This window comes from Corvus cornix, chromosome 4 (genome assembly GCF_000738735.6).
Source record: "Corvus cornix cornix isolate S_Up_H32 chromosome 4, ASM73873v5, whole genome shotgun sequence".
Classification (NCBI taxonomy): domain Eukaryota; kingdom Metazoa; phylum Chordata; class Aves; order Passeriformes; family Corvidae; genus Corvus; species Corvus cornix.
Genome location: NC_046334.1, coordinates 61,619,169 through 62,772,601, shown reverse-complemented (window position 1 = coordinate 62,772,601; position 1,153,433 = coordinate 61,619,169). Strand labels below are relative to the sequence as shown.

Sequence of the window (1,153,433 nt, the reverse complement as noted above, 5' to 3'; positions counted from 1 at the left end):
AAAGCTCAGAGTCTAAAGGCTCATGCTGTATTTTGCTTCAATTGGGTAGAGAGCAAAAAACTTCTACAGAAAGGCACATTCCTTAGAAGTTCAATCTGCAACATGACTGATTACAGCTTGTTTTAGTGGGGAGGAATATGGTGGCATCATCATTAGTAGTGAGGTGTGTCTCACCATTTCTCAGAACCATCATTTCACCTCTGAACTAGCAGAGTGATTCTCTCAAGTGTATTCAAATTCCCACTCAGGAGTAAAACCAAGTTAAACAATTAGGAGGTCCAATACAGACTTGCTCACAGATGTTCCCACATCATAGGGGCGGAGGTGACTCAAGTGTCATCTGGTCAAATGCTGTTCTTCAAGACAAGATTGACAGTAACTGGGTTAGTCCTGAAATCTCACCTTTTCTTCAATACAGATCCAATGTTAAATTGTAATTAACATACTGGAACAGGCAGGCATAGATCTTGTTTTAGAAATATAGTATATTTTCATCACATTTTTGTAGATTCTTGGTGAAAAGTGGGGGAGGGCTTGTAATGCATGAGACAGGAAATCACAGCCCAGGGTCTCACCATCCTAAGTGCTGTACACAAGTGTACTCTCACAAATAGATCTCTAAAACACTGGAATTTAAAGAGAAGACAAGAAATCATGCACTTTGAGCAAATCAATATGTCAGTACTAGCTAGCATTATGTGCAGCAATCTCAATGCTCCATTTGCCATTTTTAGCCAAAATTTTCTGAGGCCTTCCTAATTTGGAAAAGAAGCTTACACAAAAAATGGTAGTCAGTACTCAGCCTATAGAGTGGCATCCTGTAGGCTGAAATAAACATCCTTTCAGTGAATAAAATATTTCAAAATTAGGATTACACTATGAGTCCTGAGAGTGAAGACCAAGAGTTTACATTTAATGTAGGAATGAAGTCAGTGGAGAGACAAAGAAAGTAGGGGACAGTGCCAAGTCCTGTGCTAAGAGAAACTGCAGATAATGTCTTGTATTTGGCATGGAAATGATAAGGACAGAGATGCATTTTCCAAGGACAGAGAAAAGGAAATATTGGGTACATACTTCTATAAGTAGGTTTTACTGTTTGAGAGGGAAGTCAACAGATTTTACAGAGAATTCAAAGGAGTTTTAAAGTTTAGAGATAGTTTGGACATAAGAATGAGACTGGCTGATGGTGAGCTGTCATCCACACTGAAGTCTCTCTTTAAACTACTGCATTAAGAAATTACATCTGTTAAAATTTTTGTTCAGTTAGTTTTTTCTTCCATATGTATCTAGGCAACACCTGGAATAATATTATTTTCTAAAAACTTCCAAAATCCAGTGGTTCACTGCAATATGTTGCAACATTTCCATATTCAGCTTTCTTACACACAGAGACACCCACTTATTTACGAAACTCAACCCATGCATGTGTTCTCAGAAGCAAAAATAAGCAATTTTTAAGCAGGCTTATTCAAATCATTCTCTTTCTGATTGCTACTTCTTTCTGTCAGAATTCAGCCAGAAATAAATGTCTAAAGCTAGGTTAGCATGCATATTTTTTTAACAGTCATAACATTATCACAGTAATCATCTCCTTATGAAAGTGTTATGAATGCCAAAGAGATAATACGGAGCTTTTGTAATATGGTATATTAATTAGAATCATAATAAAAGTTAATAAGATCGTTATATCAAGAGTTGCACTGTAAAACGTGGGAGAGGGAATTCTCTTACTACATTCAAGAATTACAGCAGAACTGTGAGCATACTTTACATTTTAAGTTCGTAAAATATAATTTGATAAATCTAATTTTTGTAATGAAGTCGCAGTTATATTTTTGAGTCTCATAGGGGAACTGCTCTTATTTTAACAAATGCATCTTACAGAAGATATTACCACTTTAATTACCTCAAGATGTTTAGAGACATTTTCTCTTAATTAAAAATCAGAGGACCTAATGGCCGTGGTATGCCTAAGAGCCCAGGGAAATCATTTGTTGATCTGTGGTTGCTATGAGGCTATTGAGAGCTGTAGATTGTCTGTGGATTAACGTATAGCTATATAAACTATAAATGGTTTGAAAATCTTGAAGGTTTCATGCAAACTCCGTTTCAACACATACACCCTCTCTGATTACTCGGCAATGTGTTTTAAATGATTTCATTGTACTGTTTCCACACTTCAAAGGCAAACGCTGTCTAAACCCATGCCTTGAATTTGTGCACCTATGCAAACTCTGCCGTGTCTCATGCAGGTTATGGTGTATGTCTATGGGACAGCAAGCAAATCAGGGATTAAACCACACCAAAAAAACCCAAACCCAATAATGAATAGTCTACAGTAAGCAGTGGTCTCTGAGCCAAATGATTTTGGCTCATGAAGCTGAAAAAAGAAGCAGCAGGCAGCGCCCCGTGTGTAGGAAGCTGCCTCCACAGCACCGGGGTGTGCACTTGTGGCGGTGCAGGTGGCTCCAGCCACTGTGTCTCCTGAAGAGAACCCACACAACCAGCTCAGCTGGTTGGCAACCCAAGTTCAGCACCTAACTTCCCATCATGGCGAACACCCATGACTCCCTTGTTCTGTCTTTTGCATGTTTTCCCATTTGGTTTATGTTTTTCCCTGACTGGTTAGTTTTTCCCTTCCTGTTTTATGTATGAAGTTATGTATATTCATTTCCCTTCTTTAATATGTATCAGTTCTAGACAGTTCTTTGTTCCTCGACGCCCCATTGGATCCTTCCCTGAGTCCCTCCTAAGTGTTGTTCCCATTGGTTCCCTTCCTGTCAACCCCGCCTACCTGTCTCTATCCCATTGGCTGAGATCCCTCTCCCCGCCTATCGTCCTCAGTATAAGATCCCTGGACCCTCCTCCCGCTTTGGCTCTTTGTCCCTGTCATTTCAGGAGAATAAGCCTGTGTGGAACACTTTGGGAGAGTCCCCTCTCTTTACTTATTTGCCACTGCGCGCTTACTCGGCCAGCTTAGAGGGAAGCACCTGCCCATCCCCAGCCATGCAGACAAGCAGAGCATCTGCAGAGGCTCAGGCTGAAACGTCTGTGTTACTCCACAAACAGCTTATCATGCACCACCAAACTTCGAAGACAGCCTGTGATTCAAGAGCAGGACTTCCACTGAAAGCAGAGTAAGAATGTATGTGAAAAACCTTTTTATTTACAGCGCATTATGACCAGAAGCAAATTTATAATTGCATTAAATTGTTTACACAGCAAAGTAACTACTGACACAGTTTCGTCCTCCCACTTGTCAAATGCCTTTTTTTTCTTTTTGCTATTTCAACATTTGGTTATTTTGATGAAATACACTTTACCATATTGTTTTACTGCCCTCCCTGTTTTGCCTCAAGATTTAAAGATCCTGTGCAATGACTTAAGTCCCAAATATGGATGAATTGGCATGTGTACCATTACATCCTCCTCAACAGTGAAAGAAACAGGGATTTATAGACAGAATTTGTCCTTTTCAGGAAGTTCTGCAGAACACAGGAAGAAAGCTCTGTTTAGAGCTGCTGCTCTGCAAAACTAAGTAATGTCCAACAACATTACACCAGAGGCTCTGTATGATGAGGCAAGGTCCTGCCTTGCCTATCAGCTCTCTTAAAAATATTCCTATCTCCGGGAAACAACATCTCAGAAGGCACCATGCATGTGTTGCCAGCTGGCATTTTTGACTCAGTAGAAGAGCCAGAAGACAGACACAAAGGCTAAAAATCAAGATTTTTGATTTATATGCAATTTAGGTCCAATTTGAGCAGTTACTGCAGGTTTGTTTCCTTTCTAATTTCCCACAAACAATTCCTCAGAAAATCAGGTGCAGAAACGGTGCTATTCCAGAAACTGTTCCAGAATCCTCCTACTCCTTTGAAACTGCCTTACTGTTGTGTCACAGGATCTCAGAGGTTTGGCATCTAGGTGAAATATGGACATGAGAGAATGTTGTTCAGCCCTTTTCTCTCTTCCCTTCATCACTTGTATATTCCGATCTTTCTGTGAGCTCATCTTCCTGTCCTACAGCAACAGAGAGGGCAGAGTTGTATCCATCATTGTCAGTGGGACCACTGGTGGGCCACAGCCTCATGCAGCTTGGCTCTTTCTTTCAGCAAGGTTTTTTCTGCTGTAACCTTAATCCACCCTGTCACACCCCTTCGACCCTTTAAATTCCCAGCACGAGGCATCTGTATGCAAAGTCACATAATGAGATGGCCCTGTGGGAGCACTGTGCCTCAGAGCAGGTGACAAGCACACCTATGAGCCTGCCTGGGCACAGGGGACCAAGAAATACTGGTTCATGTAATGATGAAAGGAGGTCACAGAACACCTGCAGTGCTGCACTGAGGTTGTCTGAGATGCACTGACCAGGACACAGATGTCTCTGAGGGTGTTCAGACTGTATTCTGGTTCTGGAGTTTTCACGACTGACCTACATGAAAAAGAAAAGTAAGAAATTCAGTTGCCATTGGGTTAATCGAACTGTACAGATGCCACAAAACCATTGGGGGGGGCAGGTAGCCACACTCTTCAGCTACTGGCCCAGAGGCTACAGTTTGTGACAGCAATACAAGACGTTTGACATCTTGTCTTTCTTTGTTTTCTATCAAAAAAAAAACCTTTCTTCAAGCTGATATTCTCAGCTTCTCCTCTGTGCTTCCAAGCCAAGCCCAGGGTGCCCACAGGTCCCCTCTCATCACCTGTTTCCCCTATTGCCCTCTGCTCTGCTATGTCCCCTGTCCTCCTCCCCATAAACGTTGGTGTCTGACATTCACTCTGTTCTTGTGCCACTCTGAGTGCTGCTGTCGTTTTTGACACAGTCAAATTAACATACTGAAAATCCTCCTTTGACTCAAGTGCATTTACAGCCAGAGGCTCCTTTATTTGCTTTCCTGGCTCTGGGGTTTTGCCAGTGGAACAATTTACATTGACACAGCTGTGCCATTGTCCCCTTGAGTCAGAGGCTGTGAGGTGGCCTGTGCCTTTCTCCCCTGCCTGGCAGGTGAGCACTAAGCTGTCTGCAGCTTAACTCTTCCCTGGGCACTGTGTTTGATGATGCTTGCCCAAAGAGCCAAAGACAACAGTAGCACCAGCCTGTACACATAAATAAATAATGATGCAACCTCTGAAGAAGCCATTGCCATTTTTCTTTCTACTTCCACCCACTGTGAGTATCTAGGCAAATCCTAGGAAGGACCTCCCGAATGTCCCTGGGCAAGCACTGAACAACCCTTATCCTGTTACAGATCTTCTTCATATTAGAAGTTCTAGAGGCACATTGAGATAAATTCTGTACTCACATTTGAAAAATCTAAGCACTCACAAGTTAGGTGTCTGTACTGAATGGCAATGGAAGCACTACCATCACAAGAGGGGTTTTTCAGCATCTTAAAGGAGCTGATGACTTGGGCTAAGAGTATATAAATTGATAGTTTCTGTGCAAGATGCTTTTTTATCCAAGATAAAGGTCAAGCACATCTGGAAGATATAATAGCTGCGTCCTATAGAGACCATATCAACTATCTTGCTGCCAAAATCTACTATAAACAGGCACAAAGGGCCAATCTGCTGATTTTCCCAGCTGTCACTGGTTTATTTAAGGGGCTAAGTCAGTTTTCAATTATTTTTCTGTTAAGAAAAAATGAAATCTATTGTGTAAGCTCTGTGTCAAATTACCATTGCTGCATGCTATGATTCCTTGAGTTTTGAAAAGCTCAGTTTCTGTTCTACTTATCTGCTTGGACTCTACATAATTATTAATGGTCCCTAAAATCTTTCTGCCATTTTGCACAACAAATTAAACTTATTTCCATAAAATAGTTATAACAAGAAATCTGCTTTAAGTGGGACAACAGTTTGCTGTCCCAATCTAAACTGTCCAATGCACCTTTTAAAAGTACCAATAATCATTTTTACTTTATTTTTAAAGTGCTAAATTAACTCACTGTAACCACATTACTCAAAACTGCATGGCATAACTATGGGTGGAGAATGCAAGAGCACAAGCATGAGCAGGTGTATATATTGTGAACAAGAGAGCTGCAGGACTTGGTTATAGGAGGCACCCTGCAGACAGGGGCATCTAAAGCCCTGCTCCTCTCTGCAGCTACAGAGTCCAATTCAGGATGGTGATGAACACCCAGGAGAGTGCAGAGCCCACAGCCCCGCTCTGTGGGTAAGGCTGAGCCTTTATAACCATGCTGCCAGCACGGAGGTGACTGATTCAGAGAAGGCAAGGACAGCACCCAGCTCCCTCCTTACTTAGCATGACCTCCACTTTCCTGGGAAGCGCTTGCTTCTGACTGAAGCAAGTTGAAAGCAGGCCTGAATGCATCCCAAGGTGTCAGGAGCAAAGCTGCAGCTCAGCAGTAAAAGTTTAGACTTGTTATGTGGGTCCCAGCTCCATCTGTGCTGCACAAAGCCCCCAGCACAAAACCTTCTGTGATGTCCTTGGCTGAAACTGAGGAGTGTGGTCAACTGCACAATTGCACCACATCCTCAGTGACCAGGGCTTCTGACCAGGGCCTCCACCAGTTACTGCAATTGAAAAGTGTTGTCAGTTTGTATTCACCACACTGGATGCTTTCTGCATTTAAAGGGAAAGTTAGTCTGAAACTGGGTTGTCCATTTCATTGTTCACCTTAATCACTGTTCAAGAGCTTAAAAATTAGCAAAGAGGTATTAAATGCAGAGAAGTATTAAAGTGGCTGGAGTTGCAGCAGCTGTTTTGAATGGACAGGCAGGAAGTGAAGCATCAGAAGTTGTTTTTGTCTTTATTCCTGGAATCAGAGCAAGTGAGAAACTGCCATTGCAGTTGTTTCTTTTGCACAAAGCAATTTTATTCTTTAGAGAGTTAAAGAAATAGAGATAAAGAAGTAGAGAAATGAAAAGTCAAATAAACTTTTACTTGTAATTTACTCCAGTAATTAAATGAAGGCATAACATTTGGTGATAAAGCTACACCACAGAGTTTTTTTGCTACACCACAGAGAGGATTTTTGCTAGGGATTTACAGCACTTGGCTGTGCAGTAGCTGCCTTCAAACTTACTTACTCATGGTCTCAACTAAATTTTAGGCTGCTGTCTCCTTAATTTAGGCCTTATTAGACTTTTCTTTATCCCCAAATTTCATTACTTGACCAGCCTTATAGATATAAAGAAAGCATGAACATACTGAGATAGATAGATAGATAGATAGATGGATGGATGGAACAATTTTTCTACCAAGTACTGGTAAATACCTTTCTACGTTTTGGCTACACTTTGCTAAAGCAGGACAAATTGGGCAGGTACAGTATATTTATAAAAATCCTTTTCTTCTTTTATCCTTTTTATAGCTGGGTCAAGTGAAACATTTGCGAAAAAGATGATTCAGCTCCTTTATTTACACAGAACTTTTGTAGATCAGCAGAGGTGGAGGACAATTAAATGCTTGTCTTATGAGGTCATTCATGAAGGATGATTTGTTTCCCTGGGAACCCTGTGCTATTAGAGATGATAAGGTCTGGAGAAGTTCCAGGAGAAAGGAGGAGACTGCTCCAGCATATAACGGGAGAGGCTCTGATTAGTCAGCACTTTTGAGACAACAGAAAACCCAGACCACAACCAGGATATTGACTGGGACCTGTTTGAGCAGCAGGTGCACGTTAGTCAGCATCTACCAGGAATATTCACGAATGCAGTCCCCAGTGTGCTTCTCTGGGCACAACCCCAGCTCTTGAAAAACTTGAAAATGCTGATTCTGGGACTGGAATATGTAGGTCTTCCTCAAGTACAAGTCAGGCAGGCTGGAAGGAAAACTTGGGCTCAGTCTGCAAGCTGGACATTGGCCAAAGGGCGTTGAATACATTGGGGTGGAGAGAGGCTTGTAGGAGAAACAGAAGATTTGATCTCAGATTTTTGCTCTGCAGATAGTATCTGTGTGAGAAAATCCCAATCTGAGATACCTCATCAAGCTGTGAGATGAGCAGCCCCCCACCTAGACCTACATTCTGCAGGGGATTGGTGTCTGAACCAGCCTCTCCTGGCCTTAGATACCTACTGAATGGTGCAGCCAACGTGATCATCTAGAATGCCTTTATAACCACTGAATAGAAACAGGCTCTTGCAGGGTACAGTTCATAACAGCTCTTTCAGATGTCTGTGGTGGGGTGAGATGAACCACATTTTCTGCAGACACTAAAAAGTTATTCATTTCCAGACTGGAATATTTGTTAAGGCACATACCTGTAGGTCTATTTCACATGTCCCCAGATGTGCTGCACTTGCACCCAGCCAGCTCTTGTGAGATCCAGAAACAAGCCTGTGAGTATCTACATACAGCCTCTGCCATTTCCAGCCATCATGGGGAGAAGGAAGAGTATCCCACTGATGGACTGATGGTCCCTCTTCTCCTGAAACACTGTTGCTGAGAGAAAGTATGACCATGTGTAAGGGAGAGAGAAAGAGGACGAGAGCCATAACATTTCAGATTGTGTCTCAAAAAATGAAATTTTAGCCAACAACTAAGATTGTTTGGATGGGGGATATTTATTTAAGTCCTACACTGGTTATTAGACACATCAGTCAAACTGCAAGTTCTGTAGGAAACATCCTGTTTATCCAGAGTCTAACACAAGAGGGATGAAGCAATACCGTTCCTCCTTAAGTGGTGTTAGAGGCAGAGGTGAAGAAGGACCACGGGCGTGTACCTGCCAGTGAAAGGTGCCTCAGCACACTGAGGTTGAGCCGCTGCTGGTAAATTCAGCAGGTTCAGAAAGGCTGTCAGGCACTCAGGCCAGCAGGCCTGTCTGCCACTGAGTTCACCTCTCCTCCATGACAGGGCAGCAGCATGAGGACACCACCATGGGGAATGGCCCTGGGAGCTGCAGGGGAGAGCTGGCTGTCCCTGTCACCCCAGCCCAGCCACTGCTCTGGCGGCTCAGCCCCACTCAGCTGGGAGCTATGCCCAGCAATGCCTCATTATTTGTAAGAATTTAACTGGTAGGTGAAAAGAGGTGAGAAAAATTCAGGAAGAATGAATAAAAATTAAAATCATACTTTAACCTTTCCCTCAGACAACAACAAAAAAAGATTTAAGCAGGAATTTTCAAAAATTTAGCAACCCATGGCATATAGGCTTATTCTTTAGAAGTGCTGAGAAGGTAAATCTCTAATCTCTAGAAATGCTCTTAATTGACTGGGGTCATCAGAGATGGAAAAAGGTACAGAGGATTGTCTTTAATAGAGTGCGAAGGTGCCTCAGTTTAAGAGCTGGAAAAATAGCCAGTTCTGCAGATGGGAAGCAAATCGAAAAACATTCTTTGTTTATATTTATTTATTCAATTTCATGGTGTCCTTGGTTGCCCAGAGGAGCTACTGAGAGTAGTTTCTACTGTGTTGTTGGTTAGAGTTAGGTTACACACACTTTCAGAAATTCAGCTGTCTGCCACTAATGAGTTGTTCAGTGTAGCTTGAGGGTAGTGATGCAATTAGCAAAAGTAAGCCAAATCTGTCCCAGGTGAAACTTCACTGATGTCAGTGGCTTTATTTGGGATGATGTGCTTATTCCCGTGTGTGTAGGGACAGTATGTAGACAGTGTTGAAAAAGGACTTACATGGATTTCATTGTCTTTTCTGATGCTGATCCTGCATTACATTGAATAAAATGTCAAAACACAACCTTTGCATTGACGCAGCAGTGCATTTCTGTGGGCGACTCACAGGCTCAGTGCATTAATGCAGAAACCTGATCTAGTGGGTGACATCACTGTCCATGTCAGGGGGGGTTAGGACAAGATGATCTTTAAGGTCCCTCCCAAATGAAAACATTCTATGATTTATGATTCTGTGATTCTAAGTTTAGTAATTATTTTATATTTTTAATAATGTCCTTTACAATTCTACCCATAAAGATGTAAAATAACAGTTTTTCCACTCCCTGATGACATGCTACCTTTTTGAATTTGTAAAAGTAAAATAAGTACTTAAAGTCTTTATTCTTGGCTGTTCAGGAATGAATTTGCTTCAGAGGCGACCACAGTAAGTGCATGGCAGACAAGAAGAAGGGTGAATTTTGCCTTCACTTCCCTCCTGAATAGGGCACTGTGAAACACAAATAAGCTTTCCTTGGCCAAAAGGCTTTTAAAGTCTGTTCCATCAATTAAAGATCTATTGTATTGCAGTTAAGTTACCAAAGCTTCGTTACTGGTGCCCTGATAACTAAGTAATGAAATAAAGATCAAAACCGAAAGCACAAACCAGGTGTTTCACCCAGGCTGTACAGGAAGTCTGTGTCAGAGACCCCAAATCATTCTGATTCAAGGTTACTCAATTATTTTTCTGTACTCAGCTGGAAAATTGTGTTACTGTCCCCTTGGTAGAAAGCGAAGCCTTGGTGCAGGTCTCCCTGGCCAGAAAGTCTCTTTAAGCTGCATGAAGCACTGGCCTGCATTAACATAGGGGACATCAACATCTGTGACTGACAAAATCCAAGTGAATCATGTTCCTGGTCAAGATTTTGTCCAGAAATCATCAGTCCTGGGTGGTGTCTTAAATAAAGAGTCGTCCTTCCTCCTATTGGTTTCTAAACAATGGGGGCAAATTTATGACCAGCAGGATAGTCCAGTTGATGGTAACATAAAGAGTACAACCTACAGTCCTCAGTTTTATTAGCTCTGAAAAAAACAGTGCTTTTTTTAATGGATCTGCTTAAGTGTGACCTCTTAAATGATCTCTGCTAGTGGGTTGTAGCAACAGTTCCCCAGCTGTGCTGTTATTCACAAGTAACCATAGAAATTAAAGTGCTGCCAAGTATGTGCTCTTTGTTTTTTTCGAAGGGCTGAAAGATGATGCAGTGATGTCTTTGCCCCTCCTGACTTAATTCTGAACTCACCCCCTGGCAGACCTGATGGAGAGGTGAAGATGAGACTTGCTGTTATTGGAAAGCTCTGTCACCAGAGAGGTCAGTCAACAATGCCATTTCTGCCACTGGGATGCTGGTGCATTTTCAAAAGGCCTGCAGCTAGAAATAGGATGTGGTGGAAAGTTATATCCTGTTATTCAGTAATTGCTGTTTTTAATGAAAAATATTTTTTGTTTATTGCTACTGAGATTGAACTGAAGCAGTGTTGGTATCTTTAGCCAAATAATTTGTTTTGGAAAGAAAAAGTTGTATAAAATTTCTTCTACAGGGACACTTCCAAGTTATTTATTTGCCCACATTGATCTTTGAGTTTTTCTGGGCAATTCTGTTCTTAGAATAGGGTTCTCTGACTCTGAACTGGTATCCAGGCTTTTTCAATGTCTGCTAGAGTGGCACACTTCCATTGGGCAGTACTAATCGTGTGTTATGATGGGATGAATCCTCTTTCTCCCCAGTCTTAGAGGGAGGCAATTAGCTGAGACCCAACTCTTGTCTTATAGACAGCTACAGTGAGGTGAGAGGACTACTCATGATGTTTTACTGCCCATTTACTGGGCAATTTAAGGGCTAAGAAACCTTGGTGGTTTGCTTTTTATTACCCTGGTTTCTTTCCTCCCACACCCTGTACTGCCCACAACAGCCAGGTACCCAAGGGCAATGACAACCCAGCGTGCTTTTGCATTTTATTGACCAGGCAACATCTGCCCTACAGGAAAGGAGACCAATTCCCACTTGCCAAGGAGAATTTAGAGGACACCCACAATGTCTGGGGAAGTGTGGTGCAGCGATATCTGCAGGAGCTTTTCAAGGGGGAAATCACAGAAGAGGACTTTCTAACTTGGCATGCCAGCAATTAAAAGTGCCCAGCAGGCTCACTTGTCTCTGAGCACTTCTGGCTTGGGATCAGTGTGGGAGGAAGTAACTCAGGTATCTCTACAACCAGAGTGAAAGTATCACTACCCCAGACCTGTTAATCAAAATTAAACAAAAAGAATAGATTTGGCAAAAATTCATTACTTCCTCTATCACCCTTTGAGGGTTCATTACTGCCCAGTTTGATTTCTTCACAGGAACTTTGTCTAAGGGGAAAAAATCTGATTTTAAAATTTGACTTGTACTTGCCAGATATTCCATGCTGATGTGTACCAAAAATGTTGGATCGCTGAAATGTTTGCAGTCTGAAAAAAAAATAAAAGCACTTCATGTTGGATGTTGGTTCAAATAAGGAAATCATACAAATACCATAAAGACAAAACTGCCAACTCCAGAGTCCAAATGAATTTAAAAGTCTATATTTAGATCCTACTATTTCTGTTTCAATTATAAAACAGTTCTTGTTAAATACACACCATCGTTTCAAATGCTACACTCAGGGTAGTTACTTGGAGCCCCACAATTCATCTCTATTTTTAGATTGCTCACAGATAAAGGAATGGCAAAGGACAGCAAGTAAATGATTCAGGCTGGTGCTTTGACAGGACCCTCACAGCTGCTGCACTAGGAGTCGCTCTGGAAAAAATCCAAACTTGCCCAGCTCCTGTTAAACAACTTCCCTTACAAAGACAAGCGTCAGTTCTTAAGCAACCCTTTCCCTGTTTTTGGGAAGGGTAGGAGAAAAGGGTAAACGAATCCTTGATAGAGCAGGAGTGGATATTGTAAGTGTGCAAATGACATTAAATGTTGCTTTGGGGCCATGAAGGTGAGAACAAAAAGGATCACACCTTGAAAGAGAGAGATGTTTAATTTAAATGCCAGGCCTGGATGTTACTAGGGGTATTAGGCCATTGGAATTTTTTATCCTGACTATTTGGATTTTCTTGAAAGATTTGCAATTCCCTAACTGCACATTAGAAACAAAAGTGTTTCCATCTTCTAATAAACTCTACATTTCTTTCCAGAATCCCGTCAAAATGTTCAGCATATGTTGCATGTGCCCTGCTGTCTGCTACAGAGCATTTCAAATTTGCCTGTAGCCTGGATTCAGGAAGTGAAACAGGCAGGGGAAATGCAGAAACATGATTCAGTTCCACTTGTGGTAAATAACAATGGGATGAAAAATAGAGGGGTTTGTTTTATTTTAAATAGAAAAATCAATATTTTTAGCAGGTTGTAGAAAAAGAAATAAAATTGATGGAAAATCTGGATGGATAGTGGAGGTGTGGGCCCAGGCTGTCTGCTTTCCCTCAGGCTTGTGCCAAGGTGTGAGGGGTCAGGTCTCAACAAACCCACTGGACGCTATTAGGGGAACGTCTTTGCTTTACCACTCTGTCACGTGCAGGGTGCTTTTCCAAGCTCAGGGGGAGTTAGACTTTGCCAGTGCCAATTTGGCTGAATGAGAACTGGCTTAGTTGCCAGGTATAATTAAATGGGCTCTCACAGGACAAAGTTAGGAAAAAGGAAAATTTAAGCTGGAATACAATTTCCACCACTTGAACGAAGTAGGATAGGAAGCTGTGCCATAAGGAAAGAGGCTGTTTCTTGTGTCCAAAGTCTTTCAAAACTGGACCACACAAAATCCTAAGTACTTCTCCCAGGAGCAATCATCTACTGGTGGGAAGATGGAAGGGATGAGGTAATATAAGATAGATATTAAACCCCTCTCTTTGAGGTACAAGGAGGGAGGTATATATCCTCAACAGAGAGAAAAAGGCAGGCAGAGGGGTTAAAGGCTAACTCCAAAAAAGTCAGCTATAATTGACTAGTAGTCTTAAGTTTTAGGTGTGATATAGAAAACTCTCATTCAGCTGCTGTTAATCCCAGAAGCAGCTAAGTTTTACTGGTTGCTCGCTTTCTCTGTAAAGCCTCCCACTTGCACATCCATGCTTGCCTCAACACAACGGCATGAGGCAAAGCCCAGCCAGGAACCCTCTTAGGCTGCAGGAATAATTGAAAATCACCAAGCAAAATTTTTAAAAAGAAAAAAAAAGAAAAAAAGGAGAAAGTCACCAGATTTTTCTCATTTCCTAGCCCAATTTGTAATCATTAGGATATGGCATAAAAGGCTACTTTTACCTCAACCTTCTTTCCCTCCAACTATTCTTTAAATGTCATCTCTGAGTTGAGCCTTTGGAAAGTGAGTGTCTGTGCTCAGGACACAAGTCCAGATGATGCACCTGAACAGGATGACAGCTGTTCCCAGTGGCCTTGGTGCAGCTTCCAGGAAAGGCTGTGTGTGAGGATCCAGTGCTCGGTGATTGCCGGTGCCTGGCTGTGGCACCCACCATGAGCCCCCTCTGTGGTGCCAGCCCAACACTTGCCACCTCCAGCCCTGGCCTGGGCACAAGGGTGTTGAACTAACAGGGTGATGCCTGCACAGCCAGGGTCCCCAGAGGCTGGATTCCAGTCCCTCAGAGACAGGCAATGCCACACTTCCCTCTTTGCTATGGCCAAAGTTTGGTAAATTCATTAGGAAGTCTGCAATTTCAGCCTCAGTTTAGCTACTCTATTAAGAGCTGCAGACAGGAGCAGACACAGTACTGTCATATGTCCAAACTCAGTCCCAAATATTAAACTAGTTAATTATACTGAAGCATATTCACACAAGCTGACTAGAAGGTAGAAGATAAGTGTTAATGTCTTCATGTTTATATGAGAGCAACATCATATTCTTCATGCATGGAAGAACAGTTTGAAAGTTACAATACAGAATAAAAATTATCACAAGTGTGAGGATTTTTAAAATTAAATTTTTATATTAGGAGGTTATCCAATTTGATTAGAAGGATTTTAGAAAGTAGAATTGGCTTGAAATAGCTGCACATCAAACAGCTACTCTCTCAAACTAAATTAATGAATAAAATATGAAGTCCTATACAGCACTGTGTCACATACATAGGGTTCAATATGAACCATAAAGAAAATGGCTCAGAAAATGCTAGAAAATATTTAACTGCAGAACTATTTTTAAAACATTGAAAACAAAGAGAAGTTTGACGCTGCAGGAGATCTCTTTGCACAGCAAAGCTTTTGCAGCAGCATATCTCTTAAAAATAGCAAGAAAATGAGAAGAGTTTCTAGGAAATATCAAAGACTATTTTAATAAAAGCAACTCACAAGAAAAAAGAAGGAACAAGGGAATACAAAATTGACAACTTTCTTGTGACCACAAGCTTTGATTAAATGCTGAATTTGCACTTGCAAAGACATTTGTTTTGCAAAGTATAAAATTTACTGCCTGTTGTGAACTGTCTTTGTCTTGTTTTATCAGGGTTCAAATAGCATCTGATGTTGCTGATCCCTTGGAAGATATTTATTTCACACACCCAGTAATGTCTGGTAGGCTCCTTCTCCTCCTAGGAGAAACTGAGTATTCATTTGTTGCAGCAAATTCCCAAAAACCTACAGTGACCTGGAAATCATCCTAACTCAGCTGCGTCTTCTCGGAATGACACGTACTGACTGGCTGCAGTAAGATGAACTGAAAATACATAACCTCATTTAATGCTAGGTGGTCCCAAATGTCCTTGGAACAATTCTCTAGTGATTTTTATTCTCCTTAAACTGATATCACACATTCATTCCATCTCAGAGTGTGAAGTTTGAGCAATATAATGATTCATGGAAGCAGAGGCATTGCAAATACAGACTTACTAAGAGGCTGGAGAAACAGACCGTGAAAAACAGCAGAGAAGCATGTACAGACTTCAGTGAACTTTGGGTCAGGCCTTGAAAAGTACTGCCTTTTTGTCTTCTTCAGTGACCAACAAATTAAAAAAAACAATTAATTTTATTTACATCTAACTTGTGTCTACTTCTGAGAACAGATGAAAGATCATTTTCTATATTAAGAGTAAAATTCCCACTGCTTTAGAAAAGGTATTTCTTCACCAGTAAAAACATTCACAGCAAACTTCCACTAACTATTAGTGAACCATTTGAGTTGAGAGTAATGCCATGGGTGGACAGGCAACCAGCTGAATCAACAGATTGTCCAGAAATGTCTCTGTGTTTCATCTCTTCCCTGTGTATCTTTAATAATTTGGACATTAAACTGTCACTTCTGGTCCTAAATTAACTCCATGTATTAGTACAGAAGTACTACTGGGTTAACAATGCTCTGTTACAGGATGGTGCTCGCCAAGAGCCCGGGTGTGAGGTAGCCAGAACACGTCCAGGTTGTGATCAGAGGGCTGGAGCACTTCTGCTATGGGGAGTCTGAGAGAGTTGGGGTTGTTCAACCCAGAGAAGAGAAGGTTCCAGGGAAACCTTAGAGCACCTTCCAGTGCCTAAAGGGGATACAAGAGAGCTGGAGAGGGGCTTTTGATAAGGGCATGTAGGGATAGGACAAATAGGGATGGCTTTAAACTGAAAGACGGGATTGGATTGGATTGGATTGGATTGGATTGGATTGGATTGGATTGGATTGGATAAAAGGAAGAAATTCTTCACTATGAGGGTCATGAGACACTGGGACTGGTTGCCCAGAGAGGTTGTGGGCTCCCTGTTGCTGGATATGTTCAAGACCAGGCTGGATGGAGCTCTGAATAACCTGATCTGGTAGGTGTCCCTGCCCACAGCAGGGGGATTGGAATGAGATGGTCTTTAAAGTGCCTTCCTACCCAAACCATTCTAGGATTCTATGATTTTGTTGCAGCTAGATTTCTGACTATATATAACTGAAATATAATAGAAGGGCCTTGACTGAAGTTTGATGTTGTTGTCATCTTTCCTCTAAAGCACTACAACATCAAGGATTCATCAAAGCATGGAAACATTTGTGTTATCCAAAATCAGCCCAAACAATACATTTCTAAGTTCTCCTGTCAGAAAACCAACATCAAACACTTGGCACGCTTGACACAACTGGTTTTTGAAAGACACTGCAAAAAAAAATTGAATGTTTCCAATGCCTCAGTTGGAAGCACGACATCTCTTTAAACATGTTCGCTTAAGGACTATTCCCCAAACACAGAGGAGTAAAGTGATTTATAATTTGTTCATAAAAGAGGGTCAAATCTCTAAACATTGAGGCTGGTGCCATTTTGGTGTATTCTGAAAGGCTTGGGTTTGCCTATACAAGAGGCTTCAACTGCAGCTGGTAATGGTATAAACATAGTTGTGCTTACATACATATGCTTATACTTGTGTAGCTGATTTTGGCCAGGGAAGAAATTATACTGGTAAAAAAGTTTTTATTAATATACATTCATAACTGTATCCAAAGCAGTATTATGCCAGCATATATACACTGGAAAAATAATAATACTCCTAAACAGTCCCAGCTACATGATTGTAAGTACTGCCTGTCTTCTCAAATGGCTTTTTATCCTTCTGAGCACTTACTATAAAGATGAAACATATAAAAGTGGATTGCAGTCTATCTTTCCTGCAGAAAACAACATAGTCTATGGTCCATTTGACATCTTGAAATAATATTAAGCGAACCAAGAAACCTGCAAGTTGGATTTGGCATATGACATATTTGTAAATCAGCTTTCCATTGCATCAAATCCTCCATTATTTTTAATAATGAAATTGGTGTTGCAGCTTTAGCTAAGTAAAAATTCACTTAACGTCACTGAATCTTTCAAATGATTATTCAAGGCAGGAGCTGGTCTGTTTTGCTCCTTATGCTGTACTTAGAAGCCAAGGAAAGTCTCAATTGAGGGAAAGTCAGTAAGAGACTTCCCAGAGGACTTTGGAGGTTTTAGCAGCTATTCTGCAGAGTAGATGCCATCAAGTGTATGCATCTAGGAGAATTCCCGGGGCAGAGCAGACAGAAAGGTCCATCTCACTCTTGCTTGCTTGTTCCACTCTCAAGAGAATTTTTGCGAATGAAGATGATTCCATAATTATTTTTAATTGTTTGCAAGGACTATTTTATTGTATAAAAATCAAGTGCACATACATAGTCTAAACCTTTACTTACCATTTTGGAGGGTTATTTTCTAAGGGCTTTTGGCAAATTAGGAAATTCCTGCTGCAGCTGTGAGTACTTTTATTTAAACATCTGAAATTCCACAGCTATCAGCACATTAGCTTGAGCTTCAGTGACTCGTAAATCTTTCTCAGCATCTTATTTCATGAGGTCTAGTTCAAGCATTAGATGGAAATTACATTTTGCAGAGACCATATTTGAGTGCATTACTTAAAGAGAAGCAAATGGATTTTTATTTTAGCAGTAGTCCAGGTAGATACTAGCGAGTGTTCAAAAACTCAGGGATCTGGTTTGAGCTAGACAGCAGGTCTTTAATAGAAATAAAAGACAGATATTTTTTACCATTAGTAATGACGTGAAACTTCAGGGATATCTGAAGATCTGAGACAAGAACACAGTGTCTCAAAATGCAGACTTGAAGGCAGGCACAGCACCTACCATGCCAAAAGCTGGTGACAAGGGATCCACCCACCCCAAGAATGCTGTTTCGATTCCCTCTTCTTTGGCCTCACTTTCAACTCACCCTGCAGACAATGAGAGGGCTGCTTGCAGCGTTTGAAACTATCAAGTGCAATCTGAGCCTGCACAAGAGCTTTTTAAACATCCATCTTGGACTGACCTATGATAGAGCTAATAGTATACGTAGTTAAGAAACAAGAAAACTCTTTTGATGGTGTTCCAGATGGTTTTCATGTGTTTGCCACCCAGGCATCCATTTTCCCAGATCCTTAAAAGCCATAGCCTACTTGTGTCTGCTGAGAGACTCAATATTTTCCTGCATCACAAGATACTGTGTGGGTACTTTAACCCAGCCTAGCGTAGCACCTCTACTGGTGGTTAGGTGCTCCTGCTCAGTCCCATGATTGGGAACTTCCCAAATTTTAGATAACCTAGACCAGATCTTCTGCTTTCCATTCCACCACTATCCTATGGATTGCTGGTAACATCCCTGAAAATTCAAGGGCTTGATACCCTTTCTTAGGACCCAGGAGGTCTTTTGCCTTGAATGAGGCCCCAGCTTAGCCCAGCAGTTTTCTCACAAAGTGAAGATGCAAATCTCCCTCACCACCAAACATCCACACAATTGTAGAGCTCATGTAGGCAAAGGAGCCAGGTTTGTGTTGCCCATAAAGTGGGCACAGAGCCTTATCAGTGATGAAAGACTTTTCACCACTTTCCTCCACAACCCAGTGATTATTCAACAGCTTCTGCACAGTGAAATTATCCATTGAGAAACCTCAAGAAAACAAAAGTCAGTCTATCCACCAACAGCCCCATGGTTTGGATCCCCTCCTGACAGACTGGCGGGCACTTAGACATGCACTTATTCTTCTTTGGAAGGTGTTCACTAAAGACTGAGGGGAGCTACAGACAGGAGAGGCTTCACTGACCTATGTGAAAAAATGGTCTCAGCAAAAACATCTGGGCCAAACTAGACACTGGAAAAATTTTCATGCATGGAGTGCATGAAAATTGCATCATCATTGCATTGTCAAAGACTAGAGATTTTCTCTCCTTCTCCCAGCTTTTCTCCAGGCAGAACTGAAACACATCCTGAGACCATGCCCTAGGGGACAGGGATGTCATGAGGAAGACTGACAAAAAGTGTGGAGTTTAGGAACCCTGAGAGGACTTAGATACTGATCTGCTATAAGGGTTTTGAAAGAAATCCATATTTCCAACGCCAGAAATGTAGACACCTAGACATGTTCACTGATGGGAATTCCATTTCTTTGAAAAGTATGAAAAAATCCAAGGATCTATGTTTTGGATTTAAGTACCTTAAGCTCCTTTGCAGACCTTGGCCTTTCCTTTTTATCTCTGACACTGATGTTATTCATGGCTTGTGCATTTTTACAGGGCAAGTGACATAATAGTCTACTACAGTCAGTCAATAAAAATCCAAATAGAGCTGCAAAAAGCAAAAGACTATTTTTTTTAAACCCTAAACAGGAATTGTGTGTTGTTTAATGGACTACCTGCAGTGTAGGGAATTGCTTTGGGCCAGGTAGAAATGGGGCCGGGAACTCCTGAATATAGTCAAAGCAAATAGTTTCCAGACAGTGACAAGGTTTTCAGGATTAATAACACAGGTGATGTAGTGCAAATAAGGAGCCTGCAGAGACACCAATACTCCACTCCTGCTTCCTGAAAATCAGCTCTGGAGATTTTATTGTCTGTGTGACCATTCTTTTCCAGCGAATTCCCAGGCAGATGCTGCTGTCAGCACATTATGTTTTTCAGAATCACCAATAAAAAGTCAGATGTGTGACACAGGCTGTGTAACTGCAAAATGGTAGCCCCTCAGTGTGTCCATTTTCACCAGTAACTTATGCATCCAGACAGCACCAGCCACGTAAGCTCTAGCACTGACAACACAGAAAAGCCTGGCACATCAGTTACATCAGAAGATTATAGCTATTCTCCTACCTCTCTTATATATTACAGGTTTTTCAGCGTGTCTACTGAGTAAGATTCTTCATGGAAATGCCAGCAAAAGTTTTGGCAGTTGCAGTGTTGTTTTGTCATCTGTTAACAAAGTGGGCAGAGCACTCATACAGCCTGTGAAACACCTATTTCCAGTTTTCTTAGCCTAAGGAATATGAAATTCACATGTCCTAGGAATGGGATCTAAACATTGGACTGTTGGAGGATGACTTCATGCACTCTTCTAGACAGCCAGCTTTCCCTGGAGTTATAAAAGATTCACTAGGCCAAGAGATAATCCTTCTTTCTTCAGTTTAAAGTATTACTTTATGAGAGCAGACTCATGTTCCAGTCCTTGCTGTAAGACCTGTTTAAATATCTTGTCCATGTACTATGGATACTGTAGAAATAGGATGCAAAACTCCTAAATGCACAAGAATTAGAAGACTGTGTTTGCATCTTTCGGGGAAACGACCCAACCACTAAATTAGAATGTTGATTTCATTGCTTCTTCTCTCTCATTCATTTTTCCTTGGGTGTGATCAAAACTTAATAGTACCATGGATAGAAAATCTTACTTTGACTTTAGTGGGCCACATCTGTATTTTGCTTCATTTCTGATTTGCCCACATCAGTAGCATAGGAGCACACTCCACAATGTGCCCTCATTGTTTGCGAAACCAGTTAAAAATAACCAAACCAAAAACTTCAAAAGCACAAATCTAATGTTATTTGGCTTCCATCTTCTTTCTGGCAAAACCAAATTCAGAGTCTGAAGAAATTTAGTATCAAGCAATAACTTTAATGTTCAGCTTAAAGTTACACTGAGTTCATCCTCCTTACTCACGCCTCTTGGGCTATCACTCCTCTTGCTGTCTTCATCTTTAATAAATACTTTCAGCAAATTTTCTTCTCCCTCTTAGTAATAATTTGGCAAAAGATTTTTTTTTTAACTTTCAATGCTTTGTTAAACTAACTCATTAACTTCTCGTTCAATACTGTTACTCTTCAAATTCAACATACATTCCTTTATTGTAATTAAATTATTTAATATGTATCTGAACTTTTCAAATGAAGCACAAAAACACTTGATTCTGGAGCTATTTAATGTTAAAAGCTGGTTTTTACTTCTTGATCTGTGTTAAAACTTCTTCATTGACACCAGTATCTCAAAATATCTTTCTCCATCTATATATCTCATTGCAAAGAAAATCTGGTGGAGAACATAATTTAACCTTTTTCCATATTTAATATAATTTATTCTTCCTGAAAGTACTTCAGTGATGTGACTGCTATACTCTTCTGGACTTTTTCTAAATCTGCGGAAAGGTGCTTCTAGACAGTACATCCTTCCTCTTAGCCTTGTCACTTTTTGAGGTACATTTTACATTCTTTTTTTCAAGAAAATTTAGAAAACTAAAATGTTCTCAGTAGGACTCAAATAGCTGAAGCTAGGCATGATGTTTTCTCCATCTTCTGTAGATTTTGGCAACTAGTCTGACTTCAGTGTTCTTTAGTTTCCATTAACATAATAAATAATGGCTTTTAGTAAAGCTGGACCTAGCACCAATTCTTGTAATACTCCTTATGTTCATCTTCCCTTCCAAACTGGAACATTGCCATTATCATTAACCTTGATTTATGGTCCCCTGTCTACTTGCCAGCCTACTTGAAAGTGTAGTTATCCTACTCATTTTCAATTCATTTCTGAAATGAGACTCCATGCCATGCTATTATAAAGTCCAGATTCAGCAAATATTCCAAATTCCTATTGTGCATTAATCCTGCCACTCCATTCTACCATAGCTGTCACTTTGAAGAGAACACAAAGCCCAAGGAGTGTTAAGAATGAGCATTCCCAGCACAGCAAGAATAGGGAAAATAGGTCTGACAGGTTGAAGAGATGACTCTGGATTTAAGGAACAGTCATACCCCATCTCAGTACATCAGTACAGACCTTCTGTTTTATCTTTATGCCAAGGAGCCAGCATGAAATTGTCTTTATTCATTTTCCTCAAGCATTCATAAGCGTGGGCTCCATTCATCTGCATTATTAGAAAAATAGTTCATTGCTATTTTTATTTGTCTTCTAAATACCTTCAGGAAAGTTGGCATTCTGAGGGGGAATCAGTTTAGTATGATCATCCTTGATGTATTCAATACAGTTCTATTGTATTCTAAGGACTAAAGCCTGCTCTTTTTCAGAAGTTTTTTAAAATAGTGTTTGTTCTCAGAAGTGTCACTCTGTAATCATCAGTCCAAGAGGTAGTTAAGCTTCTCCATTGCTGAAAATTCTTTCTCCTTGATTTCTTTCCACCTTTGTCTTTATTGATAAGAGGAGTGGAGGTAACTGAAAATCTGATTCCTACAGGCAGAAATTCTGAATCTAGGTAAGGAAAAGCCTCCTGTGCAGTGGGGCAAACAACCCATTACCCCACAAAAGAGCATTTGAAGAGTATTGGAGGGGCAGAAATTATTTCCATCAAATGCAATTAGAAATCTCTCATAATTTCTTAAAGATAATAAGGAATATAAGTAAGAGTAACAATAAATTCTCAAGAAGACCTTTTATTTAATGGTATTAATTTCTTCTTCCCTCTGTTCCTGTCAGCATTGTTGCATAGGATAAGCACAGTGACAGACTCTCAGGTGGTGTAAAATACAGTCTACAACTTCTCCAGGAAGGAGAAAAATTGTCAGCAAATGTGGGGGTTGGAGAGTTCATTCATTTTCTAACTCTGATTCGGCAGAATAAACCCCCAACTTTGGCAGGAAGTAAAGAGCAGCAGTCTCGGTTGCTAACCCCTAGTTTCCATCTCCCTCCAGGGCATCTCAAGCTCAAAATCTCATCAGACACACTCTGGTCCAATAAACTGATGCTTCTGCTGTGACCTTTTAGCTGGTGCTTACAGCTGTGTCTGTGCTGTAAGATTACAGAAGCATTATAGGAGCCTGAGGCAGACAAATTTATAAAGCAACCAAAATTGTTACACAAAAACGTAAGGTGGAGAGGGAAGATGTACATGAGAGAAGACAAGACATTAGGAGTTCCTGAGAGCATTGGGGATTAGCTAACATGGGTAAAACAACTTTTTATGGGTTTTTTGGGCCTGGGAAAGGAGAGGTGGAAGGGTATCTTGGCTGATAATGAAGCGTAAAGAGGAAGTCATGGTAGCTATGAGATTTGGGTTACAATTATGGGCATTTCAAGACATTTAATTCTCTTTGCTCCATGTTTTTTGGTTGTTTTGGGTTTTTTTTAAATGAAAATTCTAGATGTAAAGAAAGAAGGAGACAGAAAGAACCAACTTTCTCTGCCCACAAAACCCATTTTGATCCCTGACATTTCATTTCATTCTCCATTTTCTTGCCTTCCAGAAATTCAACATAAACTTTGGAAGACATTAGTGCACCTATTTGTCTGAAACAACTGTGCTCTTTCTTCTTTGTTTCAATCCCTTTAACAGCTGCTTTCCAGCAACTGAGAAAGAATTTAGGTCTGCTAGACGTTAATTATTACTCTGCTCGCCCACTCCCCCCTCCATACACGCACCCTGATCCTGTTCTCCTTCATCATCAAAACACGACAAACTACACTACACGGGTAGCATTACAGTAAAAATATTTCTACACACAGAGGTCCTTATCTAGTTATTGCTCAATACTCTCTCAGGGAAACTTGACTTCAGTGGGAGCAGAGATTTCAGGTCACGAACTGCAGAGCACAGGAACTCCCACGGAAATTTTATGTAGCAGATCAAGGTAGTGAAGCCCCGCCAACACACTCTTGTGGGAATACTGACACCACAGCTGAAAAGTGTTGACTTCTCCCTCTGCTTAGGATATACTGTGAGATCAGAACCTACATTTATATATCAGCTTAAGGCTGTAAAGCCTTTCATGATGCTTCAAGTTTGATAAAAACATGTTTGTTACTGTTTTAATATTGCTTTTAGCATGGTCTTATTTATAGAGCTAATAGTAGATTTAAGATATCCTATAGGTGGAGTTGGTAGCACTGCCTACTATTAAACATTACTAACACTTCCACTTACAAGGCTCTGTATTTAACAGCTTATAGCTTTGCCAGACCTGAATGGTTTGGGTTGCAATTTTACATGTTGCTCAGTAAATATAGCCTTAGGCTAAATTTTACTGGCAAGTGTCAGCCAAAATTGTGCAACTGTTCCGCTTTCTTCAAGAACAAAACTGAGAAAATTAAATATTTTTTGCAATGTTAAAAGTACACAGACATTTTCTTGGAGAAGCTGCAAGCCTATGCTACAAGACATATTGGAAACACAGTGAAAATTATGCTTTCTTACATGAAACATGCTTCACTGCTTTCCACCAAATCTAGACAAAGTTTTATGAGATAAACTTCTATGACATCATAGATTAAATGGGCTCAGCAGGAACAGCTTCTGTTTTAAGAGCTAGACAGCACCAGTTCTGTCCTCACTGAACAGTCTTAATCTTCTCACATCTCCTGTAGTGCTGGTCTTTCAGAGTTGGAAATAGGGCATCTTCCAGATTCCCTCACTTTGGGGACAGACTTTTTGGTATAGAATCTAGGCAATAAAAATAAGCTGAAACATGAACTTGGATGGGAGGAAGCATAGAGGAGAAATGGTCTGCTAAGAATTGGAGAGGGGGCAAAGACAGACCAGTGAAGGGAATGACACTCTGAAAGTGAGGGAAAGAAGATTTAAATCTTTGCTGGAGATGGAAAGTGGGCCTGGATGAATTACTTGGATTAAGAGGCCCAGAAGAATCAGTGCAGTCATAGGAACCTGTTGGAGAAGGTGAGACATGAAGTGACAAGTTGAGAGTTATAACATACTTTTTTTAGCCTGCAATTGATACCCAGCTTCCTAAGCCTCATCCTTTGCTGTTGCCAGATAGTAGCTGTGAAACCCATTGGTGATCTATAATGCAGTTTTCTTCTTCACAGCTGGTCTCTATAAATTATGTCAATTTATTTCTGCTATAAATTATTTAACTGCTTGACAGCACCCTGCTGTGCTCAGCAATGATATATGATGAAATACCTCTATTTCTTTTACAAGAAATAGGAAATCAGGCCTGGTCAGAAATGGGTACTGTGGTTTAGGATGACACTGCCCTCTAAGTGAGAAATTTGATTTCCTCTGGTGGCTTTAACTGTACCAATGGCTCCATCATCCCTAAATGCAGTGCCTAAAAATGTCTCTACCATATTAATTGGAATTCTGGTGATGTTTTGGTGAAAAAGGCTCAGACCTGACCTATGTTGCACTTACATGACAAGGAGCATTCACACAATCCAGTCACCTAACTCATAATTACAGCGATTTCCAGCTAGGACATGGCCTAAAATACAGTGAAAGAATTTGAGTACTTCATAGCCTAAAAATCATTATTCAGTAGGAAAATGATAAATAGGGAGGCCTTTGTTAATTTATTTGGTACTATGATGATACAGTGGGCTTGTGGAAAATGCTGGTTGATATCAATGGAAGGAAAATGCTTGTGCTCAAAGAATTATTTCTTAAGATTTCAGTGCCTGATTTTAGTCTCTCAGTTTGCCAGTGATGTTTTAAAAGACCCTGCATGTGATGACACATACAACTCACTAAAATATGACATGTTCCTTGTGTATAATTTTTTTCATTACACTAGATTTCCTTATTTTAGTTCCCGACCTAAGAAATTTTATACTGGATGCTAGAATTTATATGGCTCATAGTTCAGTTCAGTGTTCAGTTCTTTATTTTTGAAACCAAAGTAGAAAATTACAAACCATTCTGGGTACTTTTTCTGAATTTTGTATACTAAACCAAAGAACCACAGATTTTTTTTTTTGTGGTTGGAAAAACCTAAGCTGCTATTTCAGTGCTATTTCACCTACAGTTGAGGTTAGGAAGAGTCAGTCACTGTTTTTTCCACAGTTTGGCTTGGCCTCTGACTTTGTACAGTCACTTTGTGCCACACCAGTGCCAGTGGAGCTTTCCTTTTCATTCAGCATCAAACACCAAAAACTCAGCTCCATGGAATTAAATTCTTCCTCTTGCTTACAGCAGAAAGGTTGAAGCTTGCTTGAGCTAAAGAAGGATATATTTTGCCTTTGCTCTCCAAGGCTTCCTACTGCAACACTTGATAGAAGCATGACTTGCTAGAATTCAGATCAAGCACTGTTGGTTTAGGATTTTCTTAGAAAATCTTTTCATCTTTCTGCAATGGAGGAAATCTGAGGAGATCAATTTTCAGTAGAGGAAATGGTTCACAAACTTAGAAGTCCTCAGGCTGCATCTTGAAGCAGTACTATGTATCTGAGGGGCAGTGGTTTTGCAGTAAGGCTGTAGGCCAGATTGAGGAGATCTGGATTCAGTCCTTGGTTTAAATAGTGTAGATTTAGGCAAGTCACTGACAGCTACAGCCAGAGAGGAACTTAGACCATGAACAGAGGACTTTGATAGAACAAAGGTACCAATGCCCAAATGTCTCAGGCTAGATGCTTCCTTCCCTGTGCCTATCTGGGATAAAGGCAGAAGCCATTCCTACAGCTTTTCCCAAGAGGTCCACTTTAGAGAGACTCCTGATCTTCAAGAAGACGGAATACACTTTGTGTATGTAGTGTAAGTTTTCCTCCCATACACTCTTCAAAGACTTTTCAGTGCAGATTTTATCTGTGCTAGAATGGACCAAAACACAAGACTCCCTCCTCCACACCAGCCACAAGTTGTGGACTCCTTCTGGCTTTGTTCCCTGTTGGACCTTGGATTCCTGTTGGCTTAGCGGAGAGGGAGAGCTCCAGTTCTCCCCAGCCCAGCCCAGGAGGCCAGAGCACTGGTCTCTGGCATGAACAGCACGGCAGAATGCCCCTCATTCAGTGCCTGTCTGGACCAGCTCCTTCCCTGGTAAGAGCTTAAAGCATAAGACTCATAAAACAAGGGAACCACTTTTGTCTTGAGGAGTACTGTTTTTAAAGAAAAGCATTAAGCATAATCCTTTCAAAAACCAGATGTAAACGTCTAGCCACAGAAGACCCTCTAAACTCTAAAATGTATGGATACATCATTCTGTAGGCTTGAATCCAGAGTCTATGCTCTGGAGAGGGGTAGTATTTATAACACATAAAAACCCCATTCTTAGTTTTTCCTATTGGTTAGCATTAAGCTTCTCCTTGCTTAATACATGTGTTATGTATTTTGCAAGATGTCCAATCCTCCCCCTGCTCTTCAAAGGAGCCTACGTACTTTCATACACAGTTATTCTTTGCACTCAGAGGGTCAATGAGTTAAAATGCTGGTGCATCAGAGTTCTCTAAGGAAAACCAGCTATGGGCTACATCCACATCATTGAATTTCTTGTCTGTGTGTGTAACAAAATTTGGTATCTCAATTTACTTGGCTTATTTAAAACATCCAGAGACCAAAAAGTTAGCCTCAAAATACAAAAACAGTTTATAGTGTGACAAGCAGAATGTTTACAAAACATATTACAGAATCAAAACGCTGATTTTTTTGGATACAGAAATGGAGACATAAAGGCCTTTATAGCAGAGTCACAGCAAACCACTGGCTGGAGCATTGCACTTTGTGATTCCAAATTAATACTCTTTCATCCAGCCACTGAAGCCACCCAGCATACTCTGATGAAATCTGTGCAACTGATTTGCCAATACAAGTGGAAGAACCAGCTCAATCTATACTCACTTCTCCTTAGTGTGAATGGGATTACAGAGACAAATACTATCACACACATCAACATTTTCCAGTTATTGTCCTAAGTGTTGCAAATGCCTTACCACAAGAAACGAAATTTCTATTAGGATTCCCTCAACCACATCAGTTATCACTGAATGATAAAAGGATATAAAGTTAATCTCAAATTCCGTAAGTCATAGGGGAATGTTTTGCTCGTAGAATAATACAAAGATTACATATTACTGATTATTTGCCCTTTTCCTACCCGATTTAAGATGTTACTGGCTACTCAAAAGTGCAGAATACTTTGCTAAAAAGACCTTTGCTCTTTCTGTGCTATCTAAAGTCTGTTATTGACCTGTTGGCTATGAGGAAATGCTAAAATATTTTGAATTGTTCAGCCTGGAGAGAGAAGGCTTCAGGAGACCTAGTTGCGGCCTTCTATTACTTGAAGGGAGCCTGCAAGGAAGATTGAGAGAGATTTTTTACAGGAGTTTATAGTGACAGGACCAGGGATAATGGCTTTAAGCTGCAGGAGAGTAGGTTAAGTATATATGTACGGAAGAATCCTCACTGTGAGGGTGGTGAGACACTGGAACGCATTGCCCAGAGAAGCTGTGTATGCACCATTCCTGGAAGTGTTTCGATGGAGCTTGGAGCAACCTAGTCTAGTGAAAGGCAATCACTGTCTGTGGCAGGGGTGTTGGAAACAGATGATCTTTACAGTCCCTTCCAACTCAAGTCATTCTATAATTCATTCTATGATCTGGCTTTCTGTTCTAAAAACCAACAGATACCCACTGCCACCAAATCCACTTGTATCACAATCTTTAGTCTCATACTATCAAGGCAGTTACATGTTCCAAAGTATGAAATCTTAGTCATATGGAACAAGTAAGAAAAGGAGGCTTAGACTTTTAAGAAGGCTACGTATTTTCAGGCTGTCGTCAGCTACTACACTGTTAGTTGTTCTGGGTTGTCTTCAAATCCCTCTGTGCTTCAAACCTCTACTTCAAAACTTCAGTAACAACACCACTCAGACATATTTCAAGAATTTGTATCTAATGTATGTCATGCTAATAGATGCCATTAATAAGTATCCAGGTAAAAACCTAGAATTGCATCATCACACATTTGAGTTATACGAGTTAGAAACAATTGCCCTTTTACACAATAGAGAATTACAGGAAGAAAAAAAAAAGGTGTCTAATACCTTTAAAATGGTGACACAACAATTACTTCACCTTCAATACTTCTAAAGGCAAATAACACCACTTCAGTTCTGAATATACTGAGTGTTTATGAAAAACTATGAACACAACAAAATCTTCCAGATTCTCTTGCGTCATTTTCATCTTTCTGTGCTTGTGTTGTTTATACACCCATTGGTTTCTCTTTCCCTGACTCAGACATGCATCATCACTATTTCTGGGAAAATATTATTGACATTTTGTCCTTGGGTGTCTGACACTTGGTGGGGGCGGGGGGGGGGGCAGGGTGAGACTATCTAATGCATGGAATGTAGGTCATAAAAAGCTGAGGGCACTCAAGATGTTTTTGAATTGGAAAACAGACTTTACTTGAATGGGAAAATAAGAAATGTGATGGCTTCATGTGATTTAATTTTAGATACTTCACTGAAACACCACAGCTGCTCTGCTGGTAACATCTTTTCTGGAGACAATGAGCTGACTCTTCTAACAATGACTTAGTGCTGGTAGGCAAACTGGGAAAAAGTCAGCAATTAAATAGAATTCCTTTCTTCCCTCTGCAGAAACATTGAGGAACTCAACTTTCCTCTCCTGCAATTCAGCTTGTGCGTGCACAGAAACTGCAAGGTACATGCTACAGCTTAGACACTACCTCACCACCTCCAACCCCATCCAAGGCAATTCGTAAAGAGCACTTCACATTACTGACAAAGGAATTTGGGACAGTTGGAAAGTGCTTCACAAGTTTTTTCTATTCCAATTCTTCATTCTGGGCAGTCCTTACCAGACCCTGCTCTGGGTTTTGGCTCTTCTCTACCCAAAGCTGGCCAGAATAATTTCAGTTATATAACATTTGCCAGACACTCCTCTATTCTTCAGACTGTTTCTTTTCACCACATTACCCTGGATTTCCAATTTGCCTAATAGCATTTTCTCCCCTTCCTACTTTATCAAATTCTCTCCTTGATTGTCATTATCTCTGTAGGAATCTCTACAAATATTTAAAATTATTTCATATCCCCAACTCCTACTTCAGAACTCTAAAGTTAATGCATAATGCTGCTGTCTCCCTGGTCACACTTGAATGGGTATCCAACAACATTTACAAAGGGAGATATTCATATCTCAGCCATTGGAATCTTTCTTAGCAAGCTCTCATTTCAGTCAGTGGAGAATGCTGCTTTTTCTAACTTTGGTACAGGTACTCAGCATAGGGAATATCCTTAAACAATCCTAAATGTGTGACACAGAGGCTTTAGAAGCATTCATGTAGGAAACATAATTTACTTCTAGGAAAGCAGAAACCTCTCTTTTATGGTTCTGTGTTCCATCTAAATTTTTGAGGAACTAGGAGAAGTGACAACTTGCAGGGCATAAAAACACTGCTGTTGATCTGTGTTATTTCTCCTTTTGATGTTCTTCTCCCCTCCCTCTGCCCTTATCCAGTGCTGTGTGATGAGCAGGTGTTGGTCATAGCCTGGGCACGATCTTGAACCCACATCTCACCCAAGCCCTGAAGCTGGCCTTGCATGTTTAATTCCTAATGGTAGCCAGGTGGTTACTGAGTATTTTGAAGACCACTGACCCTAGTGATTTCCAAACCAATGTTTATGCAAATGGGAGGCACAGGATGTTTAACGTCTGTCTGCTACACTTCTACTGCAGTCACCAGAAACCATGCAGTCCTCTATCATTATTTAATAGCTCATCTGAAATAGCAGAATGATTCCCCTTTCAACAGTTGATGTCCAGAAAATGCAAGATTACATTACTTCAGTCACCTATTGACAGCTTACAAGAAAGTAAGTTTAAAAGGTCTTTGTGGGGTTGGAAATTTCTGGTTGCAGAAGCCCAATCTTAAATGAAACACCATAAAACACTACTAGGGAATAAAAGACATTCTTTCAGAGTTACAGACAAATGCACATTGCAGGTAATTGCTCAGTAAAAGTGCCTACTAGGAATCCTCAACTTTGTCTGCAAATGTAATAATGTCCAGGAGAGGAAGTAATGTTGGAGATAAATGATGCAGAAGGATCTCTGCAGTGACAATGAGAAAAAAGATACCATTTGAAAATATATGATCTTACTTCATCTGATTTTTAACAATAACGGGAAAGGATTAAGAAGAATAAATTTAAAGTACCAGTTCAGATGTACATATATTGTAGTAGATCAAATTAGCCATTACAAAGACTTGAAGGGAACAGTTGCAAAGGGTAGATCAGATCTGGATGTTAGCAAGAAGGAGAAAACAAATTTGCATACAAAGGTCTCACCTGAGAATAACGTATTCAAGGCCCAGACATTCTAGATTTTCCTGTAATATCCAAAGCATAAGGCAAGAAAATGTACTAAAATGTCATTCAGTCCAAGAGAAAAAATTTGGATGGGTGCACTGGTTGAACATAATAGAACTCCAGATATGAGTGAGGCTGTCAGGATAAGTTTTCCTGAGTAATTAATTCACAGAGAAGAAGAATTCAGAGGTAAAGCAATTAGGAACGCCTGCATCAAATTGGAGAGATGAGGTAAAGCAGATGTTTCAATTACTGACATGGCTGTGTTTCACGTGTGCTTTATCACTCGGTTTACTATCAGTAAGTAAATGAAATTATTAAGGAAAACACAGAATGCAAAATAAACTTTTATTAAAGAAACCCAACAACTTTAAATCCAATTCAGTAAGGCTTAATACTGAAAAGTATCAGACTGTTAACTTCTATCCCAGTTGTTCAATTAGAGCCTGAACTGCAATGTTTGAAAATTAACAGACTCCCACAGGAACGCAGAATTTCAAAATACAGTGCTGTTGCATGTCTTTTTCCACTTGATCTACCTGATATAAAACTAGTAGAATAAAGGCAGATTGCAAATGAGTTTGAAACTTAAAAATCTGGATAAGTGATTAAATGCAGACAATAAGCAGTAGTAAGCACATGGGGAAAATTCCACACTTCAACTCATGATTTTTCTTTTCAATAACATTTTTGCAGCCCTGCTCTTTATATAAACTGAGACTCCTCAAGTTCCATCTGCCCCTTCTGCAATTCTCTGATGATACAGTCTGCAAACAGGCTAAGTACCAAAGCCCTCAAATACTTGTGTCAGTCCTTCAAACCGTTTGAAAGCCAAGCCTCTTTCAGCTTTTCCCTTGACAAGAACTAGTTGGACACACCAGCTGCTCAGACCTGAAAAAGGGCTTTTTGGAGCAAAACATATGAGTATAGCAAATATTCAAAATGAAACTGCAGCCCATACAGACTGCCTGAAAATTAGGGATAAATCAGGGCTGTGACACCTGTAATGGTATTTGTATTATATAGGCAGTATTAGCAATTGGCAGTGTCTTGGTTTAAACAATCAGTCAGCCATCTCTTTGACTTGGCTCACTATTAGGTGACCTAGTTAAAGAAAATGCAAGACTGACAACTTCTCAAATTGATAAGAGGTTTACACTTAAAATCAATTCATGGCAGATTTTGGCACACAGCAGATAACTTGCATACCTACTAATGGCATATGTCATTCCTTGACAGTTTCAGTTTATTATACACTCTCTTCTGATAAAAATAAGAACAGATTTTTAAAGCTGTATCTCTAGAAAATTTCTCTTTCCATTAGTTTAATTTGAGGGAAACAGAAACCTGCTTTCCATTGGAGAGGAAGGCAGGTGGGATGGCAGAATACATATGGGACTCTAGAAAACACAGGAAAAGCAAGGTCTTGCCTGGTCAGTATTGCAGTTGCTCTCCATTTTAACATTTTTCCTCCATAATAAGGCTGAAAGCCACTGAGAAGATTTCTCCCTGGCTGCCTGCTCTATCTGTGCTGTGGAATGAATACAATCACTAGAGCAGAAAGATTGGACACAGCTCTCATGCTGATACTAATGAGGTTCCTGGTATAATTTCCATACCCCCTCTAAGCTGATGCTATAAATAACAATCAATGCAACCTTACATGGCTAAGTCTTGATAAAGTTTCTGATGGTGCCAAAATATCCTATTTCTCTGCTTGCCAGCTGCTTTCAATAAAGTGACTTCCATCATATGGAGCTGTGTTTGCACTACCCTCCTCCCCCTGAGCTGCTTACAGTGATACTTATGGTTGGGTCAAACTTTTTCCCCTGTCTTGCCCTTTTACCTCTGTATAAAAAGTAGGCTCATTATTCTCTGGAGCCACCCACAAAGAAGAAAGGATGTGTATACACCACCTCTTTCTGAAAGCATTTCACATTGATTTAAGACTTTCTTCCATTCAGGGCTCACTCGCACTGCTCTTAGTGAAAGCTCTCTAAAAACAGCCAGTAACTAAGGACAAATAAAAAGAAAGTAGAGTGGAAGGAAAAGAGCTCTAAAGCTGACAATAACACTGGGACCTTTTGTCGTAGTCTTACCACAGCTGCATGGACATTGGATAGATGCAGAGATGGAGCTACAGATTGAAGTTTGGATGTTTCTCAGGATTGATGGCACTTGAGGTGAAGAATTTCAATATTGCAATACAGGCCCCTGGTATCTAATCTCAGTTAAGATTTATTTCAGACAGCTTCTTAGATGCCAGTTCTCATAATCCAATCTGGTTTTTGGGTTTTTCCTGTGGGGCAGGAGTCATACAGAACTCACAGGATACTGAGTAAGAAAAGCCAATTTTCCCAATTCTTATTTCCAGTGCAATTAGGTAATGTATTTGTTGTCATTCAGGAGAGGGATCTGTTCAGAGCTTAAAGGTCAACTGGTCTGAATGGAACTAAATTCTCCTGTGTGGAAAGGAAGAAATAGAAGATATGGAAAAAAACAACCAACCAACCAACCAAAAAACCCTGAACCTTTCCATAGTGTTCAAGTTCCAGTAAGTACAAAAGTGAAGCAATTGCTGTCCCTTCTTCCTCCTAATGAGTAAGCACATGGCTGAGTGCAGCACATCTGCTGGATGGGACAGTCTGACAGACACTGCTCAGAGCCCACACTGGGATAAGGCCTTCAACAAATCAAGGGAGCTGAGGTGGAGATGAGGGTTTCCATGCAAGCCATAGGACTGACCCCAGAATTGCTCAGTCCATGACTACCCACATTCACTGGCTTCTTCTGTGGCTCCACTGTTGCACTCTGGCCTGTTAGAAAATTTCACAGATGAAGTCTTTTACTATTGATGAGGGAGAAGTAGTAAAAAAATGCGTATTCCCACACTCTTGCTTGTGCATTAAGCCGTATGCCAGGCAGGCAAAAAAACTCGGACTAAATTCTCAAAGCTTTTGGGAAATCTATCAAACCACAAACCCAGGCTAAGTCAGTGTGTGAGTCAATGTATTTATTTAGAGTTCAGCAGAGGCTGTGCACACAGAGAGAGGAGTCAGTTGTTGCTCTGAAGCAGTTCCATTCCGCAGTAGGAAAGGAGACCCAACTCACTGTGGTACACGCAGCAGTGCATGTTTAGTTTTCTAAAGGGACTTTGAATTCATTTATGCCCCAGAAAGGAAAATCCTAATAATAGTCTTATCAGAACTATGTCCACTTTATTTGGAAGTGGAAAGTAGGGTTGTAAAGGTTATTTTGAAAGATCTGATAACTCTTTACTAAAGGATAGAATTTTATTACTTGCTATTGAAGATGGATTAAAGCTATTCTATTGGAGTCTTCTTAAACTTCCATTATTGGTCATACTACCTTCTGTGTCACCATAAATGGATTTAGAAAAGTAACTGGAAAAAGATCTGATCTAATTGCAGAAGTAAGTACAGGCTCAAGATTCAAGGCTATGATGTTATGGGTTACTTTTTCAGTTTTCAGCCAAAGATTTTAAAAAGCATTCTTATAAAAGGCCACCACTAATTGGGAGATTCTCCCAGAGGAACAAAATATCTGCTCTAACAAAACAGTTGCCACAATTTGTAGAGTTAAAAAGAGATATCTGTTCCATATTCAATTCCTGTTTGAACAATAAGATAGTATTGCAAGAGATGCCATAAGAATAATTTCATTGTGTATCAAAAAATGTGTCTCCAGGGTAAAGGAGGCAAGGGGAAACACTGAAGTCGAATGTTTCTATCAGTACACCCAGCTCCAAAATAAATTTTATGAAACTGGCTTTGGTGTGATTAAATTTTATCTTACTGCTGCATCAATATTGAAAATATGATTTTGTTAGTTCTGTATATATACATCGGAGGTAGACTGACAAACTCACACAATATTAGAGACTGGGACAAGATTTTTCTATTGCATCTTATTCTAATTATACATTGCATCTGGTATTTTGAATTGAAGGTTATTATTTTGATTCTTGAGATACCCCTTCATTAACCCAAGAAAAAAGTAATATGACATCTAGGCTGTTTCTGTGGGACTGTGTGCTCTGTTTTCTCTTTCAAGTAATTACAGTTACTTGTGACTTCTCACTTCAACAGCAGCATTGGCCCTCTATTGAGTCTAAAAGCCCTCACCATTTAGTAAATGCCAATCCCCCTGTTCTCAGCGCTGGTGAGGTCACACCTCAAATTCTATGTTCAGTTTTGGCCCCATCACAACAAGAAAGACACTGAGGGGCTGGAGCAAGCCCGGAGAAAGGCAATGGAGCTGGGGAAGGGTCTGGAGCACAAGTCTGATGAGGAGCCACAGCGGGAGCTGGGAATGTTCAGCCTGGAGAAAAGGAGGCTCAGGAGGGACCTTACCTCTCACCACAACCATCTGAAAGGAGGTTGTAACCAGGAAGGTTCAGCCCCTTCTCCCACATTACCAGTTACAGGACAAGAGGAAACAGCCTTAAGTCATGCCAGGGGACGTTTATATTGTATATTAGGAAAATTTTCATTATCGAAAGGGTTATCAAGCACAGGAACTGTCTGCCCAGGGAAGCAGTGGAGTCACCATCCTGGGAGGTATTTAAAAAAAAGGCAGATGTGACACTCATGGCCTTGGCAGTGCTGGGTTAGTGGTTTGACTCAGTGATCTTGGAGGACTTTTCCAAACTTAGTGATTCTTTGATTCTATGATTAAAATTCAGGATGCACCTAAGCTGTCCTAAAATTCATCCTGATCAGGGCAAAACTCTGATTTGAGGACAACATTTTCTTAGACGTTAAACTTACTCTGTTTTATTTCACTAAAAAGTACAGACCATTACATAATCCTGTTATTTTTACCAACTGCATGCATTCCTTGAGAAGAGCATTAGGGAATAACACCCAGTGACTGCATGGTCACATTTTTATTTATTACCACAATAAGGTGAAGTCAGGTAAGGACAGAATGAAAAAAGACATAAAATAGAATAGGATAGCATTGAATAGGATAGGCCAAGCCAGGCCAGAAGGCCAGAACTAGATTGTTCTCCATTTGGTTTGATGTACCTGTAATTTGATTCTTGCAAAGTTTCAAAGGGATCTGAATACTTCTAGCTTTGTTTCTTCGGAAGGAGTCAACATAATAATTTATACAGAACCTAAAACTGGCAGTATATTTTCCAGCTGGCCACTTGGCTCAAATCCAGGTCACTGCTTCACATAAAATTATAGGTATTTCATGACAGATGCAAAAAGACTTTGTTGGTCTTAGACCAGATCTCAACAGCTTGTAACTTACCACAAAGACTAGTACCTTGTCTGTACTTGCAACAAATATGGAAGGGATTGACTGGTGTCTGGATTTACTCCTTGTCTTTTTCATATTGCTTCTCAGTGTCATGACTGAAAAAAAAGTCCACCAGCATTTATCAGAAAACAGGGGTTTTTTTCACTAAAAAAAAAGAAGAAAATACTGTTTTCCATCCTATAAAGAAGTTTTTTTATTTACCTACATTTCATGGTAATCTAATTAATAAATCTTGCCTCACTACATCTCCCTCCTGTGATTTACAATATTTAATATAGGTAATAACAATGAAGGTATTCTTGCTAAAAATTTAGAATTTCTTAGATTTTTCTGTTCATAAATCTTACCTTTCTTTGCCTGATGCTTCCCCAAGATTGTCAGCTGCCTTTATTTGGAAAAGTCAATTTGGAGAAAAGGAAAGTGTTGGAGTGGAAAGATAGTGATAACAAAGCTAGAGGTTATTTAATTTGCCAACCTGACCTTTGTGGTGAAGCACAAAACACACAGCACTAGTATGATCCCTAAAGGGTCTTCTGAAGTCTTTTATAGCAGAAAGGCTGGATGCTTTCTTGCATCTTGGGGTATCAAAGAAAATGGAATAAATCCTGTCTTCTATTTTCCCCCTCAAAACTGGCTTCCTCAGAAGCCTTGCCAGTATCAAAATAGCTGCCTGATGAGTTTGTACTGTATAAAGTGTAAAAATTACTTGCCTTATGTTAAAATCACCTGCAGCTACATTATTCCATGTAGAAAAACAGAGGATAGCAGCCATTCTGTGCGTATTCTGCTTTCTAGCAGATTTACAAAGAAGCTGACAGGTAACATGTAGTTAGCCACTTCCAGCACACCTTAAAGCCCTCAGCTCCTTTTCATATTCACACACCCCAACAACTCCCAGATATTTCAGACCTTCCAGAACCAAACACTGTCGTTAATGCACAAAGATGTTCATGGGGAATCTTCCCATTCCTGGTTGTTTTAATGCTGAGTTACTTTGTAGCTGGCTGATAATGGAGGCAGTCTTCAAAAAAACCTGACCCTTTCAGACAAATGTTTGCTGTGGTTGTGCAGGTAAGATCTGTCAACACAGGCACAATTTCTGCATTTGGGTTTTTTTCCTCAAATTCCTATAAAAATTGAAGAGCATCCTTGTGCTTTAAGTTCTCTGAGTTTTGACTCAAGCACCAGGCATTTCCTCCCAGAAGGTAAAAGCAGGAGGAAGATCTTCTGGCAAGGCGGGATTTATCTTGTTTGACATACTAGCTTTGAGTTTTTCCTATGATATGAAGTATGGCCCTAACTTATGAAGGATAAAGAAGAAATTGTCTAAGGGATACTTTAATTTTATGTTTACTATTCTGTCTTTAAATTATAAGAACCTTAATATCCTAAGAGAGTGTTCTAGTTGAGACTTGAAACACACAGAAAACATACATAATATTAAAAAAAAGCCAAAACCAAACTGCTGGCACAAACTTTCTGATAATGGGGAAACACAGTTTGATTTTAACCCAGAAAAACAAAACATATTGAGGAATAGAAGGTGACTTATCAGGATTAAAAAATAATTAAAATATGAACTGTCAGCTGGAAAATCAGCCTTAATTAAATTAAACTTTCAGATGCTTAGAGACAACACCCTGACTAATTGGGCATGTTGTCTTTACCCTGCTGAGACACTGAATTCAAATATCTATAAAAGTACATATTCACAGCCATGAGCTAAGGTTTCAGTGAAGAGACTGAATATCAGAGAGGAGCCAGTGTCCATTTAGACATCTGTCTTCTTGCAGACCACATAGGCTCATTGAGTCGTGTTGTTTTAAACCACACAGAGGCAGTATTTGCAATTTGATAGCATAATCTTATTTTCCTGAGCTTTCAGAATGCTTTGTGTTAGCATTGCTACTGGTTACATTTAATAGATGCAGAAACTGAAGTAGAGGAGGAGTTAAACAACCAGTCCATCATTAATCATAGTCTGGAATAGATTTAAACTGCAACCCCCCTACTTTTCAAGTAAGATGCAGAAAACTTGTTGTCTGTATAAAGTCAGGGTTTATTTACCACAGCCACCTCCTCTCTCGCCCTCTTCCTGCTATGTGAATCTCATTCCTGTGAGATTCTCATTCCTGGTCAGATTTTTTTATAATGTCTGCTAGCCACAAAATTAATCTCTGATTTCCCTGGTGAATATTTCTACAATTTTTATATTCTCTTTTATATTAATTTCTAATTTTTGCATCTTATGTTTGTATAGACTGCAAATGCACACACAACATGAATGCATCATGTATATTTTATGGTGTATATAACCTGGGGCTCATTAGAAGTGTGTGCTGTGTCTTCATCTCTCATAAGATCGGGGCTGCTCTGGAATTGCTACAAATGGCAGAGGAAATAAATGTTGGACTGGCAAATTGTGATTACTCTCTTGCAGAGATTTGAAGGGACTTTTTAATATTTGAAACATGAGAATTCCAGCATGGACCAGATGTGCTCAACTTCAAGTGTATGTTTTCTTTCCCAGATTTTAGGATCAGGCCCTAGGTTTCTATGGTGTACTCGTGCTGGACCCACAGACAGATTATTTGTTAAGCAGACACAGCTCCCATGCCTGGAACTGAGGAGCAGATAATGATTAATTTCATGCACATTTTATCTACCTGTTTTCTCTTTCAGGATTTTAGTTACCTTACATTGTCAATCATTCTCCTGTTTCGAATGAGCCAACACGGTGTTTTCCAAGGCTCTGGAGACTCAGCTTGGAAAATGAGCAGAGTTATTTTGATTCATTGTTGTAACAGACTATAAACTTCTCTATTTTTAGAAACATTTACCATAACAGCTGAAAAATGATTTTTCAAAATACTATTGCTACAGCCATGGGATTAGGTCTTGGGTTTAGCCCAGAGCATCCTCTCTGCCACTAAGACCTCCTTCTCTAATTCTCCTAATCTCTGCACACACACAAAAGAAAGTTAAATGACCTGCAGTGACTGGGTTTTTCTTTTCTGCTTTTAGGGGAACAAACCAAATCTATCCTGTGTAGTACATAGCAATCAATATGACTTTCTATTTGTTAAAGTTGGCACAATCAGAGGTGGGGAATTATCAGTGAGAATGACCTGAGTATTTTTTTGGTTTTAACAGCAGAAAGACTTCTGCTACACATCACTAAGCAGTTAGCCTTAATTTCATGCAGACCTTTCCTATTTTGCATAAATTGAAAAGCTGGACATGAAGTAGTTTCTCAAAATGGTGTGATTTTATCTTAAGATGCTTAATATGTAGCAAACCCACATTTTAAAAATTTTTAATATATAGCTGCCATTAAAAATTTTAAAAATTTCCTTCTTCTTACCTTCTGGGTACTCTATGTGCCCTGTAATGTAAATTATTTTGTTTTCTTTCTGTCTGAGCTGCTATGTGTTTGTAGGGAAATAATTGAATCTCAAAATGTGCCTCTGTAATTTGAAGCATTGGGATGAACTTGAGGGAAGTTTTTGCTCCAAGAAAGATGTTTACATTCTGATGTTTTCTCCCCTAAATCAGGACACAAACTAGTGCTGTGGTGTTAGATACTGCCACACACATATAAATTTTGCCTTATGGCCATCTCTAGGAAATATAGTACCACACACAGTGAGTCATGTAATCTATAAGGTATTCATGAAATACCACCTACATCTTCCAGAGAATCTGGACCTCAAATGCCATGGGAATGGGACTGTGTCAAGACACAGACAGTTAAATAAACCTCGCATTACCCAACCACTCTGAACCGCAGGACGAGCAAGCAGAGCTTCTGGCCACGATTGCTTTTCTCTTCTCCTTCATTTTCCTCCATGCTAATAATGAAAGCAGGATGGTAGGGAGCTCATTTTTCACTCTTTGACTTGCTTTTTTTTTCTCTAAAAGTAAAAAAGACCACAGAGACTTGATTTCACAGAGTCTACATCTGTGACTGTAAGGCCACGCTGCACATGCAAAGTGAAAATGTGCCAAGAGTTGTTTAAAATCTGGGATTTTTTTAACTACTTACTACTCACTGACCACCTGCAGTTTAAGCATCTCTTTGCATTTACCCCCCAAACCTCATGGACCTAAACGAGATGATAACTGTAGCAATTTTTTTGCATGTTAGAAGTAAAATGTAAACAGGAATCTGTTTTCAGGAGAAAAGACAACTATATTTTATGCTGATTTATCACCTGCAGAATTATGTTCTCAAACAGATGGAGGTGGATATCAGCCAGCTGGGGGGATATAACTTCTGCCCAGCTGTTGTAATTAAAAGCAATTGCTGCAAACTCTCTCAACCTTCACAGTTCCATAAAGAGACAAACATATGCCTGGCCTGCAGCAGTCAGCAGAATTACAGAAATCTACACAAATTCCATGGGAGGCCTTTGTTAGCCAACAAGGTAACTTTCAGGTGTCTTTTACAGAGTCTCTATGTCTTAGTCTTTCATTGCAGAACCTGACTCCATACCACTAGTGTTGGCAGCATTAGCAATTCTCTTGGTCGGGTGAAATTTCTTCGGTAATGTGTAAAATAAATGTTGTGCTATGAAAACACTGCCCACTTAAAAAGTTGTCTTAGACAAGGTTCACCTTTCTCTTAAGAAAATACTGATTTTATTTAATTACCTACCACATTTTGGAATAAAATAGTCTTAAAAGTAAGTTTTTCAAATATTGTTCAATTAAAGGATAATTTTTAATGCTAACCAGTTCAAAATGTATAAAGATTACTATTTTTATTTTCAACACAAATATTGTTTAAATGGCATAAATAAGCTGTAGAAAAATTTGCTTTATTCTAAAAGGTAGTGGTGATATAGAGAAGTTTGCCAGACTGCCTTCAGAGGCCGCTTTTTTTCAATTTGCCAGAATTTACTCATGTGTCCTTTTCTGCAGCTGATGCTACAGATGTGAAGCAAGCAAACAAACAAACAAACAAAACACACAAAAAAACCCCAACCCAAAACAAAACATCCAAACCCTCCCCAAAAACATTGCAGCTCCCTCATGCCATGTCCAGTTTCTGGTTTTGGCTGCTTAGCCTCATACCAATAAGACTAAAGATATTGATCAGCAAGAGGTCATAACTTTTCCTTAAAAAACCTCAGAAGCACTCAGAAAATTTATTTCAAAAATAAACCCAACAGAAACGGAGACCATATGTACAGACACTTTGGGGGAAAAACATGCAAAACAATGGTATATATTAATCATTGCACCTCTCATCACTTTCTCAGATTTTGCCCACTGATTTTTCTCTTCATATAACATCTGACATCCCAAACCGCTGAGAAACTGCAAAGGGTTTCTCAAAACATCAGAACTCCCTTATCCTGCTGCAAAAACTTCTCTGTTTTTCCCTAAAAGGGGAATTTCACTGTAAGATTTATGGGCCAGCATGGCAATATTGAACTCCAGAGGAGTAACATATTTCAGATGTTGAAGTCCTTCTGCAGAGGCACAACTGGCAGCTTTATGCCCTTAATGAGAGCAATAGCTCGTTTTCCAGCGGGGTGTACAGCTGGCAGTAGGTGACACGCGTAAGATGCAGAGGCAAACAGAGCACTGGTGTCTAAACACAAGGACTACCAACATGATGGACTTCCAAGCTCAGATATTTCTATGTACATAAAAAGGTGTTTTGGGAGCATTTCTGCTGGTTGAGGTGTATTTTCCTTTTTTCCTTGCATCTGGATTTATAGACAGGAAAGAAGCAGCTTTGGCAGTAAAACAGCTAGGAAGGCAAGCGTAATTAATACATTTCAAACACTGAACAGATAACTTTAGGTAGGTGGCTGTGGTGGAAATATCATGGGGGAGTGAGCTTAACACCTGAACAAGTCAGGAACCAACATTTTGCTACCTTCAACTGAAAAACCTACGCCATGCTCTTGGGATTTGTACAGTGCAGTCATGGACATCATTTCGGGTTATCTGAGGCCTCTTCAGAGGAAGGAGGCTTTATAGTAAATATTTTTAGGATACAGCCTTTTGGACTTGTTTTGAACCTCTCACTACTGAGAAAATGAAAGCTACTGTTTCTTTCTCTTAATGCTGATGGGCATCTAGACAGTTAGATCAGATGAAATGACCAGCAGTCTATGACTGACCGACCAACCCTGAGGGGGACTTCTTCCTATAGAAGGAGGACAGAGCAGTTGGCACTACTCTTGTAGTACTGCACACCTTCTTGACCAACAAAGACGTCAGAAAATCATCATCAAACGCATTAGCACTATACTCTCTAACTTCATGATCTCTCTTTGACACTTAGGATCCTACTGAGAAGACACTTGAAGGCTTTCTGTTTTCTTGTGATGTATTGGTTCAGTTGTTAGGATTTGGTTGTGTTTTTTGTTTTTTCCCAAGCTGCCTCTGGGAGTGTAAGCAGCAAATCATCATGCCCTGCTATTTATAGTAATGGAGGTAAAAATCATTTCAAGAGTGGAGCACAACTTCAGATGGAGGCAATTGAGAGTCATTGAACTCAGCAGCTGTGCAGCTGCGTCACCAAAACCTTCATGCTGCCCAATTATTTTCCTTGGCGACTGCTTCCTTTAAGAACTTGTTTTTTCCTGACTATGCCTCAGTTGGCTGCTTGTGAAGGCCTGGCCAGTGTTTGTTGAAGAAAGAAAGAGCAAGAAGTTGCTTCTATTATTCTCCAGAGATCTTTATAGGGAAAATGCTGTTTAATATTGACATATTCTCACAGTCTCTGGGGGAGCTTTTTGACAGAAAGGGAGGGAAAGAGGAAGGGGATGCGGGGGCACTGTCTGACCTTTCTCCCCAGAGGATAAAGATCAAAAGAGAAAAAACCCAAATATATGTTTTCTTCTTTTTTTTTTTGTTTGTGACTGTTGTAGGCTGCAGTTCCTCTCCTGTATCTATGTTCTGTCCTCCCCGAGCATTAGTTAACTGCTAGTAAATATAATCTGCATTTTTGAGTATAAAAATGCAAGAGAACATTTTCTCTAATGTTTGACAGAAGATAGAGAATTGGACCGACCACCAAGGTCTCCTAAGTAACTCTGCCTTAACTGACAGTGGGTTCTTCTTTCTGCCTCGTTTTACAGCCCATGACATCACCTGCAAAGTTCTTCTACAGCAAAGTTCCACCAAGCTGTTCTATTGACACTAGCACTGGGAAGGACTGGATAGAAGACCAAATTACTATTTGCAGAACACCAAAGTTGCAAAAATAATCTGCCACTGTTGGAATAAGGATCAGAATAAACACAGACCTGGAGGCTTTCCCTGGGCACGTCCAGTTAAATGAAGATTACAGATAGCCAAATAAATAAGGGGAATAAAATAAAATAAACATGCTAAACACCATTTTCCTTCCCTTTTTAAGTCTTCTTCCTACTTCAAAGCAGTCCTCAGACTTTAGCCCTGTATGTGGGCACAGAAAGCACACCCATACTGTCCGTGCACACCCCTGAGATAAGCCCTCAGGCTCGTATGTCCACAAACACCAGTTCCTGGCTGGTGGTGCCTAAACAGAGGCCACATCACCTATATCCTGCAGTGTCTTGTGGTTAAATAAACTTCTCATCAACCCCGTGCCTTAGTATTTTGCTATGGACTTGAAATGCTCAGCACAGCACTCCAGACTTCAGAGCTTGGGAAAAAAGAAATAAAAATTCCTCCTTCTTCCTGATTTCTGCTAAAACAACAAAGCCCCAAGCAAGAAAAAAGCAGTCAAAACAAACTTAAAAGAGTGTGAGACCGTTGTCTGGGATATATGGAGGTATGGAATAGCTGGTCAAAGCCATTGGAGAAGGGCAAACAGAGCAGCTGATGCAGAGGGCAAAATGCAGAGGTGTTAAAAGCCCCTATGGCAGACGCTGTAGGTAAGAGCTTTGCACAGAATAACTGATGCAGAGCCAGTCCCAGGACATGTACAGAAAGAAGGGACTGTTGGCTGGTGTGTGGTTGTGCAGAATCTACAGAGCAGCAAGCAGATAGAAGGTGGTGCAGAAGAGCTGCCTTGCATTGATTTTCTGTGTGAACACTAAGGTTCCCCAGTAATTCATATTTCTGCTGCCTTTTCAAGCCTTTTCAGATCTCCACAGGCTGAAATTCTTGGAGCTGCAGCAGATACAACTGCTGGACCATGAGAGTGCTCTGGATAACACAGCAGCCACAGCCTGCAAATCACGAGCTTGCTGTTGCACATAAGCAGGTGTAAAAGCTTGGCACACCCCAAGGCTCATGCACCTCTTGTGTCATGCCCAGTTCCTTCACAGGTACTGGATTCCCTGTAAGGGAAGGCATTCCCTTGTTTGCAAATAGAAAGTTCCTCTCTCTCTCTTCTCAGTGATTTTTTTTAGCTGATATCAGAGGTACAAACGTGTTTAGAGCACTCCTATAGTGGGGGACCAGAGAGCTACAAATAATCAGCCGCAGGAGCAGCTCTGTGGGGCTCAGGAGTGATGACAAAGTGTGTGTTCTTTTCTTTTTTTTCCTAAGTATATGGTTATTTTCTATTTTTAGTTATTTTCTTGTTTCCTACTCCACCCATACCTTGTCTGCCTAACAGCCACAAACTCTTGTGAATGGTATTTTATTATGTATGGTGTGTTCTCATTCCTGTTTTGCATGGAACACTGAGCCTGGAAAGTTGTCATTACTTTGCTCATCTTCACAGCAGGCACAGGTGAGTAGGACAGGTGAGAGGGAGCTCCCCCCAAGGGCTTAGTTTGGGTAGGACAGAGCAGCAACCACTGCTGACCTTGCTGGGCTGCAGCATAGAAGCATCCTGAAATACTCATGTCTTTCTTATTGTCACTGGTAGTCTCTCTCTTTCCTTATTTTGCTGATTAGGCCTTGCAGAAATAGCGAGGTCAATAACCACTTTGACTTGAAAAAGCTGTAGCTGCCAGTCCAGTTCTTTTGAAAAATCAGGATCAAACTTTTTTTTTTTTTCCTAAGAGACACAACCAGTAACTGCTTATACCAGAGAGGCTGCCAGAATATTTTGTTTTAAAGAGACACCAACTGCCATTTGACTTTCTTTTATCCAAGAAACATAGATAACAAGTTTGGGTCATAAACTTAATGCTAACTGCTGGCATCAGGAGACACTGTCTTTGAGTAATTACCCTTTGTAGCTCTGGCCAATGTCAGGAGAACAAGTGGAAAATAATAAAGTCTACTCATATCTCAGCAGACAAGGGTCACACCACAGCTGAAATGACACAGATGCTCCTGCCGCCAAAGGGAATGACAATGCTTTCTTTCTAAAGGAACCTCAGCTGACCTTTGTTACCTCAGAGGGAAATCTGCTACAGTGCAGCAGCACTTGCAGGCCATTGGATGTGATGTGCGAGTTCATCAAGGTTTTTGGAGACAGTTCATAAAAGCTAGGAACTGCTGGTAGAATGCAACAGTTTTTGATGAATAAGGACCCCACACACACAGACTTGATTAAAAGGCCGAGGCATTTGGCAAGGACCAACAACAGTGTTTTAAGTTTTTAATACTACTGTGTCACTTCCAGTATGTATCCAATATTGCTGTACTAGGAGTTTTTTATGCCATTTATTTCAAAATCAGCAATTTGTTAACTGGAAGATAAAAAGCTTCTCTTACAATAAAAGAAGCTAATAACTCTGAGTCTTTTTACCAAACAAGGTCTTGGCCAAAACCTGAAAAGTTAGCAACAAACTCAGAAATATTTTAATTTCTTTAGTGTTAATCAATGGTTACAAACAGATACCATACAAACTGTAAAATGTGGGTACTAACATGGGACATATGGATGAATAAGCTTGATGTTAGCCATGAGAGCAGCCTTCTGCATGCCACAGCTACCCTAAGTTCAGAACACAAGTATGCTTTTTGCAAACCTGGATGCTAAGGCTGTATCTTAATATAAAGGAATCGGAATGTTCAGCAGGTACAACTACGCATCTTTTGTTGGGGACAAGGGGGGGGGTGGAGCCATCATTACAGGCACGTCACATTCTGTGATGGAAAGAAACACTATTCATTTTTAAGAGGAAGATATCCCACCCACCTCTGAATTGTATAGCTGCAGTCCCAGTCAGCCAGCAAGAAGGGAACAGATTGCTCTTTTCTGCATGGCTGGTGTTGTACAAACCCAAAGATGCAAGGCTTGTCACACATAAGTGAGCTGGTATAACCAGAAAGTCTAGGCATGATGGCAACCTCAAGGGAACTGCGCCAAAGGTTAATTCCTTTTTGCATCAGTGTAACAAAGACATGAGAAACAGGTCTAGAAAGTACAGCTTGCTGTGGAAAATGCTCCAGGTAGAAATGCTCCTCTGCCTCCTTGGAAACTGAAGCAATATTCGCTAAGGGAGAAGATACTTGTTCGGTTTAGGGTACATAGGAGATCTGGATTTAGCTCTTAGCAGTTCCTCTCCTGGGTTTATTACACAGAATTCTCACATGCCCTAGCTGTAAAACAGGGTTACTGGTGCTTCCTCTCTGCTTCTCATCATGTACAGGGAGAACTGAGGACAACATGATCCCAAAACAGTACTTTCTAAGTGACATCAAAGCAAAATTCACAAATATGGAAAAAAGGTAAATAAATTACTTGTGTGCAAAGCCTTTCTGAACATAATCTAAATAAGGGTGGAATAATTATATCATAGGAATGCAAAAGGTTTTCATAACATCAGGGCCCAATTTTCTGTAAGAAATTTTTCTCTTGGGAGAGCCTGTTCCAGTCAGACAGAAGAAGCAGGGAAGACATTCTTGTTTAAAAAGAGGTTTACATCAATACATTATTTGTGTAAACTTTAATCTCCTTACAGTAGAAACATACCCAGTCAAAGCCGTAAGTAGTGTAACAATTTTACAGCAAAGCTTACCAGTAAAAATGCAAAACAAGTTTGTATCAAATTCTTAAAAAACTGTGCACTTTCTCAAACTTAACTTTGTTCAGCACATCGTTTTGATTTATATATAAGGCATTAATTCTATAAGAATCATTTACTATATTCCAAAAATCGCATGACCTAGGTGTAACACTCTATAGCCTGACACCATTTTTGTTCCTTTCAATATTTACAGATTTAATCTACCTGCATGGACATGGAACACAGAAGCACTAAGAACAAATACAAGCTTTGCCAATAATAGGTTCACATTGAAAAAGTTACATAAAAAAAACAAAAAAGCAGCTCAATTTTGCATTGCAATAGCTTGGGTCTGCTGCAGCCACGACTGTAGTTTAAGAATAATTCCCCCTTTCATAAACTTCCCTCAAATTTGTTCATTGTATTTGGGGTGTTCACTTCCAGCAGTACTTTGATCTTTCAAAATGCAGAACTGAGGCTGCTCTGAATCTGCAGGTACAAGAAGTGGGACCCATTTCTACCAGCTACCCAAAATTTTTTTTCTCCTCCTCCCCAGAACACAGTTCTTAAGTTTCTTTGAAATTTAAATCTTCTATAAATGGCATCTTTGAAGTCATTCTAGCTACTATGTACAGAAATGGCTCAGGCAATTAAGTTAGTCCACCTTGTCATTAGTCAACAGGAAGTATAATTACTGTAGCTGTAAAGGAGGTATCTAGTGTTCCAGAATAAGTGAGTTTAATTATGGTGAGAGCTTCCTCAATTCTATTTACATGACAACTTCAGGCTCAATGTTAAATAGCAAGTCATCATTTCCTCTTCGAACTTCAAGTAGTAGAGGTGATTCATTCATCACAGCCTCTTGCAGGTCACTGGAAGTCATCAAAGGACGCCCATTGACTTTCACAATAATATCTCCATCTTGGATCCCTCCTCTGCAAAGACAAGAAAATGGCAGTAAGGATGCATTCTATTGCAGAGGAAAAGCACAAAGGCTATTTACCACCTCTTTTGCAGATGTGATAAATTTTTAATTGTTTTAGTCTCCACTGACAGGAAATTCCACCCTTCTGACTGTGAAAGAATAACAGGTACAACTCGCTAAATGCAAAATAAGGCTTGGGTTTTTTCACTAAGGATTTTCTTCATAAAAAGCAAAAACAATGAGTCTAGATTGCTCTTTGTCTTCTACAAAACTACAGCAAATGGGAAACAGGAATCACTTTTATCCAGTGTTGACTCACTTCACTTCATCCATTTGAAAGGTCATGCTTTTATGTCGCCAATATGTATTTCAGGCGTTGGAAATGAAACCCTTCCCAAAATTTCAAGACAGGTAAAACACACCAGGTAAAGTATTGGGAAATTATCTCTCTCTTGCTATTCAAATGTGCTGCTTTTAGCTGCTTTTACCACTTTTGTTTTTGACTTTCCTAAAATCATTTTCAGAAATGTTTTATTTATTTTGCAACTGTTCCATAAAATAGCCTCTTCCTGTTAGATTAAGTGCTGTCTCAGATAAAAGCTCTGACAGTGCCTTATGTGAATCCTATCCTGTTTCCTGTTTAAACTTAATACAAATTTCTGTTTGTGAAGTATGTTGAATATTAATAAAACCCCTCAAATTTGTTCATTGTATTTGGGGTGTTCTTTATATTTGCACACTGTTAGTGTTTCATAATGTCATGAAAGGAGGTTGTAGTGAGGTGGGTGGCAGTCTCTTTTACCAAATAAAAAGTGACAGACAAGAAGAAATGGCCTTAAGTTGTACAAGGGGCGATTTAGATTGGATAAAGGGAAAAATTCCTTCTTAGAAAGCGTTTTCAAACACTGCAAGAGATTGCCCAGCAAAGAGGTGGTGTCACCATCCCTGGAGGTATTTAAAAGATGGGTAGAAGTGGCACTTAGGGACAGGGTTCATTGGTGGCCGTGGCAGAGCTGGGTTAATGATTGGGCTTGATGACCTTAAGGGTCATTTCCAACCTAAATGATTCCATGATTTAGATAGTTCTGATATTGAAATGCTTCATTCTTATAGATGTGAACAGACCTTCAGCACAAACATTTTAAACCTGAAGGCACAATTTTTAATTGTCTACAAATGAAGCCTGGTATGAGAAATTACTTGAATATAAAAAGAAATATTACCTACTAGTACCTCTTTGGAGATTTATTTGTGGTGAAGAAAATAACATGCTCTACCTACCTATGAGAAGGGGAGTTTGGAACAACCTCGTGTACGTAAATTCCACTTCTGACATCGGGAAAATCAGCATTATTGTGCTTCAGTTCTTCCACCAAGCTAAAAGAAGAACAAAGTTATACAGAATTTGATTGCACTACAAAAGCAGAAGCATTCAAATATTTTTATTTATTTAAACTTTTTGTGACAAAAAAGTAAAAGAATTAACAATTAATTGTTTCCCTGTTCCTCTGTGATGAAAACGCAGGGTTTGAATTTGGACTAAAACAAGTTACATAGGTTTTAAGAGAGGCAAAACTACTTCCCTGTGCAAAGCATGCTAAAGTTAATGGTCTTGTACATCTCCTGCAAGAATCTGACTTTGGCTCTGTGTAGCAGTAGCTCAGAGGGCCCTGTACACAAGCACAAGGGCAGGAGCACTCTCTGTCCCAGATGCTATACAGGGGAAAAAGACATTTCTGCCCTAAGAATAAGTGCTGGTGACAGGGCAGAATTTGCTAACTTTTTTTGTTTGTTTGTTTTTGCAAATCATTCTTAACTTGTCTTTATCTAGAACAATAGAGCTTTTGATGACTTCAGCCAGCAGATAGATCAGAATTGGAAACTTCAGTTTCCTCAAGTTTGTTTCAGGCATTGTTTGTGCATCACTTTCTAAAGAAAGAAGACAAGAACCCACTGCAAAATAGAGGCTCTACAAACATCTGCTCGTTTCAGAGGTGATGACCTAATTTCAGGTCTGTGTACAGTGTGGGTTAGAACCCATTTCTAGAAAGCAAAGATTTTTAAACCAAGGATGGATTACTTGGCTATCTGCCATGAAGAACTGGGGTCCCACAGAAGGAAAACAAGCCAAAATGGCTGCACACATTCTCTTAATTTGATTTTGTACTGAGGCAACTAACAATTGAATAATTAAAGTAAACACACCAAGGAAGTGGTCTTCTTCTGAAAAAAAGGCCTGCAGATATCTTACATGGCTTTATTAGATGCTACAAAAGCAGGAAAATCTCACATTGTGTTCACAATTATTCAGAGAAACATCCCGAGTTTCTCGCCATCAATGACGTTAATGCCATTACACTGATTCATTCCAGCTGAGGATCTGACCCTTCAGGGAGGATTGCAAGAGTGTAACTCAATAAAAAAATGATGGCTTTACTACAACCCCAGCTGGAAATTGTCTTGTTTAATTTTGCAGTCTACTGCCACATTGGAAACATTGCCTACTGCTGGGAAAGAACATCGGCATAAGAGCCCTCATTTATTATTCAAGAATATATCTGGGTAACAGCAAGACACAAAGCAATGTGAGAGGGAGAAGGCAGTAAAGAGCCAGAGGAGGGTGTCCATATTCTGGCTTTGTTAACCTGGAGGCACAAAGCTTTAGTTTGGCACTTTAGCCTCTCTTTCTAGCTAATGGTTAGACACCAATTCTCACATCAGATGACCTCTACTGGAACTGATAAAAGCACCACCAAACCCTCCATCAGCTGATCTGTCATTGGCACTCAGTCACATGAAAACAGCATTCTCTTTAAATGTTACCTAAAACCTGGTGTAACTCCAGATGTCCTTGTCAAGAACCAAAATCTGTGTTCAGGCTCTTCCTAATTTCCCTCAGCTATCAGGAGGACATCCTCCACTATCAGTATTTAGAGCATTTCCAGGTCTCAGAACATAGATTTCACCAATATCATTAAAATGCCTGCAGATTTCCTAGAAGCCAATGCCATTTCTGTATCTCTGGAGATTGGTAATGAAAGCTAAATGAAGTTCTGAACCACTACTGACCATATCGTGTGTGCATGATGATACAATTACCTTCCTAAGATACTTACGCTGGTGTTATTGTCAGCATTCTGATGCCAATAAAACGTTTCTTCCCATCTGAAAGGAACACAGAGGATGTTTAAGAAATTTAGGCAAACACTGACAAAAATAACTGCTCTGATGACCCAAAACACCTGAAAATTAAAACAGAATGTATCATATTTTAATAAACTGAACAAAACCATACAGATTACACTGAGGCTATTTTTAAATTTTGATTAGCCTTGATGTACAGAATGGCAATCCCTCTCCCTGAAACTAAGGGTAAGGGAGAAAGCTCATTTACACTCCATAAGAGTTTTTCCTTCAGGAAATTTAGGAAATTGCTGTCATCTAGTATCACATGAATTCAATAAATGGAAAATTTCATAACCAGCTACTATTCAATCTGAGACTGGTCAAGACAATTTAATTATATGATGTTCTCATTAAAATGTAGAAATGGGATCTAAATAAATTTTCATTTCCACCTTTCAGAGAAAGAGCAATCAAAAGACTCACAGATTGTCATGCAAGTGGTTTGTTATTTCTACCCCAAAGAATAAAAAGCAAGTTTAAAAACAAACCCAAAATCTGTAGACCTTTGCCAAAATGATCACAAAAATACTCAGAGGGCTGGAGCACCTTCTGCTATGAAGACGGCCTGAGGGAGGTGGGGTTGTTCAGCCTGAAGTAGAAAAGACTCCAGGGATACCTTAATGAAATCTTTCAGTATTTTAAAGGGAGCTTATAAGACAGGACAAAGGGTAATGATTTTAAACTAAAAGAGGACAGTAGGTATCAGAAATAATTTCTTACTATGAGAGTGGTAAAACATTGGTACGTGCTGCCCAGAGAAGTGGTAGATGCCCCAACTCTCAGCACTCAAGTTCAGGCTGGATGGGGCTGTGACCAACCTGATGTAGTGAAAGCTGTCTCTGGTCAGTGCAGGGGAGTTGGACTAGATGACCTTTAAAGTTCCCTTCCAATAGAAACTATTCTATAATTCTATGATTCACCAGGACTCTCTTGAATTTTAAATGGTGAGAAGTCACTCCTTTAGGAAGAACACCACATTTCTGCAGTTGGCTTTTAGTAAGTCATGATATTGCACAGCTGCCTTACGAAAAAATGCAGTTTGATGACTTCCTAAAGTGAGTGCTGCAGTACTCAGTTACATCCGGCATGAAACAATATTTCCCCTTACTTGTTCCAGCACAACTACTTTGCAAGATCTCTGAGCTTCTCCAGGTTCTCATATGAGGGAAAAGGAGATGTACACAGTCTTCTCTAGCTCTTATTCTTTCCAAGAAAAATGCTCCTGAGTAAAGAATTTAGTTCTGAATCTTACTATGTCCAATACTCCCATTGGGGTCACTGAAAGTGTTGACTACTAAACATTGGATTTACTACACTCTGAAAAATCCTGCATCCGAAACTGTCACCCCTGCTTTGCCCTGAAATGTTTGGCTCTCCCTTATTTTAAAGTAAAACTAATAAGGCCAAAATCAGCTATAGTAAGAGTGTCAAGAAGTTCAATTGCTCAAATCTGAAGTCTGAAGAGCATGGGCATAAACATGAACTAGCTCACAGTGCTCCTCCAGTCTGCATAGCAGAAATGTAGTTTTTCACTTTTTAAAAATATTCAGACATGATAATTCTCCCCCCTGAACACAATCCCCGTGTCCATGCAATGTGGACAGTTAAATAATTAAATTCCCTTCATAAAACACATCAGTGACAGACTCTCAGGTGACAGTTTTCTGTTTGCATTAAACAATTGCTGCTGGCCATCACCTGTGTGAGGCAGAAATTTGCAGAAGCACAAAGATACTCTGGAGCCTGAGTTAGGAATGTTCACCTGAGTGAAAAATCAAAATGAAAGAAGGGACAAAAGAAATTGACTGGGGAGAAACAAAACAGCAAGAATGAAATACCACAGGAGAAATAACACTGGTGATAAAGGGAATTATTTCCCCAGTGGCTAATGATAAATGTCAACATTAAGCTTTAGGAAAACAAATAGATCTTGTAACTACAGACTCATTCCTAACCAAAATTCTAGTTCTACCTTCAACTTCAGGCAGGTTGGGGTTATTATTTCACTCCTGTTCATGCACTGAAATTCAAAAAGGCCTTCTGCCCTCTCTCTGCAGTAAGTTTGCCACGCTGTAAATAGCAATTCATGCTACAAAATAGCAGGCTATTGTATAAAGTAAAACTAAAAACTATGAGCCATGAGTTACTTTAGCAGCAGAATAAACACTCCTCTCTTTCCCCTGTCCAGACATTTTGTTTGTCAGAATAGAAGTAAAAATAAATAAATGCTTTGTTTCATAAAAGTCCATTCCACTCAATTTAACCCAAGTCAAACACCTACAACAAAACCAAAGTTTCCATCAACAGTGATTAGAGGGAATATAATTGCCCATCTTATTTGAAGTATCAGCAGAGACTGAACAGGCACAGACAACCAGCTGTAGCGTTTTATCATCCCAGAGCATAGGCATGGTGATGTTGGGGCTAAGTCACATCAGCAGAACAGTATGCACACCTGGAACTACCACTGTCATATTACAACTGCTCTGTGAATAAAGTCTCAAAACCTGTCATTCTGGCAATTTGTGCTATCATGAGGCAAAAGAAAAAATAATTAGGAGAACTGGAATAAAGTGATGTCATAAATCTAAGGAGTACATCACAAGGGTGCAGTCCCAGCAGTAGCTAAAAAAAGGTTCATGTGTTAGAATAATCAGGTTTAGAAAATGTGAAACCATGGTGGCTTAAAGCTGGAGCACAGCACAGAAGAGAGAGAGACTCAAATCTCATTTCACTTTTGTCAACAACAGGCCAGATTAAACACTGATTCCCATAGGTAAAAAGTCACTCAAACCAACCTCAACCATGAGTTTAAACTTAAATCTGTTTAGTGTTAATAGAAAGTCACAAGCAGCTGACCCCAAGTATCCAGAAGCAGTTCACTATTTACAGAGACCTCTGTTCCACAGTTAGGAAAGCACTTGGCTTACTGTTACCTTTATTTATTGATGCTTGCAACAATAGAGATACAAACCAGACAGATAAACACCAGCTGAAGGCAGAAATGTTTATGACCTATAAACTGTAGCAAAAAGAACTGATAATTAAGGAATCATGTACTCAAACTCTTATTGGCTTGAGTAACTCTGGTACAAAATTATACCCACAGCAGCTGATTTCAGTGGGGCCAGGATACCACCAGGATCTCCAAGCGAAGAAATGGATCCTGCACTTCTTATTCAAGTGTAAGGCAAAACTCCTACTTCTTTGCTAATTACTTTTGCACCTAGCTCATCTTGCAGATTACAGGAGCAGCCCTGAAAGCATTTAAGAAAGATATTCCACTGCCAAACAGAAAATGTGAAAACAGCTCAAGCCTATAATGCTGGACTGTGTGCAGTGTCCCTTTCATATAAACTGCATAGCTGAATTTAATCAGTGGCCTGAATCTATCTATACTCAGCAAACCTAACCAACCCCCATGATTACTGGTAATTATTATGAGTAATAATCTTTCAAATGCAAAGGTAAGAATACTGTTTCAACACAACTAATACAATGTTGTGGGGATGTAAAATGAGGATTCGTGTAAATGAGTTGTTGGGTGTGGCCAATGCAGAACTCCCCCATTTCCCCTTGCCCATCTGAAACAAGGTTTATTCCCTTTTCTGCATACAAGAAAGCCACTACAAGAGAAGCCAAGTTGACTTTTTAGGATAGATTTTCTCTTTAATGTTTTGTTAAATTGCTAACTTACTGTCTTCCATTTTAAAGGATCTATGTCTAAACACTTAAGTATGTAGTTAACTTCCAGAGGTAAACATAGAAAACACAGCTGGTTAAAGCTGAGGTACAGATGGAGACACTTAACTTCATGCAGCAGTTCAAGACTTCCTAACTATAAAAGGAAGTTAACTGGTAACCCCAAAATTAGCAAAGTCTTTGACCGTTCAACAAACAAACATCTCTATGAGGACTGTGGCAAATCTTTGGTCAAAAATACATTAGGTGCTATTATATATTACCCATGCATTAGGTAATACAGACTGTATAAATAACAATAATCAGTACCAATTCTTCATCCAAATGACATCCTCTCCTTTTTCACTCCTCTCCACTCCTGTTCTTTAAGAGATCAGATATTTGCAGTTATATATAATGGATGAGATTTAAAAAAATATATGCCTTCTATAGAAAACGGTTATCTGATCAACTGAGACTCAAAAGACCAAGGTCAAGCTTATTAAACAATTGAGTATCTACTATACCAGAATAAATCTGGAAAGAGTGGTATCCTCAGGGAGTGTTATCATCTTCAGACAATATAATATTAAGAGCAAAATGGTAATACCCTTAAACGTCTTTCTATGACCTAATTGTACCATAAGGGAGGATCCCACTGAAACTACTGGAACATAACTGGAAGAAAAGAAAACATGATAAAAACATCCCTAAAATTCTGCTCACATAAATTCATTATGCCAAGAAATAACGACTATACAATAAACCTTAAAACTATTACTAAAGGCCTAAAAAAAGCAAACTATGTCTCAAATATACAGTGAAAATATCTCTGAGAAGCTTTCTCTATGCATTAAGGGCTCTAACTGATTGTTCTGCCATTGCAAAATTACAAGAAGTATTTCAGAGAAGCAAAAGCAAAAAAAAAAAAAAAAATTGAGAAAGAAAAATATTAAGATTGTCTGTGCCCAGGATACTTGAAGCAGTGACAGCCACACTGACAGTAAGAGAAAGTGTGAATCCTTTCGGTTAGGGGATAATGTGACATGATAAATAAAAGATCTGTATGTTACAATCACTGTATAAACTTGAATCTTTTACAATGTTTTTGGGGTTTTTTTTAAGGTTCCATGGGCAAAGCTGTCTCTGGGCCCTTAGCTGGGCTCATCATTCTGCGCAGGCAAAGATGCCTGAAGGAGCAAGGTGGCTGATTTCAGTCATGACATCTCTAACTTTCACTGACTTTCCAGCCCCAGCTACCAGGAGATGGTGGGCTTTGCACAAGGCTTGAGTTCGTTCCTGTAGGCCAGGCCTACAGGGTGAGCCATTGCTCCTCCCTGGCTTGGGATGAGCAGTTTGGTTCTGAAGAGTAGCATCACTAATGAGACACCTGTTTGTTTCAGAAACCGCCAACCATCAGTTAGTAACTAGGGCAAATAAATAAGTTTTTTGACTTGTTGACTGAAACAAAATTGTCAGCTACTTCAAAATGCACTTCTCAGCATAAAATTAACACCTTTTTTATATCTACTCCTTTCCCTCCCCCCAAATCAACAATGAAAGCAATATAATTTGTGGAATTCAGCCAAACACAGATGAGGGGACCCATCAGGATTGTGAGGCTCTCATATATACAAGCAGATGCATCACTTTAAAACCGCTGACTAAGGGAAGTTTCTGAAATAGCACTATCTGAGAGGACAGTGGTGTAGGGAAACAACCCTGGCATCAGGAACTGGATGAACTCAGGAGAAGACAAGATTAATAACAAAAAGATTGAAGACAAGAAGCAGCAGCAGCCAACACTCATGATAAAAGATGAGTAGCAGGGTGTGGACAGATAAATTGGCAAGCAAAAGACTAAGAAAGGTTTGGCCTGGATGCAGCATTACTAGATCAGCTTTGGCTGTGCAGCCTGCAGTATGACATCTAGAACAGGGTGACAGATACGGTGCAGGCACGTAAAAAAAAGTCTAAAGTACTGCAGTTGTCATTGCCAATAAACTTAGATTTATACGCTCTCTGGGGCAGAGGCCTTTCTTTCTTTCTGCCTCTCTCCCATCTTCCCATGTATTTCTTCTTGAATTAGTAACAGCCCTTCTTCCACCAGGGTCTGAGGATCTACCACAATATCTTATTATATAGCCCTGACATGCATGACCATGATAAAATATAGGTCGGGTTCTATGGAAAATGCACACACCTGTGGACAGGTGCTTAAAAAAGTTTTTTACCTTATTTTCTACAGTACACCTTAATCTTCTTTTTGCTTGGACAAGAAATGAAAAGAGGAGAATAAGACTCCTTAAACAAGTGATCATCTGTTCTCAAGATCATTTGAGACAGTGATGATTCATCTGTGTCCTTGCTATTCTCAGAGGCCCTATTTCCCATCTTTATGCAGATACTGTCTGCTCTTTGGGGGGTGTGAGTAATAAAAAGCCTCTCCTACTTCTGTAAGATTGTTTTCTATTTCCAAGTCTGTGATGCTCTATACTGTAAAATGATGCTGCTCCTTTCAGTAATAGGATCCCAGACCCATGTCTTTTGGCACTTCTCCTGGATCAGGATAGTAACTGGAAGATGTCACTGTTTCTTGCAGACCTTACCTTTACTTTGTTTGTCGTGTGACTCTGTGAGAAACTGAGTGATACGGTCTGAAGGAATAGCAAAAGAAATTCCAGCTGTGACCTTTAAGGTGTTAATCCCAATCACTTCACCATCCTGTTGACAGAGAACACCCAATTAAAGTTGTTCATAAGTACAGGATTCAGCTCCCTGCCGAGCATTTCATGTTAAAAGCTGGTGTAAGAAATTTTAGAGTGTTGTAATCACTCAAGAAATAAACATTACTTATAAGGGAGGATCTGGGCTTTGATTCATAATCCATTTTGCATTTAACTGTGATGGCCAGAGAGATTGCAGTACAGTGTGTTCATCCAAGGTCCATCCCACCTCTCCCAGCAAGAGATTCCCTCTGCCAAGCGGGCAGTGGAGTCACTACTACCACTACAGCCACAGGTCACTGACCTGCAAAACCAGTGCTGATTTAAAGCAATCTACTTTGAAATAGTTGTGTGGGTCAAGCAGGTGCCATCTTTGTTGTGCATCCCAGGTTTCACAGTGTGAGTGAGCATAACTGCTCCTACCAGATCCCTTATTCCTCACTGCTATGTAAAATTTTCTGTGCTCAATGGGGAAATGTTTTCGTATGGTTTGTGAACTGACACCTAATTTGCATATTCTGCATTAGCTTCATGTTATCTGCCTACCATTATCTTTAATGAATTTTCCCAAAAGAACATTCTCCCACTAACTTCAAACTAGCTCTTGAAACAAAACAAAACAACCAACAAAAAAAACCAGGTCACATGGACTTACCAGGTTAACTAGAGGTCCTCCAGAGTTGCCATACTGTAAAAGAATGACATAAGGGAATATTAATACTTCACTGCAGGAAATGTGATTCTCACTTCAAATAGTAAATGAAAGAGAGGAGGTCATTTCTTAGGCAGCACTGACAGACACAGTTTCAAACACAGAAGATTACAAGTAGGTCTTGTCCTACCCCTTCACTGCTCTCAAAATTTTTTTCTTTTCAGAAATAAATTCTAAGTTCGGATCTATCTATCTGGAGTGGCTCCTAAGTGTAAGACTTATTAAATAGTTAAAACTAGTATTATGATTCTTCTAAAGACTGTCAGAAAAAGGTTTCGAAATAATTACTATTTAAAGTTGTATTTCAGTGAGATGCTTATACAGTTTTTGTTTCATTCATCAGTTGGTTTGTAAGACTGTCAGTCTCTCATTCTCCACTGGAGCAGAATACAGTGTTTTATGTATTTAATCACAGCATATTGCTATGAGGTAGCTACTACATAAGGATTGATTTAATAACCACATATCCCTCCCTAAGGAGGGCATATAGCAACTCTGAGCAGCCCAAAATTACCTAATACCTAATGGCCTCTAAAGGAAACATGCAACAGGACCACAGGAAATGAGAGTTGGGAAAGTTGCTTGTCCATCTTCATGTTGGCTCAACAAGTTTGTTTTTGAGTGAGGCCAGAGTTTTCGAGTAGGTTTGCAAAACAGCCAAGAGCAGCAACTTTCCACTCAAAAGAAACAAAAGCTAAGTGATGTATGACAGAAAAGTGAGACACAAACTGTTTACACTTAGATAGGATTGGACAAACCTTACAGATTCTTAGGAGAATAAAACAGACATTAAAGCTTATTAAACAGCTTCAAAGGTCAAATTTAAACAAATAGATCAGTTCCTGATATTGTATCTCTCCAGTGACCAGAGGCTGCACACTTTATTTTTATGTCTGACTGACACAACAAAACCAAGATAATAATTTTTCAGCCTTCCTCGGCACATCATCTTTCATTCAATTGTCTTCTGCTTGAAGGATGTGAAAAACCTTCAGCATATGCAACACAGCTGCATTTAGGACCTTACTGCCCTGTTTTCTCCTGCCCTATGTTACTGCTGTCCCAGCATTTCTCAAAAGGCAGCTGCAGGCACATTCCTGCAGGAAAGTCTTGGCTAAGCCACAGGAATGCTCTGAACAGACCAGCTCTCAAGCTCCTCCCATTCTCAGGAGAAAATAAGTGCATTAGCTAAGCAGAAAACATCCTTATGCCAGGGACCTTCTTCATATTTTGTGGTCTCAGATGGCAAAGCAATTCAAACTTATTGTCATTTTCCTCATCTCATCTGCTATCACTCTTCCTTTGGTCTAGAATTATCTGACACACTCTACTATCCTTGTCTAAACCTCCTCAATAGCCTTGGAGGGCAGCAAATGTCTTAAGTATATACACAAGGAAGGAGTCTGAGCTTGAAAAATGTGTGTAGGCAAGAAGTCAAGAATCCCATATTCTAATTCTGTCTCTGCCACCAATTCAGTGTGTGCTTCCAAGCAACCCATCTTGCCTAAGTTTTGCTCTTCTACTTGCACAGCTGAAGAGAGTAATTCCAATTAAATGTCTGGAGAGGTTCAGCTCCTGGGTCATACAGAAGCTTTTTGAAAAAGCTCACTTTTAAGTCATATCTTAGTACAAAAGATAATTACCTTCATTTTTTTCCTCCCCCCACAATTTCTCTCGACAAGTCTGTGACAATAACCATTTGGGAAGCACTTTGTGTGTGTAAAACACTCAGTCTTATTACTTGTTATGTCAAATTTGACATTGAGGTCCAACAAATAAATCCTGAAAATATTTTCTTTTCAATGTGTAACAGATTTAAGCTATAAAGTTTTAGGCCATTTTCCACCTCAGATATGTGAGCAGTGCTCTTTTTAAAAACAGTACAAGCTAATCACACACCCAAGGACTTCACTTAAGCTCTCTGGATCCCTCCAAGCTGCTCTGAAGGAACATTATTTCAATCTATTTCTATAGAACATGCAATGCTAGGACCCTGAGCTCCAAAACCTCAGACTTTGTTATTTTACATCTTGATTCTTGTTCTGAGTATGTAATGTGCAAAGGGGAAAAAACCCCCAGAACTCTCCTTACATTCTTACCTGGGTGTCCTGTCATTACATTGAAGCACATACTCTAAATTTGACTATTCCATCTGGTTCCAGTGGATGGAGATGAAAGAAACTTTGGCTCTATTCTACAGCTTCCTTGACCAGAGCAGAACAGCAAGCAGAGAGAGAAATGTTGTGATTTACTGCTGGTTGATACAACCATGTGTTACTGCATGAGATTTACAGAATTAAAAGGGTCTGACTTATGCAGCATCCTCAAAGACAACCTCAAAGGAAGAACTTTTATTTATCATACCCTTCATAACACGTCTGAACACAACTTACAGACACTGCATAGACTTTTATAAAAGAAGAGTTTCATTGAATTTAAACAAAGCTGCTTTTATTTAGTGGATTCATCTTTCAGAGCAGGCACTTCCATTCTGCATAGGTGGGGAAGGACTGTGAGGTGAAGCTCATCACACACCTCATACTTACATTAATAATAGCATCTGTCTGAATGTAGTCCATATCAGAGTCCCGCAGGCCCAGTTCTTTGCCGTCTCGCTGAGCAGTGCTGACAATACCTGTTGTCACAGTGTTCTGCAAGGCAAATGGACTTCCAATTGCCACCACAAATTCTCCTGGCCTCAGATCAGCAGAGTGTCCCAGTAACAATACTGGTAGTTTTTTCTTAAGTAAACACAGAGAGAAAGAAATAAGCATTAGTTCATACTTGAAAAAAACCTGATTGCAAAGATCAAAAATGAGCAACAAGTTAGGAACATACAACTTTCCATTACATTAAGGAAAGAGCCACCCACTATCATACAACCAAAACTTATGCCAGGAGGGTCACTGCTTTAAACTGTCTTCAAAAACAAACAGCTATCACTAGGTCCTTGCAATTTCACCTGGAAAAAGAAGGCATCAACATTTCCCTGTTTTCCAGCAGATTGTTCCCTCCTCCTAAAAACCAGCATACAAACCAACTGCAGACCAGCCTGCCATTCTCTCTGCATTATGCCCCACCTTGCTTTCCGTGCATACTGGCACAAACCTTAGAAAGGTTAGCCTGGGTCTTTAGGTAAACATAGCAGAATTTAATATTAAATATTAACATATTAAATGAGCTGCATTTTTTTTCTTCATTTTTAACAGTTTCTAGCACAGAAGACAAAGTAATTTAATTCCAAGATATGAAAAATTTCCAGGTCTGTATTTCAGTACATTGTTTTCCACAGATATTTCTAAGGAATCCTTAAATGTATATTCTAGTCAATCACTTAGTACTAAGTGAAACTGAAAGAGCTCCCAAATGGAGTCATTCTTATGTTTATGCCACTCACCTTAGGGTGAATCTTTATTGTTGCAATGTCAGATTTCTTGTCAATGTCTTTGATGGTTGCTTCATAGGTATCTCCATTCTGGAGCTGTACCTTCAGTTGTTGTCTCCCTGATATTGCATTTGTGCTTGACACCACGTGGGCATTGGTCACAATTAGACCAGAATCAGACATAATAAACCCAGATCCACTGGAAAGGGGGACATTTCGACCAAAGAGAGGGTGCCTGTATAAAAAGCAAGCAATTCTGTGTCATAAGGGAAACCAACTTAAGAGAAGATTATATTGGACATCATTTACCACCTTTCACCCTGAGAAATAACAAAGCATTTGATGACAAATTTTACAGTCCTAAGAAAAATTAAATTTAAAAAAAATTACAAAGAAATGATCCCTTCCTGAAAATTGTGACTGGTTTTAGTCAGTCAGGGAGGTAGGAACTGAGGTTTACAGACAACCATCAAGGTCCCTTTCCTTGGTTTCCAATTCTGTCTTTATAGACTTCCTTGCACAGAGTCTAGGTGACAAAAAAGGAAGGAGAAGGAACCCATCTGATCCCACTAGTTATTGATTCTGTACTGGAAGAGAACAATGACAGGAAATAAAAGGGCTGAAAAATGAACTGATCCTCTAACGGGAAAAGGGGAAGAAGGAAACTTGCAGCTGGACAGAGGCATAAAGGAAGAAGTGAGGTCCAACAGGAATCAAAAAGCCCAAGTGCAGACTGGGTGGAAAAAGCATGTCTGGAAACCAACATGACTAAGAATGTGAAAGAAAAAAAATGAAAAACACTAGCAATGGGTAAAATTTAGTGGAAAACAACATGTGCTGAAACATAGACATGTAAAAGATTTTACAAACTGTTCAAAGTATTATGAATTTTCTCTGTGAACAACTGCTGTAGTGACCTTAGATTTGTTAGGAGAACAGAAAGTTCCTGCACAGCAGAAGACAAGAAAAGGCCCACAAATTCTTTCTTCCAAGACATGGTCCTGGTTAGGAAATTATTTGAAAGTTCTGGGCTATTTAGCAGTAGAGAAAAAGCAGTATTAAAATTAGCACCCAGCAGGCTGCTGGGCAAACATTTACTTACAGGGAAAGAACAAAGAATCTTAACTACATGTGCAAAGATCTCAAGCATCTTCAGCTGAAACATTCTCTCAAAGGACCAATCACCATGTGCACAAAGCGATGTCTCCTGATATCCCTGATTATCTTGATTTTGCATATTAAAAAAGCCTACAAAAATTCTCCAAGAAATTCTTAGCTCTGTGGAAAACGAGAGGACTCCAGGAAGAAAGGTATTCACATAATGGAGTACATGCAATATTTGCAGTCATTTGTTCTGACAGCAGGTTGTTCTGACCACTCATATTAAAACCTGCCTCCCAGGTTGTTTTGAGCATTCAGTGTTGAACTTGCCACCTCATTTCCAGCTTCAGCACCCTGAATATTGGTATTGTTCTGGTCAGCAACTTTAGTACCTTTCTTTCCTATTGGAAGTCATTTCTATGTTTAGATAGGTAACATCTGCTTAACATTGTACCTCTTAATGCTCTTCCTGCCAAAATAAAATCACCTCTCATTGAAAGTAGAAAAAGCAACAACAAGCCATTTTTTCCCAGCTTACTGTCTGGATATATATATTTGTATTTAAACTGAGATAATAAATACATTCCAACAAGCAATACATTTTAGTGAAGGCTGAAGAGACCTTCAAAGATGAGATAGACTCATTTTAGGGTAGACAGTATATATTGTATAGTACTGTAAGCCCATTAGAATAGATCTACTGAACAGAAACAGAACACACAAATGTGTGGTTCTCTCAAGAAATGAGTCTGCTGTAATGTTTTAGAGTATTTAGACTATTAGTGAACTTCACGAGATCAAAAGGAAAGTTACAATGCTGGAAAAATCTTTGTAGACATTTGTTAAACAATGTAACTAAAAGAAAGAATTGAAAACGTTACCTGAGGAAAAGTTCAATGTGTACAACTGCAGGTGCAATCTTTTCCACCACATCTGCTATGAAGTTGAATTTGTATCTTGGGCTGCTGGACTGTAGGTGACCTATACTAGCAGAAAGAATTGGATATGTTAATAGGACAATACCCTTTTTAAGCAAGTAGGCAACATGAACCTCCCTTGAATTGGTCTGTTGCTCCTACTATAACAGCTTCCAAACAGTATTTGAAAAGGAGTCAAAGTCATTAAGATTGTTCAAAACTTAACTAGCATTTTTCTGGATCCTGAGAAAATTAAACATCAGCATCACTTAGCTGTGAGGGCTTATTTTGGAGTCTACAAGCCCTGTCTCAAGCATTTTTCTCAGGACAACCACTAATTATTATCCAAAACACATACGGTCATAAGACAGGTTGGGCTGGAAAGGACCTTAGGAGGTCTCTAGTTCTACACCCTGCTCAAAGCTGCATCAGCTACAAAGGGAAACCAAGCTGGGACATACAAAACTCCAAGGACAGACACTCCAGAAACTGCCTGGGAAACTTCTCCCACTACTTCACTGTCCCCCATGATGTAAAAGTTATTTTTTTACATCAAGTCTGAACTTGTTGAGACTCATGTTCCAACTCATGCCCATTGTCTCTCCTCCACCCATCACGCACCTCCGTGCAGAGCCTCACATACAGGGAGGCTGCTCTCAGCTCCTCCTGAAGCTTTCTCTTCTCGAGGCTGAACAAGCCCAGGACCCTCCATTTCTCCTCACAGGAGATAAGTCCAGTTCCCCCCAGCCATTCTCATGATCTTCTCCTGAACTCACTGCAGTTTGTCAATGCCTTCCTTGTACTGAGGGATCCAAAACTGGATGCAGTATTCTAGATGTGGTCTAACAAGAGCTGAGTAACACAGCTGAAGAATTTGGGAGCCACAGTTAGAACTTAAGTTCTAATTTTTTTAAGTAGACACATTAGAAACCTGCTTTAAATTACAACCTTTGCACCTAAAAATTTTTCCAAAATCACATTTAAGCTGTCACATGAAGCTGGGCCTAACAATAGATTACTAAAAGACCTGACAAACGTCAGTATGGTCCTACATTGAACAACACTATACACAGCATTTATTAAGAGTAAATATAATTATGTGAAATGAAGGCTTTAAAGAGGGGGGAAAGCCCACAGAATCCTGGCTTCTAATGCCACAACATCCTGGATTCTAGCATCACAACATCCCAAAGTAATAACACTGCTTGTGCTAAATGTCATATTCTCTGCAGTCCCTAATACACGGAGACATATCACCACACATGTAAAGCATATGATAGGGGTCATATCACCACACTCAAATAGCAATCTTTCATGTTCACAGCCTGCTGCTTTAAAATTAACTATGGGGCCTACCAAAGGGAGCAAATAAGTTGAAGAAACCAGAACAAGAAAATGAGGAATTTCTTCATAGAAATCTGAGTTCTTCATCCTGTTACTGGACACAGGATTTACTTCTGAATGAAAAGAAAACCTGCTTACATTTAGCAAGCTAGATTTATGTGATACTGAATAAACAAAAGGAACAATTTGGCAGGACTAGATGCAGTCTATTATTTCTATGTACATTCTCATGCACTCTGAAAAATCCCTCCAGCCAATTGAATATGATTGTTTTAGTGCTTAGTTTAAAAGAGACAGCACAAACAGGAATCACAGAGAACAGTCAAATATAAGCACAATATACTGTTATTTATTTTGCTTACTAGGCCACTGAAGATTTATCTTACCTTCAGTTCCCAAGCAGCTTGCCTGATTACGCAGTGTATCCTTTGAAGTCTGCTAACATGACTTTGAACACTTGCCTATACAGCAAGTGTTCACTGACAGGATATAACATTGCCATCACTTTTATCTTAATAGACATGATCATGCATCAGTGAAAGGCAGCTGATAAACTAGCCCAGAACTGGGGGAAAATAGTGATGAATGCAGCCTTTCAGTTGATGTAGATCAGCTTAGCTCTATGTGAGCCAGGGCAACTAAATCCCTTTGCATCTTCTGAGTGATCAACTGTTCTGCCCAGGCCAAATGGTTACAGCACTGTACATGGCCAAAAGGAAGACGCCTGCCAAAAACCTCAGGTTTGGGCCACTCCTGACTAGCCACCAGGCAAACATCATGGGTGGCAGTGGCTTTCCAGGTAGGATTTGGGGGAGGCAGAGAGAAAACATCTGAAAGAGTGGATGAAACATGAAAAAAGAAAATGCAGCAATACAGAGAAGAGGCTAAAACTGAAACAAGGCTTGTCTTCTTGTCATACCACAGCAAAAACATTTCTCTGAGCAGAAGCCTGAAACCTCCCTGCTAGGGTCAGAAGACAAGAATGCTCAAACCTGACAGAAAATCCAAATCTGCACCAATATTAAAGGGAAATCTGAAACAAAGGAGGATCAAGCATAACACTCAGGCTTTGTATGAAAGATGTGGCTGAAGATCTACTGGGCTGATCAGAGATGAGCTGTTCTTCCTCTTGTCTGATGGGGACCAAACACTGGTGAAAACTGACTTACAAAGTTGAGAGGCCTTCAGAGAATCTTTCTTGAATCATTTTCTACAAGCTGGCAGTAATGAGAACCTTTAAACACATTATATGATGTGCCAGGAACTCAGACTATGGACATGGAAAACGTAACTTCACATTTACTCTCACACATACAGCGCTACTCAAGGGAACTGAAGTGTTGGTTATTATTAACAGCATTTTAGTGCATAATTATTAAACTGATGGTTTCCATCAGAAGTTCTCAATATACTTCAAAAGGGAGGAATTGAAGCCTGGGAAACTGAAGAAGGAAGCAACATCCAACACTGAGTATATTGCATAAGGTCACCCTGAATACCAGTGTTATAACTGTAGAGGTAGACTCTATCCTTTAATTTGCATTAGTTGGCAGACACTAGCTGCTGCTACTGTCCTTACTAAAAGGAGAAAATTAAACATGTATCCCCCCACCATACTCCTGCTGCCTTGTGGAGCCCCATACAGCCCTCAGATCTCTGCTGTCCTGAGCATGTAACAGCTCTGAGCTCACAGCACCTTTGTGGGTTTTGACCCATTGACTTTCTGAGATTTGCCACATAGTTTTTCAAAGGTTTCTCAATAATGTACATTATTTTCCATGTTAGTACTGAATGTTCAAAATAATCTCACACTAATGAAATCTAGTTTGCCTTGGCAAAAAGACAATTTAATCCAATTAGCAATCTGTTGTATAACCAAGACTTCAAACATGCTGCAACCAGGTATTTGAAACAAAACCAAATTTATGCTGTATGAGTCCTTAACTATCTATGCATTTCTTAGTCAAAATGCTAGATTTCCCCAATCTGCTCCACAGCCACGAATCAACCAGATTTTCAGTAGACTTGAACTTCGATCCTATCATTTCAACTAAGTGATTAGATCTTCAGGTCTCCAGTTCCTCTCACACAACACCCAAAATCCAGATTTCAATGTAAGTGCATAAACTGGAGCTACACATTTTCAGCCTATTTTCTAAAATGTGATCTTATGTTTCCAATTTTATGTGCTCCACCTACACTGAATTTGAATGGCTAAAGTTAAGTGCCTGTCATGTAGGAGCAGCCTTATTATCAGTTTAAGACTTTTCCTGGATAGTGATGTTATCTACAGGCTATGGGTTCATTTAATAGTGGTTTATTTACTTTCTTACAGAGACAATAGACTCACTCCAATATCATTAACACTGCTGTAAATCCGGAACAACGCCAACAAATCTGTAGAGTTAACTTAGTATGAAGAGAACTGGGAAAAAATTCAGCAGAAATAATCATTATAATCCCACTGAAGACAATAAAACCAGACCAATTTACATTTTCAAAAGACTGAACATTTCTGAATATCTGCCAGCTTAGTCCCTGTAGAATTAAATCAAATCACATTCACTGCTTTCCTAAAGACAATACACTGTATTAAAATCCACAATTTTATATTCATTAAGAATTTGTGAGCCTGGGAAACTCATTCTTTTAAGGCCGTTTCCCCATCCCCCTTTTAAAACCAGCTTCAGAAAAGATCTGTGCATTCAGCAAAATTATTATGTCTAAGGGAGGACTGCAACCTGGCAGATCTGATCACCAGGGATAAACACTGTCCCTACTGTGCTTTCATGGAAAGAAATGAAAGACAAATAAAAGATTATAATGTCTCTGCTTAAAAAACAGAAACATCTGCTGAAAACATAGGTTCATGGGCAGCTTTTCTGATGAATTCAGCATTAAGATCAAGTTGCATAGCTGTGCACTGACCATAAAGCCTTGGTGAGTTTAATGCCACATTATGGTTCAGGCAACTTGTTTATACAATGGATATCTAACGTGCACAGATGAAAACAATTTGGTGAACCAACACCAAAGTGGCTTTCTTGTGTAATGCAGCAATCACAAGGGCCAGACAGAGACAGACTGGCACAAGCCTTCTAGCACAGACACCTCACTGACTTAACAGTGTTTGTCTGCTTGTTATTCCTCCCTTCCAAGTGACCCTCATGAGGGGATGCAGTGAGAATATCCCTTTCCTGTTACCTGTCCTTTACAAGGCAGTGAAGTGCTGTACTCTGGATCGAATACCAAATACTGTACAATATCCACCCTCACCTGCAGTAACTCAAACCAGCTCAGGCATAAGGAAAACAAGCAGTAGCGGAATGTGACCAGAGTTTGGGTTTCCAGTAATACCTTGCAGTACATTTCCCTAAATACAGCTACAGGCAGCTTTAAGGCTTTGATGACAAGAACACCAGCAGGGAACTTCAGTGTCTCTTACTGGGCCAACTTGTCAGAAATGCGAGTGACCATACACTCAGTTGTTCCTTCGTATCTTCAAGGTTATGTACAGGCGCAGTCCAAGCACCCAATGGAGAACTGTGTGCAGTGACTCTGCTTATGCATTAACTGTGCTTCAAACATTCTCTTAGGAAAATGAACTTTTAGGCCCATATCTAGCAAACATTTGACTGACAGGTGAGGCTTTACATCATGACCCCTTTCTGAGAGTGACTTCAGGTTAACAGTGCAGAGGACAGCAAATGGTTAGTGTCAAATCCATCCTCAAACATTTTCTAATCAAGCTTTTAATTTTCCTTGTTCCATTGACAAAAGAGCACCTGTAGTTAAAAAAAATTTTTTTTTTTGCTTTAAGTTCTCATCACAGAAGCTATTTGCAAAATAACATTGCAGGGAATTTAACTCTACTAAGTTGTATTGAGAGATCAAAACCAGTCCTTTGTTCAAGGAACAAGCAGATTGACTGTAGATTGCAGATGACCAAGTGAATCCTTTGAGTGAGATGTTTGACATCTTAGTAGATAAATATGTGGCATTGTTAAAACTTACACTTGCTGCCCTGAGAAGCAGGGCTCTGTAACAGCAGGTCTTTCATTACAGAGGCTGTCCTCCACAAGTATTTATGCCATTGCTTACATATTGGCTTTTAATAGCTTGTCCTTACACAGTAGGTGACAGAAGGCACGAAAAAACTAGCTGCTTCAGAATATATTCCTATACATAGATGTATTTAGTGTTGAAAAAGTTTTAAAAAGCACAGTGTTTGTAGCAGGGAGTTTAACTTTGCTCAGGAGTTCTGCAGACTGTTCCTATTAGTATCTCTGAGAAGCCCCTGGGCACACACATATTGTAGAATGTGAGTTACAGAATTCCTGGACCTCCATGCAGTACACACCCTATTTAGTATAATGTGTAGAGAACTTGCAATTTGGCATGGTGCTCTTCAAGCTAATCCAGGACTTCAACAAGGAAAAGCAATTTTAAATTCTGTTAATTTTTCAATTATCACTCAGTAACCCATGCCACCTCTTTCCTCCCTTCCTTCCTGCATCCTTTCCTACCCATTTGTCATGCATCCCTGTTCGCCAGACTGCTGTCACTAGGAAACCACAGCGAAGTTTCTCAGCCTGTCTTGGTTTATCACAGCCAGACTCCAACTCAGCATCAACATAAGCAACTGGAAAAGGACAGGAGTAGACATTTCAGGAGCCACTCCTCAGGGTCCATGTGTATTCTAAACAGGGCCCAAGTCATACTATGTGAAGCTTCTGTTATTTGAGGCTGTTTTAATATATGGATGGTTAAGTAAAACTACATTTACTTCATAACTAGCTTATCCCTTCAAAATTTGAGTCATCTGAGGCCAGGCAAGAACACGGAAAAGAGAAATTTGACAGCAATTTTACACTGTCAACTTTCTTCCAAGCCTCTCATTACAGCCATTGCATGTTATTGTTTAAAAAAACAAAAACAAACCAAAAAATACTGTAATTGAGTTCTATTCCTGGCTTAACCACCAACTCAGTCTGACCTTGGGCAAGACACTCGGTTTCTTTGAGCTTCAGTTTGTGCAGCTGTAGAACTGAATAAAAAAATTTAAATCTTAACAGAGAACCAGATGCTTCATCTAAGCTGAGGTTTTCTGAGACAAAAAATAAAGCCAAAATAAAGTGAACACTAAAATAGTTGCTTGGAAAAAAATTAAGTTCTCTGCCTCACAGCTCCAAATTCCTAGGCCTATTAACATTAGATTCAGGAGGATTCCTTAAAGAAAATGTCATATATACCAAATGCCAAGCACTCAGCGAGCTCTCAGATGCAGGCTAGCCCACTCATTTTGGTTAAACATTCTGATTATTTCACGTGGATCAGTTCCAACAACGTTTTAGGAGTACTAAAGCTAATAGATGCTGATGTGGAAAGGAACAGGCAAAAACCAATTTATAACTACAAAATACTGGTGAGGTTGATGACTGCAACTTCAGGCTGGCATCTGGAGTAATTCTTGGCTCTGACAAGACACTTGGAAAGGAGCTCCAGGAATATACCTCTCTGAACTGGTTTAGCCTTTCACAAGAGCAGGATACACATGAAAGATCTCCTATTCACACAAAGGCTACAACAGTAGCCCTTTTCCTTCTGAACCCTCCCAATTATTTTGGCCAGTTTGCTATGAATACAGGATGGTTAGTGGCTCACCTGACATAATGAAAACACTAATGCATGTTTTAAAACTCCATTAAGCATAGCACTTCTCTTTCCAGGAACTCTATGGGGAAGGTAGCAGAAGCAAACCCTTAAAATAATATATCCATAACTATGTGGAAAGATACTGCCAGCATTAACACTACCATAAAGAGACACGTTTTAATATTAAAAGGAAATTACTAGCTTAAGAGATTACTAAACTTTCCAAAGTTAAATCATCAAGCCTGAAGCTATCGTAGCATATCAAAGGAGCTGAGCAAAGGCCTCAATACTTTACAACAACCAGAAGACCATTTGATAGCATGAGTGCCAATATTTTACACTATAAAGGAGATTCTGAGGCTTTTTTCCCCCTACTTAAGGCTCTACAAGACTACAAAACCCTTTGGCAAAGAAAGCAATCCAGCCAAAAGATTATGTTCTAGGTGGTTTATCTAATACTCAGTGCTTTTTCTGCCCTGATCGGCTTTTAGAGGCGTTGCCTGATTTGCCTGTCAGGTGAATCTGCTCAACACCCCAAACCCGCGCAGGGACGGTCCCGGAGCACAGGTGTTCCCGGCTCCCCGCTCTGTTTGTGCGGGCTGCGCTGCTGCGGCTCTGCTGTGCGACCTGCACGGCTGATGCCACCCAACACCGCGGCCGTCACTGGCCATATGGCGAGCGAAGGTGGCACTGGCAGGACGGGAGCAGGCTTGTACCGCTGTCCTGCCTCCAGAAAAGGCCACGGCTGAAGACGTGGCCGCTGCCCTGCCCTGGCAGCCGGGCAACCTCCACCCACCTCGCTCCCATCTGGCAAGTGCGTCCGTCTCTTGTCCCAGGAGCACTGCGGCAGCAACCTGCACCTCACCGAGGCATCCACAGCCATGCTACCGGGGGAAAACCTTCCCAAAGCCCAGCCCAAGCCCACACGGAGCATCGAGGAGAAGGAATTTTGCTGTTTAGAAAGGACCTGAGCATCCATTCCGCACGCTAACAGGTGTCATTAGCAGCTGGGTTAGGTGCCATGCCCTTGGAGGGTTTCAGAGTCCCTAGAGCCGCCCAGTCTTCCCAGGCCACTGAAAATCATGACTTCCTTTACCCTGGAAGCCAGGTCTCCTACCCCGCGCCCCGCGGCAGGTCCCACCATGCTCCTACCCGATTCACAGGCTCCTTTCTGGACCTGGGCGACGGCGGGCAGCCCGTGCTGCAGCGCCTTGCGGCTCACCGCCTTCAGCTGGCAGATGTTGTCGTAGGTCCGGCCATCGCTGCCGCACACCTGGGCGCTGAGCTTGCACTGGCAGACGCCCTTGGCGAAGCGTTTGCCCATGGGGTAGCGGCAGTCGAGGCTGTCCCCGCAGGGCGGGTCCTCCTTGCGGCCGCAGGAGTCCCCCTCGCCCGCGGCGCAGATAAGGCAGCAGCCGCAGCGGTCGGGGACGTACCCGCTGGGGCAGCTGGGGCTGGGGCACTTGGAGACATCGCAGCGGGCCGGGCACTTGGCGCGGGCGAGCGGGAGCTCCGCGGCGTGCGGGCCGGCGCTGAGGGACAGCAGGAGCAGCGGGCTCAGCAGCGACACCCGCATCCTCGGCGGGGACAGCGGCGGCGGAGCACGGGGAGCGAGCCCGCCCGGCCCCGGGGCAGGAGGCGGGAAGGTGCGATCGCGGCGAGGGAAGGAAGGGGAAGGCGGGCTTTATGCACAGACGGGCAGGACAGTGTCTTCTGCCCCGGGCAGCGCTTCTGCGGGCGGAGCGGGACGGCGCAGCAGGCGGAGGGCGGCAGGCGGCAGGCCGGGGTACAGGGCCGCGGAGTCACGGCCGGCTCGGTCCCTGCAGGACGCGGGGGCTGCCGGGGCTCAGCTGGCGGGGCTGAGGCGCCGAGCCATGGCAGGGAGCGCCGAGAGCAGGCGGCCGCAGGACTCAGTGCGAAGGTGCCGACGGTTTTATGTGGGACGGTGCCGCCTCCAGCAGCACCGGCAGCCCCGGGCGGGAAGGACGGGCAGACTCCACCCCGGGCGGGACGGACGGACGGACGGATAGACAGACAGACACAGCGCGGGGAGGGTCCGCTCTTCTCATCTGGGCGCTGCAGGGCAGAGCCGCCTGGCTGCTGGGAAATCACCGCCCCGAGCGGGGAGAGCCCCGGCCTGAGGGGGGCTGCGGCCATCCGCTGGACACCAGGGGCTGTGGGTGCCCGACGTGGCATAAACAAATGCGAATGTGTTACATGTGAGCGGTTGTGACCTCTGTGAATGCAGGGGCAGAAAGCCGGCAGCCGCTTTGCTTGCTCTCATGCCTGTCTTTAATGTCAGCGTTAATAAGGGCATTTGTCGCCACAGCCACCAAAGAGTAATCGAAGTTTGGCCTGTGTTGTAATGTTAAACACACATTGCATTCGAATCCCTCGAAACATGCTCTTGGACACAAATCCTTTACAGGTACAGACGAAGCAGAGACACAAGTAGCAAAACATAGTCCTTGTAGCCACTTGTTCTGCAAGTGGCATCGTGGAACGTTGTACGAGACATTTTCCAAGTGCCGAAGGGGATCTACTGGGCTCCCCACTATCATTTGCTTCAATAAAAGATTTGGCAGCTTCTCTATAACAGTAGTTGAAACTATTGCCAAAGCCTTAATATTTGAGCTTTGGGGGTTTTTTTAACCTGTTATTAATCACAATGTATTCAGTAAGACTGTCAGGTGGAAGAGTGCATCTGTTGAGCTCTGTCAATTAGTCACCCCCACAGTCTTCATAACATGCAGAGTGAATCTTGCCCGTGCATGCCATCTTTATTAAGAAGGGACTCACTTTTGCTCTAAGGTAATCATAACTTTCACTAGAAATAACTTTCAAATTAATTAACCCACATATGGGTTGAGCTGGCTTCAGAAAAAAGAGCTCTGACATAGCTCACCCAGAGACTATACCAAACTTTGGAAGTCTTACTTGCCTCGTGACCCATCCAACCTTGACCTCTGCCTGCAGTTCTCCTTTCCCTCTTTTTCATGCAAGGGATAAAACTCATGTAGTCCTGCAAAGTACTACCTCAGGCCTTCTCCTGATGGGATCCTGTGAAGTAGGTTTAATTAGGCACAATTTAGTGAGCAGCTGCATCAGGCTATAGGGTTGTAAAAAGGTTGAAATCACAGTGCTGTTTTCTAATTAAGGACCTCTTGAATGCAGTAGGCAGCAACCAGAAGCCCCCACTACAGTTAGTGTTTTGTTACTCCTCTGTTATAGGGGCAGAATTGGTCCAAGACTGGATTTTCCACGCAGCAGCAGTCTCATTTATGACAAAAAAAAGGTCTACATGATAGCTAAAGACATGGCATGTCTTGTGATAAGAAAACCGTAAGATTTTTCTGTAGCACACATTTTGCCACATTTTGAAAAGGTAAGATTTACTAATTGACTTTAGAGTGCAATATCTAAAATATGGAAAATATCAGTGTTTTGATATAAACTTGCCCTTTAAGGGAACAGGAGACTAGTAAAAGTGTAAAGTGTTTGGCCTGAAACATGGATCAGAAGGAAACAAGAGCACTGTATGTAGGTAAGGTAAATATTTTTGTTATTTACAGTATCAGTTACAATGAAGAGGTTGGGAAAAATGTTTCAAGTTACAAAGTAGTAAATAGTAAATACAAAATAATCTGTGAAGTACTGCTGTTACTAGTGTTGGACTACAGACTATTTCATAGTTCCGTTGGGTTCCTATTGTTATCTCTGTAGTCACACTTGGAGACTTCAAACACAGTATAGGAAAACAGGGCAAATATTAAGATAAATACAGCCACCTCAGCTGGAGAGAGTTTGTCATTGAGGAGGAGTGTAAGGAATTTCACAGACTCTTTCCTAATTGGCTTATCAGTCTGCATCTTGTTCATTTAGGCTTAAAAATATAAAATAAATAAATCTGAAAGGTGTTTTCTGCTAACTGCTGTCTTGTAGCGAAAATATAACACATGAAATAATTTCTCTCAGAGAAGCATAGGTATAGTATGGGGTACTTCTCCCCCCAAAACTCATTATTCCAAAAAGAGAGTGATGCAGAGAGTAAGGTTAGGAATAAAAATGAAAGTCACAACAAGTATTGGGTGTGTTCCTCTTGGGTACAGTGAGTAAAGTTTCTTGGCTCAATGGTACTTGTTGAACACCTTTCACTAGAATTTGAATCCACTCAGAATTCAAATGTGGCACTAAAAGCTGTTTAAATGATAACTCATTCCGTAATAGTCCTCCACTGCTTGGAAAAATGACCGTTTCGTGGGTTCTGAATCACCTCCGTCTGGTGGAAATGATGCTTTACTGCAGAGCTGGAAGGGAGGTGCCTCAAGACAAATCCAAAGCAGTGCAGCAAATGTTACTGGTGACTCAGTGGATCTCTGTTTTCTCTCTTGAGGGCCAAATAGTGTTTTTATGCAAGTCCCAAAGGACAGCAGAGCATGCAGTCACCATGTCCTTAAAAGAATATCAGGAGTTAGCTCCAAAACTCACCTACTGAAATCTAAACCCTCTTATTTTCTTTTTCACAATAGGAAAGAAGTTCTTGTTGCCTTTTTATGAAGTTAATTGTCCTTTTCTGCTTGCTTGTTTGCATCTCCTGGCATACATGCAGGGCAGGTCCCTGGCTGTTCCTACTTGTGCCTGGCTGCATATGTGCCATGGAGCCATGGATGCTGGGCTCTTCTGTACTGTATAGACCACATAGCTGTGGCAGAGAAATAGGATGGCACATGACACTACACAGAATTAAAAGTTAAATGATGCTTTAATGTTGTTCTGGGGATCTAGATGCTGCTGATAAAGGAAGTGCCATTTAAATGATATCTAAATCTAAATTTATGGGCCCATAACCATTAGAATACATACTTAATTGCTTGAACAGAAGAATATTTTCCACTCTGTCTTGTCCCAATCCATACTGGGTGATTATGTGGCAGCTCTTTAAATCTCTGTTTGTCTCTTAGTTAAAGTCGCAAAGTATTCTAATTCACACACGGTCCTAAATCCTGTTGTTCTAATTCATCTTGGTGTATTCATAAGTCTTATAAGTTTCTTTGGAGTGGATTTCTATGCAATTAAAATTTCTTGTTGTTTCTTTAGTGTGGTTAAAGATTAGAAACACTCACTGCTGTTATAACCTAACTATACAAATTGTGTAAGTTAAAGACCTTTTGACCTTGCCATTAATATAAATTCAGAGCACATGTTTAATATTCATCCTCAGTTCCTCGTAGGAGTATTTTGAAAAGAAATCCAATGTGTACTTTAAACTGGAGTAATAAACACTGTTTATTTATCAGATTGTTTTCATCTCATTTCCTGAACTAAACAGCTAAAGTCTGTTTGCACTCCTGACATTGCAAGTCTCACTAGCTGATCCAAGAGAACATCTGTCAGCTTGTTTTCAAGACTGGACACTGCAGAATAAAAGAAGAGGTGGGAGGAGAAATAAGACTTTCACAAACACATCAGTTCAAACAAAGTGAGAACTTTCTCAGCTGTCTTCATAAGCCAGGCAAGCTGTGCCCTAGAAATAGACTTTTAAGGACAATTTCTTTCTCTTTCCTCCATCCCCTAATAGTAACTGAAAAGCAGAAGTTATTTTTCTTTTTTGTGCTGCTGAAACTGATGCCAGTAAATAATCTTTGGAAATGTTAATGAATCCAAACATCTATTCAATAAATGCTCTGAAAGTACACTGAAAGCAAATTTAAAAATCCGGAGCTTTTTCTCCTCTAACATGTATTCAGCTATTCTGAACTCATTGCATTTGGCACAGGAGAAAAAAGGTAGGCTTTTGGCACAGAGACAGGATGATCTGAAGGAAATGCCACAGCCTGCTCTGTTCTTCACTCCCTTTCCAGCCAAAAGAACAGTTTGTGTTAGTATGTTTAAGGAGAGGAAATTGAGACTGTTAATAACAGAACTGGCCTAGAAATCATATGCTATAAATTTTGCCACGTCTTAACAGGCTTTTTCTAGTTGTGGAAGGGGGAATTGTATCTCAGATTTTATCGTTAAGTTATTCTGCAGTCAAAAGATAAGTGTATATTTGAGCAGGTGTTTGGGAACACAATAAGAATTTCTTTTTTTATTGGAAAATGCTGATTCATAAAAATGAAAAGTGTCCAGAGGAACAAAGCAAGATGACTTGTGTTTTGAAGAGCTGTTCGATGTGTGATGGTGTTTAAAAGGAGACAAGGGTAAGTCAAAATATATGTTTGAAGAGGGAAAAACAGAGAAGGAAAGAAGGAAAGAAAAGACTCCTTTGGTTTTTTCCTACATGAAATCCAAGGAGTAAAATTTCAGGCTTTCTTCCTGAGCTGTAGGAGACAATTCCAATTCTCTGATCTTTGTGATAAAGAGCAGGATTAGGCTTTGATGGTTTTGTGTTGTAGGTAAATATTCTATCTACACTGCAAAATTCAGTTTTCTTATATAGTATTAGAAGCTTTTGGTTTTTTGCAGGAGGAAAAAGACAGGAAAGGTCAAACCCACCTAGGGGTGCAGGTTTCCTGCTTTGCAGGCTCCTCACGTTGCTGCACTGGGCAAGCTCAGGTGGCTTCTGAGGGAGCTTGGGAGGGCTCGGCAGAGCTAAGGCAGAGTCACTGCTCAGCAGAATACCAAAGTCTGTAGTTCTCTAAAAATACTGATCTACTGATCCTTACCTCCTGCTGGCCTCCAAAGAGAGAGCAGTGACAACAGCTATTATCAGTTCAGTATGTGTAGGGCTATCTGAAAGAAAGAGGAATCTCCTTCAAGTCAAACCACGCTTTTGTGGGTTCTTCAGACAAGACAGGCCCACACTGCATCTGCTCTAGCTCATAGATTTGTGTGTGTGTGATTTGAATTTGTGGAACCAGCAGTCACATGGAAGTGGTTGTGAGTCATAGAAACTCCTTATTCTAGTCATAAATAGCTACAGTGAATCGGAGGAAAAAACATACAAATGTAAATGGGATTTTTCTTCTTTCCGCTCCATGTGCTGCTTTGCTGTTGAACAACTGCCTAGAACTTCAAATAGCTTAATCTCAGCTGATGTATCCCTGTGAATATACATATCCTGCAACATCCTGCTCATCAAAAAGGACAGTGCATTAAAGAGGAATTAATTTATATAGAATGAGTTAAAGGAGTCACTTTAAGATGTTTTGTACTTGGTTGCATTTCACCTTAGGACACTCTTAATGAACTGCCAGAATCAACCTAGAAGGTTAGTTCACAGTAGAGTGAAAATAAAGTCAGCTTATTAGCCTTCAGAAGACCATAAAGTAATAAACAGACATTATGATTAAGAATGTACCTTGTCTCACAAGCCTAATTTCATCTACAATAGAATAATAGGTCTTGTAGACTGTGTAAAAAGCTGTGGGTGTCATATAACTACATACTGATACTACTAAAATCTTTGATAATATTTTTGTAAGCAAAAATTGAAATTACAATCTGTGTGAAACTTCAAAATGCACAACTTCTTGAAATTCTGCTGTCCAAATAGCCGTCAGTCTTTCAAAGTCCATCAGAAATTATGTTGGATGCTTCCATAGGAACATATCTTTTGTCCAGCCCTGTTGGTATGGTTTCTGCAGCTGAGCGCAAGACAAAAAAATAGAAAAATTGAAATTTAAAATTATTTCTTTAAATGGAGAAGTTTTCCCAGTAAATAAGATGCAATTCAGTAAGAACAACTGTAGAGTGCTACACTTTGACACAAGTAATGAGCAATCCGGTAGTGAAACAGGGACTGACTGGCTCAGTACATTTCCCCATGTAAGTTTTCAAGCTTACGAGAGACCCCACCACCTCACCCCTCATGTTTCCTCTTTCCTCACTGCTTGTAAGGTCTCATTTGGAATTCAGTGCCCAGATTTGCATTTACTGCTTAAAAAGTAGTACATGAATCAGTTGGAGAGAATCCACAAGAGTGTAACATCATTAGAGCTTTCTAAATATGACTTAAAGCTAAGCTTTAAAGACCTGAAATTGTTTGGTCTAGGGCAAAAAAAAACAGAAAAGGGGCATGATAAGAGTATTCAAATATGTAAAAGGTTGCTGAAAGAGAGTAACAAGCTGTTATTTGTGTTCACTGTGGTAGCTTGAGGAAAAAAAAGACTCAAAATGCTCCTAGGGAACTTTAGGGCTGGTATTACAAAGATCGTCTTCAGTATAAAGGGACTGGTATTTTCAAATATAAAGATAGCAAAGGACTGGAACTGAGTTTGTGGACAATATGTGGAATCTCTGTTTTTAAAGACCTTGTTTATAAGAAAGCTTACGTAGTTATTGTTCAGAAATTACTCTAGAAAGAACAGATCCTGTCTTGGATAGGTAGAATCTTGAACTCCCTTCCTACTTTATTTCTGATTGTGTCACCATAATGCAGACAATCAGTCTGATTAAAGAGTATATGATTGGATAGCAGAAGTCCTTAAATGAGTTCAGGAAGCCCACTCAGAATTTCAAGATAAAAGAAATAAAGAGATGGATTGGGATTAGAGATGAAGACGGATTCAGCTGGAGACTATTGCAGACCAGTAGTTTCAGTAGTGTGATAAAACCACAAGGCAAAAGCCAAAGAGAAATTCAGTGAGACTGAAAGTGAAAATGGTTGTACAGCTAGAGTCTGAGGTCTAGAGATGATCAGAGGATAAAGTGCTGAGGGTGGGGGAATCAAAGAGAAATATATAACAGATGGGAGGGTGGGGGAAATAGAAACATTTCCTCCAGATGGCATGTATTATCTCTTGGAAGGATTGGTAAGATTAGAGAATCTTGCCAAGATGAGGATACACCGTGAATAGAGCTATACTAACTGTGTTATATTAAATTCTATTCAGCAAGTAAGAAAGACTTTTTGTAAATTAGTTACTCTTTTAGAAGTGCAGATTCAATGTATTAATCCAACTTGCTCCCTTTGTGTTATCATTATTGGTATCACTCTGTATTCAGTATATAACTATGCATACTTTCTACAACATCCCAAAATCAACCTCCTTCTGTTTTCCATCTCTTCCCTATTTTTTTTATTTTCTTGATACCATCCCATTTAATGTGACTGGTTTTTTCCTTGTTGGCAGAGTAACAAGGTTCAGGGGCCTGCAGATTTTATGAATCTTTTTATGGTGGCTTGGCTTTGTGGAAGGATGGTGTGGATGTCACTGGATATCTGCCAATCTTTCTTTAAAAGGGTCTGCACAGTGGGTGCCAAGAGGGATGGGGATTGGAAGACTGAAACAGAACTGTAGAATTAATTACAGAAACAAATATAGAATTAATTCTAGAAATCAAACCTAAAAGTTAAAATTTATGAAGAAACCTTTCTTCTGTTTAATTCACGAAAGGACGAGTTGTTCAATTAAACTTGGAAAGAGTTAGGGGATTTACCATAAAAATGGTGCTTGCCTAGAGTATACGATGCTTTTCTCATCAAATTTTTCTAATTAAACAATCAGTCCAAAGAAAGATTGCTGAAGAAAGGTGGTTTTAGGAGTCTTTCCAACCTCAATTTTTAAAACTCCTGAGCATTTTCCTGGTTATGAATTTAAAAATGAATAACCTGTATTTGCGGGGTGTGTGTTTATGGTCTTCTTTGGGAGTTGTGTTTTTGAACTTCCCTCTGTGAAATGAGGACTGGAAATTTGTTTTATTGTGGAATGGAAAGTCTCAAATTACTGCAGTAGTTAATGTCTGAAGAAAAATACCACATTTTCAAGGTTTGCCATAAAATTATAAGAGTTGGAAATTTTTGGTTAAGTTAGAGGCCTAAAACTTAAAGATAAGTAGGACTACTTCTGAGGAATTAAAGAAAAGGCAGCATAAGCACAATGAGGAAGATTATAAAGCAGCCTCAATTTTCCCTATGAAGACTGAATGATGGTAGAAGAAAGGAGCTAGCAGATCTCAAAAGCCAGGGTAGGGAGGTTGACAGGATGAGGGAAACCATAAAGAGGAGAATACGGGGACGAGCGTGGAAAAGATAAGGTCAGTCCAAAGGGCCAGTGTCCTCTCATTTATGGTGACTTAAAACAGATCCTTGGGAAAAAGTGAAGAAAGTGACACTTCCCATGGTAGATGGTGCTGCTGATGTGGAAGCAGAAGTTTGCTCACATCCCGCCACCATTACTGTTTTAAACTGGAGCTCTCAGCCCAACCCTGTGACTCAGAATAACTGAGTGAAAGGGCTGGACCACAGAGGTGGTTGTTACACCTTCTCACCCAAGCTATGGGCATTTTTATTAGCTTAGCCCTGGGAAATAATTGGCCAGAGCAAGTTAAGAAGACAGGTGTTACTGTTAGTCCAAGCTGTTTGCCACAGTGCTGCATTTGCTTACCCTGGCACGTTTCGTGTGATGTCAGCACACAAAGAATGTTTCTGCAGATAAAGCAAACAGCAAATGATTTCATGAGCCTGTTTGTGACAGATGTGTGCAGTGTGAAGAAACATTGTAGCACAAACTATAGTACTCCTCAAGATCATATTATTCCAGCTCATTAATCACTTTTCTCTGGTTTGTCTCCACAGATGACTATCTGTGAAAACTCACCAGTACTCACGACAAGGCTTTCTGCTTGCCACCCCCTCCACATAGAACCCTCTTGAAATTCTGTGAATCGTTATCAAAGCCACACTGAAAGACAGATGGGAGCTGTACCTCTTTCATGTCTGCTTCACACTCCTCTTCCATTTGGGGCAAAGGACTGCCTTGTATAGGAAATCTCCCACAGCGTTTCATGCTGAAAAAAAGGGTTTAATCAGTATTCTCACCAAATTGTTTTATCAGTGTGCTTTATCCAAATAAGTTAAAACCATCATGGCTTTTTTTGGTGATGACTGGGTAAAAGAAGAATAAATAATAGGCGCTCTAAATGAGAGGAATTTGCATAATGAAATTACTGAATCATATTGCTACAGTGAAATTGGAGCATAAAATGTGTTTGGAAATGTGCATATTTTAAGGGTATTTTTTTACGTGAGGGAGGAAAAAGAGGAGATGCTTGTCTTCTCTCCACTCCAAAGGACCCAAGGGAATGTATATTTACTGCTATCCCCAGGACTTCTGTGTGCTCCTGGCCCAGTCTTTGGAAAATTTTACTAGTCAAGGAGTCATGCATGCCTGTTTCCTCATCCTTTACTTGTCATGGAGCAGCTGCATTTCAGAGTTGTTAGGAAAGAGCACTGACTACATATGGAAGAGAACAAGATGAATATATCAGTATTTGCAGTTGAGATTAAATCTGAAAATAAACAAGTAATGTGATGTTTGTTGTTGCAAGGGAGAACAGGGTTTCAAAAATTCCCTCTCTAGTGGTGCAGACTCATAAAGCTTTTCCACAGACAAACCTTTTAATGTTGGACATTTTTGGCAGGTTGAGTTGCAAGGACAGTTCTTTTATGGTTCTGCCAGTTTCATGGTGTTCAGGAACAGCAGCAGTGAACCACTCAGGTCCCAAATGGAATGCACTTTTCTCCACTGGACTGCCATTCAGTCAGGTCAAAGAGCCGCAAGTTTCCAGTCCCACTTTCCCCAGACCTTCCTGCTATCCTTAGAGAAGAAAGAAGGCACTGCACTCTTAGTAGGATTAGGGTGAGCTTCAGTTTTCAAAGGCAGTAGATGAGGTGTTTGGTGTTACATGGTGCTACAAAAACATGGACAATTGAGAGGGGATGGAATTCCTCAGAACCAGGTAGCTGAAAATCCTAGAAACAGGCAAGTGGGATATTGCCAGCTGGAAGTCACTGCAGTGAAACAAACCCAGGACTGAAATAGCTTCTGCACTGAGGCATCTGGGTATCATTCCTGACCGTACATTGGCCTAAATCTTCTCTTCAGAAGATCTGAAGGAGATGAAGATTTAGTCATATTTTATATAGCGGTATAAGGATTGGAGAACTCATCCTGAAAGCAAGGAAAAGAACTGTGCGCCATTCTCACCCAGAGGGTGAGAGGAGCCCCTCCTGGCTCTCCATCTAACCTGTCAGTAGCGACTTCTCCTTGTTCTTGAGAGGTTGTCTCATCAGAAATACTTTGTTTAATGTTACCTTGTCCTCTCATCCAGCTTCTTGAAGAATCTCCTCATTGCCTCCATTCACCCCCTACATTTAAAGACGTGACTCTTATCCCGGACATCTGATTTGGATGTGATGAACTTCACTCGCATAAATTATATAATTTATCAAGTTATATATGTCCCTTTTCATCCACCAACACCACCAAATCTTTTCCCCCAGAGCTGCTCTCAATCCATTCTCCTTCCAGCCTGTATTTGGATTGGGACTGCAGTCAAGTTTGTCTGATATATCCACAGGGTATAACCAACCCAGTGACTTTTGATGATGTTTGTCCCTACATATCATGCTCAAGATATTTTCAAAAGTTTTGCTTGTTCTTATGTTAAACAACCTGCCCTTCCTATTGTTTTTCTCCTGTTAAATATTCCCCATCTTATAATATGTTTCAAAAAAACCTTTTAGATGAAAGCATTTATCATGTTGAAATGTTTTTATCAACAAATGGGAAGTCATCTGGTATCAATATTTAGTAAATAAGTATGATTTAGCAACACCAAAATGTTTTTCCCCCATTTTTTTAATGCTCTTTTCTTGAAGAGCACTAATTGCCAACAATCTGTTTTTCTATTGTAGTTAATGTTTTCTTATACAGGCTTTTTAATGGCCATGGTCTAAAAACATCTGCTTGTGGACAGGATCACTTGGGATTTTGGTTGCTTTTTGATTTCCACTTCAGTCTTTGGAGTTCAAATAACTCCCACTCACCTGACAGCATCAAAACCAAACCAGAACAAAAGCCCATCTGCTGTGGGTGAATTTCCCAATGCACAGCTGACAGCAGATTTAGAAGGGAGCTGAACCCAGGGCCAAGTCCAGCGTAGCTTTTGGTTTGTAGAGCTCATTTCAATCCCGAGCACACCAGGAGAAATCCTGGCACCCAACACTGAGGGAGGAATGCAAAACTAGACCCGAAATGTTCTGGACTTGGTTTTACTAATTTTATATAATCTGTCCAGGACACTGAGGTCAGTGTCTTTTCCCTTGTGAAATGCTCAATAAGATCTTTGAATGACCACAGGCCATCAAGAGTCAGGTTTATCTTTCTCAGCAGTGCAGGCCTCTTTGAAGCACCTCGGGCACTTGGAGGGAAGACTGCTGTTGTCTGAGTCACTACCACCCTTTCACTGCAGCATCCAGCAGTCCTTTGAGATCACAGCTGCCATACAGATTTTAGCCATTCTGAGCCTGCATTGCTGTACAAAATCTGGAGAGATGATAACTTAAGTTTGTATGGTGTCTGAGTTGAAAGCGCCTCACAATTTAAGAAACCTTTAAATCAATGGCTGATAACTAGATTCTTTACTATGCAGGCAGGCTAAAATTTCCAGAAGATATACAACTTCCAGAATACAAATACAAGACACAACTAGAAAGATCAAACTGAGTTAGCTAGTGAAAAGGGTAAAAATGTGTAGGGAAGTTACATGTCATTAGAAAGTCTGTCCCTTTGGTCTGAAAGCTCCCTCTTAGATACCTAAGTCTATGGTTACAATGAAACAGTTTTACACAATTTGCAGGAGATATAGAAAATTGGATGATCTGGAGAGCCATTACAGTTCTCTGAGGAGAGAAAATCCTTATGTATCAAACTGGAAGCAGTGGCTGAAAAATGAAAACTTCAGCTCAGTGTTGGTTATCAAAGACAAGACAAAGGCTCTTTAACTTTTTTATTGTTATGAAATTTTGGTTATAGAAGAGCAGAATCTTTAGTTCAAGACAAGCAGAACATCCAGTTCATTTCATGAATATCATCCACTGAATCCAGGTGCAATTAATTTCATCAAATGTGGGTGTCTACTTTCAGATTAGAGAAATAATTCTATGTATTTTACTGATATATTAACTCCATTAAGAGTCAGATTAGCCTGGGCACTTGAGTTACATGTAGACATGTCCTCTACAACTACTTATGACTACTACTACTACTACTACTACTACTACTACTAGTACTACTACTACTCAATCCAGTTGCACACATATGGATCTATTGCCATCTGAGCTGCATTCTATCTGGCCTGCAAAAGAGCACTGGCACTCCAGAAAAGCATAGCTCTCTCATATACCCCATTTTTCCTGGCACCCTTGCAAACGTCTTGAATATATTAAAGTGCTAAAAATCACAATCTGAACTGATACTTAGGCAGTTGAATTCAGACCTTGAAGTTAGGGAAGAAGAATCACATGCATTTTGTCTTGTTTCATTTGAGAGCTTGAAAAGGACTTAGTTCATCTTTCACAGAAGACACCATAAATCTTTCCCTGGGTTTTGATGGGAATCAGATCTGCTCTACCAAGTAAAGGTAACAGCTTGGGAGACTGAATAGCCCTCCAAACTGACACTATCCACACTGCATTATTTCATTTCAAATAAAAGCAAAGCTGGTCAGAATCAAAACTTATGCTCATCTAATCGCTGGTTTTTATCTCAGTCATGTAGATAGATATCTACATCCCTGATAAAACCAGTGAAATTGATAATACATATGTATCCAAGACCCAGATTTTATAATACAGCCAGTGAAGTTTGGTCAGCTTGTGAGCTCCAGTTCTGCAGAGGGAAGTTACTTTGTAGTCTCAGTAGCGCAAGTAAAGGCAAAGCAGGTCTGGCAATTGCCTGACAGCTCGGGGTTCAGGCAGGGCAGTCACCACAGCAGTTACAGTGGAGGAATATTGTACAGTGCAAAGATGTTGGTACGATGGGTCCTGATGAGCAGGAATTTCTGTCAGGCACTGAGCATCCACACTGCTCATCCGATTCGAAGAAACTGGAGGGGGGTCTAGAGCATTCCTAAAGCATGCTGGACACTCCAGCATATCCACTCTGTCACAGCAGTGGAGGTGTTCCCGCTGACTCCAGCATCAACTGGACAGGGACTCAAAGCACACTTCTGCTGCCAGAACTCTCAGAGCAGAAGCTCTTCAGAACAAAAACCAGTGCATTTATGTGTTGAAATGCAATACATGTCATTTTCCCATGAAAACCTCCTTACACATATAAAGCTTTGCTTCTTGGCTTGCATACAGTTGTCCTGTCCTGACCAAGCTGGATATCAAGCTGCCTGTTCCTAATGAAGCCCATTACCATCCACACTGTTGGTATCTTTATGCCAAATTCTTTTGATGAGTTTGTTTAACTAGGCATTTCATGTACACACAGAGAACAGTGACCAGCAGACATCTTACATTAATTCATTTATCCTAAATTCATGCAAAGACTTGAAGAATATGCTTTCAGAAGGAGACCAATATCTCTTTTTCCTGTTGTAACTGTTTTTCAAACCTGGCTTTCCATTGACAGCAGAGTAGAAGAACGTGTGAGGTTTATGAATTGTCACTAGCAAACTTGTGTTTCATCTTTTTAGCTAGATTTTCACTTTTGAAAATAACATCTGCTCTTTCCCTCTTTCTCAGTAAGACTTTTTAAAAAGAGATTAGATGCACCCATTTTCTAAAATCCCAATATAATGAAACAGCTGAAAGAGAAGCTTAAAAGAAGGCAACTGAAAAAGAAATATATTCCCCACCATGATCATAACTCATAGCTGTGTGTTGTGAGAACTCTAACAAGCTAATCTGTCTGGTTTTGGTTTTCAGTCACAGATGAACTACCAGCCTCTCATTTAAGTTACTGCATGGAACCACCATGAGCTTAAGAAGCATTAGTCATTTTATTTGCATTCAAAGGGTTGTGTTTTTTAAAATGTAAGGAAAATCCTTTCCCTTTAGAAAGGAACATATCCTGCATAGCAAGGATTAGCAGAGGCAGAAAAATCTGTGTTAGCTAAAAATTGATTACATAGACTCATTTGGGTTGGGCAAGGATCCTTCTGTGTCATCAATTCCATACCACTGCACCAGCACTAAATTTATGATACCAATCGGATTGTGGGATGGAAGAAATTATCATTTCAGAAAGTAAGAACCTAAAATTATTTCAGTGTATGTGTATGAAATTAAGGACCTTGAACTGTTCTAATATCTCTCCTATAGAAAACACCAGCAAGATTTGCAATTGTTTTTGCCAACTTTCTCTTTAATACCCCGAGTGTGATATCCATTTATACACATTTTAATTCTAAATATTTGTTGTTTCTTTTCTCACTATTTCTTTCAAGAATGTTACTAAAAGTCCTTCAGGATTAGATATCAGTAGATTATGTGAGATTCAGCAGCCCTGATTATGCCACAGAGCAAAGAAGGTAATATAGGGCCTTTAGCTTGTCTGCTTCATTAAGGCCGGTAGCAGGTAATGAAAACTTCTAGTTGTGGAAATATGCTTCCATTCAAGGGAGGCCATACCATAAGGAAGAAACTTTATTCACAACAAGCTTCCTTTTTCAAGAGCTGTTTTAACTCTCACTCAAGTCAGTTGTAGTTTTTACACTGCTTCCATTTGGCATTGGATCAGGCCTCTTCAACGATGAGTTTGAAACCATGATAGGAGAATATTCTATGCAATAATAATTCAAAGAAATTACCATGTTACAGTACAGCATAGCAGATATTTTGCTGTAGTAGGAATTCTGGTCTTTCATTTTGGTTTTGACCTAGAAATTATCTGACATGCTATAGACAGATAAATTGTGACCATTTTTGATTGTATACATACTTTTAAATAAGTTCAAGCAGCTGGTTTTCAGTATGCTTTCTATTTTTTTTTTTGTATTAGTCTTATTATCCCTTACTCCAGTGCTATCACTATAGATTTTATAGGAAGGCAGAGATTATCTTAAAAAAATTTTGAACTACATTATCCTTAACTCACTGGCAACATGTTCTTCATTTCTCAGAGCCTGATAAAGCAGCGCTCATCTGGGCTTGGGAGTGTGTTACCTTTAATTCAACACATATCTAAGTCAATATATATCTTGTTTTCCTGCAGATGGAAAACCAGTCAGACATGGTTACATGGCAATACACCCCAGACTCCTACTCTGTAGGAAGTGTCATTTCCCAAAGAACCATCAGAGGTAACAGCTTTGTTCACAGAAAACGTTTTTAGGATGTCAGCTGTGTAAGGTCTCAGGGAAAGAGACTGCATGTGGCTTTCTTCCCAAAGAGCTCCTGAAAAAAATGCTTATGCCTAACTTGGGTCAAAGATGTCCAGATTGTTGAATGGAAAGACAGAACAAAGCTCTGAATTTCTGTGGACAGAAAATTTCTGTGATTAGTGATTTCTGCACTCCATGCTCTGGTACTTGTGATGCTCATTTTATGGGGTTTTGTTTTGCTTTGGTTTTCTTGGGGGAGGGTTGATGTTTTTGGGTTTGTTTAGGTTTATTGTTTGTTTGTTTTTTTAATTATGTGTTCTTTCTTCATTTAGAAGCTCCAGCATGGTGTGACGTTTTCTGTGGCCCATATCTATCGTTAGGTATTGTTTCTAATTCTTAGTAGTTGTGTCATCTTTTCTATTAGACTATAACATTTTAGGGAAGAGGATTATGGTCTTCATTTTATAAAGATAATTTTGTGTACACACACGAGAGTATATAGACAATTGTGTGAAGGAATTTCTTTTCAGACCTGCTGGGGGCAATTTTTGGTTCTCTTTGCAGTCTTTGAGGACATTTGTTCTCTGTGGTGTCTGCTCTGTTATAGTCTGGGTAGAGATCCCAGAAGCTGTTTATGTGAGAGGTTAGAAACTCATTTACACAAGCTATTATTCTCTCAACCAGCTTTATAGTTCTCTCCTACAGAAAAAATGGGATTTGTTTTGCTTTCCCTTAGGTCTCATGATGTAGGTCAAGATTTTCCATGGACAAATACAATCAGCACTGGTATAATTTCATAATTGAAAATGGCTCACAAATCCACAGAAAATTTCCATTTGTGAGAGATAAAATTTACCTCAGAAATTTATTTTTATGAAACCCACAGACAAAATATTCTTGAAGTCATCTCCTTTCATATGCGTGGTAATAGCCATTTTGCCTCAAGGTGCATTTGGAATTACTGAGTTTTCAATTTTAAATTTAATAAAAACATAATTTATTGATCTCACTCTTCTGTCCTCACTAAGTCACCAGTCCTATAGAAAGAGGAAGAATTCTGCACATTTCTAAAATTAAAAATTATACTAAATATTTTATTTTCCCAGTATTTTATATACTTTACTTTTTCACCAAAAGGAAAGTAATTTTTAATTTTAAAAAGATATTTTAAAATAATTTCCCATCTGTACTGCTTATGGTAATTGGCTGGTTATTCTTAAAAACAGAACCAGGACCACATCATCCCTTATGGCATATAAGGGCAAACATGATGGTTGGAAACCACAGCCTTAGTGTTGCCTTTTCAGTCCACTAGCCTCAAGCACAAATACGGATATCCATTACAATTAAAGTAGCTCAGTAAGACTAATCAGAAGGTAGTAATTAGGATCAAGGCCTTGTGACAGGCATATTCTAAAAATAACAGCAAACAGAAATAAAAAATGTATGCCGTCATTAAACAAATTTCTATTGCTAAATTATGTCTAGCACCTGTGGAAGACAGCCATCAGCACCCAGCCTATAAATTTAACATTTTTTCTTCACATAAGCAAATCTTAGTTCTTGCAGACTTGCTTCTGAACTTTGCCATTACCTCACTGAGGATTTGTGCTCACTGGTGTGTTTGTGTTTTTGTAGCAGTGGAAATTTTTTTTCAGCAAGTATGAAAAGAAAGCCTGCATGTTTTTCAATTTTGAAAATATTATCCTTGGCAATGAAAGTGATAAACCCAGTGGCTAAAAATGGTGTACTTTCTAGGGTATATTTCTTGGTTTATATCTGAAATAGGACACCAAAGTCAATTCCAACAAATCTCTCAGGTGACAAAATTAGCACAGTAGCATGAACTCTGCCAATTAAGCACAAGGAGGCTCTCATTAATCTAGATTTTTGGAGTTATGGAGTAATACAAATAATTTCTTGCACCTATTACTGATTTGATATCATGGAATGGTTGAGTGCACCTTTGTAACCTTTGCAGTGTTACTGGAGAAATATTGTAGTCCTTGAAAAAGCAGTTGTCTTTTAGTCTTTGGGGTGCTTGCCTGAGATTTCATCAACTTCAAACCACAGTGCCCAAAGCTGAAAGGCCAATACAGGACAATCAACAAAGTCAATTGGATGTGTAATGGAAGTTTCCAATACTGGGATTATTGTACGTCACATACAACTGAGACCCAGCAAAAGTAGGCACACAAAAATTGCCCATTTTACAGGTGGGACTTCCTCTTCCAAAAGAAAACTTTTATTCCAATAAGGACCTGCTTTTAGAAGTGCAAAGCCCAGGTATGATTATCTGGGACCTTCGGATAACTACTAAGATACTCAGTATTGGTGTCCAACAGTTTATGGGAAACCACAAAGCCAGAGAGGCCCTGTGTGATTTCACAGTCTTATTGACCTGTTTGGAACATATTGATAGAACTTCCTCCATTTTCTATTACCTCTTCCACAAAATTAACAGTGCCTGATGATTAGGGAGGGCAACCTGTTGCTGTTACTCTTCTTAAAATACTAGTTCATTAAAGAAGTTTGAAACTGCTTTCTGGATTGAGATGCCAATCAAAATAAACAAAGGAATATCTTGTTAGCAGATTCTGATGGCACTTAGATTTGAGTTTTGAGCTATTCATGATACAGAAACTAAAGTTATACCACAGGAAGAACATTAGTCAAGAGAATCCAATGGCCAAAATTATAAGTGTCTGTGGGCTTCAGATTGCTTTAAGCAGCTGATAAGCATGACTTTGGAGTTCTGGAGCTTTGGTGTCCAGTGCTGAATATCTGACCATTCATCTGTCTAGTTCACACAATAGTACTCTGAAGTATTTTCATTGAGGGTGGTGGATAGAAAAAAGATGTAAGCCAGAAGAAACAAATAACAAGAAAAATTACTGGAAAAGATTGTGTCATGCTTCACCCACTATTACATCTGATTCTTCCTGATAAATATTGTAAATTTTGCAAGTCGCTTCATTTTTCAGTTACCATTAGGGAGTCCTATATTCAACTGAAATAAAAATGCGTATATGAAACAATTCTGCCTATAAAAATGTTTTAGCAGTGGAAATGAATTTCTGAGCAAACCAGTAACATGCAACTGATGTAACATTTTTGTTCTAAATTATGGGTTTTTAGTCCAAGACATTAGTGAAAGCTGTTCATTAGCCTACACTCGTCTCTCAATCTCCTTTCCCAGTGGATAGGCACCCATAGCAGAATCATCAGTCACAGTAAGTAATTGTTTCTGCATCAGCCTGGAGACTAAACTATCCTCCCATAAACTGAGAAAGCCTTTTAGCATCATGTATTTCATGCTGTGCCTGTGCTCTGCCTGTGCTGTGCCTGTACAGATAAAGAAATTATGTCTGCCTCTTTTGCTGTCATATCTACTTTCATTCACAAGCACTAAGCTTGTCTGAGCACAAGAATAATACAATGAAAAAGCTAAATCTTCCAAAAAGATTTTTTATTGTTTGGCTTGGGTGTACCAAAGCCCATTCAGTCACTGTAGAATACGTCATTCCTTACTAAGCATCTATCCAGTGTTTTGGTATAACCACCATTCAAAATCTCTCCTGAACTCTTCAACCTGATTAAATCCCATGACACTTACTGCTTTGTCACTGGTCACAAGCACATTAGCACTGACAGTGCCAAAGATATGGCTATACCCTTAAAAATCTGAAACAAAACAGGTTTCCCCTATCTCCTTCTCTAGTGATGTAAGCATGGTTTATCCCTACAGAGCACAACCGAGTGAAAGAATGCCTTTTTAGTTAGTGGTTGGACAACTAGACATGAAAGAGTCTGAATCACCATCTCCTTTGGCTTCTCTCCACTATAGTCTGGGACATTTACAGATGGAAGTCTTTTGATCCCTCCATCTAAAGCTGTTGTATTTTGTCAAACTAAATCCTGAACGCATGCAAATGCAAAGGAACAGAAGGATCCCTAGGGATCTAGTGCAACCCTGGTGCCCTGAGGCAAAAATACCTTTAGCCAGGACACCGAATATTAAAAAAAATATTTATCTAATTTGTTTTTAAAAAGTTGCAATGAATGAAACCCGCCGTATGTAATAGATCTTGGTACTTTAATGAAGTACTCCTTCTATTACAAAAATATACAGTATAAATTGTTTTCCTTTCCCCTGCAGATGAGAAGAGCCATCCTCTTTGTAAAAGGCTTTTACATTGTCAAGCCTGTTATAGCTGCCCTCGGTCTGTTCTAGACTAAACAAACATTACTCCTTCAACTCTTCCACAAAGTTCATATTTTCTAAACTTCTTATCGGTTTTATTGTTCCTCTTTGTACTCTAATTTGTCAACATGTTTCTTGTGTTGAATTGTGCCTAAACTGGATACAGTCCCAAGATCTCAATGGACAGAGAATAAATTTCTCTCTGTTGTCCATGACACTTCTACTGATTTGAAGCTTTCCATTTTTGTTCTACAGCCAAAATGTTTATTAATATCTGTCTAGTTACCCATTACAATCCCCCATCCACCTCTGTTACCTAGTCAGCTATTCCCCATTCCACATCTATTTTTCATAACTCAGGCCTTTAACACAAGTTTCATTTCTCAGAGATTTGAATTCTGATCCTGGTCTCAATAGTGCATTTAGCCCCTTCCAATTTGCCATTGAAGGCAAATCATAGACATGTAGATTTCTACAAAAGAAGGTCAATGTTTGAAATCCTTTTCATTTTGATAGTGTGAAGTCCCACCTGCTTGTTTTCAAATTTTTTATAAATCACATTTACATCATGTATTTCTGAACGAGAGGATGTATGGAGGGACACTGTTTTACAAAATTTGTCATTTATTACTTCACCTTATCCACCGTCCCATTAAAGCACTTATCCTGGAGAACTCTGACATGCGAGTTCAAAGACAATTTACCATTATCTTGATACTCCCTACTGCCAATTTTATGCCAGTGGCACGTATTATGGGTTTCATTTGTTGAATCCTACTTCTGAGATCCCTGGGGTTCCAGAGGAAAGGTGATTACCTAAATAACTGCTACAGGTTTCTCAAAGTATAAGGACAGTGGTAATCCAAGAATTGCAAGGTTGTTGTCAAATCTAAACTGCAGAGACCTTGTGCTTTTCTTCTGGACTCTTCAAAATAATAAAGAATTCCATCCATGAGTAGGATCTTGGGATTGAACCAAATTTTTAAGTTCTTTGGAAAAGGATGTGCGAAATAATTTTTTTACAAGATCTTTTATTTTAATAAGTTCAGTTATAAACACATAAACCTACTTCTAAGTCATGATTTAAGCCTCTACAATAATGAAAATTTATTTGCATGGTGATTTATTCCAGAGATTTTATTAGTTTGTTTTCATTCATGAATGATGAATTTAAAGAATGAACATGATTTTAATGTGCAGAACAGTATGGACCAAATGAAAAGTGATACTTTACTCCACCCAGCAGAGAGCTAAAACTCCCCTTAGTAGATTGAGAATTTGAAAGGAAGAAAATAGCTCCAAGTTATTTCAGATGTTCTTTAAAATTCAATAAATTTAATCCAGTTTGTTTCCCACCATTTACTCAGAAGTGTTGCCTCAGGATATGGATTATTTCAGACATTGATATTCCACCATACCCTGTAATACAGGACACAGAAACTAAACATGACTGTAAAAATTAACATTCTTCTTTCTTGTGCCTGAATTCAGACACTGGCCAAGATAGTGAACATATTTGAGACATTTATGCTTGGCTCTATGAAGCCTATGGATCTGGGGAACTCAAAGGTTGTAACTTTGGTACTTTATTCCATGAGGTCTAACAATTAATTATCTTTGTTTCATGTATAGTCCCAATCCTTCTTGTATTGTATGAAAATAAATACTTCAGTCAATTGAAGCAAAATAAAAATAGGGCTAAAATCTTAGCATGAATTGTATGTTTGCAAAAAACATAAAAACTTGAACAATTTCTGATCTACAGTAAAGTAATAAAAGTACCTAAGATAACAAAAATAGGCATATTATACCAAATTTTAATTCTGCAATCTTCCATCTTTTTGTAATTCTTTTGGTACTTTTTCTTGTACATTTTTTACTTTTTTGATAAAAGTAATTTTTACCAAAAACTTCCTATGGGAATATAGGTAATGAATTCTTGAATCATATTGGCATGCCCATTCTTCAGTTACCAGTTTGAATCTCTTTGCTTAAACTGTGTTACTGGTAGCTCATAAGTGAGTTTAATGACTTTATCTTTAGTTGCTGTGGCAAAAATAATCTATACCATGACAAAAAATTATACTACTTTTGAAGATGCAATGAAGATATTAAAAATTCATTGCTGTCCTGTGCTTGTTCAATGCACAGATTTAATTTTTTTTGTTGTTCTCTGAAAGAACTCTTTGAATAATTTATTCTAGAGGTTATGGCTGGTTTTTTTGCAGAGTAGAAATAAAGTCATTAAAAGCAGTGTAACACGGTATTAGATAAAAAATTATAATAAAAAAGAGGATCTACAAGTGTCGTGAGGCTGGTTTTGCTATGTTGGAATTTTCCAAACTACTTTGACCATGGTGGAAAACCACTGTAGGATATCCCACATGCATTGTTACTTTAATAAAAGCCTAGATACATATTTAGTTAGATGTTTCAAGAGTATTTTAAATTAGCTGAGTGATATTGAAAATACATGTGCTTGCTTAATCAGAACCTTTCCATTAAGGTGTTTCAGCTTTAAGTTAAAATTTCTGAAATAACAAAAGAATGAGGGAAAATATGGCTTTATACAACTTTTGAGAAATAAAAATCATTCACAGTTTCCCTTATATTTTCCTGTATTTCAGGAGAATTGAAGGCTCAGTTTTACAATTTCCTGACTCCCCAGTATTGAAAATTAAATGAGGAATAAAATTATCCGCTCACTGATAGTTTCTCATGCAGCCTATCTGATAGACTCACTGTGGAAGGTTTCTGCATAAGATGACAAAACTAAGGAAGAATCCAAGCAGAAGTTGTCAAACTCATATTCCAGTAAAATCATCCAAATATTAGGTTCCTGAAAGTGTAAACAAAGCAGACAGTAACTTGGCTTAGGAATTGTGGAATGGGAGAAGACTCTAATTACAGAAATATGAATCAGCCAATAAAGGATAATGGATTTTTTCAGAAGAGAAAAAAAAATGTAAGGTCTTGAACTATGGGGAAAGTGAGAGACTGGTTTTAGAGCATGCACTTGTGATCTTCTTCCAAAATCAGACCTCTCTAACGGGTCTTATAAACCAAATCCTGTAAAATGTGTCCCACTCTGCAGCCCACTTTTCAGTAGAACCTTTAGTATTTTGTAGAGCAGTAAAGGAGAGGGGAAGGTCACTGAAAGGACAAACAAGAAGGATATGTAGGAATATGCCAAAACTTCTACATCCTGTGGAGAAGTGCTCCTCATGGTTTAGTGCAAACACAACAATGAGGAAATCTCTCCAGTTCATCCCTGCCCATGTAACCCACTTCTCCAGACTCTCACACGGGAAAACACACACCAGAGCTGCTCCCAGATGGGAGGAAGATTCAGTCTCCCAGCCCGCATTCACTGTTTCCATGATTCCATTTCTGCAGAACCTCAGCATTCAGCTTTTATCTCCCGTGGCACGGGAATGTTGTGCTAGATATAGACCTTTAGCCAAATCCCAAAATCTTAATTTGACCCAGATCTAGGGCTTTATTTTAATGGCTGATTTATGTGAACTGAGAATGCGGCATATTGTCCAAATCAGAATTCCATGTCTCAGCAACTGAGTAAAATAAAACCTTGACTTGTGAACACAGAGGTCCGAAGGCAGCAATATAAATATTTTTAAATGCTCGAAGTTTATATTAGATTTAAATTGCTATAAACCATATCCAGCATATTTAAGACAGGATTAGTTTATAAAAAATAATTTAAAAATAGAACACAGCTCAGACAAGATCAATGAATACATTTGGGTAATCCAGGTATAGATTTTAAAGTAAAGTTGATAAGCACTAAAAAAGCAGCAAAACTGCAGATATTTGCACATTAACAAAGAATAAAACCATAGAGAAACATGCTCAGTGCGCTGCTTTTAAATTTTACCCCTTGCCAATTACAAAGGATGTGTTTAACAAAAAGCAGCAGAGAATTCTGAATCCATATGATTGCTCTGAGTATAGGAGACTGGACATGATATAGCAGCATCTTCAAAAGTAGCTCCCATGGCATTTTTCCTCATTTTGAGCAGAGGATAAACCTTGTTCATAATTCTCACAGCTTTTCTCTTACTTTCTCTTGGAAGTCTTGTAGGTTTCTTTGATTCACCCTTGTCAGAGCACGGAGTGTAAACATGGCAAGATGTGCCACCCCAACAAGATGCAAGTAGATGAAGCTTGCTCAGTAGGCACAGACGTTTGGAAGCATGCTTCAAAACACCTTTCCTACGCAAGTTAAAATTTTTTAAAAACTTATGACAGGAATAACTTTTGATAGGAGAAAGCACATCGTTAAAAAACCCCCGCTTTTCTGGCAAATCAGTGTTCCTGGTCACTAAAGCTTAATAGTGAACAGGTAACCAGACTTCATTTGGTCTAAAATAAACATTGACCAATTAGTACACTCTTCTCTAGACTCATTCTTAGAAATAGGATTGATTTTTTTCCAACATTAACTGGTATGTGGCAGACACCCAGGAACCAGCAAGGGTGATGAAAAGCCTGGCAGACATAAAAGTAAAAATGATGTCTAAAAAAGGAAAGCAATAGAGCAAACATAATTGGCAAATGATGCAATAAGGACAACTTTTCTCTGATTTAATAAGAAAGTGTGTCATCTTTTTAATGACCCAGAAAGTCACAGATGCAACTTTATACACATTGATCAACTGGTAGGCAGAAAATGGAAATATGTAATAGCAAAGTGATTCTACACAAAAAGTCCACTGCGAAAGAAGAAAAAATATGTAAGAAAAAAAGACGTCAATTAAAATTTGTTAGTAAAGGACAGATTTTTAAGCTAAGATACTTTTTGACACACATCTCAATTTTCTGGAAATTTCCTGTAGTTGCAAATATTCCAAGCTTTTAAGAAACCTGTAGTTATCAATAAGTTAAAAAAATGGGACATCTTGGATAATAAAGAAAGAACAATAGTCATCTAATTAACATTATTTCATGCTGAACAACTTATTTACTCAGCTGTATGTTTGCATGTAAGACTGCTGTTATCTCTGGTATGCAGGAAGAACAGAAAAAAGAACTTTTCTACAGTGTATTATTGGCAGACCTACAGCAGAGCATAGAAGAAAAACAGTTTTCAGATTATTTAGTAAGCAATTTACAAGTGTTTTCTCTTGAGTTGAATTCATCAGTACCAGAATGCTTGATTTGTAACCATGTCTTTATACCACCTAATTCTTGATGAATATGAGACAAAGATTGAAGATTTAAAGAAAATTGCAGTGCATATTACTTTAATCTACCAAGGAAATAGCTACAGGTTGATGCCAAGATTTAAAAATTCAAGAAGAAATAGTTTCTAGGGAATAGCTTCATAGATAGAGTGTATGTATTTATTTCACTACCCTGTGTCTTTATAATTTGGATGTTTCTGCATGGTTAGTACTAATTTTACAGGAAGTTCCACCTGAATATGAGGAAAAAACTGCTTTACTGTACAGGTGACAGAGCACTGGAATAGGTTGCTTGGGGAGGGTGTGGAGTCTCCCTTACTGGAGATATTCAAGAACTGTCTGGACACAATCCTGTGCAATGTACTCTTAGTTGACTCTGCTTGTGCAGAGAGGTTGGGCCAGATGCCCCATGCCCAACCTGACCCATTCTGTGATTATGTGAATATCAACTCTGAAAACATAAGAGAAATCCTGAACACATTTTACATTTATGCTCAGAAATTTAAGTCTAAATTAAGAAGGGAGGACTGAGAGGAGATCTGATCAATGCACACAAATATCTGAAAGGCGGGTGCCAAGAGGATGGAGCCAGACTCTTTTCAGCAGTGCCCAGCAACAGGACGAGGAACAAGGGACATAAACTACAACACAGGAAGTTCCTCTTCAACATGAGGAAGAACCTCTTTACACTGCGGTTGGCAGAGCTCTGTAACAGCTGCCCAGGGAGGTCATGGAGTCTCCCCTCTCTGGAGACATTCAAAATCTGGACATGTTCCTGTGTAACCTACTCTGGGTGACCCTGCCTTGGCAGGGGGTTGGACTGGATGATCTCCAGAGCTCCCTTCCAACCCTACCAAATGTGTGATTCTGTGAATTGGGCATAAAACTGTCTCAATAAACAATAGGTTGTTCAAGGCTGAAGGTATTTTTTTAAAGGAATGTAGACTAAAAGTAATTTATTTACACTTGAATTTCAAGGAAATATAGATGCTTTGCCGCATTTCCACTGAAGAACAGTGGATCTGGATTTGGAAGGTTTTGTGTGTTATTAAATGGATAGGAATTATTAAAGAGAAATTATAGAAAAATGCAGAAAATAACTTGGGGGTTTGGTATATCACTAGACCTAAGTCCCCAGTTTTCCTAAAAACACCCTCCCCCCCCCCATTCATGGTCAAAGGTCAAAATGTACAAGAACTCCAGAAAAGAAGCCAATGTTAGGGTTCACGGTCAGATTCAGCCACTTCTCAGTACCTCCTAATACCCACATGCTCTTGCTTTCTGGTCTTACAAAGAGCACAGAGTTACACTGGAACTGGGATAAATCTTGACGGAGAGAAAGAAACAGCTGTGTTGCATCTCAAACATGCAGCCATGGCATATATTAGCAAAGGCAGGCACACAAAAATGTATCTTCATCTTAAGCAAAGTACAAACAGGAGGACAATGGTCCATGATTTTTGTAAACTCTTTCCCCAGCTTAGGAATAGATTTGATCCCAAGAAGTTTCCCTCTCCCTCAATGTAACCTGACTGATAGAACACAAGTATCTAACACCAGCCCACAGTGTTAAATATACTTCAGGAAAGATTCAGAAAGAACCAGTGTTATTTTTAGAAAAGCAAAAATGCTCCATTTATTATGCTCATTCCAAATTCCAAAAAATTAGATCTTTTCCATGCAATGGTGAAATTCCCTTCTGTTGACTTGGCAAAGAAAGGCTACTTTGAACAGATTTTGTACATCTGCTACATCAGGAAAAACACCTGCTGATGATTTTCAAGAGTTTCCCAGCACATAACTCTCTAGAGTAATTCAGCATCTAAATGGCATACAAGTTTCATAATATTTTAAGTCAGAGTAATTGTGTTTAATTTGCCTTTTCGTGGCAAGATACGATCCATTTAGTATGTCAGTGCAAAGGCAACACAACCTGCCACCCAGTGATTAAAGTGCCAGAGTGAGATAGATACTCTGCGAAATTAAACATTTTTCTTACCTTTATTATCTGACATGGCCAAATGAATGCGGAAAAACATTAGGAGCAAAATATTTAGAGGAACATTTCCTTAACATTCAGCAGAGAATAACACCAGCCAGGCAATTTACATTAACTAGGAAAACAGCTACTAATTTTGCTAGTATCTTTGGTACATCTTCAGAAGAAGTTCTTGGTTCCTGAGGTTAAGTATTTTGAATGTCACTGCCCGGAATACAGTAGCACCAGGCTCATACAAAGAATTCATGGGGCATTTCTCTTGGCAAAACAAGAAGACATCAAAAGCTGACCACTTAAAAATAATACCAAGAGCTTTCAGCATGTGCCTGCATCCAACGTCAGTCACAGTTCTGTACCCCTGTCCTCTGTGCTTGCACAGCAGTTTTCCTGCTAAAAAATAAATCTGCATAGTACCTCAGAACAGCCAACTTTCTCTAAGTTGTTTGTGGACAAGTCAGTTTAAGGCATTTCAAAGTAGCTTAGAATGATTACCTTCAATTCTTTTTCCTCCCTGCAAATGCTCTTTTGCTTTCCTGGAGCATATTTCCTTTGCAATACATGCTGACTGGGGAAAGCTCCGTTTTGCTTGCCCTGGTAAAGGGGCTTGAAGAGTTTTAGCTCATCCGTTTTTAGGGGGTTTATTTGAGTGGGTCGTGGGGTTCTAAGGGTTGTGTTTTGGTTTGTTTTAAGATATTTTAGCGGGATAGGAAGGGTAATGGAGAAAGTGAGCTGCTTTTCCAGGTTCCTGGATTCCTTTCTTACGCTGGCGGGCGGGAAGGCACTGATGCAAAGCTAGACATTGCCACCCCGTGGCCAGAGTCCCTCGGCTGACCAACGCTGGAGCTGGGCCCGCAAAACTTGGGAGTGTTCAGACTGAATTAGAGGATCAGGGGGATACTGTAACAAGACACTATTTAATGCAGAGGTGCACGATGCAAGGCTGTCAGACTGTGGGGGATGTAGCCCTGCCATCTGTTACTCCAAAGTGAGCTGCTTATCCATGAGAGGGAACAGGGCTGCCCTCCCTTGCATGGACACACACAGAACATGCAGAGTTTGGAGAGGTTTTTTTATTGAACCAGGAGAGATGCAGAGGAAGGCCCCTAACTGCATGAGTACAGTACTCTGTATTTTCCTTTTTGGAAACATGAGCTTCTACAGGAGGGCATCCTTTCCAGGAATTAAGTATTCTATACCATTATACCATCCCTACAACTTCCTTTTCTACAATCCCATTTTAAAAATGAAGGGGTGACCCTTGGAAACATGTCATTCCTAGATGAGAAAGCACCACAAGTATTTGGCCCTGTATCTGACATGGTTCTAGACATGGAGCTGCTCACAGGCACCAGTTCATGCCTTTCTGGAAGCAGAACCTTGTTATTTCAAATCAAGCAGAACTACCTACAGTGTGTCAGTTCCTGCAGCTTTTAACAGCTCAGCAGGGCTTTTTGGCTCATTAAGAGTATCAAAATTTGCTACTGATCAACTACATAACTCATTCTGGGGAGAAGCCCTCTGAATCTTCATGTGCTTCCTCTGTCTGCTTTTCATTTATCATTCAAACATCCTATTCCTCACTGTCTTTTCTAACAAACAAACTCTGCAGCAGTATGTTTTTTATACCCTATCTAGGAGGTATCTGGACTCCATGCTGTTCAGCCTTTATGCTTCATTAAGCTGGAAGAATGTTCTACCAGTTATCTGGCCAAAATTTATCATTTACCTGATCATAACAGCTGTGGGAAAATAGAGTTTTATTTCCATTCAATAAAGACTTGCACCAGGAAGCTCACCAGATAGGATTCATCTCACGCACCTGTGAAATTCTACATTGCAGACAGTTGACCATTCTCTGATGCTAAAGAGACTACAGCCACCTAACAGGTGTCTCCAAGGGAAGATGAATCCTACCACTGCTGATTGGATGAACAGAACTTAACTGTGTAATCCTTTTACCCAAATTTGTTATTTCAGAATCATAAAATGTTGTTGTGCTCCCTGGAGGAAAAGATGTATTTAAAGATAACATGTTTTAGAGCAGCTTTTAAAAATAAAACATGCCATTTATATACATAATAGGAATGCAGTTCTTTGAAATCCTCTGCCTATGATGCACTTTAACCACATGGAGTAGCAAAGCAGACTTCACATGTCACCAGGGCAAGGAGATAATTCAGGTCCTGCCTTTTCAAAAACCAGATACATTTTTATATACTGATGTACTGGCTTCAAGGGAATGGTCAAGAAATTCCATGTACTATACACTGCTCAAGCACAGTTTAACACTAAAGGGTGAATTAATAATATAGAACTAGATTGCTATGAAAGCAAAAATTCTGTGGAATCAAAGCAAAAAGATGAAGTAGCCATGCAAGAAAGAAGATAGGCCTTATCAGCAGAATTGAATTCCAGATAAAGTCAGCTTCCCTTCCCAGAATATAGAGACAGGCTATGATTACAGCAATCAGAGTCAGCAAGAGGTTATAAATTTAGCTAGTCTGAAAACCAAATGAAATGGAAAATAGACTGTCAAGCACTGAAAAGCAAGTTAATGAACAGAGAGCAACATTCACAATTTTCACAGCTCTGCAGAGATCATACAGGACTTTTGTTGAGTTTTCAGGTCAAGACAATGAAGAGCATATGGGATAACTAATTTCCCATGCTTAGTGGGACAATATGACACCAGTATGAATCTGAGTCATCAAGTCATTCCTAAGACATCATTACATTAAAATTTTCAGCTTTACAGTGTCAAAAGCTAAAACAAGCAAACAAAATGCTTATTGTGCAGAGAGCCTTCTAGAAATAGCAAATACAAAGTGTTTAATCCCAAAGGTACAGCACTGAAATGCCACTTCACTTTGTGGACCTTGATCTAAGAGCAGGACGATAGAGAGTTACCTTGTCTACCTAAGTCATCACACCTCTTCAAGGTAACTAAAAGGTCCCAGTTATCATGATAGTGGAAATTATCTGTTATATAGACCATGGGGAGACCAAGGAAAAAGATGCACTTCCCACTTCCCTGGAGAATATCTTCAGTTTCAGTCTCTCTCATTTATATTATATGTATATATATACACAAATATATGCAATATACATGTAATATATACAAATATGTACATACATATATGTATATCCTCTCTCCCTGTAGGAAAGAAGTAAAAAAGCTGACAAAAAATTCACAAGGTTGAAAAGATGACAAAAATCACATACCTGAATATATAAATAGAAAGAATTCAGAGCATGCTCTGAGTAACAGATTCTAGGCAAAAAATAGTTTCTTAGGCAAAAAAACCAAGGCAATGAGATTACATGGATACAGAGATCAGGCAAAAAAATAAAGGTATGTTTTTCACCTCTCCCCAGGCTTGACAGTATAAACAAACATAATATGTAGCCAACAGCCCCATCTGGTTTCTGAGACTGCATGTGCAACTTCCAAAAACACTTCCATATTTCCATTCTTTGCAATATCCCTTAAAAATAAAATAAACCAGCACTTTCTGTAGAGAGTTCTTAAGAGAATGAAAAGGCATAATCTTAAAGTGAATCTGAGGATGATCTAATATGTAATTTCTATCATAGCTTTGGTATGATGTTTTGAGTCACAAAGATTCAGAATTATCAAAATAAACAATCTGGATTTTTTTGTAACTAAAGTGAAATAATACATTTTTCTGAAAAATATTTATCTCTATGTAACAAGTAGGAAACACTGTAATAAGTCATTGCAGACAATACTGACAGTTCTGGAAAGGGCAGTTAAACAAATTGTCTTCAAAAACAGGGAAGGAGGGCCTTCACACGACCACCAAAATCCACAAAACTGCGACTCACATTCTGACAGCTTCAGTTTTACAGTTCTAAAAACCAGTTAGTTATTATTACAATATGTATGTGAGTTTTCTTGAATTATAAGATAAAGCTTAAATGGTCCCCCATAAGTACTGCAGTAGGTGCATTTGACAGAAAAAAGGGGCAATGTCTGGGGAACTGGGTAAAACCATTTCTCAACCCTACCTAACATGCTTGTGCAGATGCATTTACTTGATGTCAAAAAAAGTAATAAAGCTAGGTCAGGCAAAGGAAGCCACAATTCGTGTTGAATGGGTTTTCTTCTGTAATACTTTATTAGACATTTTTTATTACATCTATGCATTAATCATTTTCCAATATCCAGCAAGGCAGAAAGATACAGCAAAGAAAAATGTAAAAAAAGGAGACTGTTGAGTTTTGATTTACAGACTGATCCTTAAACAACAAGTACAAGATTATGTATCTTAAAGACAATGAAATGTAGTTCACTGTCATATAAACTGGTAATTTAGTCTGGGATGATGAGCTCCAGCTTACAGCACACGGATAATGAGTCATTGAATGAAGTCTGCATCCTCCTACAAAGCCAGTGCAGTATTTCCTCAGGTACTTCTGGAGTAGTTAGTCTGCCTTTTCCAAAAATGGTTATGAACTCTTGTAACACTGATCAGGAGCTAAATTTATTCTCCTAACATTCAGCTCTGTTGCAAAGGTTCTTGCCTTTTGGTAACAGAAGAGAGACATTTCCCGATCCACGAGGAAGTTATGGTAGATCACAGCAAGCCTGGTGTAAATCTTCAGCTGAGCTTTTTTATTGCCCAGGTCCATGGCAGCAGCAAGTGCCAAGTGGTAATAGCCAGCTGCATCAAAGGGGTCCTGAAATAAGAGGCTCAAATCTAGTACAGCCAGTGCAAGAGGACAGCAGAGCTCAGGTTTGTAAGTATCTAACAAGAATGATACAGATTCTGAGCTTCAGTTTGCCCACTTTACTGTTTACATTCCAAACACACAGAACCAGAACATGGCAAAATCTGATTCTATGAAATATTACTTGGTATAAAATTTTGCTACAGAAGTTATTAACATTTCTTACCTTAAGGTCATAGAATATAATATCTCCTAAGATTGAGTACACCTTGACATAATAGAGTGTTTCCTCCTCAAACTCCAGAGGAGAGGAGCAGAGGGACAAGGCCTTTAAATAGAAGTGTTCAGCTAGTTCACAGTGACCCAAATGGTGATGGATGGCTGCCAGACGATGGTAAGCTATTCTTTCATTTAGCTGATTTCCTAATGAGATAACATATGAGTCAGGATAAAAACAAAGAGACAAAGTACTCAAATCCATGCTACTTTAAAAAAATTTCTATATTGAATTTGCTGGGCTTTTATTGAATAAAATCAGTTTTGCTTAAGAGATACATGGTCAAAACCTGCCCTGCAAGAAAAATCCTATGGAATTTCTGAATTTCCTGCTGTAGGATTTGAAAGTGTCTGGGATTTTAAGAAATAACTACATTCATCTCTCATGTGTATATATGTGTATATATATAATAAAATATATATACACACACACTGCATACTTACAAAGAATACAAAGAAATTATTATGAAAGAAATTAAAGAAAGTTAATGGGAATAAAGACTCCCTTGTCCATCCCAATATGTATTTTACATGAAACATTATGACAAAAATATTATTTTCAGACTGATCAAAATGACCTATCCGTGCTTTTACAGAGGGTTAGGAAGGTTGCTAATCAGTTGAACAGCTCCCAAACTTGAAGAATAGTAATTTTGAAACTAGACCTATCATTTCTGATTTTTCCATCTTATGTTGGTTCACTATCAATGCTAGGAGCAAATCTGAAAGTATTTGGCACACTCAAAAGCCTCTTAGGACAATATTATTCATGAGTATTTTATCTTAGCTGTTAGAAGCACACTCAGTTCGGACATTAAATTCCAGGTTTAATTCTATGCTCTACCAAAGGTTTTCCATTTGATCCTAAATTAGAAGAGGAAGTAATAAATTGCTCATTCTTGAATAGAGGAAAAAAACAGTAATTATAGTAGTGCTATGAAATCCTGGCAAGAACTGACTAGATGCAATGGAAGAAAACTTCAGAGTTCTGCTGTGTTTTTAGAGGTATTGCTCATACTCAGCTATAATGGAAATTGTTCTTACCTAAATTTACACTGAGGACGAGAGCTACTCTTGCATACTCCAGACTTTCCTCATAAATCTTCAGATTCATCAGCAATTCCACCAACTTATTGCATAATCTGAGTTCAGTGGTTTCGTTGCCAGTCTGAACAGCAAGTGGGAGAGCCCTGTCCTGAAACACACAGCATCAGCTTAGGTATGGCTGAATCCCAAGATGTGCGCTGACAGGATCTCATTTATGTCAAATCAAGTAATTTCTGGTTTCATTTTGCTCTTTGCTTAGAATGGTTCTTGGAACCAGAAGAGGATTTGAAAGAGGTGATATCTACTAAAACCATGACAAGTACACAGCTGCAATAGGTTATAGACAGTTTGCTGAGAGGTTCAGCTTTTGGTTCAGCATTTGTAAAATACCTGCTATGGTAAGAGGTACATAACTATCAATGCAGCAGAAAAACTGCACAAACCCTGTAGAAAGTCACTGCTTTCTCCTTTTCCCAAGTACCATTGAAAAATATGTCTCCAGCAGCTTCAAACAATTCCATTCCTAAATTTGGATCTCCAGTGCAAAGAGCAGCATCCTGAGCAACCTGAAAAGAAAACAAGGAATGGGGAAGGAAAGAAAGAAATTGAATCTTGGTTATTCCATGGTAAAAAAAAATTAGCAATTGAAAATATTAGCAATTGAAAAAAAGATCTCTCCTATTAAAATGACAAGAAAGGCTATATTTGATGCAAACATGCTCTTTTTTGGTACCCTGTCTTTAAGCCAGTGGCAGTAGCTGAAGAAGAAAAAAGTCCAGGCTTCCCTTTTTCTGGCAATAGTATCTTGCTACCTTTTTCAGCACATGACACCCTGAAAACAACAGTGTATTTGATAGCTGCCACATACTAAATTTGAATTAGATCAAACATATCATAGAAATACATTCAAAGTGCAAGTTGGATATTGCTAACTGCAGATTTAAAAGCCTGTGAACTGATTTCTGTAAATAAATGCAGGTCTACTATTCTATTCTCATGGATAAGTACATGCCTTGTTAGCAAAAAGGATTTAATAAAAAAGCATGCAAAGCAAGAATACCAGGATTCTCAGTTATTGATAGAAAAAATAGTCATGAAAATGTGTTTTTTACATAAGTCCAGGTTAAGCATCTTGCTCTGGCTTTGTCTTCCTTGGTTTTCAAATTGCATTCAATTAAAACAAATCCTTCTTTCTACTTAAGCACAGAGATGTGCAAGATATGTGTCTCTGCTCTCACAGCTGAAAAGACACCTCTAAGACAACCCTGTGGTGCTTTAGAGCTGGTAAATGGTGATGAAGAAACATACAGGATTAACAGGCAGTAAGAAAGGTCACTGCCCAAAATCCTTCCAGAGTCAAGCAACAGATTAAAATGGAGCATCAGTGGAAAATGCTGAGACTTTCCTATCAGCTGCTGAGCATTACATCAGTGATGTCACTATATGTTCAGAACATCAACTGGCAAAGTCTATGGAATTTTTATATCTAATTACTTACTCTTACCATGCCACCTGCACAACACTGACACCATGTGCATGCCTGGAAGGGTTGACAACATACCTGAATATAAAGATCCACCAGCTCATTCTGCCTCAGAACATAATATATCTTTCCTGCCCGTAGCCAAGCATATGCCTCCTTCTCTTTTTTCTGGAGATCTATAAATATTCCAAGGCTTCTTTTGGTGTATTCCAGAGCTGACCTGTAGGCCCTGAAACAGGGAAAAGTGCTAACCACAAAGGGGTTTCTTCAGAATTGCAAATGGTTTTCTTCAGTGAGAAAAGCCTTATGTTAATATGCGACACATTCTGTTTCCCCTATTTAGTGCACAATTATAATTTCTCAGCTATATTACACTGGTAACTAGAGAACTCAGTCTTTTTCCTTTTTTTAATCTATGTTTCTTGTTAGATTGTTAGCTATTATATTATTATATATTATAAAAATATGTTATATATATAACATATTATATATATGTAGTTATGTTATCCATACAATTTATCATGTTATATTGTATATTATTTCAAGATAGTTTATATGTGTCCTTCCTCTACCTCAAACTTGTGAGAAGTAGAAAAGTCTTTCCTCATCTTTAACTCTTCTACCATTTATGGATTTTTCCTAAAAACTTCAGAAAGAAATTGCATCTAATATTTTTTTTAATAATCTATGCATCTGAGTTAAGTGCAATTCAGACTAATCAGAAATTATTGAAAGAAGCAGGAGAAACTGGGAGGAGAGTGGTAGGGCAGAAGAGAATGGGACATGTCATAATCAGTTCTAGCAACACTTAAATTATCAGATTTATTGATGTTATGGTGCTTTATACCAGACATAGAAACCCCAGACTCATTAAATCTTTCTCCATCTTATGCTGGACTCCCATCACCTTGACCCAATGCATTTTCTTCTGAGCACAAGACACAAATATACTAAAATATAACGTGACCATCACAGAGAACCCTTACACAGTGCAACTTCAGAACAGCTACTTAGGCCTCCAAAGAGAACCAAAACAAATCTAAAAGTAATACCCCACTTTGTATTTCAAACTATCGAGATTTTAGTTGTTTACAAGATCTCATCTGAGGGGGGGAAAAAAAAAATAAATCACAGAATACTGTGATACTGTGCTATTGTCTGGTAGCATGCTAAGGTTACACAGTCAACATCTGGGAGCCAGGCTCTTGGGATATAAAAATTCCATGTACTACAAGCACACATACAGCTTCTCCAGCTACTGAAATCTTTCTGCAAATTCCAGGCAGCTTGAAATCTTAACCAATTTCTTTGTCTTCAGTCTCTCCAAAGGACAGTCACCAACTATATCACTAAAAAGCAGTAACAAAGCAAAATAAATTGGGTGACCTTCTAAGCATGTTAGATACTCAGACTACAGCCACTGGGTGCTAGATGCTAGAATAGGCATCTGTTCTCTTTCCATCACTGAGAATATTTTTTGCATCCTTACTGAGGCATGCTTGAAAATATCTGAATCTAAATAACTGCTTGAAGTACACCAAGAAAAAAATCAGACAAAACAGCCTTAAAAAACACTTCAAATACTCTTAGAGAAAACTTAGTCTCCTCAGCACTTGTTACTATAATTTAACTTGTGCAGTATGTTATTGCAACAGATTGGAGCAAAAAAATTGTTATTTGGAAAATAAGAGCAATATAGGAATTGCTGAAGAGTAACACTATGCAGGTTTGAACATTGGCTTTGTACTTACATAAGTTTGGGAAAAAAAAGCCTTTCCTCGAAGAGCAACACTTACATAGAGGCAATTTAACGCCTGAACTGTTTGGAATATGTCCTTTAGTGTCTTAAAAAAAAAAAGGCTTGGACAAATCATTGCAAATGAATCACCTGATGTAGCAATCATCAAGAGCTGTATAACATATAATAGGTTTAAAATGTATTTACATCGATTTTAAAAATAAATTGGTTCTTGAAGTGGTGCTAATCCCTCCAGAACATCTTGTCTCCCTTGAGAGATTACAGTTACTTAAAAAGAAACAAGAAAATTCTCCATTAGCACTGGAGTCTTCAACTCTGATAAAGCGTATTACCAAAGCAGAGGGGAAAAACAAAAAAAAAACAAAAAAAAAAAAAAAAAAAAACCAAAAAAAAACAAAAAAAAAAAAAAAATCAGTCATAGTCAGCTTTTGCACAAATTGAGATCCTTTGCAAGATGGAAAAGTTAAAATCAGAATGAAAATAAAAGTCATTCAGCATGTCTTACCTCTCTGTTCCTAAAGACAAATAGAGCTGACTAATGGTTTCCAAAATTTGTCCCTCCAGAACTTTGTTGGACATCTTTCTAGCTAAAGATAGTTGATATTCATTGTAGATGACACATTGAGTCTCATTGGGAACAACTGTAGTGTAGAACTGACACAGAAGTTTAATTGCTTGTAGTTGGCCTAAGATAATAGATTGGAAATACGAACATGAATCTCTGAATAATTTTAAAATTAATTAACTTTCATTTTAAAACATTCTCACTGTTTCACAAATTACAGCAGAGAAAATGAAAAATATAGAAATCATAAAAAGAATATCCCACTGCCATTTTGTTCAACCCTAAGTTAACAAAGGCTAGAGGTTACTTCAAACTTCATTTCCAAAAGAAAACAGTAACAGAGTCACCTTCCCTGCAAAAGCTGCCTTAATCATGGTAGGAAAAATAACAAAGATATGCAGCTTCTAAATACAGATCTAATATACCTATACCAGCAACATTCCCAAACAGGGTACATTTTGTAACTTATAAAAGATATACTTACTCTCCAGATGACTCATCTCCATGGCAACTAAAAAAGCCCATTCATAATAAAACCTTCCTTTCTCTTTTTCAGTTCCACCAACATAATAATATCCCAGCTGAAGGAGGACTTGGATAAAGTCTTGACCACAGTCCATAATTGGAAGCTTGGAGAATAGCTTAACTGCCCTGATGAAATAATGTTCTGCCAGCTTGCTGGCTGCTGCATGCAGGCAGAGTGCCCCAAAATTAGCCAGGGCTATGGCTTGGTTGTGGGTCATCTCAGTCTCTTCTGAAAGACACAGTGCTTTGTAGTAGCTCTCAGCAGCTTCTTTTGTGTTGTTTGTCCTTTTCAAAGCAATGGCCAGCATGTTATAAGCAATGCCGAGTTGCTGGGGATTGCTCCATGCAGAGCCTACAACAGCATTTAAAATGGCTAAAGCCACATCATATTGCTTGTAAAGAATGTACAGCCAAGCAAGCGAAACCAAATAGTTAATAGTTTCCTCTGGCTTAGCAGAAGCAGAGCCCAGTGCTTTCATCATGTAAGCAATGGCTTTTCCATACTGTTTGTGGTGGCTGTAGAGCTTTGCTAAGCTAAGATAGAGAGTGCTGCACAGTCCTTCCTGCTCATTTGTAAACACAGAAGAAAGTGCTTGTATGAGGTAAGGTGCAATTTGGGATGGGAGTATTTGCCCGAGTTTTCTCAGGCCATCTACTCTGGGAGCATTTTTGATGACTAAATCAATCCTTTTCAGGGAATCCATTAAGTTACTGGTGCTCTGGCAAGAGGTAACTTTTATACAGCTTAATACGATGTGTGGCAAACACTTTTCATGGTAGGACTCTGCTAGTTTGAAGTAACAGTTGTTGGATAAAGTGTTTTGTAAGCCCAGGTCATTGAGCAACAGCTGAAATCTTTCCAAGAATGGCAGTGCTTCTTGGTGTTGTTTGCGTGCACTGTAATGTTTTGCCAGTAGAAAGCATGCCCTTGCCTCTGCATGTTTGTTCTGGCTCAAAATTGTCCTCTTCAGAGCATACTTCAGTATATCTGCCTCCAGGTCAGCACTGCAAATGTAGTTGGGAATTCCCATGAGAAGAGATGCAGCCTTGTCAAAAACATGAGTACACTTCTCTTTGTTCTTCTGGGTCAAGTAGATGACTGTTAGATTTGTATAAAGAGCCATCACAAAGTACAAATCATTAAACTCTCCAGCTACTGCTCTCAATGCCTCCTCAAAATACACTCGAGCTTGGGAAAACTTCAGCTTTTTAACACTGAGCCTGCCTAAGAGAAAGCACAGCCTTGCTAGTGCCCAGGACAGGCCTGCTTTCTTTGCTGCTTCCCTTGCTAATCTTAAAAACCTAACCAGGTCTTCTTCTTCTGAAAATCCATAAAACATGCAATTGGTAAAAGAATAAGAGAAATCATACAGGCTTTGGAAGTTGCTCTCATACTCTTTCCTATTTAAGAAGAGTAACAATGGCTCAAAGATGTCAGATGCTTGAACATCATCTTGACATATGTGGAAACAAGGCCCTTCAGATAGAAGAAATATTTCAGTCTTTGAAGAGCCAGCAGATTCCTTCCCTTCAGCAGTTGGCTCTTCAGCTTGAGAAGCCTCCAAATTCTTGAAGTTCTTCAGCAATTCTTCTATCTTGCCATTCTTGCTAGTGGATCCCATGCTAGAAGGTGAGCATGGGATGTCTGAAATTTAAAAATAAATTACAGATCACAACTTCCTGTATGAATGCACACAAAGATCTTTGATAGACCAACTACAACATTTGTCAGTGAAGATCACAAAAGTTACAAAAGAAGTTACAAGAACATTATGTAAACATACTGTGATTTCTTAACAGTATGTGTAGGAAACAAGCCAAAGGTGTAAAAAGATATCAAGAAGGATGAAGTGTGGGAGACTGGAGGAGTGAGAATAAACTTGCCACATGTAAGCAAGTTAGTGATGAGTACACTTGTCTAGCCAGGCCCAGGGCTGATCCAGCTGAAGTCCAGGATTAATTCAAACTGCATTTTGTCTGTGTATACTCAAAAAGTACACTCAGTGTATGTTTTCTGTTCTCGCCATGTCTACATGAGCAAGAGACCTGCCACAGAAATACAATTCAGACTAGCTAGTAAGCAGAAGAAAATCAAGGACAACCCAAGGTCTGAAGTGGAGGCTGGATAAAGGGCCCAAAGTCAGGACATGGATGCTGGCTGGACTTATGGTGTGAAGGAAGTGGGAATTCAACCATTCGAGTAGAGTAAGGGTATGCCTGGGCCCTGACAGCATGCTAAGGCAGCTTAGCCAGGGCAGGGAGTAAGACTGTGCTACTTGAGCTGGTGAAGTCTCACATGGGTGCTTGGGGCTGTCTGCAAAGGTTCTGTTCTGTCCAGGTACAGCCAGACAGGCCTGTGTATTGTTTATTAGGATTTCTTCTATCAATCCTCAGCCCTGATTCTCTGCTGGCACAGATTATCTTTCACAAAATTACCAATTTGTGGCAACTGATGTGGCCATTGATCTAAATTCTCCTAGTGACAACATTGTTGAATACCTCTCGAGTATAGTAAAGACAGATACTCCATCAATTCTTAGTCCTCCCACTGTTTCCCAGCCCAGTTAATAGGACGGGGATTAGGGATGGAGTATACAGTCAGTCAGTTCTTAAACTTCCAGCTGCAGATCAACAGGAGCTTGTTGAAGCTACAGATTTAGAGCTCAATTCCCTTAGAATCTCATTTCTGAAACTGCAGCAGAATCATAAATATAAAAAATGTTGTTTAGGAAAATGTAATACAATATGAATAATGATAGTGACAGCTTAGCAACAAAATGCCAAAGGGAAATAATTCTGCATCCTCAACAAAATATTTCCTTCGGGAAATCTATTTCTGGGACGAAGTTTTCAAGCAGACAAAAAAATCTGCAGGAATTCAAACTCAGCAGTTGCCACGTGCCCCATAAACAGTATTTTCCCTTGATTAACAATGTGGAGGGGCGGGGAGGTGGTGCATGCATGTGTCACATCAGTAAAAGTCTTAAAATTTGCAGTTGGATAGTAAGTTCTGAGAAAGGCATCTGATACCAGTGAAAACCCACAATGTCCTACTGAAAACCTAGTGAGAAAGGGTTAAAGCAAAATCTCAGAAAGCAAAAAATGGGAAAAGAAAATTGGCATTTGAAGAGACATTAGAAGGAGAATAGCTGGCAAATACACCAAAAAATACCAGAAGTCTCATTAATTTTATGTAAAAATTGTATGTGTATGAAGTATTACCACATTCATGAGCTTTATGAAATTCAGGTTCTTCTAATGCATCTGTAGGAAATAAAAAATCATGTTAGCTATAGTGACTTGGTTATTTTTCAGTTTTAAATCTCCTAAAATTAGGCTATATTTACTTGATAATTCTTTATGTCAGAAGAACTTGAGATGTCCCAGAAATTTGGAAGAAAAGAAATATTCTAAGTTTGACCCAAAACTAACAGGGACTTACCCTCCTGCTGACACAATTCACTGCTTCTACATGGCTATCATCATGCAGCTACCTCTGCTCAGTAAGGTGGGGAACATATCACATTCAGAATTAAAGCCAACCTGTCCTGCATGAGGGAAGCATTTCTGCTGCATTAAAATGCAAGTGGGCAGCAAAGATGATCATTCTCCAACCAGCTCATAAAATGAGATAACAAGGAGCCCTTAATATTTTTAGTGTCACTCCCAGGGTAATGGGGAGGGGGTGGGAAGGGAAATTATTTAGGGTTGCTTGTGTAGATAAGTGTCAGACTTTTGTGGCCATTCCAATAGCAGGTGGGTAAAAAAAATATCAGTCTGATTTTAAAAGATTGCTCTTAATTCTGTAGACATTATAACTACAGATCTGGCTTTACATTTAAACACTGCACATCTGTAGAGCATTTAAGAATTACTATTGTGTAGCAGATATTTGTCAAGGTATTTCAGCTGTCATGCTGCATTTCAGGAATATTTTCACCATCTTTCATACACTTGATGCAACAGAAGCGGTACTGAGGTTATGAGGGATATATACAAAAGCAGAGGCTCACAGACCTATTTAAGCTCTATTTAAGCTGATGGAAAGCTACTTTACTAGCCTTTGAGAATGACCTCTCACTGACTGTTTACTTCTGGATCTCCTTTTTATAAATGCTTTCCTGACTTTGGTGGATGAAAGCCACAGATGTTTACAGTAGTTGTAACTTAATTCTCTGAATATCTAATCAGGGAAGTGCTCATAAGTAAATACTTCTCAGTAGATTAATGTAGAAGGAAGGAATTGAAAATCCATTTACTCAGATCATACAACAAAATATTAAGTGAATATTGAAAATGCTTCCTCTGGATAAATTATGTGGATCAATTGAGCTGTTTAAGAGAAAAGTGGTAAAGATGGTACTATGAGCTGGGGAGGACATAAAAGAAGGTGGTACTTAAAAACATTAGGGAGGAGATGTGGTGAAAAATGCACAACAGCAAAAATAGCAGTATACCCATTAAGCCCATGACACTGCTTTAGTACCTTAGAGGTTTGAGCTTTTGTTCCCAGGCTTTTCATTTGAGTGCAGGAGGTGAGATGGGGAGGCATTTTGCACACTGCCAGGGCAGGTCTGACATGCCTTAGTTATTGCTCACACATACACACAGATTTGCAGAATTAAACCAACACACCCAACTCAAACCTACACACTGGCTCCTCTCAAACTGGAGCCTACAGGCCTGGCTCTCAGGATGGCACTAATGGAGATAAAACTTTTTTAGACATTTGACAAGGATATGCATCATCAACAGCCTGTGGTGGAGTAAGAAGTTGCTACCTCTGTTCAGTTCAGCAAGACTATTGCATTACCCTGCCTTACAGTAAGTCTATAAAGGTGAAACCCCAGTTACCCCAATTGCTTATGCAAAGCACAGAGAAATAACATCTCTATCAGAAATTATGTTTATATGTCTAGATTTTGCTATTTTTCTATACCTTTGAAAATTAAATCAAGCATGAAGAGGTGTGTGTTTGCATTAGCTGTCAATAATTATTATGCTGTGCTACTTTCCCAGGACGAAAATCCTGCAGTGTTTGGGTGAACATACTGCCTTTTACAATGCAGCCATGTGAAATTATAATTTATAATTCAGTCATGTAAAAGCTTGCAGATCTGTTCAGCTCAGTAAGAGTTTTTAAAAGCCTGCTGTTTAAATTCACTCAGAAAAAAAAAAAGGACAAAAGAAGATTTGCAAATGCTTTTCTGGGAAAAGTCTTGAAACAGCAGAAAAATAATGAAGATAATATAAAGGATTTTTACATGCCATATCAAAGATCCAATTGAATACCAAGGTATTTCAAAATAGGTGCAAATTATGGAATCTCATTGAAAAAATATTATACCAGGGATATAGGGACTACACATGTATCTTGTGCAGTGAAAAGGAGTAAAAGTCATACTTACCTATTCTGTACACAGAGCAAACATCTGTGATGGAGGTTTGTTTCAACAAATGTACTACTTCTTCCAGATTTTTTTCTTTTGAAAAAAAAGATAGCTCTTCTGCTTCAAGAAAATCCAGATCTTGTTGTCTAGCAAGGAAAGAAGTAACTTTGAAGATGCCTGAAAGCAGATTTGGCTTAAGGAGCTCACTGCATCAGTCAAATATGAACTTGTTGGAGAAACTAATACAGTCTTTACATTATAGGTTGTGTTGTGTTCAAAATTAGTTTCAGTCAATTTATAAAATTTGCATATAAACTGATAGCAAACATGCTTACAGCTAACAGTTTATGCCATATCAGAGAAAGTTTTCTGTCAGTGTCATGGTATAGCATTTTATAAGAGTATTTATTAGAAGTACAAGTCTTGAAGGACTTTATGGTATTGATTTTCTAATCTAAGCCTAAAGTTACATACTAAATGGACCTGCAAGCAGCATTGAAGAACTCCTTTTTTCAGCATGCAAACAGTTCAGGCATATTAATAAGAGCAGCCTATTTACATGTTGCCAATGCATGATGAAATACACCCTTTTTAGAGGTTTCAGTCTCCATTATCAGCAAATATTTGCAGAGGTCCCATTAGAGGCAAGTTAATGTGTATAACTGAGGGTGCTAGGAAAAAAAACAGAACTTGGATGCTTTAACATAGATCTCTTGGGAGAGAGCCTTCTGCAAGGGTAAAGCTGCTTGGATCTTGTGAGACAAAGCATAGAAATTAAACCAATATAATAACTCCAGAAACCTCTTTGTCCAGGAAGAAACTCAGCTACAGACTAATAGTATTTTGCAACATTTAAGCAGACTTCATATTCCGAATCCTTGGCAGTTTTGACTGATACATGCTATGACAATTCACATTAAAACAACAACAAAGCCCCAAAACAAAAACCTAAAAAAACAAACAAAAACCAACCAAACAAGATCCCCAAACAAAAAAAAAACCAAACAAACAAACAAAAAAAAAAACAAAAAAAAACCCCAAACCCCCAAAAAATCCCAAAACATACTAAAAAACCCCCACACCCTGAATTTAATGTTCAGCATTTTAAAGCTTAAAAGACTAGGTCTTTTTTGTTTATGAGCTATATATATCACTCACTTATTTCTAGATAAGTCCAGTTTAACATGACTTGTCTTTACAAAACCCACTTGGCCAGTAAACACATGTTTTCCAAGAAACCATTCCATGCATTCAATGAAGTAGCCAATGATCTCAATTTTGTCCCCTTCCTGAAAACTCAGCTCTTCCGACACAATACTTTCATAATTCATCACAGCGAGACAGGATCCCATTGCTGTGTAATAAGGAGATAAATAATATTTGCAGATAAAGTAATTTAACAATAGAAACACACTTAACAGAATAGCAACTCAGCAGAATATATTTAGCAAAAGACGTTCCTGGAACATGTGAGTTGAATATCTGCTGTGACAAGATTTAAAGCATCCAAACATCATTGGTTTGATGATTAGAATTGTAAATAGCATTAAAATCCTCATTTCCCAGCCTTTAGAAAGCAAAGCCTAGAATGTTTTCACAATTCTAGCAAATTCCATCACAGAGCAGCAAAAAGAAATGATTTAAGTCCTTGCTTTCCCTCTTAAAAAGGGCTCTGAACTTGGGCCAGAGTAAAACACTTGAACCAGTTTTGAACCAGTTGAAACAATCCCTATGGGATAAATATGGCTATATATCAGTCAGTACAGTATTAAAACTGACATCATAGAAGAAAATAAGCCATATTTGCTCTCTAACATCAAACCATCTGTGTAAGTTTTATTTCTCTGGCAGTATGAGATAAAGCAGTACACATGTGAAAGTCCCACAATCACATGTTTCATTTTCTTATTTGAAAGATTGTCATCACAACTACAGAGGCATCCTCAACTCCATTACTCTGTACTACCTTGTGTAATATTTAGGAGGAAAAAGGGGAAGACAAGACTTTAGAGTTTGACTCTTTAGAGCTTAACCTTAGACAAACTTATACTCTCACGAATTTTGCTGCAAACTAATTTTGAAAGCTATTTTCTCATTCTAATAAAATGGAAAAAAAGTTATTGAACCCTTTAGAGTCTGTTCTAGCAATAGCATGGAGTAAGTTTGGGGTTATTCTAACATTGATGTCTTAATGGAGTTTCTTACCAACTTTTCTGATGGATTTAGATTCATTTTTAAATGAAAAATCAACAGGATTAGGATACCCTTTGAGAAACCATCTGAAAGCAGAAAAAGAAGTTAGTGTACAGAACACTTCACTAAGTGTTGTGACAATAACAATGATATTTAAAATGCATATGAAAACTGATTAATCCCTCCCACAATTAGCTTTCAATTTCGGCACTGCTCATACACCTCAGACACAGTTATGTTTTGATTAATATTACTAGTAAAAGTTCTCCTGATGTGCTACTTCAGGAAAACAAACTGAACTGAGAAAGTCATGCTATTTGTCCCTACCACAGGTCAACAGAAAAAAAAAACATCCCAGTTTTAAGTACTAAGAGCACCAAGAACTAACGATTTTCTGGTGATTCCTGAAGTGAGTCTTTTGATATAATTTTCGTTGTGAGCTTGGACATGAACTTGAGAAACTGCATAGAGAAGGTGGATGGGTCCTGTCAATAATGTTCACTAAAAACACAGCTAGCCTGCTATGATCAACATTTATAAGCATCTCATCTGTTACTACCCATATTTCCAAGCATCCTGAAAATTGAAAACTTTTACTTTGTGTTACTCTAAAAATGTTAATAGATTTTATGTCAGACTCCGGAAAGAAAAAACAATACGTAACTCACAAGATGGCAAACCAACTCTAAATGAAGCTCTGCAGGTATCTGGATTAATTTCAGTTGTGTGAAAGGAATTAGAGCATATTTTTATGAGTGTCAGTTAAGATGGATGTTCCACAACAGGTTACCCTGTAGAGGCACCTCGAAGCAGAACATGTGCATACGTGAATCAGATGCATAAGAAATAGGAAGGTAAAGTCAGGTACCTACTGATGGAAAGGCTCCAATGGCTCCAGAGAAGCATTAGACAACATGGACATGTCACTATCCACAGATGCACCTGTTACATCTTCAGTAAAAGCCCCAGTCTCAAAAAAAGTTATTTCATTGTCTGTAACCATCATCTTTCTTATCGTATTGTCAGGACATAAAACAAAAAAAGATCCTAAAACAAAAGCAGTTAAGCAGATGTCATTTTATGTAATGTTTTAGTGTCATATAAGCTCTAAACTGGCTTCAAGAGCATTAGTAATTTTCATTTAGAAATTGAAAATCCATATTTTTCAAGAGTTTTCTTGCCAATTGTCAAATATTCATATATGAATAGGTCTATTTTGTCTAGTGTCATATTTTTCTGTCTAGTGTCTCTTTTAGTAAAAAAAAAAAATGCAGAGATGAGGTCTCAAATGGAACACAGAGCCCTCTGCTGCAATTCTGCATACTCCTATTGCAGCAATAAATGATCCATCTATCCTGTCATCCTGTCTCTGGCAGTACAAGAAGGTTATGCTGTTTAGGAGAAGCACATGAGCCTGGCCACTATTTATAATCCTCCTCCTGCACATCTCCAGCATCTGCAGTAATATTAAGCAAGTTGGAATGTACATCGCTCCTTAATCCTTTTGGTATCCATTTATGTACCAGCTGCACATGAATTTCTTCAATCCCTTCATGATCTCACTGAACCTAATCTGTATTTGTTCTTTTCTCTTTACAATGTGCATTTGGAGTGAGTAAATTTAAACTTCAACTTAAGTATTTGCATAGGTCTTAATATCTGATTTGGAGGTTTTAAAGAAGATGCTTCCCTGAACTTAGCCTTAGCATGTACAGCCTTACCTACCTTCCTGTACTAGCAGACTTCTGTACATCAAATTTAATGATTTTTCATTTATACAGACTTCAATGCCCGTGTCTTCCTCCTCTTGGGAATATAGCCAGAAAGAGTGATCTAGAAATAAATTCTCCATGCAATGGTTTATAAAACCTAGGGAAAAGAAAATCCAATTTGTTTTCTTTGCAATTTTACAGTATTACACAAAAATATAAACTTTCAGAGAGTTAGAGACTACTCCATTATTACTTAATGCACAGTGTATAAATCACAAAATGGGGTTCAACAAGTTCCCAGAAATTGTGTGCAATTAAATACAAAATAACATACTGAACTGTTATATGGTGAAACAACTTTACCCAGTGAGTGGTAGGTTAGAAACTTCCATATTTCTTCAAAAGTTTTAAATGTAACCACTATTAGATCTTGATCACTGTGAATAGATAGGAGTCTGGCAGAAAGCTCCTAAAAATCAAAAACCAATACTTTAATTACAATCATACGAGACTTAAGCACAATTTCTCATTAGGTAACACTTAGGCTAAAATACTATGCATTAAGAACGATTAAAAAAATCCAGGATTTTATCTGTATGAGATACCTGTTCTTTAACATACAGGGAGCCAAGTTTTAATCTTTTTTATTAGCAACTGTATCAGCAATTTCAGTGAGGTTAATTTAGAGAGGAAATAAAGACCGCACTGAGTGAGACTAAAGGTTTGTCTAGTTCAGAAATGTCTATGTATAGCCATATGTATAATCATATAGTCAGATTATATATATAGGCCAGCATATCCTAAGAATATCCTCCACACAGAGCGGTTTACAGCTTGGGAACTGCCTTTGCCAGACGTGTGGGCATTAATATTAAATAGTGGAAAGGATCTAGTTTGGGAGGTTTTTTTTTTACTTGAAATTTCTCACTTAATCACAGTAAAATTTTTGGTTCTACAACCTCCTGGTGTAGATTACCCTCAGAGCTCTGTACACACACAAAAATGCAGCTCCTGCAATGCAACTTTGAACCTGCTTCCTGCTACTGTCAGTCTATCCAGAAGAGATATTGAAGTTATTTCCAAGTTCACCATTTTTGGTTAAAAAAAATATACTGATGTGCTACTTTTCTATTTTTAAAGATGCAGTAAGATCTTTTTATCCTCATTTGTACTGGTTTACATTGCTAGAATAGCATTAAATTACACTTTTAGCAAAGATAAGCAATGATCACACTAAGTTGTAATGATGGATTTTAAGTAATTCCAGAAATGCTAAAAGGAACAACTACATAAACCTGCACATAAGTGAAAAAAAACCCACATTTTGATGGATTCTAGACAGAGAGGGGTAATATACAGCTTGGTTGCACTCCAGTTTGTAGCTTAAAAACAGGGCTCTCTCCAATGATGCTGGCTGTTGCCTTTCAGGGAAATACAAAGAACTGTGGTAATTTATGAGACAAGTACCTGAATTACAATCTCAGAGAATAAATCAAATATAAAGCTAACAGGTGTGGGAACCCAGAGTGCAGAGAATATTTCTCTGCCTATTTTGAAGAATTTTACCCCCCTGAACAACACTGTTTTTGACCTCCATCCTTGGAAAAAATTGCCTACTCTTAGAGAAGAACTAGAAACTACACTGGTGTAAATTAGGTGATAGACTACTATGTAAGATTGTCACAGGGTGAAAAATTTAGAGGTTTTGGGTTTGTTAATGTAGTAAATAGATAAAAGCAAAAAACATCAAAATGGAGGATTGTTGCTGCTCTCCAAACCTTCTTCTTCTTCTACTACTACTCCATATTCTGCAGTAAAAGTAGTTTGGGATGACTGGACAAAGAATTCTACAGTTCCTGGCTGTGTTACTAAATAATTGGTAGAAAAGTAAAAATAATATACGTTTTTGGTAACCATTGGTTGATTTACCTTTAAAAAGGCTGTAAAATCTTGATAATTTGGCTTTCTCCTGCATTCTCTGCTTTGTGCTATGTCTGGATCATGCTAGAGACTCTTTCGCTGATAAGACTTAATAAACAACTATCTAGAAGCAGCGAAGGCTGAGAGTCCCGTTTGTTTCTCAAACTCCTGTCAAGGACTTTAAAGATCTCTCCCACCAGGAGGGGCATAGTTATGGCAGGATCAGTGTCAAACAGGTATAATGCTACTGTATCGTTTCCCAGCATTGTGCCCTTGCTTCCATCACATCAAAATTGAAATGCAGCTTGAAACAACAGAAGGACTGATCAAGAAACTGATTCTAACTCAAGGCAGCAGGGACAAAATTGTCCCTCAAACTTTTTCTCTAATCTGAGTAAGTGGAGCTGATCTACTGTTTATGAGTGTTACAGCACAATTTAAAAATATCTCTGAATTAATGCTGTTTAACTTCCATATTTTCAATTCACACCATCTGAACACAAAAATATAGAAGTCCAACCTAGGCTTCTTCAGCAGGCACGTCTCATCACTGCTTTGATCTTCTGCATGCACCTTTCTACACTAGATTACATATTAATGAGAGCCTGAAATCTATTAATAAATTGCCAACACATGCTAAAGTATGTCAGCCTCAGGGGCTTCATGCACTGCTGAATATCAAAACAACATTCTAAGGAAACTTATCATTATCAGTCTTGTTTCCTTCAAAGTCTTTTCCAGTCTGTTTCTAACAAGGCCACAAATCTAGTCTATTTGTTTGCTCTTTTCCTTTGCCTCCTGATCTCATCTTCCTTCCCCCATTTCCCTCTAAGCACAATCCAGAGCAGAGCAGGAGGAGTACAGACTGTTTGCACAGCCATAAAGTCAGCAGCCTGGTGGTGGGGTGGTCACAACACATGAAAGGACAATGGTGTAGAAAAATACGTGTCCAAGGCAGTCAAAGCCATAACTAATTAAGATTTCAGTACTTTGGGTTGCCAGTGAAGGAGGCTGGAACCCATGGCACAGACAAAAAAAAAAAAAGAGACACCAGAGGTCAAATGATATAATTCTGGTTTTGTTTGTTTTTTTTTTTTTTTTCCCAAGAGGGAGGAAAAGACTAACCTCTATTCAAAGCCAACCTCATTGGTTGTAGAGGACAGGTTTCCCATATACAAAGAAATTAAAAATGGTAATAAAATTTGGCCAACACTTGTATGCTATTTAAAGTTATGGCTATTAAGCCCTAGGAAGTCCATTATTTAGGCTGTTCTCCTTCAGACTTCCTCTTTGGCTTAGCAGTGAGCTACCCAGGAAATCAGCATGCCAAATGACTCCAGGTATCTAGAAACTGAAGTGATGAGTCAATACAAGGGAAAATTAAAATAAATCAAAACCCCATTATTTCTTTTGATGTAAATCAAAGCAGAAAATATTTAAAATAAACCCCATTCAATGTCTTATTAAGATGGGTTTATTTATTTTACATCAATTTGATATTCCAGTCTTTCTCAATGATTCAATATTTCTAAAATCCCGAAATGTTTTTGGGCCCCAGGAAACTGGTCACTCAAATTCAAGGACCCAGCATGTAGATAGAAATAGTACCCAAATATCTTGCAGGCTATTTCAGCAGCACAGGGTGTATTATCTGAATAAATAAACCGATTTCCACACAATTGACTTACACTGAAAACTGTCACCACCTCCTTGCTGTCATTTTCCAGAAGACGGAGCTGCCCTCTGAGCTGTCTTTGGAGCCTGGAATCAGGACATCCACTCTTTCTTTTTACCATTGTTAACTTCAAGGAGATATCTGGAGGAAGATATCCATTTTCAGTACTATAATATTTGTGAACCAGCTTTGGAGAACCAGAAAATCCCTCAAAATCATAGAATACACATTAAGTTCTATTTTTTCAGCTTCTTAGAGAGGCATGAAGAAGATTGATCTACTGCATGTTTCTTTTACATTTTTATTATCCTGTAGACATAGGAGCCTAGCATGAAACAATTTTGGGAGACAACTGATACTTATGGATGAAGAAGAAAAAAAAAAGAAGAAAAAAACAAGCAGATTGGTAATTTGTCAAATTTGACAGCTCTGGGCATTGCAAACATGCCCAGATTTCCAAATATTCCATGCATATTAAAAATCAAAGCACATAGATACTGGCATCCCCAAAAAAAACCCTGAACAACAAACCCCACAGATAGTTCAGCATGCTATAACCCTTCATGCTAATCTTAAATTCATAGCTATCTGACATGTCACCCCCAACACTTCAGACAGCTTTTATAAATTGAATATTGTAAAAGCTGTTTCTCAATAACCTGGTTGAGCAGGGCCAATCAAGTTAAACAGCCCAACTAAAAGCTCACTTACATTATTTTCCCAGCACATCTGAAAGCAGCTAGATACCTATTCCCAAGCTCTTGGCATCTGTTTATGAGAAGCTTTCACTGCAGCTAATGGTACAGCTCCAGCCAGCTTCTCTCAGATAAAGAGGATCTTTGATAAACCTGCTTCATTCTGCATGAATTCATTAGTTTAGCTCAATAACAGTAAATCATAAGTTTCCAGATGCCCAGATGGGCACATATAAACCAATAGTACCAAGTCAGCAAGAATTCCAAATGCAAAGTATGTAAATAGGTCACACTTTCAGAAATATGGGACTGTTGTGTGTACTAAAATATTCCACTTCCTCTGAGTTTCACATTTTAATCCGGTAAAATAGATGTTTTTCACATTCTAGTCTAATATGCTGTATCTTGATCTGTTTTCAGAGGGCTTCCTATGCATGTTCCCAGGAGTTTTACCATGACTTGCACCTAAATTACTCATTACTTTAAGGTCAAGAAGGGTGGCTCAGAAATATAAACCTGTGTTACTGAATTACAAGACCTGTCTCTTTAAGCTGTGGTCATATAATCAATTGTTAGTAGAAAGAACACAAACTGGAGTCTCTGAATGTTGTTCAGATCACTGCTAGGGAACAGAATTATTGACCTTTTCATTTTATCTAAAAATATAAAACATACTGGCACAAGAGATGACTATTACTTAAAAATTTATATGTTCATTTTACATAATCAGATTGGTTCTGAGGTAAATACGTAACAGTAGACACACAATCTAATTTTTATAGAGAGTTAATGTTACAGAAATAATAATTACATTGAATTAAAATAACAGAAATATAGCTGCTTCTGTCAAAACCCCCCTATAATAATGCCTTATAGAGATGAAATATGGTTTAAAACCCCATTATAATCTCCTGTCTGCTTCTGTGAGCCCTGACCCATACCCCCAGCTACAAAGAAGCCAAATTCTGTACAAAGCAAGACAATCAGGTACATAAAGCACAAATAATTTAACCAGAAATAACCATAGGCCTGGGGAAGACTCTCTGCCACTGATGTGATTTGTCAGGTCAAGCCAGAGAGCAGGGAACAGCTCAGTGTTGGTTTTGATGGCATGAAAAGGGAAATGCACCAGGACCCTCAATCCACAGAGCCTGCCATGAGCCCCTCCGGAGGTGAAGCCTACTGAACCCACTTCCTGCAGAACTGCACTCAGTTGACACATCACTGGAAATACAGCATTAAAAACAACAAAAATAGATACTTGGAAAGGTCACAACCTTTAAAAAATAAGACATTTGAAGGATTGAAATGTATATGCAAAATAAGTGATGAATTTTACTTGCTTCTTTTTTTTTCTTAGCCATTACAATATAGTACATAAATTATTTCTGGCTTTTATAGCAGTTGCTCCCTCTTTTTATGAGAGATTCTCAAGAAATCTTATGTACAAAAGTTGGTTGCTTCACAGCTGCCATGAAAGACATTATAAACTTTACAGGAGTGATCACTGCAAATATCGACATAGTTGTCTCAATTTAAAAAAGAAAAGTAAGCAATGAGAAAAGCAGTATATTATAAAAATAGGATGGGAAAAAATGTCTTACCAGTTGGAAAAATCTCTGCCTGACTGGGAAGGGTCCTTGAACAGACATTCATGCATTTTTCACTTGGAGAACACTCTACTGCAATAAATGAAAAGAATGGTTATGTGCCTTTTCTAAGTCATATAAATCACACTGAAAAAAATCCAAAAAAATACTCCATGCTTTCAAAGCATTTGATGCAGCAGATAATTACTAAGAGAAAATAACTATTTTCTCCCCTTCCTGCTATATAATCCCCAAACCCCACAAAAAGTACCTACAGAACATTTTCCTCCTGAGCTGGAGGGGGAAGTCAAACCTTGATTTCATCAATTTGATGTGAAATTTCAAGGTGATGGAGAATTGGTGGAAAGACAGGTTCTCAGGAAACAGAATTCTCATTTGAGAGGGAGCAAGGGTCAGACTTCATTTTCTCTTCCCTTGCACCTCTACTAAAAATGGCCCCCACTAATGCTTCAGTGGTATAAATTGCTGTGCCTTGTACCAAACCATGCATGGAAAAAAATAACCCCTCTCTTTATTTGCTACATGTGTAGTACTTGGGAGAGGGTACTGAAAAATCAAGTGATTTGAAGTTTCAGAAAAACAACACAAATAAGGTATGTTTTATATTAATAGTAATCTGCTTTTTTTCTTTTAGCCCATATTTCTTCCTGTCCTTTTGGAAATGATATATTTTTATGCTGATAAAACACCCACTGCAACCACTTCCATTTTCTCAAGGCTCCCTGGGCAAATACCAGTGAAGATAAGGCTTCATATTTCTAGGAGTAAAAGTGGAAGAAATAGATCTTTCATTTTTAGATGAAAATTTCTGAGGCAATTTTCATGTATCCCAAGACATTCTCCTATGAAGCTCTGCTTTTAAGAAAAAAACCCTGCAATACAGCAGGACATGGTATTTTCCAAGTCTTTTGCATCTTCTTTCAAGTCCATCTATGAATATTACATAAACAAAGTCATGCAAATAAATAAGGATACATAAAACAGAATTTTCCCACCTCCCAAAGAAAGGAATCAAGCAGTAAAAACATTGTCTTTAAGGTTTATTTCTAGCATATATTCAAATTAGAATTTGAAATCCCCAAACACTTTAGTTTTGTAGGGTTTTGGTTGGGTGTTTGACAGAAGCATTGGGGTTGGGGTTTTATTTGTTTTCTTGATATGGACTATATGATGTTTGTTTTTAAATAGAAATTTGATAGTAAGCTCACTGCAGCTCAGGCTGACTCTGTTTAGGAAACATTCTAAATTTAAGTTCCCCAGAGCTTCTGGGACCATACTTGCCTGTAGTTCTGCTTTTTCTGGTTTTAGTCAGGATTACAAACACAGAAGTTGTCAAAACTTTGACAACGCGTTATCAATCACTTTGATAATCATTTAGTAGTTGACAAGGACAATAAATTAGCACGTGTTTTTGATATATGAACTTGCCATCACTATTATTTTGATATTACCAGCTATAACTTTCCTTGAAAGGTAGTTATCAAGACATTAACATCCATTTCTGTGACTTTTAGGAAAAGGCAAAGGCTATGAGCTAGCATTTTAATTACTCAGAGTTTAATTTAAAATAATAGTTTGCTGTTAAATTTGAGTAAAAGGCTAAGAGTTACTATAACTACATTTTAAATATATTTAAACTGTTTAAAGAACTATAATTAGGTTCAAAAACTTAATATGAACTCCTACTTAGTAGAATGGCTTGCATACTTCCTGGAAAGCTAAAAAGCAACTTTATACTGCCCTGGGATGCTTGTACCTGGTCCTTGATGTCAGAAGTGTTTCAGTTGTGAACAGAAAGACATTGTGCAGGTCACAGGACATATACTTTTAAATAAAATAGTTTTTGTCCATGACTGTTTGAAGTATTTTCATGTCCAGAAAGCTCTTGAGCCTAGTTTAAAGTAAGAGCCTGGCCATAGCCACCTACCTATGTCCCTCCACCCCTCCACCCAAAAGGTACCTCTGACTTGCATGACTTTAATGCATGAAGTACATTTTCATTTGTACAAAGATAGTACTACACCTCTGATAAAAAAAAGGAACTAAAAAATATTAAAATAGAAACATGCAATTTAACTTGGCTTATGAACCTTACAGATACAGCAAAAAGTGCTAGACAAAGAACTTATATTTCAGTACTGTGGCTCTTGGGTTCTAGTAATTTTCATCTCCTTTTATCTTACTAAAAGATAATCCATTTGTCTGCCCTAAGTGGATTTCAGTGTAGATTGTTCAATAGTCCAATCTATGCAGTGTTTCTATGGACGAAAAATAGCTGCTTGTTGTATTGCAAGAAAAGCCCATCTGGATTCTGTGAAAAACACATGACAGTTCTCAGCCTGTGCACCATTTTAAGAACAGTAATTCAGGCACAAAGAGAAGCTGGGAGCAGAGGCATCAGGATGCATTGTTTGAGGTCTTACCTATTTGTTCTTGCAATGTGTCCATCCTGACTCCATCCCTGACTGTGCTGATGGCAGCACTGCTCTCCACATGTTTGCAGTCACACCTGCACATTCCCTGCTCTGCTTCTTCCCTCCCCAAGTTCTTGTCTTGCTCTCCCTCCAGAGCAGGGACGATGGTGTTAGTGCTGAGCATGGATGTGCCACCTGCCCCTGCCAAACTCTCCATAATTTGAAGTTCCTCACAGTGATGCAATTAAAATCATCAACAACCTGGAGGAGAAAAAAAAAAATTAATATTTTATTTTTAAAAAGCATCAGAAAAGATGAACACATTCAAGAGCTGTCCCTCTCCTGCAGGAGTTATTTTTAATTGTAATATGGATTAAAGAATTTGCTATAGGCTTCTTTCAGAGGAACTGTTGTGTAACACCAAATTTATCCCAGAAAAAGCTCCTGCAATGAGGTGGCATCACTGCCTTAGCAACAAAGCAATAGACTTGGCTAACAGAAACAATCCAAGGCCTGAAGTGAAATGTACTTGTGCCCACTGCTAATTATCCATTCTCGGCCGGCTATAAAGCAGAGCCTCCAAGGGATAACATCATTCACATTAACAGAGGAATTGCAGGGGAAAAACATAATTTTCTGAAGGTGACAAGAATGGAATGAGTACTGCATGCTGAATTCAAACAACAAAGAAGGTTTATATAAATTCAGCTAAAGAATGAATCCTCCACAGGAACCCACTGTGCAGGAAGAGTGGCATGCAAGGATCCAAGTATTACTTTGCAGCAAAGCAGAAAAATTAAGCTCTACTGAAGCTAGAGGCTGAGTCTGGCATCAGGACCCCATTTGACATGATAAGCAAGAAGGAATAGTAATGGAAGTAGAGCACAAACAGTTGCAAGCTTCACTGCTCCCTCCAGTCACTGAGGTGAGACATCCTGCAATCCCACTTCTTGGGCATAAGCTACTTCAGCATCAGAAAGATGCAGCCAGACCACCAGCCAAAGCATCCACAAAGGACATGACTCACAGAGCCAGCACATGCCCACTGATATTGATACCCTTTCCTCAGTGGGCTTGCACGTGTTTCTGAAGGATTTCTTAAAGCCACAGGAGAGATTTTGCTTTAGTCCTGTCATTTGGATTTAATCTGAATTCCTCTGTGTTTACTCTGGCCATACTCATTAATGAGCCATATTCATGCGTATGCAAGCTTGCAATCTTCATGAAATTTCATCTCTCATTTGTTTTCCAGCAGAAACTGGTTAAATCTGAAGCTGTATATGAAAGATGTACTTCTGCTCTGCTAAAGCCTCAGACCAGTCCCTGGTCACCTAGTACCCACTTATCATCTGCCTTTAGTCTGGTCAAGAAATGTCTCGCTTCTCCATTTACCATGCAGTGGGGTGCCCCAAAGCACATGGTTCTGGCTTTTTTCTTCACAATCCTGCCTTCCAACTCTTCTTGCCCTCCAAGCTTCACATCATAGATCTATCTGTAAACCTGAGCAAACCAAGTACCAATGTGAACAGCACAACAGCTGCCCAGCAGCCTGCCAGGGTAGGTAGGTACATAGGACAAGGCAGGATCTGCCTGCACAACTTTCATACTCTTTTACAGTCATTGAAACCTTTACCCCTAATGAGCACTTCTTGAAAAAACAGTAAACTATATACAGACAGAGGCAAGTTAAGAAATTATAGAAAATTAATGAGGTATAGTTACAGGTTGTATGACCAGCTCAGAGAATTAAATCATAACCATATCTACCACAAGTTAATGAAGTATGAAGAAATCTAGGCTGGATTTTGCTTTAATGTTTTCATTGCCTTATTTTGCCATTTATTTGAAAGTGCCCATCAGAGTGCTGAAGCTGATTTTCAAAAGATGCTTTTGGTGCTGCATCACAGTTCTCCATATAAAGCTATGTGTAAACATTCATATATACACACCTATGAAACACAGGTAGTAACTCAAGCACAAGTAATTTTTATGCCTTCTCTCATGAAAAAACATTTTCACTAACATGTCTGGTTGACACTGAAAAACTGCCTATCAGACTTGATGACATAGCTATAAATGACTAAAAACACAGGCCTGCCAGAGGCCAAACTCACTTAGCCAGGGATATGTTTTTCCATCTATATAGCTGATCTTTTCCTTGAAGTAATGACAGTACCTGACACCATCCTTTTCATTCCTGTACCAGGATTATATGTAATGCATTCCAACTGTCACACTTAAATACTTTTCTGCATATATTTTGTAAATACTAGTATCTCCTATTGAAAAAGATGTAGATATTTTGGTACTAATGATAATTTAATTCCAAAGGTGGTTGTTTAAATTACATTGTTCTATGAATTCAAAGCCAGTTGTTATTTTTAGATCAGGATTACCCTTAATCCCAGAAATGAAATTCAGTGTTCAGATTAATTTTTCCATAAGCTTCTATCCGCAAGCAAAAATATCATCCTGCACAAAATTTAGGAAAACAAATATACTCTGACTTGAATTATTAGAATTCATTTGAATTGGAGATGTGATACTGATAAATTTTTCATGTCTCCTGCATCATTTTATGCTGGTAAGGGTAACAAATATTCAGGTCTGTGAGTGAACTTAGAAAGCTTGGTGCTGATAGAGCAAGTAGGACATGAACAAATCAAAATGGATATAATCTGTTCAAGAAGATTCAGCCATATTATCCCATATCCTAAACCAAGGGGAAGAAATCAGAATGAGTGAAAGAAAAGCAAAACAGGTACGTTCTTATGTATGTTTTCTCTTGGTTCTTCCAAGATGCACAGAAGAAAACCTCAAATCTCAAACATTTTTATGTTCATTTTTATGTTATTTTCAGTCATGTTCTCCTCTACAGATTCCTCTTGCATTTTCAATGTTTGCCTTAGCTACCAAATGTGACTTTGCGTAAGTACTGAGAACAAGACAGCAAACTTTCCAGTAGCTAGGCCCCTTGTCTACCTAGGCCTTTTTGAATGTTTATCCGGCATCTAAATGTATCCTAAGTAACACAAATTGGGTCCTAAGTGACCAAAATTTCATAGAAGTTTACACTACATCTCTGTACTTTTATTATTTGCTTTTAACTATCATGTAAGTACCCCAAGAAGTAAAACTCTAATACTTAAGCGGTGCTACAGTATAATTATCCTTATTATGCTGGTACTTTCTCAATTATTAAACTGTTCCAGCACAAATTAAAGCAAATTTAATGGTAGAAAAACAGAAAACCATTCATCGAAAATAAAACAGCTTTAGAGAATATTGAACTGCAGTGCTCGAGTCACTCTCATTGTTAGAGATTTTCTCATAAACCTATAATGCTAGTAAGTATCATGGCAAGTTAGCAACTAACCATTTGTTGATAGCAACAAATACAAGATTAAGATCCTCAAAATTAAAGATCTCTTACTCTCCATGTAAAGTTTGTCTTCTCTAACCAGTTCTTACAATCTACATTTATGTGTAGATTATGTATACTGACTAACCATTTTATTTTTCATTTAGGTAAAATTCTTTTTCTCATGCTCTTTGAGGCTCGACCAAAAAAAATCCTATTTGGTGCAGGATGTTGGCCATAAAACTTAATGATCTTCCTGTTTTTCTGAACCCAGAGCCAACCTCTACTCAAAATAAAAGCCATGCAGGCAATATGTGGCACTCCCCACTGCTCAGGGGGACCCTCAGTTTCTGAGGCAGCAGAGAGAGTGAGAGGCAGACACAGGACAGCTCAACACCCTGAGTGCTGCTGGGTGCACTGGTGTCCTCCCTCCCTGTGGCCCGGGCTCTCTGGACACTGGGAATGTGTCCAATGGCTCTGTGTGCTGCCCCACATCCCTGTCCAGGCTTGTGAGGCTCAAAAGGTCACTGCACCTTCCCTGTTCCTTCTCAGGGTACAGCAAGCAGGAACAGCTGTTGAACATCAGGTGGAAATGAGACACTATTTTTCCTTCTGGAAGTTAAATAGAATAATTCCTTTATCATGCTTTTCTGTGTATAGCTGCTTCCCTTTTACTGAGTGTTTCCAAAGCCCAGCTAACCAGAAAAAAAACATATAGCTTGAGATTTTCCATGTAGGCTGAGGGTTGTTTTTATTCCCCTGCCTTTTGTTATTATTTTAAGAGGTGTAGTGGATGACACGAACACCCTCTCCCACCAATGCATTCCCATTTAAAGGGTGTTGAAGAAGAAAACCAATAACATTTACTGAACCAGATTCTCTCTCTCCCTCTAAAGGTATATTTCTGAGACTAGGACCCAGTATATAAAAATGGGCTTTATTCAAACTAATTTCCTAAAACCTGTATGCAATACAATATTTCTTTCATTCATCGTCTTCCCTCTAGGAGCCTCAGGACAATGTATTAATGACTTCCTAAAGACTTTAGTCTTGCAACTATACTGTCCTAAGTGATTCTAGGTCATTTCCCCAAACTGATACTAGAGTAGTTATTTTATTCCTTCTTCCCAGTTTCAATTAACATTTCACATCTTAGGTATTAGGCTACAAACATCTTAAAGCCAAGATCATTATAAACTTTATCCTCAGAGAGTAAATCACAGTCCTGATCTCTATGAAATTCAGTCACAGGCATGAATATTAGAGGTAAAAGGAATCCATATTAGGCTCTGTAGAGGCAACACTTAAATTATGTATTACACAGAAAGGTAAAGCAAATCTATAATCATGGTAAACAAACTTAGGAACCTGAGTTATTTCCAAAAATGGAAGATTGACTCCTTTATCACTGAAGTAACTTTAGGTTAGTTAGCAATTCTCAGCAAACAGTGTTGCAAGCAGTATCATTGTTCACAACTGGTCTACAAACAAAAAAAGCCTCAGCAAGCTTCAGAGATGCAATATACTCCTTTAAAAGCTTTAACCCTCTGTTATGATTAATTTTCTTTATATCTCAGTAGCCCCAAAATATCTTTTCCATCCTCAACACAGCTCTGAAAGCACCGTAAGTCCAAAAATTCTAAGTTTAGATATGGAAAATTGGAGACAAAAATCCACAGTCTCATAACTGCTTAAAAATAAGCGTGAACTCTACGGGTGCTTTAAAACAAAAACCAGATCACTGTTAGAAAACTATAAAAGGCATCTGTGAATCTCAGTACTTCATTCTGAGATCTAGATGTGACAGAATTTGGCCTGTGGCAGCTAATGCAGAGGAATAAAGTAGGAGCTGTTGCTACTGAATAGCAGCTCAGCTCACACAGCACTAGCTAGAAGAGGGAAACAGAGCAGCACAGAAAATCCCAGCAGGTTCTCATAACTGTGACAGATCACATTTACACACATTTTACAGTCATTTCATTATGGACACACCAAAGAACAGAAGAATACCGAAATTAGCCCTGTTTAACTGGCTGCAATTCTAACACACTGACAATAAACCTACTGTTGAATACCAGCCACAGGTACCTTAAATAGAGCAAAAGAGGGTGATGTAGACAGAGCACAGGACTTCTCCTACCTTTTCCAGGTCTGATCCACTGTAACATGCTGGAAAAGAGCAGGCAGATTCCTGCCTTCCTCAGCTCTGATCAAAACTGGCTCCAGCACAGCTCTTCCTGTTTGACCTTCTTATCTTTCCTGTTGATTGCACAGCCTGGCTTGGATGTGGCAAGTACAAAAAGTTGTCTATTAACCAATACTGTTAATTCCAAGACTTCTATAGTGGAAAGAAACATTCCTGAGCATGGAGTTCAGCTACTAAAGTTCATTATGCAAAGCAGAAATGTATCAAGTGTGCTGGAAGGTTCATTCACACACTCTAGCTTTTCAAAGCAATAATTCATTGTGGCATTTTGCATTGGTGGCTAGAGGGCTCCAAGGGACACATCCAGGCCATTGTGTTCAAAAAGCATTGTTCAGAAAAAAGTAACAAACAGTCCTCCAGATATAGTATAGGGCTTTGTCACTCCTTTGCTTTTGATTGCAAAATTAGATTTCTTGTTATCATTTCAGCTGCCAAAAACACTGATGAAAAATCGTTTGACAAAAAATTTACACCAATATGCTCAGGTTTAAATTGCAGAAGTGTGTTGTTTAGGAGATCTATCACACACTATGAAGCATTAAATATCAGTTTGGGGAGTTGAACAAGACTGTTGTGGAATGCACACAGAGTTTATCTTCTGTGTAACATGACTGATCCATGTGCCATATCCTAAATGACCCACAAAACCAGTGGGGTTTCAGGTGATGGGCTGTCCCCACTGCACTGATACCCTCCTACAGCTCTTACCAGCAGGAGTACCAAAACCAGAGCCTTCAGATACCTTTGAGACCTTAGTTATGACTCCTGCCAATCCATCTCAAGGAACATGTACTTCAGAGTTGTTTTTAAACATTAGAAATTAGGTATTAATTATAAACCATACTCTCATTTACCTTACTTCATCCCATCACACCATGTAAACGTGAATTATAAATGCTACTTCACACTGATCAGCCAGTCTGCTCCTGCAGCATGCTTGAGAACTCTCCATCTTCCCAGAAATTATGATGTTGGAAGGTACTCAAGTGATTGTGTAAATCACAACCAACCAATCATCCCAGAGGGAATTAATTTGATATTGCGCTATAATGCGGTACACAAAGCATACCACTTCAGGAGTAATTACTTTATGAAGTAACTATGCCAACAGCATGAAATACCACATTTCTCTCACCACTCTACTGACTAATTTTCCATGAGTTTCATGAATGTCTAAGTCTTTTCATTACATTTATTTTATATATATATCTATATTAAAAGATAATATTTGGTTACATTTTATAACATCAGTTCTTCACTGGTATTCCTCTTTTTTTATGTGATTCCAAGTTTTGAAAAAAACCACCAAAGAGTCATCTAAGCCTATATTTTTCCCAATGGACAACAATCTTTCAGTCTCTATTTCTGGGTCCCAATCATTGTAGAATCTACCACTGTTTGGTATGTCCCTAAAATCTCAAAAGATACAACTAATTTTTATTTTAGAGCACTGAAATTAGGAGAGCTGCAACTCACTTCAATAAACATGTAACAAAATAGCACCAGCTGAACTCCAGGCTCTTTAACTCCGTTTTCCATACCTGCTTAGGATCATAAAATAGTTTGGATTGGGAGGGACCTTTAAAAGTCATCTAATCCAACTCCTCCCTGCAATCCTCAACTAGACCAGAAATCTTCAGCTTCCTCTAGGATTTTACTCTGAAGTAATGCTCCATAGTATTTCATCACACCACACCCAGAACTTCAATTCTTGGTGGTGTATTGGGACATGTAGTTTAGGCAGAAACAAGGAAATTTTCAGCTTTAAGGTAATGACATGAAAAGTTGGCCCTGGACCTCCCATTGTCTTATTGGAACATCTGCATTACAAAAATCTAAGTGAATAACCTTATTGGATAGCTGCACTCATGAAATAATTCAAGAGACCAATATATTGCAGCAAACAGGAAAAAAACAGAGGTAGCACAGATTGGTTTCCATATTAGTAATCACATCCCTTATACTACATTTTAATTACTATGAATTGTGCTACCTGTTTCAGGTTTCCTTTTGCTAAAAATAGGCTTCTAAGTTGTTTCTTCTAGTCAATTCTTTAACCAATAAAATTACATGAAATCTTAATGGCCCTGTTTATGTTTGGTTGTCCTCGACCTCTTCAGAATTATTAAAAGAAGCTGACAGAAGGCTGGGGAGGACACTGGGTGTGGATACAAGACACTTCCTCTAATTGTCACTCTCAGGCACTGCTTTTCATCATCCTGTTTGTCTGCCCTTCTGCAGCTGCATGTTTGTCTAACCATTTTTCACTTCAGCAGCTCGTTTTAGGGAAAACAACACATTTACTATAAAGGCTGACTTATACCTTCCCGTGTAACTATTATTCCATCACAGCTGGGGAAACGCCTATGAAGGAACAGTCCACTGCCATAGGGACTAACTCTAACTTGCAAAAATATTGAAGCATGACTCATTGGATTATTCATTGGTAACTGATAGAAATACCAGTTTTAGGTGAGACAGGGTGTTTCTACACATTTTACTAAATTCCTGTCTGATCTCTTTCATCCCAAGTCCAATAAACGTTAACAAGCTTATTTCTTGTAGCTGGAACCAATCATAAAAAGATCTTCTTTGTTCCATGTTTTGCTGAAATTAGCATTCTCCACTATTTACATCTAGCACAACAAGTTTGAAATCACACAAGATACTGACTGCTTTCTTGGCTAAATTAGTCTCTATTGGTTCCTCTTTCATCTAGTCATTGAGGGACACCCACTTAAAAAGAAATGTAATGCAATACAATCTGTACTGCAAAGCTCACAAAGAAATATCAATTGAGCCCCTAGATGTGAGAAACATTCGGCTTGAAGTCCTAACTCACAGAGGTAACATTTTAGCAAACTTACCCAATTATATTAATTCTAGCCAGATTATCAGCATGCATGGATATTAGTTGTGTTGTTTTCATATGATTACACACAACTTCCACAGAAATAGGTTCAACCATATGTTTCTTTTTGATTAGCATGTTATCTCTCCACAGCAACTGCATACAGAACTAGCTGAAGTGCTTTCTTCTGGTCTCCTGACATCTTTGCATTTGTTTGCTCGAAACCCAGATAGCTTTACTTCCCCACAGGTCTTGAAAAAACAGCACCCCAGCTCCATGGCCAGGTTCAGAGAGGAAAAACAGAAAACATGAAAAGAAAAATGTACTGCCATCCATCTGTACGGAAATGCTGCCGCCTTGTAGTCTGCAGGAAAATGCTGAGTCAAAACATCCAGCTGTTACACCACTTACACAGTTCCTAAGCTCTTTACACAGCATAATGGCTAAGTTTGCTGACAATTACCAAATGCTAATAATAGATGTTACTGAGCTTGTTGTTCCCGAGAACAAGCAAGACCATGGTACCCACCTGGCAGAGCTTCCTCCCAAGCTTAGCAGCTTCCAAGAGCCAAAGAGCCACTTTTAGCTGCAGACCAAAAAGCCAACATGCTCCTACCAAGGAAGCCCATATCCAAATCTCAGCAGGCGAAAAGGGATCCAGTCATGACTGGATTCACAATTCCATCCCAGCCATGACATGGATCATAGGCCTTCCCACAGCAGAGAAAGAGAAAGCTTCTAGAAGAGTCTCAGAATAAAAACTGCAGTTACCACTTACCACTCAGAATCACTAATACTTAGATTAAGCATTTCATTCCTGTACTTTCTGACTCAGCAGGATTTATTTTCTGCCCCACACAGATAACAGCCTCCCCAAATCAAGCACAAATTTTGGACTTCCATACAGCACAGAAAGCTTTTATCTCTCAATCACCCCAAACCGAATACACTGAGACAGTTTGTATGCACAAGCTTCAGCACAGGAAATGAGCTTTCCCTATTCTTCTTTCATCTTGCAAGTGGAATTAAATTCCTCTTATCTACTGGAATTGACAACACACTTGGCAAATAGAGCCTCTAAAACACCCAAGTATCAAGAAATTAGAAAATATGTGTTGACATGGAAACAATAATTCTGTTCCTCTCCAAACCACCAACTATTAAAAGCGGAAAAACAAAATCTATATTCCACATTTAAGCTCCCACAGAACATCCTTTTTTAAAAAAAAATATTTTCTTTACCCTTGGCAGGCTAAATCCCCACCTTTTGCAGCATTGTAGGAGAATTAAAGGAAAACTAGGTACTTCCTTTTATAATTGGATGAACTGATTTTTAATTAAAGGTTAACAGTTTTCAGCTGTTTCTAGTTTGCAGGTAGAAATAAGAGTTTATTCTTAAGGAAATCTTCTTATAGGTAGCCAGGAAATAATTATGTAATCATATATTGAGTATAGATTATTCATTATGTTGTTCAAATGGATTTGCTACCTCTTTTCTTTCAGAGGACTCTTTTTACAGAGTCACATGCCCATCAAGGTCGGAAGAGAACTTCAAGACTATCTAGTCCCATATTAAACATTTAGAAAAGGGCACCACTCAAGGTTTTTTCCCGGAATGAGATTTCTCACTGAGGTTGTGACAGCTTTTCTGCTGTCTTTTAAAGCAGAGAAAACTATGTCAGTATATCTAAAACTGTTTATTCTGAGGAGTGGAGTAGAAAGCCACTGCTCCTTGATCTTAAAAAAGAAGGGGGAGGAGCAGCAGCAATGAATATTTAGTTCTGCTTCAATTCCTTCTCCCTTCTGAGGATTTGCATAAATGTGTACTATTTGAAATGTGTTTTTATATTTCTATATACATATTCAAACTCTTTTCTTTACTAGCATGCCAGAACACTTCTGGGATGGATAAAAAGACTTTCAAGAAAGAAGCACTTACAATCCTTAGCCATACACTGAAACACTTAATTTGCAGAACTGAAATTTTACCCATCTGTTTGGTGATTTTGCTTAGTACTAGAAAGTGCAGGGCCATGGAAATTTATTTATGGGAGCTTGATTATATGTGGAATAGAGATATCTCCTTAACTAGTGTTGGCATTGAGAAACTAAATTTTTACTTCCTCAGGCATTCAAAAATTGGAGAAAAGATATTTCAATATGGATTCAGTAGAAATGAAAGCTTGCTTTTGCCTCTCCTGATGCTCCGTGGAAGAACATGCCTGAAGGAATATCAGGAAGACCAAAACCAGTAGACAGCCACCAGGACAGAAATTATCATAGAATTTCAATTTATCATCCTATAAGCTTTGTTCCATTCACTAGGTGCCACTTGGTTTAGTGTCAGTAGTTTTCCCTTTGATCAAGGTAGCCCAAAATAGTATCTTCCTATAGTTCAGGATTAGCATATCCAGCCACCAAAATGTCTACAGTAGAGAAAATCCTGTAGTGATACTTTTGGCTTCAACAAAAAACTATAAGTCTGCCTTCATATAAAACTAGCAAACTAATTGGAATTTTTCCAAATTACTGCTGCCCTCTAGTTGAGACCTGAAGAAGGGCTCCCGGGTCCTTTTTTTTTTTTTTTTTTTTTTTTGCAGCTTTATCTGTAGACCTAAGTTATAATTTCTAGTAACAACTTTCCTCTCACATTAATCTTTTTAGACCATTTGGCCACAGGTACCAGCGCTAAGTATATTAAAAGGTGTTTATAAACATAACAAGCACAACACTTTCTGCTTAAGTAACCAGCCTTGTATGCTTGAGACAGTATTTCTTAGAAGGAAAATAAAATCTTTAAAAGGCAGAGTGCAACCCTCAGTCTTGAGAAATATGAGGAAAGATTTTTTATTTATCAGAGAAAATCTGAGACACAGAAGAACTTTTGTCAATATGGATCTGAAAACCCTGAAAACTCTAGATGCTTCCTGTCTGAAGTTTGGCCTTGGAACCATCTTACAATTCCATCTATGGACCTTTGATTAAGTCAACTGTACTTGCACTGGCCACCACAGACAATAATGATGTTAAGGTGTGAATGTGTGGGGGCATGCTATAAAAAGTTTAAGGCTATGCAGCTAAACCCAAAACTTCTGATAAGCATTAACACATTCTGGACTCCATTAAATGCACAGCATGTGTCATGTCCATTAATTATATTCAGTGATATTTTTTCCACTTTTTCCTGTGTTTGAAAAAAAAGAATTATGTTTCTATTCCTTTTTCTTTTTTCTAGTTGACATCTGTGCATATGGTATCCACAATCCCCACGTAAACTTTTAAGTTCTCTTTTAGGTAGGCTTGGTCCAGGCCTTTCCATACAGACTGGGACCTTCCCCTAGTGAAGCCTGGAAAGCAACACCAATAGTACAGGACAGCTTTGATGCAGCTGAGGACACAGAGAACAGTATCAGTCACAGCTGCATTTTCCAAGGGCCTCATGTCTCAGGAATGTTCACTGCCAGAGTGGGCTGGAAGTTCCTGTAAACTGTCACACATCTTCCCAGGCAAAGCCTCACTTACAGACAGTACCACATGAGAATTTTATCACCTCAGAAGATTTTATATTCTGCTGGCACGAGGCTGTATTGTATGGGTTTTTTTACATAAGAACAGTGTAGGATATGCAGTGTAGGATAAAGAATGGGAAATCAGCACACATCAGCCTGGGCTGCAAAACGAGTTATACTGACTCAGGGCCAATGGATTGTAGTATCATCGACTTCAAGGGAGAAGCTGTAGCTCCACATAAAGAGTAATTTTCCAAGGAGTCACATTTGCATGGGGACACAATGTGCTTAATAAGCGTTAACCTCTCTGCAACAAAAGGGACCATACTATGCTGCTTCTTACTACAGAAAGTACAACATTATTTACATCTTTACTGTCATAAGTACTGATATCTATGGTTACACAGACTGTGTAGCATTGCACTAAAATCCTTGCAAGCTTCACCTGCCATTCCCAAATAAAAATTAAATTTTTGCCAATGTTTTTTGTGAGTGTAGTGACTTTTATATTATTCATGCTTTGTCTTGGCTCTTCCCAAAGCCTTCTCTGCATTTGTATTTCTGCACATTTCACTGCTGTAACCTCAGAGTTTGTCATCTTTGTGTATGAATTCTATACAGATGCTCATCATTACATGCTAGACTTCCTGTCTTGCAGCAGCCTACAATACTAAAATTTATTTGTTCTGACCAACTTTCCAAAAGCTGACTGCTGACATGAGAGAACAGTCCTTGATTGTCTCACTGTAACAAAGATTTCTTTCATCCTCAGCCATTGTTCCCTTTGATGTTACTTCACGCTTTCTGTTTTCAAAGTTTGCCTGAGAGTTTTATTTGACCTAGTGATCATAATGCATTTAGGTTTGTAATGGGTAATGGATGTCTAAGTTATAGCTGCTGAAGCAGTGTTTATATTCTTCCCACGGTGTGAGAGGAGCTTTGTATAAAAGTTAATACTGACATCTTGATAGTGCAGCTCAGACATCTTAATATAGTGCTATGCTATTATTTCATTACGGCTGCTTCACACTAATTCATTATTTATAAACATGTGCTTCTGGCTCAGTGAGTAGCTGGCAGTTTATTCCCATATCCAGAATCTCATTTTAAGATAGTCTGTTACTCTTCTGGGACTTCAGACTTGCCTTATATTTTATTTACTATCAATGTCATTCTAATACCACAAACACAGTAAGGTGCTGGAGAGGTAACTGCTGTCACTGGTTGCAAACACAAGTGTGGCTTATTTTGGCAACTGCCCCAGTACCAGTAATTCTGTGATATAGTAGTTTTAATGTCAAAAAGCTCATCACTTGATATGAAATTAGTCATAAAACTAGAGAAGTTCAAGTCTAGTTACAGGACTGTAACCCAGGCAAAATAGCCCAGCCCTGAATTCCTAAGAGATATATGACACCAGAAAAATAAAAGTAGAAACGTCTTTAGAACACAGATGTTTAGGGGGCTTTCTTCACACAAAAGAGAATCAGTAAAAAGCAAAAGAGGGGTCATGACAGCATGTCAGGTCAGGTTCTTAATCTTCTGTGACACAAAAGAATTTCTATTTTTGAATTAATAGGAAAATCATATATTTCTGTAAATTTATAGAACGCTTTTGAAGGATAACTTGTCATTTAAAACATAAGCACTTCAAAATATGTTACTATAAATTGCAAGATTTCTTTTGTCTTCTGGAAGATAAAATGGCTGTGAAAAGACAGCAGCTTAGAGTGAAAATCAGCCTATCAAGTAGATTTCAGGCTAAAAAGTAAAAATTACCGAAGATTCTTAGGAGCTTAAACTCAATTTTCAGGACTATACAGTAGAACTTAATGGCATGAAATACAGAGCTGCACAGTAAGACTTACAAAAGCAGGTCTAATTTATGCGATTTTTTCTGAATTTTTTTTTCCGTGAGATATCTATTTAGGACATTTTCAGAAGGGTTTTAACAACTAATAGCACAGCTGGCACAAACTAAATGTTCTTTTAATTTTCACTCCAAGTTGCTATTTGACCTGAAAATCTTGTGATACTGTGGCAGCTTTGAACATGAAGCCAAGGGAAAACTTCACCAATTTAAGCAGCTGCTTGGATTTGTAGTCTTCTATAGTCTGGGTTAGCATGTAAATCACTTCCGGGAACTGGATGGATGATGGTTTTTTGCACAATTTTTTGTTTTTGTTTGTTTGTTTGTTGTTGTTTTTTGGGGTTTGGTTGGTTTTGTTTGTTTGTTTGTTTGGGTTGTTTTGGTTTGGATTTTTTTGGAAGAGACAAAGGTTCTGCTTCATTCCCAGTGCAGAAGTTCCAGTTCCTCTCCCTCTTGCTGGACCCTCCATCATTGAGACACTGACCCCTCTCATATGGCAATGACCTAAAAAACTTTGCAGACAAATAATCAAATAAAAGTAATAATTTTATTGTCCTGGTTTAAGCTCCTCCTCCTCCAAAAAAAGTATCAATGCTCTTAAAAGAATTCAGGATGACACTGAGGATGTGAAGGAAGAAACAGGACCATCAGGTTTGCCAAGTGCCAGTTCAATTCCCAGTAATGACAGAAGTGGTGCAAAGTGCTGACAGGTCAAAGCCTGACTTTTCAGCCTTCTTTGCAGTAGCTGGACAAGCTGATTGCTTTCAAAAATTAAAATCAAGAGATGACTGCCCACTAGCCTGAGATTGGTAACAAGAGACTGAATATTACAGTGTCCCAAAGAGTGTAAATGCCCATTATCAGGATGGATCATTGTCCTGAAAGATTTATTTCCTCTGTGAGACTGGGTGCTCAGTTTAAATTGTTTAGGATAAGCCTTCTTGCCAACTCTTTCTGGATGGTTTCACTTTGACCGTGAAGCCAACAATTCCCCCACACTTTTGCTATCAACCTTCTAAAGGCCAGCTTCTCAGAGATAGAGACAATGTCTTTCTGGAGAGCAAGGATAACATCAAATCCAGAAGAATTCAGAATAAACTCTGGCAAATACTTTTGCCATAGACCACTCATGCACTGAACTGTGACATCTTCCCAAGTAACGCTTGTGTCATCTGTGTCATCCATGATACTGAACTATCTTCAAAAGCCATTGAGGTAGGGCTTTTCCTGGATAAGCTTGAAGAAGACCTTTTTTTGACAGTAGACCTTTAAAGTGGTGATTACTCCCTGGTTCATTGGTTGGAGTAATGGAGTCTTACCAGTAGCAGACTATGACTTTTCCATTGGGTCATGGGAGCTCTTAATCCAGCTTGGGGCAGGTGACATTACCCTAAACAAGGAGAATTTGGAAGTCCATGGCCTGTTACTCACAGTGCTCCCTAAGATCTGGCACCATGTAGGTACTTTGAGCATTTGTGTAGTCACCTGGACCTTTCAGTTGTCTCTATGACTTGTAGGAAAAACTTCCAAAAACCTCTTGTGGCCCTGGGGTTCTCACCGCTTTTCATGAATTATGATATGCTTTAGCATGCATTCTCCTTTCGCACTGCCACCCAGCAGAAGGGTCAAACTGTCTTTCAGCAGCCTTCAAGCCCAAGGCAGTTTCCTCTTCATTACCTCCGATATGGATTGTACACCCACCATGTTCAAGACAAAAGCTCTGTCTAATTTCGCTCTTAAAGCAACACTTATGTGCAACCACAGGGTTACTAACATCACTCAGAGATTGCCTTGAACTCATGATGATTGTTATATGCAAAGGCACTTCATGATTAAAACCAAAATTGATGATCAAACAAGAAAACTCCAGAAGAAATTACAGAAAGTGATAGATAGCAGCATGGTGCTGAAGTTACGAGTCACCCATTTTAAGGAATGACTAACTAGAGTAGGAGTGAAGGGTGGAATCTGATAGAGCAGTGTAAATTCATAAGTGACACAGAGAAAGTGAACAGGGAATTATGTTTGCTATCTCTTTTACTACAAGAATGAGCAGGTATCAAGTAAAATAGCAAACAGCGGGTTCAAAACAACAGCAGATAGTTCTTCACACCAGACAGTTCGGCTGTGAAATTCCCTGCACAGGATGCTGTTGTTTTTTGAAGCGTGCATGGGTTCAAGCTACAACTGGGCAAGACAACACAAGAAAATCCACAGAAGATTCTTCAAAACAAGGAACACACATCTGGTTCAGGAAATCCCCTCTGCAGATACCCACTGATGGTGGCTGTCAGGAATGGGATACTTGTTTGTCTCGTCTGATCCTGTGGCTGCTTGGATTGCAGGTCCACATTCTTCCCGATGGCAGTGATTATGTCCAGGGGCTCCCCATTCACATCAGACAAATGATGTAAGAGCCATAAGGTACCGCTACACTTACACAGGGCCAAGGACCATGATTCCCTATCAAATTGTGACATGTAAGCACTGCTGCAGAGCTCATCTCACTTCAGTTTCAGGTGTAGGTTGGGAAAGCTGTGTAGGTTTTATGCTTACAATTACTAATTAGGTTATAACTTTTAGACAACTGTCAGTGGAACAGAGAGTAATCAGCAGACTGATATTAATACAAAGCAAGTCTTCACACCCCTATTTCCTCACGCTGTTACTGTAACCCGAAGCTGCCCTGAGCCCAGTCTGAAATGAGCATCAGAGCAGCTGTGCAGTACAGCACGCTTATGCAACCACGCTGGCTGCTTTTCCATTTGTTAAAATAGATGTTTGTTTTTTGTAAAAAAAAATTAATTCTCACAGAAATAAAATAGATTTCCAAATGGATGAAATACTGAATAAATCGGTATTAAATAAACAAATGGCTTTAATAATAATTGTGTGCCCTTGTACTCCCAAATCCAAAGGACCCAAGTGAAAGTTCACCTGATCCAGAAAGGACTGCTTTCCTCTCCTGAACGCCCAGACTTGCTGCAACACCTTCCGTGCAGTGCTGCAGCGCTGCCTGGAGCCTGGGCTGCGCTGAGGACCAGCGCAAGCATCCTCATCGTCACTGCCCGGGCGCTTCGGGGCCGTGCCGGAGCACCTGTGCACCTCACTGCTCTGCTCAGGCATCACACGAGCCGAGCTCAAGTGGGACAGGAAAATGCAGAGGGGGATCTCACCCGCAGGGCGAGGCAGGCCGGACGGAGCGGTGGCGGCCGGCAGGTGGGAGCGGGCTGCGGCTCCAGCGAGACCTGGGGGGAAGTTTCCGCGGGGCGGGGGATGCTGCAGCAGCTCTGCCCGCAGAGGCGGCGGGGCCGGAGCCACCCCCGGCCGCAGCAAGGCACGGAGGGGGATGTAGTCCGCGGGCGGCGGCGCGGGGTTGCCTACACTTCCCAAGGTGCTGCCGTGCCGAGCCGTGCCGTGCCGAGCCGAGCCGCGGCGGGACTGCGGGCGCCGGCACCTGGCGGCGGGGGCGGAGCGCGGCCCCGCTGCGCGGCGGCGGGCGGGGATGGAGCCGCCTGCGCGGGCGCGGTGACGGGCGGCGGCGGCGGCGGCGGCGGCAGCAGCGGCGGCGGCGGGAGCGGCCCCTCCTGTGCGCCATGAGCACCGGCACAGGTAGGCGGGAGGGGGGGCGGCCGAGACCCCCGGTGCTGCGGGAGGGACATTCGCCGCTGCCCCGCTCGGGCGGCGAGGCACGGCACGGCACGGGCAGCGGCAGCCGGATAAAAATTGCTTACCTAAAACCACCCGAAAATACGAGAATCTGGGTGTGCGCCTGTCGCGGGGGGAGCTGCCGCAGCCTCGGGCGCTGTCGGGCGGGAGGGGCTGCGGATCCGCCGCGGTGCGGGCGGCGGGACCCTGCGCGGGGACTCCGGCGGAGCCGCCCCCTCCCCGGGCGTCCCCCGCAGCCCCGGCCGGAGCCCAGCTGGACGGGCTGACCGGGCGCGGAGGGGCCGCCGTGTGTCCATCCTCCCGCTGGTACCCTGCGGCTCGGGGGTCTCGCCGCGGCCCCGCGGCCGACGTGCGGTGAGGGTGGCATCAGCTGGTGCCCCTGCCCGCCCAGCATCCCGAGTGGGAGCACACAGCTTTTCAGCCGGTGATATTTGGGGTAAAAGCCCGGCCTTTTCTGCTGGCCGAGATGCTGTGGTGATAGAGAAGGTGGATATTGAGGATGTGCCGCGGAGCCCAAGCTAGGATTGCCGCCCAGAGGAATCCAGTTGCCCAGGGCAATACAAAAGTAATTTATCCTGTAATACATGCAGGATTTGCGAACTGACTTGGAACTGTATTTTTCAGCGATTCAGCATTCATCTGCGTTGTGTGTCGGCGGGGGGTGGTTACTTCAGAGCACAGCTGATCGCAAAATATTACAGTCCTTAAGGCAAATGCAGGCTTGTGCACAGAGGAGAGGGGAGCCTTTGGGAGTTGGTTGTGTATTTCGTTTCTGAGGGTAACTGTGGCTGCTAAATATACTCTCTACCACAACAACAGGGAGAGGCTGAATAGCTACAATTATGTGAGGACTCTGTATGTCAGCATGCTTAATCATACACATCCTCGCACCGAGCCAAGGGGGAGGGAGCCTGGTGCAAACAGAGAGGAGAACGAGCTCGTGGTTAGACACTGAGTGACCTGGGGTCAGGCACCTGCTACAGATTTCAGCTGAAAACCTAGTCTGGCATTTCCTCATGTTTGTTGATGGCATAAGTGCTTTCATGTGTGCTGATTGTCCACGTTCTCACACGGTCCGTGAGTGAAACATGTACTGCCAGCATGCCGGTCCTCTCTGTGGAAGTGCCCAGGTTGAGGGAGGTGTGCAGGTGAGAGCAAAGTAAGCATGTGTTGCAGGGTATTTAAACTACTCTAGAAATCCCAAGTCTGTTCCCTGTGTTTAAAGAGCATTGAGATTGTTAACAGGGATGGTAACATCTCCTTTGGCACTGATGAAATGCCAGCCCAGAATCCTTTCCTTGGTTGCCTGGCTATAATTTTGAACTGAAGAATATGAAATACTGAAAAATGTTTAAATTCTGTCGTGATAGAACTGAGCTTGGTAGAGGAAATATTGAAGTCCAAATTTTTATCTCTGTAATATTTTAAATGTCAATTAAATAGATTCTAAAGTGATAAATCCAGTAGGAAAGTTGGTGCAGAGGAGACTTGACACAATTCTATCTCAGTAATTGCTCCAAACATGTTGTAAATGAAATAGCAAAAATGAACAGTGCCAAGATAAAAATAACATCCTGCCAAAAAAGAGAGTGGAAAAAACCCCTGAGAGTTCTTAGGTCTCATTTGAAAGAATAACTGGCAGTTTTAGGAGTTTTAGTTTTAAGTATAGGATTAGCTTTGATGTTTCCAGATTTTGATTTTGCATGTCTGTGTGGGCTATGTAAACAACTTGCAATCAATTCTCTTGATAAATTAAATGTGAGGAGCCCATATCTACTCAGTAAAATCAATGGGAATTTTCCATTAACATTGATGGGGCAAGTATTGTACAACAAATTCAATGCCACAGTTTGTCTAAAATCACTGTTCCCAAAAGATTTCCATCAAAATTACTATGGAAAGGCTTTAATTCAAAGTTTGCTGTTTACTGTAACTTTCTGGTTCTGCAAAAAAAAAAAAAAAATACAGGTGCAGTGGGCTGTTAAAATCAGCCCCACACAAGATTCAACAAATTGTCACATGGTTTGGTAATCTAAGAGAAATCCCCAATATTTCTTTTACTCTTGAGATGGAGCAAACCATTGCGGATCTGCCTTATTACTCCAGAAACTTTTGTTCAGTCTGTCCCCTCTTGCACCAAGGCAACGCATGATTCACTGTCTGTATCACTGTGCTGTGACACTGCCTTGCCACTTTAACCATAGGATTTGGCATTAGATATAGAAGGGCTTATATTTGGTAAACATGATGTAGCTTGTAATAAATTAATATAGGTAATATAATTTAAAGTGGTCAGTAGTACATGCATTGAACCATTGTTCTGATGAATGGACTGCAGACTCATGCTATAATTTTAAATCTAGAAAGCATATGATCATCTGGTATAGTAAGACACAGCTCAGATGCATTATTACATGTGTTGTAATTAGATTTTTCCACATATGATTTTCCTCAGCTGCCTCTTACATTCTTACCACTGATCTTGGCTGGAACTATTTCTAAGAAAGAGCCTATTCACTGCTTTTTGTACCTGGGAGAGTTACATGAAATGGTTGTGCTTTTAGGATACTAAAGGTAGTTCTAAGAGTTTATAATATGGTTTTCAGTCTAATAATTCAGTTCTTTGCCATCTTGAAATCATAGCAAGAACAGAGTAGGTTAAATATTCGAGACTGTGAAAATGAGGTTCTCCTCAATTCCCAGAAATAGGTTAACATGATGTCTACTATGTAAGTGCAAAAAGGGAATCACAGAGCTAATTACATAGTAGGTGAATTATCTTAGATTAGATTAAATTAAATGTCGTGACACAAATTCACACAGCTATTTAGTCTTTAAACTATTATATTAAAGGGACAATTTGATTGCATGGATCAGAGAACTGCTAATCGAGTGTCACAGCCCAAATGGAGCAGGAATGTGGTGGCTCTGGTTACAAAAGAGGTTACTCAGGTCGGTCACACAGGGTCCAGCTCTGCTTGCAGATGATTAATTTCTTTTCAAAGTTCCCATGCAAGTATGCTGATAAGAATCCTCCCTAGAGACAATAGTTATGGTTGTTTCCGACTGTACTTTATTTTATACTCAGTTACAGCATTTTACTTTCAGCCCTTCATTCTGAGCACTGGTAAAAGAGCATTGAATTACTAGATAGGAGCACCAGGAGGTCAGCTTGCTTTGGAGTTTGCCAGCTAATGAATGTGTTCACCTTATAAGATACAATCCTACACATTTCATCATTAAACAAAAGTAGAACTACTTCATTTCATTGTCATTTAAGCCCAGTTTCCCTGAAAAAATAAACAACAATATATATTTCCTGATGGTATTTTCTTCCTCTGAGGTTGAATTGCATAGACTCTATTTAATTTCTTAGACTGTGAAAAACAGGAAGCTGTATCTTGGGATTCATTAAGGTTTTGGGGGATTCTTTATAGCTCTTAGGAAAACAGTTTCAGCTCAGTGTATCTATCTTTTAAATGGCAGCATGTTCCTGGGTGGTGGAGACATACAGCACAGTTAGGAGAGGATGAAATAGGTCACAAGAGATTCTCAGGTGATGTCACATCAGCTGGTAACTCCTGGCTGCAGGACATCCTGTCTCCTGTCTCCATCCTAGTGGCCTTCACACGCTGCCCAAGTGCTGCAGCACATCTCTGGAAAGGTGGCTAGTTCTGCTTAACAAAACCCAGATATTTGGCTTTCTGAGTGAGGTCTCCTTCTTGCTGACTTCCCTGTTTGCAGTGCAGCACCTGCCCAGGTATCTGTTCACATCTGACTGCCATTGCAGTACGATGTACAGGTAGTTTTGCATCTCAGGACATTAATGCTTATGTACTTAATCCCCAGTAATTATCTTTGACATAAAAACATAGAGGGCTAAGAAATGTGAAGAAAATTGACAAATAAAAGCATGGCTATTGAGGTAACTTTTCTCTCTCTTCTTCTATGCAATGGGCTGGCCAACATTCAAGGAGAAGTGAAGAAATCCTGGTTTTAGTTTTGTCCAATATGACAAACAGTTCCTCCTCTACACTACACAAATTCAGGCTTCAGCAATGAAATGCCTCTTTCCTGAATACTGTTAATTGTAAGCTCACTGATGCATTTTCCAGTCCTGTAGGGGTTTGCTGGTGCCATTAAGTCAACTTTGGACCTTGGGTTCTCCAACCAAGCATCCAGCACTCACGATAATGAATTAAACATATTTGTGTTAAAAGGGCTTGTGCTGCATGGGGCTTTTAGAAGCAGTGCTCTGGAAGGGCCAGGATGAATGGGGGGCTCAGCCAGCAGAGCTGGGTCTCTGCAAGCCCAGCATCTGATGGAGGGCAGCACATGGGCCTTGGAGATTACTCGTCAATTTGCTGGCTTGCTCTCTGCATCCTTAAATATAACCTTAAGGCAAACATTTCTGAATTTAGATTATTCCCTGTGTCAAGATCCATTAGCAGCGTGTCAAGGTCCATAACTGTTACTGTCTGAAACGTTGGAATGGTTTTTTTCCCAGCTTACTTGTTGATGCTTGTGCTCTGAAATCTAGATGGAGTATTGTTTTGCATGAAGCACAGTTATTTATTTTTCCATTTCAGACAAGAAATGTGAAATGAATAAAAACTTTGTTCAGTGAATATTTCTGTCAGCTTTAGGAACCATTTTTCCCCTTTTCTCTGTAAAATGAAATCCTTCTACTGACATTAGTCAAATTGATCATTAACTATATTTTGAAGATTCTCCTGGTTTTATAGGACAAGTTTCTTGATCTGTAGATGAAGGAAAACAAAGTCGAAAGGCAGGTGGCCATGAAATACACACATTCCTGAATTGCAAGGGATCACTAGTGATGTTTTGAAAATACTTCAATGTTTTTAATTACAGGGGGGTTTTTTTGCTACTCAGAAACTGTTATTTTTAGGTTTAAGTAATGCTGTCACTGTAAAACAGTAACAGATTGCAGTTGCTCCTCATGGTGGATATGAAGAACTAGTGTGTAATCTTGGTTGTTGCTGCATAGTAGCTGCTCACGAATACAGCATCCAGTTCCTTGGGAAGTTTGCAAGTACCCCTTCTGTCAGTTCATTTCTAGCATGAGGCACTATGATACTTCAGAGGAAGATGAAATATGATTCTTCCATTTCATTTTTGCCAAGTTCATCTGATCTTCAGTGGGAAAAAGAAACATCCCTCACCTGTACTGGTTTATGGAGTGAAATAGCTGGATGCGCCGTGCAGAAGGGGAGCACTAAGCATACAGTAGTTGTGTTCCTTCAAGTCTATTTCAGGCAGTGGCAAAGTAAGATTGCATTGCTCCGATACTGCTTGTATGGTAAAATTCATGGTGAAGTAAGAGTTAAAGTTTGATGCATATCATATGAAGAACAAGCCACAGAACCTGTTCTGCTTAAGTGTCAGGCAAGAGCTCTTGTCACTTTAAAAAATAGGTCATATACTTCCTTCTCCTCCTAAGTATATGACTTAGAGATTATATGACATAGAGTATATGACTTAGGATAAAGGGAATTTCAGAAGTGATTCACAAGGCTTTCAGAAGTTTACTAGTTGATGTCTAAATATATACTGAGATCTTCTCTGCTGAGCAACTCTGAGTGGGACTGAATGAATAGGCAGCCTTGTATGCAGGGATTCATTTGGAGAGTTCTTGATCAGAGACCACTTTGTTTTTTTCTTGACTTATTTTTACCTCTGTCCAGAGAGCTTATTGAGGTACATTTATAAATCCCAGATTGCTGTAAATTTTGCAGTTTAAAATCATGTGAATGCTCTAGAAGTAATGAAAAATACTTTGAGAGTTTCCTTTTTGTTTTTGTCTCAGTTCCCTTCATTTGCTTTGCTCTGTTTAAAAGTTCTTTCCCTCTCTTTTCCTGTTGGTGTTCTTGGTATTGCAAACTCAGCTGGGACCTGCAAGTCAAACAAGTTTTTCTGTTCTTTACCTTGTGAGAGCCCACTGAGGATTTTTGATTGAGTTCAGCTGGGAAGTTTCGCTTCATGGAGTCTTGTAGCGTTTGCTGTGGTCCTTCCTTTGGCTTTGTAATGCCAGCAGCATGAAGGCAATCGCTCGGTTACAGTTTTAGATGCAACACAGATAGAGAGGATCTAATCTTTAAGGTCACATATAATTGTGCACTGATACCAAAGGAAACCATAGAAATGGCTGTGTTGCCATTATTACCCTTGATGAGAGGAAGATAGGAATGGGAAAGGGTTTGCAGCCGAGTGCCTTAGCCGGGACACAAGGCAGTCGGGAACAGCTGGGGCTGCGTCTGTCTGTACCGCGAGTGTCTGGCAGTGGCTCCGGCACCTCACCCCTGTGACTACTCGCACATATGCTCTCTGTTCTGCTGTGTGTTAACCTGGCTGCAAGTCAGGCTCAAGGAGTGCCAATTGCAGGGTTTCTGCCTGTGCTGTGAGCCTCGGTTTGCTCGGCAGCTCCTGCCCTGCTCAGACTAAACACAGCCCCGTGCTCTGCCACTGGCTTTGGGCGGTGACAAAGCATTCCTGGGTGCAGGTGATGGGTAAGTAGTGGTGATAAGGGAGGAGAGTTGTTTTGCACTGACCTTTCCATGACTCATAGTTTAACTCAGGTGTGATGTTCCCAACCCACTTGGTCAACAGAGTGCACCTACCAGGATTCATGCAGTGAGCATGATGGGGGAAGCTGCTGCACGCTTCTCTTGAGAGTGTGGCATGCAGGCAGAGGGGATGGAGAGGTCTGCTCTTGATCCACCTGGGAATTGAATTGTGTTTTTCAACCCCTCGATGGCTGGGTAAAGTGGAGATGGAGCCAAGCTCCTCTCACAAAGGCATAGAAAAAGGTCAAGAAGCAACACTCAGAAGGGGTAGCAGGAGAAGTTCATGCTGGTTTTAAGGAAAAGTGAAATCCCAGTGAAAGAGCTTGAACCAAGGAGGGTAGCAGAGGGGCTGTGAAATGTTCAGCCTCTGAGATTTTCAAAATTTAATAGGCCAGGTTGCTCCAGCATTTGCCAAACTGAAGATTGACCTGCAGTCAGCTGGATCTCTGGGCATCTGGTCCAAAGTTTTCTGTGGGTATTTGAAACGGTCCTTAACTGTGACTGCAGAGTATCTGCTGTGCTGCTACAGAGATCTACTGGCAAATTAATCTTAAATGTTTTGTGTGGCCGTTTACCAACCAGTCTTCCTGGACATGTTTTGATGGCTCATTCCTGTCTTGGAAAATTGGAGGAAAACTAGTGTCAGCTGCATGTATGAACATTGGTAAGCTTTCCCTGTGGAGAAACAGGGTTTATGTATCACAAATCTGTTGGACAATTGCCTGAAGAGGCAGACCTGTCCTGTGGGTTACGTATGTGCAGCTGCAGAGCCCCTCCTCAAATGGGACAGAGATTTTTGGTGTGAAAATCTGACTCCTCCACTGCTGAGACTTCGAGAAGCTCTACGTATCATCACCCATGGGTGAAAGCACTGTGAACTGCTGTGTTTTTTTAATAGCTTTGAAACCAGGACATTTATTTATGTGCCTTTGTACAGAATTAGGTGCAAACATTTTAGCATCTTTGTTCTAATAGCCACAGGTTTTCATGGTACCAAACTAAGGTAACAAGCATCTCGCAGATTGCCTTAATGTGTTGTCAGGGAGAGCATAGCCAAAGCTTTTCTAGCATCTTCTTTAAGGCTTCTGTGTGTATCAGCCATGAGACCTTTCGTGATTCTAAAACATGATAGATTGTGTTTCAGTTTGCTGACACACTGTCATGATTTCAGATCATTACACTGTTCTAGCTGGGATTGAATGCCTGTGTGGCCCAGTAGCATGTTTCCAGCTGTGCCCATTGTCCTGACCTGGGAACTAACAATGACAGTGGCTTGTGTCCATCTTGGTCTTGTGTGTTTTTCAAGATGGTACTAAGGGATCATCACCTCAGATGATGAATTTTACCTTCTTTTTGGTAGTGTGGCCTAAATTTCATTGAATGCAGGAAGCCAGCTTAACAAAGTTCTGTTTCTATCTTAATAGAGCTTCATGACTTAGGAGAGCTACCCAGTGACATTGCTGTCGATTTGATTGTCTATGTTATTAATAGGATTTGACCTAAGAATAAAGCCTAGGTTGTGCTGAGAACCCTTAACTTCTGTTACTTGTAAACTTGGGGTTAAATCATCTTTCTGGACTGAAGTCTGATGGTACATTTTCAGAAAAACTGCCGAAGCGATAGGCATGTTTTGCGTTTCTGTCCATAGATCTATAATTCTAACTTGTGATATTCCTGAGTTTTTTTCCAAGGTCAAAGCTGACTTTTGATGGGAACGACTCAGGCTGTGTCCTGTGAAGTTTATGAGATTGGCGGTACGGGAGTGCTGCCAGCTCTGAGGAAATGCTCGGCTGAGCTTTCTGTGTCTTGTCTCTGAAGCACATAAGGTCTACATAGATCTAGAAGCATGCCATAGTCATGCCTATTTTAGAAAGCAGCAAACAGCACGAGCTGCAAATTTAAGTTGGCAGAAGAAGCCTGGCTGTTAAGCTAAAGCTGTCAGAAACTGCCACAATGTTGGTTGGATATTTGATTTACCTGTCCTGCTAAGATGAAAGAAAGATGAAGCTTCTCAGAGCCTTTCTAAATACAAGGGTAATTAATATTTTTGGAAACATAAAGAAATCCTGTATATTGGAGGCAGACCTGGCTTCCATCCTAGTAATTTTACTATAGTACGTGTGCTTTGTAGATCAGTAATTATGTATTTATTAGAGTGATGGATGCTTTCAGTATAGCTGTTTGCACTGTGGGCATCAAAAAGCACAAATATTTCAGCTCCGAATTTCATCTTTAATTCTAGTTACTTGTGTAAACTATTTTTGAGACACTGCCTAAGTTATGGGTCAAATTCAGTTATTAAACCATCCTGGTTTAATAACCATTCAGTTATTAAATCCTCTCCTTCTTCTCTATGTAAATGGTTGATTTCACTCATATATCCCAATACTGAGTAGTTTGCAAAAGCAAAGCGTCTTCTTTCAAGACAATAAAAGGTATTGAACCTATCACTTCTCCTGATAGTTCATTTCTGTGCTTGTTACACTGCGTGCTTAGAAAATGCTGTACTGGTTTATGTTTTTGTAATTAAAAAATAGTTTGGGGTTTTTTCCCTTATTGAACATGTTTTCCCTAAATGAACCTGTGAACCTTTTTTAAGGAGTTGCACATGCATTGTTGCTTAGAGAGACTTTAGCAGTGGGTAAACAACAAACCTGGACATTTTAAAGGAAGATTCCTACTCTTAGCTTGCCTTGTGGCTCCGTGCTGTGGATCTGGAAGGCAGATCATGTCTCTTATGCTGGAAGGCAAAGGACTGAAGTTTAGATAGCCCCTCTGAATTTTCTAGGGAAATCATTGTGACTGTGCTGTGCAAAAAATATATTATGTGGACATTATTTCTATTGCATTGATATTATGGTACCATGAAGCATTAACAATTACCAAAGAACCTAGATTGGTCACAGGCTACCTGGCATTTCACCTTGGCAGCTCTGTGTAGCACTGGAGCAGTGGGGAGGGAGCACTTTGGGTGGGCAGTAGGAGCTGCACATCCACAAAAGTCATTGTACTGATCCATAAACCTGTCACCCTACGTGTTTCACTCCTTCCTGTCTCGAGGCTGCTTCCAACATGGCCCTTGAATCTCACTGTCAGTGTTAAGATCTCTTTTTATCAATGTATTTCAACTTTTTGTTGCATACTTCTGTGTAAGCATCCTAAAATGCTATAGCTTAAAGAAAGCATTAATGCAATAAATGATTGGAAAACCTTTAAATACAAATAATGTAATTGTTACAATAATTGCTGTTATATTAATATTCCCTGTATTTTTTTCTGACTGCAGTTTATCTTGTTTGTAAACTATTGAGAGGAGATCCTGTCCCTGGCTTTGTGCCATAGATAAACAGTTGTATTATTTTTAATTACAAACTAAAAGATAAAATCTTATCTTTAGGAAAATTTTGCCATATTTTGCAGGAACCCCTTCCTTTTTTGGATGTATCACATTTATGTTCTCTGATGTCAGGGCTTCTTTTTGGTAGAATTTCATTACAGTACTCTTGGTGCTGCATATTTTTGTAAATATATTTAGCTTTCTAATAGTATTTTTGGTCAATTGACTGCAAAGCTCTCACAAGAGAATGGGATTTGCTTGTGCACACAGAACTGAGAAGAGATTGGTGACTTGTGTTGGGTAGGATTAGTAAAGTGAAGAAGAATCTGAAATATCAAAGTCTGAATTGAATGTTCCTTCTGTTCGGTCACCCTGACTTTACATGTGTAAGACTTAATACATTTTGGGTTATTTTTGGCATTGGCACGAGTGGCTGATGTTTGTCTGCAGATGTAAGAAAGGAAAATTAAAGGTTAATTTGTTCGCCATCTTCCCCTAAGTTTTGAAAATAATATCTGGTCCTTAGCTTATCCAGCAGCTCGAGGAGGGAGGGAGGGAAGAGTTGGGCTTTCAAAACCAACTGCAACAAAGCCAGTTTTCCACTGCTAACTCCATGTCCCTGACAGCCTAAATATTCCTGCCCTTGATTTTTGTTTCCCTCTGGATCATATCCATGAGGAGATTTCATTTCAAAAAGAAACCAAGATTGCAACTGATGTCACCCATCAGATAAAACTGCACATGTAAAATACTTAAAAAAAAAAAAAAGCCTAGAACCTAACCCTGGAAAATGTTTGGGGTTTTTTTTGTTTTTGTTTTTTTTTTTTTAACGTGGTGGGAAAAGGCAGCATGTGCTGGCACCCAGGCTGGGAGCGTGCAGCCCCACCAAGGAATCTGTGCAGCCCACAGTGACGCCTGTCGCAGCAGACCCCTGCCAGCAGCTGTCACTGTCACTTGCCAGTTCTTTAAAGCTCTTTAAAGGTGGCATAACGTGGCAAAGAGATAACGTGCAGCTTTTTCCTCTAGAGGCAGGCTTAAGTTAATATTTCCCCAAAGGCCAGGGTTACAGATAAGTGCAGCAAAGTGGAAAAGCTCCGGGTTTCTCTCTGCTCACCCATCTCCCTTTCCCAGCTGGGTAGGGAGGCTGGGGTTTCAGGCAACTTTCCAATTTTTCAATTTGTGCAGCTTTCATCAGTTACAATCACATAGATACGATAGGTAATTTACAAAATATTTATGATCCATTCCAGGTCACACAGATAGGACGTGTCAGCTTTTGTATCCCCCAGTGATACAAAAGCTGAGTTGTTGGGGTGAAGATCACTTCGGTTCTGAGGGCTGATACTGAGTCAAGCTTCTTTACTGAGTATGTTTGTCTAGATAAAGGGAACCAGCTCCTAGCCACACATGGCACTCCTCTTTAAAAGACACTGAAACAACCAAGTCCATCTTAAAAAAACCTGACCCGAGTGCACCGTGCTGATTGTATCCCATTGCTCTCTGTTTGGATGCATCAGATTCCTGTGTTCATTTCTTTGCCAGCAGGTTTTGATCATTTCATCATTCCAGAAGAGTGTCACTGCTGGTATAATTTGATTGTTGGGGGAAGAGCATATGCCTAATGAGAACTATTCCAAGGAGAGTTGGAGCAGACAGGCCACAGGGGGTGTCTGCTGGACACCAGCACAGGGTGGTTATGAAGAACTGTGTTGCTGAACACACTCCTTCCAGCTTTTTTGTTGTTAGAAGCCTTTTGATGCCATTTGGCCTTTGTTCCAGAGGTGGTTCGCAGTGGGTTGTGCCTGCACCTGTTGTGCAATGGGCCATTGCAGTCTCAGTGAGGAGTGGCTGTTTGCCCACCATCAAGTCAGATGAACCTGCTGTAAAGCAAAACACAGACAGGTATTTCTTTGCAGGAATTCCTCAATATCATGAAACATCATCCTTTAACCGGGTTTACAAGCACAGAAGCATGTTTCAGAAGCTGTGTTTTTAAAAGTGCACTCCAAAATTTTGATTTTATATTTCAGTTTAAGAAGTTCATGAGGGTTATTTGCAGAGCTGCTGACATGAGCCCACTGGTGAAGCAGCAGCCAGCCCTGCAGTCCCTGTAGGAAAGGCCTGTCACAGTACAATGCCTTACCCAGATCATCAGGGTAAGGCACTGGCAAATTGAATGTGTCTTATGCGTGCCCAGAGTCTCAAGAAACCAGAAGTGCTAATGCAAGGGATGCTAACTTATCAAAGGGCTGCAGCTACGAGCAAGAGGATTAATTTTACTAATACATGCTTAGAGTTCGTCAGGCTAATAAGGCTCTGCAACATCTCTTGTGAATCCACAGAAAGGTTCAGTGGATGAAGTTCAGACTTCATATTGCTCCTTCAGTTGGAAATGTGCAGCGTTCATCTTTACAGCTTGGAATTCCTCATTTGTAGAGCTCATCATAATGTTGTAAAAATTATTCTAAAATTGATTCTATAAAAGTTTTTGAGATGAATAATCTTCAGGTTCAAGACTAGCTGTACTGTCATGTATAATCCCATTGCAGCATAAGGAGCTATGTATTCATATAAGAAATAAAAGTTCATTCCGTAGTTATTAAAACCTGCTCTTACCTTAGAATTGGAATTTTGAAGAATATTTTTTGAAAAAGTTTGATTCAAATAAGACTATTTAGATTTCAGATTTCTTTTCAATACTATTACTCAGAGACCCATTCCAAATATAGCTTTGGTCAGCTTTCTTATGTAGACACAGACATTAAACTGTTATTCCTTGAAGGTAAATCCCCAGAGCCCCTTCATTTATGAATTATTGTGCTACAAATTGTTAACGGAATACATTATAGTGGAAATTTTATCTGCATCTGTCTTATGTAATTTAATGCAAATAAATTGTAGATAAATATGCTAGGACGTTAAATGTTTATTTGTGATAATAGTTCTGTTTATTCAGCTTGAGGAAACTGGAGGTAAAGTTAAGAGTACTATTAAAAGGAAGCAAGAAAACAGGTTTTAATTATGATTTAAAGTAAAATAAGCAAATAAGTCTAAAATAAAATGCTTAAAGATTGCGGTAGGTTGCTGCAGTGGTACATTAACATACTAAACTATTTTGAGTGTGACACATTTTCCACATCAGAATTAAACAAATAGCAGCTTAATACATTAAGTCATTTCAGTGACATCTGCTTTGTCAGTTGCCTACAGGCTGGAAAATGAAGCATTATGGAAAAAGATACACAGATGGATCCAGTGGCTCAGGATTTGCTCCAAGTGGTGGAAGGCTTGGGGCCAGTTCTGGGTCCCTTGGTACCAGCTGTATTGGTGAGATGCTTTTGGCCCCTGCCTTGGTTTGGCACAAGATGCTCAGCTGTGGGCATTGTCACCACTGTCCTATTTCCCCCACCACAGCAGTAAAATCGGTGAGTGGAACAAGGAGGCCATTTCTGTTGTTTCCAAGAGGAATATCACTTGCTGTGGAAGTATTCTTTTTCTTTTTTTTTTTTCCTGAATATTTTTTCCATTCCTTGGGGCTACACTGGTGAGTGGAACTACCCTGTCAGCTCTTCCCAACACCCTGGGAAGGTCTCTTCAGACCAAAACTCATGTGATTGGTATTCTTTCTCCAAAGCAAGGTGTTGTAGTGTATCTCTAGCACTTTAAAGAAATAAATACATAAATACCTTTTATATAAATAAAAAAATACTATAATATCATCATTTTACAAGCAGAAGCCAACACCTTATGTGTATGACTGAGATCTATAAATTAGGCCATGTATGTATACAAGAACATTAAGGGGAAAATCACAAGCAGTGGCATCCATAATCCTAAGTTGGAACAGAAATTGGAGCCTCTCTTTTACCATTTGCATTTTGTTTATGTTGTTCATACTGGAAAGGGATGAGAAGACTTTCTAGAATGTTAAAAACTTTTAACCTTTTTCTGAAACTATGACAACTAGAATCAAATTAATATAATAAAAAAAACTAAAGAACAGATTGCTGCACAGTCACATATCTCTGAGGGATGGTACTTAATTTAAAACAACAAGTATTTCAAGGCTGTGATAGAACTTTGAGGCTTAACAATACTTCTTATATTTCAGTCAAAACTCCCAGAGCTCCCATATGGAAGAGTCAGCCAAAATTCACAGTGCAGCCAGATTAGCAGTGTTAATCACATTGCCTGTTCTTTAAATTGCAAGGAACCTGGGCAGGGTGTAGAGGCTGGAAACTGGATACCTGTGCAGTAATACCTGTGATCCCGAGGATATATTGTTAGGTGGGATTGGTATTTACTGTCTCAACAAAATCTCTGCTTCTAAGGCAAGTTGCAATGTCAAATGTGTAACTTTGCAAGCCGCCTTGGTTTCTTTGTACGTTTGGTGTGTGCATAGATTTAAAAAGAGTATGGCTGCTCTATTTCTGCTGTGAATTTTTGGTGGTGGGATCACCAAGGTCACTGTATCTCATATTTGGTTTGTAGGGTCAGTCCTTGGGTCAGGCTGCTGCAAATCTACATATTTGTTGTGACTGATAACACTGTGGGACAATAAATTAATTATGACATTTATATCTAAAAAAAAAGGCATTCATTTAGCCATTTAAACATAAGTATAATATTAGCTTCTATTTTTTTAGACTCCAATGGTCTAAAGCTACATGTTCAGATGAGAAATGTTGACACCCCCCTAAGGGCATTCCAAGTTCCTTTACGGCAGATCCAGACAGAAGAGTTTTGCTTTGTTACTTAGGATATATGATACTATGATGGAAGGTGTCTGTGTAAAAAAACCTGGATGGGCAAGATGCTGTGAGTTAAAGGTGTTCAGCACCTTTGAGCTGGGCCAGCTTTCGAAGGATGCAAAATACGGGTTTGGAAGGCTAATTTTAATCACCCTGCTTTAAATGGTGTGTCCTCACTCACCTGTGATGGTGTTCGTGTTAGAGAGGGATTTTACAGAGATCTGTTTTGCTGTCATGCCAGGGTCCTGGTGCTGGGAAGAAGTGGAACTGGTCTGTGGACAGGCTGCCTGGATGGGCAGAGGCTGGATGTACGAGGAGAGTCTGCAGGAGCCAGGCTCCTTTGGGAGGCTGAGGGAGAACATCAATGTCTTCATGTCCCACTGCGGGGTTGGAGAGAGGATGGACCCAGGCTCTGCGCAGAGGTGTGTGACAAAAGGACAGGAGTCAACCCCATGTCAGCTTGCAACATGGCAAGTTCTGATTAGGTATAAGAGGAAACAAAATTCCCAAGAAGATTGTAAAGCGCTAGAGCAGGGAAAGTGGCAGCCTTACATACTTGGAGGTTTGAGATTTGGATGGGATGAGGCCCTGGGCAACCTGATCCAGTGGGATCTGTGCTGAGGAGGAGGCTGGCATAAATGACTTCCAGAGGTGCCTTCCAACCTAAATTATTCTAGTTCTAAATATAGCGTGTGGGAGTGCTAAACTTGACTTCGGCATGATTAAAATTACATTTAAAGCTAAAGCAGGACAGCAAGACAATGCTTCTGGAACTCTTGTGCAGCACTTTCAAAAACACAGGTGCACGTACATTGCCAGTGGAAGCTCAGTTATTCTGAAGCAGTGTTATACCAGAGAGTTACTCGGTGATTTTAAAACCATAGCTATGTCTCGGAGCGTGTGTGGTGCTTACATGTGCCTTGTAAGAGGTCAGATTTATTTCTACGGGTCACAAACTGAGCAGCTGAATGGATTCGAGGCTCCTAACTCCCATTCTGTGACAGATAATTAAAAGATCTAATCTCTTATACAGCTGACCTGAGAATAAATTTCTAATAGTCTGTGGATTTGCTGCACAGCAGAGTATACATCTTCTCATTTATAATTTCATATGTTGTTAGTACAGCTAGGCCAACTTTGAGATAGTGTCTTGATTTAAAGTTGAATCTTGGGACCTTTATTTTCTTTTTGATGGAATGTAAAATATATAAGGAATTCCTAGATAGGAGAGGTAGAATCTCAGTAGTATAAACTGTCTCTAAAATGATAGCAAAACATACTGAGGAAAAGGAGCTTTTATTTAAAGATAGAGCAATTTCAAGTTTTAAAATGCAGACTTTATTTTATTACATTTTCTAATTATGTCCATACCTAATCATACAACTAATAAAAGGATTTATATTTGCCAAAGTTGAGGTTTAGCATATAAGTATTAAGGCTTTTGAGTATGTCTGAATGTGTTTGAAATGTTTTGGATCAGTGCTTTAAATAAAATTAAATCTTACTGTGTGAGTAGAATAATAAACTGTAAAGTGATTGTTATAATTCTACCTTTGTACAAATGTAATCTCACTGGTTGAAAAGAGAGCATACAAAATGAATGGAAAGGTCCATCTCAGTAGGTTTCCAGGTGATAATAATGAGTTTATTTTCTGTCTTTTCCCAGTTTCTGGTAATTGCTAGCGGACCAAATAGGGCAGTGGGAAATCTGTCAGTCTGGAGCGTCTTTGGGGACCTATGTTATAGAGCAGAGATGCTCTATGCTGTAGAGTGTCCATTTCTATGCTGTAGAGTTGGACACTTAGGCTGCCTGTCTAGAGGACAAAGAGAGAACTTCCAGCAATTTTCCTTTACTGGTGCTAAGTGGAACTCACAACTGTAATTGACCTAATCAATTTGTAAATAAGTGTTGATTACAGCTGTATGGATATAACCACCCTAGCAGACCGTCAGCAATGGGGCTGAAGGCAGGAATTAGGTGGCAGATTTGACCTGCAGCTGGAAAGAAAGTTAAATGGAGGTTTAAAAGAAGCAAATTGTGAAGTGCAGCAGAAAATAATCTTGAACTAGAGGTGCAGGGATTCTGCTGCTTTCTCAGGAGCCGTGCTGAATGGCCTAGTATTAGTGGTGTATTTCTAAATCAAGATAATATTATTGCTGTGTGTATAGAAAAACTCCATGACACTATCTTGGCAAAAGAATATTTATCAAAAAAAATCCTATATTTTTAGATAGTAATTGTAAAATGGCACAGTATTACTCTTCTTTTTTTTTTTTTTTCAAATTGTTAACTAGCCTTTGGGGCACTTTTTATTGTTTTGGTGAAGGAGAAGAACTGACATCAAATGCAGGTATTCCTTGCAAAATTACATTTTCTCAAGAAAATAACATGAAGAAGGGCCTATTTTGTGTGATAGCAGGGCCCAAGAACAGGTAGACGTCTCCTGCTGTTTCTCCACTCTAGAGAACCTGTCGTTGTTCTCTTACTATTGAAAATAGTAGTTGGTGGGGTTTGCCTTTCCCCTGGTCCTTTTCTTTCCTCAGTACCACATCTGTGTTGGCCAGCAATTCCCAGGTATTTGTATGCAGGGGTTTTGTATTGTTTTACAAATCTTCCCCTAGAGAGGCAGCTTTGTTATTTTTTCTTTGTTTTTCACTTAGTCTGTAAAGTTTTTATATGAGTCTACATTAAAAATACAGTTTACACATTTATTTAATATTTGGTTATATCCTGAACTTGTGTGATCAGCATCTGGAAGTAAGAGTTTGTAACATTGTGAAACTACTCAGAAAGAGAATTTCTTCTTCCAGTGCCTAATTTTAAAGCTGAGAGATTAAAGATGTTTCATTTTTTTAAGCAATACCACACGTTGTTAGTTTTTGCCCAAGAGAAATGCTTAAACCATTAAATATTTTATCTCTTCTTTGAATAAAATATATTTGCACATTGTTCCATATACAGTGTTCTCACTGAGTGATTTTGTTTGGGAATTAGTAACTCTTCTGATGAAATTTGCATTGCTATTGGCAGTAGCATTTCAGGAAACTCTAGCAAACAATGGAAGGCTGAAGTTTTACCTGGTCTCTGTATAAAGCTCATGTTTGCACAGAGGGAAGAACTGAAAGCTTGTTCCTTTGAAGATTACAGCTGCCACTGGAGAAAATGCCATGCTAGTCTTACTCATAGTGCTGTGGAAATAAGAAGGTGCCCAAAAGCATTGTTGTTGTGAACTCAGTGGTACAATGCAAGGCAGTTAAACCTGACTGCCCTGGGCTCTAGTGGGGTGTCTGACAGGGAACCTGTGACATGATGGGGGTCATCAAGCTTGTATGGCTTGGAGCATGAGTGGAAGTCATTGTTCTGTGCCAGACTGAAATTCAAACCAGAGTTTTCAACTCTGTTTCGGCTCAGTGTTGGAAGAGGGACTAAAATTGAGATAGGAGAATTTCTAATGCTTAGTGATACATAAAATCCTACTAATAGAATCACTTAAAAGAGTTGGGACTGATTTGTGATTGACAGTATGAAAAATGTTGTTAGAATGACTGAGTCTGGAAGGTAGGTCAAATTAAGGATTTCTGCAAGTCATGGTGGCTAATTCAGAGTTTTCTGCTTTTGACACCTAAGGTCTCATTGGCTGAGAGAGCGAGTTGGTTGTCAGTAGAGAGAAGCACTTCCACAAGATCTCATTTTGCACAGCCCCAGTGATAGTTGTAGCTAAAATTATTACAGAGTAAGGATTGGATTGCATTAAGGAATTGTTCCTAGTTCTCTGCTTTTTTAACACATTAGCTCTTACTATGTCCTTTTCTAGCTCTTATGTAAGAAACTGTATTGCTGAGATAATTCAATTGCATCATACAATTTTTCATACCCTGAGGACCCCATCAGTCTTTTCATGGAGTTGCATATCATGCTTTGAATATGAAATTAATACTCACTGCTTCCAGCTCCATCAGTTTAACTTTATTAGACTATGTTTTTCTTAGGTACCTTGCTCAGTGCTACAGTCACATCTGTGTTTTAAGAGAGTACCTAGAAAAGCAAAATAACTTTTTAAATTTCAGGCCTGTTCCTACAGAAACACTATTAAAATGAAAAAGTTTTAAGGTCCAGATAATGACAGTGCTTAGCAGTGCAGAAAAACAAATTATACGGGAGAGAATGTTGATTTCATTCATTACAAAGCAGAATTGTCCTTCTTTAATTCAGTGAGAGCGGGGCTGTCACTCCAAATGATAGAGAGAAGTGGGATGTGATAGAAAGGGTATTTACCATCTGAGTCATCATTTACTTTAGGAGTATTTGCACTGGGAGGAGATTTATCTTTGTTTATATTCTGTTTTGGAAATAAACTCTGGAAACATGCTGTGGTAGCATGGATCACTTGTTTTTCCTGTGTGTTGCATTAAGCTAAAGTTGGGCTTCTCTTTAATTAAAACTGTTACTTTTCCGTGATGCTCTGGGAGCAGAGCAAAGCCAGACTGTGCTCTGGTGCTCCTTTGGTACATGGTGAGCAGTGGGGAAGGGTGAACAGAGCTCCCATGTGTTGCAGCCCTGGGAAACAGTAAGGGAGACTCCCTTTCTTCAGCAACATGGTTGAACGAACATGTGAAGAAACTGTGTGCCCAGGAGAAGGATTGAAGCTGGGGAAAGGAGACATTAAGGGGAATCAGGGAGAAGCATTTGTGGAAAAATAGAGCTAAATTAGGAATAAATGGACCTGGTTGCAAGTAGGTTGGCTATCGGGTATTGTCCTGTTCTGGATGAGCCCAGCACTTCATGGCCATAGCCTGTCCTCTGTTCTTAAACTGTGTGTGCGTTTGGTGGGGCTCCATGTGCTTATTGGGCGCCTTGCTGGCTGTGTGTGGGACACATCCCTGCACCCCATGGTCCCCCAGATTTGGCTATGCATAATTTATCCTGTTTCTATATAATGCCAACTGGCCAAAGAGCAGCATCGGTGCAAAGACCAAACCCATATGTAAGCGACTGTCTCACGTGGGGTAGTGGAAGGGAGCCTGAAGTGCTTAAGGAGGGAGGACTGTGAGTGCAAACAGTCTCAGAGCCGTGCATAAAGCAAGAAGGGGATGTGGTAGGATGTGTCGTGGCACGAGCTGGGTCCTTGAACAGCTGTGTCCATGACGGCCCAACAGCCCATGTCTCGCTTTGGCAGCATGTAGGTCAAGGGACAGCATCCTGCGTCATCGCCGTCTTAGTAGGTTGTTATTAAAGGCTCGAATTGGTAGGATTATTGGCAATTGGAGCAGCTTGCAGCCAGATGAAACTCCTGGTTTCCTTGCCCTTGGGAGGAGGAGGAGGAGGAGGAGTGACCTACATCTGCCCAGGGGGCTGCCAAGCTCCACCTTGCAGTGACTTGCTAGGCTTTTCTCTGTTAGGGACAGAGATAAAGGCTTCTCTTGGGACAGGGGAAAATAAAAGGTTCTTGGTGTTCGCCCGGCCTTGGCTACAATTTTAGATTAATTGTATGTTTTGTGTAGAATGTAAGGAATTAACCAGGTTCAGTGGCTGGATGGGGAATAGTGGGCTTTAGGATCTCCTGACCACACACTGTTCACTTGACACAATAAAGATACTTTGTGTTTCAACCCTCTTGAAATCAGGGGAGTGAGGTTAGTGTGGAATTTGGCATGGGATTTTCGTCTGTCCTTCACTGAATTGCATTTCTGTACATTACCTGGGAAAAATGCCGTGCAGTATCTTTCTTTTTATAAATAAGACATGATTTTATCAGATGATGTTGCTGCTTCCCCTTCTGTCTGTAAAAGGTGAATATAAAGTTTCAGAACAAAATATTTAGTTTGAACTAAAACTCATTTGCTGTCTGAATAAGATGCTGGTTTGCAAATTAAGCAACTCAAAACTTGGTCAAAAAGCATGTTGTGTAGATATGTCAAAAATGTTCCTGTTGGGAATAGAACTGTTAGATGCAGAACTGTGCAAGAAGTAGCACTGTAGCTGAAGGCTCTTGGGTCATGTTTGTGTGAATATAACACATTTCTGCTATGAATGTGGTGTTGAAAGATAATTGATTGCAGAAATTGTGTAGCCTGAATGTGAAAAGGGAGGCAGCGTGCTGGTGTGCCTGATGGGGATGAAGCAGAATTAGATTTGTATGGGTGTAACTGAATCTAATAAGAAGTTTTTACACTTTGACAAATTCGGCAAAGATAACTAATTTTCACTGTGTGAGGTAGTGTGACTTTAGCACCAGAACTTCAGTAACATCAATATCTATATATATTTGAAGTAACTCTGATTGCAATAAAACAAGAGCTAATCCCTTTCTAATGCTAAATTAAGCAGAGCAAATAAAAGCAGTTCAGTTTTATACTTCAGAGTAATCATTTTAGACATTTTTATATGCTGTAGACTACAAGATAAAGAGGAAAGAGCCTTTGCAAAGGTCCTTAAATTATTATTTGTAATCCTTTTAGAAACATATTTCGTATAGCATTAGTGGCAAGTTAGTAGATTATATTAATTAATGATTGGGTGTGATATATTGTGGGTAGCAAAATGGACCATTGCTTTTTATATTATTTTATCTTGCTTTGGCTTTTGGTGTTGCTGTAACAAACAGGCATCACTGTTGTTATTATTACTCTGTTTGTACCAGGGAATGGAAAAACAAATGAGCCACGGAAATTCCTTATACACTGTTTTTCCCCAGTTGCAAACATTTGCTCATTTCCAAGCCAGGGAATGTGCTTGTTCCCCTCCTCCATGCGAGGACACAGATGGAGCAGATACCAGTGTGAAGAGTGATGCTGGGCAGGGGTGCACCCAGCAAGTGCTACAGACCTGGGGGGAGGAAATAGCACCACAATGACAGTTTCTGGTATTGGGTCATGGCTCTCCAAAAAAGAATACCCTGAAGATGAGGAATGGCAGGAGATGGCAGGAATATGGTTTGAGTAACTGATGGAGGTGCTAGAAGTGATCATCAGGCAGCCAGGGAGGTGCAGAACAGTAACAGATATAGAGTCCAGTGATTTTCTTTAAGTTGATTCTTAAGATTTTGGAGCTTCTTATGGTGGAACTGAGCAATAAAGAATATCAATTAATTTAGACACACTCCAAGAAAAAAAATATCTGCTTTGTTTCTTGGTATTAAAGTGAGCTCAGAGACATAATTGCATTTCAGATGTTACTGATGGGAAATTGTAACCTCAGGCAAGCAGGGGAAAGGCTGAACTTTCTGGTTGTGATGAGCCAGTTGCTAAGATAAAAACTTGGCAGAATTCAGAAATGAATGCTGATGAAAGTCTTCAACCCAGATCAATAATAGTTTTACTGGTGGACTTTATTGGGAACAGGGTTAAGTGTAACAGCTTCACATTTCCAATGGTGACTTCTTTTTTACTTTCAAAACAGCATTCCGTGTTGTTGACAAATTCCTCAGTGATCATCAACCAAAATGAATGTATTTAAGTAGGATTTGGATCTGACCTGCTGCTTTGCAGCTACATCCCTTTACAGAGAATGGGATTTGGAAAGCAGGCAGAAAAATGTTCTCTGGCATGGTCACTGTGGGCTAAAGGCAAGGATTAAAGTGCTGGGAATTTGTGCATGTGTGTGCAGGACACAGAGTGCTGCAGATGAGGATGTGTCTGAAATCCCCACTCCACTCTGGGGCAGATTTCTCATTCAGGTCTTTTCACTTGGGATTCACGGTCCAGGTTGTAAACATGATTTTCAGCATCTCTCTCCTTTGCAAACCCAAGCAGAGCTATCTATGCAAACGCCAGTGTTGGGCTTGCAGCTTCCTGAGCCTCTGAGGAAAAGGAATTTGCACCCATTGGATTTGCACCCATTCCCGATTGGATCTGTCAGTATAAAACTCATCTTGCCAGTTGTTCAGATGGCCCCAATCTGAAGATGATAGTCAGCTTTTCTTGCAGAGGATGGTCTCTACATGTGTGCTTGGCCATCTCTTTACTGTCCTGGTAGTGCCATGTGCCACAGCTGGGCTGAGCTGCAGGGTTTGCAGAAAGGCAGCCCAGGCATGTGGGATGAGTGTATCCAACAAATGTGGCAAGGATTCAGAAAGGTCCCTATGGTCACAGAGTCATTGTTTCCTGGAAAAAAGGAAGGTAACTCTTCAAATGGAGACTTCTCAGATCTGCTGGGTGACACCGAGTACAGCACTTGGCACCCCGCACTCACAAAAGACACAAGCTGCAAACGAGCACACACGTCTGTGTCCACTACGTGTGGAAGCCAAAGGTGCTTTCCCACAGTCAGCCATGGACAGCTGGGAAATGGGAAATGAAAAATCAGCTTGCTCTGCCTTTGGATGTGTTGAGGAGCAGGTGTGAGGAGGGGTTTCCAGCCTTGCAGTTTGGACTTATATGTGTGGCATTTCAGGCACGTGAGTATTCCCTTAGACCTATACCCACGCCTCTTAACTCTCAAAATCTACCAGTTTGGTGGGGATGATGGGGGTGGGGTGTGTGCATTTTTTAATTCTCTCTTTTTAAGAAACCTTCAAAGTTAAATTTATTGATTCTAATTAAAACACATGAGAGGTTGAATGGTTTTTTTTTCTGAATAGCACCCAACCCACATCATCATTTGATAATTTTGTATGATAGGTAGCTGATGATTGCAGAATTATGGCAATGTCTGTGTAACTTTTCAGAAGAGAGCAATGCAATGAAGGTGCTTTAAGTCTAATTCTTTAGGTAATACTTCTGTTTATTCTCTATGTAAGCACTTGAAATTTCCATTGATTAAAAATCCAGACAATTTAAATGGTAATTTTATATATAAAGCAATGATAAACTAAAATTTAGTAATCTCTCTCTCTTCGTATGCATGTGGCATCAGCCCACACAGAAAAATCCTGCTCCATGCATTCATTTACTCCCAGAAGAAGTACCCGAAAATTTTCTTGGCATCTTTGCAGTGCCTGTCATCTTTCTTGCGCCACTCATGAGCCCCTAAATGCCAAACTCACATTGTAGTTTAAATCCTCCTGTATTCAAAGATATAAATGAGTTTTTCTAACTCTCATGCCTACCACATGCAATTTTTGGCCACACCAACTGACATTTATTGCCTCATTCTGCTTCTTTGATTTCCCTCCCATAAAATGTTGGGCTTGGATTCTAATTTTTTTCTGGGTGGTTCTTGTTACAGTACCTTTTCTGTTGCAGGCAGGATGCCTTCCCTTAATACAATACATCCCATTATTCTAGCTCACCACTGGGTATACAGTTTCCCTCTTGCTTTCCGAAGTCCTTTCTCTGAAAAGTCCCTTGTAATGCCTGACCTTTCAGAAACTAATACCTTTTGTTAATTGCTTGCCTTATCCTTATTGCATGACAGGTCTTCTTCTGAGCTAAATTGTAGCCTGTGACCTCTACTTAAGCAGATCTTTCCTTATCTGATGTCTGCTCCATTTTACTGGCAATCCCTATCAGTTTCATAAGGTCAGCAGAGTCCCTGTGTGGCAGGTTCATTCCTGAAGGTGTGTGACCTGCAGGGCTGTCGCTGTGGCTCTCGTTGTCTCTTTGCTGATAACCAGACCCCATCCCTTTATCCTCTGACCTGTGTCACTCTGCCAACTGCATTCTGGACATGCTCTCACCTCATTATGGGCCTGTGTTTGGTTTTTTCAGTTCTCTAAGCGTTTTCTTGCACCCTATTTTTAGGTTTGATATACCTCTTTTTCCCATTATAAAAACCTCTGCTAAAGGCTTTGTAGGGTTTACGTGTGATTTCTGCTCAGTATTTTGGGTGCACAGTTTGCTGAAGAATATTAGATGGTGCTTTCATTCTAGTTGGGGAGCACATGGAGCTAATGCCAGCTTTGGTCTGGCTCTAGGTCTGCTGCAGAAAGGTCCCCCTTGGAGAAAGGAGCTGGGAGTGGGAGAAGTTCTGTTTTCATTCACCTGACTTGCTGGCCAGCAGTCAAGGGCTATCATAATGGATTTCAGGGCTGAAGGAATCTCTTTATTCCCAAGAGATAGCAAGGAGCAGAGCAGGACTCATGACCCAGTTACCTCTGAAGCAAACAACTGCCTGCTCCCCGTCATGCAGAGCTCATCGTGGATCCTCAGCCTGACTTCTGCTTCATAAATATGCAGGATTGGCACAGAATCACAGAGTGGTTGAGGTTGGAAGGGACCTCTGGAGTTCATCTAGTCCAGCCTTCCTGCTGAAGCAGGTTCTTTACTTCAGTGCCTTGTACGAGAGCCCACTGTCTCTGACCTGCTTGTATGTGTTTTGGTTAAAGATGACCATGCACGTGGCTCATTGCTGTGCAGTTAATGAGAAGTGTTATCTCATGCATAGCCTTGAGGGTGGAGGTGTTTGAGAGCCAGAAGTTTAAACTCAGGCTGTTTCTGAACAGGACAGGTCACTGAGAGCAGGGTTGGGTGGCTTTGCAAGTCCATTCCCAGCAGATATAGGATTCATGCAAGAGAGGCTGGGCAGAAAGTTGGAAGGCATGATTTTAGTTGTAGAGGCACCATTTATCCAAGTCATTTACCCTTTTCCTGCTCATTTTCACTTCTGCCATGGGTTTGTCCTTTTTTGTTTCTATCATGAATGCTTGAGGACATGGGCCATTCAGCAGTAGTTCCAACTTTGGACATGACTGCGAGGAATACATCAGTTCAATTAATAAATTGTGATAGTTAAAAGGAAATACCTATTACTTAATTTTATTTTTGTCCTAGTTATAAAGTGTTACCAGAATCATTATACCTAGAGATATGTTTAATTTTACTGTATTTTTCATATAATAGAATATCCTGAGTTGGAAAGGATGCACAAGGATCATCAAAGTTCCAAGTTGTAGCCCTGCACAGCACCATCCCCAGAAGTCACACCAGGTGCCCGAGAGCATCTTTGAACTCTGTCAGGGTTGGTGCTGTGACCACTTCCCTGGGGAGCCTGTTCCAGTGTCCAGCCACCCTCTGGGTGAAGAACCTTTTCCTGCTCTCCAACTTAAACCTCCTCTGACACAACTTCAGGCCATTCCCCGAGGTCCCGTCTCTGGTCACCACAGAGAAGAGAGCAGTGCCTCTCTTTGTGATTGTATTGATCCCCAATAGAAAATCCAAATTAGCACTAACCTGGGTCAAAACTATCCAAAAGCAAAAATAACATGAAGCAGCACTGCAACCAGTTTTTTCAACTTAAAAGGAAATGCATCTTAAGATGTACTGAGAATATCTGTGAAGTATGATGATTTCTTGTATTTTCCAGCCTTTTCAAAGTAAAATTCATTAATTATATATTATTTATGAAAAGTTAGTATCTTAATCTGTATTGAGACTGGACTCTGTAGTCTCCATTTGCTATAAACAGACATATATACAATTGGGTAGAAACCTGATGAGTGCCTTGAAATCCAGGGACATTGTTTTATAAAATCATAAAGGCTCCTGAGTTGGAAGGAACCCATGGGGATTGTTGAGTCCAGCTCCTGACTCCACACAGGGCAACCTAAAATTTAAACCAAGATGCCAATCCCAAGCAGCATAAGAGTTGCTGCAAGCAAACAGGTACATACCTGTTGTATACTGCGAAGTCCCTGAATCTCAGGTGGTGTTATAACTCTGTCGCTGTTGTGCCGAGAACGGCGAATAATCATGACATAAATCCAGGTCAGGGAAGATGGCTGAGGCCAACGTTTAATGTAAAAAACCCATCTTTTTATAGCGTGGTTTGCAATAGAGAAATGACATGATTGGCCCATTGGCCAGACAACCACCAAAGTGATTGGCTGAGCAGAATAGTTCCCATTCTCAAAATATTATTCTCAATGAATCAAAACAACTTCCACAACAACTTGGACCTGTGAGATAGTTTACAAAATAACAAACCATTTCTCAGCTAGCTTGCATGAGAACGGAGACTTTCACAGGAGGCTGTAAAAAGCTGGAAAATTTCTCTAGCTTTTTTTAGCATCTACATAACTCTTGATTTTTTAAAAAATTCTTAGTTAGGAAATACTTCCATATTTCGTAGTGAGGAAAAAGCTCTACATTCTTCTACATCTAATAAAATAATTATTCCAAAACATTTTCAGAGACAGGCTGTGGAAAAAGTTCCAGACGGGCCTAGTGAAGTGCTGTGAACGTGGAAGAAGAGGGTTCAACTATATACTGTCACCTTCGTAGAATCTTAGAATCCTATTGGAATATCTCAAGTTGAAAGGGACAAGGATCATCAAGTCTAACTCCTTGTTCCTTGCAGGAACTACTTAAAACTTAACTATAACCAGTCCAGTTACTGCTGACAGTCACTTTAGCTTACACTGGGAAAGAGGACAGTGAGTACAGGAAAAAAAGCATGAGTTAATTGGGAACAGGTCTGAAATATTTATAAAATGTCATTTATAACTCATGGTACCACAGGTTATAAAGATTTTGCAGCCAACTAATCCATTTCTGGGTGGCCTAAATTTGTTGCTGTCTGGTTGCTGTTCGCAAAGATGTTGATGAAGGTGTTGACCTGGGTAATGTAACCCTGGAAAAAAGCAAACCTGAAACAGAGGATGGGCACTGCTGTGGCTACCAGGACTTCACTTGAGATTGTAAGAGGAGCCAAGTGTCTTGTCCTTTTCCGTAGCAAGGGCAGTGTGCTGTTATTCCTGTTAAAACAGTGGAGTTACAGGTGTTTGGCCTGTGTTGATTTGAGAAATCAGGTTAAAGCTACACAGTTTTCTGCATCATTTGCAGCAGGAGGTCTCTGATCGCTCGCCTGTGCTGCTGTCACTGCTGCCCCTTGTCACACTCCCCCGACTCAGCCCATCATGCTAATGAAGTGCAGTGGCCTCGTGCTTTGTGCCTGTGAAGCCCATGAGTGGTGATAGAGTTTCTCAGAAACACCATGAAAATCCTCTCAGCTCCTCGAGTGTGATTTCTCCTTTGCTGTAGGCAACTGGTGAGACTTCAGGGGAGGCTCAGGGATCACACCTCAAATTGTAAATACAAATTAGTGCACTGTGTGGCTACATTATGATCATACAACATTAAAATGCAAGTTACCAAGCATTTAGCCTTGGAAGCCTGGCAAGCAAAGGGAAAGGCTATGTTAGAGTGAAAGCCCTTTCACTTTTCCTGCCTATTAATTTACGTGCCTTCAGAGTGTTGCTATTTAGCAGAGTGCCTTTTGTGTTTCTGCCAAGCTGAAGTAGCTGCTGGGAAAAACTAAGTAGGCCAAATCTGCAAATGTCTGGAGAGCTCAGCCAGGGAGGCTGATGGTGATCCAAAAGAGTGTGAGGATGGATTTGGCTTCACACGGGCAGCACAACAATATTGAACAAAATAAAATGCTCCCATAAGAGTTTCGTGTCAAAAGGCAGTTGCTGCAAGATAATGCATATATAAGATTTTTTTTTTTAATTGATTAGTTCATAGTTTTGATTCAGTGTATGGAACCTGGGATCTTCAGATCTGTGCTCTGGGTGTCAGGCCATGTCAGCTGAGGGCTATTTAAAGTTACAGACCATGTCTGGCATGGCCCAGGGCAGTGGTGTACTCACCATATAGATTTCTGAAGTTAGTCCTTATAGAAATGCTCATTCTGTTCCCATGTAGTGCTTTAAATAGCTCAACACATCAGTGCTATTCCAGTGATACACGTTTCAACTCCATATGAGCAATCGGGAGGAGATTTTTGGCTGCCAGGTATCTCACAGTGAGAGCATCTCACTGCTTACATCATCTCCTTTGGACATCAGTGCTGTGCCCTCCTGCACCAGGGGGAAGGGACTGCTGTGTTGGGGGGATGTCTAAAGGGGTTTCCCTGCTATCTCAGCCTGTATTTATGACAAGGAGTTTGAAGGTTTTAGTTCTTTTAGCCTTTCTCCCCAGGTGCCCAGCACCACCCTGAAGCGGCTGTGGTACCACCTGATGCAAAGACACCCCTTGCTGGCAACGTCCTCCATCTGGTCCCTCTGGGACCCTGCCAGTGGTGCCCCCTCCCATGGACGTGACAATATTTCGGCTTCTGTAGGACGCTATTTTTACACGGTGGTGACGGCGAGGTGTTGGCTCAGCTCCCGCCTGTGCGTGGGTGCTGCAGGAGTCATCTGACCCTGGGCGTGTTGGGGTCGGAGTGGTGGCTGTGGCCGCGCACGCTGCGGATCCCGCTCCCCACAGCAGCAGCCACATAACAGCAGGGCTTCGGGTGGCATTTCCCCTCTGGAAGGGAATTCATGCAGGAATGCCAGAAGACACAGGTACAGTGTGATGGCTCCACGTTTTGGACAGCCTAGACCTGAAATGACTTGTTTTTCATCTGGGGCTGTGGTAGCTAAATCACCGATGCTGTCACAAGAATAACAACTCAGTGTTTATGTGGAAACACAGCAGTGGGGAAAGATGGTTAAACACTTATTGTAAATTATGCTTTGTGTTCTTTTAATTATATGAATGATGATTTGGAAATTATAATGATTCTGGTAGTTAGCTGACAGCTCAATTTGAAAACTTTCCTTGTTTTTATTAATTTAAATTGATTTCAGAGTTTATATTAGACTGTAAGGGGAAAAAAGGCCCTATTTCTTTATGCATATATCTTGGAGTGTTCTTTCTATATCCTTTCTCATTGCAATCTAGCTAAACCTGTGCAAAGGTAGCCTTTACAATGCTGCAGTAGTAGTTACTCAAATTCAGCAGAGATTTTTTACTAGCTGTGTTTGAATTTGGTAAATATTTTATTATCATAACGAGGGCAGGAGGTTAGCTTGTGCTAAGTTTGTTTATGTGATGTGAATTTAGCACTGAGCATATGGTGAGACTTGAAGCTCTTGTGTGAATACTTGAGCTGTGTTGTATCTTTTGTGAATGGTTTATTCACATCATGCTGGATAACACCTCTCTTTTGCTTCTGGTCCCATAAACTCTGTAACTGGAGGTAAAAGCAAGCGCTTGCCTCAGTTGTGCTGTGTGCCTGCTGCCCTGTATCAGCTGTGGGTTTCTGTTTTGATAATGATGTGTAGGAAGTGCTGGAAAAGGCATGCCTTGGAAAGGCACTGTAGGAGTGGTTGTTTATTTGTGTTAGAGGCAGGTATGCATTTCAAAAAGGAACACAATTCTTGAAGCCTTTTTTTTTGTACTTTTGGACAATGTGAAAGAATTGAATTGAAACCTATTGACATAGAGATCATTGAATTTGGTGAATATTTTCTCTTATAATACAGGAACTAAGGAGAGAAGTAACAGTGCTTTGCTGTAGGAGCCACCACAGAGGTCTTGGAAAGAGCAGTGAGCACTTCTAGGGGGGTGCCCGGACCCTCTCAGTGCAGAAGAGCACTGTTGGGAGAGGGACTGAATTCATGGGCTGGGGACACCTCATCCCTCTGTGTGGCCAGCCAGCTGGAGGGCTCAAGAGACCACATAACATGGACACTGACAGCAAAAATTCTTTCCCTTTATCCTCGTGATCTCCTGGTTTCTTGTGAGACATACAGAAGAAGAGGGCATTGTGTTACCAGGAGAAGGCACTATAAAGCAGGGAAACACATTGTAAAGTCGTTTAACACAAGGTGCTGATTGAGGAATAGGGTAAACCAGGTTACCACAAGTCATTTAATATGCTGTTCCAGAATATCTAACAGCTCCTTAGGCAGGGCTGAGGGCAGGGAATTGCTCTTCCCCACTGCTGAGTGGCATTGGCTGGATGGATGGGAAGAGCTTCTGGAGTTCCCATTACACAATTACTCTTTTCCTCATCCTTTCTGTGAAAAGGACCAATGGGGTCTCAGGCCCCCACAAGGCTCCATAATGAATCACTGGTTCTTAGGAAAAAAAAAAAAACAACCTCCTTATCTAAATTAAATTTACAGGTGACACCCATGTAGTTCTCTGATCACTGCATGTATTACCGTATTAAGTATTTCTGTGTTATCCTTACCCTCACACCAGCACAACTCCTCATCACTGGATTTTAAACACAGACACAAGGCAGGGAGAGAACAGGGGCCAGCCATACAGCATGAATAATGCTTCACTGGGATATTTACAGGCACTTAAATGCTTCTTTCCTTTGTTTTCATCTGGATGTTTTTGAATTCGTCCCTGAGTGTTTTGACTCAGTTGACACTGAGAAGGGTTTGTTAAAACAACAACTTAAACTCCAGTCTCTAATTCCAGCCTGGTGCTGATTTACTTGTCTGCTTCTCCTTTAATCCTGCTCCAGGAAGATTGCAAGTTTAATTCCCCTCTGGGCTGCTGTGAACCTCACCCTCCCCAAATCACTTGATACAGCATGTCAGTAATCAATTATTCTGTCCTGTTTCTCAAATACTTAATGAGTAAATGGCATTTGGGTCTCATATTAGTTTATTTTGATTTCAGTAACCACCTCTAGATATAGAGATGAAACGTTTCAGTGTCAGCACAAAGGTAATTCCATCATGCAGAATAATATCCCTTATCAGGACTCTGAATTTTTGGTTCAGAGTTGGAATGAAGCCTTTGCCTTTGTTGAAAAAGCTTAACATTATTATGAACTAGAGAGCTGATAATTATAATTTTAAATATTGACGTCTAGTATTTTTTCACCTCAAAAAAATGTTTTCATCTCATGAAGCAAAAGGTTGTTGATTTATAGAGGAGCCTGTAGTGCTGATAGTTGCTAAAGAAAATTGATGTAGCTTTTCTGCTGATGGAGAGTTGCTGTTGCAGGCAAATGATACTGTATTTGTATGAGCCTGAAATGAAAGACCTACACTTTTTTAACCCGACCTCCAGAAGACAATAAAAAAAACCCAGAACAACCCACAAAAAGGACAGGGGAGGTGGCCCCCCCAGGCCCTTTGGTTTTCCTTTCATTGTTGCCTTTAGGCTCTGGTTTTGCACTATCCTTCCAGGAGCCTTGGTGAGGAATTACCATTTTCCCTGCATTGAGAGGTAATTGGGGGGATTGCAAGTATTAGGAATAAAATTTCTTTTCACATGACTGTTGTCTCTCCACTCAAATTACACCTTTCTTTAGATCACAGTACTCTTTAAAATGTCTATCTCACATAAGGACAGGTTGGATGGGGCTTTGAGAAACATAGTGTAGAGGAAGGTGTCCCTGCCTATGCAGGAGGATTGGAACTAGGTGACCTTTAAAGTCTCTTTCAACCCAAATCATTCAAGGATTCTGAGATTAGAATATCAAATTGTGTCATTTGGCCCTTTATCATTTTGGGCTTCTTTAATCAGCAAGAGCAGTAAATCTATTAAACTGGTTTTTTAGAACAGGGTTAAATAATGTGGCACAAATGAGTTATGAAGCCTTAGTTATGTCTGTGTAGTAAACAAAGAAGGTGGAAGTCTTTATTATTAAACTTTACAGTTGAGGTTTGATTCCAGATTAAATGTACATTCTTAAGCATGAAACTTCTTAATTTTCAGTACTTGATTTCCAAGCTCAGAAATGGCTTCTGTAGGGTTCCTCTGAAGAGTTAAAACACACCAAACTGGAAAAAGCATTAGGGCTGTGTTGAATTCTGCAGTTTCTGGACATGTTTCTTCATCAGGTCTGTAATCTACCATGAAGATTTCTTATTTAGCTGTTGGAGAGCCTGACAGCAAAGGGGTTTGTCATCCTCTGCATAGACCAGTCCTAGACTGGATCTTTTGCCAAGAGTTTGATTTCCCTCAGCAGTTTGCTCACAGCAGAGAGAAGGTGACATTTTCTATTCCAGGCTCCTGAGCAGAGCATGATCAGGGACTTGCGAATCCTCTCCCTTCTGTCACCTCCATCAAGTTGTCTTGTTCTGCTTCCAAAGCGTTGCTGTCTCAGCCAAATCTTTTCCTTACCTCTGGCTCCTTATTCCAGTCCCCAGGGATGTTAAATCCTGCTCAGTCTAGCAATGCCAAAGGAGCTGGGCTTAGTCAAAGGGATGGGTTTTTTACCATGATTTTCATGGTGGATTTTCATGGATCCAGTGTACCTGTCACAGTGTTCACCAGTGTCAGGCTGCAGCCTTTACTCCAAATACTTCCAAAAGCATTGTGCTCTGCTTTCTTTTTAACACTGAAAACCAATATATTGTATACTATCCTTTTTTCACCTTTATAAAAAGCTTAAATTTTGTCTGAAATTTTCCCTGAGGAAGTGAGTTTGAGAACAGCAAATGCAAGTAATGTTCATGTAAGTGGTTAAAGTTTGGCAAAGCTCTTAGGCAAATATTGTGATTCTTGGGGATGGTCCTGTGCAGGGCCAAGAGTTGGACTTGATGGTCCCTGTCAGTCCCTTCCAACTCAGGATATTCTGTGAATCTGCAGAAGTTATAAGCACACTGAAAACATCACTTGACAGTGGTCATAAGATGTGTAATGCAGCTTCAATAATAAGCAGTGCCACCATCCCCCCTTCCCAGTGGTACGTGCAGCAAGTGCATGTCTGGACTCAGCAGTGTAGGACTAAGTCTGAGGAGTTGATCTTATTTGACAATTTTTAGCAAACTGTTGCTGGTTAATGTGCCCTACTTGGTCCAGAACTGCAGAATTATCTGCGTAGCCTGGTGGAGACAGACTGGGTCTTGACATCAGAGATGTGTGAGCACTGGACTGTTGGCAAGAATATTGGCAGTGATGTCCCCAGCAGACAAGTCTTGCACAAAGAAGTGCTGTGGAAACTGCTCGTTCATTCCTTGCCAGTTTTTGTCCTTGTCAAAAAGTGAGTGCAATCAGATCCTTTTAGGGTTTAAGGATTCATGAGGATACCTCTGCTGGGGCAGAATGTAGTCTGGGAGAAAGGGAAACTTAGAGAATCAGGTATTCAGTTGTATTTTGGTTTAGAAAAAGTAATTTAAAGTTAAGAAGGAAATTTCTGCATCTCAGGTTATAATGTAAGCATTTAATTTTTGATGAACTCTTTAGTTAGTTAAAATCTGATGAGTAGTCTCAGATCATTACATTCCATCAGTAATTAATTATTTCACTCATTAAATGTGTTGATTGTTTCATCTGCTGCTTTGAAGACTGATTTTGATACATAAAGGCATAAAGGTAGAATGCTGAAAACTGCCATGTAAACATATCTCCTTAAATATGGTTTGAAACGTAAGTTAAAATGTGAAGTTCCCTAATAGAATTAGTTTCTCAGAATTTTCAGCAGTTGAAATTTCCACATAAATCATATTAAGTGTCAATGTTTTAAAATATAAATTAATATGTGATTAATTATATGATTTTGTTGGGCTAGATGGAAGAGCAAGTGTTTTAAACTGTCTTCAGAAGGACTTCTTTGTGCTGATCTCAGAGGCACTGTATTCCCACTGGGGTTTTGTGTGAAGCACTGAGTAGCTTAGTTCTGAACGGAGAGAAAAGAAAAATAATTATTCCCTTGTCTGTGGTGTATATTTTAAATATGCTTTTTGTTACTTCAGGATTAATGGAAAAATTCCAAAAGAAATTCCAAAGAAGAATTTAACAAGAATACTAAATATTTCCCTTTTTAATTTATTTTATAGCTGAATTGCTGGGGTTTTTTTGATTCTGAACCTTGCTTTAGAGACCCAAGGAGAAGGAAATGTGTGAAGTTGTCCTGCCCCATAGCTCTGCCCACTGAGCACCAAATACATTGTGGAAAACAAATCTTTCTGTTTTCTGCCACATTTTCAGTTTGCAACGATTTCCAGAAAACAAAAAAACTCAGCTTTGCAACAATTTTCAGTGTTCTGCTACTTTGCAGAAAGGGCAGCGTTGGACTCCCAGGGGCAAGAAAGCAAATAGAAAAGCAATGTTTTCTCTGGAAATGTGAGGCTATTGTCACTTTAGGGAAGGAGGTGTGTTTGGTGGGGTGGGCTGCCCTCGGGCTCACTGGCAGTGCTCCTGGGCTCCTCCTGGAGCTGCGCTGCGGCTGGAATTCCTGAGCCAGGTTCCTCTGGCCTGTGGGACACACCACAGCATGAGCTGGCAGCTCTCTACGCTGGCCAGGCATGGATGCCTCTGGAGAGATGCTGTTCTGAAAGGCTGAAACGTGGGAATAGTTGAGTGTGAAGAAAAGTCAATTGTTTAATTGTTCCAATCAGAATTTTATATTTCAAATGCAACTGTTTAGGCCAAAATGTTCTGGCTGTGGTCAGCTCCCTTTAAGTCAAGTCTTTCCTGAATTAGGTGCTACAAATTTGATGCTTGTTAGCAAGTCTGGAGAGAGCAAACCTTTATTTATAGTTGCAAACTTTTAGCAGCAATTCTAGTAACTAACTCGGGAAAATACTTTGTTTTGGTTTCTTACAGGGTTGATTCTTTAGCAGGGTGGGTAGTTTGTTTTGGGCAGGTTACAGTACAGAGAGATTCTTGTGTCAAAAGTAAAGTATTGCAAAGTTCAGAGTTTCCTCTGTTTTTATTTGAGGAATAAATCAGACCCTCATAGTAGCCTGAACAATGTGTACTGTTTGCTCTGTGTAAGTTTGGGCATCTGCCTTTCTATAAACTTCCAGTTGCCTGTTGTGCTCATGTTGTTTTTATTGGAGATGTCCTTAATTATAACCAGGCCTTCAGTAACTGCTCCAAAGTTCACATTGCCTTGAGCAGGACTTTTTTGACCATCACAGAACATGTAATTTTAGCAGACAAGGCAAAGTGCTAATGGATGGTGAATAATGCCATGAGGAGCTCAGTCCCATGTATCTTCTGGGTAAAGAAAACCCCAAACCACTTTAGTTACAGGAGTAGAAAGTGCTGTTTTGGGTAAAACTTGCAGCAAGTCCCCTGGAAGACTGTGTGGGAGGGGAAGCTTAGCATGCCACTGAAATCCTGACTCCTTCAACTCAGTGGATGTGGAAAGGCCTTTTTCTCTTAAACCTATTGGCTTATGGGAGGTTGCTCCATCTTGACTGGTTGGTTGGTAAGTTTATTTTGTAGCTAGAATTTAAACAAACTCAATCACTTTGAAATAAGCAATCCAGCCTTGGAGTAAGCATGCCACATTACAGAAGAAAAATGTCATTTACTTAAAATGCTTTATATGCTTTCCTTTTATTAGTTCTTCACACAAGGAAAAAGCCAAATCTGTTCAGCTCTTTTATAATTAATCGTCTTGATGTTTCCTCTCTTGACTCGTAAGTACACTGTGATAAAAAATTGATGCAAGTGCTGCAGCAGGATTGCAAGAACAAGGTCATCTCTCACCTGTTCCACAAAATATATTGAGATACCAACTTCTCTTGTGTTTCCAACAGCACAATAAATGCAATTCTAATTTACATCACAAGATGGCAGCAAATTTTTAACTCACTTAATTTTCACTAACCTAGATTAACCTAACCTCTTGAAAACCTGGTTTCCTTACAAAATAACAGAAAACTTTGTTTTATGATCAGATATATGTGGTATTTATAGGGATGTCAATGTTTCAGAAGTACTCAAAACGTCTACAGAACTATATTTCTGCTCTAAAATCAGTAAAAAAGGCATTTACCATGAACTTTAAAGATCAGTAGCTCATGGTGTAAGGGTTACCAAGTGCCATTAAAGATATTTTGAATAAAACCAATAGATTTTATCTATAGTCTTTAGCTTTTATCTATAGTCTTTGATTTCTTGAAGAGAAAATATGACAAAGCATTTCTTGAAATTCAGGTGGAGGCTCTCAAGACTTGATCATATGGATTCTTTCTTCTGTAAGGAGTTCTGATTTATGTTTGAAGTGTGTTCAGTCAAAAGCTTTCAAAGTTATGAAATGACAGGGTTGGCTTGGCTCAGCTCCTTTTGGCAGATCTTTTCTCCTGTGCTGGCCAATCCCAGAAGTTAAAACTTTTATCTGCTTGACCTGATTTGTCCCAGGTGTTAATTGTCATTACTTGTAGGTCTTACAGAAGATGCATCTGATGGCCTTTAAAATGCTCTACCTTTTGTTTTCCCTTGCAGTTTCACAACCACAGGCTGTACATAGCCAGCTGGAGAAGCCATCAAGTACTGCAATTCTCTGCAATACCTGTGGAAAACCATGCAAAGGAGAAGTTTTGAGAGTTCAGAGCAAATATTTCCATATTAAATGCTTTGTTTGCAAAGGTAAGTGTTTGTGACTGCTGCTTCTATGAGTAGGGCATTAGCAATGGTGTGTGTGACTTAATGACCCTGATAACCTCACAAGCATATTTTACAATCCAATACATGCCTGAAAGGATTTACTGTGAACTTTCTGACTGCTTGCTGTAAGATTTTAAACATCCTAAGTCCCAAAACTGGAGTATGTTTTCAAGGGATGTAAACCTGTTTATATCCATGTTGGAGTTTACTATAGAGTTAGGATGTCAGTTTGGGAGAACAATGCAGGGCTAGGAGAGAATTAACATTTTCAAAGAAACTCAGAGGTTATCTCTTTTCCCACTCTCTAATGAATGCCATAGGATGGGTCATGGCCACATCTGTTCAGGTTCTCTGGTGTTGGACTGTGATCTTTGAATTCCAGTGTGGCCCTCTGTGCTTTTCCATTGTTTGGGGGGAGGGACTTGGTTTGCTCCAGGTTGGTGCCTGGTGATCTAATATTGTCACATGAATAGCAGAAGGATGGTCACAGGAAAAGGGAATTAACTGATACAACACCCCTTCTGTAAGTATTTGCTTATTTGAAACTTAATCTGGAAGTTGCAAAGATCTAATTTGTTTTGAGTGTCCCAAGTACATAAATGTTAGCTCATGTTTACTGAACAATCTGCTTACTCCATTATTAACCAGTACTTCAAATGACATTTATTAATCTTTGTAGCTCAGTCTAGAAACATGAGCATATCTTTGGTTCCAGATGTGTCACTGTAACTATTTCCATTCCTATTTAGAGGAAATACTAGGAAGAAGGCTGTCACTATCTGTTAGCTATTGCGATATTTTTAAAAATCCCATGGGATTAAGTGCGTACTATTAAGTAACTGAGGCAATCTTTAATGAGTTAGACAGGCAGGACTAAATGTTCAGCTCAATAATTGTGTTCTTTGCAAAATTGCACAGCATGCAAAATAAGCATAGTGCACTTTCCTAAACAGTAAAAATATTTTGGTCACCTATTCAGAAGAGGTTGGTATTTAAAGCAGAACATGTCCCATACATGCATCTTTTAAGCTCTTTAAACCACGTGTTCTAATGGGAAATTTCATTATCAAATCAGTTTTTCAGACCTAACTCAGGAAAAGAGCAGCTGATTTGTTATTCAGGAGTCTTGTCTGCATGAAGCTTCAGGAACATTCTGGTATTTACTCCATATTATTATCTTCATGGAATCAAAGCCCCCTTTCTGTTTTACAGATTTGCTATGAGAAAAGACAAATCCTTCAGAGGGAACAGGACAGAATTGTGCATCAAATTTTTTATTTCATAGGCCATCTCCATTTAGATGATGCCAGGTCACCAGCAAATGCAGCATGTGGTTGCTGAATCGATCCACTGGTCCCAAATTTAGGCAGTGCAGAGGGTTTTTTTCCCACCCCCATGCAGAGGAAAATGATGAATGTACTGTAGAAGCTGCATTGCCCCTACCTGTCTGTAAGAGATAAGAAGGAGTTTTTTCCCTTCAGGCAGATCTTGGATAAAATGAGAGAAAAAATCACAATGTTAACAAGGTAGCAAGGTAGCATCTGTCAGCCACCTGTCAGTCTCTCAGCTGGCACAGGAGAAAGTGTCAGAGATGTGTGGTTAAACGGCTGCTTGGTGTCAGGGCTCTTGGAGGACTTAGACTCCTCCTTACTAATCATTTTTCTAAGTGCTAAGTTTGCACACACGGTTGGTTTGAGGGTTTTCCCTCATTATTTAAATGCTGTAATTTCTTTTATCACTTTTCAGGGGTTTCCATCAATTTTCTGGCATTCTTCTGGTATCTGTTTTTGTTTCATTTCTGGGTTTTATTTGTTACTTAAGAAGCATAAGTTGCTTTGTAATATGGATTTGCCACGTTGTCACGTGAGAAGAGCTTTGGAACAGAACAGTGCACTGAATGTACATTTCACGAGCTAGCATAAAAGGAAAAAAAATCAGGTTAGGCAAATGTGACTTAGTTTTTAAATTAATGAATGAAAGAATACAGTCCATGTGTTAGGATTTAGCAAAAAAAATTGTGTTCAGTTCTGATCAGTTAACCTGCTTTCAGCCTTGGAGGAGTGTTTTGTGCTGTGCACGGGCAGGGTGATGATTCTGGGAAGGTATTTATCTCAGAGTTGATTCCTCCCTTAGGTGCATTTATTTTGATGCTACTCAGCAATGCAGTATGTCCTGTCCCACCTCATCCACCAAAGACAGCATGTGGAAAGAGGCTGTGTGTCCAGCACCCAGTGCAGCTGCAGGACTGTCCAGGACAAATAATCCCATGTGTGTGCTGGCTGCATTGCCCTGCTAAGATGCCTGCCTGCTTGGTTGACTGCCTCTGTATTCGATCATCTTGTAGCCTGCATCAGAAAATATTTAGTATTTATAAAGCTGCAGGAAATTTTGGTCCCTCTCATAGAAGTTACAGCTGTATAGTGATGGAGAATGCAAACTGAGAAAGAGCCCATGAATAAGAATGACAAATGGCTGTGCCTTGCATGGTGTCTAGAGGTATTTGGGGTCTGTTTGAATGATCTCATCAGTGACAAATGATATTGCACTGGAAGAAGACATACCTTTTTGAATATGTGTGAAATGTGAAGCTGTTTCTTTGAAAGTGTTGGATAAATTATGAAGTTTCAGGGGGTCAAATACATTGAATTGTTTCCTTTTTTTTTTTAAGGGTAGAAAGGTAGTTTTGTGTATTGCCATACTGCTGTCTGATTATTCATAGAATGGCTGGGTTGGAAAGAACCTTAAAGATCATCTCATTCCAATCCCTCTGCCATGAGGAAGGACACCTTCAGCTAGACCAGGTTGCTCAAAGCCCCATCCAGCCTTGGACACTGGAAAACCTTACGGGGGACTGCGAGTTTCAGAACGGTAACAGCAACTGTATAGATGCCTTTTGTATTAAAATTAAATTACATAACCAAGGAAGGTTAGTATAAAGTCACTAATTCCCATGCAGTTCTTCTTTCATTCCCATGCAGTTCTTCTTACATTCCCCAGGTAATGATTCTAAACAATTGAAAGTTTTTAAAAGGTAAGCAACTCTTTTATTATTCAAGACTAAGAGATACATCCAGATTAAAAAATTTAACAGCAGTACTGGGAGCATCTGCTAGTTTTGCTCCATATCAAAGTTTAATAGGACCTAGGGAGGTAAATAGGCATTTTATATAAGGTTTATACTCATGTCTATTTGTATATGTTATTTCTTGTTTAGATGCACCTCTAATCTGCTAATAAAATGCTGAAGGGAACATGCCATCTAGTCTCACTTCAAATTTTTATTTAATTTTTAGTTTAAAGTATATCCTATTTTAATCAGGTTTTATAAAAGTACTGTTACAATGAAGCAGTTGCCTTTGATACGGTGAAGCAAAGTTTCATTCGACTTCAAGGGCTTTGGTTCCCATGTTTGCTCATTCTTTTTTTATTTGTTACCACTGTAATAAAAGCACCAAGGAAAATTACTAAAGTGATAAAATATTAATGACTCAGACTGTCAAATTAAAAAAAATGTGGTGACTATAAACTATTCAGAGGGTGTTTGTCATGTCAGGATGGCATTTAATGGAGTGGATGGTATTAGACAAATACTAACTTGGAGCTTCTTTACAGCAGTGTGATCTAGTAGACCCAGTAAAGAGACACATTAACCTAGAACTGTAGATAGGAGAGATGTAGGTGCTGTGATTATATTATCTTGGGTAGCCTCTCAGATCTTTAATAAGGCTAGAAACTACCTTGTTTTAGGAGTGATTGTCAAGTATTTCATTTTCTGTGCTGTGATAGTATCCTGGCATTTCCAAAGTGGCAGTGGCCAATTTAAATGGGAGAATCCATACCATCCTGCTAAAGAGTGTTCTTTGTACATATATGAGAAGAACTGTAACTCACATCTGTGTCCTTTCCTGGTTTGTCTTGATGAAAGGAAGTAAACTTCCAGTCTGAAGCATAGAGGTAAAAACATGACCTTTGTGCTATACCTGCTTCATTGTATCTCGTGTGTATCTTGTTTTACCCCCAATCAAAATTCTCCTGATTGCTTCTTGCTATGGGTGCAGCACATACAGTCTTCCACGCTAACACAGCTAGCAGTTGCAAGTGTACTTTTTCCCGCATTAATTTTCATTGGTTTTTTTAATTAATCTGTTAGAATTTATCACATCTTCAGTTTAGAATAGGGTATGTGGTTCTGGGGATTAGTGTTTCTATGGCACTGCAGTGTCCTGGGAATTGTAAAAAAGCCCAGGTCTGGATAGATCACTTCTATACCATTTTCTCAGTAGAAAATGCAACAGAACCCAGACTTGCATCATTTATCGGGAAGTCCTATTAATGGGAAGGGCTGAGACAGAATATTCAGTGAAAATTTTAAATACATGGAATAACTTGGCAGTAGGAGTTATTTGTTTGTTAGATCAAATGCATCTGCTAGGATATAAATATGTTCAAAGCTGCACTGAGTAATCTGAGGGACTCGCATCTGAACATAGCCACAGGGTTTCACATTTCAAAATGGGAGTCATTTGCGGGAAGCCCATTTGTAAGAGTTCCGAGTCCCAGATTTTTGCCAGGCAGTAGCAGTTCCTGGTATTTGTGGTGTCATGGGCACTGGAGATTAGTGTAGGGGCTCTTATTCATCAGGCACTCCCAGCAACGTGTCCAGCACTTCCTGAGTCCTCCAGGAGTTTGCAATCCCAGATCATATTAGCTCAGTATAACAGGAAAAACTGCTTCCAATGTAATGCTCACCAAGTCAGGCTTGCAGAGTGTGGTAGCTTAGGGCTGCCTTACCAATGTCAACTTATTATTTTTATTTCTTATGATGGTGATAATAACAATCACTTTTGCCAGTGCAAAAGTAATTTAATGTAGCAGCAAATGGTTCTATGTTGTAGTTTTAAAACCTGAACTTTAAAATTTGTAATCACTAAATTTCTAAAAACAACTCAATAATTAAATTTTGGTCAGTTAGTGATCTTGCACTATCACAAAGTAATGGATAGTTTTCCCTTTGTCTTAATCATGTTCTTGTTGTAACCTGTCTTTGCATTCATTAAGAACTTTCTGCAGCCCCTCATGTCCTGGCCGTATACCCATCACATCAGCACTCTAGCAAAACCTTTTATTTCATGGCATATATTTCAACTAGAGTCTGATGAATCTTTTTTTAAGAGTATCTTTCAAGAATTTAATGAATACATAATGTTAATAAAACATGGTGAAATGGACAGAGAGGAATCATGGTTATGAGTACTGGTAAAGGAATATCTTAATTAGGTTCATTAAAAGGTAGCTAACTATTCACCACAGGAAGCCAAACCTCTGTTATTTCTGTTTTCCAACTTTTCTCCTTATTTGCATCCTTCTAGTCCATAGGATGAGAAGTTATAGTAGAAAGCCAAGTGCTCATTAGATGATAGGATTTTCAAATCTGTATAAGCTTTGCAGGCAGTAAGGATACTATTCATATAAAGAAATTTTGAGCATACATAGTTTCAGCCCACATTAGATAATGTCACAGAATTATTATTATTTTAAAAAGCCTGTAAGTCTTTTTAATTACTTAAGTTCTCTTCTTGGGGTAAGGTTTTTCACCCTGAAAAAAAAGTGCAAGGATGCCTTTATGCAGGGGCCTTCCAGTCTATGTGATGCTCTTTCCCTTGAGGACACAGCAGGGATACAGCAGCACTCTGGAGTAGCTATGGGGCATTTCAGTGCACTAAGGTGATGTGATGCCTGCATGGAGACCCAGAAAGTTGTTGCATAAAATTCATCACTGCCACAGTGGTGTTATTCCACCTCCCACTTTCTGAAACTCATTAACACGAGACCATCTGCCATATCTGTGAATAGAGCAGGAACTTAATTTGCAAACCTGGAGCTGGCACCCAAAGCACTGTTAAAAAAAAATTGGAAAATATTTGGTGTTGTTGCTTTGTGTGTTGGGTTTTTTTGGGTTGTGGATTTTATTTTATTGTATTTTATTATTTTTAAAAACTTGTTTTAATTAGTCTGGCAAATGACAGCAGTATTTTACCATAAACACATAAGATGCTGTTAGGTTGAAAATGGGTTTAAGCACATTACTGTTTCTTGAATTTCTTTAGCATACTTGTAAATTTTAGGTAACCAGATTGAGTCCTTAAAACAAGAAATCAGTATAAATGAGACAACTTTTCCAGTTTTCCTGGGGATTATTTTGGTACTTTGAAACAACTGCATACCTAATGCTGTGAGGATCTTGCTCACCTCTAAGACTATGGGAGAGCTTTTATAGGGCAGCAACACTGTCTCTAAGCTATTGGGAGACTATGCTTTCCAGAAGGAAAATGGAAAGGTACTTCCTAAGGAAAAATTACTTGATGTGTAGTTCCCATTTATTATAGGAGTCAAGATACATAGTGCACAGGAAACTTCCCAAACTCTCCTTCATTTTAATTGGCATGCTCTAATGTTTTGTTGATCTCATAAGAGAATTCTGAATCTCAAAGGCTTTTCCTTCACTGAAGTGTTTTCTCCACAAATTAAATTATGGGCGTCATGGCCAGTGTAGCCTCGGAGGTTGTGTAGTGCATTGTACTCTGTATCCTTTATAGCTTTATCAGTGCTATATGCAAGGTGAAGTGTTGCAGGATATGATATATCCCCTAAGTTTTCTGTGTCTTTTCTACTCCTGAAAGGTTCTGGTTTTCTTTTGTCAGACCTGTCTGCCTTCCTGCATTTCTTGGTTGGAAGCTGGAGAAGAGGCCAGCTCGTGTGTCCAAGACTTTTCTGGGGCTGCATGCTGCTTTTGTTTGCCCTGGGTAGTAAGAAAATGAGGTGCCATTCAAGTCCTTGAGATTGTAGCTGGTATTTCAGATAATACTGCTGATACACTGCCAATGACTGGCAGACTTGAGTATTCTTGAGTTCACAGATGTGTTTGGAAAGACAGCAGATAGGATCACTCATGCCTAGGAAGAGTGATTAGATTACATGGTTTATATACCCCATTGCAAGGTTCCTTCTGTCTTACTGCTGCTCACCTATAGACCGAAGTTTCAGGTGTGAATTAACTAAGAGATGATATTCCCATCCCAATATTGTATGGCCAGCAAACTTGGAGCTGGGAAAGACTTCCCCAAAAGCTTTGTGGAAAGCTTATCTGGACTTACCACACCAGACCATGCAAGAAGGAGTATCACAGTCACAGGCATCTGCTGAAAGTGGGTTTAGACTGCTTCAGATTGATTGCAGTTCAGTTTGAACTTAAGTCAAAGCTGTAGTGGTGGAAGTTTGCCAGGTGGTTGTGATTCCTTCTCACAGGCATAGTGGCCAGGAGAAATGTTCCACATATAATCATGGGCTTTTGGAGAATGGGATCCCAGACTTCATACATCAGTGGTGTATGAAGATGTACAATTTAGCTGTCAAAAGAGAGTTATATCAGCAGTGTACTACGTGTCATTCTTGGGATCTTAGCCAGCCAGCAGCATCCATCTCATGGATGGAGGAAAATACCAGAACTGAACATTAAACCACAGTGCTGAGGAAGAAAAAAATGTGTTTAACTTACATCAGGCAACAAATGGGAGGGAAAAATATAGACTTGTATGTGCGGTTGCATGTAAGCAAATTACTTGACTGTCTGGCACGTTGACAGCAGAACAGCCCTGTTGGGATGACAGGAGCAGCAGTGCATGCTGCTGCTGCAGCCTGCTGTAATGTGCAGCAGCACAGCGAGCGTAGCATCCCCCAGGCAGCTCAGGACACAGCTGGTTTTTAGGCCCAGCACACAGCCAAGAAATTAATCTACTTTCAGTAGGCTCATTTGCCAGCACAGAAAATAGATGCATTTTATATTTGTACACTGCAAATGGAATACTGATGACATGCAGTAGTGGAATAGCAACATGCTTAAAGTGCATTGATTAATTGATTTGCTGATATTTATTTTTATAAAATCATAGAATAATTTTTATAAAATCACAGAATAATGGAAGGGACATTTAAAGGTCATCTAGTCCAAACCTCCCTGGAATGAGCAGCGTCTTCAACTAAATCAGATTTCTCAGGGCTCTGTCCAACCTGACTTTAAATGTTTCCAGAGATGGGCCACCTCTCTGGACAACCTGTTTCAGTACCTCACCAGCCTCACTTAAAAAAATTTCTTCCATATATCCTGTCTAAATTGCACCTCTTTTAGTTTAAAACCATAGCCATTACACACTGCATGAATTCTAGTGCTTCAGGTGCTGTTACAGACACCGTGCTAGGGAAAAACATAGTCTGTTTCTAAACCAGTAGAGGAGCCCCCAGATCTATATATGAAGTACTTTGGTGTGAGGTAACTGCAAACTGTCTTGAAGAGTGGAATTATCCAGCTGTAAGAGAAGCCACCCTGAGATACCCTCCCTAAAAATGGTGTGGGTGTCGTCCCTCTCAAGTCTCATAGCACATCCAGGTTACTGGCTTACTACTAAATACCATAAGGAGACAAATACTTACTTATTCGCTACTTAAAAATTACTCCTAAAGCTTGTAACTGCTCAGGAAAAGGCATTGCCTTGTATGCAGGGTAATACCAAGACAAGAAGATGAGTTACTCTGTGTTAGTCTCTTCATTAATATAATTGCTGTGTTTGCAGTGCTCTTCTTTCTTCACCAAGATGAACTCCAGAAACTGTTGAAAACTGTTTCTAGGTTATAAATAATCCTACCTCCAGACTCCTTGTGGAAGACAAGTGCTGGATAGGAGTGGATGTGACATTATGCTGATTTCCTGTCCTAGGAGAGTAAGATCTGGTAGCTGCCTTCAGACATTCTCCCTAGACTTCCTCCAGCTTTCCTTTCCTGGTTTCTTGTCTCTGCAGGTGTGCAGGATCATCTCAGATGGGCAGTGTCTCTGTCCACGTAAGTAGCAGGCAAGGGGCACAGCATCTCACCTGAGGGAAGGCCATTGGGTCTCTTTTCAGAGCTGCTCTTCTCAGCTTTAAACTGTGACTATTTTGATATCCAGGCCATTGTTTAACTGGAATCCCTGTGTTCTTCTCTGGTCAGCTGGGTGACAGGCGAAATTGGATCAGATGGCTCAAAGAGTGCAGGATCAGGCAAGGGTTTGTGACTCAAGTTATGGCCTGTGGACCAGAGCTGGTGGTGCAAAGATGTTCATTCAGCCACTCCTTGCACATAGGGAGTCTGAAGTGATGGTGATGCAGAAAGAGGCCTGGTGAAAGGATGCCAAACTCACTTTTATTTTGAAGTCCTAATAACTCGTGTTTCTGTCTCTCTTTGGGTGAACAGTTTCGCTACAGGGTTCCTGAGAAGCCAGGATTAAGTGCATTAATGCAAACTGCTTTGGAGTTGTACACAACTTTGGAGTAGTTGTAACATTAGTGACAGCACAGAGAAAGGCAAATACCCTCAGGGTGAGACAGAGTGCCACCAAATGCCAGTGGCTGAACTGCTGCTGACCCCGCGTACCCCAAACCTTGCACCAGAGCTCTCAGCTGCAGTGAGACAGAGCCTGCATGGCTTCCATTTAGACAATAAATACAGATTTGCTTGTGCAAAACGTAAGAAATGTATATAGGTATGTAATTCCTCCCTTCTCTTTTCAGAAATGCAGTTATGTCCTTTTAACTTTTTTGTCTTATGATCCATTCTGCAAGTTCAAACACTGTATGATGCAATTTAGAGCTGCTCTAGGGCATCAGTATCAGCTCAGCATGCTGCTCAGCATCATCTTAGAGCCACAGCTGATCTCTGCTTCTGTGACACCGGTATGTAGCTGAAATATATAGGCTGAAAGAAACTCATGATATCCAAGATTTTTGGAAAGATTTTTCAAAAAGCCTGTCCTTCATGAAAATGAGAGCATAGGTGAGAAAGAGAAATGTTAAAAGCAAATGTGTTAACCCTCTGAGACAGGATATGAGCAACGTATTGCAATATAATTAATCTAATCCTTGTTGTCCATGACACATGCAATATAATTGGAAGTCTTTTGAATTATAAGCAAGATTAATTAACCTGTAGTTCTTCAGTTTGACCGTGCACTAATATAGTTCTAGCATGATTGTTGTTTTCTTAGCAGTCAGGGCCATCTCCAGGGAGAATGAGGAGAACTTAAATGCCCATGTAGGGTTTAAAGAGGGCCTTGAGCCCAGGCCTCCTGTGCTACAGTTAACAAAGACTATAAAAAAAAGGGAGAGTGATTTGGTGTAATTTTGAATGAATGATCAGGATCCTATGCTTTTTCAGGGTTTCTGTGCTGCTTGTGTTACTTTGTGCTTTGAGCACCTCTGTTGGACTCATTTCGTATAGTTTAGGTGCAAGTTGATGTATTCTGACACTGCAGGGTGTGAGTTGACAGCCTTTACATTTAGAAACCAAAGTGCCTGTGGACTCTCAGGTACCCAAGTGTAAATCTCAATCTTGAATTTTAGAAGTGTGGATACTTCTGCTATTTTGGGATCAAGACACTGAACAACTCTGCAATGTTTTGTACATGCAATCCCAATTTAATAAGCAACCTTCCCACTCTTCTTCTGTGGGCTGTATGTGAGTAGTGACACTGCTGTGGTTCAGCATCATTTGACTGTAAACACCGTGTGGTGATGGGAACACATTCCTGCATGAACATCCCCAGGAGCAGGAGTACGTAGTAACAAGTGTGGTGCTGTGACTTGCAGTAAAGAAGCAGTCAACACAGCAGTAGAATCACCTTTCTGAAGTCCAGTTCTCCTTATAAATCAAATCCAGTCTGTTTTCAAAGATCGTGATCAATGTGGATGATGGTCATCTTCTACGTGTCTGCTCTTTCTGTATGACTTCACCAGACCATTGTATCTCTCCTTCCTGTCTTACATGTTCTCAAAATTCCAGCCTAGCTCCATCCCTGATGCAATGGGAAAAGCCCCTGAACAGTCTCCCAAGCCCTTGGTTAATGAACTTTAACCCTTTCCTCCAGGTTTATTTTAAAAAATAGAAATTGACATGTAGGACTAAAACCTTACTTTTGCCAGGAGCAGATGAATCTGGAGATGCCTCCAGTTCATACTTGGTGAGTGATGTTCATCAGGTAAACACTATCTGATTTAAACTGATTTAACTTGTGAAAGCTTGCAGCAGTTTCCATGTGCATCAGCCCCTGTGTTTAGAGAGAGCAGTATTTAAAACCCTTTTGTGTTCAGGAGGAATATCAGACACTTCTAATCTGTTAGAGTTGTTTCTTTGTAACACTGGTGCTTTAGATTTTAAAGGCTTATATCCTTTATACATTTCTGTTAACCTGTTAAATGTGTTGGGTGTTGTATGTGCTAACCCTGAACTCAACTCCTACAGACTTCAACTTTGCACTCACAGCTTCTGCACTGAGGGTGACATTTTTGCATTAAATAAGTCCAGGCCATTAGTGTACAGAATACATGACTGATGTAATTTACTGGAAGAGCAGTGTTTTTCAGATGCACATCTGTTCTGTGATCATAAGCCCATACATTGAAGTGCTTAAATACTCCACTAAGAACCATTCAGATCACAGCCTCATCTTAGAGCATGAGTTTTCATTTCCTGCCTTCTGAGTCTGCCTTTTCTCTTTCTGCAGCTTGTGGATGTGACCTGGCTCAAGGAGGATTTTTTGTGAGACAGGGAGACTACATCTGTACTTTGGACTACCAGAGACTCTATGGCACACGATGCTTCAGTTGTGATGAATTCATTGAGGGGGAAGTGGTCTCAGCACTGGGCAAAACCTATCACCCAGACTGTTTTGTGTGTGCTGTCTGCAGGTAGGTTTTCTACATGAAGCTGTGTTTCCTTTAAAAGCTAGATTTTGAAAGACTGATGCCAGGCATCACCTATAGCCTAGAGACAGGGTTTTCTGTTATTCACTTCTTTAAAAACTGCAGAATTGAAAAAAGAAATTGCAAATTTTGAGTGCCTCCCTTTTTCCAAATGTGTTTTTCTGGTTTATGTTATCTTATGTGTGAGGTTTTCAAAGTACTTTAGAAACTGCCACTGTCTTCACTGTAAGATGTTTTGCCCAAAATGTTGCTTTATTTCTGTTGTGTCTGCTGTTTTGTCATTTGTTGACTGAAATTACAAAGGATTCCTGTGCCAGTGGCTGAGTCCTCAACAGGCCAGATGGATATTGTATTAATAGATTTAAACAGAATTTTCACAGTGCTTCTTCTCAGAAACTTCAGTAACCATTTCAAATAGGACAGAAAGGTCCTGGACTATTAAAGACGTTTGATTTCACGGGGGATCTGTGTTAGACATGGGTGTGACAAGTGACACAGCACACAAGCTTTTCCCCTACTAAAGCCCAGTGTAGTTCAGTGGGATCATTTCCTGCATGGGTCCCAGACTCAACAATACAGGGACTGATGTCATTTTGACCTGCATCTCAATCCTCTTGTGTAGAAATAGCACCAAAAAATCAATTGAAGGCTTCATGAAGAAGCTTGAAGTCCACTAAACCTTCAGGAAATGCACTGTTACAGCAATGTGGAGCAAATGGAAATGCTGCCATAGTTTCTCTGGCTAAACTTGAGCTTTTAGGAGTACAAGAAAAGCAACCTGACTTTCAAAGGGAAAGCCCAGTGAGACACTGGTGCAGCACAGTTGAGATGCTCTGTGTGCTGATGCCTCATGCAGGTGACCGTGCAGTCCCAAACCAGCATGTCCATGGCACTGTGCCCGTCTGCCAGCCCAGCCTGCCCAGCCCATGGAGCTGCTGAGCTCAGATATCCTCCTGTGCTGATGCAGGAGCAGGACTTCAAATTCCACAGCAGCTGTGGCTCATGGCAGGATCTCAATTAAATAAAGCAATTGAACAAATAATAATAATAGCCCTGATAAGGGGAAGGCTCTGAGATGGACAAGCCTTTATTATATTAAATTCTATCTAAGTTTTTCTCTGTTCCATAGGACATTTTTCCTTTTGGATACTTTAAACAAACATGAAGAGTAAAGATAAGGAAAAATCCTAAAGTCTTTTTCTTATTTTTTTCTTTTAATAGTAGAGAAAATTATTTCCAATGGATCTCTTGAGTTAACTGCTGGCTGCACACGCTCTTGGCCTGCAGCCTGGCAGTATTACAACTCTTCTAGAGATGAGCAGAGCTAATTCCTGGTACCTTTATTCTTAGCACTAGTACCTTCTGTAAAGTCAGGTGCTTCTTTATTTAAGAGAAATCAAAAAACTGGTTGATTCCGTTTTTCCTGCTAAACGTGTTTGTATTCTCAGTCACACCACTAGAGTTTAGCAGATTTTTTTTTTTAAATGTTTGTTACTGTACTTATCAACTTGGTACCTAACCTGGGTTTCAGCCTGTTGTTTTTACCAACTCTTTCTGTATTTAGTTAGTCCTTTAGCTGATAGTTTGGAGCTTGGTGGTACAATTTATTCTGTCTCCCTGGAAATTTGGAATAATTTTCCTTGTGACTAAAATATTTCTTTTTAAGTACCTAACAATTCAGGTGAGTTAAACTGCAGCACTGTGAAATTATTCATGCTACAAATATCGTGTGTGGTGAAGATGTGATAAAGCTTTTAAAAATTAAGTTCCTGATAAATTAATATGTCATATAAAAAGAAAATCAGTGATGTTCCCTAGCCTTCTGTATAACTAAATAGTTGTATTAAATGCTATTTCACTCTTTCTAATTGTTCAGTAGAGAGATCCAGATTTGCTTCTGTTGCTTTCCCTAGAAGGACACACAAATTCTTATTGTCTTCGTCAGAGCCAGCTAATGCCTTGCTGACTAGCAGGATTCAATTAGTGTCTCCCAGAGGGGTTGTAACACTGATTTGTGATGCAGAGCAGCAGAAGAATCGTGTCATGTGTTTATATGCTTTAAATCAGCCTCAATTACCCCTGTCATTGCAAGCCAGACATAACGTGTGTTTTTTATGGGGAAGAGTGTCCTGTCTAAACATCATCAGTATTTATTTTATTGAATGATATCCTCAGTAAAAATAAGGTTGGGAGACTATAAAGATGTGTTGTTTAAGCCAAAAGAAGGAACTTGTTTGTTCATTTAAAAAACAGTAATAACAAAAAGAGGGGGGGGGAAAAAGTGTAAAACCCTCTACCTTGACATGTTCCTTGGTGGGAAGAGTCAGGAAAACCATTTGTGGCCTCATTTCTTACAGATGGGCAGAAACCTTAAATACTGGGCCAAAGCACACTGTCAGTAGCAGTTAGCAGATGATGCCAACTGCATTTGGCATTACCTTTTACAGCCAGACTTTAATGTGGGTGCTGTGTTAGAAATCTGACTTCCAGAATGGTGTGAATTTGAGAGGTGGTGACTGCCTGCCAGTGGGGCTGATCCTGCTCTCATGGAAACCAAGCCAGGCTCTTACCATCTTCAGCCTGGAAACACTGGTAGCAGAAGGCATTTTGCACTCATGACACATTTCTCCAGAATGAGCACTTCTGCACCCCCTATTTCTGTAGCTGCTGAAGTAACACTTTTAAACTGTTTCTACATTGAATAGTAAACCAGTGTCAGTAGCAAGTCCTTTTTTTTTTTCCTTATTTTCAGAGAAGAGAAGGTTTGAATAGAAACATGTGGGAAGTGTATGGTAGCATCAGTGAGAAAATCTAGCTAGAGGGAGCAGTGGGAAAAAGCCAGCAATCCAAGCCCAGTTGTCTCCTGATGTTACTACTGTTGGATGCCACATGGCCCAGTGTCACAGGAAGCTGTATTCCTTGTACCCTCTGCACTGCATTCATAACCTGCTGCCCTCCTCTGGAAAAGCTGGTGTGTCAGAAATCCAGCTCATCTCTGGGCATCTCTTGGGAGTCAGATGCTACTGCCTAGGGCTGCCACAAGCTAAAGTCTGAAAAAAATGAATTGGTATTCAGAGAAAAAAAACTATTAAAAGTACAAGATATTGTGCCATCCTATTTGATTGTTTCTCTCGGTCTTGTGTTAACCAAGTGGCTCTTACAAAAATGCAGCTTTTAATTGCATGTTTGCTCTGCTGGAGTAAAGATTGAGGGTTTAATCCCTTCTTCTTCCTGTGCTGTTCATAGTCTAGTGAAATCTTTTTCTGCTGTTGTGTTTTGTGATGATAACGCCTAAAACTAGGAATGAGTGGAAGAATAACGACATAGATTGAAAACTGTTGCAGATTAAATGCTTACTCTGAATTCCCAGGGAGTGGCTGAAAGTCTTCCTACAGCTTCATTAATTGGAAGGAGCTGCATTCTCCAGAAGGCTGCCAAAGACATTTCCTTCAAAAGCTTCATGTGTTTGTAAAAGTAAAATAGAGAGAGAAAATTGACCCTGGCTGTAGCAATAGAAGCTTAGTTTTATTAAAATTTTGCACATTCTTCTTACATGGCTGTTGTAGACAGGACAGTGTGGCTCTTATGTAAGGTGAGAAAGGGCAGGACATTGAGTCTTTCAGAAAGAAATGGGTTGTCATACCTGTGATAATACTCTGAAAATTGGATTTTCAGGAGATGTCTTAGTGTGTTAATAAGTTACATAGATTTATTAAGCATATATAATGGTCTGTATAATGTTGTACCTAGAGCATGATTTCTGTTACTGATGGGCTATGTGTTCACTGGATATCAAAAAACTGGGATTTGCTTTTATGGGTGTTACTGTAATTAGTAAAGTTGGGGGGATTGGTGTTTACATACCCAGTTGGAGGAGTGTATGTAATAGTTACCCCTTTAGTTTCAGTATTCTTGTACTTAAAAGTTGACAAAAAAATTGTGACATGTGAATGATAAAGAGAGGACAACTTGGCCCTTCGCTGGAGGATAGATAAGCACATGCATCCCAGATTAATAAGGAAACAGGTTCACATTTGCTTTACATAATTTTGATACCTAACTTCTTCTGAGTTCAGGAAGTTTTCTTTTAAAACAGTATCTTGGCAGAAGCTGAATATGTGCCATGTACAGGTGAATAGTATGTGGAGGGGAAAGAGGCAGATACAGATTCTTCAAGGGATTATGTGCCAAACCCAGCTATAAAATCTCTTTCAACCCATTTGTATTTTTACAGTCTTCAAGAAAGTAATTCACTATGGCCAGGCAGTTGAATATAAAAAATCAAAAAGCTGAAATCCTTTTCTTTTCTCAGCAGAAGATTGTGTAGTCCTACATATGTAACACTGCTACTTCTCGAAAGAACTGAGATCTTTTGTGTATGTATGTCTTAAGAAATTAGGGTACTACTGAAAATTAGAAGTTCAAATTCAGTTTTTTCTTAAACACAGCAATCATGTCAAACTTTCTGAATATGCTAAACCTTTTTATTTGCTCACTTTAGTGCTGCTGAATTCGAAAGGGTTTTGTTTCCACTTGAAATCAGCCTGAGTGTTCTTGGCATTTTGATTCTAAACCAAATATATTTATCAATATATGCTTTTTCCTGAATAAAGGGGCAGTGTTGTGCTGCTCTTGAAATTTAGATCTGCTGCTCTTCAGGGGAAGGGTCTGGAGCACAAGTCCTGTGAGGAGCAGCTGAGGGTACTGGAGTTGTTTATCTGGAGCAAAGGAGGCTCAGGGGGTACTTACTGCTCTCTACAGCTGCCTGAAAGGAGGCTGTAGTGAGGTGGGGGTCGGTTTCTTCTCCTAGGCAACCAGTGATAGGACAAGGGGAAATGTCTTTAAGCTGCATCAAAGGAGGTTCAGATTGGATATTAGGAGAAGTTTCTTTGCTGAAAAGGGAGTTAAACATTGGAACAGGGTGCCCGGGGAAGTGACGGAGTCACCATCCCTGGCAGTGTTCACAAAATGAGTAGACATGGCACTATGCGATGATATGAGCCTGGTGGTGTTTGGCCAAAGATTGGACTTGATGATCTTGGAGGTCTTTTACAACCTTAGTGATTTTAGAGTTCTCTGATTCTATATGGAGCATCCCTATAGCCCTAGGATAATGCAAGATGGAAGGGATCTGTGGGGGTCCTGTGGTCCAGCCCCTGGCTCAAAGCAAGTCCAGTTTGAGCAGACCGCTGATGGAATTCCTTTAACGTATTTCTAAGGATGGAGATCCACAGACTCCCTGAACAGTGTGTCCAGCATTCAACAAGCTCATGGCAATTTTTTTCCCTTATACTGAGTTGACATTTCCCATGTTCCGGCTTGTGTCTTCCCCCTCCAGTCCTTTCACTCTTTACCTCTGAGAAGAACGTGGCTCCAATTTCATGTACGTGTCATCAGGCAGTTTTAGACAGCAATATGACCTCTCCTGAGCAGGTACATCTCCTGCAGCCCCTGCCTGCCCATGTCCTGTGCTGCAGCTCTGAACCTGGCTACCTTCCATCGTCTCCCTCCAGTAAATCCTATCCTGAGGAGCCCAAGATTGTGCCTGCTGCAGTCTCTTAAATTATGAGCATCGGGGAAGACCACATCCCTGGATCTGATGGCTGCACTAATGCCTCCCAGGATGTTGATGGCCTTCTTTGCCATGGGGACACTCTGCTGACTCGTGTCCAACATGGTGTCCACTGGGACCCCCGCATCTTCTTATGCTTTCCATCTGATTAACCCCTGTGGTGTACTGGTGCATGGGGTACTGCTTACAGGATTTAGCATTGCCCTTTCTGAAATTCATGTAGATGGTAGAAAGCACACAATGTCCACTTTGTATCATCATTTTAATCCACGGGGTCAGATTCATCCCTATGGAGCACCTTGAGGGATGTGATTGTTCCAGGTACAAACTAGAGCAGAATTTGATCCTGTTCGTCCTTAGGTTGCAGTCTGACATTACACCTGACCTGGTGTAACTGCAGCCAGCTACTGAAATGAATAGCTTTGCTCTCTCCACAACCCAACCTCAGGCTTCTGTTAATTTTCATATATCGAATTTAGTTGACTGTTCAGCCACAGAGTTAGATCAACAATTTAAAGAATAGATAGCCATCCATCTGCTCTGAAAAAAAAAAAAGAATATTTTCTTTAGTCCCTCCTAGAAAGCTTGACTGACTTTCCCACAGCTGCATAGATTGAGGTGTGATGCAGAGAAAGACAAGACCAGGACCTGACCTTTTGGTATCAGCACACAGTTACCCGGGATTAGGCTGATGGTGATTTGATGTTTTACAATATAGTTCTGTTGGTCACCTCCAGATTTTTTTCTGGGTTTGCAAATATTGTAGGCAGGTGGATAAAACAAAATTTGTTGGGAAATGAATCATACATGTATTAAAATTCTACAAGTCATTTGAGAAAGCTGCTTTAAAAATGCTCTTAATTCTCATTTTAAAAATAGATTATCCAACTGTGAAAATCTCACTGAATATTTATTAAAGGATAAGTAGCTAATTTAAACCCTGTCCTGCTTTCTGCAATACCTAGCAGTGTTCAGTGGGTGACTGGTGGTGAGATATCATTGTATTTGAAGGCAGATATGGTGCTCTTAGCCTAAAATTCTATATATAGCCTCGCTCACAACTTACAGAGCTCAGAAACTGAAACCTTGTTAAGTGACTTGTTACCACCTTCTGTTGTGCCTTCACTCATACTGGCACTGAAATGCTTGAGCAGAGCTGCTTGTGAAAGGGAGAGGTCAGCTGGTACAGAAAAACTGACAAATGTGTTGGGTGTGAATTTCCAGTGAACAAAACAGTGAAACAAACTTTGAGGCCTATTTATGGGTTTAGAAGACCTGTGAGGGAAGGAAATGTCTGTCTGTACCTTGGGGTGGACAGCTCCAAGGAATATTTTTCTGGGGATGTTTTAGAGCAAGGTGTCTTGCCCATTTGGAGAACAATAAAGAATCAAAATTGTTGCCCTCTCCCATTGGATGGATTAACTACTGAACTCTTAGAAAATAAGTCAAGTATGATATTTTTATGGGCTATGAAACCCCCTACATGCCCTCCCATCTGAGGAGGCTCTGTGACATGCTGTGGTGCCTGTGAACTTTGGCATATTTGTAGGTGTCATCAGCCTGGTTCTGTCTTTGTGCCATAGGAGATCAATTATCCTATTCTTCTCTTCTAATTTTAACTTACTTCCTTTTAGATTGCCTAATTGCTTAGACAATGATAAGATGAGGCAATTCGAAGTGGTTGGTCCCTGCTTCTACTTTACCTGCTGCTTGGTGTGTCTGTTTGAGGTGGGCTTCTGTGCTCATCAGTAGTTCAGCTGGATCTTTATTAGGTATATCCCTGAGTCAGGAAGATAAACTAACCTTACCTCCCCTACTGCTCCTAATATATTGCATATAAGGTTGTTCAGTAGTGTCATTTTGTTCAGATTGTTCAGAGCAGTGGATTGCTCACAGCTTCCAGCACATCACCATCCCCAGGATTATTAGTGGTGCAAAGCCTGCTGTTTTACTGAGACATCTCAGGAGAGCCCAGCTGGGTCCTGAGCTGAACCCAGCCTTGGTTCCCATAGAGACTGTGGCAAAACACAGTTGAAGGTACTGCCCTGCCCAGGGCATGCAACTGTACATAGGAATAAAAGATGGCAGCATAGCTGTATGGCAGTGAGTGTGGTTGTGTGATGGTATCAGTGGAGCAGGGTGCTGGTTTTGTGGGGTTTTAATTTGGAGCAGACTACCAATGGTTGTAAGAAGTCTGTGTGTATCTGTCAATCAAGATCAGATGTCTTCCTGAAAACACATAGGAGATCGATTACGTTCTTGTCTCAGTTCTGGAACAGCTGACTTTCCTTGGCTCATTTCTTTCCAGGTCAGTTAGTAGTGCTAAGTCAATAGACTTGATTTTGTAATATTTTGTTATCAGGAAAACATGTTTAAATGTTTATTTTCACATTGGGAGTAGAAAATTAGGACAGCATTTGAGTTATATCACTCCATTTTTGAGACAGTTTTTGGTAATTAGTCATGAATTTATATTATCTATATAGAAGTGTATCACATTTACTAATTTTTATTCAAATATATGTATGTTCATTTGAATAAAATTTGAGTTGGGCCAGATGACCTTCAGTGGTCGTTTCCAACCACAACTCTTCTGTGAGTTCATAAAACTTTTATTATTCCATGTATTAGAAGTCTCTCTGATTTAAAAAATATCAAAATCTCTTGCTGACAACAGCTATGGCCTAAAAAGTTAGTTTTGGGGGTTTTTTTGAACATATGACACAGAAGCTTGCTGCTGCTGCACTGCTGCAAGACAGGAGAGATTTGCTCACTGGAGTGCAGCTCCATCACATCATGTCTGTCACACTAGAGACAGTATTGTCTTCTGGTTAGGTTGTTGAGTAAAATTCATGGTACAAAATCCGTTTTGAAACAGGTGGAAATTTAGGCCTCCTGGATCTGTACTAACATGGTGTTGGACCTCGTTGTACCAGAATCACACATAGATCATTTAGTTGGGTCAAAGAGCAATTTTAAAGGCTATTTCCATAAAGTATTTTTCCTTATCTTAAATTTAGGTAAGTGAGAAAGTGGGAATTTTTTGGAGTATAAAGTCATTGTAGAAGAGGAAAAAAAGTGAAAAGCAGAAATCGTTACCAGATATCAAAAAAGATAATAATATTTAAACTCCATGTGTGCTCATGATATTTTAAATTATCACCAATGGTCCAAAATGGATGGCAGTGTTGAACACTTACTTACGTGGTTTCAAATATATTTTAGTATCATTATATAGAAGCAAAGGACAGCATTGCTTTTGTTCTTTTTCTAAGTAATAAAATTCTTTTAAATGTCATTCAAATGTAGAATAACTTCTCTTAGGCAGTTTAGGGAGGAAAATAATGTTTAAGTTTAGCACAAATTATCTGTGTCGCTTTTGTAGTGAAGACAACCTCACAATTGGTATGAATTTGATAGCATTTGTGGGGAAATGCTATGGAGAGTTTTAATGAAATTTTAATCAGATGGGCTGATCAGATGGACTTCACCATGAGGCAGAAGGTATGTGTTATGTTTGTGCCCCGCTTAAGCCATATTTTGATAGCTTGGATAGGGATTTAGTTGGACATGAGCTTTGGGTGGAGTGAAATGTATTTCTAAATCCTCACCATCCTTTGCTGCATATGAAGTGATTTGTCCATCTGGTTCCCTTAGAGAAAAAGCCTCAGTGCTTTCTGTGCCCAGACAAGGAAGTGCACAGCAGAGAGCTTTTTGTTTTAAGGACATTGATAAAAAAGAATGATTTAATTAAGTGTAAGAAGAGCTTTTGTTGAGTAGGGAAAACAAGTGATGTAGACACTGTGGGTTTTATAACTGGGATAGGTTTTTTCCTTTGAGAGTTCACTAACATGTGCTTTCTGAGAACATAGATTAAGAGAAGGACTTTGATGTGGTAAAATTTGTGAGGACAAGTGCTGTTTTTTAATGTATAAAAGTCATCGCTCTTGTGCATCTATTTAACAACATAAAAGCAGCTGCCTTTGCTTCCACTTTACTCCCTGTAATGCCAATTTTATTTTCATTCTGTAACTGATCCTGTCAGTGATGAACCCTGGCTGATACTACATTTCTTAGATACACAACAATTTGGACTTGAGTGCTCACTGTGTTTTCATATCTTTAGATTTTTTTTTTTCCCTAAGAAGCTGTAACCATCTGCATTTGAAGCTGTTTGATATGTCCCTTTGATACTTAAGCCTCTAAGTGGCTGGAAAACTGAATGAGAACTGGGCAAGCAGAGGAAAAGAAGCCAGAGAATAATCGGTTCCTTTATGGAGAGATATTTAATTTCAGTAAAGGCGTGAGGCTGTAAGAGGTTTGCTTTTGTTTCTGCTGTTGTAGATTGCCTTTCCCTGCGGGTGACCGGGTGACTTTTAACGGGAAGGAGTGCATCTGCCAGAAATGTTCCCTGCCCCCCTCCAGCAGCGCCGGCTCTTTCCCTGTACAGAACCTGCGAAGTAAGTACGGATTTCTGCTCTTTTCAGTCAGTACTTCTTAGTCTGCACAGGTTTAAAGGACAGAATTTTACACCAGTATGTGTAACTGGAACTTCTACCACTGTGCTGCATAAGAGGTGTCATGAAATGCAATGTACCCTTGTGAAAAAGTATAGGGTGGTTTTTCAAGGAAGTCTGTTATTGAAAAGGAACACAGATGGTGCCATTATAGGATTAACAATACACAGAACCCCTCGAAGATATGATTAAAAAGAACTAAATCAAATTATTTGGAGAAAAAATATAATATAGATGTTAATATTTTTGAAGATTTAGTCCAAGTCCAGCTGAAATAAAATCCAATGTGAGATTTAATGATTTGTAAGTATTCCAGTATTGCTTCAGAAAATATCAGTGACCAGACTGCATGGCTAAATACTACACAGCAAGGGGTTTAATGTGTGAAATATCACTGGGGGACATTCACCTTGACCTCAAGACTATTGTGCACTATCAGAAGGTACAAACACTACAGGGAAGAAATGTGGTCTTTTCACACCAACTTTTTTTGCAGTAGATCTTCGAGAGGTGGTGTTGCTCTGAACTCCATTCCTCTGCTGTTTTGCTCATGAAGTGCTTCCATGCTTTAAGAGTCCACTACCACCTTTATTTAATTAAACAGCAGCAGCAATTCAATTAAACAGCAAAACCAGAAATATTTTTATTGACTATCACATCAAGCTGGATTCAGCATTGCTGAGGAAGGGCCCCATGGATTGCTCATCTTCCTGCATATGGAATCTGGCCCACTTCTGGGAGAAAGCTCTCCTTTTTTATCCTGTTTTCTTTTTTCCCTCACTTTTCTTCACAGAAGTTTTCACTATCTACTTTCTACAGTTCATCAGCCAAAGCTACTGTGTGAATGCTCTTTGAGATGCTCTACTGATTCCTCTTGCTAATGCCATTCTCTTTTGGGGATAGGATAGCCCTCTCTGTTAGGTGCTTTCTCTTGTCATTTACTGCAGAAATGGATCATCCTTGGCCATCTTTGCTGTCTCCTTGTCATATGTGAAAAGTGCCTTTGACTGTAACGGACATTACTTGCCTGGTTGAGTACTGTCAGAACAAGTTCATTTGATTATCTGTGATACAGAATCCTTTAATGTATTTACATTCCCTTTCTCTGTGTGCACATACACACACACCCCCACACACACCATGGAGAGTTTTTCTTGTCACTGCACTTCCCTGGCTCTCTTGGGCCACTGCACTGACTCTTCCCAGAGCACAGGTACCTGCAAACCTCAGCAAACCACTTGCCTCAGAGGGAAACAGCACTGGAAGCACATCTTTGTGGCAAAACCTGACCGAAAGTAAAAGTTTAACTTTTTCCCAAATTATCTCAAACAGGTTTATTTAAGCCTCAAATACATCTCTCTTTTAAATCTCATTAGAAATGGATGAAGTCTTTCCATAGGGTGGAATTGTTTGAGAGTCCTGATTCAAACTTGGATGATATCTGCCACACTTTAGACTGGATTTTTGAAAGAATTCCCCTGAGATGAACCATCTCTGCTTTTCAAACCATGTGCTGAGGGAGGTGAGCTGCTAGGTATAATGACTTCTCAAAGGGCATACTTGGCCTGCAAGTAAATTGTGCCATGGTGTTGCCAAGATCCCAGATAAATATCATCCTTTACCTGTGTAGATTGTATCCTTTCTTATCCCTTCCTTACTCCCATTTCCCCAGTGCCTTGCAGTGCAGCTACAGGCCACCATCTCCTGATCTCTGGTGACATGCAGCTCACAGCTGACCCCAGAGCTGGGAAGCTCATGGGACTCAGGAAGCCGGATAGCAGTGTATAATCCCTCCTCAGTGTGGGGAATTTGATGGGTCAATAGGAAGCACTGCAGCACAAGTTCATGGAGGTGTGTGCCTGTACATGTAGCAGGATATGTAAGAGTCTGACCAGTGGCAATACACAGAAATTTAGCTAAATGTCTAAAAAGATACTAAAGAATTTGGGAAGCCTTCAGATTAATATGTGAGATGTGAAAAGCAGTATGTAATATCAGCTGTTTTCCAAGCACATAATCCTTAGGCTAGAAGCGGTGTTTCAGGAATAAACAAGCATTGTCAGAGACATCCTGGTTGAACTGGAGAACTGAAAATCCCTTGTGGCTGGCTGTAGCTGTGCTACATATTACATAGAACAGTGGATGGTGTATCTCCTAACAGTGGCTTTCTTGGAAGAGACCTTAATGCTTTAAACCAGCGATTCTTTTTAGTAGTGCGCAAAAACATACAACTTCAGGGAAACTTAATCAAGGAACAAGTAGTACATTGACCCACTGTTAACACTGGGTTTGTTCCTGTCTCAGAACTGTCTGATGTGTACCATGTGTGCTATTCAGCAGCCTGTTTATCTCAGCAATGCTTTCAGAATATCTCTTGGGGACTCACTGAGCTCCCAACATCACTGCCCCCTCTGACAAGCCCTTCTATTTTCATCCTCCCTTTTTGCTTCTGACCTCCTTCATGCATTCCATTTGGAAGAAATGAAGAATGCAAAATACTTGCTTTCTGCCCAAGTCCTTGAATTTTTTGTTATTATATAAGTATAATAATATAATCTCTGTTTTGTTTTGTTTTATAAAACAATAGCTCTGAAAATCTCTTATGACACTGTTGATGTTGAGAGAGTACTCAAGGAAGAATATCAACATGTAGCAGCAAATTGATGTGTTCTGCAGAATTGTTGGTTGAAATTAGTTGAGTCACCAAAGGATGCTGGATCCAAGATGGGAAGACAAGGACGCTGCATCAGTAGGCACTGTTGGCATAGCAACCACAATATTTGTTTGTAATTATCTGGCACTTTACAGGGAAAACAGCCATTGGGAATAAAAAAGGTAGCTCACAAAATGCTGCATTTCTGCCCACCCAAGCTTAAACCAGATGAAAGGTGAATGACATCTGAGCACATGATGTTGTATTCAGTTTGTGAAATAAGCCCTCAAGCAGTGAGGTTAAATTAGATTACCAGATGAATCCCCAGTACAGGGGAGATCACAAACAAATTTCTGATTGCAGTTAAACAATAGATACTGCAGATTACTGCAGGGGCTAAAGCCAGGCACACACCCAAATGTTCTTTTTTATGAGCTAAACTCAAATGTTCTGATCTGTAGTGCACATGTTTTTGTCCTAGGCTTGTTTCCACGTATTGGCACTCTAGAGGGTAACATTAAAGAGGTACATTATTGCTCCCTCAATACATTCCAAATCCACTAAAGGAAAATACAAACTATGCTTTATTGTTGTGTGCTCAGAAGTGAAACATTTACAATTTCACTTACACTGTCTCGTTAGGGTCATGTAACCAACTAAATAAAATCTTAAATCAAAAAGGTTTTAAGAGGACTGTTTAAATGTTTTAATGAGATCCTAGGTTTAGAGTTCTTTCTTAATATCTAGAGAAATCTATTTAATGCTTTTGCATAGCTTTCTCTTCCATGTAAGACATTGTTGTGGGTTTTTTTTCTCTCCTGGCATCTCTGAATGATTAAGTGTCTTTCAGGTTTTGTCTTTTCTCTAGGAAATTGTTGGTATACCTGAAGAATTCCTAAAAATACTATGTATTTTTCCACATCAGATGGAAGATATTGTATGGAGGATTAGAAGGATTACTGAGATATTGGTATTAGAATCAATTTATCACTGACATTTATCCCTATTTTCCACATATTCTGACTATATTAACATTTAGTAAGAAAATCATACATAGACAGGAAATCTGTAGAGTGAAGAGTGGATGAGAGATTGTCGTTGTAAGGTACTAGAGGGTTCATTTTTGATATGGAGAACCAGATCCAAATCGCATGCCTATGTAACATCTCTAAAGAGGACACTCACAGGTGGACTCTTTGTGTGGAAACTGAGTGTAGATTTGGCTTTTAGTAGCTTAGGCAAAATATTCTATTGTTAAAAATAAGGCAACCAAACACCTAGAAAGTCTTGTTCTCAATTACTCTCTTTGGGAAATATAGCTAGTTCACCTACAGCCTGTTTAACCAACATAGACTAACCTCTGTTACCCAGTTATTACATGTTTTACATGTATTTTTTGTTAGCACCTCCTGGAGCTTTAATATAAGTGAATTTCTGCAAAGAATAAATACATAGACAGCCATCACTTTCACATATTGAAATGTCACTAATGCCTCTTAAGTATTGGTGTGTTTTTCCTGGTTACAGGAAATTTCATATCAGAATTTCACCTTGGATTTTTTTCATGGTTTCACAAAGAATTTTGAAATAAGTAGAGCTTGCAGATACCGAGGCAAAGTCTAATAGAATCAGTTATTTGTTTTACTCTTTGTCTTATTTCTTTTCTCAGGCTGATTTGCAATGCTTGAAAAATTAATCAGCAAAACTTCGTATTTTTTAAACATGATATAAATGAATTAAAATAAAGTCTAAGTCACTAGGAAACTAAAGTCATCAGCTTTTTTCTTTGAATGATGCATGTCTTGTAGCAATGTCAGAGCATTCTAAGGGTGGCAACCCTTGTCATCTATCAGTGAGCAGCCACGAGCTAGCTATGGAGCCCTCGTGAGCTGTTATGGGGACACTGCAGTACTGCAGTAACCAACTGTTGCATGACCACCTAAAGAATATGGTTCACTCATACTGGATTTTTCTCTTGCAGATTGTGGGGGTTGTGGTTCAGAAATAAAAAATGGTCAGTCCTTGGTCGCCTTGGACAAACACTGGCATTTGGGCTGTTTTAAGTGCAATACTTGTGGCAAGCTACTGAATGCAGAGTATATCAGCAAGTAAGTAGGGGAGTATTTTCACCTCTTTTCAGCATTCTTTTAATGCCAAATAATTAATTCATCACTTCATACCCTTTATTTTTTGTTTATATATGTATTTGGGGAGATATATTAGAGATTATTGTCTGAATTATTATCTAAATTGTATTATAAAAATAGAAATGGAGAGAAGTAGAAGTCACATTTGTCCATTTACCTGGAAAAGGACTTTACAAAGCAGCTATGCTACAGAGAGTCAGTGGGTGGAATATGTTTCAAAGACCCAAAGGTATGCCCTTAGTTACCTATGGTTTTTCTCTCTGTGATGCTGTAATGTGAACAAGCAGATACTGTTCTTTCTGTATGTACTACATAAGCAGAAATGTTCACCAGAAGTTCATCAAGGATGTACATATCATGCTTTTGTGCTGCTCCAGACCTTTGTGTTGTCAGATTTGGACTGAATGTGATGACAGCACTGAGAAACAGCACAAAGCACGCACACACCAAGTCCCATGTCAGCACTTTAATCAGGCCAGTGACATACAGGGCTTTCACTGGCCAAGGCACCTGGGATTAATTTCTGCTTCAGACAAGTGCGTTACTCTGAGATTTTCTTAAGCAGTGAAGTAACTCAGTCACCAGTGCCCAAAGATGATGGAGGTTCAGAGCCTACTTTTGAAAGTTCACTGACTTTCAACAATTCTTTGGATTTAGATTAACACAAGTATAATATTTAATTTCACAACTTGCACTGGAGAAACAATATAAAAAGGGTGTTCTTAAATAAGGTTTTGCGTTGTCTCAGTGTTGTGCTACTTTGCTGTATTTTAGTACAGTGCTTTTTTTTGCTTGTTATTTAATATAAACCTCCCATAAATTGTAAAGATATAGTTATTGTGAAATCCTCCTTTTAAAAAGGCTAAATGCCAAACAAAATAACTCAAGAGAAGAAACATCCTGGCTTTAATGAATTCAATTAATTATTGTAATAACTTATAGGTTAGTCTCTAAGAAATCCAACTTGCACGCTATAAAATTAATTTCTTTGTTTCTCTAGGGAAATGTCTGATAAAATCATGGCTCTGCTAATAAATCTGTCTGATCAGGGGCTGGTTTAACATAACAAACGAAACATATTTAACTATGTTTAACTTGCACTTTGAAACATGAGAAGAATCTCCAGTTTATTCTTAGACCAATTTGTTTTCATTCATCGGTTTAATGGTCTACATGTGCAACTTCATAAAACTGTAAAATGTAAAATTAACAGGTTCTTGTCAGGGCAGTAGTCCAAGTGTTCTGGTCCTGATGCTTTACAATAAAAGCAGAGGCTCCAGTTTTTATTCTTCATATCTCTAAATTGTCTCTTGTGGTGGTGAAATAGCTGGTCACATCATGCATGAACACACTGCTGCTCAGGCTGAATTCTTGTAGTCATTGCTGGCTTCTGTGGAGCACATTCCCAAGGTGTTTGATCCCTGGCTGTCTTTAAGCAAGTCCAGTCAAGAATGTCAGATTTAAATGTTTATCAAAACTTGGTTTACAGACAAGATATTTGAGAAATTACTCTCTGCAGTCTCAGCTAAAGGATTAGGTAACACATATATTGAATGATACATAAATTGAATGAATAAGATGATAAGAGGGGAAGACTAATATATAGAAATAACTATTTTTTCCACAGAGGGGGAGACATGTGGAATCGGTTAATGGGTAACACGATTAAACAGATGGTATGAGGGTCTCAGAGACGGAGTGTTGTTACACATTTAGCAGCAAAGCAGAAAAGTGGTCCAAAATAGTTCAGTAACTATTCAGTTTTTTACAATATTAATAAATATGAGGTACTTGGGAGGCAGGAAGGTCCATAAATACCCTATGAACTGTTGAAACATTGACAAATTTTAGATGCATAATCTAGTAAATGGTAAGCTTACATAAAGCAGTATCTGTATGACCTGTTGTTCTTCCCTAGGGATGGTGTTCCATACTGCGAAACGGACTATCATGCAAAGTTTGGTATCAGATGTGACAATTGTGAAAAGTACATCACAGGACGAGTGCTTGAGGTAGGGAGAAGCTGTCATTGAAGCACATCTTGAAGTGTACAAAAAGAGTAGCTCCATTGGGTTTAGTCCTATGCTCGCAAATGAGTGTTAATGCAACAGTTTAATGTTACTTTTATTAAATACCTGGAACTTTTTCTGTAATTGGGTTTTTTGTTTCTTCTGTTAATGATTTGGTAATATGCAGAGTCCCTAAATGGATAGTTATGGTACTGGAGAATGTTCAAGCAGCAGAAGTAATTAATGAATGTGTTATCAGGCACGTTTTAAAACTTGTGCTAAATTAATTTGTAATTTCTGCTTTTTGATTCTCTTTTATGTTCCCCAAAGATAGGATGAAGCTGTTGAAAAGTAAAATGAATGATTTGAACTGTGTTTTTGCACCCAGAAATGAGCTGTGTGGCAGAGATTTTTTGTGCTTGTTGTTCTAAGAAGCAGGAGGTGGTTTAGTGTAGGTGCATGTTTATGCATTATGCAAAAATTTCCATATAACTGACCCAGTGTCAGAAAGTAATATATTCCTTGGATCTGAGTAGAATTTATCCTTATCCTTGTGTACTGTTATCCCATCAATGTCATTGATTATCTGCTTTTTCTTTCTGCTTTTCCCTGTATCTTGCAAAGTCCAAGCAGTACGGGCATTAGGAAGAGTTACTCAGTTCACTCTTTGCATCAGCTAAGAAGGCCTGGAGAAGTCCCAAAGGACTTCCACCAGAGGAAGATGTGCTTGAGTCACACAAAGACTTAAGTGTCCAAGTGGTGGACAATTATAACTTGTTAGGAACTGACGAGCAAGTGTCCATACTAGATGAGAATCTGTATTGGATGGGATGATATGGTGTTAATGTTAGGCATGAGAGGCTTTTCCATTAAAAACTGTTTTTACGGACCTCTTCGAAAAGAGATTTCTAGAAGGGAATTTGAAAGAGTATAAAGAAAGCTTTCTCATTTTTTTGCACACCATTGTCTCAACTGGGAGAGGCAAAACAAAAGAAAACATCTTAAAACCATAAAAAGGTGACCAGTGAAAGCTGTTACATGTTTTCAGAGGTGTTAACCTTAGACACTGAATGAAAGGGAGTAGGAGGGGGTGGGAATTAAAGGTAAAGTTAAGGTAATTAAGGGAGAGATGAATGCAGAGAGAAGAGTTAAAGCTGTGGCAAATTTGGAATGCATTTAGAGAAGTTTACAAGGAGTGATTAATACCTCAGTATTAATAGGAGAAGAACAGAAGCTCCAGTTTCTGTACTGACTCTTGGCTGCACAATACTGTGTTTTTCTGTCCTGGTTCTTGCCTTGAAATATGTGCAAAAATGCTCTTTTTATTAGGTAATATTTTACCTGCAGTATAGTTAAACAATGGCATGTGGTGTGATGTGGTTAAGAACTGGGTCCTTCCTGTCTCTATGGGTAATAAAAAGAAAAAAAAAAGTTTTAGAGATCTGCATAGTAACAGTACCAAGTTTGATTTGTGGGACCTGGGAGCACATGTGACTGTAGTTGATTCTTCTGACTGCTTGGTGAGAGTGTACTGAATAGAAGGCAGTTCCTTGTTTTTATTGTAGATGGGCCAGTAACAAACTTGGGAAAAGTTAATTTTTTAAAGGTATTAAAGGAATTCTACTATGAGAGATTGCGTATGATGATTTCATGTGTGTGCCCCTCTCCTCTCCATTCCCTAGTGTTGGGCAGCTCTGTAGCACTGATTCTAATCTTGCTTTGGTATTGGTTCACGCTGGAAGCTACTTTCATTGGTCTGTGACACTTAACTGTGGAAAAAATACTGATGCAAGATTCTGAAACCTTTGGAAAAAAATAGATGAGGAGAAAGGAGTGCCACAGTCTGTAAAAACACAGGAATGTCAGTATCAATGTGAAACAGGAAAGATAGGATGAAGTTAGGATGGAGCAGGAAATGGATTTGAATGGTTACAATGATATTAAATATCTCTGGAGACTTGTTATAACAACCTGGAAATTTTATAATCTGTAAACTTTTTTCTATAGGACTATACAAAACAATGTGCTGGTTTGTGTGCAACAAAGCTAATGAAGCTTGAATATGGGTGCATGTCACATGTGCATTCTGCTGTCACTGTAGGTCCTGTTCCTCATGACACCTCCCAAGATATCTGCTCCCATCCCCTCTGTTTTCCCATTACATATCCCAAGAGCTTTCTTTACATTCTCACCACCTGTTTACAAGCAGTGACTCACACTGTGAGCCTTCTTCCATGGCGATCCGCCTGGGATTTCCGCGAGTCTTTGGAACTCTGTAAGGGATCACTTCAAACAGCCACTGAGTTTCAGTGTCACCGTGGAGAGCAGCTGGATGAGGAGGTAATGCCTCGCTTCAGTAGGAAGCTAAACAAAAAGTCATGGCCTGAGCAAACAGATTTGAAGGGATGTGGAGACCGTGTCTGTAGCTAACGTGGTTAAAGCATTTGTTGTTTGTGTGCAGCAGATGGACTTGTTCAAAAGGCTTGGAACTGGGACTGATCTTTTCTCTCCCTCTGGTCTTGGTACTGAACTCGATGTGTGTTTGTCACCACCAGGCTCATTTATATGTTTGTATATCTCCTGGTCAGGAGGACAGAAAAAATACAAAGTAATCATGCCTGCTCTTTTGTTGTAGGACATGCTTTTTGTGGAATTGTCTGGAATCCTGGCACATTTTTCAAAATGACAGTATTTCTTTTTACCATCTTGAATATTATCAGGAGAAACACAGAAATAATAGGGCAAATTGCTCTTAAAGTGAGGGGAAATCTTGACAGCAATACTTACTAGGCAGAGGAATACTCTCCCAAGGGAGCTGCTGGAAACTATCACTTAGAAAGTCTTGTAACAAGATTGGACAAGGCACTGGAAAATCTTCCTTAGGGAACAGTCCTGCCATGACAAAGGGAGGGAATATATGACCTAATAGGATTTTTTCCATCTCTGATTTCTGTGTTAATGTCAGGAGGACAGCTGCTTCTACAATTATTCTGTGCCCAGATTTTATAATATTGTCTCCCTTTCCAGCACTTGTTCATTTTAACTGTTTATTCAGCAGAAAGGAAGGGAGAGTCAACTAGTGTGAGTTACTGATAAGTTATAAAAATATGGCTGTTTTTGTAGGTTGTCAGCCAAATACAATGATGATTTAGATACTTAAATTCTTCTCTCAGCCCATTTTCTGAGGGCCAGATTCATTCCATGTAGTAAATGGGCTTAAACACAGGATAGCTTTGTTTATAATTCCTTTCTTGTTTCTTTCTTCCCTCCAGTCCACCTTGGCTTGCACCCACTCTCCCAGGGAACTTGTACTGCAAAAGCTATGAAAGGGGCTGAGTAGTTCATTTATGAAGATGATAAATTCTTTGATTGCTTTTAAAAGCAGTAGTTTTGCTGTTGTTTAAAAAAAAAAAAAAACCAACCCTACCCACCAGTGCATTTATGGGCAAGATTTGCTTTGTTTGTGAAGCATACAGAGCACTCTTAAATGCAAATCAGCCCTCTCCTAGAAGTTGTTTTATTTTATCCCTGACCATATATATTGATAAACCTGCCACCTTAAGTGAAGAGCAAGAGGTCACTGGAGTTTACTTTAGTAGTTTGACTTAAAATGAAGTGTGACTGAAAACCTCTAGGGAGAGAAAGGGTTTATTTCAGTGCTTATGCTGTATCTCTGCTGCCAATCCTGCAGTAGTTACGATCATGCAATAACACACATTTTAAAATAACAAGCCATTGATTTTTATGACCAGCCATTTCCCTTTTGTCGTGTTGCAGTCTATTTCTGTACACTTAGCACTAAAAATATTTTTCTCCTTTTTATCAATTACAAGCAGTAATTTATTAGTTAAAATTTCAACTTGTGGTAATGAACATATCCTAAAAAAAAAAGTGTAACTGTCTTTTTTAAAAAAAATATAGTATACTTCTTACAGCAATTCAGAGCCTGTTGCAAACCCCTTTCACTCAAGAAAACACTTTCCATTTGTTTCCTCATTTTTAATCAGTCTTCTAGCTGCGTTTTCCTGGGGGAGGCAGAGATGTGTTGTCTATCTCCCGGTCCTTCCCACACAGCAGGTTGTGTAAAAGGTTTGGAAAGCTGTTGAGGTGCATGGCAAAGCTGTGTGACAGCCAATGACTCCTCCTCATCCTCTCCTGGGAGGCATGTCTGGGTTTCCTTTACATCTGATCCTTAGAAATTTCATCTCAGTTCCAGCACCTCTCTATTTTAAAGTGGTACGTGTGTAGTTAAAACTTCTTTGGATACAGATTGATTTTTAGCTTTTTAAAAATCTTCTCCCCTTTAATTGATGAATTCTAAGGAGAATTTATAGAGAGTAGTCTTAGTTCGTCTCAACTTTTTTTTTGCAAAACTGGGTGAACCCAGTTCTCTCCTGCTCATAAAGTCAGCTCCAGGCTTTTCTGGTGATGCTGGTGGACCTCCTCACTGTGGATTCCTAACTGGAACTGCCTTCTCTCAGTATGGATGAGCACTGTACTCTACATAGCACCTCACCACTGTCTTGTGCAGTGATTGTAACCCCTTCCACTCTTTCTAAAGAAAGTCCTTTCCTGGTATATCTCACACTGGTGCAATTTTTTTTCTCTGAGTTCTTTAACGTTGACAGCCCATACCGAGATACTACTTGGAGGGTGGTTCTCTTCACCTCTGTTTCAGCTGGTGGTTTCCAGCGTTGTTAGAGGAAGCCTCCATATCCAAAGATAACCTTCTGGGGATGTTTTAATGGTAAACACAATATAGGCTGTGAGGGGGTCACGATTGCTTGGATAGGCAACTTCAACCCATCGGTGGCCAAAATACCCCTCAGGGGTGTTTTCAGTACTTGACTTTTATCTACAGCTGTCCCATGATTCACAGCTACGTGACTGTGGTGTAAAGGTGTCTTACAAGTGCTGTTGAAAATCCCTTACAGCAGTTGGAACCATCTTTATGTTTGGTATCTGACATCCTAACACAGCGGCACAGCACTCAGTTTATGTGGGGGAAGAAAGGGTTAACATTTTACTGGTTTACATGTGTGTGTAGATGTCTAGAAAAAAATAATCAATATATGTTTTTAAAATCTATTAATTACAACCATATATTATTTTGAAATAAGGAAACAAATGCAGTAGGCACTGGGCAGAAATGAGACTAGAAGTGTCAGTAATTTATATGTCAATTAAATGTCACTTATACCTCAGTCACTTATTAATTAAAGCATGAATCCTATTTTTCGTAGTTTGTTTTTTACTTTGCCCTAGGGCTGAGGTGATTTTGTTTGCAGCCACATCTACTTTGTAAATCGATTGCCTTTCCCTTTGCAAAAGTCTCAGGGATAGCAGAGACGATACTAATTCCTTGCAGCAGGGAGTACAAATTTCTGCCTGCAGTGTGGAAGAATGGTTCATTCTGCAATGTCTGTTACCCTGCTCTTTCATTAACAACAGGACCTACTGATGTGTGAAAGGTGCTTGAGCACCTTATTATGTAGGCATTAATAGTGAAACACACAATAAAGGCGGCTCTGTCTGTACGAGCGAAGGCTTCCCTGTGGCATGGGCAGCTTCGGGAAGGCTGTCAGAGCAGCAAAAGGATCCAAATGTCAGCGCTATCTTCGTTAGAAACTGCTCTCTGCGCCAGTTTTCTCCCTTCAACAGAGAAGAAAGAAAACTGTTGGAAAGACACATCTAAATAAATCAGCATTAGCTTTTGCAAAAGGGGACCATCTAAGGTAGGAAATGTTAACTAGCCCTTTCAATAAATGATGTTTGCTGAGATGCAAGGCATTTTGCAGCTTGGGAATGGTCTCTGGTTTGATGCCACTTGCATTTATCTGGGGCTGCTGGCTTGCAAAGGCGGGTTAGTCATCAGTGCATTGTATCTGAATTTGGCTGGGTAAGTGTTGACAGTTGACCTAGACTTTCTGCTTTAAAGCAGGCATCATTAAAAATACTGTCAGCAAGCAAATAAATAGAAATGCAAATGCTTTTTCCCTGTAGCTTTTAACCTTTTCTGTAGCCCAGTTATATTGGTTTAGATTAATTCACCTCATCTTTCTCCCACTTTCAGCCTTTCCCTTTTTTAGTCACCTCTTCTCTTCAGAAATACGGGGCTACACCTATCTGTATTTATTATCTGAACGGCTAAAATCTCACAAATTGTTAATGTCAGGAGAAAACTATACATTGAACCAAACTCTTTGCATAGCTTTGTTCCTGTAAATAATTTGTTAGGTTTATTGAAGAGCACTTAGTACCATTTGATGATAGCTGAAGACTGTTACATTTTTACCAAAGTAAGGAGTTCTGCAAACTATTTCTGAATAACAGAGAAAAGTTCAGGATTTGAGGGAAAGTGGTTGATAGAGAAGAAAGAATGACTATTGCAGGTTTTCTGGGAGTTTTTGTATTTCTTTTCTCAGCTGCTTACTTGCCTTTCTGTTGAGAATTCCTCCCACATGTATGGGAGAATCCTCAGTAGTGCTGCTGTGCGTTTGTGCTTGTGTAGGTTTGTATGTGTAAGTTTTAGTGCATAGTTTGATTTTTGAGTCTGGCAGACAATTGTGGTGTCCACTGCTTTTCCTTATTTTGCAAAAACGTAGTACCAGTTAACTATCTTAAATTATCTGAACTGATTAAAGGATCAAAGGAGTGATTCCAGTAGTCACCCTGATACCTCCTGAGCCTCAGACCCCAGCAGCACACAGTCTGCCAGTTACGCTGCCTCTCTAAAGCCATGTGTTGCTGTGGTGATGCATTAATATCCAGTGCTATTTGCCAGCATTTGAGTGTTCTGACAGTGTGAAACATTGCACTTCATGGATGTCTTCAGTCCCTCATCCAATTACTTTGAGTATTCTTTCATTCCTGGTGGTCCTCTGACCCACGTCGGGGGAACGCTGCATCGCACAGCTCTGCACAGCCCCGGACCTCCCCTGGCCCAGTCAGCAGCACAAGCACCTGCCTCCAGCTCTCTCCTGTAACCATGGCAGTGGTGCAGCAGTAAGTGTGCTCAGTGACAATTGCCTTTGTTGATAAAGTATCTCCAGGAGGCTCTGGCCCATGTGAAAACAATTCAGCATGTCTGCTGATAGCAGGAGAGCAGCCTGTGACTCATTTCTTGTAGCTTTACAATTTTTTCATCCTACTAACCTTCAGCATTTTTTGTGCTTTTTCATATTTCTTTTTGTCCCCCCAAAGTAAGGACTTCTGAATGGTACATTGAACTGGAAATATGTGGATTAAGCCTGAAAGTAGAAACTTCCTACTTTTAGGAAGGATTATTAACGTCAGTTCTGCATGTGACAGCAGCATTTCTAGTCCCAGCTAAATCTAGTGATCCAGAAGAGCAATCCTTATTCAGACACAGAATGAGAGACAGCTTCTGTTCTTAGATGTTTACAGCCCAGATCACCGTGTTCAGAATGAAAAAGAGCTGTGCTGGCTTCATTTGATAAATCACACTGTTTCTCCAGGGCAGTTCCATCTTGGTTGAGCTTCATTTTTCCCATCTGAAATGGGTGTGCTAAATGCACAGCTGCAAAGTTGAAAATTAAAGGGAGTATGTCTGCAAATCATCTTTCTCCTTCTTCACTCCCTCTCCCCAATTAAGAGTTGGCATAAGTGAGAGCCAGCTGCAGCTTGTCTTGGCTGCTAGGTGGGCTTTAAGGAATGGGAGAGGAAAGTGGAAAAGAAATAAAGGAGATTTGTTGAGCAAATGGAAAACAGAAGCCTCTTCCAGTCTCAGTGGGTGGCAAGAAAAATTGCAAAGCTGAGAAGAAAAAGACAAGCAGATCACTCAGTCCATAACAAAAACAACTGAGTGCAAAATCAGTGGTTTTAGGTATGACAGACCATTTTGGTTTACAAGAACATTTACCAGATTCTGTAGAAAAATATGCACTGTTGTCCTTTTCCAGATTTTACCTGACTGTGGCCAGGCTGAATTTGCTTCTGAGACAGAACTTGTTTGCAGATGCCACAGAATGAGATTACAGTTGTAATAGTGCTATTTTTCCTTCTATTATTTCTTTTTGCTCAATTTACGGTTTTTTAATTACTTCTATTTTATTTTCTCCCACAACCATTAGAAGCTTCTTCTTCTGAGAGTCCAGTATTATAGGAAGTTGTTATCATTCTGAGATAAATGCTCCTGTTGGTGCATTTGATCTGCACCTTATACCTGGAAGAATAAAGAGCATGTGGGAAGCAGTTAAAATGACTCAAATGTGGGTGGGAATTCTCAAGGCTCTGCAAAGCAAAGCAGGATGAGCCAGAACCAAGAAAACAAGAAATAACTGTACATGTGAGATTGCTAAAGCTATAAGTAATGCTGCAGGTGCACGTAGTGAACATTTCATGTGACTGTTTCTTGGCATCCAGTAGGATCATAAACGAATCCAGTAAGGAGAAGGTGAGGAGAATGATTGATACAAAACATTACACTGCGTTTACAGTGGTGTAAATCCTGATGAAAACAGTTCATTTGCCCTGGCATGCTGTTGAAGTGACTCAGTGGTGAGTCAGGTCCACTGTGACTAAGAGAATTAGTAAGAGTTTTTCTCCACAGAATTCTGTCTTTAACTTCTGGCTGTCACACTTTTTTCTTCTCAACATTGTTGTATGACATAAACAATAGATATTTTGCTAAATACCTCTGCCTTGACAATGTTGCCTGTCCCTTCACACCCAGTAGATGATATGACAGCTGTTTACTAACTTAACCATTACTGTATGTAACTATTACTGAGTAATTCTTAAGGTCCTTCTGTTGCATATGCAAAACTCTGGCTTTGCTAGAAATGTGAATGGAGATTTTATGTTATTCCTCTTAAAGCTGGTAACTGAGCACAGTGTTCTATTCCAAACACAAAGGTTATTTTCTGAATAGCATCACTCTAATTTGAAAATACTCTTCAGAATTCAGTTTATGGAGGCCAATATTGTGCTTGTAATATGTCACTATGTGGATGCAGTGGCAGTTATCAGTGTGTGCATTCATTGATAGCACTTGATGGTGCAGTGCTTTGCATCTTCTTCATGGAATTCCTGAGAGAAAGACGGACAAACATCTGAGCCCTAGATTGTACACAGCCTTTTGGATTAAATGCATGCTGTGCAATGTGGGTTGAAGTGCTGGCCAAGAGCAGGAGGGTTGTATTAACTTGTGGGAATAAGCAAGAACAACCCCTTATTGGGTTTGCCTAATTGGTGGAATAACTTGATAGGAAAATTTTCTAAGCCTGTTCTGTGCTGTTAGGTCAGAGAGTTACTAGATAATATGTAATGTAGTTCTGGGAGCAGGAATTAAAACCTTATCTCAGCCAAGTCAGGGAAATGCATTTACTTACAGAAATTGTGATTTTGCTTTCACAAACCAATGCAGTGACTGATTGGGCTATTTAACAAAAAAATGCTGTATCTCATTCAAAAACCTTATTAAATTAAAAAAAATCTGGAGTTCCTTTTTATACTTTTGCTTCTTTATCAGTTTCCTGTACATTTCTGGCACCTAAGAAAATGTACAATTCATTCACATAATGGCTTAATATCTTGGTAAAAACAATCATTTGGGGGATGAATGGAGAAGTATAAACAGGATGAATTAAATAGCCACTAAAGGAGTTCAGTGGTTTTCCACCCTTTTTATTTATATACTTAGAAAAAAAGTATTCCCAGTGAAAGCACATGCTCCTTAATGTTGAGTTTAAAATGATAGATAATGAAGCAGATATGAAATGATAGGTAATGGGAGCAGAACAGAGCCAGCAGATCTCTAAGGAAATCTTCCACAAAGTGCTAGAACTAGCAAGGGGAGTTTGGTGGAGGACTGCCATGATAGTTGACAGGCTGGAGCATGTATCCTGAGTAGATGCTCAGGGAGCTGAACTTGTTCAGCGTAGGAAAGTGACAGCTTTAGTGGGACCTAATAGTAGTGTTGCCATACCTATGAGGAGGCCCTAGAGGATGTGGAGACAAGCACCTTCCTGGGGCACATGGTGGGAGGGCAGGAGACACCTGTCATAAATTTAAAGAAGGGAGGTTCTGACTGGATAAAAAGGAAAAAAAAAATCACTAAGAATAACTAACCACTGGAGCAATATTCTCAGAGGTTTTCAGTATTCAGCTGAAGAAATTCCTGAGCAGAATGATCTGAATTGAGCATCAACCCTGCTTTGAGCAGGAGGTTGGATTAGATGACTTCCTGAGGTCCTTCCCAACCTGAATTATTCTGTCATTATGTAGTCACTTACACACTTCCTGGCTTTAAAATGAATTCTATTTCTGTTGGCTGTACTATGAAGTTTACCTGAAGGAATCTCAGTGGCCTTTAATGAACAAATGGGAATGTCCACATGAATAGAAATTACTCAGAAAATGGAGACAAAATACAGGAAAAAAAAATAATTTATTGTCTAATCAAAGTTTTACCCTTTCACCCATCCCTACACTGCCTAAGTACTTTTCACCTTCCCATCCCATACAAATAGTACCTTCCCTCCACGTGAAAAGCAACAGTAGTCAAGTCATATGTCTTTTATAAGGTCCTTAATCCTTCATTTCAGGTTGAGAAGCTGCCTGATGGAAAGGCTTATTGACTGTTGGTGGTTTTGTGCTTTATTCTGTTTCCCTTTGCTTGGACAGGTGGTTGTCTGGTGATGACGCAACTCTTCAACAAATCTGTTCCGTGTGAAAAGCTTTGAACTAAGAATGCTTTATACCAGTCTTCTGTGGGCTTTGTTTGTGGGTCAGGCAGCTGCACCATGCCTTGGCATACCCACCAGCTCAGTGTTTTGTAGGCTGTTTTTCATTATTTCTATTCAGGGTAAGATACAGTTAGGAATTGATTTAGAGATTGGAGTATGAGGTTAGCAGGATCTACCTCATTAGATAACACTTAATGGTAATGAGGAACTATTATAGCAACTATATTGTATTATACACTTAAAATGGAAAATATGCTTTGATGTGATTGAATCATTGCAGCAATCTAACCTTTTGTCACTTCCACAAACTCTTTACTCCCAGCAATAAAAGATGGCAATTATCACTATGCATTTTGATAACAAGATAGATTTTTTTTTATTGTTACTATTTTTTATTTTTACAGGAGAAAATTTACTGATAGCTTTTAATTCTCAGGAAAATAATCAGATAGTTATACATTTATCTAATATATTAAACTATTTTCTGTACTATCTGTCTTGCCTTTACAAATTACTTCATTGAGTAATGCAGTGAGATAGGATGTACTTAGACTTTAGTGATGAATCAGACATCAGAAATCTTGAGTCTTCATTCCAGAACTCAGCTCACGCTCTGAGCTTTAGGCTGCTCAATCTTTCGTGTCAATCCACAAGCAGTTGTTGCTCATCAACTGCAGTAAAAAATTATATCAATCACACTTCTAGAAACAGCAGGAGAAGCTAGACAAGCAATGTCATTGTGATAGAGTTGCAATTATTGTACATATCACCTTTTATATATTCTACCACTTCATCATTCATTGCAGCTATAGCCAGAAAACGAGCAGAGTTTTTTGCTGAGCTGTCTGCAATAATGTAATACATTTTTCCTGAGTGATGACAGCTAATTTAAAACTCCAACTTAACTAGTTAAGGGTATTCCTCTTGGTATGATTTACTCTAGTTTTGCTAGCTTTGCATGTTTTCAAGGCCTGGTGATCATACTGCTCTGAAGGCTTTCCAGTAACACCCCTTACTGTCTTCAAATTGTGCTTTGAATGATGCAGTTCACATTAGTCACATCAGGTTTATTACTCTTTTACCTAGTTCAAGCCCTCAAGTTACGAGAAATGAGAAAAGGTGGTTGTATGCACTTTGTTAGAGAGCTTTCTGGTCCTGTTTTGAGTGAAGCATGGGTTTGTCTATTGGTGTGCTGTGGAACAGCAACACTGTGATGGTCCCTGTGCTCAGGGCAAGGATTGCAGGAGGTCCTTGGCTCCCCTGGTAAAACATTCCTCATGTTAATTAGCCCAGAAGGCTCTTCCTTCTCTGCAGAGGAGACTTTTCATTCAAAAGGGAAAGAAGTAGCTCATAATGCTTTGTCTCAGAGTGTTGAGGACTCTTTTGACTCAAGTTTAAATTACACACAAAGAGTGTGACTTGGTGGTTATGGAAAGCTGGTGCATAGTCACTTGAAGAGAAATTAAATTGTTGCTAATGTTGTGTGTTACTAAGGACATGCTTTGCTATTCGGGTTTGAGGTAATCTCTGCTGAAAATTAGTCTTCAAGTTGATCTTTACAGTAATACTATCTTCACATCTGGATTCCTGGGCACAAAGACTGGTGCAGTCTTGAAGCAAATGTAGGACATTGAGGAGGTTTTTTACAATCTACCACTTGAACCATAAGAGATCTCTCAGAAATTAATGTCGCTTCTTCTGTGCTGTGTGTGTATTGGTATTTTATTAAACACCGAGACAACAATCTGTCAAACTAAGCTTTCAAACTGTGCAAAGAAGTAACCATATGGTTAGGAATTTGTTTGCTGCACTGAACTACCTCACATCAATATAAGCAAGAAGAGAAAAAATGGTGAGACCTTTATTACAGCTAAGCCAAAACCATACAATATTTGCTTCCCTAAGCTTATAAAATATCTGGGTTCTGCTGGAACCAATTATTCATCGGTGAGACCAAGAAATCAGTGAGACCCTGAAATTGAAGGGACAGGAGAAAGGGGCAGTGATGAAAGCTTCCTTGGCATTCACCCAAGGGACTCCATGATTGAGACTCAGGTCCGGGGTTTGAATATAATTTATGATATCTGATCAGGGTAACTGCATATACATATCAATAAATAGTGTTAGTTAATTCCTGCATCAGCTGCCTAGCCTCAGATTCAGATGGCACCTCTCATTTAGAAACGTGGTGTGGTCTGTTTTAACTACTTCCAAGTGATGAAGAGTCTGCTATGTCTTGTCTTCTGTGCTTTGATTAGAAGAACAAAAAAAAAATTGAAAAGGGGCGACAAAAGCTACTGTCAGCACTTAGACTTATATGAAAATGTTTGAGTTTGTCCCATTTTAATTCAGAGATAATTATGCAAAATCCATTGGAGTTCTCCTGGTATGATCATCAGCAAAAGGATCACTACACTTTTCTCCCCTAATTTTTCTGTTATAGTTGTGTCTAATTATAAAAGAGGTCTCTCTGTGCCATTCTATACCTGGTTGATATTACTGACTATGCAAAGTGAAGTAAAATTACATATTTGCTTGTACTGTTAAATTTGGGGAAATAGACTTTATTATGTGATGCATCGAGGTTATCTGAGAATTTGTCCTGGCAGTTTATTTTAGCAAAGAAGTCATTGCATTCCCTTAGGGAATGTTAGCCTGGGAATTGTATCAGTTGTGCTAAATCAGTTGAGTTATTGAGGCTATGCATTGCATTAGCAACACTTGTGCAGTACAAACCTTCCAAGGGAAATAGTACTTCTTTTCAGTTTGATATGCCAAACGTAAGTTTATCTGTTGATAATTAAATACCCTCTGTGCTTAAACACCTGCACTAAGGCAGGCAATTTTAAACCTGAAGTTTGAGCTCAATACTGATACTTTGTGGTCTGGAACTTTAAAGGTGTCATCACAGATAGTAGTGACCATCTTCTAAAGTTGCAAAAATCACTCTGAAATCTGCACAAATGACACCATAAAAAGAGTAAACTGAAGCATAGCTGCTTGCAAAATGGCAGTTGTGATGTGATATGTTGCTCTTCTTTATTGCCAATCTGAAATGCTGCAGCAGGTTTTCAGGAGTGAATCAAGTTAACACTGATGGAGTAAAACCAGAGATTCTTTAACCTGGATCTACTGCATTCGTATGATTCTTATTGTGGATGGCAAAATAGCCCCCATACACAGATGACATTCTTTAATATAAATACGTCTGAAAGCTTTGAAATTTAGGAAATGAGAAAGAGTTAGAAAAGTCACCCTTGTAGTACCAGGGATAAATTTCTAGATGGATAGCAGGGGGATTTACAGTGCAGTGTTGTGAGAACCTATTTATGTGCTGAAGGCAGTGGGGCAATGCTTGATAGTAGCTTCTTAAAGGCACACACAGTCCTAGTAGCACTTTCAATATTTTTCAGATAAGCAGGTTATGAGACATTCTACATGGACCGAAGTTTGCATATTTTTAACTTCAGGGGAATTTCTGCTGAAGTCAGGCTTAGCTAAAGTTAAACCTAGTTTACTTTAGCTCTAAGCTGTAGAGTTACTTGGTCTCCTGGCTTTTGTTCCCAGTGGAAATGGCATTGACCTCAAGTCATTTAAACCGTGGGCAATTCTGTCTAGCATGGAAGAGTGTGGGGTCAAAAAGGAAAAAGGAGATGCCAAGATTTGGCTTTCAGTTCTGTAAGGAATTTGAAGGGTGAGGAGTGCTGGGAGCATGTGCAAGCACTGTCTTTAGGATGCCAGACTCTGTTCTGTGAGTGCCATCTGAAAGATGGGGTGGAAATGCAGCTTGGAGGGACTGGCCCATGTTGTTCACTCAGCAGAGCACAACTCCCTGCTATTTTTGTCACTGGCTCAAGCCAATATTGCAGGTAATTGGGAATTTAAATATATGAAAATTGTTAAGTTACTAAGTAGTTCTGAGCAAATTGAGGGCTCAGTTCTGTTCTCATTGCAGTCAATGAAAATGGTGGTATTAAATTATGTGGATTCATCTCTGAACAGATGGCAAAACTCTTGGCCTGTCTGTGTCATTGCACAGTACCCAAAGCTGCCTGCTCTGAACTTACATTCCTATAGGCAGGCTACACACGTTCCTCGTGGAAGCTCTTTAGTACAAGTTACCTGCAAGACACTTTCAAAGCAGCTACAAACATTCCTTGCACAGCATGGTTCTTGCTGAGCATTAAGATTATGTATTCAGTTGAAGCATGATGAACATATGGTTGAGTTGCAGTCCGTGCTCAAGTTTATGACCTCCCAAATTCCTTGTGCAGGTAAGTCCTAAGCTACCCTGCACTTGGTTTACAGGGAAAATGTGTTCATTGCGTAAATTTGTTTCTATCCTGTAAATTCAGAGACTTAACTATTGCACATCAACTTTGTTTTGTTTTGTGTAGGCAGGACCATAATTACATTTTAAATCATGAATTGTCTAGAATGAGAAGTTGACACTGTGGTTATAGGAGAGTGTTGAACTAATTGCCATTAACTAATTAAATTAATCATGTTCAAGAGAATGAAAGAAAAACTGCTCAACTGATTAATATGCTTAATCATCTGTACCTTCTTTCCAAACAGGCAGGAGAAAAGCATTATCACCCAACCTGCGCACGATGTGTCAGGTGCAATCAGATGTTTGCAGAAGGAGAAGAAATGTATCTTCAAGGTAAATCAAACAAACAAAAAATAAAACAGTTCCACTTGGCTCTCTTGCCCACACCTGCTTGCCCACACCACAGGCTTGCACAGGAGAAATTCAGTGTTACAGAAGGACTTGTGCAATACAGTATGCAGTGGGAAAAAATGTCTTTTAACATAGATATGCGCTGAAATCCTTCATATGTAGCAACTTTTAGCTCTACTAAACTGATCTAAGAAAACTGCATGTGCAGTTAAATACAGGGGCAAACACCAGAGAAAATGAAGGCTTTTGCATATGTGTTTTACTGGCAGTATCCTTTCAAAGGAAAACGGAAAAGAGAAACTTGGTAGGATGTGGGAACTGCAAGGCTGGTGTATTATCCTAAAATCACGTGCATGCCCAGATCTGTGTTTACAACTTTGCAATTGTCCATGGTTTTCTAGAAGTGTACTTTGAAATTTTTCCTTAAGCTGGAAAAGTTAGACTCTATTTAAAACACAACAGTGGTCTCAGTAAGATCTAATTATGGTTTAGTACTTTATTTAAAATGACTATTTTATTGTCACTTTGGTTTGCAACAAGAACTAGCTCATTAAAAGACATAGTGGTACTTGTCTGGGCTCATGAATTCTCCCTCAGGAGCCAGAAAATGCTGTTATTCTTCCAATTGAGAAGGATCTTAGCAGTACTAAAATCCCATGTGAAATCAATGCTTTGAACAAAGTATATCAGACTACAAAAATGTTTCTAGATTTCAAACCCTCTGAAACTCATTTGCAAATCAATCTTCTCTTTCAGTTCCATTTGTTGTAAGGGTAGCTATTTGTTAGGGTTTGTTCTGGTTATTAGTTCAAATAATAGCAAGGTATGCTCAGGTTCTGTTAATTTGGATCCATCTTACTGTATTTTCTGACGCATGGAATGTTCATACCAGCTTACTGGCATGCCCTTTTTATCTTCACATGGAGAGCAGTTTCCATTAGAAGCTGGTGTTATTGCCATGAAAGATCTGTGATTTGGACTGCCTAAACTGTTAGATAATAAAAAATGTCAGAGCCCAGGGTTTTATAATGTGTTCTTCATCCTCTTAATAAACTACAGTAAAGTTCCTTTGGGTGTTGCATGTTCCTTAGCAGAAATTTGCAGTGGTCATCCAACAGACAAGTTTTGGGAAAGGACTTTTTTTTCTTCAGTGTGAAAAAGTTTCCCAGCCAGTGATGCTTGGCTATAGACAGGAGTAGTTAAAAAAAAAAAAAGTGATCTAAATACTTCTTAAATCAACTGAGAAAGTGGGATAATTTACAGCAATTAATGAGACAAGTGGGGCAAGCTCAAACCCACTTGTGAGTAGAAGATAACTTAGCATTAAATTTAAAGGTGCTATAAAAATGATTCTTAGTTGTTCAGTAACAAAAAAATCAGTAACTTAGTAAACATAATTTATCTGGTCTGTACTTATAGGTACTCTTTTACTGCAAGAGTCTGGGTTCATCTGGGTTATTTTTGTGAAATAAATTCTAATGATCTCCATCTGTCTTCTGGGAAATAGGCTTTCTGTTTCTATCTTGTTTCCAAAATCCACTAGTTAGAAAACTATCAAACTGCTGTGAAAACAAAGCATTTCCAATTATTCTTCTTGGTGCTCTCCACCCAGTATAAACATTGAATATTTATTACACAAAGGTTCTCAACTTCCCATTTAGTCAGGCAGAAGTTGCAGTGCACTCATATTATTTAACTGTGGGGAGCTTTAATTTGTGGCTTGTCTGAGTTCAGACTGGAATACATGTAAAGGTTACTATTAAAACTTAAAAATAATTATTTTATTTTATATCACTATACACATTCCACTTCCACTGAATGCTATTTCAAACTTCATGTTCAACTTATTTTAAATACTATTTCCTTTGTGACTAGCACAAAACTATTCGAGTTTCTATCTCACACTCATTGTTTACTTACATATCTTCAAGATCCTTGTTTCAATACCTGTATGGAATAGAGAATTGGTTCATTCTGTATCTCCTGCTTCTTCCAGGATGGATATTCCCCTGAATTTATGCAGTTCCTTGGTATTTGACTTACAAGAGACAAACATATAGGAAGTGCAAGATCAGAACAGTGAATAAGTCATAGACAGACTGGATTTTCAGCTACGGTTACATGGCACAGTACTATTCCATCCCACCACAGTGTGCTACTGTGTATGACTCGAGCCAGACTATTACAAGAATATGTATTATAAGAGTGCAGGAAATTCTAACTTCAGATAAAGAAAAAAATTACCATAAGAGTGAAACAGGTTGCTCAGAGATGCTGTAGGTTCTCCATCCTTGGAGATAGGCAGAGCCCAGCCAGACATCGCCCTGCCTGCTGTTATGGGACCTGCCCTGAGCAGGAGGCTGGACTGGAGGAGCTCCAGAGATCCCATAGCACACTTCTTAGGACTCAGATTTTTATGTTGATCTCCCATATTGAAGCACATGGATCTTTCTGAAATCTTTTAAATGTTTGTGATCAGGCTTACTGGTATTCAGAGGTTGTCAGGTTGAACTTTGAAAATATCCATGCACTAGCAGGGGAAGTAGTCAATAAGCTGTCGTTTAAAACCTTATAGGAAAATTTAATAAGATTCTTATTTTGAACTTTTTAAGGTTCTTATCATGGAAATGAATTAAGCAGAACTTTAAATTTACTTTACAGGAACATCCATTTGGCATCCAGTTTGTAGACAGGCTGCAAAGGCTGAAGAAAAAAGCAAGGTAAAACGACTGTGTTTTTATGCAGTGTTATTTGATTGACATATTATTCTTGATCCTTTTTTTTTTTTTTTTTTGCAGCAGGCATGGAGGGAAGGGTTTGGAAATTTTTCACCACTGTAATTTTAAATTTTAAATGGCGGGAATCTAGTTGGATAATGAAGTGTAATCATGTAATATAAATATTCTGCTTTTAATCAGTGATTAAAGCTATAACTTCAGGAGAATGCTGACCTAAGAGTTATATATATAAACTGAATAAGGAAAAATGTGAAAATATGAATAAGAAAAAAGAAGTTAATTTTTAACTTCTGTCTGATTATGATGTGATCAGTTCATGACCTCTTCTCTTTTCATGTGGCTCTGAACTTAAAAGATCAGAGGACTTTCACTTAGTTTTTACAAAAAAAAATCTCCTTGGAGTTTCTTTTTTATTATTTGTTTACAAAATGTTGGCAAGCCAGCCACAATTTAATTTCATCTATGGCTTTAAGTATCTCCTTAAGTTGGATGATTTGTGCACCTCTCTGTGCGCAAGGGGAAAAGGGGAGAATCTGGCAACCTGAATAATTACAAGATGAGCAGATGAATAAGCTGTCCCTAGGACATGATCCTTCTGAAGTGGTGGGAATGAGTTACAACTATCTCACTTAATGTAGAGGCCAAGTGTGGGTTTTTCACTTCTGATGTTCTCTGGTGCTCCAAGTGGTACCCTGGGTATCCTTGTTCAAAAAAGCTCTGCTTTGGTTCAAGGCTTGGAGAACGGCACATGGGACAAGCTAGAACAGCAGGCAGCAGCCGTAAAAAGATTGTTAAATCTGGTGTGTTAGAAAGTCCAACTTTGACTAAATTACAGTTTGAAAAAAAAATTGTTTGGGCTTTACCCTAAAGTATCTTGGCTGTAGATTTTGTACCCATGTGTTTGGGAAGTGATTGCTCTAGTTTTCTTTATGACAAGCTCTGAATATCGTATAATTTTCCAAAGCCCTGAAGTTTTTCTTTTTCTTAGATTTTTTCCTATTTTCTTATCTTTATGCTCATCATTGAAAAAATAAAACCAGAAGGAAGGATGCCTTTTCAAAGAGAGTAATAATGAACTTTTCAACATAACTTGTAAAGTTTGGAATGGGATCTACTGCTTGAGAAATTGGCTGTTCGACCTTGCAATTTGTTGTTTTTAAGTAATCTTCCTATATATAGATATATGAGCAGCATGTAATTAAAGTAGGTGACAAAGGCAAAAGGAGAAAGTGGCAGCATGCTCCAAAACTTTGGAGATGGAGTGGAAGGGAGAAAGAAGTTGTGAAAGAGAGTGACAGCATAAAGAAAGATGATGGGAGAGTGAGATTTTAAGCAGAAGGGAGAAAGCTGGAAAAGACAGGAGGAATCAAAGCAGCAAGAGAAAGTAAGGTTTATAAAAAGGCATACAGGGAAAAGAGGTAGGTGGAAGACAGAGAAAAATGTGTAGTACAGAGAATGAACGTACAGAGGCAATAGAGTCAGCAAAGGTGTGAGGTTTTATTGAAAAAGCTGGGAGATGATGGGCAGCAGGCATGGATGGGGATGCTAAAAGAGGTAATGGATCATGAAGAGAATAAAGAACATGTGTGAGATGTAGGATGTCTCATATCCAATTCTTTAGCCACCAGTATCCTCCAAGTCCTTCTACCTTCACCACCCAGTTTGTGGAGGTCATATTAGAGAGTGCCCTGACCCTGGCCTTGTTTAATTTCATGAGGTTTGCATGGCCCCACTTCCCAAGCCTATCAGGATCCCTCTGGATGGCATCCCTTCCCTCCAGCATGTTGTCCCCACCACATGGCCGGGTGTCATCTGTAGGTTTGCCAAGGATGCACTCAATCCCACTGTGTCATGGATGAAGATACTAAGCATTACTGGTCCCAGTATGGACCCTTGAAGGACACCCGTCGTTTCTGGTTTCCACGTGGGCAGTTCAAAGGGGTTACTGGAAATGTGCAAGGCTCATGCTGGGAACTCCAGGAACCTGCTGATGCCAGCGAAATGCCCTGACTGTGCTCTTCCAAGGGCTGTCAGGAAAGGACTGACCCCTTGTCTGCCCTTGGAAAGACCCAGAGCTTGGAGGGCACCTCTGCAGGTTGTCTTGTCCAACCCCTTTGCTCAAGCAGTGCTGCCTAGAGCCAGATGCCCATGGCCATGGGCACAGGACACAGAAATAACCTCTGAAGCTTTTTCTGGGAATCCTGAGCTTAATCCAAAACTGCCGTTTGACCTTAACTGGGTTCAAAATGTTGGAATAGTGCAGTTTTCTAACGTTATTCTTCTCTTCTGCCTTGAGCATCCTGTAGGGACATCATGAAAGAGAAATATGGTTTTTACATGACATCAGTGCAATGGTGACACTTTCATGTCATTTACACAAGTTCTGGAAAACTGAAAAGTGCTTTATCTGTGCAGATAAGGTGTTTAATTAGATTGTCTGTGTTAAATGATCATCCCCCATGTCCCTTTCTGTGTCGTGTTCGCTGTGAGTGAATGGCGTGGCAGCGTGACAAGTTCCAGACTTGTAGAATGGTTTGATGGCATAACCTTGGAGTAAAAATGTTGCCACTGTATCATCTTGTAACTTGACCTGTCTCTGATAGTGCCCAAAGGCTGTTCTGGCACCCCAGAAGTGCTCTGGGTCATTTTGTTCTGAAGAACATGGAAAAGAAAGCCATGTGTAAAACTATTTTTGCATTTTTAAAAGGTTAAATTGATTGTCTGAAAGTGTTCTTTTATTTTTAACTCCATGCCTGTATGTTTTGAGCTCTCTATAATATGTCATTTTTGAGTGGTAAAGATTGAATTAAATTAAATGTCTTGTATGCTTGTTTTGAAATAACAGTTATATTATCTTTGAGTCTCCTGTATTTCCTATCTATTTCGCTTCTCCTGCTACAGGAAACAAGGATTTCTTCTGAGAGTATTATTTCTGTACCTGCTTCAAGTACATCAGGTTCCCCAAGCCGTGTGATCTATGTGAGTATTTCACAGTGAAATTTGTTTTGTGGGCTGGGGAGAACCTTCTGCTTCCTCCTACAATTTAGCACATTATATGGAAAGTTAGTGTCTCCAAACCACTGTGGTTGGTGATTCCTCTAAAATGAAATTACTTTCTCGAGTTTAAAATGTTTGAATACTGCATTTGCCATAACAGAATTCTGGCATTTTCCTCTTATTTTTTGTGGAGTATTTATAGCACTTACACTACAACTAGGGCTGGCTTATACCAAAGTATGCAGAATACCACAGTGCTTTCTGAAAAGTTAAAGTAAACAGTACAGCCCACAGGTAGATTACAAGCTTAGATTTGAACTTAACTTGTCTAAATTGAGCTCCTGAGCCTGCATCTGATTGCTTATGGAAACACTCATGAGTGTGATTGCAGGACTCTGGCCTTGCCAAATGCCAGTCCCTTGCTCAGAGGACCTTTGATGTGTTTATGGTTTAAGGAGTGCTCTGGAAAGCTCATAGAGAGAATTTGAAATAACAAGTATGCTAAAATTTTATATTTTTTTTTTTTCAAGACAGATCAAAATTGCTGCAGTGTAGTGTTCATGGCCAAATTCTCAAGGCTGCCAGAAATAGGTAAAAAATGCAAGTGTGGTGTGATCCATACAAATATCTCTTGCAGGGCTTCAGCATTTCCTGGGCTTTTCTTTGTCCTGGTCAGGTATCCCTCAGGTAGGCAGGTCATCCTCATCAGTTAGAACCATATAGTGAGAAAATTGTTGGAGATGCAGTTGTCTTCCAGACAATATTATACAAATATTAACCTCTTATCTACTACACTGAGACATGCAAAAGAGTGCTTTGGATCCACACTTGTCTTTTTTCTTCAAACAGAAGTTATTTTGAATACAATATACTGTTTATCTGAGTAAGACTGAACTTGCAGTGGAACAAGTGCCCCTTCTCTAAATGCTTTTCAGTGACTCTGAGTGCTGGTGAATACCAGTGGTATATTACCAGCAAAGAAATGTCATTGTGAGGACAGTCATTGTGCTGGGAGCCTATTATCATGGCTGGGAGCATATTGCCACTTTCTTTGGCCAGATGAGCTTTATTTCTTCAGGCATGCACCATCTCATTGTGTTTTTAAGCATGAGAATTCTGCTAAGAGGTATATGTTTTTAGAGACACTTATCTAACTGCAGGATGGTACTGTTTTTATTGGTGTTTGTGGTAACAACTTTAAATATACTTCATGAGCTGTTAAAAGTCAAGGACAAACCTCCATTCTCCTTTTCTGGGGTTTTTTGGTTTTTGGTGGCGCTTTTTTTTTTTTTTTTTTTTGGTGTTTTTTTTTGTTTGTTTGTTTTAAAGGCTGTCATTAAATCAGCACATAACTAATGTTTGTCACTGTAATATACAGCTGGAACTGTGAAAGAATAAAGTTGTCTAGCAAGTATGAGTCAGTTAGAAAAAAAGATTCCCCAGAGGAGTGCAAGTTTTTATTCTATCTGTCCAATCTCTCACTGCTTAATTGTCAAAACTTGATTTTGATTGGTTGATTAAATCCTATTTTGGCTTTCACAAACAGGGAAGTAAAAAGAATTAAAAACATGTTACTGACTTCTATATTATCAAAATGGTCCTTGGCTATCTTTTTTTACATGTGTTTTCTATTACAGGAGTGTTGTGACATACAGATATGCTCAAGATTTGTCTTGTGTGCTTTTGTGGTTGGTTTTGCCAAACCTAAATTCTTGCTGCCACTGAAAGGAAGGTCCCACCCTCATGTGGCCCTGTCCCTCTCTGGCCATGTCTTCCCATCTCATCTTCATTGCTAATACTAGTGTGTACTCAGAGATACGCACTCAAATTTGAGACCAGACTGAGCTAAACAATAACCCAGGAAAAACCTCCAGACAACCAAAGAGGCAAAAAAAAGCCCCTGCTGTCTACATGACTTCTAATGCTGATGTAGAAGGCAGAACAGGGTGGGATGGTGCATGCAGGGCAGAAACTCTCAGCAGTAGCATGGATTCAGATCATTAAAACCTGTAGTAAAACTGTACCTTACCAGCTGGTGAGCTCTGTGAGGTATTTAATGGACAAAAGATTTTAGAGAAGACAGTTAAATCTTAGGAACCATGAGTTCATGGTGCTCGCACTTCCAAAGTCATGAAGTCAGAGCAACGCTAACATCATCCTGAGCACCACCCCATTGCAGGGCAGGTGTGGTTCTGGGCCATGGTCATGTGGTCAGATAGGGAAAGGTGAAGGAAGCATGTTTTGACTTAAACCTGAATGTGCTTCATACAGATGGTTTATTGAAACCATAACACTTTTTCTTCATCTGCTGATAACAGACTTTGGTGTCTTCTTGCACTGAGAGGGCACAGGCCAGTGCCTTTGGAAGGTAATGGGCATCTTTCATGATCTTTAGAGATGACTTCATTATATCCAGACTGAAGTTTGCCCTAGGGCTGACAACCCCTCAGAGTCCCTAATTAAAAATGAGTTGATTTCTAAATTATGACATTAAATAAGGTTTAAATAAAAATCTTGTTTTATACTTTGCTAAATTTTATTAAGAGAGAATTAGGTGCTTCAACCTAATATATCCAGCTGGAAGGCTTACATTAGTTTACAAAGCTGTGTTATATGTGCTCTCATGCAAGGAATAGACATCACACTATATTTTTATACAAACTGTATTTACAATTATATGATTGCAAAATTACATATTCCAGATGAAATAGATACTCTATACTTAGAGCATAGTTTTACCAGAATCCAAAATACCAAATTACTGAATAAATGGCTTAAAGCCTCTCAGCTGTAATTTGAGCCTTTCCGAGCAGATTTGAACTCCATTCACATAATTGAATGTAGGTGAAACCAATAAAATAAAAAAAACACCTTTGTAGACTGAATGTTTGGAGAATTGAATGTTTCAAAGGCAACTGTATCCCTAAGGTTTTTCTTCATCCAAATTTGCCCACATTTTTATGTCTAAACTGAAAGGAATTACACAACTAGATAAGTTTTACTCCTGACAGTTGTGAAATCCAATGGGAAGTTGTACATCTGCATGGAGAGGTAGTGGCCAAAATGACTGTAATTCACATTTAAATATTCCCACTTCTGAACTACTTTGGATTCACTAGAATAATTCTCAAAAGCCTGGATACCTTAAGTGAGATCACAGCCTCTTTGGCCTTCCTTGTAGGTGTAATGCTGCCCAAAGTATTTCTGGAACAGATGGGATAGACAGATTCCTTACTTTTGCATTACCTGTCTCTGCATCAGAGCTCTCCACTGGCTTCTCAGTAGGGAGGGACTTATTTTCGTGAAGGGGCTGTTTCATTGCTCTTTAGCTTCTTAAAGGAGCTGCAAAGAAAGTGAGATCTGTAGATTGCTGAAGAATCACATACTTCATTAAAACACATTTTTTCATTAGTTTTGAGGATGGAAATATGTAATGGTTATGGCAGCTTGGTTCTACTTTCTTAGTCAAGGGTAATCTTCCTTCTTTTCATGTAATTTATGTTTGCACAAATTCATGCATTGTTTTAGAAAAAGGGATAACTGAAAGTTGTCAGACTAACTTCTTCCTGGATTATTAACCTGATAGAAAACTTCCCTGGAAAATCTACTGAGCTTTTCTTAGCTCATACTAAGAAAAAGTAGAATTGCTGCACACATTAATCCTGGATACTTTTGTATTTTTGCATGTGGAAAGCATTATTACAGTTTTATAGCTGATCATACTGAGATTTTCAGAGCACAGCAAGATTCACTCATCATTTTGTTGCCAACGAAGAGCTTATCATTCTGCAAAACTTGAAGTGGGAATGAGACAATTATGCTGCCCATTTCTCCACTCTCAATGTGGCCAACTTGTCATCGTATCTACAGCATAGTATGTGCTGCATACAGTTTTGGTGCAATTATCCTAAGGATAATCTGTGAAAATGTAGCAACTTGATGATAAGTTACACTTTTGGAATATGTGTAATAAGAGGAGAACAGGGAACAGCACAGCCCTTCCCCTCTGTTGGTTGTGTAAGTCTCATGAGAGGATTTGAACTTTACTTGAGTGGCATCTGTGATCTTCCACCGTGGTGCAAATCCATCATCTGCTGGTTTGTGACCCGTAATTAAGGGCTATTTAGACATAGGAAAGGAGGTGAAGCTGTGGGACACGACTGAAAGGGAAAGATGAAGGAGCTGACTAATGCTTTTCAGCATCTGGAGAGTTTATGTTGGAAGTACATATATGATTATTCACTACTGCTTACAGCAGGGGAATTCTGCACTCTGAAACCACTTCAAAATTGAGTGTGTTTTGCCTGAAAAGACTACAATATCTGTCCCCTATAAACAAAAATTCTGTTTGTGCAGCCAGAAGTAAGTGGGATATAACCAGGTAATTGGAATGATCCCATGCTACTCCTGTTAGCCAAATGCCAGTGACAAGGTAGAGAGCAACAGTATATAAAAGAAAACAGCAGTAATATTTAGCATTGTGTAGTAAATACAAGAGATTTAAATGTTCACAAACACAAAAAGTGGTTTGTTATGATTATGACTTTTCTATCTACATTTATCTATCCTTGTCTGGTTGCATCCTGCTCATATTCTTTCTTATTCTCACTGCTTTCTTTCCTCCTTTTCTTAGGCAAAGCTTGGAGATGAAATTCTTGACTACAGGGACTTGGCTGCTCTTCCTAAAAATAAAGCCATCTATAACATTGACCGCCCAGATATGATCTCCTATTCTCCATATATCAGTTACTCTTCAGATGACAGGCATAGTTACGGGGAGGTACTGAAACATGGGTATTTTTTTACTATGAGTTTCAGGTTTTATTTGCGTCATTGAACATGTTGCCGAAAACTCTTAAACATGTGCATAACTTTTTTGTAAAAAATATAACTTTTATAGCTTCACTTAATTGAGTCACGTCATCCATTCATTCACAACACTTCCAAAAAAAAAAAAAAAGCCAAAACAAAAAACTAAACCAAAAAACAACCAAACCCAAGATGTTCATTTCATTTTTTAGTTTGTGGAAATTAAAATATTGCTTTCTGTGATCATTTTTTAAAGAGATGACATATAATTAAAATGTTTTTCCATGGGAGTAGTTCTGCATGTGGTAGGAAACAGGAGCCATTGCTAATTATAATGCAAATTGAGAAGCAAAGACAAATGTCTTTCATGATTTTTTTTTAACAAAGTGTACCATGTTATTTTGGTAACACAACAATGGTATCACTCTCCTGTGTACAGATTTTGCTCAACTGTCCCTTATTAACTTCATCCTCATGTCATGCATGCACTTCAGCCTTTTCATATGCAGAGCTAATATGATACAGTTTGTGCTAATGAAATCTAATTTAATAAACTACTAACATACTAATGACTAATACTAATTCTGGGCTTTGTGAAACATACTTGTATATAACTCCTGTCATGCAAGTTAGCTTTTCTTCTCTGAACATGCTTACCTTTCATTTGACTTTCTGATTTCTTTTTTAATTTTAGCTACATTTTTACAAATCAAACCTCTTCAATATACTAGGTATGAGTAAGATATTTACAGAATGTGGAAGTCTGCTTTGTTCTCTCTAAGTGATAACATGACTAGGGATATTATAAATATCTTGGCTATTAACTATAGCATTTATTTCTACCCATTCACTTACACCTTTTACACTTAATTAGTACCACTAAGGTCTCAGTACTGCTGTCAGGTGAAGTGCAGTGCATATGTTAGGTTTTACAGACTTTCTTCCAAGCCCTCTCTGCACAGTGCTGAACCATGTTAGCTCCATTTTAAGGTATCCAGAAAGAATTAAAATTGTATGTGGTAAAGGTTGAAATGGTATTTAGGTTTCTGATTTCACAAAATCGAAAACTGCTGCTTAACCCTGAACCTGTGGAACATAAGCAATTCTTTTCTATGTCAAAATTTGTTGGTGCTGATGATGGTTGTGGCCCTCCTCAAGTGCCTGGTGACATCCAGGCTTGGCAGTGGTGCACAGACCAAGCTGTGCACAGACCAAACATAGACTGTATTTGCAGTCCAACATGCATATTTTCCTGGCGTTCCAGGGTGATATTGCCAGGGGGGAAAAAAAATCCCCTGTCTTCCAAATTTCAGCATCCTGGCTTCATACCTGCAGCTGCAGTACTTTCAGTCGATTTGCTCAACTACGCAAACATAGTGTTTGATTTGGATAGGAAAATGAACAGCAAATTGTCAGATTACATGATGTTTAATTGAAAATTAAATAGTGCAAACTTCTGCTTTCCCTTAAAACAGTAAGTTCTAGTCCTGATTTTGGAGGTCCTTCAATGCAGATTTAATTAGGGCTTGTGTGTAGTTTCAGGCAGTTGCCGTAAATGGGAGGTTCCTACTGCCCTTCTCTGTGGCACAGGACCGGCCTCACCAGACCCCAGGACTTTGTAACAGAGAAACCACTAAAAGACCGATATAAAATCATTTATATATTAGTCCTTACATACCTAATTACAAACAGATAATAAGAAAAATTGCCCTAACTTAATTGACAGGTGTTTTTCCTAACTGTATCATGTATTATACATGGAGAGTGATATTTTAAGAGTAATTCTTCTCACGAGTAACATCATGCATGAATTTGTATCACTAATTTGTTGTGTGTTGCTGTTTGCAGTCACCTCAGTTGCTCTCTCCAACACCTACTGAGGTAATCCCCAATGCCTTTGTTTTCCTATTCTGACCCATTTTGTGATGCATAAACCTGGTCATATTGATAAGCAGCAGCGTCTGAAATGTGGGGTTCGCCCCTTGCCTCTGTAGTGCATGGGGTTTATAATTTATGATTTTCAGAGTGTTACTTGTGTTCAATATGTGCTCTGCTTCTGGATTGTCATCTGTATGCATCTGTCTCCACTGTCATCCATGTTTCTGCTTTCCTAAATAAAGGTTGTATGGTGGTCACTTCTTCAAGCTCTACTAAATAAATTATGTTGGGAAATATGATTTATGTTCACATTTAAAGCTGTGAGCATGAGCTGATTTAAATTAATGCTCAGCATATCTTTCTCTTCTTATTTTCTTCTCATTTTTTTATTTCACAAATAGTTAAACTACTTATACTATTTGTGTACACCTACTTATAAATCATTTACACATACCTGAACTTCTAGGTCTGTGTATTTTGATGTGCATTAATTAAGCTAGTCTTTGTTTCAAGAAACATCATTTTGGGAGCAGTGAATGCATTTAATATATTTTCCCCGATAGTAACCCAATTACGTATCATGGGTCTGGCTAATTTCTCCATTATTCCAATTTTATGATCTGCAGAATTTTGGTAATCATGGAGAATTAAGGACTGAGAATTAACAGAGAAGTTAACCGGCAGAAATGCAATTTATTTGATAATTTACAAATAAATTAATGCTTTATTTAATATTTGGTTACATGAACTAGATTGACTGTTCCTTACAGAGGCACAAGGTACACAAAGGTAAGGTCTGAAACAATATGAAAACTTGATGTTTTGGAAGATTATAATAATTTCCTTTAAATTCAGTTACCAAACTGCCAATATTAGGTTCCAAAAGTGATACTGATGTGGAGGTTGGGACTGCCATGACTTGTGTATACTCCCATGTTATCCAGCTTCTCTGTGCTTGCTGTCTCTCTTTAAGGAGTCTGTGATCAGGTGCTCGGGCATCATCATCTGGAAACTTGTCACTGGTTTTGTTGCAGGGATTTTTATTAGAGGAAAGTTCCACTGTATCATAGAATTGGACACATCACAGACCACTAGCTAACACTCATCTGATATTTAAATATCATCACAAGGCTTTGTAAAGCCATTGCAATACTGCTTGTAATTCTCTCCACAAAGGTTAGAGTGGGTATTACACAACATAGGTACTTCAGGAGGGAAACATCTCGAGCTGAACGTAGAGGAGTTGGTGGCAAGATGCCTACAGAACACTGCACGCTTGGGAAGGCATCAGTTGTTCTTTGTTTTTTGTATAATTACTTATGAACTTGATATTAAAGCAATAATGCTGCTGGCCACTATACTAAACTGATTTTCCACTTTCGGAAATGCAGCTGGTGGGTCTGAGGTGACATTGAAGGGATGGAGCATACCTTGACCCTAGGAAAAAATCTGGTGGTGTCAGAATATTGTACATCTCTGTAGAGTCAAGTATAGTCCCAGAGAAGGCAAATTCATCTAAAGATGAATGTATGGACATAATTAAGTTGTTCTGATAGGAATCTGGGAGAAGATGGTGGGACTAAGTAGCATCTACTGAGTGTATATAAGATGAATGATCCAGTGGGAATTACACAGATGCCTAAAGGCATCCCCATAGTCATGATAAGTGACTGACACTTGCTATGATATAGCCTATTTTCCTTCTTTTCTACTGGAATAGGAGAGGGGAAGGATTTTTAGGAGTATGACTTTCCCTAATGGAGCATCTGCAGGTTACATTGATTTGTTCTCATTTGGAGTTAACTCAAGCCAATTCTCATTTGTCTTAAAAAGAAGGAAATTTGAATTTGCTTTTATAGCTCATTTACACAAAGTCATTTCTACGTCTATTCCACTCAGTAGTGCTTTTACTGTTAAGAAGACCCTACTTGCAAATTGCAGTTGCAGGTTAACTAGCTGTACAAAATCAGAGGCTTGGAGTGTGGGCACATGGTTTTAACTGGTTGAAGCCAAGCGTTTAGTGGGAATTGGATTGTGTGACTGGCTCTGCACAATGCTGCAGTATTAATGCTAATGCTACACGAGTGTTTACATTGGATTCTTAGAGTAATGACCATATTACAGTATGGTACACCGGGCAGTTTATACACAGTCAGTTTCATGATGTAGTGAAACCAGCAAGCGCTGATTTTTGTGTTGTCTGTAACCATTATGCATCCATTCATATGGGTACAAAGTGACCATAATGCTGTCATGCTAACCTGAGCTCATCTTCCACCTGCTTTTATTTGTTCAGGGAATTACACTGTCCTGAAACAACACTTTTACACTGTTGTGTTCTTTTCAAATTATATTGTAATTTTAAATTTATGTCTGTGCTGACTTTCCTGGCAACATGACCATTCTCTGGTACTTGGCAGAGCAGTTTCAGTCACACTGCTGGTGGAGGTGCTGAAAACCACCTCATTTCATTAGGATTGCATGGAATCTTAGGACAGCATCGACTCCCACCTGCACAGCACAGAAACACACAAGATGGCATATTCTGCCTGTTTCTGCAGTTATTTCTCTTCCCTAATGACATGTATTTCCTCTCTTCCTCTAAGGGTGACCAAGATGACAGATCTTTCAAGCAGTACAGGACATCAAGTCCCAGCTCTGCTGGCTCCCTGGGCTATGGTCGGTACACCCCCACCTCCCATTCTCCTCAGCATTACAGCAGACCAGGTAATTGAAAAGCAGCCTTACTTATTCTCTAGATTTTTCCATTACTTTGTGTTATGTTGTAAGTAGAATTGACTCCAGTAGACAGGGATTTAAGGTGGAATAGCAGTTTATAGCAGTGATTTATTTACAGTGAACAAAGAGTCCCATGGGGAGAAAGGAAGCAAGTGCTTCAGGAACATGCATCCAAGAAAACAAAAATAGGCATTTAAGAGAAATTGATCTTAGGTAGACACAAGATAGAAGAGTTTAAAGAACTTTATCCTGGTCTCATCCTGCCTGAAGATAGATACTCAATCCACAGCTCTTTCAAGGTGTGGCACAGTATCAGTGAATATGCACAAAACCAAGAGGGTCATCAAGTGACTTTGTGTAGGTTCTTGTACACAGGGTCATGGTTCATGTCCCCTGTCCACAGTGCAAGAGCTGGAGGAATGACTGGTTCTGATGGCTGGATTTTGAAGGCCAAGTTGCTTTAGTCGAGAAGTTTACAATGTATTTTTGTGGCTTTGGGCTGTAGTAGCAGCTGTGTTGGTGCTCTTGTCACACCAACAGGAGGGATCATCTCCTTTTCATCTTTGCATGGGAAAGCCTTATAAAACCCCATTCATATTTGGGTTTTGTACAGAGTTTTATCCTTGGGAATAATCAGTGAAATTGCTCAAAATTAATTGTATTTTTTCTCCATCATTCAGGTGAAGAACACAGAGTATTTTTATTACTTTTTCGTTGTCTTTTAATTTCATTGGGGATACATTATAATTCTAAACTAGTTTTGAAATCTGTGAATTTTTAATCTTTCCAGGGGAAATGAAGATTTTATGGGTAACAGGAACAATTTTTACAGGAATTGAATATTTATACTACATAAAGTCTTTGTCAAAGTGGAAATGAGATGGAGCATAAAAAAATCTACTAGAGACATTAATCTCTGCTGAAGGTCTGGTAGCTGTCATGCCTAATCTTAGCAGCACATTGTTAAAGCAAGGAGGAAAGACAAAAGGAATTCCAAATAAACTCTAATGCTTTAAAATTTAGAGGATAATCTTCATAATCACCATTTTTAATAACTGCCACTAGTCTTCCAAACTGTGTTATCAGGACATTATTGCAGCAAAGCAAACAAAGATGACTTGAGAATATATTTCAAGGTATTTAATCACATGTCTAACTTTCAGAGCTCAAATAACTTCAGAATGTTTCTTCAAATACTTAAATTAGCCATGCACTGGAGTGCCCTGGTGCATGGTGAACTAAATCCTACCGGTGTGCACCGCCGACAGTGAGAACTGGACCCACTCAGGGCACAGTTCTCTGCAGAGACAAGGCTCTTCCCATTTCATTTCATTAGATCCATTATGAGCATTTATCATTCCCTCTTGCAGCTTTTTAATATGCAGGTTTTCCCCTGGGTGCAGCCATGCTTTTTGTGGTGCCTTTTCTGGAATATTTTCTGATGCGTTACAGCATTTTGGGTGATGCCCTTTTTGTCCGCGGAAAGCCCCTGTCCCTTGGCTGACCCCAAAGTATGGCCACTGTCATGTTTTTAGCAATAACCAGAGAAAGATGGAGTTTTAAATATAAGCTATATGTTTTCTAAGCATCAGGAGGAAAATGTTCCTGAAAAAAAAGGATGGCATTGTAATTTGTGGCTTTCAGTAAGTGAACTAAATAGTTTATTTTCACTTACTCTCTGTTGCCCCCAGCTGGTACTCACAGTCTTGGTACCAGTAGCTGCATCTCCCTGCCCCAACACCCAAGCCTTACATCTACATTCAGACATCATTACATCCCTTTCTTCAAAGGTAAGGTCCAGGAATGCAAAACCGTGCTGTGATAATGTAGATTTATTCAGCTGTGTTTCACTTTTATGTCTGTGCAAGCATGGCTTCCACCTGGATAAAATTTGTCTTAATTTTGTGCAAGTGCTTCCTTGATGTACTGTGTAAGTTTTACAAACTGAGTGGGTATGGGGTGTTTTATTTTTGCTTTTTTTCAGTGAGTGTAAAGTGTCTTTCAAAGGGTAGATGGAAAGAATTAGCTTTTCTAATGAAACTGAGGAAGGGAATTATTTAAAAGTCTTTTTGTTTTAAAATACCCTAAATAGTGATGGTAAATAGTATAATAAGCTTATACATTTGATACAACATAGGATGATCAGTTATCTAACCTTCCAACCTACATTTAGATGTTCTTCATATTATTTGTAGCATTGCAAAAAGTTATGACAGCTGGTCACATCAGTGCAGTTGCACTGTCAGTTAAGCTGTGCCATAGCTTATAAAACATAGTGACTGAATCTGTTCTCCTTGCCATTAGTTTTTTTGCAGTGGATATTAACTTCTGATAACCTCCATGCTGGATGTGAGACAGCACTAAGGAATGCCAGGAGCCTTTGAGTCAAAGGGTTTTTTTTAGCTAGTTGGTTAAATGTCCAAGAGAGAAGACATTCAGCTACCGCATTTGTCTTCCCCTGAGTCTCTCTTCTATAGTAACAATATGAACTGTGAGCAGACATGAATGGCAAACACTTTCAATGCCTGTTCCTGGACTCTCATGTACTCTTTGATTTAATTAAGTAAAACTGTTGTTCTTGAGGTTGTAACCAGTAAAGAAAAGGGAATGACCCTCTGCAGGAGCCAGACTTGCACATGCAAGTGAATAGCAGGTACTCGTTGCCTTTGGAATAATAATTAATGCATCTTCATTGGGCCCTGATGCTGCCCAAAGGCAGCTGAATTTCACTGGGATAAACAGGAACAGAATCAGGCTCGAGACATCCAAATATGATCCTTGAGATTAAACTTAGGGGGAAAAATCTGATGAGATTAAGCTGTTTGTTGCCGTTTCAGAGTCTACCTGCAAAGCTCCTTTCCACAACCAGAAGCAGTCAGCCTCCCACACATTTCTTGAAAGACTGGCACAATCCCTGGTATTCTGGGGCACTGCTTGAACTGTTTTTTTATCTGTCCTCTAATTTTGGATGGTATTATCCAACCTGATGTACTGAGTAAGAGAAACTTCTTCGGTGTGCTGTAGCACACAATTTCACTGTATGGAAAGCTCTTTCTCGAAGTCCTGCTGGCAGTTGCTTGGCAGCACTCCTGTGCAAATGAGTTTCTGCTCAGTGCTACCTGGTGTTTCTCAGAGCAGCACCAATTATTAAGTGCTCCTGTTTGGATGAAGGAATCATCAAGTGGTAGGTTCTTGTGCCCAAATAATTATTAGTAATGTGATCGAAATAATAATAGTTTGCAATTCTGCAGCACTTTTTTATTAAGGAGCTAAAATATTTTGCAGGCTGTACCTTACAGTGCCTCACAGTGTTCCTGTGAGGCAGGTGATCCTGTCTATAATTTTCCTAAGTAGGTAGTCCTGAGCCCTGCCAAGGTTGAATAGATTATTCACTGGTTTTCACTGAGTTAATGTCTCTGTCCAGAATGAGTCAGAAGATTTGCCTCATCCTCCTCAAGGTCTCTGAATTCTGAGTTCTAGAATGTGTTTTTTTCCTTATCTGGAAGTGCCTTTTGGTGGTGTAGATATGCTCTTTTTTTCTCTTCAAAGTGGTTAGTGTGGGAAGAGTAGGATTGTAACAATAGTTGTTTTGTGTCCGGATCAACCTTAATGTTGCCGCTTCAGTTTTAAGAAAGTGAAATAATGCTTATTTAAAAAAAAAAAATAAAATCCAAAAATAATACTCTGCTTTATTATACTAGAAGTAATCTTTGTAAAACCAGCACTCCACATATGTCATAATTTCTTTAAGCTTCCAGTAGACAGATACATCACTAGCCTAGGGAAAATAAGACAAGCAAAATCTTCCTTTTGATTTCACTGAGGTTGCATCATATTCTTCCTGAGAATGACAGAGTTCATCATTTTTTCCAGTGACGAATATGATTACTAAGTTCCTGTTCTGTCAGTGTACTGCAGTCTAGCTCCCATGAAGTGTAATAGGATGACCTGTTATTTATCATGAAGAGAAATGATTTGGTTGTGCTCTTTTAAGGATTTTTGTCTTCAGAATAAGTCCTGTGAGAACCTCACTTGAAGAAAGTTTCTCAGTTCATGCTCTTGCAAGTCATAGGTGTAATACTTGAAGTACCTATGCTTGGTGTAGCAGTTCTTCTTGAAGTGATGGAGTCTTTGAGTGTGCTGAGCCCTGCTGAAAAAAATGTTTGCTTAAAACATGGTGGAAATTATCTTGCCTTTCTAGTGCAGGAGCACAGCTTCCAAAGATCTTTTTCTTTGGCTTTGAAAACTTGAAAAGAATTAGTCATCAAGCTTCAAAAAACTTTTTCTAATGTAGTGCACCATGGGCAGAGATATTAAAGGGTCCAGTTTTGTGAGTAGGCTTGGACAGTTCCCTCATTAGACCAGTGACATCTGTTTGTTCTTCAGTCCTGAACTTAGACAGCTCTTACTGTAGCTTGTTATCAACTTTCCCATCCTCACAGCTAAGATAAAAGCTGGCTAAGAAGGAGATATAAGCAATATTGTACTTTTCCTGACAGTCCCTTAAAAAGGGAGCATGGTCTGAGCCCTGGTCAGTTGGCTCTACACACACAGGGTTAAAAGTACAGCCTGCCCTGTCAGCAGCCAGAAGGCACAAGGAAGTTTTTGTGGTTTACGCTCAAGTTCAAAGTAAGCCTTCCCAGATTCTTTCCAAGTTAAACAACATCCAGGGAAGAGTTCAGGATTCTGGGTTTTTGCTCGTCACTGATCAGTAGAGAAGATCACAGCCTGTGGCTGCTTGTGGCAAAAGGCAAGCCCAAAAGTTTGAAAAACTGCTCTCTCTGGTAGTTATTTTTTCTCTGAGAACTTACTTGAAGTTCTTCTTCAGTCTATACTAGGCAAACCTTGAAAGAGATAATGTATTAGCAAAGTCTCATTTTAGAGATTTAAACTATAGCCTAGGCTAAGCAGCTGTCTGTAGTTCCTACACATTAACTTTCTTTACATGGATCTTCAATTTGCTTTATTATTGAACATTTACTGTTGTATTCAAAAGGTGAAATACAACTATCATGTTTGTCCAAATCAGTGGCAGAATTAAAGTTCAAATGTGTATCAGTTTGTAGGAGTGGGGTGCAAGAAGAACCTTTTCCGTCATTTCATCCTTAGTTCTTCAATTTTGAGTAAATTAGAGGTTATGGCTTTGCAAACTGCTCCACACAGATGATCCTTGCACTGAGCAATTTTTGGATTCCCTGTCCCCGGGTACTTGCACTTATATCTTGTGTTCCTTAATTAATGCTTCCTCCTGATTCCCTGCTGACACTCTGCCCTATCACTGAAGAATGACTTTCTGTGCGTGTATGATACCAACACCTTGAGTCACTGCTCAGTGAAGTGATTACTCATGCAGATCATATATGAATAGACATTTTATTAATATGCTAATTTTTAAGTAAATGAGGAATTAATACACTGTGGAAATTTCTTTCTGTTTAAATTAGAAAACTCCAATAACAGTATCTTATTTGAATGAAGGACATCACAATATTTTTAAGAATTTTGGAGGTATAAGGGACGTTGAGGTTTCTTCCATTTAATAGGGATGGGCAGGAATTTGGGGCAAGCAGCAAAGAAAGAGGGAATTTGTAAATGTGGAGTGAAAACCTATCACCATTTTTTGTCTTCCAAGAGCAAAGTGGGAATCCAGAAACTGAATAGCTGTCTGGTTTCTTGTCTGAGGACTGCTTGCCTGCAAGCTCATGGTGAAACACTGGATTCTTAGTGATTTCATAATTTTTCCTTTACATTTTGGAAGGACCATGGGCTATCAGCACCTGTAGTTGGGATTTCAGTTTCTCAGTATCCAAGATTACACTTTTTCAACAAGAAATCACTGTTGTGTCACAGCTGAATAGCTTTTGAGTTTTAATTTTTTGTCTACTGTGAACGCTACAGACACAATTTAGGATGGATTAGTTAGTGTATTGTTATGAGATAAAACAGCACGCTCTTCTGACCTCATCTGTCCTGTCTCTGCTCCTGCTGAGCTCGGTGGCACTGTCCCCTTGACCTCAGTGGTGCATGGCAAGGCTGGCTTTGGTGACAGTCAGATGGCCATGCACCCACTGCTTGTCAGCAGAGACCACCTCCATGGGCATGGCCTCGACAGCTCTGGTAGCCCAGTAGCTCTGTGGTTATAAAATGTCCCCTTCATGAAGGCAGAGCTCAGTTGCAGATCTAATGCCCTGAGCTGCTGCACTTTCCTTACCCCAGAGAAAATTGCTACAACTTCATCATTACTAGCCATTAAATCTGTGCTTCATCCACACTAAAAGAGTAACAGCAAATTAACAATCATTTGATGTAAGAATAAATGTCATGTTTGCTTCCAGTTGCTTAACAGTGCTGTGAACTAAAAGGATTTTACAAGTCCCAAAAAAGTAGAGCTTTACTTTTTTGTTTGCCAAGCAGCACTATAATGCCATAGAGTGTGCTTCAGGGAAATAAACCAAGAGGAGATGAATGGCACTTAATAAGCATTTGACAAAACAAGTGTAGAAATGAATATGGAAAAATCCTATTTATATCTTGAAATTTGGTGAAGTGACTATGGCATTATAGATTCATGACTTGATAATCCAACCTTGTTTGCATAAAAATGCTGTGGTATGTTACCTGTGGGAAAAGTTTGCAATTGAAAGCCAAAGTTCAACATCTCTTTTTGTCACTCATATATGCAGGATTATTTGACTTAACCATAACGTTTATATTTTGGTCTAGTCCTGCTTTGAGATAATTTAAACATTACTTAATTATTTACTACTGGTTTCAGGGACAGGCTACGAGCCATAGCATTAAACTTTTAAAACACGTGATCAGTAGATTATTCAGTTAAGGCTATGCAAAACACATTGCAAGATTCTGGATGTTCTTATCCTTTGATTTTCTTTTTTAAAGTGCCATTAAAAGAGAAGTTTTCATTTCAAAGTAGGGCATCTTAATCTGATATTTATCAGATAGTAATTTTTGATGAGGTGTTTGGAGTCTGAGCCAATGTACTATGCTGAAAAATAATGGGTTTTACAAAAACATATATTTAAAACTGTTGGATTAACAAGTCATTCTGAACAAGCTTTTATGCTTGAAATACTCTACTTTGCTTTCCATTTTTCTTTTATCTGCTTTCTTTGCTCTTCCCCTTGGAGGCAGTGAAAGTGGTCGGAGCACTCCAAGCTTATCCATGTACTCTGACAGCAAATCTTCACCTTCTGTCTATCAGCAGGCTCCTAGGCATTTCCATATTCCAGGTAGGCATTAACTGCTTAGCTTTTGATCTTCAATATCTGGCACCTGTTTATCCTCTTCTGAATGTAATTTTTTTTTCCTTTTGGCATTGATTTGTGAATTTCAAAGTGCAGAACAAGAAAATGTCTAGTAAGTGAATAACTGTTGTTAAACTTCATCTCAAAAATAAAAGAGAGCTGTGTGCTCATGTACCTATATTTTTAAAAAAAACTACTTTACAGGAGGCACAGAATAAAAAATGTTACCAAGAGTACAAAGTTACAGCAGTTCTGGGTTAGTGGCTGAACTTGATGATCTTAGAGGTTTTTTCAGCCTTAATGATTCTAAGATCCTATGGTCGATATTGCCATAACTGCATGGATGTATTGAATTTGTGTGCAGGAGGAATGACTGAAGGGGTTTTTGTTGTTTTAGTTATTTTTCCTTATCAGTCTATTATCTGAATTTAAGTAATATTAGCATAAATTTTAAAAGAAGCTGGAAGACTTGAGAACTGAAGGAGGCTCGCTGTGCCTGTCTCTGCATATGTACTCCACTGTTTTCAAGTTCAGCCAACAAGCACATTAAACTTACATCCACACCATTTAGCTTTTTGACTGCTAAACACATCTACCTCCTCACTGTAATAGTTTGTTTATTCATGTTTAGCTTCTGTGGTTTATGTTTCTGTAAACAGACCACGATTAGGAATTGTATCTGCTCAGGTCCATAGTACTGAGTAAATCTGATGTCTGTACAGTGTGATATGGGAACCCTAGACTGTGGCTCTGAGGGCTCCCAGAAAATTCCTGGAAGGCCAAGTTAGCCATACAATTCAAAATTAAGACAAATTATTGGATTTCCTAAATAGTAGTTTGTATTTCCAGTATAAACATTTACATGTGAACGTATAGACTTTATTTGTAATTAATAGAGAAAATCCTTTTCCAAGTGTGACAGTTGTAGTAGTCTGTTGTACTTACATATGAATTTTAAATAGTGGCAAGTGTAGCCAGTTTCTTTTTGCTGTCTATGAAGTATATAGTGGTAGTGCAGATGAAGCCACCTACCTATCACCAAATGGATGCCATTCAAGTTGTCTTAAAGTATTTTGAGGGACTTAGGGGGGATTATGTTGCATAGGTAGGTGTAAATGTTTTCAGAATATGATGGATAAAGTTTTGTTCTCTTTTAATAACCGGTAAATGGCAAACCAGTGAATGAATGCATAGTCTTTGCTGAAGTTTTTGCATTGTTATTGTTGCCGAGAGGAGGCAAGAACAGCATGGTCTCAACTGCTTGCTTACTCTTTCATTCTTTCCTTTCTCTTTCCTCTTCCTCAGACACTGGCGTAAAAGATAACATCTATAGGAAACCTCCTATCTACAAACAGCATGGTACAGTCTACTTTTCTCTGTGGCACTTTTATCTACGTGTCTTTGCAAAAAAATGTATCTTGACCCCCAAATTCCTTTGCTGTAGTCTTTGCATTTCTTATGTCCCTATAATCTCAAACAGAAAAGGAGAAAAAGTAACATGAAAATTAAATAGCATTTTGTATAACATGATGTCCAAGGATACAGTAAGTTCTCCAAAACTGGGATAATGGTATTTTAATTTGTTTTGATAATTCAGAGCTGATAATAAGCACCACACAAACCGCTGTGCTATGCACTCACTGCTGTGCCACGCCCACTTGCCCTCTCCTGCCCCACTTTGCCTGCTCCTTATATAAATCACTAGAGGCAAGTTCTCAGAAAAAAAAAAAAAAAGCCGACAGCAGAAAAAGTTGAATATTGCAGTGGTGTTTGGAAAGATCGTGAACAAATGCAGAGTAACACTCATCTATGTAAGTCAGCATAGCTTCACTCATGAGCTTCACTGATGAGAGGATTCTGATATCCTGTATCCTGACTGTGTCATTTAATGTTATAGACACTTTTGGTTTGCAAAGAGGATTCTAAGCAGCAGCTATATTTTTGCAGGCTGGGCATTTTTGTATCAGTTTGCTGTCTGTCGAAGTCTGGATTATGTCAGTTTTGCACTGCTGTATGGAGTTGTCCTCATAATCACTGGAGCAAGCAGAGAATTAAAGTAGTGAGTCAGCAATCTCAATAGGTTTACAAGAATATATGTTTTAAACTTTCTTTTCTAGATAATAGATGTTCTGAAAGATTGTGTTGGCTATACATGCTTTTTTTTTTTTTCCTACCAGAGGGCAAAACATAATTTACTCTAACTAAAAATATGTAAACCCCAAAACCATAAAATCCGGAAACAACAACAAAAATCAATAAACTTTCCTTCCAATAAAAGGAGTATAAAGTAAAATCAAATTTAAATAAATTTATCTTTTGTTCTGGAAGGAATCCCGCCTAAAGCATGAACACATGAGCAGCTGATGATTCAGCCCCTCAAGCTAATGGGACACTGAACTAATTCATGCTGAAAAGGAGCCAGAGAACATTCCTTTGTTTAAGAGACCAAGTTTGAACAAACAAGCACAAAAATGTTCTTTAAAACAAGAACTGCAAGAAGCTCTTCCAAAACATTTGGCTTTAAAAGGTTTTAGTTACATCAGCACCCAACAGATTTGCTGTAGCTACAGCTTCTGTGTTTGTTTTATAAACAACCAACTTCAGAATGAAATAAAGGTGGTGGAAGAATGAGACATGCAAGAGATCAGACTCAGAGCTGGGTTTGCAAAGTGAATAGTATAGGAGCCTGCATGGTTGTGTGTGTATATGTGTGTGTTTGTGTTTTAGAAATATTTGAACATCATTCAAAGTTACTGAAAAAGTTTTGAACTCACATTGGGATTCATGGCAGAACTGGGTATCCCTTGTATCAGTGAAGCTAATGCTCAGTACTGATGAAATTCAGAGCACTTGGATTTATTTGTGTTCCACAAAGCCTTCTTGGGAACTTGGGAGGGGCTGGCCTTCATAGCCCCCACTGATTTTGGTTATAAATCCTCTGCATCTCTTTGAGATCAGATGCTCTCAAGATCTTGTGGAACCTTTGAAATTTCTGAATAGAAATCTTGAATTAAGCATGGGGGCTTTTTCTTTGAAAACATCAGTGTCTTGAAACAAAAATAAAATTTCCAAAAATGCATCAGATTCTCTATGTGGATTTCTGATTTAATGAGAGCAAGATCCGTACACATACCCTGGAATATCTTGTTGACTCGTGATTTAGGGTGTGCTCCCAAAATATCTGTGAGCCAGGTTTAGGTCCTTCTTGCAATGTAGGGTCTTTATTCCTTATCTGTCATATATGAATATTCCTTCCTATTTATTCCTCAGAGAAGCAGCTTGCCATCTTGAGAAAGTACCCTTGTCAGGATGCTATTAGATAACTGTGAAAACCTTGTGTTTTTTCATAATGCTGTTTATATTTTCTGACCCAGCTTTTTTTTTTTCTTTTCCCCCACACTAAATTGAGGGGGGGGGGGATCAAACCCTTTACAGTTACAGATTTTCACCTCTAACCCACAGATATTTTCCTTATGGCAAGTTTTCATTTTTTAAGCACCACCTCCTCAGCAAAACCAGTTAAGGTCTGGATGTGAGCTGTGTGGTGGCACCAGAAATTGCAACAGAATAGCACTGAAATGCTTTTGGTGGTGGCCTTTTGCCTGTGTTGTTTAGATGCAGGGCAGATCCTCTGCAGACATGAAGGCTGGGGAACCGGAGAGGGCAGAGTTTTTCCCAACTTGTTGGGAGTGTTGCAGCACTTTTAATGGTGCAATTTAATCTCCTCTCCATCTCTGTCTCTAACAATCTCATCTGAGCCTTAGCTTTTGTATAATCATACTCTTTCTGTTATTAATAAGTATGTTTTCTGTCTATATTGCATTGCACAGGGCTATTTTTCTCAGGCACTGCAGACAACCCCCTTGTTACACTCACTTCTCATGGGCTTAAAGTTGTGCTACATCCTTACGTTATTCCAGTTTTGCACCATTAAAACTTCCCCCAAACTACTCAGAGTGATACAAAGGCAATTAGGGCTCAAGTTTTAAGAACTTACCTGAAATAATGTGAAATCTGGCACAAAACTTTTTATAAGATTCTCAACTGTAACTCAATATCTGGAACAATGCTCTGGGACATAAAAGACAAGGAAAAACACATCTGAGGGTTGAGAACTATCTAATGAAGAGCTTTGAGGTTTTCAGTTTTCTTCTCAGTAAGTTGGAAAGTTACAAGAAAGTAACCCAATATCAGGATTTTTTTTTTGGAAAACACTATTTAAAAGGACAATATGGGCAGAAGAGTCATAAAAATTGGTTGGTCAAGAATATTGCATTTCAGAGTCTGACACAGTCTCTCTTGTAGATTTCATAAAGGGGTAATGCCAAGTTTGTTCATAATTTTCTTTACCATGATTGTCTACCCTCTTTGGGAACCCAGCAGATCCAGGTGTGCTGACCACAAAATATCTGCATGACTGGTTGTACTTCCATGGTCATTGTAACACAGAAGGAGGAAATGGCTTCCCTGTGTCCAGTGACCATAGAAATTTGTCCCTGAGTTATGATGTACAATTTTTTTTCCCACCAGTCATTCCCCAAAAGCAGTTTCTTCCTAAAAAGACAGGTTCTGAATCCAGCAGGAATAGATTCTCTAAATTCACTGTATACATGAAGGATGAGTATTACTGTAATAATTTCAAGATTATTTTAATTAATTCTGTGAAACCATAGCTCTACGCATCAAATTTTCTGTCAAATTCTATTTTTTTAATTGATTTTCTCCCCCTCTTAAAAATATTTGGAACACAACTACAGTCAAAACAGAAGATAAAAAATAAGATGCATTCAGTTCAAATTTTTAAAATTACCTTAATCTTACAGCAGCAAGAAGATCAGAAGGGGAGGATGGAAGCTTGGATCAGGACAGTAAGAAGGTAATGATCAGAAAGACCAAAAGGAGGTATTGAGCTTTCTTGAAGCAACCAGTTTTTAAAACACATTCATATATAAAGGTATTCTTTCAAATAGTTGAACTAATTGTTACTACTTTTAGGTTTTTCAAAAAGACATAGAAAAGCTTAATCTCTCACCCAAAGGGTTTAGAATGTACATTCTACAGTAAGGAGAAGTAGGGAGATTGAGATTAGGAGCAGTAAACTCATGGATTTTCACGTGGTCTCAATATCTACATTGGAGATTCAGCTGATCCTGCAGCCTTTTACTTAGGGTGCATATAAACGTAGAAGAAAAATGTCAGGAGCAGATTAATTATAAGAAAATGACATAGTGCATCTTCTAAAGTGGGGCATAGTGGGCAGCTTCATGAACAGAGAAACTGTCCTCAGCTCAGCTAAAAATTAAAAGTTTCTGGTAGCTGTGATGTCTAAGTCATCATATAGTCAGCTTTTATAATTTGATAAAGGATGGTACAAGCTGCAGCGAGCATACACAGACGAGCAGTTCCCAAGGTGTCTGGGACAGCTGAGGTAGGAGAACTGCCTTCAGGTGTTAAATCCTGTATCTTGTAACAGGTTTTTCCTCTCTGCAGCTGAAGACCAGTTGGCTTATTCTGAAAGGGGACATGGACACCAGAACCAATTCCCCGGATTCGGACACACGGTCGCTGTCCCTTACTGCCGGAAGCGACAGGGCACAGGAGGGCACGACCGCCGGCTACTCCCGTGAGTGCTGCACCCGCCCCCGGCACTGCTGGGCACCACGGTGGCAAAGGAAGGTGGCCCTGCTGCAGCCCCACCCACACAGCTCTCTGGCTGCTTTTGTGCTTCATCTCTGCCATAATTACACCTATTTGTCACTTTGTTCTGCCGTGGCTTGTAAGCGTTCAGTGCCTCCAGACTTTGATGATGAAACTATTTATAGTTTCTTATTAGTGAAAGAAGCAGCATTGCCTGTGTAAGTGAACTGTTGTCTCTTTGGAGAGCAGAGGTTCCTTACCACCAAAACCCACCCCCCTGATAAAAGTGCCCATTTATTTTATGATATCTATTTTCAGTAGACAGGATAGCAGTATCAGGCAGATTTTTCATTTTGTCATCCTTGACACAAACCGTGTGGTTTGAATATCAATGGAGCCATTTCTTCTTTACCATGATAAGCATAAAGAATACATCACTGCAGAGATTAATTTAGGTTGTTTTTTTTTTTTATCACTCACAGTTATAAGGTCACAGAAATATTCCAGGTGGGAAAGGGAGAATTTTGTAACTGAATACTGGTCTGGGGACCATATGTCTGTGCTAGTGGTCAGTACCAAAAGCATGTTCTACACATTTCTTACTCCACAGTTCAGCAAGTCAGAAGCATCAGAATTGGGTCTGAATTTTACTTTTAGATTACGTAAATGACAAAAAGTAAATTTAATGAATTTTAAGAGATAACTGGGACATTCCTCTCCCTGCCTCCTATACTTTACACCATGCAGCAGTAGCAGGTCATCTGGGGTAAACAAGTTGGGGAAGCAGTTTTCTAAAAGAATGCATCCAATGTGAAGCATGTCTGGCAGCAGGACTAGGATGTCAGTCTTGTGGGCATTTTGGTAATGTGATAGTTGGCTCCATCAACTTATGTTAAGGAAATTATGGCTTAGCTACGCAAGGAAGGGGGAAAACAGATGCTACAAAGTCGGTCACAAGGCTGTAACAAGATAAAGAAGAAAACTTATTTTAGATCATCGGTCTCACTGGTCTAGCTTGAAGGGATATGATAACTTAATCCTCACCAGAGATCACAAACATGTGCACAAGGTGTTTTGCAGGATTCCCTGTGTAGGGAAAATCAAGTCTGACGACCTCACACACTTAACATCTGAAAATCATTTTCCAGGACCAAACACTTAAACCTTTCATTGTCACACACACATTGGGAACGTCTGGAAGCTTTGTGGAGTAGATCTGATGCTCTTCTACGCATGTTTTGAGAGAATAGTCCATAAGTCCAGATTTTAAGCAGGGAGAAGTACATAGAACACCAAGAACTGTGTTATACAGGAACACCATATGGTGTTCATTTTTTCCCTGGGAATGTTTCTATACCTGTCACTCTTCTATACTAGCATTTCTTTCATATTTTTGATTATCTTGGGAATGTGGAGCTATTAAAACTAGAAATCCAATAGATAATTCACACCTCTATGTCAGGGTCATTATCACCTTTGTGCCAATATAGGTTCTGCAGTTCATTTTCCATTGCTTTTTATCAGCATTTCTCTGTCCCTCATGAAAGTTGGCCCCATTACCCAATTAGCAGCTATGCAGAAATGACATTGAGGAAGTTTTCTTTTCCTTTCTTTAGGCTTTTATTCACTTACCTGACTCTTTTAATACCCATGGACATCCTAAGTAGTTCCTTCTCTATTCGGTGTTTTCCTACGTAGTTCTGAATATATATAGCCTGTCATATTGGCCACAGAAAAGGAGCATCTCTACCTCTTGCACTTATGCTTGAGAACTCTGACTTTCAGCCCCATCTCTGTGGCATAGTCAGTGACTATCAGAGAAAATAAACTTTTTAGGTATAGGTTTGGTCCCACGTGGTTACATGCAGAGTGGAGGGAGTTAGCAGGCTGTGAATTGATAGTGATGTTTCCAGATATACTGAGCAAACAGTTCAGCCTCTGAGCAAACCAGAAAAGGGTTGTTTTGCTCTAGAAGACATTTTGCCACATTAGATTACTTGAATGCCCAGAAGAGCACATCTAACAGCAAAGCACATCAGTGTGAGACTTGTGCAATCAGCAGGCAAGAGTGGACCTTGTATCTCTTTACATCCACCTGTGTAAATGGGTCGTGTTTCTGTATGTGTAGATGTGTAATAGTTAATCATTTAAAATAATTCATGGGTTAAAGTGTTGTTTATTTAGGAAAGCAGACATCTAGCAAGGTGTGTAACCCTTGCTGTTCACGTGTCCCTGATGTGCTGAGACACAATCTCAGAATACCCAGACTGGAGTGAATGTCATACTGGACCAAGCAGGAGCCGTATCCCTGCAGAGGGCAGCTGATGTTCAGATAGTGTCTGGTTAGGGAGAAGGATTGCTGGAGTCAGCGGGTCTCGCTGCTGCGTTTTTGGCCCTTTGGGCTCAGTTCGCTCCGGTTCTGCCCGGCGGCCACACGGTGTCGCCGGTGCCGCACGGGCTGGGCTGTGCTGCAGAGGCGTCTTTACCTCGGGGCATGGTTCCTCGGGGGCTGGGTATTATTTAGCGATAGAACAAACCTCGCTCACCCATCTTCTCTGCAGCCAAAAGGCCAAGAGATTTAACTCCACAGTGATGTCCAACAGCACTTTTTCCAGGCAGGAGCAGACATGAGAGCTGTGTTGCAGTCTGTCACACAGGTATTATACTCTGTGCTCTCTGGTGGCACTATCGTTCACATAACAGGCAATTATAGGTTTTTTGTTTCATTATTTTTTCCCCTCTTAAATATAAAACTGTAGTTGCCCTTATCTAATGGTAAGAGGTATTTGGCTTGCAATTCAATGTGAGCTTATTGCTCCCTGTTTAAGTACATTAAGTGCTTTGAATTTTTTTCTATCATGACTGTGATTCACTGGCCTACCCTTATTCCATTAGCTTTTCATCCTTGCTCTACTCCACTTTCTGTTCCATGGATGAAATACTTCTTCAGTGCTCGAGCCCTACCTGGGTTATCTTCCACCTTTGCTGAGTGCTGACATAGTGCAACAGTGATCCCATTTCTTCTTTCCTTGTTCTCTTTTTATTTGGATAGCTGGAGAAACTTCTGCTGTTTGTTTTAATATAATTTTCAGTGTTTAACTCAGCTTGACTTCTGGCAGTTTTCACTTTATCTCAGCACATTGTGAGCTCTCTGCTGATCCATCTTTTGTTTTTTCTTTCTGTATGCTTATTTCTAATGATCTCCTTAGGGTATTTATTAATCCAGTGGGGTCCGGTTTCCCTTCCTGCATTCCTCTTTGGACACAGCTTCTAACAATTTTGACAGAACGAAGTGTTGTACATTCAGTTCTTTGAGCTGTCTGACTTCTGTAACACTTTGCATCAGTTTTACATAATTTCCTATACTGGAATCAGGAATTTTTATTACACAGGTGTTTGTTCTTCTACTATTTAACTTTTAAACTTTCTTGTTAGTGTCTTAATACTCAAAGTAAGGAGTTTCAGTTGTCTCATAATGACCACATCACTGTGTTACATCATTTATTCATGGTAACACCACTTTGCCAATTTTATCCATCTTAAAACTTTCTTTCAGTTGGGTGTGTATACACTCACTGATTTATTTTATCTGTTGCTATATCTTCATTTTTGCTTTTTGCCAAGAGAAGTTTTACAGAAAAAAGAAAAAAAGTTATTTTTTTAAGTGATACGGTATCAACTCATGTTTTTTAAGACACAAAACCAAAACCCAGACCACATACAGCATATTCAGAAGTGGTGATATAAAATGATGATACCTTTAATCCCAATTTCAAGTCATGATTTAACACCAAGTTGGAGGGCAGAGATTTCACAAGCTCTCAAATCACAAGCTTTGCATCACACAGGTGCACGAGGCTTCCATGACATGAGCCCCACAACTCCCTCCACATCCTGCCACTGGCATGCTGCTATTTCTAGACATTGTTACACATGTTCACGTGCATGAAATATTGAGAAAAGATGAGCATCACTCAGTTATATTTCATCTCATTGATAGAATATCCATGTTGATTGTAATTGCTTTTTCTGGATGTTTTCTTGGATTCCCTGTTTTAATAGGCTGTAAAAGATTTGCAAAAAATTTAGCTATATCTTATGTCTTTTACAGGATTTCCATATTCTAAGTCTGCTTCTCTACCTGGCTATGGAAAGAATGGCTTACATCAGGTAGGTAGACATTTAAATACATTCTTCAGGAAATAAGGTCTCATAAATAAACAGCTCAGTAACTAGCTGAAAATCTACACAGTAATGACATTTCAAAGGTGTTTTGGATGCCAGCCCTGTCTGACAGATTCATTCCCTATGTGGGTTACAGTTTGTCTCTCTGAAAGAGTAAGACTGACTGAGGCTTCTCCTTTTAATTCTGTGCATCATGAGCATTGGGAATCTTGATTCTCCTCCCAAAACAAATTAAGATCTAAAATGTACAGGCTGCACATATTAATCATAGAATAGCTTGAATTAATGATGGATACAGTCAGGCCTATAATTAGGCAAGTAATGATCTCAGAGCAAATGTGGAACAGCCCATATCCATTGCATTCCTTGAACCATCTGTTCTGTTTTTTCTAGTATGGATGTGTGTCCGTGTGTGGCGTGTGTATTCACACACAGTCATTGCACTTTTAAGGCAGGGAGGGAACAATGCAGATGGAATGACAAGCAGCAATCTAGAAAGAAAAATGCCTGATAAAATTATGATGAGAACAGACTATGAATTCTTTTTTTAATCGTTTTTTGCAACTTTTATTAGTCTTTATTAAAAAGGCAGCTTTGACAATGGGGCCTCTCTTTCTCTCTGGCATCTAACATTAGGAGTTCTCCGTTCATGGCTTGTATTATTAGGTGAAAAACCATTATGGTTTATATTAATGGGCTGTCAAAACATAGATGCATGTGCACCTACATTTTGAAGATTGACTTGTGTCCAAACTGCCTGGAGAGGACCTCGTTCAAATTTCCTTCTTTCTCCAAAAGAAGATGTGAAACCGGCAAAAGCATATGAGGAGGATTAAACTTCCCCAGTGATAAGAGTAAAACTGAGATTCATTGGAAGGAGCTACAAGAAAGAAATTATCAAGGAGTAGCTAAATGGATTTTTCAGTAGCTGCTGAAATGTCCATCCCTTTGAGTTACTACTACAGGAATAATTATGCCTGTGTTGCCTCAATACCTGGTTGCTTGATCGAATAATATTTAGGAATTTGAAAGGGTCCACATAAACCTAATCCCACCTATGAGTCAGGAGGGTTTTTTCTGACTTTTCAGAATAGGTGTTGCCAGTAACCTGAAGCAAGCAAGGGAAACTGACTTGTGCCCAGGCACTGCACTGGCCATCACGAGGCTTCCTAGAGATGAGGCCAAAGCACTCAGGAAGCCTTGCAATGTGATGGGAAAGCGGCAGATGGCAGCATCTGTCCCACATAAAGAGTACCAAACCTGTGTAAGCGTTGAAAAGGTTGCTCATGGTCAAATCCTTGAGGCCAAAATTCCTCACAGAATGGATGTCCTCTGTTTGGATTGTAGGTTCATGCCAGCTTTTGTGGTTTGTTATTTTTAATCATCCTAGTGCTGCATAAAGAAACCCCAAAAGCAAACAGCAAGGAGCCTTGTGGGTTATTGTGGGCATAGCTGTGCACACCATTGATACCCCATCAGGCAAAAATGAAACCTGGAAAAAAAAGATCATATGATAGTGCTTTTCTGGTTCCTGTACTGATTTTCATCTTAGCATTTGCCAGAAAGGAAGAGGACAGTGGTTCAAACAAAGCACATCTACGGCACACATACAGTTCTCCCTGGTCAGCGGCATCAGCAGTGTGAAGCAGAAAGCAGAAGGAAAAAAGTTACAGTGCAGCAGAAGTGATTTGTGATGATGGAAGTAACACATCTACACCACAGAAAAGTGACAGTTTCTGTGTTACTTTGCTTACTTGAGCAATTAGGTCAAATTTGAATGAGACTTATTTCTCTTTCTCTCATGCAAGGATCTGTATTTCGGTTCTATGGTACCAGCTGGCTTTCTTTTTCCTCTCAACAATGTTCAGAGTGGTTTTTTGGTGTATTTTGCTGCTACATTGCTTCTCTCTTTCTCTGTCAGCCTGAAACTATGGGCCAATATGAAACGGACCAGGAGGCGAGCTGGGGGATGAAAGGTACATTGCAATATCATTTCCACTCCCCTTTGTGTTTTCTCCCTTTGAGGATGTTCGTTAATGTATTGCCACAAAGGCTGCTATTCTGAGCTCTTCCTGTAGTTCACAGAATAGTGACTAGTCAGAGACACAGCTCAGTATCATGTTTATCACAGAGAATCTTCTTTTTACTTAGCCCAATGTAAAGGCCTGACAGAAGTCTTGCATCATAAGGTGGTGCAGCCAGGCTGAGTCAATATCAGGGTCCTCAATATGTGGCAGCATTGCCTTGTGGTGTTGGTCTCCTGTCAAAGACAGGAGGAAATTTAAGATAATCACTCCTTCGAGTCTAATTGGAAAAAGTCCACTGTGCTTCTTTTTTGTGCTAAAGTGTGGTTAAAATGTGCAGAGCTCAAAAAGTAGAATCCATTTGCATTATTTTCTTTTATTGCAGTGGACTATGCACTTAATATGGAACTTGGGTTGGAATTTTCAAGGGAGCTGAAAAATTTTATTTCCAAGACACTTTAACTCATTTTAAAAATCTTACTCTAATGCTTCACTTCATGACTCTGTGTTGATAAAAATCTTTGTCTCACGTTTGAATAAGTTAAAGTACATGTTTTGAAAAGTAGACTTAATCTCTGATTTCATTTCAGACCATAAAAAGGTCTGTGAAAGCATTTTGGCTGTCCTGGTCGCATTTAATCACCGTTGTGAATAGATAACATTGTGGTAGTCATATCATATATAGTCATACACTGACCTAACTAGATTCCCTTGTGCTACTGTAGATCCAGGAATCATTGTTGCCACACCCCCAAATCATCTTTTCTTCCCTATTGTTATTCCCACTGCAGTCAGCCCAAGTGCAGGGTGTTGGCATCTTGTAATATCGTATTATCTCAGTGGTTTTCATATGTGTTCCCAAACTGACATGCCTTTAATAATCCATTTATTTTAACTATTTTCAGTAAAGAACAATAAGGGCAGGACTTTTGGATGACAGACTGACTTAACTCTGCACAAAAGCCTCCTGTAAAAAGAAATACCCAATTTTGCCAGACATGCTCACCGTGTAACCCAGTGGCATCAAGATGGATTTTCTGTAATAAGCCTTTGATTTCAAGGACTATTGATTTGGTAATAGACAGTGTTATAGGCATTCAGGGCACGGGGGTCATATTCTTATTATGCATGCAGTTATCCAACAACTACTGAGAAGAGAGAAATGTAGTAGCATAGCACATTTGTGATGTACCTAAATGTTCATTGTGGTGACACCAAAAGAAGGCTATAAATTCTAAACTGAACCTGTTCTCATTCTTTTGCAGAATACAAGGTAAGAAGGGCTTTTCCAACACTGGAAGAACAATCAGATTCAGCACTTCCTAGCAAGGTTACATGGGTTCCTTTCTTTTATTTTATTTTGTTAATTTTTGTCCCAGTGAAATATTTGTCAAATCAGGATGCAAGTATGTACCATTTCTTAGTAAGTTCCCCACACCACCATTTCCATGCCTCAGAATTGGATTCAGCTGGAGTTCATATGTTCTTGTCTTTTTAACAGATTTATCCTTATGAAACTCTTATTGTAACAAACCGAGTTCGTGTGAAATTGCCTAAGGATGTGGACAGGACCAGGCTGGAGGTAGGAATGATATTTGACTGACAGTTTTGCAAGCATTTCAGCTGTTTGCTTGCTATGCTGCATATTCCTGTGCCTCAGTAATAGCAACAAAGAAGAGAGAAATAACATTACGCATTATATTTTATTTCAAAAAAATTAGTATGTAGGCAATTTAATTAAAAAATTGCTTAGAACCTGGCAAATGTCTTACCAAATGATATTTTACAAAGATACCAATGAAACCCATGACTTTTGGATGATTTTACATGCTATTGGGAGTTTGGGTGGGGAGTGTTGAAACTTGGAATTTGTTTTATTTTTGGTTCCTATAAAAAACAACCTCATAGAATAACCTCGATATTACAAAAAGGCTCAGTTTATCCTGAAAATACATGGACCTGTGTTTGGTCTGTTGTCTTATTCAGCCTTTCCTTTGGCTGTGTGATCTGTGGTCACATACTACAGCTTTGCTGTAGCAGCCACGTCTCACTTAAGATAGAGAAATGCAGATATAATTTATCATAACAGAAAGCTTAGTTTCCAAAGGTCAAATCCTGAAGTTGATGTTCAAGCAAAATTCCTGAGGTTGATTTTTTTGACTGAGCTAGTCAAATAACAGGACTGAATAAATAACAGTCAATAACAGGACTGAATAAAGACTCACCTAAACTAATGTATCTTTCTGTGAACTACTATTAAGAAGACATACCTCAGTAAAAAATATGTGATAAAAATATTGGACTTTTGGGGAGATTCATATTTTAGTAAATTTACTGTATTTTGAACTTGATAATATGACAAGAAAAGAAGAAAAATTATTTTTAAAGTAAAAAAAGAAGAAAAACTTTGAAGAAGCAGAAAGTTCCTTGTTAAAGATCAGTTTTTAAAAACAATTAGTTTACCAGATTTTCATACATATAGTATGTTTTCAAATTGGTGTTGTGTTCTTGAATACTTACATGTGCTTGTCTCTTGATTACCCAACAAGTGGTGTTGATTTGATTGTAAGGAAAAGGGAGCCACAGTTGTGTGCTGCTTTAAGCGTGGTTTATAGCGAGGCATGATAGCAATAGTAAAAAGCATGATGACTCGGGAAGAAGGAGCAGGGAGTTGGAGGGATGCTCATCTGGACATATCCTGTAAAGGGTTCTTTCATACATATACATACACACGTGTATGTGTGTGTTAAAGAATAGAGTCTTTGTTTAAATACATCAGACTGGTCTGAAGAGCAAATGCAGCTCTAAATTGCTTTTTTAAGACAACATATAGTTTGCTTTGGATGGATCATGCCTGCCCTGGCTGCCATTATCTGTAACTCATACACTGTCCTCAGCTGGGATTGCTGTTTGTTTAGCTTTGGAGTTGCTCAGTCTGCCTCACACCAGGTGCAGCACAGGGCCTTTTGGCTCAAGGAGCCCAGCCACTTCAAAGATCTCACAGAGGTTTGCAAAAAAGAACAATAAACAAGATCTGCTTCAAACCTGCACCAGAAAAGCAGTGAGGGGACCAGACTAATCCTGCTGATTGCTGCCCTATGCTAAACGTGTGTGTCTGCAGGAAGAACTCCGTTGTAGACTGTCTTACATTTAATAGGGATTGGTAGCTTTTAAAACAATTAAATTAGCAGAGTTTTAATAGCACTGTAACTACTGGAAAAACAGAGGCAGTTGCTCATCTACACATTCAAACCATATGCAGAGTTGAGTGACAGACACAATCCATTGCTTTCCCTGCCAGCCTCTTCCCCTCTTTCCTGACCCTTTCTTCTGTGTTACAGAATTGCTGGAAATAAGTAGATTTGCATATAAAAGCAGCTTATCATTACTTCCTCTTGTGGCAGAAGAAGAAGAAGATAGTAACTTAATTATTGACTTGTGCATTCAGCAGATTTCAGGCTTGGGCAAGACCCAGGACCCAGAGAGCCCAGGACTATGTGGGTTTATAGGTTTGCACAGAAGCAGACCAGGCTTAAAAATGTGGATACAGACACACACTGTCTGTTAGTAGAGGGCCCACTTATCTTGGTATCTTCACACTTTTGAGGACAGCACTGGGAATACTGAAAGCAGGTGCTAAGGTAATATTTCACCCTTTCTTGAGGTCCCTTTCACACCCCCTAGAGGGTGTGATTCAATGCTTGGGATCTCTAAGAGTCAAGTTCTCTTTCAAATCTGAATTGGTTGCCGGCTGATGTTCTGTTTTCATCCTGCACAGCCAATGTCACTTGTGAAAGGGCTGGATTTTGCCTACAGAAATGCTGATGGACATAGCAGTGCTAAGTCCATGTGTTATGCAAACTGTAGAGTTATACAGTTATGATAGAGATATACCTAGGAAAATCTTCTAAGAAAAAATCCATGTTCTAATACACCAGTTTTATTCTGATTAGTTGTGTGGACAAGTGGTGTCAGTGAAAGGAGACCAAGGGCTTCTGTTTGAGAGCTTCATATCAGCTATCAAACCTGAGAACAGTCTTACTGTGTCTGGTATCAGCAGAATATTTCACACGTGATGTTTCTGATTTCCTGGTCTACTTAAGAGCAATAAGGTTAACTAACTTTTCATGAGGTAGATTTATTTAACAGCCATCTCACAAGTTGACTTGAAGCAGCCTCCTCTTTGTGAAACAGTTCATTGTGAACTTTGAATGATCCATCATAGATGTCATGGAAGGGGCACTGTCGTTTGTCTATGATTCACTCCTCCAAAGAAAGTCTCCTATAGTGAGTGTTCCTATCATGAAAAGTGAACTCAAGTCAATGGTATTAGCTCCTGGGGTCAAATTAAGGGAGGCTACAGTGAAACTTTGACTAATGTTCAAGGACCACAGGAGGGTGGGGGTTTAATGGGTGGTAGTGTTTTCCTAACTTTGCTCGCCTTATGAGTATTTTTTAGATTACACTGTTGTGCAAGAAATTTATTTTAAGGATTATAAAAAATATTTTCTTGCAAAAATGCATATTTTTCTAAACCCAAGAGGTATCTAGAGATTAGGAAGGCTCAACTGGTAATAAATGCATTCAAATAATAGTCATTCTTTCCTCAAAAGTGGATGTATCTAAGCATAAAAACACTCAGCATGTTTTTGTTTGCTTGTCTTAACTCAGCAGTGAGACAGAAGTACCCAGTTCCTTGTGCTCTTCCAAGGAGATATTTATGCCAACAGTGAACTAATGCAGCACTGAGAACTGGTTATAATGAGCAGCTTGCTGATTTTTAAATACTTTGCTGGCACTTTGGTTTTTGAGTAAATAGCCTGGATCTCACTTTTGTATAAGCTGATTAGAAATGCAAGGAATTTACAGGAGATAAGGATTTGTCCAAGTAATTTTTTAGAAGTTTCTCTCTACTGCAGTGCTGTTTATTGTAACGTTAGGTGAACAGAGCAGCATTCCCGTGAGCTATTCCAACAGGAAATGGTAAAGAACAAGTTCATTCAGATAATGTTGCAGAACAACAAAGCAGTAGCACAGGGATGGATTATACAGCTTGGGTGAAGAGGAGTTGCACCCTCACTGTGTCTGCAGATGACACGAACTTGAGGGAACAGCAGTTGATGCTTAGGTGAGCAGAGCCTCTGTTCAGGCTGTAGGGATGGTTGACAGAGACTTCAAGAAGTTCAGTGAAGATAAATCCACGTTCTTGCACTTGTGACCGAATAACATTGTTCATCAGGACAAGATGGGGGGAGCAGCTCTGCAGAAAAGTACCTGAAGATGCCGATGGAAAACACACTGAACATGAATCAGCAGCTCACCTTTGTAGTAAAGGGGTTATAGGGCAAAACATCCCTTCCCAGAAGCAGGCACTGGAAAGCCAGGAGGCAACAGTCACAAGTTGCAGGAAAATAAATTACAATAGGATACAAGGGGAAAGTTCCTCGCTGGAAGGGGTAGTGCACTGAACAGGTTGCCCAAGAGGCTGTGGTACCTCTGAAGGCATGCAAAACACAGCTGGACATGGCCTTGAGGAACATGGTCTGATTTTAAAGTTGGCCTTGCTTTGAAGACCTCTGTAAGTCCCTAATTTGCTTAGATTGGTATATTCTGTGAAGACATAGTATAATTACAAAACATGATTGTTTGGTGAACTTGCTGAAATAGCATTTGAGAAAATACAATTTGGTCTATGTCAGAACTTGTTAACAATTTTTTTTTTTTTTCTAATGCAAGTGTTAAAATATAAGTGTCCTGGACCAAACTTCCCCATCTTGGATAACGTGAATCCTGAGTTTTCAGGACTAAGACTTCACCTTTGGATGGTACACATTGGTACATTCCTTACCTGCTGGTTTTCAAAGGAAGTTGAGCTTACAGACACTTTTGAAAATTTTGATACCTCTTTTAAGTACATGAATACCTTTATCATTTGAGCCTTGGACTCCTAAAAGCACACATTTGATACTTTCCTCTTAGATTGGATATTGTTTGCCTGTTTTTCAGTCACAACAGTGTGGTTCAGTGTTTGCACATTGATAGTTCATGCCCAACTGCATAGATTTATATTTTTTTTCCTCCTGCAGTTGCTTTTATCACAGAGTATAAGATTTCTTTTGTGGTCACAAGCTGGTAGTTTTGAAAGACAATATTGTTAAAATCTTCCCTTTGGAAGCCATCTTTTAGTGTTTTCATTTGATTTCCTTATCTTAATGTATCTTAGGTTTTTTAGCTGTTTCTTTTGAATTCAAGGCTTAAAAGCATTATCCATTCATGCCTATCAAATGCAGTAGAAAGTAAATTATTCCACTTTTTGTTTGAGCCTGTTCATAGTTGTTTAACAAGGATACACTGAGACAATTGCTACAGAGAAAGTACTCTGGAATGTCAAGTAGCAAAGTTTCATTTGCCACCTTGTTCTCTTGTAAACAGAAATGAGAGATTTAAACATGGGTGCAGTTTTATTTGAACAGAGCACTCACATTAAGTCAAACATGCTTTTCCTCCTGGAACTGCTTGTCTGGATTTGCTTCAGGGGTAACATTTTTTCCACTGGTTTTCATTCAACAATCACCCTGGGTTCCAGCCATTTGGGCTTCAACCATTTTAGGACTTGTTTCCAGTAACTGAGCCTGAATTTTTAAGAGCCCAAGCTCCTGGATGTCATTCGTACAAGTAACATTGTGTGTCCCACCTCCTTTGAAGCTCAGATGGGGAAAATGAGAGCAAAACTGGAATGCTGTGTGTTTTACAGTTTGTAGTTTGGGGCCAGGTGTGAGGTTATGGGCTCACTTCACAATAAAGCTCATCATTTGGGGTGAAAAAGTGTGGGTCACTGACTTCAGTAGAGCTGTTTCACAGTGTTTAGCTTGAAAAATATATGTGTGTTGTTTGTTATTCTAGGCATGTGCTTGTGTTGTGATCAGTGATGCGTGTTTATATCAGATTTCAAAGTCTTCACAAAAGGAGCCATTATAAAATGAAAATACACATTAGAATTGATGTGATATGATGTGAAAAGTAATTTCTGTGTGAGTGGAAACACTGTAGGAGTGCACAGAGATTAGAGGTGGAACATTCATATTACACATTCACTAAAATCCAACCTAAAGGAAACTGGAAAATCTGCTTTAAGAATAAAGTATTTTTTGCCTAAGTCAAATGAAAATTTTGAAACTCGTTATCTTCTTTATATTTTCATAATTTATTATGGATTCCAAGGCTTGGTTTTATTTATGAATTATTTTCTTAATTATACAGAATTTTTTATCAGCCGTCAGCTGGAGGCAATGACTTATGTCAATGTCAGTAATGAAAAAGCTCATTTGATTGAATGACAGGATGGTGGCATAGATTATCATCAGAAATGTTCTATGTATATGCTATTTAGATAATATATTCATATACCTGAGAGAAATACTTACATCTTTTCAGCTCTTTGTATGTTTATGGATGACTCAGCTGGGAAAAATACTGACTATACAATGCTCCTACAGGATACTTTCTGTCTGCCTTGTGATAGTTCCCAAGAGGTTAGATTGGAAGTGGTAGTGCTGAGTGGAATGCAGCTTCTCTGTGAGACTTCATGGTACCCTGAAATACTAAATGAGAACATCCACAGATCCAGGAGCCTTGAAGAGGTGCTTGGGGTGATATGGGCATGGGGAAGGGTCTCAGACTCCTTTCCTCACTGCTTCTATTACACTGCTTTCCCTGGGAACCTTTCTGGGGACCTGCATTGCTGTGTGGAGGGAGATCTACAGCTCCTGCAAGGCTTGACTGCATAAGGGCTCTATTTGTGTTGTGACTAATTGCCCTCATCTAGGGTAACTGCAGGTGCCCGCTGCCTTATCCTCTGATCAACAGAGCTGCCCTAGTGATCTTTTGATACTTTTTGAAGTTTATTAGGTGGCAATTCATGCTGTTTCTTAACTTTTGCTCACCAATCACATAATTACTTAATAGTTTCAAATATTTATTGAGCATGAAGCTTTATTAGGCCGTAGATGAGCATAACATTCAATACTTCCTTGGGAATGTGGCACATGGCTAATTACAGCTTTGTAATTAGCCATGCAGCAGGCTTAGAAGAAACATCTGAAAAGCCTGCTGAGCCCCAGCAGTGCAACAGAAAGAGGGGTGAAGAGTGCAAACCTTGTGAAAGCAAAATGAGGATTCAAAATTCAATAGAAAAACGAGAAAATTTTCCAGTAAATTTGACTGGGCATCTGAGAGTCTTATTTGGACTAACCTTCAGAGGCATGAGAGAAGGGAGTGGAAGGGCAGTGAGGAAGAGAAAAACTGGAGAGGGGAGGAAGCTATTATTATCTAAATGTTGAGATACTTCTACAATCCTGAATATTACCATAGGAAAAGATTTAGTCTCAGCAGCAAAGCTTCTGCACCAACTTGAAGAGCTAAGACTTGGTTATTTACATGGATGCTCACTTACCTGTGAGCATCCCAATAAATCCCAGATTAGTCTGAGTATTTCTCATGTTGAAATCTCTGGAGAAGATCCTGTAGCATTTATTTCTGGATTTTGTGAATCAGAAGTTGGAAGTGTTGCAAGGACGTTGAATAAAAATGAATTGAAGTAGACAACTACTTAAAATTACACTCTCTAAAACAGAGTGCTCAGAAGTGCCTCAGACAGAGACTGGCTGAAAGATTCACTACAGATTCAGGAAAAGGCAGTGTAGTGCTCAGCTGTCATTTCCCATGAATATAACAAAAAAAAAAAGCAAAAGAGAAACAAACCTGAGGTTTTAAATTGCTGTAGGAATTAGGACCTTGATTTTTCTAGTCTTCAACCCATCACCTCCTGCCATCCACTGAGTTCTTTCATTGGTTCAATATTGACTCATGAGGAGGTAGGATATCCTCTGAGCTTCCTACATCAGCAGGTTTTCACATGAGAACTCCCATCCAATTACTGACACAGAATAGAGATGCTTGTGAAGCTCCCCCTGGTCACCATGTGCTGCAGGTGAATTGTAATTTTCTCTTCCTGTGACTTATTCATACTAATGTCATGTTCCTTAATGTGTTGGTTTTGGCTGGGGTAATTTTCTTCACAGTGGCTGGTATGGGGCTGTGTTTTGAATTTGTGCTGATAATATAGAGATGTTTCTATTATTGCTGAGCAGGGCTTACACAGAGCCAGGGTCTCTTCTGCTTTTGGTCTGGCCTCTCTGACAAGGAAGTGGGGGGTGCATGGGAAGTTGGGAGGAGACACAGCCAGGACAGGTGACCCAAAGTGACCAAAGGGATATTCCAGACCATGTGACATCATGCTCACTACACAAAGTGGGGGAAAAAAGAGGAAGGGGGGGCGGACATTTGGAATGATGACGTTTGTCTTCCCAAGTCACTGTTACATGTGACGGGCCCTGCTCTCCAGGAGATGGCTGAACACCTGCCTGCCCATGGGAAGCAGTGAATTAATTCTTTGTTTTGCTTTGCTTGTGTGCGTGGCTTTTGCTCTCCCTATTAAACTGTCTTTATCTCAACCCATGAGTTTCCAGCTTTCACCGTCCTGATTCTCTCCCTGATCCCACTGGTGGGGGAGTGAATGAATGGCTGTGTGGGGCTTGATTGCCAGCTGGGGTGAAACCACGACACTGTGTATTAGTTGTGAGCATCTCTGAATTTCATTAAAAACTCAATTCTTCTTGGGGAAAAGAAATCTCATTGAATTAAAGATTATAACTCTATTTAGAATTATTACTGGCTTTTTAGCAGACCACAGAAATGGAGACGAGCCTCATTAATTTATCGAGAGAAGCACCACTTCTTTCTGAGATAACACCGCGGAGCAAGTATTTGAATGTGCAATTAATTACTTTTGTTCTGAGAGAGTAAAAAATGAGGATGTGTCTGTACTGCTCATTTTCATGTTCATGTTTCATAGAGGATGAGGATTTTCTGTTCTAGTGGTTGCAATGCAGTAGAGAGGGTTAGCTCGCCCTTGCCTCAGATTAATACAATTCCATCAAAAAAATATGATGCCATAGTCCTTTCTATTGTAGCAATATCACACTTAACTATGTCACAAATGCTGATATTCTGATCCTGTGAGTTCCAGTATTGCAGTCTTTTTTAGTGAAGAATCATCTTTAAACTGTTCCCCTTATCTTCTAGCAAGGTTTTCAGGTAGCATCATGTTAACATCATTATGTAGCTTCCAAAATGACCTCACTTACATACAGTCAGTTCAGAGTGTGAGCAGAACAGGACCTTGATAGGTCCTCTCTACTTTCCTCAGCATCTGCAATGTGCCCAGCCTTGCTGTTGATGCAGAGCAGAGAAGGAGATTGAGTTAAGCTGCCTGAGTGTGGCCAAACTGTCACAGAGGGAGTTAGGAATCACTTACTAGCACACTGTAAAACACCCAGACTTCCTATGTAAACAAGGCCAACTCTAGTAAAAAAAGGAATGAATGTTGCTTTTACTAATAAGTTTGGCCATTCCTTCCTTTAATGGCCCAGTGATGCATTATTAACATAGCTGGATATTTTAAGCTGATGCATTACTGAAAAAAAAGGAAATCATGTTCGTTCTTGGCCTTGTAAAGCATAGCTTCACACATATTCTCTCATACCTCAAGATGAGTATCTGTCATATTCCCTGCTCATAGTTTTCAATTTCCCTTCTTTTGTTTGACTAATGAGAGAAGGTAATGCTTCAGTTAAGACTAATTAATATTCCAATAGCTGAGAAGAAAGATAAATCAGTCCAAGATTTCTTACTGGTACATTTTTATCTTACTGATACATTTTTACCTTTAGGTTTGGGAAGAGCTCTAGGTTTTAAATCTTTGAGGAAAGCTATTAGGAAAGTCCCAACAGTAGTGCAGACAAAATTTAGCATCACGTATACATAGAAAAGTGTGAACATAAACTTCTCACACTGGTGTATTCCCCTGGTGTTTAGACCCTTCAAATACTTGTAGACATTTACCATGTTTTACCTTAGTTATCATTTGGCTGAGCTTAGGCATACTTAGGCCTTTTAGTCTTTCCTCATAAATCAAATTGCAACCCATGATTACTTCCATTGCTTTTATCTGAAGCTTTGCCAGTTTGATGACATCTTTCTGGGATCAAGGTTTTATTCTAAAATTTGAAGACAAAACTTAAGTCATTGCTGCTTCTAGGGTCAGTCCCAAATCTAGAGCCCATGGTGAAAGCTTCTAAGGTGCAGGGAAAACATGTTACACTGGGCACACACTGGTGTTCTCAGAGAGAGTTCAGAACAAAGGGAAAATGTTTCCTTCTATCAGAATTATTTTGCATGTGGATAATGCATTGATGGAGTAAGAAACTGCTAATATTGCAGTCAGTTTGTTAGTCCTTGAGAGGAGGGCATATGTGAAAGAAAATTAAAAGCAAAGAAACTCTCTAATGGAATGGATGTGGAAATAAGTGAACTTGTGCTTTAACCATCTCAGTCACTTTATCCCTGGGCTAGAAACTGTTTACTGCTTTTGGACCAGGCAGCACCAAATGTGACCTTCTGTGAGGAGGAAAAAAAAAAATGGTGCTGTTATAAAACAAAACTTCGGTATAAGAATTAAAAAATTAATATATGCAAAGAATGAAGGTGGTGTCATCTGGACACAGTGCACAAGTAATTCATTCATGGCTAGCTGCATGTGGAGCAAAAGCTCACTAAGCCTGAGGGCAAAGCAGAAGGATAAATGGCAAAGTGCAAAATTGGAGAGGGAAGGGCGAATTGCACATCTTGTACTGAGATGGGTGGCAAGCTTCATTAGGAGGTGAAGATGTAGCAAATGTTTGGCATCCTAGAGAAAAGGGATGATGTAGGGCTCGTCGAGCTTTCCTCCAATGACCTTCAATACCGGAACAGATCTGATGAGACCACAGCAGTTTCTCATAATACATGGTGCAAATTACCTCAGGAAAAAAGAAATGGTGAAAACATAGTCCTTTTAAAGTTTTATGTAATTTTCTATGGTTTTAGAAGATTGGCAAGGTAAATTTACCTGCCAGGGCATAGGCTTTCTCATTTTCTTATTAGTTCGAGTATGAACTACAGTTTGCCACTGCCTTCTCCTGAGTGAGGAGATGGCTCAAGTCTTACCCACAATCTATAAAGTAAAATAAAATAAAATATTATACACTTTGTTCATCCAGACTTCTTTTTCAATCCTACGACCTACAAACATGGTCCTTGCAGTGACAAATTACTAAAGCTAAACTTACTCTCATTTGTCCACTGGATTACCTAGAAAATGTTCTTAAAAAACCAATGCTGAGAGAAGTTACTTTTTGTTTCTGAGCCCAGTAGAATTAAATTCTGTCAGCGAGAGGTTGTTTCTAAAATACATTGTCAGATGTTGCTCATTTTCATGCGAGAAGTGATCTCCTGTGCCAAATATGCATGGTGTGTTTGTTCCATGCTATGAGCAGCGCTTATGGTGAGTTGCTGCCATTTGTCAAATGAAAAATGAAGGCTCAGTTCCAAGATCTTAGTCACTGTTGTTCTGAATATGTGGAATCTCAAGGGAAAAAAAACAAGGCTGTCCTTTTTTAAGAAACAACAAGAACCCATGATGAACATTTAAAGTAATTATATATAATGACTTCTTACAAGCAATTTTTTAGTTTTCTTGAGTAAATTCCATTACAAAGATGAAGTCATTGTTAATAAGTGGAAAGTAAAATTTTACTTCCAAACCTGTCAAAAAAAAATAGCTTTGTAAGGTAGGGCAAATGAGGCTGTGTTCATCCTGGTCAGGTAACCATCATGGGATTGCCAGGACATGTTATCATGTTCCCTGCCACAATTGTGGCTAATAGAGGCTAGCACTCTTCCAGATGATGCAAGGATCTGCTTGAAATGCTAGACAACCTTGGCCTATTTGAATTGCCAGTACAGGGTCCAAAGGACCCCGTGGCTCCCCTTCCCCTGGGTGTGCTGTGCTCCCCCCTCCCTTCAGCACCTTACCCTCAGTGTTTGCTGGTAGCTGGTTCATTATTCACATCCATGAGCACCGTATGTCCTTTAACATTACCCTGCCAGTGTGTCTTAAGAGTGAGTGGTGTAGAGTAGATGGTGTTTCTGAGCCTCCTCCGAGTGATGAGAACTTTGAACCAAGGTTTCTCACCTCCTGGGAAGTCCTGCAACCAGGAGGCAGTGGGATGGAAGAAAAGGGCCGATATCCTTCTCTTGAAATAACGCAGTTGTCTAATGTGTGAAGAGTTTGATTCTGCTGTATGAAGCGTGTCCAAGCATTTCTTGTGCTTAGCAGCGTTTGGGGACCTGGTTTTTGGCTGCAGTACTAAAGCAGGCACTGAGATGCTGAGGCTGGGGCTGCCTGGGTGAGCGTGGGAGGAGAAATGTGTCTGAGGAGCTTCAAGAGCTTGGCTGGGGAGCAGAGGGTTAGATTGCAGGAGTCGTCACAGATTTCAAGGACACCTTCGTGGAAGAGGGGAGTCCATGTTTAAAAATTGCAATTTCTAATTTTCATTGCACTGAATCTGTCCCTTTTAGATGGTGTGTGCTTAACTCATCAGAAACAGAGAAGCATAACTGATACTACTGAAATACTTGAGCAAGCATTAGTCCACAATTATTGGATGAATTTTGCAAATTAATTTCTCACTCACACATTTACCTTTTCCACCTTTTCTGTGTGGATGCTAGTAATTGCTAGGGAACTGCTATCCTACTTCCTTCCAATTCTTTATGTTGGATTTCTCCCCTTTTTCTCAATCTCTTTTTTCTTTTTTTTTAAATATTAAATCATGAAAATATTAAATAGAAGCATATTTCTTGACATTTAAAAAGCCCCTACTTTATCCAGCTTGAACTTCTTACTAGAGTCTCTCCCCATGGATAAGCACATTTTGGATTTCAGAATTTAGCAGTATGCTCTCTCCTTAGTTACAAAGTTGCTATTAGTGGGCCAGTGTGGTGTCCGCTGCTCTCATTAAAGATCAAGGCAAAACAAATCCAACTCTAAAGTTACATTGTTATCAATCTCTTTAAAGTCCTGGAATAACTTAAATTTGTCTCAGTGTGCTCTGTTATCAGGCACCCTGGATAAACACGTATTTTTTCCCAAAAACCATAGCTTCTGCTCAGTTGGAACTATATTGAAAATACTATTTTTTTTCAAAAGTCACTACTGCCATCAATAATTTCATTTCCCAGCTACTCTGAGCTCATTTGGTTTTGATGCAGTCTTTTCCAGAAACAGTTTTGGAATTTAAATGCAAACCCTAATGCATTATTTTGTGGTGTGTTTTAAAACTTAGGAAGGGCAGAAGTATTCCTGTGCACAGACAAGCTTAATGATATCTTTTGTATTTTCATTTTCAAGAGGCATTTGTCCCCTGAAGAGTTCCAGGAAGTCTTCAAAATGAGTATTGAGGAATTTGATCGTCTGGCACTTTGGAAGCGGAATGACCTGAAGAAAAAGGCCCTGCTTTTCTAAACCCTCCCGGATAAAATATGTGCTTAATCAAAACAAAAATAGTCTTGCCAGAACTATCACATGCACTTGCTGTTGAACCATTGTCCAGCTTCATTGTGTTAGTATGTGTCGGGGAAACAAGACAGATTAGATGGTAATGTGTTGGGATACAGAGAATTTGCTAATTTTGCATTTCCAGCTGGTTTTGTCAGTAGCTCCTGGTCCTACCCAGTTTACAATGTGCAAAAAATCTAGCTTTAAATTTATTGTTGCTTGCATTTGTTGCTTGATGCAAATGGAAATTCTTAAAGGAAGAGAAAAGAGTGTAGCTGTGACACAGGAAATGCATTGAACATTTTGTTCCGTTAAGTTTTATAATGCAATTTTTACAAAATCAAGTAAGTAATTCATATAGAAGTTTTCCAGCGGGGGATCACATGCTGTTAAAAATGTGGTAAAAGCCAAAGAAAAGCATATCCACAAGCAATGATTGCAATTGTTTATCTCTGGTACTTTTTAAGAATGAAAGCAGAAATATGGAAGCACCTTAATTCTACTTGTTATATTTAAACACAGCATACTCTTTAAAAGATCATATTTGTCTAGAAGGTAACTAGCTATCTTTAATTACAACACCAGAGTTTTTATTTTATTAAGAATATATTGTGACATAAAACAATTATAATTGCTAAGATGTATACAGACCTACTTAAAGATTTAGTCCCATTCATCAGGAAAACTGAAGCCTTATACAAAACTGGTTTAAGAGTGTATTGTGCCAGTTGACTGTGTTTTCCTACTAGTTTGGAGTGTTTGAAGAATGGTTTTTTTACATTTCATGCTGATAAAAATACTATATAATCTTAATTACTATGTAGATAGATATATCTATCTATAAAATAATTATTTTCATTAATATATGTCCTAAGTGAAGACATTCTTACTTTCTCAACTTTCCAGCATTACACAATAAGCCATGAGAACTGTGATGGCATTTGGTAGATGTGGAAATGGAACAGTTCAGCATAAAATGTAACAAAAAAAGCTTGGTGTGCTCTATCAATAATACAGACAATTATAATCAAATATATAAAACCTTCATGCATTACTATTCGCATGTTTCTGTACAAGTAAATTTGAAAAAAAACAAACCTATGTGATACTGGTGCAGTACCTTGAAACTATCTTAAATAACAGGCAAAGCTAACAAAATCTAAGCATTTGATATGAGTGTTAGACCTTAATATCTCTTCCAGCTGAAAGACTGTATTAAATTTAATGGTTTCATATGGTCATAGGTATGGTTGCTGACAAAGAATGTTTTAAAGTGAGTTGCTAGTTTTGTGTGATACTAAATGAGCATTACAAAAAGTACATTTTTCAGCCACGTGTCAGTATTCTGCATTTTTACTGCCTTGAATGTTTGTACTCACCTCCTACTTCACTATGTCTTTTCGCATTTCCCTAAGGTAACTGGTTAATATATGCACTACAACACACTATTTCAACTGACCCAGCGTGGGAAAAATCATAGCATTGAACATGCCTTCTTCCAACTAACTTTCAAAGTCCATGCTGTTGGAAATAAATATTTTCTCATGACCTAAATGTTTTGTCTGATGATACAAATGTTTAAAAAAAGTCATTAAAACAAAGACATAACTGAATGACTTTGCTAATGTGTGTATAATTTTTAGATCATATTGCTGCTCTGGATAGGGTCTTCCCATGATAGTTTGCATTAAATCTGCTCACTGAGGAGAGCATTGAGTGTATCTCTGAATGTCAAGTTACTGTAAAGTTGGTCATGATTTAAACAATCCCATCAAGCAAATGTCACATCTCACCAAGCAAAAGTTGCTTCACTGGTGATGTACAGAACCATTAGCCTGGGTAGAGAACAGTCAGCCAGTTTCAAATGACAGCTCCTGATCACATGTAGACCACATCCATAATGCTCTTTGACCTCAGAAGGGCTTGTTACATTTTTTTGTGAAAACTGGCAGCCCACTGAAATGGGCCAATCCTGAATGTGACCAGCAGGGTCCATTGCTACAACAAAAATCTAAATCCAGGAGAATAGTTGGTTGGAGAATGATTATGAGGAAGTTTTACGTTGGTGACAGCCACTCTACTCATCCACACATTCCTGGGGCATCATAGTGGTTCCAGGCATCTTTTCAGTGACTAAAAAAATTGCAGGTTGATCAAAGAAATCCATGTATCAGTGCAGATCAGGTTCAGTATGGATTTTCATAAATAATTTGAAAATCTTTTAACCACAGCAGCTGTTGTACTGGTGTGGGATTCAACCTACGCTATAAGGAAAAAGTGCATTACTAAGCACCACAGGCAGTCAACAGCTCTGTGCTGCTCTACTGTTTTATGCACCAGCAGATGTGTGGCTAATGACAAGTAAGGATAGTGAGCTCATATGAGCTGTTTGACCCATTTACACTGTTTTGAGACAGTTCATCTTAAAAGTGTCTCTTGAAGGTCCTTGTCCTACTTGAGCTAAGTCTGGTACAACTCTTGTTTTACATACCCCCATCTAGACTTTTTAGCTCACAAGCATCAGTTCTTATCACGATGCCCCACTGTATAAGGAGTTGTACCCCACCCTCTTTCTATATTTGCTCACAAGTTCCTTTGTCATTCTGTGCTCCCTTTTATGGTCAGTGAAGAGAAAAAAGCTCTTCATTCACATCCTAATGTTCAAAATGTGAGATGAATTGCCCCTATCATATTCCTGTCCACTGAATATGAAGAAAGGCAATCCCAGTGCCGAAGTATACACTGCAGGCTATCTAATCTTGGATGAAATTAATTCTATGCCTACAGTCTATTGGGGAAAATAAGCCAGTTTTTACCAAGCTGGTGGAATACCAGTCATAAAACCACTGGCAGTTCTTAGACCATGTTACCAAATCACTTTCAAGCAGTCAGGAAAGTACTTTGAGTTGCACAGATCTCACAAAATGCCCTAACACAGTAATTTTTTTGTGCTCATTATACTATTCACTAAACAGGCACATATTCAATGCCAAACACGCAAAAATGTTTTAGAAGACAGTCAGTTTATCAACTTGCGTTCCTACTACCAGCCAAAACCAAAAAGGAATTTTGGCTTCCATACACAAAACCTTTGCTGACTTTAGATGAACAAGTACTCTTGTGTGTCCTTATTTTATTTCCCTGAAAGTTTGAAATGGTCTGTAGACGTCTGTTCTGTGCAAAGGTGGCACAGCTTGGTAAGATGTTTGTTTTCTCACATGATACATGCCAGTGTATCACTCTATATTTAAAACATCTACTGTCATATGGTGCAGTGACCTATTTAGTTATGTTCTCTAGCCTCATTAAATTCACGTTTACAGTATGATACTGTGTGCTGGATTTGGCACCAGCCAAATATACCAGTGTAAAAGGTCCATAAAGTGAGTAGCATTGTAATTTACTTCACTGCTAAGTTGTCTGTACATCACCTAAACTCCATAAACTAGACCATGGTATACCAGAGAATACAAAATTTCTGTTTCTAAAATCTGTCATGTTTTCCCCATTTAAAAATTGCTAATTGGAATTTCAGTCATGTAGTTTTCTTTCAGGAACTTTGAGTGTCTAATTAAATGTGAATACACTTACATGTGCATAGTAAATATTCAGGTTTATTTTAATAGGGTTCCACATGCTAATCTTACATAGTATTATGAAATGGAAAAGGCATTTCAGAGTAATGAGATAAGACTTTGCCAGAATATTCCATCTGATAGTGTGGTCTGGTGTTGGCAGTAAAAAACTGACTCTCGAGAAATCATCGTCTGTTTTTCAGATAATGCTCTTTAGAGTTATTAAGTTACTGTTCTATAGTCTTGTTTTCAAGGACATGCTGACTTTCAGCATTTTGGTAAGTATGGATGTGGCTATGCAGCTCAAAAGGATCCATATAGCTCTCAGAGAAACTTATTTTGATATGTGTACAAGAAGCAGGGGAATTCTGTCAGAGATTTCATTTTCATTCTTGGATCTGAGTTGTATGTCTCAGCTGTTTGTGTCAACCCTATGTATGACCTAATTCTCACCTCATGTATTTTAAAGAAGACATGTCTCAAACTGAGCAATGAAAGAGCCAGCATTTCATCATCATAGTCTTTGAGACAAAGGAATACATGTTTTTTTGTGGTTGCTGAAGGAATATCTGACCAACAATTCCAGATAAGAAGCCAGGCATGCCAGGTTACCATTACAGCTGTCTGAGAAGGCTGAACATTTCTGTCTGACCTTCTTCTATTTCTTTTCCTTGTGGTTCAGGGGAGAACTCTGAAACCTGTAATTGCAGAAACAAGAAAATACATAGTTGTGAGACAGTACCTGGAATCTAATAACCCTCTGAGACAAGGCTGATTTTACATGGGCAAAAAAGATATATTCAGACAAAGAGAGATGCCTGCTCTTACATTCCGCATTTTGATTTCGAGGAGCCATCTATTTAACATTTCCCAAGTGTGTCCAAAACAGACCATTAATTTTACTAACCTTTTCACATATATGCATGAAAACGCTGTTCTACTATTTTCAGATGAGCTAGATGAGATCCCAGGCACTTCTGTCTGTCTGGTGCATGAACTTCAGAGTGTCCTTACATTCATATTCTCTTGCCCCTTTGTTTTGTGTGTGAGGAAAAGGACAGGGTCATTTTATAAGCTTCCTAAGACCTCACCTGACCTTTGATCAGTGTGAATCCTTGAGAGGTCATGGTTGTAGCTACCAGTTTTTTACTTGAGTATCTGAAAAAAAGGTGACTGCTTTTAATATTGCAATGATAGATGCAACTCTCTTGTACATGCAATTTTATACTGAAAGCTTGCATTCCTTCTTCATATCCAAGCTGCTTCTGAGGTATGGGTAAATCCTTAAAGGCTCATAGGAGGGGCTGGCTCAAGCTTTTTGAGTCTTTGTATCCCTTCTTGCTGTTTCTAGTATGTGAAAAGCCATGTTAGAAAAGGTGGTGCTCAGTAAAAGTTCATGGCCTTGAAATGCAAGATCTCAGTAGTTTACTTCCCAGGTAATGAAGCACCCACAGCAAACTGCAGTTTGTTGGGTTATTGCAGCAGGTTGTTACTCCCCCCCTCACAACCACCATCTCTGTGAGTTACAGCTCAGAGAAGTGAGTTCTAAATACTGCTACTTTTCATTATTTAGGACATTTTCTTCCTTCCCCTTGGTGTTTGACATCTGTGCACACAAGTATTTTTAAGTAGGTAGGTTCCATATGTTTGTAATGGTTGGACAGACATCTGCAGCACCCGAGCAGGTGGGGCCAGCCAGTCCTTCCCTGCCGGGCTGGACAAGCAGCAGCTCCAGAGCAATCAGGAGGAAACCAAAACCAGGCAAAAGCAATGTGTCCCACACAGGTAAATGTATCATAATTTGGGCATTACTGTCCCAGCTATTACATATTTGCCTTTTGTTACAAGTCCGGGTACCATTGGTTTCTGTTATTAAATCTTGTTACATTTGTGTCATGGATGATTTGCAGTTGACCTGTTTTCTCCATTTGCTAAGATACATTCTTTTATTACATCCTCTACCTCGTCTCTCCACTTAAAATTGCAATGGTTTTTATCTCTTTCAAGGTTAAAACCTTTCTTTGCCCTTGATAACTGTATTGCAAATTTCTCTCAGCCCATTGTACCTTATGTTCAGGACTGGTCTGACAGAATAAAGGCTTCCTTTCGCCATGTTATGTCAGAACTCTAACTCTTTTTCTTTTCTTTTTTTTTTTTTTGGGGGGGGAAGAAGAAAACTAAGAATGTCTTTGACTTTTTTACTACAAATCTACATTATGCTGATGCCTTGCTTAACCTAACCTCACTCTTGGAAAGTGCTGGATTTTTTTCCATCCAAGTGGACATGATTCTGAACTCTGACATAAGAGTCATTATTATTTCTCACACTACTACTATAATTTTTTTTTTCAATTAACTGAAAATTAAGAAGGCTTCATGATTGATAGCAAATTAAACAACTGAGGTTGTTAATGGTCTGTCTGAATTTCCTTTCAGTTCTCTGACCTGGAATAATTCACTTGAGAAATGGGGTTAAAACTCTTCATGTCACTTGACATTTTGCTAGTCAGACTTTAAAAAATGAATTCTCTCAAGTTACAGAGGTGGAGCATAAACACTTTGAGCTCCCCATTTTTTCCCAATTTCGTAGTAGACATTTTTCATCTGACAATTAGTTTTTGACAAATGGAAGTGCCTGGAGGACTGTATGAGTTGCTGTATAAGCACCAAATTCTTCAAATTTCACTTTTTTGTCTTAATCCCTTTTTTTCAGTATGAAAACTGATTATTTTTATAGTGCAATAAAAATAATATCATAAAGTACTGAAATAATTTACTCATTAAATTACTTAAATGGCACAGGAGACAATATAAATACAGAATAGAAGCTAAAACTTATCTTTCAATAAGATTCCATTTTTGGCCCAATCTTGTTTGAATTCAAAGAAAGCAGGGACAAGGAGGCAAGACTTAGAGGAAATCTTCCCCCGTTGTATTCAAATTTAATACAAAATTTAAATTTACAAGAATTAAAATTACAAGAATAGGATTTTTTTTCAAATTAGTAATACCCAAAGGCAGAGCTACTTTTCAATGATTCTGAGGGTTTGATATGCATTTAATAAAAGGATGTTAGCATAGTATTTTGAAAATGTCAGTAACTAAATGCTAATCCCACTGAAATCGCTGGCATTTGTACCTGCACTAAAGCACAAAGGTCAGGTTATATAGAATTTCTTCCAAAACTGAAATCAAGAAGGAAGGACTGTTTGCTTATGTTTAGTTCAAACAGAAGTATACAAGTGGGAAGTAACTATTTTTACCTGCACATTAAGATTCTATAAAATGTATATTGTGCTTTGGTATATATTCCCTCCTTTTCCCTGATTCAACATCAAGAACCTAATTTAAGGTACTTATATCTCTGTGAATTCAGTTGCAGGTAGTTTTGTTACACAGAAGACCTGTGTGGAGAGTAAGGAGAGGCCTGTGCATTGTAGAGAAGCAGCATAATCCCTCCTCTTGAAGTCTCTATAATGCACACTTTTTCAAATTTGCTTTCTGCAGAAAGGCATTTCTGCTGTATAAGAAGTCCTTTTGAGACATGTATATACTCAGCACTGTAAGGTTCATGAAACAAATTTTACAAGTGTATCTAAAATATAATTACTTTTTGCCCCAGTGGACCTGGAAATTATGTGGGACCCAAGAAGAAATAATTCATTTAAAAGATACTTCAACAAGATACTCTTTAAAAAAAGTCAAAAAGATGCTGAGTTTTAGGTTCTTAATAACAATAGATTCTGCTGTAACAGGATCACAGTATATGAGAAGAAAGGGAAAAAGACCCCATCAATATCAAGAGCTTTTTTCTGTTTGTAAAATACATTTATTCCTAGTCTGTAAATTCCTTGAGTGCCTGAGACAACTGCAGAAACACTGATGTTTTCCTTACTGAAAAATTATTGTTTCAAAGCAACAGAAGAAGATTTCTGTTCTAAAAAGCCATAACTTGCCTGCTGCTTTTGAAATCCTATCATCAGTATGTTTTACTGAAGAGAGTGGCAATGGCTGTAATGTCAGCCCATCTCCTGACAGATTGCACAGAATTTTTGCCTGCTTTTCACTCTTCCCTGAGACCATCCATTCCCCCATGGCAAGACAATGTGAGGGCAGGAGGTGGGACACGTCAGGAGGCAGCTGCAGCAAGGCTTGCTTCAGGGAGCCTCACCTCCCCTGCCTGACGCACCAGTGTCACAGGGCACTGTGGAGGCTCACATTAAGCCAACATTTTGTGAATTGTAGGCTTTTTTTTTCTGCTCAACCCACCCTTACAAAGTAAAAAACCCCAAAACAACCCAAATAGGCAAATTGTTTTACAGTCTTTCTGATACCAAATAACAAGAACATACAGGCTTTTTCTTACAGCTATGATTTCACTTCTAGGTACTGAAAAAAAAGAACATACTTTTGTACAGGCATCTTGAAAGGTCTTTCTGAAAAGTATTGAGAAGACTTTCAGGGAATACCAGTCATCACATACAGCATCCAATAGGTTTTCTTACACTTGTTTTCTCAACAGGATGTTGCTGAGGTTTTGGGGCCTCTTAAACTAGTGAGTTGTCAGGTTATGGACTCAGTCCAAGGCAGATTTGAAGTGGAATTGAGTGTATCTTTAAAAACTGACCCATACTTCTAAATGCCCAAAGTACTGTTTTCCTGCCTTTTTACATTAGTTAAGTGAGCCAAATCCAAATTGCTTGGAGTACCTTACAAGACATAAATCACAACAAATGGGTGGAGATTTTTTTTTCTCATGCCTGTGTTTCTCAGATTTCATCCAATGTTGATTTTCCAAGGGAAGAAATATCTTAAAATATGCATAAATAACTCTTTTAAGCACATTCTAAAGATAATAAACATGGTCTGTCATTGTCATGACTTTTCTATTTCAGCACACTACAGATTATCTGATGGTTAAAGTCCCAGTCTTGTAAACAACTATATTTGGATACCTCACTGCTGGGACTCCTTGATTATTTTATTTTTCTTTGCTCTGATTATTTTCTTTTCTTTTCTTTTTGTGATAACCAGTGCTAAGAAGATTACAGGAAGATAAGTGATCCCTATGACTAAGCTTCACCAAGTCCTACCTAAAGCTTGTGAAGACTATTTCTACAGTAATAAAGTTACCCTTGATAGAGTGGAACTCTATAGTGAACTATTGAGAACAAAGACAGTTTGGAGCACTGCATGAAAATTTGGTCTTAAAGCTAAAAAGTGTTTTTTTCAAGCTGGAGGACATGTATTTCAAATAGGGACATTTACACAGATTTTCTTTCTGCTACTTTGTGTTAAAAGATGATTAGTTTTAGAAGTTTATTGGGTGCGAAGTATGACGTACAGTTACTGTGGACCACAGATTTCCTATTAATGATGTGACTTCAGTTTCCATGCAAGAAATTCCTTAGGAATCACTTGATTTATTTTGATGATATCGTGTTCTAGGTGAGTTATATGCTGTTCTTTTTAATTCTATAAAATAGAATTTGTATTTAAGTAGTGTCATTAAAGACTCATGGGAAAGAAATGCAATGAATCACTAAGTTGTATTTTGCAGCTGAAGTAGCTTATGGAATGCATATGGCCAAACTAAAAAGTGGGGGAGTAATGCCATTTTAAAGTGTAGCATTGTGGAAACAAAGAATTCAAATAAGAAAAAAGTCCTTTTGAGCCCTTCAGCTTACGAGAGAGCTTGTCCATGAGGAACAGCTTGTGCTGTCTGATGATCGTCTCCATGATAGATGGCCCATTATTTAGTCCCTATGGAGTTACCACCACAAGACATGAAGTCTTTACCAATCTCTCCAACAGCCTAAGGACAAACCCTTCAGTTATCTCACTTTCATATCTGACAGAGGGCATAAAGTGCTTATTTTCTTGCTGGTCTTGTGATGACTCTCTCTCATATGTGTTTCTTTGCTGATCAGCTTCCTAACTTCTTCACGACATTTCTGTGGAAGAAATGCTCTGAAGTGTTGCTAGAACCAAGCACCCTGTTTACAGACCACAGCACGTCTTGGGGCAGGCAGAGGCTGAAGTGTTACTTAATGTGATGTGTGCATTAAAATTAAAAAAAAACCAAAAAACTAGCAGCAGTCAAGGCAGCAAATCCTGGAAGTGCTCACTGCACTGCATGCAGCGCAGCAGCCAAGGGCTGTGCTTTAACACCAAAGTTCTGGATTGTTCTCCCTAGAGATCATATTTTACAGGTCACGATACAAGTTAAGTAGCTCAAAGAGAGCAATAGCTGCAAGCAGTTGAACTGTGGAGAAGAAGTGCTACAGCTTGATTTTTTCAAGACCGGCTAAGCACTTTATTATTGCCTGAAAAATCACTTAAAAAAAAAAAAAAAGTACTCCAAAGCCAACTCCCAACATGCAGAATACAAAAGGGCAGGTAGGAGCAGGCTGCTGCTGTAATAGCTCATCCAGTAGGCAAGTCCTTCCCTGCCCATACCCAAAGGCATACAAGAAAGAGAACAGCTGAAAGTGAGATTTTAGGCGAAGTAATATTTGTTGAAAAGGTTGGGCTGTGAATTCAGCTCTCTTGTTTTAGGGTACAGAGATCTCATGCATATCCTAAGTGGCCACTGACATGCTGACTAAATAGAATTTTCCCTGGTTAAACCTGTTCCTTTGGGTATCACCATGTTGGAATGACTGAGGATGATGAAACAGGACAGAAGAGCACATCTGGCCAGAACAACCCAAATTTTATTCATCAAAATTTAAGGTGCTTAAGAAGTTGCATACTCTAAGGCACAAAGTAAGCTACAAGCTTGTACAGAATTATGCACTTGCATGTACCATGTTCCCCAAATATTCTGCACAAGAGCACACTTACGCATCCAACTATTGGAGTTGAAGTAACAAGAACAGGAGTTCTGACACCCAGCTGGACTAAATATTGTTGCCTTAACTAATGTTCTTCCTTTAGTGACATTCTTCTGTGACCTCAGCTTTCCAGCTTCTGTATGGACAGGGAGGAAAATAAATGAATTTGTCAAAGTTGGAAGATGTTTACCCAGGTTGCTCATATACAAGCTTGCCCTGGTTCAGCAATTTTGTTACAAACTGAAGCCTGCAGGTTTAATCAATATAAACCTTAGTCTCACCTTGATTTAAATATGGCTTGTATCAAGCTAAACTAAGATGATTGAACCTGGTGTTAAATCCATGTTGAGTCTCTGCATGCTTTTACACCATTTTAACAAAAGAGCCTAAATTTTAGATAAACGCCGACATGCTTATTATCCCCAAATCCACGTTACTTCTTCACTGTTCAGTGCCCAGGTCACTGCTGAGCAGGAATAGGGAGGGCATGGGCTGCACTGAGGCTCCCGTATCGCAGTATTCCAGCATTGGCTCGGGGAACAACTCCGACTCCAGGGAGGCTTTTCTCTGGGGAAATAAGCCCAGGTTTGATCTGCCAGCATCTGCCTCGCAAGGAGCACTTCAGCTCACCCGCCCCTGCCCCGGAGCTGCTGCGCACACCCGCCCCATCCTGCCCTGCACCCAGGGGGTGCTGCGGGGGCCCCCGGCCTTTGTTCCGCTGGCTCCGCCCCGACGCTGTCCCCTCCCCGCGGGGCGGGCCCGGGCCCGGGGGCGGTGGGAGCGGGCGCTGCTCCCGCCCCGCTGCTCCCGCCCCGCTGTCCCCTCCCCGCTGTCCCCTCCCCGCTGTCCCCTCCCCGCTGTCCCTTCCCGGCGCGGCGCTGGCTGCGCTCCGCGGCAGAGCGGGGCTGCGGGAGGAGCCGCGGGAGGAGCCGCGCTCGGCCGCTTTGTGCCGGCAGCCGCCGCAGGACGGCCGCAAAGGTAGGAGGGCTCCGGCCCCGCTCGCTCGCCGCCCGCCCCGGGCAGCATCCCTGCCGAGCTCCGCGGGCGGAGAGGGAGCACAGGAGAGAAAAAGAGGGAGGGGAAGGGCTGGATTCAGAAATGGGCTTTTTCAGCCTCTGCTCCTCTGCTGCTCCGGGCAGCCCCGTGCTAGGAAAGCTGTGAGCCTACTGGGGGGAAAAAAAAAAAAAAAAGGACATAAAAATTAAAAAAAAAAAAAAAATTAATAAAGTCTCACTCGTTTTCTTGGCCGGGAGCAGCACATGGAAAAAGCTGGGAGGGAGCCCGGTTATCGGGCGGCGGCGGCTTCCCCGGCAGCGAGCGCGGGGCGGCCCCTGCCCGGGCTTTGAAAGAGCAGAAACCCGGCCGAGATCCTCCGGAACGAAGCCCTCTGTCCGCCATCCCGAAATTCGCATCCCTTCCCGGGAAAGGCACCGGCCAGGCGGCCGCGCTGCTGCTTTGTACGGCGGCGAGCTTCCTTATTTTCTCCCTTTTGGGGTGGGCAGAGGTGGTCTCCATACAGGCTTGGCTATTTGATCCTGTGTCATCATAGCCGAGTGATTGCATCATGTTACAGTCCCGGAGTCAGTCAGGGCAAAGGCGAACAGAACCATCTTTCCAGATCCATCCCGTTGGCTTCCCGGGCCGACCCCCTCCTTGATTTCCTGTTGAACGGAGGTTCGAGCTGAGGAGCAGCCTGCCATTGGAGGCTGGGGGGGACAGGTCACAGCGACGTGGTTCGATTTGTTCCACTGAGAGGTTTTTTGGAAACTCAAGTTTGTCCTTTCTGCGCGCGGTATGTGTCTTGTGTGGGGGGGGTTAGAGGAAACTTGCCAAAGATTTAGGCGGTAGAAAAATAATGGGCGGCAAAAGAGCCAGATAAATGGCCATAAGCTTTATAACCTGAAAGCTCTGGAGTGGCAGGAGGTGAGTGGATTCAGGCAAGCATCCCTCGGCAACCCAGGCATTCACCTGCCCTAAAGGACAGTGCAAATGAGTAAATGCACACTCTGTAAGGCAAGACAAGGCACATTTCAGGAACAGAGAAGTATTTAGCTCATCTCCCCTCTGTATCCTATATGATCAGTTTGATGCAAACACTTGGTGTGCCTGTTCTGTTTATCATATGCCTGAACTTTACGGCTGAGATCCAACTATGAAATGATAAATCTCAAAGCCAGAGAGATACAATTAAATAATATACTTCAGTCCAGGTCTTCCTAAGATGACAGATTCTGCTGTTCTTTGTGCAGTTCTTTGTTTTGTTCCATGGGGAAAAAATGTCACAACACATCTTGGTTCAGTTCTCAGAGGTATCCATAACAATTAATGATTATTCCATAACTAGTGTCTCACCCTTGCAGGTGCTCTGCCACTCTTTGCTCCAAGTGTCATAGGGCCACCCTTTTCATTCATGAAAATAACAGTCTTATGAAGCTTTTTTTGTCTGCCTTTCTGAGAATGGTCAGTGCAGGGGCACAAGGGAACAGCTTGGCAGTCAGATGGATCTGTCCATCAGTGCTGTCCTGTATGGGCACTTGGTGCTCTTCCGTCATCCCTTATGCCTCCTGGTGGTTTCCATGGGAAGAACTGCACAATTACTTTCTTGTTTTAAACAAACCATTTTTCCTTTTGGAACTGGTGTGGAAGAAGAGCAAATGCTACGTTAGAGGCAGAGGGAGAGCATCCTGTCTTTCTGGGGCTATAGGGCACTAGATGGGTTTAAGATGAATTTGAAATGAATTAGAAAAAGAAGCATCTACAGTTTTCTTTGTGTGTCAGCCAGTGATTGCAGTGACAAGCCTGCAAACAGAACAATGACCAGATACTCACTGCCTTTGGTGACATGTGGTACTGTTCGGTGTTTCCTAGGAAATTTGTCAGCAAAAGTCAAAGTGTTGTGTTGTGTTCCTGGGTCTTGGGTAGATTTTTAGATGAATGGATTTGGAAGGTCTGTGGGGTTGAAATTGCAGTATCAAAACAGTGCTAACAAGGAGGGGGTAAAATGTAGCACTTCGATAGATCAACCACTCACACTATTTTAAAATCGTACAATATTAATGAAAGAGGTTTTTCTTTTCCTCTCCTAAAGCTCAGAGTTGAAGAGGTACTGTCTGAGACATAAAGCCCAAAATCAAATATTGAAGTCTCAATGGGGACAGGCTGTATTTGGTTCACATATGGCTAATTGTGCTATTCCTTTCAGTGGTGCAAAACAACTTGCTGTAAGATCAGGAATTGTCTTGCCCTGCTGCTTGCTTCCGTCTCCCTTGTGACATTGCCTCAGGACAAAGAGCCAGCAGTTCTGGGCTGGTTGATGCAATCTGGAGTGGACCGATTTAATTTCCATCCATTTTCCAAAGTTTTGTGTCTGATAGGTCAGTCAGTGGGAGTGTGGTATCCAGGAGCCTGCCTGGCTAACTGCTTTGTTCAAAGCTGTGCTCTTTGTTTTGTGAGGAGGGTCGAGGAGGAGGAAGGGATGTACTTTATATTCATTTGCAAGAGATCTCCTGCTGAAGTGGAAGGGTGGGATGTGAGGACTTGCACCTCCAAACTCCCGAACAGTTTAGTCCACTCTATGCTATTATGGGTTAGTCACAGTAAAGCCTACTGTGGCAATTTTTCAAAAAATTTATGCATCCCTTCCAGCTATGCAGTTCAACTGGTTTTAGATGTGAATGACACCTAGCTACTGGTATGGTTCTGACTTCCCTGATTCATCAGTTCATTGACAAATAGTGTTTCATCTGATACAAAAACTGTCTGTCTGGGCTGGGCAGGTGAGTGTGTTACTCAGTAGGTATTATCCCAGATTAATATACTTCTAATGTAAAGTGCCCTCAGGCTCACAGTTGAACTCTTAGCAGTCAAACCCAACAAGAGTAATAGAAATGTGGAAGTCAACCAGAGGACTGCAGGTACTGTGAACTCTGAGCTTTTAGTAAAGAACTGGAAAAGCCAGGTCTGGAATGTACCCCTACATCTATAAAGGTTGTCTAGGAGGAATTAGTTTTCCTACTATGAAGCATCCTAAGCTGACTTTAGAGCAATTTAAGTTTTCAAGACCATACCAGATGTCTTTTTGGGGAGTGTCTGCATGAAGCAATACTGAGAACAGTCTGTCAACACGGTATGAGCAGGTAGGAAAACACGTAGCTGCAGTGGCACAGGGGTGACCCTGAGCTGAGAGTGCTGGGGTTACACCAGCATGACAGTCTCCCTGCACCAGCCCACCCATGCACGCATGAAGATCTGCCATTTATAGTGTATGTGCTCTAAAACACTATGTGTGGAATAAATTGCTCTTACTCTACTAGATGATCTTTAAGGTCCCTCCCAACCCAAACCATTCTATGATACTCTATGATCAGAGGTTAACTCCTGACTCTCTGGGTCATGAAAGACGTGCTGATGTGAGTAATGCTAATGAATAGTATTGCAGGAACATAACTTGGGTTTGTGCAGCAGGGGATATCTCTTTACAGGTAACAGTCTTTTGGGACATAATCTCTATTTTCCAGAGATATGGCAAGAAATTAAAACCTGAATGGCAGAACTGCCATCAGTTACCCCTTTGCCACCTTAGCAAGAAGTCAGTCATGACTTAGGTTTAGTCATGACTAAAGCAAGGTTTGACTGCTAAAGGTGCTGAGCGCCCTTAACACAGCAATGTCCAAATGAGCTGATGGTGGTTACCTCTCTTAGAGTGTCCTCTGGAGAATACAGGAGGCTGTGAAAAGGATGAATCAATATCTGTTGTATATTTTGCCAGTGTTCATCAAGAAATGTAGGAAAGAAACTCCTAAGAGGATTTTTTTATCAGTTGGATCTTGTATAGTTACTGCTCTATACATGTATTGGTATTTTTAAAATTGACGGTGTATGTTTGGCCATAAAAGGACCAAATTGATAGGCCTGTCTTCTCTAAATCTCTTTCCTAAACTGAAAAAAGGGGAAAAAAAATCAGTGTATTATTCCTTTTATGGTGACATAGTGGTGGGATTTTTTGACTATCTGGGGGATTTCTGCTGCCAACATCTCTCTGCCATTATGTAGTTTTGAGCTGAGTGATAAAGGCTATCTTTCTCTAAGACAGATGTTGGTAATGGCCTTATTGTGCCAAAATCTTTATGAGTACAAAATGCTGAATAAAAATATTTCCATCCATTAATAGTGAGTGCCAGAAAAGAGTACACAAGTGGTTTCAAATTTAATCTGTAATGTAGCTGATGTCTCAAAGATAACAACATCTTACCCCCAAGAAATATAGCACTGTGTATGTGAGGTAATTGCTATGAGTTGCACTGAATATATATTATTCATTAGGGGACTGTCATTATATCATGTTTGTGAATTCCCCAAAGTCTCTTATCAGTGTCCTCATCACATTTCAACATTTATGGAAAAGAGGATTTTGGTGTCCTACTTAACTGACTGATGCTCTGGCTTGCTAGTAGCCACTTCTAGTAAGCATGCTTGCCTTGTTCATTTAAAATGAATAGACTGGGAAAGGAGCTTAGTTCATGTGTTCGCATTATCAGAGATAGCACTCCTTCACAGGGAATATGCAGTGGTATGTTATCTCAGTTTTACAGAAGAGCAAATAGTAAAAGCTCTTTCATATGCAGCTTTCAGGCTAAACTACTCTGTGCTGTCTTCAAAGTATGAAGGCTCAATATTTGACCAGTTGCTGTGGATGGATTTTTTTTTTTTGTCCATTAAAGGATGTTGGAGTATCTCTTTGAAACTTATCTGGTCTTTCATCAGTTACACATGCTTATGGCATTCCTGTTGGAAATTGGAAGAGAGGAGAAGGCAAGGTAAGGATAGAATTTCTCTGTTATTAGCAATTAGCAGATCCAGATTTTATTTTCCTGTACCATTTTTTGCCAGGAGCAGCTGCAAAGAGAGAATTACACTGTGACCTTCACAGCACTTCCTAGTGCCGTCATCAATCAGATCTGGCAGGAGCTTTATCACATCTATCAGTGTGGCTCATAAGCCACATGCTGTCTAGTCTGGGGGGAAAAACAAACAAACAATGGGAGCTACTGTAGGGTTTGTTTAAAATAAAACAACCAGGAGTGAGCTTTTCCCATATGTGCCAGCTTTGTAGGCAGATTCCTATTTTTGCCGTGTGCTGTTGGGCTGATTAATAAAAGATGATGATTGTAAAGCAGTGGAAGAGACTTTCACTACATCTCAATGGCACTGGCAACTCATTCACAAGCCTTGCAACTTCAGCCTTTCTCAGGCGATGCTCTCCAGTCCCATTCTAATCCTCAGCATTATTTTTGCTAAGGAATTTATGCATTTAGAATAAGTCAGGTGTTTTCTATACAAGTAAATGTTAGGGAATAAATTAGTGTTTTCAGATTGCTCTGAATCTTGTATGAAATAACATAGCTTTCTCAGATTAAGTGGTTTGCTGTTTTTTTGGGGTTTTTTTTCTGGGAACACGTGTGCCTTTGCAGGCTACTCTAGATCTCTTCCAGAGGAAAGTTCATACTGTAGCAGCTAAGATCAGCTGATCAGCTGCAACATCTCCCTTTTCAGCACGCAAAACATTATTAACACCCTGTAAGTGGTGGGTTTGTTTTCTGTTTGGTTGGTTGGTTTTCCCTATTGACCTTGGTCTGGTTGTGGAGTTTTACTAAAATTTAAAATATTTTGTGTTCTTACATTTTTCATTGTTACACCAAGTTCACTGCCATTTTCAAATTCCTTTGCTCTCCTTTTTTTGCCATCTACAATAGATAAAACTTTCTTGCTTTCCTTTCCTGGGCTCAGTACAGTGACAGTTTGACAGCTTGCCACTTCGTGCCTGGCTTCCTTGCAGGCACAGTCCTTGCTGACAGGTAGATGGGAGAGCAAGAAGCAATGGGGACAGGGAGAATTGCTACTGTGTAATTCTGTCTGCCATCATGGTGATATGTTTGTGTCTATGTATGATAGATACAAATGAATATGGAGATATAGATAGATAGATAGATAGATAGATAGATAGATGAATAAAGAGTGTGTATATGTGTAGGTGATATGTAAGAGCTGCCTTTGTCACACAGGTTTTAGAAGAACAATGGCTAATTGCTAATAATAAATGTACCATCATACTTTCAAGAAAAAAATTAAGGCCTTGACCTTCAAACTGCTAATATTGATGGCCAACTGCAGGGTATGATCTGTAATTTCTGTGGTTTTTAACCAGCCAATTCTTGGCAGAAGATCTGAGCAAGGAAGTTTGAAATGCCACATGAAATGAGCAATAGCAGGTGCAAGGAAAGTGTGCATAAAATGTGAAATACATTTAGCAAAAGGTTATCTACTCTGTCAGGAAAAAAACTTCATGTGAGCTGGCTAGCTGGTTATGGAAATAATTATTTTTGTGGTTTCCCTCAGTGTGTGCTGTGTGAGTTTGACAGGTTTTATAGTCCCATCTGTCGCACTGGCACTAGGCAGGGCAGTGGTTGCAGTGCTCAGTCCCTGCCCCACAGACCAGCAAACCTGAGCGACAAGAAGCCTGCTCAAAACTGCACTGCCTGTTGTCCATCTTCTTCTGGTTCCAGCAGCCAGGCACCATGACTGCGCAAACACTTGGTAGAGGTTGTTTGGTCAACAACCTTTGGCCTTTTAAGAGGCCAAAGCCATAAGCAGTCCCATTGCAGCAGCAGGATGAGGAGGAGAGGGAAAGCTGCCAGCAGGAATTGGTCTGAGGAGCTGAGTCCTGCATCATTGTGTGAGGGCTCCTGCTTCATGAGGGTGCAGCAAACCACTTGGCTGCCTGCTGCAAGTCAGACCAAACAAAAAGATGTGGTTTCAGCCCTGAAAACAAGGTGGGCTGTAATGAGGAAATAATAAAATGGCAGGAGTTGAAAACAGGAGAGATAATGAAAAAGGCAGAGGGATGAGTTAAGGAGCAGGGCTGCCGAGTGACACCAGGGCAGTGGTGGATGGGAGCTGAGCTGTGGAGGGGCCACTCTGATGCTGTTCTGCTGCTGCATAGATCAAACAGAAAGAAATTGCCCCTGTGAAGAGTGGATTTATTTGTGTAATGAAGTCCATTCTAGGGAATAGAGTGAAATACTGGATTTGTCACTGTTCGTAAGAGACCAGGCTGAAGAAAGTAAATACCTGAAGATGCTAAGAAGCTCAGTGATTTTCAGCTCTGTTAATACATAGCATTATCAAAAGAATACCCTTTGGAAAATGAAAAGATCTGATTCTTGGAAGGGGGAAAAAGTATTCCAACTGAAGGTCTTCTGAGAATATACAGAACTCTTCTCCTCGCCTGAGCCCTCTGTCTGCATCATATGTTTGTCATTAGGACCAGGAAAAGCTGTGAGTCTCCTTAGAGAGGGAATGATGGGTGCATGGTGGGTCCTTCAGGAAGAACCAGGAGAGCTGAGAGTAGACAAGAGGCTAGGTCAGGCCATAGCATTTTGTTTTGAGCTTAACAGGAATGAAATCCACCCTGAAGAGTCTTGGGGAAAATTCTGGATGAGGGCCAGTATGAATAATGCTGAGTGCAGATGGGTGGGACCCCACCTGGTTACAAAAACAATCCTATTTCCAAGGTTAGCTGTTTCTGCTGAAAAAGGGGATATTTAACAAGTAAGGTTTCATTTAAAAGGGGAAAAAAAAATAGTTGGAGACCTTAAAAAAACAAACCCAAATCAAAAAATCTAAAAGTCTCTCACTTCAGAAATTAATGAAAACAAACCCCCAAACATGCAGACAGCTGAAAGCACACACCAAAACCCTCAGATAAACAAAACAAATGTCCTCTGGGGACGCTTTCTGGGGAAAGGAAAAGTTGTTCCCTCTCTGGGAAAATTTGTCTGTTCCTGTGGCTTGTGAACTTTTCATCTTCTCTGGGACTTTCTGCTGTCCTTGGTTTGCTTTTTTCAGCTTCTTGGTCTTCTTTCCCTGGTGCCCAGAAAAGTGTTTATGCAAGCACTAAACTTTAAGTAAATGAATGACGAGGACTGTTCCTCAGAGGTTGGTTTTGGGACCAGTCTTGTTTAACATTTTTGCCAGCGACATGGACAGTTGGATTGAGTGCAACTCAGCATCCACCAGCCTCTACTCCTGCAGCTTGTGGCCATCAAGACACCTTCCTGCTTGTGACAGCCACATCCTGAGCGTTATTCCAGAGCTATTCTGGAGCAAACTGTGTTCAACAAGCCCCAAAAATGCAACAGTTAATTTTAATCTGACTCAAGTTTCCATTAGTCTCCCATTGACTGCTGTTCCTGTCTGTCTGTCTGCAATGACTGAGCCTCACAGCCCCTGAACACTGCAATTTCCTTCACATCCCTTTGGATCTTCCTCTTTATTGTTGTTTGCAGAACACTGAGTCTGGATTTTGCATATGTGGAAAATCTTGCTGAGAGCTATCCCCCCCTTTGACCTCATTTTTTTCAGATCTCTCATTTTTCTGTCCTCTTGCTTATAGTTCAACTATGTAACTTTTAAAAGTGGTCTGAGTGTAAAAAAATAAGTTGTAGTGCAGGCTTGTCTGTAAACAGTAGCTCTCTCTACAACCCAAGGGCAAGCAGATGTATGTGTAGAAGGCCCATATGACTGACTGTCCCAAAGAAACAACTAAAATACTGATTAGATTCCAAGGAAAGCAGAAGTTGTCTTGAAGTGGTATGATGTTTGGGGGTTTATGGAGTTCTTCAACCCTTTTTAAATCCTTCAATTTTTTTTTTCCTACCACAGTAACATCTTTTAAAGCATTATGGGATGAGCTCTGCTGTTCTTGCACTTGGGATTCCTGTCTGGTTTATGGTCAGCACATCTACAGGCTCCAGGATATAAGTGCAAACTCAGATTGCCCTGAAGTTTATTGTACTTTATGGGAGCAAAGGGTGAAATCCATCTTTGAGACTTGGGGTAATTTGGGCTAGGTTTCCTGACATACCAGCTCTTACAAAAAACCCAGCTGTTCTAGGATTTTCTGCCAGCTTTAAAGAAAACCAAATAAAGAAAAAGTACTCTACTAAATAGGGATCAAACCTTAGTTTGGTTTGAGTGTGCTTTAAGTAGTTTCAGTCTTTGCATTTACACTGATTAAGTTCTTCTTTTGCTTCAGGGAGGTAGCTTGGAAGCCGTGTTTGTGAACGAGTCCAGCCCTTTCCCTACACATTGCTGTAGGGAAGGGCTGCTTCTTGCTAAGTGCTTCCCTCTGGGAGACAGGATCTGAACAACCCGGAGCAAGAGCTGCGTGTAAATAATGTGAAAGTAAAGATACATGAAATGAAGCTATGCAGCTTTCCAAGGTGTGATTGTGGAGTAGTTCGTGGCCAGGAGGCATCAGCTGGATGGCCCATCCTGAGCCAGGACCAAATGTGCCCAGACACAACACAGCAGCAATGTGCCCTTGATCAAGATATAGTTTGAGCTATGTATAGAGAGCAAAAGTAGCATGGCCCTTCTAGCAAGTTGTCAGCAGCGACTTATAAAGCACTTGGTACCTTAGAGCAGCTCTTTATATGTTAATAACTCATAAAAATCAAATGACTTCATGAAATGGAACAAGCAGTAGGAACTGGAAGTGGCAGATGTTCAGGGTGCAAAGGGAAGGAGGGAACTGACAGGTTGCATGAATGCTTGAAAGAAATGCATAATAAAGTTTTAAGGATTTTGGTACACCGGTCACCTCTCATCAGCCCTGCTAGTGCCTCAGCACTCCTGAGATTTCAGTACAAACCCACAATCTTCTCTTTAATGAAGTGCAAAGAAGGGAGAGAAGCATGTAAGAAGCCTTTAGCATCTTTTGCATTTATTCATGTTGCCACCCCTGCTTTTTAAAGTTTCATCTTAACTCCTGCAATGCTAGTGAGTTTAGGAACACTCCTAAACTCTGGGATAAACAAGCTTTTATCTGCTTCACCTGGAAACCTTTTTGATGTAATGCCAGGTGTTGCATCCCAAAGACCTTTTGCCGCAGCACGTTTGAACTGCGGTTTGCAGGGATTACCTCACCTGCCCCTTGTGCCAAGCAGTCTGGAGCAAACACCTCACCTGCTGTTTTACAGCCCTGCCCTCCATACATGAGTGCTGCCACTCAGTGCTCTACTATTTGCTATTGAAATTACAGACTGTGCCCTTCTCCCTGTGCAGGTTTTCTCACTGATGAGGGACGTGCTGAGACCCTCCACATGTACGTGCACTTTTCTTTGATTGCCTTCACCAGGGTCAGCTGTAAGAGCTGACCATCCTGGATCAGTTCACTTCGTGCCAAAATAATCCTTTTCCTATTCATTTCAGCTGTACCCAGTGCAATGACGCAACAAAAAGTATGTGTATAATTCCAGAAGGCTCTTACCAGCTCTAGGAGGGGTGAGGCATGGCTCTGTGTGTACCATAGTACTTCACAGGGTTGTTTTGTTACAATCAGTAGTAAAGAACATTTTTGTATAGTTCAGTAATATAAAAGTAATATGGAGCAACTGTACATTGTGATGAGAGTTGCCAGGGTGTAACTCCATGAAAGCAGACAAAGGGCATGGCAAGAAGTATTTTGCTTGGATTGGAGAAATCATTATTAGTGGCATAATTCTCCAAAATGGTAGTTTTTGGACCATCTGAACTAAGCCTAGGAAAATATTTAATTCCTTTTGCTGTTGTTTCTTTATTAAAGTGAGAATTTCTTCCAGGTGAGATTTTTGTAAGGAGAAAACTTCACATACACAAGTGGAAGCTGTCCAAAGCAGGAGGGGAAAATGCCATTTCAAACTGTAAGGAACAGAATTAATAAAAGCCACCTGGAAAAAGAAATGTTTATTGGTTGCTGATTTCGCATGTAAAGTGCATTTTCTTATGGAATTATTATTTATACTGTAGTAAACCAAATACAGAATTAAATAATTTTATTCAGTTTTTAATTTGGCATTATAACCAGGTGATGCCTCTTCCTTCCTGTGCTTAAGAAATAGCATTCTTGCCTACAATAACTCTTTCTCTGCCTGTCAGCAAGTGAATTTTTGTCATTGACTAATACCAGAAAGATCAGGGACTTGGGACCCTAATAATAGGACTGCTGGGAAATCACTGAGCACCAGCAGAGAGCCCTTTGAGTGGAGAGAATTGAGAATTTTCATTGTCTGCTGCTGTTGTCTTGTTTTACATTCTGCTTGTCTGCCAGCTTGTTACTAGTAAAAAAGATTACTAGAATCTGGGCTTTTGAAAATCCCATTATTTTCCTTTCTTTATCTGATCACACTGTGGAATTACGTCACTGAATTCAAATTCTGATAGTGGTAGACTTTGTGTCCTGGATGATTAAAGATTTTGTCATCATAAAGTTGCATGGTTTTTAATTTAAGGATCAGAGGGCTGCATCCCATCTGCTTGAAGTATGAGGGCTAAGAAATAGATTATTAAGCTAGCAAAACAACTGTAAAATATGCATTAAGACTAGCAAGTGGATTAATTTGGGTAGTTTCCTATTACTGTAGCTTCTTTTTCTTCCCTGAGGTTTTTTTTTTTTTCTCCATTTCTCATACATGCATCCATTTTCAGAATCTCTCAAAGCAAGAACTGTGTATTCTGGATAAATAATGGGTCATCACTCTTTTGCTGTGTAGTTATTGTAGGATTTTTACTTGCTAGGTTGGATTGCTGTCAGTTTCCAGATTACAAATAGTACCTTCTGAAGGGAAAATTTCGAGTGGTGTACTCATTGTGACTGATACCTGCTTTTCCAAATGATCATCTGTCAGCATCTGCTCATATAGGGCACTCAGCAACATAGGATGACCTCAATCTAGCTGAAAGTCCAAAGATGACAATATATCTGCTGGACTTGAAAAACATTAAACTGGTTTATTGTACACTTCACTTGTAAATATCCTATCCCAAAACAACAATATTAGTTATTGTTTATGCTTATGCTTGTCCTTAACCTTCTGCCCCCCACTGGAGGTCTTTTGGATTTGGCATCCATTCACATCTGAATGGTACCCTATCCTCTATGTATGACTTTTTGCCACTCCTTTTTTTTTTTTAGCCTTGGCTTACTCTGTATTTGATTGAGTATCCATGTCTGTTGTTAATTTTCATGTGTGATGAGTTTAGGATAGGGTCACTGTCCTGACAAATTGCTTTAGAAGACAAATGGTGAGCAAGTGTCTCCATTGTAAGAAATGAGACCAAGGTGCTCCATCATGGAGATTTTCAGTCCTTCAATACAGAATCTTGCTGATGGGAACTTGTTTGGGTCTGCTTTCTTATCAGAAGACCATGGATAGAAATTCTGTAGGGGATTTCATTTCAGATTACTTTCAATCACTGTCCTTCAGAGACAATACAACCTGACGTGCAGCCAAAGGCAAAGCGAAGCAGAAGGCAACAAACTTGGACATTGATTAAAGATAAGAATGATTGCAAATTGTAATAAGATTTGTGAAGTAAGTGCATTGGTGCTTATCTAAATCAGGTGCAGAAGAGCAGTAGTGAGATCCAGAGGGGTAGTAATGGGATATTTAACTGCATTATTCAGTGTACTCTGGGGCTGTAACTAAATTGCCATGGCTGAACTGGTGTTGGTAGGTTAGGAAAAGCAAAGGTACTGAGTGCAGTGCAAGCCCTGCTTATGTGTGGGACTTGAGGGAACAAGCGTGCTGTTTGTTAAAACCATTTAATTCTGTCTGTGGTGGCCTGTCACGTTCACTGTTCTTGATAGATGGGTGTCAGCTACCAGCCAAAAGCGCTTTCTTTCCCTCCTCCCTTTTCTTAGGACAGTAGAATGAAATCTTTCATTTATCCATCACATCTGTTACGTTTTTCACGCCAGTTTTAAGGCATGGAGATAAAGACCGTGGTGAGTCTGTGACAGAAGGAAGCCAAAGTTAAAGTGAAATGAGAATGTATTTTTATGAAGTTATGTTACATTTACCAATTTTGAAGATTAGCATTTGGAAATGTGCTTCTTAACTGAGGGTAAACAGTTTGTTTTAATCTATTCACATCTAAAATAGGACTCAACTATTGGTACTTGCAAGGTACTAAGGAAAGCACTCAGACCATCTGTTGAAAAAACGGGAATATGAAACTGTGTCATCATATGTTCACAAGTCCTGCCTGTGCCTGGTGCTTGTAGCAGCAGCTTCATGTGAATGCTGAGGGAATCTGAAACTCAGGAGGCTCCATGGGATCTCTACTGTGGCTCTCTGTGGTGCCAGTTAATAAGTTCTTCAGAAAATGCAAATCTAGATATTTCTCTTACTTTTGTTCTCAACAAAACTGGTTAAGCGCAGTTAAAAGATGACATGAAAATGATAAATAATAATAGCACAATTAAATATATGTGAATATAACATGTCACTAAACAACTTTCTAACTATATTTAAATATCTTACCATAACGAGAAAGCTCTTTTTCACTTTCATTTTACTAAACATGGGATCAGATTTCCAAATGAAAGGCATGTGAAAGCTGATAGGCACTTAAGAGTGAGATTCATTCTGCCCGACTTGAGCCACCCATGGGAGAGCAGGTCTACAGCTGAGCTCCTTCCCGGCAGACCTTCTGTACAATCAGGGGATACAAATTGGCTTCTCTAGGATGTAATTAATCTGATCTGTTCTAGACATCTATTTTAGGAAGCCTAAATTTCTCCATTGACTGTGCATTGAGCCTTGGGCAACTAGCTGAGATACAGATGAGTGCATTGTGAGTGCTGCCATTTAGTCAGAGCAATGTCACTGCTAAAGCTCAAATGGCCTGCCTCAGCTTTCAACCCCATAAAATGAGTAATTCTTCTGAATTAAAGGAATTTATTCAGGAGGCTTAAAACAAGATGATCATTCTTTGCATTTGCATATATAAGTGTACTCCTACTTTGGGTTTACTCAGTGCTTACAAAAAGGTCTGTCACAACATCTTTGCATGGCTATTTCAGGGCTTTATGGTTTATGGTATTCAGTGAAAATGTCTTTGGAAAGAGACTGGAAATGCAGGAAGGATGACAGAGACAGATTCTCAGTAAATGAGGTTTATGATATAAAATTCTTGGTGGTGTACTTCTGGGCATTGCTGTATAATTTTAGTTTTGTGATTTATGAGTAGTTTGCTATATTGGTCTCATATAAAATTATTTGCATACCAAATGTGAGTTCATTCAGCTGTGAGATTTTTTCTTAGGCTGCTGCTCTCAGCGCCTAACTAATTAAGATGTCTTGCATTTGGGTAACTGAGGTTCTTAATTTTCAATAAAAAAAAATAATTAGTTTTATTGCCACTGTTTAAAATTTAAAAACAACAAAAAAAGTCCCATCAAAATACAAAACTATATGTTCTGAAGACAGGAAAGCTGAAAAAGAAACTGATTGTGTAGTGACTTGGAAACCATCACATGGGAAACTACAGATAGAATTTGGGAAAAATTTTTTGCATGTGTCCTTTAAAAAGGTGCACACTAGAAATTGTAATTTCTGGGAATTTGAAGTATCTGGATTTAACCAATAATTTGCTGATACATTTAAAGACGAATCCTAAATTTGAGCAATATCAGGGATTTGGGATTTTGATAGGAAGACCAGGGAGGACCAGTGGCTTGGATTTATTTCCAAAACCTGATTCTTTTATAAGTACACTTCAGATTTGGACAGGAAGTATAGATACAGATAATTGAGAAATATGCCTGTCTTCAGCTGAAATCCTATGTGAAATATTGTATTGTAAGGTGATCTCTTAAAGACTGCTTTTTAATCAAACTCAGTTGTTTTGTTTTGTTATTATATACTATATCATATTACATATTGAATGCATTTATATATTTATCATTCTGAGGTAGTTTAATAGAGCAATAATTTGCATAGAATCTAGAGATTTAATAGAGATGGCTGGAAACTCTAAATACAACAGCACTCAAATGACTCCAGTGGGAAATGAACACCTATAAAAATGAGTTTACCCATGAGATGCAATCAAGCAAAGTTGGTCACACGTGTGTTTGCATTGAATCCAGTAGAAAAAGAAAAAGAAAAGAAAAGAAAAAGAACCTTGTGAAACTCCTTCATTCACCCCGAAGGAAGACAGTGCACCCATGTTCACTATTTCTTTGTCTGTTTTTATTGTTTACTGGTATCAGCCTTTGTCTGACTTCTTGTTGCTGTTTAAGTCTTAAAAATAGTTCAAAGACTTAATAATAGCTTAAGCTATTTTTGTAAGGAATGTAGTTCTTTACCACTGCTGCAGGCTGTATAATTGCTCTGTGGCTACATGTTGCTTGTATAGCAGGTGACCTCCCAGAAAGATTCATTAGTGTTTGGAACATGATGATTATTAGTGTATTGTTTTACCTAAATAGTTTTTGTTGAAAGAATGAGGTAAGTTAAATATTATTAAAAGTTGAAGAGGTACAGTGTACTTTAGAAAGTGTTGTTCATAAACACATCACATGCACTCAGTGCAGACCACCACGTGGTTGCTGTTTAATTTAGGCATGTGTCCATTTATGTGTTCTTTACAAGGGCTTGTGATACACTGAGCAGCTGGAGTTTTTGTTAACTTTCTGTATTAACCAGAAAGGCAAGATAGAGCTAAATGAGAGCATTAGGCCTTGGTAAATATTTCTGTGCTTTCCTCAAAACTGTATCTGAGATCCCCAGCAAAATACCACAAGGTGCTGCAGGTGTTGGTAGGAAGACATCTGCTGTAGATATATTTACACAGCTCTCCTTATCTTTCTGTCCAGAGAACGGCTGATCTTTCTGATAGATAAAGACCTTAAATGTGACAAAATGTAAAGGACTGGGCAGGTATTAAGGATTTTAAGTGCAAGGAACAACCCTCTGGAGATGCCTCCCTGTCACTCTTGACCTTGATTTAGAAGAAATTGATTTGTACTTGCAACCATATAGCACATAGGTGCTTATACCTCTTCACTTCGCAAGGATATTAATAAGTACAACATTGGATAGCATTTCTTGACTTAAAACTAATTTGTAACTAGTCTTCTCCCCTGCGAAGTAGGGAGGTAAAATGCACTGGAGGTGTAGTTCTGGAATAAAACCTCCTCCTATTCAACAAGCCTACATTGGGAGAGACTCTCAGTTGCAAAATGGTGCAAACTTCTAAAATTTTTAATTCAAGAAACCTCATTTGCTGACCACAAATATATCTGGGGAGAATTGGCCCCAGCCTCTTTAAAGATGACTAGCTGGTGCCCATCACTCCTAGCCCTTTTGTTGCTATTCTGATATTCTACAGAATGTGCTTGTATTTATCTATCTCACTACGCCAGGTGTTCTTCTTGGGTCAGTGGAGGATGTCTGAGAGAAGCCATGCTGTGAAAGGACACTCAAATCTATGTCTGCCTGTATTGCCTCATCCCTGGTGCTGGGAGTCCTGGGTGACATACACCCCTGGGACTTTGCAGTGGACCTGATATTCTCTGCTTAATTTAGGGAAGCTTGCCCAATTTTACTGAGTCCTGGTGAGGATTTTCAGCTTTTCCTGAGCTGTTGGATTTTGATACAGAAACAGAAGCACTAGGTAAACTAAGTAGTGCTTCCAGCTGCTGAATTGGTTTATCTGAGCGTGAATTGTGGGGTAGAAAAGACACAGGTACTTAAACAGTGTTACGGACAGCAGGTCTTCAATATGAATGCACTTGTGTGTGTAGCCTCTTGTATTGACACTGCTGCATGCATTTATACTGCAACACCCATAGATAAGCAGCTAGAAATACAATATGTGTAACCGATTGCAGGGGAATTCGAAAAGCCTCCAGGAGAGATTTCTTCCTATCACTCCAGATGAGTTTCCATTTTTCTCGTATACTGGAAACAACAAAACTTTCTGCCCTTCCATACTCCATCCTTAAAGGATACGGGTTCTTTCTCTTTGAGTCTTTGGGTTTATTGTTTTGGGTTTGTTTTTTTTTTTTTTTTTTGGTGATGGTGGGGTTTTGGTTTTGTTTTGGTTTGGGTTTTTTTTTCATTTAATGCTTTCATTTGCCTTGGTGCTTGTGGATTTAAAAACCTTGCCAGAAGGTATTTTTAAGATTGGTCTCTCCTCTTGCTTGTCGCATGTCAGCACAAATCAAAATCCTTGTCAACGATTTTTCCAATAAACAGCTTTATTAAATTCATCTTATGGTGTAAGGGTATATATGTAGCCTGCTTCTGTAAGGGTTGAATCATATGCTTGAATCTTATTTCTAGGAAAAGAAACTGTAATAGGAACTGTAATGTATTCAATTTCACCTGGAGAACAATGTCCTGGGGGTTAAAATACATCAAAAAATTAAATAAGTCCCCTTGAAATGTGAGATGTGGATAACTGTGTGCATTCTTCTGTTACAACTTTTGCTTATCCAGTTGCACTCTCTTCTATTTAATTATCAGGTAGGAGCACAAATCAAAAAATATAAAAAACAAAGGGTAGTTATGATAGCCCACTGGTTCATTATTTATGTAAAAAAATATAGTCTCTACTGATGTTGTATTTCTTGACCTTAAACCAAATTTCAGAAGGCAAAATAAACAATGTCCCTAATGTAAAACATGGAAGACTACAGGACAGTTTAATTCTCACAGAATTATTCCCAATGAACTTTCCCACTCTTTGCATGGTTGCCTTGTAGTCTTTAAAAGCACAGTGCTCCATTGTTATCAGGGAAGATAATGCTTTCCACAGACATGCAGGATAACACCCCTGCCAGGAATGCACTGCCTCAGGGAGGAGAAAGCTAAAGGTGAGCCTACTTGCAGCTTTTGCTTTCATTTGAAAATAATTATAACATTTAGGCTGTTGGTGAAATTGCCTCTGGTAATTCCAGCAGGTTAGAGCATCTGAGTGTGTTTCACATTGTAATACGCAGAAGTATTTTGCATGTGTTTTTAATAATTATCATTTTTTCCTTCAGGTGTTTTATTACAATATGTTCTATGCAGCCCCAAATCTCTCTGTCCGAATCATGCATCCTCCAAGAAGCTGAGCATACTGCATAATAAAAACAGCCTTGTGTTGGCTCCCACATAGCTACTGAGTCCTTCAGATAAAAAGCCCACAGGAGTAGGGGCTGTTCTCTGAGGAACTGGGGGTGAGCTGCAGCCTTCCTGCCATACCCTGAGTGCCTGACCCAGGAGATGGAGATGTTTTCTCCCACCACATGTCTCCTGATAACTGTCGTGCTTCCACCCGCAGCAACATGAGGATAGTCATGTATGTACATGTATAGCTGTGTGGAAATACATATGTATGAACATCTTTATACACACACAGGTGTAAGACTGGACCGTGTGCAGAGGTCCCTTCCAATGTTAACCATTGTGGGGCATCTGCACCAGAGACTGCTGTTTCACAGTGACTTTTAATCTAAATGTAGGCTGCTACTACAAGATACGATCCAGCTCATCCTCCCTTCCTTGCTCTTGCCCTGCAGAGACACCAACAGAAGCTCTCACTGGCACGTGGTGAGCTGGCTCCATGCCCTCCTCTGGCTCACCCATGGCCCAGAAATGCTAATCTTGGCCCAAAGGAAGGCATGGAAATAAGAAATCAGGGATGACATCAGTCCCTCTCAGCAGCAGCCTGGGTTAGCTTTAACTTTTTGTAAAACCACAGCTCTCAGCAAAGGCAGGGATGAAAAATATTCAGAAATAACCATCTAATTTTAAATACCTACTTACACACTTGTATGTGCTTCTTTCACTTGTACAGACTGCACTGAAAGTCATCTCAGTATCTCAGAAAGTGACTGTCCACTTATTGTTTTCTCAGAGTGTTGGTGACTCATTTAAAGGAGAACATCCAGCCTGGCCTAAGGGATCACAAGTTCTCTAATCAGGAAATAGTTAAGATGAAAGCACCCTGTGAGCATCTTGGAAGGGAAGGGAGGAAGTAGAGAGAGCATCAACAGGAGTTTTTTATTTATATTCAATTGTACATCTTGTCCTCTCAGAGAGTATATGTTTTATCTCATGCCTCCCAGTCTAAAAAGTAGAGGAATACCTTTGGAATTTAAATTTAATCTTAACAATGTAAGAATTACTTTTTGTCCTGACTTTTCCAGGGTTTTTTTATTATTTGGATGATATTTTACAGCTACTCTCTAAGTTAAACTGCTACTCCTTGACAAGCATCAAACAGATTCTTTAAGAATTTGATTTCTTCTCACTTAAATAGATTGTGATAAGCTAAGAAGAAAGGGAGGATCTTAGGACAGGATTAGCTTTGCAGAGGCTTCTTTACTGCTGAGCCTGTCAAGTCTTGCCTCCTTAAGAGCTCTGCTGTACCCATCTTGGCCAGCTGAAGTTAATTCTATCCCGTGCCTGGCTGAACTGCTTATGATTCAGCTGTTGAACTGCTTGGCATTTAAACACTAACAAGAAACACGGATCTTTTGCGTTAACATGACTCTTCCAGCCACAATGTCTCAGTGGATGAAATAAAACTGGTTCAGCTTCCATGCATGGGGAGGAGGGAGAGGGATATCCTTGGCAACTCTGCCAAGATATGTCCAAACCCTAAGAGATCCACATTATTCTGTTGAGATGAGCTGATTGTGAAGGGTCTGTATAGTGTCTCTTCCTTCTGTCTTTTTTTCTCTTGCCTGAACTTGTGTAACAATTCAGGACTGACAGAAATGAGGCAATAACCCATTATTTCTGCTCCATAATTAGGCTTTGTCATGTGTCCACTTCTTCACCTAATTTGTCATATTAATGAAGCAGTGTTTCCTCATCACAACTTTTTTTATCATGAAAGGATAAGGTCAGCTGAACTCTATACATAATGTCACTGCTAATACTTCAGGCAGACATAGAGCTATTTCTCTGATTACAATGATGTGCAGTAATATCAGGAGGTGTTGGACTATGTCATGTTCTTTCCTCCTGTGCTGACACTGTTACTCAAACAGTGCTTGAGCAGAAGTATAGCAAGTCCAGTCTGAAGGTTGTTCCTGGACTCCTAAGCACATTATTTGTATCATCCACTTGCAAATCTTTCCTCTTTCCATCATTCTGCTTCTCATAAAACTGACTTTTAGAACATGGGGGAGGAGTTGGCAAGCTTTCTTCAAAATCTTGGCATGTGGGAAGGGGTCTCTCAATCTGGAGCAAAGCGGTTTCTTCAGAGTGCTACCAGCTGGGATGTTTGCAGCTTTTTTGTCATCGTGTCTCATGCCCAGATGACAAAAAGGTTTATTATTCTAGGCAATTAGGGTGAATGTTCCCCTCTTGTTTTTCATCTTTGGTATGATAAATTTGGTGATGAAACCCTGAAGAGTTTTTTTATGGTGTTTTTTTTGCTTATGCAGAGGCTGAAGGCCGGTAACATTCTAAAACCTCATCCCTGCCTTCCCTTCCCTGTGTTTAAGTAATAGAAACAATTTAAGGTAAGGTAAGTGTTACTTTTCATGTTGTTGCATTACCTACAGCAAGAATGAAACAACTGTATACACTCTAAGGTATGAGATGTGGAAGCCACATCTTGGCCAAGGCTGAAGGACCGATGGCAAATCTTTGCCAGGAAAACAGGCAAACACGTTACTGGGAGTGTTGTGTGGAATAGATGTCAAATAATCCTCAGGCCCCAAATAACCTTGAGAGGGCCTCATCTAGAGCGGTGTCTCATGTGGGGCCCTGTACTTAAGACACAATATGGACCATAGAAGAGATTTCAGAAAAAAGCAAAAGGAATATTCAGAAGTTCTGAAGATGCAGCCTGTGAGAGATTGGGGATGGGATTTCAGTTGTTTAGCAGAGAGAAAAATGAGGAGAGGCATCATAATAGTCTTCAGATATGTTAAGGCTGCTATGAAGAGAAAGGCAGTGTGTGTTCCCTATATCTTCTGTGGACAGAACCAGAGAAAACAGGCTTAAGACTCAGCAAAGAAGATTGGTAATTCACGTTAGGAGCACTCTTTCTTAGGTTAACAGTTTGAAGGTTGGGTTTGATTGCCAGTGGAGGTGAAGGTTGGACTGATTTCCATGAGGAATGAGATGGTGTCACTTAGGATGAGAATGATGAACAGCATCACTTCCTCAGTGTTACTTTCTTTGATTTCTTTGATAGCCATATTCTTTGACTGAACATGAAGTATTTACGTTGTGTGCATTCTCATATTTTTCTAACCCTTTCCCATGCAAAAGATTGATCTTTCCTCACGCTAATGCTTAATGATGTCTAAACAAAGTAAACTTAAACATAGTAAAGGATGTTTTTCATGAGGGTAGCTTTGATTTCCTGGCCACTCTCTTCAGTGACCTGACGGCTTCTGTTTCCCCATCTTAAATAAAATATGATGGTCACACAGTAACTACCTAATGAAAAATAGTTTTGACATCTTAGAAGAAGCTTTAAATGCTAAATACCATTGCTTCACTCATCATACTCATAGTTCTCAGATCACAGTTTCATGTTCACCCAAAGCTGCTTTTCCATGGACATTTATATTTGGAATTATTCTATTTTTTTTTTTTCTTTTCTTCTTTTATTGTGTTGAAATTCAATTCTACAGTCTTAGCAAAATTGACATGTACTTCACCTATTCACCTTTGAAAGCAGCTGCAGGATTGGTTGCTTTGTCACCTCTTCACAACAGCAGTACCTTTCCTTTCTGTCCCTCCCCTTTGCCTCTCAAATGTCCAGAATTTGAAAACCATCTGCTGTCAGGCTGGGACGTGCTTACTGTTTTCTTTCAGTTTTCAGTTGCTGGCACTTTTAGCTCCCTGATGAGAGCACATCACTGTCCTGAGTCAGCTCTACACACAGCCTCCTGCGACCCAGCCTGTGAGGGACACAACTTGCAAGACTCAGTCCACTCAGACTGGTGTAGAGGTCTGTGCTTATTAAAGCCTAAATCTTTAGGAGGAACATATCCAACTGAGTGTTTAAAGAAGGGAATGTTGCAGAGGCTCAGACTGAGCAGACATCTCCTTCTGGTGTTGTGGTCTGTCCTTCCTGCCCCCTGCTTCTGTTGTCTCATCCTGCTTCCTCTGATGGCAGCTGCTTTAGAAGTGGCTTTAGTACAAAAAAGGTTTTCTTTGAAGTATTGTGGAAATACCATTTCTAAGAAAATATGACAAGCAAAATCCTAGCTTTCTTTTTCAGCTGTCTGGTTAGAGCACAGCACCAGTATCTGTGTTTCTCCTCTTCTGGTGTAATACAAAAACTTTCAGTGACTTTTATGGTTCAATTGCTTTTGGCAAACTTCGATTCTCCATCTTGAACCCACGCACTTGTATAAACATAACTGCCTTCAAGCTGTGTCAAATATAATCACTTAGCTACAAAACCAAAAACACCCAGATATAATTACTAAGATTCCACTTTTTATAAATATTTTAGACTGAAAATGAGAGTTTGGAGTGACAATCACACCCTGCTTGCTAGTATTTTTCTCTTTTTGGTTCTTCCATTCATTTTTCCCGATTGTCATCCTCCTTCTCTTTGCTAAAAGCACATTTTTCCCGCTCTGAGCCCCACAGAAATATATTCTGCCTAAATTGTGTCTTAAAAAACACACAGAGACACATGGCAGTGGGAAATACAAAGCAAAAGCTGAAATATGACACCACCATTCCTTAGGGAGAGGAATACTGAATATTAAGTGAAATCCTGAAGTTCCTTGTGCTGCTGCCTAAAAGCAGCTTGATATGGGTGGTGAGCATTAAAATCCAAAATATGTTGTGGAAGAAACAGAGTCAGCAAAACAATTCAGAGAATGCATTGGCTTTATGTTGCTGTTTGAGAGTAAATATTTGTTCTGCATTACAGTCAAATAGAAAAAAAGAGACTAAAAAATCATTTAAAAAAAATCAGTGTACTTGCAAAAACAAAGCCACAAGTGGTGGGGCAGAAGAGATTGCAGAGTTTATTTTGAAGAGGATTTTGGGATATTTTTAACAGCACCTCCCTCCCACACAGTCCTCCAAAGCAATGGATCATTTTTGGCTTTGTTTGAAATTTAAAAATACTAACAACAAAAAAAATCCACCCTGTGCTTTTTTGAAAACTGTCACTAAAAGCATGGAAATGCTTTTCCTTACAAATGGCGTCAAAATAGCCCTCCCTCCCCCAGCAGTACCCAAACTTGAACTCTCTGAAAGACTCTTCCTGAAATTCAGAAAATGCAGTTGTACTTTGCATGAGCATCACAGGTAATAAGAATTCAACTTGTTTTATACTCGTCTGTAATTCCAGCCTTTAGTTTAAACAAAAAAACCCCAAAACTGTGCCAAACAGAAATATTAAGCCTTAAGTTACCTTCCATTAAGCTGCAGCTCTGGGACTGCTGAGACTCCAGGAAGGGCAGATGAACATGAGTTAGCTGCTGATTCTTTTGCAGGCTTCACTCCTATACTTGCCCAGATGTTGTCTAGTTCACTTCCCAAACACACTTCGCAAAAACCTCTGAACAGGGCTTGGAGCTACTTTCAGGGTAGGCAAGCGTCTCAACATGAGCAGATAAGGGAAGAGATGAGTGGGGTCATTGATGAAGGCTGCTGCTCTTGCTGATTCCCATCAAGGATGGGGCCAAGCTACAGAGGAGTTGTTACTCTACCTGTGCATTCCCAGAATTTCCCACATGTGCCTGAAGGCAGACAGTGAACCTATGCTCCCAGAAGCGCTTGCAAAGCCCATCTGGAAAGGCAGGAGTTATCTTATGTGTACGTGATAGAAATCCCACACCTGAGCTGGGTTAGTAAGCTGAGCGGTGTTGCAGATGGTCCTGCAGCAAAAGACATGTTTTATCTGATATTTGAATATGAGTATCATGATTGCTTGGTTGATTATATGGAAGGTATTAACTACTGAACAGCCTGTAAAGATTTGCTAAACTGTAAAACTCACAGAAAACTGAAACATTCTGAATAAGATTTAAAAAAAAAATTAGGGTATTTTCCAGCTCTTTGTACAACCTGGGTATAAATTCAATTGTAAGTTACATTATTGTCTTCGCAAATAATAAAAATACTCTACATTTCATAGTAATACAGCAGAATTGGTGAGAATTCCAAACGTTTGTTTTCTCTGTGGTCCAATTTGCTATGTTGACGAAGAGAGAAGTGTGTGGTTAATATTACTAGAGAAAGTACACACTTTTATTGATGGCACTGCTTTCATTTACTTGGTTTTGGAATACGTGGCTTTACTTAGGGAAAATCCAGATGCATATGATTAGATGAAAGGGAAAGCCACCAAAAACAATAGGATGAGACTAAATCTGTGGAGCCACCATAATATATCTGCGTATCTGGATCGCTATTTTCTCATAATGAGTAACAGGACCCGGAAACCCTTTAATATATGTTACATTCTCAATGAATCAACCCATGGTTTTATTCATATCCTTTTTATACTTTTATAAAACAAAATTTGGATCTGGTTCCAGCAATTTAGAAATGTTTTATGGCAACTGAGTCAAAGAATTTGGCAGGTTTTGCAGTTTGGAAGGCCACTGGAATGTTTTGAAAAAGCCATACTAATGTCTTAGTAATAATGAGGTAAGAGTAATAAATTTTTCTTTGTTGCAAAAAGTAGGATTCTCATTTTTATTTGAATAGTTAGAGGATACTCACTCTCTAGGAGATTTCTGTAGTTTTTGCCTTTCAAATGATAGATGCTCTGTAAGGAAGGAGGAGTCCATGGGGAATCTTCTGACTTTTTCCTATATTTACATGGAGATGGATATTTTGATTTGATATGAAGAGATGGACTGACTGCCCTGTTTTGTTATAGCTTCGTTTAGATAAACTTGTTCAGAAATAATTGCAAAAATTTGTGGTCTCTTTACTTATGAAATTACAAAAACCAGTTATAAATACATATTGCTTTTCTAGTATCAAGCTGAGTTTTTCAGGGAAGTAACAGAAGACAATGTAGGATAGAGGTTTTATTTTTAACATAAGGGTAAAGAAGGTACCTAGTGTTCCCTGGAAAGTATGAGAGTCTAATAACATAAAAAAAACCTCACCCCTCTTTCTTAAATATTTAAATGTCAATGTGAACCACCATGTCAAAGTGTTTAATGTGGCCTACATGATTCTGGCATAAATAACATGATGTTTTTTCTATTAAGTTTGCTGCCTAGCAAAATATGTGTGTGTGTTTTGGCAGTAAACATTAACAATTCCTGACAAACAGAGTCTTGTCACTGGTGCTGCACTTTTCCAGAAGCATGGAGACGAGGAATGAAAGAACACACAACTGCAAAGGGATAAGGAACTGGTTTCTTGCTGCCACAGTACTGTGCTAAGTATTTTAGCAATCTTCTTTTAGGATCTTCTCGTAAATGAGACTAAAGTAAGGAGTAAATGCATGAAAGTTAACAGGATACTACGTGGTTAAAATCAGTGTCTTAAAAGTGTTGGTTTGTTTAGTCCATTGTGTCAGCTAATGTGGCACACGAGGGCCTATTTGTACAGGAATTGTTGGATCATTTTGTTTGTGCAGAAGTTACATTGTTAGTGGTTTGGCTCTGGTGTTCCTCCTGAGAAGCAAGCTGTGTAAAGTGTTTGATTTGATGGTTGGAAGAGGCACACTGGCAGTCTGACCACTTCCGACACTAATCAGAGGACTTCAGCATTGCAACACTTGTGAAAAGAAGGTGTCAATGTGTTACAGTTGTCAGGGACCTTAAATAAAGTCAACATAGGCTGTACTGGAAGAACGTGAAGAACCTGAGACTAAAATGTTGCAATCTAAATTTCCAGTCTCCCCTGTCTGATCACTGAAGCCACTGGTTCCTGATTTACAGAGGAATGAAGCTTGGAAACCACCAGGAACTCAGCAGGATGATCCCATCTTTAGATCAGCTTACAGAGCTGGAGTTACACTGAGTTCTTGTCACTGAGGGTCACTGCTTGGCTACCAGCAGAGAAATGATCCTTCTTTGGCTCTGTTAGTCCTTGAGATTGAACAGAAACCTTGAGATTTTGATTTTCTTGTTAAATGTTATCTGCCTGATATGTGTGCCACTGGGACACATATAGGATGCCTTTGGGGTTTAATATACCTTCCTGTGTGCTACTGTGATTAAAATACACTCGTAACACTGGTCTGCAGAGCAGCTGTCCCATCTGCCAGGGACAGCAGAGACAGCAGGGACGTGGGTTTCATGAGCAGCGAATGTGCATGGGTACAACTGTGCAATACAGAGAAGTGGTTTCTCATTTGTGTTTTTTAAAATTAACAGAACTCTAGGGAAAAAACAATGTTTGCTCAGGGTAATCATATTTTGTCATAAATTGTTAATGCCTTTAATCCAGTTATGATGATAAATTATTAATTATTCACCATTTTGTACTCTTCTGTATCTTCACTTAGGATAGGAAGCATGTTTCTCAGTGGAGAATTGAGAAGAGAATAGGTCTGGTAATAGCAAGACTTCCATAAATTTGAAGCAAGTTAGGGAAAACAGAAGAGCAAACAATCTTAGACTATCTGTTAGTGTTTAAAGAAAGCTGTATTTACTTCAAAATTTGTAATTTAAAATATATATTAGTAGATTAGTAATCTCTTCTTTTTTGTTGTATTTTTAGGTTTGATTTCTCCACTTTTGGTGCCATAAAATCTGCAGTTATTTTAACTAGCAGTCACATCATTAACAATCTTTGCAGGTTTTTCATTGTTGCAGTTCATAGTTACCAAATACTTTTTTTTTCTCTTAAAGCCGTTTGCTCACAAATGGTTTGCTTGTTTCAAAACAGAATGTGAAATAGTCTGTGTACTGTTTCAGTAGATGCTGAAGAAAAAGAAAGGGATATTGGACCACACAGTCACCACTGGGATTTGTTAGGATTATTATCCTGTAAAACAGCTTGCTTTTACTAAATATCTTTTTGATTGGCCACCAAACCTTTCCTGGACTTCTAAGATTTGACAGTTGAGTCAAGCATATAATTTCAAAGATTATAGTAGAAATTTGGAATTGGATTACAATTTTATGTGTGTTTGATGTCATGGCAATTCTAATTTTTAGAGTATTCTTTAAACTAATAAATCCATTTAGTTCAGACAATTGCTGAAAAAATGGTTTCTGCTAATCTGGCTAATTTTTTTTTCCTTTTCCTCTCTGAAGACAAAGATAAGTATTCTGTTAGTGTACATTTGAAGGGACTCAGTAACTGGATACGTAGGTCTATTCATCTTTAGGTTATTAGTTGAAATCCAGCCAACCTCAAAGTCATTACCATGGCTGAGGCTATTTTTAGCTAGTGTGAAATGAGCTGAAGTCTTATCCAGTTATTGATAGGCATCTATAGTAAAATGCTTTTGCTATAACTGGTGCAGAAAATATATCTGTAGTGGGCATAATTAAGTATATAAATAACAAATAATGTAACTTCCTAGGATGTAAAAAGTTTTTCACCTTGAAAATTTTTTCTCTGTATTATGCTTGAGATCTGCTCATGGAGTATCTTTTGGAGTTTTCCCTTACATTATTGTGCTATTCCTGCTGGGCTTTTAGAAATAAGACTTCAGTTTTTATGGCTGACATGTATTTCAGACATGGTAGAATAACCTTCAGTGTAATTACAATGTCTGTGTGTGGATGAAACCTTGAGATGAATGTAGCCTTGATCCAGAATGGAAGGGATGTAGAAGTGAGTCTCTCCTAACATTAAGATAAATGCTAGAGGCAGATGAGATTATACGTGGAAAAACCAACCTGAGCATCTAGTCCTGCAAGTAGTGGTACTGTCTTTGTAGCTATAGTAAAACCTCAGTTCATTCCATACTCTTTTGCAATCTTCTGGGTATTAGTATAATGAAAATAGTAAAAGTGTTGTCAATATGTTATAGCTGTCATCAAAAAGCTTGTTCTGCGGACATGGGCCTTCTGCAGAAAGATCTCTGTTTAAAATTCGGTTAAATGTATTAAACTTAAAAACACCCCACACATTTGCCATTGTAGTCACAAAAAAAATGTAGAATTAAATGTCTTTAGAAATTTAAGCCAGTTAACAAGGTGGGACCTTTTACAGCCATAGAGCATCTCCCTGGAACATGGAGCATCTCTGTTTTGAGTAAAGGCTGAGGGAGCTGGGCCTGTTCAGCCTTGAGGACACTTAGGGGAATCTTAAAGGTGCATACAAATACCTTAAGGGCAGGTGTCATTATGATGGGGTCAGGCTCTTTTCAGTGTTGCCCAGAGACAGGGTAGGGGCAACAGGCATAAACTGAAACACAGGAAGTTCCATCTAAATATGAGGAAGATCTTCTTTACACTGAGGTTGACAGGACTGGAACAGGCTCAAGTCTTCTCTGGAGATATGCACAACCTGCCTGGATGCAATCCTGTGCAACCTGCTCTAGGTGAAGCTGCTCGAGCAGGGGAGTTGGGCTAGGTGATCTCCAGAGGTCCCTTCCAACTCCAACCATTCCGTGATCCTGTGACAGAAGGACGTGAGAGTTTCACGTCACTTTTCAGCCACTAAGACTAGAGGAGATGGGGAAAACCTTCATGCAGAACATCAAGCTCTGCCTCCTTGACTGAGAAGGAGCAGACAGGGTGATTACAAAAGAGAATGGGAGTGAATCTGTATGTGTCCTGCTGCTCTTGGATGAAAGAATGCCTTTGTGCCAGAACATGTACCAGCCTTCTGAGGACCCAGAAGAAGGGCTGAATCTCTGAGTAGCTGAGTCCAGAAGGAATATGTTCTGAAAAAAGTGACTAGTCACATGAATTCATATAATTTTGGCTGTGACTGGTGTATTTTGCTTAATATCTTGTAGGAGCAAACCTTAACAGCTGCTGAGGATGAAGGTTCCCCAGCTGTCATCTACCCTCCAGTGAGTCTCCCTCAAAACATCTCAGGTCTAATTGTATTACTACTTTGAAACTATGCTTTTCACTTTGAGAAATCTTTTTTTTTTTAATTTATTTTCCTTAGCAACTTCATCACTTAAAAAAAAAAAAGCGAGCGCTGGCCCTGCAGCACAAGGCTGGTTCCAAGGCGTGGCTCTGTCTTTGTGCATGAAGTGCTCAGAAGGGTCTGTAGGAGAGAGGCTCAGCTTCCAGCAGAGTTGTTTTGTACTTCAGGAAATGCAACCTGTACCAGCATCAGGTCTTTAGTTCCAAGAGACAGTGGCCTGATATAAAACCACTAGCAGGAGGTATTTAGTGAAAATCTAGAAGTCACTTCCATGAAGATAGCTCTTAATTTTTGTATATCTTAATGTTAGCAAAGCATTCTCTTAAAATAAGAGTGACTTGTTTAACTGCTTCTGGCACAAAATTTAACTGTTCTCTATTGTAAATTATCCAACAAAACTCAGGACAGTACAACTGAATAAATATTGGAGGAGTGTGCTTTTAAATATAAATAGATTTTCTGATTAAACCCGACTATCAAAAGATTGCATTTTTGACCTCACAGTAAGACATTAGCAAGAAGAACAAAAAGCAGTTGGAAATTGAGTAGCTCCAGAGTAATTTTAAAATTAAAGTCAGCAGCCCTGAAGATTACAGCACCTGACCAGATTGCTTTACCAGGAATTTGGTTGGATTCATGATGAATGCACCAGATCTAACAGTTGTGCAGCTATAGGGTGAGCGGCTCTTATTCAAGGAAAAGGAATCCTTCCTTTTGCACTCAGTTGAGGTGCACTGCAACTGCTGAGTCTAGTCCTTGATAGAGGGAAAAGCCAGAAACCCACAGCAGAAAGGGGGGACAGAGCAGCTCCATCCTTTCCCAACAACCTGCAATCACACTGGGGTAGGAGCAAGGAATTGCATTTCTAGTCAGAGGTGCCATAGGAAAAGGATTCAAGTTACCTTTTGGGCTTGGTATAGGTTCTGCAGGTCTGTTCAGTGACATTTCCCACATGCCTGAAAGCAAGAAGGCATTTTAGGGCTGTTTCTTTTATTACAATTGTCTCTGATGTAACGGGGATTTTTTTTTTCATGTGAAACCATATAAAAGTAGTGTCTTATGGCATTGACATTGTGTCCAAACTGATGTTTTTGTATTATTTAGAAAATGTTCCAAGCCAAAGGCAAAATGCCCTAAATTAGTTTAGAAAATATATAACCCAAAGAAAAAGTTGTCCCCTGGATAAAATCCAGGGGACGATTTTTTCCAGCTCTGGAAACAGAGAAAATTAGATTATCTTCCTAACTGGCACCAGCTTCTGCACAGCATTTGGCAGATTACTTAGGTCAGATTTTAGCTGTAGTGTTTACGATTAAGTGGAGAGGCTCTGGTTTCCATGCAGGTTAATATATAATGATATTTTAACTGATAATAGGGGCCAGTTCTCAAAAGTGCTGAAAACTTTGAACTTTTGTGGATTTTCAAAATGAATCAATAGAATTCGTGTTTAGAAAAGTATGTAAAATAATGATGTAAAGACACAGACTTAAGTATCTGTCTCTTTACAAAATTACTTCAGGGAATTCTAATGCCAAAAATGAATAGGCATTTGAAAAGAATGAAATGCATGGCTGTTAAAAAGGCACCAAACAGCATAAAATAATAGCAAAATATTCATTTGTTACCCTCCAAAAATAAATAGCTTGTGTTCATCATAAATAATACAGTTGAGGAGATAGCACAAGTTACAAAAGCTTTTATCTACTTTGTTTTGAATACAATTGGAATTTATTTCATCTTCAGAACAAAAGTTTAGAGGAGAAAAAAAAAGACATTTTCTATGACAGATGATTTTAATTTATTTCTAATAAATCTGACTTGTAGTATACTCATTGTTCTGAGCTCTTATTGGAAACTGCCTGAGCAGAAAGTTCATTTTTCCTGAAAAGTCACACTTCCTCCTGGATGTGAGTAATAACATGTATGTTTATTTAGTAATTTATTTTTTTTTTAACTAAATAAAAGACCTCTCCAAATACACAAGGCTGCCAAGAAGTGGATATTTGCCGGTAATTTTCATGGTAAGTTTCCAGAGCATCTTTTTCTAACATATAACTGTTATTCTGAGGTGTAATAAAATATTCTTGTGCTTTCACAGCATTAAAAAAATGGCTCTGAAGCATTGGCTATACATGAGAGGACCTTCTGATTCTATCTCAGTACCTCAGCTTGGTGGGGCACTCATGTTTTGTCTTGATAGAAGATTTCTGACCAGGTCCTTGGTTCTCAGAGGAGGTCTCTTGCCACCCCACGTGATATTTGTGCTTGGCATATTGCAAATCTCGCCTCTTGGTGTGGCAGTTTCTCATGGTCTTGAGGGGAAGAGACAGGAATGGTTGTGGAGGTGCAGAAGAGCACTGGGTCTTCATCATAGCATTTGATTCTTGCTGAGGAAATGGCCATTTAACCCTTCACAACATCCTTCTTCTAGCAGGAGTACACCAGGACATAACTCCATCAGAGTTGACCCTTGGCAGTGATCTGATATGTGTATTCTTCTAAACTGCCTTTCGCTGGAGGCTCTCACAACTGCTCAGTTAAAAGGAATGTGGTGTTACAAACAGGGAAATTTCACATTTCAGGGATGGGTGTTCCTTTGCTTCCACCCCTCTTGCTGCCATGGTGAAGCTGGTGGCTCTGGCACACAGTTCAGCATCTTTTTGTGAAGAGCACAGCTGAACAGCTTTACTCCCACCAGACTACTACATTAATGTTCATCAAAATTATACTTTGCCTGCTTTAATGTACCTAAATCCTACTATAAAGGAGACTTCTATTTTCAGGAATACAGCATATTCTTAGACAATGCCAAAATAAATAGGGGGTAGGAGACAAGGATGAAACAGAGCTAATGAGGATTTTCTGCTGTGAATGTTTGGATTGTAAACTCTACAGGAGTTTGGGCTGTATATACAAATTTGTGTTCTAAGGAGTCTGATCTCACCACCAGTGTCCAACAATAAATAAGGTTTTGCAAAGAGAATAAATAAAATTTTGAGAAGAGAGATAAGGCTTCAGCCTGTCCAAAGCCAAAAGGCAGCAGAGAGGCTCACTATGAGGTGCTGAACCTATAAGAAAACATGAAGAGGCAATGCCCTTGGAAAACATGTGAATCAGAAAAGAATTTCAAAGAATTAAGTGAAACCCAAAATAATAAGCAAATCAACTGTGACCCAGACTCTTCCCTGAACTCAGCTTTACCCTTGTCTTTTCTGCTGATTCACTGGCGCCAAGACATTCTCCAGTGTAGGGGCAGAAACAGTGTTAATTCATGATGATGGAATCAAATATTGCTAAGATCCTGCCAAAGCAGATGCAACCCTTTTCTCCTGTCTTCGCATGTCTGGGTGCACTGTTGCCAGAGATGCAGCTTTCTAACAAATGCACAAAAAGAGGATGCCTTATCCCATCGTTTTGGTCACCTTGACATAACCAGACTTCTAGGAAGTTTCTTATTTAAACTCTGAGAAACATAACCCTGTCTGGTCTTTGTCCTACCCAGTGGTCCAGAATTACTGGCAAAAGATACATTCTTTGTATCCTTGCTGATATTTTACATTTATACTTTTCACTTTCATTTTTCAAGTTTCTACCATTCATATCACCTTAGTTGTTTTCTTTGAGTTGTGTTTACTCTCTTTAAAGTTCTTATGACACTTAGCTAAATGGGGAAGGCTAGAAGATACATATTTATTTGTTCATTTGGAAAATTATGCCATTACTTAGACCACCTAGAAGATTAAACCCTACCAAGGTATCAGTGACCTGTCTTGTGTCCTTTGCTGAAAGGAATATACTGTAAATTATGATGAATAACAATTCCTTTTTTGTCTTATGCAGGGAAACAAATAAGAGCAAATAAGACAGGTTGGATTGCTTGCTGGCAGACCTTTGGGATCATACTCTGCTTAGCTACATTTGCAGCACTTTTACTTGTTGTCATGCTTTCAGATTTCTATAGCTGCAAAACCATTAAACAGTTGGATGGCATACACAAGAATTCTTACATTGCTTTCATATATGTATTTTAAGAAACATAAAAACTATTATTTTTATCTCCAATGACAAGGAGATAAAAAGCCCTGGAGAAGATATCATTTGCTTCAGTGCATCTCATGGGTCCATGAAGAACCAGAAAGATGTCTGCTTTGTCCTCTGGTGTCTCTCTTTTAGTCCTCTAGTTTTGGAGGAGCAAAGGTGTTCGAGCACAGCGTGTTATCTGTCTGTTTCCTAGGGTTTCCATACAGACTTTATAGATTGTTTATTCTCCAAATTGGTTTCTGAGATGGTATTGAAGCTTCTTGAGGCGAAACTGTTGCCCTGGAGTGTGGCTGAGGCTTCTCTAGCTTGCACTTGAATAGGTGCCCATGTCTAACTTACATGCTGGGAGGTGTTTGCTGTGGTGGTCCTCAGCTGCAAATCAGAACATATGGGGCTTGCAAGACACTCCCTGACAAAATATCATTTTCCAAAGTTGAGATATATTCTGAAAAATGCCATCTGACTGTGGTGATTGCCAAAGAGCAGTGTTTTTAAGGCACTGTTGCTGAACCTAAAATTTGTGTCAAGAGCTCAATGAACCCTTTTCTTTTAGCTTTTAATTTGAAGCTCTGCTGACAGCACTGCTCCATTGATCGGCTACATGGATCACTGAACTGTGGCCTCACAGAGCAAGCTTTGGGAAACTGTTACCAGAGCTCCAAAGAGTGATATTATTAGCTCACGATTTGCTACACTTAAGTAGTGCTCCCAAAGGAGCAGGGTACTGGTCAGAGTTTTCAGAGTTCAGAATTCATCTCTGTTTTTGCCATTTATTTTTGTAGTGGTCTTGGGCCATTGCTTTTCTCCACAGTCACTTAGTTGTTGCTCTTTTTACCTTAGAGAAAGACAATTGGTGAGAGACTTGATGAGACTATGGAGAAAGAGCAACCCTCAAGTTCCACTTAGATGTCTGAAACTGGGCTTTTATGCCTTGTTTTTTTAATCCATAAAGGGAAGATACCAACACTCAAACCTGAAGCCTCCTAAGCTAGGAGGCTTAATGAATATTCATGCAGTGCTCTGAAAAGTAAGTACCTAAGAATTTTCCAAATAATGATTACACTTGCTGACTTTTATTCCAAGCCCCCTTCCACCCTTGCTCTTCCATTATTTCAATATAAAGTCTCAATGCTGTGGAACTGAGACCACTGGAATTTTATAATGAACATTTCAGAGTTGTGCATGCAGTTTGCTTGAATATGATGATAATTTTTACCTCTCATTTTATTTCTCCATGTTCTTCTTGTTTCAGGCTTTTAGGATGAGCTGTTACAGTGGAATACAGTTTCACTGTAGCCTGTGATATAGTTTTTGGCTGGTGTCATCATGTCAGAGGGTGACACTAGCCACATATGGCCAGGCTGTGCCCTGGCACATGCAGCCACCAGACCAGTGGGGGTGATGTGTTGGCTTGGTTGAGTATTTTTATTCTGAAGCATTTATTCTTTCTCAGTATGAGAGGTTAAAAAATGAAATCCGAGTAGTTTTAATTAATCCATGCTGCAAATAATCTCTGGTTTGGCTTGCAGTCCAGTCTTCTTCCTCCCTACTCCTGGACCTAGGTAATCCATTTCCCTGCAGGCTACTGCAAGCCAGGAATGTAGGTCTGGGGGCCCAAGGTGACCTGTGATTGTCCTTCCAGGCCAGACTCTTTGGGTCGGGGAGATTGGGTGTCCCTCTGAGCCCACACCTCCTGCTTGGCAGCAGCTCAGCATCCTTCTGCTCCATGTCAGGATAATTAGGTGAGGGGCCCCGGGGGCCAAGAGCGCTGCCAGGATGGCTGTCAGCCCCTGACTTCTCGCCAGCCATCTGAGGAAGTTTGGCATTGTAGATCGAGGAGAGGCTGGAAACTAGAAAATCATGAATGCTTACATGGTTCTGCCATCATCATCATCGTCGTCATTATTATTTATTAACATCTGCACATCTGGTCAGGCCATGCTGTGGCTTGTGTGGAGGCAGCTCCTGCTGGTGGGATCTGCCTCCATTCACAGGGCTGGGACAGTCCTGCAAAGTCAGGGAAACCTGCACAGTTGTGTAGAAACTTCTTAATAGAATTTAATGTTATTAAAGTTATTAATAGCATAATGGTAAGCTCTACATGGTTTGAACAATGTTTTTTTTATAATTTTCTAATGCAAATATCTAGTAATTTACTATATAGGTGTTTGGGGTTTTTTTAAGATTAACAAAACATTTCTCTTCTTCAACAGCTCAATAAGAACTTTCCACTGCTTTCAGGTAACATGATTTACATCCACGTTTTCATTACAAAGCCAAAGACAAAAATAGACAACACTGTCATAAAATGTTAAAATTAGTCACTTTGTCTTGAGAGGGCCACAGCTTGATTTGGATTTTCAGATGTGCTAAGAGTTAGATAACTCAGCAGCCACTGACGCTGGGAGAACTTTACCATTAATGGAAATCATTAGACAGATGGTTTTTGCATCTGAGATTTCGTCTCAAACATTCAGTGTTAGACATTCAACATGTGTATATTTGGTCTGTAGGGCTAATTTGGTGTTACAGCACAGAAATTAAATTGACACCAAATTTGTGGATTTAGAGAGTTGCAGAACATGAAACTTTTCCCATTTTTCACTGGTGTCCCTGTGAGGGAAATCCTAGGATGTGCATAGAACTCCCCCAGGATGCAGTGTGGTTGGGACACTAGCCCTCGATGTGTCCTGTCACTCCTTGTGAAATGTCAGGAAATAGGACACAGAGGACCACATGATTCTTTCATTATCCCAGTACTGCCTGATCCTAGCATAAAAGGAAATTCAAACCAGCCTGAGTTTGTGACTACTGCCCCACGAGCTTCACAGAGTATTAATTTAGGTACAAGTATGTCTATGGTCATGTCCTACCATAAAGTTACTCCAGCATGAGTGGGTATCTGTCCCCTGCTTCAGTCCATCCTGTGGCTGCACAGGCACACATGCCAGCCCAGAGAAGAGGCAGAAAGGACAGCCTGGGTTTGAAAAAGGCTGAGGTTTGGGAAAGGTGCCCATGGCTGCTTCTTTTGGTGGCAATGCCAAGTTATGCTCCGTGACAGTCTCTGTGGTACTAAGCCTGCCTCAGTTTCCCATCTGTAAACCACAGAGTGCTGCTTTGGAACCCAAAAGGATGGTAAGAAAATGGAGTAGTCTCCAGTGCCTGAGAATGAGCACTGCTTTCTAAAAGTTAGGAGATAATTGCTTTCCTGATTCTCTCACTTGAAAAATCGCAAAGGCTTTTTTGGAATCCATAACTTCATCATAAAAATTTCTTGATTTAGCTTTAGTCAGTTTTCGTCACTTTGCCATCTGGAATGAAAAGAATGTGTAAGCTGATTTTGCCTTTCCTTGTATTTCTCTTAAGGAAAATTGTGGGTAAAAAAAAGTGTAATCATGAGAAAACAGATTAAAGAGGCAAAGAAGACAAAAAGCCATACCCTAAGAACACATTTGCATCTTTCCTATAAACAAGCTATTTAACTGAGATAAATCTTTCTGTTTTTCTCCAAGGAATGCTGTTAAGGTTCATGGACTGTGAATGACCTATCTTTCTCTTGTTTATCTTCTCATGTTTTTTCCTTTTCATCAGGACCACCTGGCCTTTTTGAAGCACCTTTCTGCCATTCTCAAATGCTCCAAAACAAGGGCTAATTTAAATAGTTCCTATTTCTCTACCGGTATTTTCTGCCTTTTGCCAATTGTCTTTCTATTTCTTGCTTCTAGGAGGTGAAGGAGGTCACCTAGCATTATTTTATTGCTAATATATGTGTCTGTCCTGAGCCCCTACATCTATGGGGACAGATCTAGAAAGGACTAGGACATGACTGAGTATTTTATCCGTTCTAATGTTCTTTGGGTTTGGTTGGTGGTTTTTTTTTGTTTTGTTTTTCTTTTTACTTTTTCTTTTTAGTTTTAGAAGTTTTCTTAGCTATAGCCATGGTTCTCAAACTGTAGCTTAAGAAAAAAATGGTTGCAAACATTTATCTTAGCAGTTTTTTCACTTCATTTCAAAGTGCTTTGAACAGGAGGAAAATGGTTTGGGCTTTGTTTTTTTGTAGATACATACATTTTGCTAGAATTCCCCTAAGTGGATTTGACTGCTCAGTTTCTTATTGTAAATAATTTCTAAGTTGAATGATGAAAAATACATGTAGGGTAAAATATATTTTACTAGAAGGCTTTTAAAAATGCTCAATTTGATGATGTTCCTACAAGAAGTTTCTAGTGTGTCTTCTATGGAAAAGAAGAGAATAGATTTCTATGTCAGATTATTTCCCCTGAAGCCTGTGAAATTAGTCCTTCTCTAAAATCAGTATGTTGCAATCTATGTATAGGGAATGCCTTTTTGAGACTTTCTCTGGATTAAAGGCCACAGAATTACCATTTGTATGAGATATGTAACCTCAATATATATGCTTGATTATTCTCACATTTTTGCTTTTCTTCATGCAGTGCAAATCAGATGCAAATAGGAAACTATTAGGAATAAATGATCAAGATGATAAAATGCAATTTCACTTGTTTCCTTAACAGCCATGAACAGCCCCTAGAAACTGGACTGGGAAATGTAATTTATACAAGCAAGACCAGTCCTGAGTTTTCTGTACCTTTTTGCTTGTGAAAGACCTTTTTATGTTCTTTGAAAGAGATGTACGCTTTATTAATTTACTTTTTAACTCTAATGAACGTGTATGGGGGAAGAAGAAGGGGAAAGTAAGGGAGCACAGACTAGGATGAAGATTCAGTCCAATTTGTTTCAGGGTCTACAGTTTGGTCTCTCTTGATGGAGGACAGATGCTGTCAGATTAGAGGCCACTGTTACCCCATATGAGTTGCAAAAAGGGTTGCATGTGTAGCCTAATAATGATCTAAGGAGGACAGATGTAGCATTAGCTTCTGGTTCAAGCAGCCACTGTATTAATTTTCAAGTGAGCAGCAGCAGCAGCAGATGGTGAGATGAGGCAAGGATGCAAATGTTTGCCCTGGACAGCTTTTATCTTTGTGCGGTGGCTGTGGCTGGTGCTGGGCGGAGCTGGCAGGGCCCCGCCGCCGCCCCAGCTGGTCTATCCCAGCCCGGCTTCGAGGGATCCTCACCGGGCTCAGCTGCCACACACAGGCCTGACACGGGGTGTTTGTGCTATGATGCAATGGGATAACTTTTATAGGGAGTCAGCACATTTTTGATAATAACTGAGACCAACAGATGCATCAGTCTGTGGTTTCCTAGTTAGGTTATGAGTCTGTGAAAAACAAAGCACATAAACTCAGGAAAATGTGCAAACTTGCTATAAACTCTAATCGTTGCTGTTCTGCTTTTTTCTTGAGGGAGGGTGCTGGGTTTTTGCCTTTGTGATCTCAGTGGGAGGACATTTGGCAGTGAGTATTCTTTGTTACTCAGGAATACGGGAAAAACTGGGGAACACATTTTGGCAAATGTGGTTAAACAAACCATCCAGGATCTCATCCAGCCATACAGAGCATTGGATTGATGGCACACCCAACCCCTGGTGAAGCTCATGTTGATCAGGATCCCTCAGCTGTGACAGAAGTTTGGTGAGGACAAATGGACATGCAGTGAACCTCTTAGTCATATAATGTGGCTTCCCTCCCCAAGTGATACTGCTGAAGTGTGCTCAGAGGTAATTTGTGCTCACTGTGTAATTTGAATATAGGGTTTTGTTCTGAACCCAATGGTCCATTTGTATCTTTGTGGTATCCATCAGTTGACTCAAGTGGGCAGTCATGGAGAGAATATGCTGAGGATGTAGGTAAAGTGCTTTCCTTTTTCTCTCCTGTGGCCTGATAGGAAGTTTTTAGATGCTGTAACAGTGGGGAGCTGGTGTTGCTTGTGCTGTTCAGTCCCATGGCAGCACTTTTTACAAACAATAAATTATGTCCTTGACCTGAAGAAATGCAGCCAGGCTCAGGGTGAGTGAGAGCCACTGGTAATGGTAACATTTTGGACATATGTCCTCAGAGCTTAGAAGTATTCTTGGAATATGGAATAATAATTTTTTTTTTTTAAATACCACCTCTCTGTTGGAAAGGGCCAGGTGTGAGGGGGAGGACAGAGCTGGCACAGCTGGCCAGGCAGTGCCTGAGCTGGTGCCAGGATATGTTCTGGCAGCTGCCCTGGTCTCCCATCCTCAGAGCTGCATTCTCCCACTGCTGGCAGGAGGAACAGACATCTGTCTGTTTGTCTGCTCTGCTCCTTTTGCATAGGAATGAAGTTAGTGCCTTTTAGATGTTAATAACTAAAACACATCTTTTTTCTCTCTCTGAGCTCATCCTGCTGCTGTGGTTAGTGAAACTGACCAGAAGGATTGGAAAGTTTTTTTTACCATGGGAAAACATTTGCAGGATCTGAACTAAAGGTAGATAAAAAAACCAGCTGCATGACAAGACATGGCACAATTGTTGGTCAAGGGGGAATGTGAGGGTTATTGCTGAAGGGAAGGCTGAAAGAAAGGGGGATTTCATGGAAGAGAGGGAGGCTGCTTGGCAGGGAAAAGGGAGGCTGTTCCAAACATATGGGGCAAGGTGACCAGATGTAAAAAATCTAGATAATGTCCAGAAAACAGAAAATGATGCAAGGGGAGTGCAAGCCATGGAGGCAGATTTTCTCTGGGATCTTGTAGGTAAGTCTGTCTAGCACAGTCTGTATTCCAAAGAGGTGCAAGGCTGATTGGATAGAGGAGGAAAGGTGGCTGGAGCAGCCTGAGAGAAAGATGTTGACAGCAGTTTATTACTGTATCTTAAACATATGTTTTCTGCTTTCATGATAAATTCAGAGCACATCCATAATTAAAATGAAATCTCTGTACCATACAAGTATTTACTGCATGTCCAAGCTTGCAGTGAATTAGTTAGGCATCAGTGAAACTGTGCAAAGTATGCCAGATAAAGACCCAAAATTTTGAATAAGTATTTTCTTTTTATGTCGTGAGGGGAAATAATTTTTATTTATTTTGTGTCTTCTGAAGATGCCTTGTTTTCTGGCTGATCAGTACTGCAGATGAAAATCATCATCCATCAATACTATGGATATTGAAAATAATTCAGCTTTACAATTATCGTATTTCAGATGTTACATTGGTGACATGGTGCCAGCTTCTTACATGAGATTTGTGGGGTCTAAATCCAGTCACGAAAATTGTGCCAGAGCGTTTGTGCTCCTCTCTTCAGCATGCTCAGTTTCAGGTCCCATCATGGTAGTATTGCCCATGTCCTGCCAGGGCAGTGAGCCTCTCATGCATACTGTAGCCATTCTCTAAAACTCTCACCATCAATTCCAGCACTCCATGCTAGAATATTTAAATGATGAGGTTTCTGTATATTTTTAAAGGTGGGAAAATGAGGTTTTGTGACAAAATAGCATTTTGAATTCCAATACAGTCCATAGCTCAAGTGGCAAAATTTCAGTTGACTTACTGGACCAATTTATTAGTATAGTCTTTAGTGCCATTTCTTTTCTAAAAAATACATGAAAGTGCACTTGTTTGACTTCTAATTCTCCTATTGTAAGAAAATATAACTTAGTTTCAGAGGCCTAGGTTTTCGTTGTTTTCTGAAATGTAGTTTCTGACTTTATCTTCTTTTAGAGAGAAAGTGTAACCTTTGATCGTTTATTAACACATGGAGACAAAAAAAAGGCCCTTGAAGTTTGCTATGTGGAGCTCCTTTAGCAAGTGTGGATCCCACTCTTGGCTGATCTCTTCCCTGTGGTCAGGGTGTTTGCTGCTGCCTTCCTTTGTAGCAGCCTCTGTCCAAGCCCCTGGATCAAATCCAGGCTTCCAGCACTCTCTTTGCACGCCATGGGAGGGTTACATAGGGACCCTTGGGCTGTCTCGTTTGGCATACTGCAGAGATGTGCTGAGTGAAGGAGCTGAAAGGAATAATTTGCCTCAGGCTGGCTGAGCACAATTTTTTGTTTTTAGAATTTATTTTCAGAAATTATAAAATTAAAAGTTTATTTAATTTTCCTTTCTTCATAGTAATCATGAAGGAGAACCAGAAGGAGGAGAAATCAGAGAGACATTGATATATTTTAGAGAATTAACTTGAGAGGCAGAGGGAATTGAAATTCCCCATTTTAGAATTACAGCTTTCCTACTTTATCACAGCTAGCTGAATCCACTGTTGAAAGGCATATATTGCTGTTTTCAATAGAGAATATATTTCATACATTTATGGATCATGCATGTCATCTGTATCTATTAATAGAAATTTTCAAAAGCCTGACAGAAAAAGCAGAACATGCTTCTCTCCTTGGGGAAAGCATCAGACAATAATCAATGTATGGCAGAAGTTACTCATTGCATAATGAACTCAGCAGTGAGAACTGTAGTATAAAAGAGTGTTGTAGGACAGAAAAAAAAGGGGGTTTTTTCCATCTTCACATACAAATGTGAGGACTTCTGGATCTATGCTTATAAAAAGCAATATTATCTCATTTCTGGCTCTAAAATAGCTGCACACTGGAAGCCTGGAGCTCCAGATCCACAAAATGAAAACTATTCTTCAGTTGTACTGCTCTTATGGATGACATGATCAGACTCTGGACTTGAGCCGTTTTCAAGTTTGCTATTTGACGTGGATAATAAAATTGTGTTGCTCAATACAAAACCACCAAAATATAATGTGCAGTTCCTGCTGTTGCCATATTTGTATTTATTTCTCATTGTTCTGCTATTCTGTTTCTCCATTCCATTAACTTCCTTAATTTACTGTCTCACACTTCTGCTGGATATGTAATTATTCATAACTTTGAAAGACATTCTACCCTAAAAAGGGTGTTCAGCTGAGGACCCGAGTGAAGAACTCGCAAGGGGCACTGCAGTGCTTTGCTTTGTTTTTACTGCCACAGGTCACTTGTTTCTGTGTGTCTCAGCCTTTTCTGATCCCCATTTCCCCTGGGATTTGGAGACAGGCACAGACTTTCACCTCCTACCACAGATTATCTTTCTTCTTGCATCATCAGAGGGAACTGCTTTTCTTTTGTGGAATTGGAGTCTGTTCATTAATTCTGTAGTGACCACTTATCTTCTGTGGTTTGGAGGAAGAGAGGAGGTGAGCTAATGCAGGAGCCAGGAGACAGGACCTGGAATATCTTGTCCTGGTGGAATGATGTCAGCTCATACATTTGGAGATGGTTAAATGCAAGAAATTTCAATTTTCTGCTGTAGAAGGGTAATGGGAGTCCAAAGAGAAACTCAGCCTGAAGGCCAACAGTGCCAAGAGGCAGGAGGGTGAGACTTAGCCTGCTGGGAATCCAGTGAGAATGAAATCCATGTTCATGTGCTTTACAAAGTATGTTACATTTATTTTGGGAACAAAAGAAATCTCATATGGAAAACATACTTTAGATAAAACTTTGAACAACTTTATAAAGTCCACTGTAAGTTTCTTTAGTTAGTTATCAGCAATTTTTTTTCTTTTTGGCTAGCATATTATGAGTTCCATGTAGGTAATTGGTACTTAAATAAAATTAAATGCCTTTAACACTAATTATATTTTCTTCTTTTTTGGTTCTTCTTCTGTTTCTTCTTTCTTTTTTCTTTTTCATTTCTCCTTGTTTCTTATTTTCCTTTTTTGTTTTTTTTTCCTTTATTTTTTTTTCCTTATTTTTTTTTCCTATGAGTCTCTGAACTTGCTTAAAACCAGACATTCCTCTCCAAACTTTGTGGCATTGCTTAAACACTGGTCTGTACTTTAAGAAATAAACATTTTATCCATGCTAATGGATTACACCCCAACACTGCTGTCACTCATTGCATGGCTGTAGGATTTTTGGCATGGCTGTAGGATTCACTGGTGGAGTAGGACTTTTGGCACCTTGTTTCTTGTCCAAACATTCCTTAATGCCCTCCCACCTCTTGTTTTATCACCCAGGTATTGTACCAGTAGCATTTGGAGCTCTGATAGCTGTTTTGGACAGCTGGTTTTGTAAAAGCCAATTCCTGGAAAACTGAAGCAGAAGGAAGAAGGAAAAGAGAAATACATGTGGGTTATGGCTGAAGTGATCCCTTGACAGTCATTGAAGTTGATCATAAATATGCATGAAACAGGAAGAGTTTTTAGTAGACGTGTTTTGCCTCTCTTGCCCCAAACTGTCTGGAAAGAGACTTTGTGAAAGGCCGAGGAGCTCCAAATTTTAAACAAAAGATGATTGTTTACAGTTTTTAGAGAAGTGTGATTATTTTTGTGCTAAAACACTCTAATGGAAATCCTTGTATATGTATATGCTTCATACTAGTTCTTCATCCATAGGGCTTCATTTACTATTTAGGGTTCATCCCTTTTTAACACACTACTATTCTTTCCTCTAATGCCATGTATCCCCAAACTGATCATCTTCACTTTCTGGAGCAGGATTTAGGATATTTATCAGGTAGAATCTATCACACCTTGTACACTGTGGTTATAAGGGCAGCAGAGAAAGGCCAGTGCAACCAAGAGAAAACTCTCCAAGCGAGAAGTGTTGTCTCCTCATAGGGTGTTCCTCAAGCAGCAAGCCTTGTCATTTCTTGGAGGAGAGGATTTCAATACAGTTTTCAAGTATGTCAAATAGTTTCTGGTAGCATTATTGAAAAAATTAAAAATTTTTGCTACTGCTAAATATGCTCTCACTGCCTGCTTTCAGATTTTTGTGCTTCTATGTGAAATTCTTTTCTTGCATAATGATAAAATAGTCATGAAAGGTACTTTTTTATTAATTGCTGGTTTCAGGATATTTGTAACTGCATTATAGGATTGAGGGGAAGTGAGTTAAAGTGATTTTGTGTTTTCTTCATAAAGATTTTTGCCTTGTGCCTCTACATTCGTTGTAGTGTCCCTGATATTTATAGCATTATAAAATACAGCCATGGTTTCCTCAGCAGTAGTCTGTTATGAGCTTTTTAATAAAATATTCAAATTCCGCATCCAAAACTAAGGATGGTGACACTATTTCAAGAGAAATGGGTATAAACATGAAATTCATATTCTGCTTTTTATTGTAAATGAGATCCTATGTCTGGTTTCTACAGTGTTGCTTGTGTGCCTAAATACCAATGAGGGTTTTTTTAAAGATTATAAGAGTCTCTATGTTTCAAGAAGTTTATATATATATATATATATATATATATATATAATATATATTGAAGATTAGCCTCAATACTACTCATAAATCCAATCATATTTGTTTGGGGAAGTCAAATGGGATCACCCCCCCCCCATGAAACTAGGGCTCAAAATGCTGACATAGATCTTTGGCTTTCCTGGAACAGGTACTTCAGGTAAATACACATCTCTCTACAAACAGGGGTAGCGAGGTGAGAGTCTCTGGCCTGTATTGTATAGAAAGTCAGATTTGGTGATTTCTTGTAGTGGGTCTCTGTTCTAACCATCAACATCTGCAAATGACAAACTAAACAGAGAACAGAAAATGTAAGCACAGAGAGATTTGATTCAGCAGTGTTCAAGGAACTGATCAATAGCATCTTCTAAAGAATTGAAGCTCAATTTAAAATCATATTTCTGTGATATTCATGTATTTTCATACATGCATTTATAATAGACATGCAAGCATGGAAGTGAAGTTACTTTGTGTGGAAGGTTTGTGCTGTATGGACAAGACAATAATTAAACATACTTCCTGTCCTCCTTCCTGGACTTGTATTTCTTTTTCTTTAGAAGTTCATCAGTGTGTGTTAGTCAGCTGAAAAACACTTTCAGGTCATTTGCGCTATGGAAAGGTTAAGAAATACTGTAACTGCTAGGAGTAACAAAAAAACAATCTGACCATTTTTTCTCATGAGCTCATCCTTGTAGTTTCCTCTGGTTAAAGCAACCTTGAAATCATGTGTGGGATATAGTCCTGCTCCTACCATTTTTTTCTAATCAACTGGAAGTGAAAAATACATTCTTTTAAAAAACGGTTGTAGGCTAGTACCCGTAAACATAGATTTGGAATAATTGCATCATCATGCTTTTTCAGCCCCAGTTGGTTTTAGTTCTGGTTTGGAACAAAATCTGCAGTGTGATGTAATTGCCTTCCTCTTATTATTTTTACCTTGGTGTATTCTGTTGCTGGCTTGTGTATATAGTTTTTATGTGCTGCCATTTGAAAAACTTTAAAGCTCCTGAGAGCTGGTCTTGGAAACCCTTCTGGATTTATCACTGGTTTTTTATTTGTGCATGGCAATTACAGCAGTCCATTAGGGGCCTATAATTCCTATTGAGCATAGAATGGACTTCTCATCGTTTAATATGGAATGTGATTTTGTTCCTCAGTCAAGCTAAAATCAGCTTACTGTGTGATTACCATCCCTGGGCTCCACCCTGCCTTTCACCACCTGCCACTTACAAGTAATTCCTTTGGCAATGAGGATACAACCAAAGCTGTCAAATAAATTGGCCCCTTTTTGAGAGCCTTCTTCTGATTATTATTCTTTCTTTGTGGTGATGTCAGATTTCCAAGGGTAATCTCTCACTGGAGGAGTATGTTTTTCTTTGGGACTTGCACCACCCGCTCCTTTTGAGTCTCCGTTTAAGAAACAATGATTGCTTACTGAAAATATGTAGATTTTCTGTTATTCAGTTCCATTACTTTTTTTGTGAGCACATCATCACATTTCTAGGAAGGAGAAAATAAGGTTCTTCAATCCAGAAAATCAGCCAAGGATTGACAACAGGGAAACTTGTTTTTTCCCCAGAACATATAAATTTATTTGTTGCCATCTTGGAAAACAGTTTTCAATACTTTATTTCAATACACTTCATGGCAGTATTTCAACTCTTTCCTTAAGCAGCGAAAGTACTAACAGAGGAAAGTATGCTTTTAAGATATGTGGAAAGAGTGTTTCTTGCTAGCTGGGAACAGCGTTTCCCTTCTTTCTTTTTGGATGTTTGACATCAATGCATATATAAAGTGAAATTCAGAACTTCCTTCCTTCACACTTTGATATTTCTGATGCTATTAACTCCTGCAAAAGAAAATTCATCCCTAATTCAGTCCTGGTAGAAACAATGTCCAAGTGTTCGTGTCTAGCATTTTTTAACAGCTGCTAACAATTTCATTCTGTTGTTGCACTAAAATTGTAAATTAGCATTTATGGCTCCTTGCTTGAAGTCAGTGTCACACACCTATGAGCTTACAAAGGCTGGAGGAGCAAGTCTTGTCATGCTCTGTATTCCTTGGTGATGCACTACTCAACCTTTGAACCACAGTGCTGCACGCCAGGCCAAGGGCACATGCAGTGAGTGTGAATGTGTTGCTAAGGCAGCGTTTTTGGCATGTTTTAAGTATTGCCTCACTGGTATCAGGTCCATCTTACCATCCTCCTATCTGTCCTAACCAAAGCTTTGGATTTTGAAATCCTCTGCTGGGGCAGTTAAATTGCTTCCAGTACCTTAGGTGGGCTGGTCATTGTAGGTCAATGGGAAGGGGTCACCAGGGACTGCAATGCAGATTTCATCCAAAGACATAGAGGAAGGCCACTTATGGTACAATCAGAAGAGATTTGGGCTGGTGCCACCTGCCAGAAGTCTCTCCAGCAACGGTTCCCTATCTCCTCTCCTCTTGCTTCCTTGTCTCCTTGCCTTGTAACTCCCTCTTGCTCTAATTTCTCATTGTGCAATCCATCTGTTTATATTAGATTATAAGATCCTGAGAACAAGGATCTGATAATTTTTAATAACTGAACACGGTTATGTACTCTACATATCAAAGGTATCTGATCCTTTCGTCCTTTTTTCCCTTCCTAAAAGTGAAGGCTCTCAGCAAATAAATGAGGTGACTGTGGCATATGGTATTCTTTGGTGAAGAGGAGAAGGGAGAGCTCCCTTTCAGCCTATTTACAATCCCTTGCCTTAAAGAAATTAGGACATGTGGCATTGCAAAGAACTTCTAGTGCAGTAATATATGCAATTACTAACAGTAATTTATATGGCTGTAGAACTACATGAAAAATATACATTCCTTGTACTGCATACTGATTAGGTTTCACAATGATTGCCTAGATTCTATGGTAATGATAGCTTTTGAAAGGCATGTATCGTAACAAGTAACTATTAAAATATTCATATATTCTGCAATTAAAATGAACAATATGAATGCATTTTATATTCAAAGCATACTTAAAAGCAAGAGACCACTATACACAGAATGGAATATACATCTTATCTCTAAACTGTATAATTTGAGAAAAAAATAAGAGCTGATTGCTTGGGTATTACTTTTTTTGGTTATAGGGCCTTTTATTTCTCCTCGAGTCTCACGATCACTTTCCACTTTGCAAATCTGAGCTTCTGCCTTTGTGCTTCAGAAAGCTGTATGCCATATATATGTTGTTGTCTCATTATTTGAACGACTCTGGAAATAATAGAGTTGTTGTGAAATACTTTGGATTTCTGACAGACTTCTAGAGAACTTAGACAGCTACAAATGTAAAGGCGAAATAAATTACCATTGTAGCCATGGGATGTTTTTCATAAGTTACACCGTGAAGTGAGCAGACACTTTTCTTGTCATTTTAAATACCTTCTTTCTGCCAATATATTGTGAAAATCTTTGAGAAACATAGTTCCTGAAAAGGTGGACAGTTTATACTGCTTAGGTGAATAGAAGAACATAGTCACCAAGGAAATCTTGGGCAGGCTGGAATTATCTGTATAAATTAATAGTGTCTTTGAGAAAATTAAGAGTTAAGGGTCTGGAGCAAAAGTCTTAATGAGGAGTATTGAAGGGAGCTGGGATTGTTTAGACTAGAGAAAATGGGATTCAGGGTGGACACTTTCTACAACTACCTGAAAGGAGGTTGTAGGGAGGTGGGTGTCAGTGTTTTCCCCCAAGTAACAAGTGACAGGATGAAAGGAAATGGATTCAATTTGCACCAGGGGATGTTTAGATTGGATATTATAAAAAAATTTCTTCCGTGAAATGATGGTCAAGCATTGGAACAGGCTGCCCAGGAAAGTGGTGAAGCCACTGTCCTTGATAAACACATGGATGTGGTGCTTAGGGACATGGTTTAGTGGTGGACTTGACAGTGCTGTCATTGGACTTGATGATCTTTTACAACTGAAATGATTCTATGAAAATACTTTCCCACGCGTACTTCTTCAGGGATTTCTTTGTTAAGATGTTTTCATGCCCTGGTACATCTTCTGTGCCTGCTAGTAGTTAGTTGGCCTTGCCAGAGCAGTCAGAGCTCAGGTAGAGTCTCCAAATGCATGGGAGAATCTGCATTTCTTGGAGACAAGAATAGGCCAATAGCCCCTTGCAGGAGTGTAGCTGACATCTGCAGGCTTCCCTGCACTGTGGTGTTGTCAAGGGTTGTTTAAACATCCAGACACATTCTCAGAGATGGAAGAAAGGATTCCAGGTTCACTTGGGTAAACAATTGTATCAGAAAGGTTTTAGGAGTAGGGAAGAGCTGGTAAGGGAGTAAGCAGCAAAGAATGTACCCTTTAGAGGTCTGAAGAGGCTTAGCAGCAGTTGCCCAGTTAGGCCTTGAAAAGACTATAAAAATAAATGTGATTAAGTAGAGAAGAATTTAAGTGGAGGCATTTTGGAATGAGGATATGAAACTATAAATAGTACATCCCCTTAAGCGAAGGGACCAGAGAATCTCAGAATTGCGAGAGAACTGAAGCATGAAAATGTGGTTCGATACCATGGGTTTCCTCATGAACCTGCTGAAGAGATATCATATGATCAGGCTGTAACAAAGGCGTTTGTATGGTCTGAGCTACTGCAGTAATTAGGACAATGCAAGACTTTAGGGATAATTTGAAAGGAAAAAAGTAGAACTGTGTGTATAAAGTTCATTGATAAAAAAATTGAGAAGCACTGGGAATAGAGAGAAGGAATGCAATTTTTTCTAGAGAAAGTTGAAGAGCTTTGAGATCTGGAATAATAGAATGGGATGAAATGTGAAATATATCACTTGGAAGTATTATATATCTGGGGAATGATAAGAAAATATGTGAGAGGTTGGGAGCTTGTCTTTGGAGATCATAAAAAAGAAAAATCACTGTAAAGAAAAAGAATACCTGCTCGTTCCTACCACAGCAAACAGAAGAAAAAATATGAAGGAAAGAGAAAGATTCATTAAAATATCAGTGGTGTCTAGAAGCTTTACCGAGTCTTAAATTCCTTGTGCAGTTAGAAATTTTGCACTTTGTTAGTGGGAGGGGAACCAGGGTGGCAGTGGTAGAAAAGCCAGGGGCCACTATTCCTACATGTAACTTGTCTGGTGCTGGCTTCATCATGTGGCATGTGAAAAGATACATCTTTCAGTTTGGAAATAAATGTTATAAATGCAAGCAAAACTCACTGCTGGATTATTCTGTTGGATCTATTAATGTTTAATAATGTTAAAGTCTCTTTCCATCAGGGAGGACCATACATTTTTAAGAAATACTAGAAAATAACTATGAATTTGGATAAATGAGAATTAACTCTTACCTTTTTTCCCAATGGGACTTTTCAGAAAAAGTAATTCTATTTGTTTGTCTTTCAGCCATGGAAGAGTTAATAGTTGAGCTGCGCCTGTTTCTTGAACTTCTGGACCATGAATATCTAACTTCCACTGTCAGGGAGAAGAAGGCAGTAATAACTAACATTCTCCTGAGGATACAGTCATCAAAAGGTCAGTGCCGGGGTGTGTTTTCTCGCTTGCAGAATGCACAGAATAAGTCTGTACTCAGTGAAATAACTTTAAGAGCTGAAGACAAGCTCTAAATTGAAGCAAGAAAGAAAGACGGGGGAAGCCAAAGTGTAATTTACCTGAATGTTTTCCTTTATGTCCAGCAGTAAAATAAAGCAAAAGACCCACTTAGAAGTATCTTGGGTACACATGGGTGAATCCAGCCACAGAATTATTTCCTACATAGAATGTTTTCATTTCTGCTGGCAGAGTGGTTACTTCATTTTATTTGTGCCAGTAATGCTGTTTGTGAGTTTTGATGTCAGGGAGTGCTGGCCACAGCACGGTTTCATCTGTGGCAAATGACCCAAATCCATCAAAAGGCTTGATACTGAGGTGGAGTCTGGTGCATAGCTGATACAGGAGTGCCAAGCCAGAGATAGGAAATGGCTGTCAGAATGTTTGGCTTGCATTTTGCAATTAGACTCACTTTCTCGTTTTCTTCCTATCTAAAACGATTTTTATTGCACAATTGCTTGTCTCCATCAAGATCATGGAACTGAGTGCAACATAAGTGATTCACTGTGTACAGGAGCCTTTCCACAGAGCTTGTGTGAAGAACATTCCTCACTATTTTTTCTAACAGTACTCTTATATTTTTTACCTCATCTTTCTGTATGAAGTGACCTCTGGGCTAAAAGACCTCTGTCTCCACTACATTTGACAGAAATACTGCCAGTGTAAACCTCCAGTTTAGATTGTTGATAAATACCAGAGTTTGTTGAAGAAAAATGCCATATTGTGAGCAGCTGTATTTCTGATTTGTTTCTTCTCTGGTGCTAGAAAAATATGGTCTTGTTTGATGCAGTGTTTCCCCCATTTACTAAAGAAATAGTTTTTGTCACGGGATTCAAGTCCAAGGAGATCAACTATAAAGTAATGATTGTCCTCTTTTCCATTTTGACATTCTTAAAGACCCACTGCTATTTCTACTTCATACTGAGAGATAGAGGCAGACACCAATTTCTCATATTGTGGAAGGAGTCTTCATGCTCCAAAAGCTCATCAAAGTACACCAAACCAAACTCTTCAAAACCAAAATCTACAGGTGTGAACCTGCAATTTGATGTGTTTATAAACAGCTGTATTTTAGTGAAGTTTAAAATAACCTCAGCAATGCTGAGCTGACACTGCATGTTCTTCCTTCAATCTTTACAACTAGATTTATTAAAAAAAAATCTGACTTTTTCAAGAAGTCAGGTGTCATTCTGTTGCCAGCTTTGAAAACACAGGGGAACGTTGTCAATATTCTTTCGGGATTGTGGATGGTGCTCCAGGATGAAAAACCCTCCACCTCACAGTGCTGAGTATGTTTCTGGACTCTAGAGCTCAACTGTTTGTGCTATTAAATTGTGGAGTGATCCTTGCATTGGTTTGGCCTGAGCTGACTTGTCTCCTCCATCAGTTCCTAGGCATGATGTATGTGGGAGTTATCGCGGGTAAAGATTTGCTCCCTATAGACAGTTCAAAATCAGTTTGAGGGTGAGAGGTCTTAACTATGTGAATATCAATTTCCCTGTGCCAGCACACCTTCCTAGGTGTGTTCAGTTTATGTCTCTACATGTGGTGACAGATAAAAAGACCCCAGAACCATAGCTTTCCACTATTCAGCACCTACCAGTTAGGTTTTAAAGTCTATTGCAGGCTCTGTAACAAGATCCATTTCATCCAATTACAGGATCCATCAATCACCAAAATCCATACGAGATCCCTGTATTAAGTGGTAGGGCTTTGCTCAGTGCGGTTGTTACTGGAACATTTTACTCACCTCTAGTGCCTTCATTCAAGGAAATAAAATGTAGACATTTCAAAGAAAGGTTGTAAAAGTGATTAAAGAATCCAGAAATATGCCTTCAAATTATGCAAAATGAGGTGTCATAATTAATCTTTATGTAGAAAAGGAATGAATGAGAACAAGCTCCTAGACTTACACAACAGTAAATGCAATGACTGAATGTTTATTTCAAAATGGAAATAAAGCATGTTTTGAGCATTGAAGTTATGAACTAATGGAAGAACTTAGCAAGTTCTGCATGCCATTGCTGGCATCTTATCAAGATGGAATACTTTTCTAAAAGATACGCTCCAGTTCAAACTAGAATTGAGGAAACCCCATAGTTCAGTTAAATAAGAGATCATAGGACTATGCTTTATATGTCTATAAACACTAGTTTATGGAATTGAATAGAATAGAATTTAAGCCAGCATGTCCTCTAAAAAAGCATCCAGTTTCTCTCCCCAGGGTACTCATGTATTGCTTCTTCCTTTCTAGCTAGCACAAACATTATTTGTTTTTTTTTTTTGCTGGTTTAGTCCTAACCAGTGTCACTTTGCTGGTCTGGTTCAACCGAAGGCCACACACATGCTTATGCTGGCTCAAAGAAAAGGTTGGTGCAGGGACAGGAACAAGGCAGGGAAGGAGAAGAACTGCCTCCCTGGGAGCTCTGCCATCACGTCCTGGCTTTGAGCGTGTGTGAAACTACCCAGGGAGTCATGTACTTTACTGGAGCCGACCCTGCTGCTTTTTTAATCGGTTATAACATTCAGTACTCCCATCCCTTTGAAACTATTCATCTCTTCATTAAGATTAAAAGCAATAAAAGATGCATAAACCCACAGTACTCTGTAACTAAGATGAACTATCGTTTGGAGCCTGTTTTTCAAATTGTTGTTTTACTCCACCCACACAACTCCACGAGAGCTCTTGGGTTGCTAGCACAGTTTAAGAGGCTTGAGGACTATGCTGAGTTCAAGCTCTTTAGTTGCATTTGCAAAAATTAACAGGGTGAATCCAAAAGAATTTTTTGATTGTTGGAGAAAACCATGTAAGATCAATGGGGAATGGTAATGAAGGATCTGGGGAGCTGGGAATTGGCTGGCCTCTTTAGAACGTCTGGAAATGAACAATTATGTTTTTCTTTGTAAAGGTGTGGAAATTATTGTGATGGGCTGGTTGGGTTTTAGTAAAACACTTCAAACTGAGTGAGTTCTTACTTGGGGAATTCTTTAGAAATCTTTTACCTTGTTTTGTTCCATCTCCCCCAAATGCACACTGTTTTCTTCAACTAATATCTCTCAAGCAGAGAGAACTGGGCCAGGCAGATGTATTCTTCAGGTCATAGCTGCCTGGCCTCAACCTGCCCTGCATCCAAACCAGTGGTTACTCTGAATAGCTGGCAAAACTATAAACCTTATTTTTCTTCCAGAGCCTTGGCATGCCCAATGGATTGTAGGTAAAAAAAACTTGGCATTTCCTTCTAAAACTCAGACTTTCTTCTAAAAAACAAAAACACAAAGAGTTTATTTTGGAGTAAGAACTGTTGCTGGATTTAGTCATTTAATATGACTGTCAACATTGCCTGTTTTCCTTAAAGGGACCTGATGTCCTAAACCTGTAGTACTCCTTCTGCAGTGTAAGTTGGTAGAAGGAATTAAATGTTAGAGCAGGTTCTTGCTTAAAACACACATAGATGAAAACTGGGGGAAAATAGTTTCACAGAGTCAATATATTCACTTGGAATAGTTTGTGTTTTTTTCAGTAAAAAACTTTACATATGACTTCTGGTTGTTATGGAAACCATGGGAGACTTGAATATTGATGGCAGTCATGATATGGACTCATCCTATGTAAAGAGCAACAAGTGAAATTTATACTGGAAAAAAAAGAAAAAAAAGGAATATTTCCCAAGATTAATCACTCTCTTGATTTGTAGGAAGAAAGAAGAATCTGTAATCTTTAGAGATAGTTTAATTTATCAATGTTGTTTTTCAACCCATGACTTCACAGCCAGTGGGATTGGGATATTAGGACAAGAAATGTTTCATCAATTACATTCTTGAGAATTGTATGATTTTGACCAAAAGGCATCCATTTGACTATATAAATACATATTTTAAAAATGCAACTAAACACTAGGAACTAAATTCAGTGTAGGGTTAAGCAGGGTACAATCCATGGACTGAATTTTTGCCAGAACATTGAGGAGATGCACCCTAATCTTCCTTTGATATTTAGAAAAATAAACAATATCCTGTTTCTATGAAGTGAATTCAACTGTGATTTAAATTATTGTGCCAAAAACACAGAATGAGCAGTCCATTCCTCTTTTGTCCTGTGAGAGACATGCAACAATGACACAAAGGACCCTCAAAGCAGCTTTTACATTCAGATACTTTTCCTTTTTCAAATTCACCTGGAAAACGAGGGGGTTATTAAAATAAAAATTCATAAGAAGGAAATGGTGGGAAAATATGCTCAGTGTGTAGTTCTGTTTAATGGTGAGTTGGTTAGGGCAGTGTCTCTCAGCAGTGCTCCAGGCTGGGGTGGCACAGCATCCTGCATCTGCTGGGACTTGTGCAGACTCACACTGCAGCTCCATGATCAGAGATGGTGGTGGTAACAGGGGGCCCAGGGAATGTGGGCACTGTGGTCTTGGCCTAAGAGCTGTCACCATCACTTCCAGGAAAGCAGGCAGGTGGGGGCTCTTCTTCTACCCTCTTCACATTCTTTTGTCATGAAAGATGGTTTGGGGCTTGTTTCTGTGTGATAGCCTTGCCCATCCAAAATGTGCCATGGGAACCGCTGTTGTTCATCTCCATTGAAAAAAGGTACTGCCCACAGGGTGACTGTGTTTTATTCACTGTATGCTGCCACTGGGATGTTTTTAACTGTGCTATATGCACCCAATAAATGTTTTTATCTGTATGGCAGGCACCTGGCAGCGTGTTTGAATGTTGTTTAAGTCTTTCAGTTTGAGATGGATGGGCAGTTCAGAATGATTTCCTGTAATTTTTTTCAATGTCTGGTATTTGTTGATCCAAACAGCATATATGTCATTATCATATAGAGTAAGTATGTGTTTGTTCTGCTTGATTAAATTCCTGAATTCCCAGCATTCTTCCAGTCCTGCCTCAGTAACTGCACTTGGGAGGTGGGCTGTGATCAGAACTGCATGCCAGATTTCAGTGTGTGACAGTCAGACATGGGATCCACATGTGGAAAAAATATTCCATTTGCATCCACCAAGGTATTAAGTGATGTTTGTTGCTCTTCCACAGGTTTAGAAATAAAAGAACATGTCCAGAAGCAAGAAGTTGCCAACAGTTTGCCGGCACCTCCTCAAATGCCTCTGCCAGAAATACCTCAGCAGTGGCTGGTGAGTGTTATATTTAATTATATAAATATATACAAGAGAGAATGTATTTGTGGTAAATCCTAGCAGAAATGGTTACAAGGGAAAAGAGCCTGCAGGTCCAGGGAAGTATTTATTCCTCTCACCTCTGCTTTGGTTGAGGGAATTCGGTTCAGTCTGTAGGAGGGATGTCAAAAAATTCCGTGTGGTAAAATAAGTCTGGGAATAGGTCACTGCAAAGGCTGTGGAATGGTAATCCTTGGAGATTTTCAAAATTCACATGACAAAAGTCTGAGCAACATAGCCTTAATTTCAAAGTTTGGCCTATCCTATATTGGAGGTTGGCCTGGCCAAGGCCACAGGTCCCAGCCAGTTTCTAACACTTTTATTGGTAACATTTCCTGGAGCAAGCCTCATGAGAAGTCTCCTTTCGATAGCTGAGAAATGAAGGGGCAGAGTTTTAAAATGAAGGAAGAATACTTTCTTTTTTTGAATAAAGTCTTTAGTGGCTTTCCTGCCCGGTCTCTGGATAGGAAATTCCCTTCAGATCAAGTAGATGCACTGATTCTTAGAGGTGTTTATAGCAAAGATACTGATTGAGGTCTGTAATTCAATCCTCCAGTTGGGAGCAGCTGTCTTGTTACAGAAAAAACTGTAAACAAGTTCCAATGCTTCTCTCTTACTGACTTTACAGTAGATATGAGGAAGAAAACATTTTCAACATTTTTTTTTAGAGAAGCATAAGCATATCATGGTTTAGTTGAAAGTTGAACTGATACTGATAAAGTATCCATCTCTTTATTCTTGTGTGAAAAATTTTGTGCACAATGATAAGGGCAATCCATGGAGACTCACATTCATTGAATCAGGAAGCACAGATTCTTACAGGGCCAGAATAACTGGATGGCTGATGTTCTGCCTCATTTTAGTGTCCTATTTTGTTGTCACATTTGTCCCTGGTCCTAAGAGGTATATAAGCCAGTAGCATCTTATGAATATAAGAACTAATCTATCAGTAATTTGTCAGATCGAACTCCTGTCCAGCCTTTTGTAAAATGCTATGTACTGAAGAAAAAAATAAAAAACCACTACAAACATGTATTGTATGGAATACCTTAATCTTAGTTTCTCCCTAAGCAATGCCAGCTTTAAGTTTGTGACTGTAAATTAATATATGTTTAATGGATGCAAAGGTAGTCTTATTAATATGCAGTGTAACTTAGAGAATCCATTTCATGGTTAACAGTGCCAGAAACTGATTATTTTACTTTAATTCAAAATACATACAGCATAAATTACAAGGGAAAGGGTTCGGGACAGGCAGGAAAATTATGCAAAGTGCACATGCCTTTGAAACGTAGACAGGTACCACCTTCATAAACTGAAACCAACTGAGATCCTCATTCTTTCATATTTGTGTATGTTCAGTTTGTCTCTGAAGGTTCAAGTTGTTTTTCTTAAAAAGATCCATCTCCTTTTCCTTTCTTATACACTAATGTGTAAATTCCCCTAAAGTTGGTACAGCTGCAGCAAGTGAAATGGTGTGAAGTATGAATTGGGTCCAGGAGGTCAACACTAGTTTTTGCAGTAGTTCATTTTGGATTTTTTAGTAACAAAAATATTTCTCTGAGATACTGTGGGAATTACTGTGGAAGTTGACACAGAGCTGGCTGGTCTGCAGTGTGGTGTTCTCATGTTGAGCCTGGCAAAGTGGAGTTTGAACATGGTCCTCCCTTGTGATCTGCCTGCAGCACTGAGGATGTTTTCACCTCAGTGAATTCATCAAGTTTTTCCATAGTGTTAGAAGCTGATTTTTGCCCGTTTTTCTGCAATTCTGTTGTTGCTGTCAGGCAGTGGTGGATTTCACCTCCCTTTCTGGTGTTGCTGCCACCATGAGATGAGCCAGGAGATGTCCCAAGACTCTCATTGTTTTGCAGCATCCAAATACAGGTTACAAGTGGTGATATTTTAAGATGGTAGCACATTGTAATTTGTGAAAAAGATGGCAGACTGCTGCTGACCTGCAAAAGACCAGGTGGAATCAGAAGGGAAAGACAAAACCATCAGCTTTTTGTCCTTTGAAGGCAAGCTCAAACCCCAGTCTGACTCTCTGAATTCTTCTCCCGAAGTCACATTGATATAATGGAACTGATCTTTAACTGTTTTTTGGAAACCTTTCTCTATTAGATGTCTCTTTGTTAAACCCTCATTATTATTTGATATATTCAGAGACCATCATGTTATCTTTCTTTTCATACACAGGACATTAGTGACAGTGGCCAAGATCTAATTCTCCCTTCCATTGCTGCTCCTGCATGGTGAATTTCAAGACACCCTGAATCAATAGAGTCCTAAAAATTTGTAGCTGATGCCAATCTCTATGAAAACTGTATATAACTGCACTGACACAAATACTGAGCTACCTTTCCTAGCCATTTTTCCTAGACTGTCTTCATAGCTGAGTGGAAAAAATTTCCTGGGCCCACCAGAGGCTGGGATATCCTGCTCCAGGTTGCCCTTCTTCACATGGCAAGTTGGAAGTCATTCTGTATGGCACTACTTTTTGGCAGCTATTCAGGACAGAAAGCTTTTTCCACTTGCTAAGTAACATTTTGTGATGGTCTTAGCCTCCAATGAAAACACAGTGTGCTAATGGAGCGTAGGAATTTACTGGAAGTGGGAATCAATAACTTCAAATAAACTATACACCAGTTTAAATCTCTGGGTTTAGTCCATCAGTTATTGAAAGTGATGAAAATTAAAGGTTCATTCACACCACTGTTTCTCTTTATGTCACTCAAGGATTTCTGCATTCAAAAATGTTTAGTCTGAATTGGTGTTTAAGCTTCAACTTATGTAAAGATGTGTGGGTGGGAAGGAATTAAATACTCCTTAAAGTAGTGCCAGGAGCCAGAATTATGTGTGGGCAGGTGCTGTGCAAGGTTTCCTTTGTAAATCTGTAAATAGACCTGCATATTTGCTCAGGTCGAATATTGTATCAGTTTTGTTTTTCATCAGCCCATGAACAAAGAGTATAAAATTCATTTTATTAAGAGATATACTGTTAATAGTGTCAAGGAATTCTTCAGTTATTAAAACACATTAGAGCCTGGAGAGTTTTCCTAGACTCAGTGGACTTTGAATCAGGTCTTAAAATTGAGGGACAAAGTTGGGCCTTTAGGTATACTTGAATCAAGAAAATCACTAAGCACACAGTCTCTTAGCAGTTCTCTTTTGTATACATTTCCTTGGCTACGTCTGGTCTAGCAGACTTTCTGTCAAGCATAGAAAGCCCAAATCCCCTCTTGCTTTAGCAAGCAGCTCTTTGAGGTGGCTGGCAAAGTAAATGCTGCAGATAAAGGATGTGAAGCCTAAGGGCAATGCTGAGTCCCTTTACAAAGCTGACACAACACTTGTCTGGGTGCATTACTATGAGGTTGCTGGCAGGGATACCGTGCCAGCAGCTCTGAAGCTTTGTTTGGGTCAGCAGCAGAGCCAGAGATCCCCGTGTTTCAAAAGAGTCCTGTCTGTTCTCCCCTCCTGGACCTGCTTACTGCGGGGGCTTGTCTTCAGCCTGCCTCACCCACCTCTACATCAGCAGCTACTTTTATGGATTTCCCCTGCTCTTGACAGGCACAAAGCAGTGCTAGGTGATGGGTTTGGAGGAATAACAGAGCCAAGGCTCTGAGAATGGTTCAAAGTGCTGCCAGTGGTTTAACACCTGGGATCCCATTGTTGCACTATCACCAAGTTGCCTTGAAGTACATTTTCCACTGAAGCAGTAGGATAATATCTGGTGTGTCCCGCTGCTCCGATATGCCTGAGGGATTACTGGCATAAACTATCCACAGCATGACAGTGACAGAATACTTCTAGCTTCCAAGCATTTGGTTGTCATATTACATCTGACAGTCGGTGATTTCATTGCACTGTGCTGTCCAACAAAATCAAACACAAACAGCACACTTGGCTATTCTGCATGATTTTCACAGTAAAATCGAGTGTATGTTTTGTTTTTCTTGGAATATTGACAATTTAATAATTATTTAATTGCAACAAATGTTCATCAGAATTCCAGAACCCTGCAGATATGAATCAAAAGGATGGGTCATCTTCCTCCAATCTCTTCCTGCACAATACACAGTCACTCTGTAGGAGTGCTTCATGGGTTTCCTAAATGGGTTTCCTATTGTGGAGAAATGATTTGACCACCTCCCTTTATCTGGCTGCCTGTCAGGTAAACTCTTAGATATTTATTAGAAAATGCTGAAAGGAGACAGTGTCCTTGGAGAAGAAGAAGAAAAATCACCTGGAAATCAAAAGGATTCTTGAGGTGATATATCACCAATCATTCTTTTCACAGCAACCAAAAAAGTGCCAGCTTTAGATCATTCTCTAAAATGTATAACTCTAAAGTACCATAACAAAAGCAAGGGGTCCATGTGCCAGGTGGGTAATTGGGAATCTCTCTTTCATCTACCTTTTTCTTCTAACACTGAAAAGCAGTTTTTATTCTCTATTCCTCTTTAAAGATGATCTTAAGACAGTATTAATTTTCAGGTTGTTTCCTTAAAGAAGTTTCAAAAGCCACAAAAATGAATTCAACAAATATTCATTTGTTTCATTCAGAGCTGGCTATACCTTCACCTTGAACAGGTCTGCACAAGTTCTTCCATAATGAAGGAACAAGTAAAGAGACCTTTTTGATTTATCAGTGCAGTTACTCTTATTGCAGGCAATGATAAAATATTAACCCTTTCAGAAACCTACCAAAAGCTATTTACTAGCATTTAGGTTTGTTTAGGCCACTATTTCAATTTGAAAGTGGTTCCACCATCCCAGTGTTCATTGCCAGTCTTTGTCATTGTGTTTAAGTAGGTTATTTTCCCCTCACCATGGTACCTGTGCTTCAGATGTCCTTTGTAATCCCAATCATATTCCTCTCAGGTTTCATTTCATTCTGCTGTGTATAAGAAAGGCTCTATCAGTTTCATTTTGAGCTATGGGTTACTGCTAATGAACAATATTGTTATCTCTCCTGAGTACCTGCTATAAGGATCATGTACTTTGATCATAAGTGACCAGAACAGCAGTCTTCTGGACATAGAATCAGAATTATTTAGGTTGGAAAAGACCCTTAAGATCATTGAGTCCAACTGTTTGCCTAAAGATACTACTAAGCCATGCCCCCAGGTGCCACATCTACATATCTTTAAATAGCTCCAGTGGTGGTGACTTCACCACTTCCTTGGGTAGCCTCTTTCAGTGCTTGACAACCCTTCTGATTAATACACTTCTCCTAATATCTAAACCTCCCCTGGCATGACTTGAGACTGTTAGATTTGTCCAGTTGCTTGTTAATTGGGAGACTGACCCCACCTGGCTGCAACCTGCTTTCAGGTGAGCAATAGTGTCCCTCCTGAGCCTCCTTTTCTCCAGGCTAAACATCCCAGCTCCCTCAGCCTCCCTTTTTAAGATTTGCCCTCCAGACCCTTTCCAGACCCAGCTCTGTTGCCCTTCTCTGGACTCACTTCAGCACCTCAATGCCTTTCTGGGTGTGGGGGACCCAAAACTGAACAAAGGATTTGAGGTGTGACCTCACCAGTGCTGAGTACGGGGGGACAGTCACTGCCCTGGTCCTGTTGGCCACAATATGGCTGATCCAGGCCAGTGCCATTGGCCTTCTTGGCCACCTGGGCACAGGTTAATTCCTGTGATTGTGGAATAGTTTTGCCCATAATATGTGATTGCATAAGGAATAAGGATAAAGAAATGTATACCACCTCTTTTTGTGTTAGCCATGTCTTGCAGGACACTAGTTGTCATTCCCATTTTCCATGGCTGAGGTTGGTGAATTATTGTTGATGATTTATTTCACATTTAAAAATGGTACCACAGAAAAGTTTTAGTGAAAGCAATTACCTTCTCAATTAATTTATAGTATAGCTTTATAGCAATACACATCATCATATTTCAAAACTTTCCTCATGTCTAAGCTGCCAGAATGAGCTGTTCTCAGCTGCTTTTAATTGGAATTTACACTTAAACTGAATGAGTTAGAGTAGAATTGAACTTCTTTACCAAATTCTTTTTATGATCATTGTGAAGCTATTTGCCCTTTTGTCTTTTTTTAGCTGGATACTGGTACTAGAAAATTATTAAATTACTAATGCCACAGATTTTATAGGATATTATCCCACCATTTTTCTTAGCATGGCTCACACTCCTGACCTCAGGTTTTTAATTTGTTTCTGTGCTATACCAGTCCATAGAACACCCTCCCTGTGTTGATAGTTAGTGACCAGACTTTTTGCTTTCCTGATCATGCTCGCTGATGTTCTGTGCACAAATACATGGAGAAGGAATTAGGCCGGTAAGTACCAAGTCTCCTCTTGTTTTAATTTGATGCAGTGCTCAGGCCCTTAGACAATATTGTTCCAGTGGAAATGGCGTTGCCTACACTTTTCTCACTGTACTATCATGTCCTCACTGCCATGTCACATATTTGGATGAATTTATTAACTCCTGTAAGAGAAAGGTGATTTTGTTTTTGCTGGGGAATACAGACACTTCTTTGAGCACAGTCACAGTAAACAACTCTGACTGAGAGCCCCATGCTGCTTAAAATTCAGATTAATCTTTCTCATGTAATATGTATGAAAGTGTTCCCTAGCATTAATTAAAGCCCATTTCATTTCTTGGTACACACAGACCCTTTGCTTGACATGACTCAGGTCTATTGTTTTGTCTGAGTGATGCTTCCAACTGGCTGTGTAATAATCTTTTATTATAAATTCTGAATGATACAGAAATACCTTGGGTTTTTTTCTGGCTCATTCTCTTTCACTTTTAATTATTTTGTTAGATCTTCTGTTCCTTCCACTGAGTCTGGAGTTTATTTTCACTCCAGTCTTCCACAGAGTTTGGGCGTAACTCCTTCCAGCTACCTGTCCTTTCAGTGGTGCATTCCATGCTCCAGTCTTTTTGGTTTTATTTAATATCTCAAATGTAATTACATACAGTAGAAAGAACTGAGACAATTTATGTCTGGACACAGACTGACAGTGCCATCAGAGATGCAAGAACCAACTGCATTTTCTACTTGGTCAATATACTATGTTGTTCTGTTACTGTTTCTATCTGGCCCTCTTCATTGCCATCTTTGCCTTCCTGTTTCTTAGGTAAAGGGGTTGTTCAGCTATCTGAGCAGATGTGTTGTGTCTTGTGAAAAAGTAACTCAGCTCCTGGTGAGGTTCCTGTGTAAATGCTCTCCAGACAATCTTCATATCAAACTGTGGAGCCATAGGATGCCCTGATTCATTCTTTAATGCAAGCGTGTTCAGATCTCTTTCCCAGCATCAGGCTGTGCTTTCTGAGGCTGTGATCTGTTTGTAGTCACTGTACATACTAAGCACTCTTCCAGTGATACCTTTAATTAGGCATTCACCCCTGAGTCAGCAGACACGCTCGCAGGCTGTGTCAGATGTTCCTCCACTCCCTGGAGAACAGCGTGCCAAGTGTGTGCCTTCTGTTCTTAACCTTAAACCTGCTCAAGTCCCTGCTCAGGATCACCCCCTAAGAAAAAGCTCCACTTGTGCTTACACTCATCCTCCCTCCACCTGGTAATCACTTCCACTACTTTCCCCCTTGCACTCATCTGTTAGCACTGCAGGAGCCGGTGGGTGACGAGTTCTGCTATTCATGAGATTCATATTGCTGGGCCTCCCCTCATGTCAAACTCTGGTTGTTCATTCCTCAGGGAATTCCTTTTGATTTTTTCCTGGCAGCACTGGCATTGTAGAGGTGTGTGCTGTAATTGCATGTACACTCAGAGACAGTCAGGTGGGACTACACCAGCCCATCATGTGGCCCTGTTACCCTCCTTCTGGTGGGACTGACAGGTATGCTCCATTCCAGAAAGTTGAGTTCTGTGGCTGTCTGGATGGTTTTGCTGTCTTTTGCACTCAGAAGCTGGGAAGATAAGTTGTTAGACTTCCTTCACATTATTTGGCTCCTGGTTTTGTGGGCTCCAGCTGACAAGCTCAGAAATAGTAATCTTAGAATATGAAGCTGAGGTCAAATTAAGACTGTTTCTCAGCTTCTCCTTGTGTACACTCAGGATAATATAGCACAGCTCAATATGGTCTTAGTATCCCACAAAGTCAGCACTTTTGTCCTGAATAAATCCAAGGTCCATCCAGGTTCTTAACTGCTGGCAATAAATAGTGATTTCTCTTTAGCACAATTTTGAATTTATTTAAGGATTGTCATACCAAGTGGCAAGGGTTTCCAACCCTTACAGTGTTACAAAAAAAGCCTGATTGAAATATATGCTCAGTAATTTTGTGAATTGTATTTTACTCAGTTTGTTGGTTCATCTTGCTTTTGGGACATCCATTGTTTCACATGTGGAATTAGGGATCACAAATGTGTGTGTACTCTTCCCCCTCCAGGCTGAAGATGCAGTGGGGTTGAGCAGAGGTCAGGTCTAAGCTTGCTCCAGAGCAAATGACATGTGCCCGTGTCAAAGTTTCTTCTTGACAGCCCCCATTTGCCTGCTGGCTCCCAAAAAGCTTTCTTAGACATCACCAGTGTGTGACCACTTTTCCATTTTCGTGTTGCTGCCTTCAGCATTGAGGGGTTATGTGTCAGCCGTCTCCACAGTCCAGCTGGATCCAAACTGGTGGTCGATCTAATAACACATGTGAATGTGGCACTTGAGTTGCTGGCAGTCTTTGCCTGCAGCACAGGTTACGGATAGGCTCTGCTAAACTCACTGCTTTGCACTGGAAATCTCCACATCCTGAATCATTGCATAAAGGAAGGTATTTCTTTCTCTTTCCTACAAAGTGGGAAGTTCATTGGGATATAAAGTGATTTTACATCCTCCGGCCTCTATACATTGGCATTTATTTTTCTTTGTCTTTCAGACTGCTTTCCATATTTTCACCAGATTATCAGATAGACTATCCCTAAAATAAAAGTTACTATCTTGCTCAGTACCCTTGACAGAAGGGGAGAAATAAAGTAGTGTCTCTCTTAGGATAAAGGAAGAAAGAGTTTATGAGTGGTCTATGGAATATAGATGGGGAGGTGGTGGGGAAGACCTTAAAATACCATTAAATTAATGTGTCCATATAAATCTGTTTCAGTAGGGTAATGAATTTTACCATTTTGTTTCTTTCTCTCAACAATCCATTCTGTAAGTTGGAATTGGCACATGCACAATCCAGTTTCTAATGTGATCAGAGACCTCAACTCTGTAGTGTAATGATCACCTCATCTGCTTCTTGGTTTCAATTAAAGCATCTCTCAGGTTGGTCTCAAACCCAGGACTTGACAAACATCTTCATCAGTACTGTTTCATTATTACTGTTATTATTCTGGACAACAACATAGTACTCATCTTTGTCCCTTTCCCTCCAAGGAGATAAAAGTAATGTCAATTTATTTTCCCAGTTCTTATTCCTGTGGCTGAGAGAGGTGGTTTATCTTGAGAGGCAGCATTCTTTCTCTAGGTTTCTTCTCTGCTGCCTGCCATTAAAAAAAAAAAAAAAAAAAAAGTAGAAATTCATGCTAATGCCTTCCTTGCAGGTCGCCAGGTCTCTCATCTTGATACCACTCAAGTGACACGTGTTCTAGTGTTTTTTAAGATTTAATTCTTTTACAGAATATGTGAATAGTTTTGTGGGGTTTATGGCCTTTTTATTTTTTCAAGTAAATTATTGAAAGGTTATTCAATAAAGACTTAGTTCATAATTCACAACTTCATCAAAATTCTTCCAGTAAAAAATGCTGAGTGGAAAGAATTAAACAATACAACTAGCAATAGTAAAAACATTAAAGCACTATAAATATTAGTAACTAATACCAGAATGCACACGTGTATGTTTTATGTATCTTGGTGATCAAACTTGTGTACTCTGTAGCTCCCAAAAGATGTAGCTGTTTATTGTACAGATCTGAGTGAGGCATTTTTATTTTTTTTTTAATCAGTCAGGGTTTTTTGATATTAAAACAGCCCTGCTTTTATCAGAAAGTATTTAATGTTGGATGTTTCTGTTTCTCTCTTCTTAAAAAAAGAAAAATCTTTTTTATAATTGTTTTCAACTTTGTTATGGCAAGCACTGCAAAATGCATTTCAGAGAGGAGGGCCCAGTTAATTCAGCAATGGATTCCATCTGTGTTGATGTTGGCTGCACAGCCCAGCCCGCCCCAGCTGTATGAAGTAACTGGTGCTCCAGCAGGGTCAAAATCAGACAAGTACCATTTGTGTTTCATTTCCTTTTTTCTTTCATTCTGAATAACATTTTGTCTAAAAACAAGGATTTTTTTCCCCCCGGTCTTTATTGGAACCTCTCATTTGTTCCCGGATAAAATACAGCTTTGAAACCTTGGTGCTGTGTCAAGTCAAAATTGGAATGACTCAGGGCAGGTATTTCCTGGGTGAATGAGGTTTAATACTGATAGGAATTTCATATCTTGCATGTAAAACTGATGGGGAAAAGGTTTAAGGCTAGACTGAGAAATTAATTTGTCTAATGAGATAGGTGGTATGAATTTATACTGCTCCAGGAGCAAACTGTGACGCCAACTCACAAGAACAAGGTTCTACCCACTTGCGTGAAGGGAGAAAATCAACTCTTTGGAGTCAGTTCCCCCTCTTTGTGTCTAGCACTTCAGGCCACACAGAGGTGATATGTGTAGAGCAATTCATAATTGCTGTCAATTTTCCAACAGTAATGAACATGTAATAATTTTTAATGTCCTGTATGCCTGTTGTGCAGCAGCAGCTAACCTTGAAAGACTCATTTATTTTGTCATGATGTGCAGGTTGTCAATTTGATTTTTTTCAGCAAAATTACATGGTCACTACACTGAAAGTCATATTTTTTCTTTATTTTGCTTCTTTGACAGATAATTTCTCTAGCAAAGCTGGTCTGTGAGGAAATCTCATTTAGTTCACATTGTAGGTAACAGTAATTGCCAACTGTAATTTGTAATTGATTGTGACATAAGAAGTTGGCTGTATCATTTGATATAGAAGTAGTATTAGTGTAAATTTCAATCTGACCAGGAATTTCTGTGTTCAGTCATGAATCAGTTCATTGCTCATGAAAAAGTTTCTGATTTTACTTGGTGTGCAAAGGTAAGTCCATGCTGGATGAGCTGAAGGGCAGGGTTAGTCACTAGCTCCTTGCCTTCCTGCACACTGGGAATACACAAGCACTTACCTGCAAGGTGGAATAACCTACCTGATACGAATTTAACTACAGAGCACACTAAGGGTGGGACTCATCTTAGCAATGTTGTTAAGAATTAGGTGTCTGGCGTAGGTGTGTAATCAGCAATGAGATTTGGAGATGTCTAGCTTTGAAATATTCAAAGATGAATCCAGCCCTGAAAGTGCCCACAGAAGTAATTTCAGTACAGTTAATGGCACATGTTATTAAAGCTCAGGTTCCTCCCAGGTAACTTCAGGTCTGTAGCAAAAGAGGAGCATAGTCCCTGTGGCCTCATCTGTGTGATGTGGAAGAAGGCTCTGCTAGACTGGTCAGCCCAACTGAGGTACACTCCAAAAGTGTCTGTATCTAACCAGTTTCTCACTTCAGTATTTCTGTTCTTTCCCTTAGTCTAGACTGGATTAGTCCAGTGCAGACAAACACTGCTGCATCTCTGTCATTACATGAAAAGAGAAAAAAAAAAAAAAAAAGAGAAAGATGTATTGAAAAAGTGTTACTGCAGAAATGAGACTCTGCTTGCAAGTTAAATTTTTGTAATCATGCAATAAACCATTTTTGCTGAAAAAAGGCTCCAGTATTTTCTCTAACACATAAATATGAAACTAAAAATCTGTGGTAATATGAATGGGTTCTGTAAAATACAGTTGCTTTGGTACTTGTTAAGGAAATAGAAGTCATATGGAAGAAGTCACAGAGTACTAAATTTACTTTGTTACTGTATCAACATACCAGCAGTTGGTCAGTTTTAAATTTAAAACAGGTTTATATTTAGAAAAGAAGCATTTTAGAATTTGACCTGTTATTGGACATATTTATTTTATCATGTAATAATTTCTTAATGTTTCAAAATTTTCCTTGTTTGTAGCTCAGTTTTGACTATGTAGCAATAGTATTTTAGACATTTGTATATATATATATATATATATATATATATATATATAAAGAATTGATATGCCATTGAAAAAACACTTACTATGAAAATATAGTTTAATTTTCTGTTCTTAGTCTCTGCCAGCCCAGGCTACTTAACTTATCTAAACTGTCCAACCAAACTTTTGTTTGCTGCTGTAATGTGAATTATTTTAAGTGTAAAATACTAATAAATAAGCCTTAACACTGTAAAGTGGTCTGTGCATAGAAATCTCCTTCCTACATAGCCCCATTAGATTTCCAGTTCTTAAATAGAGAACTGTATCTTTTCAGCATTTTTACCACTTATTGTTGTTGTAGAGAAAAATTCTTCTAATGTAGCTCCTTAGCAATGCCATCCTTAGCAATGACAAGTAGTATTCTACAGTGTTTATTATCTCCAAAGGACTAAGTTACAGGACATGCAAGAAGGTTCTGTTTCCTTACCATGAGTAGAAGTACAGGTCTGCATGATAATGATACATTTAAAAATGTATCAGCATGTTATAAACATAGTTAAGTAACTTTATTGTTTCAAGTCTCAACCTGGACTTATTATTGTTTAATTACAGCAACATATCAGGAGCTTGAGAATTAGGTTTGCTTCTCATCTAGAAGATGCTACCTTGCAGAACATCTAATTTAGCCCTCCAGAGCCTTGCCTTTAGAGACAGTTAACATAAGAAATAGTCACAAGAGCAGGGTTTATGAAGCTGGTTGCATTGGCACTGGTCATGAGCAGATGTTCTGCCCATGTTTAATTTAACACCTTGTTGGTCTGTAATCACTTTTTCTTTTTTTGTTCATTTAGCCACCAGATAATGGGCCTCCACCACTGCCAACATCTTCCCTTCCTGAAGGCTATTATGAGGAGGCAGTGCCACTCAGTCCTGGGAAGGCTCCTGAGTACATCACTTCCAGTGAGTAAGATATTTCCACAGCAGTTTCTGAGCAATTGGTAATTCCAGTGTCCTTCGACTTTTTTAGTATTTGAGAACTCCGTCTCTATTGGTGCTGTGGTGATGTGTCATAAGCGTTGCTTTGACCATTTGGGGCCAGTTCTGGTTATCCTTGCTGGCCATGCATTGGTTTGGTTTGCAGAACTGTTTTGGTGTGCTCAAACCTGGCTCCTTTTAGACAAAAATAAACCTGGAGCTCGGGTGAAATGCGTGTAAACAGATTTCAGCAGCTATTGGAGACAGAGGGTCCAAATTAGCCATTAATCTTTTAGACTGCTTTGAAACACAAAAGATGGGGGCATTGGACCAGGAGTCCAGAGTTAAATATTGTCCAGAGTAAACCCCTCTAAACTGATCATACTGTGAATGTAGAGGTCTCAGAAACTGGTACTTATCTGCACATCTACCTGCTGTGCCTCTATTGCACTGAATTGCTTGCTGAAGTAGACAAATAAAAAGAAAAAAGGAATTATTAGAAAGATGTGATTTGCAGCATTTCTGATGACACATTGTGGAAAGGGATGAATTGGTCACAGCGTCTTCCCACAAGCCAAGTGTGGTGCACATGACAGTACATTTGTGACACGTTCAGGGCAGCAGGCAGAGGGCTGCTGCCAGCTGTCCACCAGAACATTGCTCTGCAGCACCCAAATGCACTTTTTCACATCCAAACACTTACCCCAAGACCTGTGCAATTCAGTGGAGCTGTGCAGAGAGCACCCTGACGCAATACTGAAATGGCTGCTGTAACCTTTACACAGGGTCAGTCAACAGCGTATTATGTACCATCTTTTTGCTGCTTTTTTATTGGCTGGGGTAATTTATTACTTGTGTAGGGCTGATATATCACTAATCATTATTTTCTATGATCCGAAGATTAAAGGCATATCTTCTCATATTTTATAACCATTTTAATTATTTAAAACTATCTCTCTGTTCTTAAAACATGAATAGGAGTCACCCTAAAACTAGAATACTATTCATCTGTACACTGCACAAACTGATGTTATCTAGCAGCTTTTAATTAACCCAGGAAATTCAAGGTAATAAAGAGTTTCATGTACTGGAAAGCAAATGAAAGAACATAAGAACTTAGAAGAGCATCAGGATCACTCTTCTCTCCATTTTCTCCCTTGAAATGCTGCAGGGTGGTCCTGCTACACTTTGTAACCCAGTGACCTTCTGATCTGGATTTTGTCATTACACAAAAGCCATGCTCAGGCAGTATTAATAGTGCAATTATTAATAGCACTGCTAAAGGATCGCCTAGGGAAAAACAGGACAAAGTATGGAGCTGATTTCTTATTGTACTTAACCATTTAAATGCATAAAAATATTTAGGATATCAGCCTTAAAAGTTAATTAATAATTCTACATTTAAGTGTACACACACACACGCATATATATATATCTATCTCCAGACATTTAAACCTCTGTTAGTGTGACTTAGTATCTCACGTGCTGAGATTTTGTTACATTTTCTTATGTTCTGAACTTTATCATATCTTTGTGTTAAAAGAATTCCCCTCTTCACTGGTAATGAAGTAGTTGCTTTTAAATTCAATGTGCAGTTAGTAATATGTATTCACTCATGCAAAACTTCCACTAAATCCAGTTGTGTGGTAATTAAAATCAGCTACCAAAGTGTATTAAAAGATACAACCTTAGCTGTTCAGACTATGTGAGATGGAGAAGACAATAGAAAAAAAGTACTAGAAGTAGAACTGCAAGAATGCAGCTGTTGGGATAGATATAATTATTTTAAGTAAACATTCCTATGGAATATTTTTGTAATGCCATTAATAGCAAGGAGACTTACATGCCATGTGTCTCACCTGTGAAAGTAAACAAGCCCTGAAGAAAATTGCAGAATATGGTCATGAAAATGAAATATCCATAACTTCCCCAAGTCCCTCTAATTGGTTTGTAAATAAATGCTTGTATGTAGATGAAAGCAAGAGTTTGTATGACTTGTCTGATAGCTGCCTCTGTATTAAAAGCTGCTGATCTGTACAATATGCCTAAATTAATACAGACTAATTTTAGGAATACACTATTGCAAACAACATGAACCTCTACTTTGATTTTCACCCCGTAACAGTGGAAAATTTTTGTGAAGATGAAGTTGAAAAGCCAATGTCAAAAGAAGCCAGATTAATCAGAAAGTGCAAAAGGTGCAAACACCAGTAGATTAGCAGCACTGGAACATGTATCAGTGCATCCTTACCCTCTGAGCTTATAGCAGACTTAATAAATGCACTTAGTTATGGAGAGATATTTTTCTACACATGCTAGTTTGTACCTCAGAGCCTGGAAACCTTGTTTTGGATGTGATAGAGAATTTGGAGAACAAGCAGTAGAAGCAGGATGCTGTAAAAGGGAGCCAAGTTTCATAGGGATGACCCATGCACTCCAGGGTGGGCATCCTTCCTGGTGTGAGTCACACAACAAGCTCTTCGTCTGGCCAACAGTCCCACAAACCAAGAAGAGACACATGAGGAGTATTTAATGGGCAGGATATGGCAACAGGTGCCCAGAGATCCCATTAGCCTGTGTCAGGATGGGAGTCTCAGAAGCTCCTGTTGGCTTTCATCCTCCTAGAAACAGAGATTTGGATGAACCTGCAACTGCAGTGCCAGCATATTGACCATATGTGCTGAGCATACAGCTTATGGCTAACAGGAAATCTGCACTTGGAATGCTTGTGAGCCACACAGGAAATACCTGTAGGTTATTAAATATGCAGAATTTCTGTTTCTACTGTGAAGTGCCAATCAGCACTTTCTACAATTATTTTTTTCTTGAAACTGGTGGAACTTGCTGTAAGAAAATAAATCATAGGCTTCAATGTTGTGAGGAAAAAGCAATGATTTAACCCAGTAAATAATGCTAGTAGTAAGGCAAGATTGTTGCATGGGACTTATAGTCAGAAGAAAATCAACTTTTTGATATAGGGCAAAGGGATGACCTGTAATGTTATCCAAGGTGAAACATTTTTTTCTGCAATATGAAAAAGTTAAATCATGTTCTTACAAAGAAGGAAAAACAATGTGCTAAAACAGATTCCATTTTTTCATCCTTTTGATTGAGGCACTTAAAAATGCAGTCCTCTGATAGAAGAGTCTTTGTCATGCAAACTTCCCATCTTCAGAGTGTAGAAAAATGACCCAACTCCACTCTCTTGGGAAGAATATACTTGAAGATTGTCCCGTCTGTACAGCTAAGTTTTAAGTTCATCTGGTAAAATTTAAGCCCCAGACACTCTTAAAATTCAAAAGCTAGTTTTTTAATGGAAAAATCTTGCTAGTAATGATACAGAAAAGTTCCACCAGAATAGCGTAATAGTGTATCCATATCTCAACATATGAGCAGTGAATTCTTACTTCTTCTTCTTACCTAAAAAAAAAAAAAAAAAAAAAAAATTCAGAATAATATTTTTGCCAAAACCAAAGCAAAATCACAAATGAGGTAAAACAATATTGTAGAAAGGGGCCAAACATGAGCACTGGGACAATGGCATAGCTGCAACAAAGATCACGACTGAATATGAAGAAAGAATGAGGAGGTTATAGGCACTGACTACTTTTTTGAAAAGGGGAAGCCGGGAGCTGAAGAGGAAGTTCCCAGAGAGATGGCAACTTCAGTTTATGGCAGCTTGTCCCACAGCTTGTGCCTTTGGGAGAAGATCTTCTTGAAGAAGCTGTTTATTGATTAGAGCTTGCATCTTTGGTAGCTCCACGTGAATCATTCAGCCTCTGCACTCAGCAGGCTGGTGTGCTGCTGCATGTTTGTGACTGGTCAGTGATCTCTCAAGCATTTCCTGATGTTTCTGTGTGAAAGTTTGTGGAAGACTGCTCTGAAAGAAGTTGGAGCAGTGAGAATGTTTTGGTTCTGGTTTTGGGGGTGTTTTGTTTAGGCTTTTTTCTTTCTTCAAGGGGAGGAAGGGTGAAGCAGCAAGTTCTACTAGATCTTATATATTCTTTTAAATAAATATGCAAAAATAAATATTCTGGAATAAATGTTTCCAAATCTGTCAGTTTAAATATTTGCCCTAAATTTTTCCATCCTCCTCTTGATTTTTCTAAAGCAAGTGAAAAATTGCAGTTTTCCCACTGATAATCATCTCAGGCATTTACCACTTGCCCATATGGAGCTGCCCCAAACCAAACACTCTGCAGCAGAATTGACCAGAAGATGGCAATTCAATTGAAGAAAAGAAAAAAAAAGCTTTCAGGGCTTTAATTTTTATTTTTGTTTTGCTTTGGGATGAAGAAATACTGTTTCAAAGACTTATGAAAACACAAATTGGATCAGAATATCTAATTTTAAGAAATGTGAGATCTGAGTATGTCCCATTCTGACTGTGCACATAGGGAGGAACTGATGCAGAATGAGCTTTCCAGCAATCCATTCTCTTGTCCTCTTCCCAATCTTTCCAATTCTCCTTCCTACGTCCCAGCTGTGTCCTAATTACCTAGCTAAAGCAAATGAGAGGTTTTCTTCCACCTGCTGGCCTAAAAATATATCAAAGTCTACCTGAAATATTTAGATGAAATTTCAGCTCTTAAAAATATTCCAGTCAGTTTTGCTCCATGTGAACATGTGGCAGTGGATAACAAGCCTTCAGGTGTTACTATCTGAAGGGCTTTACATACATATACCCACATAAACAAATTAGTATGGATGGTAGAAGAGAAGGTTCTTTGATAATAGAAAAATAGTTTGGTAGTTGAGGAGTACTGCTAGATCTGTCTGCATTGTTGAAAATGAAAGGCCTGAAGGAAGAGTGTTTGATTCAAATGGAAGCTTGCCATTCCATCATCAAACTTGGAGCAGGATTAAGCATCTTAGGCTAAGCACAGAACAAAATATTTTTTGCACAATGCTTTTGCCTCCATCAGAATCTGTAGTTCAAGGGACAGCATTGTCTATTGAGTGCTAATTGTAGCAGTACATGGGCATATAATTACCATGTATTTGGGAATTATATGAAATGTTATGATGGGTAGATACTGCCCCATAATGTATTCTTACGACCTTTGCCATATGGAGTGTTGTTTCTCGATGTGATGTACTAAGACAAGATGAAGATGTTTCTCTGTGAAAGAATTACAAAAAATGAGGATACCTGTCATATAATATTTTGAAGATAATGAAGCACTACATGAAATTCTAGCTATGTATTCCCAGTTTATTCTTTCATTAAAATTCACAAGGTGTCTCTGTGGGTTTTCTGTGAAGTTTCATAAAAGCAAAGCAGCTCTTATTTAATTAACATAAGGTATTGATACTACTAAGCACTGAAACAGTAACCTGTTCATGGCTGACTTTCAAAAGCTTTAACTTGAAATGAGCCTTCTTGAGGTTTTCAGTTATTTCAATGTGCTTCATGGCTAAGTGTTTTAACCTAACGCTTTTACACTTTTATTAAAGATTATGACTCAGATGCTATGAGCAGCTCTTACGAATCCTATGATGAAGAGGAGGAGGATGGAAAGGGGAAGAAAATGAGACATCAGTGGCCTTCTGAGGAAGCCTCTATGGATCTGGTGAAGGATGCCAAAATCTGTGCCTTCCTTCTTAGAAAGAAACGATTTGGGCAATGGACCAAACTACTGTGTGTTATCAAAGAAAACAAACTACTGGTAATTTTTATTTTTAGCTAGTTATATTTTCTTTGTACCTTTTAGATGATGTATTTATTTTTACAGGAATCTAATTTTTGGAATACGTTCTGCAAACCGTGGCCAAGTCTGCAGTAACCTTACCAAAGAATTCAGTCATGATTTACCCAAGAAGCGGAAAAGCACTGAAATTACGAGTGTATCATTTAGCCACTTAGAACTTTGATTTTTATTTCACTCAAGCTTGAATCCCAGCAGTTCTCTGATACTGGAAAAAACGTCTGGCCCGTTATCTTATAAAATATTTAATTTGGAAAAAAAAAGTTGCTGAAACTGTAAATCCAATCTTTCATTCCCTGCGGACAAAAAATCTCATAGGGAGCTTTGTGTGTGAACTGTTGGATCAGACTGCTGGAGAGAAAAGTCCCTTGTTGGACTGAGAATTCACTTGGCAGCATATGCTGTGGTAATGTATACACTTTAAACTAAACCTTTGCCAGCTGTTCTGCAGTAATTACAGATGCAGTATTCACGTGATGCACAGCTGCATTATAGAAAGGATAGAAACAAGTGGATGTATTTATTCCTTAAGCAAATCTGTTATGCTTCTTTCTGGCTGGAGGCACCAGTGAAAGATTCCATAAATTATCTGCTCATATATGTCTTTTTGTTTTCTGAAAAGAGAGCTTAATTGGGGGAAACACTTACTGTGTGTCATCATGAGCAAACTAATGCTTATATTAATCAATAAGTTGGGGTCTTAGGCTCTCCTGCCTTCTGATATGGTGCTGCCAGCTATTGTACCTAATTACGTAACTAACAATTGCTGCAATATCCCAAATGTTAAAAGCTGATTAACAGGTGATAGAACATTTTCTGTAAACCTCTCCATCTGCGGCGGTACAATGTAGCTTAAGCTTGTTGACTTTCCAAGTACATTTGTGCTTATGGCAGTATGGAACATAGGTGGTTATGAAATGGAGGTAAGAGATTTCTGAAAATATAATTGAAATAAATTTGCTAGTTTGCAGTAGCTTTAATTTTTTTATCCTCCTGTATTTAAATGCTGAAAAAAATTTTCATTCTGATTCAGCTTTTATTATATTCTTATAATGCCATTATCCTTAGTGCACTTTTTTATCACCATGTATCAGTATCATATCAGATTTCAGGACCGTCTGATAACAGCTTGAAGAAAAGAAGGAAAGAGACAGAGAAACAGATTTTTCCCTGAAGTCACACAGCATTTCTTCTACAGTTACATTTATTGTTCCATATAAAAATAAGTTATTTTTTATATTTTCATTTCCTTTAGCCACATGTGTGGTCCAAAAAAGCTTTTTTTTTTCCTTACAGTGATCATCTTTCAGTAATTCTATAATGGGGATTAAGAAAATAAAAATTACAATAGGAGTCTAATGACCAAGTTACACAAGATTGGTTTATTGTTTGAAGGAGGACTTGGACAGTTAACTTATGAGATATGCAAGTAAAACAAATACATGTTCTTAGGGATTAGTAATTGCCTGTGTCATAAATGCAGCTGTCATCATAAACCAAAAATATTTTAATTAGAATTAGACATTAGAAATAACTTTTAGTATGGAATTGTTTTTCATGTAAAGTCCTTTAGGGAATCATTTTTCACTTAAAGTCTTTCAATATATACATACTTCAGTTTTAGCAATTTATAATTATAAATAAAATATTTAGATTCATATAAAAGGAATTATATGCTGTTTATAGGTTCTTAAAGTGACTAATGTTGTATATCTTCAAGATTTCATAGCTTGAAAACTTAGTGCTTTTTACATGTTGCAAACTTAAAATCTGTGACCGAATTGGAGAAACTGTGGTATAATGGGGCTTTGGAGAGGGAAGGATTGTCAGTGATCTGCAGAGGCTGGTTTAGAGTTGGCTGTATTTGCTCAGCCTAACTTGTAGTGTTTATAAGATACTTCTGTCAGCTACTGTCTTCCCGACAGTTGCATCATGGCATGAATACTGCTGCAGACGTGCAAAAGTTCATGTGTTTTTCTCTATTCACATAAATGCTATTCTTTGTATGCAGATACTAGTTAGCCTTATTGATTGTCAGAGACCCCTTTATTATCAGATGTCTTTTTAGCCTTAGTGCTTATTTGTATGAGTGGAAGCATGATTTACATAAATATGTAAAATAGCTGGACATTCATATAGGGAGTTAAACATTGTTCTGCAATCTGGCACTGCAACAGCTTTGGGAGCCTCAGCTGTACCAATGTGCCGGAAGGTGGGAATAGAGACTGGGTCTGTAGGACCTCTGTAAAGAAGAACCCTTTGTCTTCAGATCACCAGTTCCAACACAGAGCAGCTCATCAGTGATCCAGCATGAAATGGCCATTCCTTGACAGCATTTACTTATGGGGGAAAAAACATAAGTTACATCAGTTACAACATAAGCTGTAGCCAGGAGATTACAAAATAAGGTAATACGGAATTTTATGCAGTTTTGTGCAGGGACTATTAGACTGTATTAACTGAAAAAGTGTGATTTTACCCACTTTCCATTAATGTTTTTTTACTTATCTCAAGATAAAGAACAGATAAGTAAGTTATGTGCCGGTGTCTTTGCAACTGCAGTGTGTAGGCGCTGATGTAGATTTGCCTGCATATCTGGTCTGTCGCTGGAGGGCAAGGTAAACATCTGGGCTTTAAGGTTGTTAAGGTTACAGGTTTATTCTGCTGCTACATGTGAACAGATATCCTAAATCACCCTCTTCCTACCTGATCAAGGTCAAGTTGAATCATAAGGATAATACAGAGATGCTTAATGCTCTCCATGTGTTGTACCTGTCCTGCAATAAGAGATGTCTATTATTATTAGTCTGGAAGTAATTTTGCTTTACAGAGTGGATGAGTTGGCTCTGGCTGAACTCTGTGGCATGTGGCAAAGGGATGTGTAAAATATATCCGAAATTTTAAAAATTAAAAATACAGCATTTCTACATAATAAGAGCTTTCCCCCAAGGTTCAGAAAGGTAACATCTAACTCTGGAACTTTCCTTATGTTTATTTAGTGTTACAAAAGCTCCAAGGACCAGCAGCCCCAGATGGAGCTCCTCCTGAATGACTGCAGTATCACCTATATTCCCAAAGACAGCAAAAAGAAGAAGCATGAGCTGAAAATCTCTCATCAAGGAGCAGATGCCCTGGTTCTGGCAGTGCAGAGCAAAGAGCAGGCAGAACAGTGGCTAAAGGTAAGGGGGGGATTTCTGACCAGCAGTTTTCCTACCCACGAAGTACTCACATTGCTCAGTTGCTGTTAAAAATTGAGACACAGACAGCAACTTCCATGCAAATCCAGACCAGTTAAATTCCATCTAATTTGGGACAGCAGAAATACAGATTTTAAGTTCAGGCCTTGAAGCAATTCCTCAGGGTTACCCCAGTCCTGCTGCTGTGATGGTTTTCACTACCAATGACACAATAATCTGGCACAGAGAGGACAGGTGGCAAATTCCCTTCCATCTTCTTCTCCAGCTTATTTTCCATAAAGATTTGATGGTTAGGGCACCTTGGTAGTGAGTGGAAGGTTTAAATTCCCTCAGGTGAAGGCAGCCAGCACCCATATTATTTTTGGCATGGTGTCAACTTTTTAAAAAGAAGGTTCTCTGAGGAGATACGTTTTTGAATTGATCTGGATGGAGACAAATCCTTCAGTGTCCTGAAGGCCATTCAGGTTTACTAATTCTGGTTCAGCAACATACCATCTGTTATAGTTTGTCCTGGGAATGCAGACTTCTGAGAAAATGGGATTTTGTCATCTTCCACTCCTCTCTGTTCAATGTCTGCAAACATGGAAAATCCCAAGGCAAGGGCTGCAGTTTCAGATCCTAACCAGATTACTAGTATTTATGTTGGACTTTGCCAGTCTCAGAGGTGGAGGTCAGTGAAGTAGTGTGGGAAACTATCACTGCAGTTGCAGTAGCAACTGTTTTAAGACCTTGAAATCCAGCCTTTTAAATACATGTATGAGTCTGAATGCATCAGACTCATCAGGCATTCTCCATGCTGTGCTCTGATCTAACCTTATATGGTACTTATTTTTCTAAGAATAAATTGTATTTTTCCAAATACAATTGAATTAAACACATAGGAATTTCCTGAAGGCCGATAGTTTTTCTGCAGAAGAGGGAGACATAAATTTTATATGCAGCTTAAGAGGTATAAATTCTGCTGTGGGTTAATGTACTAAATGGAAAATTAATCTGTAATTTCCTATTTTGCAATATTTGAATATACCTTTTGGGGGTTTGCGGTTTATGTGTGGTTGATTTTGACTGTGACTTCGTATCCTAGCTTAGAAAATGCTCTCTCTATTGTCAGTTTAATAGCAATTAATCATAGCCATGTATTTGTTAGGCTTCTTCTAACAGCAGTATCTTGGTCTAAGTTTTAAAGTCAAGCAGCATGCAAGTGTCCCACTAGTTCAGCTAGCATTTCAAAACCACTGATTGGAATGAAAAGAAGTTCATAAGTCATATTGCCTTCCAAGGGAATTCCGCTGTAATTAGATCATAGTAACTGCACTCTTATTTCCTGTGTTGTTCTAAATTCGGGTTTAGTAATACTGAATTCATTGGCATCTATCAGACGCTCTTTCATAAAAATTGTTTTATTTTTTTAAATTGTATATAAAGCATCCCCACACAGGCAGACAGAGCAGTACTAGATTTTTCCATATCCCAGATGCATTCCTGCTACTTCAAAATGGAAAAAAAAAGAGAGATCTTGTGCAGTTGCATGTTCACACAGTTGTGTATTCTGTGTGTCTGCAAAGCATTTGGAGACAGTCTGACAGCACTTTCTTTAGCTCCTTCATGCTGCAAAGCTCTCTATTAATAAAATCTTTCAAGTACATGGCAGTGTTACTGCACTCGAGTTCCAAGTCCTCAGTGCTGTTTCAGCCCTTTGCTTCTGCAGTACAAGCTGCCCGTCCCACAGCTAACCAGAAATGATCTGTGCAGCTCTTGCAGCAGCTTCAATGTTTTCCAGAAGAAGTATGGCCTTTGGAGAAATAAAATAAGCATTGCTTTCTGTATTTTTAAAAACACACCAAAATTTAAGGATTTTTAAATTATTATTGTAAGTAATTATGTTTTGGTCATCAAACCCTACTCAACATTAGCTTCTGAAAATCATGTGTGGCTTTGTGTAGGACATTCTTATACTGAGAAAGAGGTCACAGCTTCATCTTGGGAGATTTTAGTCTTCCCTGCCTGCCCTCAGAGGGTCAGCGTCCTTCCCAGTGCTCTGTCTCTTAGACGTGATTTCTGTAGTTAATAAAACAGGCAGATCCAGAGACTGCCATAGAGAAAGGACTCTGCAACCACATTTTTAAAGCATAAGTTGCCTTCTTGGTCAAAGATACTACACCAGTATGTGCCCCTTGAGGCAGGTTATCACCCAGGAGCAAGGGGTTCTCCTGAATATAAATGTGTCATGTTAAGGCTTTACTCTTGATGCTAAAAAGCTCAAAATGGCTTTTGAGGCCAGATAGTCCTTTGAAAGCTAAAGCAAAATTTTTTTTTTTCAATTCATATAATCAGTATGGAATATGTTTATTAACTAAATAATTTTAAAATATCTATTGGAAGACAAATTCTAAATCAATGCAGAATACTTTAAACCTTTTTTTTATAAAGATGACGCCAGAAAAGCCCCAGCTGATAAACCTAGTGCAAATTGAAGTCTAGACTGGAAACCACAAAGGGAGTTTCAGATTTACCAGCTAACAAATGCTTGATGAAAAAAGATAGCTGATGTCACCAAAGAGCCTGTCAAGATTTCAGAGGAAGGAGCAAAGCTAGCACAAATTCAGGCTAGAGCTGAGATCATCTTGGTTATATGGTGGGCAACAAAAAGTGGTCGAATTTTCCAGACTTGAGTCCTATAATGTTCCCACAAAAATGTACATGAAAAAAATGTGTGCAGTTACACACTTGGACCCAAGAATGATCTTTTTCCATATGCGCTTGAGTATATGTGCATCTGTGTGTGCTTTTGTGGTCAAGTAAGGTCTGACATTTTCCTGTTTGTCTCAGCACATCCAACAGACTGGTGAAACTATGCTTATTTGTCAGCATCCCTGGGAAATGCTGCATTAAAAATAAATGGACTAGTAAGAACATGGCCTTACAAGAAGATGCTTGATCAGTGGCTTCGCTTGTACCAATGAATGTGCTCTGTGTGCAGAACCCTCAGACTAGGCCACAGAAAACTGCACTCAATATTAAACATACATGGATGCCAAAGAAATTAATTTCTGAAGTAACTTGTTGTAGAAGACTGGTAGAAGAAGGAAATGGTCATGGTGACTGGTCCCAAGGCCTTCTCTTCCTCCTAACATTTCTCCTGCAAAAATGTATTTCAGATTTATCATGCATGAGAGGTAATCTATCATTCTGGAGTACTGGCCTTGATTTTCGTTTTTCCCTGATGTTAGGCACCCTTTGTTAACTTCTCTTCATTTTATGGTGCTCCACCACTGTGCAGCAATCTCTTCAGCTGAGGGTCTGTAATTGAGCAGTGAATCTTCCAGCCATAAGAAGATATTTCTTCGTCTATCATTTTGACAGTGCTCAGTCAGTTCTGAACTTGTAATAAGGGGATGTTTCACCCTAAAGAGAGAATAAAATCATGGTTAGGGCTGTATTCAGTCATCCAAAGACCCTGCAGCATTCCTCATAGGGCTGTTTACCTGGTCGGCCTACCCAGTTTTTCTCTCTGATTAACTGCATGTTGTCTCTCATAAAAGTCTTTGAAAACATCTCTTTTCTTCATTGCCCTGAGCTTAGTGAAGGGAGTCAAGTAACTTCTGATCTCCAATCTTAATGTGGACAGTTTTACTGAAGAGTAAACTACTGACAGAGCTGTTCTCTAGCCAGTTTACATCGGCATAAAATTGAGCTTGTAGCTGTAAACATTGTGTGGCTGCTTTTGCTTTCTATGGGAATTTCCAGCTAGAGATCTACACCACTTCAAACATTGCTTTCTTGGCTTGTGTAATGCTCCCCAAAGAGGTTATTATCTCCATTTTGTAGCTGAGTAGAGTCAAGTGCTGAATGGTCAAGCCTTAAAACTAACTAGAAAAAGTGTGTTTGGGGATGCATACTCAGTACCAGCGATTTCCATGCAGTGTTTGTTAATTTATAAGAAACTTAAAGAATATACTATGACCGAAGACAGTCAGTCCAGGTTCTTTCTCCACTGCCCATCATCACCAGCAACAAAGGCTGTGCAAACTAAATGAAACCTCCCAGGAACTATGCCTCTGTTGTCTCCAACAGATGGTTTGAAATACCTCAGTTCAAGTAAAAGCAAGGTCAGTGAATTTGCATAAGAGCTATTTAGGGCCTCACCTGCAGAGGGGATGAACCAAGCTGCATGTGGGGGTTTTGACTAGTCTGCAGGACTCTGCCAGTGGGCAGAGCCAGAGGATCCCAGCTTGGCTGTGAACCAAAGTGTGTGTGTGTGTGTGTGTGTGTGTGTGTGACCAGCACCATGGAAAATACATAACTTAAAAAAACCAGATGTATATGTAAATTAAAAAAACCCAACCAAACCACCCATGAATACAGAACCACAAACATCCTATTTACTTGTTTTCTCAGTGATAATTTTTCTTTGGGTTTCCTGGCTAAAATCAAAAATGCAAGCTGTAGCAGTCAGAGCAGAACACAGGAAGGCTGGGACTTTCACCACTAGATACTATTCCTCCTCTCTCCTACTCACACCTTTGGGTGGAAAATTATTTAAATCACACCTAGCTCAGACTTACAGCCCAAAGTGAGATGTGCATCTCCCTACCTCCCAGGCTGGGGATGCAGCTCCCTTGGCACAGGGTACCTCTGCCCTTGGAGCAGCAGTGCCTCCTGCCACCCTCCTCAGCCTCCTTCCTGGGCTCTGTCGGATTCAGTGGCCATATATGGCAATGGACTTCATGGAAATAATGCTGGAGAAATGATATACAGGGGTTGTCTTGGTTGAGTAAGTCAGAAAAGTATTTTTAAGAGGATGTACAGACACTAAATGCAGGCTTGCTGACTGCTAGTCTGCCAGAATCTCATCCTCACTTTGCTCACACAAATGGCAGTAAGGCAGAAAGATTAATCTTTTCAGGCTAAGGGATGCCTGAGAATAATGTTTTCCAGTACAGAAGGTACAGGGGGTTTCTTCTTGAGAACTGAAGCATAGGCTATGATGGGAATAATTTCTGCCTTTGCTGCCTAGATTTTCCTCTATGTAAACTCCTTGGGGCATTTCTTCTCTGCAAAACACCAAGAGAGTTTTGCTGCTCTCCTGAGGAGGAGGGTATTGACACTAACATATGTTGTATGAAAAAGTCCACAAGAGAGAGAAAGGAGGATTTAGTCATGCCAAAATGACAGAGAGTCCCAAACATTCAGTACTCTTCCAGCAGTGAAAAAGGAGTGTTTCAGGCATGAGAAATACTGACTTACATCTGGAGCCAAACCCTTTTCCCTCTGCTGTGTTGTACTTAAGCAGATTTCAGTTTTGCCGTATTCCTATTTCCAGAGTTAAGTGGCAGAGCCAAAGGATACAGCCCATCCCATTTCTAGCAATTCCAGTATTTGTAAAACATGTGGACAGAGCAGAACAAGTGGGTGGGTGGCTGGATGAATTTCTGGCCTGGTTATGTAAAGTAAAGCAAATGTGCAGTCAGGCTGTCAGCTTTCTGTCTTAAACTCGATCATATTAAAAGTGCTCTGCGCTTCTCATGTGAGTTCCATGAGAATGCAAGACGAAACAAAATGCTGTAATCACATCCCTGTTTTTAGGGACAATCTGTAGCTTGAGCTCATCCATGGTATCCACCAGGAGAGAGGTCTGCAAGCTCCTTGAGCACAGGACAACTTTTAGTCCTACTCCTTATCAGGTCCCAAAGAGATCAGCCATAAGGAAGTATCTACAAATGTACTTTTACTCAGGATTTGTTTGGTTTCTGTGTGGCAGGGGCTGGCTGGCAAGCAGCTGGCTTTCTGGTTTTACTACAGAGCCAGTGCTTTTTATCTGGAGCTTGGAACTTTAAAGTAGCCAGAAGAATCTAATTTACTTTTTCTGACTTTGCATGTATAAAGAATAAATGTAGGGCAAGCATTTTGCCTCCAGTTTTGGTGTGTCTTTTAAAATAAGATACAGGAATTATAGAAATTTGTGGGTGAATGCAGGTGGGAAGTTTTTATAGTAAATGTTAGTGCCTCTGTAGTAAGATAGTTTTAAAGAGAGAAATATTCCAGACACACCATGTGGCAGACATTCCACTGACTTCAGCCATGGCTCGGGGTAGGGAATCTTTCCAGCTTCTACCTGCAAATATTTCCCCTCTGTACTTTATGTCACCATGCCATACTCTGATATATATCCTGATCCACCTGGGGATTCAAGATCTAAAGCCAGGTCTGATGAGAAGTGGCTGAGGGAGCTGGGGGTGTTTAACCTGGACAAAAGGAGGTTCAAGGGGGACCTTATCACTCTACAACTCCCTGAAAGGAGGTCGTAGCCAGGTGGGGGTCAGTCTCTTCTTGCAGGTTACATGTAACAGGACAAGAGAAGACAGTCTCAAGCTTCATCAGGGGAGGTTTAGATTGGATATTAGGAAAAATTTCTTCACTGAAAGGAAGAGGCTGCCAAGGAAAGTGGTGGAGTCAGTCCCTGGAGATATTTAAAAGACTGTGTAGATGTGGCACTTAGGGACATGGTTTAGTGGTGACTTGGCAGTGCTGGGTCAACAGTTGGACTCGATCTTAGGGGTCTTTTCCAACTAAATGATTCTACAATTCTATGAATAAGGAATAATAATACAGTTCAGGTTGCAGAAGCTTTTTCCAGGTCTGCATTTACTGCATTTTCTGCATTTGAAAGTGGCGGTTCTGAAGTCTGCTAATTGTAACATTGTAATGGTAATTGTGGTACTTAAGATTCTTGCAATGGAATAATAAAAGATTATTTTAAACATATTTTAAACATATATAGTTTTGAGGCTATCCAAAGAAGTACAGGGTCTTCGGTTTTCTGATTACATTTGCTCATACATTTTAAATATTGGAATAGATAGTCTGTTTATGGTCTCAGTTTCATTTTCCTGGCAGATCACCCTGTGTGTGTGTGTATATGTAATGTACAAAGGCATTTGTGGTGAGAAAAAGAGAATTATTTCCTTTCTGTAATGTGTGGGATAATAGATTAAGCTTTTAATGGAATATTTGCCATCACAAGGTATTCTCAGTGCAGTCTTCCACATGATGCCATTTTATTAAAAATAACTCATTTGGAGATTCCTTTTTTTTTTTCCTTTCTAGTTTTGCAGCTATTGAGATACATTTATTCATATTTTTACACATTTCATTGCAATGGATAAAAGTTTGCTGAACTCCATTCCTCACTCTCACACACTTTTTAATGAAAATAGTGATCTTTTGTTTTCATATGGCTCCAGAAGATGGAACATAGAAAAAAACTGACAAGAACTTTTGAGTCTTGTGATTGAAATTATGCAAGTTGGCAATACTGGTGGAATGTTTTATCCTTAAAATTTTGAGCTAAAGCTATATGCATGTGAAAACCAGATTTATAATGGCGGCCGTCTGCAAACGTAATTATAGAGAGTGCATCCAGGCAACCATTATATATTAAAGACATTTTATCCTGGTGAGCTGGAGAAGAATGAATTTTATGCTGTGCATTGAGCACAATTATATTGCACATAGAAGGTGATGAGCAAGTCTTTGCCAGTGAACCTTTTGAACCCACATGAAGTGTTGGACCTTGAATATGCATTTACTTCAGATCCTGCCACTAACTCCCTTTTGACAATGTGTCATTTTTTAAATGAAAGTTTAATTGCAACCCAATTAAACACTTCAGCTTCTCATTAAATATGTGGGGTACGATAAGAACTGGATTCACTTGAGTGCATGACTTTGCACATACTATTGAGTTAGTGCTGCCAAATCATTTCCCTCGGTTCTGTCTGTAACTCCCATTACAATCTTCCTTTGCCAAAATTAACTAACTGTGTGGTGTGAGCAGATGCTGAAAACATAAGCCATTGAATCAGGGTCATGCAGGAGACAGAAATGAATGTTTCCAGAAACTTTACAGTCACATTTCTCTAGGAAGAAAACAGCAGTGTATTTACACCATACAGAGGACCAACGACTGAAAAAAAAAAACAAGACACAAAAAAAATTCTTACGAATTTGGGAAATTCAGGGCTTTGTTTAACTCTGAGGTGCAAATGCTCTGTCACAGATGTATCTACATTTTCTGTTACAAAGGACACCAAGTGCCATGAAATGCTGGTCTTTTTTCTGGAACAAAATATAGGGAAGGCTAGACAGTCAGGAAAGAATGCTGAAGTGTTTTGAGATTCTAGCTCAGAAATAAAAGTGTAGGTTCATTCCCCAGCTTTGGTTAGATTTTTTTTATGTGTCATTGAATGAGTGATTTCATCATTCTTTTGTTCCTGGGTTCTCCCTCTGTAAAATGGGGCTTGTGCTCTTCCTTTCTTTACAGCCCATAATGCCTGTAATTTATGATGTACTCCTGAGTAGCAGAAGGGTCTTTGTAAACCCATAAACATTTGATTTGTTTTAGCTTCACCCTTAAAGGGAACTTAAGTGCTGGGAAAGGACTGTTTGGTGCCATCCTTTGCTTTTTAATAGTTTCCACATCAAAATTGTTCTGTTTGAAACTCAGCATGAGTTTGGATCGAGAGCATATTCTCATCAGCACAAGCAATTTCAGGCTAATAATGGGCTGGTGGTAACCTCACAGGAGATAAAGACCTTAGCTATGGCCATGGGGAATCATCAAACATCTTTGCTCACTGTGTATTTTGACATTTATAGAGTTTCAGATTTTTAAGTTCTTCAAATTCCCTCAAAATATCAGTAAATTCCTGGTTGAAGATTTTTCTTTAACTTTTTAGGAACAGAAAGTGCCATTTCCATTTTCTACAAACATATTTACAATTAGTTTGACCTTTAACTCTAAGTTAACGTGCAATTATAGTACAAAAATGCCATGAAACACCACTATGCAGTATTAACTCTGAATCAATCAGCACTTCATTAGTTCTCTGATAGGAAAAAAAGAGCATCTGTGTGTGGTGTATTATACAAAGCTCTTGTCCATTGTCTTGAGGGACCTTGGATTTAATCCCATTTTTTCACCATTGTAATGAAATCAGTTTGGTGGTGTCTGCTGAGTTCATATTGCAAAATTAGCACATGGAAATCAGCAGTGATATTGGTTTCGTCACTGAGAAGAGCCTCAGAGCTTAGTTTGTCTAGAAACTGAAACCTTCCACCTCTAGACATTATGTCTCCTTCAGGTCATACATGAAATGATTTAGGGAAGGGGCATGGAAAAGTTGTTGTAGTGTCAGCCTGCCTGACACCTGCCAACCTAGTAAATGTGTGATTCTCCTTCCCACCTGCTTTCACATCCATATATAATTTCTCTGATTTGTATTTTATGAATAATTAATAAGTTTTGCCTTGTCTTCTAAGGTTATAAAAGATGTGTGCAGCAACTGTACAGGAGCTGTAGACTCTGATGGGCCATTGTCTAGTTCTCCGGTACATAAAGTGGAGCTGGAAAAGGTAAAATCATCAAAATGATGAATGCAAAATTCCTTATGATTACTCAAATAGACACTGGTAGGCACTGGATGTAAATCCTTGCTGCCTTGTGTTGCTGTTCCAGGCACACAGTCCCTGTATTGTGTTGGTTTGTTTGGATATGTGCACACATCCTGCAGAGTTGAGGCTTCTGCCATGTCAGTTTGTTTGGCCATGAACAACCAGCAGGCTGGCTCGGGTCCAGCTTCTCTTCAGCCATAGAAGGGTGCAGATTAGTGGGTCTGATACTTGTGCTGAGATGCAGAGATGGTCTCCAACAAATGCAAAGAGCAAGCAGGGGTATCACTCTTGGGAAAGAACAGATGAAGATTATACCAAGATTTTAAGGGAAAGTCTCTTATTTTGGGGAATTTAGTCCTTGAGGACCTCCCTGGGCATGCTGAGGTCACTGTTTTGGCAGACCCTTTCAAGCACTCATGTCTCAATAGAGAAACTTGGCTACTCACATGTGGTTGTCTTCACTGCCTTGACTCAGCAGGATGTGAGAGCACGAATTGGGAAAGTGAGCAGCTTTGCAGTGAATGATTGGTGCATTACCAGCGCCAGTTTAAGCCCCTGCTCTGGTAAGGCATCCATGTGAGCAAATCTGTCTGCAGCCCCTGCTTAAAAATCCCACTGACAGAGGTTTCTTCAACCGACTCCAAATGGCAAGTGTCACCCCTCTGGTGGAAGTGCACCACTGCCAGCAGGATTACGTTGCTTTATCCTGGGAACTGTTCCAGGACAGCCCAGACTTCCTGGTTTCACGGGCAAAAGCTGTTGTATGTTTGCACACACCTGCACAGTAGTGACCAAGTAGCTTACAGAGTTGTAAAAAAGTTTTTTTCTGAAATACATGCCATGAAAAGGTGTAATTTATCTTGTCATTCATTCCTTTTTGTGATGATCTGCAAATCTTCAGGGCTTTGCCACTTCTGAGTAATGTGGTCACCAAAGCTGTGCTGTCATAAGCTCTATCTGCTTCATCCCAGACCTCATGCACAACCATTACAGAATAATCAGTGCTAAAAATTTATTTCAAAAGTCTATTTTTTTGCACATATTGAAAGTACTGAAGCACCTTGTAGGAATGCATTATTTTCTGGTAAGTTGTAATTGCATATGCATATATGAAGTATTCTTTAAAGATACAGCTTTTACCTTATTCGTATCTTATCCATGTAATTCCTTATTGCAACATTTAGTGTCTAGAAATACATTAAAATATATTGTGAATTATGAATATTTCACTGGTTTTAATACACTTTCAAATATATACTATTTTGTTGTTTCTGTGATTTTCTAAAGTGTCTAAAACTGAACTTTTTACTATCTCCTAATTCTCTTCAAGTGGATGAGAGCTTGAAAGGGTGTTTTATTTCATAGAAAGCATATTTTTAAAGGGACTAATGACACTTATTTGATGAAGGTGCAAACACTGTACGTCAGCTAATCTCTTTGACCCTGCAGAAGCTGTCGTTCGAGAGGCCGAGCTCAGATGGGGAAGGTACTGTGGAAAATGGCATCACTACTGTGTGCAATGGTAAAGAACAAGGTATGTCTGGTGAAAGGAATGTGTGCATAGAGAAAGGAAATACCTCACTTTTATCTTTTCAAAAAAGGCAGTAAATTTTTGAATGGTTTTATTAGATTCAATTTAACTTGAAAACTGAACTATATCAAGAAGGATTCCTTAAATTTTGTCATTTGATGTTATTGTGCAGGTAAAATCAGTATAATTAGTATAACCAAACAGAATATAGAAATTTTGATTTGGCCTTTTCTGTGTTCAAAAGTGCAGTTTTTCAGAACTTTGGCGACCACTACAGGCAAGTAACAGGCTTCTTTGTAACTCTCTAGTGGCAATATAAAGAGTGGTGTAAAGCTTCTAAGCAAAAAATCTATCATTAAATACTAGAAGGAAAGTTTTTATATATATATATATATTATATGTATGTGTATGCACAGATACCTTCATACATAAACTATCATATTACATATGATTATTTACACTAACATAATAAAATATATATAGTCATGCAATATCAGTGAGTTTTTGAGTACATATGTATATTATTTTGCATATGTTATTTTGGAGCCATGCACATTCTGTAGTCCTTATTCACTTACAAAGGTAAATCCGAAATCCAGAGGGAATTCTGGCTGAGTTATATCTAATACACTCAACACTTATGCTCTCTTCCCCATCCCCTGCCTTCCTCCACAAAGCAGAAGAAATTCTGTGGCTTCCTTAACTTGCCATTTAGCAGTGGTGTGGCTTAGATAAGACATTTTTCTGCTGCTGTTAAATGAAGGGTAATGTGAGCTGCAGTGAGCACAATGTCAATACTGGCCTTGGTGCCAGTGCTGTCTCTCCTTTTGACTGACTCATTTCCCTTATCTTCTCTCTGGTTCATTTTCCAGCATTTCCTGGCTATACAGATCTCTGACATACCCAGTGGTGTGGGACAATGTCAGGGTTTGTGGTTTTTGGAAAGCTGTGGTACATTTTTAGATTTCACATTTTAAAATCTTCTATTAAGATTTCATAAACTCTGAAACCTGTGGAGAATCATCTGTGACCCAAAACCTGTGTTGATCACGATATCCAGAAGTACCTGGTGGCTCAGGTACCCCGCAGAAGATGTGATGATGCAGCTGGAAAAGCAGCCCAGCTTAGGTGCCTCAAGGAGGGTCATTTCAAATACCAGGGGCTTTTGAAAATTGACCTTCGGTACATAGTAGTAAAAATAATAGGTGTTAATGACTGCAAGAAGACTGAAATGTCCTTGATGAAGTAATGCTATGCATTTTTAAAATAATGGATAGGAAGCATTTAAGAGAGTACATGGGAAGGGAGGCTTCAGAGAATGATCATCTCCAGCTGGCACTGACTGCCAGCCTCTGCTCTGCTCTTACCAGCTGCTTGCTTTGCTATGGGGAGGGAAATGAGAATAAAAGGCTTTTGTGAAAAAAATCACTGGCAATTGAGCAATCAGTATATTCTTTAGATTCAAAAAGATTAAGTGATGATGACCTTATTTCTGCTGCCTCTCAGTTCTGCAGGAAAAAATCCAGCAATGTGGTAGGAAGACAGGACAGAAAAACAAACACTAAAATGGGCTTATTCCACAGTCTGTTCATGCTCATGGGAATGATTTCTCTGGGCTTCTGTCTCACAGAAATGAGATTTTCTCAGTCTCTGGCTTTTTTAATGTTTTTCATCTTCTGCCCCTCAAGAGCTACAGTTGGCCTTTGGCTGCTTCTGTGTGGGACAGAAACCCTTTTGAGGGCAGGTGCTGTGCCCCCCAGGCAGGGGTCTGTGACCACATTGGATGGGTGGCCTTCCTCCCTCCAGCGAGCAAGCCTGTTGCATGTTTGGAGAGCACAGTATAAGTTGTGGACATCCTTCCCTTGAAAAAGATAATTAGACCTGGATGTGTTGGAGTTGGCTTGGGGGCAGCTATTGGCACTTGCAGAGCTGCCTTTCCCCCTCAGCCGTGGCAGATTTGTACAGTCTTGGCTACAGATACAATTTCTAAATAATGTTCCATGATTGCTAACAATTAAGCTAAATATGATAAATTATCCCATGGTGAGTCCCAAACTGCTTCTCTATTTTCCGTGCATTCTTCTTCCCAGCTCACCAGTTCATACAGTCATTTCTCATATGAATGTTTTGTCCATTTTTTCCCTCAGTTTGTGCAAGTCCATAACCACTAAGTGTTCCCTGTTGCAAAAGGAATTGATACGTCAGGGATAAAGATAGAGCAGCTCAGTTAGTAACTATTTTAAATGTATTGTTCATCAAAATCAAATATCAGGGCCAGTTGATGGAAATTTTCGCTGCCCTGTCAGTTGGCAAAGACTTTTTCCTCTGTTGCCAGAATCCAGTTTAGGGCACTGAATGCAATTTCTGAAGTTTATGTTGTTTGTTCTGTTTTGCAAATAAAAGGCCTGTTTTTTTCTGAATCTGTTTAATCTTAGAAACTCTTTTTTCAAAAAAAAAGTGTTAGGATTTTAATCAGGTAGGCACTTTAAAAAACTATATTCATAGTCCTTGTCATATTTCATTCAACAGCTGAACATGCCTCAGTTCTCAGGGTTGTAATACTACTAGTATCAAATGAAGTTAGTGGAAGCATAGTCTGGATTTTAGCAAAATACCTCTTTTCAGCAGCTTTTTCTTTCCGAAGGTCACAGAAATGGCCAACTTACAGCCATCAAATATTCATACTGATGCCACTAATTTCTTAGTAGTTAATTCATAAGTCTTGTCTAAAATATCCATTGTGATAAGATCTCTTAACCTAACTGTAAATAGCAGAAGTATTTTTGCTAAGCAAGCATATTCTGTCTCTTTTGTGTACTTAATTATTGAAGTATTTTGAGAGAAGTGTTCAGGAACATTGAAGAAAACAGTGAAGAAATGTCTGACTGGATTTTTATTGCTGTGTATATGAGCTAAATTTATATGCAGGTACTTCAGTCAGACTGATAAATTAGGTGATGACTGCTGTGGAAAGAGACTTGAAGCTTGATTAGATTAAATAAATTTGCAAGCTTGATTTTTATTCAAAAAATTGTTTTCAAAATGCCATGATTTTTATAACACAGAGGTTATTAGAGAGGGCATATGATATTTGCCTCATTGAACTCTGCAACTTTTGTACAAATGTTTGTCTTGCACAGTATATTTTTGTCTGAACTTCTGTTTTTATTCAGGTTCTCTCTATTGGTTGGTGTACACACACTACTAAATACACACTTCTGCTTTCTTAATAGTGAAGAGGAAAAAAAGTTCAAAAACGGAAGCCAAGGGCACTGTGACTAAAGTAACAGGGAAAAAAATAACGAAGATCATTGGTTTAGGAAAGAAAAAGCCATCAACAGATGAACAGACCTCATCAGCTGAAGAAGATGTTCCAACATGTGGTAAGTGACTTTTCTCCTTGAGTCTTACATCTGGATTGCTATTAAAACTTTATAGCATTCTAGCCTAGGAATTTGTCTAAAATTGCTTTTACTTCAATAATTCCTCCCCCAATATCAGAAGGATGGATCCAGACTGCAAGAGGGTAATCAAGAGTTTGTCATTTGCAAATAGACTAAAATAATTCGACTTTTTAAATAAAATGGTAACACAAGCTCAGGTATCACTGCTCCATGCAGAAGTGAGGAGGCAGAGAAGTGTGAACAAGATGCATAAAGAAACGCGCTGGTCACAAACAGATGGTTATAAAATTAATATAGGCTGAACTATGAAATAAATTCAGGCTACAAAGTAGAAGAAGGTTCTTGGAACGTGATCAGGTCTTTTGTAGTAGATTGTGGTTAAGGTTTCATGGAATAGCAGACAGCAGTCAACTGGATCTCAACAAAAGTGATTTGAGTTTAATTATGGGTTCCTAAAGGGATACATATTGGACAAAATGAAGTAACAAATCTCTAGTAAGCTATTTTAACTCTTAATTTTGATCATTCCATATGATGGCTATAGTGCTTGGCTGCACCAAGGAAGTGTATAAAAAGGCATGCAGAAAATATTTGGGTTTTGTATCTTAGCTCTTAGGATTTGCTCACAGGTTGAGACTTTGTGCAATGCACTTAGCTGATGTCCTCACAGCTCTGCTATTTTAAAACAGTTCAATATACTTACATCTCCAACTTGTCCTTTGGTGCTCCAGTATTAAGTAACACTTCCATACATGAATGAGATTGAACCCACCCTTCACCCAATCCCTTAAAAAAACCGAGTTCCTTAGAAAGCTTTGAAGCAGTTACACCAGATTTCGAGTTTGGATTTGACTTTTTAATTGACTAGGAAAACTTAGGGAAACCCAGAAGTCTGTGATTAGGGAGTAGTTGACAGAACTCATAGGACCATGAAGTGTGATAGATGCCTGCCTGAGGTGATGGAAGCAGATCCATGGACCACCAGAGAGAACTTCATAGATCACAGGTGGCTTTAAAGCCACACTTTAGGAATCATTCACATAAGCAAACTTTGATTAAATAAGTGTATGTATATGTGTCTATACATCAGCTAAGTACAGATGTGATTTATTGACCAAAAGAACAGCTGGGAAAAGCTGTGTCCAGCTAGCATTGTCCAAAGCATCTGGCCTCCATAAGGGCTCAAACTTCCGGGCGCTCATACTCCACTGATTACTCCATATAATATGGGAAGTCAACCACAGCTGTACAGTCTAATTCCTCATATTTCTAGCATTAGTTTGGATATGGACATAAATACAGATACAGCCATTACTATTTGCCTGCATTTGGCTCTACTCAACACCACTTGCAGATTTTAAAGGAAAATATATAAATGTCTAAGCTTTGGTCATTGCAGGAAATCTTTGCAGAAGCAGTTTCTCACCACCAGAAATTTGGCTCAGTTCAGTGCCCTCTGGGAGGCTGCTCCATAGTTGAAGGTTTTTACACTTTAGAAGCCTCTACCTCCCATGAACAAAGAGAAGATACCAGCAGGGCTGCAAGTGTCACCCAGCTAGAGTGGAAACTAAAACCCACCTGTGCTTGGAGTCATGGCAAAGCTCTTCCCTACAACATCACTGGTCCTAAACTGCCTGGACTGGGCTGCAGTGCTAATGCCCTGAAGGGGAACTCACTCGAGGCATTTTGGTCATGTCAGGTTGTGAAGGTTTAAGTAGAGATATGTGGAGGGAGAAGTGGGATCCTGCGTAGTTCGACTCTGAAGCAGAAAATTCTGAAAGAACTTTTCTGAGAGGTGCACTGGGAGCAGAGGGGAAAAACTGTCTGAAGTAAAGGACTCTCACTCCAAAACAAGCCATATCTGGCTTGCATGGGAAGTTTTTTTTCATTTCTAGGGATTGTAATGTAATGCACAGTGATACAGGGTTTTGTTACAGGAGGAGGGAGAAGAGCTGAAGAGTGTGATTATCACAAGGAGCCAAAACCAGAGGATTAAGCACATCCTCATTTTTTATAGCACCTTCCAAGATGTGCACAATTCTGATCTGCTACATCCTGTTGGATCACACTCTGACATTGGAACCATAATGTTGGAAGGAAAACCCAGAAAAATGAACAATAAGTCATAGTTTTAATGAAAACCAAAGACAGATCTCTCCAACAGGATTAAATGAAAATCATGTCTGAGATAGAAGACGATTTTTTAACCTCACTTCTGGCTTTTGCAAGATATCATTTCTTTCCCTCATCATAGCCTGTTTGGAAGCAGCAACATGCTGAATTCATGTACCGTTTGTAACATGGAAGCAAAAAGTAAAAGGTTTTGGGTTGGGTTTTTTTTTCAATTCCCAAACTGTACTGAGGCAGGAAAAATGGGCATTGCTTTGATTGTAAGGTTTGAGTCTGGAATGATTGTTCCTCTGGTGCAGAGAAGGAAAACCACAAAACACTGCGTGGTTAATCATGTTATATGCCTAGACACTATATTGATATAGAGCATGGTAAGAAAAGTGGGTGGGTTTAAAAGACAATCTGTTAATGGCTTTTTAATATGTAAGGGTACTGTATCGTATTTACTTCTTGGATTTTAAAAATTTTTGGTTTTATTTGGATAGGTAACAAAGGTTGCCTTCTTTTCAGTCTGGTTTACAAGTGTTGCAAACCAGATGCGCATTCTTCTTTCTAAGTGAGATTACAACATAGAGCATCAAAACTTAGTAGGTCTTTTAAACACTGCTTTTGGATGTTACAGAAGATATTTCAATACCTAATTAATATTAATATGAGCTGTGATTTTCCCAGAAAAATTTGGTCAGCCACAGTTATCAGTCATTACCCAGAGAGAGGCAGAGTGTGCAAATTAGCTGTGTATGTACTGGTTTTTTTCAGTGTCCCTCTCCCATTCTTACTGAAGTCCTGGGGACCCGTGTGCTCCTGCATGTCCAGCTGCTGCAGAGACTGACACAGAACAGCCATTTGCACATGAGCTGGATCACATATTTATATACTTTTTCTAGGTTATTGGCACGGTGAAAGTTTTCGTTAGAAGAAGTGGGACAGGGTCATTTACTTGTCTTCCTAAAATCCATCTGGACTTTCTATTAGAAGAGGAACAAGTTATGTAAGGGCTAGCATTACACTGAGAAGTAAATTTCTTTTTTTTTTCATTTTCAGAAGAAGTCAGGAGTAAAATATCTCACATTTCATTTTATTGCAGGATATCTCAACGTGCTCTCTAATAACCGCTGGCGTGAGCGCTGGTGCAGAGTGAAGGACAATAAACTCATTTTCCACAAGGACAGGACAGATCTGAAGACACACATTGTTTCTATCCCTCTCCGTGGCTGTGAAGTCATCTTGGGACTGGATTCGAAGCACCCCCTGACCTTCCGCCTGCTCCGGAATGGGCAGGAGGTCGCTGTGCTTGAGGTACAATAGCTGTGACTTGTAGGAACTCCCACAAGCTGACTTAGAGAAGCACTTGCATACAACCTGTGTCTGTCCATTCAAAAAAAAAAAAAATCTTTGGAATGATATTATTGCAGAGCTGAAAAATATTGGAAGGAGAAAATAAATATTAAATATTGTAGGCAAAGAAAGAACTGAGATTAAATGTAGTTCAGAAATCTTCTCAGTAAAATACTTTTCTCTGCACTGATGTTCGTCTTACCTTGGTATTAAAATATCCCTGTTCCTTCTCTAGGCACACTTTTGTATCAGTGATATAAGTACTTTGGGTAAATAACTTTGCAATAATTAAATAATGGATTACTGTAGATGGGAGCTCTAAAACTCTTAACTTTCATTTGTCTGCTATTTATGTGAACTCTTTTTGCTCAGTCTGTGTCTGTATTAATACAGTTGTGCATTTAAGAAAATGCAGTGTGCCAGCAGTCTGGTGTTCTCTTGACACTCCTCACAGGCACACATCTTCCTCTGTGTTAGGTGGGTCAGGATATTCATCATATTTATTTATTCATTGTATTTTAAAACCTTAAATGAGAATACACTTAAAGCCAACTATAATGAGGATATAGCAGGAGGCAACCTTTTGCTTTCAGTGGCAGGACAGGCACTTTGACTGCTTTGGGTTTCTGACTACAGGTTGTGTCTCCTGTCCTTGTAACCATACCTGTTATATGATAGCAGTTCAAAGAACTTGAAAATCCAGAAAAAATGTCAAAGAACTGTGAAAAACAATGAAATAAAAATAAGAAATTTAGAAACTGCTAAATTTGTTAATGACAAATTGTTGTCTTTCCCCTGCTACTTTTATCCATTATTTGTTTCACTACTTGTCACTTTTGAATTGGTGACTTGAAGCAATTATTAATGCTTTTACTTATGTCATCAGAAAAATGAATACCATCATCTAGACAAATTTAGTAAAATTTTTCAAAAAGCAATGTTAAAATCTCCTCACTATTTCATTCCCTCTTCCCTCTTGTTCCTGTTTAGCAGTAACACTTTCTTCTCAGGAGTCATGCTATCTAAAAATCCCCCAGCCTAACATAGGAAAATAATTATGTTAAAGCTTTCAATATTCTGAAGTCTAAAACAAGCCTTAAACGATTATTTTTTCTTCTTTTTTGTGGATTGCCCACTTTGTGTAACATCATAACTGATGTACACATAGCTTACTTAAAGTGCCCTCCTTCTAGCAAAGCAGATTTAATATGAAATCCTGGGGTTTTTAGGAGTTCAGCAGAGTGAAACCAGAGCCTCTTGTACAATGTGGTAGCAATTTGTCAACCAAGAAGAATGCATGTTTTTGCAATAATGCTCAGCCCAGTGGCAGAGCAAAGACCTGACCCACGTTCTTGCCCTCTCCTTGCAGGCCTCCTCCTCTGAAGACATGGGCAGATGGATAGGAATTTTACTGGCAGAAACGGGGTCTTCAACAGATCCTGGAGCTCTGCACTACGACTACATCGACGTGGAAATGACGGCAAGCGTGATCCAGGCTGCGAAACAGACCTTCTGGTGAGAGGCATTCAGCTACCCGGCCGTTTCCAGTGCTCTGAGAATTTATATCCATATATTAGCTCCACTGCCAGCACAGCTTATCCAAATCTGCTTCCCCCTTTGCCAGATATTGAACTCCTGAAGTGTTTCAGCATTGCAGCATGTTAGATGTGTTCATGATTATTGTGCTGGAATCCTGCTAAATTCTGTAAAAGATGCACGGCACTATGCAACTTTACTCAAATCTTTACCAATTTTTTCAGTAAGTGCCCTTACCAAATGCTATATTTTAATATTTTATTTTGCTTAAAATCTTAGAACTATCCCTGGAAGAGAACAAATATTCTGAAATATGCAGCTATGTAATTCACATTTATTGTCTGCATTTGCTGTACATATAGGGAAATATACAGCATATTATTGATCAATATATGCTGCACACTCACAGTGTATAGCAAATATAAGTCTTGCGTAGACACATAATCAGTGTTTCCTTCTCAAGTTCTGATTAATTAAAAATTTTATCAAGCTCACCTCAGTCCAGTTAATTTCTGGTGTTTAATACAGGAGGTGGAAATTGGGAAAGGTGTCTCGAGGGTGCAGCATGGAAGCTGCTTAAATTGCAAATCAGTACAGTGAATTCCCCATTGCTGATCCTGTGCTAAAAGGAGTAATGCATACTTAGCATATACAGTGATTTACATGTTCAAATCATTTTAGGCATTAAATAAGTCTTTGTTGGGAAAAGACCATCATTTTTCCTTGGTTAGATGAGTTTTTTAGAAATGGGAGTGAAGAAACAGTTGGGACAGGGGGGTTGCCCTGCTGCAGTTGTTCCCTGCGGTCAGAAAGTGGGTGGCCTAAGAAGACAGCTGGCAAAGGCATCATCCCTCATCCCGCTGCAAGATGACACTCCCCAGACTAATTTGGAATTTGTGTGACTTAATACATTAGAGAATCACACTCCATCTGCCCATCATGACTTTAAACAAATAGAAAATGAAGAAAAAAAAAAAAGAAAAAAGTTTTGGAGTTTTCCAGAAGAAGATCCTAGTGCCATTAGCTAGGTGCCAAGAGAAGTTAACAAGGGAAAATGCCCAGCTTCAATCAGAGTCTGGTTTGAATGACTTCTGATAGAAATCAAAGTGGTTCAGTGTTACCACAAGCCCAGTTTTGTGGAAACCAAATTTTGATAGAATTAAAATGCACTTAGCATGCAGACTTACGTTAATATTTGTTTAAAAGTTAATAGGACTCAAAAGGCTTAGCCTGTGTTGACATATATTTTTGCTTCAGTCAGTATCTAGCAATAACCACGTTTAAGAGAAGTAGAGTGGTAACCTTTTCCCCCTGAATTCTGCGTGCCTTTCCTTTTCTGCACAAATATGGTACTAATTGGAGCCAAGTGAAAAAACATATGCAACTAGACCACATGTTAGAAAGGAACATCAAGCAACTTGCAAAATAGCAGAATTTCCCTGTTAAGAAATAGTTAAAATTCATTGGGTGTCTTTAAGAGCCTGTAAGGGCTTGCTGATAAGCAACAGAGTAGCTGTCTGCTGATTTTCAGCTACTGCTAGAAAATGAAGAGAAATTACAATGATACTTAAATGTTAATGAAATACTACATTTGCCCTTTATAGAATGAATATCACTATTCCAAATTAGATGCAGCTATCATTAAAGCTTAGTTTGTCACTCAGTCACTTTAGATTATTGGTTATTCACTTCCTAAGATTGATGCTTTTCAAAACTATCGGCTCCTCATTAATAGCCCCATCCATTTCCTTCGTCTAAATCATTAGGTATCTAGGAAAAGCTGAAGTGCTTCCAGGGAAGTTTCTCCATTTTCCTTCTGGCAATTTCCAAATACAATTAACTTGCGTGGATGCATCTGAAAACATGATTAATGAGGATTACTGAAATAATGATTATGAATTGTTTCTAGCTACTTAGATAAATCTTACCTTCCTTTGGTGGTGGAAATAGTTACTACAGGTGCATGAGATGCCACTAATGAATATCCCAGCTTTCAGACATGGTTATTGTGTATCACTGTAATTGGAGCCTCTTAACTAGAAAAAAATACAGCAACAACTCCAAACACAGTTCTTCAGGCCAACCAGAAACACTTGAGCAATGCTCTTCCTTAAGAACAGTAAACAAATGCAGACCTTTAATAATGTCTAGTAAGGTATGAGTTAAGATAAAGTTGAAAACATTTTTATCGTGGAATTTTCCTTGGGCTTTTTGAGGTTAGTTTGTTTGAAGTAAGAAAAGCTTCTCTCTAATGGTTTTTCCACCCCTCACACCGCCCTGAAAGGTTCACACCGAGCTGGGCAGGTTCATCCCTCCTGTGAGCCCAGGTCTCCCGTGGCTCAGGTGAGCCTCAGTTCTCCCTCTTGAATGAGAAATTCAATGGACTCCGTGTTATTCCAAAGCCAACAGAAAGCAACTGTTAAAACCACAGCATTCCTGAGCTGCTGCCAGTGCTACAGAAGACCCTCTCTGCTTTAGCAGTGCTTTATCATATTTTATGAATGTCAGCACAGACTCTGAATAGTGCCATTGTTTGGGATGGAAAACATGTTTTCCCATTCACGTACACCTGAAACTATAGGAAAGGAATTATTTGGGATCTCACTCTATACCTTATTCAATTCCAGCAGTTGCTACAAAGGAAAACTCACCCTCGGGGTCATTGTTGCTGTCAGACATGACTCTGCTTTTTTCTGCATTGTTAGATCTTTGCAAACCTGATTTAGTTCTTGATATCTCATGTGCTGTGCAGAATTCCAGTAAAACAGTGTTGATTGGGACAGGATAAAGGGAAAGAAATTAAAATATATTATATATATGTATATCCCTTTTGAAATTTCCAGAGGACTCAGGTCCACCATGTGTAACAGATCAAGAATGAGCATATAGAGTATTTGCATGCACAGTTACCCAGAGGGAGTTGGGAAGCATAGTACCATAGCCAGCCAAAAGTTCTGATATAGAAAAATTCCCAGGTTTTGAGGAAGTAATTATTCAGGAAATTTGATAGATATAAGTTAGATTTCATTGAAATTCCATGGGGTTTTTTCAAATTTTTGCTGGATTTGATTCTTGGTTCTCTCATATCCTAAGTTTGCATCCCCCTGAGCATACATGCACACAGAAACACCTGCTTCTCCTCAGTGCAGACAAGGGAGTGTTTCTGGGACCCTGGCAGGCTGGTGTATAACAGAGATCAGCAGGTTCCCATGTAAACATGCCACTGAGCAGTTACAGCTGTTACCCTCCTGGCCTTCAGGCAGTCGTATCTCCACTGTAAGAATGGAGAACAGGAACATATGTTGTGTTATTGGCTGTACCAGCAATGTGTGAGTAGCAAAGAAAAACTGCCCTGAAGAAAGTGAGAAGCGCTGTGCTTCCAGGCTACATAATCGGGCATGGGGAATATACCACTGAATCATCATCTAGGCTTAAGTGTAAGTGCTGGTTTTTATTATTTTTACTTTGCATTTTTCAGTTTCATGAACAGGCGAGTTATATCTACAAATCCGTACCGGGGAAGCACTGCCAATGGCTACGCCTGTCCAAGTGGAATGGCACTTCATTATGATGATGTTCCCTGCATAAATGGATCGGTAAGAATTGAATGTGCACAGAACAAATGGTTTGCATGTGTTGAATGCGTGGACATCTGAAAATTGTATTATCTAAAGATCCTCACTGGACAGTTTCCAGATGAACTCATATGTTTTTGATTGGGGGTTGCAAACTCCTCTCACACCTATAGAATATATGGGCATGGGACATATTGCTTACATTAACCTGCATGTGAGCCAATGTGCATTTGGAAAGCAGTTGCCTATTGATGATTTGTTGCCAAGTCCTTGAATATAATACTCACTCGAGGAGGTATTTTTTAGATCACACTGGAACAGGCAAAATTAAGGACTCAGTTAATTTTTGATGTCTGTTGAAAAAACACCAAAACCCAAACACTTCTCAGTCCCTGCAGCTGTGTTCCTGAGGACTGCAGGTGCTGCTTGTCCCAAAGAAGAACCACAGTGGTCATTTCCATCTTCATAAATTGCAGAGCTGATCATAGGCAGATGTGTTATAGGATTTAACATTTAGTGGATGCTACCCAATAGCAATATATGGTCCTCAGGAACATTTACAGGGGAGCTACAGCCCATGTCAGTCTTAATTCATGCTGTTGCCTAAAGGTCTCACTAAGGGCGAACTCAAGAGAAATTAAGAGTTTCAAAGTGTGAAATGGACTGGATATTCAGTCCTCCAATATGTCAGTAATGTCAGAAAGAAGTTAGAAATCCCCTCTTGGGAACAGTGCATGATCACTCGTGTGGAAGCAGTCTCTGTGTACTTCTTGGATGTGCTCACCAGTGTACTGCCATGGCCAGGATGGGTTAAGGAAGGATATTTAGCAACCCAGGTTGGTTTCTTTTAAGGTTAATCAGCTGAATCACTGGAGTACTATTGTTGAACTTTCCATTTTTCTAAAAACTGAAAAAAAAAAAAAAGAGCTATTTCAGCTCTTGTAGCTCAGAATAATAAATCTCCATCAAATAAAATGTAGTGCTAGCATACCAGCAGCTGATATTCATGGGAAAGACATGCAGCCTGAAGAAATTAGAAAAACAAACTAGAAAAAACCCTCTTGGTTTCTGATAGCTGCTAGGCCATATTACTTTTAACAACTCATGTACCAGATATAATCCCATGGATTCATCTGTGTAAAATGTGAGTATCCCCGTTAACACAGTCTTGCCTGTGCCCCCTTGGTGCTAGAGCTACCAGCTGAAGGTGCAGTCCATGAAACAGCGAGGGTAATAGGTGTGCTTATACTATGGAACATGCTCAGGGCTGAGGCTGTGAGCCATGGAATGCAATGCTTGCTTTCCACACTGGAAATAAATACCCCCACTTCCTAAATAATTTAAGTGTAGGTAGTAATTGTATGCTTGCTAAGCACTAAGGGCTTACTACAGTCCAAAGCATCACTAATGTTTTAATTTCACTTAGGAGGTTCTGCATGGTGTATTGTTCACTAACTGCTGAGGTGTATGTGTTGCAGTGGGAACCAGAAGATGGCTTTCCTTCTTCTCGTAGCAGGAACATTGGAGAAGAAATGCTTTATGATAACGCAGGCCTGTACGATAATTTGCCGTCTCCAAAAATCTTTGCGCGCTATCCGCCAGCTGACAGGAAACCCAATAGGTTATCTACTGACAAACTCTCCTCTAACCATTACAAATACCCTGTCTCATCCAATCTGTCTTCTGCTCAGTCTGTCACTAATACCTCTGCTGTGGGGAGGGGATCTGGCTCGCAGGTACTGTACTATTTAATACTTAACAAAGCTTTTTATTTGTTGGCTGTTCTGTTTATCTGGTTGTTATCTGAAGGGACTATTAAATTCTCTTAGTGTTAGCACTGAAGTGCCTGGAGTTTAGTTATGAGCCCACTGCAAATGAAGCAGGTTTGCGAAGTTGTAAATTCCAGTGTGGAAGTAGTGGTACCTGGGAAAGGCTTTCCCCACATGTTCTTGATGATTTATCGATTGTGAATAATAAGAAAAAAATAAATGGGACCTTCCACACTTAACCTGAATGAATGTCTAGCTACCTTCTGGCTCCTCAGGCAGAGATGTCTTCGAAAAAAAGATAGGTGAAATATGACCTGACGGTGACAGCAAATCTGGCTCTTTAGAATTGTACTAATCTATATATCATGTTTACTATGGTTATATATTTTGTGAATATGCATATATATAATAACTTGATGTTATATATTTAGTAAATTATGTTGTTTATATTCATGTATACCATCTTTATATTACTGCCTATTATTTTCTTCCCCATAAAAAAAAAAATAAGCCCCTGTCTGCTGCTTTCTGAGGGTGGCTTCAGGCTTTAGTACCTTAGCTTGAACATGAATCTACAAAGTCCTGTATGCTCAGCCTTGTAGCAGATGGGCACAACCCAGCAGGGGAGCAGAGCAAGCCTTGCTCACAGCTATGCCAGGAGCCTCTCAGAGCCCTTAGCTGGTCTCTGAAAACTGGTCATTGGCATAAACCTGTGAATATATCACAGTGATGGATGGTTTTCAATTTAATCTGACAAGGAACAGTTAGATAAGTGTTTCCCTTGTATAAGGTACCTGTCATACTGTGCATTAACTCAACCCTTACAGAAACCTCATATTGGAATATTAGAATTCAGCACAGTTGCAGAATTGGAGGTGGACATGAGCAATAAATTACTGCAGCAGCAAGCTTCTCAGTGCACTCTCAATTCAGTCCTCGCAAACTTTTGGAAGCAGGAGAACAGAGCATGGCACACATATGCCCTGTGCTTGGCTGGAGCATACTCCATGGAAACACCATGATTAGTCAGGACAGGGTTGTCTTCCCTGGGTTCAGTTCATTGCAGTGAGCCATCTAAATGGAAACCCCTTGAACATGAAATGTTCTGTTCCTGGTAATCTTGTGAGACTGTCTGGCCATTATGAGAGGGTTTTTTAAGTAAGAAAAGCTTTTAATTAGTAGCTAGAAATTGTATAAGGGGTAAACAATATGTTAACCCCTAGCACTTAAGAACATGTCATAATTATATTGTTTAAAAAAAAAAATAAATCCACCACAAGGATGGCAAGGACATACAGTAAATAGGAAAGTGTTGAATTTTTGTGTGGCAAACCCTGGTGGGTTTTCTGTATGAAATTATCTCTGACAAACTTGTGTTTCAAGAATCCTAACTGCAAAAATTTTTCAAAGGCACATTTTTTTCTGCCTTGCAATGGCTTTCCTAATATTGTAAATGCCAGAGATCTAAACACCTTGGAAACCATGATGCTGCCAGAGACGGGGAGTTCATCCCCTTGTTATCCTGTGATTGCTGGCACGGCTCCCACTGAGCAGGCAGCTCCCAGAGGCACCTCTGGAGGAAGCGCCGTCTCCAGCTCAATCAATGTGCTCTATTAAGGCTCTCAGAGCAAGCGGCTTTCTGTCAAGCTCTGCCCTTGATGAAAGGGTGAAAGTAATGCCAGTGGCACAGGAATAGCTGGAGCCCATTTGTACTTTTGTTTTCAAACAGTTTAAAGGCAAGAAGCCTCCTGTGACTACTAATGGGATCGCCGGAAAAGCAAGAACTTTAAATAGCCAGCCGAAGAAACCTGAAACAGTTTCCTGTGTGAAACGCACTGCATCCAGTAAGTATCTGTCCTCACTGCTGCCTCACTTGGGAGTGGAGTCAGGAGGGTAGCCGAAAGAGCTCTTGTCTTAGTAGACAAGGTAAAGAACCACTGTGGTTCTTGTGGGGCTGAGAGGCCGAGGAGGAGATGCCACCAAGACTTTGAATAGGAGATAGATTGGTCACTTAACTCCTGCCACACCACACAAGAAAAGGGTGTCATATGGAAGAATGATAAATAAGAAATGTGGACTCACGGCTGCAAAGTCATGAGGACAGCAGGGAAAAAAAGGGAATACTGACTTCACATTTGGGGCAGAGAGGAATTGTGTCTTCCTGTTGGAAAATGAGGATGAGAAGCTGGTGTAGACGTAAGAACACTGTGTTATTCAAAAGTGGACTTACTAATGAAGTCTTAAGAAGTCGTGGATTTAATGGTAATAAGAAAAATTTGTGTTAGACTTTAGGACAAAAGTAGCTTCTAACTGACCAAAACTGGCTTAACAACTCTTTGTCAGGAATGATTTCATATCATAGAGTTTGCCTTCAGATATGCAACAGACAAAGTGATCTCTTAGCTGACCTATCTTCTTTGAGTCTGCAACTGGAGCAGAGTTATAGAGGGCACTGTGATATGAAATAGACCACAAATGTAAGCCATGAAATGAAAGCATTTGTATGGGAAATTAAAAAAGAAAAAGAAAGCTGTCAAGAATCAAAGAAGTGTGAACATCTTTGTATCTCTTATGTCAGGTCAGAAAAGATGTGCACTTGAAGTAGGAATGAAAGCCAGCCAAAAGGCCAAGCAGGTATTTTTTCCTCTGACCCTTCCAATTAAAAATGAAGGGTTCATAGCTGGAGAGGAGCCTATTTTCCATCTTCAGAACTACAGAGAAAGGCAAGGCTATTTTTCAGAACCAGTGTTCTGTAAGGTAACTGGTATTTCTCATCTTCCACATGTAAATATAGAGAACAAACTCTCTCCCATATCGTTGTAGCTGTGCTGCAGAACTTGGCAGAAATCGGCAGAAATCATGGACCTTGAGAAAGAGCCAGTGGAAGAGGAATGGCAAACCTTTTTCTCAAACCGTAGAACTATAGAATGGTTTGGGTTGGAAGGGAGCCCTGAAGATCATCTAGTTCCAACAACCCTGCCATGGGGAACCATGACATGCTTCATGTCATGTTTATTCTCAGGGAATAGTTCAGCATTGTACTGTTAGATTAAACCCTAATTTAAGAAACCATCTAACACATGCAGATGCAGAGCAGTACAAATACGGCAAGAATCGTGTGGAGGCAGATGCAAAGAGATTACAAAGCAAAGAGGAGGAGCTACTAAAGAAAAAAGAAGCCCTCCGGAATAGGCTGGCCCAGCTCCGGAAAGAGAGAAAAGATCTGCGTGCTGCCATTGAAGTCAATGCTGGTATGAGGTGCTTTTTTGTGCTGAATTCTCACCTGAGAATTAGGCTTAATTATCCAAACAGCTTTGTATTCTGTGCTGAAGACATGTCACCCTAAACAAGGCTTGGTTTTGATGCTGAGCAATGCTGTGTAATGTCTGTATTTGCTTTCTATATAGATACAAAATATGTAAGATAAAAATACATACTGTGTCAGTGTATATACTTACTTTATAGATGTGTATGTATGTATACACACATGTAAGGAATTACACTGATGAGAATTTCAGATAAGCAGAACACGGGAATAATTTTTTTGTGACTAGCTAATTATATTTTTATGATACAGAAAAATAAAAAAAACAACACTAATTTGAAATCAGACTAGATATCTAGGAATGACACTTGATAGAAGGCATTTGATTTATGTCACTAAGCTTTTTTACATGAAAAAAGTGTTCTATGTAAAGTACCTAACTTTTGTTTCATGTCACTGATATTTAGAGGCCTTGTTTCCTTACTTTTTAGAAAGAAAATAATTTCTTTAAGTGTCAATTTAACCTTTTTATTGAAATAATAAAATTGCTCTGAATGACAGGCAGGAAGACCCAAGTGATTCTTGAAGACAAGTTAAAGAAGTTGGAAGAGGAATGTAAACAGAAGGAGGCTGAGCGTGTAAACCTGGAGCTAGAACTGACTGAGGTGAAGGAGAGCCTTAAGAAAGCCTTGGCTGGTGGCATCACACTGGGCTTGGCTATTGAACCCAAATCAGGAACATCAAGTCCACAGGTATGCAAAGCTATTAAACTTGCAAGTCCCAGTACCATGGGCTGTGCTCATGGAGTGCTCAGCCTTCTCAGCTCCAGCAAAAATGAATAAGAATGAGAGTTTCATAATGGTTTATTACACCCAAGAAATAAGAGCAGTATTAAATGCCTTTCTGTGTTATTTACATTTTCTACAACAGCAGGGATCAGGTAGACGTGGGAATCAGAGGCAGTAAGTGCTGGGATAACGTGCAAAAGCCAACATCTTGTTGTCCTCGGTGGTTATAGAAGTGCGGGAAGTGAGCTACTGCTCCAGGCCAGGGAGATTTAAATGCACCAAGTCATCGTGCAGTGATGGAGACCTGCTTGTGCTGGTCCCCTATCAGCTGCTGTCACACTTTGCAAGGGCTACATCTCCCACATTCACGGTGGAGCTTGGCAGTCCCAGCTTATGCTATAGATCTGTGTGTGAAGCAGCCATCACATAAGAGAGGAATACATCAGTTCCTCTGGATTATCCACAGTTGTTTAATCAGACCCATCACTGTTTAACAGAAAAGAAACTTCAATTTTCATCACATAGCAGTCATGCACATTGGTTTTTTTCTTTTGTTCTAATCAGTTTTTCATTTATCCATCATTATTATGAATATAGTTTCGTTTAAAAAAAGATTTGTAGTGCTGAATCTAAACTAGAAAATACTGCACATCTGACTGCTTGGAGGAAACTCAACACAGGCTTTTCACTCTTCATTAGTCTCCAATTTTCAAGCACCGAACTTTGGAAAACTCTCCAATCTCCAGCTGTGATACCAGTGATACTGAATGCTCCATCCCTGTGAACAGTGCAGCAGCTCTGAAGCGACCTCCTTCATCAAACAATTCTCCATGTCGAGGCCATGTCCTTCGAAAGGCAAAGGTGAGAGAACTAATGTCAAATTTTCTTTTTCTATGCTTTTTCCTACTTTCTTACAAAGTCTTATTTAGCCTTAAGGAGAGAATAACTAAATTATTTGTATTACTACATAAATACTGCTGGTTTGGGGAACCTTTTGCAGAAGAATTGGTAAGTAGTTTGGGAGACAGATTTGACTCTTAATTCCATGTTTTTCTTTGTTGCTTTATAGATTTAATTTGCAAGGTAAGTGGTCTGTGGTGTAGACAGTCCATGTGTTCACTACTCTGTCTAGCAGAGAAGTGGTTAAAAGAGCACTGTTACAGTAAGTGATTAGAAATGGCACAAGACTGGGTCTGATCTTTTCCAGCCAGTGCAAGGACGGAATAGATGTACATTATAATAAATAACAATGTGTTGTGCAAGTATCCACTCAATGTACATTAAAAGTAAAAGTTTAATTATTTTAATTTAGTCTTGCAAGTACCAGGCTGAAATTTGCCATCCTCTTGTATTGTTACAGTTTTCTGACTTTTGTGGTTTAGTTTAAATGGGATTTGTATGACCATTCTTCTGGGCTAAATTTGCTGGCAGCATAAGCATGTGGGCAACACATAAGCAAGGGTGACAGTATTAGTGTTGGGCCCAAGCTTTTGTTTATTTGGTAGTTCACTGCTAGTTGTAATTATAAATGGTAATAATCATAAACACTTGTCTTTCATGCAGGCTATTTCTTTTCTTCATTGATGTCTTCTGTATCAGGAGTAACTTTCAAGTAACTTTTGTTACATGTATTCAGTAATTATATGCATTTCCAGTGTCTGAGCATGAGCTTGGAGCCTAAATGTAGTAGATACTGAAAAATCAGCATCTCAAAAAATTATTTTATTATTAAATTATCATAATAGAATTTTCTCTCTTGCTATACCTTTTGTGAGAGCTTTCTCACCCTTCTTCTACCCCCTTTCCGTGGACATCAACTGCTTTTTCTTGCCAGTTAGCCTGATTCATTTAAATCCAACTAAGAATAATTACACTCGGCCTAATAGGTTTCACTTCTAATCAACTTTGATGTTTGCAGCTTATGTTTCAAACCTGAAGAAGGATTTATGTGCTCTAAAGCTTATCTGTGTATTCCAGTTATACCCTAATTTGTCCCATAATGATATCATCTCTAACTGTACACTTTGTCTGAGATGTGGATGTTAGCTCAGCAATACTCAGGGAATAGCAGAGGACAGTCCTTGCAAATGGATTTGTGCTGGACAGGCACATTAAATCCAGCCGTCTAATTGTTACAGCTGGAGAAACCAGGGCACTGTAAAAACATAAACATTTTTGGTGTAAAGAATACCTTCCAGCTATAGGACATTCTTATGCCCAGCATATACCATACAGGAAAAACCCTGCTGTGTTTTTTGGTGTCGGTGTGTTTTGGATGGCACAATAAGCTGGTCAGGCTTTTTAGCAGAGGAATCTTGGACATAGGATTAGGCTAATCAAAAAGGATATGGAGCAACTAAGTGTGTTTTTCCCATGCTGAGAAAAATAACTCAAAGTATCCAATTCAGCTTTAACAGCTTTTTCCTAAAACCTCATGCACTAAATATTAAGAGTGAAATTTTGCTGAATTAGATAGTGCAACCCAATCTGTTCTCAGCCCATTGGCAGCCACAGCTGCCATCAGGTGCACATCTGCAGCACGCCCCACGCTCGGGGGTTGCTGGACATGTGCGGGGGTGGAATTTGGCTCTCAATTCTTTTGGCCTTTTGCAGTTGCGAGTGAGCCCAGGCCTTGTAGATGTGGCTCAGGAAAGGGCGTCACACGTGAGTATCCCAGAGCAGAACTTGGCTCTCCCCGCATGGATGTCAGTGCAGTTTGTGGGAGTGAAACAGATTCCACGTCTGTGCTTGCACTTGCATCTCCAGCAGCTGGCAGATCTCCCAATGCTATGAGGGAGTTGTAGAAACATTCAAAATGTCAGAATACCTTTTTTTTCCCCTGGTATGTATTTGAATGCACTGAATACCTCCCTTCTTGCCCTTTCCTTGCACGGAGGATGCTGAGCCTGTCACCTGCCAGCCTTGTGTTTGCAGCCACCCTTGTGTCACGGCCGTGCTCACCAGCCAGCAGCACTGTGCGTGTGCTGGGGCAGCTGCTGCTGCTCTGTGCCTCTGTGCCCTGCACAGCCGAGCCTGGGAGGGGACGTCAGGCACCTGGGACAGCAGTTTGGGAAGCTGTGCCACCAAAAGCTTTCTCCTCTCCGATACACTAACATTAGAAGGAAGTACAGAGAGAAGCAGTAAGACAGATCTAGTGTTAAGTGTTAACGAACAGCAATTTGGGGATTGGCTGTTCAGGACATACACTGTACATACACACATATATGCATACATATATTTGAATTTTTAAACTTTTCTGTTTGCAAGTATCTTTAAATTTTTTTTAGAAGGTAATTATGCGTACTTTTAAGAAGCCAGAAGGCATTTTAATTGCAATTTTGTCTAATCTGTACTTGGCTAGAAATGGAGACTGTAATTAAAATATGGAAAACAATATTCTGCGTTAGTAGTCCCCGAGAAGTAAAAAGATTCAAATATCCTTGCTGTATTATTTAAACATTTCACATACTCATTTAAATATCAAATTAGTTTCTGAAACCAAATTGTTATGTGCAGCAAGGAAACTGAAATTATTATTTCTGATTTTTTTTTTTTAAACTAGTGGGCTGGTGAATGTCAGCAGCTTATATTTTCCTGTGTTCAAGGACTGGAGAAGAAAAGGAGCTGTCCCGGTTTCCCAGCTCCCAGTCAAGCTGTCAGTACTGACTTAAACATTCTTTCCTTGGTGTGAACCTGCTGGAGCAGTGGAAGCAAAGAAAAAGTTCCTTTTGCACCTGCAAAAGTAGTTTCTTCTTTCAAGGCTTATTTAACACTTCAAAAATTCTCCTCCCAGTTGCTTAGTCAAGGACTTCCTTTAGACTTTGGTAGCATATACCTAGAGAATATACACTTAACAGAGTTTTTAAAGTAATCCAATTTTTACCAGTACTGTGTTTTAAGTTTAGAGTTACCATAATTTGAAGAGTAAAATGGAATATTTAAAATACACTGAGTTTTAGTAAAAGCACCATTTAAATGAAAAAAACAAAAAACCAAAAAAAACCCTCCCAAAAACAAATTAAAAAACCCTAACCAGTTTAGAAACAAAGTAAGTTATTGTCTACCTTTTAACCCAAGGGTTTTTCTTCCTTATATTGCTAAAGCAGCCACCAACTGTGACCTTTACTGTTGTTTTACAGCAGTCGAAGAGGTGTCATGGTCATACAGCTGTCCAGCCAAACTAATGCTCTTGCTGCTTTCAGCAGCAGAAACAGCTATTTACATGCATAAAAAACCAGCTATTTACGTGCATAAGTAATGGTTTTTCAGTCAGAGCTCTTAAATGTTGTGGAATGAGTGTTAAATTCAGGAATTCAGGTTGGGAGCCAAGTCAGAAGGCTGCCTGTAGACTAGATGGGTCAGAGAGGAATCTGCAGCCCCCTGCCTGGCAAAGAGCAGCTGGGAGGCTCCTCCAAGGGGATTGCTGGAGCCAGAGGCCATCTTCTGTGGTTGTTCAGTAGTTCCTGATGGCTGTAAGGGTGTGATTCAGGGAGTAGTACAGTGTGGATGTCATAAGGTGAGCCCATCTTGCTTCAGCTCTTCCGCTCCTCTGTACTGTTAGGAAATGCTGTCGGTGTCATTCGATAGCTGCAAGTTATATTGAACTGGGTGTTCAGCTGTAGCAATCTCATGATTTTCACCTATGTGGCACAAGAAATGGCAATACCTTGTTCTGAGACATATGAACGAAAACATTATCGATTACATGTTTTGGTGTGCATGGTGTCCTTGTCCTCATCTAACAGGTGGGGAAACTAAGGCACAGAAAGGCAAAGCAATTTCTTTAATTTGCCAAGCAACAGCTTAATTTGGATTAAGGGAAACAAATGCAATGCAAATTGACTTGTTTTTCTTAACCCTGCATGTTAGTCTCTCTGCTAAGTTGCTCTTTTTAGCCATCAAGTTATGTGTCTGCCATGAGTCTTATAATAAAAAAAAATTGAAGAGCAGTAAAGCAATCACTTGTCAGCTCTGAGAGATATTGAGGGCTTCCTGCTGTCTCACACAATTCATTTAGAGAGTGTGCTTAAATCAGCCTCTCCCTTACTCAGGGGGGCTGAGTGCTTTACACCAGCTGTGGGGAGCGAATTGCTCCAGAAGTCCCCTTTGCAGAAAACAAACATGGCTCATTTGCACTGCACTAGAAAATAAGTTCCTGTATATAGTTTTGGAGGGGTGGATGCTGTGCACAGACTATCAGAACACACTTGTTAGTATTCCCTAACTAATTTGTGGGCTGAATCCAGCAAAGTTAACGGAAAAACTGTTATTGACCCCAGCTGTGGCTTAGCAGATATGATGACATCAGTGAAATATCCTGATTTCTTTAACAGTTTCTTTATCTGTTTCCTGTCCCCTCTCCCCCCCCCCCCCCCCCCCCCCCCCCCCCCCCCCCCCCGCCTTTCCAGGAATGGGAGATGAAAAATGGAACATAAACATACCAAAACCACTCACTTTCCGTAAAGGCCTTACCTACGACAGACCAAGACATAGGCTGCAAAGGACTCACCTGAAAGGTCACATCAAGTGATAAAACATAAGAAGTTTTATAACTCTGTTAAGTTAATGGTAGCTTGGCGCTAATTTGCCTGTGTATTCCCTCTACTGTATTGCTGTGTAACTACGTGTGCCCCTTTTTATTAGCTGTAACTCCTTGTTTCCAACTTCACTGGTAAAGAAAATGAAAACCAAAAAAACCCTAACCATAGGAATTAAAAAGGAGCATAAAGTCACAGTTGAAAGTTTACTTTGCTGAAATAGCACAGAACCAGCATGTTAACTATAGTCCATCAGATGGCCTGAACACTGCTGAAGACTGGTGTGAAACCTTGACTCTTAGAGGGCAAAACTGCCTTCTGAGCTCTGCCACAGAGCAGGGCTAACTCATGAGCAGAGGCTTTGCTGGTAGCTGCTCACATGGCAGAAGAAAACTGAAGAAATGTGCTCACAGAAGCAGCAAGGCCTGCTCAGCCCAGGAGCTCTGCAGTGCCGCCGCCCTCCCTGGGACGACAATGACTCATTGGTGAAGCGTTTTTTGGATACTTTTTAGACAGATGCTTTTGTCATTGGGAGATAAAAAGCTGCCAAACTTTGAGACAAATGCGGTTTTGTATGTTCTCTTTATTGCTGTTCTGAAGCACCAGTCATTTTCAAAGGTCATGTTCTTGAACTATGACTTGTTCCTGATTTTTTTAAAAGGCAAACAGGTTATTTTTAGATACTGCTTCTTTTCTATACATTTTGAAGAAGAAAAAGAAAACGTAACTGAAATTAGTCCTCAACAGATAATGGCAACTCAGAATAACTTATGCAGTCAGTCTCGTTTTATTTTTTATAATATAGTATTGTTAAACTTGAGGTATAGAACACTGCTGTACTTAGTTTCCTTTGTCTTTTCAGACCTCAGCTATTATTTTGAGGAAGATGGACTGCAAAGGTGATGATTTTCAGACTCTTTTATAAACAGTTTAACAAATAATTGGGGATTTTCTCAAACAGGAGTCCATTTCTGTTTACTAGGAAACAGCATCTTGCATTTTAGTCTGTAAAATTATAAAAATCTCTTTTCCTTTGTCTCCATCCATGTCACTCATGAGAAATTATATGCAGTAAATTGCCACTGAAGCCCTTCAAACTATCAAGATTGGTTTTAAAAAATCAGGAGGGGATGGGGGGGGAACGTATAATAAGATGGCTTCTTCTAAGTTTTTCTCGGTATTTTTTTTAAGCATTTGGAGAGCTTTCAATCATGCTCTCAAGATTTTTTTCCTCCTCAACTGTGAGGAGTATAAAATTAATTAAAAAAAATACTACACATATTTTGAGATAATCACAGATGTTAGGGCTGGAGTCTTGATAATTAGTTAAGACTGCAATTAAAATCACAGAAATTGGCAAGACAGCAGTTATCAAGGATCATATCCCTTTATGGCCAAGCCTGTAGATTATCTCTGATCATCTCTTACCTTTAGGAATGGGTGTGTGCAACTCCTGGAGGGTACACTGGGATTCTCAGCTGAGCTGGATGCCAGAGAGCTTCCTGCAGGAGCTTGTGAGATTTGAAGGCACAGAGCTATCAAAAACCTGATAGCTGACAGGAGACAGGGCTGTGTCCTGTTTCCAAATGCATTTAGGGCCAGGGATCCCACTGACCTTAGCAGTGTAGAAATGGGGCCCAGCATGAGAAAAGGCTCTTTGGTTCTTGTGACTTTACTTGGTACAAAGTGCCACAGGAATGCAGATATAATAGGAAAGCAAGTGTCAGTGTGGTTTTCATTGAAAACACACTCTTTTAATATTAGTTTAGGTCATCTACTTCTTATTAACTCTCTAACTAGAGGGCACAATCTATACTGTATGACTATGGACTACACAGCATCAAATTCCCATAAATAATAGCAGAAACAAATTTGAAGCAAAAGTAAGTTCATTTAGGCTTTTTATTTCAAATTAAGTTATTTATTTGTATATTTCAATAAATATTTAATTTATATCTGTACATATTTATAATGCAAATTAGGCTTCTAGTCAACATTTGCAATGATGTAACTGTTGCCATTGAGAAGTGGTCCCACATCAAGTAATGCAGAGTAGTCAAAAGCCAAATCACTTCTGTTGTTTACCCAATATTGGCATTGTCTCTTTCCACCCCTGTATCCCATGGTAAAAAAAAAAAAAAAAGAAAAATTCCTTGGCAAGGACAGGTTTTAATCTATGCCTGAGGTAGATGTGTGCACATTTATGTCCAGGCAAACAGAAATTGTGTGGTGCTGGGGTTGTGCATGGAGCCCCAGCCCTGGTGGTGCAGCATTCCTTGAGCTCTGCTAGTGCAGTGTGAAGTGTGGCATGTGCTAATTGCTAAAAGGAAACAGAACAGGTACTGCCAGGTACAGGAAGTATAAAAGCATAACTCAGTGCAAAGGGGACCTTTAGCACCTTTTTGCAGCAGCTGTGCAAAATTTAAAGTTCACACAGGAGGGCACAGAAATCAAGTCTTCCTGTTTAAACACATGGGTTGTAAATAAATCCTCAGGAGCATGATAAGAAGTTAGTTATCAGTCTTCTACCACTGATTCAGGGTCAAGTAAACCTGTAGAACACTTAATTTTATAAAAATTCTTGGGATAAAATCTTGTTTTGCCCCTCAGCACCTATAGCACCCTGAGCCCCTGTAGTGCCTGCTGCACAGGGGCTGCCACATAAACTAAACATCTTTCTCCAGCAAAGGCTCCACAAAGCCACCACCATTAGTCTATTCTACATAATGGCCAAGGTTTTGAAAGGGGGAAAACCAAAAAGCTTGGGAAATAACCTCTCTGTAGACCACAGTTGGTGCTGTGAAATGTGCTCTGTTGCCTTGAATAGCACTATTGCTGCACAATTTTTTATAAAGAGCCACAGAGCTTGTACTTTCACCGTTTTTAGATTTCAGGATCACCAGGCAAACTCAGCCATAGAGCAACGTTACTTTTGTTTTAAAGGAAAACTCATATTTTTGAACCATTTCTATGTCTTTTAAGAAAATGTTACACTTGTTCTTCCTCACCAAATGCCTGTTACTGTACCAGGTGCTTTTTTAAAATTGTTTGTTTGGTTTTGTTCTTTTTAATGGGTGATGCTTTTTTTATAAAAAAAACCCAGATCATAACTTTGGGGGATCAAAGGTGTTTTTTTTAAATGAGATGATTGTGGCAATTTGATTTTTCAAATGGAGAATATTAATTTAGTATCAAGTTTTGTTAGACACTTTCAAATTAATTGGCCCAGGGTGTATGTTGTATGATAATGTTCTCATATTAAGAATGTAATTATTTCCTTATTGTATTTTTTAAAAAACAAAATCATATTTAAAAAAAAATCTCTGTGAAAAAAAGCATGATAGAAACATGAAAAAAAAGGTTTTGTTTTATTTTTGTTATTGGATATGTTGGCAGTGCCCATTAGAATTGACTGTAAATATAGCCTTTCTACTGTATTTCTCAGTGTATTTAAGTTTTTTTGACACACATTCATTGAAACTTCTGTTAAAAAAAAAAAAGTTCAAAATAGACCCACCTTCAAATGTGTGTCTTAGTAGCTTCAACTAACTTTCTGCCTTTCTAGTTTATTCTTCAGAAAGTCTTGCAAAGTGTGAAAAAAGACAGGCACCTGGTAGGTGCGACAGATCCAAGACCATTATTAATAAAGTTACCTGTCAAAAAAAGGCTTTGCATTGTTGTTCCTTGGTGTTTGTCAGTTCAAGAAGTTGGTGGCCTCTTAGCAGGCCTCTGGCAATAGTCAACCTCAGCTGAGAGCCATTCTCCTGTGCCAGTCAGTTGAAAAATGCTTGGACATTATCATGAGTATTTTTTGGTTGTATCCCCATTTAACTGAGTGATGACCTTCTGCAACTTAAATGCAGCCTAAGGACTCTCCTGGCAATGGAACATGGAATTCAATGTATTTAGAGCTCATAGCAGCACTTCCTGCTTGCCTGTTGCATCTGCGCCAGTTTGCTTCGATGTCAACTCCACTAATAAATTATGCAATACGTAAAACATTACAAATTACCTCTAAGAAATGAAAGTGGATTAAAATTAAACTGAGCTGATTATCAGGCTACTTAAAGATGAATGTAGCAATTCCTTATAGATGACTGACAGATGAGATTGAGAAGTGTTAAGCTGTAATTACTCCTTGCTGCTTTTCTTAGATTTTGCTCTTGCTCCTATTACACCATAATTATTACCAAATTTACGAAGTAGAAAGCTTAAATAGCATATACATTTCATTTTCCCAGACTGAGGGAAGCAATATTCTAAAGTAGTTAATTGGTTTCCTTTCTGTAGTGGAGTTTAAACAGGTCCATGTGATGCATAGTAACAACAATTCAAGACAAAAAATAAACAAAAATTACAATAAAAACACAACAGGAAAAATAAAAAAATAACCATGCAATAATCCTGTGGTCTAAAATGCAGCAACTATCTCTAGGCTCTGTCTGATTCACACAACTTGCAGAAGCAAATGGCAAAAAAAAAGAAGACCTCCTGCATTGCTGGTACCTCAATCATCTGCTTTTGGACCTATGCAACATTTTCTGAAGTCTGGCCACTGACTGCCATATATAGATAAACTCGCTGGGTTATGGTACAGCAACCCCTTCAGACGAGGACAAATACTATTCATATTACAGTGAAGTTCAAGGGAAAAAGATAAGGTCATTCCAGTGTGAAAAAAAATATAATCTTGAGGAGGGAACTGTATTAACAGGTTATAAAAATGGGGAAACAAATAGTCCCTGCCACTAACAGTACAAATATTGAGGGTATCAAAATTAATGAGCAGGTGCAAAACTGCTCACAGGTGCTTGCACTCACTGCCCAATTCAGCTACAGAACTTGTCACAGAATTTTATTGATGCTAAAAGCTTATATGGGTCCATAAACGATAAACAAAATTCGTGGCAAAAAGTAATTAGAGCTATCGAACACAAAGCTCCCTGCTTCAAAGCAATATGAAGTCCAGCTCCAGGGAGGCTGGAAGTGTGCTCTGTTTAAGTGTCTGTGTGCTTTCCCCTGCTCCCGTGACATATTGCTACCGATAAATGAAGCTGTTTTCTTTCACAGAAAAGTATTTTTTTTTCACCCCAGCGGTTACAAAAACATTCCCTTCTATAAAGCAATGTATCACGTTCTTTTCAATTTGACTTCTAAAGCAAGCATCTGTCTTAAGATCAAGGCAATGCAAAATTATTCCTTTTCAATTTATTAGGTATCTGCAAAAATTAAGTCTTATCAAGGATATTCTTTGTCAGTAATCTGATTACAAGGGAATAATTTTCCTGTGAGATTTTGTAGAACCAGTAAACCAGCTCCATGGTCCTGAGTTGAACATAAGCTTAATTCCTGGCTTAATTGTTAAGTTTTTAAATAGAGTGTTAATTGCTGTCACTGAATTATTCCTTAGAACTTTTACTTTTTTAGCTTTTTAGCATGTAACTGATGATTTTGAATTTTTTTGAGATCAGCTTTTGGTATGATGCTTTAATGGCAAGAATGGATCCTTTTATCACTTTCAAAATACACGAGCAGCATTTGTAGTACTTTGCTTCACCTTTAGAAAACCAAGAGGGTCACAGTGCAGCAATATTTTCTCCACAGCAGCTGAATCCATAAGAAAGCAAAACATCTTTTAAAGCATAACACAAAAACATTGAAAAGAAGTCAGTGTCTTAATGGAAAACAGGAAAAAACATTGGCTGCTGTTTATGCCTCAGAAGTTCCATTATAGAGACATGACTTATATGATGTTGATACGAGTTAAGCTTCAAAATAGTATAGGAATTAATATGACTTTCATGAGGACAGCAAAGGAAACAGAAGTGAAGAAATTATTTTTTTTTCCCATGGAAATCTGTTTCTGAAGTACAGTAGCCCTTAAGTACAGTAGGTTAAGTATTAGCAAATTTTATTTGGCGTCTCATTTATGGGAACAGCTTGGCTGTGTCTGTTCTCACTCCTGACCTTGGTAAGAACTATTGGACCATCATTAGAGACTTTAGAATTTCTTTGAGTTTTGTTTTTATTTATATCAGAGACTAAATTTGGAAAATGAGATGTCACTTGAGATTCATCTGCTTTTCTAGAGATAAATTGCAGTTTAAAGTCTCAGCTAGCCACAATATAGGATTAGAGAACCTAAAGTGACAAACACATTGCAATGTTTCCTAGCTGAGCTACACGAGGAGGGGAAGCCTCAAGCTTCATTCCTGAACCCAGCCTCACATTTATCCTGGTGTGCCACAGGGTAGGGTCAGACAGCCCACACCACAGTGCTCCTCCAGCTGCCAGGTCCTTCAGCAGGCACTATGAGAAAGTGCTGAACTAGGGCAGGCTGAGAAAATTCAGTTTAATCTTGTTTGAATTCTTTTTCCTTTTACTTATCCATCTTCAGATCCTCAAAATACAGCTACTCTGTGAATAAATAATCCATTTTTTATCCTATTAAAACTTCATTGTAGTCTATAAAATTTCTTTAGGCATTTTAAAAAATTGGTAGATAATAATTCATGCTGCTGCTTTGTCCTGGTATGAGGTCTAATAAGACTTCACATTGCACATCCACAACCACAACAATTAGCAACACCTCTGTTCTTCCCTGTTGTGGGAAACAGACAGTGAAAAAAACCATCAAGTTTTTATTCTTCCAGTGTCAGGCTTTCCATGGAAAGGTACCAAGCTACACAGCAGCCACCACCTCTCAGCAGACCATAAACTCTATTCCAACCCAAAATATAAACTACACCAGTAGCAGCTCATCTCAAAACTTTGATGCAGGAAAGGAATTCCCAGTCTGTAGGGATGCAAGGCATATTCTGACTTTAGCAATTCAGTGACCTTTGCAAAGACAGAATGCCAGGACCAACAGGAGAAAATCCTTAGGACATTATGGCCAAGACTTTTTAGAAATACAGTACATAATTTTGCATTTCAATTCCAAAGATCGTAGGCAGAGTGAAATAAATATGTTGTGTATTAGCTGGGCATGTCCAGTGGGCATAATTCTGAAGATTTTTGTTTTGCTGGCTTTATGTATGATTACATATATTTTGTAGCTCAGTTTTATTTTGAGTCAGGGCCTGATCCTTGCACACAGCTACAGCTAACTTAAGGGCTAATTTTGACTTGAAGACCCCTCAATTTTTCAAAAAGAATGCAGCTTCTACAGCACAGGCAACTCCTTAGGAAGAAAGTGGGATAAAGGAAGGACAATTAATTAAAAAATATATAAACAAGGAGTAAGTACTGTGTGAAGCCAATGTAAATGGAAGAGATTGGAATAAAGGCATGGTAAGGGCAAAACACATATAGATTTTCTTCTGTTGATGGCGCTCTATTACAGGGAGATCAAGGCTGAAATCTACGAATTCATTAGCTAGACAAAAATGTTCAGCCTCTGATTCAGTGACTTCTAGAAGAGCAGTTGCATGGCTTCAGTCTCACCACAGGGTGTCACCCTCCACTAGTGGAGCAACTCCACTCCCAGAGAAAAAGAGAAAGGACTTTTCCCTTTTTCCCCAGGAATGGAGCCGAGCTGCGGTGTAGGAGGATGGAGTGGCTAAAGAGGAGGAGGAAGGTTTGCTGCAGCCTTTGAGCTCAGTGTTGCTGAGTTGAGTAGTTTGCTGCTAACTACTGACAGAACACACACAAACTCTTGGGGACTGGTTAAACTATTTCCCCTCCACAAACCCCATGAAAGGCTTCAAAAGAAAAACAAAGCAATCGATAGTTTAGAACCAAATTTTATTAAAGAAAAACCTGGAGTGCAGGTTCTCAGGACAAATGCATACCTTTGGATGCAGTGGAGTACACAGGTACGTATACAGTAGTTTGCCTGCTACATGTTTGGAAGCTGAAAGAGACCGTGATAATCTGTACTGCACAGTTCATCACCATTGTTAAAAGTTGCCAAAAACTTGCTTGTGGATCACTAACAGATACTTGGTTATGTGTGTGCACTACATATTGCACAAGACTTTTTGATTAAGCTATTACTTGTGCAACTGAATCACAGTTAAGTGTTACGTCAAGCATATTCAAACATATATTTGTTTCTTTTTCTCAAAAACAGCACGTCACTACAAAACTGCCATTAAATGTTACATATTTACAAAAATATACAAATAACACTTTTCCCCATTTATGACAATGCACCAGTTATGGATTTATTTCATTCTTCACTTGAGCCCTGTTACTGTATACAAAGAAACCTGCTTAAAGCCAAGGTCACCTGAAACAAAATAAGGAGAAGGCATGTTCTGTTTTCAAAAATACTACAATGTGCAAAGGCAGAAGGAGAGGACTGTGTAGTCATGTATGTTAAAGGTAGGGGTTATAGCATACTGATGACTGCTAAGAGCCTTCACATGGAGTGGAATAAACCCTGGGTGAAAAATCTGGTTGGACACAGTGCTAAGCATTTGCTGACAAAGTGGTCACAAGTAGTTAAAAAATTCAGTTCTACCTTGGTTGTAATTAGCTTACAAATCTATCCAAAGAACTCTCATGCTAACCATGGGAGTAAAAATTACCATGGAAATCAGTCAGTAACCTGTGTAAGCACAGGTGCAGTTGAGAAGACTGATTTTAACCTGCAGTTGCTTTTCAAATTCATCGTGGAAGAAATTCTTCTGTAACACAAAGCTGAACTGATAATGTCTGTGGAACTGCATGGCCATAAACTAGGGTAGAATTTGGCCGTGCAATGCCACATAAATGATGTTCCACATAAACAACAGGGTAGCGAGAAATGCTTTGTGAATCTTCACAAGACATATGTCAAGTCTAGTTTTATTTATTGGCTTTCATATACCTACCAAGAGCTGCAGCTCTAATTAGCCACTAAATATGATTTAGGCTTGGTTAAATTACCATGTTTTTGTCCTTTTGTTTTCATGAGTAATGCCAGCAGAATCTATATTTAGCTGTCTGAATCTGGACTGAGAGATTTTGCAACCACCTGTGCTGGAGCAGCCATGGATGCACTGTAATTCCATCCTTTACTCTTAAAAAGGAAAATTCTCTCATTCCAACTCTCATCTCTCCAAATATTCTTCCAATATAGGATGAAGCAATATTCCTAGTGCTGCTTCATAAATGCAGAGCAATTATACTAGGTTAATTTAATTTAGGTGAGGAAGGGCAATACCTGATGCCTCCTAAACCCACAGTTGCAATGCACTAGGGTGGTATTCTTTAAAAGCACCTTCTGCAAAGAAACCTATCAAAGTTTAACAGAAAGGTAAATCACAGGAACTGTACATATTTGTAAAAATAAGTGGTAAGTAAAACATAAAAAGTGGAAGTTTCCCAAAGTACTCTGACAGATGATTAAGTTCCCCACCCTCTTCCAATCCACTATTCCTCTGCAAACTTCTTGTATTTATTTTTTCTCAACCACACAGAAGAGGATGAAAATTAGTTAATCACCTTTTGACATCAGCCCAGTTTATTGGCTTTATGACAATCAGAGAAAAGCAACTTAGACAAGACTGGGATCAAGAGAGCAGAATTCAGGTATACTTCTCCATTTGATTGTTTTCCTTCCAGGGCCTTCTGCACTGCAGCAAGTGCAAACTATGACTTTACACCCATGAGGAAATCAATCACAGCCTGTCAGTGACAAATGAAAAAAAGGATCTGTACTCAAAGGCCTGGTGTGTATATGAAATGGAGGAACTCTCTGTTCCTAAAATTAAAATTTCTAGTCACATGTTCAGTAAACTCCAGTCACTGGTGTTTACCCTCAGGAATGCTACACCAACTCCATTCATCTTCTTTAAACATTATAAAATTACAGTTCATAGAGGCATTCCAGCAAATTACATTTAAACAGTATAAATGCAAGATGCAGACTATAAAATAATTCTTCTCCCTTGTCTCCCAGCTCAGTGCTGTGCTAGGGAGGAACACCATTAGCAAATGACCCACAATCACCTGGAGCACACATAGGCATCTTGGCTCCAAAAGCAATATCTTTTCCATGCACCTCAGGTGGAATGCTGCTGTGAGCCAGATCTGTCTTAAATTACGGGTAGAGATGGTGATAATTTTGCATGTTCCTCATGCTGCATCAATTTAGACTCATGGTTTAAAGTCTCTGCGTGCAACCAACAAAACTAAAAATAGTTGCCATTACAAATTAAAGTAAGCTTCAAGGCTTAAGCAAAACAAAATCAACAATGTGTGGTAAAATCATACACACTGGTAGCACTGACTTTCTCCCTGTTTTTCCTTGTCCTGTTTAGTCTTGTGGTCCCCTCCCTCCCACATCTCTCTCACGTACACTCCCTAACACAGGCATCCCTTCAAAGATACCGCTGAGCTTTTCAGTGATCTTATTCCCACTAAATTCTCCAAGCTCCTCCAGCATGACAATTCTGCCAAATCTAGCTGGTGACTTTGCTTAAGTTTGTGTTTTATGGAACTTGAATCCAAGCCATTTTCCCTGGCCTCTAGAAAAGGTTTCACACAGACCCATTCCATAAACCTGTCAACTCCAATTGCTCCCAACCCTCTATTAACAAAGGATTCTCTTTACTTCACCTATTCTTCAGCTTTGGTTTGTAACAATTTCTCTAAAAGGCTGTGTCTGAGGTTAGGTCTCAGCATTTCCCATACTGAAATACAAATGCAGCCCAATGGTCTGGCAAAGTGTCTCTACCCAACTTTGCTGCAATTCTGTACCTGCCAGACTGCAAGGCTGGCAAAGCAAGCCACCCCTTGCTGTGCTCCAGGAAACTCACGGGAGCACCTTGTCCCAGACTGTAACCCAAAATGAGGCAGAGGAAGATATTTGGGAGATAACAGATAGAGCTCTGCCAATTAAATATATAATTTCACTACAGACCAATGGCAAAATCAATATATACACTGGTGAGAGAGGAAATGCTGGTTTTTATTCTTTCAGGGAGTATAATACTCATCCACATCTCAAACTAGAAGCATGTATTCTCTGGGATGAACATCTGAGAGAAGTTCTTGAAAGGCAAAAGATAAGAGTTCCAGGAAGATTTAGAGAAAATGAGAGACAAAATTAAAGCTGAAAGGATTAAAAGATACTAAAGTGGGAAAGAAACAGGAAGTATGGACTGCAGTGACACAAAGCACAGGGAACATCATTGACCCAGATAATACAGCAGAGCTTAGTGGAGATGCAGGAATGGGGAAGAGATTGTGATTCTTCTTGCTATCGGTCAGGACATGGTAGGGTGCATATCCAAATAAAAACACAGACAGGAACATAGAACAAAAAGCAAGGGAGAAAAAGTGGACTGTAGAGAACATATACATGGAGAAGCCAGGCAAGGCAGAGCCACAAACAGCAGCAATAGTGAAAGAGAACAAAAGAGGGAAGAAGAAGATACAGAAAAAGAGTGGAAATTTGGGCGCTCTTTTTCTGTAAAGTTTCACCAACAATTTGGAAGTGTTAAAAAATGCAGGTGACTTCCTGAACAATTACTTTGCTACTTCAGCATCTCAAAAGATTATCCCCAAAGAGAGGAGTGTATTCACAAGTATATGGATCCAATGAATTTGGCAATTCCCTGGGCATGTGGTTTGTGAAGATATTCTGTCATTTTAACCATTTAAAGGTCCTGATGTGAATCTGAGACATAGAGGTGGTGTATTAAAATATTCTCCTTTGGACTAGTTTTACCATTTGCAAACTGTCTATGTGCATATTACTGATGTTTGGGGTTCTGCTTCTTCTGCACAGTCCTTTCTATTCAGAATCCATAACAAGAATATCTCAAAAGCCACATGGATATAAGCCTGCTGTTTTCCTATATGAGCTGTCCTCATTAAAAAGTATCTCTTTCACCATATCAGAAAGATTTCCGTTTTAAACTGTTTTAATCAATAAGCAGTGTGAATTAATACTTCTTTTAAAAAGTGAATAAGCCAATTCTTTTGCTTTGATCTGCAAGAGCAGACACTGTCAGAAAGAACTAAATATTAGTATCAAAATATGGCTAAAATTAGTAACATAGAAATATAAGACATGCTAAGGAAGTTATTTGGAAGGCCTGGCCTTCCTGGTGATTAATATACTCATCATACCATTAAAAATACATGCAAAAAAGGCATATTATTTAAGCAGTGCCAGGTACTGCCACTTGTATTATTGCTGCTCAACAGGGCTTTATGTCCACTGTATTGCAAGTAATCAGTGTAAAGATGCAAATTCTACAGAAACACAGAAATCAAGGCTGATCAATACAGGTGAATTTTGTGTGAAATGCAAGTGTTGCAAGGAAATAATATCAAGCAAAATTACTTGTGTAAGGGAAAGAATGCACTTCCTTTCAGGGCTAGTAAATGTTGCTTCTGAAAGAAAATCAATCTGGAAGGAGAGAAAGGCAAAGAGTTTGCAATTAAGAATATGTATTTCTAGAGATACTATTAAAAAGTATTTAATGCAAACCATAACAGCTCTCTGATAAGGATTTTTTCACACAGCTCTGTCGTTGCATTTCAGAGTACATATTTCTAAGCCTTCCGGTATTTCTTATGTTAGATACTCTCTTACAGAAGATCATTTCAGCTACCAGCATGTAAATTAGCTGGAAACAGTAATGCTGACAAGCTTCACATAAGGAAAAGAAAGGGATGAAAAGAATGGAAGTCATACATGGCTCCACAATTCATAGCTTAAGTAATTTGCTACTCCATTTAACAGGAGGAAAAAAGCTGGGACTGAAGACTTACAGAAATGAGACCTCACATATTAAAAATCATGAAACTAACTCGCTGTACGTATCAATTTCAATGGAAAAATATTCCAAGAGGCTGCATTCTTTAGCCTCCAGAGCAGCCTGAAGTACCATTACAGGTTCTTCTTTCCACAATAATGGATCCTCTCTGCTTATGCAACACACTTGAAAAGCAAGAACAAAAAAACCTTTGTCTGCATGACATTCCCATCCAGATTTGGAAAATGGGCAGCTCTGGGCCATCTCAACATGGAGCAACCCTTCTGCACCCCGTCCAGTCCGAGGGTGCACAGAAAACTGGAGCCAATGCAGCTGAGGTGATCGGTTGGGTAGAAGGGCCAGCTTGGGATAGAAGATTAAAACATTGAGAGGGCACAGCTTGACATTTCCCAGAGACTGCAGGGTTAGGCTATTAATTGCAAAAGCTAACTGGGGGTCTGAGTTATTTGTCACTTTGATGATTATAGTCTAAAAATAAGTCAAAAACATCACAGGAATAAAAATACATTTAAATATCATAGAGGGCAAATGCTAAGATACTGAAAGGAAATATGGAACATGAAAATTCAAACTTAACATTAAGAAAATGATCTGAGCAGACCTTACTTATAGTCAATTAAATCCCATTCTAACAAAAGTTTTAGATTTTCTCAGACTAGTACTGGCTATGTGCCAGTCTCCAAGAAAGTTGTAGAAGCAATATGCAACTGGGACTAAAACAGAGAAAATGAGCCAGGGAGCAGCTTTTTGGATGGACTTAAAAGACAAAACAGAATTTTGCATCTCAAAAATCAAGATTTATAAAGGTAAATGCTTATAAATTTCTTCCTGGTGGAAAGCCAATATTTTGAGAGAAATGGGCACTTACTTTCATCTAAAATGCTGAAATAAAAATGAAGATGGAAACAATACAGTGGTATCAATCAATATACAATAAAACAACTATAATAACTCCAGCTGGCAGGGGCTGTGAAACGAAATAAAATTTTTAGTCTCTCTTTTCCCCTGAAGTCTCATTAATGAAAAATTACAAAACTTTTTAATAGAAAACATAGGAAAAATCTATGACTGAAATTGTCATCGATTCTATCTACTTAGAAACATTGACTTGAAATAACACTAGAAATTCAAAACTTATCAGAACCTCTGGTTCATCATCAAAAAGCTACTGCAACCAAATGCATGTATTTAATTTATTATAAAGATTTTCTTTTTCCCACACATTTCTTTGAGCATGTCTTTGTGTAAGGAGGATGGAAACTACTGCAGTTTCATTCTATTGACCTCTATTGAAGATACAGCAGACAGCAGTAGAATCTCCCCACTAAAGGAATGTCTCATTGGTCTGAAAACACAGATACTCATGTCAGCTGAAACTTGCTTTGCACTAGGAACTACTGATGGCAAAGCACTGATTTGTCTTTTTCTATAGGACAGTTAGTTAACAAATCATCTACTTTATATGAATAAACAGCTAACTCCTCATTACGCTGGTCATTGAAAGAAGAAAACTCATCAAGAAGGATATAATTCAATGAGAATATCTTAAAAGAGTTCCAAGAAATTGGATGTGAATTATAGATAACAACATCTCGCCTCAGGCTGGTACCTTCTTTTTCTTCACAGCCATTTCCACCACCCTCTTCTACAGAGTATAAAAATATGCACTGGTTTATATTGCTTATATTATTGAAAAATTAATTAACACTCTGTGCATTTTCCCTAAATGTCCTCTGAGCATTTCTGAGTACTTTATATGGACAGGCTGATCCAAAGCCATATAAAACATTCAATGTTGAAAGAGAAAGCAAAGGTAACAGCTGTAAATCTTGATGGGTCTGTTAGAATGCTTCAGATCATACTGCTTGGAGCACTCTGAAAAGTACAGGGTGTTTTTGAAATTGCAAATACACCAGATTTTAAGAAGGCCAAAAGAGGCCAATGAGGCCAATACACTGCCAGTTTTTTGGGTTTCAGTATAGTTCAATATCAGTGCTGATAAATACCACTGTACCCATTTTTATAAGGTTTTTTATCAAATAACAATGCAGAGGAGTTGACAATACTAGTGTGTAACAGCAAAATCACAGCCAATGTTGCAGTGCTACCACGTAACAGTATGTTCCAATAGCAGTGTTTAAATAAAATTACCTTCTTTTTTCTTTTTTTACCAGTGATGCACCTTTTTTGGATTATGCATTTTTAACATTTATACCTAATTGCAGCTGGTTTCAGTAGAGTACTTTTAAGAACAGTGATAATTACAAGTAAAACAAAGAAAGATAAACCATTAATAATTTATGCTCACAAAATTCTTTCACTCCGATGATCCTGAACAAACAGTAATTAACTTAGCCTCACAATAGCTGTGTGAGGTAGGTAATTACTATCAGCCCTATCTTATAGGTGGGGAAACTGAGACAAGCAACTTGCTCAACGTCTGGGTACAGAATCCAGGTATCTGACAGTCATCTTCTGCTTCTTGGCCACCACATCACCCTTCCCCACGAAAAAAAATAACTAAAATACGTACAAATACTGCATGTGTGTGTGCACACGTGTGTGACTAGCACTTGTGCATAGAAGCAACTCTGTGTTTCTGAATACTGATGTATCAGGATTTTAGACATATATAAAGGATAAAAAGTTAAGATATCATGGATGTAGTTCAAGAGATTTGAGAACTAGCACTAGTGAGTCTTTTCATTTACAGATAAACCAAGACAACATGAACAAAAAAATGGTAATAGTACTTTCTCAGTTTTAAAATAATTCATTTTAAAGTTATTCTTGTGAGGAAATCAAAGGCTTCCTTTATTATCTGCTGGGTATTATTAATACAGTTATGGCAATACCAACATGTCTTTAGAAAACCATGTTTTTAAGATATGACAAACCAACCTCACATGAGTGCTGCATGAATCAAATTAGTAAGCATCAGAAAAAATTGTTACAGGCACTAAATTGTGCTAAGTGTTAATTAGAGTACCAAGCAGTTAAATATTCTAGCGTGTTCCAAAAGACTCCTGTGATCAGAGACACAAATCACCCTGAATTAAATGTATAAAAGTAGCTGTTAAAGCGTAAGTTAGATGTGTGACCCAGTTCCAACAGAGCCCTTTGCCAATCAGACTAACCATGCGAGAACAACTCCAAGCTGGAGCTTCCATCCCGTTCCTTGTCCATGAAGCTGGTTTGCCACTCACCTGCCCTATACAAACAACTTATTTCAGATTTATTTCACAGGAACAAGTAAGATGTTTGCAATGCTATTTTATTCTCTGCTCCAGCTTATTTCCACTAGAAAAAGCAAGAGGAGCTGATGAGGAGGGAAAGCCACTGGTGCAATGATCCCAAGAGTTTCCAATTCACAGCACATTTTGTATATGCACTTCTCTTCAAGAAACCCAGACTCAGATAGATACATTTAAGACCTTGGATTTCCGCAGTCTGGCATACAACAGTCAGCTAGGGCATTGCTTCTCTGTTAATAAGTTTACATGGCACTATACAACTAAATAGGCAGAAATTTTAGAATTTTTGTAATTATTTTCCTGAGCAGTTTCAGAATCTTCACTCTAACTTTTCCACCTAATTCCTTACAGTAAGTTTATAATCTAGGTTTTCTTGTGCTTTACATACATCCTATGGGGTTTATGAGAGCCTACAGTACTACACTGAATTACTGTATTTCAAACTGCTGCATTTGATGATAATATATTCACAGCTACATGGAAGAATGATTCCAATGCACACACCGATTTTAAGACAGTTCTTTTCTATTTGACTAGCATCCATTATTTTCTGTTTGCATATTCTGGACGATGCGCTATCTGTATCCTTCTTAAACAAGGTGTGTGTGAGCTTGTCACTACCATCAGTAAGACATTCAGTGAGTACAAGTTATTCTCTATGAAAGGCAAAAAGTGAAGAGATTATATAGGTTTCTGAGAGAAGCATCCTAATCCCAGGCAGCTGTGACACACAGGATGCCAGACATTTGAACTCACCACACCACACTTGTTTTTCTACATGGCTAAAATAAACCAAAGAGAAAAGACAAGAGGAGTGTGGATTCACTGCGTTGCCATTTCCCTGGGGATACAGAGGTCAAGACTAGGAAACTCTGACCCAACTCACAAAACTGGGATTAGGAAACAAGGGCCCAACTCACAAGCCGTTCTGCAGGCAGCTCCTCCAGAAGCCCTTCCCCTGCCCTCCCTGCAGAAAAAGGGGGCAGTGGACTGAGACACCCTGTGGAGATGGGAAGGAAACAGGAAGCTCTAAATCCCTTCCCATCATCCCCATGACCCTTTGGATTGTCAAACCAATCCAAGCGGAAAAGGTCAGGCTAGGGTTTGCCCACTCCCACCAGCAAGGGAAAAGAGCCAGAGGAAATTCCAAACAGGGATGCCATGGGAAGGAGATGGTGGTGCTACCCAGCCCTTCCCAGAGGAGAGCTCTGACCCACCCCGCTGCCCTTAGAGGAAGTTTTTAAAAAATAACAATAAAAAGAAAGCTACGTAAAAGAGGTATTTACACTCTCTGGAAATTTAAGAAGAGACAGGCCACCTGCCTAGGGTTTAACAGGACAACTCATCTGGCAGCTGCCATCACCCTAGGGGGGCTCACTCAGGAGAAAAGAGCAACTAAAATGACTGTCCACAAGTGAAGGCACCTGGTCTGGAAATAGCATCAAGCTGGTGTTTTTCTTTCACATGTGATGGGACTGGGGGGAGATACTCGTGCTGATAGCTTGTCAGGACTTGCTACACTTACAAGAGCATTATTGTATATTATGAGATATACTAATTAACATTTTACTTCCTTTAATCCTCAGAAGGACCTAAGCCTAAATTTGTTAGATTGTCTTAAGTTAAGAGCTTGTCTCAACTAGGAGTGCATTTTTCTCTCCCTCAGTCCCTTCCCATACAGAAACACTTGGCCTCCTAAAAAACTTGTCATTGTGATCAAACCATCTGTTCTGGTCTAGTCACTAGTGTAAAAATCACCTTTTTTGGGCTGAAGACTCCCAGCCTTCCGCTGAATACCTCAACTAAAAATATAATTAAAAAGTTACAGTCAATCATTCTAAAAATAAACATAAAGAAATAGAGCATAAACAGAAAAGAAATAAGGTGGCATTGAAGGTGCCTAGGGCTACAAATTTGCTACCATAGTTTGAGTTTCAATTGTAATGAGTTCCCAGGCCACAGAGTGAACACAAGACATATTGTCCTTCGCCCTTGGTAACTGATGATGGACGCTTTTTTCCACAGGACCAATAAGAAACCTCCTCTCCATCAGCATTTACAGCCATATCTGCAATTTTGGGACATCTCCAGGGAAAAATAAAACGGTACAGAGAAGAGTCTTTTGGGTTTTGTGTTCAGCTGCAAATATCAGCTAACCAGGTAACTGTGCATCTCTCTGGAGTTGATGCTCAAAACCACGCCTGAGTGATTGCCTAGGAAAACATAGAAACAAAAGGCCAACATTAGTGTATTTCAGGTACTCCACAATAAATCCCCCTTTTATTGCAGGGACCAGTCAATTGCATAAGAGAGTGGCTTTATCAAACAACAGGTCAGGTGAAGGTTGGTGCAACAGCTCCATGTACCTACAGCACACTTTTGCACAAAGCTTTTGCTCATGGTGGTGGATTTGTGGTGAATTCCTAGGGTTTCTATCCCAGTGACAGCATAAGTTGGTTCTCTTTGTGGCTTATAAAGGTGTAGTTGTCTTGAGGGGTGCAGGTGAGGGAGGAGAATGGAACCTGAGGCGTCCATTCGACATGCCACTGACCTGGGACTGGACACTGACCGGCATCAGCAATAAGGGAACTCTGTAGCTGTTCAAGTTGCCACTTCTCCCAGAAGGAGTCACTGCAAGGTAATGGTGTTGAGGAGTCCCAAGGTGGGGGTTGCGATAAAGTAGGCAACATAAAATATATAGAAAACAAAAAAAGTGGATGGGTGAGTCTGGAAATACTGTACTGTGGAAATTCAAAAGTTATGAGAAGAGAGAACAAACAGAAACCCAGGCCTGTATCTCCCTGCTGTGCATGGAGCGGAGGCGGCTACTGACATCTCCCAAGAGGGAGGGAGAAAGCTCACCAGAACTAGAAGGGAACTCCATGGCATAGGAACCTTCTGCAAATAATGTCGTAAACCAGAATTTAATATAAAGCAGGGATTATAACATGTTTTATAGTCTAAGCCAGATAAAATAGAGTATCATTAACAGGAATATTTTCTTGGCAGTACTGAGCAATACCGGAGCTAGTGGAAAGTATTGCAAATAACAAAACAGTAGAGTGAGCAGGAGTGTAGTTTTATGTATTAAATAACATCTTCTGTCTAAAAGCTGTACTGTAGCTGACAAATATGGATGATTATGATCCACAAATTCGAGCTTTTTACGCTCTCCTGGAAAGTCTGCTGCTGCACACAAGCTGGCAGAAGCACAAATAACCTTGAGATCACATTTGCTGTCTTGTGACATCAAAACATCATGATCTTGTACTCTTTAACCCTAAAATAATTCTCTGCTCATATGGAAGATTTTTTTTTCTCTGAGTAAAGAGTGCAGGGCAAGCAGAGATTAATTCTAAATATGTTACAAATCAGGGCAGTATTTCTTTATTAGAGCTTCCCAAGCTGCCTTCTTTTAAACAAACCATAAGGGATTTTCTACCATTAAAAGAAGTTATGCTTTTGTACCTTACTAGAGGTGTTTGAATGCTCCACTTTAATAGGCATGTCTGCAAGGACTTTGTTAGCATTCAGCTTGTCCTCTAAAGACCCTGGAGATGAGCTGACCAAACAATTTTAACACAGATTTTGTTTTTCCAGGTTTGTTTTTGGAACTAACTCCGGTAAAGTCAGGAGGGCAGTAACAGTTGTCTTGCAAAATCAGAATGAAAACACAGTGATACTCATAAACAAAGTTGTCAAAGAAGAGATAGAAATACACAAAGCAAAGCAAGAGGCTGGATTCTTCCCTTGCGTTCAAAGCTAACACCTCCAAGAACCTAGAAGCAGCACACAGTTCAGCAAATGGAAATAAAGACATTGACAACAAACAAAAGGGTGAAAGAAGCCCAAGAAAAAGAAATCTCTCCTCTGACCAGGTTCTGTCTTCCCCAGGGTACCTTGAGTGCAGCTAAAACACATCTTCTTCCTTGGGGTTCATGAAGATATTACAGTTGCCTTTCACACCATCAATCTACTGCTACAAATCCCAAAGGCTTTGGATCATCTGATTTATTTTCACAAAATGTGCCAAAATGGAACTGGGTGTTTTTTACATTGTCCTACACTTTTCAGACTGTGACCTGAAAGCAGCCTGAAGACAATGTATTATAGATCAGCACTCCATGTTGCATTAAAACTAACCACAGGGTGCTAGGATATACACTTCCACCTGACACTGAAATAATTTGCACTGAGAGATACTCACAGAAATTTCCCTCATGGGTTCTTTATAACTGCCTTATGAATAGTAGAAAATCAACATCTAAATTAAGGAAGACTTATGATACTTTTTATACAGGAATAAATTTAATGTTTCTGATCACAAAAACTTTAAACGCCATCGGAATATGAAGGCAAATAAAGCAATGGATCTCCATACAATCCATCTGAAATCACAGAAGCATTGACTCCACAAATCCTTCCGGCCTAAACTCAATTTTCCACTAATTGAGGGGATTATTGAGTGAATTTGACTGTTGCAGATTATATCCCATTCTACCAAATATAATTTATCTCTAAAATTGTCCAAGTCAGTCTCCTGACATTAAACTACCATCTCTGTACTCATACTCTATATAGCACATCATCCATACATTAGGCTGTATCTCAAGCAAGCCAAAAGAAGGTGATTGAGGTAACCCCTTGTTAGTGGTGTTACCATTTGTAACATCTTTTCGAGACTGAACAGAAAATGAAAAAGAACTAAAATGAAAACAAACATCAATTAAAAATCAACTTCTTATGAAAATTGATAAACTAAAAGCAAAGTTACCTCTTGCGTTACCTAGTGTTTGAGAGTCCAGATCATCATCAATAAACTCCTCACCCTGGATGATGTTCTGGGTGTCCTCACTGTGATTAACAGGGCTTGTCATCTCCTGCTCTTTTTCATTGTGCATCTGTGCGTAGACATTTCTGCCTGGCAGTTTCCTAAATGGGACAAGAAGAAAAAATTTTGGGATGGAGTTCTTTTGTGCCACACACACACTGGCATCAGAGCAGAGCTCCAGCAGAGCAAAGTCATTCCAGAATAAAAAATCATCACCAATGCCATTCTTCCTTAATTTTGTGATCACAACCTAAATTTACCAACTCTTTGTTCTCAGTTTTATGTAACTGCCTTATCATGATGTTCATACTAAGATAATATTTAAGCATCAGTTTCTAGGATTGACAGGCAATGGACAATGTTGAAAAAAATTACTAAAGCCAGAGAAAAACTATTTTAAGAATTCGAGCAATAAAAGGGCCCAGTGGGTGTTCATTCTTGGTCCCAGGTGTTTTCACATACATTAAGTTTGGTTGCAATCATCATCGTGTCTCCCTGAGGAGACGGGCTGACATTGAAGTGTGATGGCATCAGATGGCACTCACAGTCAGTCAGAGTCAAGGAGAAAAAGTCAGAAGTCTAGGAGACAGGGAATGGAAAGGAGCAGAGCCAAGAGGCCAGGACCAAGGGACAAGGAGTAAGAAGGTAAACAGGCATTCATAAGGGCACAGGACAGGGGAGGTTGGTTAAGTTAAGCAGGCAGCACTGAAGGAGACAGAGTATAAAGTCTGAACTGGAACAGATGAATTAGAAGACCTCTCTACAAGAGACAATAATTCACTCACTTTGACTGGAATCTAGAGAAACAAAAAGCACCTTATTAAATGCCTCTAATAAACAATTAGCACCATGGCTGAGACTGGGAGGCTTAACACTTAATATTGATACAGGCTCTTAACTAGATTAATTTAAATTAGACCTTGTAAACTCAAAGGGAAAAATCAGGGACTGCTCACTTTGCAGCAGATTTTATGGTTTAAACATTTCTCAAGAGCCATACCCTTTGCACTGTAGCTGTGTTCACCTGCAGTCTGCCTAGGCACATAAGGACATCCTTTCCCAAGCACCAAGCAGACACTTCAGATCAGGGAGCTGCAGGCTCTAGGCTCCATTTCCTACAGTGCCAGAAGCTGCTTGACAGCTTGATCAGCATGACAGCAGATCATGGCTGTCAAAGGCTGTGCTTAAACCCAGATTATTGCAATGGGCAGACAACAAGAAGAAAAGAGAATACAGGGTTGAACAGCTGTGGTTTCTGCTGAGCCCCTTTAGATAGTGAGAAAATAGAAAAAGTGACACTAATTATTAGGCATCTCTCTAAAAGCAACCATCTCCTGCTCCACATTACAGCAGCAGTTTGAAAGCTGGATAAATACACAGATTACTCTGTTTTCTCAAGGCTTTTGAAGATGATCTGTTTTAAATGTCATTTCACAAGAAGCTATCTTTCGCAAGGGGCACCATTTTGGTTTGAGATAAAAAAGTTACTGTAGCAAACTATTCTGAAAAGCAAATTCATTGCATCAAAGTAATAAGGATAAATGGAAATTACTAAGAAATGAAAGATGACTGAAGATAATCTCCCTTTAATCTGAACTATCCAAAAGATAAATTGAGTCCTATATATCTACACAAACACACATATCTGTATAGGCATATGTATACACACACACACTAAATTATATCTCTAAAAGTTAGGTATTTTATCCCATTATTTATAAGCAGTACAAAGCCAAATGGAAAGGACAAGGATGGAAAGAAAGTCTGATGACACAATGCTGTCTGAGCGCTCTTCCAACAAAAACATACACATAAAGCCAAGCCCTGCATCACTCTCCTTTCATTACATGGATAAAAAAAGCCATTTTGAAAGAAAGGACATTCCTCATTACCAAAAGAAATACATTAGATAATTAATTTTGTTTTTTTTTTCTCTAGGGCCCATAACTGCTTCTAATGTGTCTGGTAATGAAACTGGTCATGTGGAAAACAGTATTCTCTCAATCAGACCTGCATGAAACCTGTCAAACTGCTCACTTTCAGCCCACCATCAAATGCCTAAGGGAGACAAAACCCAGAAGAATGTCTCTGTAACACATCTACAGAATTAGCACATATGTTTCTACAAAAATTATAATAACCTTCTCAGAAGGTTCCCTTATTTCTGACAGGCTGTAGTAGTATCAATGGCATTATCAAAACAATTTTGACATAATAAAAATGTTAAACATCTCAAACCCATACGGCACATCACACCTCTGCAGTTAAGTAAAAGGAGAAGAGATGCTAGTGTGACTGCTGCTGGGACCTGTATGAAACCAGGTCAACAAAGTGTGTCCTTTGGTGTTAATCCTGAGGCTTCAACTCATGGCCCCTGCACAACTTACTAGTTAGAGATAACCATGAGCACAACACATACTAGTAAACATATTCAGGAAGAATGAGGAAACCTCTCAAGTTCACAAATAACCATTAAATATATCGTGGCTAGGAGCATTTCCTTATGGTTTAAGAATAAAATGAGAAAAGGTGTGAGCTGTTATTTCTCACTTGGCTTATTGGCCCCAATCCTACTAAGTACAGATCCTTTGGGGAAGGTATAAAGCAGAGGTACTCCGTACTTGCGTGCTTTCCTTTGCTCCTCACACTTACATGGGAAAGACTGTAACATTGTGGACTGGGGGAAGGAGAATATCACAAGTCTTGAGGAGACATGTACTGTAGGCATTAGACCTTTTACACACTACAGAGATCTCTCTGTGTTTCATATTGGTTCAGTTTTACAAGGAACTCACTCAACCACCCTGAAGAAAAGGATGGTCCAAGCCTTTTCAAGAGGCATTTTTAACACATGTGCCGGATGTTCTGTTTACAAGACTCAGCCACACTGTGGGATGACATAGGATGTGGATACTGGATCCTCACTAAAGATGGGCCTGATTCTGACAATTTTCCAGTGCTTCTCACTGCTGTAAAATGCAGAAAGGAGGCTGCTACACCTATTTATACAGAGCAAAACTCTAGTGTACCCCGATGTGCTTTGCTCTTCTTCAGGAAAGAGTTAATGTTGGGTCCAATGTAAGTGTTTGAAGCAGGCAGAGCTGAAATGCTTGGGTCTGCATAAAAGACTACTGTGAAAACATGACAAGACACAAAATTTGACCCAAGAGATTTGTATCAGCAACATGAAAATTGAAAGCACATTTAGAAAACAGACAAGAAGATTATGCAATAGTTTCTTTGGGGGGTTTACTCTTCATCTGCAAAATGCATGTGCTTCACATCCATCACTGGAGACAATTACCTCTGCTGAGCAGCACTCCATGGTTTATATTTTTAGTTTCTTTTGTTTTTCCTGTAGCATTTTATTTCAATCATGAAAAAGAAGAAATATTATGCCTGCTTTGAGGACCATAAAAATAGGAGCTAGAGAAGTAATTCTGCACAGCACTGCTAAAGAACATCACAGCACATGGTTTTCACCAAGATCTACAGGCCCCACACCTTTTAGAAGATATTCCAGAAAGTACTTCTTTTTCCCTTCCTATATTCACAAATTCTAATCAGTTCATACCCCAAACTGTTTGCACTTAAAAATGTTCAGCAGGAAGGAACAGCAGGGGGGGGATGAGATATTGATTCCTACTCATTTAATCTCTAGTTTATTTGGCTTTCAATTCCTTCTTTATGGAAAAAAGTATTCATTCTCCTTTATGCAACTTCATTCATTTTCCAGAGGCTTGATTAAAATTCTGTTCAGTATAAAAAAAAGAACATATTTACATTGCAAAGAATATGGAATAATGTAGCATTGTCTTGGAACTTAAATAAAAATAACAACAATAATAATCCATTAAATAGAATACTTTATTGTGGTGTTGACTTTATTGTATTTGGATTAATGTTCAGATGACTGACTTTGTGCTTTAAGGCACTCCTGATATACTTGCCTCTTTCATTTCAGAAATCTTTTCTGCATGCTATTACTTTGATTTCTGAGGAAGTTTTTATAAAATATTATGGAACAATAAATTAGTGGTTGTTTTTTTATCACTAAAAGGCATGGATTGGGACTACGCTTGCTCTCATGGAACATAAAAGCAGTATAAGCAAGGTGGGAAAAAGAGATAGCTTTTCTTCAGAGACCAAAAATGAGATAGTAAGTCAATGAGGCAGAAAGATAACACAGTTCCTCTCCAGATTGTGGAAATGACCCAGGAGGGGGTTCATTTACCAAAATTGGTACTTGATAGTAGCAGGCAGAAAAGGAATACATACAAAATTGTATAAATCTGGACGAAGAGGATTCACACTGATTCGTGAAAACAATGTATGCAGCTTTCAGTACATCAGTAGTAGTTTTCATACAAATTAAAAGATGAAGATTTTCATACTCTTTCAGAGAATAGAATTTGCTGCAATTAATCAGGTAAAATACATAAGTACAAAAGACAACTATTTGCTCTGGTTTGGCTACTCTAATATCCTGCTGTTATGCAGAAATGAAAAATAAGAAAAGGATGATTTCAGATCTTCCTCTAGTAACATGATGATTACATAGCAGCTTTGATGTGGCTAAAATATAATTTTCCTTTCCTCCACTTTGCCTGGTGCAGACAGTGCTATTTCCCTTCTCTATACTGTTGCCCAGGACCCCACACCATAAAGCTGTTTTTGAGAGGATGAAGAAACCTTTTCTGGATGGAAGCTTGAAAACCACAAAAAAATACAAACACTGTTTCAAAGGGAACGGAAGAAGTGTGTTTGTACTGAACCAAAGTAAAGATGGTATGGTATAGAAAAAATACATGCAGATCCCAGACTCGCATTAAGAAATAGCCCTGGATTTTTCAAAAATATTTTCCAGCTGCTTCATATTGTTGTGGGCAAAAGAAGCAGCTGCAGTCCATTTTACCTGGATGCTTAAACAACTGGAGCATACTAGTGAGTATTGCAACATGTTGTTTGCACGAGGCACCCACTTGGTGATTTCCATACTCAGGAAGTGAGAGCAGAGCAGAGCAAAGGCTCTTTACTCGTGGCTTGCCCACCACCCCCGTCTGCTGACAGCACTGCCCCATCCTGCACAGACTGGTTCACCAGCAAGGAATGAGCCCTTGCTCCTTGCTGCCATGCTCAAAATTCCTCCCCTAAACTATCTAAACCAATAGCTCAGATAAATCAAACAGCTCATTTGTCAGACACCATTACAATTAGTTTTTAAAAATCAATCACATTTATCATTTAAAATTTACTTGCCATTTACAGAGTAAAAGTAGCCCTCATCCGAAGTCCTTATCTACTCTGATAACAAAGGATCAAACCCCTGTGTTTCTCAAAACATTTTGGCTTTTTTTATTTTTTTCCTTTATCTAAAGCAACAAACCACGCTCGGGATTGCCAGGAATCACTTCATGAGCTCTGGGGACTCCAGCACCTGTTTTGCACAAAGCAACCATCAGATAAAGGGGGGGTGGGGGGTGGGTGAGGTCCATGAATGAAGACATGAAATGATAAATGCTTGCAATTTTACAGCATGTGAAAACAGAGGGAAACAGACTTCCTAGTCAATGCTTAAGTATTTGGGATTAGGGCATATCAGAACAGATGTGACCTACAGTCACCTAATCATTACCTAGACAGCCATGACAGCTCTGGTTATCCAGCAGATTATAAAATTTTAGACTTGATTAGAGCAGTGGGAAATTATAAAATTTACATCTTTTCTATTTAATGGGCATCCCTTGAGGAGCAAGGAGAAGGCATTGGTTTGTACTACGCATGTAACTAATCAGCCAAAATCCCACTACCTCTATATGAATCTGCCTCTGCTTTTCCCCTACCCCCCTACCTAATTAGATGAAATACTCTTTCCTTTTTCTGCATATGAATCATCAGACTTATGCAGGATTGTTATTTTTAGATCACTGCTCTCACCCAAACTAATTTTGTTAGATTTACTTCTTGTCAGGGACACCAATTTTTAGTACTGAATATTGCAGTTTTCAAAAAATGATAAATTTTTTTTTAAACAGGAGCAGCAAGTTTCATTACTTATGAAAGATTAGTAAAAAACGAGGTGTTGGATTAGTCTCTGATGTCTTGTCAACACCATCTTTCATTTCCCAGCTCAGTATGACAAAAATTAGTGTGAATTAAGACCCAAGTTCTTATGACATGAACTTCAGGAATAATTTGGGCAGGTGATCATGCTTGGGGACAAGGAGCCTCAGCATTTAGAAACCTTGGGGCGGTTTGGGCATATTTCGCATTTTCTATCAAAGCTGTAGGTCTACACAAAAGCCTGCTGTTTTCTCTCCCTTTTTCATCACAAGTCATGAACTCTGTCATTGCAAATGGATAGACATGCTCCATCGTATGAAGCTGCAACCTCCCTGCCAAACCAGTCACACTCTTATTTTGCAAGCCAGTTTTTCCATCTTGCATCTTTGCAGGTATCAAACTTAACTTTGAGCCAGCAAAGAGAGAGAAAGAGAGAGACAGCAGCCCAAGACATGGTCATACAATCTCTTGCAAACCACCTGCTTTGCATGTGCTCCAATGCCAGCTGCAGGTCCTGTAGACCCCACCAGTGTAGTGATAAAACTAGGATCAATAAAAATTTCACTGATGTAGGGAAAAAGGAGTTTTAGCCCTTCTATTAATCTAGATGAATGAAGGGAAAGCACCACCAAATGTCTTCCATCTCCTCCTTAGTTTTTTAAATCATACATCATAATTATGGACAGTATTATCATTTCAACACTTTACAAATCTGTAATTTCCTCTGTGGAATTAAATCGTATTTTTATTTCCCCAAGTTATCTGAGTTACCGTAGGCCACAGTAATTCTGAAATTATCACCTAGAATTGAACATTTTTTGTTGCCTATGGCATTCTTTCAGCAAATTAATTTTTAATACCCAGCCATATAATATTGAGAAGCTGCCTTTGTGCATTATAACTTGCAACTTTTATATCTATAAAGCACACTCATTTCATAGCCTCAGTCCCTGTGGACCAGTTTGTAAACTTATGTACTCACTGTACTGACTTTAAAGGGACTGTACTCCCAACAAGTACTCCATGAGGATCCAGCAATGCACCAACCATCTCCATAAACAAAGGAAAGACTTTTCAAAAGGGATTAAAGATTCGGGTGGGACAGGAGTTCACAGGGAGCCCATGGGGAAAAAGTGATTTTTGAAACGTAGCACTCACTGATTAGGTGCTCAATATTCTTTGAAGAAGAAATTTCAAATGAAGGATGCAACCAAAAAATTGCCATTTTTGAAAAGCTTAGCAGGAATATTTAAAAATAATTCTTTCAAATATCTCAGAAACAGATAAGATACAGACTAAAATTGAATACTACTGCATGTTCATTCATCAATGCCAACAGCAGTTTTTAGGCTACCCACAAACTTTTGAATATATCTAATAATAGTCCTCACTTGCATCTAAATTACCCCCCAAAAATGTAAATGCAAATGATTTTCACAAATTACATACCGAAGTGTGAGAGACATTAAAGCTCACAATTTGGAAATTGTACTATATTTTCCTCCTTAATAAAAGTGATGGTTCATTGGGCATTTTAGAAAGAACTCAAGGAAGACTGTTTTTATTCCTTTCCTGAATATTTTATACTTCTTCTACCATGCGGTAATTGTGTCTGTTATTTAATTGCTCTCATTTAAGAGCTAATAAAATATATAAATCAGATAGCTTTTAAAAGATATCACAAGGAAGTTCTATGATCCAAACACAAATAGAAAATCCTCCATTGTATTGCTATTAAAATAATATAATTACATCACATCAACCATTTTTATGTCTTTCCTCTCTTCAGGCACCTAAAATAGAAAAATGGATTTTTATTCCATTGTAGACAGTCTGATATAGTAATCTGTGCTTTGTCCTTTAAAGCAATCAGTCACTACGGACTCTAAAAAATTTAGATGCTTGAGAAAAAAGGGGCTTTTCTCTATTGACATAAAAATACTTTAGCTAAACAAACCCTTACTTAATGCTAGCTACATTTACTGCTGTCACAAACTTAAGGTTGCTCCTAGTTCTATAAATTTATATTTATTTTAAATAAAAATCACCCATTAAAAAATGAGGCAAATCAGTATGAATCCTCTCTGAGGAAGGACAACAGAAGCTGATGATGATGATGAAGGCCTGTTTCCAGTATACTCAAACCCAACAGCTTCTGAATGCCCCAGAGATACAGAATACCAGTAGGATAGACAATGATACTGTCCCATGAACAAGAACAAATTATTTAAATTGCACAGCAGCTCGGATTAAAACCAATTACAGATTAAAGATATATTGGACTGTCCAAGGCTGGCATGGCTCAGTTTTGAGAATATGCTCCACATAAAGGCTGCTTGCAGAAATATTTCTTCCCTCCACACCCTCTAGTGCCAAATTAACACTAATCTCTTTCTGTCAGTCATTCTCCATAGCATTGCCTCAGCAATTAAAATGTAATGTGTGCAAAGAGAAGCCCCAGAGCATTACATGCTTTGATAAAACTACATTTTAAGCAAATCAGCATTGCAGATGCACTCCCTGTCCCAATCGTTTTAGCTTATTCATAGCTGTTACAAGTAATGAGAAGGGAATTAATCAGGAATAATATTTTAGTTCAGTTGATTCTTGATGGTATTATTTAGACAAAATGAACAAACTCTCCATAGTTTCCATATCGATATTTATCTTGGGACACAGCAAGTGAAACAAGCATCAGTGTAGTACCTTGATGTCTGTAAAGTTCAGAAAAACATGATTTTCAAAGTGGTATACTTCTTGCAATTCTTCAAGAAATCTTCTTTTCAAATAACATACTCTGTCTTGCTAATCTATGGATAAATCTAATTCTTAAAATGCATATATTGGTTAAGGTTCACTTGCCTTTTGAACTTGTAGAGGATGAAAGCCCCGACTGCGACTAGACAAATAACAAAGAGAACCACAATAGCCCAGTAGCCACTGCCTCCTCCAATCCTCTGAGAGTCTGAAACACAAAATAAAAGAACAGTTTTGCATGTTACCTTCCACATCATTCACATTCTTGAGCCTTCTTTTCTATTTAACTGTCAGGTCAAAAACATTGGTTGTTATTTTTGCAACCTCTTCTTTTCACTATATCTGTGGCTTCTTCAGAAAGGCAAAACCACAGAATTAATTGGTAACTTGTTTCTGAAGGACAGAGGACCCATTTTAAAAAAAGAAAGCAACAAACAGGAAAACTCAAGATCCTGATGATTCAATTATTTGCATACTCAGTGGTTGTTTGGGTTTTTTTATGGGAATCTGAAGTTATCATAGTAAATTATCACACACCCTAAGTACAAGCTTTGCAAAAGCAGAGCTGTATTAATTTCACAGATGGAGAAACTAAGGCTCTGAACAACAAATGAACTCATCAAGGTCATATACTGGTAACGGCTGGAATGAACATGGGCTTCTTTCAATCCCTTTTGTGCTGGCAAACGAATGTCAGCCCTTTACACAAGACAAGGTACCACAGTGGGACTGTAGCACAATTCTACATTAGCAATTAGATAAAAGAGCTTTGTCTTCTACAGAGAGCTGACAGAAAAAACATCACACCAGCATTTACATAAATTGATTGTGGCTGGCTAAAGCTGTTCTCCCACAACACACTGAAATTAATAAAGAAGGATATATTATGCAAGATAATACACAAACAAAAATTACAGGACATTCTAACAAAAGATTCAAGTAAAAGCTGAACTTTCTGGTTAAAACATCATTTTAACATCTCTCTGTTCAAAATGCAAACATGTATGCACACATACTCTCTTCAGCCAGTTTCCATCAACAGTGAATCCAGGGAAGCAGGAAAGGCACACAACTCCTCCTGCCCCCGCCCCATTTCCATTTGTTTTAAACAGAGAAAAAACATAATTTATCTCAGGACAGGATTAGCAATGTGGAGCCTTTACAGCAATCTTCCCATTAGTTGATTCAAAGATCAGAGATACATGGCAGAGATGCAGCAAGCCTGTGTTAGACCCGTGTAGTTACAGCAGCAGAGTTAATGGCTGATATAAAGGCAAAGAAGCTCTGCTTTCTTAGCAGCCAGTGCAGCCTAAAATGCCTTTAGATCACCAGATGAGTTTTTTGAAGCCTGGTTGGCTCTTCCTTCAGGGCACTATTTTGTACAATAGCGGTATTTACTTTATGTTGTGGTTACACAGAAAAAGGAAAAAGCTTGTGATACAAATGACGAGGTAGGAAAAAATGGAAACATAAAAAAAATTTGGTCGTTAACAATGACCAAATGAAAATGTATACATATATACGTGTATGCGTATGTATATATTAACATATATATATACACACAAACTCATATATATATGTGTGTTTATTTATATGTAACAAGTACCAAGTAAGTATATACATGTGTTATACATACACATATATATTGACATGAAGATTTTCTCCTTAAATTATTAGAACTCAAACAGGCATCCAAAAGTTGGTCTGTTGATAGCTTCTTTTAAATATTTACCTGAACCGGAGTCAGCTAAAGTCACTAAGACCCAGTATCCTCCCCTCAGAAAGAAACTGATGTTGTGTGCATTCAGGGCCTGCTTTATAGCTGCTATTCTCTGAAAATACAACAGAGAGAATGTCAGATGTCTTGTGCTCTGTTCCACTTTGAGGCACTCAATGTTTTTAAAAGGAAAACCTCTGGTTCTTTAAATGGTGAAAGCACACTTGTCACTGATGAGCTGAAATCTACAAGAAATTCAATATTTAAAAATTAAGCAAAACTCCAGAAGACATAAAAGCTGAAAATGTCAAAATTTTATAGCCAAATCTTTTTGATTACCCAAGTCTTTATGTTTACCCAGTATGTGACAGACAGCAAGTAATTTGCACGCGCTATTGGGTTTACCTGGGTCATAACTCACACAATGCACAATCCATCTTAAAAACTCCCCATTCTTCTAACTTATCAGAAGAAAACCTGTGATGTCACTTTGGATTTGCTGCTATAAAAAGTAACTGCTATTTAATAATGAACTGCATGTCATAATTTACCTTATCGCCTTACCTGTAATGGAATGAATTCCATTTATAGCTAATTTTTAACAATATCCCACAGAAATATATACATTCATCCATGTGAAAAAAAAATCGGTACTCCTCCCATTTGCCTCCAGTGGATAGAGCATAGTGAATTATGGTCTCTCATATTTTTATGGAGCAGAACCGTTAAATATACCATCAGATCCTAACCCCAGATGACAAATTGTCTGAATTATATCTTCTACTTGCTTGTATCTTAAACATGGTCAATTTTCTAAAAGATCAAATCTAGTTTCATACTCTATGCCTTATAATTTGGGACACAACTTCCCAGAGGATGCCAAATTAGAAATTTGCATTATATTCATGAAACATTCACAAGTAACTTCTTGTATGATATTATCAATTATTCTCATCTTTGACAATCTTTTGAAGTATAATGGATAAAAATCCCTGTAGTCCCTCTCATATTATGGACAGACACTATACAAAAGTTCAAATATCATCATTCTTTTTGAGAAATATCTAACTTCTGAAGCCATTCCACTGACTTATTATATTCTTTTATGTGGGAATGACTCAACATAAGGGTGAAGTGAGCATGGCTTCAGTTATTTCACAAGACAATTACAGCAGATTGCTCCTAAGTATTTATCTTGTTGCCCAAAGCCTGAAAAGATAACGAATATGACAACTCTACTGACTAGGAAGCTTTAAAGTGATGCTGCTACCAATGAAATAAAGTTTCTTCGTATCAATCCAGGTTCATTCATGTGTTCATGGCATATAGTGCAAGAGGGACAACTACTTTAGGTCAATCTGACTTACAGCCAGTAAACGAAATTTCTGAGCTCCATAACTTTTGACTCCTCATATTTTCCTGGCAGGTTCCTAAGGAACCCAACATTTGCTGTGGTTTTTGCTTAACTGATTAAGACTTGTTCGTTATTTAACTCCCCACTTCTGGGTTCCCACCCAAATCTATATGAACAACATGTCCTCGGGTCAAAAATTTGAATCTCATGTGAATCCATCCAAAGGTTCTGGCTTAGTTATTTCACTGGGAGACTGATGGTTTTTTCAGTGCTTGTGGGTTTTTATTTTTCTGCTCCAAGGTATTTACTGAGCATAGTGCTGCCACCTCTCCAACATCTTAAAAAACAAATGCAGTCTTTGGAGCTCCTCTCTAGACTTCCTAAGTTAAGGTTCTTATACCAGCATTTGAATTTTCCATCTTCCTTTTCAACATCATTTACAATGACAATATTTGAACATGTGAACACAATGGCTCCTGCATTATAAGAATGTAAAAGAATGAAAAATAATGACACCATTCAAACTCTTACCCACTTATACATCTTGGGTTCTCACTTTCCCTTTTTGCCAAAGCAACTCACTGGGAATTTTCATGAAAATGATTTTGTCTGGATAGAAATCTTCCTCAGAGCCCCTGTTTTCCAGATTTTAGTTTAATTGTACTTTAATTGACTCTTTCACCTGGACTCATCCCACCTGACATTAGAAATGTAATAGATGCACATAAATTAAGCAACCAAGTCTTCTCTGGAGTCAATAATTAGAATGGAATACTTTTGAAATTTCTGTGTTATTAAAGCAGGTTAAATCATAGTCAGCTCTTATTTCTTCATGCATGTATTTGAAACAAAAAGGGCTCTTGTCAGAGTGGGACCAAATTTCAGAATTTTCCAAAGGGCTCCTCGTACTACACTGACAACTTACTTACCATCTTTGTTATTGATGGCTACTTCTATCAGTAATGATTCCTACTCTATATAGCTAACTTAATAAACAGTATTACATCCCAACACTTCATGTAAAGCACCAATAAAATCTCCAGCAAGCAGGTGTTCTCTGCCTGAACAAGAAATTATTGCCTTTAATCTTTCTGAAATAATGTAATATTCCCAAATCTAAATGGTTTTCAACCGAGAACAAAGAGGTTCTCTTTAAGGGAAGAAATTTTTTAACTATGTCTATGTTAAGGGTTTCTGGGACACCTCCTCCAAATGTGCAGAAAACATTCTGCATTGCTGAGTCCTCACAAAAGTGTCACAACACTGATTTTGAGAACTGGCATGAGCAGGGTGACAAAGCACATCCTTCCACTGACTCATAATAAAAACCTTTAATTTTCTTCTAGTAACAGAAGAGAATGCAAGGAATCTTTAAATATATGACAACATGAGTATTTTCCTGTTGACCTAATAGAAGCTATTGCTTCTAAGGTCATTTGCATAGGGTATATTTTCAGGATATTTCTTGAGTCACAATCAATTCTGATATAACACATTTTATAGGAATTTGTGCCATTCAAGTCTAAATCAACAAATTTATATGCACATATCAATATCTAAAGCAATGTCTATTAGCAGTAATATAAAAACAGAAATGTAGGCAGCTGCTGGTCTGTGCACTGTCAAACACAGCAAATATACCTGCTGTAGCATTCGTGTATCTTGTCAGGTGGGAGTGAGATCTTTATATAGGTAGGGATCATCTCTTAATTTCATATAAAGACAATGAGAGTACAGCCACTTATTGCAAAACAGGATGAAGACTGTCCTAGGCAGATGTGCATTGTTCTGGTTACCTTATCACTAGTTATGCTTCTCTTCTTTTTTGGTTGATTTGCTGGTAGTAGCACATGCAAGTCAGCAGCTGTGGGCAGACCAGGCTTCACAACTGTCATGAGAGTTTCTTCAGGTATACTGGTCTCCTGTAAAGACAACAAAGGCATCTGGCAAATCACAGGAAAACACACTTTGTGTTTTATATAAAATACTTGAGTAACTCCACATACAGCTTCTAGGCTTCAGTGTTCAGATCCTTAATATTTAAAGAGGATTCCACTAGAAGGTGAAACATGAACAAAGTCAAACATAAATACATGGAAATGTGAGTTGCTCTTTGAAGATTGGAAGAGCTAAGTGTTGTTATCACATTAAAGTAATTCAGTGGCATCAAGAAAAGAAGCAAAATGAAGAGGTTTTCAGGTTTTGTCAAAACTCTCTAATGGCTGAGATTTTCAAAGGTAACATAAAAAAAAAACACCAAGGGATTTAGGATCTTTTGTGAGCCATTCAGACACAGTGTACACTTAGAAGTGCATAGTCATTACAGCTGACTTTAGCTTCAGTAGGTTACTTTGGAAGGTGCTTAATGGACAGAAGGAAGTCTTCCAACGTGAGACTAAGAACACTGAGGGGTTCAGTTCCTGAAATTGTAATAAATACCTTCATTCCCCTGCTGAAAGTCAAATACATCCCTTTGTAAAATAGTTTGTGCAAATTTGGCTTTTAGTCCCAAATTTCTCCATGTTTTGTACAATGCAGCCACACAATTCTAATGACCATACCCTGGGCACTTTCCTTAGCCTTCCTCAAACAGATTCTGAAGCTCCATTAAATTGTTCATATACTTTGGCAAATGTTTTAGTAATTATTAAAATGCAAGAGCTTATTTTATAAGGGAATAAAATGTTTTTTTGACTGACACAGCTTATGGAATGAGTTTAAGTTGATAAAAGCAAGAAATTAATTTGACATTTGATAAGAATCTCAAACAAAAAAAAAAAAGGTAGGAAACTACATAAAGTCAAAAAGTTTAGAACCTGATTTGCACAATTGTAAATCCAGGAGAAGTAAAGTGATTTAAAATGCAAATATTTTATAAACAATATCAACATGTTCCTCAGTGCTACTGCTCTCACAAAAGCCAGTGTGGGCACCCTTGGTTGCTGGCAGGGTGTGTACCTGAAGAGCACAGCTCTCGAGCTCAAAGTTTCTGTGAGGTGATGTAATGCCACAGTACTACAGCATAGTTTTAAATTTGATTTAGCCTATAGGATTCAGCTGTTCCCAAACCACGTTTCTTTTGTGAACATGCTCTAAAAAACCAGTGGTACAAACTGTGTGCCTATAGGTTATATATAATTTTCCAAGTTACAGAACCAGCATAGTAAATTCTTTCTTTCTGCTTTGTTTATACACAAAGATGATGTCTATTATATTACACATTCTTTAGCTTCTAAATCTATCACATTTAAGCTACTTAACTCTTCCTGCTTTGCAGTCAGTAGTATTTGCTAATATGTCTATCCCTAATCCCAGAGAGCAATATTTAGCATTAATTGCCAATTAGACTGTGTTAGACCTAAACTGTCGATGTTACAATATCATTGTCTACAGCTTGCACTTAAAAGTGACACTAGGCACAAACTTGCTTGAAATGTGGCTCATGAGGTTCATTTTATTATTTTGCTCTGCCTCCATTTCTAAATCCCTTCTAAATGAGAAGGTATTAACTTAACCTTCAAGCTTTATGACTGGCAAGGGAACATTTTATGACCAATCTGAAAGAGTACCTTTGCAAGGAGTCGCGTCACTACCCGCCCTATGTCTTCCCTCCACTCCGGTATGTCGGGGTTGTACATGTCCAGGTGCTTAGTAAACTTCAGAGGAAGAACATGAAAATGATCTGGAAAAACAAAAAGAAACAGCAAGAAATAAACCAGATTGCAAAAGGGGTTTGGTAGAACTAAAAGCTAAAAATCTGTATTTAGCACTTTTTTGCTGTGCAGCACTGCAGTATCTAGGACCCCCACTGCTCTCTGTTGTCAGGCATTCAATTTCTTTCTGTATTTTCATCAACATCATCAAGTTTGTGCTTAAAGACTAAAAAAGGAGGAAGAAAAAGAAATAAAGCAGATCTACATACATGTTTTGGGGTCATAATGTTCCCAATAATTTTCCCTTAGGTCAATAAGGGAGTATTACACAGAAGTCATTGGTTTCTTTTATTTGAAATGAGAATGTACCAAAGGATTTTACCCTCACTGGATTATAAGCATGTGGGGGTTTTTCCACTGCACATTTCTGTTTTCCATATAAAATGAATACTTTACTTCATAAATTAGATATGAAATAAGAACAGAAATGATATTACAAAGGCTAACTACTGCCCTCTTTGAAAAAAAAGAATAAAACAAAGGTACACCCACAATATTTCTCTGGACTTGTCAAAAATATCTGAAATACTAGAAATGGGTTGAACCTCAGAAAGTAGTCTCTAACATCTTCCCTTTCTACCTACAGGCTCCTTTGACGAAAACCTGGGGAACTTAATGCAAAGCAGAGGTAGAGAACCTCTGGAACACACGAGACAAACCTGCCTCCCCCCAGTATTTCCAACAGAATTATATTTTAATGTGGCTTGCTTTTTCAAAAGTTTCTTTATGTTCCTGATGGCCAGTACTTTCATGATCTTGATATTAGGATTGGCAAAAGGAGCACTGGAATGACAAAGCCATTGATGTAGTCACACTAGGAGTGTTATACTTCTGAATACTTCTAAAAAAGCTGATGCATTTATAAGTGGTAGTATAAATGTTATATCCATTTATCTCAGAAAAGGAGAAGGTTCATAAAAGCTCCATTTAGCATAAGTGGCGCTTTTACCATTATTTTAAATTAATTAGTATACTAAAAGCAAAAATAACAGAATCTTCTTCAGACAATAGAGATATATCACATCTTGTATTGCATGATATCCAAAGGCTTTTAGCTCTGCATTGAAATGAAAGCTTTTATACTTATCACAATTCCCACATGTGACAGCACAAATACAAATGCAAATAATTTGCCAGCACTACATTTTCCACAGTATATTTTGCCTTGTCACCACATTATAAAACACAAAAAAGCCACACCAGGGCACAGTGCGGAACAAGAGCTGAAGGGTTATTTCATAATTACAGCAGAGCTATATTTGATCCAAAATCTCAGATAAACATCAAGGTAACAGTGACGTATTGTGATTAAAGGCAGTTATTTGACATTGTTTTCAATGCGGAGAGCATACACACAACTAAATGTTCTTTTTTTTCCAGAGGTATTTAGACTACTTTACTTAGAAATTCTGGGAAACTTTCTAGTCAGAGGCGAAAATACTACTAAAACACTTTACATATAGCATTTGGAAACCACAGTAACATTTAAAATAAGCAAAGGAAACAAAGTGTTTGAGATTAAGCCTCCCATACAATCCCACTTTTCAGCTTTGTGGTTATCTAGTGACAGTTCATGCCTCTAATTTTAAGAATTAAGTCTGGCATTAGATATCATTTTACACTAGGTTCAGTTGCACCAGGGCTGGTTTTAGAGGTCCAACAATTAATACATATTAAACAAAAAAATGAAAAAGACTAAGGTCTCACCAAAAACATGGACAACTTTTGAGTCCTGAAGCATAGAGCTCCCACAGGAGACTTGCACCGTAACTCTGACATCACCTGTCTCAGCAAACTTTGTCACCAGAAAACTCTCCAATGTAAGCAGTGGCTTTAAAAAAACAAAGAACAGTTAAAAACAGAATTTCAACAAGAACCATGAGAACAGTGCCTGAAGAACCTGTTGTTAAAAATATCACCAAAAATTTTTCACATCAATTTTAAATGTACCAATGTTTCATCAAATGGATCAATTACAATTTTCAATATATAATTTTCTTTCCCTAAAAGCATCCTTTATAAACAGAATAGCAGCCAGATGAGGAAAATATTTCTTTTAGAGTAATCGGTTGCATATTAGGTTTTCAGTCAGATTCCACTGAAGTTAATGGAGTCTGAGGGAGACTCAACAATCTCTACAAGATTATATAAAGCAAGTCATTTGCCTCAAAGAATGTAGGGTATGTCAGGGTCAAAAGGATTAATGCTGTCAATTTAGAGCACCAGCCAACAGTAACCTCTAAGGTGGAGCTGAGATACTCTGTTCCCTGACCACTTCCTTATGAATTATAAAACCTTCACAAGACCTGCAGTGCCTGTACCAGCAATGGCAAAGTCAAAAATTATGAACAGATACAGGCTGGGATTATGGGAGACAGCACATTCACAAGAAGAAAGTTCACTGCACTTATTTGAAGCATTCCTCTGTCACACTCAGTCTGCCTCATAAAGAAAATATTTTACTTACCTGTTATTGAAGGAATTGCCTTAAAAGATATTAACCCAGCTACACAATAAATATTCCCAATTGAAATACTCGGATATTTAATGATCTAGGACCTATTTATATAGACTTTGATCCCCAAATGAAAAACACTAGATTGTTTGAGTGCTCTCAATGTTTTGATATTCTTTAAGATATTCCTTAATTTTTGATATGATATTATTTTAGACTCCCAGAAAATATTTATCTATACAATGAAAAAAAATATACACACACACACACACACACATATATATATATATCTGTATGGCACTATAATTTATATCACTCATTATTAGCTTGGAAGTGCATAAATCCAGGTTGCATCATTTACAAGTTATGATCCCAAATCCATCCCCCTCTACAAGTTGTTATTTTCCACAGGTAATGAAGTAGAATAAATTGTTGTTTGCCCCCACACAAAGGAAACAGTTTAGAAATTGAAAGAAAGGGACAACCCTTATTGGAAAAAGATTTAAAAGAATCTCAGTCAAAATCATTTGTGTACCTGAAGATTGTTTCCTATCCACCAGTAGAAAACTGTCAAATTAGGGTTCTTAGGCAGTATGATGGCTGTCAGGTTCACCTCCTGGTTTCTCCCAATGACTGGAACCACTTCTAAATTTAAAGCCTGGAGTGGAGCTGGACAAAGTTCCAAAAACATCACTGAATAAGAATTCATCAATTCATTAACACCTCTCTCCCCAAAAGCCTCTCATCTGTTCACCATAACATCCTGAACTTATTTTTCCCTCCTTTCTCCCTCTTTTACATCCATGTTGAAAGCTATGGACATAATTGGAAAGACCTCATTTCAACCAAAAAACATCCCCCAGATCAGCCCAAAACCCCTCAAACAAAATCTTAAAGCAATAAGACAGATCAACAAAATGCACTTCTCTCATGCCCATTCTTTTCATTCATGTCCAATTCTAGAACACATAAGCAAATACTCCAGTTAAAAAGTGGAAACAGCAATCTCAGCTTTTTTTTTTTAACTTAGTAACAAAAGATCAAATGAATAGAAATCTAACATCTCAAATTGCTATGGGAAAAGCAGAAAACTGAAAAAGAATGCTGCTGACTACTCATTTTCATTATAAAATATCAGCTGTTAGGCTCACACCACACAAAAAATCTCATTAATGCATGCTTTAAAATAGATGTGTACATCAGGGGAGCATTTATTTGCAAATCAAAATAGATAACCTCTGTACTCTAAAATGTGCCTTAGAGTAAGTTTATTCCTTTCTGAACTACCAAAGCCATAAACATTATTATTTGTTTAAAAGAAATGCATCATTACAACAGTTTTATCTGCTTGTAAATGTTGTGTTTATTAGTGTTGTGCTGTTTCACAGCACAATAACTGTGTTGAAAGAAAACCTTTCCCTCAGAGGTTTCCCAGTATATCTTTATCAGAATGTCTGAAGGTAAAAGCTTTTCAACAGTACAATGTGATAACTAGAATTTCTTAACTTCTTCACCTGCACCAACTACCCAGGATACGAAACCACCATATAGCCCAACATTCATTCATTGCACAGAATGAATACTAACCCACCCATTTTTGGTCCATTCTAAATATCTTTTAACTCATTCAAAGGCTTTTCATCTCAGTGCAAACTTAAAGGTAATTAACACTGTTCTAAAGTATTTCTCTTATTCTGTATCAGGAACTGAGTCATTGCCTGTTCACTTCTAATTCATTTTGACTAAACTGACTGAACTTCTGAGAACAAGTTGTCCAACCTCCTTTTCCACCTCACTTCACCTGGTCTGTGTGCTGCTTCATCTGTATGTAAGGCTCTACTTTCACTCTGCATTTTGCCCAATAACTCTTTAACCACCTATATGAATTCAAGACATGTTGTGTGCTTTAAAAAATTTCTTCAGTAGCTTCCAGGGGAGTAAAAATGCTTCTCCTGTTGCCGGTGCCTTGAAGAAAAGTCAGAAATTAATTAAATTTGTTCCTTCTAGAAACAGATTTTCCTTCTGGAGGGAGCTGCGAAACTTTTTTGCTTTTGCCATAAATTAGTGTTTTCACAGAGGAAACTGATCACTTTGAGATATGGTTTTGTTCCTGAAGAAGATTAATTTATTTTCCAAAATTTTTAGAGGCCAAGTTGTTTAGTACTTGAACGACAGCTGTTATTTCAAGTCTGTTGTTTCTATATATTAAAGAGCTGAGAATAATTACTGCAAATTCTTCTGCTTGCCTATGTCATACAATTCCATAATGCATTTGAACAAGCTTCATAGCACCCTTAAGTGTGTACAATTAAGATTGAATTTGGCTTACATGGTTTCTATTTAAGTAAGTTAAAATTTCAGTACAGTTTCTGAAGTTCCACGCTACAAAGGTCATAGTTCCATGAAAACTAAAATGCACGCAGTCTATATATTAATGTATGTAGCTCTTCAGGCTTTTTTAATTCTGAATTCTTGGGCCTCTACTGTTGCCTACTCACATTTATGCTATCAGATTGCTCTAATTTCTCTTGCAGTTCATTAAAAAGTTGTAGATTGTTTAATCTGGATCAGAAAGCATGATTTGGATGACAGGCCAAAATTCTTGTAATTGTCCTGCATTACAGGTAATAGTAACCTGGCAGAAGTGAAAAATATTTCCTCTACCATTGGTCTCTAAATAATTCCCCAGGCATAATACATCAGTTGGAGACTGCTGACTCCTGAAAACAGGATTCTACAGAGATTCCTGCTTTCATGGTATTCCACAGTGAAAAATGTCCCTTAATAGCTATTAGTGTTTCACTAAAATGTAGAAATTGCAGTTTAATTAGTGCCAACTAATTTCCTCAAATCTTGTAATTTACCTAAAAAATTAAAGAGAACAAATCACATGGAAAGCATTTATTCAAGCAGGCTGTGTAACACAGTTCCATGAGTCTTCTAGCCCCCGTGCAGCATCTGTGGGCAGGCCCAGGAAGGGATCACATCTGCCTCAGTGCCCTGCTGCCTCTGTACTTCAGCACCAAAGTCCCTTTAATGCACCAGTCATTTACTTGTGTCACACAGAGTTTTTTCCTGTTCATTGCCTTGTACAGATCTACTATTTCTCTGCCTACTCTACTTCTCAGCACCTAAAAGCTTCTAAAGAGTAATAGTGAAGCCCTAAGTAATTTATCTGAGCTCTCTGGAGCTCAAATTATTTAAAAAAACAAACACAACAAAGAAACAGATAATGAAACAGAGGTGTAAAATTTGATTCTGATTCTTTCTGCTTGATACTAACGGAGATTAGTCCTTAGCATGAATGGGTTTGGCTTCATCTGCTAATCAAAGTAGAACTGGAAACTCTGAACTCAAGGATGCTGACTAGCAAAATACATAAATATCAGCAGCCACTAGACAAGCTGACATAAAGCGCATGGATCTGTGCACAACCTGGTATATGGCTCCAGTGATTTCCATTGCTTTGGGATTAAGATGGAAGACACACCACTCACAACAGAGGGAAACAGACACCTGGGGAACGCAAGATGAGTATCTTTTCCTTTGATGTTACTCGTTTCTGAATTTTTGACACATTTGAAAACAGGCAATAGCTGTCTTGAATCTTGAAGAGGAAAAATCAGTTTCACTTTTGAGTTTTCCTCTTCATTTCAGTTATGAGATGCCTGAGGTACATTAAGCTTGCAATGGTGCATGATATTCCCAGGGCCATGCTATTCTTTATTTTATATCTGTTGTATTGCGGGGTTTTGGTCTTAATTAAGGAGAGGAAGAGAATTATAAGTCAAGTCATACTGCCTGCAAGCATGAAGTTATATCCAAGCACCATTTAAAACTCTGTGAGAATTAACTACCTAAAATTTAGATTTAGAACCACTGAGATTTTGACTATTTTTAAAAATCATACAAGTGCTCATATGTTTCCCAACACATCTGTTAACTTACTTTACACTGCACTTAGAAGCTTTAAAAAGACATAACTTAAAGTATTAAATTTTAGCTGCTAAGGCTGACAACAGGTGTTGAATCAGGAAGATAGATCAAATCTGAAATTTGTACTGAGGCATGCTTGTTATTTAAAAGATTAATAAACCATCCTCCTGCCAAATCCAAACAAAACTAATTCTGACCTCCTACTGCATTTGGTTTACAAGCCTCTGCATTAACAACACACAACACTTCAAGGGTGCAAGAGGATATTGAAAAATATGTTTTTCCTAATTGCGACTAGTAATTTTCTTTCCTACTTCATAGCTGACATGAGGTTTTTACACAGTGGCAAAAGTAAGAAAACCAAAGAGCTGATTTACAGTTGACTTGGACGAACACCACAGCCTCGTCATGCCCAGCCACATTTTCAGCCTTCACTGACACGCGGTAAATCCCAGGATTCTCATAGCGGTGACGGATGGGCTCTCCAGTCATTGTAAGGTTCACATATATCGCCTTAAAGCCATCTCCAAGATCTACCTGGTATTTGGTACTCAATACATCACCCTAAAAGGAAAACACATCAAAAATATTTTAAACGGCCAGAACCAAAATAGACAGGACACATGTTTATAACCTTTTATAGAATCACAACAGCATTTTCAGCCCCAGCCAGACATCTTGACCCAGTCACAACAGCTGCAGTAAAACCACTACAGCCATGGCAAAGACGTTAGTGCAACAGGTGCTGTGTGCACTAATAGAGATAATATCAAGTTTATACAGCAAGGTGCTACCTTAAAATTAGATACCCCAGACCACTAACCAAGTTGTATGGCACAGAAACCATCACTCTTCCCTTAATGCCACTGGACATTATGTAACATAATGTTGCTGGGCAGCCCCAGGTTCAAAGGTGATGCTCCTGTGATTGTAAGCAACTGAAGATTGCTATTTTAGCAATTTACTACTCATCCCACAAGCTTCTAGCCTTTGCAATTCTAAAATAAAATTAATTGGCTTAGACATTCTTCACAGCATCTTCCAGCCACACCTCCTGAGTGTCAACCATATGGCCTTTAAGACCCAAGCTAGGATCCTCACACAGAGTTGTAGAGTGTTACACTGAGCTACCAGCACGCCAAGAACTAACATGCTCTAAAACAAAATTAGATGCATGCTTAATGAAGCAGATCAGTGAGGTGAGTTTGGGAAATGGTTTAAAAGTCCAGCCAAATAATTCTGTCATGTCAAACATCTCATGGAATTTATAATTCATCACACTTCTGCTAAGTGCTCCTTTAAATGACAGTGTGTTCCTAAATTCAGGCTTAAAGTACCACAAGACTGATACCACTGTCAGAGGACAAACATGCCCATTGCTCGTGTTGTCATGGTGTGGCTGCTCTAGAGAGCAATCAGGCCTGTGCCACATGGACTAGTGACGTGGATGCAGTCAAAATGCATTTTAGCTGTGAGCAGCAACACTTTCTCAATACTCACTCAGCACTGCCTGAGTGAGCGGCCCTGCTTCCTTGATCTCCAGCAGTGTGGATGTTCCTGCTTGCTTGCCAGAGCACATGGCCATCACAGCCATGCAATTCAGACAGGCCACACGGCCAGGCTTTGTAGAAAAGCCTCTTTGTTGTGAAAACACAGGTATTGATTTTAACAACTTCCTTGCCTCTAGGAAAGGAATGTATACACTCATACGCTGGTCAAGCGACATGAAAGACCATCAAAGCAGAAAAGGATTGACACTAAAGCATTCAAAAATCACTCAATTTCTCCAAAAGCCACTTGAAAATTGCTTTATTTCAAAATTTAATTCTAAAAGGCAGCACTAATGTAATTCTTTCCACAATGCCAACAATCAGTGATTGAAATAATCTCCCCAGGAAACTGGCAAATGACCCAGAGCTGCACACTTCTAAGATTCAGCAGGACATCTGGGCATCTTATCTAGCCTGTGCTTTTGCCAAGAGATGTTGGACCAGATGATCCTTGAGGTCCCTTCCAACCTGTCAGTCTACATTTCTATGGTTATTTGAAAATCACAGTAGGTATCATGCCTAGAATTTACATACCCTGCCATTACAAAAGGAAGGAAAACATACTATATTCCCTCCTTTTACCATTTTGCAGTGTGGATGATTTTCTTCCACTTTTTATCATATGAAAGAACATTGCTTATAATGTAAAAAATACCCATAATAAGGGACCTGTAGGATTATCAAATACCTAAGCACTATATTTCAAGACACATAAAGGACTGTGAAAGCCTCTTCACTGTGAATAGGTTTTTTTCCAAATAACACCTTTCTTTTGACAACAGAAGAGTAGAATTTAGCAGAGGAGATAATATGTTATTAAAGTTTAAAGCAAAAGAGATATCTCCTTGCCAGCAATGTGTTAGTAAGTGGAATCTCTTTAGATGACATTAGCTTGCATACAGTTCTTGTACACGCTTTCTTATGCTAACAAATATACATGCATATTTTTTCCAGGTGAGACAGAAACTAGCATTGAAAGACTGTAGGGGAAGGTTTTCTTAATGTTTTATTCTAATAGCTTCCCCACTGTAAAGATGAGAGTGCTGTCTTCAAAACACCAAGGTATTTCTAGTTCCTGACCAGTAACAACAGAGAATGGAATGATAGCAAAACAGTGACAAAGGGAAAAGGCAGCTAAATCTATAAGGAATCGGGGCTTCCACTTTCATAAAAAGTAGGAGATTGCAATGACATTATTTATTCATATATTCAGCCAACAGAATTCGGGGAAAATGATGATCATGATGATGTATTTATTTATTATTATTATTATTTCTAAGGACAGCTGAAAACTGCCCAAACGTATCAGAAGCCTGCTTCCTTTGCTCCCTAATGTCTGGTATTCCTGCACCTAATAACATGTGTTCACAGAAACTAGTAAATTAATTCTGTTCACCAAAGAAAGTGGTATGTTTTGGTTTGTTGTAGTAGAGCTGTTTCTTAAACTCAGTAACTGTTATGAATTCTCATTAGATTTTGTCCTACAGATTAAGTCCTAAGCAATGCTCAGGACATTTGAGTTTAAATATCATTCTTAGCCATAGAGGGCACCAAACTGCTACATTTCTTCTAAATCTGTCTTCCTCTGATGTATGGAGCAAAGACTTCACCAAAAAACACAGCACAGGATTCTCTTCAAGATCCCTTACTTCTGAAAATTTGTGAATAATTTTAAATGTTTTTCATATTGCCACAGAGATACATGAACGCTTCAGTAGGAAAAAAGTCAAACTGCCAATCAAAATCATTAGAGTCCAAATTGTAACCAAATGCTCTAGGCTTACAATAAACATTTCCAAACAAACTCTAAAAAGGGAAGGCAGCAGAACTTGCCACACAAACTGTTGGGGCACTGCATGCACTGGGACACAGAGCCTGTGAAGTATTAAGCAGCCCAGTCTTCTGCATGTAATCTTCTTGTTTCTATTACAGAAATAAATCCCAAGTGCTCAATTTATATAGCACAGGTTTGCCAAAATGTGTGAACTTTCTTCTAGTTCTTGCAAACCAGCGGGGTTAGTCAGGATGGACAATACTCCGGTAACCTGAGCAGAGCAGTTACAGCCTAATGCTAAAAAACAGACCCAAGGCAAACAATTCCTCCAAAAGTTACTCACTGCTGTTGGTCAGGGCCTTAGGGCATTGTCTCTCGATAAACAGAAAAAAACTCATGTCTTTGGCAACACAACTAATATATAATAAATATTCTTATGCTGTCCTATTTGCTGATTTCTGTAAGGCTTTTCCTCATTCTTTTCTGAAAGGCTGATTCTCAAAAACACTTAAACCTGAATATTAAATGTTCTCTGCATTTCTGTTCTCTGATACAGCAGTTGAAATTTTCAGTCCAAGAAGACTTTGGTAATCCAGTTACTCTGACTTTCCAAGCAGCCAGTGCTTTTTCTGCTGAGGAGACAATTCCTGTTCTGCGGGTAGAATTTGGAGGTTCACTGAGTTTCCTGGCTTGTCTTATTCACTTGAAAGCAAGTTTCAGTATTTAGAAAGCTATTAATCTTTGCCTTAAGCACAAATTAATCTTCATTCAGCAGCAAAGCAGGTAGGAATGAAACTAACCCTAAAATCAGTGATTCAACTTCCATGTAGCCAACGTTCATTACTACCTGCTCTTGTCGGACAATGAAGGTGATGTCTTCCCCAGGCCTAACAGCCAGACTTTCTTCTCTGATGCTGATCTGAAGTCCCTTGGGAGCAATCAATGGACACATATGGTGTGCTAAGTTCTGCTGCAGGTCTACTCCACCTTCACACACATTAGAAACAACTTTCCTGTACCTGCAAAAACAGTAAGCAGTGGACACAATGAATTGCAGCAAAGGCACCAAATGCATGTCTGATTGCAGCTACTGCATTTTCCTTGGGTTCACAAACAAAGAAGATTGCAAATGATCAAGGCCAACTCACAATGCAAGCACTTTGACTGGGGACTTTGCCTTTACTAGGGGAAACCTGCTGAAGAAAGGGTGTGGAGCATGATGAGAATTTCACTTGCATGCCCTTGAAGTCTGTGTTTTCCGACTTAGAAACATGCCTGAATAGCCCTCCAGGAGCTAGACAGTCTGCTGTTTTCTCTGCCATCCCCTTTTCTAGCATTCGAGTCTTCAATGCTCTCGGTTCAAACCCCAAAGATCAGGAAGAAATTAGACCAAACATTTTCTGCATTAACCTGCAACCAATTGCTTAACTGCTGCTTTCAAATCTCTTCATTTCTTAAAACACTTAAAGCATTTGTTTAATATAACAATATAAAAGAGTGAAAGGACTAACACCTTTACAGTGCTAATAATAAAATAGTTGGATGTGTACAGTAATTGTTTACAGATCACTTTCACACAGGTATATTCTTTTTAAACGTCCTTTAATATCAGAGTCATATTTCAGTCTTTTGAATTCCCATTCTGTATATCTTATAAGTATCTATATATATTACTTATATCACAGCTGTCAGCCAAAACCTAAAAGGCAGCATTTTCCTCAGTTAGGTAAATATACACAGAGACTGTGATTCTACTGCCAGATTGGACGTTTCAGCATTTGGTTCTCATATCCACAACTGACTGTGATGGTGTTATGATAAGCCAGAATAGATGCCAGCTGCAAGTTATTCTCAGCACAGACGTCAGACTACATTGTAGTGCATATTCTATGCAGTATTGTTTATAGTTACTAAAGCTTTCCTTTGATTCTTAGTGTCCCATATGGTCAGGAAAAGAATCTATTCTCCACAGAACTCCTTACCCTTATGGAAGTGAGAAACTTGGAAATTCTGTGAGATGTTGCCAGTTCCTCAGATTAATTCATTGGATCCAAACTGAAAATTACTCTAAACTCAAGCAATGAGCTAAAAGAAAAGGCTCTGAATGAACATTCCTATCATAAGTGTAATAATAGATAAAAAATATTACAAAAAAAATTAAAATTCTGAAAAGACAGCTCCCCCTCTTCTCAAATGGATTAGGTTTTGAATCGCTGTGAACACGCAAAGTAATATTTTTCTTTCTCAGTCTGTAGGAAGCTTCTGCTCATGCTCTAAGTCAGAATCAGAACTTTTCCATTTCTCAGTTGTTACAGTTTGTCTTATTTACATTTCATAGAATCATAGACTGGTTTGGGTTGGAAGGGACCTTAAAAATCATCTATTTCCAATCCCCCTGTCATGGACAGGGACACCTTCCACTAAACCAGGTTTCTCAAAGCCCCATCCAACCTGGCCTTGAACACTTCCACGGATGGGGAAACCATGGCTTCTCTGGGCAACCTGTGCCAGTGTCTCACCAGTGTCACAGCAAAGAATTTTTTCCTAATATCTAATCTAAACCTTCCCTCCTTCAGTTTAAGGACATTCCCCCTTGTCCTATCACTATGTTCCCTTGTGAAAAGTTCCTCTCCAGCCCTCCTGTAGACTTCATTTAAGTGCTCAAATGTGAATTTCTTCCAAACCACTTTTGAGGCTGCTGGTTGCAATATTCTCCCCCTCTCTGGAAACCTCATCAAGCCACTGAAATGCAAAATCAGCTTACCCAGTGCTGCTGGTGTATGCCTGCCCCAACACACAGTCTTCAGGAGGTGCTTCTGGGTTAAACCAAAAGTCAGCAAAGCATTTGCTCGACTCTGACTTCAGAGGTGCAGAGCGCTCAAACCCATAATCACTGAAAAACATCAACACCAAATGTGTTACTATTGCCACTTCACTCTGCAGTCCAATTTGGGGTGAATGAGACTACATTTTTGAAAGTCAATATATTTTTTCAGTGTTATTCTACCAGATGAACATACAAGTTGACAAAGCCAAATCTGTTCTAATTTCAACGGGAGTTCTGTACACTTGGGGGGAAAACTGGTTGCAATTACTTTGTCAATTCTGCAAAATTACCTCCCTTGCTAACTTACATTTTTTAAAGGTTTCCTTTGGCACTCAGACCAAACATTTATTTTCCTTTTTTTTCTTTTTTGTTTTTTTTTTTTTTTAGTAGAAAGGGTTTGCTTGCCTTTAAAATTAATTCAATGGTCATTTTTCAAGTCTTGATCAATAGAGAAAAACACCAGGATTTGTTCAGTCAGGTGAAACAAATACTTAAACATGGCAATGTTTTTAAACAAATACAAATGCAAAAGAAACCTGTTATGCAATAACAGATTGCCTATTTGCTAATAAGGCTATGTAGGAAAAGGGGCAAAAGGCAGAAAATAAACCCATCTCAAACTCGAAGTAACTATTTATTAGCAATAAGTCAAAAGGCCCACAGACAGACTCACCATAAGAAATCAGTGTTCACACATTCACAAACTTTGGATGTGAGAGCTGATGTGAAACTTTTCCCTTTAATGCACCATGATGAGATCTTCCTCTTTCGAAAGCTTCTCTGCTGGCCCATGATGCAACGATCACCCTGAATATCAAAGCACTGGACTTATTGCAACAGAACCTCTACCACACAGGCCTTGTGTTGTCCCAAGAACGGCTGGTCTTGCTGCCAAGACTACAAACTTTATCAACTCTCTGATACTCAGATATATAGGTATAGAAAGCCCTCATATCCACTGCTGTCCACTAACAGGTCATTACAGAGTTGTAACATAGGCTATATTTCCAGGACACCAATCTGAAGATGCACATGAAAATTCAACTGCAATTTATGTTTCCTGTGTGCCCAACCTGTGTACAAAATTCCGAATGGCCATTTAAAAATTTCATCTGGCTGCAGATGGCTGAATTTCTCTAAATTATCATATCTCGTGTCGGCTGTCCACCTGAAGCACCATGTGGACACAGAATGAACTCTCTCCATACACACTGCACTGATAATTTGGCAGCTGCAAGTACTCTGTCAAAGTCACTTTAGTAGTTTCTAATTTCTGAAAGACATTTCAATGCCAATATCCCAAGATACTATTACTCTTTAGGCTCAGATATGCATAACATTCTTTGTAAGCACACAGCAGTTCCAAACAAGAGGTGTAAAATTAGGCATGAGAACTAGCAAATGAGAGCTGAAGTAACATTGAGTCATATGCAAAAAATAAACCAACCCTGCTGGAAGAAGCAGAACATAATAATCAGAATGATTATGAATAAATATGACACATTCCATTTAACAAAAAAAACCACCTCATATTGGTCTCTTTAATCAGTACATTGCACAGAAAATTTAGCTTTCCAAAAGTGGATTTGGACAGAGCATCAGGATTAGACAGCCTTAGTACATTACTGCAGAAAGGGTATTACCCAAAACAACTGGACTCCATTATGTGATTGGTCGACTGAGATCCTAAATTACTTCTGGAAAGGACTTTACTTATGACAATTTATATATGAGTATGGTATGTGGTCAGGAAGTTGGCAGAACACGATTGCATGTTGAAATTGTTTCAATCAATATTACACACTTCAGTTTATGGAACATGCTTCCCAATCCAGCAGGACCACCTATTATTATGGCAGACCCCCAGATATACTTCTGCCTTTTTTGGGACACAGATCACACAACCAAAGGGAACACAAAATCCTCTCCCACTTTAAATTCTTGTGAAAACAGCATACGGAGACTAAGCTGGGGATGTAGCATCCAAATTCAATTTGGAAATATTTTCTCAGTACACAGCTCCATATGAATCTGAAAGCTACGGAAAAGTTTTGTTAATTAACATAAAACCATGAATACCTGCAGATTTGTGAGCTCCCAAGACTCATAGTCTTCATCAGTGCACTCCCTGGGGAAAGATGGTCTGAAGTCCACCTTCACCAGTTCCCAGTCCGAACGGTAGCTGATATGTCCAAAGACTCTGAACAAAAGGCCAAAAGTAAACTCTTACTGCAAAGAAATACCATACATCTGAGATTCAAAATTTCAGTCCTATCTTTTCCTATCCACAGTCATAGTTCTCTGCTAAAAGGTCCCTGGTTAATTTTTCTTTCACTTTTATTCCTCTTTTATGTACAACAAGTCAAGTTAGGAAACATTTGTCAATTGTATGAAACTGTACAATGAAGAGATATAACTCATATTTAAAGATTTTTTTTCTAGAAAACTCTCCAGAAATTTCATTGGAAATAATATTTTCTAACTTGGAATCAAAAATTTTTGTCTATTATCTTGCTATGTGAAACAGACAGAGCTCTCAGATTTTGACAGGAAATTAGGATCAGGGAGCAGAATCCAGGACCACCAGAGTCAGTTTCCAGCTCTGTCACTCATTCCTTAAGACTTGCAATTTCTTCAGTTGTTTTTGTTGTGGGACTTTGTGTTAATTTCTACAGCCTTCAGATAGCAATGTGCTATGGTTAAACTCACTGCATTATCATGATACTGCATTAATTTCTAAGGAATACACTACATCTACACATTGTGCTGGAGAAGTCAGAGTCTCTTCTTCATTTCAGACACTTCAGTGTATCACAGAAACCAGTCACAAACCATAAAATTTTTGTAGAGGGAGAAAAAAAAAAAGGAAATCTCATTGCTTTAAAAACCAAGCTGCAGTTTCAAAGCAGCCAACATTTTCTAAGTCAGAATCTTTATTTCCAAAACAAAATGGGTGAATATGACATCCAGCAACAAATTAGAAAGGATGAAGACTCTATTTGGGCAAAAGTAAAATGTATTTGTGGTTTGTATCACACTCGTGACTTACTTGCCAAAGAATTTAAGGTTAATTCTGAAGCCAACAATTTCTGTGCAGTTCACACTGCACAGAGGTCTTATTCCAAGCTTTAGTATCATTCTCCAAATTTGTTCCTTTTGTTTTGCCCTCAGTTTTGTTCAAATCCAGACACAGCAGGAATGGTACAGTTTTACTAAAAGCATTCTGCTGTGCCCAGTCATTTCTCTTGTCCTGAATACCAGGTTCAGCATGGAACCAGGGTAGACCAGAAGTGGTTGATTCTCTACAGCACAGAGGCAACACCATCACACTAAGCATCTTCACTGGAAAATGGCTTAGTGCTCTAAAATCTACCAAAGAGGCTGAAAAATAGTTCACAGGGGCTAAAGATGTACAGTAATTTCCCCCTTTTCTTTCTGGTGTCTTTGCTTCTCTCCACAACAGAGAGATTTAGTTATCAAGAGGTTATTGCCCACACTGCTCACATTATAAGGACTGAACAACCCATGCTCACAGGAAACCACACCAGCAGCAGTGTACTTAATTAAACAGAAACACATGCATTTATTTTTTATGTCTTACTGTTTTCTTGTAAGGCTCTGAGATTAAAGGACTTGGATCATCTAATTCCTTTCCTTCTAAATGTACCCATGGCTCAGAAGTAGAAGCAACACACACAGACTAAAAAATGTGGCTCAGTCCTCTGGCTGTATGTGCACATAGGTGTGTGGTCCCACTTCTCTCATTGAGCCTCAGGGTTTGGTTCCTTTTTCTGGTTCAGCTGGATCCTGAGAGCTGCTGTCACCATATAATCTTATTCACTGGTAGTTACATACTCAATAAAGTGACTGCGTAGGTGGTCTCTTGCTTTTTCCACAATGCCTGTTTCAATATGACTGGGTTTGCTGACAGACATGAAGTGTCTTTTACATGAGAAATACCTGTACCTCTTTTCTAAAGTCTTTGTTTCTCCATACAAGGCACTAACATAAGGCAGACTTCACCACGTGTTTATGCAACTACCTACCTCAGTGAATGCTTCTCTGGACATCACAAAACTTTACAAATTTACTACATTGCTTTTATTAACTCATTTATAAAAAAATACTTTCAAGTGCAAGTAGCCAAGTCCTGTTAAAGCTTCACTCCTGCCTCAAGAAAAGTATTTTCAAGAGAACAAATGAAATTTTCTCCATTCATGTTAGCTGTCTCAGTCAAGGAAAGAGGAAGAAAGGAGATGGTGTTTTGAGTTCAAGGTAGAACAGAATAATGACATTCTCCTGAAAACATAATCTCTGAACTATTATTAATGATCTTTGAAACCTCATGAGGGTGATTCCAAATAACTATGGCAAGGGAAACATATTGCTTATATATATAAATATGCACACACAACCACACATACACATTTATATGTGTATATATAACCAGAGATATAAAACAGCAAAACAGAGCTCAGAGGGTTAGAGAATTAATTTTGATATCCACAAAGATACCAAACAAATTATTGAGCTATCCACTTCTAAGCACCTTGGAGATAATTAAAATGATAACAAACAGCTACTACAGATTTATCAAAACCAAATCATGCCAAACTGATGTAATTTTCTCCTTTTACAGGGTAACTGGCTTAGTGGATAAAGGAAAGGAAAAAATCTAGCATATTTTGACCTTTGTTAAAACTGTTACACATTTCTAGCTGACATTGTCTCAAAGTAAAAAAGAAAACATCAGTACAGATAAAATTACTGTGAAGAGGAATGTGAATACATATTGAATTAGAATAATCCATTTTCAAAAGGTAGTTATCAAATAAAGAATATTTGGAGATATGTATCATAAAGATATGATGGCTCCACAGTCAATATTTTCATTAACACTCATGCTCAAATAAGAAAGACAAAAACTTTTGCAGATAACACATAAGGGAGGTAGTGGACATTGACTGGTGGAAGCAAGGTTCAGAAATCAATATGACAAAATACTCCAGAACGAAGTGCAAAAAGTACTCCTTGGGAAAAAAAAAAAAACCAAACCCACAACAAAGGTGGAAAACCAAAATGGAAAATAACTTTCAGATATCAAATAAAAGACAGGGTATTCTGTGGAATTAGAAAAAGAATGCAGTGTTGCTGCAAAATAAGAAAGACCAATTCTAGGTTGTATTTAGAACTGGAAAACAGCAGACATGGAGGTAAAAATTTTGATAAACTTGACACTGGTGAAGCCTCTGGAAGAATATTGTGTCTAATTTTGGATGTTATATGCATATTTACAGACCCACTAAAAATGAATTTGAAGAAGGGCAAAATGACTCATAAGCTGCTTAGAAAATGTAACAAATGAAGAAAGATTGAAAGAATTGGGCTTTTTGCTGGAAAAGATAAAGCTGAGAAGTACAAAAAAATGTTTTCCGAGTCTTGTTGTAGGGTAAAGAGCTGTCTTCAAAGAGACCTGGAGGAAGGGCAAGAAAGAGGAAGAACCAAGATAAACTTAAAAGATACAGCCACACTATTCTCTAATTCCTTCTCCTCAGTACTGGTGAGTCTACATGTGAAGTAGTGGATCCAATTCTGGGCTCCCCAATACAAGAGAGATGGAAAGACTGGAGGGAGTCCAGCAAAAGGCTGTGAAGGTGATGAAAGGGCTGGAGCATCTCTCATAAGAGGAGAGGTTGAGAGAAGTGGCACTGTTCTGTCTGGAGAAGAGAAGGCCCAGGGGGAACTGTCGATGTCTATAAATACCTGAAGGGAAGGTACAAAGAAGATTCTTTGCTAGGATTGGAGACAGGTCTTCAGTGGTGCCCAGGACAGGAGCAGAGGCAACAGACTCAATAGGAAACACAGGAGGTTTTCTCTGAACATCAGGAATCAACATTTCTGCTGTGAGGGTGCACTCATACAGGTGCCCAGAGAGGTTGTGAGTCTCTACCATTGGCAATACTCAAAAGCCATCTGGGAACAGCTCTGTGTAGTTGGCTCTGGGTGGGTCTGTATGAGCAAAGGGGTTTGACCAGATCACCTACAGAGGTCACTTCTGACCTCAAAAATTTTATCATTCCAGAATTCTATAAAAATAATGATAAAAGATATTGAAGTTGTTTACTCTCCTTCTCTAGAGTGAGAAATTAGAAAATATCAGGATTATAGATAGAGATTAGATAAATATTGCCCAGTTCCACACCCTATAATGACAGAAAAAGTATAGAAATTACTCTAGAAATTATGAAAAATCTACCAGGATAATATGGAAGATAGGTACAAACCATGTATGCATACAGAAAAGTCACTGCTTCAAGGGGTGAACTGTAACATTCTCTCCAGTGGATTTCAGCAGAAGACTGAAATAACTTTTCTGCATGTTGGTCCAGCCTCTTGGAAAAAAAAATAAAGAAACCAACAAAAAACCCCAAAAATCTCATTTCCATTATGGCTCTTCTGATTCTACAGACTGAAGACCATGTTCTCACAGAGCACAGTAATGACACCAGTGATCCCAACATTCTCTGGTTTAACTAAAATCCCAAAGATTCAAGAAAATGCCCCAGTACAGTCACAAACCCCATTAAAAATGCAGCCATAAAGCCTTTTAATTCCTAGGGCAAATTTCCCTAGGAATCCAGCACCCGCATGCATCCACTTTAGCAAACTGTTTGAAAAAAAGGCTTAATGATTATTAATGCTGTTGCTGCAGTAGCACGTGTTGCAGACACCTTGGATGAGCACATTTAAATGTACTGCTAAAGATCACTAGAATAAAAAAGAAGTATTTTTTAAAAGTAACAAAAGCATGTATTAAGTAGGATTCAATGGATTAGACAAAAATATGGGCTACAATAAAGCAATGCATAACAGCAATCACAATATAATTGCTCAGGTGCAAAACATATATATGATGAATAAAATCATATGAATGAAAAAACTGGAATGGTGCAGCAAGTGTAACTGATGACTAGAAGTTATATATCAAGATGATAGAAACTCATAAGCTACTAAAACCTTCCTCTTGATTAACTGTATTTCATTAGAAAGCCATCAAGTCAATTCGGTTGAAACTATAAAAGATGATGCTGTGATAAATAATTTTTCGAAGAACTTCCAATTACCTTGGAAATTAATTTACTTTTATTTGCAAGAATTTAGGATCCATAATTTTAACTTCAGTGTTTCAGTTGCCATAACAACTTTCTACATTTGTTCCTAGATCATTTATGAGCACATAATTTTTTAATTTGATTACATCATTTGATAGATAAGACAGTTTAATGCCGTTTTTAAGCTAACTCATTTAAACTATTTGCTAGAGGATTGCTGGTTATTTCTGTTCCTGATAATGCTCATAATCAGGCAGAGTTAATTTAACAGAAATTATATGCAATGATCATCTTTTCCAGTAAATTCTGTTCAATAGACAAGAGCACCTATTCAACAGATTCTCCTTGCTCAGATGAGCAGTAGTAGCTGTGTCATCTCCTGTGTTTGGCTTTACTCATGAATACCTGAGAACACTCAAAGACCTGAGAGTGGTAGGAGTAATCCTGCAGTATTTTCCCACCAAGGTCACAAAGCTCACATGAGGAATTTATTCAGATGTTTAATGTAGCAACTAAAACTGTGCAAGTTTTGCAGTTGTACTGAGGACTAGCGATGACAATGGTGTGATGCAAAGTTACTTTTGTTTGAAATCAGAAGCCTCTTTCATTCTAGACTCACTGCCCTAGCTTTCAATGCGCTGCACTGGCTTTTGTTCTCCTCTATATGAGTTTGCCATCAGCTGTGATGTTCAAAACAGGACACTGTAGCAGACTGTCTGCACAGTGCTGTACTGCCCTGTTGGCACATTCTGCTAACTTCATATGCCACTTTGGGGTGGAGCAGAGCCTCTAGATTTTTTGAAAGTGACTTCAAAAGTATAGAGCTACAGACAGTAAAACCTAGGATTTGAATCAGGGTCAATTGAGGGCCCCACATACAGGTGATATGGGAAATCTCAAGGGCTCTGTCTCAGCTAATATGTCTAAATTCCTCTGGACAGAACCTAAGCAAAGCTGTACAAGCATGTACCTGAAATTCTTTACAGATCTAAGCCTCAATAGCTAACAGTGAGTATATGATCAAGCTGGGAAAGGAAACCACACTATCAGAGATGCTACTTAATTATTTTAACAATTCTTTCTGTCTCCTATTCTTTTAAATGGAAGCAGTCACAGAGCTTTGTCAAAAAATGATATTTATACCTTGTTCCATATGAGGCCTCCTTTCCATTAGTAAATCATATTAGAAGGAAATACAATGATCAGTGAACTTATTGTATTGTTAAAATATTTTTTAACTCTCAGACCTCCCTGGTAATTTTTATAATACAATTGCAATTTCAGATTAAATATTTATTCTACCTTACAGTTCACTAGATATCAAAGGCCATTTACATTAAAAACCCATCATTTTTATCTGTTGTCTTCTACATAAAAGGATTAGTTAGAAGTCTCTTGTCAATTTATTGTGAGTTCAAAGAGGTGAGTCCTTTGCTTCACCTAGACCTTCACTACAAATGATGCCAATATCCCTGGAAACCAAATAAATGTGACAATCTTATTTTTGTTCTGGCTGCTGTAGTTCATATCATTACAGTGTCTTTGAACATACAGCAAGACACATGCCAAAATCTGTGCAGAAATTGCTTAGCTGAGGAGTAAAATGATGAGATCGTGGCATGGAAGGATGTACTTTACTGCAGCGACTGCCAACAGGTAGTGCTCTCCTTAACTCACAGGAATAATGCTATTAATGAAAGATTTTCCTAGGGGATATGGGTTGGCAAAGACAGTTAGCCATGACCGTGTGCTACAGTGATATTTAAAGCTTACTATTTTTAAAAGAGAAAATGACAAGTGAATCATTATTAGATGCACTTTCCTTCCAATAGTTGTCTTTGCTCCCTTTATACCACTGTAAAACCAACAAAAATCTAGATTAGTCAGAGGGTTCCTTCTGGTAAAATGGATGAAAGTAATGTGAGATTCAAGCTGCAGTCTGTTGCACATCAAGATTATAATTCAGCATATTTTTCTAATTCCCCGAAAGAACATAACAGAGGTCACATTTCAGTGGCCTTCCTAAATTGCAACTACAGAAATGATGAATGTTTCCATGTGCAGAAGTAGACACCTGCCTACATAAAGCAATTGCACATAAAAAGTGCTTGTGTGTACAGGAGATCATGTGCAAATACACTGAGACATTTATGATTTAAATGCCTTAAACTACAAACACATGCATATACTTAATGCACTAAAGAGAAGAGTAGGGTTTCTTGGTTGGGCTGGGTTTTTTGGTTTTGGGTTTTTGGGTTTTTCTTTTTTTTTTGGCTGCCAAAGTGAAAAATGAAGGGAGGAAACAATTTAGTTGAAATTGAACCGAAATATATTTTTGCGTTGTTTCCTGCTCCCATAAGCTAATAATTGCCATTCATTCTTTAATGCCAAAACATCTTGGTTTTAGCTCTTTTGGGGAACAAGAACGGAAATGAATGCTTAGGTTCTGAGAAGTGCTAGGGAGGAGCAGAATGAGAGTGTTTCCTCTTTTTCCAGAAGTTCAATGGCTCCATGATATTTGTGAATTACATCCAACGTTTTTTCCCATCTATTTGATAAATTCCTGTCCAAGAACAACCTTTTAACATGTATGCTATTTGGAAAACATTGCAAATTTAGTGCCTAGCCTGATGCCTTATGCAGAAGCAAATACAAGGTGGACAGTGAACAGAATTGTTTAAAGAAAAACATATGACACTGTAGAGGATAGCTTTTACATCATTCAACTCTTTATTGTCATCTTAATTAAAGATCAAATTAATCTGGGATACTTGCAAAATTTTATAATTCTTTAGCTAATACTCTCTTTCCTACTCACATATTTGAAAAGCAGTTCTCTCTTGTCACAATTAGAAATTCTTCATTCAGATTCCACTTAGCAGAACTAAAGTTAATAGCCTATGCTACCTTAATTGTGGCTCTCACATTTTGAGAGAATTATATAGCAAAATACAGCTCAAGGCCCCAAACAAAAGTAAATAAAGTGTTTAAAAATCTCAGTTGTTGGCTAAGTTTGTAAAGCTTATTTATTTGAAATAGAAACTGAAATGGAAGCATAGTTAGAGTACCAAAGCTTCAGGCACTCACTCTGTGACAAGGGCTCAAAATGACGCAAAGTCTATTCTGAATGAAAAAGTCACATCAACCTTTTTCTGTCTTCTCCTCCTGTAAATATGGACAAGGTGATAACAGATTCTTACAAAACAAGGATTCCTAACCCTTCAGTTCCTCTTATCCAATTATATTAACAGATCTGTCCTAAAAATGTATTAAATATGGGCTTTAGAGTGACACTGAAAGCATCCTGTTCCTGTGCTTTGGACTACAATAGGAAACTGTAAGAAAAGAAATTTAAAAAACCAACTTCACCCACTAAACTTCAGTGGGAGAGACCAGGGCAGTACCAGGTCTTGACTCCAAGGTCACAGGTTGGCAGCGACACTGCAATGCTTTGACTTGCTCTGCTAACATCTGTGTCCACAGAGATGACAGCAAAAGCATTACATGTGCTACTGTAATGTGTACATCTAGATTAGCTGATATCTAAATTAGATTGGAATAGAAGAAGCAGCAGTTTGCTTTTCCAATGCTTTTTCACCATGTTTCCTCAATCTAATCTCAGACATGTTCTTTCTCAGGCAGAGAGCAGAACAACCATTTCATAACTGAGCTGTGAAGAAAACCTAGAATTTGCCTTCAGAAATCAGCTATTCTCCTACATAATGACGTTTTACTTACCTTTTATAAGTGTTGTAGTAAGAGAAAGTCAGCAGATAAGAATTCAAAGCACAGAGAAGTACCTCCGCCCAATAAGATACTCAAAGAGAACAGGAACTGACAGGAGTCTGCTGCTGTGTGTGACACAATAAGCTCCACAAAATACATGTAATGTTGACTGTTACTGATGTTGTTAAAGGTGAGGTTGACATTCCTAGCAGGATCAACAGTTACAAAAATCCAGATGGCTCTACCTAATATCTAACACCTGTTAATATTCACCTGGTTTAGAGTAAGTTTAAATTAGACTATCTTCCTGTTTCCATCATCACCCAGGAAGCCAAAAGGAACACAACAATGGGCATTCAAGACAGCAAAACATGTATGCAGGAGTTCTGCAGTTTGGAGATGTCATAAAGTTCCCAGCAGCATCCAAAGTTGTTATTCTATAAGATATTACAAAAAAATAGCCCTTTGGAAAAAATACAATTACCCACAAGGAAGATTTTGATTCTACCTGACATAAATAAAAGCAGTCCTTTTATGTAACCTCTTATTGGCCTTTTAAAAGGGGCTATGGTCTGCGGTACCATGGTTATTGTGCCTACTGGGTTTACACTGTAATCTAAATAACCTGGTTTGGGAAACACTCTCAGAAGCTGAAATGTGATTTACAAGCGATTTTAACAGGTTTGAAACTTACACTACATTAACTATTTCCTCTGAAGAGGAACATCAATATTTCAGACACACAAAAATTCTTCTTTTTGCACTGAGTTAGGCCATTATTCAATCCAACATTAGCAAGTAATTTTCCCCAAATATTGTTAAGTATAACGCTGGGTTGCAGTAACTTTTGTTCTTACAGAATTTAGAACAAAATAAAAGCTACTAGTCCATGAATTATTTTGATGAAAATATATTATTTGAGAAAATTTCTTAGCAAACCTTACTTATTCATTTAGCAATAAATACTGGATTTGAGCTCCTCATTTAGAAGTTTATTTTTACACAGATCAAGATTCCTAAAATTTATGAATATTTTATTGCTTATCTTTCCTAAACTCCTAACTAGGACTCTTTAGAAATTGATTTTTATACAGAAAGAGTTTCCTAAAGTTTTTGAATACTTTACCACTAAAACTCCTAAAAATCTTAACTAGGTCTTTTGCAGAGCACAATGGAATAAAATATATTTTCCTTGGCATTTGTGTGTACATATCTTGAATACTGCAGGGGACTTCGATGAATGATTTAGATTAATGTTGACTGACAGATGACAACTGAGTTCTATGACAACTTTTGACAAGTCAACATTTAGTTGTCCTCTGTTTTGGAGAAAACACAAAACTTTCTGAAATGAAGACTTGAGGCAACCAGGTTCACATTTTTCTGTTTCTTCAGTAAAGCTTACTAGACCACTTCACCTGGGAATGGAAAACAGTCCTGAGTGACATTCCTCAGGGGTCAGCATTGGGACTAGAGCTGTTTAACACCTTTGTCAGTGACATGGACGGTGGGATCAAGTGCTCCCTCAGAGAATCTGCCAATGACTCCAAACTCTGTGGTGTGGTTGACAATTGGAGGGAAGGGATGCCATCCAGAAGGACATCGACAGGCTCAAGAGGTGGGCCTGTGTGAACCTCATGAAGTTCAATAAGGCCAAGTGCAAGGTGCTAAACCTGGTTCGGGTCAATCCCAAGCACAAATAAAGGCTGGGTGGAAGAATGAGTTAAAAACAGCCCTGAGGAGAAGGACTGGGGGTGTTGGTAGACAAGAAATCCAACACGAGCCAGTAGCGCGTGCTCACAGCCCAGAAAGCCAAATGTGTCCTGGGCTGCATCCAGAGCACAGTAGGCAGCAGGACAAGGGAGGGGATTCTGCCCCTCTGTCCACTCTCATGAGACCTCACCCATAGTGCTGCATCCATCTCTGGGGTCCCCAACATAAGAAGGATGTGGAGGTGCTGGAGCAAGTCCAGAGGAGTGCAGTGAGAGGGCTGGAGTACCTCTGCTAGGAAGACAGGCTGAGAGAAGTGAGGTTCAGCCTGGAGAGGACTCAGGGAGACCTTACAGCACCCTCCAGTACCTGAAAGGGACCTACAAGAGACATGAGGAGAGATTTTTTACAAGAGCATGCAGTGATAGGACAAGGGGGAATGGCCTTAAGTTGAAGCAAGCTAGGTTTACATTAGATTTACAGGAAAAATTCTTTACTGAGGCACAAGTCGCCCAGAGAATCTGTGGATGTCCCATCCCTGGAAGTGTTCAAGGCCAGGTTGGATAGGGCTTTGAGCAACATGGTTTAGTGGAAAGTGTCCCTGCCTATGAAAGGGGGGTTGGAACTAGATGGCCTTTAAGATCCCTTCCAACCAAACCATTCTGTGATTTTATGATTCTGTGATTTTGGATAAATTATGACAGAACTGGAATTCAAATGCAAGTCACTTACAAGTCAGGTCAATATCCCAGACACCATGCTGGAGAATGAGAAATCTCTCTTACAGACAGACTGACTTCAGTGGAACCAGGATTTTGCTGTAACAGTCACTTTCAGTACAAGTAAAATATTCTCTGACTCTTTCGTGAGTTTATTCTAGAAGCTTTAAATGAAATAGTCTGTTCCTCAATTTTGCTGCACATTTTTTAAGTTATCACCTTCCCACTTCAGAATTATGCTATCTCTCCTATTTTATGTGGATTTTGGCATTGCACTCTATTCAAAGTCTTTATTCAAACACACTCCATACCAAAAGAAGAAAATCAAATTCTTGTACTAGTAAAAAATACTGTACTAGTTCAGTTCCTGTACTAGTAAAAATATCAGACTAGGTCCTTGTCAATGGATTTGGGGATTCCTTAAGGTGAAAGACACTAATAATTTATTTCCACTACCATACACAAACTCATCTTACTATGTTCTACTTGAAAGAAAATTTTATCTAATAAAATGGAAAAGATGGCATAGTTGGCTTCTGTTTTTTTCCAGGGAATGTGTCCTACTCAAAAGCAACAAATCACTGTAGATTAAGTCAATCACAACTTAGTACAAGAATAAGTTTCCAGAAAAAATTAATTAAGCCAGAGAAAACAGCAAAAGATCTTGACATAAAGTCAGACAGAGCACCACTGGGCTGGCAGCATCACCCTGAAGTCAAAAGCAGCAGGAGAAACAAGGAAGCTGATACAATGGCAACAATGAAACACACACTGCAGGTTTATTCTTCTCATTATCTTTAGAATCCAGTACGAAATTTGCACGTGTCTTCAGGTCCAATCTGTGATATTATGTGTTTGATGCCCTCCATGCTCAATAAAACTAGCTAAAAAGTAAGATCCCACAAGCCTGGCATTACGTATTGGGGTCAGACTCTTGCTGTGCCGTTAGATACACACAAGTCACATGATGCTTTTGCTGTCAATTTGGGCTCATGTACCAAATCTAGCTACAGTTCTATATATTTCAGATAGATGATTTTAAAAAGGCATCAGGTTCTACAAGAGCTCTTTAGCCCATTCAGGCAGATATTTAAACACATCTTCACAGAATCATGGTTTTTAATGATACTTACTAAGAAAAAAACCCAAGCCCAGTGCATATAGTCATCACACATCATTTTATCTGCCTAAGTACATCTTGGGATAAGCTTTTGATCCGTCTACTTTTACTGAAATCAATGGAAATCCCTCATTCAGAGGCATAAGTGTCTTCATGTGGCATATATTACATCAAAAATAAACCTGTATTTGAGGGAAGTGGAAGATGATGGGGTAATACTGTTCTTCTCAGGTCATAGCTATATAATGGAGGATAAATGGGGCAGCAGAGAAAGAGAGAAATAACCAACAGACCAAATCCACCTTTGCACAGCACAGTGTTATGAACTTGGCACAACACTTTTAAGTATATTGGGTAGGATTTCTGTTTTGCTGAGGGTCCTTTATATATTGGGCTATTAATTTATTTTTCCCTGGGGAAAATGCTACTGGTACAGCTCGATTTGTAACTCCTGAGAGAAAAAGCTTGTCACAAGCACACTGAGCTCCAATATAAAGGATCACACAAACTGTTTCAATAGGAGCACATGCAACAACCTGCATGCTCTGCCCTGAGTGCATTCCCCTTTCCAGCTGCAGACAGCATGTGCCTTTCTCCCTGACTGGACAGGTGTTTTTTACTCTCAGACACTTCTAAAATACTAGAATTTGTCCCAGAGACGGAGCAAAATGTGCAGCTCAGATCCAGATGTCCCTGCTCCTTTGGAAAAAGACAGATAAACAGGAGCTTGAGTTGCAGAATTTGGTTATTTTTAGCTCTATTCACAGCATCTGCCTCTGTCACTGCACAGAATAAAAACAAATATTTGTTAGCACAGTGCTTGGTTACACCAAGTACTGCAGTGCTATTTACTAAGACAACACTATAGTTACTTGCGCTGCGAAGACAATAGATGTTTAACACTTCTGATGTCTGACTAAAAATCTGTAGAAAACAAAATACCCCCAAGAGGAAATAGTTATTTTTTTTCCTTACATCTTTCAGATTTGTATTGCAGTCCTATTATTACTGTCCTATTATTACAGTCCTATTACCCTGGTGGTAACTTTGCAAGATTTCATATGAGCATAACAACACTTCTTTACAATCTGAAATATTGCAGTCAGATAATTTCAAAGACAGGTTACATACCAGGGAGGATCAGACATTAGTGTAAATGTCCATGTGACTGCGAGAAGCAAAAGCCACTGACTCAAGGACTATCTCATACATGTGCAGCTGAAAATCTGTGCAAGTGCATAGAGAGAGCCCTGAAAATAGAGGTGAAACTAAAACCTTACGTCATGACCAGTGTCTCATCTCCAGGTTCACTAAGTAATCCATCTACAAAGACAGAAGTGCTGGTAAAATTATGTGTGCTCCAGGACTGGCCTTCATCTATGCTGAACCTGTAAAAAAGCAGAAATGGCTTTCATTTACAACTATTGCTATACAAACAGAATGCACTTTAAAAAATCCCCTCACTACTAAAGCTTAGGATTTTTGATCAAAAAAATACAGTATGCCTAGAGAGTGCATGACATTAATGTGATCTTCTTCTCAGCAACTTATCCAGGGATTCCCATTTTTATGAGAAGGTGTGATAAATTCTCCACAACAATAAAATTTCTCAGCCCGATTAAAAACTGAGCTCTGTCAACAAACTATCTTGCTACCTTGACTATTCAAAAGCAAGTTAATTCACATTTCATTCTTTCTAGTAGTCTCTAAGCTATAGACCTGTTCAGCAGAGGCCAGTGAAACACGAGAGGCCAACTGCGAAAACATGGGAGGTGCAGTAACTCCAGGCACCAAGATGATGATGGCCCTTCACAGCTGCTACCATCCACTTAAACATTTGCAAAACATACTGATGAATCAGCAAAACATATTTCAAAACGTATTTCAAATGTGCGTCCAAAATTTATGAGTCAAAGTCTCTTTCTTCTGCACATTTCCTCCAGGTCTTTTGGATAGTAGGCTAACAATGGCTTTCATCCCAGAAAACCAGGCACAGAGCTTAGTTCCTACTCATGTATATAACACAATTCTGCGAAAACAAACAATTCACAAGTGATGAAGATGTCTTACAGTTTTTTATGCTGAAGATTATAGTTCTGTGTGCCATTACACAAGGTTACCATGTTTTGCTGCACTATTGTGCAGTCTAAAACTAGATATTTTATATCAAAATGCTTTGAAACAAGCTTCTTATGATTGATGCATTATGCCATGGTACCTTCAGCACCATGAAGTAATCTTAAGTAAACATCCAACTGCATTTTGTTGACTTAATGAATGTTAAATTAAGATGACCCCACCTGTGATTCATACATGATCACATTGAAATGCTTATCTTAAACTCTGAACTTTGCCTGAGGTCTTGAATACACAACAGCTCTACTCTAATTGACTGTAGGATTACTTGAGTATTTTCAGAGGGATGGAGGTGTCTTTGATAGCCACAATAACTCCACCATGGTCCAAGTACAAGATGTGGTGCTCTTCTTCAAAGACCTACAAGTCAGACAAAGAAAGGCCAGCTAAGCAAATGTACAAAACAGCTGAAATAAAATGAACAAGCAAAAAAGAATTAAGAGACTTATGTTTTATAATGTCCACACTTCAAACTGAAAAGGACATAAAAGTCAGGTTAACTCTTATATTTCTCCCAGCTGTAAAAGAAAAGAAAGTTAAGCAGGTGAATCAGAAAATGTTCAGGTTCAAATCACAGTCAGATTAAACTGCCTAAAGTGATTTTAGCCCAAGCTTACATTTCTCATAGTATGCATTCTGCATTCCTTCCTGTTATATATCACCAAGTGACCCATCACCTTTCTTTGGTGTTTGCCATATTCTGTGTATCCTGAAGAATAAAATGCTTTGTAGTTTAATTCTAAGAAAAAAAGGAAAAGAACTGCTGTCTGTGACTTTCTCACATACTCTCCAGAACCTACAGAATGTGAAATAAGTGGTGCAAGGATGTTTTCCTCATTTCCAGTGTCAGTGAGTTTAAGTTAAAATATTATGTGATGTACCATGGAGGCCACTCTGAATTTGGACCAAAATACACGTACTATTGATTTAATGGTATAAAGGATTAAAAAATTCCTAAATTATTTCAATTCCTTTTCTAGAGGTCATCAGCAGTGCTAAAATAAAAGCACAGGTTTCCTGTTTTACATCTCAAATCTGTTTTAAGACAGAATACTCATTTTATTAACCTGTGAAAGTTCATTTAACAAAGAAGCAAGTGATACATGAGAATTATCACACACACTTAGCATTTATAGACAAGCATGCAGTCTTCTATGTGCTTTGACAAAGCAAAGGTGAAAACCATAAAGGTTAGCTTTACTTTGCCTTGTGAATGAAAAAATACTGACAATACCAAATTTTCTTTTTTTGGCAAAACTAAATGCTACATTTAGAGGATTTCTCAGCAAGACTGAACCAAAGCTGGGGTGAAAATATCTTACAGCACACTCACCATTATTTCAAAAGTAGGAAGCACTTAATTTGGGTTGAGAACTCAGTCTTCCTCTCATCTATTAAGAACATATTTTATGGGAATCCTAGGGCTTCAAGTGTCTGATCGGTTTTTCAATGTTGCCAATTTACAGGCAAAACCCTGACATGAGGCATTTATAGTCCTATCTACTTACTCACCCAGCTGTGCATTTTAGAAGAGAATTCAGTAAAGGACAGACATTAATTTTAGATGCACTTCAAAAGGATGAGATCAGCTGGAGACAGATAAGCAAGCAGAGTTTCGATTCTCCTCTAAACTTCCCTCAAACCAAACTGCAACAGTATGTGCTGGGACACCAAGTCTCCCAAAGTTTCACCACCATGCTGAAGAAAAAGGAAGCTGATACCTGCACCACTTTATACAAATTAGCCCTTCCCAGAAAAGCACCATGGCAATTCCTCATGTACCATTTTAACACCCTGCTTTAGCACACTATAAAGCACAGAGGACACACTACGGGCATATTAATGACATTGTTATATCATGTTCTTCTTGCCCACACTTCAAACTTTTTATAAACAAAATGTATGAAAGCCATATGAAAACAATTCTTCATCTTCAATACATTGAAAAGAATTAGCAGTTTCATGCCAGTTCATCACAAAAGTAAATACTTATCTCTACTTTCTGGAAACAAAACCAAGGCAAACAGTTTGCAAAGGATCGAGGGAAAGGTGGTCCCAGTGTGAGAGATGAAGTTCAGACCCAAGAAGATGAGATATGTGAGTTCACAATAGGCCACAAATTCTGATATACATCTCTCCACTAACTAAAGCAGGCAGTAAATCTATTCAGATCCTTACTAGTAGCCAGTCACTACTGAACAAGATTTTTATAAACTATTTCTGTAATTTTTTGTGCACATTCTGTGCTTTATAATCACAATGTCAGCTTCTATTCTGTCCTCTTCCTTCTGCTCTAAATGCTTTTTTTTCTATGTCTGTCCCAACAACTTCTGCAGCTATTTCAGGTCAGAATATCCATTGGAAGAAATTGGGATAGCTCCATGAAATCAGTGAGAGCATGTTTAAGTGATCCTAGAGAAATATATGCCATACAATTTGCTTTGCAATACAGAAGTTCAAAAAAATAAACAAAATTTCCTGAGATTACTTTTTTCTTTCATCAAGTGATATCCATTACTAAACTCAAATCTGGAAACAGAAGCTTTTCTACACAGAATGAGCCAGTTGGACCTTCTCAGGGCTGAAAAGCTGTAATTACATCCTTTTATGTTGCGCTTAGAAGTGTTACCATCTATCTCCTAAGATGCCTGCAGGAAAACATGTATTCTCACTTAACCAAAGGTTTTCCAAGTTGCTTTGATACACAAGGATTTGACACAGATAAATAATATTCCAACAAAAAAAAGCATCAGACTAAAGCTCCAGAGATCTAGATTTAGTTCTTAGACATCCAAAAGGCTTTCTGTGTAACCTCATTAGCTTAACTGAGCATTTTGTTGCTGCAAGAGCTACTTTGGCAGCAGATCAAATGTGAAAGGTTTATTGTTGCTGACTTTTTCCTTTTATTTATGCCATTTCTTTTGAAAGCCAGACTTTTCTCTTGCTCTCTTTGCTGTATCTCAAGTACAGTGTTTTAACAGATGCTGGTGAAATAGCAGAAGCAACCACAACTGTGAACAGAAATCAGTATTAGAAAAATAATAAAAAACCTCATGTGTATACACAAGGTAATCCTTAGCACTTAACAGAGTATCCTAAGAGTTCATGCTCATTAAAACATTTTTTGATATTGTTTTCCTGGTGTAATAGAGAAATCTTTCAAATAAACATGAGTTCACCTTAAGCTACATCTTCATGGTCCACTTGGCACTTAAGTTAACAGTTGGACCTAACGATCTTAAGGGTCTTTTCCAACCTAAATGATTCTATGATTCTAAGCCCACATAGTTCATGATAATGCCAAGGTGAGATCTCCTTCTTCTACAGTCAGTTCATGGCATGGATGTTTAAGTTACTTGCCAATCACCTCCTAAACTACTGCTATTTACAGTGCAATGTTGTAGAGTACATAGGTCCAAATTTAATTTTTTTTCTTAAGAAAAGAGTGATGGTTTCAAGATATATCAACAATCACCTCAGCCACAAAAGGCAGAAGAACAACTGGAACCAACCCAAGTGGTATTGTGGTTACTTATAACCACAAATCTTGTTTTTATTTTTTGTGTGAGCTGGCACAGGCAGGACACAGGAACAACCACAAAACCACAGATGAAATTCAATAATAAATTTATTCTCATTACCTGGCCAACCAGGTGAGCCCTGAAGCAGCACCTGGGCAGAGACACACAAGTGGGGATGAAGACACTGCAGAGCTCAGTCCATGCTGGAGGATCACCCAGCCTGCTGCTTTCAGCTGTATTTCAGGGGTTTGCACAGGTGTAATTTACCACTCTGCTTTGGTCTTTGCTGAAGCAGGGCAGGGATCTCAGGCATGTTTGATACTGTGCCTCTATCACAGGCCTATGTTATCTAAACACAGACGTTTGACTTGTCCAACACAGAAGACCAAATACCTACTAGTGTGAGTGTGATATATGTGGGTTTTGACACTGGAGCTGCATGTCATGTGGCTGTGTTTTCAATCCTCCTTACCAACCTTCTGTTGGTAACCTTCTGTTATTTTCTCAAACATTTCCATTTATCACCAGAATTTACTTAATTTCACAAAACTCTCATTTAGGCATTCGTTTCTACCTATGAACACTGCCTCTGTTAATAGGGAAGTCTTCCTGAACCCTTATATGACCACATCAAATGCAAGCTACGGAAATAGGGGTTCAGTTGAAACCAATCATAGAATCAGTAAATTTGGAAAAGACTTCTAGGACCGTTGAGTCCAGCCATGAACCCTGAGCACTGCCAAGTCTGTCTAACCATGTTCCCAAGTGCCATATTAACACATTATCTGAACACTTCTAGAGATGGCAACTCAACCACTTCCCTGGGCAGCCTGTTCCAATGCCTGACCATATTTTCAGTGTTTTTCCTAATATCCAATCTAAACCTTCCCTTCTGCAACTCAAGTCCATTTCCTCTTGTCCTGTCACTCGTTACCTGGGACATGAGACCAAACCCCACCTATCTACCCCCCAGTCTCCTTTCAGGCAATTGTAAAGAGCAATAAGGACCCTCACAAGCCTTAAAATAATTTAAGTATATATAGATGGTCAAGAAATTATGGGAAAAAATGATCAGCAGATTGTTGTTAAAGCGAGAATGGATTGCAGACTCAGGTCCCAGTTAAGAATCAGAAACTGTCAATTTTGTCATGCTAATGTAAAGAAATCTTCCCAAATGGGGTGCCAGTAATGTCAAGACATCAAGGGCAGTCATTTCATTATGTTAAGTACTGATAAAGTTTGTAATTTTGCATTCAGTCTTATCATGCATCAGGAGAGGAATGCCATATTAGACAGTCCAACCAATGAGCAAAAAAAAAAGAAAAAAAAAAACCACTTCAGAAATTTGGTTCATTAGGAAAATCAGTGGATTTGAGTTTGCTGTTTCCAAGGGGAAAATCCCTATATTCAGCATAGACCTGATAATCACCTTTTAACATCTAAAAAGTTATTCAAAGGTGACAGGAAACCACTCCTCTCAAAAGGTAAGAGGAAAACTTGTACAATTTGTGAAACTTCAAGAACAGGAGCAAAAGGAACAGTCAGCTTATGTCAAATATTCAGAAAAATCTATGAAGAATGGTGAAGCACCATGAAGCCAGAATCTCCTACAGGGAAGGATTAACAAATAGTTCTGGGAAACCTCCTGTAGAGATGTTCCTTGTATGTTTGATGCTGTCTCAGAGCACACCGTTGAATTACAGGATCTTTAACCTTCCCCAAAGTCCTATAATCCTTTGAACCAATACTGCTATTATTTCAAGAAAGGTTTATTTAATTTCCTGCAGTACATTTTCTCCTAAGTCTCTTACGTTTGCTTTTCTGCATTCTCTGTCTCTATACACAAGCACACACTGCTCCTTTTCTCCTCTGTAAACAGCTCTGCAACATCATGTGAGCGTGTGAGAAAGGTGCCAGGCCCTTGTTAATGACAACCACAAAGTCTCCAAGGCAGAGACTTAAACTCAGACAAAGAGTTGTGCCAAAGCATGGGATTTCACCAGTTCATGAGACCTGCAATTTACTGAATTATCTAAATTCCTTTACCACCTGACTGAAGCCTTTTCTTTTGTTGTATGAATTCCAGCAGAGAAAGGAAATGTGCTGCTGTCCTCTGGAAGAAATGATCATGAACAGTGAGGCCATAAAATACATAAAATAATCTACAGTTTCATTCTGATCACAAATATTAGAATTGAGTAAGCTCTTTCAAAGGCTTCATAGCAGTTTTAATTAAAATAAAACTAGCGATGTTTGCCATTTTGACTGCCACAATGAGGGATCAATTTATGGTTGATTTTACAGCATAATTAGGCACCTTAGGGTCAAGTTTCAACACATATTATTTACCTGAGTGTCTCTGCAAATAAAAACCATTGAAAATATTAATTTGATCTCATTCACTCATTTCTTCTTATTTTTCACCCCAGAAAAACTATAAAACTTTGGCAAATGCTGACAACAAATTATGAGAGGCCTCTAAGAAGTATTAAACAACACAGTACCCACTGTAAATGCTGGAAGGCTCTTGCATTTAAACACCCATTTATTGTATGCTAGATTTCAAGAAGGTATTTGGTATAAAATTTTATCTTTTAAAAATCAAAGGACATTGTCATTAAAAAAAAATCCATTTATTTTTAAAGTACTTTGTGGAGTACTAGTGGCACCCTACCATAGTAATATAAGAAACTGTCTGTATTTTTCTTTTTTAATCTCAAATTCCCCAAGCTCAGTAACACTACTGAGAACATTTTCACACTTAATGGTTCTCAGAAAATAAAAAAAATTTATTTCAGTTGAACACTACAATACTATTTTAACTGAAATGATATCATTTTTTTTAAAAAAAAATTTTTGAGGGTGCTTTTTTTTATCCTGGATATATATTATAGGTAGAATCTATATGATACTGTGAATTGTTGATATATACATATATAGAGAAAGAAAATAGCCCTGTGCTGAGTGTATTGGGTTTGCACGACAAGGTTTGGGTAGCAGGTTAGTCTACAGAGGTGGCTTCTTCGAGACACTTCTAGAGAAGCTTTCCCACATTGGACAGCCAGCACCAGCCAGCTTCAAGATGGACACACCACTGCTCAAGGTAGAGTCAATCAGTGACAGCAGCAGCACATTTGGGATTATGTATTTGAGAAGTGCACAACAGCAACTGCAGCAGGAGTGAAGAGCTGAGAATATGAGAGAGGAACAGCCCTGCAGACACCAAGGTCAGGGCAGAAGGCAGGGCAGGAGGTGCTTCCAGTGGCAGAGCACAGATTCCCCTGCACCCCCCAGTGCAGCCCATGGTGAGGCAGCTGTGCCCTGCAGCCCATGGAGGTCCATGCTGGAGCAGAGACCCACCTGCAGCCCCCGGAGGACTCCACACTGGAGCATATGGATGCCTGAAGGAGGCTGCAACCACACATGGAGCTGATGCTGGAGCAGGTTTGCTGGTAGGACTTATGGTCCCACAGGGGACCCATGCTGGAGCAGACTGTCCCTGATGGGCTGCAGCCCATGGGAAGCACTCATTCTGCAGAACTTATGGAGAACTACAGCCCATGGAAAAGACTCATGTTGGAGAAGTTGATTGAAAGCTGTCTTCTTTGGGAGGGACATCACACTGAAGCAGGGAAAGAGTGTGAGTCCTCCCCTTGAGGAGGAAAGAGCAGCAGAGACAACGTGTGGTGAACGGACTGCAGACCCCATTCCACATTCCCCTGTGTGACTCAGGGTGAGGAGGTAGAGAATTAATGAGTAAAGTCAAGCTCAGGATGAAGGGCGAGGTAGGGGGAACATGTTCTAAGATTTGGGTTTATTTCTCACTATCTAGTCTGTTATTCAAATTAATCTCCCCCAAGTCAGGTCATTTTTGCCTGTGATGGTAGCTGGTAATCAATTTCTCCCTGTCCTTATCTCAACCCATGAGCTCTTTGTTATATTCTCTCTCCCCTGTCCAGCTGAGGAGGGCAGTGACAAAGAGAGATCGGTGGGCACCTGGCATCAAGCCAGGGCAAACCCACCACACTGAGACAGAGCAAGTTAGGAAACAATACATAATAAAGGTGATATGCTTTAACTGACACTAATCAGTGGAAGAAAAAGACATCCAAAATTCAAATAGCATTACTACATCATTGTTGTCTTTTTAATACTTTGGTATTTCTAGTCCCTGAATTTATTAAATCATGCTAAAAGACTTTAAAAAGTTTTTTTTTTTTAATCTTTTTTCACTTTCTCAGTTCCAATGAAGAAAAAAGTTTATGCTAAGTAACAGCTTTCAGACTATGAAGCAGAAGAATTTTTGCCTTTGTACCTAAGCCATGTCTTTTAGCTTGGCATGTTTGTACTGCAAGACCTAGCCCAAGTCCACTTCATCATTAGCATAGGAAGATTACTTAAATTATTAAAAACCTAAACAGACACTATGTTTTTTGCATAAGATACTTATAGATCTTTAAAGAGACCAAAATATTTTAACTTTAGCAGAACCTGACAGCCTGATCAATTTGAGTCTTTGCAAATCACCTTCTTAATCTCTTGGTTTCTAAGCAAACTGGAGATGATAATACCACCTCCTTCAAAAGAGTATCTAAAGATTAGTTAAGCATTACATAATTCATCACATTTGGTACATTAAAATTATTTCCAGGTTCCTTTGATGATTTATGCTTCCTACCTGACGCCACGTGTTCCCACAGTCAGATGTTATGTACATCTCTTCTTTATACTCAACCAGCTGGGACCCCAGGTTACCTGTCACAAAAGAGGAGAAAACAAGGGTTGCATCCACATGAGCAAGAGAGATTGGATCTAATCCTGATGCAAGTTTGAGTAAGAAGTTTCCAGTTCAGAGCAAGAACTAAACTCTGATAAACAGGCTTACTTCATTTCTGGTAGAACCAGCAAAACCCTTTAAAAACATATATTTGCACATTTGTACAATTTCAATGTCTTCCTTTCCACTGCTATATTGTCCATAGGTGGAAGAAATGAGGCTTAATTCTAATACTGAAATGCAGAAGTCAGACCAACATTTTAGTTTTGTTGCTGCATGCTGAAAAATTATTATAAAACAACATTTATTTAAGATGTAAGTATGAAACATGCATAAACTCAGAAGCTTTAACCTTAACCTTAATCACATTCTGTAAAGTTTTTCACATTGAACCGAAACTGTTAAATGAAATACTCTAAGACTTGATGAAGTGGTAGCTAGATCTAGATTCTGGTGAAATATGCAACATGAAAAAAGGGGGCAGGGCTTCTGAAAAATACAAAAGAATTGAAAGCAGAAATACTTGATTTACCTAAATATTGACTAGGAAGCCACTGAATATTTTGACAAAAAGTACTGAGGAGAATTCAGATTCCTGCAAAACTAACAGAAGTGTTAAACTTCGGGAAGATGACAGCAGATGCAGTCCCAAATACAGAGATCTCCATATTTTAACATGCAGTATTTCAAATAGCAAACTATTAAACCACTAGGCAGTTTACAGCATTCTAGGGGAGAATCAATCATGGCACAATATTCTGTCGAAATTATATCCTCCAGGGGATTTTGACTCAAATACATGCTTTGCATGTTTTTACAGTAGAAATAAGATAAAAATTATCAGATCCTCTTAAACAGAAGAGACGATGAAAAAACCACTTGAGATTAGGATGGCACTATGAAATTTCACTTGTGTGTTATATAAATAGCTGGTTTTTAACCACTAAACCAGATCTGCTTATGCAGAGTGTGCTTACTAGTGCTGAAAGTTTCCCAAGAGGAATGACAGGGCCCACTGCCCAAAGCACCCACTCCATTTAGACCATCAAGGTTGCATGTGCTCCACTCTTTAACAGGATAATAACTTTACATCATTTAAACCTAACTACATCCTGGACAGGATTGGGATATTTATATTGAATCAGGGAATTTATAGGAGTCAGTTAATTCCTTTCAATTGCAACTAATATTTCAGAAGATGCCACTTCCCATTCTTGGCCTTTTCTTGGGTTTTCATCTTTACAACTCACTGCACACTCTCTCATTTATCAGATAATTCAGCACAGATTTAGTTGGTCATAGAATCACAGAATATGTCGAGTTGGAAGGCATCCATCAGGATCATTGAGTCCAACTCCTGGCCCTGCACAGGACACCCCAAGGACCACACCAGGTGTCTGAGAGCATTTTCCAAATACTTCCTGAACTCAGACAGGCTTGGTGCTGTGACCCCTTCCTTGGGGAGCCTGTTCCAAAGCTCAATCACCCTCTGGCTGAAAAACCTTTTCCTGAAATACAACCTACACCTTCAGTGAATATTATCCAATGAGATAGTTCCAAAAGGAAAGCTTAACACATTAATTCAGTTATATTTTCTCCCCAAATACAGGTTTAAGAGTAATCTGATCACTAGAAAGAGATATGAACGAGAAATCACCCCCTCAAGGCTGAAGGAAGGCAAGGAAGATCTGTTTCAGTGCTTATACAAAATACATTTATTTTGCTATTCTTACTTTCATCTGTTATAGTTTTCACTGGTATATCATCTGCAAATGGGCATATTCTTGTGCTTCTGCAGTTAATCACAGAAAGTTTTCTATGGGACAGCTGAGAACAGAAATATTTATTTGCTTGCTAGAATCTAACGTACTGCTGTCAATCTACACCCTTCTTTGCACAGATAACTTTAACAAATGCAGTGTTAGTTTTGCTGCTGGGTAAATGCTGTTTATTTACCTCTTTTCACCACTTACTGAAATCTACTTGCATAAGTAGGTCTTTATTTTGAGCATTGCTAGGGATCTGCCCTTTAAAGAATTCAGTGGCAAATTGCCTTGCTAATGGAAAATTAGTCTGTAAATTAAACAGCATCTACTTGTGCTTCACTAAAAGGCCTTTTCTATCCAGCTGATATGGTAACGATATTAGCAACAGTATTGTAATTGCAGCTCTGTTAAAAGAAAGACATGACCTCCCACTTCTGATTTTACCTTTACTATCTTTTCTTGGTAAAAGAGAAAAAGGAGTTGATGAGCTCAGTTAAAATTCCAGAGACTTGTCATTCTGCCTAAACCACAATTGATGCCAACAGGAACAGAATCTGGGACACTGCTTTGGGAAAAAGGACTCCAGTGATGTTTGACCTTTGAAAATTGTCTGTCCATAGGCCAAGGGTGGAAGCCCAGAAGTGGTGCATGCAGGACCTGCTGATGGTTGACACAATGTTTAATTGTGTCATTCATGAAGGCTGCAATTTTCATTACTTCCAGATTTTATGTAACACAGAGTTATATGACATAAATTCACAAACTTTGCAAAATCAGGTCTTCAAGCAGACAAAAAAGGTAAACACCTTTCTGTAAGGAAGGATAAAACTTTTCAGTGCAGTTAGAGTTTGTTCTGTGGGTACTGCAGACCATGGCTGGCTGAAAAACAGCTTAGGTGGATTCAGAAAGAAAAAGGAGGTGAGGCCAAAAGAAGGAAAGGGGGGACAGGCAGGCTCCTGCAAAGTGCAGTGGGAAGCACCCATGCAGCCAAATCTGAGAGGTGACAGGCAGATGGAAATTTCCACAGGAACACATAGGGATGCATGATGAGTTTAATAAGTCACAGATAAGCCACTCTGAAAGCTGTTAGCTTGAAAAAAGTAGAACTGGAATAAAACCAAGTCCTTCAAAGATCTAAGTGAACAACACCCACAACTCCCTACGCTTTTATTAGCAAACCTTTCTATTTAACACGTCATGCAAGAGTCATGTTTTCTTTAGTTAAAAAGTTACATTGTTTTAATTTTATTTTTCAATAGATTAATAAAAAATTAACTTCAAAGATTTGGAGAATTTTGTCAGTTTTGAGATTTAAAATAAATTGCGTAATTTTAGGCTCTAGGTACCTTGCAGTGTGTTGTGTTACTGGATAAGCCAGCTAACTAAACACAGTGCATGTAATGGCACCCCATAACCCCCTTTACAACAGCTCCAATTTGCATCAAATGAAATGCAAAAAATCCTGACATTAATAACACTGCAAACAAACAACTGCAAAGCCACAGCAGCACTCAAAGTAGAACTGAGACATCCTGAACCTTTCCATGACATATCTGAGGAGAATTATAAAACATATTTGTGGTAAGTGTGGAGGCCAATCACATATGAGCACAGCTGGCACTGTGATCAAGTGACACAAAAAGGTGAGAAATAAACAATTATGCTCAGCCCAAGACTGGAAGCCAAAAATGTTTAAGTACCATTCCCACCACATTCTGAAGTGTTTAGACTGGACCACAGCCCCCAAATATCTGTGTGCTCTTTGCCTGGTTTGCCACACCAAAATCTGTGCTTCTTATTACAGCTGTAAATATCTGCAGTAACTCCTCAGGTGTGCCACTACAGCACAAAAACTCTTCTACCATTTTAGTGGCTCTGTGTTAGATGCATCTGGGGGAACAAGTAAATGTAATGTAGTACACTGAAGGCAACTCGGGTTCATACTGAAAAAGTTACTGCAGCTGGAATGGATAATCAGCTGCAGGCATGTGCTGGTTTGGGCTGTGGCAGAGTTAATTTTCTTCACAGCACCTGGTACAGGGCTGTGTTCTGGACTTGTACTGAAAAGGGTGTCGATGATAATACAAGGATGTTTTCATTACTGCTGGGCAGTGCTTACACAGAGTCAAGGCCTTTTCTGCTCCTCAACCCTCGCCACCAGAGAGGAGGCTGGGGGTGCACAAGGAAGTGGAAATGGGCACAGCTGAGACAGCTGACCCCAGCTGACGTGGGGATATTCCAGGCTATACGTCACCATGCTCAGCAATAAACTGGGGGAGAGGCTGGTGCAGGGCCACTGCCCAGGGACAGGCTGGGCACCAGGTGATTGGAGTTGAGCAACTGTTTTCATTTGCACCACTTCTCTTTCTTGGGATTTCTCTCTCTTTGTCCTTTTCCTTTTAATTACAATTTATTATTATTATTTTACTTCCATTATTAAGCTGCTCTTACCTCAATCCATGAGTTTCTTCACCTTAACCCTCCCAATTCCCTTCCCCTCATCCTCCTGGATAGGAAGTGAGCAAGCAGCTGTGTACTGCTTAGTTGATGGCTGGACTTAAACCATGCCAAGGCTATATTAGCCAGTACCATTTATACAAGTCTAACATGACTTTTGGTCAAAAACTCCTCTGACACATGACTGTTTTCCACCCAGTTTCATGAAGTTTTGTTTGTAATACAAAAGTTTCACAAGTTTGTCTTACAATATTTTGTTGGAAAAAATTAACAATATTTCATATTCTTTTGGTACCTAAATGACTCTCATGTGTGTGTCTTCTCCAAACCAATGCCTGGGGCACCATATACACCTGAATTGTCCTTAAGCACTCCCCCAAAGCTTTTTGTCACCAATATAGACAGGCGATTGTGCTAGATGGACTGTCAGCCTGAGTCAGTATGGCTCTGCTGTTAGGTTCTGACACTGCTTCTATTCAGGAAGCAAAAGGAAACATTTTGGCCTGCATTTTTGAATTTTTGATTAAGGACAGTCATTTTTCATTTCCATTACTTGCATTCTTAGAAACCTTGTCAAACCATATTTTGGGATACACTAAATCCTCTTTTGCTTTTTCACTTGTCCTGAGTAAAGGCTGATTTTAAGTAACTGCATAAAATCACGTGTTCCATCCTTGCAGGGGTGGCACTACCAAAAACTAGAATACAGAGGCACTATACTGTTCAGCATAGTCCTGCAAGCTTACTGTATCTCTGCACATGACAGTTTAGCAGCTGGTAGCCCAGGGATGTGAAAGAAAGCAATGTATTTCAGTGCTGTCTGGGGGCCAGCCAAGTTCTCGTGAAAGGTGGTAAAGCTATGAAAAACACAGCTCTTAATGCAGATCTCAAGAGTCAGGCATTTTGGTAGGTTCTTACTGGGTCACAACAAGTATGAAAGATTACTTCATTTAAAATTTACTATCAATTTACATGTTCTAAGTGCTACTTATTGCTGTGTTAACCCATATTTTTATATATGGCTTTGGACATGTTTACAGTAAGAAGAAATAAGCCCCATGTGCAATGCTTAGATAATCCTTCTAATATGGAAAATCTTTTTCAGTCACTTAAATTTATCATACAGGCAGACACCTATTCCAAAAAGAGAGAAGTGCCTTGCCGGGATTACTGGTAATTAATACAGCTGTAACATGGTTTCAGGCCATGCACAATAAGTTAAAATGTCATGGTTTGTAAGCTTGTAGTCACAATGTAGAACAAACTTACATATTTAAATTTGTATTTAAATCCCCCTGACAACTGGCAAGCTGAAGATGTGTTCAGATGACGTAGTGGGGAATCAGAATTGAGGAACATGAGAAAAATTTAAAGGAATTTCAGGATGTTCACTCCAAAATGTAATGGGAAATGCTCAACCATCTCCCCATTCCCTTATCCTTTTTAATAGAGGCATCCTAGCATGCTACTTCTGTGAAAAATGACAGAAATTCATCACAATGTATGCAATTATATTTGGCCCTAATATGAAAAAAAGTAAACAGAACTTTTCCAGTGCTTCCTCAATTTGTGTGAATGTGCAGAATTTACTGCTTGCTTGATTTGCCACCTGGATTGGAAGCTAAGCAGGCAATTATTGTAAACTAGCACCTGAAAAAGCTACACATCTCTAAACATTTTTCATAGAAAAGTCCTTAGCAAGTTTATACTAAAAATTTACACATCAATTGACACACATTTCATAGCTGATGTTGTGAGAAATAGAAGTTGTTGCCAAGATTAAAATGCACAAGAATCAAATGTAAATGCAAAATCCTATTGCATTTCTTAGAGAGCAAAGCAGTTATTTAAAATACCATTTTTGTATGCAGCTATAAAATTTAATATTCCATCTGAACAATTTATATATAGACATTAGCTAAAAATATGCATTCCTGAGATCTAGTTATGCAACTTTAACAGAGTAGAATTTTTATTTGTAAATATGAGTTTAAAAAGATGCAATTTTAGCATCCTATTACTGTATTTTCCCAGTTTTCTAAGTGTCAATGCTGACCACCATTTAATGATTCCTTTTTTAAAATTAAAACAGTATTAAGTAGTCTCTGATCTCTGATTTTTCCAGCATTTTCCATATCAAAACTGTACTTAAGTCACAGAATAGCTTTTCCATTACCACAAGCAGCTGTGTTGTACAAACTTCTTAGAAAGAAGCCAAAATCCACATTAAAGGGATTGGTTTTTGCTTTTTGATCAATAGGGTTCTTATTCTTAAAAATCATATTTCCAGTTCTTATTGACTTGTTTGCATCACTTGTTTCCACCCCGAGGTTACAATTTCAGGAAAAAAAAATCATATTCTTTACTGTCCTTTATTTTTTTTAGCTAATGGGGGTTTTCTTGTAAATATTCTCTCTTTCCATCAACTGCCAAGGAGGCCTTCTTAGCACATGCTCACTGGTCCTGAAAATTGATTATCAGAATTTTACACAGTCTTATTATTAATGTCACTGTTCATCATTTTGCCAGAGTATTAGTATTTCCCTTTCTCTGTTGGCAATTATTTACCTATTTCACCCTCAGAATGATTTTGCTTTTTACAGCACAAGGCACTGATGGTTCCTAGACATGCTGTGATCAACTGACATTCACGGATCTTTATCACCTTCAGTCATTTCCAGAAGATGTGCTCTCCCTAAATCTAACAGTAAAATTCCAATACTGTGTGATGTGGCCCAAATAATCTGATTCCTGTATGTACTACTTATGTTGATTTGTATAGGATTATCAGTTTCAAGGATCAGGCCAAAGGAAACTCAAGCTCACTCTATGTAAAGTATTTCTGATAAGAAATGTAAGTTTAAGAGGGTATCAGGTTTGCCAGAGAAGACTCAACATATGCACTGAATCCAGATGACCTGGGCTTCCAAATAATGTAAATGCAAGTCAAAGTCAGAGTTGATTCAGGTCATCTGTTGGCTAGGGGATGCAGTTGCTCTATAAGATTTTTCAGGCTCCAAACCAGATCCCTTTGCTCTGTTTTCATCTACATGACCTTCTACCAGAAAAAGGACACACTGCAATACTCGTGGGAAAATTTCTCTCACTTTCACACCATCCCTCCCAGCTCTTTAGGCAGCTAAAAGCAAAGTGGCTTGTGACTGAGCAAGGGTGCCTCCTACCATTCCTATTACATTATTGGTTGCTCCACAAGCAAGTCAAATTTAACATATTAGTTCAGCTCTTCATGATGTCTGGATGTTATCAAAACCACCCCCTCCTGACCATGCTGAGGAAAGCTGCTGACAGGTTCTCTACCTGGCAGAGTAAGACAGTGTCATGGTTATAAAATGCCACCCCATTCTAGAAAGGAATTAAGAGCAAAATACTCTTCTACAACCTGCCCTCTCTAATGTCATCTCAGAGAACAGTGCACTGAAAAAACATCTACAAACGCCAATCAAAAGAAAAGAACCCAACATCTGAACAAATATCTGTTCAACACATCAGATTATAGTGCAAAGATAAAGAAAAATGAAATAGGAATAATGGGCTAATTAAATCTCACTGCTTAATTTGTTACTGGAAGCCATTCAGGCATGATATGACAAAGCTAAAATTAAGAACCTACATTTGGAGTGCTTTTATGTAAAAAAAAGAAGACATTTGAAATGGAAGATATTTTTTGAAACATTTGAATTCATAAAGTTTGACCTGAACACATATTAGAAATCTATCTACAAGGGCACTGCATAAATTCTAAGTCTCATTTGTATCAATAAAAACATAGCAGCATTTCACCAAGTAGGTTTGTCTCCAGTAAAATGCTTTAAATTCCCTTTGCACTACGGAGAAACTTGAAGTCTTCAGTTAAATTGAAGATTGCCAGTACTGGCAGCTGTCATTCTCTTTAAACACCTATAATTCTCCCCTTGACATTCTCAGGAAACTTCCAACTTAATAAGCTGTTTGTCAGAGACTAGTGTAAGATAAAGGAGAAGCCATTATTCATTAAAAAGAGATACACTTTTATGAAAAGAGAAGCATACATGTGTGCATTTCACCTAAACATTATCCATAAGAATAAAACAATACAATTTTAAAAAGCTCTTAGAATAGTTTACAATCAGACAAATTTGAAACAAAGAAACAGAAGATTAAATTAAATTAATAGATGGATCACAAAGTTACAAAGCAAAATTGAGTTATGTGAATAGTTTTCTTGATGAGTGCTCAACACTGCAATGGAATTTCCTTTATTAAATTCCACTTCATAGTGACATGACTCCATATGTGTGTTACAATGGAGAAGCCACAACCAGCATTGTTCCCAACACAGAGACACATTTGCCTCTTTCAATTCATCTCTCTTTAGGCAGAAAGGAATTAATAAAAATTACAAGACTAATTATCTGTATCCAGGCTTAAAGAACAAAGGATTGACCACTGTTTCCACCAGTTTTGCTGAGTTTCCACCAGTTTTTCTGAGTTATTCATGATGCTGGGAGGCCTATACATCACTTGCAGAGAAAAAGGATGCAGGACGTTCTTCAGCCACCAGCACATCTCCACACCACACTAACAGGGAAGGAGGTACTGCACAACACAGAAAACCATGATGTATCCAGGTGACAGATATAGATCTGTCTGAGAAGACACAACTCCGGGCCTTCAATTAACTTATATTGAATTGTTTGATCAAAAGGTTCATAAAGGATTATTCTGCAGGAAAGCCTTATTTTGGCAATGTTTGTAGCATGGTGTTCTTACAAATCCAAACACTAGATCTACAAAGAACACCTGCCACATTTCAGGTCTTAAAAAATAATGTCATGTGCTTACCTGCCCCCATTATGAGCCCTGGTGCAGTGTCCTTGGTGTGCACTGTGCCTGACACATAGGGATTGTCTGCCCACCGGAGATGGAGGTGAAGGTAACAATCAGGCTTGTGGAGGAAGGAGAAGAAAACAGGTTTTAAAAATCACTGCTACCAGTTATGCTCCTACAATAATGAAAGCCCAGACAGGGAGCAGCTTCAGCAATGTATGACTTCATAAAGAAAAAGAATGGCTGTTTCCCATGGAACCAAACCTGGTGAAGACTGAATAGTGTGCCACTGTCTCAAGAAAAAGATTTCCAGACTCAAAGAAGTCAGCATTATTATATAAACCCCACTTCTGACAGAATAATTGCTTAAAAATGTTAACTAACGGCAACAAGTATTGCATGTTTGTTTGTCCCAGTAAACGGTAAAATTATGATTAAAAAAACCTGTTTGGACTTAAATGTCTTTTTTAGTAAAAATGTGGTATGAAAAATAGCATAATGACTTTTGGACACATCATGTCTCCTTGCTAAACAACTTACTGCTTCTTGCCCTTTGTGCAGTGGCACTCAAAGGTCATATTGTTCACAGCAATGTGACCAGGAGCTTTACCAGGAGCTGCCAGCACCCCCAGCAGCTGCTGCCACTGCGATTGTTCCACTCATCTCAGATTGATCTGCACCAGGCCCTGCAGGCTGGAACCTTGCTGCACAGTCTTGAACGCTGCAAAAGGGAACCAGCAGCTCCAGCCCTCCACTTCTGCTGTGTGAAGAGGGAGTAAAGCTCTGGCAGTGGCAGAACTACAAGCATTTATTTTGCCCAACGCAGAGCTCTGAGTCCCCAGGAGCAGACAGTCACTGAGAAAAACACACAGTTTTCAGTACAGTCTTGCAAATAACAAAATACTATGGGCACTTGGAACATCTAAACAAACAGAAATAATATCACCTTACAAAAAGAAAGGAATTTTTTATGCAAGTTACTGTGGTATTTATTCTCAAGTAACTGTCAGGTTCCCTTTAACAGGGAACAGAGGGTTAAATTGGTTTAATATGAAACAAAAATATGAAAGATGGAAAGAGAAAAATTATTGTTAATCTCTATTTGACTCACGATGTGCCCCATATATCCAGACACAAATGACTGTTGTCATGATTATTCTGAACTGGGTATTGTGGTTGACACACAAGAAATGTGTCCTCTTTGTGTCAAAGTGATCTCAAATATGAAATGCAGTGCAACAGAAAGCTCTGACTACTCACTCTACACGATGACTGGACTAATAGCCTGTGAAACCACAGCTCATGCAATGCTAGATTTGCCTGCTAGTTTGGCTGGTAAACTCAGCACAAAGCTCCCAGGCCGTTGGAAGTACTGCACATCCTACCATACGGATAATGTTTGTACACTTTAAGGTGAGGATGCACCAAAAAGAGCCACTTACAGGTTTGCAGTTGGTCGGTTTGCCGTTCATATCGAAGTCTGGAGGGTTTAGAAAATCCCAGTCACGGCCTTTGTTGTAGGTTATCAGGGTCGTAACTTTCCCATCAATTTTCTGGTTGGCCAAAAAGACTCCTTTTACACCTCTGACCTGAAGCATAGAGAAGAAAAGTTAATATCCAGCACATACACATTTTTTTCACCAAGGATTATCCCTGATTAGCTGCTCTTCTGTGGCTCTGAACTGTGTATCTCAGGTATTTTCTCCTGGAAACTGAAAGGTAAGTGGATGATACCTTAAAAAAAATATGACGAAGGCTAAAAGGTAAGAGGAAAGGGAGAAAGGGGGAAGGCGAGGAAAATTAAAAACTGATTTTTATTTCTAAATGTATTTAAAAAGAACATACAGCTTTCTCCATGTCATAAGGCTAATCAAATTACATGTTTAATACAGCAAAACACAATAGTTTTCACAGAAAAATACAAAAATTATGATAGCATGGCCTTACCATTAAAATTACAGCTCTGCATTTTCTTTAAATATGGACATCTTTAAGATGCTATTCTACAAATGATGTAAGCAATTTTTAACAACCATCTAACTTTTACACTGAAGTCCTGTGCCCATATCATATAAATATCACACAAACAGGTTACAATAACACAATACAATATCATGTCCTTTAAAATAACACTGAATTGGGAAGCACAATTTTCCTTTGCAGGAAATAAATACAGGCAGATCATCTGAGGAAGAAACATTGAGGGCCAAATCACCCTCTCAAGCATCTGAAATTCTTCTACACTCCAGTTAGCCACCCTTCATCTGTTTGAGCTCTGGAGAAAAAATAAGAAGAAAAAGATCCTCTTCTCTTGGGCTGTTATTTTTTCAAAAAAATCCGTATTAGAAAATTATTACAACTCAGAGTGTTAATGGGTATAATTTTAGAAGCAAGCTGACAGTAATTATACCTTAATATGTTTAGTTCTAGCCCTAACATTTATGTTATTAACATATTAACATATATTCCACCCAAGGGCATGAGATAAGATCTTCTGTTAAAAGCAAAGGTTTCCTCAAGAGTGCTGTTGTTTCCCTTGCCATCATTTATGAGACTTCCTGAATTTTTGAAAAATTCTGGACAATATATATAAACTGATACACATTTCCAGCACAGTATAGCTTGCACATCTCCTTGGGTCCTGACACTTAATGAAACTGAACTGTCCACTACAAATAAATGCACAAGACAGCCAGCTCTTTGACTGATCAGGAGTATTTGCCTCCTGATAACATGATGCATTTCTGAACTTTTATTTTTCATTTGAAATATTTACTGTTCCCTTCTTTTTCCAACTGCCAGTTATTAACTCCATTTAACATTCATTTAGCTAAAGTCTGCATTGAAGGTAAAAAGAAGGCATCCCTACCAGCAGGCTACAGGTTGGATATTCACTGTTTATAATTATGGGAAGGAACTGATCCAAATCTACAGAGAATAAGAATGTTCTTCTGGTTATGGTAACAGCCTAGAACTTCAAAATATATTTAAGTTTATATAAAAAATTCCATGTAGACATTTAAATGCCCTGCTCTCTCATGAGCTCCCTTCTTCTTAAATCCTATGCGTATGTGGTTGGGTTACTTATCCAGGATGCTGAAAGCTCAGAACAACCTCCAAGTCAAACATACCATAAAAGTCAACTACTTTGCAGTGCAGGTGAGAAAAGGAAAGGACAGGAAGAAATGATGAGCCTGCTTTCTTCACTTTCAAAGCATTTTAATATTGCTGGGGCTTTTTTACCTATTCTACCTTCGAGAGACAGCTCAGCCATGAAAAGTCTGGCACTTCAAATATTTACGTGGGAAGGCAGACTTGGGGTAAAATTTCTGTGCATGTCTTTCTTCCAGTGAACACAATATTAAATATTTAAACAATAATTAGATCAGGGACTGCAACTGAGGTTTCCCTCTTCATTTGCAGACAGCAAAACCAGTGCTGCATCATGAATATTTTTGTTCCTCCTCTCTTTCCCCTCCCCACCTCCTCGTTTAATGAATATTTAATCATTCCATCTATAATCATCAAATGGGAGTCAGGATAAAACTTTTTTCCATTCCCATCTCTAATCTAACCAAGCTCTAGGGTCACTTCTCCTCTCTAGAATATGGGACATAAGTGTTTGAATCTATCAAACATTGAAAGGTTATGAAAACATTTCTTCCAGTGCCTCAGTTAACTTCTCTCACTGCTGCTTTAAAAGATAAAAGCCGACCAGCACTTCACAGCAGTTGTATTTTGAATGAAAGGCATAAACCCTGCTTGAAATAATAAATAGGTTTCAGGCACCTATCTTCAGAGCAAGTTCAGAAAGATCGTATTTGAAGTGGTGCAGTAGCCTAAAATCCAGTAACTAATACAAAATTATGGTGTGCAAAAAATGGCATCTTTAAAACATCCCACCCCCGCTGTAGCATTTTCCATTTCATTTTCCCATGGCCTACACACATCTGACTCCGTAAATACTGGAAATGAAGTGTGTCAAATCTACCTTCTGGATTAGACTGTGATGCCAAGGCACCCAAATTCTTCTGTACATTCTACTCCTTGACTTAGTTCCCTAATCTAAAATTGTGAGGTAAGTATCTTTCTATCAAGAAGGGAAAAGATTCCCATTAACAATAAGTTGCTATGGAAAAGAAGACTTTTCAACATTGTGCAGTGCTCAGTTACTCTGATGAACAGTCCAGCAGCCACTCAAGACAGCTGAACATGAGTAAATTCAAAGCACCTTTCTGTTGATTTTCTTTGAACTTCTTGCTTAGTTCTCAGAGTACCTATTTTCTTAAACAGTTCAGAGGATAGTTGTTCCCCAGTACTCTTAAAAAAGCACTTTGTACCTTATAAACTTATTTTCTGAGATTTTCTGCTGTGACTTATTAATTGCTAATTGTTACATTTCTGATTTTCCATCCCAACAATATTCTGTTTAGCTGGTAGCAAGAAGCACAGTTCAGATGGTCCCACAGTGTTTATTAGCAGCAGTCATTGAAATGCAGAAATTACTGCTGTGTAATACATGTTTGTGACTGAAATTTAAATATCTATAATTTTTTGTTTGGGGAAAAAAGGCATGAAGAAAGTGTATTGCAACTTGTGTAGCTATTATCTACATAAGGAGTCACAGCAGGAACCAATGTAGAAGGATTACATTAGTATGCCTATTCTGCAAATACACCTATGTCAAATTTGTGACTCCTTCACACTGGCAGCACTTGATACAATTTCAGGCACATGCTCCTTGTCACATAATTCAAGGGCATGCTCCTTTTGGACAGCCATTTAGTACTTAACCTTTTTTTTTTTTTCCTTCCCTTCTTTAAACAAGTATTTGGAAATTATTCCCTTTTACATGTGCAACATGAGAAGAAATACAATGCAGAAAAAGATAAAGCATATAAAATAAAATTAATACAGACAGGCAGACACCTTTTAAAGAATTTATAGCAGATGTACAAGTAAAAGATGAAGTGGAGTCAGCAGAAGATAATGAAGATGAACAGTACAAATTTTAAGCAGAATGATACACTGGGGGAAAGAGAAATTTTCCACTACTGAGGACTGTCTATGTGCTGCACTGAAGGTTCCCCTTCCCAAGATGGGATACTTGCATTAAAATGCCCCAAAAAAACCCCCCAGATTAGACCAAAAAAAATCCCATCCTTGAGGCCTGGAATATGTGTTTTATTTATTAGCAATTTTATACTGAGTAAACAACCCACACATTATGAGCACTTGATCCCATTCTAGTAAACAAGATAAACACTAATTATTTATGGTGCAAGCTATCTGGAAGCTGACAGTGCTCTCCTATAAAGCAACTCAATTTCAAAAATAGCCTAAAAAATTGAATTGTATGGCTCCATGTGTATTGTCCTTATCATGCTTACATTTCCTTTTTAATGTAACCCTACAAATTGATCTAGCACACAATAAACTAGGATTGCATTATCTAATATGCCCTCAGTAACACTGGGAAATTATGAAACAATCAGTGTAACTGAATAAAGTTAATAATTCTTGTAGACAAAAGGACAGCCAGGGGTAGCATCTCTGTACAACTTATCTGAAATTACATGCTACAGGTGATGCAAGGAGTAGAGATTGCACCTGACTGCCTTTTAGCTTTGCATCCCACAGGGGTGACCAAGAATAAAATGCTGCAAACTAATGCTGTCAATAAATCACCCTGTGGGAACGTGTCTACACACAATGTGTAGCTTCACTCATTAGGAAGCCTCATTTCTAAAAAGGTAGAGTCTAGAAAATAATCACTGGTAATGAGAGACCTTTCTGTTTTACTAGAGCCGTTTAGAAAGAAAAAGCTAAAGAAAGATGGAGGAGATAAAGAGGAAGAAAACACTATCATTTTCCCCCACCAAGAAAAGTCTAATTACAGCCATTTAAGAGCTCTGTCACTGTGTGCCTTGTATCCAGAATTACTACAAGCCTTTGCCAAAGAAGTCTGGTGCACCTTTAAAGTTTTAGGTTTTCTTTAAATTAACACCAAGCAAATTACAGTGTAATGGGACAAACTGAGTCAGACCAAAGTTCTGTCAGTTTAATGTTGTGATAATGGCCAGAAAGAACAGGACCAGAGCAAATGTACACCTTATTACATTGAAATTCATTACATTGAAATTCTGTTCCCTAAACAGGAATGGAATTGATAACAGTCTGTGATACTCTTCCAAAACACTATAGTCTTTTATTTTGCCAAGTGCACTGATGTTAAAATACAAGACAGATTTGTTTACAGGAGAGTTTGTCTCACAAAAGATGCTGCTCGCACAAGACCCATACTGAAAGCAAGTGGATTTGCTGTCCAATATCTAATTTTGTTGGCTCTTTGCCTTTCAGAGCTGACACAACCTAGCACAAGGCTTGCAGGATTACTATTTAAAACCCTACTGGCTAAAAGATGTCCTGCTCTAAGTCAGGAAATGCACCACTGAGTCACCTAGAAGAAAAAAGCTGTGCATAGACAGCTGCATAACTTCTTACTTCAATAATAAATTGTGCTTCCAGCTTCACTTTTCAACATCTTAAAAAAAACCTTAGCAAGTTTTGGATTTGCACATCCATAGAACCCCATCCCAAGAATATAGTTAGAGTACACAACACATTAGTAGGGCAAGAGGGAAACATGTAAGTAGTAACAATGTGCTATAAATAAGACAGAAATCCTAGATTTTTTACATTAAATATAACTGTGAAAATAAATTTGTTTAAAATGAATTATACCCATAATCAAAAAAACCCTCCACACAAAGGAAAAGATAAAGATCTACCTCCAGAATATCTATCAGGACATTCTCTTCTGGCTGCTTTGTGCTCCGGACATTCTCCAGCAAGATGGAGTAGTAAACACCTTGTGGGTCAGACTGGTACAGGTTGTATGTGTCTGTCTGGTACCACTCCTGGACAGCCACAAACACCTGGTTTTCATCTGTACTGATTATCTGTAAATCCTGTATGAAAATAAGATACACAATGATTAATTTTTTACATAATTTCTATTTTACAAACAATAAGTTGTTCAGGATAGTTTAATACTGGGGGGAGGGGAAACATCTGAATGTTTAATAGCAGTAATCTCCCAACATAATACTAATCAGCATGCTGTATCCCACTGCTCCAAGATGGTTTCTCACTGCCTTCTGACTGCAGTGCAAACCAGCTTAGTGGAGAAAAAAATCCTGAACGTGCAATAGCTGGAATCTGCTTTGACTTTATCAGGAAATGGCTTCTTGAAAGGAAAAAAAAGGGAAAGGAAAAAAAAAGAAGTGACTGATTTTCCAAGATCTGGATAAGAGTCAAAGGAAGACTGAAACAACATTAACAAAGCTAATCTAAAAAATAATCTATAAGTAATAGAGAAATGAAAATTAGGTAAAAAAATAGCATAGCACAAAGAGGATCAGATATAATTTACAGCATTTCACATAGGAATTAGTACCTATCATGCACACAGCTCATGTGTATTATAGTAGATTATATTAATTTGTCTATCCATGCCTACAGAACCACTTAAATATTCAACAGTAATAACATGAGAATCAACATTCTGCATTCATTTCCCAAGAATTTCAGGCATGGATATTGCTACAGCTTGCTTTCAGTTTTCCCAGCTTCTTCACTCCAAATGCCTCAGACAAAAAAATGCACAGCTGGGGAAAATAATTTAACACTAATACTAAACAGAAGAAATAAATCAGGAAGTAGCAACACTGAACTAAGCTTAGGAAAGAGAATAAAGGGACATGAGTTTGCAATAGGATATGGCAGCACAAAGGCATGTTGGGGCTATGTAAGAAATGACATCAAGTCATGGAGACTGAAAGCTTGTAAACTCTTCATGGCCTTGGTACTTAACTGGGATACTGTATCCAGTTCTGGTCACCTTATTACTGGAAAAATACTAAGGTATTACAGTGAATATAAAATAAAGCTACCAAAATGTCAAGAAAATATGAATTTGGGGTGAATTGTCTTAAAAAAGAAAAAAAAGGAAATCAAGAAAACAACTTTGTAGAACTCAAGGAGTCATATAAACCAAATTCATAAGAATCCAGTAAAGACTGAAGAAAGTGTGAGTAACAAAGCAAGACTGAGTACTCATCATGGCAGTCACATTTTAGGCAATATGCACAACGTGACTGTGGCACTTAGATTAAAAAAATGCATGAATAGAAGTAAAATAATGCAATGGAAAGATTTTTAATATGAACAGAGGAGGGTTATTAAATAGTAATAGTTTAGTTAAATTTAAAGTATTTTTGTACATGTGACACATCTCAACACAAAAGAATCCAAGTGAAGCTCCCTATCCATGACAGCTCAATGTTGTTTTCAAAGACTTTCATTTAAACTATGTAGTAAAGTAGATTTTTGTTTAGCATCCCATGAATAGTTCTCTTTTTTTTTTTTTGGTACTGAAAAATTACTCCAAAGCAGAGAGTCTGGCAGAATTGCCAGCAAAACACAGCAACTGATCACAATAGGTTCTTTTAAAAGCCTCTTTAATGTACAGAATGTTTCATCTCCTGCCTTAAATCAGGGCAACATGAGGCTTGGTAGCCCACATTATGCCACATGGAAAGTTCACATGCCTATCTGATAATAAGGATGGAAGTGAAGCAGAGTCAAAAGGAATAAAGAAAGAATTATTTTATGTGAAAACTTCTAGAAAATCCTTAATCTCCTGTAAAGCCAGGAGCTTTCTGCAAAATTATCATCTACATTATTACAGTAAAACATTTATACAGTGCCATAGACAAACGCAAAACTCCAGAGAATGTAGGCAAGGCACTTTCCGTGCCTCAATTCTTTCCCACTCCATGCTCTCCATTATGAGGTGGCAGTGGTTGCATGTGTGGCCCTTGGTGGCAGAGGTGAGAGCTGGGGGACAGGCTCACCTCTGGGTCCCCCACCCCAGGGTGGGGTAGGAGCAGCTGAGCCATAAGAAGCAACATGGAAAGAGTCAAAGCGTGCAGTGCACAAGGACAGGGGGATTAATTTTGGGCAGACTGTAGGGGTCAGGTGAAGGAAAGAGCGGTTGGACAGCAAAAGTTTACTCAGCAAAGGAGAGTTCACTTTTCTCTTGGCGGTAACTGTTACTAATAAAGATGTTTGTCTGCTCAGATCGCTGGTTGCCAACTTTGCTGAGGCAAGAGCTTAACAGATCCTGGTCTTAGCAAGTGAAATTACCCTTGTACTGCCTTGAACTTTGTTCCTTCCTTTCAAAATTTATGCTTTCCGATTTCCAGTTCAGCCTTACAGCTATTTTCCTTTCACAGTGATTTCTTTTCCTTCAAGAAACAAAGCAGTCCTTCAGTTATACTACCTTGCAACAGTCCTGTGCAGCACTTCCTGCCCAGGAATCACAGTCTATGGCTGCTTTCCCTGCTTTCTGTTATAATCCTATGGGAAAAGTAATTGACAATGTGAGGAAAACTGCAAATTTCATACCCAATTCTTCAACTGATCTTTCAAAATCCTGGATGACACAAACTGCTGAAAATCTAGTTAAAACAAAGGTAAATTGTCATGCCACTCTTGTACTATTCCTATACTGAAAGGTGAATTTAAAAAGAAGAAATTGATTGAAAAATACAGAGGATGGGTTGTCAGTGTGCTAAGTGCATCCTTTCATCCAAGGTACCCACACCTCAAGAGGTGAGAAGCACATGGAAAGGGGACATCACCGAATATTGCTAGACAGAACCTACTGTGTCACCTAAGAGTTAACTAGAAAGGATGTCTGAGAAAAAAAACCACTGATGGAGGGAATGCAAGTTTTTATTGCTTTATCTAATTCATGGACACAGATACAACCTTAGGCTGTAACCTCAGCAGATCCTATAAGGAAAGTGTTTATTCTTTTATGATTTCACGCTTGGACTACTGCAATTGCCTTCTTGGTGGACCTCCTGCTTTCTCTCTCTCCACATTCTGCAAGCTACTCAAAGTGCCACTGATCATCTCATTTTTCTGTAATTATGCTATTCACACACAATCTATTGAAATTCATTTATAAAGACCTTCTTTACTGATCTTAGAGGTCTTCAGGGTTTGGAACATTTCTTATTGTCTCTCTTCAGATTTTTGGTATCTCCAGGCTGCATTCTCATATACATTCAGTACTTACAATCTTGTGGTTTTCTTTCACTTCCATGCTGTAATGAGAGTCCATGCCCTTCCAGATGTCCCAAGGCAGAATCGTTTTCCCAATCTGCCGTGGCAACCACGCTGTTTCCTCTGTGGCATGCTCATTTCTCCATGGACAGCCCTTCTCTCATCTCTACTACTTTACTTTTGCTCTCTCGAGTCTGCCATGCCTGCTCTGCTCTATGTCTGGCTGACCCATGTATCCATGCTCTTGCCATTTTCACGTCTCTCTTTCTCTGTTTTTGCAAATCTCACCAATGTCAGTTGGTATCAGCCATAGACTGTGATTCCCAAATACTAGTATTCTCCCTTTATCTCCTCTTCTTATGTTGTAAGTTTTGCACAGTTGTGAGGTTCTACAAGTTGCATTATCCAAAAACTTTTTTTGAACCTCTAAGCTCCCACGAGATTTCTCTGTTTTGTTTAAGGCGCTTCTTGTGCACGGCATTTTGCAAATTCCTTTGTTACAATGTTTCCTTCATCTTTCCCTCTTCACTGGGAGATGTTACACCACACTAAGCACAGAAATCTGCATATTTATCACTAAAAATCTGTGAAACTACTCATAGGTGCAAGGCAGTGAACCAGCCCATGGAATTAGAATTAAGGACAGCTGGAGATCTGTTGAATCAGAATTACTTTTCTATAAAAAATGCTAAACGAATCCTGATCAAAGAGTTCATATTAAAATTTGGCATGATTAATTTAGGCATCCAGTGACAGGTCATGTCACTCTGCTCTCTCAGGGACTTGTAAGCTTCTATGTTTGTACTACATCAGCAGCAGAAAACATAATTAACAAATAACACAAGGGCAGTGTCAAAGTGATACTGAAAATAATTAGGCATGCACAGAAGGCCAACTCGTACCAAAAAATAAGCACCACTTCAAAGAATTTTTATATCACATGGACAGACATGGTCTGCTAAATAAATGAGTCTGAGGGTGTACACAAGGCATTGAAAGAACTGAGCACGTTCAGCCATGACCTGGTGCACAGGCATCCAAGAACTCCTCCAGCAAGTACAGTGACACAATCAAATATTTCTTCTTGAAAACACTCACTGCTTAAGAATTATTTTTTTTTACTTCTAACACAGAGGTAACAACATGATCAGTCTTTCCACAATTACCTGCTTTTAATGTAGTCAAGTCTGTTATCACATAAAGCTGAATGAACACCCAATCAAAAGTCGGTCCAAAAAGCCCAAAGCTATTAAACAGAGTTGGGATATGGGGGAGTTGTGGATAGCAGGAAAGAAGGAAAGAGGTTTAAAGGGGGAAGGGAAGAGAAATGCATTGTTTTCATTGTATACAGTCACATACCTTCTACTTTCAGTAACTGACCAGCCTATAAGTCTGTAAATACTTTATAGAATTTTATATTCAAGAAATGCTCAGTACAGTTTACCATATTACTGTGATAAGAAACTCTACAACACAAATAAGTACAATTACCGCCTGAAGGCAGAAGGATATAAAAGATGACAAAGATTGTACAGCCAGACAGTGCTCCTTTGTCTACAATGTGCTGGTGACATAGAAAATATCATTAAGTGAAAATACTGTAGGCCAGTATAACGCTACACAGGCAGGACTGTGGTGCTTCAGTCAATAAGGCAAAAAAAAGAGAACCTCAAAATTCTCAGGTTTTAAATCTTATAATTTTTGGTCGGATGTCAGAATTCTGCCCCTTTGCAATCTTTTAATGCTGTGGTTGAGCAAAATGTTAACATGAAATAAGCAATGTATTAAACAGAGGATGGTGAGGAGTAAATGTATCAGTAGTGGAACAGATGTAAGCACTCAAGGCTCTGTAGTCTCAGTCTTAACCTTCAGATGTACCACATTTATACCCCTGTAATCTCTCAAGCACAATCAAGGTAACTGGATGGCACATATCCCAGAGATAATCCTCCTAATCTTCCTTGCCTGGCCAAGTAAAAAAGTTCAGGGAGAGAAATCAATAACAAGTTGCACTGTGAAGAAAAGAACAGTTCCTTGAATCCTCCTCAGATGGATTTGTACAACCAGCAAGTCAGACAGCTGCTGTAGCTCAGGTTCACTGGCTACTGCGCTGACACTGCCTGGGAAAGGAACACTTCCCCTCCATCAAATGATACTGCTACCTGCATTTCTACTTTGTTCCCTTTTTTCTTTGCTCAACAGCCATTCCAGTGGACTTTCAGAAGAATGGAGTTGCAGCTGCAAACTGCTCTTCTGCCTGGCACAGGGGAACAACCTCAGCCAAAGCCTCTCCAGATGGCGAGGGTGAAGCGGCTTCCCAAGCAGAACAAAGATTACCAGGAGACTAAGAGCCTCACTAAATGAGCTGTCATAGACTCAGTAGTCTGTAGTCCAACCATCAAGCAGCCAAATCCTCTAAGAGAACATCACTGACCAAAGGGCTGCAGGAATCTTCTACCATTTCTGCTGCTAATGGATAGGCCCATTCAAGGATAGTCTTATATCTATTACTGAATGATGCAGACAATTTCAGAGTAAGTGTATGGTTAAAACAGTGATGTGTATTCAGACTGAGGCAAGGAAGAAGTGGGCCTGCTTTGAGGTGACTAGGTGATAATCAAATAAAAAGAATAGATGGATCTGATAAAAGGTATCTTCAGGAGATTCATATTACCATGAATAAACTAGAGACTTCAACATATTTCTAAGGCAATAGGATTTTTTTTTCTTTTGGTTTTGTTCGCTCTTCCCCTACACTTCCATTTATGTTGGTTACCTGAAAAATTTTACATTATTGTCTATTTCATAAAATTGAAAATACATACAGAGATTGAAAAAGATGAAAGAAGCTTTTTCCATACCATACCTTTTCAGAACTAAGCATTCTGAATTGCAGTAGGATACAACAGACAACAGAGCTCTCTCATCATTAAGATTTTGTAGGTGGCATGAATGAATTCAGAATCAATCAATGCCTGCCTTGTATCAATTCTTAAAAGGAGATCATTATCAATGAAGTTTATTTAAGAGAGTTGGGAAGAGGACTCTGAATAATTAAATTATTCCAAATTGCAATAGTAAAATTGCCATAATTTGTAGCATTTTTGTTAGCTTGGTCAACAATTTTGTTAACAATTTCTTTTGCTTAAGCTCTTGGAATGAACTAGTTCCCAGTTTAATTGTTAACCACATTAGAGCATAACTTAAATAACTGAATAAGGACCAGAGCCAATGTACTCCTCCCTCTCTCCCTCTCCATACTGCACTTCTCAAGGCAAGGGCAATGAGAGCTGCAGGAATGTTTGTGCAATACAAATGTGCTGGCAGTCTGGATGGGGCTTCAGCCTGTGCCCCCTGGGCAGACTTGCCCTCCCAGCAGTGGCAGCTGAACCTCTGCTCAAGGCTGAAAACAGCCCGAGGGGGATTGCTGGATCCCCCTGGAATACTCCTGAATGCCTAACCAGCCAAGTCAACAAACAAACACAATCCTGCTGCTCTTGGCTTGATTTTGGTATTCCCTTCCTATGAGTTCCTAACTTCTGATCTAGTTTTAGCAGCACAGAGCAAGCAATCTTGGTAAAGTGGAATACAGTATAAAAAACAGTTCATTTTTAAAACAACAGTTTGAAAATTCCTCTTCTGTTTTGGGGAGCATACAGGCAACCTTTGATATGGTCTCACCAGCCTTTGCTACCACCCCTTCTGGCAGAAGCCAGCACTTGTCAAATGCAGGAGACAGCTGTGTGATTCCATGCAATGTCAGCATCAAACATAGTATTAAAGAAAAAAGAAGAAAGAAGAAAGAAGAAAGGAAAAACAAAAAACAAAAAACAAAAAAGAAGAAAGGAAAAAGAAAAAAAAAAACAAAAAACAAAAAACAAAAAAGAAAAAAAGAAAAAAGAAAAAAAGAAAAAAGAAAAAAGAAAAAAGAAAAAAGAAAAAAAAAGAAAAAAGAAAAAAGAAAAAAAAATTTCTCAACAGCACAGAAAAAAGGTTAAAAAAATTACCTGAATCCTGACGGCCCCCAATGGCTCTGCTGTCTGTACACACAGAGCTATGATGTGTTTCAAAAAGGTGACCTCAATGGCACTGTGGAGCCGGAGCCCAGAAACTTAACAGAGGTAAAACTTGGCTGGAAGCTGCCTTTAGCAGCCTTTCATTGACAAGTAAGGAGGACTCTAGATATGCCCAAAGACACAATATTCTTTTCTAGGTTTCTCTTGGAATACCTAGTTTGTATTTGGAGACAAATACAAACACAAATGCAAATGACATCAATATAAAAAACTGAATAACTTTTTTGTAGATTTCCAACCTTTTCATATTGAAAGTAAAATGAGACATCAAAAACATTTTCTAATTATTCAGTCTGAAACTGCTCATTCTGTCTCCATATGCAAAATCATCATGAAAGGCATCTATGCAGCAGAAGAATAACATCTGAAGAGCCCAGCCCTGTTCCCTTAGGCTAGAGGCCGCATTTTGGCACAGCTCTCTTAACGTTTTTAGACACATCCTTGACCAGTCCATAGGATCTTCTGACTTGGCTACAGTTTTACTTCCCTGTATGCAGTCACTGATCAAAAATTCTGTCCAGAGACCACTTGGAAAGAGATTTTTTTTGACACCTCATTTCATGCTTTTGAGAAAAATTAAATATAGCCTATTAGTCATGCTTCATCTCCTGGTTAGGCAGAATCTAATACTTAAAACCCTCTGAAACTCAGATTTTTCAAAAGCTATTGGTTTTAATCAATCTTAAAAAAAATCCTTTGTAAATTTATCCATTCTGTTTATCTCCTACTGCCATAAAAGAAGCAACTCCACAGTAATATGTTCTAGATGTACTTTTAATGTGCCAGTGTCTTTGCTGATATCCTGCTTCTTTGCTAAGTTCTATCAGTAATTTGCTCATATGAGTCTTTTCCCTTCTGTTCAAATTGGACTGGATGATCCATTTCCACTGCACTTGGATGATTCTCACTGAAATACAGCACTGTGAAAAATTTCAGAACTGTGTTTGTATTTACTTCAGCATCTAAAGTTTTTGCTGCAATATGAAGGTACCAAATCACTTTAAGAAAAATGTGTCTTTCTCAGAAAAGGTTATAATCATTCATATTCACCACTATTCTAATGTTCTAAAGCTATGTCTGGCTTTCAGGCCATCTTAGTGAAATTTTGAACTTTGTTTTGTGCAGATACTAAGGAAACTTCTCCTGGAAGCATTGTCAAAATGCAGAAGAGATAAAATTTACTTCGTTCCACTCATTAGATTGCCTGAACTAGGAAGAGGGTAAAAACATCCCTTTCAAAATACATAGTCACCCTGTTCCTAGGTAGCTATTGACTCTACCCAAACTGAAACCACTAACTTCTAATTTATTTCTTCAGTCAAGCCCAGAGTAATCCACTTAGCAAGAAAAAAAAGAAAAATAAACAAAACCCATATTTTCCAAGGCAAAAATTGAGCATGCATGCAGTACTATTTCAAACAATCCAGACTCCACATGACAGAAATACCAGGGAATTGTGACTAACACTTCTGAATTTGTCAGAAACTCCTTGTTTACACTCTGCTTCCCTGCCTTGCTCCATAATTGCTTTATTGTGGGCCAGTGCAAGGCTCAATGGGCTGCAGTCCCTTGAGGTGTCCATATTTGACATATTTTAACATTCAAAACTGGAAATTCTCCTGCTGTTTTCCTGACTACAATTTCCCTCAACAAAGCATAAAGGCTACCTTGAAGGCCTGAAAAATATGGAAATAATTTTGTGGAATAATTTTTATATACCTGTGTTTGACTACACATTTGTCGACAAGACAGATAGTTAGCTAGCTAGCTAGATAGCTAGCTATTTCTGTAGTGCTACTAGAAGCATATCCAAGTTTCAAATTCTTGTTCAACTAATACCTGAGGATTTGATCTGAGATTCTATTAATATGTTGTACATTTAAAACAAGAAGTCTTCAGACCACCATTTATACTGACATAAAAAAGAAAAAAAATATAAGATGAAAAAATCCTGATATTAGCATGTTTGCTTTATAAGAATAACAGCAAAAGGAAATAAATTGTACTCTAGTGTCCTTCATTAGATGAGCAATGAAGTAAACCAGTGCAATTCAAGGCATGCAAAGAAAACAAGTTCTCTGCTAAGTAAGTGATAGAATCACAGAGAATCACACGAAAAAGCAGGAACCTCATGAGAGCCTCCAGATGAGCCTCCTGCTGGGAGCAGGGTAAGCTGTAAGGCCAGAGCTGGTTACTGAGGGTTTTATCCAGCTGGGCCTTTCAAACCTCCAAGTTATTTTTCTTCAGGACTGCAGAAGCCTTCTAACTGTAAATTTAGGAAATACACTGTGTGCAGCACAAAAAAATTCAACTGCATCAGTTAGACCATATTTAAATATCTGTGCTTAATTGCTGACTTACTGTGCAAATATAGAAACCCTATCACTAGGAAGATGTGACAGACTGAAGGAACCTCTTACCAAGTCTTGCAATTTCATTGAGCAATCAAAGTCCATCCTGGGATTCTTTAATGAAATAGAGCACCATCAAGTAGCAGAATTCTCTTATATTAGTGTTCATGCTTATAGCAGAAAACACCATGTGGAATTAAAATGTAACTGATTATTGAAAGAACACTTGCTCTGTATCATTCCATTGCCATTGGGTGTGTAGCAGTGCCTCATGGAAGCAAAGCTCAAAAACCATTGCAGTAACTGATGTCAAATAAGCTGTGTATGTTATTCCCCCTCTATGGTTTATGAGTACTACATTAATAGAATACAAATAAAAATAGTAGGGTAAGAATATACAACAAACGGGATTCAAAAATCCTTACAAGGAGAAATTGTGAACTCAGGATAATGAAGTTTGAAAAAGAGCAGAACAAAACTAGTTTAGGTAGAAAGAGAAGATGACAAATGCAAAAAGAGAAAGAAAAGCATGTACACTTACTTTTGGCAGTGCATATTTTGGCAACTTCATCTGTACAAAGCCATTTCGACGGTAGGACACGTAATACTTGGTCCGATTTGCTGATGTGGTCTATACAAAGGAAAAACAGAACCCTGTGACAGCTTATGTTAAATCTAAATAACCCGAGATGGAAGACTGTTTTGCTTTTAACCTGTAACTGAAATACATAGTCATACTTTTAATGTAATGTTCCAAAGCACTAAAAGGAATATTCCAAATAAACACCAGTGAAAATACTCAACTCAAAACCTCCCCTGGATTTTCTAATCAGAAATGTAACACCAATATGCCCGCATATAAATTGGCATAATTCTAACAAAGCCTTTAAGCACCACCAGATGATATCTGTAAATAAAAAATAGCCTTTGGTAAATAATATTTCACTTTTTTTTAACATTCAGACTCATCTTCTTTCTCTGACTTGAGAAATCCATTTAAAATCCCACCCCAATCCCACTATTTTTCTCCTAAATTTTTGTGTTTAAAAAGGGAACCTGATTTGAAAGACAGCCTATCTTGAAGCCCAAAAACTTGATTTGGCTTGGTAAAAATAAAGTTGATGTATGACAGCAGGTCCAGCTGCCTGAATATTTTAAAGATAACAAAGTATTTAATACTGTATGCATTTTTTGTGGTATAAAGAATGTGATGCCTTTAGGAATGTGATTTGTTAAATGATGATTGATAAACCAAAAACCTCACAATTTTTTTTAACTAGCGCTAAATGGCAGTCTTACCCATCCGCTCACAGGTTTTGTTTAAATGCATGTTTTAACATCATTCATTTCAAATAACTGGAGATGATGCAAGGCAGAGGAGAATTGGAGTTTAAGCACCTAGTTGTGTCAAGCCTCACTGGCATTAAAGGCTGGTCTGTGCTTAAGAACAGTCTTGAAACTTTAATCATCCTACTAAAATCACCTCTGAAACTGACTGTCAGTGCAAACTGGGAAAAAAATTAGTATTAGAAAGTTGCTGATCTTTGTGCCTATATACACACTAAAGAATTGTGGTTGAGATCTTCCTCTAAGATGGTAAAAATCTCCAAAATAGATTTGGGCCAGGATTAGCAGCGCAGATCTGCAATACTCTGATTCACATCTGCACAGCTCAGGAAATATGAGCAATGCCAGGGGCAGGAAGACAGCCTCAAACTCTCCTCTCTTTTTGCACAGAGGATTCTGTTCCATCCTCTTTCTGACAGGCATTGCTGTGATATCATGAGGAGTCCCTGATATGTTTATAAATTATACAACAATACTATAGTGTATTGATAAAATAATTTCCACGTGGTTTTGAAAGTATGCTGTTTCTCAGATGTGCAGCTGCTGTGTGGTTTCACTGGAACACGTAAATGCTGTCCTGCCTCACACCTCTGGGGTGGCTGTGTTTCAGATGTGACTATAGGATTCCAGAGGCATCTTCTATCCTCCAGTAATACAGATATGGCTAACTGCAAACCAATTTAGCAATAAGATATACATTACATACTGTGGTTTACTGCAGAAAAGTCCAAAACAAAACGACTAGAGATGTTTCCCCTTTATGTGGAACACATGAACATCTCAACTACTGGCACTGCCATGTCTCAGATCTACAGAGACGAAATTACCAAAGGCATCATTGGGTAGCAACTGTCTATTACTTAGATGTACATTTCCACCTTACACTTCCATTTTGCATCCGCTCATGTCTGTCATAAAATAGAATAACAGCTCAGGATGCAGTTGTACAAGACATCCAACAAAGCAAAATGCTTGATGAGGAAGCAGCCAGTGTTTTACTGAACACAGCAGTCTGGAAGTTCGCATGGTGAGAAGCAGATCTCAGCAGCTACACACCATGAAATGGATTTTAAACTGTGCCCGGGGGGAGCCACAGATGATAATAGATTTGAGCAAAATGAGTGCCATGAGTGCTATATCTGATCTGAAAAATGCCTACTTTTTTTTTTTTGGTTGGTGTGTGGTCTTTTGTTTTGGTTGGGGTTTTTTTTATTTTTTTGGTTGGGGTTTTTTCCTTTTTTTTTTTGTTTTTGTTTTTAGTGTTAATTCTTCTAATCCATGTGGGTCCTTGAAACCACTATGCCAAACAAGAGGAGAACAGATCCTTTGTGTCCCTACTAATTTATAGGTCCTTGTGGAAGAAACAAGCCCAAGGGGGGAAAGCTGGAAAGGAGCCAATCTGATGCACACTGAGCCCGTGGTGGGAAGGCATATCCATTGCCATGATTTAGCTTTCCTGTAAAAGTCAATAAATAGACAAGTCTTGCAGCAAACAAATCCCATCAAAGTAAGGGAAAAATGATAGCCAAGCACTAAGGAAAGCACAAGCAACTTCCCTAGTAAAATCTAATAAAACAAAGAGGACATAACCACTCCTTGAGAATTTTGCAGCTCTGATAGATTCAAACCGCAACCAGTGCCAAGCACACAAAGCAATACTTACAAGTGTGCCTGAGCTGTACTGGTGCAATATGGCTGATAAGTTCCAGCCCATATTTCTGCAGGCAGGTCTTGTAGTTAGGGAAATAACCCAATGTAAATCAGACCACCATGAGTTGTAGATGTGGCGCTTGGGGACATGGTTTAGTGATGGACTTGGCAGTGTTAGGTTTATGGCGGGACTCAATTTTAAGGGTCTTTTCCAACCTAAGTCATTCTGTGATTCCATACTAATTTGCTCCAAGCTCCCCAGCTATGGCCATTTCACCCTTTTGCTTCCTAAGCACAGCCATATTAGTAGTTCTTTCCTGGCAAAAGCTCTTCAGAGGAGAATCCATATGAAAAAGCTGTGCAACTACTCTGTCAGTGGTTGTCCTTGGATGCTTTTCTCAGGGAACCTTTCTGTGGAAAGGACCCATAAGAGTTTGTAATCACAAGAACACAAGGTTTGCATGTCGCCTAACACACAAGAGTATTTATAAAAAGTAACACAATCCACTTGAAAATTTTCATATAGTTAAAGGGCAACTGGTTGCACGAACTAAAGACACTGTTTTTATTTCCTTTCTGTTTGGACTGATAAAGGAATGCTTTTTTCCATGTAAAAATTCATAAATCATCATTCTTTAATTCCTCCCTGCTCCTTACAGTGTTGCTGTTTAGAACTTTATTTTTGAATTTGAAAATGAGCTGTCTCTCCCAAAAATGGCAGTACCTGAAGAAATATGTAGTCATCCTGCACAGTCAGGGAATCCCGATCAGTGCTGCCAGCAAATGGGACTGTCATTGTCTTATCAGAACAATTTTGAATCTGGCAAGTGATGTAGCGATAACCTGAGGGAAGAGAGACAGAAACATATGACAGGGCTATCAAGGGAAAAAGAAGCAAGCAGTATTAAATGCTATTCATGTAGGAAAAATGCTGCCTTTGCCAGGTGAGTTAGTTGTAGAATTATTATATTAAAGTCTCATACCAGACTTTTTCAATCTCCAATGTACTGAGAATATATTAACTGCTTACAGTTCAGATCATTCCCTGGAGGCAGCCTGTTATCATCCAAATTTTGCTGGTCCAGAGAGATTAGGGGTTAGATGAATGAGCCATTCATGGGTGGGGATAATAGAAGGAGCCTCTTTTCTCACTTAACCTATGCACAGAGCTGAATTATTCACTTGGAGAAATGGCAGCCTGACACAACATAACTGAAATCAATAGATCAACCCCAGTATAAAATTGTGATGAATGAGAAAAGAATCAGACCCCGTTTAGTAGACAGCGTGCAGAATTTTAAAGCCTATTTTCAAAGCTCTGTAAGAATGTTCAGACACACTATTAGCACACTATTGGAACTGGTCTGTTGGGGCAGGATTTCTATATTCAGAGTTAATACCTTGCTGAAAAAGCCTGGACTGATTTATAACCAGAGGAAGCTATGGCCTTTGTCTTCTTTTCCAGTTAGCAAGGACTATCCTCTCTCCCTGGGTTCTTAGAACAGCACCACTGCATCTTTGATACAATCTGCTCTTATCAGAGAGAGCAGAGCCAACTATCATTATCTTATACCAGCTGTGGCTCAAAGACCTTCCCTGAGACTCTTAAAGACCTTACCCAAGCTTTTGTACAGCTCACCCTCCATCACAAGCTTCTGAGCACAAAGTACTTGAGTGACTTTCCCAAGCACAGTGAGGAAAATGTTATTTACACAAACTTGTGCCCAGATCACTGATGCTACTCACGCTCCAGGTACAGCATGAGAGAGCAAATAATGACCCCCATGTCCTTCATTACTTTTGCAGTATGATGGGAAATGCATCCCACATTTTATGACTTTTAATTAGAGAAGGACAAACCAGTATACTGGATACAATCGTTTGTTTTAAAATCTGGATCTGTTTAAGAGGCAGTTACAGTCAATTCAACTTCTTCTGCTTATGTCCAAGTCATCACCACAAGGACATTTGGTGCAGCAATGGACCATCTAAAGTCCTGCAGGTGTTCACAATTCACATCACAAAAATTACAGGTCTTCATCAGATGGGTAGAGCAAAGATGTTGTTTCTGCTAAAATCAATGGTTATCCTTGTACTGACCATAATTGCATAAAATCAGTTTGTTGAAAATCTAGCCAGGAGATACTTCATGAGAGTTTTTCTTTTTCTGCTGTTTCTGTTAAATAATAAAAATAAAATAAAAAAACCCCACACCACAAAAAAAAAAAATTCTAAAAAAGAAAACAAAAAACCCACCAAAACCAAAACAAACAAAAAAACCCAACCAACCAACCACATTCCCCTCCAAAAAACACACCCCAAACCAAAATAAACCAAAAAAACACCCCAAAATCTGCCACCAACAAAAAACCCCTTTGCATTCAGGTCCTGAAGAATCTTCTTACATTGTCTCTAACAAAGCAACTGATGGAGCTGCCTCATAAATCTCACTGCTAAAAGATTTAGACTTTTTTTTATCCAGCTTTTAATATGGTAACTTTGATTTTTTAATAGGGCTGAAATGAAGAAAAGCTATGGGAACAGGGCAAGTCAAACTGTACATTCTTAATGACTCACTTTTAAGATGCACAGGAACTTAGATGATCTGATTCAAGGAATCAAATTATCTTTCAAGATATGATTGGTAACAAGAAACTATACAAACTTTTGGAATCATGATGACTCTTTAAGCACATTCTGACTATTAGTCTGCCCTTCCATTTATTTTCCTTTTGAAGTTTCAAAGTATAGTGGATACTGTAACATGAGGAAATTCTGAGATGGTGGTTGGTGCACTAGACCTGACACATGCAATGATTCACTTTAACAGACACTCAGCCAGCACTAACACTGCATTGCCAGTTTTATTTGCAAATCAGGAAAAACTGTTCAATGTTTAAATGCCAGGAAAAATTGCACTATTAATGGACATTATCAACAGAGCATAGCATCTTGACGTCAATTCATCTGAAAGTGAAAACCAAGTAGATTTTAAATTACACTATATTTTTATATAGCAGGACAGTTTTGCTGACTACAAATAAACAGAGAAAGAATCTGACTTGCACAGTTTCTCTTCTGACTAGTTTTAAAAACAATCCAAAAAGTACCTCTAAACCAAAGAGAAATGACTATATACTAGGGTATCAATTGATAACATTTTCATTTGCATACCTCCACTGGGGTCCTGGATTTCCATATGAACTAAATCAAGGTCTCCGTCAACTCCAGCAACAGCCCTGAGAACATAATATAATCAAGTTATGTAGAGCCAGCTACAGAATAGTAATTATGTGTATGGAAGAAAAGAGAGGATTTCATACTAACCAGCCTTAGAATTCTACCTGGGAATAAAATAAACCCCATTTATAATGTCCTATTACTAACATCTATAAGGAAATTATTTTCTCTCTACTTTACATTATGTTTTTCTTAAATTTCTTTAGAATATCTTCTACTAAAATATGCATACAAATAGAATAAATTGAAAAAAATAATAGAAATAAGCATGAAATTGGAAAAAAACCCTTCATAATCATAAATTGATATATATATACATAGAGATATGCACACACTCACATGCACTGGCAAGCGCTATAGCATCTTTTTACAATTATGTTTAACATTTGAGACTTCAAGGCAGATTTAATGCTAAAAAAGAGTTAGATTCCTTTCTTATTAGAAATATCTTAAACTTGACACATGGTTTCCATAACAAATTGATATATCTTTGGTTAGCATGTTCAAGAGAAGAGTAGGTTCTGCTTTGACAAAGAAAGTGAAGAATAATTTTGAGAAAAATATCCTGAGAAGGAAATTCAGTCAGAGTTGATCAAGGTACAGTTTAACTTTGTAAAGGTGTAATGGGAATACAGGATGATTTTCTCCTAATATCTCTCATGTCAAATATGCTCAGCCAAAAGATGAGTTTTCTACCCTCAGGGCTTCCATCCCAGCCTGGGAATGGCAGGCTCAGCTGTGTTTTTTTCTGGACCTTCTATTGTCATTAGTCAGGCAGATTCTGCAGGGAAAGCTTTGAGCTGGCAGTTGTGCTGTCACAAAGTGAAGCCAAATCTGGCCCCACTCCCACAGACACATCAGTTTTCTCAAGGCCCTTCACTGGCAGGGCAAGAGTCAGCAAATGTGAGCTGAAGACACACAAAGGAGATACATTGAGTGATAAAGTGCAGCTGGATCCAGATATTAAAAAGGTCCATTTAAAGGTACTTAAGAGAAAATGATAATTTTAATACAATTATTAACGATCAAATGCAATAAAACTATACTTTGGATTGAAATTACATCATTGTTTAATTATTTTAGTAGCAGTGATTTATGAGGAGTGGTTAAAACTCAGGCTCAGTAATTGGTGGCTCCTCGGGAACACAGGCCAGGGGGAACAAACTGGATGATTTCCACTGCTACATAACAAACAGAAATAATCACATATGCTGTTTTTCCCTAATAAGATAAATGATCAGTCCAAAGGAGGAAGGGGAGGGGGAGGGATGAGTCCCCTCCAAGCCATAAGATGTCAGAGAAACTTATAGTGGGAGCTTTCTATTTTTTTAGTAAATGTGTGGAAAAATCTTGTATTTATTAAGAATTTGGTCTCTCAAACACAAACTATTTTAGCATTTTGGAGGGTACACATTAGGTTGGAGAAGATTTTAGATCCACTGAGCTCTGATGAGAATATATATATGAGCAGAGGGAAGGGATCTGTGAAATTTTTTGCTGTGTGTGCTGTTATTTATGTTTCTAGATAGCCACAATACAAAATCAAACCTGCTATAACTCTGTAGTCAGCAATTTGAGGGAAGAAAATGTTTGCTGAATATTTTAGTTTTAGTGTTAGACCTCAGGCAGATGAACCAAAGAAACTTTTGGGTCGAATTTTCTGAGGCTGAACCTGTCATGCTAATAAGCATCAATAATGCAAAGAAAGTTTTTGGGTACTTATATAATTTATAACACATGATTTCATAAGCACAGTTTGAGGTATTTGTCAATATCTTTACCTTTCTCATCTTTCTTTCAACAGCTCAGAATTACAATGATCTCATTTCTACCATGCTCCTCCTAACAGTGGCAGCTCACACATGTAGGCTCTAATCTTGTTTCCAGTGTAATTTTTTAGAGCAAGATGTAACTGATCTGTTTTAATGAACACTGCAGAATGAAACTTTCTTACCCAGCCTAATTTTCTTCTTTGGACTTTTATTAATTATAATTATTTAATTAATTACAAATAAAGCAGAATATTTCAAAAATGTGATTTGTGTTTTTCATTAATTATACAGATGAACTCTAACAGCAGACACTATTTACTCTATGAAGATGTTACATCCTCAAAGTCTACTTTTGAATGCCAGCTACAGAGAAGAGTTTCTGAACTCCGAAGTCCCTTCACCCAGCTTTACACACACTTAGGAATAATCCTTTCTTCTTTTATTGAAAAAAGACCAACTCTCTTGTAGCTGCTAAGAAAGCCTCCGGAAGAGAGCATAAATAATATAGAGAAGTTGAAGCTATTCCCTGAAGAATAAACTAATCTCATTTCAGTGGACTCCTCTGCCAACAGTACTTAAAAGATAATACTGTTATTTCACTTGTGCTTAAATCATGAACCAGAGGAAAAGTCATGTGATACTGCAGACTGAACACAGACCAGGGCCCTCTGCCCAGCTTCTTAAAATAACAGACAAACAAGGTGCATACAGGAACACAAATGGTATGTGGTCCTCTGAAAAGGAAAGCTCAACTGCATACTTTTTAATATTGAGGGAGAAAGGCAAGACTATGGGGTTTTTTTTTTTGCATTTTCATTTAAAAACTTATTACTACCACAACATAAGTGCATTATACCAGTATGAGCATTGTGTCCACACATCCATTCACAAAGACAGTTTACTGGTCCCCAGCTGGCTTTAGGATAGAACTTCTTCTGTCTTATAAAGCACAGATGCAATGGACCCTGATAGTCTGACAGCTTCTTCCTTTTTGGTCGACATTTTGGAATAAATTTTAATATTATTCCTCCCAATAGAACAAGCACTTTCTTAGGAACTATCTATTTGTCTCAATTTCAGTAGTGGTTGTTTTTTGCTTTGATTAAAATTCCCCCACTTTTCTCAGAGTACTTTGCAATTAAAATGTTCACACCTCAGCAATCTGGGACCATTTGTTTGTTTATGTTTTACTTAGGTAAATTCAGGGTTTTCTGGTTGACTTTTTAACATTTTACATTCAACCACTGAGTCCAATGAAATTCAGACTAACTTTCAGATCAGACATGCCTTCCTCTAGGAAAAAAAATATTTCTTGACCAAGTGTACTGTGCTGGATAAAGCAAGTGCAACACACCAACACTTCAGGTCACATAACAGGGTGATTACAACACTTCAGAACTAAAATAGTCCAGTTTGACTGGAGAGTGGTGTAAATACAAGCAGCCTCAATATGCTTCTTCCCTTTCCTCTGAACACAAGTTGCCACTATCTCCCTTGTGCTTGTCTGACACCATGGTGAGCCTCTTGGGAAAAACAGCTCTGCAGAACATAATTTTGGAATATTTTGAGGGATTAGTTTTCTTGTGCATATGAGTTTTTACATTTTACAGAAATTCTCCTGAAAGATTAGCTGTTGTATGATCTAATTCTTCATTATTTTGTATTAGTACTTCACCAGGTAATTTCACTGATCTTAAAAGCATTACATCAGCATGAAAATAGTGCAATGGAGGTGATTGAAATGCCCTTTTCATTTGTCTTTGTAGGTGTATAAATGTATATTTCATGATATAATCATTAGATATTTTGTAGTTTTAAATGTAACCATACTGAAATTCTAAGAATTCAGAATTTTCTGTAAAAAGTTTTATGGGAGACACTTGGTATTATTTTAATAAAAATTTTTCTTTTATACAGCTACCTCTCTTTTTCCCTAAATGCCTCAATATTTTCTTCCTCTAGTTGAGTGAAGCATAGAAAAACACCATTATTCACCTGAAATGTCACAGTTATGTAATATTCATGATTATTACCATGAATACCACGACTCAATTAATTACCACTGACATGTAACAGTACACATCTCAAAATGTGAATCATAAGCATCAGTCCCTTCTATGATAACTACAATTCAATTTTACTCCCAGCAGGAAACCCTTTTTTGTTTCCAGTAGTCCAGGCTTATTTTGTACAGGAGCAGTTGTCTGTAAACACTAATCATGTACAGTCTGCTATGGACATGTCTTCCCTACCTCCAGTGGGTCCCTTCATTGTTAAACATTTGATGCAGTTCATTTGGGTGCATATTAATTAAAAGACAACTTCAAACAGGATATCTGAAAACAAAAAAAAAATCAAGACAAGCCTGGCTGCTGATGTGCAGGATCCTCCAATCAAAGCCCATCTGAAAACTAGCCAGGTTCCTCAATCTGCCCCTCTCATAATCTTAGAATACAAAGTTTACCCAAAAAGTAACATGTTCCCCATTTATACTGACTGTTTTCTAGCTTAAGGGCACTGCCTTGCTTAGAAAAAGGTCAAAAGCATGCAAATGTTTTCAGTGAGCAGTTTAAAATGGCATTGACTCTTGGAAAACTGGTTACTCAGGAAGACAAAATTATGATTTGATTCATACAACATAAAAATACATCTCCTTATGAGTGATCTGTGTTTCAGGTCCTGCTGTCTTCACATCCACTTCAAAAGATGCACTTTTAATGATTCAGTCAATGCCTTACACAGCCAGTGTGTGCTGTTATTTGTTTACTCCCTATGCCCAAATGCTTTTTTAACAAAAACGTTTTTCCTGCCATGTTTGTCCAAACAGAAGAGCTGTAGCAGTTTTTCCCTCCCTTGGGTTCACCTTAGCTGGCCACCAGGTGCTCACAAGCTGCTCTCTCACTGCCCCATCTTAGCAGAACAGCAGGAGAAAATAAAATGAAAAGTCCAAGAGTGGAGATAAAGACAGGGAGATCACTCAGGAATTACTGATACAGGTGAAACAGACTTGACTTGGGGAAGAGTAATTTAATTTATTGCTAATAAATAACAGAGTAGGATAATGTCTCACTATGGCCTTCACCACAGGCTGCAGGGACGTCTCTGCCCTGGCATGTGGAGCACCTCTTCCCGCTCCCCATGTACTGACCTTGGTGTCTGCAGGGCTGTTCCTCTCACATCTTCTCACCCCTTTCTCCCACACCTGTTGTGCACTTTTTACCCTTTCTTTGATCTGTTGCCCCAGAGGCACCACCAGCATCACTCATAGGCTCAGTTTGGCCAGTTGAGGGTTTGCCTTGGAGCTGGCTAGAACTGGCTCTGTCCGACATGGGGGCAGCTCCTGGTCTTATCCCACAGAAACCCTGAATGCTCCTGCTACCAAACCTTGCCACATAAACCAAATACAGTCACCCACATCATCACACAGAAATAGAAACAAAACCTTTTCCAAGTGATTAAGTCAAACATAAGAATAACTGCCCAGACAGACTCTTGGCTTTCCACACAAATAAAAAATTCAATGACAAAGGCTCAATGAAATCCTCTCTGCATTTTTCTCCTTCAGAACATAACATTGCTGAAATCTTCTCTTTCACCTGACACTTGAATAGCCAGGCATCCACTACACTTGATGTAAATGAGTACAGCTGTGATTGAGTATCTGTATGGAATTTCATGATGAGAACAGAACTTTCTCCCCTGAGAACAACTGATTTACCAAAATAAACTGATCATTTTTTATTTTTATGTTCTTACCTCTCATGAAAATGGAAAACCTGTAGCTAAAAATAAGAGCAACAGATCCAGATAGCATAGGATCCACGTATCCGAGTGAGTCAAGGATAAAGAATTCCTAAGGCTCTAGATAGTCATAAAATAAATGTGTTGGGCCTAGTTCTCTGGTAATTACCAATTCATTTCTTACTGTCCCAGGGTATATTTGTGCTGGTGTAGACAGCTGATTCACAATCTATTCTTTGCTTATGTATTATTAAGACCTATTTTGAGAAATCAAAAGGATTTCTCAATGCTGCATAAGCCTTGGGGACTGAGAAGAATAGCAGCAGACCTACAGGAATCCCAAACTCCACTACTCTTTCTTCTTCTCAAGAATTACCTCATAATACAGCACTTTTTAAAATGGGCTTCATACACAAAAGCAGATATATACCATGTAATGGGTTGGTGTTTGAGGTTTGGCTGCGATAACTCATATATCTTTGCATTCCATGCTACAAATACACCAAGAACTGAAAAAGCACTTATGAAGGAGAGGTGCTATAACATATCTTAAACAGAAATCATCACACTGGGGCCAACACAGTTTGTAGTCAGAAGTAAAACTGGCCACAGCAAGCGAAGTTTCTGAATTTTTCAGAATAAGAAGTTGCTCAAAATTTAAAAAAAAAAAAAGGTTAATTAGTATTTATACTGAAAAGAAAATATTTATTTTCTAAATGTTTATACTAAATTTTTTTTCATTACAGTGTGACTTAGTATTTTATTTTATTGTTATTTAAAATCTACCTTTCATGATTTTGCTTTATGCTCTTTTGGTTTTAGAATAGGATAGGATAAACTATTTCAGTTGGAAGGCACCACCAGCAACCTCCCAGTCCCACAGCCTGACCTATTTATCACTGACCAAAGCAAGTGCTGATGGCATTGCCCAAATGCCTCTTAAACAGTGACAGGCCTGGGGCATCAACCACCTCTCTGGGAAGCCTGATTTGCCTCCTAAAATGTTAAGAGAAGACAAATTCGTATGAGGGCTTAGTCAGCTTTCTTTTCCAAAAGAATAAATGAAACAGAGGAAAATCAGCCAGAATGGTGTAAGAAAAGAGCACACTACCACAGAAGAAAGAAAATACTCTGTGCTCCTAAATTAGAGATGGTTGTATACACTTTCCACTGATGCCAGTAGTATTTTCATTAGTTCCACTATCATGAAAGATCAAATTCCACACATTAAATCTAAAAAGATATTTAAGGAAGGATCAACAACACTTGAAAAACAAATAAACCCTAGAAGATTATATTAATGTATTGCTTATAAATCTATAATACATATCTGAACATAAATATTTAAAATACTCAGTCTCTGCTGACCTTCCCTTAATATAAATACCTAACACATTCCATTAAATTTATTGTACTTAGATTTTCATTGTGCAAAACAAAAAAATGCTTCTTCAGGAAATGCATGAAGATCTGGCTGCTTCTGGAGGCAGAGGAAAATATTGTTTTTACAAAGCACATGAAAATATTATGACTGATAATATTTGTAGTTACCAGACTGAAATAAAAATCTTAGGCTATATTATTAACCTCAGTGGCAAAGCTCAAACTGAAATCAAAGAAGAAACATCTGCTAAAGATCTGCCCAGTGAAATGTTCTTGGCACAACCAGCCACGATCAGCAAGAGACATGCCCTCACTTATCATGAGATGTACAATTAGTTTGACACAATATTTTTAACACATCAGATGTACGCTGACAGGAAAACAATACTAGACTTGGTGTCCTTACAGTCAAACTATGACAAAGCCCAATTCTTACATCTGTTGAAAACAACGCAAACACTTGTTTCTATCTAGCACTCAGATAATTTGGGTGACAAAGGCCGTAAAATACTGGAAAGTCTCACATGACCAACAAACTCCCTCTGAAAGCCATCCTGTCCAACCCTCCACTCACAGCAGACTCTTTATATATTGCAAATTTCCATATGAGATAGAACAAAAATATATATCTTTAGTCTATGTAAGTTTCTGAGAAGGAATATTTGGTAGTGATGCACTAAACATCTGCTTCCAAACCCTTGCTGTTGCTGACTGATACAGTTTTTGAGAGAAATCACCCAGGTCTATGTATAGAAAAGAGGAAAACAACCCTCTAGAAAATATTTCTACTGGTTATAAATGTACAGACTCTTGAAATTTATAATTCTTATTTGTGAGGAATGTGACATTTATGAACAACCACGACTTTGAAGTACTACACTGGAGTTATTCCTATCAAAAGATATGAGGAAACATAAGGACTTTGAAACACAGCAAAATACAGACTTTAAATATTAAACATGCCCTTGTTGGCTTTAATCCTTACATACAGAAAACAGTGACAGATTATTTGGGTTGGAGCAAAACTGACACACATTTCTGTGATTTTCTGTATTTTTCATAATTTAAGTGTGCTAAGTGTCAGATGAGAAAAAACTCCAAGACAAAAGTCTGTGAGAGAGAGGCTGCCACTCTTATTTCTTACCTCGTAGTGACTTGGATGGTTTTCAGACTTAACACATTTTAAAATATTGCTATTAAAGACAGATAACCACATGCCCTCATGATTTACATCCCATATAATGTTGCTAGGGAAGAATTGGTTATAAGACAGACATGACATATCTGACACACAGCACTACTTCTAAACAATTATACCTTTCCACAGGGTACCTGCAAAGTGTACGGCCTATGAAACTCCACCTGCTGTGCAGAAATAAGCTGTTCAATAGCTGTTCAAAACTATACTTTCCAGGAGCAATTAAGCAGAAAGTCTTTGCTCAACTCAACTATTTCAGCAGAAAAAGTTGAGGTAAACTGGATTAAATCAGATGAGTGTTCTACAAGCCAACCAGAAGATGGTTTTCTAAAATTATGGGCAGTAAGTAGGTTGAAGACTGAAAATGAGGCACTTGGAAGTGTGAAAAAGCTTTTCTGTTGTGCCCAAGGTTAATTAGACCAACATGGCAGCAGGGCAGGTTAGGTCTTGTGCTCCCAGTTCTTTCAAACGGGGTTTGAATTGTCCATGTGTCTCTGGCCCGGATCACAAGCTTCCCCCTGCCCAGCTTCAGCAGCAGCAGCAGCAGCAGCAGAGGTGCCAGCACACCCTTGGACTCACCAAATAATGCTTTGGGCTGTGGCCAGTGCATCTGTAGATACCATAACACCTCTGTGTGCTTAGTAACCAGAAGTTTTGGCTGGTTTTGTTTTGCTGCTTTGTTTACCCCAAGTATGGGCAGGATGAGTATCTATTTCAACACAGGAGTGAAACAACTATCTGAAGAAGTAGGAGGATGAAAGCCAAATACATCGAAAATCTTGCAACCAAGACTAGGTGTCTATTTCAATACTGGCACCACCCCCAGTAAACCGCAAAGTATCATTGAAAGCCAGAATTGGCTCCATAGACATATGGAAAATTATACTTTGCTCAACTGACAAGGATCAGAGTCCATATAGAAGTTAAAAGCCATTTAGGGAACACAAGCATCTAGTGTAGTATGACTTAAACCTGTAATAAAAAATACATACTTACACATTGAAATTAAATGTGAAAGGCAGAAGCGAGTTTGAAACTGACTAATTTAAAAAATAAAATTAATTAAAGCACTATCAAAAGTTTAATTTTGGTTTTAAAGACGCTAAACAATTTTCAAAATAATTTTATTTGTTAAAATAAGGGCATTAACTTACTTTTCAAACATTTTGTCAACCTGTTTAAATCACTTCTTAAATACTTTGCGAGACACATACACAATGTGAGATACCTGCACAATACTTGAGCTGAAAATGAAATAATTTTATATGTGTCCTCAATAAAGTAATATTTTTCACCAGTTTCCTTAGTAATGCAAGTGTATATATGACTCTTGTTAGTAGGTATAACCCAGCCTATCTTAAAAAAATTTTATAGATCTTTCTCTGCAAAAAGACTGCTCTCCTTTCTAAAGATCAATTTCACCAGTAAAATGGAGAGTAATTTCATTCAACATTGCAGCTTTCTTTAAGTCTTGGGCTCCATAGATCCAGACCTATAACCCTTCCATGTGCTGATACTCAGTATGATCACTGGCATGAGTATGTCTTCACAATAGAGGACACAGAAACACTGCCATCACCTGCAAAAGATGCCAAGGCTCATGCAGTCCCTCTCCGTACCTCTGCAAACGTGTTCCTTGATTAGAATTAAATACTTTCACTGCTCATTTTATTATTTGGAAAATAACAGACGTCTTACCAAAAAAAATGATCTTTAGAAACTCGCTCCTGCAGAAGGTTCCATTTTTTCCCCAAGTCAGTAGATACATAAATCTAGAAAACGGGGAAAAAAAGGTGAAAAATTAGATTATAGGAAACTGATAATACTTTACATCTTCAAAGGCAGACCCTATATCCCTATTAGAAAGACAGACTGAACACAAATTAAAAGAAAAAAACCAGACAAACCCAAAATCACATTACTAGGAGCTCAGTACCTTTTCTTTCAGAGTAACAGCCTTTCATAGAGAAATTCTTTAAAAATATCATCTATAATAAAGAAAATTCTGCAACAATGGCTTATTTTTACCATGAAAACAATCCAGTTCATTTGGGGTCACATTCTTTTTTACTTCAGCATGGTTACACAAGAGGGATGGTAAAATGGCAGTTCTCTTCTCCTTCCCATTCATTAACCAAACAAGCAAAAACGTATCCTTTATGCTTCAAGCCTTAATGCCATCAAAAATACTTAAACCAATAAGTCAATGGATTTAAAACTCTGCTAAAATAGGACCAAAATGTATTACAGAAATGCTTAAAAGATTTGATGAGAGATGCACTTATGGGCTTGCTCCACAGACACTAATTTGTGACCCATGAGAACTGGTCCTTCAGCAGAGAGGCAGAAGGTGGCCTGGAGGAGAAAGATTCCAGCTCCACCTTCTCTATGAACAGTTCCCCTCTGGTAAAAAAACAAATGCTAATGATATGGATGGATATCAAGGGTGCAGATGAAAGATGTTTTCCCCCAGAATAATGTGGGATCTAAAATAACTATTAAAAAAATCTCTTTCCTTTAGTATTTGCCTTCCAAATCTGTTCCCTCTAGTTAAAATAGGAAGTTTATATCAGAATTCTAAAATGACAGTTTTAAAGCCCCCTGCTGTCTGCATGAATTTCTTATTTCATCCAATTTACATAAGATGGGTTTTCTCTTGATATCTCTAATAAGGGGGAAAAAGGCAAGTAAAACTGTTCTTCTCCGATGTAGAAGTCACCAATTCAGTAACTGATTGTTCTGAGGGAAAGTATCTTATAAGGAGTAGTAATGAATGTTTTTGTTGTAAAATGACAGGTACAATGACAGAAGATAAAAAACCCCCACAGTTATGTATTATGTTCTACTACAGAAAAACAACAATATTCATATGTAAAGATAAAGGTTGACGTAACATAGCATAAACTCTACAAGTAAATCTACTGAAGTTTGAATTAGAGACAGAGGAGAATTTCCCAGTTACTCTGCACTTCACAATGGCTTTCTTCCATCACACACTTGATTAAAGTAAATAGACCACAAGGTAAGAAACTACAGTGAGAACTCAGACTGCTTACTGTAGTACTGACCCAGTCAATGCACAGACAGAAATGATCAGGGACCAAAAATTCTTCATCCTTAGAGCTAAATGATGAGGCTGAAGAGCCAGGCTCCTGATTTGCCTGCTACATTTCTGATGCTAATTTTATGTGGCTTAGGATTTGCTGCAACCGGGGTATTTTGTAACATCCTGCTCTGAGCAACCTCCTGGGGGAGATGGATGTGGCTGTAAATGGACTGGACTGTGCAGGGGAAGAACCTAAGCTGCTTACTTCTTCAAACACTTGTCACCACAGGCATTACAGAAAAGATAACTATTGGGTTTACCACTTTTCTAAAAAGTCCCTGCTCACCGAGTTACCTCCCTCAGCAGACTGCTTAAATCTGGGAGAGATGATCATTTAATGCACTATCCTAACCCTGTTTGTTGTCTAAGCTGAAAAGAAAGCCAAGCATTCAGAAGTTCCTGGCAAGAGGGAAGAGAACTATTTAGGATAAGGACAACACTGGCACACAAACAAAGGGATACATTTTTGTCATCAATGAATTTCAGAAGACAATGAAAGATTCTCACCCTTTGAACAGTGATGCCTGTACAGGAGAAGTCAAAGGCCAAACCAAATCCACCCCCTCTCCCCCAAACCCAAACTACCTCCTTGCACACACATTTAAAATCAAAGTCTGGGAGCTTATGAGTGAACAGTTTGACTTTCTGCAGGGGGAAGCCCTTGCAATCTTACTGTAAGGGAGAGTAAAGTAGGACTAATAAAGCACATTCAAACTGAAATGAAATTTTAACTGACACATTATTTGAAATAAATAAAAAATAGCATGTAACTAACTTACACACACATTGAACTTCCTGTAATAAAAAACCCAAGCGACCCACATGTATTCTGTTTTTAAACAGGTACATATGATAAAACTATTCAATGAGATTAGATATGAAGTGAAAACAGTTATTTTAGTGGACAGGTAAAATCTCTGGCTGCAGAAAACATATCTAATAGGTCTTTTCTTTTTTTATTCATTCTCGCTTGTGCAATAAATGTGTGGAAAAACTTTTTAAAAATATATTGAAAATACTTTTCTGTTTTGCCATTATTTCATCCTTTCTGCTTCCAAAGGAACAATTAAAACCTATTGCATCCTTGCCAGTTTTTAAAAAAAATCTAGAAGCATTTTTGTAGGCTCAGCAAATTGTTATTCATTATAACTGAGGGGTAGCCAGAAAAAGAGCATATAGATTTGATACAGTAAATGGATTAATCCAACCACATTGACTGGATTTGCATTCATTTATCGTGTCAGCTAGAGGCTAGAGCTTTATTTAAACAGAATCTAGGGTTCTGAATGAAAGAACAGTGCATATTTTGCAATATGAAATAAGCCCTAAATCAAATCCAAAGTTGTGAAAAAGGCCATGATGCTCCAGTAGACAAAAAAGCCTTGCTGACTGCTATTTATGAAGGACCTGATCCTGTATTCCTTGCAGTCTCCAAAATGCCTTTGTAAGAAATCATTTGATTGAAAGGAACTAATGGTTTCTCCCGAGTTTTATATTGTGTTACATTCTGATACTACTTTTAGGGAAGCTGAAGTTACTTAACTCAAAAACCTGGAGTGTACTGTTTCCTCAGGGCAATTTCAGTTCAACATTATCTCTCAAGATCATTGATTTTAGTACAGTGACCTTTTCTTGTGTCAAGTTGCAATTTTGATTTTCAACTCCTTCTCTGCCAACATCACTTTATCTGCCTCTCCCTTCTTGGCCAAATATATCAGATTTCATACAAAACATAAGCAGGTTACTGACCCAGTTGTAGTCAAAGGCATCCTTCATTCCTACACATCTTAGATAAAGATGTAGGACTTGTCAAGTCTTTATGGTTGACTCTTTTTAGTGTCATTGAAAGTCTGAGAAAACTCCATCATATTGCCTAACCCTTCCTGTTCCTCCTGCAGAACTATTCCTTACTGAATATTTTTTTATAGGTTTTTTTTGTCCAGTCACATTTTAAGCATGGGAAATAGTAGCATCACTCCTTTTGGGAGATTATCCAAGTATAAAATGCCTGACAATCTTCCTAGCATGCTTAATTCATCAAAACACAAACTTCCTAACATGCTTAATTCATCAAAACACAAACCACATGCTTGACTTTGTACTTCTACCTCCTGCTCTCTCCTGACAAATACTTCTACCCACTTGTTGTGGGCTGGACAACTTGTTCAATATACTTTAGACTCTTACACCTCAAGATCTGCCACTCAGTAACTATAAAGAATTCAGTAATTATATCTACTGTCAGAAACAAAATCAAACTGAAAAAGATATTTTCATAACAAAAGCTTTTCATTACTTCAGGCTTCCCTGAAGTATTTTATTTCCATAACATACATGCAAATTATTTGTAATTGTGTTACAACTTCAAATCAAAGCTAAATAAAATATTTAGTGTAATTTGTGACTTAGTTGGCTTGCTATGTTTTTTATTCTAGTTCTATCCTTATTTGCAAATGCCTGTAAACACGAATTGGTTTGGGATCAGCTGTTAACTTATATATCCAAAAACATATCCCAGAGTGTGACTTGATATAACAGCACTGAAATCAGTGCAGTATTTGGCTGCAGTATGTGCAACTTCTCTGACCTATCTCACCACCTAAATATACACTTTCTGTGAAGTTTGATGGGATTAATATGGACAGGAGTTTACCAATTTAAGTTTAAAACAGGAGTAATGGTAGAGGTGAGTCAAGGCTGCTACCGAGAGCAGAATGACAGTGGGTTTGCAGCTTCAGTTTTGGCACTGTGAAAAAGAGATGAGCTACACACTCTAAGATGGTGTGCATACTCATCAGTGCTTAGCCCAATCTAGCCAGCAAAATGACTTTACAGCTTAACCAGAAGAAATATGAAAGAGGGTAAAAGTGTACAAACATGAGCAACTCCTGGTATAAATCCTTCATAAGGGAGATAATTATTCTACGTTTCCACAGAGTCACTGATTCCGCAAATCCTATTCTGCTGTACGAGTGTGCGGTTTGTTTTGTATGAGTTTATTTTACATCCTGTGAACAGCCTCTGGAGGCAATATTTCAACTTCCTTGACTTTCTACTGTACTATAAATTGTCTATGGTCACTTTCTAGGGAGGAGCATGTTTCAGTATTATTTAACTATATTATGCAGAAGAATAAATATTCCCAGTATCCATACCAACTGAAATGCCAGGATTGAAATTACCATAAACACAAAGATTTGGACATGAATAAAATGAATTATTTAAATAAATCTCAAAACCACTATATGATTCCCTTCTGGGCAATTGGTATTTCACAAAAACCAGCACTAATCAGCATATCAGAATTGCTTTATATCTTCTTAAAAAAGTAATTCCTAAATTTCAAAGAAATTCAGTATCTTCAAGACTTACCTTGCCCTCCTTGGTGTAAGCAAGTACTTTATCTTCTTCTTTCGGGTGAAAAAGGAGAGTTTCCACAAAGAAAGCAATGGGTTGTTTCTGGAAAGTGGCTCCTTCATCTGTGCTTATGAAAAGGCTTTGGTCACGGTCATTATGGGAAGAACTTACAAGAATTATCTAAAAGACAAAAACAACAACATATCTTCAGAAGGCTGTTTTCTCTATAACAGACAACACAACCTTATTTTCTTCGTGCAAATGTCAGGTTTTGTACACACCTTATGTACCAAAATTCTGCAGACAAGAAACTCAAACCATCTAAGAGATAAGGATTGCAAAATCTTATTAATCTTCCCTGACCCAACCTGTGAATGTTACATTTTGTAACTTCTCTTACAATCCACACCAAACTGATCATGCTCCTCATCTCTGCTCAGAATGGCTGCCTTGGGTTTTGGTGCTTGCACAAGTTTCATGAGGCCACATGATAAAATCTCCAGACTAACAACAAAAAAATTAATACTAGTAATGACTTATTTTACCATGTCCATATAAATACATCTCTTTATCTAGTGAGGCTACTAAATGTAAAAAGAATCATTGCCATAGCAGAAGAATGACCTGGGAGAAAGAACTTTATAATATCTCTCCATTGTTTCACTGTTCTCCTCTTCCTTTATTTTGAATAATGAGGCAATTCACTTTGATGCAGAAAAATATGCCAGTAAATTATTTGCATTTCCTTCTCAGGTCCAAACAATGCCTTGACTCAAAATAATATCTTGAGCTGTCTGCTTATGTGACCTTTATGTCAAGCTTTCAGCAACAAAGAACTTCTCCCCACATAATTTAGTCAGAATTTCTCTCTTTTCAATTTCTTCACCTTTTGCAGTTGGTCAGGATGTTATAGCATGGTTCTAAAACTGCCAGTGTGAGGATCCATTTTGATTGCCTTTCCAGATCAAAAGGGTCCAGTTGGAATTCAAAAAGATGCCTTTATCAACTGATAGCCTGCAGACAAACTGGATTTTCAAAGTCCAGCTGGGCTCTCTAGTTCACACTTCAAAAGCAATTAAAAAAAAAAAAACCCAAAAAACCAAAACTCCTGAATTCAAAATGTATTTAAAATATTCAGCAAATGGTGCAGAAAACACCGCAGAATACTGATCACTGTGGTAAAGTGACTGTAAATTGCTTACAGAGATAAATAGCAATGAGTTATGCAAACAACTACAATAATGTGAACACAGAGAAGGAAAGAGATTAACAAACACAGTATAATTTTTATGTAGTCACTATTTTAGAGTAGAGCTGAAGTTAAAGTTTGAAACTTCTGATGAATTATACAGATATGACAGCTGGACTGAGCTTTTACTGCAATTGGTCTTGGGGGAAAAACTATAAATTCAACATTTATAGATGCTCCAATTTGACAAGTAACTTAAGCATGTGCACTTGTCCTTGAAGCACATACACAGTTGCACTAATTTCAAGGGCTTTCATAGACCTCAAATGGCGCACTTATTGAAGTACATTGTTGAACAAGAGAGAGAATTGCAGATACTTCAGGGTTCATGGTCCAGCACTGAAATCCCACACTAAAGCATATATTAAGGCAAATCTACTTCCATTAGCTGTGTGACTAGTTCAGTAGAAAGAGCAAAATAATAACCCATTACGTTGCTATAATCTTGTATTTTTTAATGATATAATTTACCCAAGAGCAGGAAACTGACATTTTTATTTAAAAGCATCGATAAATGACACCTTCACAAATGCCTTCTCCTATTTCTACTGCATCCAATGGCTTTCTGTCTCTTGGGAAGTGCTTCAAATAATGTCTGTTTAATTTATTACTATCTACACTCAACCAGTAGCTGCTGGTGGCCTAGATACAGCATTCAAAGATTCTTGTAACAGACTCATTTATTAGGTTTTCTGCAGCTGGCATGGCTTGAGCCTAAAATTGAATGTGGCTGTCATGTGCTGCCCTGTCCCTGTGCCTGCAACACAAGGGGGAGTGAAGAAGTGTTTATGCCTATCACAGAGATTGGTACTTTCCTTGCCAGACCCCCATCTGCAACTTAGGCTTAAAAAATCTATTTTCTCTTGGAAATAAATAAATTCAAACTATTTTCCTGCTGAGAGAGGTATATAGTGCTCATTCCTGTTAGTTCATGACCAGAACACAGAGAGAAGGACCTCGTCCCCAGAAAAGGCATGAATGCACTTGTACAGAACAGTAATGCCTGGACTACATCAATATTGTCTTGCTTTTTTTTCCTGATCCTATAAATATTACACTTCCAAAAATATCAAAATTATGGCTTCAAAATAATAAAGGAATGAGATTTATAAAATAGGGAGTGGTTTTCACTGTTAATGAGGCTTAAATATAGTCATGTCTAAGTTTCATAATGTGGACTCAACAGCACTGAAATCATAAGAAAAATGCTTGTTATAATGAAATGCAAACACACTGTGATATTTGCAAATGCTGTCCTTCAAAAATATTATGTATCTTTTAGCGTTAAATCTATAAAGAAAAATAGCCTAAAGACTGTAGACTTCTAAGTACATATGGCAGGGTCCCTAACTATTCTTTTATTCACACACACATCATAATTAATTTCAATAAATATTTTTGAATTTCAGTCAGTGTTGTGATTTATATTTCAATAGTTTAAACTGATCATTATGGCCAGACATACAGATTTCCTTCCCACAGCTAATACACCGGGCGCTCAGACTTGCCTGCTGGCTAACACTAGTTATTTAGGAAAATGCTCCAGAGTAAATATTGTACCCACATTAAATGCTTTCCATAACGAGTTTTATTTACTTTGTAAGTGGAACAAGTAGCAAAACCTTCCTGCAAGCAACTGATGAAGGGATGCAACTGGGACATACTATCTGGAGAGCCAACTAGCAGTGATGGCTGAGGGATTTATCTCAAAATAGACTACTTCCTTGAATAACTATGTATTCAAAAACCAGAACAGATCTTAAGCACAGATAAATTTGAGCTCCTTTTAAACATTTTACATATAATTTCTCACTCCTGTGAGATTCTTCTAATATTTTTTAAGCAAATTGTAACTTTATATGATGCTGTCTATCTCAGACCTCACTACTTAATTTCCATCTAGCTAAATAAACCACAATAACACGTGTATACATTCAGATCAAATGTAAGTCTACAACTTCCAGTAGCTACACAGAGGTAAAAAAAAATATTTCAAGGAGATAAATAATGCAATGGATTGGAAAGAAAAAGAGTACAAATAGTATCTGTTATAGATGAACAAAAGGAAAAAAAACCCCAACAAACTGATAAAATTGAAAAATACTACACCATGCCAATATATTAATTAAACCATTCCAAAACTAAAGAAAACCTATGCTTTTCCTCATTTCAGGAAAAGTTAGTGAGGCAGGAGTTAATAGAAAAACCAAATAAATCTGAAAATAACATAATTAAATCCATTTGTTTAATCTCTCTTTCAAGACTGATTGGCCAATATGCATGTCTAACCATTCCTGCTATGAGTGGAATCACAATCTGAGCCTCAAAGGATGAAAAGACTCTGATGGCTTAGGCTACAGTACTCTGCGTATCAGACTTTTTCTTCCACTGTTACCATGAAGATTTGGACTAATCATAGTGATTACTCGGGAGTCTTAACTGTAGATTTGGCAGCAATTCAAAGCTATGCTGCAATTTCAAGTGGCAATAAACAGAGGATATTAACATGCATCATTTGCACTGTGTCTGAAATATAACCCCCCTCCCCTCAGTTTAGGTCCAATCAAAATTTAAACTCAAGACAAATTTGATCCTAATCAGCACTTTCTCTAAAACAAGGCAATTTTCTCACATATTACAATTGTGCTGTCTCTTTCAGCTTCAGCAACTGATCTTAATTTTAATTGTAGCTTTTATTTTCCTTTCTATTTCCCTAGTATTAAAAAGGAGAAAATAAAGAAGTAAAAATGTCCATGATGAATAAATTTTTACACTCACAGCATCTGACTTGCTAAAGGAGATTTCTGCAGTAATTGGGAGAGAGATGAGACACACTATTTTTTAATTCTATAATCCTCCTTAAGGTCAGAAATCAAGACACTCCTCAGCACTCTATACTGGCCCTGAAGGAAGAAACCTTCTTTGGGCAGAGAAAAAAATGAAAAAAATACAGAAACTCTTCATTTAGGCACACAGCAGACATGCACTGAGAAGTCAAGCATGGCCAGGAAGAACCTATACTTCCTCAGCCACCTCCAGTAGGCTGAACTCCCACTGGACATAGAGGATTCAGCTCTGGGGATACAATCCTAAAGAGTGCTGGACCCACTCCAGGGAAAAAACCTTAATGATGTGAACTTATGACCCATCCCCACTGAGGTCAAATAATTTCATAGAACACCTCCAGGGAGGGGTCATCAACAGCTTCTCTGAGTAGCAATCTTTCCAGCATCTCACCACCCTCACAGGAAAGAATTTCTTCCTAATATCCAATCTAAATCTACCCTCCTTCACCTTAAAGCCATTAAGAACAGGAAGTGCTAATGCCTAGGTGAAGGTTCTTAGCTAAACTGGAGACAAGGATGCTGGGCACAGGGCATCACCTGGTGATACCATCACAGAAAGCTCTGTGCCTACACATTTCTGAAGGGAAATGGTCTTTGTGCCAGTACTGCCAATCTCAGGGCAGTATTCACAGAGCTTCACAGCACTGCAGTCACACCCTCAACATTTTTCAGACTAAGTAACTCACTTATTTGTCTTGGGTTTACAATTTATGTTATTCATGTGTTATTAGATACACTTGTCTGATACAGAGATTACTAAAGCTCCTGGTCCCACTTGTAAATGAGATGCTGCTTCTCAGGCAGCATTCATAAAACACACAAAGTGGACTGCAAAGGGTTATGATTTTTATCTTGGATGGTATGAGAGACCTGATAACTCAAGAGCAGCTAAGTGAGAGTGAAATATAGTCCCTTTACTCTCAGAGTGATGAAAAACAATATCTAAAGAATCAACTCAAGGTAATTCCAAGCAGAGAGTAAAATAAAATGTCTCCCAGATAGCAGTTTAATCTTGTAGATTTTCCCTGGAAATTGCATTACAAAATCACTCCTCACAAATGTTAAGTTATAAGTAGATCTAATAAGTCAGCTTCTGTGTCCAACTGAATTGCATGGAATACATACAGAAAGGAATTTACATGCACCCCAGAACAGTATTTTACTTTTTATGTTAAGCATTCACAGTTTCCTCTAGAATTCTTACTTTCTCTTGAAGAGTCCCTTTTAAGCTGTCACATAGACGCATTTCAAAACAGAAACCAGTCTCTAGGAGAACCACTGTAAGGGAAGGGAAAATGGGAATATTAAGGATGATTCCTGAGAATTATTTGCTACACTGGTCACATAATCCCAGGACACAATCAAAGGCCATCTGAAGCAATCCTGGTGGAGCTAATGGAAAGCATGTATCACAGTTTCTTGTCTCCTGTGTTGTGGTCATCTCATTAATCATTTGGAATATCACAACTGAAGGTGCAATATTTTTTATCTAGTACCAGCAACATATTAGGCACTTTGGGATGTGGAATGAATATTTAGAGGTCAGGATCTTAAAATAAGCTGGTTAGCAACTGGTAGTCAGCAACACATAAGACATACTGAACTTCAGAGCTAGCACCTTAACAGCAAAATGTGTTCAGAGCAACCGGACAGAGCACAGTCGGCTTACACTGCACCTACGCAAGCCTGAAATAATATAATCAGATCATAAAAGAAAGTAGTTTTGAAATAGTTTGCTTTCCTTTAGGGTATTCACTATAGTGAAATCAAGTTTTTATTATTATTATCATAATAATGAATGCCCACAGAGAAACAGCTATGGATGTTCTGACTGATGGTGATGAACATACTGAAAATTCTGCCCTGTTGGCAACCTGTATCTACCTAAATCAGCCAGATCTTTTTGAACTGAACACCTCAAAGGGGCTGATGATACCAAGTCTCTAGGGAGATACCAATTACACCTCAGTTCATCAGACGGGTAGGATACACAAGCTGATCATTTACAAATTCCTCCACAGGAACAAACCTCATGCATCTATAACCTGCTAGAACCAAAACATCATTGCCACTTGACTACCATGACAGGGCAAATTTTCATGAGAAATGCTTTCTTCAAAAATATTTCAGAGCAGTAACTCAAGCTGCCAGCCTGAGAATTCTAAAAAACTGGCATGCATTGAGCAAATTAGGAATTCCTGCAAATTAGGGATTACTGAGCAAGGCATGAAAATGCCAAAAGTCACAGTAAAAACAGAAGAGTCCTTTGATCTTCTTGCAAGATCCAGTGTTAGCCTGGCTACTGCTAGTTCTTCCACAAAAGTGATCATTTAATGTACCCTTCGTATAGTCCTACATCCAAAGTGAGCGAAACTTAATGTTGAGATGATTTGAGGCGTGGTCTCATATTGGTTTGTTCACATATTCAAATGTTTTGGTTTAAATCTATGCACTCCAGTATACCAAGAACTAAATCAAATGGTATTTTCCAGTATGCTCTAAATCAGCAGTTTGAGTGGGGAATAGCACTGGGGAAGGCATAGCACCAAATTTTGTCACGGCAGGGGAACGTTCCCTGACCTGGTTTTATATTGCCCATAAAATAAGAACATTTTCTGTGTTTCAGAGAAAAAAAAAAAAAAGGAGTTGTATTAAAAGCAGAAATGGCCAAATTTCACCCTTTCCCACCAATATTTCCACAAGCATTTGTACTTACTGGACAAAACAGGCACGCAGTGATCTTTTTAGTTTAGGCATTCACTGACAAATCTAATTCAAGAAGTTATTTTGTAGACCTCCAACTAAATGGCAAATATTTTCTGCCTGAAGACATCGCAGAGCAAAAATACAAAACAATACTTTCCAAACAGGATAATGAATGCACAAAAAATGACTGCATATGTGATTTGATCTAAATTAATGAAGAAACAGCTCAAACAGTTCCTAGCCACCAGCCATTAATTTGTCAACAGCAAAATCTGTGCTAAGCTCAAAGAGAAATTACATGGATGGCAATTAGTGACAGGGAAAAAACATGAAGGAAAGACAGACAGTTGTGGTGGCTAAAATTATCACTCATATAGGATTGATCACGACCTCATCATTGTTGGGTTCCCTTCCCCCCTGTCATGTGGCCCTGGGAGAGGGGCCCTGGGGGGAGACACGGGGTTTCCCTGCCCCTGGTCAGCCTCGTTCCCCACTGGTTGTTTTGTGTTCCCCTGCGCGGGCAAGGACCCTCGGGTCCCGTGACTGAGCAGTTCCTCGGCAGATCCCGGCCATGCAGCTGGAGAAATAAACATCTCTGAAACATCTATCAAGAACCTGTCCATAGATATTTCTTTTCCACGGGCCTCATTGATTGATATGCGTGTTGCAGTATCCCCACAGTAACAAATGCTGGTTAATGCGGGCAGAACGATCCCCGATCCCTAAGGACAGCGACTGATTTGTGAGTAAACTCTGGATTTCTCTTCTTGCTTTGTTTTGCTGTTCCATCTCTAAATTATGGAGGAACTGTGGAAAGACTCTTTGCTCTCTGAGCCGCTTATGGACATTTATCTTAAACTTGAAAAGATTCTTGAACAACAATTGGTAAATTTTAGCTTAATTCAAGCTCAAAAGGAACTGAAACACTTCCTGGCATGGTTGTTTAGGAACTTTTTCTACGTTTCTTGGGATTTGATTCTTACCAAAGACTTTTGGAAGACCGTTTGGACACAGTTAATTTCTGAGTCAAAATATATGCCTATGGAAGAATATTTTCATGAATATTATTTAATTACCGAGACTGTTAAACAATGTCAGCTGTGTCCTTGTGAAATTACTGCGGCCCTGAGAGTGTGAAGATCAAGGCAGCTGTTCCTACCATCAAGCACTGCTTGGACCATGGGGCCAAGTCCGTGGTTCTCATGAGTTACCTGGGTTGCCTGAATGGTGTCCCCATGCCTGACGAGTTCTCCTTGGCCCCAGTAGCTGTGGAGCTGAAGGCACTCCTGGGCAGGGATGCCTTGTTAAGAGCCGGCAGGCACGAGCAGCCCCGACGGCCCCAGCAGCCCTGACAGCTCCAACGCAGGAGCGAGCGAAAGTGAAAGAGAAAGCAAAAATGCAGCGAGGCAGAAAACAGCAGCCACTCAAAAAAAGGAAAAAAATCACCATAGCTAAGGTTTTAGGAATAGTTAAATGGTATAATGTTAAACAAAATTATGGTTTTATAACGAGATGTGACAACCAGCAAGAAGACATATTCGTTCATAGAACTGCTATTAAAAAGAATAACCCTGAAAAATACATTCCAAGTTTAGGAGATGGAGAAGTAGTAGAGTTCAAAATTGTGCAAGGTAGAAAAGGGTTACAAGCAGCAGAGGTCACTGGGCCTGATGGTGTTTTTGTGAAAGGCAGTATATATGCTAAAAATCGTAGTCATGTTAGACAATATCCGCATTATAAACAGTCCCTACAGTTTCCCTTTCCTAATCCCTCCTTTCCCTTTTACCCTATGTCCTATTACCCTCAGTGTATTCCCAATCCATTTTTTCATCCATGGTTTCCCTCACAAAACCATGCCTTTGCCAATTGTTTCCCCAAAAATCCCTTTCCAATGCCAAGTGGGGGATGAAGAGGGGGAGGGAAGAAATTAACTATTGTTGTTCAGAGTTCCAACAGGTACAAATGGAAGAAACCCTCTCCTGCATGCTCGGAGAGTCCTGTCTCCCTTCTGTCAGCCTTAAGATGTTCCAGAGAATCTGTTTGGACATTTAAAGACTCAGGAGGGTGGCTTGTTTTTTTTTGAAACTGTCCTTGTTACCTCATGTTTATCCAGTTGTTTTCAATGTTAAGTTTTAAATCTCTTTTTGTTAAAAATAAACGGGTGAAATGTTGGGTTCCCTTCCCCCCTGCCATGGGGTCCTGGGAGAGGGGCCCTGGGGGGAGACACGGGGTTTCCCTGCCCCTGCTCAGCCTCATTCCCCATCGGTTGGTTTGTGTTCCCCTGCGTGGGCAAGGACCCTCGGGTCCCGTGATTGCCTCAGTTCCTTGGCAGAGCCCCGGCCACATGGCTGGAGAAATAAACATCTCTCTGAAACGTCTATCAAGAATCAGTCCATATATATTTCTTTTCCACTGGCCTCGTTGTCTGATACACATGTTGCAGTATCCCCACTGTAACACATCATCTTGTGTAATATTCTGTCTTAAAAATATTAAAGGTATGCCTTTTGGTCCTTTATTACAAATCTCTGTTCTGTTATACGGCTGTATAAGAATTTTCTGGGAAGACTACAAAAACAAGCTCTCAAAACATTACTCTGGGGAATCTCACTTTGCAAAATTTTTACCCCCCAATCCCAAATGCACATCAGGTGTTTTCACAGGCAAAGGCCTTCCCATGATGTTCCCAAGATATGTCTAACACTGGTTGAGGCATCAACTTCAAGCACATCTATTCCTCTCTCTCCCCATTTTATAGAGCACTTCTTATGGAGATTAATGTATTTAATGACTCTGTTACAAGTTATGAAGAATAAGCAGCATTTTTCCAAACTTGTAGGTGGGAAGTGTGTGTGTATATGTGTGTATATACACATTTGCAAATACATATAAGGTCAAGCAACCAGATGGGTGACCTCCAAAGTTGCTGAAGCTGCCGACTCTAATCATTGAGAGCTTTGAGAGGCTCAGTGATTGGGAGAAGTTCCTGAATACTGAAAAACAATAAATATCATGCCTATCTTAGCATCATCTACGAAGTGTTTCAGCTGTGTCTCACATGTCTCACAAGTATTTTGCTTTTGTCCATTTCCATATCTAAAGGGGTAGCTGGCACTAGAAAATGAGCTGTTAAAGTCCTTATCCTTCAGGAAGCCCCTGACTCCTTTTGAGAAGTGTAGGCACTCTCCCGAAAGGAGGTGTGGGTATAATTAAAGATTGAGCAGGTCTTCTCTCCTAGACCACAGGAGAAAACATAAACCTGAGAGCTGTACTGAGCAAGTCTTTCATTCTCAAGTCACAACAGATTGTGTGGTTTTGAAGGAGAAAATGGAAGACAGAGAAAAAAGGAAGACAGAGCAGCAGAGGCAAGTGCTGGAAAAACAGTAATTATTTTTCACTTGAATTTGGCCATATCTCCATTATGTAGGCTACAAAGCTTAATTATAAAAGGTCTTACTATTGAAATATTTCCCCTTATCTTTGATATCCAGTCCAAATGGAATGGAAAAAAAAACCTTGAAAAGCAGAAAGAAAATGTCTTTTAAAGTAATTTTGGTCCCATTAGGGTGAATCTCATTAATAGAAAAAGGACTTCACTGAAGAATAGAGCTTTTATATTCAGAAGCATACAGTACTGCTGTGCCTCATTTTAGCAGCACTGCAGATAATAAACCTTTCTCCATTGGAGCTTAGATTTTTGCAGTTGTAAAGTACCCGTTTGATATTGAGGTAGGGTTTCAGTAAATACACATACCTGGTAGTTGTTGTCCTAGTTTTCTCTGGGTGTACGTGGGAGTGGTGTTGATTGCTGCTTTTGGAAGAGGATGTCTAAAATATTTTTTCTATTTAAAAGGATAAGTTTTTCCATAACTGAAATGTGTTGCTGAAAACTTACATCAGATTTACCAGCATGATTCCTAGGGCCCATGAAGGAGCTAGGGGGAGAGGTGAGTTCCCTCTGAGGATGCTCCTCCTTATGCACATAGACAGAAAATATTTGTTGGGGCAGAGATACTGTCTTTGTTCATTAGTTGTTAGAGCACTCATACACATCATTGCAGGAACAAGTCCTGGTCTCTTCCCAGTTGAATGTTGTTATTACTAAACCTTAGGCAAATCTGTACATATTCTCACATATATGAGAGAGAAAAGGCTGCACATCACCCAAACCAGCTCAGAAATAGAAATAACGTGCTCTTGCTCATTTGCTACATTGGAAAATTTAGGGGCAAGTGTTATTGTTTTTATATTTGTTCTTGAGAATGTTATTTTTACTCTTTTCCAGTACTTTTTAATGAATAGTTGAAAAGTGAATACAAACGTTTCTACTAATACCCTTTTCTCTCTTTTACTAACATTTAATCCTCCTTAAAAGTTTGTAGTTACATCAGGCATTTGTTTGTTTTTTATTTTTGTTTTTAACATAATATTTTACTATAAATGGGAAGTTGAGGAGCTTGGCTCCTGGCAGTGTATTTAGAGACAGAAAGAAGCTAGGAAGATTTCAGGAGCTTTCTCTCTTGCCAAGAACATTGCTGGAGATTCAGCTACAAATTACAGCCAACATGGAAAAAGAAAATCCAGGCAATATTGTTACTTTACTTTCTAAGACAAGCAACTACACAGAGCTCTAAAAACATGAAACCAAGGTTAGTCTTGGAGTTCCAATTCTGATCCCGGTCACAGGGAGTCTTCAAACTGACCATTTTGTAGACCGTGGGACTGATACCATCTAAAGCAGAATCTGAACAAAACATCAGCCTTATCACTGCTTTGGCACTTACAAGATTTTGCAATGGTTCTTGAGGCTGTAACATGAATGTCTTATGAGACTTTACATTTATCACAGTTTCTCTACACTTCCCATCAATACCAACAAGATGGGAATAAAAATATGTGTCCTTCGAGTGGTGTTAAAAGGCAGGTTCCTGCAGGGTGTGGAAAATAGCTTCCCAACACAGCTGGTGAGGGAGACAACTAGGGAAGGTGCCCTGCTGGACCTCCTATTTAGGAACAGAGAAAGACTGCTGTGATTACAACATGGTAAGCTTGCTGTTCTTGGAGAAGCATTTATGGCATTTGGAAGAGGGTCGTCCCTTGGAAGAAGGGGCAGGCAACTCAGGAAGACAACAAGGACATCATGAGGTTATGCAGGGAGAAAATCAGAAGGGCCAAAGCTCAGCTAGAAGTTAATCTGGCTAATGCCATAAAAGACAAAAAATATGATTGTTTGGTTTTGGTGGCTTTTTATGTGTGTTTTGGGTTGAGGGCTTTTTTTGTTTTGTTTGGGGCCTTTTTGTTGTGGTTGTTGGTTTTTTTCCTGTTGGCATTAGCCCTGTAAATGATACTGTACTTTCTTACATTTGTGAAATCCTTTCCAGTATAATTGTCCAGGACATCTTGTTCTTCACTTCTTATGCTTTAATCCACTGCAGCCTTGGACCACAGCTAGCCACTGGTAAAAAATGTAAGAATACTTATGGACTTTTTATTGATTGTATTTGAAATAATGCTCCTAAAAACTTGCAAGCACCATCAAATCACCATAACACAACTAACTGGGTGGAGGCCAGTGTGAGCTAGCCATAAAGGATGAGACATAAGAAATGAAACACTGGGATATATAAAGAGCCTCTTTCACATAATTAAAAGTTAATTAAAAACTCTCAGTATAATCTATATCCAGAAAAAAATGGCCTTTTGTCATTTCTTTAAGTGAGTTCCCTGAAAGAAGCACTCATCTGAGACTGCAGCCCATTCCAGAAAAGTAAATAAAAATCACACAATAATCAACAGCCTGTCCCAGGTGGCATACTAATTTACTAAGAGTTCTTGATAATTTATTGCAAGTTAAACAGTTCAGTGACAGGCAGGGAAAAAAAAGGCGAAAAAAAACTTACTTATTCTCTTGCCTGACAGTGTCTCACACTCAAATCTACCTCACTTCATCAGCTTGCTCCTAGGCATTTCTTTGAGAGAATTAATAAGCAGACAATAAAATGTTTGTAGAGAAATAGACTATAACTTATTTATTGTTATTGAAAACAAAAAGGGCTTATAGAACTCAAAAGGTATCAAAGAACACATATTTAAAAAAAACCCACACAGAAAAGAACCAAAAAAGCCCCCCAAAAAATGAAACAAAAAAACCCCACCCAACCAACCTTCCCCAAAAACCAAGGGAAAAGATAAGTCTCATTCAAGAAGGAAGATTGCCCAGGTGGCTGGCTAGTTTTCCCAAATTGCCTCCAAACAGACCTTCATGGTCTGTGAAATAGTTTGCCTTTGATAACTAAACAATATATTGTATATTTATACAAAGGACCCTAAATAAAAATGTTTCAGGAAGAATAACAAAAATTTCTCTGGTTTTAGCTGTATAAGACCAGAAATAATACTGATGTTAGGATTCATAAACAAAGCAGCAAGAAGACCCCACCATCTAAAACGTGCTCAGCATGCCTGTAGTCCTAGCTGGATTTTCAAAGGGCTTCAGCACATCCATTTCTCTGTCAGCCTGATTACAAGTTGCCCAGGGCAAGACTCTCTCCCTGCTTCCCATCTGGACAGTGCCGAGCTCAATCATACCTTTGCCTGTAGGTGAAATAATGACAATAGTAAATAAATACAGCTGCAAAAACCAGGCTGGTCACACCCAGCACTAAGAGCAGCTGAGTGTTTTTTGAACTAATTTTTTTTCTTTTTAACCCCAAATGAGAACTTGGTGATTTTTAAAGACACGACAATTATTTATGGCAAATTAATTCAAATGAGCTACACACTGCCCTCATTTCTGCTCTGATATTCAGAAAGCACCTCCACTAATTTCCTTCACTGTGCTACTGTTGATACATTACTGGAGTGATTTGCAAACTGCTCAGCATCAGAAATTCCCAACTGCAGCATCTTTTAATGCTTTCCACAATTTTTAGAGAATGTAAATCTACAGAGAAGCCTGGGTCTGCTTAGCCTCCTTTTCTGAGTATCTTTTCCAAGGTTTATCTCTAGGAAGAGTTTTCAGTATCCCGGAGCTACGAATGTGACTTTACAAATAACCATGGCCGTGGGTATTAATGAAAGACTGGCTGTCATCTGGGCTGTTAGAGAAGCTGCAGACAAGGGGAAAGAGAGTAAAAAAGTGCAACACAGGTTCATGCCCCGACAACCTGAAGTGGTACCATGCTAACAGACAATAAACACTGCAAGCAATTGGGAAGCTGAACTGTTCTCATGGAAAACATGATGTGGCTGAGAAATACCAGATTGCCAACAGCTAGTTGAAACAGGATGAAACAAGATGTTGAAGTTATGTTTGTGGAATGGCCTATATAATTTCTGAGGAATGTTAAATCCTTGCAAACTCTCAACAACAACATGCCCAACCTGTCAAACCTCAGGTAAGATGTGTTCATCTGGCTCCCATCTCTCTCTCTCTCCCAGTGACAGCGAGGGAATGTCAGGTTCCCCTGCTGAAAAGGGCACAAGGTTCTACAAAAATCCAACCAGGTGGGGCAGCTACAGCATAATGCCAATATTTTTCTAGTACAAAACAATTGTTGACTTCTTTCTCATACACATTCAAATTTACAGTGAGGGAGTATAATAAGCCTTTCAGTTTTGAGAGAGTATGTGAATTCAGATTTAGGCCACAGCTTCTTACAGAGTATGGAACCTACATCTACTGCAGATAAACACTTTGCAGGGAACTGGGACCATAAAGGTTCAACATAGGCCATATTTGTGTTCCAACTAAAACTTGTTCTAGAATAAAGCAATCCTACTGAAAAAGTCTGCCTTATATTGAGACATTTTACAGAAACAGGCAAAAGCTAAAATTTGCAATCTACCCCCATGTCCACATTATAACTTATTAACCAGAGGTTGGTTATTTGTGGCTTCTACCAGTAAAATGAACTTTACATGTCTGCAAGGCTTTGAAACATTCATGAGATACAGATCATGTTACAATATGCATTTCAAGTTTGTGTTGTCACTAGTGTCCAAGATTTACTGTGCTCAGGTTGGCAATTTATATATCTTGTTCCTCCAACCCCCAGGCACATCTTTTGACTTCTCTCCATTATTCAGGTCTAAGTGAAACTGCAAGTTTACAAACTATCACTGAAGGAGAAGAAGGAGGAGCAGTGTAGGTTACAGGTAATTTAAATATACATCTCCATCAAAAGTTGCAGTTACAGTGATTTCTTGCTGCCCTGTATCTTTAGCATATCTGGGCCTCCCAGGGAAGTATTCGACGGTCTGTAGTTCTCATTATGTAGCTCGATAGCAGTGGGTGATCCTGTGATACTGTAACTTCCCATAAAAATGGTTTGGCTTTCTATCAATATTCTGTCTACACTTGCCTTCAGAATTAAGGAAGGACTTAGTAATTTCCTTTAATCTATTCCCAAATCCACTGCTATTTTACTCAAAACAGTCAACTGTGACCTTTATTAATCCATACTCACTATGCTAAACATAAGGGGAAAAAACACCTTCAAAAGTTTGATGCAGGGTACTTTTTTCAATGTAGTGATGGTAAAAAACCAATTTGCTGTGGATGCTGTAACATAATGCAAGCTGACAAGGTACAATAACTGTTTCCCAAAGCACACTGCACTCTGCAAACACAGATCACGGCTGCAAAAAACACGCAGCTTTTCCTCAACAGAAGATTTGTAATAAAATTAAATGCTCACAAAGCCTTCCCTCTCAACACAAGACCCTAAAGCTATGCCAACTCTACTGTATGTTGAGATGAGTCTCTGCAACCTCTCTGCTGAAGGCTACAGTCTAGAAAAGGACCAGCAAAAAGGACTGCTCTGGTCACAGACCAGAATATTATGAGAAACTGCTTTATTGGTAGTTTAAACACGATTCACCAGGATATGATTCTTGGAGCCCAACAAAGATGTGCTGTGATGGACAGGCAGCAAAACCAGGCATTAGAGATCCCAGGCAGTACTTGATATTCTCTCAGCAATTCACTGTAAGACTTGGGGGAGCGTTTACCTCACCGCTCTGTGCCTTATAATACCCATCAACATAATGTAGGTAAATGCTTATGTGCATTGCAGGATTAATGTGATGGAATAAAAATATGCCTTAATATTAAATTGTCCTTTGCCGTAAGTACTCCAGAACATCCCTACCTACCCTTCTCAAAAAAAACAACCACACAGGTTTCATCCTCTTTTTCTCTGCTGGCATTTTGACCATTTAATGTAAGACTGTTGTTGCAATGGGCATAGTGTAGATCAAAATAGTAACCACTGAACAAGAAAACAAAAACTATTGTGAACAAAAAAACCCCATCTGTACTGTCCAAAGGAGTCTCAAAAGCAGATTTTCCATAAAGTAAGTGAATCTTCTACTCAAATTCATAGCTCCCTGTAGAAATGACAGAGCCAAATATGAAGACCATTAAATCTGCTGAAGCTCAGTCAAACAGATGCAAATCTTTACCCTGAGAAATAAAATCTCTTGCTATAATATCTGTTTTAATCACATTTGCCAGTGTAAAAATTGTTGCTAAAACAATGAAGTCCAGATGTATTTCGACCTTACAAAAAACCAGAGTTGGAGGTCTACACAGTCCTTCTACACTTTAATATAGGAGGTGTTTCAGTGAAACAACGAATCACTCCTTATGTAAGAGGAGGCTGCAGAATCAGGTTTACTGTGACCATCTGTTTAAGTAAAACAATTTTGTTTTACAACAAAATTTTTTACAAGACACAGAGTGTCTTGCTTTTCAGAGGTGTACGAGTTCAGGCCTTGGAGCTGGTTTATCCTCCACAGAACACCAGTACTCTGTGACTTTCATATTATCAAGGAGTACTCAATTCAGTGCAAGAAGTTAACACTTGTACTAGCACTCCATTCCCCCCCATCCTACCTGTTCTGATCCAAAAGTTAGCCAATATACCTATTTTTGGATCTAGTAGTTATCACCTGCAGTCTCACCACTCTGAAGAAAGACCTGAATCATAGCACTCACCATTATATTAAAAAATATGAACGGACTGTACTTGAAATAATAAAAAGGAAACAAAAGTTATGTCAAATCATGCTCACTATAAGTTGGTATAAACCTTTCTCTGACTCAGGAAAAAGGTCACTCCATCAGCACTGAGAGCTACCAGTGCTTCTGGATGCTGAGTTCTGTGTCAGTTTATTGGAATTAACAGAATACAGACTCGATACAGTCTGATCACAGAAAGATTCTTAAAAATATTTTTCAAGGAAACATCTGTGCACAGTCTTGATCTGATGTTTTATTAAATATACAGACTTCTGTAGTCTGGAGAATACAAGACCGTGAGTGCCCCTTGCAGATGGAAGAGAAGACTTAGAGGTTGCTGGCAGTTGTTAGCATTGCCTTCGACCAAATCCCAACCAAGATTTGTATTCTGCAAGGACAGGCTTCCTCACTGAGTTAAGGGGTAAAAGGACAAAGCAGAACTTCAATATTCATGGAGTCTCACTGCAAAAAAAAAAAAAAAAATAAATACGTAATTTACAAATATTGCTGAATTATCAGAATATTTTTCTTCCCAATATCCTTTAAATTCTGAATAGCAATCTGGAAAACAGTAAGTATGTACCATAGACTTCCACCTGAAATTTTCATCTTGTAAAAAGACAAATGGATAAAATGAAGAAAAATCAAGTAAGAGTCTTGCATCGCAGCAGTTCTAGTGTGTTCCAATACACATCGTTGCAGAGAAACATGTCAAATAATTCTAAGATTAAATTACTTTCTTTCCATCTACATAGCAAATGTATTTACTAGAGTAATTTTAAGAACCTTTGAAGAACAGTATCTGGCTGCTTGAAAAATATTAAAAAGCCATTAAAATGTGGCATTTGTACAATTCATGTAGACAAAAACTGCAGGAAATCTTAAAAGTCATGCTGCCTTCTGAATAATCACAGGGAATACCAACATTACTCACACCACATCACTAGCTACTCCCAAGTCACAAACAGCTGTAATCAAGGAAGGATTGGAAAATGTCAAAATGTATCTTCGTACTGGGCTACCAAAATTATTTTTTTATCACCTCAAGAGATGCATAAAAAAAGACCATGCCAGTAACAGACTAAATGTTTCTTCCCAGTTCATACTCTATATATAAAAACTGCATTTTCACCAAACTGGACTTATATTTGCCTTGCTTTCAGTAATAATTATAGATACAGTCATGTATACTTACATGAGAATAATACAGGTACATTTTTCCTTGTTCGTCATCTCTTTACTCTCAGTCTTGCTATATTTAATTACATCTGCAGCAGAACTTGCTACATTTTACAGGGACAAACCATTTTACATTTCAATAGTGGCTCTTAGCAATTCAACCTAGCTCCCTACTATCCAGACACATTTATTTTTTTATTCTCATTACAGTGCTGAATTAACACATATCTCAACATTCAACAAGGAACAGCACTTTAGGTGCCTTGATCCAACACGACTGAACTATTGACATGACATTGCTTCCTGAATCAAAAAGTCTTCCTTGTCAAAAGCAATTTCCAGCTCCTATAACTTTCTGCTGCTGCTCTTCCTTTCTCTCCCTGCTCTTGTACCAGTCTTGATTTGCCCTGGAGGGATACTCATCTTTTTTCAGTCCCACTTGTCTTGGTCCTTCCTCTGTTAGGAACAAACCTAACACTCCTGCTCCTTCTAACTTTGACTGGCACACATATCTGCTGTCTGCTCAGAAATACCCACAATTAAAAGCAGTGTGATCCTGTATATAAGTATCTGAAGGGAAGGTGTCAAGAGGATGGATTCAGGCTCTGCTCAGTGGTGCCAACCACTAGGTCAAGAGGCAATGGGAGAAACTGATGCACAAGAAATTCCACCTGAATAACAGGAAGAACTTCTTTACTTTGTGGGTGACCAAACACTGGAACAGGTTGTCCAGAGAGGGTGTGAAATCTCCCTCACTGGAGATATGTAATAACTGCCTGGACACAAACCTGTGCCATGTGCTGTAGGATGACCCTGCCTGAGCAGGGAGGTTGGACCAGATGACCCACTGTGGTGCCTTCCAACCTCACTCATACATGTTTCTGTGATCCTTTCCCAGAAGGCTAAAATACAACAGATGTACCTGAAGGACTTCTGAATACTTCTATAACTCTTTACAAACCACACCAGCTTAGAAATGGGAACACAGAGAAGGAAAGAGATTCTGACTGTAATTTCTAATGTAAAAAACCAAATAGACTGAAGGACAAAGGAAAAATACTACCATTGCTCTCCTTTTTATGAACTGATGGAGAAAAACAAAGATCAGCTTTAAAAAAACTCTTACCTTCTACTAGAGCATTTAAACAAAGACATGGCTTTGAAAAACACTGACAATAAAGCAATTCCTTTTTTTGACACCATGAATTTTTCAATTTTGTCAAAACTTGTTACTCTAAGCCCTTGAAAATCTGGTCTTAATCTTAGGCACTAAGCAATTTTGATCCTTTCTCTCCTCACTTACCATCCCCCAAATCTGTTCCCAAAAGGATTCTGTAACTGTTGCAGAGCTGGGTATTGTTGCAGTGCATTTTCTGTTTCACTCAAGAACTTAATACCACACATTTCTTAGTTTCTTATATGTATATATTTTATGGCAGCTAAATGCCTGTTCTCAACGTGTGCCATTAATACCAAGCACCCACAGTATAGAGACATTACTTCAGAACACCACAGTATTCTTATGAGTAACAGCTCATCCTTTCCATCAGACAAAAAAGAAATAATAGTTTCTGATCTCAGATTACAGCTGTGATGTTGCTGATGGAAGAATATTCTGTTTAATAGAACGACCTGTGTTACCTTTTGTTAGGGAAGTCTCAACTGTGAAAGGCTTCATTAAAAACAGAGAACAAATGAGTAAGACAGAAAAGCCCTTTAAAAAAGTTGGGCTGTCAGGTTTTCTCCAAGGAAAGTAACAGTTCTTTTCACATTGCCGTGTGAACTGAATTATATTTGACATTTACTCCAACTCAAACCTACCTAAAAGTTACACAGTCAATCAACATTCATTAGAGTCAAGCAGGTTTATTAAAGTGTTTTTCTCTTCCCTTCTTCACCCCCCCCCCCCCCTTTACAGGTCCTCCGTCAGTAACTTTCCAACACAGCATTGCACAAGACAGTCAGCTTGTTACTGAGCTCTGTGCATGGCGTGTTCTAGCTTAGTGAGCTTTATGAAGGTGGTGTGTACTTGTGAAACTTCAGAGATAAGTTTAATTGAGAGGCAGGTATCACTACTGATACACAGCTGACACAGATGTGCACCACTGCCCTTTACTGGACCTGTCCAAGGTTTTGCAACAGCAACCCTCTGCTATCAGATATTTGCTACCAGGGGTTTCAAGCGAGAGTTCAAAAGCTGTAACATTTGAGATTCCTATCCTGCCTCCCCAGCTTCTACCTCTTAATCAAGTTTTGATAAGCCATCACTTGTACAGCAGGTTGTGAATTTACAGATTAGACAACAGAACCCACTCAGCTGTGCTCAAAGCATGACAGTGCTGGTCTCAGTGCAGTGAACTGGGGTTGCAATGTGATAGCATTAAGCTGTACTCCTGTTCAAATGCAGGGCATGCTTCAGAAGGCCAGGTAACTGAAAAACCTTTTATCTCTCTGTGACATAAAAAAATACAGTGAAACCGTATTAAAAAAATTATGAAATGTTTTGCTGTGTGCCTTAATATTAACTCTGCGCACCTGACAGTCCCCACATATATCTATTATGAGGCTTTCATTTGTTGGAGGAATTGATCTAAAAGGCAACCTGCAACACATATGTAAACAGCTCAGTCAGTTATGCATTAAACTATTGACACCAAACAATTTTAAGAAGCACTCATTTATCATAAAAATGCAGAGCAATTGCTGTATTTTTCCTACCTATAAAAGCCTCACAGTTTCATACCTTTTAAGTCTAGAAAAAAGCCACTACAAGAGTCTCTCATGAGAGCAACACTGCTGAAACTGCATGTAATGCTACTGTAAATTTCTAACATCATTTTCACACTGGCATAATTTTGCTGGGTTGCTGAATTTTCCCCAGATCACTGCTAATTACCTCTTTAATATTATGCTGCCTATACCTGTCATATAAAAACCACTGTGATCTAAACCTTCAAAATGGGGCAAGTTTATTTCCTCAGTAGGGTTCACTGCACATGTCCTCTTTTGCTGTAAAATGTAGTTCATCTCAAGAAGGAGAACAATCCAAAGATCAAGAGGGGCTGGTAAGAGTCATACTAACACCATCCTACTCAACATCATAGCAAACAATTCCACCATGGGGGAGTGTATAAATACTTCAGGTCTTAGAAGATAGTGGGACACCATTAATATCCAAGTAGCCTCCATTTATCTCTACATTAATGGAATCATATTTCAGCTGAAGAAAGGTCATCAACTGTCATGGAAGAGCATTAACCACATTAGGAATTGCAGAGGCAGTGGTGGCAAATAAATGGGGCTCAGAAATACGCTGTATTTTTTGCCCAAACCTATTTTCAAGCAATTTTTCAGAGCCATCAATTACACCAACAAAGTGAAATACTTTGTTTATACCAGACTTGAAATACCCACTTTTTAAAGTAAACAAACAAAAATTCCACTTTACATGGCTCCTTTCTTTAGTTTGTATCTCAGAAAATGAATTCTACACAACCGAAACATTCTCTCTGGCTTTAGGAGAACAGCTGGGGAAAAAAAAATTACAGTAAGATCACAGATATGTATGGCTGTCAGTTTTCCATCTGAACTGTTCACTAAACAACTTGTCTTGGTTGAAATCCAAAGAGTTTCCATTAATTTTAATGGAATGACTTTGGAATTAAACTAGCATGGAGCACAGTTTGCACAATTTGCTCCTTAATGACAGTTATTTGCAGAAGGGAAGCTGTTTCATGTAATCAGTCTGAACACCTGCTTTTGTAATCAGCCTGTGGAATCAGACAGATTACATGATTACTACCAAACATTGTGCAGATACATTCTGGGAGAATTCATTGCTATTTCACAGTTTTAATCAAGGTCGCAGAAAAAACTCACTGAAGAAATAAAAATAAGGTCCCATCTCAGCATTAAGCAGTATTAAGAGGATGGAAGAGAAGCATAAAGTTTCCCTGAAGCCTGTTTGAGAAATAGATTTAAAACTTTTAAACCAAATTTTTTTCCATCAAAATTCCAGAGTAAAATTCATCATTTGATAAGCTCCATGTAGGGTATGAGATCAACCTGCAATCTACTGAGAACATCCTTCACTTTAACACCATTTTATAGTAGCAAGAGAAAAAGCAATTGGCAGTGGGCAAGATACCTCTCAGACTCACAGTACAATATGAAAGACTCGTGTGGATGATGAAAATTAAGACACCAACCTCTTCCCAGTGAGATCTGCTATGAGGTTCCACCATTGAACAGAAACTTTTAATAGGAAAGTATGACTTTGGCAAACCCTCAACTATGTCACTGGGCATTTGTACAATTTTTGTTTCTCTTTTTAATTTCTAATTATGTTTTATAATAGTTTTCTGTGAAGACCACACTCAGTAAAGTATCTGACACTGAACAAGCTGCAAAATAGCATCAATTCAAAAATCTTGCATATAGTGAACTTCACATTGGATTTGTATAATAAATAGTTCAGAAGAAAGCAATTTGACTGCATAGCATGTAAAATGCTTCAGCATATCCATAAACAGACTGAAAAATCACTGAAAAAATAAATCTGCAGCCTATTATTCTGATACACAGCAGCAATACAGAGAAGCAACTAATCCTTACCTGATTGTAAGGAACTTAATCATAACACTATTATGAATATTTTCAATATGAGGAACTTCAACACTGAACTCAGTACCCTATATACATTAGAAAAAAAGAAGAATATTTGCAGCTTGGAGGTATAGTATGATTCAAATCCCAAAAATTACGAGTTTCTCTTAGCAGTGTGAAAATATCTCCATATGATGTTTGAGCCAAATTACTCTGCTTAGAAAATTAGGAAAATGCAAGATTGCTGGTTTTTAGCATAGGAAAGTTTTTCAGTAAAAAAAGACTTAGAAAATATTGGTTATCTTAAGCCTTTTAATAAAATTCCTCTAATAAAGAAAAAACAAGAGTATTCTTGCCTTTTTTCTCAGTTTGATTATGGCCTATGGCATGGAAATGTTATTTTCCTGGACTTTTTTCACATAAAAGACCCTCCAAACCCCAAAACTAAGCAAATGACAGTTCTCCAAAGGACAGATAAGCTTCCTACAGTTGATTTCAGCCCGGAAAGACTCAGGTGCTCATGCTTCCAAAGTGTTGCCTGCACTATCTACAATTTATCAGCCCTCCCAACTACCTGGGGAATGAAGAATTTTTGTAATCATAAACTTGTTAACTCCATTATGCTAATGGACATACTGTCAAGCAGGCTCTTGAAACATTAAGATGAATGACCATTTTGTCAGTGACAGAGCAACCATAATGAATGACTTAATTTTTAAAAAGTTGCATGCATAAATACACTTGCAAGTAGACGCAGATACGGAACAGCATCTCCTGTACATGTCTACTGAATCAACCACTGAATTTTCATCATCACTATGGACATAGGCTAGAGTTCTGTGCTCACAGAGATCTATACACTTTTATACATACACATTCCAAATACATGAATAAAGTCACTGAAGACTGTTGCTGAAAACAAAGTAGAGTTGTCTGGTTTCACGTTTGGAAGAAAAGCTAAAATATCAAGTCACATAACATAGAATAGGCTACGATTAAGATAAAATTTCAACACACAGTTGATTGGATACTGAGTTGATGTTTATAAATGTAGCATATTTCACCTGACAGAAAAATAGATGTACAAATATCAAGAAGAAATATAGGTACCATATTTTTCCTTTCTATTTACAACAGAACCTCTTGATTTCCTCTACCTAAAGCACTTCTAGGTTGATTACCAGCCCATGTAATATGGTATGATGAAACTACACATCATGTCTCACTGGAAAGAAATGCAGAATGTGTCACCGTTTAATCAGGTTGACCGAGCACAATTCTATTTGTTTGGTCAGCCATGCACACACCTGCTCACATGGTTTGTGTGTTGCTGTATTTGCAGTGTGCTCTTAGCATAACAATACATCACGTTACCAAAAGAAACCAAATCTTGAGATGCTACCTCAGTATTTATTCCCTCCACATTTCTGTGAATTCCTACTGTCGTTAGCAGAACTTGCTGGAAGCCAAAATTGGAAAGAAATCATGAAAATATTAATTTTTCTTATTGCCAGATCTTCTGTCTGCTCTAGTGCTAAGAACCACTTTTCTACATTTACTCACAGTGAGAGACCTCTTGCTCTATGAGCAGATCCAATAAATCCAGCAGGTTTACTCCTGGAGCTAAATTCTGATGTACACAACAAGTAAACACACTGAAATGGGGTTCCAACATGTCATTTGTTCACAATAAAACCACACTCGTTTTCACAGATGTGTTTATTCAGCTCCTAATAATCCAGCACTCCTGCCCAGAGATACAGACCAGAAATTCTGGAGCTGTAATTGCCAAAACTTACAGTGAAGTTGCTTGTGCAATCTTGGCTCAGCATCTCAAGTATTCATTACAAATTACCGTTTGAGCATGTGTTCCCTTCCTTCTTGCATATAGTCCCACATACCTCCTTCAATCCCTGGCAAAAGATCCATACCTAATCTTCAAAGACCATTTACTGCCTAATATTAAAACAATCAAGTATCAGATACGGAACATAAAAATTCAGTCTAAATTTTACCTAAAGCCAGACAGAACTATAAGCAACTGAAAAGTCCCACATTAGGAAATACTAGGGAACTTTAATGACAATCACAAATACTTGGATCATCCCTTTGACAACACACACAGCACAATCCCATAGTTTTGCTATCTATGCATTTTATTTTCTATTGCCATGGTATCTGCTGGCAATAATGCACTGCCATTAATGTGTAATGAAAGATGTCTGATATGATTTACTTCAAACCCCTGCTATCTTGTCTGTACCTCATATTAGCAGGAAGTTTATTTAGGATCTGTAGCTCAGTGTTTTGTACTAGACAATTCTTAGCTCCATAAGCCTGCAGGGAACCCAGGCAGAGGATTCTTACTTTGTACCACCAAAATCCTTTACCAACTTCTTCCCTTCCACTTAACGGAAAAGTAAATTTTTGGCTGCTCTTCCAACTTTACAGACTACGACCTATTTCTCCTTTAACATAGACTGGCTTTCTTTCAGCCTTATTTTATGTCTTCCCTATTGGCCCTTTTTACAAACATGTTAGAGTCAGATTACATTTTGAATAAAAAGAATTGGAGTTTAATGTTTAAAAAGTTCTTTAACTACCATTGCTGTCAATATGATGTCATCTCTGGGGTTTTTTTGATTGCTTAGTATATGACCTGTTGGACACTCTGTACACAACAAGATTCACATTTGGTGAAGCTGAAGTTTGAGAAGACCTATTTCTTCTTTTGCTCCCGTTTGAGTCCTCTTGCCCTAAGATGTGTACAAAGGGAGGAGGAGGTTTCTGCCTTCTGGTTATATTTGTTCTTTGTCATGTTCTTGATGCACAGCTGGAGGCTTAGGCAGGGAACACTGTGCTGCTTCGTGGGCATTTTTTATTTTAATGGATCTCAGCTATTCTTGTGTTTTAAGTCACCAGAAGCCTCCTGGTCACTATTAGCCTTCACTAATCCAGTTAAACATTGGGAAAGTGCTATATAAGCATTAAATGCAATTGTTAATATCTTCTGGGGGCTCCAGACTGCTCAGATCATTCTTAACTGGCCCCTTTGGCTGCCACACAGGGCTGTATTATTCATCTCTGGAGAGAGATGTGTCCAGTCGACTTTATCCACTGCCAAATATGTTTATTTATTACAGCACTTAAGTACATTCCCTAAGCTCTTCTGTTCAATCGCTGGTAGAAGAGGCAGGACTAAAAGAATGCTTCTCAGCATCTTTGGCTATCTTTAAATTTTTCTTCAAAGACATGTATAGGACAGAAGCTACCCCATGGCTTTTAGAAGCAGAGATGATGAGTGATCCTCTTTGGCTGTAAAGCATGCCTTGCAGCTGTCCCTGATTTTTACTTCTAAAGTTCACTACCCTCCTTGATCTCAATTGTAACTTCGCTGAAAAACTGAGGCAAAGAAATGTCAGGTAATAAAACAAGGTAACAACCTTTTGGAAACAATATACTCTTTAAAAAAAATCCACAACAAAAAGGAAGGACTTTGGGGCTTAGTGCAAAATTTAACAGTATATCTGCTTCCAGGCAAAAGCATACTAATAATTTGTTTAAACAATGAATTTTTCTGATGATACAGGTTCTTAAGGTACTCTCTACATGGAAGGGTCAGAGAAAGCAAGAAGCCAAACATCTTTAAAGATATTCACTAAGTGAAAATTAATGCAAAGCTTTTTTCCTCTTTTAACATACCCATGAGGGCTGTTCTATCAGCCAAGAATACTAACAGGATTCGCTATTCTAAACACAAAATCACCATGGGAAAGAACATGTTTCCTCTGAATATTCTCTAAGTTGAGCTCTCTCCCATCTTCGTTATCCTTCCTTCTTGGCTTCCTCCCCCAAAGGGAATCCTTTAGATTCAAAGGTGGTGTATTATGACTGGGAACCCAAATGCAATGGGGTTGCATTTATTTGACTTAGTGAATAAACTGTCTTTTACAAGAACTAACCCAAAAGTATCTCTCCTATTCCATGTTGTGCCCTTATTCTTACAACTAGTCTTTTGACAAATAATCAATTTTTTGCACGTCTAGAATAGCTTAGGTAAGACAAAATCCACATGGTAGCATCATTAGTAAGCTTAGATGCAAGTAAAAAAGCCCCAAAATAGATGCATTCACCTTGAATCCTTAATGTTTAGCATAACCCAACAACATCTTGCCTATATATTTTTTCAAAGAGAGTAACTTCTTTTCCAAAGATACAGCTCATTCTTATTAAGGAACAGAAGACCATACTCATGAGGTACAAGGAGCGTGAAACAATTGTCTACTTAGAGGCTACTGCTCATTAAATTTTTTGGAAGGTTTATTTCAGACAAGATAGATTTATTGGATAAGGAAGATCAAAGAGGCTAATGCTTCTCAATTATCACTAGATATAGTAGTATATATTTGTGCTTCATATGACAGGTGTTGCAGAACAGAATGGGTTAAACATGAACAGCATGGCTAACTTGTTAAAAATTGTACAGCAGGAGCTATGAGAAAGATGCAGATAGAAGAACCTGCAAAAATCACATCCTTTTGCATAGAATAGAAAACACTGGTGAAGATTGCAGAACATCCTGCAGCAAGATAAGCAAGTGAGCAAAAGAAAAAGTAACATTATAGCTTGCTATGCATTAGCTAGCACATAGACAGAACAAATAGAAATTTTTATGCAGAAGCTTAAACAGTAGAAGTATCTGTGCCTCTTTTCAATAAACATCTTTGCATCATCGATGCCTGGTCCGTGTGTTTCAATCACTGTCAGAAAGGGTCATCATTGTGTAGATATGTAACTTGCCTCAACCTTTCTCGCTCCCTTCTGACCATCTATACTTGGACTACAGGTCCTTCTAAATTCAAAATATTCACCAAGTAGGGATTACCTCAAATTTTCTATGCACTGCACAAACATTAACTTATCAACCTTCATAATAGCCATGGGAGATTCATCTGAAACCTATTTGAATCCCAGTGGAGGACATGGAAAGAGTCAGCTTTGAATCAGGCTCACATATAAATAAAGCAAAACATAGGATTCTGTTTAACTTAAGACCACACAACAACCCAAACTTCAGTCAAGGTCAGTTTCATCCTCTCAATTGTTTACGGATGTTCCAACTTCTCTGGCTGTTTAAAACATTCCTGTTACTTCTGGTTCTGTTTGCAACAGACAGAGTGTTACAGCAAATCTCAGAGAGAGGACAAAATGTTCAAGACTCCTTGCGGTTTCATCTAACCATTTTTAATATTTTTAAAGCAATGCTTATGCTTGAAAAATGATTTTATCTAAATCATTACTGAATGGACCAGAATGCTTGGTTTGACTGCAGCATGTTTTACCCTATGCATTTCTGAAGTTTGTTTTTGTCACAGATTACAGTAAACACAAAACATAATATTCTTCTAAGGTATCTAAGAATACTTTTTCCACTGCTACATATTCTTGCAAGTCATTTAGTCACCTTAAAAATTCTCCTACTTATGGTTAATTAAGATGAGCAATAGAAAATCAAACAGTGTGACTCAGTGTTATTTCTACTGTGATTACTTAATGAAGTTTTTAAAACCCAAAAAGAACCTAATATTAAATCAATTAAGTCTTAATATAAAGACATTTTTCTTTAAAGCTATGATAAGTTAATTACTTATAAAAGACATAACATATCTGGAAGTGTTCAAGGTGAGGTTGAATGGGTCTTTGAGCCACCTGGTCTACTGGAAGGTGTCCCTGCCTATGATAGAGGGGTTGAAATTAGATGATCTGAAAAGTCCCTTCTAACCCAAATCATTCTATAATTCTAAGATCAAACTTTCAGAAAACTTCTTATATTACTGAGATATTTGGTGTTGAGATTTTGGTTTTGGATTTGTGGTTTTTTGCAAACAACCAATGGCAGAAATCCTTAACATAAAAAGAAAACTCTTAAAAACCCAGTTAAACCATAGCCTTTACTTAAAGGGCACAAAGAGATACATTAATTCTGCTTGCTAAGGCATATCACTTCATGCCAAATATAGTTAAATTCTTCAGGATCAGTTTGAAAATTCAGCATTAATTTCCCAAAACATCGAAAATCATGATGGACCCAATCCATCACGAAATGGACCACTGTGACTCTTTCCTTTAAATATTAGTAAATATAAAAAGGAAAACTTCAATTAGTATTTGCATTAAAGTAGTATTGTCCTTGTGTACCCTCCCCAAAGCTTTTTTTAGAATTCATGAAGCAGAACAATAAGACTGAGAGAACCTGAGTCCAGGTTCAAAAAAAAAAAGGTTCTCTTGAAAACTCTTCCAGCCACCTGGTAGTCAAAATGCTTTAAAATGTTCTAGTAGGACTTACTATCAAACAGGGTTCTCCAGGAAACACAAGCCATGTTATCTTGGGTTTCCCTGCCAAAAAATCAATTACGTAAAACAAATTTTCAACTAGAGGCCAGGTTTGAAAAAGATACAAGTATTTGGAGGAACATAAAACACCTTTACAAGAGCAGCAAAATAAAAGCTTGTCTGTTTCTGCACACTCTTTCTACTACTCTCTTTTATTTCAGCAATATTTAATTCCCTTCTCTTTCAGTGATGACTGCTTTGGGAAATTTTGAAATTTCTTCAGTAGTCAGTTGTACAACAGGTAAGGGGCTTAAGCAGGAGAACACTGCTGTAAAAATCCTTCTATTGGATGATCTGTATTTCTGACTCATTGGAAAGAACATGCCTATTAGAAGTAGCACAAAAAGATGACTTTAAAGTATAATAGGAGTTATTGAAAAACTTATATACATCATCTGCAAGCTAAACACTGAATCACAAATATGAATAAAGGCAACTTCCAATCCTGAGCAGCTGGTAAAAACAATATGATTAGTACTTGAATAAATATATTTGTGCCCCCCTGCAAATCCTGGTTAAAGATTTTATTCTCACAAAATATCATGAAGAAAATTGTTAATTTGACTATAAAAAAACCTTGGCAGATAGAATGACCTTGACTCACAGTGTGAGATGCTGTCCTGGCACAAACACAGGATCGCAATTTTAAGCAAGAGTTTTGACTTCAGACTACAGAATTATGGAACCTCACAGGGTAGGAGGTTCTACTTGATTTCATTTCCTTTACTTTGACTTTTCACATGCATCCAAGCTTGTCAAGGAGTGAACTAGATGGTTTCTGTATTATCTGACAACTGCTCCCACATGGTACATGGGCATTGCAAAGAATTTCAGCTGGATAATTTTTTTGATTATAAAATTTCACTATACAAAGTCCTTAGGATTTTTCATTTACTAGAATCCAAAATACCATGCACAGCTTTATATTCTCCTTCTGATCTTCTCTATTACTTTGGTATATGCTTGAGAGGCTTATCTTTTACAGAAAAATACATTATGCAGCTTCAAGAAATTTGCTAATACTTTTATGTCACATTAGTCAAACTATGATGAGACACAAACATGTCAGACTAATAATACAGAATCTCAAAGTAACAGGCTAAATGGAAAGCATTTATGCTAAGCTATTATTTACGTAATATATTTTTTCTTTATAACTACTGTAGTTGATACAAAATAGGATACTATATTAATGGCAAAACCCCAACCCTTCAGGGTTGGTCATTTTTATATCTTAGCCTGGGCTTGATTTGTGCTTAAATTAAAAAGAGGACATCAGTTCTGGATTCCATCTTCACTTTCCTGTTCAATGACATACACGTCATTGAGGTTTTTTCCTCATCTGGTTTTAGCTGGAAAAAGAAAATCACAAAGAAACACAAATTACACCAGATGAGCCCAAGGCACACTACATGTGCTTCACATTTCAAACGTTAAAGCATTTAGATCATAAAACTAATGAGGAAAAACTTCTGCAAACTGGTTAGGTGGGCTTAAGTGGGCTTAAGTCTGAAAACAAACAAGAAAATAGACCAGAGCAAATGAACATGAGCTACTAAGGCTGCAGTCCTCAGAAGAGTTAAGGAGAAGATGGAACAGCGCTGCTTTCAAAGAGGAGCAATTGTTATATATTAGTGAAACAATAAAAGTTACTCACTAAAAAGCAAAATGCACTATATCCAAAATGCAGATTACAGGAAGAGCAAAAAACAAATGTTTAATTTTTAACCCAACTTCTAGTGCTTGATTTTGAGATATCATTGGTCTTCAGTTCTTTATTTCTTCAAATATCAGTAATAATACTGAAGTGTATACTGGAAGAAATGCTGAAGCAGGACTTCACTGGGATCACAAAATATGTTTGACATGTAAACAGATTTCCTACTTAAAAAGGGGGTCTCACTATAGCTGAAACAAAACCACATCCAAAAACATCTGTCTGGAAACTGGTCACCTACTAGGCGGCTTCAAAGCAGGAAAGCAGGCCTAGGCAATGAGGAATTACAGAAATATGATAGCTATGCTTCACACATACCCTGCATAGGACCTCAGAATAGGAGAAGGAAGTCATCTTGCAACCAAAAATGGCCATTCTGGTCTCACAGACTTAGCCCCAAACAGTTTGGATAGTCCCCTTAAGTGCATACAAATAAATAGATATTTGGCTGAATGTTTATGCTTTCACTTCCTTGGCAAGAAAACACAACAGCTACATGCTACAACAGCTACCTCGCAATAAATACTGCCTCATTTCCTAAAGCAGCTGCCTCTGGCCACGGAGCAATTCTTGTTGAACCCTTTCTTCCCCCTCTTCCCAACAAGGCAGCACATTTCAGCCATACAAACTGTACCCCAGTGACCACCCATCCTACTCTGGGCACTGTCATTATCTGGGGCTGACTCTCTGCCAGTGAATCACAATGAAGAAGCCTCTTCATTTCCCTATTACACTTTTCTGTAAAGATGATGATAATAATACCACCTTTCTAATCACAAAAATAAAGGGAAATTACAAGGGATGTTAATGATTTGTACGACATGCTGAATGGGGAGCAACATTTAAGTGTAAAGTGTATTTCAGTTATGTCAGCTACAAAAAATAGATCACAAAAGCATAGTAGAGATTGCAGTAACATTTTTTGCTAATTATTGGTGGAGAGAGAATGAGGAAACTGACCTTCCAATACCCACCACTAATGAGACTCAATTTAGGCCTTTTATATAATCTACTTATGAGAGCAAAGAAAATCCCCACCCTATCTGATAGATATATACTGGGATAAATTTCCCAGAGAGATTTGCCTCAATCATAAAAGCAAGCAGAATGTTAAGACTTTGATGTGAAGATGGAGGCTTAAGAGGAAAATCACTCCACAAATTAAAAACTGTGCCTTCTAAAATAACAGCTGGAAAAGTTTCTAAAATCGATACAGTATGAATGATTGATAATGGTATCTCAGACCAGAACCTAGAACCCTTTTCCTGTGCACAATCGTTTAGCTTTTGAAAGTGCTTATATGCTCTGAATAAACTTAATTTGAAGTTAATGTGCTAGTTTGCCCTTTTTTTTCCAAAAGAAATTATATACATAAGGATATACCTGTGAACAACTGTGGTTAACTGAATCAGTCCTGCATGTACGAATACTGGAAGACATTTAAGAGTGTGCTGTATAATATTGTCTTGCAGCATCAATACCTTTCCTAGTCAGATATTACTTTACCACTTTTTACAGAATCAAACCCACCAGTTCCATCAAGCTCATAGTCAAGCTACTGCTCTTTCTTGGCTACTTAAAAAAAGACGTTTCTTTTTAGCCTCAGAACAAAAATACCACAATACAGAAATACACAAATTACCTACCAGGTAATGAGAAAACCCACAGAAAAAGCAGGTGCAGACATCCTATACACTTGCAGGATGCTTATTCAAAGAAAGGCCTGCACATGCTGGACAAAAACTAGTCACAGTTTACCAAAATATACCCAGCAAAGACAGTTGATGACACATTTGTGGAAAGATTGCACAAAAGGCAGACTGGGCTTGCCAATGACAGATTTTCTACAATGGGTTTTTTCAACCAGAAATCAAAAAAATACATAAAATAATAATAGCTATTACAAAAACCTTGTTTTACACTGGCACCACTGCACACACTGATCTTTTTGCCAAGGTATATTCCATTCAGGTACAGACCTGACTCAAATGGTGATGTTCTCTGACATGGAACTCTGAGTTGCCAGAGAGGAAAGCAGCAGGATTTCTACTACTACTTGAATCTATAACATCTGCATGTGTCTACTACTGATTTAAAAACATGCAAATAGTTGTTAAGGTCTAACATGGCAACCAAATTTGAAATCATATAAAATTTATCTGCTTTGCAAACACAAAATCTATCTACTGAAAATAATTTTCAGTAAATCAAATGAACCTGAAACATATTATTTAATTAACTGTATGTGTTTTAATTTTCAAATAGAGGATGATACATTAGAAACATGCTATGATTTAGAAAATCTTTGTTCATGAAGTGACCTTAATGAAGTCAACCTCAGTGATTTTTCTTTAAAATCCCTTGAAATATGTATTTCATGGAAACTTACCTAAGTGGAGCAGTTTTGAGTTTTACTATATGGATCTATGAGGCTTCTTTTCCTACTGGAACACTACATGAAAATTGTTTATTTTTACACTTCAGAACCAAAAACTAAGAGGAATTCATTAAAGTGATGTAGAAGAACTGAAATCACTGAGCTGGCTCAGCTCAGCTATAGTTGCTAAGCAATTGTTATGTTATCCTACTAGTAAAGTGTTATCTGTATACATACCTGTCTTTTTTCCATGCCATCCCTGCATGTCCTTGCATACCATCCTGTACCCCTTGTTACTGACCAACACTCCCACAGGAAAGCAAAAAGACCACAATAAATTTTAATTTCTTTCTAATGAAGTTTTAACTGATTAAGGTAAGGGATGACATGATTTGACCTCCCATTAGGAAATGTGAGCAAGTGTTGCTTTTCCAGACAAATTATCAATAACATTTTAATTAAGGCTTGATTGAGCCAAAGCAATTATCACATGGCAGCAGGTAGTGAGCAGCAAAGAGCTCAGGGTATCATTCTTTCCCTGCAAGGGCTGGAAGAAGACAGAGTAATTACTATTGACGAGTCTAATCTTCCAGTCTTCTAACCTCAGGCATGCTCAGACGAGACAAATCCCACTCAGCATTCCTTGTCGACAAATTGGTCATTTGCATAAACATGTTTTCTCGCCACCATACGCTATTGTAGTAGATTTCCCAAAGATGGCAGCAGGCCAGACACTTAGCAGCCAATGTTCACATCTTTTGCATAAACATATGTGCTTTTCTAGCCTTTACATGTAAGTCTGGAGACTAAACCTTATGAAGGGCAAGTGGAGCTTTGGGTCAAAACCTACTGACAAGGGTCCCTGCCTTTGAAGTCATTCCCTATTATCATAACAGCATACAGCTATAGTGCTTTTTTCCCCACTGGGCATCTCCTGTCCCCCCAAGCAAACTTGCAAGGCTTTTGGAAATAAAATTATTGTTAGACAGACCATACACAATTTTTTTACATACTGGTTTAGCTGTCCAAAAGCATTACTTCAACACTGCATCTACGTTATCCACACAAAGCAGTAACCCATGGCATGCCCTGCCCAGACTGTTTCAATACAGCTTTACATTTGTTCTCCAGATACCAAACTAAAGCTGGGGAATGGTATTATTGCATTGATACATTTTATTCACATGCAGAAGCTGTATTTATTACTGTTCACCTCCTTGTCCCCTCAAAGATCAGACTGACTCCATTCACAAGGGATGAGAGCACCCTGCCAAGATGCTTATCTACGAGACCGATGCAGATTATTGCAGTGACAATTACTGATAATAGTAACTGCCATCCTGTTCCTGGATATTTCTGTGATCTTCTACTCTTCTGTCTGAACTTGTTCTGTTCTGTGTGAGGGAATATGCTATTGGAAAATAAAATAAAATTAGGAAAAAAATCCCTGCATCTACCTCTTATTGATTCTATGCCTTTTTCCCCTTTTTTTTTTTCTTTTAAGATATTTTTTTAGACTAAGCAAACTCAAATGCTGCAGTATAAACTAAGTGGATACACAAAAATGTTGACAAAATGTAGACAGATTTTTTAGAAAGTGACCTCTGTCATGTCCTTCAAACACTTTGCAGGCTATCCCTGCTGATGAACAGCTATCACATCTCACAAGGCTCCATCACACTAGAAACAGGATATCTAACAATTCTGCAACCATCACTGGAATGATTTAAGCTTGGACTAAGAAATAACCACCACAACATCCCATTTAATAATAAATATATTTGAAAGAAGATCTCTGTAAAACAAATTTCCTTGTAAAAAAAACAAAACAAAACAAAATGCAGAAACCAAAAAAGAAAATCAAACATTTCTGTACACCCATTTTAACATTCTGCATCTTTTCAATTATTTCACAAGGAAATTTGCAAATGCATTTGCAAATTGTGATTACAGTCTTCCAAAGCCTAAAATTTCAATCATCATATGAGGCCTCTTCTGCTTTGCTGAGTAAATTTCTCTAAATGTTTCTGACTCTCACTGCAGGTCAGGGGAAATATTATTAGTATTTATCACTTGCACAGTGTCAGAAAGAAGTAATGCACTTCCTACAGACAGATAGATGCTATTCTGAAAGGCATAAAATCAAAGTAGGTAAAGAAATAAAAAGAGAGAAAAGCATTCCCAAGCTCAGTACACATTTTGTTGTCTCAACTGTATTTGCTTTTCCTTCCACATTTCTTTCTAAACAAAGTCATAGCCTGATAAAAGGTGGGCAACAATGTGTACAAACCCAGCAATATACACTCCTCTCTGGTATCATCCATGCTGAGACTAAATGGTGCAACAGTATCCCAGCACCTTACCTGAATACATTCCCAGGCTGCCTCTTGCCTCAAAAACCCTTCTGTTTTACATGACTAAGGATTTTACCTACATTTTACACAATAAAAGCAAAAAAATCACTGAATCAGTTTTTGCTCCCAAGAAAGAATTGTAGATGTTCACTATGGTGAACAATGTAACAAAGTCTTTGGATACAGGCAGTGCAAGGAGCAAGGAGTTGGATTCGACAATCCTCATGGATCCATTTCAACTCCAGACATTCCAAGAGACTCAACAAGTGAAAATGGAAAAAGTAACTAACTGAAAGGTGCATTTATTAAACTTTACCTGACAATTCAATCCCTTTTGTCCTTGAAAAGTTTAGTTACAGCTTGAAGATGACAGCTGTAGATTTCCCTCCAAGCGCTTTCAGAGTTTTCTCTCAACATATTCATCATGCATTGATACCTTTGCAGGGCTGATACGAAGATTACACTTTGTCATATCTGTTGTCAGATACCAATAAAATGGATTCTAGTAAGTCTGTAAGGATTTGGTCTGAAACTTTTCACTCTGTGTACCAGTTCCTTACAGCCTCTTGATGATGGGGTCAAGCAGGGAGAAAGGGATAATGCTATCAGTTGTTCATAAACCTCAGGCTGTTACCTCCCTGTTTATCCATTTTCAAGAACAGGTATGAATTTTGACATTACATTGTTGCACTAATGAAATCAGAGAATACCTTCACAATAAATATCAAGTGAGAACTGAAAAACTTTTGCTGTCATGTTCCCAAGCTGGCCGAGGGAAATACCCCATGAGGTGCTTCAAGGTCATTGCTGCCCCCAGACCTGTAGGACCAGAGTCAGTGGGGCAGCACCCTGTACTGTGGCCTTAGTCTGAATCTGATTGAAATAACACTGATAAAATTTCCTCTGCCCTGATTGTTGTATAAAGTGTTGTTTCATGGGCTGCATAATTCAAAAACATAGGGAATGATATGCTCTCCTAAACCAAGCACTGCCTCATTGACAGGCACAGGTAGATGGGATTAGTCACCACACAGCTCCTGGAGCTCTTCATTTACCAACGTGACTGTGATTAACCTTCCCATGAATGCATTGCTGTTGCCATGGGAATCCACCCTGGACATGAAGACAGTTTCATTATGTGCTGCATATGCTGAGGAGCATATGACTGCACTGTCACGAAAGGGTGTCAAAGCACTTGTGAACATCAGCATCTTGGTGAGAGATGGGATGACAGCTCAAGAGGAAAGTCATGACCAATCTAAAGAAAGTAAGGCCACAAGAGGTGCCAGGGAACCCAGAAAGCCATGTCACACCAGATCCAATCACCCTTCCTTCCACTTCTCCAGAGTAAGCAATCACTGCAGAAAATAAAAATTACAAAGCAGGAGGAAAGAGTGCAGGAGAGCACTCTCTTGCATTTCCACATATAAATGGTAACATATTAAACAACAAATTAAAAACAAACAAGCAAACAAAAGAATTAGCTTTTTAACCTAATGTACAATAGGCATGAAACTCAATAACACTATTTATTTTTAAAATGAATGCAGTAGACCTATCTATCTGAGAAAACAAGAATCATAAAATCTAAACAGAATAGCACCTTACTAGATAATATTTAGTTTGCACTCCACAATTTGCATTATAATCATCACCTACTTTCTTCTCAGAAAGGATTTCTAAAGACCAACATAATGAGATTTACAATTTATTGTATTTGTAATTGTACACTACTGTGTGAGTCTCAAGCATTATTTAAATTTATCAAATAATATTTATTAGTAGTCTAGGAAGCCTTTAATTCAAAATTAATCTACATTTGTCAAATAAAGAACTAAAATACATTTTGAGTTGCATTATCTTTTCTTTCTTAAAAAAATGAATTTGTATAGTCACTAATTTTCAAAATTCAGTGCCCATTACACCTTTAGATCATTAAGTCCTTTGGATCCTAATACACTATTAATGAAAAGGAAAGTAAAAAACCCAATCCACTTGTAGATATGAGAAGAAATTTCTAATATAAAATATTCTATTGCAATGAAAAAAGTACTAATGACATGTTCCTCAATTTTCCACAGATAGACTTCATCTGTCCATATTTAGGGAGGTAAAAAAGCACTCAGGCATCCAAAATTCAAATTAGGCAAAATTTAAGCAGAGTCCACACATGACTTCTACTAAATAATTCTCCCTGTAACACCTCCCATATCTACTGGTCCTTGAGAACTTCTGGTTTCTCCTGGAAAAGAAAATCCTATGATGTTTTGAGTTTGCTGCTGTACATTTGCCGACTTACCTCAGCTGTCTGTAAATGCATGCCAGCTCCAGCTAAGGTTCACAAATTCAGGCATCTATGGGTCTAAAATTTGTGTCTACTAATCTGGAAGATGTACTTAGCCCATGCCCACAAGCATGGACAGCAAGAAGCTCAAAAAGAAGGAAAGCTACAAGCAGACAGCAGCACTGCTCACGTTTTCCTAATAGCATGAGATGGTGGGGCACTCTGCCTGAGAAGTGCAAGACCTGATTCTACATCTTCACCTGAAAACTACTTATTTATTATTGTAGAAGAATAAGAACATAAAAAGCATAAAGCAGAGTCAGACAGAAGCTGCAGCATGATTTCTGAGCTGTGCTCTCTCCTGACAGACAAATGGCTACCCCAGCAACACTCCAGTCAGGCCACAGACACATTTTTGCACGCTGTCTTTGTTCACATTTTCGTGACAAATGGCTCAAAGGCAATTACAGGCTTCAATAGCATTAAGCACAATTCAGATTTGTAGTGGCAGCACCAAGGGTTGGGAACTGCAGAAGGGGCAGGAGCAGGTTATCAGCATTTCAAGGGCAACAGTGGCTGGAGGGGCTTGTGTGTAAAAGGCTAACAGCAGCATGGAGGTACTGGGATCTGCCTGACTTGGAGGAACTGGCTTTGAGGGACCAGGGATCATAGCTATTTAAGCTGCAGATGGATGAAGATATCTTTCTTTCTCTTCTCCCAAACCATGTTCCTTCTGGCATCTCACTCTCTCCCTTTATTTCCTCATGACACTGCTGACAGTCTGCAGCTGCTGCTACACCTCTGCATTACTTCCTGCAGCCCCAGGCAACTGGCTCCTGCTTTGAGCTGGCCCAGACAGTCCAGCACAGTTCACATGTTGCACACCTGACAGTCCCCATCCCTTTCATAAAAAGCACGTGCTGGAAGGTGGGACTGTGGGCTCCATTCCTGGAGCTGGATATTCAAACAACAGCTGTGATGATGTTCAGCAGTGTTGCAAGTCCTCTCCCAGGTCACCTTCAGACCTGCTGGGTGATACAATAGGCTTTGAGAGAATCAAGGTGAGGATTCCTCACTGTCCCTTTAGGGGATTCAAAACTTGTTTAAGTTAAAATGAAAATTGCTTTTCTGCTCTTTTTGCTTTTCTTCTGCTAGGGACCTGCTCCCATTTTCACTGGGCTGGTCCAAAATTCACAGCAGCCAGTAGGAGGAACTGTAATGACAAGGGTTTCTTTGAGCAGGCTATTTCTGTTGACCTCAACAGTGGTGGATCAGGCCTCCCTCAAACAAACACATTTGTTGCCTCTCCCAGTACAAAGAAAAAACAGCTGTAGCAAAGAGTAAGGTCTCTGTGCCAAAAAAGAAACTGGAAGGAAGCATATGCCATTTCCATGTTATTTCACAAACACATAAAACACCCAAAACCATGGGATTATGGAATTGTTCTGAAATCTCAGAAGAAGAAACTGATAAGAACATGATTCATTTGCATATTAGCAGAATTTACTGTCTGATAATCTGGATTATTGACTCATGAGAAGCAAATATGCAACAATCCACCCCTCTCTAGGCTTTTGGAAATCCACTCTGCTCACTGAGTGCCTGGTTCAAACTGAAAGCTTTGCAGGGCTTTTTCCCTTGCCCAGCACTGCGACTCTTCATGCTTGAGTTACTACAGAGAAGGTAATAAATCCGTCCCACCACCTCAATTACCAGAAGATATCCTTTACTTTTAATTATTTTCATGCTTTCTGAAGGCTTGAGTACAAAGGCTGTCATAGTTGAGTTTTTCACAGTTGGAAATATTTATATATGTCCACTGTGTTTATGTATTAAGCACTGTTAATGTACTCTACCACCAAGTAACTTCAGTTTAAAATCAAAACATGATAATCAATTTTTCCTTTCTTCGAGGCACTGCTGTAATGATAATCCAAGTGGGGAGGCAGAGGCTGTATTTCACAGATCCTCACTATGTCACTGCTTGAAAGGCACTTAGCTACATCTTACAACTGCTTTTATCACTTTGAGTACTGAGCAATCTTTTCCTGATTACCAGTTACATCCTCCTGAAATAAAAGTGTTGGAAAGCCCCTGAACCTCTGTTTATTGTTAAAAGTTACCATTCTGAACTTAAAAATCGCTGTGGAAATTTCAATTAGTGTAAACGATGGTGTACTAAAAAGTTGGGTACAGGAAAATATCCTAGTTTGCAGCTTTGATTATAATGAATTCATGAGCTTGCCAGTGAAACATGAGTAATATGGTAGCAGTGGTTTTTGCTTATCAAAAATAAATCAATCTAATTAAGAAATTACCCACCTAACACTGCAGTGCCTTTTTTGAAGCCATGTGTGCAATGTCTCTTTAAAAGGTGCAGCAAATTTAGGACATCATAATATGACCCACTATTTCTCAGTCCAGGACTTGAAAAGGTGTCCTATTTCTGAAAATATTTTTGCTGCTATTTCTTTTCCTGTGTGTTCCCCACTTCTTCGTCAATTGGGTTTTAAAAATTTATTGCTTATTTTCTATTCCTCCAAATGCCATTTTCTATCACTCCCTGCTGTCTTCCTCTGCACTTGTCTGGAGCTCAGAATTGAAATGGATTATGTGAACTCAGCACACTCTCCAGAGGAGTCACCATGATGACAAAATTCAAGAAAATAAAAACATCTCAGTCACTGATTAGTTGGAGAAAAGGGCCAGACGGGACGGGTGGGAGGAAAGGGAGATGAGCCTATGATTATTTAAACCTCCCGAGTGAGTTATGATGAATAAAACCATGAGCCCAGCTGAAAATAGGAACTTAGGAATCAGGAATGATACACTTTAGCAAACATATTGACAGTGTTTCCGATAGAAATATTTCCCCTTAAAGCACAACAGAGTTGCAAAGGGACTATTTCTGAGTTGTATTTGAGAATATCTTACTGACAAGTACACAGCAACACAGCTTCACAATTCATTTGTTTGTCTTAATTCACAACATGAAGGTATTTTAGGTTCTACTGTTGTGTAAAAATTATGGAGATTATTCCTAAAACCAACCACAATTGGGTAGAAATAGACTCCTCAGCCTTGTCAACGGTGACAAGCAGGTAGAAAGAAAGCTTTTGGATAAAGTCACAGGCTGAACCCCTTTAAAGAAGTCTCAGTGCTGTGCACTGCAATGATGAGGGGAAAAAAACAAAAAATGAGAAGTTGTCAGGCACTGAGAGGGAGCAGCACTGATTCAGTCTGAATTTAAAAAGCAAACAAACAAAACACAAAACGTTTTGGTACAGATGTATAGTTGGTACTTGATTTTGTCCCAAAATAGACAATTTCCAGACAGAACAGCCTAGGCAGTACCAGGAAATCACTTTAATAAGTACTTTCTTGTTTGGTTATCATGGACTTATTTTTTTCCATTAAAATTATAGATATGCTGAGTTACAGAAATCTCTATAATAAAATTATATTTAAACATTAAAGTAAGTTATTTTAAAATCTAAACGAAATTCCTGCAATGAGCAGGAAATGTCCCTTACTGAAGAATAGCTATTATTATTGTTTCATGCTATAGCAGATGTCTTATAATCCTTATATATACTATCCAAAGTACTTCTACATTTTAGATATTATATGCCTCATAAATCAGAATATTTTAGTAAAAAATTTCTGATTTAATAATCTAAAATTTTAGTAACGCTCAAAGCATCTTGCAAAAAAACTGCTTTGCCTACAGACTTCAGACAAGCTCTCTTCAGCTCATCACACTGAGGACATTCTGTGATTTGTATTCTACAAAGAAGTGCAAGGCCTTCAGGCCCAAAATTTATTAATTTATGCACTTCCCTTACAAAGCAGCACAACAGCAGTTGCATCTCACTCGCAAACTCTTTCAAGTTCGAGAGATCTGGACCAATGGGCCAAAGCCAATTTTATGAGGTTCAACAAGGCCAAATGCTGGGTCCCGCCTTTGGGTCACAACCACCCCAGGCACTGTTACAGGCTGTGAGCAGAGTGGCTGGAAAGTGACCCAGCAGAAAAGGACCTGGGGTGCTGGTTGACAGCAGCTGAACATGAGCCAGGTGTGCCCAGGTGGCTGAGAAGACCAATGGCACCTGGCCTGGATCAGAAATAGTGTGGCCAGCAAGACCATGGCAGTGATCATCAGTCTCTTCCCCCAGGTAACAAGGGACAGGACAAGAGGCAACTGCCTCAAGATGCACTAGGGAAGGTTTAGATTGGATATTAGGAAAATTTTCTTCACTGAAAAGGTTATCTAGTATTGGAACAGGTTGCCCAGGGAAGTGGGGGAGTCACTGTCTCTGGAAGCATTCAAACAATGTGTAGATGTGATGCTTAGGGACATGGTTTAGTGGTGAACCTGGCAGTGGTAGGTTTATGGCTGGATAAAGGTAGGTTTATGGATGGTTTACGGATGATCTTAGAGGTCTTTTCCAACTCTAATGATTCTATACTTCTATGATTCTAGGTCTCATGCTCTTCACTAATCATAAGTAACTCCCTCTACCCCAAAATGGTTTGAGTTTGACTTGATAACTTGGTGAATTCTAGTGGTCAAGATCTGTCTTCCTCCAAAAAAAGAAGAGACAGCTCTGTCCCACTGTATAAGTATGTTCTTTTTTTTTTTTTTTTTTTTAATACACAGCATGAAAATGGTAGGCAACCCTCCTTCCTTTCTCTTGAAGTCTTTATTGAGTGGATGTTACTTAATTTCATTCCTTGGATTGCTTTTTCTGTTAGATATAAGCATTTTCTTATGAAATTTCCTTTATGTCTGTTATCTCCTGGGATGTCTGCTCTTACCACTAACTTAATATCACTTTTCTTAACCTTTACAAATGAAAAAAAATCTTCCCCATGGTGTGAAAGGCATTAGATTGGGATGACAGTAAAGACTGGTGTTCAATACCATTCACGAATTAGCAGGCAACTAATAAATAACAATAGTAGTACAATAGTATGCAGGAGAAATATCCCTGCTTTGGGTGATCAATATGAAGAAACACCAATGAATGGCAGAAAATGACCAAAACTTGAAGGATTGACAGGCCTATTCTAGAATAAGGAAAGAAAAAAGAAAGTTAAGCCCAGAGGAAGAGATCAGGTCCAACATCTAGGGGTAAGAGTGACAGCCATGCTATTACACAATCAAGTCTTAACATTATCGTTAGCTCAGAAATGATCCAGAAGAAGATACTTTCTAAAAGCAGTAATTCAGACAAATTTTCAGCTATCCATTTAAGTCAGAGTTGGTAAAATCTGAGGGAAAACAAATGAAGAGAGAATCCACTGTTAGAACTAGAAAACTGAAACTGAAAACACAATGCTCAGTCAGTTCTAAAGAATTTGACATAAAGTTGGGAAAAAGTCCAGTAATGATGACACAGACAGCTTCAAACGACTGGAACAAAGATCATGTTCCAACTGCTTATTCAGTTTCAGATGCAAAACATAGGACAAGCCAGATCTAACTGCCAAGATATCAAGAAAAGTTTACGATTTTCAAGTTCTCTATTTTTCCACATCTACTGAACAAGGTTTTCGTTCTGCTAACAAAGTTTACTGTCATTTTTTGGTCTAACTTTGCCAATTTAATTTTAATAAGAGTTTGAGACATCAACATTAACTTAGTTTTCCCAGAGCTTTTTTTATTACTGGGGGAGTCACTGACTCACAGGCTTCTAATGGAAAGGATAATCACAACTCCTAGCCTGGAATCAGCACAGTAAAAACTATGAAATACCACTTGGTATTCACAAGTTTAGCTAGTATTTGTATACAGTATTTTTTACATTAGAGAATAAATTGATAGTTTCAAACCAGGAACCTCAAAAGTCACAGCCCATTAAAATTTGCATGCAGTATGAAGTTTAAATTTCCTGTCTTTAGCATTTCTAGAAAACTACCTCCTCTTACCATATTCATAAGTTGTAGTCATACCACAGTCATATGATATCTTAGTATTTCTTTTGAAAACTAATGAGACTGCACTACTTAAAATTCTTTTAAAAATATATATGTGAAACTCCCCCAAATATGCAGCTTTCAGTAAAAGAGTCACCTAATTTGTAACAATTTGGATTTCTTTACTATGCTGCAAAAGGATCCAGCCCTGCATGAACTCATGAGCTGCAAGGTGAACCACAGGTAACTGAAAACTGTCATCTAAATGACAAATCCATTAAATAGTCCTGGACATTACTAGTGATTTTTACTCATTGGAGAGGACTACCTCTACAGTTAAAAAAGAAAAAATGCTGGCATTCAATCTAGGTACCTCTCTTATCTCACTTTCTTAGTCAAATGAAACAAAGATGCGAAAATCTCTCCTGGATGCCAAAGAAAAAAAAAAGGAATTTATTTGATTTGAGCAGAAGGGCATATTGGGTACAACCTTTAATTGCTGGCATTAAAAGCTGATAAGGTTTCAGAGCACTGGTATTTGCTGAGAAGCAATCACCAGGATGGATAACCGCATCTGTGAATGAGAGCATATGCTTAGAAATCCCAGTAACAACTCACAGAATCCACTTGAAAATACACTGGAAAGTGTTAACCTGACAGGACTGAAGCCTTCATCCTCAACCACCTTCTTAACTGGCGTTGGACGTTCCAAGCATACACGTGGCACCTCTCTAGCACCTTTCCTCCTCTCCACAGCTCCCACAGCCTCAGAGCTGCAGCTGTCACACACCCACCGCCCCAGTTGCCTAATCAGTTCTTATTTTCTTGATAAATGATTTGGCTACACTCAGGTTCTGATTCTTCCTGCTGCTCCCATCTGTCTTCTCTCTCACCCCTCTTCCCTTAACAAATGCCCCACAGAAAACCTATCAACAGCCAAGTGTAAAAATATCCCTCCAGCATATTCTTCTAATCCATCTGTATAAACGGTCAGTGTTCAGTGTGATATGCCTTGAACCCAGCTGAAGATATAAGGGTTAATATCAAGATATTAACCTGATATATTAACCTATCATCATGGATCCAGGCTCCAAGAAATCAAATCACATAACATCCAAAATCCTGCATATCTTTTGCAGATGTGACGTCACACAAACTGTGATATTCCACGTACATAAGGAATTGTAACTCCTCTGATTTCTCTCCAGCACACTCCTTTTAATTGAAGCTGTACCTTCTGCCAGTAGGAAAGAGTTGCTAAGAGAGGAGAGGAAATAAAATACCTGTCAATATGTCTGAAAGAAGAAAACATTAATATAAGCCATAAGCGCAAGACCGCACTCTAGCATTTTTGTTAAGTACATGCCACAAAAGGATCATTTAACCTACACTGGTCTCAGAGAACTGCCTTTTTAAACTTACTTTTTCAGTTTTTAAAAGGAACAAGATGCAGGAGTCCCAGTAAAAAATTCTTCAGCTGAAGAGATTGCATCTTCCCACCAGTAGCATTGCTAATGTAAGGCAAAGTCATGATAAGCATTATCAGATTTCGTCCACTCTGCAGAAAAAATTCTTAATGATCTTATGAGGAATCTAACTAAGCTACATTTAGGTAATTTTTATGTTTAACTGCCACATATCAAGTACTCAAAACTGAATTCTGCATGTTTACTAAAATGTGTTAAAGAAGAGAGGAAAATCTACTTTGAGGAAAACTTCATAAAATTCTGAAAAGACTATGGATAGATATTTCTAAATACTACCGTCAATTAAAAAACATACATTTTTCTCAAGTAAAAAGCCACCAAAATCATCTTTATCTAGAATTTAATTTGTACAATAAAACTTTTAGAAGACCTTCTATTATTTATGCTGAGAACACTGACAGCAAGAATGGATAGAGATGTCATAATATCCTCTAAAATATGCACAGGTAAACATACGTAGAGTCAGATGAGAAAGCAGCACATACTATCAGAAATCCATCATGCATGTACAGAATACAACAGGGACTTGAGTGTCAAATCTCACAGTGATGGACTTCATCAAAGAAAGAATGACATCTTTGTGTCTTTGAATAGTGGAAGAGGATTTTCTTCAAAGCTTTCTGTGAAATCCATTTCTAACAACCCCATAAGTCACCTTTAATCTTTAAAGTCACAAGCAAAATGGTGCCATTTTAGAGATGTTATAGCCACAAGAGTGAATTCTTTAACAAATTGACCATTTTTATTAACACAATTGAATCTTAACACAACTTCCCCTAAACCTAAGCGATAATGAGATCTAAGGTTTCTCATTACAAGAAGGATATCTCAAGGCTTTGCCTTGAAACACTGCACTGAATGAGATCTGCTACTGCAACTGCATTTGTTCTCCAGTAGAAAACAAAATCTGATGTCACTGTAATGAGAGTGATAATACCTTGTTACTACAGAAGAAAACCTGTGATAAGATAAAGGGATTTCCCTGTAGCATAGGATAAACCTGTCTGAACAAAGATCATCCCTGCTTATCCTGAAGTACACAAATTTAGTGAAATTTGCATTATAAATATGACTGCAAAATTTCATAGTAGAAGACATTCTCCTTCAGAGATTTTTCAGAGCTATTTACTGGTCCTTCACTCCAAACTCAATATGGGATAGCAAAGTCAAGCTGAACTACTTAGAAGTTTGTCTTAACCAGAAATACAGCTTCACATATTAAATAATTTTATATTTATTCAAACACATAGGACTCAACCCTGACTTTACTAAGATGACAAAACAACTGCTTTCAAAGGATTTTTATAAAAAGCAACTGCTATCAGGTTAGTGAATAATCTGACTGACATAGAAACATTAACGAGTTTTCATAAATATGGTAAAATTTAGTATGATAAAGTGATGTTATAAATGGGGCAGTTTAGCCTGGAGGTGAGAAGGCTCAGGGAGACCTTACCAATGGATGGTGCAAAGAAGATGAGCCAGTGGTGCCCAGTGACATAACCAGGGGCAGTGAGCACACACACTGAGACACGGGAGGTTTCCTCTGAACATCAGGACATACCTTCCTGCTGAGTGCGACCAAGTGCTCTCACCTTGCCTGAGCAAACAAAGTTCGTATTTGCCAAAGTCTTGGTGTATTTATCCTAGACTAATTCCAGTACCTTGAAATGTCACCACTGAAGGATACTGCAGCAGAGACTCAACGAAATACTACAAATCTGTTCAAAATCAGAAAGTCAGTGAAGCAGCCCCCATTCAGCTCTTTCTTGCCTTTGAGTCACTTTTAAACAACCCAGGCTGTACCAGCAATTCCTTCACAGCTTACAATGCACACAGCACTAGCTAAAGCTAGTGACAAATTGAATTTTGAAGTAAGTATGTATTTAGAAGATAAGAAATGTGAGAAGTTCTTTCTAGGTTTTAAAATTAAGTCTGTTTTGGATTAGAAGAAAAAAAACCAGTCTGGTTCTATACTAATATTTAAGTAGGCTAATAGCAAATATTCTCACTAATACTGAAATTAGTGAGATTTTCCTACTGCGATGCCTTTTTCTTTTTTATTCACTGCTTTAAGCTGTTTTACAAATATGCTGAAACTACATCTTTGAATGGCCTTAACAACATAGGAGCTATTGATTATTGCACCCAGTTCCAAGAGCTGATGAATGTCCTTTTTCCACTTCAGGAGAAGAAATATGACAGCTCTTCCATCTGTTGGGACTGAGAACCTTTGTCACTGAAAACCAGCCTTTTTTCCTCCTAAGGGAGGAAAACCAGAAAAACTTGGCCATGTAGATGTTCTTTAATAGACAGTGCTTAAATTGAGAATCTGTAGCAACATGGACTGCTTTCTATAGTGGGTTTGTTTGTGTCCCAGGCACCGGAGCCAAGGGAGATGGCAGCTGTTACTGCAAGATAAATACAGCAATTCTTCTTTTTATCTGTGAAGTGCCTTTCAGATAAACAGTCTGACCTGAAGAAAAGCACTTTGCTGTTTAAAAACAAAACCAGAAAACATCTGTTTTCCCAGCAAAAGCAGGACAACGCAGAGATGGCTTTGGACCCGATGTTTAAGACCAGCATTTGATACCATCCCAACCAGGGTTACATTAGCAAGAGCGGGTAAAGAAATACAAAATATTAAAATAAAAAAGGAAGCTCAAGAACACTGAAGAAATTATGAGAAATAAAAACAAGGCAATAAGGCTGAAATTTGCAGGACCTTTGCTGTCAGGTCTGCAAAATTCAAGTCAGTAACAAGCCCTGGCCAAGAAGCAGGGGCCCAGCGGGGCCATTAAGATGGCATTAGGACTGAACTACAACTCCCCAGTGGAAGTGTTGTGCTCTGAGCTGCTGAGAGCTGAAACAGCATTTTAGGAGGAAAATAATCTGGAAGAAAATTTGTTCTCTATTTCACCTTTGAAAGACTAGAAGGTAGAAATGCTTTTGCACATAAGAGAGAGAGCCAGGGACTAAGTTTGCCCCTCTTCCAAGTTCAATGCCTATTTAACTACGTCACATCCTAGCACTTTCATGTACCAGTAACATACAACAAATATTCAATTAAAAACATGTTGTTTCCAAGAATCCAACATAAAGATAATAGACATTAATAAATTCATCATAAGCATCTATTACCCTAGGAGCTCTCCCTGCTCCTGCTGTATTTCCCCAATACCAAGTACAGATACTTGTTCTTGAAACCTCAAAGAGTGGAAGCCTCACATTATCTCTAGGCTACTTGTTTCAAGGCTTCACACTCCTTATTGTCAGAATTTTTTTTCTGACGTGTAACCTAAATCATCCTTGCTGCAATTCAAGCCTGTTTCTCACTGATCTCCCTGTAAAAGACCATGAATGCATTCATCACCTCTTTGCAAGAGCCTTTTATATATTTGAAAGCTATTTTCATGACACCTTAGTCCTACCTTCTCTGTATTCAAAAAAAATATTAAAAATCCAGTTCCTTCAACCCTTTCTTATTCAGTTTTTTGGTTTCTTTTTTTTTTAAACAGACTTCTGAGGACTCTTGGTTTTTTGCTGAGCTCTCCTAAATCGGTCCATATCCTTTTTGACCGTAGGAGAATCAAGGAGGGCTAAAGAATTCCTTCTGATGTTTAACACAATATTCCTGTGTTCCTGTCAGACACTCCAGATGGTGTTTGACACCATTGACAAGAGATTGTTTACCTAAGTTCAAGTTAAAATTGACTATTAGGGCACACTTTTTCTTGTATGACTGACGCCTAAGGAGTCATTACCCATCCTCTGCTTGTACAGTTAATTATTTTGATCTAAATATAGAAGCTTAAATCTGTCCTTTCTACATAGCAACCCAGTTAAGCTTATTTTATTTTTCCCATAGTGTTTCAGTAACAGAATGGCTAGAATGACTTTATATTCACAGAATTCAGACTTTGTCTTCTAAACATCCTTGTATGCTTTATGTTTTTGTCGTGACCTGAAGACTGAATAAGCAGTCTCTGTCCTTCATTCAAAGTATTTAATGAAAAATATAGAATAGCAATTGGGCTCCTGAAAAGTCCCATTTGATGTATCTGTCCATTCTGACAGATTTTCTAATGTATAAGTATATAGACATCTACAGCTTCTCTTCTATCTATCTGAACCGTTAAGCTGTCAGAATAGAGAAATGAATTTATGACACTTTTTTTTTCTTGATTTACCTTGGTTTCTTGATTACAGTTATTACATATAATTATAATCTTCTAGTTGCTTACAAAAAATTATTTATTTGTTCCAACGGTTTTCTAAAAATATTAGTTAAATTGACAACCTTGTAATGCCAAGATTCTTCCCCCTTCCCTTCTTTTCACTCAGGTTTTGCTTAAAAACTATCAAAAAAACCTGCAGTATTTCTTGCCTATATGCCTATGGAGCCTCAGTCTGGTAGGAGTTCTCAAAGTACAAGTAACATTTACCACCACCATAAAGACCTGAACAAAATGCAGCAGTGACAGAGTAGAAGTTTGAAGTTCAATGTTTTCCTCTACCTGGAAGGTTTCAGATACATGTTTCCTATGAAAGCAGCTCTAGATATGAAATTACCTCTCAGAGGGTGCAGCAGGGAGGAACAGGGATTATGATGCCCTGCAGCCCTTCTTACAACACCCCTCTTGTACTTTATAGCAGACAGTCTTTGCTTATTACAGAAGCTGAGTCACAAGGATTCATATCACCCCTCTGTAGTCTTCCTCTCTCACTTCTTGTGCCTTACAGGGCACAAGGAAACAGTTTCAGCAGCACAGGACAGTCAGAGCCCATCATGCTGATGACAGCACAGAATGGGTCTCTTTCACCTGCTAAGTAAATATTCCACTAACATAGGGCATTAACATCTTTATAAATCCCCACCAAACTATATTTAAAACTACTGCCACCTTCCTATAGTGTGGGTATCTAATAAGGTTCTGAACTACTATAATTGACAATATTTAAATGTATCAATCATTAGACATAGATATTCTAAAAGTCAATGCTGATACTTAGCTAATCCCTTTAAAACAGTATTTTCTGTTTCACCCCAGTGTATTGAATTCATTTACATCAGCAAAACTGAAATCACCTTGCTAGAAAAACACTGATTGAGGCCATGCACTTAGAAGTACTGACAGTCTGTGTGCCTGAAAACATCACTGCAAGAATGCTTACTCACTCCTTAGATTTACTATAAGAAAAATACTATATTAATTTACTAATACATAAAAATACCTATCTCAATGCACCCATACATACAAAGCAGTGATCACATTCAGATAGCATAGCCTGAGAAGTAGTTAAATGTCAAAAAAAGCATACAATCCCTCCCCCCAACATAAATATCTTTTAATGGTATTTTTTGATCATACTTTTAATTTGCTTCATAACAGTGACAAAAGACCCACTACATTTAACATATCACAAATTTCTGATTACCATAATCATCCTCTATGCTAGATTGCTTAAAATGCTAAAAGAAAAAAAATCCAACCAACCAAACAAAAAGAACCAAAAAAACCCCAACCAACCAAACAAAACAACACCACAACCAAAATTAGAAGATTATGCATATCAAAACAAAAGTCTAGGGAAGCTACTCATTATTCCTTACTTTAGGATGGAGATAAACAGTACAGGTAAAGCAAGGAACGTAGGCAACATAAACACAGAAATGTACTGTAGCTAAGTTAAAAAATAATAGAAACTACTTTATTATAAGGTACAAAGCATCAGCAAATGCTTAGAAAAGATGCTCACAAAAGACATTATTATTATTACTATTATTATTATTACTAAAGAACCTTATGACATGAGAATGCCTTTATACCTGTGGGATTTAGTAGCAAAGAAAATGAATACAAATAAAGCAATAAGAATCCTCTCCAGACTTTGGTTTAGCTATGCATGGCCTCCTTTTTCATTCCAACTGATCAATTGTTTCTTAGTGTCAGCAAGAGGTTATCTTGAATTGCATTTGCATGTTTGCAGGCTTATTTAAACAGTACCACAGTAAAAACTGTCAACCATTGAAGAAAAAAGCTGACAAGTTTTTTGGAAGCAACCACAATATAGAAATAGCTACACAGTCTATAAACCCAGGACAATTATAAGGTCTTCAGGCTGTTTTATCCATTCCTCTTGGAATTCCATTCTAAAAAACTTCTGGCTCCAATTTAACAAAAATAAATTTTCCTCTTAAATTAATGGCTTAGGCTGACAACATCTCCAACACATAACCAAAGTGAACAGTTACATAGGAACATGTCTTGCTCTGAAACTCAGGCACAGAGCAACCCCTCTGATCACAGAAAAAGGCCTAAACCTAAGAAAAACATGGTCTCCATAATTTACTAAAGAAGAAATGACTACATCTGTTTTTCAGAAAACAGAAATGCCTACGCTGCAGTGCCCCTACAATGCTGAAGTTTGTTTAAAATGCTGAAGTTATGTCAGGTTCGCCATCGTTTCATTAATAATTTATGGCTATTTGTGGGGAAAATAAGAGATCTGGGGAATAGAAAAGTAGATAAACCCTTGTTTACAGATAGGCTGATGCTGTGGGGTGCACTCAGTGCTCCAGGTAGAAGGCTGGCAGTGGCCCCATTTAACTCACAGGAACTGGGAGCACAGCTGGAGTCAAGCTGGTGACTCGATGCTATGCCAGAGTGAAGCCTTAGTGCCCCTCAAATGTCATTCAAATTAATTATGTACAAGCAGAACCAATGGTAGCTCTTCTCTTAGGGTAGGTCTTGACTCAATGGTTTTATACCCAATTGTCTCCTTCCAGTAAAAAACTCACCAGAGTCTAAAATTCAAACTGATTCTTCCAAAAGTTTTAAGCAAACACCTACAAGTTTTGCACCAACTTCATATTGAAACAGAACTCCAGCTGTACAAAATGATCCAAAAGAAGCCTTCCACTCAAGGACTTTATGTTCTCCTCTCAGAAAGGAGGAGATACAATAGATTATGTGCAAGAGGTTACAGAGCTACAACTCCCACTGAATGTGGAAAGTCACTGACTTCAGTTAAGGGCAGTAACCCCCTGGAGAACAACTAAATGTCTCTGGTACAAGTGTTGAGTACTTGTGAGCAGATAAAACTCACTGTCAGATTTCCTGAAATTAGCATAGAATTACCTTTCTTTTGAAAGGTTTTACATTCCTACATTTCAACCTCTTTCTCCTTGGAGAGAACCTCTCAGCCTTTTCCATTCCATTCACAAGCACCAGACTACCTTCTCCCAAATGGTATAACTGGTATCAATACAACCAAACATTAACAAAGCATTCTTTTTCAAGTTTACCAGTTCTGTTTGGAACTGAACAGCCCAAAAGCTTGCCCACCTTTTCCCAGCTTTATGGTCAGTGCAACAAAATATTGATCAATTGCCAATACATTTGCCTCCTTTTTAAGTCTTGGACAGCACAGACAGAAGCCTAAGGCTGTAGTTTACCAAGGTAGGTTTTCAAGTTTTAAGTAGAATTCCTGTTTCCAGACATGGACCATGCCAGTTCTGCAACTCAGATCTTTGAAACATCAATGCAAAAACTATCACTGTAACTCATCAACCAGTTAAAGAGTGAATCTGTGCTTGAGTATAACACAAATATTTTGACAGGTAGATAAACAGATGAAATGTCCCATTTTAGTAATTTCTGCTGGGAAATTAGAACACATAGTATAATATCCCAGCTTCTCTAGTAACAGAAATTTTACACTGTCTCATAAGTGCATCAAAATGGGGAAAAAATGTATGATCTACAGTCTGACTGACCAGAATTTTTCCCTTTTTCTTATTATGAATAATGTTTTAAAAACTACAATAAATTCAAATGTCAGAATCTATTAAAAACTTGTTGCTAGAAGAGACTTGACTTTCAAGGGAAAGAAATCCATACAGATCTGACTTATTAATGGTTTGTTAAAAATTAATTCATGCCAAGAGTACACCAAATGTTCATCTTATTATAGAAAATATAATGATTTCAGTGAAGATAAAATAAGAAATAGATGTTAAAACATAATAGTGGAATAATCTTAAAAACATATTGTGTAGAAACATCACAAATTAAATGCTCACATGATAACTAAACTATTAAAAAATATTCTCCATAGCTATTTTCAAGTTAAACAAATTTTGAAAGCATTTATTTTTCTGACACTTGATAACTTAAGACCAGTAATTTTGATATGACATAAAGAAATTGTTTGGCAATCCTTTGCTTAACTCCACAGTGCTCCTACACTAAATACAATTTCTTTAATGAAGTTAACACTATGCTATTAAGGGAACTGGGATTCGAGTTCCAGTCCCATATTTCTTTTGTGAACGTAAGTAAATTATTTTCTTAAACTAATAGTAGCTTCCTAAAAGAGGGTTTAAGGAAAAGATTTTGTAATATGTAGGGCTCTCAAGTAAAATTAACATGCATATAGGATGTATGTCAAGGTAGTGCATTAGAATGCATATATAGATGTTAAATACTTCTATCAGAAGCAATATAATAAAAACAAAGGAACCAAAAGGGACAACATCCTTTTAACAACAATGTTCAAATAAGATGCTAAACTAATTCTACCAAGAATATTTGTTTTCTGATTGCTACACAGAGGTAAAAATTGCCTCATGACAGAATTTCTATTCTGATATTTTCAAATGATCAAATAAATTCTAGTTTTCCCACTTAAATGATAAAACATAACTTAATAGAAGAAAAAGCTTTTAGTTGGGTAGAGCAGTTGCAATGCTGAAATATAAGTTTTAGGCAGCTGTGATATGAAATAGCTTTAAAGTTTCATATAAAAGATTTGCAATTTTCTGAAACAGATATTATTTGCCTTTTCATTTGCATGGACTCTTTCACCCAACACATTAGACAGAAATATCACACCTCAGGGGATAAAATGGACACTGAACATAAAATCTTTTTCCATTGCAATCATCAAGAAAAACAGCAAATGCCATGGTTTGCATTCAGACACAATTTCTTTTAAACTTCAGCAAAACTGAGGCATTCCCCACTCATTGCAACATCATTATATTTTCCAGGTACCTCTCCCCATGTAATCACATTATAAGCTTTTTTCCTGATCTTCTGCTTGACTATTTTTCAAGTGCTTACAGTACTCTTCAGGTTGGTGTCATCTACGGATTTAATAAGCACATTCTTGCCACAAAGGCCTTCTTTTTTGACAGTGAAATATTAATAACATTCCCCTATTATAGCTTTTTCAACAGTTTTTTATTCAACTACAATATTTTTTTCTGCTGAAGTCAAAATATGACACCTACTGCCTGCTCTTTACCCACAAGGCCTGTTATTCTACATGAGATGAACATTAAATTGGTTTGACACATTTTTTTCTTGGTAAATGTATGTTTACCATCCCTTATCTCCTTTATTTTTAAAGGTGCTTACAGGTACTTTGAATAACTTCTTCAGTATTTTTCCAGTAATTGAAGTAAAGTATGTTAAAAATCTCACTGAATTGCTGAAGTCCTGTGTAGAACAGCTATCAATTTAATTAAGTTAAAATAAATAACACTTTTAAAAGCTTAGTTGATTCAAATTTCATCCAACCTATAATACTTAGACTTCTTAATATCAGAATATTTTCTTCTTAGAAATACCATTGTGACATTTCAAGAGTTGGGAGAAAATGACCTTATTCAAATATTTCACTTATTTAAGCATAATAAAAACATAACACTCAAAAATCTACCCAATGCTCAGTGACACAGGTATTAGCATTCCGTAGCTGATAATTTTTGAATTTATTAATGGCTTGATTTTCCTGAGTTTTATATTATTGCAGTTTTTACAAAACACAGGACAGTCTTTGAAGCACTAGTACAAAGGACAAGGGAGATCACACGTATTTTCTGCCCTACAGCAGACCCCACAGCTGTTTTCACACCATGGCTTTGAACAGAGGTAAGAAGCAGCTCAGGTGATGTTTTGCATCAGCTGTAACCCCTTCAGAGAGAGACAATGCTTACCTTGCTTTCTTACAAGATCTGCAAATAGGCTGTACAAAACAAATGTCAGCAGAAATTTGTTACTACAGTGTGGTGAGGCAGTTCACTTCTTCCACGTTACTTAACAAGAAAGCAAAACACCCAAACCACCCATTCCTTACATGTTTAAGAAACAAAACTAGGGTCATCACAAGAGGGAACAGACAGTTTCCAATTTCCTACCTTAAGATCTCCTTGCCTGCTTCACAGAGAGTATTTAACACACACACTCTACTGCAATTTACTGCAAGGCACCTCATACTACATTGAACAAAATCCTGCCACAACTTCTTTTCATATTACAATACTATCACATCTTCAGGTGAAGAAAAAAATAATTCTGGAGAACCTGCTCAATTAGACTGACCCTGTAAATTTTAACACTGTTAAATGGCATAATTCTTTATCCAGAACTGGCATTTCACTTAGTCTTCAATCCCAACACTGTGAGACAAAAAGATCAAGCATACATGACCTTTCTGTTCACTTGAGTAACATTTTTATATATGCAAAGATGTGGCTTATTTTCTGTTGACCATGACTTATGTATTGAATTGATACATAACATGCTTAAGTCACACAGTTTACTACAGACTTACAAGTGCAAATAAAAGCTGATAGGTGACTATCTTCAGTGTAAAACCGGGCAAAGGAGATTATATTTTTAGCAGAAATATCCCTATTTGCAACTAAATTGTGTTTTCTAGGCTAAGCACTTTAAGATGCATTTCCTTTTCACAGCACGAGGATTTGATGTTGTGGTGGGTATATTAATACCAAGCTGCCAGAAGTGCTTAGTAATCTCTTGTGGGTGCAGTCAGCCCTGCTCACACTCCCTTCATCCAAAACAGGAAGGAGGAGTGAAGAGTATTACCCCTTATCCTGCAGAGTAGGAGAGAGCACAGCTTTAACAGAGCCAAAGACCTGAAAGAGTCTAGGATGTGTCAGAAACCTGCCTAGTCCAGCAAAGGCTGTGACATAAAGCAGTTCAGAGACAGAGGCAGTAACATACACTTGTTTTTCTGTTAACCAAGAATCCTGTATGCCCACATAAAAATAAATAGTTAAAAATACCAGCATCAAATTCTTCCAAAGAACTACCTAGGAAGCTCCAAAGTTAACAAGGAGAAACCTACAGCTGGACAAGAGGGTTGTCTATAAATTCCTGCCATGTTCTGAGGCAAAGGCATCTGAGTAAGGGCTTTGTGGCTCCCTCCACTTAAGATCCTGATGCCACAGACAAGACTTGTATCTAAAAGTCACGTCCAGCTGTGGGTGACAAGAACCACTTACACTGTGCCCTGTAGGTTAACATATATAGCCCGGAATGGAAGAAGTGGGGTCAGGATCTTCCTTTGGGTAGAAGAAAATTCAACCCACCTCTCAGGCATCTCAGAGAGGTGCTTTCCTAAACTTGGAGAGAATTTGCTGCATATCTCTCCAGGTTGAGAGAGAATATATGTGTATGTACATCCCATGGGCAAATTATCTGTAAATATGTTTGACAAACAACTGCTTCTCTCTTTCCATTCATTATTAAGGTAAGATCCTGAGCACCTTAGGGCATTTCAATTAAGTATGCAGAATTTAGTGGGCAGGGTACAAGTCAGAGTGCCTGTCCACAGCCTACAGGAGAGTCTGCAAAGTTGCATTTCATGGCTGCACATGAGAGGACAGAGTATTTGCAGGCAGAGTGAGCAGTTTCTGTGGCCTCAGAGTACTCAGTGGGAAGAGGGAGAAACCAGGTTATGCACCCTGCTTAGTTTATGCATTGTACATTACCCAGTGAAAAACAGAAAATCCCCAGAGCGGAGCTCTGGAGTCAGGTCTGAGTCCCCTGGCATTTGGCTATGGAGCAGCTTGCAAAGGAGACTCAAGTCACACCACACTCCCATTACACATTTGTGACTGAGATGCATGAAGCAGAACAGAGAAAGAATTCCACTGCAGCCCGTACCTTTTATTAAAGGACAACCAAAAAACCTTTTCCACATACAAAACCTGGCTCACACTTTGTATTGCAATCTGACAAACATTTCATTTGTGGAACACCATGTGTCCAAGGAAAAAGCAGAAATCTATTAAATAAATGCACTCATCTCATAGCTGCAAATGTTAAATGAATGTTTTTGGGGAATTGTTACACAAAGTGCCACGGATCATCCTCATCTGTTTCCAGCTGTGATTTTTAGAGGGATGCATAAAGCCTCATGCACCTGGAGATTAGGAGATTTCTATAACTCCAGTTGAGCAGCTTGCAAACCCAAAGCTCAACATTTTACATAATTTTTACTCTATATTTAAAGTGTGCATGATGATCTCACATCCAATAAATTTCACTGTACTCATTTTCACATTTAAAAATATTCTTCATGTTATTTTCAGATTACTTATTACGAATTACACCTTTCTAAGGGGTAGAAAGGGTGAATCTTGCAAAACAAGCTTGGTTTTGCTTCTATCCTGAAGGATTCCCCCATCCCTCATGTCTATTTAATAGGTTATCTCTTTACTGAGACTAGAGAGTACCACAACAATACTAATGACTTTTAAGAGAAAGAATCAAATGGCTTGCAAATAAAATTAAAGTAAATTTTTAAAAATGGGGGCGAAGGGGGGAAAAAACTATTTTTTACTGATGTACTTGCACTCTTTATCCTTATTTTTAATGCATGCTTGGTGAAATACTACCTTATGGAAGCTAATGGCAAAACTCCTTTGCTCCTTCGATGAGAAATATATTGGAGGGGAGGCAATAAAAGGGAGAAAAAAAGCTGCATTTTTCTAAGCCTGGTGCCTGTTACTGGAATGTTGTTGTGGAATGAGGTTATGCAGAAAGAAACAGGGATGTGTTAGAGTTAAATGCATTGCTCAGAAAACACAAAAGAAACTGGAATGTTAATGAACCAGAGAGCACATTTAGAATGCAGAATTAATTTGTAGTCAAGTGAAGCCTGAAATTTGCTACTGGGTTCTGCTACTTGTTGTCTGTAGTTTGTGTTAGGTTCTGAGGCTTGCTTGCTTTTTTCCTTATTCCACTGGGATTTAGCATTTAAGAATAAACAAAACTTAAGTGTATGAGTCACATTAATGACCCAGGAGTAAAAGGCTTTAAAATTGCTGTTTCTTGGCCAACTGAGGTCAATTATACTCTCAATCCTTTTGTAATAAATAAATAAACAAACAGAAAGAGAAGACAGTCCTTTAAGTTGAAAAGACAGAGGGTGGACATGACGGATGACAAGAAGTTCCACATAGTTCCAGGCACAGCACTTGTGTACAGTTCCTCACAAAACTGCAATTTTGGCCCCATTTTGCAGGAATAGCATAGCAGAGCTTTCAACAGTACCTGTCTCATTTTTGCAGTGCTACTGCTGGACTGCTTGCTCCTGCTAATTTATTTACCTTTTCTTAGCAGCATTAGCATCTTATCTATTATCTGCACCAATGCCTCTTTTCACCACCCTGGGCTCATTCATAGATGCTTCCACAAAGGTACTGAAATTCTGAATTAAAAGATACACACTGGCTTCTGCAGGGCATGTGGCCCTTGAAAGAATCAATTAGTATTTTATACCACTGCCACCTTGTTTTGCAACTAAATAGATGTTCTTTGACACTTCTCTAATCACTTCTGTGCTCTTCTAGCACCCTGAATGCATGGGGGTAGTCCCCTCCTCATGGAAGTCATTTGTATATCCTGAGCATGATGAAGGATGAAGGGCTGTCCTCAAGCCTCATTATCAAACACCTCCTGAAGCCCTCTCTCCTCTCCTCTCTCCTCTCCTCTCCCCTCTCCTCTCCCCTCTCCTCTCCCCTCTCCTCTCCCCTCTCCTCTCCCCTCCCCTCCCCTCCCCTCCCCTCTCCTCCCCTCCCCTCTCCTCTCCCCTCCTCTCCCCTCCCCTCCCCTCTCCTCTCCTCTCCTCTCCTCTCCTCCTCCCTCCCCTCCCCTCCCCTCCCCTCCCCTCCCCTCCCCTCCCCCCCTCCCTCCCCTCCCTCCCCTCCCCTCCCTCCCCTCCCCTCCCCATGGCGAGCTGCAGGGCGTACCCCTGCAGCTCCTTTACAGGACTGGCAGCTGATGTGCAAACCAAACACTGCTTTGCTACCTGGTGTTCAGCTGCTTTTGCTGCAGCCCTACAAACCTCTGCCAAGTTCTGTCAGGTATGCAGATCCATTTCTTTTATTTTGTGACTATATCTTCAAGTAGACAGTTCTCTCCTGCCTTACCCATTGCGTGTGTGCCCAGTGTGCTGGCTATGTTGTGATATCCTTGCTAAACTTGTGCAGTAAAACTGTCTGAGGTTTCATAATCTACTAACCTTAGCTTTTCATCTCCATTCCCAATAATTTCAACTCACAGTGTAAATGTTTGCTGTCAAATATGATTCACATTTAAATTAATGGAATCCCCAAAAGAAACACATGGCTATTACTTTTTATGGGTTGCCCATGTTGAGTGGTACTTGATAATACAGCTCATTTGCACCATTCCCTCCTACTGATTGGCAACAACAGAAAGGCAAATCAACCACAAAACTGAAGAACTGACCTCAGTGTGGAGAACTGATCTGGCATTCAGACAAAAGAAAATGATCTGGAAATGAAAGAAAACCCTTCACAGATTACTCAGGACTAAAAGTACTCTTAATTTCACTAATAGGTCCTGTTTTATATTCTTAGCAGAGACCCATGTAACAATTACTAGGTGAAGAAGAGAAGCTAAGAATGGAAACGGGATAATTTAAGACAATTTTTCATAATGAGTTCTTCCACATTTTAATATATTTTTCCAAGAATAATTGTAAAAAAAAAAATGTTGGCAACAATGTCTTCCTCCTAAATATTTTAATGCATATTCTTTTGGAACAAAAGAGAAATAATGGGAAACTTAAGTCCTGCACTGGGCCTCCTTTATCTGTAAACTTTTATTGAATCTCCATGTTTGCAAACAATAAATAATAATAATAAAACTGAGCATTTTTATAGCTGTTTTCATCAATAAACTCCAAGGTACTCTTTAGTACGCTTGTCTAACTGTAGCCAATAATTTTCCCCTGTTGACTGGTGTGGAATGCTCAATGCAAGTGTAGTCCATTAAAAGGGAAATGAGGAGAAAGATTGTCTTGTGGTTAGTGCCTGTGACTGGGAGTAATAATTCTTCAGTTTTATTTCCAACTCAGACATTGACTCACAGAATGACCCTGGGCAAGTCACTAAGATGAAGAGAGAAAAAGAGAACAAATTTTGTACCTCTGGTTTAACCACCAATATGAAGCTTAATTTTCCTAACTGCCAACTACCCGGAAATTCTCTTTGTGTAAAAACCTTGTCCTAATCTCTTGTTCCAGTAGTTGACCCATCTGAAATTCAGTCTTCATGAGAAATTGAACTGGTTTAACGTGAATCAATTTTAAATTGTTCTCATTAATTTGTTCTAAATCTCAACTGTATACATGCTAAACCCAACTAAACTCTCACTTAAGGAAGAGGTTTATTTAGTAAAATATCTATTTTATTAAATAAAATTCCAAGTTCAGCAGATTTAGAGCTTCTGGATTAGGAGATGGCACTGGTTTATCCTGGTTCAGACCCAGCTTTCCTCAAAGGCACCTTCCTATCCTGCATCTGCATTTTGCAGGCACTGTGTGTCAAATCTAAGATATGACTCTCCTCTCATATTATTCAATTCTGCTCAATATACTACATTGTCAAACTATTATTGTATTCCTTTTTCCTACCTTTAGCTCAACTTTCACCATTCTGTGACTGCTGAGAAATCTGCTCCCAGTTCCAGCTAGTCAATCCTCTTTTGCAAACATCTTTGGGGAAAAAACCCAACAAACCATCCCACCCAGAAGATATCCTAACTGGTAACACTGGTCTGACAAGAGTTGTCTTGATTAATTTTCTGCCATAAGAACAGTGAAAATTTGTCAACAATTTATGGGTTTTAGATCAAACTGTGAACTACTGGTTTTCTCAATGCAAGGAAAACCAAAGTAAAGCCATATGCTAATATGTGATGTTGCTGCCAACCTTTCCTATGGATTACTAGTAAAAGCCAACAGAATATTAATGGCACTGTATTGAAATTATCTCTCACACTCTGAGATAGAGGGCCTTGTGTGCTGAACACATTTAAAAGGGAATTCTCATTAGTGAGTGCGTACACTTTAGAGTCAAATAGATTCTAAATATCAATATCACATAGATTCTAGATAGCCACAAATAGAACCTTCCTGATTTTTGTATTTTACCAAAAATTAAGTCACATTTATAAATATTTCAACAGTGTCTGCATCAATGCACTACAGTAGGAGAAAAATTTCATGTGCTTATTAGTGGGTACTGCTATACACCCTGACTTGAGAAAGAAATCACCAACTTGAGGGGTTTTTTCAGCTCTTCTCACTGTCCTCGGATTATCTATATAACAAAGTAATTTGTTTGTTAATTGGCATGGCACTATCCCCAGTAAAATCAATGGTTTTACTTCATTAATTCTGAGGTCAGCAGAGCCTTCAAAGACATTTAATTTCTTCATTGGAAATTCTTGAGAGCTAGTTTGTCAAACTGCAGAAAGAAAATAAATAATACAGAAATATATGAATCGTTTACTTTTTTGTCTCTAATGGCATTATTTCGTGCTGGACAATTCTGCTAACAGGATAAAGAAACTTTGCTTAAAGCTACAAGCAGCAAAGGAACACCAGTTCTAAAGAGAGAATACAACTGAATGTCCAGCTGCTCAACAGATGGGTCAAGAGGGAATGAATATTTATAAACGTTTTAAGTGGAAAACAAGAATTTTACTTCTACCTGCCTCCATTTTTGTGCGTGAAAATTTGCCATTTTTCTGTAAATTCACAAATCAAAATAAAATGTGAAAACTATGATTAGGCAATGGAAGGTTAGGAGAACTATAGACAGAATACAGAAGAAATAGCAGAGAACAGAAGATGATGGCATGAAATGTATGAGCACCACGTAGAAGAAGCAGCAGTAGTAAGGAAAGAAGGAGCAGTAGTAAGGATAGACGAAACGAGAAAGGCTTGACATAAAAGAACAGAAAAACTGAACAGAATTCCACAAACTCAACAGCCTTCATAATCTGTTCATTGAGCAGCTTTATGATGGGAAGCAAAGTAGCATATAAATAATTGAACACCTTTGTGAATAAAAAAATTGAAAATAAACCCATCTGTTAGTCCTTCCACAGAAAAAACACAAGCATATAACATCACAAAAGCATGCTGACATTAGAACTTCACCAGGAAGAAAAGCATTGCTTTATAATACTTAATATTCATAAAATCACAGAACAATTCAGCCTTTCTGATATATATACAGCAGTTTCAAAATTAATGATTATGATCAGATTTTCTATCTTTGTTGAAAACAGTGAATGCTCCTCATGAAATTTGAACCCTCTCCATCGTGTTGGTTTGATCTTGAGCATTGCAACACTTTACATGCTTTGTAAGAGAGAGGAAAGATCAAAAGGAATATCTGAAACATTAGGAGTAACACTGGGCAATAAGAATAAAAATTAAGTTCATTTCTTGTAGCAAGGTTTAAAACAATATAGGCAGAGAGGATACAAACATTTTTTTTTTTAATAGCACACAAATGCCAAGAGGGTGTCTCGAGTCTGAATTATGTTACTACTATGTTACTACCAGTACTGTCATCACACAAAACCTATAGTAGTTATATTTCATTTGCATTTTTTTTGATGTGTTGCACATTAATCAGGTGGGGACTGGGTCTTTTCCTGTAGCTTCTATGGCATAAAGTTGAAATACTTTGTATGGTACCATAGGAATTTTAAATTCTAACACAAGTGAACATGTGAGCCGTGGCTGCTGACCTAGCAATCAATCTTTCCTAAGCATTTCCAGTTGTCTGCATGAACCTATGGACTGTAAAAGAAAATAATTTAATATAAAAATCCCCAAAATTATACATTTATTGCAGGTTTTAGCTCTTGTAGTCAGATTTATGAAGATACTGAAAGCACTCTAATACAAATATGTGCTCAGAATGAGCTCCAGCAGTGCCCACAATGGTTTAGCTAAACTACAGTTTTAATCACCAAGTTGTTTAAACATTTACGCAAATTCTACAAGAAGTCTGCCTGCTTCCTCTGGTCCCTTAATTTCTTTATAAACCTTAATCAGGGTCTTCAGTTTTATTCACATGACCTTAAAGCTTCATGAAATCTTAAACACATAAGAGATCTATGCAGAAGGAGCCAGATCTTATTGCAGAATTTCTATTGAACTATTTATTTGATTCCCCATGAATGCCATGATAACCACCAAAAAAAAAAAAAGGAAGGAAATTGTTGTGATTTGTCCCTACAACATTATCTCAACTCTGTCCAAGATTGACAAGACACCTCATTATACGAAACAGCATGTGTACAAAGAGACACAGCAATGGACATTCATAAGCTCTGTGTGAAACTTTCTGTTTGCCCAAGGGACAAGCGTATGTTGTTTGCCATGGTTTGGAATGAATTTAGTTCATTTTTGAGCTAATATTGGATCATGTTGCATGGTAGATTACCTTTTCCTTTCTAATCTAGGTAGCATCTGGTTAATAAACAATTCAAATACACTGGGGATATGGTAAATCACTGAGAAAGAAGCATGGATATAGAATTGTTCTAATTTATTTAGAGAAAGTTCTCTTAAGGTGAGAAAATGGTAATTACCTTTGCAGCATAGAATCATCAGCATCTACACTTGAGGAGCTGTAAAAAATCAGTCTAAAAACTGGTTCAACTTAAACAGCCAAGACAGTCCCTACTGCATGGCTCACTGGGGTCCAGACCTAAATGGAACCAGCGAAAGAAACCAAACATACCTAAGATTGTAGCATTCCAATTATAACAATTTGTCTGATTTAACTACTTCCAAACACCTTTTCCTCTGCCCCTTCCCTGTGCAGCACTAATTCCACAGCCAGGGTGATTTAAAAGATTTCTGCTTGACTTATACCTGCGATGAGATATCCATTGTCACTTCACACTACCTTTTATTTCTTTGTTTTTGGTTTTTTTTTTAATAAACTGCAATTTGGTAGTTACATTGGAACTGATCTGATTTCACCCAGGCTATCTAAAAAGACAAAAGCTCTCATTTCTCTCTAATGTTGTGGCACAGAGGCAGACACCTTGAAAGGGCAACTTTTACCAGTCATCTTAGACAATTATTTTAGGACAGGATGCATAACATTTATACTGCCAACAACAAGCCAGAAATGTTCCAGCCTTTAACATCTGATATTGAGAATTCCGATGTTCATGGACCACTAGTTCTAGAAACAGATGTTAAAGTCCTAATTGATATTAAGATCAAGTTTACCTTTTATTTTTTTAACCTGAAGATATAAAGCTCTTACACCATTTTGTAGACATCCAGATGGCTGAAAATATCCTCAAAGGCCACACAATTAATTGCAGTATATGGTTTATAACGAAGAGCAGATAGTCACTTTATGCGTGTACAGCTAATTCCGAATGCCTTGAAACATCATCATATTCTCATTTAATGAACCTCTCTCCTAATGTTGCCAGTTTTTGATGTCTCCCTTTGGAAAACAATGAAAAAAAAAATTATCTCCCTTGCAGATAAAACCAAAGGTGGTAAAGGAAAGCTTTGGTCATTTATTTCAAAGAGAGTAAACAATAATTTTGAAATTTTCATGAATTCCACCATGACCATATCTGCCATATCTGTAATTATTTCTGCTGATTCTTGAGACTTAACCATTAAAGAAAGCAAAGGTTTTTTATGATATTTTCATTCCCAAGATGAATTATTTAAAAAAAAATATTGTTGTTCCTGTTATTATTTTTAAAAGGAAATTAATACAAGTTTAGAGCTATAATCACTAGTAGTCCACTGGTGAAATATGTTTCATTTTACTTTAGGTTCACTTTAAAAGAGGCTTGCATTCAGTTTGCACCACTTGGCACACTGGGCACATACAGATACAGTAATATTCTGCTTTCTCATTGAATTTTCATTAATACCATTTACATTTTTAAATAGTGTCAAAAAGAAAAAAAAGAAATGCACTTCGTGTGCTCCATAAGTCCACTGGCTGGTGAACAGGACCAAAGGAACACTAAAACATATCCATGAAGCAGGCACATAGATAGTATCCAAAAGCTTCAATGTTAAGTGGCCCAAAAAAAATCCTGAAAAATTCTATGCCAGGGTTCAGTTCAGCAGCAATTAGTAACAAGAATTTGAAAAAAGAGAGGCAGATGTTTTGCTGGCTGTACAGACCAAGCAGCCATGCTCTGGGGCCTGCCGGTCACTATGATACAAAGAGGAGCACTAACAATTTAAGATCACCAGGCTACTCATCATCTCCTAATCCTTAACATTTGCCACAGCACACTTTCAGCACACCTACAGCAAAGCACAGGTTATTACATGGGGTCATTCTTTAGTTCACTTTAACTCAACTTTTGTTTTTAAAGATATGTGCCCTAATTCTTCATTTTGAAACATTTCTTCTGGTACAGATGTAAATTTTAAATCTTTCATTGATTTATATACATACAAACATGCTCACACACTGATTATAGATGACTTACGATCGCCTGTTAGAATTGATCTACTATGATTAATACGTGCATATACTTTAGTACAGGAAAAACCTGGTCAAGTATCCTCATTAGTTACAGAGTTTGGTTCCATACAGAGTTGTGACCCTACCCTATAACCCTCTTTCTCTCCTCCTTCATCTAAGCACACTTTCTCCTCAGAAACTGTAACACAAAGAGCTGCAGTGAATCTGGATGTTTGTGCTCAGTGCTTGAAGAATTCAAACCAAGCACAGTTTAAACATGCGTCCACTCTTCTTTCACTTGTCAGCTACCAAATAAATATAACATCTTACACAGCAATTATATTTAAATATCCATCACTTGGGATGTGAATGCTTACAATACTTACAATTTTTTGCATTTTGTTAACTTACATTATCATTCTTCACTTAATAATGACATAGGTTTAGTACTTAATAATGGAGCATAAGAGACAAAAGAACATTAAATACATATTCCTGTGAGAATGGATAAGGTAAGAGAAAATTATTATTGTTATTATTATTATTATTATTATTACCTTAGAAATTATGCATCTGGTGGAAAGAAGGTTTAAAAACTTCATGCAGAAGTTCCCACTAAGTTTAACACATATGCATTATGGCCTGGAAAGACAAGGACTGATTTTCAGGGGAGATAACCAGCATTACATCCCATCCAAGTCTTAAGAAACAAGACCTCTTCAGGACCCTTGCAAATCCAGGCTTTATTTGCTGTGCATCCACCCCACAAAAGAATTTAAGGAATTTAGCGCAAGGCCCCAAATGACAGGTTTGTAATGCACAGAGATAAAGAGCTATTGTGCTGGATAGTTTTTCAATGGCAGGCATCATTATACCTTTTATCAACAGTATGAAAACATATAAGCAAGAAATATGGCCAGAATGGAGAGACCCCAGAAAAGCAGCTGGGGGGGGCAGTAACAAGCAGGAAACCAGAATCACTCAGGAAAACAAATCTATACTACTACAATTTTTTCTGTTCTTCTTCTGCTTTAAATTTAAGATGAAGAGAGCGTGCCAAGAAATACATATGGGCTCTAGTCTGCAGTGCCATGGAGAAGGTCACTAAATTTTGCCCAGCCACAAGAAGATCCTCTTTGGGTTGGTTTGGGAGAGCACAGTGATATTTCTTATTCCAATCCCTCAGTAAAAAAAAGAATGCTAAAAAAAAATAGCACACATCATTAGTGAGTATCTGATAATTTGCAGTCTCTGTTTTAAATCTGTTTTATGAAAAAAATAAGCGAATAGAAAGATCTTTACTTAAATTAGGGGGAGGGGGGACAAAATTAATTTCAGCGAATGGTTCCTAAGATGCTTGGGGCACAGTTACCCATGGTACATATATACAGTATCTAACACAGATTTTACAGGTGCTCTCCAGATTTTACTGAAAGTCTGTGAAAAATAATAGTCCCCTCAAGGACATCCATTTTCCCAGGGTTTAACAAAATAAATCTAAAAGATGAATGGCCTTTTTTCAGACCAGTCTCAAAATTACAGGGATTCACCAGTATGGCAGTCTCTTTGAAAGTAAGAGAAAGCAGCCATAAACAGTTTAATCTCCTGATTTGATGGTGTTTTTATACCCTTCACATCAAATGCATTCATTAGTATGCATCAATGAATACAGCCTATGGCTCCCAGTTTTAAACTCTCTCTTGCTCATTCTAAGCCCCATTCTAGCCCAATTTGACACTCACAGCAGCAGCAGCTTCTTGGAAATTTCCAGCTGGTAACAATGTTAAGGGTTGGACCACAGTAAACTGTACTGAGAAAGGGGAGAGACGTGCACACAGTCAGAATGTCATTCCTGATTAGGAAGCAAAAACCTCATGGTTTAATTCCAGGCAGTTCCTTTCTTGCTGCTTCCCACCACCTCCAATCAGAGTTCTATCTCACACATATTTGTCATACCCATCTGGAAATGGTCTCCGCATCCTTTTTCCCCATGAACCACAAAATGAATGTAGAAAGCTGCTCTGTTGCCTTCTCACACCAATCGTCTACAGTCCAAACCCAATCCCAGCTTAAGTGAGAATTAGGGAATCACACAGCAGAATGCAATGCCACCAAGAGGAAGGGGCAATGAGGCAGGGACAAGAATTTCAGATATCCTTGGTCAAAAAAAACCACGGAGGCACTTGAGAGGGTTCAAGGAGCCCGTCAATTGCACGTCCTTGTTGAAACGATCCTTGGGCTTTCAGAAAACTTAGTTTTTAACTCAGAGAAACAGAACTTCTTACAATCATAGAATCACAGAATTTTTACGGTTAGAAAAGACCTTTCAGATCATCAAGTCCAGGCATCAATGTAGCACCACCACCATTCACCCTTAAACAGAGTTCTCAAATGGCATATCCACATGCTTTATTAGCACTTTCAGGAACAGTGACTCCACCACTCCCCCTGGGCAGTCTGTTCCAATGCTTTACAAACCTTTCCATGATTTTTCCCCTTAATTCTAAACCCTGTGTAACAGACCAAAGCGGACATAGAAGAAGATTGCATTGCTACATTTCATCCCACAACTGGAGCAATAACAGGAGCTCACATATTTGCTAGCTGCTTAAGTAAAAAAAGTCGCTGATATTTGCAACAGATATTTAATGGCCTATAAACAGAACTAAATCTAAAGCATTACATTGGCCACTAGACACAAGATTGAAGTGAGTGAAATAGGTTTGATAGATCTGGAATTTAGGAAGAAAAAGTACATCTCCCTTTAATTCACTTCCTCTTCCTTTGGTTATTCATAAAAGAATAATGAATTCTCATTCTCTTCCTTAGAGGCTCTATCAATAACATTGCAGACAAACCCAATTAGCATTTAAAGGCTACAACCTGCTTGAATTGCTTTGAGATTCCTTTGAGCTCATCTCCCAGGCAGATAATATACTAAAACTGATTTACCCCACTCTTTTTGAAATATCACTGCTATTTCGCTCTTAATATATCACAAACAAAAAATACGCCTTCCTTCTGACAGAGTGCCACAATGGATTTTGCATAGAGTTGAATAAATGAGAGCAGATGATAACCAAGCAATATCCAACCTCATGGTTTCAAACAGTACATCTATTTTGCATAAATAAATTAACTTTTGAAAAAAAATTCCTCAAAACCGTTTACTTTGTACTTGGTTCAAAAGTGGTGAAATCTGAAATCATCCCAAAGTCAGGCTATTCCAGGAGTTCTGAAATTACTTTGAAAACACTCAAAGCTACTCTCTTGTTTTTGAGGGGGGATGTTGCACATTATCATAGCTGTAGATGCTTCACTTGTTCCCATATATATATATTTCCAGTCCCTTTTTCCAAGGCTGGTAAAACACTAGCCTCAATACCATCTTAGGGAAATGACTACATGGGTTAATTATGCAATCAATGTATGAATAAAGTCTTTTCTTCCACCAGTTTTTTATTTCCCCCTTCCAGTTTCAATCAGTGTTTCCTTGTTCTTCTATTCAAGCTCTAAAAATAAAATACAAATTCACATCCTGCTTTTCTTCACTGTAATCAGTACTTTGGCTAATTTTACTGTTTCCCTCTTATTCATCTCTCCTTAAATAGTCCAAGGTGTTTCAGGCTCTTCTTATGATGTATTTTCTCCATAAACATCTCATTCTCATCTTCCTTCTCAAGCCCTCCCTGTCTCTCTCCCTCTCTGTCTCTCTCCAGTGTCTTTCTGATGCAGCAATTGGAACCAAACACAGAATCTTAGGTGAGGACAAAGCACTGATTTTTCTTGGGTTTTTAATAAAATCATAGCCATAGTATTCTCAGCATTTTTCACTCCCTCATTCTTATAACTTTTGAACATTCATTTATTCCTTGGCAGCTGTTGCACAGTACATAGAACCCTGAATTTGGCTGTCTACACTGATGCCAAGGTGTATTTTTGACTGCATGCTGTCAAGTTAGAGCATAAAATTAATTTCTAAATTTAAACATCTGCATGAATATCTAGACCTGAAATAGTTACCCAAGCTTCTCTATGTAATGAAGAGGAATAGGCACTTTAAGGCACAAATTCAGACGTGCATTCTATTAATTGAATTGCGTCCTAAAAATGCATTTTCTTCCACCAATTACATTAACAGAGATATTTACACCTACACCTTAGGTCTGAGGAATCCTATTCAATTAATTTTTACAATTCCATCCATCCATATTTCTGAATATGTAAAGAAAAAAAAGTAATAAAAAAGCGTGAGAAAGAAAAAAATAACAATAATAATTTTAGGAGATTTTCCTCCCAGGCTTGAAGTCAGTTCTGTAAAGTGATCATTACCAAACCAAAGAAAAAGAGGATTACCAGAATGGGTCAACAATGTTTATCTTGATGACAATATTTCAAAATCAATGTTGTTCCATTCACAATTCTCACAGCTTTATCACATTTTTCTGAAGAACTGTCAAACTTTTTTTTTTTCTTAGGAACAAAGCTTCCATTTCATCTGACAACTTCCAGCTTGAATTACAGCTTGAATTCTCTGCTATTTTGTTGAGTTGGTTCCATGGTCAGATTTCAGGAGGGCACACAAATAAGACACTCAATGTGCAAACCAAATTGATCAAGAGTTTCTCTGAGACAACATCAGTTAAGAATTCCCTTCTCCGCTTCTTTGAAATTTCATTGTTATTTATGTCATTGTAAAGAACTGAAGTTGGGGATAGAAGCAGAGGAAGAAAAGAGGGAAGGAAGCAAGAACACAGAGCTGACTTAAAGAAAAAAAAAAAAGAAAGGAGACGTTAATTCTTTCCCAGTAGAAGTTACTCTATTGGTACAGCACATACAAGAATATGGGATTAATATTCCACAAAAACAGCAGGCAATGCTTTCTGTAAAAAAACAAAACCAAAACAACATCTTAGAAAGGTCCTGAAAAGAAGTCAAATTTAAAGTAAAACTCCAACTGCATCTTGTCCTTTTGTGTAAATGTTGAAAGATAGAGGAAGATTTTGTTTCCTAATGGCAATGACAGCAGCTGTGCTCAGGTGTTGTCCTGGGTTTTCATTTTGCTTGTTTGTTTTCCAATAAAGTACTATTGATTCCCAGTCAGGTGGTACAAAAGGGCTGTATAAAATAGTCTCTGAGAAAATAACCACAATGTCTTTACTCACCTTCCGCCCTCTCCTTCAACTCCATTTAAACAAAGGAGACTTAATGATTCCCCTGCTTGATGCTTTGGAGAATAGGAATGTGCACTTAAAACAGCAATGGCTGTTTGCTTACCAAGTCTTTTATCTTAAACACAGGCCCTTTAAGAATTAGTTGAGCTGATTTTAAAAACTACAAAAAAATTTAGAAGCTCTTTCTGTATAATCAGACATCAAAGTTTGATGTGGAATACAGTTTTGCAATAAAATTTCATTCTTTCTCATTTGCATTTCAAATAAACCATTAATAACTTACAAAAGGACCAAGAACTGAGATAAAACATACTTTACACTTTGATATGTTAGCTGTTGTTCACCCCTGTGGTTTCTTTTCTGCTACTAGAGTTACTACAACATCACAGGTTTTTTTTTAGCCTTATGCCATCACCAGTATCCAAACCTGAAAAAGCTGCCTTGACATGGGTTTCTAAACACCACAAAAACCTACAGTACAGATGGATTATGGCTTCAAAAGTTTTCAAAAGGGACTCGCAGCTTATTTTTTTCTTTATCCCCATTTAATGTCCTCAGCCCTGTTGCAGCAGGCATCATCTGCTACTGAACTCCCAATCTGCCTCTTGCTGCAAAATTCTGTAACCTGAAAACAAACTTTACAGAAAGGTTAAAAAAAAATCCCATGAATGTCCCAAATGATTAAGCCTGAGTTTCTTCAGCCAATGCTGCCAAGTGTGCAGTTGTATATAATCTAGTAATGCTAGCAGGAAGGAGAGGGAAAGAGAGGTTGGTGGTGCTTGTTCCCACCATGACCACACGCTCTAAGAAATCCAAGTGAGTTGGTATCTGCAGGGACCCAAAGCAGCAGCTGAAAGGTAATGCCACTAAACCTCCACCTGATTACGCCCAGCACCTCACGGAGAGGAGGGCAGGAATGACAACACATCAGGATCCAGAAAACATCTGTTTATTGCCTACCGGACTTGTTTCAAAAAAGCATTTTTAGGGTATAAAGATTGTGATTATTCTGGAGATAGCCTGCCTTTGATTCAGTGAGAGGTCATTTCTGGTTTGTGTGGAGCATGGATAGAGTCCTGTGAGAGAGATGCACACCTTAGAAATGCTGATGGAAAGACACTTGCAGTACATCAGGAACACAAACAGACAAAAAGGAAAAATGCAGTCCCACTTCACCCATGTTTCCCAGGTGAATGACCTTCACTCTCTCCACTAAACAACACAACCTGACTCTCCCCACTGCAAATACAGATCCCTACCACCACCACCAGAATTTCTACCAGCATACATCTATCCAAAGCCTGTTTTATCAGAAATGTATCAGCCAGAAGGAGAAGGAGGCAGAGAGCCTCAGCATGCCAGGAACAAGGGAAAACCAAGACTTTTCAAAGGGAGAACCACTAGAGCTGTTCACAGAGCAGCATCTGGAGATGGATATTAAAGGTCATGTTGGAATAGCATTTCTTTTACTTCTAACTGTGTCTTTTCCATCATGTATACCTCCTCAAAGCATAAATCTGGTGTGATCTTTAGCCTGCCTGGTCTTCCCTCCAAAAAGAAAAAGAGAATACTTTGGAAAGTTTAAGACAAGTTTACTTAGCCTGTTTTGAGTATTCAAGCATAAGGGAGAAAGCAGGGGCTTCTTTCATTAAAAAAAAAAAAATCTGTACTTTTCTGCACACTCATCAATCTAAGCCTCATATTTTATCTGTAGTTTACTTGTTTAGAGTGTTGACAATATGCTCTGCACTTCATGAGAAGTAATCCCTGCCCCAGAGAATGAGGGTGATCTGCAGTTTAAAATCACAGGTAGTCCCCACTGAATTAAAAAAGATTATTCATGCGTGTAAAGTTCCATTTATATAAAAGGAAACATATTTAGAGCTTAAAGGAAGGCTGACAACCGTCTCTTCCCACCCCAAACCAAACAACCAACAAAAGCCACTGGAAATGGCAGAGGATGGAGTGAAGAAGGGAAAACCAAAAAGTGCTTTCCACCCCTAAAAAACCCCTGAGAACGAGCCTGCACCACTGTTCAGTTATTCTGTAGCACAATTAGCCCCAAACATTGATGTTAACAGGACTGCTTATAGAACACATATGGTTTCCCCAGCTGAGCTCAGGTATTTTCAGCAAAACATAAAGAACAAATTGTTGCTGGGAAGCAGGTTTTATTTAAAATTAAAATATAAATCATTCTTTAAGCTAACACTTCCATATTGGTGGCATTGTGCATTATCTAAATCCTGATGTTATAATACAGGACAGCTATATGGTTTTCTGCACATCAAAGAAAAAAAAATCAGATTATTATATTTTGTGCATAGATACTAAAAGAAATTACTCCGAGATCATGAAGGCCACCTTTGGATCAACATTACTCTCATATCAGTTAAGCATTTTGGATAAAAGGTTTACTTTTGCTTTTGAGAACATTTTTGCCTCTTTACCAACTCAAATATGTACTGTATCCACATGAAAATTCAGACTGTCATCATATATCCAGATGATCCAGATGTCCAGTGGATCATCAGATATCCAGTGTCTTCTCTCCAGTTCCAATGTGCTTTGTATCTTTGTGATGCTGTTCCTAACCATGAATTACTGAATCTCTAAATTAGAGAGATTTAGAAGTTGGTGAACAAAAAGGTTCTAAGAACAAGTTTTCTTTATTTTCAAATATTTAAAGTGAAAAAAAGGATTAGAAACTGTCCTTAATAAAATCACTTCCCCAATGCATTTTCCCTCTTTCTCATTAAAAATAAAATTAAATTTAAACCTCACAATATCATAACCATTTTTTTCAACCTCTTATGTAATAATGATATTAATTCAACATAAATTTAAAAGTAGCTTTATTAAGCAAATTTCTGCATTCTTCACTGGCTACAATTTTTATAGGCAACTTAATGCCTCCCAACTCTAATAACATCATAAAATACTTTGCAGAGAGACTAACATGATTTAAGTATCATCCAGGAAGACTCTTTGAACTATGGTTCTATCTGAAGTCGAACAGAGGGTTTTTATAGCCAGCACTGTCAGCCTGAAGAGATGTTGCTAAATTCAAGTTAGGGGAAAAAAATGAAAATCAATATTATTATAAATTACATGTTTTCTAGAAGTTTGCAGTAATTGAGAGACATGTCTGGAAAGCCAGATACTCCTTTTTTTGTAGACCAAGCCTTTGAGCCACAAGGGTGATACTGATAAAACACACAACATGCGTCAATACTTGAATGAGAGTCACTAAAAAGGTTACAAGTGCAGCAATTCTAATCCAATTACAAAGGCAAAAAAAGTCCATAAAATCTATATCAAAAGCTGAAGTCTAAAACTTATTTCCATTCCACAGTGACAGATGAAAGTGATATCATCCTTAGAGGTATCTACCGAGTGATACATTTTTTGCTATCATTTAATAGTCTAGTTATTTAAAATCAATACTCCCACGCATGCTGTCATTCTTCTCCTCCTGTCCCATTCAGGACTGTGGAAGCAAAGAATTCCCATATGTAATTACAAATCCATTTAAAACAAAATATTGAACCATGTTTTCAAATCTTCTTCCCACTATATGGCATTTTCAATGTAATTACTTCTAAAACTTCCACAGCTGAATTTAGTTTCCTTATAGAAAAGGCTCAGGAATACACTAGAAAGGCAGAAGGGGATGAAAACCTGTAATGAATTTCAGCATGATTATCAACACGCTCCTTTAGTCACATCCAAAAGGGAAGTCAAGACACCTACTTGCCAAAGCAGAATAAACAACCTTGCTTTCTTAGAAGCATAAAAGTTTGTCTAACCAACTGCCCTGACAGGGCTTCCTGAGCCATTCCTGTAGGCAGAAGCATGATGAAAAGACACTCTTACCAATCATGCCAGCACAGACATGCCACATTGCAGGGGCAAAAAAGGCAAACTTGCATATATTTTGTTTCTCTTGGGTCTGTTAAATTTTTGGTACTTTTTAATTATTGTTATTATTATTTCTTCTTTTAATCCACTCGCTATTTTGAAAGTAAAAATTGAGGCATATAGAGTGGCATTCAGCTCCTTTTGGTACGCTGAAAAGGGCAGAGGATCAGGAGTGCACCTAATGTAAGTGACAGAAAATGGTAGAAAATACCACCTCCTCCTAGAGATTGTACACTGAGCAAAAGTCTCCATCTTGATACTGAAAGAAGGCTGGGATTGTCAGCTTCCCCTCAAATTATTTCCCTTTGTATGGACATAAGTGACATATGTTGTTTTATGTGTTTTTTAAGTTGGAGGAAGTAGTGTAGGAATTGTTATTTACTGCACTATATGATCAGCTATACACTAGGTTAAAGAGCATGACATCTACCAGCTTAAAGCCAGACTGGACAAGGACATGCACTAATACTTGTCAGCAAGAAGAGATTTAGAGAGGCAAGAAGGGGCAGTGGCAGGACCTGTCTCTAGGTCCCCTCTTTCATGAATCATCTGGGAAGGTAAAGTCCTGGATTTGGTCCAGCCTTTCAAAAGTACTTTTATATCCACTGATCACTGAGTATAAACTAGAAACCCTCCTAGGAGAATGGAGATTTCTCTGAAAATCACAAGCTGTGGCTTGGATTCCCTCTAGCTAAAGCAGTTCTATGATCCTGCTTTTACATTGCCTGGACACTTATGACTCACCCACGGGTATACAGGAATAGCCCCCATTTGTAACAGCCATAGCAGCCACAGCTTTGCAGCACTGTCAGTACACATTAGACACGTGCTAAATACACCTGCTGCATTATTTGCTTGCGGGGGTGAGCAGCGAGACGCAGCTGCGTGATCTGCACACAGCCTCGGCACCAGGCAGGAGCCAAGACACTCAGCTCAGCTGAGACTGAGCCACCTCTGGGCTTTCATGGAAGTAACTCCACTAGTGAGAAGAGATGGACTTCCAGGGTTTGCAACTCACTCAGTGAGATGCTCAGGATTATTCTCCTGCACTTCGATTCCATCAAAATTGTATTTAGACACTAAATTTTGAGCTAGGCTTAAGTGAAAATGATGAGTGTGCTGTAAGAGGCAACAAAGAAATGAGTAACTGGCGAGAGATGGGAGTCACATTTGCAAAGAATATATCCATACCTATCTGCTGAAAGAAATGGGAAGATTTAGAAAGTGATGAGAAAGTTTAGCACCCAATATCATGTTCATCCATTGAATCCATCACTTAACAAAGACAATATATAGCAAACATCCCATGAAAAAGCTATAAGGGAATTCCATTCAAAGGTTGAGAAAGAGTATGCTGAATCATTCTAGGAGCATCCAGATGTATTCTTGTACATCTCCTTCTGAACAGGATCATTTACTGTGTGATACATCTATCATACTAGTGAAGCAGTTTTTAATTAAAAATATTCAGTTATAGAAGAACAAACATTCAATAATAATCTATTCGGAGAACAACATTAAACTTCAAAATACATTGGGTGAATTTATCATTTAATATTAAAAAAAATAATATAGTCACAGGAAGCACTGGCCAGAGAAAGATGCTGATGCCTAGGAGGGGTTCTGCAATTTTATGATCTTCAGATATTCATGAGATTAACCACACTGGTGATGACAGAGGGTTCACATCAATGTCTTTTCTCCATGACAGGAGAGGAATAGATTCTGAGAAAAACTACAATAGAAAAGTAAATCTCTGCTCCACACTTTTTGCCCTACAGTTTTTCTACACTGCCATTTTCCACCAATTCACAGTTCAGTAGTTTTCAAAACAAGAGGCAGTTTTCAAAACAAAAGGCAGCTTTGTGTTTAAGAGCATAAGTGCACTTTTCTTCCATGAATATCTTAATCCATTTTTAAACCATTGCAAATGTTTGGCATCCACAGACTCTTGTGCCAACAGTGAAACACACAAAGCAGCTGTAGAAGAAGGAAAGGAGGACCACCAGAAAATCCAGATAGATTATCAAAGAAATCCTTCTCTTTCCAGTATTAGCTGGTTCCTCAAAAACCTCTGATTCTGAATACTTCCGATATTCAGAATCCCTTCAATATAAATTTTATTTAATATTTTTATTGTTTAAAGTTGTTTCTAATACTTAGTGGTGAATCTTGGGCTTACTGTGTAGTTTAACAAATCACATGTCTTCCCTTGCCTTCCCCTCCACTTTGAGGTATATTGCACACTTTCTATTGCTCTGGTGGCACATCAGATTTCAGCAGCTGGTACAAGGCAGTGCTATTGCATCCTTAAATTCCTTTCCCCTCCCAGGTAATTACCATCACCTTCTTGAAATTTATTTTAATATCTCCTCTATTGTCACTTCAGATGTTCCCTGTGAACAAGAATGATGGTAGGAGGAGGACCCTTTGACTCAGTGCAGACAGTAGAAGTTTATTCCATTGTCTGTTTCAAATTTATGCCTGACACAATCAAACCAATTGATTATCTTCACTGGGAATCTCTGAAGTGGAGAACAACAAGATGCTTACCTTCCTTTGATGGTTATAAAGTCAGAGTAATTGTTATTTAAGTGTTCTCACTCTAAGATGAGATTTTACTGCAAAAAGGACATTATGCAGTACAGTACATCAGAAAACAAGCAATTATCCTGAACAGCCATTAAGTTTTTCACAAGCTCAAGTAAAAAATCTATTTCATCCACGCTAGGTTAAAAGCATTAAGGAAATTGGTCTAATCTGAATGGTAAAGGAGATCAATTTCTTATGTCATGCTGCTGAGGCATATAGGGGACACTACAACAACCAAAGATACGTAGCAGCTTTCTCTCCTGAACTGCTACTTCCTCCATATGTTTGGATAAACCCATTACAATAACTGCTCTTAGTTTTGTTCTATATATTCAAGAGGATTGAAGAAAATCTTTAAACCTGTTACTCAGATTTAAAACTGGAGACAATCATGAAACAAGTAGCTTCATCTGGACACCTTGCTAGCTTTGAGGGCTGGAATACAAACTTTCATATCAACCAAGGAGTACTATTAAAAAAAATTAAACAACTGGATTTGACTTTTTTAAAGGTGTTTCCATAAAGAATGAAGTCTAATTAGAGGATCAAATTGAAAAAAAAACGAAAGAAAACAAAAAGAAAACTGGAAGTTATTTGTTTGGGGTTTTTAATCTCACAATTTAGCTTTACTTCTATTAAAACATTTCTGGACTTTCAAGATTTTGCCCCAGAAATCCAATGGCCTATGGAATCCTTTACTTCCTTCAGCAGATTTAACTATATAAATTTCTCTAACAATATTACTGTAAAGCCATGTTATTTTATGGAGGGGCGCTTGTTTTCTTTATGTTTTTGTAAAGCCTAACACTTTCACTGGCAAGACTGCAGCTTCCCATATAAAATGTTTATACCCTTTAAAAAACACTTTATCACATTAGTAAACTTAAATTGGAGCTGTCAGATTTCTTCAAAGTATCCTGAGGAATCTGTCAGCAGCGTGGCCATGTGCATAAATTCTGGCATTTCTTTTCACAGTATATCAAAAACTAGACGGATGAACGATCTGAAACTGTTATGTGTGTGCTGCTGTCTGAAAGAGTTGAGCTGTTTGGTTTAATGCCAGACAAATGTTCTTCCAGCTGCACTTATATGACATAATCATGATGTACAGTCAATGGTCACATTTATGGTCTGTGATGTAACACCTTTGGATATGTGAAAGCAGAAGGCATCACACTCCCAGTTACAAAAGCCAACCTTCAGTCAAACAATTCTCACAAGAGACACAGCTCTTTTCTAACTCACAGGTCTGCATCAGCCATCAGCAAGGAGATGCTTAGAAGATTTGGTTGGGAGGTTGGTCCTGTCATTAGCCCTTGCTGCCAAATAGTGATTTCAGGGAACCATGCCTGCATTTACTTCTAGAGTAGAATAAATAACAAAATATGGTCAGCAAAATGCACTCCTGTTACAGAGAGGCAAAGCTTTACAGGATAAGGGCCTTGTTGCCTTTGCAAAATCGTGGCTGACTCCCTGTACTTCAGCTTAGTAGGAAAGGATTCTGGGAATGACTCAGCTGGAATAGAGGTAGAAAACAAGTTATATAACCGTGTGAAATAAGTTATATAACCGTCACATGCTCACATCGTGGTTTATGGTGATTGGTTGAATTATATTTGTTGTCCTGTGAAAATATGCAACTGATAAAGGCCTAATTATTTTCAAAGGCCTGATTTTTGGCAAAAAAGAGCTTCCTTTTTCACCCACCTGGGGACTCTGCATCACTTCTTACTCCAACAGCACTCAAATACAACAAACATCTACTGCAATCTCAAATATCTTTTTGACCAAGTTCAGCAGAAGGAAGGCCTTCAAGTGCATCAGCTCATCATCGCAAGTATAAGCTAATGTAACCAAAATGGAAATGTAAAAATACAGAAAGGAGAAACACCAGTAGCCAAATATTATCAAGATTTAAGGGTGTTTGTTCTTCTTACAGAGAATTTTGATGAAGGAATCAATACTTCATATACACAAGAGATACGTGAGTAGAGTAACAGAAAACAGCAACCTGTTGTGGGGTTACCAAGTATTGTCTGCTTAAACGAGGTTTAGGCTTTTCATACTCAAATTGCACTGTTGATCTGGTCTCTCTTCATCTTGCCTCTGCAAAAAGAAACTGATTCAGCCACTTTAAAACTGTCTAGCCATGGAGGAGAGTGCTCCAAGCTAAACTAATTGCTGTTGCCTTTCTTCTTTTTCTTTAAAAAAACCAAAAACCACATGCACACACACAAAAAAACCCAACAACAAACAAAGAAACCAAAGAAAAACCAACAAAAAAAACCACACACAAAAAAACCCCAAAAACAAAAACAAAACCCAAAAAAAACCCAAAACAAAACAAAACAATTGTTTTCTCCCTCTATGAAAATTGCAAAATTATATACCAAGATTTCAATTCTTGTAGTTGCTGGTTAACAGTGGAGAAGTCTTAGGGGAAAAAAAATTAAAAAAAAAAATATAATTGAGAATTACATCCTTAGATATCTTAACTGCTATCATGCTGAAGTATGTCAAATACATTCTTCTTTATTAAAAAACTTAAAACTAAAATCTCCTACTATCAGTCTATCAGTGTTACTTAATTTAATAAGCATTTCCATACAGCTTTAGTATCTTTAAAAACACTAAGTGAATGAGAAATTGTGAGAAGAACTGTTACAAAATCTCAGACAATCTTGGGAAACCTCTGAAGTTGCAATGATTTCTCCAACACTAACAGGAGATACTACCCTTGAAAAGCTCTTTTGTTATCCTTGGGATTTTCATAGCAATTGTTGCTCATATTTAAGTGGCAGAAATGGAACACTGATCCTTCAATTTAAATGGTAACCGGACATCACCTATGCCCAAGTCCTGGGCTCAAACATGGGAACTCATATGGATGCAGACTGCCATGGCTTCTTTCCCAAATAATGGACCACTGCATAATGACTATGGACTAAATTAACTGTTCAACGGTGTGTACTGAATAAAATACATATTTCACACACCTATTCACAATATCAATAAGCAAGGAAGTGCATGATTTTGTAAATGAATATGTGTTAAATTGAAGTTAATTAGGGAACGTGCAAAATTGGCTTTTATTCAGCCTTTATATATAAAATGAAGGACACATATTTTGTATTTTCACATCAAACTATTTTGAGTATGTTTTTATTTTCACTGCCAGAAGAGAAAGCCCTGTAGTAATCCTTCAAGAATTATTTTCTTCCAGCAAGATAATACTAATAAATATAACCATGATGAAAAGTCTACAAAATGCATATTAAAAGTTGAATTATATTTACAGACCATAAGTTTGAACACGGTCTAATTTGCACCCATTTAACCTGAATTTCCCTGACCTAATAAAAAATTCAAGCAACTTCTACTGTTATTCTACAGCAGCAAAAGCAACCCATTTTGGCAAAAAAGATTGAGTCCTTTGCTCTCTTTACTATGTAAAGACTCCTCAGACAAGGTATGTGCAGTCTCTGCTGTACACAGTTATGGTGTGGCAGCAGAAACATCAGCTATAGAAGACATCCCCCCTTGTAGCATCTTCTGACTCCTTGAAAAACAACAGTTAAGCCATATATAGGCAGATGTACTAATAACTTTTGACTTGCCCCTGGGCTAGGCCTGAGCTGCCTCTTTCTCACCTGTCTTTTTGTAATAGCTACCACATTTTGACTAAGATTTCATTGCACAGAATTTGACAATCAAAAGGCTTTTTTTTTTTCTTAATGAACACTGATACATGGAAAAAACCTGATCCCATCAAACCTGCTTTTTCAATTTTTATGTAAAATTGCTTCATCAAGTACTTAGACAGCTCAGATCTATCTCCCAAACTGAAAAACAAGTTCTGAGATGTACTTACGTCTAATAATTTTCCAGGATGCAATAATTGTTAGACTAAAATTCTGCAAGGAATCAGCAAGTTTATATTTAACTTTATACCACTCAACTAATTCAAAATACTTTATTTGTATTGTAAAAAAAGTTATCTATCACTACGCAAGAAATATTTGAAACTGTAAAACCTAATTTAAAATTACTCTAATGTCTTGGTCCATTCAGAATATCATTGTGCCTGTGCAACAGCAAACTAAACAAATCTTATGGTTTAAAGAACATCCTGACATGCATTTTAATGCTCCTGAATATTCTTTGTCATCTGAAATAATAAATTGAAAGCCAGTGCTCATGTGAATAAAAAACTTATCTGAAAGGCTACCATTGGCATAAGAGAGTTCTAATTGAAATGTTAAAGCTTTGAGATGTGAAAAAGTCTGAGGTTTTTACAGAGGAAACACTTTTGGGTTTTAATTATATATGTAGACACACAACTCCCCCTCATCTACAGTCAAGGTCACATAACTCTCACTGCTCATTATGTAGAAGACTTGGGTTCTAACTCCAGTCCTCCAATTCATAGTATCACAGAATAATTAAGGTTGGAAAAGACCTCCAAAACCATTGAGTAAAACTTTTGACTGATCACCACCTTATCAACTAGACTATGGCCCTACGTGTCACATCCAGTCCTTTCTTGAACACCTCCAGGGATGGTGATTCCACTGCTGAGGAACACATTCAGTGCAGGTAGCTTGGTGAACAGCTGCCATGGGAGCTGCAGGTTGAGCCTCAGGCAAGAGGCCATGAAATGCCACCCTCTGCAAAACAGAAGGCCTGGGGACCTGTGGCACCACCCAGGGGACTGGACACTTAGGGTGGGAGCCAAAGACTCACAGACATTTTGTGCTTAGACTGTGAGGGGTCTTTGTTTGAGGTACCTCCTTGGAGGCACCATCTTGAGCTAGTATTTTGTTATTGCACCAAGATTAAATTTAACAATTGAGACATCTGAGACTGTGCAATAGGAATCCTGGTCTGGCTGTGTGAGTGTGGGGAGTGTAGCTGTGAAGTGGCCTCAGCTCAGGTGGTGCAGGTGTGACTGCCAGAGTAGCTCCTGGATGGTTGGATAGGAAAGTTTCCTAAACGTCACCATCTCCCTGAGCAGCTCATTCCAATGCCTGAACTCATACCTACCTTACAGGTCTTCAGTTTACAAAATACAGCCTCAGCCAAACTTTACTAGGGGTATTCAGGCCATCTCAGAGTGTGCCAGGGTCATAAGAATCATAATTTTTTTAATAATTAATATGTTTACATATAAAAAAAATGTCTAGACAACATAGATGAGTATGACTTCACCAGTATTAATTAAGAAAGAGATTAAGATGGATAAAAAGGGATGCTATAATTGGAAGAAGCAACTGAGACAGCAAAAAGAAGTAGTGGCTCTTATTTATTCACATAAATATGTAGATTATCTTTGTTCCTCCTGTGACTGCACTGCCTGGTTCATGCTTCCCTTGTTACCCATTTCAAAGGCACTGCTGTGGAATTTGGCAGCACTTTCATTCAAAACCTCAAATACACAACTTGCAGATTTTATAAGAAATATGTTGTACTGTCCCCATCCTCCAAAACATAACAAGACAGATTTTCTCTTAGTAGCTCCAGCTATCTTCAGCGTAAAGGCAATAGTGCCAGGTCAGTGGACAGAGAGGGCATTATTTTCTGATTCCATCCTTCTTTATGCTGCTTTAATAAATGTAACATTACTATGATAACAAAGAGTTTGTATTTGGAACATACTTTTAAGATTAGCAATATTTTTATTTTTGTAAACAGAGCTTCTTCCTTTGAAGCTGGATTTGAAAACATTGATAGCATTTATCCCAGAAGGGAAATAAACAAGAAGGTTCATAATTAATGTATCAAAAATAATGAGTTATATTGAGAGGGAACTTTTGTCTTATGACAGTAGAGTCATTCCACAAAAGTGCCTAGTGGTATACTTTAAAAAAAAGGAAACATTAACTCTTTCCTCTTCACTCCTTGTTATGAGATATTTTTATTCTAAACAAATTTCTCTTTGAGACAGGATATTAAACTAAGCAGATCACATCTATCTACCTTAGATTCCCATCTATTAATGTTGGCTTCTTAGCACACGAATACTCTAATAAAGAAGTTCAGTAATAAAATAGTCCATGCATACATTCAGCCAGGGATTATATTCCAAATCCAGTTGTTATAGTTTATTCAGCTAACAAATATTACCTGGCCCATCAGTGTATGCAGTCTTAGGCCACAATAAACACAAATGAATGCACTATAGCTTGATAATCAGTGAGGGGTTGTTAAAGATAACTTACGTGACTTTGTCAGAGGCAATATGTGATTGTGCGTTTGAGGCTTTAACATCAAATTCATCCCTTCCAGCCGTAGACATCCAAGGGTAATATTCAACCTATGTGTATGACAGGTTTGTGGTCCTTCTACAATGAGTGAAAAGACTCATACTCACACAGTGCTATTCACATCCTAGATGGAAGGAAAATGCACCCTCCAAAGGGCAAGACTAAGATGGAGGTTAGGAAGGTAAATCAAAGATAACTATGCAGGTTTTGGAATTGAGCTGGATCCCAATGTAGTAATCTCACCCTCCCCAACTTTTTTCTCCATGATTAAAATAAACCAAAAAAATCTGAAAGCTGGCAGTTCCAATGGCTCCATGTTTCTACAGGTGTAAGCCTTTTCCTCATATAAGCTCTTGGCTAGTTCTTTGGCTGAATTCACCCCTCCTGCTGTTGACTGAGGAATTGTATAAGGATCCCTCCTCTTCTTCAGCACAGACTTGGATGGCTTGACTTGGGTAGCTAGTGAGCCGTGATTAAACAAACATAGTTATTTTGCACAAAAGATGCTGAAAAGCACGTGGATGATTTGTTCTGCTACCTCAGAGGTCTTCCAGCAAAACCTCCAATGCAAGGGTCCAACAATTCAGGGGTGATACCATCTCAGCCCACTACTTGAAGGTCATCTGACCCCAGCTGAAATTGCACTGAATTCACAGAACAATGTATTATTCTTTCAAGGAGGATAGGACTCAACCTCGGATTACAGACACACTGTGAACTGGTGGCATCGCTGCTAAAAACTGTTAATAATTCATTGTCAGCCCCTGGAGAAGGACAAATTAAAAATGCTGCTTGAAATATCATCTTTATTGGCAATACTGGGGGGAAAAAAAAGCAACTTCTTTTCCCTATTCACTGCATGCAAACACACAGAAAAAATGGCCTTCTTTAAAAGAAAAAAGTTGCTGACATTTTACATTTCTGATTTTACTTTATTTACAGAGGATTCTGATTCTGTCTACTGGGAAATGACATTTTCCTTCAGCTAACAAAATGAAAATATATAGAAAAATGGTGGAGCTGGCATTTACAAGAAATACAGCCAGAAAATTACAGAGGACAAATAATCACCTGTGTTTTCTACAATTACACAGAAATATGAATTAGAGTTTGTATTATTGTGGTATATTTATGATTCTATTTATAATAGAATCCTTTCTAAATCTACCTTTCAAAGCACCAGTCAGCACTGACTACCACAAAGGACATTTCTTGGAATTATAGTGTTAGAGTACATTTATAAGTTTTTTATAAGGTGACTGAAATATTATATTGAAATAACAATGAATACATGTAAGTATAGATTGATCAAAGCAACAAATCAATTCTTATCTCTTATCCAGAAATTACCATAGATATTTTTTTAAGACAGTGTCTAAATGATCTCATGGATTTATTTATAGCCTTGAAGATATAGACAGAAATATGAAATATTATACCCACAATAGAATTATTCAATCAAATATATTACATTTCACCCAAAAATAGGATACCAGGCTAACACCATATTGTGGTTGGGCAGCACAATTTGACTAAATCTGCATATTTTTGTTCACTACTTCTACAAACTGACAGCAATTGTAGAAACACAGACTTTATGTTTCCAGTGATAGCTGACAGCACAAGTAACTAGCTTTCCCTTCCCTACATGCTTGAAGAATTATAGTATCATTTATCCACTGCAAAGGTTTACAAAGGCCGGGCAGAGTGAGATTAATATGTTTCTTTATGAAGCAAGCAGCAGTGTTTATATCCCTCCTTCTTCTTGAGCAGTGCCTGACTGCAAACCTTTTGTATAATCGGACTTGATGGGTGTCACTGAAGGCTCAAAGTAAAATAAATGTAAAATCACACTTCAGAACAAATGAGGGAATATTAACTCATTCTGGAAGAACTTAAAAAGGATCAGCAATGTTTCTGGTTTTCAATTTACTTTTCCAGCAAAACAGCAGCAGAGCATTGCAGACATCCCCATGCATTTTCGCCACAGGACCAACAATACCCACCCTGAAAAGCCAAAAGACTGTATTCCCAAATCCTTTACACCAAATACATAAAAAAACCTTTTCTGCACACTTTCAGATAGACTCTGAAAATGGAAAGCAACCAGCAAATGACACAGTCTCCTGGGAGGAAAAAAATCTTTACATCACAGGAACTTGGGTACCTGCTTCCCAAGTGACATTTATCAGCCTTCTGCAATGCTGCAGCCAGTGAGATGCACTGCTGGGAGTTGCAAGCCAGCAACAACCCGAGTGCTGAACCTTGGTAATCCACCCAGGAGTAAAGCAAGCCAGGGGACACTACAGTTTACATTCTGCTCTCACCATGAAGTTAGCATGGATTTGGTTACTTTAGAGGAGTTGGTCGGGATTGACTCTGGTGTAAGTGCTGAGCACAACAGGGTCCCATGCCTACTGCTCTATTTACAAAGCAGCACCTCAGAGTCCTTCTGAAAATCCAGCTTTTCTGCAGTTCTGCTGAAAGCGATTCATTTGCTAATACCAATAGTCTCACTATTTTATAAATTGTAACAAAGATTTTCAACAACTTAGCTAACAATAGTCTTAACGAACTATAGTCCTGTGTGTACTACATCTTTAAAAATAAGGTATTAAGGATGTTGAAAAGAGAGTAATCCAGATTCTTCAATACACATTTCTAAATCAACCCGAGGAGGGCAAAAATTGACAAAATTTCTGAGTTTCTTTGAACACAGGCAGAGTATACAGGCACATGTTTAGACAAAAATACTCCCTTTCCAAAGTATCCAATTCTTATTTCTTAGTCCTGGAGGTCCAGAAATGACAGGACTACAACTGTGTCTTTGTTGAGGCATCAAAGAGCTCCTCTAAATAATTTTTAGGTTGAATTCCGCCCGCCCTCAAATCATCATCAGAGTCCTGGAGAATCGAACACCCAGCAGGTGGCTCAGCTTTTAAAATAAGCAAGCAGTGAGAACCACTTGCTAGAAAATTATTTTTGGTTGTAATCATAGGGAGGGATTTTCTAAAGCTCTCATTGCCTAACTTTGCTCCCACAGGCTAAGAAGTGAAGTATGCTGTGACCTTCAGCAGGAGGCCAGCAAAACAGTCTTCGAATAGCCAACCTCACCCACAATTACAATTACATATTTTGTAAGGGACTCAAGAAATAGCCAGCTGCTCCAATTAGAGCTTATATAATAAGTGAAGCGGAATTCAGGGTTCTTTATCCCCCAGAAATTTGTCACCATCAATGATCATACAGATTTTAGGGGACAAAAAGCCAATACAGAATATTAGGTAGGTAGGGTAGGGTATAGTTAGCAAATAAATTTGCTCAAATGTAAAATTTTATAATGCCACAAAGCTGTACAGAAAAAAATAAAGCCATAGAAATGCTCTAAGAAATGAAAAGCCAGTTTTACTATGTAAGGTCTCCAAGCTCAATCTGTTCAGCAAGAGCAAAATGTTCATACTTAAACAAGGAAAAGATTCAATGAAAGAGAAATGCTCAATTTCAATGCTGTATGTATGTTAGGATATGACAGCTGAAAGCAGAAATAAAAAGACCTGATGTTGTGACAGTGAAAATAAACCATGTTTTAAGTTCATGGTTTTGTCTCATCCATGTTCACATGAAATTTAGGACTGGGACAGAATCTTACCCCAGCTCACCAGCCTCAGTTTCCTGTGCCAATAGCATCAGTACTTTGGTTCTGCTCCTTACACATCTAGCCTTGCTTTTTTCCACCTCCTTTCAATTGTAATTCTACTCATTTTTAAATACAGAGATTAATATTTTGCTTATGACTTGCTGCCAAACACTCTCTTTCATGTTCTTGAGCCCTGGCTTTATTAGCCTTGTCTATGAGTATGCCCAGAAAATGCTTTCTCCCATGCACCTGACAGGCTCTTCCTAACATTTCCTAAAGTACCATCAGCAATGAATTGTCTTTCTTCTTAGTCTGAAGGAATTTTAAGTTTCTCCTCACTCCTTTAGCCTGTCAGTGTGATGCATTCCCTCCCTGGCATTAAACATTCTGCTGAATGATCCAGTGCAATAAGAAGAATTACAAATCTTTGGAAACTTACTTAAAAATTCAATAATTTTAAAATATGAAAATTCACCTTCAGTGATTATTTAAGCCTTTTTTTCCTAAAGATCTTAATGTCATCTGCAGCTGCTGTTTTTATTAAGAGTAGAATTAATGAATTTGTATTTTGGAGCAGATTTATATAGTGGTCCAGATGCAATTAGGGCTCCGTTAAAATTTGACATTGGGGACTCCGAAATCCAATATAGTCATGCACTAATGTGCAAAATCACTGCTTTCCAATAGATCTGCCTTCCCATCTTGTGCTACTGAGACTTTGAGGAAGATTTTTCAAAGGGTAATGTTGGGCTACTAATTTGAGAAGTGGGAGATTCTGGCAACTTACAGGGGATCTAGGAAAGGGATATTGTGGTACTTGCCACAGACCATGGACAGCTATGCTGGTACACTGACCCCACAGCTTTGCTGTGCCCCTCATTTGCTCTTGTTACCTCAGCAAAAGGATTTTAAATTTTTTTTTTCTTCGCATGGAACTTCTATAGGTTGGCTTGTATTTTTTCTACAACTTTTAATCCAAGAGGAAACACCTATCCCACCATGGAATTCCCTCCATGCCTCCTGAAGTGACACATGCCTTTTACTGAAATCTCTGATGCCAATAAATCCTAGTGTTTTTTCTCATAGACTGATAGAATATCCTGAGTTGGAAGAGACCCACAAGGATCATTGAGTCCTGGCTCTGCACAGCACCATCCCCAAGAGTCACTCCATGTGCCCAAAAGTATTGTCCAAACACTTACTGAACTCTGTCAGCCTTGGTGCTGCGACCACCACCCTGAGGAGCCTGTTCCAGTGCCCAGCCACCCTCTGGGTGAAGCCTATTTACACTAGGCCTCTTCCTTGCTTCCTAATTCTTCATTTCTGCATGTTGGCTCTTATCCAAAATGACAAGAATTTGTAAAACCATAAACACTCTTCATTCTCTTTAAGAGCTACTTTCCCTCTATGTTAAATATGACTTTGTGTACCAGATCTGAGGTCAGTTTAATCCAGCCCTTTTTTTTTCTTCTTTTAGAAGATGCTTGAACATATCTGAGAAAAGAAACTTAAGACATTACAATATCAGTATACACCTATTTTCTCTTCCTGTAAGAGGAGCTGGTTTGCAGCCATGCATATAGCAAAGACCCTGCCCTGCTCTGACTCTAGTTTTTATCAACTATTTAGGTTTAGATCCCTTCTGATTTCTTTTGTAACCAGTCAATAGCAACTTGTGTCTACTTTTCAAGGCCTTTACTCCTTCCCCACTCAAGGAGCTCAGGTGGTTCGAAATTTGTGTCACAGGATGGATACAGGGCAGATCCATGAGGTGCTGCTCCCACAGACCCAGACGGGCATCACTGATAGGCTCAGCCACCTCAAAGAAAATTGCAACAAAAGGATTTCATTTGAGGCTCTCAGGAGGAATAACAGAACTATGCTTTTATAATCAGCATGTCCAGTGGTCAGGCTCTACCATGGAAACTGCTGAGCCAGCTACCAAACTTAACAAACTTGAATTTCAGTCATATGCACATTTCTTGAAGAGAGTAAAATTAATATCTTTCAAGATAAAAAGTTCATTCTTTCATATCACTGTTGTAGAAATTCATACCTTTGCCTGACATTACCAAGTACCTCTTGAATATCCAAGGATATCACTCACTCACCTCCCAGTATAAGCCTTGAAGGCTTCCGAAATCCCTGTTGATCCAAAGCTAACTCCCCTGAATTCATAAGTCAACAGCAGCAGTGGAAACTATAGCTTGCAGGTCTTACTGCAGAAACCCATCTGTCCAAAGCCTGGTAACACACACAAATGTTTTCTCAAAGAATTGTTAATTTGCCTCCCTGCCATCTGTGACACTTTGAAGAGTCAAAATCCACCATTGCTTGTCTCAATACCCAAATTTCTATTGCTGCTGCTCCTCACAAAGGTTGACCATATAGATCTGCACATTCTGCAAATCTGAATTTCCCTGGATAATGTGTCTTTTGGTATTTATATTTTTATTAGTAATACTTTTAACACGGCAGTTCCGCTCACCCAAGAAGGCTTCTGAGTCACATACAGTGCCAGTGAAGCTTCTGCAACAGTGACAGCTGACAACTAAAGAACGTGCCTAAAATTACAGATTTCAGCAGGTCACATTCTCAATGAATGCAAAAAAAAATACACCTTTACTAAAAGAGCCATGGAATCTAAATATCCTCATCAAGCAGGCGCTGATATTTCCCCTTCAGTAGAAAATACCTGTGTTAAATTGAATGAATGACAATTAACTTGCTTCAGAAGGGACATGATAGTCACACCTGCTGCCAAATCTGACTGGTACCACACTGAAATAGTTCACTGATTATATATTTCAGAAAGCATGTATTGGCATGCTGCTGAGAAGACACTCAAGTTCTACAAATACACAAGTAATTTTCAGTACATCCTAAGCATTAATAATATTAACATAAAAACTTTACAAATTTCTTTCCTTTCTTCATTAATCACACTGAGACTTTCATTCAAGGTTAATTCTAAAAGAATTTAATTACTTCAATCATACCTTATTGATCCTAGTTTCCTGTCCGAACTACCACCTTGCTCATTATACCCTGCTAAAACAATGCCCACTGCAAATTGTTACCTAGCTCAAAATACCTAGCAAGTAGTTTTGATCTACAGATACAGAGTCACCTTTATCAGGAGAGCCCCCTGCCCGCTCATTTTTAGCACCTCTGTTTGAGCAACATTAGACACAAAACTGGTACTGTCCCGTATTTCCCATGTCTGCAGGAAAACCTGCTTAATATTAAAACATCTGTTGCCTTGAAAAAGATACGTACCGTACTTCAGTAGAGACCATCTGAGGAAACACAGCAAACACTTTTATGCCCAAGTAACCAACAGGAAATGGCCACAGACGTTGAAGACCATTTAAAATGGTGTCACATATCTAGTTGCATATTTTCTATTACATTTTCCAAAATAACCCCAACCATCTTATTATTAGTAGGAGTGCAAAGACACTTCAGCAGAGATGGAGCTCAAATCTGTCATGTGTGCATATTATTCTGAATTTTTTCAGGTAATTTCTTCCTGAAGGTTAACAATGCACACACAATTGAGAAAACATAGTTTTTCCAAAGACAAAAGACCTGGATTGTAAGGAGATCAGCTATTAACAAAATTGGTTAGAACAGATAACCCCAGCTCACTATGTTCATCTCCTGTGATCTTGCAGAAAGTACTCCTCTAGTTCACCTATTTTTTCTGTACTGCTGCACTCTCATAACACCAATTCACAGTCTGCATCACAGCTCCCCAGGTTCAGAAGTCACATTTTATTGCTTTGGGAGGTGCTCACCAATCCCCTTTGTGCAAAGAGGGGCAGCAACAGCAACAGACACCCAGTCATCGACCTAACATATTCTTAAGAGTTAAAAATAACAGCAATTCATACCAGAAGACATGAACAACTGAGCAACCAATAACATCTATCTATTGTTTCAAGTAATTTTATAATGCATGGTAGAAATGCAGACAGAAATTAGGAATTCCTCATTAATAGTTTTCATTTGTCATGTCAGAAATAGAAAAAACTCTGCAAGCAAAAGTTTCCATTCCTATTATTAATTTAGAAATGTAAACTTAAGGCAGGATTAGATGCTTAAGGTTTTAACAGCAAAGATCACATGCAAAGATCAAGTCAATAATGACAATGAAAGGCAAAATTCTGAATCTTCTTCACTGGTTATTTATAAAAACCTGCCTCTCACTGTAGATCCCCTCAGTGTCTAGACAAAGCTGGTCATACTCATATCAACAATATGTTTCATGTATCACTCCAATTCTGATTTCTCACGGTGAGATGTCATGGCTTTTCATTAATTTTGACAACTAAAATGTACTAAATGCCTAAGTTTTTAGATTGCTACAGTGAAAGGAAGCGAGACCCTCCTCCCGACTAGACTACTAGTAATTAATATTGACATTTGTATCACTTCCAGATCTGGCCTACACTGTGCAAGACTATAGAACTACAGCAGCAGTACTTTTATGTTTTCTTTTTTACAAGTCATAGGACTGAAAAATTATAAGGGGGAAAATGCCATTCTTTAAAAAAGAAATTATATACATCTGAAGAATGTCTCCTTTTCCTAAATGGGGAATTAGAAGCACAGTTTAACAAACAACTTTTCCCTTTTCCACATACATTTTTCCCTTAATATTTTGCAAGCTACTTCTTTGTGCAATAGACCCGCTCAGTCAGGACCACTCAGTCCTTGCAGCAATTCTGAATAAAGCACAAAAGAATATGAAAAAATGTTTAAAAACTGCAATATGAAATGAACCATAAACACTGGATTATTATATACCAACCCTTAGGTTCAACTTGAGGATAACACAGCACACAGATTTTAATACAATAAATGGCCTAGCAGGAAACAAGATGCACAACACTCGTTACTGTGACTATAAAATCAAATACAGGAGCAAGCTGGAAACACTGACCATGAACCGCCGGTATAGAATGCACGTCCCAAGAGACAAAATATCAAACCAGTGCCAGGAGACCCAAATTATAATTTCTTTTTCCACATCCTAGCCTCTGCCTGATTTCAGGGAAATCACTTCAGTCAGTCTCAGTTTCAAAAGTGAACAACATGACATTAAGAGAGGGAGGCAAAAAAAAGAAAGTCTCTAAAATGGTTTGACTAATACTTAATAGAAAGGTTTGGGGTTTTGTTTGAAGTGAAGGGACAGTTGAACCTGTGAGTCAATGTCTGAAGTCGGTGAGTGCATGGGTGGGGGACGAACATGAACCACTTGGAGTGGTGCATGCCTTGCACTCAATGCAGGGAAGGTAAGAGCCACCAAGGTCAGGTTTCCTTTCTCCCTACTGCCATGGAGGTAGAAGCTGTCAGATTTTCACTGCTTGTACTTATATATTTAAGTGACTTTACTGTGACTATGGCTGAAATATCAGTCCTGGTTCCTGCCCATTTAAGTAGCTGTTTGCTAGCTGAAAGCTTAAAAATCCAATGACCTTTTGCAGTTGCAGCAATGTGTGTGTTACCCTGCCAATATCTACTCTCTCGTGAGCTCCACGCTTATTAGTTGACATTAAGCATGATTGCCATAAAGGCAATGTAGCTGAGCTTTAAATGGTACCTGCATTGTCCTATGGATATTTATTCCATGGCTACTCTGTAATTAAAGGCTTTATCAAACCCTTTGGGAAATTCACTTACAAAACAGAGTTAAAGACCTGTGAGTAGTTCTAAATTATTGTATTTTCACCCAGCAATTCAGCAGACTTCTAGAAAATGCAGACAGAAATCTGAAACAATTTTTAGACTGGGAACAGAGATTAGCAACAACCAGTTCACACAACTACTGTGTTATTTTCAGAGAGCATTAAAAGATACTGACCTAAAGGCCAATTACTCTTCTGCCTCACAGGCATACGAGGGTCTTAAATCCCACAGTATGGAAACCACAGCTGGTGATGGCTGAGCAATATGTTATATTCAAAGAAATTCTCCAGAATGGACTTCCTTGCAGCAAAACAGAATGAAGTCTATATTTTCCACTCAACCAAAATGTTGCCACTTCGACAGCTAAGAGACAAAGCTAATCTCAGTCAATAACTCTTTTTGATATGTTATTTGGGTGAGAGTTAAGCCTGCTTCCTACCCTTTCATAGTTGATTCTTGCCATTCTAACTGTGGCTAAAATAAATCCACAGCAAATCAACCCAATATAAACATGAGATATCACATAAAGACAGATCACCTGAAGTCTACAAAGCTCTCCTCTATAAAATCAGCTTATTGTTCCAGGTCTTCCTTTTAAAAGCAGTGAGACACAGGTTAAACACAGTGCTGAAGGATGCAGACACACAGTACATTATAGCTCCATTTTAACCTTTCTTAAAGGTAGTGAGGAAATGTAGTAAACTCAGTAATTTCAGTGAACTATGCTGCACAGATTGAAAAGATTTATTTCTTTCCGCATCCATCGACATTCATTTTTCATGTAATTAAACTGCTGTCATGGATCAATGAGCACAGATAACAACTCAAAGCAGCAGAAGAGCATCCACCAGCAATCTTTTTCATTAAGTACATAACCAAATATTGTTAGGCTGAAACACAAAATGCATCTAACAGATCTCATTTTGTTTGAAAACTGAGGGACAGCCAGAACTTGTAACCTTCTAGAGATGAGGACATAAAATCAAAGCATTAAGGAGCAAACAAACCAGTCCTTATTGCCAGTATGAGGTTTAAATCTAATACGAGGTCCAAATCAAATTTTTAGAGGTGAGGCTCCAATGAAAATATAAACCCCGTTAAAATGATAGCTATTAGAATTAGGCCTTCAGCAACAATATAATCAAAAAGCAAAATAAATCCAAAATCTTGAACAATAAAAAAAGTAAATATTCCAGATGTGTATAAGCAAATGAAATTTTCACACTTTGCCAAGTTGCCAGTTCTTTAAAATCATCATATAAGTTGGAAGTATCATTTAGGAAGCAGATGAAGAGTAACGAGAGAGGACAGAGAAAGTAATATTTGGGGTTTTTAATCCAGCCCCTTCCTATTTTATTGGTGTTGCTTAAAATATCAGCACCGGTTGAACACAAAAATCTGCTTCTATACTAAAAATGACAAAAAAAACCCCCATCATAACAACAACAAATGTTACTTCTAAATACTTAGGATGCAATTTTTTTTTTTTTTTTGGTCAGGGGAATAAAGAGATCTTTAAGCTAGTTCCCCTGCCAAATTTTGCAGTCTTTAGGAACCTGAATTTGGACTTTGGCATTCTCTTTTGACTTTGGCCCAGTATTAAACCAATTCTTGCACAGAGCTATCTTATAAAGGTCTGAGTATTAAAATAAATACCTCATATTGTGTACAGATCTCACATGAACAGCCTTTGTGCCTGGAACAGTGACAATGGAATCACCAGAGAAATCACAAAGCATCACAGCCGCAGAGTACAGAAACCAGTGAGTGATGACATCCACTTAGTAAAGCTTGTGATTGCTCTATTTCTTCATAAAAACAAAAGCCATTTCAGTAAAATCTAGAACATCAATATGTCAGTTTTCAGACAATCCTGGCTAAAAAAGATGCATATTTTACATTAACTTGCATATTTTTTTACATTTGAATACTAGCAGAATTTAAAAGCATTAGCACCATTGGTATTAATAGATTTTGCATGCTTAAATCCCACAAAGCAGGACTACTTCCCTTAGTTTCCATTTCTCGATGCTTGAACTGCTAAAAATGTCCCTGTTCCATTGTCTGTGCAAGCATATCTGTACCAGGCAAGAGACCAAGTGAGTTTTAGAAATCTCAAGACTAGGCATCCTATCAATTACACCATCCAAAGATATTCACACTTTATCCATGAATGACACAGAGGCCAAGACAAGGTTAGGACAATGATCTACCATTGACCCATTAACGGCCCCACATTCCATCTGCAAGCCTGCTCTCAACACACAGTGGCAGAAATGGTTATTCAATTTTTCAGGATGGTTGGAAGCTTCATATTCCAGGTGTAAAAAGAGAGTCTCAGTCCTCAATATATATTACATTTCTAATTAGCATAAGAATACTATTCTGCTTTTCTGAAAAGGAGAACTGCAGCTGACAAGGTAATCCCGAAGAGAAATACAATTACTTGTGTTGGTCCTCTCTTCCTTAGTAGTTGCTCATTAAGGGCCTTGATGCAAGTGAAAATGGTGTCAACATTTTCCCTTAATGCAAAGCAGTAGCTTTGCAGCCTTTGATTATTTTGACATTTCTAGCTGAAACAAAAAGCATTCCAAAGTCTGCCTGTAAGGGGTACAGAGAGTGGACAATCTCCTTATTCTTGCACATTTGCTTTCAAGGTTTATCACTTGGTCCACGTACGAAGAGGCAGGGGAAAAAAGCACAAAGGGAATACAAGAGAGGAGCATATCTGCTTATGTATGCTGTGAGCAAATTGCACGCTTGGAGAGAAGGGGGATACATGAAATATGGAGCATTGACCCCATCATCTTCCTCACATCCAGGACAGGGTTCAGTCTGGACAGAAAATTGTCATTCCTAGGTGGGACGATCTGGCCCTGCTTCCTTTGTATATTGTATATAGATGACAGACTCTATCTCCCACAGCGGCCTGCACAGCTCTCCATGGAGGTAATTTACAGGACTTTTTGTGACCCTACACTGACCAGTTTTCTGCAATCAAAAGAACATATGCAACTGAAAGGCAAAGGTGCTGTAGTTTCTACCACAGAGCTGCCACATTGAGCTATGCAGGGGAAGACAGAAGAAAGCCTCCCACAGGCTGTGTTCTGCATCCTCCTTCCATCCCTGGACAGCCCCAGACGAGCCTGTGAACCTGGCTGGCTGGCAGTTTCTCTATATAATGTTTGAAAATTGTACCAAAATTCTCTGCTGGGAAGTAACAAAGATAAGCTGACAGTGGCAATCAGCAACAAGTACATGTGCAATGGTTTTCCTGCCACAGGACTTCACATGCTGGCTTACCTCTTAAAGGTGAGCATCTACGGAGAAAGCAACCAAAGGCTGTCCCAAGCTTAATGTCTTTATACTAACGTATTTGCACATTTCACCACCTTTTTCAGCATATTTGTTTCCTACTCTTACCCTGTCCTGTTTCTTTGTGCTGCCCTTAATGCTTTCACAGATTTAGATAAGGAAATAGTACTCAAATGTATAAAGCTGTCTTCTGCCACTAACACCAAACAATACCATATGCCATATAATTCTTCCTCTAGAGACTTATTCAATATGAACAAGGAAATAAAACCCAATACACAGAATCTGGGGGTTTTTTTCAAAATAGTTTTCAAGCTTATCTATACAATTTTATAGAATGAGCAGAATTTATCTAATACATTACAGTTATTCCATAGAGAGAGACAAAAGGGTAAGGCAAACCAAGAAAGTAAACAAAATAACTCTGTCAGGATATGCTTAGGTCTCACCCTACAACTCCTCCCACAGAGAAGGAAACACACAGCCAGCAAAGTAAACATATATTATACAGTATTTATCACCAGTTTATTGAAAATATTATAAAACTATTAATTTTAAGAAGGCATAAGTTTTTCTGAACTTAATTTAAATAGAAAAGAATCAATGATTTCTATAGGGTTAGTCTTGCAGTGACCATTGTGTTTATTATTAGATATCCTAATCTTAATTTCCTAACAAGGATGTCTTACTCAGAACAGGCAGTGGTGGATGTCAGCTAATCCACACCTCTAAGCCCATAGAAGTGTCACTTGAGACAAAAATCTCAAAGGCAGCAAGTCAGCAAGCTCCACTGATTCCACCAATGCTACCAAAAAGGGCTCTGGCCCGCCAGACACAGATGTGTTTGACACAAAACTCTGCCACAACAGTGGCTTTATTAAGCTCTCCAGTACAACTCGCCAGCATCCCCTGCTCTTCTCAGATGCAGTTCTCATTGCCACCTTCTCTTGACCTTCAAGTCACCAAATGATCTTGCAGATGGCCTCACTTTACTTTGCTGCACAGTACTGCAGACATGGTTGCCTTTTGTATGTCATCTGCTGACAGCTCAGCAAAGATGTAACACTCACCTTCTTCCTAATTAACTTGGGCTAAATTGTAGGCTACTGCAGAAAAAAAGATTCAGTGTGAGAATGACTACTAATATGCAACAAGGAACTGAATACCTGTACTCATATTTATAAAATTAGCCTCACTTTTAACAAACAATTTCGTCTTAAAGAAGGAAAGAAGCTCCAGCTATGATAATGTAGCTATTGTTCCTACTCTGTAGTTAATATGCTGCGAAGACCTACACACATATTTTGTCTGCTTTAGCAAAACCACTAGCTGCTCCATCTATTCACTCAATCTCCAGTCTAGCATCATTGCCTCTCTCACACTTCTGGCACCGACTTAACTGGTCTCTTTCGTCCTCACAAGTGCATTAACAAAGCTTCCCATCAAAGTATCACCCAAAGTACTATTATTAGCTTAGCTTTAATATAGCACAGAAATTGAGAGTGGCTGCAGCTAGAAAAAGCCTATGTAGATGTTACTTGTCTGACAGCCTCAGGCTTATTTTCAACATGTTAAATAACTCAAAAATGACTCAGGCATCTATTCACTGACATCAAGCCCTGCACAGCTGAGTAAGTAATGTTAAGGCCCTGTAAATGGAACAAAATCCTATCATGAATGCCAGAAGGGGCATCAGTCTTTTTTTCCAAGCCACTGCTCCCTGTGAATGAGGGGAACAGCACTAAGAACCAAACACAAAGCCTGATTTCCAGCAGTTACAGTAAAGCCATACATTCTTCCAAGGTGGGGACAACCAGGGAAAAGTTCCAAAAGACTCTGGAACTGCTGAAATATTGACACTTTCAGAGACAAATCTTAAACATGAAAATCTCTACAGTACTAAAAACTTCATGGAGGCTACGCTGAAACAGCAGCTGGCTGTTTTGCTTCTTGCAATTTATGGCTTTTTAAATTTGCTTTTGCCACTTCCTTCATTCAGGTCCTAACAACCCCAATACCACCAGCCAACCCGAAGTCAGGCAGGCAAGAAGAAGCTGGGCTCCTCAGCCCTTGGTCTTGGGGAGGGACAGGGGGGTGGGGGGCGGAAAGGGAGCAAATGGATACACAAAGAGAAACTATTAGTCACTACAAAATGTCCTGCCAGGGAACATTTGGGAAATACTGTTATTGAGGTGCACATAAGCGTAAGCAGATCCTTTCTGTCACTTCAGAGGAAAAGGGGGTGAGGATGAAGGAGATCTTACAGAAGGGAATATCTCTGCAGAAATGGCTGTTAGTCTGAGCTAACCAGAAAACAGTAGCTCAACCACAATGCCAAAGTCTCTCCCCATTCAGAGCAAGGAAATCAAATTCCATTCTCGTTTTATCTTGGCACAGATCTTTTGCTTCAACCTCTGAATTACAACAGCTTCTGTGATTAGGACTCAGGGCCATTATTTTTGGCCTTTAAAAAAAGAACTGCACTAAGCTGAGAGTAACTATGTCTAGTATAAATACAAGTTGAGCAATGGGTAAGTTTTAATTCAGACACATTAATCAAAGAAAACAAAGCAATGTAAAAACATCTGGCAACACACAAATTAGTAAGACTAAATGTCTCACTTCTCACAGTAATTGTTTCTTGGCTTGATAAAGGAGGCTTTTCTCCTCTCAACTGTCCTGAAAGGTTCGCATTTTCCTCCCTTCTTTGAATTCCTCCAAGGTATTGCTATAATGAACATTTCTCCTGGAAACTTCTGGATAGATTCAACATGTTTTGGCTATGATTTCCATATGACAACTACTAAATTTCATCACATGAACACCACTGCAATGCTTGCTGGGCTGGAGCACAGTTTGGTGATGCATTAAAAATGTGAATGTTGCAGCCTGTCTCCTCTGTGGATTCTGCTGTCCCAGGCGAGCCCTGAAACACAGCACTTACCTATAGGACACCAAACTGGCCGTTGTATTATTTCCCTCATTAACTGCCCATATGTCCCAGAGCTGTATCTCTTTATGGATTCACTTGGAAAAGAAATAAGTACCTTCAGAGAATTACATGTTTTATAATGACATCTGTCTCTCACAACCAGCCTGACAGAAGCTTCTCCTCTTTACAGAAATTATAAAATACTGGCTGCTTATTTCCTTAAAATGACTCTACCCTTGGCCCTTAATACACAAATTTTATTCTTCCAGTGCTCACACACAGCTTGAGCTTTCTTTCATTTAGTTAAAACGAAGAGTATTTAATTTCAAGATTATCTGAATCATAATGAATAATTCATGTAACTGAAACTAAATCACAGCCATGGTCTCAGTTATACATCGAATCTTGGTGTAACTAACATGACATAATATCAGAAAACATCTTCTCTGAGCAAGGGATACTCAGACTGTCCAATTACTTCCCATTTACCACTAGGGGCCAGCAGTTCACCTGCTGCTGCTACACCAAGGAGTACCTGGCCACCTGAAAGTAATTCTGCTCCCTCTTCCACCTGCTAAACCATATTAAAATAGACTAGAAATTCATACCCACCTATCTTACACATAAGGAACAGCTCTCTTTGGTCATAAGAGGTACTTTATAGAGGGAGAGAGAATTAACTTAGGCCATTATGGATTTAAAGGTGGTACAAGGAAAAAGAAACTAGAAGATTTACAATGGGGGAGAATTATTGGGTTTTTTTGGGGTGTGGTTATTTTCCCCCACTGAAAGATATCAGTCCAAGGAAGGGTGCTAATTGTTTTCACTATTTCAATGCCATCTCTGAAATTAGTATCTGTGGCCTGAGACATGTAATTTAACACTTGGCTGCCCTTCCCTCTAGCTATAACAGGCTACCTAGGGAGCAAAGACACAGTGGATTTGATATCGCATTCCAGCACATTTACTTGGAGACAATCCCTTGCTTTGGAAAATGGCAAGCAGTAATCATCTGGAAAAAAAGTCTCTGTTTAGACATCCAAAAATGTAAAAATTTTCAAAATGTCTTCACCATATATTTATTTACCTTTACTTGTTTTGAAGACATAGGAGTAAGCCAGGACTACTAAACAGCATGTATATAATAGAGCTATTACATCATGATGTCAAAATTACAAGGGAAAAACCTCATCTTATCACAGACATTGCATTACTGTAGACAATTACCAAAAAATGCAGCTATGCACAAAACCAGCTTAGCATTTTTCAGGTTCCTCTGGACTAAAATAGCACCAGTCTTATAGGAATTTTATAATTTAAGAGCACTACAAGAGAGCTACAGGAAGAGATTAAGAGATTAGGCTATTAATTTAAACTTTTATCCTATATTAAAAAACAACCAACCAACTTCTAGAGGAGATGAATCTGTATAAAGTAGAAAACTTTAATTATAGTTGTCCTTAGTTACAGTTTTCCTAAGGAGCAGACGAGGAAAAGATGAGCCCACCAGTTTCTTTCCCGTCCACCTCTTTGCAAACCAGCGCAAAGACCGCAATGCAGATACTGCTTGCATGAGAATACCTTCAACAATACAATTTCTCCTTGAAAGTTGGACCTCCTTTAAAGCACTTTTGCACTATGCTGTGAAATGAAGTCTCACACGTATTTTTGCCTACATTAGGGAGGTTCTATAGCAGAGATGGCTGATCCCAGCTAGGAAAAACTTGGCATGCTGCACCCTTCGAGACCTTTGAAGCATTAGAGGTGGCAAAAGATCTCTTCAAAGTCCAAGCAAGGAATCTCTAAACCTAGATATTTTCTCCACCCCACAGTAAGCAAAACGGCACAGCAGGTAGGGAAAACAGCAGTCACATGCTGCCCGTCAGCCTCAGAAAAAGCCCGAGCACCAGACCCTGAGGCTGATGTGACAAGCAGAACTCCCCTGAACACAATGTAATTGCAACAGTTTATACAAGCTGTGAGTCTAGCACAGGGTTCTTCTAACTATTAACAGCTCGTATAATTCTGTTAAAGCTGTGTCTCAGCACAGTTCAACTGCAGATCAGTCTTGTTTCAAAGAAAACAAAGATGATAATTTTGGAGAAACAGTTGCCTGAAATACAATAAAATACTCGTTAGGAAACTCAGGCTGCTCCTACCTTTGAGAGCGCTTATTAACCCTTGTATTAAGTTCCTCAAATCCTTTCTGCTTGCTGTGTAAATCCAGCCCTGTTTCCTTGCTGCCTCCATTTTACATGGCCACAGTAGTTGTGTGCTTGCAGCTTCTCCTCACAGTTTCAGAAATCAGTAAATGGGTTTCAGGACAACAGACACTCAAACGCCTGAGTATCAAAATTATTTAGAAAAAAATATAGAAGTCAGTTCCATCTGTTGAGCCTCATTGAATCCTTCTCTTCTTTTTGCATGGATTGTCCACTGATATCAGGCTTGTACCCCCAGCAAAAGGGATGATCAAGCCATTATATTTACTAAAATAAATTATGCAAGCTGATGAGAAGAGTTCGTTGCAGCAATACCACCTAAAGTATGGGAGAGGGCATAGAGAAAAGAGGGCTCAAAATCAAGTGTTGTTATCAATGAAACTTTGTCTGTTCATGTCAGTAGAGAATCTGTGTACCAGAAGAAAAAAAAACAGGGAGGGAATGGCTGTAATTCCTTAACAGGCAGCCAAATTGAAGAATAATATATCTCTAACAGAGCTACTTAGCAAGTCCTTCACTAAGTATGCCTGGGTCCAGTAATTGCAGCATTCTTACAACAGTAAACAGATTAGTAAAAAGCAAGAGCAATTCTGGGGAAAATGTGATTATAGAAATGGTAGGTCTCATCTAACTATTTTGTGTTATTTAGCACATATTTTCCAAGTAGTAGAAGACCTGCATTTTCAAAGAGAAAAATAACTGCTTTACCAACCCCAGGGAGAAAAAGGCATTTTGAGAGACTTGCCCATTAACATGGAACACAGAGGTTTGCAGATATCCAGATAGGCTTGATTAACTACTGCTTCTTCTTGACTGGCATATAGTTTGCTCAAGAGACCCAACACTCACATTGAACCTAGAGTTTTAACATGCACTGGAGACTTAAAACTCCTGAAACTTGAGACTGACGTGTCTGTCAATTTACAAGAAAAGAGCAGGTACACAGATACAGAGGTAATAACACATAATAGAACTCCCAGTTCCAAGCATAGTCTTGGAAACAACAAAAATTGTATTTGTATTCAGAAATAAAACTAAAATCAGTGATAGTCGGTCAGTTAGACACACTATGATAATTTCATTTGTTATTGATTTGTAGGTTTAGTATGGTATGTTGAGACAGTCTATCTCTTTTTTCAAGTAGCACACTCTGCTTTAAGAATGTGCCCTCTTAAAATCTCAAAACATTTGTTTCACATTATGGTCACTGCTCTGAAGACTGAAGTGACGGGCTCAGATCCTAAAAATCATGTTTTTTCTTTTCTGCTGGAGAAAATCCACCAGCTCACAACACTGTGGGAAACAAAAGAGATCTGAAATGATCTGAATCCTTTCCTGTGACATGTGCAAACTGACAGGTGTGGTTGGACATAGCTGCTAGAAAATAAAGTACACTGAGCAATTACAAACTTGCTGTTTATCTTGGGAATCAGTAAATTTAACTGAGTTGCATCGATCAAACCAGCAATGTTGCCTCTTCAGCAACCTGATGAAAATGCCAACACAAAGGTCATCAATAGGTGCTCTACGGTTTATAGGGAAAGCTGAAAGATGTTCCGTACAGAATGTACTTTGTCACCATGGTATGGTGCTGATTCTCACAGCTTGTCTGTTTTAGAAAGATTTTATGAAAAAAAAAGTCCTATAAAATTCTACCATCAACACCCTGCGTGCACAAACATCCAGCAGCTCATGTACTAACAGTGAGGATATATGCCTAAGAAACTACGTGTTGAGAAGAGTGTCTGTTAATTGGCTTGCAAGCAGCACTCCGCAAGCAATCCCTGCTGCTGTCACACAGAAAGTGTGGCCTACCTTGATGGTGTCTACCTCTCTCTGTCTCTTTTTCCATGAAAAATTTCATTCCAGCATGTCACACTCAGTTTTGCCATGAGTTACACAAATTTGTCTAACTTCAACTGAAGAGAAAAGTATAAACCAGTTTACCCACACAGCCATATTGTAAACAAAATTAGATGGAAAAGGTGAAAAAACCCTCCCATCAATAAACAGCAAATTATGCAATGTATAGAAAAAGAAAAAAATCTGCAGAAGAGTGGGTGGCTCTGGAGAGGGGTGAATACTCCATGCGCACACTATGCCTTTCTCTTTTACCAGTGAACTTCCTACAAAAGGAGCTTGCAAACCTTTTGCCTAAAGGGAAACCATAACTAATGGCATCTGCCACAGGAACTGATGTGCATTCACTGAATTGCAAACCACAACTTCAGACACCCTTAACTCCCATACAATAGATCACCAGTGCCTCTCAGGTTCAGCTGGTGTCCAGCAGGCTGCTAGACTTCAAAACAGGAGGGTTGTTAAGTGACAAGTCAGCCAAGTGACAAAAGAACCAATATCAATATACATAATGCAACCAAACCAAGTGAACTTGGGTCATCTTGCTTGCAACAGCATCGCTTTCCATCCCTGGAGAAATCAGGATGCTCTCAGGCTAACAAGGCACCAATTCTTGTCTCACTCAGGTTCCAGGGGCACGACAGCAGCAATCTTTTTGTCCCATCAGAGAAGGAGAGGGGAGGAAATGCTAGTCTTGAAAGGTCCAGTTCAGATACTTACAAAAGGGAAAGAATGCCAAAGAAATTACAAATAAATGTTTAAAACAGGGACTCTGGCCAACTGGAGGATTGAACCAACACATTTTTATACAGTGAGCAGTGTGAAACTGGTGACTTCAAGACTCAGAGGATCTATTTTAAGGATTTATACTGCAGGTTTCACAGCATTTTCCTTTCTCGTGGTGCCTTTGACTCGGCAATATAAAATCAGATTATATACATAAATGGGCTGACTCACACCACTCACCTTATATGAAAAAGAGTCTTAAGCAGTTTTGAATTTAAGTTAAACAACTGGATATGTAAAACAAACACACATTAAGTAAATCATACTCTCTGGCTGGAAGACCCATGAAGCTGAATTCTGAATGTGTGGGGCGTGCAGTCACCCCAGAAGCCCAGCAGACCTCAGGATGTCTCCACTCCAGCCCCCCACTCAAGCTGACCAGCCCAGGGGTGAATTACGAGATTAGCAGAACAGCTAACTTGGGTTGAAAATACTTTTGAAAAATTTTGGGGTGGGAAGGAAGAAGAGGCTCATAGATACAATGTGAGGAAACCACAGTCAAGGCTGACCCCCCTCCCCAGCTGCAGCTGTCATGCACCTGGCAATCCCTGCCTCACTTGCCACAGGGTTCCCTTTGGCTCTGAGCTCCCCATCCCACAGGGAGCAGCTGCCCCACATTGCACCCTCTGACATCAAATACTGAAGCTGGAATAAATTGAATAGATTTCTTTAAGCCAAAGCTGTCACTCTCTGTGCTGAAAATAAAAACTAAACAGCACTCTGTAGACTTTAAGAATTAATAGGAAGGTTAAAAAGATGACAGAATAACTATGATAAGTAATCAAGTGGCTTCCCCAAACCTGTGTGCAAAGGCAATTACAAGGTCTATTATTTCAAGTCTAAGACAGGATTCAAAGAACTGCTTTAAAAATATTTTTAAAACATATTGCAAAAAAAGGTACTAGATCATATACAGTATTTTAAATAATACAGATAACTTCAAGCTACTAGAGTTTGCTTCATCAACATCAGACAATGCATGCTGAGATGCAGAACCACTTCTCTACTTACTGATCCAAATTACTAATTTACCTGTAGGTAATGAAATAAACCTTTATTTTGCAGGTTGGTTACATTACCAGATCAGTAAAAAGCAGGTAGATATGTTCAAGGTATTCTGGGGCAAGGTATCTAGTCTAGTTATAAATAGCATTCATGAACTGCATAACTAAAAAAAAAAAAAAAACTGAAAAGTATAGTTCTTTTTAAGAAACATATTTCAATTATTGAACAAATATCATGTTCAGACAGAAAAACAGTTGCCCTTCTATAACAGGCAGTTTTAATGAATCTATTTCCATAAAAATGCTTGATTTTCAGCTTTAAACCACTCCAGTGCCCTCCTTCAACTCCCTTGCTAGGCATCTGATTAAAAACAAGTATTATGAAAAATATTCACAATTTTATTCATTTGAGTCTTATTCCAGGACTATTCTCTGATATCATCCTTAGCTGTTTCCCATGAAATGCTCTAGGGCATCCATTGCTGATAAACACACACATGCACACACCTCACATCCCACATTCCATTTCAAAGAACATGGATTGATTTATGGATTGTGATATGGTCTAATATCACTTACATGATAAAATCTCCTACCTTCTATTGCAATGAGAGGAAACGGAGTCACCTTCACTACAGAGACTATTATTTGCCACTTCCACAAGAGATGGAGGTTTCATATCTCTTCTCCCTGACTTTCAAATTAGCCATTCACAGCTACACAAAGGTAAACACAACACTCTCACCAAAAACTGCTGCATCCCTACGGAGCACCTAGAGCATGAGCAGAGCAGCCAGCCTTCTCCACAGCATCCTGGGTGACAAGCCTCTCCTGCAGGAAGGCTGCTGCACCAGACTCTGTTTGAAAGCCAACCAGAAAAAACATCAGGACTCGTTTCACTTAAACCCCTTGGTTGTCTTTCCCCTTCAATCATTTGAGGATTATATCTTTGTAAGAAGAGCTCCTTCAAGGCCAACCTGCTGCACTACCTTTTTAGGAGGAAGGGAGAGGGAGAAGATCCTTCTCTGGAGCTCTGTGCTGGCCTAAAATCATATTTAAACTCACTTACTGGAAAATGAGGCTCTGGGACACATCCCCAGCACATACATATCCCTCCAATACAGACCAGCTGCGGTGTCACCTCTGTGTGGTCTAAACCTGGACATCTTCCCTGTTTTGGTGGTGCTTTCCATAACAGTAGCTTAAATCCAACTCTTACTATTGGCAGAATTTCAAACCCCTTCACACTACATTTGCCTGAGTTTAAACAGCACTGAACCATGCAGTGAAGTTATAGCCTAAATTTCAAGCTCTTCCAGAAGAGCCTTCAATGAACAGCCAACCAAGAATGTAACATTATGATACTCCTTTAATTCCGAGAGGAAAAAAAAAATACAGTGCTTTTTCTCAATCATTACTATGGTCATTACATATACTACTGTATTTCAAGACCTAACATAGCTCTGATTCACAAGCAATAAAAGAGGGAACAGAAAGGCAGTGGTTCTGCCAGGTCTGCTCTGGTCTGGTTTGGTTTCTTTTTGGAAGTGTGCAATTGCTGTCAGAGCAATGAACTGCCCATTTCTGCTGGAGATGTTGCTTCAGGAAAAATCACAGTTGCTTTAGTCCTTTTATCTCAGCAGAGGTCACCCTGAAAGTTGCATTGAAGAAACAAAACAAAAGCCCATCTGATGTAATGTGCCTGACCACTGAGAAGGAAAAGCCCCACAAGCTTGAAACAAAGCCTCCAGCAAAAGATTTCCATGTGCTCTGTGACACACACAGCCATCAGCAACGTATAACTCTTAAATAGGAGCTAAGGGAAGGCTTCAGAGATATTGCATTTTGCTATAAGACAGTGACTGGATTTGCTTGGGGAAAAAAAAAAAAGCCACTCTTCTCATTTATAAATTAAGATATGGAGAGGTTCCTGTCCCAGTCCTCTGCTAAAGACTAATTTTTGTACCTTCCATTTTATTCCCCAGTTCCCAAATGCAATTGTGCAAATGCTTAACCTTAAGCACTGAACTGAAGTCAATAGCATCATCCACTTGCTTAGTGACAACATGACCAGTTTAAACTACTGGTGCAGAACACAGAAACCAATCTGAAATCCAGGGTTTAATTCTTCAGATATGATGAAACTCTGACCAAAGCTGCACTCTGCAGGGTGAGGGGACAAGGACTGTTGAGGCTGTTCCAATGCTCATCTTGGAGGTACAAAATGTCACAGCAGCAGAGCAGAGAAAGGAGCCCAGGATTTGTAGCTTCTCTTCATTTCAAACTGAGTCTTTAATTTCTCAGACCTATATGCTAATGGGGTAGTTTGTTAAGCTGTTTCACACCTGATCAAGACATTTGAATATAAATCTTTAGATCTTTGCTGAAGCTGCTTGAATTAAGCTTGACAAGTAGCATGAAAAACATAGAGCAACAAAAATGTTATCACTGGTCCCTTAAGCCAAGTTTTTACTGATTTTACAGGACACTTGAAGAGCTGAAACCGTAATTAAAAAAAGACATGCATGGATACATACATAAGCATACATACATGCATACATACATGGATGCATACATAAGCACTGTATGTTTAACAACTGAACTCTCTTAAAATTTTTTATTACCCCAATTTTTAAATTTGAATGACAATACACGCTGCAGACTCTATGTAAAAGCTCTATTAAGCTACCTGACACCAAAGTAGGACCTTCTGAGGCAATGAAGAGCATTTCCAATGAAGGTGATGGGAGGAAATGCTGCCATTGGATCATCTCCCTGGAGCTCCTAGAGCCTCACACTTCTTTTTCCATGGCTTTCTCAAGCCTAGAATAAGGATATGTCTTTTCTAAATAATAAAGCCTGGTCTGAGTAAGCAATGAGCAAGGGGTGTTAAGTAGGACCCTTTCATTAGTAGTGGTTATAAGACAGAACATTATTACTCTTTGCAATGATATACCAGAGCAACAGTGTACAAGAAGGCTTGAAATATACAAATATAAAGAAACTTACACTATAGATGAGGTTAACATTCCTAAGTAAGCAAAGATTTTGAAAATTGAATTTATAGCCATTTCAAAAATATTGTTTTCCTATACACAGGCCAAAACTTTCAATTTAGCACTGCATTTTAGCACAAATACTTGTTAAAAACTAACTGAATACCAGCAAATCTTATTCTTTTTTTTAAGTGAAAAATCAATTGTTTGCTATGGAAAAAACATGAGCAAGCAATACATTTAAATTCCTACCAAAAAAGTGCACAGAATTTTACTTTCATAGAAAAATGTGGACAAATGGGCTATTCTTTGCAAAGATTTATATATCAGCTAGAGACTGTTGTCACACCACACCTAAAACAATTTTACCACACTTAAGAGGCTCAAGAATGCTTTTGTTTGAGCACAGAACTTTTCTAAACATAATGCAGCTCTAACAGCCACCAACCCTCAAGCAGAAGCCCTTGGAGAGGTATTACCCTGAAAGCCATTTATCTTTTACTTCAGTTTGCAAGCAAACACCAACACAGAGAGCCATTAGAGAACAAGTGCTCTCTGGATGCTGAAAATCAATGGAGGAAAATTAAAAATCAACAAAGCTCTCACATACAGCCTCTTAAATGAAATGGCCTGTGATCTAGTCAATCCTAGTTAAGAGGAGAGTAAAATAAAATCTTAATCAATGACGAGCTGTAGTGACACTTCTTATCATATTTCTATTGTATATCATATACCTCCAACTATAATCTGAGTCATAAGGATATAATCTGGTAATAAAGCAACTCATAGTGCATAGAACAATTAAGAAACTATTTTCAACACTCCAGTTCTAATGCCAGACTAAAGGTTGATGCTTCAAGAAGGTTGATGAAAAATGAAGTGGCATAAGCAAACATAGCAGAAGTTTTGTACACTGTTTTGATAAATACCCCTTTGCTTACATCCTCAAGAGTAAACTCAGATAATTTATATCTTATCAAACTTAGGTTAGATCCTGTAGCAGCACTGGGAGCAACACACTGCCTGTGATGCTCTTTCATGTTGCTCAAAGCCATGGAGAAATCAAAAAAATAAATAAAAATATCCAAAAGATTTGCTTATGCTGTTTTACCTACTAATCACTGTCACCCATGAACCAGTCAAACCACTGCTCCTGAGAACATGATCAGGTATTAATATAAAGATGGCAAAAGAATTCATTGTCATGCGAATTAACCTCTCTGTTCCCTTGCAATAAATGTGCAACAGCATGAGGTTTGCCAACAAAATAGACGATCATTCAGCAAGGCAATTAATAGCCATTCTAATGTGACAATTTCCCTAGGATGTAATAGGAATGCCACAACTAAGTAGTTTTGTCCTACATGTACTGAAATAATCTTTACTGGTTGAATTGATTTTCTTTATTATTTCTGAATGAGGAGAAGGTCAGTGTTTCTACTTTTGGTGATAATTCCTCAACATGGCAAGCAGAGAGAAGATGAAAGGATTTCCTTAGATCCTTTCTAATTTCCACTATAAACATGATTTCTGTGAGTAAAGAAGAATTCTGAGATAAAAAATAAACAGAAATGAGAGATCTTACACCCATGGCATCTCTCATTTGCCTACAGCCTGTTCAGCAAATAGAACCAGTAATTCTAAATTAATGCAAAGGATAGGGTAGAAAACTAAGTGCAACAGTTTTGACTGAGAACAAGCAAAATGAAAAGATTAGGTCTCCAAGTTATCTACCCTTTTGCTGCAATTGTTTCTATGTGGATGTCCAAGAATACTGCATGGCACCATGGTAAGGATTGGTTGGTACCATGACTTCTGATATGGTCATGGATTTCTCTGATTTATATGTCATGGTCCCAGCTGAGGGTCTTTGAGTGAATCATCCATAGTTAGATGTTGTGGAACCACCCTATGCTTCCAACTTCAGCCAGGCAAATTTGGGCAGAACATGGTTTCTCTTTTCCTGTTCTTTCAGAGAAGTATCAGTGCTTCAATCTCTTCTGTGAGACTCCTGTGCCACATACCTTTTATTCAGTATAATGGAATTACAGATCCAACCAAAGCACATAACTCCTCCACAAACTTGACTGTTACCTCTTTTGTTGGGGCTGTTTTCATCAGCAGCAAATGAAGTCCCTCATCTTTGCCTAGGACTGGTGATGAAATTGCTTGACCTTCTAGAAACATACCGACTTTGAAAAACTTTTCACACACCTTTCATCTTTATCTTGTACAAGGACTATTTTTCAAAGGCTTTGCAAGCTGTTGGGTGTAAAAAGCCTCTAATGATTATCATCTTTTCCTTGTTTACTAGTGTGAGGGTGCTAAAACTGTGGGCACCATTGATGTCTTCTACCAGAAAATACAAACTTTAAAGTGCCCAAATGGTCATCTACCTTATAATCATGAAGACAGATGGAATGGCATATCTGAACACAAACATAAAAAATTTAGGACTACATAAATCTGCAAAATTGTACACTTCAAGATATTTGTTTGGCAATCAAAGTGTTCTCAAAAACGATAAAAATGAAAATTCACAATTTATTCTTCCAGAATAAAGACAGTTTCCACAGGTGACTAACTCAGGAAGTCTTAGATGACAGATTCAGTAATTTTTAATAGGTAAGGGAATAGAAGCAAAAATACAAACTCTACCTTAACTTTTTGTTTTCACTTCTGACGTTAAAATTTCAAAATAGTTGGGTGAGAGAGATAATAGCTCAGGACATCTTTCTTTATTGTAAAGCTCAAGAAAATTTGTAAGAAATCACAGTAGATTTTCTCTGATTATAAAAGGCAAAGGCAAAATGGCAGTTGCCAAAACCTTGACTACGTTGCTTGCTCTTCCCCAGCAAGGCTCATTTGATTGCAACTTGACTCATCAGATGTTGTTTTAACACCTCTTGAGATGCACAGAGTTGATGTCTATGCTCCCCTGAAGACAAGAACATATTTTTCAAGGCTCCAGGCTGCCAGCCGCACTGCAGTGAAACATATGCTGTCCTGTTACTTCAGATAACAAACGGCTTCTCTTTTGTTCAGTGATTCAGCCACAGAAATAAATTATTTTTTCTCCTGAGACTTTTGAAATGAGTGAGGTCTCTGCAAACAGACATCAACTGCATCGTGTTTACTGGGTAATATACTTCTAACACGGTGCTAGATTATTCTAACCAAGGTATGATAATTCAGATGGCTTTCGTAAGCAGCAGCCAAGGTAATCAGTTGTGACTCTGCTATTCCCAACAGCAAACCTTATGGAAAGACTATAAATATTGCATAGCCACCATTATATGTGATGAACAAGCATTGACAATAGACTATATTCTGAAATGGTCAGTAAATAAGCTCATTCCCATGAGAGATCTCCATTTAGGAAGAGATTTTTAGATTGAGTAAGTATATCCAAGATTACAAAGAGGTCTGGTGATATTGTTTTAGAAACTTGGAGTACTGGCATCAGCCACCAGCTCAATCCCATGTGACACTACTGCTCGTACTCTCGCTCCCTAGGCATGAAGAGCATTTCATCCAGATTATGAGTTCTTCACACAGAACAAGTCTCAGAGCCACCATCATCACACTTACTGTATTTGGAAGCCACCCATCAGCATGATGCACTCAATCCCCTCAACCAGATCATTAACATCTTTATCAATGATCTGGATGAGGGGGCCTTAGAATCATAGAATACCAGGTTGGAAGGGACCTCTAGGATCATCTGGCCTGATGAGTCTTGGCAAAAGAGTGCACTTTTAGTAAGTTCACAGATGACACCAAGCTCAGCAGGAATGTTGATCTGCTGGAGGGCAGGCTCTGCAGAGGGATCTGGACAGGCTGGATCGATGGGCCAAGGTCAACGTTATGAGGTTCAACAAGGCAAAAGTGTCAGGTCCTGCCCTCATGACCCCTGCATGGAGGACGTGTCCCCGGCACTTAGGGATATGGGTTAGTGGTGGCACTGGCAGTGTTAGGCTTATAGTCGGTCTTGATAATCTTAAAAGTCTTTTCCAATATAAATAGTTCTGTGATTTTATGGTACCCCAGTGTGAACTGGGGATTCATACCCTGGAGCTTCAGAAAAAGAAGTTGTTTACATAGAGGTTTGAACAAAATAATGCCAGGACATTTCTCTGTCCAAAGGAAAGAGATAATATACTACGAAAGCAGAGCATCAGTTTGAGGTGATTCTTGACCAAAACTGCATCTGATGTGCAATTTTTCATCCAAAGTACAACTCCCTCAGCTTCCAGTTCTGCAGTCATTAGCAGTGACCATGCAAGGCTGCCCAGTCATACAGGCTGAGCTGAATGCTGCTGCTGCTCCTGGGCTGAGGGTGCTGAGAAAAGCCCCCTCCAGGTCGACCAACAACTGGAAGGGTGGGAGGACAAAAAAGAGAAGTGGAAGGGAAATAAACTGGAATGGAAAGCTAGAGGAAGAGACACTGGGGAAACACTATTTTTTTGAGCTTTCACAAAAACAAAGTGGGGAGAGACATGCCATTTCCATCAGCCCACCACTCCCAGAAGCTGACTAGAGTCACAAGGAATAAAAGCAAACCAGGTCACAGTGATGCCAGACCTCCCCAAGTTACTATTCCAGTTCTTGCTATCTGAAAAATCAATACTCAAAACACATGAAAGGCCAGATTGCAGCACTGTGGACTACTAAACAACAACCCTAGATGAAAGGTCATCAAACTGGAGTACCTCTGATTACCATACAATATACCACAACGGAGCTGGGCAAGCCTAAACTGGAGGTTTCCTCCTCATATTAATGGTTCCTTAAGAAATGATAATAAGATGGAAACTCAGACTCTTCAAGGGGAAAGTACAGTAGCATCTTAGTGTGCAGCAATCAACATATATTTACTGGACTAAAAAGTAAATGGAAAATTTACTGTGCTTTCCTACATTATTCTTAATTTTTCTAAGAGCTACTAAAAATGCCTACAGCCTTGAGAATAGACCTTTTTTTGAGATTTCTGGTAAAAGCCACAGTAGAGGTCACTGCCAGATTACAGCTGCAGTGTTCTCTGGAGTAATTTCATTAGCTGAAGCTGCAGGAAGGCAGAAAGGGGGACTCTCACATTCTGCCATTATATCATTTGCTGATTTTTAAATAAAATTATTTTCTATCATGAACATTTAGAGACTTAGACTTTCTCTGTTTCTTCCTGGGTGATATTTAGCTTACATTCCTGAACATGGCTTAAATGCTGTGGCAGGTGACACAGTAGTGTTAAGGAACAGCTAAGTGCCCAACCTCAAACACTGACAAGTTGCAGTAGTTTCTTTAGTCAGAGAGCAGACAAGAGAGATGGTAAAAAAACACCACAAAACACAGAGTGCTATCAAAATGTTTAAAAGATAAATAACTGGCAATTGCCTAAATCATGGACCACTGAACTCAAGAAGACAGAAAAACAGAGCAGTGCCACCTGTAGACTGAGAGCATCAGCCTAATGAATTTGCCTCTTAAGATCTTAGTTTAAAAAAATGGGGGGAATAGGATAATGCCCTTACTAATGAATCAAAAAATTTGAAAAATACATAAGTAAAGCAGTATCCTTATAGCTTGGAGATAAACTCAGAGTCATAAATATTATGTAAGTCAAAAATTTACCAGCTATCAGAGTAAAAAATGTATAAGTTTCTGGCACTTACCAGGCTATTAAAATGTCAGGGTACTTTCAGAAAAAATAAATTTTGGCCAGATAATGCTGAAGTGTCAATGTTTTCAATGCACACTTGAATTTTGATAAGTCTCCCAAGCCAAATACTAATTTTAATTAGGAGTATTTATTATTTTTATAAGTAAACCTTGACATAATTTTAAAACACTACATTTAAGAGAGTGACAACCTAAACAAAATATTCCACTTTATCTCACTGGTTTTCCTTATCTTAGTTCCACCAACACTTTTCCAAGCTTTTTTATTTTAATTTGGAAGTTAGGATATATTTTTTCATCAGAATTTTTCAGAGTATTGGTAAAAATTTCTGATCTTATCCTAACACAGCCATGTGGTAGTGGTACTTTACATGGTAAATGGTTTATAGTAGATAAGTGTTAATAAAAAGTGAATTGTGTGAATTGTCCAGAAACATAGGGGCAATGTTTTCTAACCAAGTATCTAAAATTAAGGTCCTCGGTGTGAATTCAACTCTCTTCTTCATTTCTGAGTATAATTTTTAAAGATGTAGTTCAAATTGCCTCAAACACTTTAGAAAAGCTTTTAAACTTTCATTATCTTCACAGATCAGCTTTCTACAAATTTAAGAAATTTGGCTCAGGAGTCACATCTTTAGTCTTAGAGATATTTTATCTTAGATAACATCTTAGATCACTATTTTATCAAATTATGTGTATTCACCTGTTTAATCTTAAAAAAAACCAACACAAAGTGTAAAAATCTACTTCGTCTCCTTAAAGCTAATTATGATCTTACCATTGAAAATACGTCCTAAATTTTAGTCTTTGATTCTGGAAATAATAACCATTCTGATTTTTTTTTCATCAAAATATACTTTCATATATTTGACTACTGATATTTAAGGTATTGATAGATCTTCCACAAGCCCAAACTCCCCTGTAAACTGGTGGTAATGCATTCTATTTAATTCATCTAATATTTTGTTGTGATGGAAAAGACTAGTTTTCAAGAATAGTCTTCAAGCTCAGAGACTGGCTTAGATGTGTGGCATATTGTTAAATTTCTCTAATTTCTTTCCCATGCAAGTAATTTACATCTTTCTGTTTCCACATCTGTGAAAGGGAAATCTTATAACCTCTCCAGAATCCCCAAAGTTATTAACAGGAGACACCAAGTCATCCATATGCACATAAAATTCTACAATCTCATGGCAGAGTACAGCCCACAGGTGGTTTTAATATGGTCTTGCAATATACCAAGCAATACTTTAGTACCTCCTGAATGGAATTTTAGTCCAGAAAGGACAGTTTTATAGACTTTGTCAGCCTAAGTCAAGTGAAAAGTTACAGTTGGACCTTGCAATAATATACAGCATGTGAGAGTTTCTGATGAGCCTTTGCTTTGCAATCCCAAAGCACAGCAGAAACCCTGTATCCCTGAGACTTACATAGTGAATATGTAAAAGGAAGAAGCCAAGACCTCCTGCTCCTGTTCTACAGCACTTTGCAGAGCAGAGAAGCATTTCTGAAATCCTCAGTAGCAGCAGGTAAGAGAATCATTGTCTTTGCTGGAGCCCACAGGAAGAACTAAGTGTGAGACACTTATTCTCATGGACAGACTGGAACTTTTAGCGAAACCCCACTAATTTATGCTTGCCAGCACTGCATCCCAAACAAACTGTAAAAGCATTTAAACATAAAGTGATGCAATCTGTAAAAAAATTAGTTCATGGGTATGGCTGAATGAAAAAACCAGGACATATATTAGCACTAAAAAAACTACTCTAGTGCATATAATAAATTGATAAGAGACGTTTGATTATTCCCATGGATCCCAGGCTGATTCCTGTAGTCATAGTTACACTGAAAGCACAACTTTTATGCAACTTGCAGTCGTCCATTTTTGGCACCAAGCTTTACAAGATAAACACCTGCAACCCCTTAGTGCCACCTGATGCACCTCCACCCCAGACCTTTCCACCACATCTCCTTGCCTTCTAGAAAAGAGTGAGAGCATCTTAGTCACACCTGAAAGCCATTTCAAGGGCCAGACTGCTAATTTTGTTTAGAGGACTGAGAATAAAATCATGTATCTGTAAACTGTAGATTCACCAATAGCAACCAAAATCAATCCTGTTCTGTTTGGGGCAAATAGCTGACTTTCCTCATTAAAGTGAGAATACAAGTGTTAGCATCATATTCAAATTATTACCTATGTACTGAACCAGCCATGAATGATAAATGCTAAACAATCTTAAAAAATATAGGAACACATTTATAACAATTATTTTCAGCATGCTGGAAATCTTAAAATGCTGTTAAATATTGCAGGTGTGCAACACAAAAAAATACCTGATAAATGTGCATTTATCTTGAAATGGGTTCATAAAAATACTTAGCACCTATTTAGGGATCAGAGGTGATCTAGAGACTTCAGTATTATGGTCTTAAGTATATAAGCAAGGAAACTAAGCCAGACTAATACTGTACTTTTTGCAATCTGATCTCAAGGTAGGCTGTCAAATCCTGTCACGTCACAGTGTTTTTGCACCAAGCAAATGATATTACAAGGTATGAGGCAATAGGAAGTCAGGCTTCAGGGAGGCTCAGGCTTGCTCAAGGTTATAGAAACTGATGTCAAGTCTCCTGGCTAACAGCTTCCTGATTGAATCATCCTACCACCATTCCTGAAGAGATTTGTTTTATGAATGATAGTTAGTTAAGGACGTGTCAGCAGATTTATTATTATCTCAAGAATATTGTGGGTTTTTTAATAGAAACACAGACCATTAGCTACATTCTTCTAAATAATATTTAGTAATTCTTTAGTAATTGTAACCATGAAAGAAAAAGTTCTGATTTGGTCCAGAATCTACTTGTAAGGTGTAGGAGGAAGAAATTCTCAAAAATGAAGGAAAGAAAAGCAGAAAGACACTGTTGGAAAGACATTAGGAGATGGAAGGGCAGAAAGAGGTGATGAAAGGTTTGAAAAAAAATGAAAAAAACAAGTGAAGACACAAACTTAAACAGGCTTGCAGAAGATCCCTCCTCAAAACCAAACCAGCAATATTAAGGAGAATTCACCATTCATTTCATAGCAATCTTTTGCTATGAAGGGATGGCAGCAACCTAGTGCATTACTTCCACAGATGGAAAAAATCTGTCTCTAGCTCAAGCCCCAAAAAGACCACATCAAGAAGGCTTCAGAGGTGGCTTGGTTGAACATAAGAGATTCCAGTTTCCAGGAGGAAGAATCTTTCTCTGACAGAAACACAGAGTGTGAAAAAAACCCACCAAAATTAAAATCCTGTTTTATCTTTGCTTGAATTTTTGCTGACTGTACTCAAACACGTGGGTGCAGACTGTATTAGAACATATTTGCCACACAGGTCCTGCTTTTTCAGTAGAAGATAGCTGCTGCTGCTGCAGGATACTGGGGCTACTGGGAATCAGGACTCAGTTCAGAATTAGAAACAGGCAAGCAAACAGTTACATTCATCCCTTGTAGTAAATGCCACAAAGAGAGCGGAATAAACAAAGTCACTGGAATACCTAATTTCTACAATAATTTAGGAGTCCTGTATAAATGCTTGTGCCATGACAGGCAGAAGTTGACTGGTTTAACATCAGTGTTACTCTTGAGCAGGGGAGCAGCAGTCCCAGGGATTCTCAGGGGGGTGAGCACACTGCCAGCCCTGCAAAATGGCCACGGCAACCAGTTAAACCCTGCTCATTTCCACTGTGCTTCCATGCCAACTCTGGGGAAAAAAGTCCTGCTGCATGTCTCCTACTGAGAGAGCCAGAGAAGCCTGTGTGGTCAGCATGAGCTGCGGTGAAGAAAAGCAGAATTTGACACATCAGTAGATTGCAAAATGCTAGCATAGTGTGAAGCGTGGAAGCTGGGATTCCTCCACCATTCCATCATTGGGGAAATGAGAAGGAAACACACAGGTCTCAGGAGATGCAGAGGATCCATCAGCAGGCATGATGAATATGTTTCAAACACACTACTCCATTATTTTCTTGGGGCTGTCTGAGTATACACCTACTGTATACACTGTCCTTGCAGACTTCCTGAACAGTACTCATCTCTTGTCAAATACAGTTTAGAAGTTTTCATATAATCTCCTTAACATGGACCTACTGGTTAGTTGCTCCTGCCATTAGACTCTGAGCTAAGATGAAAGAGTTCCCAGTTTCCTCCCTTCTGCAACATGGGGAACCTTGATACAGTCTCTTGGCACACTGTGATGTTCAGTAAATAATTAGACAAATGTAATCTCAACATACAGGATAATTGCAATTGATATAAATAACCTAAATTAATCACAAAAACCCTTCATCTTGCCTATGCCAGCTCAACAGAAACCTGACTCTGTTCTATAGATTTACCTGCACCCATTTCAACCAAGCAGACTTGGCAACCAATTAAATACTTACTGAGTACAGTAAGAGGCTTGTTACCAATCCTTTACCATTTCCTCTTTTCAATTATCTTTTCTCTCTTTTATCCTGTTTCCTTTAAAAAGATTCAGCACCACTAATGCAACCACATCTTCCTTTCTGGTTTTATCTGTGGCAGAATTCATGCAGATTGAGTAACTCTCTATTCATTCTTCATATGGACACCTTCTCCTTTGGACACTATCCCATACATTATGATTTGCCTCCTTATTATATGTAATTCTGCAAGTTCCATATTGCATCAGAAAATCTTCCAGGATGATATTCACCTGGAACTGTATAGCCTTAAAAAAAAGATGCGCATGATCCTCATAACTGTTGATTAGAAGACAGTTGTAGCTTTTGCTAGGACACAAGAAATTCTCTGCCATGCTGGAGAAAAGCCTCATCCAGGTCTCATTCAGGTCTAGAGACCTACTGCAGGCAATTGTGGTTGATTAATTGAGCTTTTTTTCCCCCTTAGTTGTTATCTCAAGCAGAGAAGAATTTCAGAAGCACTTTCAGGTCAATGAGCACATGGGCAGACTGGACAAGGGAAACACATGATTTGCCTGGTGTCCTGCACAGCACACACTCCCACCCCCTCTATATTCTTCTCTGGCATATGGCTCAAATTTAGAATTGGGCTTAAGTATAAGAATCTACATTTTAAAATAATGAGCTTTGAAATGACAACCTGGTCTAAATTTTGCAAAATTACCCTTATTTTCAGACACAGAAAAATCAAAATCCCAGATCTTAAACCCCTCCTGGTGTGGAACATTGTGCATTCCCCTTCCCTCTGACCACCCACCCCCTTAGCAGCACACCCTCCCCCAGGTGCTGAGGGCAGCTTCAGACCTGCTTTCTGCTGCATGCTCTTGATTGACTACTCCTATTTCTCCAAGCAATGGCCTCTGCTCATCATAATAGGAAATAAAACCTTGCTGAAAATACGATGCTTGGATTCACTCTCTTCCTAGAATTACTGGGGGGGAAATAGATGTCTCTCAAGTGCAGAATCATATGCACAATGGTCTCTTAACAGTTGCTTGGAGGTCTTTTCCATTTTCACATAAATCTTTTTTATGTTGTACTCCCACAACTAGTCATTTTATTTTTGGCTTCACTACCGTAAACTTAATTTAACATTACGTCTTTTTGGTAGTTGTTGGTCTGCTTTTATGACTAATGAGTTTTAGACAGGACATTCATAAAAACTGAACAAAAGCATCTATAATGAGCATACAGTAAAGACAGCCCTATTTTTCCTCAGAATAATTGTATGCCTGAGCACAGAAGAATGCAAAAGTTGCACATTAGGCTACAAAATCACAGTGGAAGGTTAGTCTCAAAAACTTCAATTGAGATCTCTAAGCACCAAATGAATTCTAGGATGGAATAATAACACAGAATGTCTGTTCAAGCATGCAGCCATCTAGCTCATACACCTTCTACCTTGCTGAGCAATTATCCTACATACTATGAGAAACTTACATGCTGGTCATGGCAATCGACTGTGCACTTGTATTGTTAGTCAAGTTTGTTGGCTTGGCTGGTTTTTGTATGTGGGTAGTTTTCTTTCTTTTTTTTTAATATGAAGTGCAGCTTTTAATGACAGTGTACTTCAGGTGCTGGACTATAGAATACTTATTGATTCCAAGAGAGAAGAATTGACACAAAAAGTTTCAGAGGCAGCTTCAGCTTTAATAGTTCAATGTTTTAGTAGACATGTGTAGGAACCCAGAGTGCCGAGAGGATTTCTCTGCCTGTTTTTAAGGGTTCTTACCCCCCTGAACAACACTGTTTTAGCCTCAAACCTTGGAAAAAATTACCAACAGTCAGACAAGAACTAGAAAATACAGTGGTGTGAATTAAGTGATAGACTACTATGTAAGATTGTCACAGGGTGAAAATTTAGAGGTTTTGGGCTTCTCTTTGTAGTAAAGAAATAAGAGTAAAAAATATTAAAACGGAGGATTGTTGTTGTTCTCTAAACCTTCTTCTCCTTCTACTACTCCATATTCTGCAGTAAAAGTAGTTCGGGATGATTGAATAGAAAATTCTGCAGTTCCTAGTCATATTACTGAATAATTGGTAGGAAAGTGAAAATAATGTACGTTTTTAGTAACCATTGGTTAAATTATCTTTAAAAGGCTGTGTAAATCTTGATAATTAGCTCTCACTCCTGCTTTTCTGTGCTTTATGCTGTACCTGGGTCATGCTAGTGGCTCTGTTCCTCTGACAAGACTTAATAAACAACTATCTGGAAGCATTGAATCTCAAGGAAAAGTCTCGGTTTATCTTTGAAACTCCTTGCAAAGACTTTCAGCAAATTCTCTCCCATCCGGAGGGACTTGATTTTCGGCACAGTACAGTGTCAGACATGCATTCAAAAAGGTATTCAAAGACAAACCTGTCATGATCAATGAGAGCTGGGGATTCCTTTCTAGCTCTGCACATACAAGAATGGGATGCACAGGAAGTGTTTTGATGGAAACAAAACCAAACCAAACCTTTCTCTGTCACACTACGTAGGAAAACACATTCATAATCTAGTGATTAGGAGACAGGGTATTCTCAAATAGAACAGTAACATTCTCCTACCTTCTACTTATTGAAAGGGTGACAAGGAGTTAGAATATGACAATGACATAGGAGTTACACATTTTTTATGGAGTCCTGTTTACATACAAAGTGTGAAACAGCCGTGGTTTCTCAACTATAGCAGAAATCAGTCCAGCTGGAGAGCTGTGGTTCCTACCCTCCATTTAGCCAGTAAATAACTCAAATACTTCTCTAATAGCCAGATCTCAAGCCATTTCTTCATCCACAGCTTTAATTTTCAACAGTTCCACTCTGTTTCTCAAAGCTTTAGCCTATTTTTTTCCACATATACATAGTCACACCCCATCAAATAGCATTCATCAGATCCTCCCCATGTATGTCATAGGTTTGGTGGTGCTGGATGAACCTCTGCTGTGGACTGTGACTCCAGCAAACAGCTCAATGAAAGCTCTGAATGTTTTAACCTATTGAGTTCTAGTTGCATTTAGGAGCTTCCTGGTTGTCAATGAATCAACTGCTCATCAGTTGTGTGTGAACAAAATCTGGGATTTCTGCCCAGGACTGCCTCTCACAGCAATCGACCAACAAGCAAAGTATGGGCAGGGGGAAGACAAAGAGTCAATTATTGGACATATTTCTGGTAGTATTTGGAAAATCTGAAGACAAACTGAACAGCCCTGTACAGAAGTCTTAAGCAAAATGATGCAGTCAGGTCACATTAGTGCTCTGATGGTGCATCACTGGAATAAAACTGAATGGTGACACTGCTTATAAGGAAAGAACACATCATGGTAGAGATCTCAACATACAGACTCATATCCTGTAATTTCACAGTGAAACATTTCCTGAAGTAACTACTCATCTTATTGAAAGGAATATTCCTTAGCTGACTACTAGTAAAAGTGTAAGATAATTCTGCTCTCTTTATTTGCAGATGTTCTGGCATGGCCTCTAAGGAAACTGATACTGGAGTAGAATTATTCCTTACAAGGAAATGTAGTCATACTGCATTTTGACAAATTCCACAACCAATTGTTCTGCTCTGAAAGACAAATGTCAAAATGATGTAGGACTGTATTTACCTGTAATCGTTTACAAACGTTGCTCAAGCCAATTTGCATCTTGGGAAATGCTTTATAGCTCTGGAAAATACTCTTTTGCAAAGTGTAATTCATACTCTTTAAATTATCAGGAGTTAAAATAGTGTATAAGAAAGCCTATATCCTTATTACTATCTTAAGTGGACTGCCTTGTTTGACAAGCAAGGATACATGTTTGTCACCTTGCCTTTTAGTTTGGAAAAAACATGCTGCTATTGGTTATTGTGACAGCTGGGAAATGTAAGTGTTCAACCAATTTAACTAATAAGTTCATGTATGCACAACCAACATTTATTTTCTCTTAATATCAAAAGCCTGAATATAAACTGCTTAGCTGCCTGTTTTCCAAAAGCATATAAACAGAAGGATGGATGCACCAATTGCATTAGTATGAATTAAAATTAAAATATGCACTGAATGTCAGGGAAAAAAATCAGTGTGTTCATTCAACTCCTCCCCAGCAACACGACATACAGTCAAATATGTGATTTCTATATCCAACAGTATATATGCCCTAAAAAATGTTAAATATTTTATTGATAACTTAGCTTAGTGAAACTGAGTCCTGCTAAATTTTTCTTCTGTAGAAAGAATTTACTTTGTTCACCAGTGTTCAGATTGACGCTATGGAAACCCTAATCCCATACTCTATAATAAACATGCACATCACACTTCCAAGTCACAATTAAAATGCTGGCTTGGAAAACAGGGAACTCAAAGCAAATTATTTCCTGCACATGGTATGTGACTGGTTTCCTACAAAATTTGATGCTATCGGCATGTGTTAATTACTGAAAAGGAGATAATTGCAAAAATTCTGTTGTTTAAAGTGAAAGGACATCCCTTATCACTGCACAACACTTCAAGGCTGCATAGGGAAAGGCTACTTTATGACACAGATCAATGAAAAAGTGCTTCAAATGGAGAAGTTAGCATCAGAGAGCTTACATAGCAGGACCCCCCTTCACTATTCTGCAGATTTCCAAAACCGTATCAGTGTCTTTAGTTGCTGGTTTATACTACACTAAAACCAGACAGAACACAAAGCAGATATGACTGCATCCTTAGGAAGCGTGAACTCTCAATTAGAGTGTGACCTTGCCTATTACTCTGCTGTTTCATAGCATTTAGGGTGATGATCTATGATCCTATGTGGTCATTTGCAGGTAGGTGAAAATGTTTCCTGCTTGTGCAGCTGGCTGAGTGCAATTCAGCTCCGACTCACAAACAATACAACCATGGTTCACACCTCTGTCCCATGACTTCATCAGAAAGGTTTATTCAGAGCAACCAACAAAGCCCTCCAAAGCTCTATCCTCAGAGATTTGCCATCATTTCTTGTCAAAACTGGGTTTCATACCTTGAATCCTGTGGTAACTGCAACAACACAATTTCTGCATTAGAGTTCTGCTGCCTTCAGCCAGAAAAAGACACAGAGTGAATTTACCTCAACTGTCAAAAGATTGTGTAGACATGACCTTGATACTACTCCTTCCCGATTCTTAACTTAGGCCTACGAACAGTACTCAACACAACTTGTTCATAGAAGGCTAAGAGAGAAATGGAATGTGCCACTTTTTAAATTAATGTAATGTGTTTTCTAAATGATTTCCATACTCCCTCAAGCTAATTCAGTCCCCAACATTCTTATATTTTATCTTATAATTTTGTGGGGGTTTTATGTAATCCCTTTTCCATATAGCACTATGTGAAAAGAATGCTGTTGTACTTTTTGCATCTGCTAATGCACTTCTTCATCAAATACATTATTTTCAATACATCTTAAAAAAATGCAAACTAGAATAATTCACTGAAAATCTAAGCCACTCCAGGAGCTGGTATACCAGAAGCTATGAACCGTAAAAATTATGTCAGCCTAAGAACTAGACTGGAGCCTTCTAGCAGATATTTCATTTAATTGCATTTCAAAACAACAAACAAATAATCACCCACTCCATGTGTGTTTCTTGACCTGAGAGAGCTCTAGTCACACCACCCAAATCAAAGAAGGCAAAGGTTGGGACTGGGAGACTGAAGAACTTGCCATGGTAGGAGGAGAACAGGTTTGAGACCCTCTAAGGAACCTGAAGGTACACAAGACCATGGGACTTGCTGAGAGAAATCCACAGGCCCTGAGTGAACTGGCAGATGAAGTGAGCCAATGGCAGTGTGGTACTTAATTGCCAGCGGGGGTTAAACCATGACCCATCTCTTTTTATGTCTTTGTAGGAAGCCACAGTTTGATTCTGTTCAGACCCACAATACTCAGTCAGTTACAGAGACCTCCACAAGATTATTCATCCTTATTCTCATAAGAACAAAGAACTATGATTTTAACAGTATGAGCTGCCTGGAGATACCCACATTGTAGAGGGAGAGAGCTTGACCAGATACCTAAATTCTACAGAACTTAAATCAGGTGTAGTTTATGCTCTGATGACACTGAGGTGGGAATGATGAGCTTTAAATGTGCAGTATCTGTTCTTCCACAGATAAGGACTACAATGGCTAAATGAAATGTAAGCATAGAACACTTTTTAATATGCAAAGTATTAAAAATCCCCATAAATGTCTTTTATCTTTGCTTTCATGTATTTTCCCAGTCACTAAATGCTAAGTGGTAGCATAGAAATACTTATGCTTTAAATTTAAAGTGCATGCTCAGTTCCAGTACACACAGTCAGCACTCCAGATTCCATTTTCAGCACATTTTAAAAGATGTGAAGTGGATGAAGAAAACCCACGCTGTAATGATCTGAAGTCTGGTAACATCAAGAACAAGTGAAACCCTGAGACTGCTGTTCAGCTCAGAAAAAGGAGTCAGAGCTCTAAATATTCTATTCCACCCTAGTGCAACCATGCTGAAATAGACAGGGAGTCGAGTCCCTCCATCATCCTAAATGACCTGTGTGAGATCAACTTTGTCTTAGTCTTAGTTCCCTAATCAAAGGTCCAGCACCTAAAATTTCCCATTACAACAGACAAAGTTCTTACAACATGCAGACTGCCCTCCTACCTTCCTCATGTAACTGCAAAACTTCCAAGATGAGTCTGAAGCCGTTGGCTAAAGCATGCAACCCCACTGTTTTCTCATTTTTGTACCACATATGCATGTATGTATATTTGCCTGTATTAATATACCTCCCTTTGGCATCATTACAGGCCCTAGAAATCCTTTCTGCTCTGCTCTTTTTGTTGCTTATATACTAATAAACAACATCTATATAGAAGCAAATATCCACATAAACCCAGCATATTTATATTGACTCAAAGGGACTTTCTGTATCATGTAGATTTCAATATGATATTAGTTTATAAAGCAGGGTTTGCATCTCTAAGAACTTCAACTTGTGAAATTCAGCAGAACACACTAGTGTGTTGTTCAGGCTTGAAATTTAGCAGTGATATTACTGCTGTTTATTTTGTTACACAACTGGCACAACCACTTATCATTGAACCTCTGTGCTTGGGCATGCTTTAATATTGTAGCTGATTGAGCTGGGAAAGATCCTCCATGGGGTTCTCATCCACCTCACCCTTCTAACTTCTATTCCAGAAACTGAGATGGGTAAAGATTTTTAGTTTTATTCTTTTGGACTTGAGACCACCAGTAGATTATATATCTGAGATACACAATCTGAAGAAACTTTGTTCTCGTTGGCAGCTCCACTTCAAGAAACAAAAATATAATTTCTGGTTTTGCAGCAGATTAAAAATATATTACCAAACTCAAACACAGCATGGCTTGGGAACAAAAACTCCAGGGACAATTTCAAGAGAAACACAATATGTACTTAATCATTGAGGCAGCCTCGCTGAGTTCCACTGATTTTTGATTAAGCAAAACAGACAAACACAACAAACATTGCTTTTCCCATCAGTGGCCTCTACCTGAAATCAGTGTTTCTGTATTACACTGGAGTTAAAAGGCCCTTATCAAGAGAAAATTTGTATTTCATGAAAGACCTACTGTGCTTGTGTTTCACATTGTACTTCACAATTCTTGCCATTTAAATCACAGGCACTTTGAAGACATAGAAAGGCTGTTACTGTGGTTTTTTCTCATAATCATTCTTCCTGTTGCTTCTAATATAACATCCATTGTAAATACACTCAGTGGGTCAATTTTGCTCTCACTTAAAAGTCCACTTAATCTTTGCAGGTTCCAGGAAAAGCATTTTGTTTTGGTAATGATGCAGGAACATTTCTTAAGAAAGCTTCAAGAAAAGGAGTTTTTAAATTTATTTAATTAAGGTTTTACACAGGATAAACATCATTATCAATGACAGCCTGCCCAATCCCTATACTTTGTATTAAGGAACATGCAAAGAACCTTGTGCATAAAGGATGAAGAGGTTGAATGTTAGTCCCAGACTCTGTTGGGATGTGTGAAAACCTACAGAATTTCCTTTTTCATTTGCATGGGAAACACTATGAAACCTTGATTTCCAGGAATCAGTAACCTCATAAGCTTTCAGTGTCCATCAAGTACTTTTTTATCTTGGTATTACTCAGGAACAGTAAATATCCCACTTCTGTATGTCACAAATGCACCAAACGTGATCTTCACCACTGTGAAAACCAGTTCCTATATTTTGAAAACCTGTAAAACACACTTCACATAGTTGCAGAATCTCACCTACACTACAAAAATGGTTTTTTGCCACATACCTTCTTTTTGTTGGTGGAACAAATGTAGAAATTGTCAATAACAGTGGCAATCCCAGGCTGTAGATTCAACTTTGTGTATAATGTTCCAAAATCTGAAGACCTGAAAGAAATCAAACATCTGTAAGTGCTCTCTTCTAAAGGCTTCAGCATTGAAACTCTGCAAAGAAACCCCATTCTGTGCACCAACTGTCCATTTTCAATGCTTCTCTGCCATCCTTTTGTTCTTTTCAGTGCTCCTTTTCTACTAAAAGAAACCCACCACTATTAAGAAAACTATTCTAGGTTTTGAAAAAGACCTGGATACTTCTGTCTGTACTTTGCAGTTCTCTGCAGTGCTAGTTTATTTTTTCTGTGCAGTGACAGAAGCTTGACATGTACACCTTTCCTTCACCACCCACAAGGTGGAAAAAAAGAGCTATGAAGAGCACGGGCTCATTGGCAAGTACTAACAGCACCTCCTCAGCTAAGCAGAAAAAGAAGAGTTCACTTCAGAGCTTGCTGTTGCATAAGAGAAGAATTTGGCCTGAGATCTGGAAGACTCTCATTAGACCTCTAGCAGAATTAGTACTTGGTAAACTTATCCCATCCACTCCTCCATCTCTTTTTCAGAGGACCACTAAATTTTGAATTAATAAAACAAAAGTCAGTACTTGGCCATCAGCATATCACACACACATCTCCACAAGTATTTCAAATGTGGGCACTCTGCACAGCTTCTTCCGTATTTCTGAAAAGCCAGCAGTGAAAAATGGCATCTGTGCTTTGCAGTTGTACTGCCAATGTCAATTATAAAAAGAACAGACAGGTAAAATGTTAAGATAAAGTTAGTTAGTGAAATTCAAAACAAGTGACATCCAAATTTAAATCTCTTTAGATGAAACCTTGCTTGTTCTATTTAGGATCAAATTGTACCTTACGCTCTCTCCATATTTACAGTTATTCATTTTGCATTTGGAAAGGGACTCAGACACATCTAAGGCACTTGCCCCTTCTTCACCAAGAAGCACTCCCTAGGACAGAGAGTTGGTGTGAGGACTTCCACTCAATACACCCTTTTCTCTCCTTGGAATAACAAACATGGCTGAAGGTACCCTGCCCAGGAACTCTTCATCATTCAAACAACTGGGAGTATTCAAAAGCTCCCACGTCTAAGAGAACCAAGACAAGACCCGGTCCCTCCCAGTGTGACACTGCACTGCCTGTGCAGTGATTTCCACCCTACAGCCCCTTTCTACTATGTTTACTGCTCCCCAGCAGGCTCTGCTACCTCACGCTCCTCACCCACGGCAGTCACTGCTGAAGTTTGTAGGAGCATGACTGAGTACAATGAGAGAGAAAAGTGAAAAACCAAATCCCTGGTGGAGTGTGTATATGTTGAGAGGTAGTCACTGCCTGAGGTCTCCTCCAAGCCATGTGAGGCAGGTTAGTCCCTGAGGGGCTGGTGCCCACAGGAGGCTGCCATGAGCATCCCACCTATGTCCCAGTGCCACCCAGAATGTCACTGAAGTTGGAGGGCATGTTGTATGAATCTAGAGGTGGCTCCTGTGCCTTCACCAATCCAGATTTCCACAAGATACAGGAACTTTCAGCTGCTGTCATGGAGCAGCTTTCTACGTCTTTGGCATCACCAAGCATAGTGGGCAGACAATGATATGCCTGGAACAGGTCCTAAGGTATACCAAGTAAAGAAAGGTTCATGTTTACCTTGTTCTTCGTTCTCCACCAGTTATAAAACCCAACTGGTCATAAGACTATGACACATAGATCATACTCACAGCCTAAAGTTGAGAGTTTAACCATTTTATAGTGTTATCTGAATAGATTTGATCCGGGTTTTTTCCCCCCACAATATTGCTTTGCCTGCAGATATACAGCAATGCATTAGAGAATAAACAGAATCATAGCAATACAATCTTGACAAATAAAAATGTAGATATCAAACACATACAACTGCAGTGTACTGGGTGTTCAGCACAGAACCAATTAAAATTCCAAGGGGTATAGTATGGACAGTGCTAAACCTAATTTGCCAGCGGTACTTGACAGAAAAGAAATTAAAGCAAAGACTTAAAATACCAACTTCAGCCAGATGTACTGAAATCATGCAGATCAAGTATGTATGATGGAAACATAACCTAGTCTATTCTCTTTGAGGGAAGAATATCAGGTCAGTGGCTAGCCCAGTAAAAACATCCTGAAATAATTCTCTGAACCTTAAAGATAATTAAATTTACTTTGAAGAGGCAGTTCCAGGATTAATACAATAGGACCACTGGAGAGTGACACTGTGTGCGGGACACTGTGGCAACTCTGTCAAGGTGTGAAGAGAGTACAGGCAGGAAGCCCAAAAAAGATAAGTAAGTTCCAAGATAGAAAGTTCCAGTCCAAAACTTTCCCTTCTAATTCCCATGACTTATAAAAAGTACTGCAAAAAAAGAATGAGGTTTTAACATAAAGAGTGCACTAAGATAACTATGGTATTTTCAGACAAATGTAATAAAACTATGCAGTCAAAAATCTTTCTTTTTGTTTTTTTCTGGTAAAAATTAGCAATCTCAAGAGAAAAAAAAATCCAATTCCAGCCTGAGAAAATAGGCTACTGTATCTCCTGAAAAGTACACCATGCCTGAGCAGGAAGACCATGATTGGATGAAGATCTGTGGATCTATGGAGAAATCTATTCAGACTTCCAAATCTTTTTTGCTATAGCCCACATGTGAGAGAGACCAGGAATGTCAGCTATTCTTTGAGACATTCACCCACAAGAGGACATAGTTCAATGACATCATTCAAGGGGAGATCATTCAAGGGGAGCACTGTACAAAATAATTGGTTTTCCAAATCTACTATAATCCAGAGAAAACAGGTCACCCTGACTTTTTCACTTAAGATACAACTTCCAAGTTCCTGACCCTGCATATATAAAGAACTAACATTTTGTAGCATGCAGCTAGAACAGAAAACTCTGTAGCTGCACTACTGAGCTACAGACAGGGTTGGGGAGGATGAATTCTAGGATCCCAGTGCATGCCTATTTCAATATATTACCAAATGTACTTCGTACAAATTAAGGAGAGGAGTAGCCCTTTATGATTTTCCAGTCTTAATGAGTTTTTTTTTTGTTTGTTTGGTTTTTTTTTTTGTTTGTTTTGTTTTTTTTTTTTGTTAGGAACCAAACTCATGCTGTGTCAAGAGTGTTAAGAAGATGGAAAAACCCCACATGAGTCATCTGTTTTTACCAGGAGAAACATATCCTCTTTCCTCCCTAAAAAATCATGAAAAGATATTTCAAATTATAATAGAAAGAGGATACACATGTACCTAATAAGAAAACTTCCTCCTGTAGCATGGTTTATTTGCAGTGGCAGCACAACAGCAGAACTCCATAAAGCAGTGCAAGAAGCGTACAGACTGCCTTTGTAAAGACGGGCCTGACCTGCAGTTCTAAGTGATCTGGACACAGTTAATTAGAATTCTGGCTTTTTGTGAGACATTGCAGGGCATACAGCAAGCTACAAACAGGCTGCTTCCTGCTGCAGTGTACCCACCTGTGTGTTACAGGCTACAGATTACAAGGATGTTTCTTCATGGCACAAAATTCAATGAAGGGTACATAGGAAACACATCTTCCAGTACTCAGGTGCTAGAATCACTGGATGGTGGAACAACATGATTATTCACGTAGTGATGCAGACATCACACAATGTGAGTCTGACAGAGCTTGTGCCTGGGTAAGAGCTTCTTTGGAAGTGTGTACTTCTGCTGAAATATGTGAAATACGTGCTAGTCTTCTTTTTTATTTTGTGTGTGTGTGTGTGTGTTTATGGAAAAACCAATTGTCACTGTAAGAACAGCACGTTCAGATAACAGTCCTCAAAATCATACAATGGTATTACAGCACAGACATAATCAGGACTTTTTAGCTTAATACTGTGAGCCCAAAAAAATAGTTGGGAAAACTTCCAAGTGGTAGAGAAATGTACCCTGATGAAATAAAACTCCCAAAGCCCCTAAGCTCTGTGTAAATTTGGGTGTCACCCCCAAAAATGTAACTTTTTCATATTTGACCTAAAATAAATCTAACAAAATTTGGAACTGTACCTAAACACTGGATGTGGACATGTTCCAACAGAAATCTTGAGAAATGAGAAGAAATTTAGGAGATACCAAAAGAGACATTAACCAAATGTTTGCCTGTCTGAACTTCACTATCATTATACAGCTCTCCCCAGTGACTCACACCTATGATCCAATATTGCTCATTGTTAGTTGTTTTTCCAGGTTATATTTAAAAGTAGATACTTAAAAATATATAAGAAATATTTAAATGAATATAGTAGAATGTTAATGAAGATTCTTAGAGATGAAAATTGCATTCCTAAGTCAAATGTAATACTCAAAGAACACATCAACTGCAAAAAAAAAATGCTTCTTTTCCTTTTTCTTTTAAATGAATTGAAGAGACACACTAGAAAGAGAATGGTTAGAACACTACACACATGTTCATCAGGTTTCCTCTACTGTTTCTTCTTGAAGACTAACTCAAGCTCCATTCTAGTCAAATGAGCCATATTGTACAAGCTCCATTAACTTAAAATCCTGGAAGACAACAATGAAGAGATTTCAAATGACTAATGGATTACTTAACTGGTGAAACAAAAAAAAAAAGTCTTTGAAAGGAAAAATACAAAAGATCTGTTGATTTAGATCATTGTTGGGAAAAAAGATTCAATTGAGATGCACGTTAGAGAATCAAGGAAGAGTGGATCTGTACATAAAACTCACTCAACTGCTTCCCACTTCATTTTCTCCAGACTATTGCAAATGTTGTTTTCACGCCTTCCCCTTCTTTCAGTCAGCAGAACAGTCTAAGATTTACAGCATGAACTTTAAAATTCAGGAGAAATTTAATTTTAGGTTCTTGCTCTATCACAGACTTACACCTAACAGGAGGATTTCCCTTGTACTCTGGTCCCTCACCTGAATAATAGAGACAACACTGTCAACCATATCTCAAATGTCTGTAAGGAAAATAGATATCTACAGCAGAGTATTGAAGAACTGGCTGGTGGAGTATCTAAAACAGATACACCAGAAGTTCCAACGATAAATACCAGGACAAACCCACTATAAGGGAAGAAACCAGAGAAACATCATTAAAGAAGTGGAAAACTAACTTCTTCACTTAAACAGCACAGAAGACTTGAAGGGCTTTTACGTGTCTAATAGGGAAATTGCAGAGATTTTGGTTAACCTCATAAAATCCTTTCAAACAGAACCAAAAACTGTCGCTGCTGGGATTACTGCAACAAGTATATTTCAAACCAGGAGTCCCGTGGAAACGAAGTATATATGGACAGATTCGTGGTAGATGTTTCAGAGATGTTTATTTCTCCAGCCGCATGGCCGGGGCTCAGCTCAGGAACTCTGCAGTCACAGGACCCGAGGGTCCTTGGCCACCCCGGGGAACCCAAACCAACCAATGGGAAACAAAGGTGACCAGGGGCAGGCAAACCCCGTGTCTGTGCCCTCAGGGCCCCTCTCCCAGGGCTCCATGGCAGGGGGGGGAGACCCCAACAAAAAACCTCCAAAACCCCAAAGCCTTTCTTCAAAGTACAAACACATTGTAACACTGGATTCCAACACCCAACTCATATATTGAGGAATTTATGCAGATTAAAGTGTCTTCAAAGGCTGTAGAAGAGTAGGACTCCTAGCAAGCCAATTAACACCCAGGAATCCAATTAACAGATCACTAATTGGCTATCAGCTTTGCTGGAGAACTTTCTAGAAACATCTTTCTCTCTGTTTTCCAGAAAATTGAACCTTTTGGAAACTACACATTTTTTCTCCCAAAATCAAAAATACAGAAACGCTTCCTCCTTAATCCAGTTTTACACTAAAGAAGTGATGGTGCAGGCAAGAGGTAGCATATAAATATTTTAGCAACTTCATAATTAGGCAATAGAGGGTGTGCTAGTTCAAAAACAGCCTAGTCTTTGGTGGGCAGGAGAAACCTGCTTGAAGTTTCTACTATGACTGGCACAGAGCCAATTGCTGAAGGCTCTGACAATGGGCAGGTTACTAGCCCAAATAGAGAAGTTGCTAACGCCTCTGTGATGACATATTTAAGAAAGGAAAAACTGTGGGAAGCTCTCTTTTCTTCTCCAGAGGGGTGGTGAGGCGGCCACTGGGGCCCATCCTGGCAGGGGCTGCTGGGGACTGCACAGCTGGGGCCTTCCCGAGGCCGGGACCGTGTGGCCGGGGCCTTCCCAAGGCCTGAACCGTGCGGCCGGGGCCGCCTGTGCGGTGCCAGCAGAGACCGTGTGGCCAGCGACGAAAACACGGCAAACAATTCCCCAGTATGGAGCCCTGACAACATCAACGTTTTCAATGCAGTGAAGCTCTATAAGAATTTTCAATCAATGGAACTTGAGAACAAATGAACCTACAGACACTTTCTTCCGAGTCAGAGAAAAGGGAAAAGTGAGGACATGTGAAGAGAACCAACACGGCACCACCGAGGTCAGTGAAAAGGAGAGGGAAGAAGTGCTCCAAGTACTGGAGCTGAGATTCTTTTGCAAGCTGTGGTGAGGACTATGATACAACAGACTGTTTCCCTGTAATTCATAAGTGCACGGGGGGGTGGGGAGATCCATGCGCAGCCCATGAGGAACAGTGCTCATGCTGGATCGCGTGGATGCTAAAAAGCTGTGACCTGGTGAGGAACTCGAGCAGAGAAAGAGGATCCTTGCTCCCAGAGATAGAGAACCCTTGCTTCCAGACGAGAACAGCTTATCCTTAAAAGACTAAACCCCACAATCGAAAATGACCCACTCTGGACAGTTGTGGGAAGACTGCTTGGCCTGTGGGAGGGAGTCATGTTACAGCAGGTTTGGGCGGGACTGCTGTATGCGAAAGTTGAAACCATGGTGGAAAAGTCTGCAGAGAACTATCTGCCACGGGAAGGATCCCACAGCACAGCAGAAGAAAGAAACTTTTTTTCCTTAAGTGTACTGAAGAAAGATTTTTAAGAAGTGAAAGACTAACCAAAACCCCATGGTTTTGTCTCCTTGTGTGATTGGTGGAAAGAGGGAGGGACTGGAAGGAAAGGTGTTCTAAAGGTTTATTTCAGTTCTCATTACCCTTTTTATTTTTAATTCTATTAATAATAAGTTTTCTTTATATTGTTTAAGTTTTGAACTGTTTTGCCTTGAAATGTTTTTTCCCCTAATCTTTATCTCAACTCATGAAGTTTTTGTGTTAATTTTCCCTCCTCTGCTCAGCTATAGCAGAGGAAAACAAGTAGACAGATTTTCATGGGTGCCTGGCAATTAGCCAGTGTCAAACCCCAACAGAGGGTTTACCTTCTTTTCCCAAAAACACTACAGAGATGAACATGTCCCATTTTCACTTATCAGTCTGTTATTGCTATCATATATTGGCCACATATATGATAGCATAGATATTTTTAAGAGCTCTTGTTAATCCCAACTGCCTTTTTAGCTGAAGTGACCTGTTCTGTAATGCTCTGCTGTCTACAGGACTGGTGCAACTTTGTTTTTATACAGTTATAGAGACTCCTTCCAATATTTACAGGTATTAATGTCCATATATATTTGATTGAAATTGCTGACCTAAAAAAGTCCACAGGAAAAAAATAAAATGAAGCCAAAAACCTGCATTTGTATTGAGTGAAGACTCAAGGAGGTTCATCAGCCACATATTCTAGAACTGGGCTTTTATTCAAAGCATTAAACATATCCAATTCAGCTGGCCACAGTGAGAGAGAAAACCAGTCCTCTGTAGCCAATAAAAAAGCCGGGATTACCATGCCAGGTGACTTCAAGGAGTCAGATCTCTCCTCAGGAGCTGTGGCTGCTAATGTCACAGTGACGAAGACATGACCTTATTTTGCAATGCTCACAGCCCGGTCCCCCGACACTACCAAGCCAGACAGGGACCCAGACTGGCATGCCAGGCTACAATCTTCTACCCTGATGTTGCAATTCCCTTTGAAGAAAGTGTTTTGAAGTCCACGTTTTCCAGGAACTGTCCTGTCCGAGAGCTGTCTGGGCCCAATGCTTTGCACAGTACAGCAACCATTCACATTTTCTTATGAGAGAACATGTAAGGTGATAAACAGAGCTGTTTGTACAGATGGGGGTGTTACTTGATGGAGATATGTGAATTATATAATACATACTTATGCACTGTATCATTTTTTTCCCTTCTTAGTATCTTCTGTCATGCATTTATTGAGTACTGGTTTTGGTTAATTACTTAGTCTGCACAATGAACACACACACATGCTCAAACTCCAACAGTTAGCAGCATTATGTCTTTAGTATTTACTATATATCTTTCTGTGCTGTATTTAAATATGCCTAGTTTGCATAATCTCGCTGTATACCATCACAGTTATCTTTTGCAGCCCTTCATTAGTCCTTCAATATACCATAAACATCCTGCTCATTAGCTTATAATCACTCTGCTTATCAGTTACATTTTCAACCTCCTCATTACATTGCTGCACAGCTCCAACAATTAGCCTTTATATTCTGCAGGCTGACAAAACATCACATTAGCTTCTATTAGCTGCAGCCATCTCCTTTCCTCTCAGAAACTGTTAGTTTAGGTTAGACACCTATTCTGAAACTACTGCCTTGGTGCATTAATTCCATCACCAACACACAGCACTTGCTGACCGAACATCTTGGAAGGTACAGCCTGTAGCCACGCTTGCAGTACACAGCTACTAGTGATGAATCCACTCAACCATGAAACGAGCAGTGTCACAGTGACAAGGCAGACAAGACACCACCAGGAACACAGGGTTATGTCTTACTTTTGCAAGAAAGTAAAAGCGCTGGGTTATTTCTTCCTTCTTAGCTTTGCAGCCATGGAAGAGCTGGGGCATGCACTGGATCATGCTGCCCTCAAAGGACACAGGGGCACCTTAAGGTGCCTGAGGGCAAATTTAAAATTTCCCACAATGATTCAACCCAGCCATTTTTTCCTGTTAAAAACAAAATTCTTTAAATTATTCACAGTCAAATTAAAGATTTAGAAGTCTTGCTTTTGGATCATTTCACTAATGCTGTTCACAATCCCTTCCCACAAACAGTTCTGGTGACCTACACGAGGGAGTAAAAAACAAGAATGAAATTGTGGGAAACAGGGAAAGATCAATTTCTTACCACGCTTTCTTCATTGAATTCAACATATTGTGTAACTAACAGTTAGTATGCAAGCGTTTATCCCAAGAAACAACCCTGTGTAGATTTAGTTTCAGCAGCTGCAAATGCAGCACTGCATTAGTAGGTCTCAGCAAGGAATGGAGTGTATCGTGGAGTATTTGGGAGGTTTGCCATTGAGAGACTTAACTATTTAATTAACTATTCAATTACTACCTACAAAACAAATTAATACTTCCTATGTAATACTAACTTCCTTTCACCTATTTAGACAACCACCTTTGGAAAAAAGGTTGGGTTTAGTTTTGGTGGAGTTGTTTTTGTTTGGGCTTTTTTTTAGCTTAGGAAAAAGAAGTCTGTTGCTAAAATGCAATTTTCCAAAATTATGCTTACTAACTATATTGCCAGAAGTGGAAACACACATATATCACTTCCAGTATGATTTCTCTTTTATGAGTGTTCTGAGGGGAAATGAGTAATTACAAAGGAATTATTTCTTATCTCACATACTTGTGTTCTTTGGGGAAAGGAGATGGTTCAAGAATATTTTCTTGAGGTTTTCAAGGAACATTAAAATTTTCCACCATGGAAAAATGCTAGGCATTTCCCATAGCCCAGGCTTTTTATTTAAACCACTAAACACAGCTGAAATATTTCTGAAACAACTTTATTCTCAGTCAGGCAGCTTCTTGGAAGGCAAGAAACATGTTGGGATATACGAGAGAATTTGGCCTTGTGCTTTCTGACCAGAACAGCAAATTTCTTGTAATCACTGGAAAGAACTGGTTGGAATGGAAACATTTACAAAATTTAAAAAGAACTGATAATAATTTAATAAATTGAATGTGCACATTCATATTCAATTATCTCTTCCTCTAGCAATGGGCTCTGCCAACTATTACAGTCTTCTACTCACTCTTCTGTAAGCAGAACTCTTCTTTTACTCCAATTGTAGCAGTTTTAGCTTTTGCTGCTGAAGTGCTGACCTCCATTTTATGATTGCTGTGGAGGACGTGAGAGGGAAAATGAACTATATGGCTAGGTTGTAGCACTTTATAAAAAGGTAAATGAAGTCAATGTTTCGTCAGTAATTTGACTGTGATATTCTGCACCTGAAGCCAAATGCTTGGCAAAACTAAGAGAGTAACTGAACATTTTTAAAAAGAAAAAAATCCTGAACAATAAGTATATACAGAAAAATAGACTCTGGAAATGTATTAGAGACCCACTGCTGCCTGTTGTGAGTTTTTTGGCATGCTTCTCTGAAACTGCAAGTACACATCCAGGATGGAGGCTGGGCAGTGCTTAGATGCTGTTCAAGTTCATCCAAGATATCAGTTCCCATGTCTCCAGTATCAAAGGAGTGATTATTTCAAGTTACTACAATTGCATCAGGAACAAAACCTTTACAAGGAATTTTAAAGTATTATTTTGGATTCCTCTCCTTCAAAAAAAGTTCACAGTCCATGTCAAAACCATCATCTGCCTCGCCCATGTCTGCCCATGAACGAGGTTGCCATGATGTGTCTGAATCATGAAAAATTCAGATGGTTAAACAAAATCAGGTTTTCCTAACAGCATTTAAAATCACTGAGTGTCTGTGCTGCCTGAGCTGGCAGCATGCAGAACACAATGGGAAGCCTGCAGGTAGGAATGGGAGGAGGCACATCTCAGGATGCTGCAGCAACCAGGGACAAGGGGGAATTCAGATACTCACAACCACTTCAGCAGGATTTGTTTCTGTTATTTGCTAATGACCCCAGCCATAATCTCCTAATAGCCTTCTACAGTTGCTGAAGGGGTTTTATTTACTTATTTATTTATTTTGTTTAGAGCCTTCAGGAGCCCAATTTCCCTTACAGTCATTCTCCTGTAACTGCAGTGACACCTGTGGAGGGCTGAGCCCATCAGCTGTAGTTTAGTGTGCTGTTGAACTTGGCAAGCTAGCAGCACGTAAAGCCCCAGCAGATGTTTCTGCTTTAATAGCAGCTCTTTCAAACCCTTGGCCAGACATAAATCCAAAATAGATCCAGAAAAGAGACAAACAGTGCCACCATCATGGCTCTTAAAATTAGGAGGCAGAACTAGCCTTTTCTGCAGGACTCTGAGAGACCATTAGCAGCAGAAGGTGTTGCGAAGTGTTCCCATAAATTATGCTGACAGGTTAAGAGGGCCAGCCACAGCAAATGCAGCACATTTTGCACTGTGTCATGGTTTGCTAGGAAACAGAATCCTAAGACAAATACAAGCATTTACACAGGAGTTTCCAAACTAAGATCATGCTTCATAGCAACAAGTACAGGAAGCAGCCAATTTTATGGCCGTTAACACCTCCACATGGGTCTATGGTGCCTCCACGCCATGTTAATGAACATTCCAAAAATAAAGCAGTAAGGCAATGATCCTTGGAAGAAGGGATCTTCTGAATGCATGCCTTGCTGGCTCTATTTTCTTAAAAGAAAGCTGCACTAAGAGTGTATTCACAGCTGCCACTGTGCTTTATGGGAGAGGAGGTTGATATATACCACAGTGACATGCTGATACATCCATTCACTTGATGATGACTAACTGCCCCTAACAGAAGCTTGGTCCACTATAAATTATTGGCATGTAATTTTAAATGGAAGTTAAAACAACCCCCACAGAACAAAAATAGTTCGCTGCATTCAAAATAACTCAAAGCACTGAAGGAGCTGAAAACTTCAATCACATTCTTGTCTGACATTAAAGGAGACTAGGAAGAGAAAAAAGTGACCCAGTGTCTAAAAAGGAGTTCTTTTGTAGAAATGAAGGTTATTACCTGTTCTTCTGCTTCCCCTATCGTCCACTACTGAAGCTCAGATAGAGCTGCCTGTAGAGGATGTAGCTCTGAGGTTATTGGGGTGTCTGGGCTCTCTCGCTGAGGCTGGGACAGCAGGAGATGCACTCCTTCCTTGCAAGAGCCTTGGGGTGGGTGAAGGTCACCATGAGAACAGCTGCAGATGGACATCATCAAATTTCACAGCAGCCAAGAGGATGGGAAAGAGATCCATGGGATGATGGCAACAAGTTTATAGATTATATAAAACTGTGAGGAGGGGCTGATGTATCAGTAACACATCATGTGGAGACACAGGCAAACTAGAATCTCATAAAGCTCAACAAAGCAAGGTAGAAAGTCCTGCACCTGGGAAGAAATAACCCCATGCACCAGTACATGCTGGAGGCCAACAGGCTGGAAATCAGCTTGGCAGAAAAATCTGTGGGGGTCCTGGTGGGCCGCAAATCGAACCTAAGCTAACAAAGTGTCCTCGTAGCAAAGGCAGCCAACAGTGTCTCGAGCTGGATCAGGAAGAGCATTTCCAGCAGGGCGAGGGAGGTGAATCCTTCCCACTCAGCACTGCTGAGATACAGCTGCAGCAATGTGGCCCCTCAGAATGAGAGGCATGGACATAATGGAGTACACCCAGCAAAGAGCTACAAAGATGATTAGAGACTGGAGCATCTGTAACAGAGGGCAAGGCTCAGAGAGCTGGGATGGGTCAGCCCAGAAATGAGAAGGCTCAGGGGAGATATTATCAATGTATATAAATAATTGATGTGAGTGAAGATGGAGCCAGACTCTTCTTGGCAGTGCTCAGTGACAAGCCAAGAGGCAATGGGCACAAATACATTAAGCAACTAATTGTTAATACATTAAACTCCATTTAAACATAAGAAAATACTTTTTTTTTTTACCATGAGGGTGGCTGAACGGTGGAACAGGTTGCCCAGGGTACTTGTGGTATCTCCATCCTTGGAGATACTCAAATGTCAAATGGACAAGATCTATATCACCATGCTTTCATCACCCCCTTTGATCAAGGGGGCTGGCTTAAATGATGTCAAAGATTTCCCTTCCAACCTCACTCAGCTTGTGATTCTGCAGTTACTGAAAGTTACATTACATAATTTGACTTTGTTGAAGATACTGTGCACCAAAATTAATTTTCTGTAGACAACCAACACAGTTAAAGCATCACCAAGTCATAAAAGGAACTTCATTGCGTATTTGCTCGGAAATCCGCAACTTCACAAACTAAAACCAAAAGCTTTGGTATTTTGCTTTGTCTTTAAGTTCAGCAGAATTGAACTCTGCTTGGAGTTCGCTTGTTCCAAAGAAGTTCCTAACTGGCAGCACTATTGGTTAAGGCAGCAAAAGAAACCTTCACATTTACTGATAAGAAAAGTGCTTACAACATAGAGCCTGCACAATCTTTGGATGTGAAGTCTGAAATTATAGTTTTATCCCAAACTCTACATTTGCAGTCTGAAAAGTGGCACAAAAGCATTTTATCTAAATGTCATTTTGCAGTCATAGCTCAGGCTTATTCAACGGCCCAAAGCAGTCAAGCTTAAATGAAAAAAAAAAAAAAAAAAGGATTTGCCCAAGGAAAGCTTTTTTTCCTTTTCTGCTGTTGTTGTTTCCACTCTAAACCTCCACTTTGGGGAATTTAACTATGCAAGCTTTGGCAAATATTTTGGTATATGCGGTCAAGCCTCCAGTTCACAGGGAAAGTTCAGCATGACACCACCACTCTGCAAATAAATGCACAGATCCCAAATTCTAGCCACTAGTCCCACCAGACATGTTTTATTAAGTACCTTTTATATGTGACTTGGAATCCAGCTTGATCTTACACCAATAAATTGAAGCCCAACATACCAGCATTTGGGAAGAGACCAAGGTACATTTGCTGTTCTTACTTCCAAGTCACATCCACTCCAGGGCAGTTTTTTCCATGAAATCCAGACTCCAGCTATCACTGGGGAAAGCAACAGTAAGGTGGTTGGGAGGTGTCACTCAATTCCTATTGTCCTACATTTGTTGAAAATCCCATGGAAAAACACAGACTGCAATCTGCTCGCCTCATAAAATCATAGAATCAATTAGGTTGGAAAAGACCTCTAAGATTATCAAGTTTAACTATTAACCAAGCACTGCCAAATTCACCACACAAGGGACATTTACATATATAAATATGTATACATTTATATGTAATATAAATATGTGTAAATTTATATGTAAATGTATCTTGTGTGCAGACTTGATCAGAGTGGATCTCCCGGTATGAACTGATTTTTTTTCTTTTTACTGAGAAAAATTCTCATTTTAATCATGAAATAATGACTAAATGAAAACTTTCACTATATATCTTAAAGACACATATTGTTCCTTGATTGTTGAATGCACCTGAAGTCCTTTACCATGGAGGCATTTTATATTTTCGCTGATTTTTTAATATCTTTGCTAATACCCATGAGATAGTAGAGTCAAATTTTGTTGTTTCTATATATTTACTTAGTAGGTAACAGGAATTCCTTCTTCCAGAGCCATTCAGACTGTGTCCTACTATTAAAGTGGGAGACTGGCTGGATTTAACATTACCATTTATTAACCTGTCTGTAACATCTGTAGAAAAAATGCTACAGAAAATCTAAGGAAATAAAACATAGTGGCACCACAGGGCATGCTAAAAAATGCCAAAATCTTTCAGCATATTGAAGGAGGAAAATGACCTAACTTCTGAGCATATATTTGCCAAATGCATTGTGAGTGAAGTTTGAAATAACTGAAATAATCTTTTTTATGACTTTAAATGACCATCCTTGAATTATCAATAGCAAAACATGATAATTCTTAAATTTAATTTAACCATCTTGCTTATTTTAGTTACTTAAATGTGTGTTGTTCAGAACACTTTGACATAATAGATTTTTTCCGTTTCTAATTTTCAGTTTAAAAGAGGTTCTCCTACAGGAGACAACCATATTTCCAGGTCATATGTAATGGTTGTTCATCATTAACTACTAGTCCAAGGATACCAGAACGGACATAATGCACATATATTTTCCAAGATATATATTTGTCATGTTCTGATCTCTTTCCTTTATTAAGAATTTGCTAGTAAAACTGATTGATAGGTAGTCTTACTGTACAAGGAAGATGTGTCATTCAACTCTTTGACCTTGTCTTCACACTAACAGTCAAGTGTCTTTGAAATCTGTTTACTTCAAAATTTACAAGAGCATTAAAGACAGGATGTCAGCACATCTCAGGTTCAAAAGATCTAATAATAGTAAATGAGTTTGGGCAGTAGGATCATCTGTAATGTACTTTAAGAAAGAGAGACAAATTTCATTCTTCCACTTTATAGTTAAAGACAAGTAAAACAATTCTTAAACCACACTTCTTTCTTTTTTTTTTTTTTGACTGAGGAACATTATTTTTTGAGACCCAGACAGATCACATTACAGGAGATCAAGAAAAGAGTTATACTGACAAATAAAGGACTTGACAGATGCAAAACACTTTCCAGAAACAGTTACAGAATCTAAAAAGCTTTTCTTACCTCTTACTGAGCAAGCTCTGGGCAAGTTTCAGAAGCAGCCTCAAAGCTCGTTTGCTCTTTCATCATGATGTACTATGTATAGAACCGAATTTTTCTCTCTGTAACTAACATGGAGCCTGCATTCCTGCACTTCAGATTCACAAGAATGAGACAGCTAGACTTAAGGAGTGTGATGGAGGATGGAAGTATTTTCCAGTGGTAATACTTTCCTTCCTTCATTAGCATTATTAAAAAATTACATATAGCAATAATTTTCTTTTGTGTTTGCTAAACATTTGCATTGCTGCATAACTGTCTCAAAAGAAAAAGTGATGTTCTGTTCCAACTTAGGACAGAGTGCTAATGATGCCAAGGTTGTGGCTTTGACCCCTGTATGGACCATTCACTTAAGTGTTGAATTCGATGATCCTTTAGGCCCCCTTCCGAATGAGAATGCTCTGGATGTGAATATAGTTGCATTCTTTATTTACCTGCTCACAGATCCATCTATTCTACTGCATGAGATTAGTAAGAATAATGTGAAATATGATAATCAGATGACCCATCAAATCCCATAGAAATTGTCCTCCGTATCAGTCTGTGTCTTCAGGAACTGACTAATCTAGCATAACAAGGAACAGTCACATCACATCCCTATTTGCATTGGCCACATATGGGCTATTCAGCAGCTAAGTGTGGATAGCATTTTGATTAGCACTTAAAGTTTGTAATTATTTTCTTTGTCATAGCTTTTGGATCTGTCTCAGATTCTCCTAATATTTTGCATATTTTACACGAATAAATAAATATGCATTCAACACAACTGAGCTTCAGATGCTTCATATTCCCTCAAATATTGCAAAAGGTCAGAGAAACTTCTGGATTTGTCTCCATAAAGCATTAAAATAGAACTGATGCCATGAAGATTTTTTGCCTTTTCTTTTATACCCCTGTTATACCTTTTTACAACTTCTGTAGTCTTATTGATTTTTGCCTACATTCTTGGACTTGTTTGTTCAGCTAGAAGACTAAACATTTTAGAGGTTTCGTAGGCAAGGGTTTGTGTGCCCCAGAGCCCAAGGTCCTCTCCAGAACACATTTTGTAAACTAAGATAGAACCATCCAGGGGAAGGCTCCTTGGGGGGGGGGGGGGGGGGGCTCATTCAAGCCTCTCATTAGGGAATTTTTGATAGGTATGCTAATTAGTAAGACCTATAATGTTATACCAGATCTATTGTGGGGGTGTGCATTGCGGTGTGCATTGCGGTGCATTCGACCTGGACGTGTGCACCTAAAGATCCTTAAAATAAATACCAAGGTAAAATCCCTTTTTCCCTTCTAACCGTGTTTGACTCTTGATTTTAAGACCAGGAAAAGGCGTCAGAACGAATTTGATACGTGTAGCCTCTAAGACACTAAAGGATGTAAATGTGAAGGGTATTACCATACAAACAAAGGAAAATGTAAATAATTATAAAAAGAAGCAATATAAGAAGTAGCTTTCAGTCACTTATTCTGTTAAGAATGCAAATTATAAGGGATATTAGCTGATGATTGATAAGAAACTTCAAGTGATCCCAAACCTTTAAGTTATTCACACTGATATTCAAAATGTAATTACTTTCAAACCACACAGTAGAGTTGGATTAATGGAACAAATACTTTAGGAGTAATCCGTGAGTCATGCCTACTTATTATGATGAGGTTTGAATTACTTATCATTTCAGCTCTGTGGCTTTACTAAATAACAACAACAATAAGTAACACCACATTCAGGCTCTCACATCTTTACACACATACTGTCAAGTATAAAAGGAAAGAAAAGAAGAACATTTATGTCATATTTTCAATGAGATGTCTTCAAGAAAATACAGCTTGGGTTATGCATATAGCAGGGAGATTTTCCAGGCTTTAGTTTTATGCTTTACAGTTGTCTCTTCAAATCTTTAGGTACAGATTTTGGGGGAAAAATACCTTGTCTTTTTTAGTAAATGTGTCAAATGGAAGGGAAAAATGTGGGAGAGAATTAGTTCTGCTTTTCTTCAATCCCTTGAGCAGCAGATACACAAAGGCAGAATATAATTAAATAGGATGAGAGCAGCATCTTCCATGCCTTGAAGTGAATAGGCAATACTGGAAGGCATACAATCACTAGAGATGTATGTGACTTCATCATTAGAAGACCTAAGGTCCTGAGGAGGGAAACACGATCTGTTGTCCTCTGCTGCCCACCCTATCCCTACTTGTTACTTCCCCCAAGCTTCTCCCCCACCATTTCAAAGTCTATGAGCAGGAAAGCAAAATTTGCCTTTGGAGATGGCTGACCTTTAGTAACTGCATTTCCAATTATTATCGCAGCACTAATTGCGCATACAATCGTTCTTTTCTACCTAGCTTTTCTTTGCCTTTCCCATCAGAACAGCATTGTTTTTTGCTGTTTTTTCTTCCCATTTCATTCTTATCTTTTGGTAGTGATTACACAAGGCTCTGTGTGTAGCACAGCAAGGAGAGAGAAATGCATTAGTCCTTACTTTGAAAACTGGACATGCTAGGCACAGATTTAATCTAAATTAGCATCACTCACATTACTGATAGCAATGTCAGGCATCCTTGGACACAGATGAGAAGGCCTATTTACATTTGCTTTGGAATTTTCTATTATCTTCTCTTTTAGCATGAGAGCACTTGGTGACAATTTACTGTCCTGTCTCAGAAAAGAGAAGAAAAATTCCTTAAATATCAGGTATGCTGTCTGCAGGAAACTGGTTCCAAAAATGTTAAATAAGGGGATCTCTGTCAGAATATTTCAAATATCACTATATACTGCCAATTGAAAACAACACACCTGCAATGCAGTTCCACAGCTCAGCTGTGAAGCACTGGCCCATGGGCTTGCAGACCTCACTTACCACCCTCACCCTAGCTTCCATTATAATTAGGAAAAGGTGAAACTGAGAATGGTGAGACAAATTGCATTTCCTGAAAATCATAAATCTTCTGCAAAGATGTATACAGGAAGGGAAGAGATGCTAAGAGCCAGAAAACAGTCCATCTTTTAAGATCCCCAATAAAAAGGCACCTACCTAACTTAATCACTTGTAATCAAGCTCTGTGATTTCCATGTATATTAACACTAAATTCATCTCAATACAGTATATCACAGAACACTGTATTATGTTATTCAGACAAATTACTCTACTGTTTGCAAAGTATCCACAATAGTTACCTCAGAATATTTTTAAAGTAATTCTTGACCTCTATCTTGTTTGGTATAAAATGAGATGTTCCCTTATGCCATGTCAGAGCTCAGGTAAGTTTAGTTTTGCCCGATCAACTTGTGACTTGGAGAATCAGACGTCTGTCCTAGGTGTTTGTGATTATAAATTCCAACTGCCATCCTCAAGAGTTCTGTAATGCATAGTTAAAATCTATTGACTTGGAAAATCCTTTTGCCATTTGCTGAAGTCTATTTGTGGAAGATGAACAAAAGACATGTCTAGAGAGGATTGAAATAAATTAATTCTCAAATATGAGCTAATATTCACAGAAAAACATTCTGCTGCTTAACTCAAGCAGAACAAGAGATCCAATCATGCATGTGGCTTCTTTGATGTCCTGTGTCCCAGCATAAGACTTGGCTCCCCAGCTCACTGCCATATGCTTCCTGTTTGAAACCAAACTCAACTGCAATCTCAAACACGCTCGAATACAGAGAAGACTTCTGAGGGAAAATGAATTGCCACAATCATCCCTGGGTTGCACCTTCACTGATTCCATGATGGTATCACTTGGCTTTTCAGTTAATCCTCACTGTGGGAGTAATGTTACCATTCTGTCCATCAAATTACACCCCCCACAGAACAAAACAATGCCCGCTCCTAACCTCAGAATAAGCACCTGCAGACAGAAACAGAGGACCAACAGAGTCCAGGCTGCTCCTAGACAACAGCTGGCTTAAAAAAAGAGTGATGTGAAAAATGGAATTGAGTCTACATGCCGTAAATACATGGTAACAATTACTATCAGGGCTGATTCAGTTTATATGCCACACTGAGACTCCCAAATCAACCTAGGAGCTTGGCAGAACTTGCAGAAGACAAGATCTAATGAGAGCAGCCCTTCTCAGTCATGGAGGTTTATCACAGGAGCCAGAGCTCTGTGCTCCAGAGGAAAACCACTTGCTCATCCAGAGACAAGTAAATATTCCAGCATTATCCTTCCACTTCTCTGCCACTATCCCTGCTGATGCAAAACAATACTTTCTAACCTAACAATTCATTCTCTAAAGAATCCTTCATAATGTAAATGTTAATTTCCTACTGTCATTCACTACTGACAAGCATTTATAAATACACAATTTCATCCTGAAATCTTCTTATCCAAGTGGTTAAAAATAATTTCAAATGAGAACATGTTCCCATCCACAGCAAAAAGTTATTTACATAATCAAAAATCACTGCTTCTCCTCCCCAACTTGAGTCCATCTCAACAGAAGTGCGCAGGGGAAGCAGTTCAAGAGGTTTTTTAGTTCACCTCATGAACCACTTTTAACAGAACATTCTACCCTTTAACAAGACTCTCAATTAATCTTTGTGTACTGCATATGCCTTCAATAATGCATACTCTCTTGCCTAAGCCCTCCCCAAACACACTGCTCCTCTCTTAGGAACTAATAGTGATGGAACAGAAGTATAAGAGGTAATTTGACTGAACAGAACTGTAGAACAAAAGGGGTGTCTGCTGCATGGAGATGCAGAACTGTCACTATACCTATCCCACAAACCTATTCAGAGAACAAGTGCTTCTTTAGCAGGTCTGCACTTACGTCTTTTTGACAATGTTTTGGCACTAGAAAACATCCCACTTTCAATATTAACCTTGGAATTACTTGGTCTAATGCATTTTGGAATACTTCAACTTTCATAAAGATTTGATTTCACTATGGAAAATTAGAAATGCCATCAGTCAATTCCACAAACATTTCTTAGCTCTTCTTCTTCACATACATTTGATGAATGTTCATATTTGTCTGAAAATATTTTCAGGTGGAAAAGGCAGTACCACTTAACAGTCATATAAACCAACCCCCAGCTAAGGCCCTCCAGGTATTGCCATGCATGATGCCCACATCCTCCAGTAACCCCAGTGGGCTACTGTAAATAGCAAAGACATCAATGGGTTTTCTTTCTTTAAAAATGGATGTTGAGCTCAGCAATAACAGGATCTGATTTCAATGTTCTGCCTTTATAATGGAGCTGACATCTGTGTATAATATCAAATTCATTTACAACTTGGCTCATGGCAGAGGGGTGGGAACTAGATGATTTTTAAGAGCCCTTCTAACCCAAGCCATTCTATGATTCTATGAACTTTTCATGAGGATCCATGAGAGCTAACAGAGCTAAATGTTTTCTGTATTTGATAGCATAAACCCATGAGGTAATGCTGCAACTTGGAACAAACAAGCCTGGTAGGAATTGATACTCCTTCCAGATCTGAAAGATATTTCAGGTAACTAAGAGAACTGAAAATGCATTAGGGCATTTCTATGTGAAGATATGCAAAGCACGAAAAATCTAAAGTAACCTTCTTGTTTTGAGCATAAATCATAATTAGCAGTCAAGATTCCAATTTCCTGTCACAGTGCCTAAAGAATTAAATTTTTCTATACAATATTATATTTTTGTATACAACTACTGCAAAAGTGTTTCAGTCCTCTGTCCTTCCATTACTGAACAGTGGATCTAAATACACATTTCCAGCATACCTGCAATCCATAGTGATGGAAGCACCTCTCAGGATGAAAAAATATGTTTTCTCTATGAAAAATGAAACATCCTGGGGGCAGGCAGAATAGATACTGACTGTTGGATTACTGGTGAACCACTCATCTCTAGAGAGGATTTCTTCAGGTGTCCCATCCACCATTTCTTCAGGTGCCCATCAGGGCACCCTGCTTGCTCTGCCATGCCCATCTCCAGCCCGGCAAAGGCAGTTACAGGGATACAAGAAACTGAATCCTTTGCCTCTCTCCAATTCCCATCAGCTACTGCTGTAAGTTATTCCTCCCTGTGATAAAGATGTCACGCTACTTTTCAATCTGAGTTTATGCCACTTTACATGACAGCATCATGCCCCGTGGAACAGCACATCAGTAGCAGTGAGACTGAAGGCATGGACACAAATATTGCATTATTGCACAAATTACTGTGGAAGTTGGTAACAAACTCTAACACCACACAGGCCTATGTGCCAGTGGAGACTATTAGCTTTCTTAAATTGCTTTCCAAATTACCACTTTTAGAAGGTCACAAGAGTTATCAGAATAACTCTGACACTTTTTTAAAAAGCCAAAATACTAATAATATGTTTTATTTACCACCAAGACGTCAGAGCAGATGAAAGTTTTCATTTTAGGCATGGTCATAAAAGAAGCTTTTCAGAAGGAAGACACAATTTACCACATACCGAAAGGATAAGAACATCTGATTTTACCCTACCACAGATACATTAAATAATTATCGATCAACATGACAGTATTGATCTGCCTAACTTAAGAAACTCTTACCACGTAAATTTAAGCAATATTACCTGTAGGTGTTAATTTTTTCAGGCTTTAAGTACACAAAGCAGTAAGTAGTCCTAAAGCCCAAAATTTCTTTTCTGATAATATCAATTTTCCATTAGAATCATAACAAACAAATGAACAAACCCACACAGAAATCCAGACATCAGGGCTGCAAGTTCCTTCAAAAGGCGCCTACTTCATTTCCATCACTGCCAGGGCAGGTAAATTAAATCTTATTCATAACAGATGTTTGTTTATACATTTATTAACCTCCAGTAATGAAGATTTTAAAACTTGCTCAGGCAAATAATCCAAATAGTGTATTGCTATAAAGTTTTCCCTGATTTCTAACTTGTGTTTGGTTTGCTGACATATAAGCCTGCTATTCACCATCTAGCATTATACATTTAGAGTCTGTATCTTCTTTGCTGGTATTTTTTATTATATTTGATGACTCTTAACACATTGCCCACTGACTGCTATTCCCTAAAATAAAACCCCCACATTTTTCTGGTCTTTGTCACCAGTCACATGTTAGATCCTCTTCACCCCTGATGCTCTTTAGGCTCACTCCCATCTGATGCCGTACAAAGCCAAATTGACCAGAAGGACTAATCTGTATCTTTTACACATAAATTCAGATATACATAAATTCCAGTTTGAGGTTTGACTTTTCTGCATCACAAAGACAGGACTGAAGTTCAGTTTGTGGTTAATTTTAAAACTCAAGTTTTATTTCTGTAAAATTTCCACTTAATCAGTAGCTGTGAAGCTGTCAATTCCTGCAGAAGTGCAAGAGTTTGACCTTAGACCTATTAATTAATCTCCTTTGGTTTTCCCATAATTTCCTCAGTTTGCCAAAATCATTCTGAATTCCAGTTTTGTCTTCCAACAATGCTTAGAAACCTTTCAGATTCCAACATATATACAAATTTCATATATATACAGTCTAGTCCGTCAACCAGATTACTAATAAAAATTGATTGACCCCAAACGCAGAGTTTTCTAGAGAATCTCATTCATCTCACTGTTCTGTTTTTCCAGTGAATCTGACTGCAAGAAAGTCTTTAAACCAGCTCTCCACCTTCTCTATAGCAGCTTCACTCAATTATTCACCTCTAGATGCTGGTTTGCTTTTCATAACGCCATCAAAATCTTTGGACAAAGATGAAGAACTGGATACTCTAAAATTACTTCACGGAAAACAACTGATTAAAGCAATAACATGTATACGCCTTTTACTGAACTCATACTGATAATCCCATCATCCTACATGCCAGATTTTTATCAACTTCAGTACTCAGCATTGGAATATTAACAATTCACATCATAATTCTGGCACTATACTTACAAGTGAGATGTGATATACAACAGCAAAGATAATTTACTGTAGTCCTTTGCATGCTGCCCACAGAAAGAAAAATTAAAAACTACAGCAGCTGTGGAGAAAATATGTTTTCTAGACACTAACTTGAGTAGACCTTGTGACTAGAACTATGTTTGGTGGAGAAATCTGATAGCGGATTATAGAGTTGTCATTAGTAACAAGTATAATCCCTTATAGTGCAAACTCAGGAGATTTCAGGTTTGAGACTGCAGAGAAATCCAGTTCCATATGCATGACAGCCCTGTGCCCCAGCCAAAAGAATTGTCGTGTTGGACATGCAGAAGCCGATTTTGAATATGATCTGGATGCAGTAGAGCATCTACTTGTGCTAAACTTCCACTGCTCACTACTCACAATATATCACTTTTCTTGTGCTGACTTTATTCAAAAGAATTATTCACAATTCTTTGTCTATATCAATGCCTGTAGGATGGGTAAAAGAAGAAATAGCAAGATATTTTTAAAAAATAAAAGAGAGCAGATATAGTTTATCCTAAACCTAATATGAAGACAAACCTGAGGAGCTGAATCCCCATATAGCTTGGGAAACGATGAGTTGCAGAGGATTTTGGCAGAGCAAATACAACAATGACAGCCAGTATAATATGACACTATTTATCAAAAGGAAACAGCCTCCAGTATTGACATGTTCAGGTTTCATTAATGCAAAATAACCACACTTCTCCATACTTAAAGCACATGTGGTTTATTCAGCACTGAAAAGGCATCTCCTCTCCCTTTACTGCGAGAGGATTTCCCAGGTCTTCCCAGTGCCAGCAGCATATGCTGAAATGAGAAAGTTTAATCAATGCTAAATACTTCTTCAACTAACATCTTCTGTAGATCTGGGTTAGGAGTGGGGTATTTGTCTCACAACCAAAGGGAAATAAAGGACTTTTTCGTATGACATGATAGAAATTTTAAAGTGATTTCTAAGAAGGTGCTTCATCCAGCTGCAAATCCAGGTAAAGGCAACATTTTTTCTTCCTGTCTAATTCTTTAAGGGTGTGTCTGTGAAGAAGCAAACCTAAAGCATGTCTCTGAACAGTATTGCATTATACTTGATAATATTCCACCATATCCAAAAATCCAAACTAATAGAAAACATTAATACGAACCAAATTTAATACATGAGAGAAGGAAGTATTTCTGCAGTGCATCTTGTGCTGATCTGCTCACATGACACAACAATGCTCAGATCAAGACTTTTTGGCAAATAAAATATCATATATATATCTAAACACACATAAATATGCATGTGGTCATCTAAATTTTTATTACTAATTGAGAATTTGGGTAAGCCTATCCCTACACACTTATATTACTGAGATTGTATCATTTCCTTTACTAACATTCCATAATCTTTCTCACCTTACAATGATGCCCTTCACAGCTGGGCAGGAAACCATTTCCTTGTCATATAAAATTTTTGAGACTCCGTATTGGTATGGTTTGACTTAGGATGAAAATAAGGGTAAAAGAACAACCAAACAAAAGCCTTTTATCAAGATATCCACTAGTCCTGTGGGAACCCCTGGTTCAACTTCTTGATCCTGCATTGCCTACAGGACCACATTGTTTTTTCTGAGATAGGTGTATGTTTGTCTGTGTGGCTCCCTCTCCCTTCAGCACAGAATTTCCAGTCAAAAACTAGAAATGCTGGTTAAAGGATTCTTTAGGAACAAGTACAGTTCTGTAAAAAGCTTTATTTCCATAAATTTAAATGTACATACTAAAAAAATAAAAGACCACCAGACACTTTCAGACTGACCCTCATTTTATGCTCTTAATGAAAGCTGGTGAAAGCACAGAACCAAGAAGAGAGTACTCACATGTTATCCCACAGTGACTGTTGGCAGAGTAGAAGTAAAGTCAAATGGGAATGAGTGTGTAACTCAATATTCTGTTTTAATCCTATTCACAGCAACTGACTGATAATAAATAAATAAATAAATATATTTTTAGTTCAATTACTAAAACATTTGAGTTTTAATATACTCCTTTTTAATTCATACATTTATTGTTAGCTTCCAAACCTGTAAAATCTTTATTTATGAGCTTTTTTATTTTAATCACCCTAGCCATCTGTAGCACATCTGTTACTTGCTAGTATACAGTAATTAACTTAAATGTGGACTGGGTACTATCCTGAATCAACAGATATCAAAGCACCTGCTTTGATAAGAGTCGCACACCTCTTTATTAGCTATAATAGTTGCTCTGGTTAGAGCTAGATTTACTATCCATCCCCTAAATGTATGTGATATATCTCTATGTAGTAATTTAAACCAAAGCCTTGATTTTTTTAATGTTCTCCATTTTAGTTGCAAAACGGTCTCTCTTAAGAAGACATCTCATATTAAAAGACAGATATTCTGATATAAGTATTTATTTGGTTGTAAACACAAAAACCGGAATGTTTCACATTCACTCAATTAGAAATCCTGTCTCACTCGAAGTCTTTCTGCTGAGATGGAGAAAGGGATACATCTTTGTGGTCTCTGCTGGAGAGAGAACATTTAATGAATCCATTACAAAAGTTCTCAGAATCATAATCAGTGCATTCGGTTTTTAAACACTCGTCATGAACATGCTGAATCCACATAACTACCACTCCGAAATTTGTAGGCAGCCTTGAATTGGTCACACGACTGCAGCCATTAGACTTCCCAGCCAACTGGATCTGTCTTTAATTGCATCCTCACTACAAGTCACTTTTGACAATTCTGTTACATTTTAAACAAGACGTAAGAGAATCCATCATGAATCCCTGGATAATTACACTTTGTTACCTTAGAGGTCTGTGGCTCCTATAATTAATTGCATTCCTTTTAAAGTCAGCCCAGAAGAGAATGGCTTTCTGCCAAGAAAGTTTTTTAAATGTTCAAAGACTCATTCCAAGGAACAGCAGGTGCTCTTTGTTTTTATTTCTCAGTGTGCTCATGCCAGAGAAGCAGGGCATTCAATTGCCATGTGTCCACAACCTAATGCTCTCTCCATCTCCATAAAAGAGAGAGATTATTGTACCATTCAGAGCCATACTCCAATAAACAAAGTAAGGATCGGACTATTAGGAAGGCTGTTTTGGGAAGTTGTTCTCTTGGGGAAACACGGTTCATAGGTGCCTGTGAAAAAAAGTCTGCTACAGTATTTGTGCATCAAAACTTTCATCACATGTGTTACATCCTCAGTGAGGGTGCTCAGCCTGTTAGTTCTCAGAACACAAAGCATTTCAATCTGCCTTCCCTGGGCAGCAGGGAGCTCATTAGTACCACCAGCTCACCATCTGTCTCTGAAGGAGGAAGAGACGGAATTAATATATGATGGAGCAGGAAGAAAAAAAAGGCAAACAAAAAAATGGTTGGGAAGCAGCAGGATGTCATCCAGAAAGGCATACAATGTTTCCTTTGAAATAATTTCTCCTTGTCTGCACAAAACATGGAGAACAGTTTGGGCATGGCTATGAAATGTTCACAAAAGCATTTGTAAAGACTGAATTTTGGTAATTTTAAATACAGTGTTGTTCAAAAATCCTCAGGAGATCTTCATTAAATACAGCTGTACACAGACAAATACTGCAAAATCTTCATTGTTCCATAGTGTCTGAAGCCCAGGAGCAGACAGCAGCTGAAATGATGCTTTTCTGCTTTGAGGCATAATGAGCGAAAAGGTAGTGAAAGCGAGCAGCTTCTGGTACAGACTGAGGCACGTCCCAAAGCACAGCCCACATGTGGGGTTGGTGACAGAAGGGAACAATCATTTGTAGCTGGAAGGGGTCACACCTGGCCTGCACACCCAAAAGAAATGCTGCAATCACCCAACTGTGGAACAACCTCCTTCCCAATTCAAGTCATTACAAGTCACTGGGAAAGCAAGAAGAGGTCATGGGAGAAACCGAGGGTGGGATAAAGCCATACACAGTCACAGCTAATCTAGAATTGAAATCCCAAATTATAAAGTCCAGGCTCAGCCTGAAAGTCAATCATGAAGTGAATTCTGTACTATCTGGTCCTTCAGGAATTTTGATAGAAATATTCAGAAAGAGAATGCATCTTACTGAAAAATCAGGAGTGGCTGCACAAAGCATTTAGGGCTTTCTTAAAACAGTGACATAAGTATCAGCTGATCCCACAGACCTTTGGATCAAAGCACCAACTTCACAGATGTACAAAGATGAACAGCTCAGATATTGAACATCCGCAATCTGAGCCTCTTTCAATTCTGTTTTCTTTGGCTGTTAACTTCTTTGTCAAGGAAAAGATACTACAAGCCACTTAAAAATTGTGGAAAAAAATCCAGCCAAGTAACACAGAATACCTAAGTCAGACAGTGGCATTTACATTCATGTACCTATGCAAATGCTTTGATTTTCAGAATGACTGAGAATTTGCCAACAGGTATTGTCAGGCAGCATCATTTTTTGGAAAACCGGCTTGTTGACCTACAAGGTATGAGGTACAATTAGTTTTCAGGTTTTTAAATTTATTTATTTCAAAGTTGTGTTCTGCTAAATGGGGAAAAATGTCTAGCTATGAATGCCAAAAAATGTTAATGGTGTGACCTCAGTTTTCTGCTCATCATGAACTATGTGGAACTTGTCCAATAAACATAATAGAGTAGAAAAATGAGTAACTGAGATCTTGAAAAAACAAAGTGAGTATGTCATCAGCACACAGAGTAAATGCACTTCTGTGCTACTTTCTGGGTCACAGACACTCTCACAACCCACAATATCCTTCTCCTATCTCATACACCTCTGTTCGTGTGACCTACCTGACAGCACGTCTTTGTCATATTTGCAACTTCAAAAGATGAATGTACTGACAAAAGCAACCCAGTACAGCAGCACATTGGTGAAACCAAATCTTACATCTGAAGAAAAACATGTTAATGACTCAAATTCAGCTCTGTTTTACAATTTGTGTAGCTGGACTAGATCCCTGATTTTCATTGGAACTGCCCCAGAAATACAACCACAAAATCCTTTTTATCATCAGTGTAACAAAGAGGTGAGTCCAGTTCACAGCACAAGAGCTCTTACACTTCCTTGCGAAAGGGTCATCCAGGTTAGTTAGGAAAAAACATTTTTTCATGTCTGAAGTTCTAGTGCCAGGGATGAGCAGATTATTTGATTGCATTACATTATTTTCTGCTTCTCATAGAAGACATTATTTTCTGCTTCTCATAGAAAAATGTACAGCAATGGGATAGAGGCATGTAAACTATTGGATCAAATGCCTTCCATAGAAGAAAATTCAGAAATATTAATCCCAAGACTGTGAGACAAGACACAACTGCTCATACTGGTTCTGTACCAAGGAATGGAGTGGCTACAGCCCTGTTCACAGGATGAGGTATAGAAAATTGGAAATCATGAAAATCATAAGTGTTGATAAATAGGGAGACACAAGCCAGGTCAGCACAGGAAATATGACTTTGCTTGTTATAAACACCTATTTGCTTCTTTTGAAGACATTAACATGAGGTTTATTCATATCACTACTGTTCACTCAACTTTCAAGTTTGCAGTGTTGATGGCCATTCAAAAAAATAAATGAATGAATACTGGCCTCAATTATATATTTAACAAGCCTCTCAAAATCTGAAATGAATAATCTTAGTGCTACCCAACTAAATTGCCACACTGCCTGCCTCTAACACAAAATGGTTTCAATTTTCTAAGTATAGTAGTTGACCATGACAGCTGATAATCATCTGAATCTCTTGTATCTGTTGTCACACAAAGAGCAGCTCTGTAGTAATTTATGACAACTATGCCCCCAGGATTAGTATTTGGGCTCTGCTCAAGAAGTAGTCTGCTAGGTAACAAAGACCATATGGAAAATGGTGTCTGAAAATTAACCTTCCCTTTTTGGCTGATTTTGTTGGATGGTAATTTTGAAGATGGTGGCTGCGTTTCTTGAGTAGGGAGTTTTTCTAGATTGATGACCTCCAGAGATACCTTTAAGGACCTGCCAAGTATCCATTCTCTTGAAAAAGAAGAGGAGCATGTGCCAACCCACAATGCACAGTAATCACTGTTGTTGGCAGAATTTTATCTGCTGAGTAGCAGCTAAAACCAGGTGCCCCAAAGCCCGAAATACAATCAGACTCACAAGAAAGAGGAGAGAACAACTGCCAGTCCTGAAGACAGATTTTCACAAGGAGATTCCTATACAAGTTCATGACATGTTTTGTTTTGGTGAATCTCTAGAAAGCCAAAATATATATATACACACTTGTAGACCACTAACATATTGCTAACTTATCTGGAATAATTTTTCAAAAGAAAGTACTCTCAACTTAACTGGCCTTGTGTCAAAGTAGAATCCATTCTTTTTCTTTGCTTAGCTCTTGCCTTGAAGAATTTTTCAAAGGTTTTTATTTATTTATAATCTAGGTAGGCCTCCTAAAGGGTTGGAATCTTGTTTGTTCTAACAAATTGCAATCATAATTAATAAATGCACTAAACCTGCTGTCAACCTAACTGATGAGGAAAATTTGACTGGATCCTAGCAGAGAAGGATTTTTCCCTGTTGTGCCTCTTTTAAAAGAAAAAAATCTGGTTCAGGACAGAGGTATTGAAATGAAATAAATTATACTGAAACACTTTAATATTCCAAAGAATTTTTAAAAGGATAAAATTTTAATTTTAAATGAAAATTTAAAGCAAATTTTAAGTCATTTTTGGAACTGAATTAAGCCCTTGGAGATCATTAAAATGGCAATTTGAAAACAGGAGATGATTGTCCTATTTTATCTATTGCTCCTCCAAGAAACAAATCTCTGCTTGATCTGTTCTGCTGACAGCCCACCATAGTCTTGTTAGTATGTCTTTTTCATGGACATCTACAACTGCTTTTCCCAGAATTATCTAATAATTTTGAGTTCCATGGAGAAGATAGAGAATTATCTCCATTTGGTTACTCAGTGCCCTGAACTTTGTTCATGGGGCAAGTACACAGTGACCTCAAGCACTTTGGTGGGGGTGAGAAGAAATATCATAAAAGTATCATACAACTACACTCATTTCTAGGGTGAAGAATAAGGAAAACACAAGGGAAAAGGAAATACAACACGAAAACCAGACTCCTTAAAACGTGTCAAAAATCCCATGCACTAAAAGCCCTCCACCAACACTCTTGGCTGTTAAACTTGTTAGGATTTTCACCAAACACAGCGCAATAACTAGTCATTAATAGATAATCATGCTGAACTCCTAGGACTCTAAATTATGAGGAGAGCACATATATGTTAAATATTTAATTGGAAATAACCAATTACATTAATTAGGGGGACTTTAGGCTGCTGTTCCTGTGGCAATTATATTTGTCAGGACAGAGAGAGATATACTCCATAGAATCAGGATAATATTCTTAGGAAGAATAAGTATTGATTAAACTTAACTGTGGTTATCTACTTGTGGCTAGAGGAATTATGGTGCCATTTTCAGTGCAGACAATAAGTAAATGAAGAATAGGTCTGTGATAAAAAAATAAAAACAATAAAGCTATTAGGTTCCACATGATGCTTTAGAAGCTTGCCTGGAGAATTCCCTCAAGTGAAGCTGGGGATACTATTAAAACCAGTGAATCATAACAACTGCCATAAGGGAATTATCCAGAACACTTTCCTGCTCTGGTAACCTGGCACCCCATGGACAAGGTACATGAAACCACCCTCTGGAAAAAACTCTTTATTTCTCTAATGTATTGTTATGTAAAAGACTGAGATGATAATTTATTATTTTCTGTTCCAACTTTTTTTCACCCTTCTTAGCCACTAAGCCTGTCTGATTTCATTTGCCATTAATGATGCTTAGCTCAGGGCTACAGAAATTAAACTCTTGAAGGACTCATTTCACCTGGAATTTCCATGATTAAAGGTATGTCTTTGCTGGGAAAATCAGAGCAAGTTTCTGACTTCCCAGTCACACTCCAAAACACAAACTATTTATGTATGCTCAAGCTCCATAGCAATACCTTGCTCGAACTAAACTATTGGGTCTGCCGGCAGTGTTTAGCTATCAATATAAATACTGTCCAAGCTCACATGAAGATTATAGAGCCCCCAGCTCTAACAGAAAGGTGGCCAAGCAATGTGGTTTCTTCATACATGCTGGAACACATATATTAAACAGTGTTAAGCAGAAAGGTTTTTCTGCCAGTGTTATTCAGTATAGTCTATCCCTGCTAAGAATAACTCTCTGCTCCAGTAACCCAGAAAGTGGAGCAACATACTCTGCTTTGGCCCTACAGCTAGTTATCCCATACGGCATTTACTCAGGCATGTGTTCAATCCCTTTGCTTGGATACTACATTCCCAAATGAAATGGGGTAGTGAAAACACAACAGATGTGACAGGAGATAGCAAAAAACAGAAAAAAAATTAGTATTCCCCCCATAAGACCAAGAAGCATATATAGCAACTATATGTAAGAAAGGAATAAAATTTTAAGAAAAAATTACTCCACTCTGTGTAAGTTTTAAAGGTTGTTGCAAGCTGGTGGCAATCCACTTTGAAATGTCTTATTTTATTAACTTTCTCAGCATCTTTAAGCATTTTTAAAGCACAATTTTATGGCTAATAAATTATCATTATTTTGAATTGTCTGAAAATCATGAATCAATTTAGTCACAAAGCAGATCTGTTTGATTAAATGTTCTTGTTCCTTACTGTCTCAGTCTTGCAATTTTTCCCATTTGCTTCCTTTATTTCTTTGCCTCTCCTCACATCACCCTGTTGTAATGCCTTTAATATAAAAGATGGTCTTCATTCTCATGTACTATTTAAATTCATCATGTCTGACCTCTTCAAATGCAATGAATGCATAATTAATTTTCATTATAAATTTAGAATACTTCCTCTCTTCTTGCCAGTTCAAGCTTCCTGTATCTTTTAACAGCTATCTTGTTTTATTTTATATTCCTTATGAAATTCTTTTGTGCTGTCTTCCTTTCAAATTTCACTTCACAAACAATTTGACTCTGGTGCACACAGCAGGAACCTGCTCAGAGCCTGATGCAAGAATCACCAGTAAAAGAATGGGTGTTTGGTCCATCACTAAAACACAGACTGTACTCATATGGCTGGAAAAACAGCTGTGTGAATCATCCCCCCCGGAAAGAGAGGTTTTAGGATTAATATGAAGAGTCCTTACTGTTAATAACAAGTATTTAAGAAATAGATACAGCACAGAGCTAAAAGTATACACTTACTTCTCTCCTTAAATTTTGTGATTCAGCATTCTATTTTTCACAGTCATTAGGAATGCTCTTTCTTTCATATTTACACAGATTTCCAAAATCCTGGTACACAGGCTTTGTTTGGATATTGCTTCTCCTCTTAAAAGAGGTTAAGAATTCTATTTCACTAAAATACTGCCAATCGCACCTTCAGCTGACAACAGGTGAGTAACACAAATTCATGGAGACAGGGTGATCAGCCAGAGACTACAGGAAAGGAAATCAGCTTGCTCAGGTTGGATTTCAGCACCTTCCATGTCAAGGGGACTACCACTTAAGGGAACTTCCTTGCAACTTTACAGCACTGAAAATTAAGAACTGCGCTGAGCAACATCAGGCTTATCTAATTGACCAGAACAGTTTTGAAATGTACATCAAGCTGAACAAATAGACTTGTGAAACTGAAGCACTCAAAATGTTCCCCCATGAAGGACACAGAGGTGGAAGACTTGGTTAGTACACATTTATTTCTACTCAGTATTCCCAGTTTGTAGGAAAAGTACAACAGTGCACTTCCTGTAGTTTTATGATTTGACTAAACCAATTTTGGGGTTTTTATGACAACTGCATTAACTTTAGTTCCTGGATTTCTTTTTTCTGTAAAATAGTCTTCAAAAAAAAAAAAGGAAAAAGCAAAAAACTTAAGAACAGGTGACTAGTCATCACTAAAATATTAGCTCTCCAAAACTTGTGGTCAATTTGGTTGCCTTCCACTCTGTAAAACACACCATTTAAAGACTGAAGCTTAGTTGGTGCATCAGATCTACCGTAACTGCACAGGAAGGTTTTCTATGTGCAAGTTAAACTACTTTTTAATTACTTTGCAGTTTTGTTGTTCTGCTATTTCAGAGCAGTCCTCCATCTCTACTAGCTCACTGACTTGAAAAGAGCCTCTTTTCAGAACAGTAAAGTGTGAATCATCCATGTTTTGTTAAAACCACTTTGTGGAAAATAAGTAATTTTGCTGTCATTTCCATCCTACTGTCCTAAGAGATGGAATCATAACCTTTAGGCAAATTCTTCCCAAACAAGACCCAGTGACATGACATCAAGGCAGAAAGGTGACACATTAAGAATGCAATAGTGGCAATTGTTGTTCTGATGGATTGTCTTAGGAGGCATGAAGTGTTGAATTTTCCTCTTTATCCTTAAAAAAAAAAAAAGAAGAAAAAAAGAAAAAAAGAAAACAAGGAAACTGCCCAAAATCTGTGAACTTTACCTTCTGAGCACAATTCGGATAAATTAATGGAAAGCTATCTGCTGTATTGTCCTGGTTTTGGCTGGGGTTGTGTTAATTTTCTCCTTAGAAGCTGGCACAGCACTGTGTTTTGGATTCAGGATGAGAATAACGTTGATAACATGCTGATGTTTTGGCTGTTGCTCAGAAGTTCTCACCCTAAGTTGTAGAGGGATTCCTTGTGGAACAGGGGCATATGATACCCCAGGAAAGACTGGCCAACCCAGGGTTGCTGAGGAAGAACCCCTGAACCGGCCCCAGGCTGCAGACGGGCATGGAAGACACCTGGCAGCAGGCAGCCTTGAAAATCCTTGGCAAAGTAACACACTGGTCAGCTCCCCCGCTGCTTAGAGGCTGTCTCATGGGAATAGGGCGTGAAGCTTTGCAAAGTAGATATAAGTTGGTGTAAGTAAACAATAAAGCGGAGAACGATGCTCAAATCATATCGGTGTTTGTGTCGTTACTCTGGCCGGCTTTCCTGCAATTGGGACCCCCCCCTGCAAAACTAAGTCAAGGACTTTCCAGTGGCTCATGCTCTGCCAGTGAGGAGCTGCACCAGAAGCCAGCAGGGAGCATAGCCAGAACACCCAACCTGTAGGGGCCATCCTTCCATGGGAGGGAAAGGTGGAATGTCTGAGGAATCAGCAGTGTGGTACTTGGCTGCTGCCTGGGTTAAACTGTGACACATGAGCACTGTGTATCATTGTTCCTATCTACTTTACTTGGATTTAAACAAGCTGTGAAAGAGAACTAAACAATATTAAAAAGAAGCAAATGGCACAAATTCCAGAGATTTAACAATGCAGTAGAGATTCTGAAAAAAAGGGAAAGATGGTTATTTCATACATAGTATCCCATACAATGAATGGATATAACACCCAACATAAAACACCCTAAACAAAAGAGCCCTTGAAAAAGTGATATCAGTTTCTTAAACATAGTCTTGGAAAGGAGCTAACACACTAGGTAGACTACAAGCCTGGATGCTATGACTACATGCCAGGAGTACACTTATATAATTTTCCTGGTTCTGTGGCGAGATGGTGAAAAGGGCATTTACTCTATGGTTAGATATTGATACAACCATCCTGGAAATTATCCCAGAGAGAAGGAGGAGAAAGGGAAATCCTTGAGTGGAAAGAAGATTTATTGGATAATTTAATAGGATTTTCTCATTACTAAATTCTATTTTTCTTCTGTCCCTAATCACCTTTCTTCTACCTCATTAAATCCAATTTCACTTCATCTTATCTCTTTACTCTCTAATTTCACAGACCATCATGTAATTCCTCTCTTACCAAACAGCATACTTTTTTTGCATCAGTCTTTCCACATCTACTTTTCCCCACCTTATCATTTAGCTGCCTCATTATCTCTCTTGCCATAAACTTGTCACTGCTCTAGTGGTGTCCATCCTGTCTTTCTGCAGCCTTATGTATCTCTACTTTGCTTGATTTCTTTCTTTTGGCCAATTTGTTGACCAAGCCATTTTAAATTTCTTCATTTTTCTTCCTTCTAGAAACATTTATATATATATATTTAAAAGGATAACATCAGCTATACAATCATTGAATTGTATTATAGGGAATTGCATCCATGCTCCTGCACACACTGTTAACTATACTGAGGGTTCACTGTATAGGAATAAAAATAAATTTAGTACTTCTACATAGTTTGGACTGATCTGCATTTTAATCATGTCCCTGAATTAGGCTTTGTAATTCAGCAATGGACATTTCAGTAATTCTGCACGTTTTCTGATTTTACACACAATAAGTAAGACTAGTTGAACATTATGTATGTCATATTGGGAAGATTCAACAACATACTTGGAGCAGCATACAGTCTTGTCTGCATTGGAAAGACTGAATCCTATCAAATAACATTTCAACACCATCTTTTGTAATTTGTCCCCCATACATTCTTAATGAAAGGAAAATGTAAATATACACACAAAACTGTTCCTTAGCCACATTCCACATCTCTCAAGGTTGTAATGGAAAATATGAAAAAAAATTCAATGCCAGCATCAGTAATTGCTTTTATCACCTCTGAAAGAGTCCCTAGTCTATCATGATAGTAAATCCTTTCAATGAGTCAATTATCATCTAAGGCAAAGAAGAGGGCTGGCACACTCAACAAAAGGGCAAGGCCCCAAATAATCAGACACTTTGGGAGGTTTGATTTGTTCCTGTAATAAACGCACCTGTCTGTAGGAAGCCGGCTCAGGTGGCTCAGGTGTGTGCATTACATTAGCATAGGCACAGTATCATGACAGTGAGCAAATGAAAATCCTCCCAGAAATGGGAGCACGGGGATGAATGCAGAAACACTCACAAAGGACCTGGATAAGTATCACCTTCATGACATTTGGCTCATGCATCACAAAGGGAGGGCTTATAAAATGCAAGAAGAAGCCCTGTCAAAGGCTCCAGGTCAGGGATGTGGGGCAGACACAAGGGATTCTTCTGATCGGTATGATCAGGACTGAGGTGGTTTCCAATCCATCTTTGACCAAGCTGGTGACAGACTGCACAGCATCAGCTTGAAGTCAGGTGTCATGACCATTTATTGTGTCCTGTAGTGATCCCCCTCTCCAAAAAAAAAGTATAGATTCAATAGATATATTTGTGCAATGTGTTCCTGAAGTCCTAAACTTTGATTGCTCTGAACTGTCCCTGAAGAAATCTAGTTCCCAGGAGATAACATCCATCACCAACCAGCCTGCCAGCTGTTAAGGACACTGTATATTCAAGCAATCATCCCCAGTGGCATGGGCAACCTAGGAAAGAGATAATGTGCCAACCTCTTCCCTAACTATTTTTAACGAATAAGGGAAAAGATGTTCAGGGGACAACATTACCATCAATTATTAAGGGTGACAGAGGAATAATAAATATTGGGTGTCTTGTGATTTAAAACAAAAAGAAAACATAAGGATATCTAATCATCAGATGAACAACAGAATATTTTTAGAAGTACAAGCAGTGTTGTCTGGAGCTGGAGCTGGACCTATTCTCATTTTGCTTTTGGCAAAAGGCTAAGATGTAAAATATTAAAAGCCACATATTGTCAGTGTGTTCATACATTCACATAGATCAGTTCAAACTGTAGACCTCTATATTTATGAACAGAAATTGGCATGAAATATTTGAATGTACCAGTCTCAGAATAAATCCTGCACATCTTTTGCAAGGAGACCCCAAGAAACCCTAATTCTTCTTTGATCCTTCTGATGAAACTACTGATTAGACAGAGGACTGACTGGAGACAGTTACAGAAGGGTGCAAGTCCAACTCACCTGCATAGATGTAAAATTGTTTCAAGAACACAGTAATAGGTGAAGGTAAAATAAATGTTAGTCTAATTCGTAAGTTTAAAAATGCAGTATGTGAATAAATGGGGTTCTGGGACAAGCAAGTCATTCCCACTGGTCTTTTGTTCCTGCTAAAAGTGCTCTATCTGATTATCTTATTATTTGTTGTCTTTCGGACAAAGATTTGGTACTACCGTCCTTGTTAACAGACCACCTCTTTAAAATCAACACTCAAATTCCCTGGTTCTTGGGGACCATATGTAAAATGAAGGTGTAGAAAAAAACACAAATTAAATAAATTCCAGTTTGTTCTGTATGGTATTTTCCAGTCAAGGATCTTAATGTTATGTTTTATCATGTTTAACAATGTACGACTCCATTGGAATCAACTTAACTAATGAGATGTCAAAAATGTATTCTGCTGCATTTATCTAAGTTAGTAAGAAATTCAAAATTCCTTTAATGACAAACTAATATATTTTCATTTGCTGTCAAAGAGTCTTTGAGGTTCTTCTATAAGTGAATGCATCTGTTGCATTAAAATTCTTGTGTAAAGCCACATTCATCATTTTCTTTAGAAAATAACCTCTCAGCCATAAAACTGGTTCATCTGGACATTAAAATGCAGAACATCAAAAACAGAAATAGGAAGAAGAAATCATTTAGATACAAAGATACAGTAGTAAAACCTGATTCACTGCTGCATTAAAACGTACTTGTGCTCAACTTTATTTTTTGCTTTTTAATCACTAGCTGCTAGTACAATGAACTCAAAAATAAAGATTAATTATACTAGAATAATATACACCAAGAAAAGCAATATACTTCCACATATCTCTGCTCCTGATTTTATCTGTATAATAAAGAAAACTTTTGTATTTCAGGGAATAAGTACATAGAGCATGTGCAAATGAACATACACAAGGCATCAGCTCACTCACAGCTTCTCTGAAAACTGGATTTTGTCTGGGGACAGATAGTAGACTCAGTGGTCTCAGAGAAATTCTTATACAGGACCGAGAAGATGGGAATCCACCTCATGGGACATTGAATTGTGGTTGTACAGACAGAAAAAAAAAACCCAAAACAATGAAATGAATGCAACATCTTTGCTTCAACCTTGGAAAATATTTTGGATTTAGGGCCTGATATAACTAGTCCATATTCAAAACATCACATGAAAGCCCTCTAAGTTTACCAGGCCTGAGAACTGAGAGTCAATATTGTGGCAACCACTGAAATGAGTGAAAATACAGAAGCAAATGGGTTCTCATTTGTCATAAGCATAAGATGATGACAGAATTTAAAAACACCATTTTCATATTTTACCATGCAAATTAGATTTCTTCAAGAATGCAGAAACTTTAAAGTCTTCTACAGAGAAAATATTAGTTAGTGTAAAGTGATAACTTGCTACTGCTTATTTCTAAAAGCATGTGAGTAAAATACTAGTGGGGAGAAGAGGAAGGATGAAATTTTCATTCTGAAAGATGTATGTTAAATTTACTCTCATTTCAGGTTACCCTTTTTCTCCTTTTAAAGCTTCATTCACAGTTGTTCCAATCCTCCTTTTCTCTCAAAGCCCTTTTTTAGCCAGAACTTTGTATGCCTCTGGTGCCTCAATATTTTAATAAGAGTATAGGGCTTACATTTGCTGTTTTCATTCACTCAGTGCAGTATCTTATTATTCAAAAATAGTCATGAATCCCTTTGGGCCTGCTCACAGTCTTAACTGAGAGTAGGGCTGTAAAAACTGTCAATTTATTTGAAGAAAGCTGATGATAAAACATTTAATCTATGCCATTTGAGGCTCCTTATTTTCCATTAAGAATTTACATGATTACTGAAACAAGTCAATCTTCCCTAAACCAAGGGTAATTAAAAACACAAAATCTGTAAGGAATACCAATCTTAAAGACAGGCTTAGATTAATCAAGTCCTTGAAGAGATGGGAGGAAAGATGGCAGCACTGAGGACAATGGTGTTTCCTAAAAGCTGAAGTATTTTGTGATACGAATCTTAATCCTGTAGTGTGTCTCATGGACAAGATTAGTCTTCTACAAGTGGAGAGCTGGAAGAATGACAGCAATAACACTCCTGCTATGGAGGAAAGTTATGGGCTCAGAAGGTCCTAGTTCTGTCACTAGAGCATAGTTCTCTGTCCCAAATTGCTTAATTTCTCCATTCTCCAGCTTTTCAGCTGTAAATGGGGGCAAAATTTTGTTTTTTCCTGAACAAAACTCCTCTTGCCAGATGACAACACAAAATCAGAGTTGCACACAGACACACACATAATACTTGCACACACCTACACACAGTGGCAGAGAGGACTCCATCTCCCACGGACAAGCACTTCAGGTCAATGTACACCAAGAAATATTAACTAACAGGCATTGACTTGGCACGTGGGAATCAACATTGTTTTCACAGCTAACAAAACTATTTTTCTCAGATTATACTTGTACTCTATTACAAATCCAAAATAATATTAAATTAATTAATTACATATGGCCACTACTCTCTCCCTCTGTAATTGCATTCTCTTACTTTACCTGTACAGAAAATGCTGTGCTTGATTATAAATGGACAGTATTTTGTGTTACCACACTAGTCAAATATAATAAAAATATTACATATTGAAATATTACACAAAAAGAAAATGAAATATTAAAACAGCCAACATGCTTTTTTGCATATTCTTGTTGCAGATGTAATTTTTTGAGAATTGTTCTACTTAGTGGATTCCAAAGAGTGGCATTCCTCCTTATTCATGTGTCAGTTTATGCTATTTTCATTTTTTCAAAACCAATTAGTTTATGTAACAAAGTTTTTCATCCCTGCAGAGATTAAGATTTCCACATAAAGTCTTAATGGAATGGAGAACTGCACAAATATTCACATGACAAGTATTATTTAAAGTTATAACATTTAAAATCATGATAATATTTTCAAGTGACCAGATGTTGTACTCTTCAGCAACAATTGGAATATATTTTCAACTTCCTAGGAAACTACTATCTTTATCAACATTTAACTTTTTTTAATGCCACAAGTTGTATTACCCCATTAATCAAATTGATAGTGGAGACTTGAATTTCCCATTAAAGTCAAAAGTAGTAACTAGACAACTGTGAAGAAATTTTAGATTACATGTCGGTCAATCTCTGAAGCAAACACAACACATCAGTCCTGCATTTCATTTATAAATCATTCAAAATGTCTGTTCTAAAATCTTCTAAATCAAGATTTAGGAGTTGTGCCAACAGTATATTTTACCTTAAATGCTTCTGCTGAGAAAATACCTTGTTTGTTTCGATAGGGCTGAGAATAAAAGTAGCTGTAAGGTAGGTTTTAAATGGTTAAAAAGGGAGGATCATGTTTCACACAGGTTCAAATTAAGAAAACAGAGAAGTGAAACACCCCATCTATTAGTCAATAATAACAGGAGTCATTTAGTGACAGGAGTATGCTCAGAGCTGCATGCAAAAGAAAGAAGACAGGAATCCAGCCCCAAGGCAGCTATAATCGCACACAAGACAGACACATAAGACATTGCAGAGCTGAAGACAACTTTATCTTAAACTGTAAATCATTTTAAGAGACCTAAAATCATCTGCATGACCTATCAGTATCAATCACACATAGGAGATGAATTCTCAGAAAAGGGTATGTAGGAAGAGAGCTTATTTCCCCATTGAATGGAGAAAATCTTCCAAGTGTAAATAAGAGATCAAAGTTCAGACTGGAAAAAAAACCAAACCAAACAAAAAATAAATGATTGAATGAAGAGGATGCTAAGGAAATAGAAGGCAAGAAAATCAAAAATGTAAACAGCATCAGAGAGCAGCATATAAATGGATCACATTAGTTTTGCCTGAAAGAGATCCAGGGAAGAAGAAAGTGAGCAGTGGGGAGGGCAGGAGAAGGAATAAAAAACAGAGAGGCCAAGGGTGCATTCACAGAAATGAAAATAAGGAAAAAGAGTTCTAGTCTGGGGGACAGAAAGACAATTTTATACAAGAAATTACAGTTTAAAAAAAAATCCCAGAGGCTGAAGGAAGTTATTTAAAAAGAAACTCTTTTTATATACAGGTCCTTTCCCTCAGTATTTATTGCCTCAACATGAGACACATCTGTAAATATTGATCCATAGGTATGCTGGGTAATTGAAACTTTAATTTACAATTATTGCTCCTTTTATTAGAAAGGTGACTTAATCCATGTCAGCTTCTGCTTTCTCTGACATTATTTACACTTGTTTTCAACAGCTGGAGAATATTTTCTGTATGTAGCACACAGAGTAGATTAAGATTTATTGTACATGGGCCTAATAAACTAAAAACCATGAACAGAGGATTGTGTAGGTACTATATTTGCATTTTTATGAAAATTTTCTATTTCATACAGAAATTCATATACGTCTAGAGAGAAAATTATTAGTAAGTACCTATTATGGTTGAACATAAAACAGTTACTGACTGTGTAAGGCTGCTAAAACTGTGGAAAAGTCTATTTCGTATATGAGAGTACTATTTGCTAAGGGAGAATTATATTGGTTGGATAAATGGCCAGAATAAATTCAACAAATTAATCTATTTTTTTCAATGTCACATCTTTTCTATTTGTCCATAAGGTACTGATCTTTCCTGAAGAAAGGAAACTGGCCTGGCAAGACCCTTGCCCTGATCACAGCAGCAGTTGTTCTGTTCTTCCTTGGGCAAAATCAGGACATCCTGAGCAAAGGAAAAAGAAGACACATTTTGAAGAGAAAGGCTGCTTAGAGTTTGTTAAACTCCAGATTTACTAGGAGGAGACAGAGGATGTGGCCAATGCCCTTGCTAGTGTTCTTGTAATTTACTGAAATGGATCAGATCATGTGCAAATCTTTAAAAAATAGAGTTATTCAAAAGAAAAGCAAACTTGAGGCCAAGAAAATAGATACCAAGTCCTATCCCAGTTTACTGCTAATGAATGGACACAATTCTCCAGCTATAAAAGGGAGCTCGAAAAACAAACAGTAGAGGGCACAGAATCAGCTGAGCTAGAAACTGAAAAGATACACAAATTAAAAGGTCATTCACATTTCCAATATGGCTTTCTGAAACATGTTTTCCAATATTTTAGTGCTATATTAAGCTCATACTAATTAACAGACCCTATGCAGGTCTATCCCTTCCATTTCGGGATCACTGCTGTTAAGTCTAGAGAAACTCCTGAAGTCTTACTCTTGAAGAGTTGAGCAGGGGTGTTTTAAACTTTTCTCTACTTCCCAAAGGAAAGCAATTACAAAAGCTATGGATTGTTTTTGACAGTCACGTGGGGATGCGTGTAAAACCGAGCCCCAAACCCAGTTTTCCTAATTACAGCAATGAGATATCCTGTGTCTTTTGGAATGAATGATATTCTAAAGCCAAAAATGAAAATAGAGGCTTCTGATTAAAATCCCAATGGTAGAAAAAGATATTGAACAGACGAGAACTAGGTGAGAAAAAGCCAGGTTTCCAAAAACAAAAATATGGCTGAAGTTCATTAATACAGGTGGAAAGAATTTCACATGTCTAACAGGATAATTAATGATTTCACTTGAATTTTAAAAGAAGGGATGAAAAATTCACTGTTGGCTGACTTCAGATGCCTCAGGTTAGGACTTTATCAGTTTTAAGAAAAAGTCAGATGAAGCTGAGGTGTAGAACAAAGCAATTGACATTATGTGATGCACTGGCTGTAGTAGAGCAAGGAAAACCTATCAGTAATTTCTTTTATAAAGGTTCTCCAGAAACTCCTCTGCATCTGGATTTTACCCACAGCATTGTTCTTAACTTTAGAAATCCCAGCTGCAGTTGAATTTCATGCAGGTCAATCCCATTCCTGTTATGAACGGGTATGACCAGCATTTCCAAAAGGAGACTTTAACTGTTCACATTTTCCTTTTCCTTAGAGTTTTGACAGCTTTCCTTGATTTGCTACAGGTAATGGTCCTTGTGGAAATGAGTGTAAGAAGCTCTTGCTTGTGTTGCACTATGATCAGCAATTCCCAGAGTGTAGCTGCTTTGATGAATTCCTGCATAGCCATAGTTCCCTGCTGGAACCAGCCTTAATAACTGAATTCAGTTTCTCTTCTTAAAACACATTATGAGATACAGCTCATTTCAAAGAAAGTTCAGCGTATCACTGCAATAAATTACTTCACAATTATATTGTTTGGCCTTCTGAGCTGAGAAGTGAGCTTGCATACTGAAATCAGCAATCAAGTAAGGTTTTGGGGTTCTTGACTTTGCCACGCCTATGGTGGGACTTACCTTGCCAAACATTACACCTCTACAATGTGACTGACACCATCTGAGAAAGTGACCTGGGCTGGCATTGCCACCAATGAGGGCAAACAGGTGTACAATGGCTTTGGTTTGGAAAGCTGCTTTAGGATGCTAATGACAGACAATTTTTATACAGACACAAATGAAACAGAAAACCAGACAAAGAACATGGACATCTACACAACTGACATTTAGATTCGATCATGAAGTATCGTAGGGCAATACTACTCTGCCAAAAAGCAGGTTTTGGCCAATATTGCCAGCTTATTCCTACTTATTTAAATTAATTAGCTGGAGTAAAAAATACGAAAACATGGCCTTCAATAACTTTGAACATTTAATGTTTAGAAACTTCCTGTGCCTGCAATGTCTTTCTACAGCACCACAACACATGAGAAATTTTACCATTCTGAACATCACATGGGAGCTGTTGCCTGGTGTTGACAGTGAGCCATAGGAACACAGTACACGTTCACAAGCTCTCCAGGGTCCATCCACAGGCACTTTTTCTCTCAGAAGCCGTTGCAATGAAGATCCATGTTGAAGGACTGGATAATTTTACAATTACAATTCTCAGCCACTTGTGAGCTGCCTGCTTCAGTTACGCTGAGAGCATTTGGCTTATTAAAGCAACTGTACAAAGTGCAGTGTAAGAAGCTTAACTCTCATTTCATTTCCATCACACTGTATTCCACAAGTTCTATGGACATTGCAGTGAATCATGCTGAGATCCTCAAAGGCATGCAGTTAAAAATTCAGAACCTTAGATGTTTTAGTAAAAAGGCAGATTACCTAAAATGCTGTTAAGGAATCCAAAATATGAAATAAACTTAAATAAATATGCTTTGCAACTAAAATTAAAAAGATAGGAGAAATATTCCACTATTTTTAAGGAAATGTCAGTGAAAACACTATATATTTGGCTGACAAATGACCAAGGTACTGAATTCTTTCTTGATCTCTCAAATGGATAAAATAGTAAAACTACGTCTTAAAAGATCGTACAAGAAGGACATTGACAATGGAATAAATAGAGCCTTGAAAATGTGTATTACACTGAGATGTGTAATTACAGCTTCTAATTCTAGCAAGACTTACATCAACAGATGGCTTAAAACCTTAATCCTTTTATCATTTTATGGCATCTACAGCAGACATCTGGAAGAACCAATGGAGGTGGGAAAACAGACAGACAGAGAGTTCACTGATGAATTAAAGCCTTTCTTCATCATAGTGAGACACAACAGAAGGAATTTGTTAAATTATTACTAGTGTACATACACATATTTAACTGAATTATAAGTGAAGATATGTCCATAAGAAAGTAATTCTTCTCTGAGTGGCAATCCCATGACTGTAAAATTATTTTCTAAGACCTTTTCCCATCTGGATTATAAACATTTATCCCTTAAAATCATGACCCCTGTATAAATTAGAGCTCTTGTCTGTTGCACAGACTTTTGACCACCCACATTTCATTGACTTTTCCCTTCTCTCCAAGGCAGAATGAATGTGATTTATACTTTCATTGTTTAAAAGACAGATATGATTTTAAATAAATTTATGTATTCATTTGAAACTTGGGTGTTGTGACTCTAAACTCATGTGCAGATTAGATTAGGGCAAGCAGACTCCTGTAGAGAACAACTGTTTTTCCATTCAGAACTATAAAGTCAGAAATCAGTAATGTGTTCATGTATTTTAAAAAGGACCCAAAATTCTACGTGTCCACCCCAGTCCTCCCCTAACACTCTACAGCTGTCTTCTCAGCTCGTAATTTTATGCATCCCATGGTTATCCTTCCTTTCTTGAGAAGAAATACAAATTCAATAGAATGAACAATATTAACTGAAATTGTTGAATGTGACAAAGTTGAAATGTCATCATAGGTGACAAATTAGTCTCTTCAGACAGAAATTTTTCTTACTAAGAGCTGAAAAGCAGAATGCCTGTCTTCTAGCCACACAGTGATTAGAGCTTCTCTCTCCAAACAGTGTGGGGTTTTTAATGAGAGAGAAGTATGAAAAGAAAATGTACAGATCATAATATGTGCTGCTTAAAAGAAAGTAGAAATTAGCCTTAAAGCAAACTAATTTTTGCATCAACCTGATTCCTATTGAAACTAATGAGGAATCTCATTTAGGCTTCTAAAAATGACAGATATATTAAGGACTTCAAGGCATTTTAAGAACTGCATGTCCCTCAGTTTTGGCAGTCAAACAAATGGGAACGTCCAGAAATGAGAATAAGTCTAACTGAAAACAAATTATCAATTATCAAAGCTTTAGTATTACACCAACTAATAGAAACTCTTTTGAAATTACATTCATATTAATGGGAAATATCAATGTTTCTTACTAAATTATTATAGCCATGGTCTTTAAACTTCTGTTCATAATGGACATTTGGGGGATTATGAAGGGGGGGCTATACACCTCTATCCATGCTCATGGATTACAGATACTAAAACTGGTTTTCAGGGAAGAAATCCTCTAAAGTTTTATTTTCTTCACAAATTTCCACTTCTCCCACATTTTCTTAAAGTTGAAATTGAAAATTCTATTTAACAGACATTTAAAACAAGAAAAGGAAACAAAATATTTTGAGGCAACTTTCTCTGTTGGCTTCCATATGCTTCCACAAACATGAAATTTTGGCCTCCTTGAAAGCAGTGGGAGTTTTGCAATTACCATCACCTTCTACAGCAAACTCCAAGTAGAATAGGAAAAGATAGATAGATAGATAGATAGATAGATAAACTTAGTTGTATTTTTCATATATCTATCAAACTGAAAAAAAACAAGTAAAATTAATTGAAGGGTATATTTTGTAACATATGACATGAAAATAGGTGAAGTTATCTCTAAAAAATACAAAGGAAAGAAAGTGGTCTTTTCACATAACCACTGTGTTTGTAATGCAGAGGACAGAGCCATCAGAGTTGGGTACTGTTATTTCTTCTTTAATTTCATGCCTAATAGTGTATTTCAGAAAACAAAAGAAACCTCCACAAACACTAGAAGGTACAGACATAATTGCAATGTGACTTCTTAACAGCAGAGATGTAGAGATGAAGATATTTTATCAGTACATTAGGTTACACTTGAGATTTACATTACCAGTATTGGAATTACTGAAAATGACTGCGTTTTTTAACAGGTAATAAGCTACACAATAGTAAAAATGTGAAACAGTGAATGTGAAAATGTGAATCGTGTGAAGAGAAAATAAAAAAAAAATTCTACCTATACAGATTAGTAGGACTGGAAGCTTTCTTGCCTAACAGTACAATGGAGACACAAGAAGTTTATATTTAAATTTTCTGCGGTTTGAAATTTTTGAAAAAATTTCTAAACATCTCACATTTTTGAAGCTTGTTAGGATAATTACAGGTTCAAAGGCAAGATTATAGGCTGTGTTTCTTATCCTTTGATAGTGTTTCCTCTTACTATCCAAATAAAGCAATACTCCTTTGAGCATTTCTCTCATATTCTTCAAGTTATTCCTAGTACCACACTTCCTAAGTCTGAACTGGGGGAATTTCATCTTCATAATAAGAGATCTGAGAATTCAGAACTCTGAATTATGTCTGTAAATTTACATTTATTTTAACTGCTTTTTTACATCTGATTCAAGGTGAATATTTTATTAATCATAGGACCATAGTGAAAAAAACAACCAAAAAAAATACCAAAAACAGTTGAAGAGAAGGATGGGTTCTTTGGACTTTTACATATGATATAGTGAGGAAAAAGTGGTGCAGTTACCAGACTTGAGACAGGTACCTTCCTAATAACAGGCCTTGAGACACTTTATAGGAAGTCTCTGTTGAAAAGTTTAATCAGGATTTTACACACAACTTTCTGCAAAGGGCATCTCCTGTTATTGTTCTAAATACTTCTACTAAAATCCCTAAAACTGGCCAGTGATAAGGAGACATGAGATCCTATTGTACATCTGCCAATATTAAACTGAGAACCTCCTGGAGCTGTGAAGAAAGCTTTATGCTTCACTTTATCCCACAAGACCAGGGTCTGAAATTAAAGGTCAGATCCATTATTTCACATCAGTGCTAAAGGCAGGAGAATTTATTTGCTACAGAATTAAAGATTAACCAGATGTTTCACCAGGCATATGACTGTCATAACTTAGCTGACATTATGAAAAAGTAGAAATCTGAGAGCACCCTGTAAAAGTTGATGCTGTCTCCAGTCTTTTGCTGGACTCCAGAAAGAGGCTGCAGGAGCTGAAACCAAAGATGTTTTTGCCTTTGTAATTTCAAAGCCAACCTTTTTTGCACCACCCACCTCTGGTTGCAGTTGCTGCAGTAAACGAACCATCAGGACAAGGAGAATAAGTAGGACTCATCTACAGATCTTGACAAGTGGCAAAGCAGCACAAAAACCTAAAATTACTTTTTATATATGTAGGATCATTAAATAAAAAAAACCCCATATTTTCCCTCCTTCTCTCACCTAGAAGATGTGCAAATAGAGCAGTAAAATATTCCATGTTGTCTAAAAATGCTATACTTCAGGTGTTGCTTCCCTCTGTTGATTTTCACTTTGCCTACTAGATCCATATGGCCTAAATACTTGGTAACTTAGCTGTTGCTCAAACTTTTCAAAATATTTCTACCTCTAGCCTCCTGTAGCCTAAACACTGAAACAGTAAGATCAACGTGATCCAGTTTAGGTCAAAACCCAGTAAGAGTATTCTGTACACAGTCATCTCAGCCTGTTTTCAGATGGGTTGCCTGTAAAATTCAGTCCTGTGCTAGTCTTTGGTTTAAAGGCCAAAATTTTAGAAAATGTAATCTAATGCAATTTTATAAACTTAGAAGGACAACCTCCTTCCTGTTAACATTCTTCTCATGCTCCGACAAGAGCATCATTTAACACCACTGCTCTCTCCTGCATTCAAATGTGTAAAATCCACCAAGGCCAGACTTTGCTTCAGTTGCCTTATTAGAAACGGCAAGTTACTCTACTAAACTAAACAGGATGAGGCTAAATTTGCATCAGGTTAACCAAAAGCATAATCCAGACATTTAAGATTTTACCCAAAAAATCCATTTAATTTATATTTTGGGAAATGGACTCAACACTAAGGTCTTAGCACAGAAGAGAAAGTTGCATAGTGTGCAACTCGTAATTCCTTTCAGTTCTTGTTGCATCTGTCTTCACTTGCTCTGGAAAAGTGATGCATTTGCTTTCACCCCAATGGATGAGCACAGCTGCTTCATCCATAACCATGTCATTATATTTCCAGCTCTTGGACGCTTCTTGGACACTCCCTCGGGCATTACATATTGTTGCAGAGCATGACCCATTTCCATAATCTGCTCTTTCCACTGTTGTCTCTCCAAATGGGATACGGTCTTCTTTTCTCTGAGAATCTCCAGCAGGTCTCTCATGCATATCCAAAATGTTCCTTCTTGCTTACAAGTTCCATCACTGGCTCACTCATAATGACATAGCAGCACCATTATTCTACCAAATACAAAGGATTTTTGTGACAGTCAAAGGTGTCCCTAGTGATCAAAGGCTGACTCACCCTTAGATGCAAACGTGTAGACTGTAAAATGATGATAAATTGATTCTGTACCAATGAATGTACATAATGCACCTTAATAATCTGTTTTTAAAGACAATCGCTTTGGTATTCTGTTCATTTTTAAAGATAAACTATTAGATCAAGTAAGAAAGCATTTTTCCCTCCTCAAAAACATGTCAGAAAACATTACAGTTTCTTCTCTGCTCAAGAGAAGTAAGGTCCATGCACGTAGATGTGATTTAACAGAGCACACTTGGCAACTCTTCTCATTTTAGGGCCAAATTTGGCCTTTCTCCCATGTAACACTACCAGAGTCATTGCCCAGGCAATATAGCAGGTCTTGAAGGCACTCTGAGCAGGCAACAGTACACACATGCAGGGCAACAGACCCCAACTTGCCTCACCACAGAGGGATTACAGAAACATTTTGGTCTGGAAACCAGAGCATGAGGGCTTAACATGGCAGTTTTACTCACAGCTTCTTCTCTTACATGGAACTGGACATCAGTCTTTGTGACACCAAAAGCAAGGTCTATCTGCTGTTTAATTTCTCCTCTCAATTTATCTTCCAGCTCATTAATCCGTTTCCCAGCAACCTGTCCCCACTTTCTATTCTTACAGGCAATTCTTCTCTGAGCTCCTGCTGTGAGGCATCCATCTTTCAAAGCAGCCAAGCTTTAATTCCTTCTTGTCTTGCTTGAGCTGCATCAATCCTTCTTTTTTTCTGTCCTAAAAATTCAAGACTTGTTCTCAGATTAAGAAAACGATGCTGGAAATGGGACAACTAGCCTGAGTAATGGACACCCTTCCTTAGAGATAAAGCTTTCAAGTACCTGGAAAAGGAACGCCCCATATTCCAGCAGAAAAATGATAACATCTCAATAAACAGAGCCTCATTTAGCATGGCAATTCTTCAGAGAACAGAGCAAGTGTCCTCAGTGGCAAAGCACTTTCTAGAATAGAAGACCTAAAACTAATTTTAAATTACGCCATCTAAAAATCTAATACATATATTATCAAGTTCCTACATGTGATGTTTTTCATTTATCCAGAAAACAGCTAAACAACTGAGATGTTATTAGTTTCAATTTCCACCACACTGATGGCAGTGTATATAAATACATGGAAACCTCTTTTTAGAGCATTTACATATACTGCCAATGAACATTTGCATCCTGACTTCTGTGCTGTTGCTTGCTTTGCTTATGCTAACAGTGGAAAATATTTCTAACACAAAGTGCTCCAGGTCACTTCTTGTACCTGATGCAGAGAGATAACAAAAGGTTTTTTCATAAGAACTCCTTTACTTTCAGTCCCAGCTCAATTAAGAGATGTGTTTCCTTAGCAAGTGTCTCCTCTCTGTCCTTGTATCCTCGCACGCTTAAGGACAGCTTCCAGACTATCCAAGCCAGCCCTACCGCTATCGGAATGGTTGTAGGGAAGGTAGGTGATGTGACCCCTGGTTGTTTCAGTGCAAGATACAGCTGCTGCCACATTTTGCTTTCTCACTCTTGTGTTACTACCTATATTGGTATTGTTTAGGCAGACACATGCCATATAGTTGAAAACAATTTTATCAGTAGCAAGAAGGTTTTGTGGGTTGTTTGGATTTTTTAATTCATTGCTTTCCTTTCTCTTTCTTGCTGGCAGTCACTCCAATGTAGGGCTATGCCTACAAAGAAAAGATGGCTCAGAAAAGCGTTAGCAGATATGATGAGTAAGGGAAAAGATTGATTTCCCTCTTCAGTACTCCTTTTTTATTACTACTTTAGGGTTTGAGGCATGAAGTAATTACCTTATCTGGACGAATGTATTTGATCAGAACTAGTTCAAATAATAGAGGTAGTAAGGAAAACTACACTAAAGAATACAGAGCAAAACTATTGGAGACAATACACCTGGGGAGACTCTACAAAGGCAGAGAGATGGTAGATGTGGAAATCCACAGGAGTCATGTTGAAAATTAAAAAAAAAAAAGAAAAAAAAAAAAAAAAAAAAAAAAATAAAAGGAGAGGAATGAGAAGCAATAGCCTAGCTTGAACCTTTTTGTATTTCCTCTATACTCCAAGGCCTGGACCAATTCCTTCTTTATTATTGTTGATCCTATTTCATCAAAGCCTCTAGCCCCACTAGAGGTGCTCTGGCCATTCCTGTTCTTAGGCTTGCATCATCCGTCCACATTTTCTATATGGACATCCTGAATCCCTGCTACCATTGAAATCCATCTACATCTTTGGCAAATAAACCTGGTGGTCATTTAAGCAGCACTGCAGGAATTTCTGTTGCATGTGTGCCAGAGCCACAGGAGACTGCCAGGCTGCATACGAATAAACACACACTAGAGTGTGCACTGAAATAGGAGTACCCAGAAACACTGCTGAGTTGCCTCAGAAGCAACCCTGAAGGCACTGGACAAACTGAAGTGTACTGGTGATGAAGCTGGCCTCAAGTCTGGCCTCAAGGCTGCTCCTGCACAGCAAAAAGGATGTAACGTGCCTGTACAAATGCTTCCTGCTGTAGACATGGTACCACACAATTCTAAAGCAAGATTTTCTGCACCCCCAAGCACTATAAAGGGATGCAGTGTCTTTCAATATTGCACAGCCCTAGCCAGCCTTCCAGTGTTGGGTGACACTATTAACCATGACTAATACAAACAGAAATATGAGAGACTTTTTTTCCCCATGTATTGAAGTTAATTGATAATCCACAGAGGATATTGGGCATTCATTGCCATGTTTACAAATACAAGCTAATAAGATGCTAACATCATCTACATTAGAGAATACTGTTTTCCACAACCTAATTATCATTCGATGATTCTCTGACCTTCTGTTATAAACAGTTCGTTGCCACTTTCATTTGTAACACTGTTACTATGAACAAGCAGTACCTGTGGAATTTGAGGGCAAGGAATCCCTCCAATACTCCTTAAAAGTTGCAAGGTCATAATTATAACTAAGATGGATGTCCCTGTTTTTATTCATTTATCACACTGGCCCTCTGGAGAAGATTTCTTTGCTGTGAATGGCAACAAAAATAACGAATAGACGAACCAAAGACCTCGGGAGTTTGACAGAGTACAGGATTCAGCAGCCTGAAACAGCATAGACTGAGAGGGCATGCTGGAGAAGAACAAGTCTGGTTTAGTGTTTGATGGAGTGACTCTTACAAGCTCCCTATCTTAATTTTTTTCTTTTCTTGCTTGTCTTCCTTTTACTGTTTGCTATAAACCTTTCTGTGCTTGATATTCACTCTCTCTCTTTTCTCCTGCAAAGGTTTTTTTTTTTTTTGTACAATGTGGAATCAACTTACTCTCATACAATCTGCAAAGAAATTCAACAAAGCCTGCAATTCAAGCTGTGAGTCTTTGAAAAAACACAAATCAAATATCTATAACACAAGTAGTGTGCCCACATCTATTTCATCCTGTGACAGCACCATAAGTTTATTACAGAGCAACTATCACTCCATAGTAGCAGTGGAGACTGGCTTTCAGCTGTAGGGCCCATAAAATATTTTTATAGAAATAAGAGTTAAAGAACTCATCTACTTCTCTACTACAACATAACATGTGGTTTCCTTCACATATACATTATGTCCTCTCAAAATGACAAAATATATGTGACAACTTCAGCATACCTAATTACTAGATGGCAAATAAATATATTTCCAACTGAAGGACAAAATACACTGGAGGCATGAAAAATTTCTGTCAATAACTGATGCAAAGCCTTGAAGGACACTATGTAGCAACTAAACCACATATTAATCATATTTATTTGCTTACATGCCACCAATGTATTTCTTAGCACCACCAGCTGAACTACTGCCATTTCTTTAATCAAAATCTATTTCTAGCCCATATGAAAATCTGTGGCTCATAAACATGAAGTACATCTTGGAACTATATCCCTTTCAAAATTTTTAATGTTTATTTAGGATCAAGTCCAGACTTTATTAAGTCTTGGAAAGAGTCTTATTTAGTTCTAAAGTGCTTGTTTAACCCACTGGGCAGTATGCACTGCCTCAGTCCGTGGCTGCTATGGCTGAATGCCCTGGCCCAAGCTCAAGACGAAAGTGTGAAGATTTCCATTACCATCTCCTGCATGAGTCAACAGGGAGCCATCACACTCTGATCAGACTCATGAGAAACTCTCCGTGTTTCAAAGTGTAACTGTATATTTAAAAGAGAATGAAAGATAAGCCTTGACAGATGTATTTCTTTGGCAAAAATTGTAATGTAAGAGCATGTAATAATGAAGAACTGGCTGGATCCCTTAAAGCCCAGACATCTCTTGAACAAGTTTATTCCATCTGATTTTTACAATTAAAAGAAATTGCAAAAGGAGAAAAGCATTATCCAGCTTGAAATACAAATATACTGAATTAGCAAAGTCAAGAGCTAATTCTTACTGGATGATAGAGCCTCTGCCCACACTGGGCAGAGAGCAAGTGAGGGAAAAACTCTCTCCATATTAACAAACAAACTCTGAACTCATTTAAGACTATAAATGCATTTTTCTTTGGTGAAGATAAATGAGATATCGCTTCTTAACTTTCTCAGATCATAAAGCAAACCACAGAACAACAATCTCGGATATTTACTATAAGCAACCCCACCTTGAGTTTCCAAACAAAACATGGAAAGTTATTTACATACTCTCATAGGCTTTCAGACTGTGGTCTCGAGCTTGCTTATGGGTCAGTCACAGACACATGACAAGCTTCCATAGCTGCTTCAGAAAACCACATTAAATGTTTATTTATCATTTAAAAAAAAAAAGAGTATGTTAATAAGGCAGTCCAAGTCAGATGCAAAAGAAAACACCTTGGAAATACAATTTAAAATATTACATACAGCAATATATGAACAACATTATACTGACTCGTGTTACTCTCTTAAACAGCCCCAGTGAAAGCAAGAAGATGACCTTTAATATAAGGTTCAAGTAATATAGCTTTCAGGTTAATAAAAGAAACGTATTCTTCTAGGTATTCTCTTATAATGATGAAGTTCAAAAAGAGATTAAATGACTGTGAAAGGCTTTTCCCCCCTTTTCCAAAATTCATATTCCTCTTTTCAATTTCACTTTGAGTTACACACTTCATACATTCAGTTCATGAATGTGAATGTAATCTTACACTATGGATTGTGGCCCCTCTGGAGCAGGGACAAAGGAGCTAAAAGAAGACTGAGAATTGTTAGGCAGCAGTAATCTGCAAGAACTCAGTTCTTCCACGGTGGAGAAATGAGAGCAGGCTGTGATAAGTGACTGCACATGGTTTCACATGCGGGGAAAGTGCTCATCTAATGCAATTGTTTACAACAGCTCGGATCCTCCAAAATGTTTGTGTGAGCCAGTAATTACAGATGCATCTCAGTCCTCACATTGTAGAGGAAATAAGTCATTGTCGACTCAGGGGGTCACTTAAAAATAGATAAACCAAAAAGAGGTCAGGAACTTCAGTTTAAAAATGCCAAGTAGTCAGATAAAATATTCTGGAAGTCTACAATAGGAATTATTCCTGAGCTGTACACAATGATTCAGATTTCTATAAGCACAACTGACAGGTGCTGAAAGTCAATGGAAGCTAGCCTGCAATTACACACTCACCAGCAGTACTGACTACAGCAGCTTAACTAATCTTCCTCAGTCCCAGCCACTTATTCCTGCCCTTGCATGGCAGGCAGTACTGTGCTTGAGAAGGTGTTTGCGTGCCCATCTCATGACTGAAAAAAGGAAAACTGGTCAAAGTGTAAAACAATTCTATTAGAAAAATAACAGTGATTGTTATTACTAGGGCTGGGGCAGCACGCACTGAGAATCAAGGAGACAGCTGAGAGAAGACACTAAGTTATGCTGCTACCACAAGGTTGTTCAGCAGCTACATCCATCCAGGAAGAGTTGCCACATCTCCCTAAAAAGCTCTACCACATATTGTGCCAGTGTCTTGGGTGCCCAATATCCCATTTTTTTAACATGAATATAAAAATTAAGAGTAAAAACAAGTATTCCATTGGTCTTCTTGGACACAAGGGCACTTCTGGTTCATGAACAACTTGTTGTGCACCATGAACCCCAGGTCCTTCTTGGCAGAGCTGCTTTCCAGCAGGTCAGCCTCCAGTCTGTGCTGGGGTTATTCCTCCCCAGGTGCAGGACCTGAATTTCAGAAGGTTCTTCTCTGCCCATCTCTACAACCTGTCAAGGTCCCTCTGAAGGGCTGTACAGCTCTCTGGGGTACTGGCCACTCCTTCCAGCCTTGTGTCATCAGCAAACTTGCTGAGGAAGCATCTGAGCCTTCAGCCAAGTCATTGACAAACAAGTTAAAAATACTGGGCCCAGTATAGAACCCTGGAGGACATCTAGACCCTGTGCCACTGATCACAACCCTTTGGGATTTGCCATTCAGCCAGTTTTCAATCCATCCCACTGTCCAGCCACCCAACCCACACTTCCTTAGTTTGCTTATAAGGACTTCATGAGAGACAGTTTCAAAAGCCTTACTGAAGTCAAGGTACACATTATCCACTCCTCTCCCTTCATCCATCCAGACAGTTTTTACAGGCAAAATACCCAGTAAAGAGAAAAGTCCAACTATCGATGGCAGTGTGTATACGTAACAGATACAATTTTGTACTTACTGCAGTTTCAATATTGGAAAATAAGTCTGTGACTATGATCTTCTGAAAGTCTTCAACCCAGTGTTGTCTCTCTCCCTGGATAGGCTGATCTCTCCTTGGTCTCACATTTGTGTTCCAAAAATCAACAGGACACACACCACTCTTCCCAGCAGGAAGTTAATTACCAGTATAAGAAAAAGTGGCTTCAGACAGGACATTCCCTTTAAATGGTTTTTCAGAAGCAGGTAACAGAGCATATGGTTTGTGTATTTTTTCTCTTTTCCTCCCTCACCAGGATTTATAATGGAATGAACCTAAAGCAACTACTGAAACACTGGGTTGTGGTGTTTGAATTCATGCAGAGGTAATTTTTCCTGTTGTAAAACAGATTGAATTATCCCTAATTTGTCAAGATGCAACAAGGGGTGACTGGTCCCTAAAGGCCAAGGATCTCTCAGCAGGACAAGAACCTCACTGACTAGTGTTCAGCTACAGCACATCAAGTGAAGTGAGCTAGGCAGGCTGGAGATGGTGGCCTGGTCCAGCCATGAGTCCAGAGGATAAGGCAATGTCCTGGTGATGAGCCAGGTCTGAGCTCCAGCCAACAAGTCAGGCTCGCGTCGGAGTCCAGACCATCGAGCACATGATCGGACAGGCGCATGTGGTGTGGTGGCAGAGCTGGAGACAGACACCATGGTATGGCTCAGGCCATGACGATCCCCAAAGAGCTTGGTCATGGCCAACAAAGCCTGTTGGTGCCTTCAGGGCACACAATTCTAGGAGGATTGAATGGGTTTTGTTGTTCGTTTGACTTTAAAAACACTGAAAACTAAGGAGATCATGCTTAAACTCTTTCTGAATGCTTTCCTGAGCTGTGTTCTTAAAACCCATCTAAGCTGGAGGATTCATTTTGCTTTTAGAATATATTATTTTTCGGGGGAAAAAAAGGATATATGTGTTTTCCTACAGAATATGCTACTATTTGTTATTGTCAATTTATTATTACTTAACATAATCAGTACAAATTTCAAAGACTTTGTTCTGAAAATAACCCTCATGTCCATAGGCCTTTAAAAGATAATCATGGGGTATTAGGTAAATACTTTCTTTAATCAGAGGAAAAATCTTGCATTAATGCCATTTCGCATTTGAAAGTCCATGTTCAACTGCCCTTGAAAGATTCTCCAAATGACACTGAACCACACTCCACAGGGACTAAAGAATGGCAAAAAAGTAGAAAATAATTTCACTACATCAGCCAATTTGCTGTCACCTACTTGTATCAGTTTGCCAAATAATCCTCTTCACAAATCAATGCATTAACAGTAACTATTTTTATCATCACCAAACAAAAAGAATTAAAAGAAAAAAAGCTGAATTCTGGTGTGCTGGGAGCTGCATGCCACCACATATATGCTAAAGCAAATCTTTGAAGTGTTCTTTTGGGGGTTTTTTATGTTGCTCTCTGTTTTACTTCTGACATCTCTGAATCCTTTAAAGCTTCACCTTTTTCTTGCGCAGCTTTCTGTGCTTTTCTCTAGTTGCCAAATCATCATAAAGCCAAGATACATTTTTGTGCTAAAATTCAGTGTTGACGTGCTTGCTCTTCATTACACCAACCTAAAGTTTCCCAGGAACTATTTGTAGAACAGCTCTGTTATTCCTTGTTCCAAATGTGAATAGCTCTTTATACTCCATCCCACTTCTTTATGGCTGAGAGCAGACTTTTGTGTACTTGTCAACACTTTTTAAAAGTTTTAAGCTATCCACACCTCTTTCAGGCACAATGATTGAGACACAAGGTACTTGTTGAGATGTTTAACCTTTGCTGACAATTGATTCCACAAAAATTATTTGTACTCACTTTATTGCTGTCATAAAAAAAATTAAATGTGATGGACATATGGTATTTGAAGCAATGTGTTTTAAATGAACTCTTAAGAAGTAATGTTGTACACTAGCCAATCAAATACCTTGATATAACTCCAGCTATTCTGGTAATTCTGAATTATAGCCCTCCTTCCTAAATCTTCTTTCAGATTTCATGTCCTTAATATACAATGAAGAGCACTTATGGGAATTGGAAATAGAGAGTTCATAGTTATGGCTACAGTCCATTTTTTTTATTAGAAGTCAAAATCAGCCCATCAGTCAAAGAAATACCATTTCCTATAACAGTTCATGAGGGACGGGGTAGAATTTTTCTGCTACTTTTGAAATCCATTATGAGATAGGCTCCTTAGTTGAGAAACCCTAAAATCAGAGGTAGCAACCAAGACCAGAATGACGCTTCAATTTGCAGATAGAAGAATTACAAGTGGTTTGCCTAGATGAATCTAACATTCAGGACCAAAGTCCACTGCCTTTTCCCATCAGAATATAGTAGTAGAGATACTTTATCTCTACAGTCAGATATGTTACAAGCAGTGAGCCTGTTTTAAGTGTTTAGGTTAATGTTTAAATCTGTAAAGAGTGGCTGAATTTAAAAAATACAAACATAGAGCTAAACTAATATGGAATGCCAATATGACTGTGCATCTGTATCACTACATTATCTGTGTCCCTCAACCTGAGGCAGACAGCAGAGCAGAGAAGAGGATGATGGTCTTGACACAATGCCTTACAGTGTAGGCAACTATGCTATTGAATATGAAGTCAAAATAACATATTGCTCATTAAATCATTTTAAGTGATACTTTCCTAGAATATTCTTGTAACAAGATTCAATGCCCCTGTCAAGATTCCATGTCTCCAGTCCTACAGACTGTGGCAAGCAGATTAATAACTGAAAGCGTAATGCATTGTTATCCTTCACTGACAAATGATGAGGTCTCAGATACATAATTTTTTTAAATCTTGTATTAAAAAAATGATAAAATCATGAATGAAACCACTCCAAATTTTATTCTTGATATTCTGTGAAAGACTGTTTATGTTGCTACATGTTACTTGTGCTTGAGTATTGGAAGAGATGAAGGGTTCTGGTATTAACCTGTATTTGCCTGTTTTAGCAGGCCTAACTTGGTTTCTTTGAACTGAATGGCACTCTATAATTATATTTTCTTGCCCTGACAAATTTCACCCTTGGAATCCAGGCACATGGACAGGACTGGATTGCAGAATTGCATTGCACTTCTGCAAAGTGTTTGTATCTGCTCTCATTTCAGCTTAAGCTATGTATTTATTTCAATTTAGCTGAAGCTGCGTAGGAACACACTGAAGGTAAATTAAGTTTAGACACGCAAGCAAGAATGCAGATATATGTGCTGCAAACCTGTGAGCACTAACAGCTGTACTCAGGGCCTTGGCAAAAACTTATCTAAAAGGGAGACAAAAATCTCATCTCACATTTGTGATGGACTAAGAGCATAGATTCCATTGATGAAATGAGCTGATGAGAGGAGTAGGTTAAAATCCTCTTAAGATTTACGCCCTTTGCGCCCATTTAATTAAGGAAGACTGTGCTAAGACAAGACCTTATGTTAAAAGTCTTATACCACCAAAACCAAATAGCTGAACTATTCAAGATCACACCACCTGACATTTGTTTGCACAAACAATTTGGCACATACTTATGAACAATGGATGCTTCTGTGGAGGCAGGATCATTCATTAACACAGTATGGACTGAATTATTCATAGAAAATAAATTATTTAACATCTGTGCTTTAAAGTACTGTATGCCAGTTTGGGCACTTATTACAAAAAGGGCATTAATAAATTAGAGAAAATCTGAAGTAGGCAAGGAAAACAATGAATGTGTTGTAAAGATAAAGCACAGAGGAGAAGGAGTGAGAATGCTTAGTTTATCCCTGGCAGGAAAGGTGAGAGTACACTTTTCAAGAATAATTCCTTCTGGCAAGGGATTATTTACAATGGGGAAGAGACACCTAAAAGGAGTAGTAGCTTGAAACTAAAAATGGTCAATATTAAAGCCTCAGAAGATAGCTAAAGATTTTTTAAAAATTACGGATAATATATAATATAACCTAAAGTTAAGAGAAACAGAAGCAATAATAAAATCGTTAATGACTTAGAAATACACAGATATGGTGAGATAGGTATTTCAGATATTCTACTGCACTCCACAGAGAAATTCAAGCTACAAAGCCTAGGTTACAATAAAAAAAAAAAAAAAAAAAGGAAGAATAACCTTAGTAATCATCTGCCACAAGACACTGGGGAGAAGAATCTAAGTGACAAAAGTCTGAAAGGAACAGATCAGACAGTCTGAGTCAGTGCCATCCTCAATAAAAGGAGACATGTTGTGAAGGGAGGGGAAAAGCTGGCCACAAAAGGCATTAGAGGGATTCATCCTACACAAAGACTCGTCTGTGCAGCATGTAGAACACACGGTCAGGTAGCAGCAGGATTTCACGGATGGGGGAGGTGTAAAACATAGTCTAGGAAAATGTACTGGGGCATAAAAATACCAATACAGCTCAATCAGGGAGGGGCAGGAAGCGGGGAAACCACCCGGCCACAAATTCACTTCTTTTGTAATGAATCTTTTGTTCTGCACACTTTCATGGCTGTTCTAGTGAGAAATGACAAAACCTGCCTCTCTCTCCTAAATGGTACCTCCCTTTACCTGACTATAATAATTATTTTCAGCAAAAGCTTTGGGAGAAAATAAAATTGTATTTATAAAACATATATGAATTCTTGAGATTACTTTAAGTTCAATACCTCTGTTAAAGCTCTAGCATTAACAATAAAATATCACTTTCAACAGTATTACCTTATCCCATCCTTATCATCTGACAATGAATTTTTATTTGGGTTGTCTGGAGTGCTTTCCCTTTCCTCTTTCAGGTAAAAATTGTGCTACACTGAGTTTGTATCATTCTAATAATAAAACAGTCCCATCAAAAAGCAACTATAATGTTTTGTTGTCTTTTCAAGGTGGGACTTGAATCTTGCTCTTCCCCCAGCCTTTATTTACATCAGGAGAAACTGCCCCACCAGCACAAAGAAGTTTACAGTTTGCACTCTGAATAGTGTAAAGAGCGAATGAGTCATTTAGTCATGTAATGCACTCAAAATCCACTAGAGCAGAACAAGAAATGTAATATTATTCAGTAAGTCGTTTAGTTGGGTGTTTTTTTACAAAAGAAGTAGGGCTGAAAAATCATTAGAAACACTTAGATAACCCTCAGATTGGCTCAAATTTTCCAGTTGGAGAAAGGTCTTTCCCTATTAAAATGGCCCCAGATATGCATTAGAGCACCGGAGCTGTGAAATGAAATACCCTGAGGCTTCCAGAGCTTCACAGAAGCATTGTACTTACAAATGTTCCAAATATATCAGCCTGGTGACAATGTTCAAGCCCTTTGCTTGGCAGGATGAATTGCTATTGCCAGAGACAATTACAAAAGAAATTTTCAAAATATTCCAAACCATTCTGTATCAGCTGGTTAAGGGAACTTTCTAAAGAAGACATAGAGAAAGGCTGGGAGCTAGAAATCACTATTTTTCTAGAGACTGGTAAAAATGTTAACATTGACATTTGTATCGTGGTCTAAATTTCTAATATTGCTTGTGTTCAGTGAAATTCATAAAAATTATCTCGTACCCAAAATTTTACAGTGCTGTTGTTGCATTCTGTGGTTGAACTGTTCAATAGCCTCAAGTCTTTGAGCCAAATGTCTGCTGTGGTATAGACCAACAGCAAGTCACCCTGTTCCATGAAACATGAGTTACATTTTGAGAGTAAAGGACTCTGACACAGGCAGGGGAAAAAAAACAGCTTTCTAGTTGTTTGAGGTCTGGACTGGTCATCCCAGAGACTGCAGCCAAGCCATGGACTATAATTTAGACATTTTGCAAAGACTTAAGCATGATATGGTCAATTCATAAAGCCACAAACATGCCCACTCTAAACTGGTTCAGTTTTTCAATACAAGAGCTACTGAAATATTTTCTTTGGTGCAAGGCAGGAACGGCATCTGCCATTCTGTACTTTTGCCCTAGGAAAGAGCTGTATCAAAGGGAAGTGCAAAGTGACTGTGACGATGAGAAGCCCTGCACCAACAGTTTATTCTCTATGCTCTGACACTAACAGTGTTTTTCTACCTTCTTGTGCTTCTTCATCCAAAACTGAAAATGGGCTAAGACTGTGTGGATATGCAATGACTTCAGGTCATTGCCTCAATGACCTGAAGTTTTAGCTATCACGACTCATTTATTATTCTAACACATTTTTCTGTTTTAAAAAACATTCCAGAAAATTTACTCTCCCTATTCCTACTCTCCTCATTCAGCTTCCCACTGTACAGAAATTTCACAAATGTTTCTTTTCACTGCACATGAAAAAGTTGAACGCAAAGAAGTAGCACTAACATCTGCAGCCTTTCAGATTTTTTAGAGGCTTATTACCTTAAATATTGCAACCTGATAAAAGAAAAAAATATATTTGGCCTTGTTCATTAATAAAACAAAAGAAACTCCACAGATCTTTAAACAGCGTTCCACAAATCTGCAAAGTCTTATTGTTATTAAAAGTCTCACATTAAACCTGCTCTACTGACAAATATTGCTTGACAAGGAACACGTTCAGCTCATTTAAAGACTAGTATTGCCTAGAGCTTGCCATCAACCCTGACTCAAGCATCACGGTAATCCTTCCAATTGTTACAGACTGACCATAGCCTAATTTACCTAAAGTAAAAAAGTCAGAAAACTGCATTTCAATTTCATCTGTTTTCAAAGTAAGTAACTGGTAACACCAGAATGATACATTTTTCCAGTTGTAATGCTTTCAGTCAATGAGACCATGGATCCAAGCAGTGCCGATTGCATAACACCTTTCTACACACAGTATAATCCCCAGCAGCAGCGCCACTTGTTCCCAGTACAGCAGTAGAGTAACCAATTTCATGCCAGTGTTGGAAAAATCAGTATGCACAAAGTGCTGGATCCCTACTGAAAAATTAATTAGTGTTATTTGTATGCATCACTCAACTTTTTGTAACAGTGAACAAGAACTGCATAGCTATTTCCTAAATTTCGCTCTAACTTTTTCGCACTGTTTTAAAATTCAATAAGCACAAATCACTGGTGCTTTATACAGCTAAACAACAAATTGCTTTGCTATGACTCCTACATTTATTGACTTAATGGAGACACTTATAATGGAAAGTCCTTTGAATACCAGCACTTGTTTCCATAGGTGCTCTCTTCTAATTTTAAGGGTTGTAAAAGAAGTATTACAAAAGAAAAAAAAATAAATTACACTGTACTCTAAATTCCTCTACAGTTTCCATAGATCATGCCTGTAATTTCAGAATTTGCACTTCAAGCATGGATATGGCTCAACATCTCACACAAAACACCAGACCCCCTGTAAAGATGTTGTGACAATTGATCTCCATGCATCTAAGTGGGATTTCCATCTGGGATCATCTGGCATAAGGAGGAGACTGCTTCTAACACTGACTGAGGAATCTCTGCACAAAGCAGCAGCATTTTTATTTTACAGGTATTAAAAAATAATTCCTGCCTCACTTAGCACTATTAACGTTCACAGCATTATAAGAAATGAAATAAAATACTGAATAGCCAAAATAAGCAGCCTGAGTTTCTCAGCAAGCACACAAAACTCCCAGCAGTGAGGCATTTCAATAAAAAAATTTGAATACAATACCTAGAAGTGCTATGTATGACTGATTGTTACGTTAACACAACTATAAGACATGAGTTATTTATTTAAGCCTTTAGTAATCCTGTATCATATCACTGATGGCCTTATCCCATTCAAGATCAATCTTAAATGCCTAAGCCTTTCAGATGGGCTAATGTTACCTCTCAGTCTTCATTGCAGTGGGAATGAAGGGCAAAGTAAATGATTAATGGAGCATTTCATTAGTTTTTCCATCACAAACAGTGAATAGGAGTTTCCATTTGACTGCCCAATTTCAGCCCATTTGGAAGGAGATGATACTGGCTGGATTGGTTGGGACACATGGTGAGAAGCAATTCACATGCAATGTGTTTGTGGAGACAAAGCCGTCAACCAGAAAAGTAACAGCCATCATTCTTCTACCACCCACTACCTAAAGGCCAAAGTGACAGCAAAATTCAGGTATGCACAGTCAAGAATTTCCAGTATCTAACTTTTTTCAAACATGTCATTGTAAGGAAACGCTGCAAACATATTCACACACAAAGCAGGTTTAGCTGTCTGGACACAGGCTACTGCGGTCGTCTAAAGCAATTTCCAGCCTGACATATATCCACAAAAAACCCACAAAAATTAAAACCCCTTAAATTTGTGAAATTCTGCATATACCAGCTTAAAATTTTGTCCATTAAGGCAGTTGGCAAAGCAAGAATGACTGAAGTTAAATACTTACTTAACACTACATTTATAATATGTAAATTGCTGAACTGATAACTATATTTTGTAACAAACCAATTCACTGCCTGATAGCAGCATATCTCTTTTCTGAACCTTAAACTCAGCAAAGCTTTTGGGAGCTAAAAAGCTAAGAGTTAAGCCAAACATCTGAAAAAGCTAATAATTCTACTCTTGCTAGAGCAAAATACTAGGAATAATCTGCCAGTGTTCCCGATACAGTCAGTATTTAAGCAATCAAATCAAAATCTAAAATTAAAAAGATGTTGGGATTAACCTGTAGTCCCATATGATTGTGGTGGTATTTGCAATTACCAAGAATTAATATTGAGTTAGATACTAGGCTAATTCTAGAGGGTTTAAGGCTTGGGTTTCCTCCCCAGCCTCTCAGTGCTACAAACTTTGACACTAACTTCAGGAAGAGGAAAGTATGTGCTACTTTCTGCATGTAAAGCTCCAAGTGCTATTTATCAGCAAAAATTAATGAACAGCCCTTCTGGGAAAAGGTCTCAAATCTCAGCTCAGATTTAAATGGCACTTAAACTCTATTTTCACTATCTTCTGGTCCAAACTGGCCAACTGCAAAATTGGAGATCTGCTATTTTGAGGACTTACTCCCCAAACTCCTCCCATCTGCTACCAATCATTCCAAATAGCAGCAGTAAAACCCAGGGGAACATCTGGAACAGTCTTATGGGCAGAAATACCTAATGAGTATCTCCAGCACTATAGCAACCTTGGTTGGATTTATTTTCAAAGTGACTTTTATCAGCAAAGACTAGGCACTGCTAATTAAGAAATATTAATTCAGGCTTATTATTTTTTCACAAAAGAGGGCTAAGCAAATTCAACTATATTCAGCTATATAAATTTCAACTATATTCAACTATATAAACAGCCATAAAGCATGTTTCAAACCTATACAGAGGACAAAACCCAAGTAATAATTTCATAACTAAAGCAAAGTGATACTTACTCCTTCTGGAATACGAACTAGCAGAGCATCATTATAAATTTGAAAAAAGCTCAGATGAAACGCTACTACCTGATCAAGAAGGTATCTGCTGAGGGGTACAGAATACTTCTAAAGAGATCAAAAGAAGGCACATGAAATTCAAACAAATAGCTATATAACAGAGACCCAAATCGGTGGGGATCCTATGCCACTTTACAGTCAAATACACCAGAGATGATGTAGGAACAAGATTATCAAATTTGCCAAAGCATTATTTCACTTTTTTTTCTGTCAACCAATATATTAAAATACTGCTCTAGCAAATCACACACCAATCTTAATGAGTACCTAACTTGATTAGCACTAATGCTGTCCCAAACACAGTTGTTCTCCACCCTTCCAGCTGCCTTTGATAAACTGCAGTGCTGTCCTACTTCTCTATAACACGGTTTGCTGAGGCCTTCAGTAGGCTCACAGGCTGGCCCTAGCCCTTCTCCCCTGCCGCAGGCCACGGCTCCCACATTCATACCAAAACCCCAAGCAAGAGGAGCGAGTTAAAGGGCGAAACTGCTGCAAAAACACCTGGCTGGCACCTGCTGCTGTGCCCAAGGCTGTCAGCCAGCCCATGCCCTGCTCGCTCTCTCTGCAGCCACACAAACATCGTCCCCTGCATGGGGGATGACACGGGGATGGGTGGCCTGTACCTGGGGGAGGAGGGGGAAAGGAGCTGCCCCTTTCTATACCAGAGCAGTTTCTGATCATTAAATTGCCTGTGCAACTCCAGCCTTAAGATACATGTTGGACATAATGAGGACTAAGAAACCCAATCCAACAACAACCACAATACCCCAAGCCTTGCACTTGCTGTACACTTACAAAAAATTTCAAGCCATTCATAGTGGTGTTTTTTTATCTTTTTCAAAAAACATACAGCAGTGTGAAGGCAGTGCTGCTGTGTGGCACATGTCCACACAGATGTTCTGTCCTCTAGAATAGAAGCTGTGTGACATATTATGCTCAGAGACAACTGATTGCACATTCATCTAACCCACATGACCACCCTTATGCAGCTCCATAAAGTACATGTGCATATAACAAAGCAAAATGACCACATTAATTGCACAAGCAACATTATATTCAAAGTCAGACTTCTTTTTCACAAATATTAATTTTAATGAACTTACAAATAAAACCTATGAAAGCCAGACAAATTGAAGAGATTAAAGTATAAGATTAAGACAGGCTAGAGAAATTATGCTTTGAATAATTAATCACAAGTCAAAAGTCTTCTGAAGCCAATTATTTTCCTAGGATTCTTTCAATTTTGAATATCCACTATGGAATGACCTATGCCTTTCCCATTTATGCTTCTCTAAAGCACATTACAGGTGCTACTAGCAATATCAAAGATTCCTCTAATTCAGGAGTAAATTCCTTGTGGCAGCAGGGATTCGGGGTGGTGAGGTTCTTGCTAATTGATAAATCTTACAATTAAATCCTTTGGAGAGATTTTCAGCCACAAAAAATCCATGATTTTTCAAATACATACAAAACGATCTGTATCTTGGGCTATCCCATCAGTTCTCAATGACAGAATGGGCAGAGGCTGAACGAAAGAACTATCCAAGTAGCAGGATCATAGAGTGATAGAACGGTATTGGTTGAAAGGGTCCTTAAAGAACATCCAGTTCCCAACCCCCTGCCCTGGGAAGGGACACCTTCCATTCCACCAGGCTGCTCAAAGCCCCAGCCAGCCTAGCCTTGAAATCTTCTGGGGATGGGTAATGCTGGAAGGCTCCTAATTTCAGCAGCACAGACGGGTATTTCACACCGCCATGCAAGTGCATGGATTTCTACTGCAAACATGCACAGTCGTGCTCAGGCTCTAAACAGCATATTGGGAACACTGACCTTCTTTGCATTGCACACTTTTTTATTTTTTCAGCACACAGTCGCTTAAGCAATTACTGCCTGCTGTCTTCTGTGTACTAAGCATTTGGACTGCTTTTGTACCTCTTCAGCACATCTTCAGAAACAAGGTCTCAGCAGAGTCTTCTCTCTTTTAATTGCCTAGTTTGATGCTTTAGTCTTTTCAAAGTGCTCGCAGTGTTCTTTAAATATTTAAGGAGGATACAACCCCTTCATCTTTTGAAAAGGCCAGATTGTCATCCAAAACTCTTTGTTCCAGTTTGAAGCTCCATTGAACTTGAAGCACACAGTCCACAAAACTGTCCTGATCTCTCATGAAGTTGCTCCCCTGCCTCTTTCCTCCACCAACAGTGTGACTTCCCACTCCTCCTTCCAGTGTCCCTTTTACACGAGAGCAAATGATTCATCTACAGATTTCTCATTGCTCACATGCCTCCTGAAGACCCCCTACTGCCATTTACACTATATTTAAAAAAAAACCAAACAAATCAACTTTCTTTTCTAGTAGGTTTTTTTTTTGCCCAACATATTGTGCTTGCATGTGATAGCAATCCCTTTAACCAACTGCTTTCTCCAGTGGTACTTTTCAGCCTTTAAGTTCTCTAAGTTTCTCTGCTGTGTGAACAAAGCACACAGCCCCAACAAAACACATGGACTAAATACTGAAATGTAGGAACATGCATTAAGTTGGGCTCTTTTTTCTGTTGTTTTGTTTCATTTCTAACATTAGGGGATCTTAGAGGAGGACTGCCCCTGAAATGCTTTAGAGAAGCATGCAGTTAAGGAATTCAAGTTAGAAAGGACAAGAAAAAAAGACAGAAAAAGACACAAGGACATACAGAAAAAGTGTATTTGGGTAGGAAATACAAAGGCAGAACAGGCGGAGAGATGAGAACAAGAAATGCAAATAGTAATCTTAGCAAACCACTGAACGTTAGAAGAAAATGTTCATAATCCAAGAGTCTATCCAAATACTTAGCAAGGTCAGTACAAATTAGTTCATCAGGTTTTAGCTGTAGGACAAAGCTCACATCCTATCTGTTCAGGTTATCTGGTCACTTTTTCTGAGCTGGAAACACACAGGTGAAATCAAATGCTGTTGTACAACGTGAACAAACTGCATCAGTGGACCTACATGCAAAACTGTCTGCTGCGAAATGCATGACTAGGAAACGATGTGTATAGAACACATTTGCTTAATGTTTAAAATATTGATATAGGATCTACCATTGTTTTCTTTATTTTTATTTTATTAAAGTACCTATCTCTTCAGTGATCAGCAACTCAGATCCAGTCTTGGTTTGTGAAGAAGCTTACAGCAGCAGCAAGTAAGCTTTAGATAAACACATAAAGTGGAGTTTGTTTTGCCTTACAGATAGAGGGCAAGCATGGGGGAATCTGATGATTTCACAGCATGGCAACACTTCTCTCTCAGCAATTCACAAAGCTGCTATTATCAAATCACAAAAACTGTAGACTTCACAGGTTTCTTTGATTGTTTTCCTGTAATTAAAACACACATTGCACAGTATGTTTTCTACACTGTGAAAAAATTTCACTTTTACTTCTAGTATCACTTCTGAAGGTTTATTTCATTGCCAAAGCTGCTTTTTTCAAGTGTTTACGGAGGAAAAAGAAAACAATTCTCACTTTTCAGCCTCTTACAAGGTTCCTCTCTGAAAACACTTCACAGAGAGTAAGCCCAGCTTATACCCACACCCCTTAACAGCAGACCTCAGGAGGCAACTTGGGAGAAAAGGCAGAGAGCAGACATGGAAAACAAGGTAAGAAAGAAAAAGGAAAATTGGGAGGAAAAGAGCAGGTTCAGAAAAGACCTGGTTCGGTACACAGCCTTTCAAGGCCACCAGCCCAGTGGGAAACAGGTTCAAGAAAGCACCACACTGCTTCTGGGAGTGCTCCTGGGCACTGGCTGAGTCAGGGAAGGCCAGAAACAAAAGGTGCTCCCAGTGTTCCCCCAGTACATAACCTGCTCAGCATTCCTACCAGCTGCAGCCTCAACTAGCAGCTCTTTGGTAAGCTCAAACAGAATGAATTACAGAGGCAAAATTAAGGAGAAAGGAAGACAAAAGGTAATGTGCTGGATTTACTAAACTGTATTTTTTAAAAGAATATATCATGTGTTCTAACTCTCAGTCCCGGTCCAAAGGAATTACATATGCACATAAAAAAATATTACGGAGAGAAAACTCATGAACTGTACAAGCTTTCACAGCTGCTGGAAAGTAATTTTTTTCTGCAATGACCAGAACCAGCTTTACCTCTCCTCTTCCCCTTTTTCACTCCTCTCCCTTAGCAATTCTCATGAAACTCTTAAGCCTGGTTAGTAGCACTCATCTCTGTGTACTGAGTGACATGAACTGTCCAGAAACTGAGGCACACTGTATATCTGCTAGCTGACTGCTGGCTTTGAATAGGAGAACATATTGCCAAGGGTTTCTCCTACAATTGCATCATTTAGCACTGACAGAGGCCAAGAAGCTGCTTACACTTTGAGAAACTTTCCAACCCTATTCACAAGCCTCATGGTGAGCGGTCTGAGAGACAGAGGCTGCTGTCTCAGGACCAACTGCTACACACTGGTTTTCAGAAACCACCTCCTCTGGAGGTGTTGCTCAAGACAAACCCGATTAGAATTAATAACAGAGACAGGTAGGGAAATCCTGAAGGAGAAATATCTTAAAGTGAAGGCTTTGCTTGAGCTAAATCCAGATGAAACATGTCAGTGAGGGATGTGCGTGCAATTAGTATTGTCATGATTAATATTGAAGTTAAGTATGATGTCATTATCTTTTGCCTCCTTAGTGTACTTAGGAACCACAGACTGGAATAGAAAGATACAAAATGTCCTGACTATCCCAGACACACAGAATTTTAAAATGCATGACAATGATACCTGTGTTTATGTAGGGTATGCCCAGCCACTGCCCTGGAGGGATGTCTGCTGAGATAAGGAGATTGCTCAATCTCCCAGCAGAACTCCCCTGGAAAGGCAACCACTTTCAGTTACGGCGAGAAGAAGACAAACCCAGAATCCTCTGGGAGACCCTGTGCAGATCCTTTGTAGCCCATTGGCCTTTACCCTCTAACACCCACCCCCTGTATCCCTATAAAGCCAGCCCCCTGCCCCTGCAAGGGCAGAGAGAGCTCGTCCCTGGCTCCCCTTCGCCGGAGTACGCACCAATAAAGCTGCCAATAAAGCTCCCTCGTGCGGAACAGCTACACGGGCTTCTCGTCTCTCTCTGGTCTGGCCTGGAGGCTGCCCTGCAGAGCTGAGCTGAAATCACGAGCTGATAATCACTAAAGAGCTGACAGCTTCTGCACGCGCCCTTCTGGCCAGCAGCTGAGGGAAGACACTGGGCCTCAGGAAGGTGATTCCTTTTGGGACCATCTCTCCAGACCAGTCACAGCTTCCTCGGTCAGAGCTACTGACCCCTCACCAGCTGCCATATGTTTAGATGGCAGTATTGACAAAACAAATGCAACATTTACCAGAAAAATCCCTTTTATATAAGTGTTCTGATTAAAACAGACCTCCTGTTCGGGGAAGGAAACTACCAAGACGAGTCCATTTTTTAAAAAATGGGTTAAAATGAGAAATATGAAAAGTCATCAAACATAATAAGCAAACCCATTAATCCAATCAGAGATACCATCTTTCAGAGAGGCATTGCCAAAACAGGAGTGCCCCACAGGAGGATGCACAAAAAGCCAGAAGCAGAGAGTAATGACTCAGAAGACTGACCAAACCCTACACGGGGTCTTGGCAACAACAACTTGAAGATATCCAAACTCATTTGTCAACCTTTTGCTTTTTCTCACTCATTAATGGGTGACTCAACTGGAGGAAAGAAATACAAAGAGCGCAGATGGGCAATGCTCAATATTTGAATAACGGATCATTTCCATTAAGTTGTAAAAAGAATGTAAAATTGCATGGTGATCTATTAATCTGATTTAGTGATGGATAACTAAAATGATGAATATGGATTATATATTTTTAATGAGTGTTACATTTAACGAGCATGAACATTGGTGAACGTGAACATTAGTGAATGAATAGCAAGGCTTATAAAGTTTCAGATCTGACAAATATAACTAAAACTCTTTCTAGCATGCGTATTATTAGTATCTTGAGATTAAACAAGATCTATTGGAGCATGTAATTGTTGACAGATAAAGAGATCTTAACTCATGTAAGCAGTTTCCTCTTGCTTGATGAATATATTTCAGAGTCCATGTTGTACTGCATGGAAATGGTTTTCCTGCAGCTAAACTGAACTGATCTCATTCCTGTCATTTACCAGGCTGGCAACAGAAAGAACAATGAAAAATACAGGGGAGGCTCAAATTTTAGTATAAGCCAATTAATAGTTATGAAAGGAAAGCTCAGGAGAAGCAATGAAGCTGAGACTCAAAGTCCCATTAGAAGACAATCAAAGGTCAGGCTGTCCATGCCCCAAGTAAACAATACTGGAACAAAGACATGCACCCACACAGCCACACCAAGCCAACCACCAGGCTCGCCCACAGCTGTTGATTACCACATTACCTCCTCTACAGTATCCCAAGCTTCTCATATCCAAATTTAAGCATGTTATTTTTCATCTATTCATGCACAGTGCAATAAGGCTTCTTCCTAGTAGAGTTCTACTAGTTCTCTACCCAGTTTTGGAGCAAACACAAAACTCACTTCACATCAGAATCAGTCTACTTAGAAGAGCCCAGGCTTGAGCCTATCCAACAGTGTCATCTTTTCTTCTTTTTTCCCTTTTGCAGTCTTACATAGGTGCTGCCCTAATGTCAGCAAGTGAAACACACCCTTCTCCTTCTCAAAGCTCCTTTTGAAGCTGTATTAAACAGATAAGATCTATAGATAATATCTAGACAGCTTGACGGCAATAAATTGCAAAGATCTTATTACACTTATAGTTACTATTTGACTTCAGATATTTACCCTTCATCACTCCTTCACTGTGTTATTCTCAGTAGTTTTTTGGCATCATGATGGTTGCACACTTACAAGATGGAGATATGAGAGCAACGACATGAAGTTATGCAATGGAAAATGCTTCTTTGAAAAAGAGAGAGGAAGAGATCTTTAGGCAGAAGGTGAAAAACTATTCCCTCTTGCAAACTGAGCACACCAGAAACAAGGTCGTGAGTGGAGCCTCTTGTGGAGCCAGAGACCAAAATCCAGATTTGTTGGTTTTCAGTAACAGGATCTCATCACTTGACCTCCTCGTGCAGTACCTTTACATAGCAGCTGACATGCTCAGGGTATTTATTTGGTTTGCTAAAACTGAGCTTTTCAGACCATCCTTCCTGTCAACATTTCCCATGCATTTTGATCTAAAGTCCCTTTTTCCTGTCAGCTACGTCAGTCTGCCTGAAAGATGTTAGTTACAAAAAAAGTAGGACTTGGCTAAATACCGTGACAGCTCCAACTTTCCTTAGTTTTCCAATTCTGTTAATTCAGCCACAGAGCTCAATATGCAATGATAACTACAATGCAGTTCTTTTTTTCACATATCAGTGAGTATTCTTCTCAAGAAGGTAATTCTCATTTTCTTTAGCACAACTGAGGTTTGTTTATTTTTCATTTTCCCAGCCAAGGAAGAACAGTCTGCCCTGAGCCTCACTGGTAAGCAATTAAAATCTGGAAGCTTGCCAGCCTCTGTGGTACTGTGAATTCATTTCCCAAGTACACATGTAATTCTTGGAGCTGAAGTTGAGACCATAAAATGTGTAAAACTTGACTATATTATGACTCCTCACTCAATGACAAAGCCCCTTTCATACAAAGAAATTGGAGCAAATCAGTCAATAATGAGAAAATGCAGGCATTAATTATTTTATTACAAATCTGGAAATTATGCATAATTTAATTTTTTGAAATTAAATGTTCTACTGATAGAATAATCTTTTTTTTCAGGCTTGTCATCATTAGGACTCCAGTTGTCTTTAATATTTCTCAGTAATATACTTATTCTCACCATTAAAGCTGAGAAATATTCCAAGTATCTGGACTTCAAAAGCTCATATTCTGTTTGCAACTATCAGTTTGATATTCTCCAGATACTGCAGAAAAGTGGAAAAAAACCCCAGTGATTGAGGGGAAAGGACATTGTAAAAGCAATGTTTTAAAGGTAGCATAGCCCAGTAAACGCAATTAGCGAATCTTTGCCCTGTGTATTGAATGAAATGCAGAAAAACGGCAATAGACTTGCTGGAGGGTTCACGGGAAGGTCACGGCCACAGATGTCAGTGCCCCAGACCAGCCACATTTCACTGGAAGGCTAACCGACTTCCAACAACTTATCCCTGTGGATTGGACGTGGATTTGGGAAAGCTTCAGGTTTCGGGCTGGAAACTGAAGAAAAAGGGCAGGGGGTGGGGGAGAGAAGGAGACTCATCAGCAAAACCATATTACGTTTCCAACTGCACTCCCACAGCTCAGGCCTTGAAAGAAGTTAATCCTAACAAATCCACGTTATAAAATTTTTTCACCTAATTCGTACAATCATTTTATTGTTTGTGTATGTGTACCTATCCCTCACAAAGATTTAAACTGTGGTGTGCCTTACATATATTGGAAGATTAACAAAGCTGCTACAGCATGTGGCTTGTTGGAATCAAAGGGAACAGATTTGTTCCAATGTCCTATAACTGTTTTAAAATAAATTCAGTGATTTCACCTGAAATCCTATATGGTGTTCTATACTATATAGTCATGATTATGACATTAAAGGTAAAGGTCAATCAAGGTTTATTTTCTAGGCTTTGTTAAGTGGAGGATTTAATTTGGTGAACCCTTTACATGCCAAAATTTAGCACTGTATTATTTGGGTCCTACAGTATATGCAAGTGTATTCTGAAATGTGGTGTAGATCCAGTATAGAGCAAAGGAAAACTTAGGATCCAAACAAATCTTCACACACTTATATAGCAGTGCACAAGAATAAAAATATTAAAAACAGTCCTTCATTAAATGCTCAGTAATTTTATTAACCTTATCCAAAAATAGCTAATAAGAAATTAATATTCATTCACCAGTGTCTTCGTCCTACTTAAGAAAGACTTCTGAATTAAACAATGTATTCTTTTAGGCCAAGGTTCAGCAAAACATAAAAGTGCAAGTTTAAATCCATTTCTAGCTGAATTAGTCTTCTTTATGCTTAATCCAAAGGGCTAAATCCATTTATTAAAGAGCTAAAAGGGGTTCGGGGAGGGAAGTATAGAGCAATACCAGTATTCCCTCAAAAAGAGTGACTTAAGAGGCTGCAAGCTTACTTTACAAAGACAAAATTTGAGGAAACATGATCAGCATGCTATATAACAAAAGCACATGCTACAGAGGGCTGATGTAACACTTTTTTATTTAATGCAGTACCATGACAAAGGTATTCTGAATGAAACAAAGAATGTATCAAATCAAACCTGATCAAGCAAAACAATCTTTCTTGAGCAACTGATGCATGGATTTCCCTGTCACATCGTAAAGAAATCAAGTAGAGAACAATGATATTTAGCTCATGGAATGATATTTAGAGAAATAGGAATTTCTAGAGCTACTGGCAAGTTTTCCATCACATTTTGAAAACCTTATTGAACCCAATTCTTCAGTGTCTCAACCAGTTCAGATACCAAAGAAACCTCTTGACCCATTCTGCACTTTCCTTTAAGCATTTGGTACTCGGATGTTATACACTGGACTAACTGCATCATCGGTCCCCTAGTAACTATGTGCTGCTTGAAGATCAACATACAGATTCTCTTATATCAGCAAGACAAAGTAATTTGGTTACCTGACAGTATAACTGCACTGTTGAAAAATTTGCCCTTTTACATTCTCTTCTTCTGCTTATCCACAGGCTTTATCTGATGCTCTTAAATATTTGACTTTACTTCCCAGGTATACGTCTAAAAGTGATTATTTTTTCTTCTTTTTTTTTTAATGTTTTGTTCTTTTGCCCACTAAAGAACAGCTGCCATTCAGACATGGGCCACAAACGTACAACAGTCTCCAAATGAGATACAAAGATCAGCAGTCAGGAGGACAGGTATGTTCAACTGGATGTTTGGATTTTGTCATGACAACAGCATGCCTTGCAACTAGCATTAATTACTTCTCCTGAAGTAGATCTGACAGCTTTACTCTGAATACATTCAATCTATAAAATTTCATGCAGCACTGCAGATGGAATACTGATTTTGAAAATCCTAATACCAACAACTCATTTCTCATCAGATCAAGTCAGCTCAGAACCACTTATAGTATGTTTAATAGGTTCTTTTCAGTAAGGTGCCCAACCCCACATTAAAAGAGCAAAGTCATCACTGAGTATATTTTTATTATTACATTTAGTTTTAAAATTCAGTATTTTTTCTTTTACAAAGCATCACAGTAGTGCAAAGTAATAGAATTTTTCCAAAATCACTAACAGCAGAAAAAAGATTAGTGCTAGCACAGGTCTGAGGACCTGAAGACCAGAGTAGGCTATTTTCTCTACAGGGGCTATAAAATAGTCTTTGTTTCCTGCTATATCACTATAAAATGTAATGCAATGAACTTGTGAAGGATTTGTGTTAGAAACCAAAACAGCATCAGACTCCCTTCCTACAACAGCAAAGGCAGAAGATCCTACAATCAGTGGGGTTACCTTCCAAAATGCAAAAAGCCATCAATATTATTTTAATATAGCACAGACCATGGGAAGGATTGTATGTCCTTATTTGAGTAAAAACTGAGAAGAAGATGGCCTGTACTAAATGAAAAAGGAAACTTCAGACATATAATCTCTTCATTATAGCTATTTCCTTTTAATACAGAATATTTTCTTCTGATATGATGCTTAATGTATAAGCTGTTATTTCTTAAGAAACTGATATAAAGACATCAAACTAAGCTATACACTTGATTTACAACAAAATGTTAATTACTTAAATCATAACAGTAATTTGAACTTTCATACTTTTATAGCTCTAAATACAGATAATTTCTCATAGAAAAAATGCTATAGTAGCATAATTTTGGTTATGTAAAGAAAGAATTTTTATATTCAAGGAATAAGCTTGACTCAATTAAAAGTGTCTATTCTCATATGGCTGATATCTGTCCAAATATGCTTTCTTCTACACAGTCTAATGATTTGAATCTCCTCAGAGGTGCAAAAATTTCATTCTCTATTTCCATATCACTTGTGTCAGCCCTGTTTGGTAGTGCTTGATACCATTGCAACTGAACAGTTAAAAACTAATCTACAACTCAAATGCTTACAAAAGCACTGCATGTACTTTTATTTTTTGTAATACCATAGTGAAAATACCATACTGAAGACAAGCATTCTTACTTAGCACTGTTGCAACTGACTTTTACTCTTCCAAAAAGAAACACAAAAAAAAAGTTATGAGAAAAAGTCATAGAAAATTAGTACATAATTCCACAAGCACTCACTCATAAAAACCACCCATCTATCCTATTCCCTTTGCTCATATAAAGGAATTCCCATGCAGTGAAAAACATTTGCCTGTGTTACATTGATTTCAGTTCTCAGAGATCAGGACCCACAGGTTACACTTTCACTCTGCCACTGGCTTGTCTGTAACCTAGGTCAAATGACTCAACTATTTCTTTTATATGAAAACTGGGGCTATGAATACTTCCTTTAGGAGGGCAATTACAGGGATTATTAATGCCTTGTGAAATGCTCTGAGTTCTTCCAATTAAAAACATTTAATAAGTACTACCCAGAGTGTAGTGTTATAGTGTAACAATTGCATGCTAGCACTATAAATGGAAGTTATTATTATTTTGAGAACAAGGATAATATCATGAAGATTTCAATTACATCTTTAAAAGAGTTTTGTGAATAGCTTAAAGAAACTAGGTAACTATCATTTATGATCAGCTGGCTTTCTAAGTTGCTCTAAGTCTAAATTCTCTCAAACATTAAGTCAATAATTGACTGTTCTCAAACTGAGCTGAAATTGGGGAATTGGAGGAAACAACATCCCAGACCTCCATGAAAATCAAAACTTCATATTAGAAAAAGACATACTGGGCTAATGCAAAGCATTTTTTGGTTTTGATGTTCTTCTGAATATTTTTCAGTATCCATTTTGTGCACTAGGCAAATCACTGAGGAAATCAGAAGATGGTTGCCCTTAGTGAACTAACTGTAAAATCCCACTACGTTTTGGATATTCTGAAAAGCTCCAGAAGCCTGTCACACTAGAGGCAGTCTTCAGACAATGTCTTAAAGGCCTTAAGAGGTTATTTAAATCTCCCTGGACAGTCCCTTCTTTAGAACCTACCAAAGAGGAGATGTTTCAGAGCCCACTTCTACCCTGATCTTCAAGGACCACCCTTATGCTGATGAAACCCTGTTGCCACAGGACCACGGAGAAGAATATGTCTGAGTTCACCTGAGCACAATCCTGAACAAAAGACATGGAAAACATGACACACAGTTGGTGATTGCCCTGTACTCAGGCAAACAGCCAAGCAAAGGTTTTCACTTTAATTTTTCTTCCCCCTGGTCTCAGAAAAACACCCTCTATATGCGCAAAAAAAATATAACCAGGAGTAAATACATCACAAAACATCCACAACATCTCACAGAGAATGCAATTCAAGCATGCGTACATGCCAGATTTCATGAGGAACGTTGACACGTGAGGTTAAAACCAGCTGTATCAGTCAACACAAAAATGAGCATTTTCCCACTGCTGAACATAATTAAATATACCACTATTCTTCCAAGGGAAGGATTTTTCAACCCTAAATTCTAGATTTTACTCATTTTTTATTTAACCTTTTCAATTTTTTTTTTAATTCTACATAATGCCAGCAGGGACAATTGAATTGTTAAGTTTTCTCATGTTTCTGTATAATGACTAAACCATTTTGGCTTGTGTTTAAAAAGAAAAGTAGACAAAAATCTCCCTCACACCAACAAAGCCCTCACTCTTTTGGGCAGAGACCAAGCACAGACAATTACAGCCTTAGTCAAGTAAGCTTTTAAAAGGAGGAATTGGAACGTAAATACTTTGCAACCATAAGTAGAACTTTCTTCTCTGCTGACTGCATAACTACTTTACATCCTCATCAATCAAGGAATTTTACATGTAGTTCAGTTGTCCTAAAATATTATCTTCTTTTGCAGTAATGCATGGAAAATGAAGATCAACTCGAAGGCACTGCATAACTCAAAAGCCAACAAAATAATTGCAAAAAAAAATGATCCAGAAGCCATATCAGACCATCTTTGCATCTGGAGTGATATATTGAAACCAAGAAGTGACACAGGTGCATGATAAATCAATTCATAATCATGCTACCCACAGCACTAGAAATATATCCCTATTGTGCTGGTGAGATTTCACTAGAGCCCAGCAGGTGATAGAACATATTTCACCTCTGGATAGCTTTATTATCCATCTCCATGGGCACATGACAGCATCTACGTGTTCCAGAGCATGACCTCAACCATGTGCAGCAGAAGTAATGAATGGTCATACTTGAACAAGACCTGCTGGTTTCATTCTCTTCACTGCAGAGCTTCAGAGAAACCTAGTGTATAATGCTGGAATAATCAGCCAGAAATTTGATAATTCAAAGTCAGATCCATTCCTTACTGTCTGAATTAAATTCTTCTTTAGCCTACCATGACACTTACGTTCCGTTTTCAAAATCGCACATCAAATTTTGCCTAAAAGCCACACATACAGAAAGTCATGTTTTCTTTGAAACTGGAAGTAAATCATCTTTTCAATTACTTTACAGATCTTCTCTAACTTATCATACCTATGGAAGCTTTTTGCCTTATCTTTTCTTGTAGAGGGCAGGGAATGAAGGGACTAATTTGTGGTTTTTTCATATTATTGATAAAGAGAACACTCCAGTACCATGGCTTCAAATCCAGACAAAGAATTTGTCCACAGTGGGAAAAAACTACCCTTAAAACTTAGTTTGATCAGCAGTTGTAAAAAGTCAACAACTAATAGAAATTATCAATACAAACAATGACAGCAGTTTTCTATTGTAGCTGAGTCACCTCCAGCAGCTGCAGTCACTCCCTGTCACAATGTGCTTGTTTTCAAGGTTTTAGTTCACGTGTATTTGTACATCCTGTTAGCGGGAGTTTAGACCACTCATTCTCAAATGAACTAGGCATTCTCCTGTTCAAACATTTTACCTAAAAAATAGAACCTGCAAGATCTATTTAATACCATGTAAATTATGAGAAGGATTAAATGCATCAAACATAAGTATTCACTGATCAATAGCTTCTTTCCCCTCTCCCTCTCAAATATCTCAGCACTTCCTCATCCAAGTTTGAGCTATCTACTCTCTATTTCTATAAGCTGCATGTTGAATAATGTCTTATCCATCTACATCACCAGAGATTATAGTAGCCAGCATAAAACCCATTATCTAATTCAACAATCACCATTAAATTCTGCAGCAAGCCATGCCTTTTCTAGATGAGATCGAACGCTACTTTGATGTTCCTTACAGCCTAATTTACTAAAGATTTGTAGAGCATTTATGAAGTTTTCCCTGCAGAGCTCTGAACCTGCCAAGACCAAAATCAGGAGCAAAGATGCAAATAAGAGGAAGTTTAACATACGTACAAGTCAGTCTACACCAGCTCTTCATTTCTTAGACAAACAGTATTTGCATTACTTTGAAGATACAAAACTTCTAAAATGAGGCATCCAGGAGGTATTTTGTTTTTCTATTGAACTTGACCCAGAGAAGAACTGCAAAATACACCACTATGAAAACCTGGTTTGTCCTGGTGCACACAAAATTCTTTGATTGTCTAATGAGGAATTAAAACTTGGCATTATGCACCAAAAAGGAGGACAGATGATCAACAATCCAGCAGTAGTATGGAAGATAAGACAGTGCTGCAGAAGAGAATGAAAAGGGGAAGGGATGCCATCAAACAATCATGATTATTATAGTAATTTGCTGTTAAAGCACATCAGTTCGTTATTATCTGCACTTCTAGCCCCATGAATCAATAATCACAGTATAGCAGGAGACATTATACATTAATGGACCAGCTTTTTCACTCTGAGGGTCAACAATTAAAATATTTCTCAGTTTTGTTCATGGAGAACTTGAAAACAGAGGCTGTTCAGTTCAGAGTAGTTCAGCCCTGAGTTGGCACAGAGAAACTGGCCCAGCAGCAGCTTTGCACTATTCCTGACTGCATTGTTTGCTGCATTTAAACTCACTATTATTATTTAAGGAATGTAGTATTATTAAAAAAAAGAAAAGAAAAGAAAATGGAATAGAATAGGACAGGATAGGATTGGATAGAACACATCATTTAGAATAATGCCTAGAGAACAATATATTTCTTGACTAATTCACCACAGCAGTCTACTTATTTATAGCACAGTTGTTTTTCAGTTAATTTACACCACAACAGAGGATAAATATCCCTTTAAAAAATCCAGACAAGCAAGTGACCTTCCTTTCTGATCCTATATTTTCACAATCTTCAAAAAATGCTTTCATCAAAAAAGAGAAACACTCCCTGAGGTAGAAGCAGCAGTGGCTATAGAGCGATAATATTCTTTCCACATTTCAGATCAGGGAGAATGGATTCCTACAGGAACCTTATGGCACGACAGTGGTTTTCCTTGTTACATTTCCGCAGTTAATTTCAGGAGCATTTGCTCAGAGTCACCCACATGCAAGCAGCCACTCACGCCACTTAATGGGAATAATTTTCTCTCTGTGTTGCAAGCACACACCCATTTTAGTGTGTGCTTTAGACCAGAAGAAAACATGATGAAAACAAGCCTGTTGCACTGTACTTCAACTTAGAAATAAATGCAATAAATCACTATTTCCCAGACACGTTCTAAAGCAAAAAATACAGCTTGGCTCTTTCACCAATTTCTAGAAGAGCTGGAATCAGCAAACTGGCTTTGGCATGCCAGGTTGGGTAAGCAGCCAAATATGGACCATGAAGGCTGGTGGAACCAAAGGTCTTTTTACATTTTAAGAATGTGAGACTGGAAAAAGGGGCTTGACATCTCAAAGGAAATTTCAGAGAATATTTAACCACCATACCATAGGAATCAAGGTCATTGCATGTACCAATAAAATGTCAAGAACTTGTCCTTATTTCTACTAAAAAAAAGTCTTTGATGAAGTGTTGTTTAAGGAAGAAGCTCAATGTATTTCAGATATATATTTCTGAAAGGCCAGACAGATATTCAGCTGTACACCAAATTTTCAGCACTAGGTAAATTTAAGCTGTCTCCCAAGCAATATCTCATGATCTCACTGTACTATAGGCTGCATTCACTTGTCTAGTTCATGAATAAAATATTATGATATAGTGTGGACCTAGTAGTGCAGTACCTTTAAATATTAAAAAACTTTAAACTCCTCTCTAGAGAAAAATATTACCTCTGCTTCCACAAAATGGATAAAGAGTCTTGCCTTAAATCAAAGCAAATAATTGGCATAGTTGAGAATGAAGTACTTGGGACACAACTGTATGAGCCAAGCCTTTGTCTTTAAAGAAAAGACAAATCCTCTTGAAAAACATGATTGAGAAGATGAGGTTTCACCGAGGTAGTATAGCAGGATTCACATGCAGAGAAGAGGATGATAACAAAGTATGTTACAAAAAAACGTGGACAGTTTTCCAAAAGATATACTCATAGCAGGGGCAGCAGATTCCTATGCCAGTGAGTAATCCTGGATGTGCATAGAACAGACCTTACTGGTTCTTTGCAGGTCATCTTCCTCAGTATTTCATCAGCAGAGGAGAATTCATGAATGGCTGCCGTAATCCTGATGCAGCCTGTGGTTCCATAAATCTGAAACTTTGCTAGCAGAGGCAGGAGACATCTCTGAATCTCTAATCTGTGTGTGTTTTCATACTCTGTCCTAAGCATCCTATGTCCTTGCTAAGAGAAGACATCAGGCTTCAAAAAACCATGTGCTGAACACTTTCCAGTTTTGACAAGGATTTAGGTTTCTTCAATCACATAATTGTTGTGCCTTAGTTTGGTAAAAATAATCTTCCTATGAAAATAGGCATGATTCAAACAAAGATTGTAATTCTCTTGTACACTGCTGGCACAAAACTTCACCCCTCTCAATTTCTGCTATATAATCCCATTTAGGTTTTATGACCAGCTAGGGACGGTATCATGAGGACAAAAATTCTGTTATGAGGAACAAGAATATGATCCAGAAAAATGCTGAGAATAACTTTAAGACACCTTTTCAGATCAAAATTATTCAGTATTACCTTCTGCAAGTGTAGCACTATGGTAAATGACTCTGAGAGACACATGTCCTGATTTTGAAATTCCTTTTTCCTAGGAAAAGGTTACCTTGAAAATCAACAGCAATTTATGGAACACAGAAAGTATTTGTTCCATGGTTATCATTATCTGCATGAGGACTGTGGCATATAAGTCTTAACTGTTGGGAAATGAAGATGTTATGATTGTGTTTTTGTGTGTTTGTACAAAGACACTAAATAAAAAGCCAAAATATCCATCTAACAAACAAGTGTTCAATGTCATCATCTGACTTTGTTCAACTTAACATCTGGCTGAATTTACTAACTGAACTCTGCCTCCCTGCAGAGCTGACAGCACGCATGGGTACCTCTGAAACAAAACCATTTATGCAAAGCTAGGAGACGTAAAAGCATCTATTCCCAACACAGCTGATCCTGTGCTCTCACATGCCCAGCTCCACTCGTAGGCAATCCCCTCCTGGAATTCATTGCCACCACCTTCCCATCTCCCTCATGCTCTGCTTGCTTCAACAGCTGCTACCAAAGGCAGCTATGTCTGAGCTATGCAAAGCACACATTTTTTGGTTTTTTGGGGTTTTTTTGTTGTTTTTTGTTTGTTTGATTGATTTTTTTTGGTGGAAGGCTACAAGTGGGAGCCTACCTCACTGTGAAGTGTGCTACAGAATTTCATCTTCCACTCCCAGGGATGCATCCCGCCACCAACACCCAACCACTTCAACGTTCGTGCTCTGCCTTCATAGAAAGCAATTTCACAGACCATGAGTTAGCTCAGTATTGTCTCCTAGACTGATCCACTAAGGAATTGCACAGTCTGTCTGCGTTGCTCAAGTAGCCACTGTATTTCATAACTGCAAGTGGTGGAAAGGAAAACAGCTCCACAAGCTTCAACACATTTGCTTTGCAAGGCCACCATGCTCACGCTACTCATGGGCCTCCTTCAGGACTCCCTGCTCTAATAGGAACAGGGTTGACATACTAAGAGTTAAATGAGCAGAATGTTTGGAGAATAGGTGGTGTTAAACTCTGTTAAATGCAAAACATCATTTCTGCCTTGTCTGTACATTAAAATGCAACGTTTTCCATCAAATGCTTGGCTTACTTATAGAAGATTGTTTAGACTTAATCCAGTAGAAGGAAATTATTCACCAGCACACACATGCAGGTTGTGGAATATACTGGAGGGTATATTTAGTCCTTGTATTGTTGCCATATTGCCTTGTATTATTTAGTCCTTGGTCTGTTTGCCATGATGAAGACACACACTGAAGGAATAATACTGATCCCTTCATCAACTAGATTAAACACCAACTAACTTTGTCACCTGAAATGTTGTAAAACCATGTAGCCAAACCTCAAAAAAATCAAAATACATAGCGCACCACTTGGAGCTCATTTTCACACACAATTGTGTACACTGCAGAATTCTGTCTAGAATTCAGATACACAAGTTTCCACTTAATCTGTGTCCAACTCATATTTTGTTACAGATAATATGTGTGCATTCACTAGATCACACATATGCTTCCAACCCATAAACCTGAGATAAAAAGTAATGTATGACCCTCAGCGACATAGGGACTTGCAACTAAGTTGCTGGCATAGCATTAATGGAGAAATAGAGAAACTTGAGCAGGTTTGCTCAAAGTGAACTCATTTTTACATGGCTACTTTTTTTTCAAAACTAGCTGTGTGTAACATATTGACCTTTTTTTCACTACAAGCAGGCTTTATGTGAAGGGGAGGAGGCAGAGAAAAGAGCAGAGAAAACCAGAAGCAGATCATAGGTCATTGTTAGAACAGGCTTTATTCTCAGGTTTGAACAAAAGTGAGTATCAGCATCAATTTTAAAAGATTAGTTGTATCAGAGGGAGGTCTCAGAAGGCAGTCATTTTCCAGATACATTCTTCCTATTTGTAAGACATCAAAGGGCAAAGCCTAACTTTTGTCTTTCTATTTTCACCTTTACTTTTATTTCCTTTTTAAGCAAAAGCTTTCAGTGACAATTCTGGAACATCAGAAAGATTGAGTCATAATAAAAATCTATATCTATATATGGGCATACATAATGATAATGTGCAAGGATATGACACTGACTTCATCCTTTAGGGTCTGAATCTCAAGAACATTAATTTATTTTTATTAATGGAATAGGGAGGAAGAAGGGAAAGCAGTATCAGAAAGCCAATAAGAAAGAAAATGTGTCAGCTTTATTCAGTAAACTTAATTACATGAACACATGTAAATAATGCTACACAAAATGCCCAAATAAGGTAGAAAATGCTGAGCTGTAGAAGACATACTTTTGACAAGGATTTCCTTGAGGCAAAAGTGTTCATACAGAAGAGCATTTCCCTCTTTCACCATTACTGCTGCCTTACAAAGGGCTTTCCAAGAAAAGGACGTTTTCTTTGGGTGCTGTATTTGGACAAAGGTTTCTGCACCAGGAGTTAAAGGTCTCTGAGCTGCAAACACTCTGAACTCAGGGCAGGAGCTCCTATCTCCCATCCCACAGAGTACTGGCTTTCACTTGACTCTCCACACATCACGCCAACTCTCCAAGGTTAACCTGAACATCGCTTGAAATTTTCTTCTTAAAATAATCAGTATTTCATAATGTATTCTAAACATCAAATATAATTTCCTACATTAAATATTCATATCAGTCAGGTTTTCAGTTGTAAGAAATGAATGCTATTTTAAAAGGCCCTAAGTCTGCAGTACGTAACTTTAAAGAATATAAACATTTCACAAACTGACTAGTATTTATATTGCTCTCAAAGCCTGTGACAAATGTATGATGTATCTGACAATCTTAACTTCCCACAGCTATCGATTTAGAATTAATTTAGAATTACTATGGATTTAATTATATGCTAAGCAGTCAATGCTACAAAGCAACACATTATCTTACTGCAGAGACAACTTGGGTCAAATTAGAGTTGGATATTTGGATATTAGTTTAAGCTTCTTGATGTTTGTGTATATTTTTTCCACCCCTACTGAACTGAAGTCACGAGTGTGTGACTTGCTTATTTAACAGTATTTTGAGTGCGCAAAGTAAGAAAAACCTAGAGAAATAATTATAATTTAAAAAACCCAAAAACCACTAGCACATTGTGGAGTAAATAGAAAAGGAGAAAAGCACTCTCAAGCTGCTCTTTTTTCAGAACAAACAAACCACCCTGGCCTTCATACAGGCAGGGGATATAAATATCTTGAGCTAGAACATTCAGACTTGAGGAGCTTATTAGACCCTTGAACCAGAACTATTCAGTTTGCAGCAATTTGAGCTAAGGCATCCTGAACTGAACTTGTAACTCCCCTAACACAATATAGTCACTTGACAATACATAACTCATGGTACACAGAAGCATAATGAGGCAAACTCTTTGAAGAGATCACAGTCTCTTTGTACTAAACCTAATTTTTTTCATACTTTTAATATAGCTATAAAATATAGTAATGCTTCTTGTAGAAAAATCAAAGCAGCTTAGTAAAAATAATTTTCTTTTGAATTTAAAAAAAATTTTCCTCTTTTCTTAAATAAAGATCAGTCAAAGCAGTACATCACTCCTGGTTTTCCAATAGCCAGGCATTTCCAAAGCAGCCCAGAGAGCCATGAAAGCATTTTCAGATGGGCAGTAGCTGTATTGAATGACCTTCTTTGCCACTCAATGCAGCACTGGCAGTAACAGCAGCAGCCCTCTACTGTTCATAAAGGAGAGGAGGAATCAGAGATTCTTGGGAAGAAGATATCCCACACTCCCCTCAAAGTTATATCTTTTATATCTGATCTATAAAGTACATCAGCTAAAGATGCCAAAGTAAGATAAAAATCTTGTTTAGGGTAGAACAGAATGGCAACTCAAGTTTGTGAGTGTCCATTGCTGCCCACTCCTGCCCTGCACATGGGGAAGAACCTTCCTGCATGCAAGCACCACCTGCTGTGGGAGAAAGGCCTCAATTCAAAGATAAGAGTCAGGCATTTAGTGCAATTTATGAGAAGTCTTGTAGTACAAAGATAAATAAAAATTTACAGTGAACTAAAATTATTTGGTCTGCATTTACTTCCATATTTTGTTTTATAATATATTTGATAAACTTGGATGGCTTTGAAGATGTAAATAGCAGCATGGATAAAGTTTTGCACTAAAAATGGAGGAGGACATTATAAATCCTGTCAGGAAAGGCTATAGGGAAAGCAAAAAGTGTGACAGATGGAGAGGAAATACTGCAAGGTTTAAGTACATGAGGAAGCCATCTGAGTTTGAAAATCAAGCATATTATTTAGTTAATTATTCCACTGCCTAATCTAGGCAATGAAACAATTAACTAAACTTCAAAGAGCTGGTATCCACACCGGTATAATTTGATTTTTTTCAAATTTTGGCATCTCAGTGAAATAAATATTTACATCCCTTAATGACTATTCTTGCAGTCAGGCTTTTAAAACCAGACAAGCAAAGAGTTGCTGGTTTGCACTTCTAACAACTAAAAGAAATTAGTGAAGAAAGAGGAGCTTGATTTGTTTCAGGTTTCTTTGTTGTTGTTGTTGTTAGATTTAGGGGGTTTTGTGTTCCTTGGTGATAGTGGTAGTGCTTTGTTTTGAGCTTTTCTTTAGAAAAGCTTAGCCACAGGACTAGATTTAACCCAAGGAATAAAATGGAACATATTAAGAGTTGCCCAAGGAATTGTAGGAAGTGACTCAATTATCTGTCCATGCACATGCACTCCAGTACCAAAGCACTTACAGGCCAACACAACCCTTTTGTCATTTTCATGGAGAACGCAGGAGGCAGGGGCAAAAACTTCTCCTGAACTCTAACATACAAGGAAGGAGATAAAAATCAATGAGATTTAGAATCATGCAGCTGATGTCTTGCAGCTCCTATCCATTTTATTCCCATGTCTCAGGTGCTGAATTTTATCACTGACTTTGAGTCTCAGACTTACTTCAAATATATGCATTGAGGAAAGAAACAAAACAGCACAGGAGATATTCTGTTCTTAGGGCTGCAAGAACAAAGACCACTGGTAAATTTTACATTCAAGCTTCCAGGAACTTAGTTTTAATTTTTTTCTTCTGCCTTACTTGTATAGCAAAAATGCTACAAATTGACCCTCTCTGGCAAATAATAAACTCACTCTTAATAAAATGAGAAACACTATACAGAGCTGTTTTGCTTATATCTGTAGGTTTCCACACCTCTGAGGCAGGCATTGTTTCCTAAAATTGTTTTTTACTGAGTTAATTAGAATAAATAGGTTTTCCATTTTTTTCCTCACCTCTTTGGTGCCAACAAGCAGTTTAGGGAATACCTAGCCAGGTTTTATCAATTAGTTGATCACTTTTCTATTAAAGACACAAACATTGAAGATGTGATTGAAGTACAAGGTTATTTAGTCTTCACACATTCAGTGGCAGCTACAAAACAAAGCAGCCAGCAAAGTGATTAAAGTGATTAAAAAGGGTCAAATAAACCATAAAGAACATTCTTAATTATATTCATAATGAAGTTATCTTTACTGCAGCAGCTGAGGATGCTCCGAGATCTGCAGAGTAGTAATGAGCAAGGGAACAAAGCATAGGACTCAGAGTCAAAATCTGAAGAGGTGCATGAGATGTATAGAAAGTACTGTGGTAAACACATCAGATTTTGAAGGATGCAATTATGGTCAGGACATCAAGCCTGCAATGTCTTAAGTTTCTGCATTTCAAATTCCAGATTTTATCCCCAATCCCTCTCTTGGGGCTAAGAGCAACATACAGCTATGTGAGACACTTCTACTTGAAATAGGTATTAAAGATATGTACTCAGATACTGGAAACAACCCTGTTGGAGTTACAGGAGTATTTGCAAGATGAGCTGTCATGTGCACATGAGCTACCCTGTGCCCTCTACCTTCAACTATCAGCCCCTGTTCTTACACTCCTCTCTGCTTCTTAAAAAAATCTCAACAGATGTCCTTCATCTCAGGAGATTTCCTCACCAGCCTCACAAAACCTCCTGCCCACAACCCTTTGTACCACAGCAGCATCCTGAGCCTCCCTGAGCTCACTGAACAATAGAGGCGATGGAAAGACCCATCATGAACAAGTCCAGTGCAGGATGGCCACGCCGTCTGTCTGGGGTTCACAGCAGGCATCAACCACTTCTGGGTGGTTGCTTTCCCTCTGCAGAATTTCCTAAATGTAAGTCTAAATCGTTGGGGATACAGTGGTCTTTGCTGCCAGAACACCAAACACTGTTCAGGGAGGAGAGGGTGCCAGAGCAGCACATGGAAGATGCAATAGGCAGCCAATACAGTTTAACAAAACCCAAAACCACACCTCCTCAAACTCTGGGAGAGTAGGGAGTCATAATAATACCATTGCAATTGTAGCACAGAGCAGGACATGTAGCACGTGGCTCACACCCCAGAGGGCCTGAATGAACAGTTTTCACTGTATTACTGTGCAAATACCACTGAGTATTGTTAAAAATATGTCATATTTGCAGATACTGGCTGCTGGAATTTGCTGATGGCACTGGGTCTCCGTGCTGGCACAGCAGCACAGCTTTCCATGGGCTCTGCACCAGCTGAGTTGTTCAGCTCCACTGAGAAAAGTAAAGAAAATTCTAGCAAAGACAAATATTTGACTTCATACATTCACAAAATCAACACATCAGAACCTCAAAACCTTCAGGTTCATCACCCACAATCTGTTTCACGTATCTGAATGAGAAACACTGTTCAAAAAAAATATGCTCAGCATCAGAAAGCAATATTCATGATAATGACTTCATTGTGCTTACCTTGAGCAAAACATCTTCATAAAACAAAATTCTATTTACAATCTGAAGCACATATTATACAGGAAATTTGGAAATTCTGAAGAATCATTTCTCCAAAATTTAAAACAATAGTTGGCATTAAAACTGAAAACAAACAAACAAAAATCTTAAGTTGTAAGTTTTAAGAAAATATGAGGGTATCTTTACAAGTAAAAGCTTCTAAATTCCCAAGAAATCATCATTACTCAGATGGACAAAAAAAAGGCCATGAAAGTATCATGCTTAAAATGAGACGTGGAATTAGCAATGAAAACAGCAGAGAAACTAGAACATATAAAATACATATGAGAACAGAAGTGAGCTTGTGGATGTATAAGGCTGAAGAAAGGTAAGTGAAAGAGCATAGAAGATAACAGTGGCAAGAAAGGTACAGCAGATCTGCAAGAGGTGAGTGGCAAAACTGCAAAGGATTATGTAAAGTACATAAAGTACACAGAAATGCTCCATATTTTTTTCCTTTTCTGTATTCAGAATGAAGCAGGAGGATGCATTTACTTTATGCAAAGTTGTGGATGGAATAGGAAGTCTGCCATATGCAATAAAGAAGGATGTTAAGCAATATCTGCTAAAATTAAACAATGTTCAAATCAGAAGCCTGGATAACACATACCCCTGAGTGCTAAAAGGGCCTGCTGAGGAGCTTCCCAGAACTGCTAATACTATTTTTACACAAACCTTTGAAAAATTGAGAAATTCCAAAGAAAAAGAACTGCCAAAGGAGATCTAATATTTGAACAAGGATAAAAGAGATGGGCCACAGACCTCTAGAATAGTTATTTAGCATTCAGTAAAAGGAGTGATTAATTTGAAATTTCATCAACAAAGAATTAGAGGCTAAAAATCTAATTAATGTCAATCAGTTAGTTTAATGGAAGGCTGGTCTTGTAAAACAAACCTATTGTCTTTTTGTGAAGAGATAACAGGTCTGCTTGACAAAGGCAATTGTATGCTATAGTGCACTTGATTTCTCCATGGCATTTGACTTAGTACAACATGACAACTCAATTAAAAAATGATGATGTGGAATTAACAGAGTGTACTTCTGTTGGATTCAATTGTAGTATACTCACAGGTCTCAAAATGTTCTTGATACTGACAACTCCTCATTTAGTGAAATGACAAGGAATTCATTCTTCATCTGAAGCTAGTTTTATAAAAACTATAAAATCTCTTGTGGTCACAGTGATAGGTGAGACAGCTTCTTAGGGTTAGGGAAGAAAATGGGATACCTGAGGAATAAACTGAGTTCTTGCCTATGAGGACAAGCTAACAAAATTTATTTTAATAGAAACAAATGCAAGGCAGCACAAGGGGAATTCACACTGGAGGTTTTATGTGCTGAATGGGAAGTCCAGAATTCTACTTGTCTTGCCTACTTAAGGAATTTAGTTTGGATGTTTGTCAAAGTTTTTAAAATAAGAGCCTATGATTCCTACAGAATTACATAAAATAAATAGACACTTCCAGAGTTGCATGGCTGAAGGTTATCGGGTGGTCGCTGCCATGAGAGCCTCCCGCTTTGGGAACTTGGAGAACAGCTTCAGTGGAAGTGAGATTGAAAAAATATTGAAGCCAAAGGAAAAAGGAGAATGCGAACTTCAGGAAAAAACTCTTGAAATACTTTCTTAGTGAAAATCATCTATTGCATTCTTGAGGGGAAAAAATAATTATATAAAGCTTAGACTAACAGAAATCATCCCCATTTTATATAATTCGTGAGCCCTCTGACAGAATACCAGCATAACATCCACAATTTAAGAAACATGTGGAAATACTGGAAAACATTAAAAGGAGGGCCACAAAAAATTACTCCAGTCTAGAAAACATGATTTATGATCTGAGACTTAAGAAGTGCAACATACTCAGATCATCAAAGAGAAGGTTATAAGCTGACTTCATCACCACACACAGGTATTTTCACACATAAAAGCTATCTGATAACAGGATGGAAATAGTTAATCATGCAGACAATGGCATAACTAACTTCCAGCCACTGGATCTCATTAGCAAGTTAAACCTTGAAAGAAGCTTTTGATTACTTTCACAGCTGGGAAAATCAAATTGAAATATTTTACCAGGGGATTCTGCATTGCTTGAAGTCTTTAAAAAAAAATTATGCCATCCTTGTAGAATATATTTTTCTCCTTTTTCTTTTTTTTTCCCCTGAAAAAATTCTCTGCAGTTAGCATGCTTTGGACTGAACAAGAAAGATCATGCTTTGACTTTCAGGAGCAGAAAGACTATAAAAACAAGACTCCAAACCCTCTGCCTGTTCATTTCTCTTCATTCACAGGTTCTTGCCTTCATTCATAGAGTTTCCTTTCTCTCCTAAGAGTCAGATTGACTTCTCTTCTCCATTAAGAAGATAATTTTACTGAAATCCCATATTCTAGGGCTTCCAAAATCACCCACTGAAGTCAGAAACACCACCTTCTCCCTTTCATGCAGCTAACTAGACTTACTCCAAAGGCAGAAGAAAAAGAACTCTATTTAGCTTATTCTACTTTATCAGAGATTAAACGCAATCAAAACCTAAAACTAGAAAAATGGTACTATGAGCTTTCTTTCCTGATGAACTCATGTAATCATATCTAATAAATTCCCTGTCATTCCAAGAGTATCACATATTCAGAGGGTTTTTTTATCTCTCCTGCTCTCTGGAACAGTCTCCAGAAGACAAAACCGCTTTAATCTGAATAAAGGGGTATTTGAGTTAAAAAAAAAAAAAATTCTATTATTTTCTCTAAAGAAAATAAGAGCTAAATTCTCTAGTGGTTCCTTTGGGCCTGAAGCCCTGTGAAGTACAGCCTGTACCTTCCACAGTGATTCCATAGTGACTGTCAGCATGCCAAGATATAAGGTGAAAATAGGTAATGAGTAGCCCTGGTGGAGATCATAACAATTATAAACAGAGAATCAACATCCAGAAAGATAGGATTGCAATGAGCACTTTGCATGGGATTTGAGAAACACAGTATCTGTGTCTGTCAGTGAAACAAGCTGAGTACCCAGACCAGGGAATCACATTCCCAGGGCCACAACTGACCCTGAAGTCTCATGTTTCCTAAATGCACAAAACCTGTTACCAAGATTCTCTGTAGATGCCTAGAAAAAGCTCCCAGAAAAATCTCTGAGAGCATCACACATGAGCCTTATAGCAGAGCTAAACCCAGGATTTATGCCTCTACTAGATTGTCCATCTCTTATGTGTTCCAGAATACATGGCACAAAGACTTCATTTTTTTCTTACCTGATTAGTCTTCGCTATTCAGGGCTAGGCACAATCCTGTGATACACCTCTTAACTTAGCACACTACTTTTGCAAGCTATTTATCAATCTTTAGTCTCTTTTAAAACAGTAGGGGAAAAAAAAAAAAAAACAAAACACTAGCAAAGAGAATCAAAGGAAAAGAAAGAAAAAATCAAAACAAACAAACAAAAAAAACCAAACAAAACCTCAATGAAAATTCCAGGCAAAGAAAATCTTAGTTATCACATGCAGAGAAATCTTTCAAAAGAAACAAGAAAATTTGTGCCTTGTTTCTAAGATTAACAAACCATTATTATGAGCAAGAGTCACATATACAACAGGTAGCTAATATCTTTATTTGATGGTTTCCACAACCATCTGCTTACTCAACAAGATGTTGCTCTGAATGCTCTGAATTACAGGGAGATACTTTTCATTGCAATTGCACATTATACATTACATACTCTAATAAAAAAAACATCATACAGCATCTGTTATTGATGATCTCCATTATGGCTGGATGTCCACAAGACGTAGTCCATCATCTGCTCACAGTATCATATCACCCGTCTGGCATCTTCTAATATTTTCACCATGCCACCAAGATGTGCATAACACAGTCTGAACTATGAAGTAATCCCAGTGTTTCAAACACCAAAAAGCTTCAAAGAAAGATGGTAGCCTATTGCTAAGTACTTACTCCTGAAAAGCAGATCACGTAAGCTTGAGTGCCCTTTAAAAAAGGGCATCACAAGGCATAAGGACCCTCAAGAGCCTACTCCAGCCTCCCTGGGCTGCAAGGCCCTGCTCCACATGTCCCTGGGGAACATCATGTAGCAAGGAAAACAGTCCCAGCTCCTCAACTTGCTGAAATCATTGCTCTAGAATTTAAGTGTAGCATGCATGTGGCTTCCTTCGTTTACACTGGAATATGTCTTTCTTTTCCTCAAGTAAATAATTTTCTTAGGTTCAAAAAAGCACCAGAATGATTTTGTCTTTATCACAGTTAGAAAACACAACCCAGCTGCCACGGCCATTCTTCTCTCTCCTAGTGTTTGAATACGCCTCACACACAGTTTCTTTCAGTCAATACATGTTTGTATGGCAGGAAAAGACACTTGACTTCCTTATCTGTTTTGTCACCAAAAAACATAAGGTTTCTTGCAAAAGTCATTGGGCCTCGATCCAGTTGTTTTAGGAAAAAAATCAAGTGGGGAAAGGCAGGGAAGGAGCATGAACTCAGGCAGCAAAATCTTCCAAAAGCAAATAAAGTCATCTGTGCTGTTACTGGAAAGCGTCTATAGAGCTGCCAACCAATTGTTGGTGTAAGAAAGATTATTTTTAATACCAGAACGGTTTCTAAGAGAATGTATATTCCCAAGATCAAATCTGATGTAACACCATGTGGATTTGGGTCTAGGCAACATCCCTGACATTTTACAGTACTTATCAGCACCACAGTTAAGTGTTGCTGACAGGGGCTGTTGAAAGTAAAATGGTCAGGAAAATTAGGCTGGAAACTTTAGGCTCCTGGGGTCTGTTTCAGGCAGGTTCTGTGTCCATCTCCAGATCATCATGCCATCTGCAATGGCTTTAATTGCTCTCCTGCCACAAACTGACAGCCTTCACTCACTGAGGTAGAAGGGAAATCAAAGCAAGCAGACAATTCACACAAATACTTTGCTAAATAAATAAATAAACAGAATTCTTTGCACATACCATATATCGTTATACTTAGCAGCAACACATGGTGAGAATTTGCAGCTCCCATACATTGCAGATTCTTTAAGTCCTATTTAACACTATGGGAAAAAAGAAAATAAACCAACAAAAAACCCTCAGAATATCCAGATGTTTCTGAAAAGTCCAACATTTCTTCCCATTTCACAGCATATGTTATTTCATCATCCAGAAGTTTTACGACACATTTTGCATTACCTTTTCAGGTGAGCAGTTTTTTCAAGCTTAGTGGGCTCAGAGCCTTTAGCACCTCTGCAATTTTTCCAGTTTGGCTTTCTCCAAAGATGGGCCACCATCCAAAAACCCAATTTCTACCTCAGGGCTGCTCTCCCATCCTGCATTTCCAGCCCTCATTTCTGATTCTATCCCAAGGTAGGCCAAGTGAGAGGAAGAAAAAAAAAGGTCAAGGTTTAAGTTAAATATTCAAAAGGCATTCTGTGGTTTCCTTAAAGTTTAATTTAATTTTGCAGTTTTCCTAAAGGAAGTTCCTTTCAGACTTTTCTTTCAGGACAGCTAATTCACTCCAACACCTGTGAGAGAACAAAAGGCCTGAGTCTGAGGAATGAATTGAGAGAGCACCAGAGCCATACACTAAAGGTGAACCCTTTTGCAACACAATTTTGCCACCAGTTCCACCACCATGCTCTGGACTATTAATTCCCATGGGGGCATGATTGCAAGTGTCCAACTTCCTGACTGGCATTAGGATCAGCTGTCACACCAGCAGGGCAGGTCACAGGAGAAGGAAGTTCCCAATAAAATCATCCTGCTCCTTCAAACAGCACTGACCCTTCCATCTTCAGCTCCTACAGGAGACATGGAAGATGCCCAGCCTTCTCTATAACCAGCTGTGTATTTTTTGCCAGTGACATTACCTAAGATAGACAATGGAACCCTTCTGGTTTTTCCACGTGCCCAACTCCAACCTATGCCTTCAATGGCCATTCTGTCAGAACAGGGAGAAACAAATGCATGGGCAATTTCTAATGATTAGTGCAATCTACTTGTCCATTTCCTACTATTACGAGATCAAACAGAAACCTCAGCCTGGATGCATTACAGTCTCATTAAGCCTTAAAGCCAGAATGGAACAAACCATTGCCCACAAATTTACTCTTGAAATTCAAGCCAGTCAGTCAGGACAGGAAGAACAAGAAAATAATAGCATTTTGTAGTGAGTAAATTACAGACAAATGGGTTTACAGGGCAGATGATCTCAGTTTTTAAATCTAGACTCAACTAAAACAACTCCACTAGAAAAAGAGGTTTCATATCTTCCTTTTACGGATGGAGCAGACATTTGCTGATGTACACAGGCAAACTAAAATGTGTTATTATAGGGTTAGAATATATAAGGCCACAGTCTCCCCAAGCCCTCCCCTGCCTACAAACCAGGCAAACAGAAAGATGGCATTTAGGGAGAATGCAAACTGAGCAAGTGATTGCATTTAATAATTACATAGATCAGTAGGAAACTGCACAAGAGAACAGGATTTAGAAGGATATCTTGAATAGCCTACTCCCATTTGGATTTTGTTAAGCAGACAGTATAAAATCTAATATTACATTTATTAGTACAAGAATGTATAGACAGTTTTGCAAGCTTGGACCAGTCTTGGAAGGAGAGCTGCTCATCACCCATGACAAACATAAAAATATATCTAATATTTCCACCACATGCATTGCTTTTTTAAATCAAAAGAGCCAAAAGATGCAAACAATTAGAAAGTGACGCTAGTGAATTAAAGCTATTCCATTCCTCCTCTTCCCATTCAGGATTGGGAAGTAAGAATATTCAAGCACCACTGCATAAGATCAGTAACAAATGAGAAGTTTAAATCTCTTCTGAGGCATAATTTTTAATTAATAACATACACTGTATTAATACATGATGTTCTAATACACAATTAAGTACAAACATGGTATTTTTTCTTTAAATAAATAATTAATATTAAACTTAATTTTTGTTCTATGAACAGAAAAAGAACTTACATATAATATACACATATAAAATCTGTTTTGAAGCAATATTAGCTGGTAAAGAATATGTACTAAAACTGGCATACGCTGTATTAACTTGACTTTTTTCAACATTTGGAACAATTCACCTTTATAAACATGGACTTACACTGTAAATGGGAATACGTCTGAAAAAAATGGGTTTTATAATTTTTTTGGATTTGGGACTGCAGGTGGTAGTTGTATGCAACTCACCAGCTGTCACAGGGAAGTGCACTGTTATGAACCTAGAACATCAGACTTGCCAGGCGAATGAAGAAAAACAAGATTCTGCCCCAGATTGGCTTGAGCAAACCCCTACCCATGGGATACTTAAAGTTTTCAGGGAATCCAACAGCATGAATTCAACTGCTTCTCAGTTTAGGGATTTTTTCATGTTTTAAAACATTCATATTTGTGAATTCATACTTCTATTCTAAAAATGCAGCTTTACCTCTGGCACTCAATCCTTTCAGGTGTTACACAGTTTCATTCTTATGGGTTAGTATGGATGCTGCTTTTCCATATTTAAAGTGGTTTGAGAAAAGACAATTTAAACTCACTGTAGGATTTGCTTTGCTCCTAAGTGCTCTGCATTGATTGCCCTAAAACCCCTCAGGTTTTTCTTTTGTTGTTTGGTTTATTTCCTTCTGATGCTACACGGGGATCTTGAATCATTTTTCAAGCAGGCATTTGCTTCCTATAGCGTGAACCAAACATTAACTGAAGGGGAACTGCACATGCCCCTGCAGAGTATGAAAAGCTCTGACATCCTGCATGGTGAAAGAGCCCTCACATCGACACTGCATTGCCACAGAACCACTCAGTGACACGATCCATGGGAGCCCTTGTGGTTTAAAACTTGCAAGTGCTGACTCCATCTGTGTGACAGCCCCGTACCAGCACATGGTGCAAGGCCTGTTTGGGGTCAGGAAGGAGGATGGCAGCAGGTAAAGCAACCTGGAGCATGAGCTGTAGCTGGATTGCAGGTGTCTCCCTACAGCCCTGCTGCAAAAGAACCCATCAGAATAGGAAATACCTTGGCTGCCACAGCTGTGGGGCATTACAGAGAGGAGGGAACCCTGTTCTAGGAACAGGCAAGATACAGCTCTAGCCATGGGAATTTCCTGGTTTTTCATACTGTGAAATCTTATGACAAATCTGAGTATCATCCTGAGACTTCAGAAAATTTTTTTCCTTTAAATGGCCTTTCTTTTCAGATAGACAATCACCGAAAAATCCCAGGTTTTTTTTTCCTTTACTTAAAGCATTGCAAAAGAAAATATCTGTTTATTGTGAAAGTAGAAAAAAATCCTCAAAAATACCAGGCCTAAAGGCAAAAAATACCAGAAGACAAGCAAAAATAATTCAAAATTGATTAACTCAAGCCTGTTCCTGAATTCTGAATGTACAGGATTGACATTGCCTAAAGTCCTCTATGACCCCAAATATTTAGGTCGTGTTCTATTATTTTATGCAAATATAATTAATTTTAAAAATATATACTTCGCTAGTGAGTCAGAAGATTTCTTTATTTCTAATGCCACTTGAATTATTATTCTCCACTCTTGAAATGTGATTCTCAATCTAATTATCATGTTGACTCTAACAACTGGTCTTTCTAAACAGTCCAGACTTCCAAAAGTTAAGAGAACCCTGTACTGCATATGATAAAGCAATTTTACATATTTATGATGTTAAAGTTACATGAGTAAAAGTGGAATCTGAGGTTTCATTGATAACTAATACAATATGCAGTGCTCTGCTTCCAAGAAAATTTGCATTATGACCTGACATTACTTGGTGTATACCTGCAGTTCTGGTAACTCATAAGGGAATGGGAAGCACTCACCAAAATTTGCTATTTAATGAGCATGGAACACTGGTTCCCACTGATGATTAATATCCAAATTTTCATCACGTTTGAGTGCATGATTAAATTCACTGATTTGTTCTGATCCTCTAGAGAGAGGAGATCCAAAAGTAAAGTCTGAATCTAGATTTGCTCCATTTCCTTCCTCAAATCCCATCTCTGGGAAATATAACCAAGGAAAGTACAAATAGACTGCAAGCAACCAGAAAAGTCTCTGCAAAGGAAGATCTGCCTGTATTAAGACACATGCTCCAACTGTAAATCAATCAGTTAAGACATATATTTAGCTAACCAAGATGCCCATGCAATTACATAATAAAACGTAATAGGCAAAAAATAAACAAACTAGGTAGTGGAATTCTGGGTTCTCTGTGTCAAAACAGGCATTAGAAGTTCTTTAATGGAATAAAAGGAAAGAAGTGGAGAATATTGCAAATGCAGACTTGAAATGAAAAATCTTCAAAGAATCACACATGGACACACACAAAGAAATTGCACAGGCCCTGCATATGACTTCTTTAGTTTTAAAGGCAGTTTAGCTAATAGCAAGAGATTTAATATTTTCCAGGGAGGCTTTAAAAGTAATTATTGTCTGTGTGTTCTTTATCCATAACTTTTTAGTGGCAGCCAGCAGAATTTCATTTTCTTCCCTTATTTCAGCAATAAATTTCTTTTAACTCTCTTTTGCCCTGACACAAAAGCAGTACTCAAGTCTAAGAAACAGAAGACTTGACCAAAGCAAAACCCCAGAATTTTTAGAGGTTTTCAAGTCTGACAATAGAAGAGTACTTCTCTGAGTTCAAGCTCATGTTCTGAACATTCCTCAGTTCTTAAACACCACGTTTTTAAGGTCATGATATCAGGTCACTGACTTCTAGGAGTAAGAAAGGATGCTCATAAATTGCACTTGAAACCTGGATTAATTCTTCATCTTGGATAGATCACTACTCAGAAAAAACAAGCACTACAGGAACTGCTATTAAAAACATGTTCTAACAAAAAACTTCATAGGCTTTCTAGTTCCTTAATTCATTTTTAAATGTACATACATAAAACACCAACAGGTAAGTATATTTCTATGATATCTTTTCTCAATGATCAACTAAACAGGCTATTCACTCCTTAATGTAACAACTTTTTATGGAACAAGAATTTTACACTTCATTCTGTAAAGGACATAAAGCCAGAATATATCAATTTCTGAATACACAGCAAGTTACTCTATGGAGCATAAAAATTCAGCTTCCTAAAGCAAAGCATTTTTCTTTCCATCCACTACTGTATAGCTAAATAAAGGGTAGGAATTATGTCTTTCTGCTTACAACTTGCACACTGAGTTCCTGGGTCAATTTTGACTGGCAGTGCCAGATACCTAGGTTACTGCCTGGCTTGGGACAAGAGGTACTGTTGGAAAAAATACTATGGAAAGAAAGAGGCAGAAATAATCTCCTCTGCTATAGCAGGAAAGAGGAAACGGATGATTCCCTGGGGTTTCTTTCAGTGTGAGAACATCCTGTAGCTTTAAAACATTGACTTGAGAAATACTTTGCAGATTAGACTCACATGAAAGTCAGCAAATGGCAACATGCCAGAGCACTCAGCTGAGTGGTCCTGTCAGTGTGGGGATCCCTCCAATACTCAGGAAAAATCTTGAACTATATTAAGAAGCAGAAGACTAACAGCTGGCACCCTCCACCCTGGGATCTCAGTTTTATATCCTTTAACTTCTCAGCCCTAGTCCCTAAGTAAGTACAAAAATACAGACACCTCCCTTACACCACACCCAGATGAACCCTTAGAAAACAGAAATTAAAGTAAAACTTATCAGAGCTGATGGTGGCAGACACGTCTTCAAATACATGGACTCAACTGGCTCACAGCATTGGGTTATTTGAGTTAGTGGGCAAATGCTGGAAAAGCAGATGGGCTTATTAATATCTGTGTGTCTCATCTGTGTGCAAAAGCCCACAACTGAAAATGAGAAAACTTATTCCTTGAAGAAAAATTATTCCTTGATGCTGTCAGTGTTAATTTTCACCCAGGTATTCCTAAGTCACATTACTTTTGAACAAGGTAGAAATATTAAACCATCCAATTCAGCACCAGTGCAACAAGTCTCCTCACAGACTGTGGGTAACATTAAATAATCCAGCAAGATCCAGGAAAGCAATACAAATGGCTTGAAAAAGTTAGTTAGACTCACAAAAGCTACAGACACAATTAGCAAATTAGCACTAATTGTCAATCACACACTAGGTGGTTCAACTGGCAAGAGCCATGGAGGCTGCTGCCTCTGCTAGAGATGGACCTTCCCACAGCATTGAGCTGAGAAACCGCTCCTACCATCGCCTTCACTGAACCCGTTCTGAAGATAGAAGGTGGCCTTTACTTCCCAACACTCTGATTAATATTTCAAAAGCATAAGGCATTTCTTATTTATCCTTTAGACACCAGAAGATATTTCTGAAACTGGTAAGATAGAGTTCCCAGCTATAATCTTAAAAATAACAGTAAGGGATATATGCGTAAGAAATTAATAAATTCTGGAGTGCCCAATGAATATGCAAATCTGTTTCACACTTCGATATTGTTTCCCTTATCGCTTCATATATGCACTTCTATGGCCAAACTAAAACCAGCCTGTCTTCACCTAACATGTTGACGAAATTTTGCCAATGTCCAAAAAAAAACCTCTCCCAAAATCCAGATTCATCCAAAGTCAAATGTTTGGAGCCAAGTTCTGAAATTCCAGTTTAGGGCACTATTGTAAGCAACTAAAGTGGAAGGATGCAAACACCCAGTGGTTCTCAGTTATATGAGTTCCAAACAAACAAACCTCAGTTGTTTGATCCCTCTCATAAGCACTTTATAAGGGTTACCTTTATTACAAAGAGAAGAAACAGTACCAAAATAAGTAATTGTTACTACATATGTATATATGTAAGGTAACTACCCAGCCCCACAGATGCGCCAGCAATAATCCCTCACTTGAGTTTGCACAGTTGCTGATGGTGAAATTGCCCAATGCAAAGATCACAGGAGGCTGCAGCACACAATCTCCAATAGTCACTTCCAGCCAACACTCCTGTGATTCTATGATCCTGTTTCTAGAGCTCACTTACTCCTTCCTGTGAGCTTTAAACTGTGGGTAAACAAGCCTCAGAGACTAGATCACAAACAAAAAAACCTGTTTCTACTGCCTACAAAGGGAATTCACATTCATCTGATGTCAAACTTCTGTGCCATGTCATCTCCCCATAAACCACCTACACTGGTCCTTTAGCTCAGCTTCATCCTGGCCCCTGCTGCCTCCACTGTACTCCTTGGCATGTGGACAGAGAAGTCACTCTCTCATCTGGTAGGTGGTCCAGGTCCCCAAGATGCCCAGGCTAAAAATGTAACACCAAGAGTTTCAAACATTCTTCTTCAAGGACAAGTCTTTCCAAGGAAAGGCAGCAATAAGAAGAGAAATTTGAGAATTGTACATACAGTTATGGTATTGAACAGAGAAAGAAAGTCAGAAATTTCACTCCTCTGTATACATCAGCTCTGCAACACAGTTATCCTCTGGTGACTTCTCATTCTCGGAGCTCAGGATTCATTCTAAACACTGTTCCCAAAGCTGGGAATCCTACCTCTGGCCTGCTCAGCCAAGGTGACATCAGATTCCATGCAAGTGGGCAATTCCAGCTGCAATCCTGATTTGGGCTAGGTCTTCCCTTTCAGAAGGGTTCACAAAAAGCACCCAGTATATCGTACATGAAATACAGTGAATCTCTTTTAGACCACCAGAGCTCTATACCTTACCTTGAAACAAATCCAAGACAAAGCAATAAAAATCTCCAGTGTTATCACCCTTATAGGAAGGACCTACAGAGATATGGGTCATTTGTTTGAATAATCTCATCTTGAAGAATGGCTTAAGAGTTCAAAAGCCTGAGGGGTATTGCAAGAATGAATTTTACTTTCCAGGGAAGACATCAAACCCAGACATTTCTGTGGGAGACATACCAGCATATCCTTTCAGATCCCTTTGAGTATATTTTCCTCTCTTTGGATTTGAAATCTTGAAGCAATACAACAAGCTCTCATTTTTAAATTAAGTTTCCTGTAAGCAAGGCTGAAGAAGGAATATCAGTGAGTGTCTCTGAAGTGGGAACTAGTACAAAACCCCACTATTAGGCCCATTGACCTAACATTCACGGACTTTACCATTCCTAAAATATTTCCCACCAATCCAGGCAGCAACAAATAACAGGTTTTGGTGTTCTTTGTCATGGTATGCTATCAGGGAATATACAATCAACTTCTCTTTGAAAAGAGAAGTTTGACTTTGACTGCTATTACTCTTCAAAGCGCATTTATGTATTATTATACTCTCCTGCCTGCAGTGTCAGAGTATGTACTGCATATTCTAATAGGACAAAATGGAAATGTTGCACAGCTCCTAATGGTTATTCAAACTCTATTTGGGCTGATTTTTTTAAAGACAGAAATGTTCTTAATTGTGTTTGCTGAGAGAAAATAATAGTCATGGCAGCAAAACTGTCTGCTCTCACAGGAAAGAAACTCAAGTGGAGTAACAGAATGCATATCAGACAATAATCTGTAGGAGACTTCATGAGAAGTGCAATTCCTTCTGATACTAAATTTATATTTTTGCCAGTCACACTTTACAAACTAGCAAAGATTGGAGAAAGGAACTTTAATGATAAACAACTCTTAAGAAATGAGTAGCTGATCAGGTTTATACCAATTCCTTCCCACATCCTGCTGCTTTTGGAAGATCTACTCATGGGCAATACATTGAAAGCTAAGCATCAGTGATTTCAAATCTGAACATTTTGCAAAATTTTCATGTAATAAGGAAATGTAATGCCAAACTATTAATGTTGCATGCTGCAATTACATAATGCTAAGGATATTGTCTGCCACTCTAGAAGAGGAGGAATATAAAGCAAAGCACAAGGTTTATTTTGAATTTTTACCTACCAGAATAAAATTTTTATTTGCTTATTACTTAGTTAGCAAGCGTGGCCTCTACCTCAAGTGTTTTCCAAAATGCTAGAATACTCACACAGTATTGTTCTGCCTTATTTTTTAATTTAGCTCTCTAGTAAAAAACCAAAAATTAATTCTATTTTGTCCTCAACTCTGTGGTTAATATATATTGCTTGCATTTGAAACCCACAGGAATCTCAGTGCTTTCAAATCAAGGAATTCAGAAAAGATTGTCACACTGGTTTTCCCATCAAAAAGTCACTATGATATCCAGATGCAAAACTATGACTCTAAACAGAGACATGAAATGTTGACAGTAATTGCTCTTGTATCACTTTGGTTTTCTTTCCATTGAAATGCACAGCTCAGAAATTCATGCCTATCTCAGCCTCTCTTTGTAATCACATGCACACACACACACCCAAAACAACACATTTAAATAAAGAGATATATCAATATCAAGGTATATAAACGTAATCATATTCCCAGGAAATAAGGAAAGATAGAAGGAGTTTTTTGGTTGGTTGGTTGGGTTTTTTTGGTTTTGGGATTTTTTTTTTTTTTGCTTTCCCTATACATGAAAACAACAGCACAGAAACAACAAGACTATAATATTATGCTGAAAGTCCAAATGTTAAACTTCAGAAACATACTTGCAATATACACACATGAATTAAAAATATGTAAATATGCACCTTTTAATGATCAAATTTCAAAGTTACAGATCAGGATTTCATTAAGACACTATATAAGTCACCCTGCCAAGAAAACTTGTCAGCTGATAGAGCTCACCTTTACCCTTCTTAAGGTTTCTAGTTTGCTTCAGGAAAGACTTGAATGTGCACCTCCATTATTAGGACACAGAAGAAATCCCTTTGCCCTGAAGGTTCTCAGCATGCTACTCATTTTATGTAGTAAAGTCTCAAAAGGAAAATACATTTCCTAAGTTCCTCCTCCATGCTCAATCCAAATGACGAAGTATAGCAACAGTAAGGGAGTACTTAAACAACCAACAGTTTAAAAATGAAAACTTCCTTCTGCCCTTTATAGAACACATTTACTAGAGCTACTTAGGTAATAGATTTTTTCAGGTGGAATTAACATTTTAATTAGCAATTCAGTCATTTTACACCCTAAGGATAACAAGGAAATTATCAAACACCTTGTCAGAAACTAAACACAAGGTTTGTAAAATATACAGTTTATATAATTAATTGATTTACACAAGGTTGAATTTTAGAACAAATAATGATGCTTTCTCCAAGATGTGTATTTAATCATATTTTCAGTAGTATAAATATAATGATATGCCTGTAACAGTCAAGTTATATTCCACAGTAATATCTTATGCAATTAATCAACATAATTATATCCCTGCCATGAAAATATAAAAGATTATTTAAATCATCCAAGGGATGGCTGTAATTTTTCATCTCTTGCTGATTAAATTTCATTTTCCAGGAAGGGTTAAAGTGTATGTTACACTACCTTCCTACTTATATTTTCCAGTGTGTTAATTCTTTTTTCTGAAATCAGTTCGGATACCCCTGCTGCCAATCTGTTCAACCAGCAGATGAAGGGGCCACGCTAAGCTGTTTCTTTACATGAGAAAAGAAAGTCTCCTGGCCCATCTCCCTACCAAGCCAGCCAGGAGGAGGACTGCAGTGTTCATTTCTTTTGGATATTTCTTCTCAGAAGGAAAAGTCTAGCAACTCACTGAACAAGTCAGGAAGCGATGGCAGCAACATCCCTATTCCATCAAAAAAACTAAAACTATGGTTATCATCACCTACCTAGGAAGAACTCTGAGTATACAACATGCAATCAGCAAATCTTTCACTACTCCAGAAGTGTCCTGAATGGACCAAGATGGGAGTGAACCAGACACAAGCATCATCTGAACGGTGTTTGGAAAAGATCAATTTCCTCTGCTCGTGTTTTCCACACTCTGTGACTCAGTCATTCTCCTACTGTATTCCTCCCACCTTCATTACTGTCTCCTGCCTAACAAGGCACCAAGTTGAACTTCACCAATCCCACTTACCCAGAACTGTTTGTGTTGCATTTTTGTTGCCTCTTTTCCCCTAAATATGTCTTAGATCCAAAACAAGAGAATTGGAGAGAGCTGGTACCAACGGACTCCTCCTCCTTTCTCAGAGGGACTCTCATGATACAGATTCATCCCACTTAACATTCACCTTACAGAAATCAGTGGACAGAGAAAGGCAACTGCCATGGTCAGGTCACCACCCCTATCTTCCCAATCACCCTCCGGGGCCCTGTACTCATCTCCATTAGCTACACATATGTCCTCAGGCAACTACCTACTTAATTTAGGCATTTAAGTTAATAGGAATATCTGGGGGCCACAGTCACTTGATGAATTTAGAAGAGTTCTTCCTTTAAAAAATAGAACTTACAAGGAAAAGAGGGAAATGGAGTTAGTTACGATTCCGCTCATTAAAACTTAAGTATCTGTATTTTCCTTGTTTTCCTTTGTTTCTGGTAGCACTGCTGAATATTTTAGATAGTTTCTGCTTGGCAGAAGAAATGGATTCAAGCCCTTACTAATAAGTTCCTCAACTCCAAATTACTCATGACTGTAAGAAAAGTAGCAAAAAGGGCAATTTAAAATTTATAACCTCCTTAATATTGTGTACAGTCTTGACAAAAATACACAGACAAACCTAAAAAGCATTTAAGTAACTGTGGTCCGCTTGCCAAACACAGTAAAGGCACTTCCAGGGAATGACTATTTCCATTTAGCTTCAGCTGTCTGTAGTTTGTGGGGCTTTTCTGACACAGGCAAAGAGGAATTCAGCCAGAAATCTGAAACCTGTTACATTTAGGCACACATTTACGTGTAGTAACTAGGTGAGTGATGACTTCATAGGAAGATCCAAACCTATTTAAAACTTGGGAAAACAGCTGGATGGGTGTTTTTACTTCCTGTTTAATTTGCACACCACAGGAAAAAAAATTTTAAAAGAAGAAGAAAATGAAAAAAGAGACAAAAACAGACAATTGTTTCCCAAGAGATCCTATACATTTCTTAATCTCCTAGAGGACCACATATATAAAATCTTGCATACTATTGTAAGAGCTATATAACGTCTTCCTATAGCTTTAAAGAAATGCACTCAAAATAAAATCTTTGAAACTAAGAAGATGGACGGCAACAGCAGCTTTGGGTGGCTGAGATCCTGTGACTGCTGAAAGTTGATCATATCCCACGTAACATCAAGGCAGGATTTCTCATCCCTCTCCAGGGCATTCTAGTGGCGGCCAATATGTCAGGCACACAAGTGAGTGGTACAAGAAGGAGCAGAAAAACAGTTAAAAATGCCTGCTTCAACCCTACTTCTCTTCATACCCCCCAAGCATACAGAGTCAGAGTTTGACAGAATACAAGGACAATCAATTTCCTCAAAGGCTGGTATAGTTCAGTTCTTCCAGCATTCCCTGACACAGCTTTTCTAGCACCTCCTCCTTCCTTCTGACATTCAGGCTGATGGAGCAGCCCATGTAGGAAAGGGATAAACTGCCTTCTCCAGTGCAAGACCACTGGAACTTTCTCATATACAATGTCCAATTTTTCACTCCACATTTCTAATTGACATAGAAGCTACAAATTAATAATATATAGAAGAATAAAGTCACACAGCAAAAGCACTCAGAAAATTATTTTAACACGATAAAAAGGGTTAAATGTGCCAAAAACAGGAATGAAAATAAATTCTACTTTAAATTGCTGCTCTTTCCTCTTCATTGGAAAATGAAAGCATCTTAGTATCCCCCAATCAAACCAATGACAAAAGTGCATCAAGAAATCCAGTTCAATCCTAACTTGTAAAGCTTTTCTACATTCAGTTTTTTGTCAATACATGTAAAGAACATGACCATGAGAAGGAAAAAAAATCACAATACAGATCTAGAAATTAGAAATTTAAACTAGGAATTTAGTATGCGCCTTCCTTAAACATGTTCCCCTCTATATTTTACTAAGTTTGCTGTTTTCCAGTTTTAAATGCATTTGCCTCAAAGAAATACTGCAAGTATTTAGATTCACTTGGTTTTAATCTGGAAAGAAGCATTAGAGCCTCTAACCTGACCTGCTGCACAAAACTGGACAGAACATTTTGCTCAAGTACCGCTATGTGAGAGGACAGCAACTCATGTGACCAACACACATCTTTCTGAAAGCCACCCTGTCTTAGAAGAATCTATCACTTACTCTGATTTGTTTCAGTATACAATTATGCTTCTAATTAAAAATGTGTGCCTGATTTCTAATTTGAATTTGTCTTGCTTCAATTCCCAGCCATTGCTTTTATTTGTGCCTTTTTCTTGTCAGAGTTTAGAGCTCTCCAGTTACTTGCCATTTCCTCTGCTTGAGAAGACAGTGGATTTCTTCTAAATGGGCTACATGTCTGCATACAGAAACACAAATACAGAGTATCACATCTCCATTTCCTGAGATCAACACCTCTACAAAGTCTAAAAATGTGCACGTAGCAGTGGAAATGTGTCCAGGATAACAGGGTTAAGTCCTCTCTTTTTATAAAGACTGGTTTGCTAATAACAAAAGATAATGATTTTATTTAGCACCTAATCAAAGAAATAGCACTGGCATAAATTTCATCTTTCAAGCAGTATGAGTTACTCGATGCCCACTTCCTTCTCCCTACTCCACTTAGCTCATAGCTACAGTTTTGACTGTGTCAGGATTAAGCCTCCACTGCAATGATATGCCCCTGAATACACACAGTCAAGTTGATATACACAGGCTGACAAACTAATGATGACAGAAGCATTAATAGTTTTTGATGGCATGCAGCATTTATTTGTACATTAGTATTTTCTGCAAAGAAAGAGAGAAAGTATGAAATAGTCTCCTAGGAGTTTCTCCCACATCTTTTTCTTTTTTATGTTTTCCCCTCCTGCTATCCTCTCCTCTTTCTCAGACACAGAATAGACCACATGAAAGAAATGCAGGGACAAGAGGACAAGGCTTTCTTCTTTTCTTTTCTTGACAGCTCTGATACAAAGACTTGTTCTTGCAACAGGCTATTTAGCAAGAAAAGGACCCTGTGTTGTACAGGAAGGTCATAGTCAGTCTTACTACTGTAAAAACAAACAAAAGCCTTTATCTTAAAAATATATGAAATCATATTTGGCAGGGCTTGGAAACCTTACAAAATTCCTAGGAAATATGATCCACAATTACCTTCTTAATAAATACAATTCTTGATCACTTTTCTTAGAAATGCTGATCTCCTGTTATAAATTTTCTGCTTATATTTTAAAACACCTATAAAAAATGGGTGGCAGAGGATGAAGAAAGATATCTTCTCAGGTGAAAGAACATAAAAGATGTCTCTCTGTAAAGGGGGAGGCAGAAGCAAGAGGCACAGACAGCAAAGAAGGGACTCCCAAACATCACTGCTCAAATCCCTGACAGGCAGGACCTACTACAGGCACAAGCAATAGTGAGAGAAACTACAATCCAGATGACTAAACTGTTTCTAGCCACTAAAATTAACAAATAATGATGTTCTGGAGGTAATGTCCATGAAGCATTAAACAGCAGTTTTATTTTAAATGACGCAAATGGTGGCCAATACATAAATCTTTAATTGTAAAGCCACTGGAAAATGTTGGCTGCTGATGGAAGCTGCTGCAGACATGAAAAGTTTGTTGTATTCACATGTATTATCTCTGTTTTGATTCACCAGAAAAGTCAAAGCTTCTGCATGCTGGTTAGTTTCAACTTGGTTTTATACAAATATGTTCAACTTAAAAAAAAAAAAAAAAAACGGGAAAAGGTCAGATGACAAATATACACAAAACACATGGCCAAGGATTTTACAAAGGCTTCCTCACTCTTTAGAGTGAGTTTTCCCAGGGAAGACACTGGAGTGAGGGAGAAGAGCAGGAATTCTTTTGAGTTAATGACCCTCTTCCCTAAAAAGAAACACAGGTCTGCCTCATTTTTGGCATCTCCAGTGTGTAAACTCACAGTCACAGGAAAAGAAGAAAATAAAAGAACTGCCCAAAAATATATTGATTGCAAAAACATTGTATATATGTGATAGTATTTAGCATCACTTGCTTTCTTTGTTTTTTAACGGAAAAAAAGATGCTGACTTTTTTCCTCTCATCTTTCTACTTACTTTCTTACTTACATTTGAAGTCAAAAACATTGATAGCCACATAATGAGACAGCAAATTAAGAAAAGACGTATAGAAAAAGAACATTCAAAGGCACAGAAGGACTGACATTTTGGTACAATGCAACTTTTGGAGAAGGGAGGCAAACTGCACTGTTAAGCAAACAAGAGAGAGATTGGTAAATCTGAAACTACAGATCACTGTAAGCAGACAGATAAAAAAGTCCCATTTAAACAAGCTTGAAAAAAGGTAGAAAAGCATACCAAAGGATAAATAAAGTCAATGTCCTTCTATACGTAAATGTTAGGCATTAAAGAAATAAAGGGGGAATACAGAAAAGAAATCAACCTGAATAGCTAGTAGGGTACTATCCATCAGAAGAATCTGAAAGCTAAATCTAATAAATAAGTTAAGTGTAGGAAGTAACACAGAACCCCCATGGACTGGAAGTTCATCCCACAGAGGGCTGGGAGCACAGCATGCAGCATTTAACATATCCCCACTGGGCTGGCCTGGATGGGAGCAGTGAGATTTGCTTCACAAGCTCAACGAACCCAGGATCAGGAAACACAGAAGTAATGGGAGATTTCAACGACCCCATGTAGATTGCTTGAATGTTGTATCAGGGCACAGTGCCAAGAGCAAATTTTCAGAGCCTGCTTCATGAGCAGCTATCCAGGAAACTCTGAGGGGAAGCAACTCTTCACTGGGTCTCAGCAGGGCTGTCAGTGAGTCACTCTGCAACCGTGGGCAGCATGGACGTAGATTCAACATCTGTGCAGAAGTAAGGAAGCCAAAATATCCGCAAGGGGAGTGGGTTCAGCAGGATTCTTGCACAAAAAAGAGGAAGCTTGGTTAAAAAAAAAGAAAGTAAAAGAAAAAAAAAACCTAAAAGAAGGAATGCAATAGGTAAAATATTGTAAATGTCTTTTTAAAGGCATGAGATTGAATTTCAGTGCCAGTGCATACTACCTAAAGTGGACCAAAGGAAAAAAAGGCAAGATTGAAAAGAAACATGACTCAAAGAAAGACACACAACTATAACAAGCTGAATTTTGACCTGCTGAAGATAACAGGGAGAAAAACATCCTCGGAAGGATAACACTATAATACAATAGGCCAAAATAAAAGCCTTTGAAACACAACTCAAGAAAGTTTACACTGTAATAATAAATATTCTGTCAAACTCCCAAAAGATGCAAAGTCTGCCACAGCAATCCGTGGAACCAATACATGAGCAAGGTGAGAAAAGAGCATCCAGAGACAAAGCCACAGCAGAGAAAGCAAACTAATGCTTTGTGTCTCTGTTCATCCCAAAGCTGCTTTGAAAGGTTCCATGTCAGAGCTCTTCTTCACTGTCATTGTAATAAGAAATGTCTCATATTAAAGTGTCAGTGCAAGAAATGTTACACAAATCAATGCTACTCATCTGCCCAGACCAGATGGTATTCATCCAAGTGTTCCCAAGGAACTCAAGGATGAAATCACTAAGCCATTAATTGCAGACATAGTCTTCTAATTTAAAATAATGTTTGCATTAGAGAAATGAACATTGCAAATATAGGTCGCAATTTTTTAAAGGTCTCCAAGAGCAATTCAGAGAGGCACTTCAGGGCACTAGAGTTTGATGTCAGCAGTAGGCAAAACAGTAGAAATTTTTCCAACTCTGTAATTTGACACACAGAGAAATAAAAGGTACTGAGTAAGAGTCCACACGAATATGGGAAAGGATGCATGACTCATTAATGTCCTCATTTTTTGACAGAATCAATGAACATATGGAGAAGACTATTTGGTTGAATTTTACTTTCTAAAAGTCTTCAAAAAGATCCCCCACAAAATGTGCTCAAGAAGCTGTATTGCTAGAGGATAGGAGGACAGGCCTTTATTTAGAGAAATAATTATTCTAAAATCAGGAAACATTAGGTTTGATTAATTTTTGATATTGGGAAAAGTCCTCAAAGGAGTCCCAAAAGGTTCTTCATCAGTTCTATTTAATGCATCATAATTATAGAAATGGGGCAGATGGTGACAAAAGTATGCTGATAACAGTCTGTCATTCAAAGGCGTAAAACGAAGACAAGTAAATATCAAGTAAGATAGTAAATATGAAAGTTTGTGGATGAATTGCATGATGCTGAGTGACTGGTCATTAAAATGGCAAAATACATTCACAGTACATAAATCAAAAGGGAAGCTCTGACATTACATACAAAATTAAGGCTTTTGAACAAACCATAAAGATACTCGAGTGATATTATACAGGGTACCATGAAGACACCAGGGTGCCATTCAGCAGTGATTCAAAAAACACAAACTCAGAAATTTTTAGAATAGTAACAGAATAAAACAGAAAATGCCACTATAGCACTGTATTAGCCCCTTCACTGTGCCCTTACCTTTAACATGTTCAACACTGCTGTATTTACTTCAAACAAGGACACAAGGGAAGCATAGGAAATACACCTAAGACAAACAAGGGCAAGCAAAGAAATGAAATTACTCCTCTTCAAGGATCAGAAACTGTAGTGTCCACAAAATCTAAAGGTTACAAGATAAGTGGAGGAGATGTTTCCTCATAACCCATAGTTGTGGGGGCAAAAATCTGAAAAATGTGCCCGAACATTTTTCAAAATGCCCAGGGAGGTAGGGAGAGTGTTCATGCAAGACAGAATCTCCCCCCTATCGTCAAGGAAGGCTAAAAGCAAGAACAGGGAGCTATGAGCATCTCTACCTCACCTTTACCCCTGACTGAGAGACAGAGAGCTGTGAGCGTTCATCCATGATGAAGAAAATTCTAGGGGCCCCTTATTCATGTGCAAAAATATGTGATGGGGAGTTTAAGGAAACTGAGACAGACTTTTTTCTGTGGTGCTCAATGATGGGACAACAGTTAAAGGGTAGTGAAACACAGGAAATGCCATGTAAATATCTTAAAAATGACCTTTGGATGTGAAGAGGGTCAAACACTGGCACAGGCTGCCCAGAGAGGTTTAGACTATCCAACCTTGAAATTATTAAAAACCCAGCTGAGCATGGTCCTGGGTTGACAGTGCTTTGAGCAAAGGCCTTGGACTAGATCATCTTGAGAGGTTCCCTCCACTCTCAATCATTATGTGATTCTGTGAAACTCCACTACAGACTTCTGTCCTTTTCTGTCAGTTCAATTTGCTATGAGCAGCCGGCAGAGACAACGGATTGCCCAGCTCAGTACTCTGTTGTGACCTATGGTCATTCCCATTTTCTGGATGATAATTTTCAGTAAACTGTTTTTATTTAAAATATGTAAAAGGTATCATTTTAAGATGGACTAAATTTATGTTCATGAAGAGTATTCAATGTGACTAATATTTTCCAAAGGTTAAAAAAAAAAAAAAGAGAAAAGGGAGAAAAGAGAAAAAAAAAAGAAAAAAAAGAAAAAAAAAAGAACAGCACACACAACTTTTTTCTTGCATGGAAGAATCAACAGTAGAGCAAATCACAAATTAAAGCATAAACCTAATATTTGCTTTCTTTCACCTCATCTGATTAGAGCCATTAAATCTGCATCATCCTTAGCTGTGCAATTATTATCACGGAAAGCTCAGCCTGTTAAATTCAATTCTCACATGGCAAAAGCTTTCCAGAGAGAGATTCTCCTTTTAATATAACTTCCACAGGATATAAATGGAGGTTATGTTGTTTGAAGAATCTATTTTTACTCCTAATCTTCCTTCTAAAGGAGGTGCTTGGAACTGACTCAAAAGAACCCAATGGCTTCTTATCCCAAACCAAAGAATACAGGGCAGAAAATGATGAATGTGTAGCTGAGAACTTTAACACTGCTTTGCACTACATCATTCTGACTCTTACCATACTCAATGAGTTTATTGTCACTTTCCCCCACTCCTCATCTGATAGAAAAAAAAAAAAAAAGGAGGAAAAAAATTAATGGCAAGGAAGAGAATATGTAAAAGAAGTTCCTAAGACAATAATCTCCTAAATAGCTTCCCCTGCATGTAAAAGGTATTTATAGTAGGGGTTTTCAAAACCATATTCTCCAACTGAGATTTCATCTTGATTTATTTTTCCCCTTCCAACCCATTTATTTTAAATTATAATAATATTCCATCCATCTAAATTTAACAGAGCAATTCAGAACAAAACTTGAATGATTTTTCAAATTATATAAGACTGCTTACCCAGCATGGATGCTACGCAAATTGACCATTAAAATCTACCAAAAACATACAATCTTCGCTGAGAGAGATGCCCCACACCCAAGCTGTCTAACATCATTGCATAACATCCCCATTTAAAGCTAAACAAAACCCTCATTTACACGATTCAGTAGCACTATAAATTAGTAAGTCATCCATTCTCCCTCTGAGTACTGACCCTTTTTCCTAATGAGTACATGGGTAATTTGAGTATTTCAAGTTGTTAAATGCCACCAATCTAAGACATTGGGTATTCTGTCTCTTTTTCGGAATTGTTCCTCTAAGCAGAACTGACACAGAAGACATGCAAAAGATTCACTCATGGAACGATTTCATTCATGCAGCATTTGCTGATAACCTTTCAATCTGAACTACCTTGTTTCCTTTTAATTAATGCTCACTGGGGAAAACATTCCCATTCAAAGTGACAGAATACGTGGATGAGAAGCAAACAAAGGAGGAGCAATATCCTTGCCTCTGCTCTCAGAAGGAAGTGCCAAAGCCTGAGAGTGCATAGGCACCCAAAAGTACAGAGCATGGTCTGTACACACTGTACTTTGCTAAGACACTTGAGTTAATCAGGCTCTGAGTTAACAGCCAGGCACGAGTCCGGATGCTTTCCTCACTCCCCATTGCACAAAGGTAGGGGTACCTTCTGACTTCACACAGTCTTTAAAAGAGTTGACTAACAACATTTCACAGTTTCAAAACTTAATGACACTAAACATTTAGGATAAAACCGAACATTGTGCTGACGTCCAAAGCTCCAGCCTGAATCATCCACATCCCAAGAGAAGAGCATATCTCACAGCTGCATTTCTTTCAGTTTCCTGGTCCTTCTGCTGCAGCTGCCTACATGAACATAAATCATCATTGACTTTCTTGGGGTTTCTAACGACTTTAAGAGTTTGGCTGTAAGCAATCAGATGGAGATTACCAACTCTTCCAATGCACAGTTGGTGCTATGTTCTGTTAATTTATAAGTGGGATAAAATTTATAACCTAAATTAATGTTTTAAAAGCATTATTTAAGAGTCAGAATGTTATAAAGCTTTTTGTAAAGAACTGTGATAACTTCTTCCATGTACTTATTTTCTTACTTACTTACTTTCTTACTATTTGACCAACCTTCCCTCTACCTGACCAGTAGAAAAACAACTGGAGAACGAACATGCCCATCCAACTGAGCAGTTACTACCTCCCTTTCTTTTTTAAAGAAACTCACCAAAAAATAATTTACAGAGAAATCTGGCTAAGGAGTAAGAACTCAGAAAGGTATTTTTGGTCAAACCAGGTAAGATGGGGAATATCAGAAAGAGAAAACAAATGAATAGACACATCCATTGCTTTGCTGAAGCCTACTGGCTACAGCAAGGGTCACCCAGAGTTGAGGAGAGCAAACACCAAGCCCTTTTGTAAACTGAACCTTAGATTTAAACAGCCCTTTACTTCCCTTTGATAAGCTGAATGTTTGAAGGCTGTGCATCCCTCACAGCAGGCCATTTTCTCCAGCTTCCAAATGCTCCCATGACTCTATCCCCCTTTTCTACATGCATCTGAATGTGTGGACAAGAGCCCCTGATCTACTTGTCATTTATGGAAATATTTAGCTATTTTATTTATTTGAACAAAGACAGCGACCAATTTAATGCACGTGCTAACAGCTTTGGTGAGTCTTACAATACTCTGGGTGAGGCACAAGCTGATTCAAAAATAAAATGAGAGCACCAGAAGCCACACCTCATGGGCACCCTACCACTGACCCAATTCTGACCAGTGGCCTCACACAGCTGGAGGCAACCAGTTTTCTTACATTTACATTTTGATATTCACATCTTTCAGCAGAGGTGGGACTGATCCATTTGCTTGTTTTCAATATGGAGCTAAGCCAGGTGTTGTGAGCAAGCTGTGAAAGAAATTATTGCCTTTCTGCAGCCAGCTGTCTCACTGCCACTCAGCTGACCAGGTAGGACTGAGTTAAGCCTGGTTAACTTAATGGGGGAGAGGGACTCAGTTCAACACTGGACTCTTGCCATTTGCTATCAAATGCAGAAGGAAACCAGGAGCCAAGAATCTACTCAAGCCACTTGGCCTCCAGTGTGCCTCCTTGAAACCTTCTGCCCATTACACTAAGTGACAAAATGAGTAATAAGGGATAAGGCTCACCAAAGATCTTTGCATGTGACAGAGCAAAGAACAGATAAGGGAGATGAGAATAAGTGGATGAGCAGACTCAGTTCTAACACACTATTTCTCTCCATTTTAATGTCCAAACCAACACAATCATTGTCAGATGCATAGAGGAAGCCCAAGGCCTTTAAAGTCTACAGTTTTTACTCAGATTAATCTAACCTATACATATTCAATATTGCCTTCCTCCCACCCCAAGGAAAATCACCCAATTTCTGCCTAGTTGAAAATTCTTTATGATGCAAAAGACCAAAATTGCTGAACAAACAGTCAAGATGAGAAAATTCCTTCTGTTAAGCTTGAGTTTAACCCCTTTTCTGCTGCAGGACTTCATCTGTGGAACACATACTCCAGTGATCTAACAAATGCCTCCTCAGAGGCCACCAAGCAGAGGGGAAAAGGAATGGGAACAGGTGATCACTATTTCCATAAGAAATAACATAAGAAGTGTGCTGCATAAACGTTCAGTCTAAAGAATCCACAATTGGTACAAACTTTAGTTGAAATCTATCGTTAATTTTAGGACCTGACTTGTAACCCATACAAATCATTAGAGCCCCAGTGCTTCCAAAGGTGCTGGAGTGCTTTAGGCCAATTCAGGCACTTTATTCTCATGTCCCCCATGCATTTGTGCCTTAAAACACAGTTTGTTTCCCAGGAGAGAAGATGCAGGGCCACGCAGGTTAGCTTGGCCCCAAGGGTAAGACCACAAAGTTCACTTCTTCTGGAGTGGCTGTTTCCTGGTAATCAACCTGTGACTTGCTGAAGGGGAAATCCTGCTCACTGTGAGCACAGCAGCACCAACAGCTGCTATTTCTCATGGGAATTTTACAGAGAGGGTGCAAAGGAAAATTAAACAGTGAATATGTAGCACTCTGTAGAGTTCCAAAATAAAAACTGGAACAAACCTTGTGTGGTCTAGGCTCTGCCTCAGTGTCATCCCAACATTTTCTTTGTAATGCGTTACACAGTAATTCACTTTGCTTCACTACCCGCAAGAGAACAGACTAGAGCCTTTCCATAAACACCATTTCCCATTAGCCAGCCAAATGAAACATACAGATTTAAAAAAAGACAGAATCATAATAACGCAGTTCTTAGTGCTTGAGGCACGAGCTCTGGCGAGCCCCCAGTCATAGAGAGTCCAGCTGCGTTACTTCTGTGCATCGCAGAAGCAACTTCAGCATCAGGAAGGGTGCTGCTGGCTGAGCTCGCTGGCTTCTTTGCAGAGGGAACATGGCAGGAGCCGATGGTATCGGCTCACGTTAGCTCGGAGACACAGGAAGAGAGAGGCTGTTCTGGTCTGACTCCTAACAGGTTTATTGTTAGAAGTTTCACAACCCAAACAAGCTTGGAAGGGATGGAATGCGATGGGATCCGCCCCTGAGGCTTGTCCTCAGTCTTATAGGGAATTTGAAAACCCCAGTGAAAGGGGAAAACCACCAATGAGTTACAAGCCGGGGGAGGATACAATTCAACGAGAACCAATGGGGGAAACCGAGAGGCGGGAGCTATAACAGAGAACCAGTGAACAACCGAGTAACCGAGAATTTTCCCGAACCAGGGGAGGCGGCTTGGACCCGGGCTCCACCCAGGGGGTGCAGTTTAGGCTTCTGAGCCGCCCCTTGACCCACCCTCTGAGTCTGCCTCTTTGGGAAACTCGATGCAGGGGATGGGCTGGGATTGATTGGCATCTCGCTGCCCCAGCCCCGCAGTGGGCTGGGTCATAGCAACGTCATAACACATAAAAGTTTTGACCCTTTGTTCTTTTATTCCTCTCCTAACAAAACACTATGGCAAAACAACATGTTCAAGGGAACAACTTTCAACAGAACAAGTGCAACCTGACCCCCTTTTGTTTCCCATCCCCTGTTCTGAATTTTCTCATGACAAAGACTGTTTCACTGTTTTGCTGCATGATTTGAAGCAAATCCAAGAGTTTCTCAAAGGTTCTGGGGTGGCTACTGTATACTTGGACTTTCAAAGTTAATATTGAATTTCACTTCATTTCCTTTGAATTATTTCCAATTAACTTGTATTCATCACATAATCCACAAAAGAATCCAGCTTTGATGGGAAGATGCCAAGAGACAAGAAATCCACCAAACTGCACCTCTTAATTCCTTCTCAGTTTATAATCACTTTAAAGCAATCAGCAGATTCTACTCCGGAGATTTCAGGTGTCTACATTGACCCTCGAAACCCTGTCAATTAATAGTATACATATACAAAAGTATAGGTCAAGCTAAAGGTGATTCAAAATTGTCCAAAACCCAAATTCAATAGCAACAAAAACTGCTGTATGAAGTCCACTCTTTGAATAAGACTTTAGCTGTACCCACTCCCAGGATTAGTATGTGAATTCTTGCCCTCAAAAAACTCTGCTTTGCACACTTCAATATTCTCACTTAAAAGAGCACTCTTCTAAGTGAAGGATCATTAAAACAAAAATTCTCCTTTCTTTCCTGGCAAAATTAATCTTCCTAATGTTTGTGGTCACACTAATGTTTACCTGTGGTAGACAAATCTTCAAAAGAAAAAAACAATACTTTCATCTGCCATTCAGTCTGACTAATGCCTTATTTAGAAAAGCCTATGTTACAACCAATTACAGCACATCCTGCCTAATTACCTGGGAGTTGCTCTACAACAAAATACTATTCTATTACTAGAAATAATAGGCTTGGCTTTGGTTTGTGGATTACAGCAGCTACAGCCAAGAGATGTCATAAATAATGTACCAGCAACTAAATCAAAACCTATCAAGAATTCATACTGCATAACAAAAGTGAGGACAAAAAGTTAATGCTGGCATCCCCACTGTTCTTACACTGAGCAGCTCAGTGAAAACAAGACCAATGTTATCTTTCTGTACAGGTAATGAAGTGACTTGGGTGTCTAAGCAATTTCTAAAGAACTGAATTTCCCCTGTTAATGATTTCAGTATTTCACACTTATTTTTGCATTCAGATAAATAAGGTAACTATTCTAAACAATTCAGCATATAACAGTCTATTTTATACTGGGAGAGCAGCAGAGAGGAACCTCCAGAAAACAGATAACCCCAGTTCTACAAGTCGAATTAAAAAAAAAAAAAAAAAAATCTGTGTCACTTCACAGAGGAAAGAGATCAGCAATGTGAAGGCAGTCCAGTGGAGGGTCACTAAGATGCTGGGAACTGGAGCACACGATGTACAAGGAATGGCTGGGGGAGCTGATGTAGGTCATTCTAGGAAATGAGGCTACTGGAAAATCTCATTTCACTCTTTCAGCATCTAAAGAGAAGTTTTAAATAAGACAGAGCCAGGGTAGGCAGTGAAAAGGCAATAGATGGCAAGCACAAGCTGCAAGATGCCAGCTGATCTAACCCCTCTCAATGACAGCTGCAAAGCATTGCCCAACAAAGCTGTGAGATCTCCGACCTGGAAGTTTTTCAGAACTAGGCAGGATGAGGCCATGAGTGACCTGATTAACCTCTGCAGCAACTCCTGCTTTGAGCACAGGTTGTACTTGATGTCCATTGTGCTCACATGCAACCAAAATCATTCTCTGCATGGATGCAATATAGTAGAAAACTGCCAGTAAAGCAGTGACATAAGTGACCAACTGGGTGTCAGAGAACTTGTCCTATTTCCAGCCCTAAAAAACATGCTAAAGAAAAAATAAATAATAATGTTTATTATAATAATAGCATTGTGTATCTATTCCCAACCAGAAATCAAAAAAAAATTTGTAAGAATTCAAGCATTTGGATGTACCAAGACTTCCAGTTAGCATGGAAATCAAATATAATTTGATACTTAATTATTCACTCATATTTACTTATTTATGTACTTTAGAAATGTTTACAGGTCTTTTTAGAAGCTAAGTCCTATTATCACTTTGAAGATCTCGGAACTCCTGCTTTTCACATACCAGGGTACGTTAAGAGATCTCCTCTAACTGTGACCTGTTAAGGTAATGCTGGGATAGGTCATGGTGTTTTATGAAGCATATTTGTAACATATTTTTCTGGTCTTTAAGTAATTAACTTTCTTTCCTTTTTTAATTTTATTTAAAGGTGATTCTTAGATGCTTTTCACTCTGGAATACCGACAGATTCATATATTCACCTGAGGCCACATGGAAAGCTGAGGCATGGGAGTTTTCACTCTAGGCTTCCACACTTTGCCAGAATGTGCTGTACATTCACAGTGCAGAGGCTTAATCTTTTACTGGTACATCCTCCCCATTAGTACTGAGCACTCTGAACTGTGCTGAAAACTGCACCAAAATAGCATCAAAAGCTTAAGTATTATGCACCTGAAATCATCATACATACAAAACTCCATCACATGTATATTTTGCTTCTAAATATTTTTAAATGAGGATAAAAAGTAAAATACTATTATTTTTCTAATTTTACATGTCAGGCTGAAGAAAAAGCGAATTAAAAGTTACTGAAACCTGAGAGACCAGTATTTAGCATAGAAACTGCATAGGGGTATGGTAAAGGGAGAGAAATCTCAAACTGTAGTCAGTGTACTTCAGAACAGCACAACTTGATTTTTACATCCTATCCCAAAGAGATGTTGCCAAATTAAGGACTGTACTGCATATGGTAAAAATTAAGATAAATCAATGATAAGTTTCCAAATTCTTGGAGGAGAGTAAAATCTAAAATAATTTTACGTTGAAGTCTTCAGAACAGCCAACAATCCTAAGGAAGGATCAGCATTACAGAAAACTATTCTAAATCATACAGAAAGCAGAACCATCCATCCCCTTCCCCTTCAAGGAAATCTTGAAAGCCAGGCTATCAAAAGGTGGAATGATGTAGATGCTTTTGAACTCAATTGTTAAGATTTTGATATTAAGAAAGCACATTTTACCACGTGTCTCTTTACTTGTTTCCCTGGCTTTTGCCAGGCGTGGTTGTATTTCACTGATACTGTGATGTCTTTTTATCAAGGGGCATAATTTGAACTGCATGCACACTCTTCAAGAAGAATTATATCCATTTGGTAAAGAAAGTACATACCAGATTTAAAAAAAAACCAACCAAATTAACTGACACAGATGCTTTTCAACAAATATGTGAAGTATTGCCCCACTCTTGTTCAAAATGACAGTTTCAGATCCTATGATAGAAAGTTGGGATAAAATTCACAGGTCATTAAAATATCTACAGTCTGTCAAAGCAACTATGAGGAGAAAGGTCTGCCATCAGAAGGACATCAGCTCTGGAACAGCTTCAAAAATCAGGTTTGGAGCTGATATGTTAAGCCAAAATACAAAAACTTAGACACTTAACACCTCATCTAAAAAGCAGCTTTTCCAGTCTGGACTGAAGCAGTCAGGCCCGGAGGAGACAAACCCATCCTATGAAAGAGGGAGGGTAACAGCTAGCAAAAAAAGGCCACTAGGAGAGAAAATCAGTGAGAAAGCAAAATATCCTTTTTGAAAGTTAGATCAAGAATAGGCATTTGTTGAAACAAAATAACTTGCTATCCCTGTACTATGTGCAATAGAAGGAAAATACACCAAAGGAGAAATAGGAAGAGCAGAAGCAGGAAGGGACAAACTCAACTTGCACATTAACCCCCCCCAAAATAATTTTTAAAAAATTAGCTGGAACAGAGATTCAGTTGACTGACAAATTATCAGTCATCTTTTCAATGAGAGGCTGCAGGGAGAGGGAGGAAAAGCCCTCAACTAACATTCTGTATTTCAGAAGGCAAAAAAAAACCCCAAGACATTTAAATCTTACTGTAAAATGCATTTCATTTTTTGTCAGCTGCCCACACCCCTAAATTCTTCAGCACATAAGACTATTTACATTTTAAAAACTGGCCTGTATGGAGTTTTTAACTGTCCCAATTCTTACCAAACTAAAGCAGAGAAAGCAGCCTAACAATACGATGATCTTAATAAATAAGTTATGTGGGAAATATTGCCTTTGTTATCTTCACACTGAAAAATATATTCCATACTGCAGGGATAATGAGGGTATAAAACATTAACACTACATTTTTCTATACCATTCTGCATAATTAACCATGCAGCTGTTCATTCATTCGGTCCCAACAACCAAATTAATTTGCAATCAGTTCACAGTGGATGCTCTGGAGCAGATTGCACGTACTGCAGAAGCAAGTGAAGCTGCTCACGTTCCACACACCACATCAGCGCACAAGGTGCTCAGCTCTAAGAGATGCAACACGGGGTTGCAAAATGGCATTTTTAAAACATCAGCTACAAAAAGGCACTGCGCCATCAGCTGCCTTGTAGGAAAAATATGGGTGTTTTCAGGTGTGTCTCATGGTGTGTCAGTGCTCTCTGACAGACTCCTGTCCTTCTCAGGCTCAAGCCTGAGAAAAACTTTAGGGACACAAACATTAAACATCCATAAACATTACAGCTCCCTCCTATTATTTGTATTAATGCAGTATTACAGCCCCAGCACTCATGGGGGATCCCACAACCAGTTCTCCAAATGCCAAAGAAACTAACAGGTCAAAGACCAAGTGAGGAAAGCACAGTAATGGCAGGTTCTCAAAAAAGGCCACATAGTAGGCTGAAGGTGGAACCAGCAGCATCACTAAATATCCTATCCCAGTTTTTATACCTCATTCATCATCATGAAAATGTGATAAGCAATGAAACTAGCTGCTTTGATTATGGTTTCTTATTTATTTCATTTCACAGAGTGGCAAAGGAATATATATATATATATTCCTTTATTCCTATATATATATATGGTGTCAGTCCATCTGCCCCAGATTATGGGCCCTGCACCTCCCTGCTGTGCCAGCCTGCTGACAGTGGGAGTTAATGGATGACAATGCAGCAAAGTACCTCTGATTACCAAAAAAACTGATGGCTCAACTGTTTTCATATGAATTTAGTACAGAGGAATCATGCCACAATAAAAGCTCCAACATTGCAGTTCTCAGTTTGCTCAAATAGAAGTGGTTCATAGGCAAAATTTCCCTCCTTTATGCAGGGTATGGAGGGCAAAAGCAAATCACAAGCCCCATGGATGACTAATGCATAGAAAGACAGCATTTCCTGTTTCTCACCTTAAACTTGTCTGCTGAGGATGGCAAGAAAGAGGATCATTTCTTGTAGGGAGGCTTATTCAATAAGATACCATGACAAACCTGAGGAAACACCAGTGAAGCAACTTTCCTAAACATCCTACTGCTACCAGCCTGCATGGGTGTTGGGAAGGAAAGATCAATTCTGTTACCATCAGTCCAGGCCAAACAGAGTCTACTTAAAAGACCAAGAACCTGTGGTATAATTCCCACTAAGTCTGCAGCACTAGTTAAAGCAATCAGAATTTCTATTACTTAGGCTCAAGTTACTCAAACAATAGAAAAGGATTCTTAAGCCATTTAAAATAAATGGTTATTCTTTCTCAATAAATTGGCTCACTCATTATGAGTTATATCTTGCAATGACTTAATTCATTTTCCAGAAGGAGGATTAAGGGGAAAAAAAAATAACCTGTAAAGCAGCAAAATTCCCCAGCTCCAAGATGTATTTAACATGTTCAGCAGCCATGCTGCAATCAGCTTTAATAAACACAAATGTACAGCAAGAGCCCTTTCCTAACTACATAAATCACAGCTTTCTAACTGGATCTTAATCCTCATGTCATATATTCTTTCTGTGATCACAAGCTAGTGCAGAAACATGTTAACATTCAAAATCATCATCACTATTCCAAGTTGTTGAAGACATGGAAAAGAAGTTATGACACAGCACTCTCATCTATGACCAACAGATATTCAGTAAAGAAATTTGGATAGACTTTTTTGGTAGCTTTTACTTGTTTGCAGGATTTTTTTTTTTTTTCAGTTCAGACCTTCATACATACTAAGACATCAAAATAATCTTTAAATGTTATTATGGCAACACAGACATAAAAGTACCTGCCTAAGCTAAATCCCATGCACTGGAGAGCCTTTTAAAAGACATCTCTTTCAGAGGAGTCTACAGGTCACAACTCAGAGAATAGTCCTAAGTATCCATGGCCAAATTTCATTTCTCTGTTGAAAAGCCAAAAGCTACGGCCAAAACATGTGGCAGGATGAGTGCAACAGCAAGGTAACAGCAAGGTTACTGCCAAGCCAGTGTGCTGGGCCTTGGTCTCAGAAAGTCGATGGTAGGTCATGTGTCCATTAGAGCACACGCTGCAACATCAGCACCCTCTGTGCTCCTGAATCAATTCCACTACCCATTAAAAATATCAATAACCACCTCTTCAATACCTTGCACATTCCAAGGTTTGACAAGACATGTTTATTTAATTTCCTTTATCTTCTACACATTTTTTCTACCTGAAACCCATAATAAAATATTGCTGACATGCTTCAACCCACTACATCCACATTTTAACTACTGTTTTACAGCTCATTTTAAATGTCCAAAATAAATTTAAAATAAAAACTTTCCTGCACAGTTCAACTCATAATGGTGCACTTTTGAGTTTTAGCAAAACAATGAAAGTCTTTGCAATACTATTAGAATATGGAAATATGATCAAAGCATAAAAAATCTGTTGTTCAGTAACAGAAATAAAATTCTAATTGTAGGACTGCTTTTTCAACACTACAGCCCAAAACCTTTGTTCAGTGGAACTGGTGTAAATAAGGATATAATAGAAGCACAAAAGAGCTGCACATTATAATTGAGGACAGCCTGTTTTGATTGCAGAACTTGCATTACTCAGGATGATGCATTAGCTAGAGAAAGCACAGCTAGACATTAGATCCCAAGCTGAGTTCACTGTGCTAATAATTAGAAAGCCATTTCTTTTTCTTTTTTAACTTGGAAAGAGAAAATTTGATATGAAAATCACAGACTCAATAACTCCATCCCTTGGGGCCATTTCTACAAAGTCACTTTTCAAAGCAGAGCCACGATGTAAGGCCATCTGGAAGTGCACGTTGTTGCAGAATACAGTTGCTCATTTATTAAGCGGTACTTCATACAAAAAATTTCACTGGGGCACTGAACTGTACATTGAGGGTTCTTGTTTTCCTTTTTAAATTAATTTCAGGAAACAGGTGAAATGAGTTTCACCTAAAAGTCCAAAGATTTTGAAAACAAATGTCCATATTCATTTTCACTCATTCTGTGAGCCACCTGGAAATTTTACTTTCCTGAGTCATATGTTGTCCACTGTATCCATCTTAAAAGAATCTCCAGCTCTTTGTAGTCTGGATTTTAGCGTTAGTGTAGGTCTGCACTCTGTAAATGCCCAAAGCCCCCTGCAGTCACTGTGCCCTGATCGCTCCTGATGGCCAGTGGGCTTGCACAAGTGAGTCTTGTCCTTGAACAGGTGGCTTATTGTGGGTGCAGATAGAAAGAGCTGGACCACCAAAGACAGGATATTCCTGATTCCTTGAGATCTGGCAGGCATGATGCTGTCTGCGAGGCTCTCCCAACTGCTCTCACGTCCACCTGCCCAGCCACTGATCTGGCCTTACAACCTCCTCCTACAGCGCTCCAACTTTGCTCCCCCCTCAGGCTGCATCTAGAGTAAGGAGTCCCATAAAGTTCAGCTGGGATATCCAAAAATATTTAAGGAGGTTGGGGAAGTCTGTTTCTTCATTTAGCATTTCTTTACTGATAACATGGGGCAAAACAACCCAACATCTCTGAACATAGGCCTACCTAGCATTCAGCTGGCAATGCTAAGAGGATCCAACAGTGCAGTTAACATCAAGTAATGCCATTTGTTTTGCTGTGGTGAGGCAATAACAACATGGTGATGCCATTGGGAACAATGGCAATTACACAGCAAGCCACTTTAGCACTACTGTATCATTACAGCTTGATAATATGCAATCAAAACTTTATTAGCAATCAGCAGCAACATCTATTATTCATTGCTTAGATCAAGCTAAGAAAGGGAAGGCTGCATGCCTACCAGTAACAGGATTCTGAGCCAGTCTAAGCACAGGGTTGGAAGGTAATTCCATGGCCATACAGTCCTGAGTCACCACTGCATAGCCTTCAGTAATACCACCATCTCAGTTGTCCCATGTATAAAGTGGAATAATAATAATCAATATTTCCAATAGACATTATTAGGAATAATTAACTCAGATAAGTTAAATTAATTTCTTAGTGATTGCTAATTCAAAGTTAAACTATTTGATTGTAAAATTCAAATACTTACATCTAAAGTTGCAGGCATTCAACATATGCAAGCAGGTACCTGAGGTTATTAAATATGTGCACCTGTATATTTGTACACAAATGGGTCCAAAAAGTGTATGAAAACATACTCAACCTAAATGGTCAGTTGGATGGAGCTCCTTCCTACTGTAAATGTGATGGATAAATATGTGTGTGAGCTCTGACAGGAACAGCTGTAGTATGTAAAGTATCTTCTATGTATGTGATGATAATTTTAGTACTTGAATTCTCAGGTTTTTCATTATGCTAATGAGCTCTTACATGACAACCAACCTGTATTCCCAATATGTACCACAGTTTAGAAACTCTAAAAGTAGACCTGAAAATAATCTTCTGTTCCTTCTCCAAAAGTTATGTTAGTTTATATTCAAGAGGCAACCAGTGTCATCTCTGTTTATTTGCCTACCTTATTTTGAGTCAAATAATTAAACAATTTACACCTTGACAACTACTTAATAAGCAACTTAGGAAAGTTAGCTGACTAAAAAAGCCAGTCTGGTATTTTTTAACTCTATTTAACTTGTATTTTTTTAACAAGATTTTGTCTTCACCTCTTTAGTGTAACCAGACATGGCTGTTAGTAGTAAAAAACTTGTTACAACTTCTATTACACAGCACTATTTTCCCTATTTATTCAACAATGAAAAATTGCAAGGCAATTCAAATTTAGGCCTCCCAAGCCTGTAACCTGACTTGCGTGGGCAGACATAAGTTACCTACACAAACTGACAATGCTCTGCAAAGGCACAAAAATGTGTCACCAAGACCCACCCAAATCTTCTTCGCCCCCCGCCCAGGCATGTACCTCTGACTGGTGTTTTTCACCACCATTTCCATTACTCTTAAAAGTCTGACTGCAGCTCCAGGTCACTAGGAACAAACAAGTATCACTAGACCATCCTTTCTCATTCTTTGTTCCACTAAACAAGGAGAAAAAAATTCTTCTGAGTGATGAGAGAAAAGGAAAGAGATGAGGTGGAAATAAGTTTTAGAAGATGAAAGACACAGTTTCAAGGCACAAAATAACTGATAAACACCAAGGTAGATTAATATTTACTGACCAGAAAGAGAAATTGCGACATTAACATTAAAAAGCTACCCTGGTCAGAATTGATCTGTTTATAAAACTAGTTTACTTTCACTTAATGACTAAGTCACTTAGTGTTGGGGTTTTAGGAGCTCTCCTGGTTTTTTCTTCTGTTAAAGGAATTTTTGCCCATACAGGTTGCCAGGGAAGCAAATGGCTGAGTACTTCAGAAAAACAAAAGAGCTAGCTAGCTACAGAGTGGGGCGCATCTGGCTACTCTTTTGTTTTCACCTGAGTGTGTGGGGGCAGTCGGTCTCGGCATGCAGAGAGAGGGAAGCTGTTTTTTTCTTCGGCTGCTTTTCTCTCTGCTGGAGAAGCCCTGGGATCCCAAACCCGCCTTCCCTGCCCCGCTGGGAGCTGGGCTGTGGCCGCCCTGCCCCGCTGTTGCTTCGAGCCTTCGCTGCATTGTAGCCCTGCTCGCCCTGCCTGCCCAGACCTCCGGGGGGTTCCCCGTTTGGATACATCTCATCTGCCACCAGGGATTTGTGCTCGTCCCTGCCGTTCCAGCCTGCCGTTCCAGCCTGCTGTTCCCGAGGGTCCGGCCGGACACAGGGATCAGCTGCCCAGGGGTTTGTGAAGCCTTTGTCCCATCCCTTCCCGGGATCCCAGGGCACCGGTGCCGCGTGCTCCCCGAGCTCGCTCCGGAGCGCCCCCTGCAGCCGCGGGGGAACCATCGCACCTGCCCTGCTCACCGGGAGCCGCCAGCGCCCCTGCCGGCTGCGAGCGGAACTGCACCCGAGGGGAAAGGGCCTGACAGCCGAGAAGGCTGGGACTGGGTTTGTGATTGTTTGCTGTTACTGCCATAGTTATTGCTATTGACTGGTTATACACATATAGATATATAATAGTAAAGAACTGTTACTCCTATTTCCCATCTCTTTGCCTAAAAGCCCCCTTGATTTCAAAATTATAATAACTTGGAGGGAAGGGAGTTGCATCTGCCATTCCAAGGGAGGCTTCTGCCTTCCTTAGCAGACACCTGTCTTTCAAACCAAGACACTTAGCGACTTAGAAAATATCATGTCTTGTATTATCTAGCCAGGCAAGATAGGAACAAAAACATTGGACCAATTCAGGAAATAACTGGAGAGGGTCTATTCCCCCTAGGGCACAGAAACAGATTAATGGCATTTCTCTACTGACAAAAAAAACTTGTATCTTTTTTCACACCTGTTTTACTGCATATTTGTATGATACAAATGAGAAGAATGCAAAAGAGAATCAAACAAAAAAGTTCAAAAATGTATATGCATTCGGGGCAGGCTGCCAATGTGAATACAACACCCCAGTTCCATCAGCAAATGTGGGTGAAAAAAACTAGTGAAGTTCCAACCATTTTACTCAGGGAAAAACACAGAAGTCCCCTGACCACAAAGGCAGCTTTGTTCAGTTTTTTAGTACAAATAGTGAGCTACATCTCAACAGAGAGGGGCACTACTTTTGTAGTAGTTGGTCTGATTTGCACTTTTCCAGATCCAAGCACTTTGTAACTCTTCCAGGTTGACAACTGTATATGTCTCTTGTACGTCACCGTGGGCTGAGGTGGAGGAAGGAGGTGAGCCCAGAACATATCCAAGCATGGATCAGCTAGGTAGCAGCCCCTGGCCCAAGGGCTAATCTTATTCATTCTCTTCCTTTCAGCTTTTCCATCCTGGGTTTGGAAACCATAGAATCATAGAATGGTTGGGTTGGAAGAGACCATCTAGTTCCAACCCCACTGCCATGGGCAGGGAACCTTCCACTGGACCAGGTGACTCAGAACCCATCCAGCCTGTCTGGTCAACAAGCCCCAGCCTTCATCCCCACCCCCAGCTCAGCAGGTTCTGGCTATCATCACATCAAGAAGTGAGCTCCCAGGCGCTATTTTGACGAAGTGGGTGGCCCAAGGCATCCTGATGTCCAGACCCTGGCTGGGCTGTGCCCTGTGAAATTGCAAGATATACCCAAGGAGAGCTCCCTGAGGCCCAATCTGTGCCCCACTAAAGTGTTTCATGGAGCCATGGGCACCTGGCACATCCCCAAAGCCTGACACCACTGAGAGCCCTGAGGACATCTATGCCCTGCCCTTGGGGCGGTACCATGACCTGTGCCAGTACTAAAGCATCTGGTACATCTGTTACTTGTAAGTAAAAGGCACGATTTCCAGATGATGCACACTAGTATCGATTTTATTTGAATGCAGTTCACACCGGTTCTTTACACCAGCTGTCAGCAAGGTCTGAATGACCTTGTTTTAAGTGTTTATGTTCTCAAAAGAAAGAAACATTATCTGAAGCCTGGTTTATGTTTATTTTAAAAGAGCAAAGGGTTTATTTTGAAGAGTCCAACTGAAAATGTTTAAAAGACTATGATAGATACCCTGAAGTATGGATTGCAAAACTTGAAATGTATTGCACATGTTGTATGGGCCACTGGCAAATAATAGGCAAGCAGTGTGTGCTTACGCAGTTGGGAGTATCCAAACTGTCGTTTGGCTGTCTTATTTGCACAAGATGTTGGACAAAAAATTAAAACAGAAACAAATGTGCAAATAATTTTGTATCTTGCAAGTTGAGAGCATAGTTACAAATGAAATACCATAGCCCTAAAAAGGCCAATCTTGAGTCAATGCTAAGCAGTCTCCATTTGATCTTACTCTCTTTCCTGAATACCCCCTTTTTAAGACTAGAAGTTTCTTTTTTACGAGAAAATACCCTTATTCTGCATGGACCACTGCCCCCGGGCAGACTGATCACTATTCAGACACTGGTGTGACAACAAGGTATTGCAGAAGCATTGTCACTGAGAAACCCCACAAGGTTAAAGCAATGCCACCTCTTTCAAAATAAGTAACAAGGCTGTTTTGCAGATGTCCTGGACACAGACTTTTCCCACTCCCTATTTCCTTACCCAGTCCTTTTCTTGGATGGTCTCTGCAAAGGTCCTTGCACACACAGCTGAAGGTCGAGTCCCCATACAAGCTCTTGGGACAGCATGAAGTTTACAACTACCTAAGCCACAAAGTTTTAGATAAACTCTTTGTTTCTAGACCTGAAGCTTATGAGCTACATTTGACTTTGACATATGACTGCTTAAATCTCCTGTCATTTATTTCTACTGCTAGAGATAACCAGCAAAACTAGCAGAGCAAATACTGGCACAGTATCATTTTATCGATAACAGTGACATACTTTCGCTTTTCAAATGTACATGATGGGTCTAGAAAGAATTTGTTGTGGAAAATTTATACAGAGACACACACACACCAAAAAAAAACATATTAGAGCACAACAAGTCCCCTTAGCAAAATACAAGCAAGACCTGACAAAATAAGCAGTGTGACTAGTATAACATAGACTTACCTTAGCCCTGCTTTTGTGCTGATGTACACCTGAGTATGCAATCTGTGTACACACAGGCAACAAGCATATTGGTATCTTAATTCACAAATATTATGAGAATAAGAACCAATTTAGAAATTTATTTGGATTACTATTTATTCCCAGTTGTCATAAAACACAATATAACCTACACTGCTGGTATATTTCATCCAGAGAATCATAACTACTTCCAAAGCAGGATTATTTACTAACCTCAGTACACTACTCAAGCAGCAAGAACTCCTAAAAGACACATCCCAACACAGTAAGACTTTCAAACTTTTAAAGTAAATTTGATGCAAAATTTCTAGGAAAAGGAAAAACATGGCAACTTGCAAAGTGGCATCTAGGAGGTACCTTATATTCTCTATCATTCTTTGTCTCTACTGTTAAAACTCATTACAAACTCTAATTCAACTACAGGAACTGCATTCAAGAAAGAGAGGGAGTAAGAGCTGATGACAATCTGGATAATCTTAGTACAATAGCATCAGTCAGCTACCAACTCAACTCAGCAGCAGTCTGAAAAGGGAAGTGATGGATCTATTCCAAGAACAGCAGGAGGGAAGGTTATAGAAAAAGCAGAGAACTTACCTCCACAAAGAGCTCTCCAGAACCTTCCCCATGTCAGTATGATAATACTTGGTAAGGATCAGGATCACCTAAAAGAAAATGAACATAAATAGATATAAATATGTAAACTGATGTAACAAATAGAAACAGATCATGAGCAGCATTAGTTTGGAAAATACAAAAGTGAGGCTTCTGAAAATCTGAACAGCACTTCACCTCATTTTTAACTCTTAATAGTTTTGCTTTTTAGCCTGGCTTTTTCATTTCTCTTTCTGGGAAGAGTGATTTCAGCACTTGAAGTTTTCTGCAAACCTGATGACTGTGAAAGATTGCCTATTTCACATAAGCAGTGGAGTTGGAATTGTCACATAAATACCACCACCACATGACATCCCCTAAGCAATCTTTATGACTTTCTGATTAGGAAAAACCAATCTGGTTGCTAGTTTAAATTTAGCAGGCAGCTCTACAGACACAATTATTTTTTTAATCCTAAGTGTTAAACAATGGTGATTAACTTTGATTATCCAGATAAAAAAATCAGGAAAAAAATGAGCTCTGATCTTCCTTACAAGATCATCAATGCAACTTCCATGGCTATCACTTCTCATTTCTTGAAGTATCACTTTTTCCCCTTCATGACCCAGCTCCATGCTCAGTAAATTATTCATCTACATCACCAACAGCCAAGAAAATACACAAGCAAATTTCATCCACAAAACATCTTCACCCTATGAAAAGTGTCAGCAAGAAATGCTTTCCATCTGCTCAACATGTGACAAATTCACTGGTCAAATAATGCAAAGCACTAGTCCACAACCACTGTATCAAGCTGAATGCTATGGTTTATGTTTAGATATTTTACAGATTTCTTTCACTTGCTGTCAGTCCATATTAGTGACTCTTAGAGCCATGTGCCCATGGCAACCCCACAGAGGTGGAACAGGCTGGTTCCTTGCACAGCTGGAGGCTTTCTTTAATGTGGGGTGAACACCAGTCTCCAACAGTTTGGAGCAAGCTCTTATTTAACTGGCACTGCTCTGTTCCTGCCCACCAGATTAAATCTCCAGCAAACAGCAACTGTAGGCATTCACTTCAGTTATTCAGATAATTAATATGCCGATGATACATTTATCCTGTACTCCTTGTATGCTGGAACTTGTGAGAGAACAGAATTCCAGACCATGGATGTTATTACATGATACTGTGGAAATAATGCAGTGTTTTACAGAACTGGGGTATAATACCAGTCTCACTCAGGGTTAGCAAAACCTCATAAATTTGCAACACATATTCCTGGATGTATATTGATATAAGCAAAAGTGGAAACAATACATAATTCATAAGCAGTATTATTCCCTCCTATTCTCAAAAAAGTCACAATCTACCAGACGACATTTTTGGAATTTGATTATTTATAAAAATAAAGGTTTGTCTTAAAAGAAAGCAAAAAAAAAAAAAAAAAAATTAATAGGTTACTACAGGACTTACAAAGCAAAGAGAAAGAAACCATTTCCCAGAGGAGAGTGTATCTATGGATGAGATTCCTGGCTACAGCCCAAGCACATTCCACCAGGTCAGCTATTCATTGTATTGTCAGTGTCTTAACTACAGCTTTTTCTAGTGCTTGCAATTAAGGAGAAAAAGAAAGAAACTTCCCTACTGGGAGCACCTATTGGCTCCAATTATTAAGGAAGAAGTTTCAGACTGTGCTTTTCCAAACAAGTGTAATTCCTCTTAAGTCAAAAAAACTAATCTGGGTTGTTTTGGTTTTTTTTTTAAGAGATACTAGAGCGCATATTTGGTACATGAAAATAAAAGAAAAAATACCTAAAAATACAAGAGATTACACTTTGTTTCCTCCCATTTATGCAGAAATGGAGACTGAATCCTGAACTTAGTGAGCCAACTTTTTTCATCTCTGTACATCTTACAATTACAACTTTGCAAATTCAGGTAATTTTTGGAAAGTGTGCTGGAACCATCCTGCCACAGGCTAAGCCTGCTGTTTCATTCCTGAATTAAACTGATTAAAATCACACAGAGAAAATCCTCTTGGGTCACCCTCAGTCCACCTGCTTTGAGCATAACCTGTATGGATGCATCAACAAAGAACCTTCCAGATAAGCTATTGCTGTAACTCAGCACCTGTTGGAAGTGTTAAAGACTTTCAGGCTCACAGTACTGCTGGCTAGCAGCAGTTCATCTGGGGATGCACACACCAAACCAGAAAGCCACTGCTGTTCCACACACTTCAGCTGAATAGCTTTCAGGTAACTGCAAACGGCAGCCATAAGCAGTAAAACTTGATACTGCAGGATTGGTGATTTAAACTGAGGCAGAGCTCTGAAAAATAGATGTCAGTACTTTCCAATTTGACTGGTAAATTCATGTAAAAATTAAAATACCTTATTTTACACTTTGGAGTAGAGAGAATGAATTAGTAGGAAAAACAAAGCCATAATGAGCCATCTTTGAATTCTCTAACACCATTAGCAGCAGAGTCCTGTCAAAACTAAAGAAGTATGAAGCTGCTGAGGGGCTGACCATCCTTTCAACTTTGCCACTGGATTTCATCCCAGTATCTGAAAAATGGAGGTCAGCTATTTAACAGATTTTACAGCATCATCCTCTAGATTGTGGGCACCTTTTCAGGCAATCCTGCTAACCATAATGGTACTTTTTCTAAATTAACAGATAGATCCAAAGAACAGAAGGAATTATTTCACAATGAAAGCATAAAGGTCTTCAGGATCTCTGGATTCTACCCATCATTTTTAAGAGCAGAAGCCTGTTTCACTGATTTCATTTTAATGAGACTCTAATTACGAGCATTTTACAGGCTGGATTGAAGCCACTGGTTCATACGCATGGTTCTCCTAGTTAAAGTGCTTGGGTGGCCTGTGGCTGGGGAGAGGCACAGCAGCAAGTGAGCAATGATCAAGGATATGATTCTTAATCAGCTCATACTACCATCAATCATGGACAGCTAAAATAAACTTAACCTTTTTCTGTTATTATTTTACAGCTAAAATAAATTTAGGCAATGATGGAGAATTAGATTTACCAGATTTTTTACTTAAAGATGGATTTACAGGATTATATAGAAATCTCCATCCAGGCTTCCAGAGACTTGTGAAATCATTTAAAATCATTTTATCTTAAATTCACCCACAATTCTTTGAGTTCTCTCCCAGAGTATGACAATGGAGGTGACAACAGTGACTACTGTTGTGTGCTAGGGGCATATGAACACCTGATGGTGCTTCTGGACAAAAATACTGAAAAAGAAAAAAGAAAGTGAAAACTTTCAGCTTTTATCACAAAATTGGTACTCTATTACCTGCTTCTTTACCAAAGCCTTTGGTAAAGGCTTCTCCATAAAGCCAGTGTTTCTCCCTATGTGCCACAGTATGGAAGATAAATCCCTTAGGATTCTAAAAATCAAATGCAATGTACATTAGAAGTTTTCCATGGAAGAAATAACTAGCTCCAGTCAAATTTCTCTACCTCATTCTCTTCCCCTCCCTATTTTTTTTTTTTTTTGGGGGGGGGGGGGCACAAATAGAATTTTGATTCTCCCATGTCAGTTCTCTGCTTCCATAACTTAGTTGCTGCCTGTGTGGATTTTCACTGTTACAGTAGTCACAGGTCAAAACTCTTCTCCAAACAAAGGAGTTGAAGCAGTTTGGATCCCAAATCCTTTCTGGGTATATACCTGTCTTCAGGAGTGCACTGGGTTTTCAGTGAATGACAGACCAGGAAAACAAATGGAAAATTCCACAGATATTATTACCCGTGAATAATGAAAGTTCGAATGATCTATGTTTATCCCCTCTCCTTTTCTGTTGCTCTCCTCTGAAAATGCTTTGCAGCAAGGCTGGACTGAAAAAAACACAACTTCACTTTACAAGACACAATGTGCTTTTAATAATTTCCTAATAAAATTTTGGCTTTAAGAAGCCTGTTTTAATCCTCTCTTTTCATTACCATGTCAGCTAAGAGGGCTGAGAAAGGAAAAAGGAATGAATTCTAGATCAATACTTTTCCTGGTGTTTATATTTTATCTTTCTGTGGAGTATTTGCTAAGATCCTTATCTTTTTAATAAACATCAACTTTTGGAAAACTATTTTATTTTTTCCCCATGCTCCCTCCATGATTCTTTTTTACATGGACCTTTCTTAATAAAGATCTCTCTTTAGCTGTACGAATCTGCATGTAGATAGAAAAAGTTTTATTTGACCCCTGCAATTGTGATTTTAAGTTTTTGGTTGGTTTTGGGGTTTTTTGCATCTATTCATAAATTTAATAGCAAAAGTCTCATACTTTGCAGTTTTTGTTTTTTCTCAACATTTTAGAAAGTGACAGCATGCTGTAAATACTTCTGGGCAGCCAGGGCTACCAGGAAAATAAACTCCTCAGACAGATTCAAGTTTCTGCAAACTTTTTAGCATCTAGTTAATTTAATTCATATGAATGAACCCACTGAAATCCAAAGAAGTGTTTATGAGAGTCACTTGAACCAGCACTTAATACTCTGTACAACTGGAACATAACCTGCTGTTTTGCTCAAGAACACAGCCTCACTCACCTTTTCAGCTATTTAACTCTTCCACTGTACACCACAACTATTCTGGGGAGATGTAGATGTTCTAGGCACAGCCTATTAATTTGTCACCACCACCCCCTGTAACTCCAAACCTTTTTTGACAACTAATAATCAAAAATGTCCCTAACAAATTATAGGCAACCACCTACTGCTCCAATCCCTCAAGCCATTTCCATTTTTGCAGCAGCAGGCTCTTCAATCATCATGCTAAGGGCAATGTTAATTTTCCCATTTCTTATTTAAAACAATGACTCTTATGAGAAAAATAAAATTCAGGAGATTATTAATATGAAGGTACATTACTACAAGGCTATTATGTGGATAAACTACCATACTACTATTAATAACTACATCATAATTTGATTATGCTGGGAAAACTAAACAGAAAAAGAGCATTTAGGTTTACTCTGATGCAGCATTATGAGGAAAGGTGAAAAAGCAAACATTTAAACCATTACTTAAGATATTAAGAATTCACAGTATAAGCTTCTACTCCTCTCTGGTAATAAAGTTCACAAAAGCAATACATGATTTAATATAAAATACTTAAAGAATTAGATTTCTATTTCTTCCAACTAAATTGTATTGGGAGACAAGAGGACTTACTGTGTATGAAGTCACTGACTATACTAGTGCACTTATCTTCAACATTAGTAATAATTCCATACAGTGAATTAATTCAAAATTCAAAGTAAGACACAGTAATGGCTCAAATCGTATTCTCTAAGAGGTATTTCCATCCACAAGAGCCGGATAAGTGCATAGTCTTGAAAGCAGAGGTTGTGATTGCTTCCAGATTCAAAACCATTTTAAACCTAGTACTTCACACATTGACCCTGAAAACATTCATACAGAAGAGTAACTTTAGGATATCAAATACATTTAATCCACTATCTAGCACAGAACAGGATTATATTCTGTTAGCTCTGTACAAACACAGAACAGGTAGACAACCTACTGCCTTGAGGAGCCTACAGTTCAAGTTCAGAACACAAGAAGTCTTCTATACCATCACCAACTCATGCCAGATTTTCAACACAAGCTCCTAAGAAAATTATGTTTACGTGATGACACTCCATATATATGAGGCTGTATATATATGGTTTTGGCTCCTCATCTCTACCTTTTAATTCTAAATCCACTGACTGATTTCAATCGTATTTAACAGGGAAGTAGATAGCCATATGGCTGAAGGAGCCATATCAGTTTATACCACAAGTCCATGGCACAGACCCATCTATAACAGCAATAAATAAGTACAAAAATTATAAGAATGGGGAAGGCATATAAATAAAGATTCCTCCCAAATATATTTTCCTATCTTCAGTAATTTGCAACTCAGGCAGCTGGGCTGCCACTGCAGTTTTTAGCAGTTGGCTACTTGGATAAGCACAGGCTTCTATGTGGTACTGCCTGACCCATCCACACCAGAACAGAGACTACTGTTATGTAACTGTAAATGGTCAGCCCCCAAAAATCAAAGCATATGTAGAACTGGTCAGCCAACATGGACTGCTGCTACTTGAACATATTCATGTTGCTGCTCCTTTCTAGAACCATTAGATGCAGGTCCAAGATTTCTGGGCATGCTGCAGATGCAGAGTTCACTCAAGCAAAGAGGATCTCAGTTTGAAGGCCACAGAATTACTAGACTCAAACCTGCAGTTTTGGAAACTGCCTAACATTTTAACTACTTATTCAATTAAAGTTCCCGTTCTTTTTCAAACAGCCCAAAACAATGTCACTTCTGACACAAAAATCTGCAGTTTTCTGTCATTGCCTTTTACTACACAACCAGAGCAGTTTTTAGGTTAAATATTTAACATAGCATTTGATAAGTTCTTAAAACCACATTTGCAAACATGCCAAGAGAATAAATTTCTAAATCATGAAGCAAGAATATTTTTTTCCTTAGTCTCTCTAGTCTCCTAATTGTATTTTTTTTTTAAATACAGACTAGCTTTACTTATCTTCCCTAGTAATGTATTCTAAATTGAATTAACAATCCTTCCTGTAGAACCAAACTTATTATGTGAATATTCTTTTTCATTCCCATGAAAATTCAAGAGGAAGCAGAGCTAACATTGAAAGGTGGCATATGTAAAACATCTTTAGTCTCTTCCAAATATTTCAGGAATCCAATATTATGGATAAGCTGTTTACCTCAGTCATCACTATTATATAGCTATTCACTACCAGAAAAGAAAATTCAGATTTTAAGTGCAGTTTGTGAAATATTCCTGGTCTCTTATGGAGTGTTACTGCCCAATAGTAAAATATAAAACTTGAAAGTGAGCTTCTAATCCACATCACTAAATCCTTTCTCAGGGCTAGAGCTTTATTTAAAAAAGAAAAACATTTACATATAAAAATAACTATGCTTCTATGCTTTTTATTTCAAAAATGAAATTATTACGCAAGACATATGGAAATAGCTATAGAGGAGGATACCAAAAGCTGGGCAGAGCATTCCTTTGACGCAGGGCTGTTGGCAGACATGTTCACATTGGTTACTCTCCCTCACAGCTGCTCTGTCTTCACCAGAACCACAGGATTCAATATCATTGTACCAAACAACATCATATTTACCAGAGGTTTCATCAACCTACAGTGACCTCAAAATAACATGTAATTATCTCTGAAATGGCTAATGGTGTTCAAGTGAGACCTAATTGCCTATCTTTATAAAGACTGTACATGTAAGCAAGGACTTTAATGCTTCATCAAGACCAGTTAAAGAGCCACACTGTTTACTATCCTTTTTTATCATGAATTAGCACTGAAATTTATATTACCTGAATATTGTAGGTGCCTGAAGTTGTTCTCTATGAATGAGAAAGATAAACATGGGAACATGGTCTACAGAGTGGCACATGGGCACACTCCTACCTGAAAGGAGTTCTGCCAGGACAAACATAAAGACTGAGACAGCTCTATTACGGTGACAGAGTGATGCTGATTAATATTTCAGCCAGAAGACCAGAGACAAAACAGAGGCAGATGCAAAACTTGTTTCACATCTTTTGCGATATGGAGTGTGTGTTGCACTAATCAGCATTTACGTGGTCAGGGATACTTTAACTTTGCTTATTCCAAAGTCAAAAGCAGGCCTGGACAACGACACAAAAAGAGAGTGAAGGGGATTGCCGAAAAAAAAAAAAAGACAAAAAAAAAGACGAAAAAAAAAGTCAGATTGCCTAGTAAAACAGGAATAACCCAAAAGAGTTCTGGGGCTGATACTCCAGGTGCTATCTAGGAAAAGTCCTTTAGTCCCCCAGCTCGATCATCCTCCCAGTGAGGGGTGCCTGGATGCCTCTCCAAACAAGGACCATTCTCTCTGCAGTTTCTCACAGGGACAGACAAGGCTCAACACCACCCACTTCTCCTGGGTGGGAGTTGGTCTCTCTATGACTGCCTTTCATTTTAACTGTTTCATCTCTACTCATCTTGCTAAAAGAATTAATTTCAGAAGTACCAACACACTGCCCCAGCGTGATGTGAGAGGGAACCATTCACACTCAAATGCCAAGCCTGCCCGCTCCCCATGGCCCCACTGAGAATAAATTTGGAACATCTCAAATGACATTAACAGAATTCAGCTACTGTAAAATACTGGGAATGAAACCCTTTGAGAAGAAGGATGAAAGCACATTTATCTTCAGCATTATTCCTGAAGCAGCAGAACTTCACATCCATGCCAATGGAAAAGGCGTAAAGGAGCTGAGGGAACATCCAAGTGGGTTAGGAGACTATTAGAAAGGGCTTGGGAGCAGTTGAGAAAATTGGTCAGGGGCCAAATACGTCAAAGAAAACATTGGAAGCAACTGAGGGAACACTGGAAAGTTCTCCACATTCAGTCTGAAGCCAAACCAGGAGATTTCCAATCTGTGAGCACTGAGTTTTTGCCAGCTTTTTGTGTTTCCTCACCCAGCCTCTGCCCTAGGTCTCCATTACTTTAAGAGCCATGAAGACATAAAAAAGCTAAGTGGAATTATATAGCATTATCTGTGAAAAGGAACAGCTATTTCACCAGGCAATGCCACTTCATTTTGGATCCCTCTTGTCATACAGACACTATGCTTTCGTTTAACCAGTATGAAGTATAATAATATAATCCATCATCTTAGAGCCAGGTTTCAAATTAGCCTCGCATTCCAATCTTAAACCTCTAATACATTTTAAATGACCCTCAGATCAAGTAGGTACAAGCAGGAAAAGATTGTAGGCCCTGATACATGAGATCTATATTCCTTTATTTTACTCCAGTAAAGACTTAAGTATTCAACAGTTTCTTTGGCGACAGTTTTTGCATGTCAGCATTTAATCAGCTGTAGCTAGAGCTGCAAAGCTGTTTCAGTAAGAAACTCTTAATGTGAAATTCTCCCCCTTAAAGACTGATGTTTTTAATGGTTGGTCTCTCTCCTGCGATCACAGATTGTTTTAGAAATATGATAAATACTTCTTTTTTCATGTCATGAGCACTACTCTTTTCTGTCTTCATGGATTTAAGGATAGGTGCAACAGTTAAGCAGCACAAGAAGTGGAAGAAAACTATTTTTAATTCATGCCTAGAACTCTTCTGAATTGTTATCTCTACACTTACACCTTCTCATGGCTCTTTTCTGTAGAAATGCAGTAATTTCAGTCTTCTTGCACCCCCTTACCGTAATGTCTATTTTACAGTTGAGAAATGGAGGCAGAGACTTATCACTGTAGTTTATCCCAACTTTAGGATAGAAATAGAGAGAGATACCTCTAGAGATCAGTTTTGCCCATCAAGATGTGAACAGTCCTTTGGAAGTACTTTGTTTCCTACTGATTTATCATACTGAGGACCTACACTTCCAGCTTGACCCTCCCAGAAAGACTGGATGAATCCCTATCTAAAAGAGCTGCAGAAGTCCAGGCAGAGCAAATAACAACATATAAAGCAAGAACAAACTGAGGAGCAGGATCAACAGACACGTCTACCCCAAGGATCTTCTTTTCCAATCCATGATGCCCCCAGACCCAAATCCCACACCCTCCCAAGACCTTTCAGGGTCCCAAGACCCTTTCCCTATCACTGCTACCCACAACACACAGCAACACACTCACACTGTGGAGCCAGGAAGTCTGCAGTAGTTATGTGCTTGTGTACCACCAATGTCCTGACATGTAACAGAAACTGTGCCAAAGAGGCAACATCTTCAGTAGGGGAAAAATTCTTTTTTTTCCTTACCTCCCTTTCCACCAAGGAATAAATGAAAAAGTAAGGAAAGAGTTGAAGAAAATTGTACAATGATATATATCATCTCAGAAGGTTGAGCGGACTAAATTTTGTAACAACTAAAAAACCCCACATTTCATTTCTTCAAAATGGTAGGTATGACTATGATATGCTTCATACCAAGGTACTTTACAACAGAACTTTACACTATCGGACACTTAAAACTTCTGTACAGTGTACATGACATTTACTCTTGTCCTCCATTATATTGAGCATCTCTCTGGAACTGCTATTTATTTTCCAATCTTTTTCCTAATGAGTTTGTTCTATATTTGAATTGTAAATACCTCTCTCTATTTATATTTTATTTCTGAAACTTAGAGAATAGTCTTCTCTGTTTACCAGTCAACAGTCTTTTTCTTACAGAAATTAACTTATCCCAAAACAAAGAAAAAATTTGAACCTTTTAATTCTTGCAAATTGTTTTTCTCAAGTTAGGGGCTTCACTGATGCCATGACAGAAAGACAGTAATAAGCAGAGCACAGAAGCTACAGCCCAAACCCAATGGCAGCTTTTCAGCTGTCTAGCAAACTGATGTTTTCGTTGCTCCCTCTTCACCCTTCCATACCCATGCATTCACTTGGAGTCTGATCCAAAGTCTAAATCAATGGGAATCTGGATCAAGCCCATTCTAAACAAAGGAAAAGTAAATCAGATCTCAAAATTTGCTACATGAAGAGAAGGATCCAATTTTGATTAAATCAGTATTTGCAAGTCTCACAAATTTTGCACGCAGGAAAACAACCATGTTGTATTTTCCACAAAATGCATGTAATTTTACAAACTTATAACTTTAAATGTCAAGTTATAATGGCCATGAGACTGCTGAAAGAGAATAGCTAGAGTTAACCTTAACGATGCAAGCTTTTTCATCATACAGCATGAACTTACACTGCTGAAGGTATCTCTAAATAGACATTTCTCGAAGTAAAGTTCATTCACAATGTACAAGAGAAAGTAAGCAGACGTAACTACTGGAAGTTACCTCAGACCTATTATGTCAGTCCCTGATCAACTACATACATTTGTTGGTTTTTTAAATATTGTATTTTTGCAAGAATTTTACAAGATTAGAGGCCACAGGAAAAATGCATCACCCATATGTTTAAAACACCATTCAGTTCCTTTAATTTCCCCACTTCAGAACAAGATGTATCTTTTCATCAGCACAGAATTAATATTCCAACCTTTCCCAAGCCCATCATCTTCTTCGGGCAGTAGGCCTTTATTTTTCAAAAACAAGTAGAAGGAAAAAGAAGCTTTCAGTGCAGCCCAATAAACAGCTGTAAAAGATTATTTTGTAGACACAGTAAAATGAATAAAATATCCATTCAAGTCTACTCAGCCACCTCCTGAAGACAGAAGCATGTCAAAACTGGCCAAGTTTTAGGAAAAAAAATAAGTAAATAAATAAAAAACTTCTATCCTCCCTGCCAATTCTTGAATGAACTATCTTTTTCCAAATAGAAGACCAGTGACATTTCTTCAAGAAACACAGTTTTAAAAAATAAGGAAACTAAACTTTATTTCAACTAAAATTTGACTTTTAGCAGTCAGTTGTATGAATGGTAACCCAATGAAAATGTTTGTGTGTGATATAGGAAGAATACAGAGCAAAATGGCTCAGGCTTTCTATCTGAGACTTAAAATGAGCAAGGATAACACATCACCACATTCGTTAATTAATACAGCATCCTTATTACTGCTGTGTGAAGAAAGAAATTATAAATGCTGAAGTTCAGTGCTGGAGATTTTAACTCATTCCAGGGATTTTCTACCTGTGTTCACAAACTGCCCAGCTCAGAGCACTACCCACAGAAACCTAAGCAGTTTCAGGGGCATTGATGCCATACCAGCAGAGGAAGAAATCAAGTCCCCTCCATATTCCCTGGTCCAGAGAAGGAGAAAGCATTCTTTAATCTCTGTGAGAACAAACTGACAGCAAATACCCGAAATGGTATTTTTTGTAGCTTCTCTATCCCTTCCCCAAATCACAACACAAGCAGCCTGAAATGCATTTTTCAGGAAAGAGATGTATCACATACAGCTCTTAATCAATTATGCTTATTAACTAAGGTACCAACAGATGACAATCAAATAATTTTTGAACAAAAGAAAGATCCAGAGTATGGATATAAAGGTCAGGGGACTATAGTGAAGAAGTAGAAACTATCCAATACCTGGAAATAATGCAAGTTCTCCATGAATAAAATAAAAAGGCAGTAAATGTGCTACCAGAGAAATGCATCAGCCAGGAAGGGGGCAACAGATACTCAAACACATCAGTTCAGTTTCTTGGTTTCTATCTTAACCAGAGCAGTGTCTATTTTCTCAGTGGGTTAAGCTATTTGGAAATCTGTCAGTCCCTAAGAAGTTTTTACTCATTGGTCCCTTAAGAAAAATAGCTTAGAGAAATACTCAGGGCCTCAAAGACAGCTCAGGCAAGTCTTTGTTTTGGTTTTAGCATCCTGGTACATAGGGTTGTCCCTCCTTCCCTTCCTTTTTTTTTTATTTCCTCAGAGCAAAGAATACTAACAGTCTGTGACTGTGCATGACTAGCTCATACAAAGCCAGACAGAGATCTGCAAACTGAGGTCCCAACTCACCAGGCCCAGAAACAGAATTATGATAATATGAAGTGTAATCTGAATTTTGTAAAATGGATTTGTGTCCAAAACCAAGACTAGTTGCTAATTCTTTCTTTTCCTTAAAAAAAGAAAAACCAACTTGCATACTCCTCCCCCCATAAATCAATGCATTATAGACACATTTCTCTGGATTTGTCTTTAATTACCATTCAGCTCTGTAGTGACTTTCATGGTTATTTCACACTGATAGACCAGAGAAAAGGGTCCATCCCACTGCAACTAGAAGAGAGGTAGGAGGATGGACAAAAGTAAATGGTGTGGGGGGAAAGGTGGGAATCAGCAAGCTTCCATTGCAGTTCAGTCATTTTAGTTTCAAAGATTATGAAAATTTTATTTTCAACACCAAAGGAAAATGACAGAAATAAAAAATAAGTGCCTGGAGCCAAATGTTTCCTACTCAGAATGCTTAGAATTGAGCTGCAAATCTATGGAAATAGGTATTTCTTAAAGAAATTGCAACTACAACCTTAATTCCAATAGTGTTCGATACAGTGAAATGTAACAGTCCTCATAGCAGGTAATGGCAGATAATGATCACAAAGCCAAATGGTTTTTTGGCTAAATTCATAATGCATCCAAGATGATAAAGGCTACAAAGTAAGTGTTTACTAGGGTGGCGGACAAAGTAATTCTTTCCTGAACTAAAAAACTAAAAAAGAGTTCCAGTATTTATTTATGCAGCCAAGCAAGTAATGATGACTTAATTCTTGAGTAAATTTATCTACCTTCGGTCTTTAGCTATGGGATCTTGTCATGTGCTTCTAGAGAAGATTAAAAGACCTCTGCTGACAAATATATTCTCCATAAATAAGTACTTATACACAGTAATCACATTGGGTTTTGACCTTTTCGCTTTGATAAGCTTGATGAGTGGCCTTCCTACAATTCACCTCATAAAGCTGATTTTTCAGCATCTGGATCATTTTTTTGGGTCCTCTCCCTACCCCTCACCCCTTTTCTTCAGAATGTATTCTCCAGAATTTAGGACATTTCTGAGGTGAGGAAACCAGATTTGAGAAGCAGCAGCTACCAAAGGCAAAGCCAAGTTAATTTTCTAACTTGTTCTTGATATACCCTTTATGGGCAGTCCACAAACAGCTTACAGGAACCTCACCACAGGTTTCCAGGAATAGCGATTCTGGGATAAGCCAGCACAGTGCTGCTACTGGAAAACTAAGTTAAAACATTTTGTTCTTCTTTCCCTAAAACTGAAAGATCACTTGGCAAGTATGCCTAATAAAATCAGGCCATGCAGAGGAGGGACTAAATGAATGCATATACATATAAAAATAATCAGCATTTTTTCAGCCACTCCACCAGGTTCTCCCCAAGAATTTCAGAACTTTCTAAGCCCAGACATTATTCATCTTTCAGACTCCAAAGAGCTGTTTTTAATCTGTCTCCTCTTGTTTAGCCTTAGGCTTTGTAGACCTACACCTACACCTCCAGCAATAATTATTCTAACTAGTCTCTGCTTCCCTGGGCTAATTGCCAGCAGAATTCAACTGATTTTCTGCAGAAGAGCAGCAAGTTTGTCAAGAAAAAGTCTGCAGCTGGAGACAAGGAGAAAAAAAAAAATGAAAGCAAGGTTTAGTTCACAAATAGATATATAGGAGAATACCAGCATCAAGAACAAACCTCTTGAGCTCTTTCCCATCCCAATTCAGTTGACTCGTTGAGGAAGCTACCACCCAAAAACCTTACATTGACTTCAGGGTTGCTAATTCCCAAAGCAACCTTCCATCCTCCCATCCTGAAAGCCTTATATCTTTGTATGTACAGCTCTCCATCTGTCTGTATAAAAGTGAATTTTTGAATTTTCATCTAATGAACAATTTCAGATTACGCTTACAACAACATTATTTTAGCAATTTTTGTGCTATCTACAAACTTATCAGCAAATTCATGTCAGTAAACATATTGGTGATTGAAAATATGGAAATACTGACTAGCACTGGATTCAGAATTAATGCCTAGAAACTAAGTTAATGAGTTTTCACAAAATCATTAAGTACGACCCCACTGCTTCCCCAAGGGAGATTTTTCCTTTTTCCTGGCACTTGCCCCAAACGGACTATTCCAGCTTGTGGAAAACATGCTCTGACTTCTGTAGCTGACAGACCTGCCTTGGATCGTAAACACCCAATATCCTTTTTTCAACACTAAGCCATCATTTGAATTCACAGCTTTTAAGGAAACACCATGTGTTTCAACTGTCATATTTACCCAACACTAAAAAGCCTACCAGGAAAAATAAATTTTATTCTCATAAAGGCAGTGGGTTACATTCCTAATTGCAGAACTGGAAACAGTTAAAAACAGAAACTGCTCCCTGCATTACATCATGCTTAGCACTAAAGTGGCTCCAGTGTTTCAGTGAGCAATGTACCAAAAGACACTCACTCATCTCTCCGCAACTTGCTTCTTGTCACCTCTCCAGGAAAATGAAGCTTTAGAATTGGAATACAATGTACAAAGAGAAAAATCTATGTAACTCATACTTCCTGGTTGCATTCAGCTTCTCATGACAGGTTTGGCATATTAACTATGTCCCCTTACATCCAGGTAGGTGTGGGGATCCTCTCACTGATATTTATCATTCAGCAATTCCCTACAACAGCAACATACACCATCTAGAATACTGTGTCCATCTTTGGGATCCTGCTGCAACAAAGACTGACAGCCTGGAGCGACTCCAGTAGAGGATCATGGTTAGTGAGCTGAAGCATGTGTCAGATAAGGAAAAGCAAGGTGGCTCCATTTGTCCAGTGAAAAGAAGACTGAGGCAGCACCTTCCACTATCAAAAAAGGAGAGAGAGGCAAACTCTTCCCAGGGACTGAGGACAAGAGAAATAAAAGCACAAGCTAGAGGGTAAATTCCAGTGGGATATAAAAAGAAAAGTAATTTCACCCTGAGAGTAGTTAGGTACTAGGACAGGTCACCCAGTGAGGCTGAGGAATCTCTAACCTTGATGTTCTCAAATTATGCCTGAACCAGACAGACCCTTAACATCTTCATCTCACTTTTGATAGAGCCCTACTTTGAGCGGGGAGGTGGGCCAGATGACCTCCAGATGTTTCTTCCAACCTCAATTACTCTGCAATTTCATGTCACATGGATGGCTTAAATTAATCTCATGTGCCTTAATATCATATGTGAATATCATATTTTAAAACAAAAGATCAGTTGATCAAATTTCTAAGTCCAAAACTTTATAGGAAACCAAGTATATTTTAATATTGTAACCATTTTTACCACTTTATAATGAAAACAATTTTTTCTATCCTTCTAATAATGGCTTCATTAAAAAAAAAAATCTGAATAATTTATAACTTACCAACTTTCTCCCTGCTGTTGCGGCTAGCTGTTATCACTATGATAAGCCCACAGTAAAAAGTATTGGTTTTCTTCGATAAAGCAAGTTCAGACATAGCATTGCTACTTAGACTTTACAATCTCTAACTCTGTTTCAAGACATAATTCGTGGTCAGAGTACAGAGTACATTACTGAGCTTCAGCTCTTCTTTACCTTTGCTGTTTTCCTATCCTTTCTCATTATCACAGTACGGCAACAGAAACACTACAGTTACAATAACCTAAACCCATTGAATCACACTTAGTACAATTATATGTACTTCCTAACGAGTATGATTAATAACAGTCTCTGCCTCCAAAAAAATTATTTTCTCCAGTATGCCAATAGCTGTACTCAGCTGAGGTTGGATCAGATGATCCCACTGGGATCCCTTCCAACCTTACCCCTTCTGAGATTCTGTGATTTGGTGCCAGTCATTGGACAGGTTGGTGGCAGAGCTGGGACCAGAGCCAAGGACACCCCCTTTACCACTAGACCACGCAGCCTTCACACATCTCAAAGTTTTTTTCCAGTGAGGTACTATAACTCATTTGTATATATGGCTAAATAAATCAATAAATAGCAAAAATAAGCTTTAATATTTTGTGATAATAAACATTATGAATTATGGGGTATTTGTTATACACTAGCAAGTATATTTTAAATTGCAATGCTCAGAGTTGAGCCAACAATTTCCCCAGAGAAGGAACAAGAAAAACTCTCACTGCTTTTCCAAAACACTGCTATATACACTCTTTGCAAAGGGGGGGCACTATATACCAGTGATACACAAAAGATCTTCCAATACACATTCTATAAAATGTTTCAATATATTCTTGGTGAAACACTGCACTGAAATACAACACCACATCATATGCTGTCAGTTTGGAGGTAAAACTATATGGTGTATGTCTTTCACTCAAATTCACAGAACTGAAAAGCAAGGGGAGAAATGTAGTGGCAGGGTGGCTCATTTTGACAAAGTACCCTGTAGCAACCACATCAAATTAGGTTTGCATAGATCTCCAAGTGTGAGGCAGTTAATGAAACACTGATCATTTTCCCCAACTCTAACTTAGACATGTTAATTAAAAATTAGAAGAAATCATCATCGTATAAAATGAGTTCACTGAGAGAGAGTATAAAAATACCTACCAGGCAGTGCTCTGTACACGAGACATCTTTTCAACACTAATTAAAACGGATATTTCTGCACATGCAAGTCTACCCAATGAAATGCAAATAATAGTGTGAGTTTAACATTTAATGATTTCTCTGTAAAGGAGAAGACTTTCATTTGGGAATGCTATAATTTACTCTGAGTAAGATCCACTTAATCATCATGTTTACTGCCTTCTTTCTCTGTTCACATTTCCTTTTTCTAGCCAGTCATGCAATTGGCAATTTAAGATTTAAATTGTGACCACTTAAGAATTTATCTATTGCATTTCCCAACCCCCATTTTAACTTTCATCCTTGTACCACAAACTAGCTAGTTGAAAATCTTCCCTAGCTGATAAAACGAGCCCTTTACACCAGCAAATGAAACACTGAAGTGTACAGCTTCACCCCGCAGCAGAGGAATCACCCCTGGCAGCAGGACAAGTTCAGTTCAGCTGCACAACTGAAAAGAAGTGGGGTTACAGAGAGCTTTGCAGAAGGAGGGGTGAAGCCAAGCCAAACACGAATATGGAGAAGAGGGAAACTAGTATGGAGGCTCACATCCTGAACACAGACAATTCAGATCAAGTTCCTCCAATGGTGAATTTTCAGCCTCAAGGAAGTCTCCTTCACTTTAACTCCCCATGACCAGAGAATAGATACAATAATTCTTTGTTTTCCTCACACAGTCCTTGATTTGCTAAAACTTGACAGTCTCCAAGACAAACACTTTCTCTCATATGAGTAAAGCATTCAGCAGGATGAAACTCTGATGTTGACTGAGATCTTAGGGAAATACACAGTGGTTAGCAAAATTAAAAGGTGAAACATCAAGTACTCTGTAGATAGCCAAAGCTAGGATTAAAACTACTACATTTTGTCAACTCTTTCTCCTGCTTGTCACTTCACAGCTAGCCCTGGTTCCCAGTCCAAGGAAATCACTTATTACCCGAATCAGCTTCTCAGGGCTGTGCATTCACAAGCAAAGCTGCTAACTTAGAGGAGCCTATTTTTAGCTAGGGTGCCTGGTTTCCCAGAGCGACCAGGGCTGTAGCTGCAAAGCATGTCTTTCACATCTCCTGCAATGAGGTGCAGCAGCTGGAACAGGCAGCAGGGCTGCTCTGAATGAGCAGGATCTGCCCTGAGCACTCACTTGCCTCTAAGATAACATTTAACTCTTTTGAACATGTTTGTTTCAGTGAAAAATTTAACAGGCTGTGAAGACAAGACTAAATCTCTACCTGACATTAGTAACAAAATGATTACACAAACTTCTTTTTAAAAAGATGTACATGAGCAGATGAGCAAGGGGAGACGAGTCTCTTTTTTTTCTTGAGCCCATAGATTTCTATTCGACCCATCCTGTTACTGCAGTAGAAGTGGAAGGATTCTGGGCTAGTAGCCCACTACAAAGAAGAAAGAAAATAGTGGTGTATTGTGAAAACCACAATGGAGGCTAATGGCCAAATTGTCATGAATTGCTGTCTTAATCAACGCTGCCAATAAAAAAAAAATTTTAAAAGCCACTGCAAAAGTATTTTTTCTTGTTAAACCGCACACAAACACACAGAAAAGAAGTCAGAACCTTTCAGAGCAAAAAGACCCATAGCTTAAGGAAAAAAATTAAGAGCAGTGCAGCTGCAGAAAGTGGCCACAGCTCACCGCAACAAGCATGGACTTGTTCAGTTGTGTGAGCAACATTTTCCAAGCCTGAATGGTGACTTTCTCAAATACTCATCATAAACTTAAAATTACCCTTCCCTACCACCCTGTGCAGGGTGCTCGAAAGGGACAGAAATCATGACCTTAGGAAGCACAGAAACAGACTTCTATTTAACAAGAGGAGTTTAATATATTAGTTGTCCCACAGAAGAGACAAGTTCACATAGCTCTCTGCTGCACAAGATGTTCCCTCAACTAAGAAAGCTCCAAGTGTGCAGGATTCCCAGAACCTGAATCCCTGCCAGCCACCACTCTGAGACAGCCCAAAGGGGACTCAATTAGGAGGAGCCAAGCCTGTACTTCCAGCACAGAAACCATGATTCAGCATTGCACCCAGGCACATACCAAGTGTTCATTGAATTAGGCCTCAACTCCTAATGCTCATTTTCTAAAGGACAACTGTGTTGCTGGCCTAGAAAGCAGCAATTTGTCCCAAACCAACTTTTATTCCATTCATACAACAGGACAGAGAATGTCATTGATCAGCTGCAGTTTAGAATTAAAGAAAAAATGCATTGCAAGAAGTGGGGGTTTTATTAGTTTAATTTAATTCTGGTATTTCTCCTGTAAGACTCAATTCTTTGAATGTGACTGAATTTTATTGTAATAAAGAATAGTGCCATTCTATTGATGCTGGAGTAAGATTTGTTTTGTACAACACACAAGAATTTTTATTATTATTTCCTATGTACTTGTAGCACCTTGGAAGCCTCTAATATTTCAAATCTATTTATATTACTAACATGTAATTGGATAAGCTGTGATATTGTTCTGTAAACATCAGTGGTGTCATGGACTTGTATTTTTAAAAAATTAAATAAAAAATCAACAACAAAACCAAACACTTCACTTCAGCTTCTAATTCTCACGCCACAAGGATGACTGTATGTTCACAACCAATGAATTCCTGCTTTTAAGAATGCATCAGTGTGAAAGATAAGACATGCAGTTAGGAAAAAATTCTTCTCACAAAATCAAACTTGTCTGGTCTGATTCTTATTTTTATCATTCTCTACAGATTTAGTCAATGTTATATGAATATCCCCCTGTTATGTGAATGTGATCACTTATACAGTCCATTGTGATACACTGGAGTAAGTCCCAGTAGATCCTACATGAATATATAAAAAACCCTCTACCTTGTTAAAGATGCATTTCCTTTTCTGAAGCAAATCATTCCACTATAAGCAGAAAGTGTTGGTGCCTCGAAAACAAAACTTTTAAAAAGTCATTCAGGATACCTATAAATTATATGTTAAAATCTCAAGTAATATGATTTATTCTACTGTTGTAACATCTGGTAACTACAAGATACTGTAAGTCACACTAGAAAAAAGTTAACAATAGCCTCTTTCCAATAGGTTAATGCCAGATATGTTAAAGCAAGAATTCTCCCCTTAAGATAACTTTGCAATAGTACACAGCACCATGAAAAGGAAGCCTTCCTCTACTCATCCTTTAAGACCAATTTATTTCCTTAAGACAATGCTCTTATAGTTGGAGTACCTTCATCCTGGAAAATGAACTAATTTTACGAAGAATAAGTCTTCAAATTTACACAAATTATCTGCACCAGTAAGATCCTGCTTAGAACATCTATCTTAACGCAGTTCTTGGTGCTCGAGGCACAAGCTCCGGCGAGCCCCCGGTCATAGAGAGTCCAGCTGCGTTACTTTTGTGCGTCACTGAAGCGACTTCAGCATCAGGAAGGGTGCTGCTGGCTGAGCTCGCTGGCTTCTTTGCAGAGGGAACACGGCAGGAGCCGATGGTATCGGCTCATGTTAGCTTGGAGACACAGGAAGAGAGAGGCTGTTCTGGTCTGACTCCTAACAGGTTTATTGTTAGAAGTTTCACAACCCAAACAAGCTCGGAAGGCTGGATTGATGGGAATGATGGGATCCTCACCTGAGGCTCGTCCTCAGTTTTATAGGGAATTTGAAAACCCCAGTGAAAGGGGAAAACCACCAATGAGTTACAAGCCGGGGGAGGATACAATTTAACAAGAACCAATGGGGGTAAACCGAGAGGCGGGAGCTATAACAGAGAACCAGTGAACAACCGAGTAACCGAGAATTTTCCCGAACCAGGGGAGGCGGCTTGGACCCGGGCTCCGCCCAGGGGGTGCAGTTTAGGCTTCTGAGCCGCCCCTTGACCCACCCTCTGAGTCTGCCTCTTCGGGAAACTCGATGCAGGGGATGGGCTGGGATTGATTGGCATCTCGCTGCCCCAGCCCCGCAGTGGGCGGGGTCACACCAACACTATCTCACAGAGACTTACCAGCAACTTCTTCTTCAGAATGCAAAATTACCATCTGTTGAAACAATGGTTCATTGCAGCTGATCAGGATTTTAAAGTGAGAGTATTAACTAGCTGTAAACTATTAAACAGCTCCTAAAATTGCACAAATAAGTTGCATGAATTTACAGCCAGATTTTCCTCATAAATCAGTATATTATGCACTTCTGATATTTTTTTCTTTTGGCGGAAAGACTTATTTCAAAGCATTCCTTTCTTTCACAGAAACATATAAAAACCTATATAATATATCTAACACACTGCTAGACTACAAACATCGCCTTTAAAACAGCAAACCATGTTGCTGATTTTGTGAAGGAAAAACTCATTTTGCTGTAATCCCCTTCTCCTGCTGTGGAAAAAAAAAATATAGGCAGAATCCAAAATAATAGTAAAAGTTCCTTAAAGCCTTAGAGCTAAGAACGAAAAAGTATTCAGCACTATGCCTAAGTTGTGCTTCATCTGCAGTTGGTTTCATTTAGTGCCATTGCATACAGGCAGCACATGGGTAGCCAGGCTCAGACTGCTTATTTTACATCTAAATTAAGATAAGCAGAATCTGATTGGTGGTTAGGAAGAGCTGTGGCACTCACTGCGTTCAAACCTCTCTCACAGTAAGTTTTCCAAAGCAGTTGAAGACATACAACCACTCATTTTCTTTCAACATTTCACCAGCAGCTTTACATAAATAGCTGTTTGGAGTTAGGCTGTTGTTTGACACTATGGCAGAGCTACCCCTCGGGCTCCTAAAAAAACACCAAAGCACTGCTTCAGTATTAACTCAGCCTGACAGTTCAAATCTGACAAGCAAATGCTGAAAAAGTTAATTTGCTATTGTCAAGCTTTATGTTGGCTCAGGTATTATCTGCCTGCACCACTCCAATCACCCCTATGGATCAGGTAACCTCTGTCTCCCAGCATCAGGCACAAAGCCAGCACGGATTTCACGCTGTGCTGCCTGGCTAATTTGACAGCAGTGCTCCAGATCACACTTGGTCTGCTGGATGATAAAGGAGCACCTGGTCTGGGATTAACAATCACGGAGCTGGACTCTTATTTCTGATTCACACCAGCCTGGGAGAAGCAAGAGTCTCCTGGGGAGGACAGAGGAACAGCAAGAGAGCCAGCACCTTCCTGCCTGTGGGATCGCACAGCCGGGGACCAAAGGGAAGAGAACACACACAGCCATGCCCAGAGCTTGCAGGAAAACCTTCCCCCACAACCGTGCACCAACACAACCTCAGTCACGAGGACCTGAAGGCTGTCAGAGCCCATTCACTGCTCTGCTGCTCCAGCAGTCAGATTTCTCTTACTGAAGTGGACACAGGGGCAGAGAAAGAGCCTCACAGCAACTGATCCACAACCATACGTGGGTGAATTTGCTCCCCTGCCATCCTCGGCTGAGCAGAGGTGTACAGGTGTAATTCTAATCAGAGCAGTCTGGACCACACTGCTACAAGAGGCAGAAGTGTTTCAGAAGCCATCCAGGTTATTTGCCATTCAGTGGAAAACATCGAGACACTGTCAAGTCTGGGACCTCATTACTGAATCCAATTTAATAGTATTACAAGCTGATAACAAAGATCCCCAACATTTAAATTTCTTTTTTCTAAAAGTCTCGTAGGCAAGAAAAGCAACGCTGAGTCAATAACAAACTTATGTGAACCATGAATGTATGTAATGGGAGAGAGAAGAACCTCCATGGGGCATACAGGAAGCAAAAGTTTGGTGTAACGATGATTGTTGTCACTCTTGCTTTCCCTGAGGACCAATTCTATTGCAAAATCTATTGACATTAGCAACAAGCAGAAAGTTTATAACAACTGAAATTTAAGTTATTCCTTTCTACAGAGTATTTTGCGTAAAATCAATTCCACAACAATTCCCCTACGTCTCACTGCTAAGGTGACTGCCCATGACTTGTCATCCAACAACAACTTTCTGCATCCACCTGGTTTCCATGGTACAGCAAGAATGAGGGTGACCGAGACACATCACTTAATGCAGTGATGGGCTAAGCAGCTTGTTAATATAAAGACAGTCTTACTCCTACTTTGGAGTTTTTCACATTAGGACTTGACAGTTTTTTGCTAGCAAGTAAATAAGCTTCACCAAAATCTTCCCTACTTACTTGAAATGAAATATATGCATCACCAAGAGAAAAAAATCCTCAAGCTGTTTCTTGTGACTGCCAGACTCAAATCCTCCCTCTTTCAGAGACATACATGAACTAAAGGAGCATCTCCATTCTTTATACAACATGCACGGTTGCAGAGCCCTCTAATACACAGTCTGATGCTTTTTTTTTCTTTTTAATTCTTTCAATGAGGGGGGAGAAATCTTTTTACCGGGGGTGGTGTGTTGCTATTCTTCTGATGGCTGATGCTGGTTTTTTTTTTTTTTCCCAACAGGCCTAAACAAGAAGCACAACTCTAAATGCTATTATGTAGATAAGATTAAGTGATTAAGTAGATGAGATACTAACGCTAAGAAGTAATAAACTATAAATATCGAGAGTCCCAAAAAGATATACCAAATATGTACAAAATATATTAAAAAATCATAAGGCAAGTTCTAGAATAATGTAGACACAAACCAGAAAATAACAAACTACTAAGAAAATTTGAAAGCTTTTCTTATACTAAGAAAGACATGTATCATATCTTTGACTTACTGTTAGACAAAGTGTTCTCACTGTCAGAGCACTATTCAACTTGCTGCAAAACAAGCAAATTGGGGTGGTTTTCTTCATGTATCACTAAGGAATCATGGTGCTTTTAAAGCAACATAAAATTAAAAACAGATGTATTAAGTGTTCAGGGATGTTAGCACCAGGCGATGCAGGGGACCTGACATTGGTGCATTTGTGACAGACCCATAACTGACCCTGTGTCTCAGCAGTGCTCCCTCTGAACCCGGACTGCCCTGACAACACTGCCTTCTGCTTTAGAAGTTAAGGGAAGCAGAGAAGAACTCCCCCATGAAGTACCACAATTCCCTAAAGAGACATCACCATAACCCTCACAAAAACAGTCAGATTTTCACTCAGTCTGGTGCCTGAGAAACATAACTTCTCCACTCTCTACCCAGCACAATGGCTTTTGATAGACACCAGGACTTTACACACTGAAGCAAAACCCAACCCTACTCACAAGGGCTGCTGCAGAGAGCTCAGAACAATTCATACAGTGACAACTAGCTGCTGGTCACTGTAAATTTGGGTAAACATGACAAAGGTGCAAAATGCTGGCAACTGTCACTTGTGCCCAGACATGGTCAGATTATTTAAGATGCCAATTAACTGTCCAGGGTTATGGATGCAGCTCCACACAGAGCACACTAAGGTTTATTAGCTCAGGTGCAGCAACAACTCATTTTTGCGACTTCTTGCCCAGGTTTTGTCTAGAAGCAGAGCAGAGGTATTTCATGCTCACAACTTGAGCTAATTAGCCTTTCCAAAACCCTGGGGGCTCAGAACAGTGATTCAAGGGTCTTTAAATTGCAGTCCAAGCATATTCTGGATGACACATATTATCCAAAGCCTACACCAACCTCCCGATACCCTGGATAATAGAGAAATGACTACATCTATGATCTCTTGACTTACAACGCAAGGATCTAATCACTACACCAAGTGATGAGAAAGGCCACCTGAGGCCTTTACACTGCTACAGATTCTCAGAAGAGAAAATTAGATTAAACACAGGCCAAATACAACACACGCAGCAATCCTGAGCTTTGCACAAAGTATTCATTTCTATTATCCATTTAGACACAGGCAACATTAATGATCAGACACAGCAATTCGAGAAATAAAAACATGTTTATTCCCAAAGCCAATGCTTTGCTTCCTTTTCCAAGGTGCTGCACACAGCTACAGTCTTTGTTTAACCCTCTGTCATCCCTTTCTTGCTGATTTTAATTTACATCATCTGATGGTGTCACCTGAGCTTGTTAAATTATTTACTGGCTGATTAAGCACTTTTTCTTTGATTTCCATTCTATTTATTCAACAGAGGCCACACTCCTGAAAACAGTATCTGAGCACATTACAGAAGTATTACTAAACAGTAATTAAAAACTGCTATGTAACCTTCCCCAAGATTTCTCTGGCCAGAATTCAGCATGCCACCAATAATTTTGAGAGCTTTAATAAAACAGCACAAATTTAACCTGTTCAGTGTTTGCTTTTTAAAAGGCAAGCAGATGAAGAGTGCCTGGTCCAGGCAAAAGAAGTTGATGAGTTTTGAAGTGCTCTATATTGCACAGAAATAAACAAATATCCACAGTCTACCACATGCTATCCCATACTAGAAGGTAGGGGTAGTCATCTCATACTGCACAGGTCCAACATTCTCCTTCAGCCAAGGGATTTTCCCCCATGTAATGGGGAGAGATGCTTCTGTGTTGACCCTCTGGGTTGCTGCCTTCATTTTAAGTCAGAGACTAGTGATGTTTATAGTCCTTATTGCTTAAACTCATGACTGCATCACATCTTCTACAATGGGTTCATTTGCTTTTCTTGCACCTGAGATACATCACCCAATCCACTGAAACCCACCTAGAAAAATAATGTTTACCCTGGTGTTACCTTTCTGCTTTATAAATACTCTGTTTTGCTTGGAAGCTTGGTAACCCTAGCAATGAAAGCCACCATTCTGATAAGTTTAAAAAAAAACCAACCCAAAAACTCGGGGCATGATTCAGCAACTGAGAATCCAACTTAGGTAATAAAATTATTTTTCCCCTTTTTTCTTGCTTTTCTTTTTCCTTCCCTCTCTACCCCCTCTCCCTCAGATATCACAAAAAGTCCCTGGCCTCAGGATTTTTGCCAGGGGGGTTAAACCCTTGAAGTCCTTTCAGAATACAGCCAAATCTCAACTGGGAAACAGCATCACTCATCTATGACAACATGATAACTCTGGATGTTTCCATCAAGTTGACAAAGATGCATAACTTAAATAAAAATTCATGTTCAAATTATCAACAAATGAAAGTTAATGATGGATCAAATTTGGCAGAACTATTCTAACATGTAACACAATTTGGTCCCAAGCTATAAGATGTGAAATTTAAGTGATAAATGGTTGCTGGAGACCTTTTCAAGATAATTGACATGCTACGGTGCATTAATATTTCTTTCATTAGTATCAATCTGGAGCACTCATCTGTTGGCAGAAGGCCAAGTGCATTGTGTAGAAAATACCCCTACCACAAGAGTCTTCTATTTAAAAGACAGATGCCTTGGGAAACCAAATATTAGTCAGATAATATTAAGAGTCTGAGTTTTGACCTTGGTTCTCCACTGTCATCTCTTTTTGCATCCATATCTTTTATGGAAATGATACTACCACAACCTGAATAATTTATTATTTTAAGTATTTGATTTTTGTCTGAAACCAAGTATTTTGATATGAACATGACCTGAGTATCCCCCGCAGATCCTTTCACAGATCAAAAGCACAAAAAGATTTTTGAAAGATAGGCTTTTGCAGCATGTCATCTAAGTCCATTGATTATTTTCAGAGTAAATCAGTTATGATTATAATCTTTTTAATCTGTTCTAAGAAATATAATTGTCCTCTTCCCTCTTCCTCTACTGTAGAAGAGGTCTTGTTACAAAAGAGCATGGACTGGAATCACAGGTCTCTGGGGGTTTCATCCAGCCTGATGTTGCAATGATATTATCTCCTCCACATCTTTCCTCATAATCCCTCCATTTGAAAGCCAGCATTCACTCATCATGAGATTCTCATGCTCATTCTCAACACAGTCAGCATCATCCACCTTTCAGCTCTACTGGGCACTTTAAATTTGTCACAGTGACTTTGGCCATAAGATTCTCCCAGTAAATGCTTTCAGGAAGTTACATTGTCAGCATCTTGAAAGCACCAATAGGCTTTATTTGCCCTGGTCAGTCTCACCTTGGACCCCAACCCATGCACTCCCGTGAGCAGAGCCCGCCGTCTTTATTTCAGCTCTGCCACAGGGTCCAGGCCTGAGCTATGTCACAGGTGTGCCTGTCCCCCATCTCAGGCCCTGGTGCTCCTGAACCATTACTTGGATTTCCTGGCTTGACATTGGACCTGACTTGATACATTTCCTGCAAGTAGGGATATACTCATTCTACATAATTTTTAATCCAGTTTTGCTATTCACAGATCAAACTTAAAAAGCAAGAAAAAATTAAAAGTTTACAAATTTTCAGACCCTGGTTGACCTGCTCTTTCTACCTTGTTTTACAGCATTCTTCCAGTTTCAGAGAGGTGGTTACAGCCCATACTGGCAGCTGAGGTGGAGAGAGAGCATGATCATTCAATTAATGTTGAAAAGCTAATAGAAGTACTTTTAAACCAATCATTGGCAAAAAGTCAAGTAAGTACAAAAGAGAGAGAAAAGATAAATCCTGTGGATTCCCCTGAGCCAAACAAACCTTGAATTCCCAGCATCAATAAAAAGAACAGAAAAAGAAGAAAGAAATGCAGTTGTCCCTTGTGTCATCATATAGAAGTTAAAAAGCACAAGACCCTTTTCACCCTGCACAATCACAGTTCACTTCTCTTTGAAAAGATCTAAAGATCTTTTGAGAGATGAAAATACATCTATTTTCTGCTATTACAACCACAGGACAGTGATCCTTGTATGGGTTTATTCCCACACACAGGCAGCTGAAAACAGATAGTGATGTGAGCAGCTGCTAACCAAGAACTGCAGCACAAATAAGAAGACAACACCACAGGCTAAGCTTCTGGAGCCACAGCAAATAGCTGTTAATGGTGTGGTGCAGGTACTGCTTTGGGACCCCCCTGCTGCCAACCAGCTCAGCCACAGAAACTTCCATCATAAGGAAAATGAGCAGGAGAAGCCAAGTTTTTCTACCACCAATCCAAAACATTATACGTGGATTTCAAGGGAAAGATAATAGAGTAAATCTGGAGTATCCTGGAGAAGATGATTTTAGCATATGAGACTTAAATACTTCTACCACAGAAAGAAAAATTTTTCCCCACAAGAAAATAAAACTGAACTAATGGCCTGGGAGAAAAAGCTAAACAAGCAGGCAAGTGGAAATGCAAACAAAGATTATGTTAAATGCACATGGGACAGAATTCAGAAGAGTAGGAATGTTGCTGAACAAACAGCATAAATCCACCATATTAGAGAGCCACTCAAGGGACAAAAATCAGAAGAGAGCCTAAATTAGAAAGAAAATGGGCTAGAATAGCATATATATAAATGAGAAAGACATTCATAAAGAGCATATTATATTCTTTCTCAGTTATAGAATCACCATTGCCAACCATCTTAATTCATGCATAATTCTGTGGGATTGTAATTCATCCTAGGATCCACACACATCCATCTTCTTCACTTCCTCTTTCTCCTTCAGTTTTGGCATGTATTACCTCCTAAAATACAAACACATCACTTACTTCCCAGCCACATGGATCTCTTCCTGACTTTCCTGAATGCTTTCTATGCACACCTTCCCCGCACAGTTTTTGTCCATTTGGATATCCAGTAATACCACTTGGAATCTATTCAATAATGATTTTTTTTCCTGCTGTTTGGAAGCTCTAGCAGTCTACCTGATCCCACAGATTTTTCAGGATGTGATCTATATCAGAGACAGCATCCTTCATCTGTACAAGTGATTCCTGAACAGAAAGGAATTTAGCAATACAGACCTTTGAACTGAGGCTACTTGGGGCTACACATCTCACAAAACATACCAAATTCTACATATGCTGATGATCAAGGTTACAGTGGCCATGGCATACTGTGGGAAGAACAAAATTCAGAGGGACTTTGACCTAATCAACAAGAATGTTACATCAAAAGACTTAACAGGCCAAATGCACACCCATCTCTGATCCGAGCAGCCCTCACAGGGATGCACAGTAAGAAGGGGAAGCAATATAGAGCAGCACATTGATAACCCCCCAAAGAGACCTTACACTTTACATAAAATTCAACCAGCACACAAACTTTGTCATAGGTAGATAAAGGGAATATTAATCAGCTAATACTGTTTTATGATTTCTTTCTATTACATGTATCACCAGAACAGCAAACTGTCTCAGTCAGGGTTCAGTCCCCATTAAATCACAATATGGAGGCTTGGCCCAACTGGACTCCCATACAGGTTTTCAGTAGTATTGTGGCTGACAAACTGCTTTTCCTGAACGTGTTTACATTTCATTTGATTGGGTGCAACTGTTCTTGATTTGGTCAAGGTGAACAGCCTGTGCTCCTCTAGCTTAGTGACCCATAAAAAAAACAAAATATAAATTTTGTAAGGCTTTGATATAGAGTAGTATTCAGTGAGGATACCAATAAGGCAGCAGGAATCTTCATTAGTCCTATGGGGGAAAGGCACACATTTATTCTGGTTTCCATCACGTAGTGGAAAAAACAGACCAACAGTATAGGAATTCCAGTCCTTGAGTAAGAGCATCTGTAAAATCAAAGAGTGAAATGGGGAAAGAAGATTAAAAGGCCTCATGTACCTCTGAAGTACAATAATTTGAGACAGGAAATTGGTATCACTATAGCAACCAACATAGTATCATGAATGGCTGAAAGGAATTTTTTAAGGCTACAGGGTTGGGAAACTATGGATGTTTGGGACATTAGAGGAATATTTTATTCACAGTTAAGCACTTAAAAAAACCCCAGTCATATGTTACATTGTATTTCTAATAAATTTTTCCTCCAACTTGGCATTATGCAGTTTTTTTTTACATTTAATTAGCAAGAAGTCTAATTACAGATCACAGATGGTGAATTCTTTAACATGAATACAAAAAGACCACTTCTAATCAGTCAGCATCTTACTTTGGTAGGTCTGCAGGCACAACATCCAGATGTAAATAAAATTTAAAGTGCCAGAATATCTCCCAGGAGGGAATGACTTGCAGGAGCTATCAAGAAACAAAAACTTGCAGTAATCACACCAAATTTATATGGAACTCCAGTAGGAGAGTGTGGAAAGATGGCTTGAGGTAAAATCAGAGGAAACTGGGAAGTTATATTCACACGCTAACAAAAGTTACAACACTACAGAAATTACAGGATAAAATGCAGCTGCTGCTCCCTGGATGGAATGGAGTTGGCAGCTTGAAACCTCTGCCATGATGCTTCCCCATACACAGAACCTGCAACCATAGCACCTGCTAAGGGGGATGAATGGAGGGTGGAGTAGAGCCAAAGCACCACTGCCAGGCTCTGTTGAAATCCTCACAGGGAGGGGAACTCGATGGCACTTTGCAGCAGATAAACCACATAGCACCTGTAAGCCAGGGGAGATGAGGGAAGACGTCCTGCTGCCGAGCTAGCAACTGTGGTGAAATTGCTTTCCTCAGATGAACTTGGTTTATTAAAACCTAATTATAATACTGTTACACCCCAAGTTACCCACCTCCAAGGTAAAAACCACCTCTCACTAAGCATGCACTCTATTTTACTGATGATTGACAGTAGAAGCAAAGTGAGAGAACTTTATACCAATCAGTAACAAAGGTATGTATGACAAGAGTCACTCAAGCTCCACCTAAACAAAGAAATAATATAAAACTAAGTCAAGAATGGGGAAAAGTCAGGGAAGACTCCTTCATAACTCTGGGATCAGTTGAAGGGCTCAATCTCTTCTCCCTTCTAGGGACATCTATTATGTGCACACTGAATACTTTTACTGGCGATTAGAGTTTGTCTGTGTATTGCTTTGAATATGTTTTTGCAGTCAGATACTATCACCATCAATCCTTGAAACTTAACCTGTCACAATTTTATATTTATAAAGTGTTATTCCATAAACTGTTGGTGTGAGTCCTTCCTGGGCACCAGTAGTTGCCAGCAGTGCATAAGAGTCAAATAAGTTGTCAGACCCACTGAGGGGTCTCCCTTATGCTGTTGGAGTGTCCCTGACTAAGTCAGTCAAACCCCCCTCTGATCCAGCAGCACTGCTCAGTGAAAGGGCTCCATAATGGGATGCCAACAGACTGGTCAGGCACAAGGGTCTTGGCTTTCCTGGGGCACTGACAAATCAAACACTAAGAACTGAAGAAATCTCCCCACACTAAGGATCAAGGAAAACACCCCTTTGCATGCGTCAGAGGCATATACATGAGCCTTGCGCAATGTATTGGGAATTTCTCTTCCAAACCACTGGCGAGAGAGGCAAGAAAATGATTACAATTTCTCCTGTCAGCCAAATTCCCAGTTAGCGATGAAAATCCCATAAAGGGTAAGGAAAATGGCCCAAGAAAACAATGACAAGCCTCTAACAATATGCTGGGAGTTCAGAAGTGTTGTGACAAAAAAAAGGGCAATAACTGATTTTCAAATTTCTGGGAAAGGATGAAAGCATTCTGAGAGCATGCAAAAATAAATAGGAATGCCAGGGAAGACAGTCAGCATGGTTAGTCTGGTGAGTAGTATGGACACCTGCGTCTCCTCTGTAGTTGTTCTGTATATTCTGCTTTTGATTTATCTGAAACTATTTAAAAGCAAAGATTTCCTGAGAAGACAGTGAACCTACTAAAGTGTGGTACAAACTTGGTTTAAGTTGTCCCCTGAGCTTCATCAGACCATTAGCTTTCATGAGGATACTACACAATAGGTCTCTTATTAAACCCATAGTGCTAGATGCTGCACAAACACCAAGCCCAAGAGACGCCCACCCCAAAGAACTTACAAGTCTAAATAAGACCATATAAAGTGTATATACAGCAGATTTAACAATACTAGAGGACCCCAGAGCCAGAGGGTCTAACCCATGAACTGAGGCGGCATGGAAAGGAAATTCATTTCACATATGCAGAAATAACTTTGGATTACTCAGTCTTTGCTTAGTCAAAAAAAATGCCCTTTATCAGACACAGCAACTTCTGCTGAAATGCCAAGCCAGTCTTTCCATACTGGCTATGAAAAAAGCACCAAAGGCACAGCAGATCTTGCTCACTGCATTCATGGGCCCAGGGAAGCCACCACCTGTATATCCACATGGAGAATAAGAAACATCCATGGATCCAGTTGGCAAAATGAGACAGGAGCACCCAAAGATTGATGACAGGCTTCTTCCTCATTCCATAAGCAATTATTCCAGCATGCTAATGGTCTGAACAAAACAAAACACCCTTTGAGAAGACTAATCTCAGAATCAAATATTGTGCCCAGATGTGTCATGAAAAAGCAGCATTCACCAGGCCTTCTCAGAATTTTGACCAGCCAAGAAAAGCACAAAACTGAAGAAAAAAAAGTAATTCTCTATGACTCTAAACACCAGAATGGGAAGGTGGAGGGAGAATCTCACCAAAATCAAGGAATAATGGAGATTCTTCATAGTAAAGAGCAAAAGGAAGTGATTCAAAAATTCCAGTTTACCTAGAATTTTGCCAACCATACTTCTCCATGCTTACCAAATATAGAAAGCGGACAGGATCAGGCAGCAGCAGCATTTCCTGCTACAGAAAATGTTTTTAATAAGAGAAAAGACAGGTTTACAACTGACAGACAGAAGCTGATTAATTTCTTTGTATGCAACCCTTATAATGCTAGCAGAAGGAAGCCTTTAATTACTGTAGTAGGAGTTTAAAAATAAACAAACAAACAAAACCCCCAAAACCAGGACAGACATTTTAGCTACAGCCAAGAAGATTCTGCATGATGCATTCAGATGAGACTTTTGTGAGCTAGGTTTTGTAGCAATTAAGAAAGCCTGAAATGAAGAGACAAAAAGAAGATGGAGAGACTCTCTAAGATCAAAAGCTGGGAAAGAATCTGTGATAAAAAGTGTTTTTGCAAAAAATGCAGCTATGAGACAGGTCACACTGTTAAGCTTGCAAAGCACAACACAGCACTGAAATAATTTTCTACTGTCTTACTTATGGTATTTTCTTAGAGCACCAAGTATCTTTTGTTACCCTTATGACTAACATGACTGCACTTGATAATAATCAGTATCAGAACCCAGGATTCCTGGCAGGAGAACACAGAAAGCTGCAGAAAATAACCAGAATCCATTTTAAAATACACATTTCTTGGCTAATATGTGGTGAGAAGGATTTGTTCTTTAACTGTCTGTGTTAGCAGAAAATTCATAAGAGCAGTAAGAAATTAAGTGTTTCAGTTTTATAGTGCTGTTTTGATTATAAAAACAGGATAAGTAACTGAAAACTCAGTATTTTGATCACTACATATTTACCACATCTGATGCTATGAATACATCTGGTAGCATGATCACATGTTTTATGGTTCCCATAAATATTCCTAATCCCTTAGAACTTTAGGTTATGCAAAATGGTATTTAACTTGCAAGACACATAACCCCAGAGATAAATGATAATCAAAGCTGTTCCAGCAGGAACCTGCTGCAAGACTAGACCTTCAAGCTGTTCTTTCTCCTGATCACAGAATCACAGACTGGTTTGGGCTGGAAGGGACCTTAAAGATCATCTCATTCCAACTCCCCTTCCACTACACCAGGTTGCCCAGAGCCCCATCCAGACTGACCTTGAACATTTCCAGGGATGACTTCCATTTTCTTTAAGAGAACTCTGCATTTTCATTATAGGCAACCCCAAACCTTAGTGGCCAATCAAGCAATAAGAATATTATCAGTGTGCATCCATTTTCACTTCAAATGTCTGAGTCACATTTCATTACTGAAATGAGAATTTTAGTAAGGTCACTATTTTGCTTCTGTCTCGTTAGTTTTATTACTAATTGCAATGATTGATATCTATTGTAAATATTAATATAAAGGCACTTACTTCAGGGTTACATTCAGGCCAAACTGTGATTCAAATCTACATTTTATTACATTTAATTGTGTTTCTCTGATACATGGTTCAGCCATCAGATTACACGGCTCATGCTAGGTCTCGAATTACTTGACTAGAGCTGCTAAGGAATTTAGGTAAATTCAAGATTCTCCTTTCCCCTGGAAACACAGATATGTCCTATTACAGTAAAATCAGTCCCAGCTGCTTACTCTGTATTGCAAGGTGTAGTGCGAGATGCAGAATCTGGACAACTCATTAGAAATATGAGATAAGATTTTCATCCCTTTTTTCATGAGGAGAAAAAAAATGAGGAGCAATTAATTTAGGGTTTTGTGTCTCTGCAATATCCCCCATTCAGAATTTCACAGCTGGAAGCTCACCACCTTTGCAACAAGTTTGGCAGAAAGACTGCAAGCTCTAAAGTTAAGAATCCACTACAACTGCATTTAGAAGGGAACTGGGGAAAACAAGGCCAGCATTAGCAGAATACTAATTGACATCATGGACTCTGAGAAGTTCATGTGAACCCTTCCAGCCTGCAGATCGAGACTAACCCAAACCAAAATAGAGTGTTCACCTCTGCTGTAAGATGACAAAGTTACTCTGGTTTGTCCTTGTAATGGCTATCTTTCATTTCCAGCAACTGAACTTCTTTGCCCATGAAAATCCTCAAGAGGTGTGGGTCCTCCATATAAGAAAAAATTCTGCATGGCAATTTCTCCAGAAACACTCTGAATATGAAAGCTCTATGGATTTAAATAAAAATGTGAAAAAGACAGAAAAAGGGAATAAATAGCCCTAATATATACTATATTAGGTACATTTCTTTTTTTTCTTTCAAGAATAGGTGCATTAAAAACAAAACAAAAACACCAAAACCCTCCAACAACAACAACATAAAAAAAACACACACAAAAAAAAACCCAAACAAACACAAAAAACCCACAAAAAAACCCACAAAACCAACAACACAGCATCACAGCAACATTTTCATAAAAGATGTTTAATACACTTGAAATGGATCTCTATTCAACCTTTATGCCCATTTCAAACAAAAGCTACTGCTGTGCAAATTGCTCTTTTACTTCATGGAACATGATGCCTAATAAAATCCTCCTGTTAAAGTTTTGCCTCCCAATTAAACATACGGACTAGTGCTCTCAAGAGAAAACCAAGAAACGTTTCCTTTGAGTTCTAGATCATGAGATTTGTTTTCTATCTCAAAGGCAGTGGATGCCAATAACCTTGATTCCTGTTGATAAAGACTTGAGAGGAACTTGCATTAAAGATACTCCCATCAGAGCATCTTAATTCACAGCTGAAATGAGAAGCACTGAAGGCCAGCAGGAAAAGCTGTCTCCCTGGGAAAAAGATTTGATCATGGTCAATTGGGATGATAGGAGTGATCAATGTGTACAATCTGTTTGTATGTTTTCAATACTTCCCATTCAAAGGGGTCAAGATCTCCATCCCCTGTGTAGATGCTGAGAGCACTCAGTGCCTAAAATAAAATCAAGAGCAGGAGGAGGTCTCATAGCATCTGAAGGAAACACTGTTCAGCCAACCAGTGAGAAAGAACAGCAGCTCTCTTTAGACTTCAAAAAAACCCCTCAAAGCTCTCATCTCTACTTCCCATTTCATCTAAGTTCTTGCAAATATTACAGTTCCACATCAATAAAATGCAATCAGGAATTTTAAGGGATTGTTCCTCTGTGTGTGTATATACATACACACACACACATATATATAAAGCCTTACAAGTAAAAAGAAAAAAAAAACAACTTCTTTCAATTCTACACATCCTTTAAAAGTGTCTTAACTACCTAATTACACTGTAAGAGTATCTAAGAGCTCCAGGCAATGCATTACTAAGAAATGCGTTTAAGTCTATTGTTCTAAGAAATAAAAATATATTTAGGACCTATAGCATGTGACGAGTTTAAAAATAACAAAAACAACCAGCCAAAAATAAAAAATCCTGAACAGCTCCTTTGTGTCTGTAAACAAGCAGGCTCTCTGGACCCCTGTCCCATGCTCCCATACCTTGTGACAGCTTCAAGTCACTGGCCTCTGCTTGCATGAAAAATTTGTTTTAAGGAGAACATTTCAAGAGACTGTTAATCACTGAGTATGGACAACAATGCGTTTTTTCTCAACATATGAGCCAGGTCCCCTTGGGAAGATTTTGGCAAACTACGTCAAGAGAGAGTTTCTATGCTATTGGTGTGGTTTGTGCCTCTGCTAATTCCTACTGCCCACATTTCCCCCAGTGCTAACCCCACAAAGTGGGACCAGCTTCTGAGCTTAGAAGATGGATTGCATCAAGATGCGCACTTTTGAAACCATGCTCACATTTGGGTTTTTATTTTCTCTGAATATATGAGGTTTGCAGGATGCTTTCCTCACAAACAGGAAAGTTAAGCTAAGTCCAAGGCCATGTGCACTGGCAATGCATCCTGAACCAGTGAGACCTTCTGCTCTCCAAAGCTGAATTACTGCAGGCAGGATGAAGCTCTTCAAGGCTAAATTGTTTTGTGGGAAGCCTCTGTCTGCCAGCATCTGCCCACTGCTGCACTGAGGAGATGCTGGCAGGCTGTGCAGACAAGCTGGGTCCTTAAGCAGCAGGAGCCACAGTTATGCATGGGGACATGGGGCCAGGAAGCTCATTCAAGCTTGGCACCAAGCCACATTAGGATGGCACCTGACAGAATACTGCAGTGATTTTGTTACCTGCATCAGCCTTCTCTCCAAACACCTACTTTGCCTTCGCTGAGGTACAAAAACACTTCTGATTTTCTAGTTTCCTGCACTGGGGTTCAGTACAACCCACGAGCATATGGTGCAATTTTACCCTGCAACACTCCATCCATGGCTAGTTTGTTTTTAGGAACGTAAAAGGTGATGTGTCTCTTGTTACAAAACTGCTTTATGCATCTCATCTGCCTGACACGAGAACTGGCCTGGGCAATTGGGATTACTGCTAATGATGCAGTTACCACCAACACACAGATTTCTGTTGTTGCCTTTCCTGGCTTATTTATTTTGCTTATTGCTGAACCTAAAGTGCAACTCTATATGGTTATAAATAGTATAACAAGGATGCAGCTGGGTTGTGACCTCCTCATATAATAAGGAAATACTCTTATTCTATCACAGAATTGTACTACCATGAGCACCAGGATGATTTGGCCCTTTGCCTTTTCACCCTTGTAATACATACAGATCACATTTTTAAGTAAACAGCAACATTTTATAAAAATTACTCTTCTTCCCCCTTACTCCTTTTAGATTCTGAAATTCTTTACCTTTTCCCTGTCATATTGGCTGTGACAACCAGTATCATCTGCTGCATCACTTCTGGGTGAACTAGAACAGCAAGCCAAGCCAGCTGCATTTGCCAAGTAAAACCATACCTACCCAGCCAAAAAACCTTCCAGATCTGCATGTTAGCGTTAAAGCTGGATAACAAGACAGTGCTTATCTATTACAGTAGATGGCAAATACTTGCATGGTAACTATGTCTGCTGAAATTGTAGATTTTTGTGTTCCAAAATTCTGATCTTTCAAAATAATCATAACTGCTGCCAACAGATTTAGACGGTAAAAGCATTTTCATGTGAGAGTAAACTTACTGATCATATTGATCAAAGCAAGCATCTCTGTGCTTGAATTTTGGAGTTGTTGCTGTCTGCATATGAAAATGCTGAAGAAAAAGCTGCGCTGTGTCTATCAGAATTTTCAATAGCAATACCAAAACTTCTTGCTTGTGGTTTCTCAGTGGCTCTTAGAGACAGCAGTGCAAGCTTGCAGCTCTTCCACGCAGGAGAGAAGGCATTAAACACTGGCTTTCTGAAACACTGAAAGGGATGGCAAGCCAGAAGGCAGACAGGAGGAGTAATTCTGAATGCCTATTTGTATGCACTGCAAATACGTTCGCGCAGTTTTCCTCGTGCCAGTGTCTTAAGAGACAGCTCAAGTGACGTGAAGCCAGCTGTGCCAGGCCTGGCAAGGGCATCCCAGCCAGCGTTCTGTGCCCAGATGAAAAACATAAGACATCATCTGTGGAAAGTCAGTTTGCAAACAATTCCTAAGGGAGCTTCCGAATGCACTGGTGAGCAATGCAAAGACTGCATAAACCTACAGACCACGTCATGTGCAGACCTATAAAGTAGATGCCAAATCTAGGGTTTTCCTAAAGATACCAGCTCTAATCCCTAGCCTTAGGGCAACTACTTCACACCAGAGGTAAAAATTCAAGGAACAACTGCTAGGGAAGCGGATAAAAAAAATTGAAAAGGTACATATGCAAGTTAGTTACTGGTATCACAAGGTTCAGATGAGAAAGGTCATTTACAAGGCAAGTCCCCAACCAGCTGACATATAACAATAATATTAAGTCAAAGAACACCAGAAATTGAACTGCAGAATCAAGTTGCGCCAGGGAACTGAGAAGTGGCTGATACAGAAGAGTAACCAGCAGCAATTAGTACAGCAGCCTACACAAGATGCTGCCCTGATACCTGTTGGTATCTGGTATATAGACACAGGGAGATGCTGAACATTCTGAGATGCTGTAGAACCACAGTGTGGTCTGATACAAGGCCCTGAAGCAAATCTATGCAGGAGGTAAAACTCCTGAACTATGAATGAAGATTTTTTTCCTTTACTTATCCAAAAATTAAAGAATAGTCGTAATTCATCACCAGCCTTCGCAGTGACGAAAAATTTACTTGCAATGGAATTAGAAGTCTCTGTTCACTGTATATACATATGTACTGAAAGAGCAGTATTTCCAATATTGCTGTACTAAAAACAAAGTTCACCCCTTGATGACAACATCATAAGACTCCATAGCATATTAACAGAGCAAACTTACTGTTGGGTGATGTTGAAGGTGGTCCCACCAGATGTCCCTCCAAAGCAGTCACCTTTCATTCTCAGGCTTTTTAGCTTACTTACTAAGTGATCAATTGGTTTCTTTGGTGGTTCACACAAGCTCCATGTAGCCTAATCAAGTCATGTTCCTCAGTATATTATTGCAATAAACCCAGAAGCGCAATTTTAAGCTAAAATGCTCCAGCTGACACTGCTCTTTCTATAAACTTTTTATGCCAGGTGGACAAAGATAAAGGCTGAGTAAGGGAAACTAGTGCAAGTGATCAGTAAGGACAGCTGGGGAGAATGCAACATAAGGAGAGCAGCTGAAACCAGCTGAATACTTGTCTTTCAGTGTAATACTAACTTGGAAAGAAAAGTGCAGTTTAGTATTCTCTCAGCCTCCAGAAGGGAGTGAAAAGCATTAGATGGTCTTCTGACAACATGAAGCATAAACAGCCTGAGGAAATAGTGTTGGCTCATCAATATATCTACCAAAGGAAAGTAATGCTGCTGAGCCTGGAGTATTTCAATAGCAGTTCAGCCTACTGATCTAGTTAACAATTTTGTTTCCGTTTGCAGGTTTTGCTGGACTGTGTTCTCAGTAAGGTCACCCCAGTCCAGGGAAGTTTCCATAACACAGTACAAAGTTTTTTGGGGGAGCACACCATGCAGATACAGTGCAGATCTCAGTATCTCCAGTTATTCAGGTAATGGTTACCAAGCATGTGTTGTTGCTCTGTAAAGGTAGTTAGATTATTCTTAGTGATTAAAAACATGGAGGACTTCATACATCAAAAACCATCTCTGGATTCTCTGAAAGGAAGATGAACCATCACACAGAGACACAGGGAGGAAAGTATGGTAACTCCCCAGCATGTTTCATTCACAGTGAGGTATCAGATGTGAAGAACTGGCAGAATAAACCCAGAGCCTCAACTCATGGAAGTCTTCAAGAAGCTTTTTGCAATCTAACCATGATCTCTTTGCTCTTCCTCGTACAAGTGGGCAGATATACACACCTTCTGCAGGTGTGATGGGCTAAAGTAGTTGGATCCCTCTAAGTAATAAAAATAATAGAACTTCTCATTTTGCTTTCAAATGCTAACTTAAAAATGCAGATATATGAACTGGTGAAAAGTCTCTGCACCATTAGATGCTACTGCTCCTTTATCTTCAAGGTCTTTGATGTTGTATTGTTATGTATGAGGAGTTAAAGAGTGTTAATTACTGCTCATACATAGCAGCAACTGCTGCTTCTTGAATTCCAATAAACCCTTTGATATCAATGTATGAATATTATAGGAGACACTGTCCCATTGAAGTGACGAAAAAGACTGGCAAAAGAGAAAACCATGTGTAGATCAGCAGGCAAATAGGACGAATTTGCTGCAGAGGGAGCTACCATAACTCTTGTTAACTCTGTCCGTTTTCATCTAGGTCACTTAGGAAAGGCAGAGGCACAACCTCACATCCCCAGCAATAGAGAAGAGTGGCAATTCATGGGGGACAAAACAACTGAGGAAGGCATCTGGCACACAGGAATAGCTACATTATGGGAGGCTGCTCAGAAGCAAACAGAACTTCAGGTGGAAGGAAAAATTTTGGGAACCATTTATAACACAGATTTCAGCAGTGACTGGGAAAGAAGTTCTTATCTATATTGACCTGGTAGGAAGGCAGGGCAGAAGAACCTGAGGTACATTATCTCTCTATTCTCAGGGAACTAAAGAGAGTATCCCATATGTAAAAATTAAAGAGGCTGAAGTCCCTATTACAAGGATCAAGCAATCAGTTGCCACCTTGATAACTGTTTTAACCTCTACATCCACAATGTCTGCAGCTTTTGCCTTTCCTGCCAGCTCTACTGAGGTATTTTTTCATTTTAACCATGTATCCAAGTGCCTATAGGTACTGAAGCAGGACCCCTGTGTTTCTGGCTCACTTACTTTGGGAAATGTGGTGGGCTGCCCACTCACCAGAAGAGAGGTCCTCACCACACCTCGGACCAATTCTGACCCATAGCTCAAGTCCTGCTGAACACAGCAAGTGCACAGCCAGAGCTTCAAGCCTTTCTCCGGAGAAAGGGCAGTCAGAGACCTCCCCTCCAGCTGCCTTGTACTTATTAGCAGAGACCACAGGGATGCGGCAGAACAACCATCATGTCAAGGGCCTACTGCTGACTTGGCAGTCTCATGTTCTTCCAAATCCAGCTGTACCATACACTCCTCAAGCACTCAGTACCCCTTTTATCTAAGCACTTATTTTCTGTCCAAAGTAGCCCAAATCCCCATTATTTTTCTTCCAATTGGAGCCCCTGTGTTTCCACCAACACCCAGCTGTCAAATACCCACACAACCTGTATGATCTTAATGCACACATTCAGTCTCACAAACCCATTTTTAGTGCCACCCACATCCTGGTGACTAAGTACCCCATCCACATACAGCTTTCCTGTCAGATGCCTCTAAGCTCTCCCACTTGTTTGCAGGAGAGGTCAGTCAGGGGCTGTATCTCTTGTACACTTCGCAGGGTCTGATGTCTCCCATCCCTTCCCTACATGTACAATATTTTGAGCAAGATTCACTGATGAAAATCCAAATTTTTATTATAAATTCACTTACATATAGATAGATTTTACTTCATAAACCCAGACAGAACAACCTGAATAGTATTTGACAGTAATTTTTTGGCTTTACCTAGCTAAAAAAACCCATAATCTTTTTTACTGTGGGGGGATGAGGATGTGTGTTGAAGTGATATTTTCCCAAAGTAAGCTTAACAAGTATAGCATTACAGCTATTTATAAAATTAAATTCTATGGCTGACAGTTTTTCTGCAAGCTCAATGCTTCCTATGATTAAGATCACTTTGCTGGAAGTCAGAAGTTCTATACTAACAAAGTCACAGATGGAAACTGAAGTATAGCACTGAAAAGTATTGATATTCACCATTACTAGCTCAGATTAAAACAGCTAACATGTTCTCCCAAAGGTGGACAGGTTATCAACAGCAAGACTGAATAAAAAACAAACCTGCATGTACTTTAAGATACAGTAACAGGAATCCCCAGTCCCAGGTACAAAAATAGCATGCCCTGCCTGAAGTTTGCTACATAAACCCATGACAACATTTAATACAAACTGTGCTTCTGCTAACAAAACCTGTTGAAATTATGATTATGGAAATTCAGGCATAATCATAATTGATGCACCTCTTCATCATAAACTGAGCCCATGCTCATGACAAACTCCCAACCTTACATTTCCTTTTGGGTCAGCAGGACATGGTCATACTCTCCTCACTAAAAATTCATTAAATTATTTAAGCTTGGCTAAAGGAGATCTATATCTGTTCAGAGGCTTTTATTTTACTTGTTTGCTAGCATTATTTATTGATTTATTTACAACTGGATATAGGAGGCAGGTGAACACTTTCCCCTATTATTTGTCAGCATCTAGTTTTAGCCAGATACAAGTCTGCTGTTGCAAAGCTCCTTGTCTATCAGCAGTGCAGCCCTGCCCTTCTTGCTACACACAGTCCTGTATCAATTTTTCTGAGTATTGGTTTCAAGTGGCTGTCACTAATTGATTAATAAGGGCAGAGGACAAAGCTGATGATGCTAATGACATCAAAGAAATTAGAAAGAGTCTATGACTTCCAATGAAAGGGAAAAAAATTACATATAAGTGAAGATCCATAAAAACAGATATGTTCTTAGATAAAATGATCTAAAAAAAAATTTACCTGGAAATACCTTCAGTATCTACAATCCTTAGAGCATTTGCTATAGTATATATCTGCATGCACAAAGGAATGACAGAGATTCTTAAGACAGCTTTACTGTTTTACTTTAAGTAAAACTAGTAATATAGGGAACAAGAAGTCTTCATGTTTAGTCATCTATGATCAGAAGTTTCTAGAACTTTAGAGGTGACTGTTTTCATTAGCACGTAATTAATGTCCCTTCTAAATATGTAAATCAGAGACTTTATAGACACCTCTCTCTATCAAAATCATATTCAGCATATTCTAAACTGGGAGACTAGAACCAGCCTATCCTGTCATTTAACCATCAATTAGCCTGATTTTAAAATGCAGAAAATAATCTCTTCTGCCATAGAATTCAGTAGAAAGTGCAAGTTATCAGCATTCAGGAGATCTAAGTTTTTTCTGTTTAGCAACCTACATTAATTTGAAAATGTATAACCTGCTGGGCCCAAACCTTGAGTAAATGACTTGTGACTTGAACAACATCTTCCTGAACATAATTAAGAACATTCACTGGTAACAGAGCACTTAACAAGGCACCAGGGGGCCTATATGTAGCCGATAAATAGGAAAATTCAATTATTAAGTTGTAACTTCACACAACCTACAAGCAATAAGCTGCTGGACACAAAGATGAGCCAAAAAAGGGAAGAAGGAAGGGAGATTTGCTGCAAGGGAAGGGATTTGGAGAGATTTTGTTATTCATAAATGGATCATTATTTTAAAGTCAGGACATCTCTACTCCATCCTCTGAACTCTTCTCTCTTAGGCTTCACTATAACCAAGCCTTCACTATAACCAAGCCTTCATACCACATTCTTTTCTATACAAAAAGGCAGCAGCCAAAGCAATACCAGCACTAACAAAGCACATTTACAGCAGAATGTGAACTGCTGGACATTGTGGTTTGCAGAGCAAAAATATCAAAGGAAGAAATGTACCTGGCAATGCAAACTGTGGCTACTGATTAACTTATAGACAAGAGCAGCCTCCCCTCCAGAAATCAGCAGATTTCCACAAAGGCTTTCAGAAAGTTGAAAAACACACCTCAAGGCACAGAGCAAAAATCAAACCTGTCTCTATCCCCTCAAACACTTCAGGTTCTGATGAAGTCCTCTCCACTCCCACCGATGCAATGCATCAATGATTCTCAATACTGTACATAAATACCATATATTGAAATTCTGCTACAACTGGAGGAGGAAATGAACCTTGCCTTAGATTTCCCACAGAAAGAAGGAAAACCATAACTCAAATGTTTGAAGTTGCAGGATAAAAGGTATTTCTAAGGGTATATGGACAAATCTGTAATAGACAGAGATTGTTATTGTTTATTCTCATATGCAACGTGAACAGAAATCAATAATTACAAAGTACACTAAAAATGCCAGCCACGGGAAATTTAATTCGGCAACCAGAAAATGCAACTGTACATTCAGGACAAATCCTACCAGACCGAGCATCTAGCAGTGTCATGCTGAATGCCCTTGTTCTCACTGACACAATTCTTCTGGGGTTCTTAGTGAAGCACAGAAGCAATCCTTCGATTGCTTTCTTTCCTTCCAATCTAACAAGAAGTGTGGCCTACACAGAAATACAATACGGGACAAGTATATATTGCCTAACATCTTTTACTTCAGTTTTCCATCATGCACATCTTTTTATGTGTTAAATAGTGCTCCAAAAGTTCATTAACTAATACTTGTAAAAAGTTTTGAAGATGAACATTAGTAGATAGTGATGACTGTTATTATCCAAGAAAAAAGCAGGGGTCATCAAGTGCTGAGTAGATTTATTCTGCATGATAAAAACTTTACAAATTTTTTCCCATCTCTCTAAAAATTCTCCCAAATCATGAGAAGATGTTGCAGGAAGGATATACTACTTGTCAAGCTCTTCCAATGCCATTTACTGATACCAAAACATAATACCAAATATAGTTGTGGGGAAGAAAATGTTTTAAAAATAAAAAGTTATTCTTCTATTTAAGTCCAGCACAAAATTTCTACTGAAAATGTATGTTTTGAAAATACTGATGGGTAGAAACACATCAATCATATATTGGACTGAGGTTTGTGTTTGGTTCTACCAGTGTGTTAATTCTGTTCACGGGTGACATGCAGACATATCTCTGCCTCTATAACAGAACTGAAACAGGTTTGCAGTAGTTGTTACTTTATTGCAACATGAAAAAAGATGATAAAGCAACACATCTGTTGAGAAAACATACAGGAAAATGTTCATGCTGCTGCAAAGACCCAAACCATCCAAGTGCAGGATGATTTCTCACTGCAGTAAGACCACGTGGATGGACATGCAAAGAACATCCTAATTTAAGCTGATCTGTAGGCAGGCAGCTCTTCTCCAACAGCAAGGACTGAGGATTTATCACAATTCCCTGTCTGTTCGTTAAACAGAGAGTAAAATGGTACAGAAACCTGAAAATGCATCTCCTAGCAATGGCAGCTAATTACCATTCAGGCTCCGGCTCCTATCCCAGCTGCTCAAGGATAATTACCCCTAATGAAAGTGGTGGTGCAGGCTTCTTGGCTCTGCTAAGTTGTCTTAGAATAACAGACGGCCAAAGATGTTTGGCATTCAGTACACCTTGCCACAGAGGAACACTATTGATCCACGTGCCATGGCATCATATTCAGACTGAGAAATTCATTTGTGAAAAACATATGATACACTCAAAAGCAGAGGAAAACATCACTCCCCAAAACCAGACAGCTCCTGTGTGCCAAGACTGTCTGAAATGCAGCCTGCCCTGGATGGCACAGCTCCTTAACACAAAGCCGTTTGAGGTGACAAATGAGTAATGCTGTTGTTTACAGAGAAGTTAGGACAGATGAGGGTGCTAACAGACACAGCAGGCTCAGGTGTGGTTGAGGCAGACCCTGGTCTCTTTGGCCACTTTGGCCACTTTGGCTGTTACTGTTATACTGTACAAAACATTTCTCGACATGGTAAAAACATGTTTTTGTCCACAGAGTTTATTCCAGCTCACATTGCCCTTCAGCTCTATATTTGCTCTTTCCGCAAAACATCCAGTGAGCATCCTATCACTACTTGTGTTCCCCAGGAATCAGTGTCAGGCCAGTCCTGTTCAATGTCTTTACTGATTAACTGGTTGAGGGGATCAAGTGTACCCTCAGCAAATTCGTGGACTGCACCAAGATGGGCAGAAGTGTTGATCTGCTGGAGTGTAGGAAGGCTCTGCAGTGGGATCTGGACAGGCTGGATTGATGGGCTGAGGCCAATGGCAGGAGGTTCAACAAGGCCCAGTGTCGGGTCCTGCCCTTGGGTCACAACAACCCCAGGCAGTGCTACAGGCTGGGGCAGAGTGGCTGGAAAGCAGCCTGGTGGAAAAGGACCTGGGTGTGCTGGCTGACAGCAGCTGAACATGAGCCAGTGTGTGCCCAGGTGGCCAAGAAGGCCAGCGACATTCTGGATTGGATCTGGAATAGTGTGTCCAGCAGGACCGGGGAAGTCATTCTACCCTTGTACTCTGCAGTGGTGAGGCCACATCTCAAACGGTGTGTCAAGTTCTGGGCCTCTCACTATCAGAAAGACACTGAGGTGCTGGAGCGAGTCCAGAGAAGGGCAACAGAGCTGGTGAAGGGTCCTAAACACAGGTCCTACAAGGAGTGCTGAGTGAGCTGGGGGTGTTTAGTCTGGAGAAAAAGAGGCTCAGGGGAAACCTTCTTGCTCTTTACAACTACCTGAAAGGAGGCTGTTGCCAGGTGAGGATTGGTCTCCTCTCCTAGGCAACTACTTACAGGACAAGAGGGCATAGCCTCAAGCTGTGCCAGGAGAGGTTCAGACTGGACATCAGAAGGAATTTCTTCATGGAAAGGGTTGCTAAACATTGGAATGGACTGTCCAGGGAGGTGGTGGAGTCACTATCCCTGGGGGTGTTCAAGAAACAACCAGATGTGGCACACAGGTGGCAAGGTGGTGATCAGTCAAAGGTTGGACTCTATGATCTCAGAGGTTTCTTCCAAACTAAATGATTCTGTGATTCTGTCTTACAGTTTCAGCTCAAGAAAAATGATATCAATATTTCATCAAGGTATTTTCCTCTGATGGCTTTTCCTTACATGTGCTACACAGCAAATGGCTGCATAATATTTGCCTGTGGTTTTGAGAAGGAATGATTCTCATTAGGTCTAGCAGAAACAGTAGAAAAATAATGCTGCTCGTCCTTTTCTACACAGCCATAAACAACACAGATAAACCAACGTCAAGATGCAACTTTGCATGACAGAGCTGGAAACTGAAAGGGAACATTTCCAGAACATTTTTGCAGGGAGAGAGCAGTCTCGGGAATTAACAGAACAGAGCAAATACTATATGATTTCATCTTACTTTGAGTTTTTCAAATAAATGTACCCTTTTTTTTCTTTTTTTTTTAACCTTGAAAATATATAATTAGTGACTGCAATACCAAGACAGAGCAGAATGACACAGAAATGAAGATACAGAGACAAGGGAGAAAGATATACTCTTAGACAAAATGTGAAGCACACAGGATTGTCAATAACATGAATTGATGAGCCGGAGAGATATGAAAAATCTGTTCCAAAGAATAGAAGAAATAAGGAGTTCTCTGACAGCAAGAAGACTTTTTGATTTGCCAAGGAAGTGGTCATCAAGATGAGAGCACAGGAAGCTGGGAAAAGTGACAGAGAAAAATACGAATTGAGAATGTGGAAGATTTGGGGAACCTCTCCAGCTTTTTTATTTTTTTGAATGTGAAAACCATCAAGTCCTATTGTTATTGAGATGAAATGACATTTTTGCCTTTAAGTATGAAAAAGAAAAGGAATGACGAAGGAATAAGTACTATGATGAACAGCTATGAACATAAAGTCAATAAAAACAATGGTTGAGAGAATATCCAATCAATACACAAACTAATGTTATAAATAATATTTTGGACATAATACTAACTTTTTTCAGTTTGCATATGGCAAGCCTCAGTAATGCTGAAATTTATATCTATTTGGCAGTTACGTATTACTGGCCACTTTCTATCCCTGTCTTTGGAAAAATCAAGTACTTCCTAGCAGTTGAGACTAGGAGTCACACAATTCTTTTGATGCAACACTGCATGTTTTGCATTCTCCCTGTGTTTGGTTGACAGTTACATTCAGAATTTGCCTAGAGGGATGCCTAATTTGATGGTCCTTAATTCCACAGAATTTGAATACCACATTCCTAACTTTTACTTATACTTCACAAATACTGAGAAATATAATGTGAGACCCCAGAGACTGCAGGTTCCTACCACAGCTGAATTTTAACATCCTAAGTTATGAGTACACACTGTCACTTACAGATTTAAAGAATACATAAGTGATTTGCAATTAAATAAAAGCCTTCTGTGCTAAGGTCTGGGACAAAGATGGAAAAAAAATCAGAAGCATTCTTGGTGCTCCTTCCAGTATCTTAGTAGTAAGTGGTCTCAAAACACTGGATGACTTCATTAAGAAGTGGCATGGTTAAACTGCAAAGCATTTCACTATACATAGAGCATCTGCAGACAATGCTGTACAACAGAAACTAATTTAAATCTTAACTCCTTAGATCCCTGATATGGTAGGTTTGTCTTTGCTGAAATTTAGGAAATTATGTGAATGTTATTCCAAATCCCACACGTGTGCTTCAGACAAACACCTTGTGCTTAGAGCATTTCAGGAGGTGCACACAGACAAACACAGCCCTATTTAGAAACAACTTACTCTGCATTGATAGTACTCACACTTAAGTCTTTTTCTTTCTCTTAAGAAAGCTGTCAACTGGCTGATAAAACTTTCTTTGCTGTCCCTTGGAGATTACCAGTTTATCTAAGATTCTTCCCAATTACAGCATAAAAGAACTCTCCAAGTCCTCACACATTCACTCCATCCACGTAGCATGACGCCCCAGCTCTGGTTAGGAAGGGAAGAGGACCTTTACGCTTGCAGGTTCTGCACACAGGGTGATATGTGACATTGCCACCTAGTTCCCAATAAAGATCACCCACTCCACTGCACTCAATTTGCTTCCCATCAACTGTAACAAATGTTACTTATTCCTCTACTCTAGGGGAGAAAAAACAACCTTAACTAAATTGGGGCTGCAGGTGAACTCCATGAACTCCAAATAATGAACACACCAAATTACTTTTCTTTTAACCTTGTTCCCCCCCCTACAGCCCTACCACAAAGCCTGGTGATCTGAGAAGTGAGATGTAACCTGCAAATTTCTGCACCATGCAGCTGGCAGTGAATCCTCCCTTGAAGCCCTTATGTAGGTGCTTACTGCTTCAGTCACAGCCTCATCTGATCTGAATGGCAAGGGATGTAAATTAAAGGATCAACAGCATTCAAAATTACAGTCTTCTGTGTCAGCTAAGTGTAAGGCAAAGCAATAGCTCCAGTCCACTTCAATTAGTTTAATTCCCATTTGGAGTGCATCCACCCTCCATCTCAGTGAACAGCTCTGTTGCCTTGTCTCTCTGCCAGACTACTTGGCCTTCTTACGTGATGATATACATGGAGAAGGATGATTTCTAGGACACAAACCACAAGGTACAGTTTATTTTACTACAAGAAAGTCATGGCTTTGTCAAGGATTCTGAACTCTCCCACACAAGTAGGTTTGTCCTGTTTCACAACAATGCCTGGGCCTAATTTAACACATCACTTTAATTATTGCTAAAAATCAAATAAGCAGCACATTATTTTTGTCTCTTGAGAGGACTGCAATTTACTTCTCCAAAAATAATATAATTCACAGCAAAATTGAAGTCCCAATGTGTATAATAATTTTCTAAAACATACCCACCACTGTCAATCAACCAAAGTCTATCTAAACCATTCTCTAATACACCAGATAATTTAAACACTAAAATAAGCCTTTAAAATCGCATAGAATAAATACAATACCTCATCCAAGACAAAGTGATTATCATTTTCATTTCACTCCTTAGACAGTTCCTAATAGGGCCTACTCTCCTAACATGTGTCTGCAACATCCGTTAAGGATAATGGGAACAATGCACACGAACCAAGTGGGAGACTACAATTCACGTTTTCTGGTAAGGACCAGACTGTGACCTCCCTTGCCACACAAGTCTAGAATAGCTCAGCTGAGCAGTAACTCCACACCTTGGCAAATGAAAGCAGACCAGAATCTTGCCCTAGATTGCTAGTATTTACAGAACACTAATGAAATCAAGTATTTAAGGAAATAGCTTGAAAGAAACCTTGGAAATCTTCATGCAATACAGAGAAAAAAAAGGAAAATATTGTGACTAGATGAAGAAAATAGAATACAAATCTACTGCAAGTTTATGTACTAATAGACTGACATTTCTAGATAACTATAAAATAGGTGTGAGTTACCCCACAGCTTCTGGAGGTGTCATTCTCCTTAGTGTTCTCAGTTGCAATATCAATTTAAGTCAACCTAATCTTTTGTAATAGATGCTGTTTCCCAAGTTAAAACACACAGCCCCCTGGAACACAAGCACTGGACAAATGCTACCTGTAAGCTGCAGACTCTCCAGTACAATTGTAATACCTGAACCCAGCACTGTATCATTATTATAACCCATCCATAGCTCAGAGATACCAAGCAGAAATACACCAGCCTAACTGACAAGGTACTCTTCAGCTGTAGAGATGGCTTATACAGAATCCCATTACACTCAGGACAGGGAAATTATATAAGGAGCAAGAAATCTTCATGTGGTATGGGGGAAACTATTCTTTTTCACAGACTGAGCTACTCATATCACCTTTCATTTATTTAACACAGAAATTGGTACCAGAACTAGCAGACTGTGATGAGTTGTTTCATTTGTGGAGCCATGGTGTTAGCAATGGTTCATTGAGATTATTTCTCATAAACTACCACTAAAGTACTCTTTGTAATCATCTGGAGCAATTAAGCATAAATTAAGTTACATACAGTGTACCAAAGTAAGTTATGTACTGTACCAAAAATGACATTGGGAAAAAAACGTTTGCATATATTAACTCTGCTGACCCCTGTGACTTTACATAAGGAAGAATCTGGAGCTAACAAAAAAGATGACTTGATCAGCAACTTGGTGCTACGGAAAAAAAAAATAATATTTTAATCCTATTTAATTTAAAATACATTTATGAAAGGCATTCATCCTAATCCAGAATCTTTTAAATTATTTACTGAATATCAAAATATCTTGAATTAGAAAAGCCACTTTTAAAACCTTCCCAAATTGAAACAAAGGCATTACTACACATCTGGCAAAGTTCTGCTAGAAATGCTGTTGTCCTGCTGCAAACAGCCCCTTCTGCTGAACAGCAAGGAAGAGAATTTGGTCCTTTTTTAAAAACTCTGTGCAGATTATAAGAAAGCTTGTTTCCAAATGTTGAGGGTTTACATACATGTGCCTCCACTGTACATAATATATGCTCTAAACCATCTGTAGAAAACTGAACACCAGAAGAATCACATATTTCAGTGTAAAAACTAAATGAATACATGGAATCATTTCTCTGTCTTCCTTGTCTGTGTTTCCCTGTGTCTATGTTGTCTATGTCTATATTCAAAAGGGATGAGTGCCATAATTTTGAAATGCATACATAGTATTTTAAAAATAAAGAACAAATGTTTTCTAAAAATGTATGTAAGTTAAGTATTTCTGATACTTCTTTTTTGATGCTTTTTTAAAGATTCCATTAAAAATACCATATTTAAAATAAGTTTTCTCTTTCACTTCAAGAGAAGAGCAGATAAAACTAAAAGTCTATTTAGTTTGATCAAAAAACAGCACAAGATAAACAATATACCTCTACAAACCAAAAAACCAAATGTATGTCTAGTAAGTTAAATATCATAAGCACTAGAGAAAAAGCCAAAGTGGTTTCCCCTTTAAACAGACAAACATTTTCTGGTCCTATACCACCATAGTCAATGGAAATCTGTCCGGTAGTATTAAGCTTATAGTCTTTACAGTCTGCAAGATAATAAAAATAGTTATCTTCAGTAATCAGCATTTTGTTTAAATCCACAAATAATTAAGTACTTTTGTACAGTCAAAAGCATTTGTCAAAAAACTATTATAATCACCAATTATCCTTTTAAGAAATTATACTGTATCAGCTAGAAAGCCTTTTCCCTTCTGTAAGAGCAGCTTCACATGCCCTGTCAAGTTACAGGAATCACATATAAGTGCTTACATGTAAGTGGATCTTACTGTTCCAGGGAGCAATCTACAAAATCCTCACTTTCATGAGTAGGTTTCATGAAATATTTTCATGTCTTTAGGCTCTCTATTTTACTCTCATTTTGATTACAGCTGCTGATATGTTTGTGTATTAAATGTATAGGGCTCAGATCATCAGAAAAAAAACAGAGTATGAATTTTGCTTTGTTCAAGAAGTGTTTGTTGTGAGCCACAGAGATTTGCACCCAGAGTTTTATATTGTTGAGAAGATTCTGTGTGTTTCACAAAAACCTGGGTAATAGGTTGATAACAGCCTGCAATGCCAGTTTGATGACTGATGAGAAAAGATAGTGTGTTCAGAATCAAATACCATCCCTAGAGATTTCCCATAGCATGTATAGAGTAATTTGAGACAGTCATCATGATTTCTTCAGCTATTTTCCATCCCTCCTAAAAAGAACAGGATTGACAGATGTGAACATTTAACACACTTCAGCTTTTCCTTATGACCTCTGATACAGCCACCCCCTGTTCTTTATTATTCTAGTATGTGCAGAAACTGTGTGTTGACTGAAAATCATTTGTGGTGGCTTAATTCATGGATGGATTCTATTCTATCCTACTCTGAGCTGTTCTATATCCACAAATAGCTGAAGACATTCAACACCTTTTACCTCTCACTGATTTACCTCCAAAGAGAAGCTACTCAGGGACTGCCAATAAAAGGTTCTTGCTTCTCTCTGATTTATTCACTTGCTAGAAAGGCATATCAAGTTTCTAAACACTCAAACACAGGAGTTCCAACAACACAGAGAAAATAAATTCCATCTTTGACCTTTTTTAAACTGCTCTTATAGCATCATTCTGTAAGACTGAATTTATTATTCTACTCAATATATTCCATTCAATGGCTGTAAGACATTAGCTAGGATTAAAATCAGGTCAACAGCACTAAGAATAAATAGCACTTTAACCTGAAGAATACAAAGGCACCAAAACACCCCAAAATGGTCATAACTGATCTGTTTGCTCTAGGATTCAATATTCTTCATGGCAAGCTGATGGTCCTCGTGCAGTTTTTATGAAGAGTCACAATGAACACCATTTAAAAGATCAATATTTATAGAAGGACATGATGAGGTCAGGCCAGGCTTTCAAGGTGGAAATGACATTCCTGTTATTTATGACATGATAATACCCAGGGCCTCTGGGTATGGTATGACGTGATAATAACCTGGGCACTGCTGTGTTAATTATTTTACAAAGAATGGGAGCTAAATGGAGCCATCACATGGAAAAATATGTTAAATATATAGGTAGATATAGATAGAGAATGGGCCAGAACCCCAGGGTCACAGCATCTCACATGAGAATTTGAGTCCATACAGTTGATCAATTTATTTACTGATCTGCCCACAACACTAAACACCTCTTTTAAATAAGTTCCTTTTTAAATTAGTTCCTCCCTTGCAGGTAGTATATCTGTGCGTTAGCTGTACATCACACCATCCAGGCAAGTAGGGATGTCACAGAGAATAGCTGCACCTAAAACCTTAATCAATGATGACAGGAGTAGAGTATTTCCAGTTAGGTTCATCTCCAGTCAAGGTGGCTGAACAATACCAAGATCTGTAACACTTTTTCCCCTTCCCCACCTACTCTCTAAATATGGATATTACATATGGATACCCGAATTAGAGATGCATGCACATCCCAACTCATTATCTGGATATGTTATTTGCTATTTCAGCTGAAAATCCTCTATCGCTCTGCTTGCCAATGGAGTTAGATGCAGACCTCCTGACCTGACGCACGAGGTCTCCAGTACGTGCTGAAGAACTAAATCTGCCTTCTGGTAGCTCAGGCAGCCCTAAGCGCTTGGTGGGTGAAGCACTGTGGCAGGAAAAGCAGCACATTGTTGGCGTCGAGCCCCACGATCGGGGGGATTCCTTTGGGATCGGCGCGGGTTCCTTCGGGCTCTGGGAAAGCGCCGAACCCGGCCGGCAGCTCCCCGCGCCCTCTGCTGGCCGCCGCACGGAACAACGAGCCACGGCTCGGGGGCTGGCTCAGCTCCCGGCCCGGCTCCCCCCGTCCGCGCCGCCCGGGCAGGTGGAGAGGCCTGGCCTCTTCTCATTGAAGAGCTGCGATAATCGTCAAGTTGCACACCTGAGGTTATCCAGTGACAGGTGTGTTAGCTTGTGACAGACAGCAGATATTCAGGTGTATTTTGGGGTGAGCTATGCATGTACTACGCTTCTAAATTTAACAATCGTGCTGACCCTGTTTTCAGCAAATACATGGCTCCTTCTCTGTGGCATTTTTCTTGGACTTCAGTATAATATTAGTGATGAAAACCAACACTAGGGAGGCAGTCTGGTCTAGTGGCCAGATAAACTTGCCCTGGAGCCTGGGTTCTGTTGGCTGTGCCCCTGCCCCAAGCAGGTGACTGCTGACATGCATTATTTACACTGCAGTAGCACCTGGAGACCTCCAGAGCAGGGCAGGGTGGGGACACTTCTCTGGTGTGAACCGTTAACAAATACCAGGCTTGGCCTTCCTAGGTAACAACGTACAAAAGAAAGATTAGATAAATATTTTGTAATAGGGTGCCAGAAGTACTGTGTCATTAATCTGGGTTCCAGTTCCTCCATCTGAAAAACACTTTGGGATGTTCACATGAAAGGTGAGCATGGATTTTTAAACACTGGTATTACATTATGTGGGAGGGTTTTTGACACATTTTTCTACAGTAGCTTTTTTCCCTGGAACAGGTAACACTGAATCTTTCTGTAGTCTGTGTTTCCATGATGACAAGATACAGAACTGTGCAATACCTTAATTAAATGTTTGCTTTACGACTAGCAGTAAAAAAACTCCATCTGAAACCTTCATCCTTGGTAGTTAGCTCACCCATAGTTGCAAATGATAACTTTTAAGTGAGATTCAGAGGCAGGACTTCCACATAAGCAGTTTGCTACTCAAAGAGGCATTCATTCAGCTGACAGGACCATGAAAACCTCAGAAGTTTAAAAAATAAAAGTAAATTAATCACAGCAGGTTTTCCTTCTTTGGATTTTATCCCCTGCAGCAGCCGCTTTCTAGCTTTGTATGTCCACAGCTCCCTTCCCTTGCCTGCATACACACAAAACTAGCTGCAACGCAAAAATTCAATCCTCAGTATCAGGCTGTCATCACACTAAAATAAAACTGCTCATTTTTAACCAAAGGAAGCTTTTTTATGACTCGCTCCTCCAATAAAGCCATCATCCCATGCTAACGAGGTGCTGTGAGATAGCTCACATGGTCCTGCCGAAGTGCTGCCCCTCGCCTCAGCCGGAGGAGTGGGAGGAGGCTCAGCGCAGTTCGACCTGCCTGCTCCCTCATAGGCAGGGAGATGTCACCTCCTCCTGACCCCATCCTTTGAGCAAAATTAAGAGTCTTTGCACTGGAATGCGGTGCTACAGGCAAACATGCCCTAAGGAAATAAGAAGAGCTATCGAATCAGTAAAGCTTTGCAGGATGAGGCCCTGTCTGTGTCTTTCTCTGATACTCCGTTCCAGTTCTCAAAAGCTGTGTCACTGCCAAACCTCAAAACTTCAGCTTCCATATCACTGATGTTCAAATGAAGGGGCTTCTGTTTTGTTTAGTTAATTAAAGTGAATACATCTGAAGCTAAATTTTAATTAACCACTTATTTGCAGTTACGGTAACATGTTCCTAAACACAGGTTGAAGAAAGCTCTGCTGCAGTTCCTTTTATCTATTTATTCTAATTTCTCTCCACCAGATTCTTAAAAGATAGCTAAATCTGAAAAGGGATAAAATCCTACATTTATTACAACCACAAAGAGTAGAATTAAGGGGAGTTAGAGAGGTAAAGTGGCAGCTCCAATTTACTCATTTTAAAGCTGGTAGAGCTCTCAGCAGAAACCTTTGCATCTTCTGCAAAGCCTGTGTATGCATACTCGCATAATGCAATGGAGTTTTAACAGAACAGTTTCTTGTTAAATAAGGTCAATTTTCATTACAGTTACAAAGATAATATTATGAAAAAAATAGAATATTTGGCTGTAATATGGTGAAAAACCTAAAACACTGCAATGATCTTTAATAGACCTTATAACAGTTTCCCATGTGCTACTTTGGCACAGCCTGCATCTTTTCTGTCTCTGTGAGACTGGGAATAGCTACCAATATCCCCACTGGGGGCTAACATCATATGCGCCAGCCATGCTTAGCACAGCCTGGAAATAAGACTCCAAAGATTTTACTAAGGGTTATAAAGAGCTGGTAGGCACAGAGCCCACATCAATGAGCAAGTCAATCCATCTAGCTGATAGACCATGTCTTGTAATCATCCACAAGGAATGCTGCTGTGCCCTGTTCAGTCACAGAACTACTGTCACTGCTGAGCTTGAATTTTGTCATTCCAACAATCTCATCGGAAATAGGAGAGGTATGAAATACCCTGAGTCTGTACTGAAAGATTGCTGTTGTACAGCCACAGCTCCTCAAAACATCCCTGCCCATCCCCTGAACTCTTGCAGGACTAAGTCCATAATTTCGTACAAGTCTAAAATATCACTTTGATCAACCAACATGCCCCGGAGATGTCTTCTCTCAAACAGGCATGTTGAACTGCTTAAACCTGACCTGCATGTGACTGCAAAAATGCACCTGAGAACTACTGATTTATGGAGCTAACTGAAGAACTACTTCCCTTCTAATACAACAGGCAACCACAACTCTGGAGATACATGCTCTGAGGAAACCATTCCCAAATAGGTATCTCACACACACCTCCTCCAGTCCAATAGTTTGTGGTTCCCACTGGCCCCCACAAGTGCAACATGTAAACACACTTAATGAGAGGTCAATTTCATACCCCTGGGATGTCCCAAACTATTTAATAGGAAACACCAAATTCAGCTGGATGACTTGCAAGTATCCTATTATGAATGTGTTTTAAAATGGCAAGATTCAGAGCTGGACATCCATAATACAGCCTAGGACAACAAATCACCTCCTGTCACATAATGAAGGTCAATCAACTCGGATTCTGTGGGACTGAGGGTGGCAGCAAGTTTTTAGACATATATATTTGTGTGATGTCTAATGCAGAGCCTGTGCTTTGTGCCTGTTAATAAATGTGTCCTTGTAAAATCCCTGTGAAGTAGAAAAGTAGTGTTATCATGATTTTTCACAGATGGAAAATGGAGACACAAAGAAATTAAAGGGGAGAGGCTGTCTCTAGGGTAAGCATGACGCAAAACAGCCAAATCTTTATAGGTCAAAACTGCCACTTTGAATTGCACCTAGCAACAGATGGGAAGCCAGATTCATTCCATTATGTGTCCTTTTCAGTAAGGAGAGAGAAAATAACCAGTGTAAAAAAAAATACGCCTTATTTTTGCTATTATTGTTTGTTAAGGACTGTTGGAACAGAATGTCCTGTGGAGGAGATGGAGGGGAAATGGTGATTATTGCAAGGGTAACGTTTACCTACAAATCTTTTAATCAAGGAGTTGCTTTTCGCACCAGTCTATTCCCAGAAGCTCTAAAATCTCCCAGATGAGTAAAGACATTTGGTCCCTAGCCCAGTGTTCCCTCAAAGGAAGTAAAGTAAACAGAAAGCCAGCAAAAAGGGAAAAGCCAGGCTTATCAGGCTGTTGCTGCTCTATCTATCTCTTGCTGCCTTCCATGGTTTGCAGGGCACATGAAAAGTAGAATAAATACCCAGTTACGTTTTGCTTATCATCTGACACATTTCACAAAAAAAAAAGAAAGGCATCCACTGAGGGTTCTCTCTTTTTAATTCTGTCTGCTGCTGACAGAAGGGGTGCTTAAAATCAGACAGAAAAGATAAAATGGTTTTAAATATGTATATATTTAAGAGGTTATCTCAAAGGAAAAAATATTTTTCTGCTGTGGTTGGCTGCTATCTTAGCCCTGCTTTAAACATTTATCTGATGAAATCACTGCATTCCTCAAAAGAGACAGTTCATGAGTCCTCAGATTCTTACAGCTAACAAATAATTAAATAGCCCAAACCCTGCACTTTTAACAGTAAAGTGTCTGACTCATGATGCCTAGTTAAAAACCCAGCAGGTTCAGCATGGCCCCCTGCCTGGTGGGGTAAGGCACTCTCACACAGCAGACAGTAGGACAGGATTTTGGCCAGGCACCTCAGCTCAGGAATCCCACATCATTTCAAGCAGCCCCTGCAAACAGGATACAGAGGGATTCACTGCAAAGCCACACTGACAGCCTGGACAGGAGGCATTAACATTGCAGAAATTAAAGCAAGATGAATTAAGGACATCAGCTTTTCTTTGGGATTAGCTGATTTTATAGACCTTGGGAAAAGCGTCAGCTTTTTGAAACTACTTCTAATTTGAGACTGCATGGTTTGAAAGCCTGTTTTTAAAGCTATGGTGGTGACCCCAGCTCAGACAGCAATATGAACGGAAGGTTATTTCCTAATATTTATAGCTCTTTGTCATCCAGATGTCTCAGAGCATTTTAGAGACACTTGTGAGAGGAATTTCTAGAAACTGTAAATCACATGGGGGATGGCAAACGAGACAAACAGGTACAGAGGAGTTAAATGACTTCCATGAGGTTGGCTGAACATCTGAAAACACTCCAGTTCTATGTTGTTTTATTTCATAGCAGTTTAAAAGTCCTGTCCTGCTGTTATGTTCCACTGATACTTTTATTTTAGCATTTTGTATAGCATAACCTGTCAAATTGCAAATTTCTAAGAGGAGTCACAAGTAATTAGATAATTTCTACATGTACCCAAAATTAGGAGAGAAATTACTTTAAAAATAATTAAATTAGATCAATTCCATCTGGAACAAGTCATGTAAGGGAGGAAAAATATAACTTGCTATTCCTTGACAAACATTCTGAGCAGTAAGTTATGGACAGCTGTCAGACTGGTGGAAAACCCGAAGGATCAACAGAAGATGACCACAATAACATTTTTTATCCAAAGAAACCTCTAATTTCAACCTCAGTGTTTGTAAACATAAATCTTCACATTAATACATGTGAAGGTCTGCATGTGTTAGAAACACCAGCTGCTGATTTGAGGTGCTAGTCATCTTCCACAGTGCCTCCTTCCCTGACAGTGTGAAAAGAGGTGGCTGGTACAACAGCTGCAACTTCAATTACCTGTGAGGACATAATTCTAGATGCATGCTGTCTTCAGAGTGAAAAACATAACCCATTTCTTGGGCTCCCACCAATCCTGGATTTAACATGACAAGAGAAGACTAAAAAATCTGCAAGCTGATGTGAAGTGAGATACGAGGTCAGGTATCCTTCAGAAATATAGGAGGGGAAGGAGGGGGAAAGAGGAAGGGAGGAGGGGAAGATCTTGAACTAGATTAATTTAATTAAGGATAACCTACCATCATGCACTTGATGGAGGTGAGCACTGATAAACCCCCACAAGAACTGAAAAGTGTTGAAGTCAAGGATCATGGTTTATCTGAAATGGCAGAAAATCTGCCTGCCTGCCCTAGAAGGGGCTTGGCCAAATCTGTACATCCAATTTAATTTCCTAACAGGTGCTACAGAGAACCATACAAATTAATTACAAGGTAATAAAAATTTTAGCTCCATGAAGGAGATGATGCCTTAGATTGTATCAAGATCTCTTGTATCCAATATCAGTTGAGCGCAGCAGCCAGGAAGGGATTTGAAGGAAAACATAGAAGAGAAATTGGGGAAAACTTCTCACAGAATCTGGACTTTTCAAGTGACTGGCCCAACTCTGCTACATCTCACCATGTGGGAATGATCTAGCACCTTCCCATGTGCCTTTGCCTTGCTTCCCTACGAGTGGCAGCAACAATGTGAGGGATGGGGGTGAGGGAGGGAAATTGATGTTGACAGAAGGTCCAAAGAGGGCAACTCATGCCTTGAACACTACTAGTTCAGTGGCTAAATGGGCCAAGATGTACCACCCAGGGGATTCTACATTCTGTACTTCAGACAGGCCAACAGCTCTCTGCCAGCCTGAAGACTGATGATTATCAAGAAGAAAAGGTACAGTTGTTGACATTATTGATATCCAAGCTGCACTTGTTCCAAGATTTAAAAAAAAAAAACATCTCTTACTGCAAAATGTTCATTATCAGACCTGTATGACGTGTCAATAGCACAGGAGGGGAGTTTATAGTCCTGCTTCCGTAGCTCAGCCCAGCCAGGGCTCCACACAGCTCCAGTACTGCTTGGGAAGAGCTGAAGATGAGCCATGCAGATAAAGAGTGTACAAAGCAGGTCTGTATAAGCTTTCCTTTCCCAAAGCATCCTCTCTGGGACAAAACATTAAAAGCAGCTGCACAACATGGAGCCAGAGACAGGTAGTTCTGGATATTTACAAGGCTGAAAATCATCCATATTTTGAGTGTGCCTCCATAACGGTAATTCTAAATACCTCATGGCCATCACAATATACATCTTCTGACTCTAATTTTGAATAGAACTCACTTATCAAGAATTACCTTGAAAACTATGACTTCAGGTTGATTTGAATGGTTCTGATCCATCTGCAGTGCTTGAAAGTTGTTCAAAATTATGTATTACATGTCTTGAAGCTCTTAATGCAAAAGTTTTATAGTTCACTTCTATAAATTGTAAATACTAAACATTTTTTCAGCAGTCTTCCACTGTATAAGCTCTCCTTATTTTTAGCTAATTAAAAAGCAGGGTCTCAGATTGCCTGCCCTTGTAATATTATCCTAAGGGAAAAAAAAAATTAAAATTATAAAATTGCTCCAATACTTTGGAAACTACCTATTCAAAAGCTGCCCCTGAGTGCAAACGTGGACAGAACAGAAATAAAATCAAGTTAAAACAGACAAGTTAGATCACTGAGAAATAAGTTCTCCTTACATTACTATGTAAACATGTAATGGAAGGAATCTAACACCTGAAGATCACAGTGAAAAGCCTAAGAGAGGTGGAATATAGTCAATGATTCCCAGAATTCGGGCCAAAGAAAGAATGTAACATTTGTTTCCCTGGCAAACAGGTTCTGGAGTTGTCCCTACTTCAGTCCATTAAAAAACTTGCAATAAAAATACATTTTAGACCTTAAAGCCTGAAAGTATCTATGCAAGAATGGATTTTTTCCATGTTTGCTCTTATTTAATCAAGTGAAAAATTTCATTTAACTGAAGTTTACTCTGTATGATTTCATCAATGCACAGTAGTAGCAAGTAACTTTAGCATATGTGTTTTCAGATCTTAATCTTTACGATGTAGTTTTTAAATCTGCCACTTTCCTATTTGGAGGGTAACTAACAACAGAGTGCATTCATTCCGTCCTTTCCCAACCAAGCAAAACACTCACTGGGATTTCCTTTTCAAGCCTGCTAATTGAAAACATTCTGCAGTTTATTAGTCACTATACAGATTATCTGCTGACATGCAAACTCTCACTCATTCCAGACTTGTTAATTAACATGTAATTACTGATCCCACAGAGACTGGACTGCAGGTGTGATGCTCTGGGTCCTGCTCTAATAACCGTTCCTCTCAGATGCCGGCACAGATGGAATACACAGCAATTGCATTTTCCCAGAACACCATCCCACCCTCCACAAAAGTGCTCAGGCTCTGTTTTGGTTTTAGTGCTTTTCTTTTTTTTTTTTTTTTTTTTTTTTTTTTTTTTCTTTTTTTTTTTTGTCTGGGTTCATTATGTGCAACACCCACCCACAACCTAGCACAGAAGAGCAACACAAATCTGTGCTCTCCCATCAGCCTGGCTCAGCAGGAGCTGGCCCAGGGCAGCTGTTCTGCATGGTGAACTTGAATGGGAAGACCTAGAGGAAAAGAATGGCAGAGAATGAAGGAGAGAATAAAAAGGAAACAGATACTCCCAGTCATTTCTCTGACCACCTAAATGATGATCTCACCTACTGGTGTATTCAATGCAAGGCAATTCTCAATTAAGTTTCTTATAGAGCACTAATCTCAAGATTAAAATACTACCTTCCAATCAATTACTCTTATATGAAGCCTCATGGTACCATAACTACTCCTTTCATGTATTCTTTGGATAAGGGGATGTTCAAGAAGAAACCTTTTTCAAATCACTTGACACTGAATTTCCTTTAAGACTTAAAATGTTTCAAAGAGTCTTTGCTCAAGGAAGACAAAATTATTATCAAATAGTAAAAGTGAGTGTATAAAGGCACTGCCATGGAAAGTTAGGTCAGATGAAACCACCTACAAGTTTGTAATTCCTTATTAGAAAGGTTATACTGGTCATGGGATATGGTCAAGAACCAAGTCCATAAGGCATTTTATTAAGCAAAGTACAATTGTCAGGCAATTTAAAACAACTAGGGAACTTGACTGTTAAAAGCATGTAGAGTAGGCACATAATTCTATCACTGAAGTCAGAAGTAAAACTGCCTTTGACTGCAACCAGTGGAAGCAGACTACATTAGACAGTTTTGAAAATGTACTCCTACGTATATAGGAATTAAGAACAACTTCCGAATCCCTGGGAGAGAATCTTCAATAAAAACATGATCAGAAGTCATGAAAATTACCACCTCAGATGGACCTCCAAATTTTGCTGCACTATGGTTCTTTAGGAACTGAGTATGATCATGGCAAATGAACTTTCAATACTCTTTCGTTATCCTATTAGAGGAAACAAAGGATTAAACTGTTCTACCTAGGAACCACATTCAGTTTAAAAGCTCCAGTTTCAATTTACTGGATTTCAACAACAACAAAATCTTTGCAACAAGAACATTGTGCCACTATTAGGACCTTCTGGACCTGCATGGACTGACCTTTCTATGCATTCATTGTCAATTCACTGTTAACTACACTGTTAGGTTATGAACCTTTCCAGAAGGAAATGGATAAGAAAGACGGTGCTATTACAAATTGTTTAAGAGAGTCACTAAGGAAAGGGACTTCTGGAATTAATAAATCTTTTTCATGAGATAGAGATACTGTCTGGAAAGTGGCTGTACATTTGCATCAGAGGAGAGATTAACTCTGAAACAAAAGTACATAACCTGTCAAGAGGAGGAGAGGGGAAACTCCTGTGTGATAGATGATTCTCAGATTGTCAGATCTGGGTCAAGATATTAAATCAGAGCAGAAGGAGTTACTTTTATTAATCATGACACATTAATGACATTAAAGACCAACAATGTCTCAACAGCCATGGCACTGCTAGAGAAAGCTATGAGTAGCAATGCCAGCCTTTCTGTACTTAGAGCAGCAATATGTTTCAACCTGGTCTTGCATATGGGCATTATAGGCTATAGCTCTTCAAGACACTGGCTTCAAAGGGACTTGGCATGCAAAAACTAAGCAGTAAGATAGGTCACTGCTTAGTTATTATGTGGCACTAATCTTCTGAAACCTTGACAATTCCTAGCAAAATCCAGGTTCAGCCAAGCATTTGGTCCACCACAGTCACTATGTGATCCTGACCTTCTCTCTACCAAGGATTCAAGAAGGGCCTGTCGACAAACCTCCCATCAGTGAAGGATTTAGAACAGACTCCATGCCATGTATTTCACACAGCTGAATTTGCCAATATAAATGGACACATTATGCAATGTAGGAAAGTTTATGCACTGGAATTTTATGATAATTCCTACCTTGGCTACAAGGACATTTTATGCAACTTGGTGATTAAAGCAGACTGAAGAGACAACTTCCTTCTCTGAAGAAGGAAAATGCAAGACAGTTGTTCACAAAGTGATGGTAGATGGGAAAAAACAGATTTATATAAGCAGTGATTAAGATGATCTCTTCAGGTTGACAGTAGGTGCTTTATCAATAAACTGTTCCACAAAAGTCAATGAAGATATTGCCTACAGAACATAAGTTGGAGCAAAATCCAGCTCTTTAAGAGTTAATGTAATTCTAGGAGAATAAAGCAAATTCTGCTTCTGACCCTGTCTGTGATACATCACTCTTCATCGTTGTGAAGTGGCCTGACCTCTTCCTCCAAGCACAATGATGAAAGACAGCTACTAAAGCTACCCACTTTCAGATCTTGGCTTCTAGAAAAGCAGCAGTTGCCCCTCTTTCTGAGTAAGAAAACATGGAAAAGAGTTACCAGAAAAAGTCACATTCAGCCACATCTATGAAAGGGTTCAAAGGCTTTTTCATACCTGGATAACATTGGGAAAGGCTCATCAGGAGAGCCACAGCACTGTACGGTACCACTGAACAGCTTCCAGCCTCTAGTTTGCTGCTGAAAAACTGGGACAATAAATGGTGAAAGGAAACACATCAGGAGCAGTCCTATTTCTCTTTCCATTGCTGACACCGTTATTCATAGATGGTGTCCTGAAAGGGTTCCTTTACATTTCCAATATAAACTCTTACATGGGTTTTTCTCCTACCTCAATTTAGTTTCAAATAATATCCAAATAAGCCCATCAGCCTTTTGGAAGGATGACAAAGAGACTGTCTATCAACAAACAGAGTCACATAATGACATTTGCAGCACAAACTTTAACCTGTGCTTTCAGGTAGTGTTTTGGACCCTTTCTCCTACAGACTGTAATGCTAATATAAAACATATCCCTTGAATGAGGAAAAAAACTGGTTACACCAGAAAGAAAATTTAAGCACATTTTTGTCTTCTAAATTAAGGCCAGAGAAGATATGAGCTAGAAGTGAGGAGGCTCCTCATAGTAAAAATGGAGGCTCCATTTTTACATATGGAGGCTCCTCAAGTAAAAATTATTTGTATAACTGAAATGAGAAAAAAAACTGAGTAAGGGATTGATAAGAAACTACTAGTTCTTTAATATTCTGTCATCTTTTCCTTATTTGTTAACCACAGAATAAGAAATGTATTATACTGTTTATGTGTATTCCTTTTCCTGCGATTATATTTGCCTCTGGAAAAGGTACAATGAAGTTTTCTCAGTCTAATATTTCTGTTCAATAATTACGGGAAGAAAGTGAAATCTGGAAAGAAATAAAGAATGAAATCAAAACCTATCCTTTATCCCGTATGAGGTTGTTATCTAAACTGTTGCTCATAAGTCAGTGAGGTTTGCAGTAATGAGCTACTGTTTCAAGCTCATTGTTTACAGCTCACTACAGTACCACAGAAATCTTTCAGTATTAAACACAAAATTCTGATTCATTCCAAGACTCTTCCCAACTGTGCATGCTCATGAATGCATTCCATGGCAGAGCTATCCTTTTGAACTAGCTCAGTACAGAGATGTTATTACAATGTATACGAACATGATGACAGTAACAATGAATTGAAATTTGCATCAAATGCAATCCCATTAATTGATCATATCCAAGTTTGATAATTTAAATGCATTAATAAAAAATATTGTACTAGATGACAGTAAGATTCTAACTTGATTAATTTTCTCAAAAAGTATTCCAGCTTACTACTTCATCTTGATTTTATATATCTTAATTTTAAAAACACATAGTTCTTAAACTTGAAAAGAAGTTTAATCAAAGAAACAGAAAACCTGAGTGTCACCCTAAATTACTGAAGCCTCAAAAGAGTACTTTAGATTTCTACTTACTTGCTTCCTCAAACACTCAGACAGTGCTCAGTACTCCAGAGATCCAGATGGACAGAGATGACAGAGTGACAGCCTGCCATCCTCGGGCTATCAAAACAGCTGGTCCAGCATGAGGTCCAGCATGCCCAACCACGACCCTCTGAACTCACCTGAAGGGTCTTCAACAGAAGAGAGTTTGGTTTAGCTCCTGCAGCTGGTGCAGCATCATTGCCACATCTTTGTAAGGCAAGATAAATGCCCATGCAAGAATTATACTAAGGTTTTAATGCTTACTTCCTACCACCCATTCAATGGGGGAAATACCAGCACTCTACACCAGCTTGGGTTGTATTTACTGAAATGACTGGATTCAAGTCAATGGGAGAATGCCTACAGTCCTGACATCCTGATTTATTTTCCTTTTTTAAATCAAGCACTAGTGAAGGAACATACTTTAGACTACTTGCTGACACTGCTGGGAAGCAGGTGAGCTTGGAGCATTGTTTCACATCACAGAGAGGAGCCCGAGTCAAAATATTGGTTTTCAACATCTTTTATCTTCTAGAACAGTTCAGAGGAAACATTACACCTGTGAATAACAAAACCACTACCAATTACAGAGAGTCTGCATTTTTGCCTGCTGACCTGTATTGTACAGACTTCAGTCCCTGAACAATTCTTTCTAAGCAGAGTCACTGGTTTGTTTTTCACAGCTACACAGATGTGATCACTGCATGTGAATACCTCTCCAGAAGTCCATTAATTGCAGAGTGAGGTATTCTTTAAAATAAATTATTTTAAAATATGCAGTAATAGCTCAGAATCGATTACAGATTGAGTTAATATCTTTAAGATAAATTGAAGGCTTCTTATTAATGTAATAGACTATGGATCATATCCTGAGGGTGCTCAAACCGGACTCTCCTATTTTATTAAGAGCCTAAACACATGGCTTGTTTTTTAAAAGTGCTGAACCTTTTGCAACTTGCAATAATTTCAAAGTTCAACATTTTTGAAAAACAATAAGGCATATAATTTAAACATCTTAACACAAGCTTACTGGAATTTGTAAAGAAAATTCTAATAAATACCTATGTAATTAATTTACAGGCTTTGGGCAGTATCACTGGAAGAATTTTACTGCAGGTGCTTCCTTTACATACTGGTGGCTGTAATCCACTGAGGTTTTTTAATGCACCAGGAAAAACACAAACACTTATTACTACACACTTCATTATCACCTCAAATTCACGTTACCACAACTCTGTTATCCTTATGCACACTCTCAGCCCACAGGCAGGTAATCCCATGGAGCTCAAACTTCTTACACTGAGATTTAAGGTAGATTATGTTGCTGGGCTTTCACTATTGTACCTCAGCTGATGCAAGGTCAGTTATTAAGCTTTAATAAACTGATTACAAGTCTGAGCCCTAAGTTTCTCCTGAAGATACCAGCACTCACTGAGAGTCATGGAGTTACAATCACTTAAGAAGTTACCACTTACCAACCATTCTGTGTGGATACTTATATGAAGCATCCCTGGAGGTGGTTTAAATCAATTTAACTTCCAGTTAGTCATTCCACGCTCAGTTGTGTCTGTACCATATACAATGCATTTCAAACTGCATCATTGAATACCACACAGTTGCCCTTAAAAAATATATATCTGACTCAGATAGGTTTAATTTCCATAAGCAAACATTCAAATGCAAATTAAACTGATGCAACTGTCTTTTAAGAAATATACGGTTGTGCATGGAAGAATATTAATCAATTTAAACATATCTGTGTCTTTTTAATTATTCTTAAATAAAGTAAATTTTAGAATATATTTAAAGTATGTTGGATAAACACAGCAGAGCTCTAAAATACATGGTTCACAAAGCTTTTTGTATCTTTAAGGATTACCATTGATAATAATTATCAAAGAGTCAAACAGCAACTATACACATAATTCTTTATATGATATTATTTTATATACAACTTTACAGGTAAACCTTCATTATACTGATTTAGGAGATGAAAGCTAATCCAGCAAGGAAATGATGACTTAAATTTAAAAATCCTTCAGGAACTGCCTATTAGTGATTTGCTGTAAGGTTTGCATATAACGTGTCATTCCTTATGTCATAGAATCACAGAATCATTTAGGTTAGAAAAGACTTTTAGTATTATCAAGTCCAACAATTAATCCAGGTGCCAACTAACCACTAAACTATGTCCCAAAGCACCACATCTGCACGTTTCTTAAATCCCTCCAGGTATACTGATTTCACCACTTATTTGGGCTCCCTGTCCCAATGCTTGACAACTCTTTTGTAAAGAAGCTTTTCCTAGTATCTAACCTAAACTTCCCCTTGTGCAACTTTAGGCCATTTCCTCTCATCATCTCACTTGTTATTTGGGAGAATGGACCAATCCCCACCTAGCTAAAACCTCCTTCAGGTATCTTCTTGTTAGTGAATTTATATCTACATTGTTCCAGAAGACTAAACTTAGAAGACTAAACTTCAAGCAAATGTAGGCAAATCCATGACTTTCAAAAGAAATGGGAACATCTGCTCATTTTGCAGCTTTTATTAGCTGCAAAACCAGAAACATGAAGAGAATTTGGTGTGAAGAACTGTCTAATGCTTGTATGTGAACTATCAAAATACAGAGTCAGTGGTTCCTGGCAGCACTCCTCAACAGGATGCTGCAGTGAGTACTGGCAAGAAAAGGTCCATAAGGAAGTAGCTGAAAACTGTTTTCTATTGAGCACCTGTTTAAACAGCAACTGACTAACACAAATGTCCAGAGTCAAAGCTAAAGCTCTCTAGTAGCATCCAAATGCTGCCAAAGGGTAAATGTCAGGTTTTCTTTAGTATATTACAAATTATTACAAAACAAAAATCAGTGTCATTTAAAAAAAACATACTCAGGTGGAAAGAAAGAATGACAGAAGTCTGCACACTATAAATAATATATGCCAAATTATTTTCAGAATCAAGACATAAAGTTACAGATTGATAAATTCTTCAGATTTTATAATAATTAAACAAGGTTTTGAGCTTTTAATCTGTTGTACTTAATCTTGTTTCTTTAGGGGCTATAATGAGGAACCACAACTAAGTTTACCATTTGGAAATTATTTTAAATGTTCTCTAATCACTTAAGATTACAATAAAGCAGCACATATTTTATTATGCTACTCTAGATCCTGGTTGACAGGATACCAAGCAAAGACTGCCTGCTTTATCAGAAAAAGCAGGAGAACACCTCCTGGATTTTGGCAGAAGATCAGTCCAGAGTTCCTGGAGTAAAAAAGTATTTGCAAAGCATCTGCAAGAATCCTACAGACTGCAGATTAAAAAGCCTGACTTTCTCAACTCTCCGGAATCCAGTAAAAATTTTGCATGCTAGTAAAAGAGGAACCAAAATGTGTGTATTACCTAAATCATTTCTATCTCTCCTCCAGCTCTGTGGGCACTTACATCCCTTGTTTGGGTCAATATTTCATTATTCTATGAAATTAGAACCCAAAAGGTTAACCTGAAATTAGAGAAATTCTAGAATCCATGTGGAATCATCTGTGATTCCAGAACATATAATATTGGTGAGGATATGACACAAAGCACGTAGAAAAGGAACAGCTTTCTTTGTGACTGCACAGCCTGTACCTGTCACTCCAGTGCATGGAGACCTATGAAAAATGTTATTTTTACAAATTATTCAGGAGCCCTGTTTTGGCACTGTCAGAGTTTGCAAAGTAGCTGTCCCAAATTTCTGAACATTTAAATGCAGTTATGTATCATTAAAAACCAGAATCTGTGTGTGAGAGGAGTGCACAGGCTGCAGTGGCATCAGCAGCAGGGAGCTGTCATTCCACCCGCCTGCTGCAGAACACGTCAGGGAGTCAGGGCACGGGAAAATGAGTACTGATGAATCTATGTAACACTTCCTTGAAGTGATGGCAAGTTAACATGCAGGTCCAATCAAAGCTTTCAGCATGCGAAAACAAAATCAAAGCAGGGCCCTTGAGGGACTAAATATAGCTCCAAATCTAAACTTTCTGAGAAATGTTAAGATAAAATGAAATGTGCAAGAAAATTGACTTATCCTAATACAGAGTCTAGAGCTATATCTGATCTTTGGACACCTGCCTATCAAGCCACATCTTAACCAACTGTCTCCAGTGGTTTAGTTCATATTTTTCATTTCTCCTTAATGTGGCTATTGCAATAACTACTTTCAATTTAAATCTGGCAGTACAAGCCATATTCTGGTGCTATTAAAAAAATATATTAAACAGGATTACATATTAGATGATGCTACACACCCAGAAAGCATTTGCTGGGAAACTGTGATATTATAGCTTTGCAAACACTGTAGCATGAGCTATATATAGATGTATACATTCCTGAGCTCCTATGCAAGCACACAGTCTGCCGTGGCTCATGTATATATAAATGGATGAGTGTTCACACTGTAAGAGAAAAGGACAATGTGTTTGATCTGTGAGCAAAATAGCAACAGATCACATCAAGGAAAAGTGAATAAGAAAACAAATACATCAGATCTGCAGTGCAGACACACCACTTTACACTTGGAAAGCACTACATTAGGCTGCAATTTCATTTCTTGAAACAATGAGGAGCAGGTGGAAGAGCTTTGCAGCAGAACCCCAACTGTTGTCCCAGCTCTGGCTGCAGAACAGCAGGGGAGTTGTTCCTCACCACTGAGAGCTTTCCCCCTCTTTCTTTCACAGCCTGTGCCCCTGGGACCACATGTCTGTGGGCTTGGTGCTGGATTTGGTGTGGCATTTCTTCTGCCAGGCCTGCTCTGTTCTGATAGGCACCAGACTGCTACAGCAGCTGTAACTGAGGTCTCAGGACATTGTGCACATATGACCAGATTGATGATTACAACTGTAAGAGGAAGGAGAAAAAGGAAGAGAATAGAAATCAATGACTTACTGTACCAAGAAAGAACCAATTATTCAGCAAATATGCTCTTGCTAATTCTGTCACACAACCTCATTCATTAAAGTTCCATCATTATTTGAATTAACTGTTGCTGTCACAGCAATAATATTCACAATCAGACACTCGCATTCTGCAACTACATAGCTTCTATTAGACCCAATTTAGTGATGCTGCCTGCAACTAATGAACTGGTTTGTAGTTTAATTATAGTGCTAACCAGATAATTTATTAGACAGCAATAAAGTTTAGATTTACCTCTCCTGCAATGCTGGTGATTAGGTGTATACATGAAGCTGCATTTTGTTCTCAATTACACATGTATAAATCTCGAGAAACTCTATTGAAGTTAAAAGTTATTTTAAGTTGACATGCAGCTACTTTGCACTTGAAAATCTGTAATAAAGTGCAGTTTTGTTCCATGTATGTGCATTACTTACAGCACTCCACGTGGTTACTTTGATAATGATACAGAACATTTTTGTACTGTTGAAATAAATGCCAATCCTGTTACAGAAAGTGCTTTTATAATAAAAAATTAAATGAACTAAACATTTAGTGCAAAAAGCAGCATTCAGACAATTCCTGCTATACAGTCAAAGATGATTAACTAAAAAGGAAAACTGCTGTCAAAAAGGTAAATTTAATTTGTCTCAAAACCAACTCAGTGAAATATTAGGAAGCAGAAGCTACTGTATAAAAATCTGAGATCAATTAACAGAGCTCACAATAAAAAAAGGATTGATTTTTTCAAGCAGATTAGAATTTAAAAAAATTAAATCACAAGGTAAAATAATGTTGTATTTATCATATCACAATATTATATGGTTTAGTTCTACATAGGACTACAAGGCTAGATAGGACCCAAACTTCAATTTTTTTAAAGCCTGGACCTGGACAAACTCAGTAGTAACAGATACAACCTCTTTTTAAATTTTTTTTTTATTATAGCATAGTGGTGGAATTTTATAGTTGCTTTGATCACATATAAGCATATAGTAGCACTCTTTCACATACCTTCCTTTTCACTAATCAGTGGCATTTAGTAATGAAGACTGTGATGCTGCTCATATCTCAGTGGTGAAAGTCGAGTGGGTGAACTACTGTGAAAGCAAGGGAAATCCTACATTAGCCTTATAACCCCTCTTTGGGATATCTGGCTTGGGGATGCCATAGAAAACTTGCTTCACTTCTCTATAAGTTCTCTTTCAGTGAAATGGGGCTTAGAATACCAACAGTTAAATTACATTGTGAGGAAGACTTACATGGGGAGGCCACCTTCTATGTGATTCTTAAATAATTCTGACCTGTTCAATGGCACACCCAGTCATACACAACAGATTCATATTTTCAGAGATTTTGCAAAATGTGGGCTCTGTTCCTAGGGATCCAGATCTTGAGCAGATGCAGATTATGTAAACTCAGATAACTGAATTTCCCTCTGCATATGCCTCATTTACAAAAAGGAGATACTAATGTTTCTTTCATCTACTGCTAATACTTGTACATTTAGACTGCAAATCCATTTAATCACAATGGCTTCTTGGTTCATTTCTGTAACAGACAAGGTACTAACAGATAGGTGGAACAGGTAGATGTCACCAGCATAAAAAAATATAATTACAAAAATAATAAAATGGATTGTTCTGAATGCTGCATGACATTTTTTAACATTGAGAAAACAGAATAAAATACACTAATTTTAAAACTTTTTTCTTCTAAAAACATTACATATTCTTTCCTATGGTTTGCTTTCAGCTCTTAACTTCAATTTTTAATGAACAAGAGCATTTTGGCTAGAACACCCCATGAGGTCTCAAAGCCCACAGCAGTTTCCATCATATCAGTAACTTCAGCCCAAGCTGTGAAACTTTTGTCAGCAGAATGACTTTGAAGTTGCTGGATTTCTGCAAGAAACATGGTTTTGACCTAAAACTGGAAAATTTTAGAAAGGATAAGATGAAGAAAAATCCAGATGGCATCTAACCTGCGTCCTTGAAAGTTGAGTTTTATTTCTCAAACATTATCTTTCCTCTGAAGCTGGCTTTCTCTTCAAACTAGAGGGCCTTCAAATGGTCTGCACGTCTGCGCACACAGCCAGCAAAGGGCTGACTGCCGGTTTAAGGTGTTACCTCTACACAGATTTTTATTCCATAACATCCTGTATATACTGAAGGGCATTAAAGCTTTGGACAAAACAGAAAGAAAGGAAAATTACAGAAAAGAGAATTCTAAAATACTTGGGGGGGAGGGGGTCGAGGGGTGAGGGTGGAAGGAAGTATGTAGGTATGAACACATTCACACAAATACACAAAATCAATATGAACTAGTTTACATTTCAAAGCTGTAGCTGATAGGAAACCGGGCAGATTTCTGTCCTGAGGTTTCAAGTCAGCTGCTCAAGAGCTAGGAGCTCAGTCAGATCTGAGTTTATATTTCTGATATATACAAAAGCTCAGGAGCCAAGCTCACTGGCAGAAGAAAACATCTGCCACACGCACATCTGCTGTCTGCATTGTCCCCTCGTCAAACTCCCTACCTTTTTAACCAAATTCCCAAAAACCTTCAATATGAATGCCACTCCTTGATGTTATATAACAGTGAAAGGAGAATTAATAAAAGAAAAATAGATGAGAACGAAAGAGAGAAAGAAAAAAGTGTGTAGGGAGGAGAATGAAACAGTTTGTCTTCACCTCTCAGTATCACTCACCCATACACACACACTGAGAAAATGGCAAGGAGGGCACTCACAGACCACTATACATTGCACTTGTCAAGAAACAGCCAAGTAGTCAAGAAATAGCCAAGTAGTCAAGAAAACCATGCCTGTCTTGTCTGTCTTGCACTATATATTGATCGTCTGTGTGAAGTCATCACATTGCTTTAGTAGGCTCCAGTCACCAATGATCTGTGTCAAATCAGTTGCAAAAATGCAATTATCAAGGTATTATTAGTGTTTCTTTCCACACTGAAGTCAAATTCTTGTATTTTCTTTACCAAACTCCCCTGCCTCCTGCTACCTCTTCCTTTAGGCTGCCAACTTGTGGCACTTGTCACAGACAGAAAGCACACGTTTGGAAATAAGATGCCTGGAAAAAGTTGAATCAAGCTGAAAAGAGTTGCTCCACTGTTACAGTGGGGATTACTGTATCACGCATATATCCCCGCTGTAACACTCCACCATATCAAATGCAAAACAGTGATACCAACAAATGACATAGGACAAATTAAAAGTGCGTACAAAGAAGGCAACATCTTCCCATCACTGCCCCATTGGCATGTCCTTTACCAAGTCTCTGAGTTCTTTCAAACCTCTCCTAAGAGTGCAAGAAAGATTTTGACAATGACACCCATCACCTTCAATGCTGCACCGAGCCCAGTTCCGATTTCCTGTGGCGATCCAGCAGACCTCAGAAATATTACTGCTTTCTGCCTTAGGCTAAACCAAATTACAGAATCTCTTGGTTTCAATTTCCTATTTCACCAAAAATCCCCAGAGCCACAGCTGTCACTGGACTCCCAAGTAATATCCATATGCAGGGCTAATATTAAGGGACAGTTAATACTCTTTCATCCATTTTTGACCCATCTGCAATTTAAGCTTCACACAAAGTGGCAAAACCAAGAAATACAGTCAAATTCCACAAATTAAGTTAGAATTTGTTATCTGAAATATTTTGGTAATACAGAGATGTCAATGACAAAAATATGTCAGCTTTCAAGATAAACAGGGAAAACAATTCAAGAAAGAAACTAAGATAAACTTGTGCAGCTTTGGGTTCTTTGGCACCAGTCTGTTCCACACACATGCAAGCTGTATTTGAGTTTCTTAAATATAAGACATTGGTCACTTTTAATACATCATATCCATAGTTTTTGTATTTCTATCTTTTTTTTTTTTTATCTGAACAGTTGGATTTGTTTTCATCTAAAATATAAAGCTATTTAGTCACAAACACTTATAACAACAGCAGCAGCAAAGATCCTCTCTGCCTATTGCATAAAATCTCTATCTTGATTTGAGCCATATTGAATTTAACTATTTTAATGATAACTGCTCTCACAAAGAGGTCCCATAATAACATTTCTCAGTCTGTAGGGAGAGACCAGAGCTGAACTGATACATCACCACCAATACAGTTTTCTACTTTTCTGCTTCATGCTTTAATGAAGCATCTTCTTTCACACAACTCCACCTGTTAAATATTGCACAAAGATGCCACTCATGTGACTGAAAGCTTACAGCATAAGGCAGGCCTGCACTACAAAATCACTGATTTTAATTGAAGATACTGAATACCTCTTCAGAGGTTTGGTTGTTTTAATTCAGCCACTAGTTTTCATTCCCTCACAAAACAGACCGAGTCAAGCACAAAGCAACTATGTAGCCCATTGCATTCTGCATGTTAATTCAGTGAGTTCAATAAAAGGGCTCTGGCAAGCAAACTCATCAATACCTCAGCAAACTTATCAATACCTCAGCAAACCAGAAGACCACCACCAAAGGCAGCAGCCCTTTTTCTTTTCCAGTTTTGTACACAAGTGCAATGTCATGGATCCAAGAGATGTGCATGTGCTTACAAGTCACTCAAGGCAATGGCTGGACCAGTCTAAGGAAGAAGAGGACTGGGTTTGTGGTCCCAGCCTATACACTTAATTTCTTATTTCAACAAGTATCCTTTCCTACCTCTCCTCTGAAACTTGAAACAAACAATTGTGCTTTTGCAACTCTTGCCTGTACTGTAACATAAAAAATAAACAAAAAAATACACCCAAAAAACCAAACCAGAACATTACGTACTGCCAAGCTCTGAACAAACACAGAAACTATGACAGCAGATAAATAATGATTGTTATTTTCTACTCAGACCCTTCATACTAGAAATCTGCCAAAAGTTACTTTATTTGCAAAGCTTAAAATTCTTGACAAGCCAAAAGCACTTTGGAGACTTCCTACTTCTCTGTGTATTGGATTACACTATGTGCACACTACTGACTGACAACTGAAAAAACAAAAAAAATATTATTTATGCTTGCATAAGATCAAAATCATATACAGTAAATATTTCTGACAATATCAGGACTATTCCTGAATAACCATCACATGGAATTGGAGTGGAAAGGAAGGGCTCATCTTCAGGTCTTGTACAGAGACTTGGAAGTATCCCTAATCCTTCCCAGAGCAGAAGAAAGCATGAGCACTGGAAAGACCTGGTGTCAAATGCTGGCTACAATGATTTCAGATGAGTCAACATTTCACCCAACATTGAATGTGGGAGATTTATTTTGTAAGCAAACATCAATTAGCACAAAGCAACTGAAGAAATGCAGCTTGAGAATATGACTGCTGACAATCGACCTCCTGAGCCTGCAGGATCCTCCAGAGTGGTAAGAAATAGAGACACTGGCTGCAGCAGAATGGCACCAGTGCTACAGGATGGCTCCCACTTGAACACAACAAATGTTTGGGGTTCATTCCTTATTACTGCTACTCTCATTTAAAATCATTCTGGTAAAAAGAAGTAGATTTCCCTTTAGGTGTCTTCCTTCTACATTGTGAATGGAAGCATATAAAGACTTATACTTTCAATTTCTGATTTTAATTTCTAATGGTCCTTCATTGCCTCCTGGATGTCAGGCACAGTAAAAGATACTGTGCAATCTGCATCCATGTGTCCAGGCTCTGCCCATCTCAGCACACCACAGTTCTCACCCAGACATACCTAGTGCAGGAAGCAATTTATTTCAAAACATTTTAAATTATCACACTTGTTTGTCTTCATATGCTTTAGCTCTGTTCTACTCATTCGTGGTGAACTAGCTCAGCTGGTTAGAGCATGGGGCTAGTAATGCCAAGGAACACATGGAACACACAGGCAGGATTGCTAAGCTGTGACTTAAAAAGCTGATTTAATGCCCTTAAGGTACACACTGTGCATACCTAGATTTCAAAAGACTGATGAGATGGAACAAATAAAGTCGATCATAGCTGGAAATTATTCCAAGTACGGCTATCTTGAGTTAGGTGCCAGCCAGAGTTCAAACATCATGCTGCCACAAGCCCTGGGTCAACACTTTACCTCTCTATGTGTCGGTGCAGCAAATAGCTTAAATGAATTGCATCTAAGAGGGCACACAGCTGTGTAAATTTGCACCCTCTGGGCATAGAGTGCTTACAGCAGTAAATACCTGGAGTAAAACAGAAGTGCCCGAAGCACACAGGGGGAATGAGCTATACCTTTGTTTAACCTGAGATACTACTCAGTGCAGCTGAAGATCAGAGAGCTCAGGTTTTACCAAACAAGAAACACACTTCACTTGGAGACCATTATTCAGGATGTCATGGTCCTCATTAAGTGTAAATCTACAGTAATTCTATAACAGAAGCTGGAATAACACCAGTTTTAAAAAGGTGAGATTTAGAAAAGAATTAGGCAATCTCCTTGGTTTGTTTTGCATGGACTAATTAACAGTAACTGCAATCTGCGCTAATGAGGCAGGCGTTATCTAAGTGTAAGCAGCAAAATAACAACTTCCTAAGCAATTCCCTGTCCAAACATTAGGTCTTCCTCAAACTTAAAAATACATTCCATACCAATTTATTTTAATTACCCATAAGCAACAAGGGGGGAAACCACTCACATCTTAGTCATTTAAGTCCAAATTTCACTAGTACATGGATGAGTTACAAAGACCTCCGTAAAACGGCTCAGCATGGAAATTCTGAGAAGCTGTTGAATCTAATGATGCAACAGAGAGATTAAATTTATCTCACAAACCATTCAAATCTGGACAGAGACAGATGGAGGAAGAATATCAAATGTTAGTATTTCAGGGGAAAAATTTTAAATAGTGAAAACATGATTACGATATCAATTTAGAAAACATAAAATCTACTAAAGTCTGACTCCCTTAGTCCACAGAGGTCTTAAATGCAACTGCTGAAGGATCGATGCACAATTAAATTGTAGCAGATATTTGGAATTCATGTATTACAAATGTTTCTACCCAGCTGCTCTGTACCCCATGAAAAGCGAGCCGAACTTCATTGTCCATTCACAGGACCTGGCTTCAAATCCTGGCTTCAAGTGCTGGCTTCCATTCCACTACTTTCTGAGACTCTGGGAAAACAATTTAACTCCTATTGCCCCAGTACTATCGATGACTAATCCTGCACAAACCCTCTGATCTATCAAGATTCAACTCATGAATTCTTTTGGAGCATGCAAGTTAACCTAATACTACTTTCTGCTAATCCACTGGGATTGCAAAAAATTCACTAAACAGTCTCCTGTCTCCTCCCAAGAGCAAGGCTTGAGCAGGCACAGAGTCACAGTCTCAGCTCTACCCAACAGCCCTTCCCCTGTCTTTGGGAAGGCTTGGAACCCAGCAGACAGCATGTTGCCCTAGCTGCTCCATCACCCAGGCACAAGTTTGGGCAAACCAGGAGCTGGAGCCAACTGCAGCTGACCCTGGCATGAAACAGGCTCCTGTCTTGGGCAAATATTGTTGTCTCAATCTTCCCCCTTTATGCTGTGAGGCTAAAATTACTTCGCTTCATTCTCTGGATGACCATGGTCTGTGTTATTTAATGAATTATTCTACAAATCTGTAACACTACCCTGGTTCTTGTCACTGCATTCAAAGTGATATAGAACCAAGAACAAGTAAGCAAAATTCTTCTGCCATCTCCCTACTTCTTCAGGTACTCCAGATATTAGCTCTGCAAAAGTTCATATAGATAAAGACACACACACACACAAAAGTTAAAAACCTGTGCTTTTACCTTCTGCTTGAATTTGTCTCTCTTCAGTTTCCAGCCAAATGTTCTTGCCATGTTTTTGACAATGGAATTGAAGATCCCTCTACCCTCAAAAATTATTCCCTGTGTGGGTAATTATAGTTGTCACACCATTCAAAAACCTTCTAAATGCTCACTTCTACCATAACAATTTAACAAACAAAACTAGTCAGGTTTTGCTTTTTCAGAGTAGGTGTTTGTAGATAAAAATTGGCTTCTCCATATTAAAAACGGGGGGGAAACACCCAACATTTTGGAAGAGAGGTTTGAAGATTTTGTTTAATTTCTTTGACAAAACTTATGGTCTCCTTTTTTTCTTTTTTCCGTAGCTGAGTTTTTTCCTTCTTTTCCCACATCCTCTCATTTCTTGTAGTGAGATCAAAAAGCAGGAGGCAGACAGACGAAAATGGCATTTAAAATTCAAACACTTAATCATAAACCCACAAAATTTAAAACTTTCTCTTGAAATTTTCCAACTTTTAATAGTACAAGAACTCGAAGCATGAAAGGGTTGCTTTTCTCTTTGTTAAAGCAGCCCTGTAACTGGGCAAGTTACAGTCCCTCATTTAAATTATACTTTTGAAATTAAAATATATAAACATATATTTTTGAAGGCGTATTCTCCTCTGCTACCCAGCCTCTGAAATGCACTTTCCCTCCTTTCTTTTCTAAATTTTCCTTCTATTTTCATTGTTTCTGATCTTTGACTGTAAGTTCTTCTGCTGTTTTAAGACACGAAGAAAAACATTCAAATGCCACTGAAGGATAAATGTATACAGAAAAACAATCATGAGCACTATAAATTTATTACTTCTAGCTGTATAACAAGATGACCTTATTTGCAATATATTATATTCATTGGCTGTTACATAGTGTCCTTTGAAATCTGTTAATTCTGCAATAATGTCTTAATAATATCAAACTCTGTGTATATTACAAAGCATATATATTATCCCATGTATTGAAATAACTTCTCATTACAGCATTTCCTAACTCCTACATCCCCATTTGACAAACACTTAAACAATTTTTACCTCATATTTTAAAGTATGGCTGACAAATGCAGAAGATGAATACTTGCAGGAAAACAGGGGAATAGTAATGGGTATACTTCTTATCTATGACATTGCATTTTTCTGCTTTCATTGTTCACTGTGCTAATACAGTGCTGCTTCAAAAAGCAGTTACTGATAGATGCAAATCACTAATAATGGCACTTTTTTTTTTTCCAAATATCTCCTCCCTTAAATCTGAGTATTTTTAAAACTAAATTATACTTTAAATATGAGCAGTATCAAAAAGCCAATCAGGAAAAGAAATCTAGGCTTTATTTCTCCTGTTTCGTCACCCAGAAAATTTGCCAAAAAAATAAATAAATTATTGATTTAATTAATTAATTGATTAAATCACTTTCCTGATATCTGTAACAGGAAGAAGTGAGCTTGGTTATCCAATCCAGAATTAAATTTTAAGAACAGAAAGTAGAGGGAGGGAATAAATATGAAAGCCCACAAATAATCGCTGAGGTCACCTTCTGAACACACTGATTTTTCTGACAACAAACCTACTCTAATCTAGAACAGAGGTTGACAATGATGTTCCTGTGGTCACAATACTCCACTGTAACAGCCAAATTAGTGTTTCTCTTATTCATAATGTCCTTGTGTTTTGCTGCCCAAAGTCACTCAGGTGAATTTACTGAATATAGTTTCACAACAGTAGATCAATTGGAAAAGCCTAGGAGTATATAATTATTCCATATCATTGCATTTTACTGCTGTGATAGGATAAACTTATCCAATGGGGGGAAAAAAAAGATCCATTTCAGAGCACAGAAGGTTTATTTCTTTCTATTTCTGTCTTTTATTTTTCCTAAATGTCCCTGGCTTTTATACTTTCATAAGTAAAATGATTCACTGCAGGAAATGAAGCGTTAGTGCAGCTTCACGACATTTTGAAGCTACAGCTGTTTCAATAACAAGAGTTTTAGCCCTGAATGTACTAGTAGCACTTGGAGCTGAAAGCATCTATTGAGTGAAGAAGGGCTTGACCCTTTGCTCAGTGACTTCAAAGTTGTGAGTCATATGGCCTGAAAAGAATCCCTGAAGTCTTTAGAAGTAACAGTGCAACACAACCATTGTGTTACAAATGGCTTCTGTAAAAAAGCATATCTATCATTATGCACCAAACTACATAAATGAGTCTGAAAAATTTAACCACACTTTTCAAAGGCTAAATGCAAAGAAATAGAAAGCTGCAGGCCTGGACAGCTCAGTCTCTGTGATATGAGAGGAGCTGGTTAAGTCCCCACTGCCATCTGCAGCACAGGTGGGCTCTGGGCTGTGCTCTCCTCACTAGATCATCATGTGGTAACATCTACATAAATTGCTTTGTTAAAGAACAGTTAGGAATCACAATTATTAACTGTACTGTCTTCAATCTTCTTCAGCAAAGAGTGCTTCATTTACCAATTACAGAATATTCTTTCTTTGCTTCTTAACAAACCTTTTCTCATCGCTTCAGTGAGAGCTTCCATCTCTCAGGAGCCTAAGCCAGGGTCAGTAGGCAATGAAGGAGTCTCTGAAAAGGAAGGAAATATCTGCAGGTGTTGCTGATCAATTGTGCAAGAGGTAACAGCTACTGTAAGCACAATCTCATGTCCAATATAATGAAGGTAGAAGGGGGAAATATATTTTAACTACCTGCATAAAATATAATTAACATGGAGGCAAGAACCTCTCCATAAACAAAAACAGAGAGAACACATTAAAAAAAATAAAAAGAGGGAACTAGGAAAAAAGTTGAGAAAATCAATTATCTAGAAAAAAATTAGTAATATTGGAAGTGAAGGAAGGGGGAAATAACTGGAAAGGAGACAAAACAAAGGAGGAAAATACTGCAAGCAGCAATATCAAAGACAGGAAAACTGCTATGAAACCAAATAAAGGAAACCCTGGGGAAGAAAGGATGGGAATGAATGCTTACTCAACCCAAGAGCTGTGAACAGTAGGTATTGGTCTATACAGACCGTGCCAATGTTTAGGAAAGTATTTATATAAGAAATATGTAAAGGATTTATATACGAAATTAATCAACAAACATGCTTCCATCCTGTTAGTAATCTATGGTTTATGTAACACCTTTATTAGAAATCTAAATAGTTAAAACAGATGTCTGTGGGTGGCACAGAATCACTGAGGCTGGACACTGAAACAACCTGGGAAAAAGTCCTAAATCCAACCAATACAACAAATTCCAGCAATACAACAAAGGAAAGCCACTGTAATGAAATGCACTTTGGAAAGATTCAATGAATTCACAATCGGCCTTGACTCCTCAGGAAAAGAGGTGGTCTCTTTATGGTCATATGGGCAGCTTGATTAAAATCTTTTGCTGACTATTATGGGAAAGATGCACTTTGATCCATGAACCAAGTTCCTTTCCAGTGAAGAGGCATTGGTTAACTGTATCCTGAAGTACTTTAGTTCTAAGATAACTTGAGTAATTCATGATTCTTCTAAGACACAGAAGAATGAATACTAAAGAATGCAACAAAAACTTTGTCTTCCTTTAGATGGGTTTTTTAATTCAACAAATCCACACCAAAAAGTGATAAAGCCGAATCTGATGTGAAAAGACCTGTTTTGAAAATAGGTCATGAATAATAAAATGTTCCCCAAAAGGACTGGCTTGCCGGACATGCGAGGGCCAGATGAAACTGTCTGATGACAGCTCATCCTTAATTTTCCTGCCTGCAGCAGATTCTAAAGGGTTAAGTACATGAGGTTTTTTTCCTATTCAAAACTCTATGCAACCTATTTCCTTACCCAGAACATCTCGTGCATTGTGTTAGAGCACAATGAAACTATTCAGAAATTCTTGTGATTCATTCGTTTTCTGTCATTGGTTTTAGGCTGCTGGCTAGGAAAGTGTTACTATGGAATAACAAGAGTGCTCTGCTTAAAATTACTTTGGGTTTTTAATTCACCTCTTCTGGACTTAGGGTAACACAAGCTGAAGCAAAATCTGGTCTCTTCTACTTCTCACATCCTTACAATAAATCTGTGAAATACGGCTTCATCACCCTTTTCCTCAGATATAGGAGCAATACTGAGTTAGATCATTAATGTCAGAGAGTTGCTAAAGCCCAAAGCAATACGATGATTTTGTCCAGCTGAGAGGTCAGGTCTATTGTTCTGTAAGGATCTAATAGGTGATAAAACTTTCCAGTCTGGAAGGATGCTGCTATCAAATGTGCATCAGCTTCTTCTGATTTAAACATCCATTTGCATCTGAAAAGATCCTCTTCCTAAATTATATGTGTGCTTCATGTGCAATGCTTCACAGTAATCAAATAACAGGGCTAAGAATGACATGGATGCTTCAATGCTACACGAGTGGTTATGGCTACTGATACCACAGAGGTACCTATTTGAATTAAAGAAAACCATTGCAAGCCCCTACGCCCCCAGAGAAGCTGAGAGAATAAGCTAATACAACTGCATGGGCAGGGAAGTGTCTCATGGACAGGAAGCTTGTGGCTCCATCTCAGCTCACCAGGCCTCCAACTATGATCTCCTCCATCTTCCTCCTGGGTCAGGTATCCACATAAAGAATAATCTGAACTGTAGGGTCTGCTTTGGTTTATTTAGAAAATGCCAGGTGAAAGAAGGAACTCTCTACAAAAACAAAACTACAGAAGATAGAATTAATTCTTTCCAGGCTTGGATTCAGGCTGATCCAACAAGCCTAGCTTTGTCCCATGTTGGTTGGGAAAATGGAAAATTTCCTTACACTTGCCCTCAGGAAGGACAAATTGTGTATCAGAATGTTGGTTGAGCAAAATAAGGAGCTTATGTCCAACTTGTTCCTCAGACTGCAGAAAAGCTCTAAAACATTACGGCATCTCCTTTGTGGAAGGCAAAAACCATGTTCTTTAATAAAAGATTCTGTTGCAAAAAGGATTTTCTGCCACATACACACATCATTCCAATTTTGATGAAAGTCTCATAAATAAAATTAACAAAACTGTCTCTCTCCCTGGCAGGTCATTTTTTTTCATACCCAAATTTCTTAACAAGTAGCAATTACCAAGCCACATTGCCTATAAGTGCACCCAACAGTCACAGACTACAGGATGACATATTATACCCATGAATACCTCACAATTGAAATACATTTTCCCTATGGGACTACATCACTGCTTGACTTAATTTTTCCTGACATTTGGCCTGGAGCTTCTTTAAAGAAATGAACTTAGGATGGCTTTGCTGACAGCAAAGGACAAACCATGGGTATATACTAAAATCCTACTTAAATCATGCCTACTACCCTTTTAAAACACTGATCCTGCATAAATTGTAGGACAGTCACTGGGATCTATTAGTCAGAGTTCATCTTCTACTGTTTGAGGATGAGCTATAGGTCCACATAAGCAGTACGAAAGGTCCAGCATAAATCATACTGCGAAGGAATAAACAGTTTCACCAGTGACAAATTTATCGGTGTGGAAGGAGATATGCCAACTCGTCAGAATTCCTACCAGGGTTTTTTACAGTCTTAATAGTTCTTACTATGAATCATCCATATTCTGGTTTGGATTGGTTTCCTTTTGCTTTTCCTCCACAATGTTCTCTAAAAAATGGTACCTAAAAAGATTCGATTTCGAGAGAGAGAGGCAGAGAACCTTACTTTAAACTGAGGGAAGATAGGTTAGGAATTAGAATACTACAGTGTTTCTAATAAATCTCCTCCCTGAAGAACAGTCAAAAAATTCTACATTCCTCTCCCAATTAGGTTATATATTTCTCTTTAACATTCTGAAGCTGTTATTAATGTTACGAAGTTGTATGTCTGTGCAAATACTAAAATTAATGTCTATTTTAAGTGACACATTGACAATTTCAGAGAAGGAAGTGCCCTGGCTTTGACAGAGGCACAATAACATCATCTATGGAGTATTTTCAATGGTTTCATGAGAGCATCTCAATGCTGCCCCTGAGAACCAAACTGTAACTGTGCGATCTCCAGTTCTCTTGTAATCCTTGGTTTCAGTATTGAGGGGAGCTGAACGTATCAAAAGGAGAACTACCTAGTTTTAACTGTGTAAAGCTCTAAGAAATTACTTGTGCTTTAATTAACTTGTTGTCTCAAAAATAGATAGAAATGGTTCCCAAAGAAAAAAGGAAAACTATGGAAAAAATGAAAATTAAGATTGAATTAGGCCTGGCCCCAGTCTCATTCCTCTGAGGACAGTTTTCTCTGAGCTCCACATCTTCACCTCAGAGTGGTCTAACAATAAATGCTCCTCAACACAAACCCATCCAAGGCTGGCATTCCACGAAGACATCAAGTAACTGCCTGTATCCCAACAGGAGTAGAAAGTATTTCATCAATATGCAGCCTGGTCACCCAGGAAGCAGTGAAACACTGTGACAAGTTAAAGCAAGACAAACAGCAACTGTTTGTGGATACTTATACTAGATGCACTCCAGGTTTTGTGACCCTCCTTGGACATTTTGGAGCACTTCATCTAAAGACAGGTTTTGCAGGCATTTTATAATCTGTTCCATACAATTATCTCTAAACTCAATTTTTTCTCATGCTCTTTTATTGTCCTCCCAATCCTCTTTTCTCTTTGACCTCTAGAGCAGCTTGTCCACCTGCGGCACATAAGAACACAGGCATGGAATAACCCATTTCTGGGTTAAAAATGGTTAGTTCAGGATTAAAACTGGCAACGGTTGACCAATCTTTGAATACATGAATCTTTGAATAAGTGACAAAATGCCTAAAAGCAGCTTAGATCTGTCCCGTGAATAGCAAAACAGAGAAATTGGATACTTTCAAATGCCTACTATTCACATTTCTCATTCTTTCAAATGCACAGCCTATTTGTTTGTAGAAACCATGACAATATGCTCCAGGATTAGGCCTCAAGAATAATCTCTTTCCTTTTTCATGCATCTACAGGATTACTTATGTTCTTGTTATCAGGATATCTTTTGTGCCCTGAACAATCTTTTGGAACATGGAGAAACAATCACATGCAGTTGAGTTCCTGGTTATCACACAAACCTTGGATGAAATGTTCTCACTGAAAGATGAAATTAAATTAATGTAAACTACCACTAAGTAAAGAAATGGAAAGGTTTCTGAGACAGAAAGATTGCCTACATTAACCATTTTTCACAGTGTTGGTGAATTTTGTATGTTTTGAAAAAAAAAAATTCTCCCCACCTTCAAAAATAAGTGAAAAAGTTTCAATTCAGTCTTTGAAAATACTTCATTTTGAAAAGGCAAAAAATGCCTTTTAAGCCTTTAGGTTTGCACAAAGAACCAGTCTGAATCATACCTCTCAAGAACAACAGCTCCTTCCAGTTCAAATGAACTGAATTCTTTTTCAAAAACTCAATTCTTTTTGCTGAGCTCTTACTCTCTATTCTGTCCCTCTGGCACACCTGGTCCACATCTCCCTTCGCCCATGTTACTCTCAATAATGATGATTTTCACTCTCCAATACTGAAACTCAAGCTCCTCATCTTTCCCTAGGTTTCTTTTGCTTGAGGCAGTCAGAACTAAGACAGATTATTTTAAGAACCACATTTTTTCCTAGGTATGTGGCAGATCCTTGGTGTGACCAAAGCAAGTCTTTCAGCTCTCTGCTTCCATCTCATATATTTAGAAGAGGACATCAGGCAAGGACAGTCCCTCCGTCACAACTCTTCATGCTCAGTAGAACCATGACCTCATTAAGCAGCCCAAATGATAATAGTTCTGTGTCAGATTTTAAATTCAAACATGGTTTTGTTTGCAAAATGGTAAGCAAATTTGCTCCTTAACAACATTGTAAACTTTTTAAATCACGTATAAGCAGTGGAACAAACCTCTACATTGCTAGGGCAGAATAAGATATTTTAGTGCCAACTCTGGTCCATTAGATTTTAATTGGCTCCAGCTGGCAGTCCCCTAAACTATAACATTTTTTACCTGCAGCTGAGCAGCTGTCCGCACAAAATAAAGAAAAAAATTTCCTACCCAGGAAAAAGAAGAAAATATGTTGCCTGTACCTTCTTCCCTGCAGTCTACAAATACAGAACTAAGTACAGCCACCGTACCTGACTAAGCAGCTCCTTCAGAGTTCCTTTTTATCCAAAATCCATATAACATCAAAACCTTAAATTCTGCAATGTATTTACACAAAGAGACTCAGTCATTCAAACACAAATCTTCAAGAAATCTGTCTAACACTGTATTAGTGAGAGAGTTAAATTTAACTCAGAAACTTAATATAAAATCAGAAACAGAAATGATCAGGGTTTTTCCGACTCCCAGCTTCCACTTCACCTGCCTGGCTGGATGCACTATGGGATGGAGCCCCTCACTGCTTCTTGGGGGCAAACTCGACAGGCATTACAGCTCAGACTGGAGAATTCATTGAAGTTTTCCCACTCAGGTGAAAAAGATTTAGTCACAGAAACTTTGAACTGAATTAGTTCTGCCACTACAACAATGAAGTACAATTTTAGTGAAATAAAGACAACTGTCCACATATTGCCTATGTATGTGTAGATAGACAGATAGATACCAATTACAAACAGTTCACAAAAATTACAGCAACTTCATCAAATTCTGCTCTCATTGTAGTAAACCCAGCAAACCAAAGAGAGATTCCAGATTTTCACTGATAAAGAATAACAAAGATGAAAACTCAGTCTGCTAGATTCCAACTGTACTATTACCTTTTCCTTTCCTTTATTCTCCTTTGAGAATGAACAAGGAGAGAAAAAATATAACAACAGAATTTCAGTCTGAGCTGCAAATCAGTCTTTTCAGCTAGAAAGTTTCACTTGTATTACTGCTAACAGTTTTAGTAACAGACATGGTACTGTCTCCTGCAATCCACCCAAGAGGAGAGGGTGGGAGCTGGGCAAGCCTTTCAGAAACACCATAGCATTCCCCCAAGGCCCCTGCTGAGACCCCTCTCCACCACCAGCAGTGAAGAACAATCCCACTGAGGTCTGCCAAATGCCCAGCACACAAAAAGCAGCAAAAATCCCCCTTTGCCAGCTGATATGTTCAACATCGGTAAGAGGAATGTCACCCACTCCCCTTTAAAATCTTGAGACTCAAACGGGTGTTGTCTCCCTGCTGAGCACACAAGCCCCATTCTCCTGCCGCCCCTGCCCCTGCTCTTCCTCTGCTCCCACAAAGGTCTGTTAAAGAATCAGTAAAACCACACTGAAACAAGAACACCTGCGGGGGTGTGCAGGTCTTCAGAGCTTGAACCCTCAAAGATTTTCTCTGCTTAGGGAGCACCCAGGAGGATGTGAGGCTCAGCTTTCTGCCCCACTCAGAAATGAGCAGCCTCACACTCTGGCATCCCTCCTCCCTATACATGTGCCGGCAATAAAGCAAACAGACAGGGCTATTTAAAAAATGACTCTAATGATGTAAATTAGACAAACATTAATAAATTCAGCAGGTTATTTCCCTACTGGAAAAACCACCATTGATCAGAACAGCTCTCACATCGGTGATTCATATTGTTATACAAGGCCTGTGTCTGAAAATAAAAGTTCCATGTGAGGCTTGCATTGAAAACACCTTATCCGTCAGGCTCGCCTTTATTATTCCTGAAGTACAAAGAGGCCAATAAAAGAGCTGTATTAAAACAGGCCCCCTGTTACCCTGTTAATCACAGAGTGCTGTGATTAAATGTTTGACTTACAGTTTGCTTTATTAAGCAAAGCAAACACCATCACCTTTCCAGCTTTCTGAACTTTGAGTCATTTTTTAACATTATGGCTGACCCAAAACTGCTCATGTCCTACAAGCCTGGAAACTGCACATAATGCAACCCTGCAGGTTATATTTTATCCTACCGTAAATTGTTAGCTACCTGATTATAGAAGGGTTAATTTACCATTAGGGAGATCTCTTAAAGCTACACAATAGAGACTGAAGAATCTCAGATTTTGCTCTTGATAAAGAAAGTTTATGCCAGACAGCTACTTCTCATTTTAAAAGAAACACATAATCTTATATTAAAATTTAGTTAAAGAATTCTCAAATTCCTAATATTTTTTGTTAATAATGTCATTTCTATACATGAAATAATATGTGATTCTCGAAAGAAGAACTCTAAGGAACTACAGATTAACAGCCAAAAGACACCAAAGTTAAAGTACTTTTTTCCTACTTCCATACTGGAGAAAAACTTTAACATGAAGAGAAGCTCAAACACCTGAAACAGAATCCAGATCAATGGGATTATCAGCATGTCAGTGGTGGATGAGGCTCCCAAGCATCTACCAGCAGTAGTCTACCCTTCCAAGGATTTCTCCAAATATACTGGTACAGCTAATCCTGACTTTGGGAGTTTTGTTGACCATTTTAGCACTAGAGATCTTTCTTTCGCAGCACTATCTTCTGCAATATCCTATTATGAATGATTAATACCATACAAGACAACTATTGAATTCTATGCCAGCAACATAAAAAATATGGAAGCAGACCAAACTACCACTCCAAACACTGCTTTTAAATATGATGTCAGCAACCAGCACACAAAGCTGAAAAGCCCTAGACTGTGTTACTTTACAAGCTGGATAACTTTAGATTCTTACAATGAGATCTTTACTGATTTGGTAAAAGAAGTTTTTCCTCCCGCTTCCTTCATGTATAGACAACTGTATTCAGATATTTAAATTCAAAAACAGAATCTTACCCTAAGTTCTAGAGGGATGATACAGGGTCAGGGTTTACTGAATGCATTGTTAGCCAAACTTTTCCACCCCAAGGAAAGGAGTGCCTTCTCGAGGAGTGTGGGGAACTTTGCACCAGAGACAGACTTTACAACAGATCAGTTAGTTGAGCCATAAATGAAAACAGTGTGTGCTGTTCTTTCTGCCTGCAACTTTTAAGTACAAAATAAATTTTAGATAGGTAACTTAGCCATTGTTCCTCACTTACAGTTTAGCTGTTCTGTTCCACTGTAGACTGTGAGGCCACAGAGGATTTAAGCATGTCATTTAATCATTCTCCAAAAGACAAGCTGAACAATGTCACATCTTTATCATTGCATATGGCATCGCTTACCCTGATAGCTGTAAAAGCAAGAATCACTGTTAAGCATTTAATCCTGTCAGACAGGGATATTAACCTGCTATTTTAGAAGCCATTGCCATCTGATCTGTAGTACTGACAATGATGGCTTCCCAAGGAACAATTCCTCTTGCCGAACCATTGAACGGTACAAATAACTTTGATGGAACTCTAGAGCTGGTCGAGAAAACTTTTGATGGAAATGGAAGTTATTTCAGTAAAGATAGTGTGGGAGGAAAAACAGGTTATTTAAAACTTTCATTAACTTCCTGTAGTACATAACAAGTTCATCTTTTTCCCTCACTTATAAGTATACACACATATATTACTCACTTATCTGTGCCTACAAGCATAAAATCAAAGAAGGACCTTATGCCACAATTAATGTCCTAGCAAGGATCTCAACCCCAAATTTCACTTCAAGGGGGAGAAAGTGAATGAACTGAGGATTTCGAGTAATGGATTAGACATTTGCTTGAATAGTACTGAGCTGAGACTAAGCACAACTGAAGGAAGCAACTGGACTCTGGATTTTGGGCAGAATACAGGCAAACCAGCTGGACTCAGCTGACAGAGACTCTTTCAGACATGAGATGTTTCATTGGTATTTCACACAATGGCTACATGAGTAATGAACAGATGGGTTTGCTATTCGCACCACTTAGTGGAGCATGAAATGATGCACTGACAGGTAGGAGAGAGAAGAATTCGAAGCAGGTGTTGTAGTAACACTATGACAGAATACAGTATGTCAAAATGCAGGGTGCAAAATACTTAACTAAAATGTATTCAGAGGCTCCAAAATTAGAAGTATTAATAGCTAAAGTTTTTTAATTCTTTTTCAAGCTCAAAGGGCAAAAAATATAATAAGCTAGGACATTTTGGAGTGAACTCTGTAACTAATCCATTCAGGCCTGTGTGTCCTTCTGTACTAACGGAAGAGAGACAAGGATCATTCATATATTTGTGCCCTCAAAGCCTGACTGCTGCAGCACACAGTGCATGGGACTGAAAGCTGGAGAGGTCTAACAGACTCCAGCTGGTGTAACAGGCAGCTGCCCAATTAGCAATGGGTTTGCTGTCTCACAGACACATTGGTGCTCTGGACATGGTACTTGCTGATGAGAGTGAAGTTAAAAAAAAAATCACCAGAGTTTTTATCTTCAAATCTATCCTTCTATTTGACCCTCAACTGGACACTCCAGGATTGAGTTTCTGCCATCATATGTTGGTGTCTGGGACTGGAAGTTGACTTGCCTCTTCAAGCAAACATGAAGAAAACCAAAAGTTTTGTTTAAAATCACACCAGCTTCTCTTGGATTTAAGTAAAATCATGCAGAATCTCTCTCAGAAGCCAAAAAGACCTCAATTTCAAAATACATTTTGTATTCTTTTCAAGTCTCATGAACAATTTTTTAAAAATACTTCATTAATTTAGGACTGAAAGTTTTAAAATATTTTAACAAGAAATGCATACCAGATTTCATTTCTTCCTAAAATATTTTAATAAAATATTAACATTTAATTAACTATTAGTCACAAAATACAAAGTAAATTATTTTTTGTGTTATACTAAAAACAGTACCGTTTTTTGCTGCAACTATCACAATGTGAATGAAATAAAAAAGAGCTTCTCTTCCATGAGGAAATCTGTCTCTGTGGGAGAAGCTTTGCTCGGGAGCAGTACACCTCCTCATATGTCATTTGTCCTTAGGGTTCCACCCATATTACTTACCTCCTTGGGCTTTTTCCCATATTTTTGGACAAACACCTTGCTAAAGACAGTATGTTGGGATTGACACACCTTCCGTTTCCACTGTGTGAATGAATAGCAGCTCCAAGGCTCAAAAGCCACGTAAAGCTACTGTTAGTGAGACAGAGCTTGGATCTCATGTCTCTGTTGCTTCCAAACTTTATGGTACAATAAAAAATAGCAGCTGTTAACTTGGAAAGATGAGATGTAATTAATGAGAGCTATAGCCCACTGGGGTGGAACACACGTACTTCCATGGAATCTGCGCACAATCCTGACTGAGCCCAGTTCACCAGGATGTGGGCTTTGTGTCTTCTCCCAAAGAGGGCAAGCGCAGGACCACCCTGCAGCTCCAGCTGACAGCCTCTGCACTGACTGAGGAAAGAGACTGCCATCTACTGAGGCAACCCATCTATTGGCAAACAGGGAGTTAAAGCAATGAAGAGGGGATTCATGGTTAAGGCAAGGAGTTTAGAGAATTCCCACAGACATCAGCTGTTCACACTAACAAAGATTTAACAGGGAACTATAATTTTAAGTAAATCTTTTTCTTCTCTCCCCTTCCTCCCCAGCTACTTTCCCTTAGTCAACAAACTGATTTTCTAATGGGAATTATTCATTCCATGTAAACTTTTGCAATATCTAACCCCTGTAATCCTTTTGTTCTTAAGGACAGAGATTTCTGTGCCTGCTGTTTTGTTACACTGAAGAAGCAAAGCAAAAAGGTGGAGTATCAGAAAAAGAAAACAGAGAAAAGGAGAGTGGAGTGTTGCAAGAAGGGAGGCTTTTAAGCACTCACAGAGTTCACCAAAACATTTATATGAAGCAGTCAGTGGAAAAGATCAGAGAAAAAACAGTAAAACATATAGTGAATAAAAGAACATTGCCACAACCAGCTCATCCCCACTGACAGAGCAGTGTGTTCCATTAGATAGAGATGAATAAGCCTGAGCACTTGAAAAGCATCTCAAAGCAAAGATCTCAGAGCAATTGCAAATATTAAGTTTCCTTCTTGCACCAGGTGCTCTGCATGATCAGCTATTAATATCCATCAGAGCCAACGATGTTCAGGATCTTGCAGGACCCAAGTCTAATTGATTTAAAGCCTCAAAACAATGTGATGACATATGAATTATTGCCTCCAATTTAAGCAGACAGAAACTAAGAAGTAAAAGAATTATTTTGAAGAAGCTTCCACTAATTTTCCTGGCAACCCAGAGAGTTCCTACAGCAAGCGTAAAGCTGAAACATTAAGTCACAAATGTCTGTATGAATATACAGTTAATTACAGAAATAGCAAGTGGTGGGAATGTTGGGTGTCCAGAATGAAAAGCAGAGTTGTGGGTTTACATTAAGAAGCTAGGTGGCTTATACAAGCACCTGGTTGTAGAAGAAATAAACTCAAAATTTTGTCCATGTGCCTTTTCAAATGTCATCCAGCAAGTTGATCTCAAAGCTGGGATGAGAATATATGACTTCTTGTCCCCAACCAAAAATCCCATCCTATTCTTCTCACGATGGAAAGTGAGACAAAACCAAGAGAGTAATTATTTTATCCTGGGATAACTCAATTCCATTTAGCTAACTCTGCCCTGATGGAAATAAAACTTTTCCATTTTACATCTTCCCAGGGCTGTTACAACAAACATTACCACATAATTTCAGCTGACTGCACCTGTTCTTGACAATGTCACTTCCCAGCTGTGCAGAGATTTGGAAATGGTTATTAAACACTCATCAAAGAATAAAAACAAAATTGAATCTAAATGGACTGTGCTATGCTTCATGGAAGAGAGACAGCTGGCAGAGCTACACTGCACCGAGGCATCCTGTCAGGCTCCACAAGGAATGTCATCCAGCTTCACTGGTGGCATATCGGCTGTAGTGGCAGACTCCCACATTCCAGGCTACCTGCTTAAATAGATTTTCCATACATAGCAAGAGACGTCTTCCCTGGTTTCTTTATAACACACTGCTGAATATGGCTGTACTGAGAAGCTCTACCTGAGAAAAATTTAACCCAGCTGGTTTATTTAAAAAGTATCAATTTCACTGTTCATTTTTATCTTATGTTCTTTCAACTAGGATCACCCATTTTCACACATCATTCAAGACAGAAATGTCTGAAATTGAAGTAATTTCCTATACTATAAACCCTCCAGGAATAAACAATTAGGCTCATGGGAAAGTCCATATTTGCTCATTACAGCCAACATTTTTATTGAAACAAATTGTCTCTTGCACAGACACAGAGATGCCACATTGTCCTATCTCCCAGGGAGGTCCTGCCATTGGCTAGGTGCTTTAAAGAGCAGTCTGGGAAGTAGCTACAAACATGATGGATCCCATTCCCACCAGCAAATTGCCTTACAGGCAAGTTTGAGAAGGCTCCAATACCTTGGACTTGACTTGATTACAAAGCCATTACCATTTTTGTCTTGCTGCAGTCATGCATATTTCCAGCCATTTCAAGCAGTGTCTTGCATGATTTTGAGCTAAAGACTCTATTAGAGAGATGTGGGGACATTTTTCTGCTCCACTACTGTAACAATGTTCGTAAATAACTGATTTCTTCACTATCCAAACTGTCGAGCTTCAAGTGGAGAAGGTGACGGAGGAAACCTCAGGGGAACGGGTCTGATCTCATTTCTTATCAACGGTTCACTGCTGCCAAATGCAGCCATCAGAGAAAATCCAGCAAACCTTAAACACTTAAAAATGGAAAGACTGAACATCTCCCAGAGAAAAAAGCTAATGGGATACAGAGCTTTTCACCTCTGGGTCACGAGCTCAAATCTGGCTCCTCTCAGAAGCAACGACACTGCCAGGCTGCTCCTCAGCTGCGTGGAAGGATGCTCTTAAACCAGTCGAGCCCTCGCTGCTAGTCAGCAAGTTTTCAGAAATAATCCATTGCACACCACTCCTACTGGGAGAAGAAGCTGTAACTTCTGCATGCAGAATGTCTTACCATCACAGCCACAGCATACTAGTGTTGAGGATGAGGTAGAAATACACTGCCCAGGATGCTTATTTAAATTTCAACACTTTCATCTTCTGTCATGGTTGACAGTTTCCAATCCAGTGTTATGTACTAAACTCTTTTATTCAAGATGTTTTTCTTACTGTTTCTGCTTCATATAAATGGCCTGACAAACTTGTATCAAGCTGCAGAGGCAAGGCAATGGGAAAGAATGCAAATAAAACTGTAGCTAAACTTTTAGGCTACAAAATAGTGCTTCTTTCATACAGTAATACTGTTGAACTGCCTCCCACACACTCTTATACATGTCACATATATAAATGGATTAGAGAAATTAGAGAAATGAGTAAGAGTCATAAGGTCTGATTTAATGGGCACTAGAACCGGACTACCAAGATTTGGAACATGTATTAATTCCAACTGAAGTCAAAATTAACATCTCCACCAGCTGTAATGGCACATGGACAGATCCTTTAGATAGAATTTAGTGAAGCTAGTGGAAAAACAAGTGATAAATTCACTTCCAAATATCCAGATGCATATTTAGAATCATAAAATATAAGGGAAAGTACTTCTGGAGGTCATAAGATCCCATGCCCTGATGAATTCAGAGTCAACTTCAAAGTCAGAGCAGGCTGTTGGGGGCTGTACCAAGCCAAACAGTGAGGATACCACAACTTTTCTGGTCACCTGTTGTAATGCTTAACCACCAATGGCTTTCATGGTGAAAAAGTTTTTACTAGGGTTTTTATTTTTATGTTCTTTATAACAGCTAAGGATCAAAAATTTTCCTGAACTGGTGCTAGTCCCACCTCAATAGGGAAGAGACTTTCTGATCACATCTGATGACATATTGTATCCTCTCCATTCTTTATCTCCTCTTTAAGAGGAAAAAATGCAGCAGAAAAAAGGAAAAAATCTGCTTTTATGACATCTCAGAATCCATGACACTAACTGCTATGATTCTCCCCAACACCAGAAAGGAAAGTCTGCGTAAGCAGTCAACAGTCCCAGCATCAGACTTACAGCTGGTGAGGCTGTCTGTGGGTATCCTATTCTCTGAGGCATGAGATATACAGATATATAGATATAGATATATAGATACATAGATACATAGATAAAATCCCACTAATATCTAGTCTGTGATTTTTTTGGAAACTTTCATTCTGGAGTTCCATTCCTGTTATTCAAAATACCACAGAACTTATGCCTGAGGAGGTTATTTCCATAATGGAAAAATGTTTTTGGTGACAGCACAGTTTGCTGCAGGTGATGCTATCAAACACAAAATCTCTGCTATTTTAACTTCATCACAGTAGTCCTCTGGGATACTTTACTGAAGTGTATTCTTATGATAAAACTCAACTTTAAAAATAAAAATGACCAGAGCTATATTTAGCCCTCTGTTCTAAGCAGCCTAAGATGCTGTTAGAACTATGCCTCCAATATCTTCAGGAATTTGCTACTTAGCAGTAATTGCCAGCAGAGCATGAACAAGACAAAATAAAATTCTCAAAAAGCATTTGATGGAATAAAAAGTGGCATAATTTCCCTCGAACTAGAATCTGTTACAGTATTAACGATTTAGACATTCAAAAGCTTTCAACTAACATTCAAACAACACAGTGGAACATAATGTCAATATTTATAAATATACAAATACATTAAGATAATAGCAACAAGAATTCTCTTCTACTAATTGACTTCTTTTTGATAAAGACAGCATGAACTGCAGTTCTCCTTGACTCTTCTCTGGCACTAAGATACATGTATTGTCAGTCAAATTCAATGTTACTGGGGAGAGAGGAGGGGATATTTTCGGAAAAAAAAGAAGTGAACAAAACCTGCTCAGAAGTCATGGAATTTCTGATGAAAGCTTATTTTTTCCAAAATAACTGGTAATGCTTAATTTCACAAGGAATACTGAAAGGACTTGACTTCCAGTAAGCATTGAGAATGTGGTCTTTCAGAACTGGATGTTTTTATGAGGCAACAAGATAGACACATAAAGTCATTAGTGATTTTGCAAAGGGCAAAATTGTTCCTAGAACACATGCCCAGAAAACTGAGCAACCAATAAAATCACAAAATCATAGAATAGTTTGGGCTGGAAGGGACCTTCAAGATCATCTAGTTCCACCCCGCTGTCATGGGCAGGGGCACCTTCCAGTAGAGCAGGTTGCTCAAAGCCCCATCTAGCCTGGTCCTGAACACTGTCAGGGATGGGGCATCAACAATTTCTCTGAGCAACCTGCTCCAGTGTCTCATCACCCTCACTGCAAAGAATTTCTTCCTAATAGCTAACCTAAACCTGCCCTCTTTCAGTTAAAAGCCATTTCCCCTTGTCCTGTCTCTACATGCCCTTGGCAAAAGCCCTTCTACACCTCTCTTGTAGCCCCCTTTAGGTACTGGAAGGTGCTGGACGGTCTTCCTGGAGCCTTCTCTTCTCCAGGCTGAACAACCCCAACTTTCAGCCTGTCTACATAGCAGAGATACTCCAACCTCCTTATTGCCTCCTCTGGACGTGCTCCAGCAGGTCCATGTCCTTCCTGTGCTGGAAGCCCCAGAGCTGGATGCAGCACTGCAGGTGGGGCCTCAGGAGAGAGGAGCAGAAGGGCAGAATCTCCTCCCTTGTCCTGGGGCCACTATGCTTTGGATGCAGCCCAGGGCCCAGGACAGCTTTGGCTTTCTGAGCTGTGAGTTCACATGGCTGGCTCATGCTGAGGTTCTCATCAACCAACACAATAATATTACACTCATGTAGGACAGGACTTAAATGCAATACCTTACTCAGTGGCAGCTGATGACAGAAGTCAGTGAGACAGCACACAATTACCCAAGCTGGAATTCTGCCCAGATATCCGAGTTAACAACCTAGAACATACATACCACGGATCTTTACTTACCAGCAATGTTCATGACCTAAGTTTTATGCATCATCTGAAGTGTGCCCTGGGAAATAAGCAAAGTCTCCAGCATACACAACTGAGTGAAAAACAGTAAAGATTTTGGTGATTTGTAGGGAGAAAGGCAAAGCACTGGTTAGAACTACAAAGATCTCCCAAGGAAGGTAATAGGGATGCAAAATCTGATTTTTGTCACAAATGACTTGCAGCTAGCAAGATCACTGCCTCTTGATTTAATGTTCCTCTATCCAGGTATAAAAGGGAATTTCAAAGCTACTCTACTATTTAAAGAAACTCTTACTGCCTTAAATCTTTTAGAGAATATATTGACTGCATTACCAAGAGACCAGAAGCACTGGTTTTTAAAGAAATTCTGTTGTTACCATCTTCACTTGACTGTGATTTTTCTATTCTTCATTTTCTTCTGTATTGTGATACTTAAGAACAGTGAATTGTTAGATGCACTCCCATTGTTAAAAAAGGTTTTATTTGTTCATGTCTCTTAAAAAACATGTTGAGGCAGTCTTTAACATGAGTTAAATTGTTTTATGTAAAACATTGTTTATAAAAGGCTCTTCCAGAGATTATGAAAGGCAGAACAAAACCAAGTTTTCCTTTAGCATCTACTGTAATTCATCAGTGAGCTGGCTACCTTTTTAACTGGACAGCACTTTCTTGTCACTGTCTGATGTTAAAACCATCCATTGCAACAGTACCTACATAGCAGTGAATTTACTCTCACATGAGAGTTGGGGAACAATTGGCAGGGAAAAAAAAAATCAATGGCTTTAAACTAGTTTAAAACATTTCATTTGGTTTCCATTTTTTTAAATTAATTCTAACTATGAAATTGGAAAAATCATTATTATTCATTCAGATTTACTCCTAAGACCTAGAGAGGTTTTTGGCCACAAGACCATCCATTTTATGCATGCTGGAGTTAAGTAGGTAGCAAATCAGGCACCAGTAGAACCACAGATGCCTGTGTCAGAGCCTGAGCCCCTTCTCTGACACTGCGCTGAATTGCACAGACTTCAAGGTAAAACTATGCGTTCATTTCCTTACCTTCTCCTTGTTAATGTGTCATTCTCCAGTTATTTTTCTAAGTACATTTTGGCTACAGCACAGATGACCCATTGTAATTTGCCTGCAAAGTCTCACTCGGAAGGTCTCAGATGTTTGGTTTTAATCAGAAATGTGACTGCATAAAGATTTCACATTTTTATTGCTATTTTTCTTTTACTCTACTGCTCCTACAGAGTCTCAGTGAAATCTGTTCAGTGGAATAACATGAGCAGGGCAGGCTGCCTTCTGCTTCTGCTCGTCCTGCAAATCTAACCCAGTGAACAGAGGAGGAACTGGATTTTATTCTGGCTCACACTTCATCAGCAGGACCGTTAATGAAGTTACAGCATTTTCACCTGCACCACCACATTAACAGAAACTTGTTTAGCACTGCAGTAGCAAAGAACAAAAGTACAGTAGCAACCCACAGTGCTGCACTGGCACTCCTTTATCCTCCAGTTCTCTTTGAAGGAAGGATTAAATCCACAGCTGAAATAAACATCTCTCTTGGAAAAAAAACCCCAAACCCAAAATAAAAAATACCCCTCAACATACAAAATCCCTCTTTACTGTCTGTGTTAAATCTAGCTTTTCAATAGCACTACTCTGCTGTAAAATCAAATAGAATCTGCAAATCAGAGTAATTCCTCAAAAATTAAGATATTTTATTTATAAGATGTTTATAATTTGTGTTGCTATTCAGAAATACACTCTGCTAAAATAAGAAGTGGACAGTTTTGACAGTTTCTGGTTTTGCAAACAATAAATCACAAGGTGGCAAATATTCTGACCATCTTCAGGCAAAAGGCATTTTAGTAGGTCTTGGGGTTTTTTGCAGGTTTTGTTTAGGGTTGTTGATGGGGTTTTTTACCCTATTGCAAAACACGGTATCAGTAACAGAGCTTTCTTTTTTTTTTTTTTTTTTCAGGCAGAAAAAACAGGTCATACTTTTATCTTAATTAAGATGGCAGAATACTACTAATGTTCAAGAAGATATCTGGAATTTAAAAGATGAATACAGACCTAAAAGCAAACAGATCAACAAAGTTCTCTTATGTATGGGCAAAAGGACAGGAAAAATACTCTGAAAACTGTGAAGTCACCTAGGAGCAAATGAGTTTAAGTCCTTGTACAGGCAATTAGACATCAAGTAAGCAACCAATAGCAACTGAATTAGCACCTTAATTCTGATACCCTCTTTGGCTTTTAGGCACTTATTAGAAGCTTAGAGTTTTTGTGAGCATTTTTCCTACAATAAGCCTTAACATCTACAAGCGGTGTTCAAAATCCTATTCATTACCAAGGCCAAGAATATGAAAGGACATTACCCAGCACACACAGGCAGGAGCCAATTCATCTAAACTCAGCATGAAAATGTGCTGTTACTATTCAAACCAGAGGGCACAACAGGCAATGAGGCACTGGCTGGCCTTTGTTGCTGCAGAGTTGATCAAATTATCAAGTAATACACATCCTGATTTAAAAGAAGGGAGAAAAAAAGAAGACAGTAAACCAAATTTTAAGATGAATAAAAAAGATGCCTTCTTAAGGACTAGCAACTGAACTGAAACTTCAATCACTTTTCTGATTTAGGATTACTAATACACCATTGAAAAACAAGAAGAGCAGATAGCAAGCTAGTACAGCCAGCCAAATCACTGACATCTCACTGGAGATCTCTGTGAGCAATCAGGACACACTTAAGGGATGAGCCTCATGAACAAGCACTCACAGGAAGTCACCCTGGCTGAGCTGATTTACAGTAACTGGTTAAACAACAATACCTGTGGTGAGTTTGAGTCCTCTGAAGAACTATGATGCAAAGAAAAATGAGACCCAGTTCCCAGAAAGCCCAAATCCAGAAAGCCATTGGTTAGATACCAGCAAAAGAACAAGACATAGCTAAGGCAGTACCTATCCTTCCCTGGTCTTGATGCAGGGCTCCTGGAGAGATATTCACAAAGCAAACTATGGCCTGGGGAAACAAATCTATTTTAAATACATACATGTATGACAAAATCTCCAGAAGAGAAAAGCCTACTGAAGGTAATTCAGAATCACAACCTGTTTCTTTTTGAAAGAGGTGAACAAGTGTGAAACCTGGCTTCTCAGAATCAAGTTAGCTCATGAACACATCTTAAATACTGGCTGCTGTCTTGAATACTGACTGCTGTCTAACCACAGGGCCACAGGCATGCAGAGAGATCTCACAGCAAGAGAAAGTCCTCGGAGAGATGCCAGAACAACTGAAACAGAAAAGAGTGAAAAAATCCTCAACAGCTGAAGATTATTTTGAACCTTAATTGACCAGAACATTATGTGTGATCTGCAATTTTATCCTGATGGACATTTCATGTAGGGGAAACTCCAATCCCAGGTCTGCTCTTGGATCTGCCAGACACCACAGTCCCTCGCTCTGAGGTTACTCAAAGTAATCTCAGCTCTGCAACTGGCCCAGTAGCTAGAGCACATCTCCCAAGCCCCCTGCAATTCAGATAATTCACTTATGCAGTATTTAATAAAAATATACATTTTATATAAACTTTAATCTAAAGCACTGTTACATTCTTTGATGTAGGATGATAATCATATAATTTACATTTACATCACACTCACATACATCATATATACTCCTCTCGTGCTTTCATTAGGTAATCCTGGTGTAACCCTAAAGTGTGGCTGGGCAGTATTTTTAACCTCTTCTTTTAGCATTTCATTCATCCTGTAATGGCCTTTTACCCTGCAGTTTGCTGGAGACCTTTTTCTTCTTTTTTTCCCCATTTTTTTCTGCTTATTACTTGGCAGCCCAAGGGAAGCAGGGTTTGGATTAAATTTCAGGGACTCCATGGAGGAAGTACAAAATATTAAAACTCATCCAGCCCCATACCTATTTAATTTAATTTTCCCTGGAATATTTACAGGTTAAATGTGAGACTATATGCAAGGGAATTTTACTTTAAAAATAAATCTGATCAGGATAAGGACATGAGTTTGGATATCCACTATACTTACAGGGAGGGGTTTTCATAACATGATTTGTCTCCTACAAGCAATTACTTCAATGGCCAAAGAATACAGAAAAGTAAAGAGAGCACTTAGAAGAGTGAATCACATTTTGTTTTGCAATTCATTACTAAAAATTCACTCCAAAAATAAAAGAACAAACAAAGGAAAGAGGTCAGGTGTAGGGTAACCTTGCTGCACTGGAGGAAAATGCCCATGTTAAGTGTAGTGTTAATCAATGAAGCTTAGCCAATTTTAAAGACAAATGTTAACAGATACTTCTTCAGAAAGCAATCAAAACATGTTTTTGCAGCACCTTCTTCCTTTGACTTTTCTTTCTCTTTGTTCCTTTCAGAGAGGGCTATGGAAAATGATTCGGTATAAACAGGGGATTACTTTCCTCTCTCATTGCTCATTCCCCATTTGCTCTGTTTTGACAGCACATCCCATTATTAAAGCAATAACACAAATACAATTCTGCTTGTTCCACAGTACACAGGAGTCACAGGTACTTTCACTTACAGAAATGGAACTAGAAAGGGATGATCAGCAAGGCAGGTCATTCCCAGGTTCTATTTGGATTCTCAAAAGCCAGAAGAGGGTATAAAGACAACATATCTTTTTATGTACTGCTCTGCTCCTCTGTACAGTGGGTTGGGTCAGATCAGCATTGCTCACTGTGCCAAGCCCCCGGGGCAGGAAAAAAAGGAAAGGGTCATGGCACTGCTCTCCATTCTGCGGACGAACACACAGGGAATGCAACAACCACGTGCCCATTCTTGGAAGCAGTCTGGCTGTTAATGATGCCTTTGAAATTTTCTAACTTCACGTTAAGCTCCAGGTGAGCTGTAATGCTACTGCTAAGTCCTAGGAATTCAGAAAATTACTACATTTTCATAAATCATGTCAAGTTCTCAAATTCTCTCTCCTGCACTCAGTCCAGTCTTGAAAAAAACAAACTTTCATTTCCTAGGTTGGGTACAGTTTGTGACAGCTACATAAATCTGTAAGATGTCCACATTGCACCAGATTTACACCACTAGAAATGAGAGCAGAATCCAGCCCTATAGTTTCACTCTGAAGTGTTTTCTGGTGTGTTTCGTTTTGCTGAACTGCTTTTGATTTTGGATTTCCAGTACCACAAAGACACGCACGAACCAAAAAAAGTATTTAGGAAAATTTAAATTGTAGCAAAATTTCTAAATCTATGTGGGGTTTCATATCACCTCCTTTTCCTTTCATCCTTATTTGATAAACAATGTCTACATTTAGGACACAGACTGTATGGTCTAAAAATGAGAGTAAATAATTCTACTGATAACAAAAACTATTTTCATACAAGCGAGGTGAACAGGATTTGGCTCAGAATCCCTGGTGGGGGAAGAGGCTGAAGGCAAAGAAAACCAAAAGGAGAAAGTGAACTCCCCAAAGGCTCAGTGTTGCTATGTCAGCATCAATGCGGGCACTGCTCTGTTTTATTTTACAGAGAGATGAGAACTTTAGCTACATTAGAAGCCAGTTCTATCTACAGCTGTTCTTTGACATCACAGGCCAGTTGGTTCCCAAAAAAGGCTTATTCAAGACATTGCAATCCTTACCAAAATGGAAGCTGGTAATGCTAATAGTAGGATAATGTGAGAGAAAGTGCAGTGGGAAAAGGTAAAGAAAAGCAAAGCTGATCAGAATCAGTTCTCTGCTCCATCTATTTGATGTACAGCTGCTGCTTAGCCATCACAAGTTCTGTTCTTGTGATGATCCTGTAGTGTAATTCCTATTTTTTTAAAATCATTTGGGATGTGAAGGCCCAACTTAATTGTTTCTCTACAGTAAGTACCATTTTTTCTGATTATCACTGGTGTTCTGACAACAAGAAAGAAAAAGGCATTAACTCTGACAGCACTGCACTTACAGAGTTGGCCTTAATATTTGTTTTCTGCTTCTCTCTTGTCCTTTCCATTTCAATTTTGGTCACTTGCATATTCAGCAACATGCTTTACAAAGCGTCGTGTCTCCCACTGCTTCCTAACCAAGCTTTGACAGTGTTCATTGTTACTCCAAGAGTTTGCACAAGTCCATAGCACAAGGTCAAGTATAATTATCTTCTCCACTTTTCCCCCACTCCCTCAAGGCAGTAATAGCTTCAGGGAATTAATACAGGATCAAAAATGAGAACTCTGCTCCTATTAATTGACCTGCATTTTTAGAAGCATTAGAGGGGGGATGTCAGGGTCTCAGGTGCAGCAGAATAAAGATATTAGCACCTGCTGTCACGTGTGAGGCTTCCTTACTCTATTCATACTGTTTGGAGCTCACACAAATTGCCCAGACAGCATTTCTCTAGTTTTGCAGCAGAGGCTGCGAGAAATTTAGGCTACATACCAGATGCCGAGGTGAGCTTTCATTTAATATGAATTTTTCAGTCCAACATAGTTCCAAATACTCCGTTCCATCTTTCTCTGCATATGTGCAATCCCCTGTCTTCCTTGCACACATCCTTCTCCTTACACAGACAATTACAAGGCATCTAAAGTTCACTGAGTACCTTAAAGAAGGCAGGAAAACAAAGCCAATATTCCTACTTTCTCATAGTTTAAATAAAGTGAAAATTACAGGAGAAACACATACTGAGAACAAGTAAGAAAAAATTAAGCAAAGGTTGGATTTTCAAGATTTTCCTTGTTTGCTCTGGAAGCAAGTCATGTTCTGCCAGAAGCATGTTATAATCTATTTCACAGTGCTAGGATTAGAATTTAAAGAGTAATAGCATGTATTAAAGACAGCAAGGCATTCTTTTTATTAAAAATTAAGGGACACAAAAACCCCAAAAAAGAGCCAGCAAGCTAAAATTCAGAAAAACATCTATGTTATCTACAACCATGGAATGTGGTCTTTCTAGGATATCTCCTCATAGATATCAGCAAATTAGATAAATCTAACTAATTTTCTCCAGATCTGCTGCTGACATATTGTGCCACAGATCCAGTCCTTCTCCTCCTCCTCATCACAGAGGAGGAGTATGCACCCAGCATCTATACTCACCATTTTCAAAGCACCGAGCTCATCTCCACAGGGACCATCATAAAGCTCTGACACATCACTCTTATCACTGAACTCCCTCCACTGGCTTTCATTCAAGGACATCTCCCTTGGCCTCTGCAGTAAGCCTTTGCACAGCCTACGTTTCCACTGCATGTCTCACCCCAGTATGCTTGAACACACCAGTAACTGCAACCTCAGCCTTTTGTCCTGTCACCTACAACTCTGACACATCCAGCCCCAGAAATACTGTCTCAGGACCAGCTGAAAAGGTTCCTCTGTCAAATCTATTTCTCTTAGAGCTTAGCAATTAATTGCAGCCAGACACGATCTCCTTCTGTTTACCCTTAGGGGCTGATTTTTACCTAGCCAACAATGGGCCACTGTTGCAGCGGTTGAGGGCGCAAGGGGACCTGTTGGGGAGTTGCAAAGCTCTGAGTCAGTCCAGGATTGTTGGTGGACCGGTACTGAAGTTTAGAATCTCCCCCTTGGTTATGGTGAGATCCCATAGATCTTTGCTGTGCTGTGTAGATTAATGTCAGCCAGTTGGTCCATTGGTCACCCTCTCCTTTTTCTTTCATTACGTATGTTCTTTATTGAATATTCATGTTTGCTAGAACCTTCCACATTGTTCGAAGCCCTATTGGTTTCTGGTTCCCCAGTCCCACCCCTTTCCTTCCCTATCGGCTCCAACCCTGTCAGTTTGTGTCCGCTCCTCCCCCTGGCCCTCACTTTATTGGTTAAGAATGCTTTGCCCAGCCATGGTACCTCCCCCTATATAACCTTGGAACCTTCAGTTGCTTGTGTCTTTTGTCCCTGGATCCCTCCAATAAACCTACCCTTTGGAACTCCATACAGAAGACCCCTCCCTCCTCTTCGTTCCTGGACTGCTCTTTTGGACTCCTGTCTGCGTGTGTTTGGCTGTGTACTGCCACCACATGCAGTGTGGGTGTGCTTGTCTGCAGGCGGGTGTGCACAGCACCACCCTGGTGTCCCTGACGGGGAGAGGCCACCAAGGACCAGCTCTTACGAGGGACGCTCGGGGAAGACTCAGTGGCAGAGACACTATCTGGGCTAAACACTGCCGCAAGCGTCAGGCCACATCATGGTTGTCACCACAATTTTTCATCCCTTCATGAGTTTTGAAATATCTTATTTTGATAAAGATCACAAGCTCCCTGAAACATAATTTCTCATTTACTACTATGTGTCTGCATAGTTCTTGGAGCACCATGGACCAGATCTGACTAAGAGTGCCCTGTACAGCTAGAATAGTCTTTAGTTCCTGTTCCTAATAAGAGTACCAGAGAAAATAAACACCATACAAGTCTTCTTTATAATCAGCAATTGAGCATGTTTTTTCTGCTCTGCTCAACTCTCATGTAACCACTCTGAATGACTCCATCCATGATGAAAACAGAATTCCTGTTGTCTTACTCCTTTCTGCTTTGGGAGGTTTGTCTCACGTAGGCTTAGGATGACCAGCACTCCTCATTCTGTTCCATAAGTAAAAAAAGGCACAGCACTGCCCTCTCTGATGTCTTGGTAGAACCTCCACCCAGGTGTCCTCAGGAGTCAGGGAGGAAAGAGACAACAGTAAAATCTCAATTGGGAAGAGCAGACACAAAGAGTTACTGCAGAGGGAATGGCACCGCAGAGGGCTGGGATACAGGAGGGGGAGGGAGGTTATTGTTCTTCTCCCACCAACGCTAATGAAACCTTAGCAGAACAGAAGAGATTTTTACTCTGCAGAATCATCAGACTCAATAAATATTCATTTGCAAGACATTGAAATTGCTGGACCAAGCCTGCCACAACCTGCGCAGCCAGGAGCCCAGAGAAGCATCTGCAGAGGGAAGCCTGGGTATCAGTGTTGCCATCAGCAGCTGTTTTGCACAGCTTTTACTCACAACATGCTTTGCCTAGGATGGGATATTAGTGCCTTCCCTCTGCAGTCCCCTGGGATACCCAGAGCACTGGTGTGGAAGGAGTTAAGATAAGGAAAGCCATCAAAGCTACAGGGGACTCTTTCAAATTGCTTCTTGTGGGGCAAAACACAAATGTTAAAATACACATTAATTTTCTCCCCCATAGCAGGAGCTTTGCAGATATTGACAACTCTCTCAGGATGAAGCTTATAGCAGTGCATTAATTTATACTATTGAGCTATAATGCTTTTAATTTATTTTCTAATTTGCTTCACATCCCCAAATTCCCTAAACTGTTTCTGTCTGTTTAATATGAAGGTTAGCCAAGGCTCCACCAGATAAATCCACCTTAAGGCTATCAGAAACCTTTTGTGAAGCAAAAGCATTCTCCTTCCAAAGAGGCCTTTCTTCTGTTCATGAAAAGACTATTAATAACACAATTATTCCTGTTGAAAGAAAAGGCCATAATTAATAGACTCAAGAGCAAAACATCCATCCTACAGGAAAACAGACTTTCTGTTCCTGGAGGCAATATTTAAAATCCAGAGTATTCCTTTGGATTTAGAAGCTGCTAAATCTAGAGAATAATGGAAAATAATAGAGACTGAAAAGATAAAAAAAAGATTGCAGATTCCATGAATAGCTCAGCACTGAAAGCAGAAAATGAGAGGCTACACTTCCTATTTCCCAGCAGTCAACTAGAATTACCTTTCACACCGTGGTTTGAACTAAATGATCTGCAAATATATTTTACACATGTTATACCAAAGTTCAGCATACAGGCACGTACTTTTAAGGATACAGCTACTTCAAAAGTATTTCTCTTACTTGCTGCCTCATTCTGTTAGCTGGTAGCTGAACAAAATATTAACAAGCTTTCTGTACAGTGCTAGAGGAAAAAGAGCATGGAAAAGAAGGGCAAGATAAATAAAGAGCAGAAAGCAGAGTGATGCCAGCTTTTTTTGCAAGCTAGTGGTCTCCAAACTTTCACAGCTATTAGCTGATTAGCATCACTCTTGTACCAGTGATAACCTACCCAATCTCAGCTGTGCTTGAGGAGAACAGTTTGAGTCTACTCCACACCTCACCACCTTATAAAATACAGATTTGAAGGAATTGATCCCCGTTTTGATTTAAAGTGAACCTAATTAAATGGGATGCATGCAGGGAGGTGGAGAGACTCATTGACTGGATAAGGGGTAGGAGTCTGGAGCTGTAGTGATAAAAGTAAAGTACCAGGGGTGTCACCTCAACCAGCTGTAAGTTCATTTCCATTCTGTAGTATTTCATTGGCATGACAGCTGCTCTTCTGTTGTGCTTCTAATCAGCTGCAAATGTCGGGGGGGGGGCGGGGGGGGGGTGCTGTCGTGTGTCCATTTGTCACCACTGTCTTCACTCACACACAGGCATGCTAGCATCTCTGCTTTTTTGCCATGTAATCACAGTGTGGGGTTTTGGGGTTTTTTTGGGGGGGATGTCCCTCCTCACCCCCTCCCCCCTGCCATATTCCCATATAGCTTTGGCACTGGAGAAAAGGTATCTGCTCCATTTTCTCCCCTATGATGATTTACCTTTATTCTCTTACCCTGTGCAATGTTTTGGTTATGCCACTTCCCACCATTAGTGCATGCTTATACTGATAAATACTAAGAAAAGTGTCCCAGTTGAGAAGTTACTGTCCTTTTACCTTAACTGTGTTGCTGGAGGACATTTCTTCAGTGTAGACAATGATTCAGCATCTTTCTTTATCAAAATCACGCCAGAGTGTTTCGTGTTTCTCTGTCTGAGCCCCCATTGGGTGTAGTGTGTGTCACCGAACGCTTACTGAATTTGAACAGTGCAAAGTCACATTACAAGCACCACAACTCACTCCTCAGAGTAAAATGCATAAACCAGGACAAAACTCTTCACTTCTGTTGCAGAAATAAAGTTGCTGTTCCTGACGAGTGTGACCTTTAAGTGTTCAGTGTACAGAGCCAAAACAGGATATTTTGCTGCCACCTTTACAACAAAAGATTTCTATTATGTCTTACAGTGTCCCAACCCAGAGCTTTTGGTGGTGAAACTGCTGATTCAGTATTGCTAATTGTGTAGAGACACATGCCCACATATAGACTTATACACAAATATACTGAAGAATGTTGTAGCATATAGTATTTTAAAGTAAATTATGTAGTTACCTATTTCTTTACTATACTACAGTACTATCCCATCAAAACCAAATCAACACAGACCACTGCATGAATAACTCTAGGATGACAGAAACTGAGAAACAACCTGAAAGTTGAGGAGAGGCCTTCTGACAAATTTGGCTTTGAGTATATACTTTGTGAGGACTAGTTGTTTAATAAAGTGTTTTGCATATAAAAACCAATAGCTGTAGATATTTTTTGTATTTTTCTACAGAAAAGAATCAAAAAGCTGCTGGGTCTGGTCTTGGTTTGGTTGCACCAAAAATTCATGCTTCACTTGCAAAATCTCATATGACAACAGCTATCATTAAAATCTGCCTATTCTTTGTGTTGTTTCAGGCTTAATGCACATCCTCTAAAGTGACAGGCTACACAGGCACCCTTCAGGGAAAAATCTGCAGAGTATTATTACATTTGGATAGCCTGGCCTAAGGTGAAAATACTCATCAGTATAAGCTTGTTAGCTTATAAATCTCCTAACATTTACAACAAGGCTAAAACAGCTCCTTAGAGGAGTTCAGAACATATACCGTCAACTCAGGGGACAGCATCTGTCATAGCAAGAGGTAGGTGAAACACATTGTGCATTAATTCAGCACACAGTCCCCACAGAATTCCATGGCAGAAGCTATCCTGCCACCATCCCAGGGGGCAAAATGGCAAAACAAGCCTCGCAGGCTTGTCCTGTGCCCTCCATTTCACACGCACAGACACAGATCTGCCATTAACCTCTCCATGCACCTCAACAGCCAGTTCTTGCAACACAAATCTGTGCAACAGAGCAGCAAACTGGAGTTAAGGAGACGCATGGTCATCGCCTATGCCTTACATCTGGCAGTTCCATCCTTTGCACTCCCAAAGGCAAACCTTTAAGCCCTTTTCCCAAAGCTCCTGGCTGTCCCTGTTCTGAAGGATATCCACATTTTCCTCTTGCTAGTACATGCAAGCCAAGCTTTTACAGCTCATGAGTTCTCTTTCACAGATCTTTTGAGAATTCTGTCTTTTATTAGACATCTGTAATATTTGCCAACAGGAGGAAAAGGAGGAAAAATACCCACCTATCTGATCTGTCCCTGCTAGATTAATTCCTGTATATTTCTTCTTTCATGGACTTTAGTGAGTTTATATACATATAAATAAAGAGAGCGCCATTGTTAACCCTCTATAAAAGAATGAGTCTCTTTTATCTTTCACCCATGGATTGGCAAGACATTCTGATGTCACTAGTTTTCCCACTTCCAATGTGAGTGCAACTGACTGCATTGAGGTCAGAGCTTAGCTCACCTCAGCTACATTTAAGACAAGAGAGCTCCTTCGGCTGGCAAAAAAGATGGAAAACAGCACCGAGGAGAATGAAAAAATCTTCCATTTTGTATTCTAATTTTTGGTCATTGGAAGCTGCTTTTCTATGGTGATGCTAATTTGTTTTTTAAAAATGAGACTCCCCCCTGGGATGAAAATCTCCTCAGAGGTCTCTGGCCTTTTGTTTCAAATTCCTTGTGAAGTCCTTAGGGTTGAAAATGCGGCTGCTTCTTAATACATTCAATTTTCCATGTGTTAGGGTCAGTAATCCAGTCCCGTGCAGAGCAGGATCTTCCAGTTGGCTCCAAGCTTCCATGACGACAGTGAGCAGGGAGATAAGCATTACGGAGAGACACAGAGCCCCCAACAGCAGTAGCTCACAAAAACACTAACCAACCTGCCTTTCCTTCTCTTCTTTTTTCTTTAAATAAATCATCAGTGAATATGTGCCTTGTGATTATGCTCCTGTGAGAAGCCATCTGACAAACCATAATTAAAAACCATCCAAAAAATCATTCACCACATTTTTTAACATCTGCTTATAAAAATCCCTTTTAGATTTTCATACCTATTTTGGGTGCACAGTGTATGTAAAACCTGGCATGCAAAGGGAGAAGCGTTCATCTCACACCACTTTATCTTTGAAGTGCTGATAAGACGACCTAAAGATGCTAATACATTTGGAAATTCCCCACAGAGCCATAATGAAAAGATTTCTATAAACCTCAGTATTCTGCCAGTGTCTCGGGTGAGAGTATTCTTCAGTAAAAGCAGTTTGCTTCCTCATCCATGCTGCATATCTCAGACAACAAGCAAGTAGAAGAGCAACACTTTACAAAATCTACATTTGCTTTCCCTTTCTGCATGAGTGTATTAAGAGTTTATACGTTTAAATTCATGCAGCCCACCTTGAATTGTCCAGCTGCCATACTACTGGGCAGGGGAGTTAAAAACCAAGAGCTAAATTAACTTCAGCTCGGCAGAGAGCAGTGGCCCAAACCAATACAAATGTGAGACAAAGTGGCTCAGTCTAACCTGAGGGCAGCATGTGACTCCCTAGCAACCACGAGCAGCAGATGGGCTTTTTCCTCTCCCTCTCTCTCTTGCAAAGGGTAGCAAAGTTGTCTAGCAATTAAAGCTGCTGGGAGACAGGAACCTGGACCACTGAGCAAGATGTATATTATCCAAGAAGAATCTTGTTCTTTACAGCTTCCTCACTGTTACACCTGTAAACAGAGAAAATTCTATCCCCCAATCTTTCTGAAATACCAGGAGGTTCCTGGACACAAGGTAGATAATACACCATTTTTTTTGAAGAAAATCGGCACAGGTTGGAGAGGGCTTAATGTTCTCAAGGAAACACAATACTAACGACTATACTTGGATGATAACAAAAACAACAAAAACTTGGAAATGAAATGGCTTTTTTAATTAAGAGATGACAAAGCATTGTGCAATGGATCTCTGCCTCCTTATCTACAAATAAGGACAAGACAGAAAAGATTTGCCAAGGCCATCCACTAAGTGAAAACTAAGACTAGAGAACCTGACTCTGTTATTAAGTACCAACCATCCTAGGAGAAAGAACTTTGCTCGTGTGACCATACCTGACTTGGACTTAAATATATTTAATTGCCTTCCTAAAATTCTGATGTGCATAAGGCAGTATTTCAGATTGCAGTAGAAGCTGAATTAATATAATAAAACAATTTTAAACACACACACTTTTTTGCCCCAAAGGATTTCCTAGTGTTTAAGATACCTTACTTGCAACATCAAGAAAATGAGGTGGCAGAGGGATATAGCACCAATGTAACTCCTGTGAAAAAGTTTGAAAGTGGTGGAGAAAAGGCGTCCAAGAAATCTAAGACAAACTTGAGTCATTATGGGATTGTGTGATTTCAGTAATGCACATACTGGCACTATATATATAGGCATAGGGCATAAGCTGCCAGATAAAAAAGTTGTGTTGATTCTCTCTGAGGTCTTTTAATCACAAGGCCTTTAAGTTCAACAGACCCTAACCCATGAGATAAATTTTACTTGTATTTAATGGCATATTTCTGTGCTTATCTCGTACTATTTTTTTGCTTTACTGTGTTTTGTGCCTAAATATTTCTGCCCAACCAAAATTTGCTTATATTTATAGGTTTATTTTTCCAAATAAAAGAATTGGAGAAATTGGCATTAAGCATAGAATTCAACATATTTACATGAGACAATCTTACACAAACACTGAAGCACTGAGAGACTGAAAAAAGGATTCTTAGTTCCAGCCTCTGAGCTGGGCATCACCTCTCTAGCTCACATGGAGTTCAACAGCCTTTCCTACAGAATTATTGGGATCAGTATTTTCTAAGCTCTGCTCTGTTTGAGGATGCAGAATAGAGTGTAAGGAGAAGAAAACAATATTTAAACACTAAAATGTGATTGCTGACTGTGATAACCTTGCTCAAGTCCTGATAGTGCATGTTCCACAGCACAATGCACTGACCGTTTCTACTATGACAGATACAGCATTTTAGGAGCAACAAGATCAGGGTGTGGTTGGCACTTGAAAATCTTTAGCCCTGAGTTCCTGCCCCTCTGGTACTGACAGGCGTAGATACAACAAAGATCTACCTAGAAGTCATGTGGGTGCATAAGAGACAAGACTAGTTCATAAAAAGAATAAACAAATCCATTTGTTTCAACTTGTCTTAATCTATTTTAGGTATATTTTGAGATTATATAAATGTCTGAGCAAGGAGATAGGCACATGGGATGTCTGCTGATTCAGGCTTCTGTACAGCCAGGCTGCATTACCTCTACTGCATTAAGGCCTTACACAACTGCATAAATGGCCTTGGGATTAGGTCCTATGGGAAGTGAAAACAAAAGTAACATACTTGAGTGCAAACTAAATCAATAATTGTGAAGCTTTTTATTCCTCTCAGTCAAGAGTCAAATGAAAGACAATCAATACAATTATTGTAACTTCTTCCTGAAAAAGCAACAGATAATCTATTCGGCAAAGTCGGAGGAACCCAAAGCACAGTGCAAAAGATCAGCCTTCTTCCTTGTGAGAATAGCAAAGGATGTTCAGTACTTTTCTAGCCAGTTCTGCCAAACTCACAGGAAATAGAAACAAATTCTAACAAGGGTTAGTGCCCTTATCATTAGCAGATACTTTCTAAAAGAGACTGCATTCTCCACGTCATTTAAATCTGCACCCCAAACAGCAACACTCAGGCACACAAAGCTCAAAACAGATTTTTTGCAGAGTAAAACTTTCATCAATAATTGGTTTTGCTGCAGGACAAGAAATGCTCAACAATCCAATTTTTCCATTCACATTCACAACACCTTCGATTTCTTCAACACCTCCCCATTTTTTTCAATTCGCACCTACAGCCACCCATGCAGAATTCCCTTAGCACCACGGGCAGCTGCACTAACAAGAACTGAGCATTTCACATTATTAGACCTTTTTCTGGTACAGGTCGTTTATAGAGACTAAATAGCCTACAAGCCAGACACAGCAATGAAATGTAAACAACCTTGGTAGAGAGAGGGAAAAAACAAAGCACTGAAAAAGGAGCTGAAGAGGAAATCCAGGAGTTTTGAGCAGTCTTTAAAACTGGTGACAAGCATAGTGGCTTTGCAGCAGGGATGCCTCTTTTTTGAAAGCATTTTTCTTAGTAGCAGTTTCCCAATTATAAGAACCACACATATTTCTCATACAAAGATCTATCTTGCTAGTCCTGGCCTAGCCAACTGCCCTGAAAGCTCTGCAGTATTCAGAGCTGAAAGCATAAATTTAGAAATATCAACTATGATGTCCCTGCCAGAGAGATTTGCACCTTTTTGTCTTCCTCACAGGTGACTCAGTTTTAGTCTTTCACCTCTGTTTAGTACACACAATCATAATGGCAGCAAGAGAATGATTCTTCTGTCAGGTTGTCCCAGTATCTTGCTCTTCAGTCCTCCTGCATTACTTTCCAAAAATGTCTTGCCGTTTGCTTCCAGTATTGTCATTGTTTGTATGACCCCTCTATGGTTTCTTTTTGGCTCTATCAAAAGGTAGATTTACCAAAGCTCTTTTCCCAAGGATTCTGAGGAGAACACTTCATCCCAATGGCACAGACTTTTGTTTAAACCAATTTCTCTTCCTCTTTTCACTAGAAGTTGCACAGAACAAGTTTTATCTGGGAAATTGAAATAACTGAAAGCAATAAGGAAAATGCAAAGCTTCCTGGCAAGGGAGTTAATTCTGAATTCAGTTATGCACGTACTTGCATTCATTATTCACAGGTTTTTACTTGCATTCACAACTCTCAGTTAGTCACAATTCTATTTATTAATACAAAGGGGGAAACACTTATCCAGTAGATTCTGGTCCTACAGTGAAACAAGCATCTCTTGCTTTGATAGGTCTTCTGCCAACCAGACCATTAAAAAGATTGGAACAGAGATACTTTCCAACACTTCTATTTGGGTATTTATTTATTTGGGTATTTACAACTCAAAAAGAAAAAAAAATAATAATGGCGATAGGGAAAATAAGCAGCACAAAAAGTAAATACTAGGACCCAAGTCCTTTTATGAGGCTAAAAGGCTTGCCCATAATTGCACAGGAAATCTGTGAAAGATAAAGAAATTGTCTCAGTCTCTCAAGTTTCATAGGCAGTTTTCCCTCTCCATGAACAGCACAGCTTCTGTATTTTCAGTAACAACTATTGTGAGTCATAACCTGTTTTAATATATTAAACCATCACCTCTAAAAACAGCCTGAAGAACTATATTGGTTTGGAGAGCAATGTAATCACAAACTAATGTATTATGTTGGACAAGAGTTAAACCACAGTGGTATAGATCCAAATCCACTAAAATAAAGAAAAAGTACATGAGAGTATTCAGGAAGACTTCACTGCCTTCTTGGTACACAGACATTTTTCATTTGCTCACTATTTCCACATCAAGATCAGAAGTTTGTAGAATCTCTAATGCTCCAGGATATCATTATTAGACATAGTGCAGGCTTTGTCTTCATCCTTGTACTATTTTTAAAAGAATATTATTAATGAGGAACAGTGTGTAATTTTGTGCTTGGAAACAGATGAAATCAGAAGTGTGTGTTCCTGTGCTTCAATATGCAATTGGAACAGACCTGTGTATTAGTCACACACAATGCAGCATCAGCTGTTATATTTGTTATAAGAATCTTTCTCCCCAGATTTCAACTGGCTGTTTGATTATGGATATGTAACTAAAGGGGTTTGTCATGGCCCAAAATTTTGACTTTGAGAACCACACCTCAAAGTCTCTTCTCCAATGCCAGTTTTATTTCTGACATACAGTGAGGTTTTTGGTTTGGCTTTTTTTTTTTAGTAAGATAAAACAAAGAGATTTAATCATCTATATTTTAGTAATAACTAATAAAATAAAAATAGGCTGGAATCTCACTAAATATAGGAATAGAATTGTGTGTGGAATTTTATCATGAATTCAGAGTCAAATTCCACAGATTTTCCTTGCTGAACATTTTTCATGGACTATACCAAAACATAGGAACTTCCCTGAAATACAAGCAAGGGAATACAAGAAGATAGCAGATATCAAACTCACACAATCTACATATATCAGACTCAAATGTTTTCCTTTATTTTAAACTGGAGATGAGTTATGCCTTATGTTATCTTGCTTAATTAATGAAAACACATTTTAGGACAATGAAAAGACCCACAATGTCAGCTTTTTATTCTAAAATTAATACAATTAATTAATTAATTATTGCAATATTCATTCTCATCATGAAATACGTCATTGCTGTTTTCTCTAAAACTTCACTATCTGTGAAGGTCTTAGTGTGGATAGGGCCTTCTCTACCATAAAGTCATCTTACACTTTTTATAAACAGATATATGGCAGGAGTAAATAGCACTCCCTAAAGTCACAGATGAAATAGGAAGAGAATGTAGAAAAGTTTGTGTAATACAGAACTGTATTTGCCAATATTGTACTGATTAAATTTACCTGTATCAATATATTAACACAGCTGGAAACATTTAAATCACTTCTTAACAGGCTGTATTAACACAGTTCTGGTTGCCCAACCAGCACTCCTATGCATAGTAATATTTGAAAGATGTTTTAAACTGAAGAGCTCTCACAGAGGGTAACAAAACGTCCTCAGTGCTGGAGGGGCTCACCTACAATGAAACAGCAAAGGAAGCAAAACCTATGAGCTGCAGAAAGGAGATGGAATTAACTAGGTGAAAAGTAAAGAAGAAAGGGAAGGATTTAGGTACACCCAAAATTTAGCGCAAAAGGAGAAACCATTTGAATAGCTAGAAAGTGTATCATGATCTCCCTGTAAAAATGACAGCAGACGTGACTCTTTAGATACTTGAAAGTATTGTTCTGTTCTGAAGAGCTTCAAAATAGAATGACACCTTCTTTTCCACAGCATCTGCTCCTTGTAAGATACCTGAACAGAACAAAATATTATTACTTTCATTCCTCATAACCTTGTTCTCACTGCACAGTTCCATCACCTTCAGTGAATGAGGTCACTGAAGGCATAATCTAAAAAAAAGCAGATTTTTCTTTTCTGATGACAGTCAATGAACCTTCTGCCACAAGCAGCTTATCTCTTACTGGAGATAAGTCTGGCAGAAAAAAAAAAAAGCAGTTTTTCACTGGTAAACTTGATACTTTAAACATCGAAAAGTTGCAACTATAGAACCCTGGGATGCAACTATAGAACCAACAAAGGCATTATTTGAGAGAGCAATTTAGAACTAAACCAAAATCAAAAGTAACATACAACATTAGAGCAAACAGCATCAAGAAATCACAGTGCTCATACAATACCCTCAATGATATGAAAGCAGTTACAGCAAGGAGTATATGAGGAACCAAAAAGGCCTGCACTCATGACAACAGGTCCTTTCAGTGCAGTAACAGCAATTTTCAGGTATGTTATACCTATACATAAGTAAGATGACAGTATTATTATATATATTTTTAGAAAACCAAAAAATTGCCTTAAGATATTTGTTTGTGCCTGAAACCAAAAATACCAATCTATAAATAATTTCTGGAATAATATTTTAAGCAGAGTATGATTTTTTTAAACAGATTTATGGCCCATGGTAGATAATCATAGAAGAACAATTTCTTCTCATATTAAGAGTTTCCAGTAAAATTTGAAATGATGTCAATTTACAAGGTTAAGAATATGAGAAAAATCTCTATTTCTTTTCATTGGATTCCTATTGAAGGAAGTTCAATATAACTTCAATAATCTGGTTTTATATCAAGTAGGTATCAGAGCATATTCCACAATTAATACTCTGTTCAAATAGGCCAGTTGAGAGTCATACATTCTGAACTGGAGTCTCCATTTTTAGTGCCATAAATGTTTTCATAAATGATAAAATTAAGAAAAAGAAACCCAGGAAAACAAAACAAACAAACAAAAAAACCACACAGAAATGTTAGGAACCCAACCCCTCCAAGTATTGATTCTCTTGCCACAATATAAAAGACATGAAGAGGGAGACGATGTTGATAGTGATGTTGACATGCTTGAAAATTTAGACTCAATGCCACTAACAGAATAACCATTAATATAAACCCAAGTGTGCATTTTTATTAAGTTAACATAAAGTGGAGTCAGGGCTTTCCCAAAGATTCTGATGATATTATAGTGGAATATGGGAATTAATACATTAAATATGAAGCTACTGCCATTTAGTTTTGCAGCCAAACCTTAGGGGTGATCGTTACTATGTATTTTCTTTTTTTGTTTTATTCTTACTGCTTTTTATTATTGCTACTGATTATCTGATCCCAAAAGAGGAAGCATGTAGAGAAGAGAATGAAGATAAATGAATGGATAGACAATTATACTCCATCAGACGTACTTGAAATCAATCACGATGCAGTGTACTCAGGCTGTTTTCCTGAGTTTGCTGTGTCTATGAAGTGTTCAAGGGGAAAGCTCAGTAATGATCCAGCTTTCTACACATTGATTTTTAACAGCATTGTCATTTCAGCCAATAGAACTCAGGTAAAGACTAAAATGTTTTCTTTTATTTGGGAACTAACAAGTGCCTGTAGGAATTTCTGTAGAAATAAGGGAAAGAAAATAAAAGGGATGTCTGCATGAAGCGGGATGATCAGAAAAAGGAAAAGACAGTGTTTCTGGTTTTATTAATGAGTTTTTTAAATGTTGCAAATTTTGCTTGTGGTTTTTGTATATATTATAGGTAGTAATTACAAATGTCATCAGTCAGACTATTTTCATGTCTGTTCACCAGCTGCATAAAGTTCATTCACTGCATTCCAATAAGGGACAATAGTATGGTTTTGTTTATGGCTCATCTGTACTTTAAAATTAGGGAAGCTTTATTAAATTGAAAATGAGGAGAAAATAGTTTAGTATTATTTTTTCATTAAAGACTTTCTGTAAATATCTCTAATGTTTACTTCATGCTCACTAGCTGTTGGGACAACTGAACATGCCAGACCAAATAATATGTGGGATAATTGACCTACCTCTTTTTATATAAAAGAAATTCTAATACAAAGCATGAACAGTAGTAGGCAAAATTAATTTAAAACATTTTCCAGTTTAGGCTACCATAAGTAACTCTACGCGTAAGTTAAAGACTTAAAAAGAAAATGTTGCTTTTAAACCCCGAGTGGTTTAACACCAAAAGCAATCACTTTGGGAAAGGAAGATGTCCACTTCAGCAACTGAGTTAGTTTTACCATTTGAATAACTGGTAAACTCAAATTGCCTTAACATGTCAATCCAACAACCAAAATTGCTCAGGAAGCTCCTCACTCTAGTGAGAGCTTTTCCAGTGCAATGGGTAATATTCTCACAATTTTCAGAGTCTGAAGTTCCAGAACTAAGAAACAAATTTTATATCCAGAAGGCTTTCAGGATCAGATCTTCACTTTCAAGTGCAAACATTCAGAAACTCTGCACATTTTACTTGTAAAGGTTCTTGAATTCAACAGTAATATGATTACTAGAGAACACTTGTTACATTGGCATAGCATGAGACTGACTTTATTTTTGACGGGTCAAATGACAGGATGATCAATGTCAGCCATGTAATCCAAATCTAAACAACGCATTTACTTCATTTGAGTTCACAAATAAAATTAATTTTGATTTTACACAGGATGACTAGCACCTAAGCACTTCAAGTTCTAATGCAGTGACTCCTTCCATCTTAGCTTCCACATCTGTAAAACAGGGATCAAACTTACCTTCCTAACTCAGCAGATATGTGGATTAGCTAGGGAGGCTGAAAGCCCTTTGAAGATGAGAAGTGCTCATCATAACTATCCAATGGCAGCATTCCAATTACAGGCTCTCGTCCTTCTTCCTTTAGAAGGTGTCAAACACAATATACTACTCCATGCATCACAAAGATTAAATATGTCTAATATGACAGGTTTAAGATGGACAGGATATTATCCTAACAAAGTTATTTGCAAATATAATTACTTGTTTGCTAATTCATTTCATTTAACCTACAAATGCTGTCAGTCTGCTTTCTGAAAAGAAGGACCCCAGAGTTCTGCCATTAAAGGGTGTTGTTTCTTAAGAGTGTATGTGAAAAAATGTCTTCTTCCTTACTACGTCCACCATGTCAGACCTGTTATTTCATTTTGGTCTTATAAAGACATTGTGAGGATTTCACATTTCTTGGATATCTTGGATTCTTAGAAGTTACTTTTTGTCCTCAGCACTCTGTCCAGCTGCCACACACTTTCCATTAGTGAATTAATCCTGGTTATATTTTCATTTTACTATAGCAATATCTAGAGTAGAGAAGCCACAGGGCAGATTTTGAAGGCATTTAAGCACCTGTAGTAACTGAAGGCTAAAAACAGGTTTGTTTTTAAAATTTCATAAGGCCTCTGCCTGAATATTTAAGTAACTACATGCTCTTAAAAACCTTCTTTTCTTGAAGTCAGAGAAAAAAATATCTAAACAAGAATTCATGTGTTTTGATATCAGCAGGATGCATCTTCTGAAGAGGTCACAGTCAGCTGATTCTCTAAATTGACTTCCAAAGTAACAAGTATCACTTCATAATAGCAAAAAAAAAAATCTACTTTCACCAGCAAAGTACATACAGTCCCAAAAAGTCCTGGAGGACAAAGGTGCTCATTTCAGAACAACAGGTCTTCTGCCCTAACAAGCACACACTGGGTGTCCTGTTTCTGCACAAGCCATGCAAAGCAGCCGTATCCAGGCTCAGCTTCATGGAGTTAATGCAACTTCTGGCCGTGCTGGCAGCTCCTGCTCTGCTGGCTGTCCCCAGTGCCAGCAATGCCCCAGCAGCCACAGCCTCGTCAGCACGGTGCTCACTCGATACCCTCATTAGCAGCAGAATGGGTCCGCACGGCCAAGTGCCCTGTGCCGCTTCATGACAGACAGGTAAGCTCGATTTTGCAACATGATGAAGGAAGTGAAGTAAATGAGAAGAGCTCTAAAGGCATGTGAATAGGATAAAGAGAACACTGAATTTTTTCTTTGCTTTTCCTCAAAGTTTTCATGTCAGGCTAAGCCAAGATGAAAGCACCAGCTGACAATCCTCAGCTAACCTGCTGGAAGTCGAGTTTTACAGGTTAAATTCAATGAATGCTTTAGAAACCCACTGGATTCCTTATAGCAATCCAACTTTATTAAAGAGTTTTCAAACATGCCATAGCTTTGAAAAAACAGGTGACAGCACCTCTAGCTTCTGACCTAGATATTTATCTTAACAGAACTAGGATTTACAAAAAGCCCTGCAAAAGGTGCTGGTCTTTCTAATCAGTTTAAGCAATAAAGAATGGGATTTTTAAGGCTCACTTTCCCATGAAACTACAGCCATACCCTTTCACGTGGCTCTGTAGGTCAGTCCTACAGCACATGCACAGGCAGCCAAAATGCCCATTTGCTGTAGCGAGGCACACAAGCTCACAGGAGACTGCTGCCCTTTCAAAAATGGCAAGCAATACTGTATTTTGACTTATTTTAAGCACCCCTGCTATACTGTTAAGGGAATCAATTCCATAGAAAATTCCGCCCCCCCCCCCCCCCCATTGATAAGGACAGCTTTCTAGAGAAATCTGAACAAAGAGATTTGGGTTCTTAGGGAGATGGTTGCATATTTTGCAGATAAGACCACTTAGGAGCCATCCTTCTCTGTTAATAATCATTCATTTTTAAAAACTGATTTTTAAAACCAGGTTAAATTCTTCTTCATGACTGTCTAAAGACTCAAAACATTATGGGTGAAAGGTGAAGGACAGTGCTTACTAGAATTATAATTGCCAAGCCATTTGAAACATATTTTTGCAGAGGAGCACACAGATGCACTTAAAAGTTTGATGTTCAGACACACAATTAATTTGCTATCATCTCATGACAGCAAAGAAAGAAGCTGAGAAATGATTGATAGATTGCACTTCAGAGAAGCAGAGGGGTATCTGTTTGAGCAACTTAACCTCATCTTGTCAGTTACTTTGCAGGAGATTGACCTTTTTAATTCCCATATGAACCTGAAGTTAGAGCAGAAAAGGCCTGCTAAACACACTGTACTGACAGCTAGAAACAACTTTTTTTTCTTAATACTAGAACACACATTCTTTTATCTTAAACTCCTCAAGGATGGGGCAGTTAGGATTCAGCCAAAAGAGACACTGCTGGAACAGCGGCAGCAGCAGCCCTGGGGCTACAGCTGGAGCTGTACGGCCAAGCCAGAGCATAATTCCTCTGCCTGCATCCTTCATACTCCAGTGTGGTTCAGCGAGGCTGGAGATCCAATTTTGCAGCCATCCATCTTGATCTGATCGATGAAAGTACAGTTCCCTACAACTGCAAGTCTCAACAGGCAATACTGAGTTCTGATTTAAGTAACTTCCATCTCTGCCCACCTGAGTCAGTGTCCACATCTCTATATTAAAGACAGCAAAACACTACAATTTCAAAGGCTGTAAATGGCAGAAGACCAAATACAATAATTTAATATCCATATGGGCTTATTTTTATCATTATGTTTTCATTTCCTTAATGACTTTAAATATCTTCTGTCTCTCAGATAAATGTGCAAGTTAGACTCCTAGTTTGCATAAACTACAAGTTTCTTTATAGGTATGTACATGTTCAAAGTAATCTTTGTAAACGTCTGCAATAAAAAAACTGCAACAAAGGCAGCACAAAGTAATCTGAAATCTTCCTGTTCCCCTGAAATACAGGGTGGGTAATTTTCTTTAACCATCTGTCCTGGCTGCCTTAAACAAATCATAATGCCCCCGCTCATCTGAAGACAAACTTTTGTGGTATCCAAAGCTCTGCTACACCAAGCAATAGGTGCTACACCAAGCAAACAGATTTTCAATACCATGCTAGCTGCCACCATTAATACTCCTTTGCTTGGACTGCTTAGATAGAGCAGCTGTCTTGATTTAAGATCTCCCCTTCAGTTCATCCCCGATCAGAGTACCATCAGAAACCTGGTAGTATATTTAAAGTTACTCACTGTAATGAAGCCACCACACACACAAGGAGTCTATTGTCAAAACATAATTGCCACTGCTGTTACACCTAGGGACCTCCAGACTGGATTACTGTATTGATTTTTACATGGAGCAGTTGTGGATCGCTTAAGAGTTGCAAGCAATGGAGAAAGCAGCTACCTGCAAGGAACACAACAATTTTTCAGACCATAGGTCTGCCCTGTTAAGCCTAATACAGCTCAGGATGTTGATGCTGAGCTATGTTAAATAGGTCCAAGCTATTTTTAAGATCACCTTTCTTCCTCAGAATGCCGTAAGTGTTAAAGAAAGCCTCCTAGTTTTAATTAATGTCAACAGCAGAACATTGTTATTGAAGCAAATTTAACAGTGGCCTATTGTTTCTGTATGGATCTGATACAGTTCTATCTGTCTATGTTTAGTGCAAGGGAGGTGACTATGATGACACACATGGCAAACAGGAGCCTAAACAAACACATCTCTGCAGTACATGAATGCTTCTATTTAATTTCAAAAATATTTTAAAGCCTTGTCTTAAATTTGCAAATCCCTTAACCAAGCTGCCTCTACAATCCCCTCATTTTCCATGGTCTTGCAGGATAGCTCTGCTCTCGAGAAACAATGCAGCTTTGAGTGAAGCGGCAAGGACCACGTATTTTCAATGGCTGGATGCCAAATATTAAAGTCTTTGTCAAAAGAAATTTGCCAAAGACTGATATTTAATTCCAAACATAAACTACATTTTGGAGAAACCTTTTTCTGGGTGCAGCATTGATAAAAATCATCACCACAAGGAGAAAAAAACATGTTTCATTAATATCCTTGTGAATGCAGAGAAATAACGGTCTTGATGGGAACACATTTTGATAGTCTTATTTTTTAAAAATTAAAGCTTAATAAACATATTGAGATTCATACCTCAGTGGAAACTAAATTGGATTTCTAAATCTTCATCTATAAATCTCTGAAAGCACTTAGTGTCTGATGTCAGGTGATTCAGTTTTCAGTGCTTTGAAAATCAGAGTACTTCAAAGCCCAGAGAGGATTTGAGCAGTAATTTTGAAAAAACCCCACCCACCTCAAAACCAAACAAACTTGAAAACCTACCTTTCAAATCACATATGACCAAAGAAAGGAAGGGTTGCATGATATCTGTATGTCTTAATCCTGGCATGTGTATATTTATTTCTACTGCCTTTGATCAATAAGAAGTAGAAATCCATGCACCTGGGAAGTTAAAACAGAAATCACAGCCTGACTTGGCAGCTTCTCCCACACACAAAGCTGTACTTCCAGAGAGGGTCCTGCTGAGCCAGGATTACAATTAAAGAAGGACTGTTCAATATGGAAGAAGCCTACACAATCAGGATGAATATATCAATCACAAGAGAATAAGGCAAACAGTAGTGTTTCCAGACTCTTTTATAGGAGAGGCACATGGTTATGTGTGTTTCCATGAGTGGCTTGGATTAATTACATATAGCACAGTAAAAAATATGAACCATGAAAATTGTAACGGACTGGTATCATTTCTGGCCACTTAGTGGCTTTATGCTCCCAGCACTTTTTCCCACACACTGGAAAACAAACAAGTACAGGTGCAAGCTCCTTGTAAAAGGGAACAAGCAAAGCTTCCCTAACAGCTGCTTTATCTGCTTGCTATCTCTGAGATAATACTACAAACCAAAGCCTTAACTAATCCAACTGCTGTAATAAAAAGGCTGATGCCATCGTTTTTCTAATCACTTCAACAGGGTACATATACAAAAAGTGATTATTGCATATGCTATTGCTTCCTTTGCTTGCAGAAAACTGATCATCCTATTGATTACAGCTTTATATTTACAGTCCAACAAGGCACATATCTTAAGCTTAGAAAGCAACAGCCTGGTTGTCTGGTTGTGTAGCTCCCTATCAGAACCCAGTATCTACATTAATATCTATGGCTCACTCACTAAAAAATTCCCCCTTTAAAGAACAGCTATGCAGTATCTCCACTAAGAAGTACATTTGCTTTCTTCTTTGCCCAAGACAAGCAGCTGCAATTCCAGCCACAGCCCTTACAGATAGACCAGCCCTGTCAGCAAACCCAGCAGGGGCATTATGGTAATTACAGAATTCTGTCCATTGAAGAAAAGGGCTGTTCTGAATGAACAGGCACCACTGAGAAACCTCAATGTTGCCAAACAAAAAGAAAGAGAACTCATGCTTATGCTCTGAAATTAGTATTACTAATATTGTTTCATCATTAGCCATATGCCTTTGCATTTGGATGGTACCACATCCCAAATGCCACAAACCATGGACCTGAAATGCTGCGGGAACAGCTAGAAATGCTGTGGGAAACAGCTACAGCCTTGCATCAAGTTTGGCCAGCACCCCAGTAAGGAACCAGACAATACAAGATTTCCCAAAGAGCTATTTTAGCAGAAATCGATCATTTATTCTTCAAAAATTTTATAATACATGAGACATGTATTAGAGAACAAGAATGCTGTAAAACTCCTGGAGTAACCAACAGGTGAAACCAGCCAAGTATATACTTTATTTTTTTCCTACTACTTTCTATTATGTTCCTCCCAAATAGTAGCTATTATGTGAAGTTGACATTGCAGGTGTGCAGCACAGGCCTCTGTGTTACCAAGGCATGATGGAATTACATGAGCTGAAATTTTAATTGAAATCATCAAAAATTGCTTACTAGAATTGAAGCCAAATAGGAGCAGAGCTTGGCTTTCCTCCAGCATGTGCTAGCAACAATATCCCAAATTTGTTAACATAGTGCAAGAGATCACAAGACAAATCAGTTCTTCCCTTTCTGCAGTATACAAATCATGTATTCATTCAATACATACCAAATCCTTCGCAGACATCTTGAGGTTTTCTTTCTAAGAATACACCAGGCTACCTAATAAATACAAATGTCTTTCACGAGAGGACTAAATTCCCAGTGAGGTTTATAGAGTTCAGGTATATCACCAAGCAGATCCTTTCAATGAGTTAAGCAAAGCTAGAGAAAACCATCAGCACTCACTGAAAGAAATTCAACTGTTTGTTTTGCAAAGTTTGCACTGAATTTTTTTAATGTATTTGAAATATTCCTTTTTTGGGAATGAGTTAGTCCTCTAAATTACTTGTTCAAACACTTAATATTTTATATCAATTCATATTTTTCACCTTCCATATGGATGTATAAAAAGACAAGGAAGAAAACGTTAAATAACATTAGCACATACAAAAACCACATAAAATCTCCTACTTCAATGAATCACTGCACTATTCCTTGTACAATATATATTTCTCATGAGCAAATTTACATATAAAAAGCCTGTACTCACTGCTTTAAGACTGAATAAGTGAGGTTGTCTATGGAAAGGTGTCCTTGCAAGCAGAAATCTCCAGAGGATCCAAAGTACTGTTGTCACACAAGCAATCAACATGGTCATGAGCAGAAGCATCCAGCAAAGACATGGCTGCATTGTGAAGCTGCAAAATGAGCATTACTGCAACATAACATCCTCAGCCTCTGGATACAGGCAGAGCCACAATAGCCTGGAGCTGCCAGAACTTGGAAAACACTGACAGACACTTGTAACTGCACCTACACGTGGCTGTTCAGATTGTCCCTGCTCGTTGAGGCAGCTGTAGATGAGAGAATGGATAATATCATGGTGGGATGGCATGATGGTTATGTGTTTACTCAGCAATATTCACAACAGCTGACCCAGAGCAGTGCAAGATCAGCAGCTGTAACTGCTCAGGGGATAGCAGATGAGAGGGATAGGAGAAGGAAGGAGGGAAGATAAGAGCAGCCAAAGAGATGATGCATCTAAAAGACTATTCCAGAAAACAGCACTGAAGCCTATGATCAAATCATTAAAATAAAGGCTAAAATACTGAAAACTACCCCCTAATGCTGGAAAACATTTATCAAAGTAACTTGTTTCCAAATGATGAACACCATGAAACTTATTGAAGTTATTAGAAGGTACGAGTCCTTAGCAGTGATATAGATCAGGTCACTTGGTTATTTAAGAGGAAGTGATAAAATCTCATATATGAGATAGGCTACACATCCCAGATTTAGGGTCAGGAGGCTTTTCATGGGCCAGGCTGATGCAGGAGTGACACATCTGAGCGCCTTTCCATGTACAGTGGGAGCTAATCCCCATCTCCTCCAATTCCTCTCTGGGAAAGAGAGCAATACAAGTAATCCAAAGACTAACAATTAGTTTATGCTGATTTAGCAATTTACCTTTAGATGTGTCTGGGATATGAAAATTTTGTTTGCTGTGACTTCATGCATGAGCAAAAACACTCCTCTTTCCAAACCCTACTAAATCAATAGCCGCCATTAAATATGAAACTATTTCTGAATCTTCATGGTAAATAAAGAATCCATGTCTTATCTAGCCCTCAATATAGAAGGATATCAAATTCTTGAGGTCATATTTTACACTGCCTGCTAGCACACAGTACAATTTATTAGCTTGTGGACAGCAAATAATAACTTATGATATATTAATGTAGGCAGCGAATAACCCGCCTCTGCCAGTTAAGACCCAGAAGCACTCAGAAGTTTATTTTCCCCCAGTGTCTTCCATTCTAAAGTCTTGGGAAAATGCGAATCCAGCTGATTCCACTGACACTCCACATAAATAGCAATTTAAAAGACAGAAACTTTAAAAGGCTGCTGCCTGTTGAGCTCAATATATTACATCTGGAGAGAAGGCCATTATGATCTGATAAATTGAAACTAATAAATCTTAGGTTGTATCCATATCATGAGAAAAAAATTAATCATGTGGACTGAAAAGAAAACCATAATGTTATGATACATTTGCCTCCTCTCCAGGAATATACCTAGAAATGTAAGCATTTCAGGAAATAATGCGAACTAATCAGCAACTCTTATATTGTGATTGGAAAGGACTACTGTCTCCAAAAATGACTATAATCTGTACATCAAAAGAGAAATGAAAGCTCTAAAAGTTTATGTACTATTTAAATATTGCTGAATTACAAATGTAATGGTTAATTCAAGACAAAAAAAAGTAACCTATTCCTTCAAGACTGATCAGTCATAAGGGTCTTGACTAGTTTAAATGATCAAAAACTACACTGGAAGTGTGTCTCTTGAGCTGTACACTTAACACATCACCTGCTTTGCAGTGCAACAAGGTACATATTACAGGGTACATACTACCTGGGGAAAATGTCCTCTTACATGTTCTCTAAATCTCTTGTGCATTTGTGTATTAACAGATTCATACCATACAGTCTTTTCTACCCTTTTTATCACATCCATTAACGCAGAACAAAGTGTTCTCAGGAATGAAAGTGGAGTTTTTTTAATTGATAAAAAATAAGTACGATAGATAGCAAATTTTACAAATATTAAGTCATAGTGAGCAATGACACAGCGTAACACATCCAGTGAGGCATTTACAAATTCAAAATGTCAACTATAAATATAGTCAGTAAGCAAACCCTAAGAATTCCCAGAACTAAAACTCAGACCTGATGTGTGCTTAACACACTATACAAGTACTGCCAGGCCAAAGTCAGATGACACCTTTAAGTCAGTGAACTCCACAGATGGTGTCATATTAAAAACAATCCACGTTTGGAAGAGATGGGCAGAGCATCTGAAAAGGCTTTTCAGCCCCAGCTGGCACTCATCTAGCCCAAAATCCTAGTTTAACAGATATTGATGTAAACATAAATCATTAAACTGAACTATATTCATCTGGGAAGAAAACTTCTTATTCTTGATGGGAATACCCACAAAATAGCTCTTATTTCCTGAAAGATGGAGGCTTCAACTCCTGGATAGCACTTTCCCTATTCACCTCAAATTGTCTCAATTAATTTAATTCAGAGACAGAGCACAGAAGCAGGACTGGAATTACTCTACCACATTAACTTCCAATTAGAGATGGATATAAATTTTGGGAAACAAATATAGTCAGATCTACAAGACAACCTCCAGGACAAGCACTGTCATTAGGACAGATATGAGCTGGCCAGACATTTGTGTTCTCTCTTCCACATTCAACAACAAATTCTTCTGGTGGTTTATTTTGTTGTGTTTTTTGATTTAGGTGTCTCTACTACCTCCAAATAAACTTTTTGAGGTAGAGAACAGTATAACTCACACAGATGCAAGAGCCAGCAACTGGGGAATAGTCACTGTGGTACTTTAAGGAGGCCTGCAGAAGAGCTGCAGAGGGACTTTTGACAAGGGCATGGAGGGATAGGACAAGGGAGAATTACTTTAAAGTGAAAAAGAAATTCTTTACCATGAGGGTGGTGAGGCTCAGGCACAGGTTGCCCAGAGAAGATATGGATGCCTGATCCCTGGAAGTGTTCCAGGCCAGGCTGGATAGTGCTTTGGGCAATCTGGTCTAGTGGAAGATGTCCCTGTCCATAGGAGGAGGGTTGTAACAAGATATGGTCTTTAAGATCCCTTCCAAACCAAACCATTCTATAGTTCTATAATTCTGTCTTTTCAGTATAGTTTGTAATCTCTGCCTTCTGCTGTTTTTCAGGAAGACAAAAACCCTCTAACTATCACAACAAATGAAACATTGGCCAACTCTTCAAATGGGTACCCAAGACTGCTACACCTGCAACGCCTTTCTGCTCACAAGCAGACACAAATCTCTTCTCTGCCACCATCAAGAGCTGTATTACCAAAATGAATACTATGGGGGCAAAAAAGGATTCCCATGATGGTTACCTCATTGTAGACACTCTTCTGACTCTTGCGCTGAGTTCAGCTTCAAGTGCCTTCATCCATATCAAGAAAAGCATGCTGAAGCCAAAAAGCCTTATAAAACATTTGAGTATGCATGGTTATTAAATCATTTTAAAGCATCAAGTTGAAAAACAGATGCAAAAATTGAAAAGGTATCTTTTCTCTTTGAGTCCTCATGGAAACATTTGTATCCCTGCTTGTGAGAACAGAACACCAAATTCATTCTACAAAGTTCTTCATCCTGCTGGAGACTGGAACAGATACCAGCCTCAGTTTCTGGTACAATCATTCAGATCCCAAAATAGGTAAAACATGGTTCATTCTGAATATTTGCATTCTCTCAAAATAATCAATTTATGCTTCTATTAAAAAAAAAACCAAACACTTCAGATGTCTGCTTCAGAGAGCAAATTCTCTGAATGGAAGAAGGATGGGTACTCTCTTTGGCATGTTTACATTGTTGTAATTAATTCAGGCACTGCATCTCACCAGTTGAGAATCTGGTATATCAAATAACTGAGTTTCTTGGATGGCCCTACATGGTGCAGTTAGATGCACTTTTCACTGATACACAACTGTTTGTCAGTTTAACCAAGTCTGACCCTTTCTGGATTGCAGGCAGAAGCAGTACAGGGAGCAGCAGGGTCTCCAGTGCCCCTGTCCTTGAACATCCATCAGCATGGGGATGACCCCAGCTGTCCACAAGTGCTTGAGAGTGCTGGGGCAGTGTCCAGAAGGCAACTACAGGACTTGAAGTTACTGAGACATCCTGTGCAAAGCAAAGTAGGGTTGGTGGTTGAACTTCAACACACGCAATCCTCCTCCTAAGTTTGTTCAAATAAAAATCTCCTTACCCCTCCACCAAGGTTGTGTAGCAAGAGATTGTGTCTCACAAGACAGAAAGATTTTGAGTATTAAGAAATTTGTTGCTGTGGTGATGTTGATGATTCACGCTTAGTCTGTGGTCTTATACCTAACTACCATGGCACAAACGTCACACACATGACACCATCAGACTCCTGCAGTTACACTGGAATAGATTCCAAGCCAGCAAAGAACGCACACCCACGCTCACCTCTCATGGCAATGCAGTGGGACTTAGTCATTTGCTAAAGTGACTTGTTGCCTAAAAATGGATTAAAGCCGTGTCTGTAGTCAAATGTGTGCTGAAATATTTGGCTGAAGAGGGACATAAATCTGCCTTAAGTTTAACTTGCTTTGCGTCCTTCATCTGTGTAGATTTGTGGTGGTGGTAATTGTTTTTACAGATTCATAGAAAGAGGAATAGAGATTCTTCTACTTTTATAACATCTCCCAGGACTATGTGGGGGATCTCGGGCTAGAAGAGAGTATACCAGTAACACAAAGCATACATCACAAGCAGAATTTTGCAAAATGAGTTAATATTAGCTAGCATGATTTTATTTTCAAAATAAAACTTCTCAAATATAGGAAAGTCTCCCATACCACCAAGCAATATTTACTTTGGTTTCCTCAAAATTTGTCAAGCAGATGAATACCGTTAGATGGATTTTAGTAAAGAAAGAAATAAAAATAAGGCTCCAAACACCAATTACCTGACTCTGATCTTAGTTATTCAAGTGTAAATGGAAAGGAACTCTACTGAAGCCACTAGAAAAAGAGCACTGTCACGACCTTAATCTCAGTACTCTACACAAACCACAGTCAACATTTGCCAAAGATCAGAGGTCTGAAAGTTATCTAGAAGAACGCAGAACTTGGCCTGGAGAGTTCAAATTGCAGATTATTAAACAAATATGCCAACAAAGGTGCAATAATGACACTACTGCCCAGCAGAATCATTATTTTGTAGACATTTACAATGGTAAGAAATGGCCTGGTGCTTGCATGCTTAAAATCCAATGGAGCAACACAAAGCTAAAGGTGACAAGCTCATTATATTCTATTGTCCACATCTCAAAATAAACATATATTGTCATTCTCATGCAGTAAGACATAGTAAGACATGATCATCAACTGCAACAGGAATATTTTTGACACACACCCCCCCAGAAAAGGTAGGCAAAGTGTTCAGCAACCACTCTGCACATAAATTCCCAGTGATAAGACTTGTTTTGCTTTGTGTGGCTTCTATATGAGAAGTGTTTGGCAGCACGCTCTATGAACTATCTGGAAGAGCCTGCTCTCAAGCAAAGATTCAAGAATCTTTAAGAAGAAGGAGACAGGCAGACAGATACATGACAGTTTTGATTCTGGACTGTTGCCAGTGCTCAGCACAGTTTTAATGTTTAGATACACTTTTTTTTCCTCTGCATGTAGATTTTACAATGTGTTCCTTACTTGTGGGATCCATATCTCTCACTCAGACATACATAATACAAACAAATGTGTATAACTTTTTTTCCAGGAATGAAATGCAAATTGCATTTCACACACAACAAATTCCATGATTATACACAGACTTACTGCACAGGACATTTGTGTTTCAGTCATATCATTTGAAAACATTCAGAGAGAGGGGTTTGCATGTGTGTGCTCTCCTTTGCTCCCAAGCAGCTAGTTCACTGCTAAGAAATGCTGATGAAATAGATTTTTATTGATGCTTCATCTAACATACTAGGATGTTTGGTGCCTGATTCACAGTAATTGAATAATCAATTTCTTGCTTCTTTAATACATTAATTTATTAAATGCAAGATATGTAGAGCTGATATTTCAAGGAGCTAATTTTCAAACTAAGGCAATGGTGGGATTCTTTAAGATGATGACCTCTGTGTTTCAAAAGTCTGGGGATATAGAATAAAAAAGATAGCCAACAAAGTAATAAAATATTTTAAATATAGTTGTTTGAATTTAGATAACATAATTTTATTATCTGCCTTGGAAAAACTAGGCTGAAACAAATATTCTCACTATTAAAGACTGTAATTTTATTTCAGACTAATGTTTCTAAAGTTTGATATGTATGTTAGCCAAACCTCCCCTGCGCTCTCAGAACTGTCAGCAGTATTACTTTTAATCATAAGTCACAGAACAGAAGGATAATACAACACTCACTACATAACAAAGGTAAACCCATCAACCATTACCATCATTACCTCTGGGTTAGTGTTCATCCTTGTGAAAATGGAAGAGAAAATGCCAACATCCAAGTTCTTTAAAACTGGGATAGAGAAGCAAGGTTAGTACAAGTGTCTTTTTTACTTTTTTAAAATCTTGCCAAGAGATTCCACCTACATCTCTCCATGATGGATCTCAAAAGCATTGTTATGTCTTACACTTTCTGGAATGATGCCAGCAGGAATATGCCCTCCAAAAACCCCATCCTCTCATCAGTGGAGAACCCTGCACAGAAGCAGGCTGACTGGAGGGCAGGGGAGAGGGAAGAGTTTTAGAGCTCTCCCTTCCCTTCCTCTCCTCTCTGAAATCACCTCCCCAGATGCAGAGCAGGGAGTCCCAAGGCAGAGGAGGCAGTGAGGGGCCACCGGTCATGCAGGCACTGACCGGCCTGGCTGCAGGGGCTGCCAAAGTTAGCTCAGCCTGGCTGCTTCCAGCACACACTGCACCAGCTTCTGCCTTTAAAGGCTGAGATACAAAGCCAGTATCTGAAAGAAAAGGTTCTTGTGGCTCTAGCTGCCACAGGCACTAAAATGTCATTGCAAATACAGCTATTAGAGAGGAGATAAATATCTTCAGGGCAAGTAGTGGTTATATTCTCTGGAATAACTTGCTGGTAATCTGCTTAAAAGGTCTCTGCTCCTTCTCATCCATGTTAGGCCATGACCACCTAGCCACTATCTGAACTCCAGTATCACACATTTTGAGGAAGGAACTTGTCATCTAGCTACCCTAGAAGAGAGTCACACATTATGATACCAATGGTGCTTAAATCATACCAAAACATTAGGGAGAGCCATTGCACCAGCAGGGAGAGTATCAGCCCCACCAGAGTGACACAGAGAAGATACTGCCTTGCTTTCAGCAAAGGAACTAGGAAATAGCTTTCCCTTGTCTTCTGTGTTAGCCCCAAGCCTCAACATAATGATGATAGCTGCAGTCTGCTCCTTCCCATGCAGTTATCAGGAGGGGTGAGATTAAAACTTGGGCAGTGCTGTGTGCAAAAAAATAATTTTGCTGTTTGCAAGGTCTCTGTAAGAAGTGATAGTTACTAAAACCTGTTCCTGATGTCTGTTCTTGTTCTTGTGGAGACTACTGGGTAAATCTTCATCACAGCACAAGCAGGTAGCAGTGAGGAAGACAAACCAGAAATGTGCTGCATACAAACGGTGCTTAAACTGCAACCTGCCAACAGAAGCAGTGTGTTTTCACATTGTATCAGACTAACAAGCATGACAGGAAACCTAAAGCACCCAAATACTGCAAACTGCTGCAAACCTCCAAACAATCTTAGCCCAAAACAGAGTATCAGCAATTTAATGGACATTTTCAATGATCAAGTGATTGACTCAGCACTCTCAGTCAAGCATGGTAGCTGACAATGTACACTCCTAGTCCTTTGCAATACAAAATAAAACAAAGACATAAAGTACCTTCACAGCAAGTTTTTAATATATGACCACTTGATTGCTTGCTAGCAGCTCTTCATGTGGGCATGCTTCCTCTGGAATCAGAGGGGAATATTTCAATTTAGTCACAAATTTGGTTTGTCAGTCTAGGAAAAAAAAGGAATAAAAAAAAGATCACTGTAGACTATAGATATCCCCATAGGGACATACACCAGTAAATCTGGAATTGTTTAAAATCACACTAAAATTTTTCCAGTAAAGCTTTTTACAAGCTGGCCATGTAAAAACAACACTGACTGGACAGCCTGTGAGAAACAAATTATAAGACCTTGAAACATGGTCGTAATGCAGCCAGTGCTCAATCCACCATGATTCACACTTGCTTACACAATGAGAGTAATTTTAAAAAAAAACATGGGAAAACAACAACATTCACAAGAGCTGTGAGCTTTCCCAAGGCATTACCAGACAGGAAAAACAAGGTTTGAGAGAAAATTCTTTTAACATTCCTGGCATATTTGTATGACAAAATTTGATTTCATGAAGATGCTCCTTATTTACATGTCCCATTAAAATTCCATCCAATATCATGGAATCAGAGCAATTTTGATGAAACTATAAAAAAAAAAAAAAGAAGTCAGATGTTTTTTAGAATGGGAAAAACGTGAATTACCCATGCAAGGCAGATAAACTAGACCAAACAGTTGTGTGGCACCCAAATAAATCTGCTGAGCAGAAGTTTGCAGGAGGTTTTCTATAGGGAAACAAATTGTTTCCAATCCCACCCTTTCTCTCTCTTGTCCATTTATAGTGAGAACTATCCCATTACATTTTATTTGGTAGAAGACAAAAATGTCAAATTATTTTTAAAAATGCTGAAGCAGGACTTTGCAAGTATATTTAGGAATAAATCTCAGAAGACTTGCACTTTCTCAGTATTTTTATGTCAGTTTTACTGTATTTGTACTGATTTCATTAAGCATTCTATCTGCCAGAATTTAAATGTAAGCAATTCATAACAGAATATTTTGAAATAAAGTAATGCAACACATTAACTAGAACTTTTAGTTACACCGTACAATTTGTCAAATTGCCAACAGAACAACTCATTTGAAAAGACAGATTGTTGCTTATTCTTCAGCTGTCACTTGTGTTACTTCACTTCAGCTCCTTTTTCCTGACACTTGGCGCAGAGTTAGTCAATCACACTGACGGCTACCTGATGAGCTCTGATAAAACCCACAAACAAAACAGAGATTCTGGTGACTCATCCATCAGTCTGGAGGGTAACTTGATACCCCAGATAGTGGCTCCAGGAAAGCAACCCCTGCCAGCCACACATGCCGGAAGATATTAGTGACGCAATCTAGTCATGGCATCCTTCCCAAAACTAGGATATTATGGGGATAAATTACTTGGATTTGCTGGATTAAAAAATATCATGAGATTCTGAATCTGTGGACTTTCAAAGTATTTTTGCAAACTCCCTCTGCTAAGGGCTTCTTTTAAGTGAAGGCGTCTAAAACAGCTACCTAATGCAAAAAAAAAACCAAAAAAAAACCAACAAACCAACAAAAACTCGTTGGGAAAATCCAAACCAAACCAAACAACTTTGCAGAGTGTGTAGAGATTCTCTGTACCTGGTCCAAACACCTCTGGAGATTCAACCAGACATCGTCCACCAGGGACTCCATTGAGATCACAACCAATTTTTGTATCAGGTACCTAAGAGTTACAATGCAATATGAGCATCCTGTCACTCTCCCTTCTCAGAGCTCAGTTTTCCTTTCCTGTGTTTAACTTGCCCATATATTTTTATATCCTGTCTAGCATTCCACAGGTGGAGCACAAATAAGACCTTATAAAATGATGCAGTCACAGAAATAAAGAGTGCATCCACTGTCTGCTGCTTTCCCGTTCATATGCATCACATACACGGCAATAACCTTCATGCATCTTAAAGCTGCAACTGCTCACTCATGTGTGAAAATGAACATCAGACTTCTACCAGTGATGAGGAGAGAATCCTAATGGTTTCATCCAAATTAGCTCTTGAATTGGGTCATATATATTTTAATGAAGTAGGAGCTAATGTGGGAGCTGGATGCTCAATGAGTGCCTGTGATAGCTTTTGTCCTTGGTTTGATTAGTTTGGCAATCACAATCATTTACATAAATGGTGAACACCTTACAAAGGGGGAACCACATCCCAAGGGGGCAGGAGAAAGGAATGTACATTCCATTTATAAAAAGATTTTATTGTGCAAGTAGATACCAGGTAATTTCATTCTCTGTCCCTGTGATCCTCATTGACAAAGCAACTCAGGTGGCTCAGGCAGCACTGCAGCAACCAGGACTGCATCCCTGGCCTGGTCACTGTGAGAAACATGATGAACATCAGGGAAAAGAGATGGATAATTTTCCCTCTCATCCTGGTAAATGGGTATGCACATCTAGAACCAATTATAATCTCCAGCAAACACATCACCAAACAAACATTTAAAATTTGCCCTAGTTTATCAGCACAGCCTTCTCTCAGTGGTTCCACCCTTCCCAAGCAGCACTGTAATCCACTGACTTGGTCACAAAGCACAGATGTGCACAGAGAAGGATGGCATTCAGAGTTATCCAGTTTATAATCTATCATGAATCTAAATGGAATTAGACAAGCATCGGGATGTTATAAAACTTCATTTGCCCACAGAATTGATGCAAGCTGCAAGTTTTTCCATTGACTGGTGTGTTCTTAGATATAAACTCAGCTCATTCATCTCAGAGCAAAAGAGAGCAGTAATGCACATCTTGATACTCCTTTCCAGTCATTTTGGCTTAGCACCCCAAGAACTTAATTACCCTTCACTGGCTTATGGAAAGCACCCTTTCACATCTTTCTTTCCCATACTGGACTGAGACAACCAAAATATTTCACCATCACTGAGCAGAAGTTAAAAGGTGTTGCTAACTCCATGATTCTTCCAATTTTTCAGAGAAGTGTTTTCTCAAATATTTTTATCTGTTGTATAGGTGAATCAACATTAGTTGTAAGACATAGTAATAAAAATGATAGGTCTGTCCTGCCTATGGACTTCATGATCACACTTCCAAGTGCAAAACCTGTGGGACTCCTTGCCAAAAGATGTCATGAATACCATGATTTTACATGGTGTTCAACTTGAATTGGACAGGTACGTAAGAGATCCGTTGACAGTTACTGTGTAAATGAAACATATCAAGTTCACGAAATCCCCTGAGCTAAATATTGTCTGAGGCTGAGACATGGAAACATCAGACAGGCTTGTCCCCTTCTTACCCCCTGGGTCTGCTTACTGTGGCCACTGTTGGAGACAGGATATTGGGTTAGATGAAGTCTTTGTCTGAACCAGTACAGCTGTTATTATGCAGAAGCAGTAACATCCATAAGAGTTTACTATGACAGAACAGATGTGAGGAAATGTTCAAGAAAACAGAGGAGCTGAAAAGTAATTTGGCAAGTAATGTTTTGGCAGCAGTACTGGCTTAAATAGCCTCCTTTCTCCCTGACCTCACCCACTTATTCCCACCACTCCCTTCTTTGTGCTTGTACAGCTGTTTGTGTAGCCACATCGTGAAACAGGCTAGAAAACCATTTGGATGAGACACCTCTCTTCTTTCCTCCCCCTTTTCTGCAAGTTATTTTTCAGCCAGATCTGTATGCAGATTTAGCTGTGCTGCAGATTTAGCTGCTGCACAGCTGAACAAATAGTTTGCCACGACTACACACAAGAAGCAGCACAAATCAGGAACACGTGTCCAGGGCAAGAACATGTTTATGCTCAGCATAAGCAAAGCTTAAGCAGGACCTTCACATCACTAACACCAGCCCACAGCCTGAGACTCCTTGGAGCAATGGAAGAAGTGTCTCCGCCCAGAGCAAGAGCCCAGCTTGCCACCCAGCCACAGCACCAACTGTGAGGACACTCTGCTTACCGGGTTTAGAAAAGATAGAGTTTCATCACCGATCAGACAGTGAGAGAAGTTGTTTGTACAGACACTCCCTGCATCATAACTCAGACAAACGTTAAAAGCTCTCCTAGGAGAAATCAGGTCACGTTCAGGTTAAAAATGGGACGTGGCCCAGGTACCTGTAAATCACCTGAGGATGTTCCCACTAAGCAGAATTACTGTGTCTCTTAAACAGTAGCTATTGAGTGTATTTGGCTTTATTAGTTCTCTGGGCAATTTCCCGATTAGGAACACCCTGATTAAGTGGAAAATGATACACTGCCTCTGCAGTCTCTATAAACAACATACGGTAGTTTACTACCTAGACGCACACAGAGGCTGAGCACAACACAAAGCAGAAGAGGGACTTGGGTACTACTAATGGCTGCTTTCAGAACACAGGCAGTATATGACAACTTGTCTTTCATCTCCTTGCACAATCCAGTCTGACACCTTTGCCTCACAGTAAACAGGAATAACGCATTAGGAAACAGCAAGATGCCATGAAAAGCACACACCTTTTTCACATACACAGCACTTAAAGGCAGGCACCAGTGTGCACATTGCTTTCCTGACCAGCTGCCACAATAGGAACCAGCTCCTGCCAGAAGCTGCATTACTTTGATACAGGTGAACCAAAAGAGCAAAATGCAGAATTCAACAGAACACCTCTACTGCCTTAAACTAATAGCAGCAGCTGTTAAACAGTGGTATTAGTGCTGGCAGCCAGATTATGCAGCCTGCACGACTGGAGGGCTCTGACTGCCTGTACTAAACTCCTCTCAAACTCCATATTAACACACCTGCCTGGATGCTATTTCCCAGGTCAGCTGGAGGAAACCAGCAGAGGCTGCATATGGACAAATTAACAAATGGTACACTACAGGCAGCTTAAACCCTGCACTTCATTATGTTCAAAACACAAACACAAGTCAAACACATACCAAACAAGCATCAATCAAAGTATTGATGTTGTCACTCTAGATTGTCTCCTTCTGATAAACTCTTTGAAGGTGAAGGAATTAGGTGTATTCCACCAGAGAGGTCATATAATATGACTGTACAAAACCAAAAGAGAAGAAACAGAATTCAGACACAAAAGATGATTTCTAAGAAGCCCCAAAACTTAATTGACTTCACCTCTCTCAACCCTTCAAATGCAACTGTCTCTGGTAGATTCTCCCAATACATACACACCAGCTAAAATTAGGCTCATGATTGTGACTCATCCAAGTGGCTGCCAATCACTTAGTTAAAAAAAGAAACAATTCCAGCAGTTGTGTACTGCACACAGCCCTGTGCTGCACAAGACACTGGAATCCAAATTGGAGCAAAGCAGCTTCATTGCTGCAGAATGAAAAAACAACATAGGCGGTGCATTTCTTAACAATCAGGGTCCTTTTTGACACATTATTTAAAACCACAGAAAACACAATTGTCTCTGCTGATTCTGCTCAACAGCTGGATTTTGAAAGATTGATCAAGTATGTGATAAAACCATTTACTTGAAGAATATTTTTCTGGCAATCAAAATTAAACTGTCTCTGTGTTTGTTCTTCACCCGTTAAAAGAAAAACTGCACCATGCTAATCAAAATAGACAAAACTTTCAGGGTTAACCCCACTACGGGAAAAGCACTGTCACACCTCTGCATCAAAGCAACTCAAAGCAAGCCTGATTTAACACAGTCTTCTCAGGAGTCCAGGGAAAATTTGTTTCTGAGCAATTATGTCTGTTTGTTTAAACTGGAATCTTCTGCAGTGAAGAACCGCACCTTCCAAGAATAGTGAGCAGTCAGCTCATGTTTAAGTCAGTGGAAGCAAAAGGCAGTCAGTACTTTTGGACATAAACTCCCTAAAGAATAAATTATAACAGAAGAAATCCAGCAAGGCTGCCACTACATTTAAAGACAAAATTCCCATTGAATTCAGCAAGACAAAAGTAGGCTTTGATACACGTTCCACACAAACTGGCATCAGACTTTGGTCTGTCCCCAAAAGGGGCAGAGTTGTGACAGCCCTCACAAAACGGAAGGGAGAGGGATACTAGAATTGAAGACACTTCTGCCTGCAAACAATACTATATTCACTGGGAACTTCTATTTTAACATGCACACTCTGGAGCATAACTGTAACAAGCTGAAAGCTGCAACTGTACTTGCTATCATCAAATCTAGTCCCTTAAAGTGTGCCACAGAACTCACTCCCTATATATTATGAAACAAAATTAATGTGGCCTTGCCACTGTAAACCCTGACCAGAGGAATTTAAAAGGAGAGTTCTACATTTTGGTCCCCACGTGATGAAAAGGAAGTTAGATCCCAGTGTCACTGTAAGCTCTTCTGTTCTCTACGCCAGAGTTATGTCATGAAAACGAGACTGGAATGTGGCCCCAAAACTTTACCAAAACAGTGGAAATTATGTTTTTGTAATAAAATGCTCCAACATTCTGCTCCAGCCCATCGAGCCAGCATGGTCATGAATCCAGAGTACCACAAAGGAGCCTTTATCTCATCAGTATGATATTGCACATGTCTCTAAGAAGCTGTCTAACCACTCATTAAGAAACAGCAGTTCATCTGCTTTGGTAGAGGGTGGATCAAACCAGGCTGTGTTTAACAGCATAGTCTTGTTATTCAGAAATGTATTAGATTGCTACATTTGCACATGACAACTGCATTATGTTTGGGCAATGGGTCTGAAGAAATCTCCCTCCTTATATTTTAATAATTACTGTCTTTATTCATAAACTGGAAAATATCAATTTCTCATTGATCAAAACACACTGTCCATTAGTCCTTCTGCATTCCTCTTCAGCAAGGTAAGCCTTACTGGGTTAGCTGAACAGAGGAGCAAAAAATTACAGTGTGTAAGTCAAGGCTGACATTCTCAAACTTGGCTGACTTACATTATACTCCTAAATTCTCATTTAGTTTTTCAGTAATGCTGCAAACCCCCACACAATATAACACATAAAGACACAGTGGGAGTCAGCGTCTATAAAAATCAGAGCAGTCCTACTTACATGCTTAACTACAAATTTGGATGTCTAACTTCAGACATCAACATTCAAAAAATGTTGGCCTAACTGATTTATTTAAGGCTGCAAAGATAGTCAGGCTTAAGGACTGGACATGGAACCAGAAGACCTCACTTAGGCCTCTGCCTAACCAAAGCCTTCTCGGAGTGCAAATGCAGTTATCTGTGAGCTTCTAGCACAGAACTAAAAGAAAAGACAAACAGCTGTAGAGAGGTGTTCACAATCTGTGTGAAAACAATCATGCACAGAAAGCTCTCATTCCTTGTCTATGGAAGCTTAACAAGCAGGGTCCTGAAATGAATACATCCTCTTCCCAAAGCCAATTACATCCAGTTTCTCCAGCAATGAACTTTCAGTGGACACTTTACTCACCACACACTCCTACAATATGCAACTTACATTATAAGATGCATCCAACTCCAGCATCCAAGAGAAAAGAAACTGCAGGTTACTGCTTAGTATATTTTTCACTCTGTATTTTATCAACATCCAGAAGGACAATTAACAACAACTAATAAACCTGCAATCTGGGTGCTCTGCAGAAGAGGTGGCTGTGAACAGCTGCTGGTTCATAAGTTTTTAAAGTGCTGCTGCCTGACGGCCCTGTCCTGCTCTCCAGGAGGCCAGAGCCATCTGAAGTATCAGGGAAGCCCTGATGCCTTCCCTTTAGGAATGCACAATATGCATGTGCAAATCAGCACCCACACTGAGCTATGCTCCATCTATTGCCAAACCATGGAAAATTCAAAGTTACAGCCATAGCTCTGCCTGTCCCCACTCCAGTGTGCTTAGCTGAGGTAGTGTGTGTTGTGTGTCATGTTGGATCACTGTGCTCTCAAAGACATTGGCAAGAGCAGGCCTGAGAAAGTGGGTTAAAAGCCATGCATTTCTGATATGCCACAGAACATCCGCACTTCTCGGACTTCGAATTGGATCCACATTGTTTCCCTAGCATGGTCTAATATTTCCCAGGCTCCTGAAGGTAGGGTGGAGGGTGGGGCCCAGCCCCCTGGCAAACTACCCAAATCCATCAACCTCTGAAGGACCTGCAGTTTAATGCTATCATTCAACAGAGATTCAGGGAAAGGAAGGAAGATCTGTGCATAAAAACAACAGCAAAATGCTTAGTTTGGCTGAACAGTCTTTAATACTGCCTATTTCTCAAAAGTATGTGCATGTTAATTAAAAGTATTTCATAATCAGGTAATGTTTTGCTTGAACGGCTTCTGGCAAGCTCTCTGATATGCTTGAGTTTTTAGGGGATAGGGCAACGTAAAATACTACAGGTATTGGATTCAGTACTGAAAGGGTCTGACATTAAAAAGGTCAAACAATACAGCTTTAAAAAGAGAAGATGGGAGGCATTTAGCAAGAAGAATCAACTACTTTTCGTATTATTTTAAGGTGGTAACATGAGGTTTATTTCTTCAAGAGATGAGATTGTTTCTCAAGGAACTGAGCCAAATCCAACAAAAAGCTAACAAGACACAGACAATAAAGTACTGCCAGTGTGTTTAACAGATGTTTTTCAGCTCACTTAGTTAACCTGTCCTTGCCTTTGGCAGAAGACTTTTGATTTTAGCAAGACAACTAGAATTTCATAGCAATGCTGAACAAACATTTTAGAAAGAACACAGAGCAAAAATGTTTATGCATACTCTGTGCAAGATGGACACTGGGTACTTCCCTCACCTTCCTCTGCTTGAAGTGAAGGATAAAATTCACAGAGCAGAGTTAAGCCACTACAAAGTGCCTTCTGAAAACCTTGCCCTTAGTATGTTCCACTGTTTCTCTTTACACTCCTATGAGGTGGTAATTTATTTTATTAAACCAATAGTTTATACTGAAACTAAAACAACCTATTGCAGGTATTTCTTAATCAGCTTCATCAAGCTCAAGTGAAAAAATATTTCACTTTTTAAAAGAGTTCCAATATTTGCATTTAGTGGATTATTAAGTAGGAACTAAATCATGTTCCTGAAATATCTGGGATTTGATTAATATGAAATTCAAATGTCTACACTACATCTAAGCAAAATTCAGAGTTGCTGCATTAATAAAATACTATAATGCAATTTAAGTATGAAGAATATTTTGCTGATTTTAAAATTCTATATCCTATATTTGTGCTGGGTATACATTAAAACACAAGATATATATTGCTTCTCTCCTGAAAGGAAGTTGAAATGGGCAGCTGGGCTAATGTAAGAGCTACCTGGTCTGAGCAGCAGAAATGCACAATAATCTCCTGGAAGTTAGAAGTTCTTCCACTGCTAAATGTTTCTTCTGGTGCCAATAAAGGGAGGATGTGTCACAAGGGGAATATCTTCCACTTCAACTGTAATTAAACTTGTTGCTAAGTGTGATCCACATAAAAGTAATTCTTGATCCACTTCAGCTGGTGATTATTTCCCCACAGAAAAATGAAGGACTTTTAGTAGGCAGTGATGAAGGCATGGGATTGAATACAAGCATAAAAGAGCCACTTGGATGGGAACAAGCATGTTGAAGGATTTACTCTTTGGACATGTTTTAAAAAGCAGGATACAAGAACTTGCCTCCTTGTAAGATTAATCTCAAAAGTCAATAGCACCTCACCAGGGGTTGAAATTGCATCTTTCCTATGGCTTTTCCCAGATAACTGGTATTTACCACATTACTTATTACTGCAAAATCATTCCTTCATGTACAACATTTTGCATTTAATTTCTAAGTATATACCTCTGCTTAATGAAAGACTAGTGGCTTGGTATCTTTTCCAGGCACAGGTGTGCAGCCAGCTATGAGCTAACTGTCCATAGGTGGAGCCAGTGGAGTTCCAGGCATTTAAACTGGAATTAAAATAAGTACCTAGTGCAATTTCAGATGCCTTAGTGTACCACACCTGGCTGATCTAAAAAAAGCATGTATTTTTTCCCAGGTCCAGTATTAGGCCAATACCATTATTATATTAATAGGATATGGTGCTTTTAGACAGCCAAAGTGGCACCAGGTCAGTACATTAAACACCTGAATTGCTAAAAAGCAAGGATTCTGGTAACCAGGGCCATGCAAGTACCCATGATACACAACTATGAGATGTTAAGAGATGATCCACAAAGCATATGAGAAGTAGCTGACTTCTAATCATACACTGCTTTTTCTGGCACAATAGCTCAGATAGGCATTTGGGAAAAGAAAAGGAGGTAAATAAAACTTATATTTGGAATTGCTTTGACTGGTATTGCTTGTGCTAATTGCTTTTAAAAGGATTTTGTTTGATTGTGAAATAGCATTTTAGGAGAGTAAAATTAAGCACTGAGACAGGTCTTTGAACACTTTAAACATTTCCAGAGGGATTTATGGACAAAATCTTTGGTGATCAAGAACAATCCAAATCCTGAATCAAAATGTTAGCCTACTTAGGGCTTTTCATCTCCTTGAGAAACCATGGTCTCTTGAAAGACTTTGGCAGACCTGGCTGGATACTTTGGTACTTAATATGCAACAGCAAGAGCGAACAAGCTTGTGAACAGCCTTTAAATCACAATCAAGGATAGAGTCTAATCAAGTCTAAAAAGAGCAACATTAGGTTTGAGCATGCAGTTTGTTATCAGCTGAACACATTAAACCATTAAAAGCATTCACACAGAAATCTGATGAATAATTTCATAGATAGATGATACCAAAATTTGAATATGAATACAGGCCACAAACTCACTCTGGGTTGAAATGTCTGCATCTCTCAGCTACACAGCAGCACCAGATATAATGCAGGACACAAATATGATGTTAATAGGAATATTTTACAAAGTAGGCATCAAAACGAGAGATGGAAATAGCTTAAAATTTCAGTTTAAGGGGCTAGCAGTGTAGCACAGGGAATCCTTAAGCTTCAAAACCTGCAAAGGGGGAGCTCAGGAAAATTCCCTATCTCCATCAACTGGTTTCCATTCTCCACAGGAAAAATACATTAATACCAAATAATACCATTGTGATAATTTTAGGGAGATAAAGATAGACAAAGTATGTGTCCACCAGGAGCCACAACAATATATAAAGTAATACTCAAGAGGTGTAATTTGTGAAGCATTCGAAGTCTTTCAAAAGTATTAATTCTGACAACAATATGATGAAGTGCATCTCTTTAGTCTCCTGCACAGAGGGATTAAATGAAGTTAGAAAAAAAAAAAGGCATCATTGTTTCCAAACAGGAACCTTAAATTAGACTCCTCAACATTAGATAGATGTTGATTTTCAAAAATGACTGGTGAACTGACTCGCACTCATCTCCACTTTAAGCAACCTTAACTAGATCTGATTTTCAGAAAGTATTGTGCTCTCAGTCCTTTCAAGTGATCCTTTAAAAAAAAAAAAACCTCAAAATGGGTATCCAAAAATCTTAAATATTTGAAATAATTAAATAGCTGTAAATATATCATTATATCCACTTCTAAAACACTTGGTTTTGCTATTGTATTTTTGTTACTTGAAGAGCTAGGCCCTTGGTCCTTGTAAGAGTGAACAAGCAGCATATCCCTTCTGGAAGCAAACCAACAGCCAAGTTCATCTACATACTTGGAGCATAAATTTTAGAGTTTTAATTTTATTCATACAAATTTGTATAGTGTTCACCAAAGCCCATTTTGTGCTATGTGTACTGAACACATAGAACAAAGATGTTCAGCTCCCTGGCTGGGATGCTTAGACACTCTGGTACGGAACAGCAATAACAAGTCAACAGAACAACCAGCATCCCAAAGCCTGCACTCCCAGCTTCTCACCAATCTGCCAAACCCAGGAGTGCCAGCTCCTCCTCCATGATAGACTGCTTTATGTTATACCACACTAAATGTGAAAGTTCAGTTAGGTATGGTGCAGTGTTAACACTGCCTCTGCTTTGGTGTGTGTCAGCAGGGAGAGCAGCAGCATCGTGCGCAGGACAGCACACCAGGGGTGTGTGGAGCTTCACTGAACTGTCAGCACTCACCAGCTTCACTGATCCCCAACACAACCCACTCTTACTAAACAAAAGGTAACAAAGCAGCACCAGAGCATTTCAAGGTCGTGAATTAAAAAAATGAAAACCAAAAAGATGCACAAAGAGTGACTGCTCAAAGGAAATGCATGAGTGATGGGACAAAGGGTGACTTTCATACACTCTGACACATAAGCTGCTAGACACTGAATCAATACACCGTTAAAAATTAATTTGGCTCCAAAACGTCTTCTTGGCTTACCAGATCTTCACAGATTGAAGGTTTCTACTTTTACATAGAAGGGTTCCCATTAGGGAATGCGAAGTAGACAGGTAGTGGAAAACTTTGTTAACAATCTATGGAACTGAGAATATTCAGAGCCCAAAGCCTGACAAAGAGAACAGTTAAAAGAGAAAGAAAAACAGTAGAATGAAAATGTAAATACTGTGGATGCAGTGTGTTTCTGCTTGGTTACAGAGTCCTAAGGGGCACATTGAACACTCCAAGGCAAGGGCAGTGAGAACTGGCAGGAGTGTCCAGCACACTGCAAGACTGAGCTCTATAACACAAACCAGAGCTATTGCTGTTACATGATTTTATAACATAATTGAGGCACATGCACATATCCAGTGCATGTCCAATGCCTATTGGAAGACAATGTAAAACATTATTTTGCTTTTGTTTTAGCTAGGACCATGATTGGAAAGAAAAGAATCTCAGGTTCCAAAGGAAGAGTCACACGAACTGAGTAGTCTTCAAGAAAAACAAGAACTTCAGATTCCACTTTTGACCTCATCTCAGTGTACTACAATGTACCAAACTTTAGAAAACCTCAAAAATATTACTGTGAATTCCACAGATATAGTGTGTATGCAACTATACTCAATACCAACACCACCACCAGCAGCAACTGGATATTAATAAATCAATTTTCAGGGTAACTGTATGTATGTAAGGAAACATCACTGTTCCCACTTTACAGATTCAAGGCAGAAGCTCAAGATGCCAGGGACTGGCCACTTTGATCTGGCTTCTGTTGATCTGAGACTATGACATCCAGCATCAAATGCAAAGGAATCTCTATTACTGTGACTTAAAGGATTCCATTTAAGTCAAGCTTCTAACCAAAATTCTCAAAAAATTACATATAAATACTTCCAGGAAAAATGGACACACTTTATGGCACAGTCTAAGCTCACACTATTCTGCAGTATTTCCCCAGGATGGTAAAAACTCATCCCTAATATGTGGTTTAAGTCTCCTTGAAGAAGATGCAGTCCTAATACATCCACACTGTGCATCAATTAATGTGGCCAGTCCCTGTGATCCCAGTACTAAAGAAGCTTCAGCTTAAATTCGTATTTACTTCTTAATTTGTTGTTTGGGATTTTTGACAGCAGGTGTTTATAAATTTCACAAGGTGAGAGGCCAATGTAATGAAAGCTAAATGTCAAAAAAGGTAACTAATATTCAGGCTAACAACAAAGACAAGATGGATCTATCCAAAATCACCTCTTCTAGAAAGTCCTGCCAGGGAGATAGTGGAGCACTTCATTTGACACAAGTATCAACACAACTGTAGACAATAAATCCACTGCTTTAATCACCTATTATGCACTTTAACCAATGATCCTTCAAGAAAAAAAAGTACAAATAAAGCCTACAACAAGCAGCTGAACCAGCATCCATGCTCCTATAGCATCCTGCCTCATCTTGCTTATTCTGCATCTGGCCCCCTCAAACCTCTTTACCCAGCAGCAAAACTCAACCAGAATATGCTGAGCAGCTCCTTCCAGCTTCTTCTATTACATGATGAGGAAATAGCTGGCACTGAATGGAGCTGGATACTTGTCAAAGAGCAAGTATGCTGAATGCACACAACACAGTAAATTACTGGCATATTTGCTTTAATTTCATTCTTATGCATCTCCTTAAATCAGGAGGTGGGAAGCACAAACTTTCTGTATTCAAAGTATTCATACTGGTTCCTAATCATCATTCTAATAAAATAAACAGTGAGCTTGTAGAAGGCTTTTCTTGCAATTCATATGTGCTTAGACACTTTTGGCTACCATTCCACCTTTTCTCATTTAAATACAGGCCACATAAAATCTGAAAAATGCATTGTATTTTCATAGGTAGCACAGACAAATATTTCATGATACTTCTACAAATAAATTCTTTTTTCATTCATGCTATGCAATATTAAAGAAAAGACAATCATCTGGCTACTGAACCTAAAATAGTTATTGGACTTTGTGAAATGATGCAAGGGTAGAAAAATGGAGTTAGATGGCAAAAGCAAAAGCCAGACCATCATCTCTAATTAACGTCTCATAGATTTTTGGTTTCCTGGCAACTTTGTCGTTTCAGCCTTGTCAGATGGAAAGTATTTTCTTGATAAAATTTTCAGAAATTCTAATTTGCCAGTAAAACAGATTTTTACAGGGAGCAGGAAGAGAAATTAAATTAGATCCTGTTTTCTTCTTTAATCAAATGGATTAAAAAAAAAAAAGAAAGAGTGCGCTGATAAAATATTATGCCAATTGTATCATTTAGCAAAAACCTACTCCTTATTTCACATGAAAGACCCAGTGGTTCAGCCTGGGTGTATATAACCCCTTCGGATATACTGTAATATGGCCTTAATCTGCATGACTGAATCTGACTCTTAGGTTTTGCCAAAAACCTGTACACTCATCTGTGAACACAACATCAAGCATTTAATGTCTCATGCATCAGTACAATAATGAGAAATGCCCTTTCCACTTGGCTGTTAGAAAGCTTTTAAACTTCTGAGCAACAATACCAATATAACCAACCTCAAAATATGGCCAGAGACTTTGTTGTCATATAGAGGAAATTAATTCAGTCCAGTTCAGATTACTGTACTGCACTTCTCAGCACAGCACCTGAGCATGCCTGTACCATAGAATGGCAATAACTCTACTGTAGTCACAGAAAGAGAGTTGGATCCCTGGAGAAAACCCTTCATAGTCTCCCTGTTCCACTTCTGTGCCATATGGCCCAACTCACATCACAATTTAATAAAGGTAAGACTATGTGATCCCTTTGAATCAGACTCTGCATCCAAAAGTTTTCCTCTTGCAATAGGATACAATAGGATGAAAACAAATCTGCTTGAAAAAATCTTTTGGAAAGAGCATGACAACTCCTAATTTCTTTTTCTCCCCTTTAGCTTTTCCAGGCTTATTCCAGTGAAAGCACAGAATGCCTGGGTGAAATCCAATGAAAAGGTGCTCCTGGAATCATGTCAAAACTCACTTTGCGGTAAGCCAGACACAAACCATGCTCTTAAAAATACTGTGCTCCTAAGATGACTTTGCTAAATACCTCTTCTACCACTAACTAAGTACCACTAAGAGACCTTGAATGTTAGCTTGATAGGGTTATATGGAGCCTTGGTTGCAATCAAAGTCTTTTATTTTTCAGAACTGCATTATTAAATGGCCAGAATATCCTACAGGAGCTTTTGAAGCTTTAAATCCATTAGCCTAGCATATACTATAAATGGTAAAAATATTACCTATCCTTCCAACAGACACAGAATGATGGGTTATTCTCATTTCAGTTATCCCAAGGGCCAAATCTTTACCTTGTTTTGTTCTGTTTCCCAGCTACAAAGAGCAAAACATGTCCTTTCAGTCTGGCTGACTTTCATCAGTGATTAAGAGGAGAAAGAGAAAACCTATCAAATCTAAGGGACATACAGCACAAGCCAAAATGTTCGCTCCTTAGTGCTATGCTCAGGCTGGATGAGCACTCAGTGTCATGGCACACCAGCAGCTTTCACACCACACTGTCCCACGGAACTGCCACAAGCTGAACAATGCCAGGAACTCAGGGAGGGTAGACAGAGACAAAGAATCCCTTGCTTCTGGCAAGGTAGCAGTTCCTGCTCTTACAGGCAGTTTGGTGCAGAAAACCACTATCTTCCCAAAGGAGAGATAAGACTGAGTAAGAGTGCAGAAGGCAGCTCACTCATAAAGAGGCCAGAGGAGGAGGGAGTTGCTGCCCCAGCAGAACACAAGCAAAGAGGGATTTCTGCCTTTCTGCAATTTCTATCTTTCTGTGATTTCTGTCTTTCAGCTCACATGCTCTCCATTTTTATTTTTGCAGCTTTAAGCGTCACTCAACTATGAGCAATCTTTCTGCAGAAAAATAAAAGTGTGGAAACTGTTATTTAACATGTGGAATATACAAAGTGGAATCACACAGAAATAATTTTCCAGCTGGCCTTGTTGTCCCATTCATATGATAGTTTCCATATTCTTCTGGAATTCTGTGTAGTCAAACTGCCAGAATACAGATGCTGGCCACTGTAACAGAGCAAGCTAATTCAGCACTCACGACTGACCTGCAGAAAAGACATCCTGTGATAGACACAAAGTTACTTTGAAATATCCATTAAATATTAGAGAGATTCAAAACAGTGTTTCTCCTGCAATGTTTAATTTTCCACTAGTTTCCTGGTTTTCATTTCTTTATTTATTGCAGAAAACTGGATCCTGCATAGTTAGGAAAAATGACATCTTTTCCTTTTAATTTATCCCACAGCACAGACATTCAAGCTGGTGATTCAGCAGAAAGAAGGTCAATGTGCTAATGGAATCAATAAACTTAAGTGTGATGAAGTGACTACCACTTCAATTACTGTATAAACCATAAATCATTTTCAAATGCAAGAAATATCCTTCTATCAATAAACTATCTGTTTAAGCAATTGTTTAAAAATCAAAGTGTGATCTTGTAAACATTTTTGGACTCAGTTACACTGTACATCTCACTCGTAACTTCTGTCTATTCCTCATTGCTTATTCCTTGTTGACTTAGATTCAGTACAAAGTAAAGACAAACTGAAGGAGTATTTACAATTAGAAATTGTGGCAATGGTCTCCTGCTCCCCACTTCTTTTCTCTACTCCCTAGTCACAACTGGATGCTGTGACATTTCTCCCAAGAAAGCTGGGAGCATAGAGTCAAACCTGTGCCCACCCCAAGCCATTGGTGCTGTCCAGACATAGAGAGCACCATCTTCACACAAGCTCTCTGCAAGCTGCCAAACTCTACAGGCTGATCTCCTGTGCGCTGATACAGACCAATGGCTAAATATTCCTGTTAAGCTCTACACACTGCATGGCCCTGTACAACATGTCTCTCACTCAGGAAGAAAAGTCACAAGCATTTTTTCTCACCCTGGGAGTTTAAAATATGATCCCTGGTGAAAGGAAGTCTTGTCTGCCCAAGTTAACAAAATACCATAGCATGATATAGCTGACCTGCTCTTAACAGTTCTCATTCCCCAGTGAAATATATCACCCACTCACTCTCTCTCAAACCCTGAAAGATGCTCGCTGGCACAAAAAGCAAGAGCAAGAAAATCCAGAGAGACTATTACTGATTAAGTACTGTATATACAGTGGCATGAGGATGCACAGCAACCCCTTAGATGCAACAAAAGCTTATCAGCCTCCAGTCCAGGACAGATATGAGTTATTGCACAGAAAGAGATAACCACTGGCAACACTAATTATCTAGCCTGAAGCAGAACATACGTGGGATCACAAACTACTGAAGCATAGATTATTAGACAAGTGGAGCCAATGCTCTCTCTGTAAACTTTTTCTAAAGATCTGCTACAGCCCTGCAGGCAAAATAACAAGCATCAACTCTGCTTTTGGTGAACTCCTCTTTCCACATTATAGAACTTCAAAACTGTTCAAATTTGGGATTCCTCTGCACTTTGTGCCACAGAAATGCATGATAAGAAACTGTCTTTTCCCCGAAGTTTTATCTGGAGAGATTAAAAGCATCAAAATGAAAATAAAATGTAGGTTATCCAAGTCAAGGAAGAGACTGATTTCAGAACTTGTTCAAAAATCCAACCTGGTCGTAGTAAAGCCAAAGTGGGAAACTGAGCCTGATGACCACAGTATCACTATTCCCCATCACAAAAATCTCACACATCTCTAAATATACCTGCACATTCAACAGGACCCCACACTACCTCAGAGCTAAACTTCCTGACTCTCAAGAGAGGTGGCAGACTTTAAATCACAGCAGCAACTCCCACTGGCCCAAAGTCCTCTGCTATTTGTTTCCAGGTCCCAAATTATTTTCAGAGTCTCTGTTATATATTTATAAATTTCACCTTTGTTTCTTCCTACAACAAGAACACCATGAACTCCAAAAACTTCTTGACTGCATTAAAAAACAGTCCAAGCAGTAAAAATGTCAAGTCCAGAGCAATCTTTAATATTCAGGGAAACTACCTAAATGCCAAATCTTTTATGATGTCTTTTGAAGATCTGAGACCTCTTGCTTCTGGTACTAAAGTGCTTAGCCTTCCTTTAGCACTCTGGCTTTGTACTGTCCTTAGCTAACAAAGTCTTGGACCCTATCAGTGGTAATTCTCATATTACAATTCAGAGTGCTTCTTTACAACACAGGTCCCCCAGGACAGCATACACAACTGCTGATAAAGCTTCACTGACCTCTGAAAAAATACTTGGGAAATACAAAGTTCCATGCCTTCAGCATTTCAGTTTTCTCATTATTCATGGCAAGCCCTGTAGTTTTCAGTCTTTTCCTACCTAAGCCAATGCCAGTGGCAGTCTGTGAAACCTACTCAGCTTGCAAAGTAGAGCCTGCAAGACAGTGAGGCATTTTGCTACACATGAACTGCACCAGAAACTTCACCTAATGTTGTGTGAAGTTACCACAGCACTCCTGTGTGCAGAGCAGACACACACTGCTCACTGGTGCCCCATGTTCCACTGGTTATTCTTCAATAGCCTTTCTTCAACAATTTCTTTGCACTGTCAGTAGCAATGGCTTGCTAGAAGCACTAGCCATGCTTCTTCTTTGTTCTGTTCAGCAAGCTATGCACTTCTATTTATCTGAAAAATCAGTTTAATTCTTATAGATATAAAGCTCCTTAATATTCTGTTATTTTTTCTTCTGTTCTCTGAATGTCTCTGCAAAAAAATTCTGCAGTTCTGAGAGTTCAACCAATGTTTGGTTTTACCTTAATTCAGTGTTTGGTCTTGATAACACTTAATTTCATATAGCTCTCAGATGTTTAGAATTCATCAGCAGAAAGGGAATTGTGTAATCATCAGTGTTATCAAATCACATTTGTCCATTTTTCCTGTAAACACCGAATTTACTTCACTTAATAAATTCCAGATACCTGCCTAGGAAGACGCAGGGACACTTAAAAGCTGTGCAGTAATAATAATAAAAGTGAGAAGCCTATGTTTAATGCATTAACATCTGCTGAATATTATTACCTGCTTTACCGTAGCACCTATATGTCCTGCTCCAAAATCAAAACCTAAGGGACATACAAGGTACTGTTTCAGAAACACAGATTTCACACTGGCCACATGGGAAAAGCAAGAGAAAAGGAAACATTCAACCAAGGCCACAGAGGTCATTATTTGTAAACATGTCAATGATCTTCTGTGGAGAAAAGAAAGGAGAGGTTAACCTGCAAAGTGTTTCAAGTGAAGTATAAGTAAGTATATATACACGCACAAGAGCTTCTAATTTTAACAGAACTTGTTTTTGCTTGTGTACTTTGCTTACACATAATTTACCTATAAATGTCTATAATCCAGAAATGTATAATGAAGCTCATATAGGTTGAATAAATAAGGATGCAGAGGGAGATTTAAAAATTCCAGCAGTGCCAGGAGATTAAATAGAAGAAAAAAAGAAAAAACCAGATTACAGGAGACTGGGAGACTGCCCAGCAGTAAAAGTGAAGTGGAGGTGAAAGGGGATGTGGGAGGACATATGCTGTGTGCCCATATGCCAGAAAGGAAGAAAACCTAGAAAATGGTATGCAAAACCCAATGCCACTATGCAAGACTTGAAGTAGATACACTAATTCAAAGCAGAGTTTGCCATGAAAAGCAAAAAACACAGAAATACAAAAATTCCTATTTTTCTAAAAGATTAATCTCCTTATACATTATTTTAGTCAGCAAGAAAAAGAATTAAATTCATGGAGTTTACCAATAAAATGAACAAAGGTACCTAGAAGACCACAGTAGGAAGAGTGTGTTCCTGCCAGAGCATCACAGGACTAATGCTGATTAATTGGAAAGAGCCTGGAAGAGCACCATAAAAATGATGAGCGGTCTAGAAAAGCAGCACCAAGAGAGCAACAAGGAAAGGATGACAAAGTTAAGGTTATTAAATCTAAAGACATAGGAGAAGTCTAATAAAGGCTTTCAGAGATATTAAAGCTTGATGAAAACAGACAGGAAATAAACTTTTCTCCATATGGAGTGGATAGGGAAAGAAGTAAACTGAAGGAAAACAGATTTAAATCAAACATTAAAGAAAATAGTCTAACACATCTGTCCAGGTTCTTGTTATCACAATAAATCCTCTCCAGTTCAGTTCTCCACAAACAACTACAGTGAAACCAGCTGGGAGTGTTTGTATAAGTCTGGAAAAACTCTGTAGCAGCACTGCTACCCAGACAAACAGGTAGCAAACTGTACATTAAGGAATCTGTTTCACAACACTGCTCAGCAGTGAAGCTGCTTCCCAATGCTCATGTTTCTGTACTGCTCTGGCCACTTTTTCTCAGCCCCTTGCCTGTGTGCAATCTATCTCAGTTGCATCAGCACAGTGGCTGCAGAGCTGCACCAAGCAGCAGTACACTTAAAAACAACCTTGGGTTTGGACAGTTTAAGAGGGCTAGAACCTGGGAGAATGCAAACTCAACATACTGCAAAGCATCTAAACCCACCAATAGACAGGTGAACCTCAGCCACTTACATAAATGGGGCTTGCATGCCCCCGCTTGACACTCAGGAACTGCTTACATGAGATCCAGACTACAAGCTCTCATCCCATAAAACTGCACTGGGATTATACACTCACCACAAACTCACACGTTTTCTTATGGCTTTGCACCACCGTGCTTACAGGACTGTTTCATGCCCTATACAACTCTCCTGAGAACAACTAACTGGCTCTTCAATAATGAAAGTGGAATGCTACAATGACCTATTCTAAAATTAAAGCAAAAACATTACTTTCTCCTAGATACTCCCAAGTAAATGGTTGCACTTACACTATTTTGCAGTAAATTTCAAAGCAAGTATCTTTTGAAACTAAACATATTATGACCATTAGCAATGCTAACACAATCCACATTAAATAAATACATCTACTACAGAACATAAATTAAAATCCCTTTCAAAATAGAAAGACATCAAGACAAATATTGGGGTTTATTAGGGCTATAGTTATAAGCAGAAGGTTGGCTAGCATTATCTAAATATTTAACCTTTTGGAGCTCATCGCCTAGAGTACAATGGTCAATGTTGTACAACACATGTAGGCCCTCAGGCGTTCCAGAACACAGTTACAGTGATTACAAAGCAGGTAGGTTAAATTTGTTGTCTAAGTAGCTTAGCAATTGACCCTGAAAGTAACTAAATATGAAGGCCCAGTTAATATTAAAGACATATAGATTACATTGGTAATACAGCTCTAACAAGCGGAACAAGAACAAAGAGTGTTGCCCCAAATTGCAATGACAGTCAGGTGAAAGATTCAGGAATCAAAACAAGGTCCTACTATATTGAGTTATAAGCTCACTCTCCTAGACCACAGATATCCCTCATTATAACTCGAAGACCTCATGTGGCAATTATTTTAGCCCAAATAAAACTTCTGCAGTGCTTCACTGATTTGTAATTCTTCTTGTAAGGAGAAGAAGTCATATTCCTTTGCAAACTGTTTAAATACTAATTATTTCTTTGCTGAACCCTGCAGTGAAACTCATCTCTAGAAGGGGCCATGTAAAAGCACTTCCAATATTTCTGCTGCCCAAAGAGCAATACTCTTCATTCGCTTCAGTGATTTTCTACCCAACAGGTACAACAGTGAAGTAATGAGCATTATAAAACTTAATACAGTGCCATATATATTTTATGACTCTGTAGATCCAGATCAGAGAACATCCAGATTGTTTTTACAGAACTAATGCCAGGCACATTTCAAATTATTATGTATGCAATGATTCTAAGAAATTTATAACTCTTACCAAACTAAAATTTAAAAAAACATATAGCTGAGAAAAATAATCTTAAAAATACCAAACATTCCTTAAGGAAGTTAAAATTTCCCAAGGATTTTTAAAATAGTTGCTGTTATGAAAGAAAATAATATATATCAAAATTAAAAGTGGCTTAATAAGAAGGAATTTTCCCTAATGCAAGTATAAGACATTAAAAATACATGAAAATGAAAAACCATCCACCTTGCTTTACTGTTTGTACAGTACAGCATTTAAAAAGCAATACCACGGAAGATGTAAAGCCACAAGAAATCTCTGGATAAGTGACTGTAAAATGAGATTCCCTTATATCAGACAAACATCAGAAAAATAACTTCCCTGTGTAGATTGCCACTCTTTCCCTTCTGTTTACCTATGGTAACATGATCACATAAATTTCCAAAGTATCCAACAACTTGATGATCTTTGATGTTGCCCTTATAACCAAAGAGGTGGAACAAGACTTCCGTATTTGACATTCAGATATAGAAAGATTCAAGTTACCTGCTGAAGGTTGAACAGAAAGCCTCTGGCAGCCCTGCAAATCAAAAGTGGTTCCTGAAGCCCAAGAGATTAAAAAATGACTGGACCCACCTTGTTTGCCATTTCTGCAGGAACACATTAAGGTACAACCAGGCAGCCCTCTGTAGAGAAATCACAACTCACCTGAAGTCTATTTTTGAGACAGAAACTATGGAAATGGAGGCTTACACTGTTTGCAGTCTGAGCAACAATTTCCTACTTCAGGAACTTACTGAGGAGAAAGATGAGCTGTGCGTCAGCTCTGGACCAAACAGTTTGAAAAAAGAGCCCAATGTCCTAATATCTTGATTAGAAAGCTGTTTAAAGTTTGTTCAACACTATTCATATGCATCAAACACTATGTTGGTTTTTTTTATTCAATTTCTCTTCCTCAGCAGGAAGTTACAGCTTCCTGTGGGTGTAATCACAGAGAATTAGCTCAGTATTGGCCAAGTACAGCAGGGAAAGTTCATAGGAGCACAGTTCTCTTTGACAGCAGTGTCACAGTTGAAGCCAACATGAGTGGACAGGCTTCCCCAGCTCCTGGGGAGTTGTCCAAGGACAGCCCACCCTGGCCTCATTTAGAGAATATATTATGCTTTATTTGTATCAATCTGTGTTTTCAAAGAACAGCAAATCAAACTTTAAATCTTCAAACTATATAGGCAGAGTAAGTGCTTAACACAAAACGGAATTTCTGTGTGAAAAGAAAGTTGAGAACATACAGACTTGGAAAGCACAAATTTCAACAGATCTTTCATATCTACGGTGTGCTGGTTTTGGCTGGGGTAATTTTCTTCACAGGGGCTGGTATGGGGCTGTGTTTTGGATTTGTGCTGAACACGGGGTTGATAATATAGAGATGTTTTTGTTATTGCTGAGCAGGGCTTACACAGAGCCAGGGCCTTTCCTGCTTTCCATACGGCCATGCTGGCAAGGAATTTAGAGGTGAATGGGAGGCTGGGAGGAGACACAGCCAGGACAAGTGACCCAAACTGACCAGTGGGACATTCCAGACCATGTCACATCATCCTCAGTATATAAAGTGAGGCAAAGAAGGAGGAAGTGGGGCTGCGGGGGACATTTGGAGTGGTGGCATTTGTCTTCCCAAGTCACCATTACCATGATGGGTCCTGCTGTCCTGGAGATGGCTGAACACCCGCCTGCACATGGCAAGCAGGGTATTAATTTTTTGTTTTTCTTTGCTTGTGTGTGTAGCTTTTCTTTTTCCTATTAAACTGTCTTTATCTCAACCCATGAGTTTTCTAGCTTTTACCGTTCCAGTTCTCTCCCTGATCCTGCTTGTGGGCGAGTAAGTGAGGGTTGCGTAGGGGTTGGTTGCCAGCTGGGATGAAACCATGACAGTCCTTTTTGGTACCAAATAAGGCTGTTGGGGTTTAGGAATGGCATTCTCCAATTTAGTACTCCCTCTAAAACCACGTACCACTCCCCTACCCCATCCAATTGGAGGCACAAGTTGAGGTAAGAACAATTTACTGGAAATAACAATGAGAAAAAAATCAGAAAATTAATATTAACAGCAACAATATTAACAACAAAAGGTAGAAGAAAAGAAATTATTCACACAGAAAACCTCTCGATAATAGACAATATCAGATTGATCCCTCCACCATGTTTTCTTGACCAGAAGGAACCCCTTCTCCCCAGAAGGGATTCCCTTTCCCCCACCCCTGGCAATGAGGTGAGGTGGTACAGAATAACTTCTGTGTCCTAGCCATGCCCCCTCCTGTCTAACCCTGTCCTGGCTGGAACCAGGACGTACGGGAAAGTAGTTTCATACAAGATCACTTATCTGAAGTCCAGTTTAGAATGAGCACAAACTCTTCAGGAAGAGGGGGCAGGAGACAGCCTGCTAACACTGTTCATGTTGCTTTTATGATCCACGTTTGACAGAATCCGCCTTGAATGCTGCCACCACCCTGAAGAATGACTAGGCCTGTCTAAGACTATATTCCACTACGGAATCCAGAAATCTATGATTCAATTATTCTGTGCTTGGACAAGTTTTCAATGTAGTCTATTTCTACAGAATAGGAAATCTGCTATTTCCACAGAAAAAGCTGTGGCCTTCCATTCTCACCACAATACCCCTTCATATTTAAGAAAACAAATCAACATTCTCGAAGGCCCTGATTTCAGTGCAAGTTGCATGTCTTAATTTTATTTAAAATGTCATCTGGAAACTACTGAACATCCTCTCTTTCAATTTCTTACAGTATGTATCAAGCATACACAGGAACGGCCCAGGAATACATTGCAATACCGAACATAAGTGTGGTTAGGGGTGTGTTAACATAGCACAGCTATCCCAGCTGAATTTGCCTTGTAGATAAAGTATAAGCATCACTGCTTAGTATGCTTCACAGTTGCCTCTAACAAGGTTTGAATGAAGGACAGAACAAATACAAACAAAATTATCTTACTTCCTATTGCACTTAAATTTTGACAGACTGGAAATTGTCCAAATTCTCCTACTATTTTGTGGTTAAAATAGGAAAATCCAGTCTGCTACAAATGGAGAACAGTCCAATTAAACACATTTATTACTGAAAAATTGTCATCTCTGGAGCTGCCTTGAAGCATGATGCATCAACAAATTTGCCTGCTAAGGAAGCATCACGTATATAATGACTGAAGTTTGTGACATTAGCAAAGACCCTTCAAGAATGAAAAGTGATACAAATTGCTGCAAGGTTTGCTTTCTAAACTTCTGATTGTTCCTGAATACGACACAAATATAATCAATCTAACATACTCATTTTTCCAACATCTGTTAGGATCTCTTAAAAAGTCTGTCCTTGGGGACAATTTGTCACATCACAAAATGATGACATTTGCACCACGACATGCTGACATTATACTATCCTATCAACAAGTAAATGTCACTATTTGTGACAAACACTGCCCTATGACAACCTTTTGTTAAACTCTTTGATTCCATAGACAAGTATTTGACCATGTACTGCAAATAGAATCAATGACACCTTTGGGACCAAAGCAGAGCAAGTCTGTTCCCTTGTGTAAGCCAATGTCATCTTATTTGCTCCTAATTCTGTGGTACTAAGAATGCCACAAGTGCTACATGCTCTGATCCAGCAACACAAACCCCCTGCCTCACCTAGGAACAAGGACAGTCTGAAGTGCAAGGAGTGAGGTCATTGCAATAGTCAAGCTAAATGAAGCAATAACAGAACTCTACAGTCAACACCTCTAAGTGGTAATAGGGAAGGATGAATCCAAATTAGCCTTCTAATTATTTTCTCTTTAACTTTACTGTTTAAGCAATTACCTAAGTTACACAGTATAATGCCCTGAAAATTTTTAGTACTAAACAGACTTGGTTTGCTGCACCACTGTTACTTCACCAAAAAAAGTGAGGGAAGAAAACCATGTTTTTTACCCATATAGATATAATAATGATGCCTGCTTGAGTGTCATTCCTCAGAATTATTAGCATGTATGTGATTCAGAAACTACAAAAAATTACAAATAGAATTGGTGCTGCTTTTGTTATCCGGATGAGCCTCGTGCTGTTACCAACGAGAGATGAGAGACTCCTAATGCTTTTGGGGCTTAAATACCTGTTAACTAACATGGTGACTAGTATGGTTGCAGCATGAGCCCAAGGATCTGACCCAAAACACACTGAAGCTGCTGTGGCCTTTTACAGGCTTTGGGCTCAGTGACACCATATGGAGAACCCCTACTCTCACAGCTTGATGAGTGCAGCAGTGAGCTCAGGAGGCTGAAACTCCTCTATAGGGAGCCTTCTGCTACAGGGAAGTGATGAGGACTCAGGTCTCGTTTCTCTCTGCTGAATTGATTGCCTGTGTGAAGAGACTGATGCAGAAATCAATTCACTCATGCCAGCTGGTTTCCCTCTATCTGCACTGGTGGTAAGTTGATTGGGATATTAGTTTCCTTCAGCTGATGTGCCTTCCATATGTAATATGCTGACCCTAGTGGTGTTGAACACAGCAGCTAGAAAGATTAAATTAACCAATCCATAGAAAGGAAGGTAGAGGACCAAGAGAGAGTAAGAAAACAAAGGCAAAAACCAACAACCTTCTGCTCATGCTAAGAGGCTTGTTTCTTCTAGATAAATGCAATTATATAGAATTTTAGAAAAAACAAAATGAAGAGGAAGAACAGTAAGAAAGAACAGCATTGAATTCAACAATTAAAATACAATTCTTGGGTTATTACTTGTTTCTGTTTACTTTTCTCCATTTTGTACGCTCTTGCACCTCTTCCTTTCCATTACTGTTAACATTCCGCTACCTGTGAGATAAATTAAAGCCAAGGATCCTACCATAATGGACAAAATTTAAGTCAATGAAATGGTGCTGCTTTACTCTAGCTGAGAAATACAATCATAGCTCGGGTTCCCAGGGAGTCTATAGATAGATCACTATAATTTAATGTTTTACTGATGTCCTTCAATACAATATTTTAAATGGAAAGAGAGCACTAGAAATCTCCATTTAAAAATTATTAACTATTTGTAAATAAGAATGAGCGAGATTTTCAAAACTCACCTTCAGCACTTCTTAGAATCTAGGAAACTTGATCATGCCTGTTTAATAAGCCATTTAAGCAATTTAAGAGAAAATTATTGATTTCCTTTTCAAAAGAATCACCAATTTTTACTGAACAAAAACCTAGCTTAACTATGCCATGCAAACTTGGAACAAACAAGCAGAATTTCTTGTAGGTATCAAAACAACTTTATTATACAGCACACCAGAAGATCAGCTGTTTTAAAGTCAAACGCTGAGACATCAAAGGCATATTTTTATACATGGAAAGGGTGAGACACTTGAATACTCTCAGGTAAACTTCCATAAATTAAAAATGAGACTCACTTGTTGATAAGAACATACACTGTATTGGTTATGTACCAAAAGAGTAATGTCTTGAATTTAAAATTCATCCTGGCTTAGATGAGATTGTCCATTTAATGAACATTTATTCAACTTCAAATAACCAAGGAAAACTTTCAGGATACTTTTTGCATATGACAGCACCATCATCCACCTGTCTAAAAAGATGCTTTAATAAATTCCATGGAAACAAAAAGACGTCTAATACTGCTTTTGCCAAGCATCTTTCTTTCCAGAAACAACATTCACTCAAGTGAATAACACTCTTTAAACTACCCAAATTGGTGAGAAACTTACAATAGAAAAAAGAACCCTAATTTGTAAATTGTGTTGATAGATCTACTTCTTACTTTATATAATTTGTCTGAATTTAAATACTATTTAAATCAATACAGAATCAATAAATGGTTTTAAAATTCTAAATTGTAGAGACAAAGCCACAAAATTTAAATCACTTAGAGAACGTACCCCAAAATTTGGGCTCATTTAGCTTTATGGAAAGGATAATAGAAATCCAGTACTATCAAGTACATGAGCTCATCTTCCCTCTCATTTCATGTTTACAAACAAGGTGTTTCCTGCACCTGAGAAGCTTTTACAGTTACCCCTGAGCCACAAATCACTGTTGGCCAGAAAAGCTGTCTGGTGAAGGATCACAAAATTTTCATCTGAATCTGATGTTCTTCCCTAAATATCCACAGGTCTAGTCTAGTACAGACATTCTCATGTTCTTCTTAGAAGTCATTCCCATAAGACAGTATCAATTTCGTGTTAGATAAAAGCACTCTAAATCTGTTCATCTTCTTTCAGTCCATGAACTGCAGTGACTACACAGCAAGTGCACTTGCAATAGAGAAATAAGATATGCCAGAAACCAAGACCTTACACGTTTCTGCTTTTGACTCCCATGTTTTCAGGGCTCTGATAAAGCCACAGAGCTTGGATACATGAGATGCAAAGTTTCCTCCTGTGACAGCTTCAAACTCATTTGCTGTCTCTGCTTTCCTCAGCTTGCGTTTGTTTCCAAAAGAAGCTTCATTCATTTAAATTCCTGCAATAAGTAACAGCTTGTAAATATTTAATTTCATTTAAAGGAAAAAGAATTCATTGTCTGTCCATTGCAAAAAAGTAATAATGAGGCATACTTGGCAAAGTCACACCTCAGAATGACATCACCCAAGTATGAGAATGACGTGCACTAATATCTGAACTGAATCCAGACAATAAAATCCACGGTAATAGACATTTCAGAAGCTCTGTTTTGCTCACAATACCTCTTCTATACACTAAATCTAACACTGAATAGATTATGATTATTTTTCAATTAAACCTGGGTGAGCAGCCAAGTCATTTCAAATTCTTATTAGATGGCATGTGCAGATTACAGAACTGGAAATGGAATTTTGAGTATTTCATTTCTAATTATGATTATTAAACTCACCTGGAAGCTTAACACGGAAGCAGTGTATTTTGTAGTATGTGCCCAATCCAAAACGAACCCTAGGTAGGTTTAAGAGATCTCTTCAAACAGTTGATTTGGGGCATTAGGTGAAATACACTGCTCGTGGGCCAGTTTCAACTAAGATGATGTATTTTGGGGACAATTGTTTTTTAAACATCTGCTATTGCTATGCTCTAGAGCTAGAGATCCTGCCATGAACACAAGATTTCCTTAAGCAATGCCATGCAGTCTGTCCAATTCTACGCACAATATGTGATCAAGTGTGAACATCTATTTTCACTGGAATGGCAAACCCCAAACTGATGACATGTCAGTGTCATTACAGTGTCTTTCAAGATCTTTATTTTTCAGATGGAAGGGGGAAGATGATGCTATTCAAGCCCTCAGGGGTGAGAAAGGTGATTCAATACAGAGAAGGAAATGAAGGGAGAATAACAAAGGAGAAACACAGAGACAAAGGAAGGAGGAAGGAGGAATGAGACATACAAAAAAGCAGACGGGAAAGTAACAGAAACAAAGGACAGCTGCAGAACTTGCCTAAAGGGGAGCAGAGTTTCTGACTGACTGATAGGGACTGTGACAATTAGGTTCACTTAATAAATACAAGTCTATTTAGAGGCTGCAAAAAAATAAAAAGCATGCATATTTTGTGCAAACCATCCACATACAACAGACTGTGGATCAAAGACTATGAACTCTTTATATTATTCCCTGGCACAGAGTCTATGCCTAAATGTGAATTTCAGTGGTCTCAGCTCAATGGGCTCAACTCCTGAGCTACCAATCCCTGTGAAACATCACACTGGGCTGAGCTCTGCTCCCTCAGGGAAGCCTTGATGTACTTCACAAAGTACAGCAATGCAATAACCAGACTTGCTGGCAGTTTCTGCAAACAAGATAAAAATTACATCCTTCTGTAGCTTTACATTCCCATCTTCAGGAACAGTCTCTTCACAGTCATGAACATTAGAGCCAAGATGTAATCCCTCACAATAATATGGACATTGATTCAAACAGGAAGTGGAGGCTCTTCTTTTCATGCAGCTCGTGTTCATAAAGCATTTCTAGCCTCAGAAACACACACAAAAGCAGCCTGAACATTCCTGTGTGCTTGCAGACTGATCAAACTAAACCAAGTCCACGTACTGATGAAGAAGCTTGTCTTTCATTCAATTCTTATGTTGTAGCAGTTCATGCCAGTTTAAGAAGTGCCTTTCTGCAGTTAACTAAACCACCCAAAAAAATTATATTGATAATTTACCAGCTAACAACCCAGTTCTCACATGGATTATATATGGTAGTCTGATATCAGTCATCTCCCTCCCAAGGGTTTTTAAATCAAGAAATGGAACACAGAGCACAAAGTGCTTATATAATAAAATTTTAAAATTCTCTCTTAGGGTTCTCCAGGAGCAATAAGATTATTAAAGGTTCAAAGCCTTCTAAATGAAGCCCACTTTATAAAAAAACATCTGGTTTAAAGCAGTTGGAAGATGAGGAAGAAAGGAAGGAAGGAAAAGAAGACCTTGTTAGTGGACCTCAGAGCTCTGCCCAGTGGCCCTTGAGAGATTCTGCATGAACATATGTATTTCATTATGAACTGAAAATTGTTCACTGAGCTACATCCTACAATTTTTAAGCAAAGGTGCCTGATTCAGCTTATATGCAGGGAATGTGTTCCTTCTGCATCTTCCTTCACAGAAGCTGATAGGAGCCAATAACTTAATCAGTGGATCAGAAAGTGGGTTTCACAGAGCTACAAAAATGCTGTTCAAGTGATGTGCAACAGATTTTTTTGCTTCTCTTCTTTACAGTGGTTTTAGACAGTGTTAAGCAATAGTATCTGTGACCCAAGAGAAATATAGTAAATTGATAGTGGGCTGCTTGCTCCAAAAATATGGACACTTTTGCTCTATCCACATATCCTCTTCCCTCCTGCATGTGCTCAGTAGCACCTCAGTGGATGTCACATACAAGAGAGGAAAGAAGAAACTCTGTATTCTTTCATATTTGTTTTTCCTATCAGGCCAGGAAACTTCAAAAAGAAGAGCATCAGATCTCAGCTGACTGTGCCAGTATTGGCCTCCCTCATCCAGGGAGAAAGAAAAGCTCAGAACCACTAATAGTGGTGGCTTCCCAGTTTTCTACACCAAGCATCAGTACAGTGAACGGCAACCAGAGAGTTCACTCTGTAGTCTGTCACTGGTGCTCAGGACACAGCTCTCACTCTGAAGCCACCCTACTCCCAGCATAAATGTTTTGCATTGTTTCTGTTTAGCTTGTACTTCTCACTCAGGGCAAAGAGCATATTTCGAGACTGCTCTCAAGGAAGCTGAGACCTTTTAACATGTTTGCCATTTTGTGGTTGGGTAACAGGCAGGGAAACACAGGAAACCACTGATTAAAAGCCAAACAAATTAGCAAAATAAGAAATGGCCTTTTACATCAAAAGCTGCAACTTTGATGAAGTCCTACTGCCTGTGTGGAGGCATCTGTGCTTGGGAGAAGAAAGCTTTTTCTATGCTCTAACCTCATGAAATACTACAATAATGAAGATTCCAAAGCCCTATGCACAGCAATTAAACTAGTGCAGGTTACAAGACTAAAATGAGAGACGCCAGAAGGAATGAAGTTCACTTAGCACATGCGCAGACCAGTGTGAGGCAGCCACATCTAATGTGAATGCTTACAGGGCCCCAAAAAGTTCAGAAAGAGCACAGAGGGATCCCTCCCAAAACCAGCTGGGAAGTTAGAGGCAGAAGTTTACTGATACCAACCTGCCATGGAGTAGGATACTGGAGTTTCTTTAGTTAAGAATCATCAAGATTGGAGCCTGTAAGTACAAAGACAAATGCAGAGCAGATCCTAATAATCCGATTTTGACTTCCTTTTCCACCGGGGAAATCACTGCAGGTTGAGGTGAAGTGGGCAAAAGAGCACTAGTGTTTCTATGACATCCAACTGCATGCACTTCAGCATCACCAGCCAGCTCCGTGAACATCTCCAGGCATTTGCTGCTACAAATCTCCCTGGAATTCACCTCATGAGCTCTGCAACAGGCTGATTATTGAAACACTGCATATGTGCACTACAGCTGTTTGGATGCCCATTGACTGGTGGTGGTAATTGACAGTAAAGATCTCTGTGCACCCAGAAAGTAATCCACTAATCCACCTGTTCGTGGCACATGCTGCTTTTGTCTGGTTTATTTCTGTTTTTATATCTCATCCATGGAGCCCTTCAAAAACAGTGCATAAAATAGAGCAGCCCATACTAAAGGGGTTCATGAGATCCCTCAGGGTTATACTCTTATCTCTGCCTATGTTAACACTGGTGCCTACTTAGGCTGAACCCCCAAAACAATACCTGGGAGCATAAAACAAGGGCTGAGAGAAGTGTATTCTGCTCTTCATAAATGGCAAGATTTAACAAGTGCTGCTGCAGATTTAGATGCTTTAGACTCACAGACAGTTCCAATCCTCTGAAAAGACCAAGTTACAAGGCATCCTTCTGCTAGCAAACACAGGAAAAATATCTTATTGTACCCCTTGAGGATTTTATGGCAACCTACTACCCCTGATACAACTGTGTTTTCAATGAAGAAACAACTATTTCTTCAGAATCAGTCACATTTACCACTGTGAAACAGTGCTGAAAGCCCAAAGAGTGATTCCAACATACTCCTCTCACCCTGCAGCTCCATCCCCTTGGGCATCTGTCTTGCAGTGACAATTTTTGGTGGAGGGAAGCATGGGAATGCATTAATTGTAAACAGGCTCTTCTTCAACACCTGAGGAAAGCAATGTTTCTCCACCACAGCTCAGTTAGGAAGGCCAAGCTGAGCACTGATAAAATTTACAGGTGGAACAGCTCAATTCTCAATCACCATCATCATTATTTATTGGTATTACACAGCATCTAAATGCTACCAACTCAGAGCAGAACCCCAGTACACATCTTGCTCATACACTTGCAGAGGGAAGACTGCTCTTTCCCTGTTGCACTTTCAGTCCAGGGGCCAGACAAGAAACAGTAACACTGAAAAAAAAAAAGGTGTTTTCACAGAGTGTAGCTTGCCATCTGCTAAAACTGAACACACTGGCCAGTAAACATGGGCCTACTGTTCCACAGGAGTAAGGACACATCACAGGGGTTTGTGCTTCCAGATACGCTGCTGCAACACTCATGGAGTTTAATGTGCCTCCAGTGATAAAGAAACAAAGTTCATAAAGTGAATGGGGGGAAAAAAACATCAAATACACCTACTTCATGTACTAGAACAACCTTTTAACCATGTTACTGCACAGAAACCACAAACAATACCTTTTTTGCTAATGACCAAATTATTTGTTTTTATGACTTCCCTTTAGAAAAAAACCAAACCTATTTACTGTGCTGTGATTTTCTTTCCAGGAAAACAGATAATCACAAGGATATTAGAGCAATTAGAAGGATGTGAGAAATGAACAATAATCTCTGTAAGTACATTTCTAAAAATGTGCCTGTCAGATACACAATAGACAGGTACTATTATATCTAGGTACTGTCCTATCCAGGTGGTGCAATTAAAGAACTAGCAAAAATGAGCTATAAAAGAAAAGTTATAAGGTCAAAATAAACGTTATTCAGCAAAATAGTTATTAGTCTACAAGAGTAGAAAAAATAAAAGCACTGAGAAAGAAGCATAGTTGTTTCATTATACTGCTAAACAAAGACAGAAAAATCATATTTAATACAGGTTAGATTTCACTGATACTGTTTTTAGTCACACAATCTTAAGATCGTTCAATGATCTTGAAGTGCCAGAGTCTAGGCATTTAAATTAAACTGGACTACATATTAAAAGGAGCCCTGATCAAAACAAACATCAGAACAAGCAGACCAGTTTGCATGACCTGTGACAGTCTTTTCTTCTCTCATTCCTGGGCTGTACTGTGAAACAGTCAAAGGAACAAAGAAACCACAGATGTGATTTTCTATAGTCCTGTCTCTTTTAGGTGTTATGGTAACAACCATTACTTTAATATCAAAGTGCAAAGCTAATTTTTAGTCAAAAGCCATCCTAAAAGATAAAGTATTATTATTCTCACCTTGCAGGTGGGAAACTGCAATATCACCTATGTAAGGCAAGTGGTATTTCAGAAGATACTGGTGAGATAACAGGCAAAGTTCTTTGGCACTACTATTCAGCTTCAATTTAATCCAGCAGCTGTTCATTTGGAACCTCATGCTCTGTCTCTGGCCAAGCATTAAATTTCCCCCAGGCATCACCATGACCACCTCAACTCTGCTTACAGCTCGCAGACGTGGTGACGGGGCTGCGCAGAGCATCACCAGCTCTGCCGAGGGCTCTCAGTCCTGCAAGACAGCAGCACCTCAGCATCTCTCCTCTTTCCACAACAGCCTCATCCAGGGCTGATGACATCCAATAGGATTCATAAGCAAAACACTTCTCTACATATCGCACGGAAGTCAGCAAGTCCAGCAGATATGCCAAACTTTCTCAAGCATGCCTGTTAAGATTGTCAGAGACCATCCCTATCTCCTTCCTACTGCAGAAGTCCAAGCTTAGACTTAATGGCTGAATCAGAGAATCACAGAATGGTTTGGTTTGGAAAGCACCATAAAGTTCATCTAGTTCCAACCCCCCTGCCACAGGCAGGAAACCTTCCACTAGACCAGGTATCTCAAAGCCCCATCCTGCCAGCTCCAGGGATAGGGCACCCACAACTTCTCCAGGCAACTTTTTCCAGTGTCTTGCCACCCTTGCAGTGGAGAATTTTCTCCTTCCTAAAGAAGGAAAGGCATGGCAAAGGATCCCATCCATTATTTCTTTAAAAGTGGTTTTGTAATTGGTGATTTGTTAGAGTTTTAAATGATTATTACCTGGACAGAGGTTGGGGATGGGAATGTTTGGTAAGGAATGTGAGAAAATGCTGAAGGAATGTTGCAGGTCATCAAGTTGAATTCTGAGCTACAGCAAGGAATTGTATACTGCAGGATACTTTCAACCTATACTTTCCACATTTGCATAAATGAAGTTGAGTTTTCAGAACATTGAAAGATCCCACTTGACTGTACTGCAGATTCTCTCTCCTTTATGGGAACAACCTTTGGTTGTAACTGACACAACCATAAAATATTATATTTGGACAGGCAAAAGGCTTGGCATAAAAGCTTCTGTAATCTAGGCAGTTTCATGTTTTAAATTCATAAAGTGGTACATACCTTACAGAGCTTGCCATTTTAGCGGAACAATCACTAATTTTATGAAAAGCTCATCATTTTCCCCTTCTGTTCTTTCAAAAGGGATCTACTACTCTACTGAATTTTAATAAAGTCAAAAGGGATGTCTTCATTTCTTTCTCCAAAGATCTTTATCGGTAGATTTCTAAGACCATCGAGCTTGGGAAGAATGCATTTTGTTCCCACTGTCATATGTGAACTGCTATCCCCAGACTAAACACATCCCTAATGATTGTTTGGTTTATCACACACATGTAATACATCAGCAGTATCAGAGCAAGGATTTCAATCTGGTGTCTCTCTTGAGTGTATATTGCTAAATTTCCCTCCTAGATTTAAAGTGAGCTTGTCCCAACGTTGGAACAGTAGTATTGCTATAATAGCTTGCTCCTAAGCAAACCAGATAATGCCAGTTAAACCAGCAAACCAGGTAAAACCAGGTATGGCTGCAGGTGTGGAGGGCTGTTCATGGTGGAGGACTTTGAAGCATGTTTGAAATACACATTTACTAATGAATGTATCCGTTTTAAGTGTCTGCTTAGGGGATGAGAAGAAGTTCTCTCTTTCCTTTAGCAGTGGGAATTTGCCAAAATGTGGAGAAAGCTTGCAGGCAGCAATATGACTTACAGCAAGATGTAAGGCTGGTAGAGAGGGAAAACAGTGGTAGAAGCAAATAGATGAAGTAAGCCAGAAACTTTATACCATTAAAAAAGAAAAAGGAAAAAGAATTGTTAAAGTCCTGAGTTACTTTAATCAGATTAAAATCATTCTGCTTTCCATGTGGGATTCTGCTGTTCCATTCAAATATGATTATTGGGTTTGGTTTCTATTTGTTTTTATAATCACACTATCATCTCAAGGAATTTTAAGAAAAACGCTCCCTATGGGAAATCTACTTTTCATTTTGTGATATATCTGCCATTTATCAAAGGTTTGAGCTGTCAGGATTTTTGACCTCATGCTCCCTTTAGTTTCATAAAACGTAGTCTGACTACTCTGCAGAAACACCACCCAAACCTTACCACAAATGGACTTTTGCCCAGTTTGCATAGATAACTACATTTACCATTACAGGTAATGCTACAGTAATATTGACATCAATGCTTTTTATAGTTTTCCTCACAATTTATTGCAAACTGAACAAAACAGCAAACCAATTAAATTAAATATCTGTCAGAAGAATACATGTAGTGATCACTAGGCTCTGCAAATCATATATGGTGAAACTGTATCAAAAAGAGTAATAGTTTCTAAATTAAACAAAGTATCTGTATATCAAATATAGACAAGTCTGGATCAGCTGAAGTTTTTGTGTGTAGCAATATCTGTAGACATGCAGTAAATCTTCCTTTCTGGTAAGTTGCTGCTAAATATTTAAGACTTGGAAAAAAATGGTGTGTATATTTACATTTATTTTCCTCAACAAAGAGCTACATGTTTATGGGGGATCATGACATCAAGTTACTGGACAAATAAGCACCTGCATGGATTTAATATTTTGCCAACAAACAAAAAAAGGAAATACTGGCACCATGAAACTTCAGACTTGGAAGTAGCTGGCCAAAGTCCTGCTCACAACACTTTAGCAGTCTGCACACAGCATGAAGAGCAGCCCCTGAATCAAAATCAATTGTGAATACGAGTGTCATTCTCCCTCTGTTTCTGCTTTGGCTTTGATTTTTTTTTTTTTTTTAATTGGCTAGTATTAATGCAGAATGGGAATTCTTCAGGAGGGTCAAAAAGAATAGAGTTTTGTAAACAAAGTTGTTTATCTAGCACCAAAAAAAAACCTCTTGGGATGACTAAGGTCTCTCCTAAGGAAAAGTAGGATTTTTAAAAACTGTCACGAATTGACTATTTTTCCCCCAAATCAGAAAAGCTAGCATATTTTTAGTACATCTGGGCACATGCATGTTTTAGCTTAACACACTAAGGGCAATTCTTTTAGCCTGCTACTTGTATATATTCCAATTCTCAATGTTATTTATCAGTTACACAGATGTCAATTACTTGCCCTTCCCACAGTAAATGGTGTGTTGCACCACCCACCTGTCATGTCTTCAGTTTATGATATTTTAAGACTGGTAGGAAAATTAGTTCCACTTGCATGAGCCTTTGTTTGAAAGTTAAGACCTCACAACAGATTTCTGTGGGTGGAGGGGACGGAGAGCAGAAATACTAATTGCAGGAATTCACTAACCAGCCACACTCTTGCTGTGACAAGTACTGGCTTTGCAAGACCTGCATCACCAGTGACAGTTTTGACTATAAATCCCACTGCCAAGAAAGGTTGGAGACATGCTTCTCATTTATAGGATTTGTAAATAATTATTAGAGTACAAAATAAAGTAATGAGGACACAAAGCGGGAAGCAATTTGCATCCCTCCTGGTACAGTTCTCTCTTGACAAAGCAAGGAATTGTACCCTGATCTTCCCAGTGATTCAAGGCCACTTTACAATCCATGCAACCACATCCTCTGCTTTGCCATCAAAGCCACCATTTCTCTAACTCAAAAAACTAACAGCATTAGAAGAGGATAATAAGTAAACATCAGACTTCTACAGTACAGAAAAGAAGAGGGAGAAGAGAGGATCAGTTTATTTATAGCCTCCCTAGTTTCTTTCAGGACATCTCATGCAACCAAAAATCTCATGCACCTAGCAATGCAGCACAGGATGATTTACATGATACAAATTATTTTTTTAAAACTCCATCTGCACATCAACCTAACCTCTGCCCCTCTCACATTGATGTATTTGCCCTTGATCCACACTCCATGGTAGCACTTTCAATGAACTATTCATGCAGGTGAACATCCCTGAGAGATGCAGCTGCCCCCTCCGCTTTTTTTGGTTGTCTCTTCATCATGGAGCTCAAAGGAATAATCCTATTGCATATTTCTTCTTCATTTATTTTACTAGGTGAGGTGTTTAGGAGGATATGTGGTCATCTGGAGCTCATCACTGTCAGATTTTCAGCCACACAGCTGTAAAGGGCAAAGAAACTAGTTTAGCTCCTTGGTTTACAAAGTGCCAAGTACCTCCAATGAGGTGCCAAATGTGTGTGGTGACACTTCAAGATTGCTGAGTGCCTCCTGAGGTTCTCAGGGCCTGATCCAAAACCCCACTGTAGGAAGGACAGCCCTCCCCTTGGCTGCAATGCACCTGGGACAGAACAGAGATCCATGACTCAAGCCTGTGCTTCCAAGGCAAGGAAAAACTTGCCATAGATTTAAGAACACAGAATAAGGTGGCAGTTTTGAGAAGCAGTGGATGTTAGCGTTCCTACCTCCAAACAACCCAGAGTAACATAAATAAATGCATACATATCTACTTAAACAAATAGACATTCAAAACTACCTTAAATATGTTTGGGATCAGGTGTTCATTTTCAATTGTTTTAATATAATATACAAGCATGCAGCAAAATTCTCTTCAATCCCCTTGAGCCCATCCTGTTTCCTTTGAGCTTAATGTATTTCTTCCATGCCTTAAAAAAAGAAAGAAAACGAAAACAAAAAAAAAATATTCTACAAACTGTCTTTACAAATCATTTTTCTCTGGACGCCTTTGTTAAAATCAGCTCTTCTTCTGGAAGCATGCAATAAAACAAAGCTAACTAAAAAGAAAAGATGCTGAAAAAAATGCTGACAGTCATACTGTAAAACATCCTGTGCAAAGACTGGCTGCTTTAATTTGGGTTAAGGCAGCAAAGAGTCCTTCATTACCAGGTCACTTGTTCAAATACAGTCTTGGTTGACAGTAATCACCCGATGGCAGGCAGAGTGAGCATCATACTTTATAAGTAACTCTGCAAAAGTATTTTTTATTGAATGTATAAATAATGTAGAGAACGTCCGCAGGCATTCATGAAGAGTGCGTCATCCTGCAATAATGAATTAGTAGATAGCAACTAAGCAAACAAAAAAAGAACTAAGTTGCAGCAAAGACTATAACCACTTTCATTTCTTCTGACAGTTGCCATTTATCTTTGCTTTTGAAGAGACTACGTGGTAGTATTCTAGTAAGTGAGCTGTAGCATACTGTGAAAAAATAATAACATTTTAGCAATACAAGCCCTCACTGCAGCATCTGTTATTAAATCTTTGCAGAGAGGCGAGGCGAGACCGCTAGTCATAACTGTGGATTAGCAAGGTTCTACTGTATTCATTTTAGAGTGCAGAATGCTGTGCATGAAAGCTGTTACTTGCCTTCTATGTCAAAAAATGAACTTATGCCAACTTTTTAATACTGAATTTTTCAAGGAAGCTGTCCTAACAGCCTGCGAGCACTGTCCACAAAAAAACGGCAGCAGTCTAATAGCAGAGAAATGGAGGAAGGACAGAATCAGAATAGCTGATGCTGCTGATTTGCAACACTTTCTTTTCACAGAAAATGACCATCATCTTACACTTCCTTCCTGAGCAAATCAAAAACTGCCTTTGAAAGTGTCAAGCTTTATGATGCTGACTTCAACTCTGACACCTGATTATACAAGAGCATTAACATAAGCGCTCAGCATGCTCCAGGGACTCACTGCATCCTCATAAGTGGAGCCTTAGCAGCTCCACATCCTGGCTGACTCCCTAGCAAAACAGGCAAAAACTCAGGACTTCAGGTCCTAGAAAAAGGATGATAATTCACATACTTATGAGAATTATAACACACACACGCACACTCTGAACTGAGCCAAGTTTAAGTAAACTTTATACTAAATTCACAAAGTTCAAGCAGACTCAGAGCTTAGCTGAACTGTTGTAAAAATGCTCAGTTTTCCAGAAACACTAAAATCCTCCAGGAGAAAGTTCATCTTAAGCCTTCATAACGATATTTTCCTGACTATGAAGTTACACAGACAGTGCAAGGTGCTATGTAATATTTACCCATGACGCCCACTATTATGATATAATGTTTCAGTGAAGAATAAATTAGAAGCAGCAAATCTCTGAAACCACCCGTGCGAATACACAACCATTAATGGATCAATACATAAAGAAGTGAAGACTAGCTGATATTGAAAATTAGTTTAAAAAATAGTAGGGGCACTCACCGTGAGAGTTGCTGTCTAAACTAGATAAACAATAAAGGCAAGACACACTGTTTTAACTGTGTAAAGTTGTGAACACTGATGCTCTAATGAAGTATCACTGGTCCCAGCGCACGATTTTTATCCACCGATGTGGCTGTAAAAGCCCCCTCGGAGAGCTGCTGCTATTCCGGACCTTTGCGGGACGCCCTTAAGCTCCTGCGGCGCCCGGCGGGGCCGTCCCGCTCTCTCACTCCTGCTGCTCACATCACCTCAAGCCCAGAGCTGCGTTTTATTTCATTTTCTGGTTTTTTCGGGTTTTTCTTTCCCTGGCGCTTGAGGAGGCAGAGAGCGGCGCGGATTACACGGGGATGACTGAGTCGCGGTGAATCGATTAAGCCTCGACAATTTAATCTGGGACTTCATGCGGGGCTGGAGGAGATAATCCCCGCACCGCAGTTCGTCCCTGCCTCCCCTTTACCCGGATACCCTGGCACAGACCCGGGGGCACACCGACCGCACAGGGACGCCGCCTCGCCGGTCCGGAGCCAAGCCGCCCTCCTCCTCCTCCTCCTCCTCGGAGCGCGGCGCGGCGCGGAGCACACCGCGCATCCGGCGCCTCTGCAAGATGCGCGCTCGCAAACTTTCCAAACTTCTGGGGAAGTGGAGAGGGGTACGCGGGGCCGGCCCGACCAGGGCGGCGCTTCGCCTCCCGGCGGCACCTCACCGTCCGCAGCACCCCGAGCGCTGCCCGCGGGGACTCCCGCGCCCCGGGCCGGCCAGCGGGAGGCGGGAGCAGCGCGCTCCGGCCGCACCGAGGCCGGCGGAGCGCAGGTTCCGCCCCGCAAGTTGGAAGAGCAAAGCAATGGCAAGGGCAGGGACCCCAAACCCCGCCCGCACTGCCCCTCGCACTCACGCTGCTGTTCTCGCCCGTCCAGTGCACCATCGCCTGGTTGTGAGACGCGTCCCCTTTCAGCACGAAGGAGGTGCTGATAAGGGAGACCTGCTCCCGGCCGGCCGCCAAGGATGCTCTCCGGGAGCGGCTGCTCCCCGCCGCCGCCCCGCCACCGCGCCGCGGGTCCGGGGGGCTGCGCGCCCCGCGGGTCAGAGCTATCGGGCGCGGGCGGCCGCAGGGCTCCGCGCAGCGCGGCGCGGCGGCGGCGCCCAGCAGCGGCGGCAGCAGAAGCAGCAGCAGCAGCAGCGGCGGCGGCGGCAGCCGGGCAGCCCCGCGCGGAGCGGCAGCGGCGGACACGCGTGGCCCGCCGTGCGCCATGGTGGCTCTCCGGCGTGGTAGTGACAGGCGGGGAGGTGGCGGGGAGGGAGGGAGACACCGCGGCGGAGGGCGGGGGCGGGGAGGGCTGTAACCGGAGCGGGGCTCAGCGGCAGCGCCGTGCGCGGGGCTGCGCGCCCAGCCGGGGCGGCGCCGCCATCTGCTGGTCCGCGCCGAAACGCCGGGCGGGCTCCGGCACTCGCGGACACGGGCATCGCGCCCCGCGGGAGCCGCGGCGGGGACGGGTCTCTCGGTGGCAGCAGAGCCCGCCGCTTGTGAACTTTCACGCAGAGCTCCAGGGAGAGGCTTTCCGAGAGCGGCCGAGCAAGATTCATGCAGCCTCTCGGGGTGTGTGCGCTGCAGCCCGAGGGGCGCTGGGGGCGAGCACCCACCGCTGCCTCTTTGGACACGAGGGATGGCCTTGGTTGGCCGTCCGTCCCAGGAGGCTGCAGTGAAACGGTCAGAAGAGGTCTGTGGTCAGCAGCTGAGAGCCAAAGAACAAATGAAGCAGGTGCAAAAATACGGTATCTGTCATTAAGACAAGTGTTTCCGTGGGGAAAGGGACCCTGTCCGTTCTTTTGCTCCCCAGCTCCTAGGAGGCACCAGGCTCATCACCTGCATTGTCGAGACCCAATTGCTAATCCATTGTTGCCCACTGTGGGGAAGGGTGGCTTGTAATTTGGGACTGATCCATGGCAGCCCCAAGAAATGCTCTACTGGCGTGATCACAGCCAGCAGGGGCGATGACTGGGGCTGTGCAAGGTGGCATCACTCAACTGACAGGTGAAGCGGTGGAAGAAGATTCAGCCACCACAGACTGGGTGCTCTTCCTGCTTCACTGCAGTGTGCTATGTAACTGTGAATAAATTGGAGCTTGGGAAGCAATTTGCCTCAAATGCTGTGAAAAGGGCACAAGTTAGAAACCCAGAATAACTAAGGTTGGCAGGGACCTCTGGAGAACTCCTGGTTCAACCTGCTGCTCAGCCCAGGGCCAACTCTGAAGCTGAATCTAACTTCACAGGAAGATAAGGATACTCAGGCCTAAATGTAAGAAAACAAGTTTGAAAGACCATTGAGGAAAGTAATGACTCCAAGTATAGGCACCTAACAGAAGAGATCTGGGCTGGGTAAACACAAGGTGAGTAAAGTTAATAAACCAGCTTTAGTTGTAATCTGCCTTTACCCTAATGGCCTAGAAAATTAGGATTACGAAGGCTTTTCTAGGAAGATTAATAGAAAAAAATAGTATCCACTGGTTTTACTGTACCATTTACAGGCCTGTGATGACTACCACAGTGACCTAAAGTGACCTGGTTATACCAAGTTCATGTAAAAATTACTTTCAGCAAGTTATATGATTACATATTAGCTGTACACCTTCAGTGCTAGGAGACCTATGGTAACCTGCCCTGTCATTACTGTAATAGCTCAAACTAGAAGGCAGTTTCAAATTCAGGATGACTTTACATTTCAAAAGAAATACAGAATAAAAATTAAAATATTACTTTTAAAAAATCACATGTACTTTTTCTGCAGCTCCCAATAAAGTCCTCTTTCAGAGTTCCAAGCATAGCCCCACAATCTCAAAACAACCTCTGTGCAGCCTTCCCCCTTGTTCCTTCGGCACAGCATCTGAACTAAAAGAAGATACTGTCCCTTATCTAGGAGTCTCCAGATGCCAGTTATGGAGATTCTGTCCCAAACACTCTGCCAAACAGGAGCCCAGGCAGCGATAGAAACTCAGGCAGGCAGCACTGCATGACCCAGGTCACCAGTAGTTGCCTCTGGGACTCTTGAAGGGGCCATGTATTAAATTCATTCCTGAAGTACATCTTGTGTAAAGAGCAAGTTAATTTTTCGTCTCAGACCTTGATTTCTGGAGACAGTACCAAAAGCTCAGAAAGCCTAGGAGTAGCTATAGGGAATTGTCTAAGGGAGATGAAACAGGAGCGTGAGACGAGACTGACTTTGCATCCATTTAGTTTTCTCACGGCGTCTTATCCCTCTGAAACATTACCCTTGTAAGGCAAAAAAGACCTGGGTTTAAGTGAGCAGAAAGTTAATTTTCCAGACAAAACCCTCTTGACTCTAGTAAACTGGTCTCAACGACAGCTGGGGTCAAACACTTGTTTGAATCACTGCTGTTTGGGCAGTGATTCAACAGTTCACAGAAGACACACAAGCAGAAAGTCATTCCTGTCAGAATAACAGTTTCATACTAAGCGAGTCACCTTCCATCTTTTGCACCTCTGCACAAAGAGGAACAAGAGGAAAGCACAATGCCAAATTGTTAAGAAAACACTGACCAGCCACAATTGTATCAACCGGCATGAAGGGGTCATTTGCCCATTATTAGGAATACAATAATTTTGATTCTTACATCACAGCCTATCTCCTGTGTAATTGTAATCATTACCCACAGTTTGTAGAATAACCTAAAAGTATTCAGAAGAGATGGAAGGGCCCAAGTCCCTACATGTTAAAACTGGCATGCAAAACCTAATACTTCATCTGTATAAATACGGCTGGACTTTGTCATGCTCATCCATTTTGCATTCACCACTGTGTTTGATAGGTTGGGCTCCCATAAGCAGCAGCAAAGAGATGGTAACATCCACATTCCTAAGAGTCAAGCTCTCTATATCTGTCAGTTACTGACATTTCCCATAACGTGACTTAAAAAGGAAAAGAAAACCAAGCATTTGCTGCAGAAGTAATGAAGCCTGGTTTCCTCCAGCTTTGCACCCTATGGTCAACTGCAAGGTCTGCTCTAGTCTTTCCCCATTGTCAGAATATCTTTTCCATTACTTTCACAGGAACCTAGCAAACCCACTAATAAAGTTCTCCTTGTCTGTCCAATCACAAAACTTGCCATTTATTTTTGTGATCACCCCCAGTTTGACAATTCAGTTGAAACTGTCTTACAGACAATTTCTGAACAGAAGACTCTGACCAAGGTGGATGGACAGATACACAGCCCAATGAATCACTCACTGACAAGGACTAATCAGGCCTTTTATTCTTAGGTAAGTTAATGAAACATTTCACCTAAAGAATGCTAAAGCTGACAGAAATTGATGTAATTCTTATGTATGAATTGTGAGACTTGAGTACATGGGGATGAATCACTCAACCTACAACTGTACTTGTCACTAATTGAATCCCTTAGTATCAGGCTTTTAAGAGGTCAAGGATATAATGGAACCCAAAGCAACTTCTCCATTTTCCCTTCTTTAGAGATTATCATAACCAAGACAGATGTGTGGACAACACTATAAAAATCTTTGCACCATCTCTTGTCTCTCCCACTTAGTGAAAGGCTTTTGCTTGGACATTTCTTCAATGGCTGTTGAAGCTGGTTTTACATCAACCACATTAATACTCACTTACTGAATATTACAATCTAATAAATAATGCATATTTAATATATCAGTAATTCACAGTAATAAAATGTGTCTCTAGACTAGGGATGCTGTAGAAACAATACCCATATGGCATTATTTCACTGTGGTGCACACTTAATGACAGTAGAGTTTCAAAATATGAGTATTGAGCAGATTGGATGAGAATGCTAAGGTTCGCAAAACTGGAAAGGAAGCTTCATTATATAACTCCCATTAATGCACTCAAACTCCTGTAGCTAAGTCACCTAAGAGATAAAATGATGGCTTTGTATTGTCGAAAGTCAGGGGACAGCATCACAGGTCAGAACCCAACTGTCTTAGGTAGGTACTGCACAAAAAGAGAAAACAAAGGGTTGATCCAGCTTCCATTCCATCCATGTTTGGTTATGCAAAGGACAATCAAAACAACATACTTCTAGTCCAAAGCATGACCAGAATATTTAATTACTTCTTATTCTGTTGTCACTATTCTAGGTGAAATGCAAACACAAGAGAACAGAAGTGCTTCTGATTTTTATAGGTTTGTTAGCATCAAGGTTGCTAATAAAAGAAGGAAGCTAATTTACAGACTAGAAAATATAATTTTGTCTAGGAAGCCCAAGCAAGCTCAGCAGTGTAAGACACCAACTCTGATAAGTGAGGAGCTCTCCCAGTTTCAAATTTTGTTTAACTGGAACTTTTTAAGGGTTGCCTGAAGGATGGTTTAGATTTAGTTTAAGGATTCCTAAAACAAAGAGGCTTCCCTTAATGTCTGTAACCTTTTATGTCTCTTATAAATTCTGGTTCAGCAAATATACAGGGGCAGACAAGAAGACAAATAACTGACTATCAGTTATCAGTAACACCTCTAAGCTCCTCCAGTCCCAGAATAGAAATAGAAAAGGCTCAAAAAAAAAAAAATTAGTGTGTTGTAAATCCAAGGCAAGTTTCTTCCTGTCAATGGCAGAATTATTAGTGCTATACTAATAACGTTTACTCACATTTTTACTGACTGTCAGATTAGATTAAAAGGCTTCAATTAACTCACTTTATTTTTATCAGATTAATTTCTGATCAAATACTGGAAATATTACAGAAACCTTCAAATTCTGCTCAGGCAGAAACCAAGATGCAATGCTTATATTCCTTTTGCTTGCAAATAAAAATATTGATAACAATTTGTTACATGTTTCACCCTCATAGCTGTCTTAGGTTGATAAATCAAGATGTCTGCAGAGGCACAATATAGTAGAAAATCATGGGAGAATTACCCATTTAAGCATGCTCCTAGTACATTGTTCACCTCTTAAAGGTTGATTTAAATTAATGTATCAAGATGCATTTAGGATATGTTATTCATTAGATACAAAACAATTTCCAGTTACATTGTGTTTATGTTAACCACATCATTACACAGTGACCTGCAGGTTTTTTGACAAATTGCTCATGCATGAAAGCAACTTAATCTCATATGTTTATCAAGATGCCCAACCCCAAAACACCTTATGATTCACTCTGACCATATCATTAGACAACAAATTAATAAACAGCAAAGCTTTATTGCCTTGTTACTCAATTAACATAACCCAAATGCTTTCTTCTGTGTTAAATGCAAATTATTATACATAATGCCATACCCTTATGCCAAACAGCAGAGCTTTTATTTAGCTAGGCCTCTCAGGGTCCAAAATAATTTCTGTTTGTGCACTGCACTACCAAAAAAAAAAAATCTTTCTATAGTCAACAAATCTAGATGTCTGAATACTTTTCTCAGTAGTTGCTCCATCTGACAGAATAAAAACCAAAGCAGGTGTCAGGTTGTTTTATTAGCATTAATTCATTGATACATTGCTTTCAGCACCCAGCCCAGATGTCCACAGAAGAAAGCCTAATTAATAGGTAGCATTCCTTGTCACAAAGAAAAAAAACTACTTCTGTGGGAAGTTCTGAAGTCAAAAAAAGTGAGTAACTGCCTTTGTTCTATGAAGAACTGACTAAGCTACAAAGTACATGTTCAATTATTCTGCTCAAATTTGAACAATATAAAAGAGTAGATTTCAGTATAGTGTATTATCTCTGATTATTACAGAGTGCTCTCTGCAGGTATGGGTATACTAGCTCGCATGCAGTTATGTGAATAAATTTGGAAGAGCTGTAAATGATTGTCCTGGGTTGCAGTGTATTCTATTACCATCCTCATGAGCTGTTGAAATCAGGTGGGGCAGTGTTTCCTTGCCTCCTCCCCCCAGACTGTCTTTCTATTAATGGCACATCATTGTCCTGCTGCATGACTCAGAGATAACTCCCTCCGGACTATCTTCTGTTAATGAGCCTCATCAACACTTGGCCTCATGACTCATTACCCCACTGTGAGATGCTCCACCCAGAGGGAGGAACCAAGCATCCCATCGTGGATATAAGCTGGGACTCTAAACACCAGAGACAACCCTTCCCACTGGATTTCCAGAGGACAGGAGCTATACAGCCACCATTGGACTTCCTGAGGAAGAGCAGACTCTTTTACTACAGGATCACCGCTTCAGAGGACTGCAGCCACCATTCTACCAGACTGCTACCACCACCCTGCCTAACAGGGTGTCAGGTTGTACCTTGACTCTGTCAGTTTGAACCAGTGTTTTCTTTTACTTTTTTTCCCTTTTCTTTAATTTCCATTAAATTGTTATTCTGACTTGGTGCCTCCCACTGGTTTGTTTTCAAACTAGTACAATGATTTAAGGAAAAGCTAAGTAGCTTCCAATTCTAGCAGTATCAAGATAGCAAATAGCATGTACACAGAAAAAACACAACCACCCCCTTGGCCAGTAGCCCATAAACAGGCAGTCACTGAGGTTGGCTAGAAACATCATCCTTTGAGCACATCAGCTCTCCTCTAATTCAATGAAAGTAACTGAGCAGCTCAGCACCTTGCAGGACTTCTGCTACTGAGTAGGTAAATATACACTATAATTTTGTTTAGCTCTAGCTCATAAAAGAGAAAAAAAAGTTGTGAAATCACTGTCACTGAAAAAACAGGCTAACAATTAATACAAGCTGTCTTGATCTCCTTAGGTTTTATCTTCCATCAATCAAAAGAAAAAAAAAACCTAGCCTGTACATATTTATTATGCCACAAAACCTGAAACAGTGGCTTAGTCTGAAACAGAAAATAAAAGGTGAAGTGTAATGTTGTGGTGGCTATTGTAAAATTATCTGTCTTCAACCTTCATAATTTCTCATCAACAATTAATGAGCAGAGCTCTGAAAACATGAGAATGGACTCATTGTCTACACCTTAAGAGCTCACAGAGAACAAAATGTTTTTCTTTTATGTGGTCAGCTAGACTGTGGGAACTTGTTTTTCCCAGAATAGCTTTGCACTCATGTTTTCTGCCCTAAAATTTCTATGAAGCTTATTTGGCAAAATATGGAAAGTTGAGAAATATTTGGGTATTTAGATAATCAAATGTGGTGTGGAGGACATAATCCTCAGGTTTAAATTCAGCTTCATATTTGTCTATTAAGTTCATTTTATTTCAAATATAATGTTAATGTCCTACCAACCACTTAAATTCTGATCTAATCTTAACAGTACTTTTATCAGTGACATTTTATTAAACAGTTTGCTAATACAGTTGCATTTCTGATGAAATGGTGTGAGAAAAATAAATATTAAGCTCACCTAAAACCAAACCATTCTAAATCAGTCTTAGTCTTTTGCAAATTATCCCTGAAGGCACCATTTTTCAAGTAGGAGATGCACCCGCCTGGTAGATGTTTAGTGGGAAGTCAGTATGACATGTTTACAGCTACCTCAATCCCCTTGAACTCTTCATGGAGAGAGCTTAGCAAGGAATGCAGATGTAAGTAGACTCCAATTTATGGTTAATAGGTTTTGACCATGGAGCAAATCCTTTCTATTGCAAGCATGCAGGCTTAAGTGGGTGTGGGACTGGGACCTAACTGTGTGGTCTTGCATGCCCGTTTCAAGGGACGGGGAAGAGTTTTGCTCTGAGTTTTCCAGGGAGTGTGCTAAATTTTGTCTCATGGCTGAGGTCTGCAGATACAGCACTGGCTGGTTCAAAGCCAAACCAAGAAAAATGAGAGGGTTTTCTGCAGAAGACATATTCAGCTAAAATATCATAGAAGACCACATTATTTTTAAGCTGTGAAATAGATTTACTTAAAGTAACAACCCTCAGGAGTGTCTTCTTTAAATAATTAACAGAATTGTACATGAATTTTGTTTAGGTAGTACCTTTTTTTTCTGAGCTGGCTTATTCTTTTTCATGTCCATTTTTTTTTTCTTGCTTGCTTGCTATAAAGATTTGCGTGGTCTCAGTGAATAGATAAGTCTTTACCCAAAAAAGGAAGTTACTGAAATAGCGTATCACTGTGAAAAATGTGTACTATCAGATGCCAGGGAACCTGACTGCCACACATTTTGGAGATAATTTTCAAAAAAAAAAAAAAGCTGTATGAGAAATAGTGAAAATTAAAGTAATAGAAACATAATAGACAACTGGTGCCAATTTCTCTCCTAAAAACTATTGTTTCTGAAAAGCAAAACAGCTGGAGGCAGATGTTTTATGTAAGTAAAAGGCTGGAGGGCTTTGGAATCACGAGCTGGAGAAATACAAAGCACTTCACACTTTCCAAGGCTCCCCTTATCAATTCCATTTCTCCATTTCAGCATTCATTTCCTTCCATGCTCTGCATTTGAGCCAGTAAAACAATAAAAAACCCTGCCATATTTTTAACATCTGAAAAATCCTGTTTTATGCACCAAACCAGGTTACTTATATCAAGATACTATACTACTTTTCCCAAAGAAAAGGTACCTTTTATTATTGTCCTATGAACATAGGATGACCTAAATATCTGGAGGAAAACCAAACTGGAGCATAAATATCATACTGTTTTGAACAGCCCTCTATAAATCCCATCATTGTTGCCTCATATAAACACATAGGATGAAAAGGTAAAGTATTTCTCTATCTTTTTTTGTTTTCTATGTGATATTTTCTCTCCAGTCTCAAACATTTGTGGCCTTCTGTGAAGTTCCCTTTCAGCCAAAATCTTGAAAGAGTCTAAATGTCTAAAAATGAAGGTAGACATTTTTGGTGCTCTTAGTTCCTTATTTTTAGAAAGATCAATGGGAGCTAAGAGCCCATATGCATTACAAAATGAATTTGCATTTAGAAATTTGGCATTAGTGGCTATTTCACTTTTCTTTGGAATTATCAAAAACAGGGAAGTCTGGGAGACATCTATGTTTTTTCCATATGCCTGGTACATTGTTCACTTTGAAGCTGGCAATATGTACTGTGTGAGAGGTAAGTAAGAGCAAATGTGTATCCATAGGAAACAATTCACTTGCCCAGAGAGGTTGTGGACTCTCCATCTCTGGAGGTGTTCAAGACCAGGCTAAATGGGGCTGAGTAACCTTGTGGAAGGCTCCCTGCCCATGACAGGGGGTGGAACTGAATGATCTTTAAGGTCCCTTCCAACCCAAACCATTCTGTGATTCTAATACATAAAGCTTATATAGCAGCTTATAGAGTCACAATAATTTTCTTAGAGCTCCAGCTATAAGATCAAGAGACTACATGTAAAGTCTTAGTGCTGGCTTTAGAAAGTGTAATAGCCCTCATGTCTTCAAAGAAAGACTGAAAACACAGAATAAATTAATCCTCTAGACTCAGGATATTGGAAGCCAAAGAAAGAGGGGTCAAGAATTTTATTTTAATGCCACATTATTTAAGACATTCTCATGATTTTTCAACATTTTAGTTTTTCTTTCACAGTGCTGTGACAGAAGGGTCTAGCTTGATTTTCTCACCATCTTCATCTGCCTGACTAAACTTGCAAAAGCATTTGGTGGTTATTACGTTACTGGACTTGAGATGATTGCTTCTACTTTTGAAACAATATTTAGAATCACAGAGTCATAGAATGGTTTAGGTTGGAAGGAATCTTAAAGATCGTCTAGTTCCAACTAGACGTCATAGGCAGGGAACCTTCCACTAGATCAGATTGCTCAAAGCACCATCCAGCCTGGCCTTGGGAAGTAATTTTTATGAAAAAGCAACCTTAACTAGAATTCTTTTTTTTTCCATCTTTGGTTGATAATTCTGTATCCCTGAACTACAGAAGACAGAACTAGAAATCTGGGGAAAATGACATTTGAAACACCTAACAAAACAAATCTGCCTAGGGCTCATGAAAGAGTGTTTGAAATCTGAATTTGCATCACCTAAACTGTAAAAATTGACAAAGAAACAGAGAATGACTTTTATACACATTTTAGTGACAACACTACTGCTAAATTCCCCTGCCTCACTTTAATTTCATATATGATTCAGAGTGTAGCCAGAGAAGTAGTACATTTATCCACCAAAATACTTAAAATAAATGCAACAGTTAAAAAACTGCAATCAAACAGAATGATCACATCTTTTCTTCCAAGACAACTTGCTCAAGAAAAATACAGTAAGCCTACAAATTTGTTTCTGCTATTGTTAAGATTCTGCATTTTTAGTCTACTGTAATCATATAAATTCATTCATCAATAAACATAACTACTGTAAGTCTTATTCAAGAAAAACCATTAAAAATACCTGACTGGAAGAGCAAAAATAGCAGTCTGAAAAGCAAATAAACCATCCATAGCTATTTTTATAAGACTGAAACCACCTACACCATACTGTCAAAAATTACTTTTCCCCATGAATTTTAAAACTGTTTTATGTGGCAAAAATAATCACTCTTTGTGCCTATAGCGCAGTGTTTATATATTTTCCCTTGTTCATTTTTCGATAGAGGAATAAATCATTGTTCCTGCAATTTTCCAGCAACAGTTCCAGCTCTTGTAGTTTCAGCCTGCATAGAACTGCATCAAAGGATGCAAATCTTCTGGTTTGGGAATAAAAAATAATTAAAAAAAAAAATTTCTCATGGGGTCTCTCTTGTCAGCAGAAAATATTAGTAAAGAGATTCGGTTGCAGATAGCTTGATACAGAATTTTTCTCATCCTTAGTTTATTTCTACCACTTTATTTTCAAAGCACCTTAATTTTCCAGGTTTTTCCACCTCAGCTATATTAGTAGTTATTCCTAGGGATATGAGTATTACTGTGAATCAGGTGCATATTTGATCTTTCTTTTTTTTTGTTGCCCGAGTATCCATCCATCTCCAAAACCATTAGAGCTGCAATGCAAATAAGATTATGTTTCCTAACAATTTTTTTCACTAGATTCCATTATTTCCAGTTAGTTAGATATCCTTTCAATCTCTCCAAAAAGTTTAACCCTTAACCTCTTCATGGTGTCTGTTAACTTTAAAGAGTTCTGCCAGTGTTCCCCATCATCATCATCTTGTAACTGTGGTTTCCCCGAGTTTTACACATTAAACTAGATTCACGTGTAGGGTTGAAAGAGACAACCCAACCAGCTCTGCTTAAGCTCAGTTGTGCCATCCCCAGCTATGTTACTGAGGCTGCTGGGCTTATGCTGACTTACCCAGCTGGAACTCCAACAGAGACTGCACTGACTCCTCCCTGAGAAACGTGTCTTGCTGGACACCAGGAAGAGATTCACACCCATGTTTGCTTTTTCCTTAGGGAGCTCCCTGGAGTGGCAAATCAGGATCTGACTTCTCTTCATAAAAGGTTTGCTGATTATGAATGTTCTGTACCATTCTTTACCTTCTTATCTCCTCCAGACCTCCAGAACATACATATTAGGAATCTGTGCATCCTGTATTACAAGAGGACCTTGCATTTCAGCAGCAGAACTTTCATGAGGGTCTGCTCAACTGTCAGATAATATTATCCCATGGGATTGATTGTTTCCACAAATACACTTGACCAAATTCCTAAAACATTCTGAATGAACATCTTCAAAAATATAGAGCAACGGTGTCCAGAGTAGGTTTTCTTACAAAAACCAGATTTTGCCATGCAGATTGTGAATGAGGCATTTATCACTGAATCAATAAACGTACCACTTACTTCTATAGTTAGTTTGACCCTGCAATTTTGAGTGTTAAAATAAATGAACCTACAATAAGATAACAAAAAAAAAAAAAAAGAAGAAGACAGGTGGAAACATTAAGTGTCTTCCTTAAAACAAATAAACAAGAAAGAAGGTATTTACAAAGATTTGAAGCTCATGAATGCAAACTCAATCTCATTAAATATTGCCAAGAGTTGACCCACTAATGACAAGAAGATGAGAAAATTGTCATTGGTTTAATAGGGAGCAAGATGAGGCTTTTTAGATAATCATACACCAGTCTACTCAGTCAGGGCCAGACTCTGCAGGTAATCAAATACCTCCTAGAAGCTGCTGTTCTCACAAGAATGACTAGATCACTCACCTTCTGTGCCATATCATGCTTTACACTTCTCAGAATAGCATCTGCTTTTTTGATATATGTGTGTCACAAGGGTTTGGGTAGAAAATCCTTGGACAATAATATTTTAGAAGAACTTTCATTGGCTCTATTTTTTTTTCCAAACGTGCAGGTGTAAGAGGCAGAAAGGTTTGGCTCTTAATGCCACAACATTCCTCATCTACACACCTGCACTTCTGGCTGCACTTCTCATCAGATTGCTGAGAGCTGATAACTAGCACTGCTGTATGATTAATTTTAGTGTTTAACATGTACTAGCTCTGTGCTTTGACTAAGCTAATCAAAACTAAATAATACATGGCACTATCCAACTGCCTAAAAATAGAGCAAATCACACAAATTCTTACCCATTTCGAAGTCAACAGAGTTAATTGTTCCAAACACCTTATGTGTTGAGTTTAGCCTTGGTTATAGACTGAGTGCAGCTGTAGCACTGACCAATACAGAAAGGGCATTCATCTGGCATGTTGTCTGAACATGCTTTTTTCCAAATCCTCAAGGAACCACATTGGATAAGATACTTGAAAACAGTCCTCTCCTCACACAAAATTTCAACATAGCATCTGTTGTTTTACCATATTCAACAGCAGCAAGGCCATCAATAGACACTAAATCTATGCAACTCCCACAGGATCCTCCTGTGATATGCTGATTCACTTACTCAGAATACTTTGTCATGTGGCTGGACTGTGGTGCTGAGCTTTCTTTTCAGAGCACTTTTCATTGCTAAAGAAACCTGTGAATACTTGTCTAGTTCTAGAAAAGCACCAGGAACACCTTTCTCAGCAATTGTTTCATATGAGAACTGAATTTGCCTCTCTGCTACTTTTATTATGTATTTCTCAAATAATATCAGTAATCACTCTATTGTCACAACACTTTTGATGAAACATATTCAAATTAGAATTCACCAGCTATGAATGTTTCCCCCCCAGGTTGTATGCCCATGGATTTCTCTAAGAAGCATTCTCCTTTCAAAGCCAGGCATTTCTTCCAGGCTCAATATGGTGCATTCTTACATTTGCGATTGGCTGATAGATATCTAGCCAAAAAAGTAGCTACAAATAGCTGTCGGACCAATATGCAAATATTTCTGTGTAAAATACACTGGACAGAAATACAGCATCTCTTCTATTTTGTTGATGACACATGTTCCCAGTCTCCAGAGGTGATCAGATCACTCCAGACTAGAGCCCCAGGATATCATACAGACATTAGGGATGATTTGGGAAGCAGAGAACTGAAGCTTGAGCTTCAAGCTGATACATCAGTGGGATCTCATTCTCGTCCACTGAGGAAGTGGTTGGAAGCAAAGGGTCTGAAATGCAGAAAGAAATATTAAGGTGAGGTATCAGGAGAAGTTCCATCAGGTGAATTGACAACACTTGGAAGAGAATGCCTCTGGTGACTGCAGATCCCTCTGCACTTTTTTAAGCACCAGTAGAACAACGCTTTCTGGAGAATGGCTGAGGTACAGCTGACCCTGGTTTGGAGCCAAGAGGTTCACCAGATGGCCATTACCAGCTACATTTTACATGTGCATAGGCCTTATTTTAAACCAGAACACCACAAATGGGAATTTATCCCCCAAAAGAGCAAAAGTACTCAGCAATACCTTTGGCTCAGCTTTTCCTCTACCCCTTTTTCAACCAGATATTCCTTTAACTCCTTTCAAGCTACAGTCCTTCTTGTATACCTTGGTCTCCTGGCCCATTTGCATAGAGATTTTCAAAGCTCTTCTATGCTTTAGGCTTATATTATCATTTAGTTTTCCAGTCACTCTGCTTGCCAGCTTCTTTACCCTCCATTACCTTGTCTGATAGAATTTAGATTGCTTTTCCAGTATCTACTTCACTGAACCATTTAAAAGTCATTCTTAACCACTCTTGTATTATTTCTACAGCAACTTTCATTTATTATTCTCAAAACTCCTTACATGTTGTACATACAGGTCTAAGATTATGAGGAGAAAAATATATCTTAGGCAGAAGTTTGTTAGTAGTGGAATATTTTGTAGCTTTTTTAAAGCAGATGTTTCATCTATCAATAATAACTTTTTATCATGTCATGAGTACAAAAGACTTCCTGTGCATAAAATCATGAATACAATACTATGATAGGAAGTGCTTGTTATTAACCTTACTGTGTATTTAGCATTTTTATTTAGTATTTTTATTGCTGTAGCTGCAGAGACCTGGGGGTTTTTGACATCTTCACTTGAAGATGGGTCTGAAGCAGAAGAAAATATGGTCTCAATTCAATTGTTATTACCTGATAAAAAGAAATGGAGAAGGAGCATATACAGTATATATATAGCATAGGCCAGAATATGGCATATACATGGCAGGTGTGTATAATCTGGGAAGCATTTTTGCATACATAACCTGGGGAGCTGCAGTTACACCAAGCAAGCAGCCAGAGGCAGCTGTGGACCTCAGAATGAAAGCACTAAAAGAAGTACAGGTCAAAGAAGTATCTGCTACAGAACCTGTCATATCCAGTGAAGAGAATCTGGTCATTCAGGTGCTCTGAAAATCCTTAGAAGGAGGAAAGGGTGCATTAGACGAGATTAAAGGGGTAAATTCTCATCTTCCTGGATGAACTACAAGACCTTGTAAATGTTGTGACAAGGTATTCAAACATTTTTTTCCCCTAGGATGGTCACATCTTTAAAAAGAAATTGGGAATAGATGCAAACACAATTATCACTGTTGTGTTTATACTTTACCCAGAGAAGTTGTGGATGTCCCATCCTTGGAAGTGTTCAAGGCCAGGTTGGATGGGGCTCTGAGCAACCTGGTCTAGTGAAAGGTGTCCCTGCTCATGGCAGGGGGTTGGATAAGGTCCTTTCCAACCCGAACCATTCTATGATTCCATGAAATTCTGCATGCAGTGCTCTTCCTATTTCACAAAGGATGTAACAAAACCTGAAGAAGGGAATGTGCAAGGATGATTGAAAGTATGAGCAACACCTGTGTGAGAAGAGGCTAGTCAGGCTCTTGAGATTAGAAGAAGGATGGCTAAAGAGGAGTACCATATAGTTCTGTGAAATAATTGGTAGGAAGAAAGTAGCTCATGAATTCAGCATGAAGAAGAGCTAAAACATATAAAAAGAAACACTTCTTAGCATAATTAAACTCCACATGAGATGTTGTGGAAGCCAGAAGTATAAAGAGACAGTAGAGACAGGTAATGGCACATTAAGGCCTTTGAGCATCATGATACAGATGAAACATCCAGCCAGGTCTGAAAGTCCCTGAGCTGCTGTTTACAGAAAGGCTGGATGGCACCAGGGAAAGATTATTCAGTACTTGCCCTGTTTCCTTTATTTTTCTCCAAACATCTGTTACTGTATATTGAGAGAAAGTGTTCTATTTATATCTCTCTGCTTTGTTTGTATCATCATTTTAACTTTTTAAATGCAAAGTACCTAAAATATAAAAGGAGAGCACAGCATCAACTTTCTGTCCCTATGAACTACACTCAGATATGAAGCAGTAATAACTAAATCACAACAAAGGCATGTGAAATTCAGTGACTGACATGATGGCATTATCAAACTAGCCAGACAATCATCAGAATTTTGTCCAAATGTTATTAATTTCATGAATTTGAATTGACTTTTGCAAGACATTAAGGAAGTCAGCCATGTGAACATCTGGGGCCCAAGAAACTTGGTGTAAAAGCACCAAGCTTAAAGTCTCCCTCTTAAGGAATATGTTATTTCAGTGAAGGAAATGGTGCAAGATTACTGAACTGTAAGAAATCATCGTCTAGTCACAGAGGGATTTAGGAAAATGAAATTATTTAGTTTCTCAGGAACTGTGAGGGTAGACTGGAGTATGTGTTCTGGACAAATAGGATTAAAGACATAATGGCAAAAACAACTGTAGAAAGAAATCTGTATCTGCTGGATAGATTATTATTAGTTACTAGACATTTTCAGCAACAATTCTGGTTAAAATTTATTGAACTCTTCCTAATGCACAGTGATGGTAAAATTCTAGTAATGCTCACCAGTAAAAAGGAGCTGCAAACTGTTAGGTTTCTAAACACTCACTTTTAGCCTCATGCAGGACAACTTCAGTTTTTGAGTTTTTGCTCACACCAATCTTCTCTATATTGCCTACTCTCCTAAAACATTACATGGCACCTACCTGCTCCTTTGCATTATAATAAAGTGAAAAGTCTATTCCAGGTTGATTTGGGCAAAGTCTTGTCACTAACAGATAATACCAGAAATTATTGTCTCTATAAGATATTTAATATCAGTCTGAATAGAAGTAAGGTGTAGTTTCTACTTATTAAAATCCTGGCTCTAAACCATGAAAAACATGCATAATTAATTTCAAAAAGAGAGAGCAGATTCTACTAAAATCAAGTGCCTTCTCATCACAATGAATAGCGAATGTTCTGTTACTTATGGTCTGCATATAACTTCATTTAGTTCTCTTTAATGAAGCTTTTTTTATTATCCTAAGTTACAATCCCAACATAGAAAAAGTGTTGGAAGCCTTGATTTTACTCTATTTAATGACTACTCCTTCTGAAAAATATCTGTTTTGTTTTTTGAATTACACCTTCTGAGTATGAAGTTCAGAATTTTTCATTCACACTTAGACCCTCAGTTTACAGTTTAGTTATGGAGTGCAGTCTATTTCGATAATGAACCAAAACGCACTGTTCCAATAAGGCTGAGAAACCGAATTACACAAATTAAGTGGTTTGGGGTTTTGTCAGGTTGTTCAGAACAAATGAAAAGAGAACACCAAACCCCACAAAGGATAGCTTTCAAATTTCAGTCAGATAAATGACAAAGTTATAAAGATTAGGAACACAGGATCAATATGGTTCCATCTCCTGGAGCAAGTCTGCATTAAATATTTACAGTCTGAAAGCATCATGATGTACCTGATTACTGTGAGTTTGAAAAATAGATCAAACATATGGATCTGACCTTTATATCTAAAAGTATGCTCTAAAATATGTGGGAGGTGATATGCACAGGATTCTTTGGGAGGCTGAGATATCTGCCTTGAGCTTCTTGCAATAGAAACTCTCTTTTACAAATAAATAAATAAGAAATTTTTTTCAATAGTTTTTAAGGACGTTGAGAACCTTTACAATTTCAACAATTATTTCTTGTATATTCAAAAGGTTGTCTAGTTTAAAATTAAACAACTGCAGAAAAAGTTCAGAAAATCCAGTTTTTCCCAAACAAAGCCTTCCAATTATAAACTACAATCTAAATAAACCATGTTTTAGTGAGCTCCCCTGACTTAAAATATGTACTTCAACAACTACTGGCATTAAGAAAACTCAAGATGGATTGACACTGATGCCTGAATACATTTGAATCAAAGCTATTCTGACACAAACGGGTTACACCTCCCTCACCAGCCAACCTGTTCTCACAAAACATGCAGGAATATTATACTTCTACTCCATTTCACATTCTGGTGACTTAAGCATAACTATTGGTGAAACCAGACCTGGCTGTGTCTTTCCCTAGGAAAGAGGCTGTTATTATTTATTGTCACTAAATGTCTCAAAAAAACTTACTGATGCTGCTCAAAGGGCAAAGGAAGCTAAAACCACAAGTGGAACATCCATCTGCAAGAACACACCATTGTCTAGAAAAATAGAGTTGATACAGCTGCAGGAAATAAAAAAGAAAGGAGCAGGGATGGGAGCATTATTCCTAATATGTCAGAATCTGACCCTACAGGAAGGAGCTTCTTGCTGTTGAGAGAGTGGTTGTGGAGCAAAGTCAGGGCATGGTGCTTCACTCCTTTCACTGTCCCTTCACTTCACAAAGCTACTGTGGGTGAGAGGAAAGCAGTGGACCAGGAGGAGTACATAATATTTGTCAGATGTGTCCAGCAGCATCCCTTCTCTCACGTTATGGCTGCATCTGGTACGGGCATTCTTCTTAGGTCAATTTGTAGCATTCCCATGACTTTCAAATCTCTGAATAAAAGCTAATTATTTTCAGCAGTTTTAAAATCAGAGGGACAATTCTTGTTGCCATGGTACCTACTGAACTCAAAAGCAACTTAGTTGCAGGTACATGGTGGAAATACAGCTCCATAAGACCTTGAGATCTTCACACTCCATGATAAGGAAAAGACAAAAGTAACAAATAATTCATATTACACAAAAACAAACAAATTAACAAACCAACCAACCAAAAAAAAAACCACCCCAAAAACCAGTCAAACAAAAAAATCCGCCTGAAAATGCATTTTAAAAAAAAAGTTTTCCTATAAACTGCAGGTGCACATTTCTTAAAATCCCCATTCCTTGATATAAGGAATAGTAGATTCTGTAATTTATAATCATAAAAGAGAATATAATAAACAAAACAGGAATAAAAATAAATTTCTCCCAATATTTTTATTTCTTCTTTTAAAACTGCTGGTGAATTCTGAGTTCCATGCAGAATGTATATCAGCAGAAACAAGTAGTTTGAAAGCACGAAAGCCGCTCAAGTGCTGCAACATGTTTGCCTTACGCAGAAGACTGCTGAGTGATGTGAACGCTATGATCAATTTGACAGTTTGCAGACATGTTGAGCAGCAGAAAGACTGAATTAGAATTTTAAAATATCTCACTAGAAACTGTAGCTACAGCATTTGCTGTGCAGTGAGCCAGTCTGAAGACGAACTGGTAGAAAACAAGACAAACAAAACTGTACTAGCTGGCTTGATAACGCACCGGCTACAGAAACAATGTAAGGAGGAGAAACACAGAAAGACAGCTGGATTTTGCTTATTCAGTATAGTAAATCAAACTTTCAGTGTCATCAAAAATTACCAGTTTGGGCACCTGTGCTTTGCATAATTAATATGCAAATAATTAATTATGAACAGAATACAGTAGGTCAACAGGGTACCTGAAGTTACGAGCACTGAAAGAACAAATCCCAGTTCGTGTTTTATAAGGACTATCAATATAGCCAGGTCCCTCTGTTGACTCAAACCCAGAGAAGACTAGGACAAGGGAATGACACTCATAACCTCAGCAAGTCTCTTTCAGTATCAGTGGTTTAGCACTTTAGAATTTATTTATCTGACACAGACATTTTTATCATTACCCAACTCTGCCATGATGCCTAGAAGAAATTAGCTGATCTGTAATTAAGCTAAAAGGTTTGTTTCTTTACTTACTCTAGCAAAAACGTGTGCCCTGATACATGCATGTGTGTACTTTACACATGGAATGGTCATTTGGTTTGGGTGTTTTTACATTTTCAACCTCATACTGTAGAAGCCAGATACTTTGCTACCAGCCTCATGCAGCATTAAACAGGGAAAAGCCCTGGCTTTCTCCAGCTCCTCCAAGTAAGACAGACATGATTGATAGTGGTGATCAGTGCCAGAGTCCTGAACTACTCAATACTAAGACAGAGTCATGTTGTTCCAATGCTATATTATCTCAGATGAGTCTTGCATGGACTGACTGCCACAAGGAGGGAACACTGGGGATGAATGCTGAATTAGTAAGTAATAATTGATGATCTGTGGTAAGACCTATCATGACAGGTTGACTCATGCATTAGGCGAAGATTCTTTTATAATCACAGAAAGTATCTAATAAACCCTCAGAATTTTTAATTGCTGTGCACTTGAAAGTTCTAGAAGCAATAAATTATTTTTTTCCATCATATCATCCAGCTGTTTAGATAAAATGTGTGCAATTAATAAGATGCCAGATGTATACTTCTGTAGATACAAAAATGCTGCTAGCAAGGATTTTCTTGCTATTTTCTAAGCCCGTGAGAGACTTTTCTCTCTCGCAGAAGAGGTAGCAGAGCTATGTAAACAACCAAACACCTGCAGCCTTGAAAAGTCTTGTTTATGGTACAGTAGAAAAATATTTTGACAAGGGATGTTTTAGGATTTTAGCCAATCACCCCAAGGGGTGGCTGATCCATTGTCCAATTAGACTATGAAGAAAAAAGCTACAAAAGAGTTTGTAAAATAATTAAATAAATCAATCTTGCTGCACAATTCCTGCCTGCTGGATCTTCTCTCCTCCTCCCTACGGCTGCGGGACACGGTGATATACCCTAGGGTTGCGGTAATATACTACCAAGCAAAAATATTTTTTATTTTATTCCTATATCTGATATATATGTACACACACTAAATACACCAATCTACTACATATCTATTCTCTGTATCAATCTAAAATGATATGTAACTACTCATATATGGTTAATTTGTGTACCCAGTGTATTGTGTCCTTTCATTCTTTGAATACACTGTGTACATTCTTGCCATGGAATGAGATTTTCATACCTATATGCACATTAGGACTCAGCCAGGCAATAGGCTGTACACTGTATTGCTCCTCTACACAGGCATACATTTTTTTGTCCATTTTAAGTGTTTTGAGGAAAAGGGATGTAATTTTCTTCAGATTTTTCTCATCCTGCACTCTTGAACATATCTCAGCATGTTGCTTGTTCATGCTAATTGCAGCTAACGAAGCTACAATTCTTAGGCGTTGTTGCTTCCTTATCAGGATGTATTATCCCTGCTGGATCATTTGGCCATGGCTGTGGTCACCAGCCCATCTTTAGCTGAGTTTCCTCATGCTAAGGGAATGATACAACATATTTGTCTGACTCACTGACCCATGGAGCATTGACCTATTTGAGCCAGTGGAGAGGAGGGCAATGCAGATGCTCAGGGGGCTGGAGCACCTCTATGAAGACAGGCTAAGAAAGTTAGGGTTGCTCAGCCTGGAAAAGAGAAGGTTCCAAGGAGACCTTACAGCACCTTCCAGTACCCAAGGGTGGCCTTTAAGAGAGTGGGAGAGGCACTTTTGACAGAGGCATGTAGTGACAGCACAAGGGGAAGTGGCTTTAAGCAGAAAGAGAGAAAGTTTAGATTAGGTATTAGGAAAAAAGTCTTTACTGTGTGGGTGGTGAGACACTGGCACAGGTTGCCCAGAGAAGCTGTGGATGCCCCATCCCTGAAAGTATTCAAGGCAGCCAGCGTGGATGGGGCTTTGAGCAACCTGGTCTAGTGGAAGGAGTCCCTGCCCATGGCAGCGGGGTTGGAACGAGATGATCTTTATCATTCCTTCCAACACAAACCATTCTAGGATTCTACAATTTCTATGAAAACATACTCAGGACATCTCTTTGGGAAGGACAGAAATATCATTAAAGTCCCTGGCTGACACAAAAAACCCCAAAACTTCCGTGCCCTTCCCCAGGGCCTTCTTAGAATCAATAATGCAGAGCAAGCATCAGTGTCAGCTTTCTCACTCCCAGCCCACTACTCAAAGACACCTGCACAGGCTCTGGTTTATGCCAGCCTTGGCCTATTGGTGAAGATTTCCTAAAAACATATCAATTATTAAAAAATTGCCAAGATGATACCACCAAAAATTCTCTTCCCATTGGTGAAAATTTTTGTTCATTACCATATCGAACTGCCTTAGATCTGAAAGGCATTGCATGCTTTCACCAGTCCACTCAGCAATCCAACACACGAGGGTTTTAATCCAGACACAGTTCGCTATACATTAATCCTGTCTGAATTAATTATACAAATTCTAAATTAATTAGAAGCTTTTAGGAAAGAGACAGGAGCAGTACTGTAAACAGATTGAATACAAAAGCTTCTGATCAACACGCAACTTTTAGGAAAGAGACAGGAGCAGTACTGTAAACAGATTGAATACAAAAGCTTCTGATCAACACGCAACTGCAACTAAAAAGGCAAACTGTGTAGGATTATGGGAGAAGGAGGGGAAAACATGATTTCCTGAGATTCTCAGACTTATGTTTTGTGATGGATTGATATAAAAAAAATATTTTAGCATGCCATCTTATTCTACCCATTAGTATGTCTTCAGCCAAAATAGCGCATTTAGTTCTGGGCATCTAACTTTCGTCTATTATCTTTGAAAATAAGTGCTTCAGCAAAATGTCAACAAGAAGAGACATATGATGGACATTTATAATAAATGGTATAGCCACAGTCAGCCAAGGTTTGGTATACCTTCACTCAGGGAAGTAGTGAAGGTAAAAGGCAGAAATATTTTAAATAAAAAAATTGTCAGTTAACCTCTGAAATTCATCACCACCAGGCATTAAAAGCAAAACTTAAATGTTTATATAAACAGGATGAACACACAATTTATATAGCAGGAGGAAAAAAAACATTTAACCTCATGTTTGGGTGGATTTCTCACTGACAGCCATTACAAAAATGCCTCTCCCAGAGGAAGGTCACTGTGTGATTTTAGAAAAGAGTTTCTCAAATCTCACTGTGGAACAGGCCATTGTCAGACCTGGGATACCAGACTAGAGACACAGTATTTGGACATACATGGCAATTCTTGTGTTCATATACTTCATTGTTCACTGAAGTGAGAGTTCCTTTAGATGAGGGCATTCGTTATCTTCGGCACTCTGGCAGAAGATAAAACAAGTATCGGCAATTTTATATTTTTTTACCCATTGTCAATCAGTAAGAGGCCCAGAGCTGCATCAGCCTGTTAAGCGGATTATATTTTCAAACTGCCTGCCAGACCAGGACAGGATTCACTGATGAGGTGAGACCCTTCTGGTCCTACATTATTAAATGCATATTGTACCAGAAAAGCAAAATGTTTCAGGATTTTTACATTAGGACCACAATCTCCATTCAAGAAAGTCAACATCAGTTATGCTTGAATATCCATCAGTTTGATTCTGCATGCAAGGCACATACATAGAAAGAACTCTACACCTTTATGTCTGAGCCCACAAAAAGTGATGCAGTGATGCTTGACAGAGCCTAGGCCACTGGCAAGACATCTGTGCTTATTAAAAGCAAGAAAATAATAAATTCATATTAATTTTTTGTTTGATCAGAATTTGAATTTCATATTAGTTATGGTTGTCCAGATTTAGAAGCATCTGTCATCCAAAACCACAAATCAATATTTTATTCATCACAAACCATTTAAATCCATTCAGAAACAACCTGAAGTAACAGCACAGAATTTAAAAGTGTTACAATTAAAAACACAGCTCAGCATTTTCAGTCCAAATTAATGTTCTTCTGAGGGCTTTTGTTGTTGTTTCTTCATTGTTGTTCATATCCAAAGGTGAACTGCTTTTGTTGGCTCAATTTCCTTATGGTGGTCAGTTTATTTTTATGTACTTAGAGTTAAAAATACAGAGAAGGCATTACAAGGAGTAAGAAGAAAGAAATACCAAAAAATGCAAGAGATCATCTGTAGTCTCAGACTGGATAACCACCATATAACTGAACACGACGCTGCAGTGGATGGGATTTCCTGCAGAGTAACTTAGCATTTCAGTATATGGAAGAACATTTCAATTCAGCTTTAACTGCTGAGTAAACCTCGTGCCACTAAGGAAGTACTGAAATTGTAATCTCCAGGCTCCTGCCACTGAATCTTTCTTCTATTTCCCATCTTGTCACAGAAATTTCTATCTTTGAGTAAGGAGACTGGATGAAAAGCAAAGAAAGTTATGCTGTTGCCTTTGAATCACTGACAATTTGTAGCTATGCTGATTGCCACAGATTTTAAAGATAATTTGAATTACCACATAGAAAACCTTAAATAATCATTACTTTTGTTTTGCAATTGTATTCTTTACTTAGTTAATTTTCATTGTTGGCATGCATTGTTATTTTATCTTTACTGACAAAAATAAATTAAGACCTTATTTGAGTAATACACAATTGTTTGGGCTCAGACTCCCGTGAATAGCATCTCTCTTGTTTTTTAAATGTCTGCTTCTTTGTAACTTCTGTGAAAATGAATTAGAGTTATAAATTCTGATTCATCCCAAATGCATAACACAGCATTTGAAGCTATTTTATGATAAGTAAAAATCTTCAGTCTGCTGTATACCTGAAGAAAAATGTCAACTAATATTTTCTCTAAAAAAACTTCCTAATCAATAAGGAAGACTTTCCTAATCTAAAATTAGCAAACTAATCTGATTGTGCCTTATTTCTGTTGTCACAAAGTGTTTAATTAGTAAATCTGATCATCCTATCAACAGTTTGAGAGAAAACCAACTTTTTCTGCTTTTTCAGCACAGGTCAATTTCTCAGCTTCGTGTTACATAATTATTGAACTGAACTATCTGAAAAGTCCAAAATAAGGCAGCATTTTTTTGTATCTGCAGAAAAAAAACCTAAATGTGTATTCTAGCCTCAGTAGCCTACAGTTTCAAACATTTACTCAGTGACTGCAGTGGTTTGTCTACTGAAAATATTGACAATATAATAAACCTTTATGGAATAAAAATAACTAAAAAGTACCTAAAAGTATTTTTTACTAATATAGTAACTTATTATATACTCATGTTTTAAATGTGTGGGAGGTTTAAGATGTGTTTTCAAAAAAAATACTTTTAACTGAAATTTTAAAATAATTTTACATTACTTGGTTTTTATTCTACTTTATCATTACAATGATAAATAACTTATTAGAATTGATTTTTCCTTATCACACAGGCCAGGAAAGAGGAAGAAACACATTTTCACACAGTATAAGGTAAGAAACATGACCATATTCCTGGCGCCTCAACACGTACCTTGTTGGACCTTCTGGGAGTCTGAAGCAGCAAAACATGAAACAAGACATAACGAGATGGGAAAAAAAGAGATATATTGTATAAGAGACCAAGGTACTTATAGAGAAAAAAAGGCAATATTGAAGAAGGAGTTGTCCTAGAAAAGATGAAAAGGAGCAAATTTCAAGGTGGTCAACAGCAGTCAAACATCAAGGCATACTTGCCATATGGGCCTTTATCACAGAACTGTCTGAAGGGACCCACAAGGATCATCAAGTCCAACTCTATGTGAATGGCCAACACAGGGATTGATCCCATAACCTTGGAGTTCTTAGCACCATGCTCTGACCAACTGAGCTAAAATCAGTTCAATATGTGTAGCATGGGAGGTGCTTTCTGGCTGCTGCACAAAGTGCCGAATGTCCAAGAGCCTTTTCTTGGTATGCATTCAATTCATACTGGAGACCTTCATGTTGCTGAGGACAATTCATGGTTTCAGTCATCTTTATTAGGGATTGGGGCATATTTGGTACACATCCACAGTGAAGCTTCTGGTTTAGTTTCCCCTGAAAGCAATTTAGGTCATCCAAACTGCAACTGCTCGATGATGCAAAGAAATGCACAGTAAGTGTTGACAGCTGGGAGATCTGCTTCAAAAATACTCTCCTGCTTCAAACTGGACTAACAGTGAATCCACCACTGACACTTTGCTGAGCCTGGATTTTCCTTCCACACAGACCATCAGGCTGGTCCTGCCACACAGTAGGATGTCATGCTACAGGAGGAAGGGAAGGAACACTGCCTCATGTATAACACCACACAGACGCTTAACTCCTAATTTCAACCACTATGAGATGGGAGCCCTTCACATCAAGGCTGCATGTGCCTGTTTTGGAACAAGTAACATTCATTCTGACATTTCCTGAACCGATCTTTTGGAAGCCATTCATAATATTTGTGTGCATAATTAAACACATTTGCACAGTTCCACAGTAGCAAGGGGATACTAATCTTAAAAAAAATCCTCTTTTCTTACATATGGGTAGATGAGGGAACACACAGAAGCAATGAGACAATACTGATCTGCACAACAAGCAGCATGCTGCAGGGTGGATACCAAAGACACAAAATATGGGCTGCACCTACAATAAGGTTCTACTTACAAATATTTTTTAAAGGATAAAGGAGCATAATGTTATAAAGATGGTATAGATTTCTATATATAAGATTTACATACTAAGGCTGACAACATCATTAGAAGATTTAATCTCTAGTTAAAGGCAATGATCATAAACAGCCTATTGGATTGTAATTGCTGATTTTCCTTTTACCCAGCTATCTATGAAAAGTCTTCTATTAACCCTCTGTATGATACTGACTATAATTTATGATCATAACATGGATTTCTGTGGGATTTTGCATCCTATCCACTTGACAATTTCCCTAGGCTAAAAAAAACATTTTAGACAGCGCTTATAAGTAGGTGTTATCAATACACTATGTTACGCTGTTGGAAGAAAACTAAAGTTTGTTGCAGTTCTCCTCTATATTAAGCACTTTACCACTTGGGAGGACAACACTGCTTACAGAAAACACGTTTCAAAGCAGTTTAAAATTAGCTCCTTCTTTCTGCTATTATAGTTTATGGGCACTCTTTCTCTTTTCCTTCCTCTGTGTTCCCTTTGGGACAGATGGAGTGAGTAACAGTGAATAAAACGATACAATTAAATTAAATGCAGCAAGCTTCAGCAAGCATGGTTCCTGATCCTGCAAGATGCCAAGTACTCTCAAGTAAAGATAAGGTACTTAGAGCTCTGCTCTGAATGAAACAAGCATAAAAGACTAAGTACGAAACTCATTAATATGGAAGAGACACCAAAGAAGGGCATCTCTTCCCTTACCTACAGGACTACTCCTGGATCACTTAAATGGTCAATTACCCAGGTCATCACTGCAGTATCAATTTCCATTTTTGACTTCCATAGTCCTATGAAAATCAATGACTATACCATTGGTGCATATTGGCTTTAATGCACTTTGATGCTCCCTTTTCCCAAACTGCTGAAGCCAAAAATTGATATTACAGTATGTTCTTTATAGGGTGCTTAATAATAAAATATGTTTTTAATGAGCACGGTCATACCCCATTGTTTTATTTATTTTTTCATAAAGACAAGTAATGATAAGGGACTGACTGAGGATAACTCCATGGGCCACACTCAAAGCAATGCCTGTTTTCTCTGGCATTAATGAAGAACAGCTTTCACTTTTACACCACCATTCATACTTGGATTTCAAAGCCCTTGATGGACACCAATAATACCTCCCAGTTAATCAAACAATTAGAGGGAGACAGAGGAATTACAAACACACCGAGTGGAACACTGCAGCTGGTCAGCAGCACACAGCTATGCTTTTCTAAGTCAAAGCTTAGAACAGTACTCATGTCTAACTGTCTAATTTGGAATCAATTTAAAAGTCCCCAAAGCCATAAAAATTCTTGATTCTTGTGCCAAGTTCCACTGACATTAATTAGACCACTTGCAAAAACCAGAAGTAAGGTGCTTTCCTTGTAGAGTGTGAGTATGTCAAGGACACTAAGGCTAATACCTGTTGTATGTTCATAGGAGTTCTATCAGAGCAAAACTGAGCAAAGGATAAGTTAATATAAACCTGAAAATAGTATTTATTTCAGAATTGTCACCTCCAGAGTAATTTAAATCATAGCTTTGTACTGTCAGTAGGTAAGAATCCTTGTTGTTGTTGTTGTTTTAATGAGAAGGGTGAATTCTGAAAAGTAATTGCTGGGAACTGATATTTTTAAAACCTTGAGCCCATCCTGATCTGTCTCAGGCACAGGCTTTCAGTTTGGGAAAGGTAAGGAAATCAGCAAACACAGTTCACACTTCCCTTATCCAATGGTCAGAAATTGCCTTAACAGATATCATGTGTAGGACCAAAGACAGGCTCTGCAGGCATTTAACACTGCTGAAGCACCACACCATGGTGCTTCATATCATGGTGCTATATCCCAATGGTACCCACAGTTGCACAGAACAGGAGAAAGTAATAACAGTGTATTACAGTGGGAATACTGTAACATGCATATATCAAACCAGGAGTCCCGTGGAAAAGAAATATATATGACAGTGCTCTCCCACGAGTGAGTTAATCTGCCCCTGCCCATGGAGTGGGTATTATGGTTGCTCTGCTATAGCCTCATGGGTAGCAACACAACTAGAACTATTTGCTGGTTTCTGAACTCTTCGTTTCAACAGTTGTTCCAGCTGCCTTTGTAAGAAGCTGCAGGGACACGGCATGATCAGCCACTTCCTTGTTCTGGAAAAGGAAACAAAGGAAGTACTTTGCAGTACTTTGCCAGAAACAGTTCTAGTGGCAGTGAAGTTGGCTACAAAAGAATCTCAACAGACTATGGCAGCAGTCCACATCAGTTATTTTCCTTAATTATGGCTCATAAATCCTGTGAGCACTTTACATCAACATTAATTGGAAGTCAAGGGTTCACAGTACCCTCCAGGAATTAACACTACAGAAGCCACAGAAAGTCTTCCACCAAGTTAACACGAGGATTTCAGTCTCAAATAAAGCCCTGTGGTTTTATTTTTATTTTGGGAGGAGGGAAGGGAATGGAGCCAAGATACAAGCAGAGTCTTTTGAGCAAATACAGATTCTTCTCCCCTGTCTTGCCCCATTAACTGTAACAAGGCTCTTCAGCCTCTCCCCTTCACATTACTCTAATTCAATCCCAGTTTCCAGTCACCATTGCTAACACTTCCATTTATAATACAAAATTTAAGTCTCTCTCTGGGAGCAGTACAACACTGAGGACCTTCATTTTCTCTTAGTGTTAAACAACTAATGTAGTCTGACAGAAATTCCAGCTATAACATTTTGCATTTTTACAGTATTGTTCACTTTTGGATGCTGTTTTACTTAGAAGCTTACCCAATATGAGGCCCTAGTGTGCTGTATGCTAAACAGCTGGTTAAAATTCACTTCCAGAATCAAAAGGTTTGCAGTCTAAATAGGGAAAGAATGGGAGAGGAAAACAAACCAGTGACTTATACATTATCAAGGCAGCAGTACGGTCAAGTCCAGAAGCCAGCTCAGAGTTGCACACTGGACCATGCTGTTATTCAGGCACTACCTGAGCTCTGTGACACTTCTAAGGATCGATACACCCAGGGAAATCGGGAGGAGAGCCAACTCAAGGACCAACCTAAGATCTAAAACATCCGTGAAAGTGCACAGAATAATTTCCAAACCTCACACTTCTTTTCCATCTCCATTTTACATCTCTCCTACATTTCAGAAGGATGTCATGTCCAGAGGTAAAGACTTATTATAGAATGGGATAATTATGGAATAGTCAGTTTGAAAAAGACCTCAAGATCAACCTCTTCCTCAAAACACAGTGAATTCCAAAGTGAAACTGGGTTGCCCAAGAACTTAACAAATTACAATATCTGCAAGGATGGAGACTCCACAACTTCTCCAGGCAATCTATTCCAGTACTTAAACACCCTCCCCTCCCTGTGAAATAAAACTACTTCATACCTAGGAAATTTTACTAATGCCTTTGAATTCCTATGCAGAAACTTGTATCCATTACATCTTGCCCTTTTTCTATGCATTTCTAATTCCATCCTCTCTCTGTCTCTCCTAGAGGTAGTGGAAGACTGCAGTTAGATCCTCCCTTAGCCTTAATTTGTCCTGTTTAAAGAAGCACAGTGCTCTCAACTTTTCCTTGCACTGCCTTAATTGTCCTATGCTGCATTTCTCTAACCATCTTACTCACTCCCTGCTGAACTACTCCAGTTTATTCCTCTTTCTCTTGCACAGCAGGTCTCAATTGAACAAGCTCTCTACATGGGGTCTTAGAAGAAATGAACAGAGGGGAATAACCACTTGACCTGCTGGCTACAGACTTGACAAGGCTGCCCAGTATGCAACTGGCTTTCGTTGCCCTGAGCATGGTCCTGCTGACTCATGATCACCTCGCTGCTCGCTAGGACCCCCAGGTCTCTCGGCAGCATCACTTTCTAGACAGTTGGCCCCCAGCCTCTACTAACCTATCTTGGCAGAACACTGCCTTTGTATTGTGAACACTATGAGGACTCTACCAGCCCATTCCTCCTATTTGTTGAGGTGCCTCTGTATGGAAGCTCTGCTCCAGTCTAGCATATCAACTGCTCTCCTTCCACACGCACAATTTTGCATTATTTGTGAACCTGCTGAGGGTGCGGGTTGCCCCTGTAGGCTGATGTGTTGGAACAGGCTGCCCTGGGAACCGGTTAAGTCATCATCCCTAGAGGTACTTAAAAACATGTAGAAGTGTTGCTTAGGAACATGGTTTAGTGGTGGACTTGGCAGTGCTGGGTTAACTGTGGGATATGATGATCTTATAAGTCTTTCCCAAACTAAATGATTCTATAATTCTATAAACCTATGAAGATGTTGAACACTATCATCCCCAATACTGATTGCTGAGGAAGATCACTTGTAGTTACCTGCCAGTTTCATTCCAAACCATACAGGAGTCTCTTTGAGCAAACAGTCCAATTTTTCAAAACTACCCAATTCATGCCTCACCAGTTTAGCTGCAAAGATGGTTTGGGAGACCATGTCAGAAGCCTTGTCAAGGTAAACAACATTCACGGCTATTCCTTCACAACAGAACACTCATTTCATTCTAGAAAGTAATGAATTGGTTAGGCATCATTTATCCTGGTAAACCACTGCTGTTCTCAATTACCTTCTGGCTCTTCAAATAGCTGGGAAGCTTCCAACATGACTTCCTTCATAATGTCTTCAAGGACTGAGAGATGCTACCAAGCCTGTAGTTCACATAGTTCCCCTTCTTGCATTTTTGTAGAACCTCATTAATTTAGCAAACCTATGGAACAATTGATGGAATGCAAAATAGAAGCAATTAGCATGAAAAACAGCCCAGTGGAACAAGAAACTACAAAATCCTCACAATGATTCCTGTGTCTGATTCGGCAGCAGAGGGAGGAAGAATTCTGAATATCCTGAGCTGACACCTGCTGTGTGGATTTTCCACTCAGAATGCTATTTGAAGCCAAAGTACACAATTATTGAAACAGACATATTAACTGCCAGATCTTTTCCATGGTGTCATACAGGAGGACCCTATAATCAAGCATTTATCGGATTAGAACAGAAACAAGGTGTCCTGGGGTGACGTTATGAAGCCGCTTTATTCCTTTCCCGCCCGCTCAATGCCCAAGGACGCTGTGCCTTTAGGATGGACCCAGGGGCGGGGCCGGAGCCACGGACCCGAGGGGGCGGTTGAACGGCTCAGCCCAAAGGCAGGGCTCAGGAGCGAGTGTGCTGGGAGCGCTGTGCTGCTTTTCTGCGATTCCTTTGTGTTCCAGCTAGCTGGGAAAAGGTTCTGTTGGTTTCTCTCTTGTTCTTTTTTCCCTTCCCTTCCTCTTGCCTCACTGCCTCCCTTCCCTCCTAGCCAGTCTGGGGAGACTGCAGGGGCAGCCCTGGCGGGCCCACGGGGTGGCCCCAGCTGGTCTGAGCCTGCGTGTCTGTTCGCTCTTCGGGAATTTGTTGTATTTTGAGGGGGGTTTTATCCTGTTCTACCCTGTTTTGTTCGTGTGTTAATAAACAGTTTGGTTTCTTTTCCCCACTCACTCCTTGTGACCCATTTGTCTCATTGGCAGAGGAAAAGGGGAGGAACACTGCCCTTTTTGCTTATTCAACTTCTCTTGTAGACTTAAAGATGCTTCTCTAAAATCTCTCTCATGTTCATAAAAAAAGTCAGGAAATTAAATATTTAAAGTTGCAGAAAGGAAACTGGATTCTCATCTCAGAGGATGATCTCTTTTTCTTTCAGAAGTCCAGCTCCTATTAAATAACAGAATAACTCCTACTGCTTTCAGTATGTGTTAGACTAAGCCACTGATTGCACTGAGTACATGACTAACATGAAGGAAGAGTAGAGGCCAGCACATATTCAATCTGAAGTTGTTTTTACAGAGCCAGAAAAAACAACTTTCCTGTAGAAAACAACCTGGAATTCAAAGTTAACAATTTTTTGACAATCAAAACCATCTGTATTACTTGGAGGACACATAAGCACAGTTTAGAGATAGAAATAACTGGAAAACACTATAGTTTTCACCTCAGTAAATTAAAGATGTTTATTTTAGCATAAACATGAGTGCAGTGAAATATTTTCTGGAAATTTTGAAGTACATACAAAACCCTCATTCAGAGCCAAACTACACTCAAGAGCTTTGAGTGTGTCTGCCTCTCCACGTTACACTTCTGTCTCAGAATTCACACAGCATTTGACACCTTTGGTTTCTTTGCTACAGATCTTTACTACGCATTTCAGCCACCTTTAGTTTATGAACCACTTTTTCTCTTAGACCCCTTGCAGGGGTATCAATATTAAAGAATCAAAAATTCAGAAATGGTTGGCCAGGGAGTGACTGTTCCTTTCACAGGCTAATTCTCATGAGTCTAATCTAGATAATTTAAAAAAAAAAAAAAAAAAATCAGTAACATGTACAAAATGAGTCACAATTTAGTACAGAGCATGACATTTAAAATAACATGGGTCACCAAGGAGCCAAATATTATTGACTTTCCATGACATTTATTCTTTCCAATGCCCAAGTTGATTTAGACAGTGGGGCTTAGTAATCTTTGTAATGTAGTACCCTTTCTTCCCCACAAATCCCTTTGTAACTTGGATGGGATTAATGAATGCTATTTTGAAGTATTGTGCATGAATATTATGGCATTCTTGTGCTACATCTAATCAGGTTAACACCTGTGTAGTTTACATCTGCTTCTATGAGTTTATGAGAGTTTATATGTATATTTTATGGTACAAAACTAACAAACGAAAACTAGATTTTTAGCAGCTGTCTGGAGCAGTTACTGCCCTAACATTGCCTTAGGCAGTGTCACTGCCCTAGAGCTGCATGTTGCCATTGCTCAGCTGGAAATTACTCCCTTTGCGTTAGAGCCAAGAAGAGAGAATATGTGAGTCTGCATTTCCTCAGGACAAGGTCAAAGCTTACCTTAAACCATGCCCATCTTGGCTGGGGCTACAGTGGCTGATTTTGCACCACACTGCAAACTTAGCAATCTGATGCTCTGCATGAGCCATGCTAACTTCTATCTGAAGAGTGAGTCTGTCCCTTTACCCACCTTCTGGATAGCAGGTCTACCCACACTTCGTCAGCATCTACACAGACTCAGCACAAATTCAAACAGGACTTCAACTGTGCCCTTTTAGCTCATAACAAAATTGCAGGTTTTGGTAAAAAAATTCATACTAAAATTTTAAAAAAGCAGGTAGAGCTGTTCTTATGCAGAAGCTAACATTTCAAAAAGTAGAATGATAATTACTTGTAAATAGCTCCTTTAAAACAAACACACTTATGTCTGCTATAGAAAAGCAGGCTGTGTACATACCATGTACCATTACAATTTTTACCTGTTAGTTATCATATAGTTAGAACAAGTCCCTTTCCCTACTGTGGAAAGATTCCAAAACCCTACAGATCATAGCTCTGCACAATTTTCAGCTATTTAAAATAAGGCAGAACTGTTCAGTGTTATTAACTCACAGCAAGAGTGTTTTTCATTCCCATTACACTGGTGTAGGCAACCAACATCACAAGCCATGCTGCAAAGTTGCAGAACAAAATGAGGATATCTGTAATGCTGGAAGTTCTTCTGTTTCAAAGTAAGATCTGAAGTATCACTGAACAAGTGACGTGGAAGTTCAGGTAATGGTTCACATTCATGGTTGCAGGAAGAATGTCTCAGTTCTCAATCATTTACAGAGGTTTGTTCCTATCCCTTGCCACAGGCTGCTGCCCCCAAACCTTTGCTAGTAGAAGAAACAAACAAATGTTTTTACTTCAATGCAAAGCTGGCTGTCTCAGCTGACTTTTCTGGGAGATGGTCTGAGAACACCTGCACAGTGCAGAGCATTGGACACAGTGCTGCCATTACCAGGGACTGTAGGGATGACTTTAATTCATAGAATCATAGAATATGCTGAGTTGGAAGGGACCCACAAGGATCATCAAGTCCAACTCCTGGCCCTAGACAGGGCAGCCCAAGAATCACACCACGGGCCTGAGAGCATTGTCCAAATGCTTCTTTCAACTCTGTCAGGCTTGGTGCTGTTACCACTTCCCTGGGGAGCCTGTTCCAGTGCCCAACCACTCTCTGGGTGAAAAACATTTTCCTGATATCCAATCCTAAACCTCCCTTGCCCCAGCTTCATGCCATTTCCTCGAGTCCTGTCACTGTCACCACAGAGCAGAGATCAGTACCTGCCCCTCTGCTTCCCCTCACAAGGAAGTTGCAGACTGCAATGAGGCCTCCCCTCAGTCTCTTCCCAGCTGAACAGACCAAGTGACCTCAGCCACTCCTCACATGGCTTCGTCTCAGGGCCCTTCAGCATCCTTGTGGCCCTCTTTTGCACACTCCATAATAGCTCAATGCCTTTTTTATACTGTGGTGCCCAAAACTGCAGCTTGACCAAATTACCAATTCCAGCCAGCCATAGCACTGCATTCTTGTCTATTCTCTATCTGACCTGAGAATACACATAGCATGTTGCCTACAAGGCTGCCAAGTTTTATAAATACAAATTTCATTAAAGAAAGATTCCTAAATTAAATATGACAACTACAGTTTCTGTGGAGAAGGAAAGCCCGCAAAACATTTAAAACAGCAACAAAGCTTTTAAAGCAATTTCACATTAGAACTCAAGTTAAGTGAAAGAAAAATAAGCTGACTAAGCCATACACTTCTCTGTAATGGCTGAATTGCTTTCAAGTGAACTCTTCATGACAGCATTTGACATAACTAGGAAGCTCTGCATTTTAATTCAACATTCAGGACTTGAATAAATATCAAAAGGTGTCTATCTATTTATTTTATATAATTGCTAAAATTTATATAAAAGAGGTAGAATATTAATTTAGGTTCCAGCTTGCTTACTGTAAAAGTGCTGAGAGACTCTGTTGCCATTTAACAATCAAGAAGTAACTCCACACAGATTCTGACAGTGAGCACAACGATGTTGCTGGATTTGTTGTTGTTGTTACATAATACACAGAGACCTCCATTTTTATTAAACAAGTTGGAAAATTTCTCACTGAAATTTTTCCATTGCATTTCCAAAATGGAACAAGTACTGTCTAATTTTATATAAAAATAAGTATTGTCACTAGACTTCATAAATGTTACGCTGCTTTATAATTTCTTTATTTAAGAAATAGGACAGGGAGAGGAATTTTTCAGAGTGACCTCAACCTTTGTGTTTATTTATAACTAATGATTTTAGAACTTAGATTTTAGGTGTCTTTCACGGACTACAAAGAACACAACACTACTGGGTCACATATAACATTCTTCTGTTGTAAGATATCACTCGAACCATTAACAAAATCAATTAACACAAAGCCAGATCAGAACCTTGTGAAAAACTGAGTGTGGGTCTGTTAGAAGTCAAATAAATCACTCAGGACATAATTTTTGTGGACAAAATAAGAATGTAGAATATTTTTCTTCTTATCCAATACATTCCACGGAAATAAAAGAAACTTAGTGGCTTTGTGAAATGTTTTAAGACAACCAGCATCACATAGGCAAAATGAACTTTAGTTCTAGGCATACAGTTGTTGGGTTTCCTCCCCCCTGCCATGTGGTCCTGGGAGAGGGGCCCCAGGGTACAGGCAGGGCCTATGGGGTTTCCCTACTCCCTGGTCAACCTTGTTCCCCATTGGTTGTTTTGTGCTCCCCTGCCTGGGAAGGACCCTCTGGTCCCATGATTGTTCTTGGCCAAGTCACCAACCACACAGCTGGAAAAATAAACGTCTCTGAAAATATCTACCAAGAATTGGTCCATATATTCTTTTCCAGGGGCCTTGTTGTCTGATACACATGTTGCAAGAATCCCCACTGCAACACACAGTAAGTCAGAACACCAAGAGAACACCAGGAGAAAGACCTGGATTTTTGGGAGCCACCTCAAAAGCACAGGACACTAATGGTAAACGTTACGTTTCAATAGGTTACAATATGGCAAGATCTATGGTTTTTCCTGAGACCAGCGGAAGGGAAGCCTTCTTGCCCTTGAAATCACTACTGCAGTGCATCAAGGAGAGAAGCATACAGTGAAGAGTATGGAGGAGGGAGATGCACCAAAACCAGCTTTCCAAAGTCCTATTCTTGTGAATGGGTCATAAGATTTCAGTCTACAAAGAATCTGAAAGGAACTATGCTTTATAACATTTCAGCTGAAAGAGACACTGAACTACCTGAACTGTTTTATCAGTAATAAAAAAAAAAAAAACCTGCGTGATTCAAATCCATTAATTAACACTCTGAAAGTCAAATCTACTGCTGAAATCAGTAAGGTATTCTGTACGGCAACATTTGTCACACCTTTGGAGTCCTTATAATAGAGTCCAAGGTGAAATGGAGTTGAAAGTGCTTTTACTTTCACAAAACAATGTAGTGAGTAAGTTCTATCTCCTTCTAATATAATGAACTTCAGTCCTTTAAACAGAGGGGATAAGAAAGTTTTCCTTGAAAGTATGAAGCTCTACTGGTCTCCTGTTACTCTGCTAGCAGCACTGTTCTAGCAAAGGGTGAATAGAGCTGTTAAATCAGTGTATATATACATGTGCCCTTCAGTATGGAGTGTTTTTCCCAGCAACCATGAAGTGTCTACAATAGTGACAAGTTATTTTCTGACTAATCTTGTGTGTACATATATATCACAGGATGATATAAGATTTCATGTAGTAATCTTACTCTGCTCAGTGGAGTTAGGGTGACATATGCTGCTTTGTGATACAGAACGGAGTAAAATTGAGTTTTCTAATATAAGTCCTGACAAAAATAGTAAGTGAAATGCCAGTAGTGCCAAAGACGATGGGGCAAACAGAACCACTGTTATGGGCTTTGTAATATCTCAGACACAGTCCTTGATTTTTAGAATTAATTTCACTGGGAAATGGAATGTCTGACAAGACACAGAGGTGATTTTTAAGAGGGCCATTGACAGAAGCGACCTCAATTTAATATATCAGCTGAAAGATAGTTCCTCTTATCATGTAGCTTCTTCTAAAATCACTCTTCAGTGACAGCGTCAAATACGAGTCAAAGTCCCAAGGCAATACAACAACCACCTTGTAACTTTCTGCTCCAAAAGCAAATGTATACTGAAAAATTAACACTCTGTCACCAGGGACTTCATGGATTAATAGAAACTCATCAGGAACCACAGGTTATGCAAAAAAAGCCATTGGACAAAACTACCTCCTATCCAAAAATACTTCCATTTCTATAGCTTCCAAGAAAGAAAGCAGCACTGGATTCATTTCACAATGGATGAAAGACATGAGTTTTAAGAGATATGCTATGCCTAGAAAAGTGAATTTTCAAGAATGGCCTAGCAGATAGCTCCCACTGAGCTCAATGAAATTTGGGTAACTAGGAGTGTTCAAAAATGTGCCTAAAATTACCTGATTAGAGCAGCAAGTTAGATGTAATGTCATAAATGAAACTGCAGGGGGCCATCCATGTGCCCATCCCTGTGTCCATCCCTGCCTTGAAGCTGATCACATCTCTTCACACTCTCTTCTCTTTTTTTTACACTGGATTCAGCTCAGCCAGTTGGTCACACTCTGATGCAAAGAACTGACAGCAAAAGGTCCAGAAATGCAAGGAAGCAATTTAAAACTTGAACCTTGGTTCCATGTCATCTCTAGTAATAACATTCAGCAGCTTCTGTCTGATCTTCTACTGTCTTTGCTTCACAGTCCAAATAGCCTACATTTCGGTGCCCTTACGCTGCTGTACTATCACTAAAGAACCTCCTTCCCGAGACATGTTGCTTTTCACATTTTTAACTCCATATATAATTTCTGTCACCTCAGGAGCAGGAAAATCTCCAAAGCAGTGTTAACATCTCAGTTACCAGCTACTCCTGTTATAAATTAATATTTACAATGTTAATAAAAAATTCATTGTTTACCATGGCAACCTGTATCATACATATGCTACTGATGAGAGTGAGAGAACCCATTAAAAATAAATAAAAATAAGCACAGAAATGAGCCATATACATTTCTGGAAACATGATACTTCCAAGGAAGGTGAAAAAAATTAATCAACTCTATTAAAAATACAGATTTTCACATCAGTGCAAGGGAGACTGGAACATGAAAGGTTGGGAGTGAATTATGAATCTTCAGTTTGCAAAGAACTTCCCCAATATGGGTCTGTACAGTCTAACAGAGAGAAAATTAATAATATCAAAATAGAATTTGGATGTAAAAATCTCAGTTTGATCCTACTTCTGTCTAAACTTTATATTCCAGTATTCCTTCCTGATGTGTTTATTTTATTAAAATAGAAGCTTTGGGAAAATTCCCATTGGCCTATTTTTTTGTCCCACCTGTTGGTTTGGTTTTGTTGTTTTTCTTTTTTTAATAATCACAAAATATTCTGATACAACACTAGAAGCTTATTTTAAGAACCAAAGCTTTCCCCATCTTCATTCCAGGAAACTCTCTAGAAAATATCAAGCCTGGACATCTCATAAGTACTAAACCAAATTTGTTTCTGAAGAAGGCTTCTGCCTAATCAGGTCTGTGGTAAAGCTTTTCAGATGAAGCATGTGATAAGGAACAGCATCTTTGCCCTGAAACAACAGAATCTCATCTCCTGCATCTGAAAGACAGATTCAAGTTGCTGTGCTCTCCTGTCTATGCTGGCTATAATCATACAAGCAGTTGTAGAGGTAAACACAATTTACCTGTACCTGTACCTGAACCTGTGTATTCAACTGAAGGGAAGAAACCCTGCTCAAGTGTAGCCCCTCCTAGAACAGCAATACAATCAGAGCAGGTCACTCTCATGCCTAGCAGAAATAACTCTGCTGGTTTCAGAAAAATTACAGCAAGGATAAATTTAGCTCTGCACAATAAAAATGAGAACTTTACTGCAGCTGAACAATTGTCTGTACCCTATCTTTTCTGAGTAGACATAAAACATTAGGGGACAAATACTCTGTATGGTTTATTATTTTTGTTGTTGTTCTTGATGCCAGTTACTGTCAAAAAATAGAAATATTTTCAGAGCAATAAAAAAATACTTCTGTACTTCCTACTCTCCTTTAACTATGGGAAAAAGATATTAAAACATCATGAATTACTATTTTTAATAGAAGATTTTTATGTGCAATGACTTTTTTCCAAATATTAGTAAATCGGGGGAAAGGCTTGGTCTCCTTGCAAACTACAGAATACATTAGGTACAATTTGTTTTTATTGATTTTCAGGGGAATTTACAGAACAGAAAGTACAGTATAAAAAGAATATATTGCTTAAATATATTCACAGGCATGTTCTTTTCATTTCAGAACTTTAGAAAAATAACAGAAGATCTTTCCAATATTCTGTATGCTGGCTGCCACTTCTCTGTGGCATTTGGGACAGCATTTATCGTGAAATGCAATGGGGTTTATTTTCAATATGGTCCAAGCACCAAACATTTGATCTCCCTCTCTATTCACTTGGAAGGCACAAGTTATCCAAAGCTACAGAAGGAGCATCTTAAGGAGCATCCCAAGCCTTCTTAGGCCAATGGTTTGGTTTAAAAGTCCGTGTCCTGATGTTGTCTTAGGCTTCAAAGCAAGAAGAACATGCTGGTAAAATATTTAGGATTTCAACAGGAGACATAAGGGTGCACTCAGATGACTCAAATCCAGGTTATGGTGACCCTCACATTTCTGGCCAACTCACAAGACAGAGTACAAAACGGAAGAGTCAAAACTCAAAACACCTCCTGAAATAGCTGGGTAAACCACTGACAAGAGTAAGAGTCACAAGAAACGCTGTAAAGCAGATGAGAGCAGAGCCAGGAAAAACAGACTGAAGACCAGAAGACTGAGCCAAAGGCCTCAGGATGATTCTGAAAGGCAGACTGGAAAGGGCATAAATAATTTTGCCAAAAGCCAAGCAGACACACAAAGACAGGGGATGCACAGGCAGACAAACCCAAATGAAGCAAAGCTGTGTGCTGACTGCAAGACAGAGAGCAACTTGCTGGGTCTTAAGTACCTTTGAGAGGCCCTTCTTCTGATATGCACAGAGGAGCCTGTACAGCAGCTTCGATGATGGCTGATACAGTACATGTAGAACTGTGGCTTACAGGATTTGTGTAGACTTATTTGCTAGAATTGATGTTTGAAAAGTGATGTGGGTGCATAAAAACAGATATGTAAAGGTATCAGTATGGGACTAGTGAAAATAGAACAGGACTTACTAAGACCTGTGCACTTCTGGAGCAGATGTTGGAGGCCAGGTGGGGTACGTGAGCTGTCTACAACAGGATTGCACAGGTTTAGCACCTGGATCACTTACTTTGTTACTGACATGGTAGAAAAGACAGAAAGCTCAGACAGCCCAAATGACAGATACAGAAGTTCCACAGTGGTCTCATTGAACAAACGAAATGAACCTTATCCTTTTACCATTTCTATGTCAAAACACTGCTTGGTTTTGAAAAGTATTACTGTTTCCAGCCTAATACCACTTCCATCTCACATTATATGTCATCTCAGCTTCTCTGCTCCAAGTAGTCTTCCATTCCAGAAATAAATGTAACAAATTTCACATAAAAACATAAGTTCAAGTAAAGCAGGAATGCTTGCAGGTCAAATGGAGGATTGCTATAAATTACATTCCACAAAGTCCCTAAACAAAGCGATATTTCACCACAGGGCAGAACAGGCTTTTCTAGAAGAAAACAGCAACAATTCTACAGGAAAAAGTTTCTCTAAACCAGAGGTTTATATTTATCTAGGTTACAGATTTACTTAGCTAGAATTTCACCTAAATATACAATGAAAATATGTCATGAAAAGCAAACAAAAACTAATGAATACACAACCACTGCAAAATGAAGCCTATTATAAATTTTATGGAACTACAAGTGAAGAACATGTCTGAAGACCAAAATATTTATGTGCATAAATAGAGATCTGATGCACAATTTCAGCTACTCCATTTGAAAATTTTGCTTATAGCTTTCATAAAATGTATTGGAAGTATAAATACTGATATTTCTCTATGACAACTGGATACATGCCATTAACACGGACTAAAGAAAATAAGAAAAGAAGATACAAATAGAGTCAGGTCATATTTAGAGTTAGCAGAATGTTAATCTCACTGCAAAGTCAGGCCTACCTATTATTTTAGGTAGTGGCTCTGGCTGGGATGGAGTTAATTTTCCTCACAGCAATCTCTAAGATGCTGTGTCTTAGATTCATTGTTAAAACCGCATTAGTAACACACTGATTTTTAGCTAATACTGAGCAGTGCTTACAGTGTGCCAAGGCCACTTTGGGTTTTCCCTCTATCTCCCAGCAAACAGCAAACTGTTTGAGGTCAGACAGGAGGCTGGGAGGAGACATGGCTGGGACAGCTGACTCAAGTTATCCAAAAGGTTATTCCATGCCATATGCCATGCTCAGCAATAAAACTGGGGAGGGAGTCTTTCCAAGGCAGTCGTGGTTCAGACACTGCCTGGGCATGAGTCTGTAGGTGAGCAGTGATGATTGACTTTTCCATTTTTTTCTTCAATTACTAAACTGTCTTTTTCTTGACCCACAAGTTTTTCTTGCTTTTGCCCTTCCAATTCTCTCCCCCATTCCTGCTGTGGGAGGATGTAAGAGAGGGGCTGGTGAGTGCTTTGTTGCTGGCCGGGGTCAACCCATCCCACTGTGTCACCAGAGGAAGACAAATATATCCTGTCTCTCCCATTCACTGGCTCTGCTGGAGAAGCTGAGACTGACTTTAAGTCATCACTTCACTTTATTAGCATTTTGCACACACTTCATGATCTGCAGAGCCCTTACAAAGGCAAGTAATACCTGAAAAGTGAAAAGCTGGGTAAATCTGCTTTCTGCCTTGGAACTGCCCCCAGCTGGGAAATTATTCCTTACAAACCATGAGCTGTAACAACAAAATTGCCATTAATGCATAAATGTTTCCTGTGTTATGCTCTTGCTTGACCTTGCTTGTAGCTCTGCTGGCCAATTGCTAACATGATCCACATAGTTTAGCTGGAGTTTATGGAGAACTTGGCTCTGAAACACATTTATTTGCAATGCAGACGACCATGAGAACAGATCCTCTGAGTTTGTCATGCTGCCTTCTGGCAGAAAAGTACAGCATCTACTTTACAGCTCTCTGAGTTATCTCTGAATCCTCAACTTCTTGTTTATCCATATTTTATTCACTTGGGTTTGTACCAAAGTATTAATAATAGCTACTGAGAAACAACCAGCAGTCCCAAACAGCTCCTTCTGTCCCAAATAACAGAATCAATGTGTAGACAGTTACTAATTTATCTGCAGAGCAGTGTAGAGCTGCATGAGATAGAAGTTGCCTCGGGTACTTCAGCTTTCCAAAAGCACAACCAGCTCAGGGTTAATTAGCATGACAATGTATCGGGACACTTAAGCAGGTTTTCTAGCTCATACAGAATTCTTTGGTACTTCCTGACTACTCTCAGCTTTCAACTTAAAAAAGTTAGTCTGGGTGGATCTGTCCTACAGAGCCAATAACACTGTAAAAATAGCACAAATACACTATTCAGTATTTGTGCATAATGCAGAATGAGGAAGACCAATGTTTCAACAGTTCGTAACTGCAAAAATATATCACAAATATTTTTCCTATGTATTCCTATTTTACTTGAAGTATTCTATGATTATATGATTCTTACTTTCCTCAGCATCTTCAAACTTGCATGTCCCATTCCAATGAGGGAGTGGATTTTTATAGCTGTTACATGACAGTAATTTTATTCATTAAGACTTTGTCAGCCAAAGCACTTGGGGAATCCTAAAAAAGTAATAAACACATGAAAAAAGACACAGGATTTTTTTTTTTTAAGAGTGGTAAAATACAAATTAAGCAAGCAAGGAAAGGTGGTCTAATAAAATACAGACATCACTAGTCATAAGAAAAGCTATTTCTTTGAAATGGAAGAGCCTGCTTTGTTTGTTAATTACAATGAACTAAAAGAGAAGCCATGGGGCAGGGATTCTCCACCTTGATGCTTTCCCACAGCACAGGCATAATTATCACCCAACACCAACATGGAGCAGAGCAGGAGGTGCTGGTCACACCATCTCTAGAGATGAACACAGTGCTGTTGAAGCAGTGGTCAGTATGAAAAAGGTGAAGGTGTTCTTGATCACAGTGAGTAAGGGAGGATAGCTTTGGCAAAACCTGGGAATGAGTAAGCAGAGATGGAAGCAGCACTTTAAATAGGTTCTTCCACTCTTAACACAACAGATGTGGCGATGGAAAGTGAAGAGCAGAAATTAAAAGAGGAGGAAGGAGAAAGAACAACATATGGGCAAAAGCCAAGGACCAGCTAAGGACTGTAAAGGCGATGAGAAACAACTTGTCTGATCAGACCAGAGAACAGTGCAGAGACCAGCAGCTGGTAACAGAGCCAGAAGGAAAGACTACATGGTTTCATCTACAGCAGCAGAATTCCTATGTAACACCTATCATTAAAGTACAGATTCCCTTCTTGGTATTTTATTTTATAAACATCTAGCACAAGTGTATTCGCAATGCTGAACCAATAATTTTCAATCAGTTTCTGATGATTAATAAATAACACATTAACCTGAGGTGATTCATGAATCTGAGGTGACCTTTAAAACAGCAGTGAAAGTACTTTGGGTGACAACTGTTAGAAAACTTAAAGCAGCCATGTTCTTGCTTTCTGAACAAGGTGCAAACACTGTGAATGTAATTAAGTGCTTTCCTTCACTTCTGTCTGTACCTGCCTGGAACAAGATTGACATTCAGATTTCATATCCAAACCTTGGAGATACACCATAGTAACAGAACCCAAATGATTTTGCGGAGAATCTGACAAAAACACACTTGCCTTAAATGTCATTGGCCTAGCTTTAATGATTATATGAGGTCCTATAACATGGTTGCACCTTCAGAGATGCTTGTGGAAAGCAAACAAAGTGTGAAGCATGCATTTTAGGGACAGGTTCAAGTCCAGCTTCAGAGACTGTGATCTTCACACAAAGCACCAAAAATGTGTTAGGCAGATTTTATTTATATGGCAGATTTTTGAAAGCTTTTTATTCCCTCCCACTACAGCTATTTTTATCTGAACTCTTTGTCCCCATTCTGGTCAGACTCATCTAGCCAGATTAGGACAAAATGGAGCACAGCAGTGGTCCCACAAGAGTGTTCGCCTCCTCATTAATTAGGCATAGAAATACAATTAAAAGCTCTTGCTGCTTTCTAGAGTTGAATAAAAGCAGAAGATAACCTTTATAAAATTTTTCTTTATGCTTCTTTCATTCATAGCTTTTCAAAACCATTGCACAACATCACCAGAATGAGCATTGCCACTTTTGTCAGCCAGCTGGGAGCTCAGAGAACAGCCTATCTATGGGACTGCACTGGGATTCTGAGCCCTAAAACATTGTGACAAAACAGAGCTCCGTGCACTGGTCCAACCAACCCTGCCATTCAACATCCTGTCAGTCATCACAAAAAACATGTCAAAAGCAAGGGAGAAAGTCACACCTGAGCAATAAATAGCCACCTCAGGCTTTTATGGTGCTACTGGCAGCCTATTTGCCAGCATCTGGCCTGGCAATCCTTCACTGTACAGCACTCACTTTGACTAATACAAATCACTTGTACACAAGGGCAGCAGAAACAGGCCCACAACAACTAATTCATCCAATCTTAAAGAAAAATTAATAGAGGAAAATGTAGATCTGAATGTCAAAGTACCATTCTAGTAACTGCACTTCCATTGTTAGCCTGTGTGCAGAAATAGAGACCAACAACTGCTGTCTTCTTGTCAAACCTGAATGTGACCAGCGTGCTGATCTCCCCTTCTGTCCAATTGTTCTGGTAAGTTGAGAGGCAACAATTGATTTTTATGAAAAAAAATATTAAAAAAATCCATGACACCACACTCAGAGAATCACAATGGATTTGACAACTCTTCTCTCAAGGCTCAGTAATTTTGTCTCAAGGTGGAAAGCCACATCAGCATGACAATAAATTGTCTCTGTGAATTTGAACAGCTTGGTTCTGACTGGTAACTAAATAAAGTAAAATAGACAATGCCTGATTGACATAATTTTTCCATTTTTTTATCTCCAGGAATGCTACAAGGCATGCATGAGTGTCCCCAATTAACATGAGGGCTAAGAGAACTGTAATAGATAGCCAGATTTGTAAATCCTTGGGATACCAGATGACTTATGCATTATATTACAATAAATTGCCTCTGAAATTGTGGCATGCTTCTTTGGGGAAGGAACACTTCAGTGTCCTCCCAGGAGCAGAACTTTTGTTATTCTAAATTGCTCTAATTAGCGCTCTTCAGAGCCCTGTGGCTATAGCTATTAGATTTCCAACACAGCGACAACATTCTCCAGGCAACAAGATGGTTACAAAATATACCCTTCAAACTAGTTAGCAAAAGGCTATGGGAACTCAGAAGTACTCTTCATAATCAGAGCAAGATGTATGATTCTGTATTTTCAGCCTAAGGAGAAACTAGGCAGAATATAAGTATTACACATTCACTCTTGAGAGAGTTTTCTTAAAATGTTTACATTAAAAATGATAAATTCGGAATGTACAGAGTAACTACTTTAGTACTGCTCTAATTAAAAGCAAATAAGGCTGTCTCCCTACACACACACCCCCCAACCTGCATTTCAGGATTAAAAGTTTCTGAATTCAAGTACTGATTTAATCTTTATTGTCCTCTGTCTGAAATGGGCCCACGGGTTATCTGATCCTCAGTCTCAATAACCCTTATAGAAGAAAAATTGTTATTATTTTATACATAAGCATCAGTCCCTTAATTTTCCACTAGACATCTTCCTGGAGCAGACTATGGAATACTGTGGCTATGTGGTCTGATCTGTGATCTTTTCTAAAGGGCACAGGTATGAATGTTTGTCTTCACTGCTATATAGTTCAGTAACAGTCTTACAGCTACATTAATATTTTTTAATTTGATTTAGGTATTTCCTGGTTACTGGCCTGAAAGGTCACTGCTAGAATATTTACAGAGATATTTTTGGTGGTTCCCCCCCACCAAGCTTGCTCCCACCACAGCTCAATATTTGGTTCTGGCTGGGATATAAAATTTGATTGGAGAAGATATGATAGCCTTTTCCTTTACTCTCAAAAGATTAATAAAAAAGTTCATATCTGAAACACAAATGTAATGGCATTCTGTTTGCTGCTTGAATATCAATAAATTACATCTTAACATTAGGAGACAGAACTAGGTTTGGGGTTTTCTTTAGAGAAATAGAAATGCCTTAATTTTTCATTTAAGTTTTCAAGCACAAATCTTACATTTGTGGCATTTTTCATCTTGAAGGATTACGGGTTACTTTACTGCAAGTGCAATATTAATAATAAAAAACAGACTTATTCAGTTGATGTTTTGAATTTTCAAAGTATCACATTAATTCCCTCATGTTCACTACACAACTTTCTTGTAAGGTACTGAAAAATTACTGCCCTTAATTGTAGTTGTAGAAATGTAGAAATGAGGTTAAGTAACTGCCCAAGACCATGAAGTTAATCACCAGAGGAGTGGGAATGATATTCAAACTACTTGATGCTATCACTAGCTCACAGAAATTAGAGGTTAGAGCCACTTTAAAACCACGAGTTGAAAAGTAGCAGCTGGTTCACCAAATTGCAGAATGTTCTGGGTTGGAAAGGACCCACAAGAATCACTGAGTCCAACTCTTAAGTGAATGGCCTATACAGGGGTGATGGTTGACAGTTTAGAATTCAGAATAAGAATATTTATCCTCAAATCATATTCAAACCCAGTATTTATGTGAAGAACCAAAGATCGGTTGATATGGAGAAGAGTGGATGAGAAAAAACTGTGCTTGTTACTGAACACTATGACTGCCAACCGGGTCCAGCAACAGATACTGAATACTCGGTAGCTGAGTTTAAAAACACCCAACTCATGAGCTGATACTGCAATAAAACCAGAACAGCCTGCAACAGACTGAGTCAAAACAAGACATGAAAAAGCCTTGGGGTTTTTTGGTGACGATGGGACAGTACTTACAGACAACGTCAGCCACGATGCAAACAAGCTCCAGTAAACTTGCATGTTCTTCTTGAAGCTGCAGATGTTGTTTAGTCTTGACCCATCAGCATCTAAGCCAGCTGCAGGTTTTTCATGACAGCTCTTCAACTCACACAACTCACAACAAAATGCATTTTCACTGTGCGTTATCTTGAAAGGTTACTTGCAGAACTCCTGTGAAATGTGATTTGGGGTAAATGGCTTCTAATACAAGAAGGATATTGTTCCAGACATGTTAAGTTTAATATATATCCTCAGTTATTGAGACATGCTGGTGGTGGGTTCTTCTCAACTTTTTGTTATCAATTCTGTGATTTTGTGATCAATCATTAATCAAGCACAACTTCCAAAGATGGTGGGCAGCGGAAAAATGGAGACAAGCTGAAATAGGAAACTACATGCTAAGGATGTGGGTAAAAACAACAGACAAGAAAGATGAGACAGACAGACTGCTTGTCTAGGTTTTGTAAGGAATAATCTTTTCAAGAAGCATTTTAAAAACATCAGACCTAAAGATCCAACTGCTTTTTCTGTCTCATTTCTTCATGGTCTTTTGTGGATATCATCCTTTACGTCTGTTCTTGTTTTTCTCCTTGTTCTTTCTGATTCTTTCTCAGCATTATCTTAATAAATTTCCTCAATTATTTCTTTCAGCACTTCTGACGATGAAGCTTGAAATTTGTGGCTCATCAGCTTTCTGGAAAGCAGATACTGACCACACTACAGCCACTCCATAAGGACAGGACACAGCGCACAACCCTCCTCTTTGCTGTGTTCTGTACAGGCAAGCTATGGGACTGTACCAGTGTCACATCACAGAACAGCTGTCGGAAAAATAAGACTCAATGGGATCTAAAGTTGCCACGGGATGAGGGGACTGACCTCATGTACCATTTATCCTGCTTTCTGCACAGACTGTGACACAGCCCATCCCAGGCAAACCAATCTGCTGAATAAAGGCCATGCTGGTACTCAGGTAGACTCTGCCAAAGTTCCACTGTACTGAGCAAGGTCCTGCAGGATTCTCACGCAACAAGCCAAAAATGTCTTCTACATCTTCTTTTTTAGTAAATACTTTAATTATTCACTCCAATGTAATATTTACTAAATTTGCATTATGGTATCTGCATCTTTATCCTTCAGATTTCATTTGCAGAGTGCACAAACACATGCAGGAATCAGGCTAACAGCTGATGTTCAGGCATCTGTGCACAATCTAGCACTCAACTTCGAAGCTGTACAATAAATAGGTGACCTCAATTTTTTTTCCTCCCCTTTAACAGGATATTGACAAAGAAACTGACAAACTGCCCAAGTTCAGCTACCCCAGTATCGCAGAGCAGGGTTCCCGTAGCCTCCAGTTACACAGGACACTTGCACAGCTTGCACAAGCAGGTGGCCAAATCTAGTGGATTAGCAACATTATCCTATTTAATGAAAGCTCAAGATTTCATTAAATGAAATTATTGTCCAGCAAGCGTGTACAAAGCAGTTACAGCGAGTGTGTGTGGTCACAGGATGGAAACCTCTGTGTGGGGGGTTTGCAAACTGCTGACGGGTGCTACAGGGTGTTGTTGGTAACAGAGTTATCTGACACTTAAAATGAGCTGAAATCTTCAAACTTTTCCAGTGGCAGCTCGGACACGGACGCCGTGCATCACGCCAACAGCAGCAACCCGACGGCGAAACAGCCCCCGCCTCGCCCGTCCCACACAAAATGGCCGCCCGGCACGCGCCCCGCCCGCGGCCCCGCCCGCCGCGCGTCACCGGGGCGAGGCGCGCGCGCGCCTCTGGGCGCTCCGCCGCGCCCCGGAATAGCCGCCTGTTCGGCCTGGGGCGGTGCGTCCCGCCTGCTGATTGGCTCCCGGCCGCGTCACTCCCGGGCCCGCTGGCTCGCTGATTGGCGGCGGCCGGGGGCGGGGCGAGGGGGCCGGCGGGCAGGAAAGCGCCATGGCGGCGTGGCCCAGTGCGTGCGGGGTGCGCTGCGCCCGCGCCTCCCGCTGCTGAGCGTCGCGCTGAGGTGAGGGGGTCGCGCTGCGCCGCCCGCCCGTCACCGGACATTCGGGCCGGGGCCGCGTTCACCACCGGACCGGGAGGAGAGCGAGGCTCGGCCCCGCCGCGCTGAGGTCCCAAGCCCCAGTGAGCCCCGTCTGAGAGCCGGGATGGGCCGGGGCCGCCCCCATCCCCCGCCGCTCTTCGCTGCCTTTCCTTGCTCCTCTCTGGGAGAGCGGCCTGGCCCGGCCCAGCCCTGCGGGGAGCCTGGAGGGCTCCCGGCCCGGAGTGTCCATGCGGCGGGCGGGGATCCGAGCCCTTGTGTCAGCGCGGCGCTGATCCCCGCAGCCTCGTCCGGGTGGCTCAGCTCGCTCATCCTTGAAAACGTCAGGAAGGGATGAAGAGTCATTATTTATGCAGGCAGGCCTGTCCTTGCCGCGGTGTTTGCGATACAGCAGGGATAGGCGGCACGGGGCGCGCCGCTCCAGAGGCCAAGCCCTGTTCTGCGCGTGTGGTTTCAGGGAGGCTGTTGCCGGCGATTGCCTCACGGAATTTGTTTCCGGATAGAGCACTGTGCTGAAAACGAGCTCATACTCCCTTTAAAAGTGCTGTGACTCTATAAACTGAGTGTAATGGACACTTACAAGCTGTCTTGAAGCAGTTATTTTCTGCTACAGTTTAAATGGTCGGACATCTGTTGCTTCTGACGGAGGGTTCTGCACACAGTATTCACAGGCCTAGAATTGTATGAATTCTTGCTTTGATGTCAGAATTTTGTGGACATTGCGTGTCAAAAGTGTCTGGTATGTCTAGAAAATGCTAATACCGTACAAAATAAGCAACAGAATAATAATGTCCATCTTTTTGCCTTAGAACATCTCCACGACTGCTTTGTGCAGCAACACAGCAGAAAAACAGTGGCCAGAACTTGGAAGAGGACCAGAGTCAGAGCCAAAATGAGCAGAAGGTGGAACCCAGCTCTGCTGAAAAACTGCTAGCTGAAGAAAAGGCCAAACTGGAAGAACAACTAAAAGAAGTTACTGTAAGTGTCTCTGGGTTATTAGGTTGCACAAATTGTGTGCCCTGGAGCCTTCACTGTGGCCCAGTGAAGCCCAGTGCACAGTCTGCATACAGTTACATGACTCCTGTTTAGTTGAATAAAACCCACAGTTTGATAATTTCTTTAAAGTACATGTACTACAAGATCTGGGATGCATCTCTGGTCCAAAATTAAGATATTGGATAGTTTTCTTCCAGTTTCTGGGTGGAATTGGAGTGTCTCCTGCCTGAAAATTTGTTGCTGATTTTCACATAGGTTTTGCTTGGTGGAGAAATAATTTTTGGGAGCCATGGAAGGGTGTGAGTGTGTGTTTCTGGTTGTGTGCGTTTCTGTGTGTTAAGAGTAGACTTCATGGAAACAGCTGCTGACTTTCCAAAGGTCAGAGTTAATGATGCTTAGCTTTTATACAGTAGTGTACGTGCACCGTAGTTAAGAAGTTTCAAACTTTGTCTGTTGGAGAGCCCTTCCGACATGAGACTGAAACATGACATTCCTTCTGTGTGGCCTCGTGTATCTTGCATTCTCTCCCATGCACAACTCCAGCAGAGAGTGAAGGATGCCCTGAGAGGTGGGAGGTGGCCATTAAGCAAAGGCATTAATGAGTGCTTTATATAAAATGTCTTTCTGGAGCATTTGAGACTTTGAGAGATAGCTCAGAACCTTCTATAGAACCAGCACCTATGGATCCTACATGGATTAAGTTTGCTTTCTGTTGCCCTTCCCAGAGCTCTGCAGGAGAAATCTGAGATATCATTTAATGTCTTTGTTTGCTGTTGGCTGCCTAATGCAGCTCTTCAGGCAGCTTGTTGACTTTTTTTATTCTGTTTTGAGATTGTTCACTGGCATATGAAGGTCAGACACATTCAGGGTGGAAGCCCACCATTCTGGGTTAGGTGGTGAAGCACTCAGCCTGAATTTTTATTTTATTAATTTTATTGAATTTCACATCTTAGTACATCTGCTGTTAAATGGCCATATTTCTAGGAATAGACCAAAACTTGACCTAAACAACAGATGAGTTAGGCTTCATAGTTTGTAAAGGCTGAGAAAACTGGAGGGCACTCTGTGGTACGTATGCAGAAGGAAGAGATGGTTTAAAAGTCATGGCTGGGTTGAATCTGATTTGCCATAGTGTCAGTGTATCTCATGACTGATGAAGGATTTCTGAGAGCACACAGCAGAAAAAGCAGAAATACTGTTTCTTCCAGCTAATCTGGTGACAAATACCGAGAATCTGGAAAACCAACTGATTTCCTTTCCCTCGTTTCTGTCCTTGTAAAGTGAAGCAAACATTTGTCTTGGCAGGAGGGGTGGTGTGATAATTGCATGTTATTTCAGATTGCCCTGAATGGTGGATTTAGGCTATGAAACTGTTTAAAATGCTGTTTTATACTGAATATGCTAGTGTGAATTATTGTCAGCTGCCTGACTAGAAGGAATAAAATCTCTTCTGTTACTGGTTTTTCTTCTTTAGGACAAGTACAAGCGTGCCTTGGCAGATGCAGAAAACATAAGGCAAAGAAGCCAGAAACTGGTGGAAGAGGCAAAGTTATACGGTGAGTGGAGGCTCCTCTGGTGCTTACTCAGTAAGACCCTGGAAATGCAAAGACTGGCCTTGCAGTACTGACAGGATGTACTTCCCAGTGATTCTGGCTACTCGGTTAAAAAATGCATTTGAGGCAGAGAGGTTTGAACATTTCCTCAATTTACATCAGAATTGTGACCATCTCCCCAGCCAAGGGCAAGACTTAAACTGCTGAAGTCAACAGCTCACATTTTCTTTAAATTTGGTATCTGGTTTCCTACAGCGTGTACTGCATTAGCAGATTTTTTTTTTAGGAAGTCTGCAGCCTGAAGTTTGCCTTTTTCACTTATTTTGGTCTCATATCTGACCAAGAGCATGGAATATTTGTTTGCCTTCTGGTTTGGGTTTTTGGTTTGAGTTTTTTTTGGTTGGTTGTTTTGTTTTGTTAGTTGTTTGGGGGTTTTGCGGGGTTGTTTTGTTTGGTTTTTGTTCTTCGTGTTTGTTTTGAATTTGGTTCTTTCTGATTTTGGGGTATTTTTTGTGGTTTGTTTTTTTTTTTTAGCCTTTTACAGTTGAATAACTGTTCTGTTGAAGGCCATAGCTTCCAAATAGAAGCAATATTTCTAAATGAATGGATTTTTTCAGTGGTAAGAATGCACAATCACTGGCTGTGAGGAGTGCTAGAAGCACATCTTCTTTCAAGAGCCAGGCTGCTAACATCTGATTTAGCTTTTTCACACTTCCAGCACAAATCTGTAAATCAGCAATTGTGTGGAAATGCTGCAGCAGAAGAGTGCTGTTCTATCCTGGTGTTTGACTGCCACTCTGCCTCAAAAAATAAGTTACTCTTTTTCACCACACACCATACACAGCTGTATAGTTTAATTCTGAATACACAAGTTCTAATTTCTGAATTCAGGGTCTTCAGTTAATGTGTACTGTAAGAAAAAGTACATAGTACTCTTGCACTTTTTTTCATGGATGTTTGAGTGCCTCATCCTGAGGTTGATTAGAAATAAGCTTTGTTACACTAATGTTCTACTTACTGCAAAGGACTTTGAGTCCTGTCTGAGCTCAGAGATGCTACAGTAGAAATTAATTTATCTTGAAAACTAAATTACATATAATCTGTAAGTTTTACTGCTTGTGCATGACTGCTTGTTCTGTTGAAGAAAGAGAAACTCATTTTTGAGACTTGCATAAATTCAGAGTTGCAGTCAGAGAGATTTGCAAATATAACTTAGCAATAAAAAACTGAACCAAACCACCTTCTCAAGAGTTTGGTTGTTTGATTTGATCCAGATCCACATAACTAGACAGCTGGTTTATCTATATTTGCTACAGTTCAGCTTCAACCACAGCTCTAGTTTTTAGTTTAAAACCATGATGTGTTTTTTTCAGATTTTTGGAACTACTTGGTCATTGTTACTGGTCTGTAAAGAGCTTGAGTCTCTACAGAGTTGTGCAGTTGTTAGAGAGACTCTTTCCTGAGAACTAGGTGATCCCCACAGATCTTGTAAGGTGCTTCCATAGTTGTGGGGATTTTTTGTTTAAACCAAAGGTTTGTCCTCTGGTAATGGTCATACCACTTCTTGGTAAGGAAAAAAAAATCCAAAAAGTGAGCTAAAAAGGCTGACTCTGGCTTAAAAAAAAACCAAACCAACAAACCAAAAACCGAACCAAAACCCAGTGCTGTTTGTCCTTTGCTTACCTCTATGTAGAAATGTGTTATTTTATTGAACTGTTCTGATTTTTTCTTGATTGCTAGTGAATTAAGTGAGATTAGTCCAGATTCTCTAAGTGTGAGCCAGAGAACAGCTTCAGGACAAGGACTATGATTAACTTGGAAATAGCTCAGTATTTGCAAGGCACAGCTGCTGACTTTGTAAAAGAGGTTTGTAGTGGTAGGGAGAGGTGTGAGTTCTCTTCATACAGGGAAGAATCCCTGTTCATCTCTTGGAATCCTTGTCAGTCTGATTACATGCTTTGTCTTACGCAAATATTTTTATCACATCAGATTAAAGGGTAGGAATAGGGCAACATAATGCTTTGAACTTCAGGTGATGAGAGAGACGTGAGGAAATTATATGAAGCCATCTGAAGATTTTGGTAACTTTGGTAAGAATTTTAACTGTTATTGTTAGGTCATTAGCATAACTTTAGCTCTTTTGAGTTGAAGTAACATTTTGTTCCATAGAAGAGATAGTGTGGATTTCAAGGTATCTGTAATAGTTCTTTATTATCATCCAAAACTGGAAAGGACATTTTACCCCAAATGATTACGGTATCACGTATCTTCTTAAACTTTTAAGAGTACAGATTATTGCTGTAGGTTTTGGGGTTGTGAGGTTGGGGTTTTTTAACACTTGTTTCCCTCAGTGGACTAATCCCATTCTCTCCTCTTTTATGCATTTTCAGGGATCCAGAGCTTCTGTAAGGACTTACTAGAAGTTGCAGACATTTTGGAGAAAGCAACAGAAAGTGTTCCAAAAGAAGAAATTAAGGATGACAATCCTCACTTAAAGAGCTTATATGAAGGTCTTGTTATGACAGAAGTACAGATTCAAAAAGTGTTTAAAAAGCATGGCCTGCTCAGACTGAACCCTGTTGGAGCCAAGTTCGATCCCTATGAACACGAAGCGCTGTTCCATGCTCCTGTGGAGGGGCAGGAGCCTGGCACGATTGCGTTGGTGTCCAAGATTGGCTATAAGCTGCACGGGCGCACGCTGCGGCCCGCCCTGGTGGGTGTTGTGAAAGACGCTTAGCTGCTCAAGCTGAGAGTTTCAAATGCCATACAACTATTAAACAGCTGGATGGTTTTTCTCTTACACCATGCTTTCCTCGTTCCTCTGCTCCCTGAGAGGTTTAAATGAGTTGGTTGAGGTCTCCCACTGAAAATGAAGTAACCAATGAAATTCTCCTGCTTGGTGGCCTTCAACATCACTGTTCCATAAGCTGCTTCTTCGGAACTACAAGAGCCATTAAGCCCTCTAATGCTTTAGATTAGATAATGTTTTTTGCAACTATTGCTCCTGAGAAGGTGCATTAAATTGGAAAGAATGAAACACTCACAAGAATGTTGCAATTTCAAGTTTATCACTGTGTGTAGATTGAAAATCCAGATAGTGGTTCAAACACTTCCCTTGGTTCTGTAGAATCTCACATTGCAGAAGTGGGTAAAGTAGTACAAATAACCTGCTTTCTGCAAGCACCCATCAGCTTTTACACAACTGATGTGATAAATGCCATTTTTTCTATTCAAAAATAATCTCAACAACTGAAACTGATACCTGTGTGAATTGTAAACTGTAAATAAATGGCAGTGGAGATTAGGTATCTTTTGTAATTGTTCAACCTTTTTGTCTTGTACTAACATTGAATCAAGAAAACCATCTAATACTTGTATGGCATTGAAGAACCAATAGAATTTATCCTATCTCTGGATTTTTAATTTAATGTTGTATAAATTGGTTTAAACAATTTTGATAGTCTTGTAACTTCTAGCTTTGCAATCAGTTTTGTTACACAAACTGTAGTTACAATCCTGCTGAGAGCCAGAAGACCCAAAGTGAGTTGCTGAGACTTTGGCATATGATTTCTTTTAGACTTACATAAATAATTGCATGTAAGTGGCTCAAACAAAAATGTGAACTTAAGTTTCATTTTCATTATTTCTTACATTTACTCAGCTTGGATCTTAGGTTGCACCCCATGCAGAACTTTTCCCTATGCAGCTCTTGCCATGTCTAACTCCACCTGCTGCCCCCAATCCTGCAGAATCAGGCTAAAATACAATACATGATTAACTGAAGGTTTTATCCTACATTTGTCTGGTCACCTGGATAGGAGTGGGTGGAACCTGGCAAATTACACAACTTATAAAGCATCCATCCTCTTGTATCCTGGAAGCCCATACTATTAAAAAACAGGACAGAATCTTCAAACTTAGGGAAGTTATTAGGTCCTGTAAAAAGTAAGTACTTCTGAATTTTTTACCATGTTTCTGGTTATCGTGGATTAAGGAGCTTCTTACCTTAAAGTCAGGTATTGATTACCTTTTTGTGGTTCAGATGCAGAGTTGCCAAGAGCTTATTGAACATTGGACCTGCTCACGGTTCCTTAAGGCATTTTTCCCAGTGCTGGTTTGCCTCATGGGAATTAAACAGTTAACCAGGAACAGCCTAAGTGCATACAAGTGTTTGGAGATTAGTTATGTTTAAGAATTCATTCTTTCTCAACTCCTAAGAAAGAATGCTGTGACTGGGTAGAGGAAGGAGAACAATTTCTTGGTGTGTGAAGACAACTACAGTGTTAATTTTTTAAAATTAATCGAGTACAGGGAAAAAAATGCAAAGATCAGATTTAAACATATGGGGAAAAAAAAGGGACTCCATATACTGAAGTTGAATTTAGAAGTATCTTCCCTCCATCTGGGTTTAAGAGCACACTGTAGATGTGTGAAATAGGACTGAAGAAATGATTTTGTTGCACTTTGATAAGGACCAATGTTCTCAACTGATGCCGAAAAAGGACAAGGTTCCATTTTATATACCTTTTAAGAACTGTCATGTTGTTTTGTCTCCTCCCAATCCCTCTGGATCTAAACTAAATGTAATAGTAACTTCTTTAACAGAATTTATTCCAATAGGAGTTAAAGGGACAGCTTCTTCCCTAGCAGATGAAGGTTTTGTTAACGAGCTTCTCAGTGCCTCACACAAACTGTCATTTTTGGACTACATTACTTCATTTGGGGTGTTCTTAAACACAAGTTCCTGTTAAATGTTCAACACAAGGTTCATCTTTAAATCTGGTAACTGACTCTCATTTAAGTGGTTCCCCTTCCCTGGCCTGCCCTCAAAGGGGCTTTGGCACTGAGTGGGTCAGTCTAGGGAGAGCTTGAACCACCTGTGCACTCTGCCATACCGTCAGGAAGGAGCACTGAAGAAATCAAAGAACAGAGGAAAGTAGTTCTGAAATTTAAGCACCCAACAAAGCTACCACCAGTACTAGCTATTTCATAAACACCACATTTCCACCCATCACATTTAGCTACAATGCCTCTCCACCTGTTCTTGGAAAGACTTCAGCCATTTTCCTCATTGCCCAAACTACATTATTGTTAAATCAATCATGGAAAGGAACTTTAATACAAGTTTATTTACCAATACACAATGCAAAAATCTAGTAAAACGCTGTGTGCACAACATTAGTTAGGCTTTGTGTGATTTCAGCACAGGCGTTTGTGTGTCTGGCACAGCTACACCAGTAAATGTCAATGCAACATTCCCTTCAAGGAAGAAAGAAGCTGATGAGCTGAATGTGCTCATGGGGTATCTTGCTTCACAGTATTTAATGTGTCATCACTTAAGAGTGACTGGGACACATGCAAAAACATTTTGTGAGAAGAGTAAACCAGAAGGCTCAGGAAGCCTGTTTCAGTTGTAAAGGAATTGGATGCAGTGGCCACACAAGAGAATAATGGCAGAGTGCTTAGTGTGTGTGATTTACAAGGCAGTTCATGGTCACAGGCTAGTGCAAATCTCCAAACACTGTTCTTACTGCTTGCTGGGCCTGCCACGGAGCAGGGGGCAGGAGGGGCTGGAGCCAGAATACTCTGCAGCATCCAAGCCCTGGGAGATGGATGCTCCCTTCAACACAGCGCTGGGATGGACACACACAGCACAGCCCCTACCCAGAGCACAAGATCAGTATTTTGAACAGCTTAGAGAATGTTGCTTTTTCATAGGCTTACATCAATGTTGTTAAGACAGATACTATCATTAGTAATAACTTTAATTAGAAAAGTCAAGAGCATTAAGCATATAAAACACCTTGTCATTAGCAACATGAAGGCTGGGTTATTTGTACAGTACAGGAAGCACTTCCAGATCAACACAAAATACAAGTTGAAAGAGCTCTTTGCCATCTCAGCCCCTTCACCACAGAAGAGCAGCAGCATTGCTGTAGTAAATTGCTGGATTAACATTAACTGCATCTCAATTTATAAGCAATCAAACAGAAAACCAGCAGCTCATAACAAAGGAATGCTTAGACTAAATCAGTTCCATGTGAAATATGGAACAGCAGCATCCTCTAGTGCAAGTCACCTTTAAAATTAAAAAGCATAGCTGACAATGAGACATTGCTTCTAGGGAAGCCCTTTCCAAGGGACTAGTATTTGCTAAAGCAAACATTTACCACCTTGAGTTAGCTTGCAAGTACAAAATAAATATTGATATCCATATTGCATACATTAAAAATACTTTATTTTACATTCATTTTGATGTTCAATAAGTTACGTCTAGCACCAAAGAAACATTTTGGAGGGGTTGAGGAATTAAGAAGCTACAAAGTGTAAATGCAGAATTCACTTCAACATTTAAATGACTCATTGGTGCCTAGATTTTTTCCTAAGTTATTGTTCAGATGGGCTTTACACTATTGCTTCAGTTAAACTGAGATGTGCCAAAACAGTGTAGAAATATGAAAATCACAGATTTGAGGGAAAAAAACCCAGAAGAACCAGAACCAAAACCAAAACAATTCTCTTAAACTCCCAGCTACATGCAGAATTGAGGCATCATAACACCATGTTATGGCAGTTAAGTAACAAGTTACAGGAAGAACCAAATTGCATAACTAGAATGCTGAAAAGACAGACTGAGCTTCTCTCCCACAGGAGTAGGACAGAGAAAATAACCAAGGGTTTATACCTTATGAACTTGTGTGCTGCTTGTACATGCATATAGGGTGGAAGTGGTTATTACAGCTACTCGGCACAGTGCAGTTAGCTCCACTGCTGCCAAGAAGAGACAATTTTGTCTCGAGTATGCCACAACAAACCACTTACAGATAAGCCAAAGTATTATATCCCAGAGGACATAGCCCTTACCTTTTCTGAAGGGACATAACATCATAAGCTCAAAAGAAAAAGGCACTAGAGTTTTGGTTTTTTTCCTTAGAAATGCTGGCTTTGTAATTTTATTCTAATCTCTGGTAACACTATTTTGGTAATGCTGGATGTATTAAATGAAACCCAGTTCTGATCAGAATACCTCTGCCAAACTGCAGAATTAATACTGTTTTACAATTTTGTTGCATCCTCACTGACTACAGCCCAAAGCACCAAAGCAAGATGACATTTCCAGATCGTGCACTCATATTGAAGCCAGTCAGGTTCCAAGTTTTTGGTACACCTGCACTCCAGGAGACCTGCCCAGCCGGCCGCCAGTCACAGCTTCCTGCTCCAGACACAACCAGCAGAGAGGCTTAGGCACAAGTAAATCTGTGCCATCTTTCGTGTGGCAAACCACCACTTTTATTCATTTATTCAAATGCCAGCATGGGAATTTAAGGATGAAATGGGCATAAAAATCTTTTTATAATCCTTCTTCAACATCTTTTCCTTAATCAATAGCTCTTACTAGAACATCACTGTGAGTCTGGCATTTGTGTTTCCCACTGTGTTACATCCCAGGTGGTGCCTGGCTCCAGCAGCACTCCAGGCTGTAGCTGTCAGAACTGGGAGGAGATCCCTCCCAAGGTGCACTGTTCTACCTGTCAGTAAATTCAGATTCAATGTGCCTGGGCTGGTATGTTTCAAGGTATGTGCAATTAGAATCCTACAGTGGCTGGATTAAATGCTCCAAATTTAGAAACACTTTGTGCATTTTGACCAAATCTGCATCAATTGTTATTTTTGTTTTTAAAGACCAATCTCAGTGATCACGCTCCATTTGAGAATCTTGCTCCCTTTCCCTGACTTTCCAACAAAATCCAGAAGGAGGCAGCTACACCTCCTTAGCCTGTATGAACTCAGCACTTAAGATCCCAAAGGAGGAGGAGCAGGCTCCCCCAACAAGGACAAGCAGTGATTTTGCTGGCTGACACTTCCAACTGCTGCCAAAGACCTCACTGCCTATTCTCCCAAACCCCATTTCTGGCCCAAATCAGGTATCTCACTGTAGCTGACCCCTCCTCTGGAGGAGGGCACCACAGCTGCTGGGGATTCCTGACACTCCAGTACCAAGTAGGAAACTCAAAGCTTCAGAGGGGTCTATCAGGAAACTCAAGTCAAAGCAATGCCTGGATTAGCTGGGAGCTCTTCAAAAACCCCCCTCCACAGCACAACTCCCTGAAGGCATCTCACCTACCACATTTCCTCCCTTCCTTCCCTCCTTTCACTCCCTGCCACGACTCATCCCTGCTGTATTCTCAACAGGAACTCTCATCCCCGTGTCCCCATGCCTTGGCTGTAGTTACTAAGGAGAATGTTCCAAAAGCTTAGCAATGGTCACAAAAGTCCCTGCTCACCTGCTCCTGAGCACAGGACTTTTGTAAGCTTCACTTTGCTGCCAGCATTATGCCAAAAAAACAAAACAAAGGGTGAAGAAAGTTTCCAGCAAATGAAACTATCTCCTACCTTCAAAGAAAAGCAAGGATTACACTGATATTCATTTATCCAATAGTACAGACTAAAGCAACTACTCTGGGACTACCAGACTTGAGTAAGTTCACATGAAAAAATCTGTTCTAATAATGTACCAAAAGCAGTGAAATCCAATGTAGAAGTTTCACAATTAAGTATTTTCCATGATTCAAAGCAAAAGTCTATTTGAGCCACCATGGATCATGATGACTGTGGGGGTTTATGTATTTGATTTTTTGTGTTTTTAAGCGACATGGTTTCTGTATCTTTGGGGAGGGAAGGAAAAAGTAACGGAGTCCTTGAGGCTGTAATGGGCCTCTGCTGTGTTTTTTCAGATCAGCTGAGTTTCATGAAGCATCCCTGGATATCCAACCACTTTCTGTCAGAAAGTTTAAAATCCTTTTCTTTAGTACCTTATCTAAGTAACTGGGAAGGCGACTCTTTGAAGGAATTCCTTGTCTTTTTTGGAGATGGTCTTTAATGATGATAGTTTTTACAGTCACATAACGTGCAGGACTCAAGTTCAGAGAACTGCAGAGCACCTTTTCCCTGTCCGATAAGAGTTCAAAGCCAGGCAGGTTTTCAATGGCAGCAAATTCACCTTCTTTACCCTCTTCCTTCCCTCTCTTGGAACTAGCTATGTTCTTGTTCTCCTTCCTCTTTTCCCGTTTGTGCCTGGCTGCCTCGTACTCTGCCGACTCTTCCATTTTGGTGATCCCATTTCGCCGATACCGCTGCAGCTCCCGAATCTTTGCTCGAAGTATCCTCTCCTTGTGCATGTTCTCAAAGAAGTCTTCAAACTCCTTACAAGACATGAACTGGTACAAAGGCCTCAGTTTCAGCCTCAACTCCTTCTCTTCTTTTGTGATCTTTCGTTTGGGAGCTTTCTCCTTGTCTTTTTTATCCTTGCCCAGGAAGGCCGGTACCAAGTTATAGTCTCGCGCAATGTTCTTCCGCCGTTGCCTCTCCTTGAGTTTCCTTACGTACATGTCCACGTGAGCTCTTTTTAACTCGATCTCCACGTCGTCGTCATCGTAGTTTACCGAAAGGCCGCTGATCAGCGTCTCGGCGTCCTGGTCGTACTCGATCTCGTAGTCGTCGCGGAGCGGCATGTAGCCCAGCTGCTGCTGCTCGGCCACCGAGATGTCCAGCGGCGGCAGCGGCGTCGTCAGGCTGGGGGACAGCGGGCCGCCGCTGGGACACGTGTGGTCCGTCACTCTGTTTGGAATAGTGTCAGGGATGCAGGCTTTTCCCAGGTTGCCATGGATATACATGCTCACATAGTGTTCCATCACCTCCTGAGGTGTTCGGGATGCTCCCACATGAGCAGCCATGTCCTCCTAAACAGAAAAAAAGGAGGAGTGATAAAACGATTCCCATTACATCTCCAGCAGAATGAGCACTCAGGAAATAGCACAACTTTTCCCCTGCTCCTCAAAAGCCAACTTCCAGTACCTAAACTTCTCTAGCAATACTGGCCGTGTTTCCATCAGATCTGCGATTTCAGCTCTGGATGAGTGTTTGCAGTGCACCCTGGTGATTCCTGAGAACCCACAGCACTCCCACAGAGCCAGCTCACCATGAGCAGGAAGCTGTCCAAGTCCCAAGCCAACACCAACAGGACTATACAGCTTGGGTTTTGCTTGTGTAGATCACATTACTGAGGAGCAACGTGGAAACAAACAGTATTTACTGTGAGAATAACAGTATTTATTATTTTCTAGTTATTTAAGAACTAAGCAAGCTGCAATGATCTTACACTTTAAGGTTTTGAAAAAGTCTTTATATTTAATAAAGCAAAACATACGTAACAACAAATCAAGTCAATCAAAAATTAATCAAAGGGTCCAGCGGAGGGCAATGAGGATGACTGGGGGAGTGGAGTATCTCTCTTACAAAGACAGGCTGAGGGAGTCGGGCTTGCTCAGCCTCGGAAAGAGACAACTGAGAGGGGACATCACCAGTGTCCATCAGTATCTGAAGGGAGGTGTCAGAGGATGGAGCCAGGCTCTGCTCTGTGGTGCCAAGCAATAGGACAAGAAGCAACAAGCAGAAACTGATGCACAGGAAGTCCCACATGTACATGAGAAAGAACTTCTTCACTGTGCAGGTTTTCTGAGCTCTGGGGCAGGCTGCCCAGAGAGGCTGTGGAGTCTCCCTCACTGGAAATAGTCAAGAACCGTCTGGATGCAATCGTGTGCAATGTGCTCTGGGATGACCCAACGTTGTCCCTTCCAACCTGACCCATTCTGTGATTGTGAAATGACGCTTTCTTACTGCTGTTTTTTAAAACCAAGCCTGCCTGTGCAGTGACAGGGAAGGCGAGCAGCCAGCCCGCAGCTGGGACATACTGAAGCCAAAGGCTGAGCACGGATAAGAGGCAGGTGCAAGATGTGTGACACGGACGCGCTGACGGGAGGCAAACGCAGACCTTCAGGTAGCGACAGGTCCGAGCTGCCGGGTGCGCTGCTCGGACCAGCGGGGAGCCCGCAGGGAGCCCGTCCGGCGCCACCCCCGGCACGGCCCCGGCAGACAGGGGCAGCTCGGGGTTCGCAGCGCAGGACCCGCCCCCGGGGGCTGCTGTCAGGACCGCCGGTCCGAGGAGGAGGATCGCCCCCTCCCCTTGTCCTCGCCCTCACCCCTTACCCAGTTGCCGAAGCCGAACTGCTCGATGGCGTCCAGCAGCAGCTGCTCCTCACGGCTGCTCCAGCCGCCCTCGGCCTCGGCGCCCCAGAGGGTGAAGCGGCCGCCGTCCACCAGCTGGTAGCCGTGCCATCGGCGGTGCGGGCCGATCTCGGCGCCCGCCGAGAAGCACTCGGGGCAGAGCTCGATGTCGGCGCACTCGGTGCAGCGGAAGCGCAGCGGGCTCACCTCGGCCAGGCAGTACACGCAGTACTTCTTCCCCAGTTCCGCCATCTTACCCCGCCCGCGCGCGCGCGCGGCCGCGCCCCCGGCGCCAGCGCCGCCAATGGCAGCGCGTTCGGGGGGCGGGGCCGCGGCGAGCGCCAGCCAATGGGGCCGGGTCTGCCGGGCGCGGGGCGGTGTCAGGACGAGGGGGCGGCCCCGATTGGCCGAGCGGGGCCTGTCTGCCCTTCCCGCGGCCAATGGGAGAGGCCGCCCCCAGCGAAGCCGCCGCGAGGGGCCGCCCGCGAGGGGGCGGGGCCGCGGCACGGGCAGGGGGCGGGGCCGGGCCGGTGCCCGGCAACGGGGGAAGCGGGGCGGGGCCGGCCGGGCGAGCGGGGCACGCAGGCAGCGCGGCGGGAGGAGCCTGATCCTCCTCCTGACATTCCAAATGGAAGCGTCTCTTCCCCGGGCAGGTGAGGATTAAAGAAATAGAGCGATTCTTCTTCTAGTTCTACTCCTCTTGGCCCATGCAGAAAACGTCAGGCTGAAGCCTGAAATCCAAACGCTTGGAACCACCTTGAGCGCTCAGAAAGAACTGGTCAACGCTCTATGGACTTTGAGCACATGAAGAAAGAACTCGACTATATGTGATGAAATCCTGAAGCTCAAAAAGGTCTCGGACATATACCATATTCTCAGCCACCTCATGGAAAAACTGGAGTTAATGGAAGCAGAAAGCCAAGGCAGAAAGGCTGAACTGATGGGCGTCAAAACATGTCAGAGGAGAGCGATATCCTGACCAAAACAAAACCAGCCAGAGCCAGCCTGTAGAGAAACAACCTGAAACTGCAGCAGAAACGGGGTTTGCTTGATATTGAGATCCTGCTTCAGGACTTGGAGGAAAAGGTGGATACTGTAGAGCTGCTGAGTCAGTAGAAATGCCGCTGGAAACGCAGAAATGTCACTACGCTGGGCTGGCCCCTACTTGTAGGGGAATTCAGATAAAAAGCCAGAAAGCAAATTCCTCTTTTCTTGCTGAGCATGGCTGAAGAAACTTGGAATTATTATTTGGGAAAACAAGTAAAGTAAATCTAGTTTAGAACAAATGTGTGCAACTCCTGTAATAGATACAATAGAAAACTTTCAGTATTGAATTGGTGTCAGCTTAGAGAGAACAAATCTGATTTCACATTCTAATTCTACACATCAGGAGATACTTCAGCAAAAGGCAGTGGGACAGCTGCTCGCTGGATAAACCGTGGCAGCCAAGGCTTTGCCTGTGTTCTGCATGTACCTTTATTGCACAGGTACTGCCTTCTCTCCCCTCTTATCTTTTATTTGGTCCTTCAACCTCTTTTCACTTAAGCAACAGGAAGCTTCTCCACTTTAAGTCCTGAAGTTACACCTACGTCAGAAGTAAAACAATACTGCCTTAACTTTAGCACAAAAATGCTTTGTGATTATGAAACTTGCAATAAACTAAGATTTCTTCTTTTCAAAACAAAGCCAGGATAAGTTATTTAAGCATTTCTGAGTTCTGTGCATGTCACAAAGATATACTTACAACTACTTTTCATAATGAATTTATCAGACCTCAGGCCCAGTCTTAGAGAAAGGTGTATGAAAAGGGATAAAACCACAGGCATGGAAAGTATCAGATCTTCTAAAAGTATGATGGAATTTAACAGGTATTTGAACATGAGAACTTGGAAAGCATCAGCAAATAGTCCTCCACCTTCAATACACAAATGGCCCAAAGTCCTCTTTTTCAACAGACAAAAACTGCAAAGCCACCTTTGAAGAAGAAGACAAGTACTGGAATTTTTAATATCTGAATTACACTCACAGTAGCTGATTAAGATAACTTTACATGACTTTATTTAACAAAACCATATATTTACAGTTGAAAAAAGTTCCAGTTTGATGCACATATCTAAACAAAACAAACATGGTAACTACATAACCCAATTTAAACATGATGTACAGGAGATGTACCAACACTTCTCTCTATGTCATTCTTATTTTAAAACATTCAAAAATAAGCCGTTACAAGGTACCTTTTCTTTTTCCAAATGAAATTGTTTACTAAATGAAATAACATTAATGACTGACTGCAGACTGAAGTTGCAAAACTGCTTTATTATAAAGTGCAGATTGTAAAGAATCCCAAAGCTGGTTGGAGTTTTCTGGTTTCTCTGATCTGCTGCAGGTACAGTGGTACTTTTGATGTGTTGCAGCAGTTTTATTTTGCCTTGAACACATGAAAAAAAGTCTGCTTGATGGGGACATTTGCTCCATAAAAGAAAATCTCATGCATCTTGTTACAGATCCTTTCAAGCACCTGAACAATAAAATTGTCAAATTTTTAAATGCAATTCCCTGAATTTCTTAAGTAAGATTTCTGTAATAGCTAATTAAGAGATTTGGTATACTGCAAGAAACTTGAAAAGCTCAGTGGCAAGGAATTCTATGCCATTACTACTCATCTCTGTTTTTGTCAAAATTCAGGCGTTACCTTCAAATCAAGTTAATGAGAAGTTGCAATAATTGCATGTTTAGGCAGGTGATTTTTTTTCACATGTATTTTGTTTGAAAACAAACTGTGCAAAGCTCCTTATTGCATTGCTGTTTCTTCATTAAAGAACATACCTTATATACACAAAGAAATCCTTTACAAAATATATACAACTTCTAAGAACAGATCAAATCACAAAACAAAGTAATTACATTTGCAAGTAACAAACAGTGCACAAGTGTTGCAGCAGGCCTTTTCCCCACAACTGTGCCCACTGTCACTGTTACATTCAACATCTTATTGAGAAGAGAAAAAGAACAGGCTGTTGATGGCTGCCAAGGTACCTAATAGCTAAAAAAGCATTTTTAACCAGACAAATGAGCCACACTTGTAGACTTGCTTTAAAAGAAAATACAAATGTAGTTGCAATGAAGACTTAAACCACAAAGCCAGTTACAGTACCACCTAAAACTGTATACTGAGGAAAAAGTGATCTCTGTGTTTAAAACCGTTTGAAAGCATAGTGCAAATGTTTCGGATGGCCTCTCGTATTCTTCATGGAAAGGCATATTTGTTGTAGTAATAGAAAAAGTAATATCAAAAAACACTTACTGACCTTCCTGCTTTCTATTGCACTTCAAAGCAACAAGTACCAGTCATTGGAGGACAAATTCTGTACAAATTTTGAGTGAATTAACACGTTTCCTATCACATCTTAACATCTATTTTCAGTAAGTGATGACCTAGATGATGCCTTGTGGAGGAATTAAGATGACCAACAAAAAAACCACATCCATTACACCAGGTACACAAAGTGGACAGGAGAAGAGGTCAGTGAGGTATTGGACTTGCAGGCTGCATTTGCATTACACATCTTTCAAAGTGACTATGAGTCCTCACTTACCAGGGAGTCTTGTTCTCACTCTTCTTACTATTACAATCAAATTATCCCTCATAGAAATAATGTCTGTACCAAAGGACCATGTTTTGATTACGTCCCACAGTCCTTTACATTGTATGTTGAGTTGAGCAGTGTGCAACTATTCTTCTTGGTTTTTATTTGGACAATGCCAAAATAATCAGCATAAACCAGCTGAAGAGCACTGGGAAACCGCTGACCATACAGCTGGAGGATTTATAACGCCTGTTCACAGTTAACACAAATATTGCTTCAGTTACATTTCCCTTTTCAATGATCATCATTATTATAAAATAGGTTTTACACTGTACACTATGCAATAAACATTCTTGTACATCAGAGGCACTCACGATTTGCCCTTCAACATTCACCTGAATGCAGAGAGGATCTAAGATGTACGAGGATTTATGTAACAGCAGTTTGCTGCTGCTGTAACTTGCTCTCATGTATTAGAGGTCAGATAAAATGCTCAGAAATGACAGCTTGTACTTATGATGTCTGGCACATTTCCCAATAAACTTCTTTCACTTGTCACTCTATGGATCAGCTCCACATAACTTTCCCACTGTGGCAGCAGCAGCAGCTTTGGGAGATCCCACAAAACCTATTTTTCAGCAGCAACACTGGCAAACATTAACTGCTCCCCTACCATACCTCCTCCTCAGTTCTGCCAGTGAGCAAAGCTGGGCTTAAAGTAACTATCAAAATTGCTTTTAACCATTTCTCAGTTTATCTGCTAAGTCCACAGTTTTATCTCCATGACTGGACACATGGCACAGGAGCAAGCAGCTGGTAGGCAAGAACATCCCGAAACAGCACTGCTCCAGTAGAGGGACACATGGAAACATGCATTTAGTAGGATGTGACCTTGGCTTTAAAAAGAGGAAAGAGAGTACATTTGGGAAATGATGCCACCTTAATACTAGAATGCTCTTGGTGAGTTTGGAATCTAGTCTGATGAATGGAATTTCCTCCATATGCACCCAGTCCATATTGGAAAAATAAATTTCCAAGGCATCTTGAAGAATAATTAGTTTTGCACTGCTAGTTTGACTTCTCTTCCAAGTTTACTTTCTACTTAACTTTTTCTTATTAAAGAAAGGAGTGTGGTTCTATGTCTACATGATTTCTTTGGTAAATGGGACCCCCAGCCTATAAAATCAGAAGCATTTCTAAAGAAATGGTCCTTACATCATTTAAAATTCCAGCACCAGTGATCTAAAATCCACATCCAGCTACTGTTACAGGTATTGGAAATATATCCTGCCTAAGAATGAAACAGGAGAATAGCTGTCAAAGCAACCAATATTGATGAATGTCCAGTCTTTTAAAACACCAAAGAAAAAAATTTTAAAAAACCCCAAACCCTTGATATTATTTTGTTTGACTGCTCTCAGCAGAAGTATAGAATGTGTAATGCTCTCCACAGCATATGCTCATACCACTAAAAGTTTAAGGCTAAGCCTAGGTTTAATTTATAAGGGGTTTATCCCCTATTTTCCTTTTTTTTTTTTTTTTTTTTTTTTTTTTACTCCTCCTCCTCATTTTTCTTCTCTCCCCCTTAAGGCTATTCTACTACTAAATAGAACTCTGAACTAACACTTTGATTTGCAGGCTCATACATGTCAAACAGTAATCAATACTTTTGCCACTTTAGCTCTTTTCCTGGGAGTCACTGGAGGCAAACCCCATGTTAACGTTTGAGTGAAGGACTTCCTTTTTCCATCTCCCGGTTATCTTTCTGCAGAGCAGCCAGTATCTAGACATTTCAAGAAATGAGAGAGAAGAAAAGCATTAGATTTAAAAAATTACTCAATAATTTATTCTGAAGAGTTTCCAGTTATGTCTGAGCAATACTATTTTAACTATCAAATGTAATTAAATTTAGAGAAACTCTCCACTGACAAGAGACCTCTCCTGTAAGTCCTTGTGACATGGTGGATAGAAACAGATTTAACAAAGGTTTAAACACCATCTCCCCCCCAACATACACTTTTGAAGCCTGTTACTTGGGGTACTTGGCAGAATAGGACCCCATCTCTCCTTCTCCATGAGGGAAGCAGCAGCAGGCTGGGAATTTATTTGGAATGCAATCCTCATGCACACATGACATGTTGAAGGAAGGTCAGACAATGAACAACTTGTAGAGCCACTCCTGCTGTGAAGGTTAGAAATCCTCATCTCAAAGAGAAAGCTGGAAATCCCCAGCATCTAAAGACACTGCTACCCCAGGAAAGAACCAGGAAAACCCAGTTGCAGCTGAATTCCCCCAACCACTACATTTAACACCACCTTTCGTTTTCACTGCACAAAAGCAACTGGATAAAATGGGCAGAGCTCTGTAATGGAATGACTCACAAAGTGGGCTGTATTGCTGCTTTGAACAAAGAAGGAAAAAAAAGTGGGGGAGCTTCCACTCTCTGACATGAATGGCTGTTACTTAATGATTTCCACATTCAGGTGACATCTTTTTTCTTTACACTGGAATTTAGTTGAAATTACAGTGATAAAACAATTTCTGAAATCCCATACTAAATCCCAATACAGAAGTCAAGAGATGCAATCACTTCTGTAGAGCCCAAAATTAGGCAGAGTAGAGATCTTCAAGAAGATTAAGATGACTGTATGATAGTGTGTCCTGACAAATTGTCATCTTCTCCCAAGGAGTAGATCTCTGCTTTTAAGTATCAGGTTGTAATGTTGCCAGCAGCCTTTGGAATTAATAAATTTTAAAAATTGTGTGACACTTTGTTTCATAAACTTCACTCAATATTTCAATTTTGAATGTTGACTGAGGTCTCTCTTTCCAGAGGAGTTTAAGCTGAGGGAATCCACTCACCTCAACGTACGCTAAGAGCATGGAGTGAGCTACACAGTCCTACCTACCCATAAAATAACACCAGCTGTGCTAAAACATTCTTCCAGACGTGGCCAAATCCCATTTCTATAAGTGCAATCACCAGTTACCAAAGATTGACATCCTCTTTACCTGAGCCCATTTTTTGTTTCTACTTTGCATCTGAATGGCAGCAATAGATGCGAAGAATTCTTCCGAAGGCAAGTCCTCTGGTAGTTTTGTTAAAAACTGGGCTATATGAATAAAGTCCATTTTGGTCAAAATATCTTCAAAAAGTTTTAGTATTCCCAGCGCTGTACGGAATAAGAACTCTTCTCCATCACGGCAGAACACATCCCAGACACGACAAGCCAAGTCTAGTGGCAGAGATTTGCTGTACAATGTGAATATCCTGAAAAGCAGGACAAAATTTTCAGAGTTACTGGACAAGAAGTCTTGGATACTCACAGAGGTACACACACCAATCATCAGTATGTTTGAAGCTTCTCAAATATTTGTAATTGAATATTCCTTTTTATATTTCAAAAGTACTTCTGTTAGTCACAGCATACCAATCCATGACACAATATAAAATTGTACAACCATTAACGCATGGTCTCCAAGTTTGATTTTCTTGGATCACACCAGAAGAAACAATATACATGGTTTTACACAGCTAAATCAAAGGCCTATTTAATCATCGCTTCAGAGTTGAGAATTGATGCAGTTTGAGTTGCAAAAACACAAAAAGCTGAACCTTAAGACAAACTGCAATGGGAATTTTGTGATTCAGATATAGGAGGTGAATAAAATTAACTCTTGTGTTCCAGGCTTGATTAACTGGCAAAGTAATAATAGCATGAGTTTTGGAGGAAGGATCAGCTTGAACTCCCTTCAGCTGAGAGAAACAGGCAAGGCAGGATGTCCAGAGAGGTGTAGATTGTGGTGATGAGATGGTGGCTCAGTGTGCCTGTACGGATGTGATCCCTGAAGCGAAAGGGTAATACCAGAAGGAACAACCTCCTCCTAAGTTGCTAAAACTGTATTCTCATTAACTACCATCAGCACATTTCTTCCTTCACCAAAATGCTGACAGCCTTGCAGCCAGAAACAAAAAGTTTCTCCCTCCTCTCTCCTTTATCCAGCATCTCACTACGCAGCAGAGCGTGAGCACTGCCACCAACAATGACCTAATAGCAAGCGATGAGAATTAAGCTTCCTGGAATCACTTAACAGTGTATCAGGGGAAAGGGTTACAGTGGTTTTTTCCTTCAGAATTCAGAGAGAACTTTTCCACAGATGCACTGCACAAAAATCTCCATAAAACTGCTAAGAATTCTCTCCCCGGCAGAGGTCAGCAAAGGCTCAAATTTCAATCAAACCTTCCCACAGCTTTTAACAAAGAACTCCTTTTCAAGTACGCTGAATTGAGCAGTAGTTTTCATGTGTTTAAAACTACCCTCTATTCCCTCCAATTTTTTATTTAGGAAATTTGGATTTACATTAAAAAGATAAAATGGAACAGATACACACACACACACACACAACATATATAGGTATAGAATATGAAGTAATGTATTTTCACAGCAGTCTAATAATCAAAGGTTTTCTGCATTATCTGTTTTTTACTATATAAAAATTTACTTGAATGATGTGTTGTTAAGTATATGGCTTCTGTGTAAATCAGCACACTTTAGAAAAAAGGGAAAAGATAATAGTTTTATAAACACCCAGACGAAACTAACATTTGCAGAAATTCAGGTGACAAGTGAATTGCAGCTTTATGATCCTTAGGATTTTACTGTTTTTTCTAGTTTTACATCTTATTGCAATCTTCTTATAACAAGTGAAAACATTTTAAATCCTGTTCTCCAAAAAGCTAAGTTAGAATTATAAACAAACAAAAGGTCGAAGCCTGGGATGAAAAACCCACACACTTGTTTATCGCACATACATGAAGGTGTAAGAAGAGCAGGATACAAGCTCCTTCTTTGGGTTACTGGCTGATCCTGCACTGCAGACTTCATATACTTTGTATATTCTCAATCTTTTTGCACAGTCACACACATATAAAACTGTACTGTCACAGAATATCTACATGGCAGAATTAAGACTGTTGTCTGTACACACATGTACAGGAAACAGCAACAGCTTTTCAATTTAAAAGGAACAGTGTAATAGGAAGCAATTCAGCTGAGTCCTTTCTTGATCACCAAGTACTGGGCAAACACCCAAGCAGAAGCAAGCCTGGGTCAAAGATAATTAACCATGCCAACTTTTTGGACCTGTTTTTATTCACAAAAGCTATTATTCTGTCATGATTCAGACCTAACATGAATAACCCATTTGTCTCCAACTATGCAGAAAATTAACTGGCAAAAGAACTATTTATTAGAACACTACTTTTATATGAAAGGATTTACATCAAAAAAGCTGTAACATCAAATAAGGTATTTGCCATTGAACTCTTCATAATTTGGAAGGAAGCACCATTTGCAGGAACTTAACAAGGCAATTAACTTTCATTAATATTTGCATGGAACTGATGCATCAAGCCCTAACAGCAGAGACTGGGCCCCTAGAATAAGCAGTGAAACATCAGTAGGAATCACTGCTTAGAATGGATTTCATCCCTTCAAACATTTCCTACTGAAAGACATTTTTTATTAGATGTCTGAGCGACTGGTCTGAAATGCAGCTGAAATTTATGAGAGTAATAAAGCAGCTGCCAGACTGAAGCAGTTCCAGCAGTGCCTTTCAGCAGCAGTGGCACACTCCTTGCACATGACCTGCTGTCGCTGTACTGCAGGATGACTTCTGTCTGCAGCTCTCTTCCAACCCACTCTAAGTCGCAGGTGCAGACAACACAGATAACTCACACAGACATATCCAGTGTCAGAGCAATGCAGGTGCAGGCTCCTGGCCTCTCTCTGTTTGCAAGAGGAAAAAAAGAAGCACCAAATGCTCCTGCTCTTCCTCGGCCCTGCTTATGATGAAAGTGTACCTTGAGGTAGATGCATGAAGTCCTGGCTGGTTTGCTGCTCACAGGGAAAGCATATGACCATAAAGTCATCAAGAAAGCAAAGCACTGCTACCATGATAATCATAGGCTCCATGCGTCTTTCCTTCACTTTCTCTTCTCCCCTCTCTTTTTTCTATTTTCTTTCTTTTTTAATTAAATAGTCTTTATAAGATATTAGCAAGAGCAATGCAGACAGGTAGGCCAAATTTTGGATTGGCAACTCACACACAACACTGTTGCAAATCAGATCTTATGTATTCTTGCACTACACATTCCTTTCCCCTGTCTATAAACTTTAAAATTATTAAAGTCTAAAACAAAAGTGGAAGTGTTTACTTTGTTTCTTATTTGGAAAAAAGAAAACTAAATAGTATTTAATATAAAATACTGACTGCAAGAGAGCATTTTTTGGGGGGAGTGGAGAGTTGCTGGCATGACATGGACTATGCTTTTCTTAAAGTAACAGAAAGCAAGCTTACAAATACTTTACTGGAAGTGCCCACTAAAAATGGTCACACAAAGTGGCTTGGACCTTTATCATAACAAGCACATGGTGTTAATAGGAAGTTCATGTTCACGGAGCACAATCACAGTCCACGTAATACTAAAGAACCACTGATCAATCCATCAGTACAAACACAGCCCTTGGCTATAATTATTAGTAGGGATAAAGAAGTGTTTGTATAGCAGCAGCAGGCCATAAATAGACAGCATGTGTCCTTGGCACATCCACATTCTACTCTGCTCACAAGAGCCTGCGGAACATCAGCTGATGGAGTGAGAGGCCAAGACTGGGCTGTTCAGACACACTACTTCCCCTCTGTTCTCTGAACCTGACTGCATGTTGCCCTTTATGGCTCTTTCACACTTGATCCCCTTTATACTCACCCAAAAAAGTAAAACCCTGTATAGCTTTTGAATTCTTTCTACAAGATTTATCAGTTGGAGTTTAGGCTTAAAGCACATGGGTCCTTTTTAAATGAGATGCCTTACTTGTGGCAGGTATCCCCCAATAATCATGTGACAGTACCTTTAAATTAAACTATTCAGTCCTTGGAATTTTCCCATAATAGAGGGCAGCAGTGGAATTAAACTAGCAGGGGGGCTCTCCTCTCTAAGTCCTCTACCAGCTCCAAGAAAACCTGCACAGCTGGGCCCACCTACAGCATTTCTTTTACTTGGAATATATCCCTTCAAAAATGATTTAAATGCACCAAGTTTACTGCTGTTCCCTGCAGCACAGGTTACAGGAAGAAGCATAAAGGAGACTAGTTGACTCCACTGTAATTGTGGCAGGAGCAGGAGGGTTTCCCAGCAACTGGTCTGTGCAGCACTGGCTACTGCAGCCTCCCAGAGCTGGCACCGGCTGGGATTTACTGCACACATGCCTGCACATTAACCACACCAGCCCCTGGAATAACAGCAGGCATCCCTTTGGAGCTCAGAACAAATATTCATTTAAATAAAATTAATGTTAGAGCAAGGCTGTTTCACAGAGATTTTTATCTACAAGCAAAAGGTCTGCCTACTCTGCCTACACTGTACCATATTCTTCCCTGACTTTAAACACACAGCAGCCACACTCTTAGTGGCAATTCAAAGAAAAAAAATCTAAATCTGTTTCCTACAGGATCAAAATATTTTGAAGTAAAAAGTATGTATATGTATGCACATACACACATATGAATACACTTAAACATATATTTAAGTAAAATATGTAAGTTTTACATAAATACAACCTGCACTGTCTAACAAAATTAAAGACTGAGTGGTACAAGCTGTGTAGTTCAAGACAAGTGTGAAAAAGTTGAATGCAGTATTGGGCAGGTCTACCTCAAATAGCCTACATCCCTGTGCAAGATCACAGTGCTGTAACTCTTTAAGGATGGGAAGGAACACAGTAAGTTGTCCTTGGAATTAAAATAAACAGCTTGAATATGGATGCAGGTAGTCAGCAAGAAAAGCTAATTGGCAGTTCACTGATACAAAGACCTTGAGAAGCAACATCCACAGTCACTCCTGACTGAAGTTTCTTTCAAGTGCTCTTAACACCCACAGAGGTAACAAGAGGGGGGACCTGATATGCCTCAAGACTTCAATAACACTTCAACACAGACTTCATCACTTCAGTTCTTTGCTCACAAGTCAGTAATTTTTTTCTTTTTTGGTTTGTTTTGGTTTTGTGTTTTGGTTTTTACCCTATATATGTACTAAGAAAGAAAAACTAATCACAAATGTTTACTCAATAAAATACAATAAAGAGTATTCTATCAAAATAAAATTGTTGAAGGGAATGTAAACTTTCAACCTTCTGTCAAAACAGTCTTTTTCTCTAAATCTCTAATTTCTGGTATTGTTTCTCAGGATTTCTTCTTTACAACATAGTTAGACAACAGCATGATCTTAACATGCCTGTCCCATGAGGATGCTCAATTTTAGTTTCTCCTACATAACAATCACCTTATTTATGATAGCATCATCTCCAACTAGTATCACAGAATACCCTAAGTTGGAAAGGAACCACAAAGATTACTGAGTCCAGTTTCTGGTCCTGCACAGGAGCCACTCTGAGAATTACACCAATTGTCTGAGAGCATTGTCTGAAAGCTTCTTGAACTCTGCCAGGCTTGGTGCTGTGATCACTTCCCTGGGGAGCCTGTTCCAGTGCCCAGCTGCCCTCTGGGAAGAAGAATCTTTTCCTAATATTTAACTTAAATCTCCCCTGACACAACTTCCTACACTGGGAACCAGAGAGACGAGATCATTGCCCCTCCTCTTCCCCTCACAAGGAAGCTGGAACTGCAATGAGGTCTCCCCTCAGTCTCCTCCAGGCTGAACAGACCAAGTGACCTCAGCTGCTCCTCACACGGCTTCCCCTCAAGGCCCTTCAGCATCTTTGCTGCCCTCCTTTGGACACTCTCTAATAGTTTCATGTCTTTCTTATATTGTAGCACCCAAAACTGCCACCGGGACTCAAAGTGAGGCCACCCCAGTGCAGAGCAGAGCACAGCACGACAATGCCCTCCCTTGCCCAGCTGGTGATGCTGTGCCTGATGCACCCAGGACAGGGTTGAGCCTCCTGGCTGCCAGGGCACTGCTGACTCACATTCAACTTGCCATCGACCAGCACCCCCAGGTCCCTTTCCAGCATCTCATTTCCCCAGTCTGTCCATGATCTGGGGTTGCCCCATCCCAGCTGCAGAATCCAGATAGGTTACTGTGAGAGACAGTATCAAAACCTTCACTGAAGTCTAAAAATATCACATCTACCCAACTAGGTGGGTAACCTTGTCATAAAAGGAAATTAAGTTTGTGAAGCAGGACTTTCACCTTGTGAACCTGTGCTGGCTGTGCTATCCTCCAGGTGTCTTTCAATATGTCCCAGAATAACCCTCTCCATAATTTTACCAGTCACTGTAGTGACACTGACAGGCCTTTAGTTTCCAGAGACACCCAGCTTGTCCTTCTTGAAAATAAGGACAACGTTTGCCAGCTTTCAGACAATTGGAACCTCTCCAGATTCCCAAGACTGTTCAAAAGTCATTGTGAGAGGTCTCACGATGATATCAGCCATCATATTCATCAGATTGGATGAATCCCATCAGGTGTCATAGACCATGAGGCTGGAGCAGTAAATCCCACACAAGTTCAGGGTTGAATAGAAGTTTATCATCCTCACAGCCATTGTCTTCCAGCTCAGGGCTCTGGGACCCCTAAAGCACATCATCATTGTTAAAGACCAAAGCGAAGACAGCATTAAATATCTCTGCCTTGTCTGTGTCCCTGCTGGTGAGGTGATCATCCCCATCATGTAATAGGCTGATGTAATTTCTGGACTGCTATTGACATTATTGTCCATTAAAAATACAATAACCTGGTGATTTCAGTGTTGTCTATCCAGTTACTCTACCACATTTACAGTCATCTTATTCTGATGTCCCTTTTATTCAACTGCTTCCTCCACACACAGGCTTTTCAGAACATTGAGGCAACACGATTTCAACATCTTTCCTCTATCACTGAACACCCCAGCCTCTGGTCTCTTTGTTCCCTTCTATCTTATGCTAGTACTTTTTCCATTCTCTGTGCATAGATCTACTTCAACTTAATATTCTCAGCCTTCACTCATGAAGTCCTTCTCATAGTATTTCTCCCATTAAATGTTGGGAGAAATGAGCCTATTCATTACAACCCCCAATAATTCCCCGACACATGATGCATTAAAATTTAATCCCAGTGTAACAGCCAAGTCACACAAAGCCCATGTTACACCACCCTCTGCACAACAGGCATATACAACCACACAAATCAAGCAAAGGCAGCATGAGTAAGTCCATTTGGAGCTGAATCTACCAATGGATGTTAAGGACAACAAGAAGCTGCTTTGCAGAAAAGGATGGGGAGGTTCTGGTGGTCACCAAGCTAAATATAAGCCAGCAATGTGCCTGTGCAGCAAAGATTGTTCACAAACTCCTGGGCTGCAGAAGAAACACTACTGCCAGTGTGCCAAGGCAGGTCATCCATCTACTCAGCACTGGCAAGCCAGCTCTGGGCTTCCGAGTATAAGAGAGACATGGACATACTGGAGCCAAGTTCAGCTCACCATGAATGTGATGAAAGGCTTGGACATGTGAAACAGAGGGAGAGGCTGAGCAGGCTGGTACTGTTCAGCTGGGAGAAGAGATGGCTTAGACCTAAATGTCTAAAAACACTTGATAGGAGCATGAAAAGAAGACAGAACCAGACTCTTCCTGGTTGTATCCAGTAAAAGAACGAGATCCAACAAGTACATGAAATACAGGAAAGTCCATTTTAAACATAAGAAAATAAAAAAACTTGTTAACTACAAGGATGGTTGAACACTGGAACAGAGTTGCCTGAAGAGACTGTGGAGTCTCGTTCCTTGGAGATACTCAAACCCCAAAGGGACAAGGTCCTGAGCAAGCTGCTCTAATTGTGCTTTGAGCAGTGCTTTTAGATTGGATGATCTCAGAGGACTGTTCCAATACTTCAGAAATTCTACAACCCTATGAAAATTAATGTATTCAAACTTCAAGCTTGTATTGGATTGATTTACTTCAAATGTATTTTTGTTTAAGAGATCAGCAACATGTTGAGTGCTACCAACTAGGTCTTAAAGATCAGGGTACTGCCTGTGAGGTTCAGGTGAAGTTGCATTAACATTACAAATATTTTCCAAAAGAACACCTTACTAATCTCAGGGAAAAAATCCCGCTGTTACCACTGGGCATTTATTCTTTTACTTAAGGCATTTGTCAGATATCTGAGAACAGAAGATGTTGTCAACAATGTAAGGGCAAACCAATTTTTCACAAAAAATCTTTAATGTCATTGGAAAACTGACAACAAAGTCTTGTTGAAAAGAGACATTTTAACTACCCCAAACCAAGGTCTGATAGGCACAAATGCAAACACTCAATCTGGAGTGCATAATACCACACTGAAATTTGGCAGAAGTACAAATAAGATCTTTGTCTTCTTTCCTCTCTAAAGAAAATATTCTGATTATACTAGAACTAAAAGGCAAGACAGTTTCATCTAATCAAAATACTCTAATTGCCTGTCTGCTAAGTGCAATAGCTCTTCTGTAGCTTCGAGTTTTACATTGTATGGACAAATGTTTTAATTAGGCTTTTCCTGATCTGTACAGGACAAAGTATACATTTCAAGTGCAAGACTGGCAATATTTTCTGAATAGACAACCCTGGTACACACCTGCACATGCAATAGACAAATTTTCTCAGAAGATCAATTCAAACAGGCACTACATATGGATAAACACTGCTATCCAGCAGTATTCCAAAATAAACTTCCAACTTAACACAAGTACAATAATAAATGTTAGGAAAATGTTAAGCATCACAGAAGTATGTGGGAATGATTTAGATTGACAACTCATGTACTGAACAAAAAATAAAGCCTTTATCTTAGAAGAATATTAAAGCAGGTAAGAACATGGCAGTTTCTGTCATGAACACTGACACAGAGCTGTATGTTACACACATTAGGAATTACACTTTCAATGTCTTACCAATCAATTAGATAGATGTCTGGAGTTAAGTTATTTTTTTTGAAGTGAGCAAATAACTTTGGCAGATTTTCTTCGAAGAATACCTCAAATGCGGCAAAGTAAGTCAACATCTGGGAAAATATAACAGAGAAAACAAGCAGTTAGCTGTGTTATTAATAGGCTTAAATGTATTATCTGTTGTAGGATTAACACTCTTCAAAAATAGGATCAAATGAATTACATGATATTATAAAGAGGTAAGCATTTACATAAAAGGCAGCATCTGCAAGCACTAAGAGTTTAAGATCCACTCTATATACAATTCTCATACTAAACAATGTAACATTTGCTTTGGGTCTTGGCCAGCTTCCTTTGGAAAGAAAAATACCAGCAGGAGAGAAGCTTTTTGCTGATTTCTCAAAATAATTATAACAGAATGGTGTTTTATGCTTGTGGCAGTAATTTAATATTATACTGAACAAAATCCAAGACCCAATGGAACATAATGAAATACAAAACTAAAACAATGTTAATACTCCACAGCAACAGTGAAGAGTCCAGTATATTCCAGTCATAAATCATACTGTAATACCAATGCTATTCTAATACCAACATAATACCATACATTCTACATTTAGATAATAGGCATTTCATTTGCAAAAAGGAAGATACAAGTTTCACACAAAATATTCAAAGACTGGGACAAAACACCTATGCAAGAGAAACAGTTTGTAACTCTCTGACATCATAACCCCTGAACTTCATGCTTTTAAGACAATGACTTTTATGCTACTTTAAAATCTGAGTATTTAGTCAAATTTCATAACAGAGATCATGATAAAAACAAATTTTCCAATTTAACTAAGAGTTAAAAACAAAAGGTTATTTAATCACCCTCCCTAATACTATAGGGAGAAAAGTTAAGCGAAGTCCTTGAATGATTCAGTAATTTTAACTACAATACCCCAATAAAACCAATAAAGAAAGGCTGTGATTTCTTCAAAGTTTGAGTGCAACAGCATACATCTTCCCAAAGCATCATGACAGTAAAGGGAAAAGAGGCTCCTTTTGGAGACTTCTGTGTGTAACCCTTTTAAAGGATGACAAGTTTGTTTCCTGGGTTTTTTTATTGTCGTTATACAAGTATTTCCCATTTCCTCTGAATGAAGTGGAAGATGATGGACTACTTTCATTAACAGTAACAAATAAAAACCTGAGCCTGGTAGTCAGTACAAGTATAAGGCTTTAAGTCAATCAGAGATGGGTGTATGCTACAGAAGTAACTGAAGTTACGTGAAATCTCTGAACAGTCAGTTACTAAGAAACAGCTTCATGTCAAACATGACACCAGAAATTCAGGAACCCACTTCAGAGAGCTGTACCCCTGAAACAGCTTCCTAGTGTGGATTTTTACATGCATGAAATCCAAGCACCTATGAGACCTGTGAGTATAAACAAGGAAGCAGGTAATGCATCAGACAGTCCTACTTACAAAACAATCTGCTGGCACCACTGTAAGACAATTCTACTGAAGTTCCTACTTTGAAAAGTTCTGCAGAGACAGGACCTTACACATAACTGCTACAGTCATTTCTATTGACAGCAATGTGGGCAGCAGTACAAGTAGTTATTTTGATCAAATGCACATTCAACAAGACAATTCCTTAGTGGTAATGAAAAAAAATATAGTTTAATAAAATTAACCAACAAAAGAAGCCAAGATAAACCTGTATAAATTACTATTATTTACACAACTAACTTATATTGGTATTATTTTTTATTAATTTACTATACAACAAATCAGCATTTGCTTATTAAGCTGACACAACAAGATGAGGGTAGACTGCAGATCAGTATGTTCACCATAGAAAGCAAAAACCATCTCACTCAAGTGTCACTAGTCTCTTTGAAATATTAAATGACATTTTCCTTGTATTGTTAAATCATGGGTTTGCTATCATGATGTTAATATTTCATGTATCACCATCTCTGCCCTCTGTAAGCACACATTTATCACATAGTCCCTATTTGGCCAGGCTAACAGAACTGAACAGCACTATCAGAGAATACCAAACCCCACTAGCTCAGCTAAAAAAATATTTATCTTATTCTATCCAATTTAATTCCAAAACCATCTTCACAAAAACTGTATTTACACACTGAATGCACAAGCATGTCCTCTTTTTCCAAGTACTGTAATGGAGATAGCTGATACTGCTCCCAGCAGTGCTGTCTGTCCTGTGGTACATTTTCCCATGGTATTTACAACTGATGAAATTCAGGGACTGAACAGGCAATGCTTTTCCAGCAGGAATACTGATGGGATTTCTTGTGTCCCCTTTTTAAGCAACAACAGTGATTGTTGTCATCATCCACTCCCTTGCTTTATTTCTTGCATTTGAACCCTTAAGAGTCAGATTCTATTTTCATAGTGCTAAGAGGTGAGAAAGAAATTCAGGATGCCATATAGTTTACACAAAAATACCTTTAAAGTAAATGAAAACCACATTTGAGTAGATGTGTCTTATTTTGCTAGTGTGCCTTCTAACATGGAAATTTAGAGACTCCGGAGACTCCAGTCAACTCCCACCGAAAACTTGAGAGGTCAGAGGTTTCTTTCTCTGAAAAGGAGCCTGTGGGACTCAAACACAGCTGCTACAGGAAGATATGGAAAACCTGGTTCTCCCAGCAACCGTCCGTTTTTAGCAACCTATTAGCCTACGATAAAAAGCACCTTCAAGACACTTGCATTAAGGTGTTTTCAGCTTTCAGCTGCAGTGCTGTTGAAAACCACCTACAGTAATACTCTCATAACTATTCTCTGAGCATCACAAAATAGCTACTCAGCAATTTGATTCACATGTCTTGTTCAAAAAGGTTGATGGGGTGATCTTTGATTGGGTTTGACTTTTTTGAGGGATTCTGCATACGTGTGTTGGGGGTTTGTTTTGTTTATCAAGTGTGCTGCTTTAAAATAAATTCTGATTTATTTTCCAAGCTGCTGAAATCATCAATTTTTATTTTTTTAAACTTTCTCTACACATTACCCACATCATGTTGATTACAGGTTTTTTTGCATACTTACAAGGCCATGGTCCACACGGAAAAACGCCATCTGACAGGGCTTATTTAAAAGGTTAGAAAAAGCAATGAAGGCATCTGCAGTATCCAAGTTCAAGATCAATACAGCTGCTATGAATGACATGCCCTGTACCTGAAGAAAGGAGAAGTGTAAGAAGGTAAGGAGATACCCTTTAGCAATAACTGTATTATACTGCCTCATTTTGTCCTCGTGTTCACTAGTGTTTAATGCACTCACTGAGCTGCTGCATCTTGAGAAACGTTCAGAAAAGCAGGATTTTTTTAACCCACATGCCTTTTGATATCACATGTTCAGTGCATGGAAGCTAACAATTCCCATGTTGCCTTCTTTCAAAGACTCCAAGTTAAACTCCCAAGACGAGCTAGGTTGACAGCACTTTCAAACATACAGAATAAAGATTTTTTTGAAGAATAGGGTGTTTCTAAGTAATTCTTTTTGTTCCAGGGATGGGTCATTTAGATCCTTATTTGTGGAAAGCTGGACTCGGACCCTAGAGACAAAGCCTGTACTTTTGCTTTTCAATCAATTACCAGCAGTTAAAGACAACTGCACTGACTCATTTGACAAACAAAACCACTTTAAGATTATACTCTTGTTTCATTTACCATAAACTCATGATATTGTTCCCTTTCTCTACAAAGTCTGTTGTGGAATCCAGGTAAACCTCTCTCACCCTGAGGGTGCAGTGCTGCCATTTTGAGTCACATGGAGCAAGGTGTGACTGTCATTCCTGCAAACCTGAGGAACAAGCTCCTTCCCAACACAACAGGTTGTTGCTGTGCCACATGAAGCACAGCAGCTGATCTGCCCTTTGTCTCATTTCCCAGCAGTCATGTTCAGCAGCTCTTGCCAAGCATTACGTGCTACCTACAGAGTAGGAACGTCCCCTCTCTACACTTGCCTTGTCTTAAAACTGCTTGTGAATAAGGAGTAAGCCTCTCTGTATAACCCTGCTCTGAATACAGAGACTAAATGAAATCTATTCAGTTCTCTCATAATTACTACGTCAAATACTATGAGTGAGCTCATGTAGCTTCAATGGGCATTGCTTTAGAGACTGGTCCAGAAGCTCATGGTGCTAAGGCACGGAAATGCCAATCATTTCAATTCAACTGCAGTCTCAGTAAGACTGATACTAACAATAAGGACTTAACTACACCTTCTCTTTGATTCCAATTTTCAAATTACCTACTTTTGAGTACAAATACGAGTTTTCCAATTACTTAACCTGTAAAAAGCTTAAATCTAGCAAAAGAAATGTTATACACACTTCTCAAGCATGTAATGGAATAGAAAAAAACCACACACAAACCCCACAAAACCATTTAATACTGGTCTAAAAGGGACTGATTAATACAGTCCTTCCTCCCCTAAAAAAATATCTCCTTCTCCACCCCTGAAAAAATAAATTCTTCACTTACATAGCCTACATCAGGTCTGTAACACGTATAGGCTCCTAAAATACTGTGCAGCATATCATGGTAAGGACCACCCTATAATTAAACAAAAACAAGACAATACATCTGATTATACAACAAGCATGTTAAAAAACCTTCAGTGCCACAGATGGTCTCTATTACTGCTGACAAAGGACACGTTCTTTCCCAGTGCAGCTTAGAACAGTTGAAGTATTCCAAATAACTTTAGCTTTAAAAGAATGAAACAACTCTCCAAACTCCATTTATTATAAATACATACAGTTCATCCATATAGTTCATCCAATACATTGATTACATATTAAATACTTACACAATAGGAGTGCAAGCCTAAGAGATTCCTTATAGCTCACCTGCACTTTGACAATAGTGCCAAGAAAGTAGAACAATGATGCAAACCAACATAATTGTCTCTGAGACTGGGGCAGAATTCAACCATGAAGAAAACAGTTAAAACAGCAACATGCCGTAACACAGAAAAAGCATATTGAGAAGGACATGTACAGCTAAAAAGAATTTCATATTGTTGACTATTAATAGCTGCCATATCTTGCACTGAGTACTGTAACTGACTGAGAATTTCCAAAGGGAAAAGTTTTTCTCCTAAAAATGTTAATTTATCACACTCTAAGCCTTTTACAGGGCTGCTGAAATTTGTACATTGAAGGACAAAATCTGATTAAACTGAGTCACTAAAGCACACCAAAACCATACAAGTTAAATCAGTTTTGCATCAAACCAAAAAAAAGGCCAACTGGTCCCCTTTGTTTGAGGTGCTCTCTCTCACTGTGTATTTATAACCAGCAGTGTTGAGTCACTGACTTGGGAACACTAACCTGCATCACTTCATCAGACAGAAACCAGCATGAACTAGGTTAGCTGAATCACGATGATTACCCAACAGTTTGGAGTTTTGTATGTACCTTGATGTTACTCTTTTCTAGATTATTTCTAGTTTTCCAAAATCTCTAGGAACTTTATCCTTTCAAGATGTGTACTCCTTCAGAACTCAATGGCCTGTTCCAACCAAGGGATGTGCAAGATTATGTAAACTTAATTTCCCTGAGAAGTCAAGACAAAAGTTAACATTGCTTACTTGTTGGAATATACAGAGACTAGGAAATGTTCTTGAGATATCCAGTTTTATTAACTCCAAGCTTGCTTCTCTGTCAGCTGCAGAAAACCCAGCATCTGCAAAAGCCAAAGTTACTACATTTAATACAAAATCAGTGTACACTCAATCTTGTTTTTATTTTCCAGTAAGAGTTAGCTTTTTGCACAGTTCATTTATTTTTATGTGAATGCTAGGGAATAAGGCTACAGACAGAACAATTCCCCAAATTCAGCACACAGGCTAAGCAGAAAGTATGTCCTGACCTAGAGCAACCCTACAGTGCACTGTGACCCTCAATATGTTTTGAAGCAAAGTGGGGAAAGATGCAGGGCAAGGTAGGTCAGGCACTTTTCCTGTATCTGCTGACAAATCATTAGACAGACACAAGCCTGTTAATTTGTGACCCCCTCACCTCCAACAAGGCTTCCCAGTGGATCCTGAAGTAGCTGCCTCTGTGGAAAAGCTGTAGTGGAAGAGAGAAGTCCTAAAGCAGCAGCCTGTGACGGATGCTGCCTACCTCTACTAAGCTCTCCTTTCAGATTCATGTTTATTTAGTCTTTGTAGATCTTGTTACTGACACTATAGTACATTCTCCATAACTGAAACAGATCTCGTACCAAGTACACTTGTATAGCACTTCTTTCTGGTATCAAGATGTCTTATTGGTATTCTGGTATAGTTGGGAATTACTTACTGCTGCTTACTGAGCAAGATGTCACTAGATAATGCTTGTACCAATCACATGAGCATCTACACTCCAGAAAATAAAGAGCAAGAGGAAGCTGGAAATGTACTAGATGTTATCTTATTTAAGATGTAAACAATCTTAAGAGAACAAAGTGGGGATTTTTCTGCTTATAAATGCCAGTATGTATGTTCTCCTTTTTTTTTCTCTGCTCAGCATAATTACTCTCCAAAGGCAATTTCAATCATCTGCATGTCATCTTATAATCTCTCAAAAACAGTCAACTCTTCCAATTAATTAGTAAATCTAAAACTACTTCCATCTGCAAAAAAAAATTGCTGCTCTCTGAAACACACCAATGACTTGAGCTCAAAGCTACAAAGGACTAAAATGCAATTTTCTGCTCTAACTTGAGTTGCAATTCCAAAACTATAGATGCAGTATTTTAACTAAATGCACTAAAAGTATTTTAGTGTTGCAATTCAAATTATAATCCCCAAACTACCATTTGTAGTTTTCCTACAGATTTGCATCAAAATAAGAACTGTACCTAGAGATTGTTTATAAAGAAAAATGAACAAGTGTGTTTTGTAACACACCAGAATTTCACTGAGAAGAATACAACTATTTCTTGCTTTCACAAAAAGACATTTTCCTTTTACCAGAACACAAATTTATAGATTTTTTTTTTGTTTGTTTAAAATACCTATTTTATTTTAAGGAATTATTTTACAAAATGTCATATTTTGTAACACAGCATCAATCATTTACAAAAAGCATACCTTCGCATTCTACTTCAGCCCCTCCTGTGCTAAGTGTTCGCCACTTCTCTTTGGCACGAGCCAGGCAAATATCATACAGTTCTGGAAAACGAAAAATATGAAACCAAGTCCACTATTTGTACAAGCTCATGTCCACTAACCACCTACCACATGGGCAATGTTGCCCTAGGCATTAACAGTAGCAGAAATTCTAATTAGGTTACAGTTTTGAAAGACACATTCCACTGACCTGTAACTTCGTATTAAGTGAAAAGGAAAGGCAATCCAAGTTGCATTTTACATTCAAATACTTGCTTTTTCTTGCAGAGCACTGATGTTCAAAATTACAGTCTGAATGGATAGTTAGGAAAGTCTAGCAAATTACATGTAAGAACTACACCCAAGGTAACTAAGCAATGCATAGAAAAGCAGCACAATACAGCAGGAGTACAGGCAGTCTACCACATTTCCTTGTTGGAATTAATTACATATGTTAGTCTTTCAGAGCTGTATTTTTCTGTACTCAGAAGTAATAGATTATTTCTATTTTCACAAATCGAAGTACAGATCTTGCCAAGGGTCTTTTAATCTCTTACAAACCTGTTGTCTTGCTTCAAATCAAAGGAAGCACACTATACACATATTCATAGGCATTTCAAAATTAACAACAATTTTATGTTTCAAAAAGAAAAAAAAAACTTGAGTCATTAATTCTGACCATCTCCATCCAACATGAAAGCAAGACAGTGACAGCAATACTCAGAAACAATTCACAGCAGCAGTCCTAGAACAGCAACAAGATTAAAAGGCACTGCATTTTTGAACAAAACACATCAAAGCAGCACAAAAAAGCGTAACTATATAACATTTCCTCACACCCACACCACAACAGATACAAGACTGTCCCCTTGCTGTTTGACTTTGTAAGAAAATGTCAACAAAACAGCCTCACCATGAGTGATGTTTAACTCGTTGCCAATTGCCAAGCTCCAGACTTTGCCTCTCACACTCGGTGGAATGCCCTGCCACCACAGCTCTCGAACTTTACGGGAACAACACCTGTTTAAAGTAAAACAGATTATTCTAAGAAATATTTCATTGCCAGCAGAATTGCAAATGTATCCTCCTACCACTGCTGATGGGATTCAAACCAAAATGAACATCAATGGCCCTAAAAGTCAAACATAATTTGCATATATCCATTCTTTAGTACTATTTTGCTTTGAATGCAAAGGAAATCTTCCTTCCTTCCAATGTAATGGCTTTATATTGACAGAAGCACTGCAGCCACAATACCCATAATCTGCAGCCACACTTGATCAGCAAGAATCACAGGGAAAAAGTAAATAAATGAAAAGGAAGTCCATACCTATGCCACTGCCTATGCTAAAAACTGGACAGCTCCATACAAGACCAAATACAGGAACAAGTTATGGAAGTCTACCTCTGCCCTCTGTCATCACCCTGCTGTGCAAACAGACATGCAGTTTCCCACCCATCTTTGGAGTTCTGTGCCTCTGGAAAAATGCATGAAGATGCAACAAGGAGTAACTTTTAAGTGGGAACTTGAAGGACATTTTAACAGAAAACAGGCTTTGAAATGGATGCAGCTGATGTTCAGCAATCTGAGAGCCCAGGAGGAGGAACAGAACAGCACCTAAGTAGCAAGGAAAAGTGGCTAAACCATAACATTTCATTTATCTTTGAGCAGATTCTGAAAACTAATCTGTAAAACAGTGAATACACTGGGGAACTTATGAGTTTATAAACCAATAAAGGAAAAGGTGACCTTATTTTCACAGCAACCATAACAGATGCATCTTCAAATACTAAAGACACACATGTAAATCTACAATTTGTTTAGACTCAGTTTATTATACTTCAGTTCTCCAAAAACACATTTTCCAACAAATTCTGTCCATGTTTTTAATATATATTCTCAGGATAACTGAATTCCATTGTTAAGCAAATTGCAATTCTGAATGCTGTTGGTTTATGGTGTTGTGGTATTTGGGGCGGTGAGGGCTGCATTTTTTAAGATGACTAGCAAAGACCACCAAGATACTTTATCAACTGCCTGTGCTGCATCTTTGGAAGGAATCTTTTAGCAGTTAATATAAATAACTTTTTCCCTATTTCTCTTTTCCATCATTTGATTATCCCAGCATGTATACCATTCTGCAATTAAAGAGGCTTCATAAACCATTCACATACTTCAATCTACATTGATATTACATCAACATCTCAAGTAGTCAAGGAAAACTCAAGAGCTCAAATAGTCAAGAAAAGCTCATTTCTGATAAATGAATGATGTTCAAGTATCATGCCTTCATGCTGTTACATTCTCTACCACAAATCACTTCTCAGTGCTTCAGAGCTTCTGAGTATTGTGAGCCTTCATTACAGACAAGTAATAAGATTTAGCACAACATCACTTCCAGCCACCTTGTAGAAATATAGATGTTGCTTATTTCCTTTGTAGATGTCCAAGAACGATTTTCTAACAAAAGCTTCCAAGACCATTTAAAGATTATGCGTCCTAACTTTGTAACTTTTCTTCAGGATATAGACTCTGCAATTTTTAATTAAAACTCAGTATAACATACTATCTTACATAGTTTCCCAGTTGGGTAAGATTTCATTGTTCCAGGTTAAAACAGCATTGCCAATGCTGTCTTCCAGTTTACAGCGTTCTTCCAGTTGTTTCTTTCTCTTCTGGGCTTCTTTAAGCTCTGCAAAAAGGAATTTCCTTTTTAAGTTAATAAAATCAGAAATTAAATATTCAGTTAGTCATGGCTACGCAACAGTGTAAAGTGCACTGTGTTCACCCTAAAGTACAGGGGACCATTCAAATTCTGAAAATTTCCCAAGCAACAGCAAGCTGAGCAGTGACGCCGATGTGAATAAAGAACAAACTGTAACTCTAAATAAGTGTCATTTTCAACAGATGGGACAAAGACCCTTCAAATCTAACCACACTAGTAACTTTGAATTAGCACCTCAGACAGCCAACAGCCTCATCTAGTAGAACAGGTCAGAGTATTTCTGAATAAACCTCCACCCCTTTTATGACAGACTCAAAACTACAGGCCAAATGAATACAAATTTTTGCTTCATTTTCATTCTTCTATTACAATTTATGTATACTGTCAAGAAATCACAAGAGCCACATTTTTGATGCTACTTCGCATATGGATAATCTAAATGTCATACATCACAAATGGAAACTTTCAGTTCATTAACAAGAAAACATATTTCATGTCTAGTTTAGATGCATTTTACATTTCTGAATTATCACGAAGTACTTCTTCCTTCCTTCGCATCATCAAATACTACTTTTTCCACTGGAAATTTGTTAGACATGCATTTACCAAATGCAGGAAACCAGTCTCTACAGCAGCACAGTGGAAATACAGGACATGGATGTGTATTCACTGCCTACAGTATGAGAAGGTGCTCACCTGGCAAGCAGAGCTCACTGAGGAACAGCAGTACCATGAACAAGGTATTTGGAATGGACACTTTCAACCTGATGGGTCCACTTCAAAGGCCCACAGAAGCTGTGCCTAAGCAGAACCATAGCAACTGCCTCACAGTGTTTTCAGCTTTGATACAAGCTCTTTGCAAGCCTGCCAAAATGCAGGCTTTCAATTTTTCTCTAGCCAACAAGGTGTTTACAGTCTTTGCTCTCCTGACCTCTGGACAATATATCGCCCTGCAAAGCTGTTCATCTGGAGTGACATTAGGGACAATGGGTTTGTCATGGTATTTATCTGGACAGAATGACATACTCCAGTTCAGTGAAGACAGAACAAGGACCTGGTCCATCGTCTAACAATCATCCTGTTTTTCCCAAACCACCTACCCTACGTGCTAAGAAAGAACAGGGAAACTCCTTTAGACTACACATACAGTAGCAGATAGATTAAACAGGAGTCACATGAAGCTAGAACTTCACCAGTAGGTATATGATGTTCAAAATCACAAGAGGATACTTCTATTAGTGTGTCAACTGCAGAATGAAAGCAAGTCCTGTGTTCATATACCCTTTCTACTGTTTCATATGGTTCAAGGGTCTGGCCAGCTGGAAAAAAATATTTTCAGTAGCTCCCACTGGATGCAAAACCCAAGTCTCAATCTCCTATTATTGCAATGCTTGTTTTTAATTAGAAAACCCAGATGGTTTTCTAATATCAGCCAAAAGAAACCACTACCACCACCTCTACATCATGTTCATAGTACAGTGTTACTAAAACACTTCTGTGAAAAATATCAGGCAAAAAATTACGAGCAAATCCTTGAGAAAGCTGTAAATTTTAAGTGAGAGAGTATAAAATGAACATAACTAATACATTTTCCTACAATGAAAATTATGTATTTATGTACTACAGCCTGAACAGGTTGTTTCCAGTATGAAACTGACAAATACCCTGCAGTTTTAAGTCCAGTCTTCACTAATTTGACCAACAATCTCCTTCAATATATTACTAAGTTTTTAAACCCACAAATAAGTGTCACTCATTTAAGAGTTATGGATTAAAAAATTATTTCCTGCTGGATTTTAGGACCATTTTCTTTTCAGCTTGGGGCTGGGCTTTTCAACAAAACTACCTTTGCTCCTCTCTTTTTGGACTGATTCTTCTTTGAGAGGAGGCACAGATCCCTCACATTACAGAGCAACAGACTGACACAAGTGCATTCCAGGTTTAGAAAGATCCCTATACTTTTCTCCTCTGAAGACAAGAAATCCCATCACCTCTTTTTTTTGCTTGAACCACCATTTCTTCGTACTGTTGCCTGTGTTTCTGAGCTTCTTCTGCTGGTTTTGCAGGAAGGTTCCTTAAAAAAAATATATTATTTACAGTTGGCATGACTGTCTAAATAAAATTCTAGATACTTCTAAAAGAAAGGCACACTCTGTTTCTTGTCAAAATATCCAGTCAAAGAGCAGAACAACAGATCCTTGGAAAGAATCTTTTTTTTGCCAGAGTCAGCAGCTATGACTACGTTTATACACAGAATACGCTGAGTAATTTCCTTATGTTTGGTAATTTCAGCATTTTTATTATTAAACCAACTGAACCCATAGGCTGATCTTCATAAAGGGAACATACTGGTATATACCAAGCTGGTAGGTTTTGATTTGAACTGGTAAGATTCAGGACTGTACTCTTTCTTACTGTTCACCTTGTCTAAGAGTTACATCCACAACTTTCTTTACCCACACACAATGACTCCCCAAACCAGCCACCTTTTCCCCTCTGGTCTCCAAGACCCCATTTCTATTTTAAAGACTTAACTCCTTCCCCACTCTTCTAGAACAACAAGTGGCACTGGGGTCATCTTTAGTATTCTCCACTTCTTAATACCAACAAAACATTTTGATTTGTGATTAAGACTCTGCCATACAAATACATGTCAAATATTCCTATGTCAGAACACGTGACCTTTCAGTTAATCATATTTGTAATGAACGTAACCATATGTATCTCTTACAACTACAAGATCAGCAAAACATCAAAACAGGAAATGACTATTTTGTTCTTCTGTATTGTAGAGCACTGTATTTTATTCCTAGAACAGTTTATATCTTTGGTTAACAGAAAACCTATGCAAAAATTCACTTTTATGTTCCTGTAAGGTGTCACACATCAGGCAGCTGACAGCCCCCAACATCATTAATAGTTAGCATGCATTACAATTTATGTAATCACAGTGCCTGTAATGTACAAATAACCATGTGATACTGGCCTATGAGTATTTTTCCAAATCAAGATTGTTACTAGAGAAACAAAAGTAAATTTTCACATTGGTGAAATGTTGGTTTGTTAACCACAGAGACCAATCTACTCTTTTTTCAGTTTTCTTTTCCAGTTTCTTGATCTGCATCTTTTTTTAAATCCAACTCTTTAGAAATTTATTTAAGTTAGGGACAGTTTGGAAAGGAAAACCTGATGAAATTAATCAGGTTCTGCTAACTTAAATTCCACCACTCAAATTATTTGCCCTATGTCTTAACATTACCACCATACATGTGAGGTGATGTTTAGTATCTATTAAAATTCAACTACTACTTTTTCCATTTGAAGCTAGAGGCACTATGGAATATTCATTGATTTTTTACTATGAAGTTTTACCTAAACCCTACAAATGAGTGTGAAATCAAGAGCAACTATTGAAAAAAAGAATCCCACTCCACTTTTCTGTCTTAAAAAAGAAACTACTTAAAGCCTAATAGGTAAACATTAAAAAATAGTATAGAAACTGTAGGTAAACAAAAAAAGATTCCTTAGGAAGAGTCAGAGGACAGCACTGCTGTCCAGAGCAGTAAGTGATGCTTCAATTGTCTTCAATTTTAAAAATTCCTTCCTTTTCTGCTAGAAGTTCCTCACTCTATCAACAGTAGGAAAGAAAGCAAAATCTGGACATTCTCCTGTAATGTAACACTAATTCCATCTGTCTGAACACTGTACTACTCAGATTATCCTACAAGGCAAGAGATTTTTAACAGGTTTTTAAATACAACAGATAAGCTAGTATGTTTTGTTTCCAGTTGAACATAATAAACTGCTATAACAAATAATCACTCTTACAGTTTTCTACATCTCCCAGTGTCTTGCCACACAGTCCATCAGCCAAGCCAGAAAGTTACTTAAGTAACCCTACAATTAGACTAGTTTGATATGAGCATTTTTCATACAGGTTTGTTAATGAAAACACAGATCTATGTTATGCCAGTTCTTCACACCAATGCACAGCTATACTAAAAATGCAGATGTCATGCCCACAAAGCCAGATCACATTCATAATCATAAACTGACTAAGCATGACCAAATCTGTGTAATTCAGGAGAAAAACATGGTAAAGCAGCTGCCGGCAAATCGCTTTGGAGTCAGTCTGCCTATGCAAAAACCTCCTTGCAGTAAGAGGCATGAAACAACTCATCAAGTGCTTGACAACCCTTAAAATGTGATGCTGAACTCACTGCAGAGCAATCACTATATTGTTTCATTATTTATGGAGGTGTGGTCTTTCTCTGTGTAAACAGGACACTGGATTCTTGCTTCTCAATTTCTTTAGCAGATACCAGCTTTGTTTTTATGCTTAAGTTCTCTCATGGAAAATAAAAATCCCTTAATCATGTTTAGAAGGTAGAATTACTCAAAACTAAAGCTCTGCTATCCTAATTACCTCCCTTAACAAAAAGCCATTGCTTTTATTATAAAATAAGGTTCCTTCTGTTTGAATAATTTTTCTCATAATCAACCAAATTTCATATTCCCTAGTCTGAAAAAAAAAATCTGCTTTAGATTTTAAATAATCTGTTTAAGTTAGAGTAAGCAAATACACTTAGAAAATCTTTGCTAGGTTAATTTTAAAGAGACCCTCACTGTGGCACTTTCAAAACTTACGCCGGTCGGTCCTCTAAAATAAGTGCTGTAGTGGAGAGTGGTTCAAAATCAAGATTCTTCCTCACATTCTGTTTAGGAGAGAGTGGTCTCTGAGCTCGTCCAGTTTTTTCTTCATATTCCTAGAGAAGAAAAACACAGGGCTACTTACAAGAGTGGAGAACACCAAGATAATGAACTTGAGAATTTAAAAAGGGATCTACAAAAGTCTTCAAGATAATGCTTTCACATCTAGCCATACTGCAGTACCTCTGAAGCTTTTCAACTAGAGCAACCTCAACCCTGAAAACAATGGCAAAATTTATGTTCAGGAGTGAGTCTTGATGTTTTTTTCCATTCCTTCTATTTGTAAAAACATCTTAAGTTCCTCTGGCTGACAGCCTGCTTTTACAAAGCACTACTACGAAGGCGTTTACAAACAGCAAATACTATCTGAGGTATAAAAATAGGACCTATTTATTTTTTTTTTCATTTACATGGTTTTGAAAGCAAAGTCAAAAATGACCACAAGCTCCATGTCTTAAAATCTCATTGTAAGATTTCTCCTATGGAAGCTGTTTTCATATGCAACATCTCAACAGTGGGGAGAGAAAAAAAAGGTTAAAATCACTGTTGGATAGAAAAGTCCACACTTGGTACAACGCCTTACACAATCCTAAATCACAACGGAGCATAACATGTTAACCTGTGTCTGTGATCAGACACTGACACCCTGGAGCAAGACTAGCAGAGAGGCATCAAGATGGTCTAGACCCTGAGGTCTGGAACAAGTGCCGTATGAACAGAGGTCAAGAGAACCAGGCTTGCTCAGCCTCCAGAGGAAAAGGCTTTGTAGGGAGGGTAGGCGAACATTGGGACAAATTTCCTGAGATGTGACAGAACTCCTGACCTTGAAGGCATTCAGAGCTCAGGTGGATGAGCCCTGAGAACCTGGTCTAAGCAAACTGTCCTGAGAGGGGAGATAGCCCCTCAGAGGTCCTTCTACCCTTAATTACTGCATAACACTGATCTACAGGAGAGGACTTGGTATTCAGGTACCATTTTATTTTTACTTTTCCTATAAACACTGATTTTAAAAAAAAGTATACTAAAACCATGACCTAATGGGACCAAACAACCTTTACACAACTTCCATCTGCTTCAATGCTTTAAGTATTACAGCAAACATTAAGTATGCAAAGCATCAGTGATATACAAACAACAGACACGGTCAAACAGTCCTATGGAAAAATCACATCCACATTATAGTTACTTCTACATTCAACTTTATGATTCTTGCCACTTCCAAAACTCAAAGGCTTTCATGCACAGCTTTTTTATACCATTTCTATTAAAATAAAATTTAGAAAAAACGTAAATGTACACTATTAACGAGCACTATGAAGAGTGTTCCAGCCATGGACCTTTTCCTGCTAGCACATGGAGTTCCTCAGATGGTACTGCTTGCTTTCTCTCAACTTAACCTCTCAATTTCAACAAAACTTCCTTGGGCAATAGATCCAACCTTTCCAACACAATGAGGTTCATTCAGCAACTAAAATGAGATCCATCCCTTCCAGAAAGGCTGTCTCCAATCACACCTTAAAAAAATGGATGGATGAAAACAAGACACGATGCAATGAATGTGGAACAACACAGCCTTGGTCTTCTACTCTGCGTTGTACAGTTCAATTCTACTTCAAGCTACTTCCATGGGGCTCACGGGTACAGGTCTGTGCAGCCCTCAGGACACAGAAAATCCCTATTTTCCCTTGTCTATTAACTGGGCACTGCCTCAACAATCAATCCTATGATGACTACATTACTGTAATGGGAAACACGGTCATGAATTTGGAATGTCTGGCTCATTAATACCAGCTAATACTGCTATGCATGACATCAGTTTGAAAACAAGGAAAAGAACCAAGGAAAATGCATTTAAACTACAGACTAGTACTTAGCTTTGTTAAGTAAAGGTACAGTGCTCATGCTGACAAAGCCATTCGCTAAAAAAACCTCCAGAGAGAAAATAAGCAAAGAAATGCTGTAAAAAAGGTATTCAGATAGAGAGCATATTCAGAAAGCACAGATGTAGTCTTACACTGGTCACTTGCACCAGCAAGCGACTGAGAGTGACCAGTGTGTAAGTGCACCATCACAATGGGCTTCAGGTGCACCAGCTGCAGAGTAAATCCACTGCACTGATAGGAATGAAGTAAATGGCTTTTCTTTCTCTTAGTTTCTATTAGGAGACTGATTTCTTAATGAGCCCTTTTTTACAAATTAACGAAGTCAAAAATTAACCTCTATTACTCCCTAAGGCATCTCAGAATTTGACATTAAAACATATGCACCCAATGTTTATTATAGTAGAAGTTCCACAAAAGCTACTTAATTTTGACATATGAAAATTATATTCAGGGTTTTCTTTCACTGAAAGCCAGCTGGAGAGCAAAATTGCTTTTGGAAAGTGAGAAAAGAATGTCCACACTGAGCTGCAATGGGAATTTTATTCTGTACCCCAGAATTAATTTGGAAATCCCATTCAGCTAAGTACAAAGTTCTCCAGACCACCACTACGCACACCCTTATAAGAATTTATTGGTTAAGAAAATGTTTTATTTCTGAATATGGGTAGCTAGCTACAGTATCAGCACATCAGTACAATTATGCAAACCTCTCAAAAGCGCCAAAGCCCACCCTGCATTTCAGCAAGTATTCACTGGTGTTCTACTCAGCACTACCCTACAGTAAAAAAGCCAGACCAGCACAAAAATGGGAGTGGCACATTTGATCAGATTACAAGTATGATTCCTTTGTAGGAATTTCAACCTTTTCAGTGGTAGCCAAAAAAAGAATAAAAATGTCCTCTGGTGATACTATCTACAAGACTGGTTTTTAATTAGGGAAGATTAAAAAAAAAAAACAACCAAACAAAACCTTCCAGCCCAGTTTCCCCCCCAAAAAACATAAAAACCAAATACCCCAAAATTCACAGAAAACAAAAGCTCATGGAAAGTATCTTTTACTCCACTGAGAAGAGAATGCAATTTCAGAGTACAATGTATGATACAGCAATGAAGCACACTGAAGCCTCCACAAACTCATATTAAGAGTATCTGCTGACTGAGCAAGTCCAAGTATTTGCACATACAGGCATACTGCAATAGGCTAAGCTACACAATAGCTCATTTAAAGTTTTTTATTTTAAACCAGATTCAAATCTCTCACAGGTAAAAATAATTCAGCATCTGTTTAAATGCTATGCTGCAGTTAGGGGTTACTAAGCTGATATGGTTGCAAGTTAATTTTAGGATCAACTTAGGATGAGCTGACGGTTTGCGATTTAAAATACAGCCTTATCACTGGGATCATCTAGGCTTTCTTCCAGGTTTCACCTTTAGCTGTTCACAAGAGCTGAACTAGGGTTTGAAGATGTTCTATAAGAGCGTGCTGTAGATTAAAGCACTGATTTAAATAATCCAAACCAAACAAAGAAAACCCACGGAAACACGCCTCCTGAAACCAAGTTTAATTCTGGGTGGAACCTGCCAGCTTTGCAGTTAAGATGCAAGAAGCTGAGACTGTGGTGATTCTCTGCGATTCTTCAAAAAAGAGAAGCCAACCTACAAAAGGATCCTCAACCATCTCTACCGAGAGATGCAAATAACCCTCCAGAACACAGGGCAAGTGCTGAAAGACCGACTGCACTACCCGGGAGAGGGCTGTGTGACTTCCCACACGCCCCGAGCCTCCCCAAGCACCAGCAGCACGGCAGAACTGAACGTACAATAACACAAACTGCTCTATCAAGGTCATCTTGTTTTGGCCCTGCATGTTTAAAGGCAGCCACTTTCCGACGGAGCCGAATATGAAATATTCATGTTGGGTGCCGGAGCGGCAGACACCAGGCTGCGGGACTCTGGCTCCACGGGCGGCAGCACTGCAGGGCAGGAGGGATGGCCAGCACAGCCGGGGGTCCCAGCCTACAGCCCCCACGCTCCGACACCCCGAACCACCGGCGTGGCTGTGCCACCGCCTTCCATCCCGGCGGAGTCTCGCCTCGCACGTAGAGAATCCCCTTCCCGGGAAGCTGGCTCTCGCCTGGACCCGGCGAGGCGACCAAGAAGCGGACGAGGCCGGGTTCGCCGACACGCGTTCAAGTCCCCGCCCGCCCATCCCGCCTGCCCCGACCCCCGCGCCCCGCAGCCGCCCCGCTCACCATGAACGCTGCGGTCCCTCACGGGCGGCGGCGCCGGAGCCCCATTGCCCGCCCCGCACCGCGGGCCTGGCTGCCGCCGCCCGGGCCCGCACGGCCTCGCGGGCCGCCCGCCCGCCCCGCCTCCCGCGGGTGGGTCCGCCCGCCCCGCCCCGCCCCGCCCCGCCAGCCGCGCTAATCACCCGCGGAGCCGCCGCACACCATCGCTGCTCTCCGCCTCGCCCAGCGCTGCCTGGGCACGCACGGCTCCGCCTGGCGAACGCCTCCCGCCTCCCGGGCCGCCCCGGCAGCCCCGCGTCCATGACGGACAACCCAAACCTCCCACAAGCTCGTCTGCGTTAGCCGCAGTCTTTGTCAGCTTAGCATTACGGGTGCTGGTTTAGGACGCAGCTGTATTCCTTGAATCTCTCTCCACTCTCTTTCCCACACTGCCGCTTCCCCTCCCCGCGTCCCTGGCTCCAAGCCAGGCGTTTGCTTGTACCGAGTCCCGCTGCTGTGCCTTGCTGAGACAGCCTCGGTACCGCTCCGAAGCGCCAGAGCAGCTAAAACTCACCAGCCCCTGTATCAGTGCGGAAGGAGCAGCAGCAGTGTTACGCTGAAATACTCCTACGGCATAAGCATCTTTTCAGTAGCACTCATGCTCTGTCCACCTCTGACAACTCTAAGAGATAGATATATAAATCTCTTCTACAGTTCTGACAACTCCCACATCACCTCTTGCTAAATATTTTGCCTCAATCCAGATAAATTAAGCTTGATATTCTTTCTTTGTCCAAAGACTCTGTTACCTAAGTGGAGACACCCAAGTTGCTGTGGCTCCATTTTTGGTAGACTTGAATTTTAAAATATTATCTATTCACCTGCAACTGTTGCCATTTTCTCAACTCTGCAATAAGGATTTCATATTCTTTTATCTCACTGACTGTGGTTTGCAGCTGCCAGGGTGAATTGCTCACGGTCTTTATCACAGATAAAATGATCCTAAGTCCCGAAATTAGCAGCAAGGACTGATCTGAAAACAACTGGTCACTTAAGCATACTGCTTTCAAAGCTTTGCAATAGTTGGGAGAACTTATTTTATCCGAATTGCTAGGTGTTATACCAGCTATTGTTTTCAACCTGAGACTTCACATCTATTTCACGGATGCAGCAATACTACGGCAAATACAGAACAGCTCACTGTTTACAAGTATATCGGCTTCATTCCCACCACCACCAGTTACAGACACCTGCCATCCAAGCATCTCGTGTCAGAGCACAAGTCAACACAGCTCATGCAAAACACTGCAGACTCCAGTGCTAATGCTTTATCTCATGAACTATCTGAAACTAAGTTATCGCACATATCAAAAGAACATTCATTAAAGTTACAGCTATTAACATGGGGGAAAAAGCAGATGCTGAGGAAGAGCACCCCTGGGTGGGCAGTGGTATTCCTGCAGTAGATGTCTATGCTTTCACACTGAAATTAGAATGGTATCACAGCTCTTCTGCAAAGCACTGACTGGGAGAGAGGAATTCCTGGTGACACAGGAAGATACTGCAGGATGAAAAGCGAAGTACACCCTGTAACAAACCACAGCTGGCTACAAGTTACACACACAGTTGGTAGCAGTCACTATTTTTAGGCTGCTTCAATTAAAACACTACCTGAGACTACTTGAACAAGTTACGTGCAAGATTTAATTACATTTTATTTTTTCCACAGGATGTCCCACCTCATTCAGCACACAAAATAAGAACTGGACCAGAATTGCCCAAGCAAACAGATAACTATTTTTTCTCTGGTTTTTAAGTCTTATCACTACCTCAACAGTGCTTCAATGTTCCCTTGCATTGTTTCATGACTGTCTACTGCATGTCCATCTGAAATCTCTTACCTTTTATAAATGATGTAGTTTACCAGACAAATTTCAGCTGGTGCATACCCAGCACTTTCCTGCCCCTCAATACCCTTCTGGCCCCTCTCACCATTTCTGTGCCACCATTACACAGCCATGGTCAATACCCTGGACTGGGGAAATGATACGACCAAAACCACACCTTTTGTTTTGTTCCATTAGTTTGGTTACTCTGCAATGCCTGCTCTGGGACAATGTAAACGTGAAAGGAAAAGGAAAACAAAGGAATATGCAGCAGGACTACCAGATCATGAAATTTGTGATGATCTTTCGGTTGGGAAACTAAGATGTGATTCTTAACGTGACACTGGGCCATAAATGAATAATTTTAATGAAGATCCTTATATATACAGTAATCAAAGAGAATTTAAGGAGACTGGAACTTCAGGCAAAGATCTGATTATGAGACTAACCTTCAAAATTTAACAGAGTTCTGAACTTCTGAGTTCAGATATTATACAACCTGAGAAATCTGAATTGCATACTCAACCTGTACTTTAGTGATCTGCCAAGCTCTACAAATAATTAATGGTTCAAGAACCATCAGCCCTACTTGCTTTACACAGCTCTCTCTATATGTGTATACATATATATTTAATCCTCTTACATTAAAGAAAGGATACCTGAGCAGAAGATAGCAATTGCATAACAGAACTTGTCTGTGATAACATTATATGTGTGAAGTTTTATCTTCCACCAGGACATCTTTCATCTTTAGTACCACAGTATTCTCCTGTTCCATACTTTACAAATTAGGAATGCCTAAGGAATGTAAAAGACAAGATAACATACTATGGCCAAGTTGTGAGGAAAACCTCACACTGTTTGTAGGGATCATTTCAAGTGCTCTGAAATTTGCCTCTTTTCCCCAGGAAGCATCTACTTTTCCTTTCTGATTACAGGGGATACAGAACCTGGGCTGGCAACTGTGATCCCACAAAATCACACTGAAGGTAAATGAATAAAATAATCCATACATCTTACAGAAAGTTAAGAGTAAAGCAAAAAAATGAGAAGCCACATACTCTTGTTTTGCAGTCCTGTGCTCCAGCCACTAGACTGCAATTTTAAAAATTTTAACAATTTTTCCATATACATATTTTTATAACTTCATATTCTGAGCAATGGAGGCATTAGATTAAGGAACAGTTAAAACCTAAGCAAAGACAAGGCCAGGTTAGCTCTTCCAAGAAAGAATAACAGTTTGCTGTTTTGAAGTCTGTTGCCTCTAATCATTCAACATGCTATGTATCAGATGGTTCCCACCCTCAGGGTTCACGTTTCATTTGTGCTGTATGTAAATAATTTAACTGGTTTTTGGTTATATAGAGTGACATGCTTCATTAAAAAAAGAAGGAAAGTATTTGAAGTACTCAAAAGAGACAAGGCATACCATGAAGCATGTTGCTTAAGAACAGCTTTTTATTGTCAAAAGCAGGATCTTCAATCATATTGTGCAGCATACTGTTAGGAGTGACTCTAACATGAGTCACAGTAACAACAAAAAAACACCCTCCTGCTCAGAATACTGCAAAGGACACAATTTAATCTGCATATACAAACACGTGCGTGTTTCCCTAGGTACTGACACTATGTGGCACACTGCAATATTAATCAAATGGAAACATCTGCAAGAAAGGCCTCCAGGAGGACAAGCATCTGGGAAATGTCTGAGCAAGAAAATACAAGCTAAATGGTTGTTTTATTTTACTGTTATTTTCTTGTGAGCATCTGCCAGAATAAAACACTATCACCACTTGCTTTCAGCATAACCCATAAACATCACTTCCAGGGATTGGAATTCCATTGGATATGGACTTCATGTGAAAACATAATTTTACTTGATCTGTATGCCTGCTCACTGATCTCTACACCTTAATTATCTGTATAGTCTCAGCATAATAGCCTTCCAAAAAATCTCTCAGCAACTTTTTCTTCTGACATTTCACAGTAGTGCTGATGTTGCAGAAGAAAACTTACCTTTCCTATCTAGTCTCATATAACACGCTCTTAGTGTGGCTGAAGATCATGTCACAACTGTTCCCCTCATTCTGAGCGAGACACAAAAATAAAAGGACTCTCCATGCTACATCAACCTGATGCTGACACCACTCTGAAATGGCCAAAAATCCAGGTTAACTACAGGAAATAGAGGAAAGGAGTCACAGAAATATCATATTTCATCAATATCATATAACTCATCTTGCAGGTTCTCAAAGCAGTTGTAAAAACAACCTCAAATACTTGTAATCTTCAAGACAGTGTAAAAGTCACCCAGGAATGCCACTTACTTTGCAGTGCACAACAACTTGTATTTTATGCTGTTCAGGTACCTTCCACACCACACAGTCACTATTTTTGTTTGCAAACAGCTGTCTTTGTAGGTAAGTATGTGCACACTTGTATTTAGCACCATGACTCCAGCACGTACACCAAACTAAGGTAGCGAAGGTACTTCACTGGATACTTCTGACCATATTCTACTTCTCCCCTGTTTTCAAATCTCTCTACTAATTTCCCTTCTGCTTCCTCATCAAGATTTGGGTATCTTTATGGGTCTCTGACCTCTTAAAATTTTATGCTTGTCTGCCCTTAGAAATTACAGAAAAACAAGGTAATAAGGCTACTACATTAAAGCCTCTGAATGGTTTTTTGCATCCATGTTTGCTTCTCTGATCCCTAAAACTACCTTTGAAACTCTTACTGGTGCCAATTTCTCACATGCCTAATACAAGCTTCTTTTGTACTCATACTGACAGTGTGCTCCATATTCTCTCTCATCAGTAGTCCAGTCTTACAGATCCTTGTGCATTCTGTGTTTAATTTTACAAAAAAAACCCTATATCAAAATGATCCTGAATATAATCATCTTCTGAATTTAAGGTTCAGTCTTGATGAGAAGAAATTGCAGCTTTTTAAAGCTACGCACAAATATAAACATAATATATGAAGGAGGGCAACATACCTTTATAGTGTGGCTTAAAGCAATGACTATTTTTAGGCTTTAATATTCATGAAGCTGTTTCCACTGAGCTTTATCATGCTCAAGTGAGAATTTCTCAATAGAGCACAAGAAAATTATGTGAAAATACTAACAGGCATGAAAAATTTGTAATAAAATCAAGGCAAAAAATAGGACCAAGAGTCCTCAGAGAGAGAAGGAGAATGAGAACATAAAATTTGCTAGTCTACCTTCAGAAAGACACTTAAGGAAAAAGCACCAGTCTGGCTTTTCAAAATCCTTACATTCGCATCTTCAGGGTTTCCAGTAACACACAGTACCTCCATTCATTTTGCAGAGCTAAAGAACATCAGCTTTGTTTGTTGTTGCTAGAGAGCATGGTAAGAGTTAGCCTTTCAAAACCCGTATCTACGCCACTCTTTAATTTTATATGAAGTTTGAGATGCATAAGCTGGAAGACAAACAAAGAAAACCTTTGGGTCAGGTTTCTTGGGAGCTTGCTTAAACTTAACACAAAATTAGCACAATGAAGTCTAGCAAAGCTTTCTCAATCTTACATGTCAGCAGTGGAAATGTTCCAGTCTCCAGTTAGACTAGGAAGTTCCACCATATTTAGGTGTTACACATCTGCTTTCAAAAATTTATCACCAGCTTTGCTTCACAGCAATGCTTTGCCAAGTGTTTGTGCAATGCAACAGTCAAAGGCACGTGGCATTATTTCCAGGCTTGCTCTCTACAGACATCTATTTTCATTCAAAGCCCATGAGAGGAGGGGAGGATCTGAAAGCCTCCTGTGTGTTGCCAGTGGAAGGTTACTACATGGAAAAAAGCTTACCGACTACACGAAGAAGTAAGTGTTTAAGTATCTTTCTATTAGCACTGGAAGACACACAAATACCAGTTGCACGATGGATTCTTATTTAACACAAATGAGAGCAAAATTCCACGGATGCATCAGCTGTTCTGAAAAGTTATAATCTCTGGCCTGGAAATTTTGGGGTTAGAAAGAGCTGTGTACTTGATACTCAAAAGTCAATCATTTTTCCGTGAATTTGTGGCTTCCTGCCTTTAAAAATAATCTTGTGCTACCAGAATTCATATTCCAGCTAATGCTAAGTATCAACTTGGGCTACAAACTAACTGTCCCTATTGAGACAAAGAGAACAACTTCAAAGTTACTGCACTTCCCCCAAAACATACCACCAGCATTGAAACAGACTGCGCAGCAGACCAGCAGCTGACATTGTAACTGCAGTAACAACTACCTAAGCTTATACTTCTATTTAGTATCTTTACTTCTGAAAGCAGATACTTATCCTACAACACTGCCTGCTACACCTCTTTAGGATCCCTCCAGCTTCCAGGGCTTTTGAGCCACACAATTTACTAGGCATTTTAGAGAGCAAGAAAGCTAAAATAAAAGCTTTAAATCTGGAAAAGGAGGAAAAAACCTCTCACTTCCTTTCAAAAATACTTTGTAACTTGTAATAGCTATTTAAACCAATACTCAAAGCTTACTGCTCTCCATTTGTCTGATGCTTGTAACATATTCTGTACTTTCATATGTTGTTAACATATGGGAAGAAGTTCCAACGGCATCAAAAGCAGAACTTCGTCAGCTACACTCTGCTAGATTATGATACCTGACTGGGTCATATTAAATTCTTTTATTATTAAAATACGCAGGAACAATCACCCTGACACAGTATTAAATCACACTTTCAATTACGGTGAATGGAAGCTACGACTCTTGCTTTGTCTGTTTAAATATGATAGCAGTTTTGTTTGAGGCAGGTAATTTTCAAGACAGGACAAGGGCAACACACTCTTTGTAGAGTAATACAGTCTACTGGAATTGTTGAATGATCTATTTAGTACTGTTCTTGTTGAGGAAAAAGGAAAGACTTTTTAGGACTTCATCATTGACATAAAAGGTTTCCTTTCTTTACTTATTTTTATTTACCTTCACAAAAATTAGATGTCCTTTACATATGATTGCAATAAAATAAAAGTATTTGTAACTGGATCAGAAGGCAAGACATGAAACAGCAGTGTATTAAGGCAACTTGCAAGTTTTGGGTTTTTATTCTCAAGTGGGGAAGTTAGTTACACCTTTATTTCCAGAGAATGTAACAATAAAAGGCATAGGTTAGACCAACCACAGTAATTATACCTTCTTACACTGCCCTTGCTTCTTGTTGAAAAAAGGAACTCTGGCCCACAGATCTAAATCCTGCCTTTCTGAAGGCTGACTAATAGAAATGAACCCAACAGTGGAGACCACAGGAAGTGACTCATTCACACCCTTGGACTTCTCATGCAGAACAGAAAAAATGCACTACACAGTTTCTAGCTTCAAAGTGGCAGTGAAGTCTGTGTGCTAACGCTCACCCTATTGGCAGCTATAGCCATCAGTCACAATGGTTTACTCAGGCTATCCAAAGACTAACTCAGTACAAGCAGAAGACAGTGCTCTATCCAAGGCTGTAGCTCTAGCACCTGCCAGAAGCAGCAGCCAGCCTGAACCAACGACTTCCCCTTCCAGAGGCCCTGAATGGACCATATGAATGCAGTAAAGCACGGCTCAGGCAAATGCTCTGAAAAGCTCTGTATTTTTAGCCACTGGCAGCCATCAGCAGAGGCTGCAGATGTGCGGATGCAGAACACGAGGCCGCAGCTCCCCACGCTGCACAGCTTCCACCCGCACTGCTCCTGCACATGGAGCTGCACAAGAACCTGCACACATCAGCAGTCTGGGGACTTTGCTCTGCTCTGGGCTTTTTTTATCCTGGAGAAAACCCACTGCTTATAATGGGACATTTTATCACTATCTGCCTAAAGCATGGGTTGTAGTAAATTCTTTCCATGTTTCTCGCTAGGTGCTGTTGCTTTGAAACTCTTTTCCATCTAACAGACCCAAACCAGAAAACAGACTCTGATAAAATCACTTTACTTCATCGACTAGGATTATAGCTTAAATCATGTGAAGACTGAATTGAATTATAATTAACATAATTCAATTTATGAAGTTTTTCCTACACTAATGTTATAACCTTTACTCTTCATCCCATAACAAAGCATCACCTGAAGGCCAAGAAATTCATTTTCCTGTTTTGAGAGCTCATTTTTACTTTATCATGTCCTACAGAGTGAGCCTCTTCAGTACAGCTGATTTTAATTGACTGGAATGTTGACCCCCCCACATATAGCCATATCGTAATTATTACAGAAAAACATTTGGAAAAATTACAATCCCCAAGTTAAAAATAATAGTTATTTTTTAATTATTAAGGAATTGCCATTAAAATTTTTAAATATTCCAATATGGAATGTCTGAAAATGAGATCATAAAATATTTACACTGAATTTTTGAGTCAAGATTGTTATTGAAAGGCCTCAAGTGTTATATGTGCTGAATTTTACCAGTATTGAAACTTAAAAAAAAGATGTTCCATTGAGCTCTTATTGGAATTCATATAGTGAAAGCTAAATTGTACAACCCTCAAAGGGTCAAAGCACACTTGGAAGGCAAAAAAAACCTGCAAAACTCATTGATTAAAAATGGATTCTGCTATTATATTTAAAAAAATTAAAATAAATACACTATAAAAAAAAGTAATTTCATTTCACTGGGGAAGAAAGCTGTAACATGTCTCTAGGATATAGCCAAAATCTGGCTTTCCTCTATATGCCTTAATCTTTTAATACACAAAATCTTGACTGGCCACATGCAAACAAGTTCTGTGAAGACAGATCACATGAGAGGAGATAACCAAATGATATGGTGATTCTTGAATTTTTAAAGGAATTTCTTTTGAAGAGCATTCACTAACAAAACTGTGGGGAGAGAAGTTGTTGCAAATATATGGTATTTACAACTTCTGTGTTTGACAATCTCGAAAAGAGTTTCTAAGAGAAACAGTGGCTGCAAAGCCTAGCTCAGTTCTACAGTCTACTGGAAAAGAAGAGAACTTAGCTGAGGTGCTGTCATTTGACTTTTAGTGCATTTTCAAACATCAATTGCAAAAGGAACTGGCATAACCAGTTCTGCTCAAGCAGAATTCCTGAAGATAATTGATATAAAAAATTAATCGTGCAAACCTCCATTGCAAATGCAGTTCCAGCTTCTCCAAAATTACTCATTTTGACAGCTTTAAAGTTTTAATTTAACTGGATAAAAACTATACAAAAGCTCTCAGTGACCCAGTCAAACAACCCAGCCTGAGCATATACCAATATTGCTTCTTCATCAGAAGACTAATACTCATGTATATTTTCAGCATTAAAAACAGGACAAGCAACATCTTAGCTGGAGTGATTTTAATTCCTACACTGTTAAAATACAGTATGATGCTATGTTGTATATACACTTGTTGAACAAATGAGTGTTGTCACAAGAGTTTTTACATGGCTTGAGAAAAGCCATATGTGCTCAAAAAGCCTGTCTGACCATTGTTTTGGTTAGGGATCATCTAAATCAGGCTGTGCTTTTAGATGGTGGTGAGGTTCAACTAGTGACTTACAGCACTACTCATGATTCAAAGTCTACATGCCAAAAATAATCTCAGAAAAGACCAAATCATTTAGGAAGGATTAGTTATTGTTATCCAAGAGACACTGGAGACAATTGTTTTAGACTGCAATTTTGCCAGAAACTCACTAATGGTTGTGTTGGGGTCTCCCCCCCTGCCATGGAGCCCTGGGAGAGGGGCCCTGGGGGGGAGACACGGGGTTTCCCTGCCCCTGCTCAGCCTCGTTCCCATTGGTTGGTTTGTGTCCCCTGTGTAAGAAGGACCCTCGGGTCCCGTGACTGAGAGAGTTCCTGAGCAGAGCCCCGGCCATGCGGCTGGAGAAATAAACATCTCTGAAACACCTACCACGAATCTGTCCATATATATTTCCTTTCCACAGGACTCCTGGTTTGAAATATGCTTGTTGCAGTAATCCCCGCTGCAACATGGTTGGATGCCATACCACATAAGTATTTAATAATGACTGTTTTGTAACAAATTTAGTACAACCATTCAAAGCTGTAATGTAAGATAGTTTGGATGTAAAGGAAAAAGAGTCACAGTACCAGCAACAACCACAAAATGTTAATAGATTATCTACTCACTTACTAAAGAACAGGCACTACAATAAAATATACTGCTAAGTGTCAGAGTACTGCAATTATTAAGTCTCTTCAATTTTGTCATCAAAAATCTTTAGTGAACACTTCAGAACCATTAATTGTGTCAAGACAAGCTGAAGATAAAGTCTGAATGGTTGAGTACAGTGACAAGTTCAAAAGCTGCCTCAATTTCACTTTACCAGCCTAACTACAGCTAAGAACAGTCACATGACACATGGATTTCCAGAATACTTTACCCTGAATTAAGCAGCACAGTCCTTCAAATCAGCATTTGCATTTCACACACAGCATCTGGTTTTGAAGTTTTACTGCATGGTCTCTTTCCACGCAAACATTACTATTCCCATAGCAATTTGAACAAGGAAGTGACAACTGAAATACAAAAAAAGCTCCAAACACATTAAAAGGCTACTTGCAATCCAAAAATCCCAGATCAAGTCAGACAGATCAAAAGAGGTTTTCTTGTCACTGAAAGAGCAGCTCATGAACTACTGACCACACAGCTGGATTTCACAAGATTTTCCCCATTGGAAAGGCAAGTCATTTGACTCACTAGCCAAGAGCTTGGGTTCATCTGTAGTAGAACCAGTTCCCTGAAATGCTGCTTTCAACAATGTTGGAAAAAAGTGGGTTTCACTTCGGATTTTTATTCTCTTATGACACACTAAGGAAGGCTCTTCATGCCTCACATACTCAGTGTAATGACCAAGTAGAACACATTCTTCTGAACAGCACTGTCATAACAGAAGGAAAATTTCAACAAAGAGCCTTTTCTGGTATTGAAATTGTGTGCAACTCAAACAATATATGCACAGTCATATATACAGATCATAAACTTAACTGGCTTCTTCACTCACCATTAATCCTAACACAGAATTAAACAAATACCTTTTGTACTTTCTTTGGGTCTTTCTGTAAGTTTTCTCCAAGAGGTACTTTTCCAAACAACTTCCATCGCACATCATTTTCTTTTTCAAATCTTGCACTTTGCTTTCTGGTAAACAAACTCCTAAAAACAAAAGAAGTTTTATTAAGAAAAAAGGTTAATTGATTAATTATAATGAAAAGAAGGACAAACACTTGCTAAGCTTATGGATTCCTAACCACATATGCCAACTCCTCTTGTGGTTGTGCTGACAGACACTGTTTCCCAGCTTCAAAAGGTACACCATGCAGTATTATCACCATACCAGGCAATGGACTTGGTTAAATGACAACTTTTAGATAAAAAAAAAACATTTTCCAACTTTCTAAAAGTGGACACCCTTTTTTAGCCTTTCTGTAGATCATTTAGCCTCACTCTTTAAAAAAAAAGACTAAGGCACTAAACCTCTTGCTGCATGAACATTCTCTACCCACCTGTTACAACACATTACTACCAAAAATCACAAGAACCTTGGAGACATAGTAGCCTTTTACTGTATTTAATCTGCTTTAATGAAAGATTATTTTTCCTAAATAATCTTAAAAACAGCTATCAAAACACATTAATTCTGAAGTCTCTCTGAAATGTCTAATATTTACTAGCTTAAACTCTGTAGGAACAGTCATAAAGCTAGACATAAATGCACTGAAAATTAGATTAGTTTTATTGACATTGCTAGTTTTATATCATAAAGCGATTTGCCAGACTTGCAAATTCACACCACAGCTACTTTTTTCCAAAACTGGAAAAAACAGTACAGACCAGTCTTCACGCTTTTGATAGCACTCAGCTCCTCCAAGAGCACAGATATTCTATCCCCATGGCACACCTGCATTATTAAAGCAACAAATTTTCTTTTGTCCTACTGTCTAGTTTAGAACATATTATTCAAATATGTCCAGGTTGGTTCCATTATTTACTCACCTCAAGGTAGGTTGATCTGGAAACTGACTGTAAGTTTTTGCTCCCTCATTTAAAGGAAAATAAAAATCCACTGAGACAAAAGCAATTTTGCTACTGCACTCAGCAGGCAACTCCAGTACCTTCAAACCACAGATGCTCCCATTCTGACATTACTGCTTTTCCTTACAGTTACCACCTTAATGCTGTGTGTGCTGGCACATCGAGTGCAGATTGTTTCTTATGTATAAAGTGTGATAGTTTGGAAAATAAAACTACATTGAGCTTCACGTTCTAAAAGAACTGAATACATGTCTGCAACAGGAACAATCCAGGCACTAAAAAGTTGTTTTTCCTTGTCACTTTGTATCAGATCATATGACCAATATCACAGCTATACCAACAGAGATAACATTGCTGGAATACAAGAGATATGTTTAATATGTGGAAAACAATTGAGGTCATACCATTAGAGTATGCTGAAATATATTATAAAGTTAACAGTATGCACTGCCATCCTTAAGTATGCATATATTTATACAAATTATCACATGCTTCTGTATCACAAGGGTACACTTACCTTGAAATTCAAACCAAGAACAAATTATCATATTAAAAGATAAGAACAAAGTGTTTATGTACAGAAACCACGCAAGTCAATTACAACTGATGTCAAAGCTAAGCAGTAACTGTACTTCTCCAAACCCCTTTCAGCTACACAGAGATTATAAAGTAACTAAAGCCCGAGATGACAGATTTGTATAATCATTTGAGACAGCTACCTGGGAAATAAAATATAAAGACAAACAGACAAGATACTAATTTTTATATTTTTATATAATTTTATATGTATATATATTCAGTCCATTTAAAATGGAGAAATATCAAGCAAGTTCTAAAATACATCTAAGAATAAAAAGGAAAGCGTGACAGAAACAACATCCTAAAATCTACTGCATGTAAATAGGATACACCATGTAAGGCAGACTGGCTGCTCTTGCAAAAGGGTTTTTTTCAGATTGTTACTACTTCAGAAGCAAGCAAATTCCAGACTACAAACCATCTTCAGAGAAAAGAAGAACTTCTAGCATCAGGGACACTGGAAGAGTCCAGTAAGGAGGCACACCTCTGCGACAGCTCTGTGCACATTCAAATCCTTTTGCAAGTAAAAGGCTTTCACCACACTTCATTAGCACTGCAATAACACAAAAATTAAAGGCAATTTTCTCTCTGTCTCTATCCACATTAGAGGTTGCTAGCACGAGTGTATATACAAGCAACAACTCCCTCAGTCTCCTCTGAAGGATTTTAAGAACAGCAGTAGGTATTTACCCTCAGAGCAAAATAAAGATGAATTGGAATGATAAAAGTGTAACAGCTCTCTGCTGCAAGTGCCTGCGTAAAATGAACTAAATCTGAAAAGACAATCTCACACACTTCCTCCCAATTCAATTCCACAATCCTAACTATCTACTTTCCCTTTAGAGGCAGCATCATAACAAATAATCTGTTCTACAGCTTATCTAGCAGATGGCACAGCACTTGTTCAGCTCACTCTTCTCTATCCCTACATTCTAGGGCACCAGGCATCTCTTCCTTCCTTTTTACTATGTCAGGGATTTCCAGATCACTTTTAATTTAAAATACATATATTGAACTGAAAGCAGTAGGTATGGTCAATATACAGATTTCATTCTGTACTCTTCTTTTCCTCCACCCTCTGTTTGGACCTAAGTCCTAGTGTTTGGTTGGTGTCCACACTATTTACAAACTCCAAAAAGTCTCAAAATCCCCCAAAGGCTTAACATTATCAGCAGTCACAAATCAGCACAATCAGACGTAGAACAGCAAACTACAACCTGTTCTTGCTTTGACTGAGGACACACAGCATTAAATCCTGATCTGCCCCAGACTGGAACAGACCAAAGGTAATATATGACAGGATGGCATAGAAGGAGCAGAAGAGATGCCACCTAATTTTCACCTATTCTGAGAAAACTTAAGGGGAAAAAAACCCCAACCAAACAAAAAAACATCTATGGAATGTTCTCTGGTTCAATTTCTGCAGAGCTTTGCAATAAATCAGGACAACACCACAGGGTCCTGATAAAGCCACTACCTGAGATTCCTGAACTAAAAGTAAACCCTTAAAATACCCAACTGCCTTAGGAGGAAGTTTCTGCCATATATATGTCAGAGCAAATAACTCATAGCAAAACCTTTCATTTTTTGTTGCTACAGCACAGAAAGGAATTACTTTCCTCCTATTCTTACACAGCTCCCTCAGATTTTCAAGAAAAGTACTAAGTGGTTTCACTGTGAGCAAATTCACTAAGAAAAATTCCATGCTAAAGGTAACTTAAGGAGATCTTACAGAAAATACAGGTTAACAAGAAGCAAAACTTCCCTATTTGAAAAAACAAAACAAAACCCTAAACAAACAGATCTTTACTCCAAAGATGAGCTCAGAAATTCTAGTGTAAAAGATGTCAAAGTCTCATTACAAGGGTTTTAAGATAACAAAAATTAATTTCAGATCTTAAATGTAAAAAAGGGCTGACATGCCTTGAAAGAAAAGATCACATGCTCATCGTTATCTCAGTATCACTGTCCTCTTCACAACTATCAGAGCACATCATGATGATTTACAATAGGGATATTAACAAGAACATCTGACATGATGCATGATGTCTGCAGTCTCATTAGTGTGCAGTCATTAAAGAGTCATGGGTTACATCTTCATTTCTGTTGCACATGGTAACTATTTTACACTAAGTGTCTGCAGCTGCTTATTTTAGAGAAGCCAAGCACGGAAGTTAAATTGAGATCAAATTTCAATTAGAAAACTGCTTTTGCACAGTCCCCTAAAAACAGTATTTGGCACCAAACAGCTGTTTAACATTGTTATTTTAATTGAGCTGTGGAGAGGGATTACCTACCTGAAGAGAATTTAATTCTAACTCCAGGTTTAATTTTTACATACAATGAACATCCTGTGGTAGGACAGAGATGGAACAATCATTTGCTTGAACATACAGATATTCCATCACCACTCTATACTGATCTGCCCAGCTGCCTTTTCTGTGGGGAAAAGAGGAAGTTAATACCAAGAGGCAAGTTAAGCAATGTCAGGAAAACCTTATTTTTTAATAAAACTTTAGAAACAATTCCATTTTGGTTCTCCAAGCACTGCTAAAATAAACATACAAAATAGTTGCCATATATACGTACTGCACATGTATATATTGCCACTATTTTTGTAGCCTTGTGTGCTGTCATGATCAGGCTGAAGCCTCAATCAAATTTTAAAACTGTGGTTCTAACGATATTAGATATTCTAACAATATTACAACAAGTAATCGAGTCAAACCTATCCATATTGCATCTGTAAGAGCATTTTCAAGCTTTTGCTTTTAAAAAAAGTCTGGAATCACCACCAAAGCAGAAAGTTTATCTAGTTCTGTCCAATTCTCTTTCCAAAAAGACAGGAGGTCTGCAACACAACTGCCAACAACTACTGCCCTGTGAGGAGTTGAGAGCAGCAGCTCCACAAGCATTCAACTATTCATTTTTCCACATTTCAGCTGTACTTTGTTCCAAGCAAGGTTAGTCACTTTTGTGAAGTCACCTCTTAAGAGGTCATCCCTTTCCACCACAAAGTCTCAAAGTCTCAAAGTCTTCTCTATCCAGGCAGGCTCAATACTGAGCCCATCAGATACCTCTGAACTTTGGTACCACCAGAGTCAAGGAACTGTTTCTCTGGCACATGTCACTTAAACAACGGGAAAAATGGATGGGCTCACACAGGAGCTGTCAGAGGGTGGAGCTGAGCAAGGCAGGCACATACACACCCACTGACACCTGTTGGCCCACACACACATCCCTGGACTTCCAGGCAACACACGGTATTTTTTTACCAGAACGCCCAAGATACACCAGTTTCCTGAAAGAAAGGGTAGAGGAGCTTAGGATTTAGGAGTTTTTACAATTACAGCATCTGGGTTCTTCAGAAAATCTGAATTTTAACTGTATTGCTGTGACTGTTTTGCCAGGGCTCCTTAGATGAAGTTCTACAGTACTTGAACTACTGGCATGCAGCACAGAGTAACAACTGCAAGCAATAGAAAAGTGAGATGGTATATGCTGCTCTGTGGTAGCCTAACACTGATCTAGCATAGAGATTACATTTGCAAGTAAATGGGTTCCTTACTCTTAAAAAGATAGTTGGTACACAGAAACATGTATGAAAATTGTGAAGAAACTGACCCAGCTCATGCAAACTGATGCAATTTCTTATCTGCATTTAACCAACACTAATTTGCAAATGTAAGTAAATTTTTGTTACAAGTTTTAAAAATACACACAACATCTCCTGCTCTCAAGATGCATGCTCCAAATTTTAATTAGTCTTTCAATTAAGATTATTTTCAGAAGACAAAACAAGTGGAATAGTCATGCAAATTAACTACGGGAAGGACTTACCAGTGTCATGAGCAGAACAGATGAAAAATAAGGACAGTGAAGAAAGTTCAAAAGGTTCAGTTTTGTAGAACAATTTTATCTTGTAAGACAATTTTTCAAATGAGTATCAGACTTGCATGTGTTCTTAAGAAGCAAGAAAGAAACAAAGTCAAAGATCATTTCAGCTGCTTCTGAAGGAAGACCCTGAAATTACCCTGATAACTCTAAACTACGCAAGGAGAGAGCACCAAGGTCTTGAGCCCCTCGGCCTATCCAAGGCTAAGTACATGCATAGACCTTAGATAAGTAAGCAGATATTAATCATAAGAACCAGGTAAATCCACACTGAGCACATAAGCACTGTAAGAAATGTCTCCACAGAAGTTATTCCACAAGGCATCCAGAAAACTACATTGAAACAAGACATTTTAAATAACATGTACCTATTAAGCAAAAAATATATTAAGATAAATTTTATTAAGTAATTGCTGCATTATCATCAAAAGTGTCCAGCCACCTGACCTTATGTGGCATTAATTCAATTAACACTATCTGCTATGGAATTCTACTATGGAATTTAGTCAAAAGGTACAACAACATTGTTTTCTTCTCATCCTCCACTGACCTTTTCTATTCTGTACTAATCATAACTTTTGCAATTTACCAATAAACAGAAGAAAGATTCTCACGTCTAGATGTTCCCAACCTGCTCACTTAAACAATTTCCAGAGACTGAGAAAACAAATCCTGAAAAAACAGCAACATTCTATCAAAGGAATTTTTGTTACCAGATTAGTGGAGGAACAAGACTGACACGTAAATCATGGTGACTGGAGAACTGATGGACTTGAGAAGGCATTCCTGTCAGGAGACCCACCAAAGTCTCCTGAAACGCCCTAAATCTACATTCTCCAAAGGTAAAAGCCAGCAATTGGTAGTTATGACCCAGTAACACTGGTTTCTAGAAATAATTTACTAGATGTAGTGACTGCCAGTTCTTACATTCCCTTCTCTCAAACCCCAATCACCTCTAAGTCAACCTATACAACAAAACAACCAACAGACAGAACACCATTAAAAAAGTTCAAGTACTTTGGCTATGGTGAAGAACCTCCATAAACATGTCCAAAGTTATGCTTTGAATAAGATTCCAAAATTACATACAAAAGCAGGGTTTGCAGAATTTTATCTCTGGGAGATTGCCAAAGGTCGGACTAAAGGAAGAACAATGCTTGGTTTATGGATAAACAAATCAACAGAAATAGAGCCAGACAGCCTGCAAATTTACCTACCTATGAAAGGGGTAACTAATCACAGAATTATGTTTTATAAATTCCTACCACATTTTATAAACAAAGTTTTCCAACCACTGACATTCCAGTATGTTCGGTAAGAATCAAGAACAATGACACTTCACAGGGTAACAGATACCTGCAGGTCTGGAAAAAAAATACTTCCACAGTAGAGAGAAACAGTAATACAATATAAGTTAGCACTACAGGATACCTCATAGCTTGCAATAGGGTAACTTGGAAATTTCTCTGTATTTCTGGGAAAAAGAGTAGAGTTTAATAAACTATTTTATCAAAACTACAATATTCTGCATTTATCTTTTTTCTTGCAGATTCCCCTCATTTTACAGGGGAACAAAGCAGTGCTGACTGCCCTGAAGTGTCCGAAATGTGCAAAGATAAATTGGGCAGTACCCTGTGAGTTTAGCTGTTAGGACTGCTTGCTGTAAGCCAAGAACTATTTTGCATATGGATAATGCACAGTGCTGGTCTACCATGAAAATACTGCAGAATTCTCAGAAAATGGAGTTTCAGCAAGTTAGGACTGCCATACAAAATCAACACTCAGATCCAACTTCAAACTAATATGTTAGCATCAACCAGCTATAATTAACGATCCTTTTCTAGCTGGCCAAATTCCCAGTTCTCCTCATGTTATTGGAATAAATGAAAATTCTATTCCTAAAATCTGAAAGTAGATTTCTTCATTGATTTGAAGCACTATTACCACACAAATAAAAAAACAGAACACATGAAATGTCATCCTAAGCAAAAAGCTGAAGCCGAGTAAAATGTAAGACCTTGCAACAACAGAGATTAAATATGAACTTGTTTGCATAAACATCAAAAGCAAAAAGTGAGTAAAAGCTCTGCCTGGTACCTACAAGACTATATCTGTATCCAGCATGGGGCCCATGGACTACAACAAATAAGATCAAAAACTGGAGGATGACCACTATGATGGCTGGGTGCTGAGGCCTACAACATACATGCAGGGATGCTGAGAAAGGTGTTTTTATTTAGCCTGGATGACCATCCTCAGGGATGCAATGAGGAATAAAACCCAAGAGGCGAAGCAGCAAGCTGCTGCAAGGCAAGTTTTAAATAGATAAAAGGGGAGGGAAAAAAAAAAAAAATCACAGCGGTAGAAGATAAATCCCGAATTGTGCAGTCTAGGGAGGTTAACTCCAAGCTTGGATGTACTCACAACAACTGAACAGGGTCCTGAGCAACACGCTCTAGGGCTGAAGTTGCCCTGCACCAAGCAGGGACCTACACACAGCGCTCCAGAAATCCCTCTGACCTGAACTGCTCTGTGATTCCATACTCGTGGAAGGTTCCTGCTCACAAAGGGGAGACCAAGCACCCAGTACATGCCTTGTCCTACCTCCAGTTGTTGCCAAGTTCTTGTGTTTATTCTGTCAGCTCTAAGGTGTGAATGACCTTAATATTTACTGTAGGGTTTTTTCTTTATTACTCTTATGGTATGGCTGGAAAACTTTGGAGGCATTTAATGACTAAAAGAGGCTCAACACAAATAAAGGAATGGATTCAGAAAATTCATGGTTTCCATATATCATTTCTGTTAATAAAATTCTACATAAGAAGGAAAACTTCTTCGACAGACCATCTCTTATTTGAGCCTTTTTAAATGTGTTTAAAACCGAAGTTAATATTGACTCCACCTTCTCCACAGATTATGTAACACAGGAAGTGAGACAGTATAAATAAAAACATCAAAGAGCAAAAACGATACTTATTCCATCTAATTTCACCTTGCTCACTGCATTTTTCAGGAAAAAAGAAGTCATCTGAACATTAAACAGTACTTTGATCAGATGGAGAGAGAGATAGAGTATCACACAGCAGTAATTGCACTGATACTCTCCATTCCCCATCATCTACTTCTCACAGCTCCTTTTAACAAAGGAAAACATCAGGAAAGCTCTTGCAAATCAAATGAAGATACAAAGACCATCTAACCCACCCATTCACTAAACCTTCATATAGACAATGAATCAGAATGAAAACAGACCTTAATTTCATTAATCTGAATTAGCTCCTAAAGTCTCATACACATCTCTGAGAAACATCTGTAGTTCTATGCTTTCTATTCAAAAGCAAGTGTGTGCAGTGCTGTATTGGTTTTGCATGGCAAGGTTTCAGTAGTGGAGGGCTACAGGGGGCCTGCTGTGAGAAGCTGTCAGAGGCTTTCCCCATGTACAACAGAGCCAATGCCAGCTGGGTCCAGGACGGATCTGCTGCTGGCAAGGCTGAGTCCAACGGAGACAGTGGTAGCTCCTCTGGAATAACAGTTAAGAAGGGAAAAAACTTGCTGCACAACAGCAGCAGCAGTCAAAAAAGAGGAGTGAGACTGTGTGAGAGCACCAAGCCTGCAGACAGCAAGGTGAGTGCAGAAGGAGGGGCAGGAGGTGCTCCAGGTGCCTGAGCAGAGATTCCCCCGCAGCCCCTGGTGCAGCTCATGGTGAGGCAGCTGTGCCCCTGCAGCCCATGGAGGTCCAGGGTGGAGCAGAGATCCACTTGAAGCCCATAAAGGACCCCATAGCAGAGCAGATGGATGTGCCTAAAGGAGACTGTGACCCTGTGAGAACAGGAGCAGGCTCCTGGCAGCACCTGTGGCCCCTTGGAATGAGGAGCCCGTGCTGAAGCAGGTTTGCTGGCAGGACTTGTGACCCCACAGGGGAAGGGAGGATGCGGGGAGCATTATAGCTCAATGCTGCAAACAACATACAACACCCATCTATGCTACAGGTCACATTCACCAGCCAGTATCAGACTTCTGTAATGCTTCCCACCAGCCACTAGAAAAGAAACATACACGTTTTACCTGTTTTTAAGTAATAACTAGACCACATTAAGTCCTCACTGCACAGTTTTGTACCGTTACTAAAAAAACTCCAAAACTTAAAGTATCACTGAGCAGATTTTCATTTAGCTTCTATAATGAACAAATAACTTCAACAAACCTCTTTGTTTAAAGTCTTGTATGTGCAAAACTGTTTCCAGTTACTCAACAGCAAAACAAAGATTTTAACCTACAAAAGCAACTTCCTTTTATTCTAAAGAGCCACATCTCAAAATTTAGTGAAAAGTTTAAGGAAGAACTAAAAGAATTATAATTGTAAAGAGTTACATTATCCCACACATAAAGGGAAAATAAGGATTGCAATTAATTTAGACAGTTTCAGTTCAACACCTAGTGGAGAACAGGCCACATGACAAAGTTCAAAACTTCATACTCTGAATAAGAGGACAGAAGTTCTGAAAACTGCATCATACAATTTTCAACCTTTATCAAAAGCAAAGGCTGTTATCTTTGTAGAATTCCAACTTTTCACCTGTGGAACACTTGCTTGGAGAGAGAATATTTATTTCAGAAAATTCTGCAGCTTTTCTTTTGTTTCACACAGAGCTGTGGTAGTAAATACAGGTGGGGAGAGGACCTTTAGTCTGTCAGTTCAAGTAGACAGAGTGGCTTTCAAATATGAACTATCCAAAATCACACTGTGCAGACTGAAGCACCCTTCAGATGAGTACAACTGAATGCCTCACAGGCTGCAGAAATACTTCCAGTATCCTCTGTTAAACAGATCCTCAGTGCCTGTGCTGCTTCCCACACCACAAAAGCACAAGCTTGTTTGCCCTCCTTTCTTCCCTTTCAGCTGCCTGTTACTGACAACAATTTGCTAGAAATGCACACAGATAAAGTAGCAGGGAAGAGACGAAGGGACAGGAGGGAAGGACAAAACTGCCACCAAATTATTCTCTTCCCTCTGACAGGGCAGTGAATCCTGTGGTGCCAGGCAACTACAGCACTCGGGAGCCCAGCCCAAGGCAGGGAAGGGAAGCAGCCTGTGCTGGGTGGCCATGCAGGTTCCCTCCATCAGAGGCATGGTTTCTGGAGTCCTTCCCATCAGCTTCTGGCCAACTCCACCTGCAGCTCAGTTTGGTTTTGCTCACTTGTGGTTAGAAACAGTGAAGTTATACCTGCCCCCACAGTGCATCCAGCTCTTTCTGTTCCTCCTCCTACACGCTTCAGTCCTGTTCTCAGCCTGTCTCCTCCTGAACAGCCAATACTATAAGAGGCTTCACTGAACAGAAACTTGCATGGAAGAGGAGACAACATAATATCTACTATCTTAGATCAGTCAATTGCAATTATTTTCATAATTTTTCTTCCTTCCTGTGCTCATTGAATTCCCATTTTTGGAGACATGAAAGCAGGAAATCAACACTACAATGCTCCTTGTCATTCTACCTCCCTTTTAGCACCAAAATTAGAGAAGTACAATAAGCTGTCCTCTCATTAAAAGCATTATGAAAGGGTCCTATTCATTAACACAGATGACTGATCTACTCCAAAAATGGACCTAATTCCTAAATTCAGAACCACAAATTATGTGTGACCAGTAATCTCAAAACATGTATGTACATATGTGATATAAACATATTAAATTCACATGATTTCAGACTTAACACTGAAAGCAGTAGCTACTACTTCAAAATTAAAGACCTTTTTCTTATCAGATTACAAGTAAGGTCGCAGCCTGGACTAGGCATGTGCTTCTATGTATGGTATAGGATGCCAATCCTGCTCCAGAAGCTTTCTCCCAGAAACGCAGAGATTCTTTGCAAATAGTACAATGTAATGTTGTTCTTAAAGCCCTTTACTTCATGTGTAGGCCCTATGCCCCTGAGAGGTTTCCTGAGATCCAAATACTTGGATCAGAAACTTCTAGGAGTAGCCTAAAAAGAAAGAAGATCCAGATTCCTGAAACAGACAATATCCATGCAGTGGACTAAGTAAAGACTTACGCTGCTTGTAATCCATTCAAATGAAACAAACTGCATGGCTTATTTTTAACTGTACATAGCCCTAATCCCTTTATGGTCACACTCCGTGTAACCCTAAAAATCCTCATTCTCAGTCTCCAAAATGATAATTGAAAATGATAAATGAAAAGTGCAACTTCTGCAGTAAGATCACAACAGTTCTGATTCAGCAAAACTGTTTAAGACCCACACACTTTAAAAGTTTCAGCAGTACTGTGCAGAAGTGAAGTCCAAAGGTATAACTCATTAACTCAGACTACTCTGGGTCAATAAGGCAAAGGTGCAGACAAGCCAACTACTCTTTAGTCTCCCACCCAGTTACTTGCTCACACTAGTTTTCAAACCAAGTTCCTGCATATATTCAAATAAAGGAAATTAATTCCAACTCATGCTTACGTGAAAAACCTCTGGGCTTTTAAAGCTGATACAAGTGACACTTGAAAACAACCAACATGTCAGGTTTTTTTGTCAACAGTCAGCATAACAGCTGCTTTCAGAAGCAATAATCCATTTTCATACACCAACCTGGAGCCTAATGAGAGCACTGTACCTGTGGTGCCTTAAGCTCTTTCAAGAGGAAAGCTGTGCGTAAGCAAGAAAGCGGCCTCTTTCTCACTTTGGATCTTCCTGCCCACACCCAAAGATGCACCCAACAGCTTGAGGAAACAACCAGACCTTTTGGATACTCAAACTGCTGAAGAAACAAACTGAGCCAGAGAAACTGTCTTCACCACAGTGCTCAGGAAGGCAAGGCAGGAGCACTTCACTCTCAAGTGATCTTGAAGATGCGAGGACTGAAGGAAATGAGCCAACAGGTCATTTCATCATCCTTTTCTTTGATATCTTCTACAAATAGTTTTGTAAATGCAGTCTCAAACCAACACTTCATAACACACCACAGAACTGACAGAGAACATGCAACCTTGTGCACAGTATTCATGCACACGTGCATATAGTCTCAAAAGGAAAAATAAATGTAGAGAGTGCCAAAAAATAACTATATTCTAAAGCAAGTACTTCTGTAACCATTTTCTTGATACCGCAGAAGATTTACCCCTAACTGATATGTAAGTAGCTTAAGCACATGTGACCAAGCACTGAAGGCATCTAATTATTGTCAGTATTATCTCTACAGGCAGCCACAAATCTTAACTGACATGTCAAGGCCAAATTTACTCTCGATAAGATCAGAGAAACTAACACATCCTCAGAGGCCAGGCGGGGTTCCATACAAGCACAAGTGCCATTTCAAGAAGCAAGGTTTCTCCCTTTTACCAAATACCAGTAACCTGTGCAAAAAATTAAGCTGACTCATCTTCGCTCTCAGTGGTTCAAACCTGTATCCTCTTACCCAGAGAAGCCCCCAAAGAGCTAAACATGCAGATTAAGGCCGAGTCCCTGCACTGCAGCCTTACACCATGACCACTGGGCTGCTGGAAGGCTGTGTACAAAGCACTCAGGGTTCATTCTTCCATGTTGTACACAAGTGTGACAGCCACTGACCAAACCCAAGGCAATTTGACTTTCTCCTGCCACTATTCACCCTTGGCTCTCTAAAGTGAAATTTATGCACTTAACCTGCGAGACTGAATCTCAACTGAAACTCCTTTCAGCATAGAGTGCAATGCTAAGAACACACTCCTTTCTAGGACTTTGTTTATACCCACCACTGCAGCACTTGCAACAAACTGCTTTAGAAAGCTCCCTCTCAGCAATCTGGTCTTTAGCAATACTAAACAAAACACCTCCTCTTCATCTCACACTGCACACAAACCCCAGTGCAGAGCACAGGGTGAGCTGGGTAGGAAGGCCTCTAGAAAGCAGCTACTTTCAAACAATACACTGCAAGGCCCAGGTTCATTTACTTCAGTACTGGTTTAAGCCCTGGGAATCCAAGGAGCCCACAGGAACTCCAGGGAACAGGGAGTTTTCAACCCCATGGATGGCAGATTACAAATACCAACAAAAACTAGCAACAGCATGTTTTGAACCTTAACAATGCTGACAGCATAAATATAGATAGTACTCTGTGGCACAGAACAACCTCCAAGGCTCCCTGCTTGTTCAATACCTTGTGAAACTCACCACCAGGCCTCATGACATGAAACAGATGCATAAAACATGGGGGTGTGGTGTGCAAGTACAGACAAAAAGTGGGCAGCTCTTGTTTCCAAAACAGAACAGGAAGTGGATGCCAAAGAGAAGAATATTCAAGGTCAAGTTACAGACTGAGCACCTGGAACTTCAAAGCCGATCACCTAGTTTGAACTTAATCCTCATATTCTTACAATGACATCACCCAATGACCAAGATTATCTGTTCTCCATTTAAAAGGCAATAATGACAGCCTTTGTTTCCTGGCATTCAATGTACCTGCAAAGATTCAGGTTAAAAAGCTCAGTCTGGTGACTACTACAGTTTCTGTAACACTGGTAAAACCTCCACAGACTACAGTGGAACAGAATTTGGACAGATGGCTTTGCTTTGTTGGATAAGAAAAGTTGAGAGGTGGTTAAGCATCCTACTCAGAGCAGGGTCTAAATGTGCCTGTTCCACTGTGCTCCCTCCAAGGCTGAAGGACAGCATTTGTTTGAGTTAGCAGTTGTACTACCAGAATGGGTAACAAAAGTTCATGCTTTGAAGTGCCAAGAAGCCTCCTGCTTTATAATTAAGTCTGGTTCCATGGCAACAAACAGACAAGGGTCCACAAAAGCATCAGCACCTCAAACACGACTGATGACTGGAGCTCTGCTGCACAGTACTTTAACCTAAGAATAAAAATCAACAAAGGCTTCAGCCAGTTTAGTAGGTCTAAATAAACTGATTCTCTTAAGCTTTGCAAATAAGGCAGCCTTTCAAAGAATGATGTTTGCCAATTCTTGATGCATTTTATTAGCCTACTTGTCTCACGCAAAAAAAAATTACATGAGGAAAAACAGATTAGCTGAAGCCATGTACAAAACAGGTTATACACAGCCAACTCTGCTCGATGTCTAAAATGTCTTTCTAGAACAATTTCTCTAAAATATATCACACTTCAAATATCATAACTTGGGAGACATTATGAAGCCCTTACATAACTTAAAAAAAAAGAACCCACCAGCAAACAACTCAAGCCCCCAGAAACCAATTAGTCCTTTTTCCCATTCCCCACTTCCCTGGGGGAACCTTATCCTTCATACAAGGGCCACATTTAGAAACTGCTTTGGGTGGCCAATGCTATCATTTCAACAAGTGGGTGACACAATGTCAGATGTTTTCATTCCATACAAAAATTAAGGAAAAGGCTATTAAAAAAAACAGTAACTGAGATTTGGAAACATAAGAGTAGTCACACCAAGTGTTTGTAAAGTATTTGTATTTTAAGCTTCATACCCTTAGAATGATCAATAAAATATCCCATGACTACTAAACTATTTATGAATCCTCAGCTGTCAAAGCTCTTTAATACAGGTATGGATCCTACCTATATTCATCTATTTATGTGACACAAGATTAAGGACCTTGGCCAAAATCACAAAAGATACCACTGGAGAAGCCACTGTTCAGAAGAAAAAAAGACCTTGTTCAGAAATCCTTTTACTGCAATGTAGAAGGACTCTTCCAAGATTTAAGATGCTTCCATACATCATAAACATAATATAGAATAGGATGCAGAGCCTTAGTCCCCAGCAATATTTGCCTATTTACTCATAACAGAAAAAATATGTTAATACCAATCTACATTAAAACAGCAATCTATTACATCTTTCAAAGCACAATATCAAACAAGACCTTTCTCCTAAGATCTTACATAATCTGTTAAAATATATTTTATGGAAACATTACCTGGCAAAGAAGTTTGTAAAAGGTCCCAGTATTTTCCGTTTACTGTCCACATCTGTCTCGTGACAATACTGCTGCTGGCTCTGGTCATTGCTCTCTTTAGTGGAATTCAGGGTAACATCCGAAAAGTGCGCCTCGTCAGTCTCGAGATCCACTATTGCACTTGAACTGCTTGTGACCACAAAGTCCAAAATGTCTTCATTGCTAACTGATAAAGTTGTTGACAGTTCTGTGCTAAGACTAGACACACTACAAACAGAGATATCATCACTTCGATTTAGAGTTTTTGAGGTTGGACTATAAAGTTTGACAGTGTCATACCCAGTTCTTGGGAAAGTCGAGGATTTTCGCACAGCATGGTCATGCTCAGCAGTCAGTGAATGTGGAGGCACATATGGTGGCAGTGCACAAGCACTCTGAAAAGCCCTGTCAGGCACGAGTTCAGGTTCTGATTGCTTTCTCTTCACATTCAACACACTGCAGTGAACAGGCTCTGGATTTCCTATTTCTAGAGTTGGAATACCAGAATCCACTGATTTAAGGCTATGACAATCTTCTAAAGCACTGGACAGCTGGCCAGGTCCATATTCAGGCAATGAGAGATGTCTCAGGGTCCCAGAATTCAAGTTTTGAAGGCCCTGGATACTGCTGCCCACTCTTGAATCCAGAATTCCCACGAAGGTCAAACCATTTAAAGAGTTTAAAGAGTTGGATAAATTTGCATCGGTTGTCTTGGCCCAGCTGGTAACTGGTTAAAAAGAAAGAAAAGATTATGAGTTTGCTGGAGCGCTGTGGTTTGTTCTCGACTGTTTGTTTGGTAGGGTTGTTTTTTTTTCCATGGTCGTTTCTTGGTTTTGTTTCTTGGTTTGTTTTTTTAATACACTCAGTCCTGTTCTAATTTAGGCTTTTAATTAAAAATTATTTGTCTTCTCTTGCACATGATTACCATCCCTTCCCCCAGCCTGAACAACCAGGACAATGGCAACTTAAATTAGGCTTCTAGAAAATGTCAAGCATGAAAAGCTTTTCATAAGCAGTTTGTGTGCCCACATTTGCTTCTTACACATCTCCTAAGAGCAAAACTACATACTATAAAACCTGCAGTATTTTAAGGTTCCCTGCCAATATTGAGACAAATATATGAATTTTTTTTAATACAGTCATAAATTCATATTTGCTGATGTCAGAGGGCTACAAAACTTGTTTCCATACACTTAGACCAGATTCAGAAGTGTTCATTTAAACAGAATTTCTCAGTATTCTTGGAAACCATAAAACTGATAACAAATTCGTCACAAAAGAGAATCCATAATGTATCATTGTTGCATTAAGCAAGAGATGCAAAATCTGAACATCTATAAAGCTATCCATATAGTCAATGTTTTGACAACACACATGATGCACTTCATCAGTGCATATACAGTAACAATGACATTTGCAAATACGTATTATTTACTGCACTCAGGGACTGTGATCCTTCATCTTTGCAATATCCATGCAGGCTGTCACTCCAGGGGCTCCCAGCAGGTCAGTTAATCCAGTCAGTGCCCCACTTCCAGTCAGAATCTGAATGGCCTGCAAAGTAAGGGCTGTCAAATAGGAGCTACAGGTTGGATGCATCAAACTCATTGGCAACTTTCATACACCTGGAACACCATCAGGAATACTACCCTGGCTTCCAGAACTGCTACTGACCCTTTAAACACTACATGATTATTAATACAACATTACACAGATCTTCTCTTTCCATACGAGTAGTTAAATTGTCTACAGCTCTTCTGAAGTTTGCAATGCAATTACTCTGCAGCAGTTGGCAGAACAAATATGCACATATTGCTTCAAGTTCTTCCCTCTGAAACACTCTGGGATAAGTGTGAATGAATGAAGAACACTCCTTCCATCTTGCAAACAGACTGCTTTCTAGACAGATTTTTTCTTCAGTTCCTGAAGCCTGGTCTCCTGCTTCTGCTCTCCTACTCTCTCTCAGGAGTAGCACTTAATTAAAGGTGCCAGTTGTTCTCTAGGTCATCCCCACATTCTATTTTTAAAAAACAAATACAAACATACCCCAAAAGAAACCCCAAACTTCTCAATTTCAAACAGCAGTGAAAACTGCTATCTCACAGCAGTTCTAAACCCCTGGTTAACATCACCTAAGCCCTGCCAAACACCAGGGTTTCACACACAGTACATTCTTAGATCTGAGGACATCAATACACTTTGGCATTGTGATACCAACAGGCAGCGAGTGAGAGAAAACTCATTTCAAACATATCTCACTGGTCCAAACAGAAGGTTTTTTTCCACAAGTTTTCAGTCATGTGGAAAGTTCAGGAATCCAACTGTACTTTGTATGCTATACTAAATCTTTAACTTACTACCCCAATGGTATTCACTTGCAGATATGACACTCCAGTTCAATCCACTCCTAAGCACAGACAAAAGTCAAGGAGAAACAACCCTGGATATTTCATCTTTCAGACTTCTTCAGAACTTTTTAACAGCCAACTATATGCTACCCATCCAAATCAATCAATGCACCAATTGCCTAATCTTCTGGGTAAGCAAGGTTTCAAGCGTATTGTTTTGACTAAAAAGCTTGTGAAGATGTACACTGTCCTTAAAGAGTTGCTATAGCAACTTTTTTTTTTCATATTACCATGGTTTGAAAAGTTTACATCCCCTGCAATTAAAATGATGTCTTGAAATAGCTGGCACACCAACCATGTACATTATGAATTCTCTATTCACTAAATTAAAATTGCAAGGGCCAGCAAAAAAACAAGCAACCCTAAATAGCAACCCTTGAATGCAGGCAACAAACTACACTCAAGAAGTCAACAATGATAGTTGAAGTATACAAATAAGACATAACATGGAGCATTAGGTATAATTACTGTTGTATACTGGGATCGCCTATTCTCAGACCTTCTTGCTTGAATTCACTTGTTTTTCTAATGTAAGTCTGACTGTTTTCTTCTCCCTGTGCTCACCTCTATCCCTTCATATACATTACATTGCTCTTTAAATACACAGCTCACCCAGCCCCAATGTTACGCTACAGCATATATACATACACACTTCAGAACAGTATAACCAAGGTGTTTGACATAAAAGAATTCAAACTTATAAATGCATTTAGAAAGTGCAGTCCAGAAATCAAAACACAGAAATGTAATCTGTCAGGAACAGCTTTGATGATGGTTGGGTAAACAGTACAAGCATGTTCCTGTAATTAATTCCTCCCATGACTGCCTTCACTTCTGCTCAATGATTTTCCCAAGTAGCAGCCAGTCCTTAGTTTAATTGCACTGCTCTTCTCAACCAAGCTTACAAATAGTAAGCATTCAAGTGACCTTGGCAGAGGCAGTAACCACAGCAGCTCCAGAGGCCAAATACTATAAACAAAAGAGTTTAAAAAAAAGGTGAAAATAAAATTCCATGCTGGCTTCTGAAGCTATTTTAACTTGGCTTGTATTTTTTCAAGCAATAAATTTAACAGGAAGAGATCCTTTAAACGGGCAACCAGCAAATGCAGAAGTATACAACACTACAGCTTGCTGGAGCAAATTACGCAACATCAAGCTACAAAGGTTTTACACAGTTCAGCGAAACTGTGGGAGGCTTTGAAGTGTACCCGTCAAAGGCTTTAAATGAAAACTTGAGATGCAATCAGCTGTCAAGGATACACATGAGAACTCCTTGATTCATTCTGCGTTAGGTTGTTGTAGGATTGTTTTTAAGGATGAAGTGATATTTATACTCTGTTTTATCTGCCTCACTGGTAAGTGCAAAATCTGACAATTGATGTCAAATATTCTGTCGTGCTCCAATGCCAGCTTCTTTCCATAAAGCATTTATTAACATAACAATGTTGAAACATTATCATCTGAGTATAATAAACTATTGAGAAATATCATGCAATTTTGTCAGCACAACATTAATAATCCCCATTGTTTATTTAAATATATTATGATCTAAATAAAATCGATATTTGTAAAGTCTTAACACGTATGTCTTATAGAGAACATGATCTCATAAGAGTGAGCATTCCACGAGAGGTAACAAGGTGAAGGGAGTTAGGAAAATACAGCCAAGGTCACAAGTGGTGATGAGAGAGCAGGTAGATATTATTTACTCATTAACACTTCCAACTTAAGTGCTAAGGACAAAGACAGTTTTGTAGCCAGGTTCAAAATTAACATCAGGACACAACTATTCACACAAAGGGCAGCTAAACTGTGCAACTCCTTGTCACAGAACACCATGGATGCCAGAAATTTACATGTAAGCTTGAGAATAAAAATCCACTGATGATTCCTAAACAAAAAGAAACTCAGAAAGTCTCTAAACTGCAAGTGTCAGAACTTCATGAAAACATCAACATACATTAGTTCTGCTTTCAGGCCCTCTCCTGGGTAATTTTTTCTCTGACAGGTGGAGTTTTTATCTTTCTCAGTAGGGCTGTCCATAGGGCCTCACATTCCCCAAATTCTGATCACAGCATGTAAGAAGGCATGCTCTGACAATAACCAGAGGCTTTAAAACAGATTTTGGCTTTGCATACCACTCAGCCACACAGAGGGAACAAGTCATATTTGATTAGAATTTCTAAGATTTACAATAAAATGGCTTTTTAACCATTTTGATTAAAAAGTTAAAGAAAGATAACAGCAATGCGAAATCATTAGAGTAAAACAAAAACAGAAAGATGCCAACTCAAGGCCCATTATTCCAAGTTTGTTATGAGTTATGATACAATTTAAGCAAGCAACAAGACTAAGACAACAATTTGCAAAACAGGCTTTATATTTTCTTGCCTCACAGGAATGAGAAGGGGAATGGTTACACATACTGCTCAGTTCTCAAACACTTAACATCACAATTTATATCACACACCTCATCTCTACAACACTTAACCTCTGCCAGCATTTTTTCTTAAGTCTTTAAGAACAAAGAATTTCTTAAATTACAAAGTTGCAACTTTTTTTTTCCTCCTAAAATAATTTTTTTTCAAATTAATGGTTTATATTCTCCATGCGTTTAACAATATTTTTGTTGCATGCACCAGGAAACACATTGGTGTTATCAAGTGCAGCTTTGGGTGACCTTGGTGCACAAGAGCATCAAACTCAGTTTTATTAAAGATTTCTTGGTCCCGTTTGTTTACATGCCCGTTCCAACAGCCACAGCATTGCCAAGAGTGAAGAACTCCTGAAGCTACAAAAAGTCTGCCTTTAAACAAAACATAAGATACAGCAATCAAGGCTACCTTTGTAAGTACGGCTGAAACTTCACTGAAATAAAAGAAACCAGTGGGGAATTTTTTTTTTTTTTTAATTAAGATGATTGTTATCTAACTCTCAGCTGGTGACCTTTTAGAAAGGCCCTTTAGAGCTTTACAAATCTGGCTTCTGAGTGGAGTGCTCGGAGAGCAATCATAAGTAAGCCATTCACTGCTTTTCGACTGTTTTTGCTCCGTCAGGCAGGCAATACAAACAAGTTACAGTGCTCTGCTAAAGCCTCTGCTCCAGAAGCGGTTTACACGGCTTTTTCTCTCCCCACACCATTATTACTTAAAACTCTGTGAACCACACTAAATTAGCAGCAGCGTCAGGAGAACTTCAGCTATCGTGAGATGTAGTTTTGTTTGGTCTTTGGGAATTGCCTGGGAGAGTTCGACTAGAACAGAAACAGCGAGATGAAAGTTTCTTCCTTCTCACGGGCTGAGCCCGACTCGCTCTGCGAAGGTTTCCGAGCTGGCGGCCTTCGCTTACAAAACAACCTAAAGAAACTGAAACAAAAAACAAAACAAAACCAGAAAAAAAAAAAAAAAAAAAAAAAGAAAAAGCCACGACCAAAGCCTTGAGGAAGCAGCGCTCACTCTTTTCCGCGGTCTTTAACCCACTCGGTGAACACTCCGACGGCTCAGCCCACCTGCTCCTCTTAACTTTCAAGGTGGCCATAGCCGGGCAAGTCAGCAGCCGCAGCCAGCGCGGCCCCGGCGAGCCCCTCGGCGCTGAGGCTGCTCCCGCCGGCCCGGCACGCCCCCGGGCTCTGCCCCTCACACCAACAGGTACCACCAACACCCCCAGCCCCGGCAGGGCTGCGCCGCCGCCCGGGCGGGAAGAGCCCCGAGGAGCCCAGACACCTCACCGGGGTAGCGCTGCCCTCCGTCGCTCTCGTCACGCTGAGCCATGCCCGACCCGCCCCACAGCCGCTGCTGCGGGACTAGGAAGCGGCCGGCGGCTGCGGCGGGCGGTCCATGTCGCCGCTCTCCGGTCCCCGCGGAGCAGCGCCAGGTTCAGCGCGGCTGAGGCGGAGCAGCCACCCCTTGCCGGGCGCCCCCTTGGACGCGGCGCGGGGCCTCCCATGGCGCCGGCGGCGCACACCTGGCTGCGGGACAGGTGCTGGGTTCCTCCGGCGATGCTCCAGCCCCGCGGCTCAGGCTCCTCCCGCGTCGCTGGCCCGGCCCGGCGCCGGCGGGGGGAAGCACCGCCCGCCGGGGAAGGGAACGCCTGCGCGGAGGGGAGCGAGGGGGAGGGCCGCTGGCGCCATTTTAAATGGCCTCGGTGCCCGCGGAGCGGTGGTTGTGGTGCCTGCTCAGCCCCGGAGAGGCGGCGTCCCGGGAGTGGGGCTGTGGCTGAGGGTTGCTGGTTCCGAGCAGCCCCTGGACGGGAGGGAAGCGGGGCTGTGGCTGAGGGCGCTCATTCGAGGAGGAGCCCCGCGCCCGGCGGGAGCCGCTCTTTGGCTGCCGGGCGCTGGCAGCCCGTCCCGCGTTACTGCCGGGCCGGCGGGCGGCCCTGTCCGTCCCCGGGGGAAGCAGGTGGGCAGGCGGGCTGTACTCCTGTTGCCGCCTGCGTTTAGGAGGAAAACTAAATTAGCGGTTTTACAAATGTGGGCTGCGGAACGGGTGGAGACATCAAGTGCAGGTGTGTCCTTAGCTCTGTGGAACTTCGGCATTACGCTCTGTAATGCCAAAAGCGGAGGCTCTGTGGTGGTAATTTTTTGTATGTTTATCTTTCCATTCTCTTCACCCTCCGTCTCAAAGTGCACCCTTTTGCCGTTCACATGGACTGCTTTACACCTGCACTGAAATTCCGAGCAGTCAGCACCTGACAGGAACAGATCTGTCATGTTTCCTTATCGTCTGTGAAACTCGGCACTCCCTTTTTTTTCTGCAAAGGTCATATGTTTCGCACCTAGACTCGGTGATCATGTCTCTAGAACGGTGGTGAGATAAAGCTGTCCCCCATCTGAACCGAGGTTTTAAGTACTCTCGTCACCTCACACCTCTCATGTCTACACTGAAGCTGGAAGTGTGAGGGTAGCAAACGCAGAAATATCTGAACTTGTGTTGGTGTAACTAGGTCGATATCAAGCAGTGCAAACCCAGGATTATTCAAGCTTTGATATGGGCAGGTGACCCATGAATGAATTGTGAGAGGCTAAGGTAAACCTGTACAGAAGTACTTGCCACCATGACCCTGTTGACACCAATTCCCTACTGTAAAGGTAAGAATTAGGTAATTATGAAACTGCTCTGAAAATCTACCATCAGTCAAAAATTATACCTCTGCAGATAGTTTGTTTCTGTGACTGGATCAGTCCTTAGTCTGCTGTATTTCTAAGATGGGTATCATAGATTTAAGATTTGCACTAATTTCTCCATATCATCTTTTGAAAAGCACTACTATATCTGTAAGATAGCTTCCATATTAAATGTAAATAAATAAAAGCAAACCAATTTTGAGGCACTATAAACTTGTTCATATGCAAAAAGATTTTTGGAGCATATACTGTCACTAATTCCTTTTTCAGTATTGATATTTTTCCTTCTGTTTTTGAGAGTGGGAATCAATTCTTTTGTTGGAGCAATCAGAAGAGAATACTGTTATCATGAGTATGTCATTGTACCTGGGTCAGTTTTTTGGTTCCCAGGGTAAATAACAGAATGGAAACACACAGTCAGGAATTTCTTAAGTAAGCAAGTGCCTGCACAGGAAATAATGATACTCCCAGCTTCGTAACATAATTTAGGCTGAAGAAACGATTAGAAAAAGCTGCTACAGAAAATCTTTCAGCAGTATCTCAGCATACAGAAAGTCACAGAAAATTACAGCCTAGTCAATATAAAAAAACCCCTCTATTGCACGTGAATGGCTGTATAACTCAATAGGAAAGGGGAAGAAGCATTTCTGGTTGTCATGAGCTATTACCAAACAGTGTTTTGCATTAGCAGTCAGTATCAGTTCCGTTCATACCCCCTCCATCCCAGAGAAGGTAGTTTCTGTCTGCAAATGTTGTGTATTATTACTCCTCTGCATGGGGAAAAGCTGAAGGGCTCACATTGCGACTACATAGTGTCACACCACTAGCTCTAATGAAGTGTGGCATGTGCTAATTCCTAAAAGGAAACAGAACAGGTACTGCCAGGTACAGGAAGTATAAAAGCATAACTCAGTGCAAAGGGGACCTTTAGCACCTTTTTGCAGCAGCTGTGCAAAATTTAAAGTTCATACAGGAGGGCACACAGAAATCAAGTCTTCCTGTTTAAACACATGGGTTGTAAATAAATCCTCAGGAGCATGATAAGAAGTTAGTTATCAGTCTTCTGCCACTGATTCAGGGTCGAGTAAACCTGTAGAACACTTAATTTTATAAAAATTCTTGGGATAAAATTTTGTTTTGTTGAAGTGTCTTGCCTGCAGCTGTTTCATAGAAATGAAACACTGCATAGAGCAGCCTCAAACTGGCAACTGATGTTCACCTAGTGGGCAAGAAGCTTCTACATGTCTAATAATAGACTGGTGCTAGAGAATTTATAGTTCAAAAGTGCTGTCATACAGACACATGCCAGCAGAGTTCGATATGCCAGTTTTATGGTTATTCTGCAAGAAAGCATGAAGAGTTTGTGCTCTGTTCTGTCTCAGTGATTTCTCAAAAAATACTATATATGATAAAAGTACACCAAATACCAGTCCTTCCTCTGTTTCATTAGAGCCAAAAAACAAAAATGCAAGTTTCTGTCATACTTCTTATGCCTGTAGATGTGAGAAAATATTCTCTGCTTAGCCTTTCAGTTCTGTTTTGAAGCTTCAGCAATTTTGTAATTGATACAGCTTCAAATTTATTTAAGAGCTAGATGAGAACATCTAGATTGAATTTTCATCACAAGCCAACTGTGATGCAAGCAGCTTTCAGAGCCAGCCAAACCGAGCTTCATTGGAATCTGCTGTGCAGCTCTTGGAAGTCAGTAATCCTCTGTCATAAGCCAGAGGACATTTTAATATATTTTTTTCTCTAGTTAACCAAAGATTTGCATATTGTGAAAGTACAACAGTTGTGCATCAATGAATGTGAGCTGACCAACAGCTCCTGCCTCCACTTGCCATCACTGTGATTTAAGGCAGTTTTAGCTCACCTAAGCCAGAGTGCAAGGGTACCAAGTGTGGCAGTGCTGGATACTCTGAGTTATCATCCATCATGCCACGAGTCAGAAGTTCTCTCTTGAAAGCAGATGTTAGCACAGAGATGAGATGAGATGAGATGAGATATTGCTCCTTTTCCTCCTTGCTTTACAGAATTACCTGCAGGCACAGGGAAGTAACTCGTGCATGTTATATGGCACAAGAAAAGGGAACAATGAATAAATTCAGGTTTCTACTTACTCATAGCAATGAAAAGGTAATAATTCTGTGAAGAATGTCAATACCTTGGAAGCAAATGGTGATGCTTTTGAGAAATGAGTATTATGCTCTTCCACTTCAGATTCATCAGAAATTAATTTTGTTCACTATTTCTGCTTGTCTGTATTGATAGCAGTCCATTTCCAGCATGGCCACCATTCACATGGGTGTTCCTACTAGCAGTGGAGTATCTGTACACCAGGCCATTTTAATAGGTTTGGGATGAATCAGGAACAGCTGGAGAATGTGCCATTTGATCATCCCAAAAGGCTGCCTCTTCCTATAGGAACTTAGACCTGATAAAGGATGAGGAAGCTTAGTCTATAGCTTTTAACCCTTTTGTTACCACTGGGTAAGAATAGACTGAGATGGTTACCCTCCACAAGATAGCAAGAAAATGAAGAGCAGGAAAGGCAGGGGAAGAGTGTGTGAGATTTTCCAGCATGTTTGAACAGATATTACTGAAACAGGATGCATGACAGGATTGTTCCTATCGCTGTCTACAAGCTGTTTAGGAAAGACAAAATGAGTAATAAGGTGTAAGGAGTAAAACTATATTAACTAAAAGTTTTGCTCCTTGTATAATATCTCAGAAATGCAGAATCCTAAGTGCCCATAAATAACTGTTAGCAAAGTATCCATGGTACCTCTGTTACAGATCTTCACTCATCACTAAATTATGCCAGAGAAGGAAACACGGTTGTTATTATGCACAGCTGCATAATGAAAAGTTGGAGTTCTATAACAGATTTATTCTCTTACGCAAGTACAATTTAAATTAAATTTCCAAAAGCAAACAGATCTATTCTATAGCAGTTGCCAACATGGCAACTTCCTAGTGGAACTCACTACAAAGAAAAAAAGTACTGGACTAAAAATCAATTGTTGTCTATACCTAGAAAGGATGAATTAAACTAAGTAACATTCAGTTTGGGCAGGGAACAGATCCCATTATTATGTCTCCATGAATCTGCAGTGCTGCAAAGAATTTAGTATTTTTTTATTGAATACAATTACAGGAAAAATGGTGGAAAAATATTTAAAACCCATGAATAACAACTTAGACTTCCTGAAGACTTTGTTGTCAAATAGATGAGGGTTCCAGAGTCAAATAACTGAGGGCTAGAGCTCCATTGCAAAGTGAGGACATTAAGAAGCCAAATATCAATGCAAAAATTAGAAGTTATTAAATGTAAGAAAAAAAGGAAAAAGGCAAAATCCTACTTAAAGGGTATTGGAAACATATTGAATGAGGGCTTTGGTGGATCGATGCCGCGTTTGTCCCTGCTGGGTCCCTCGTGGCCCTCTTAGGCGGTGCTCTGCCAGCACCTACACGTGCACACAGTCTCACCTTGGCAGTGGTTGTGAACAGCCGCTCACACACACAGGCTGTGCACAGACCCGGAGACAGAGAGGCGAGAAGGGGTTCTCTGTGTGCAATTCCGAGGTGTTTAAATGGCACTACCCCGAAGAGAGGCAAGAAAAGAACACCAAACGAAAGCCCACGCCCGTTTTATCCCAAAAACTCCCAAAGGCGGGCAGAGCATTTAAAACCAATGGTCTGAGGGCTAGGGGGCAGAGGCAAGGTTGAGTGACATAACAGGGGCCAATGGGAAAAGGGATGGGAGGGGGGAGAGGGCCAGTGACCATCAGAATCTAGACGAAGGGAGAACTTTCCAGCACAGTGTTGTAGGGAGAGATCACTTTTAGGTAACTTGGGGGGTGTAAAGTGGACTTAGCCACCGCAACAGAAACATAAAGGCTGTTCTTAATATTCATTATTGCACAAATAAAGTAACTGCAAAAATGAAAAATTCAACACCAAGTTCTGTCCCGTATCTGTAAGGGATCAGGCTGGCCCATCATAGCAGGTAGAGGTTAATGAGGCAAATCGCTCCTCAGACAATGGGCCTAAACAACACACAAGTTGTACTTTTTTTCAAGTAAGTTGGGGATCAGTAAAGGAGAAAACTACACAAGTTTGTGTGGGTCATGACATCATTTCTGACACATTTGTCTAATATGTTCCTAAAAAACTCCAGTGGTGGAAATGGCACCCTTTTTTTAGGTGCTGCTTATGTATTTGCTTTCAGTACTGCTATTGTACTGTACTGCTCTTTGCTTGAGCATTTCCATGGCTACAAACAGAAAAGCAGAGATTAATCTGGAAGTGTACTCATCTATACTTTTTAACAGTATTTCTAACAGGCATGATTGCTTAGAGTGGTTTGAGAAGAAATTCAAGAATTTGGAGACAAGGAGAGTTGCTGCTTCTCCTGTGTCTCTGCTTGTAGTAAGTAAAATAAGGCCTGTGCAGAAATGATGGGTAGTTAACCATTAACAATTCCTGAAATCTTTATATGACAAGCAGCTGTAGCACTATTAAATGGCTGTTACTGCTGTTAATAGAAGGGACCCTGCATTTTTACCGAGGGACACAGAGACTTAGGGCTTTTGTAGCCTTCCAGAATCATTTGCCCTACAGGAAGGCTGTCAGGCAGAAGGCAGTGTCCATGGCAGCCTCTCAGCTCAGCCTCTGTCCTCACTGTTTATAGGTGAAGTTGTTACACACAGATGAAGTAGGGCAGTGTTTTGTCACTCAGTGGCTTTTTCTCAGCAGCATGTTGGCCCACTGCCAGCTCTGTCAGCTGCTTTTTCCTGTTCATCCCATTATCACTCCATTGGAGCACAGAGGTAGATCATAAAATTTATAAGCACCTGCATGTAATACTACATTTTCAGAGGAACTTGAACAATGGAACAGAAGTCTTACAGTAGGAAGCTAAAATGTATCAGTAAAGTCTCCTTTGTCCCAAACCTCTGGAGTCTTGTTGCTAATAGTTTCACAGGTAATAAAGGAAGATTATGTGAGATGCTGTATGTGAAAGGTAATGACTAATTAATTTGGGATAATACTTAACTATGCTGGTCCTGGCAGAGAAAGAATGAGTTACTGTGAAGGAATCCTGGCTTTCCAGAAGGTTCACTACCTTTCCATGTATTTTCACATCAGACACTCCCATGAAGTCACAATGTGACATGCATTTACAGCCTGTCCTCCCATTGACAGATGCACTTGCTGCCTAGAACTATACAGTCATTTTTGCATGACAGAAGCATTTTTTACACTGGAAACAAATTCTTTATGATACATGTATTTAGTATTAATTCAGATACAGGAATTGAAAAGCCTGGCTGATGCAATGTAGTTCTTTAATCAAGCATCTTCTACAAATGCTATGAAAATATACTCCTTCTGCTGTATTTAAGAAATAATTGAGAATAATGTAGGCCTTTAAAAGTTTCAACGATGAAGTTTGAACAAAAGTACTCACCAAAGGACCTTACAGAGTGACTCTTCCATTATTTCCAAGCGTGAGTTTCTGTGTTGTTTTCACTGGACTTCTAATTCAGCAGAGTCAGAATCATTCTGCCCAGGATCCCAGGTCACTTTGGCTGCAGACTTACAACACCAAAGAGCACAAGGCTCCACCAAGTGGAATGTGAGCTGTTGGGACTTTTTTTCTTTTCTATGAAAGGAGGTGCAGCCATAGACTTAGGAAAGTGCACTTTGTTGCCACAGATGCAGTTTTTCACTTATATCACATAGAAGTGAGATACTGATTATTTGATGGCTGAACACAAGTTGAAAGCAGAAATAGAAGTCTGCTGGGTTAGATCCTGTATTACATACAAGTTCTGTAACTGTTATGTGAGAGAGGGTCTGCTTGGGTTCAGGTTTTTTTTTGAAAAGGTCTCATGTTTTCTAAACATGAATTTATCATTATAAATTAACAATTAACTTCTACAGAAATAAAGTGGGGACAAAGCTAATTTTGTCTTTTTTTTTTTTTTTAAGAACACATGCAATGTATTTAATTTTCCCACATCCTAAAAATAGTTTAAAAAATTACAGCAATGAAAAGGACTCCCAAGCTACTTCTCCAGAATGTTTAATGCTTAACTGCATGTTGTATCTAACTTGTACACATTACAAAAGACAATGAAGACACACACACACCATCCAATTGTCCTTTTATATTTTTATTCGGTGTTAAGTAACTCCACAAGAAAACAAAATCAGTTACTCTGGTGTACGTGAAATCAGAACAATACAACCACTTGAAGCAAAAAGTAGAAACAAATTTCAGCCCAGGAATGGAAAACTGATACTTCAGTGCTATGGATATGCAATGCGCTTCATCCCACAGAGCGGTTCAGCGTATGCCAACCTTTAATGCTCTTGTTGTTATTGTTGTTGGTGTGTGTTTCTATCCATATAGAAAAACTAAAAACCACACTTCAACTCTCACTGAAAGCCTTAGAGCTTTAGCTGTTAAACTATGAAAACAAGTAAAGACAATTTGTTATTGCCCAAACTCAATCTAGGATTTTATTCTCCCCAAAGGTGCTGGAATCATTACATGCCACAATGTAACTACGAGCAACACCTTTGTTACTTTTGAGCCCTTTCTTACCAACAAAGCAGCTCTAGCCAGAATAACTGAGCTGAAGTTTGTGTTTGAAATATGTCCATTTGGTCATTTCCTGTTCTCAAATGAAGTTCTATTCCATTCTTCACTGTAGTGATTTGAAGAATTTGTGTGTAAAGTTCTTTTTTACTTTCATGTTATAGTTAACTAGTTTCAGTGCAGGTGCTAAACAACCTCTCAAGGAAGCTCCAGAAGAAAGTAAAATATATAAAAATCTATTCAAAGTCTGCAAATAAATTAAGAAAAGAAACTGTAAAGTGTCAAAAGATTTGTTGTATGAATACAAACCCTAAAACATAGTCTAAGAGGAGGACCAAAAGAAAGTCCTTGGGTAAGGGCAACCAAGCCAGTTTTAGCAAGTATCTCACAAAAAGCATCGCACAAAGACTGGCATGGTTTCCCAACCACGTATTTAAATTCTTACACTGTCAATTGAATAAAGGCAACAAAACCCAGTTACTCAGAAAGCATTTCTAGCGCAGAACATATTTCAAAGGCAGTTCAGCTCACATTTCAAACAGCGACATTTCTTGTGAGGTTTATTGCCTGTCAAAAATAATGGTGAAGCTTTTCAAGTCAGTATTGGACTTTCTGCACTTCCTGGTGTTATAGACATGCTGCAATCGTGTAGACTAGTTAGTTGTTGTCATTTTTTAAACTAGGAGTTGGTAAAAACTTAGGATGTTTAGTTTTGCAGATATTGCTCCTCCTGGCTTATACATTTTGCATAATGTGTTAAAAGCACAAGGAGTTGATAGTCTTGTACAGATGCAACTTGACAACGTATTGACTTTCTAAGTTAACGAAATAAAATTTAAAAGCAAGTCACATAAAGCAACAATCACTACTGCAATCACACATGTAAGTTGTAATCATCACCTTCCCTACCCCCACCCACCACACACATAACTTGCCCCACACATTCTCTCAGAAACACAAAATGAACTACAAGATTTACTAAATTACAGCCACAACAGCAGCTAACTGCAGCAGCCACAGGATTTCTTTCAAGTGAAGCACTGACTCTTTGCATTTAAAACATTGAACACTCTGAGCATTTTAGAGTTTCAGTCATTCAGGCTCAATTTCAGTTACAGGATGCTTTTGCAGGTTACATGAATGCCTTCATCTGCAACAAGACAACATTCTCATTACTCATTAACAAAATTCACAACAATCCACACATCACCCCAGTGGTTTATTATTTTTGGTGTTACTTTTTGAACTTCTGCCCCACATCGGCAAGTTGCTAAAAAGGACAAAAAAAGAAAAAAAGGAAAAAAACCCCCACATTGCCTCCATACCTACAAAAAATCCTTGGCTTCTCCAGTTAGCAAAAATACAAACCATGGCATCCTCAGTGTTGGTTTGCGGGAGGGGGGAGTCAGAGGATAGAAAACACAGTTTCTGTAAGTCTCTAAAGCACAACCCTGTTGTTCCTACTTCAAAGTTATGAGATTTACTGAATGAAGACTGGACAAGTCATTCATGCTTTTCTCCTGCATTCAGAAAGGCACTGATAGATTACAGTGTTAAGTATTTATCTCCCAGTTCTTAAAGAACAAAGCCTAATGTGCAGAAAGCTGAAGTCTCTGAATAGCAGAAGTAGTTGTAGACACTGCAATGCTAAGAAGATCGTAATAGTGGTAGGGCTACAGTTACGAATGAAAATAACTGCAATTAAGATGCAAAAAAGCAGTGGTACTCCTAAGACAAGCACATGCACATCCATTCTTGATTTGACAACACAATCTAGTCTAGTTCAAATAGCCAAGAATTTAACAGTATTTTTGGGGAAAAAAAAATCTTCAACAGGACAGCTGTGTCCTCATCTATAAAATAAGCAAGAAGAGAAAGATAAATACACATCTGAATCCATTAACTGAAGAGGAAACTCAAGTTGTTGTTTTAGAGCTACAGACCCTCAAGAAGGATAGTTTTCCATCTCATGTTACTTTTCAATCATCTGTTCTACTCTGCAGTTTTTACAGTTGAGTTCGAGAAAAAAGCTCCTCCTCACACGGATCAGCCCATTCGCTTCCACCTTCTGAAGCTGTGTCTTCAGAGCTGGAGCTTTCACTGGAGTAGATCTTCTTCCTGAAGCCATTTGGTTTTGCCTCAGCATTTATATCATCTGCACATCTTGCTTCATAAACAGAAGAAACCTAAGGATTTAAACTGACAGTGTTGATGGGGAACAATAAAGAACACGCTTGCTTTTCTCTGGGCTAGGAGGTTATATGGTTTTGTAGTTGTCCAAGAGAGATGCCATGATTACAGGGCAAGTCCTCCTCTTTCCTGACTTAGTCCACTAAGTAGAAAGGACTGCAGAACAGCAGGAAAAAATGTGGGGCTTTTATTATTTTTTCCTATTCCTTAATTTTAGGATTTGCACAAAACAGCAAGAGAATCAAAAGTGAACTCAGGATGTACCTTTATCACAGTTCATGTTAGAAAAATTACTGTGAAGGTTATCTCCAAAACTTGGTAGTAAGTATTAAATAGTAAGAAAACACAGCACGTATCTGACTAAACTTCAAGGAAAGGTATTTTAAATATATTTTCATCTGGATGAGTAAAGCTATAGCAAGCATGCCACAATGTTAAACTAAGTGCTATCATCACTATGAAGTTTAAAGGTATATCAGTAAATACATGTGTACATGAAATTTTTTCCCTAGCGAAAAAAAACCAGGGTTTTTTTTGCTTGTAATAAGGACAGTATTCAGCATATATTATCTTTATGCCTTTAATTATTGGTCCTTTCTGCCTCATAGTGCACTTCAGCTCACTCTACACTTACTGAAATTAGAAGTTGAAGGAAAAGAAGACTCATGTTTAACACTCATGACAAGCAAATGCCAAGCATTCCCAAAGAAAACTGGCTTTGCTTATCTACTAGAAGTACAGCTGTTTGTACAAAGGGTTGTACTCCCCACAGTACAACACCTTGAGGAACTTTCAGAACGATGCTCAAGATGCAGAGGAAGTTAAAAAACAAAGTAAGAGAAGAGAAGCTTTTGAAAGTTTTTGCAGGAATTTGATTTGAGGGTAGACTGAGAACTGTGATGAAAGGAAAGATGCAGTAGCCCACCCCTATGAAGTAAGTAAAAAACTTCCTCCCCAAAACCATTGACAAACTTACCATATTAAAATCTAAAAGATGTTCATCATCATTGGATACTTCCTTTACATCTGCAAGTTCTCCTACACCATTCTCTCCCTTGGCATTTGTATAGCACTCTTACATTGTGTTTGTGGGGGTGTTTCAGAGGCAAAGGAAGAAAAAACAGAATTGAGGAACACTGTTATTTACATTTACCATAAATTAAAGCATCCAGAGAAGTATTCTTGGAATTCACACTCTATGCCATGTAAACTCTGTGCTTGTGGGGGATTTTATGGTCTGACACCCTTAAAAAAATAAGCATAATACCTCACAGAAGCTTAATCAAATCCTACCTGGATAACCAAATAGTAAAAGAAAAAACTATTAGATAATGAAAACACCTAAAATACTAACGTGCAAAGAGCAAGAATTACTTTTTTATGATAAATGGTTCAGCACATTTTTAAATTCTGATACTGCACTGTGTTCCACATCACTCCTATTTCTATACCCATACAGTATAGACTGAAACAGCAGCCTGATCCTCACTGAAACTCAAAAACCTCAGTTGATGTGAACGGCTGTGATTTCTACTTACCAGAGTAAACTTATATATATAATGCCAACATCTATCATGTAGATAGATACATATGGATCACATGCACTAACACCCATATATAAAAAGCACCCATACTGAAAACCGGACACAGAAAAAGCTTTGTGGAAGAGTAACACCACCTCTGAGGAGAAAGTCCCGGTCTTGTTTAAAAACTGAGTCCCAAAGAGCAAAGCCTGGCTCTGTTGTCCCTGACAGACACCCTGGCTCTGCGTCAGCAGCTCCGGAGCTGGGCCGCGTTTCCCCCGCGCGCCGGGGAAGCGCTGCCGCAGTGACGCGCGCTCGCCGCCAGGGGGCAGCACCGGCCACCGCCACCGGGCTCCGCCACCGGGCTCCGCCACCGGGCTCCGCCACCGGGCTCCGCGGCCGTGCCGAGGGACACCGAGCACCCCCGCCTCGGGAAGGAAGACTGACGGCTTTCTCTGACATGGCAGCTTCTGAGCGCCAATCTGCTCTTGCACTGTGCACATTTCTATACTTGGAAGCGAAGTAAAAGTTAAGATCTTCTTAAAAGTCACCCAAACTGTCCTAAACACCAAAGTAAGGCTGATTTAGAACCAAGAACCCAGTTTAGTTGGTTGCACTTAAAGGTGCACTTCAGAAATAGTAACTGGCTAATCTGCTTTCAGATTATTAAGGAACCCGGTCTCTGATCAAAACTTTCTCACCCTGAGCCTGTACCAACAGAAAGCACCAGAGATCCTGTCAACTCAGGATACAGAATGTTCTTATTTAGCTTCTTGCCTTCTCCCCAGAAAAGGTGAATTGGTATGCAGGCAAAAAAAAGCTGCCTGGATTCTTGCCAGTCCACTGAAAACCTGGGCTTGAGTCAGTTGTCAGATGCTACAGATTCCTGGGAGTGCTGGAAGCACACCTGCTTCTGGTCATGAGCAGCCTGCCTACTAAGACTGGACTTGCTCTCTGTGCAGGACAGAAAAATTCCCAGACTGGTCAGTGTGAAAGGAGTGGCCAAGTGACAAATCCCTCTCCTTCCCAGTCTCAGAGATATTCCACACATTCACTGAATAACTGGCATGTTATTTATGCACACCCATAAAAGGTAATCATCATGTTTTCACATTCTTATAGAATTACCTATCTAATAAGTACTTTTCAGGATGAAACATTAAAAAATGTAATAAAGTGTTTTCAGAATCAGAGATTTTCTGTTTACTTAATTGCAGGCTTTGGAATTAAGTAAATTTCCATAAATGTTGAGACTATTTTAAAACCACTTTCTTTTAAAACCAACTTAGAATCATGCTAGAGGTTTACTACAAGTGCAACTGAAGCATCCCAGTTCTCTCTCAAATCAGAGAATTTTTTGTGGAAGCTTACTGGTGTGGGTCAGACAGTAAATCCAATTCATCTGCAATTCCAGTCCATAAGAAGGAGCATTTCATTCTAACATGGGTGCAACAGCAAGTTAGTTCTAACAGGCAGAGGTGCTTACCTTCACACTGTGATGCAGGAAAAAGGGGAGAATAGAGCGCCTTTTCCCACCAGCATTGCTTTTCCTGGCTGCCACTCATTCTCTGCAGATTAGTATTCAATATAGGAAAGTGTTTAGACAATAATCACACTTCATTATGCCATAAATAATATACTTACATGTAAAGGAGGAAACTCTGGTATTACAATGAATTTTCGCAAGTCTTACAGGTCACGCTGCTCGACTTGCAACACTAATGGGAAATGACTGTCAAACTACAGTGAACATCCATTCTCTGAACTCTTACAGCCAATATGAATTCCATGCTGGGGCTCAGACTTTGCCCATACAGAGTTACACAAATCCAGAAAAAAAAAATTAATTCCAGCCCTACACTTTATAATCTAGAGAGAGCTACCCGATAGATGAAAGTATTAGTGAAATGTTAGCCAACATGACAAATAGTTCAGTGTAAAACAAAACAGAGAAGAAAGTGAACAAAAAGTGGCAAAATTTCATGTTTGAAGTTTGGAAGGATGAATTAGCAGTACCATTACCCAATGGGAAAACACAAAATTAGAGAATTTTGTGTCAACATGAAGAAGAAGTGGTTATGAGGATGATCAATGATTCATATTTGTGCTAGAAGTAATCTAATCACTAAGATTGCCAAAATACTCTCCCTTCCCCCGTATTTTAATGCTAGTTTAACTTTACCAGAGGCCTTTCCTTACAGAATTGACAGACACGGCTAAAATACCAAGGGCTTGTCACAACAGACATGTCCTCAGTTCCATGGCTGTACCTGAGGTAACCCCATTAGCCTTCAAAAGACAATGCCACCTTGTAACATCCTCTATAGCTATAAAAAACAAACTATAGTGCAACTGCCTACAACAAACACTAACAAATGAGCTTCAACACTGACTTTCTAGCCAGCTTCCTCCTCTGTAAACTTGAGAATGTTTAAACATGGAAGATTAATGAGCATCCTTTTGTTCGTCCTTAAGCTACTGTAGAACTACACACCCATAGAACTTAAACTTACAAACACTTATTCCTTAATAAAGAGAAGCCCCTCTCAAACCAAAGGAATGACTCAAGAGCACTGTATTTAGAAACATGTCCTAGATTCAACTTATTTGAACTTATCTGTGCTGGTTTCCTGTCATAAGACTGAGAAACAGTCTTTTTGGAACCACCCTCCAAAAATTCGAACTTTTAATTCCAGAAAATGGAGTTCTTAGAAACTTAAGCCATTGGTAGGTGTCTTTTTTAACATTAGAAAAAAAAAAAAGAAAAATAAAAAAAGCACAGTAGCTCAAGAGTATAAGCAGGACTTCGTAAGAAATATGTACATTTACAAATATATTCAATCCTGAAAGCCTCACTCTGTGCTGATTATAGATAAAGGCATCTAACTCTACAGGCACAATGCTTTATTAACTTCAAAGTCTCTGCTACTGCTGCTGTCACACCTGCACACGGGATAAGCTGGATGAACCCCAGCAGGTTACAAGCAAAGCCAGCTTGAGCCTGGCAGGGCATAACAAGTGCAGCAGCCTTCCTTCCTGGGCTGAGGCACCAGCAGAGCCCAGCACCTGCTCTGGGATGGCTCTGTGACTGAACTGACACTGGTTGCTTCAGCCCCTCTATGCTTCCATCACAGCCCCGATACCTGGAGAGCTGGAGCAGGTCAAAGAGCTCCCAGCTCAGTGCAGAGTTTTTGTTTGGGAGGGGATAGAGGGCACTTCTGATGTCCATTTTACACATCTGTGGAAGAAGAGTTTTTTCCTACAGTTGCTTAAGTGTTTCCTAGAAATGCACAGTCTCACATTGTGAAATTTTTTGTGAATTCAAGAGACACTCCCAATCAGTAAATACAAAATACCAACTCCAGAATAGCACCAAGAGTCTACCTTCCTTTGCTGGCAATTTTTCCCTTTTAAAACACGATTTTCAATTTATGTCTCCTTCTCCTCCTCTCTCTCACACACACTCATATATACTTCCAGTGTTTTATGAAAAGTTTTAAGTTGTCCAGCTAACCATCTAAATAGCTGTTATTTAGAATAGTTCTGGTATTAAATATTGTGACTGGAAGTCTCTCCTTTCTGAAACTATTCATATTTATTTTACTTTATTCTTAAGTTGAACTCATAGCAGGGCAAAAACAGATGCAGTGCTGTTTCACTCCCAGTTTTGCTGCTGGTCAGAGGGAAGACTGCTGGGTTTCCTTTCTGTTTTTACAGCTAGGCGCAGGGTAACTGAGGCTTCTCCTAGACTATTAGATACTAATTTGGAAACACCATCACTGACTAGCTGTACTGCTTCAGCATACTTGCTGACAAGGGTCATGGCTGACAAGGGTGACAAGAGGCTTGCAGAATGTGAACAGAATAAGCACTAAAGCCTCAGTATGGTCTGAATGAATATTATCAGAATTGTTACAACTGACAGAAAAAATCATATTAATCTGTAAGCACAGATTTATTTGAACCTGCTCTGCAACCCCTTACTATCAGGAAGAATACAACACATGAATAATTCAGAAGTCAAAGCAGCAATGAACCCACTGAGTCCCATTCCAAAAGATCAGGTCCTAATTTTAGTTCATCAGCCACCCAGTGAAGATACACTTGGCTCACTCAAGAAGCCAGTCACAAATGAACAAAGGGAGCCGAGTCGAGACTTCATATTCTTAAAACCTATTTGGCAGTAACCTCATTGTTGAATTTCACTGAAAATATACGTGCAAGGGACTCTATTAGATAATCTAGCCTCTACTCTTGCACAAAGCTGGATTTAACTACAATGCATCATTCCTACATTCAGCCTCATCAAGGCAGAATTTCCACTGCTTCCCTAAAAAATAATTGAGCCTTACAGTATGCTCATTGTCTGGTTAGAATTCTTATTCTCCAATTTCCCTTACTGTGATTTAAGGTCATCACATCCAGTTCCTTTGTGTTTACCAGAGACTACAGAACAACACAGCTTTTCCCTTATCTCCTCTAACTATGAATATGGCTTCTGCAAAACTGCTGCCTTTGCTCCAAGTCTCTCTTATTTGAGATAAAACACCCCCAGTTCCTTCACTCTGTTTTTGTAAGTAGTGAACTTGATGTTCTCTCGTCAAGACACCTTTCCTGATACACAGAGCCCAATACTCTAGCAGAGCAACTCCCCTCTTACAGGAGAGCATTCCTGTTCATGGATCTCAATCTTGCTGTCTTTTGCAGTGTGTCATTCCTGATTTACACTCAACTATGATCTATTTGAAGATGCTTTTCTGTTTCACATAACTGCCTCACCTGTCACTCCTCCCATTGTGTTTGTAAAGAGAGTTATTATTTTCTGTAGAAATTTCAGTTGCCCCTGCAGGATTACATTTTACATTTCAGACACTGCTCCACTTTAACAACCTTTTGATTCTAATCCTGTCTTCCAGGACTGCAGACTTTCCCAGTTTCTTATCATCAGGGATTTTCATAAACATGCCACACACTAGAAAAAATACTCATCTCTGTTGTCCTTCAGTAAGCCACTGGCTGTTATTCTGAGAGTGCAATCTTTCTCCTAAACTAATAATTGGAAACTTTCTCTGTTACCCATGCATTTGGGCCACTTACAATTTAGAGTATTTCTTTATGGAATTTAAGAGGGTCATTGGTTCCATTTTCCCTGAGTTCCATTTTTGTCTTTAAAAACATGATATGCTTTTTACATATTTTCTATCTTCCATGTGCTCTCAAACAAGTATTCTAGTAGGCTTTTCCCAAGTTAGTTGCTGCTTTTCATGATACTTGGGTGAATATTGCTATGACTAGCTGCAACAATGTAATACCTGTCTTTTCATTTAGCAATGACAATAGATGCACTAATCAATACCTTGGATATCACATTATCCTAGCTTTCCAAGCTTGTTAGTTCTGTTTCTCAAATATCTTTCTGTCATCTTTCTGTTTCTGATTTACTTCTAGAACTTTCAGGTGTACCAAATCTTTTTTATTGACTTTGTTTAAACCTTGGTTTTTTTCCTCATGATTTTTAAATTGTTATTGTGAACTCTATCTTTTTTAAGTCCTTTCATACAAGCCCTTCAATATCTCTGCAAAATAATGTTTTCTTAATTAGAAGGTTAGAGCTTAGGAGTCTTTGTAGGTGTTTTCATCACCTGCCCTGATCAGCACTTACCAAGAACTATCTGGATCAGTCCTGTCTTAGGTAGCCCCGAAATTACTCACTCTTTTACAGTCAGTCCTTTGTTTTGTATGTGCATGACTCTACATGCTCTTTTTCCACTTGATTCCCCTGATTTTAAGGCATGCAGCAGACCTCTCTGAATTTTGTCTCCCCCTTATCACTACCTGGATTTATGGCAGTTTATCTTATACATTGCTGACCTCAGAACCAAGGTTTATAAAGCACTCTGCTTCCCTTCCTCTCTTGACAGCCCTTTCTAAAAGGGTTATGCACTTACATTGCATTACTCCAGTCCAGCACAGAACCTCACCAAATCTCATGGCCAATTCAGTCATGAGATCCACAAACACAGTTTTTGTCAGTAAAATTTCCTCATCCCCAAAACCTTAGGTGTCTTCAGACCTTAAAACCCCTTTTATCTATCTCAAGGACCCAACAGTACGAGCATTCTTAGAGCGTACCTGCTGGTTTGGAGCCCGCATAAAATGTGTTGATAGGAGATGCAGTGTTGGTATATTATTCACAGGCCATTAACTGGTCCACATTGGGTACTTACCCATGACTCCACAGCTAAACGGTAGGAGCATTTACTTGGAAGAAAAAGGACTGTCCTTGGTGGGGGCAAGGGAGCTGTGTTTGTGGGGTTTTATGTAGTTGTTTGGGTGGAAAGTGCTGGCGGTTTTTTGTTGAGGTTGTTTGGTTTGGACTTTTTAAAAAAATTATTATTTTGTTGGTTTCATTTTGTTGTTGGTTTGATTTTAGTTTTTTTTAATCTTATGGCTAGGTATATAAATATCATTCATGTTTGAAAAAGTTCTGCAGGAGCTACTTGCAAATTCCTGCTGCAAAATACACTGTAATTCTAAAACAAGTGCTCTAATATAGAAGGTAAGAGGGAGGAAACTGAACCAGATTCTCCTACAGTCTTGTTTATAAATAGGAGGTATTCAGAGATGTGTGTTTGCACAGCACATATGTAACTCCAGTTTAAGTGATGCAAAACAGAATGTGTTACTATTACACTGTGGTTTATACTAGTATTTTCACATCCATTATTTATGCAAAAATGTTGGAGGTACCTCAGAACACAACTCAAACTTTACATTAGATGACTGAGTTAAACAGTGACTTTAATTTCTGTCCTAAGTCAAGCATAGAAACACAGAAAGTTTCATTAAAAAAAAAAAATCTTTACAAATATTGATCTATACTAATCAGTCCAGACCATAGTGCCTGCTTTTCCCCCATGCATGTATGTGTGGGGTGTCCATGAAAAGTTTCTCCTAGACTGTCCTAATTCTAGGTATTTTATATTGATTTTGCTTAATGCTCGTGAAAATAAGTAATACCACTCTTAAAAAGAAAAAAGGCTCGCATCTTTTATAGACACTTTTAATGTGCCAAAAAGCCAATTACCTTCAGACTCCAACTACTGGTGCTTAGAAAAGCCCGGAGTGTGCTCACACCTTCTTGAGACACGGTAGATACAGGGGGATGAGTTAACCCAGGCTGTCTGAGCTTAGGGGGTAACCAAGCTCCCCAGGCCCCCCAGGAAGAGCTTAATTGCAAACCAAACTGGAGTCTAGACTGCTGAGAGGGTTGTTGGCCCTTTGTACTTCTCAGTGGTTTATCACTTTGAAGCTATGAAAATGCCTACAAAATCATGTGACCTGAGCAAGGGAAGCAGTAGGTTTTCCTCTTGCACTAAGGAACTTAAATAAAATAAAATACCAGAGCTTTCTGAGCACTGTTCACTACCAAAAGCCCCAGAGCTACCATAAACTATGGTACCACTGTAAACTTCCACCAGCCATTTACTAGTTTCTTGAATGGATAAGTGGTTGAAGTGAATAAGCAGCCTCACAGGGCACTACACATCCAGAAAGAAGATCTGAAAAGGGCTGGAAGGAACTTCAGGCTCTTGCTGTCACATGTAACTGTATAATCATTTGTTTGTTCATTGTTCCCTACTGCATGATGAAGTTAGATTTCCCCAACTCCTACTAAAAGGCAATTACAGAATCTGTTCTGACTTACAGTCTATTAATTTTTTTTGATGACTCCTTCTGCAAGGCCTGGCACAAAAACAGAAACTTCCTAGACCCCAGTAAAGATTTTTGAAGCCACTTCATCTCTGTTAACTTAACAGAGCAGGAGGAAGCAAGATGTCTAGAAAGGGTCTGGAAAAGCCACAAACTTGATTCTCTTGTGCAAGCAGGAGATATCAACTTACTGATGCTGGGAAAAGAAGCAATTAATTTAAAGGAGGATGAGAGAAGAAGCAAATAAGGAAGAAGGAAAATAAGAAAGTCTGATTTTGTTCAACAAAAAGGTGAGCTTTAGTTTTAGCAAGAGAAAGGTTAGCTTGCCTGTATATGAGTTAGTGTTTCAAACTTATAATTGAGAAATATGCAATTGCACAACACAAGCTGGGTGCAACTCTTCAGTTGAAAGTGGAAAAACTTCCTCCAAACGTAAATATTACAACTGCTGAGTATGTGCAAGAGGAGGCTGAAGAGGAAAAGAAAATATAAGATGTAAGCAAAAGAAAATGTAAGATGTAACTTATACCTATCCAGACAGTATCTCTGGGCTGGCCACACATCTAATTGATTTTGATAGTTACATGTTTCTACTCAAGAGCAGAGGGAGCTCACAGCAAGAAAAACTCAGGGTATTTTTGGCTAGAATGGATTTTTTACCTTGATTATTACTTAACTTATGGCTAAAATTACTGGAAAGAAAACTCTGATCTTAACCCATATTTATGCTGAATCTTTCTTATAGTACTGTGGTAGTGATGGATATTTTGCATCCACATTTTATTTCTTTTTGGCTCTATGCTGACAAGAGGATGCTTTAATTTCCAGACAATTAAGCCTTTTTACAAGCCTTTCTTTGCTGAAGTTTACATCCAGTAGTTCAACTCCAAATTCTTCTACTTGGAAGTAACTATATTCAAAAGACTGGCTTCAGATCTTTTTCTTCAGAATTTTAAAGTATGTTTGAATTAAAATCAGTAATATTTCATTACTCAAAATTTATGCACATTTTAACATTTTATATGTAAATCAGATAACCTAAAAACCTAAGGTAAACAGATTTTAAAGCCACATGAGTGTACACATGCATATATTTCTAAAGGTATGCAAGATGACACCAAAATACCTGAAGATGGTTTATTTTTCACAGAATCACAGAACGACTGAGGTTCAAAAGGAACTCTGGAGGTCATCATGTCCAACTCCCCCTGCTCAAGCTGGGCCCAGTAGAGCAGGCTGCCCAGGACCTTGTCCAGATGTCTTTTGAAATCTCCAAGGATGGAGACTCTACAACCTTCCTGGGCAACCAGCGCCAGCACTCGGTCACCCTTACAATAAGCAAGTTTATTCTTATGTTCAGATGGAACCTCCAGTTTCTCTACAAAACTGTATTTTCTAGAGATCTATACAATCACAAACATTTACTCAAAACTGTCACATGACAAACTGCTGGTTATCAGCTGCCAGCTGCAAATTCTGTAATTTTATATATCCACATACCTCTTCATGCTCTCCTGAAGAAACAGGATTATCCTCATACGTGGGGAAATGACACCCTGCTTTACAACTGCAAAACCTGCCAGTCTCCTCACGTGGCTCCACTATTCTGCAGTTTACTTTAGAGCTCTCCACCACTCTCCCTTCTAGAGATTCTTTCATACTGCATTCTAAGCAGGGATCTTGGTTTCCTACTGGCAACATCCCAGCCGACTCTTCTTGGGAATCCAGTGATGTCTGTGCACTCTTCTCCATTCCAGACTTTTTTAATCTGGGAAGGAATTTTCCAGATTCAAGCTCTGATTTTCCATAATAATGCCCTTCTTTTTCTGCATCTTCTTCCAGAGGTTTGAGATCTGCTTGTGGATCCTCAAATACATCTACTTGAGGAGGAACAGCAATACCTCCCTCATCTTTTTCTGACTCAAATTCTGACTCGCTTCCACCACCTGGAGAAAGTTCAGATGCAGAAATTGGGCGAAAGTGAGTCCTTGGAGAAATCCGTATAGCCCTGTACTGCGTTCGATCAACACCACATATCCTGGGGTGTAAAACCTCACTGTCTGAATCAGAGCACAGAATCGACTTAGGTTTAAAACTAGGGCTGAAAGATGCGATTCCTTCTGGCTCAAATGAACACTCTACATGAAGAACTTGTGAAAATGGATTGTTCAGGTCAAAGGAAGAGAATGAGTATTCAAGCCCTGGTTCTTCGACTTGAAAATTACCACAAGCTCCCAGTAAGTCTTCATGGAAGATAAAAGAAAAACCCTTATTTAATCCATTATCTCCACTCTTTGATTGCTCATTCTGCTCAAATGATACAAACGGCCTCCATAATTGCCTGTGGCCAGGAGCAAAGCTATTACCTGGAGTCATAAAAACATCTGTACCAGCTATTGTCACCACGTCAGAAGCTGCACACTGCAGTAAGCTCCCCTTTGAGTGACCAGGTGGCACCACTGCCCATTCTCCATCACTGTTAAATGTTTTGAGCTCCCCATACACACCACCAAGTATAAATGAGTTTTCTTTATCCTGGTTAACATCCCAGGGTTTTGATGGTGTGGTATAGTCACCACCATCTACTTTTGATAAATCATTTGAGACAAAGGCTCTCTTCTCTACATTCTCCTTTTGACCTTCCCAAAGGTGATACTCTGATCTTTGCACTGCTTTATTGGGTTCCTGGAGGGTTTCAACTTTTGCTTCTGTATCCAAACAGCAGCAATAGTTATTTACATCCGTTGAAAACAATTCATCTTCTATTCCTTCTATTTCTACCATCGCTGCAGAATTTCTGTCTGTCATATTTGTCCAAATATCTTTAATAACCCCTGAGCTGTAGCCATCTCCATGTGGACTGCTTTCCCTACACCCTTGTGTAGTTTCATAGTCTTTACTTTCTGCTTTTTGTTCTAGCTGAATACCACAGACAGATTCTAGCTTAGATTTCTTTTTGAAAATCAAAGTGGGCATTTCTCCTAAACCTCTAGCTTGTTGCTGGCAGGTTTCTTCTGGCAGAAAATCTAGAATTTCTTCATCTACATAATTCGAAGACACTCTAGGAACTACATAATTAATATCTTCTGCATTAAATTGCGTGGATTCTTCATATGGAATATTTATAGTCTCATTGTCTGAACGTGTTTCTTCCGAGTGTGACCATGGACTACAGGTTCTTGTTGAAAGATTAGAACAGTGTTCATTTTCATCAAAGGCACTATTTTTGGTCCATATTAGCAATCTAGACTGTGTTTTCCCAAGAATATTAGCAGTGCTACTAGAATCTGCATTTTCATTTCCCAAGTTGAGTGTTTCAAAAGAAAATGGTAAAACAGAGTTACTGCATTGCACTTCAAACACTGAAAAACAAGAGTTTATACCAGACCCTTCATTAATATCTGAAAAGAGCTCTTGATTGCCAGCAAGCATGTGTGAATTAAGCATTGTGCTGTCTAGGATGGGGGAGAATCTAATCGGAGAATCTCCTCCAAAACTTTCCCCATCTGCATCACCAGAACTAGAAGATGAACAGCACTCCCAAAATTGAGCTAAATTACTAAGATCTTGCAAGAACCACCCTTCAGCACCAACAGAGCTGGTCGAATCAGTCCATATTGCACTTTCCCCTTGCAACTCCATTCCATCTAACACTATGCAACATTCTGCCTCAAAATCAGTTTTTTCTTTACTCTTCTGTCGAATCATATTTAAAATCCGACTCTCCCCTTGCATCGTATCTGAGGCACCAGGATCCAACATGGATTGATCAATATCCACTTCATAGAAGTGCGTTAGTTCGGAGAGATGAACATCATCTAAATATTTGTCGTCCTCTGGTTGAGAACATATTGAGGTCCCAGCGAGGTCAATATCCTCATTTAGAACTGCAGGCATTTCTACAAAGTGACCATCGATGAAAGTACCTGCTGCGAGGTATGTTTTATGAATATTATTGTTGCTAATACAAAGACCATGCACTGATTCAGACAACTCTTCTACAGCCTCTGATGTTACTCCACATATATCTTCTCTGTTGCGGTATGTAGTCTCCAGCTTGCTTTTTCTGCTAAGAGGAACAAAGTACTCCGTAATCGGCTCAGTGTACCACAAGGGCTCTTCTTTATATTCCTTTTCATTTCTACTGTCTAAATATAAATCTTTTCCATCACTACCGCCAGCTTCTTTTCTTCCAATTTCTTTTAATGGCCTTTTACCTCTTTTGCACAGTTGTTTGATGGACCCGCTGCTGCTGCTGCTGCTGCTTCCACTGTGGACTTTTCTATCAGCCTTTTCACTGGATTTCACTGACAGCCTGCTCTGCCCGTTACGCCCTTTTTTATTCCGAACCTCTCTTGTTTTGTGTCTTACTTTAATACATTTCATTGATGCCTTGTATTCACCTTGATTACCACTAGAACTTGAGCCAGCCTCACTGGATCCGGACGACCAGGAGCGGGGACGCATCTTTCCCTCAGACTTATGTCGGACTTGCTTTTTGTACAAAACAGGCTTCTCTTCAACAGTGTTGTTACTAAACTTGTTTTCTTTCTCGTTTTTACTCTTCTTCTGCTGGGTTCTTTCCTGTACAGTGGCAGATACTTTATTACTTCTGTCTTTAGTTACTTCACTTTCACTGTTGCAGTCCTTTGGAGAAGATGTATCCGTGCTAGTTGGTGGAACAGTGGATGAAGATGAGGAGCTAGAGTAAGAGCATACTTTGGATTTATTCCATACAGTCATAATTTCCTGCAGGCAAACTGGCTTTTCAGAAAGAGGAGGAAATGCTTCATAGTACCTGAAAGCAAAACAAAAGAGACATTTGGATCATAGAGCTTCAGATAAGCATTAAGAGTATTACTAAAGTATTACTAAAAACACAGCAAAGCACTACCTGTCTAATTGCTAAAAATCTAGTTTGCACTACATATGCACATGCCACTCATTGCTCTATTTGAATGCTATCAAAGGGAAAATGAAAATGAGTTTTGAAAGTGCTTATATTAATATATGTTTAGCAATATACTGCATACAAGTTAAACAATTCCCTTTTCAGAGACTGCTAAATATCACTGTAGAGAGAAATTGTGGATGCTTACAGCAGTGGTTCCAGGTTTATTAGATAATGTGGCAATTCACTACAGTCTTCTTAAGTGTTTGATTTAGATTATAAATGAGGAAGTCCTGAATTTCAGTTAGTTCAGTCCTGAATTTCAGTTTTTAAAATTCTTGTTTATGAAATGAGACACTATCTGTTAAATTCTGCAGTTTGATCGTCCAGTTATTAAGGAAAAGTTACTAAAAAAAGATTAGGTTTTGAGTAGTTTAAGGCGCTTAACAGCTTTATGCAAGAGGTACAAGATTAAAATATGGTTTTCTGCAACATTTAAAGTAGCATGTGTTTGGTGGTAGAGAGATTTATACTGAATCACATATATTTCAATGAAAACCTATTAAAAAAATTTGGACTCCATTAAGTTAAATGCACATAAGCCCAATTAGTTCCCTGAAGATGGATCATCCATTTAGTAACAATTCTACTAGGCTGTTGCTACTATTAAGAGACACAGAAGCAGCTGTATCTCCAAGAGAGGTCGATGATAAAACTCCTGGGTAGTTCAGTAACACTGGACTCAGGCACTTGGTAACTAGGAGATCACTTTGGTTATCAAGAGTTTAAAGGTTCTAAGAGATTTCTTTTGCCATTTATGCAATAGAAAGCAGTGAGTTCTGAATCCAGGAAACAGCTGATTCCCTCCCTGCAAATCTACATGTCAATTAATGCTGTCTTAAAGGTTTTTGTCTGGTTGACTTAGTCTTCAGGAAACTAAAATAAAGTACGGTTTGAGTTCTGTATATAGTCAAACGAAAGCAGTCAGGACTTCAACAGAAATTAAACTAGCCCATGGTACCAAGTGCTTATATTTAAATATACAAGATTAACAAAAGAAGATGGCAGGAAAATAAATGTATTTCTTAATTTCCACAAAACTCCAGATTCCCCACTAAGTTAACTTCACCATGTTAAAATATGGGAGCAAAAATAGAAAAGCGTCTCAGATAACAATAAGAAAAAAAATGCATACATTTCTACTTGATCCTTTGCTGTGGGAGATAAATCAGTCTCAGGAGTCAAAGAGCCTTCTAACTTTTTGTGGATCTTCTCCTCTGTTTTGGAAGAAAATTCCAAACGCTTAACAGAAAAATTCAAAAAAGCCAGTGTACTTTGTAACAGTATTTAACAAAAACCACCAGGATGTATAACTGTAATAGTAGTAAAATTTCCATAAAACACTATAAATAACAAAGAAATTACAAATTACCACCCAAGATTCAAGTTTTTCACAGTTGTCCAGTCCTGCAAATCTGACCAAACGTGACTGGCCAGCAGCTCCATGCAACCACATGGATAGCAATGCCCCACTAGGAGAATTCCTGCTGAATGTTTAATTGTTTCATATCCAAACCCTTATCTCATTCTTGCACTGCTACAGACACAAAAAATATTTCTTAGAAAAATCAACTATTTAACTGTTTTTATCATTGGCCACATCTAACTTCTCATGTGTTTCACTAAAAGGAAATACCCTTCCAGTAGTTGCTGAGCTTTGAGTGGATGTAAAGGCATATTTCCTGTGTGAGAGGTGACTCTGAAAATTTTCTAATTCTTTATATTAAAACCTTTAAAATATAAAAAAAGTGAGACATACTATTTTTTTAAATCTATTTTTTTCAAAATAAATGCTCAGCATCACCTTGGCTCAGGAAGAAGTTCACAGCATTATGAAATACTAAGAGCTGATTAATGATTACAGTTTAAAAACAAAAAAAAAGGGAATGGAAACAGGTAAAATCATGCTTTAAGCAGGTAAATGTTTATCTCTTATTTACAGCTACTTATACTACTATAATAAGCATATTAATTTCACTTCAAGTGTCCAAGGCTGCTACTGTGTCCCTGAACAAACATTTATGTATGATGAACTTTCACTGGAGATAACACAAGTTTACATTATGCTCCCTCCCCTAAGCTTGATGTCATAAAGCGCCCATTATTATTCCCCTATAGCCCAGAAATTTTAAGTAGTGATGGCTGTTTTGGATGCTTTTCACAGGAATAGTTTCCACATAATTATTTTGAGGCATATCTACTCTTTGCAAGCATCAATACACAAAAGGAACAGAATCAAGTCTACTTTATTTTCATTACTTTTGGTAGGGAGGGGGATGCTGAATTTGGAATATTTACTAAAAAAGCAGGCATAGCTGGCTATGAACAGTTACAGCTTTTCATGAACAAAACTCCATTTGTAAGTGGCTATTTCTAAGGTAAACAAAGCATATCAGCACAAAATTGCTTAAATTGTTTGAATGAAATTATTCAAACATACTTTAAAATTGCATGGCCTGTACTAAAAGTTACTGAAATAACAGCCTACTCCCCCACACCCACCCCTGTCTCAGAATGTTGCACAGTTGATAAATACAATGCATGGCCTCGGAAGTTTTAACATTTTTTTCCTCACCTTGCTTACTCTGAAGGTCTTTCAGTTTGGAGCAAAGCTCCTCCACTAATGTTTCAATCCCAGAGCTCTGCACGACGACAAAACCACATGGGAAAAAAAGAGAAAAAAATAGAAAATATAACTTACTAAAAAGAATTCATAGAAATATATCAATACAGTACACGTATCTCAGCAGACATATTGTTCTTTTTGCACAGTAACTAGATATGAAAAATCAACAAAATTATTTATAGGTATAAATCCAATCCTATAAATATGTAATTAGAGGTCAAAATGATTCCATGAAACATGAAGATACATTCACAGAGAGGTTTCAAACTACAAGTCACATTGTTGCATTACAGGATATCCAAGGCTTTGCAAACACTGCATGTCACATTTACTGCATGGTATTGCTGCAGATTTAGCCAGGAGTCTCAGGATAGAAGTTCAATCACCCACTGAATACTAAGATGCATTTCAAAAAGTTAAGCCTGATCCTTTTGGCTGCACAGTTTATACCTGTGGGAAGGGACTGCTAAAATGATACAGAAAATCAGGCATGAAGGTGGAAAGGAGAACAGTAGGAAGGCGTACACACATATGTGGCAGAGAGGGAGAGGAAAACGCTTCCACAGTATCTATATGCAAAACCCAGCCCACAATCTTGCCAATTTACCATAACCAAGTAATTTTTTCTTTTTAAACAATGTGTTACTAGCTCAACAACACAGGAGAGCAGAGGAAAAAATAAACACCTACTTCATATTCCCTATAAGCCTCTATTTTCCTCCTTTATTCCTCTACATAAATACTGAAATACTGAAAATAAACATACACAAAAACCAGTCCAATATATTACCCATAGAGGAAAACCCCATGATATTCCAATGGAAAAAAGTTGAATTCCCATCAGCAAAATATTAAACACCAATCTACAGCCTGAAATGACCATTCCTGTTGGAAGGAAAACTAGGTGAGGTGGGTACTGTATGGGTACTTGTGTTCTTGTTAGTTCGATGCTCAGGAATTGTACTTCACACTTTCCATAACAGCAAACAGAGCTAGAATCACAGCTAAACACAGCAATCTGGCACTCGTGGGGAGGATACAAGAAGTCCCCTGCACATCACCCTACAGCTGGGAGCGTTAATGAGGGAGGATCATGCAGCTTACTGTATCCTGTGCACAGTTTCCTCAATATCAACTCCACCATTGTTGGAAATCTAGTTCCAATTACACTTGGAGAAACTTACACAAACCCCCAAGAAAATGATCTCATCTTCTGAATTTAACATGATCTTATTTGTGCATATAGTTATGGGACATGTTTTCTCTCCGAAGGCAACGCCGATCAAATATCAAGTTACAGAAAAGCACAGAAAAGAGTTTGATTTGCTGTGTGACCATGGTGGTATAAAGATTCAATTTTTCCAAGATCTAAGAGTTTCTCATCTCTCCTGATTACTGTCCAGAAATTGCTGAGAAATGTGAATATATGTTGCTAAAGAACAAGAAAATATTATGAAAAAGAGAATACTAATTTATACAGTCAGACTAGCTTGTTTAATTCACTGTCACAAAAACACTCGAAAAATCATACACTGAAGCAATGATTTATATGCTGACTCTAAACTTTAATTATTTGCAGCCAAGTGAGAAAGAAAGCAATTTTCTATTCCTAACTGTATTGCTGCACTGAACTGCTAAATATAAACCTTTATGCCACATACTTAACTGAGGATGACTTAGCAATATCAAACTTCAGAAGGCATCTTCTGTATCAGTAAATTTACCAGCATAAATTAAATCATTTAGCAAGAACCAAGCAAGACAGTAATATGAATGAAGCTATGTAGTTGTAATAATTTGCCACATATATGCCACTTAATTTATCCATTAATATGCCACTCTTGACTCCCCCCCTCCTACCCCCAAAAGGTCAACAGAGGAGGAGCTGGCCTTGGTTTTCCTTAACTTCCAAAACTGTCTAATCAAACAGACACCTGTAGCAAACACTCCAAGGAATACAGATTCACTTCCTTAACTTAATTATAGCATCATGCTAAAAAAATGCCCCCAAACCAGCAACAATATGCTTACCATTGCACCGAAGAAGTGAAAACTTTTGGAATCAAACACTTCATTTCCTCCTGTACCATGAAACTAATACTTGAGTCAGCTGACGCGCTGCCCGCTGTCCTGCATGGCGCTGAAGGAGACAGCGCTCACTTTAAAACAAGGGGGGTGGGACCCACTGTGCAGAACACCAGGTCTCTGGAGATCCCCTGCTCAACTTCTTACTGCAGCACATGAAAACGTGCTGCAGACTTAATGTAACGAATGCCACGGCAGTTACTTCAAATATGACACTGGTGTTAGCGGAATATGAGATTCAGTTGCTTTTTTTATTGTTTACCTTAATGCCTTGTAGCTGTAATGACCCCATGGCCTGAAAATAACACGTTCCAGGCACTGGCTTGGTTCAATAGGACACAACTAGCTAACAAAACTAGGTGATCTGGTTGAAGCACTTTGCTTATGTTCAAATTTAAAGACAGACCCCATACAATACAAATACTGCAGCATCTTACAAACATTTTGAAATATGGAAGTTTTAGTGCCCAATTATGATTGCTTTTGTAATTCCATCATGAAAGGCTTAAAACTCAAAATTGTCTGTCCCAGATTTCTACTAACCTGTTTCTCTCACTCAAATTACAAAGGGCAGCACATAATTTTTTAATTAATACTTTTCATTTTGCATAACAATATTTCCTGCACACCAAGCACATTTTATTCTATTGTACTGTTTTTAACATTTTTCTCTTTCCTTCCCCTGCTTCAAAATACATCCAGTTTCACCAAAAGTTGTTCTTTTTGGCTTTTTATCAGCTGGCTACAGCAAGGGAAGGATTACATAAAGGATAGGTGTTATGTTACTGGCATAGGAGTGATGGTGCTAACAGATAAATTAAGCTTCTGAACTCACCCAGCATGAACATAACTGCTGGAGTTACAGGACTCCAATAGCCACTGTCTTCCTTAGTGACCACCATGACCCTATTCAGAGCCTAATTAATGCAGTTCTGCATAATGAAGAATGAGACCAAATTAATAAAAAAAACAAAACAGCAAAGCTCACTCACATTTTTACACATATTTGTAAATATGTTTGTTAGTTTTGACTTTTTTTTTTGAGGTTGGATTTTTTTCTCCCTAAACACACAGGCTCACACATATATATAATATCAAATCTTAAATCAAAGACCTTTTGAACACATTCTGCTTTGGAAGCAGAGCAGCCAGAGATGACAAGTGGTAACTCATTAGCCTGAAGCAATCCAATTGCTTTCATATGTATATCCACACCTCTGTATAGCTACAGAAAGTGTTCCCAGAAGATATTAAAACAGTAGGTGTAGTTACTTCTGAAATGTTTTTATAAATTTAAAATATTCAGTTAAATTTATAAATGAACCATGGAAAAACCGAGTATTATGTGTACCAAACTGAAATTCACTAAAAACTGTTGCCTATGTTAACAGTGGGCACTGGCTTCTATGTTTTTACAGTTTTGAGTAAGAAATTGTGAAACATTAGCTCCTCTCATATTCTTGGCAAATCACCTGAATTCTTAAGTGATATTCATCTCTGCTAGCAGGCTACTTCTGAATGTTACAAACAAGCATAGCACAGTCACCATCCAGAAAATTTAAGAAGTTTTTCCTGAATTTCATCGCAAACAGCACCGTTATTATTTCACATAGTTATACTACAGAACTGAGAAGAGGACTGTTGAGTAAATTTTTCATTGTCACTGAGCTTTCACCTCTTCCCATCACCCAGTAATGATATCTGGTTATGGGTCTCATATTTCCGACAAAAAATGCCATGCAAACATATACTTTGTTCTGCAGATCTGTACATATGCAATAGCCAAGCCATCTGGACAAAACAAAGGAAAATTAAATTCTGATAGCCAGTAGTTAGAATGAGATTTCCACATCCAACAGACCATGAATATATACACAGAAACTGAAAAATTCCATCAGACTGTACAACTCCAAGGGAAGTGTTGTTTTGGGGAGATGTTGTTTGGGCTTAGGTTTTTGGCAGGTTCAGGTTTTTCGCTCCTAGTCTAACATAAGTTAAAAGCTTCCTCCAGAAGCTTTGAACTGTGCAGTGTAAATATTTACTAAATATGGCTTGTTACTTCAGGCCTGTAAGGTATGGAGAAAGGTCCTTGCTCCTCTTCAATCTTTTTGAAAAGCAAAAGCATGACAATTCCTTTTACCTGAACAATTAAAATAATCACTCATTCGCTATTAGGGTTTTGAGAGCTTTCTATCTTTCACTTTCAAAACAAATCCTTTTCCCAAACATACACAACAGTTTAGGTTGGAAAGTACCTCTGGAGATCGTCTAGTCCAAACCCCTGCTGAAACAGGATAAACTAGAGAATATTGACAGAGTATTTCACAAAATACAAGTTCAAACAATCTAGAAATTAAAGTAAATCAATATATTCATAGTTTCAAATCATTGATTTTACAGGCCATCGGGCTCTCCAGAGAAGATGGTATTCTGACTGTACCAAGACTGTTTTGTTAGCATGTCTCTGGTCACCAAGTGCAGGATTAGATAGCTTTTCTATATGAATCAGCTGTTAAGCCACGTGAACTGAGTAAGGCACAAAATGTGATTCACCGCAACCACACATCTATTTCTGTATTTTGTAGGATGATGAGAGAAAGTTAAAAGTCTAGGTTTTCATTTTTTAACATTCTGACACAGTATAATTCATCTGATTACAAGCACTCTCACAAGAGGTGCTCAAGACAGACTAAAAAATAATCTTGGCCCAAGATCAGCACTATGTGAATATATGAATAAATAAATCTCAATCCATTAAAATAGCAGCTTCCCTGGGGTGTTCAATCCAGGTGAGTTCAAAGAATTAAAATAAGGTTCCACCTTGCATTATCATAGTAAGGTAGATGACACTAAGAAACACTTAAGAGTATGTACTTGTAAATGTTTTTGACCCTTTAGCAGCAAGAACACAAATCTTTATCTGTTTATTTGAATATGTAATGATTTATCACAAAGATACTGGACCAGTCAGAAAAACAAATTCTATTTATTAACTTCTCTTTTTGGGGCTCATGAATACTTGATCCAAAGTAATCTTCAATAAATGTGTGACCTCAGAATATTAATTTCCAAGCAAACTGCCTTAATATCACATAAATCCAAGCCATTTTAAGAAATATGAGAGCAATAGCTCTCCAACAAGGAAATAAAAATACTTCCTTGAAACTCTCTTAATCCTGTCTTTGGTATTAAAACAACATTAGGAAAGGTAAATTACGTATCTAGCAAATAGCTAGGATCAGGCTCAGACTTCAGAGCTGTAATTCACCACATCACACACCACCTTCTAAGAGAGAGAGAGATAATAAATAGCACGTGTTATTTACTAATTCTAGATAAAAGAGATCATCTGCCAGCTCAAATTAACTTCAAATAAACATGCTATCCCTAAATGTAGGTTATTAGAGCAGCTAATCTGACTTCTGTTATTTAAAACTTAATTCTTTTAGCTCCCTCCCATAGCAGGCTACACTGAAATAGATGTTATCCCCCCAAGAAAGGATAATTCCTCACTAGAAACTATTCTTCCTGATTATTATTCATCACTTATAAACAAACATGCTGACTTCAAAGCCACAACAGACTTGCTATCCATGTAAGCAGTGCTGCTGTGAGATTTCACTTAATCACAGTACTTCAGCTTGCCCATGCTAAAATGTTCTTATCTGTATTATCAATGAAATGGCAGAAACTTTTAAAGTGAGTTCCCACCAATTACGCAAAAGCTCTTTTCTGCACCAAGTGAAATGCAGAAAGGACACTTGAATTTTCCTCAGCAGGTGCTCTGCCAGGTTCATTCAAGTTTGCTTCTGTGTATGATAAGAATTCATAATGGACCCCCATCTCAAATTTTTTGTGAAAATTATTGCTCTACATTAAGGAAAATTATAATCTAATAACACTGCTCTGTGATGGAACACAAGGCATTATTCAGGAGAGCTCTGTAACCAGCTCCTCTGGCATTTTCCTGGCACACCTGTGCCTGAAAGTCTGTGCTGCTCCTCCCTCCAAGAAATGCATACACCAACTTCCCTTCTGTCCCAGGCTTATCAGAGAAGCTGCTGCGAGGACAGATCTGCCTTGCCCCAGTTTGCCCCCATTTTCATGGGAAGTACATACAAGGTGAAATAACTTTCAATCACACTGAACACCTACTTTCAGCCTCCAAGACAGTCATCTCTACTACGGGAAATATTTAATGTTATGAAGCAACTTTTGTGTAGACTAAGCTCCCACAAGGAATTTCTCCAGTTCAGTATGTACATTTTCTATATTGAGAAAACACATACAAAAATTGGAATAATTAAAACCTTTGTCAACTTCAATTAATGTTACTATTACAGACAGCAAAGTGGTTTCAGTAACATGACAAATCAGATATGTGGAACTATGAATATCTGTTTAATGCCAAAGTCATTAAGAAAAAGGAATTGATTTATTGTAATTAATTTATTCTGTGATGGCTACCTTGGCAAGACAAATGACTTTCATTTCCTATATGGTATCTGAAGTTATTTTTTAAATTCTCTCCTAAATAATGCTGCATGTTCTGGAAACAGCTAGTATATCCCTTTCCATAAGGACAACTGGACACAAACCAAAAGAAAGAGAACATTCATTTAATTTTTGAAGTGTTTTTGGCATCTTCTGGTAAAGGACTCTGAACAATCATCCTCAGACACATAGAAATGCTTACTACTAAGCTAGTCAGGATATATGCTTCAAGAACCATTAAGGCTATTTTGGAACCTTAACTTCAATTTTTTACTTTAATAAATTGAAACTTTTCAACATGCACTTCACCTTTCTATTTGTTAAGATGGCTTTTACACAACTTGATTCATTCTTCTGCTGTCCCGTATCTTTACATTAACACTCTTGTTCATGTCACTTCTAATTATACATAGATCTGTAATTTAAATCACTTACGAAACCGTCTAATGTTTACAACCTGATTCTCCAGTATCCCAGTGTAGTGGTCAGTGTGTATTACCTAATTAATATTAGGTTATGTTAGAGAAGCAGGGAACAGCAGGAATAAATCAGTGATTAAAATTAATTTTAAATCATCTAGTTAAGGTGCCATTCTGCTTAGAAAGAAAGACAGTTCTTGTATAAACTCCAGAAGTCCTTTTCCCTCAGTTCTTGCCTATCGCTATTGCAAAGTGCAAGGCAGATGATGTGACAGTGCCTTGGTCTAAACTGGCACACAGATACCATAATCTCTGGAGACAGCAATAGTTGGCCAGAGTAACCCTCAATAAAAACATGCTCAGATATGCAATCATAACCAATTGATTCATTTGGCCTGATCAGGAGATTATTTCTACAAATAAGGTTTATGTGCAGAACTGTAGTAACTGCATGGATGCCCCACACCTACTAATGTTCAAGGCCAGGTTGGATGGGGCTGTGAGGAAACTGGTCTAGTGGGAGGTGTCCCTACCCATGGCAGGAGGTTGGAGCGAAATGATCTTTAAGGTTCCTTCCAACCCAAACCATTCTAGGATTCTATGATTCTATGAAAGTTTGACAGTTCTGCACTTCGAGTAAGAAAGATGACAAATGCTAAGAAAATGTCAACAAAATCTTATTTTAGACACATCTCAAGTCTGTGCTGAAAGCAAGGCACATTTGAGAATAAAATTACCATTAAAATTTTTAGGAAAAATTTTTCACTAGAGCCCCACTTGTTCCTCTATGTGCTCCTGCATGATAACACAAGTATCAGAAGAGTTCTATTCCCCCGTCGTAACTCAAAGTAAGCAAAGCCAGTGCTCTATGCTGTTAGCATGCCCACACCTGACTACATTTAAAAGAAATTACTGTTATGAAGTTTCACCAATTATGTTTCCATGTTACCCCCAAGCAGTAATTTCTTAGAACAGTGGGATGTGTGTTCTTGTCAAATACATTAGAGCAGTTCTGTTTCAAAATTCATCACGGAATCTATCAACCAAGACTAGCTCTTGCTTTAACATGTTGCACACGGTTTCATGTGGCAGTTAGAAGACTTTGAGAGCTCAGTTAGTTCAGAATGGACCACACTGCCTGAACCCCATTATGACAGGCCTTGGGAGATCAGCAGCATTAGACACTAGGAATGTCTCAGGATGTGCTGTGGAACAGCTTAGGCAAAGTGGACACCTACATTGGGAGAAGGAAAGAGTCTTGGAGCACTGGTTTCATCAGCGCTGAAAGTAAGATCCACAGGAAGCTGTCTCCTCATTCTTAAAAAGCCCTCACACATTTCATCAGAAGGACACAGACACTGCTTTAACTGAAATTCTGGCACCATCTTGGAGTGCAGCTTCACGTGTCACACTGCAAGTGTTCAGTGAATTAACTGCACTCCATAGCAACCGCAATAGCACAGCTGCAGACCTGCTCACTATTGAGCAATGCAAATTTTAGCAGAAAAGTCATCAGGTAAAAGCTAATTAAGCTTGGATTTAAGACCAATGGACAGGCACATAAGTAATTTCAATATTATTCCTGGGAAATACACCTATTCAAAAGTCTTACATGTATCAGTCTCCATAAGCAATTCCAACCTTGCTCACAGTATCCACCTTGTAAAAAGTAACACACATGAATTTCTAAACTCTTATTTAATAAATTTCTGAGTCTCAAATATACTGCTTTCTGTCTTTTTACTGACAGTAACAAGACAAGTAATGACAAGTTTCATTATTCAAATACAAAATAATTTAGACTGTCAGAATTAGGAGGTTTTAAAAAAAAAAAAAAATCTCAAATTGCACATGAACAAACTGATCTGTGTTTCAGATAGGAATTACAAACAACAACAACAAAACTAAACATCAAGTTATTTAATTTTGACAGATCAGCTGTTTTTACTTAAAATTTGAGGCAGTAATTTAAGGATAAAATTTCTTATTTTCATCAGAGGACTTTTATATAAATATTCCCCAGTCCTAAACATTAGGTTTTTTTACTCAACATTTCATTAGAATGGATATCCCTACATGACCAGTTAACTGCAAACCAACATTTTAAAATTTCTTCCAGACTTCAGCAGGATAAAAATTAAGATGAAATCTCTACTCAAGGTCAATATTAACAAGCTTTTAAAAACTTGAGCAATTCTTCAGCATGTCTTTAAACTGCTATTTATTCAAGTGTTTCAGAAAAAATAAACTTTAGAACTACAGTAAGAATAGCAATTGATTGTTACATTAAAGTACTTGGCTTAAAAGTTCTTCTCACCATCATTCTGTCTCCATTTTCTGGCAAGTTGCGATGTACTTACGTTGCCTCTGCTCCTGACTGCAAGAGCATCTGCAGCCAAAGACTCATTCATACGAATATAGACAATTTGAGACACCAAAATGCTTGTCACACAAAATATACTGTCCTCAGAACATACATTAACAATTTGCATTCTTGCATATACCAGATGGAATCTGTTAAAATCAGGCCTCCTCTCACAAACACACTTAGTCCACAACAGGTGCAAAGACACAGTGAGGCAGAGCAGGTTCTCTGACTCGTCAATCTCCATGATGTAGGAAATGTTTTAGAAATAAACACCAAATTGTAGGCTTCTTGAAGTTAAATGTTTGTTTTCAGGACCATGAAATTAAAACTAGAACCTTGGATTTTTGTCTCAGATTAGTGTTTTACAGCATTACTCTTTTTAGCAAGAGAGGAAAAACTGAATTCAAGCAAAACTAAGCTACCAAATGAAGTACACCCTAAGAATGAATACTGTGGAAATGAAAATCTACAAGAGGTGGTTTCAAAATATTTGTTTCAACCACTAAATGAAAGTCTGACAAAACAGTACTTACTGCTATCAAGCCAATTTTCATATAATCCATTTACAACTTCCTCTCTCCATCAAGCACCTTTTTGAAGCGATCACCCAATTTTAAGGCTTTTGATTACTGTTAGGAGGAGGAGGCAGACTGACTACCGTTTCTCAACACATTATTGGTTTAAATAATTAAATGCAAAATTAAAAATTACATTACCCGGATCTCTGTAATTTCCTATGAGAGTTAGGAAAGTTACTACTGATCCTCATTACCTCTTCATCCTTTGCACACTTTTGTCTCTAAAATAGATCAGGTTGCAAAATCCCAAAGTCTTCACTGAATTGTCTCCCTTGTTTTGGCTCTTTTGTGTGTGTTTGTTTGTGTGTGCCTGTACACACGTGTGTATACATACTCTGTCTACAGATGTACATAGGGTAAACCCTCAAATCACTTCACTTAAATACAATTTTATTTAAATATATTTAAGTTGAAATACACCAAGACTTTTTTTTCCAATTACTCCCAAGAAAGGGGCTCAAACTTGCTTGCTTTGCTCCAATACTAAGGTTGAAAGAAGAGGTTAGGCTGGAAGAGCAAGTGTTCCATATCCATGTGAGCAGATTGGCATTTCTGTATCCACCTACTTTGAAAAAGGCATCACAGAAGGACAGCAAAACTGTAAAAAAGCTCTATAACTGCCCATGTGGACTATTTATCAGGCCACTTGCAAAAAGAGAACATCCTCATGAACACATCTACCTCATCTGACAACAACAACAAAAAAATCACAGGTAAACATTTCTCAGATGATTCAGAAAACTATTTTAAAAAATTCAAGTGGCACCAGCAAAAAAGTGTTATTTGTATCTCAACAATTTTTATAAATACTCCTTACACACAACTGACCTACAATTCCAACTACAGTTCACAGAGTATTTTTATCTTTTTGTAGAGACAAAACCATGAAAACTGTTTGGAGCAGCTTGAATACCTCAGCAGAAATAGTATTCGAACATTATCTTTCACAGTCTAAAATCTACTGATTATTCCCATCAGATCAGCACACAAACTTAAACACAAAAATGCAACAACATGAGAAACGTGTTTGAAAAAGCAGAAATAAAAGATATCTTACAAATTATTTTAAAGTATTACTAGCATTTAAGCAGGATCACCCTTCCCTTTAACTCTAGGGGAAAAAATAAAATAAGTCTGTATTTCTTTCATGCAATGCATGTGTTAAACTACCTACAAAGCAGCTTTAAGTAACAACTTTTTTTAAAAGGCTTAAAGGTTCAATTCTGTGTTTGAAAACACATTATAAAAATTATGACCTGCAATTTCATTAATGACAACAAATGTGAAAGCTTAACTGTCTGAGCAGGCAACAGAAGTCAAAATAGCTCTGAAATAACTCAAGTCTACAGGTTGCAGATTATAGGTTAATGTTGAACACTAAAAATTTGACAAGGTGACAGGGGTCAAAGATGAAGTTATTTTTCAACCTTTCAGATCCCATGTATTTTTATTCTTTCAAAACTGTAGTTGAATAGTTTCTTCCCTTCTCTGTTATAGGTTATCAATAAATTTACTTCCTTCCTATTGCTCTGCAACTAAATTTCTCTGTATTATATAAACTTAGCTCTAAGTGATGATCATTGATTTTCAGCTATGTGGAGATGCATCAAGGGAGTAATTTCTAAAGTTAAGAATCAAACATCAGTATTCCTGTGGTCTATGTATGAGACCTACATTTTGTTGTTCATAAAATGAGTAGACAAAGTCAAACATATCCTCAAGAAAGACATTACATCTTGCAATTATTTCCCCATATTTGTTTCATATTTAAATTAACTTCTATGGTAGTTAGAGTTAGACCTCAATATTCTGTAACTATGAGAGCAGAGCAAGTTACCAACAAAATTGTACTTTGCATCACTTTGTTAGGATAATAAGTAATGGGAAAATGGAAGTTCAGAAATCTCCCAGTTAAGTCAGTTAGCTATTTAGTAACTGAATGAATACCAAGTAGCTTCACAAACAGTGAGCCAGAACATGATGGTAATGCTGCTGAAGGTGGTGGGAATAACCACCAAATCATCCTCACTCCCTTGATTATTCTTCCATAGCCTTGCTGGCACAAGTGTCTGTGCCACAAATCTGACCAGGAAACCTCTCTGGGTTAACCTTTCCTCTGCCCCAACCAGGTTAATCTCAGGAAACTGATTCACTTTTCCAAACCAGTTCTCCATGTAACCACCCAAATGCATGTGCAAACACAAGCTATGACTAGGAAGGTGTGTAGAGCAGTAACACAACCAGGCTGCATAGGTGGGGTAGTTTCTTCTTACAGCAGTGACAGATCAGAGAACTTATAGTTCTGTAAACTAAAAAACAGAGTTTCTCATTCTTGTTGTCTGAAAAATCTCCTTAGAGAGCTTCCTTTGACTTGTGCTACAGATCATTTTTTCTTTTTAAACATTGCCTTCAACTGCCTCTCCCTTTGTCCACTTTTCTGCTCAACTACAATGATACCTGCTGCCTCTGCTATCTTCCTTCACCTGCCACCTTCACCTCTCCTCACCTTCTCCAGTCAGTGCACTTCAACTCCCCTTCCACTCAATCGTGTCATCTGGAAAGTGAACATTTGCTACTATACGTGGCTTTTTATTTAGGAATTCTGGATTACACATGTAGCATGCACAGAGCAAGATGGCTTTCTTCCCAAATATTCCAATCCTTTCTATTTACACAGAACACAAAGTCGATTTAGAATTTTTAGAATTACCTTTATGCAAAGCTTTATGGTAATTTCAACTCAAACTAGTGTATTGCAACTGCCCCTGACAAGAACAGGTGAGGGTTTACAGAAAGAAAAGCATGACACTACATAGTACAGAATCTCTTGTGAAATCAAGAGATACATACCATACCCATACACAGATTTCATAATTTCCTAAAGAAAAATAAAGAATTCTTGGAGAACTCTTGGTGAGCCAGCATTTTAAGAAGCCACAAATTAAAAGATAAGCATCACAAGCTAAATATATCTAGCACAAAGAAGGACATGAAGGACATTAAGTAGTCCAAACTTACTTCATCAGAAGCAGAGCGAAGACACTGGACAGCAGCCTGTTTTTTCATTTCCTCTAGTGTTAGATCAGAGCACTTTTTCTTACTCTTTCCCCATTTCTTGTAAGCTCCCTTTTCCCAGCCCAGGAAGATGTCATTCTCCTAAAATCAAAATAAAGAAATCACATTATTTAAAATACATTAATATCTCAGTACTATAGCAGAACAGGACTACAAATAACATACTGTTCAAAATAAAACCAACTCCTTTCTATCTGCTAAAAACTACTTTTTGCCAAATAAAAGATTAGTTTGATTACATAAAACTTGCACTTACTATTCAGAAAAGCACATGCATTTTTCACAGGACATGGAGGCAACTCACACTCCACTGCAATATTTTCCAATTGCAAAGCATATCCACAAAGGCAATTTTATGGCCAAATTATGGTTGAATGTATTACTGGAATTTACACAAAATATGTTAGAGAGTTTCACTGATCTCTGAAATAATACGAATGAAAAGCAAGTAGTTCTGAGTTAAGATCAAACTTAAGAGAAAGCTAAGCAAGTCAAAAGAAGAAAATGCAATGTTAGATCCTGAAGCCTGTTCAATTCAGTGTTACAATGAACATGACTACAGCTAGAGATAGCAGTACCTATCATAAAATAAACCTGAACTATTTCAGAAGAAAATTCAGATAACTGAGAAGTGAGGGTGAGTAGGTGGGGTTGGCTTCTCATACATGTAAGAATGATGAAGAACAATAAAATCAAAGTAGAATGCTATTGTATTATATGCAATCATCTGAAGATATGTAGCATCCCTTATATATGGCTTTTCAGAATTTACAAAATTTACTACCTGACTCACTTGTTCTTCACTGTCTGTTCACATATATATACAAGACTTCTCATATTCATCTCATGAAAGAAATATTTTGGCTATCAGTAAAATAGTCTTTAACATCTTATAACGTATGCTTATCTAAAATCATCTTCTTCAGAGAGCTCCACAAACACTTGATGCTTTTCAGCCTACCTGTTTGAATCCCTTCAACATATCTGTGACTGCTTCCAAAGACAACCAGGCTAAGGCCTACCCTCATTTACAAGAACTCCTAATTGCCCATGGTTTTGAAACAAAGTAAAAACAAGTTGTCAGTGAAAATAATTGTCCCTGTGCAAGTAAAGAACAAGATGGGGAAAAAAAACGGAGCCAAGAGAGACCAATCATCTTCAGAAGCAGCCAACAAAGGGCTGCTATTTGTGACTTCACGTGACAGAGTGCTTCATGAAGGAGCAGAGCAATTTGCTGGATTTACTGTTTAAAGTCTTATTTGAGCACCAAAACTGAAGAACTGCATTTAGTGCTGAAAGAACAAAAAGCTACCAGTCACACTGTTTTTCCTAGTACTTGTGCAAGGTGCCAGTGATTCATTTAAAACAAAAAATTTGAACAGGCTACTGTACTGTTATTAGAAGGATTAACAGAAAGAAATAATAGAAAAAAGTAAGAAAAACATATCAGAAAATAGATTTAATAGACTGTGCATATCTACAATTAATTTTTAAAAAATAAAATTTTAAGTCTTTTCCAAAATTGCAGTTTATGTATTTCTTTATACCACGAGCACTCTAACTCTTCCCAATATTCATACAAAAGAAAACAAACTAATGAGAACCACCTACCCCCCACCAGCACCCAAAACCCCTCCAGCTTACTCACATGGGCACAACGGCAAATGAAAAACAGACTCATTTGTGTGGGTGAAAACTCATGTACACCAGCAAATTTGCACTGGGTTAACTTCATTTATTCTGATTTTAAGTGGGAAGTTCATTAAGACAACATCTACAGTAGGAAAACATTCCCCAAATGCTACGTATTACTGTTTTTCTCTATGCTGACAAAGCTTTGCTTTGTACTGGTATATCACAGCTTTACCAGCTATCTGTCAGCAGAGCAGCAAGAACCTTTATGCTCACAGCAATCTATAGAGTATTTCATTCAGTTCTTTACACACGTAACTTGAAAGATATCTGACACTTGTTTACAGACTTTGACAGTTTTCAACCTTTAAAAACTGAAAAATCTCTTTTAAGAGATATCCAATCTTTTTAAAGGGGGAAGGGAGGCTAAACATAATTCTCTCTCAGGCCCCTACCCCAGAGCTGTGGTATCAAGGTCTCACCCCTCCCTCCAGAGTGAGCTGTTTGCGCACTCTGGGAACAACGTGGCTTGTCTCTCACGACGCAGCGATTGAGGACAGAGTTCTGATAGAGTCCTCATTTTCTTTCTACGTCTGTATACAATACACACAAAAAATTTTTCTGGACACATGGCTTTCAGTCACACTTGGCTGCCAAGTTTAAAACTTGGTTTTGGATTTTTTTTCGAGGACAAACTCATAAATTTTATACCTCAGATTTTACAAGACTAGCAAATGCCACGGATTACAGCTGTTTCATGCAAAATTTTGCAGTTTAAAATCAACATCTAAACTACAGTATTTATCAGCACTATATATGTATTTGATATAGCCTAGGTTACTGAGAATCTTGCACCTTCTGTACACAAATCAAACTACACAAGAGTGAAGAAAAAAAAACTTTAGACATAATTCTTGTGTATCAGAACCATTCTGGATCAAATACAAAAAAAAAAAAAATTTAAAACCCCAACATTACAGTAAAATGCCTGAGAAACAAGAAAATGTAATACACCCTCGAGAGTGAGTTTGTAGAACAGTGAAACACGAACAGACAGATCCCCTTCTTTTATGATGACCAAATTGACAAAGGAAGGAAAAAAAAAAAAAAAAAAAAAAAAGGAAAAACCCAGTAGTTTCAAATGGTTGAAATTACTTAAATTACTCTCTTAATTTTTTTTCCCTCTGTTTTTCTCTCTGTTTTCAGTGGTCAGGAGCCCATCAGTAGGTTTACTCCTTAGACTGAAAATGAATAAAGTCCTTAAACAGGAAAGCAGCAGCAAAAAAGAAGGCAGCTCAACAAAACATTCTGTATGCATGAAGACAAGTATACTACTTCCTTCCACGTGGAAAGAAGGGAAAGAATAACCAAGGACTTCTGATCTCTTCACCTACTAGATACCTTGTTTCCTAACAGAACCAGAGATCGTAAGATAATGCTCATTTTAACGCAAGAGCTCTACACTGGTCACTGAACATTTCACAAATCAATGCCACTCCAAACTTACAGATTTTAAAAGTGTGCATACACACAGAAGAAAAACTAAAATTTGGTTTACAGAATTCTAATACTTAAACCAGACTACCACTACCTAAATTTTTAAGAGATGACCATCCAATATTAAAGAGATATCAACAGAAAGCCAATGCTCTCTAGATACTGAAAAAAACCTAAGTTTGTACATCTATACTGCTATTTAAACATCTACTCTTCAGAGTCCTACTATCCCCTACCTGCTACATAACTAGGTAATTTCATTAGAGATTTTCAATCATGAAGACACTGAAAGTGCAAAGTTTCATGACAAGAATAACTTAATAACTACAAATATGGCTAAAAAAACATTGATTACGTATCTGTATTCTTCACACTAATGATGCTGCAAGAAATGCGGTACTTTGAGTGCTTAATTCAATTTTAAATTAATATATAGGCACAAATTTTAGAAAGATTTAGTAATGGTTTGTTCTATTCAACTATGCAAAAGCAGCAATTCCACCACTTCCCTCTCAACTACCAAGAAACTGGAGAAGCAAAAAAAAAAGCAAGTTTGGTAGTGATTCTCCTTTCATTTGCTGTAGAGAGAACTATCTACTATCCATAAGAAAACAAATGTGACACCTTGTGATAAGACTGAAATAAAAACATTATGAAGCTCATAGTTCATGTAAATGGCAACATTAGAAAGGGAAATATAACCTATTTTTGAAAAAGAAAAAAAAGGAAGACTCGGGGAACTACAGGCCAGTCAGTGTCACTTCTGTGCCTGGCAAGATCATGGCACAGATCCTCCTGGAAAATGTACTAAAGCACATGGAAAATAAGGAGGTGATGGGTGACAGCCAGCATGGCTTCACTGGGGGCAGATCATGCCTGACAAATCTGGTGGCCTTCTATGACAGGATAACAGCTTTGGTGGGTAAAGGAAAAGTAAATGAAATCAACTACCTGGACCTGTGCAAAGCTTGTGACACTGTCCTTGCCTCCGGAAAGACAAGGATTTGACAGATGGACCACTCAGCGGATAAGGAATTGGTTGGGATGGTCGCACTCAAAGAGTCGTGGTCAATTGGCTTGATGTCCAAGTGAGGACCAGAGACAAGTGTTTTCTTGGGTCTGTATTGGTACTGATGCTGTTTAACACCTTTGTCAGTGACATGGTCAGGGGATCAAGTGCTCCCTCAGCAAGCTCACCACTCTGTGGTGTGGTTGACAACCAGAGGGAAGGGATGCCATCCAGAGGGACCTTGACAGGCTTGAGAGGTGGGCCTGTGTGAACTTCATGAAGTTCAACAACATGAAGTGCAAAGTACTCCACCCAAGTTGGGGCAATTCCAAATAAATCCAGGCTGGGCAGAGAAAGGATTGAGAGAAGCCCAAGGAAAAGGACTTAGGGCTGTTAGTTGATGAGAAGTTGAACATGAGCTGGCAATGTGCACTCACAGCCCAGAAGAATAACTGTGTCCCGGGCTGAATGCAAAGCAGTGTGGCCAGTAGGCCAAAGAAGCTAATTCTGGCCCTCTGTCCACTCTCATGAGACCCCACCCACAACAGTACTGCATCCCAGGTCTGCTCCCAACATGAGAGGGACTTGGACCTGTAGAAGTGAGTCCAGAGAAGGGCCACAAGAGGACTGGAGCACCTCTGCTATGAAGACAGGCTGAGAGAGTTGAGGTTGTTCAGCCTGGAGAAGAGAAGGCTACAGGAAGACCTTACAGCACCCTCCAGTACCTGAAGGGCCTACAGAAGAGCTCAGAAGGGACTTTGGACAACAGCATGGAGTGACGGCACAAGGGGGAATGTCTTTAAACTGAAGGAGGGCAGGTTTAGGTTAGATATTAGAAAGAAATTCTTTACTCTGGGGGTTATAAGACACTTGAAAGGTTGCCCAGAGAAGCTGTGGCTAGCCCTTCTCTGGTGTTCAAGGCCAGGCTAGATGGGGCTCTGAGCAACCTGGTCTAGTGGAAGGAATCCTTGCCCATGGCAGGGGGTAGGAACTAGATGGTCTTTAAGGTTCCTTCCAAACCAAATCATTCAATGATTCCATGAAAAATTCTATCCAAAATGGAACGGGTCCTCACTGCCTCTAGGAGGATTTCACAATTGAGATTTTGGGGAAAACTGCAACAGATCACAAGAGTACGTCACTTTTAAGATTATTCAACAATGTATAAAGACCTTCAGTGATCTTGCCTGAAAAAAACGCTTCCACTAAACTTAGATTCAGGAAACTCTTCACAGATTGCTTAAAGCCACAGCAGTGGATACTTTTTCATAATAAAATTTATTATAATTACTGAGAAAGGTCTGATGGGCCAGAATCAGCTTAGACATTTCTTACAGGCTGCCTCAGACTGAGACAAAGATAAAGAGATAATACATAGGTGTGATAGTTCAGAAAAAAACACAAGAACATTGGCTCAAACTCAGCTAATATGCTCCAAAGGAAATGCAGACGAAGAGTACATTTCAGAGAGCAGCATAAGTTTTCTCCATGACAAAAAACCATTGCTAACACAGAATAGAGAGGACTGGAAAATGTTTTTTAATTTTAGATAATAACTCCAAATCCAGGTATTACCAGGGAAAGAATTCATCTTAGACTTTTAGTGAAAAACCAGGGAACCATCTAGCCACTACAGTCACCTCTTTTCCAGTTGCCACAACCGGAACATTACAACCCTGTGGAGCCCGGCTGATAATGTATCAGATAACAACATGCACTGCTACGACCTCAGGATATTTGGTACTGATGGCAGGCAGTGAAGAATTCTACCTGTCAAAACTAATCAATCCAAGTACAAAACCCTGTAATCTGAGTTTCTGTCAATTATAAACTTTTGCTTATAATCCAACCAGTTTGAAAGGGCAGTCTATGTGATGCTCACTAATTAGAAGTTACTTCTAGGCTAAAACTTAAGCAGAAGAAATTTGTCACACCCACTCCAAAGAATGAGAGAACATGCAAATTCTGCATCTGTTGAAATCTTATGTTTGTTGAGCAGGCTGCCTTTAGACTTTTCCCATTAAAGTAAAAGCAGAAAAGAAAATTTAGCAAGACTATAGCTACAGCTATAAAGACATAGTTTTACTTACAAGTCTGACTTACACTGCAGAAAAGAAAGCCAGGAAGCCAACAGAAACTGTCACTACAGAGTCAGGGTGTCTGAAAGGAGCATGTCATGATTGGAGAAGTTATTTCATAGCATTTATAGTTGCTTTCTTGGATTTAGAAATAAAGTTGTGTTGCAATCACCACACCACTGTAATCATCTGATTTCAGAGAATATAGGCAGCATACATCTAAGCTTGGAGAAATGTGACAGGTGTACTGTCATGCAACGGTCTATACGTAAAGAACACAAAGGAAGTATTTCAGTTATCCCCAGAATTCCAAGCAGTACAATTGTATCAGCACAGAGACAGCTGCAAATAAATCCTGACTGTTATGAGGACTCACCAACCTGGCACTTGAACTTCCATCTCTGCTTTGCATTACATAAGCCTTTGTGAGAATACATTAGTAGTCACAACAACAAAAAAGGAATGAGCAGTTCAACATGATCACACCAATACAAACGCAGCAGAGAGCTTGGAAATAGTTTCTCAGATAACCACAGTCCTTGAGAACTAATGCTTTTCTTTTGCACTAATACATGAGCTGAAGGTTCTGCAACCCTGTACAGTTTGCACAAATAACAATGCCCCTGCGAGCCTACTGCTGAGCTCCAATCCCTGACACCACAAATCCTACCCCTAAAATGGAACAGAGAATACCAAGTCCATGATACTCCAAATCTGTCCCATGCCTAACAGTCACCAGACAGAGAAATACAGAACAGATCAGTTATTGCACAATTAACAAGACAAATGTCAACTAAAAATCAATAAATAAACTTCCTGAGCCACATGCTTTTACAGTAAAGACATTTCAGCTATCTTCCATTGCTTAACTGAAGAGGAATCCATATCCACCTAATTTCTCTCAAAAAACTTGACGTTATACACAAAAAAATTACTTCCCAAAATTTGAATTATATGGTCCTCAGCTACAGTCCCCCCCTTCCTAGAAAGGAATGGAGGGCAGGACCACAGCTAAGTTTTCCTCTGTGAACTTTTAAATTCAGTTATCTGAGCTTTTAGAAGGCAGTTTAACTTCTGTATTAATAAGCTTTATGGGCATAATAATTTCAAGATATACTACAATTTCCTAAATATGATTAATTGCTCCTTTCTTTAGTTTACATGTTTATGTATGGGAAAAAGAGGAGGGTTATTCCCAATGCTGCAAACAGACACATTTCAGTGATCAAAGGAGTCAAATTAGTCATATAAAGAAGTACAGCTAAAAGTCTTAGTCTCGCAGTTCCTACCTATTCTTTTCTTCATACACTGATTTCCAAAACTTGTACTTTACACATTTAGTTGGGGCAATGACTAAAAAACTATGGTCAGAAAATTTAAGAAATTGTTCCTACAGGACAGTTATACAGCTTAATAACCAGTAACACAAATATAAACTAAATTGAAAATGCTTTGCATTCAAGAAATTTATTTGTACATGTTGCTGGTGAACTTTGAAATTTACTGACACTTGTGTGCAGCAGTCACACAGCATTTCCCTGCTGTAGCTGAACCCACTCTGCATACTGTAATGCGTTAAGAAAAAATGTGTTTGAGTGACCCCAAAGTATTTCTTAGGGATGATAAAAGAATAGGTGTAATTATACTAGAAGAAGCACTGCTATTTTTGTCAAATAGGCATACCTGCCAGATTAACACCTAACACAAGGTTAGTGGAGTACAGAGGACCAAATCCTCATTTCTCCTCCTCTCTTTAGGTTATGCATGAGACACACAAAACCCATAGAGAACCCTATATCCTCTTCCCCCTAAAATATACATGTGAAAAACTAATACCTATTACTAGAATATAAATCCAGACATCAGGTCCCTCTACTGGGTTAATATGGGATGGCAGAAGAAACAGCCCACATTCCACTGGATGTGGGAGCCTAGCAAGTTCGTCCCAAGTTCAGTCACCAAAGTGTCCTGTGTCCTTAGCACATGCAAGCCAAACATAGACTAAAGTTGGCAAGGATATACCCATCCCAGGGCAGAGGGATAGGCTTCCATATAAAAGACTACCTGAATGGAACTACTTCAAATCAGTCTACAAATAATTAGTCTTCCAGCATAAAAGCCTCCCTGTTAAAAATTTTAAAAAAACAAAAGCAAAAATATCATCCTGATCACAGAAGTACATAGTTTACAGTGCAACAGCAAATTAATTCTGAGAGTTAGGAAAACATTATCTTTAAAAAAAAAAAAAAGGATATTTACTTTTGCGGGTCAGAAAAAAATTGTTAACTTCCAAAGATGATTTGAAAGAAGTAGATCAAAAGCAACAGAAGACACACGATATGGAAAGTATGCATAGCAAATGCATTTCAATCTTCCTGCTGCATGAGCAAAGGCTTACAAACAAAGCCTTTATCTCACAGAGTGTCTAGCTGTTGGGGTTAGGTTTTGGGGTTTTTTAAATAAAGGCTCTACCCCTTCAAAAGGGAGAGCAGTCTACAGGAACAAGTCTACAGCTTTAAACCACAAATTTGTTATATTCAAAACCAGCTAGGCTTACAAACAGTATATGAAAGATACAACACAGAACACCGATTTTAATACTGTACAAAGAAAGATTAATGAAATAATGTTTCACATAAAGTATGTTTTAAGGCAATGCCTTCTGCTTCACACAGATTATATTATCTTAATGCAATATTTATTGTATCACAAACTGGTTCGAGAACACATGCATCTACAAATATACTTTTAATTAGCATTTAAACAACAATTGTATGTTAACAGCACCTAGTTGGTTTGCCACTAGGAAACTGAGAGTAAGGTATTCTGATTAAAAATCAATCTAGTGTGAAGTCAAAAGGCTGTCTGAGAATGTTCAGATCTCCACCAACAGCAATTCTGTGGGTCCCCAAAAGTTAAAAACTTGACAGCAATTCCATGATTTTCTGCTTAATTTATCATTTATTCCAAAGTAAGTAAATTCAGTAATAAAATGCAAATGATGAAAGCACGTATACTTGGCAGAAACATTCTGCACTTTACTTACATTAAACAGTATGTAAATCCATATGAATTTTGTGAGGTTTTTCTTAATGGACCAAAAGTGACTAAAAATTCATTCACCTCAGCACAAAATACTGGTGGTTTCCAAACATTTTGAAGAGAGACCACTGATAGGCCTCAAATTCAAAAAAAACCAAACCAAACTGAACCAAAAAAAACCCCCTAACACGCCTAAATAATGAATACCTTATATAACATGGTTCAAGCGATTTCTTTAGTAATCTTTAGGCCATGTAGACATCTAATATATGTGTAAATCAATTTCAGAATTGTGTTCTCTAGAAAGACTGTAAGCAAGCAACATCTTTGTAGGAAAAAAAAAAGGCCAAGTCTGCCACTGAAATCCTTACTTGTCTTCTGGTAAGACAAACATCAACTAGCCACAAAACTCCCAAAACTATTTCTATGAACTGTATCAGAGGAATCAAGGAAAACGTGCAAGCCCAATTAGTACTATCTTTGTATTTTCTACTCCATCAGTTGACACTGGGGAAAAAAAAAATCCCAAACAGCCTCCTCCTTCTGCCCGCTTACAACCTCCCACCAGCAATATCATTGCTGCCAAAAAAACCTGAGGGGAGAGGGAAATTTAAAAAAAAACAAAAGAGTGCACAGTAAGAATGAAGGACTTTTTAAGAACTTTTACATCTTAAGCTTTTAGACTCATTTCCAAAAGTAGCAAGTACGGCTTGGATAAGAATTGTGCTCTAGGTGCCAACAATAACTAAGTTACCTTCAGTACCTGAGTATTTAAAAACAAAACAAACAAATATACATTTAAAGTGTGTACATATGGAGTATTTTACAGTAATTCTTGATAGGTATGTATAACACATGTATAACTATAGCAGTCCTGAAGACTCTGGTACCACAGTACAATTTACCATAAACAAGACTCCTTTCTTGATAGTTCTCTAGTCCTTTGAAATACAGCTGGGTAAAACACACTGGCTTATAAATTTTCCCAATATTTTAATAGCTATTTCAGTTTAAGCCAATGAGTCAGAATAGGAACTGCAGACATTCCAGTAAAATTTGGTTGCAGTGTATTAGGGTTTTACTTTCACCTATGTTTTCTGTTCTTGCAAAAATCTGCTGTGAACTCTCTGCAAACTCGCGAGTTACCAATCTAACATTTTGTGATACTGAGCCTGAATCCGTATAACAATACCCAACAGAGACGATTTTAATTGGGTAAGGCATAGAATTAACACCAGTAACAAACCCAAACAAAACATGAACAAAAAAAAAAAATCCCACTCACACACATATAAAGAAAAGGGAAAGGAAAACCAACACAACCCCCCTTCCCCATCCTTAATCTTATCTTCAATACAGACATCAAACTAGCTCATAGTACCAAAACAGATAATACTGGAGAAAGCCACACAAATCTGCATTAGACTAACATTGGAGAAATCCACAGAAGTCTGCATCAGAATCAAGACCAAAATCCACATATTAAATATTACTAACAGAGCAGAAGGCAACATCCTGCTTATTCTCAAAAAATAACCCTGAAGGTCTAATCAATCAAGGCTCCCATATTCTTTTGAAATTCTTATTTTAACTGTAAACAGAAGTGACAGATAATGCGACAACACTGATGTCTTAAATAGCTGTGTATGCCTAGTAAGGTAGGGAATGTTTTTTTTACTTATTTTTGATACTAGATCTTTTTGTACTTACCTGACAGAACCTCAGTCCAGACTTCAGAGTTCCATTTCCCTGCTACACCAGAATACTATAAAGAAAGCACTGAAGGAGGCTCCCTGAAGCAACTAAAACAGTGCTAATGATGCGATCAACGTTCTGAGGTGAAAAGATCTTAATGACCATCTTCAGTCTGTAACATTTCTAATGAAGATGACAATATCCATAAGATTAAGACTTCCTAAATCAGTCCTCTTCACTCCCACTCCCCTAAAAAGCAAACTGCAATGGATTGTTCCTACACATAATCCCAATGTGAGACCACACACTCCTTCTAACCTGCTCAATATAGAAGTTACTGCTATATTTGGAGGAAAAAGGGATGGCTACTCACTATTCCCAAAAAGAGAGTTGTAAAAGCAAAGAATCATAGAATCATAGGACAGCAAATCATATGGTCTACCCTCCCAAGGGAAAAGGAGCCTAGACAAGACTATCTATCACCCTGCTGCATCTCAAAAACCTCCAGCAACAGGGACTCTATCACATTCCCAAGGTGGCTGTTCCAGGGAATGACTGCTCTCACTACAAGAAAAAAGAAAAAAATTCTTGTATCAAGATGAAACTGCACCCAGTGCAACGTGTACCCTCACTGTCCCTTGTCTTCTCCATGTGAATAGAGTGCTTCAGTCCTTTTTGGAGCCATCCTCTAAATTGGAGAGAAATCATCGCACTAGGCACACTGTTGAGAAGAGTTCTTTCCCTGGAAATTCTCTCATCTTTCTTAAAAATTAAAGGAATCACATGGGAGAAAAAATTCCTGAGATGCCAAGGGCCAAATTTTCAATGGGAATTAATCCGGGTTAAAGAAGCTCAGCAACTCTAAGTATTTCACTCCTAAATTACTTCTCATTTAGATATTTAATTCCTGTTCTCTTCCTTGACTTCTATTTGTAAACAACACTAGTATATGTTCTTCCCCTTTGTCTTAACTGCACCCATCACCAAAATTGGATTGAAATTGCTTATATGTAAATACATGTTTTAGAGTAAAGATTTTCTTGTTTCTGAATAACTTTGCTAAACCAAAACTAATTTAAAATGTCAGGTGATACAAAGAACCAGTAAGCAATAAGTAAAATAAAAATAAATTTAAAAATAAATTTTAAAATAAATAATAAAATAAATAACAAAACAAGCATGTGTGTTTAAAGATTTCCCCAATTTTCCTCGTAAGAAATTTGTACTTGCAAGCTTTAAAGACTACTCTATTTGAAAAAGGAATTAGGGAGCAGTATGTTTCATAACAGGTGCATTTAATCATTATTACAAAATGTTATCCCGAAACTAAATTGATATTAGGTCTCAAAACTTTGAAAATGGTTACTTGAAGTAGGGCGAACAAATGCAGTAAAAGTATGCTATAAACAGGATCAAATTGGAGGAGGTGGAAAAGAAACTTCCAGCTTCAAAGCTCAATGGTGTTTAAGAAGACATCCTGTGCATTGGTACCACAGCACCCACTCAGCAACACAGGTGCTTGACAGGTTTTGGCTACCCAGTCAGCATGTGGTATTCTTCTCTCTTTGGCTCATTAGGTCCAGATAATCATCTTGGTAAAAGAACAGACACATTCCTCAAAGCTCTCTTATCAAACTCACAAGGGATCCAGTTAAGGTATCAAAATGAGAAATAAACTGAATGAGATTTTCATAATATAGTTACCCTGCTTCTTGCAAAGCCTGATAAAAAGAAAACTAATTTTGGCACTTCAGTAACTTGAAATATCACAGTAGTGACTTCAAAGTTATGACTGTGGTCTGAAATGGACTGAAAAGAAACACGTCTTCACTTTCCCCAATGCCACTGGCCTATCTCTAAAGCTCCTCAAGTTCTCATGTGGTTTCAATTAGTTTGCTTTTTAATGTCCTCATCCCACATGCTCCTTTCAAACAGGTTTTGGAACCTTTTTCTGCCCCCTTCTAAAATACAGCTATTCATGTCTGACCAAGACGTACATGTTAAGGTACATTTCAGAAAGTGCTTACACTGGGTTTTTTAAATTATTATTATTATTATTATTAATAATCATAGGGGTGTTGCTGATGACACCTACTGCTGCCAGATACACTTTTGAACAAAAAGATACAGGTTTTCTGGTTTGCACAAGGGAAGCATGAAGGCTTTTATGCACAGTAATGGTTGCTACAAGTTCAAAAACTGGCAGCATCTGACATTAATTTTTTCTGCTTCAGTTCCATTTATATCTATCTCACAATAACCTGCTCTGCTCTTGCTGGATTTTTAAAAAGATAAACTAGGTGACAATGGAAGTTCTGAAGCAGTTAGGTAGCAATGTATGAAGTATAACCATAACAACAGCAATGAAAAAGAACTAATAATTAAGGTATCAAAACATAGGTATTTGGTTTCCTTCCTGTCACCACAGCCATGTTCTAAGACAAAGTCTATGTTTAACAGCATTGTCACCCCTTTTTGAAAACACTGTCATTTCCCCAAGTCCTGAATTCATAAAACTCCACTATTAAAAGTATTTCGATACAGGTTCATGATGCAGAGGAATTAAAAAAAAATAAAAAAAGAAAAAAGGTATTGAGACTGAACAGTATGTTCTAGGGTCACAACTCTCTTGCATGCTTTGTATCAGCATTCAGCATTAACATTACTTTAGAGGAGATGAATATAGTGTGCATAACAATGTATTCCAAATACCTGAATACTAAAAAATATTTGGGGAGGTGTTAATTCCTTACTGAAAATAGCACAAAATGAAATCCATGGGAAGTGAGGGAGGAGGTCTACAAACTACTGTGGAGCTGGGCAATTTGACACACAGTTTACAAGAATTACATTAGTTTACTAATGTTCCAATATTAAATTAAGCTTATCACAAGTAGTGATGGTCTGCATTTATGACACAGAATATTCCAGTGTTAACAATTCTGATATCGATTGTAGTCAAGTGAAAACATTTTTTAATGTAATTACCCATACAGCAACCTAACTACTTTAATCTCAGTTCACCCATCAAATCTGACTCCTGCGTGGTTCATACCCTCCTTCCACCCACACACTTAAAGACAACCACCCCCCCCAACTGAGGCATACCCAGGTATAATACACAAAACATAACTGGTACAAAAACTCACTTTCACTGGACAACATCTAAAATATGTAAATACCTGTTCCTGCAGGTCGTAGTCATAGCTATCATGCAGCAGAAGACTGAGGACATACCGAGTATAAATCATGGCATCAATGCCACACTTCTCTAGCTCTTGTCCCAGCCAGGTCTGCACTGGACCCAAAGCATGTAGCAGAGACATTTCAGAAACAGATACAGGGCCTGGATAAGAGCTTGAGGAGCTTTCAGATGGCAAACCATCCACAACAACTGTACAGATAGGGCGCATGAATCTAGGTGGTTGGCATCCTTATAACGTGAAGCATTTTCTGTAGTTGATTTTCCGTCGGTATCTGGAGGTGATTTTCACTCCAGTAAATAGGAGAGAGGCTTGACTTCTAGGACAATCATTTATATTTCCTGGCTGTTAGCCGACTAGAGACGAACATCACTCTTCAGGCATGACCAGTGAATAAACTAAATCCTAATAGCAAACACATATGTAGATGTGTTTTTCTACCTTAATTTCACATTGAGGCCAGATGCAAGTCCCCAGCAGGACCTATAAAGAGGAAAAAATGATAAGTTGTGATAATATGTATCCATACACGAATAAATTAAACAGTGAAAAAAACCATCCAAAGTAGAAAGCAGTCATTTACATACTGCTTACTCCAAACATATAGTACATCTACTCAATGTCATTTTGAAGAGTGACAGGAATTATTCCAAGTTTAAAGGTGACTTTTAGAAAAAGTACTTTTTACTGCTGGAAGAGAGACTTTCATCAAAGACTTCACAATTAACCTGTCAATTGAAATATAAGTCTGACCTAGCTTTATGGGAAAGCTGAGATTTTATTACTTTCACTATCAGCTGAAAAAAACCCACCTTCATTAAAAAAAAACCAACTATGTTAGTTTGAATAAAGACTGACAGCATATTTGGCATCACTAGAAGACAATATAATCCTACTGTTTTGCAGTGATACCCACTTTCCAGAAATAAAAAAAAGTAAAGTATTTTGCTTATAAAACACTGAATTAATGAAATTCATCTGACCAGAAGTTTCATAAATCCTACTACTAAAGAGTTACTACTACCTTCAGGTTCAGGTTTTTTGGTGGCGGTGGTTTTTTCGTAGGTTTTTTTGTAGTTTCAATTATTTGCCTTGTATAAGGACAGTAAAACATTTTATCATCCAGAATCTGTCCTTATAAAAACGTAAATCCCTGGAATAACTTCAAAAATTTGAGCAGAATATCATTTATCTGTGCCAAAAAATAACATTTAACCCTCTTTACACAAAGCATACACCTGTCTTACCTGAGAGCTTAAACTCTAAACCATATCCTAAAATAGACAAATTATCCTAAGATTTTTACCACCCACAATCACAAATCAATCTTGGTAAGCAAGGGGCAGAAGGTGCAAGCACCACACACGTCAGCATTCTGCTCTCAAACACAGAAGATGTCAGCCCAAAAAAGGCATTTTTGGATTGGTCTACTTATCAACCACATGCCAATCTGGCATTTGTGTAGGCCTTCTCTCTCCTCTCCAGCTTCTTAGCATGAGAAAACAAAGCTCAAATCCAAGCAGGAAATATCCCTTCACTGAAAGGAAACAAAACAGACTCAAGTGACTAAGCAAAATCTACTGTTTTGTTTCAACCCCACTTCAAGATAACCAACACACCTACAACAGACATCACCTAATACAACTATCTGAACTATACACTGGGGGTAGCATTTCATGTGCGCAGCATGTGCTCTGTGGCCAAACAAAACTAAAAGTTGATAAACGTCAACAACAAAAGATGATAGATTTTAGGAGCTTTCTTTGCACCACCACCCAGATACAACTGTATATTCCAGATTTTACTGACTCAGCTGCCACATCACCAAAAAGAAACCCATTATGATCAGTTAGTACGGAGTTCACAAAACCCTACTCTCTCCTGAAGTGACCTTACTGCTCTGGGGGCAGTGTTCATTTTGAGAAAGGATGTAACACAACATTATTCAATCTTTCTCAGCAAAATGTTTCAATTAGTCAGAATCTTTTAAGTAAGCACAAATAACAGTAGGTAGAAACATGCTGCAAGGCACTGGATGTTACTGCTTCATCACATAATTAGAGAACAGAAAGTATAAGAAAAGTCTAATGTTGTGACCCAAGGTAGTCCAAATCCAAGAGCCACAGGTCCAAACTCTTAAGTCCATACTTCCTTAACTGTTGAAGAACAATATTCCAGAGGCTCTGTTTAGTCCTGTTGGCTCTCCACAGCACAGCATGTGATGAATGCTCTCCCTAAGTCAATGCCACAGTCCCTGTCAGCCCCCCACATCCCATATTTCATAGATATGGGAAAACTGACACCCTTCATTTATCTTTCTTGAGACATGGTGCAGAACTACCTAAACAGGAGCTCCCTCCTGTTCAAGGGAACATGAGCCTTAATCTATCCCATTGCTACCAGTTTGATGCCAGAGCCAGCAAAAGATGCTCAGAGCCTGGAAAGGGATCGTAGGTCAGCAGGAGAGCACTTGAAGAGCAGCACAAAGGAATTCCTGCCACTCTGGCCAGTAAGTCAGCTTTATTGGGAGCCCAGCTTAAATGCCTGTATGGAAACGCGCATAGCAAAGGCAATAAAAAAAAGAAAGTTAGAGACATGTACATGCCTGCAAGGCTATCATCTTACAGGCATCACTGAGACATGGTGGGATGACTCCTATGACTGGAGTGTTGGAAGGCTGGAATGGAAGGATGCAGGGTGTTTAGGAAGGACAGGTATGGGAGACAAGTAGGGGATGTTACCGTCTATGTCAGTGACCACCCGGAGTGCACGGAACTCTGCCTTGGAATGAAAGGGAGGGCAGGGACAGGTTATGTTATACTAGGGGTCTGTTACAGGCTCCCTGCCAAGGACAACCAAGCTACGAAGCCCTCTATAGACAGACAGGAGCAGCCTCACACTCACAAGCCCTGGTCCTCGTGGGGGACTTCAACCACCCCCATATCTGTTAGAGGGACAACACAGGAGAGCATAGACAATCCAGGACCAGGAGGTGCCTGGAATGTGATGATGATACCTTCCTTTCCCAAGTCAGAGAAGGCAGCAAGGAGAGGTGCTAGGCTGGGTCGTCTTCTCACCAAAACATCGGGGCTGCTGGGGAACGTGAAGTTCAAGGGCAGCCTGGGCTGCAGTGACCATGAAATGGTGGAGCTCAAGATCCTTAGGGCAGCAAGGGTGCACAGCAAGCTTACAGTCCTGGACTCTAGGAGAGCACAGTTTGGCATTCTCAGGGATCTGCTTGGTAGAATCCCCGGAGGGAAGAAGGGCCAAAGAAAACTGGTAAATATTCAAGGATCATCTCCTTCAGACTCAGGAGTGACACATGCCTACCAAAGGAAGTCAGGCAAAACACCAGGCACATGCATGGTTAAACAAGGAGCTCCTGGACAAACACAAGAAGAAAAAGGAAGCCTACACAGGGTGGAAGCAAGGACAGGTGACTTGGGAGGAATAGAGAGAAATTGTCCAAGCAGCCAGGAATCCGGTTAGGAAAGGTAAAGCCCCAACAGAATTACATCTGGCCAGGAACACCAAGCTTCTTGAAGCTTCTATACAAGAAAAAGCTTCTATAAGTGTATCAGTGAAAAAAGGGGCCATCTCTCAAAGGAGACCGAGGACATGGACAATATGGGGTATTTAATGACTTTTTTATCATGGTCTTCACTAGCAAGTGCTCCAGACACACTGCCCCACTCGCAGGAGGCAAATGTGGGGACTGGGAGAATGAAGAACTGCCCCCTGCAGGACAAGGTCCGATTTGAGACCATCTAAGGAACCTGAAGGTACATGAGTCCCTGGAACCTGATGAAATGTATCCCCAGGTTCTGTGGGAACTTAAAAGAGGCTTGGAAGAAAAACAGGGACAGACTTTTTATGAGGGTCTGTAGTGACAGGTTTTTTTTTAAACTAAAATCAGGTTTTTTTTAAACTAAAAACTGATAGATTTAGGTTGGACATAAGGAAGATATTTTTTACATTGAAGGGGTTCGACAATGAACAACTTGTCCAGAGAAGTTGTGCATGATCTATTCCAAGTATTTAAGGTCAGGCTGGGCAGGGTTTTGAGCAATCATATCTAATGAAAGAGGTTCCTGCCCACAGAAGTGACACATTGTTTAGGTCCTTAGCACCTAGTAAGGACCGAGTTTATCCTTCAGCTTTTCCCTGAATGAGATGATATTGTGGCCTCTCTTTTCTATCTTAGCACTTATTTAAGTGAGGCATTTGAGAAATTCAGTTCTTGAGATCTAGGCTAACAAAATTTGATTGACTTCAGCTGACCAGTTAAAGTGTGTCTTGCTTTTATTAGATGGGAAGGAGAGGAAAGACACAGCAAGAGAGAGACACATTCTAAGAGAAATCATGAAATCAGACAACAGAATTTTTGTAATTTGTATTGCAGTCCAGTTTTTTTGAATATCATATTGTCACCTCATCTAACATTCAGTTACATGATATAAAAACTGGAAATCTAAACAAATTTCTTAAATATTATTTAAGAGTTCTCATTTTACAACTCTCAAGTACTTTGTTTCACAGATGGTCCAAAACATTTCCATTATGTTTTAGAATTAACAAAATTTCACAGAGTATTTTCCCATCCCAGTACTAGAGAGACTTTTCATATCAAATTAATACAAGTCACTCAAAGAGCAAACATTTCTACTGATAGATGTGAAGCTTGATTTTAGAGATAACACATTCTGACAAATAAGTTATTATCTCTCTTATATCTATTTCACACCGTCTCGCTAAAAATAATTTTTCCATCCTCACAAGACCAAGGCTAATCTGAACAGAGGGAGCACATTACAGCCTAAATAATTAGTGGAAGGCTAGTTATTTTAACTAAGTCAGAAAGAATTCTCCATTTCCAGCTATAAAATATGACAGATGGACATGCCTTATAACAAGAATTACCAAATAAAAATTTCAACATCTGTATCAATACTTTCTGAAAACTACTTTTTATTTACAAAGTAAAAAATGCATGTTTAAATTATTTCAAAATAATTTCTCCTTACTCCAGTTCTTAGTACATTTTTTCCTTCTAAGTAACCTTCAGTTTTTGCAATACTAATCAATGACCTTAACAAGGTCACACTAGATAAACTGTTAGCAGCTTAACCACTAGAGGCACAAGACCCAATTTATGAAGTGTCTTGTAAAAGAATGAGAACACAGCATTGTGTAAGAACTCAGATTTTTCAACTTAGACTACCTTAGAATACATGTATTTCTCAAAATTCTATTCAGGGTGACAGACACTAAACACTCTTTTGATCTACAATAGACACCAGAAGAAAATAACTAAGCTTTAGTCTCCTGAGATCTAGCTATGGCAAAGCAACAACTTTAAATAACCTACAGCAAGCAACAGAAAGGAGATCAATGGTACAGAAAGTGAAGGTGGAGCACTCCAGGTTTGTTTCCTACAACAGAGTTGCTCTTTCATGGTAAATAACCTTTTTTGAAGACTGAGTAATCTAGTCTTCCCTGTATAATAACTCGAATACCGGTACTGTCATAACAAATACACAGAACTTTTTTTTTTTTAAGTGCCTTGGAACTACAATAATGAAAGCAACACAAACAGCTTCTTATGGCAGTTGTTGTCTATGGAATACAGGATGACAGCATAAAATCAGAGATTACCAGAGAGTGCAGTAAAAGAAAGGTATCATAAATCACTCTTCAATGAAGCTCAATACAAGCTCATCAAGAAAGTGCTAATGTATGGATTATCAACAGAAAGATTAACCAAAAGTTCATGCCAAACAAGACAATTCCATGTCTTTAACAGGTTTTTTTTCCTCCATAGTGTCTTTCATACTACTAGAAAACAGTAACCAAAGCCAAACCACAAAACCCACTGAAATCTAAGGTAACCTCATCTCTATTTTATCAGCACCAAGAGGCCTCTGAAAATTGTGAATTCACACAGCAAGGTCCTAAACCAACATTTTTTGTAAATGAAAAACCCCAAAACAATCCAATGATTTAACAAGCTTTCAAGTTTTCTTAAATATCAACTTTTAAAGTACTAGAAGATATTGGAATAAGAGAGTAAAAACTATACCCCTTACAATTGTATAGGTACAGGTAAACTGAAGTTCCACAGACAACATCTTAGAGATCATAAAACGTAACTTGAAAAGGAAGCAAATTGTCTGCAGGCGTAAATTCACTACACTGGGGTCTATACCATCAGTAGGGAAAAAAAAAAAGTTACTGGATTACATATTGAAAGAGGTTGAAAACTAATATGCTCTTTACTTGCATGATCTGCAAGTGAGTCTCTCAAAACTCAAATTTACTCTTTACACATTTTGATACATTACTACAGAGGAGCTGATCTCTTGGATAAAGCTATAGATGCTACTTTTCCTTCCTCCAAGTACCAAAAAGGGAAAACATCTGTTTCCAGTGTTTCATTCTGCCTACTGCTACATGTTAACAATTACACCAACCACATTGTCACACAATAGTTAAATCATAACTGCTGTTTCATACGAAGTTTCCTCCACTATTTTTTGAAATACACCAGTACATTACAGAGTTTAAATTAACAGCTCTCATTTCAACAGTTCTTTTTCTCCATTTTGACAGCATATGACAGTCATTCAACGAACGGAGAAAAAAAGATCATATACTTCTTAATTTTTTTTTTTTAATGTGGATAGAAGCGTCCACATTTTTTAATCAGGACAATATTTTTCAACGTAGTGTTTTCCTACAGAATAGTTTTATTAAAAGCAAACAATCTGTCCTCTCTCTGGCAACTACAGGTATGGAAAAAATATGGAAATCCTAATTAGTATAAAAAAAAGTAAAAATTTTATCAAGTTTGGTCAACAACATACTAAAATCATATATACAATGCAGTAAATTTCAGTCCCCTTTAGAAGACTGATAATCAAAAGCATGACCACATTATATGATGGCAACAGAATTCCAAATTGTTCTTATATATTATGGAAGAATCTGCAATTTTACCCTAATTCTTTTGTTTCTTTCCATGAAAAAACTGAACAAATCCTTAACATACAAACCGAGCAGCCACACAATGGGGAAGGCACTGTCAAAGCCCAAAAACAAAGCCTATTTAAAGTCTAGCAAACAATGGAATCTGTGTGCTTAATAAATTTCACATGGTATTTAAAAAACATGCGAATTCAGAAGTAAGAGAAGTTGTTATTTTTTAACCACATTCCTTGATAATCTAAGAAACCTGGCTGTGTAGTCTTCAGAGCAAAGACAGCTTTTTTATGCACTGGTGATATTTGATGTTATTGCACAACAAACAGCAAGAGCAGGGGCTTGATTCATGACCAAGGCACTGAAACACTATTGTAAAACAAAAAAAAAACTATAATGCTTATGGCTCTCTCTTCATCTCAGTTCATGCAATTCCTGACTCAACATTTCAGAAATATTGTCCGGCCATGAGAAACACCTGGCTGGAATCAAAGCACCATAAGCGGTCAGAAGCATAAAAGCAGCCCTGTGAATCAACTTTAAATATACACAGAACCATCTTTTTTAAGACGCGTTACCAAGAGATGCAAGCGTGATACAGTCTTACTTGTAATGGGTTTACATTTTATAGGCGACTGATGTCTAACAGGGCTGGGCTTATGGTTCTAGTGTAACTCAAGTCAGAGAACCCACAGGGGAGACAGAAACTAGTGTGTGGGTGTTACTGCAGGATTTTTTTCCTTACAAATCTGCAAGCTTATTTTCATAACACCAAATGAAAATCTGAAGCTGCTAATCCCATATAAAAGCTTAATGGAATTACTCAAAGGATTCAAGAGCTACCACATAAGCCTCAGTTACTTAGGTTAGCAAAGAAAAAGAACAGATAACAATCAAGATGACACCAGGGGAAGTCACCAGCACAGTTCTGAAGGATTCTGCACTGGGACCTGCATTATCTGATAAATTCCTAAGTGGCCTGGAAGATGAGATGGGTGACACAGTTAAGAAGCTACCAAAGGACAGCAAGTGATCAGGGATAGTGACTATAGAGTAACTGAAAAAATGCAGGAGGACATTATGAAACTGGATTGGGCAATAAAAAGGCAAACAAAATTTAGCATAGGTAAACTTGAAATGGAGCAATAAGCACCTGATGCTATTCATGCATAAATCAATGAGTTGTGAGGTATTAATCCATGTCTATCCATGGATAGAGACTGACTGTTCAATGTCTATTTTTTGTTAATAGAAAGTACTAATGAGTTAGTAAGATCTACATACAAAAATTCCTTGCCAAAAGATACTGAACACTCAAAAAAAAATTAAAATTAGATGGCCTTCAACGGAAATTGAGTAAGAGAGATCCCTTGAGAGTTTCCAACTTGACAAAGCATATCAGGGTCAGGAAATCCCTTAGGCTGAAAATAGTGTATGGCTGAGGGAGTATTTAGGAGAGGTATCATTCTCCCTGTTCAGTTTTTGTCCCTAACTGCTCCTTTAGAGATGATGTTGCAGGCAAGTACTGGGTTTGTCAAAGTCTTTCGTCTGAACCAGTACAGCTGTTCTTATAAAACATTTATGTTTACCATCATACAAGAACGACACTTCAAAAAACAGTTGCTGGAGAAGTTCAATAAGATGATCCACTCACAGGGCCGCACATTATTAACACACAAGAACTTTGCTACAAGATGTCAAAATACCAATCCTGTCAGGGAGCAAAAACTGAGCTATGGGAAACAACTGTTAATGGACCACAGAATTAGCAGGTGAGACACTTGCACTAGGGGGTCAGTTGCATATCAAAGACCCCAAATTCTTGTAATCTGTGTATTCTTCACTTCTGCAAAACAAATATATATATAAGCTGGAAAATGTAAAATTTTTAAGCTAAGAAAAAAAAAAAAGGCAAGACATAAAGGGGAAAAAGCATGACAACAACAAAACCTGCAGACACTGTGTACACCCCAAAACTTAATCATTTCATAGAATTGCAAGGTTTGAATGTGCCTTCATAAGCAAGACTCTTTTGGAAAGGTCCTCGTTACATACAGCAGACTTGTAAAGAATCATCTCTGCGGAGTGGAGACTTATGAAGCAGTCCTTCAGTACATCTAATACAACTTTAAAAAATTCATTAATAAGCCTAATAGTTGGCAACTTTTGCAGATCATGGTTCAGTGGGAGCCTTGATAATTTAGGAAGCAAATTTTATCTTCAAGATGGAAGTATTTCTATTTCATAGCATCACTCAAAAAACTGTTTCAGGAGGTCAACTCAATAGTAAAGCTGCATTGAAAAAAAACCCAAAAGCAAGCATTTCATTATGCAGCATATAGACACCATTTCTGTTTCAATAAACAGAATGGAGCTCAGAGCATTTCTGACAAAATAAAATTCGACAAATAAAACAATCTCTGGTACCACAGATTATGCAATTGCACCAGGTAAGTTTAAGTACAGCACATCTGTAACTTGCAACCCCCTCAACCCAAAGAGTTGTATCTCAAAAAATTTTGCTATTTAAGAAGGACTTAAAACTGTTAAAAACACCTGCATTGATCAGATTTGAGAAATTGAAAGATTGTCAGAATCTACAGAAGTGAAATGCTGCTTCGCTATTTTCAAATGCCCAGCTGCCATTAACAATGGCAACAATTACATTATTTAAGTAATAATTTGTCCTAAAGATTATCCAACTACCAATAGAGTCCTAATAATTCCATTCTATCCTTAAAAAACAACATAAACTGAAATGACAAATATTTTTTCCAATTTAGTTTGTTACTGTGTACTGGTGTTTGAACCAAACTTTACTTTGTTTAAACGTGACTATTTTTTTTTAAATCTTATCTGAAAAAAGAAAAATGTATACATATAACATAACATAGATGTATGATAACTTTTTAGAAGTTTAAAAATACAAATCAGCATCTAATGACAAAGAATTTAGGTAAACATTTTTCATATTAAAAATTAATTAAAACTAGTACCAGTTTGCAAAAACCAGAAGTGATCATTTTTATAGGAGCAGTAACTAACTTTCAAGAGAACAACAGCAGCAGCATTTTGACAGAGAAACCCGTGTGGATGACTTAAAGGTGAGTTAGTGTAACAGGAACTGCACCACCACTGCACATTGCCACTAAGAGAGGACAAGACATTCTACTGTTTCTCTCATCCTCCCGTCCATGTTCCCACCCTCTTGTCCTGTACTTAACACATCCACTCTGTGGTTGCAGGGACTAACTGTATCAGCTTTTTGTTCCAAATGGAAAGATTTCATTTTTGGCAACCCAGTCTTCAAAAAATACAAATCTGTGATCAACTCACTCTCTCACCACAAAATTTCTAGATCTGGCATAAGAGAGGAAGTGGGGTTGCCCCTTTCAGCAGCAACCCACTATTAGATCCACTTAAGAATAACAAGAAAACATTAGGAAGACAGAATGCAGAAACTACATTTTAGCTAATTTAAATCCAAGTCTTTCAGACAACGATTATTCTTAGGAACTTCGAAGTGTGGAAGCCAATCCAGGTACTTCAGCAGGTATGATATTTACTTCCAATATTTATACAGAAATTCCCTAGGCACCCATGCAACCATACCCTGTACTTGTAGCATCCAGCAGATTCAGCCTCAAACAGTAGCCTGGCAATGACAAAGAAATTACTGGTTGCTTCAGATTTGCTGAGAGAGAGGCAGGTGTTGCACTGTAACTAACTGAGAATAGGACGGATCACCCAAGTGTGGAGAATCCAAGAGAATATGTGGTAGTGCAGAAGGCAGTGTATGTGGACCTCCGAAACACTGAGAGGCATTGCTTCACCTCATACTTTACTTTCCACTCATCAGTGTAATTTCAGTACCACTGACATCAGCTTTCAGACCTTCCTGCTACATTTCTTTTACCATTGAAGAGTGCTATGATTCAAGTTTTTCAGTTTAAACTTGCAGATCTTATCAGTGTACCAGAACAATGCCAGAGACAAGCATCTTGCTCTCCTCCCTGTTTACCTCAAGTCTATTACGCAGGGATTACCTGGATGGGCTGCTACTGGGCCTGAGAGATCCTGGGGAGAAATACTTTTCTAGATGCAACTTCAAGGAGGAGATAGCTACAGTCTTTTCTGTTCAGTCCCATGAGAATCTTCACGGGGACACTATTTATCAAAAGCAGTATCTTTCACTATGTACACAAGCAACAGACCACACATCATTGATTACCACCATCATACTTCAACACCACTTTCTCAGATTTAGGGAAACATAAATGGAGTTAATACATACCGAAACCAAATAGAACTACGATCACACAGATGCACATATTTTAAGTTCAGCAAGACATTTATCTTCAGGATTTTTGGCATGTAAAATCTGTAAGCTTTCTACTACTTGTGTTTCACTATATTTACCAGCCTTAGTATCATCACCTAGAATATATGCAGGACTTAAAAACACAACACAGGATGCACTCAAGTAATGGAAAGACCAGATGCACATTCTTGACCATTTGATCATTTTCTTTCCTGCCCTCCTGATGTTCTTTATTTACTCAACTTCTGGAGCAGTTCAAACTATCTGTTACCAACAGGTACTTGCCTGCGTCTGAAATCCATTCCCAAGTGGGATGCTAATGCTTGGAGGCCCAAGCACCAAGTTACACGTGTGTGCATTAAAACAGACGTGACCCTGGTTCTGAACACCTCAGTGAGCAGACACAGGCACCTGTGTGCCCCAGCACGTGTTGTAGACGCCTTCAAGGCACAGGTAGCCACCAGGTGGAACTGTACCCCAGGCCATCAGTGGGGCCACCCTGATAAAATATTCAGTGCTGTTCATACCAGCTGGCCACTTTTGTAGTGCAACCATACAAGATTTATTTCAATTGATGTACAATTTACTCTTAGGCACACACTGCATCTTTCAGTCGGGCAAGGAAAAGCAGAATGAATTATGAATGCCAATGATCCAACCACCAGTGTTCATTTAAAGGCTGTGATATTTGTCCTGCTATTTATACTTCCAAGGTTAATAATCCAGCTGTATACAAACAGCTAACTAGTTAAAGACCACACTATACATTTTACTCTGGTTTATTAATTTCTTTAATTTGTATGAAGGTTTTTTCTGAATACTTACCATTGATGTTTTTTATACTTGGTCTGCATTTCAGGGAGCTAACTACTGCCTTGTTGAAAAGCTTTAAATAGCCTCATGAAGAGTTTAAAAACAAATATAACTTCACCTAACTACATAGTCTTTTCAACAGTTATTTTAATTAAAAAAAGGTTACCATAAATTAAGTTGAAAGCCACATATAGACAATATTTTCATTAATAACTGTGTAAAAACTTACAAGATGTGTCAGCCACAGGAGGCTCAGTAAATGCAAAGGGTTCTGACAAGCTGTATTTGCAATACCTACTACTTAGCCAGCAGAGAAGTTACTGACTTTACCACACATAAAATATGGCAGGCCTACAAAGAAAATTGTTTCCAATACTTTTCTCCTGCCCCTCTACCACCTTTAATTTTTATTCCAAAATATTAGTAAATTAATTTCTATCTATTTATGAAATTGAGATCTGAAGTAGGATACTCTTCAATTTTGAAGAGAATAGCAAGTCACATGAAATAATTCCTATTGTAACATTTTAATGAATTTGCATAGGCATTGACTGTTTAGCTTCTGTTGTAAGGCTGCCAGGCTGTCTTTTTCCATAAAAACAGTGGCAATATTTGTTACCATATCTCCACTTTTATGATTAAGTATATTGCCTAAAAAACACTACTTATTAAAAAAAAAAATTACTAACTGAACAGGTAGGACAGTTTAATATTGCTCTTAAAATAATACATTTGCTGCTTGATACTTCAAATGACAGCTGAAAAGGTCATTTTAGTAAAATGCAACCAGAGAACCCCTTACAAAAACAGCAGGTCAGCATTACATTAATTCTCTTCAAGGAAGTTACTGTACTGTTAACCAAGGCATTTCTTTCACAATTCAAGAACAAAGTTACTAAAAACTGGAACTCTGAGGTTTCTCTGAAGTCAATAAGATATTCATTTCAGAGAGGCTGGTGAGAAAATCATTTACGTATGACAAACTAATATCTGAACTTACAGAGACATTTTAAAACTTTTGTGTCACCTCACGCAACTCAACACTACTTCCATCAAAACAGCTATAAAAACATCAATAAAACAAAAATTACTAAAGGTAATGCAGTTTCACTGTCAAAGGCAAGAGCTGAATATGCAGCAGAGTGAACTTCTACCCCAGAAGACAGAACCAGAAGAGAAATTCACTGAACAGCAGTCTTTAGCTAATTAGTAAAAGTAATTAGCTCAAAATCTTCAGAGAGCAGAATCAAATATCATGAAACAGTAGAAGTTTTTCCTGTAGTTTTAAAAGTGAAGACATCAGCCCAACAAATAACTGGAAGTTAGATCTATTTCTTTCAGGATATTCCAGTGTCTTAAATACAATGTTATGTTTTAAAGTTGCACTTCCTCTCAGCCACAGTCTTCAAATTTGTTTCAAGTTCAAAATAACACATTACAGTGGCACAAGGATCCAGTGAGAATTAATTACTCATCCAGTGGCAGCAATATGCATTACTGATTTCTTCACTAGTGATTCTTCAAGCAGACCTTTTCCTTTAGGTTAATAAAACACTTTATTTTCTTAAAAAGTACATATGACAGATGCTAAATTATCAAAATAACTTCTTGAATCAATCTGTGTATGTTTTAGCATGTTTTCCCACTTTACTGTTGATGATTATTATCTCAATCTAAATCCTGATTAAGCTAACACTACCTGGAATAACCCTGCAGAGGATATGGATCTTGCAACTCCACTCTGCTGCTCTGATGTTAAAACTGTACCATCTTATGACAGGTTGCTTTATTATTTCTGGCCTTCAGCTACCCTAGTCTCTTACTGCCTTATCTCTCTCTCTCTCTCTGTACTTTCTTCCTCAGACTATATATGCAAAATCTCATCTGCAATGCAACCGCGTCTCCCTTCAGAATTCTTCCACAACCAAGCTAGTCCATCTACCCAAAATACAAAAACAAACTCACACAATTTAACAACCTACAAAACGGATAACAGCTACTCCTTTCCATACAGCACCTTAAACACAAGCACATTAAAATGAAATTTCACTTGAATTCACTTAGTGGCAGAGCTGATAGAAAACTGCAGGTCTCTTTTCTCAATCCTAGCCCAGCACTCTACCCAGAAGACTTTGTTCCTTTGGTAAATTTAGTAGTAACTAGGCAAAGATTTTTAAAAGCTGTAAAAAACACACAGAATTATTCAGATTTCATCCCTGTTATAATTTACTTATTAAAAAACTTTTTTCCATAGAGTGTAAATTTTCACATGCAATCCTTTCTAGAATAAGGCCCAGAAAGTTACAGACACAAGTGACATTAGCATGGACTGCATATTTGAAATTCCTTGCTCAATACAGTAAAACCCAGAAATTTAAACATTCCCCAAATTATATTAAAAATGAAAATCACTATACCAAGTCTGAGCACAGACTTAGCAGGATATAATTAAACTATTACATGTAATATCAGAACTGAAAAAAATGAATTTAAATAGTTCATAATTTAAATTTCCACACTAATATAATTAAACTATTATACGTAATATCACAAGAGTGAAAAACGAATTTAAATACTTAATTATTTAAATTTCCACACTATTGCCTCAGAAATAAATCTCTTGGAAAGACAAGTTCCATATGTCCTCTTTAATATCAAAGTTATGAACAGAATTTAGATGCAGAAACAAACAATGTATAGTATTATGCAGGTAGATCAAAACATCCTGCACATGAAATTATAAAGGAAGTAGATGATTAAAAATTTGAAATATTCAGTAGCTTCCAATAAAGCTACAGAAATAGCTGCTAGTAAGATGTCTGTGAAAGAATAATCTTTGCACTGAATGTTTAAGCTACTCAATCCTTCTCCCAACCCCCAACCACCTCTGTAGACCAATAAAATATACATTCAACCTCTTAACATCCATTAAAAATGAACCCAACCAACTTTCAGGAAAGTAGAGCAAGATGCTTTTTAGTAAAAATACTATAACAAGCTCATCTAGAACTTCTTCTACTAAAACACTGGCAGTCCTGCAGTTACATGGTACTTCTGACTAGAAAAGTCTGGTAAATTATTTCCAAATTAATAAAAAAACTGTCATTTTCCTTCCAAATAGACAATTTTCCTTTTGTCTGTGTATTGAAATGTAACTAAGCATGCCAATACTCATTTGAACATTTTTAGTTTGTATCACGTAATTGACTTTAGTCAGAAAAAATTCTTGGGGCGGAACTATGGGGATGGACAACAAAACAACTCATTTCTACAATTACATTTGCAAATTATCCAACCAGTCTGTCACTTTTCTTGGACAAAAATGAAGGATTCCAATCTCTGTTCCACAAGACAGAAGAATATCCCAAAGCCAGAATATCCCAACAAACAGAACATATTAAATAGTTTCTAGAAGATAATTTGTATTCCAAGTTCCATTAGCAATGCAGGTAACTGGAATATTGCCTGCTGCCTCTCCAACTCTACAGAAAATCTGAGTTTTACCACCTTCACCACATTCTGCTTTACCAGACATTGTTGCCTATCCTATTATAGTACTAAATTGCTACTTTTAGTTATTAGCTATTGTTTAAAGAAGCAGCAAACTGAGGCATGATTTTGGTAGGATTCTAGCTAAGTATATAAAATGTCTATTCTGACTCTACAACACTATGCCTAAAACCCAATAAAATCCCTCAAGAATATGCACCTGTGCAACCTCTTGGTTGCTTCATTCCTCCTATTCACCTAGAAACTCCAGATGGATAAATAATGAAGTTTGAGCAGTATCTAGATTTTCCTCTGTCCCTATTCCTGCTAGAATGCACAACAAATGAGCAAAGGAAAATGCTGACATCATTTTACCCCTATGGAATTTCTCTGACTTGGAAGAATAACGAATAGCAACAACAACAGAAGCAGTGGGGAATGCTGAAATATGATGATGAAATAGGCATATTAATGTAAAAGAAGTTCAAGGCCTCCATCTTTTCTTCTTGGGTCACATATAGATCTGTTTGGCCCTTACTTTCCTTCCAATTCCATTGCTCATGAGCAGAAAAGCTGAAGGGTCATATACCCAATCCAAATTTGCAGAATCTGCGGACTCAAAGGATCTTTATCCCAATGGTGCCCCAAACAGACCAATGAAGTTCTGTCACTGTACATGTGTTAATATCTGTCAAGCACAACATGGTGGGGATATAAACTGCCATCTATTCAATGAACTGTGTCAGGATTTCCCCTATAATTGTCAAGTCTTTGAAAATGAATAACATGATGAACATATACCAGATTACTCATTTTACTCAAATCACCTACATCCCCTCTTGTATCTCAATGATCAAAAGACAAGATTTTGATACCTATATGATATGCTTTATTGACTGGAAGAGAATGATTGTACACTACCATTTTAGCAATCCATACTAACAAGAAACAGTAGATGGAGGACAGTAAAAAATAAAATCTGTACAGTTACATGTTAAGTAACAATCAAGTTCCACATCATTTACTTTTATAAGGCATATTTTTGTCTTAAATAATAAAGAAAAATGTCAATTACAGACTCCCATGGGTTGTGAGGAGCCTGCAATACTTAGGGTTTAAGCACTGCAGTGAAGTACTTTGTTTTACACAATTATCTACTGAATCATCACGAGTTCACTTTTGACAGCTAAGAAACCAAAGTCGATCGGCAATTCCAACTTCCTCCCAAGAACACGGAAGAAATATACAGTGTACAACAGAAACCATAAACATTTAAAACGGTTTGAATGAGGAAAATTAACTACACGTACCACAGCGGCCTCTGATCCCAAGCTTCTAAATTACAACCCAAATCACTTATACACAGATAACATCAGAATACAGGAATGTGTTTTATTTGAAAGGAAGGACAAGCAAATCATACTATTTTCACCCTTCAGATCAGTATCAGGTACTGCAATGAGTAATTAAAACAAAGACAAGATAGAAAAAAGCACCGCACTTTCGCTTTTCTCAAAGTTTCATAACACGACTCAATACATGTATACTTTTAATCGAGACGACACGAGGAGAAGATGGAAACGAGTTTGCTGGAGCGAAGTGTCAGTTTGTGTCACTTCTGCATTCAGCTGTAACCTTCGCCAAACCTTGTCCCCCACCCCGCCCATCGCCCGCGAGAGGCCGTGGCCGGCGGTCCCGCCCCAGCGGCGCCCGGCTCCCAGCGCCCATAGGATGCGGCTCCCGTCAGTCTCCCATCAGCCCAGCTCCGCCTCCTCAAACAGCAGCAGCCCTAGCCTTCCTATCCGCCTTTAGCCTTCAATAGGCCCTAAAGGACAATGCTGCTGGAAAGGGAAAAAAAAGAAAAAAAAAAAAAAAGCGGAGGGGAGCGAGTCCCGCCAGATCGGCCCCCGGGGCAGCGCTATAACGCCTCAGCTCAGCCGGGGCGGTTTCCATCAGCCCCAGCCCGTCCCCAGCTCCCCCTCCCCGGTGCGCGGCCGCTGCTGCGCTCTGAACGTTCGCACAAGATGAAAGGTCACGGCGTGAGCACCGGCGGGGCCCGGCAGCGCCACAGCCCCGTCACCTCAAACTAAGGGTCAGGCGGAGCAGGCGAGGCGCTGCCCGGATCGGGATCTCCCTACCTGCGACCCGAACCGCCGCATCCTCCGCTTTCCCCGTCTGCTGGCACCGGGTGACACCGGCGCGGCCGGCACCCGCAGCGGCTGGGTGCGGGGTGCCGTCTTCCCCTCCCTCCTTCTCCTCCTCTGCTCCCGGGCGTGACCCGGCCCGAGGGCACCGAGCCGCGGCTCCCGCTCCAGGCCGGCGCCTCCCTCCCGGCCGCGGCGCAAGCCGCTCACCCGGCGCCGGGTCCCGCCGGGATGGAAGAGCGCGGAGTCGGCGGCAGGCAGGGAGGGCTCAGCTCCCCTCCCGGGCAGCGCTCTGACCGGGGCACCCAGGCCGGGCCCCCGGCCCCGCCCCCGAGCCCTGCCCGCCGGCAGCCGCCCCCGCCCGGCCCCCGCCGCTCCTGTCACCCCCTCCCCGGCCCCTTCCTCCCGCGCCCCCCGGCACGCTCCCGCCGCGTTGAGCCAGGCGCAGCCCAGGAGCGGGACGCGCTGTCCCGGGAAACCGTCCTCCCGGAGCGACGAGGCCCGCCCCGCAACTCCTCCTCTTCCCCGGGCTGTTAGCGGAGAGGGCAAGGATGCGCGGGCCTTCCCGGTCGGGCCCCGAGCCGCCGGCCCAGCGCTCCCGGGGGTCCAGCCCGCCTGTCCCATCGCAGCGGCAGAAAGGAAGCGGGGGAGGGGAAGGGCGCCCGCCGCCTCCCGGCTCCGTCCTCCCGTTCTACCGGCAGGGTGGCTGCCACTCTCCCTCCCTCCCTTCAGCCCTGCCCCTCCCTCTGTTCCCCGGGCCCGCGGCGGGCATTTACCTGCCGTGGCGGCGCAGAGCGGGGCCCTGGGGCCTCTGGCAGCCGGAGGAGGCGGCGGACTCCGTCCCGCTGCTGCCCGTCCCCGAGTGAGGCGGGCGGGACGGAGCCGGGACCTGCCCCGGGAGGCGTTACGTAAACCGGCGGCGGCGGCAGTTCCAGCGCCACGGGGAGGGAGGGAGGGAGGGAGGGAGGGAGGGAGGGGGCCGGGCCGGCCTCTCCGTCACCCGGCAACGGGACTCAGCGCCCCGGCGCATCGCGCCGCCGGCTCCGCCCCGTATCCCTCCGCCCAGAGGGCGGCCCGGATCCCAGATCCGTGGGGCTGCGCCGGCCGGGCGGCGGGGGGTTTGCGAGTACTGCGCTGGCGGGCGGGATGCGGGGGACGCCCGCACCGCTCCGTCCTGTGCCCGGCCCTGTCTCTATCTCCGTCGTTGTCAGTAGGGCCCGGGCTTCGGCGAGCCGCCTCCATGTCGCGGCCGCGGCGCAGGAAGGGCGGGGGGAGGAGGGGAAATGTCCCTTTGCCCTGGTTGTACAGCCTCCCGCCCGCCGGGAGAGCGCCGCGCTGTCCGCCTGACGCCTGAGCAGGGAAGTGGCGGGCGAGGCCCTCGGAAGTCACCGGGCGGGCGGCGGGAGCGGCGGCCGGCCCTCGGGGCAGCCGCCCAGGCGGGAGAGCCGCCGGCCGGAACCACCCGCGCCCCTCGGGAGGGCTGTGCCGCCGGGGAGGGGAACACCCAGGCAGGGCCGGGGCAGGAATGCGAGGGAGGGCGTGGGGGATAATGATGGAGCGTAGCGGTGTTTGTCATGTGAGATCCTTTTGAAATCCTGAACGACTCCGAGGGCAAGGTTAGCAAATGAAAGTTTATTTTACTGCGCAATGAAAGCCCGTCTGGGAGGGAAGTCGTCTTGTTAGAAGATTGGTGCCATTGACAGTCGGGTTTAGTAGGTGAGCTCCTCGGGAGCCACGGAGATTTTGTTCCAATTGATTAAATGCCAGTTTAATCACAACTGTTTACACAACCGTGGAGTAATGAAAGGGCAACATTTTTAGCATAGTAGATGGGTGAAAACGGGCCACTAAGGCTGAAAATATGACAAGACACACCAAAGTACTCATTAAGCTTCTTAATTGGGAAAATAATGATGCCCTTTTCAGGTGTACATTACCATCCCACATTTCTGAAATACATGAACACATACGGGCCTAAGGAAAGTCAATATTATGTAAGATGTCAAAGTAAGTCTTCTGTCTGTGTAATCCTGAGGTTTTCTTCTTTTTGTTCTCTGCTCAACGTGTGGCTCCTGGAGTTCCAAAATGCAGTATGTCATCCATGTTGGCTCACACTGCTTCTTTTGTGCACAACATCTTCAGTCACTGGAACTATGATCGTCTTTGAAAAGATGATCCCTCAGTACCGGATGTAGTCCCATTTAGGCCTTTCAACAAGTTAAGTCTGTATATAAAAAGTACATCTCATAAGAAACATGAATGCAAACACTGCCTCCCAGCCTGTATACTCAATTTCCTGATACAGAGCAGCATTATTAATTTTGTTTCAGCTAGGGTTTGCCTATTTTGAACATCCTTAGCACCTAATTTAGTCATAAATCTGATTAGACTAGTCAAAAGTTAAGTATGCAGGATTCTGTAGCTATGTGAGCTACCAGCGTTCTCTTAAATGCTGCTGAGGCAGTAATTGATGTCGTATGAACGTGCAGTTAATCAGTTACTTTCTCCAAACCTTGCAGGAGTATTTTGGGAGAGATCTAAAGAAAAAGTAGTGCTTTAAACCCTGTAATAAAAGGACAGAATTGTTCTCTGAACCATTTAATTACTGTTCAAGTTATTTTCTTGTTATGAAAAATTGAAACTGAAAAGCTTTGGGGGAAAAATCCTGCTGACTTTTTCTGCTGAGTCATTCCCCTAGTTTATCAGAAGCATTTCACTACCACTGTAGCACAATTCGCACCAATCGCAATCAAATCTCCTTTTGTTCAGGAGCTCAGAATTTGAGTTCCCCTTTTCAAGGTAGAATAAAATATACTAAAATATGGGGCACCTGAGATTTGTCTGTGGTAACAATTGGCACCAGTTTAAATCAATCTCCATACAGTCTTCTGCACATATCCTCAATGTATTAGTAATGTATATCATCAATATGAATCCACTTACCTTGTTTCACCCTTTCTAAACATTTTCCTCTGAAATCTCTATAGAAGGAACAAATGGTCAGAATATTGGTGTTCTCATAATGGAGCAAGTCAGAGCATGGAGGCCAATGACATTATTCTGAATATTCACTTAGTTGCTGTATGACATTTCAAATTGACAGTTCTGGTTTTGTGGTCAGATCTCAGGAATCCCGACAGTGGAACTTTTTTGTTTGTTTGTTGGTTTTTGTTGCGTTTTATTTTCCTAACAACCAACCCAGTTCTGATCTCCGTTTGGCAAGCATTTCAGAAACAGCTGGTACATAACCATATGCTGTGCTGGCACTGCTGTGAGCTTATTTCCCACTTGTCCTCCTGGTCAATCAGAGTTGCTCCATGTGCTGAAGGACAGCTGGTCCCTTGGCATGTGAAGCAGCTAATGAACTTT

General features: G+C 39.0%; 9 protein-coding genes and 1 long non-coding RNA gene across 38 annotated transcripts; 4 read left to right on the top strand and 6 right to left on the bottom strand.

Annotated features, from left to right (window-relative positions):
- Positions 1-46,189: 46,189 nt before the first annotated feature.
- On the bottom strand, positions 46,190-73,209 carry HTRA3 (HtrA serine peptidase 3). Its single transcript, XM_039551264.1, has 9 exons — positions 72,342-73,209; positions 64,155-64,254; positions 62,185-62,407; positions 61,334-61,528; positions 58,731-58,763; positions 57,959-58,073; positions 51,599-51,647; positions 49,764-49,859; positions 46,190-48,492 (listed from the first exon to the last, which is right to left on the bottom strand). Exons 1-9 carry the CDS (start codon positions 72,763-72,765, stop codon positions 48,327-48,329), a joined length of 1,401 nt encoding a protein of 466 aa, XP_039407198.1. The 5' UTR covers positions 72,766-73,209; the 3' UTR covers positions 46,190-48,326.
- A 30,556-nt stretch (positions 73,210-103,765) lies between these two features.
- On the bottom strand, positions 103,766-133,339 carry SH3TC1 (SH3 domain and tetratricopeptide repeats 1). Of its 4 annotated transcripts, none has more exons than XM_019287416.3 (18): positions 133,112-133,336; positions 127,620-127,871; positions 125,191-125,268; positions 122,905-123,032; positions 119,660-119,765; positions 119,310-119,453; positions 118,457-118,631; positions 117,597-117,670; positions 116,550-116,745; positions 115,410-115,537; positions 113,224-113,265; positions 109,961-111,646; positions 109,417-109,597; positions 107,231-107,399; positions 106,113-106,235; positions 105,667-105,817; positions 104,573-104,769; positions 103,766-104,355 (listed from the first exon to the last, which is right to left on the bottom strand). In XM_019287416.3, exons 2-18 carry the CDS (start codon positions 127,825-127,827, stop codon positions 104,125-104,127), a joined length of 4,017 nt encoding a protein of 1,338 aa, XP_019142961.2. In that variant the 5' UTR covers positions 127,828-127,871; positions 133,112-133,336; the 3' UTR covers positions 103,766-104,124. The 4 variants fall into 4 exon arrangements, with proteins under 4 accessions (XP_019142961.2, XP_010400277.2, XP_019142963.2 ...); XM_010401975.4 differs by having other exon boundaries at positions 107,231-107,381; XM_019287417.3 differs by lacking the exons at positions 103,766-104,355; positions 104,573-104,769 and having other exon boundaries at positions 105,678-105,817; positions 106,151-106,235; positions 133,112-133,339.
- Positions 133,340-144,945: 11,606 nt separating this feature from the next.
- Positions 144,946-276,230, top strand: ABLIM2 (actin binding LIM protein family member 2). 13 transcript variants are annotated; one of them, XM_039550587.1, is made up of 22 exons: positions 144,946-145,019; positions 181,610-181,753; positions 193,359-193,542; positions 203,474-203,589; positions 208,281-208,407; positions 210,365-210,458; positions 225,743-225,830; positions 228,510-228,568; positions 231,488-231,565; positions 236,217-236,363; positions 238,241-238,273; positions 240,877-240,997; positions 242,701-242,799; positions 248,158-248,259; positions 249,580-249,633; positions 253,098-253,150; positions 253,765-253,897; positions 258,023-258,081; positions 260,018-260,072; positions 261,386-261,393; positions 261,622-261,702; positions 274,471-276,230. In XM_039550587.1, the coding sequence occupies exons 1-22, from the start codon at positions 145,004-145,006 to the stop codon at positions 274,582-274,584; spliced, it is 1,965 nt and encodes a 654-aa protein (XP_039406521.1). In that variant the 5' UTR covers positions 144,946-145,003; the 3' UTR covers positions 274,585-276,230. The 13 variants fall into 13 exon arrangements, with proteins under 13 accessions (XP_039406521.1, XP_039406519.1, XP_039406528.1 ...); XM_039550585.1 differs by having other exon boundaries at positions 261,386-261,450; XM_019287292.2 differs by lacking the exon at positions 144,946-145,019 and adding an exon at positions 173,853-173,976 and having other exon boundaries at positions 261,386-261,450.
- A 9,630-nt stretch (positions 276,231-285,860) lies between these two features.
- On the top strand, positions 285,861-400,709 carry AFAP1 (actin filament associated protein 1). 5 transcript variants are annotated; one of them, XM_039550921.1, is made up of 19 exons: positions 285,861-286,006; positions 335,417-335,545; positions 340,661-340,758; positions 353,698-353,806; positions 359,279-359,490; positions 362,529-362,708; positions 372,048-372,140; positions 373,629-373,713; positions 376,944-377,093; positions 380,332-380,543; positions 381,952-382,097; positions 385,597-385,714; positions 387,172-387,429; positions 389,192-389,306; positions 390,549-390,713; positions 391,289-391,479; positions 392,215-392,376; positions 394,129-394,179; positions 396,924-400,709. In XM_039550921.1, exons 2-19 carry the CDS (start codon positions 335,419-335,421, stop codon positions 396,948-396,950), a joined length of 2,499 nt encoding a protein of 832 aa, XP_039406855.1. In that variant the 5' UTR covers positions 285,861-286,006; positions 335,417-335,418; the 3' UTR covers positions 396,951-400,709. The 5 variants fall into 5 exon arrangements, with proteins under 5 accessions (XP_039406855.1, XP_039406857.1, XP_039406856.1 ...); XM_039550923.1 differs by lacking the exon at positions 372,048-372,140; XM_039550922.1 differs by lacking the exon at positions 394,129-394,179 and having other exon boundaries at positions 285,862-286,006.
- Positions 400,710-404,779: 4,070 nt separating this feature from the next.
- On the bottom strand, positions 404,780-949,016 carry SORCS2 (sortilin related VPS10 domain containing receptor 2). 6 transcript variants are annotated; one of them, XM_039550614.1, is made up of 28 exons: positions 948,893-949,016; positions 774,681-774,748; positions 643,825-643,924; positions 517,247-517,411; positions 512,467-512,540; positions 502,609-502,673; positions 500,159-500,277; positions 496,979-497,068; positions 486,665-486,844; positions 481,316-481,462; positions 479,889-479,991; positions 470,725-470,801; positions 462,794-462,885; positions 461,670-461,777; positions 448,082-448,202; positions 446,676-446,809; positions 445,940-446,068; positions 444,023-444,194; positions 440,229-440,415; positions 436,451-436,584; positions 435,168-435,291; positions 433,317-433,429; positions 431,544-431,669; positions 428,409-428,508; positions 426,782-426,884; positions 417,812-417,957; positions 415,577-415,656; positions 404,780-415,238 (listed from the first exon to the last, which is right to left on the bottom strand). In XM_039550614.1, the coding sequence occupies exons 1-28, from the start codon at positions 948,920-948,922 to the stop codon at positions 415,215-415,217; spliced, it is 3,111 nt and encodes a 1,036-aa protein (XP_039406548.1). In that variant the 5' UTR covers positions 948,923-949,016; the 3' UTR covers positions 404,780-415,214. The 6 variants fall into 6 exon arrangements, with proteins under 6 accessions (XP_039406548.1, XP_039406551.1, XP_010400255.1 ...); XM_039550617.1 differs by having other exon boundaries at positions 417,854-417,957; XM_010401953.4 differs by lacking the exon at positions 948,893-949,016 and adding an exon at positions 948,001-948,451 and having other exon boundaries at positions 417,800-417,957.
- A 406-nt stretch (positions 949,017-949,422) lies between these two features.
- On the top strand, positions 949,423-954,966 carry LOC104690756. Its single transcript, XR_752063.3, has 3 exons — positions 949,423-950,384; positions 952,174-952,272; positions 954,488-954,966. It is a non-coding gene; the product is annotated as an uncharacterized LOC104690756 (long non-coding RNA).
- Positions 954,967-995,654: 40,688 nt separating this feature from the next.
- Positions 995,655-1,005,075, top strand: GRPEL1 (GrpE like 1, mitochondrial). The gene is made up of 5 exons (XM_039551588.1): positions 995,655-995,695; positions 997,479-997,868; positions 998,714-998,882; positions 1,000,375-1,000,456; positions 1,002,844-1,005,075. Exons 1-5 carry the CDS (start codon positions 995,655-995,657, stop codon positions 1,003,188-1,003,190), a joined length of 1,029 nt encoding a protein of 342 aa, XP_039407522.1. The 3' UTR covers positions 1,003,191-1,005,075.
- Positions 1,005,076-1,005,563: 488 nt separating this feature from the next.
- Positions 1,005,564-1,011,794, bottom strand: TADA2B (transcriptional adaptor 2B). The gene is made up of 2 exons (XM_039551024.1): positions 1,011,500-1,011,794; positions 1,005,564-1,010,193 (listed from the first exon to the last, which is right to left on the bottom strand). The coding sequence occupies exons 1-2, from the start codon at positions 1,011,767-1,011,769 to the stop codon at positions 1,009,201-1,009,203; spliced, it is 1,263 nt and encodes a 420-aa protein (XP_039406958.1). The 5' UTR covers positions 1,011,770-1,011,794; the 3' UTR covers positions 1,005,564-1,009,200.
- Positions 1,011,795-1,013,552: 1,758 nt separating this feature from the next.
- On the bottom strand, positions 1,013,553-1,078,423 carry TBC1D14 (TBC1 domain family member 14). 3 transcript variants are annotated; one of them, XM_039550674.1, is made up of 14 exons: positions 1,078,137-1,078,423; positions 1,071,984-1,072,728; positions 1,056,612-1,056,732; positions 1,041,532-1,041,650; positions 1,038,876-1,038,958; positions 1,036,734-1,036,851; positions 1,035,072-1,035,178; positions 1,034,141-1,034,221; positions 1,032,656-1,032,750; positions 1,031,545-1,031,616; positions 1,030,106-1,030,234; positions 1,027,042-1,027,151; positions 1,018,121-1,018,379; positions 1,013,553-1,016,890 (listed from the first exon to the last, which is right to left on the bottom strand). In XM_039550674.1, exons 1-14 carry the CDS (start codon positions 1,078,177-1,078,179, stop codon positions 1,016,825-1,016,827), a joined length of 2,148 nt encoding a protein of 715 aa, XP_039406608.1. In that variant the 5' UTR covers positions 1,078,180-1,078,423; the 3' UTR covers positions 1,013,553-1,016,824. The 3 variants fall into 3 exon arrangements, with proteins under 3 accessions (XP_039406608.1, XP_010400250.2, XP_039406609.1); XM_010401948.4 differs by lacking the exons at positions 1,056,612-1,056,732; positions 1,071,984-1,072,728; positions 1,078,137-1,078,423 and adding an exon at positions 1,055,960-1,056,059; XM_039550675.1 differs by lacking the exons at positions 1,056,612-1,056,732; positions 1,071,984-1,072,728; positions 1,078,137-1,078,423 and adding an exon at positions 1,045,730-1,045,834.
- Positions 1,078,424-1,085,694: 7,271 nt separating this feature from the next.
- On the bottom strand, positions 1,085,695-1,151,011 carry KIAA0232 (KIAA0232 ortholog). 3 transcript variants are annotated; one of them, XM_039550333.1, is made up of 9 exons: positions 1,150,841-1,151,010; positions 1,132,299-1,132,802; positions 1,118,107-1,118,244; positions 1,105,094-1,105,160; positions 1,103,654-1,103,735; positions 1,099,068-1,102,365; positions 1,091,341-1,091,422; positions 1,089,308-1,089,405; positions 1,085,695-1,088,327 (listed from the first exon to the last, which is right to left on the bottom strand). In XM_039550333.1, exons 2-9 carry the CDS (start codon positions 1,132,527-1,132,529, stop codon positions 1,088,148-1,088,150), a joined length of 4,176 nt encoding a protein of 1,391 aa, XP_039406267.1. In that variant the 5' UTR covers positions 1,132,530-1,132,802; positions 1,150,841-1,151,010; the 3' UTR covers positions 1,085,695-1,088,147. The 3 variants fall into 3 exon arrangements, with proteins under 3 accessions (XP_039406267.1, XP_039406266.1, XP_039406268.1); XM_039550332.1 differs by having other exon boundaries at positions 1,088,235-1,089,405; positions 1,150,841-1,151,011; XM_039550334.1 differs by lacking the exons at positions 1,103,654-1,103,735; positions 1,132,299-1,132,802 and having other exon boundaries at positions 1,088,235-1,089,405; positions 1,150,841-1,151,011.
- Positions 1,151,012-1,153,433: the final 2,422 nt, after the last annotated feature.

Coding starts and splice junctions, on each gene's coding strand:
- HTRA3 (XM_039551264.1), bottom strand. CDS start 72,765: ATGCGGGTGTCGCTGCTGAGCCCGCTGCTCCTGCTGTCCCTCAGCGCC. Junction 62,408..64,154: donor CACATTGAACTTTTCCTCAG/GTAACGTTTTCA, acceptor CTTTTTATACAG/GCACCCTCTCTTTGGTCGAA. Junction 58,764..61,333: donor AGACAGATGCTATTATTAAT/GTAAGTATGAGG, acceptor ATTCTTTTACAG/TATGGCAACTCTGGAGGACC.
- SH3TC1 (XM_019287416.3), bottom strand. CDS start 127,827: ATGGAGAGTTTGGCAGGGGCAGGTGGCACATCCATGCTCAGCACTAAC. Junction 106,236..107,230: donor TGGTGGATCTTTATATTCAG/GTATGTTGTCAA, acceptor TTTTCTTTTCAG/GTTGCTCAGGATGCTGCTCT. Junction 105,818..106,112: donor AAGCAGTGACTTTCTACAGG/GTTTGTGCAGTT, acceptor TGTGTGTTTCAG/GACAGGGCTCTCCCACTTGC.
- ABLIM2 (XM_039550585.1), top strand. Junction 203,590..208,280: donor CCCTGTACAGAACCTGCGAA/GTAAGTACGGAT, acceptor TTTCTCTTGCAG/ATTGTGGGGGTTGTGGTTCA. Junction 208,408..210,364: donor AATGCAGAGTATATCAGCAA/GTAAGTAGGGGA, acceptor GTTCTTCCCTAG/GGATGGTGTTCCATACTGCG.
- AFAP1 (XM_039550921.1), top strand. CDS start 335,419: ATGGAAGAGTTAATAGTTGAGCTGCGCCTGTTTCTTGAACTTCTGGAC. Junction 391,480..392,214: donor CAGGAACATCAAGTCCACAG/GTATGCAAAGCT, acceptor ACTCTTCATTAG/TCTCCAATTTTCAAGCACCG. Junction 392,377..394,128: donor ATGTCCTTCGAAAGGCAAAG/GTGAGAGAACTA, acceptor GGCCTTTTGCAG/TTGCGAGTGAGCCCAGGCCT.
- SORCS2 (XM_039550614.1), bottom strand. CDS start 948,922: ATGGTGCACTGGACGGGCGAGAACAGCAGC. Junction 502,674..512,466: donor TCTAAAGATCATTTTTTTTG/GTAAGACGTCTG, acceptor TTATGTTCTCAG/GGCTGTTGCTGGAGTTGACG. Junction 415,239..415,576: donor CGGTCAGTGTCCAGTCCCAG/GTCAGTGGCATG, acceptor ATGTTTTCCTAG/GCAATCACTCAGGCGTGGTT.
- GRPEL1 (XM_039551588.1), top strand. CDS start 995,655: ATGACTGCCAACCGGGTCCAGCAACAGATACTGAATACTCG. Junction 995,696..997,478: donor CAACAGATACTGAATACTCG/GTAGCTGAGTTT, acceptor AAACTTTTCCAG/TGGCAGCTCGGACACGGACG. Junction 998,883..1,000,374: donor AACAACTAAAAGAAGTTACT/GTAAGTGTCTCT, acceptor TTTCTTCTTTAG/GACAAGTACAAGCGTGCCTT.
- TADA2B (XM_039551024.1), bottom strand. CDS start 1,011,769: ATGGCGGAACTGGGGAAGAAGTACTGCGTGTACTGCCTGGCCGAGGTG. Junction 1,010,194..1,011,499: donor AGTTCGGCTTCGGCAACTGG/GTAAGGGGTGAG, acceptor TTTTCTGTTTAG/GAGGACATGGCTGCTCATGT.
- TBC1D14 (XM_039550674.1), bottom strand. CDS start 1,078,179: ATGGCTCAGCGTGACGAGAGCGACGGAGGGCAGCGCTACCCCG. Junction 1,031,617..1,032,655: donor GTCTCTGTATATTCCAACAA/GTAAGCAATGTT, acceptor GTTTAATTATAG/GGTGGTCCTTACCATGATAT. Junction 1,030,235..1,031,544: donor ACAGACCTGATGTAGGCTAT/GTAAGTGAAGAA, acceptor TCCTTTCTTCAG/GTACAGGGCATGTCATTCAT.
- KIAA0232 (XM_039550332.1), bottom strand. CDS start 1,132,529: ATGCGCCCTATCTGTACAGTTGTTGTGGATGGTTTGCCATCTGAAAGC. Junction 1,103,736..1,105,093: donor AGACCTTCAGAGTAAGCAAG/GTGAGGAAAAAA, acceptor CTTCCAAAACAG/AGGAGAAGATCCACAAAAAG. Junction 1,089,406..1,091,340: donor TCCTGCATCACAGTGTGAAG/GTAAGCACCTCT, acceptor ACACAATGTAAG/AGTGCTATACAAATGCCAAG.